General features: G+C 44.4%; 306 protein-coding genes, 5 non-coding genes and 1 pseudogene across 312 annotated transcripts; 152 read left to right on the top strand and 160 right to left on the bottom strand.

Annotated features, from left to right (window-relative positions):
* Positions 1–63: 63 nt before the first annotated feature.
* On the bottom strand, positions 64–2,428 carry F4822DRAFT_16175 (uncharacterized protein). The gene has a single exon (XM_051453134.1). It carries the CDS (start codon positions 2,016–2,018, stop codon positions 186–188), a length of 1,833 nt encoding a protein of 610 aa, XP_051319321.1. The 5' UTR covers positions 2,019–2,428; the 3' UTR covers positions 64–185.
* A 2,039-nt stretch (positions 2,429–4,467) lies between these two features.
* F4822DRAFT_384981 (ferredoxin reductase-like protein) lies at positions 4,468–6,291 on the bottom strand. Its single transcript, XM_051456585.1, has 4 exons — positions 5,901–6,291; positions 5,767–5,848; positions 5,171–5,714; positions 4,468–5,117 (listed from the first exon to the last, which is right to left on the bottom strand). The coding sequence occupies exons 1-4, from the start codon at positions 6,052–6,054 to the stop codon at positions 4,968–4,970; spliced, it is 930 nt and encodes a 309-aa protein (XP_051319320.1). The 5' UTR covers positions 6,055–6,291; the 3' UTR covers positions 4,468–4,967.
* Positions 6,292–6,533: 242 nt separating this feature from the next.
* On the top strand, positions 6,534–8,228 carry F4822DRAFT_384980 (uncharacterized protein). Its single transcript, XM_051456584.1, has 3 exons — positions 6,534–6,813; positions 6,869–7,297; positions 7,421–8,228. Exons 1-3 carry the CDS (start codon positions 6,681–6,683, stop codon positions 7,504–7,506), a joined length of 648 nt encoding a protein of 215 aa, XP_051319318.1. The 5' UTR covers positions 6,534–6,680; the 3' UTR covers positions 7,507–8,228.
* On the bottom strand, positions 7,466–8,228 carry F4822DRAFT_16159 (uncharacterized protein). The gene has a single exon (XM_051453133.1). The coding sequence runs from the start codon at positions 8,091–8,093 to the stop codon at positions 7,608–7,610; it is 486 nt and encodes a 161-aa protein (XP_051319319.1). The 5' UTR covers positions 8,094–8,228; the 3' UTR covers positions 7,466–7,607.
* Positions 8,229–8,403: 175 nt separating this feature from the next.
* On the top strand, positions 8,404–12,132 carry F4822DRAFT_384977 (TPR-like protein). The gene is made up of 2 exons (XM_051456583.1): positions 8,404–11,490; positions 11,545–12,132. The coding sequence occupies exons 1-2, from the start codon at positions 9,106–9,108 to the stop codon at positions 11,617–11,619; spliced, it is 2,460 nt and encodes an 819-aa protein (XP_051319317.1). The 5' UTR covers positions 8,404–9,105; the 3' UTR covers positions 11,620–12,132.
* Positions 12,133–12,447: 315 nt separating this feature from the next.
* Positions 12,448–13,702, top strand: F4822DRAFT_384976 (histone H4.1). Its single transcript, XM_051456582.1, has 3 exons — positions 12,448–12,801; positions 13,016–13,153; positions 13,210–13,702. The coding sequence occupies exons 1-3, from the start codon at positions 12,792–12,794 to the stop codon at positions 13,371–13,373; spliced, it is 312 nt and encodes a 103-aa protein (XP_051319316.1). The 5' UTR covers positions 12,448–12,791; the 3' UTR covers positions 13,374–13,702.
* F4822DRAFT_16120 (Sedlin) lies at positions 13,699–14,602 on the bottom strand. The gene is made up of 2 exons (XM_051453125.1): positions 14,310–14,602; positions 13,699–14,171 (listed from the first exon to the last, which is right to left on the bottom strand). The coding sequence occupies exons 1-2, from the start codon at positions 14,492–14,494 to the stop codon at positions 13,865–13,867; spliced, it is 492 nt and encodes a 163-aa protein (XP_051319315.1). The 5' UTR covers positions 14,495–14,602; the 3' UTR covers positions 13,699–13,864.
* Positions 14,603–14,739: 137 nt separating this feature from the next.
* On the top strand, positions 14,740–15,536 carry F4822DRAFT_384970 (mitochondrial 54S ribosomal protein YmL31). Its single transcript, XM_051456581.1, has 3 exons — positions 14,740–14,841; positions 14,936–15,165; positions 15,234–15,536. Exons 1-3 carry the CDS (start codon positions 14,792–14,794, stop codon positions 15,284–15,286), a joined length of 333 nt encoding a protein of 110 aa, XP_051319314.1. The 5' UTR covers positions 14,740–14,791; the 3' UTR covers positions 15,287–15,536.
* F4822DRAFT_384969 (RNA-binding domain-containing protein) lies at positions 15,537–16,536 on the bottom strand. The gene is made up of 3 exons (XM_051456580.1): positions 16,277–16,536; positions 16,087–16,208; positions 15,537–16,024 (listed from the first exon to the last, which is right to left on the bottom strand). Exons 1-3 carry the CDS (start codon positions 16,340–16,342, stop codon positions 15,625–15,627), a joined length of 588 nt encoding a protein of 195 aa, XP_051319313.1. The 5' UTR covers positions 16,343–16,536; the 3' UTR covers positions 15,537–15,624.
* A 376-nt stretch (positions 16,537–16,912) lies between these two features.
* On the top strand, positions 16,913–19,885 carry F4822DRAFT_15995 (uncharacterized protein). Its single transcript, XM_051453118.1, has 2 exons — positions 16,913–17,388; positions 17,440–19,885. The coding sequence occupies exons 1-2, from the start codon at positions 17,053–17,055 to the stop codon at positions 19,756–19,758; spliced, it is 2,655 nt and encodes an 884-aa protein (XP_051319312.1). The 5' UTR covers positions 16,913–17,052; the 3' UTR covers positions 19,759–19,885.
* Positions 19,886–21,072: 1,187 nt separating this feature from the next.
* F4822DRAFT_16005 (uncharacterized protein) lies at positions 21,073–23,140 on the top strand. Its single transcript, XM_051453119.1, has 3 exons — positions 21,073–21,424; positions 21,485–22,732; positions 22,815–23,140. The coding sequence occupies exons 1-3, from the start codon at positions 21,319–21,321 to the stop codon at positions 22,973–22,975; spliced, it is 1,515 nt and encodes a 504-aa protein (XP_051319311.1). The 5' UTR covers positions 21,073–21,318; the 3' UTR covers positions 22,976–23,140.
* A 724-nt stretch (positions 23,141–23,864) lies between these two features.
* Positions 23,865–26,237, top strand: F4822DRAFT_424005 (uncharacterized protein; the record flags this gene model as incomplete). The annotated part of the gene is made up of 1 exon (XM_051460080.1): positions 23,865–26,237. One exon carries the CDS (start codon positions 23,865–23,867, stop codon positions 26,235–26,237), a length of 2,373 nt encoding a protein of 790 aa, XP_051319310.1.
* A 152-nt stretch (positions 26,238–26,389) lies between these two features.
* On the bottom strand, positions 26,390–29,056 carry F4822DRAFT_15892 (uncharacterized protein). Its single transcript, XM_051453115.1, has one exon. It carries the CDS (start codon positions 28,805–28,807, stop codon positions 26,726–26,728), a length of 2,082 nt encoding a protein of 693 aa, XP_051319309.1. The 5' UTR covers positions 28,808–29,056; the 3' UTR covers positions 26,390–26,725.
* Positions 29,057–29,361: 305 nt separating this feature from the next.
* On the top strand, positions 29,362–29,858 carry F4822DRAFT_424003 (uncharacterized protein; the record flags this gene model as incomplete). Its single annotated transcript, XM_051460079.1, has 2 exons — positions 29,362–29,659; positions 29,731–29,858. The coding sequence occupies 2 exons, from the start codon at positions 29,362–29,364 to the stop codon at positions 29,856–29,858; spliced, it is 426 nt and encodes a 141-aa protein (XP_051319308.1).
* Positions 29,859–30,230: 372 nt separating this feature from the next.
* Positions 30,231–31,674, top strand: F4822DRAFT_15901 (putative glutathione-dependent formaldehyde-activating enzyme). Its single transcript, XM_051453116.1, has 2 exons — positions 30,231–30,508; positions 30,564–31,674. Exon 2 carries the CDS (start codon positions 30,658–30,660, stop codon positions 31,219–31,221), a length of 564 nt encoding a protein of 187 aa, XP_051319307.1. The 5' UTR covers positions 30,231–30,508; positions 30,564–30,657; the 3' UTR covers positions 31,222–31,674.
* A 1,159-nt stretch (positions 31,675–32,833) lies between these two features.
* Positions 32,834–36,832, bottom strand: F4822DRAFT_384960 (phosphatidylinositol 3). The gene is made up of 5 exons (XM_051456579.1): positions 36,376–36,832; positions 36,131–36,317; positions 33,582–36,072; positions 33,318–33,522; positions 32,834–33,268 (listed from the first exon to the last, which is right to left on the bottom strand). Exons 1-5 carry the CDS (start codon positions 36,453–36,455, stop codon positions 33,229–33,231), a joined length of 3,003 nt encoding a protein of 1,000 aa, XP_051319306.1. The 5' UTR covers positions 36,456–36,832; the 3' UTR covers positions 32,834–33,228.
* A 360-nt stretch (positions 36,833–37,192) lies between these two features.
* On the bottom strand, positions 37,193–39,158 carry F4822DRAFT_15835 (uncharacterized protein). Its single transcript, XM_051453114.1, has one exon. The coding sequence runs from the start codon at positions 38,827–38,829 to the stop codon at positions 37,747–37,749; it is 1,083 nt and encodes a 360-aa protein (XP_051319305.1). The 5' UTR covers positions 38,830–39,158; the 3' UTR covers positions 37,193–37,746.
* A 1,519-nt stretch (positions 39,159–40,677) lies between these two features.
* On the bottom strand, positions 40,678–42,802 carry F4822DRAFT_15819 (Arylacetamide deacetylase-like protein). Its single transcript, XM_051453113.1, has 4 exons — positions 42,227–42,802; positions 41,902–42,152; positions 41,770–41,842; positions 40,678–41,712 (listed from the first exon to the last, which is right to left on the bottom strand). Exons 1-4 carry the CDS (start codon positions 42,351–42,353, stop codon positions 40,952–40,954), a joined length of 1,212 nt encoding a protein of 403 aa, XP_051319304.1. The 5' UTR covers positions 42,354–42,802; the 3' UTR covers positions 40,678–40,951.
* Positions 42,803–43,128: 326 nt separating this feature from the next.
* On the bottom strand, positions 43,129–44,961 carry F4822DRAFT_423998 (actin-like ATPase domain-containing protein; the record flags this gene model as incomplete). The annotated part of the gene is made up of 3 exons (XM_051460078.1): positions 43,129–44,340; positions 44,399–44,844; positions 44,910–44,961. 3 exons carry the CDS (start codon positions 44,959–44,961, stop codon positions 43,129–43,131), a joined length of 1,710 nt encoding a protein of 569 aa, XP_051319303.1.
* Positions 44,962–45,511: 550 nt separating this feature from the next.
* On the bottom strand, positions 45,512–47,922 carry F4822DRAFT_384947 (cation efflux family-domain-containing protein). The gene is made up of 2 exons (XM_051456578.1): positions 46,759–47,922; positions 45,512–46,684 (listed from the first exon to the last, which is right to left on the bottom strand). Exons 1-2 carry the CDS (start codon positions 47,591–47,593, stop codon positions 46,050–46,052), a joined length of 1,470 nt encoding a protein of 489 aa, XP_051319302.1. The 5' UTR covers positions 47,594–47,922; the 3' UTR covers positions 45,512–46,049.
* Positions 47,923–48,237: 315 nt separating this feature from the next.
* F4822DRAFT_384943 (DHS-like NAD/FAD-binding domain-containing protein) lies at positions 48,238–50,316 on the top strand. Its single transcript, XM_051456577.1, has one exon. The coding sequence runs from the start codon at positions 48,373–48,375 to the stop codon at positions 49,570–49,572; it is 1,200 nt and encodes a 399-aa protein (XP_051319300.1). The 5' UTR covers positions 48,238–48,372; the 3' UTR covers positions 49,573–50,316.
* F4822DRAFT_15781 (uncharacterized protein) lies at positions 49,513–50,316 on the bottom strand. The gene has a single exon (XM_051453111.1). It carries the CDS (start codon positions 50,243–50,245, stop codon positions 49,625–49,627), a length of 621 nt encoding a protein of 206 aa, XP_051319301.1. The 5' UTR covers positions 50,246–50,316; the 3' UTR covers positions 49,513–49,624.
* A 1,138-nt stretch (positions 50,317–51,454) lies between these two features.
* Positions 51,455–57,535, top strand: F4822DRAFT_384941 (peptidase family C50-domain-containing protein). Its single transcript, XM_051456576.1, has one exon. It carries the CDS (start codon positions 51,783–51,785, stop codon positions 57,159–57,161), a length of 5,379 nt encoding a protein of 1,792 aa, XP_051319299.1. The 5' UTR covers positions 51,455–51,782; the 3' UTR covers positions 57,162–57,535.
* An 8,117-nt stretch (positions 57,536–65,652) lies between these two features.
* Positions 65,653–69,063, top strand: F4822DRAFT_423993 (zinc finger transcription factor 1; the record flags this gene model as incomplete). The annotated part of the gene is made up of 2 exons (XM_051460077.1): positions 65,653–66,809; positions 66,867–69,063. The coding sequence occupies 2 exons, from the start codon at positions 65,653–65,655 to the stop codon at positions 69,061–69,063; spliced, it is 3,354 nt and encodes a 1,117-aa protein (XP_051319298.1).
* Positions 69,064–69,830: 767 nt separating this feature from the next.
* F4822DRAFT_384934 (Krr1-domain-containing protein) lies at positions 69,831–72,551 on the bottom strand. Its single transcript, XM_051456575.1, has 2 exons — positions 72,246–72,551; positions 69,831–72,180 (listed from the first exon to the last, which is right to left on the bottom strand). The coding sequence occupies exons 1-2, from the start codon at positions 72,382–72,384 to the stop codon at positions 70,370–70,372; spliced, it is 1,950 nt and encodes a 649-aa protein (XP_051319297.1). The 5' UTR covers positions 72,385–72,551; the 3' UTR covers positions 69,831–70,369.
* A 198-nt stretch (positions 72,552–72,749) lies between these two features.
* On the top strand, positions 72,750–74,309 carry F4822DRAFT_384932 (ras-domain-containing protein). The gene is made up of 3 exons (XM_051456574.1): positions 72,750–73,013; positions 73,077–73,140; positions 73,199–74,309. Exons 1-3 carry the CDS (start codon positions 72,939–72,941, stop codon positions 73,759–73,761), a joined length of 702 nt encoding a protein of 233 aa, XP_051319296.1. The 5' UTR covers positions 72,750–72,938; the 3' UTR covers positions 73,762–74,309.
* A 47-nt stretch (positions 74,310–74,356) lies between these two features.
* F4822DRAFT_384931 (uncharacterized protein) lies at positions 74,357–78,320 on the top strand. Its single transcript, XM_051456573.1, has 6 exons — positions 74,357–74,763; positions 74,815–74,924; positions 74,982–75,340; positions 75,394–75,691; positions 75,746–78,054; positions 78,122–78,320. The coding sequence occupies exons 1-5, from the start codon at positions 74,720–74,722 to the stop codon at positions 77,746–77,748; spliced, it is 2,814 nt and encodes a 937-aa protein (XP_051319295.1). The 5' UTR covers positions 74,357–74,719; the 3' UTR covers positions 77,749–78,054; positions 78,122–78,320.
* A 67-nt stretch (positions 78,321–78,387) lies between these two features.
* Positions 78,388–79,545, bottom strand: F4822DRAFT_384928 (NAD(P)-binding protein). Its single transcript, XM_051456572.1, has 2 exons — positions 79,523–79,545; positions 78,388–79,467 (listed from the first exon to the last, which is right to left on the bottom strand). The coding sequence occupies exon 2, from the start codon at positions 79,360–79,362 to the stop codon at positions 78,514–78,516; it is 849 nt and encodes a 282-aa protein (XP_051319294.1). The 5' UTR covers positions 79,363–79,467; positions 79,523–79,545; the 3' UTR covers positions 78,388–78,513.
* Positions 79,546–81,183: 1,638 nt separating this feature from the next.
* F4822DRAFT_15591 (PIG-X-domain-containing protein) lies at positions 81,184–83,448 on the top strand. The gene is made up of 2 exons (XM_051453089.1): positions 81,184–82,069; positions 82,133–83,448. Exons 1-2 carry the CDS (start codon positions 81,620–81,622, stop codon positions 83,276–83,278), a joined length of 1,596 nt encoding a protein of 531 aa, XP_051319293.1. The 5' UTR covers positions 81,184–81,619; the 3' UTR covers positions 83,279–83,448.
* On the top strand, positions 83,449–84,996 carry F4822DRAFT_15592 (uncharacterized protein). The gene is made up of 3 exons (XM_051453090.1): positions 83,449–83,887; positions 83,954–84,459; positions 84,563–84,996. Exons 1-3 carry the CDS (start codon positions 83,619–83,621, stop codon positions 84,616–84,618), a joined length of 831 nt encoding a protein of 276 aa, XP_051319292.1. The 5' UTR covers positions 83,449–83,618; the 3' UTR covers positions 84,619–84,996.
* A 1,069-nt stretch (positions 84,997–86,065) lies between these two features.
* On the top strand, positions 86,066–87,543 carry F4822DRAFT_423987 (P-loop containing nucleoside triphosphate hydrolase protein; the record flags this gene model as incomplete). Its single annotated transcript, XM_051460076.1, has 4 exons — positions 86,066–86,128; positions 86,193–86,375; positions 86,764–87,345; positions 87,406–87,543. 4 exons carry the CDS (start codon positions 86,066–86,068, stop codon positions 87,541–87,543), a joined length of 966 nt encoding a protein of 321 aa, XP_051319291.1.
* A 189-nt stretch (positions 87,544–87,732) lies between these two features.
* F4822DRAFT_423986 (transcriptional regulation of mitochondrial recombination-domain-containing protein) lies at positions 87,733–88,668 on the bottom strand (the record flags this gene model as incomplete). Its single annotated transcript, XM_051460075.1, has 2 exons — positions 87,733–88,365; positions 88,435–88,668. The coding sequence occupies 2 exons, from the start codon at positions 88,666–88,668 to the stop codon at positions 87,733–87,735; spliced, it is 867 nt and encodes a 288-aa protein (XP_051319290.1).
* A 457-nt stretch (positions 88,669–89,125) lies between these two features.
* F4822DRAFT_384903 (heat shock protein) lies at positions 89,126–92,534 on the top strand. Its single transcript, XM_051456570.1, has one exon. The coding sequence runs from the start codon at positions 89,443–89,445 to the stop codon at positions 92,224–92,226; it is 2,784 nt and encodes a 927-aa protein (XP_051319289.1). The 5' UTR covers positions 89,126–89,442; the 3' UTR covers positions 92,227–92,534.
* Positions 92,535–92,992: 458 nt separating this feature from the next.
* On the top strand, positions 92,993–94,717 carry F4822DRAFT_439593 (uncharacterized protein; the record flags this gene model as incomplete). Its single annotated transcript, XM_051462651.1, has 5 exons — positions 92,993–93,641; positions 93,681–93,780; positions 93,837–94,208; positions 94,259–94,384; positions 94,434–94,717. Exons 1-5 carry the CDS (start codon positions 93,528–93,530, stop codon positions 94,715–94,717), a joined length of 996 nt encoding a protein of 331 aa, XP_051319288.1. The 5' UTR covers positions 92,993–93,527.
* Positions 94,718–95,114: 397 nt separating this feature from the next.
* F4822DRAFT_439591 (cytochrome P450) lies at positions 95,115–96,993 on the bottom strand (the record flags this gene model as incomplete). Its single annotated transcript, XM_051462650.1, has 5 exons — positions 95,115–95,386; positions 95,452–95,618; positions 95,678–95,788; positions 95,866–96,704; positions 96,756–96,993. 5 exons carry the CDS (start codon positions 96,991–96,993, stop codon positions 95,212–95,214), a joined length of 1,530 nt encoding a protein of 509 aa, XP_051319287.1. The 3' UTR covers positions 95,115–95,211.
* A 1,406-nt stretch (positions 96,994–98,399) lies between these two features.
* Positions 98,400–100,149, bottom strand: F4822DRAFT_423982 (cytochrome P450; the record flags this gene model as incomplete). The annotated part of the gene is made up of 5 exons (XM_051460074.1): positions 98,400–98,574; positions 98,651–98,817; positions 98,875–98,985; positions 99,048–99,895; positions 99,951–100,149. The coding sequence occupies 5 exons, from the start codon at positions 100,147–100,149 to the stop codon at positions 98,400–98,402; spliced, it is 1,500 nt and encodes a 499-aa protein (XP_051319286.1).
* Positions 100,150–102,188: 2,039 nt separating this feature from the next.
* On the top strand, positions 102,189–103,689 carry F4822DRAFT_423981 (terpene synthase metal binding domain-containing protein; the record flags this gene model as incomplete). Its single annotated transcript, XM_051460073.1, has 9 exons — positions 102,189–102,331; positions 102,384–102,510; positions 102,567–102,585; positions 102,649–102,797; positions 102,859–102,871; positions 102,924–103,170; positions 103,222–103,255; positions 103,305–103,522; positions 103,578–103,689. The coding sequence occupies 9 exons, from the start codon at positions 102,189–102,191 to the stop codon at positions 103,687–103,689; spliced, it is 1,062 nt and encodes a 353-aa protein (XP_051319285.1).
* Positions 103,690–104,120: 431 nt separating this feature from the next.
* Positions 104,121–105,897, bottom strand: F4822DRAFT_423980 (uncharacterized protein; the record flags this gene model as incomplete). The annotated part of the gene is made up of 5 exons (XM_051460072.1): positions 104,121–104,388; positions 104,450–104,826; positions 104,893–105,293; positions 105,348–105,561; positions 105,613–105,897. 5 exons carry the CDS (start codon positions 105,895–105,897, stop codon positions 104,121–104,123), a joined length of 1,545 nt encoding a protein of 514 aa, XP_051319284.1.
* A 588-nt stretch (positions 105,898–106,485) lies between these two features.
* Positions 106,486–108,351, top strand: F4822DRAFT_15402 (short-chain dehydrogenase). The gene is made up of 3 exons (XM_051453060.1): positions 106,486–107,464; positions 107,528–107,596; positions 107,654–108,351. The coding sequence occupies exons 1-3, from the start codon at positions 107,074–107,076 to the stop codon at positions 108,208–108,210; spliced, it is 1,017 nt and encodes a 338-aa protein (XP_051319283.1). The 5' UTR covers positions 106,486–107,073; the 3' UTR covers positions 108,211–108,351.
* Positions 108,352–108,358: 7 nt separating this feature from the next.
* Positions 108,359–109,615, bottom strand: F4822DRAFT_15384 (major facilitator superfamily domain-containing protein). The gene is made up of 2 exons (XM_051453057.1): positions 109,156–109,615; positions 108,359–109,090 (listed from the first exon to the last, which is right to left on the bottom strand). The coding sequence occupies exons 1-2, from the start codon at positions 109,409–109,411 to the stop codon at positions 108,507–108,509; spliced, it is 840 nt and encodes a 279-aa protein (XP_051319282.1). The 5' UTR covers positions 109,412–109,615; the 3' UTR covers positions 108,359–108,506.
* Positions 109,469–110,042, bottom strand: F4822DRAFT_423977 (major facilitator superfamily domain-containing protein; the record flags this gene model as incomplete). The annotated part of the gene is made up of 2 exons (XM_051460071.1): positions 109,469–109,814; positions 109,891–110,042. The coding sequence occupies 2 exons, from the start codon at positions 110,040–110,042 to the stop codon at positions 109,469–109,471; spliced, it is 498 nt and encodes a 165-aa protein (XP_051319281.1).
* Positions 110,043–111,275: 1,233 nt separating this feature from the next.
* F4822DRAFT_15304 (D-isomer specific 2-hydroxyacid dehydrogenase) lies at positions 111,276–112,835 on the top strand. Its single transcript, XM_051453041.1, has 4 exons — positions 111,276–111,645; positions 111,695–111,824; positions 111,884–112,064; positions 112,114–112,835. The coding sequence occupies exons 1-4, from the start codon at positions 111,401–111,403 to the stop codon at positions 112,626–112,628; spliced, it is 1,071 nt and encodes a 356-aa protein (XP_051319280.1). The 5' UTR covers positions 111,276–111,400; the 3' UTR covers positions 112,629–112,835.
* Positions 112,836–113,041: 206 nt separating this feature from the next.
* F4822DRAFT_423975 (uncharacterized protein) lies at positions 113,042–114,161 on the top strand (the record flags this gene model as incomplete). Its single annotated transcript, XM_051460070.1, has 3 exons — positions 113,042–113,353; positions 113,396–114,086; positions 114,145–114,161. The coding sequence occupies 3 exons, from the start codon at positions 113,042–113,044 to the stop codon at positions 114,159–114,161; spliced, it is 1,020 nt and encodes a 339-aa protein (XP_051319279.1).
* A 164-nt stretch (positions 114,162–114,325) lies between these two features.
* Positions 114,326–117,011, bottom strand: F4822DRAFT_439578 (TPR-like protein; the record flags this gene model as incomplete). Its single annotated transcript, XM_051462649.1, has 3 exons — positions 114,326–115,761; positions 115,859–116,875; positions 116,939–117,011. The coding sequence occupies 3 exons, from the start codon at positions 117,009–117,011 to the stop codon at positions 114,524–114,526; spliced, it is 2,328 nt and encodes a 775-aa protein (XP_051319278.1). The 3' UTR covers positions 114,326–114,523.
* Positions 117,012–118,558: 1,547 nt separating this feature from the next.
* F4822DRAFT_423973 (cytochrome P450) lies at positions 118,559–120,336 on the top strand (the record flags this gene model as incomplete). Its single annotated transcript, XM_051460069.1, has 5 exons — positions 118,559–118,681; positions 118,779–119,641; positions 119,694–119,824; positions 119,889–120,170; positions 120,224–120,336. The coding sequence occupies 5 exons, from the start codon at positions 118,559–118,561 to the stop codon at positions 120,334–120,336; spliced, it is 1,512 nt and encodes a 503-aa protein (XP_051319277.1).
* Positions 120,337–120,885: 549 nt separating this feature from the next.
* On the top strand, positions 120,886–122,994 carry F4822DRAFT_423972 (heterokaryon incompatibility protein-domain-containing protein; the record flags this gene model as incomplete). The annotated part of the gene is made up of 4 exons (XM_051460068.1): positions 120,886–121,230; positions 121,281–121,725; positions 121,788–122,164; positions 122,251–122,994. 4 exons carry the CDS (start codon positions 120,886–120,888, stop codon positions 122,992–122,994), a joined length of 1,911 nt encoding a protein of 636 aa, XP_051319276.1.
* Positions 122,995–123,066: 72 nt separating this feature from the next.
* On the bottom strand, positions 123,067–125,408 carry F4822DRAFT_15199 (uncharacterized protein). The gene is made up of 4 exons (XM_051453020.1): positions 124,990–125,408; positions 124,404–124,933; positions 124,085–124,345; positions 123,067–124,029 (listed from the first exon to the last, which is right to left on the bottom strand). The coding sequence occupies exons 1-4, from the start codon at positions 125,154–125,156 to the stop codon at positions 123,140–123,142; spliced, it is 1,848 nt and encodes a 615-aa protein (XP_051319275.1). The 5' UTR covers positions 125,157–125,408; the 3' UTR covers positions 123,067–123,139.
* Positions 125,270–129,275, top strand: F4822DRAFT_15137 (uncharacterized protein). The gene is made up of 5 exons (XM_051453013.1): positions 125,270–126,281; positions 126,342–126,360; positions 126,410–127,595; positions 127,649–128,119; positions 128,180–129,275. The coding sequence occupies exons 1-5, from the start codon at positions 125,662–125,664 to the stop codon at positions 128,941–128,943; spliced, it is 3,060 nt and encodes a 1,019-aa protein (XP_051319274.1). The 5' UTR covers positions 125,270–125,661; the 3' UTR covers positions 128,944–129,275.
* A 1,320-nt stretch (positions 129,276–130,595) lies between these two features.
* Positions 130,596–133,624, bottom strand: F4822DRAFT_384873 (uncharacterized protein). Its single transcript, XM_051456569.1, has one exon. The coding sequence runs from the start codon at positions 133,281–133,283 to the stop codon at positions 130,617–130,619; it is 2,667 nt and encodes an 888-aa protein (XP_051319273.1). The 5' UTR covers positions 133,284–133,624; the 3' UTR covers positions 130,596–130,616.
* Positions 133,625–134,581: 957 nt separating this feature from the next.
* On the top strand, positions 134,582–136,355 carry F4822DRAFT_439572 (uncharacterized protein). Its single transcript, XM_051462648.1, has 4 exons — positions 134,582–134,997; positions 135,060–135,285; positions 135,384–135,652; positions 135,711–136,355. Exons 1-4 carry the CDS (start codon positions 134,896–134,898, stop codon positions 136,173–136,175), a joined length of 1,062 nt encoding a protein of 353 aa, XP_051319272.1. The 5' UTR covers positions 134,582–134,895; the 3' UTR covers positions 136,176–136,355.
* F4822DRAFT_15078 (P-loop containing nucleoside triphosphate hydrolase protein) lies at positions 136,355–139,402 on the bottom strand. The gene is made up of 3 exons (XM_051453004.1): positions 139,294–139,402; positions 137,254–139,220; positions 136,355–137,198 (listed from the first exon to the last, which is right to left on the bottom strand). Exons 2-3 carry the CDS (start codon positions 138,702–138,704, stop codon positions 136,535–136,537), a joined length of 2,115 nt encoding a protein of 704 aa, XP_051319271.1. The 5' UTR covers positions 138,705–139,220; positions 139,294–139,402; the 3' UTR covers positions 136,355–136,534.
* Positions 139,403–140,027: 625 nt separating this feature from the next.
* F4822DRAFT_423966 (Pkinase-domain-containing protein) lies at positions 140,028–142,710 on the bottom strand (the record flags this gene model as incomplete). The annotated part of the gene is made up of 3 exons (XM_051460067.1): positions 140,028–140,437; positions 140,497–140,596; positions 140,650–142,710. 3 exons carry the CDS (start codon positions 142,708–142,710, stop codon positions 140,028–140,030), a joined length of 2,571 nt encoding a protein of 856 aa, XP_051319270.1.
* Positions 142,711–145,705: 2,995 nt separating this feature from the next.
* Positions 145,706–148,340, bottom strand: F4822DRAFT_15033 (glycyl-tRNA synthetase). The gene is made up of 2 exons (XM_051452994.1): positions 146,332–148,340; positions 145,706–146,276 (listed from the first exon to the last, which is right to left on the bottom strand). Exons 1-2 carry the CDS (start codon positions 148,153–148,155, stop codon positions 145,881–145,883), a joined length of 2,220 nt encoding a protein of 739 aa, XP_051319269.1. The 5' UTR covers positions 148,156–148,340; the 3' UTR covers positions 145,706–145,880.
* On the top strand, positions 148,232–150,150 carry F4822DRAFT_14977 (Brix-domain-containing protein). The gene is made up of 2 exons (XM_051452990.1): positions 148,232–149,649; positions 149,705–150,150. Exons 1-2 carry the CDS (start codon positions 148,542–148,544, stop codon positions 149,848–149,850), a joined length of 1,254 nt encoding a protein of 417 aa, XP_051319268.1. The 5' UTR covers positions 148,232–148,541; the 3' UTR covers positions 149,851–150,150.
* Positions 150,151–150,158: 8 nt separating this feature from the next.
* On the top strand, positions 150,159–152,458 carry F4822DRAFT_384863 (nucleoside transporter-domain-containing protein). The gene is made up of 2 exons (XM_051456568.1): positions 150,159–150,680; positions 150,749–152,458. Exons 1-2 carry the CDS (start codon positions 150,502–150,504, stop codon positions 151,935–151,937), a joined length of 1,368 nt encoding a protein of 455 aa, XP_051319267.1. The 5' UTR covers positions 150,159–150,501; the 3' UTR covers positions 151,938–152,458.
* A 1,003-nt stretch (positions 152,459–153,461) lies between these two features.
* Positions 153,462–155,167, top strand: F4822DRAFT_14875 (uncharacterized protein). The gene has a single exon (XM_051452966.1). The coding sequence runs from the start codon at positions 153,832–153,834 to the stop codon at positions 154,945–154,947; it is 1,116 nt and encodes a 371-aa protein (XP_051319266.1). The 5' UTR covers positions 153,462–153,831; the 3' UTR covers positions 154,948–155,167.
* A 1,586-nt stretch (positions 155,168–156,753) lies between these two features.
* F4822DRAFT_14886 (uncharacterized protein) lies at positions 156,754–159,373 on the top strand. The gene is made up of 2 exons (XM_051452967.1): positions 156,754–157,332; positions 157,909–159,373. Exons 1-2 carry the CDS (start codon positions 157,066–157,068, stop codon positions 159,289–159,291), a joined length of 1,650 nt encoding a protein of 549 aa, XP_051319265.1. The 5' UTR covers positions 156,754–157,065; the 3' UTR covers positions 159,292–159,373.
* Positions 159,374–161,019: 1,646 nt separating this feature from the next.
* On the bottom strand, positions 161,020–162,410 carry F4822DRAFT_14868 (yeats family-domain-containing protein). Its single transcript, XM_051452965.1, has one exon. It carries the CDS (start codon positions 162,135–162,137, stop codon positions 161,298–161,300), a length of 840 nt encoding a protein of 279 aa, XP_051319264.1. The 5' UTR covers positions 162,138–162,410; the 3' UTR covers positions 161,020–161,297.
* A 61-nt stretch (positions 162,411–162,471) lies between these two features.
* Positions 162,472–163,936, top strand: F4822DRAFT_14862 (NAD(P)-binding protein). The gene is made up of 2 exons (XM_051452963.1): positions 162,472–162,989; positions 163,039–163,936. The coding sequence occupies exons 1-2, from the start codon at positions 162,886–162,888 to the stop codon at positions 163,811–163,813; spliced, it is 879 nt and encodes a 292-aa protein (XP_051319263.1). The 5' UTR covers positions 162,472–162,885; the 3' UTR covers positions 163,814–163,936.
* F4822DRAFT_14858 (SYF2 splicing factor) lies at positions 163,937–165,179 on the bottom strand. Its single transcript, XM_051452962.1, has one exon. It carries the CDS (start codon positions 165,053–165,055, stop codon positions 164,060–164,062), a length of 996 nt encoding a protein of 331 aa, XP_051319262.1. The 5' UTR covers positions 165,056–165,179; the 3' UTR covers positions 163,937–164,059.
* Positions 165,180–165,295: 116 nt separating this feature from the next.
* F4822DRAFT_14856 (uncharacterized protein) lies at positions 165,296–167,488 on the top strand. The gene has a single exon (XM_051452960.1). The coding sequence runs from the start codon at positions 165,600–165,602 to the stop codon at positions 167,142–167,144; it is 1,545 nt and encodes a 514-aa protein (XP_051319261.1). The 5' UTR covers positions 165,296–165,599; the 3' UTR covers positions 167,145–167,488.
* A 9,619-nt stretch (positions 167,489–177,107) lies between these two features.
* Positions 177,108–178,791, top strand: F4822DRAFT_14604 (uncharacterized protein). Its single transcript, XM_051452909.1, has 4 exons — positions 177,108–177,652; positions 177,970–178,029; positions 178,088–178,699; positions 178,770–178,791. The coding sequence occupies exons 1-3, from the start codon at positions 177,420–177,422 to the stop codon at positions 178,572–178,574; spliced, it is 780 nt and encodes a 259-aa protein (XP_051319260.1). The 5' UTR covers positions 177,108–177,419; the 3' UTR covers positions 178,575–178,699; positions 178,770–178,791.
* A 3,623-nt stretch (positions 178,792–182,414) lies between these two features.
* Positions 182,415–185,465, top strand: F4822DRAFT_14571 (YL1-domain-containing protein). Its single transcript, XM_051452899.1, has 2 exons — positions 182,415–184,635; positions 184,686–185,465. Exons 1-2 carry the CDS (start codon positions 182,571–182,573, stop codon positions 185,384–185,386), a joined length of 2,766 nt encoding a protein of 921 aa, XP_051319259.1. The 5' UTR covers positions 182,415–182,570; the 3' UTR covers positions 185,387–185,465.
* Positions 185,466–185,544: 79 nt separating this feature from the next.
* On the bottom strand, positions 185,545–185,958 carry F4822DRAFT_423952 (uncharacterized protein; the record flags this gene model as incomplete). Its single annotated transcript, XM_051460066.1, has 2 exons — positions 185,545–185,675; positions 185,742–185,958. 2 exons carry the CDS (start codon positions 185,956–185,958, stop codon positions 185,545–185,547), a joined length of 348 nt encoding a protein of 115 aa, XP_051319258.1.
* A 1,495-nt stretch (positions 185,959–187,453) lies between these two features.
* On the top strand, positions 187,454–189,895 carry F4822DRAFT_384816 (zf-MIZ-domain-containing protein). The gene is made up of 5 exons (XM_051456567.1): positions 187,454–187,994; positions 188,053–188,363; positions 188,464–188,566; positions 188,628–189,783; positions 189,839–189,895. The coding sequence occupies exons 1-4, from the start codon at positions 187,607–187,609 to the stop codon at positions 189,296–189,298; spliced, it is 1,473 nt and encodes a 490-aa protein (XP_051319257.1). The 5' UTR covers positions 187,454–187,606; the 3' UTR covers positions 189,299–189,783; positions 189,839–189,895.
* F4822DRAFT_384815 (transport protein particle component) lies at positions 189,896–191,619 on the top strand. Its single transcript, XM_051456566.1, has 3 exons — positions 189,896–190,755; positions 190,850–191,057; positions 191,130–191,619. Exons 1-3 carry the CDS (start codon positions 190,427–190,429, stop codon positions 191,256–191,258), a joined length of 666 nt encoding a protein of 221 aa, XP_051319256.1. The 5' UTR covers positions 189,896–190,426; the 3' UTR covers positions 191,259–191,619.
* Positions 191,620–191,950: 331 nt separating this feature from the next.
* Positions 191,951–193,281, bottom strand: F4822DRAFT_435671 (malate dehydrogenase; the record flags this gene model as incomplete). The annotated part of the gene is made up of 7 exons (XM_051462227.1): positions 191,951–192,091; positions 192,141–192,285; positions 192,340–192,802; positions 192,858–192,945; positions 193,006–193,116; positions 193,175–193,206; positions 193,269–193,281. 7 exons carry the CDS (start codon positions 193,279–193,281, stop codon positions 191,951–191,953), a joined length of 993 nt encoding a protein of 330 aa, XP_051319255.1.
* Positions 193,282–194,581: 1,300 nt separating this feature from the next.
* Positions 194,582–195,575, bottom strand: F4822DRAFT_14326 (60S ribosomal protein L28). Its single transcript, XM_051452883.1, has 5 exons — positions 195,372–195,575; positions 195,197–195,291; positions 195,103–195,126; positions 194,904–195,028; positions 194,582–194,812 (listed from the first exon to the last, which is right to left on the bottom strand). Exons 1-5 carry the CDS (start codon positions 195,424–195,426, stop codon positions 194,638–194,640), a joined length of 474 nt encoding a protein of 157 aa, XP_051319254.1. The 5' UTR covers positions 195,427–195,575; the 3' UTR covers positions 194,582–194,637.
* A 145-nt stretch (positions 195,576–195,720) lies between these two features.
* On the top strand, positions 195,721–197,044 carry F4822DRAFT_384804 (protein precursor). The gene has a single exon (XM_051456565.1). The coding sequence runs from the start codon at positions 196,146–196,148 to the stop codon at positions 196,524–196,526; it is 381 nt and encodes a 126-aa protein (XP_051319253.1). The 5' UTR covers positions 195,721–196,145; the 3' UTR covers positions 196,527–197,044.
* Positions 197,045–197,491: 447 nt separating this feature from the next.
* On the bottom strand, positions 197,492–199,782 carry F4822DRAFT_384803 (C-5 sterol desaturase). The gene is made up of 2 exons (XM_051456564.1): positions 198,808–199,782; positions 197,492–198,749 (listed from the first exon to the last, which is right to left on the bottom strand). Exons 1-2 carry the CDS (start codon positions 199,059–199,061, stop codon positions 197,963–197,965), a joined length of 1,041 nt encoding a protein of 346 aa, XP_051319252.1. The 5' UTR covers positions 199,062–199,782; the 3' UTR covers positions 197,492–197,962.
* A 418-nt stretch (positions 199,783–200,200) lies between these two features.
* On the bottom strand, positions 200,201–202,270 carry F4822DRAFT_384799 (uncharacterized protein). Its single transcript, XM_051456563.1, has 3 exons — positions 201,343–202,270; positions 201,167–201,286; positions 200,201–201,108 (listed from the first exon to the last, which is right to left on the bottom strand). The coding sequence occupies exons 1-3, from the start codon at positions 201,758–201,760 to the stop codon at positions 200,681–200,683; spliced, it is 966 nt and encodes a 321-aa protein (XP_051319251.1). The 5' UTR covers positions 201,761–202,270; the 3' UTR covers positions 200,201–200,680.
* Positions 202,271–202,406: 136 nt separating this feature from the next.
* On the bottom strand, positions 202,407–203,415 carry F4822DRAFT_384797 (uncharacterized protein). Its single transcript, XM_051456562.1, has 3 exons — positions 203,180–203,415; positions 202,921–203,121; positions 202,407–202,845 (listed from the first exon to the last, which is right to left on the bottom strand). Exons 1-3 carry the CDS (start codon positions 203,406–203,408, stop codon positions 202,724–202,726), a joined length of 552 nt encoding a protein of 183 aa, XP_051319250.1. The 5' UTR covers positions 203,409–203,415; the 3' UTR covers positions 202,407–202,723.
* A 5,332-nt stretch (positions 203,416–208,747) lies between these two features.
* On the top strand, positions 208,748–212,115 carry F4822DRAFT_384788 (WD40-repeat-containing domain protein). Its single transcript, XM_051456561.1, has 5 exons — positions 208,748–209,573; positions 209,732–209,813; positions 209,878–210,775; positions 210,830–211,297; positions 211,349–212,115. The coding sequence occupies exons 1-5, from the start codon at positions 209,453–209,455 to the stop codon at positions 211,574–211,576; spliced, it is 1,797 nt and encodes a 598-aa protein (XP_051319249.1). The 5' UTR covers positions 208,748–209,452; the 3' UTR covers positions 211,577–212,115.
* Positions 212,116–212,172: 57 nt separating this feature from the next.
* On the bottom strand, positions 212,173–213,159 carry F4822DRAFT_423942 (uncharacterized protein; the record flags this gene model as incomplete). The annotated part of the gene is made up of 2 exons (XM_051460065.1): positions 212,173–212,689; positions 212,756–213,159. 2 exons carry the CDS (start codon positions 213,157–213,159, stop codon positions 212,173–212,175), a joined length of 921 nt encoding a protein of 306 aa, XP_051319248.1.
* Positions 213,160–213,424: 265 nt separating this feature from the next.
* Positions 213,425–219,031, top strand: F4822DRAFT_384784 (uncharacterized protein). The gene is made up of 7 exons (XM_051456560.1): positions 213,425–213,464; positions 213,530–213,710; positions 213,759–214,021; positions 214,098–214,222; positions 214,293–214,614; positions 214,669–216,312; positions 216,375–219,031. The coding sequence occupies exons 1-7, from the start codon at positions 213,459–213,461 to the stop codon at positions 218,886–218,888; spliced, it is 5,055 nt and encodes a 1,684-aa protein (XP_051319247.1). The 5' UTR covers positions 213,425–213,458; the 3' UTR covers positions 218,889–219,031.
* A 149-nt stretch (positions 219,032–219,180) lies between these two features.
* On the top strand, positions 219,181–219,261 carry F4822DRAFT_t12. The gene has a single exon. It is a non-coding gene; the product is annotated as a tRNA-Ser (tRNA).
* Positions 219,262–219,781: 520 nt separating this feature from the next.
* On the bottom strand, positions 219,782–220,845 carry F4822DRAFT_384783 (uncharacterized protein). Its single transcript, XM_051456559.1, has 2 exons — positions 220,360–220,845; positions 219,782–220,262 (listed from the first exon to the last, which is right to left on the bottom strand). The coding sequence occupies exons 1-2, from the start codon at positions 220,533–220,535 to the stop codon at positions 219,911–219,913; spliced, it is 528 nt and encodes a 175-aa protein (XP_051319246.1). The 5' UTR covers positions 220,536–220,845; the 3' UTR covers positions 219,782–219,910.
* Positions 220,846–222,836: 1,991 nt separating this feature from the next.
* F4822DRAFT_14152 (uncharacterized protein) lies at positions 222,837–224,854 on the bottom strand. Its single transcript, XM_051452859.1, has 2 exons — positions 223,883–224,854; positions 222,837–223,595 (listed from the first exon to the last, which is right to left on the bottom strand). The coding sequence occupies exons 1-2, from the start codon at positions 224,630–224,632 to the stop codon at positions 223,119–223,121; spliced, it is 1,227 nt and encodes a 408-aa protein (XP_051319245.1). The 5' UTR covers positions 224,633–224,854; the 3' UTR covers positions 222,837–223,118.
* A 667-nt stretch (positions 224,855–225,521) lies between these two features.
* Positions 225,522–227,241, bottom strand: F4822DRAFT_14104 (uncharacterized protein). Its single transcript, XM_051452851.1, has 3 exons — positions 226,776–227,241; positions 226,191–226,721; positions 225,522–226,142 (listed from the first exon to the last, which is right to left on the bottom strand). Exons 1-3 carry the CDS (start codon positions 227,115–227,117, stop codon positions 225,930–225,932), a joined length of 1,086 nt encoding a protein of 361 aa, XP_051319244.1. The 5' UTR covers positions 227,118–227,241; the 3' UTR covers positions 225,522–225,929.
* A 724-nt stretch (positions 227,242–227,965) lies between these two features.
* Positions 227,966–228,712, bottom strand: F4822DRAFT_423937 (Tim17-domain-containing protein; the record flags this gene model as incomplete). The annotated part of the gene is made up of 2 exons (XM_051460064.1): positions 227,966–228,022; positions 228,074–228,712. 2 exons carry the CDS (start codon positions 228,710–228,712, stop codon positions 227,966–227,968), a joined length of 696 nt encoding a protein of 231 aa, XP_051319243.1.
* Positions 228,713–229,013: 301 nt separating this feature from the next.
* On the top strand, positions 229,014–234,519 carry F4822DRAFT_384771 (putative death-receptor fusion protein-domain-containing protein). Its single transcript, XM_051456558.1, has 9 exons — positions 229,014–229,363; positions 229,418–230,250; positions 230,321–231,281; positions 231,339–231,569; positions 231,621–231,858; positions 231,917–232,221; positions 232,270–232,772; positions 232,827–233,590; positions 233,646–234,519. The coding sequence occupies exons 1-9, from the start codon at positions 229,266–229,268 to the stop codon at positions 234,426–234,428; spliced, it is 4,716 nt and encodes a 1,571-aa protein (XP_051319242.1). The 5' UTR covers positions 229,014–229,265; the 3' UTR covers positions 234,429–234,519.
* Positions 234,520–234,633: 114 nt separating this feature from the next.
* F4822DRAFT_14099 (uncharacterized protein) lies at positions 234,634–237,547 on the bottom strand. The gene is made up of 2 exons (XM_051452848.1): positions 236,568–237,547; positions 234,634–236,499 (listed from the first exon to the last, which is right to left on the bottom strand). Exons 1-2 carry the CDS (start codon positions 237,076–237,078, stop codon positions 234,839–234,841), a joined length of 2,172 nt encoding a protein of 723 aa, XP_051319241.1. The 5' UTR covers positions 237,079–237,547; the 3' UTR covers positions 234,634–234,838.
* Positions 237,548–238,314: 767 nt separating this feature from the next.
* Positions 238,315–242,782, bottom strand: F4822DRAFT_14036 (uncharacterized protein). Its single transcript, XM_051452840.1, has one exon. It carries the CDS (start codon positions 242,639–242,641, stop codon positions 238,385–238,387), a length of 4,257 nt encoding a protein of 1,418 aa, XP_051319240.1. The 5' UTR covers positions 242,642–242,782; the 3' UTR covers positions 238,315–238,384.
* A 478-nt stretch (positions 242,783–243,260) lies between these two features.
* On the top strand, positions 243,261–244,444 carry F4822DRAFT_14015 (uncharacterized protein). Its single transcript, XM_051452835.1, has 3 exons — positions 243,261–243,351; positions 243,398–243,557; positions 243,630–244,444. Exons 2-3 carry the CDS (start codon positions 243,399–243,401, stop codon positions 244,287–244,289), a joined length of 819 nt encoding a protein of 272 aa, XP_051319239.1. The 5' UTR covers positions 243,261–243,351; position 243,398; the 3' UTR covers positions 244,290–244,444.
* A 105-nt stretch (positions 244,445–244,549) lies between these two features.
* F4822DRAFT_384755 (pre-mRNA-splicing factor rse-1) lies at positions 244,550–248,714 on the bottom strand. Its single transcript, XM_051456557.1, has 3 exons — positions 248,319–248,714; positions 246,083–248,162; positions 244,550–245,910 (listed from the first exon to the last, which is right to left on the bottom strand). The coding sequence occupies exons 1-3, from the start codon at positions 248,560–248,562 to the stop codon at positions 244,599–244,601; spliced, it is 3,636 nt and encodes a 1,211-aa protein (XP_051319238.1). The 5' UTR covers positions 248,563–248,714; the 3' UTR covers positions 244,550–244,598.
* A 163-nt stretch (positions 248,715–248,877) lies between these two features.
* F4822DRAFT_13919 (zinc-finger of mitochondrial splicing suppressor 51-domain-containing protein) lies at positions 248,878–251,005 on the top strand. The gene is made up of 2 exons (XM_051452818.1): positions 248,878–250,531; positions 250,601–251,005. Exons 1-2 carry the CDS (start codon positions 249,003–249,005, stop codon positions 250,629–250,631), a joined length of 1,560 nt encoding a protein of 519 aa, XP_051319237.1. The 5' UTR covers positions 248,878–249,002; the 3' UTR covers positions 250,632–251,005.
* Positions 251,006–251,378: 373 nt separating this feature from the next.
* On the top strand, positions 251,379–255,090 carry F4822DRAFT_423930 (PXA domain-containing protein; the record flags this gene model as incomplete). The annotated part of the gene is made up of 3 exons (XM_051460063.1): positions 251,379–251,910; positions 252,003–252,819; positions 254,415–255,090. 3 exons carry the CDS (start codon positions 251,379–251,381, stop codon positions 255,088–255,090), a joined length of 2,025 nt encoding a protein of 674 aa, XP_051319236.1.
* Positions 255,091–256,807: 1,717 nt separating this feature from the next.
* On the bottom strand, positions 256,808–259,236 carry F4822DRAFT_13898 (uncharacterized protein). Its single transcript, XM_051452811.1, has 2 exons — positions 258,552–259,236; positions 256,808–258,498 (listed from the first exon to the last, which is right to left on the bottom strand). The coding sequence occupies exons 1-2, from the start codon at positions 259,136–259,138 to the stop codon at positions 257,265–257,267; spliced, it is 1,821 nt and encodes a 606-aa protein (XP_051319235.1). The 5' UTR covers positions 259,139–259,236; the 3' UTR covers positions 256,808–257,264.
* Positions 259,237–262,438: 3,202 nt separating this feature from the next.
* Positions 262,439–263,267, top strand: F4822DRAFT_13889 (uncharacterized protein). Its single transcript, XM_051452809.1, has one exon. The coding sequence runs from the start codon at positions 262,673–262,675 to the stop codon at positions 263,168–263,170; it is 498 nt and encodes a 165-aa protein (XP_051319234.1). The 5' UTR covers positions 262,439–262,672; the 3' UTR covers positions 263,171–263,267.
* A 3,497-nt stretch (positions 263,268–266,764) lies between these two features.
* F4822DRAFT_13823 (P-loop containing nucleoside triphosphate hydrolase protein) lies at positions 266,765–268,533 on the bottom strand. The gene is made up of 7 exons (XM_051452802.1): positions 268,399–268,533; positions 268,328–268,348; positions 267,971–268,256; positions 267,332–267,860; positions 267,140–267,248; positions 266,959–267,079; positions 266,765–266,883 (listed from the first exon to the last, which is right to left on the bottom strand). Exons 1-7 carry the CDS (start codon positions 268,417–268,419, stop codon positions 266,864–266,866), a joined length of 1,107 nt encoding a protein of 368 aa, XP_051319233.1. The 5' UTR covers positions 268,420–268,533; the 3' UTR covers positions 266,765–266,863.
* Positions 268,534–270,520: 1,987 nt separating this feature from the next.
* On the top strand, positions 270,521–271,863 carry F4822DRAFT_13814 (uncharacterized protein). Its single transcript, XM_051452800.1, has one exon. It carries the CDS (start codon positions 270,651–270,653, stop codon positions 271,644–271,646), a length of 996 nt encoding a protein of 331 aa, XP_051319232.1. The 5' UTR covers positions 270,521–270,650; the 3' UTR covers positions 271,647–271,863.
* On the bottom strand, positions 271,658–272,834 carry F4822DRAFT_13786 (uncharacterized protein). The gene is made up of 4 exons (XM_051452795.1): positions 272,572–272,834; positions 272,285–272,507; positions 272,090–272,124; positions 271,658–272,035 (listed from the first exon to the last, which is right to left on the bottom strand). The coding sequence occupies exons 1-4, from the start codon at positions 272,716–272,718 to the stop codon at positions 271,670–271,672; spliced, it is 771 nt and encodes a 256-aa protein (XP_051319231.1). The 5' UTR covers positions 272,719–272,834; the 3' UTR covers positions 271,658–271,669.
* Positions 272,835–273,620: 786 nt separating this feature from the next.
* F4822DRAFT_13642 (uncharacterized protein) lies at positions 273,621–274,219 on the top strand. Its single transcript, XM_051452777.1, has one exon. The coding sequence runs from the start codon at positions 273,696–273,698 to the stop codon at positions 274,095–274,097; it is 402 nt and encodes a 133-aa protein (XP_051319230.1). The 5' UTR covers positions 273,621–273,695; the 3' UTR covers positions 274,098–274,219.
* A 7,213-nt stretch (positions 274,220–281,432) lies between these two features.
* Positions 281,433–282,410, top strand: F4822DRAFT_423924 (uncharacterized protein; the record flags this gene model as incomplete). The annotated part of the gene is made up of 1 exon (XM_051460062.1): positions 281,433–282,410. The coding sequence occupies one exon, from the start codon at positions 281,433–281,435 to the stop codon at positions 282,408–282,410; it is 978 nt and encodes a 325-aa protein (XP_051319229.1).
* An 827-nt stretch (positions 282,411–283,237) lies between these two features.
* On the bottom strand, positions 283,238–284,827 carry F4822DRAFT_13649 (uncharacterized protein). Its single transcript, XM_051452778.1, has one exon. The coding sequence runs from the start codon at positions 284,126–284,128 to the stop codon at positions 283,355–283,357; it is 774 nt and encodes a 257-aa protein (XP_051319228.1). The 5' UTR covers positions 284,129–284,827; the 3' UTR covers positions 283,238–283,354.
* A 738-nt stretch (positions 284,828–285,565) lies between these two features.
* Positions 285,566–285,669, top strand: F4822DRAFT_t13. Its single transcript has one exon. It is a non-coding gene; the product is annotated as a tRNA-Thr (tRNA).
* Positions 285,670–286,149: 480 nt separating this feature from the next.
* On the bottom strand, positions 286,150–287,010 carry F4822DRAFT_423922 (uncharacterized protein; the record flags this gene model as incomplete). The annotated part of the gene is made up of 3 exons (XM_051460061.1): positions 286,150–286,520; positions 286,594–286,740; positions 286,914–287,010. The coding sequence occupies 3 exons, from the start codon at positions 287,008–287,010 to the stop codon at positions 286,150–286,152; spliced, it is 615 nt and encodes a 204-aa protein (XP_051319227.1).
* Positions 287,011–288,480: 1,470 nt separating this feature from the next.
* On the top strand, positions 288,481–289,849 carry F4822DRAFT_13537 (uncharacterized protein). The gene is made up of 3 exons (XM_051452764.1): positions 288,481–288,636; positions 288,748–289,051; positions 289,126–289,849. Exons 2-3 carry the CDS (start codon positions 288,805–288,807, stop codon positions 289,791–289,793), a joined length of 915 nt encoding a protein of 304 aa, XP_051319226.1. The 5' UTR covers positions 288,481–288,636; positions 288,748–288,804; the 3' UTR covers positions 289,794–289,849.
* Positions 289,850–290,228: 379 nt separating this feature from the next.
* On the bottom strand, positions 290,229–293,781 carry F4822DRAFT_384707 (uncharacterized protein). The gene has a single exon (XM_051456556.1). The coding sequence runs from the start codon at positions 293,677–293,679 to the stop codon at positions 290,503–290,505; it is 3,177 nt and encodes a 1,058-aa protein (XP_051319225.1). The 5' UTR covers positions 293,680–293,781; the 3' UTR covers positions 290,229–290,502.
* A 1,449-nt stretch (positions 293,782–295,230) lies between these two features.
* F4822DRAFT_13423 (GGL domain-containing protein) lies at positions 295,231–296,241 on the top strand. The gene is made up of 2 exons (XM_051452760.1): positions 295,231–296,016; positions 296,081–296,241. Exons 1-2 carry the CDS (start codon positions 295,721–295,723, stop codon positions 296,199–296,201), a joined length of 417 nt encoding a protein of 138 aa, XP_051319224.1. The 5' UTR covers positions 295,231–295,720; the 3' UTR covers positions 296,202–296,241.
* A 1,477-nt stretch (positions 296,242–297,718) lies between these two features.
* F4822DRAFT_384700 (Rdx family-domain-containing protein) lies at positions 297,719–299,074 on the top strand. Its single transcript, XM_051456555.1, has 2 exons — positions 297,719–298,032; positions 298,332–299,074. The coding sequence occupies exons 1-2, from the start codon at positions 297,916–297,918 to the stop codon at positions 298,806–298,808; spliced, it is 594 nt and encodes a 197-aa protein (XP_051319223.1). The 5' UTR covers positions 297,719–297,915; the 3' UTR covers positions 298,809–299,074.
* A 750-nt stretch (positions 299,075–299,824) lies between these two features.
* Positions 299,825–301,031, bottom strand: F4822DRAFT_435668 (Serine/threonine-protein phosphatase PP1; the record flags this gene model as incomplete). Its single annotated transcript, XM_051462226.1, has 4 exons — positions 299,825–299,917; positions 299,983–300,282; positions 300,368–300,769; positions 300,852–301,031. The coding sequence occupies 4 exons, from the start codon at positions 301,029–301,031 to the stop codon at positions 299,825–299,827; spliced, it is 975 nt and encodes a 324-aa protein (XP_051319222.1).
* Positions 301,032–307,692: 6,661 nt separating this feature from the next.
* Positions 307,693–309,526, bottom strand: F4822DRAFT_423916 (uncharacterized protein; the record flags this gene model as incomplete). Its single annotated transcript, XM_051460060.1, has 3 exons — positions 307,693–308,132; positions 308,199–308,740; positions 308,790–309,526. The coding sequence occupies 3 exons, from the start codon at positions 309,524–309,526 to the stop codon at positions 307,693–307,695; spliced, it is 1,719 nt and encodes a 572-aa protein (XP_051319221.1).
* Positions 309,527–310,353: 827 nt separating this feature from the next.
* On the top strand, positions 310,354–311,338 carry F4822DRAFT_13290 (hemolysin-III related-domain-containing protein). The gene is made up of 2 exons (XM_051452739.1): positions 310,354–310,466; positions 310,520–311,338. The coding sequence occupies exon 2, from the start codon at positions 310,760–310,762 to the stop codon at positions 311,246–311,248; it is 489 nt and encodes a 162-aa protein (XP_051319220.1). The 5' UTR covers positions 310,354–310,466; positions 310,520–310,759; the 3' UTR covers positions 311,249–311,338.
* An 89-nt stretch (positions 311,339–311,427) lies between these two features.
* On the bottom strand, positions 311,428–312,760 carry F4822DRAFT_423914 (pyruvate dehydrogenase protein x component; the record flags this gene model as incomplete). Its single annotated transcript, XM_051460059.1, has 2 exons — positions 311,428–312,623; positions 312,682–312,760. The coding sequence occupies 2 exons, from the start codon at positions 312,758–312,760 to the stop codon at positions 311,428–311,430; spliced, it is 1,275 nt and encodes a 424-aa protein (XP_051319219.1).
* A 476-nt stretch (positions 312,761–313,236) lies between these two features.
* Positions 313,237–315,514, top strand: F4822DRAFT_423913 (uncharacterized protein; the record flags this gene model as incomplete). The annotated part of the gene is made up of 3 exons (XM_051460058.1): positions 313,237–314,215; positions 314,816–314,985; positions 315,035–315,514. 3 exons carry the CDS (start codon positions 313,237–313,239, stop codon positions 315,512–315,514), a joined length of 1,629 nt encoding a protein of 542 aa, XP_051319218.1.
* Positions 315,515–325,545: 10,031 nt separating this feature from the next.
* Positions 325,546–328,139, top strand: F4822DRAFT_423911 (uncharacterized protein; the record flags this gene model as incomplete). The annotated part of the gene is made up of 2 exons (XM_051460057.1): positions 325,546–325,578; positions 325,638–328,139. 2 exons carry the CDS (start codon positions 325,546–325,548, stop codon positions 328,137–328,139), a joined length of 2,535 nt encoding a protein of 844 aa, XP_051319217.1.
* Positions 328,140–332,692: 4,553 nt separating this feature from the next.
* F4822DRAFT_423910 (bromodomain and PHD finger-containing protein) lies at positions 332,693–336,377 on the top strand (the record flags this gene model as incomplete). The annotated part of the gene is made up of 3 exons (XM_051460056.1): positions 332,693–334,138; positions 334,190–335,217; positions 335,276–336,377. 3 exons carry the CDS (start codon positions 332,693–332,695, stop codon positions 336,375–336,377), a joined length of 3,576 nt encoding a protein of 1,191 aa, XP_051319216.1.
* Positions 336,378–337,408: 1,031 nt separating this feature from the next.
* On the bottom strand, positions 337,409–338,667 carry F4822DRAFT_423909 (glycoside hydrolase family 16 protein; the record flags this gene model as incomplete). Its single annotated transcript, XM_051460055.1, has 2 exons — positions 337,409–337,694; positions 337,811–338,667. 2 exons carry the CDS (start codon positions 338,665–338,667, stop codon positions 337,409–337,411), a joined length of 1,143 nt encoding a protein of 380 aa, XP_051319215.1.
* A 1,954-nt stretch (positions 338,668–340,621) lies between these two features.
* On the top strand, positions 340,622–342,215 carry F4822DRAFT_12920 (uncharacterized protein). Its single transcript, XM_051452680.1, has one exon. It carries the CDS (start codon positions 341,242–341,244, stop codon positions 342,133–342,135), a length of 894 nt encoding a protein of 297 aa, XP_051319214.1. The 5' UTR covers positions 340,622–341,241; the 3' UTR covers positions 342,136–342,215.
* An 835-nt stretch (positions 342,216–343,050) lies between these two features.
* F4822DRAFT_12958 (uncharacterized protein) lies at positions 343,051–346,213 on the bottom strand. The gene is made up of 2 exons (XM_051452688.1): positions 345,638–346,213; positions 343,051–345,589 (listed from the first exon to the last, which is right to left on the bottom strand). Exons 1-2 carry the CDS (start codon positions 345,980–345,982, stop codon positions 343,586–343,588), a joined length of 2,349 nt encoding a protein of 782 aa, XP_051319213.1. The 5' UTR covers positions 345,983–346,213; the 3' UTR covers positions 343,051–343,585.
* A 347-nt stretch (positions 346,214–346,560) lies between these two features.
* On the top strand, positions 346,561–350,760 carry F4822DRAFT_12905 (TPR-like protein). Its single transcript, XM_051452677.1, has 4 exons — positions 346,561–346,651; positions 346,734–346,851; positions 346,923–349,825; positions 349,875–350,760. Exons 1-4 carry the CDS (start codon positions 346,646–346,648, stop codon positions 350,517–350,519), a joined length of 3,672 nt encoding a protein of 1,223 aa, XP_051319212.1. The 5' UTR covers positions 346,561–346,645; the 3' UTR covers positions 350,520–350,760.
* Positions 350,761–351,926: 1,166 nt separating this feature from the next.
* Positions 351,927–352,851, top strand: F4822DRAFT_384635 (uncharacterized protein). Its single transcript, XM_051456553.1, has 2 exons — positions 351,927–352,071; positions 352,152–352,851. Exons 1-2 carry the CDS (start codon positions 351,985–351,987, stop codon positions 352,665–352,667), a joined length of 603 nt encoding a protein of 200 aa, XP_051319211.1. The 5' UTR covers positions 351,927–351,984; the 3' UTR covers positions 352,668–352,851.
* A 283-nt stretch (positions 352,852–353,134) lies between these two features.
* Positions 353,135–354,723, top strand: F4822DRAFT_12843 (alpha-N-methyltransferase NTM1). Its single transcript, XM_051452669.1, has 3 exons — positions 353,135–353,741; positions 354,059–354,418; positions 354,492–354,723. Exons 1-3 carry the CDS (start codon positions 353,512–353,514, stop codon positions 354,619–354,621), a joined length of 720 nt encoding a protein of 239 aa, XP_051319210.1. The 5' UTR covers positions 353,135–353,511; the 3' UTR covers positions 354,622–354,723.
* Positions 354,601–357,191, bottom strand: F4822DRAFT_12863 (SMP-30/Gluconolaconase/LRE-like region-domain-containing protein). The gene is made up of 2 exons (XM_051452671.1): positions 356,207–357,191; positions 354,601–355,339 (listed from the first exon to the last, which is right to left on the bottom strand). Exons 1-2 carry the CDS (start codon positions 356,658–356,660, stop codon positions 354,825–354,827), a joined length of 969 nt encoding a protein of 322 aa, XP_051319209.1. The 5' UTR covers positions 356,661–357,191; the 3' UTR covers positions 354,601–354,824.
* A 7,912-nt stretch (positions 357,192–365,103) lies between these two features.
* F4822DRAFT_12789 (uncharacterized protein) lies at positions 365,104–367,354 on the top strand. The gene has a single exon (XM_051452664.1). It carries the CDS (start codon positions 365,595–365,597, stop codon positions 367,323–367,325), a length of 1,731 nt encoding a protein of 576 aa, XP_051319208.1. The 5' UTR covers positions 365,104–365,594; the 3' UTR covers positions 367,326–367,354.
* A 5,070-nt stretch (positions 367,355–372,424) lies between these two features.
* On the bottom strand, positions 372,425–376,179 carry F4822DRAFT_384624 (fungal-specific transcription factor domain-containing protein). Its single transcript, XM_051456552.1, has 5 exons — positions 375,370–376,179; positions 375,022–375,230; positions 374,622–374,970; positions 373,867–374,557; positions 372,425–373,796 (listed from the first exon to the last, which is right to left on the bottom strand). The coding sequence occupies exons 1-5, from the start codon at positions 375,731–375,733 to the stop codon at positions 373,100–373,102; spliced, it is 2,310 nt and encodes a 769-aa protein (XP_051319207.1). The 5' UTR covers positions 375,734–376,179; the 3' UTR covers positions 372,425–373,099.
* A 2,776-nt stretch (positions 376,180–378,955) lies between these two features.
* F4822DRAFT_12745 (CoA-transferase family III) lies at positions 378,956–381,061 on the top strand. The gene is made up of 2 exons (XM_051452657.1): positions 378,956–379,656; positions 379,719–381,061. The coding sequence occupies exons 1-2, from the start codon at positions 379,224–379,226 to the stop codon at positions 381,047–381,049; spliced, it is 1,764 nt and encodes a 587-aa protein (XP_051319206.1). The 5' UTR covers positions 378,956–379,223; the 3' UTR covers positions 381,050–381,061.
* An 844-nt stretch (positions 381,062–381,905) lies between these two features.
* Positions 381,906–382,796, bottom strand: F4822DRAFT_384612 (uncharacterized protein). Its single transcript, XM_051456551.1, has one exon. It carries the CDS (start codon positions 382,634–382,636, stop codon positions 382,322–382,324), a length of 315 nt encoding a protein of 104 aa, XP_051319205.1. The 5' UTR covers positions 382,637–382,796; the 3' UTR covers positions 381,906–382,321.
* A 571-nt stretch (positions 382,797–383,367) lies between these two features.
* F4822DRAFT_t2 lies at positions 383,368–383,457 on the bottom strand. Its single transcript has one exon. It is a non-coding gene; the product is annotated as a tRNA-Val (tRNA).
* Positions 383,458–384,692: 1,235 nt separating this feature from the next.
* On the top strand, positions 384,693–386,400 carry F4822DRAFT_384608 (MFS general substrate transporter). The gene is made up of 2 exons (XM_051456549.1): positions 384,693–385,402; positions 385,469–386,400. The coding sequence occupies exons 1-2, from the start codon at positions 384,776–384,778 to the stop codon at positions 385,982–385,984; spliced, it is 1,143 nt and encodes a 380-aa protein (XP_051319204.1). The 5' UTR covers positions 384,693–384,775; the 3' UTR covers positions 385,985–386,400.
* Positions 386,401–386,567: 167 nt separating this feature from the next.
* Positions 386,568–388,438, top strand: F4822DRAFT_384606 (uncharacterized protein). Its single transcript, XM_051456548.1, has 3 exons — positions 386,568–387,169; positions 387,241–387,455; positions 387,517–388,438. Exons 1-3 carry the CDS (start codon positions 387,107–387,109, stop codon positions 388,055–388,057), a joined length of 819 nt encoding a protein of 272 aa, XP_051319203.1. The 5' UTR covers positions 386,568–387,106; the 3' UTR covers positions 388,058–388,438.
* A 588-nt stretch (positions 388,439–389,026) lies between these two features.
* On the top strand, positions 389,027–390,852 carry F4822DRAFT_12324 (small subunit of ribonucleotide reductase). Its single transcript, XM_051452612.1, has 3 exons — positions 389,027–389,250; positions 389,330–389,560; positions 389,630–390,852. Exons 1-3 carry the CDS (start codon positions 389,221–389,223, stop codon positions 390,587–390,589), a joined length of 1,221 nt encoding a protein of 406 aa, XP_051319202.1. The 5' UTR covers positions 389,027–389,220; the 3' UTR covers positions 390,590–390,852.
* A 214-nt stretch (positions 390,853–391,066) lies between these two features.
* F4822DRAFT_384604 (signal recognition particle 9 kDa protein-domain-containing protein) lies at positions 391,067–392,158 on the bottom strand. Its single transcript, XM_051456547.1, has 2 exons — positions 391,857–392,158; positions 391,067–391,724 (listed from the first exon to the last, which is right to left on the bottom strand). The coding sequence occupies exons 1-2, from the start codon at positions 391,926–391,928 to the stop codon at positions 391,272–391,274; spliced, it is 525 nt and encodes a 174-aa protein (XP_051319201.1). The 5' UTR covers positions 391,929–392,158; the 3' UTR covers positions 391,067–391,271.
* Position 392,159: 1 nt separating this feature from the next.
* F4822DRAFT_384600 (WD domain-containing protein) lies at positions 392,160–394,016 on the bottom strand. The gene is made up of 3 exons (XM_051456546.1): positions 393,740–394,016; positions 393,446–393,680; positions 392,160–393,378 (listed from the first exon to the last, which is right to left on the bottom strand). The coding sequence occupies exons 1-3, from the start codon at positions 393,893–393,895 to the stop codon at positions 392,594–392,596; spliced, it is 1,176 nt and encodes a 391-aa protein (XP_051319200.1). The 5' UTR covers positions 393,896–394,016; the 3' UTR covers positions 392,160–392,593.
* Positions 394,017–394,333: 317 nt separating this feature from the next.
* Positions 394,334–397,490, bottom strand: F4822DRAFT_384598 (glycosyltransferase family 90 protein). The gene is made up of 2 exons (XM_051456545.1): positions 395,050–397,490; positions 394,334–394,991 (listed from the first exon to the last, which is right to left on the bottom strand). The coding sequence occupies exons 1-2, from the start codon at positions 396,834–396,836 to the stop codon at positions 394,898–394,900; spliced, it is 1,881 nt and encodes a 626-aa protein (XP_051319199.1). The 5' UTR covers positions 396,837–397,490; the 3' UTR covers positions 394,334–394,897.
* Positions 397,491–397,507: 17 nt separating this feature from the next.
* Positions 397,508–399,233, bottom strand: F4822DRAFT_384597 (40S ribosomal protein S22). Its single transcript, XM_051456544.1, has 2 exons — positions 398,412–399,233; positions 397,508–398,169 (listed from the first exon to the last, which is right to left on the bottom strand). Exons 1-2 carry the CDS (start codon positions 398,542–398,544, stop codon positions 397,910–397,912), a joined length of 393 nt encoding a protein of 130 aa, XP_051319198.1. The 5' UTR covers positions 398,545–399,233; the 3' UTR covers positions 397,508–397,909.
* Positions 399,150–400,127, top strand: F4822DRAFT_384592 (40S ribosomal S12 protein). Its single transcript, XM_051456543.1, has 3 exons — positions 399,150–399,311; positions 399,457–399,772; positions 399,829–400,127. Exons 1-3 carry the CDS (start codon positions 399,309–399,311, stop codon positions 399,951–399,953), a joined length of 444 nt encoding a protein of 147 aa, XP_051319197.1. The 5' UTR covers positions 399,150–399,308; the 3' UTR covers positions 399,954–400,127.
* On the bottom strand, positions 400,052–400,976 carry F4822DRAFT_384591 (FKBP-like protein). Its single transcript, XM_051456542.1, has 3 exons — positions 400,591–400,976; positions 400,416–400,527; positions 400,052–400,346 (listed from the first exon to the last, which is right to left on the bottom strand). The coding sequence occupies exons 1-3, from the start codon at positions 400,705–400,707 to the stop codon at positions 400,192–400,194; spliced, it is 384 nt and encodes a 127-aa protein (XP_051319196.1). The 5' UTR covers positions 400,708–400,976; the 3' UTR covers positions 400,052–400,191.
* A 362-nt stretch (positions 400,977–401,338) lies between these two features.
* On the bottom strand, positions 401,339–403,530 carry F4822DRAFT_12214 (putative GMC oxidoreductase). Its single transcript, XM_051452600.1, has one exon. It carries the CDS (start codon positions 403,207–403,209, stop codon positions 401,422–401,424), a length of 1,788 nt encoding a protein of 595 aa, XP_051319195.1. The 5' UTR covers positions 403,210–403,530; the 3' UTR covers positions 401,339–401,421.
* On the bottom strand, positions 403,497–407,045 carry F4822DRAFT_384585 (pseudouridine synthase). Its single transcript, XM_051456541.1, has 4 exons — positions 406,662–407,045; positions 406,512–406,605; positions 406,121–406,450; positions 403,497–406,072 (listed from the first exon to the last, which is right to left on the bottom strand). Exons 1-4 carry the CDS (start codon positions 406,787–406,789, stop codon positions 403,853–403,855), a joined length of 2,772 nt encoding a protein of 923 aa, XP_051319194.1. The 5' UTR covers positions 406,790–407,045; the 3' UTR covers positions 403,497–403,852.
* A 317-nt stretch (positions 407,046–407,362) lies between these two features.
* Positions 407,363–410,040, top strand: F4822DRAFT_12171 (DNA repair helicase RAD25). Its single transcript, XM_051452599.1, has 2 exons — positions 407,363–407,493; positions 407,553–410,040. The coding sequence occupies exons 1-2, from the start codon at positions 407,466–407,468 to the stop codon at positions 410,018–410,020; spliced, it is 2,496 nt and encodes an 831-aa protein (XP_051319193.1). The 5' UTR covers positions 407,363–407,465; the 3' UTR covers positions 410,021–410,040.
* Positions 410,041–412,241: 2,201 nt separating this feature from the next.
* On the top strand, positions 412,242–416,243 carry F4822DRAFT_384579 (potassium transport protein TRK1/TRK2). Its single transcript, XM_051456540.1, has 3 exons — positions 412,242–412,927; positions 412,982–414,657; positions 414,711–416,243. The coding sequence occupies exons 1-3, from the start codon at positions 412,831–412,833 to the stop codon at positions 415,629–415,631; spliced, it is 2,694 nt and encodes an 897-aa protein (XP_051319192.1). The 5' UTR covers positions 412,242–412,830; the 3' UTR covers positions 415,632–416,243.
* Positions 416,244–417,505, bottom strand: F4822DRAFT_384577 (translation protein SH3-like domain-containing protein). The gene is made up of 2 exons (XM_051456539.1): positions 417,248–417,505; positions 416,244–417,175 (listed from the first exon to the last, which is right to left on the bottom strand). Exons 1-2 carry the CDS (start codon positions 417,435–417,437, stop codon positions 416,631–416,633), a joined length of 735 nt encoding a protein of 244 aa, XP_051319191.1. The 5' UTR covers positions 417,438–417,505; the 3' UTR covers positions 416,244–416,630.
* A 237-nt stretch (positions 417,506–417,742) lies between these two features.
* Positions 417,743–419,049, top strand: F4822DRAFT_423885 (uncharacterized protein; the record flags this gene model as incomplete). The annotated part of the gene is made up of 2 exons (XM_051460054.1): positions 417,743–417,860; positions 417,932–419,049. The coding sequence occupies 2 exons, from the start codon at positions 417,743–417,745 to the stop codon at positions 419,047–419,049; spliced, it is 1,236 nt and encodes a 411-aa protein (XP_051319190.1).
* Positions 419,050–419,290: 241 nt separating this feature from the next.
* On the bottom strand, positions 419,291–420,549 carry F4822DRAFT_435656 (cysteine synthase; the record flags this gene model as incomplete). Its single annotated transcript, XM_051462225.1, has 2 exons — positions 419,291–420,294; positions 420,411–420,549. The coding sequence occupies 2 exons, from the start codon at positions 420,547–420,549 to the stop codon at positions 419,291–419,293; spliced, it is 1,143 nt and encodes a 380-aa protein (XP_051319189.1).
* Positions 420,550–421,156: 607 nt separating this feature from the next.
* F4822DRAFT_423883 (uncharacterized protein) lies at positions 421,157–424,079 on the bottom strand (the record flags this gene model as incomplete). Its single annotated transcript, XM_051460053.1, has 2 exons — positions 421,157–423,955; positions 424,029–424,079. 2 exons carry the CDS (start codon positions 424,077–424,079, stop codon positions 421,157–421,159), a joined length of 2,850 nt encoding a protein of 949 aa, XP_051319188.1.
* A 986-nt stretch (positions 424,080–425,065) lies between these two features.
* F4822DRAFT_384570 (ClpP/crotonase) lies at positions 425,066–426,857 on the bottom strand. The gene is made up of 2 exons (XM_051456538.1): positions 426,384–426,857; positions 425,066–426,316 (listed from the first exon to the last, which is right to left on the bottom strand). Exons 1-2 carry the CDS (start codon positions 426,526–426,528, stop codon positions 425,586–425,588), a joined length of 876 nt encoding a protein of 291 aa, XP_051319187.1. The 5' UTR covers positions 426,529–426,857; the 3' UTR covers positions 425,066–425,585.
* Positions 426,858–426,860: 3 nt separating this feature from the next.
* Positions 426,861–428,456, top strand: F4822DRAFT_384569 (retrieval of early ER protein Rer1). Its single transcript, XM_051456537.1, has 4 exons — positions 426,861–427,332; positions 427,396–427,513; positions 427,572–427,871; positions 427,926–428,456. Exons 1-4 carry the CDS (start codon positions 427,264–427,266, stop codon positions 428,012–428,014), a joined length of 576 nt encoding a protein of 191 aa, XP_051319186.1. The 5' UTR covers positions 426,861–427,263; the 3' UTR covers positions 428,015–428,456.
* Positions 428,457–428,800: 344 nt separating this feature from the next.
* Positions 428,801–430,635, top strand: F4822DRAFT_11999 (RNA polymerase II-associated). The gene is made up of 2 exons (XM_051452583.1): positions 428,801–429,171; positions 429,233–430,635. Exons 1-2 carry the CDS (start codon positions 428,901–428,903, stop codon positions 430,384–430,386), a joined length of 1,425 nt encoding a protein of 474 aa, XP_051319185.1. The 5' UTR covers positions 428,801–428,900; the 3' UTR covers positions 430,387–430,635.
* A 1,240-nt stretch (positions 430,636–431,875) lies between these two features.
* F4822DRAFT_384563 (uncharacterized protein) lies at positions 431,876–436,375 on the bottom strand. The gene is made up of 4 exons (XM_051456536.1): positions 435,814–436,375; positions 435,618–435,731; positions 434,677–435,557; positions 431,876–434,608 (listed from the first exon to the last, which is right to left on the bottom strand). Exons 1-4 carry the CDS (start codon positions 435,849–435,851, stop codon positions 432,462–432,464), a joined length of 3,180 nt encoding a protein of 1,059 aa, XP_051319184.1. The 5' UTR covers positions 435,852–436,375; the 3' UTR covers positions 431,876–432,461.
* A 457-nt stretch (positions 436,376–436,832) lies between these two features.
* Positions 436,833–438,280, top strand: F4822DRAFT_384554 (uncharacterized protein). Its single transcript, XM_051456535.1, has 2 exons — positions 436,833–437,675; positions 437,731–438,280. The coding sequence occupies exons 1-2, from the start codon at positions 437,298–437,300 to the stop codon at positions 438,145–438,147; spliced, it is 795 nt and encodes a 264-aa protein (XP_051319183.1). The 5' UTR covers positions 436,833–437,297; the 3' UTR covers positions 438,148–438,280.
* F4822DRAFT_384553 (cell cycle control protein cwf14) lies at positions 438,281–439,239 on the bottom strand. Its single transcript, XM_051456534.1, has 3 exons — positions 439,201–439,239; positions 438,660–439,136; positions 438,281–438,597 (listed from the first exon to the last, which is right to left on the bottom strand). Exons 2-3 carry the CDS (start codon positions 438,966–438,968, stop codon positions 438,454–438,456), a joined length of 453 nt encoding a protein of 150 aa, XP_051319182.1. The 5' UTR covers positions 438,969–439,136; positions 439,201–439,239; the 3' UTR covers positions 438,281–438,453.
* Positions 439,240–439,279: 40 nt separating this feature from the next.
* On the top strand, positions 439,280–440,105 carry F4822DRAFT_11906 (NADH dehydrogenase, alpha subcomplex, subunit 6). Its single transcript, XM_051452574.1, has 5 exons — positions 439,280–439,398; positions 439,449–439,510; positions 439,614–439,760; positions 439,869–439,979; positions 440,032–440,105. Exons 1-5 carry the CDS (start codon positions 439,356–439,358, stop codon positions 440,041–440,043), a joined length of 375 nt encoding a protein of 124 aa, XP_051319181.1. The 5' UTR covers positions 439,280–439,355; the 3' UTR covers positions 440,044–440,105.
* On the bottom strand, positions 439,985–441,153 carry F4822DRAFT_11882 (RBP11-like subunits of RNA polymerase). The gene is made up of 4 exons (XM_051452570.1): positions 440,701–441,153; positions 440,546–440,637; positions 440,413–440,489; positions 439,985–440,355 (listed from the first exon to the last, which is right to left on the bottom strand). Exons 1-4 carry the CDS (start codon positions 440,881–440,883, stop codon positions 440,168–440,170), a joined length of 540 nt encoding a protein of 179 aa, XP_051319180.1. The 5' UTR covers positions 440,884–441,153; the 3' UTR covers positions 439,985–440,167.
* A 400-nt stretch (positions 441,154–441,553) lies between these two features.
* Positions 441,554–442,781, bottom strand: F4822DRAFT_11986 (uncharacterized protein). Its single transcript, XM_051452580.1, has 2 exons — positions 442,496–442,781; positions 441,554–442,446 (listed from the first exon to the last, which is right to left on the bottom strand). The coding sequence occupies exons 1-2, from the start codon at positions 442,547–442,549 to the stop codon at positions 441,646–441,648; spliced, it is 855 nt and encodes a 284-aa protein (XP_051319179.1). The 5' UTR covers positions 442,550–442,781; the 3' UTR covers positions 441,554–441,645.
* A 2,879-nt stretch (positions 442,782–445,660) lies between these two features.
* Positions 445,661–446,577, top strand: F4822DRAFT_11697 (uncharacterized protein). The gene is made up of 2 exons (XM_051452552.1): positions 445,661–446,087; positions 446,143–446,577. Exons 1-2 carry the CDS (start codon positions 445,758–445,760, stop codon positions 446,485–446,487), a joined length of 675 nt encoding a protein of 224 aa, XP_051319178.1. The 5' UTR covers positions 445,661–445,757; the 3' UTR covers positions 446,488–446,577.
* Positions 446,578–448,024: 1,447 nt separating this feature from the next.
* F4822DRAFT_11671 (Tautomerase/MIF) lies at positions 448,025–449,499 on the top strand. The gene is made up of 3 exons (XM_051452549.1): positions 448,025–448,673; positions 448,736–449,140; positions 449,219–449,499. The coding sequence occupies exons 1-3, from the start codon at positions 448,314–448,316 to the stop codon at positions 449,447–449,449; spliced, it is 996 nt and encodes a 331-aa protein (XP_051319177.1). The 5' UTR covers positions 448,025–448,313; the 3' UTR covers positions 449,450–449,499.
* A 2,717-nt stretch (positions 449,500–452,216) lies between these two features.
* F4822DRAFT_423871 (GTP-binding protein GTR2) lies at positions 452,217–453,500 on the top strand (the record flags this gene model as incomplete). Its single annotated transcript, XM_051460052.1, has 3 exons — positions 452,217–452,437; positions 452,487–452,588; positions 452,645–453,500. The coding sequence occupies 3 exons, from the start codon at positions 452,217–452,219 to the stop codon at positions 453,498–453,500; spliced, it is 1,179 nt and encodes a 392-aa protein (XP_051319176.1).
* Positions 453,501–453,913: 413 nt separating this feature from the next.
* Positions 453,914–455,917, top strand: F4822DRAFT_11613 (PLC-like phosphodiesterase). The gene is made up of 2 exons (XM_051452541.1): positions 453,914–454,775; positions 454,846–455,917. Exons 1-2 carry the CDS (start codon positions 454,326–454,328, stop codon positions 455,647–455,649), a joined length of 1,254 nt encoding a protein of 417 aa, XP_051319175.1. The 5' UTR covers positions 453,914–454,325; the 3' UTR covers positions 455,650–455,917.
* A 4,887-nt stretch (positions 455,918–460,804) lies between these two features.
* F4822DRAFT_435652 (CATB protein) lies at positions 460,805–463,449 on the top strand (the record flags this gene model as incomplete). Its single annotated transcript, XM_051462224.1, has 8 exons — positions 460,805–461,083; positions 461,209–461,224; positions 461,277–461,463; positions 461,524–461,546; positions 461,599–461,816; positions 461,868–462,230; positions 462,307–462,514; positions 462,566–463,449. The coding sequence occupies 8 exons, from the start codon at positions 460,805–460,807 to the stop codon at positions 463,447–463,449; spliced, it is 2,178 nt and encodes a 725-aa protein (XP_051319174.1).
* A 2,738-nt stretch (positions 463,450–466,187) lies between these two features.
* Positions 466,188–468,593, bottom strand: F4822DRAFT_11387 (Ribokinase-like protein). The gene is made up of 4 exons (XM_051452499.1): positions 467,843–468,593; positions 467,080–467,538; positions 466,517–467,018; positions 466,188–466,439 (listed from the first exon to the last, which is right to left on the bottom strand). The coding sequence occupies exons 1-4, from the start codon at positions 468,180–468,182 to the stop codon at positions 466,403–466,405; spliced, it is 1,338 nt and encodes a 445-aa protein (XP_051319173.1). The 5' UTR covers positions 468,183–468,593; the 3' UTR covers positions 466,188–466,402.
* Positions 468,199–469,987, bottom strand: F4822DRAFT_384517 (60S ribosomal protein L2). Its single transcript, XM_051456533.1, has 5 exons — positions 469,861–469,987; positions 469,753–469,789; positions 469,053–469,642; positions 468,443–468,994; positions 468,199–468,380 (listed from the first exon to the last, which is right to left on the bottom strand). The coding sequence occupies exons 1-4, from the start codon at positions 469,870–469,872 to the stop codon at positions 468,869–468,871; spliced, it is 765 nt and encodes a 254-aa protein (XP_051319172.1). The 5' UTR covers positions 469,873–469,987; the 3' UTR covers positions 468,199–468,380; positions 468,443–468,868.
* A 160-nt stretch (positions 469,988–470,147) lies between these two features.
* Positions 470,148–472,220, top strand: F4822DRAFT_384511 (uncharacterized protein). The gene is made up of 4 exons (XM_051456532.1): positions 470,148–470,596; positions 470,660–470,775; positions 470,834–471,340; positions 471,397–472,220. The coding sequence occupies exons 1-4, from the start codon at positions 470,551–470,553 to the stop codon at positions 471,706–471,708; spliced, it is 981 nt and encodes a 326-aa protein (XP_051319171.1). The 5' UTR covers positions 470,148–470,550; the 3' UTR covers positions 471,709–472,220.
* A 1,288-nt stretch (positions 472,221–473,508) lies between these two features.
* F4822DRAFT_439516 (kinase-like protein) lies at positions 473,509–476,772 on the bottom strand (the record flags this gene model as incomplete). Its single annotated transcript, XM_051462647.1, has 5 exons — positions 475,655–476,772; positions 475,390–475,589; positions 475,175–475,334; positions 474,378–475,116; positions 473,509–474,320 (listed from the first exon to the last, which is right to left on the bottom strand). Exons 1-5 carry the CDS (start codon positions 476,420–476,422, stop codon positions 473,509–473,511), a joined length of 2,679 nt encoding a protein of 892 aa, XP_051319170.1. The 5' UTR covers positions 476,423–476,772.
* Positions 476,773–480,506: 3,734 nt separating this feature from the next.
* Positions 480,507–482,568, bottom strand: F4822DRAFT_11241 (uncharacterized protein). The gene is made up of 5 exons (XM_051452482.1): positions 481,953–482,568; positions 481,758–481,853; positions 481,054–481,701; positions 480,856–480,997; positions 480,507–480,792 (listed from the first exon to the last, which is right to left on the bottom strand). The coding sequence occupies exons 1-5, from the start codon at positions 482,310–482,312 to the stop codon at positions 480,593–480,595; spliced, it is 1,446 nt and encodes a 481-aa protein (XP_051319169.1). The 5' UTR covers positions 482,313–482,568; the 3' UTR covers positions 480,507–480,592.
* Positions 482,569–485,019: 2,451 nt separating this feature from the next.
* Positions 485,020–486,344, top strand: F4822DRAFT_423862 (uncharacterized protein; the record flags this gene model as incomplete). Its single annotated transcript, XM_051460051.1, has 3 exons — positions 485,020–485,079; positions 485,137–485,274; positions 485,331–486,344. The coding sequence occupies 3 exons, from the start codon at positions 485,020–485,022 to the stop codon at positions 486,342–486,344; spliced, it is 1,212 nt and encodes a 403-aa protein (XP_051319168.1).
* Positions 486,345–486,990: 646 nt separating this feature from the next.
* Positions 486,991–488,758, bottom strand: F4822DRAFT_11213 (glycoside hydrolase family 5 protein). The gene is made up of 2 exons (XM_051452481.1): positions 487,934–488,758; positions 486,991–487,874 (listed from the first exon to the last, which is right to left on the bottom strand). The coding sequence occupies exons 1-2, from the start codon at positions 488,424–488,426 to the stop codon at positions 487,114–487,116; spliced, it is 1,254 nt and encodes a 417-aa protein (XP_051319167.1). The 5' UTR covers positions 488,427–488,758; the 3' UTR covers positions 486,991–487,113.
* Positions 488,759–489,634: 876 nt separating this feature from the next.
* Positions 489,635–490,428, bottom strand: F4822DRAFT_384501 (uncharacterized protein). Its single transcript, XM_051456531.1, has one exon. The coding sequence runs from the start codon at positions 490,196–490,198 to the stop codon at positions 489,734–489,736; it is 465 nt and encodes a 154-aa protein (XP_051319166.1). The 5' UTR covers positions 490,199–490,428; the 3' UTR covers positions 489,635–489,733.
* A 1,625-nt stretch (positions 490,429–492,053) lies between these two features.
* F4822DRAFT_384499 (PH domain-containing protein) lies at positions 492,054–494,139 on the bottom strand. The gene is made up of 2 exons (XM_051456530.1): positions 493,525–494,139; positions 492,054–493,451 (listed from the first exon to the last, which is right to left on the bottom strand). The coding sequence occupies exons 1-2, from the start codon at positions 493,762–493,764 to the stop codon at positions 492,417–492,419; spliced, it is 1,275 nt and encodes a 424-aa protein (XP_051319165.1). The 5' UTR covers positions 493,765–494,139; the 3' UTR covers positions 492,054–492,416.
* A 549-nt stretch (positions 494,140–494,688) lies between these two features.
* Positions 494,689–495,532, bottom strand: F4822DRAFT_384495 (uncharacterized protein). Its single transcript, XM_051456529.1, has one exon. It carries the CDS (start codon positions 495,222–495,224, stop codon positions 494,859–494,861), a length of 366 nt encoding a protein of 121 aa, XP_051319164.1. The 5' UTR covers positions 495,225–495,532; the 3' UTR covers positions 494,689–494,858.
* A 16-nt stretch (positions 495,533–495,548) lies between these two features.
* Positions 495,549–498,329, bottom strand: F4822DRAFT_384494 (uncharacterized protein). Its single transcript, XM_051456528.1, has 3 exons — positions 498,193–498,329; positions 498,023–498,103; positions 495,549–497,939 (listed from the first exon to the last, which is right to left on the bottom strand). The coding sequence occupies exon 3, from the start codon at positions 497,878–497,880 to the stop codon at positions 495,865–495,867; it is 2,016 nt and encodes a 671-aa protein (XP_051319163.1). The 5' UTR covers positions 497,881–497,939; positions 498,023–498,103; positions 498,193–498,329; the 3' UTR covers positions 495,549–495,864.
* A 1,245-nt stretch (positions 498,330–499,574) lies between these two features.
* Positions 499,575–501,112, top strand: F4822DRAFT_11151 (aspartic peptidase domain-containing protein). The gene is made up of 4 exons (XM_051452470.1): positions 499,575–499,775; positions 499,872–499,910; positions 499,966–501,001; positions 501,062–501,112. The coding sequence occupies exons 1-4, from the start codon at positions 499,698–499,700 to the stop codon at positions 501,079–501,081; spliced, it is 1,173 nt and encodes a 390-aa protein (XP_051319162.1). The 5' UTR covers positions 499,575–499,697; the 3' UTR covers positions 501,082–501,112.
* Positions 501,113–501,325: 213 nt separating this feature from the next.
* On the bottom strand, positions 501,326–505,145 carry F4822DRAFT_384489 (microtubule associated protein-domain-containing protein). The gene is made up of 3 exons (XM_051456527.1): positions 504,288–505,145; positions 503,964–504,231; positions 501,326–503,898 (listed from the first exon to the last, which is right to left on the bottom strand). The coding sequence occupies exons 1-3, from the start codon at positions 504,396–504,398 to the stop codon at positions 502,022–502,024; spliced, it is 2,256 nt and encodes a 751-aa protein (XP_051319161.1). The 5' UTR covers positions 504,399–505,145; the 3' UTR covers positions 501,326–502,021.
* A 1,947-nt stretch (positions 505,146–507,092) lies between these two features.
* On the top strand, positions 507,093–508,873 carry F4822DRAFT_11111 (carbohydrate-binding module family 18 protein). The gene is made up of 2 exons (XM_051452462.1): positions 507,093–507,287; positions 507,339–508,873. Exons 1-2 carry the CDS (start codon positions 507,193–507,195, stop codon positions 508,654–508,656), a joined length of 1,413 nt encoding a protein of 470 aa, XP_051319160.1. The 5' UTR covers positions 507,093–507,192; the 3' UTR covers positions 508,657–508,873.
* A 37-nt stretch (positions 508,874–508,910) lies between these two features.
* F4822DRAFT_423854 (putative short chain oxidoreductase/dehydrogenase) lies at positions 508,911–509,900 on the bottom strand (the record flags this gene model as incomplete). The annotated part of the gene is made up of 3 exons (XM_051460050.1): positions 508,911–509,296; positions 509,365–509,546; positions 509,608–509,900. 3 exons carry the CDS (start codon positions 509,898–509,900, stop codon positions 508,911–508,913), a joined length of 861 nt encoding a protein of 286 aa, XP_051319159.1.
* A 765-nt stretch (positions 509,901–510,665) lies between these two features.
* Positions 510,666–512,550, top strand: F4822DRAFT_9841 (uncharacterized protein). Its single transcript, XM_051464277.1, has one exon. It carries the CDS (start codon positions 510,952–510,954, stop codon positions 512,332–512,334), a length of 1,383 nt encoding a protein of 460 aa, XP_051319158.1. The 5' UTR covers positions 510,666–510,951; the 3' UTR covers positions 512,335–512,550.
* A 3,431-nt stretch (positions 512,551–515,981) lies between these two features.
* On the top strand, positions 515,982–517,175 carry F4822DRAFT_423852 (ZIP zinc/iron transport family; the record flags this gene model as incomplete). Its single annotated transcript, XM_051460049.1, has 1 exon — positions 515,982–517,175. The coding sequence occupies one exon, from the start codon at positions 515,982–515,984 to the stop codon at positions 517,173–517,175; it is 1,194 nt and encodes a 397-aa protein (XP_051319157.1).
* Positions 517,176–517,585: 410 nt separating this feature from the next.
* Positions 517,586–521,235, top strand: F4822DRAFT_384471 (uncharacterized protein). Its single transcript, XM_051456526.1, has 3 exons — positions 517,586–518,524; positions 518,618–518,862; positions 518,964–521,235. Exons 1-3 carry the CDS (start codon positions 518,235–518,237, stop codon positions 521,033–521,035), a joined length of 2,607 nt encoding a protein of 868 aa, XP_051319156.1. The 5' UTR covers positions 517,586–518,234; the 3' UTR covers positions 521,036–521,235.
* On the bottom strand, positions 521,236–522,357 carry F4822DRAFT_384469 (40S ribosomal protein S19). The gene is made up of 4 exons (XM_051456525.1): positions 522,180–522,357; positions 521,856–521,919; positions 521,493–521,798; positions 521,236–521,435 (listed from the first exon to the last, which is right to left on the bottom strand). The coding sequence occupies exons 1-4, from the start codon at positions 522,210–522,212 to the stop codon at positions 521,383–521,385; spliced, it is 456 nt and encodes a 151-aa protein (XP_051319155.1). The 5' UTR covers positions 522,213–522,357; the 3' UTR covers positions 521,236–521,382.
* A 538-nt stretch (positions 522,358–522,895) lies between these two features.
* F4822DRAFT_9857 (uncharacterized protein) lies at positions 522,896–523,962 on the top strand. Its single transcript, XM_051464278.1, has one exon. The coding sequence runs from the start codon at positions 523,167–523,169 to the stop codon at positions 523,668–523,670; it is 504 nt and encodes a 167-aa protein (XP_051319154.1). The 5' UTR covers positions 522,896–523,166; the 3' UTR covers positions 523,671–523,962.
* Positions 523,963–524,460: 498 nt separating this feature from the next.
* On the top strand, positions 524,461–526,660 carry F4822DRAFT_439458 (putative amino acid permease; the record flags this gene model as incomplete). Its single annotated transcript, XM_051462645.1, has 7 exons — positions 524,461–524,601; positions 524,654–524,724; positions 524,776–524,889; positions 524,953–525,035; positions 525,089–525,493; positions 525,558–525,883; positions 525,938–526,660. 7 exons carry the CDS (start codon positions 524,461–524,463, stop codon positions 526,445–526,447), a joined length of 1,650 nt encoding a protein of 549 aa, XP_051319153.1. The 3' UTR covers positions 526,448–526,660.
* Positions 526,323–527,647, top strand: F4822DRAFT_10146 (uncharacterized protein). The gene is made up of 3 exons (XM_051452320.1): positions 526,323–527,079; positions 527,134–527,234; positions 527,336–527,647. Exons 1-3 carry the CDS (start codon positions 526,653–526,655, stop codon positions 527,486–527,488), a joined length of 681 nt encoding a protein of 226 aa, XP_051319152.1. The 5' UTR covers positions 526,323–526,652; the 3' UTR covers positions 527,489–527,647.
* Positions 527,324–528,703, bottom strand: F4822DRAFT_10290 (uncharacterized protein). The gene is made up of 3 exons (XM_051452344.1): positions 528,043–528,703; positions 527,861–527,982; positions 527,324–527,806 (listed from the first exon to the last, which is right to left on the bottom strand). The coding sequence occupies exons 1-3, from the start codon at positions 528,485–528,487 to the stop codon at positions 527,540–527,542; spliced, it is 834 nt and encodes a 277-aa protein (XP_051319151.1). The 5' UTR covers positions 528,488–528,703; the 3' UTR covers positions 527,324–527,539.
* Positions 528,704–529,401: 698 nt separating this feature from the next.
* On the bottom strand, positions 529,402–530,526 carry F4822DRAFT_423845 (uncharacterized protein; the record flags this gene model as incomplete). The annotated part of the gene is made up of 1 exon (XM_051460048.1): positions 529,402–530,526. The coding sequence occupies one exon, from the start codon at positions 530,524–530,526 to the stop codon at positions 529,402–529,404; it is 1,125 nt and encodes a 374-aa protein (XP_051319150.1).
* A 716-nt stretch (positions 530,527–531,242) lies between these two features.
* F4822DRAFT_439453 (uncharacterized protein) lies at positions 531,243–533,240 on the top strand (the record flags this gene model as incomplete). Its single annotated transcript, XM_051462644.1, has 1 exon — positions 531,243–533,240. The coding sequence occupies one exon, from the start codon at positions 531,243–531,245 to the stop codon at positions 533,238–533,240; it is 1,998 nt and encodes a 665-aa protein (XP_051319149.1).
* F4822DRAFT_9812 (RmlC-like cupin domain-containing protein) lies at positions 533,125–534,430 on the bottom strand. Its single transcript, XM_051464268.1, has 3 exons — positions 534,029–534,430; positions 533,656–533,968; positions 533,125–533,597 (listed from the first exon to the last, which is right to left on the bottom strand). Exons 1-3 carry the CDS (start codon positions 534,194–534,196, stop codon positions 533,530–533,532), a joined length of 549 nt encoding a protein of 182 aa, XP_051319148.1. The 5' UTR covers positions 534,197–534,430; the 3' UTR covers positions 533,125–533,529.
* Positions 534,431–534,665: 235 nt separating this feature from the next.
* On the bottom strand, positions 534,666–535,833 carry F4822DRAFT_423842 (Squalene/phytoene synthase; the record flags this gene model as incomplete). Its single annotated transcript, XM_051460047.1, has 2 exons — positions 534,666–535,635; positions 535,706–535,833. The coding sequence occupies 2 exons, from the start codon at positions 535,831–535,833 to the stop codon at positions 534,666–534,668; spliced, it is 1,098 nt and encodes a 365-aa protein (XP_051319147.1).
* Positions 535,834–536,107: 274 nt separating this feature from the next.
* Positions 536,108–540,267, top strand: F4822DRAFT_9769 (DNA repair protein rad-5). The gene is made up of 3 exons (XM_051464259.1): positions 536,108–538,640; positions 538,696–539,784; positions 539,845–540,267. The coding sequence occupies exons 1-3, from the start codon at positions 536,416–536,418 to the stop codon at positions 539,921–539,923; spliced, it is 3,393 nt and encodes a 1,130-aa protein (XP_051319146.1). The 5' UTR covers positions 536,108–536,415; the 3' UTR covers positions 539,924–540,267.
* Positions 540,268–540,339: 72 nt separating this feature from the next.
* Positions 540,340–543,203, bottom strand: F4822DRAFT_9754 (uncharacterized protein). Its single transcript, XM_051464252.1, has 6 exons — positions 542,897–543,203; positions 542,097–542,789; positions 541,716–542,035; positions 541,317–541,661; positions 540,606–541,269; positions 540,340–540,522 (listed from the first exon to the last, which is right to left on the bottom strand). Exons 1-5 carry the CDS (start codon positions 543,080–543,082, stop codon positions 540,612–540,614), a joined length of 2,202 nt encoding a protein of 733 aa, XP_051319145.1. The 5' UTR covers positions 543,083–543,203; the 3' UTR covers positions 540,340–540,522; positions 540,606–540,611.
* A 966-nt stretch (positions 543,204–544,169) lies between these two features.
* F4822DRAFT_9633 (cytochrome P450) lies at positions 544,170–546,311 on the top strand. Its single transcript, XM_051464230.1, has 4 exons — positions 544,170–544,630; positions 544,689–545,230; positions 545,295–545,902; positions 545,976–546,311. The coding sequence occupies exons 1-4, from the start codon at positions 544,417–544,419 to the stop codon at positions 546,139–546,141; spliced, it is 1,530 nt and encodes a 509-aa protein (XP_051319144.1). The 5' UTR covers positions 544,170–544,416; the 3' UTR covers positions 546,142–546,311.
* Positions 546,312–547,524: 1,213 nt separating this feature from the next.
* F4822DRAFT_9609 (uncharacterized protein) lies at positions 547,525–549,229 on the top strand. The gene is made up of 3 exons (XM_051464221.1): positions 547,525–547,754; positions 547,811–549,169; positions 549,226–549,229. The coding sequence occupies exons 1-2, from the start codon at positions 547,614–547,616 to the stop codon at positions 549,107–549,109; spliced, it is 1,440 nt and encodes a 479-aa protein (XP_051319143.1). The 5' UTR covers positions 547,525–547,613; the 3' UTR covers positions 549,110–549,169; positions 549,226–549,229.
* Positions 549,202–551,438, bottom strand: F4822DRAFT_9589 (FAD-binding domain-containing protein). The gene has a single exon (XM_051464218.1). It carries the CDS (start codon positions 550,845–550,847, stop codon positions 549,294–549,296), a length of 1,554 nt encoding a protein of 517 aa, XP_051319142.1. The 5' UTR covers positions 550,848–551,438; the 3' UTR covers positions 549,202–549,293.
* Positions 550,940–552,459, bottom strand: F4822DRAFT_9594 (uncharacterized protein). Its single transcript, XM_051464219.1, has 3 exons — positions 551,808–552,459; positions 551,494–551,751; positions 550,940–551,374 (listed from the first exon to the last, which is right to left on the bottom strand). The coding sequence occupies exons 1-3, from the start codon at positions 552,223–552,225 to the stop codon at positions 551,238–551,240; spliced, it is 813 nt and encodes a 270-aa protein (XP_051319141.1). The 5' UTR covers positions 552,226–552,459; the 3' UTR covers positions 550,940–551,237.
* On the bottom strand, positions 552,460–554,760 carry F4822DRAFT_9683 (uncharacterized protein). Its single transcript, XM_051464239.1, has 3 exons — positions 554,574–554,760; positions 553,198–554,505; positions 552,460–553,140 (listed from the first exon to the last, which is right to left on the bottom strand). Exons 1-3 carry the CDS (start codon positions 554,601–554,603, stop codon positions 552,694–552,696), a joined length of 1,785 nt encoding a protein of 594 aa, XP_051319140.1. The 5' UTR covers positions 554,604–554,760; the 3' UTR covers positions 552,460–552,693.
* A 42-nt stretch (positions 554,761–554,802) lies between these two features.
* F4822DRAFT_9613 (uncharacterized protein) lies at positions 554,803–556,359 on the top strand. Its single transcript, XM_051464224.1, has 2 exons — positions 554,803–555,619; positions 555,676–556,359. Exons 1-2 carry the CDS (start codon positions 554,919–554,921, stop codon positions 556,145–556,147), a joined length of 1,173 nt encoding a protein of 390 aa, XP_051319139.1. The 5' UTR covers positions 554,803–554,918; the 3' UTR covers positions 556,148–556,359.
* Positions 556,097–558,541, bottom strand: F4822DRAFT_9558 (uncharacterized protein). The gene has a single exon (XM_051464214.1). It carries the CDS (start codon positions 557,966–557,968, stop codon positions 556,571–556,573), a length of 1,398 nt encoding a protein of 465 aa, XP_051319138.1. The 5' UTR covers positions 557,969–558,541; the 3' UTR covers positions 556,097–556,570.
* A 43-nt stretch (positions 558,542–558,584) lies between these two features.
* Positions 558,585–561,341, bottom strand: F4822DRAFT_423833 (UDP-glucose,sterol transferase; the record flags this gene model as incomplete). Its single annotated transcript, XM_051460046.1, has 6 exons — positions 558,585–559,368; positions 559,425–559,775; positions 559,838–560,201; positions 560,263–560,423; positions 560,475–561,162; positions 561,221–561,341. 6 exons carry the CDS (start codon positions 561,339–561,341, stop codon positions 558,585–558,587), a joined length of 2,469 nt encoding a protein of 822 aa, XP_051319137.1.
* Positions 561,342–561,646: 305 nt separating this feature from the next.
* Positions 561,647–562,849, bottom strand: F4822DRAFT_439445 (uncharacterized protein). Its single transcript, XM_051462643.1, has one exon. The coding sequence runs from the start codon at positions 562,486–562,488 to the stop codon at positions 561,946–561,948; it is 543 nt and encodes a 180-aa protein (XP_051319136.1). The 5' UTR covers positions 562,489–562,849; the 3' UTR covers positions 561,647–561,945.
* F4822DRAFT_384412 (uncharacterized protein) lies at positions 562,387–562,849 on the bottom strand. Its single transcript, XM_051456524.1, has one exon. It carries the CDS (start codon positions 562,837–562,839, stop codon positions 562,585–562,587), a length of 255 nt encoding a protein of 84 aa, XP_051319135.1. The 5' UTR covers positions 562,840–562,849; the 3' UTR covers positions 562,387–562,584.
* Positions 562,850–563,249: 400 nt separating this feature from the next.
* F4822DRAFT_439441 (FAD-binding domain-containing protein) lies at positions 563,250–565,506 on the bottom strand (the record flags this gene model as incomplete). Its single annotated transcript, XM_051462642.1, has 7 exons — positions 563,250–563,543; positions 563,596–563,826; positions 563,880–564,548; positions 564,614–564,797; positions 564,865–564,888; positions 564,945–565,363; positions 565,429–565,506. 7 exons carry the CDS (start codon positions 565,504–565,506, stop codon positions 563,364–563,366), a joined length of 1,785 nt encoding a protein of 594 aa, XP_051319134.1. The 3' UTR covers positions 563,250–563,363.
* A 1,198-nt stretch (positions 565,507–566,704) lies between these two features.
* F4822DRAFT_423830 (RTA1-domain-containing protein) lies at positions 566,705–567,639 on the top strand (the record flags this gene model as incomplete). Its single annotated transcript, XM_051460045.1, has 2 exons — positions 566,705–566,894; positions 566,963–567,639. The coding sequence occupies 2 exons, from the start codon at positions 566,705–566,707 to the stop codon at positions 567,637–567,639; spliced, it is 867 nt and encodes a 288-aa protein (XP_051319133.1).
* A 1,010-nt stretch (positions 567,640–568,649) lies between these two features.
* On the bottom strand, positions 568,650–570,899 carry F4822DRAFT_384410 (beta-glucosidase). The gene is made up of 4 exons (XM_051456523.1): positions 570,695–570,899; positions 569,869–570,633; positions 569,203–569,806; positions 568,650–569,148 (listed from the first exon to the last, which is right to left on the bottom strand). The coding sequence occupies exons 1-4, from the start codon at positions 570,751–570,753 to the stop codon at positions 568,777–568,779; spliced, it is 1,800 nt and encodes a 599-aa protein (XP_051319132.1). The 5' UTR covers positions 570,754–570,899; the 3' UTR covers positions 568,650–568,776.
* Positions 570,900–572,126: 1,227 nt separating this feature from the next.
* Positions 572,127–574,924, bottom strand: F4822DRAFT_384406 (uncharacterized protein). The gene is made up of 5 exons (XM_051456522.1): positions 574,465–574,924; positions 573,656–574,413; positions 572,760–573,603; positions 572,475–572,695; positions 572,127–572,426 (listed from the first exon to the last, which is right to left on the bottom strand). Exons 2-5 carry the CDS (start codon positions 574,288–574,290, stop codon positions 572,249–572,251), a joined length of 1,878 nt encoding a protein of 625 aa, XP_051319131.1. The 5' UTR covers positions 574,291–574,413; positions 574,465–574,924; the 3' UTR covers positions 572,127–572,248.
* Positions 574,925–575,145: 221 nt separating this feature from the next.
* Positions 575,146–576,643, top strand: F4822DRAFT_9447 (uncharacterized protein). The gene has a single exon (XM_051464206.1). It carries the CDS (start codon positions 575,405–575,407, stop codon positions 576,380–576,382), a length of 978 nt encoding a protein of 325 aa, XP_051319130.1. The 5' UTR covers positions 575,146–575,404; the 3' UTR covers positions 576,383–576,643.
* F4822DRAFT_9416 (putative flavin-containing polyamine oxidase) lies at positions 576,449–578,658 on the bottom strand. Its single transcript, XM_051464199.1, has 5 exons — positions 578,311–578,658; positions 578,058–578,131; positions 577,452–578,010; positions 576,910–577,321; positions 576,449–576,851 (listed from the first exon to the last, which is right to left on the bottom strand). The coding sequence occupies exons 1-5, from the start codon at positions 578,531–578,533 to the stop codon at positions 576,515–576,517; spliced, it is 1,605 nt and encodes a 534-aa protein (XP_051319129.1). The 5' UTR covers positions 578,534–578,658; the 3' UTR covers positions 576,449–576,514.
* A 492-nt stretch (positions 578,659–579,150) lies between these two features.
* F4822DRAFT_9409 (uncharacterized protein) lies at positions 579,151–581,445 on the bottom strand. The gene has a single exon (XM_051464196.1). The coding sequence runs from the start codon at positions 581,292–581,294 to the stop codon at positions 579,678–579,680; it is 1,617 nt and encodes a 538-aa protein (XP_051319128.1). The 5' UTR covers positions 581,295–581,445; the 3' UTR covers positions 579,151–579,677.
* A 1,080-nt stretch (positions 581,446–582,525) lies between these two features.
* F4822DRAFT_9395 (iron reductase domain protein) lies at positions 582,526–584,018 on the top strand. Its single transcript, XM_051464193.1, has 3 exons — positions 582,526–583,232; positions 583,390–583,474; positions 583,527–584,018. Exons 1-3 carry the CDS (start codon positions 582,995–582,997, stop codon positions 583,843–583,845), a joined length of 642 nt encoding a protein of 213 aa, XP_051319127.1. The 5' UTR covers positions 582,526–582,994; the 3' UTR covers positions 583,846–584,018.
* A 503-nt stretch (positions 584,019–584,521) lies between these two features.
* Positions 584,522–585,348, top strand: F4822DRAFT_439439 (Fic-domain-containing protein; the record flags this gene model as incomplete). The annotated part of the gene is made up of 2 exons (XM_051462641.1): positions 584,522–584,691; positions 584,757–585,348. 2 exons carry the CDS (start codon positions 584,522–584,524, stop codon positions 585,346–585,348), a joined length of 762 nt encoding a protein of 253 aa, XP_051319126.1.
* A 339-nt stretch (positions 585,349–585,687) lies between these two features.
* Positions 585,688–586,765, bottom strand: F4822DRAFT_439437 (uncharacterized protein; the record flags this gene model as incomplete). Its single annotated transcript, XM_051462640.1, has 1 exon — positions 585,688–586,765. One exon carries the CDS (start codon positions 586,763–586,765, stop codon positions 585,950–585,952), a length of 816 nt encoding a protein of 271 aa, XP_051319125.1. The 3' UTR covers positions 585,688–585,949.
* A 1,440-nt stretch (positions 586,766–588,205) lies between these two features.
* On the top strand, positions 588,206–590,724 carry F4822DRAFT_439433 (uncharacterized protein; the record flags this gene model as incomplete). The annotated part of the gene is made up of 5 exons (XM_051462639.1): positions 588,206–588,786; positions 588,839–589,364; positions 589,415–589,487; positions 590,307–590,609; positions 590,663–590,724. 5 exons carry the CDS (start codon positions 588,206–588,208, stop codon positions 590,722–590,724), a joined length of 1,545 nt encoding a protein of 514 aa, XP_051319124.1.
* Positions 590,725–590,976: 252 nt separating this feature from the next.
* On the top strand, positions 590,977–592,359 carry F4822DRAFT_9312 (uncharacterized protein). The gene is made up of 4 exons (XM_051464176.1): positions 590,977–591,466; positions 591,544–591,609; positions 591,677–592,030; positions 592,086–592,359. Exons 1-4 carry the CDS (start codon positions 591,299–591,301, stop codon positions 592,215–592,217), a joined length of 720 nt encoding a protein of 239 aa, XP_051319123.1. The 5' UTR covers positions 590,977–591,298; the 3' UTR covers positions 592,218–592,359.
* Positions 592,360–594,441: 2,082 nt separating this feature from the next.
* F4822DRAFT_423819 (FAD binding domain protein) lies at positions 594,442–596,125 on the bottom strand (the record flags this gene model as incomplete). Its single annotated transcript, XM_051460044.1, has 4 exons — positions 594,442–595,098; positions 595,156–595,541; positions 595,595–595,811; positions 595,919–596,125. 4 exons carry the CDS (start codon positions 596,123–596,125, stop codon positions 594,442–594,444), a joined length of 1,467 nt encoding a protein of 488 aa, XP_051319122.1.
* Positions 596,126–597,098: 973 nt separating this feature from the next.
* Positions 597,099–598,828, bottom strand: F4822DRAFT_439431 (lytic polysaccharide monooxygenase; the record flags this gene model as incomplete). The annotated part of the gene is made up of 2 exons (XM_051462638.1): positions 597,934–598,828; positions 597,099–597,863 (listed from the first exon to the last, which is right to left on the bottom strand). The coding sequence occupies exons 1-2, from the start codon at positions 598,399–598,401 to the stop codon at positions 597,099–597,101; spliced, it is 1,233 nt and encodes a 410-aa protein (XP_051319121.1). The 5' UTR covers positions 598,402–598,828.
* A 380-nt stretch (positions 598,829–599,208) lies between these two features.
* On the top strand, positions 599,209–601,497 carry F4822DRAFT_384369 (alkaline phosphatase-like protein). Its single transcript, XM_051456521.1, has 3 exons — positions 599,209–599,415; positions 599,525–600,704; positions 600,755–601,497. The coding sequence occupies exons 1-3, from the start codon at positions 599,413–599,415 to the stop codon at positions 601,336–601,338; spliced, it is 1,767 nt and encodes a 588-aa protein (XP_051319120.1). The 5' UTR covers positions 599,209–599,412; the 3' UTR covers positions 601,339–601,497.
* A 1,599-nt stretch (positions 601,498–603,096) lies between these two features.
* Positions 603,097–603,819, top strand: F4822DRAFT_423816 (uncharacterized protein; the record flags this gene model as incomplete). Its single annotated transcript, XM_051460043.1, has 2 exons — positions 603,097–603,258; positions 603,376–603,819. The coding sequence occupies 2 exons, from the start codon at positions 603,097–603,099 to the stop codon at positions 603,817–603,819; spliced, it is 606 nt and encodes a 201-aa protein (XP_051319119.1).
* A 238-nt stretch (positions 603,820–604,057) lies between these two features.
* Positions 604,058–605,964, bottom strand: F4822DRAFT_423815 (uncharacterized protein; the record flags this gene model as incomplete). Its single annotated transcript, XM_051460042.1, has 4 exons — positions 604,058–605,052; positions 605,147–605,157; positions 605,225–605,767; positions 605,825–605,964. The coding sequence occupies 4 exons, from the start codon at positions 605,962–605,964 to the stop codon at positions 604,058–604,060; spliced, it is 1,689 nt and encodes a 562-aa protein (XP_051319118.1).
* A 572-nt stretch (positions 605,965–606,536) lies between these two features.
* F4822DRAFT_8972 (Rad9-domain-containing protein) lies at positions 606,537–608,257 on the top strand. The gene is made up of 5 exons (XM_051464139.1): positions 606,537–606,757; positions 606,820–606,957; positions 607,017–607,161; positions 607,211–608,019; positions 608,075–608,257. Exons 1-5 carry the CDS (start codon positions 606,644–606,646, stop codon positions 608,231–608,233), a joined length of 1,365 nt encoding a protein of 454 aa, XP_051319117.1. The 5' UTR covers positions 606,537–606,643; the 3' UTR covers positions 608,234–608,257.
* Positions 608,258–608,259: 2 nt separating this feature from the next.
* On the bottom strand, positions 608,260–609,679 carry F4822DRAFT_8894 (RCC1/BLIP-II). Its single transcript, XM_051464126.1, has one exon. The coding sequence runs from the start codon at positions 609,463–609,465 to the stop codon at positions 608,338–608,340; it is 1,128 nt and encodes a 375-aa protein (XP_051319116.1). The 5' UTR covers positions 609,466–609,679; the 3' UTR covers positions 608,260–608,337.
* Positions 609,680–612,031, top strand: F4822DRAFT_9027 (prephenate dehydrogenase). The gene is made up of 5 exons (XM_051464142.1): positions 609,680–610,012; positions 610,363–610,423; positions 610,479–610,590; positions 610,642–610,790; positions 610,841–612,031. The coding sequence occupies exons 1-5, from the start codon at positions 609,894–609,896 to the stop codon at positions 611,729–611,731; spliced, it is 1,332 nt and encodes a 443-aa protein (XP_051319115.1). The 5' UTR covers positions 609,680–609,893; the 3' UTR covers positions 611,732–612,031.
* F4822DRAFT_9121 (uncharacterized protein) lies at positions 611,813–614,137 on the bottom strand. Its single transcript, XM_051464154.1, has 4 exons — positions 613,137–614,137; positions 612,844–613,075; positions 612,370–612,777; positions 611,813–612,315 (listed from the first exon to the last, which is right to left on the bottom strand). The coding sequence occupies exons 1-4, from the start codon at positions 613,776–613,778 to the stop codon at positions 612,083–612,085; spliced, it is 1,515 nt and encodes a 504-aa protein (XP_051319114.1). The 5' UTR covers positions 613,779–614,137; the 3' UTR covers positions 611,813–612,082.
* F4822DRAFT_9054 (uncharacterized protein) lies at positions 614,138–616,846 on the top strand. The gene is made up of 2 exons (XM_051464146.1): positions 614,138–616,194; positions 616,311–616,846. The coding sequence occupies exon 1, from the start codon at positions 614,497–614,499 to the stop codon at positions 616,132–616,134; it is 1,638 nt and encodes a 545-aa protein (XP_051319113.1). The 5' UTR covers positions 614,138–614,496; the 3' UTR covers positions 616,135–616,194; positions 616,311–616,846.
* An 871-nt stretch (positions 616,847–617,717) lies between these two features.
* On the bottom strand, positions 617,718–620,743 carry F4822DRAFT_439427 (HET-domain-containing protein; the record flags this gene model as incomplete). Its single annotated transcript, XM_051462637.1, has 2 exons — positions 617,718–619,078; positions 619,189–620,743. The coding sequence occupies 2 exons, from the start codon at positions 620,741–620,743 to the stop codon at positions 618,006–618,008; spliced, it is 2,628 nt and encodes an 875-aa protein (XP_051319112.1). The 3' UTR covers positions 617,718–618,005.
* An 8,894-nt stretch (positions 620,744–629,637) lies between these two features.
* On the top strand, positions 629,638–632,225 carry F4822DRAFT_384343 (FAD binding domain-containing protein). Its single transcript, XM_051456520.1, has one exon. It carries the CDS (start codon positions 629,990–629,992, stop codon positions 631,685–631,687), a length of 1,698 nt encoding a protein of 565 aa, XP_051319111.1. The 5' UTR covers positions 629,638–629,989; the 3' UTR covers positions 631,688–632,225.
* Positions 632,226–633,337: 1,112 nt separating this feature from the next.
* On the top strand, positions 633,338–634,099 carry F4822DRAFT_423806 (uncharacterized protein; the record flags this gene model as incomplete). Its single annotated transcript, XM_051460041.1, has 1 exon — positions 633,338–634,099. One exon carries the CDS (start codon positions 633,338–633,340, stop codon positions 634,097–634,099), a length of 762 nt encoding a protein of 253 aa, XP_051319110.1.
* Positions 634,100–634,191: 92 nt separating this feature from the next.
* F4822DRAFT_8819 (uncharacterized protein) lies at positions 634,192–635,793 on the bottom strand. The gene is made up of 4 exons (XM_051464117.1): positions 635,230–635,793; positions 635,102–635,154; positions 634,946–635,033; positions 634,192–634,884 (listed from the first exon to the last, which is right to left on the bottom strand). Exons 1-4 carry the CDS (start codon positions 635,616–635,618, stop codon positions 634,284–634,286), a joined length of 1,131 nt encoding a protein of 376 aa, XP_051319109.1. The 5' UTR covers positions 635,619–635,793; the 3' UTR covers positions 634,192–634,283.
* A 658-nt stretch (positions 635,794–636,451) lies between these two features.
* Positions 636,452–638,014, top strand: F4822DRAFT_423804 (uncharacterized protein; the record flags this gene model as incomplete). Its single annotated transcript, XM_051460040.1, has 1 exon — positions 636,452–638,014. One exon carries the CDS (start codon positions 636,452–636,454, stop codon positions 638,012–638,014), a length of 1,563 nt encoding a protein of 520 aa, XP_051319108.1.
* Positions 638,015–639,141: 1,127 nt separating this feature from the next.
* On the bottom strand, positions 639,142–641,571 carry F4822DRAFT_8801 (uncharacterized protein). The gene is made up of 2 exons (XM_051464115.1): positions 640,514–641,571; positions 639,142–640,455 (listed from the first exon to the last, which is right to left on the bottom strand). Exons 1-2 carry the CDS (start codon positions 641,097–641,099, stop codon positions 639,479–639,481), a joined length of 1,563 nt encoding a protein of 520 aa, XP_051319107.1. The 5' UTR covers positions 641,100–641,571; the 3' UTR covers positions 639,142–639,478.
* A 1,896-nt stretch (positions 641,572–643,467) lies between these two features.
* F4822DRAFT_384331 (glycoside hydrolase family 7 protein) lies at positions 643,468–645,846 on the bottom strand. The gene is made up of 4 exons (XM_051456519.1): positions 645,152–645,846; positions 644,645–645,083; positions 644,465–644,580; positions 643,468–644,408 (listed from the first exon to the last, which is right to left on the bottom strand). Exons 1-4 carry the CDS (start codon positions 645,767–645,769, stop codon positions 644,214–644,216), a joined length of 1,368 nt encoding a protein of 455 aa, XP_051319106.1. The 5' UTR covers positions 645,770–645,846; the 3' UTR covers positions 643,468–644,213.
* Positions 645,847–649,473: 3,627 nt separating this feature from the next.
* Positions 649,474–652,303, top strand: F4822DRAFT_384327 (fungal-specific transcription factor domain-containing protein). The gene has a single exon (XM_051456518.1). The coding sequence runs from the start codon at positions 649,600–649,602 to the stop codon at positions 651,955–651,957; it is 2,358 nt and encodes a 785-aa protein (XP_051319105.1). The 5' UTR covers positions 649,474–649,599; the 3' UTR covers positions 651,958–652,303.
* A 538-nt stretch (positions 652,304–652,841) lies between these two features.
* On the top strand, positions 652,842–654,888 carry F4822DRAFT_384324 (GroES-like protein). Its single transcript, XM_051456517.1, has 3 exons — positions 652,842–653,368; positions 653,464–653,821; positions 653,880–654,888. The coding sequence occupies exons 1-3, from the start codon at positions 653,228–653,230 to the stop codon at positions 654,377–654,379; spliced, it is 999 nt and encodes a 332-aa protein (XP_051319104.1). The 5' UTR covers positions 652,842–653,227; the 3' UTR covers positions 654,380–654,888.
* Positions 654,889–655,420: 532 nt separating this feature from the next.
* On the top strand, positions 655,421–657,528 carry F4822DRAFT_423799 (P-loop containing nucleoside triphosphate hydrolase protein; the record flags this gene model as incomplete). The annotated part of the gene is made up of 4 exons (XM_051460039.1): positions 655,421–655,474; positions 655,534–656,071; positions 656,126–656,314; positions 656,369–657,528. 4 exons carry the CDS (start codon positions 655,421–655,423, stop codon positions 657,526–657,528), a joined length of 1,941 nt encoding a protein of 646 aa, XP_051319103.1.
* A 2,307-nt stretch (positions 657,529–659,835) lies between these two features.
* F4822DRAFT_423798 (cytochrome P450) lies at positions 659,836–661,774 on the top strand (the record flags this gene model as incomplete). Its single annotated transcript, XM_051460038.1, has 7 exons — positions 659,836–659,895; positions 659,966–660,239; positions 660,320–660,545; positions 660,595–661,080; positions 661,140–661,254; positions 661,335–661,501; positions 661,600–661,774. The coding sequence occupies 7 exons, from the start codon at positions 659,836–659,838 to the stop codon at positions 661,772–661,774; spliced, it is 1,503 nt and encodes a 500-aa protein (XP_051319102.1).
* Positions 661,775–662,473: 699 nt separating this feature from the next.
* F4822DRAFT_8513 (polysaccharide lyase family 20 protein) lies at positions 662,474–663,722 on the top strand. Its single transcript, XM_051464077.1, has one exon. It carries the CDS (start codon positions 662,745–662,747, stop codon positions 663,504–663,506), a length of 762 nt encoding a protein of 253 aa, XP_051319101.1. The 5' UTR covers positions 662,474–662,744; the 3' UTR covers positions 663,507–663,722.
* On the bottom strand, positions 663,722–665,215 carry F4822DRAFT_8607 (alcohol dehydrogenase). The gene is made up of 2 exons (XM_051464090.1): positions 665,001–665,215; positions 663,722–664,938 (listed from the first exon to the last, which is right to left on the bottom strand). The coding sequence occupies exons 1-2, from the start codon at positions 665,053–665,055 to the stop codon at positions 663,938–663,940; spliced, it is 1,056 nt and encodes a 351-aa protein (XP_051319100.1). The 5' UTR covers positions 665,056–665,215; the 3' UTR covers positions 663,722–663,937.
* A 1,017-nt stretch (positions 665,216–666,232) lies between these two features.
* F4822DRAFT_8575 (putative ABC multidrug transporter) lies at positions 666,233–671,417 on the bottom strand. Its single transcript, XM_051464087.1, has 3 exons — positions 670,900–671,417; positions 669,893–670,817; positions 666,233–669,839 (listed from the first exon to the last, which is right to left on the bottom strand). The coding sequence occupies exons 1-3, from the start codon at positions 671,017–671,019 to the stop codon at positions 666,841–666,843; spliced, it is 4,044 nt and encodes a 1,347-aa protein (XP_051319099.1). The 5' UTR covers positions 671,020–671,417; the 3' UTR covers positions 666,233–666,840.
* Positions 671,418–672,335: 918 nt separating this feature from the next.
* On the top strand, positions 672,336–674,253 carry F4822DRAFT_423794 (putative siderophore iron transporter mirB; the record flags this gene model as incomplete). Its single annotated transcript, XM_051460037.1, has 3 exons — positions 672,336–672,565; positions 672,660–673,276; positions 673,328–674,253. The coding sequence occupies 3 exons, from the start codon at positions 672,336–672,338 to the stop codon at positions 674,251–674,253; spliced, it is 1,773 nt and encodes a 590-aa protein (XP_051319098.1).
* A 531-nt stretch (positions 674,254–674,784) lies between these two features.
* On the top strand, positions 674,785–677,540 carry F4822DRAFT_384311 (4-coumarate-CoA ligase). Its single transcript, XM_051456516.1, has 2 exons — positions 674,785–675,918; positions 675,972–677,540. Exons 1-2 carry the CDS (start codon positions 675,519–675,521, stop codon positions 677,318–677,320), a joined length of 1,749 nt encoding a protein of 582 aa, XP_051319097.1. The 5' UTR covers positions 674,785–675,518; the 3' UTR covers positions 677,321–677,540.
* Positions 677,541–678,914: 1,374 nt separating this feature from the next.
* Positions 678,915–682,444, top strand: F4822DRAFT_8352 (glycoside hydrolase family 35 protein). Its single transcript, XM_051464052.1, has 5 exons — positions 678,915–679,453; positions 679,512–680,027; positions 680,078–680,137; positions 680,202–680,913; positions 680,969–682,444. Exons 1-5 carry the CDS (start codon positions 679,040–679,042, stop codon positions 682,276–682,278), a joined length of 3,012 nt encoding a protein of 1,003 aa, XP_051319096.1. The 5' UTR covers positions 678,915–679,039; the 3' UTR covers positions 682,279–682,444.
* Positions 682,362–683,927, bottom strand: F4822DRAFT_384303 (uncharacterized protein). The gene has a single exon (XM_051456515.1). The coding sequence runs from the start codon at positions 683,493–683,495 to the stop codon at positions 682,692–682,694; it is 804 nt and encodes a 267-aa protein (XP_051319095.1). The 5' UTR covers positions 683,496–683,927; the 3' UTR covers positions 682,362–682,691.
* A 3,504-nt stretch (positions 683,928–687,431) lies between these two features.
* Positions 687,432–689,695, top strand: F4822DRAFT_384301 (acyl-CoA N-acyltransferase). Its single transcript, XM_051456514.1, has 2 exons — positions 687,432–689,112; positions 689,170–689,695. Exons 1-2 carry the CDS (start codon positions 688,141–688,143, stop codon positions 689,530–689,532), a joined length of 1,335 nt encoding a protein of 444 aa, XP_051319094.1. The 5' UTR covers positions 687,432–688,140; the 3' UTR covers positions 689,533–689,695.
* On the bottom strand, positions 689,696–692,258 carry F4822DRAFT_384298 (FAD/NAD(P)-binding domain-containing protein). The gene is made up of 5 exons (XM_051456513.1): positions 692,047–692,258; positions 691,157–691,982; positions 690,690–691,031; positions 689,941–690,630; positions 689,696–689,866 (listed from the first exon to the last, which is right to left on the bottom strand). Exons 2-5 carry the CDS (start codon positions 691,509–691,511, stop codon positions 689,826–689,828), a joined length of 1,428 nt encoding a protein of 475 aa, XP_051319093.1. The 5' UTR covers positions 691,512–691,982; positions 692,047–692,258; the 3' UTR covers positions 689,696–689,825.
* A 2,266-nt stretch (positions 692,259–694,524) lies between these two features.
* F4822DRAFT_384294 (uncharacterized protein) lies at positions 694,525–697,145 on the bottom strand. The gene is made up of 7 exons (XM_051456512.1): positions 696,992–697,145; positions 696,893–696,916; positions 695,957–696,835; positions 695,640–695,908; positions 695,437–695,593; positions 695,146–695,387; positions 694,525–695,098 (listed from the first exon to the last, which is right to left on the bottom strand). The coding sequence occupies exons 1-7, from the start codon at positions 697,034–697,036 to the stop codon at positions 694,645–694,647; spliced, it is 2,070 nt and encodes a 689-aa protein (XP_051319092.1). The 5' UTR covers positions 697,037–697,145; the 3' UTR covers positions 694,525–694,644.
* Positions 697,146–697,599: 454 nt separating this feature from the next.
* F4822DRAFT_8257 (FAD binding domain-containing protein) lies at positions 697,600–699,817 on the bottom strand. The gene is made up of 3 exons (XM_051464036.1): positions 699,217–699,817; positions 698,213–699,141; positions 697,600–698,160 (listed from the first exon to the last, which is right to left on the bottom strand). The coding sequence occupies exons 1-3, from the start codon at positions 699,346–699,348 to the stop codon at positions 697,650–697,652; spliced, it is 1,572 nt and encodes a 523-aa protein (XP_051319091.1). The 5' UTR covers positions 699,349–699,817; the 3' UTR covers positions 697,600–697,649.
* Positions 699,818–700,633: 816 nt separating this feature from the next.
* Positions 700,634–701,527, bottom strand: F4822DRAFT_8255 (uncharacterized protein). Its single transcript, XM_051464034.1, has 3 exons — positions 701,254–701,527; positions 701,119–701,178; positions 700,634–701,021 (listed from the first exon to the last, which is right to left on the bottom strand). The coding sequence occupies exons 1-3, from the start codon at positions 701,359–701,361 to the stop codon at positions 700,905–700,907; spliced, it is 285 nt and encodes a 94-aa protein (XP_051319090.1). The 5' UTR covers positions 701,362–701,527; the 3' UTR covers positions 700,634–700,904.
* Positions 701,528–707,585: 6,058 nt separating this feature from the next.
* On the bottom strand, positions 707,586–711,375 carry F4822DRAFT_435634 (DNA binding regulatory protein AmdX; the record flags this gene model as incomplete). The annotated part of the gene is made up of 3 exons (XM_051462223.1): positions 707,586–707,671; positions 707,729–711,103; positions 711,315–711,375. The coding sequence occupies 3 exons, from the start codon at positions 711,373–711,375 to the stop codon at positions 707,586–707,588; spliced, it is 3,522 nt and encodes a 1,173-aa protein (XP_051319089.1).
* Positions 711,376–722,089: 10,714 nt separating this feature from the next.
* Positions 722,090–723,074, bottom strand: F4822DRAFT_423783 (uncharacterized protein; the record flags this gene model as incomplete). Its single annotated transcript, XM_051460036.1, has 2 exons — positions 722,090–722,370; positions 722,435–723,074. 2 exons carry the CDS (start codon positions 723,072–723,074, stop codon positions 722,090–722,092), a joined length of 921 nt encoding a protein of 306 aa, XP_051319088.1.
* Positions 723,075–724,390: 1,316 nt separating this feature from the next.
* Positions 724,391–726,043, bottom strand: F4822DRAFT_384250 (Phox-like protein). The gene has a single exon (XM_051456511.1). It carries the CDS (start codon positions 725,867–725,869, stop codon positions 724,778–724,780), a length of 1,092 nt encoding a protein of 363 aa, XP_051319087.1. The 5' UTR covers positions 725,870–726,043; the 3' UTR covers positions 724,391–724,777.
* A 1,668-nt stretch (positions 726,044–727,711) lies between these two features.
* F4822DRAFT_384247 (uncharacterized protein) lies at positions 727,712–729,064 on the top strand. Its single transcript, XM_051456510.1, has 2 exons — positions 727,712–728,459; positions 728,515–729,064. Exons 1-2 carry the CDS (start codon positions 728,050–728,052, stop codon positions 728,678–728,680), a joined length of 576 nt encoding a protein of 191 aa, XP_051319086.1. The 5' UTR covers positions 727,712–728,049; the 3' UTR covers positions 728,681–729,064.
* Positions 729,065–729,300: 236 nt separating this feature from the next.
* Positions 729,301–730,457, bottom strand: F4822DRAFT_8160 (uncharacterized protein). The gene has a single exon (XM_051464019.1). The coding sequence runs from the start codon at positions 730,144–730,146 to the stop codon at positions 729,505–729,507; it is 642 nt and encodes a 213-aa protein (XP_051319085.1). The 5' UTR covers positions 730,147–730,457; the 3' UTR covers positions 729,301–729,504.
* A 311-nt stretch (positions 730,458–730,768) lies between these two features.
* Positions 730,769–732,081, bottom strand: F4822DRAFT_423779 (uncharacterized protein; the record flags this gene model as incomplete). The annotated part of the gene is made up of 3 exons (XM_051460035.1): positions 730,769–731,831; positions 731,897–731,934; positions 732,019–732,081. The coding sequence occupies 3 exons, from the start codon at positions 732,079–732,081 to the stop codon at positions 730,769–730,771; spliced, it is 1,164 nt and encodes a 387-aa protein (XP_051319084.1).
* Positions 732,082–732,699: 618 nt separating this feature from the next.
* Positions 732,700–734,093, top strand: F4822DRAFT_8139 (uncharacterized protein). The gene is made up of 4 exons (XM_051464018.1): positions 732,700–732,946; positions 733,008–733,275; positions 733,339–733,559; positions 733,624–734,093. The coding sequence occupies exons 2-4, from the start codon at positions 733,123–733,125 to the stop codon at positions 733,709–733,711; spliced, it is 462 nt and encodes a 153-aa protein (XP_051319083.1). The 5' UTR covers positions 732,700–732,946; positions 733,008–733,122; the 3' UTR covers positions 733,712–734,093.
* Positions 733,463–735,791, bottom strand: F4822DRAFT_8124 (cytochrome P450). The gene is made up of 3 exons (XM_051464016.1): positions 734,348–735,791; positions 734,103–734,293; positions 733,463–734,043 (listed from the first exon to the last, which is right to left on the bottom strand). Exons 1-3 carry the CDS (start codon positions 735,533–735,535, stop codon positions 733,893–733,895), a joined length of 1,530 nt encoding a protein of 509 aa, XP_051319082.1. The 5' UTR covers positions 735,536–735,791; the 3' UTR covers positions 733,463–733,892.
* A 597-nt stretch (positions 735,792–736,388) lies between these two features.
* On the bottom strand, positions 736,389–737,929 carry F4822DRAFT_8134 (uncharacterized protein). Its single transcript, XM_051464017.1, has 2 exons — positions 736,743–737,929; positions 736,389–736,674 (listed from the first exon to the last, which is right to left on the bottom strand). Exons 1-2 carry the CDS (start codon positions 737,577–737,579, stop codon positions 736,600–736,602), a joined length of 912 nt encoding a protein of 303 aa, XP_051319081.1. The 5' UTR covers positions 737,580–737,929; the 3' UTR covers positions 736,389–736,599.
* A 28-nt stretch (positions 737,930–737,957) lies between these two features.
* On the bottom strand, positions 737,958–739,678 carry F4822DRAFT_8008 (calponin homology domain-containing protein). The gene is made up of 4 exons (XM_051464004.1): positions 739,413–739,678; positions 739,257–739,328; positions 738,981–739,093; positions 737,958–738,878 (listed from the first exon to the last, which is right to left on the bottom strand). The coding sequence occupies exons 1-4, from the start codon at positions 739,424–739,426 to the stop codon at positions 738,337–738,339; spliced, it is 741 nt and encodes a 246-aa protein (XP_051319080.1). The 5' UTR covers positions 739,427–739,678; the 3' UTR covers positions 737,958–738,336.
* Positions 739,679–740,349: 671 nt separating this feature from the next.
* On the bottom strand, positions 740,350–748,276 carry F4822DRAFT_423774 (uncharacterized protein; the record flags this gene model as incomplete). The annotated part of the gene is made up of 2 exons (XM_051460034.1): positions 740,350–747,558; positions 747,635–748,276. 2 exons carry the CDS (start codon positions 748,274–748,276, stop codon positions 740,350–740,352), a joined length of 7,851 nt encoding a protein of 2,616 aa, XP_051319079.1.
* A 1,849-nt stretch (positions 748,277–750,125) lies between these two features.
* On the top strand, positions 750,126–751,623 carry F4822DRAFT_423773 (FAD/NAD(P)-binding domain-containing protein; the record flags this gene model as incomplete). The annotated part of the gene is made up of 2 exons (XM_051460033.1): positions 750,126–750,645; positions 750,719–751,623. The coding sequence occupies 2 exons, from the start codon at positions 750,126–750,128 to the stop codon at positions 751,621–751,623; spliced, it is 1,425 nt and encodes a 474-aa protein (XP_051319078.1).
* Positions 751,624–753,121: 1,498 nt separating this feature from the next.
* F4822DRAFT_384216 (FAD/NAD(P)-binding domain-containing protein) lies at positions 753,122–755,487 on the top strand. The gene has a single exon (XM_051456509.1). The coding sequence runs from the start codon at positions 753,778–753,780 to the stop codon at positions 755,152–755,154; it is 1,377 nt and encodes a 458-aa protein (XP_051319077.1). The 5' UTR covers positions 753,122–753,777; the 3' UTR covers positions 755,155–755,487.
* Positions 755,488–757,957: 2,470 nt separating this feature from the next.
* On the bottom strand, positions 757,958–760,277 carry F4822DRAFT_423771 (uncharacterized protein; the record flags this gene model as incomplete). Its single annotated transcript, XM_051460032.1, has 6 exons — positions 757,958–758,125; positions 758,186–758,677; positions 758,753–759,254; positions 759,312–759,708; positions 759,829–759,984; positions 760,211–760,277. The coding sequence occupies 6 exons, from the start codon at positions 760,275–760,277 to the stop codon at positions 757,958–757,960; spliced, it is 1,782 nt and encodes a 593-aa protein (XP_051319076.1).
* Positions 760,278–765,226: 4,949 nt separating this feature from the next.
* On the bottom strand, positions 765,227–767,088 carry F4822DRAFT_384207 (GroES-like protein). Its single transcript, XM_051456508.1, has one exon. The coding sequence runs from the start codon at positions 766,661–766,663 to the stop codon at positions 765,434–765,436; it is 1,230 nt and encodes a 409-aa protein (XP_051319075.1). The 5' UTR covers positions 766,664–767,088; the 3' UTR covers positions 765,227–765,433.
* Positions 767,089–767,792: 704 nt separating this feature from the next.
* On the top strand, positions 767,793–769,582 carry F4822DRAFT_7362 (MFS general substrate transporter). The gene has a single exon (XM_051463903.1). It carries the CDS (start codon positions 768,180–768,182, stop codon positions 769,566–769,568), a length of 1,389 nt encoding a protein of 462 aa, XP_051319074.1. The 5' UTR covers positions 767,793–768,179; the 3' UTR covers positions 769,569–769,582.
* A 359-nt stretch (positions 769,583–769,941) lies between these two features.
* Positions 769,942–770,904, bottom strand: F4822DRAFT_7456 (uncharacterized protein). The gene has a single exon (XM_051463908.1). It carries the CDS (start codon positions 770,528–770,530, stop codon positions 770,201–770,203), a length of 330 nt encoding a protein of 109 aa, XP_051319073.1. The 5' UTR covers positions 770,531–770,904; the 3' UTR covers positions 769,942–770,200.
* Positions 770,905–771,549: 645 nt separating this feature from the next.
* On the top strand, positions 771,550–772,957 carry F4822DRAFT_384204 (Clavaminate synthase-like protein; the record flags this gene model as incomplete). Its single annotated transcript, XM_051456507.1, has 3 exons — positions 771,550–772,002; positions 772,068–772,365; positions 772,417–772,957. Coding segments are annotated over exons 1-3 (998 nt in total), but the record flags the coding sequence as incomplete, so codon positions are not given.
* A 2,011-nt stretch (positions 772,958–774,968) lies between these two features.
* Positions 774,969–777,584, bottom strand: F4822DRAFT_423766 (actin patch protein 1; the record flags this gene model as incomplete). Its single annotated transcript, XM_051460031.1, has 1 exon — positions 774,969–777,584. The coding sequence occupies one exon, from the start codon at positions 777,582–777,584 to the stop codon at positions 774,969–774,971; it is 2,616 nt and encodes an 871-aa protein (XP_051319071.1).
* Positions 777,585–778,580: 996 nt separating this feature from the next.
* Positions 778,581–781,093, bottom strand: F4822DRAFT_6934 (DEAD-domain-containing protein). The gene is made up of 2 exons (XM_051463858.1): positions 779,427–781,093; positions 778,581–779,376 (listed from the first exon to the last, which is right to left on the bottom strand). Exons 1-2 carry the CDS (start codon positions 781,002–781,004, stop codon positions 778,660–778,662), a joined length of 2,295 nt encoding a protein of 764 aa, XP_051319070.1. The 5' UTR covers positions 781,005–781,093; the 3' UTR covers positions 778,581–778,659.
* A 38-nt stretch (positions 781,094–781,131) lies between these two features.
* F4822DRAFT_439415 (kinase-like domain-containing protein) lies at positions 781,132–782,979 on the bottom strand (the record flags this gene model as incomplete). The annotated part of the gene is made up of 3 exons (XM_051462636.1): positions 781,132–782,332; positions 782,441–782,543; positions 782,609–782,979. The coding sequence occupies 3 exons, from the start codon at positions 782,977–782,979 to the stop codon at positions 781,457–781,459; spliced, it is 1,350 nt and encodes a 449-aa protein (XP_051319069.1). The 3' UTR covers positions 781,132–781,456.
* A 3,028-nt stretch (positions 782,980–786,007) lies between these two features.
* Positions 786,008–787,691, top strand: F4822DRAFT_384199 (GroES-like protein). Its single transcript, XM_051456506.1, has 2 exons — positions 786,008–786,754; positions 786,809–787,691. Exons 1-2 carry the CDS (start codon positions 786,384–786,386, stop codon positions 787,437–787,439), a joined length of 1,002 nt encoding a protein of 333 aa, XP_051319068.1. The 5' UTR covers positions 786,008–786,383; the 3' UTR covers positions 787,440–787,691.
* Positions 787,692–787,779: 88 nt separating this feature from the next.
* F4822DRAFT_384198 (putative pyridoxal reductase) lies at positions 787,780–789,219 on the bottom strand. Its single transcript, XM_051456505.1, has 2 exons — positions 788,323–789,219; positions 787,780–788,268 (listed from the first exon to the last, which is right to left on the bottom strand). Exons 1-2 carry the CDS (start codon positions 789,133–789,135, stop codon positions 787,978–787,980), a joined length of 1,104 nt encoding a protein of 367 aa, XP_051319067.1. The 5' UTR covers positions 789,136–789,219; the 3' UTR covers positions 787,780–787,977.
* A 6,902-nt stretch (positions 789,220–796,121) lies between these two features.
* F4822DRAFT_6682 (uncharacterized protein) lies at positions 796,122–798,091 on the top strand. The gene has a single exon (XM_051463832.1). The coding sequence runs from the start codon at positions 796,448–796,450 to the stop codon at positions 797,909–797,911; it is 1,464 nt and encodes a 487-aa protein (XP_051319066.1). The 5' UTR covers positions 796,122–796,447; the 3' UTR covers positions 797,912–798,091.
* A 327-nt stretch (positions 798,092–798,418) lies between these two features.
* Positions 798,419–799,074, bottom strand: F4822DRAFT_423759 (Oxo-4-hydroxy-4-carboxy-5-ureidoimidazoline decarboxylase; the record flags this gene model as incomplete). The annotated part of the gene is made up of 2 exons (XM_051460030.1): positions 798,419–798,472; positions 798,562–799,074. 2 exons carry the CDS (start codon positions 799,072–799,074, stop codon positions 798,419–798,421), a joined length of 567 nt encoding a protein of 188 aa, XP_051319065.1.
* Positions 799,075–799,444: 370 nt separating this feature from the next.
* On the top strand, positions 799,445–801,455 carry F4822DRAFT_384181 (Prp19-domain-containing protein). Its single transcript, XM_051456504.1, has 5 exons — positions 799,445–799,567; positions 799,625–799,669; positions 799,728–800,166; positions 800,221–800,678; positions 800,739–801,455. The coding sequence occupies exons 1-5, from the start codon at positions 799,555–799,557 to the stop codon at positions 801,215–801,217; spliced, it is 1,434 nt and encodes a 477-aa protein (XP_051319064.1). The 5' UTR covers positions 799,445–799,554; the 3' UTR covers positions 801,218–801,455.
* Positions 801,456–802,338: 883 nt separating this feature from the next.
* F4822DRAFT_423757 (uncharacterized protein) lies at positions 802,339–804,013 on the top strand (the record flags this gene model as incomplete). Its single annotated transcript, XM_051460029.1, has 2 exons — positions 802,339–803,787; positions 803,846–804,013. The coding sequence occupies 2 exons, from the start codon at positions 802,339–802,341 to the stop codon at positions 804,011–804,013; spliced, it is 1,617 nt and encodes a 538-aa protein (XP_051319063.1).
* Positions 804,014–805,277: 1,264 nt separating this feature from the next.
* F4822DRAFT_384178 (uncharacterized protein) lies at positions 805,278–808,224 on the top strand. Its single transcript, XM_051456503.1, has one exon. It carries the CDS (start codon positions 805,447–805,449, stop codon positions 808,042–808,044), a length of 2,598 nt encoding a protein of 865 aa, XP_051319062.1. The 5' UTR covers positions 805,278–805,446; the 3' UTR covers positions 808,045–808,224.
* A 356-nt stretch (positions 808,225–808,580) lies between these two features.
* On the top strand, positions 808,581–810,048 carry F4822DRAFT_6603 (uncharacterized protein). The gene is made up of 2 exons (XM_051463829.1): positions 808,581–808,674; positions 808,742–810,048. Exon 2 carries the CDS (start codon positions 809,080–809,082, stop codon positions 809,788–809,790), a length of 711 nt encoding a protein of 236 aa, XP_051319061.1. The 5' UTR covers positions 808,581–808,674; positions 808,742–809,079; the 3' UTR covers positions 809,791–810,048.
* A 194-nt stretch (positions 810,049–810,242) lies between these two features.
* Positions 810,243–811,479, bottom strand: F4822DRAFT_423754 (putative alcohol dehydrogenase; the record flags this gene model as incomplete). Its single annotated transcript, XM_051460028.1, has 3 exons — positions 810,243–810,292; positions 810,384–810,983; positions 811,110–811,479. The coding sequence occupies 3 exons, from the start codon at positions 811,477–811,479 to the stop codon at positions 810,243–810,245; spliced, it is 1,020 nt and encodes a 339-aa protein (XP_051319060.1).
* Positions 811,480–812,397: 918 nt separating this feature from the next.
* On the bottom strand, positions 812,398–814,213 carry F4822DRAFT_423753 (MFS general substrate transporter; the record flags this gene model as incomplete). The annotated part of the gene is made up of 2 exons (XM_051460027.1): positions 812,398–813,480; positions 813,563–814,213. The coding sequence occupies 2 exons, from the start codon at positions 814,211–814,213 to the stop codon at positions 812,398–812,400; spliced, it is 1,734 nt and encodes a 577-aa protein (XP_051319059.1).
* A 780-nt stretch (positions 814,214–814,993) lies between these two features.
* On the bottom strand, positions 814,994–817,953 carry F4822DRAFT_6571 (fungal-specific transcription factor domain-containing protein). Its single transcript, XM_051463825.1, has 2 exons — positions 817,459–817,953; positions 814,994–817,388 (listed from the first exon to the last, which is right to left on the bottom strand). Exons 1-2 carry the CDS (start codon positions 817,593–817,595, stop codon positions 815,165–815,167), a joined length of 2,361 nt encoding a protein of 786 aa, XP_051319058.1. The 5' UTR covers positions 817,596–817,953; the 3' UTR covers positions 814,994–815,164.
* Positions 817,954–818,500: 547 nt separating this feature from the next.
* Positions 818,501–818,754, bottom strand: F4822DRAFT_423751 (uncharacterized protein; the record flags this gene model as incomplete). The annotated part of the gene is made up of 2 exons (XM_051460026.1): positions 818,501–818,541; positions 818,610–818,754. The coding sequence occupies 2 exons, from the start codon at positions 818,752–818,754 to the stop codon at positions 818,501–818,503; spliced, it is 186 nt and encodes a 61-aa protein (XP_051319057.1).
* Positions 818,755–819,827: 1,073 nt separating this feature from the next.
* Positions 819,828–822,280, top strand: F4822DRAFT_6564 (uncharacterized protein). Its single transcript, XM_051463824.1, has 6 exons — positions 819,828–819,856; positions 820,153–820,646; positions 820,715–820,806; positions 820,959–821,168; positions 821,221–821,407; positions 821,470–822,280. The coding sequence occupies exons 2-6, from the start codon at positions 820,512–820,514 to the stop codon at positions 821,944–821,946; spliced, it is 1,101 nt and encodes a 366-aa protein (XP_051319056.1). The 5' UTR covers positions 819,828–819,856; positions 820,153–820,511; the 3' UTR covers positions 821,947–822,280.
* Positions 822,281–822,700: 420 nt separating this feature from the next.
* Positions 822,701–825,698, bottom strand: F4822DRAFT_6542 (uncharacterized protein). The gene is made up of 4 exons (XM_051463818.1): positions 825,386–825,698; positions 824,986–825,313; positions 824,314–824,927; positions 822,701–824,264 (listed from the first exon to the last, which is right to left on the bottom strand). Exons 1-4 carry the CDS (start codon positions 825,494–825,496, stop codon positions 822,798–822,800), a joined length of 2,520 nt encoding a protein of 839 aa, XP_051319055.1. The 5' UTR covers positions 825,497–825,698; the 3' UTR covers positions 822,701–822,797.
* Positions 825,699–827,708: 2,010 nt separating this feature from the next.
* F4822DRAFT_384166 (putative isomerase YbhE) lies at positions 827,709–830,064 on the bottom strand. The gene is made up of 2 exons (XM_051456502.1): positions 829,971–830,064; positions 827,709–829,907 (listed from the first exon to the last, which is right to left on the bottom strand). Exon 2 carries the CDS (start codon positions 829,565–829,567, stop codon positions 828,377–828,379), a length of 1,191 nt encoding a protein of 396 aa, XP_051319054.1. The 5' UTR covers positions 829,568–829,907; positions 829,971–830,064; the 3' UTR covers positions 827,709–828,376.
* A 1,859-nt stretch (positions 830,065–831,923) lies between these two features.
* On the bottom strand, positions 831,924–833,706 carry F4822DRAFT_6470 (uncharacterized protein). Its single transcript, XM_051463800.1, has 3 exons — positions 833,324–833,706; positions 832,816–833,253; positions 831,924–832,756 (listed from the first exon to the last, which is right to left on the bottom strand). The coding sequence occupies exons 1-3, from the start codon at positions 833,442–833,444 to the stop codon at positions 831,993–831,995; spliced, it is 1,323 nt and encodes a 440-aa protein (XP_051319053.1). The 5' UTR covers positions 833,445–833,706; the 3' UTR covers positions 831,924–831,992.
* Positions 833,707–835,574: 1,868 nt separating this feature from the next.
* Positions 835,575–836,970, bottom strand: F4822DRAFT_439413 (uncharacterized protein; the record flags this gene model as incomplete). The annotated part of the gene is made up of 2 exons (XM_051462635.1): positions 835,575–836,075; positions 836,140–836,970. The coding sequence occupies 2 exons, from the start codon at positions 836,968–836,970 to the stop codon at positions 835,923–835,925; spliced, it is 984 nt and encodes a 327-aa protein (XP_051319052.1). The 3' UTR covers positions 835,575–835,922.
* Positions 836,971–838,077: 1,107 nt separating this feature from the next.
* On the bottom strand, positions 838,078–840,483 carry F4822DRAFT_384160 (uncharacterized protein). The gene is made up of 4 exons (XM_051456501.1): positions 839,120–840,483; positions 839,016–839,063; positions 838,844–838,960; positions 838,078–838,773 (listed from the first exon to the last, which is right to left on the bottom strand). The coding sequence occupies exons 1-4, from the start codon at positions 839,774–839,776 to the stop codon at positions 838,711–838,713; spliced, it is 885 nt and encodes a 294-aa protein (XP_051319051.1). The 5' UTR covers positions 839,777–840,483; the 3' UTR covers positions 838,078–838,710.
* Positions 840,484–850,178: 9,695 nt separating this feature from the next.
* On the top strand, positions 850,179–851,744 carry F4822DRAFT_6323 (uncharacterized protein). The gene is made up of 2 exons (XM_051463778.1): positions 850,179–850,538; positions 850,649–851,744. The coding sequence occupies exons 1-2, from the start codon at positions 850,389–850,391 to the stop codon at positions 851,489–851,491; spliced, it is 993 nt and encodes a 330-aa protein (XP_051319050.1). The 5' UTR covers positions 850,179–850,388; the 3' UTR covers positions 851,492–851,744.
* A 610-nt stretch (positions 851,745–852,354) lies between these two features.
* Positions 852,355–854,396, top strand: F4822DRAFT_6231 (Fructosamine kinase-domain-containing protein). The gene is made up of 7 exons (XM_051463751.1): positions 852,355–852,495; positions 852,555–852,670; positions 852,733–853,107; positions 853,165–853,369; positions 853,435–853,561; positions 853,622–853,678; positions 853,733–854,396. The coding sequence occupies exons 1-7, from the start codon at positions 852,399–852,401 to the stop codon at positions 853,800–853,802; spliced, it is 1,047 nt and encodes a 348-aa protein (XP_051319049.1). The 5' UTR covers positions 852,355–852,398; the 3' UTR covers positions 853,803–854,396.
* Positions 854,397–854,915: 519 nt separating this feature from the next.
* Positions 854,916–857,149, top strand: F4822DRAFT_384140 (dihydroxy-acid/6-phosphogluconate dehydratase). Its single transcript, XM_051456500.1, has 6 exons — positions 854,916–854,937; positions 854,989–855,081; positions 855,208–855,302; positions 855,363–855,470; positions 855,526–855,689; positions 855,820–857,149. Exons 4-6 carry the CDS (start codon positions 855,410–855,412, stop codon positions 857,116–857,118), a joined length of 1,524 nt encoding a protein of 507 aa, XP_051319048.1. The 5' UTR covers positions 854,916–854,937; positions 854,989–855,081; positions 855,208–855,302; positions 855,363–855,409; the 3' UTR covers positions 857,119–857,149.
* On the bottom strand, positions 857,150–858,250 carry F4822DRAFT_384138 (uncharacterized protein). The gene is made up of 2 exons (XM_051456499.1): positions 858,058–858,250; positions 857,150–857,995 (listed from the first exon to the last, which is right to left on the bottom strand). The coding sequence occupies exon 2, from the start codon at positions 857,774–857,776 to the stop codon at positions 857,312–857,314; it is 465 nt and encodes a 154-aa protein (XP_051319047.1). The 5' UTR covers positions 857,777–857,995; positions 858,058–858,250; the 3' UTR covers positions 857,150–857,311.
* F4822DRAFT_384137 (WD40 repeat-like protein) lies at positions 858,251–860,541 on the top strand. The gene has a single exon (XM_051456498.1). The coding sequence runs from the start codon at positions 858,499–858,501 to the stop codon at positions 859,990–859,992; it is 1,494 nt and encodes a 497-aa protein (XP_051319046.1). The 5' UTR covers positions 858,251–858,498; the 3' UTR covers positions 859,993–860,541.
* A 198-nt stretch (positions 860,542–860,739) lies between these two features.
* On the bottom strand, positions 860,740–860,811 carry F4822DRAFT_t1. Its single transcript has one exon. It is a non-coding gene; the product is annotated as a tRNA-Trp (tRNA).
* Positions 860,812–861,692: 881 nt separating this feature from the next.
* F4822DRAFT_423739 (tryptophan permease) lies at positions 861,693–863,326 on the top strand (the record flags this gene model as incomplete). Its single annotated transcript, XM_051460025.1, has 2 exons — positions 861,693–861,978; positions 862,032–863,326. 2 exons carry the CDS (start codon positions 861,693–861,695, stop codon positions 863,324–863,326), a joined length of 1,581 nt encoding a protein of 526 aa, XP_051319045.1.
* A 280-nt stretch (positions 863,327–863,606) lies between these two features.
* F4822DRAFT_6101 (uncharacterized protein) lies at positions 863,607–865,399 on the top strand. Its single transcript, XM_051463737.1, has 6 exons — positions 863,607–863,892; positions 863,953–864,166; positions 864,237–864,328; positions 864,395–864,780; positions 864,835–864,934; positions 864,996–865,399. Exons 1-6 carry the CDS (start codon positions 863,644–863,646, stop codon positions 865,209–865,211), a joined length of 1,257 nt encoding a protein of 418 aa, XP_051319044.1. The 5' UTR covers positions 863,607–863,643; the 3' UTR covers positions 865,212–865,399.
* F4822DRAFT_6023 (uncharacterized protein) lies at positions 865,399–867,706 on the bottom strand. The gene is made up of 2 exons (XM_051463725.1): positions 866,901–867,706; positions 865,399–866,836 (listed from the first exon to the last, which is right to left on the bottom strand). The coding sequence occupies exons 1-2, from the start codon at positions 867,433–867,435 to the stop codon at positions 865,587–865,589; spliced, it is 1,785 nt and encodes a 594-aa protein (XP_051319043.1). The 5' UTR covers positions 867,436–867,706; the 3' UTR covers positions 865,399–865,586.
* Positions 867,707–869,089: 1,383 nt separating this feature from the next.
* F4822DRAFT_6059 (glycoside hydrolase family 13 protein) lies at positions 869,090–871,801 on the top strand. Its single transcript, XM_051463733.1, has 4 exons — positions 869,090–869,435; positions 869,486–869,523; positions 869,592–870,120; positions 870,248–871,801. Exons 1-4 carry the CDS (start codon positions 869,384–869,386, stop codon positions 871,411–871,413), a joined length of 1,785 nt encoding a protein of 594 aa, XP_051319042.1. The 5' UTR covers positions 869,090–869,383; the 3' UTR covers positions 871,414–871,801.
* Positions 871,599–873,401, bottom strand: F4822DRAFT_384131 (aldo-keto reductase). The gene is made up of 5 exons (XM_051456497.1): positions 872,993–873,401; positions 872,711–872,792; positions 872,650–872,660; positions 872,258–872,583; positions 871,599–872,208 (listed from the first exon to the last, which is right to left on the bottom strand). The coding sequence occupies exons 2-5, from the start codon at positions 872,780–872,782 to the stop codon at positions 871,742–871,744; spliced, it is 876 nt and encodes a 291-aa protein (XP_051319041.1). The 5' UTR covers positions 872,783–872,792; positions 872,993–873,401; the 3' UTR covers positions 871,599–871,741.
* Positions 873,402–873,675: 274 nt separating this feature from the next.
* Positions 873,676–875,374, top strand: F4822DRAFT_6009 (uncharacterized protein). The gene is made up of 2 exons (XM_051463722.1): positions 873,676–873,989; positions 874,080–875,374. Exons 1-2 carry the CDS (start codon positions 873,900–873,902, stop codon positions 875,196–875,198), a joined length of 1,209 nt encoding a protein of 402 aa, XP_051319040.1. The 5' UTR covers positions 873,676–873,899; the 3' UTR covers positions 875,199–875,374.
* A 755-nt stretch (positions 875,375–876,129) lies between these two features.
* Positions 876,130–879,557, top strand: F4822DRAFT_5977 (WD40 repeat-like protein). The gene is made up of 4 exons (XM_051463717.1): positions 876,130–876,426; positions 876,541–876,698; positions 876,757–876,911; positions 876,973–879,557. The coding sequence occupies exons 1-4, from the start codon at positions 876,279–876,281 to the stop codon at positions 879,506–879,508; spliced, it is 2,997 nt and encodes a 998-aa protein (XP_051319039.1). The 5' UTR covers positions 876,130–876,278; the 3' UTR covers positions 879,509–879,557.
* A 2,117-nt stretch (positions 879,558–881,674) lies between these two features.
* On the top strand, positions 881,675–884,229 carry F4822DRAFT_5952 (FAD-binding domain-containing protein). The gene is made up of 2 exons (XM_051463709.1): positions 881,675–883,598; positions 883,669–884,229. Exons 1-2 carry the CDS (start codon positions 882,318–882,320, stop codon positions 883,876–883,878), a joined length of 1,491 nt encoding a protein of 496 aa, XP_051319038.1. The 5' UTR covers positions 881,675–882,317; the 3' UTR covers positions 883,879–884,229.
* Positions 884,230–884,756: 527 nt separating this feature from the next.
* F4822DRAFT_t14 lies at positions 884,757–884,857 on the top strand. The gene has a single exon. It is a non-coding gene; the product is annotated as a tRNA-Phe (tRNA).
* Positions 884,858–885,323: 466 nt separating this feature from the next.
* F4822DRAFT_423731 (uncharacterized protein) lies at positions 885,324–886,697 on the bottom strand (the record flags this gene model as incomplete). The annotated part of the gene is made up of 5 exons (XM_051460024.1): positions 885,324–885,749; positions 885,817–885,891; positions 885,989–886,130; positions 886,185–886,294; positions 886,512–886,697. 5 exons carry the CDS (start codon positions 886,695–886,697, stop codon positions 885,324–885,326), a joined length of 939 nt encoding a protein of 312 aa, XP_051319037.1.
* Positions 886,698–888,597: 1,900 nt separating this feature from the next.
* Positions 888,598–891,851, bottom strand: F4822DRAFT_423730 (uncharacterized protein; the record flags this gene model as incomplete). The annotated part of the gene is made up of 3 exons (XM_051460023.1): positions 888,598–888,959; positions 889,024–890,777; positions 890,830–891,851. 3 exons carry the CDS (start codon positions 891,849–891,851, stop codon positions 888,598–888,600), a joined length of 3,138 nt encoding a protein of 1,045 aa, XP_051319036.1.
* A 2,258-nt stretch (positions 891,852–894,109) lies between these two features.
* On the bottom strand, positions 894,110–895,642 carry F4822DRAFT_384098 (SAS complex, SAS5 subunit/transcription initiation factor IID, subunit 14). Its single transcript, XM_051456496.1, has 5 exons — positions 895,467–895,642; positions 895,286–895,320; positions 895,033–895,184; positions 894,494–894,963; positions 894,110–894,421 (listed from the first exon to the last, which is right to left on the bottom strand). Exons 1-5 carry the CDS (start codon positions 895,476–895,478, stop codon positions 894,398–894,400), a joined length of 693 nt encoding a protein of 230 aa, XP_051319035.1. The 5' UTR covers positions 895,479–895,642; the 3' UTR covers positions 894,110–894,397.
* A 416-nt stretch (positions 895,643–896,058) lies between these two features.
* On the bottom strand, positions 896,059–899,067 carry F4822DRAFT_384096 (uncharacterized protein). The gene is made up of 3 exons (XM_051456495.1): positions 898,054–899,067; positions 897,827–897,988; positions 896,059–897,751 (listed from the first exon to the last, which is right to left on the bottom strand). Exons 1-3 carry the CDS (start codon positions 898,328–898,330, stop codon positions 896,730–896,732), a joined length of 1,461 nt encoding a protein of 486 aa, XP_051319034.1. The 5' UTR covers positions 898,331–899,067; the 3' UTR covers positions 896,059–896,729.
* Positions 899,068–900,777: 1,710 nt separating this feature from the next.
* Positions 900,778–902,781, bottom strand: F4822DRAFT_423727 (serine palmitoyltransferase; the record flags this gene model as incomplete). Its single annotated transcript, XM_051460022.1, has 1 exon — positions 900,778–902,781. The coding sequence occupies one exon, from the start codon at positions 902,779–902,781 to the stop codon at positions 900,778–900,780; it is 2,004 nt and encodes a 667-aa protein (XP_051319033.1).
* Positions 902,782–904,996: 2,215 nt separating this feature from the next.
* F4822DRAFT_5657 (acetoacetate-CoA ligase) lies at positions 904,997–907,724 on the top strand. The gene is made up of 4 exons (XM_051463669.1): positions 904,997–905,494; positions 905,599–906,182; positions 906,239–907,354; positions 907,422–907,724. Exons 1-4 carry the CDS (start codon positions 905,276–905,278, stop codon positions 907,534–907,536), a joined length of 2,034 nt encoding a protein of 677 aa, XP_051319032.1. The 5' UTR covers positions 904,997–905,275; the 3' UTR covers positions 907,537–907,724.
* F4822DRAFT_384085 (Metallo-dependent hydrolase) lies at positions 907,586–909,279 on the bottom strand. Its single transcript, XM_051456494.1, has 4 exons — positions 909,000–909,279; positions 908,691–908,830; positions 907,921–908,590; positions 907,586–907,852 (listed from the first exon to the last, which is right to left on the bottom strand). Exons 1-4 carry the CDS (start codon positions 909,045–909,047, stop codon positions 907,685–907,687), a joined length of 1,026 nt encoding a protein of 341 aa, XP_051319031.1. The 5' UTR covers positions 909,048–909,279; the 3' UTR covers positions 907,586–907,684.
* A 3,592-nt stretch (positions 909,280–912,871) lies between these two features.
* On the top strand, positions 912,872–914,852 carry F4822DRAFT_5579 (guanine nucleotide-binding protein subunit beta). Its single transcript, XM_051463658.1, has 5 exons — positions 912,872–913,310; positions 913,410–914,128; positions 914,183–914,272; positions 914,329–914,448; positions 914,504–914,852. The coding sequence occupies exons 1-5, from the start codon at positions 913,181–913,183 to the stop codon at positions 914,522–914,524; spliced, it is 1,080 nt and encodes a 359-aa protein (XP_051319030.1). The 5' UTR covers positions 912,872–913,180; the 3' UTR covers positions 914,525–914,852.
* A 4,662-nt stretch (positions 914,853–919,514) lies between these two features.
* On the top strand, positions 919,515–920,445 carry F4822DRAFT_423723 (thioredoxin-like protein; the record flags this gene model as incomplete). Its single annotated transcript, XM_051460021.1, has 2 exons — positions 919,515–920,138; positions 920,197–920,445. The coding sequence occupies 2 exons, from the start codon at positions 919,515–919,517 to the stop codon at positions 920,443–920,445; spliced, it is 873 nt and encodes a 290-aa protein (XP_051319029.1).
* A 3,019-nt stretch (positions 920,446–923,464) lies between these two features.
* F4822DRAFT_5449 (uncharacterized protein) lies at positions 923,465–925,874 on the top strand. Its single transcript, XM_051463638.1, has 2 exons — positions 923,465–925,803; positions 925,861–925,874. The coding sequence occupies exon 1, from the start codon at positions 923,783–923,785 to the stop codon at positions 925,727–925,729; it is 1,947 nt and encodes a 648-aa protein (XP_051319028.1). The 5' UTR covers positions 923,465–923,782; the 3' UTR covers positions 925,730–925,803; positions 925,861–925,874.
* Positions 925,875–927,922: 2,048 nt separating this feature from the next.
* On the top strand, positions 927,923–928,843 carry F4822DRAFT_423721 (uncharacterized protein; the record flags this gene model as incomplete). The annotated part of the gene is made up of 4 exons (XM_051460020.1): positions 927,923–928,111; positions 928,191–928,458; positions 928,519–928,647; positions 928,707–928,843. The coding sequence occupies 4 exons, from the start codon at positions 927,923–927,925 to the stop codon at positions 928,841–928,843; spliced, it is 723 nt and encodes a 240-aa protein (XP_051319027.1).
* Positions 928,844–929,826: 983 nt separating this feature from the next.
* F4822DRAFT_5421 (uncharacterized protein) lies at positions 929,827–931,921 on the top strand. The gene has a single exon (XM_051463635.1). The coding sequence runs from the start codon at positions 929,985–929,987 to the stop codon at positions 931,740–931,742; it is 1,758 nt and encodes a 585-aa protein (XP_051319026.1). The 5' UTR covers positions 929,827–929,984; the 3' UTR covers positions 931,743–931,921.
* On the bottom strand, positions 931,922–934,606 carry F4822DRAFT_5420 (indole-3-glycerol phosphate synthase-domain-containing protein). The gene is made up of 2 exons (XM_051463634.1): positions 934,165–934,606; positions 931,922–934,099 (listed from the first exon to the last, which is right to left on the bottom strand). The coding sequence occupies exons 1-2, from the start codon at positions 934,485–934,487 to the stop codon at positions 932,101–932,103; spliced, it is 2,322 nt and encodes a 773-aa protein (XP_051319025.1). The 5' UTR covers positions 934,488–934,606; the 3' UTR covers positions 931,922–932,100.
* Positions 934,607–935,210: 604 nt separating this feature from the next.
* Positions 935,211–941,318, top strand: F4822DRAFT_384056 (nucleoporin subcomplex protein binding to Pom34-domain-containing protein). Its single transcript, XM_051456493.1, has 4 exons — positions 935,211–935,469; positions 935,547–936,513; positions 936,572–939,688; positions 939,743–941,318. The coding sequence occupies exons 1-4, from the start codon at positions 935,396–935,398 to the stop codon at positions 941,090–941,092; spliced, it is 5,508 nt and encodes a 1,835-aa protein (XP_051319024.1). The 5' UTR covers positions 935,211–935,395; the 3' UTR covers positions 941,093–941,318.
* F4822DRAFT_384053 (mitochondrial intermembrane space translocase subunit) lies at positions 941,319–942,353 on the bottom strand. The gene is made up of 3 exons (XM_051456492.1): positions 942,200–942,353; positions 942,033–942,102; positions 941,319–941,889 (listed from the first exon to the last, which is right to left on the bottom strand). The coding sequence occupies exons 1-3, from the start codon at positions 942,205–942,207 to the stop codon at positions 941,686–941,688; spliced, it is 282 nt and encodes a 93-aa protein (XP_051319023.1). The 5' UTR covers positions 942,208–942,353; the 3' UTR covers positions 941,319–941,685.
* Positions 942,354–942,516: 163 nt separating this feature from the next.
* On the top strand, positions 942,517–943,748 carry F4822DRAFT_384051 (mRNA turnover protein 4; the record flags this gene model as incomplete). Its single annotated transcript, XM_051456491.1, has 2 exons — positions 942,517–942,866; positions 942,942–943,748. Coding segments are annotated over exons 1-2 (773 nt in total), but the record flags the coding sequence as incomplete, so codon positions are not given.
* Positions 943,749–946,186, bottom strand: F4822DRAFT_384048 (RNA-binding domain-containing protein). Its single transcript, XM_051456490.1, has 4 exons — positions 945,706–946,186; positions 945,504–945,631; positions 945,350–945,455; positions 943,749–945,148 (listed from the first exon to the last, which is right to left on the bottom strand). The coding sequence occupies exons 1-4, from the start codon at positions 945,965–945,967 to the stop codon at positions 944,472–944,474; spliced, it is 1,173 nt and encodes a 390-aa protein (XP_051319021.1). The 5' UTR covers positions 945,968–946,186; the 3' UTR covers positions 943,749–944,471.
* A 383-nt stretch (positions 946,187–946,569) lies between these two features.
* F4822DRAFT_423715 (thioredoxin-like protein) lies at positions 946,570–947,109 on the top strand (the record flags this gene model as incomplete). Its single annotated transcript, XM_051460019.1, has 3 exons — positions 946,570–946,608; positions 946,670–946,752; positions 946,818–947,109. 3 exons carry the CDS (start codon positions 946,570–946,572, stop codon positions 947,107–947,109), a joined length of 414 nt encoding a protein of 137 aa, XP_051319020.1.
* A 256-nt stretch (positions 947,110–947,365) lies between these two features.
* On the bottom strand, positions 947,366–948,935 carry F4822DRAFT_5158 (Triosephosphate isomerase). The gene is made up of 4 exons (XM_051463594.1): positions 948,530–948,935; positions 948,288–948,358; positions 947,595–948,200; positions 947,366–947,526 (listed from the first exon to the last, which is right to left on the bottom strand). The coding sequence occupies exons 1-4, from the start codon at positions 948,565–948,567 to the stop codon at positions 947,495–947,497; spliced, it is 747 nt and encodes a 248-aa protein (XP_051319019.1). The 5' UTR covers positions 948,568–948,935; the 3' UTR covers positions 947,366–947,494.
* Positions 948,696–950,933, bottom strand: F4822DRAFT_384044 (uncharacterized protein). Its single transcript, XM_051456489.1, has 2 exons — positions 950,911–950,933; positions 948,696–950,846 (listed from the first exon to the last, which is right to left on the bottom strand). Coding segments are annotated over exons 1-2 (1,545 nt in total). The 5' UTR covers positions 950,913–950,933; the 3' UTR covers positions 948,696–949,303.
* A 2,721-nt stretch (positions 950,934–953,654) lies between these two features.
* Positions 953,655–955,346, top strand: F4822DRAFT_435611 (glycoside hydrolase family 30 protein; the record flags this gene model as incomplete). Its single annotated transcript, XM_051462222.1, has 4 exons — positions 953,655–954,250; positions 954,307–954,425; positions 954,502–954,772; positions 954,947–955,346. The coding sequence occupies 4 exons, from the start codon at positions 953,655–953,657 to the stop codon at positions 955,344–955,346; spliced, it is 1,386 nt and encodes a 461-aa protein (XP_051319017.1).
* A 24-nt stretch (positions 955,347–955,370) lies between these two features.
* Positions 955,371–956,637, bottom strand: F4822DRAFT_384034 (uncharacterized protein). Its single transcript, XM_051456488.1, has 2 exons — positions 955,991–956,637; positions 955,371–955,878 (listed from the first exon to the last, which is right to left on the bottom strand). The coding sequence occupies exons 1-2, from the start codon at positions 956,165–956,167 to the stop codon at positions 955,657–955,659; spliced, it is 399 nt and encodes a 132-aa protein (XP_051319016.1). The 5' UTR covers positions 956,168–956,637; the 3' UTR covers positions 955,371–955,656.
* A 24,979-nt stretch (positions 956,638–981,616) lies between these two features.
* On the top strand, positions 981,617–981,701 carry F4822DRAFT_t15 (annotated as a pseudogene). Its single transcript has one exon. The product of its transcript is annotated as a tRNA-OTHER (tRNA).
* Positions 981,702–1,054,922: the final 73,221 nt, after the last annotated feature.

Raw genomic sequence — 1,054,922 nt, 5'->3', positions numbered from 1 at the left:
GATATGGACGCAGATTTACTTCCTTGGAACCCCGGTTTCAACCCAATGTATGGGACGAAGATGTAATTAGACATTACAACAATTAAGGGTGATTAGGGACCGAATTTCCGGCGGGTTTACTTGCATTTGCAAATTCCTAGGACATATTTGGATTCCATATCTTGGAGTTTATTCGCTGCGAGAGCTTAATCGTCGTCCTTTGCCTGCGTGTTTCGACGGGCTTCCTCCAAGTCTTCCTGTATTAGACGCTCGCTAAGACTTCTCGGTGTACCGTTGAAGTAAGTCAACTCGGGTCTATAGCTACTCGATTCGTCGACCCCGCTTCTTCCATCGACACTGCCGACAAAAGTGTAAAAATCACCCATCTCTTCGGCCTTCTTATGCAATTCTGGGTCGCGAACGATACCGATCGAAAATGATTTTCCGCGATATGACCCCGCGGATGCAGCTACATGAGGAGGTGATGAAGGAGCCGGTGCCGGATCAACGGGTTTAGCGACAGGGATGCTGGCAGACGTGGAAAATAATGTCGGGTTTTCAGCTATGGGCGTCGCATCCGCTTCATCGTCCTCTTCCTCCTCTTCGATATATTTCTTGATGGATTTTGCCTCTTCGGTCCTATTATTAGATGGGGTATCTTGGTTGTCATCAAACTCGAACATGTCTTCTTCGTCAAGTGTTGAATCATTATTAGGTTTGGATGGCTCTTTTGCCTCATTACGTTGTTCCGTCGGCTGTTGCGAATCGCGACCTTCTAATGTTGATTCAGAAGTCGTTTCAAGCGGTGGAGAAAACCGCTTTTTGTTTTTGAAAGAGCTTAATGGTGGCATCATGAGAACATCATCAACATCACCAGTCTCTTTATTAACTTCCTCTTCCTCCGTCTCTTTCACAGCTGCCAATGGAGCCCCAAGCTGGGTCGGGAGGCGCGCGTCATTTATACGGTGTGCCGTACTCTCGGTGCCTATAGTATCCACAACAGTCTGAGATGTGTCATAGCCTCTTCGCTCATTTAACCCAGCAATGACTAATTCGTCTTCCTCGTCATCATCGGTGGCCTCCAAGTTACCAACAACCTCCCATTTTGAGGTATCCTCGGTGGAACTCCTCGCCATAGCCTTCAGACGATCGGTCGAGGTAATCTTTTTGGGCATCGGCGGAGAGCTGCCTAGCAGATCGGTATCATCGTTAACAAGAATCGCATTGTATGACTCATCTAATAGATTAGTGGGGTTGCCTAATGGGGACGGCGGAAACTCGGGCGCTCGCGGTGAGATTGGTGGTGATGACGTGGGAAGAACTTCTTCACCTTCCACGTCAAAGCGCACCCGCCTAGGACTCTGGGTTTTAATAGAGGAACTGGATGAGCGGCGGAGTGCGCTTCTTCGTAACCGTGCCGCACTATCGTCAGATGTGACCGAAGAGATCGTGTCTTCAGTGTGACGTCGGACGGGGTCAGGCCGCCCTAAAATGACGTTGGTTAGAGTAGTAGGAGAAGTGTTTTCATCGCTATTAGGCTCTTTGACTTCAGGTATTTGGATTGGTAAGGTGGGTGGTGTCGGGGTGCGTCGCGGCACGGCATCAAGTAAGGGGAGATAGCTCGGTGTGAACAGACCATGGAACTCGCGTTCTCGTTCATGTGGACTACTGGCACCGTCATCTGAGGGACTGGCGGGTGATTGAGGGGAAAGAGGCGGCGGTGAGTCCCTAGCAGTCCACGCTTTTTCAACCTCCGGACCAACGGTATGTATATCGATTTGCGACTGTGGTTGCGATTGAAACTGAAACGGTGAGTCGAGGACATGATCAAGAGCAGGACTTAAGGCCGGATAATTCTGAAATTGCTCTGCGATCAACCTCTCGACCTTAGCAGAGACGTCGCCTGGTACATCTTGTAATCGCTGCTGCGAATACCGTCGGAACTCTTGGCCCATATCGTTGCGGTATTCGTTGACCTTGTTATCAAGCTCGGTGAGCTTCTGCAGAAGATCCGATACCAAACTCGCCGTGTCATCCATTATGCCGAGGGCGGCGGCGCACTCGCACACCACAAAATGATCAATCGAAAACGATCAAAGAACAAAGAACATGCATTGTTGGTGGTGGCCAACATACAGCAAAAGTAAAGCAAAGCAAAGCAAGCAAGATAAGAGTTGAGATTTTCTTTCCCCTTGCCTCCTCTTATTATTTTTATTTTTATTTTTTTAATAAGTCCCGAAGTAGCGAGAACTTGCTGAAATTTTGCCTCGCTTTCGCCTTTGTGCGATTGAAGTGGAGCTCTCTTCTTATCTTGCAAGCTATTTTTCTCTCTGCGAATTGCGGTCGAACTTATCCACGTAGCAAATCGTTTGTGTCAAGGTATTTTGCTGTATATTCTTGTCTGTGTATATACAATTGGCTACACACCAGTAGCTCCGCAGCTTAGCCCAAAAGGTTGTTGTTGTCGTCCCTGTTAAAAGTTTAATAAGCCTTGCTGCTTAGACGAGAAGGCCGGAGCCGCCGCACTGGTTCAATTGAAGAAGTTCTAGGGTTGGGATCGAAAAAAGGATTATATGACTACCTAATAAAATTAATGGTTTACTAGAGGGAAGTCAAGGGAAGTGGTAAAAAAATAAAAAAGAATGGTGTGGAGAAAATGGTAGGTGTGGGAGCCAAGAGAGGTAGAGGAGTGGTAGGATTGGTCTCCGACGACCTGGGAAGGCCTGGTCAAGTTTGTTAAAAATCTGGCGAGACTGCTAATTTTGATCTAATAGAACCCAGTTGCCCAGGCCTGGAAGATTCGGTGCATACCTCCCTCGTGCTTGCCTGCGGATAACACAAAGGTACGCCTTAGTTTAGAATGGGAAGTCTGGTGATGATGATAACATCATTAGGTTTACTAGGGTACCTGGGGTATAGATGTCCGTACATATGTAGGTATCTACATGTACAATCTTGGGAAGTATATTCATGGATACCCCTCATATCACTTAAAAGACGGGAGTACCTGACGGATGCAATACATAAGAGCCTTGGAGAAATTGCCCACATACATAAATGCTCCGTCGGAAATATCAATCCCTTCTAAGGCTGGTAGTTATCAGGGTCATGTAGGTCTATGAGTCAAGACTTGTCCAGATGAACTCGTGTAGCATTCCAAGCCTATTACTTACAGCAGGCCTCATCGAAATACAATATCATTAGGTACACGTGCATGCCTTTAATGTGGGCTACGTCTACGAACATCCCATCCGAACCCCACAGAGATACATGTAAGTACCCAGATACCCAGGTACCTTCGATTGTGTCGCACTGAATGCTGCTCCGGCTCCCGGATTAGGTACAAAAGTACAGGCAAACACCAATCGAAATGATTTCAACATTTCTATTGATCTTAAGATCGACCATATTGATAAGATGCCGGCACACATGGATACGAAATAGTTTCCTTATTAGAACATCACAGAGACCTCTATCTATTTAAATCGATCGCACGTGAAACCACAATCGTCGCATTGAAGCTTACCTACTTATCTATTACCTATACACTCGAGTCAGTGAGCTTCTCTGATTGCACGATGAACGATGTAAGTCCCATTTTCCGGTTTCAACAGACTGATGTGCGATATAGTCAAAAATTAGCGTCGTAAGTAATTTGATTATAATAAACTATCATCATGTCCTTGTCAAGCACCGGCAGCTTTCCCGGGATCGGCAAAGCACATCCAGCGAGATAGGAAAATCGCGATCCAATCATTAGTGAAGAAAGGCAGGCAACGATATTCTAAGCTCCTGCAGGGCAACAATATGGGTTTAGGGCGAACTTGGCCTACTTATATGTCGACTGCACGACCAGCTGCACATAATTTAAGCAGCAGGTAGGTCCATTAATAACGAGCGTCTCTGGAGGTCCGGTGACCTTTGGTTGAATCCGTGCTTGCTGGCTGTCTCGGACTTCTTGTCTTGACCGCTGATTTTCGTCATGATTCTTCAACGTTTAGCTCTATTAATAGTCGGTTGGTCTGGGAAAGCACCAGCGAAGAGCTATCCCAGATAATCTATCCATAATGAGTGGTGGAGACAATATTCAAGGTCTATGATCACCGAATCGAAAATCCACTCTCTCTGGCCAATGATCCGGTTCTTCTGGTTGGCATGTAATTTTGCTTGGTATTCTATTCTTATCTATCAGTACTCACTGTAGCCGTTTATCGCATTTCGCAATTGCGAAAGCGGCTGGGGCATTCTCATGATTCCATCGAAGCATTTATCAAAACAAAGGAAGAGGATGGCATTCTATCACGCGGATTTGGTGGCGCCACTGTGATGTCTTGGGACGTTGGCGTAATTGTCTTAACCCATTTTATCGTTAACGATCCTATATTGGAGCCCCAATTTTAAATGATATGACATAGCCATTCTACGAATGATGTTTTGACTCTTAGTAGTAATGATTATCTTCTATATCAATATACATGACATTTATCGAATTAGATGCTAGTATTTAACCAAATATGGCTAACCAAGGACATGGCTCTAGCAGAAGATCGTGGGCTTGGCATTCTAGATGGTTTCATATACCGACGTTATTCTAAAGCATCGATGGAATAGGACGCAAAGTGGATGGTTATTCCATGGTGTCTAAACGCTAAGCGGAATGTCATATTCGACAAAACCCTCACTTCCGATTGGTACAGGTAGATATACTCGTTTATTCGTGAAGCTATTCATTAATGGACTTGGGCAGTGAATTATTATATGATGTCAATATGGCACCTTGTGATTTAAGCGTATACTGCTTATTTCAAACAACTCCTCGCTTATATATGAGCAAAGCTTCAGTAACATACCTATATATCCCAACCAGCATCATAGGTTCCCGATACGGAATGATCAATATCTCCACACGTGCTGGGAAAGGCAATTTGACTGCGAAGCTTGTTAAAAGCCCCTAGTTTCTCCCGAGGGCGCGATTCGTGGCGCGGACTCTAGAAAGCAAATACTTGGTCTTCTAGCTTGCTAACGGGACGAGCCTTCTTGAAGCCAAGGCTCTCGGTAGCCTTCTTTAGGCCACCAACCATCGGAGGTGGACCACAAAGCAATATCTTGACGTCCTCAGCAGGCTTGGGAAGCCATTTCTTATCTCAAGTTAGCTCACAGGTTTTGGGGATAGCTAAGATGGGAAACTTACGGTAACCATATCAGCCGTGACATAACCGACTCCTCCGGTCCATCCCTCAGGAGGCTTGTCAAGAACATAGTGCACCCTGAAACCGGAATCCTCCTTAGCTAGCGCATCGAGGTCCTCCTTCAGTAGAATATCTTGCTCGGAGACGTTCGCGAAGATGAGATCGACCTGGGTCTTGTCGCCAGTGGGTCGTCCTCGGATAATAGCTCTGACAACCTGGAGCATGGGGGTAATACCAGTACCACCAGCGACCATTCCAAAGTGACGGACCATGTTAGGAGTGTAAATGAATGCTCCCTTGGGTCCCTTTACACGGATTGTCTGACCAACAACAAGCGATGCCATGTGCTTAGAGATGTTACCAGTAGGGTATGACTTAATGAGGAGGTCGAAGTAGCCAGGTTGGTGGTCGCCGGAGATGGGGGTGTAGGATCGTACAATTTCTTTAGTAGAGCCATCAGGCTGCGCGATAGCGGCACCAATGGAAATGTGCTGACCGATAGGAAGACCGAGGATCGACGTCGGAGAGGGCAACGAGAATCGGTAGCTGTAGAAACGTTAACGAGGTGCGAAACAAGTTACTTGGGGAAGAGACGAACATGGCTACATTGTGAGAGATGATTGTCTTCTCCTTGAGCTCGAATTCTTGGAAGACATCTGGCTTCAAGATCTTCTTGGGTACTACAAAGTACAATTAGATGAATCTCACCCAGGACGATACATGTGGACATACGCGAACGGAAGTATTTAAGAATCCCTAGGGCAATCGCAACAAGCGTCGCAATTGGTGTCCATTCTCTCTTGACGATAAATGTTCCAAGCACGAGCAAACCGGCTGGGATGTATATCCCATCGATGTATGCCCTCGAAGACAAGGGTACCGACATTTTGTAGTGGGATTGCTGACTTCAAATTTGAGGTGCGAATCCTAGCGAGACTGCGCTATTTTGTTGAGTGAAAAACGGCCTCGTTTCTGTTTAGCAGCTGAACGATGACCTGCCCTACGAAGCGCACCTAAACAATAGGTAGAACCGGCAAGGCGGACAGCTTCGTAAGGGAATCGTAGTCGGGGGCGGGTGTGGAAAAGAAAAAAAAAAAAAAAAAAAAGAACCCGGGTCTGTTTGTACGTACCCTGGTTTTACTTTTAATCTCCTAGGTCGGGGAATTGGGAAAAAGTGGCACCATTGGTTGAATGTTGGTGGGCGGAGTGAGCCGGCGGTTCGGGATGCTTACCTAACTTAATTTTTTAGTGAGCTAGCCAGGTACTTCGGCACCTGAACCACTGTGAATCTAGTGGATGAATCAGGGGCTAAGGCACCCGGGATTGTTCAATAGGAACAAGTGTCTTAACACTGCAGGCGGCAATCGAGTATAGTGGCTTTACAACTCATTCCCATTGCTTTTTTGACTCCATGCAACTAGATATATTTTACGTAGGCGAGCGTTTCTGCAAAATCTTCAATTTATACACCGATTCGTATTTTGAGATTATATTATAGGAGTCTAAAAAAAGATGAGCGACATTCCGATAAAAACTGCACCTGAAGATGCGCCATTCCCTTTGACAGAAGTGGATAAGTGGGTATTATCGTTGACTGATGAGGAATACCAATATCATGACTGGGAAGAGATGAAAAAGATCATAGGTAGGTATTTATTTGTTATATACTGGTCTTCTCATGATAGCTCATACGCCATTAGGCGAGAATAATCTTTCTGTTTTAAAACGAAAGCCTTCTGATTTGCGGCGGTATATGAAGTGGACTGCCGAGACCAAGGCGGTATATGGATCCATGACAAATTATCTCATGAGGCACCGGCTCCCGAAGACTTGGGGTTCCCCTCCTTTCAAACCGGCATCAACTATTCCATTCGACAACCCATCTGATTATAGAGTCTTGATCAATGACTGGCCCTATGGGTTTACACCAAACCTGACCCACATAGTTGTCTGGTCAAGAACAACGATTGAAACGGACTCAGAAACCGGGGACATGACACCTGAAAGTCGCTGCGCCGTTGCGGATTTCATACAGAGATTTTTCATTGATAGGCTAGGTCCTGGTGGGGATGAGAAAGTCTTATGGTTTAAGAATTGGGTTGCATTGCAAAGTGTCAGGGCCCTTGAACGTAAGTATCGTGCCATTCACTCATGAAACCCATAATTTCTTCTTCCATCCCGATACATCAGTCGTCCCTTGAAATCAACAATCAGGACCCTATGAAGGTGTATTGCTGACCCAAATATCGCAGACATTCATGTCATAGTTAGGGATGTTGAGAAGAGTATCTTGGATGAGTGGACAAACGAGCTCGAGTGCCATAGACTACCGAACTAGGCGACCCATGTGTAGGCGGGTGCAAGTATACACACACATAGACATGAGGATTTGCTCTTCCCTATTCATATAGATTTGGCCGACATGTATTGTTGCTATACTCAGGCCGCTCGTCTCTGTCTCCTGTTACCCGCCGCTGGCACAGCAGCATCTGGCTGCTGTCCTTGCATACCCGCCATCCCACGAGCTGCACCAAGAAGACCGTACCCTTTGTAAGCCCCATAAGCAGGTACAACGGCCCAGAGGAGCCATCCCCAGTTTCCAAAGAGTATGGCAAAGACCACAGATGCCCAAGTAACCCAAATAACATCAAACATATACTCGGTGAGACCTGGCGCAGATAGATCTTCACCAGCATTCTGAAGCGACTTTGTTGATGGATCGTATTTAGGTCGGCCTGATGATTCTAAGACATACTCGCAAACGAAACTGGGAATCGACAAGATGACGTAAACTAATATCGACCGTTTCCTGAATAAAAAGTGAAAGAGTACGAACAGCACATTAATAATGAGTGTGCCCATGTGAAGATTAGTTAGAGCGACCGCATTGGCTTTTGCTCGATCCTTGCGTGCTTTTTGTGCCATTGTGACGTCTTTTTATCGGGTTGAGGCGTGCCTTGTTGTGTCGTCAATTAAGCTGTAAGAGGGAGAATGTAGGCGCCTTGATTTGGTGACGAAACGCAGGTGGAAAAGAAAATAGTGTGGCGTATAAAACGAGGCTGGAAATGCTAGAAATGGTGTGGATAAGGGCACCTGAGCAATTGAATGAGGTGGCAGGTGCGCAGGTGGGTGGGGCCTCTAGGACTTAAGCGGGCGGGCTGTTTACGACTTTTCATTAGCGCCGTGCTGTTGCTCTGGCAGGCTCACTCTGGTTACATGTAGCCAATCAAGTCCCCTAGCAACTTCTATCCACCATAACATCCCCCAAGTCGCGAGGGAAGCTTGGACTGCGACAAGGCGAAAAAAAAGGTTACCTGCCTGCCTCAACCCTCATCCATCCCACTACGATACTCTAAATCCTCTTTTTTTTCTTTCTTTCTACGCCGTCGTTAAATGGTATTTCCAAGGCACGCGGCTGTCTGGGCTGGGAGCTGGGTAGCCTGTCAGGCAAGATAGTCGCTTTGTTGCCTTCTAACATTCATCCATCTATCCTTCGGCGGATTGTTGATGAGATATTCTACCTCGTCTTTCTCTCTCTTCTCTCTGCCTTAGGTCTGAGTCTTTGAACGGCGATGCTTGTTCTAAGCACTCAAGACCAAATCAACACATATTTCCGCTTCTTCGACCCGACAGACAGTTTCGGTCCCTCGAAAACAATCATTTAGACTTCTAACATTTCGACTCAAACCCACTATAATACTAATCGTTCTCGAGGCGGCTATTCTTAACTTTGGAAGCACGTTAGCTGAATTGCTGATTCGTAACTCGACTACCAACTCAGTTTACTGCTTCTTGATTCGACTACCGACAATTATTCGCACTCGATAATTCAAACTTGCGCCGTTACCACGAGTCGAACACCATATGGCCATTTGCGAATATCGCCGACTATCACCACCACGCATTTACTACCCAACATTCCACCCGACATCTCAACATGGCGCCTACAAATTCGGCCGTTGCGGCCCAGCTAAGGCAGATTGTTCATTACCACCTCGATAACATATCCTATGATAATGCTCTCTTTTTCGCCGAAAAATTAGTAGCTATCGACCCTCGATCAACCGAGTCGCCGTATCTCCTCGCACTCTGCCATTTCCAACTCGGCGATTATAAATCGGCATATGAGATTAGCAAGGCCGTTGGATCTCGTGGTAGTAATGTTTCCTGTTCGTATATTTTCGCCCAGTGCTGTCTTGCACTAGGACGGTATAAGGACGGCATTGTAGCACTGGAAAAATCCAGAGGTGCATGGTCCCGAAAGCCTAGCCTAGGGAAGCACAACGCAACAAGTCGAGCACAACATCCGGACACAGCGAGTGCCGCTTGCTTACTTGGGAAGCTATATCGTGCTTATGATGACAAGAGAAAGGCAATCCTTCACTTTGAAGAGGCCTTGAAGGGAAATCCATTTATGTGGGATGCATTCACTGCTTTATGCGACATGGGTGTTAATGTTAGGACGACGAACATTTTCAAACCAAATGACACATTGCTAGACAGTCTGAATGCCGACCAATCAAGTGGGGTTTTACTCGAACAGAAGGACAGCAGTAGTACATCTAATTACTTGGAACCTCAGCCTAAGAAGCCATCAGCTCGCACTACAGTTTTCGATCCAATGGGGGACCCATTTGAATCGAATAAGCCAATGGCTGGAAATGAGACCCTCGGTAGTAATTTCCTTTCCGGCGAGAATGACTTTGTATCTAGAATCAATGCGGCTCGTTCTAGGATGGTGATGACTGCCGAATCTGGGAGTGATACCATGGAGACACCAACGTCCAACCACGTTGATTCGAATATCCCCCGGATCAATTATCCGCCCGAGCCCCCCCAGGCACCGACTAGAAAACCGAGAAATGCTCATCCTATCGAATCTGGTCTTGCGGATATGCCCTCGAAGATGGGATATCGAGCTGGTACTAGAAGGACTCAGAAACTACAGGAGAAATCACAAGATGATCTTTTATCGGAATCTAACCCTACCCTTCTTAGGCCGTCTGCCTCAACTGTATCTGGAATAGAGAGGAAGAGGACCGTATCTGGCCAGCCTGTGCAGCCCCGACAACAATCTGAAGAACCCGGAGCACCACAGAGAAGAAGTGCAAGATTAAACATGGTCAAGGGCACTGGTGTGAAAACCAATGCTGGAATGTCAACGCTGGGCGCTACGAGGGAACTGAAAAAGGCTAGACCCCCGATTTCTAGAATTGTGCGGCCAAACTCGAGTGGTTCTAACGTGGGCCGAGCTGTTAGTGGCAACAGGAAGCCACTAGAGGAGAATGGTATGGATGTAGATCATGCCGAAGCCCCACGAATTAGGGAAACGTACCCGGCGCCAATTATGAAACCCGTGGAGCCGGAATCCGTTAAGGTCGAAGAAACTTTGAAGTATCTTCTGGAATTATTGAAGAAATTCGGTTCCGGATACCTCGCTCTATCGCAGTATCGTTGCACCGATGCTCTGGCGTTTTATACGGCACTGCCACGAGCACACCAGGATACACCGTGGATGCTGTCACAGATGGGACGAGCATATTATGAGCAGGCGTCATACGCAGAGGCGGAGAAGTACTATAGGAGATTGCGTATCCTTGCTCCCACTCGTCTCGAGGATATGGAAGTATATTCCACAATCTTATGGTTCCTCAAAAGAGAAACAGATCTTTCATTCCTGGCTCACGAACTCGTCGAGCTGTCGTGGCATTCTCCCCAAGCTTGGTGTGCGCTTGGGAATGCTTGGTCGCTTGCCCGAGACCATGAGCAAGCATTACGATGCTTCAAGCGAGCCACTCAATTAAACCCAAGGTTTGCTTATGCATTTACTCTACAGGGTCACGAATACGTTTCGAACGAAGAGTATGAGAAGGCCCTTACAGCATATCGTCAGGCAGTATCAGCCGACCGCCGACATTACAACGCGTACTATGGTATCGGTAGAGTATATGAAAAACTTGGTAGCTACGACAAAGCTTACATACATTTCCATTCTGCATCCGCCATCAACCCTACGAATGCAGTCTTAATCTGTTGCATTGGCAATGTCCTTGAAAAGCAACGACAAATCGTCAAGGCCTTGCAGTTCTTCTCGAAAGCAACAGAACTTGCCCCCCAAGCCGCACAGACTCGATACAAAAAGGCTAGAGCTCTTCTAGCACTGAACCAGTATGATGAAGCTCAGAGGGAACTCGAGATTCTGAAGACACTCGCTCCAGATGAAGCGACAGTACATTTCCTTCTCGGAAAGCTGTACAAGGGTTTGAACGACAAGGGTTCCTCCGTCAGACATTTCACAATTGCACTAAATCTGGACCCGAAGGTTAGTCGAGCCCTTCAATCCCCAGAACCCTTGTACTAACACTAGACTGCCCAGGCGAGCCAACAAATCAAAGAAGCTATCGAGAGCCTTGAAGATGATGACAGCTTTGACGATTCTATGATGGCATGACGTATGACACGATAGAACCTTTGCGTTTTACTGGAAGGGTTGCTTTTATCGTCATGTTTTCAATGGTAGGGGTGGGGATGTGGCTGGACTTTATGTTTTCCCCGAGGCACGCGTTGATCCCTTTTTAGGGGGGAGTCTACATTCGGTACGATACGACCTCGTACGTCTTGGCTCTGTCGGTGTTTGGCATAACGAAGGTCCGGCAAGGCATATGCATCGGCGTTTAGGGAAATTCGAGTGGCTTATCAAGTTCACGATCGTCAGGAAACCAGGGAATCAAGGGGTCTTGTGTATAGGTAAAGGGCTTGCATGGCGATAAAAGTGTATAATAGTTCGTTCTGGTGGTGAGCGTCTCGGCCAGTTGAATGAACGCCGGAGGCTGCTCTACGATACGAAGCTCACGAGCAGAATAATCTAGGCTTACCCCACGCTTGCTTGCGCGCGTAAGGGAGGCTGATATTGCAATATCAAATACGTGCCTCATTCGTGACTGTTAAATACACTGTATGTTCATACTAGTAATGATTAAAAGTCGAATATTAGATATTAAATTCCAATATCTGTATACCTCTAAGATGTGTAAATATGTAGGGTCTCGATGCATAAGGTACCTAGTACTGTGAAAAGGGTGGTAATGCGACCAATCAAAGGCTAAGACAAACATCTGTAATTCAAGGATTAATTAAATCACGTGAATTCCCCGTAGCGGGATCCATGGATCTGCGCCTTAACAATCGGCAGCCGGAGCAAAAGCACGGACCATTACAAGGGGGTCTTGTAAAATCAGTGGAATTCGCCCAAAAGGGAAACTAACAACCTAAGCACCAAAGCAGTGCGAAAATGAACCCGTTTCAGGCCCCAAATAATTAAGAGAAATCAGACAGTGACAAACCGCCTTTTTAATATTTTTATTTTTTAATCGGTCGCGCCCGAGCTGATGCACCCCTAAAGTGGACTAGTACTTTCTTGCAATTCAAATCAGTAACACCCCTCCCTATTCCACATAAAAGGCTACCTCCTCTCACCCACTTCTCAACTTTCTTCTTCTATTTTCCTGATTTATCCATCATCAACAACGAATTACTTTCTACCAAAGTTGTCATCAATAACAACCACATCCACAACATTTCATCATTTAAACAACATCTAAACACTACTAAGCATCCTTCAAGATGACTGGACGTAAGTTGCATTCTATTTTTATTTATCCTCGTCTTACTATCGCGTCGCCAAATTGCGATGCACCTGTACTACTAGTGGTTGGTGGGTGTATGTGGTGGCATCATCAATTAAGACGCGTCCTCATTGGGACCCACCACAACGCGATACCTTCCATTCCATTTGCATTTTATTGTCATTCGCCAACGTCAATTGTACTGACATTTTATCTTCATAGGCGGCAAGGGAGGAAAGGGTCTCGGAAAGGGCGGTGCCAAGCGCCACCGTAAGATTCTTCGTGACAACATCCAGGGTATCACTAAGCCCGCCATCCGACGTCTCGCTCGTCGTGGTGGTGTCAAGCGTATCTCAGCCAGTAAGTACCAATAATTCCAAAGTATCAATTCATTCAGTTGCTAACAACTTATGCAGTGATCTACGAAGAGACCCGAGGTGTCCTAAAGTCCTTCCTTGAGGGTGTCATCCGTGATGCTGTCACATACACCGAGCACGCCAAGCGCAAGACCGTCACATCCCTCGACGTCGTCTATGCCCTCAAGCGACAGGGCCGTACCCTTTACGGTTTCGGTGGTTAAGCGGTGTCGTCGCTTTTACCGTTTTCCGGTTTGCTCCTTGGTTGTGTTCCCCCGGTTTTACCCTCAATCGCATGGGTGTACCTAGATAGGAAGCGTTTTTCGCAAAGGGAACACTAGGGAGAAGGAGTTGTGACACTGGGGATTGGCATGATACACACATTCTGACATTCGGCGTTGGTGGTTAATTTTTCACGTTACGGTAAACATGGTCCACGCGATGACTTTTGAGACATGGTGGGCGTCCACGGACAGATAGCCTTGCCTATGATATGCTACGGCATACTGAATGTACTGGCATTGCATTGCGCTTTGCTGTAAACAAACTTTTCGGTTCTATTTGATTCTATCGTGACTTAATTTATGCGTAAACATTATGCCTTTCTGAAATAAGTGCCTGGCATGCATTGTAAAGGCACCTAAGTTTTTGGCTTGCCGCCTGACTTAACTCCAAACGCCACTGTAGGCCTGTTAAAACCTTGCTAAATCTTACGCTATAGGTATTTCCTCCCCACCGCAGCTACTCTTTGCCTAAACACCGGACTTCGCACTTCCATATTGACTCTGTAGAAAGGGCTCATAATAGTCTTAACCCAATTCTCATAGACTTCGAGCATAAAGTTCTTGATAGCTTCTTCGGTCTGCGGACTCGTAGGGTTGGCGCCGATGGAAGTAGAGGATCGGGTGGATGTCGTCGAGACGGGCATCGTTGGCTGGTGTAGGAGTAAGAATTTGACGTTGCCGCCTGTTATGAAGCAGGATACGTAGTTGTTGAAGAACTTGTCGACGCACTTTAGGTACCTTTTATCATTTGATCAATCATAATTAGCTTCGGTTCAGAGTTATGTCGCATAGTATTCTCTCGTTGTAATATTCGATATCCCCCGATTTGCTATATTGAAACTGGCCTGAACTGTATTTGATGTAGGGATTGCTTACATCTGACCGCTCCCCCACTGGACTTCTTCCACGATATCGAGACTGCTATGCGCAATGAACTGGTTCATATGTCGGGCTTGCTCGCTGAACCGCGATTGTCCGTCGCCGCCCTGTTTAGACGTTCCGAATTCATGCTCGAAGAGTGGGTTGTCCTGCGTGCCAACGATGGCAAAATAGTAGGACATGTTGGGCGAGGGCGGTTATCTGTCTACCATTTGCGACCGTGACGACGCTTGTTCGGTGGATTTGAAGCTTGTGAGTCTTTGATTTGTATGGAGCTTCGTTAGGTACATTGATACTTCAAATAATTGATTGGCGGGACGGAGTGGATATTACTAAGTATCTAAGTACCTGTATCCGTGGGGTATCCAGCGAATCATAGATGGTCCGTGCTTTCGATTCCGCTCGCCGAACTTTTCCAAGCGCGATCTTAACGAATTCCGATTGAGGATTTTGAATTGTTGAGCATAGCATCACACACAATGTTCGGCGCCTTCAGAGCGACGAACTCGCTTTTCAGCGGTCTATTATGGTACGTAGTTTAACTGCCGGACATTGACAACTCTTTAGCTCTACTACATGTCAAGCCTGCTATGATTGCCTTGCTAATTGTACAATGTCTTTAGGAAAACTCCATGGCGACTATCTAAATTCCAAAAAGCTCGACAACGAAGACGACTCCGAGGCATCGATTCGGTTATAGCGACTGTAAATAATGCGCTGGCGAAGAAGGGTGAGACACTGAAGGCTCTTGAGGTATGGAAGGAGACGATGCCTACTGAGGCCGAGATGCTGCCAAAAGATAAATACACCATATTCGACAGGAAAGAGAAGAGATATAGAAAGGGCATTCATAGTATGTCCATTTTTACTATTGCCATTAAAATAGGCTACTGGGTAGTGATACTGACTGCGAGAATTTAGAACTACCGAAGTGGACCAGAGTGTCTCAAAGACTCAACCCGCCTGGATATTAAGCATTTACGGAGTATTTTCGAGATAAAAACAACGATGTGCCCATGGCTACAATCTCTTATATCCGTAGAAGGGCAAACAAGTGGGAAATGCCCACAGTCCCATCACGATACGACGATATCGCACTACACATCGAATTCGGTCGATTGTACATTATTGTACTTAGATTAGAGAAGCAAAAGGGCCATTTTCTCTGCATATACGCGGAATGAAACAATAAAAAACGAGCAATTGACGATCTTCATCATAAATTCTAATGAATTATCCGTAATCATCCGTATTCATAAAAGCTAGTTTCGTCTAGAAAGGGTATCAAGGAACTAGCCTATTAGTACAAGATTTATCGCAGGCGTCCGTAATCTTCCTCTGTATGAACATCTCGTTCTCGATTTCGTTGATTATCACGTTCCCGGTCTACCTGAATTGCTCTGCCCAAACCACCTCTGCCCTCGTCAAAATCGTCACGGTACTCATCTCGCACCTGACCACCAGACTTGCCTCGGCCGTACTGGCGTCCTTCCTCAAAACCTGGATCCAGATCCGTACGGATGATACGTTCGTCGAGTTTGGTGCCGCCTATGTACTTCATGCAGTCAAGAGCATCCTGGTGGGTGTAGTACTCTACGAAACAGAAACCGCAGGGGGTCTTGTTGAATCTGTCTAGTCCCATCACCAATCGCTTAATCTCACCGCACTTGGAGAACAGCTCATAGACTTGCTCTTCCGTCGTGTAGAAAGACCTTAAGAGTGTCAACATTGCACCTGCGCTTTTGAATTACAGACAATGTAATAATGAACTTACAAGTTTCCCACGTAGAGGGTAGTGGCGTTCTTCAAAGGGTCCTCAGGTGCCTCTTCCGGTTTGACGTCGACACTCTCAGCATCACCATCTCGGCCATGATCAGGCCGTCGGCGTTTGTTTTGCTTTTGTTGATGCATGTTAGTTCATATGAAATTAATAGGGAATGATATCGTGTTGAATGAGAGCTTACTCGACTGTTATAATACGCGCTGGGACGATCCAGTCTGTCAACCGTTGATCGAGTTGGCGGAGGCATCCTGAAGTAAAACTCCCTTCTTTGTGAGTGAGACCTTAATATTATGCTATAAGGTATGACCAGGCACAGAATAATGATATCGAACAAAAGAAGGCTTAGATGAACTGCGATGAATTCAGAAAGTACCCACTGATGTCAATTCGATTGAGGAAGGCTGAAGCTAAGTCCCATCTTTATTTATTTTAGCGCCCTTGATTGGTTAGATGTGCAGATTTTAAAGCTAAAGCTTCCCCATGCACGCGTACATGTACCTAAATTGCCGTGTCGACTCGCGCCTGAATTCCTCTTAGCTATAGGTAGCTCGGTACCTAGTGCCTACCTAAATAAAGCAACGTTTTTTATTCATCGGCGCCAAAATTCCTCACAAAACAACCTTGCCAACTCACATTTTACGTCTTTCGACCTTAGGCCGCTTTACATACATCATTGATGCATAATTCTGTATTGCTCTAGCTTCGGAGCCTACCTCAATCACTCTGGTAGGGCAAAGGGATGATCTACTAATTTGTCTAGTTTAAGCTCAATACATCCAAGATCTTCCGCCTTCGCCAATATAATAATTCCCAGTCTAACCAAAACAACATCGCAAATCAGCACACCGACCTACGCCGTGCCGTTTCTTCCTACGTCTCAGGCAGAAATGCAATTCTGCTGATGACGCGACAGAAATACCTTACCAATCTTACCGAAACCCACCGAACCTTAGAAAAATGCCTAAGATAAAGAGCTATACCCCCGCCTGGTTGTTGGCGCCCTCGCCCGGCCACGATCTCTTTGTACCCAACACAAACGAAACCCCAACTACTTCAACCTTTACCTCTAAAGTCTCCTCCAGGGATGGACCGCGACGAACGATCGCTCGCCGTGGTACCGAAGTATTTATTGCGGTTGGAAAAGAAATAAGATGGGCAGACCTCGTCTATGTAAAGGAGCGATGGGAGGAAAAGCAAGCAAAGGCTCGAGGTGATATCCGGATTAAGCGTGAGGATTCCGAAGAGGAACTATTAAGAGAGTCGATAGAGACTGGTTGCGCAGAGGGTTTCCGAGTAGGTTGCTTTTCGTCATGCCTGTTGTTGCCGGGCCACTAACCCTGTTAGACTATTAAAACCTCCGTTGGTAGCGATATCCAACAGCTCATCATATCGCCGTATGCGAACTTCATGGCAGTTGTAACGACTCACACCATTCGTATCCTTCTCTTGCCCGATTCTTCCCACCTCACAGCGCCGAGTCTTGATGCCATCAAACCGAAATCATGGACCTTAGGCCCAACAACTCATGTTATGGATCGTTCGCCGATCGCGTCTGCTATATGGCATCCTTTGGGGGTTAATGGCTCCGCGTTAGTTACGGTAACAAAGGATGCTGTCGTCAGAGTCTGGGAGCTTTCCCAGAAGGATCGATGGTCTTTCGACACACCCTCCCTTACTATTGATTTGCAGAAGCTTGCGGACGGTACCTCTCTAGACCAGAACTTTGCTGCTTCGCCGGATGTGACAAATAAGGGGTTCTCCCCCGACTCGTTCGAGATGGATGTAGCGTCGGCGTGTTTCGCTGGTAGAGGTTCTGGTGGTTGGTCGCCGATGACGCTCTGGATCGCGATGCGCGAAGGTGACGTTTACGCATTATGCCCCTTACTGCCTACGCAGTGGGCGCCACCGCCAACTCTAATCCCATCGCTCTCGATCTCAATAGTCGGGAACCTAGCGGCAGCCGAAGACGATCCAAATGTCTCCGAACAAGCGAAATTATTGGCGCAACAGCAACTGGATTGGATGTCAGACCTTGACAATCAAGAACCGCGAGTTATTGAGGGCCCCCCAGGAGAACCGCCCACGGAGATATTTACGCGCCCTACAAGGCCAGGCGTAGTTCCTCGCTTACAAGGACCTTTTGACCTAGAATTGAGCCCAGAGAGCGAAGACGATCTAGACACTGAGCTAACGGACATTTTCGCAATTGGTCAGAAACTTGATACCGACGAGTTGATGATGGGTGAAGATGAGGAGCTCGAGATGGAGGATGTTGAAGGGGAGGGCCTATCTCTTTCCATTGTCTGCTTACTTTCGTCGAGTGGTCAGCTACGAGTGTGCCTTGACCTAGACGGTGTACAAGCCCAATGGCTTCCTCCCCGGAACAAATCCAAGGCTATGGGCCGCTTGACCGAATCCCCATCTTTACTAACATTCCAAAGCATGGACATATTGACTGATCTAGAGGTCACAGAAGATGGATGGCCGATGTTTAGTTCTGACGTCACTTCAAGATATTCTTTCTACATCACCCATCCCTCCAGCATCACGCACATATCCTTATCACCATGGGTCTTTCGCCTGGAAAGTGAGCTCCAGGGCGATTCGCAAGCTGGATCTGAATTTAGAATTGATTTGCTAGTTAACGCGCAAAGCTCGACTAGGGAGCGACTTTACACAGATACAGCCCAGGGTGAAGGCCAGCTTCCACTAGCTGCCGCACTTGCGATTCGCGACCCTGACCTTGGCTATTTCTTGTTATCTGCAACTCCATTTGATCCAATCGCCTTGATATTTGACACGCCAGATGACGACTTCGCCCCAATCCGGTCTGACTCGCCCTCCTTTGACAAGGATGCGGAAGTCCAACCCTTAGACTTTTACGAGCCCCGCCCTGTTTTCCAGCTATCACACATTTTCGATGAAAGCTCGCAATTACCAGCCCTGCTTGACCAAATCCGTACAAGCCATCACAAAACTATAGTTAATCAGGAAGTTCGGCTTTCGCCGGTCACATTACAACTCTTTACCAAGGCGCATAAGATGGTTAGTATGGAAACACATAGGCTCGGTATCGCGGCCTCCGAGGTATTCCGACGATGCGTTCAGCTGCAAACTGAACTTAGACAGCAAGTCACTAAAGCGAATGAAGTTAAGGGTAGGGTTGAGGCTATTACAGGGGAAGACCTGGACGATGGCGAACCAGAGTCAAGTAATGCCGCGATAGAGAGGCGGCTGCAAAGCGCAAAAGAGAGGGGAGAGGCTCTCAACCGTCGATTGGAGAAGATGCGAAAGGTTGTCAGCAAGGCGACCAGTCGCGAATTGAGCGATAAGGAGAAGGCTTGGGTTAACGAAGTTCAATCTCTTGATATAAGTTTGTTCGGATCGACGACGCCAACAGAGGCGCCAACACGAATCAAGCAGGCTAGGAGAAGGTTTGAGGAGGTCCAACGACTAAGGGATGAACTTGTAGAGGAGGCGGAGAAACTAGGTGCAACGACTGGTGAAGGAGAAGAGGGCGTGACCACCCCGGCGGCTGACTTGCGGATACCATCGGAACTCCGAAAGGTTAAGATAAATCAAGTCAAGGGACTTATCGAGCGTGAGACGGCTTTGGTAGATGCAGTCAAAGCGCGACTCGAGCGATTATCAGTTGTTGGGTAGGTAGAAGTACGACAGGCAGGCGTGGCAGCGCTAGGATACTCCTAGTCGAAGGATGTATCCCATCAAGGAATGTAAAAAAAATGTGATACTACTGTCTAATATGCATCCAGTTTAGAAACAGGGCGATTGGTTTCCGGTTGTTTGTGGCCGGTTTAACAAACCAGGGTACAGTCAGCATTTGTGTCGTTGTCGTGGCGCCCCCTTGGCGAATCTTACCGTTACTCACTGTGACGTCTCAAAGCAGTATCGCCAGATGCCCAATTGGGGTCAGGTAAAGGAGAAGCAATTACTTCACCGCCGATCCTTCCATTGCATTGTTCCACCACAGGAGGCGACTCTCGGCAGGTCGTGCCCAATAGTAAGGGGCCAGAGTATCAGTCCACCTGCAGCCTTGCAATACGCAGCCTAAACAATTCGACTTTCCAAGATAGGCATTGGACAGCTGAGGACCGAGATCGAAGGTGGTCTGGCCAGCCCTCCCGTTCTGCCTAGGAGAAATAAGCCTACCATATGGACGAAATCGGCAGCAATTGAGATATGAGACTGGCTAAATTCTGGCCTTTTTAACATACACCACTCGGTCGGTCGCACACTATATAATAATCTGGGGATCCCTTCCTCCTTGAAAAATTTTCTTTATTCAGGTCTTCCGATGGTTTCATTAAATATGAGCTGAGTGCGTTGCAATGGCTAATTCTCAATAGCCGTGTTTGTAAAAAAGAGGACGTTGCAAATCCCAACAATCCGGACCACCCAACCATCACTTGCTCGCCCTGCGATTTAATTGGCCCTCAACCCTTCGCAAACCAGTCCGGTGGTATTTTTCTTATTATGGTCGATACAACCCAGGCGTCCGGCCCGGAGGGTTCTAGACATCTTGTCTCCGGCATCATTCCACAAAGTTGTGGCCCGGGGCAACGAGAATCGTTCGCCTTTGGGTATGCCCAGACGGCCTATCGTGGCAAAATTGTGCCCAATTTTTCAGGTTCCTTTCTTGTTGATCAACGACCGGCGTTTGCGATACAATGCATGTACCTCCTTAGTATGACCTCGGGCCGGTACCCGTAACTACCGAAAACAGGCCAAAGGTGTGCCTTGTGTTACCCTCTTCCCTCATGGGCCAGGACTACTCGCCAGCGCCGAAACCTGCTTCAAAGGCAACAACATGTATATTGTGTACCCCCTTAAAATACGACCGTTGGTCAACCAGTGCAGCCATTGACGTATCAACAATACCCTTTGTCTCATGGGGATTTACTACTTTTCGGAGGCGGTCGGGTATGTAGTCCATACCTCAGCTAATTTTCGTGTCACGAACCCTGCTTTGGGCTGAGAAATGTGTTCCCTTACCGCCAAGATTGGTTGTTGATAGTTATTCCGCCTCACTCTGTGTTTATGTTGCATAAAACTAATCCCAGTCTCCCGAAAAGCATGGTTACGTGCAGGACCATCCCGTAGGAGATCACCTCCCGCACTACAGGTATATGTATATAATACCTGCCGTCTAATATGTTGAATCTGGTCCATGAGAGCAAAGATTATCGTTTTAGATCTTGATCAATGCTCATACGCACCTACGACCAGTTTCTTAGAGCCTCCTCTCGTCAGTTAGAGCACAGCATGGCACCTTACTCCGTTACCTTCGACTATAGAGGCCAGATCATAGGCAAGTGTTCTACAAGTCACGCGAGGCTCCGTTAGCCTCTCTACTAACTTTATTATGCAGACAATTGCGAGTTCTTTGTGGCTAAGTACGACATTGTCTCGGTTATCACCGTCAAAGATGCCGTAGGGGAATTTAAGGCGTATGCGATTCGAGCCAATGAGGACTCCCGCGATGTACTCCTCGCTTCGGACTCCTGGCACACACCCTTGAAAGCTATCGAATCACTACACACTAAATCGTGCGAAGCGGTCCACCATTATATTACTAGCAATGGATTCTCCTATCCTCCAGATCTTAAAAAGGCCAAAATTGACGAAGATGATGACGAGAAGGACGAAGAAGACGATGAAGATGTAGAAGATGAAGATGTGGCATCCATCGTTTCCGGACATTCCGCGACTTCGACCGCTTGCTGGGGTAGCTCGGATGACGAGGCGGGCATAACGCCAGCTTCGTCCGCTGACCCCCACCTTGGCTGTCGTGAGACTACGGCAGGCAACGAAAAAGGTAACAATATCAGCAAGCGTCGTAGCAAGCCACCGCCGTCGCATATTGTTTCCTGCTCTTCTGCTGCTGGTGCCGTGAATAGGCAGAGTTGGGGTCCCTCTTCCTCGAGATTTCCACCCATCGACCAAGACGATGATTCCGACGATGAGATCCCAACCCATATCCGATCCCTTCCACAACAGCAGTTTCCTCGTGTTAAATTTACAATTCCTATGGGAGGCCCACCGCCATCCGGTTCTACCCCTTCGTACCGACCGCCCGCACCACCGGCGAGTTGGAATGGCCCCCCAGGGCCGCCGCCGCCTGCTGCTGTCATGTGTAGCCTGCCTATACCCGCGGGCCAGTCGCAGCCGCAGCCGCAGGCCGGTCCCCCAGGCCCCACTCCGCACCCAATGACCTTCGCGACAAATCACATAGCTCCAAGTTCTACACCGACCGCCACCAGCACCACAACTACCACCACGAATCCAACACCCAACCCCCTCATTTCCCTGCGTACAAGCCCCGGCAGCACGCGTCCCTACCCCCCGTTAAACTACAAAGCCAGCGCCCCCAATCTAGGCTCCAATCAACTGACGCCGCCACCGCCGCCACACTTACGTCTGTACGACGTGCGGCTGACGATCCGCTGGCTGGGCCACGGCGAGCAGCGTATTCTGGAGAGCTGTCGCGCGAGTATCCGCGTCCTGCAGGAGATGGCGGTTTCATACGTGCGGACGCATACCGCTGCCTTCGAACACCCCGGCGGCAAGGAACCGTTCCCGCACCGAGCGGGTTGGGGCCTGCGCGCTATTGTTAGGAGTGCGTATTTTAGCCCCACTGAGACGTATGATATGAGTGCGTACCGTGGCGATGATTTGACGAAATTGTTTAATGTGCTTAGTGCCGGGGGCATCCCGCGGTTTGAGGTTGAGGTTGATAGTGTGGCACCGCAGGGACAGGGACAGGGACAGCGTTAGGTGTTGTGTGACTAGAAGATGCGCCGAAATGCCGTTTCTATGGGTCACGATGAGGTTTATGGCTGAGACTACTGGTCTTACCTGACGCGCTATACTATAGGAGTTACGAGTGCGTAGACATACCGCAACTACTCCTAGTTAAGGGGCTTGGTAGCCATTTGAGGATTACAGGGCCATTGGATCCTGGAAAGTTTGCGGGCTTGGTTTTCTTTCTCTCTTTCATTCACATTTACGACTGTATGACATTTTGCAGCCCGCGTTATCGATGATTCCCAACGGCTCTAGATATAACTTATTCTTACAGGTATACTAAGACGTATATCTCAATATTGCACGATTTGGGTTAGATAAAAGCGCTTTGAGCTTCAATCATCCCCTATATATTTCCTTTGCGGGTTTCATTGCACGGCGAGGCATGGGGCTATGCATGCACGAGGTAGAAAGGGTGGATTCCGTGTTATGCTCTTTTCCTTTTTCTCAGACAGCATTTCTTTTATGTGTACCTACCCCTCTTAGCTACACCAGTTGGCTGGCCAGCCAGCTAGAAATTTGTATAAGTGAACTTACACAAGTATGTATTGTCTTAGTTGTGATACTCCCGTCCATGTCTAACAATACCACCAACCCCAAGGGCCTCTCGGTCTGCTGCCTTGGCACGCGGGTAATGCGGTATAACGAATCCCCAGTATCACCTCTTACGGAAAGTTTCTCGTTCAGGTGATGACTCATACGCATATTTCCCCGTTGTATAGCTTACTCCATCCATTCAAAATTATCCCCGAGTTTGAGGCGGGCTAGCCCGCTTGTACCCTAAAATGACCTATCACATCCCCTCCATTACTCGTTGACGAAGATACGAGTGCGCAGCCCTACAGGATTGAATGTGAAACAAGTACTTTCAACAAGCTAGAGCATGTTGCATGAAGTCTACCACTCCTACTAACATCGTGTTCGCATTCTACAATCTTCGCAGAATGGCCAGTCAATCCCAGCCTGATACGGCCGAGCCGAGAGTACCTGAATTCATCACCGCCGAGCTTGCTCGAGCTCTAAAATCCGATCCTCGAAGTGATATACAGCGCAGATACCACCATAATCATAAAGGCATGATATATATGCCGAAGCTTTCTTCTCAAATGGGGGAGATTGAGCAATTTTCAGTCAGCTTGTTAGACCAGCTTAGGTCCGCAATCAAGGAACCATGCCGCCACGTTGAGCGATTAAACGATGTCCTTTCGTGCCTCGTACTTATCTGGGTTGACTCTCATGATCCCCACTTCCCTCCGGATGCTGATTCTAAAGCGCATAACCTCCTATCTCGGTTAGGAGCCTGGCCCGCTCAATTCAGCCAAGCCTTCTCTGCTATAGAGGGGATTGACCTCTATTGCCGTCCCGGTTCTTCAAGTGAAGATATTTCCAGGCCAACTTCCTTGTCTGTCTCACACCAACCCAACATTATTGAAGTACGAATAGCTCTAGTATTGATAGGGTTAACAAGTAGTCAAGTCTTACGCTCGGGCTGGGATGATTTAGCATTTAGGCTCGCGGTATTACTCGACTATCTTTATGATCTCATTCATTTACACGTTACCTCAAGTTCGGACGTTAATGCTGGTAATGTTGTTATTGAGTGGTATCTCCGATGTACATGGTATCGTACCACTGTCTTATTCCTCTGGTCTATAATATGTCGTCACCTTCGATTTGGGTACGACATCGAGGTTGACCATCTGATTTCCTTGAAAGGGGGACGTCGCCTCTTAGAAGACATTCCCACTCTAGCCGATATTTCACCCCATTCCGAAAAGACAGACCAGCCCCCAGCAGCACCATATATGTGCAATTGGGCACTTCAATTGCTCAAAACAGACCAAGCATCACATGGGTTGGGGGTCACAAGCCTTGTATCATCATTCAATCGTTTGTTCCAAGGTCTGAAGCCCAGGTGCTCACCGCTACGAGACAAACCGTGTAGCGGGGCGCACCCGCTAGATTGTGGTCGTTTCACAGATCGAAGGCTAGTCAAGCCCGACCAATCTATACATGATACTGGCTGTCCTGGATGCTCGAGAATCAAATGGGACGAGTCGAGTTATAACAGCTTACAAGGGAAACCAAGAGCAGTAGGGATAAACACGTCTCATAATTTGGCTGAGTACGTCGAAGCATCACATTCCACTCTAGCCATTAGCCATGTTTGGAGTCATGGCCACGGCGGTCGGCCAAGTACTGGCATGAATTTTTGTTTACACCGACGTTTCTCCAAAATAGCCAGACAGCATGGATGTGATTCATATTGGATTGATACCCTCTGCATCCCCGAAGACCATACCCGGAGATGGGAAGCAATATTATTCATTAACCAAATATTTCAAATTAGCAAAGTAACCATTATCATTGACCAGGACCTTATGAGTATCAAAGTGGCGGATGCAGATCAGAAAGACCCAAGTCGAGAAACCGCCGAAAACGTACTTGTGGCGCTTCTGCTATGCGATTGGAACGTTCGGGCATGGACGATGTTGGAAGCTGTTAAAGGATCCATAAACCTACATGTCCTATGCTCTGATAATCGAACAATCTCAGTTCGTAGCTGTCTAGAGAAGCAGTGTTACGAAGGATACCTCGACCTTGCTCTATTTTTCCTCTCAACGCGACATCTCCTCCCTATTAATCATAAGTCTATCGATGAAGATACGTGGGGTCAAATCCAACAGCGAAGCCTCGAAGATGCAGCTAGTATGCTAAGCCATCGTCATGCTACTAGGAAAGGTGACGAGATTGTAATCTGGTCATTACTTATGAGCGAAAGAAAGACATATTTCAAGGCAGAAGACCTTTGGATCGACATGGTCGAGCAAGATATAAATACGGGGTTTTTGATGTCGGATGTACCAAGAATCAACATTCCCCTTTTCTCTTGGGCCCCATCAAGTCCATATGCACGAGAATCAGAATATGGCCGAGGAAAGGAAGGACAATCGATTCTCGTGTACAATGGCGAAGGTAGCTTCACTGCTACCATCACAGAAAATGGGCTCTACGGAACTTGGTTGGTGCATTATCTTCGGCCTCATGATGTTAGAGATTGTGATCCACGTCTTAAAGATGCTTACGATCTTTTCCAACAGTACTCAGATGTTGCGCTCCTCTGTCCCATAAAAATGGGCGGGACTGGAGTACCGTATACGGGATATAATACAGGTCAAAATCGCGGCAGTGAAGAGAACCTATCTTTATTTGCGATTTGCGCCTCGAATAACAAGAAGCAGTGGAAATGGCAAAAGGTCGTGAAGTTAAACGGAATGAACTTACATCTGGTTAATAAACAGATGACACTAATTTAATATCAGTCTTCAGATTCATTACCCTTCTCTTGGGGTACATCCCTTATCAATGCCATTCACCAGACAACGGCTCTAAAAGAGTTGATTCAAGCAATACAAACCCACTCGCTTCTACGTACCTCCGCCGATGTTTCCGGGAGAGGTGTGTCAATAGGCCATTCATAGACACCCCGCCAAATCCAACGATATGATTCTCGTATAATCGCGCCCTCCCTTACCTGGAGAGAAAGCCGCGATACTTTTTTGGACGCGCAAACCGCAACTAACGTCCCTCGCTCCGAACGATCCTCACTTCGTTCTCCGAAAGAGTAAGTTGTGAGTTCCCTGTACCACGAAGGGCAGGGCCGTAGGAGAATCCCATGCTCATAGATGCGGAGAAATCGCGATCGTATTTTGTCAAGTTCTTTCTCCAGGGGGGCTTTATCGTCGTTTAAAGACTGCATCTTGGGTTTGAACTCATAACTCAGCCAATAGCCCCAGAGTCCCTTTTAAGTAATCATAGCATACTCGGATCTGCGGGCATTATTAGCTCGATGGCTCACTAGGCTAGTCGGATCGGTAGGTATCGTAGAGGTTACTAATGCTGATTCGGGAGCCCAGCTCAAGCCCTTCTTCTTGAGTCGCTTCGTGCTCGATACGAGGTATCCAGTGCGAACAAGCCTGCCAACTTGGGCCCTCCAGAACTCGACCGCATCGGAGTAAGGTGGTTTTTCGGGGTCAATAAGGAGACTCCAAATAACAAAGTCGTCCCCGCTGCGGCTGGCTGGTCGGTTACTTAGCCAAGATCCCATATCTCCAATTTCATCGTCAGGTTCCTCCATCAGCACACGTAATTTGTTGTATGGTTTAGAAGGAAGCATGTGAAAGACTTGCCATACAAAGACAACAATATCGATTCGGCCCTTGTCGACCACATCCATCAATAGATCGGCCAGATTGACGGTCAAATTGTCTTTACACAGAATATATAGAGCACTGCGTCCCCTGATGCCTTCCAACAGGGTCCAGGCCCGCGTATTCCAATCTGAAAGAATCACAGCCACCAGTATGGACTCTTTCAATTGTAAGGTTAAATCGCGAATGTCGACTTTCATTAAATCTTTATCACATACTAGTACAGCCTTGCTAGAGCTGAACGTTCTGTTGATATGAGAAATCGCTTCTTTGCGGAGCTTGTGTTCATCCGGGATGCATGTCGTGTCAATCCAGTATGAGTCGCAATCCAACCGCCTCGCGATGGCGCAATACCGGCGATGTAGACATTGGTTAATCCCTTCTTCAGGCCGTCCACCTTGTCCGTGGCTCCACACATGCGAAATAGTTAAGGTGTTGTCCGAAGCAGCACAGTATTTAATCGTGGAACCTGTTTCGGCGTCAATATGGACGGCTCTAGCCCCAGAAACCGACCTATATGACGCTTCATCCCAGGGTAACCGTGGCTCGGATTCAGAGTTATAAGTACAGGAGACGTCATGGGCTGTCTGATTCTCAATCTTAGCTCCGTAGAATCTGAGACAATTTTGAAAGTGTTTGCCATCGCAGGCTTCTGATGAGTTCGAACGACAACGCCCAGGCTCCTGCCCGAGTATTGCTGCATATCTCTCATGAAACAGACGAAAATCAAGGCCATAACATATATGTTGGCCTATAAGGAGTTCTAATGTCCAATTACAGACATTTTTCGCTTTTGTATCGGTTTGTGACACCTTCCGGGATAGCTGCTGGAGCGAAACACCCGGCGACGGTGAAAATTGCCGGCTATATCCGTAGTCATATCCTAGATTCCCTATGCGCCACTGACGTACACCATCCAAAGTACCCAGTTTGCGTGTCACCCATGCGAAGTGTTGAAAGGTATTAGCACGCTGCCAGAAACTCCAGAGGTAAGACCGTACGCAAAACCAGACCGCAGGATTAGAACGTGATGAATCGGCAAATTCCCCAAGTGAGATTAAATCGATTAGCTCACCGACTCCATTTAGGATGGTTTGAAGATCTGATGAGCCTGCACAGACACCACCTCCTCCATGAAGTATTTGGAGCGCATAATCGAGCAATAATCTGATCAAGTTTGTATGTACCAAGGATGCGACCCTCAAATGAGTCCATGATTTCACGTCGCTGCTGAAGTAACACGAAGGTACATTATCAAGCCGTTCGGGAAGTTCCGGACAGCAAGCGGGCATTCGTTGCAGAAACGACCAGACGATACCAACGAGGGTTGCTTGCTGCTCATCAGACTGTTCCTTAAATTCGCATTCAATCAAATCACCAAATATTTCTTCCAACTTAAAGACGTGATCTTGGCCGTCCAATGCCGCATCGTAAAGATTTGTTACTTCTTTAGAAAGCAGCTCGCTGCGCTCTTTGTCCGACAAGCATTTCATCCTCGTTCTGCCCGTAGCACTGTTTATGGAAACCGTTGTTATAAACCGCTCCGTCCATTTTACCCTCGAGATAAGTGAGGAAATAGGCAGGTCTGCGCGACCACCTTCGAGCCGCCAGTTATCAGTTAATATTTTACGTATTTTCTCTCGGGTAGTGAGGCCTTCCAAAGTCTCATAGGACATAGTATGTGATTGCGACAATACACTGTACCGAAATTGAGTTGGGGAAGAATCTTCTGATCCGCAGCGGCGTTCCTATTCGATTCAATACTTGCTTACAGGCACAGCCCCAGAGCCTCGTCGCGATAATTACCCCATGATAGCAGCTTTTCTAATACACTACTTCAACATTCACAGAAACGAGAATACCCCAATTTCATCCATATTGATCTTGATATCGCCTTTACCCTTGGTTCTTAATGATAACTTTCTAGTCTTCGGGGAACGCCCTCATATCTCCTAGCCGGGTCACGATGACTTACGTATGTTAGGGTCGACATGCTCCCATCATATAGTATATTTGAGTGAAGATCTCAGGCGTATTGTTGGACTTAGGTGCTTGGTAAACGCCGCCAAGGCGTTTACCAAACTATCTCCGATGGTCCCCTGGCATCACTCAACTAGAAGAATCGTCTTATTTGAGGTTAAGAATCCATGGCTGGCTCTTCAAAATACACAGCATGCGAAATGCAACAAGACGAAAGATTAGAAAGGAAAAGACAATAGTAATAAGTAAAATGTCAACTTCGCACTTCCCCACCAAGGCCCGAATCCGAGAGATTTTCGCCTACTTGACAGCGGGCGATGCACCGGCCTTCTATGCTCACGTCGCCGACGATGTCGACTGGACCGTAATGGGAACACATGCGCTATCGGGCCACTACAAGGACAAGGAAATGTTCCTGTCACAGTCGCTCTCCCGGATTAGTGCTGTATTTGACGGAGTTATGAAACTCCATGTTAAGAGCGTCATTGGTGGGGAAATCGAGGAGTGGGCTGTAATAGAACTCGCTGCAGAAGCAAAATGCAAAAATGGTAAATTCTTTATCTCCTTTCCTTCTCTTTGTTTTTTTTCTTCCCTCGGCGATTTTCTGACGATTTTGCAGTTATGTTGTACAACAACACATACTCTTGGTCGACACGATGGAAGGATGGCAAGATCGTCGAGGTCCGCGCGTGTCTAGACGGACTACTCTTAAATCGCGCTTTAGCAGAGAACGAGAAGAAATCTTAGTCAGATATTAGCCAACGGCAGAAACCCGAGTTTCCGGCGAATATGCAAGAGTTATTATCTATCATCTCCCATCGAGATGCCTTGTATATCTCTAACAGTCGTAGCGCGGTATAATCGTCAAGGCTTACCGTTGCACAATGCAACTAAACTCGCTATATCCAACTATAATGGGCTAAGCATCGAGTTTCGCTTCGCAAGCTAGGCCAAGATTTTATGATATCCAATTATAAATTTGCCGGGCGGGAAGTGCAAGGTGACCGAGGTGACCCCAAGAAGCGCTCCTCATCGTCGTCATGCCGACTTATCTCCGATCGTTCCTAACGCAGGGTGGAGGCTACAGCATCTGCCGCTCTTAGTGAAACATGGTTGTTGGCGAGTTATGGCATACGCCGCGGCACCTTCAGGCTATATCAATTCGCTCCCTTCTGCATGTAAGGGTATCCGAGCCCCGGATATGACAGAGCACGCCATCGATCTAGCTGAACGTTTCCGAAAGATGAATATGATCTACCGTATCCCCTCTTCCTCCACCTGGGGTATCGCGGGCTCGTCTCGGAAATCTGAAGTATTGCTCAAGCGGCGTAGGCAGTAGGCTGTAACTCGCTCCATACCAAGGTAGGATATGGATAACCCGTGTTTTCCTCGCCCACGTAGGTATGTCCTCCATATAAGGATGTGTCTAGTCCTCGAATAATTCGATCCAAGAGTTGCCCCTCTTAGATCCATATACATCTAGACAGACATAGCAGCCTAGTTATTTCCGAACCTACACCCGAAAAAACCGAACGAACAAGCAACAATGGTCTCCCTCCACCCCCTCCTCGACAACGGCCTCACCAAGGGCAACCCCAACCACGCAGGCGGTAAACTATACTGCAAATGCGCCAGCGACCCCGTCGAAGTAACCCTCGCCTCCAACGTAGCGCACAACCACGCCTGCGGGTGCTCCAAGTGCTGGAAGCCCGAAGGTGCGCTCTTCAGCATCGTCGGCGTGATACCACGCGACAACCTCTCGGTGACCGCCAACGAGCACAAGCTCCAAATCGTTGACCCCAAAGCCGCGATCCAACGACACGCATGCACAAGCTGCGGCGTGCATCTATACGGACGCATTGAAGTAGACCACGCCTTCAAGGGTCTCGACTTCGTGCACGCGGAGCTGAGCCCCGAGCCCGGCTGGCAGGAGCCGCAGTTCGCGGCTTTCGTCAGCAGTATCATTGAGCAGGGTTTCGACCCGGCTAAGATCGGTGAGGTCCGTGATAAACTTCATGGAATTGGCCTCCAGACGTACGATGTCCTCGCGCCCGGGCTGATGGACCTCATCGCTACGTTCACTGCGAAGAAGTCCGGGGCCTTGAAATGACTAGATAGCGTCGGTCGGGAGAGGAGTCGCTTATGATGATGATGGATGAGGTCACCCGCCTCGCCGTGGGCGGAGCCATACTGTAGACGGGGAATATCACTGATGACTGAGAAAAGGGGGTTAATCGGAGAGGATCGTAGTTAGGTTATATGCGGATGGTACAACTGTATACATAGGACCTATAATGCCCACAGTCCATCAAGGTGTCCATCAGGGTGTTTGGGGCTTTTACCCATTGGCCACGTGAAATCCGTATGTTTTCGGGACATGAAGTTGGTAACATCATGAGGGAAAGGGAACACAGTTCGTTTTATAGGCGGACACTCCTGTGGGGATCAGTAATCAAGTAACGTCGTAGACATACCTTCTCAGAGGGGTAAGTGGATGAAAGATAATAAAAAAGGTTAGCCCCTTCTTATAACTACCCATGTATTATCGTGATTGAACGCTCTTCTAGCTTTCGGATTATGTATATACGAATATGAGATATCTTGACTTCGCCCCCTCTTAACTACGGAAAATTTTGCGTATACGCTATTTGAATTCTTGTCGTAGAGTGCCACCGCCATAATTCGATTGGTACCTAATCTATCATAATGTTTGAAAAAAGAGAAAAAATTCTTTGCGACTTTGTGAAGTCAGCTGGGATCAATCACTCGACTTGTTCTTTACGTATCAAAGTCCCCAGTCGAAATTTCTCCAGCACCATTGACGACCCCCACGATGTGGGAGCAACACCGACCCCCGTATCCGGTGACATTTCTTGGTTCTGCCCCAATATATTGTGTGAATAAGTAATCGTTTCCGCCAGTGACACCCTTGACAATTGACGCGAGCCAGATCCCTTCGTCTTCCGGGCCGGTTATGCGCAAAAAAGAAACTCGACGGTTGAAGATTGAGCATTAATCCAGAGGCGATAATCGCTTCCCTGTTTGATGAATGGGGTGTGCTAAATATCGACTCGGTGAAGTCTAGCCATGGCATGATGTAACAAGAAATGACGTGATGCCAGAAAGTAAATCAACCTCGCAAGCGGCCGTGATTCTTTACGTGGGCCGGTGGAATAAAACTTTCCGTTCGCAGATAGTATAAGTGATTCAGAGGGTTGAAACACCAGCTCCGTCCGTTCTCATGGATGTCGCGTACCGGTGGCGATTCATATTGGGCTGCTCTTTGGTATTAGAACGGAGCCGGAATAGAACGCGCTTCACCTAGCCAGGAGAAATGCAGGCAGGGAGGCGTGAAGAGAGTTTTTGGCAATATGATGAGCCATCGCTACCTAATAGGAGAGCGGTGTGAATTACGTGGTAGGCTGTATCGTCTTTGGGAGTAGAGTGGTGTGATGATGGAAGGTGGAAGATTGAGAAAATCTGGGAGTGAACAGCTTCTTAAATATTACGCCAGGGGTATAATACAGAGTACCAACAGGAAGGCATAACAGAGTCGAATAACCACTAGTGGAATGACATTTTATTAATCAGGGCTTGGAAAAAAGTTAATCTGGGTTGATCATTTGTTAATTACCCTTAGGAATCTAGGTACATTAGGTTGAGTTTCGTAGTTGAAGTATGAATGATCTCATGACGGATGTGTAGTAGCGAGTGGGAAACTACTGTTTGGGGGGATACAGTCATGGAGAAAAGCTAGGTTGATTGTGGAACATGTTCCTATTGTTGTTTGGTAGAGGGAGAACATACACGCTAGTCTGGGCCTTCGAATCGCACGTTGGATCTATCTTCATCTACCCCTTTTCTAAGTGATCCGAATGATCAAACACGAAGGAATAAAAATAAGTTTCAACAACCTTTCTTCTTTATTTACGAGTCTAAGTAAGTCTTACTCTTAGACCGAGATAGATATGGTCACTCAAATATATAGTAGTAGTAGCTTTGTGTCCTAGGTGGAGATTTAATCCAAACCTGAGTCTATATCGCCTACAACGCCGCCCAAATGCCGTGATGCTATCAACTCCCTGAAGCCTTGACACAGGCCTCAACGTCTAAGCGCCTAATATATACCCTGTGTGCGGTACTGGAATGTATCATAACTGTGTCTTGTTAGAATGTTAACTCAAGAACGAGTGATGATGAACATACAGTCGTGTATAGTAACTGCCAAGAGACTTCGCTATGAGATCGGTCTCTACGAAACTCTCGGCTGCGTCGGCACTTAAATGTAATTGGAAGCGTTGCCGTAACGTTGCTGTAGCCTGTGTTACTCCAGCCGCGAAACAAGGCATTTTTGAATCTCGTCCCATCATGCTGACCAGATCGACAATGTTGTCTGCTGATCTCCGTAGAGCTAGAGTAGAGTTAGTGAAATGTTACTTAAGATCCTTAATTCGCTTGAGTCCAACTCACCTTGGAAAGCCTGTTTGCATAACGATCTAAAATCTTCAAAATCCGGAGAATCTACACCACCCAACACATCCACATACTCCCACGTCAACTTGAAAGGAGCTGCTTCAAATCCAACTGACCCAGGTGAGTTTGAAAGCATAAATCCAAAATCAATGTGGATAATATGCCCTTCGTTGTCGATGAGCACATTCCCGTTATGACGGTCCTTCAATTGTAATACATACGAGATGATGCTGTATGCCGCAAGGGATCGTTTGAAGGCGTCCACAGCTGCCCTATAAGGCTCACTGTCCGGCTTGCCAAAAGTTTTGACCCAATGGTCTTTTAATGTTGCGAATCGACGCCGAGGATTCACTCCTGAATCAATCGATGCCAAAGTAAGACTTCGTTTGAGCGAATGTAGCGAAACACCATTCGTGATTGTTTCGATGAGACCTGAAGACTCTCCCGTGACCAAAATTCGCATGAGCTTCACCCATACAGGAACTCCGGCATCAACCCATATCTTATGACACACTTGGATAAGTTGGCAGGCAAATGCTTCTTGTCGAAGATCCGCCCCGGTTTTGACGATGACACTAATCAAATCCCAGTTTTTCATCCATCCATAGGGTGAGGTTTTTCGTATTCGCTCTTTTTTCATATTCCACGCCTCTCCAAAAACTGCAGCACTAGGGTCGTCGCGGTCTCCCTTTCTTTGAACTCCTCCTGTCATTGCATCGTTCTCCATCCTCGCCGCACCAGCATTCACGTTACTTGTTGGGTCAAGATCCTCATCTAAGTCTGCCCCACCTTCGGAAGTTGAAGACGTCGCTGTCGCGCTGGCAGCACTAGCGGCTTTAGCCATGATCAAATCAAACGTTGGACCTTGGCCGTCATCAAGATCAAAGCTTTGCTCTTCTAGACTCTGCATACTTGCAATAATTTTTGATCGAATGGCTGCAACTTCCTGGCGTGGCCGTTTGCCGCTCGTCGCATCAAGTTGGGCTAGCATTTGTGATGCTGTTCGCATATGTGTTGCTAGGGCTGAGAAATCGGGCTGCTCGCCGGACACGCTGCGTTGATTCGGTAGTGCTATTCTTCGGAGTGGACCAGGACTACTAGACCTAGATGTTGACGCCACCGAAGCACGCGACGGCGTTAAGTCAATTGACGAAGGCACATTACCTGTGCCGTTGGGTGTGCCTCTGCGATGACCAGGCTGTTTTCCATTTCTTTTACTCAAATTCTCCTCATAATCGAATGGTTTGAGCATCGGCGATGTTCCTAGATCCCCCGAAGTTGGTTCGAAGACACTATCAATCTTTTCCACAACGGTTTCAGGTATCTTTTCAGTAGTATCTGTCTTTTGCGCATCTGATAAATCGAAGAGACGTTTGCGGGTGCCTTGTTCACCAACAAGATTACTAAGTAATCTTTGGTTGTCCCCTGAAGTCGGATCAAAAGTGAAATCATCACGAAGAATCTCAACCATGAGCAAATATGGCACTTTCTCAGCACTGTTCAGAACAGTGGCCTCTGCCGGATTGAGTCTGACGATACGATGGTGACGGCTCTTCGCGGGTGAACCATCTACAAGTGTAGGTGGGCATATAATAGGTATATCTAGTTCAGCTGGTAGGTCCCTGGCAATCAATGCAAGCTCGGCTCGCAAAGCGCTAAGACGAGCTGGCTTTGGTACTATGACTAATCGGTTCGATATATCTTCGAGCGCTGCCAGAAATGCTGTCTGGCAATGGAAGTAGTTTTGTCGGAGTAATCTCCCTTTTTGAGCTAAAGTCATCTCTGCTAAGCTTGCAAGCGTTTTCACATGATGAGAATGCCTTCGAGATATTGTATCGGTTGGACGTGGCAGACCAGCAGACATCGGAGTTATCGGTCGTGTTACCGTCCTCGGCGATCTTACTTCGGGAAGCGGAAGAGACGACGAGCTTAGCCGAGCCTCCAACAATTTACCGTCGATGTAACCAGGTTTCCGCGACTCGGGTGGAGTATCTCCGGTGGTCTCAGGACTGGCAACGGTTACGGGAGTAGTAGGATATGGTGACTTCTTCGGTGATGAAACAGCCTGTCTAGAGTCAGGGAGACTTCCAACTCGAGCTAACTCACGCGGCCGCCGTGACCTCGCCGAGCTCCCAGCAACAGTCTGGCTTCTAGTTATCTTGGACATTTGGTTGGGTTGTTGATTCGATTGGGTCGGTTCGCCCGTTTCGGATATGACATGACCGGAAGGATGCGATTTTCTCGCTTGCGCGACAGCTAAGGGGCCGGCCCATTGCGGTACGATGGGAAGACCGACACTGGCCAACACAAAACTTGCAAGTACGGTGACGGGTAAAATGTTCTCTTTAATCTTTTCATGTCTTGCAGTGTCTGAAAGCCCAAACACAATATGTTGTACTTTGTTATAAACTCTTCGGCAGGTCTTAAATGCTTGAGATTGCGGTGTCGGTGCGAGATCGTGAAGGTAGGTTTGAAAGAGCCAGAATGTCTAGAACTATATTCAGCAATTCGATCTTATATGTAATAGATTTGGCGCGGATGCGAACCAGTAAGGCGGCGGTAACAGATTCTTCGCAGAGATCGAGCAAAAACTCTTCCAATGCCATAGAATCATTGTCGACACTTATTATAAGGTGGCACAGCTGGGGTAAGAAGAATTCGATATCCTCGTAGGGGAATTGGCGGAGCTTAGAGCACAAAACATAGTGGATTCCGACGTGGTCTGCATACCGACTGTATAAATTGGGTCAAATACCTATTCATGACGAGAAGAGTGGGAGGGATTGCCTACGATAGATAGGATACAGAGAGAAAGGGGTTTTGGTTGAAGACATCACTCTCGATAAAACGTTGGAGTAGATCCCACGACATAGCGAGCTGACTTTACGGATGGAAAAAGAAATCATGAGGCTCGATGCCTCACCTATAGTCGACATCAAATGATTGGATCGAATGGAAAAGAGATGTCATGGCTGTCGAATGCAGCTAATTTTGAAGCATAGACGGTGAAGGTGTTGAAGATTGACCTACATCCATATAAGTGTAGATGTAGGTATGAAGGTATAAATGTATAGGTAGGTATTATGTAGGTGTAGGTGTGTAAGACTAAGTGCAAGTACAAGGTCGTAGTAGCAGGGTGTATGGGTGTACTGAGTATATGCATATGTGGTTGATTCGGCCAAAGATTTGCGGGTTTGGCGTCGGCGCGCGCATCTAACGTACCCGTACGGTAGGTACTTTAATTATTGATACGTGGAATCGGGCCAATTTCGACGTCAAGTAAGGAAAAAAAAATAATAAACCTCAAGTCCCCTTTCTGTTTCTGTCCTTCTTGGCAGGTACAGATACAATATTAGACGGTAAGGTATAATAGACATAGCGTGCTATAAAACACCTCCTTAGCACCAACCTTAACGGGAACAGGGCTGTCGTGTCATTTGATTGGCCTTCAGCTACGTCCTAATACAGGCAACGCCGGTACATATACCTCCTTCAATCTGGCGGTACGAGCTGCCGAATCTACCGAGAGAAAGCTCTCCCACCTTAATAATTACACCGGTCTGCACTGAAAGAATTTAAGTTATTACATACTTCTTACTGATACGGCGCACGTATGTAATAATCTAATCGATTAAATATTGACATAGCAATCGCGATCGAATCATTGAGACTTCATATAATTAATTACACAGCAGCATGGACAATGCACTAGACAGAATCGTGGCTAGTCTTCTTCATAGATAATCTCATTGATGAAATTGCAATTGCACGCCAAATCAATACGCATTGAAAATTCTATAAAGCTAGACATGAAAAGGGAATGGATTGCTGGAATAAAAACAACATAAATCGCATCACGAATGTCAATCACGAGAAATAAGACCAGTCTTTGTTTCAATGGGACAGGGCAACGTTTGCATTCCTTCCGGGATTAAATATTGATACAACTCGTTGTAAAAAAAAAAAAAAAAGCTTTCGCATGCCTCCGTCCAAAGTCATTCCCTCCCCAATCACTATTTAGGGTGGGCCACCAAACCTCCAACGCCGGTATATGCCTTTCAGGTGTGAACGCCAGCGGCCTAAATCATCCATCATGACCTCATTGCTGTCGTATAATCCGTAGAAAGAAAAACAGGTGATGCAAAGAAAGTACCAGAAAACGTTATGCCGGTACCTTCTTCTTACGTCCACCCCTTCCCTTCTTCTTGACCTCACCCCCATCTACCTCTTCGTCACTATCGCTTTCGGGCTTGACTCGGCCGGTACTCTTGCCACCTTCTTTCTCTTCGCCAACCTTGGAAACAATCTCAGCCAGGAAATCCCATTCATTAGCTGAGCCTATTGCCTGCTTGAGCATTTGTGCCGTAATTCTTTTAGAATTCTTCTCTTTCGCAACTTCAGCGCTCTTGCGAACTAACTGTACCATAAACAATTCCAGAGCTTTGCCTACGGCAATAGGCGTCTGCTGCGCGACCTTGCCGACTTCTTCGTCTGCTTGCATTATGCGTTTGATTCGTGCTGTGGGGAACTTCGTTCTAACGGGCGAGGGCTCCACCTCGGCTTGTTTTGCCGCCGGGGCGATCTTTCGCGGCGGCATGGTGCTCGGAGAATCTGGAGATTGAAATTGGTCGTGAGCAACCGATGATTGTGAGGTCGATTGCGGAGTTGATTGTAAATTAGGTTGTGAAGTTGGTAGCTGAGAAGGTTGAGCTTGTAATTGGTGGTAAGGTGCAGCAGACTCGGAGAAGGACGAGTAAAAAGGAACGGCAGCGGGGGCGGTCGCAGTCGGAGTTTGTTGTAAAGAATAAGGCGACGATGTGTTTGTCTGTGCAAGTAGTGTTTGTGTTTGTTGTCGGGGAGAGTAGTATTGTCCTGGACTTTGTTGTTGCTGTTGTTGGTGATTATGCTGCTGGTGCTGTGGTTGTCGTCCACCGCCTTGAGAGTTAGGGTAGGGGTTGAAAGCGGTGTTATTACTGTATGTAGGAGCACTGGTGGGTTGTGCTTGTGCAGGTGGTGCAGGCTGTTGTTGATATGTACTGTATTGATGGTGGTGGGGCTGTGGCTGATTGTTATATCTCAAAGACGTTCCGGGAGCAGAGGTAGGTCCAACTCCGACCCCAAACCCGGCTTGAAAGGGATAACCGCCTGGGGTGTTGGGGTTCTGAGGAATGTCAGAGGATGCGCCGGAATAGAAAGATGAAAGGTCGGGCGACTTTGGCGCATAAGAGCTTTCTTGGGTTGACATAGTTTGATTTTCTCTCCTCCTGGTGGCTAAAAATTTCGGAATAAATATGGGGAGCTATAAGAAAATGGCGGGGCAGCTCTTTTTTTTTTTTTTTTTGAGACCAAGGGCTTGCTTGTTGTCTGTCGTAGCGCAAAGCCTTTTTTTTTAGGTGAATAGATTTGGACAGTGGCTGGTCAACGTTGCTGCTAAAGACAAGGGTGATCTTTTATCTTTATTCTAATCTCGACCAATGGGTGGTGGCTACCTACTGTACAAAAGTACTAGGTAGGTACAGCAGGAGGTAGGGATGGAAGGGTGGAATATAGACTAATGCAGGAGGTTGCACCCAATGATCATACGCACATAATGATGCAAAATTGAGGTGTGTGTGCAAGTGCCTAAATTTTTATGTAGTCCCACCTACATATGTGTACTTAGATGTACATATATGTATGCGGATAGGACACTTAAATGGTTCGGTCACTTGTTTGTACCTAGAAGATTGGACGAAGGTAGATGTACCTGTATCGCAAGCATGTAGGTACTGGTTCGTAAGATATGAGTCAGGTGGGATGCAGGCTGCTAGGGGATTGCTGTAGGCTGTAGGCTGCCACGGGGGACGCTGTGACTCTCTTTTCCAGGTTCTGACTGTGGGAAAAAGAGTAATTGACAGACAATATTAAATATTGTACAGTCAGTAAAACTCCCAATCCAGCCTAGGTAGATTACACAAAGTCAACCTTGGTGGCTGGCGAACCTGTCGGCAACGCTAAAACCTTGAATAAAATAATGAAAAATAATATAATAACAATAAAAAAAGACAAATAAGCTTGATAGGATATGCAACGTCTCAGCTCGTAAAATGCCGGGCGGTGAAGGTGGGGTGCAAAATAGGATCTGTGCGTAATTTTGCTTTGCTATGTTTGTGAAACTGATTGCTGATTGGGAAGGAGCCTCGGGTGGTTTCTTCTCTTTGGGAACCAGCTGGGTGGATTCAGAGAGTTCTGCGCCAAACTCTGTTGACCGCAGCACGGGCAGCGGCGAAAGGGCACTGGTTTTATATCCGCAATGGCCACCAAACACACCACGAAATCAAATCCAGGGGTCCTAGTAATCGTGATTTGGGCACCGCCACAATAGGAAAGGAGTTTAAAAATGTAGGTACGTACAAGATACAGAACTACAAATGTACCGAAATACAAAATACAACAGATACAAAGCTAAGCATACATACCCACGCTACATGTACCATTGGATTTATGTAATGCATCATTTGCACATTTTCTTCCAGATTCACCGAACAACCCCACACAGATTTCCTTGTCCTTGTCAACATTGTTACCAGTCTCTACCAGTCATCGTCGTCGAAATGATACTGAAACTCTTCTGTTTTACGCGATACCTTCGGATTATTATTTCTGGATACGCTCGAACCATGGGGTAGTATCTTTTCCCCAAGAACAACATCGACTCATGCATGACATGCTTGATGATCTTTTTTCGCCAAATGGATTTCGCACGTGTGTGTTGCAATTAATACCCGTGTTAACACTAAACAATGGGACACTTCCCTACCTACTATTCTTTCGCGCATAAGCCGGCCTCATCAAGGCTACCATAGATCGATCGTTAGGCTGCAGAGCTTGGTACAATAAACCTTGAAACTTGTTCAGGTGAATGACTCTCTTATCTTCTCAGCCTTATTTTGAGTGTTTTATTCCGTGTGGGATATTCATATTGTCCTACATCCAATAGTGTTGTTTTTCTTCTCTTATTTCTTAATAATAATAACCCCGAGGCTGTCTATCTGGCCCCATCTAAGCCAAGACTAGATTTGCCTTGGCGTGTCATGGATGATGATGATTATGCAAAGAGCTTTGTCCGGAGACCGATTTTAATACAATCAGCTTAGAAGCCGAGTGTTTACGCCCTATGGTTTCTTCTCTATTGTATGGTCCATGATGGCGTTACTTGATCTAATCTGACATGACATAAGCAAAGAAGACGCAAAGAAGCAAATATTTGAAGTATCTCGATTTATATTAGGTACTTTAGGTATACAACAAAAGCCTTGCGCCGAGTGGCCCCATCTCTCCCCACTTCTTATACAATGTGGTATAGTATAGTATAATATTATACAAGTCTAGTTTTGATCTAATGAAATACCATTTCGAATTTCCTCCACTATGGATTTTAATCCTTTTTGTCTATCATCCAACGATGTGCTTAGGAATAGACAAGCTACTGGCCAAGCGTGGATCCCTCCCTTTTCTTCTCTACTATGAACTTTCACATCGTTTTCTTCAAGAAATTCAAGTAGATCTGCAACTTCGGGCGCAAACACCTCTTCAGCACCATAAGTCACGAACATGCCTTTCGAAGGCGCTGCACTTTTCCACCATGAAGCATCCCTACAGTCTCCCGGCGACAAGAGCGGATCATTGACGGAAACTTTTTGCCCGGCGTATTGACGGGCATATTGATGCAAGTTCCCGGCATCAAGATAATCACTTGTGGTATTCTGATGCTTGTCCGAGACCAACTTTACCCAAGGCGAAATAAGTACTGCCATACCAGGTTTTGACAGACGCCAGGCTCCAGAACTATCCATCTTTTCAAGATGGCGACCTATATTGCTAAGATGGAGCAACAAACTCAGCACTACAGTAGCACCCGCCGAGTCTCCACTGACGCAGATCTTATTGGGATCCTGCACAGTCGAAAGAACGTGTTCATATCCAGCAATTGCTTCTTCTAACTGTGTCGGGAAGCTAGCCTCGGGGACCAACGTATAATCCAATGCAAAGATAGCTGGATTTCGATACCCATTGTCACTCAGTAGACTAAACCATGTGAGCAGAAATTCGAGGTAGAAGTACGCCGAGCCCATCGAGAACCCGCCACCTACGCCGTTGTTAGTGACCGCTAAATTTGTTTCCACATTTACACAATTCAGCATACCATGAGCGTAGAACACGCAAATGTCGGGTTTCGTCATTGGGTCTTTTATGATCCATATTCCTTTAAAGCGTTTCTATATAAAGATCAGCGTGGTCCCAATGACCGCATTTTGCGAGCAACGGAATCTCGTACATCATTATACTCGTGCCAATGTACTGGGGATCTCAAAAGACCATGCCTCAGCATTCGAAACCTCAAGAATGGTAAGGCCACAGGCTTAGAAAAGAACACCCGCCCAACCTTGGGAGGTATCTTTTCAAATGCATATCGGACACAACGAATGACGAAGTCTTCAAATGCAGACGCCTTCTGTACAAATGGAGATTGTCTATTATATCCAACAACGTATCGTTCGCGGATAAACTTGAACGGAAGTTCAAATACTATGGTTTTTGGATATGTTAGCTATATTATTCCCCATACCCTTTACATCTTGAAATCCTATTTACAGACTCACATAAAAATGGCAAGCATTGAAGTGCCACTAAGACGGTCTCGAGAAATCCGACGTGTATTATCAGCTGGGGCGCCAGGAATGCACAAAAAACTGCGCAATCCAGATACGAGACGGGACCCAGAATCATCGTGTTGAAAGAATACGATAATCCACAATCCTATCCATTAAGATATCAACACACAACCCCTTGAGGAGTATGAAAGAAATCAATTTATGATATGTTCTCGAATGGAGGTAATAAACAAATCCACAACGATTCCACCCACGTGCGTGTCTCCCAAGCAATGGATGACAGTGATACTCCGAGACTAGACAAAGTGGTTCATATTAGTCTCGCGTTGGGATCGCGCGCTAGAACAATTAAATTTGGTGGCTAGCTTCCCAATTGATGACGTCGAAACGTTGTCGGTTTCTAAATAAAAATAGGACTTAGCCACACTTACGCATGGTAAACTCGTTCATTTTTGTTTGTCATCCGAAAGAAGGGATAAATTCGCTACTTACGACTACATATAGCTTAGGTAGGGATATAAATCGGTGTCAATAAAATGTGGATACATAGATATCTAATATAAGTCTAACTCACTTTTCCAGACTATTAAACACCAAACTGCAATAACAATTCAAAGTGTGATAGAACTTTAAAGTACAACGAGTAGTTCCACTTGCGAGCTAAGCCTGAAACCTTCATGGTTAGGTTGCGTTAATATCGAAAGATGGCTTCTATACACCTACATAGGTAAGACACAATTGGTCTATAAACAGTACTGTATTTAATATAAAATCAATTCTCTATGCTATGCTCTAAATAGGACAATGGCGATTAACCAGCAACTAACTAGCAATCATAACTCTATTCTCTGTCTAGATTCCGCTAATATAGACGCTCTCAATTTCCTCCCCTAATTATGCGCAACATCCAGAATCCTATTCTCCATCTCCTCAAACGCACCCAATACGTTACCGTAAGCCTGGAATGCACCATCACGATATCCATCGCACACCTTCTGAATAGCATCCTCCTCACGCCATCTCTTACCAATCAGATCATCAAAACTCTCATCGCTGTTTTTGCGCTCAAGAGCCCAGAGCGCTTTATACGCACCACCGAGTGCGCATGCGTTACCACCGACGTCTAGGCGGTACACGCCGTCGGCTCCACCTAGGACGTCACCGAACGCGCGCGCAATGGCCGGGTTTAAGGATCCACCGCCGACGAGGTAAATACGACGCGGTTGCGCGGGTAACTCGGGACGGTTCGGTGGTTTAGAGACTAAGTTTTGAGAACGTAGACGCATAGATAGAGCCTGGGATTCAACAATCGTCCTAGCATCAGCCTGCGCGCCCCAATCGCCCGTCTCCTCTAATCCCGATCCATCTTTACTATCACACGTGTATCGCCAAGTTCCCGCCTTGACATTCGGCACGATCTCGGGAAGCGGGAAGTATAACCCCAATTTCGCCTTATCGCCTTCTTTCTTTACGTCTAGTGGTGGTGTGTCGAGAACGTTTTTATTAAATGTTTCCCAAGGGTCGGAGCCGGATGGTTTGGGGAGGGAATCGCGGACTTTCTCGCGCGCTAGACCGCCGTTCTTGTAGCATAACATGAACATGTAGTGCCCTTTGGTCGTCGGGTGGTTCATGAAGTGGTACGAGGGGTCAGGCTTGTAGCTCGGTGTGTTCATGAGGAACGTGCTGGACGTGCCGAGGGATACGATGGCGTCGAGCGGTCGGAGCGGCAGGGAGAGGATTGTCGCTGGGTTGTCGCCAGTGAAGGGCGCAACTTGGCATTCGGGGCTAAATCCGAATTTCTCTACGAAGTAGGACGAGATACTACCGAGGCTCCCGCCGCCGTCTAGTGGTACGTCGCCGAGCTTCTTGCGCAGCTCTGGTACGCCCTCCTTGGTTGCGGTTAGTTCGAGGAGCGACTCGTTCCACTTCTCACCGGCGATGTCCCAGAGGTTCATGCCGGTCACGTCGCTGATGTCGATCGGTGCGATGTCCCCGAGGAATAGAGAGGCTAGGAATGAGGAGGCGAGCGAGATACGGGCGGTGTTGTTGTAGACTTCGGGGCGTCTTCGTCGCATTCTTAGAATCTGGGTACCTGTGAAACGCTGTTTCTTGTCAGTCGCACGTTACACTCATACTGTGTGGTAAAGTTTAGGTACTTACATGGTGAGAAGAACTGCCCGTGGCCTCAGCCAATTTCTGCTTCGAGCCTAGGTGAGCATCGAAGTGATCACACTCCGTCTGAGTACTGTGGTCTTGCCAATTCGGAGAGAATTCGTAGGCGAAGACGTTGGATAACTGGTCGAGCAATGCCTTCCCGCTATCAAGGTTCCGCAACGCAGACTCGGCATTTTCATTCCAGTATACGCTGGAGTGTTGCTGGCCAGAACCACTAATACCCCTAATTTCATTGATAGGACATCCCTTCTCATTAAGTCGTGATAACACAAGGTCCACGGACTCAACCCACATAGCGACGGGGGAAATCACTTCACCCTCATCTTCGTTCGTCAGTACGCCCTTCTTGATCTTGTACTTGGCGGCAAAGTCGGCGTCGAAATCGACTTTTGATTCGGAAATGACCTTTAGGTCCGAGGCTATCACGATCGCTATCATTCGTCAGTATCAATAGTCTCATTATCTGGGATTGTAATACTGGATATAGTGAACTTACCCTTCAATTGCTGGGTCGAAAGATCAAACCCGAGATACAATGGTCCCGCCATTTTGCTCCTTCTGTAGGAAAGATTAGACTTCAGTAACTCCAAGAGATATAATGGTCCTTCCATTTTGCTTCTTCTGTCCCAATGATTAAACTGCAATAAACTCAACTGATATCTTCTCAACTTGTATATCAAGGCAACGTGTGAAATGAGGCTAGAAAAAGGAGGATTCGCATGTATATGAATAAGAGTCTAATGTCTAGATTGTAGTAGAACACTCTAAGAGTTACGATCAATACTTTAAAGTCAGAAGCAAAAATAAAGAAATAAAACCCTCAAATTCATTGTTCAATTGATCGGAGCTGTTGATGCAAGATTTACGGATGCACGCTTAACACTATGACACCAGTCGACCCAGATCTCGGGATGGCGGGGCAATACAGGCCCTATCAATTTAGGCTAAAACGTCATTAGTTGCTTTCATGCTCCAATCAGAGCAGATGATAAGCTGAAGAAGCAGGGGTTACCCGAAAAAGTTAACAGGGGTACTGAGCTAAGTCCCATTTCTGGGGATTTATGGCAATGTCTCGGCGTTCTGGTCACGATGTCATCACGATAGTTATAGTATAGTCGCGGTATAGTCGTGATATGTACCTCCGACTTTGCATAAGCCACAAAATCTAAACCATTATTCGACGAATATCTGTATGTATGCATTTCTCATTGGTGTAGTAACAGCAAGAGCTATATGTAACCTAAGGAGGTAGACAAACAATTACAGGTAGCCATCTTGAGGCTCAATTCCAAAGCTTCGTAGTTGTTTGCTTGCTTATATGATGCATTGCGACTCTTTTTCTCGTCTTTCCAGCTAACTCCTGTTGTTTTTCCTTGTTCTTTTTCGTGCTAATTCGTTTACAAATGCTCTTATTAGCAGATGCCAAGTATTTTAACCTTTTTCGAATGTCGTCCGTCCGATATGCAAGTTGAGGTATGTACTGGTACATCCAGGCTCTGCTAAAAAAACAAAGAGCCTTGAATTCCTGAACTTCCTGAGATAGTATTGGTATCATCAATGTGCCGCCTGTCCTAGATGGCTAGGATATAGCCAACGCCTAAACGCCTAAAGTATCATGTCTTTTTCTCATATAGGCTTACTTCGATTTGCGGTTTTGTTTACCGTTTCCGTTGTGGTTGTGGGTATGTTCGTGTTCATCTTCATCATGTTCTTCCTCGGGCTCCGGGCTCGATCGAGGACTAACGTCACCAGGGATAAAAGTGTCAAACTTCGGCGCAACGACTTCCTTAGGCAGGAATCGAATTTGTACTCGGCGGATTCCTCTAACTTTGCTGCCGATACGTTCTCGCAAGTGACGCTCAAGATCATTGAGACGTTCTACGGTCCAATCGTTTGGTACGGCCACCTGTAGGTCCACTAGATAGTTTTGACCAGACTTGACACCCGTGACTTCTCGAAGTTCGACCTCGTGATTCTTGGCGACCTCTTGAAACGTTCTTCGCGCTTGTTTGCTGACCGAAGTTTTGATTTCGTCATCGATGGTTCTGTCGGCTAGTTCGAAAAGGGACGAGATCGTGTTCTCGGTTCCAGCCTTGATGACCATAAGCGAGATTAGGAGACCGCCGACGGGATCCAGCCATGATGCATTCTCCATGAAGTTCGCACCCAGAACGACAGCGAGGGTTACTATGCCTGTAAGGCTGTCGACTCGGTGGTGGAGGGCATTCGAAGCAAGTACGGAGGATTTACGTTCCTTGGAAACTTTCATGGCTATTGGGAAGAAAAAGTTATTAATAACCCCATTGAGACTACGACTTTGTCGGCGAATTAACTAGGAGACTTACTTGCGTGATACAACCATTCCTTGATGGCGACTGTGCCGGCAGCTAGCCATGCAGCATGCAGACTTGGTACTACATCGACGGCATGGTCATGGCCATGTCCATGGGTGTGCGCATGTGCCAACAAATCGGCGGCGGAAGCTGGATCAAGGAAAAAGTGTCCGTAAAGGGTTAATAGACTACCGTAGCCCATCCAAAGACCACCAAAGAGAAGCATACTGGATACACCCAGAGATCCTAAGCTTTCGATCTTTCCAAATCCTGTTGGGAACTTATCGGTAGGTGGTTTTATACTCCAGGAAATTGTGGCCAGTGTTAAGATGTCAGATGCAAGGTCTGTCAGGCTGTGAATCGCATCGGCAACCATTGCTTGCGAATTGAATACATAACCACCGAATCCCTTCGCGATGGCCATACCAAGGTTAGAGTAGAGGCCAATTCTTGTGATGCGCACGCCGGCGTCGTTTTTATTCGTAGAGACAAGGAAGCTATTATCATGGTGATGACCGTGACCATGGCTATGGCCACTGTGTGTTCGTGTTTGAGTGAGTGCCGTCATTATTGGGAAGTATGGACAATATGAACGATGTATTAATGGAAAAGGCGAATGTGAATGTGTGTTAGAAAAAGAGTATGACGATAAGGGAGGTTGAGTACATGTTTGGAACGGTTTTGATGTAGGTGTCCAGTAAATATTATTAAAAGACTGCAGCGCAACTCGTCGGGTAAAACTTGCGCTTAGACCTGGAACTGGACGTGTAATGGTAGTGGCTCCTGTAGTAGTTGATGTTACAAGGCCACCGCCTAGGCGTGACCCTACTAACCCTCGTGGATACATCGCCGAAAAAAAGTGAGAAAGGTACTTCTTTTAGGCGGAGGTAGAGCGGAGGGTAAGGGGAAAATCGACTGGGTTCAACTGGGTTTACGGCATGCGACGCGCGGTGAGGGGGGGTAAGGGGGACCCAAAGGTCCAACAAATCGACGAAAAGGTAGAATTGGAACAATACACTATAGTAGGGTAATGAATATGATGAATATGGAAATATGATTATGGGTATCTAAAATGAGAAAAACGCCGATATGCGAATAACTTTACGATCTGATGCGTGCGCGTTCCCTGAACTGCGACGACATCGGATGGGTCGGCGTGGGAAAAATAAAAAAAAAAAAGGTGCCAATGGCATTGACTGGATTTGATGTTTCTGTTTCTCGTCGACGAAAAAAGTTACCCTAGTCCGTTTAGCTGCGTCAGCCTACCTATCGTACCTACGCCGGAATGTGGGAGACCCCTAAAGGTATCCACTAAAAAGTCACCTAGTGGTACCGTGGACCTAAAATGCTTCATTGTTCAGGGGTTAGTTACGGGAAGCTGTTACTCGAGACGAAGTTGCTTACGTCATCTGAATGCGACTTCGATATGTACCTACCTTATGTACTTCTCGATAAGGAACATTGAACTTTATGTAAGTCATTCAGTGATGACCTCACTCCACTAAATCTTCTGATGTTACAACTTTTTTTGATAGAAATCATCCTAGGCTATATACGCTCTTATAACAATTAGATTTTATAATACACCTCATATGTAAATAATTATATTCTACTAAATCCCTCCAAATGCGAAAACCTTACATGCGCATTCCGTATACGGATGTTCTAGCTTCTCCTACTATCATACCTCAAACCGCAAATACTATATCAGGAGCAATTGCTGCTTTACAAGAATTCTTCAAACCCTCTATCACGAAAGGATCTCCGTCTACGGTAGTGCTATCCGGGGCCGGCATATCTGTTGCTAGTGGACTTGCGGATTACCGAGGGCCCAAAGGCACATATCGAGTGAACAAAACCTATCGACCCATCTATTACAACGAGTTTCTTCAAAATCACGAAGCTAGGAAACGCTACTGGGCTAGAAGTTTTCTTGGGTGGACTCCTCTTTTGAAGGCGAAGCCCAATGCTGGCCACTACGCAGTGAAACACTTAGGCGACTTGGGACTAGTTCAAAATGTGATTACGCAAAATGTGGATTCTTTTCATCCCAAGGCCCATCCCCATCTACCGACGATTGAACTACATGGCTATCTAAGATCTTGCGTATGTACGTCATGCCATGAGGAGCTACCTCGGGGTACGTTCCAGAATGAGCTAGCTAGGTTGAACCCTGCTTGGGCGGCCTTTCTGCAAGAGATTCTAGCCTCCGGTGCTCTGGATACAGAAAATCCGGATGAGAGGCGGGCGAAAGGGCTAAGGACGAATCCCGACGGCGATGTTGACCTCCCAGACGCACCATACACCACTTTTCGTTATCCTGCTTGTCCGAAATGTCTTACGACTCCACCGGCTATCGCCGATGGGACCCGGGCGAAGGTCGAGGTCGATGCAGATGGCGCGTGGAAGTCAACAAGCACAGCCGGTATTTTGAAGCCGGCCGTGATCATGTTTGGGGAAAACATACGTGCACCCGTCAAGATTGCTGCGGAACAGGCTATCGAGGATGCCGGGAGTTTACTTGTCCTTGGAACTTCTCTTGCGACCTATTCTGCATGGCGACTAGCAAAGAAGGCCAAGGACCGAGGTATCCCTATCGCCATTATCAACTTTGGAGGCGTCAGAGGTGAAGATGCATTTTTTGCCAACCTTGACCCATCACAAGGGGGAAGACTGGGTGTGAGGGCAGAATTATCTACCGACGAATTACTGCCAGCCCTCGTGGAGCAACTAAGGCAATCATCAGGTAATAAGGCAGCCCAGACAACCCGTGACCATACAGTTGAACAACATGGTGCTTCAGTTTTCAAAGACATGATGTCCTAATCCTGTTGATAGCCATAATGTATATATTGACACGTACAATAGAACATGTAGCTTAGAAGAAATTTGAGTAAACTCCCGTCTTTGTGTTCTTTTGTGTTTGTATTTGCGGCTCGTCCACGATGATAGCCTCGGCCTTCGCAAAAGTGGGGGTGGATTTCGTTTTTTCGGCCGTTTTCGCATTTTTGACGATGTCGTCGCATTCGAGTTCTTTTAAAGCCTCTTCCCATTCCTTTTCTTTTTCTGCATCACCAGTGCCCAATGTCTTTTCAACATCCACCTCTTCACCCCTCTGTAACTTTTCTACAACTTCGCGGAGTAGGCCAATGTGGACCTCGGATCGTCTCATAAAAGTATCGAAGTCCTTCCTTAGAGCAATCATTTGAATAGACATGGACCCAATGAAGAGGAAAATGATAATAAAGAATGTTGCCGGATTCCAGTCCTTCGACTTCGACTTTGGCTTCTTCTTTACGCTCCAATCGACTGATTGTTCGGAACGTCCACGGCGGAATGGTTTTGGTATCATGCCTTTCCAAAAGGATGGTTGTAATACCGATGTGGCCGAGCTAGCATGTCGAGTGATTTGGTGCCTGTAAACAAATACAGACGTTAAAGCTGCCGGTCGAGCGCCCGCAGTAGCTTTTACAGCACTGCGCCAAATTAAGCTCTCCATGTTGAAGGGACTGATATCGTGGTTCTTGAAAAGAAATAAAGTGGATGTTTAGCTAATAAAATTGATGTAGCGCATGAATGCGACAGAGAACCTAAACTCCGATGTACGACGCACGGACCACTTACATCTCTGGAAACCCCGAGCACGGCCGTCGTTGCCTGGTCAACATCTCTAACCCATTTCGGCTAATCATTATCATCCATCACCCACTTAAACATTGACATTTACATGGATTTCCATTTTCACACGCATTTACGCATTGATGTCCCGATTGTATGCGGTCACATTCACTTCACCTGCTTCTTTAGTACCCTAGTATCGTTGACGATTGGAAGTGATCTACTCCTTTAGACCTACACATATCATTGCAGCGTATGAGCTTGAAATTGAGACGATACAAGGATATTATACACATTCTTTTCCAAAATCCAATGTTGTTATGAAATCGCTTTGCTCCTAAATACCTATACAGCATAGCGGTCATTCCTCTTGCTTTTACCTAACGCCCTTCCAATTAATGATGATATGATTAGAAACTGGTTTATATAGCACTTCAAACCACATGGATTCCTTACAAGCGCGTGCTGCGACCGTTCGTGACGCGGTCACATCAGTTTCGACATGCACTCCTGCAATATCTGCTACCGTAAAGGAGCTTCTCCAGACGAATGACACGAATAATGACTCCTCGAAACCAACTATCAAACCTCGAAATACAAAACCGATACGAGCACCAAGTAGGCCGAACACCACATCTACAGTACGGAGTACACCCGATCAGGGCGGGTGCTTAACAGCGAAAGAGAAGGCGGTCTTATGCACTCAGATTGTCAACTCCAGTCTTAAAGCTTTGGGGGAGGCGGCAAGGGCTTCGCCCGCCTCGAGTTCGAATGCGCGAGAAATAAGAGATACGCAAGATGTTCGCGATCCACCGAAGGAAGAACAGACCAAACCCACTGCTCGAAAGACTCTTCGGAGATCCAACTCCGCCCCCATGAAGCCATTACAACCTCGTTCCTTGAACAGAGTCTCAACATCGCCTATTGAACCGAAACCCTCCCGTCCCGCTACATCGGCGGGCTCCTCCACTGGTTGCCTATCATTGATCGAATGCGCCAGAGCTGCTTTCCAAGCATTGACAACACTGGAGGCATCGAAAACCGTTCAATTGCCGGAGCTGCAACTCGAGACCGGAATGTCTTCTTTCATCAACAAACTTATAGGTCTAAATCAGTTTGAGGCAGCGATAAAAGAACTGAGGGCATTGAAGCGGCGCTTAGAACGTAGGGGTTCCGAAGAGAGTGCTAAGAAGACGACAGCACGCACAAAACCAGAGCCGAGCGCAGCATCGAAGACATTTTCCGACTTACTAGATTTCTCCAAAGTTTCTGCCTCTGGCCCCTTGCTTGGTTTAGTTATCTCCACCCAACTTCAAGCTCTTCGGATCATCCATGGGTTGGATAAATCATCACATCTTGAGAGTATCTTGCCTCTATTGCGCGAGAATTGCCCCTCTTCACCTATAAATTTACTCTTAATGTCTCTCAAGGATAAGAACCCGGATCAGACGAGATGTGCCAAACAGTTGGATAGTTTATCTCAAAGCCTCCTTTCTCTAACACCGAGTGTGTCTGCGAAAGATGACAGTATCGCGGTAGAACCAAGATTACACCCGAGTCCCGCAGTAGCGTTAGAGGTCCAAGCCCTAGGTTTAGTTATGCGCCTGCAGTCGTGGAGTGTGTCGGGCCATAGGGGTGATGTGGACAAGGAAGTTCTATTGCCTTTGTCGAAATGCCTGGCCGCGTTTGCGAGGAGAGCAACTCCCAGTCAATTTCCCACGGTAACCTTGGCTTTTTCTTTAATCTGGAAACGGATAGAAAAACTGGGACTACGGCCAGCCGAATCTTCGCGGTCTCCCTTGTCGATGATATATCAAATGCTCGCTACTACATCACGAGAATCCGGCAATTTAAATGAAGCAAAGAAATGGTTTCGGAAAGTCAAGTCCTTGATCAACCCGGAGGTGGATTCGGCAGCGAAATGCTGCGCGATTAATGCCCAGCTATTAGCTATATACGTTAAGGAATCACATCAAGTTGACGAGAATCTAATGGCGGAAGTATTAGAGGGACTAAAGGGCTCACTCGGTGGTACTACCGCTGAGATGGATGACCTCTTAGGTGGTGTCTGCAATTTACGGAAATCAGTGGTAAACCTGATCATCGCAAAACAAGGTGACTCTTCCTCGGATTCACAAGCACCGAGTCAACTTCTCCAAACCTTCGTGTTCCAGCTACCACGCTTTGCTCTAAGATGGCTTGGCAAAGCACCAAGTCCAAACGACGCCGCGAAGGAGTTAGTCCGATTCGACCAACGACGAGCTCATTTATCAACTTACCTACCTCATATTCTCGATTCCGCGATTATGCTCGTGAAATCACTTTTGGATGAAGAGAAACTCGCTTGGGACATTATGGATTCCACGCTTCAGGATATTTTGGCCATTTTGGAAACTATGGGGGATTTGGCTCGACCAGGAACTAGACTCAACCCATCTCCCTCTTACCACGTCAAAATATCTCATTTATACTATCAACAGCATAGCAACCTACAAAAATCCAACACAAAGGCGTCGGAGATTACCACCTTGAAAGCCCTCCGAAAATCCGTTGATATCGCCAAGAATTGCTCCGAAGCTGAGCAAGAGCGAGCGAAGCTCTTACTGAAATGGGAGAGGTTTGCTGACCTATGTAGGACGTCAGGCAGAATTAACGATGCCATCGACGCCCTTCGTTCCATTAGAGACCACCTTGTTCACCAAGAAGTCGTGTCAGTAATTACTACGAATCTTGCAACAAAGCCTTGGTGGGCTGCATGGGAGCAGAGTTCTGAAGCTGAATTGCTATCTCGGACAATTTGCAACCTCGCGAAACTCGACCGAAAGCTCAACGATTGGACTTGGTTGTTGGTTGGCTCCGACAAGGCCACGGCCCTTGAACATGATTTCTATGCGATTATCACCCAAGAGTCGAAATACTTTGACGAGGTGGATCTATCGAGTCCTACAGTGAAGACGTTATTACAATTCTTCACGATCGAAAAGCATCCAGTCCGTAGACTAAGGGTTCTAACACAACTCTACACTATCTGCATCGGTAGAAAAGACGATCCCGCTGAATTACGAACAGAGCTTGAAGCAGCACTCGAGACGGTTACGAAAAACACTCTAGGTGGTGATACTGGATTGGCACACTACATACCACATTTACGAGCGTTGACAACGTGTTTATTTGGATTGGCAGATTTCAAGCTAGATTCACCACAGGTTAGGGAAGCACTCTCTAATTGGAAAGCCGTCGCCTCTAAATGCCAAACATATGAGCAACTACTGGCTTATATCGACGATCCACCCTATCTACTTATAAACATCCAGATTTTTACCGACTATTCCAAAGTCAAGGGCTTAGAAACCCTTCAAACTGAGTTCCTTGAGCTTTCAATTAGCTTATGCAAGTTAAGAGCAGAGCCTAACATTCAAGGACTGATATCTCAGAATATCGCACTCTGCTTGCAACATCTAAGTCATGGTTGTTCATCCAAGGCCGAGAAGTTGTTGGCGGACAACCAGGAACTCATTTCTAGGTCCGACGTCAGTAAAGAAATCGTTGTCAATTTTCATCTGTCAGCTGCAGAATACCACCTCTCCCTAGGGGCTCTAGATAAGGCCGAACAGTATTTGTCTAATGCGCAAAATGCTGAGGTGAGCTTGTCCAATGAGCCAGGGTTGAGGAAAGACAAGAGACCGATCGGAAGAATCTCGACGGCGCACGCATTTTCTTTATATTCGAATCTTGCGCTTGAGCGTGGTGATTTCTATCACGCCTTGCGTTTTGCGAAAACAGCTGTCAGAAAATTGTTTCACGATTGGACTAAATTGGATGAATTAAGGGCTGCGGCTCAGGATACTAGCATAGAAGAATCTTTGGAAGCATCAGAGAAGGACACAAGTATGAATAGCTCTTATGCGAGCAGACCTGAATCGACTCAGAAGGTCAGTGGCCCGCAATATTGGGCTTTGGCCCGCCCACTTTTTCGATTCCTTCTACAGCTTTCTTCGACGTACTCGCATGTTGGTATGCACCAAGAGACAGTATACTACGCCGAACAAGCATTGAAGGTAGCGCGGGCTTTGGAGGCAAATATGTTCATATCCCAGTGCCTCACCTGGCTGTCACGAGTATGGCTCATGGCCAATCAACCAGAAAAAGCCATAGAGCTAGCGACCGAGGCAAAGGATATTATTTTGACTTTAGAGCCGACTTATCAAAACGCCACAATGTTGTGTCATCTAAGCTCCATTTACGGGGAGTTCAAAAACCCGGAAGTGCAGACGGAACTGACAAGCAAGGCGGAGTCTATATTAAAGAATTTGGACATTAACGATCGAATCACGAGTACGAATGCGTTAGAATTGGGGATGGCCGGACTTTCTATCGCGGAGAAGCCAGTTGTTAAAGCAGCGACACGCCGACCTGCAGCCACAAAAGCCTCAAGGATTCCAAGCAAAACCAGTACAAGGAAACCAGCAGCCAAAAAACCGGTCCCTCCAGTTGAAGTTCCAGTGCAAGTCAAACAGGAAGAGCCCCAACTATCCTTTTTGCGCGCTTCGATCCTTCGCGATCATTCGACTCGTCTTCTTAAGCAGAAAGATTGGGCGGCTGCTGTCACCACTCTTAGAACTGCATATGAGCTCTCCAAACTGCCCGCAGACGTGGCTCAAACATGCTTTTTAATGGGAGTGGCTTTAATTAGACAGAGCTTAGAACAGATGGGACACGATGCAGTCTTTTCTGTGGTGCAGGATTCAACTATTTCGTTTCCCTCTGTAGCGGATTTACAGGCTAACGCTGATCAATCATCTCCAGCGAAGGCTCCAGCCACACGGAAGGGCCGCGGGCCATCAAAAACCGCACTAAACAATACACGATCGTTCATCGAAAAACTACGCGAAGCTCAGGGACACCTATTAACAGCGCATTCTATTGCGAGTCTCAATGGCGATGGCGATCTCGTCCATCGAATCGCCACGGTGCTGCAAAATGTGGTTATTCTCCTATCAAACACAGCTTCCGCAAATCCGGTTGTAACCCATCCTGCTCATGCCACTTGCTCGGTCGAACTCGCGCGTAACTTGACCTGGCGCCGCGAGCGGAAGACAGTCCGCTTGGAAAATGTGAAAGATTCTAAGTTGGATTGGCCTATCCCAGTCAAAACCGCTGAAGATAGGCGCACTAGCCTTGGTCTTTCTCTTGATATGGACTGCTTCCAGCGAGATTACGTCGACATTATCCCCAGGTCTTGGAACGTCATATCGATATCTCTAAGCGACAACGAAAACGATCTTTGTATCGCGAAGCTGCAGGCAGGCCAAAATCCTTTCGGAATTCGTCTTCCGCTTGAGCGAGCTACTTCCAGAGATATCGATTCTGAAGTCTTCAGCTTCCGCCAAGGCCGCGCGGCATTGCTCGAAATCATAGAAGTTGCCAACAAAACTTGTCATGATGCACGGGATATGAGCCAGAAAGGAGCCAAGATGGCGTGGTGGGCAGAGCGAGAGCAAATTGACGGCCGCTTGAAGAACATTATGGACTGTGTCGAGCACACTTGGTTAGGAGGTTTCAAGGGCATATTTTCACAACACCACAAGAGCCCTAGATTATTCGAAAAGTTTCAGAAGCGTTTTGAAGATATCCTTGACAAGTATCTTCCCTCACGACGCCAGATCCGAGGCAAGCGAGCCAAAACAGCGCCCACAACAAGGGTGAACCTCGACCCCAGAATCTACGACTTAATCATTGGTCTAGGTGACACCACGTCCCACGATGATTCCGATGAGCCGATGACAGACTTGCTCTATTTCATCATAGATATCTTACAATTTCACGGAGAGAGAAATGCTTACGATGAGATCGATTTCGATCGTATGATGGTAGATGTCTACGACGCTCGAGATGCGTACCATGCTGAAGTTAAGAACATTAAGAATGTGCAACAGGGCGAACATACGATCTTGATCCTCGATAAGTCTCTACATATCTTCCCTTGGGAGTCTCTACCTTGTCTACAAGGCTTAGCCGTGTCGCGAGTCCCCTCGCTCGATTGCCTACGGCGGTCAATCTTGGAGGCCAACCCGGCCAACTTGGATACTACCGATGATGACGAACAAAATTCTGGCTCCACTACAAGAGAAGGCCACTATATATCTATAAATTCGGGCACATATATCCTAAACCCCAGCTCGGATCTCAAGAATACCCAAGCAACCTTTGGCGAGCCATTATCAGAGCTCCCGCCGTCGTGGAACAGCGTTGAGATGCGAGAGCCGACTGAGCCTGAGTTCGAATCTGCCCTCACAGACAGAGACCTCTTGCTGTACTTTGGTCATGGAAGCGGCGCGCAATATATTCGCGGGCGCACGATCCGTAAGCTGGAGAAGTGCCGAGCCGTCGCGCTGCTCATGGGTTGCAGCTCCGCGTCGCTCGCCGACGTGGGTCGTTTCGAGAGTCATGGTCCTGTACGAAATTACATGCTCGCGGGCTCTCCAGCTGTTGTGGGTACGCTGTGGGATGTGACAGATCGTGATATAGATCGCTTCGCTGGAAGAGTATTCGAGGAATGGGGATTGATGCCGAAGGGTACGTTTGCGGAGGACGCCGCGGGTGCGAAAAAGAAGGGGAAGAGAGTTGCTAGTGCTAGTAGCAGTAATAGTTCTAGAGGGAAGAAGGGTAATGATAATACGGGCTCGGCGAGTCTCATCGAGGCGGTCGCTAGGGCTAGAGACGCATGTCGCTTCAGATATTTGACTGCGGCGGCGGTTTGCGTCTATGGTATTCCGGTATATATTAACGGACGATGAGGTTGAGGAAGTATGACCTACAAATCACCCAACTACCTCTGCTTATTAGCATAGCCAGGCGTTGTTTTTTCAAAGATTTTTCACTTCAGAAAGGGGGCGTTGGTTGGTGATAGATTCTAAGACGCTAGATACCTCCTGCATACTAGGGGTGTTAGGTTGGGCGTTAGGATAATTGATTGCGCGTTTTGTTCACGTCTTGATCTTGAATATTGCGGTAGTGAAAGCGAGTGTTAATGATTGATCGTCTGTGTTGTTGTACGACTTGACTCCGGAGATGATTTGATGCATTGTGTAGCTGTGTAGTATTTGATAAGGCGGGTATAGGTAGGCATACGGATGTATAGGCGCTGAGCCGATCAACTGGATTCTCTGGTCTACTGCTACCGCATCGACCGGAGTAGATGCAAGTTCGGTAAGGAATGAAGTATAGTCAATTTAACGTCGGTGTTGTTCGAAGCCCATTCGAAGCTAGGAATTGGACTATTGAACCTATTCTAGATAGTTTTTTTATTTATTTTAATTCTATCATATGTACAATGTATCCAGCCATTCGTTGGGCTTCCTTACAGGCAATAGAAAGCTGGGCATGTAGGGCCTGGAACCACTTGGAATGCTTGCCGTTGCCAACATCTATTCCCCTTTATATTACGACTAGATCTAGACGCCTACTGGGTAGGAAGTTTCGAGAAAAGGGGAATTATCAGGTCGGAATAGGTAGGTATAGCCCTACTAATATCTGTAGATCTTCTAAGAGGCTAGGTTCGCGATCGACGAGTATACTGGGGACATCTCGGTTATGAGGCGGCAAACGTGGTATTATCTTGTTGTAGCTTCTTAGGGCTCGTCAGATGTTCTATCCACGTACCCTCGACACGTATACTATAGTGGAATAGCGTTGCGATGTGAGAGATATAACAGATTTTTCTCTTCCTTGCTCCAGCTCAGGCCCGTTCTCACGAGATGGGAGGTTATCATGGTGTCCAAAACGAGTAGTCTATTCGGTTGGGGCCGATAAGGGGGCGCACATGTGGAATAGATGGAGGGTTGATTGGAACATGCCCATGTGACTGACTCGTAGCGAGGATGTTATCTTCTTGGCTTTTTCGTTAGGGGGTTGGAAAATCATATGCTGCAACTTATTTCGTCTGTAAAAGAGAAAAATTTCAAGAAAATTGAATACTACGGTTACGACGATGGCTGTTTCTCGTCATTTCACCATCATGATGCGCATATGTACGAGCTCACGCTGCTGTGTCCAGGTGCCTCAACACCGGAGAGCACCGAACGATTTATCAGTAAATTGTGTGTATCTATGGTTTCTTGTGTTGCTACTCTATCTCTGAGTAATGTGAAAATCCATGTTGAGTAAGCTTAGAAATTCAAGATGTGCGCTGTGGCTGATGTTTTCTTGTGACCTTCTGCCCCTTTTTTCACACCTTCGAGGTAGTATCCTCTGTAAATCTGGCCCTGGTTCGGCCGCGTCGAATATGTTGCAAGATGGGCGTATTGTTCAACTGGATGGGCGGCGGTGATACTTCTCTGAGGTTCTCTAACAGTCTTGGATGGGACGGTCGTACTCGGTCGCACAGATGCCATGCTACAGCATAACCGTCGAGCAACAGAACCACAGGTACTTACTACCTAGTCATATCCACGCACCAAGATTTTTCCACCCAAGTCGCTCGAAAAGACTCAAAATAGACGAAAATTTCAGATCACAAACTGACTTGATTTTTCTTTGGTACGGGTAAGGGTGTATGCCGAAAATCGCTTTGCAACCTCGTAGTATTGCGATATACCAGTTCGGCCCAATCAACTATGAACGTCTAGGGATTCAAGAGAGGACATGAACAAACGTGTCACAGAGATCGCCTCAAAGCCTAGTGCAGATCTTGAGGGTCCATGTAGCATTCAGGTTAATCGCGACCGTTGAGAGATGAAATAAGGTAACAGAAAATTAAGATACTACATAGAAACCTTTTTTTCCTTGAAGAGATGCGTTACATACTTTGCCGCCTTCGCCCTCCCCATGTCAGCCTGGGGTATCCTGAGAAGTCTGGGGAAGGTAAGGCGTTGCGTGATTTGGTCGATCCCTTAACGGCGGACTAAATATATGACGGACACTATAGATAAATAGGCATTTTAGGTAGTTGTTCTGATATAATCTCTATATCGTGTGGAACGGCGTAGCACGCACGCAGCATAAATAATACGACACAGGCGAATGTGCATCTAAAGGAAACGAATATACATGTTCATTCTTTATCAAGTAGCCGGAAGTCATGCTACTTCCGAGGTTGGTGTCGGTTGAGTAGAAAGACACGGGTAGTCTCCGCTTTCAGTAGCATAGCAATGGTAGGTGATAGATGTGTGTGAGGACTTGCGATACGGAGTTTTATTTCCCCATAGGAAAGCCCGCATTAGCCAGGGTATAGAGCTACCTTGTAGGCAGTGTGTCCGAGACAACAGCCAGCCACATATGTGTGAATGACACAATCACTGCTGAAAAGCCCAGGGATTTAGGTAATCTCCTGCTGTATTAGGGTCCTGTTGTGTGCAGTTCATCCGCCTTCCAACAATAAGGCTGGACTTTAAAAATGCGGATGGCATAACGGAACCAAAATAGTAGACCGCTAGCATCGCCAAGCACAATGGGTCTTCTATTCTCCCATGATATCCAATTCGCTACCGAGGTCCACATCCGCAATATGTTGAGATTTCGGGAATTTCGAAGTATTCCATGACTGTTCTGCGCACCTGAATGGGGAACGGCGGTAAAATATGTATTTTCCACATTAAGCGGAATGCGCAGGGATCCCCTCCCCTTTTCGGTGCCTTTGGGCGTTAGCTGGAGTGGCTTCTCGAAAGGGCCGAGTCCATGTATGTATGATGATGTCTCGGGCACATGCTTTGCTTTTTTCTTCCTATTTCTTTTTTCGTTCTACTTTTTGTGTCCTATGCATTTTCTCGGCCTGCTTCAGTGTAGTAGATAATTGTACCACGAGACCACCTGTAACGTGGGTTCATGGATATGTCTCGGTATCGAGACGAGAGAGATATATACATAATGCAGTGAGACCTTACCACAAGGCGCACCTCGCCTCGCTCTGGGACACGTAACGGGGCTTAATCATCAAGGCTCTAAGCTACAGGAGGTGTTGAGGATGCATGGCCCAAGCTGTATGACATTTTAGAGCAAATATCATCCCCTTATCGGCTTGGCTATCGTTCCTTGCAGCTCCTAACCAAGGGTGGGCGTACTTAGGTAGGATCTGTGACACTAAAGAAAATGATGGCATGTCCTAAGTGGTGAGGAAGATTGCTAGCTCCTGAATCCGGAGTTCTAGGCGAGACATGTCGAGCGATTTTTTAAAAAGAAGATGATTGTATATCCTCTGCAAGGCTAGGGGAGTGTGAGTCTGCTGGGAATGAGCTGGCAGGTATGGATTGGATGTTATGAAATGTAATGGCAAGCAAGATAGGGTCCGATTTCGCCACCCCTGAATAGAAACATACTATGTATAAATACATCGTCGATGGGCCTCCGGCGGGTCTGAAGGTAGCCAAGCTAGGTCAAGAAGATGTACGGTGACATTCCGAGATGTACATTGTGCCGCCCCCCCTTGCTGGGAGAGGGTTGTTGATATGTCGATATAACTGATCGACAAGCGAAAGGGAAGAGGAAATAAAAAAGTTGGCGCGCGAGTATTCTCTCACCACCTAGATACCCAGTAGACGAGAAAAATAAAGTCGCTCGGGACTTGCTCGCTCTGGCGGATGCAACCCTTTTCCCCCTAGGGGGGTAATATAGAGCACGACTACATATGTACTTGTCATGCGGCTTTGCGTAACCTTTCTTGCAGATAAGCCATGATGTAGATTTTTGCCCGGAAATTACTGTAGATGAGCGCGACGAGGATTTGACAGAATGAGCAGGGCTATCGGAAGGTAGCTCTCCAAACAGGAAATGGGTCCAAGTTCGAATTCGTCCAAACATCTAGTCGGAACGGGCTGGAATACATGTACCTACTTGTGAATTATGTCAGCTCTATTCAAGCCTTTCGAGCCTGATTAGCTGGCTGCGAGAGAGATCCCTCCGCGTGGTATATGACTGAAGCGGGTCTCTCATCTATGCATGTGCAGAATCGAAGGAAGGGAATTAGGGAATTTTAGAAGGTCTACCCTCCCTTGAGCAAGTCAATAAATCCTCCGTTATTTGCAGGATGCGAGTAGCTTCAAATCATGGGGACAATCTGACTTCTCGTAATCTCTTGGTCAGGCCGTCGTGTTGGTAACACATCACGATCTGCGACAGGGTGTAGCCTGTCGGCCCTGTCTGGTTCTCAAGCCATAGCAGGGTCCTGGACGATCCCTGAATAGGAAGGGTTGCCTCGCCAGCCGAATATTACTCTCTTCTAAGAGCACCGGGGTCATTCATGACATATGTATGGCCTGTAGTGAACGGGTAGGACAGCATGGTAGATGTTGTGTGTATGAATTGAACGTGAGGAGAGAGAAGAGAGATAATAGTTAAGATATGATCAACGGGACCATCTAACGATCCGATCCGAATGCGAGCATAATGTATCGTTTGTGTTTCTGTTTATGCATTATGAAATGCTTGACAGTTTCAAGCAAAAAGAAAGAAAAGAAAAAAAATACCTGATTGTTTAATAGGGTTGATGTGACCTAAAAGGGCAGTATGACGACGTTGTGGATGTAAAAGGGTAGGGTAGAGAGAATGAGGGATGTGTTAGGAGGAATGGGGGAATGAGTTGATGGGCGATGGGAATTAATTTTTTATTTTTCAGTTATTATTCGCTACAAGACTTCCAAGAAGTAATAAATAAATTCCCGACCGAGACTTCCTCGACACCCTTAGCACCCATGCATGCAAGCAAACGCACAGCAAGCGCGGGCTGTAATTGATGACCGGCCATTTTTATAATTTTTTATGACCGAGATGAAGCGTGTGGCCAATGAGAATTAGTAGAATTACAAGCTATGTCTCCACTTCTTCATAAAGAATCTTTCCTCAATCCCTGACACTTCCTTGTTACCCCCCTGTTCAGGCCTTCATTGCGCATTCGCGCTTAACCTATTACAGCAATATTCTAACTCAAAATCTCATTTTCCCATGGACCAATGTCATGGATTAAAATGTCCGATTGACTTTCGTGGCGGGTACATCGAACCTAGCACAATACATCCATGTCTTTCTTGCCTTTTTACTTGAGGATGATGATGTACGTTGCTGTGTAGTTGCGTCGCTGCGTAGAAAATGGAGATGTAAGTGAGACCGACCGCCACGACCGCCGCAACCCCACGGCCTATGCTCCTCAATTCGACTCTTGCGTCCGTTCGTTTAAGCGCGAACAACATTGAATAGTCTTGAATTTCTCCAAACTGGTACCTTAGCTAGGTACACGAAATGCATTCGTCATGCGCCCAACGATAAATAGCGCGTCCTTACCCCGACTGCCTAGGTGCGTAAGAGAAGCAACTGAGGGGAAAAGAACTTGGGGGAGACTTGCAGCACTCACAGCACTCACAGCACTTGCAGCCTTCCACCGTAAATCCTGCAAGTCGTGCGTGCGTGCGGGCGTGCTGACCTACCTGTGACCTACCTGAAAGCAAGCCCACATTGCCCACATTCGTCTAGAGCTTAGCAAGCCAACTAGGGTCCTTGGTCGTGCCAAGATGTGCTCCGTCTCCACACGCTAATGATACCCCGGAGGCTCTAAACTGTTGAATTCTGGGTACAATTCAATTGTGGATGCTAGCCCGTCAGCCTGTATCTTCCCATCTTCCCCCCTAAGGTCCTTTTACTCCACTATTATTTATCAATTAGATCGATTTATTTCCAATATCATAATACCAACCCATCTTAAACGAAGGTGTCTTTAAACGGCTCATCTTTTCCATTCCTCTTTGATGATGTCAATGTCAACGAGGGAAATGAAGAACCACTCTGTTTAAAAAGGAATTAAGGACTAAGTGCCAATGCGGCGTGACGACATGGTTTGACGGAAACAGTCATTATTTTCCCGAGCTTGAGGGATTGGGTGAAGGGATCATATTGGAAGCCGCCAAACGAATTTAGCGATTGTGCCGTTCATACATACAACATACATCCTGACATCCCATCTTCCATCTTGGGTACCAGCCAAGTAGCCGCTCGCCTAGATCACCAAACCCAATGTATCTATCTAGTAGACCGATAAACATTGGAGTCTTTCTCTCATGTATAGTTCAACAGGATCGAGGAACAACATTAAGTGCCCACCAAGTCGCTTGCAACTTACTATCTTGGATCGTACGTAGGTAAATACGTATGATATGTATGATATGTAGTCAAAGACATTATACACATAGGTAACTCCGTATGTGGGTATCGTGTATGCTGCCCAGGTGATCTGCAGGCCCATCTCATACGCCGGAACACGGGTAGCATGTAGGAAGCGATTTCGAGGCATGTAGCTGTACGTAGCTCGTAGCTCGTAGTTCGTAGCTGAGACACGAAAGCATTGATTAACGAGTATTCTACGGCTGGAAACGCAACTAGCATCCTAACGGTCGAGTGGGTCGCCTCGTGAGAGTTGCGTCCTAGAGCTGTGCCAAGTTCTCCACATCGAGTAGAACCCTAGCTAAGTGTATATCTTAGAGGATGAATAAGCTAATACCAATAATCGATGTGCCCTAATTTGGTACATAGACGCTGAATTTTAGGCGTAGCGGGGCGGGGGAAACTCGGCATGCTAGCTCCAGGGCGCTGAACCTCGTGATTAAATAGTCCATTCAAGATATTGGAATGTTGGAAGTTCTTCTGTTAGATTCTATATGCAAGAGCTTCAAGTCGTCTAACTAGTAGAATTAGATACTAAACACTCACACTTTATCTCTTGTAAATCAGGGAGCAAAGTATACACACATATATATAATGGATCTGTTAATTAGGAGAAGTAGGTAAGGTAAGGTAAGGTACCTGGTAGGTTTAAGACATGGAAAAGTGCCCCCACATCAGGTTCCTTCTCTTTCAACAGATCCTCAGCAGGGCTTAGTGGCTGAATAGGTATTGTAAGGTACCTATCCTGCTATTGTGGTAGGTTCCTAGGTATCGTAGGTAGGTGGCTAGAAGAGTCTAGTTTATCATTGCTGGAAAGAGGCTAGACCCATAGGGTAAACTCCTTCATTTCCACCAATCAGAATTCGTATATTGACTTTCCCATAGTACTACCGCACGCTGGCACTATGTTATGTGGTTTGCAGAGTCAAGTGACAAGTCGGTATAGTATTGACAGACCTACCAGACCTACCAGACATGCCTAAGTGATTGCTAAAGCCTTGTTCCTCGACCATTCTTGGCAAGATGTGCTCTAGAGGACCGTGCAGATCACCGAGGATAGAGTAGAGAAGAGTTAGTAAATGTTTCAAAAGGGTAACTGTAGACATATGTCAGCGGTGTATAATACTTTAACTATTTATATATACTCCTATGTGTTACTATGAGGCGTATTTTATTCGTGGATATCGTTGGCAATAGTTTTCTTAGTAACTAGCTGATTGATTTACAAAGATATAGGTATCAATTGTAACTCGGGTCACAATGGATTAGATATGTCCAATCCAATCCATCTATAATATTATTATACATTATACATTATACTACTCATACACAATATAATACACAATACCTTATGTATGTAGGTAGAATAACATTTCAACATTGAACCACCATACCCCTGTCCCCCTTTGCTATACCCTTGCTATACGTACCCGCATACACCATACACCATTCACACCATAGTACCTTCTTCTGTACATCCATGACCCATCCAATTGCTCCACACCTGTCGAGTCGAGTCCCCATCCAACTTAAACCATAGTGGTTAGCTTTATTACCCCACAATTGCTAGCCCGAACACGCATGGGTCCCACAAAAGGTTTGCAGGAAAGAGGTGCGGTTTCCAATCTCTCACCTGCACTTCTTTTTGATGACAAGACGTTTATCTAACCGGCGCGAACCCCGTTACACCACCTAACTCAAACCTACCTTCTCTCCAGAAATCCAGAAATCCCACAGCGCTACTCTTTGTCGCTGTTGCTATTGCTATCTTTATGGTAGACAATTAATCTCTTCATATACAACGAGAGGTTTTTCTCCCTCTTTTTCTCTTTTTTTCCCAATTGCTCTTCTCTTTTTTCTTTCCTTCCCTGTTTTGCCAGGATAGATGCTCGCACGGCGCTGGCGTTCCTGTTATCTGATGCTCTCTGATAAACCTACTCGGCCGGTTGAGGGTGAGACGTTGAAATATCCGGTCGCGCGGGGCCGAGTCTCTTACTATCCGCATTGGGCTGTTCTTTTTTCGTAAAGGACACAGCAGGAAATTAGCAAAAGACCCAAAAACCTACGACCATTGAGAGAGTAACGCTGGGCGCTGTTGATCCTTCCCTCTTCCAAGCTCGAGAGGGCTCTCTCCAACCCCCGAAAATGTCACCTAGTCAATCTCACCTTAGTGTTCAGTCCTTCCCATCCGGGGACATCGATGGCTCTCAGCCCGTAGTTAAGTCGGAACCCCAGCTTAACCCGATTGATTCGGCGGACCTAAATGGCTTTTCCTTAGATAGCCACCATGATGCCCTTTCGAATGATGCTGCCTCTCACGGTCTGATCGACACTTCTCAGTTCCCAGACTTTCATTTCCCCTTCCAGGAAATCCCCGAAGCCGGTCAGATGATGTCCCTAGAAGACCACACCAATGATCTATTCGCTACACCCGGCCACGCCTCCATCTCATCCATTGGTGAACGGAAGGATTCTACCGCCTCTGGCCCTCACAGCGCTACTTATGCTATGATAGACCCCACACAGCCGGGCAGACAGCGCAGCATCGACGGTTCTGAGGACGGAAGCCAAGAGAGTACTCACATTGGCCCCAATTCTTTAGAAGACAATATGTCCGATGAATTTGGCCTATCTACTGGTGGGCTCGGTGATGGTACTGACCTTGGAGGAAAGTTAAAGGAAAACAAATCCGACCCTGCGCCAGCTTGGAGTGAGCTGAAAACGAAGGCAGGAAAAGAGAGAAAAAGATTACCTCTAGCATGCATTGCGTGTCGGAGAAAAAAGATACGTTGTTCAGGAGAGAAGCCGGCATGTAAGCATTGTCTTCGGTCTCGAATCCCTTGTGTGTATAAAGTCACAACACGGAAGGCAGCCCCGCGAACCGATTACATGGCCATGCTGGATAAGCGACTAAAGAGGATGGAAGACCGGATCATCAAGCTTGTACCTAAATCAGAGCAGGATACTTCGGCCAGCAACGTTGTCCGGGGTGTGGTTAAACCAGCCATCCCTGGCACTCTACCTACAGGAAAACAAACGACAAAGAAGCGGGGAGCGGAAGAGGCATTTGGTCCAGATTTAGATCACTGGGCTAGGAATGGGCCCAAGACTAGGCTGGAGGGCTCCGGTAAGCCGACGTCGTTGCAAGTTCAAGAAGCTGAAGAAAGTAAGCTGCTATACGAAGGCGTCGAGGCGTTGCCGGCAAAAGATATTCAAGAACACCTGGCGGATGTATTCTTCGAGAACATCTACGGACAGGCATACCACCTTCTTCACAAACCGAGTTATATGAGAAAACTAAAGTACGCCTACTTCCTTCGCTCCTGATTTTCCAGCTAACACTAACTTATCACCACCAGGGCCGGCTCCTTACCCCCAGTTTTAGTGCTCTCCGTTTGTGCAATTTCTGCTCGCTTCTCTACCCATCCCAAGTTCTCCATGACGAACAACTTCCTTCGAGGAGAAGAATGGGCAGCACCGGCTCGAGATATTGTAACGAGACGTTATGAATGGCCTAACATTACGATATTAACGTGTTTACTACTTCTCGGCTTGCATGAATTTGGTACATGTCATGGTGGTCGGAGTTGGGCGTTAGGTGGACAAGCCACTCGGATGGCTTTCGCATTGCAACTGCACAAAGATCTAGAATACGATCCTATGCGGATAAACCCGACGAAACAGCTCAGCTTTATCGATCGTGAAATTCGAAGACGCACCATGTGGGCTTGCTTCTTGATGGATCGTTTCAACTCTTCAGGAACCGACCGTCCTATGTTCATAAAGGAAGAGACAGTCAAGATTCAACTACCCATTAAAGAGAAGCTCTTCCAACTGGACATGCCAGGCCCGACCGAGGATTTACAGGGGCAGGTTCCTCATCCAGTACCCGTGGATGAAGGCCAGCTTTCGGACGCCAAGGACAACATGGGCGTAGCAGCATATATGGTACGCGCCATAGCTTTATGGGGGAAAATAATAAATTTCCTAAATCAAGGAGGCATGGATTCAGATGAATCCCCGATATGGGAGACCGATTCTGAATATGCTAGATTACTTAAACAAGCCGAAGACTTTGCTGATAATCTGCCGGATGGTCTAAAATACAGCGCCGAGAATCTCCACCTACATCAAACGGAGGGGATGGCGAACCAATTCTTGTTTCTGCATATATCCATACAACAGAATGTCCTTTTTATGAATCGATTCGCCGTCTCTTCCCCTGGTGGCTTATCGAAAATGGATGTTCCCAACACTTTCATCACACAGGCTGGATCAAAAGCATTTGCTGCTGCTAACAGAATATCCGAGTTGCTAAAAGACTCGGAACATTATATGATCGCAGCACCTTTTGTGGGATACTGTGCCTTTTTATCAAGCACAGTTCATATTTTTGGAATTTTCTCCGGGAATTCCACCGTCGAGACAGCAGCGAAGAAAAATCTAGCGATAAACGTGAAATTCCTCTCTAAGATGAAGCGATATTGGGGAATGTTTCACTTTATGGCAGAGAACTTACGCGAGCAATATAAGACGTGTGCTGATGCTGCTAGACAAGGCACACCAGCTAACGACAACTCGACGCCCTCGCCGATATTCCAGTATGGAGATTGGTTCGATCGGTATCCCCACGGCGTATCGCAACCAGAATTCGTCGAACCAGCCTCTTTTAAGAAAAAGGAAACAGGTGAAGATGCTGTACTTGAACAGAAGCCGGAATTGCACACGGTTGAGGAATTCTTTACGCAGCTTTCCCCTCCACAAACCACTGGTGAGGGTCGCGAGAACGGCGGAGCAAGTAGGCCGCCCTTGATGAAGCGGAAGTCAATAGCCAAGAAAGGTAGCATCTCTTCACGGGGCGAACAGCAACAACTGGAGCCCCTTCTTACCGACCTCAATGGCGCCAGCATACCCGAGCAGATCCAGCGTATCCAACAGGCACAACAACAGAGGGTGCAAGCGCACCGTAATTATTCCCGCATGGGCGGACAAGCAAGTAGGCCGACCTCTTTTAATCCCCATTTTGCGCATGGACGCTCACAAAACGCAACAGCGAACTATCATGCCCTGTCGCCGATTAGCCCCGTCGCCGTCGGTGGGTATCAACATGGCCATGGTCACGGCCATCAGCATCCCGCCTTCTATAACCCGGACTTATTATCCCTGTCCCTCTCGAATAACGCCGCGGGCATGCTACCCCAGCTCGACCGTCAGCTCGTATTTAATGCGTATAATAGCTTAGATCCCTCGACGATTAGCGGGCCTGAGGCGATCATGGATTGGGACGCTTTGGCTGGAAATGGGAATAGTAGACACAATACGAATGGGTCAAATCATGGCTCGGGCGAGGGCCCAAGCAATCATCATGATGGTGGGCTGCCGGGCGGATTTGTCTCTGAGCCGTCTTCTGCATGGTTCATGCCGTTCAACATGGAGCCGCCGGAAATCGGCCAAGACTTGGGCGGTATAGGTGGTGTAGACGGATTTGGCATGTTCAGTCCTGGTGGCTTGCATACCCCAGGAGCTGGATTGGGACTGCGGAGAGGTGGCCGATGAAATGATCGGACTGAGGCATCCGCACCATGAAACTGACCTTGGGCCAGGCTGAGAACCGCTCTTGTGCAAGCGGACACTATTTTCTGACATATATCCGCGGTGGCTTTGTCGTTGACATATACCTACCTATCTACTCACCACTTGTAGTATATACCCTATATTTAGAGGGAAGAGGAACGAGCATGACGGTTTTCTATTCTTCAACGATGGATGACGCATACGTACCCTCATTTTATTTTGTACATTTTCTTGGAATGCATTTAAAAGGACTGGGGCGTGTCCTTAACGAACGAATGGGTTTCTATTGTTACCAACGAACGGGACGCAAGGCAAGCGGAGTTGAGTATCGGGATTCTTCCGGAGGGATGGGTGGAAAAGGACCAAAATTCAAGTACCAGCCTACACTGTTGGGTGGCCAGCTGGCTTCGCGCTCGTTGTTTTTGCCTTCAAATATTTGTTTATATCTGTGTTTATTATGAAGAATGGGTAGGGGATATCCAGGAAGTTAGACAAATGGAATTCTGAATTGCTGAGAAAATCCTCAAGTTCATAGCCGTAGTGCGTGTCCTATATGTAGGTCCTCAGCCGGGGTCCTATCCGGAATTGGTGGCGGTAATCGTGGCGCGCTCATGATCTGCCGTCGTCCGAATCTGGCATGATATGATGCCATACAATAGACACATCGAAACGGCATATTCTGAGGAAATGGGAACTGGGAAAGGAATTAGCAAGAATAAAAAATAAATAAATAAAAATTTCTACAACACGTAAAAATCTACAAAGTCCTACATGGGCCGCGTCTTTCTTATATGTCTACCTAACTCGACCTAACCTAACAAGAAAAAACTCCTGGCCGGTCGGAGATCCGCGCGCGCAAGCCCAAGTAGTGGTACGATGTCCAGCCATCCAGCCCCCATCGTGCCATTTGGGGTTGTGTGTGTGTGTGCCAGTTTCCGTCCACGGCAACTAAACCCAGCGGAGCAACAACCAGGGCAGATCCCGCCCACGCCCATCGCGGATGCGGGACCGGGATTTAGAAAGGGGAGGGGGGGAATTAGAAACGAAACGACACGAAAAATAGAACCACGTGTTGTTAATGCGATTCGATTCGATATGGTTTAGTTAGATCTCTATGCCGTCCGTCCGCAGAATCTGGATTTCTACTTGGGGTATCAAATCATCTTATTGATCTAACCATCTACCGAGATGCTCTGCCGAGAACAACGGAAACACGAAAAAAAGCAAAAAAACAAGAAAAAAAAGTAAAATCCATAGAACGAGAAATTATTAGCGGTTGGATACTATGCTATGCTGCAGCCACTTCCTCATCTCCTTTACCGCTCTTCTTCCCCCTACCCGAGCGCTTTCGCTTCTTCTTAGATCCGCCTTCAATTATATTGCTGTTGTTCTCCCGGGTGTCGGGCTTTTCTCCGTCTTCCGCGGCCCCACCGGGATTAAACGCAGGCGGTTCCCTCTCGAACTCGGGACCGAAAGTCTCCTTGCGCCATTGTCGTAGACGAGCTTTCTTGCCCAGATGCTTGCGGTCCTTGGATTGCTTATCTGCGGGGCGGAAGTGGGCTAGTTTCTTCAGACCAGCGAATTGGTTGAGATCCGCGTCTGAGGCCATGAGGATGTCGCGTGTGGTAAGACCGAAGGACTCAGGTCGCGTTTCGCGGTAATGGAATAATGATGGGCCTTTGTGGCCTTTTGCGGTGGAGGAACTGGCGAGAGCCTCAGGTTCGTCGATATTCATCTTTGAGTCGATGAAGGCTTCTAGCTTAGCTCGCTCTTGTCGCACTGCTTTTTGACTTTCGAGCTTTTCTCGCTTACGCTCCTTAGTAGTCTTTTGGCGTTTGGCTGCCGGCTCATCCTCTCCTTCTTCTTCGTTGTCTCCTCCATCGCGTTCGTCATCGGTGAGTGTAACATTAGGTCGTTCCTCGTCATCGAAATCCGGAATTAAATCCTTGATGTCGATATCGTCGTCCCACTTAGGCTTCTTTATCTTTTTAGACTTCTTGGCGCCTGCACCACCCTCCTCGTCTTCATCAGACATCTCCTCAGCGTCACCACCCGCTGCGTAGTATTGCTCATCGAACGTCTTCTTCAGTTGCTCCTCCCACTTGTCGTTTTCCCAAGAATCTTCAAGTAGCTTTTGCCATTCCTCGTCCTTGAGTGTCTTGCCAGATAAACCTGCAGCTTGCTTGATCTTTTGTAGCTTAGTTTCGGCTTCGTCGAGTTTCAGACGGCGTAATCGTGCCCTCTCCTCTTTCCTTTTTTGTTTTTCATCTTCTTTCTTCTCGCGCTCTATCTCACGTTGCTTTTTTCGTGACGTCTTGTCTTCCCGCCTGACTGATCGCGATGCGACGACATCACGAGCGTATGATTTAAGAACTTCGTTACTCTTGTTCGGGTCCTCAAAGCGCAGGTTGAATGCCGCCTCCCATTCATCCGCTTTGTCGTCTTCGTCTTCATCGGATTCAAATGCTTCCCAATTTGTTCCGCCTTCTTGAACCCAAGCACGTGAGGCCATAAAATTTGATAGGAACAGCTCCGGGTCCTTGTCCGCTTCTGCGAGATCAGGCGGCGCAACCTTGATTTTTCCAGCTCTGGAAGGGTGGATGCCGTTTTCGGGAGCTGATCTCTTCTCCTCCTCTTTAGCCTTGATAAAACCTTCGTCGCTGTCGCTATCTTCTGAAGTATCGTCTGCTTCTAGTTGCGCCTTGATTTCGTCCTTGATAGATTGCTTCAAGTCATCTTGCTCTTGTGCGTAGGTTCGCGGTGGCTCTTCCTCGTTGTCGAAATCGGCTCCAGTATCTCCACGTAAAATCTTTTCTCGATGGTAGTCTTGTAGGTAAACAGGCTTTTCCTTCTTTTCTTTTGCTTTTGCATCTTCTGCCGGCGCATTTTCGTCAATTGGTTTGAAGAATGTAGTTTTGCCGTCGTATAAGCGGGGATCTTTATTTTTGATTGCTTGAAGGGTAGCAGATATTTGGGCGTCAAGGTCTTCAGTCGCTAGGAAACCATTCTCATCTTCGTCATCTGATGAGGATTCGGAGTCATCATCGTCGTCTTTCGACCTGTCGCCGTTTGCTTGCCTAGACTTGTATTTTTCCTCCACTGATGTACTTATTAGTTTCCCACAAAACCAAGCAAGGCATAATAGAAAAGTGTTAGTTACTCACATCTGTGTAACTCTTCTCGCTTTTTGTTATGCTCGAATCTTTTCGCATATTCGGCATTGATTTGTAGTTTAACACCTCCGTCTGATTCGTCGTCACTGTCGTCAAATAGGCGTTGCTTTCGATTGTCGGAGCTCGCCATTTTTAATTTCCAAACTTGACTTTAAAATGTGAAGATTTTCGAAATTGCCTTTTAAGACGCCTGCTACAATTGAAAATGTGCAGCTAAGTGGCAGTTGCCAAAACGTCGACGAGCTTGCAGCAGTTGGAAACTACAGCTTTAGGTCAGTGGTAAAGTTCAGAGCAAACCTCGAAAGAGTTAACTTTTTTTTTTCTGCCGCTCTCTAGTGACGGAGGGGTCTGGAACTTTTTCTGGGCGGTGGACGGTGCCGGTCCGCCGATGTTCCGTGACTGTTGTACTAACCCAATTAGTACTAACTCCGTATCTTTAGTTCTGCTGGGTCTCCTCCAAGCGTCGTCATTCCTGATTCGATACATACATTTAGAAATCCATCTGCCTACAACGTACCGTGGAGCATCTAGTCCGTCTACAACCGAACCATTACATATAATTGTTTTTTCATTTCTATTGATAAACAATTTACAATCGGCGATTTCTCTCGCATCCACAAACCCTTCATAAACAAAAACCCGAATATCAATATCGCCGTTCTATTCAACAAATACCTCGACGGAATGGCCGACTCAAACGCTCCGAAGCCGAGCAGCAGCGTCAAGCTGGTTCTTCTCGGCGAGGCAGCTGTAGGAAAGGTATAACTCCCACGACGCTCGCTTCATCTCATCTCGGCAACTATAATACTAATTAGTATACAGTCTTCCCTTGTCCTGCGATTCGTCAACAATGATTTCCAAGAGAACAAGGAGCCAACTATTGGTGGTAAGTTAGCTGTCTAAACTCCCATTTGCAACCACATCTCTAAGTCAATCCCGTATAGCCGCCTTCCTGACACAAAAATGCAACCTCCCCACGAGAACGATCAAATTTGAGATTTGGGATACCGCGGGTCAAGAGCGCTTCGCCTCGTTAGCGCCTATGTACTATCGAAATGCCCAAGCTGCCCTCGTCGTCTACGATCTCACCAAACCAACATCACTCGTCAAAGCCAAGCACTGGGTAGCAGAACTACAAAGACAAGCATCGCCTGGGATTGTTATCGCTCTAGTTGGAAACAAATTGGATCTTACCAACGATAGCGAATCCGGCCAAGGCGAGAGTGAGGGTGCTGATGGGGAAGAATCCGGAGATGCCCGGAAGATTTCTACGGAGGAAGCCAAGACATATGCTGAGGAAGAGAACCTATTGTTTTTCGAAACTAGTGCGAAGACTGGCCATAACGTTTCGGAGGTCTTTACCGCGATCGCGAACGCTATCCCCGAGACTTCGTTGAAGAGCACAAGGGGTCCGGGTGCTTCCGCTGCGGTCAACCGGGGCGGCGAGGAGCAGAGAGTAAATCTGAATGGACCCCGGGAAGCAGCAAAGGAGGGATGCGCATGCTGATTTCACAGGTGTCGGCGAGGGGGCGGCAAGAATACACGGATGGGGTGGGTTCTTCCATCAGTTATGGTCATGATTACAGTTCACCTTGTAATATGGAGCGATGGTTTATTTGGGATTTGGTATCTGGACTGTGGTCGACGGGTGAATTATCTTTTTTTTAGCATTTGTTTGCAATCCGATACAGCTCCTGAAGCAACCTCGACTCCGACTTGGACCTGTGACACATAGTAAGTGTAGAATGTAGAGAATGAGTTGAGTTGGTAACACGCGAGTCGGCTGTTACCCTCTGATGTATCACTGTGGCATCAGAACTTGTTCTTGTTTTGGAATAGAATGGCAGAGTTTCTTAGGGTTTCTATAATGTACGTTAGCTAGTGATTATAAATGAGAGAAAGATCAATACGTGTACTTACTCATATAATATTCATGGAGCTAAAAAGATACATACGTAGGTAGAGGGGTGATTCATCGAAGCAATTCAGATTCATTTCTAATGGTACATAGGTACAAGTATTATCGTAGTCACTAAGTACCTAGGTACATAAATTGGTCAGATAACAAAACCGTCTTAAGTACATACAACTCTTGACCCACACCGAGCTAAACTCTAGCGTAAAGTTTGAACCTCTCCATTATCAGGCGGCGCGTGGGTTTGCAATTTTCCTTGAAGGAACCAAACAACTTTATAACTTTACAACTCTCCACCGTCTCTTTATCCCCAAATATTCTTCTATTCTAGCCATTCACCAAATACATATCATTTGGGCTTCAGTGACGCGCCCATCCAACCACTCAGGTTTTTCCCTTGAGTGGTTTCTGCGTCCTTCGGTACCAACTGATTTTCTAAATTTTAACTAGGATTTCTCCGCGCGCGCCCTTAGGATCTTGGGATCTTTCTCTCATATCTCTTACCATATGTCCACCGAACCGATCGCCTTCAACGCCTCCCATATCCAAAATGGCGGCGCTGGTATTGACACCAGCTCAGATTGAGCTAGCCAAGTATGTTTCCTCAATTTAATGCTGAGAAATCCTAACAGCTAACATTTATAGTTCTCTCACACCTGCCGAATTGCCAACAAAGCTACGATGCGCGGTCTGTAGCAAGTTGGCCGTAAATGCCTTTCGATTACCATGCTGCGAAACAGCAATATGCGAAAAATGTGAGACCATCTTTCACCTTTCTTCTTTTGTCTTTTGCAAAAGCTGACAATAATCAGGTCAATCTACCTTACCTTCTGTCTGCCCTGTCTGCGAGCACTCTCCCGTTTCCGCGTCCGACTGCACCATTTATAAATCTCTCCGAACTACAATCAGAGTCTTTTTGAAAACAGAAGAGAAGAAGCGAGAAGCTGCTAAACCAAGAACCAATGGATCTACGCCTACTACTCCAGCGCAGGACACTCCGACTCCGACCCAGACACGCACCCCCACCGAACAACCTACTACAGACGCCACTACAGCTGTGCAACCCACCGAAGCCCAAAACCCGGACCAGGTGGCACCAACTACCGCCGTTGAGTCAGAAGAGCCTGCGATTACTGGTTCAAAACCGGACATTAATGGCGAGTCAAAAGAGGTAGGCAACCCTAAATTTTCTGTTAATCGAACTTCATCTAATAAATATTTCAGGATATACCTTCAAGCGTGCAGGCAGGAGAGGAGCCAGCTGTGGATGAAGAATCCAAGGCAGTCGTCCCCGCCGAGCAAGAAGGCCAAGATGGAGAGACAGCAGAGGATGCTCAGGAGGCTGAGCAGGACGGCGACGACAAAAATCAATCAGCGCAAAACGGTATGGGTACCGGTTTTGACTCGATGAATGGTGCCTTCAATATGAACTTCGGAAATGGAGATATGAATCAAATGCAGATGATGATGGCCATGCAAAACGGGATGAACCCAGCCGCTTTTGGCTCTTTCCCCATGATGGGTAAGAAACTTCTCACCAAATACCAAGACCCCAGGGCTAACTTTGGCTACCAAGGAATGATGGACCCGATGGCGATGCAGAATATGATGATGAATGGTGGTTTTGGTGTGCAGGGCATAGGCATGAACGGCATGAACATGAACATGAGCATGGGCATGAATGGGTTCAATAGTGGCGGCAATGACTGGAACGGACAGCAATCATGGAACGTCGGCCAAGATAATTTCAATCCAAATGCTCCTGGAATGGGAAATGGTGACTTTGGCAACTTTAATGCTGGTTTCCGTACAGGCTTCAATTCAGGTAACTATGGTCACCACAACCAATTCAATGATTATCGCCGAGGCAACTATGGATACCGAGGAAGAGGCCGAGGCCGAGGCTTCTATGGAGGTTATAACCGTGGCGGATATCACCACGGATATAACAACTCGAACGCCAGTTGGTCCGGACAAGGCCCTCAGTACTCGGGTGATAAAAATGATCAATCGGCGTTGGATGGCCCCCAAGTAGCAGATCAAACTTCCGGAAATGTTGACGAATTTGGCCGAGTAATCCGACCAGAATCGAATGAAGATGCACAAAATACCGGAGAGAACGAGCAAACCGAAGCAGCAGATAACCAGGATAGTACCGCTGATGGAACCGACAAATTAGCTCAGGAGAACCCGGAACAAGTACCTAACGAGAATGGGTCGCACTCTGTGCAGGGCGACCCTACAAATGATAAGGGTGATGTATCTTCTAGAGATCAGCATTCAGCAGCACCTCAAGGCCCTTCTCATGGAAGCGTTGGTCCAATGCATATCCAAACTGCGGTTCCGGATAGACCATTGAATGCCCCTACTGGGCCGAAAGCTATGCGTCAAGGCCTTCCTAACACTAGTCTTCACCATCTAAGAGCCCGTGGCCTCATTACTGATGAACAGAGTCCAAGCTCCCGTACTAATCATCCTCCGATTGTGGCAAGCCCAGCGGAGGATAAGCAAAAGTCGCGGAGTAGTTCTCTGCATTCATCCAAAGATAAAGACCGACAAAACCGTGAACGTGATCGTGATCGAGAACGTGACGAAGAAGAGAAGAGCAGAGGACGCCACAGTGATAGAGATCGTGATCAATCTAGGACGCATGCTGTATCTAAGAGCCGCAGTCGCAGCAGGGATCGTAAGGAGTCCCGTAAGCATAGACGGCATCGATCCCCGTCTGTATCGGATGATGAACGTGACGGTGGCCATCGCCGCCGCAGGCATAGGAGCAGAAAGCGATCCACTAGAGATGACACTGACTACATAGGTCGCTCAAGGGAAGAGAAGTACGACGAGCGTTCTAGATCGACGTCCCCTGTGGACCGTGAGCATAAGCGTTCAAGTCATAGGAGCCGACGCGACCGAGATGATAGGCGTCGAGATCGTGACCGTGACATCGATAGGGAAAGCGACTACGATCGACACCGAAAGTCCGGCCATAGGTCCCACCGAGACCGAGATCGAGAACAGGATCGCGAACGAGATAGAGACCGGGAGAAAGACCGTTCGAAGGATCATAGCCGCGATCATGACGAAGATCGCCATCGTCGCGGCAGTAAAGCATCTAGTGCCCTACCAACTCCCATAGAACCCTCAGATAAATCCTTCAACCCCCCAACCGGACCCCGCGGTAGCTTTTCTATTAAAGGAGCTAGCAGCAAACCAAGTTCTTCTGGGCTCGAGATCAAGGGCTCTAGTAGTAAACCATCAAACTCGAGCAAACGCGACAGCGTACCGTCCCGTCGCGCTTCCCAGTCCTCGGTCGCCAGTCAGAAACCGACGCCCAGTGCCCCTACCAAGGATCCGCATACGCTAGAGCGTGAGGCTCGCGATAGAGAGCGCTTGCTTAAGGAAGCGCAGCGGATGGCGGTTATCGCGGGACGTAGTTCAGGGGTAAAGCGCGGCCGCGAAGCAGGCGATGAGCGTGGTGGACGGAGGAAGAGTAGGCGGAGTGAGGCGGTTAGTGTGGAGGATGAGGAGGACCGTATGAGACGTCTCGAGGCGGAACGCGAGGGGCGCCGCTGGGATTAGTATCACACGGTTACTCCGTATAAATGGAAGTGGGGCCGATATTCGCGTGGCTTGTGATTGGCGGCGCCACCGACGAGAGTTGATATCTAAGCTCTGTTGTTTTAAAGGCCTTCTACAAGCTTGATTACAGCGTTTTTAAAGGCGCGAAAAGAAAAGTGGGGGCGAGGTCGTCGTTTTTCTTATTCCCAGCTGTACTATATTGCATTGCGCCGACGCACATTTTCCGTCTCGGGGAAGGAGAGGAGCATTTTTTTTGGCATGGGAGAAGGTCATCGCATGCGTCGTCGACACGCCAAAATTAAAATAGTAGGCATACTTCTTTTTTACCGCTAGGAGGGGGCGGGTAGATAAATAAATACTAAACGATCGATAGTCAGGCCAGAAAAGCTAGAAAGGGCAAAAGTGGACGGAAGGAAGAGTCGGAGATAGGAGACTTGGCATTGTGAAGCCGGTCCAGCTTCAGCATTACATAGGTAGATGCATAGTTAAGGTACTTAATTGATACGCGGATCAAGAAGAGGGATGATGGTTTGTTTTTGTTGAGTGAATTTCGTGATTAATGATGTAGTGAGATTAGTGTTTGTAGTACGGGGTGGACTCATCACCATAGTGAACCTGTTGAGTTTCCAAAGGCAAATGTAATACGTATTGATAGTCGTCATTTGATTCTATAATCCTATCCTATCTATACTTTAACCAGATAAAAAGCCACAACGTTCCCACGATAGTTTCACGGTATTATATTCCCCCTTTTAGACGATCTGCCTATTTCCGCACCATATGCTCAACAACATCCAACCCAGCCAATTTCTTAATAAATCCATCAAACATACCAAACGGCAAAACCGTCGATACGCGAGTTAAAAGCGCCGACTCGCCTCTCCAGATAACCGGCGGCGGGTTAGTCTTCTGCAGATCTCGCACCACAGCCTCTGCCCACTGCTCCGCCGACAAGCCCTGGCTTTCAAACCCCTCTTGTCGAAGTGCTTTCTCGACTACTTCCTTAGCAGGTTGATATATCGAATCCTTCGGCAACATATTATCACTCTTGTCTTGCAAGTTCTTAATCAAGTTCGTTTTCACGATGCCAGTCCTCAAGTCGACGACTTTAACCCCAAAGGGCTGGAGTTCGAGGCGGAGGGTATTCGAAAGCATAGCCATAGCCGCCTTAGACGAGGTGTATATAGACTGAAATGGCAGCGCGGCGCTAGCGCCAACGGAGGTCTGGTTGACGATCATAGCGTTAGGCGATTTTAAGAGTAGTGGTAGGAAAGCCTGGATCATGGCGAGATGTGCCCAGATGTTTAAATCGTATAATTTCTTCGCCTCGGCGATATTCACGTCGACGGCTGGCATGAGGAATTGCTTGCCGGCGTTGTTGACTAGGATGTCTAGTGATGGGAGCTTGTTTGCGATGGAAGATATCGAGGTTTCGGACTGTATGTCTAGTTGGAGGGTCTCGATTCCTAGAGAGGCGAGGTGTGTCATCTTGGTTGGATCCCGGGCTGTGGCGTAGACGTGGAAACCGGCTTTGTGGAAGGCGATGGCGAGGGCGGCGCCCATGCCGCCGTCTGAACAGCCGGTTATGAGGACGGATCTTTTTGAATTAGGCATGGCTATGGTTTGTATGAAGCGAGGTGATTAAGGGATGAGCGAGTCGTTGATAGTAGCGGTTACGTGCGCGAAACTGTAATATGATAGTTTGATGCACCTTACAATCTAGCTCGATATTAGAATCATACACGAGTATATATAAGGGAATTCGGATACATAATTCTCTACGAATATCTTCAGTACCCGTAGAGGGAAGATATCCAACGACGATGACCAGTAATTGCCTTTTTCGGTAATGGTTCTAAGCCCTATTCGTACTAGTCAGTCGAAATGCAGCAATTCCATTTCCACCCACGTAGTTCGGTTCATTAATGATGCCGCCAACGGGAACTTGGGTGTTGAGATGTTTGAGTTAAAAATTCCTATGGCATTATAAATTCGACATCGTGTGAGATAACATTGTAATAATCCGTCATATTTTATGTAATACAAGGCCTCTGTGATTGCTGTGAGAATCAGCTGACGCTTCTTTTTCCTTCATTTCGATTGCGAACTCGTTCGAGGGGATTATTCTCTAGAGCTTGGTCGGATCAATCGCGAGTTCTAAATCCATTCCTCGGCGCCTTGGTTCAAGTGGTGGAGGGGGCCGTACAACCGATTTATTCTGTCTTGAAGTAGAAGATATGCATTGTATCCTTCTTTAGCGGCCCTAAGGTGCATACACACAACAGAACGTTTAGAAAGTCCGGGTATCCACTCAAACCAATTACCTCCAGCATGCAAGATCAACGGCGTGAGAGCCCCTCAGATTGTATCCCGATATCTTCCAAGAAAGGCGCATTGACCGGGCCGGGTCGGTGTAAGCTTGTAGTGAGCCAGATCGTGGATGTCTAATCGGGGCCGTGGGTTACGCCGGAAAGGGCTTCGACTAACTCTCCATGCCCGAATGCGCCGCACACTAGAACATTGCGTTAGCAGACTTGGAAATGCTTTCGAGACTTACTCATCCCACAAAAAGTTCCGTGTCCCTTGATTTTTCCTATTAGTATTACGCCTAATGTGTCTACGATATTATACGGTAAGGCCGATATAGATGATCTATTGACGCTCAATTGGATGGGCTGAAGGTGAATCTAGATCCATTACCTATAGGAGCCGGGGTGATGATTTGATTTTCGCTGAATCGAACGTGTTGAGCGTTATAGGTAGAGGAGTTTACAGAGACCCAATAATTTGGCGCATACTGCCGGAATCCAGGGCTAATGCAACTGGCCGCAGTGTGATTGAGGTCGCGGCTAGCATCGCTAAGGATTTGGGTCTTCAATCCCGTTGGGTGACTGATAGTGAATGTTCATCAATTTCGACCCTTTTGCGCAAATCCCCAACTCTTCTAATCCAACAAAATATTCGGAATTGGCGCGCGCAATACAGTGATCTTGCTGACGGAGAGGATAGAGACCAGGCGAAAGAGACAATTGGATATGCTTGTCCAATGCGCGAGGCCACACTGGTCGGTCCTATCATCTATACGGGCGAACTTGTTACCGGCGGTCGAGCTGCGTACATGTAACTAATTCCTCAGGGGGCTCAGCCATTGAGGGGATAGGTATAGTACTTAGGTACCACTACCCTTGATACTTGATATCACCAACTTGAGATATTGGGCTGCGAGTAGTTTGTCTCGAAGCTATCATCATATGATGTGAGGTATGAAGGCGACAGAGAAGATTAAGGTCATTTCATGGACTTTCTTCCAATGACCGAAGTAAAAAGAAATTGAAGATTCAAATCTTCTTGCCATGTACTTAGGACTTATACTTCCGGCGAGTTAGGTACATAGCTTCATGCATGAACACGCATCGTTCAGGCCTGCAGTAGCGCTGGAACTCAACCATAGTAAAAAGTGGTAACTTGGTAAAATATGACGAAATATTGAAACGTGTAATGGATGCCTTATTCTTCTTTAGGCCCAGAATTGCTAGATAGGCATGTACGTGTAAAGTGATCTGTTCCAATGCAGTCCAGCTGTACTGGACCCATTGGAAAATTTTGTTTTTTTTTCGTGCCCAATTACTATACTTGTAGCCCGATCAATATGACCTGGGTACGTGGCCGACCCATTAGATGAGGAGGCACGGATGAAAAAATGCGAATAGAAAAAGTAGAGGGTTTCCTGTGGTCTTTGGACGACTGGAAAGAAAGGGTTGTTTGGTGATTCCACTAGTAAAAAGCAAAAGAACCATATCTTATCAGCCCTATCAGCTTATCATAAAAGCTTGGACCATCTGACATCGGATCGGTTCTTATAACTCCGACTATGGAGACATGTAGGAGCTATCCATGTGATAAGTCTCCCAGAACTCTCGACATCACTGAATATCACAAGCTACATCAACATATTCCTTACAAGATGCGTCAAAGAATTACCTACTTTCATAAACCCGAGAACGGAGTTGAGCCGGCCTCCTTGACAGTTTCGGGTCGTTCCATCTCTGGGCCAGATATCATAGCTGAGCGCGAGGACCGAATCACCTTAGCTCTAGAAGAGCTTCCCATCGAACTTCAACATGTGCTTCGAGAAGCCCAGGAACTATACGTGCGATGGCAAAAGCCAACTGCCTACAAAACCATAGGCCCTTGGAGTTCAAGGTTGCCTCCTGGATTACATGCATTCTATACTCCTATTCATAGCGAGAAACCTGATGGTGGACGTCTATGTCGCCTGTTTCGAACAGCTTTTGGACCGTTGGATTGTTCATCAACATCCGTAAGTAAATGTCACAGAAAAGCATAGTAGCTCTTAGAACAACCCACTAATACCCGAAAAAAGGGGTCGTTTACCAAGTTACCCAACGACCGGTTCTCCCATTCCACTGCATACCAATTCTACCATATCCTCAACGACCTAACCCATTTCTCGACATACCTTGAACAATATGTCTGTGCTTCCGGTGACGCAGATTGCAAGACACGAGCCCAGCGACTCCTCGACGCAAATTCTGTAGACCTCTCATACGATGCGATATCTCGCGTTGTGAAAGTCACATCCGTATGGCCACATAAACGACAACCCTTGTCTATCGAGTCCCATCCAAGTCACAGAGCAGAAGTTGGCATAATGACATCGGATGTACCTGCACATTTAGAGTCGCACGAAGTTGGTGTCGCCGGACTGCTCACAGTTTTGGGTGAAGATGGCAGACCTGCACCAACTCTGTTCTCTTTTCCATCCCGTCATAAGACTGCCCCTCGCTCTAGCTTCTCGTCTAATCTCCTTCGCCCATGGGGCTTACACCCAACGATGCAGTTGAAAATTTCAACCAAACCGCCAATGGAGGATGCGTATTGTTCGCTACATTCGTACCTTACCCTCCCCCGAACGATATTCGCCGATAAGTATCAGCTTGGAGATGAGCTATTCTTACAGTCGAAGAACCTGTCATCATTGCGGTACATCAGTCAGCCTGTAGATCTTGAAGCACCGAGCTATGCCATGAATATTTGGGGATCGAGTGTCCTTTTAGAGCTACAACCACAAGAAGTCAGGAATGGCAGATCATGGACGGCCGAAATCCCTCTTCACCTTCGGTACTTGGCACCTGCGGAACAAGGATACAGAAATATCAGCGTTCCGTGGCCAGTAGTCTTCTGGGCTTGTACCGCTGAAGATGGTACAAAGTTCCCGAACAGTCCATTCGACAGGGTCAACCTAGGATATGATGGGCTATTTGGACCTCGTACATTATTCTGGCATGTTGATGCAAAACCAAGTGAAGGCGAAAATCTATACCATGACCTCCAGGTACCCGTGCTTGATTTAGGATTATCAAATCGGATCAGCTCCGGCACGGCGACTGTGGTCCTGATGGGTCTCACTTTCGTGATCTGGAAACTCGTAACAGTCTGTCTAGGAATGAACCATCCTCCCGCTAGCCCAAAGATAGACAGGTCAAGGAGGAGGAGCAGGAGACTATGATCTATGATATAGCATTGCGAAGCATCAATATTCTAGCATTTTCATGGGTCAAAGGATGGGTTATGGAATTTGAATCGGTGTTGGGGGTCATGTGATTGCGTATTATGGCCGGGGCGGGCGTTTTAGGTACCTAATTCGGATTCGTTAACAGGGGCCACAGTACCCCCCTAGGCACCCATGGACCTAAGTAGGCCAGCGCTAGGGAACTGAGGGTTAGGGAGCATCCATCATATCCATCATCCGTATATAGACTTACACAATATCTTCCAACTGAATTTCCTATGCCTGTATGATTTTTTAGCAACGGCGCCTCCTCGAAGGCCGTCTCAAGGATACCACAATGTTTTCGTATATAGTAGCAGGAATTGCGATTTTCCTATTTGCATATAACCCAATTATAGAATATCTCTCACCGCAACCATCTCGTCTTCCACGGACTCCTCGGCCACGCATCAATGAATCGTTACTTGCTATTGACACAACAAACCAGACAGCCCCGGATTGTCCCCAGGACTCATATTCTGTGCATATACTCTCAAAAGCGCCAATTGTGATTTATATCGAGAATTTTCTTTCGGAAGAGGAGCGATCTCACTTACTAGAAATTAGGTCGGATATCACACTCACCTTCCCTTACTTATGTTTGCAATTTATAGGTCACTAAACAACCCGCAGCGAACCTCTATTCGAACCATCAACCGTAACACACGACGGCGACGCGACACACCGCGACACCACGATTCGCGACTCGGAAGTCGCGTTGATACCGCGCACGGATACAGTGCGATGTATCGAAAACCGCGCGAAGGCTATCCAGGGCTGGAGGGATGATCTATGGATCGAAAGGCTAAGGACTCAGCGATATGGGATTAAGCAGCATTACTCGCACCACTTTGATTGGGGCTCCGGGGCAAGAGGATGGGGCCGTGTTAGTAGTTTTATGGTTTGGGTTGAGAGTAGGGATGTTGTGGGTGGAGGGACGGAGTTCCCGTTGCTGAGGAGGGAGGCGCCTGGGCGGTTTTGGTGTCGGTGGGTTGAGTGTGGTGATCAGGATGGGGATGGAGGAGGGAATACGGGGGTTACGTTTAAACCTGTCGCGGGTAATGCGGTGTATTGGGAGAACTTCCGTCCTGATGGTACGGGAAGGGGTTGGGATGAGACGTGGCATGCGGGCTTGCCAGGTATGTTGTTATTGGTTTTCTTTTTACGCCACGATCTTATGTTGTGCTACTTTTACTGTCATTGTTCAGTTTTGATTGGGGTAATATGCTTATTATATCGCAGTGGAGAAGGGGACGAAGGTTGGTCTGAATATTTGGAGTTGGGGAAGACTGAATTAGAATGGCAACATTTGTTGATAACTCTTCGGAAGTGTTTCATCCACACAAATGTTCACCCGATGCCCATATATCTTCAAGGAAATAGGTCATATGGTGCCCTATATCAGTATCAGTCAGAAGCCATACAGAATATATCATTGGTCAGCGACAGTATCAATACGCATCATCGGGACAGAGACGGACATGTTTCGGTCGGATCTGAATTGAATTTCAGGTACCGGACAAACCCAATCTTATTTTAATATCGGTGAAGCAGTGTCACGGAAAAAGCCTGTTAGGACTGGAACCAATTAGAAGCTCAACGGACCCCCACACGTCCTATAACAGGGAACCGATGTCGCCATTTCGTGACAGAATTGCAACACCGCCATATTAACAAATCTAGATCGCAACTCACCCACCTATTAATAATAAGTTCCGCGTAGTTGGACCTAAAATTGAAAGCAATCATCCATTTTTCATGTTGTATAACGATCCAGAACCACGTTGAAAATATTTTTTTCTCTTCTCCTTAGAAAGGTCAGGAAATAGTCGCGGGATTTCAGCTTCGTGGCCATTCTTCACATTGTTTACCCCCATTTATCTTTTCAAGGACTGGTCTCGAATTGATGTCATCTCTCACTTTTTACCTACTAAGGATCCATGGCCTTCACATATCATCGGCGACTCCCACGTTAACAACCCGCGTCGCCACTCCTTAGACCTTCTCGGCTTGGTTGAAGATAGTAACACCCTCCCACGTCCCGGTGAAAGCCGGTATACGCTATCTGGAATGTACCGTCCATACATACGAGCTGTCGGTCTAACGAACGGTGTATCTGTATGCATGACGTAACTCACAGGTCAGGGTTCATTCTAGAACGCACCTGGACTGGATTGGTATCTCTTTTCTGTACCTGGATTAGTCTACTTAACGGGTGGGCGAAGAACCAACCTAATCCTATTAGCTTCACTGGTGGTAGGTCCGATGTATGAAGTATAAGTCTTACGATGGGTACATATGCTATATGTCCCTGTAAGAGCCGAGTGGGTGCGAGTGTACATACACGAAACCGATAGACAAGTACCTAGGTGTAGTACTGTACCTCATAAACGTCGTTGCCTTCATACTATAATCAATGATAGTAGGCATGGCTTACCATATGTACATAGCTGAGTAGAGTAAGAGGGTAGGTACCGTCGAGTTTTCATTTAAGTCTCTAGACTTCGTGACTGAAGTTTGCTCTCTTTTTTTTTCCTCTTTTTTTTCTCCGGGTCCTTTCTCTGGAAGAACGCATTCTACTAGTCATTCGAAATACCGAAAGATCAATGCAATTGATCTGGGTCCATACGCTTTCACATATAAACTATTTTATGCGTGGCGCATTGTATAAGTGAGCCACAAACACTCTATAACTCATCACCTCATCCAGCACACCGATTGCAACATCGAGACTTAACTGTCATCATGTCTGAAAGACCTGTCTTCCTGGTTACGCACCCACGTGCCTGTTCCACCGCCTTCGAAAGGGTTAGTCATATTACTTCTTGTCGAATCCTACTTAATCCATGCCATCCAAACTAAAACATGTTAGGTTTTCATGACTCGTCGGGACGTTCTCAAATGTGCCCATGAACCATTCGGCGATAGTTTCTACTATGGCCCTGAGCGACTTAGTGAGCGATATGCCGATGATGAAGCCGCTAGGGAAAGCAGTGGCTTTTCCAAGACCACTTACAGTGATGTCTTAAACCGCCTGGAAAGAGACGGCAGCGAGGTTCGAAACCCCATTGTCTCTAGTCTCTTCCTACCCATTGAACCCTGTTTTACTATCCCTTCCTCCGCATTGAAATTTCTTCTGTCGCAAGTGCGGAGCTCAATCATCCAAGACCAGTCATATATGTGAAAATCCAAGTTTAATATGGACCCGGGATATGTCGTGGCGGCTTAATTGAAGATGAACAATCAACATATTTACATTGAGTTTTATTACTCAATGGTAACTCATCTTGGCCAAAGGTCTATCGGCATATAGCTTGCAATCGCTCTTATTCCACTTTCCTTTAAACACTTCCCTATCAATCTATATCCCCTTCAAACACATACATTCACGCGGTTACCAATGTCCCCAACCATGGACCGAGTACTTACTCTCCACCCTACAGGGCAAGCGCGTTTTTATCAAGGATATGGCTTATTACTTGATGCCCCCAAATGGGAAGCCTGCAACGATCGCCCCGTCTCTACGCAAGAGCGCGGATTACACCGAAGAAGGAAACCCAACGGTAATACCTCTAAAGATTCTCAAGAAGTTTCACTGGACGTTCCTCATTCGTCATCCCAGACGAGGTATTCCCTCGTACTTCCGATGCTGCGTGCCCCCATTGGATGAAGTAACCGGCTTCAAGAAATTCATGCCAAATGAAGCCGGCTACATAGAGTTGCGCCGATTGTTTGATTATCTGCGAGAGCAGAAGACTATCGGCCCAAGCGTAGCAGGCGAAGCGAATGGGCATCATGGTGGAGAAATTACCATCACCATTATTGATGCGGATGATCTTCTCGACCACCCAGAGCCGGTCGTCAAGGCGTTCTGCAAAGAAACTGGGATCGAATTCTCACCGGACATGCTCACTTGGGATGACGAAGAGAACCAGAAATACGTCTCTGAGGCATTTGCCAAGTGGAATGGATTCCATAATGACGCAATTCACAGCAAAAGCCTCACAGCCAGGACTTCAGCCCACGTAAGTCAAATTCGGTATGAAAACTGACCATGGATTCATATGCTAACCGCGACTCACCAGAAAACTGTTACCGATGAATCTGAAAATGAAGAATGGCGACAGAAGTATGGTGATGAGGCCCAGAAGGTAATCAGAGCTTGTGTGGATGAGAATATTCCACATTACGAGTATCTGAAGTCCTTCGCCTTGAAGTTTTAGAGTATTTACGTATTTGTTTGCGACTCGTGCTGGCAGCCGATTGACGCCCCCTATGGTACATATTTGGTACAACAGAGTACACCCCGTTCCTAGACGTGTAGTGTAATTTTGGATGGTAGTGTTAGTTGGAACACTCAGTTCTGGAGTTGCGTAATAGATAGTAGTAGTCTCCAATCTCTTGTGCCAACTTTATACCGATGTCCTCTGATCTGATCCCTTCTGAAGTTGTTGTTCTGCCACTAATTCTGCCGGTGCCTCTGGTGATTTTGTACCATCCCCTCCTTCTGCATCATCCTCGACCTTCATCTTTTCTAAAGTTGCTTGGTCGAAACGGTAGTGGCTAACGTTGGAAGGCCAACTTGTTGCGTAATTCTGGTCTTGATCATTCGTCCACCAAACCGTGGCCTTTACCAGCGCCTTAGGGCCTTCCTCGCCATGTTTGACGTTATTCTCGTCACTCGCTTCTACGTTGACGATATCTTCTATTTTCTCCGGCACGGTCGCCCATATCTTGTTGCCCTTGCCCTGTCCTCCGAGTACGGCAGCCATATCGGCAATTGTGTTGGCTTTTTGGTTGTTGAGTTTTCTGCCTCGTTCGATTTTTGTCAAGGGTTTGCCATCCTCGCTGAAGTACATGTCGTCACCCCACGAGAGTTCATGGAACATCTTGCATTCTCGCAATCGTTGGAATACGCTTCTTCCTACTTCGCCGTAGCCCTCGGGGAATTGGATCATGGCTAGGGGTTTCCAGTAGTCTTTTCGAAGTTTCGAGGGTTTGAGTTTCTTGCCGTTGAAGGGGATTTGTCTAAGGGCTTTGTTCGCCTGATTAATGGTAGGATTAGCATATATAAATGATTAAATGATGAAGTATAGTGAACATTAAATTCGTACTTTTAATATAGGACTGTGCGAATAGACCGTGAAGCCCTCTAAGAAATGGTTGAATATCCATATCTTCTCGCCGTGGTGTGGTGGTAATTTGGATCTCTCTAATTCTTTCCGTCGCTTTTCCTCTTTCGTCCGCGGTAACGTCGTCTGGTTGTATACGAAACGTATACTCGTCCGTGATATACCTATCGATAACTTGCCCAGTTGGGCTGTTATGGGATTGACTCTTAGAGCCATGATGGGCGGGTTTGTGATGTTGAGCTCTCTTGAGGCTGATCTTCCAGCGCCGTGGATTGGATCAATATTCACTACCGGTAACTCAAAATTTCCGCTGCGATGGATGATGACACATTTGATTGGATGGTTGAGATCTGCTCAATTGTATCGTCTTTCTTTATCAGTTTATCTTATCTATGTTATCGGAAGCAAGGGTCATCGATTTTCCGATGATCCCCCCGCGATGTGATTGGATTGGATCAAACTGATTGAGTTCAAGTTTCGTTAGGCGCTCAGCAGGTTTGAGTCTGCCTAAGAAAAAGTTTGCCCCACTACCTAGAAGGTACGTACCTACTAGAAGCTTCGCGGACCTTCTAAAACTTACAGGAAAGGCCTATGATGTAGCTAGTAGCCTGAAGAGGTCCCTGGAAAAGCCTGGATACTTGAAGTAGCTACGAGCTGAGTGAGCGCCCCGATTTCCTTCTCGTCTCGTCATCATCGCATGTTGCCTCTCCACTTCTACTGTACGAAGATAAATAACAAGTTTCACTTCTTTGTCTCTTGTTTTACAACTTACACGATTCTCACCAACAATAAATTAGTTTACGAATGATACCCAAGATTTCTAGTGACCAGCCGGACATATAAAGGCCTCACTAATCACACGATTAGTTGATTCATCTTCGAGTACATGACCCGACATAATTCTACTTCGACTAAAAACAAAATATTCCATCTTAAGACACAACATTCAACCGAACATTCGACTGAAACAACCACAAATCTACCCTCAAAATGACATCCCGAATGGAATTTACAGACCGGGGCAAAAAGGCCCTGGAAGACGCAATGGCTTTAGCTGAGCAATATGCTCATTCACAATTATTACCGGTTCACATCGCGGTCTCACTTTTAGACCCCCCGCCGGATCAATCCAAGGACCAGCAAAACACACAACCCGGCACAACTAACAGCCTCTTCCGACAAGTAGTTGAGAGAGCACATGGTGACCCTCAATTATTCGACAGAGCTCTCAAGAAGACCTTAGTCCGTCTACCAAGTCAAGATCCCCCACCAGAGACGGTAACTATGTCACCTTCTTTCCAGAGCGTTCTTAGAAAGGCGCAAGAGCTGCAAAAGACACAAAGAGATACTTATATCGCAGTCGACCACATAATAACTGCGCTTGCCGAGGACGCGACGATCGCCAATGCTCTCAAGGAGGCTAACATACCAAAACCCAAACTGGTCCAGGAAGCAGTCCAAACTATTCGCGGGACGAAGAGAGTGGACTCGAAAACCGCCGACACCGAGGAGGAGCATGAAAACCTCTCCAAATTCACCATTGACATGACGGCCATGGCAAGGGAAGGTAAAATCGACCCCGTCATTGGAAGAGAAGAGGAGATCAGACGAGTTATTCGAATTTTATCACGACGAACGAAGAATAACCCCGTACTGATCGGTGAACCCGGTGTTGGTAAAACCACCGTTGTCGAGGGCTTAGCCCAACGTATTGTTAACGCCGACGTACCTGATAACCTTGCTGCCTGCAAATTGCTCTCCCTCGATGTGGGTGCTCTAGTCGCAGGCAGCAAATACCGTGGTGAATTCGAAGAGAGGATGAAGGGCGTTCTCAAGGAGATTCAGGAGTCCAAGGAGATGATCGTTCTCTTTGTCGACGAAATTCACCTTTTGATGGGTGCTGGTGCTTCAGGTGAGGGTGGCATGGACGCTGCTAACCTATTGAAGCCAATGCTTGCTCGTGGTCAATTACACTGCATTGGTGCGACTACTCTTGCCGAGTATCGAAAGTACATTGAAAAAGACGCTGCTTTCGAACGACGATTCCAACAAGTTATCGTCAAGGAGCCCAGTATCCCTGAGACCATTTCCATTCTTCGAGGTCTTAAGGAGAAGTACGAAGTTCACCACGGTGTCAGCATCGCCGACGCTGCTATAGTAGCTGCTGCCAACCTTGCTGGCCGCTACTTGACCTCTCGTCGTCTACCTGACTCTGCTGTGGACTTGGTTGACGAAGCCGCAGCAGCAGTGAGAGTTGCTCGAGAATCTCAACCCGAGATTATCGACTCTCTGGAGCGCAAATTGCGACAGCTCAAGATTGAAATCCATGCGCTATCCCGAGAAAAGGACGACGCTTCTAAGGCTCGACTCCAAATTGCCAAGCAAGACGCGGAGAACGTCGAAGAGGAGTTGAGACCACTCAGAGAGAAGTACGAGAGCGAACGACAACGCGGTAAAGATATTCAGGAGGCTAAGATGAAACTTGACCGACTAAAGGTTAAGATGGAGGACGCAGCTAGAATGGGCGACCACGCTACAGCTGCAGATCTTCAGTACTACGCTATCCCCGAGCAAGAACACCAAATCAAGGATCTCGAGCGCCAGAAAGCTGCTGCTGATGCGGCTTTGAGCCACAATGACATCGGCGGCTCCATGATTACGGATGTTGTTGGACCAGACCAAATCAACGAGATTGTATCGCGATGGACCGGTATTCCTGTCACGAGACTTAAGACTTCCGAGAAGGAAAAGCTTATCCATATGGAAAGGGCACTCGGAAAGATCGTCGTCGGACAGAAGGAAGCAGTTCAAGCAGTCTCCAACGCCATCCGACTGCAACGATCGGGGCTCAGCAACCCCAACCAACCGCCCAGCTTCCTCTTCTGCGGTCCATCTGGAACTGGTAAGACTCTACTTACCAAGGCTCTAGCGGAGTTCCTATTCGATGATTCGAAGGCAATGATTCGGTTCGATATGTCTGAATACCAAGAACGTCACTCGCTCAGCAGAATGATTGGTGCACCTCCCGGATACGTTGGACATGATGCTGGTGGCCAGCTTACTGAGGCTCTCCGCAGGAAGCCCTTCTCCATCTTACTATTCGATGAGGTTGAGAAGGCTGCAAAGGAAATCCTAACAGTTCTTCTGCAACTCATGGATGACGGTCGTATCACAGATGGTCAAGGACGTGTCGTCGACGCCAAGAACTGCATTGTCGTCATGACCTCCAATTTGGGTGCTGAATACCTAGCTCGCCCAGCTGGTCGTGATGGAAAGATTGACACGACGACCCGAGAACTGGTTCTGAACGCGCTACGCAATTACTTCCTACCTGAGTTCCTCAACCGTATCAACTCGACCGTCATCTTTAACAGGCTTACGAGACGTGAGATTCGCAAGATCGTCGACCTAAGGCTTTTGGAGATACAGAAGAGACTCAACGACAACGATCGCAACGTGCAGATTGAAGTTACGGAGGAAGCCAAGGATTACCTAGGCAACGCTGGTTACTCGCCTGCCTACGGTGCCAGACCTCTAGCCAGGCTCATCGAGAAGGAAGTCCTTAACCGCTTGGCGGTACTAATCCTTCGCGGTGGTATCAAGGATGGCGAGAGCGCAAGAGTCGTCATGGTCGGCAACAAGATATCGGTCTTGGCCAACCACACCGACAGCGAGTTAGGTGATGGTGATGACGAAGACATGCTTATTGATGAAGAAGACGCAGTAGAGGATATTGCGCCCGAAGACATGGACGAAGATATCTACGACGATTAAAGGAGTTTTGACCCGATGCATGATGCCCAAGATTGATTACGAGGAATGATTTATGAGTCACTATCGCGATTGCATTACATATAAAGGAGCCAGAGGAATCCATAGGGGGGGATGAAAGGAGCATATATCCTTCAATGCGAAAAAGGAGGCTGGCAAATTTGATTTCACCAAGTATGGTTATATGATTACGGAGTTTTGGGCGCAATGGTTGAGAACAAGCTAGTTAATTAGCTGGCATCATGGCAAGCAAGCAAGTATGGAATGTCTTTACTTAGCTAGATTTAATGCAATAATTTTAAGAATGATGAGTTTTAACTTGTGAATGAATGTGTTCTTATATAAAAAGAAAGATGACAACAATCACCTTAACGGTGAATGTTAACAGTTAACGTCGCCAACGTATTTGAAATTAATAGTATCTCAAAATGTGTAAGTACGATACGCTAAATGCTTGAAATTTATGGTAGTTATAGTGAAATTTAGCATATCGCACCCCTATAATTATAGTGGATGACCCACCTAGTTGCCCAAGAGTCTGGAGGGGCTCTAAAGGCCGCTAAGATTCTACCCATGGTTGCACAGCATTTATAGTAGCAACACATCCCAGCCATTAAGTAATAAAGTGCAGGCTATACCTTTCGGAGTTTCTGTTTGTCTTAGGCACCGTTTAGCGACATCGTGGCGAAGCACGGGGGACCTTGGGTCACGAAAGGGCGACCTACATGTAGGTATGGATGGCCACATGTGAAATTTTATCTTCGCGGCGGGTAAGAGCTGTTAGTCACACGTACCACAGCTCCATCTGTGGCGTTGCGGCGTCGTAAGCGGACACGGGAAGGAGAGGGGTGCATATTAAAGAAACTCCGGAGGAGGTCAAGATATAAAGGCAGCGTGCGCAAGGGATACAAACTGAGTATATATGTACCCCCCTATGTACTTGGGCGGTTTAGATTGCTGGTGGCTTAAGCCACTGTTTCAACAATGGCTACTTACATAGGTACCCAGGTAGTTATGTATGTGCCTCAGAGGTACATCGCAAAATCGTTCACTCATATCATCCGAGACTCTGAAGTCATAACACCTAGGTCCATTGCGCGTAGTACAATGTTTGTGGCTTGCAGCATACAGTTGGAGTACACAGCATCCGGTAATAAAATGCCGCTCCGTACAAAGGGCTGTTGGCCATTTTCCATCTCTCTTCGCATATCCTCGAATCTTATCCGATAAAGCCGCCTACGCAACATATCCTACCTCGTTAAATTTAGCTGTCTGGTGTATTTTTCGTAGCGCTGCAAGCCACAATGACATCACCGGAAGAATGGGCTATCCCCAAAGGATCTACCATACTCATCACGGGCGTCAACGGGTACATTGGCTCTCACATTACTGATCAATTCCTTCATTATGGATTCAAAGTGCGAGGCACTATTCGAAATGTCGCAAAATATGCCTAGCTCACCAACTTGTTTGATGGGAAATATGGGAAAGGTCGCTTTGAACTATGGAGGGTCCCAGATCTGGCCGCTGAAGGCGCTCTTAACGAAGTTATTAAAGGTAGGCTTATTCTGGGGAAAGTAAAAGCTATTGCGAGCTCCTCTAATATGCATCAGGTGTATCTGCTGTTATCCATTCCGCATCTATTATGAACTTCGACTATGACCCCGATAGAGTCATTCCTAGCTCTGTGGCATTTGGTCTTAATGCCCTAAAAGCAACATATACAGAGCCCGGTGTGAAGCGCTTCGTCTATTGTTCCTCATCGAGCGCCTCTGTCATTTCTGCGCCGAACAGACCTGGTATCTTAGTTACAGGGGAAACATGGAACGACGATGTTGTCAAAGAAGCTTATGCGGAACCCCGGTCGCCTACCCCTGAGAAGAAAGGCGCAGTTTATGGAGCATCCAAGGTTCTAACCGAACAAGCAATCTGGAAATACCACAATGAGCACTCTAAGGAACGATCTGACCTTGTGGTCAATACAGGTTAGTCGCATCTGTATAACTCGGGTTTCAAATTACTGACTAGCTCTCAGTGGTGCCTAATACTAACATAGGGAAGTGTCTTGATCCATATAACCAAGGATTTCCCAGTAGTGCTAGCTTGGTTGTTACATTATACTGGGGAGAGGTAAAACCGCACCATTATGGTATTCCGCGGCGTAAGTACATCTAATTAATCAAAATATAATCCGAGTTAACAATTCGCAGAGTACTATATCAACGTCCAAGACACTGCTCGACTTCATATCGCAGCAGCCATCTTTGATAATGTGCGAAGCCAGCGCATTTTCGCATTTGCTGGTCGCTTCAACTGGGACGCTATCTTAGATATCCTACGCAAACTCGAGCCGAATAAGGTCTTCCCTGAGAACTTTTCCGGTGGTGAAGATACTAATGAGATTCAACCTCGTCCTAAAGCGGAACAGTTGCTGCGTAGACTCGGACGACCAGGTTGGACGTCCCTGGAAGAGTCGGTGCGAGATCTAGTTTAGTTGGCGAAAGAGGTTGAAGTTGGACATGTGGTTGGGAACGAATTTACGGCAGTTGAATTTTAGGTTCCCCATTAATCATATCTCATTTATGAATCTATTTTTGGTGAGTGATTGAACGTCTATATAAACGTATTACAAGCGTTGGATCTTCCCTGGTTATAGTTTATTCCCATCCTTGTGTTAACTAGATCCCGTGTAACCGTCATTAGTGTATCCGACTAATGTACAGAATCCCTGCAATTCTGACTGAATATCCTTCTTAGCTTAGCCTAGAAGGGCAATATATCTTGGTTTGATTGGTCAAATTGTTTCGCAGACGTATAAATATGGTTAGTTCATTAATTTCAAGGTTTGGAAAGTTTTAATTTATAGGCCATTTATAGTAACTGAATTATAGGGATCTTATTGCTATCTATTTAGCAAGTAGCTAATCGCTATGAGAGGCATTCCTAGGCTCACTTCAGATCATCAACCTTCGTCAATGATCGCATTATCTACTCCTTCATAACCTTGGTAATTTTGGCACGCAATATGAAGTCACCCTTGCTTGGCTGTCCGATGCCCATCTCACGATCAATACGAATATCTTCCGGCCCGGTTTCGTAAAGCTCTATGTCAAATCGTCGAATCATAGAAGCTAATGTCATGTATAACTCCGCATAAGCTAGGCTATTAGGTGGCCATGGTTAGTCAGTCTCACAATGGTACGTGAATGCGGTATTCTTATTACTCACTTCATCCCAAGGCAGATCCTACTTCCTCTACTAAAGGATACAATGTACTTATTTAAATGTTGGCCGTTCTTTGCGGCCTCGATCCATCGCTCTGGTTTGAAGCTTGCTGGTTCGGGGAACACACGGGGGTCCATGTGAACAAAGTAGCTGCTCATGCTGACCGGCGTCTGCAATGCAGTGTAAGCCCACAATTCAGATAGGAGAGAAGAGGGCATTGGCCACTTACCCCCGGTGGAATTACTATATCCTTGTACGTTAAAGATTCGGTTGGTGCAACTCGAGTTGATCGAAATATAGGACCATGAGATAGGCGAATCGCCTCATTGATAACGGCGTTCTTGGTGGTGTAGCTCACGTCAGCTTGCTCAGCCTTTAAAGATGGCGATTTGCTAAATTTAGTAGAGATTTACTCACCAGGTAAGGGAGCTGCTCTAGCTCTGACCATGACGCTTCCGTGGTCGGAGTGGGCATTACTGTTTTAATTTCACTGCGAAGTCTCTCTAGCATTTCCTTGTTTTGGAAGATGTAGTACGAAGCTAATGTTAATGTTCTCGCCGTGGTTTCGGTGCCCGCGACAACTACAATCAATCCTTCATCTTCGAGTCGACGAGTCGACCTTTCCTCGGGCGGGACATTCACATCTGTCAATGCGTCAAATATGGTCTTCCGCGTGTCTTTGCTGGACCTCTGCGTGCGGGATTGCGTGACCATATCTTGCATATCCAGAACTGCTGTGGCACCTGGCCGAATTCGAGCCAGAACCGAGCGCGGCAAAGCCCCCATGAGAAAGCCGAGTATGGGGAAGAATCTGTTGATGTGGACGAATGAGGAAATCTCATTTAGAGCTTCGCGCATATCATTCTTAAAATTGTCGTCATCCAGAAATCCAGAGCTGGTACCCCACGAATAATGCGAGATAACGTCTGACGTCAAAGCTGCATAGGCATCATCCAGTCGGACCACAGCATCATCATAATGTGCCTTTTCTAGGCGTTGCATTAGTTTCGCCTCTTTCTCATGCATAATAGATGAGAGCTCCAAAACTGATTTCTTAGAGAAGAAATTGTTAAGCATTCCCCGACGAAGGCGATGATGCTCGTGGCCCACTGTCGCGATCATGGAGGTTGGAAATCCAAATACGCCGACGAAATGAGGGTCCTTTTCTCGCTTTCTTGATGCTGGAGCGTATACTTCATCATAGTAGTAAGGATCCTTAATGTGAAGTTCGCGAGGATTGATTCTCACAACGGGACCTATACAAAATTAATCATGATGGACTAGATATACGCATTAGGAGAGCTAACCATATTTTTCGTGCATCTTCTCGATCTCCCAGAGGTACATTCCATTACGAACAGCATCGTGGTAGAATTCATACGCATGGCTGATGGCTGCTATCTTTGGGCCTGGAATATGGGAAAGAGGGTGAAGGAACAGTCTGTAGAAGCTCCTCACCAAGAGGAAGATACCCCCAAGGCCAAGGACAAGGGGCCACAATGTGACCACTTGAGGGGAAGAGAGATTCTTCAGATCAAGAGCCATAGTGAATTGCTTATTGATCTATTGTATACCGCTCGGGATTGTAGTTTACTTGAGGGGGGACAAGTGGCCCATCCTATATTTCTAGCCCTCCCGACTATAGAAGACATCTCTACTTTGTCTATCTAATTGTATAGCGATCCCGCCCTGGCGGTATCGTATTACGCTAGAAATGCAATAAAACGGTCTGACACTAGCATAAATTTTTTTGGTTTGAGTCTTCCGTAAGATATCTATTACCCCTGCGGCTACCCACGCCGGAAGGGTGGGTGACATTACTTGCCCAGGTAATGAATAAAGACACACCCCCACCCCACACTCACCTTCGCCATGAGCTCGGTGTAATAATATATTACGTCTACGGCGCGATAGAACACCCTATCGCCGGCTTATGAAATCGGGCTATACACCAACGGGGAACCCTGGTCTCGGAGCGGTCCGTAAGCGGCCAGAGCCTAGTTATTATATAAGACCCCCGCTGATGTGAATAGTTGACTAAACAATGCACGGTGATTATGTCGGCTACGAATAGTCAAACGCGGAATTTCCCTGATCAGCGATAGGCAACACGTCGTCGATGTGATGGCCTGACTTTGACTTTGAGTGATAGGTAATCAGTTGCGGGAAGGATTCAATCTTACGGGTATTCCTTTCGATCTTTAATGGTGAGCAACCACGAGCCTACCGTTGCACGGAACCACCCGGTAGGATTTTTGGTTAGGAATTCTGCTTACATCGGAAACTCTAATGCGGACCTCACAAACTCAAGCAGGCTCGGTGTGTCAGATATACAGCACGTAAGAGGCGTACTTCAGCAAGGGAGCATGAGGCCAATAGGAAAACTCGCCTCGGGGCAACATAGATAGGACTTCTTACACTACATCGTTGGTGCGGCTTCTTCGATAAGGGTCGGCGTGATAACACCGAAAACCTTAGATTCCATCATGGCGACATCACGTCTAATTTTGCGGCACGGGAATGTGAGTATCAAGACAAGCTAACAATGAGGCATACTCCATTCGACCTAGTGCGGTGTACCTAATCAAAGATGTACGCAACTTGTAGCTTAATAGGATATTGCCCTCTAAGGAACAGTGGCAGTACCTAAGTACATATCATGACTGCTTGAAATTTACCCTATGTAGCAATTTTCTTAATTCTCACGAGATCTCCTGTCTGCCTAAGTATTATGATAGATAGTAGTTTAAACATCGCACATATCTCATATGTTCTCATACCAAAATCAAGGGGATAATAGATAATCTTAACTAGCTAGTACCTAATATCCTCAAAGGGCGTGATAAATCCTTAAAATCTGTAATCTAATTCTATCCCTGAATTGCCCTTAACATCATCGACACTTGATGCATTTACCATCAAATAGCTATAGACGCGAGCGGCGTCGCCATTTATGAAGTTTTAAGTCCGAAGATAGTAGCCCTAACCCCGGAGGTATCTTTTGGGATCACAACTGAGTGGTCCTTTCCAGGTAAGACACAGTCTATAGTGGTACTTTCGTACAACTTCATATCGACTCGTCGTACTAGGTTAGCAACCAACATAAACATCTCGGCATTAGCCAAGCTATGTCACAATGTTGTTAGTAAATTGTCTCATCGTAAAGTAAGAATACAAAGTCCTTTGAGAACGCTATACATACTTAATTCCGAGGCATGACCTAGTTCCCTTCAAGAAAAGTGCTAGGTTACTTTCAAGATGTTGCCCCTGCTCAGCGGCTCGGATCCAACGGTAAGGATCGAAGGTCCAAGGATTCGGGAACTTCTCCGGGTCGGTATGGACAAAATAAGTGACAGTGCTGCAAGGAGTCTATGTGATGTCTTAGCACTGTATCGTTTACATCTAACCATTTTTGAAAATACTTACACCAGCAGGGATAGTCCAATCCTTGTATTGTAAGACGCGATCCGGTGATATGCGGGGGTGTCGGGTCAAGGTGCCCATGGATAGTCGAAGACCCTCATTGATAACAGCTCTCTGTTTGACGATTATGAATTAGCGCCGTCTGACACGAGTCTTAGGGGTTTCAGAATTCTCACCAATAGTGGCAGGTTTTCCAATACCGACAACGGTGGGCATTCTGAAGGATCAGGCATTACTGCCTTGATCTCATCGTATAGCTTGGAGAAGATAGTAGGGTTGTCCAATAGATAGAATAATGTGACGCTGAGACTATAGGCCGTAGTCTCGGTCCCTGCAGCAAGAACAACGAATCCTTCGTCTTCCAAGTGTCCAAGTGTTCGTTCTTCAGCAGGCAGTTTTGGATCAGCAAGCGCAGCAAACATGTTTTCGTGGGGCGCTTTTGGCTCCTTTGCGTTGAGCACGTCTAATGCCAACCGACTAATTGTTCTGTGCGTGTTCAGAACCACCGCAGCCTTCGGGAAGAAGTTCTCAATCAATCTGGGGTGTATTTTCTTTGCATTGGTGAATCTGATCGGCATAAATCTAAGCCAGTGGCTTAGAGCCAATACCGCTTGAGTAGCATCTGTTAGGATGTTTTCGGACTCTCCATCCAAACAACCCAACGAAACACCATATGAGTAGTGCGATATTGTGTCCGCTGTGAAGGCAGCTGACAATGTTGACAGATTGGCTGGGGATCCATCTTTAGATGAATCCTCCAATCTCTTAATGAAACGCTCGACTTTATCCTGGATAATTGGCTGGATATCCGAAATCGATCTCTTGGAGAAAAACTTGGTCAAGTTGCTCCTGCGCGCCTGGTGAAGGTCATGATCAACTGCAGCAAACATAGACTTCGTCACGCCCGTGGATCTAGTAAATCGGTAGTCGCCTTCTATCCTGTGAGGGTTTCCGGCATATATCTCGTTGTAGAATGTGGGATCGGCAATATGAAGTTCACGGGGCGTTATACGGACGATTGGGCCTCCAAGATCGTTAGTACGTTAAGTAAAATAAGTTCCTTCAGATCAAATACTTACCGTATTTCTTGTGCATTCTCTCGATTTCCCAGATGAATTCTCCATCTCGAACAATTGACCAGTAAAATTCATAGACATGCGATACAGCTGCGAGCTTGGGACCGGGAAACTTGGCTAATGGGTGGAAATAAAGGTTGTAGATTGCCTTGGAGAGGCGATAAAGAATAAAAGCCACGCATAAGATATAGTAAGCCAACATGGTGGCGTCCAATGAGTTGTTCCTGGTATGTCACTGGTAATTTAAGAGTGTAACGTCCTTAATGGAAATCAAGAACTGGTAAGAGTGAAGTTAGAAGGTGAAATATTCCACGTATACTGGGTAGACACAACACAAAACTTCAAGTCTTGCCTATAGTAGTGCTAATTCTTGTACGTCCTCGTGGATAGTTTTATTACTTTATCAAGAGCCTAAGCATCTTCGTTTACATTTCTAATACCTAATCCTTGAAGACATCTCACTCATCAATTCCTATGACTTGATTAGTGAGGCTTTATCCTAGACATCAACTGGTGGCTGCTGATACTAAATGAAGCTAAACTCAAGTAAGTAGGCAACTCCGTGTCATAGAGGGTTTATAGGAGGGGGTATAGTCTCTACCTACGTACGTACCTATGCAATTTCCTCTTTAGGTAGGTGGGTCTTTTGTTCTCCAAATATAATTGGTCAAAAAGTATCCGACAGGATGGTTGAACAGAGGTAGGCTATTGTGGGGCAAATGATGATTTCCTGGAAAACTTTAAGGAGTGCCTAGGTACTTTATCCATGTTTGGACCCTTATCTGACACCCATTCCTGCACATTGTTCTTATATAACTTGAATCCGATAGGCCTGTATATCTTTAGCCGATATTGATGATGTAAGAAATCGTGATTGTGATTGTGACGACATCGAGATTTGTACTGTATTTTTCACCGCTCCTGCTTACCTACACAGCCATAGAAACGTAAGGGCACCACGCTGACCATTAGTCCCACAAGTACCTGCACAGATAGCCGTATCACCAGGTAGCGGCGTTTAGATATACAGTGAAGACGCTAGATCTAACCTTATACAGCTATCGGTCCCTGCAAATACAGCGCGTGCATCCCTACCATATTCGATTATTCAAGTCAAATATAGCGACTTCATATCGACTGCTCTCAAATTTTGCCATTCCTCGGGGTCCTTACTCAGGTGTTGATCATACGCCGACCTCGATACCTGTTTTTTTGTACGCTCGCCTTAAGCAGTAGAATTATCTAATCTCTTAGGTAGGTAAGCAGATAAGCTACCTGGTATAGATGTGTGTTATCAAACTACATATGAGTACCAGTATAACCATTATCTACAGTGCTGAGCCACATGGATGCGGCAGGACCCGCAGCCCTTGAGAAGGACTCGGCTTAGTGCCCGCCACCCTGTGGGTCGCTAATGGTTAATCACGGATACTCCCTGAATGCTTCCCGATGGCCAATCAACGATAAAGCCGTTGATGTTGGGCGTTATGTGACTATGTGGCGTCGATCAACCTTGTATACGAGCAGTTCAGCCGTCAATGACACTCCCCTGTGTAACATTAAATACCTCATACCAAGCCGTCACAATATGCAAGGGTGAACAAACAACCTCTAGGAAATACCTCAAAATATTGCTTATTTGCATCTAAGCCATAGCAGATCTGCGATTAATAAGGAGCAGCTTATTGTGCAACTTAAATACCTGCTTAGGTAGGACTTGAAAAACACGAGGAGCACACGTGGAAGCGTAAGCCCTAGATCCTTCTACTCATAAGGTAATCTGAACGTCTATCTCATAGCTAATAGGCAAAGGTGGATTAGATACCGACGATGACTCTCAAACGGTGTCGCTCTGTGATACGCAACCAACGAGCTGACATGCAGAGGCTCTAGAACATCATGAGATATAGGTTCCTTACCTTTACTTCATTCACGCCCCTATCCGGAGATACTTCGTCATATCAGAGCATATCGACATACGAAGGAGGATATGCCTGTATTACCTATCTTCGAGACGAGGCTATTATCTAGCATGTGACTACTAAGCTTACTCGGCATGGATTGTAGAGTGCCTAGAGGAGTGAACACCAAATTTTTCTATCAAGCTTAAACTGTTATCACGGGATTCAATATGAAGATGCCTTTGAGATTGCTATCGCTCATAATAGTCTCTACTTGAGCTCTTTTCAACAGACATTAACAACACCATAACGTGGATCACACCATCACTTCTCTACCACCATGTCTCTTACATCGTTCGATTCAGTAGACCGCAGGGTCATCATTTCTCTACCAGATATGTTCAAGGGCTTCCTAGTTAGCGAGCCCGTGCTCAATCCGTACTATACGACCGTCAGGCCGGAATCGGAAAACTGGCTGCAAAGGTTTATGGTCCTCGCCCCCCTTTAGAACGTAGGAACCTAACAGTTGCAATAGGATTATGTCCCTGACACCAAAACAGCACAAGAGGGTCAACTATTGCGATTTTTCGTACTTCTGCGCCGTCTTGGTTCCCCTAGCTTCGCAAGAAAGGTTGAAGATTGTGTCTGATTGGGGCAACTGGGTAAGTTTAAATGAACTGTCTATTATCATCAACTTAACTGACGAAGATGATAACAGGTTTTCTTGTTCGATGACAGTAAGATGAAATCGTTCAATAAAGTTACTGATGCTGTACTTGACTAACTATATCCCGTGTTAGTGTTTGATGAAGGTGAACTGACTGACGATCCGGATACCTCACAACGGATTATCAACAATCTATTGTCCGCCATGCTCCCTGATGTCAAACGATTATCGGAAGAGCCAGTAGTAAAAGCACACGACAGCATATATAGACGCTTCGCTGCAGTGAGTTGAATCCGTCATATCATCCCAAGTTACGATGAGTAGTGCTAACAAATTGGTCCAGGGCTCACCACCAAGTATGTTTTTGAAACCTAATATAGGAGATAAGTCTAATACGCTTGGCCTTAGGTGTTGTGAAAAGATATGTCGATGCTATGAGGTCCTATTGTGCTGGTGCGCTCCAACACGTCGAAGACCATGCGGCCGACCGAAACCCAACCATCGTGGAGATGCTTGACACGCGACGAATGTCGATAGGCGTCTTTCCAATGTACCCATTAATCGAGTTCGCCTACGAATTAGATATTCCGGATGAGGTGTTTGAGCACCATACGATTCAAACATTAGAAAACTTAGGTGCTGAGTTTGTCATGCTGTAAGTAAGATCTATCGAGATGACGAATGAGATCTGCTGACACGGTTATAGAATGAATGACATCTTGTCATACCGTAAAGAAGAGGTTAGTAATGATGTACAACTAACATCGTTCAATGCTAAGGTCTTTGCAGGGTGAAAACTGTCCGTTCAACATGGTCGCTGTATGTCGAATGAATGGTTTGTCGGCTCAGGAAGCGTTCGATGAGATTGCTTCTATGGTCGATATGCGATTCCTTCTTTGGGACGATGCTGTAAAATCGCTTCCTTCCTGGGGAGAAAACATTGATGGTCAAGTCCGTCAATACATCCAAGGCATCCAGAACATCGTCCAAGCAAACCTTAGTTGGAGGTAGGGAGCATCCACCTGGCCTAACACAGTGAAATGTAGCTGACCTGAGTATTAGCTTTCGGACAGGAAGGTACTTCGGGCCGAAGGCGGATGAGGTTCGGAAGTCAAGAGAGATTGATGTGTTGATGCAGCCTTCTTTCTTGACGCTACAACGTATTGCGGTCTAGGAGTCATTGGATGAGCATGCACTGTCAGATAGTAGAATTTCCACATAGAAAATTAGAATTAAGAACTCTCATGCTATCCACTTCATGCCAAAACTTGCCATGTTGACTTTTGTTTGATCGTGCAAACTCAGCGGCCTTTACGCGGTGTCAGTGGTTTCTCGAATTATTCTGAAAAGGGGTAAATTTAAGTGGAGACAATAGTACCGCTAATTACTGGCGAATTATCTAGGTACCTAGGTACCTACCTCCTTATGCCTGCACATTTTCCTGAACCTGACAAGATTTTGGTGCGCTATTGAAAACAATAATTAAATGAACCGCTCCGTTCGACTTATTAACAATTTTTACAGACGAGTGTGGTAAATCGAGTAACCCTCAAAGATTACCTCCATACTTGGAGTAGGTATAGATACTTAGGTAGATATGTAGCCTTATGCCTTCCCCTCTGAAATAAGGGGATTGTAATACCGAAAACGATTCTGCGGGTCATAATTTTTCTTCAAGTCAAGAAGTTTTTGCAGACGCCACTCCTCATAGCCATATATAGACGGCAGAGATTCCAACCCAGTCGCGTAGTTAACATAATTTGAAGGTTGGACATCGGGCTGCCCATCGTTCCATAGAGTTCTTAGATCGGCAGCCCACTGAAGCGCGACGGGCGTCAAGTTAGATCCCGGGGGAACCTCGACTTGGAATGACCTAGTAATTAACTTTAGTTCAATGAAGTCTGTCTTGTAAATTGGACCGTGTGTTTACATACGTTAGGTGATTATAATCCCTAAAAGGGTAAGCAGAATCCTCAGACTTGAATCTGCGGACTGCAACATTTGCATATCCTTCATGAAGGACACTAGGGTTCAACAACTGAGGGTACTTCCTGATGTATTCATTATTGAGGTCGTAAACCTGGCGCGTTGTTGTGATATTATAAATCTTGAGATTGGCGGTAGACATGATCCATGAGTTGTTTCGAGCACAAGTTGGGTCATCAATGGCGGTTGCTTGAACCTCGGATATTTCAGGAAAAGAAACATCCCCGGTCTCTTCATAGACGGCTTCTATCTCGTTGAATGGAACAAGAAGCTTTTCTGCATCCTCCGCAGATCCACGATATGCAAATGACCAGGATATAATAGCCTAATAATTAAATATTTAGAAGGGGTTCTCGAAAGTGGTGTAAAGTTGCAAAAATTGAAAACTTACTTCAGTCTTGCTGATTGTCTCGTTTAGTAAGAATGTTGCATAATTGAAAGCCATATTCACAGGTGTGTTGCCGTTATCGTGGAACGTGTTCGCTTTCTCAAAAGCCTCTTCAAGCTTATCTCCTTTCCAGATGTAGTTGTGGTAATACCATGTGTCTACTTGTCGAGGATAGATCTTCAATTCAAAGCTTGTAACGATACCAAAATTGTGGCCGGCGCCCTTCATTGCCCAGAGCAGATCTGCATGGCTTGTCTCATTGACCCGAATAGCAGTACCGTCGGCTAGGACAACATTTAGGTTGACGAAATTGTCGCTAATTAGGCCATATAGGCCTTCATTACGACCGTGTCCGCCTCCAAGTGCAGGGCCCATCATGCCGACACAGTCACAGCTCCCGGTAGCTTAATATTAATATCAGTAACAGTCTCTGATTAGCATATCGGTGGGTTACTTACTTGCAACGAAACCCTTTTCCCACAGGTAAGACATGACTTGTCCATCGTACGTTCCACCTTGAAACCATGCGGATTTATTGTCAGGCTGGATTTCAATGTTTAACAGCCCTCCCATATCAATCATTAAACCAGTAAAGCTTCCGACGGTATAAGTTCGAGCGTGGGCCCGATTGATTGCGAAAAAGTCGATGCTATTTTCATTGCAGTACTTAACCTAAGAAAATATTAGTTAATGTATCTATGCCTAATTTACTACAACTCGTACGATAGTTGGAATGTCGCTTTCTAACCCCGGAATTACAACCACTTCGATATGGGGCGGAGCCGCAGTATTGTATCGTTCGGTGGCATTAGGAAACCGGGGGTCTGTTGGCCCGAAAATAGTCGAATTTTTAGATATGAGAGCTCCCAGCTCTGTCTGCACTTTTGCAGGAGATAGGTCACGACGAGTAAGGGGCTCGCTCTGGAAATAGTGAGGCACACCAAAGCTAGCTACAAAGGGCTGCAGAAGCAGGAGGCCAAGTGCCAGAAGTCGAGAAAAGGACCCCATTTGAACGAAAGACCGAGGTTTGCGAGTTTAATCGTCTTGTGCAAGGAGTGAGTTCAGAGGGATGTTGGGGCCTTTTCTAGTCGAGCGTCATCTTGCCAACCTACCCGATAAAAAGGGCGGGTTGTAAGAGAGCGAATGGCCTGGTGAGTTTTTCCGTAGCCGATGGCCATTGTTGGACTTTGTGCCTCCTCACCACCAATGTCGCCAGTCAGCAAAGCTGATCGGCATGGCAGAGCTGGTCTCCCCAGTACATGGTAAGTCCTAGATTTCTCGCTTAGTAGATCCTCCTATCATCACTTCATAGCCTCCAGAGAGTAGAAGTAGGCCTTCGATAGTAGTCGATAGTAGTCGATAGAGGTGCTTTGACTCCTAAATACACTCTGTGCATCTAAGTTCTGGTTTCGGATCTTCCTCAGTCTTAATATTGAGCCATTCCATCCTTTTATGTGTTTGCAATTGAATTTGGGCGATCCTCCAAAATGTGGTACTCATGATGCCCCATTAACTTAGTGACTAGCTATCATCAATAGTCGAGTGAATGTTACCTAGTAGCGAGTGTTGTTAGCGTGGACCGATCCTTAACCCTGCTTATGAGAGCAGCTATATTCTCACAGCCAAGGGTATTATCCCTGTCGTCGAACTTGACAAGACCGTTCTTAAAGAACAGCATGCTTCTTGATCCTACCGCTGACAGTCCGAATCTTTGCAATATTGGATCAAGAACGTGATTATGGCGTCTTTATCAGTAAGCGACGATATAGTTAACGAGCGTATGATCAAATATCGCCGAAATGGATGAAGAGATGATTGATCTCGTTTTGATTCAAACTGGGTGCGGCACAGGCCACTAAAAAGGCGAGATCATGCGGAGAAAAACCCAGTATTATGGGAATTCCTTGTGCGACATGCATTAGTGCCCGCAACCTTCTACTACAGATTCCACTTTAAGCAGGCTGAGCAGGGATTATACAAGGGTAATGCCCGTCATGAATCAGCTCTTACTCCGGATCCGCGTACCGCGGACAATCCGTGGCCTTTCGAATTTATAATAGGTTTCGGACTTATCACATCTCTTCCGGAGTTTTTAAAACCAATTGCCCGGGTGAGGTAGTCAAAAGCAATTTTTGATATTATTATCGTTTTTAAATTAATTATCGTACGACCAATAAGCTGAAGATGGTACGTATTGCTCCTTACGCAGAACAACACAAGGATCCTCAAGGTCCAGGTGATGCGCGCCCGACAGCATCCCGGATCATCGAAGACCAGGGTCTTGTTGCGAGCCCTTCTTGGACTGGTAGAGTTGTACTCGTCACGGGTTGCTCACCCGGAGGACTCGGACCCGAAGTAGCAAGAGCCATTCATCTAACTGGCGCCGACGTCTTTATAACCGTTCGAGATGTTGCTAAAGGCAAGCAAGTCGCCGAGGAGATTTTGGCAGATGGGAAGCCTGGCAAGGTCGAAGTTATTAAGATAGACTTGAGTTCGTTGGAAAGCATTAAAGCCGGGGCAGAAGAATTCCTCCGTAAGAGCGGCAATAAGCTCAATGTCCTAATCAACAATGCAGGTAAGTATTTTCATCCCAAGGGGTGAGTTTCTGACGCTCCAAAACTCCGCTTACTGGGTTTAGGGATCATGGCTTGTCCTGAAGGAAAAACTAAGGATGGATTCGACTTGCAACTCGGCACAAACCATCTAGGTATGTACTTTCAGAAAACTATATATATCGTATGTCTAGCAATTGACGCCTCTTTAGGCCATTTCTACCTTTTCCACTTAGTGAAAGATGCTCTTTTAGCGTCTGCAAGCCCTTCCTTCAATTCTCGTGTTGTATCGGTATCTTCCGCCGGCCACCGGCCGGGCAAAATCAATTTCGATGACCTCAATTTCGAAAGGACCGAATTCAATACGTGGGCGGCTTATAATCAATCCAAACTTGCCAACGTTCTTTTCGCGAACGAATTAGACCGTAGGTTTCAGTCCCAGAATTTACGGGCTGTAACCACGCACCCAGGTGGCATTATGACACCTCTCGCAAGGCACATGCCTAGCACCGCGCATATCGTGGGGGATCCAGCTATTGCCAAGACTTTAATGACCCCCGCCCAGGGTGCGGCAACCGCTGTCTGGGCTGCTGTGGCAAAGGAATTGGAGGGTAAAGGCGGAATTTACCTTGATGAGGTTGCTGTAGCTGAGCTTAGCCCCCCAGATGTTCCCTTTTATGGGGGTGGCTATGCTGCACATGCTTTTGACCCCCCAACGGAAAAGAGACTCTGGGAGGAGAGCTTGAAATTGACGGGATTAAGTGAATAAAACATGACCTGTATTCTAGCCTCAGAAGAATACCATTTTTTGGCTTATTTTCAGTTGCAGCTTCAATAATATTAGTCTATCGATGACCACATTTACTAGGCCTAGAAGGGGTTTGATCCCGTTCCATTACTTGGCGCTTGAGACCTGCGTGTCAGCGTGTGTACCTAGGTACCTAGGTACGTAAGAAGATTTTGATATATCAGAGAGGTTGGCGAATCGCCCCCCCAAGTTACGGTTTGCGCTTCCAAAATCCGCAGCGATTTACAACCACCTAGGTACCTCCTACATAGAAGTAGTTAGAGGTATAGTGGCTCTTTTACCAAGTCCCCTCCCGCAAGCTTCTTATCCTTGGCAATTTCTTTTCTTACGAGTAGACCGTACCCAGCACACGAGAATACGCAGAGAGCAGCCATAGCAAGGCAAACAGAGTATCCGGAATGGTAGTATGGCGTATCTTTCTTCACGAATAGAAATGTGGAGATCACCCCACCGATATTCCCAAACCCAATCATCCACGCCGACCCAATACTTCGCTTTACATGTCCCCGTAGGTTCATGATATACCAACAAACGATGTTCCCGCCGACTCCAAAGGAGCCCATAGCTATAAGGCAAAGTGCTGCGTACTCAACCGAGAAATGCGCCGCGCCGCGCACGCAGATCAGAATAGCAAGACCAGTGATGAGTAGCGCGAGACCGAAAAAGATGAAGGGCGAACGCATCCGACATTTATCAGACATGTACGCTACTACCACGGCAAACCCGAAAGCCGCGGCGAATGGGGGAACTGAGTGTAATTGAGTTTGTACAGTTGAGTAGCCAAGAGCTTGGACAATGGTGGGAAGAAAGTATACGATGGAATAAGCGAGAACCAGCAGAGCTGCACAGTGTTAGTAGCAATACGAGTTAGGACCGGGTGCTTAGACGGGATTTAGGCAGGCTTACAGAAGTACATGAGGGCACCGAACCAGTGCTCCGGTTTCGTGAAAAATGCAAGTATATCTTCGGTGGTAATCGGAGTTATCGGAGATTCGTCGGCTCTTGTCTTCAACAGAAACTCTCTTTCCTCTCTAGACAGCCATTTTGCTTGCTGCGGGAAGTCTGTAATACAGAGAAAAGACGCAATGCCAATCAAGACGGTTGCGATACCCTCCAGGATGAAGACCCACCTCCAGCTGCTAAGGCCTCGGATGCCTTCCATGTTAGCTATGGTACTAGCGAGCAAACCTCCGAAAGCCCCGGCAAAGATGGTAGTTGACTAGTACACAGTGAATCGTTTTTGAGCCTCCTCTTTCTTATACCAAAAACTAATCAAGTAGAAACTACCTGGAAAGATGCCGGCCTCCGCGAGCCCTAGGAAGAATCGGGCGGCAAGTAATCCACGGTAACTCTTCACAAAGCCTTGCCCTATCATGATAACTCCGAAACACAAGATTGAACCCGAAAGCCAGATATGAGGGCTCAGCCTCTTCATGAAAATGTTTGAGGGGATTTCAAAGATAATATATGGTATAAAGAATATCGTAAGGGCAATGTTTGGCTGTTCACCCTTAAGACCGAGCTCCTCAGGTAAACCTAACGTGAGTGCGTTGGAGATGTTTACACTACAATCAAGAGTTAGAATAGAGGCATCGAGCAAAGAAAGGGACAGCTTGCCGGTCAAGAAATGCTACGATGTACACGGCGAATAGAATCGGCACTACGTGCAAGTCAATTTTGCGGGTGAGCCTGTTTTCATCGACTTGGGGGGGCATATCCGAGCCGAGAATCGGACTCAAAGAGGGTTTATTCTGAGCCATGTCGACGGCATTCACTTCCTTGGGATTAGGCATTTTTAATATTTCGAAAATGGATGCTCCTAAACTATGAGAGCATCAGGAAGCGAGATAAACCGAGATGGGGGAGAAAAGCTTGAATGAAATGTGTATCTTCCGCCGCTATAATTGTGTAAAAGGCATTATTTCCCAACTAACGAATCAAGGGTTGAACATTGCCGAGGATGTCGCCATCCCTTTGGCAACCATTTTCTTTTGTTTAAGAACCTACGCTAATTCTTCATTAGGCAAACATGGATCTCTGAAGACTGTAATTTTTTTCTCCGTGGTGCTCGTTCACCCTCACGAAGGTGCGCGATAGGGGCATCCTTGGCGTGGGTGAACGAGCCAACGATAAACTCTTACCGGCTTCTCACACGTCGAGTACAATATCTCGTATAAGCGGTAGCACCAACCTGGATGAGACATGAGTTCAAGGCAATAGGGAGAAGTTGGTATCTTGATCAAATAGCTAAGTAGGTGAGCTGACTGAGGAACTGGCTGAGCTGATAGAAGTGGGGCCGCTTTTGAAAAAGAAGCCATCCGGGACCAAGTGCTAGTATTGTGAATGGCGAATACCAGCGTGATAGATTATAAGACGACATTATAACGAAGCGATTTAACTTCGATTGCCATACCAGGTAAATTACCTAAGTAATCAAGTAGGTAGTTTGATATTATCGTCGTCATTTTATTGTATACCGGTACCTAAGGAACATGTAAGGTACCTTATCAAAACCATCCCGATGTCGCTTCGGCTCCGAGCTCCGGTACGAACAAACAAGGGGTACCATATTACAAGTACCTTTCCCCCCAGTTGCGTAGGTACCTAGGTATGTACAGCTCGCCGTAAAGATAGGAGATAGCTTAGAAGGGCCGTATTTACGATGGGAGAGGGGTGATGTAAGACATCCAAAGATACATAGGTACTTCTCTAACTTGCTGCATCAGATATTTCACGAGTAGCACACTTAGAAATGACAACTTCATATCCACACCATACTCTTCCCATTTTGAAGATTCTCTTCGCAAATTTCTGGTGGACTGGGACGAATGCAGGGGATTATAATGGAGCCGGGTGGAGCCATCAGGCCTCTGGCCGGGTTCGTCGGCATGGCTCATCATAATTGACTTACCTAGGTAGGTAAACCTCAAGAAATATGGAGAATAATCGTTATGTTGGTTGATTGAAGTTTCATATTCATGTTACTCTTTTTACACGTATATATCAAGTGCCTATTTCTACGGTGTGAATCCCTTGCATGAGGCGCTTGACCGAGTCCCGTTCGTTCCGTGTTCTTTGTATTAAAGGCAATAAGTCTAACCCCCCATCAACGCTATCGGACATTGCAATTTTCAAGAAATTATAAGACGCAATGGCTACGAATACGTTAAAGGCGCCGAAGCGAATGCCTTCGTCAACTCACGAAGTCATTGTAATGCTTGAGGAAACGCATCTAGTGCTTGGGGAAGTTGACACAGCACCACACTCACACGAACTCATCTCGTATTTTAGCATCACCAAAGCGGATGAGGTGCGCGAGCGCATCCAGTGTGCTAGTATCGTCATCGCACCTCAGGCATTCATCACAGCTGAGAGTCTGGGTGAAGCGCCTTACCTGTATGTTGACGCAGATCGAACACTGTCAGAACTCTCATTGACTAATAAGGAAATGCGTGATTACGCCCACAGCTGGCACAAATCATATTGATATAGAAGAGTGCCGCCGTCGTGGTATCCACGTAGCGAAATGCGCCGGATCAACTTCTCCCGCAGTTGCAGAGCACGCATTGAGTTTGGTGAGTTACGAAGAACTCCAAAGCCTTAACATTATTGTTTTTATTAACTCGGATTCGAGTATTTTGCGGCTAGGCGAAAAACCGTCCTGCTTCAAAATGAGCTGCGGACTGTGGGTGAGGATGGCAAAAATTCGTGGAAAAGGCATAATAGCATCGCATTCAAAATGCAGACCGCAAATGGGCATGCGCCATGCTCCCTTGAGCAAGAAGTGGCTGGTATTATTGGCTTCGGCAATATTGGTACGTACAATTGATCATGATTTGCTTGCCTTAATTAACCATCTGTTAGGCAAGCGCCTCGATGTCTTTTGTAAGGCATTAGGAATGGAGGTGCTCGTGGCTGAGCGAAAAAAGGGTATCCAACCCTCGGAACCTTCTCATAGGGATTATACCCGCTCCCGTGTCCCGTTCGAAGAAGTCATTGAATCAGCTACCGTGCTCTTCATTTGCTGCACATTCAAAGAGGAATCGCGCAATATGATCGACACGCCCGAGCTTAGCGCTATGAAGCCAGAAGCCGTCATCATCAATCTGTCTCGTGGGGGCATTATGAACAACCCCGCGGTGATACGGGCTCTGCGGGAGAAGCGCATTTCCGGCGTCGCGGTGGACGTATATGACCGAGAGCCCGCCTGTACCGAGGAGGACAGCGCTTTTCTAGCTGATGATACCAAAGACCTCAATCTTACTCTCTCGCCGCATGTAGGTTACTTCTCGACGAAGACTGTATTGACGATGAAGTCAATGGTTAAAGAGCATATTAAGAACTTGGTTTTGGGAAATTATGATAATTTCGAATCGTGAAAACGACTGCACGAATACAATTCATAGATTCTGTTACCTGGTACATATGGATACTTAGTAGGCGCCTTCAATGACCTGTAGATCGACGCTTCTGAGACACCTAGGTACCTCCTTACACGTACCTAAGGTATTGGCTCTTACTCTACTTTACCCCTGAGTGTACCTAGGTATTGAGAGGAACACGCTGCCCCTGAAACTATAATTTGATCCCATCAGAATAAGCTTAAATAATTATTCAGCGTCTGTATCTAATTCTTACCACGCTCACTTAACTGAACTTAATCCTTAAATAATCCCCCGAAGCATTCCGAATACAGAAGTATTGATTGAATAGTAATCCTTCGACATTCATTCAAGTTTCCAAATAAAATATTATCAGGCCGTCTAATCGAAACCTCAACCCTATTCACAAAATGAGTCAGGAATCAACGCCGGTGGTGAAATCCGGAAACGCGGGTCTGCAACTTTGCGAAAATGCGATGGATGAAGTCTATCGTTTCAAAGAAGTGTTGGGGTTGGACGTAATTATATGGACTCCGCCTCCTCTATCAACTCCGTGGAAACGCCATCTTTTGACAGATGGAGTGGCGATAATCAACTTTCTATCCATGTACGCCGAGACCCATTCAAAGGACTATCTATCGCTCGCCACTACCTTAGCAACTTTAACCCACTTGATCCTAGCCGATTCCTCAGCCGTCAAGGGGCTAAAATTATCTGGTGGTGTAAGAAGCGGCGATATAGGCAGCGTGACTATCTGGCCCTAGGTGATATGGATATTCGCTCTAGGCCGCTTGAGTTTGGCGACGGATAATGCTGATTGGCTCGACTTGGCTGTACAAGTTGCTAATGACTTGTTCTCCGATGCTGAACACCGTGGGATTGCTCGAATTGGTGGTAAATCTCCTCGCAAGTCCCCTCATAAATCCCCGGAAGACGACCTACAGAGCATTATTGATAAAGGCCACGATATCGGCCTGATGGGCACTTACTATATTGGGGTCGTTACTAAAATACTGCTATTCTCCGCGGAACTATTAAATCATAAGCAGTCCCGTCTTTTGAACCTCGTCTACCGAACTACCGGGTCATTACAAAGCAAAGAACACCTGTTGCATTTAGAAGACCCCCTCGACGCTGGGTTCGCCTTGTGGATATCACATTTCAACCCTGACGGCGTTATGGAAAAACAATTGGTCCAGGATGCGTTGAGCATCTTCGAAGGATGCCTCCCCGAAGGGAAAGATGGTTCTCTGGATTTGGACACGACGAAGCACACGGCGATTTCAAGTTTCGCGATGAGCATTGGGCTCAAGTGTAGCAAGACGTCGTTCTGGACATCATTAGTTGCCGACAAGTTAGTCACGTTCTGGGAGAAGAAAGCCGACGTATGGGCAGTAGGAAAAGACAGGTCGGAAACAGCGATTGTGATGTACGCTGCGGCAGTAGCCCCACGAGGTGAGTTCCATCTGTTTGAAGACCCGTTTTCGCGAATGTGACTTCTCACGGAAATTAGTATTCAACAGGGAGTGATTTCTGGATCGAAATAGATTCAGCGAGGTATCTTGACGCTCGTTATTGTGAGGAAGAGGGGCTTGGTTGTTCAATGATTACATCGATTCCGGAGGTATTCGGATTTTAGCCCATAGTATCTCCGCTATTAAATCCGAGTCGCCTGCTAGAGCATGTATTCAATGAATAATATCGCATCGTTATTCAGAGCTCTGCAGGGACGCTTGGGTCGGATGGTGCTAACTTCTTTTCGCCCTGTATTAGCTCCTTAATCTTCGCGAGCTCTTCCTGCACCATCGTAGCAAGCTTATGTTTCGTACCCAATCCTTTACCCCTATTTCATTCAAAGATCGCATCACCTCTTCACAAGTTTTCAATGCCTCTTAAAACTTTCCCTGTTTCTCCAGACACCCTGTTAAATACCATAGGGCAATGAGTCGATCTAGGTGTTCCCCGCCTTCATCGTCAGTTGACTTTTGATACTGCGGCTTGCGAGTAATCGTGTAGAAAATCTCCTCGGCCTCTTTGTAGCACTTAAGATGGACTAGCACCTGGGCATAGTGAGTTTTTCCCGCGAGAACCCCGAAATGATTCTCGCCGAGGTTTCGTTCTGCGACAATGACTGCTTTTTTCATGTCATCCGCTGCTTCTCTATGCTGTCCCATTGCGGATTTTACACGGCCTAAATTGCAGATGGCAAGTAGTGTATATGGCTGTTCTTTACCCAGAGCTTCTTTTCTCTGCTCGCAAACGAATGTCATCATATCATGGCACTCTGTTAGGTACCTTTCCCCCAAACGGATACGGCTCATAGCTAAATCTTCGAGGCAGATGAGCGTCTCGGGATGCGTCTCGCCCAACTGCTTTTTCATCCCTTCCCAAGCTGTATGATTAAGTTCGGAAGACTTCTCGAAGTCCATATATCGAAGGTGAACGCGAGATGCATTGTGGATAGCCTTAAGTGTTTCTATGTGTTGCTCACCATAGATTTTCGTTAAACCATCTACTGCCTTTTGGTGGAGAGAAAGGGACGCGCTGAATTGGCCCATGAAACAAAGGCTCGAAGCTAGCATATCCGTTACCTTCAGCGTTAGAGGGTCATACTGGCCTAGCGACTCTGTACAGACATCGTATATCCGCCGTTGCAATCTCGTTGATTCTGATGCTCGGGCGAGTTCGTAAAGTGTGCCTGCAAGAAGGAGGGTGATTTTAATTGAGATTGGGTGGCCTTCGCCTAACATTCGGATGGCGAAGTCGCGTACCTTATTCTGTAGCCGTAAAGCTTCCTGAAAAAGGCCGCATTCCGAATATACTTGACCAAAACGAGCTGATTCAAGTGCTTCGAGTCTCCCAAATCCCGTAGAGATTGCAGGCCAAGCTGAGTACTTCCTAGTCCTCCTATTTTCTTCCAGTCGTTCTTTGATATCTCCTTGACAGCCACGAACGTGAATGATATGCGGTAAAAGCTCTCGTCGCATGCCCCGCTCCGTCTCCGTGTCCCCTAAGGGCGGAAAGAGAATACTTCTCGCTAAGACTGTCGATGCGACTTGACACCAGAGTGCTTGTTCAGACGTAGCCATTTCAGGTCGTTCTCTTATCCACTTATGGACGACTGGATGCACTATAATAATGATCAGTTAGACTGGATTCTCTAGTTGGCCCGGGCTACATATGTCAAGGGTCAAATAGGGGGCGGGGTAACTTTCAGAATCACATACTGGAGAATTGTTCCTTGTCCCCTTTCTTCCTCATTATGAGCGACTTCTCGGTCAAAGCATGCAAAGCAAGGCGAAGACGATCTTTTACTTCATTCTCGTATTTAGATGCGTTGAGACTGTTGATGTTCTTCAAGGCTGCTGGGAGTGCGGGTGGGCTGTTTAAACTTCTGGAAACTTGAATTAATAACTCTCGCAGCCATGTAGACCAGGTCTTTTTTCTTGCAAAATTCGGCATCCTCTTTCGGATTTGCTCCTCTGACTTTACCTTTTCTTCTTGTGCATGTTTCTCCTTTATTGGGTTGATAGCCGCGGAAATTAATATATTTATCCGAATATTTTGGTGATGGAAGTAGGAAAATAGCTGGAGTAATTCGACCGCATCTTGGAATGTCTCGGTTTTAGACGATTCAAGGGATCGATATATTATCTCGTAAGTAGAAAATACGTTCATGTAGTCATCATGTTTTTGGGCCCGGGGTTTATCTCCGGAAGAACTCCTGTTGCGTTGTAGTTGGTGTCCTCGCTGAATCCGACGCACATGATGGTCATAGAAATCAAGATATTCGCTCCAAGAACAAATTTTATGAGAAATAGTCTTCCCGGCGTAGACTAAAGCTAATGGAAAGAATCCAAGAGCCTTGCAGATATCGCGGGCGATGTTCATTAGCGATACTGCCCATGGGGCTGGTTCCTCGGCCGTTCTAAGGATGAGCTCGTTTGCTTCCTCCGTGTCCATTTGGAATAACTCCAAATATTTCTCACCGACGGTGTCGTAGGATTTGTGTGCAGGATTCCGAGATGTAATTAGGACACATCCAGTGTTTCCTGTGGGGAGTATTTCATCAAGCGGAACCTCGTTATCGTCTGCATTGTCAATGATCAAAAGCCATGGAGCCTGACGCGTGGCAAGCCAGTTTTTGGCAGCCTTTTCGTTAGGTTCATTGCCCCCAGTCTTCGCGATCTCACAATAACTTGCTGATGCATTTTCGCGGGAACTCGCGTCGACGAAGAAAACGGCTCAGAAGTTCTCTTTGTTGTCATCGGCATATTTTAGGGCAAGTTCAGTCTTCCCTGATCCACCTAGGCCATAAACAACAAACCTCTTCTGCCTAGTATGGTGAGTTTCAGCAAATGCAGACGTTAATTTGGCCATTTGCTTCTCTCTCTCTGTGTAATGGGTCGTTGGAGATCTGGTGATGTCGAAGTGTACGTTGATCGAAGGTAAGGATACTTGTAATAATATCCCCTTTGCGACGTCCACGGCCGACCGTAGCTAATACATTCTCTTAGTTGAAGAAGAGGAGATATTTATCAAGTTTATACACACCTCTTTAGTTACAGTCTTATCAGTGCTATGTAATTTTGGCTCGACTGAAGTGACTTGGACCCGAAGTTCAGAAGCAGATTTAGAAGCTTTTGTTGATAAGCCGCCATCTTCGCTAGTGATCTGTTTGTGGCAAAGATAGGATATCGAAGAGAATAGGATTCCGAGAATTTCTGCGTAGAGCCTCAATGCACAACACGTTTCCCCATACCATGTATAGTTTGTAAGCCTTTTCTCTGTTACCCTCTTATCTCTTTTGTTGGCGATATCTTTCACCTTTGAGTTTAAAGGCTCGACTAACGTAATGAATTCTCGCGTTACTTTAAATGTGCTGCGGCATATGGTTTCCAGATGAACACGATCAGCCGGCGATGGAGAACTGAACCGTAGTGAAGGGTGTCTCCGCTCATTTGTAGCCAGATTATCAATCGATTGTATTGCTACGATAGGGTCCTAGATCTGTTCAAGTAGATCTACACCTTCCGGCTCGGGGTTCAGTACGCTGAGCTGTTTAATAGAGCCCTGAACACTCTTGAGATGTACCAATAAATCTGCCGTGCCAAGATCAGTTGTTGATTCGTACGTATCGCAAATCTTCTTAGCTACACGATCATAACCACCTGGATACGCTCGAATAATCAATCGTTATAGCATCCAGAGCCCACCTAGGTAGAACGGCCATTGATTGACTTAATTTAGGTACGTAAGATCCATCGTTACCCAGCCGCCCAAACAACCAACAGGTTAGGGACAGATCGGAGATCTGTTGCATGACTGGGGGGCAGTTCAGCTGCATGCACCCAGCCACCACCTCCCGGCACGGGTCATTGCAGCATCCCAGTTTCAATACCATACCTGTATCTTGCCGCCCTCAGAATAGATAATTCCACTTCTAATTAGGTGCCTGGGTATCTTCGGCGTTCGTCCGCTTACCACAAAGTTGACCATCCTAATTATCTTGTCTGTTGGGGGTTAGGGAGCTGCTCTGATTTGAGGGGTGGTGGGTCAACGGACTTTTGGTGGCGCTCGCTCAGGCAATACTACCTAGTTTTGTAATCTTACAGAGCTGCTGCAAAAGCAAGTGTAGCGCTTGGTGAGCCAGCCACTATCAAACCGGTGAAGCCTGTATTTTTTTGCTACCGGTGTGCATGCCATGCAGCAGTAAGATTCCGCATTAAGTATACCGGAGGTGCTTATTGGATATGTTCCCCTGTACCTCTGAGTGCTGAGGCTTGCACCCACATATTCAACTGAAATGGTTTCTAAAAATTCATAACGAGCTTCTGGCGACGACGCTATCTGGAGGTTTGATTTAGCCTCTGAATATGTTCCATGGTTGAGTTGCTTTGTCCCTATTCGTGGGCCGAATTGATAATATGCCATCCACCACTTCCAACTCAAACTCCTTGCCCACACAAAATGTTTCTAGTATCCATGGCAATTCCACCTTCAATCTACGCCCGGTACTCGTGGGCTTGTTATTCACAGTATTGGCCTATGTATGTTCCAACAGAAGAAGTCAGAAAAGGGTATATGAGTGACTATAGCTTAAGGTCAAATTATACCAGCTAACAAATATTGCCTTCTTTAATATAGCAAGAGCTCGTGCTCACAAAACAATACAATTGCGAACCCGTACTACCTAGAGTGCCGTACAAATGGCCGTTAGCCCTAGACCTCCTTAAAGTTCAATTCGACGCACTTTTCAGTGGCCACACCCTTGAAGCCCTAACCGATTATATCACCATTGCAGACACAATCAGACTGGAGCTGTGGGGGGTAACTGGCTACATTACCACAGATCCCGAGAACATCGAAACAATACTCTCCACACGATTCGAGGATTACGGTTTGGGTAATCGTCGTGTAGCTACGCTTCCGTTTCTTGGTGAAGGGATATTTTCACAAGACGGGGGTCCATGGAAGCGCTCCCGTGATCCAATCCGACGTCAATTCGCCCGAGTTCAGAAGCAAACCCTTCAAGTTTTCACCCCATACATCGAAGGTCTCACATCGAAATTAAACGATGCAGCAGGCCAAGCAGAAGTCATAGACCTTCAGCCGTTCTTCTTAGAATTCACCCTCGACACTACGACCGAACTCCTTTTCGGCGAACCCCACAGCAGTCTACCAAAAGAAAGTCGAGATGCTTTGCGTGATAACTTCGACTACGCTACATTGGGGGTTGGAATACGGGTCAGGTTAGCTGACTTCGCTCCATTATATAATCCTACGAGGTTCAAGAAGGCCTATAGGGTTGTTCGAAAATGGGCGACATTCTTCGCCGATAGAGCATTGAAGTATAAGGACGAAGTTGGAGAGGAGAAGGCTTTTGAGAAGTATTCTTTCATTATCGACCTATGGAGAGAAATGGGAGACGAAAAACTCGTCAGGGACCAATTGCTTCATATCCTCATGGCTGGCCGCGACTCGATGGCTGCCTTATTGAGCTGGACCTTGTAGGTTATAGCCACACCACTTACTATTTTCTATACCTAACATTGGCTCGAGTTTCCATTTGGTTCGCAACCCAGATATTCTTGAAAGACTCCAACGAGAAATCTCCGTCGTCCCACTTGACACACAGATTACTCGAGAGCAAATCCAAAGATTGCCCTTCCTCCGATGTTGCTTAAATGAGAGTATGCTACCAAAGTCCACCCACATCGTCTATTATATGCTCAACTGCTAATACCAAGCTTGCAGCCCTGAGATTATATCCGCAATTAGCTCTCAACTTCCGATTCGCCAATAAGAATACCGTACTTCCTCGTGGAGGAGGATCGGATGGTAAATCGCCGGTCTTCATTTCAAAATACTCTGGCGTAGGATGGTCTTCGTACCATCTACACCGCCGTGAATCCCTCTATGGAGTTGGTTCGCGTCTCTACCATCCACAAAGATGGGAGGATGGTGAATTAATGAGGAAGGTCAAACCAGGCGCAGGTTTTCTAGATTTTCATGGAGGAGCCAGAGTCTGCCTTGGGAGTAAGTCAATACCTAACCCACATAATACTCAAACGGCTTCTAACCATCAATAGGAGATTTCGCACTAATGGGGGCAAGTTACGCCATGGTACGGCTCCTCCAAGCCTTCCCAAAAGTCCGACTGCCACCGGGAACCCCTAATGAGCCTGTTGGTGCTGAAAAATAGACCTTCACAATCATATTGTCTCCATTAGATGGCGTCAAGGTTCAGTTAACTTGATTCGGGGACTCTAGTGTTCCAAGTAGTGTTTTCATATCAATTTTCAATGTCATCTTCGTATTTATGGGGATGTACAATATATTGAGCTGGCCTCATAGACGATAGTTTTAAACGTCTGGCCGATCCCCTTTACATACACGCGTCTGATTTCAAGTTTGTATTCAGACGTTGTATTTTGCGACTATTTTAAGCCCCGAGTTGTCTTAGCCGATCCAAACTCGCCAAATAGTGGCATGGATCTTGGAGTGTTCATTTTGCCTCATGATGAAGTCCAACAATAGCATCAACATAGGCCTCCCGTAGGTCCCACAAAAGGAGTATCGACCTGGTGTACCCCCAACATAGCAAGTATAAATACCCTTCAAGCTGCTACTGAATAAATCGTCTTATGACCGTTGGTGGATACAGGTCCCCTGAAGGTTTTTCTTTTTTTTCTCACTTGCGGATATAGATATCTACCCGGTGAACCACTTGGTGCGCCACAAAACGCGCACAATGGAAGATCAACCCGGACTACCCTCGACGGAGGGTTTCCATTACCCACCCCTCCATCCAGCAGGGAACGCCATAAGAGTCCTAGTTGTGGAACCTGGCGATTTTGATGACGAGATTATATCGACACTCACACCGGTTGTCTTCAGTGAGAAGCCGAAGTATGTGGCACTCTCATATACTTGGGGGTATTCGTATCCAGACAACGTTAGGCTTCCTATTGCGCCAATACCCGCAGGTGAGTCACCGAGTGGCTACACAGATACGATTCCAATTGGCTATGATAACGGGATACAAGCGCCTGAGGCGTCGGCGATGGCGGCGAGTAACGAAGCAGGCTTCATCATTGTCAATAACCGGCGGTTCCCCGTGAAACACAACCTATCTCTTGCGTTAAGACACATCCGTTACTTTTATGGATCGACGCTATCTGCATCAACCAAGGGAACACAGAGGAGCTGAATATGCACGTTTCCATGATGTCTTTCATCTACAAACGAGCAACCACCGTTGTAGCATGGCTTGGCGTCAAGGAGTACAAAGACCAATACACTAGTTTCCAATACATGCACAGAGAATGGAAGTTTGGACAAACGACACACCTAGCTGGATATGTCGACGATCCATCCAGTATGGACTACTCTGCAGAGCCCGACGAAAATACTTTCGCTCGTGTCACACGGAGCACTTATTGGACACGACTATGGATAGTGCAGGAAGTATGTCTACCCCAGAGGCTTAACTTCGCGTATGGGTCGAAATTATGGTCTTGCGAAGATCTGCGCCACTGGAGACATCCCAATATATCTGGCACTGGACTGGAGAATATGGCCCACCTTCTAAGTACAAGGGAAGCTAGGCACAAAATAAGATGACTCTCGAGTACCTAATAGAAATTTTCCTAGAGGCCAAAAGTAGCGAGGTACGAGACAAGATCTATGGCCTTGTGGGACTGGCGAATGATATCAAGCCACACTCAAGTACCGATGGCATAGATCCCATGGGGCAGTACACTGAGTCGCTGGATCTCCAAAATGAGGATCTCCCCGATGCGCCAAAGGGGAAAAGAATGTTCAAAATCGATTATTCCCGTTCGCTATATGAGCTTTGGGTTGATGTCTTAAAATATATATACTTCAAACCCCAAGGGGGAAGTACCAGACAAACCCTAAGTGTTACACGGTCATCCTCGTTCTCGGGCGGGGATATTCTCGTCGGAAAGGAGAAGCAACTCTACGTTGCAAGGGCCTCTGGAATGGTTCAAAAAGCTCTTGGGCAGAAGGTAGAAGAGGAGTTAAGGGGCAATAACAGCTCTAAGGGAAGTATCACATCCTATGCCGTTGATTTAACTTAACTAACAGAACCCAGGTCCTAAGCTCCGAACCGGTCATCCGGGCTATAGGTTACCTCAGCGGCGAAGTGCTAGAGTTAGATCCAGAGTGCACCTCTCTAATAGTTAGCCATCATTCAGAACAGGAATGGCTAGATTGCATAGAAAGCCATTACGCCGACTCGGCCAACATAGAAGCGCTACGAATAACGAATGAACAATATATGGTCAAAATATTAGAGTACACGGATCAGGACATGGCGAGAATCCGCGACATTGACAACCCCAAAGTCACAGCTTGGAGCCTTACTGGCCGCAGGCCTCAGATCTCCAGCCCCGCGTACATTGCTGAGTACGCGAAGATATGGAAAGATGCGCGAGGACAAGATCGGAACCACTCAACTGGGTCGACAATCTGCCTCTGTACTGGAAATCAGATCGCGATTATCCCGCCAACGACTAAACCGGGGGATGTCATCGTCAGATTCTGGGATTGCAATGCTGCAATCGTTATGCGACCCTTTGCTAATGTCAATGACGATCAGAACACGTCCTTCATGCTTGTCGGGAGGGCGGATGTCGCTGAAGTCGTGGAGGGGCACACTGACAATGAAATCGAGTCAAAACAACATGCACGGCCGGTAGAAGGACTCTTAGGTCATCTATCACCTCGTTACGCTAAAGGCTCCCAAGTTCCCGGCGCAGTATATGTGGACTTGGATTTTGCTACGTTACAGCTGATCACTGCTTCAATAGAGATTGGGGAGCAGCAGAGTTTCTAAGGTACGAATTTTATACGTTGCTTTACATCGTAATACATACCGGTACATACCGGTTCATACAACCATCGCTGACTTAAAATCGTTTGTCAACCTAGGAATAACGAGAATGTTCGGAGATAATTCATCATGTAACGAGACAAATCATTCAGGCACCCCCGAGGGCCCCTAAACTCTCCGAATCCTTCCACATGAGGCTACGATACGAGCCTTGAGAGCGAAGCAAGCGTGGAATACGAAGAATATCCCCCTCGTCGAAAAGACCTCCCACGCGCTCCGATAGGGTCGTACATGTGAAGAGGAACTTTAGAGTCGCGGCATAGTTCCCACCATGGGTATCTATCAGCGACCGTACGACGTACCTTAGCGCATCCCTTGTTTTCTCGCCCGTGAGTATATCGATACCCTCAACCACAAGCACAATAATAACACTAGCGGGTAGTTTTTTAATTAGCCTCCTGAACTCCTTACAGAGGCTTTCAATGTCATCAGCGCTGAGATCCCTCCGACAAGCTTGGAGTTCCTTGGCGCCAAACGCGCGGACCTGGTCAATCAATTGCGATAATAACGCTTTGGCGAGCCCTTCAGGGGTTCCAAAGATGTCTCGTCGTCTATTCCGATGTCGACTGCAAAAGAAAGCAAGGGGTATCATGGTCACACCAGTGCTGCCGGAGTCGATTGAATTCTGTGGTTGCTTCGAAAGTTGCAGTCCATATTCCATAACTTGAGCAGCGACGTATGATATCTCACTACTACTCGATACCTCACAACCACCGTCTACAAGTAAAAGGGACGAACTATCTAGAGACATCCACGCTTGTAGTTGAGGGTGATTTTGGAATTCCAAGATCCGCTCTCCATCTAGCCTGTTTCCCAGGCCCTTACGGACACTTAGGAGGGCCTCGCAGTCATCGTAGAGGAGATATTCGTCATAATCTAGTTCGCAGAGCAAATCCTTGCGCAGCGACTCAACGTTAGGCGCGTTTCCATATGAGCCCATTTCTAAGCGATGCAGCTTTCGCGCACCCTTTCGCATGGCTACACGACATTTATCAATTGATTATTCCCTCTTTTTGCGCGGATGATTACTCACCTTCATCATGGATTGGCTGAAGAAACTGGGCGAACTTCTCGAGCGCTTGACATCGGGCCCCAATTAAAGCGATTTCTTCGCGGGTTTTCCCAACTGTGTAGGCTATCCAGTGTTGTTCTTCAATTGACTTATCGCTGCGCTGGTTCCGGATTTTCAGTACATGTGCCTCGAATCGCCCAACGGCCGTCTTGACATCGGCTAGTCGGCCCTTCAGAGTCTCTGTGAAGCTTTGAGGGCTGACGAGCAGTTTTATGCCAGTAACTAGGATAACCCATTAGCAGAGAACTCGAATTTCAATTAGATGGACAGCCTAAATTACCGGCGCGGTTCTTGATGAACCACACGAGGATGTGTTGTATCAAGCGGAAGAGGGCCACATATAAACCTGCATTCCGCCTATGCAATTCTTCATCCTGAATATGAATATGTATTCGCAACGCATGGTCCTTCATGATATATGGGATGTCCTCAATAGCTTTATAAACTTCCTCGCGATAATCGTGCGACCGTTGTAAGGCTGTGAATACCGCCTTTAGTCCCCCGCAAAGTACGGCACCACAAGGGACTTCATCTGGAACCATAGACACAAAAGTCAAACCAACCTCCGCCCTCTGGCACACAGCACGGAAAGCCGACTTTATTTTCCCGGTGAATCCTTTGGTATTGTGGTCCTGGATTGATAATGCATCTAGTGTGTTGCATGCTGACACCATCGAGTTCTCGACATCCTCCCAATTAGTGAGATCCCCTGATTCTATTAACGGCTGGTTTTGCTTCTTGAGAAATTTATTCGCCGTGGCGATTAACTCATTAGCAGGTGCTGTACACTCGCCGTAGAATTCCTTATATCTATTATCAGATGAGTCGAGGGTTTTATTAGCGAATATAGCGAAAGGGTAGCTCACTCCTCTGATGAGTAAGTTGGTGCATTCTGCAATTGGTTACTAGCACTATGGTATACAACCCCAGAGTCCGCTACACCATTCAACGCTGGATGTCGGCTCCCGTCAAGTGTCATTACAACAAATTCGGGGACTTCAGGATGAGGATCGCTGGTAGATGCGAAGGTCATCGTACCGCATTTGAACAATTATTTGAAAAGGTCTTAATAATCATAATATCCACCATGGACAACTTAGAGGCGAAGGCAGTGAAGCAGAACCCTGGTTCAGGAAGTCGAATATGCCTAAGCATATAGCGTGCCTAATGGGTGGGACGTTTCCCCATTTTCTACCTAGACAAGTCTCAGATAGGCATGCTGAGGCCGCTAGAGTTGTACAGCCCTGAGGCACATAACCAAACCCTTCTGCGCCTGGGGTTACATTTTGCACTTTGACGAGAGGTGGTGTAAGCGGCTAGAAAGTGGAACGGTATTACCCAATAATCACGCGGGCTTAGTGGTCTTTTTGGTGGTGGAAGGATTTGGGGGCGAAGCAGGCCTTAGGCGGAGGTCGATGAGCCGATAGTCTGCCTAAAGGTTGGAGGGCGCCAATTTCCGTCTATGGGCTCGTCGTTTCGTTCTTCTAGCTTGAGCCCGTTGAATTTATTATTTGTAACAGCCAGTGCACACAGCAAAAATGACGGATGCCTCGGCGCCATCCGGCGAAACCACTTCTCCGAAAGAATCAGGGGTTGAAAAGGAGACGGCTTCGGAGGCAGCGCCCGTCAACGCTGAAGAGAAAAAGCCCCAAATCCCGCCCGAATCGAAAGAGGCCCTCGGAGAAGATGGCGGGAAGAAAAAGTCCGTTGAACCCGACGGCAATCAGTCCGCCCCGGAGTCGGATTCCTCATCTGATGAGGATCCTCCAGCCAGCCAAGCACTGTCTGATATGATCGGTATTATACAAAGGAATCTCCTGAAGACAAGGAATGAATTGGTAAAACTTGCTCCACGCCCGGCACTTCCAGGTAAAGTGGGCGTAGAACCTACCCCGGAGGATAAGTTCTTCGGTGAAATCATTCGCCTCCCCATGTCGGAGTGGGCGAAGAGGAAGCATCTAAAAACGGTTTCCGTTCCGCGTAATGTAGTTCTCAGGGCCTATTATCGCAAGTTGCCATCATCAACAACGCAGAAATCGACCGATTCGTACTCTCCCAAGGATCTCGAGGAACCTCAAAGGATTGCCATTTCGTCAACATGGCTGATATCTGAGTTGGAAAGTATAACTAGCATCGCAACAACTTCTGAACCCGTTTTGTGAGTGTATCTCTTGGGAGCATTGGTCTCATCTGGTGCGGATATGCTAATATGATACAGTACAAAGCCACCCTATAAGGTATATATTCCTTATTTCTCTTTACCTCTACCACTGCTAACGATTGAAGGCCTTCGTTCAATTTTGGCCGGGAATTAAAGAGCGATTGGTTACATTGAAGGATGAATTATTACAACTAGAGGCGGAAAAGGAGGATACAGAGCCAAGCGAGGGAAAGCTAACAGAGACGATACCAAATGAACCCAGCGCAAAAGGCCATGCCGAGGGCGTTCCGAAACCCGCTGTAAATAGAATTTTCTCGCGAGCTCAGAAACTTATCGACCTTCGCTTTCGAGTCTCACATCTTGAAGCCCTTCATGACTTCATTTCGGCCGAGTTAAGCCGCCCGTTAGCACTGCGAGCTAAGATAGAAGACGGTTCTATCGAGAGGATCGGCTTCGCAGATATATGGCAGTTATTCAACGCTGGAGATTTGTTGTACTCGAAAGATCACGGTTTCGAGCAACTCTACAGAGCTTATGCAGTGACGGGCGGTCAGCAGCGAATGAGAAACCTAACACGACGCGAGATGGAAGACCTAAGAAGGAATTTCTCAGGCATTCACAATCATAGGTACTACGCCCGATTGCGCTACCAAAATGAGAGTGAAATTAGCGAACAAGGTGCCTTTAGTGAAGAGGATCAGGACCTGAACCCACGCGGTACGGCTATTGGAGTCGGCACCTGGACGCCTTTCACGATTGATTGTTACAACATTGTCATGGACAGCACGCAACTTGGCGCCGTCGAATGCTGTAAGCGGATACAATGGTACATTGGCGAAAAGAATATAAGGGATCTACCAATAATACCCCTACGCTTTTTGCCCGAGCAGGATGTCATTCTGCAACGACTTGAGGCGCGAGGCTTGAAATGCGTACAATGTGTCGGCCATCAGAAATACGATGGATCCGCTTATGATTCCAAAGGTCGTTCTAGACGTGAACGTCTCCAGGGTGACATATATGTGGACTACGAAGAATATTATCGCAAAAGAAACTTTTTTGAACCAAGGTTGGGGACCCTTCGCAGAACAACACCAGAACCTACCGAGATCGAAGAGGAAGAAGGACGCGACAACTTCTCAGTATTCTCATTGGATCATGAGATCGACAGACGAAAGAGTGATATCTTCCTCGCCTCTCATGCAGAAGAGCAACAACCAAAATCTCGCGAGGCAATTGCTCAGAACAAAATGGAGTTGAGATTGATGTGCCACCAAATCATCGCATTTGTATTCAGGTCTCGCAAATGGGGTTCGTCTTCTCATACCCCATGACGTAGATTTCACTACTAACTCACTTGAAAGCCCGTCTCGAGGTTAATTTCGTAGAAGATATTGACAAGAGCTTCGAAGCTCGTAATAGTGGATTTCATGACTTGATTATCAAGCCGAAATATCGTCGACTTCTCGTTTCACTCGTGGACAGCCATACCTCCAATGCCAACAAATGGGGAAAAGTTGGCGCAGCAGAAACTAAGCCCCTAAACCAGCTCGATCTCGTGCGCGGAAAAGGGCTAGGCTTAACAGTGCTGCTTCATGGACCGCCAGGGACAGGTAAAACTAGCACAGCTGAAACCATTGCTAGTTACACAGGCAAGCCACTCTATTCCATTACATGTGGTGATCTCGGGGATAGCCCGGCGGAAATCGAACGCAAATTAGAGAAACACACAGGCCGAGCCGATAAGTGGGAGTGCGTGCTGCTCCTCGACGAAGCTGATGTGTTTCTCATGAGGCGTGACTTCAAGGATACCCAACGTAATGCGTTAGTATCGAGTAAGTATTTATCCCAACACACCTTATTAAGAATCTAAGAATCGCTAACCGATCTTATAGTCTTTCTCCGAATCCTCGAATACTACTCTGGCATCCTATTCCTAACCACGAACCGTGTCGGTGTCCTCGACGAAGCATTTAAATCTCGAGTCCACATTGCCCTTCGATACCCGAAAGTAAGGCTACCCGAGACACTCGATATTTGGAAAGGATGCCTCGATCGCATCGAAAAGGACAACGAGTTCCGAGATATAAAGATTCAATTCGACCGAGGCGAATTGATGGAATTCGCAGAAAGACACTACCAAAAGCATCACAAGAAAGACTCAACTTGGAACGGTCGTCAAATTCGAAATGCATTTCAGACAGCCATCGCGCTCGGACAATATGAGCGCAACAGTAAAATCCAAAAGAAGGGACTTACAGAGGCGAAAGTATTAGCTTCTGGCAAGGAGAAGTGGCGAATAATCCAGTTAACTAAGAAGAATCTGGAGGTCATCGCCGAAACCGCCCAAGACTTCGAAAAATACATGGAGGCCGTTCATAGATACCCCGATGTCGAGATAGCAAAAGCGGATCAGATCCGAGACGATGATTTCAGCGAGTTATCGGAGGAAGAACCCCCCTTGCGGAAATCTCATACATTTAAACACAGCTCGGGGAGAAAGGAGAGCTCTAAGAAGTCTGGGAAATCCGTTGCTACTTCATCCGCTCGAGCGGCTACTCGAGCCGACGATTCGACAGCTGAAGATAATCCGAGTTCGTCTGATGGCGACATAGCTGCTAATGAAAGCAGTTCTGACGATACTGATGACGATATCTAAGTTACAATTACTTAGCTAGATCGAATTATGACTCAACTTTGGATTAACGAAGTTCTAGAGATAACAGGTATTAATTAAGTAATCCCGACCGTGTGAAGTTATATGCGAAGAGTGATGATCAAAGACGGGAATAGAGACAAAATAAAATGGTGGGGTTATCAACACCTATGATTTAGTGCATATTTAGCGCTACCTCAGCCTCTCAGGTGCTATAAACACAACGACATACGCGCTAAATATTCCTGTAACTTTCCAAGGCTGGTAGAATTTAGCGCACATCTCCCTCGGGAGTCGCCGTAGTTGGTGCCCAAGTGGTAAATATAGCGCAACAGACAAGCCTAATTAGGACCCTAGAAAGTCGGGCTGGACTTCTATCAAACCACTAATCCAGCACCTATCACCAAAATTACCACTATAACTACCTAGGTACAACACACGAACGCTATATTCACAGCATTCATAGCAGCAATGTATTTTCAACATATCACACCCCAAACGATCTATGATATCTAAAACTCATTTTGTCATCCTGTATTAAAGGAAGTAATTCAATAACCTCAAGGCACACGCGGCCAAGATATTTTAATGGAGCCAAGTACGCCGCTCTCGTAATGTACAGAATCCTAATCCTCTTCATCTTCATCTTCATCCGCCGCATCCGCCATGCTAGTATCCGCGGCTGCAGCTAGTTCACCCTCACCATTTCCACCATCACCTTCGTCTTCCTCGTCACTATCATCGAGGACCCTACCACGACGAGCGCGTTTAGTAGGCGCGCGAGTAGTCGCGACCTCTTCTTCCTCTTCTTCATCGTCATCTTGTGCCGCTGTATTATCTACTTCCATTCTATCATCGTTATCATCCGCTCTGGATGCATCATCTGCATCCGAAGCAGGAGAGCGGTGGTTCTCCATAGCCCGCTCAGCGCGGTCCAAGGCATCATCCCCTTCTTCGTCTGAGCTGTCGACGACGATCTCGGCGGACTTGTACTTGCTTGATTCCTTTTTGCTAGTAAGCTTTCGCTTCTTCTTGGGTTGACGCTCCTCCTCAGATTCAGATTCATCACCGTCGGCATCGGACTTCTTCTTTCTCGAACGACTCTTGGGCTTGCCCTCGCCGGTCGACCTAGGTTTTGTCTTCCGCTTTCGCTTGACCTTCTGGCCCGTCTCGCTATCTGTGGTCATTTCGGCCTCTTGACGAGCCTTGTCTTCTTCGGCCCGTTGCTCAGCGAGTTCTCTATCACGTGCTAGAATTTCTTCACGTTCCTTGCGGATCTTTTCTTGTCTCTCTTGCTCTTGTGCAATAGCCTTTTGGCGCTCCTCTTCTCGGCGTTTCAGTTCAGCCTGTCGTTGTTCTAGCGCAGCTGCAAGTTTCTCCTTATTTTTCTCTTCGTACTCTCTCTGACTCTCGATTTGACGACCAAGTTGTTTTCGTTGTGTATTGCGAGCCATGTTTGCTCGCTGTTCAAGATCAGCCTTTGGATATGGCGGCTGGGGATGAGTAGCAATCTCATCTAGGGCAACAATTGCTGCTTCAAGGCCCTCGGAAGCCTCCTCGAGTTGAGCTAACGAACGCTGGGTTTCAGGCACATTCATAATGTGCTGAACCTGTTGAATTTGAACGAACGCCACATTAAACTTAAAGTGGATCTGATCTGATGAAGCTTCCAGTGCCTATGAAAACTTGTCAGTCCATGCAAAATGCGAATTGTACCGTAATCTCACCTTTTTCGCAAAAGTCAAAGCATGCTTATACGCATCTATATTGCGCTCATGTCTACCCCTGTTCAACCATGTTCGACCTAGACACGCTAGAATATTTGGATCATTCGCTTTCCCCTCCTTCGACAACGCAATCTCGTAGCTCTCGATCGCCTTGGAAAACTGACGGAGTTCTGCATATATATGTCCGATATTGGTGTATACATTGGCGTCTTTAATGGTTTCTCGTACCTTCAGGAATATGGGGAGCGCAGATTTATAGTCTTTCTTGTCCTCAACGAGCGCAATGGCAATACCTTGAGCGGCATGCGCATTCTTTGGGTCGAGTTGCAACGCCTTATCGAAGAACTCAACGGCACGGGTGTACCCAGCAGATCGCTTTTGCTTGTCTTGCTCAGTTTCTCGGCGCATCTCACGAGCGGCCATCATGTACAAATTACCCATACCGACAAGTGCGTAACGATCATGCTTGTCGTGGTACTGGAGGGTATGTTTGTAATGTCGCAATTCGGGGTCCTCGTTGACATTACCCGACTTCTTTCGAGAACTCACCCGGCCTAGGTACCAACCATACAGGGCACGAACTTCGAGGTCAGATGAGCTTTCTTGTTGTAAGTGTGCGACAGCATCTGGGCCTTCCTTATTAGGGGATTTGCGCAATTTGATATAAGCTAGTCGCGCCTTAGCATCGATGTAATCATCGTGGCGCGCCAAGAGCCCTTCATATACACCGACCGCTTTATCCGTGAGACCTCTCGACTCGTAGCTTCTACCAAGGTTAAAACTTATGGTAGTGATCAAGTCGTCTGTATCTACGTCCTCGCCCTTTTCGCCGATTCGTACACACGAATCCAGTGCAGCCTCGAACACTTCGCTTGCCAACTCATGCTTCTCAGATTGAGAATAGAAGCATCCAATATTGTTAAGTAGCTGCGGGGGGAGATTCCTGCGAAGAGCGTTACGCAAAGCTGACTCATCCTCGATGTCGGTCGGGTGTTCCGAGGCTGGAATTTGATCCAACTCGAGTTGCTCAACCTGTAGAAGGCATTCGAGAGCTTTGTCTGGGTGATCATTCTCGTAAAGACGAGCAAGATTAAGCAAGATCGCAGAATCTGGGGATAAATTTTTCTTGGGGTCTTTCCAAGCCGTGCGGACATACTCAAGGTATTCTATAGCCTTACGCATCTCCGCAGACTTGTCTTCTTTAGCAGCAGCATATTGATTGGCGAATACTTCTTCAGCGTATAAGGTACCTAGCAGAATCATAGCCTCGTAATTTCGCTCATTCTTGTTAACCGATTGGATGATCTTCTCCAGACGAAGCTTCGCCTCTCCTAGATCATTGTTCAAAACGGACAGCTGAGCGACACCAAATTTTGCGGGGAGGTATCCTCTTTCAAGTCCACCTCTAGCTTCATCCGCACGACGGTAATAGTCAGCAGCTGTCTCGATATTGCCACTAAAGTGTTCCTTCCGGGCAAGCAAATACCATCCATCACTAGCAATGGCGTTGACGTCGGTGTACTGAATGGCCTTATTAGCGAGGGAGTCAACGTGCGCGAGATTCTTGCTAGACAAGAAATAGCTAGCGAATGTTGCACACGTCAATGGCTGGTGCTTGTCAAGCTTGAATGACTTCTGGGTATACTCAGTCATTGCCTTTTTATAGAGTCGAATAAACTCAGGACTGTTGATGGGAACCCGACCGCTGGCGTCCACGTAATATAGACCAAGAAGAATGTTGGCAATCTTCGACTCCGGATTGATCTCTAAGCATCTCTCCCAAGCCTGTTTTGCATCTTCCTTATGTTTGAGTTGCCAGAAGCACATCCCAATTCCAATTCGAGGATCAGGGTCTACCAGATCTGGCATCCTTTTGAGAACACTTTGATATGCCTCCAGAGACTCTTTGTAGTTGCCTAGACCAAAAAGTGCTCTTGCTCGTCCAAGTGATGCTAGCATATTCTTAGTTTGTGAAACTTTGCTCGCTTGGTCGAAAGACTTCAAAGCACTTTTCAGCAAATCAGCTTTTTCCTGCTCAACATGACCAGCTCCGGACGCTTTAGATGGTGTCTGTAGCGAAGCCTTCAGGAGCTGGAGTACTCCACGTGCAAGAAACAGCGGCGGGAACGCTGGGTTTATACGTGACGCCTCATTGAGGGAGGATGTAGCTAATTGCAGATAGTAATCTTTGGTCTTGGCTTCGGATAAGAGAGCTCCATCAGGTGCCACGCGAGGAGCTTCACGACTCTTCCAGAGATACATCCAACATAGACATGTGACGATACTAAGCCTCTCTTTGGGATTGTTATCTTGCATGGCATTACCACCGCGATTAAGCATCTCAATGGCATGGTCGATCTTCTTCTGTTTCGCGTACGCGAGAGAAACCGTCATCCAATAGGTGCGCGCGGCTCGCTCGTTCTCGAATAGGGTACAGAGCTCGGTCGGATCGTCGACCAAGTCCTCTAGGTCAATTTCAACAGCTTCATCTTCTTGGTCGCCCTGGACAGGGATATCGATAGCGCTGGGAATATCGGAAAATCGTTTGCTAACGGGCGCAAAGATCAGGTCATTGTTCGCGCCACCATTCGCGTGGCCATTCTGGGAGGACGACATCTTGATGAAATACGTTGGATGTATCGATGTGTAAGCGATCGCGATGGAGCTGAAGAGGATGAGGAAGAAGGAAGGTGAAGCGTAGAATTAAGCAGAGGGCGAAAGATCGCGACAATCAAGACGAAAAAGTCGCGTTTGGAGATGTTCAAAAACCATCCCCAGACAAACGCATCATCGTCCAAAATAAACTTTTGAAAGAATATGTGCGAATAATAATTAGAATAAGAGACGCGTCTTGCGCCTAATGTGCAAGTTAATGGTTGTGCAAAGAATGAAGTGCTTAGAAAATGATGCTCTTGAAAGGTTGCAGCTCGGAGGTGAGGCTGAGAAAAGAATGAAGAATTGAAGCTTGTAAAGGTGTAAAGGACCTCTAAACCTACCCAGGTACATGGGTACTCCTAGGTTCACTAGTGTTAATGCAGGTGTGGCTGATTAAATGTGGCACTTACTGCCGATAAGATATCGATAAGCCAGCCTATTTCAAAATGACGTACCTTTGTACCTTCCATGGTCAAGTTTTAAAAAAAGCTCTCAGCTCGACTAAAGTTGAATCCATTTTAACACTTACAACTTCCTAGGAAGTCACACAACGTACCATTTCGAGAGTACATCAAACACGCTATAGGAAACAAAAAGCTGCTATTCGCGGCAATGTAAGAAATGGAAACTCTCGCTAAAGATGTGAATATAAAATTGCTAAAGATTCTCAAAAATCACGCACGATCGGGTCAGTTCAGAAACTGCCGTATCCGCATCTACAGTATCATTACGAATTTTGTTGCCCTTTACAGAAGGTAGGCGACAGACTTCATGTACCAAACCGTGATGCATGGGTTCTTAAGCCAATTAGAACACGTATCGAGAGCAATCAAGTGCCATTTACGTTAATGTGCATCTAGGCGACATAATTATCAGATCTTTAATTGTTGGATCGGATAAGTCTCCTTCCTCTTTCTTTACTTTATCAATCAACCCTCTCACAAGCCTAGGATCTGGCCAACTTTACTAGAATTCGTAGTATCCTATGAGCAGGTACCGGTACTCATGTGTACGCACTTGAGGGCACCCATATGAAATACATGTATACCAAAGTCTAAGAATGTAGAAAGTATGGTTATAGTACTTTAAATACAAGAGATGGTCACCGGATGTTCGGTAGAATGTTATTTTGCCCAGGCGCCGAACATTCACAATCCCTCTCCCGGATCGGGTCCGCCTCCGGGTCCGCCTCGGTACTCCGCACCTGCCGGCTTTGGGCGACAAGGTTTCGGCACAGACATGGAGAAGGTTCCGTTGGCTCCGCTTTTGCGTTACGGGATGCCGTTACTTGTATCTTTATTCCTTCCATCAAATAGAGAGCAAGTGGAAAGGTCAATTTATAAATATTCCTGTTTCCTCAATCCCCCCCTCCCCCACAACAACTGGAGTAGGAATCAATGTCCCGAACCAGTGGCTTCATCTTTCATTCTCCATATTACGATTTCATCTTCGTTATACAGTACAATCTTTTTGTCGTTAAGGCATATATTTGCTTTCTAACACAAGATCCACCTCGAAGACGAGAGTCTTTTGTCTGGTTTTGTCGAGTAAGGTTAAGATAATATTCTTCAATATGATGAGAGACGTCGTCACTCCTACCTTGTTCACTATTGTGTTCATGCTCTTCACAGGCCTCTATGGCTTCGTAAAGTTCTCGCATCAGAATGACTATGCGGTATATTCCACATCCCAAAACCTACCTAGGTAGCTTTCTTGGCGAAGTACTTATATTTACAGACTCACCACAACATGGTAACCAAGGCGAAGGAGCATGTAGGCTCGGTCTCGGCCGTAGCCACACCGGTTTACCACGACAATCTTGGCGATGAGGCACACCAGCATGTTTCTATGTTAGAGGACCAGCACGTCATCACCGGCTTCTCCCGACCACTCATTACATATTCCTATGTTGAGTCCCCAACCGCTCTGGAGAATTTGATGTTCTTTCTCGACAATGGTCTGCGTAAGTAATCACATAGATATTAGCAGAATGGAACTCTAGCTAGCCTAACAGCTATAAATCTCCCCGAATACGACTATCGCTAATTCCACCTGTTGTAGATGGCGCCGCCGATTTCATCTTCATCCTAAACGGACCTACCGACGTTGCCAAATTCATCCCTAGCAGGACCAACATTCAAGTTGTCTCGCGACCAAACGAATGTTTCGTCCTCGGCGCACACGGTGAAGTTCTCCGCAAGGATGGTTTGTACAAGAAGTATAGTCGTTTCATCACTCTCAACTCTGACATTCGAGGTCCTTTCCTACCTTACTCGAACCATGGCTGCTGGAGTGATGCGTTTCTACACCAAGTCACCGAGGACGTCAAGGTTGGTACCCCCGATATAAAACAATTCACCGGACCCTTTCGTTAACATTAATTTCTAGCTTGTCGGAATGACTGCGAACTGCCTTCCAAAGTTCCACATTCCGTCAATGATCTGGGCAACTGACACACTCGGCATGGAACTTCTCCTTAACCTCCGCGAAGATGCATCAGCATCGAACACAGCCTCGGGCAATGGACAAGTAGCCGCATTTCAAGGATGTTATAGCAACAAAGAGCAAGCTTTCAATGGCGAAGTCGAAGCTACGGCTATCATCAAGAAAGCAGGTTACGAGGTCGATGCCCTGATGACAGCTTTCCACGCCTCTCAAGATTATGAAGAGTATTGCGCTAAGGACCCTGTCGGAGACGTTCTCGAAGACAAGCAGTACAATAACACAGACGCACACCCGTACGAGACCATATTCATAAAGGCGACCCGCGACACTGACCCAGTCACCGTTGGTCGATTGACAGATTGGTACCAGTCTCACGCTAGCAATGACACCTTGGGCATGTGTGGTTGAAATTGTTGAGTTGAACTAATCTGGGTGGTGTAAAAAGGGTGTTGTCATACATTAACCACAAAATTCCGACGATGAGGATATGTTCAAAAGTTAGCTACCATTCAATTTTCTAGGCCGGCTTTCCTGTAGGCGAAAGCTAAATAATAATCCAAAGTCGCTTTATATCGTTGTAAACTTCCCAAGCCCATATTGATAGAGACGTGGTGCTCGAATTCCAAAAAATGACATCGGCGAGTAAGAAACTTCAAATGAAATCATACCGTGCATGTATTTCCTGAACGCTACATGCATCATTAAATACATCCTTCTATCCCATTATATACACATACACGTACTCATGATCATAATAACCAATCTCCCTAAAAATACATAAAATGCCCCCCATCCTTCCTCGGTTCGCCCGGCGCCGTGTAATCCACGCCGCCAATCGTCGTCAAATCCTTCTCAAACGCATCCTGGATCTGGGTGACCTGCTTCAACTGTTTCAAATCAACCTTTACACCATCAAACGCAGCCAGGTTCTCAGCCGCCTTAATAACATTCTTGATCTGCCGACCATTCAAATCATGTGCCGCCAGACTCTTAAACCCTGCCTCATCTACATCCACACCACCCGGCACGCGAGAGCACAAATTCCGCCAAATCTGCAATCGCGAGTCGGTGGTTAGATCCGTATACCGAATCGGCACGTCGATGCGGGACTTGAATCCGTCGTCGAAGGCGGTGACGCGGTTCGTGGTTAGGAAGAGGATACCACTGTAGTATTCGAGGGCACGTAGGAATACGCTGACCATGGCATTACGATGGACATCATGCAGGGACCGGCGCTCGAGGAAGACGTCTGCTTCGTCGATGAGGAGGACGGCGCGCCAGGTCGAGGCGAGATCCATGATTCGCGTTAGATTGACGTCGAGGTGCCCGCTTGATACGCCGAGGTCGCCGGAGGATACCATGTAAAGGGGTCGCTTGACGTATTCGGCTACGCATTCTGCTGTGAGTGTTTTGCCGACGCCCGGTGGGCCACTATTTTAAAATGGAATTAGCAATATACTGTGATCATGAAGCAGGGAATACATACTGCAGCACACAAACAAGGCCCTGTCCCTTCCCCTTAACAATATCATCAAAGCCCTCCCTCTTATTCGAATGCGTCGAAACCACCGCCTGAACTGTCTTCTTCGTATCCTGATTTAATACTAAATCATCAAAACACTTCGTGTTCCACTCAATCGGCGTCACCTTATCCACGAAGAACTCGAGAAACAATTTCACCGAAAACGCGTACCCCCTAACCGTGGCGCTCGCAACCACCGCGTCGTCATCGGACAGCTTATCGAACGTCTTCGCTTCAGGCACAAAAGCCAGGTTTTCCACCGCCCTACGGTGTAACCTTGTTTTGCTTTTCTCGTGCCGTTGGTCCCCTGGAAGCCGGAGATCCACGACGAACATGTCATTAGCCTCGTGTCGGTGGTACGTCTCGCAATCGATCATGATGCGGCCTTTAACATTGATCCGCGCGTACCCCTGATCCGTCTTGCGCAGCGCAATGCCATCGTATTGCTCGAAATGTTGTCCGACGAAGCCTTCGAATTTCCTCCCTCTCTGTACAAGCTCCTTCCTGACCTCAACTGCATCTTCTAGTAGATCAAGAGGCATGGTAGGGAGCTCCTTTAGCTGACGTGTGCCGGCATATTTCGGAACAATGAGCTCCACTTTCCTCGTCCCTAGTTTCGTCCCATCGAAATCGACGAAAGACGCCTCGATATGGAGGGCCTCTCGTTCACTAACTTCATCCTCATAACAACAGCTGCTGACGCGAAACGCGCGGTGCTGCTCCAAGGCCTTAGCATGGATCAGCTTGCCGGGCGGAAACAGCGTCCACAGCTTATCATACGGGATAGCTCTAAGGCCCCCACTAACGCATTTCTCATACGCAGCCGTGTCGTTCTCGAAATGCGTCTTAATCCACGAGTTCAGTAACTTCAACTGCGCCATCGACTCCTCGTCCTCCTTAAACCGATCCAGACCCTCAGTCTCAATTTCCTGCCTGTAATGAAACAGCGAGTGAAACGGCGCCTCGATCTGGACGTCCTCGACATTAACCGGATCATCAGGGTAATCCCCAACCACATCCCTAAGCAACTGTCGTAGCGGCTGGTGATTCACATATAAGCGCGTCGTATCAAGATCGCCATCATCGTAGTACACCCTCACGAGGCAAAAGGCAAACAACCTCCACCAATCCTTCTGCTCCGGCTTTTCCGTTTCCTCTTCTCGCTCCGCGAAGAATTGCTCATCCCAGTCGTCGTACTTCAGGTCCAGATGTTTCATTTCGCATTTCATAGTCTCGTCCTTAGCGATCGTCGCGATGGAGCTACCTGAACCACTTACTTCGGTTTCCGAACCAACTCTCGTTTTAAACCCCCTCCGAAGGCTCCGTTTCAGTTGCGACAGCATAGGCTTCATTTTAGGCAACCCCATGTTGACAGAAAAGGATACGAGTTCAATTTTCTCGTTTATAGATTTCATGAGTTTTATGGTGAAATTAGGTAAAAAGATATCTCTAGAAACTACCCGTGCATACTGGGTATTCCGCAAAGCAGAAGTGATATATCGACTACACCAACAAAGGCTAATTTAATATCTAGATTATACGAAATGAAAGGATGATATAGCGTATCAATAACTTACAAAAAAGAAGCAATTAACGATTTAAGTAACATAAAGCTGAGAATTCGAGGGAAATATACCGAGACAGTGAGAATCTTCGAATGACACTGTATATTTCCATGCAGGCTGCGGTCATGGCGTCCCTCAACGAATCCTCCAACTAATTCGACATCATCCGAGAGGCATCCGAAAGGCGGCCGCCGACGGGGTAAAGCAGGCTAGGCTGACGAATGAGGTAACCCGATATACTTAATGCACGAGCTTTAAACTGCCTGAGCGTAATTCGATATGATCATTGTGACGAGTCACTGGACCTAGAAAATTAGGTGGATTTGAAGACCGTGATATGTTCCGCGAGACTCTGGCTCATTGCACCTATCACCCAAAGTATCAGCGCAGCATTTCGATAATGTGTATCTTCCAACCACATGGAGTAGAGCTACAATACCTATTATTTTCACTGTTAACCATAGGGAGTAAAGAGATAGCAAATCGAAATGGACCAATCATATCGAATTCCTTCGGGTTGCCTCTAGCTATAGTCCGTGATTCGTATGCTCAACCATCAGATTGAAGGCTGGACTGAACGATTATTCAACGGCAAAATAAAGACATAAGCACTTAAAATTAAATGTATCAAATGGTTAAGAGCACTTAGCTTAAGAGGAATATCTTAAAACGGATACGTCTGGCTCGAATTTTTTGCATATCTATACTATCGGATTCACGAATCGCCTTCACCACACGCCGACGCTCGCAAAAGAATCGAACCCTCAATCGCACGCATTCGTCTCTTTAAAACTTGAAACTTCCAAACTCTTCGTGGTATTTTATCATGTCTCCGCAAGCGACCTCTATGCAACCAATGGTTTAAGATATTCGTGTTCTTCGTTTAGGAACTCGGCAACACCGTGTATATTATACGGCGTACGCACGCGATGGTTCGCGCAACTCTAGTCGATGAATCATGTGAAACCCCTCTGTTTGTTCCAAATGGCGAGCAACTCTTTCATGCAAATCTTTATGACCCAGATGAGTAGTTATCCACCAACGCCTGCAGCCGAGGGGGAATATATGGGAACCGGCAAACAGTCACTCAATCATTACCATTAGCATGTAAGGCTACCCGACGGAAGAAGGGAAGCAATTAAGGAATAAGGTATCGTCGTTAATCATGCATGCTTATTTGGCGTGCTTTCGGAATGCGAGTAATTCAGATAGGCTGGCGAGTGGGCAACCATGCTTCAAGAAATCATGCTGCAGCAGTTCATCCGCCGAGGCACGGCTCTTCACATCAACACACAAGCAGACTGATAGGAAAGCCTTGAGCTCCTTGCTCAGCTTTTCCGGTTTCTTCAGACGCGGTGTACCGTTGGTTGCAATCAGGTAGAGAGCCTTTAGGGGCTCTTCGTTAAGGTATGGCGGTTCAGATTCAATCATCTCGATGGCCATGATACCGAGAGACCAAATGTCGACCTTCGGGCCATACTCCTTTTGCTTGACGACCTCGGGCGCCATCCAGTATGGTGTTCCGACCATAGTTGCTCGTTTAGATTTAGTCTCAGTGAGCTTCGCGCAGAAACCGAAATCAGCTGCATTTTTGTTAGTGGAAATATGTCGACAATGTTATGCCAATTGACTAGCCACTTACTAATCTTCACGTTTCCGCGGGCATCCAGAAGGACGTTATCACTCTTAATATCACGATGGATGATATTCTGAGAGTGGAGGTGTTGTAATCCACGGCAAGTCTGCATGATGCATTAGCAAAATAACGAGGTCTAATAAATTCCAGTGTACATACCTCGAGACAGATTGTCGAAATTTGTTCCTCGGTAATGACTGAATTGTTGTCAATAACATCTGTCAGAGCACCACCTTCCATATATTCCATGACAACCCATAATTCCGCGTTGTTATTACGCAAGAAAGCGTCGAGAAAGTTGACAATATTGCGGTGCTTGCTGTCCTTCATGACCATGATTTCGTTTACGATAAGTTCCTTACGAGGCTGGTGTGCCAAATCCATCTGCTTAATAGCAACTTGGGCTCTGGCGCCTTGCGAGCGCAGGACTTCTCGAGCAACAGCAGAAACGGCACCCTCCTTGACCTTTGCGACGTAGACGGAACCGGAAGCACCTTGTCCAATTTTCTTCTGCTTAGAGTAGGATAGGTTGGGGTCATCCTTCGAGACAACTTCAACCAGCTTCTGCATGACTTCCTTTTCGGACATGGTAGACATGCGAACGTCCTGTTTTCTTTCTGACGCCGGTGGCTTAGCTGTGAGAGCAGCCTCCGCGGCCTTGACACCATCATTTTGCTGAGGTTGACTAGGCTTCGCTGGAACATTGAGAGGCTTGACGGGAGCCGGTAAGCGGGATAACGCCGGGTTCTGGGGTTGCTGCGTGCCGTTGGCATTGTTAGGGTATCTCTGTGCAGGTGACTGTTGATCATTGCGCGGTGGTGCCCTTTGTGCTTGGCTTTGGGGATCACGGGTAGTCGGGACGGAGCCGGTACTGGACTGAGGAGTAAGGGCAGGTCGGCTAGCAGGCGCAGGCGACGAAGAACTTGGAGCTGGCGGAGCAGGTCGTTGAGCGCGAAGTCCGTTTGCTTGTTGGTTGGCCGGTTTTGGTGCAGGAGGCGCTGCTCGAGTAGGGTTATAGCGATCCTGTGAAGCCGGAGGACCTCCGCCGTATCCACCTATCTCTTGTTGAGCCATAGGGAGTTTCTTCTGCGGAATAGAAGCATTATAAGCCTCCAGATCACGGCGGTTCTGCTCCTCAATTTCGCGCTGCCTTTGCAACTCAAGTGCCTTCTTGCGCGCTTCGTCGCGCACCTGATCCGCCGTTTGTCCCCCGTAGTTAATACCGAGGGGCTGTATCGTCGACTGTTGCTGAGAGGGGGGAGCTGGGCGGGGTGGAGCGGGACCGGTTTGTTGTGACGGTGAGTTGTTGCCATAGCTGCGTTGTGAAGGTGGCATCGGTCGGGGTGGGGCGACAGAAGCGCCACCGCCTCCATATCCGAGTTGTTTGTTCTGCTGAGAACCGGGAGGGGGAGTAGGGGTAAGGCTTGGATATTGCTGAGGGTTCTCTGCTCGCTTAGTAAGATCCGAGTAGAAATCCAAAACTTCGAAGACGGCCTGAGGATTTCGCTCGTAGTCTTCTTTGGTAATGGCGGACGAATTCAATAACTTGGACCATTCGGGAGGTAATCCAACGAATTGTCCTGTTTGAGGATCGAAACCAACGTGTACCGCATGAGAGAAGTTAGTCGGATTGCTAACTCCGCCCATGGTCGGACATCGACCATACAGGAGGTCAATCCAGTCATAAAGGTCATCATCGCTTTTGACCCTAATATGTAGTGTTCGAATTTGGCCATCGTCATCACCAGGACTACTAGAAGAACCAGGTAGGTTCCTCTTTATCTCGAATATGGTACCGGCGGCTTCGACTCGTCCAACATTGACCACATCTTTTAATAATAATGTATAAGAAACTTTACCGCCCTCGGTCTTATGAAAGTCGAGAGCTTCCTTGCGCAGGATAAGATATTTTTGCTTCCAAGGTTGAATAAAGTTCCTGCTCTCTTTGACTTGTGCCCAACCCTCTTTAATGACCGCTACACCTCCCATACCATCTGTTTGGTTGGATCGCTCTCGGGCGAGGGGTAGGGAGATTGTAGAACCCGTATATGTAGACGTAGCAGTTCGTGTTATGGGCGACGAAACTACGTTCGACATGCTTCCGGGATAATTGGTACTAGGAGTGAGGTTGAGGCGTGGTCTTTGGTCTGTGGGCGGTCGGGGAGCCGGACCAGGATTCATAAACTGGCCGGTAGTATAGAAGCTGTAACGTTTTGCCATTGTTAGTCAATGCGTTTTTTGGAGAATAGAATATTATGAGATGGCGTAGGTATTGGTAAAATAGGTAAATTTTTGGAATATTTGGAAAAGCGAGTGGTTCAGTTTTTGAGGGCAGCATCGAACCGGTCTGGACTACCAGGACTGGATAACTTTCTTGCGATGCTGAAAGAAGTGAAGTGTGCTCATGAGAAGTGACAAGTAGAATCCCCATCTTGCAAGAATTGACTGTGACAGACATACTTGTTCGGCGCCGACATGATTATTGGCAAACTTGGGTGATTCAGCTGTCGTGGGTGATTTTACGGCGGGGAGAAGTCGAAGCCCTCGTCTTTAGGGGTATTGCGAAAAAAGCGCCCAAATTCAGGGCAAGGCTTTGTTCGGCTCAAGGCTATAGCGCCACGTCGTTAGTCCTACCGATACCCTTGATATATTTCAACTTTGAAAAGGCGGTTGAGAGGGGGTTTGATCGTATCCTGTCCAACTGACCTCGAAATAAACCACGAAGAGGGCGAATTGTCGGATGCGAAAGAAACTGGCAATTGATCTAAACCATAGATATTATTTCTCGAAACCCGAATCGCTTGAGTAGGTGAAAAAAATGAATTGAATTGGATGTCAGGGTCTGGTTCAGTTAGTCCAGTCAGCAAGGAGAAATACGTTTCTCCATTAAAGATCAGCGTTGAAAGCGTTAGAAAGGTAGAAGGACGACCTTCCTCTTAGCTAGCTGGCTTGTAAACGAGCAGCAGATAAGGCCTACTCGGGTACATCTAGGGATTCTGGGGGTTCTGGGATTCTAGTGTATTAATCGATGGAATAAGTTGAAATGAAATAGCTGATTGGGATGATGAATGGATGGATTGGTGGAATTGGATTAGGATTGATTGGTGTGGGAAGGGTCTCCCCTAAAACCCCCTAAAAGGCCATTGGATTCAATGTTGTACCCTGTTCTGCTTGTCCGCCTCCAGCTGTACATACGGTAAGTACACCCCGTACCTGCCCTAATGATATGGCTGTAGGGAACGTCTTACTGACAAAGAAGTAACAACTTAGTTCTCGGCAAAGCGGGACCCCTCCAAGGAGGTGCATGTATTGAGTTACATTTACTCTTATGTTGCATATATCCAATCAGCGGGTTTAGTGGTTTCAGCGACCGCCGACAATTGGAGAAGACCAACTTAAAATATCCCTAAAATATATCTTGGGTAAACGCTAGTTAAAACAAATGACGATCCTCTCAACCTTCTTAGCTCTTATCTCCTGTTACGAGATGAATCTTACCTTTCCCTTTTCTGTTGAGTTTGTATTTAATAATAATTATCCCCTACATATATACGCATTCGCCGTTTTCGAAAGTCGTACGATTTTGTAATTTAAGCTAGTCTTACATACAAGTGTAAACGACGGTTCGAAGTTCGGTATTATTATCACAACTCTACGTCAAAGCTCGAGATGAGATTCTGTAAATTCTCGAAATCCGAGTCGCCAGTATCCTAGTTTCATAGGAAACATATCCTAACAGCGAAGTACTCTTATTCGAGACAGCCGATAGCCAACCGTCTTGTGCGGCCCGTCGTGCATTATCAAGGATCATACCCGCCTATGAACTTCCGACGTCCGCGTGGTCGGCGCGAACATGTCACATTCAACACCAATCATACAACAGCCAAGATACTCGGATCTAAAGCCAGAAGTATTATAGCAAGGAGAATGGAGTATAAATAATATGAGTTACGTTCCACGTGAGGTCATTATATCCCTAGATGATATATTAATTACCCCAACCCACAAGCAAGCAAACAACCTCAACGCCTTTGTGGGTATTTAATAGGGAGCCGAGGTTTGTTAATACGACAGTCCAATACCTGACCCCCCTAACCCACCCAAGTATGCTTTTGGGTATTCGAAGAATCACTATAGAAGGTATTATTCGCAAGGAAACACAAGAGTTACGACCGAAGCGAACCCGATCTCGTTTCTATTCCCGCCCGTCGTAGCCTTCTCGGTTGTTCCGAGTGTCACGGGAGGTGACAGTCGATCCCCTGTATGCTAAGCAGGACAGGTTTAGATCCCCTCGCCCACCTATGCAGGGGAAATGCAACCTGCAGCACGCAAGGCTCTCCTTCGCAACACATCCACCGAACTGGGGGAGCGCTTAGATTGGAATGATTCCTCATAACATGACGGCATTTCTCGACCACCATTACAAGTGTGGTGTGTACAACTATGGGTGAGGGTCCCGGAGATAAGTCAAAACGCCATCCATAATAGCCGCTGTTATTATAATTTACTGCGGTATAGGTACATACCTCTTACACTACTCAAGAAAAAAGAGGCGAAAAAAATAGTTCCCCTCATCAATATTCGCAAAAGGCTACAATCGTGTAGATGTACGACGTTTCACCCCCCACAGCCTTTGACCGCGATCTGCTTCATATATGTACATATTCAGGCATTCTGCGGAAAGCGGGCGAAAAATCTCAGCTGATTTCTCGGCGATCGTAACCGCGCTTGGAGCACGGGGTAGCGAATCGGCGGGTTCTTCCTCTCGAATCTCAGAGGAATACCCCCCGTCTCCCCCAGCCCATCGAGAAAAAATAACTATTGTAGAAGCCCGCTAAGGCTAGGTACCCTTCTTGCATTCGTTTCGCTAATGTGCGGATCTGTCGCAGAACTGTTGGTGCTTGGCATGCCTGTCGACTTTCCCCTTGTTTCGCTACTGCTTGCAATTGGCCAGGGGTTACAGGGGTTTGTCAGCTCAGATATCAGTATGTTTCTCGATAGAATATTCCTTCTATCCCTAAGATGTTTCGACTACCGTTGATGATTTCTCAGCAATAGTAATATTTGAAGATTTTAATTATATAGTGACGAGCGTCGTTATGAGATGATACAGGGCCACTAGAGTGGCTTCAGCTTTGCAAAACTGTACCATTCTACCCCGGCTCTCGAGAACTCATTTATTGCCTCATCCCGATGGCGGGTAAGGAACCGCACGTGACCACGATCTACAACTGAAACTACATCTGAGAATGAAAATCAGGAATAAGCTTTTGAGATCTCTAACCCGTCTACCCGACCCCTTCACTTTCTTTTAATAATCATTGAGGCCTCCCGCTCGTTTCGTCATTGCGAGTCTCGGCGTTTCTACGTATCCGATCCGTTCACCAGGATCAGCGAGTAGCAACCTCAACCTCTTGTCCCTCGAAAAGCGGTAATTCAGACTGTATGTCTTTCCACTCCTTGTTTCCGTCCACTACAGACTGGATTGCAGCAATGATCTTGTCCTCATCCGCACGAACTTGCTTAGTCGAATCTCTGTCTCGAAGCGTGATAGTGCTGTCTTGAATGGTTTGGAAATCAACCGTGATACCAAGCGGCGTACCAAGCTCATCGTTACGACTATATCTCTTTCCGATCGTTGCAGATGAATCATCGATACGGTTAGAGATACCAATTTTTCTGAGTCTCTGGGAGAGCTTGTAACATAGCGGTCTGAACTGTTCATTGTTCGATAATGGGACGATGAGCACCTTGGTGGGGGCTACTGTAGGCGGGAATGAGAGGACCTAGACAGAGTTAGCATATATAATAAAACCAATAAGAAATGGCAAGTAAACTTACACCACGAGCTTCATCACCACCTTCACTCGCTCGAGTCCAGAAATTGTGTTCCATAAGAGCGTAAAGTATTCTGCCGATACCGAACGAAGGCTCTATAACGTTAGGGGTATACTCCCTAACGTGCTCAGTTCTTGTACGACGTTCGATGACGAGAAGTTCTGCTGGAATCTCAACCTTCCCATTGGCGACACCGGCAACTTCAACGGTGATACTACCCTTCTCGTTTAAGTCCTTTGCCAAAGCCTCTCGTTGTTCTTGCGTGGTCGCTACGACAGCAGCCTCGACAATCCTGCCTTCCTTCTTGAAATGCGGCCCGAACTTCTTCCTGTTCAGTTCAACCTCCCACTCCTCAACTACTAGAGGCTCCGCGCGCTGTTCACGGACAATTAAAGGCGCTCCGGTCTTCTTAGCATGCACACTCAAGTCATAAGCACTACGGTCCGCACAACCAACACACTCAACCCAACCGTAAGAAGTCAACAACTCTGCGTCCCAGCAGTCAGCAGCATAATGAGCCATTTCATTTGCCATGTGTTGTCTGAAGCGGATCTTGGACTGGTCGACACCAATTTTCTTAAGGAACAGGTGAATACGGGCCAAGAAGTAACCCAGGGTTTCATTGTCGACAGTACCATTGGCCACCGCCTGGCCAATTGACACTTTCTCGACCTTGGTCTGACCAGCAAGCTGGGTCTCACGGTTTAGAAGTACAAGCTCGACATCTTTAACATCCTGGAACCGCGGGTGCTTCTTTCCGCCCTGAGGGTCCACGAAGTGCTCAATTTCCGCCATCAAGAATTCACGTACTCGAAGCAAGCCGGCTCGCGGGGAGATTTCGTTTCGGTAGGATCGACCAATGGATGCCGACGCGAATGGCATCTGACCTTGGTTGAATTCAAGTAACTTGGAGAAGTTCAAAAATTGGCCCTGGGCAGTTTCCGGCCTCAGATAACCGGGTAGATTGCTGCTAGGACCGATAGCAGTCTGGAACATCAAGTTGAAAGCAACGGGCGGCGACGGTTGTACGTTGGTAGCCGGGTTCTTCAAGTCATACTTCTTAATTAACTCGCCAAGTTCCGCGCCATTATAATTGTCAATCCTGGCTAAGATTTCTTCGTACTCCTTGACGACAGCATCGTCAAGCTTAACCGCTTCTATAGCGCCCTTAGCCTTTCGCTTCTTTTTCTTAGGATCCTCTTCCTTGTCTTCGACTTTCTGACCACGAGCCTCCTTGTCTCCTTTCAAGCGGTTCTCGAGTATCTCCTCGACAAAGTGGTCCGCTCGAATAATCTCGCCGTTCTTCAGGTCTTTGCACATCCAGTCGGCAAACTTGTCCACATGGCCACTCGTCTTCAGAACTTCATGGGGAGTCAGAACTGAACAGTCTACTTCCAACATATCTTCTTCTAGTACAAAGTGTTTCCTCCATACGTCGATAATGTTCGCCTGGAGACTGCAGCCAGGTGGACCATAATCGTAGAGACCAGCAACACCACCATAGATCTCGAAAGACGGAGTATAGAACATTCGCCGTCGTAGCATGGAGTCGAGGGCGGGGCGATCAAGGGGTTGCCCCTTGAGGGTAGTGGCTGTCGTCGTCATTTCCGGTTCTTCGCTTTTTGGTTCTACGCGACGAGTTTTTAAGGCTAGTTTCGAAGTAGTGAATTGTCGCCGATAGGAGGTTGCGACTGGGAATCTTGGAATATAATTGGTGTATGTAACAGCCTGAAAAGTGCTTGGGCACTGACGAAGTTGGAATCGAAAGTAGATTGCGGGGTCCAAGCTCGACGCAAGTTTTCTAGTCGCAAAACACGTCCGGTTCATGAGGTTGAAGACAGATAGTATGCCTCTCCAAAATTTTGTATGCGGGTTGTTCCCAATTGCGGCCCGTCTTAGTGACTAACAAGCTTATAGTTGAGTCACAAGAGGTGGCCGGTATTTTTACCATATAAATTACCCCTCTATACAAGCCCCTCCATCGGTCCCTCCAAGAATTTTTGCCGATTTAGGTAGGGATCGAGGTGCCTAGATAATTAACCCACTTAGCCCATGGGTCCACTAAAATTTTCAGTCGCCAGTTTCTTATCGCATATCCAATTCCTCAACTTTCACGATTAAACAAATCTTTAACTTCTAGCATCAGATATCTTGGTCCTTGCCTCTTTACCATGACAATTCAGTCCTGAAACTAGATTTAGGAAAGAGAAACAATGGGTCCACAAAGATCATCTACTTCCCTGTCTAAAAAGACAGGGAACAAACTCCACCGCCAATCGTTATACGTCAAGCAAAAGAGAGAGCGCGAAAAGGAAAAGCGTGAAGCTCGTTTTCGACGGAAGAAGGAAGAAGACCAGGAGCCCGAACTTCGAAGACAACGAGTTGCGCGGAATATACCAGCGACAATCGACCGAAAACGAGTCTGGGACGACGTGGACGACGATGGGTTGGGCGCAAGTGTTGACATGGAGCAATTGCTCAAGAAACGACGCTTACAACAAGAGGAAGCTGAAGAGAAACAAGCCGCCGAAGCAGAAAATGGTGATGAGTCCGAGGAAGATGACGACGAAGCGGATAGTATGTTAGGCTCAGACGATGACGAGGAGGACGAATCCGACGAAGAAGCAGCTGCAAAAGCTCGCGCAAAGCAAGTAATTCGAGATGATAGTCTTGCGCCTTCGACCACTTCGACAAATCTTGATCTTACGCCAGAATCATTAGTAGCCAAATTTCCATCGCTATTTTCAGACGATGGGCCAGCTGTGCCTCAACTCTTACTTACCACAACCCTCAACTCGACTCTTCACGACCAAGCAAGATTACTCTGTACCTTATTCCCAAATTGCACGTATATACCACGATCGGCGCATAAGTATGGACATAAATACAGTGTGAGGGAGATTTGCAAATTCGCAGGGAACAGGGGTTACAGCGCCGTCATGATTCTCCGAGAAGACCAAAAGAGGCCAATTGGCTTAGATATCGTGCATCTGCCTTTAGGACCGACATTCCACTTTAGCATCTCGAACTGGGTCGAAGGAAAGAAGTTGCCGGGTCACGGTAACCCAACAAACCACTATCCGGAACTTTTACTTAATAATTTCAAGACGCCATTAGGTGTTCTTACCGCAAAATTGTTCCAAACGCTGTGGCCTAAGACACCGGAGTTACAAGGTCGCCAAGTGGTTACACTACATAATCAACGTGATTACATATTCTTGCGTCGGCACAGGTACGTCTTCCGAGACAAGAGAGCTACAGAAAAATGTGTGGTGGGCGCAGACGGAAAGGAGCTGAAGGGGGTGGAAAGTATTCGTGCAGGTAAGTCAATCAGCTATAAGTCTAGATTGCATTTTACTAATGAATTAATATATAGGCCTCCAAGAACTAGGACCTAGGGCGACTCTAAAGCTGAGGCGCATTGACAAAGGAATCGGTCGAGCCGGAAGTGAAGGAGACGATGCTGTGCAATGGGAATGGAAAGCAAAGATGGAAAAGCAACGAACCAGGTTCAACCTATGACCATGCATATGTTTTTTTTCTTGTCCATATCAAGCCACAGACCTCAACATACCCCAATGTTGACTCCATTTTCGGTCTTGCCGGTACCTAGCCTTAGTTACATGTATACCTAGGTACCTATGCACCTATGATTTGAATTTACGTACCTGATTTTAAGGTACATACCCGCCCACATTATTGGGTGGATTAGTGGATTATGTACCTATCACGGAGGATCGGCGTCTAACAGATAAGCTAGATAGGTACCCGTGGACCTATAACGTTTCGCTGGCACGTCGCGGGGGGACCAACCACTTGTCCAGCTTACATTTGTTGTGGCTTGTAGTGGTCATACAGCTGATTTCCAATACCTTACACCTACCCGTGACATCGCCCGTGACATCCGTCAATGACTCTTCATTCAGCTCGACTTGCAGATTGGTTACCTACTGTCGCTTATTTTGATGACGACTACTACCTCCCTTCGTCAATAGCGATGATTGAATGAATATTATCACTTTTGAGGTAGGACCTTGACTACCTGCTGCATCTACGCGACCAACCCACTTCCTTCAGCTACGGCCGTTTGTTCTAGAGAAGATTCGTTTGCAGGTGTACATCGAGGTATTACAGGTGCTACGGTAGACAACTACCTATCGCATTCGAGCAAACATGGACCGATTACGTGCATTCTTCCAGAAGAGAGAGGATGGCCAAGAGTATCAGCCATTGAACGAGGAAACGCAATCTATCGAAGGTCCTCCCGAGCATCACGAGCCCGATGGCACGCCGTTCTCATGGATCGAATATAGCATCTTCGCCTTGCTTGGCGTCGCGATGCTATGGGCTTGGTATGTAATACCTCATCTAAGAGCTTGTCTCGTTTGCGATGCGGATAACTAACGGTTAAATGAAACAGGAACATGTTCCTTGCAGCGGCGCCATACTTCCAGATTCGATTCCAAGATGACGATTGGATCCTTGACAACTTCCAGTCGGCGATTATATCAGTGTCGACGCTTGGGAACCTAGGAGCGATGATCGTTTTGACCAATATCCAATACACAGCTTCTTACCCATTCCGGATAAATCTCGCGCTTTATATGAACGTCGTCGTTTTTGCTTTATTAACAGCCTCGACCGTTATGTTCCTCGATGCTTCGTCCTCAGGATATCTCGCATTTCTTTTGATTATGGTAGGATTTACATCTTGGGCGGCCGGGTTGATACAGAATGGTGCATTTGCATTTGCTGCGAGCTTTGGAAGACCGGAATACATGCAAGCTATCATGGCTGGACAAGGTGTCGCTGGTGTTCTTCCTGCATTGGTTCAAGTCATTTCAGTTCTCGTCGCACCGCCGGCCGATGCGACCGCTGGAGTAAAAGAAGAGGCTTCAACAGGGAATGGGAAAGCAGCATTCATCTACTTCCTCACCGCCGTAATTATATCTATCGTAGCGCTCGTGGCTTTTATACCGCTGGTTCGACGTCACAACCGCATCGTCGAGAATCGGATGATGGAACATATGGCTACATCCATGACGAGTATCGAATCTGCAGAACGCGCAGCGCGCAAGGTCGTCAGCATGCTGACCCTGTTCAGAAAGTTGCATTGGTTGGCAGGTGGGGTCTTCATGTGCTTCGCCGTCGCTATGTTTTTTCCCGTCTTTACGCCCAAGATATTATCGGTTACACCACCGGATGATGCAAGCTTACTCCTACAGCCTGCCGCGTTCATACCGCTTGGATTTTTCTTTTGGAATCTAGGCGATCTCGGAGGGAGAACTAGTTCATTGTTTCTTCCCCTCCGCGAAAGGCCTGGTTTATTATTCGTCGCGAGTATTGCGCGGTTAATATTCCTACCGCTATATGCGTTGTGCAACCTCCACGGGAAGGGGGCCGTTATCAATAGCGATGTATTCTACCTTCTAATTGTCCAATTCCCGTTCGGTTTTACTACGGGATGGTTAGGCTCTAACTGCATGATGGCTGCTGGGGAGTGGGTTGAGGAAGGAGAGCGTGAAGCTTCCGGTGGGTTTATGGGATTGGCACTTGTGGCTGGGTTGGCCTTTGGTAGTCTGCTGAGCTTCACTGCCGCTGGGATATAACGGGTGGCGAATGACAAGAAGCGAGAAACAAGAATTTCACTCAATTAAATCAATTATATAGAGGGGGATCTATATTACCTTTGGTATCGGGCGTTTTTACGGGTAAGGATGGAGCCGATAGATCTCACCTAAGTTGATATCAGTCAGTTCTTATGAACGAGTGAAAAAAAAAAAAAAATGAATGCCTAATGGTATTATCACGAGTATTATGATTATTTGCTTCCTTGGGATGTTACCTACAACATGTACTTCCTCTTGTACTACGGACTACAAAAAAATACCTAGCAGCCTACGTAACTATGTAGGTAGGTGAAAGCGTTCAGGGTTCTCAGGGTCAATGAGTGAGCGCCCAGGTATATAGGGTAGATACATACCCGAGGGGGTGGATAATTAGATCGTCCTGCAGGTGTAAGTCAACGAATGACAGGGCTTGTATCGTATTTCACGATATTCAATCAGTCATTACCAGGTCATTACTTTGGTACCTATGGAGATCTACGGTGGTTTTTTGGCAGTTCTGGTAATTTGCGTACAGGGGTAGGGGAACGTACTGAACGCATTGGACCGATTTCATTGATTTCACTGGCTTAATTAATCTCGAACAATTCGGTCACACGGATCGTTATTCGTACCCATCCATACTTGATAGGTCTCCATATGATAAATTCATTCGACAGCCTAAGAAATTGGCTGCATCTTAAAGTACATAGTCTCCTTTTTTTTTACTAAAATTATCTTTTTTTTTTTTTTAGGGGAGGGTTCCTAGGCTAGGACTGCGCCACCATGTAGGTATATGTGGGTGATGAATGGCCACTACATGTACATGTCATGTAGGTATGCCCGGGCTCTCGTGTGAAGTATTTTCTGTATCTTCTGGCTGTTTGTATTGTACATACATCATGTAATGTATGTGTTGTATGTATGTATGCCCATCCCATTCCCATCCCGTCTCTACTACAATACCTGTCTGCCTGCTTTTGCCTACCAGCCTACCAGCCTACCTAGTTACCTCCAAATGTCTTGGCCTCGTCTATTGTGCTGAATCTTGTTCTGTCTGTCTTGTCTCAAAGCGATCTCCAGCTCGGGCTGCGGGCAGCCGCACACACTCACATTTAAGAAAACCCCCAGCACTGCGGCGGCAGTTAATACTTTAACGTCAACGTCATAAATGCAATCTATCTCCATCTCGCTTTTCCAAGTTGGTCTTCATGCCTTTGGACTATTTTAGGGGAGGGTGTGGTCCTTTTTTTATATTATTATTATCTTTTCTACTCATCATCACTTCTTCATCCTCTCTTCCTCATTCCTAACTAAACTATTTCCAGATGGCCTAATCATATAAAATAATTGCACAAGTTTATTTGCTTGTTCGCCCTAATACCTTTATTTTTCCCTCTTGTCCTTGGAGTCTTTCGTTTAATGTGCAACTGGAATAGTCAAGTGGGAATATTAATCTGCCTACCTACTACCTACTATCTACTACCTACCTAGCCTATACCTTCCTATAACTAACTCTATACCTCTCTCCATATCTCCATACCTCCATCCCTACTTCCCGTTATACCTAACTAAATAAACCTACTAAATAACCTAAATCCCCGAAGGAAAGAAGCATTCGTTATCTCGTTGCGTTTGGAGAGGCTAATATCCCATTATCCAATTTAAGTTTCCACTATACTCGAACAAAGCAAGCCAACTCACCTCACACTTTGCACTTACTTTTACACTGTTTCATTACCATCACTTTCTTCATAATCAATTTCTTCGTTTCCTTCGACCCTTTTCTTTTGATTTTCCCCTCCTAAATGCGCTTGTTCTGCGGCGTGGCGTTTTCAAACTCCACCAGGGTTCCCGTTTCTTCCCGCCTGACCAAGGAGCCCTCTCTGTCTTTGTCATGAGGCCCCTCAAAGATATCTGGAGCGAACTCTCCACACCACTCCCCGCAGGATTAGGCGCCGAACACACCGGGCCCGCCCTCACAAAAAACGAGCTATATGAGTTGAGTTATATCCTCGAAAGATCCGAGTTTACCCATCTCGCAGAAGGCCGTGCCAATGCCGTCTTCAGGATAAAGGAGCCGAAGGAATTGCAAATCCCGAGAGGTTTCTTCCAGGGAACCCTACTGCGCGTGCCCAAAACTACCCCGGACGTCACGCCATACGACTATGAGACCCTTCAGGACTTTCAAGAGAAGTTCGTCGACGTCAAAGTTGGTCGGCAGCATATCGTCCCCCAAGTTCTTATCAGGATAGAGCGTTGTATAGCTGATTCTCTTAACTGCAAGCGTCAAAACGCTCTCCGGGCCAAGGGAATAAAGGGCGACCAAAGTACCATCCTCGCCGGTCATGCTATGTTGGTCGAAGATATGGGCCCCTCACCGGGTTATCTAACCTTGGAGTTCAAGCCAAAATGGTTGGCTCAGTCCCCCATGGCCCCCAAGGATGCGACACGCTGTCGTACTTGTGCAAGGGAGGCACTCCGGAATGATAAGCTGAGAAAGAAGGGATTCAGGGTCCCCACGCCGGTGTGTCCTCTCGGCCTACTTCATGAGAATCCTGCCGTCGTCATGAGTACCATCGATCGACTTGTACCCGGATGGTCTGGGCGGGATCGGGTACGACTGATGAAGGCCTTCAACAAGAGCGGCGTCCTTGAGAGGCTTAGAGATCTGCAAGAGGAGGGCGATTCGGGAGATGCATTGTTCACCAATCCATCGGATCCAAGATTTGGCTTGTCTATGACGCTGCGCGATTGTTCTTGTTTCGTCCGTATGCCCATCGACCGGAATGCCCCCGTCATCATTAAGCTTGCCGATGTCGATAAGAAGAATTGGCGCCAGAAGCAGTCATACTGGCAGAAGAGTCACAATGAGCTTGTCAACGAAGGGTGGTACAAGGCTGATGAGAAGATGGGCTACCCCGTCGATACAGCCTGCGTTCTGAGACTTGATTACTGTCTCAGAAGGGGTTTCGATATCCCACCAGCCTTTCGCGCGAGGCTGGAGTACTAACCGTCGCTGGAGCTGTTGTGAAGGATTTAATACACGAGAGGTGGCTCCTTCGTGCTTTACGATTTTTCGTTTTTTTTTTTTTTTCTCTTCCCTATGTCACGTCTTACAGTTATGAGAAGATGATCTTCATGCTACGAGTAATCATGCCGGGGGTCAAAGGGTGGTGGGGGAATGCATCTGGTTGGGTGGGTGGCACGTTTCGTCTTTTATAACTTAGAAAAGGGTTGGTCGCAAGGCCGCAGTTGGCAAGAGTCTTTTTTTATGTTATTTCGAGGGTTGGTTTCCCTATTCGTATACGGTTGCAGACGAGGGCATTAAAAACAAGGAGGGCCGTTTGATTTTAAACACAGCATACGGCATAATATAGCAATTTCGCATATATATATACAAGATTTATATTTCTCTGATGTTTGGTAACTTGCTATATGTGCTTGGAATTATTATGTATAGTTTGAGGAATAATCGCTAACGTTCCAATATACTGTTGACTCTTTTGTCTTAACCCATCTACACCGATCCGAGTTTCTGGGTATTTCGAGGCGGTGAGGCTGCAGCCAAATTTCTTGGCCGTTGTGGCTGCATATAAAAAGGAATATTTTGACCCCCAAGTTACACACATGGGATGAGTTTTTTTCAATTGCGCGCATATATTTGAATGAGACTATTCCAGTGAATTCCAATTCCAACTTTGAGTCGATTATGTGTTCGATGTGTTTATTGGATATGATTCATATGAACCATCCAGAATCCTCTTAAATGTTGGATGGTTTGCCAATGATATGTTATGGTAAGACACCCGGTTACGAATGACTTGCGTTTTATCCCTACTCACAAAGTATTGGTTGTAAAGACGAACACACGGGGTTGGTTACACGATGATAAAAGTCGGGGTCCGATGGAATAGACGAGAAGTACAGTGAGTGACCGGGCTTTCGGGTTAGACAACCCTAAAAGTTGTCCCGAGGTTGACAGACAAGACAACCTCCTCCTTCGCTAAAACAGAAAAAAAAAGGGTCTGGATTGCTCGCGTGCTCCCTTCTGTTTTTGTAGAAACAACCTTGGAACTTTGGAAAGTTTAGTAAAAATCCGCCACTGGTACACAGAAGCGACCAGCCGGTTATCGAAACCGGCGCCTTCCATCACTCCATCATTCCACTTTAGTGGTGTGTCACCCGTCAGTGTCAGTTGGGGGAAAGGGCACTGACCACTTGGACGTACCACTGGAACATTGTGTATGCATTATTTTCTCATCTGCTCTAAATTGGTTGCCGAGCTTGGCTAGTCTGGACGAGTATAAACCGCTTCGAGATAGCGCGTTTTCTCCGCCTGACCCACCTTTCTACCTTCTTGAGCCAACCAGAAATCCGGGAAAGTACGGAGAGGAAAAGGAAAAAAAGAAGAGAAAAAAAAAAATTTCGCGCTACCTCATCCTCTCTCTCCACATTCGTCGCATCTATCCATTCATAAAGCTTGCATCGAGGATCGGAATGCATAGCATAGCGTCATTTCCCCTGCACAAATCGCCTATGAACCTATGAACGGATGAACCTAGAACCTAAAGAAAATTATTTTTTTCCAATCGAGAAGCGTCAAACTCCATCATCAACTCCTTAGCTGCTTAGCATCCTTAGTATAGCTCCACGAACCCTTGATAATTCATAATTCTAATCCACCTTTCCACCTTTTACCCCATCATCCGATCCATCTCTTTAACTACATACCGCCAAAGAGGTTTCACCGCACGCACGATCAGCCATTGCTTCGCTGTTTTTTTGTGGTTCGATCTAGCCAATCCCTCCGACCACCCGCCACCTTGGACCGACACACCGACTTCCAACTAATCGTATTTCCCTATTGCCCTATTGTTATTTTTACAATACCTAGCACCTTTACTACTCGTTACTTGTGCTACTACTGTACCTACGCCATACACTAACTCCTTTCTTGCCCTTAATTCCATTATCACCACCCACCTCTACCTACATACCCTGCCCTTCCCACATACACTCCCCTTCACCGCATTATCACCAACTACGACGAAACTCGTCCGACGTTCGCCTCGCCCTATAGTCCAAGTTACGATGCGAATCTAATGCCTCACTACTACTACTACGCACCATGGCCTTCAACTTCAACTGGTCGCCGCTCACGGCCGACGCCGAGTTCTACAAGCGCGCGCAAGAACTCCTCACGAACGCGCTGAACAAGTCTCCGAAGCCGCCCATAATCGTCGACGATATCCTCGTCACCGAGTTCAACCTCGGCTCCGTGCCCCCGGATCTAGAAATCTTAGAAATTGGGGATTTGGCCGAGGATAGGTTCCGCGGCATCTTTAAGATGTGCTATTCGGGCGATGCCTTCTTGACGTTGCGGACAAGAGTTCAAGTAGGTGTTTGCCCTTTCTTTATTTTTTATGTTGGTCCCACTGGCACGGAAAAGAAAAAAAAAAGAATTATGAAGCTATGAAATGGGGCACTATGGATACCTTCGTATCGGCTATCGCGGAGTTTTATTATACTACGAAATTACGATGTTATATCAAGCTCCATCAAGGCCATGGGACGATATATTCACGAGGTCATTATATCATTTATTCTTTGTGTTCAATTTTTTGGAGAGCAAGTGTTCCCGAGGTCGCACAATTATTTCCCACACAAAGCTACCGGCGTATGCAGTTAAGCTTCATTGCGGCTACAATTCACCTCACTAATATTCCCCAACCCCTTTTCATATTTTTTTTTCTTCTCTTCCTTGTTTAGCTCTACGCGGAAACATGATCGCTCCAATGTTTCGCGCGTCTGTGGATCATTTTCGCATGAATCATTGTAATTAGGGCATCAGGGGTTCGCGCTTTTTTTCGGAGATGTTTTTTCACCAAGCTTCCCCAAATTCTGAAGTCATAGCTTTCATGCTGTGCGTCGTAAGATGGGCTGGGCTATGTTGACTAACAATACATCATAGGCAAATCCATTGAATACGTACCTGTCAGCTAAGCCAACTTTTACATCGCCACAACCATTGGCCGCTGCTGCAAGTCTCACGATACCGTTGTCTATCACGTTATCTGAGATTAAGCTATCCGCCTTCATTATCCTAGTATTTTCGAAGCAAAAGGGGCTCACCCTGGTCTTTCGAAATGACCCGCTTGAGTCGCTTAAGGTCTCGTCGACCTTTGATTCAATTCAATTCGTTAGGGATTACCTTCAAAGGACAATTGAGGGGCAGTTACGAAATTTGATGATGGATGAATTGCCAGCTATCATTCATAAACTTTCATTACGACTTTGGTGCCCGGACCAATTGCCGAGAGAGGAGATTGTACCAAAGGAAGGATCTGAAGACGATGCCATTGTTGACCCCTTTTCAAATCCACCTCCGGAAGCGGTCGATTCCAATGGGCACGTGCTTGATGCAAATGAGCTTGCATCAATCTCCATGCATGGTGGCTCGGAATTGCAATCGCTATTTTCTCAAAAGAATCTACTCAGGCTAGCAGCTCTTACCGATTCTCACAGGACGCTGTCACTTTTCACACCTGGAATACGAGATGTTCTGTTTAGGGCTTGGGCTGGGTCAATGGATCGCAGCGAAACGGGGTACTCAACACCTGTCTTGACACCCAGTTTAATGCGCACACAATCCGTGCAGGGGGCTAGTACAACCTACACATTTACTGATGCAAGCAGTGTGGATCAAGGCAGTATATCTTCCCGACCATCGTTGACAAGCCTCCACTCTGCTACGACCGGTCTGGCGCTTGGTTCGGGTCGACACTCAAGAACTTCACGCAAAAAGAAGACTCGTGTGGTCAACCTGCGTCGTAGTAAGACAGGAAGCGAGGCAGCTAGCGAAGTTAGCGAGTCCATTTCGGATACTACTTCTGTCGCCGGTCCGTTTTCGGAGCCGATCGTACCAACTTCTATCCCAGAAGATCCCGAAGAGGAGCCGGCAGAGGAGGCGCTATATCCAGGCCAAATTCGATTCGGGGCAGGAAGGGAATTACCATCTCGGCCCGCTTTGAATATGAACATATACGAAGACCCAACTATTTCCCATGTTCCCCAAGAGGCTCCTATAGAATCAGTAGAAAAAGAGGTGGAGATTCCTGCAGCCCAACCCACGAAGCCTTTAGGGCCCGTCGCTTCGTCCTCTAAGAGGCCGTTCAATATGGACCGACATCGGCCGATGGGCTCCGATACTTCGTCCGTGATTCTAGAGCAAGCGTGGATAATGAAGATGGCTGGGGAAATCGCGCGTCGAGTATACGATGAGAAACAACGCAACGAGAACTTCTGGGCGGAGAGAGACGAAACTCCACCTCCGGCATATCAAGCGACACAATAGATTGCAGACACCAATCATTTCGAAGATTTTTTTCGTTTGTCTATACATACACCAACCTACATTACAGTAGATTGTACATACGGCTTATGGCGTTACGAAACAGGGATCATCGTGGCTCAGGTGGGGACCGGGGTCCGGGCACGGGTTGTTGGAGATATCCGAAATGTGTGTGCGTTGTTGTGTTTTAATGTGTATTTGCGAGGCGGTGTGCGAATCGAAACAAGCAAGCGAAGCGTGCAGGCGTGCGAGCAGTAGCAGAGGCGTTTTGGGCGAACCGGTTTACAAAAAAAAATTGGGGTGTTGCTTTTTGGAGAAGAGAAGCTTCTGGTTCGTTTTTTAAGCGAGCGAGACTCTAAGTTGGGGGTTAGCCGGCTACGAACGAACGAATGAGTGAGTTGGCAGCCAACCCCGAGCAGAAGACGGAGCTTGCGATGCACATATCTTTTTCGACACAACTTTGATCCAACTCTCTTATGTCATGACAAATCCATTGGCCACTAGATGGCACGCGGAAGAAGTCGATTTTGTTTGAAAAGGAAAGGGGAAAGGACCAGCACAGCACAGGATAGGAAGGAATCGGTACGGAAGGATCACGGAAATTGGGCACTTGGTAACGGAACGGATGGTGGGGTGGCTTGCGGATTTAAGAAAGCATGAGCATGGTGGCTGGTACCTACATATGTGATGTGATGGGTCTCCCTGGTACGACTACTAACTTATTACTGCTTTTTTACAAACAGCATCATCATGCGAGAATGCATGAAAACCTTAGACAGACTGATGACAGAACGTACCTGGGAGACTCGCTCGAGGCTGGAGTCCTCTTGAGAGAAAAACCCCAATCTGACTTATCAATGAAAAAATTACGTTTTGACAATTGGTTGGGTTTTAATGCTGTGATGTGATATGGTGATTTGCTTTTAGCGGAGAAGTATCCTAGGGTACCAAGTATCTAAAAATTCAGAAGTGTTGAGCTTCTGCCGTAGACAAGATTCAAAAAGTTACCCGAAGAGCTTCAAGATTATCTAACTAGGAGAAGCTGGAACATTAATATGGTAAATCCGAAATGTAAGGCGATAAATCAAAATATTACAGGCACGCGAGCAGTTGCCTTGCCCTACGACTTGTGCCAATGAGTCAGATGGATATAAAGAAAGGGAATTACTCTTCCCTCATAAATCATGATGCATCTTAAAAATGGCATTTCATTGAATAGCATTTGCCTTATAGCCTATGTCTGTCCCCTTTTTTTCCTAATCAACGACTATTCCACGGTTTCATCAATGCCTATATGCTAGCCTCGAGCGTATTTGCGAAGGGACTAGATACCCGTCTGCCGTCATTGAATAAACCCCTTGTCCAATCAAATCGAGAACAATGCATCAGCATTGTAGACCAGATAATCGTAGCCGGGGCCTCGTTTATATACAACGAAATGCGTAACTCGTAAAGTCAAACGTAGGGTATCTTTTTTCCTATTTATCAACCAGTTCAACGCCAGCATCAATGAACATCTCTCCTTCCCCCCTTCAGCATAGTAACCTCCAACCAAGCTAAATCGAGCGCGAAGATAGTCGGCGCTTCATAAGTGTAGGCCTATCACCGCGAGGGTGAGCTACGCGTCCGCCGAGGGCGAGCCACCTCAGGTGTTTCTTCTCAACAACCACCTTAACGATGAAGGTTGTCTTCTGCTCCGGTTGTTCGTCGTTTGATTGCTCCTCACGCGGGCGCATTTTGGTCGGTTCCTTGTTGGGTGTCTGGTCCTTCTGAGCTTGCTTGTTAGATGCTCGTCTTCCCTTCACCTGCTTCGACAATGCCTTCTTAGGCATCTTAGGAGTTGCCTTCTGGCGCGTAGTCGTAGTACCTAAACTACCTCTCGGTCTTCCTCTTCGCGGTGTCGGCTTCTCTTCCTCGTCTTCCTCTTCTTCATCAGTAGATATATCCTCACTAATCATATCATCGTTATAATCACCATCAATAAAATCGCCGCGTCCCGACGACGCCTTCTAGGCGTTGGGGGCCGCCGCGGCCGTCGTTTTCGCCGAAGCCTTGAGTTCCGCAAGTTCAGCCTCCTTCGCCTTGACGGCCCTCGTCATCTCCAATACCATCTGCTGGACCTTATCCTCGGCCTCCTTAAGTCGCTTGATCTCGAGTTGTTCCGTCTCGCGACTGAACGGTTGACCCGGTTTATTCGTCAGGGGAATCATAGCGCTGCGCTCCTTCACATCACTGCTGCCCTCCGCGGACGACTGGCCGGTCTTACCCTTACCCTTGCCCTTACCGCCGGTAGGCGCATTCTTATCGCGCGCGCCGGTCGTAAGGACCTTATAGAAATCCTCGAACGGCTCATTGAACAATTGTTCCTCGTACACCCAAGCCACGACCTCGCCGCCATTACGCATAGCCTCCTTTTCAGCCTCTGTGCGCCCGTAGGGATGTAAACGCAAGTGATGGTACAAAGTCTGCGGCTTCTCACTCGAACGGCTGTCATAGTACAAACGAATCGTAATCTCAAACTCGCCCCATCCGGTCTCGTTGACGACAAACGCCTTTTGGCGCTGCGACGCGGGTTTGGATTCGTTCTCGCGGATTATGGTTTCCGCGTCGAGGGTGCGTAGGTGGTTCGGGATAGACTCGTGGAGTTTGAATTGCACGCGGCGTAGCCAGTAGAAGATATCGGTGTCGTCAACGCCTTTGACGAAGACTTGCCAGGAATGCGTGTGGTCGGAGGGAACGCCGGCTGGTCGGACGTTGTCGGTGTCGTTGAAGGGGCGCGCCGTGGTGCCGTAGATGAAGGGACGGTAGATTTGCACGCCCTTGACGCGCTTACCCGCGGGGGGAGCCATCGTTGCTTGGTTGTCTGTATCGAATAATTATAGGAAGGATTGTAGAGGTTGCGATGGTTGTAGTAAATTATAAGAGATGATGGATTGAAACCACAGTGGGATGAAATATTAGAAGTAAATAAAAATTAAATTTGCTGCTGTATCGACGCGTTGAGAGAATGACCCGGAACTTTAAATTGGAGCGGCGGTATCTATTGGGAGTCTAGTATGACGCCGAGAACTGAGAAATACCTTAAATACGATAGAAAGGCCAATTTGTTAGATGGTATTTAGTTGATCTTGAAAAAATAAAGTAGGTGTAGCTTTGAGTGAACCTCTTTAGGTACGTATTGACCCCACGTCTTATCGATAACATATCCTTACCAGGTACCGCCTAAAGACCTCCATTTTTAGAAGGTTCGGACAAGATAGAACACCGATGAACGAGACTACTCAAGTACACTCCTAGCAAAATGGTATATGAAGATACTTTCAATTTAAAGAATTGGGGAAATGAGGGGCACGCCAAGCTTTAACTTGTCCGTCAGTCCGTCTTCTGCGGTGAACATGATGTCTTTGACTCACGGTAGATGAGTTATACTTTAGCTGTACCGTAAGAAACTGGATACTGGCAGCTGTATAAGAAGCTTTATTTTCCTCTCTATTACGCGCCAATCGTAATTCCTCATAGCTTAAACTCATTTCATTCGAATTCTATGAAATCTGTTTCCTTAATTTTTTCATTAAAATCGTACGTTTATCTACAACCATGTCCTCGGCCAAGAGACTAGTAGTATGCGGCGGCAATGGCTTCATAGGAAGCCGGGTATGTAAATATGCCGTTGCTAGGGGGTGGGATGTGACCTCCGTCAGGTAATTGACCTATCATACATGCATTGACTTATATACTGACTCGTACAAGTCGTTCCGGCGAACCAAAGTGGAACGCCGTCACATCCTCTAGCACACCACCGCAGTGGGCCCGGAAAGTGAGCTGGGAACGAGCGGATATTCTCCGACCAGCTACTTACGCACCACTCCTCAAGGGTGCCGACTACGTCGTGCACAGTATGGGCATATTGCTCGAAGCAGACTATAAAGGTGTATTATCAGGCCAAGAATCACCCCTCACCGGCCTCCGGAAAGCCTTCAACACAGCACCACAACCAGGCAATCCACTCGAGCGCAAAGTCCCGGACGGCAGCAACAGCGATATCCGGCCCCCGGAAACCAAGGATCAACTAACATACGAGAACATGAACCGCGACAGCGCCGTCATGTTAGCCAAAGAAGCTGCTCGTGAAAACGTGTCCGCGTTCGCATTCCTCTCAGCTGCCGGCGGTGCTCCCGTCCTACCCGCCCGATACATATCAACAAAACGCGAAGCTGAAAGCACTATCGCCAGCGAATTTCCACGTATGCGCGGGATATTTATCCGCTCGCCTTTCGTCTACGATAACTCGCGGCCCATAACAGTAGGCATGGCAGCCATGACCGGAGCCGGCGCACTTTTCAACGGCGCCACACGTGGCATACTAGGTAACTTCATGGGTGCAGCCGGCGTCAAGCCCCTAAAAGCTGACGTTGTAGCTGAAGCGCTCGTCGAAGCCCTAGGCGACTCGTCTGTAAAAGGCCCCATTGAGGTACCCGAAATTGAAGAACTAGCAAACAAATCGTGGCGAAGGAGTATGGCTTAAAAAAAAAAATCTCATCTCAACTTAACTCGAAAAATTCCGGGCTTTGTATTAATAATGCACCTCCTATAAACTGTATCATAACCACCCTCTCAAAACGCCTTGGAAATACCATATTGGTGGTAATCTAGGTAATCATGTATCATAGGTAGTAGGTTGGGATGACGGGAATGACGACGACGATGATCTCCATGCTCGCATCCATAAAATAAAATACACTTCATCTTCTGTCCTCAATTTTTCTCGTGCTTAAATCATAGTTCCACGTTCGAAACTGTCCCTGATCTCCGCCGTGTACTTGTTGTAGAACCTCGCCAGCTTCTGGTTGAACTGCTTGTTCTTCTCGTTGATATACGTGACATCGCCCTCGTCGCCATTCTGCGCCATCCTCTCCCTCCTCTTGCGCAACCTCGACTCCTCCGCCTTCTGCAAGTCCCCTACCAATCGATCCACCGCCGCCTTATCCGGTTTATTCTCCGCAAACGCAGTCGAATCAGCCGTAGAGTAAAAACTTCCATCCTTATCCACAGCAATCAACTCCCCATCCTCCGTCTCTATAATATCCAACCCGCCCGACGCAGCAGCTCGCTCAATAGCAGCCATCTTATCCTTCTCATACCGTTCCAAATCCGGCGCAAGGTCACGTAATTGTCGTTTATACACTTTATTACTCTCCTGCCGGTAATCCTGAAACGCATTATTATCGCGATGCGCGGCTTTCTTTTTGAGTCGTTTATCCCAACGCTCGCTTTCCTCCGCGGTCCAATCCCACGCGCGTTTTCGCTCGAAGTCATCTCCCGCTTCCTCGGTTTCAGCTTTTAGGAGTTTGTGTGTTGCGATGTCGCGACGCCGGTTTAGGGACGCGAGTGCGGTGGGGTCGGTGGCTAGGCGTTGGGATTCTTTGGTTGCTTCGGCGAGGTTTTGGTCTGATGATGTTTTTGCGCGCGCTTGGAGGGCGCGGAAACGTGCCATGCGGTCTTTGGCTGCTGTTTCTGCTGCTGCTACTTCGGGCTTCGTTGCCGTTGTCGCTTCCGGCTCTGCTGCTGCCTCCTCTATCGGTGCAGGTTGGCTTGGTTCTTCTGTTTGTGGTTGCTCTTGGGAAGTCTCATCGTTTGTTGGAGGAGGGGCGTCAACAACTTGTTCTTCCTCAGTCGGTCCTCCTGATGTTTGGGGTTCTTCGGGTTCAGGTGTGACTTTTGTGACCTTAGAGGCCTTCGCCGTCTTCCTTTTCTTCGCAGGAGGCATTATTAATGTGAGGCTTCTAGGGAAATGACGAAATATTGGTCAGAAAAAGAAATGATTTGTGATGAATGGATTCTTAAATCAACCGGTGAGAGTACTTTTCGCAATGAAATTGGCTGGCGATATGATGCAGCTGGCACGGAGCGCCCAATGACGAGAACTTAATGTGGAGAATCTATGTCGGACTATCTAATGTCCGTGATGGCTGCGTTTAAAAGATAAATACACATGTACATTGGTACATCCCAAGTTACAGGTGGTCAGTGCATTTACCCCTCAGCTCTTAATTACCCCAGGTGGAATCTGGGGTAGGTTCGCCAGGGGTGAGTCCACAGCGGGCACCAATTTTCTGGGGAAGCGAAGAGAATATGGCAGGTATATCGTAATTTTCCCCAATTCCTTTTCTTTGTTCGCGAAGTTTTGTCGCATTGCTTGACGATGAGGTCTTTATTCCATTTTATTTAACATGGCGCAAAGTCGGTTTATATGATATCCATATTGTATTCTAAAATGTCATTTTATTACCTACCAAATTATTGTCTTCGAAATGCAGCGATTGGGCGGCCAGCGGCTGTCCCACGTGCTCCCATTCAGAACACCATCTTCAACCAAAATCCAAATCCGATCAAGTCACCAAAACCCATATTGGATAGACGTTCCAAAATGGCCTGTTAACCCCAAACGAAAGAAATGGAAGACGTTCGAAGCCTCATCCCTCATTCTAGACCTCGACGCCGAAGACAATCGTTATGTGCGCCCATACGACAAAGATGTCGATAGCATAATAGCTCAGAAGGTGTTTGAAGAAGAATTAGTTAAGAGGCGTGTCGCGGAATTCGAGCAAATATCCCAAGATAACGAAGATCGATTCAACGCCACTGCGACGAATCAGTTTGGCGCATGGCGCATCTCCGACCTAGATGTACTCTCTACCGCGCTTGATGGCCCCCCAGTGTCAGAAACGGAACGACCGAACAATGCGCATAGTTTCGGCGAAATAAAAGGTGATGTCTTCAAGATGAATGGCATACCAACTCAGGTATGGAATAGCAATTCCAGATCGCTTGCCTATATGGTGCGCCGACAAGAGATGGCTCAGCGTCGGCAACCTAGCATCGGCGAGGAGGCGTTATTAGAGGATACGCTTCAGAAGTGCCACAGCTTCCTCGAAGTTGAGAGGCTCGTTTCGAATGTGATACAGACACCTGAAGGCCTCCAGATCCTTTCCAAGTGTACAGAATCCCTAGGACAAATTTGCGAAGTGGTCGCCCCGACGACAACACCGCCGCAAATGCTCCCGTTTCTCAACGACTTGGTATTGAACCTAGATTCACAAGGATTACATATCTCCTCATCACTTCTGTGGCGCGCATTTTGGGCCTGTTTAGAATGTGGGATTTTCAGCATGGCTCAGCGATACACGAAAATGATTCATAGTCGGAAATATACGTTAGACAAAAAGCAAGCATTTGCTTCTCTCAAACTTTTATCAAATTCAATACCTACGCTTTGGAGGGAAGATATTGATATTCGATTCGGATCGGATACTACACATAAACTATTAGCGATTTACGGCCTCCTAACGGGCCGGATACTTGGAGAAGAACAACCACAGCCGTCACTACTTGATATTGTGGTCGGTAACCAGAATATCTTTAACAGTAAAAATAGCCGAATCTTTGACCTATATGTGGCCACTCTTGCTCGATTGGGAGCAGTTCGCACATTATGGTACCTCTGGCACCGAGGTGAGAGCTCAACGAAGGGAGCCATGGCAGACTACGCGAAGGGTGATATCTATGGACGTGCTATTCAGGACTTGATTAACGACAATAGCCGTTTCGGGGATCTAGCACGCGGTCCTCAATTCGCACGTACGACTGGGAAATTGGACGAAGATTGCAGATTCGACATGGAAGCCATTATAAATATGGCGACTTTCACTCCGACGCATGATACCGGGGCGACTTATACGGTTGACAACACAACAATAAGAGGAATATTCAGGAAAGAATCAATTATGGAAGCAATGTCGACCTTAAGGGCTTATCTAAAGCTGATAATGCCCCCCACTACTGTAAAAAATGAATGAATGACGCGGATATTACAAGCATGTTAGACTCAATCATGAGGTAGATATAGAGGCTAACCGTATATACTAGAGGGACCTAAAATAGAATATACAATTCACATATGGAGAATCACCGCCTCAAGCCCTAGAGAACTAACGCCCTATTAGCCCTGAATGTGTATTGATTTCGTCATTTTCGACCTCGCAAGGTCTACCAATTTTTGACAAGGCGCGAGTCGCGTAACGCAGAAAAGGGTCGGCCTTACTTATAAAGAGATCATAGACACTATGAGCCTAGGTCTCATTATTATAGTTCCTCTATCACGGGCGAGGCATATTTAGTATAGCTAATATAATAAGACCGGGTGAAGAAACCTAGACACTCCCCATGGCAACTCAAACAGGATATCAGGATCCTATGCCTAGGGATCCAGTAAGGAGGGCATTGATGGAATTGGGAATATCCAGACTTTCTACGACGGGCAAATGTAGCGAAATCATGACTCGAGCCTCAGGAGATAGTATGTCGCCAAAAAAAGGATGTTTCCGTTATCCTCAACATCACTTGATATAATTAATGGACGCGTAAGCATCACGTCCTCGGCTTCATTCTGACTCGAAATATGCTTGATTCAACGTATTGGTACATTGCGACGGAAGTTCAGCTCCTACCATCCGGAATACGGCTATGTCTCGATGTTTCGATACTGTATGATTTGTTCGATATACTTACGACAGATACTTAAGGTATGCCTGATGGACATCTCCTATGAAGGTGGTAGCTCTACCTGTAGACAGAGTATAGACATAATAAAACATACATTGCGCATTGAGTGGTTGGGGGCTAACAAGTCGGTGATTCCTAGCCTTAATGCCTCCCAAAGCACTTAATGGACAGGATAGGGCGCGGAGACATTGATGATACTGGCGTTGGTCTTTCGCTTCCTTTCTATGTCATTTTGATATACCTCTCGGCTCCCCTTTCCCTTGCAAATATCTGGACATAGGACCCTTGGTGAAGGCTACCAATAGATCTATCAAGATTCGGTAAAGGTTCATCTAGAACCTACCCCTCTCATCACCACGAATGGTTTGTCCTACTGTCCTCGTTTGAACAATTTCTGGCTCCCACTCACGACTCTCCGTATGGGTTGAGCCCTAGCAATGGATCACACCTCCCTACAGGGATGTCAATGGTGCTTTAAATGTCGGTATCAGAAAGCAGAGATTCTCTTATCGAATTCGTGGTGGTAATTTCCATCCCAAGCTCCAATACCCATCCCTAGCCCAGCAAACCCCCAGACTAGCACACGGCCAATCCCACGTCGCGGTATTTCCTCCTGTCATATCAACATCAACCAACATCCCATTCGCCAACCCTCAACACCACCATACTTATCCTCAATTCTCAACGGTACTGTAAATGCTTCCCCAGCCCATGTACTAAGACGAAGGCAGCAAGGACCCCAAACCGGAAACATCTCAATATCGACCGCTTAACCGGATCCAGCTTCGAGTTTATATATACCATGTCCCATCGTAGTAATCCCACGCGGATATGGCGCGGAGATAAAGTAACCCCAAAGCACCTGACCGTACGCATCTAGACTTATTCGGTCTACGCCAATTCCATCCCATCTATCTAAAAAATTGCACATACGTATCTCGCATTTCCAAGCATGTTTGGAGGTTAGCTCTAGTTACGCGGGATGCCCAGGCCTGGGGAAAAGGCAAAGTAACAAAAAAGAAAAACCTGGGGTAAAAACCAGGGGTCTGCCACGTACCCCTGACGACTCCTATCTTGTTTTAGGGACCCAGGGATGCATATTTCGTACAACGGGTGCTTTGAGCATGAATATCGAAGATGTAAGAGGAAACATTTTATGTAAGTCTAGGGGTCTAGATACGTCAGCCCTGCTTGAGTTACGGTGAAAGAAGACCCATCAACCATCCCTCACCTAGGTGGGCGAGGGCCACGTCGTAGCACTAAGGGTCTGGGTATATGGAGTACAGTATGCAGTGTATGTGTATATGTGTATGCGTATCGTAAGGGACGAACGTTTCTGACATTTCCTTGGTCTCGTCTTGCGTTACTCCAAGGGTGGATTTCACCTATGATCGGTTTAGGAAGAAGATTGGCCTTTGCGGCGTAATGGAGCTAACTTCTCTTACGTTACCACCTTAGGTACTTGTTTGATAATAGTGTGCAATTTTTCAATTGAGCACGAACGTCCACATCGTGGCGGTGAGCGAAGAGGAACTTACCCCGTTCCCCCTTTTGGCGACCCCATTTGGGCTTGGGCTTGGGATAAGACCATTCGTGCTTAGTATTACGAACGGTTAAGGGAGTTAAATTTCAAAACCAGGTACGGGTTGAAAAAAATGAGAAAATTAAATAGATCGCTGTACGTAATGGATATCGCGAACGGTGGTTTCGCAAGTTCCGTGTGTCCTATACGGATTGGCGAAATCTCGTGCCATATACGGGTACAATGTCGAGATATATTATCCAGAGTTGGCATTGTGTAAGTCCGGTCCAACGCGATCTGCAAAAGAAGGCTCGCGTGACTGCTTTTCTTCTGCAATCGTGACACGTATATTGAAACCGTCACGAAATAAAGAGGGAATATTGCTACCGTTATACATATTACATATTGCGTCCGAAAGGTCGGCGGTTAAGATGAAATTCTCCGCGTGAGACATTCGCCACTGGTTCTCGCACAATTCTAGCGACATCCGAGTTGCTCGATTCGTCAGCCGTAGCTGCGATGGCGTGTAAGGGCTTGCCTGTAGATAATATGTAGGCAGCCGTGAGGCGTCCGGCTAGCTGACCGGTCGATCAGGCACCATCATCGATGGCATGTCCTTACACGCGCGCGCTTGTAACATACGTACGAATTCGTCAAACATATCCCGGATGAGGTCATTACGAGACCCCTGTTCCCTGGGCTTTGTGGATAGGGAAACCTTGAAAGCATAGAAGAAGAGGATCTGACTCTTACCTAAGCGGATGGTATCCATCTATTCGTACACCAACCTTGGTAATACTGGATATGTAGGTATGTGTGTATTCTCGGTTGAGAACGCGAACGAATTCTCCGATTGGGATCTCGATCAACATTCCGTCCTCCCCGCGACCAAATCAGGCTAGAGAATTTGAGGCTCAAGGTAGCGAGGTCGTCGTCGCGATTGTCAATACCTTTTGTCGATAGTGAAGATGGTAACAAACTACCTTAATCGGGGGTATTGCCAAGGTGACGGCAGTTTGCTTACACGTCCGATTTTCCCGGTTCGCATCGACTTTCTATTTCAGCCATAACGTATGTTAGTCGGCGCTAAAGAACCATCCAAAGGAGCCACGATAGAAGGGTAAAATCCCAACAGGACCACTTTGATCGCTTGTGAATGCCTCTTAATGCCCTTATAATACCCTTGGCTCGTATCGTAGCATGGTGTTCACACCGCGACGCTCTGCAGAGTGGCAACGGACACGATACCTATAGTACCTACAATAATCGGCTCCGATTCCGCCGCGATAAATATCTCCGTCCCTAGCATTCGCTTATTGCGCGGCCCCCCTTCATAGACTGACTACCTAAGTGCCTACACTAAAAAGCGACGAATCTAGTTCTTACCTAGTTACGGCCTAACGTCTGACAGCTGAAGAGATAGCCTTTCCGTGATGTGGTCTACGCGCACGTTAGCGTATGTCCGGTCAACCCCAAAGTAGATCATCTGTGAGTCTATCCCAGCCTGGGCAAGCTTAAAACCCGGTTGTGCAAGTTGATTGGTTAGCAAGTAGCAATAAGGTATGGATGCTTTAACTTGTAGTGGTGGTATGGGTGGCCACGTCTAGGGGGTACCTGCAGGAATCTGGAAGAATTGGAAGAGGCGGGATGGGGCAGATATGATATCGAGATGCATATTATTGCAGAAAAAAAAGCGAGAGAAAAAGTCTTATCGTTGTGGGCGCCTAGCGGGTACGATTCTGTACGTTCTTGGGTTAGAGCGAGACCGAAAGTGTGTGTGCGAGCGTAAGAGGCTGTGTCATGGTTCGCGACGATGATAAGGTATCGCATGGACAAGAAAATTTTCATAAATGGTTACCATCACCGAACAGGGCAGACTCAGGTTCAGGTTTATTTGTTCGACTCCACTGTTGAGCCTTGAATGGCCGAAGCTGGCCGAATTCTCATAGGTCCGTCCCCCTAGTCATTGAGACAGACATGCGAAAGAAAATATCCCATGTTCCTCTTTCGTTCTTAGGTCTTAGGTGCCTACAATGATGTAGTATTTGAAGAAGAGGAGATGTTTCTGATCCAACACTATGACTGGGTTTTGTTTGCTTGTAATCATTCCTATTGGGATATTATCCCGTCCAAGGCGCGCCCCTCGGTCTCAGCCCTGGCGATCATATCCTGCCATACGACGTAACTAGAGGAGAGAGGATGCCACGTCCGCGACTGAGGCGTTTTTGGAGGGGGGATGATGTCGGTCATTGGGATAAGAAACGATCCAATCAAGAAACAAGGTGGATGCTAGAGACCTATAGTCTCAAAGCGGTTGAATCATTTTTTTTTTCTGCATCAACCATGTAGCAATCTCGACAAGCCTAGAGAGCGGACTTGGCATGGCAATAAGTTCCTGACCCGGGACCGTACCGTTATTGCGACACTCCACGTGGGGTGATAACAGTTCGTCCCAAGCTAAGATTCGGTAAGATTCAAGTCAGATCCATAACGGGTAATCCGGGCAACGGGAGGGCAATATAAAACATATGAACCCATATTGAGGAGAAAGAGTCGCAGGATTCGTAGCAAATCCTCGGCAGCTCTACCTAGGCTGCTTCGCAAACCGGGAGCGAGCACTTTTCTTCCTGTAGCTCCCTTGCAGGAGTTGTGCCGAATGATGTAACGATGGATTGCTAGGTGGTAGGGAGTATGCAAGCCCGTCCATGTATGTCCATGTATGTCGGTGGAGTAACAAGAGGCGAGCGGCGATACAGATACCTTTCTGCTCTCCTATGAAAGACATCGTGGATGCTGATAGGCATGCTATGTTATGGGAGGCTTGGTACCAAGCGTACCAAGCATACGTACATCCCATCCATACCTACCTAGGAACCTACACACACCTTCAATCAATATCCCGCTGCCTCGTCACCTGTGTGGATGAAGCACACCACACACATCACAAACACACCCTCTCTTCTTTCGCACTCACACTCTCACACAGCCTAGAAGTTTCCCCAGATACACTACCTAGCATTGTCGCAAATACGACGTGAAACCCGAGCCCCCCACGGGTTACACAAATTAAGAGGCAACCTGCAATGAAAGACGAAAGGAGTAATGAGCCACTCTGCGACTGTAGCCCATTTGATGAAATAGCGAAGAGGAGAAGAGGCGGGGGTTGGCCAAGCGAGAGACAGGGCTCAAGGGGGGGCCTTGCTCATAGCAGTTCTCAAAGAGGGGTAACGAGATTGATCAGCTATCATTACAGATAGCCGAAGACGAAACTAAATCAATTGAACACGACGTCGCTGTTAGATTTGTTAGATGAGTGTTAGAAGGCAGCGTATTGAAGATCTCTACAGCTGGATCGGCAGTCATGTGCAGTAAAGGATGTGCCGGAAAAGAGTCCAGAAAGAAAGGAAAAAGGCGAGGTCGGCGAGGTTGGATTAGACAATCAATTTACAAAAAGCTGCAGCGTTGGTATATCACCGAAGCAGCGAGCGAGTAGGAAGAATCGATTATGACTTGCCGGTGGCGCCGTTGAAAGGGGGGAATGCATAAAAAAAGTGTTTCTTGGATAGATGTTTTGAATTCTCGATAAGAGAGGGTATGTATATCTTCATGTATATCTTCATGTATGTCTATGTATGCCTATGTTATGTATGTCCATGTCCATGTGTATGTGCGTACGTATATGTAGGTATGTGATTGTGGAGGTTTGTTGTAGGAGTGTAGGTGCTAGGCTGCGATGGTAGTAGTGAAAGAATAGTGGAAAAGGATTTGCTCAAGCTGTCCCAGATAACTGGAGACACTAAGACGGAGCGGCAGCAGCAGGACGGGAAGGCTTGCATTAGGTAAGGTTTAATGTTGATAATCTGGTAATGAAGGGTATAAGTGCGCATTATTATACCTTTATTATACGTTATTATACGTTATTATTAGTCGGTATTAATCGCCATCTGGCTCCATTTGACAACCTTGAAAGTATTCGGGTAGGTAGTAGGTAGGTATCGCCGTAGTATCACCTTCCTTACTTGCCCAGCTTCATTCCAATTGTCTTACTACCTATCAAGGTACCCCCCCTGGACTTAGAAAGAGCAATGCCACGATGGTGGAACTTCCCTAGTACCTAGGTAGGGTACATAAGGTTACTTACGTATATTACGGTTGATTTATCCCTATAACATCCACTGAAAAATGAAAAATCCACAGGGCAAAGTTTAGGCCTAGGGAAAATAAAATAAAAACGTAGAAAATTTTTATAAGAAAAGTAACCTTGGAACCTTGAAAAGTGGAAGTTTTCATGGGGTTTCGGAACAATCTACATCAACGAACCCATACACGTGCAAACCTACCCACTAATTCCAATACTGAAAAGCAAAGAATTTCGAAAACGTGCTTAAGACGATGGATGAGGCAAGCTTGTCTCGTTGGTTTCTTTAGTTTCTTTCGAAACAGAGTCGTCATATTCTCTTGATAGATCTAGATTTGGTTACTAATAGTCTAAATAATGTGACTGCTACCTACTCCAGACCATTCCTACCACTCCCACCACTCATACCACTTTAAGCAGCCACACGAGCAGACATAACTATCCATGACTGTCCAAAAGCACACACGAGCACATATCGAAGTTTAGAGTAGCGCATTCAATTTACGGTATGGTCAATTGAAGAAGTCCATGTTCGAGTTGTACAGAATTACGTAGATTACAACCTTAAAACACAACGGTAATTTATGTATTTAATACAGTAATTAAGCCAATTAAGCTACCGACCAATCCCTAGTGGGAACCGAACCCGCCGAACCCGCCTAGGGAAGGAATCCAGCAATAGGGACATCCCATGTCAAGCCGTACCTTGGGTTTGCAACCTATGGTGTAAGTCCCGTCACAGAAGAGAGAAAAAAAAAAGGCGAGACACCGACTGCCTTGCGTGGTAGTGTTAGATGGTGGTTACAATACTACCTGATCGCGACATATGATGGATGAATTTCGCCGAAGGACACATCCATATTGGTTTTTTTTTTCTTAGGTTTCAATCATGTTTCTTTGTATTTCCATAATATTTTTTTTTCTTCCATGCCATTTTTTTTGGTCAAGGGCTAACCAGGTGGACGGATGGATATGTTCTTGTTTCATTCACCGCGCATTCAATTATCTAATACAAGTAAGAAATTATGTGACATAAGGTAATCACATAATCAATCCTAAGAGGATCCTGCTTAGCATATCAATTCAAACCTGGATGGGCAGGAATAGTAACAAGGGAATAATAGCGTAGAGTACTTACCTAGGTACTTACGAATCACCCGGATGGCTTAATATTAGTGTATTTGTTGTCAATGCCGTATGATGGAATTATACGTTGTATCTAAGACAAAGAGAAGAGTTTCAAAATAATGAATATCCTATATGCCGTCGGGAAAAAACTATATGTAACTAATTCTCTCTTTCTCTAACAGTGTGGATAATACAAAAACGTACATACATATATGTCGTGGTCGGTCCTACATGTACGGCTGCCCTACCGTTCGCGAAGTACATATGTTGTATTCCTCACTCCCGCGAACCGCAGCGGAGCTTATGTTGCTTGCATTATTTCTACCTAGGTACAACGGGGAGTGCATGTTGGAATTCCCGAGCCATCGTAACCCCTGTTGTACGAAGTCCTTCTAAATGATTCTCATCAATTCGTGGTCAAGTAGCGTCAATGGTTCAATGGTTCAATATGGATGGAATGGCAGCATATTGCCAATGACCTATGACCTACCATCTACTACCTACTTCTCAAGGTTGTCCTCAAGGTACGGTCGATGGACAGGTATAGTTCTTACCATCTTGCAATGCCAAGTGATCCATACTACACTACATCATTACCCCCTGTACGCCTGTACGAAGTGTTCCATTGCATCTCCAGTGTCTTATTCGAACGGGGTTGGCGGTTTTGCCCCAGCATTGCACATTGGAAACTTACTACAGATGAGTGTATAGAAAAAGTTGTGTAACTACATATATGTAGATATCTGCACAGACACACAATACACGTCGTTTTACATGAGAATAGTCTCCATATGGACAATATGTATTGGCACATATGCACGTATATACGTACGTATTGTAGGCTTAATAACTTTTTATGCTTGGCTTGACTTTGATGCATGTAGCTAACATGCTAACCTATCAACGGTGGTTGGGTAGCCGATAAAACCGTTGTTTAGAAAATTAGCCTATCGACTGCATTAATACTAACAAGTAATGCCGTTAAGTAATGAATGTACGGTAAGAGAGGCAATTCATATGTAAGTAATCTGTAAATTGAAACTCGAAAAAGGAAAAAAAAAATTATGGAAAATAAAAAATTTTTTCCTCTTACCCATCTATCTCCCTTTTTTTTTTTTTTTTTTACCTCCTGACCCTCGTGGTATCCAAAGAATTGGTCTTTTGGCCTGTCCCAACTGAGAGGGCCAGACTGGCTAGGCGCTAATAGAAGCTCTGTCGTGATAGACGAAACAATGTAGCAGTCACACGCAATTGGCTCAAGAACCCTGGTCATGGATCCATCTCCGCTTTCGGCATTCTGAGTACTTATCAGCCAATCATGGCACGCACGCAAGCACTTGCGAAAGTCAGAAAGGGGAATGGGTTGAAAAAAATTAAGAGCAAGAGAAAGAGTCATCGTTGGTTCAAACGTTGATTATGGTTTATGCACGTATTTTAAGTAGCCTTGTATTCAAGTATATTGTATCTACGTAGTGTACGTATATACATATAAGTAACTAAGTACCTTTCGCAGTAGTCATCCCAAAAACCAAACCAAACCGACATAAACCCTAGCAGAGAAGAAGAGGGTACCTGACCTTACCTACCAAGTTTATGTTGCAATAATGTACAGTGTAATCCAGCACGCTCCAACGCAGGGTTAGGCCAAGGAGCAAGAGAAAAAAAAAAGGTACGAACATTTCCAAGGGTGCTAGAATATATCATCCTCCACCTCCGCCTCTTGCCTTTCGATGTTTCTTCTCAATCTTCAAAAACCCCCAAGCTTGTTGATCTGTCAAGCAACTTGGCTCTTACACCTTTCTAGCTTGGTTCCTCACTTGATCTTCGATACACCATACAGTTGTTTATGAGTTACCTCAATACAACTCGATAGACATACAACTAGACAGACCAGAAATATCCTGATTCTTGTCATTGTCGTTCTAGATTTGCTTGAGAGTTATTCAATTGTTACCTACGCCGTCCAAAAATTGTTTCCCCGTCATTGAATATATTACCCAAGAGAAATCCGAAAATCCCGACTTAGACGGACTTGGGGGTATCCTGGTACTTGTTACACCACCCAAATCCTTACTACCGCTTACGTACCACCACCGCCAATAATAAATCAACCCGCATCGCATCGTCAAAAACGTTACATACGAAGCTATCATCATTATAACATTTTTTGGTTCGAACAAAAGACTCTTTGGAAAAGCCCATTGGAAATTTTGCGATAAACGTTACGGAACCACAATTCGCTTGTCAATACCGTCATTGCATGTTCTACTGCATTTGAAACCGAGCACGCAATATACTGTTTTATCCTGTTTTTTTGTCTGCTACTACCACTACTACCTGGCTTCCTTTTTTCATGCCAAACTTGGAATCCCGGGACTTGCCGTATTCTAAGGTAGCAGTTAGCTTGCCATAAACATAAACCGCCTTGTGTCCTGTGCTTTATCTACCAAATACGGGCTTCACTACAACGAGAAGAAACGAAAACAGGTTCCAATTCGCGCTTTTACCGTCGATTTATTCTATATCTATCGCCTGCACGACAATTGGGGGTCATTATAAAACAGTTGCATGACTTTTTTTGATCATCCTGAACCGTCACCCGATCTTTTTTTCCCAAGTCACAAAACTATCAGCCTTCCTGGCTACGATCAATCCCTCTCCAACACATTGGTAGAGGTTATTTATTAGAGCTAGCATACTAGCAAGCTCTTACCTGGCAACCTGGGATTCTTTTCAAGCAATTGGTTTTTTGGCCTAGACTCACCACCAGGACCAATCACAATGCATCACAGTCGTCGCAGATCCGGCCACGCCTCGACTAATAGCTCTACGACCGACGTTCGTAAGGCTGTCACAACTTCAGATCTCTCCAAGCCCAGGCGACCGCAAACATTAACTAGGAGATCAACCCCTCAGACAGTACAGAAGCTGGGTAAGAACCCTAGGGATCGTGAAAGGGAATGGGAGGAGGAGCGCTGGTTCGAAGACGAACGGGAGAGCTTCCCGCAATTCTGGTACGTATACATGACCTACACACTATTCCCTAGCTTTCCTCATCTCGATGCTCCTACGAGGCTCTCTACTCTAGGTCGCATACTTGACGTTCTACTTAACGTCATTGCGCCTGGGAAGGGGTAGATCGGCTTCCCTTTTTCACTTTCGCTACGCATGAGATACCTCTTCAGGAAACCAGCGTGGACTGCGTCACCACTTACTCAAGCTATGCGGGTGATCAGCTGCTGGGGGGCTGTGTTGTGTAACCAGTGCGACCGTTCCTGCATCACACCAAATGGTTCTTATTACACACATGGCTGACTGATCACTTTCATAGTATGACTTGCGAAAAGCAATTCACCCCACAGGATGAAAAGTTTTTATATTGCTCCGAGGCGTAAGCCACTTTCATCCCTAGCCAATAAGTACTTCTAATCACTAACGTTTTGGGTCAGGTGTCGCGAGTATGACCAGAACGCGAGCGTAAGAGCAGCGTCATCACACCCATCGAGTAAGGGACATGATAGTTTCGGCGTCAATTTGCCGTATTACTCGGCTGGGAACTCAGAACCCCGAGACATCATCCCACGCGCCTCCCCGTCCCGCTGGTCGCCCCCTACGACACCAACAACAAATAACCAGTACACCAGTGCCGTTACGGCTTTGAGGTCATTAAGTATACGACCTGTGAGCCCGACTTCGCCCGGTCCTGGTAACGCCATTTGGCCATTTACCCGCAGTGCCGTTACCAGCCCTAGTACATCCTACACGAAAGCGACCAACAACTTCTATTCCTCTACCTACGATAACGGTTACGCAGTAACAGGTTACGGATACAACCACGGCGGTGTGACCTCAGACCGACCGTTACCCGCAAGGAAACCAGGAGCCTACTCGAGACCTAAGAGTATTGAGCTAGTTACGCCGATAGTTGGCCGCTGAAAGAAATCGCTTTCAAAGAACGAGTTCTGGGCGCCATAGCGCTGACGTGAGCCTCGGAGAAATCTGACGCATCGACCGATTTTGCCACGTTCAGCGGGTCAGATCAGTGCATAATAGCGTGGGGAGTTTATTGTCACGGTCGCGTCGAGACCTTTTCCTGGGTTACATTGGGCGATGCGGGGGGTTTCCTAGAAGAGTCCTGGGAGCGAGATAACGATATTACTTCCCCACGGCTTTCGACATCACATTGGCAAGCAATCCCACATGGGATCAACATTATCGCTAAATCCCGTATCGCATGATTGTGACCTTGTCGCAGCGATAAAAAAAAAAGTTATTTTGGAATTTCTTGCGCTCAGATCATTTAATTAGGGTCGGATAATGTTGCGACAAGGAAACTAGTAAGGGGATTTTGCGGGGAGATCCGTGCCCGAGCTTTCCAGGTTACCCCCAGACTTCCGAACTTTCCGGACGTGCCGCACGGCTTTTGTGGACCCGCACGACATCGGACATACGCAACCCGCGTCGGCGGTTTCCTTTTTACCTTTTTCATCTCCATTTATCTATAAGCAATCCCCGAGAACCGAGAACCGAATTCCGAATTTCTATCGAGTACCAACAAAACTACAATACAATTACGATTACAATTACAAAAATACTACCTACATATTACAGATATTACACACCTAAGGTTACTTACCTCCTTAGGACAAGCGTTGCATATTTTAAAGGAGGGAGCGGATCTTGCATAAAAAAATTTAGGCGGCGGCATTGGAAGTTCTTTTTTTAGGCGTATTTACGTCAGGGCGTCATGCATACTCATTATCTTTGCCCCTGACGTATTGAGTATTTTTCTTGCATCTTGGAACGATGGGTTAGGTAGTTTGGATTTTGAACGGTGGGAAAGTCGGGGCGTTTCAACTTCCCCTGTTTGCGGGATTTCGCTTGGCATCTTTTTGGCATTTTCCGGATCCGGTATATACCAATTATTTATTTTATCTCCATTGATGATCATGGACGGGAATCAGGTTTTTTGGATTTTTTGAAAGTCGAAAGTTGAAGCATAATGACTACTGCAAAGTTGCGTGTTACGAACGATTCGAAGGAGGCAACACGAAGTTCATGAATAACCGGTTCTCAATTGGGCCTTTGGGTTGGTTGCTTAGCTAGCTGTAGGACCGAAATAGGACGCAATTGCGCAATCAAGCATAATTCTTGTCCTACCATACCTCTTACAAGGTACCTATCTACATCCACCATCACATCATCTTGCTTATTTCATGTTGCTATCCATGTAATGCGTCCGATTCCTTTGTCCTTGATCCAACAATAGTGGAACCTTGACCTTTTTAAGCGAAAGGCGCTATTCGGGAATGACGGTAAGGCGGTAGAGCGGTTACGCGGATGAGTGAGCAAGGAAAGGAAATAGACGAAAGGCAAAAAGAAGGAAAAGAAAACTTTGTTGTTGTCCTAGGACTACTATAACTCATCATGTACCTACTTAGGTACGTAATGTAGGAGGCTCAGCTTGAGCGTTCCCACCCACGTGGGTCGCCCCGGCAGTTTGGATTTGTCACAATTCTTTAACTTTTATTTCTCGCATCTTTTTATCCTTTTTTTTTTCTTTAACGAATTTCGAAAACTTGTCGTTGTAGGATTTGAAGGTGTTTCGGCTACGCGCTCGGTCTCGACTCGGACTTTCAGGGGGGTTAGGGAAATTTTTCGAAAATAATAATAATATACGCGCTATATAGGTAGATGGTGGGTTAGGTAGGTCATCGAGATTCCTCGGGTTCTAGAGGTTCGATGACTAGGCGGATGGGCAGATTGATAGATGGTAGAGGGATTGATAAAACTGATAGGCAGTGTTGGCGTTCCAGTGCTTGTGGGGGCGATAGAGAGCTCGCCTACTTGGCAGGGTACACGGCATTATTCCATCCTACGTGCGTCGCATATCGTATCGCATATATAGTATCTACATGAAGGTAAAGACAGGGGGTATTTTTGTGGTGGGTGGTTGTGGTGGTGATGATGGCGATGATGAGTCGCTTTATTTTTTCTCCGTTTTTTTTTCTTTTCTTTTGCCTTTTTCTATCATTAGAAACTGAAGGAATCGGCGAAGTTTGTTTTGGGTAACTAACGGACCTTACGGTCCTGATTTCGTTACGTTTAATTTCTTCGTTTTGAGTTTCTTGTTACTAGGTTTTGCTATTTTATGTAAAGGTCGTTGAATTGCCCAAGGTCCCGCTTATCTCCTGGGCGTGTTCGCGTTGTTGGCTACCGTACGAGAACCTGTTAGCGCCGCATCGACCCAGCTGAAGCATAACCGCTACCCAGACTTCAATAGTACCTGTTTGTGGTATGGGGAATAGGGGATAGCGTCCCGCTTTACTTGTTGCTGAATATCGTACTGTGAGATCGCCCGCTACACGGGCATCGTTGTGGAGAATATATTGGTCTAGATCTCTGCTCCAGTTTACGCTTTTCTCCATCTCGTGTCTCGGGCGTTTTTTCGAATTGGTTGAGGCTGTGAAGGTTACCTCAGGAGATGTTTGGGTCTTATTTGGGTCCCCGGTTGCGATTGGTGCTCTAGCAAACACGGAACGTACCGAGTAAAATCCCTAGGTCGACGTTATACGACTAGATCACAGCAGAGTCGATGTGTCTACCCGTTCATAGCATGTTTGTTATGCTAATAGTGCCCACATAGGTGGAAACACGACCTAGCAACTGGGAGCTCTCCATTATTCATGGTGAACCCGGCATTATGAAGCTCTTATGAGAATCTCGATCCCAAGGCGTCTAACGGCCGATACCATAAAGGAAGGCTGTGAAGATGTTTCCACTTGCTAGGAACCTATTGGCGCTGCATGAACCAAATATGTATGATATCAGTTGGTCCTGTGTAATAGTTCCTAACATTTCAGACCCGATTCTACTGGCTTGAACCCGGTATGGTGCAAACCGCAGGCCTCGAGAGTAGCACAATCTTTTCAGCGTATTGCCCAATGAGCGTGAGTGCTACCCATTCGACACTAGGCAGGTATCCATGGGTTCGGTGAGTGGTCTGGGGTTGCCTGTTCTTGTGGAATGTTGAATACGATGACTATTAGACTAGAAAGAGGTACACTTCGTACCTAGTACCTCACTGGTACTGTTTGTGGGTCGTTGACTCGCTAGAAGCCATGAGGTGGTTTGAATGAGAAGACCCAATGATTTATAAAGTAGATAGTCTTTAGGTAAGTATCAATAATCCGATCGAGAAGGTGAGCTTACGCGTGTAGCATCACCCAAAACTTGACGGAATGCTAGTCCTAGGTTGTAGAAATGTGTAAAGGTTAGACTGGCTGGCTGTTGTTAAATATAACACTCTAAATTGTAGAAAATGGGTTTAAAGATACGATTATTCCTGAGAATTGCTCGCATACCTAGGTAATCTCTAGCAAAAATAACCAGGCTGATAACCATACCGAAATCTTCAAGGCCCTTGCATACTTCGGAATTCGACGGATTGAGATGTACCTTGGTGTTTCTCGATATCGTGGAAATAATCATTACATCGGAAGTTATAGTCAGTGTTAGATGGATGGTAGGCAAACCGAGTTATACATCTCATGAGATCCAGATCTTGTATGAGTGTTGATGAAAAGAGGAAATGGTTAGATAGCGACGGCGAAGCTGAATGTATTTATATAGAGTTTGCATCTAACGCAATTAAGATATAAAAGCAAATATCCGATTATCGCAATAGATGGGCCCATGAGCCAATGACGTCCTAGTATATGAAGCTTTTGCGGACCCCTGCAAAAAAGTTTAGTGACGCGATTAATTGAAAGATTCGCCGTTCAAACTTCAATCTCAACTAGTCAACAAACAGACGCGAAGCAAACTATCTGTACGAATTACGAGTTACGTTAGAAGACCCTTTTTATCCCATACAAATGATTTAATTCGAAAGGTGGAAGTGTTGGTTGACAAGGTCTGCATTCGCGAAAGATGGCGACCGGAGAGGATGAGGAGCGCATGCAAATAGACGAAAATGAGCCCGATCGCGATGCCGTAGTTTCGAGTAGCGAAGATGACGACTCCGACAATGAGGACGAGTCCCCACAACCTGTTGAGTGGTTAGCGACAGGAAGGGAAAGACGATCTACTGCTGGTAATCGTATGAAGTCCATGATCGCTGCAGAAGAACCTGACGACGATCTCGAACTACTTTTCGCCGAAGATGAGGATGATGCAGGCTTCACGGATGTCGGTGACGATGCTTCCGATGTACAAATGGACTCATCGTCGGACGATGAAGATGCGCAAGAGGCTGCTGATGATTTGGAGGGTGAAAAAGAGCTAGAGAAACAGGTGCGAGAGAGTAGGCAGGCAGCGAGAAAACGAAAAGCCCAAGAAGCGATACCGATCAAGTTTCGCAAGAAGGTTAAAATCGTGCCTACGCCGTCGAGAAGTTCGGTAGTACCAGAACCCAAGCCGCGACCCAAAAAGAAATCCGAAAGAACGAGTTGGCTACCATCCCCGGCCGACATGCCTACGCGAGCTTCCAAACGAGAAACCACGATGCTGAGTAAGGAGCAACTGCATCAACAGATGATCGAACGAGAAGTGAAGCGTCTAAAACAAGTCGAAGCTATGGAGAGAAAGGCAAAAAAGATGGAAGCTTTGAAGAAGCCGCCCATGACACAAGCAGAGAGATTAGCTGAAGCGGCTATCGTGGAAAAGAAGAATTCGAAGAGTTTAAATCGCTGGGAGGAGGCTGAGAAGCAGCGTGAGGAGGAACGGAGGGCGAAATTGGCTGCGCTGAACAATAGGACTCTTGATGGTCCTGTGGTCACTTTCTGGAGTGGAGTAGGTGAATGGGTTGATGGAAAATTGAAGCATGTTGGAAAGGTTGTCACTATTGAAGATAAGCCCGCCAAGAAGAAGCGAGCCTCTACCACCGGGCAGGAATTATCAATAGAGTCTCCGAAGGAAGAATCTGATAAACCTAAAGAACCAGTATCGACAGCCACAAACGATGCCAGCTCAGTGTCAACTAAAGCTCCAGAAGCGAAAGTGAATGAACCTAGTAAAGAAGGGTCGGCACCAGCTCTAGCGGGCCCTAAAGATGCCACATTAGAAGGCGGGAAAACGGCGACTTCTATAATTACGAATACACCAGATCAGCCAATACCACCCGTGGTAACCGGTACGGCATCGGCTGAGTTGGCATCACTCTCCAAAGACAAAGCGCCTGCACCTTCACCCGCAGGCCTGAGCCAGGCTCAAATTCAGCCTCCGACCCAGATCTCAGAACCGAAATTACCGGAAACCAAACTTTCTGAGGTTAGGCCGCCAGATATACGACCACCATCGACAGGTGTCTATACAACCAGCATGTTTGCGCCTCCCCAACCATCTCAACTTATGAAGCCTCCAGAGCTGAAACCGCCTTCGAATAGCTTTTTAGCCCCCCCAGCAGGAATTTCTCAGGGTGGTCTTTCTATGCCTATGATCGGATATCACTCCACGCCTAATATTAGCAACCATTCGGCGGTTCTCGCGCCCCCTAATACCGCACAGAGACAATCACCTCTCTCGATGCCCCAAACGGGAGCACGTCCCCCTCCTCCCGTATCGGCTCCTCACTTCACTCAACCATTAACACAACCCACACCAACCACCTCTACACCTACATCCATACGTACGCCGACACCGGCACCTACAGTGACACCCATTCCATTATCTACGTCGATCTCCACACCAGCGCCAGCACCATCACCTACACCTACACCTTTACCCCCGCAAGCATCGACATCGACCCTTGCACAGAAACCTACGCCAACTGTTCGGCGTAATTACAAAAATCTTCTAGGTGCGACTAAGTCCTCTAAGGCTGATGTGCAGAAGCACCCGCCTAAAGAGACTTCACCACCGCCACCACCGCCGCCCCCCGCTAATGGCAAAGCTACGCGAAATTGTATTATCTTACAGAATTTCGACGAGAATGCTGTGAAGGAAAAGTCTGTACAGAATCGAATTCTGTTTGCCAAAGATATGGCTAAACTCCCTAGTGAGCTATCCCGCTTCATGCGCTTGTAGAATTTGACTAATCCTGTGTAGAACCTGCTCCGGTGCCTCGTTGTGCTATCACTAATCACCCAGCTCGCTATAAGGACCCTAAGACTGGGTTATTATATTATAATTCTTACGCATTCCAAGAGATACGAAAGCTATGGAGTGGCGAGTATAAGTGGAGCAGAGTTGGCGCGTGGATGGGTAGCGGATCATTTGCCGCGACTGGTGTACCGACTCGGTTCCTTGACCCATCTGCACCCGGACCACCGAAGAAGACGGATGTCCCAGAAGAGCCCAAAGAGGATGCTCCTGAGTCGAATAAGGAATCAGGCAAGGGGCCTGAGCCTGAACCAGCTGTCGCAACTACCCCGGTTACACCAGTAGGCCCGGCTGCATCGACCACGCCGAGTGTGTCTGGTCAACAAACAAATCAAGCAGGTATCGCGGTTGCGGCGCCACCCAAGGCAGACGTTACTCTAAGCCAGCCGTCAACCACAACTCAAGCTCCGGTCCCGGCAGCTCCTACCCAAAGCCTACCCGGGGCACCCGTAACTTTATCGACCCCGGTTTCGGTTGCTCCTCCATCTGAGAGTTCGAAGGAATTTCCAAACCCTGCTTCAGCGTCAACAGCCCCAACAACAGTTCCAGTTAGCACCGCAGGGCCAGCAGTCTCAGTACCGGTGTCAACTACAGCACCTACCGCACCGGTAGTATCTGCCCCTGTACCTGCTACTACGTCAAGCTAGATAGCAAGAGGGATGCAATTATAGCAGTCCAAATGAGTCCATAAAGGGTATCATTCTTTAACTAATAGTAGATATGTACTACTAAGGTACCAAAATGCAACCAAACGCCAAGCCGTTCCGTTTTTACCAAGCCTTGAAATTTTTTATCATCATCGCATCTAGCGCTTCTTCGTCTTTTTCTTGTCTCCATATTTGGGAAAGACGATCTTACTTCTCGTCTTTCGCTTCTCGATGCGCTTCTTATCGCTGCGCTTGGACGGTGCGGGTTTAACGGTGTCGACGTCCATGGCTAAAGACGACATTAAGTTAGAGACAATTACGTCCATATCATAGAATATAGAGGATATTATCTTACAATTATCTTGAGCGTCAGTTGTCGTCGCCACCACCTCCCCGCCATCTTCTATCCTCATCTCATCGCTCTCCGGCTTCGGGGGCTTGGGTTGAGCGGCAAGTTCGAGGAGTTTGGCTGAAAGACGTTCGGCTCTCGCAGATTCGACGGGACCAAAGACCTTAGACTTAAGCCGCTGGTTGTTCGCCTTGCGCGTGCTGGAGCGGGCGCTTTTGGCCATTGTGAATAGTAGATTTAGAGGGCTTGCTGGGATCTTCGTGGGTTGTCTTTTATCCAACTTGTGAAATGTTAGCACAACGCACAAGACTGGTCCGAAACCCTTAGACCGAAATAGGGGCAAATTCATACAACATATGAGAGGTCTCGGGTGGGAGTATGCTTACCTAGGTACCTAGAAGATATTTACCATAGGTTTAGAACTTCAATGGCGAATGGCAAAATGTTTGAATTGAAAAAAAAAAAAAAAAAAAAAGTTCCTGTCCCATTTTTTCCTTGGAGTACTCCACAACCATGTACCTATCTAGTAGTGGGGCAAAAAAAAGATTAAGCCTTGCCGTAGATCCCGCTAAGGTAGACGCTAACCAGGGTACATAAGCTGAAATAAGAATACAATAGGATGTACGCACTTTACAATCGTCAGATGTAGGTTTGCTAGTACTGGCCTAAACTGCCTTAATTCGGCAGGCGGTGAATTTTCTCGTGCAGAAAGTGATACAAAGCTACCTCCGGACTGCCTACCAAACCTAACTTATCAGCCGCCGAAGACGTCGCAAAGCCCTGCAAAAAAAGAATCGGCGTCTATATTTTGTTTGTGACCAAAATTTATTTGCATCAAGCATTCCTCGTCACATTTTGCCTGCAGAATTTAACTTTGGAGATCTATCGATTCTTAACGAAAAGATATCTAATTTACATTTCTGCATCTAGGTTCATATACATAAATACAGCGATAACCAAAGTTTCCGACCGTGGCTCTTCGTCAGCAGTAGCCTTAACCCGTGATCCTGTTCGCGAGATTTTTTTCGCCTTACGCAGCGCATCGACAGTATCTACAATACCTACGCGTACATACGGGGCTACGGGGGGTCGGGGATAGGAAAGTTTGGAGATTTCGAGCTTCCACCTTCCCTATTTCCGAAATTGCAGTACATTAGCTGGAATAATTGGCTGGAATAGCTAAAGCAGCTAAAGTTAGCAAGGTCGGCGCAAGGTTGGGCCTTCCTGATGAAGTGGCTCGGGTTGGCCACGCGCTCCTGCCCTTCGAGACGATAGCAACAAATAGCAGAAGTAGCGACAGCACATAGCGACCATGTCCTCCAGTAATCCCGATATCCGATCGCTCGAGCGACTTACACAATCCATGCTTAATAAACAATTACAGTCAATCTGCTCGAATAATGGGTTGAAAACAGGTGGGGTCAAGGCCGAGTTGCAAAATCGCATCAAGGAAGGTAAGTCAATATTCAATATTTATATATTATATACCCATGGGTTATCATCCATCTATATGTTTGGTTGTTATTGTTAGGTAAAGCGGAAGACGGAAAAAAAAGAAAAAAAAAATTGGACGCCCAAGGCATCACTATACTCCATCTTCCAGCGAAGTTGGTTCACACGAGAACGAACAACCAGTCATCTTGGCAGAAAGTTGCTTCCCTATAATAAAGTTCCAGCCTTTCCCCTCCTCGCCCTATCGGCTACCTGCTACCTGCCTTACTTACCTAACTGCTACTACCTTCTACTCCATACACCTTCATCCTACTTGTGAATTTATTTTTCCAACTATCCAACTATCCAACTTCAACTCTTCAAATCAAACAACCCACTACCTCTTCACTGCAACATTCGTACTTCCCAAATCTACGGTTATGCGCCCAGCATACTTTACTCCCGACTATCTACTAACGCCCGCTTCTTCAGCACTCCATGAGACCTATACGGCCGATACCGCGAAATACAACGCGATCCGAAGTACGATATTAGGCATACGGGGAGGAAACGCTAGTCAAACGAGCGTGACACCGAGCGGTATGGCTACACAGTCGCAAAGTAATCGTAATCCGTATTACAACAATTCATACGGTTCATACAACTCGGGAAGTTCTAGTATGGCCCAACAAGGCTATACAAATGGGGGAGGCTACGGTGCTACCAGTTCCTACACAACTCCTCGAGCTTCTCATTCCGATAGCCTTTTCAAAAACACACCTTTTTATACCATCGAGTCGAGAGTCGGCAATCTTCATCCATGTCCAGGTGAGATATTGTGCTAAGTTGCGCTCCATACTTGTCCAAACTAATGTTTCAGCATTAGCAATGAACAACCACCGAAATTCCGTAACCATCACCTTAAAGTCTAGCGAATTTCCGGAACTTAGCCGCTGCGCTACCAATCTGCCCACCAAGCTCATGCTCTTTTGTGGGAGCGACAACACAGGGCCTCAGGACATACAATTCCCCCACCAGTCCGAAATCAAGATCAATGGGGACGATGTTAAGCATAACCTGCGGGGTCTCAAGAATAAGCCAGGATCAACACATCCTGTCGATATCACACCTTTCTTCAGACTAAAGCAGGCCAACTATACGAACAACGTCGAGTTTACATACGCTCTGACGGACAAGGTTAGAAGGCGCAAATCAGCTAAGACTCGAGTGAGTCAATTTGTCGAGTCCAAGTGGTGCTTCTTTCCATTCGTACATTGAGCTAACCTCGATTGAACAGAAATTCTACCTCGCAGTGTATGTTTGCAAAACACACTCGATCGACGAGCTCGTCACAAAGATAAGGACGAGAAAGATTTCTAAGGCATCCGTTATCAAAGACAGTGAGTCCCGGTTCCCCCTTCCTGTTTGGCTTTGAATCATGTTGCTAAATTACCTATGTAGTATCAAAGAAGGCCAACGATCCGGACGTGGTGGCGACGTCTCAAAACCTGTCTCTGTTGTGCCCCCTAAGCTACACGAGACTCAAGGTCCCCTGTCGAGGCATGTCCTGTAATCACATACAATGTTTTGATGCGAAATCGTTTATGCAACTCCAAGAGCAAGGACCTACGTGGAGCTGTCCGATTTGCTATAAGCCGGCGCCATTTGAGACCCTAGCTATTGATGAATATGTCCAGGAGGTGTTGGAGAAAACATCCGACTCGCAACAACAGGTTACCATCGAACCGGATGGTCGATGGAGAACAAAGGTGGAAGAACAAGAATCCAGTCGATCCCGAGCCGCTCCCACCAGTAAAGTAGAAGACGACGATGATCTCTCGATCCTTTCCGATACCCACGCCTTTGGGAATGGTACCAATGGTTTTGGCGGAAGAAATTCCTTCGCCACCCCAAGTCGGTCCCTGGGAACCAATGGGGCCTCGGCCAGCGCCAGCAGGGGAACACCAAACACTCAAAGGTCTGGAAGCAACAAGAGGCCGGCAGAGGTTATTGACCTTACCCTCAGTAGTGATGAGGATGACGAGCCTATTGTTCGCGCTCCGAAACGACAATACCAGGGACCTTCGTCTAATGGCCTCTCAAGTTTTCCTTCTGCTTATAACGCTTATTAGGGATATAGGGCTCGTCCATGGCGACCCCGGAATGCGATGGAATCCTTACTGTGCCAGACGATGGAGTTTCTACGAGGCTATATGCCAGAATCTGCTCGCGACTAGATGTCTAATGGGCACTGGAGAGACGCGTGCTCTAATTTGGCTGCGCTTGGCTTCTATAACGAATGATACGCGCAAGAAATTTGCATGAAGCTAGGAATTTCGAGTCATGGAATTTGGCAGTATTGAGACTCCAAGACGGAGCTATGCCCACCTTCGTCCTGGGTGTACTCTGTACATAGAAGATAGTAATCGCCTGATGTGACCAGGCGCGCGTATGGACACGGCGAAAACAGGGGAGGAATTAGTCATATCGGCGTTGCAGGGGAAGGGCGCAGGAATACCTCTTGATTTTCGGGATGGCTAAAAAGTACCTAGAGTTGCTTGATTTGCGATTCAGGGGGACTTTGTCACTTCGGCGATGATATTACTAGGATCGGACTGTGAGTGAATTCCTACCGATTCTCTTAAAATAGGTCTTCTAATTCGAGACTGAAGACTAAAAATAATGAAATTCCTGAAATGAGCATCGCACTTGTACTATGGTGACTTGCAACTTGCAACTTGCATCGCTTCTCAACTCCTCGATTGACATGACTTTGTAATCCCTTGTGTGATAACCCCATTATCAGCGTGACCAATGTTACATGCAATTAAACGAGTCGCTAGTTCCCGCCGAGTAGGGGTCCACCCGCGACGCAAACTCCCAAGGTTCCGTAATTGTAATGTCGAAAAGCTTCAGCCCTGCCTGTCCAGCCTTGAGTCTCGAAGTTATTACGTTGTACGACGAGTCGGTCGATAATTCGAGTGTGTGAAAGCAAAGACAATTTTTCAAAGAAACGAACAAGCTTATAAACGAGCGAATCGGTCACGAAACCTTAGGCATTCGACCCCTCGTCCTTCTTCCAATGCGCCGTGGATTACCACATCGATACCTATCTACATACCAAACGTTGCGCATAGCTATTCTTAGGCACTGCTGCCACTAATAATTCCTCGCGATAAGAACGATAATACATAGGACATAAGGAATATAAATAACATACGAAGTAAAGGAAAGAGGAGAGAAGAGGAAACACCGCCAAAATGTCCTTCGACCAACCCCTCCCCCCCTTCAACGCCTCGGACCCGAGCGCCTCCTTCCTAAGCACCTCGTGTCTGGACTTCCTCATGATCGAACTAGTACCTATGGCCTACCGCGTCGCCAACGAACTAGACGACAGCGCTTCACCTTCCTCGCCTTCTTTATCCCCACCTGCTGCTGATGCGCCCGAGACGAGTTCAAATGCAGCAACAGCGACAGGAACAGCGACGGGGGCGGGTTCGAGGAGGTTAGATGAAGATGAAGAACGTGATGCTGTTTTTTACCGGCTAGAAACTTTGGGTTATCGTGTTGGTTTAGGGCTCGTCGAGCGGTACGCTCTATTCTTCCCCTATCCTCCCTCTCCTCCCCAAATACCCTCCATATACCAATCCAGAACCAACACTAACAATAAACCGGACAAACAGCTTCTCCCGCGACCGCCCCCGTTTCAACGATACCCTCGACGCCATAAAATTCATCTGTAAAGACCTATGGATGCTAGTCTTCAAAAAACAAGTCGACAACCTCAAGACCAACCACCGCGGCGTATACGTATTAACCGATAACGCGTTCCGCCCGCTCGCTCGTATGAGTGCTGATGCCGGTGGACGAGCTGTTGTTCGGGCGCAGCCTGTATGTTCCTCTACTCTACTATACCCCATCATTTAGATGATCAGATGATGTATGGTCTAACAGGATGTGTAGTTCCTCTGGTTTCCATGCGGTATATTGAGGGGTGCGTTATCAGCCATGGGAATCGCTGCTACGGTACAAGCTGAGACAAGCGAATTACCCGGCGCGATTTTCCAGATCAAGACTACGCCTTCAAAATAGTTCCCTAGGCCATCTTCTCATCATCAGTTCGACTTGGTTATACCTAGCCAAGTTCGAGTCCCGGATATTACTGGTGATTCATAAAACCCATCAGCCATGCAAACAGTTTACACGCACATTGTGTGTATATGGTCTCTATGGAAGCGACCATTATCATCATGATCATAAGAGGTGAATAGGAACGGCGTAAATAAAAAAGGATTAGGTGTTCGGTATTGTTTGGAGTCTAGCATTTAGAAAGTACCGGCGTTTAGGGTGTTATAGTGGACTGATATCTACAAATGATGTTTTTGACGAGATGAACCATCCTCCATTCCCGCACAAATGTTCGTCTATACCTAATATACCTCCATCTCACTTATCCAACGTCCAACGACCTCCATATCTAAACGAACCATGGTTTCTTCCAAAATCTCCGGCAGGGCACCCATAAATCGTTTAGATGCGAGGGAAATGATTCGCCTACGTTCGCGACGGTTACGTACGTCACTTATTACAACCTATGCAAGCAGATAGGATCAGTTACTCGATCTCAATTATCGCCGAAACTGTCTCGTTTTGACTTTGTCTACAAACCACGCCAAACCCATGGGCAACGTGTTTTCGTGGTGATGGTAAAGCACATCGCATAGCATTCATACCCAGACGCTCCATGAGCCGGGCAAATCATCTCAAGTGAATCAAGGGGATAATTACTTTTGAGGGGGGTTGTGGGCAAAAGTGACACCCTTCTCGATGTTGCCCTTTAGGTCCTTGATCGCGATGTCTACCAGAGACTTCTCCTTCTCGGTGATACCAGCCAACGGGTTGGTGGCCTTCTCGACACCATTGGGCTATATGATTGTTAGCATAACTCCTACTAAATCTCTTGGGGGGCCTTACTCCGAGCTCAACGGGTACGGAGAAGAAGTCCAGGCCGGTCGCCTTCGCAACTTCTTCACCGCCAGGTACACCAGGTAGATAGACAAAGGTAGGCTCAACAAGACCCTTCTCGCCCTTAGCCGCCTTCAAAAGCTTCTCCGCGAAACTAATCGATAGTTAGCTTTTCCCGCTAAAAATATATATTTACGGCACTTCATACCGGAATCCAGCAAAAGCCATGGATAGGGTGGCGGAGCCAGCACCATCCTTGGCCTGAACGACCTCGTCACCACCAAACTGAACACGGTTGACAAGAGCATCGTACTTGTCATCCGGGATCGTTACGCTAGGGCTGATCTTGCTGAAGAGAGGGACGATGGTCGCTCCGGAGTGACCACCAATGACGGGGACGGTTAATTCAGAGCCGGTCTTCTTGCCGCCAATCTCAGCGACGAAGGTCTCGGCACGGACGATGTCTAGGGTGGTGACACCGAATAGCTTCTGGGGGTTGAAGACACCCTTCGCCTTCAGGGTTTCTGCAGCGATGGGGACAGTAGAGTTGACAGGGTTGGATATGACAAGGATGTAGGCCTTGGGGGCAACCTCGGCAGCAATCTCAATCAGACCCTTGACGATTCCAGCGTTGATGTTGAAAAGGTCATCACGGCTCATACCGGGCTTACCTATGTTTATATGAGCTATTTTTGCGGCGCTTTGAAGGCATCACGGAGAACTTACGGGGAATACCGGCGGGGATGACAATGATATCAGCATCCTTGAAAGCAGCCTTTCCACCCTCATCCTTGGGTAGGTAACCTGTTACTTTCTACCAATTGTTAGATATTGCTATTACTACCATTTATTACATTGGAAGTGGGTTGCTCACAGCGGTCGAGGAGATGTGAGAGAGATCGGTAGCAACACCGGGTGTGTTGACGACATCGTAAAGGGCAAGCTCGTCGACGAGGGGTGAGAGCTTCAGAAGGAGGGACAAAGGCTACTTAGTATTAGCTCGGAGCTCTTTCTTATACTTTAGAATGGAGGAAATAACAGACCTGGCCAATACCGCCAGAGGCTCCAGCAACAACTAATATCTCGTTAGCGCCGATGCTCTCCAGAATTGCAGTTTAGGATCGTTGCGCGCCGTACCAGCTTTAACCATAGTCGCGATTTGTATGTCGAGGTGGGGTAATTTGGTTGAGGGACTACTAGGACAGGGATTCGTACGTCAGTAATCTTTTTGTTCGTTATGATTATTTGAGAATGGTAGATTTGACGAAGAGGAAGATGGTCGACGGTAGATAATTTATAGATGAAATATTTGAAACGAGAGAGTGGATTAACAAACCTTGGCTTATTTATGTTGGCAAACGGTTAGGGGAAACAAGACAGACTTTGTTGTAGGATGATGAAATTAGAAGAGAGTTGAGTTGATACGCAAGAAGGCGGGGCAAGGGACGATAATGCTGAAGGGGGAATCGGGGAATCCACATTAGCTTTAATGCACCTGGGCAGTTTGGCGGTTACCCCACCATTAATTCCCTAGTTATGTTACGCAGGTCGGGGCGGTACCTACCAAACCTATTGAAACCACATGCAAAAGAAGGTTCATTTCTGCGGCTTCCTTACCGACCTAGATGTACCTTGGATGCTCCTGCTATCCAATAATACGACCTGCAAAATAAACATCTCACTAACAAGTCAAATATCTCTCAAGCTTGCATTGCTTACATCACTCTCTCAATCTCAAAATATCTACAATGGTATACTATAATGTATACTAAAGTTATAGCTGTTCATCAGGGTTCATATGTTCCAATTCCCCTAACCCGAGGTTATTCTACGGAATAGAAATTATCTAGTATATTCTTTTACCGCAGCTCTTCCGAACTTTGCATCATACCCATTTCCCGAGGTTCCCATCTCGGAATCGGGCAAGGTCGGACGGGCTAAAAGGAAAATCAATCATGATTTAATGTCTTTTGATCTCTTTCGAGGGATTCGATGTGAATACCGACCGACGGAACAATTTACTTATCAATAACGGATATGAGCCTTCTTCCGATACCCCTGGCCTACCTTTCACTAATGGCGAGTATCTACCTAGGTGTGGTACCTGTCATACCCACAATGTGGGCGTAAGGATAAAATAACTCAAAGCCGTATCATATGAATGGGTTGAGCTTTGCCTTGTCGTGTCACACACCCTATCCGCCAAGCGCCGCAAAACAAGCTGGGATTCTCCGGATCGCCCTGCCGGATTTAGTTTCGAGTTATCTTATCCCCTATGATTGGGAGTATGCGGGATATGTAGGTAAGTCCGTATCAAATCACGCAAAAAGAGCAAGCCTTCTTTTTAATTTCGACGCAAGTATTCCTCAGACGCCTTTCGAGATTATGGATTGACTACCAAAGGAAAAAATGCATATGCCTTTATTCGCCGGCCGACCTTATCTCTTTGCAGTCATGACCCAATCCTCATATAGGTATACCCCCTTTCCCATCTTCATGGAAAAGCTTATGCCGGCACGGCGGCAGCCTTCTTGGCCTTAGCGCCTCGGGGCTTCTTTTCGGGTGTGGGCTTGGGGTCCTTCTGGGACTGGCGGATGGCGGAGACACGGGCGACAGCAGCCTCACGGAGGTCAGCTCGGTAGCCGGACTTGGCAGTCTGGTTAGCGACGGTCTTGTAGATCCTGTGTAATCGAATATGTTAGCCCAACCCGTATGTCAAATAGCCAGATATTGCACGTCTAGGGCCTCGTAAGGTAACGACGGGGAACTGACTTTCGCGTGGCCTGACCACCGCTGTGGGTAGTCTCGATTGAAGACTCCTTGGGCTTCTGCGATGCGGACTCCTTCTTGCTGATGACCTTAACACCTCCCTTCTCCGCGGGTTGAACACCGATAGCCTAATATTCCAATCGTAAGTTTCGTTGCGATTACAATTATCTCGATAATTCTCGCAAGTTCGATTTGTTCATACCTTGTCGTTTACGAATCCGGCATTCTAGTTCCAAGTTAGCCCCAAACTCCTAATACTACTTATTATAATCGAGTATAGTAGCTTAATCTCATACCTTGCGGTTGCTCTTGTTGGTAAGGTTAAGAGGGTCGCGGGAGAACTGAACGCCGCCGAATTCCTTCCTCTTGACGAGGTAGGCGTTGTTGTTTCCTGTATATATCGAAGATTAGCCCCTCTGCCATAGCACAATGCCCTATCAATTGAGCTCATAAATTAGGACCCAAACTTACGGACAATCTCCCAGACAAGGTCTGCGGAGACGAGGTTGCTGGTGCTAAGAGTCATTTTGAAATATGTCTGGGATAAGAGCAGCAGAAGGGTGGGAAAGGTTCGATTGTCCGAATTCAATTCAATCACTCAACTATTTCGACAAGTTCGTAGGCGCAAATGTTCGAGTTCTTCAGTGTGGGAGTCGCTTATTTGGCTAAATCGGTACTAGTCTCGATATATACAAGGTACTTCTTTTGTATGTAAGTCGAACTGATTATGTAACATCATGCATAATACATATATCCACTTAAAACGCGGAACACGTAAGACGCACGAGCCACAGGCTATTTAGCTTAGTGGAAAGTGTGTCGTCAGTTAAGTTCGGCCACTAAAGAAAAAGAATATGGGGCGGCCTCTCTCTTTGCTCCATCCACTTACAAACTTCAAACTCGACTTGCTTAATGCATCATACTGCAACAACGCCGTCTCTTCCGATGGCTTGATTCCACGATACCTTATATGCATACATTTTGCGAAAAGGACTACGAGTCATAATTCATTCTCTTCCTTTTCTTGTTCTTTCCCTTGCGTTCTCTTGAATTCTCTTCTTCCTGTCAGCTCTCTTTTTTTCAATTAAACCTACCTAACTACCCAGTCGCCCCAATTCGTCAGCGGTTGACCTTTGATACATACTCCGTACTCCGTATTGTCTCACAAACCACCACCATCACCCCACCTTCTATCTCTCAAACCAAACCACCGGATATCAATCCCAAAGTTAAATCTACCGAAAAATGGCATACCTCCTCTACTCCCTAACCTTCGCCGCGCTCGTCGTCGGCACAATCCTCTACCTAACGCGCAACTACTGGCTCTCTCTGCGCATCTTCCAATGCCGTCGACACACCTACTCCCACATCCCAGGCACATCCTTCGCCGACGACATCGAAGCCGGTCTCTCAAGCGGTAATTTCGATCTCGGCGCAAATGTTGAGGGAGGAGACGGTCGCGCGGGATTAGACGACGAGGCGAAGACGCAAATCTTGGCTATTATGAAGAAGCGCAGGATGCGGTTTGATGAGGCTAGAAGGGTGTACATGGAGCAGAGGTTTAGCGCGAATGGGATTGCGGCGGATGGTAGGCCGAAGGATCCTAAGTTCGTTAGCTTTTCGTGAGCGTAGGCACGGACTTTGGATTGTGGAGTTGGTGTGTGATGGGTCACGTCTTCTACGTGTGGAGATGTGATGTGTCTGTAATCGTGTATATGTGTTTGGTATGGTAGGGACGGTATGGAATACTAGGCTGGTCGGTTGGTTGCTGGCTTAGATCAGGCACGGAAGGGGATGGGCTGGGTGAGATGGTATGGACGGACCGACCTATTCAACTTTGCGAAAAGCGTTCGCGATTTCCTTATTACTGCAACTGCTTCACGGCGGCATTGGCGTTTACGGATAGGGATACTTCATTCCCTGGGACTAGTCGAATTATATCTTTTGGGATGAGCTCAACTCAGCATACAGAGCCGTATGCTCGAGTGTGTCATATCACAACAATCAAGGGCCCTACATTCGTGGCCTCAAAGGGGGTCACTTATAGTACTCGTGGAAGCGACTACAGAGGATGGTAATGAATCGATCGATATCTACATATCCACAGCAATTTCCTTGACTCAATATATCTACATCTCTGTCAATACTCTTAATCTACATGTGTCGCCCAGTCTGCCTAAACACGTAGTGCTTTATCGATCCAGTAAAAGTAGATAAACTAGGTAAGGTCGGCACCCTCAACATAAATCTCCTTAATAAGCCCCAAACCGACCTATGCTCTACGGTGATTAAATTGTGCGTCGTTCTACAAGTGTTTCTACTTGTCATTTCACATGAATCAAAATCTCGACTAGAAACGGAAGACCGTACTACAATTCACAGATTAGTCGTACTGCATCCCCAGAAAACATCTATATGAATTATAACCGGTTTTGTACTCCTAAACACAAGTATCACGGCATAATCTCATGGACTACAAGCACATTAAGCCTCTAGCTCGAAGTCTCAGAATCACAAACTACATCCCTTCTGGCGGAATCCGCCACCACCACTCCAATTCACCGAACTCTACGCACATCCGAACAATCAGGGATTATAGAACATTAGGTTTTATTTTGCATTATTAAGATAAAAATCCTCGCAGTATATCTATCCGGTCCTCTTTTCCATTTCTCTTTCATCTTTCTTTTGCTTTTTCTTGCTGACGGAAAACGAGAGTTGCCTCCTCTTTTTTCATCTACGAGGCCCCACGACTTGATTTCTTTTTTGCGTTCGAGGGTTCTAAAGTCGGAACAGCAGCCCCCTATCAAAACCCTCCATTTATATGGAAAAATGGTCCACTCCCTAAACGCCGTCATCTCATTAAGGGGTGGGCCCAGCATTCTGCCCGTATGTACAATACATCGCCGTCTAATCTCTTCGTGTGACTAGCACTAATTAATGAGGTTCGTATCACTGCCGTATATCGTTCCCCTAGCAACGCCTAAGCAAAGTGCTTTCCGTTAGCCGTGTTAGACATGGCCAGCCAAGCGCTTCGCGACGAGGCGATGGTCTAAGAACACCTAGTTGTTCTTCTTAGTTCCATGAGGGTCATAGGAGCGGTCATCGACACCCTCGACTTCCTTAACCATCTTCTCCATCTCCTTGACCTGCTTCTTCCACTGGTCCTCGCTCATCTTCTTCTCCTTCTCGAACAAACTGTCGTCGGGCTTGCGGTAGCTGCGTCCGAGTCTGTCCCAGAAGGTAGTGTACTGGCCGTAGTTGTAGTTGAAGTACAAGTGGTGCATGGTGTGGCAGGCCGCGCCGTTGATGACGGGGCTGTTAGCCACGTACTCGCCGTCGTGGATCATAATAGTCCAGAAGTTGACGAAGACGAATAGACCGACCGACGCGAATTTATTGAGAGGGAAGAGCATCGGGTAGATGTGGTAGGGGAGCGATTGCGCGAAGCCGTCGACAGGGTGGAAGGCGTGCGAGGCGTAGGGGGTCGGCATGATCCACTTGTGGTGAGGCTTGTGAAGGCGCTTGTAGATCAACGGATGGTGGAGGCCTCGGTGGATGAGGTAGATCATGGCGTCGGTGAAGAGGATGAAGAGAGGGTATTGGAGGATTTCGTACCACAGACCCGGGCCGTCGGCGGGCGTGCTGTACATCTTGGTGTAACCGCGAATTTCGAGGAGCCAGCAAGGCGTGGTGAGTAGGGACATGACCGGCATCGCTCTGTTCGCTTGCTTGATCTCAAGCCACATCTGGTTCTTCAGGTACTTGGGGTGTTCCATTGTCTTCTTGTCGAAGACGAAAAGGTAGGATAGCGTAGCGAAAACAAAGTATAGAATGAAACCAAAGATCCTAAGTATACTATGTTAGCATTGAACTCGGTAACATTTTGAAAAGGAGTAACACGAACCATGTGATTAAGAACAGAGTGATGCCCTGGCGGTAGACATTATCTCTATCCCACGCGCTCATGTAGGCATATTTGCTGGGCTCGACAGGGAAGTAAGGGTTGGACGTCTTGAACTGCCATGACGAAAGGGGTTGCGCTGTAGAATTGTTGGCGACATCGAGATAATCGTAAGGGGCAGCTGATTTTAATGGATGCGCATAAGCATAGACATAATCAGCTATGAAGGTGTCGGTAAGCTCGAGTACGACGTCCATCTTGAATAAAAGAATAGACTAGTTACACCGAAAACGCGAACAAAACAACAACTGAGAGAAGAAAAAGATCGAATGGGATAAATATTAAAAGAATGTAATTAGTATTAGTATTTTGGGGGGGCCCACGACGTGTATATGTGGCGAAGAGAAAATTGCTTTCACTTGGGACTGACTTATTAAAGTCAGGGTCTAAGTGCTATGCAATTTCAGCGAGTCAAGGCGTCTGAGCTGCTCAATTAGGAATTGGGAATTTTGTTAGGCTCGGAGTTTAGATTGAAATCTATCGGAGAGCAGGGGGAACAGAGGGAACAGGGGTCCGCCTGTTGTGGTCCCTCTTTTCGTTGAAATGGTTCAGTGCTCCAGAGGTTCGTTCCTGGCTAGAGCTGCAATCGATAACCTTAAGGTTTAAGAGGGTACAGGTACAGCGTACAGCTAACCGGTAAAAGGGTAAGGTGAGGTAACAAGCAGTAACCTTCAGCTTTCCTTAACTCTGAATTTAAATAGATGTATGTATGAAAGGTGTTCCTGACAAACTAGAGGTGGGCTACTACTCTGCTTTTATTTCTCTGACGTCGAACCATTATCAATTGCATCGGCCCATTCGGGAAAACAAATCGAACAGGGATACCTAGTACGTACAGTATCGATTTAGATGTCATCAATAGCAATAGCGAAATCAAAAAAAAAAAAAAAACAATCGTTCTACGGCCCTGCCGTTCTAGAAAGAAAGGAGTGCATAGTGTGCATAGTACGTAGTAAAATAAAATAGGGGCTCATGCTGATGTGCGGGATGCAGCAATCCGTAACTTGATTCGCTAGAGAGATGACACCACTGGAATCTTAAGCTTCCGAAGTCTCCAGAGTATTGGGCTCTGCTAAGAGCAAGAAATAGCGGTAACTCAAATTTTCTCCCCATATAATAGGCCGCTTAACCTCTTTGGGTCATACAACTGACATAAAACTGACAAGAGCGACTGCAAATCGGCTCATCGCTTTCGATCTGATAAGACGGAAATGCCATGTTACCCGCTTTTAATTCCGCTCCGCGCCGTTCTTTCCCTCCACCTCTTTCGTATTCGTATTCAGGGGTTTGCCCGACTTGGTCTAAGCTTGTCTCGCACGTGGAGATCTTGGATGGCCATCATCTCGCCCAGCTCGCCCTAACCTTATCACTTACATGGCTTTTCATCCTTCAATGGCTTTTTTTTGCTTCCTACCAATTTCCACAATTAAAACCCGGAGTACATATGTACCTACTCTCGCCTCTCGCTTCTCGCTTCTTGCTCCTACGTTAATATATGCGGACTTACCTTTTTGTGTCCAATACCATTATCTTCTGAAAGCATGAGGTAACCAAGGTACGGGGTGAGTTTGCTTCTTAAAGAGAATTCATTCTTCAGATCGACCTCATAAATCAAGGGATTCTGCAGCACTTAAAGCCTAGGTCGACACATTTTCATAATGTGGATCATCAGCTTGCGGCAGAAGTCTAACATATGATCAATATTTCAGTTTGACGTTTCAGTTAAGCCTCGGATTAATATGTTCAAATGTCGCTCATTTAATGCAAAATGCTATATAAATCTCTCTTCTAGAGAGAGAAAGAAGTAATTCTCATATCAATGTTCAGGCTCGTCAGGTCCCCTAGGTACTGTGTGGTCGACACCCCATTGACGGATGCTCTCGAAGTTCCTGCACGTGTGCGGCGTGCTGTAGTTCGGCCACGGGTCTCCGTCGTTGAACGGAAAATGAAAGCTGAACACCCCGATGTCACCCTGGCACATAACGAATTGTCGCAACGCATCGATACAATGATCGAGATGGCCCCGTAGATCCGGGGGAGCATCGGCCGTGTCTCCTCCCATAGGCGCATAGTAATCCTTATATACGTTTTGTCGCAATAGGTTTAAGCAGTGTAATTGGTGGAAAACTTCGATCGCGACCCGATACCCTGGCTTCCCATCCCTCGGGTCGGTGATGGCGAGAGAGCTATCGGGATCTAGACCTAGGTTTATCATCTCGTCGCGAGATATCATCGTGTCGCCAACTAATAACCATGTTAGATGATCATTCTATATATATCGGCCACGGATCCTTTAACGTACTGGCTGAAATCTTATCCCACGCTGCATCCACATCGTCGCCCTTCCCTATATACGGTCCTTCTGCTACGGGAGGCAGGTCGAAATTTTGCGTTTCGTACTTGACTGCACTGACAGCGGGTGCTATAAATATCGTTAGCAACGACGCCAATCAAGAAGAAAGTCTATATCCAACATACACCACGCCGAGTATTTCTCTATGTAATCCTTGTCTGTTATTTTCGAAGTTTTCGAGCAGAAGGATGCCGCAAAGAAGGCAAAGGATATGGATAGTAGAATGGCATGACCCAGCCAAGCCCAATGCGGACTTAATCTTCGCAGGCGTTCGGGTATGAAATCGCTTTCCGTTTTTCTCGTCCACTTCTCTCCTTCGATTCCTTCCTCTTTAGCAAGAAAAGGTTCTTCGTCTAGAGGAACCCCACGATATGACTTCGCCATTGTGATTGATATGAAAATTAGATTAATAAGCACACCTGGTGCGAAGAAACGTATGGTAAGGGCACTGTTTAACACCAAACAGAGGACAAAAGCGCCAAACAAGAAGAAAAGAAGAGACTTGGGCGAAACGATCATAGATAAAAGAGAATATGTGACCATTCTGCAGCCCTGTCTGAGGCCAGTGGAGCCACTTTTACGACAGAAGAAATCGCTAAGACTTGCTGGCGAAATGGTATCCCCTAATTGATCCTCGATATGTGCGGAGGATCTCCGTTGATTGGTAAATCATAAGAGATCCATAATCCCCAGCGCGAATGTTACAACATCGCTGTCTCAGAATATCTCGAATTGTATCATGCTAGCGCCGAACAGTGAGAGCTTCATAGGCGATTTACTACTTTCGGACGCTGCTGAGAGTAGAAGGGTGGCCCTAGGTCGTCACCTTACAGGGGTTATGAAACGCGAAGGCCTAGGGTGAAGACATTCTAGAGTCTCGCGCGAAATCTACGAAGATGGTAAAAATCAGGGTTTTAACAATCATGTACAGTTATCTAGGTGAAAAATAGTAATAACGGATTAAACATAAACATAAAATAATAGATGTTTTAAATTTACTCTTGTCTTTCAAGATCGATATAAGAATGAAGAATTATTCGGACCAGAGCTAGGACGTTTAGTGGTGACATCCCCATCCCGCCTTGTTTCAGCTTGGACTCAAAACATCAAGACTATATGATTATGTAATGATGGGGTAATTGAACTACTAATCTATGAAACAACAGCTAAAGTGACATGAATTAAATATGTCGAGTGTTTTGGCAATACTAGTGCAGGCTAAATTTTCTTTTATGGAACTATGAATAAACCTTTAGTAGCTAATTGCACATCAGGATACCTTACTGAAGAATACCTATCCATTCTATGTCAAGCTCTTCGTGGCCCTCTTCTCTCAAGTCTGTAGTTGAATGTGTTATATCCTGCATTGCGTCGTCTTGTAAAAACTGTAAAGCATTCGATGCTAAGTCTGTAAGGTCCTGTCTCTCGTTGTCTATGGCCTGTAAAGCAGCTAACCTTTCTAATATGTCCATTCGAATGGCCATTCGCGTCGTATTTGACATATATCTACTCTTCTATATAATTTGTCAATTTTGGGTCGTGAGATACAGCGAGCGTTGGCATAAGAGCGGTTGTTTGTACTGTCTGCGCTGCTAAAGGTAGTGAAGGTTCCGGAGCTGTTACACGGGCTATGTCAAAGTAGGCACCAGTTAGCACATCTATTTTTAAGAGGATATCTGCTTATAAATGTAAATGTCACGTACTGACGAATGAACAGTTCTTACTGCAGCCATTATAATAGCAGCTAGCACAAGCCGAGTTAAGAATATCCGTTTGGCGGCCCGGTAGCTGAGGGGCTACTACACATTCTTGCCACATGCCTCGACCGTTGATATACCTCGTACATCGCTGCGTATTTGTACGTGGGGAGCCACATAACTGAACACACAACGCCAATAGGTTTTCTAACCAGCTATTAATGACTACCTAGGTATTTATATTGGAAAGGGCCCTCTAACTTACGATTTCTACGTCTCTTTAGTACTGAGAAGGGCTTTTTATGGCCGGGAGGACGTTGGTTTTCTAAAGGTTGGCGGTAAGGGACTTCATTTAGTAAACGAACGATGGGTCTATGTTTAGGCTGTTCCAGATTGGACACACAATCGTACGCTACTTTGGCTGCCTCCCATACAGTACTCGGCGGCTCTTTGTCGTTCAAAGAGGAAGGAACCTTCAATCTAATACGAGGCATACTGTCGAAAGACTATATTATGAACGAAAAATCGAGCCTTCCGTTAACTTCAATTAATTTTTGTCACGTGGTGATTATTCATATCTGCTGCCTATCAGAGCTGCTTGGCTCCTTATACATATACTATACATGCTGTATTATATTATGTATAGTCTTCCTTATGTTCTAGCCACACCTGGTCCGTATATATGACTGGCCTGTGCGATGTATCTGTAGGGATGTGGTGTGGCGTGTGAGGAGTTTTAGTCCAATATGTAATAAATAATACTCGGAAATGAGATCTAATGCGTATATGACAAAAATTAACAAAGTTATAAAAGAATATAGATACACGTTTGTCATGTTTGCCGTAAACGTTGGTTAATCCCACATGTGCCTTAGACTACAGTTCTATAGAATCTTTTTGAACAAATCTATGTAACCTAATTAATTAAAAATTCAAATGTACAACAGAACTTGTGGTCTGAGCTTACTGAGATCCTAGTCCTTAGGGCAGCTGAAATACACGCCTTGGCGAACAATGACGGGTACGCACGGATAACAATTAACAATAAGCTCGCGTAGGAATTTATCGCAGCAATATAATAACATTCTCGTCTTCAGAATCCTAGAGCCGGTGATCCTTGGCTGCTTCTAAGCGGTTGTAAATAGTCGCTAAAATTCATTTCACCATTGACTGTCGTACGAGAAGTATGATCCCATTAACCATTATGGTATGACGTAACGTATGATCTGGGGACAACCTTATACCCTGTTTGTCCCAGACTTATCATCTTCATGGTTGCTCTCTAGAAAAGGGGCATTGATAGTCATATTCGGATATCTGTTAGCAACGTCAACTTCAATACACCGAGAATCCCACAGCCTCTATCCTTTCTAACGAGAGGCCAGAATGACTAAAGAGAATCAGTGGTGAATCCCAAAAGCCTCAGTCTCATCACCACGCCATACCGAGGGAAAAAAGCGAGACATACATTACAGGCGTCGACTTAGACAAGACGCTGCATATCTGCGTCAATATCACTCGTATTCTGACCAAACGACAGCTACCAAATTGTCAAGATATAAAGTCGACCCCCAATGCGGTAATGAAGCCGACTCCTCTATGAGTCGAGTCGATTATTCAACATTCCGACGAGATGAAACTTACGCAGGGTGAGTACTACGCTAAAGGACGACCAAATCTACTACCATGTGAATGTTCAAGCCAAATATTTCATACATGGATTCAGCCACAGCGTGTACTCCAGGGCCGTCCCTCCTCCTAGGAGCAAGGTCCAGCGAATCTCAAAGGCATCGAGTCTCAATCGATAGGACTATAGGTAAGCCACTGAGATTTTTATCGCCTCGATGACAACTACGCTGGAAGTTGCCTAGATCGAGAGTACAAGAACAAAGGTGCGCAAATTTATGTAGCTGTTGCCGATCTATTGGCTTATATGCAGGTTCAATTCATGTGGCGGCCGACTCATTGATTAGTCCTTTATAACCTACTGGGGGCATAAGCACTCTCAAGGCAGCAGCCTACGTCACTGCGTCGGTGGCGCGTGGGGGAAAGCTATTCTATCAGATAGGTCGACACCGGGAGTCGGAAGCTGCCGCGATAAACGACGACGGAGATATGCCACAGAACTTATTTCATCAATCCTAATAAACAGTCTGGGCCTGCAGACGCCACTGTTTCGGTGAATGCGCGAGTAAAATGCAAGCTGGCATTACTAGAGGACGGAACCACTACAGCTAGCCGCCCGGGCATTGTACGTAGGACATCGGATGCTGCAGCAGTACCTACCCAGGTATCAAATGCTGGTTTATTGGCTGAAAAGTATGCAAGACGTGAAACACAGCGCCCGGTTATATACCCGCTGTGCTAAGAGAAGTAAAAGACCCGAGTTACGACGTCGGTGATAAGCGTGCTCGATATATGATTCGGTCTAGTAGCCGGTCGCTTGGCCACTCAGATCTCTCGTATCGGCGGATGTAATGTTGGGGTTCGGGGTGAGAAATGACAGCTTTAAATCAACTCTCGACACAGTCTTGCATTCTTATAATTAAGCCAGTTACACAGCATCATTCCAACAGTATCCTCGTATACAGATTGAGGATCTACTTCGTGTAGATTACAAAAGCGGCACTCACAAATTTACTTGTGTCCTTAGGGGTTACCGAACTTGGACTTGGGGGATTATCTAAGTATATAACTATAAAATGGTAATAGGTAGAAAGTACGTACATTCTGCTGCTTGGTTCTAACCTCCACCTTTAAGTATTAGGTCGGTGTGTAGCCCTATCATGACGGTAGGATGGTCGGTAAAAACCGACCAGCTATCCAACATCAGCCACTCGCTACTCATGCCGGGGTGAAGCTTACTTGGTAGCGGCCACGCAGTTCCCTTTAGGTAGTTCACAATTGAAGTGACATTAATGAAGTATCTGGAATACCATTATAAGTATACCTAGATTCACTATGTCACTTTAAGTCCTACGAGGCTCCGTGCTCAAGCTTACGCAGCTGATGCAATAAAGTTTTGGATCCTGTGCCTCTCGAGTGTTTCTTGGACGATCCTAGTAGATTATTGGCACTCAGCCGCTTGACCCAAACTTCAACGTCATGCAAATAGGCGGCTCATGATGTACGGTCTTCACAGTTGCATATACGTGCTGGGACTGTAGCATCTTGTATGCGTAGCACTATCTTAACCTTCGTGGTCTAATGAGGTTTTACGTCTCAGTAAGTTTTAGGTCGATATTCGTCGATATTACAGCATTTTAATGGTTAGTTGTTAGGTGGCCCGGTGATTTCACAATTAGGTGCTTAAAAGATTTAATATTAAATAATAAGAAATATAATGATATAATTATTGAATTATATATAATACTAATATCAACTTGCGAACGGATGTTCAGAGAATTGTTTGCCTCGTTTGCTGTGTCGTGTACTACATAATAGAAAATTAGCACTATTTTCGGGCGAGCGCGGGTAGAGCAAAGAGGGAATATGCATGGTTAGCTAAACATCCCAGAATAATGCAGGGCATACATATCCCTATATTAATAGTTATATTCTAACGCAACCATACCTTAGCGTAGAGTGGGAATACCCAATGCACGTGTAGCTGAAGTTAAAAATCTAGTATCAAGAGGAGCTTACTATATCCGTTCGTGGTAGTAGATGATGCGACACGTAGAATTTAGAATTTCCCTAATGCGGCTTTGTTTTCTACCCGCACAAGCGAGGTTCCTTCCTACACATCAATTTTTGCCGAAGTCAATTCCCCCATTTTAGCACAAGGCGAGTCATAGACCGATAAAACCTTGTTTTGTTGTTCGGTTATGTGGAGTTGATTAGGCTTACTTATAATTGGATATGGGTACCGGCTATGGAGACACCATGCCGTTTCAACGGAGATAGCGTAGCTCCGAAATAGCGGGAATGTCCGAGCATACCTAACCTGTTCAAAGTTCATTGGTCAGAATGAAAATATCTTTTAGACCAATCAGGTTTGTTGGGGTTGGATGGATACCCAGGTACTTAGTCTCATGCAGTCGCCCATTTTGTATTACATCTTCAAATTATCCATGGATGTGTACCTCCAGCATATGTACCTAGTGACTTACTTATTGACAAAGGCGATAATGACGACTATAGCAGCGCACTGACATTCCTAAAGAAAAGCTATTAATAAATAGATGAAAGAAAGAAACAAAGTAGCCGAGTCAAATTAAAGCTTGTTGATTCCTATTGTATAAGTCTATAAAATTCATACTCCGAGATCTAATATAGTTAGTTAATGACTTAGTAGCCACTTTAAGATGTATCTATGCTACGTCTAATAATATCTATAGTAAATTTCATCGCGTCGTTTTGAAATTTTTATTCTTCACAAATCATCTGACCAGACAGCAAGATCACTCGCATTTTCATGCATAGTATGTTGCAAGTTGCCGCTGCGTGAGTGGTCTCTATTTAGGCCTTCCAAGCATAATCAATCAATCAAGCTGCAGGCTGACAAGTCGGTCTCCTACATCCACCTCGTGTAGGTACTAATCCCTAAGTGCTACATATACATACATGTCTCCATTAGGTTACTTTGATATCCTGCAGCTTGTTGTCAACAACTAAGATCTAACTACCTAATGGAGTAACTACATATGTAGATGGTGGAAGTTACCCAGTCTACCCAAAGGACAAGGTATCTAGGTAAAACTCGGTACCTCCTAGGGACATTGAGGTTACGTAGGTACGGTAGCATTTGCCGTAATAGTAAATACCAATCGGGCTGTACCTGTACCCGGATACTTTTGAGGCAAGTTAAAAAAAAGGTGGGGGAACAGGTGGTCACGCCTAAACAGCCGAAACACTTCCAAAATTTCTAGGTACTTGGTAGAAAACTTTGGGTTCACGCCGGCCGTTTGTACACCGACCAATCCCCATAATTTCTTACATCCTTACCCGAGCTGGATCTATCGCTGGCTCGCTCCCCTATATTACTCCCCTGTCATCCAACCTCGGGAAAGCAGCACGTACAGTAGTGTCTCTCTTCCTCCGTATAAATGTACAAAAGTACATCGAGGCAAGGTGCCAGTCTACAATATGACATACACTACTTTGCGCGGACACGTAGCACAAGAAAGGTCAAAAAGAGGCGTTGAGACAATGCAACACATTTTTACAAGAGAGAACTTTCGTACACTTGCATTGTACTTGGGGTGGTAGGGTAAGACTTAGCTAACGCGCCGCCCCGTCCCATTTCTGTGAACGTCCGCAAATGTATGCATCCGAAGGTACCTAAGTACATACTTTCATATCCGTTGATCTGTATCTATCCGTATGCACATATACGTAATTGTGTATACATAGGTACACGGACCATGTATGGATAAAGGTACGTAGGTACTTCAGATCGAAAATTGTACCTCGTACCGTCGCCGTTATTGAACCTAACCCACTGCGCATATAAGCTCTTGGCTAAGTGGGGGGAGCTTTTCGCGTGTACCTAACTTTGCCAAGTTGGCTTAGCTTCTGCGTGTGCGCCCCATATCCTCCGTGAAATCGCGATTTCCACAAACTTCTAAATGGATGCCGAGCTAGTAAACCTAGGTACATAGTAATTGTTACTTTATCGGCGCGTACCCAGGGGGGGGCTTGTTTCCCTTTTCTGCTTGCCAATGGATCCCCCATATCCCCACTCACCATGCAGGCAGCCTTGGCCCGGCATCCGCTAAGGAAGACTGACTATACCTAAAGAGGTATATACTAGCAATCGCGTATACGTTAAAAGCGTGAAAAGGAAAGGGAAAAAAAATAAATAAATAAAAAAAAAATTTATAAAAAGGACCTGTGATGTAGCACCATAGTGGATTGTGTACATTGACCCGCTGTCCCTGCACTACCCTTGCAACCTCACAATCCGTGCATTGCATGGATCCGTCGCCGAACCCACTACCCATCATACCTACTCCCATATAACAGGTCAAGGTTCTAATCCAGCTCGTGCCTAGCCCCCAAGCCCTGGTCAAACAATCTGAGTATTACCAACCTTGGGTTTCCTCTTTTCTCTGCCATCCCTTCTTTTTTTTCTTCGATCGTCTTACTTCTCAACACCCACAAACACGCCTCATCTCCAGCCTCAACAACGTTGCCACTTCACCATCTATCCTATCGTTCCCGATTAAGAACCTTGGAACGCGACAAGGCACGATCGCGTCATTTACCCACGACGACTTCTCTCCTTATTCACGCCGACCCTGCCCTCTGTGACACGACTATGCCCATCGTTGCTTAACGGGACCTTGTCAAGTCTCGTTTCGATCTTGCAATTGGGTTGCGGGTGGGAGAATCCTCGCGTGTGAGGCGTAATAGAAGTTGCGGTAATCCTTATCGGAGAGGTTGAGAATTCGCGATTTTTTTTTATCGGTCATCCAATATCCCTAATATCGAGAAGAGAAAAAACATCCCAACAAAAACAATATCATCTATTGATATAGAGCTTTCGACTTCAATCCGGCGATAATCCATACGCGCGCCGATTAATATCTTCAAAATGTCGATGTATCAGCATCGCGGCATACCGCAAAATGCGGCGCGTCTAAACGAGCTCCTGGAGCAGATTAGGAATGAATTTGACAACCAAGTCCGGATAAACGAAGGATACGAACAACAAAGTGAGTCTAATACCAACCCATCAATGAATGGCTTAACAGTTGCCGCGCCTAGCTAGTTGCGCACAGTTGAGCGACTGGAAGCGATATACGAAATTAAAATGACGTATCTACTTTGATTATGATGTTTGCGCGAGTGATGTATACTAACAGTTCGATAGTTCAACAGCAAGTGCAAGAAGCAAATTTAATCCGTGAGAAGGTTTATCAACTAGAACAGTCGCATATGAACATTAAAGCGAAGTAGGTAGACGCTGAAGATATTACTCCTAAACCAAGGAACAAATCGCTAACCTCGCCGATGTAGGTATGAAGAAGAGATGGTCATACTTCGCCGTCAGCTAGAGGCCGCACGAGGCGGTGCCCCTCAACCCACCATACCTGGTCCACCTCAACACGGCGGCCCATCCGCAGGCCCTCCCCCTCCTTCAATCGGCATGGGTGGCAACCTCTTCAGCGGTATTATGGCAGGTCAAGGAGGGCAGGGCGGCGGCCTACCGCCACAGCCCACCCCTCAAGAGCAAGCCCCTCCTGGGCCACAGCATCAAATGCCTCAGCCTCCTCCAGGGCTACAAGGTCCTCCCCCCCCTCCGCCGCCACCGGCGCAACAACCCCCTTTCCAGCAACCATACCAAGGACCGGCCCCAAACGGATTTCCTGGCCAGCCTCCCCAGAGCACCGCTTCACCCGGCCCGGGCAAGCGCGGCATTGGTAGACCTCCGGCTGGCGGACCGGCTACTCCCCAGATTAACACCCCTATGCCCTACGCCGGACCAGGTGCCTCACCGCAAGTGGCAAACCACCCGACTCCTGATCACAGGGCTCTGCCACCTCATCCCGGTCCCATGGTGAACAATGCTCTTGGCGACTTGGATGTCGAACGTCTCCCCGCTCACGTTAAAAAAACTCGGGACGATTGGTTCGTGATCTTCAACCAACAAGTCCCGCGTATGCTAGACGTTGACCTAGTCCACACTTTGAACCATGAGAGCGTCGTGTGCTGTGTTAGGTTCAGCCACGATGGTAAATATGTGGCAACAGGTTGCAATAGGTCTGCTCAAATTTACGACGTGGCTACTGGCGAGAAGGTGTGCGTTCTACAAGATGAAAACGTCGACATCTCCGGGGATCTATATATCCGTAGTGTATGTTTCAGTCCCGACGGAAAGTATCTTGCAACTGGTGCCGAGGACAAACTCATTCGCGTAAGTCAATTATGTTAACTCTTTCATATTTGTGCATTTAACTGAGTGAGACAGGTTTGGGATATTGCCAACAGAACAATTCGCAACACCTTTGCGGGCCACGAGCAAGACATCTATTCACTGGATTTCGCTCGGGATGGACGCACAATTGCTTCTGGTAGTGGCGATAGAACCGTTCGACTATGGGATATTGAACAAGGTACTAATATGCTAACCCTCTCTATTGAGGATGGCGTTACCACTGTTGCTATCTCCCCTGACACTAAGTATGTCGCTGCCGGATCTCTTGACAAGAGCGTTCGCGTTTGGGATATCCACCAAGGATATCTTTTGGAGAGGCTCGAAGGACCCGAAGGCCACAAGGACAGTGTCTACTCCGTCGCTTTCTCTCCTAACGGAAAGGACCTCGTGAGTGGTAGCTTGGACAAGACTATCAAGATGTGGGAACTCTCGACACCCAGAGGTGTGCAGAACCCTGGCCCCAAGGGGGGCAGATGTGTCAAGACATTCGAGGGTCATCGAGTAAGTTATAATCACAATCTTCTATCGTCCATCACGTGCTAACAGGATTAGGACTTTGTACTTAGCGTCGCACTCACCCCCGATGCTAACTGGGTCATGTCGGGATCGAAGGACCGCGGCGTGCAATTCTGGGATCCTCGAACTGGTTTTACGCAACTCATGCTCCAGGGTCACAAGAACTCGGTTATCTCCGTGGCTCCCAGCCCCACTGGTGGGTACTTTGCAACTGGTTCCGGCGATATGAGAGCGCGTATCTGGTCATACAGGTCAATATCATGAGCAGAGACAGGTCGTTGAAACAGAATTGGGTATCCACAATAGACGAGAAAAAACAGCGGCAATTCAAAGATTTACTTGGGGGACCTGGAATGCAAACTTTTCTCGTTTTCCAAATCGGATTTCGCCTTGGGGGGGAAGATGTGTACGCGTAGGGTTTAAGGGTGATTTTAAAGAGTTTAGCTACCTCCAGAGCTTAGGAAAACTCTGGCTTACTTAGTACGGGAGTTGATATGGCCTTCGGGGGCCTTCATCTGGTCCTTCTCTCTTTGCTAACATGAATGCAAGCTATTCAGACGACGATGGTTGATTGAAGTGTGGATACACTGTGTACTTGGAGAGCATCGGGGCAAAAAAGTTATTTTTTGTAGCGGTCTCTTGGCTTGATGGGGCTTAGAAGGACTGGTTTTTTCTTTTTTTTCTAAGAAAAGAAAAAAAATCTTAAGTGTTAAACAAACACGTGTAGCTTTATGTCACAAGTACCTAATGCTTGGCGAGTTTTGATAGTAACGCAGGAAATCAGCTTAAAAATTCAACTTCATGAAGTCTTCATTGCTTAGGGGTATCTGAGTGATGCGATTTGATATCCAAGGTATTTATTAGAATAGACCCTTGAATAGGGCATCGAATTCATCGCCGCCACCCTTTTTGGTCTTCTTTTTCTTCTTGGGTGGTTTTACTTTTTCCTCGCTGCTAGGTGCGTTATCCGCATCCTTAGCCTTGGTTTTCGTGGTTACACCACGCTGCTTTCCGGTAGATATGGCGTCATCGTCGTGATCTTTCGTCTTTTTTGTGGTATCGGATCTAGTGTCGGATGGAAGTTGAGCTTTCTTCTCTTCTGATACAGCGTTCTTCCGTCGCAACTTCTCTACCGCATCCCGTGATATCACTGCACCTCCTTGCCGGTTGGATGGTTCTGTACCACTTGAATTGCTGAGTTCCTTCACTGGTGCGGTGGCGCTAGGCTCACGCACAGTGGTGGATGCAGCGTTTTCCTCCTCAGCAGCCGTTTCACCCACAACTCTTGTGCAGGCGGCGTTTACCTGGGCCAGCGCGCCCAGCAGCACAACGCCGAGCGTCGCAAATTGATTATCTGCTGCTAGCTGCGAAAATGCTCTAATTAATGTGTTAGCTGATAACTCTTGATTTTATTTTCCCCGACGCCAAAAAGGAAAAACATACAAATAACACTTCGGTACCAACACATCCCTCAACCACTCCACGTGACCGCGTAATCTTTCCTCATCGCCTTTTATCTTTTGCAAAATCTTGCTCTCACGGCCGCCTTCATCATGTTTGCGCTTCTTGCTGCCACTATTGCTTTTAGTTCTGAGAGAGGCAGATACGAAGTCAAGGAGTTCATAGACTAGCCGGTCGACGTGTCGCCGTAGCATCCCGAAGGAGGCCCACCATGCTGCGCGCCGGTGCTGGTTCCGGTTGCGATGGTTGAAGCCTTGGAGGATCGGTTGTAGTGGTTGCAGCTGGTCTAGCGCTTCTTCGTATTCATTGCTGCTGTTGGTGATGCTGTGGTTGGTGGTGGTGGCGGTAGTAGCGCCGCTGCTTTGCGATAGAGGAAGTGGTTTCATTACATCGTTTACTGAGCAGGTATGGGTGTGTCTTGGGGCGATGCGATTCTTAAGCTTATTAGAATTGTCGATTTGAGAAAGATGTTCGGTCCTATTATTCTCAATGAACTGGCCAATCAGACAAAGAGATGCTAAACTTTTTTGTCGATCATTACCTATACTAGTAGCTATGACAAGACCAGTCATTTTTATTGGCTACGAAAAGCCATCGGAGTTAAGATCTAAGGTATACCGATTCATCACCCCGCACTGTAATCTGAGCATGAGCGCAAACATGGTTCGGTACGAAAGTTAAAACAATGCCAGTGCGTATTTAATTCATGCCGTTCGTAAAATAAACATAAACTAATCGTCCCCTATCACTATCAAGGTGCAAGTTGACGAGCAAGACTCCGGCCTTGCAACCAGTCAACTTCATGATGAAGACAGGTCTCTTAAGCAAGAGCTATGGACTGAAGCCTATGACATCCTCAAGAGCGACCCAGAGAATTCTCGACTTCTTGTAAATTTCAAGAAATATCTAAAAGAAGATGTAGATGCTGAACCGGATAGTATGTTAAGGCGATGAATCCTTGACAGGACCGTGCTAATATTATTAGTGAATGGGGAATCATTCAATGCTGATGAGATTGAAGATGATGTGGAACAACTCAAATTAATCCAGAAATTCGCTAAGAAAAGGCTCGAGAAGCTCCCAGAAGCTCAACTCACCTTCACAATAGGCGGAAAGCCCATCGTCGTTAGACAGGTCGTTCGCAAAGCTATTAAACTCGTCTTGACATTCAAAGATGTTGTGAGCTCCGCCATCTCAGCTGAACCACAGGCGGCCTTAGCCTGGGCTGGTATAATAACCATCCTCCCAGTAAGTGTTGACAATTGCAGTGAATAACTATTCAAAAAGCTATTAAGAGTTGTTGAACACTAAATGGTCTCGATAGATTTTGGACGATGCGTTCCAACAGGACGAAGATGCGGCAAATGGCCTAAATCAGATCCTATTCCTCCTCGTTCGCTACCAAGAGGTGCAAGACGGATTCCTCTCTTTTGAACTACAAGATTCATAGTACGTATAAGCCACCATAAAGCACCTCATCCTTCATAGGATACAATGGTGATATCCTAACCATGACAAGTCAATCCGAGTCTTCTTGCGAACTTCGCTCGAGCATTAGGTCGCAAATCGTCCGCGTCTACGCTCAAGCATATGTATATCTAATGAGATTCTTGTTGCAATATAAGAGGAGGAAGGTCCATCGCTTCGCAAGAAATGTTGTGGCGGCCGACAACTGGAAGGAAATGTGGAAGGCTATTGAAGATGCCAGTCAACTTATTGACCAAGGCGTACGTGACCGTGTGACTACTAGAATACTGCAAACCTGGGATGCAGTCGACAATATTAGGACCAGAGCCATAAATCTCGAGGATTTGCAGCAGGCTACGTTAAAGGCCTTGCAAGTGAGCAAACCTTCGTTCTGGTCGATCATCTGACCATATACTAACAACTAGCAGGCTAATAATGCCGACCAACTCCTATTGTCATTACCCTTTGCTGGGAATGCTGTCTTTGATTCCGCCGCAGTGGTAAATTCGGACAGTCCCTGCTGGGAGAGAACCCAGCGTCGCATCTTGAATAATATCCAAAACTGGGCAGAAGACCCTACGGGTGAAGCGATCTTTTGGCTCTATGGAATGGCGGGTACTGGCAAGACGAGTGTTGCCCTGACTATCGCAAATGCCCTATACAACAGGGAACCGTTGGCGGATAAGAACCAGCCTTCTCATAACGCCTTTTTTGGAGCTAGTTTCTTTTTCAAGCAAGGAGACATCACTAGAAACAGCACCAAAGAGTTCTTCCCCACCATTTCAAGATGTTTAGCGGAAGCCTTTTTAGATTTCAAGTCTCAAGTCGTGAGTTGCATTCAAGAGAACTTGGCTATAGGGACGAAAGCGCCGCAGCAGCAATTTGATCATTTGATTATCAGGCCTCTTTCAGTGCTTGATCGGCAAACCATTCTACCAATACGATTAATTGTCATTATTGACGCACTCGATGAGTGCGTAGAGCCGACGGAAACTCGCCAGTTACTCAATATGATGACAGCCTTGAACAATCTCGATCAAATCCAGCTCCGATTTCTAGTTACAAGCAGGAACGATGATCATATCGCTAGGGATTTTAGCAATATGCCCCACGGCATATATCGTGCCGCATCCCTTGACAAGATCGAGTTAGCCTTAGGAAAGGATCGCGAAACGGATGATATTACATATTATCTCACTCACAGGTTGGCACAAATTGCTGAATACTACAAAGTTCCACAGCATGGTATCGATATCGAACGACTGAGCAAGAAAGCCGATGGTCTATTCATCTATGCGGCAACAGCATGTCGGTTTCTAGATGACGATGATTTCACTAGGGAGGAATCTAGAAAAGAGTGTTTAGATCTGATATTTGAGGATGATGAGGAATCAGCTCCCCAGCAGAAAATTGACGAAATATATCTCAAAGTTCTATCATTGCCCGGAATGGCTAGGCGACCGAGGCGGATAAAGGATAAGCTATACTCTCACGTTGGAAAGATTCTCGGCTTCATTGTGGTGCTCTTTGCTCCCATTTCAGTGCCGTCGCTCACTAAGTTATTAGGATTATCGGAAAACGACGTTGACGATGTATTAGATCGACTCCATTCCGTCGTACATGTTCCACGGGACAAGAATATACCCCTTGGCCTCGTCCATCTATCGTTCCGTGACTTCCTTCTTAACGAAGAGAGATCGAAGCAGCTACCGTTCCGAATTCAGGAATTGCCGACGCACCAGGAGGTATTTACAAGATGCCTGGAGCTCATGTCTCGTGATCTCCGCCAAGACATGTGCAACCTCTTATCACCGGGGACCCCCGCCTCCCAAGTCTCGTCGAGCCAAGTCGATGAGAATTTTCCGCACTATCTACAATATACATGTCGCTACTGGGTTCACCATCTTGCCAAACTTGACGAAAACCAACGAGAAGAGGTCGGCCTGAAGGACAACGGCCAGGTCCACGAATTTCTCAGGAAAAGCTTTCTCTACTGGCTAGAGGCGATGAGTTTAATTCAAGATACCGCGAATGCGGTCTTGATCGTCAATCATTTGCAGACTCTCATCAATGTAAGTTGCCAGAATCCTTACAACAAGCTCAGAGACTAACTATACATTTCTATTGTGATTAGTCTGCCAAAAACCCGGGCTTATCTACTATAATACACGATGCTAAGCGGTTTGTGCTGATGAATCAGTCGGTTATCAGTTATGCTCCATTGCAAATTTATTGCTCCGCATTGCTTTTTAGTCCAGCAGAAAGCATCATACGACGTACTTTTGAAGACATGATCCCGTCTTGGGTAAGACTGAAACCAAAACCTGTAGATAACTGGCCTTCTGAGCTCTCAATCCTGGAAGGCCACACCTCGCCGATAGTACAGGTCGCATTTTCTCCTACGGATGACCTCATCATGTCGCAGTCATTAGATGGGACTATAAGAATATGGAACTATGTTACGGGGATCGAGTGCTTTAAATTTGATGCCCCATGGCCGTCAAGCTGCGCATTTTCTAGCGACGGGAAAATGGTTGCACTTGGTATGCATAATGGATGTATAAAAGTGTTCGAATTCGCGACGGGGAGGACAATTGACCTCATGGGCAATCCGGAGTTTGTGTTTTGGGTTGGCTTCTCGCCAGCAAATACCAACACCATTGCATCGATGACTCTCGACAAAACGATCCGAGTATGGGATATCGACAGAAAACAGGCTATTCGCATTATCAAGACTCCTTTTAACTGGCCAGGCGGTATTGCGTTCTCGCCGGATGGTCAATCCTTACTTGGCTATATCATACGTGATTCTGTCAATTTGGACGAATACCCTTTCAATGTACAGAGACAAACTTCACAGGGTGACGCCATTCGCTACGGTACAGCGTCTTCCAGCTCAGACCGAGATTGGGTTGGCATGTTGAGTATTGAAAGGGGGGAATTGGTGAATGTTTTTAACACTGACAGGGAGGTAAATACCATTACAATCACCAGGGACGGTATTGCTATACTATGCACCTCAAATCATTATAGGCTCATCTTGTGGAACCTCTCAGGGGAAGTTCTGAGGCGCGAGTCTTACGATCGTCAGATCAGTATCGCGCTCATTCCACAAGACGAGCGGCTGGTAGCCATCGCGGAAAACGGTGGTATTGTTGAACTCCGACGTTTGGACACCTGGGACCTGGTTAGGAGTATTAGCAATGGGCCTTGGCATACAGACTTCGAGTTTCAGATTTCAATCTCCCGAGACGGCAGAATATTAGCGGCGGGATGTGATGATAATGCTATTCGACTTTGGGACTTGACGAGCGACATAAAAAGAGTCCACGACAAGAAGCGCGAGGATTGGGTCTACTCTATTAAGACTGTACCTGGGAATGACAACCTCATATTGACAAGATCGGGAGAGGGATTAGGTTTGGGGATCAGGTTCTGGAATGCCGATGGCGAGCCTGTCAACCCGCCAGCAAACCTGCAGCACATCTTCCAGCATATGTTGAGATTGCCCACTTTCTCAGAGGACGGAAGACTCGCAGCATTGGATGTTGGTGATGAGAGAACACCTGACTTTCAGCTTTGGGACGGGGATTTCAAAGGTGACCGAGCTCGTTATCATTGTGATAACGTAATTTTCTCACCAGGTGACGTTTATGTAGCTGCGTTTCGACAAGACGTCACCCACATTTTAGAGTGTACGACCCTAGAAAAGCTTTTGGAAATCCCCGTCATATCATTGAAGAAGTACCCTAAATACTCACCGTCTATGATCTTTCGATTTTCGCCGAACGGCCAGTTTGCGTGCGCATCATTGAATCGCCGTATTCATTTATGGGACTTGGCAGTGCGGAAGGAGTTGGCCTCCCATGAATGCGCTATAGGGCTTGATAAGACTGCGTTCTCATCCGACAGTAAATTACTTGCTTTTAGACCGCACGTGGGGCTATCATATATCGTCGTCGTAGAGACGGCAACGGGAAAAGAAATATGCGCTCCGGAGGTTGGGAGCGACTGTAATTTTCTATTCGACGGAGAGGGGCATGTGATTACGGCGGCACAATCTGATGCCCGCGTCTCCGTGTGTCGAATTGCGTCTGGGAATAAGGAGACCCTATTTACCATCAATGTTTCCGGTAAGCACGTAGCCATTGGTGATATAGCGATTTCGAAAACTGGGAGGCTTGTGATGACGGCGTCCTTGGGCCACCAGTTTGAATCGACGGCTATCTTACTTGGTGATATTTCCACCGGGAAGGCGATCGGCATGTATACTGTCGAGCATATGATGCTTCGTTTATTGACTCCTACGGCCGACTCTCATCATGTCCTATCTTCACTAGGACGGATTCCAACCCTACTAGGGCCCCCTCATCAGGATGTTTCTTTGGAAGATATGTCCGAAGTAACGCAGAATTGCCTCTATGCGGAAAGGCAATGGGTGACCCAAGGGTTCGAGAAGCTGCTTTGGCTCCCCTCGGGATATCGAACAATGTTCACAGAAGCAACAAAGAACACTGTTATTCTAGGTCGTAAGGATGGCTCTATCATTATTTTGAAGTTTGACATACAGGAAACGTCGAGGCTCATTTGCGCGGCACTTGCGAAGGGTATTAGGAAATGGGAGAGCGAGGTTGTTTCAAACAATTAAGTCAATACCCGGAGTGTACGGAGATTCTTGTGATGAGAGATGTTTTTCCATTTTTTGGTAAACTCGAGAAGGATAGCTCTACCAAGCCAGCTTTATATAGGCCTTAAAATGGATATGAAATGAGCGCATCATTTTGCTTAGCAGACGATATAAGGCGTTTCCTAGTGTAAATTTTCCGCTGAAGCGGAATAGAGCGATTGGCAAACATGCAAGAACTGTGCGATGGCTAAACCTCGGGGATACTTCTTTTGGGGATATAAGACAAAGTTAGCCCGCTAATTAATCGATCAAAGGCAACGTGCCAGAGTGGTTAATGGGTTAGACTCGAAATCTAATGGCTTCGGCCGCACAGGTTCGAATCCTGTCGTTGTCGGATCATCTTTTTGCTTTTGACGAGACTGGTAACCCCTATTCCAAGTTTTCCTACTACGTCTCAACCCCCAATTCTTTTCTTTTTCTTCTTTTTCAACATTTAGTAATATGAAGAATCCCATGCCATCCGTTTCATTATATCACGTTTGTATCGCGCGTCGACCAACCAGGCGGCCAGGTTGCTGCGCTGCCCGTGTTTGGTAAGCCATTGTACAGAAGGGTAGTCTCGACACATTTCAATACGTAAAAATATAGATACGATAACTCTTTCGACGAGGATTGGTCGTTATGAACTCCGAGTGGCTGTTGGATGGGGGACTGCGAAACTGGCTAAGAACGCCTCCCAACCTCCTCTCTTTATATCATGACGAGGTGGCTTGGGGGCTTGAGATATGGAAAGCCTGAGAATCTTTCAGATCGGATGGCTGAGTCGACTTGCTCCGAAAAGGAAAACTATTCACCGTACCAATTCGCACGTTGAAGTACTTACTGTGCCTCATCAAGCTAAGATAAACGTATGGGGGAAGCAATACCTTCGTTCTTGATACCAAGAATAGCCCTACTTAGGTACACCACTCATAAGAACGACAAGTGAAGTCAGTCCACAGATGATTCGTTCGTAAATTACCCTATTCTATATACGTATCCATTCACCCTAATCCCGAATCCTCCTTACCCCGTGCTCTCGCCTTACTAGAGTTATACTCTTGCATCCTGTAGTGCATCGGACTCTCGTCTGCCGTTCCACGTTGTATCGACGCTCTCCCCGATCTTCTCCACAAATACGGCGAGTATCGCGGCGGCGGCGATGATATCCCTGTTCTTGAGCTCTTGAACATTATCCTAAACAATGGGCGTAGAGTCGCAATCGAAGATGCGACGAGGCCGAGTCCGTTCTCCACCGTCGACCAGATCGAGAGGTCTGCGAAGTCGTGCACGATGTCGTTTGTCCGAGTAAGTTGCCAGAAATACGGGATACGAACGATCGTCACTGTCGAAGCGCTATTACCTCAATTACATTAGCGATCTTCCCGTTCTTCACTTAGTACCAAGAGTAGTTAAAAAAAAGGAGAAAGGGGGTCCAGGTAGGTAGACGTACACAGACCCCAAAGCCAGGGTACAAGAAACAAGCACCTTACTCCTCCTCGACAACTCCAACTTCCTCACCAACGCAATCGGCAGCAAACCCAACACCCAATCCCCCAGCGCGTTTATCGCTGCGGCGGTGTACGTCGCGCCCATAACCACGTTTCCGGGGATACATTTCCCGCGCATGGGGGTTGTGTAGCGGTACCAGTAGTACGATACGGGTTGGCATTGGAGCGCGGCTATGCATGCGTATACGAGGCCGTATACTAGGCAGGTCGTGAGAATGGTGAAGATGATGACTTTTTGCCAGCGTTGCGGGGATATGCGCCAGAGGAATATGCCGACGGTGAATTTTAGGAGGATGGATGTTATTACCTAGGCTATTTCGCCGGACCAGCGCATCTGTTTTCTCTTATCAGCTTCGGTTATAGTAGGTAGGCATGAGATGCCCGGATTCGATAGGGGTTAGTTACCTTTAGGACACGTGGGATGTCGTCGATGGGGACGTCTTTGATGCGTCGACCGGCGCCGTAGGATATGCTTCGGAAGGTGAATACTTGTGTGATTATGTAACAGACCTATCCTTATTCCATTAGTCTTGATGATGTTTACGACTTTGTGAGGAGGGTACTGGTCTACCATCGTCGCCAGAGCCAACAAATCCTCCGCGCGGAACGTCTTTAAGATACACACTCGAACATAACACCTCAGTGCCACTGTTATAGCCGACAACCCTACGAACACCGCGGCCGCAGTGACCTCCTCCGGCCCACGATCGTCTGCTACCATGGTTTCTCCCGATCGTTCAGGTTTGCGACAGATATACGGAAACTAAGGGAGCAATAGCCCAAGGGCCAACCTCGAAAATGAGGCGGAACGAATCGACTAGTAAGTTTCACATTGAAGCTGGATAGGGAGGGTAGCATGGCGGGAAGATGGAACTAAGGTAGATAGATATACCTACCCGTTCGCCAAGGAGAGGGTGATCCGGGGTACTGGGTCGTTATATTGATGAGGACATCTTTGGAGGCGCTTAAGGGAGCAAACATGAGATCGTAGAAGCAAACACTTGACTAGGAATCCTTGTGCTAGATTCGGGGTATGAATGCTCTCCACGGAACAGGAAATACTACCCCTAGGGTTAGGTATCAGGAGGCTTATTTGAGCTTCATAAGGACCGACATCGTCGCTGACCGGCTGTGCTAGTCGTGACACCTACGTGATAGGGGCTACATAAGCGGTAGAATTTCGCATAACATATGATATTTCGTTCAAGTAAGAATAATCCGCCACCACGGCAGCATACCCGAAACGGGAAGGCTATATAGTAACATCGCTCCCTTACCAATAAACCAGATAAGAGGATTCGGAGCAAGATTTTATTTATATAGCTCGGATATGTAGACTCGGTAGCCCAATGACCGAGCATGAGGCCGAAAGGAGCGGCTCCATTTCTTCAACGTAGAGTTAACGACAAACTTCTCTATATGCGTGAGATGTATTTGGAATTGAGTAGCGATGCAATAAGTTCCTAGTAGTAAATACAACCCTTTTCGTAGTTAGTGCCTAGTTGTACGTTTATGTTTGTATGGGCAAACATGGAGAAGAGTTGATAATTAATAACACTAGTGTCCCCTCCTAAAATGACCCCTTTATTCTTATATGTACCTAGGTAGTGTTGATAATAAGGTATAAATGGGTCCAAGCCCACCTTGAGTGATGAGTTATACTGGCTAGTCGGCAAAGGAAAATAAAGTAGATGAAGAAGACCATTCAAAGAGGACGAGATAAAAATATTAAGCACGAAATGAGATGTCAGTTGGGAATCTACCTTGTCAGCTGGCAGCACCTTGGCGGGGTTAGAATTGCGGTACATCCCGCAAACTTAGGGTGTCATCTCAGCCTCAACAACTTCAACAAAACATCACCACCCACCTTAATTATCTTGATTGTATCTTCACATGGTCAAGGGCTTCACAAAGCAGACGCAGATGTATGTAGACAGACCATTGTGTTGACTATCTATGAATTAATCTTTTTTCCTTCACATTAACGCCTCTGTGCCACCTTGTTCCTTAAACTCAGAAAGCCGGAAACTCCGGAAACTCCGTGCGATGCCGATCCAGAGAGTTGAGGATGTAAGACATGCTTTATAAGATGAATAAATTCAATCTCATGTACCAATTCATGGTTAGCTGATGTCATCAATCCGTGGTATGGCAAAATGCCGTCCTAACCTCCACGTGTGAGGTAAAGGATCGTACCACACAAGCTGCGATCTCAAATGCAAATGAGTCCGGGTGAACCCTCAAATCTCAAACCCTACAGAAAAGAAACGAAAATCGTGATGTGGGCATAAAACCCTAAAGTCGAAAGCAAATCGTCGCACCCGTTTCCCCCTTTCGACGGCCTGCCTTTCCATTAATTCTGCCGAGGATCGTCGTTGACCTTCTGCGTACACGAAAGATAGGTTAGTCTTTTGTAGCTATATGCATAGGTACTAATAAGTTCGGCTTACTTGGTTTGCGGAAACGAGATGCCTCATTGATGTACTCAATTGCAAGGCAAAGAAAACGTCTAGGACACGTTAGTTGACATTACTCTCAGAAATAGAAAGAGAATTTACCGATTGGTAAAAGCAATTCGTAAAACAACGCAATAAACAGAAATGGGCCAGAATATCTGCAGAATGAAATCGATACGCATATTCTTTGATGTCTATGATTACCACCAAATGATGAAGACATACCGTTCTGTTGGTAGATGCGCTTAATCGGCGATGCGGACGGCGTAGAAGATGCCGTTCTCGGGAACGACGTACCAACGCCAATCTCCCATGTTGTCAATGCTGAAACGGTTTCGAAGAGTCCACTCTCCATCCAATTCTCGGCAATAGTACATGCGAGACGGATCAGGGTCTGCAGGTGCAATGTCTTGACCCTCTAGAGCACCAGTATTGAGAGCGGTATGGTACTGCTCCATTTGCTTCTCCAAACCAGTCTTGCCAATGCCCATGACATCCGGGGCAGAAGTGGGCATCACACCAGGACCACCAACGACTCGGATGGTGCTAGGCTGATTAACCATGCCGGGGAACGGGCCAGGCTGGGTGGCCATCTGAGCTTGCTGACCGAGAAAGGGCGGACCGGATTGGGCTTGGACGAGAACAGGTCCTTGAGGAGCACTTCGTTGCTGGAGCAGGATAGGAGCTGCTGAAGAAGTGCCCTGGGCACCCTGAGAACCCTGCTGAATCGGATAGAAGGTCAGCTTATATGTTCAAAGAAAGATGTTAAGATGAACGAATCAATAAGAAAAAAACACATTAGGTCGAAGCGAATTGCTTAAATCCCTAAGGAAATAGCACGACACATTCACTTGAATGGTTGGTATGCTCCTAAATATCAGATAAGACTTGCATTAATAATGTACATGGCCGTGGATTGGGAGCCCGGCTGCGGTGCAACATAGCAAGGCGTCGCTACGTAGGTGGGAATAGTGTTCGAGCCTTGGTTGAAAGTAACTGGGGTAGTTACCTGTTGGAGTTGGACATATTGAGTGCCGTCCTGAACATAAGCAGGGTTGACGACCTTGTAGATCTGACCATCAATGGTCATGTACTGTCCGCTGACAGCCTGGTTGTCGAAGCGAGGATGGTAAGTGTGAGGGATAGGACCATAAGTGGTATCCGGAACGGGAGGTTGGAAGTGCTGGCCCTGGTTGGGCATGAAACTGACGTACGCCATTCCTTTGGTCGGCTGGTGATTGGCAGGAGTGAATTGAGGTGGGAAAGTGTCAGTAGGATTCTGGGTGAATCCCGGAGGCAACACTTGGGGCTGAGAAGGGAGGAAACCAAACGTCTGGTGCTGTTGCGCCTGCTGAACGGTAGCCGGGTTGGCGCCGTTGTAGACTAAGCCAATACCAGGAACGTTGGCGACAGTGTGATTGAATCCGGGACCAGGATTTTGGTACGTCGGAGGCGCGTCACTTTTCTGATCACCAGATGCGGTCGCAGGAGGCTTTCGCACAGGAATTTCAGTGCCGCCGGTGTTGGAAGTGGTGTTGGGGGTGGTATTCTCAGGCTTGGTATCCCAATTGGTGTTAGAGGGAGGGCCGGATTGAAAATGAACGTGAGAACGGTCGCGATTGTGGGAAGAAGAATTGTGAGTGCGGTTGTGATTGTGAGAGGGAGGAGTGTTAGATGATGAAGAAGGACGAAGGCGTTCCTTAGATTTCTTGCGGACGGGATAGTTGAGAGAGTTGGGAGAATTAGGTGCGGGTCCCATTATGGTTGCCGTGTTGTGTTATGATGGGTGCCTACTTCCTCTCCGGTGCGTTGATTATTGGTTGAGAAGGAAAGGGAAAGATAAATAAACAGCCTGGTACGAAGGTTTTTAAGTACAGGAAGAAACGTTTGGTTCAGTGGATAAATCCCTGTGCTCTTTCCTCACTTTGTAGTGATTCTACGGCGGGAAGGAGGTGTTGCCTGGGTAGCTCCCTAACTTTAGGGGGGTTACCGCCGAAGGAGAGGGGGTAACCGCCACTAGTACCAATAGTACGTTAGAGGAACAAAATGAAGAAAGAGTATCTCGAGTTGTTTTCCCATGTAGCTACTAGCTAGGTTACGCGACTCGAGGCTAACAGGATATCCTTGAACGTGAATGTGCAAATTGAGCCTTTAGACAAAGGAAGGCAATTGCCTCATCAAGTACCGTATATGCATTTGCTGCCTACAACAGAAAAATAGGTTGAACTAGACCATTGCTAAAAATCCAGGCAGAGCACTTGAACGGTGCCTGACAATTGCAAACCAACCGTGACATCATTGTATGTTTCAGGAAATAACAAGAGACGAAAAGAGAAAAAGTAATACTCACACGAACAGGAACAGGAACCCACTTGTTTCCGTCTAAAACCCATTGGATTCCCTGCTGTCGAGGGGGGGGATCATCCTCAAGATAGATATCACGAACGGGCCAGCAAGGAAGACACATCTTGACGTTGTCTTGTGTTGTTCTGTCGCAATGTATCAACGAAGAGGTGAAAGGAAGCGACGATGATGAAGTGCGGATGAAGAATGTGTAAGTATTATTAGAATGGCAAGGATGGCAAGTGCAGTGTCTTCAGCAGGAAGGAGTTCATAAAAGTTGGGTAGTAGGGCAAGTACATGTATTAGTTGACTTAGAAGTTACGACTTGTTATTACCCGACTTTAGCGACCCGCCATAGTTTTAGAGGAAACACCATTCGCGCAAATATAGTACAAAAGTTAGGATGTTTGCTACTTGGGTATATAAAACGGCCTAGACCTTCCAATTGCCACTACCTATCTCATGGTTCGTTACGAGTCTGTAGTAAATACGTATAGCGTCCCGCCGAATCAAGACTCGTCTGAAGACATCAGACGACTAGCCTAACGCCCACGAGAACAAATATGGAAAAGTGCAGGTAACCTAACAAACATTGCCAGAATTCCTGTCTGTAGTACTCGATAGACGTATCGACATTTCCAGGTATGTATGGTCACAAACCAATATTACCGCCAACGGATTGTGTCCAAGTACCATGGACCCAGGCAAGCCCATTATCCTTTGGTGAGATTTGCTGTAACCAACTCCACCTTCATCTCTCCAAACTCACTATCTTCCCCGGCTTTGTCAAAAGAGAGGAGACCTTCTAGTTGTGCTGAAACCTCCTTCTCTTTACCCTTGCCCTTATCGGTACTATCCTGCTGTGACTCCTGCTCTTTGATAGTGCGCGCACTAATGATGCGATCAACCTGATAAAGCTTCCAAGTCTATCTCATGTTAGAATTGTGTCCACACTATATTTTGGAGTAACTTACGCGAGTAAACATGGCTGACACACCACGCTCCTTGACTGAGGAGCACATCTCCTCGTACTCTTCCTTAGTATTGACAGAAGACCAGTCCGTGTAAAGCTTGGTGGGCTTCCTATGGGTGTGGGGTGGGAACTCCGTCAATCTATAAGACCAACTTGCGAGTTGCTCGTGGGTAAGGTTGCCCTCTAGACGTATATCGTCATACCATTCTTGACGTTCGGCTTCTGTCATAGGAGGCTGAGGGCCATCACTCGGTTTCTCGAATTGATCGTCGACTAGCTCACGGTTTGAGATTCCAGCGGAGAGCCATGGCTCGGCGACATTCTCGAGAAGGTCGCGGAAGCGATCCATGGGATAATCGGGTGAGGCAAGGAAGAGTTCGAGATGAAGGGTCTGCATTGCTGTGGCTCGGAGCATTGACATCTCGATTTCATCCTCTTTGGGCTCGAATACTGGCTTCTTCGGGAGTGCGGGCGCAGGCGCAGGTGTGTGCATGTGGCGCTGCAAGAGCTTGAATCTAGCAATGAGGCGAACCTAAGATGTTAATGGTTAGCAAGTTAACTTGCCTACAGGAATAATGTAACCAACCTTGCTGTTTAACTTGAGTGTAGAAGCAGGAGGAATATCGAAGATAGACTCCGATTCGAATGCGAGATACCCTTTCTGATCAATTTCCTCTTCCAACAATTTATTGACAGCATCGGAAAGGCCCTTGTTCTCTTCTAGAGTGTTGAATAACTCGCGCTGTTCTACGTACTGGCGCATTATAGAAGTTCGATCGTCCAAGGGAATGAAGCGATATCCTTCATCAGTCTTCCAAGCTACGCTGGGGCCTGCAACTGGGTGTGTATCGTCAAATTGAAATTGACGGTAGATTAGTTCCTGAATAGGCACATTACCCTCCCCTTTGATGTCTACTCCTTTCGACATCCATGCTTCTAGGCGCTTCTCGATCAATTGCTCCTTGATTCGTCGTGCCGTCTCCTAATCGGTCGGCGAGGAAAGAGACATCGTTAATGATAAGAACCTAAGTTCTTCCCAAAATTGGCATTGACGTTGATGAGACTATGTTTGGATTGTTGATGAAAAGGTGTGGGTGGTGGAAGGAAAGAAATCAAAAGGAAGGGATGAAGCGGCGTGAAAGAAACACGCGCCGATATTATAAACAAATGACAAGTATTAAAAAAAAAAAAAATACGGCGACGCGACAACTTTGGGCAGGCACCTAGGCCAATGAAATATTTCATGGATGTTTATTCTAAACTCACGGCATCCATGTACCTTCCTACATAATAATATGTCGGTGGTTACTAGGCAGCTACGCACCTCATGGACCGGAGTAACCGCCGGTACATCAAGGGGAGTAATAACATTTGAATAACTCCGTCTCCTTATGCTTTTGCTTAACCCCCTCCTTTCCCCTGACGTCATGCTTGATAGCCCATGGATAAAACATAGAACTCATTCCAAATTGAAAATATTGAAATTATTCAATTCCGTCTCATAGCTGACTTGTACCAGGACGCCTACCTAGCCCATGACGCAGATGCTTTCTATGCACTTTAACCACCTATTTTATACACATGCCCAGCCGGAGGAGAGATCGTTCATAGCTTCGCCACCAATTAGAAGCTTCGTTCCGCCCAATAAAAATCGAGGTATCGTGCGGCGCAGGGGCTTCATTCTAAGGGTTTGTTTGATATCATACACTGCCATTTCCATTCCCTATTTACTCGGGTTGAAAATTATTTATCTCATACCGAGCGAATGCCGCCAATCTAGAAGTGCAATTCTTGCCCTCTAGTTTCTGGGCCGAGGAGAACTTGACGAGTAACCTAATGCATGTTAGTTTTCGTAGCCGTAGAAAAAATATTTGGGGTTCATACCGCCCAGGCGCCCGCCACCGAAGCCACAATACCACCTGATATTAACATCGGTCGAATTCCCCGTGTACTTTTAAATAACATGCCACTCAAGCCACCCGCCGCGATTGTGTTCGCCGAATCGTGTTGTCCTCTAATGTAACCAATGCCGGAGTTGAAACAGTTGTATGTGATAGCGACGACACCGGCCGAGTTTCCTAAGAATGGGCCTCTTCGCGTTACGGCGTTAAGAACCGAATTTAGACGTAACTTTGGTGGTTGACCCGAGGATCTTCGTAACCCTTCTTGAAGTCCCCATACACCCCCTAATGATAATGCCGTCAGATATGTAATACCGGTTCCGTAACATAAGTCATCGCTGAAACCTCGAGAAGGTATAGCTGTTTGTGCGCCGGGGAGGTCTGATAGGGCTGAGTCTTCTAAACTTAAGTATTCCAAGCCCTCCTTATCTAGACCTGCTAAGGGGTGTAGTAGAGAAGGGTCGGCGAATGCGGAAAAGGAATCCGTTCCTCGTACGTCATCGGGGTTGAAGGGAACGGGTGTATAGCTGTCGGTTGGTGCGGGCGTAGAAGCGGAATTGGACGACGACTGCGGTTGTTGAGATGAGGACTTTCGTCCAGTGAGCGCATCCCAAATGGTCATACTGCCAAGTGCAATCCCAATGCTCTAGAATTAAATAGAGGAGAATTACAGTATATGTAAATATGTATATTCTCGCAATATGCGAATCGCAACTCGGGGTACGATGGGAGAGGCGGGATGGAAGGTGAGTGAAGCTTTCGCCGATAAAAAAATGTTTCTCTGCGTCGATAAGGTACGTACCTAAGTGAATGCGATAATCAAAGTGGTCTGTGCACACCGGGATACATAGATACTTCGGTACGTACCGAAAACTTAAAATCCCTGTCGTTGTACCACGATACTTTGAATAAAGTACCAAATTCAAATCGCTCTCTCAAAACTTTTACATGATAATTATAATACTCGTCATATAAGTCTTCTCTAACCCGGTGACGGTCCTGGATCTTTTAATTCATAAAAATGATATTTTGGTTGGGAGACTAACCAATCGGACACCCACGCCGTCTTCCCCTCCTACCCAATGATATATCCAATCCTGGAAGTGAAGTACCTTGGGGCGAAGGTGTCTTGAAAAAGTATTTGAGATCACCTATGATAGTTCCCCAAGGTCAAAATGGAGTCCTCAGTACTTGCTAAAGTCAGCGAGACAGACTTTAATCCTAGAGTTGCTGTTTCGTGGCTTGAGGAACAGCCCGAGGAATCACAGCTATGGTGAGTCCGAATTGACTCGACGAGGCTGGTCATATATTTACGTGGATTTCCTAGGAAAGCCATGTTCGAAGAGCTCCTCGTGAGCGCCGCGAAACCGAAGCAATCTTCCGGAAACGCTTGTGTAAAGTTGTACGGCTTCGTTGAGCAATGCTCCAAGTCTACCAATCTCGCGCTGCGAACCTTTGCCTTTGCAGAAAGTACTGCCTTGAGACTCTTCGATTTCTTCATGGAATGGAATGAACAGGATCCGCATAGATCTATGAAACTTGTTGTTGATTTTCTCACATATTTCATATCTAAAAATCCTACGCCAGAGGTTGGCGCGTCTGTCAAGGAAACTATCCTCAATATTACCGTATCTACGATTACGGAACAGTCATCTCGGCCGTCAATAAAGTCCGCTATGGTTTCTCTAGACTATTTTATCCAGAAGAAACTAGTATCTCCATACGAGATATTAGAAATCTACAGGAGAATTCACAACCTACCCTCAGACGAGAGCATCCTCTGGGATACTTTCATTGCCAAGATTTTCACTTGGATGGAGCTACATTATGTATGTAATGTGGCAGGAAAGTTTCTCGTCACAATATTCACCAGTTCTTGGTCCACAGACGAGGACATCCGGCATCGACCCGAGAATTGGCATAAATTTATATATAATGGTTTGCAAATGAATGTCGACTATCTTGAATCAATCAAACGCTACATCTTTGTTCCATTATTCAAGACTGATCAAACTGCCTCTCTAGCATATCTTCGTCACCTCTCTTCGCTGCAAAAACTCACTAGCAATGATAGTAGTAGTTGGGACCTTAATTCGATGCTATGGCTTGGAATGCTCGAAGCAGGGAAGAAAGTCGGAGTGGTGGGAGAACCTGGAAGTGGTAAGTTACTGGCGCCATCTAAGCGCCCAGGCGACTATGAGAAGATTTACCAAACCTAACACAGGTCTAGACAATGATGACTCGGCTTCTCAACTTAGGGCGGACGTGCTTGAGAGTGTCCTATGTCATGAATCTCGCGAAGCGCGGTCTTCTGCTGTGTCTATCCTCATAGCATCGCCTTCCACAACAAAACCATACACGGCAGAAGCCCTAGAGCTTCTTAAGAAACACCTACCATCATTTCACGAAGACTCCGACCCGATGATGCGTTATGATATCCTAGGACACTCGAAGAATATGATCAAGCGAATCCAGAGTACTGTAGAGTCGTTGCGTCGAGAAGATGAAAAACTCTCGAAGAAGGCCGATAAAACCGGATCGAACAAAACGACCACCAAGCCAGCTACGAAGGTTAAGAAAAACCAGTCATACGTTGCGGGAGACTTACGCGACACCTTACGTCTGCACGAGGACTTCGTTTCGTGGTATGTAGGCTTTCTTAAAGGCGAATTAGCGCCTACTACGTCCTATCAACGACATATCACCGCATTGAAGGCAATGGTCTTCATTGTCAAGCCTGGTCAATTTGGAAATGGCGTTACTAGCTCTTCCAATCTAAGGGGCTTGCTCGCTGACTCTACATGGCTCCGCTCCATTCTAGACCTCATCATGGATCCTTTTGATGACGTGAGAGACACTGCTGCTTTGCTGGTAATGTCGTTGTCATCTAAGGATGAGGACTTGGAGCTACCCTTACAGATGTCCGGACGGGGAGGGACGCTTCTCGAAGAACTCCAGAGCTTTGGTTCCAGGGCGCATGAACTGGCCCGAAGGACCGCGCGTGCAGACCATTCAGATGGCGCTGCTCGATCATCTGAACTTTTATGTCACTGGAGTATAGGCGCAAAGGATCAAATAAGGATCCCGCTTGAAATGCTATCGAGTCTTGAAGCTAGAATCACTGCAGCTGAGAAGGACCTTGCTGCCGCAGTGCTTGAAGCGCCGGTACATGGGGATTTTGCATCGCTTCGGTAAGTTTACTAAAAAGTATAATTATGTTGGGAGGATGAGGTTGCTAATGGTAATAGCTATATATGGGGTTCGCTGTCGGACACCAAGTTCTCTGAAGAAGACATGAAGGTCTTGGCGGAACTGCAAGATCGTGCCATCACGAGTTGCCAAAGAATATGGCAGACTGTACGTCATGTGTTATGTGATGACTCCCCCGAAGGTCACCTACCCGAAGAGCTTGAAGAGGTTGAAGGACTCGACACCAAAGACTTGCTTAGTTACAGTTTCCGAGCGATCCATGAATCAAGGTAAGATACTAAGTCGTACCTACGGAGAACTAGCTGCTAAACAAGCTGCAGTAATTTGATGCGTACTATTGCAAGCAATGCTCGTAATAACCTTGACCAAAAACTTCTAGCTCCTTCAAGGCGGAATTTCGAGCAAATCGGAAGATTGACATTTGACGAGTTATCAAATTTGCGACATCGAGGAGCGTTCACCACTGTTTCTCAGACTTTTACTGCCTGTTGTCAGCTGGTAAAATATTTTCCAGGCCATTCGAACAACGATTCTAGTCTATTAGACGAGTGGTATCAGGTAATAAAAATTGGCACTCTAACTTTATATGAGGTACCTTATACTAAGTTATAAATAGGGGGCACTGACTTGTATTCATACGCAAACATCGACGACTCGAAGATCGGCGGGTATCCCTGCGCTCATCGTAGGCATACTTTCATCCAACGCGGATCATCCCTCATTTGAAGATGTCATTCATACTCTACAAGATATTGGCCGCCGACCAGCGCTGGTATCTCAAACTGATGGGTCAAACTTACCCCAGGTACATGCTCTGAATTGTACCAAGGATATTTTTAAGAGCTCGTACCTAAGCAAAAGAGCCGAGTCATATCTCACTGACTGCCTTCAACTCGCCGCAAACAGTCTCAAATCTGAAGTGTAAGTCTTTAAAGTCGCATATAATTTCTCATGAACTAACACCTGCAGATGGGCAATCCGAAACTGTGGTCTGTTACTCCTGAGAAGCTTAATCGATTGTCTTTTCGGGACTAGCGAGAGTAAGTTGTCAATTGAGGCAGGTTGGGATGGGCGAACCGTCAAAATCTCCTACCACAAGTTCAAGGCTTTGCCGGCACTTCTTGTGAGCCTTCTTGAAATGGGGCAAAATTCAAGTGGAGTTTTAATAGGGTCGCAAACGGCCGAATCTGTATTCCCAGCGCTCGACATTATACGTCGTGCCGGGCCACCCGAGGAATTTCGCGATAAGCTCTACGACATTATTGCCTGGTATCTAGGGAGCCACATCTGGCACGTACGAGATATCGCTGCTCGCACCTTGTGTTCTTTCCTCCTGAAGGCGAGTTGGCTTGAATCCATCACAACTCTTCTAGCTAGCTCTGGTGCATCCGCAAATAAGCTGCATGGAGTGCTCCTCACGATAAAGGCTTTGATTGAAAGGCTTGCTGAAGTAATGCCCGACCAGCTTTCCGGTAAGGACTTACGTTGTATAATTTTATTACAAACCTATAGCTAATGGATTATAGATTCTAATGTTCGCGTCGCATACGATTTACTCATTGAACTACCTTCGACAAATAGCTGCATTAACACATGTTCGGAAGTGAAGGCGGTATATATCGAAGTTATCAGCTTCTTAGCCGAACTGAACCGCAAGATGGAAACCCCAGGAGTAGATGACACCTCTAGTGTTTCTACCCTTCTGCGATCCTGGTCTTTTGAACTCGCTGCTGATTACGACAAGAGTAAGGCACCTACAGCATTACTCGAAGTCAGGCTTGGACAAGTCGTCATTCAGCAGGCTCTGCAGGGATCAAGTACAGATACGAATAACACGTTAGGGTCAACTCTGACAGCATTCTTAAAGAATGACGCCAACGTCAACGTCGCCTGCTCCATGTTAGAGAATATGTCCAATGAAGACTTACCGCAGTCTTATGAAGCCCGAAGGAATCTCATCAACGCATATGTACAAGTATGCTTTGAAACCGACACACCAGAGCCGCGAGCGATCGCATTAGAAAATATCGCAACACTTATAGACAAGGCTCTGTTAGATAAGTCGGATGAAGGACTGAGTTGCCTTCCTGAATACGAGATTCTAGTGCGGCTTTGGGCAGACCTTCACGCAAAAACGATGAACCCAAGCTTATCAGACGCAATCATTCGTGTAAGCGGCCCGCTATTGGCAATTATCATCCTGCGCTCCGATGGGAAAGCCCAAGATGAACAAGAGTCGTGGGTAAGATCCTGGGGAGCGATGATGAGTGATGCTGGTATGGCAGAAAGGGTAAGTCAAATCAAAATCACTTATGTGCATATGATACTAACAATTATCCTTTTAGACATTTGACACCCGGATGGCGGCTGTTTGTGCTATGCGCTCGTTCTCAACAAACACAACCAACGAATTCACCACCGCAGCTAGCGACCCACAGCACTTACCATGGCTTCTAGCACTCTACGACGCCATAAATGACGATGATGACGAGGTCCGCGCCACGGCTGCGTCGGCGGCTGCTCCCATACTATCAAATCAACATCTCGTTTCCGTCGAAGCTGGGCAACGTCTACTTCAGTGGCTAGCAATACACTACAGCACTGCCGATGAGTTCAGAGCACACGTCGCGTGTCGCATGATAGAACACATCCCTCCTTCAAACTATAGTAACGCCATTTCTTTTCTGGAGAACTGGATTCCAGCCGAGGTCCAGCTAAAAGAAGCGATGCGCTTTGACGACTCGTTGTTTGTTATTGAAGAACAAAACTTGTATATAGACGAAGTTCGCGAGACTCGGCGGTGGCGCGACGTCTTTGAGTCGCTTCCACCTTCACCATCATTCTCGGAGCCAGAATCCACTTTACACGAATGGACACTCGCTGGTCTCATAACTATATCGCGTCTCGTGGGCTCCGAAGCAAGATACGGTCCACTAGGCTGGACGTCGAAACCGGAAGTCTTTGCTATCTGCGCAAGAATTTTGATAAGCGCAGCTGCGCTTGTGGCGACGGGTAATAGTGGGAGCAAGGATATACTGGATGAGATGCGTCAGTTCAGGGACGAGGGACGGAGGGTTGGGATTCATGGGTTGTTACTTGGGATGTGTGAGGGATTGATTGGTCTATAAAAGGAGGTTAGGGAATGGTGGTTAAAAGTTTAAGGAGGAATAGCGATGTGTTCATGTAGGTGGCTCGCTGTTATTTAATTTGACTCATATATGATCTCATATTAATGCCCCAACATTTTGCCGATTTCGACCCTTTTTTGTGCTGATGATACATTGATAAACCGCTGCTTACGTAGAGGACACCGCTTTAGATAGGAATACACTAAAGCCAACCAGATCGAAATACATGTCCAAGGTCTTATATAGTCATTAGTTCATCGTCGCCTTATGCTGGCGGATAGGTAGATAACCAAAGTGTAGAATCCAACCAGGCGACCAGTCGATGCGCTCGCTCGCTACGTCGCGAATGTAAATCCAAACCCCGAGTAATATCTCACCATTGTGTACAAATACTTCTCAGACTTTTCACTTCATCCCCAAACAACACCCCCCTTAGGCAACCCATCCGTCATAGCCCTCTTAATCCCCGGTCCAATACTCCCACCCCTCCTCGGCCTCCCGCCTTTCTCACTCCCCCCAGCACTACTCCCACCATTCTCCCCTTCACTCTCCGCACCAACCCCAACCCCAACGCCCACCCCCTCCCTGCCTAATCTCGCAACTAACATCGTATTCTGCGCTTGCAACTCCCCAACCTGCTCCTTAAGCATCTCCATCTGTTTCCTCGCAATATCCCTCTCCGCACGTACTTTATCCAACTCCATCGCCAAATTCGCCTTATCCTCTTTCTCCAGCGTTTTCCTCCTTTTCTCCTCAGCTTTCCGCGCTTCACCTGCGCGTTTAGCCTCGAGTTTCTTAAGTTCACGTTCGTACTTCTCACGCTGGCGCGTAACTTCGCGGTCATGTTTCTCGCGTAACTTACGCACGGCCGCTTCCTCGCGTTGCTCTTCATCGTTATTAACACCACGCTTCGCAAGTGCTTTCTCTTGCGCTACACGTAATTTTTCTTCAGCTTTCCGCTTACGGTCTTCTAGTTTCCGGAGTTCTTTCTCGTGTTGCGTCGACGTGGTTGTGGATTTCGCGGCGAGGGAATCGGTGGAACGGGTTGATTCCGCGCCGTTTGTGACGGAGGGGGTCAGTTGTGTGGTTGAGCTTTCGGCTGGTTTAGCGGATGTGGCGTCATTTTCGTCGATGTTGTCGTTTTCTATACTATGGAAGCTGTGAATTGATGAGGTGTCATCTTCCTCGGAGGATAGATCTGATGAGTCTTCCTCGCCTTCGGGTACGGGCCCAAAGGGGTTGGGAATACGAGATGCTGCTACCGAAGCTGCAGAGTTTAGGGCATTTGCTATCATGCCATAAAATCCGGTAGGGTTAGGTTCTTCTGGGGCTTCCTCGTGGCCTTCGGTGGTTGATGGCTGAGAAGCACGTGGAACACTGGTATGATTTGATGTAGTTTTGGTCGGGACTGTTTTCTCGACGGGGGCTTTCTCAGCTTGAGATGCCTCTTGTTTAAGTTGTTTCGTCTCTTCGCCGTCAGACTCAGTAAAATCATCAATAGACTTGGCAGAGATCCACTTGAGAAACTTCTCAGCGTCACCAGCAATACCAGGAGGCGTGCCCTTCTCCACCAAGAACCGTGGCACACTACCACCAGGGTCACTTCGCGTAACCATTAGCCACTCAACCATCGTCTCGTAGTCCTCATCATCTTGTTCGTCTATGGCATCCATAGCGCCAATAGTTCTGCCTCGTTTTCTTCCGTCTTCGTCTTTTGTCGGCAATGCGGCGTCAGTTGCTTGCCGAGCTGAGCGAATAGTAGCTTCCCTACTAATATTCTGGGCGGAACTTCGCACTGATGCTGCGGCTTCTTCGTTGGTTAGGTCTACTGACGATCGGGTTTTCCGTAAGGGCTTCTCGACTTTAATCTCGCGGATAAGCTCGACGGATTCGTACTGACCCCGGACGTAGCCTTGTCGTGGCGGACATTCTGGATGAACACATGGCTTTGATATAAGCATGAAGTGTCTGGGCGCGCCAGGAGCATCGATCGCCGACTCGGAGCTTAGTACCAGAGCGATGAAGTCTCGAGGTGCTACTGGTCCTGGGAATTGTGCTGATAGCTGGTAGACTAACGAAACTCATTAGCTCTGTTGCTCTAGACAGTAGCACCCAAATGATAGAAGGATATGAACTCACCTTGCAACCTACCGGTGCCCTCAACAGTCTGGTTCACAACCTTCTTGTCGGCACCGATACCCCTAATACTCCCATCACCAGGTTTCCCCTGGACTTTCATGCTCTCATCAAGCTCCTTCTCCATACCCAGCTTCCATTTCTCAAACGTCAAGCCCTCATGGACACTCCGTCTCGCAAACCAAGCCCCCTTCCCATCTTTAGCCCCCAATCTATAGATATCCAACCCCAATGGGTTGTCACGAGGGTTAAGCTTGATTTCCTTCCATTCTTTCCTCAGATGCGCCGCTCGGTCGGATATACCCGTTCTATTCGGTAACGAAGGAAGATTTACATCGGTCGCCGAGCGTAACTTGCCAGCTTTCTGGGAAGAGGACGCGGATATGGGTATAGAGTCGACTATGCATTGAGCGTCGCTGAAGACATCTTTAAGGAGGGTGTCGAGTTGGTCCTGTGCTACATCCTCCCAATTGACAGAACCTAAGGCTTTGAAAGCCTCGTGGGCGTTTTTCATTGTAAATCCCTTCTTTTCTGATTATTCCGTAATATGTGTCCTCTAATAATACTATTCGTAGGTTGGTGGTTTGGTAAAAGTGAATGTTGTAGAGCACACGCGTATGTGGGGTTGTAAGTAGTAGCAAACGGTCGATGAATTAATTACTTAGGAACACACAAACGACCGTGAGGTTTGGTTATTAGGAAATTCCATTCTGCGTGCAAAAAACGCTTCTAAGTAGATACGATGATATTAATTAACAATAATAGTAACAAGTAACCAAAAAGATGCTGTCTCCGGAATTAGGTAAACTGGAGCTGAGTAATGTGGGTATAGTTGTAAGTGATGTATGTGATGATGAAGATTGGAGTCCTCTTTTTTCTTTAGGGACCTTGTTTGGGGGCTGCTATCGGTGTAAGTAGGCATACTCAGCCCCCAAGATCCTTGACGTCACTTCTCTAGTCTAGCCCGCCTCGACCCCTGATTCCTTCATCAATAGCGATATTATTAACTTCTAGGTTGTTATACCATTTTTAAATACGGTTTAGCTTTTTGTTCCCGGGATTGTCTAACTCAATTGAGTTGTGTTAGTTGCTTCAACCGTCGTTTGACACGGGCAAAACTGGGGTAGTTACTTGTGGTTCCAATACAACTTTATATACCTAGGTACCTAGGTAATTAAAGTCACGATGCGGAAAGGATGCCGGGTAGAACCACCTACCTGAATAAGATAGCTCCCGAAGTCTATAAAATATCTAATATCTTACTTATAGTATAAAATAAGAAAAAGACCATTCTAGAGCACATCTATATATACTCGTAGAAGATTTTGTTATAGATTAGCGAGCCGCTACTAAAGACATGTAGGTACACTTCACCTTAAAATAGCAGACAATGGCACCACCGTCTCCTCTGTTTAGTACTTGGTATTCTTTAATTCAAATTCAAACCCTGGGTATTCATACGTGTTTCCACCCCAATATCTACCACCCTACATAAGTTAAACAATATACTTAATGCTTCTTTCCTGGCCTCGTAATAGATACAGAATTGTATATGGTATGGTACAACTTTTGTTCCTTTCCCTTTCCTTCTTTTCCCTTCTACTGCCTATCTGTGTACAACCACACCTCATCCCCTCACTTCGCGAGAAGCCAGCCACCGGACTTATAGTAAGTCCATAGAGTATGTACCTAATGTATAACGCGCGTCCTCATATCTTATACGTCCGGTTTCCTTTTCTTTCTATCGTCTTGCCGTTTGAGATCTGTAGGTACCCGGATCGGATACGCACCCGGCTAAGCACCCAGCCGACATTCTTTCATCAAAAAGCCATCTGACTCAAACTCTCCCTCTCGCGCTCCCTAAACAGGGCCTCGCGATCATCCCTACAACTACCACAATATTCATCATGCCACGCCTGTAAGTTGCGGCGTCTATTTTCCTCCTTCTCCTTCGCCTCTTTATCGTCTTTCTTTTCACTCTTCCAGTGCTTATTTTTCTCACTCCTAAGCACTTTTTGCGCTGCCTCTTCATCACTAACATCATTCTCACCACCTCTTGACGGCGCAAGTAGTGCCGTAGTAACTTGTTCACATCTGCGGTTTTCGTCTAATAGCCAATTCTCCCACTCGGCGCGAAGCGCCTCCCTTTCTACGCGGTTGACTGTGCGCATCGCTACTAGAAGATCATGCCTATACGCGCCAAGTCTCTGCCTCGTCTGCCTCAGGCGCCTTGCCGTAGCACGACTTCTCGCCCCTTCACGCGAAAGCATAGCCGCACCCGCCTGTTCGGCCGGTGCATCTAGTGCCTCGGTGCTATTTGCTATAGTCTTGAAGGTAGCGTAGCAATAGCTATCCCGCGGCCACGACTCGTCCACATCTGCGCCGAACGAGTAGGAGCTGCGCGCGGCCTCGTCCAGGTCCGCGATATAGATAGCCTTGCTCATCACTATGTTCGGTGTTACCCCGACACGGTTCATAAAGCTAGCAGCGCGGCGTTCGGTCCACCACGTCGAGGTGCCCTGCGACGATATGATGATATTTGTGAGCACACTGAACCCAAGGAGGGCCAGGATGAGGCGCTGCGCCGTGACCACGTCCCAGAGTTTCTTGATGGCGGCGAACGTCCACATCATGAGCGAGGACGCGACACTATCGGCAAACGACCGAATGGTTTCTAATAGCATCTGGCTCAGCGTACGCGGATCAATCTGCGCCTTCTTCGCCGCATCTGCTTCGGCTGGCGTGAAAACCACAACCTGTGTCTGCAGTCCAACATTTCCATAGACCTGGATCGCTCTCTTCGTACGGCTGTGATGGCCAAGCTTTCGCACCTGGTCCGTCGCAACCTCGGCGAGCTCTTCAGCATCCCGACCCGCGTCGTCAAGGGCCTGCTTCTCGACAATGTTCTTGGCAAGTGCCGGTGGTTTAGACCATGCTACTTTTGTGAAGATAGCTAACTTGCACTTCGATTTAGCGACATGAGTGATGACGATCTTAGTTATCAACTTGAAGCCATGCGCATGAGGTAGATGCCAAGGCGTCTTGACGTGAGTAACAACGTACGTAACGTGGTCACTGAACAACTCCACCGTTTGTTCATCAAGAACTTCTTCAGCTCTCTTTCGCCCTAGTCTGGTAGTGTAATTAACACTGAAACGGAACTGCCTGTGCATGAGCCCCGCTTCATTCAGCACCCACGGACCCTGCGCAATATGCTGAGCCCTGCGCTCGAAATAAAGCTTAGGGAAGACGAAGCTCTTATCTCCGAACAACACATGGAAGCATGCTTTCGCACTGATTTCGAAGTTTCGCTCCGCAACCTTCCGTTGCATATCTTCGGGTTCGTAGATCACTGGATTAGAAGGAAGTTGAAACTTCGGGAGAGGTTTTCGGAAACCCCTGTTTCGTGACTTGTAGTCGCTATGCGGCCTAGGGCTAACTGCTCTACCCGCCGCCGTACCATCGTCCATAGGGGTGTGCTCTGATATTTCTTCCCAACTATCCATGCTAGGGCTTCTCCTGTCAATTTCCTCTTTTTCTAGGTTGAGCAGGGCGCGGATAAGTTCGGATACGTCCATCGGTTCTTCAGCTTGTAAGTCGTCCACTAAAAGATTCAGACGCGCATGCAATAAATCGAGATCTTCAAGGAAAGTCTTGATTGTTATTCGGGTATATCCATTGCCATCTGCTTGTTGGTTCAAATGCAGGAAAATGAAATCGCAATCTCTGCCTGGCGCAGCCGTCACTTCCGAGATAGTGTCGAGACTAATAGTATATGTCACGACAAGACCCATTTGGTGACCGTAGAAGTACATATTATCTGGCGTCACGTATATTCGCCCGTTACCCGCCATTGGGGCCACTTCGTTGTCAGGGTCCGAAGTGCTAGTCCAAGCAGCTCGGAAGACTAGGACAAGTTTCTCATCCAGCGGCACGCTTGGGAAAAGTAATCGGAATTGCGCTGAATTCGTCCTAAGCTCTATGGGGTAATCGGGCGGGAATGTTTCAGCTGGCGGTTTCTCTGGACCAGGCTGAACTATCTTCGGATGATTTATCTTGGCATCCATACTAATAGCCTTTTTATGTAGAGAGGTCGGGCTTTTGAGTTCTTCGTCACCGAGTGTAGTCATCTTGATGGAGGGCGAATTAGGCCCAAATGGATCGTCGTTGTCTATGTCAGATCGGTTGGTCTTGGAAGAGTTCTCCTGGCCCCATGTGTTGCTACCCCAATAGTTGGCCATGATCGCGGTCGGCAAAGCTTGCAAAGCATTCGCGCTGAAGACTCTGTCACTACTGTAGATAACGGCCGTCTTACTAAGGTTGGTCGTTGCTGGTGGCTTTGCTAGAGTAGGAGGTGCGAGACTGCCGGGTTGTGATTCTGGTCCAGGCAATACTGGAGTACTTTGTTGTTGCTGCTGTTTAGTAACTGCGGCTGGATAACCTGGTAGTAGACCATGACTGGCGGATATGAGGCTAGCAATACCACCCGTCGGAGGTGCTGACGTGCCCGCATCGACGCCCGAAATAAAGGTAGCTTTTCGGTGGAGATCGAGTTTCTGCATAATCCTCGCCGCATGTTCTCGTCCACTCTCCCCCTCTTCACGAGCGAGAGACGTAACCGAGCGCTTGGGAGGCGCTGTTGTGAGATCGAAACTAGGTCTAGGCACCAAACCAACTTCGGGCCCAGGGACAGGTAGAGTCGCAGTCCGCTCAGGATTTGCACCATCATCCAGTTGCGCATCGAGTACCTTGGCAGAGAATTCGGGGAGAGAGGGCGGGGTGATAGAGAAAGCCGGATCGACACCACCCGGTAGAGACGAATTGTCCCTACTAACGCTGGCTTCAAATGCTCTCTTCTTGGCGACTTCGAAGACCTCTAGCCATTCCATCAACTGAGCTTGCGTTTCAGCTTGCAGCAACAATGTCTGGTTCTTGGTCTTGACTTCAAAACAAAATCGGCGTTCTTCTCCAACGGCGGGTTTCGCATTGCAGAGAAGCACACCGATTTCATCACCTTGTAAAACTCCCTGGGGGCCATTGACGAGCCAACCAAAGATACCATCTCGGCAGTAGTACCATCGTCGTATCCAATTGGTTCTAGACGGCTTTCCAGTAATTGTTCGTAAGAATAGCCATCCTTGCTTCTCCATGATCACAGCAGCTTGCCCAGATGTGGAAACATTGAGAGGACCCCTAGATCCTAAGAATGGAACAGTCGATGCACTATAGTCATCGATCTCACGAGATGGTTTGAAGGCGGCTAACGTGCTCTCTCCAATATCGCGCCGTGCCAATTGCAGCTCACGCTTAAAGGTAGGTTCTGATAGCTCCATCTCCTTCGACCATCCCCTAACTCGATCCATTTCATGACCGTATTTCCCAAAACTTCCCGCGGCATCTCGAGATCTCTTCATCTCCCTCCACAGATCACTAGATACTCGCACCAATAACTTATCCAAGTTGAGGCGGAATTGAGGCGCAAAGAAACAGAAGTCCATTGACGCCTTCAGGTACGCCTTCCGAGTCTCGTACACATTGAATGCATCTTCTCGCAAAGACGATGGTTCCTTGGTCTTCGACTGGCCTACATATCGGGCTAGCGTTGTATCGAATGCCTTCTGTGTCTGTTCTAATGTCTTTCTAGCCTCCTTGAAGTTCCGTAGGTCACCTTGGAGGAAGTTTCGTATCGGATCGACCGACAATGTGTCTACCTTCCTAGTGGCGCTCAAGATTTGCATCCACCATTCCCTTGACCCCTCACTGAACCTCTTAAGTGCCAGTGCAGCGTAGTCATTATCGACGGCGTTGACATTGGGCGGTGGTATGATCTTGTTCAGGTAGGCGTGGACGGTTTCTTCCAGAGCAAGGAAGTCGTGGGTTAATTTGGCTGTTGTCTTTACGTAGCCGTCCAGCCACCGCTCGATAGCATCTACTTGTTCGGAGAAGTATAAGGCAGAAGATCGGAACGAGGGAGAGTCGAGCCCTGCTTCACGGAGGAACACTGGAATCGCGGGACTTGGGTGTTTGGCTGGAGGAAATGTCGACGTAGGTAACGCCGGGGTAGAAGGTGAAGCCATTTTTGCGTACAGGGGCTTCGTACGGTGGGTTGAGGATCGGTGGTATTATAGCATTAAGTTATAGATGTTTAAGGTACAAATAGATTCGTAAAGGATAAATATAGGATATTATTAGATTGTACAATCACTCGTTGGTGGTTTTCGTGACGTGCGTTATCAATTCGTTCGTTAGAGGTAGATGTGATTCAGCTTCGAAAGTCGGCGACGCGCTGTTTGAAAGTCAATTGCGTTGCAATAGCTCGTGTTGCTATTTAATTCTCGTAGTCTTAAGACTTCCAGACATTATTGTACTAAGCTTCCAAAGAAAGGAGAAGTTATTGCAAATCTGGTTCGTGGCAAGGCAGCCTTATTCCTTTCGTATGGTGGACGTCTTAAGGAAGAGTAGAGGGTAGAGAGAGCGTTTACCGCTGACATCAGAAACGTGAAGGTGATCCAGCAGCGCTTCGGCGTGCCCCTTAGCTGCCTAGGTACCTATAGCTAAGCCCCGGATTTCTCGGTTTTAAGTGAACGCTAGCCCTAAGTACGTTAGCTCTAACCCCCTAACTTTCCCTTATCGATAACAATAGACGTCATGAGCGAGAGGCGCACGCCACCTTCAGTCACCTGTACCTAGGTATCGCAGTGGTCTCCTATTACACTTTTCATGCTGATTAAACTATACTTAGAATAAAAAATCAGAAAAAAAAGAATATACCCTCATTATCAATACTGTATTGTTATTCCCCTGCACCCTGTATCCTTCTCTGATTCCCCAAGCATGACAGTGTCGAAACCGAAGGCACCGCTCTCGGTCGAGTCCTGTTGTACATGTGCGACACTCCTCTGCGATGTTCCTCGCTATAGTGAATCAGAAAAGCCACCTCTAGATCGCCAGCTAGAATGTTGTCGGCGGATAATATGTGGTAATTGTTGCAATGTGCGTAGATTCTTTAGATCTATTTGAATGTATATAAGTAGTCATTGATAGACTAATCAAGTATCGCATCAGACGAATCCTCGTTTCAATACCTACTGTCCCTACTGCCAGATATCGACGACAGATACCACGCTCCCACCAGGTCTACGAGATCCTCCCTCCTACGAATCTTCGGTCGCAACCGGCTCCTCCAGAGCCTTATCAGCAGCGCCGCCGCCGTACACACCCTCCACAACCATAAAAGCCCCCGACCCGCTGGACGAAAAATCCGTCCCTCTAGATTCGCCTGAGCCAGCGGAAGATACACTACACTTCCTCGATCACGCGCACGACACGATACCCTCCTTATCGCTTCGCTACGGCGTTCCTGCATCCGCGCTTAGACGCGCAAATAATATCACAAGTGACCACTTGATTTTAGGACGGCGGACCGTCATAATACCAGGAGAATACTACAAGGGAGGTGTAAGTCTCTCGCCGCGACCAATCGAGGGCGAAGAGGAAGAAGCGCGTAAATCCAAGATCCGGCGGTGGCAAGTAGCATGCAAGGTTCACGAATATGACGTCGCAGTTTTATACCTAGAACAGGCTGGATATGACCTCCAATTAGCGACGGAGGCCTTCTTCGCAGACGAAGAGTGGGAGCGCGCCCACCCAGTCGAGGCGGCAAGAAGAGGTAAAGGGGTTGCGGGGCGTGCAAATAATAATGCGTATTGGAGGGGACGGAGGTGACAGGAATGTGTATGAATCTGGGTACTGGGTAAGGCCCGGGGTTCCTGGCGTCACTGGATTGTAAAGACACCTGGATAGGCAGTCATGACATGTACACAATTTCGCATCTGAGATGTACTTTTAGAACGACTGATAATTGCATTGGGTATCCACACCAACTGACCATTCAATGAACTGGCCGTGCATGGCTATGCTCAAAACTCCTTCAGACACGACGTAACTCCATTTTACTCCAGGCGCCATTACGATACCCCTTTAAAATGCTGACCGAGTTCGTACATCCTACTCAACATTAGTCACAATGTCAATTTAAGGGTTCAAAAATACTTCACTCACCGATATTTTCCTCTCAATTTCTCGGACCGAACGATCCAACTCACCCGCGATCATCTGTTTCTTATCGCTCGGGAGCAATGTGAACCGTTCACATAGATCACCATCGATGACACCTTTAACGGGAGCATAATAACCCCTATAGATTAAATGATCTCTTCCGGCGAGAGGTGGGTCTTCGGTTCTCATATGCGACTCGAGACTCTGGAAGAAATCCGCATCCTCTCGGCTGAGGAATGGGATGAAGACACCAATGGTACCTTGTATACCGCTCCAGAGAAGAACGTCTTGACCACCCACCACAAGATTTGTCTTACTGATGCTGGTTGGAACGTCCTGCGTAAAGAAGTGCGCCATAAGACTAACACGGTGATTGGAGCCATGCAAATATTCTCTGGCATGTTGTAAATGTGCCCCGGTCCCATCCTCGTCAGCTTCCTCACTTGCTTTCTGGGGACATCGCACGATCCAGACATTTCCGAATTTATCGCCACCAGCAACCGATTCGTAGTCCACCATCGCCGTGCAATTTGTCCAGCGAGGTATTGTGTCATCAGCAAACGGAATTAACTTATTGCTCTCGTATTTATACACGACATAGGTGACACCTTGCTGCACGTCACCAACGACGATGCGACTACCTTGAGTTTGTAACGAGACGATGAGTTGGGGCGCGACCTCAGCTTGCGACTTTCGGAGAAGTTGTCGCAATCCGAGGTCATAGGCACGTAGAGTTTTGCCGATTCCTGCAAGTAGACGACCTTGAAATTGAACCAATGCCATTGGAGGTTCTTCCACCTTGGTCTTATGGATGAACTCGATTTCCCTGCCGTTATCGCGGAACCGGTAGACATGTATATATCCCGCGCTCGCTTGACGAGGACTGGGGATCATATCTTTTCCGGTACCCACAACCAAGAAAGTCTCATTATCTTGGCTTGCGAATGAAACAGTGACCATACTGACCGCAGCCTCATTCTCGGTGAGTTCTAATGTTTGCAGCACTCGTTTCTCAACTAGTGGATCAACGACGCTGATACAAGACGCCCATCGACCACGGCCTCTAGGATATCCGAACTCCTCAGGTGGTAGTACGGCAGCGTCACCGTTAACGACGCCGGGGTCAGCTAGAAGCTGAGCACGTAATTCGGGCGGAAGTGTATTGTTATCGGACTCAATGGTATAGAAGTAAGGTTGGTCGGGATGCTTAGCAAGGCGTCTCGGAGTGTATGTGAGGGGTATTGATTGTTGTAATAGGGTATCCCCTAACCTGTCGATGGAGAAAATTCTGTTGTCGTTAGCAGCTTGTCGCTTCCAAGAGTCTCATATATAGAAGAGAAATATTAGAAGTTCAGTAGGAACAATTGGTATACAAGTATTAAAAACCTCATAGCCGAGGCATCGGATCCCAGTTTTTCATCATTCTTCAATTTGCGGGGAAAAAGATAGAGATGACTTACTTCAGATTCTGACCCTCGATTCCCACCATACCTTCTTCACATTGTTCACTGCTGAAATTCCAACCCCATTCAAGATCGGTGTAGTCAAGAGGGGTCATCATAAATCCCTTTGTGATTGGATCTGCATAGCCCAGCCACGTCCTCGAGCTCAGAGCCAATACACAAGTACGACCTTCAACCGAGGTCTGGAAAAGTCGCACGGCCTTAGGTCCAAGGAACTTTTGACGAGTGTCAGTAAGTTCTCCGGTTATCTCATCGAGAACTGTCCGTAAATAGACACCGGAATGCAGACCAATGTGAAGATATAAAGTAGATCCGCCAAACGAAGAGTCTTCCATCGCCATTATCGATAGTGCAGACGGCGCAGCGGTTAAAGCCTGTACTGACTTACTCTCGAGCGTGGACTCGAGATCCAGGCTTAGAATTCGGACAGTGCAGTCGTCGCATCCAACGGCCAGGAACGAGCTTCGTAAGCGACCTTCAGGGACTTCGCCCAAGCTCAGACAAGTGACGGTTCCGAACATTTCTTTCTTTTCATCGTACTCCGCCAATGACCCGTCGTCAGCCATCTCAAAATAGACAATTTCGCCTGAGCTTAGAGCGACCGCAACCTGACGCTCATTGGTTGAAGCAGCAACGATTGATCTGTGCTGCGGCGCTTCCCACTCGTTGACTCTTCCTCTAACGATATGACGGATACCCTTGGGGTGGACTTGGATCAGCCCATCGTCGCCAAGTTGTTGGACGGCGAGTGTTGGAACCGATGAGAGGAAGCCAGTGTCGGTTACCTCTTCAACAGTCTCGCCAATACTAAGCACCAGAGTACCATTGCTGAAGGAGAGAATGATGTAGGCATCGTATTGATCAGATCGATTAAGTTTGGTGGTCCAAACTGCTGATGGGACACCCGGAAGCTCCGAGGCCACGATCTCATTGACTTCGAGGCCGTGTTTTAACGTCCTGAATGTACTTCGCGCCCCGTTACCGCAAATTGAATAGATCTGCGGTGCGTCATCGCCAGTCAAGTTCGCTACCTTACAATCGACCAAAGGATTCATAGAATCGATACTCTCGACCAGACTCAAATTCTCTGCCGGTCTTGGGTAGAAATAAGCAGGGTTATACGACGCATGCGGATCTGTGGGGAAATCGTCGCTAGTAAACTCCAGCTCATCGTCATCGTCGCCTAGCTTCTCGAACTGATAGAAATGATGATTACCAAATTCGCTCGCTACAAACAAAAAACCGCTTTTTAGGATGCAAAGGCTTGTGGATACTGGAACTGTATCGAAGTATTTAATTTTGAGCCTGCGCACTTCTCCAGTGGCATTTCCGTCCTCATCCTCAGCCATGTCAATGGTGACTTTAAAAAGATCACCGTCCTCGGTCTGTAAGAGGAAAAAGAAAGCCCCGGCATTTCCTTTGAGTTTGTGCATGACACCAGAAACGATCGATCTTTTTCGTTGCGGATCTTCAGTTGCACCTTTTCGTCTCGGTATCGGTACTCTAAAGGCTTCTTGGTTGGAATGCCTATACGTGATGTTCTCCTCGCCACAAACCAGAACACCACTAGGTCCATCGTTGCCACCAGGAACTTGGAATAATATTGATGCAGTGGGATCGACTGGTTCATGCCATTTTCTGACAACATGGTTCAGCCCGAGGTCCAGTTCATAGTAGACAAGTTGTGTCTCGACCTCTGCGAGAGCTTGACCTGACGGGTCCTGATCGGACTCGGAGTAATCGACCTCCAGCGCCGCAAATACTGGGTTCGCATAGCCGACATCCAAAGAAACCATAGAAAGCACAATGGTGCCCGGCTTATGTGCCTCTAATGGCGAGGAAATAGTAAGTTCTGCTTGTGCATTTCGGTTCAGAACGTAAACCAACTTATTTTTCTCAATTGACGCAATGAGACAAGCGCGGCCCTTGGGATCGCAAGCAAGGTATTGTCCTGGAACAACACGGCGGACTCCTGATTTTCCGAATGTTTCAAGCTTCTGTTGTTTGAATCGATTCTGCTGTGGTATATACTCGATTATCGCGATGCGTCCCGAGTCGGTGGCAAGTATAACATAATCTATAGACACGAATGTTAGTGAAGTTCTAAGATACCATTTTTCATTGACAATGAAAGATCGCACCGTGTATCAAGGCGGCTGCGGGAGTGATTCTGCGAACGGAGCTTCAAAATCACTAAGTGAAGCTTCACAAGTATGGAGAGTGTAGAACTTACCCTTATTACTTCCAGCAAGTCGAAAAGAGGCAATAGACCTTATGATGCCGAAGACATCATGTGCCAGAAGGGTAATTACTTTCCCTTGGGACGGTTCCGGACGGAGTAATGTGAGTCGCGAGCCCGAGGCCGTGATGATTTGCTGTTCCTTGGTACCAGAAAATTGGCCAAGCATAGCTTGGTTTATTGTAGTAGGAGGTTGGATTGTGAGGGAGTAAAGAAACATATTTGAAGTAGTCGCCATCTTCGCAGCGGATGCGCAGGAAGCCTGCGCGACTCTTCTAGCCTCTCAATCTCTTTTGCTTTGTCGGCGTTGTTGTATTTATACGGCGAGGCTGGATGTGAAAAACGGTGATGTTTATCAGAGAAGCTTCTAAAGTTTTATGAAAATTGATGGAGCTCCAATTGAGATGAAGAACTTTGATTGGAGGTACCAAGAACTTGGATTGCCAATCGAAGCTCTGGCGGGGCTCGGCGTAGGATCAATATTCATTCCGATATCTCATGTTCGGAGTGCCATGTACCTAGGTACATCTACGTATGTGGGGCATAGCTGTAATGTACCTTCTCTAAATTTGATTCAATGTTCCCAATTTTGAGAATTTCTACGGAAGCTTTGGAGCTATCCCAGTCGCAAAATTTACAACCACCGTCGCATGGATGGTCAATTAGAGAGCCTCTATAATGGAACCCTCAATGCGCCTAGCGGGTTCTAATACTTGCCGGTCGTGCCTAAGACTCTCCTCAGTCAATGCTTCTCGCCCAGCCGTAACAAGGTCATTCAGTAAAGCTACCTCTTCACGATCGTTGCAAAGAAGCGGCGCATCTAGCCAGGGAATACATACAAAACGACCTGCGCCCGCTACAAAACCCAGTGGCAAACTATCGAGGTCCATATCTCTATTCGGCCAACAGCCGAAGACAACCGATGACGATTCAGTTACTCTAGGATCGGCTGCGTCATACGAGAACCGCTCCAGGCCACCCGTTCTTCGCCCCGACGATTTATTTCACTCCTTTACCAATTCGCCCATTCCCGAAATACGGCGTCGCGCTGCTTATATACGGCAACATGCATATTGTCCGCATCCCGACCATCGACCCACACGAATACCAACAAATACCGACGCCCCACCAAGTGAGGCCAGTTCCGGATCCAAAGCGCCTGTCCACGTAGACTTTGAATGTCCGGATTGTGGAATTCCTGTCTATTGTAGTGAGAAACATTGGGCCGAGGATTACGAGGCGCATCTACAGATTTGTGACACTCTACGGCAGATCAATGAAGACGACCATGATCTTCGATCGGGGAGGTTTTTTCCCGAATTCGAGTATGCGGGGCCGCAGATGGAAGAAGCTGCTGTTAATATGACAAATTGGGATACTTTCCTCTATACGAGGCAATTCGAAGCTATCAATGATGACAGAAGCATGCGACAAGTCACAAGACTATTAACCTATCCCATTACGGTAGGCAGTATTCTTCACGAGCTCAGTCCATACAATATCAGGAAAGGTGGCAGGCTTACGCCCGAAGGCTTGAAGAGTTTAAGTGCCCTGCGATATACCTTGCATCCGCCCAAAACTGGTGGTGGAGAGGGAATCAAAGGCCTACGACCTGAAGCGCCTCCTGTGAGGATATTCATACTCGGCGCTCGTGCTGAGTCGTCTCTTCCTCGAAACGTCTGGGTACAACTAGCTCATCTCTTCCCTCGAGGGAAGTTCCACCTCATCTTCATTGGACCTGAAAGCATGACCAATCGAGACGACGAATTCCCATTACCACCCCGAACTCCATCTAATCCATTTGGTGCCATAGTGGAAGATCGAGTTTGGCCGACGATGAAGATTAGCACGATTGTGGACTACTATCATACACTTCATAAAACCGGCCAGTTTTATCCATACGATCCCTATTTTGACTGTTTCGTCATGTTCCACCCAGGATTAGGCCATCCGGCTAGTTCCCACGAGTGGTCAGAAACGGTACCACTACTCCTAGAAACAAAAGCCCCGATTATAGTGACTGGTTATACACAGTATGACATGGACAGGGACATCGAGTGGGTGAAGAAAACTTGCGGTAGCGAGTTTGATATGCTCATGGAACCCGGCGAGAACACCTTTAGGAGTTTACGTTGGGATCTGAATGACCTTGACCCGCAAGATGTCAGTTGTGGTAATTGGGGTGTATGGGCTTTCCGAGGCAAGAGGTATGTATTTCTCATAATGATTCCCCCATGTTCGATCGATCAAGTACCTAATATTAACAAACATCGCAGGTATGAGGCGACAACCAAAAAAACTGAATAGAACAGAAATGTACAGTTATCATTCACATGGCTAGTTGGATGCGAAATTAGAAGGCCTTAACTATGTATAAAATAATCCAAGGAAAATAGCCATCTCAAACTCCAATTAAACGATGCGACGAGATCTCTCAGTTCCAGCTACGTTTTCCAAGAATTTTCTTATAGAGAACTTCCCAGCAATGGAAAAAAAAAATAGGGACATGATCAAAACCCCCTATTCTCTTATATATCTCTATAATACGTGCTCTATATGAGGCTCAATGATGTTCTAAAAACAAAGCATGGCCATCCTTGTATACATGCAAGTTAAAAAGCGATGATACCTTAAACTGAAGTCTGTAATGGCCTGTGCTTCGGCAGCGGAGCGCTCCGCTGTAGTTTAAATCCATGGATCTAATAGGCTAGCAACGTCATTCTAGGCCAGGTGGCATAAACTGCAAGCAGTTGTAACGGACTGCAGCTGCAGCATCCCTTCTAGTGTAAAGACGTACAAGGGGAAGTCGCCGCCGCAGAGAAATGTTCCTGCAGCAGCAAACGGCAACGAGATTAGCGCCATAACCAAACGTTAATGGTTAAACATTAAACCAACCTACTTTACAACCTCGTAACCTCGGAAACTTCGCTCCTTTTTACCACAATAACCCAATACCACTAAAAAAAGAAGACAAGACACTTCTTCACCGCCAAATAGCAAATGTCATGACGATAATCTGATGAACATTCCCTTACTACCATCCTTCGAACGGGCATGACAGCAACACCAGCGGGCCCCATCCCGCCTAAAGGTAGTACGGTCCCGACTAGTCTAAAGGCGCCAGCGACATCGAGCACCAATCCAGAGTCCGTTTCCTCTACTGGCAGCAAGACATCGAATTCGCCCCGTGCGACTCCACCCTCCTCAGCGCCTCGCCGGTCCACTCGTCCTGTATCGTCTGACTTCCTATCCGACAAGGCCACTGCAGCCTTCATACGCCGAGCACTATGTGCCCAGCACCTGACCGATAGGGAAAGGAATACGACTCCACCCATTCAAGACCTCCTGCCACCTCTTACTAGTCGAAACGATGTGGATCTTCAACTATATGCCCTCATAGCCGTCATCATCAAGGAGTTTGTCCAAAATTGGTACAACAAGATCACACCGGACGAGACTTTTGTCGCCGAAATCGTACAGATCATCGCTCATTGCACCCGCGCATTGGAGCAGAGGCTGCGGAAGGTGGATCTTGAGAGTCTATTGTTTGATGAGCTTCCGGACTTGCTAGATGCACATATTCGAGGTTGGCCACATGCCCATTCTCTAGCTTACCCGACTATCAAAAATCAAAATCAAGTTCGGCCTTGATTTCTCATCGCTGACAATATATTCTAGCGTATCGGACTGCAAAGAACTCACTGGCACGGCCACCAGTCGAGGCCAATCCACGCGAGATCTACCATTCACTCTGGCCGCTACCGGCCTTGTCACCAGTTCCTAAGTCTGGACATGGTGGTATACAGGTTCAAGCAGACAATGAAAGTGCATACCGCCAACTTTTAGTGCAAGGCGTTCTAGCTGTTTTACTTCCAACCGAGGATCTCGAAAATGAGTGCTTGACGACGCTGGTTGGACAATTATTCTCAGAACTTATCATTGGTAACCTTGTTGCCAATAAAATTTCGGAGCCATGGCTTATATGGGAAGGCCTGATTATACTAACGAGATTCGTGCGTACAAGAAGTTCATCGGAGGGTTCTGGGCCTGAGAACACTGAACCGAGCATCAAGCTAGGGCCAGGCACCGGCATAAGTCCGTCAATTACGGAGAAGCATAGCTTGTATATCCAACAGGCATTCTGGTCCGCGATACAGTGGGGTTTCGTTATAGTGAACTCGATACGTTTCATTATTGGCACCATAATGCTATCACGAACACTCCCTGCGAGGTGTACCCCTATATTGACCCGCAAGGTTAATCCATCGTCTCATGGTGATCCAGAAGAGTCACACTATCATCCTCCAACAAATCTCGAGGCTCATTCGCAACCAGTCAAGGTTCCCATCGCCGACTTCAAAATATGGTCTTGCGTTGGGAATCTACTCGAAATAGACGCCCGCATGCCATGGATGAGCGGAGCTCTGTCCATGGCGCAATGGGGAGCTCTGAGAGGTCCGGGAAACTTGGGAGGGCTTGACGGGATGATCGATAGGTAGGCGAATCAATCTCCTTTTCACCCTCCATCCCAGAAGCACCTATCTCGTCACCTCGCATGCGCTTCAGGTCACTGGATCTGAGTTTGGTCCATTCATAATTCAGAAACGTCTCGTCTCGCAAGTGTGCATGACGACCATTTCGTCCCCCATCACAATATTAATTTCCATAGACGTTCGGAAATCGGCTTGGCAGATCAACCAAAACGAAGGCACCCATACCCAAGTCTAAGCCCAGGCCCTTTTCAGTAAAGACCAACCTCTTAGTAGAGGGAGGTACTGTGCAACCAAGTCCCCAACCCTCTCACGTCGCGACCGGATAAACAGGGAACCACCCCAAAGTCCGATAATCGCCAGGGAGCCCCCATAGAGATACTTTATTATGCCAGGGGTCATCCTTTTTGAACGACCAATGACCGGGTAAACCTCGATATCCTTCATCCGATTGCACGATAAACGGCGCGGGGCTGAGTCTGCCAGGCCTAACTAGCCATCCGCGAGCCTTATTTACGCGCCCAACTTTGGAACTTGCAGGGATTCCCGTCCATAGACCAAGGATCTTCAGAGTCAGTCCGTCGACCTTAGTACGACGCCACGAACCATTTTCACTTTCGCTTTGTACGGCTAGGACCCACCTCTACCGTTCCCGCACGCACGGCCATGCCTCCGACGCGCGTTGTTAGGCTAGGAACTTTTACGGCGGATCCTTTTCTCCAAGCCTGGTAGCTTTCCTAATCAACCTCTAACTATTCTATCTCAATGCTAGCCCTTTCTCGTATTGCTCATGGCTAGTGACCATATTGCAATATACACAAATTTGGTTTGACGGTGGAAATAAACAACGATGACGACGACTATGGTTCAGCTTTAGATACAAGTCAGATTCGATCGTCCAAGGGTGGCCCTATCTTGCGTAGCTTAGACCGGGGTGTCTTGAAACCTTTCCGAGCGCGACACTGTGGCTGTCGAACTACCCTGGTGCCGGGTTGTGCAGGTATCATACACCACCTTGGCCCGTTCCGTCCAAAGTCAATCGATCTCAGTCTATTAGAGCTCGGCCTCGCAATTTTGCGCCAAAAGGACCGCCATCGTCGCACTCCTTCCCCGATCGGATAGGAACAGAAAAGACCAGGGATGTAGCCCCCTCTCAGGGCTTATGCAGCTTATAGCTCCCCTGCACGAGCTCTCTCCCCCAGGCAAAGCTCCATAATCCCTTGAAGCCTCACATCTCTTGCCCATTTGATACAAGTCATGCGTAGTAGGCTTCTGCATTATCAATCATCTCTAAAGTGTGGTTGCAATTCGTCATCAGTACCTTTGTCATGAAGCCATGGTCGCGCAGCAAGGGTTTTACAGAGGGGATCAGATTGTCTGCCCTAGCAGCCTAGGGAAATCTCACTCTTTTTGAATTCCGCGTCTTAGCACTCCATTGCAACATCGCGTACCCTATTCGTACCCTAATTCCCCCTCGAACCATCCCGCATCTGGTAACACATGTACTACCGAGCCCCCACGTCCCCTACAATACCTTTCCTTAGAAGCTTCTATTAATGTTCTCTACTACATGGTTTCGCTCTATACTGATCTCGCACAGACTTCTTTCACATCATATCCACGCCAATATCCTCGATCCTGCCCGTCTACCCCCGCTCCTTCGAGCAGTGCGAGGTGTCGTCTTCCCTAATAACGCCCCAGGCGCTCCTAGCTTGATCCCTCCTTCATCTGACGCGCAGCTGGCGGCCCTGCGTCGCAGATGCGCTAGCGCGCTTTTGGCGCTTGTTCCGAAGAGGGTGGGCAGGCTTTATTATGGTAGCAGTACCTGGCCGTGGCCTGCCAGATCGACTATCGCTCGAAAGAGTACGAGCTGGCGGTCCGGACCGTTTAAGGCCAGTAGTAATAACACAGCACATAATGCCAGTGACACTGGAGAGGAAGTTGCACGCGTGCGGCTTACCGATGGGGGCAAATCTGTTAGAGACCATTATGCAACGTTGACCCCAGAAAGTTCAAAGCGGCAATTTGGAGACACCGGTGTGCGGCCGACCGAGGCCGGTGGCGACAATCGGGCTGACATGTGTGACGAAGGAGAAGAGGACGAGGAACAGAACAGAATATTATCCGAGATCGAAACCGGCATTCTCGACATCTTCTCAGATCCCTATTGTAATAAGCATCTGATATACGGGATTCTAGAGCTCGTTTTAGTGCGCCTCATGCCCGAACTAGCCGAGAAGGGGGTCATCGAACTGTGGGAGGAGAGGCTAAGTTAAAGGAGGGGCCGGACATTCGGTTTCTTCTCGTAAATAAAATAAGTAATGTTAATGATTGATACCCAACCAACATATACCGCCATGTAACTACTATGTACGTACGTACCTGTTGTTAGAACAGACATGAAGAAAATTTAAAAAGTTTCAGAGTTTCATGCACCGCCCTGTCCAGATCGAGCGCACCCTCTTCATGCAATGCAACATCAGTTTTGTTTTTTGCCAACAGAAAGCTGCAGCAGGAGAGAACTGACGGGGGAGCAGCCGAGGGACAAGACACTCCGAGAGAGGAGTAACAACAGAGCCGCCCACGCCCAGATCTCCCGTTTCGATGTTTATTACTTTAGGTATGTGTTACTCTAACTACTACTCTACATACTACCTAATCTGCTACGTATTATTAGTGATTTTAGCTTGTGAAAGAACCACTTAGGTATAGGGTACTAGTAGACGCCAGTTGAATTATTCCAAAAATAAATAAGTCTCGGTCATAGTTTTGGGACAATTGGCACGGCCGGAACAGAAACCAGGCCCCCCCCTTTTCCTTACGGAGTGTAACCTAATTGTCCCCCGGAGGGTGTTCATTGCGAGCTTGAAGACGACGGCCTGCTAGACTAGGCTCGCTACGTCTTCCGACTTCTTCCTCGCCCCGGCATCTCGATGAGACTGAGACAGACAGCCCTGAAAGAAGAGTAGTAAGTTTACTAGGTACCTTCTCCTAGTGTAAACGGTGCGCCCCTTGATGCCGTTACTTTCTTCTAGGGGGTAGGTAGGGAATTCGGGATTGGAGGAAGATGAATGGACGTGGATAGATGACGGATGCCTAAAGAGGAGAACGAGAGCAGTGCCAATTCAATTAATGTCAGGTTTACCTAGAGAGAAGAAAAACCGAATTCCCGGATGAACGCCTGGTAGTGCTGCTGCTATGTAGAGATGTAATCAAAAAGAGAAACAATCAATAATCAAATCAACCAATGAACCAAGAAAGAAAACCAAAACAAGGACTCCCCTTTCCACTTGAATACTCCCCAAACCCCGATCACCAAACACCTTCACGCCTTCGTTTCCCCCCGGTTTCCCACTCCACCCTTCCAATTGCCATTCCTCCGCGGACAAACAGGATAGTCCTGTCTTCCCTGCCCAAATCATTTGTCTGTCTGGCTGTAACGAGTGTGTAGGTGGTATTGCTTGTTTGGCCGTCTTTTCCATCTCTTTGCTATACCCTTTTCCCAAATTCCCCATCCAACATAGCGAAGGGCTCATCGGAACGCTAGTACAGAAACAACAAACACAGAACACACATACATACACAAAAATATATACGATGGGGGAATCTTTTTAGAAACCAAGAACTAAAAAAGAGGAAAGCTAAACGAGGAAAAGGTAAGAAATAGAAAAGAAAAGAAAAGCCAAAAAATTGGGATATATTTTTCTCCAGAATTTCGCGGATCCGTTCCGATATTGTCGATAGACAGACAGATATAATTTTCGCGTGAGCGGGACAAAAGTCTTGTTGCCGATGGACGGGACAGATAGATTTTGACAGACAATATGGTGATAGTATCAAAATAGCTTTCCACTTTCGAGGTGAAGAAGAAGCTAAAATCAGTTTCCTACTCTTTCCTCCTAAAATCCCATCCTTTCCTTTACTCCTTCGTCGATGGCGGGGGGCTCGATTGCTCGAATTTCGGGTATAATCAATCGCTTAAGGGGCGCGCGGCGGGGCGGCGGGGTATATGTATAAATATGAGGCTTCGTGAGAATATAGTGTATATAATTACTTCGCTCGGTAGTTTCGTTTGGTGGTTTGTTTGATATTTTTTAAAATCTTTTTCTGTTATTATCAATTTTTCCTTGTCCTTGTTCCTGTTGATGTTGGCCGTTCCGTATCAGTTCGAGTTATGGGTTATATGTTACTGCTATCCTCGGTTCTCGCGGCTTGTCGTGAGACTTGTTCTTAGCTGACCTGGAGTTAAGGGGGGTATAGTATAACTCGTTAAACTCCAGATGTCTTCCCAAACCTTTGACGCGAAGAATCTAGCGGTCTATTTTGGATGCCATCGTTTCTTTATTCCTGATTTAGGAGGCGAAACACTCGAAGCCGTAGAACGAAGGACTTAGTTGTCTAAATCCATAACTGTACCGGGACGTCCTGTAAAATGAACGGATTCAAGTGGTCATACACTCATCATAGTCTCGCTCTTAACTAGAGGCGAGACACCCGTAGTCATCTCGGTATCACCTTCCGGTATCCTAGACAGACCACCAAGCCCCTGGATGGCCGAGTTGGCCTGTGGCCCCCCGTGTGGCAGTGGTAACTGTAGCCTCAGTTTCTCAGTCAGTTTCATAACCGTAATGAAGTCATGTTGGTCGACCAAGCCGGAGCCTTCGAATCGTTGCATGAACCCCAGAAGCGTGTCCGCGGCCCGTCTAGCATCCTCCTGCGTGGGAGAACTCGGCGAAGAGCCCATTGTCGTAACGGGGATCGGTGCTGTCCCCGAGCAACTTGATCGGCCGGTCAGGCTGCTATTACTGCTTACATGGTGGAGCTGGGTGGGGGGTGAAATCGCCGAATCAAGGCCTCCGAAAGGCGGGGCGGACATCTCGTGAGTTGGAGACTCGAGGGCTGAGGAGGGCGCCGTTCCAGATTGGCTGTATTTTGGGGTCAACGGCTCGCTGGACTGCGACTGGTTGATGTACTCGAGGTTTCCCAAGTCCGGTACCGTCTGACTCCGCGGTCGTTGGAAGTTAGGGTTTCCTGGTATCTGCTGGTTCCTATCGGTAAACATTCCAGAGTTCGGGTCTGGAGAGAAGTTGAATTGCGAAGTCGGACTGAAGGCACCCGCAGAAAACGTGGAACTTGGTGGGTCCGTAACAGCACTGGAGAGCGAAGTTGAGCTTTGGGAGTGAGGGTGTCGGTACCCGTTGGACTCAAAATCCATAAAATTAGTAGAAAGTGATTCTCTACTCGCGGATTTCTCGATCGCTGAGGAAGGTTGTGGTGAAGCCGTTTGGTTGGTTGGCGATGCCGGCGAAATACCTCCTGGTGTTTGCGTGGTAGATAATAGCGGTGAGCCAGTGTCAAGTCGAGCATTGTCAGGAATCGCAGTCTCCGATGCTCTACGAATTAATTTCCCAGGGCCGATATTGTGCTTCTGCTTGAACTTCTCGATCCAAGAGGCTGTGATGGTTTTGAGGGGACTGTCAGAACCAGTACAGAACACCCTCGCCTTCTCTTCCATCTGAGTGTCGCTGACTACAACTCCCTTCTTTTGCTGGCCCCTTACCCAGTTTGCTAGAGCCCGCTCAATGTCTGGCGGGGATTTCCCTTTTGATTTTTTCACAGGAGAGCCACCCTGACTGTCCAGATTGAGGTATAATTCCTTCCTTCGCAGCACCTTCGATACAGTACTGTCACGAGAACGTTAGCAACCGAGATTCGCATCAACACCTTTCGACTTTACCTTCGCTCTACTCCAAATTTTTGTCCGATTTCCGTCTGTTTAGCATGAGGATTGTCTTCGTGAAATAAACACATGTTTCGACGGTCTTCGTCCGTAAGCGTCTTTCTGGGCTGCGACGTGTTGATCGTTGGCAGCCTCGGCTGTTGTCTCAAAGGAGCTGAGGCCGGGGGAATTGGTACAGGTGGTTGTGAATAGTTCTGAGACGGGTTCGTCCGAAGACTTGGCCACTGCACCTGCGAGGGTTGCTGTGTTGGTATTATCAATGGATGCGGAAGTTGACTCGCATAGTTGTTGTGCGAATGGCTATGCATCTGATGCGGAACAGGAGGCGGAGCCATGCCGATAGATTCTGAAGGTAATCCATGAGTTACCGGCGGAGCATAGTAGTCCCCGCCGTAACTCATGGCCATATGGGTATAGGCGTTGTTTATGTCGACCCACTGTTCGTTCGGATACGAATTATCATGAGCGAGATGGTTATCCTGGTCTATACCAGTTGAGCCGATTATTGTATTGTGCATGGCTAGCGTTCCAAATGAGCCGCCTATACTGGAGAGTTGGTATGATCCGTCGGCTATGGCCCGCATTGACTGACTGTCACGATATAGACTACCCAGTGTTGTATGCTGTTTCCGCGAGATGTGAGGTTTGCAACGACTCTGCAGCACCGAGTCCGTTAGAATGGTAGGATTGGCGCTGGCGACTGCGTTGATCAACCGGGAACGGGATTTCTGGCAACTCGACTTTTACGGGCGGGAGACGGCATGCATATTCAGGATTTCAGTCAACCAATTGGTCCTTTATGGGGGCAGGTGTGCCGTGGCCTGTGGTGTGTATAGTTCACTTGTCCTTCGTGCGCTGTTGGGAGCTGCAGCAATAAGTTGGCTGGCGGTCTGGCAAAAGGTTGACCGGCAAGTCTCCCGAAATGAGAATGGACGTGGAAGCGCAAATCTCGAGTGAGGTAGCTAGTTGTATGGTGTTGTCGTATTTCCATGCGCAACAATAGACGGTCGACTTTTGGAAGAACCAACCAACAATCACCTTGGGGGCCTACCGTTGCTACCAAGTTAAACCCAACTCTTTACACCCTTCTTCAACGAGGCCACGTCTCCCGACTTGTTCTCGTTTCCCTATTCTCTATTTTTCCCCTGAGTTGTCTCTCTTTCCCGTTCCCTTAACGTGCATCGAGGAGCAAAAAGCGGGAGAGAGATTGGCTTATACAGTTGGTGTAAATGGAAACGGCCGAAGGGTTGACAAAGGTACGTAGCAGTAGTATTGAGTAGGGGGGGGACGACGTAGCAAACAGAATCAACTAGGAAAAACCAATAAATAAAGCTGCTTTTTCTTTTTCTTTCGATTTCACCAGCTCAACCTTCGATTGAAGGTTTGGCTCTCCTAATAGAAGACGCCGCAATGCAGTCTCATAGCTATGGCTTTTCAAGATAGGAATATCAAAGATGCACGGCGAAAGGTAGGGCTAGATGCTAGACAGAAACATGTGGAGGACCGTACATAGATAGATACATATGTAAGTCTGTATGCAGTAACAGGGATGTTGTAGACTTTGCCCGTCGAGTCCGGGGGCCCTGAATAACAAGATACCTAGAAGGGGAGGGGGGTGTGTGTGGTAACCCTCGAGGGATAAGAATGTGGTATGACAGGTCTGACAGGACGAGGGTCTTTACTCAAAGGTACAGATGAATTAATGTGGTTAGGCCCATGGATGTGCGTCTAGAGAGGGCTAGCTAGCCGGGGTCGAATCTTCAAGGTGTGTGGAGAGGACCACGATGCTACCGATGCTACCGTGCTTTTTTAACTTGTCAGAGAAACCACAACTGGAGAGTTATCCTGGGAATAGACTACAAGCCATGCCCATCAGGACGGGGGAAATCGACAAGGGCCGCAAAAAGCAACTGAAAGCGCCCCCCGGGGCATTCGGCAAGCCGTACACGTTGAACGTAGCAATAACATGAGACAAGCCGAATGAAATGCGAGAGAATCCAAAGAAAAGACTTCTTCAGCACACACTCAAGCTCCTCTGATAATAACATAATAATAATTTTACAACACGAAACACATGTGGCTTTTTCTCGATCAGACCCAACCCTCCCGGTTCGGGGGGTGGCTGCTCGCCATGTTCCTGTCTAGTGGTTTTTAGTGTATGTAGGCATATGTATATGTGCGTGTATATGTGTCTCTCTTTCTCTCTTCTCTCGTCCTCTTAGAACGCAAGCGCTTCTCTCGCGGCGTCGGCGAAAGAGAGAAAGAGGAGAAAATCAGCAACGAGGGGCCAGCCGATCTGGCTTGTCAGGTCAACCGAATCTGACTAAAATGCGGGTAACTGGATGCTCCCGAGGTGGAACTAAGGGCATGGGGATCATCAAAATGAAAAAAAAAAAAGATGATGGGGTTATGGATATGGATTATGAATACATTAACAAGAGAAGCGATAGCAAATCCTGCCTATTTCTTATTAGGTGATTTATGGGAGTCCTGGAATAAACCCCACATGGGAAAAAGCTGGGCCAAGGAGCGGCGCGCTTTTACATAGGCTTCTTACATAGCTAAATCCTTCCTCTGTTTCTCCTCTTTCTCTTCTCACTCACCTCTCTCTTTCTATCTTGTCAGCTTGCTCTCATTAGTTAAGTAACTAAGTTAGTTACCTACCTAGGTAGTGTACTATGTACCTACATATTATTCAATAGTGTCACACCCTCCTTAAAAAAAGGGACGACGGGATATTAATAAATAATAAATAATATAATATAAGAAGATCGAGACGCAACCATAGCGAATAGATGAGATAACCCTGTTACGGGGACCATCTTTATTTAGGCTTGGCTCACGATAGTTGAATGATGAGATGAATGGGTTTAAACTAAAACCGGGTTGACACAATATTAGGAACCAAAGACCGGATGAGCCGTCGCGATACTTACGCAGGTAACTTCGGCGGGAAGGATTGCAGGCTTAAGTCGACCGAAAAGTCTTGGAAGTCAGCAAGTCCCTACGAGTCTCTACTATGTACGCTATGTACGAGTCCCCTGTGCCGCAACTTCGAATGAAAGACGTTGAATGAGGTATTTCGAAGAGCTTGGCTTCGTTCGCTCTCTTCTCCACTGAGTTCTTTTTGGTGTTAGCGGACTCGTTGACGGGCTGACTAGCAGGGACTTTCAGCAGGGTACCATGGTTTATCTGCCCCATTTAAGAAACGGACCGTATCGCCTTCTCATAGGGCAAACATGGGCCACTCTCTGCCACCGTTTCCGTCTCTAGACGGATCGTCATAAAATAGGTTGTCCTTGCGATTTTATTTGACGAACATGCAGGGTCTGCTAGCGAGCCAGATCTCCAGAGCTCGAGAAAACTTCGAACACAGCTTGAAGTAAGCCCCTCACCTCTGAAATCCAGTTTAGAAACATATCCAGTCACCAACCGTTCCGGGTACAGAGAACGCGTATTACTTAGATGACGATACCATATTATTTCCCCCCTCCACTTTCCATTCACCTTTTTCAGATCCGCTCGAAGCTCACCTGGGCACTCCTTCGCCTACCCGTTTACGGTAGTGATCCTGAAAAATAAAAGAAGCGGGCGTTGTCTCGCGCGAGGGGGGCTTTTCCACCCCCCGACAAGGCAGCTCGTCTGGATTTGCCAATTCGGCCATAATCGGACCATATGATGACAAAGGAGGGGGTATTGAGCCTTTTCATTGTGGTCGCCGAGCCGAACGAGGTCATTTTGCGACTTCTTACAACCACACATATACATACATACCTTATACATCATTATACATAGTGCGTAATGCCCATTATCTCCGTCTTGTGAGACAACTTTGACCAGGTCAAATTGAGATGAGCGGCATACGGGGGCCCCTGTCCCCCCCCCCCCCCCCCAAGGTCCAAGACCGATGAGCAACGGAAGGGGGAGAAAGTGGGAAGCCCCCCATCTAAGGTCTGTGAGTTTTTTCCTCGACCCTGCTGCCCTGCCGGTTGGGTGTCGTGACCTTCGTTTTGCTTCCCTTCCCCCAGTTCCCATGCCTATAATTCATCGGTTGAGAACCATTCAATGCCGGAAGCGGAAGCCTCAACATCGTGGGCGCGTGGGCGCGTGGGAAGATCATGGCAGGCCATAAAAGATCGATGTCATGCAAACCAGGGTTCAGATATCTACGTTTCAACGGCCTCTTTACCTCATTCGACATATTTCGCCCACTAACACTACTGACACTGCCTACTTACACGATCTTCCCCTCTCTCGGAGGGCTATTACATTACACATATAGATCCAATATAAAGCGCTACAACACGCGCGGGTCCGAGCATGAAATAACGCATTGTTTCCGGCAGGCTCTTGGAATATCTAATGGTCTCATGACAATTTACCAGCAATGCGATGGGGAACATCGCTTCGCTCCCCTCTGTCTCTCTTATTCTCCTTCTCAAGACACCTCGTCTAAACGTGTTCCCGTACCACTTGCCGAAGTGAGGGTTGTTCTATCAAGCTGTCGCGGCAAGCAAGCTCGTGTAGCATCTAAACCCCGAACCGTCGGGAAGATATTCTGTGACCAACATGATTCTATGACTTACTTTACTCGCCTTTCGGTGAGATTTATCTAACCATACGTCCAACATCGCTCTGCCGGTGAGTGAGATACAGCTTGCATACAAAATAAAAATTGCACGCAGAAAAGAAGAAAAAAAAAGGAAACCGGGCAAAACTGCAATCTCCATATTACCGCATTTGTCGCCGTGGGAAACGAACTCTACCCGTTCAAGAATTTTGTTGATGTTGTTCTTCAGCGGCTCGGCGTCAAGCAAAGCAACGATACAAACATCTAGGTAACCAACAAAACTCCAAAGCGAGAGCGTAGATAGGTCTGAATATTCCACCGTCTTGGTTCTCAGAAAGATAGAGCGACCAACGGCATGCCCGCGAAGTGCAGGCTGGAATGACCATTGGACATAATTTCCGGGTCAGACGCGAGGCCTTCACCGAGGTCCGTTGGGCGATTGGGCATAAATGATCAGGAGGTCCAAGCGATTTCTTTTCCGTGCGCCGGGCTATCTTCCAGTTGGTCAGCATCTATCTCTATCCTGGACTATCCATGCCTAACTTCTCGAGGAGGCTTGAATCCTAGAAAGCAAGGGCTCTCGTTCGAGCTTAGCGCTGCGAGGAAAAGCACCAGTTGTTGCCCACAAGGCCGAGATTTGTGTGACAGTAACTGTACAAAAAAGCTTGCACGAGGCGTCTGTGCAGCTTTTTATTACATGCCTACAGACCTAGTTCTATACCTACCTACAGGCACCTAGGTATCTACTTAGGTACCTATCCTATCCACCCGTCCACCTATCCAGGTACTCTTGTAGTTGCTCTTCTGCTTCATGCAAGGCTCAGCGACCCCCTGGTCCCCCCTCTCATGCTGCCCTGAGGGACCATAATTGCAGTCCAAAGTCGATTACTCCTCCCATATATGATTTCATATATACCTCTATACATATACATGACCTAGCTAGGCTTTACATTAAGATGCTCCTTAAAGCCGCGTGAGATTGATCGTCCATGGGACCCCGTTGGCCCTAGCGGTATGCTGCCGACGATGCGGCTGCGGAGTTAGATAACCCATGCGCACTGCCTAGCGATCGAAGTAACGTCATGCCGCCGATTACTTTTCCTCGTAAAGATAGACCATTGGTTAAGTACCTTAGCTATAATCTCACTTCCTTTTTCTCTCATACGACTTACGAAACTACTTCAGTACATACGCCCAGGAGCAAACCTCCTCCTCCTCCTACTCGGTGTTAGTTGACAGCGCGGGAGCGATGCGTGCGATGTGCGGAACGGTACGAATCCCATGGTCAACCCCGAGCAGCATTAGTGACATTAGTGAGTGATAAAACAAGCATAAAGTACCTATATACAACCCTTGGAAAGATATACATCCCTAATCCATACCACCTAACATGTTCACGTTACGAAATTTAAGCCTCGTCATCCGTCATATAATATTAATAATTTCTAATCGGGAAAGGTGCCGTTGTGTACTGCCGAAGAAATGACCAGATGCAATCTCAGATTTAAGAACGGGAAATACATACAATTAGTTAGGTAGGTAGGTAGGTTAGTTGTTCGAAGAAGCACAACACACGCAGCACCGCACATCACCAATACAGCACAACACACAGACAGTTGACGCCATTTGCATTATTATCAGCAGCCAGCAACGGCAGAAGTCTACATCGAGCTTAGCTTTGCAAGGTTCATAGCAATTTAGTTAGTTATCCGCGATGCGATCGCGAACGCCACGTTGGAGACATATACCGGTACGCGACATAGACTTGCCCCGTAATTGTCGCCTTGCATTGCAGCCAGGCACTTGGAGAAAGAAAAAACAAAGTAGGTAGTTGATCGCAAAAAGCAGGGTTTGGTTCAAGGCTACCACAGCTGCCCCAGATAACAAACCAAAAAATGAGGCTGCTAAATCCAAATGAAAGGGAAGAAAAAGCCCCGGCAATTACCTATTTACCAAGAGGTTACAGTAACAACCGTAGATGTAAGTGTGTGTGTACGGTAACATCCTAATCGCGTTGAACTGCCTACTGGAATCGCAAACATGGGTTACAAGGAGAGAAGCCCAGGAGATGGCGTTATTTGTCATCGGAAATTCCATGTTCAGATGTCAGCTAGATACAAAAAAGCTTTCGGGGTGTGTGTATGTGCGTATTGTTGTGTGGTAGTAGTAATGGTAATAATAATAATAAAAAAAAACAATGAACAGTGGTACTGGTAATGGTAATGGGTGGTGGCAAGGTTGTCTCGCATGGTCTCGCATGGCTAGGCCATGAGGTAGATGAATAATGAACCAAGAAATTCGATAATCTCAAAAAAAAGGGACGCTATCTAGTTATTTCGTTGGAGTCAGAGTAAGAGGAGAAACAGAGAGCGACAGGAGTTAGGTTGGGTTTAGGGAAACAGGGACAGTACCCAGGTAGTATCCGTCTAGAGCCCCAATAATGAAATAATGACCCCCAAAATTTTACAAGAGAGACGATCGAGAACTTTTCTCCACGAAGGCGCTGTCAGATGTACCTTGGGCGGCTAGAGGAGCGCTGTGAAAGGTTGGAAAGATAGGTACCAATTTGCCGTTCGGCCACTTTGGGAGAGTGGATAATTTGCTATACTCGGTCTTTGACTGGTCCAAAATACTCCGACTGTTAAGGTGCAACGATACCAGAAAGGCGAAGGCCAAGACAGCGACCGACAATAAATTGTTTGGACTTTCATCATTTGTGGCGCAAAAAACTCACATTCTCACATACGTATATACATATATACTCTTAGATGTAGTAGGTATACCCAAGAACACGTACATAAACAGATGTCCAGCGTGGTGAGTGAGTGTGAGAGTGAGTGGGTGATGTGGGTATGGGTGTGGATGGCTGAGAATTGCGTGGTGGATGGGTGGATGTCTATCGTCTATGTATGTATGCGGTAGGTACGTGGTGCGTGTTCGCCCGCCCCGGGCTGCAAGAAAAGAATGCGTGCCTTAAACGGCCTCCTCCAAAGAAGATAGGTAAGGCACCGCTTATGCATCCCCACGCCTCGTCGGAGACATTGGTCGCAGAAACAGAGACCCGTTCGGTTATGCAGGTGGTAGGTGGTGGGAGGACGAGTTGCAGGCTTGGGTCTTCTGGAGTATGCGGAGTGCGCTCAGGCAATTTCTGGATTTAAAAAAAATAAAAATGCGGCTTGCTTATCTGACGTACGTACCATGTAATGACCTACTACCTGTGAGGTAGTAGTAGGTATCTATGCATACACATCGTGGGATTCCCCCGCAAAAAGGGAATATTATAGCAATTCTCGAAATTGGGAACCCAGCTGCCACCCTTTCGTAGGCCTGGACCTGCGTCTGGTATGAACAGATCCTCGCGCATGCAAAATTGCCCACACTACTGTACCATTCTTTGCATGATCGGGCCCCCTTCCAGAAAAAAAAGCAAACAAATACTTTCCGTTACTGGTGCGCCCGCGGCGTCGGCTGCGGCCTGTCCCTTGATCCGCAAATATGCAGACATCCGTTATGCCCCTGTTCCTGAAGCTGCCCGACAGCATCGTAAGATGAAAGAATGCTTTTTAGGTGCCATTCATTCATTCACTCATTATCCATTCATCGTGCTATATAGAAATCGCGAGCTCGGAGGTGCACGCGAGAGCAAGGGAGCCAACGAATTTCAACGCCCTTCATCATTGTGGGTCGAAGGTGCGTCAAGGGACCTTGATTCGACCCCTTTTTTCAATATTTCAACCACTCATCTCTTGACAATGGTGACTTTAACATGGTCGAGATTAGCAATCCAAAATAAATGTAAGACGACTAAGGGGCCGACGAATAAAAATGACCTACCTATATCTTCATCGGCCAACTCGTGGGCGAGCCCCACGCGTTGGGGTTGGTGCTTGACAGACTTTCCATAGACCACTGCAGTTTTGAACTGCTCTACAATGCTCCGGTGGATTGCGTTGCACTTGTGATTTATTGGTCAGCAGAGGGTACCGGTCAGAAGTTACCGACGCGAGGTACTTACAAAGTCTTCGATTGTACACCTGGTGGAACGAAGCACGACAGGTGCTGAATAGTCCGGCATCTTCCCTTTTGGCTTCGTGTAAACCCGGACCAATTTTAGCTTGTCCCACCTGCATAAAAAAGGAGATTAGCCATGTGTGAGCTAATTGCATTTAGTATCTCGATTGGGGGGATTCGAGTGAGAAAGACGTACATAGCCTCCATTAGTTCGTCGACGTTCCACCCATGCTCAGAGCTGATGGGCACGGCGTTGGGAATTCGGTACAAGAGATCCAGTTCTTCGATACTGATGGCGTCGATCTTGTTGAGAACGTAAATGACTGGAATATAGCTGCGGCTCTTGGCTTCCAGGATGTCGATCAGATCATCAACAGTAGCGTCACAGCGAATCGCAATATCTGCTGAGTTGATACGATATTCGGACATGACGGCCCTGATTTCGTCATGGTCAATGTGAGTTAGGGGTACGGTACTGGTAATGTTAAGGCCACCCTTGTCCTTCTTCTTGAAGGTGATATTGGGCGGTTCTTTGTTAATACGAATACCGAATCCCTCCAGTTCCGTTTCGATAACGCGCTTGTCTGTCAGGGGTTTGTTCACGTCTAAGACGATGAAGATCAAATGGCAAGTTTTAGCGACAGCGATCACCTGACGACCACGGCCTCTGCCATCCTTGGCTCCCTCGATGATACCTGGGAGATCAATCATTTGTAATGGCGCTCCTGTACCACTGGACGTCAGAGACTTCACCTGCCACGCAATAAAGTACATAGGCCATATAAAGAGACCCCGAGTAGGTGGGGGTGGCAAGGGGAGGTTGTGAATAGCTTACCATTGTACATGACCTGGCCAGGCACGGATGTTAGAGTGGTGAACTCATACGCCGCTGCCTCGGAGTGTTGACCAGTCAATCGACTCATCAGAGTACTCTTTCCCACGGATGGAAAGCCGATGAAACCAACACTAGCAACACCGGTCCTGGCAACGTCGAATCCAGCGCCTCCACCACCGCCGCCGCTTGACGAAGGGGTTAGGAGTTCGCGCTTCAATTTCGCCAACTTTGCCTTCAGCTGACCCAGATGAAACGACGTCGCCTTGTTCTTTTGAGTCCGAGCCATCTATCAAGCATAAAATTTAGTATATCTGGTACAGATCCATACACATTCTGAAGGGGGCCAAGCCGGCTTACCTCGGACTCAATTTCTTTAATCTACGAACATGTTAGCGCTTCAGTCATCAGTACGAGGTTACATGGCCTACCTTCTCAACCGTCGTCGACATTTTGACGGATTCAATAGAATGATAGTTATTTCCTCTATATGTTTTTCCTTCCTAATTTCGGGGAATATTGTGTTTGATCTTGAACGAAGTCGTTTCCTTTAAGAATTTCTATCGCTCACAATTTAGTGGGGCAAATTTGAATATTCTAGTACCCTTTTTCATACAGTGATGTCACCGTTGGCCGAGGCTTTTCCGATTAGTGGGTCTATTTGATAAATACAAACATTCGTTACGATGGTAAATCAATGACTGGATATCTGAATATCAAGATTCTGTTTGTCGGCAGAGTTATCCTGACTACGTGCCTAAGAAATACGTAGTTAGTACGATCATAGGCGGATATTCGTACGTACTGTAGTTCCCTCTATATGTGTAATGGATTGAGTATGTCCTTGATCTACTAGCCCGAGTGATTTGAGTGTATCCCTTTATAGAAGAATCCCGGCATCAACCACAACCTGATGGATGATATATTATACAGAAGTTATAAGTCATAGTTTAAACGATGCCTTTAAATAATGCGCGGAAGATGTCTAGTATCGATCAAGTCAAACAGCCTCATTGTCAGTAATTTCTAAGCCTTAGTCACACTAGCATACCCCAAGTGATATGACCACCCTACAAGCAATACTGAAGTATAACAATATAGTTTTTATGTGTACTCAATGAGGCTCATATTATAAGCTCACAGCCCGGTGTACGATTCTATCTCTTATGTACGAGCAATGGCGCTAGAATGATTGAAATGAAGTAACTTAGCTTTAGTGACTTAGGGGTAGAAACATCTAAGGAAGAGGAGTCAAATTCTGGCATAAGTGTCTATCGTCTCATCTTCCTCTGTCATTTCTCGAATATGCCAAGTCTTTCGAGAAAAAATACCTATGCAGCTGAGGTAACAAAATCGAAGATATATTTTTACCAAGGTTTCTGGTACAGATAGGGGCATGTTCGGTGCCAGATTAAAAGTAACAACCATAAGGAGACGACCTGTGAGCGACATATAGGTGCGGTCTACAGTTTCTACTATACGCTTTCGTGTGGATGGTGTACCTCTATTCGTGATGAACCTCCTGATGAGAATACGGCGTATTTAACAACGCTTTCATGGAGCCTGGGTAGCAAATTGAGAGTCCCCTTGGGACATCTAGAGAATGAAATGTTGCGATAATAAATTGTGATTAGTTCGATACCAACTACTCCTAGTTGGCGGTAAACTCCATCCATACTTTTGGCGATTGTACCCCTGTGTGTAAAAGTTAAAGTGAAGAGGCGTTCCAAGCCTCAGACTTGATAATTAAGCCCGTAGAATTGTATTCCTAGGTAGTAACTTCCACATTCGAGTCTTCATAGTGAGGGGCTAACTCGCTTTTCGCGCTTTCTAGGCGGTATCTAGGAGAGTGGCTCTGACTACATGCCCAAAACGATCACAAAGCGTGAAGCTCTCCTAGCACTGGTTTAGGAAATGTTTAATGTTATATAGCAATGAGCCTTTACGAGTTCAAGTACTGCAGAATTCAAGAGGCGCTAATAAATAAGAGGTGAGCCAGCACATCTCGTATATATAAGAGAGCCCCTGAATCTAAAGGGGAGAATAAATGTGACCAGCCTCATGACTTATACCATATTTCTATTACATATCCTTATATACTCAACCGTAAGTCATGAAACTTGAGAGTAGGGGTTCTATCACATGCATTGGTGTGTTTGCTACCCAGACACCTCAACACACCTTTCACTTAGGGAGGGTGATACCAATAAGGTAAGACTTGGACTCCTTAATAGTTGATAGGTGACCAAGGGACAGCAAACAAGACAGTGATCCCGTATACGTGTACAATGAAACATGGCCTACAAATTGATTTCTTATATTAGTCGTTGCCTGTTTGTCTTCCAGGGACTTTACGGGAGAACTGCAAGCTCCCGTGCTTTTAACTCCCGCCACCATGATGAATACATTCTATGCCCGAGATGAATGGCTACCTAGGTATCTAAGAGAACTAAGATATATCATGTGAGTACGAGGAAAATTGAAAAAGAAATGCATGTTCATGGACTGACTTTGGGTATCTGCCCCTGGAACTTATTCACCCGGATAACTGCATAACCCATATTTGCATCTAACCGACCAGACTAAAAACGTTCCCACGAAAACCATCTCACCTTCACATGTCTTTTCCCCATCCTATCCACGAAACCTCAAGACGGTGAGCTTAGTCTCCCTTACATCCAGCATGCTACTATCGGATCTGGCTTCGTATGCCGCCCACGTAAGCCCAGCCGCATACTGCCAACTCTTCTACGTCCTTGCTGCCGCCACCGTGCTCGCCATCGCGGCAACTCCCGAGTCCATACAAAGCTTGCTTACCGGGTACGGTGCCCGAAGCTTAAACGCAAATGGCGAAGAAGGAAAGCAAGCTAGCAATGGACCTCTCGTTAGAATCATTAGTTGGGTGACCTCCGTCGGCAAAGTTCCTCACTCCTGGTTCATGCACTTCTACCTCCTCTCACTATCATGCTCTGCCTTCTGGATGCTTCAATTCCTATACCATGGATCGGCCCTCGAGTTCATCGTTAGGAATCAGGCACCTAGCGAGAAGACGCCAATGTCTATCAATCAGGTCATTCTCGCGTGGGTTCTTATGAGTCTGCAAGGGGGTAGACGTCTCTACGAATACGTGGCCGTTATGAGGTCCTCGTCTTCCAAGATGTGGATCATTCACTGGCTGCTAGGGATGGCATTTTACTTCTGCACGAATATTTCCATTTGGCTAGAGGGTTCAGGTAAGTACTATGACGGAGCCTTGGTTCTCGGTTTTCTAAAGTGTAATCATATAGGCTCGATTCAATCCTCAGGTAGGAGGTCCTTGAGTATTGAAATGCCATCACTTAACGTGATCCTCGGTGTTCTCATATTCTTATCCTCATGGGTTATGCAGTATAGATGCCATAGGTATCTGGCTCGATTGAAGAAATATTCATTACCAGAGGACGGACTCTTCCGATACTTAGTGTGCCCGCATTACACGTGCGAATGCGTCTTATATGCATCATTAGCACTAGTAGCAGCACCGAAGGATCAACTGTACAACAGGACGCTGGTTTGTGCTGTGTTGTTTGTTGCGGTGAACCTTGGTGTTACCGCCAAGGGGACTAAGAAGTGGTATGGCGAGAAATTCGGCCGCGAAAAGGTGCAGGGGAAATGGGCAATGATTCCTGGTATATTCTGAAGCCAAATTCATTCGACGCCTTATCACTTTTTCTGGAATAAACCGAGCTTGCCTCCTAACTTGGATACCTTCATTACGTCTCGATAGGTCAAGCTGGTTCGGATCTTCCGTACGTTACAACCATTTGCGAATTCATCGGGCGATCGAAGGAGATCCCAGTTGGTGATTGTACTTCCAGAAAGTTCAATATCCTCTGTAACATCTGCGATACCATGAAGGAAGTCATGGTACAAAGCGGACGTTGTAATGAGTAGGCTTCGGGGTTCTTGTAGAATTCTCCAAGCTGGCTCGGGTTCCAGAGTTCCGTCATCCTTAGGCTTATATATGTTGAGACAGAGACTAGCACCTAGGCTCACAGTACACACAACAGGATGATAGGCAGCTCCGTCCTAATTCGGAATAAGCGGTTCATCACAGCGACCTCAACAAATCTACTAGCTTACCTTGTGAGGCATTATGCCGATTCCAGGAGGGTATTCTGGATATACATTAACTTATGCAATGGTATGAAACCCATTCATTCTAAAAACGTTACATTCCGGGGTGGGTGCACATAGTAAGCAATGACGGGGAAAGGTAGTGCGGCTGAGAGGACGAGAATACATCGAATATCGGCGCGGACATATTTCGACACATACCATTGATTAGAACATGATTCGGTCTCTGATGAGGGCTGTCGGAAAAGATATCGGAGTTGTTATCCGGCGAGATGTGGAATGACTTCAAACGCGGCACGATCGGGTCATTTAACCAAGTTGGCAAGGGTGCATCCATCAACTTGTCATTTACGAGGTCGGAAGGCCAAGTTTGTAGTCGTCGATGTGTCAACTGCTTCCAGCGGGGTTTCGGAGCGGATGCTATCTATGGGAAAAGTCAGGTTAACAACTGAAAAGAAGCATCATCTTGACAGTGGATGTAACCGCACTTTACCTAGAATCGTTTCCTCTTCCTCTTGCGTAATAAAGTCCGAGATGTAGTATGCCTCTGGTGGTAAAGATGTAATTCGGACTTGTTCAAGAGATTTAGGAAGTGCAAGGTTGGCGGAATCCGTAGCTATCGATTTGTCGGCCATGATAATTAACTGCGAGAGAATTATGGTGGATATCGGATTTTTGGGTCTTGGGTAACCTGTAAGACCGCCTAGAAATTTGGTAGATTAGGCGTTAGTGTAGAGGTGCCTAAAAAAAGCCCAGAATTTCAGCTGAGAAATATTAATATGTAGTTTATTTAGTTTGTCCGTCAAAAACGAGACAAGGTCTGGCTACGGGTAATGTTTTGCTGTATTTTTGTTATTCGGAAAACAAAATGCAAGACCTGGCTTGCGTATCAACGACGCCGAGCTCGTTTGAGATAGATAGGGAAAAAGAATTGATGGGCCTCTCGAAGCCGATCAGCGCGGGATGGCTTATCAGTAAGGAGGGTCAAGCAGAAGCAGTCCGTTTTAAAAAGGAGAGAGTGTGTGGTCAGACTCGTCAGGCTGATGGCCTAGGTCGGGTTAAGAAGGAGATGTGCATGTTTATGAGGGACAATTAATAATGGAGCCCTGTTAAGAGAGAAATTTTCAGACAAGTCCAAGCTGGTCTAAGGAGGAAAAGCCTGGAAAGAAATGGGGAATGAGGGGCGGAAACGAGCAGGAAGACCTATGAGATTGAGCAAAACTGGCAAGAGGACCACTCATAGGAAAGCAAGCAGGGGTCGCCGTTGTCGGGGGGCGAGGATCCAGGACTTATTCTGCAAATTTGCGGAAATACCGGCCACCCGACCCATCCGTATCCAAGTCGTCAACCAATCAGATGCCGACCTTTCGCGTTAGACTGATCTTTGAAATTGATCTTCAATGGCTACACAAGGAAAACAGTCCTAGTGCCACCACACTAACATGCTACGCTAGTCCTTTTATGTACATAGCCTACATGATGTATTTACGTACATCTTGTATCCATTCACCTGCCTGCACTTTCTTTTCCTTTAGTCAAGGCAGTCTGGCCTGGGCTTCCTTGCTCGTGCTTGCCCAGTGAGAGAGCGACCCAGTCTTCTTTTCAACATTGTATGCGCGTTGTGTTGTGTGTGTGTATATGCCCAGGTGCCGTTTCCCTTCGTTATGCGCTTTGCCTTTGCCCTGCCCTGCCTGCCTGCCTTGGTTATCTGCCTATCTACCACCTGCTGCTGCTAACTGCTCTTGTTACTGTCCACTGCTACTACTCCATTATTATTGTTATTATCGCTAAAGTAAAGCTAGTCCTATTTTCCCTTAACTGCTTTACTTTCCAGCTGCATCCTTCCAATTTGTGTCATTCGATTCAATTCTGCCAGTCTGCAATTCTGCAAATAATTTCCCTACACCGAATTTTTATTCGCAATCCCGATCATGGTCATTATCTGCGACATTCTCTCTTCATTTGCGATATACTAGCAAACATACCAACTTTTCATTCAATCCCGTTTTTTTAGTGTCCCGGCTTCTCCAGTTCACACAAGGCCGTCCGAAGTCTCTTTTCTCATCCGCTCCTTAAGCTGTTCGACCCGCGACCGACCCTATCTTACTCGTACTCGTACCAGTGTAGAGTAGCCTCCGTATTCGCCAAAAGACAGGTCCCTTAAACAGCCTTACGGTACGATTCTTTTCCTTTTAGTCCACCCACGAGTGGCCATGATGGTGTACTGTATTGTATCTCGGTATATGAATTGAATGCTATGGATGCGCAGAATGCTGTCGAGTCCGCAAACACGAAACAGGCCGCTTCTCCAAAGCGGGGAGTTGCTGAGTCTGATGAGCCCAAACCGACGGTGACAGCGAATAGCATCACGACCAACAACCTTAAACCTTCTCTAACCGCTAGATCCTCTTCCATATCTAAAGATGCGCGACCTACGACGTCGCTGCCTAGTGCGCAGGACGAAGACGGTGCTGATCAGAACTCGGACGCCGAGACCATCGTCCTACCTGGGAAGGATAACGTCTCTCCCTCGAAGCCCCGGAAGGTGATTAAGCACGAAGACAAAAGTGACGGCGAAATTGACGATGTCTTGCCGCCTCCTAGGAAACACTCTAAACATGATAGAGATGGAGATCGTAATGGTGTCCCTTCCGAAGACGCGGTTTCATCTTTAGAAAGGAAGAAGCGACCGTTCGGGAAAGAAAAACAGCCACGAAATAAGGATGCCTCAAGTGGGCTCAGTTCCGCTCCTGCCTCTCCACCTCCCCATCGTCGCAATAGCCACGAACATGCTCATCGACGTCGCAGATCTGGTGATGCCCCTTCGGAATCAGGCTCAGAATCGTCCAATGTAAAAACTTCCAAAGACCCTTCCAAAACTAAACCCAAGTCTATGGAAAGGTTATTATCTGGTAAACGAAAGGCCAAAGCTGAATCTGACGACGAACGTGAGTCGCGCAAAGTTCGTCGACCGCGAATTTCTGATACAGGCCTTGACAACTCGGCTGGTGTGAGAGAGAGGGACTCGAAATCTTCGTCTGGACGGCACCCTCATGATAAGCCGTTTGCTTCTCGAAATCGATCACTTTCGCCTCATAGCCGTATTCACCGTCGTAGTCTTTCGACCCAACTTCCATCCCAATCCTCAAATGGTTTTAGTACGAAGAAAAGACGTGTACCTGCCCCTCTCCAATCTACCGACTACCATTCCGATGACTCTTCTGCCAGTGGAAGCCCACATCCCCGGAGCTCGAAACTCAGAAGTATCGCTACTCCCATCACCGGAGAGTCAACAGTATCGCCTGCAAGGATGCCACAACACAAAAAACACGTGGATAATCACGGCCAAACTCTCCTCGCCAAAGCTTGTGCAAAAGGCGAATATGAAACTGCAAGGAAACGGTTACTGGAACGACCCGAGGATTTGAATTTTGCTGATTATGCCGGTAACACACCTTTACAGGTTGCGTCGCTAAATGGCCACGAGTCAATTGTCCAGCTTCTGATCGAGGCGGGGTGCAACCTGGACTGTCGGAATAGTGACAAGGAAACCCCGCTTCTGGATGCTGTGGAAAATGGCCATTTAGGCGTCGTGAAGTTATTATTGAAAGCCGGCGTAAATCCTCGTAAGGCGGACGCCGAAGGACATGAGCCGCTCGAAAAAGTTCCCGATGACTTGGATAATGCTGAGGAAATTAGGGCTGTGTTAAGAGAGGCGAAGGAGAAAGTGGGCGAATTACGGCGAACTTCCGAAGACCACCAGCTTCATGATGTACCGGATACACTCTCTTCTCACGGGCCGGAAAGCCCCCGTCGTTCGCCAACGGCACCGGGCAGCAGCTCATTAGCTGCCCAACAACGTCGTGGCGGTGCTGTCCGATCGACCAAGACAAGCAATCATCTGCTGTACATGAATCTTGACGACAAGACTCTCCGACAAGCTGCAGCTCGAGGAGACAATGAGACGGTAACTCGTGTCTTGCAAGTTAAGGAACGGTGTGACGACCCTGAGGCTTTGGTCAATGCGGCCCGTGGCGGTCATAGCTTTGTCGTGGAGCTTCTTTTAGCTTTGGGTGGTGCAAATCCTGATCCTCGGCCTGTTCCAAGTCTCCAAACCGAATATGGAACGCCAATGTTAGCTGCTATCGGTGGGGAGAATATCGAAGTCATTAAACTCTTGTTGAATGCATCTAACTTCGACCCAACACGACGATTCAAGGGCCAAACATATTATGAAATAGCTCGACAACGCGAAGGGCCTATGTGGAAGGAGGAGGAGCACCTGTTGAAGAACGCTTACGACGAACATAAGAAAGGCACGAAAGGTTCTAAGACGAAGCCCTCCCCAGCTAGGCGGGACCGTGAGATTGACCAGGAAACACGACGCGCTAATCGCGCCGAATCTAACTTAGACGCCACTCGACAGCCGAAACGTCGCCCATCCAGCCCATCTCGAGACACCGAGCCTAAAAAGAAGGTTGGCCCTACTAAAGCTTCTGGTAGCCCCAAAGAAAAACGCCGTTCGCTTTCTTTTGGAAATCATGATGACCAAACTTCTCCAAAGCGTGGTCCGGGCCGACCAAAGAAAGAAGAGCGAGTTTCAAGCACTGTTGCTTCAGACCGCGAGGTTTCTCCTGCAGTGTCTAAGTCACAACCGACAAAGTCGAAGTTGGTTGATCCTGATGTTGCTACTAACTCTGATACCGAAACCGTGAAACCAAGGCGGAAACTCATTTCGGGCAAGGATTTGAAAGGACGCCAAGAAAAGCAGCGGCGTGCCAGTTTGGCATCTACTAATTCCACTGCTGACCGGGCGGACGCGAGAAATGAAGACTCAATAGAGAAACGGGCCGATCGACTTTCTGAAAAATATCACGATCGGACTAAAGCCATAAAACGAGATGAGTCTAATGATAGGGTATCAATAGGTGAAAACCCTGGGAAGAGGCACCGTGCTAGCGTTACCCCGCCTCACCACGGACATGGCGACAAGGACGACAGTGAAGCTCCTGTGAAAAGAAGGAAGCTAGACCTAGACAGCAAAGAGAGACGCCAATTACAAAATTCATCACCTGAAAACCGCCAACCAAAACGAGATCCGTCACGCGATTCTACGAAGCAGCGACAGCGGACTTTGGATTCCGATCGCAAAGAAGTCTCCAAAGTCAAAAAGGCCCATCGCGACCGTAGAGAATTAGATAAAGCAAGTCCTATAGAGAAAGCTAGCATCACCGTTGCCTCTGAGGATGTTGATGTTGAGATGCGCGATGCCCCTCAATCACATTCCGTCGAAGACAGTGATACAAAAGTTGAGCGCGAACGCAAGGAAGCAAAACGCCGACAAGCTGAGGCAGACGCAGCAACAGCAACAGCAGCAGCTGCTGCTGCTGAAGAGGCCAAGAAAGAAGAAGTCAAGAGAGAGGAGGCTAGGAAAAAGGAGGCTGAACGACAACAAGAAGCAGAGAGAAAGAAGCGAGAGGCAGAAGCAGAAGCAGAAGCAAAACGGCAGGAAGCCGAGAAGAAACGCCAAGAAGAAGAGCGAATTCGTCTCGAGCAAGAAGAGAAGAAGCGCAAAGAAGAGGAAGAAAAGGCCCGCCTAGAGGAGGAGCGAAAGCGGAAGGAAGAACAAGAAAGGAAATTGCGAGAAGAGGAGAGGAAGCGCAAGGAAGAGGAAGAGCGTAAACGACGAGAGGAAGAAGCAAGAATCCGTCGCGAACGAGAAGCCGCTGAGGAGGCCCGACGCTTACGAGAAGAGGAAGAGCAAAAAGAGCGAGAACGAAAACGTGCCGAACAGCAACGAATCCGCCAGGAAGAGATGGAGCGCCTTCGTCTCGCCAAGTTGCCACCCTTATTACGTTGGCTTGATGGCTGCGTAGACCCGAAGCAAAGGGAGATAGCTGAACTTTTTGCTAAGGCGCAAGGCGTCAGATATGATACAATTAACTCATCAGCAACTGGTAAGCCGAACGGGCGCGAACAATGGTTGCTCAATACACAGGTTGCTTTGCTTTTGGGTGAGAAGGATACTTCCTTATCAAGATGTGAGTTCACGAAAATGCACCCACAAACCCATGAATCGTGACTTATCAATTTCTAGATGCTGGTTGGGAACGTATCCCAGTATCGAATTTAGCAAAGAGAGTTATCTGGCGCCTCGAACAAGAGAGATACGCTCTTACGGAAGGAAAACTCTATCACCTAGGAGAACAATTACCTAATTACTATGGAGGGGATCCTCGAACAGTCGGTTACAGAAAGCTTGAGCAGCTCCGTGGTGAAGCAGCCAAGTGTTTCTTCGAGACGGACATGTTCTTTGTCAAGGTAATTTCGCCCGATTCCTCCCCTTGTTGAAAAATTATAGGCGACGCTAACTTTCTAAAGGAATCCGACTTCCTCTACATTGTTCCCACCATTCCTCATCTTCGCAATGTCAGGCTCTCCATTTGCTATTGCGAACTTCCAGAACACGAGTCTGCTCTTACTACGTGGAGCGCTCCGGCAAAGTGGAAACAAGATCCCGATGCCGAGAGCCGTGGGCCTTTTGCGCCGAGATACAAGTACTACGTGAATGGTGAATTAGTGGGCGAAGACCGGCCGAAGCAATATCAGCCTAGCAAAAGCCCATTTCCAGAGCAACGAATTCCTCGGAGAGGCGGACTTGTTGCTGTCGCACCCGACGAGCCAGATTACGCCCGTCTGTGTGTCGAACAAGGACTTAGCTATCTCCTAACCGACCAGCAAAAGCAAGCTGTGCTTAATGGGGCACACTTGACGCCTCGAAGTATGGTCTCAAACGAGCCTTTAGACTACGCCGGGGAAAATACATCTCCCTCCACTGAGTCACCAAGAACAACCCAGGTCAACGGCATCAAGAGTGCCCAAGAATCACCGGAAAGACTTCCCGTTAATGGGATCAACGGGGATGACTCGGGAGGTCACTGACTTTCTAATGTTGGATCTACCAATGAAAAGTCACAATACACACATTTACACATCATACCTTCATAGCATTTTCCTTGTCCCCTATACGATACCAAAGGTATCAGTTTCCGCGATGTCGGTTTCATCTATAACCTCTAACCGGACGGTTCTCATGCTCGTGCTTACGGGCTCTTTTTTGTTGTCACGGAATTGAAGAGGGTGGCTTGAGAAAAAAAAAATTAACAGGCGAATACTCACGTATTGTCATCTGGCTTCACGGATGGGAGTTTATGGCTGTCGAATTGGCTGGCCGGGTGGTGCGAAAGAAGCTTCCACCCTCACCTTGGATCCCAGCTCCAAGGATTTGATTCATCAATCTGATGTGGGGCGTACACGTTCCTATTTTGCGAGGCCAATTGCTAGGAGGAAGGCAAAGAGTTGGCGGACTGAAATGCGGGTTACGATTAGATACTCCTCGATGCAATATTATACACTTTCATGATTCGAAGCATTAGGCATGATTTAGTGAGGTAGCTGTGCGTTTGTAACAGGACATGTTACTCAAGGGTGGTTGGTCTGCTCGGCATCTGCGTTTGCGTTTGAATGTATTACCCGAAATAAAGAGACAATTTCACAATACTCACTGAAGTAGTTGGGTCACAAAGGTGCTTAACTCTTTATACTCCTCGCCTATGAGAAGATCTTCATAATTCCCTGTCAACATGTCACCATTTAAAGTCGAAATGAAGCATAGTACTCAGAGTCCGTTCTCGGTACAGTTCAGTGGAGCATTATTCTGGAATCATTCGATACCTGGATACCCAGGCAACGAGATATTTCATAGGATAGGCCTCCTATGCTTAATACCATTTCAAGCAATGAACAGGTCTTCATAGGGTATAATATACTCTAACGAGACGTGCACACGAGCTATGTCACCCATGCTGATACGGCAAACGTCAGATAGGAATCTTACCTCACCCAATTAGAAGTGGGACGAGATCGCATTCGCCACAACTAGGACGATACATACTACTTTAATTGCTTTTTCTTTAAGCGAGTTGGCGAGTTCAAATCCTTCTGCAAGTCGCAGCGAATCGCAACTCACTATGGACAGCCCTAGGGGTGGAGGCGTCGCACTCGCACGTGTTAAGCCTCGATCCGGAGGAATCCTACTAGGTAGATAGATAGATGAAGAGAAAGGGAAAAAAAGAAAATGTTTCTTGATTTAGAAGATGAGCTATAATGGTGTGTACATTAGGTGGTTTGAACATTGTGGCGGCGGAGTTGTTTGTTCTTTTTGCAAGGCAAAATGGAGTATTTTGAAGCAGAAATTTGGTGCTGCACATACACGTGTTTGATATTTACTTTTTTTCTTTCTTTTACATGTTGATCATCACGGACCATATATTATGGGTTAGATATCCATCGCGTCGTGAGTACCCACCAATCAAGAGCGAGAATCGGACAATTTCTTCTTTCCACTGCCGAATTACCTAGGTACGCACAAGGGGAGGTTACATAGCTGCATAGTACAGTGGAAATGCTAGTCGGAAGAACTTAAGAAGGGTAAATTGGCTTGCTTGAGCCAAGGAACCCACGACGCTAAGGTTTCTATCGTATCGATGAACGAATGGACGAGGATCGCGTGCCAGACCCGGAGAGCTGATCGCACAGCCTCCTTCCCAATTCTCTGCTCCACCCTATGCCGCCATGGAACCGGATTTCTCGAATACGACTAGAGCTAGACCAGTAGACCAGCCTCAGGGGCGTGCTGGTGCTGATCGCCGGTCCCCCTTTACGACGGGGTTCCATTCCCATTTTACTTGATATGGTACTGTGCTGCTGTCAATCTGATACATCCCGTCCACACGTAAACTAGGTAGTCCGGTGGTGTAAGCCCATAATATGTAGAAAATAATGAAAATTCAAGGGCTACCTAAATGCTTACCGCCCAGCAGATCCTTCTAATTCGGGGCACGATGGTCTTTGACCATGTCGTGATATCATGGGTATCATTGGATGGGAACTCCGTCGGGCTGAAAACAAAAAGCAAATTACATAACGTACCTACCCGTCTTGTAGGGGAGTAGGTTAATTTCACTTTCTCTCCTTTTTTTTTCTTTTCTGTTTTGCTCGTGGACTGTATAGACAAGCCTACCAGTCCCACTTCGAAGAGCAAATCACATCTCGCTGCCGAACACGAATAAACGTAAATGTGATCGTCGAACTCGGATGTCTATAGTTGTATCTCATCGAGACCCGAGCTAGTCCACGATCCGATCGGTTGTGAGCGAGTGCCGTGCCAAGCCAACGCCAAATCAATACTCCGAGAGCAGAGGAGGGCAAAGTGTTAGGTAGTGTAGCACAGCATATCGCAATACAACGTAAAGAGATAAGAGCAAGCCACGCAAGCAAGTCGCCCAAAATGAGGGCCTCGGCGTCGCTGCCGCTGCTCATCGGCCTCGTCACACAACTCCCGGCTACCGTCGCGTTGAAGAACGACTTCTCAGCGTATCCGCAGGGCTCACAACAATGTCTCAGCGATTCGGCGGATCAGAGCAAATGCTCGGGAAACACGGGGAAGGAAATGAACCAATGTCTGTGTTCGAACCAGGGTAACTTCATCTATGACACGGCGACATGCGTATCGAAGAACAGTCCGAACGATTTAAGCGCCGTGTACGACACCATGAAGAACAACTGTGCCGGGACAGGTGTCACTATCGCCGTATCGAAAGAAGCTTTCATGTCACAAGCGAACGCCGCCACGGCCACAACAACCGGCTCACCGGCCCCGACGAAAGGACCCGGATCTACGGACGATGACGACTCCGACGGGAATGGCATATCGAAGGGTGGCAAGATCGGCCTAGGCGTAGGCATAGTTTTCGGCGCCATAGCCCTAGGTCTACTCGGCTGGTTCGTATGGATGTACTCGCAACGCCGTAAACGCCGCCGTTCACAATACCCGTCAAACCCGAGCCATCCCGACGTAGAACTATACCAAAACAACAACAACGACGGCAGCCGAAACCCAACCGTAGGCGGCAGCACCTTAAACGGGTATCCCACCTCCCCAGCACCCGAATACGCACAGCACAACGGACAATTCGGCTTCGCGGAGCTACCCCCCGAACAACAGCAAGACAAATGGAAAGAACTGCCCGCGGATCAAAGCCAGAATCATAGAAATTACTACGACAACAGCCCGTTAAAAAGCGCGCATAGCTATAAACACCTCTCGGGCGAACCGTTACTGCAAAACCGATCCGAGCTCGGATCCGACGGCGCGAGGTCACCCGTTCCTCCCGTAGAGTTACCCGCCGAGGTCGTGTACCATGACACGCGGAGTGTGGGTGGTGCTAGGAGTCCGGAGAGTGGGTTCCGGGTTGGAGGGAGGTGATAATGGCTACCTAATGGTTTGAACTTTGATGATTTTCGAGTTCGGGGGAGTAATACATTGCACTGACTTACACATTTGCTTACCTACACTTACAAGATATACTTACACATAATGATATTAAGAGCGACGGGACGATCGGATAACAGGAACCACCTACTTACCTATATTTGTATAAAGAAGCACAAGCAAAAAACGGGGAGCGATTTAGTATAGCATAGCATGGGCATGAAGGCGTCTGGGTATATTACGAGAGAGACATAGTCTTGCGTTCGTTGAGAAATACCTACATATTCTGCATAGGTACAACTTGGTACCTGTTGAGAACAAGCTCGTTTTCTCCGTACCTAATTTCAGCCTACAAATTTGATAGAGAACAAACATACAGGTTGCTACATGCTGAGCTCAGCCAATTTCCGATAAAAGGCTTTAACATAACTACAAGAAAACCTTAACGCTAACTCCGAAAGTTTTGACGAGCTCAAGTGCATACATACAGCCTATCTTGCGTATAGCAGCAAGCAAGAAAACTCCTGTTTGGGTCATAATAGTAGAGACAAGGATTTGTCTTTGCCAATGCCGTCAGCTTACGTGAGATGTGCTCATAGTACCGTGTCTCAGATCTGTAGGTCTTGATGCATACAACATCCGATGATTCGTCCGGTAGATACAAGAGCGTGTACAATTGCTGATTATATAGACATGTCATCATCAATTATCGGCCGATAATCGCATGCACTGTACATACACTACATGTGAAGCAGTCAGCTCTCCATAACGCGTTAGTCGTAATTCGTTGCTGAATGAGACGTATAGTTATCGCCTAGGTATAAGCTGCATTTTTATTCCCCCGGACCACTGCCCCGACCCAAGAAAGCACACGAGCACCGACATGTAATAACAAAGTACACACCGTTCCATCACCGGATTAAGCCGCCCCTCCCCGTTCAATCATCGGCCAAAGTGCTTGACGTCGATGACGAATCATCATCAATCCGATTCCTGCGCCAGAAGGCGAGTTTCTTAACCCATCCGTAAAGAGATGGCTTCCTTCGCCTAATAGAGCTTCCGTCTGAGCTCACACTCGAATCGCGTCTTGAGCTGCCGTTACAATTACGACGAGTGCAACAATGGCAGCAGGTTGATCTCCGCGGCGGGGGAGCTGGGATGACTCGCACCCCAGGCGGGAGTGTCTGGGGTCGATGTACTCCGAGGCGTGGTCGGCCCGGGTAGGTTGGCTCAGCCTCGAGCGACAGGTCCAGTGCCAATGAGCAGACATTCTCGAATTCATAAGATGGGTTCTTGATCTCGAAACCACGCTGGCCAGCGAAGCACCATAGCCATTGTGCAGCCAGGCGTAAAAGTTCTTTGTCCTCCATGCCTTCTCTTCCGGGCCAGGCGAGCTGACTCTGAGGGCCGATGCTCGAGATAGCGCTCATCATGAGCGGCATAGTTGCTGCGCTGCTTAAAGGCGGTGCTTGCCTAAGCATGAGTCCGGCCGACATACGTGATAACCGGCACACACGCCATGTTAAAGAGTCCCAGGAAGTTTCCAATAGAGGGGGAGGTGGCGCGACGTGAACATGAGCCTCAAGCCGTCGAGTACGTCTATCGAGTACTTCCAAGCTCGTACTCAATTCAGTCTCAAATTGTACCAGAGGACGAACAAGCCACTTTCCCTCTAAATTGGAAATGATGCAAGCACAGTAAATCTCGGCCATCTTCTCTCAAAGTCGGCGAACCCGCAACTAGCTTTTTGCAAGTTGGTGACGGGGAGGGTCAGGAGATAATGCTGGTTTCCGGTTAGGACTGGCCCTGATCTGCCCCGGGTATCAATGGCAGCAAGCTATCTGGGTCCTGGGGAGAGGAGACACCTTCTAAATATTGGTTAAGTCGGTAACACTTAGAGCCCGTCCCGATCCGGAAGAGGATAGCAAATGGTAGACGGGCGAGAAAGCCTCATGAGCAGTCTGCATGGACCTAATATTCTCGTGCGTCACGGCACATAGACGGTATTGGTTTTATTGGTCTCCATCGTCGCCCGCCTGCAGGCTGCAGCAGAACAACGCAGTCTTGCATGAAGCTTGCTACTCTCCCAACTTTTAGATTGGCTACAAGCAGCAGGGAGGGGGTAGGTCATACATATGGCTCCCATTAGGGCGACCTAGATGTGATGGAACATCGCACAGCCTTGTTTTTACCGAAAGCGTGGCGTTCAGCGGTATTGAATGCAGCATTGATGGTGGGACGATGACCACGGACCGACCACTCTATGACGAGCCTCTCCGGGTGGTATATTGAATATTTGAGAGCTAAATCTATTAGTGGACAACAAAGCCTGCTGTTTTCATCCTACCTTTATTAGTGATGCACCGACAGAGATACATATTCCGGGTGGCCGTCTGTGCTTTAGATTGGGAAGTCCGCCTTGTCGACGCACAGGCGCAGTGAAGATTACCTCACAAGTCCGCGAACGGCCCTTTGCATCCAAAATGTCCTGTGGCGGGAAGGCAATTCCTGCTGATGCCTACGTGAGTAGCCAATAAGATGAGGGAAGGGAATTAGTTCAGCAGCCTGCATATGATATTATATTATAATTGACTCGCAGGCCACCATGTCGTGAAGCCTCAATTATAATTCTATCACTTGCAGAAATGCACGAGTCTGAGTCGAGGTCTAAAAAACAGCACCCGGGTTTCCGCGCCGTCATTTATGACGTTATTTCGAGATTCGGTGGCGTCCTTTCGGTAATTTCTTTCCTCAAGCAACTCCGATAGGATCACCGTATGTTCTTTTTTCGACAGCCTCATTTCATTTCATGATGAGAGGGCATGAGTTTGTTACACTAACGATACTAGAAAAAGTCGTAGTAAGCTGGCTGGATATTGATCCCGTCTATAAGAAAAGAGGATGTATGTGGGGGGGATGATAAGAAGTACGAGCATCGAAGTGGGAGAGATTTGTACAAATATGTAGTTGGGAAATCAACTAATCGCGTCACTTAGCCTTTCGAGTAACCAGTTCGAGGCAACGGTCAATTTCCATCTTAACCTTATCGGATTGGTCGACAGGAAGGATGTATAATGTACCTTAGGCAAGCACAAAGCCAACCATGAGTATCACGTGGGCTCGAGAGAATTCAAGCTGAGCAAGATGAAGCCTCTATGGCGTAGTGGTAACGCGTTGCACTTGTAAGTTATACTATGACGGTAATAATTGCAAGAATATGCAAAGATCCCTCGTTCGATCCGGGGTGGAGGCACATATATGAACAAATACGATATTGTATTTGTTTGGCCACGATTTAGTAACAGCACTAGCGTGTTGTTTCTTCTTTTTAGACTCCATTTAGTCTTCGTTTAGCTGCCGGTAGGTCGAATCTGTTTCGTGCCCTAATGCCCTAACCCCATTATCGCCAACCCCCTATTTTTACTTACCGAGGCTACCTAACTACCTACATATATGCGTTAGGGGGATAGCCCCCTTTTTTATTTCTCAACGACCACTCTTCTGTAAAGGGATACCTTTTTCAAGTAATAAATTTTATATTATAAAGTATCGGCATTCCAGCTACTCCGAGGTCAAGTTCCATAGGCCGGCTTTGATTAAGGTATCTATTCCAACCGGCGTGGCTTCATGAGAGCACAATGCGAAATTCCGCCATTCCAGGACTTTTCAAATCACAAGTCCAAGTCCTTACATGATAACTCGCAAGGCACTTACTCCTTCACATCCCCCCTCTTCACCATCCAGGAACCCGGCCAGTTTTCCACCAAGTTCCCTCCCAAGGCCCATCTATAAACCTGTGACGGATCATACTGCTTACCTGTGCACTTTGCACATCGAAGTCAGTGCTATTAGGGCCCTCGGCGTAGACCAGCATATTCCGGCCCGAGCTTGACCAATTCGTACGGCCGGCTGCTGCCTCTTGGTCCAGAAGATCCTTCATCTGGGCAAGACCGAATCCGATTTGTCTCAGGGACTCGGCTGGTTTGTTTCGTGGACCACTGTTCGTGATTTCGCATCGCGGCCCGTCTTTAGGGCTGACGAATATGCAGGCGACGTAGAGAGGCGGCAGTCGACTGTTGCTGCCGTCTCCAGGCTGTGGAGGGACTATAGGGAGTAGAAGAGGTCAGTGTCGGGGAATAACGGTGATATATACTCAGATTGGACGTAGGTACTATACTAAGGTGACATGTTCCGGCAAGACGGTCTACCATGTTATCGGGATTCATTTGTGCGTTATGCACTGTGCAAATATCCTGGAAGCAGTCGTAGGCCGCCGGCAGGGCCTCTCGAAACCTCTTGCCTAGTACTCCGTTGCACCATTCTCCTAAATGTGGTTTTCGAAGTTAGCTACTGATCCCTAGACCCTTTTCTACTCGTCGCCTCCCCATTTACCCGACATGCTGACGGGAGCAAAATGGATAGCCTCTAAGGTGCATTCCTATCTAGGTATACTTCCGTGTGCCGACTGGTAAGAAGGGAATATGATATAACACTGACCTTTATATGTCGTGTAAAGCATGATAACGCTATGAGGTGGAAGTAGCCTCAGCTCGCGTTGGATTTTAAACCCGAGAAGAGCATCTTTTAAAGGCATGGTGTAGTATAGAATAACTCGAGTCTCGTGTATTATACTTCGCGATATCAATTCCGAGTTGATCGTTGAGAAGGGCGTATGATATTGCAAGAGAGGTTCCAGTTCTCCGGTTGAAGCATGATTTAATACATTGGCATGCCATGAGATCTGAAGCTGAGTTGGAGGTTTGACTCTGTACGGCTCTTACAGATACGCCCGTCACTGCCATTGTCATACATTCGTGGAAAGGAGTCATCACGACTCGGGTCCTCGTCGATCAGAACTCACATTACGAAGCAACAACTTCAATAGGTATGGGAACCAACTACAGACCTATGCATGCAACAATTACTATTCAGAAAATAAGGTTATTAGAGTCTACCACCGAATAGAGAACTGGCGAATGTCCGCACGTCCCATCCACGTACTCGCGTGCGCAGTGAAAAGGGAATTCGATACAATACCGAATCGAGCAACAACTCCAAGTAATAGGAACTCGTTTTACCATTAGATGGGCATTCGTGAAGTATGTCGTCATATCTCATGGTGTTATATATTCTTGCTCGCTCCCTAGTCACCGGCGAATACGTGAATAATAGAGCCGGCGCTGGATTTGCTTACATTAGCTCTTATATGTTTCGATCCACCGGGTACTGCAATTACCTGGGATATACTACCTTAGTAAGCCATGGCGAATCCTTAGGAAGTGGTGACTTAGCTTTGAAGAACATGTGCTATATCCAAAGTTGAAACAGACTGTGCCCTCCAGTATGGCCACTGCGACACATCGTATTCCCTTTTAACATGACTCGAAATATGATTTTTCATATCGACGTAACATTGACGGGCTTGGGGTCGACTTTTAAACACTGCCGTGAAGGTCGCCTCTCAAACAAGCGAGGTGTAGTCGTTGAAAAACCAATACCCATGTACGATTCCAGGATGGAATACATCCCGGGACCGATGGTGCAGATTAGCAATGTGCCAAGCCCAAGCGTATATAGCGAAAATACCACCACACGGTGCCTTGTTCGCAGGATCTCAAATAGTACCGCTGCGGACCCCGCCTCCTTGCAGGCCCCCCGTTGCTACCCTGGGAACATGAAGAAAAAAAGCGGCAGGCTCTATATTAACTGTCCATTCAATATCATGATAGGATGTGCTAGCCGAGCCAGTCGAAACAACGGAACATTTATCCCAGCGTTCTGTCGGATCCGACGCTCTGCGGCGTTCTACTACCACTCCAAGAGAGAGAAAGAAACCTCGCTTGCCCACTGAAGAATTTTTCTGGACCGGTACCTATCGAAAGGCTACGACCACATTGATAACCCTCATGGTTCCCCTGATTAGGTAGTTCAAAAATGACTGGTCGCAATTCTCATGGATCCTTCGCCCCCCAATGCCCTAGCCGGTGATGGCCAACAGGAAGATTTCCCACGAACACCTCCCAGCCGCTATTCGGCTGCCGCCTTTTTAGGGTACCTTACGCAGGGCTTACACAAAAGCCCTCTTTCCCCTTTCGACGGTTTCGATTGTGTCAGGTCATGATCTGCCGTCCGTATAGGGTTGCTCCCGCGTTGCTATTTGATCCCTCCGGGGTGTATGTGTGTGTGTGTGTGTGTGTGCTCGTCGTCGCCACCAATTTATGTATGTAGGCTGTCCCATCCCACTTTAAATCTTTACCTCCCAACCTATACTATTTCTCCGTCGCGTTGCCTACATACGTATGTGGCCCTCTCTAACACCTTGGTGCTACAGAGCACAGCGCCTTTCGTTCTAGAAAGAAAGAAAGAAAAATTGTAGTAGTAGCACACAATGACGACTCTACGAATACTCCTGCCCATCTTGGCGCTGATAGGGCTCACACTCGCGAATCCCGCCGCGAATTTAACAACATACATGCCGGAATGCGCACAATCATGCATTCAAAGCTCAGCCGATAGCGCCTGTGCCGGGCCGACGGATAGCCAATGTCTTTGCACGAATATGCGGCGTGTGGGCTTCGGTTCGCTGTCTTGTGCGCAAGGAACGTGTTTTGGGAATTCCACGGAGCAAATTGCTCGTATGTACCTTGACGCTTATCAATTCGTAACAGCATAAGAAGTTTGTAGAAACTAAAACGAAACACCCATCTAGTATCCCTAAGATCAGCATTCACCCAATACTGCACAGATGTAGGCGTCACGCCATCAGAAGGAACATGGTACCCTTCATCAGGCTGGCCAGGCGCCACGAACCCAACAGGCATGAGCGTAGCAGCAACAAGCAGCAGCATCGCAACAACCGCACCACCAGCAACCAACACGCCAACAAGCGAGTCACAGCAAAGCGCTTCAGAACAGGGCGGAAGTAACAGCGGCGGGAATGATCTAAGTCGGGGCGCGATAGCAGGAATAGCGGTCGGAGGCGGCGTCGCCGTAATCGCCATAACAGGCGGACTATTTTTCCTCGCCTTCCGGTTAGGAAAAGGGTACTCACATCGCAAGAAAGAAGAAGCGTCGCAAGAGCCCGGTCGACAAGAAGAAGGCACCACAAACACCACCACCGGCGGGAGTGGGGGTGGAGGAGACGTTAGCACACCAAGCAGCACAACAACGGCCAGACCCAAAGGCGAACTAGACGGCCTACCGAAATCCCAATTAGACAGCACACCCGTCAGTGAAATGCCGACCGATTACAAGGCACTAGGCGAACTCGATCCCATAAAAGAGATGCCGACGCAGGAGGAACCGGTAGAATTGAGCGCCAATCCGTATCCGCGCGAGGTGGAAAGTCCGGTGTTACCTCAAACTCCGTGGAGGTGACGATGTACGTATATACATACGAACGATAATGAAAAAAATTATGAAGCAAGCGACCATTTTGAGTCTTCGAAAGACGATGAAAGAAATACCTTTTTAGGTATCTGGGATATCTTACGACACGTATATATCACGATTTATTTGATACACTATCAAGGGTATTGAAAAGGGTACTCTTAAGGGAGTACGAATGAGCCATAGGACCTTTGAGTGCTCAGGTTGAGAGGCAGGGCGTTGAGGGCCTTTTGTTGGCGCGTTGTATTTGGGCGAGCTAACACCATTACGATGTCTTCCCAGTGGAGAACCGCTGAACATATACCCTAGTTATTTTCTTCCGAGAATGGATGTAAATAGTTGTATAGTGACGTCGGTGGCGATCGCTACGGAGATTGCTTCTTACCTCGGGATACTAATCTAGTGGAACGATGGTGAATAAATACTTTCGGCAAAAATCATGCATGTTTCTATTGCGACTATCTCGTGTGTACCTTAGATTCTCAGGCACTTAATAGTACAATACGTGAATTGACCGCATCTCACCAAAGCAAATGAACCGCAGAAAACACAGATGGGCTCGCTATGTGACACCGGCTGTATTGGCAAAATTATGAAGGCAGTTTATTTCTCTTCGTGAACCTAAGGTACAAGCGAGTCACATACTAAACCCAAACCCCCGTAACGCCGTCCTTCGATGCCTCTCAATGCCACCTTTTTAACCTTGCTTCTCACGGAGATGATGGGGGACCCATTTTCCAGGAGCACCAGAAGGCTTTAGAGTCTCGGTGGGAGCTTGTGCGGCTTGAGCCGGAGGTGCACTGTCCCTCTCCCTTTCCCTCTCTCTCCCCCTGGGGGCAGGTGGAGCACTAGAGTCGCCGCCAGCCTTTTTAGCCGCCTCACGCTCGCGCCACGAAGGCTTGTTTCCTGCAAGGTTAAGCCGGGGTGGTCCCGCGGAGGGACGCTCGTTGGAATCCGTGCGCTCCATAGGGGTGCTAGTGCGACTTGGTCCATTGCTGCCAGCGGGGCCAGCAGTAGCAGCGTTCTTAGACGCTTCACGCTCACGCCAGGAAGGTTTGGTTCCAGCGAGAGGGAGACGTGGAGCACCGGAAGGTCGGTCATTGGAAGCCGTCCGATCCATAGCAACGGGTTCGCGTCGGGGGGGAGGCATACGCTCTCTTTCTTTCTCAGCTTGTTTCCTGGCCATTGCCTCTTCTTCTCTTCTGGCCTGGAAAGCGGCCTTCTCCAACTGCTCTTGGCGTTCCTTTTCTCGTTTTTCCTTAAGTCTAGCCTTCTCCAGGCGACTCTCCTCAGCGCGTTTCTCCGCCTCTTGCTTCTCCCTTTCGGCGCGCTCCTCTGCCTCTCGGAGAGCTCTCTCCTTTTCTTCCCGTTCTCGCTTCTCCCGGAGCTTACGCTCGCGGTATTCCTTCTTACGAGTGGTGATCTGCTTCTCTAGCTCCCTCTCAGCATCACGTTGGCGTTTCTCAAACTCATCACGACGACGGTCGTGTAGAGACTTCCTGAATGACTCGTAGTATGGCATCAGCTTGCTTAGACGGTGCTTTAGCTCAACACTCTCCTTGTGCTTCTCCTTCGACTCCTTGAGTGTCTCCGCCTTCGTAGCTTCGTATGCAGCTAAATCACGCTCACGCTGTTTGGCGTAGTCCTCGGGGAGCTTCTTGGCTTCCTCTTTCCTGAAAGCACGCTCAAGGTGATCAATGCGCTTTCCTGTGATACGGAGTTTCTCATTGATGTCATTCTTCTCACGCTCGAGTTGAGCGAGCTTCATAGCACGAAGACGGTTGCTGTCGTACTCGTCCAAATTCTCGAGATCAATGTCGATAGCATTCGGGCCGATTTTAAGATCGGCGATCTGCTTCTTAAGTTCTTCCTTGCGAACACGATCTCTCTCATCTTTGAGGCGCTTCTCTTCACGTTCCTTCTGCTCCTGAGCTAATCGTCGTTCCTCAGCTTCTGCCAGTGCTTGTTCTTGAAGACGCTTCTGTCTCGCCTTCTCCTTTTCTCTCTTTGCTTGCAGTTCAGAGGCCTCTTCCTTACGCTTCTGGATAATACTCTTGCGAGCTAGAGTATCGAGATGTTCTTGCTCAGCACCAGACTTGGCCCTGGCTAGGGCTTCCTGCCTAGCCTGTATTTGACGCTGTCGTAGAGACGGGTCAATATAGAAGCAGGTGGTGTACAGAGTACTCGTAAGTCGGCTAAGCTGCGAGCGAACAATCTCCGAAGGAGTGCTCTGGAGACGCTGTACGGATCCGACCGGGCTTTCGGCAGAGCCAGCTGCCGAGCCGGCATGGACAGCCTTAGATGAGGCAAAAACATCTTTGTCAAAGTTGAGAATACCGGTGGCATGATCCATGCGGATGGAGAGATCGCCCTTCTTGTTACCATTCATGATGAACTTCTCTATGGTTCCACGAGTAATCTGGAAGGGATCCGGGAACTTGGCAAGACTCTCTACGAATGCTAGGTCAACGGACTCGTATACTTGAGACAATTGTTGGAAGAGTCGAGTCAAGATGACTTGTTGGAGAGGCAAGATGTACTTTTCCATTTCGGAGTCCGCACCGATTTGGGACAAAATGGGGGATATCTTTTGGCAGATGGATAGAGGATGGAAGTCAACCTCAAGAATGTTGTAAAGATCCCGAATCTCTGTGCGGGCGCGCTTCAGAAGTGACTTAGAGAGAGCATCTCGGAACAAGCCAGCACGGGTGGGAGCAGTAGACATGCCAAGGAGGTGTGTAAGACGCGAATTCTTGTTCTTCTTAGCCTCATCAAAGTCGACCATTGCACCTCGCGATCGGGAGGTGCTAATGACAGGAATAGAGAGGGCCGATAGGAGGACGAAGGAAGCGGCCTTTTGGAGGTCTGCCTCTGTGGCGGATGGGTTGTCGGCTTTCTTGGTCTGACCGGTTGCTACAAGAGCCGCGGATTGTCGAAGGAGGCTGTAGTATCGGGACCAAGCAGCAGCATGGAAGAGGTAGTTCTCGCCGACAAGGAAGATTCGAGTAAGTTTCTCGTAGTAGTTGGCCATCATGACGTTCTTGGGAGGTCGCTTGCTAAGGTTTAGGAGAGTGTGGATATCTTCGACACTTCGGAACGCCTCTTGCCATAGTTCAAGTTCTACGGCGACGTTTAGTTGCTGAAAACGAGTTTCGAGATGTCGTTGCAACGTATCGGGGTCGTTCAGGTTGATGGCGTGCATCTGGCTCGAGTATTTGGCGGCGGTCTGAACATGGTTTCGTAGAAGTTCGCAGAGACGTCGGAACTCAGTCTTTCTCTGGTACTTTAGACAAAAGTCGAAGGCCTGGGTGGCGGTGCTCTGGTAGAGGATTTCGAGTCTTGCATTGTTTCGTAAAATATCGAGAACGGTTCGGTAAGCCTCCCAGAGGAACTTGAGCCATGGTGTGACTACGGCACGCTCGGTACGGTCTCTTGATTGTTCACCCGAGACTGTGGCCAGCAGGATGGACTCAGGAGTCTCACTGGCTTCTAGATCATCGATGCTGGAGGTTGCAGTAGCCTCGATGCTTGATTGAACTTCGTCTGCCTTCTTTTGTGCCTCTGTGACCTTTTCGGCGGCCAACTCGATGAACTTCTTAAGAACAAGTTCAATAGTGCTGATGTTGGTGTTTTGGGCAATATTTTTGTAGGAATAAAGCGCATCCTTGGCGAGCTTGCCCTTTTTCTGTTCGACAGATAGCTCAACCAAGAGGAGCATCACAGGCTCCAAAGAGACGATGGGGACATTTCGCGAACGCTTAGAAGTGATGTGATCGTGTAAAAGGTTCAAGGCGGCAGGAGCCTGGTTGACACCGATGAGCTCCTGCGCGCGCTTGAGAACATTCTCAGGCTTCTGATGCGGAGGAGGCGGCATCTTGGCAATCCCCTAGATGTAAAGATATCAGGGGGAGATTGATGCTGCCGGGTGACGTTGGTAAAAACGAAAAAACCCGCGAAGGAAGTCTGACGATGAAGATTTTGGATTTGTGCCACTTCTGTGGGTTTAGGAAGGCGAGGGGCACGGGCTAATTTTCGCAGTCACATGATTTCGACAAACACTGAAGGGTCTGCCTGAAGTACCGAAGTACCACCACTAACGATCAAATAAGTCCGTTACCTCCGATAAACGCACGGTCCACGTAGCAAACTAACAAAAAAGTCAATTTCAAGTGATTACATAGCGTGTGGATCTACCTAATCTTGTGTCTCTGCTTGTCCACTACCACCTTGGGCAGGTAAGTACTTTTCTCACCTTCAATGTTGCTTTCATTATTAGCCCTGAAGAACATCCATCGTGATTCCACTTGGGTCTCTCAATTTAGCAGCTTTGGTAGGTGCATACTTGGTGTTATACTATTATATACATATGGGATCGTACTTGTAACCCTAATAATATTCAAATGTTGAATTTGATATACTCCCAAACATTTATTTGTACTTCCCTTATTCCTATCACATGCGGTCAACTCTGATGGCCACGTCATGTATTGTACACACCTTTTTTGATGGATATCCATCCATGCAAACTGACGCGCACAGCCTGATCAGCAGAGTTTCGGTGGGAATCTTGAGTAAAATACCAAGGTAGATTCTATATCAAAGCCTTGTTAATCACTTGGGCGGAAACTCGAGAACTCTCACGTCAGTGCGTCCTGTCAAAATGATAAAAATCTCCGCTTTCTTTCCCATCTGTCTTATGTCTTGAATGGTCTACGTGATAACATTATACGATGGGACCTTGGAAGCCTTACCCACGTCAGAAATGGTATGCGAGTCTAAGTTTACGAGTCTGCGATTCGAGGAATTACTGATGGACCCAACCAATTGGTTGCTGCTGACTTACCAATGATGACATCTTTCCAATACTTCTATGCATAATACCTAATATCATTGTGGAAAGAAAAAAATATTATTAAAATATTATCTGACATTGAAGTGAATGATTACGCAGAGATGTTGAGATGAAGAAATATTTCTTCGCCGTCCGAGTTACCAATGATATGGGAATCATACCTAAGTACGCCGCGGAATTTAAAATAAAGCCCCGCCGTTAATGAAGAATACCTGGTACGATACCTGGGATTATTAAGAGCACCTAGAGAGCTGCTAGGTAAGGTTTAAGTAGTACTATGCAGATTGCCTAGCAGTCTAGGTAGGTACAGTGCCTTTGCAGTAAAGTTTGGTATAATTCTGGTAGAGGGAAGTAAAGGGAAGTGCCATCAAGCGAGGGCAGATACTCCATTTCTTACCCAGAAGGGAGTAGTCCGTGCCCCAAAATTATTCCCTTTAGCGAACTATCCCTCAAAACGGGACCCAATTTCCCAGCATGCGGAAGAGCCCCATATTCAAGCGCTCCTGACCAATGAACGAGTCAGGTAGGACTTTTGTTAGTGTTGCTACTCCCATATGTAGCTAGGTTCCCTTCTTTTATACCTAGGTAGGTACTTCTGTACTTTCCGTGCTTCTGTACTCCTTACGGGTACCAATCTTAGGGGCCAGCCAACTCTTTCTTTGTTCCCCCAGCTCTTCCCATAGTCTTTCCTTCACGTCTTTTTTTCGCTTCGACGAATCCACCATCCACGTCCTGACGTTGCGCTCTCTTCGTCGCCCCTTTCAACTTCTTTAGTGTGTATTCCTTTGTTCTTGACGTCGCCTTTTGGTATTCTTGTGTAAGTAACGCTCGCCCTTCTACTACTTGTTGTCAAACTTGTCTCGATTGAAAACCCCCGATTCCGATACGGACGAATTGGAAATTGGCTAGCTCCCTCCTTGCATTCCTCCCTCCCTTCCGATAGGGGGCTATGGACCCGCGAGACGCGAACAAGATAGCAATTCCACCCACTCCGACAGGAAAGAAAATTCAATCGGCAATGAGACATGCCTCTTAGCCGCAGCTGTTTTTACTGACTTGGGCCATGTCTTCAATAGAGATTTACGATTCTCGGACTTCGGGAGGCGCTGCAAGTGGCCCAGTCACACAGCCACAAGCTTTAGGACTAGAACCCCGACCCAGGACGGATTCCATCTCTTCTTCCATCACCGCCATCAAGATGCCTCAATACACCTCCCGAGACGTTGGCGACCCGTCGCAAATCAAGAAAAACAAGCAATCCATGGCCGATCTGAAGCTGCGACGATTGACCGAGCTGAACAGCAGGCTGCGAGAAGACTTGGAGAGAGAACGAATTCCCGTGTCGCAGGCATCTAGGAGGTGAGAAAAAAGCAAACAGGAAGTAATCGGCGATGGGATCATTTCGTATTAACATTTAATGCAGTATCATCGCGTATTGTAATAGCACGAGAGATTACATGGTACCGTCAGTATGGGGAGCCGTTCCACGAGGAGAGGATCCATACGCGCCTCCGCAAAATGGTGGATGCTGCTTGGTCATGTAGAGCGGGACACCACAAGCGAACAAGACCGACTAGAGACGCGTATAACATATGGCGAATACGACGACGTGTTCCGCGAGAATCACATCGCGACGAGATCAGGATTATAGGCTTGGGAGCCTTGTCTCGGCGGTGAAGGGGCCCTTTGGCTCTGTCCATCATAATTGAAGGTCTTGCGCACAGTTGAATTGCTTACGCATTGCTGAGAAGATGGGTCTCGAAAGGGAAAAAAGATAAAAGGGAGATGGGAAAGGAGGCGAAAAACCAAAAAGCTACTATTACTACTGCCACTGCTGCTGCTGCTATTACTACTTACTACTACAATACCCGAGGCTCGATATCTATCGGCCGTGTTACGATAATTCATCATCAACCGACATACCTCAATACTCCTATGTTTAGGTTGCAAGGTGGACGGGCAGTCCATCATAGGGGGGAAGAAAAGGGAGTCCAGGGAAGAAGCTCATCAACATGTAATATTTGTTCGTTCATGACTGTATTGTTCTGCTTTTCCTTTGTCGACTCTATCGGTACTCGATGAATGACAATATTTCCTTGTTATGACATACTTAGCCTATCTTCAATAGGTCTTTATTACCATCAATCAACTTAAAAAGTTGTATCATAAAGTTATGTACATGTTACCTACGTGCCGCATGCTTGAGGCTCCTCTCTTTGACCTTAGCCCTTCGCGATATTATCTAGATCTAACGTTTAACGGTGAAGGGAAGTTCAAGTCCCGAGGGAAAGGGTCCTTTCTCCATAATCCTAGTTGTAGATCGTGGGTTCGAGGAAAAAGGCTACCTATCACGATAGGATTCCCCTCCCGTTGGAACCTTACCCACTCCGCATGATATGTTCATGGTCTCCAACTTATCCTGCAGATAAAGTAGCGGTCTGACAGTCTGCTGCTGACCTGCCCTGGGGCGGTTCGCGACAGTGTCTCTAAAAGTCTGGGTGCTAAAATCTGCACGCAAATCTTTACGGATCTAGCGTGCCGCATCAAGCGGTAAAATATATAACTGATTCGGTTCCGAGGACACAAGGCGTTGATGTAACATACGCATCCGCATCCTTCTCGATTCAAATCTACGATTATCTAGGAGCGCGGTAGTTTCTCGACCCATATTGATTCCGATACAATGGAGGTTATAAGATGGTAAGAAATACCTTTATCTGTTTCTTCGAAAAAAAAAAAAAAAAAGTTTTTGAAAGTTTATAGGATTAATACAGGTTATATACTCTAAACAGGCAAGTGCCAAACGTGAAGTTCACTTGAACCATTGCGTTGGAAAGTGTTACCCAATCAGCGTTGTTACCCGAGCGGTTCACTGTACGGAACCCCTTACTAGAAGCCGTTAAGCGTTAAGCGTTCAGGTGGTCGCGAGCTTGACAGCCCCAAAAAGCAAGCTATAGGTACACATAGTAGCGGCAATAGACCTAAGCTTCAGTTGACCTTGGCCTTATCTTAGCTTACCGAACCGACCGATTTGTATACCAATGTACCTTTTCTATCATCGTCATAGCCATAGCACCCCACGTTTAGTTTACTTTTCCCATGTAATCTACAATCTACACATGCGCAGTGTAGCAACGATCCAAAAAGCATCAATTTCAGGATCAGACATACCGACGACTCTAGACTATACGATATACGACGCGGTGTATATACGAAAACCACTAATTGAAGCTATTGCTCTTACATTGCCTCGAGATAATGGCCGAGACCGAGACTAAAACTTCGGGTCATGCATCCCCAGACTCCCCATATCCGCTTCCTCGTGTGACCATCCGGTTTTGTACGCAGTGTAAATGGATGTTGAGAGCCGCATACGTAAGTTCTAGCCTGCCTCAGACGACGACAAATCTGGCACAAACCTACTTCTCCCCTCGTCCCTTTCATATCCCTATCCATCCCACACCGTCACTACCAGGATCAAAGCAAAGACCCTGTCCCAGTGACATATCACATCAGCCCCCGGGGTGTAAAAAACGACAACCCCACGAACACCGCCATATCTTATCGTTACCTACCTCTCGCCTAGCTCCGGCCCTTTACCTGACCTTACCTCTTCTCACCCTATCCAAGACGATATAGCTAGTAGATAGCATAACTAACAACCTACCTCCTAGTTCGCGCAAGAGCTCCTCTCCACCTTCTCGACCTCCCTCGGCGAAGTCGCCCTCCAGCCCTCCACAGGGGGAACATTCATCGTCGAGATATTCTTCACATCACCCACCCCACCCCCCGAATCCCAACCACGGGACCCCTCTTCCACCTCTCCCACACCCACAATCCAACAGCGCATACTCTGGAACCGCAAAACCGACGGCGGCTTCCCCGAGACGAAAGAGTTGAAACGACGGGTTCGCGATACGATTGAGCCGGGGCGGAACCTGGGACACGTGGATAAGGACTACGGAAAGGCAAAGAATGAGGCACAGAATACGGATACGCAAAAACCCGTGCTATCGAAAGCCGGAGAGGAGAATACGTTAGGTTTGAATACACATCCCGAGGCGAACATCGGTGGACCGGCGTGTAAACCGGGGACCGAGAGCGCGGGGACGAATAAAGCGACGCAGGATGAGTGTGAGGACTGCAAGTAATTTGCCTATGCTACTGAATCTCTAGTCCTACTATGAAGTAATGTGAACAGTAGAATAAGGAGCTGTATATCTGGGTATTGTATAAAGGCTACTGCAGTTACCACTAAACCCAGGAGGAAAGTACAGGTCAGCTCGCCAGATATATCTAGGATATGAAGCTCCTGTCTAGCAAGTATAGAGGGGCTTGGGGGTGTGTCCCGAGGAATCTACTAAGTTACACAGCAGGCATTCTTTATCAAATAGAGGGCACCATTTATGAAGCCAGTAGCGCATTTATGAACATTGGTAAATTACGGGGAACATGATATCTAGAAAAAGATACAATGGCAATCTAGAGCTATCAATCTACTTTCCCATCGTACAACGCCTCCATGCATCTCTTCAAACCACATGGATATACCTAATCAGCGTCAAGAATACCAAATTAGTACCAATGCCATATATCATAACCAAGGATAGTATATCACTTCACAAGGGAACTTAACGTAAGAATAATATATAGAAGCCGTGAAGCAAGATCGTTGCATGAATTCGTAAATTTCACGTCTCGGGGAAACAAAATTAACTGTCTAGACTCTTTCCCCCCTTTCGTCACCATGGCCAGACTGAGGCGAGTGAACTGAGATCACTCATGGAGACCATTCCAAATGAAAACCTGATTTTATTTCTTTTCTCGTGTAATAACAGCAATTCTCCCCCTTCACCATCAACTTTCGTCTCTCTCCCCCTCGTTCGTTCCGAGTTCAAGTATGGTTCCGAGAAACCGAGTGCGTGTGTTTTTGCGGAGGCGGTGGGTCATTATATTTGTACTCGAGATAGCATTATCAAAACGGCCGTTCCGGTCGGAGGTGTATGTGTGTGTGGTCGTCACAACTGAAAGCGGCGGTAATATGCCAAAGTGGGATCGTTGATCGAGGGGCAAACATCGTGACTCAAGTACGGGTGTAGTGCGTAGGGAGCAACTTATCGGCGGCCGAACCTAGAAAGACGAGGAAGTTCGTATGAATACTCTTGCTTTAGGACTTGGATTGCTTTCTTGGAGATGCGAAACCGCTGCCTCCGAGGCCGCCATGGACGTACTTTTGTTTCTTCTCAGCAGGCTTGAGAATCTGATGTAGCAATATCATTAGCTATTGTCATAATACTTTGTTGATAAATTGGATAGGGGACAAACCTGGAAGGAACATAATAGACTCTCGTCGACACTCATCATAGCTCCAGCATTGTCGAACTCTCCGCAGTAGTTGGGCGCGCTGAATAGGGTAACTAATTGGCGCTTAGAAAAGAATTCGTACCCGTCTTCAACGACCTGGTGGGCTCGGCAAATCAAATCCATGTCGTGCTTTTGCAAGAATCGGGAAACAACGTCAGGACCAAAAGTAAAGGATACGCCACGATCGTTCTCGCTCCAGCCGGTGATATCCTTGTCAGGGTCAGACCATAACAGGTCGCAAAGAAGACCGCAATCCGGTATCTAGGACGAATCATGTCAGTAGCAATCCAAGCCTATAATGGCGGTACAAAAAACGTTTACTAGCTAAGGAGCAGGGATGACTCACGTCTGTTGGTCGCATCACTCGTCGAATCTGCTCCATCGAGTTGAGATCAGGACTAAGACCACCATGCATCGTAAAGATCTTCTCGTCAATGATCGCAGCAATTGGTAGACAGTTGAAGCAATCTGTGAATGTCTTCCATAGCTTGATGTTATAGCGGCGCTTGCACTCGTCGTAGAAACCGTAGATACGGTTGATAGAAGCACACTCGTGGTTACCCCTTAGGATGAAGAAGTTCTCGGGGTACTTGATCTTGTAGGCGAGGAGAAGGCAGATGGTCTCCAGAGACTGCTTGCCACGATCTACGTAGTCACCTAGGAAGAGGTAATTCGCCTCAGGAGGGAAGCCGCCGTATTCGAAAAGGCGTAGGAGATCGTAGTATTGTCCGTGAATATCACCGCAGATCTAAGAGAAAAATCATGGAACCATCAGTGGACTGACTCGCTTTCAAATGTGGACCGATTATATATATCAACCATTTACGTACCTTGATAGGAGCTTCTAGCTCCAGTAAGATTGGCTGGCTGATGAAGATCTCCCTAGCCTTTGTGCAGAGATATCGGATCTCGGTTTCCAAAAGTTGGACCTGCTTGCCAGGTCTGCTGCCACGCACCTCCAGGAGGCGGTCGATGATAGAGTCTAAATCAACGTCGTGTTGATCCGCCATCTTGGGTTCCTGACCTGCCAGGTGGGTTGGCCCGCGAAACTCGAGATGTGTGAGATCAGGGCCCTAGGGTTGTAGAGGACCGGGATCTGGGGAAATAGGGTGGAGCCCGATATCAGAGAATGATGCACTTCTTAGGCCTAGATGCAGCTCGCAATGTTAGCAGATAAGACATTAAGACATTTTTAATAGGATGTATGTAGGGTAGGACAAAGAGGAAGAGGGACTTGTGACGAGGAATTTGGGGCCGATGGGGGAAGAAGATCTTGGTCTCGAGGGAGAGTAGTAGTAGACCGGATGGGATTTAAAGCTGAGGTGACGACAAGGGGAGTGGGGAAGAGGGGCGGCCGGTGGATTATCAAGACCAGCGACCCCAAAAAAAGGGAGACAAGAGAACGGAAAAAACCCACGATGAAGTGATCCCAGCTAGTGATGGAGCTTTCTAAAAGAAGCTCAAGTCTCGCTGCTAAATTCAGGCACAGAGGATCTAGTGGCGATTCCCTTTACTGTGGCATTAAAATTTTTTTGCAGTCTCGATAAAAAAGCCGAGAGTGCTTCGTCTCCAGATTGTTGTGCGTGCGCCTTTACGAGGACTGCGACAGATCAATTCTGGTGATAGCTTCGTATAAAAATAAATCGAAATCGATCGGTAGCAAGAATGCAAATGGGAAGGATGCGTGGTTTTGAATCGGCCTTGTGTCGCTCGTGCGAAAGAAAAAAGGAACGAATCGTAATTCAATCTATCGGTATTGTTTTGTCGTAAATGGGTCCTGTTGTTAGGAATCAAAGGACTCGAATAATTCGCCTGTAATAGCAGATACGATGCAATGCGTATGCGTACGATACGATAGAAGATGTGTGAGGGGTGGCGGATTGGAAGAAAGAATAGGGAGAAGAGAGATGGGAAAGAGGTGTCGTCTGTTACAATCGGGGAATTCTCGAGAGGAGTCGTGGTAATGGACTGTACGCCGGTTGTTCTTCTTCTGTTGTTACAATGACACAAAGCGCGCAGCAATCACCAAGGTGCGGGCTGTCAGGCGGTTGTCAGAGTACGGCGGTCACGGTAAAGTGGATGGCGACAGAGCCAACAAACAGATAAGTGTCTTGACTTCGGGTTTCAAAACAATGCGGGCGAACCGGATCGTCTCAAACTAGAAAACGAGAACTACTGTAAAAGATGTCTTGTCACTTCTCTACTTCTTTCGCGGGTCACTGTAAAATTTCGTGCACGACCGCAGAAAAAAAATAAAAGAGGGAGAAACTGTTATCGTCGTTGAGAAAAGGATATGCGCGGAATGCTTCGCCGTTGTCGCGGGGTCTCTGGGCAAGAGAAAAAAAAAATGAAGAGGGAAGAGGTGAAAAGGGTCAAGGCCGATGGAAACGTCAGAAGAATCCGGGTCAATCAAAGACTCGCTATAATTGTCAGTCCTTGTAAAGTGGAGCGGATGCGTACTATGATACAGTGGGAAATGGGAAGCAAGCAGGCAAGTGCTGCTGGGCGTCAATTGGGATTGGACGTACAGAAAAAGCAGAAAACGAATAAAACGCAGAAGGGGAAAAAAAGGTTCAGTAGGCCGAATACTTAGGTACTTCCGTCGATGCAATTGGTGCTAATAGGTGCCAACTACCCAAAGTTTCAGGGAATTAAGGTCTGATTAGGTCTGCTAAAGGCCTGAAGTTGCTAGGGGGAATAAGAAACTACTAGGAAACTAGGGGCTTGAGGGTCGTAATCAAGACCTAAGGGGAAGGGAAATTCTGGGCAGGCAAGGCAGGTGAGCAGTGGGGTTTCAGATTATGAGGATCTAATTGGCAGAATTGAGGCTGTGCAAGCAAAAGAAAGCGCTAGGGACATACATAATTGGATATGCGAAAGAAGGGTACCTCTTACCTTGTACATTTATGTGTGCCTGCCTGTAAGTCTCAACTCAACTGTATCTGTAGGTGCTAGGTAAGCTAAAGTTCAATCCATTCAATTTGTCCCACCATGTACATACCAATTGGTACGTGGAGTTTGTACCTTACCTATATCTCGTGTCTTGTGGGATACATCTCTACCTTAAACATCTACATGTACGTCGTAAACGCTTTCAATATCAAACTCGGCATCATCACCCAATTTATTAAACAACTCCAACTTTTTCCCTCTCTCTCCCCAGACTTTATATATTGCCCAATTTCCTTTCTCTTAATTTTGCCTTTGCCGTTGCAACACCAGGCAGCCGAACTCCCCCAATACGCTCGAGTCTGAACCTCCATATACGTACATATTTAGTCATGATACACTCTTTACCCTCCTACAAAGTCCGATTTGTACTCCAACCCTACGTATGACAGTGGCACCACCGCGATGCCTAACCTAAGACCCTCCCTCTTCATGGTTTGTCTGGATCGCTCCATACAAATCATACAAATGCACATATGGCTTCCCGTACTTCTTTGGCGGGTCCCGGCGACAAGATTGGCCAGTGAATTGAATACTAAAGGACCTCGAGGTGTTGGTGGTGGCCCATGGTGGGTATACTTCAGACACGCGTCGCCGCGTCTTCCACTTACTTTCTATCCGTCTTTAGATGTCTTTTCTTACAGGCTACTAGCTTGTTAAACTTTCTAGACGTTCTACTTAGCGGCTATTTTGATAGAAGCAACACATGCCTTAGAGTTTATATACCAACTGGCCGGGAGTTCGTTACGAGGGGTTCTAAAGGCGGCATACCGTCTCACGCGGACGAGTTGAAGCACCAAGCACCAAGCTACCAAGCACCAAGCACGGCACCGCTTTTATCTCTCCCACACAGCACCCAAGAAAACACCCACCCACGATTTGTTTGATCTACTCCACTGGCGTCTCGTTTAACTGCTATCATCTATCATCTCTCCTCATGAGATCCCACGCTTCAAAGAAACTTCACGGCTTCTATCATATGTACGCAACGTTACTGTATAGCTGGCGGAGGTATGATTTTTCCCCAGATTTGATGGTTTGGCTAAACTTCAAACTGCCAAGGACAACACCCGTACGGCACTTTGGTGATGCCAATCGATTCTTGCGTAAGAATCCCTTTTTGTTCCTCCTTCCCAAGCCGGCAACAGCATCGACTACCACCACGCTGCAGTGTCAAATTCCCCAGGAGGGTATGACCAGCTTTCGGACGATTCGTGCATGCACTCAGGGACCAATTACGCCGGTACTCATCTAAGCAGGTGGGCAGGAAATGACAGATTCCTGTAGCAAATGCAGAAAAATAAGCGATTATTGAAATTTAACGAAGCTCCAACTCGTCTCCTCACTATTGTTAGCGAGGCTCGTTCAACGAAAAGGAACCTCTATACATTAAGGTCGGCGATTCGGACCCTTTAGTAAGAAAACATGGGTAGGTCGGCCTTTTGGGTCGTACCAGTCTTTCAGCTCTCGCATTTCACCCCTACCATACCTACCCAAAGGGACCTCCGAACCAACACCCCTGGAGATTCCAGCTTTACTCTCTCATTTGCCCTCTTAACCGCTTATAGCTAACCAGGATTTAATCAGCCGCCTTCTCGGGCGCCGAATCTATTCTCAGGACGCTACAAGCTACATACCGTATATCGTTACCAAGGGAGAGCGCATAATTACCTAGGTACAAGCGAGAAGAGCTGCTTGTCCTATAACCCACCCTCGCAACCAGCTTGGCCCCCAATGCAGACCTCAGGCAACGTGCGATGCATGGATGCCGCAAGTAAACTCCCAAACGATTGACAGCACCACGCCTTCTCAAGGTTGTTGTAGCCCTATGGCTACTCGACCACCCCTCTCACGATCAAGTCACATGATCAAGGATCAGACGCAAGAAGTTGCAGCTTTACGCAGGTAACCATCGCTGGTTTGCAATGGTATTTCTGATTGGATGTGTTGTTGCGGTTGGTGGTCAGTACCATCACTGGACATCCATTCGATGTAGACGCCTCCAATCCAAGAAATGCCATATTGACGTCAGCTTTTTAATGAAGCAACCTTCTAGGAATTCACTGCATACAGTAGACAAGGCAAAGGTGTGTTGGACAGAAGCAACAAGTTACTAATCAATTACTCAACTCAAGAGCCACAAATAACTTATCCGCGAAGCAAACCGAATCGTAAATCTCGCGAAGTCGGCATCCAACCGAGGTCCGGTTTGCCGGCTGACCGGGTATCATGGAACTCATTTTAATGTCCCCATTCCCCCGATTTTGAGCATGCCATCATAACAACGACATCAATTTATTTTGCAGTGTTGCCGAGATGGTTTTCCATGTCAATATCTGTCCCTGAGGACTCAACCCACATGCGGTCAAGGGGAACCAATATCTGTACTCTACAGTGAATGCCACCCCGTAGTCCCCATGTCCACCGAAAACTAAATAAATACTCACAGATACGAAGCAATTTCGGCTATCGAAAATCCACTTCCTTCCGTCTTGTCATGCGTGACATAAATGTCGCGTGCGGGTGTCACCAATAAGGTGGGTTCCTTCATCGAACCTCCCACGGCGATGACGACACTTGCTCTTTATTTAATCCCGACGGGTAGGTAGCAAGGATTTAATAATTGATTACATTTTCTTATAACCCGCAGAATCATACTTCCCTCAGGACGACCCTTATGCAAGTGTACTTTAAAGTGTTCGTCTATGACAAGCGGGATATCTACTACCGAAACAACCAGAATTCACCTCAGTGACAAGGCATATAGCCCCTCAACAGGATGTCGCCGGTATTCACGGATAAGATTCTAGTCAACCATTTTAGAGAGCAAGTGGGTCGAATTAATACTGAAGTGGGGCAGGGACTACGCGGTGGGCTTAACTCGCAAGTCTTTCACAGACTAGGGCATAGCATATAGCTAACAGTTGCACAGGAAACTATTACGTACGACCATAAGATCTGGAAAACTCGGGATCCCGTCCGCTCTCCCTTAGATAAACCAGTTACTGCCGAACTAGTAGTCGGGTCGGTGACGACCGGCGAATCCTTGGTGTTGTACGTTTTTTTGATATTTTTGAGCTATTTTTTTAGTCTTGGATGTGGGCGTTTTTACTCCGTTATTAGTGATCCGATTTTGAGGCAGTCCGGGCCCGAGCGGAGTCAACCCATGAGGTGAGCATTCAGGAGACCGAACAGTGCTCTGCTACCCCCCGATATTATCAGCCAAGCAAGCTTCAGAGCCGGCGACACGGTAGGAATTAAGTGGTTAGAGTCCACATAGTCTCATACGATTGATCAGTGCCCTACGTATTTAGAGGCGTACGTAATGACCCAATAGCCTATGGATAGGGGTAGAGGTAGATCACTACTATAGCAATGTGAGTAACTCTAGTAGATATAGCTCAAGTAGACAATGGCCCTTGAAAATAGACGCAATAGGAAACAATTGTTATGGTTTTTAAAAACCCTAGGTTTACAGGGCTTGAGCGGAAGTTCCGTAGTAATATTCTGGAAATATCCCCTAAATGGGAAGGTGACTGCTTCAGGCCTTATAGTAAGGGTCTCCTATTTAAATTGCTATTTTCAGGACTAATAATAGCTTCTCATTATTTTGTTATTGTTCTTGTTAGCTCGCTTCGGCTACTTTGTCTACCTAGGTAAATGATCAATTGCGTAGGGATTAGTGACTTTACACGATGATCACGCACAATCAAATAAAATAAACTAAAATTCAGCAAATACTACATATATTTAGCGTGCTCATAACTTGTAATTCAGATGTGATATAATATGAGATGCCAATAGATCGAATAGTTACCTAGGTACACAATCCTCCCCCCTCCTCAATCATAGGGGCATCTTACTAACCGAACGTCACTCCTCTCCATACTTCGATCTCAAGCATAACATATACCCCACGAAGTCCATGCGAAAAGGGGTCAGATCTTGGTCAAGTGGTTTTACGATCTAATCATCCGGTAGGCCGATCGTAGATCCGTGGACCCTTAACGACGCTAATCTTGATGGGACGTCATATCTTTCCCCAAAAGGAGTAATTATCTCGATACTTCTCCTAGCGATGTACTTTTACATCATGGTGTCAAGTGATGGTGCCGTATTGATGATAGGAGGGACAATTGGACTTGTTGATGTTTTGGCTAGAAGGTTCTGATCAAGTGGGAGGGAAGATTTGTTAGGTATGGATCAGTGTCTATGTGAGTGTAGATGATTTTTGTTTACTAATATAAGAGATAATCATGTATAAAATGATGTAATTTTCTCAATAAATCCTAAGTGGTGTCCTATGCTGATAGATGTGATGTATTCGAAATGTTGATCAGATAGGTCGGCACACTAGAGTAATAGAGGTCTAGATTCAAGCCAGTCTATACCGACTGGACAGATGAAACAAAGAGTTTACGTAACAGTACAAGAACAACTAATTTCAAGTGACCGTTTCTATGTCCGACGTACTCGAATAGGGGTCGACGTTAAGGTATCGGCATTGAATGATGCGGCGAATGAGATAGATATCCACACCTGAAATTCAAGAGCCTCTAATTAAACACTTTATACCTCGGTATTCATCGTAGATTAGCTGTGTAGATCTGAACAACGAACTATTGGAGGGGCTGTTAACACTAGGGACTTGGAAATCACTTACCGAAATCATCCTTCAGTAACGTAGTATACCAATCCAAGTCTTTCTAATTATGTTCATATTCAAAAATGCGGAAACAAATCCGTCCACTCAGGAGTTTGATACGCCGCGGCCGGCAACTCTCTAATACTAATAATAGCTTCGACTACAATGAACATACGAGCCAATACCAGACTGAACCCGCACAAAAACACCACAATGCCCAACCCAAGGTTCTGCCACCAAGTCTTCTTCCCATCCATCCAGTGCTCCCAGAACTCATTCAGGGTGGGTATCTTCGCGACCATGAGATTTAAGGCCACCCATAATCCGCCACAGAAGCCAATGTAGAGAGCCGAGGCGCGCCAGAGCCAGGACTCAGCAGTAGTAGGGAAATGCTCATTCCAGCCTACAGCGTGGATACCGCCATAACATAGATTCGCTAACCAGAGGACCATACCAACGACGAGGCTGTCGACGTTGCGCAGAAGGTCATTTGATGGCCAGTTCTGCACATGATCTACTACGAGTTACTCGGTCTTGAAGTGGATACATGGGTTACCATCCACATAATGCGACATTAAAATACGGTCGTCGCATAGTATGGGGAAGCTTTGGAGAGCTTCCTTTATCAATGTCCACCTTATGGTATCCCCCATGGATGGCTGTGTGCTATCTGCTCGCTCACTAATGATTCTTGGACGCCTCTCAAAGAATGCCGTGCCTTGTTCTTTTTCGCGGCGCGCTTGGAGTTCGGAGATGCATATTTGGGGAGCTCGGGAAAAGGAAGTCTTCGGATCTTGAAGGAAAGGGAGGAGCTCTATGTCGGGATTGGAGTCTAGAGGGGTCGATGTTGACAGGGCATAGGGTTTGACTCCTGCCTCTGGGGTTGTCGGTTGCAGGCAGATAGTCTCGAACTCGGGAGCCTTGGAGTATAGATTGAGGTGAGCGAATAATGTTTTGATAATGGTCTGAGACTTGACTTGTTGAGGATTGACATATCCACTCATCTCGCTACTTGAGTACATGAAAGCCGCAAGAGGTCCTAATTCATCTGCGTCAAGAATAATGGGCTCGTTTGGGAGTAGCGGCTTATTCCACCAAAACAGATACATCATAAAAGCGCAGAGCCTATGAATAGGTTAGCGTATGCGAAACTGAAGATGAGCTAGGTGCCTACACATGAGCTACAGTATTCACCTCCAGAGGCGTTACTGGAAGTTTTGATGCAAGACGTCCAACTACTTGGATAAGCATCCACACGGCTTGGATTATTACCGTCGCCTTGGCCAGGTCGTTTGCCTTACTCTTATCCTCGATCTCTTCCCTTCGAATTGACGGTAGGTGGCCACATCTAGCGAGAAGTGCTACTCCCCTCGCAGTGAGAGTTAGTCTTCGGGGTCTATCTACTATGAGGTCATCTGGGTTTAGTAATTCACTCTCCAAGGGTGCAAGTTCGAAAGCAAAACCTCCAGTGCACGCAAAGAAGCTATGGGACATCGTCCATTGTTCGGAGCACTTCGTAGCCAGTGAGCTTGGCTTGGGATCTTCAAGAGATTGCTCGACAAGTTGCTGTAGTAGCCGGGCTGAGCACCATTGCCTCCATGCTGTGAAGACGGCGAGCTCCGGGGCATATATCTCAGCGACAACCCAACGAAGGTTAAGCCAAAAGTTCTGTATTCTGGATTGCTGTCGCCTTGGAACGTTGAGATGAAGAGCTGACCAGACACAGAGAACTAAAGTCAACAAACAGGATATAACTAGCGTAGTAGTCCCTCTGCCATCGGGATCTTGGACATAGCCAACGAGCTGAGTGCCATTTGGAATTGTATCCGCGGTCAAATTCGTAGTAATGTCAAAATCGGCCCGGCAGTGCGCAAGGAAAAGAAAGAAGGTAGTAGCAAGACAAGCTCGCATTATCTCAGGGGCCATAAAGTGCAAATTTACATTCAATTGAAACTATCCGAAGGAGATGACATCAAATCCCAAGATCGGACCAAAGAGCGTTGCACTTGCAACTCATATAAGCAACTTACACAAAACATCTTAAGCGCTGTTGAGAAGGGATCTATCTGGAATGTCTGGATGTAACTGGGAGGCATTGGTTATACCGTTTCGAAGCCTTATGCAGGTCCGCCACAGCGATAACGCAATATTAGAAAAAAGCAAATGTTCGATTTTTGGAGGTCATCACCAACGCCTCTTTTTTGATTGTGATGTTTCCTATTGGATGGTTAGGTGCTTGTTGGCGTACAACATCTGCTCCTGCGCAAATGACCAATCACATTCACCGGTAACCGCTGTGCTAACTGCTATAGGAAGCGATATGACGCCTCACGGCCCGGGAATGGTCACCGAGGCCGACGGGAAATGCCCCTGTAACACCAGCCGACTCGTTTCTTCCTCGTGGTGTGAAAGGAAGGCTCCCACAACTTCTGTACCGACAAATATCGATTTTCAATTTCCGAAGAAATTGGCCTTGATAATAAACTCATTATTTTCTATGATAGACAGATACTCCGACAGCGATGACTTCAAAATCTGGGGTAACAAACCAGCCTGGTCTTTTGAGCTGGAAAGATATACGCAAGTAGCAACCTCTATCTCCTCGATTCGCCTTGTATGTTATACTGACCAACCACAGTGCCTTGGCAAAGGTAGATACTGTACCACCTTCACAATATTCACATTGACTTACCTAGATTATAGGGACAATGAGTTCATCTTGACAAGTTACCGGTGAGAACAGAAGTGTGGTCCTTATATGAGAAACATAGACTTATATCTTATTGTAGGCGAGCTTCTTTTTCTCACTTGAAGTCGCTCAAGAGTATCTTCGCAGTCCACAATGAGACAAGTACGAGGCTTACTCCACTACATCATAATAGTTGGATCTAACGTCAAAGCCAGCAAACATATGGTCCCATCTCCTCGGGGCTCTGTTCTTCGCAAAGGTCCTGTATCACTACGTCGGGCTCATAGCAACCCCCCAAGCACCCTTCCAAACACCCGATATCATCGCGCTCAGCATTTACAACCTCAGCGTGGCAACTTGCTTCGTTCTATCAACTTTCTTTCACACCTTCTCCGACCACAGCGCACCGTTACAAACTCGGCAATGAACTTGATCACTTAGGCATCGTACTAGTAATGTGGGGGACAGGCGTCTCTGGTACATATTTCGCCTTCTACTGCACCCCGTTCCCCCGAAATGCCTATTTTACCGCCTTGACCTGTACCGCGGCAGGTTGCGCAGTATTCACCCTCCGCCCCGCTTTCCGCACGCCAGCTTATCGCACGACGCGTTTCCTTATGTACTGCTTCCTCGGCGCAAGCCTATTCGCGCCAGTAGCCCATGGACTTACTCGGTCTGGATGGGAGGAGCTGGAGGAGACTATGGGCCCGCGATCGTTTCTCGGTCTCGCAGTTATTAATTTTGCTGGCGCTGCCGTGTATGCGGCTCGAGTGCCTGAGCGCTGGTTCCCGGGCACTTTCGATTTAGTCGGCCAAAGCCACAACTGGATGCATGTACTGGTGCTATTAGGAGCGCTGGTGAGGCTGCGGGGTCTTTTGGAAGTCACTGCGCGGTGGCAAGTATATACGGAGCGGCATGGTATCTGTCCAGGTATATCGTTATAGGACTGTTATAAAATGTCATGCTAGTCATAAACGCTGCGATATGTGCAAATGGTATATTGTCCAAGGTATAGTAGATAACCAGTTGCTCTTAATTATATAGTCTATCAGTGCTTCCTTTTCAACAGTACAGGCTCTATAGTTACAATCACTTTTTTGCTTGCTTCGAATTCTGAATTTTTTCATAAAACAAGTCTACCCGGCTCGGACTCCAGTACTGTCTTGACTCTTTGTAGGAATGCCTTGGCTCTCTTTTCCTCAGATTTTGGTACAGTGAGGCTGAATATGTTGGAACCGGTAGAGATTCCGGAGTGAGGGCCGGGTCTTTGAACTCGTGGTGCTGATTTCTTAGTTGAACCCGCTAGGAAATCAATGATGTCGACCTTGGTCTTAGGCTTAGGGGCAACACCGGTGAATGAGGGCGAGGGAACGGCAGCGATTTGAGGAAGGTAATAGCCGCGCGATCCCGTCGGACCGGCCTTATCTAGTCCTAGGACTTGATTAAATAGCTCGTCGGCAGTAGGGTTGTAGTTCGATGGTAAGGGTAATTCGTCATTAGCTAATTCGGTGGCTCTTGCGACGAAAGTTGACAGGGGTATGAAAGTGTCAAGTGTATCCTCGACCTTCTTCTGTACTTCGATCACTGTCGCCAAAGAAATAGGTAACGAGACTACTAGATCCTCTGGAATGGGGACTGTCGGTGCCTTTTCTGCCTTCTTTGGTGCCTCTTTCGGAGCGGCGATCTTGATATTGGAGAGGTCGAGGTGGGAAATGTGGTCGAATCGTGCCTTAATCTCTTCTGGCCTGTTCGGCGATACGGTGCCGAGATATGCGAGAACATCGCCCTTAAGTAACCGTCCGTTAGGGCCAGTGGGCGTCATCTCGCTAATCGCAGACTCATCAAGCTTGTGCTCCTTGATTAGGTGCTCCACTGATGGGTAGAGGGGGTATTTTTGCGGAGGGGCCTTTCCTCCAGTTCTCTTGGGTCCGCTGGCCTTCTTCTCGGGTGCGGCGCTTTGGCTTTCTTGTTGCGACGCCGATTCCTCCTTCTTAGCCTCCTTCTGTGCGGGTTGTTCATTGGCGGGAATTTCCAATTGGCTAATGTCGTCTCCGGACTCGGCAACAACACCAATTCGCACGCCAACTTGGACATTCTTACTACCGTCCCCTTGCATGATCTTCATAAGGACCCCGTCATCTTGCGCTTCAACATCCATGGTCGCCTTGTCCGTTTCGATCTCGAGCAGAACATCGCCGGCGGAAAATGAATCGCCCTCCTTGATCTTCCAACTCGCGATATTTCCTTCGGTCATTGTCGGTGAGAGGGCGGGCATGGTGAAGTTTTGGGCGGCGAACGAGGCCGCTGACGTGCGGAAGCCTGCGCGCTTAGCATTAGCTGGATAATACATTCAAGAGCTTCCAATGGATATAAATACCTCGAGTTGTGGCATCTTGAGCGACCCGTCGGCTTACAAGCCGGGCTGATATGCGTGTAGCAGTCACAAAAGATGCCATTGTTTTCTCTTTTCTTGAGGGAGAAAACTTGAGCCTCAATTGAGCAGTGTGTGCTGTGCTCTCTTTTTTTCTCTCGTCAAAGGTGAGATTTCCAAATTTAGAGCTTATGAATTGAACCCGGTCCTGCTTGTTGGGGATCCTCCGGCCTCAACCGAATATTATCGGAAATTTAAGGGACTCCACGCTATAAAGTTTCGCCGCGTTCCGTCCCGGACTTACATTACGTAGGTACATATGTAATTTCAAGATTAAGTTTAAGACCCACTTCCCGTGCACCCAGGGACCTAAATATGACATTTTATCGATAAGCAATTCTATCAAAGTCAGCTTGAAGCTTCACTAACACTCTACAACTAAATTATTAAACTATTCAAGCCCATATAAACAATTCACCTGCGTTATGAGTAGAAAGGGGTTTTCACTCGTACCCAATGTATAGATGGTCAATATAGTCTCATCTAGACTCATAAAACCCGATGACGACGCCTATATCAATATGTCGGGGTTGTTCCCGTCATATCTTTTCACTCCGGACCAACCAAACGGCTGTTGTCTCGCGGTGGCTTCAGCCAACATTCACACAAATAGGCCGCAGGACATTTGCGATAGCTAAAACGAAACCTATACCAGCAAAACAGAAAAAACCTTCTAAAAGTGCCCCGGCGACTCCCAAAGCGCCAGCTGCATCTCCATTCAAGAATGCACAAATTCTTCGCATGAGTTATGCACAACGACTCGCAAATAAATCCTCCCCGGTCACTCTATACGAGGCTGCACCTCATAGGATATTCCTGTTCTCAAGTTATATGACTGGTCTATGTTGTGCTGGGAGTGCTATCATCAATTATTATGCGAATGTACTCCACTGTCCGCCAGAGGTTCACGTGCTTGTTCCAGTCGCATTCGGCGCGATGACTATGGCAATGATGGCTTTCGGAACTAGATTCGCTTTAATGCCTGCTGGATCTATACGTTCTATAAAGATATTACCGGCAAGGTTAGCAAAGGGCAAGACACCAACTTCGGGTGCGAAGGAGATTTCGTCAACAGATATACCAGTCCGGCTCCAAATTGAAGCGCGGCGTAACTTACCCTTTCCATTCTTGCCTTTGCGCCGCTTCGAAGCGGACCCTAATACAATTGTTATGAAGGCGCCCATGTATAACCGCAAGCCAGCTCCCACGGAATATGACAAGATGCGAATGAAGCAAGAGGAAGAGGTCAGACGGAAGGAGGAGCGCGAATACGAGATGAACCACTTGATGACTGCACCATTCCGACATGTAGGACAAGCATTCGGAATGCTTTTCAAAAGTTTCCGCCGCGGCCTAACTGGAGAAGGGTTTGCGCCTATTGAAATCGATGGGGAAAAATTCAAGCTGGATATCACATCCGCGTATGCGCTAGAAGAAGGGCGAGCTTTGGATAGGATTGCGAGGATCGAGGAAGATCCTGGTATAAAGCACCTGCTCTCTAGTCGCCAAGGTGGTGGGAGGCCATGAATACGCAAATAAGCATTATGCAATTGAGCCTACTCATCGATTTTGAATGTACTACTACTTGCGTTGAGATCGCGATCACCTCTCTTCAAAATATCATCCTTAATGAGGTTACGCGGGCCAATTGACTAATCGAATAACGACATCAAGACTCGAGAAGGCGTAAATCTTGAGCAATTCCACGTTATTTGATATTAATTAGAGCCACCAAATCCAGGATAGGCAAGAGAAGAGGCAACTCGGATGATCCCGGAGTGAAGACCGGAGAAAATCGATTTGGGTGAACTTCATTCTCATGAAGACAGATTATGTGTAGAAAAAAGGCCTCATTCAGATTAACATGTATATAAAGCCGCAAGATACTTGGTATATAACCAAAAATAACTCCTAACCCTCATCTCACCTCATTTTCAATTCAATCAGCCATAAGATGAAAGTCCTCATCCTAGGCATGCCCCGCACGGGGACTCAATGTGTGCTCACACACCCATCCCCCTTACCCCTTATAATTTTCATACGAAGTCGACTAGACTAACGACCAAGAACTCTAATTCAGCTCTTGCCGATGCCCTCGAACGTCTCGGAATCGCACCCGTATACCACATGCGCGAGGTCGGCAAGAACCGACACCAAGCGCTATGGATCGAAGCCCTTGAAGCTAAATTCGAAGGACGCGGCGAGCCCTTCGACCGAGCTAAATTTGACCAGATACTCGGGTCCTACGAGGTATACTCCTTACTCTCACAACAGCGTTATCCGTTACTGACGACTGCAGGCTCTAGCTGACTATCCAGCAGCTATCTTCCCCGCGGAGCTCCTATCCGCGTATCCTGAAGCTAGCGTCATTCTCTCCGTCCGGCACTCGGAAGAGGCATGGCTTACATCGATGGAAACCACGCTCTGGCACGCGCATATACATCGACCTCATCCGGACCCATCGCCTATGGCGCCGTTGTCAGAGAAGTATCATGGGTATTGCTGGGATAATGATTTACCTAAGTACGGGATAGCGGCGTATCGCGCGCATAATGAGTTAGTGCGTGAATTAGTAAATGCTGAGAGGGAGAGGGGGATAGGGAGGAAGTTCCTTGAGTTCAAGCCCGGAGATGGGTGGGTGCCTCTGTGTAAGTTCTTAGGCATGGAGGATGTGCCCGAGGGGCCATTCCCGAGGAGTGATGATTGGATTGAGTATAAGAAGATGGTCGAGCCGGAGAAAGAGAAGGAGAAAAAGGCTCTTACGGAAGTTACTTCTTAGATATTGCATGAGGGTGGTTTTTGACTAGGCGGATAATAGAATCGTGTTTCTCGAGGAGATGGGATAAATCCCAGTGCTTTGGATATCCCAGATTCATAGCAGCAGTTTCAATTGTTCTAATAGCTAGACCACATTTTTCTATAAGCATTCGGAGGCTTCATGGCTTTGGCACCTTATCCGTCTTCCTACCTTTCCCCAGCCACTCTCAATCACCCGGGAAATCCTTTCGTTGGTAGTTTTCACATACAAATGATTATTCCAATAATCATTCTACATTCTGAGTTTCACGGCGAGTCTACATTAACCATGTGGTTGTTTAAAATGGCCTTGAAATAATAAAAACCTCACCTCCAAAGGATAACATCAGCAAAATCCATCAACCCTTAAAACAGATAACCAACAACCTCCCATCCACCCAAAGCCCTCACCGGCCATAAACCCCACGCTCTCCCTCAACCCTTAATAATCCCTGACCACGCCGTCAAAAGCCTGACTAAGACCCATCCCACACCGATTCCACCATCGCGGTATCCCATCTCCCTTACATGCCCCTCCACCCAATATCATACGATTCCTTTCAACCCACGCTTCGAAACCGTAGACCCCAACCAGTTAGACAATTCTGCAAGTCGGCTAAGACCCTGAACCACCCTCATCACCCCCTGCGGCGCTAAGCCGGTGCGTATCTTATCTCTCACCTAATTTCCATTTCCCACATTCCACATTCCAAAATCCCATGTCCAGCAGACAAAAACCCATAAACAACAGCTGAAAATACGTCACCACACATGCATAGTCTGCCACCTGTCTCTCCCTGAGAAAAGAAAAGTAGAAATGCTTCTCCCTTCCCGGCACTACATGTGTTTACTCAGCAACGCAAGTCTCTCAACCGCTGCGGCAAACAAATCTCGGACAAACATGTTGAACCGGGCCGAATGCCAAAACGAAACGGAACGAAACGGCAAGGTTTAAATCCTCATTTCATTGTCTGGGTAGATGGTAGGTACTAAATAAGTTAGTTAATGACGGGACAATGACGACGTCGGCGGAAGCATGCCATTAAATAAATACAGCACCATCCTAAAGATTATCCATCGGCTAGTACACCAACCCCGGAGCCGATAGTAGAATTCTCAACCGCGCGGCCTAGTGCCGTAAGGGGCAGGACCCCCAAGGCAAAGGCGCTCTAGTCATGCACGTAACGTGCTCCGCCCACGGAATCGGGTCCGAATCCGATCACGATCCCATTGCGGCGGGAAGGCCGAGTCGTTGCATTGGCGGTCAATGGGATGGTTCTATTCGGAATAATATACGGGATACGTAAGCACGCAAGATGACATGTCTCTCTCATCAACCGAACTCCGTTGAATCTAGACTGCAGTGATATGGGATAATTCTGACTGGTGAGCCTCAACACAAGCCGGATAACCATTGAACCCCACCGCACGTAACACAAAGTGCTTGCATATACGCACGGGTTTCAGAGGTAACCAATGTCGTGAACCAGTCGAAATCCCATTCGACAATTATCCTAACAATAGCATACATCGGTTACCCGAGAACCAGGGCGAAGTCGCTGCTGTCGACTGCCTTAAAGGGCACGTGTACAAAAAGCCGACGAAGGGCACCGCAACGATGCTCAAGTGGCCTGAGAACTGCGTCTACCTGGGGTAGGACATAATATGAGTGACGTTTGTCATCGAGATGTTTCTATACATAAACGCTTGTGATACTGAAGATGCCAAGAAGGCTAAGAGTTCGTCAACGTAGGGAACTTCAACTAGTCTTCTATCAATTGGCTGTTGAAGTGTACCCTGGTAAGGCAGGGGCCGACGAACTCCACGGAGTTTTGTGATACCAGGATACTGCAGAGAATCATGCGACAGTATCTTAAACTGGTTGGCGTGGATTATGCCATGAGGCGTTACAAGAAGCCGAGATATCCAGGTCGTCAATCCTATCTAGCAATCTAGCATTCTCGATAGGTGGAAAAGTCGTACATTCCTGTAGGTCGGCCCTATCACGACCAACTTGGTCCTGACGGGACGGCAACTTACAGCGAGAGAAAAAGGAAACTAAAAAGGAAAAAAAAAAGTCGGGTGCAGAAATTTCAGGAGTTGTTGTACAAGGATCCAATTCGGTGACTTACCGGCAGAAGATAACCACCAATTGTCCAACGACCGATAGGCATTTTCAGAACGCCACTTCGGTACATAATATTGGTCTTATATCAGATCGACGCGTTGCTTGTAGAGGAAAGAAAATTCATGTAAGGATACTCATCCTTATACTTATATGAAACAATTCGGCCACAAATAAGAGGCGTCAAGCCAAAAGCCTCATATACTTGACATTGCAAGCTAGGCTTGCTTGTCTTGAGATATAACAAGGAAATATTCCTCATGGCAAACGTCTGTAGCTAGCTTTGAGACGAGCGCGTTCACTAGGAGAAAATTGTCTAGAACTCTTGGCGCTCGAAAAAGAAAGATTTTCGCTCAGTATAGTTCTTTCTGCATATTGTATCACAACTCATCGGCCATGAAGCTGTGCTTCCATAACACCACATGGGTTCTGTGTCTCTGCCAACTAAGGCAATGAAATCTAGTCGAGGCTGCCAAACAGATCCATGAATGTCGTCAGCCGTGCATGTAGTGCTAGTTTGTGAGTGGCTAGATGATTCCCCACGCGATCGAGGTTAAGACCCAGGTTGTGGAATCCTTGTTCATTCACCCCTCACTTTTTGTTCGTGGGCATTTGCGGCTTGCCTCATTAGCCGATATGTACGAAGGGATTGGACCGACTATCGCCTATCGATGTGACAGGGATGCGCAAGCAAGGTGATATTCATTTTGCTCTGAAGCAACCCTGTCTCCCTGTCTGCATTACAGATTTTCCCTGCAACCAATAAGCAAGCAAGCAAAGGATTTCAGAGCATCTTCACCGCAAGATAGAATATATCTGCAACGGCACGGCGAAGGGGGGAAAGAGTAGGTAGATAGACGAACGAAGAGGAAACAAGATCGACACGGTCCTTTCGTCTAGATTGTGTGAGATTGTGTGCATCTAACTCCCGTCGGGTTACGGAAGGATGGATAGCGAAGGTAACTGAATTATGCAGTGGCTGGCACACAACGAAACGCGGAGTGCTGCAAGTGCAAGCTGCGGAAGAAAATTTGTTCGAGGATTCCCTAGAGATGGGGGACGGCGAACGAGGCGGTGAGCGTCGAATTAGCGTATGCGTATGATAGATGCGGGAGAGAAAGAGACGAATATGCGACAATGTCTGGAATTTCGAAGCGCCAGGCTGCGAGGCAAGGCAGGGCGATGCTGGGCGTGGGAAGGAAGGGAAAAAAAAGAAAAGAAAAGTAAGCCAGTCAAGGCAGGTCATCCGTTTGGCCGTCAAGGGCCGTCAAGGTAATGTTCCATCCAATACAGTATCGGGTATGGGTTGGGGGTTAGAGAGAAATGGATCGGTGTCTTTCGCTACTGGTCAGTTGATCGATTTTCTCGTATGTGGGAGGGTAGTAAAAGGATAGTAAAGGGTAGCGGGAGGGCAAGGAGGGCGGAGGGTGAAGCCAAGGTGGGGGGAGGGGTGACAAAAAAGAATGGTCTGAAAGAACTGAAAGAGGAGAATGAGAGGGGGAGGGGTCGTAAAGGGGAGATCCTCAGAAGAAAGAGTCGATTTGGAAGGGACATTCCCCATATTTTTCAAGATTTCTATTTTGGTAATGGTGTGGTTCAACGACGTAAGGGTGCAGATAACCATAGTAAAATAGAAGCTTCTGACGGGTGGTCTGTGCATATTAGCTTAGAAGTTCCTACAAATTTTATTCACATTCCAAGCGGAACAACCGCAGATAGCGCCATCGATTAATTGATAAGGTACGAAGGTACTTCAATGAGATACCTAGGTAATGATAAGAACATTTTATTTTCTTGAAGATCAAAAACCAACACTAAACATCAATACCTAGGTATGCTACCGAGTTGAAACCTCTGATACGAAAATGATACCTCAAGACATCATCAATCTATAAAATTACCAATTACACATATACACTGCAACAATAACATTATTGGTTTACTGGCTACAGCTAGCTGCTAGAATACCCAAGTCCGAACTGCTTTAAGGTATGAATGCCTTTGAAAGCACGGGTTGCGATGCTACGCATTAAAATCTAGACGTCATGTTGTACTACCAATAAAGCAAGCCATCGCGACTACGCGCTCCTGAAAATCGACTGCATTCGGCCAAAGACCGACAGAAAATTTTACTTGGCAAACCATCTAGAATCATCATCCTCCTTCTCCATACATAGTCCGATATTCGACGGACCAGACGAGTCAGAAAAAAAAAATCTCCTCATAGACAAAGACATGCAGAAGATAAGTCTCTTGTCCTGCAGATGCGAAGTCGTAATGAGGATGGTAGTACAGCAGTCTAGCTAAAGGATGTTACCATTCTGGGGATGCCGGCATTAAGACGGTCCTTAGTTGAAAAAGGAGGCTGGCCAGTCTAGCCAGTCAGCAAGTACCTAGCACAATAACTATTGCCCAGCCTTAACCAGCACTACGATGTATGTACTTTACTATTCGATGCTAACCCCCCAGTTCATACACAGCTCTAAGACCGTTTTGAGATTCAGTCTATTCCATTCTTGCGATAGGTAGGTGAAGCGATTGCGTCGTCCACCGCTTTCTCGCGCTTTCTTTTTCTTCCATCTCCAGATTGATGTTCCTGCAGTTCGCCCGATTTAGTTGTCTGCAAGCCAGGAAAAATAGAGTCAAACTTGGCTTTTTCTTGAAGCTCTACTCATTTACTAGTCTCATCAAGCTAGTGTATGTTTAGTTTAAGGGAAGCTAAATGTGACGGATTCTCGTGATGACGGAATAATATTCAAAATACTGAGGCTGACAGGCGTGAACTCGTCACATATGCTAACGTTATTCTCCACGTGCGATCTTATGGCTTATGGCATTAGGTGTGTGACTTATAAGAGTTAGAACTGTCAGCAAGATAGCTCTAGCCCCCAAATACTACCTAGACTGGGTACTTGAAGAAAGAAAAAAAGTAGGTGGTAGGTATCGCGCCGATACTACTACGGCCCGGAGCGGTGTGAGACCTCTGGATAGGAATTGAAAGGGAGTCAACCACAAGAAAAATAGACGAGCAGGTTGTGAAGCGGTGTGACTTATGTTGAATATTAGGCGCCCAGTTACCGTGTAACGGGATTTGAAGAATTTGACTTGAGGGTTGCCGGAAGATATGTTCGATAGGCCTTGAATATTTTATTATTATTTTAGGGGTACTATACATTATGTGGTTTTACTATATCATGTACAGTACAACACCATCAACGTAACCACCACCATCGTTCGGTAGCACGTATCCATTATCCATATCCATACTAAGTGATACGACAGCAAGGGTCTGTATATTGCCTAGTGTATCTAGTGTAGGTATCTAGGGTCCTTGATGAGGGGATACATATGCACATCAGACTCGATGCTAAACAGACGATCTACCGATTCCCTCTCTCGTAGACTTGTTCTATGCCGACTTAGACTGGTTTGAAATCTTGTCGCATTGCCAACGGCGGAACGGCGCGACAAGTCATTGCCAAACGCGCACTTTGCGATTCAGGTTGTTGGGATTATCATTACTACGAGAGCGCAAGTTGATAGACAATTGATAGACAGAGGGGATCGCTTTTAACCTGCTTATGGTGTTTCTCCTTTTGTACGGGGCGATCAAGTTATAAAAATCCCCGCCGACTATACCCCTCTCGTCGATGAATCCCAGCCCTCCTTATTGCTATACCTTCGGCCAACCAACGGACATACCATCGTACCATTGTGGGTAGCACGCCACTCACAAACTACTGGTGTCATTTCACATTATCTGAAACGCATGCGAAAAAAAGTGTAGCCACGCGTTCGTTGGTGATCGCACATAATACTGCGTACATAGCTGTATAGAATGACTCTGTTAGTGGGTCCCTTAGCCACGCCGCGGGGTCGTTTTCGCAAGCAAGATGACATTATTTCCTGTGACTACGCCCTATGAGAGGCTCACGATGGGATTCATTATAGCATCCAAGATTGCCGTCGCTATTCTCGTGTGGAGTCAATGACATAATTGCTTCCCCAAGTTCGGGAAAGAAACTCAATCGTTGAAAGTTGTCAAAGAGGGGTCCTCAGGATCTAGATATCTAGCCTTGCCAGCATTTGACGTATGGTGGGTGGCTAACTTTATTAGTCTTTACCATTGAGGGGGTGTAAAGTCCTCCATTATAGCCAATCACGAAGAGCCGTAGTAGTAATGGAAATTGATAGACGAACACGGATCAGCTTAACCTAGCAACCTAGCTAATATCAACAAAAGCCGAAGGGAAAAAAGACCATGTTGTCGATTCTTGAGTCTATGAATCAGTGAGTAGATAGATAACAAAGTGAATGGATAGGATATATGGAGCAACGGTTAAGATCAGCAAGTAACTAGCTCAAAGTTGATTAATGAGGATTGATATTCAAAAGTTGAAAAGTCGAGATAAGTTAATTGAACCTTCTAGTCTAGTAGGTCGTAGGTCATTGAATAGTTGTAACAATGTCCCATAGACTTACTTTATGATATGCTTAGTGAGGTATATAGATGACCACCTGAAGCTATTCAGACTTGTTTGCTGCAATAGACCTCAGCGTTTTTTCGGCGGTTGATAGGAATTCGGGATTGGTAGGGTCCAGGGTCAAGGTAATACGGACCTCTGTAGGCGAGATTAAATAGGTTAGGTAACTCCATTCGGGGTGCTAGTTCGTAGGTAGTGCACAGACGTTGGCCTCAGCGTCTATGTACAGTACAGGAGGCTAACGGGAGTAAACGGGTTGGATTATGACGATCAGATACGAAGGATGCGAGATGAAGGAATGGACAAGGTCCTCATAGACAAGGGTCCCATGGATGGACCCTGATATACCTGAAAGTGGGCAAATTTGGGTTTACTCGGGGCTTTTCAAATTACTTAAGCTCCAGGGCTCTTTCGCCTAAGGGTTAGTACCTACCTATATACCTAGTATGTAAAGCATTAGGCTGCTGGGTAGGCGCTGACGGGTGCAGTTGCAACGCGATGCTTCAAATGACCTCACAAAAAGGTAGGTACCTACATAACCTTAATATCAGCTGCGACCGGCGACCCTGACAATATAATACGTTGTAATTGTAATGTCCGGACTATAAAGGAAGGAACGTGGGTTATTATTATAAGTTTGGGGGTATTTCGTAAACAAATGCCATTGTAAACAAATAATAGGAAAGTCGAAGAGAAAAGGGGAATTACTCCAACTCGATGAATCCGATGAGTTTAATAAATATCGATGGTGGTTAGGATTTATTGCATTGAAGGTGCATTGTATGTTACTTGCACTGCATGTCACGGGGGGAAAATGTCGAAAATGTCAGACCATTTAGCCATGATGTGCATTTGAATATACTGAATATACGGAGAAGGTGTAGGTACAATTGTTGAAGTGGGTTAATAAAATGTGAGTAAAAATGTAAATGATTTAAGTTAATAAGTACATGATCGCGAACCGAACTGCAAGTGCTGCAAGTTAAAATATAATAATAAATTATAATAAGTAAGTGTGGCTTTTCATAGTCAGCCATATCCAATCTTATGAGAGTTTCACAGCATTAGTGCATGTTACTAAATTTTGTCGAATAGTACAAAGAAAAAATCATGAGATTGTCATTTCAAATTTTTGAAGCCGTTGAGGGGCCATGGAAATATTTCTTGCACTATCATAACAGACGGACTTATGGAGTAGATACTAAGTTGAAGTTCTTATTGTTGCTACTCACGATATCGACATGGGTTATTTAGCACTCCTAAAAAATTAACATCGGTACCCTTGACCAAGTCTCGAGCATGTTCTTTGCATGGGGGTACATCCCTGGTTCGTAGATTGCGCTTTGGCTTCAAAAAATGGTTGCTGGGCATCGAACATAATAGGGTCCTTTTTTTCTGTGTTCCCAAGGTTTCTACAAATTCTTATTCGATCGCGATCAACCTGGTTTTTGATGCACCCCATCACGGAATATGTAGAAAAAGCTGGTTATATCGACATCATTCGTTCGGGTTCGGAATAAGGGGTTCTATCAGAAATTGTTCGAAATAGCTAATGAGCAATAGAATACTATGTGTGCCGTGCATGATTGTCTCGTTGTTGTTGATCGATATCCTGGCTCGGACGATCATATACGGACATTCCCTAGGCGGTTAGACCGGGCTTTGAACGGCATCGTCTGCATTGTGTGGTCGGTAGGTGGTATTGTACACGAACAAGTATGTAATTGTACGTTAGTTATGGTACGTACAAAGAAATTCTAGGCCTTTTCGATCCTAATGGAACTAATTGGGACTGATGGGCCTGATGGACCTTCGATGGATCAATCTGATGCAGAAAGCGCCCGTCAGGTAATGCAGCTGTCAAACAGACAATGAACGATAATCTCGTTATTGGACACAATACATGACCATACACGGAATACATGGCTGATCAACTTCGAGTGTGACCTATTGACTGGTCAAAAGGTACTGGGTCCAGCTAATGAAGCCCACGCCCATCTGACGCATTGGCGCCAAAGTCTTGTCTGAGCCGCGCAGCCCATGGAGTCCGTGAGATGTTACGGAACTTCTAGATGTAAATGTTTAGGGGAGGCTGCGAAAAATAATATAGCGGGTTCGGCGGGGTGCGATACCGCTGTGGACTGCTGTAAGTCAACGATAATCAACTATAATCCAGTGTAGCACCTGCTGCAAGATACTGCGGGTTTACTTAAGAGACAGGCGCTAGAATCCCATAACGCTACATAACGCTAACACCAGGTGTACCAGTACTCGGTACGCCATTTTGCCCCAATTCGCTTGTTCAGGTGGACACCGGTACCCACACTTGACCGAGAACACCCCAGTAGTCGCTACCCACCACACCAAATTTGTAGGGGCTTGGCATTTTGCATGTGGGCATGGGGCAGGCGGCCGACCCCATTGATCAATTTTAATATTTGGTATAACTCTTTCCATCTCCCCAGCCGCCGCGCAACCTCCTCTTCGTCCTCTCTTAGCTTTTGCTAGCACTTTAATATCAACACCCTCTTTTTCTTTTTTTCCTGGGTGATAGTGCCAGAAAAGAAAAAAAGGTCGAGAGAAAGAAGATAGACAATATACTTGTCTTTTTCTTCCTTGCTGTCGCTCTCGACTCTCCTATCGGCTCTGCTCTTTTGCCTTTCACCCCAGGCACGAGCATTCTCCCTTTAATGGTAATTAGTAGTTTTTTTACTACAACATTCCAGAGACGACCTCTTTTCGTCCGAGGGGGGAATTTTATAATAAAGAGGTATGTGAATTCTCTACCCTATGATCAAACTTTCACATCCCTCGAGCCCAACCCCTCTTCAGACCTGCCTTACCCGTATTGTGTTGCTTTGTGTGTTTTGCCTTGGCTGTGACGCCGATTATATTTCGACTCGACCAGACCTTTTTCGTTATCTTGGCCTCTGATACTCGTTTGTTCGTGCTGTGATATTATCTCCGTGACCCAAATGCGCTACCGGATCTGTGGAGTCACTTTACTTGCCGCCTGCTGGTTTTCACGTGGGGAGTGTGGTTGGTGCAAACGTACTGAGTCAAGAAAGAGTCTTGATTTCCTTCGAGTCATGGATACACCCACTTCCCTTATACGCCTTGTTTCACACCTAGCTAGTTGCTTGTTTTGTGAATGTTTGTAGATAGGCTATACAGACGTGGACAATGAAACCAAGTTTCGACTACCGACACTAACTCTCCACTCTCTATAGTCCAGACAGGTCATTTGACTAGACAGGCACCACGCGGGAGCCTCTTCCAAATAGAAGAACCGGTCCTTTATATCCAGGAGACGCCTGCCAGTCTCCCGAGATAATACATAAGATCGAGTAATATCGTGAATCTTATCTCAGACCATCCTCCATGTCTCCCGGACGATAAAGGAAGATGGATTCAGAAGACGGGGAGCTGTACGTTAAGGTATGGTGGTCTATATAATATAATATTGGATGTTGGAGGTCCATACTAACATATAAAAGCGCCTGGCCGTTTATGTGCGGACGCACGAAAAGGCATTGGCCAACGCCTTACAGTCTCGAAAGCCATCTGGCCCACGACATGGCCCTAGTCAAAGCGTTTCCTCTATCCAGGTCCCAAAATCACCGACTCTACCTGAACGGCCTGCCACCTCCGCCTCATCATCTAGCCCTCTTGCAACAGCACTATCACTCGGCTCGCTGAGTTTAACATCTAATAATGTCAAATCAGCGAGGCTGAGCTTGACGCCGCATCATCTATTCTATCTGTTATCTCGATTTGAGGAGATCGGAATACACGTTGGACCTATGAAGGTGCGCCTGGAAAACCTACATGATACCTCAGCCAACTACGTTTCGTTCTTAAGCTCTTCTCAACGTACGAAGAGCCGTGGCTCTGATGCGGTATCAATACGTTCTGTATCGAGCATTCGAAGTGTTATGTCGGGGATGTCTGCTCTATGGAACAGCTTCGGGATAGGATCCAGTATATCTGCTGCTCGGATGGAGAGACAGAAAGCCGCCCTACAATCGGACCTCAAGTACCTGTATTCCGCATTCACCAAGATACCATGCCTCCGACTCGCACCGGACTGGCGAACGAAGCTAATCAAGGGATACGAGGAGTTCCCTTTCGATTCAGCAGTTCCCTTATACGTTTTCAAGAATCTGCAGGCGTTGGAGGTTAACGGTGTAGACTTCAGGCAGTTCTTTGGTTGGGATCGCATGGCGGACCAAATCCGATCTCTCACCCTGAGACGTGCCAACATCGAGGATCCAGCTGATATACTCATCGACATTGTATTGGACGATATGGACAAGAGGCGGCGTCGGTCTTCCAAGACACAGTCCTCTCCTACCGGCGCATATTCCCATGTATCGAACCCAAGACGTAGCCCAACGATATCATACTCGGACCCTCATAGGTCCAGTGCCATGCCAGAGTATCCGGGGCGTCGATATTCGGTAGCGGACATACACATAGGATCGATGAGTACCGAATCAACTGATAGCACATTAACCCAGGACGCCCGGCGCCCTTCTGTCTCTAGAGTCGAAACCGATGAGCCAAAGTCAAGCAAGTCGCGACCAAGAAGCCATTCTCCTAACCGCCCCGGTGCTTCACGTCATCACACTACGAACTCGAGAGCTTCGCATAAGGTGAAGCGTTCCGGCTCTGGTAGTTCGCATTCCAGCTTGTCGGATTCATGGCATAACCCACGAAACAGTGCATCCAACCTCCTGGCTATGGGCATTCTCCCAGTCGCCAAGTGGCGATTCCTGAGGCATCTGAGCTTGGCGGATAACTCCCTAACAGTGATACCCGCAGCTAGTCTTGCTCCTTTGGCCAACACCTTAGCTTCTTTGGACCTCTCGACAAACCTCTTTACACAAATACCCGATAGCTTAGCAACTCTTACCGCGCTTCGTGCTCTAAATCTCTCCCATTGCATGATCGACTCCTTACATTCCTTACTCCGAAATCCTCTCCCGGCTATCAGTGCTTTGAACCTCCGTGCCAACCGCCTCCAGTCGATCGCCGGCATTGAGAAACTCTACCCACTGGAGAGGCTAGACCTTCGAGATAACCGCTTGACCGACCCAATGGAACTAGCTCGCCTAACAGGAATACCTGATATCCGCGAGATTTATGTCGAGGGTAACCCATTCACGCGGACCCATAGGGATTACCGGATCACAATTTTCAGCCTTTTCCGTAATACTCCAGGCTACACAGAGGATGTTATCATTGATGGCTCAGGCCCTAGTCTTTCCGAGAAAAGGTACCTTGTGGACCGCGTCGCTATCCCCGCTGCCGTCCCGGTGGTAAAACCGGTGGTGCCGGAAGTCCCTGCTGTAGATGTGAGCAAGCCAGCCATCATTTACGAAGCACCAAGGGAGCCTGCGGTCTTGCGTAAGGAGCGACCATCTCGTCCTACTCCCAAAGCAGTAGCTAGTGAGGTCAATACTAGCTCGACGAGACGTCGACGTACTCCGAAGCGCAGGATAGTGGACCTAGCTACGAACGATCGTGCCAGTGATGCACAGAAACAACATGACGATATTGCTCCTGGTTCGCCTGTGGCAGTAATCGAACCAGACAGTAACTACCGTGTGTCTCAACCCCCCGAGATACAAGAAATATCGCCAAAGATCATCCCCGAAACAAAGTTATCCGGCCCCATACATCTACCGGAAGTACCACGTATCGATACTAGCCCAATTTTATCGCCCCCAACATCATTTATGAGCAAAGAGAGTCCAAGTATATGGGGAGATCCCCAAGATTGGAATGTCAGTGGCGAAATCTACCGGCAGAAAATTGAAGCTCTACGAGATAAGGTTGGCAATGGATACCTAAGTGTCCTGAATGAGGAGAGTTGGGAACCTTCTCGACCATCATTCATCACTGGGGACTTTAGTCCTACTTCGACCATACGGCCTAGCCTTGCTACTCGTACTCCCAGTGCGCAAGCAATTCCCAGTGGTGGCAGCTTAGGCTAATCACCCTTTTCTTTCCGCTTTAAATGCGGCCTTGTTCGATGGCATAACCACATACCCTTTTGTGTGGATTTTTTGACACTACCACCCCATCATCGCATTGTGTTATTCTAGTCATATTTGTTTTTGGAGCATAGCGTTTCGGCGTTCGACGGAAGGGATTCTTTTTTTTCGGTTTGCATTGTTTACGTCTGTGGTACCCCCATAGTCTGCATTGTTTTTCGCTTTATTATAGCCCGCAGATGCGGGTGGAGGTCGCCATGTCTCATGAGTCGTTTTGGTACAAAGGGGAGGAGGAACGCAGGTTCGCTTGTAAAGAAAGAGATTTCGGCGCGAGAGGCCTTTAGACCAAATACCCAAGTTTGGAACGAACAAGAGAGAGCATGCATGCAGAAGTGTGTTTATGGTTTCACTTTTTTCGTTACCCATCTCCGTTTATATCCATGCTTTCGGTTTTTTATTCGCCCTCGTCAGGCGTTCGAGGGTTACGAAAGATCCGGTTCATCGCTTCCATGTTTTTAACTCGGCTTCTTCTCGTAGCTTGAGGCAAATGAGAACCGCGTCTGACCTTTTCTGCGTTCGATGGCCAGGAAAGGAAGGGTAGGGATTAGGATTGCCCTGTGTGCGATGGAAGGAAGGAAGGATGGTTCATAGTAGAACGAACGGGTTGCTTCCCTGGTGGAGGGGACGGTTAATGAAAAAAACATGCATTTCTCGCTGTCTTCTGAAATATTGTCTTGGTCTTGTAATTGTATGTGACTACTGCTGTTACTGTGTATTGTAGTGAGTTGTCCTGGCCGGCTGGGCTGTTCACGTGTAACTACTTATGAATCATGAATTGGGGGTATTCGTATTGAAGTTCGTTAATAGGATTATGAGAACACTTCGTTATTGTTAGACATGCTATATGTGTGATGTCCCATAGTAACCTCTACCACATATCGCCCCAACACAGTAGCAATGTACTTAGGTACCTAGGTAGTAGGTAGGTAATAGAACTTCTTGATATGGTGCCAAATATTCACATCCATTTCTATCTATTTCCGCCTCGCAGGCGACAGTTGAGTTCATGCTTCTCTACTCGTCTAAAATTCAGATGCTCAGTTATATAAATTCAGAGACTTGAGGTAGCTTATTATTTAACCTAATTCTGGATTGGCAATGGTCTGAAGTTGCTGTTCGCGAGGCGGCAGCTGTCAAGAGCATCACTTGCTCCGTAGTGTCATCCCCTACGAATACTAAAGGATTTGTCCCATATAATAAGGGATAGTGGCTATACTCGACATGTGCTCGAATTTTTTGTTCCGACGCCGGTTGTGTGTGTCAGGTGCTCTATTTGGCTCCAGTCGCTTATAGGATGTTCATATCTCGTAATACAGCGGCTCGATGCGCTCATGAGCCATGTATAACATATCGCCGTATGGCGTTCAAGTAGAGGCGGTCGTAATGTATGATTTTATGTCGAGTCGTAGTTAAGAGCGAAGTGTCTAACCCCTACTCATGGTGGTAGGTACAACAGGCCCATGTAGAGTATTTGATCTTGACCTTGACAAATTTCCAGGGAAGTACGTAGATTGATTACTTTCGGAAGAGTCGGTCTTAGTCAGATGGATCGATGAGTGGTGGTCGGCGGGTCCGATGAGCAATGGTAGAGCGTGCTGTCAGCAAGGGGAGGATAAGTTAACATTACTGTGGTGCCTAGGGAAGATGTAAGGACCTCCAATGTTAAATGATTGTTGAAATTCCAGGGTTTTCCTAGGCAGGCCCTAATTGTCATCAAGGTTTATGAAGGTCTATGCGTATACTTCCTGGTAATCTATCGGTCCATATCTTTTCCACTGGTCGGGTTTTGTTGCACGCCATGACGTTTCTGATGGGTTTCCCGACTTGATTCTCGAAACCAAGGATAATACGACTTCGGTTAAGTGACATCTTCATACCCTCGAAACTAAAAGTTTTGCTTCGCATTTCAAGTACGTAGGAGGTGCTATATACAGTAGTGCCCAATATCGGTTCCACTAAAGCGGAGAGTTAGGTGTTACGCCTGTTCACTACGTACCTAGACTCACAGATATCGTGGCAACCGGATCTAAATAGGCCCATATATCACGTTGGCGATTTAGTCACCGACTTTCCTGACCGTAGGATGAGTTGACATTAATCAGCCTAGAAGCATTATGAATTGTGTACCAAACTAATCGTATCGTAGTACCAACTTACCGCTAGCAACTTTCATGCCCAATGTCTTTTCTTTTTCCAGACAATCTCGCCCTTCACGAAATTTGAGTAAGACGCCACTTCGAGTCGATACTGGTATATCCTAACGCCCAACATTTATTTCTTGAACTTTATCCAGAAGACCCGGATTGAAAAGTTGGATAGAAAAATTTGCGGCTTGTCGGATCTGTCTGCCAAGGCAAAGAACTCCCATGCCTTCAGAATTGGTAAGACTCAGCGTCACTAAGACTTATTAGCGAATTAAATGATTAAAAGACCCCTACGTTGAATATGATTCGGTGTGAAGATAATTAACCCTTGGAGAACGGGTTGGAAACTCCACATTCGGGATCTATCGTCGCAGGATCCGTTCCCAGCGCCCCTATAATAAAGTCTCGCACAATCCTCAACAAGCAAGGGGTCAAAATGCGGTAAAATAACAGCGTCATCTTTAAATATCGCCGCAGTATATCTTAATGACATTAGTGGGTATGGACTAGAATTTTATAAATGTAAGCAAATTTGGGAGTGGTTTAAAGGGGTTTTATCTTCCGCACTTCCGAAGTTACCCTCTATCGCATCGATGCGTGAAGTCATAAAAACGAATAAGAATAAGAAGGCGGGTACAAGAACTTCATATGAATATCAACCTCAGTTTAACGTCCGATTGAGTTAAAATATATATATTTAGTTGGGGTTGCGCAGTGTATGGGGAGTTGGCATAGAACTTGCATGCGCTATCGGCCGGAACGTATGCGAACAAAACATTACGAGTAACCAAGTAACCGACGATCAGGGAAAGAAAAGGAAAATGAAAGAAATGCATCGCGATATTATAAAGGGTAGTATGCGGCGTGGGCCGTAAGCCCAACATGGCCGACTTCGAGACCAATTTTCTGCCTAACATGCCGAACACGGAATCTCGGATCTTTGAGGATTTAAGAGCGCACAATGTCGACATTGGCGATCGCTTTCGCGCACGTATAGAGTAGTGTTTTGATTTTTCTTTTCGGGAAAATGGCAAGTACCGGAGTAATTCTAGTTGCAATCGGTTAACTCGGAGACCCATAGCCGATGAAGAATCGAACGCCTATCGAAGACTGAACACAGATCTCAAATTGACACTGCGGATTTCGCGATCTCATCGTATCTATATGCATGTGTATGTATACACGGCATGGGCCAGGCCGAGGCCTAGGATTGACCTGACTTACATGTAGCTCGGTAGTGTCATCTTCAGGAATGACGAAAGAGGGAAAAAAAGGGAAAGGCCAAGCTACCACTGCGGCTGCGGGAATGACGGGAATGACGGGAATGACGTGCAGACCCGTACCTACCCAACTGGTATGACGCACGGAAAGTGGGAGTTGCTTGATCGGAGGGAAGGGACCTAGGGGTCTAGATCGACAGGAACGACCCTTTGGCGAAACAAGGGCGCTATGGAATTAGCACATGGTCATGACTGGTTCAAAAAGATTGAATTAAATGGCAAGCTCGGTAGGGCTGAGTCTAGAATTGGAAGCTACACCCTTGAGCTGATGAACCAATGTGTGAGACCCCACCCCTTTTTAGGATGTGTGTTTGTATCTGATTGGTGCGCAGAATCTATAGACCATCTTTTTTTTTTCTCGAGGACAATATCTCACTTGCCTAGCAACCTTATTTTTTTTATTTTCATCCGAATCTCTTGGCCAACAATTAACATTTGTGACGAAAATATTTTCCTTCAAAGGAAAATGATTGATATTTTCGACTATGAATCACTAAAACTATTTCGCAGGACGGATATCTTCAGTGACAGGTCTATTTCCGACAATTGAATCTACATTCGATATATTCGCATATTAATATGAATTACTCGTGGACATAGTAAGCTTCGTCCGAAACAAGAAACGGTGATACCAGTGGAGAAAGATCTACGCAGGATAAGTGGCTGATCCAAAGATTCGGGGTAGTTGCAGCTAAGAATGGTCCGGGGTGGAGAGGGGCTTCTTAGCGCTTACATAATTGTGGCGCGTTAAACTTTTCCTTTTAGGGGCTAGACCCAACACCTCCAGCCGACTTCACCAGCGCGTCCTGACTGCTTTTCGCCATTTCTCGACGACATCTCCTCAACCACCACCTCTCTATCCGACACTTTTGCCCAGAAACGATTCCACGAAACCATCTAGTGTCAAAACAAAATATCCGACATATCCAACTGACACTCCTCAAATGCCTGTTTCCCGACCTCGTCCGCTTGATAACGCCCCTCGCCTCCTCCTTGCGACGCGCTGATTAAGGCACCTCCTATCATCACCAAATTCCTATAATTTAACGATTTTAATACCCCAGAAGTGATGGCGCCCGCCCCGAGGACCCCTAGAACGACTGGGACTTCGCGCCCGCGAGGTCGACCGAAAGGCTCTATCAACACTGTGCGACGCGTTCGAGACGGCAGCATTGTAGCTGCTACTGAGCCTCCTTCCAAGCGACGACGATATGCTGCTGGTGGTCCTGGGGGTTCTAGTAGATTTACTGATCCTATGGGCAACGGTCAAGATGGTCCAACCGTTGCGACTACCGGCCGCTCGAGGGCGCGGCACAGTTCGCAAAACGGTGCGGCATCCCCCGCTATATACCCTAGACGCGAACGTAGCACCCGCACCCGAACCGCAACTCGAGTTGAAGTAGATGACGAAAAACAAATAAGCTCCGCAGCTGCAGTAGCCGCCGTCGTCCAGAGTGAAGGATACAAACCCAGAGAAGAGCGTGGTTGGGAGGAATTTCACCCGAACCTTGATATAGACGCCACGTTTATGATGTTTCATGCCGAAGATGTGGATGGAACCGCGAAACCTGTACCTGAGACTCCCTCAGCAAAAATTGCTGGCATGGATGACAATGATATCGGTGGCCTGTCGAAAGATCCAAATGCGGCATCAACATCTTTCCTACACACACCTAATGCCACAACAAGCAACACTGTATCCCTCAATACACTTAATACAACTCCATCTAGAAGACGTGGCGGCCGACTATCACGGGGAGATTCCTTATATGCTACTCGTGGGGATCAGCAAGTGGCACCAAATACACCTACCCCACTCCCTATCCATGGCCAGAACACTAAAGAGAAGCTGGATCTGAAACAACCCTCATATAGAAAGACGGATCGCATATTGCTTTTTGAGAGTAAGACTTTTGGGCAAGCACGATATGTTGAAAAGGCAATGATGAATGTCGGATACCAGGAGAGCGACAACTTTATCCGACCGGATCGAAAATTGATCAAGGCAAGCGATGCCAACATTGAAGACGAAGCCGACCAGGCTGCTGCCGTGAAGGTCGATGGTGAATCCTTGCTTCAGCCAACAAGTAATCTTGGCCGTGTCGAATACGATATGGATGAACAGGATGATATGTGGTTGGAGACGTACAATGCACACAGAAAATCACAAGGCTTAAACCCCGTCACCCGTGAGGTCTTCGAAATTACCATCACTAAAATTGAAAAGGAATGGCATGCCTTAGAAAAGAGAATACCGAAACCTAATCCTAAGCCGCCGCAAACCCATAGGCCCCGATCTAGTTCAGCCGCGGCCGTTAATGGCGAGCCGCAGGCCGGAGAGGAGCAGGATAGCAAATGCGCGATTTGCGATGATGGAGATTGCGAAAACACGAATGCAATTGTGTTTTGTGATGGGTGCGATCTGGCGGTCCACCAGGAATGTTATGGTGTTCCATTTATTCCGGAGGGCCAATGGTTGTGTCGAAAATGCCAGCTCATTGGTCGTGGCATCCCAGTCAGTTCCCCTAGTCCCGCTCTGCTCGCGCCTTGTACTAACAATTTGTAGACTTGTATCTTCTGCCCCAACTCGGATGGCGCTTTTAAGCAGACCAACTCGTCAAAATGGGCGCATTTGCTCTGTGCCATGTGGATCCCGGAGGTTACGCTGGGCAATCATACCTTTATGGAACCCGTCATGGACGTGGATAAGGTCCCAAAGAGTCGCTGGAAGTTGACTTGTTATATCTGCAATCAGCAGATGGGTGCCTGTATACAATGCGGTAACAAGGCATGTTATCAGGCCTTCCATGTGACCTGTGCCCGACGCGCCCGACTGTTCTTGAAAATGAAGAACAGTTCAGGTGCCTTGGACGTCCTTGATGGTAGTACTAATCTTAAAGCACTCTGCGACAAGCACTGCCCTACTGAGTACGCAAAGGAGAACGATGTAGTTCGCGCTACTAAGAGAGCGAAAAAGTTCTACAAGAAAACCATGAAGGATCGCATCTGGGCCAATAGCCAAGCTAAGGCCATGTCTATTGCAGCGTCGCACCGGAATGCGATCACCGAACATCCACCGGACGAGTCACAAATGACTGGAGCTAAATTGTCCGCCGTCCTCGGGGATAAAAAGGGACAAGCAGGAAAATCAATATGGAAGCTACCGTCTGGGGCCCCCGTGGTACCACAAGCCGTCTTCGAGGTGGTCGAGGCATCACTACAGCGCTTCAATTTCCTCAAGCGTAAGGAATTTGTGAGCGATGCATGTCGGTATTGGACTCTGAAGCGTGAGATGCGCCGTGGTGCCGCACTTCTCAAACGTCTACAGCTGCAGATGGAGACCTTCTCTTCTATGGAGCTTACGCGACGTAACTTTGCGGCCATGGGTCCTTCCGGCAAGGCTCGTCTAGACAGAAGGATTGATTTCGCTCTAGCCCTTATCGAGGACCTAGAACAGGTCAAGGTCATGTCGGAAGCTATTGTTCAAAGAGAGCAAAGCAAGCTCGAGGCGGCTGAAATGGAACAGGAATTTGTCGACACATGCTACTTCCCGGTTCATAAGATGCTTCCACCGGTTATAGAGAAGGCCATCGCGTAAGTTATTCAGCTGCCGATAGATACTTAGTAGTATACTAACTACTTGGATCACCAGGCTCGACAAGAATTTGTTCCACGAAGGACTCATGAAATTATCAAACAGGATTGATGAGCGTTACTACACCACAACGCTAACCTTCACCCATGATCTCTGCGAAGTAATTAGCACCGGGGTTAACGCCGAACCCAAGTTTCTAGCGGAATTACAGCAGAAGATCGTCCCAGTCACACCAGCGGCCTCCAAATCCGACTTCTCTGATTATCGGGATCGGAAGAAGCTTGGTAAAAGAATTCTTAAGTCGATTCAGCCACAGCTAGAGACGGCGCTGCGTCTTGAGGCCGAAGCAGCACACAAGCCGTTTGAGAGCATGAAACAAGAGTTTGAGTCCATGATGGAAGCAAGTCTTGAGTTGCACAAACAAGCTGTCAACCATGAAAATGCTGAAACTGAGCGAAGTCAGGATGTTATTATGGTTGACTCATCAGCTCAAGAGATCACAGTTGGCGGTGAAGCCGACAGCTCTACTCCTACAAGAGCGACATCTGGTGATGTCCCCATGGCTGAAGCCGGCAGTCAGTACGACGTTGCTAGTAGCAGTGGTAATATTGAAGTTAACACCTCCGGCCTTGAAAATGACGAAATGGACGGTGTTCAATCGACCACAAATACCACATCTGACCAGGGTGTTTCAATTGTCGATGGGAAACCAGATGGAATGCCAACTGAAGGCGTACAATCGATGGATACGCCACCAGCTACAAATGGTTACGTGGGCGCGGCACCGTCGCTGCAGCCTGCGCCACCTACCCCACCCCAATCAAATGGTAGTCTAGGTCACCAACCCACTGATCCCCTTGCCGATGGTGGCGTTGTGTGGTACCTACAGGATTTTGAACCTAAAGGAACATCCGCTATCCAGCAACAATGGCAGGGTCGAAATGCTGTCCGGAGCCTTAGTGAAGCGCTCACTGAGATCGATGACGACGAACTTAAGGGCCTCGCCGTCGAGGTTCAGGAAGATAGCATCACGGCATCACCAGCTAATACTACCGAAGTCGTGGAACCACCAGTGACCCCCGCTGTTGCCGCCCCCACCCCATCAAAAAAGAGCACTACAAAGGCAAAGAAGCGTAAGGCGCCTGCTCGAAGACGATAGTCGCCCGAAATTCTTCTAAAAAATTTAATATTGTACGAGTAGCTGTGTGATTTAGTTTTACCCATTTTTTCTTTCCTTTTCTTCCCAGATAAACTGTATCTGCAGATTCGTGGGACCGGCTCGGGCTAGGTCGCATCATCCCCTTCAAAGGACCAATCGATAAATAAACCAACCACCAATTGTTTCTATGCTACGCGAGCATTAAATACGCGATAGGGCTTTGTTTTCTACAGCAGGAGAGGCAAGGGAAGGGATGGAAAGGGAAAGGAAGATGAATTCACTATTTCGGAGTTTTAGGGGAAAGGGAAGGAAAGAGAATCCTCTGGTCTCTGGTACATTATTGCGCTACTATCATCGATCCGTTTATTATTTACTTATTCGCCTTTTGCAAACAGTCAAATGCTAAGGGTTTTATTTACTTGACCGCTTTTGTTTCTCTTCCTCTTCATATTTTGGCGAGTACCATTTACATTATTCTATCTAAACTAAAGGCGCTTGAGAATCGGGTTCGGTTCGATCATAAGTGCGCTGTTTTTACTTTTTTTTTATTGTGCTCGGGTAGCTTTCTATTATTTTGGACCGGAACCGGCTCGTTCTAGATGGTCCGCGACGGTCGAGGTTGGCTCGAAGGCCGGCCTTTGAAAGATGGATGGTTTTGTTAGTCTAATATAGTCTAGCTCTAGTTCCAGTTTTTGGTTCTAGTTCTAGGACATCCCGTATATTCTTGACAATCGAATCGAAGGTTTTATCTTGTTCATAATATCTATGTGTTTTTGTTGGTTTTTAAGAATTGGATATGATAGATGACCGAAGCAAAGTAACGTTGAAATAAATGTATTCTCTAAAGTGGGCGCAATCTATTATAGCTCTATAATCTCTAAGAGCCCTGTAGACATAAGACATCAGACGTATAAAGTTACAGACGTGACATGATCTCAAATTCCCGATTCCCAATAAGCAATTTTTCCTCCCCTATCCTTTCCCCCAAATTTACACCCCCAAGTAGAAAATTGATTAGCCGACTATCCCGTCTACCAAAAAGTCAAGGCTAGAGATAATACAGAAGCCCAGAACAGAACACCTCCGAAGCTTGATATTTTCGCAACGCTGCCTTGTAACACTACAGCAGTGCCGGTATCCTGCGTCTGATCGATGCTGCATACGGTATAGCATGAGTCGTCTCTTTTCTCGAGGTATCCTAGCGTCCGCTTGTGTCGAGAGCTTGTTGTTTCGGTTTTGTTGTAAACGAGTTCTATCCATTTAATTTGGAGTTTCGCTTCTGATCCTACACTCATGTTGCCAGTCCAAGACCCACCACTGTGAGATGTTAGCTTAGTATTCTCAATTCTAATAGTTTTGAGGGCATTTCTAGAACCCAAGCCCTAAGGACCGCATCCGCAGATAGAAAACTGAAGAATTGTTCAAATACGTACTCTGACCACGAATTAAATATAATCATACTAGGGTCACGTGGTGTTTGGAAGGATATCGAAGCGACTTCATTGCCGTCAATGAACCAAGTAGTGGCATCCGGGCTCCAATCCATTCGGTACACGGCCCAATTTGTCCAATCTCTCTTGTCCGGGATCGTAACATTTCGCGTGGCTTCTTGGAGATCGAGGCCCATAGAAGTATATGACGGCTGGTTTGTATATTGTACATAATCGGGAGGGTCGAGCGTTCTAATCTCCAGATCTGATTCTTGGACCTTAGCGAGGTCGGAAGAATTGGCCAGTTCTCTATATGTGAACATAGCGGTTACAGCACCTGGCGCGCCGAGGGTTCTCGCATACATTCTAACAGATAGAAAATGATAATTATGAATTTTAGACTCAAATTCTGAGGCTGATTGAAAATCTTTTAAGCGCGCCGTTCTCATAGTTAGGTATGTGTCTGAGTCGGCATTTTCGTCTTCATTTTTCTCGATATAGACATTGTTGGGTGAATGGACCATGAAGACGGACGCATCGCTCCCAGTGCTAGCCAATGCAGCAGAGTTATTCCAAGTCTGCAAACCCCAATTTTCAGTCCATTCATCGGAGACAAAGTAATCGCTGGTCGCGTCGGCTTGGCTACTGTCTTCAGGGGTCCCGAGGAGGGCGGGTACCCCAGCATAATTCGATTTATCCCGAAAATCGAAGAACTTGTGACTCGTGAAATAGTGGCTGCTGCTTCCATTGGTAAGAAAACAATCACATCGATCGCTGCTGATCTCGGGATAAGCTGCCAGTGATAACTGGGCTAAGCTCGAGGCGACCATGACTGGCCGGAGGAGTTTTGGGTAAGTCATGATGGTGTCCTTTATCCTGTGCCCAATTGTGGCCCAACTCCAATGTTTACCCGTGTGTACAGTGTATATAACGCGTTAAAGCTTAAAAATCCGCGTAAGTCTGTGTTGACTTGAACGAGATAGCTTAAATCTGGAAGGAAAACGGTATACTCGAGATCACGTGTGGTCGAAATGTCGTATACCTAAGAAAAACATTATAAAATCGGTAGTGGTCTGGAAGGGCTAGAGAAGCGAGGAAATCCGGACTGAAGGAGAAGAGGAGAGGAGGCATAAATTATTTATCAACTAGAAATCGTCACCCCCAAACAAAGGAAAATGTTGACCGAGACACGGACACATGGATGAGATCATCCAAGCCTTTGCGAGGAACCCTTCAGGGCCGAATAATAAGTAGTGATTACGTGTTGGCGCGGAAAGGGAAGCCGCGGAAACGGTGCTATAGTCAATGGCGTGAGCATGGCCTTCTCGAAGTATCAGCGCTAAGATTGGGGGGCAGGATTGTTGGATCAATAGTATGTGTTATCAATGCACATCACATTCGAAAACTTGAGGCTTTATGTGTGGGCTAGGTTGATTCTAGCCTATGTATGTCTGGATAATATCCGTTGGGTCCCCTCCGTTGGATAAATTAGTGTGAATGCGACGTTGTGACAGGCGGGAGAAAGCTGGTATTTTAGACTTGACTTAAGACATCAAACTACCTTAAAAAGGGGGACCAAAAGGAAACCAAAAAAAGCCACGAGGCCACCAGCTTCAGGTTGTGTTAACCTTGGAAGTTATGTCAAAGTGTGTTGGTATGAGAGGTAGCCAACTCATAGCGACTAACTCATAAGACTGGTCAAGCTTAATACAACTCGTATTGAGCCACAGTCGATGTCAAGTTTGACCTGTTAAAATCGAAGAATTAGGTGGCTGTGAGGAACTCGGACAGCAAGGGCCAGGAAGCAAGAAGAGCTTTGACGGTGGATTGACCGGGTGAGGTAACACAGGTAAGTTGGTGTACCTGGTGTTTAGGTAGCATTCTGATGTACCCATTGCATTGCGGTGAGATACCGACGATATCCACGGAGCTCGAGCGCTACAGTTGTAACGATAGTTGCAACGATCTCTCGAGGTTGCATTTGGCCGAACCAAAGTCAACAAATCCAAGGATGAAGGGTTCCGGGAATGCCGCGTCTTCTCCAACATAACAGATAGAATAGCTCGTTCACTTGGACGGACTCTTGGCTTCGGAGAGTAAGCGAGAAAGAGAAGAGAAAAAAGAACTAGAGGGGACCCGAAGCGTCCAAGTGGAGTAAGGAGGCCTTGTATATGCGCGCGCATGTTGCACAGCATATAAATGATAATTAACCGGACTGCTGTGCCTCCTTTCAAGCCACGCTTATTCTTTTTCTGTGTCTAGCTATACCTAGATTTCGATATACTCGGAGGATTGCTGTATTCTGTCTAGCATTTTTCTTTTGGTGGAACATTCAGTGAGAAAATATCGCGGGTAGAATATAGTATAGACATATAACGAAGGCTAGACACGGAGAAGACCGATCAAGCGCTTGGATGAAGTAAAGATTGATGGGTTAGGTAAATCTCTCGAGTCTAAATCTTAAGCGTGAGCTTGTTTTACACTGGATTCCCCAAAAAGTTAGGTAAAGTTATACGCCGAAGTTTGAAACTAAAGAAACTGGCATAATTGGTATAACCGACGGTCTCAAGTAGTTGGTGTTGTTGTCAATCCGAAACTTCGGTTCAAGTTAATCGAGCGATGGGGCCTGTTAGTTTTGTGGAGCCCTATTTGTGAGTCTAGAAGGTTACCTAGTACTTTACTTGAGCGAGATCTCGGCACCTTACTTAGCGGAATCTACCAAAAAGGTTAGTGTATTTACCTAAACCGCTTACGGATAGTATATGTGTCTTTGTATTCTTATAGGTAGGAACGACTTCCGAATTTTTAATTCTTTTAAATGTCAAAAATAAATGCGAAGATGATTCCGTAAAATGTAACACGTTGATCCTCCCTTCCCATTTTCTAATTGTAGGCAGGCCAGTTTTGCACGGACCTTGGATACAGATCTCAGATCGGCGATCACTTGTCAGTCACATTGTTATGCACGTGAGAACTGGGATAATTAGGTCATAAGTACCATTGTATCTTGGTTGACACCGACTCGGGTGGATCTTTCCTACAGGATCAAAATATTTCCGTGCTCGCAGTAAGGAAGGTTTACCCGAAGATTCCCCCACTGTTCAATTATCGATAAGGGGAATAATTCCAGAAGACTCTCGGCGCAGGCGCATTTCAATTCTGGCCAGTTTGGTTTTAGTCGTTTTTTTTGGCCTCGACGATTCGACGATACCCGTTACCCGTGGACATCTCTCACGATTGAAATACTTGGCTTCGTCTCAGAATTCATTCCATTACGGTAAAAGTAGCCCCTTACGAAGCCGAATTGCCGTGACCCCATCACGCCAGAATGTATTCTTTCGATTCCTTTTTATCGACTCGGTCGTAACCAATCCTAATAACTGTTTTTTTCAATTAGAAAAAGGGAATATCTTTCAAGAATATTAATCGCAATCATGTCAGCGCATCCCGCTACGTCACCCGCCTCATCCCAAGTGGCTGATGATCAGCCCAAGGGTAAGGATACCAACAGCGTCTCAAACAATCCCCCGTCGGAAGTTCAACCGACTCAACCGACGTCTCAAGATGCCAATCATCACAATCCTGTACAACCTGATGACGAATCCTCCGAAGAGAAAAACAGCGCCGCACCCGAATTCTCTACGAAGTCGCCTGAGTCGCAAGAATCTGGCGAGGCATCACCGGTCGCATCTACTACATCTTCTACATCACCTGGCGCCGATGACTCGAGCGCACCTCCTCTACCGAACGAAGCACCTCCCGCGACTGAAGATGATGGTTGGGACTTCCATTGGGATGCGACAAATCAAACATACTTCTTTCACAATCGGTTCACAAACGAGACCACTTGGGAGAACCCCCGACTAGCACAGAATGGTGCAGCTTCGACGTCACAAACCCAAGCTGCTCCTTCTGGCGTCGCTGAGCCTCCTAAAAACGAACGCTTACCAGCCGGAGGCTACAATCCCGCGATTCATGGTGACTACGACCCGAATGCGTGGTACGCCAAGAATACGGAGGAGAACGCTGCGAACCAAGGACAATCGGTCGACCCATCAGCTGCTTACGCGGCTATGGGCACCTTCAACCGCTTCACCGGTCGCTGGCAAGGCGACGACCAAAATCCCGACCGACATGGTGACGAAGCCAAGTCTCGCCGACAGATGAACGCGTTCTTCGATGTAGACGCCGCAGCCAATTCCCACGACGGTCGAAGTCTAAAGGCAGAAAGATCGGGCAAGAAGCCGACTAAAGCCGAGCTTAAGCAGTTCAAAGAAAAGCGCCGAGCCAAGAAAGAAGAGAAGCGAAGAGCTTGGCTGCGCGACTAGGTCGCGTGACCTCTACCTATCCCAACTATATCTTATAATGTATCCTTTATCAAGGTACTTACCTACTCTACCTTAGCCTCTTATTCCAGGCAAGGCAAAAAGCATTTTCCTTTCCTTTTCGCCTACCCACCTACATATGCCGGGGGTCGGCGGATAGCTGCATGAGGGATGCATCGAGGAAACGGCGTTGGGATTTTGTGATTTGTGTATACCTGTATAAGAACAAGGGGAAGAAGGGAGGGGAGGGGCATATTCCTATGAATGTATGTGCGCGCGTGGAAAGCACATGGCTAAGGTGGACCTCTCTTCTCCTAAAGGTGGTGGTTGCATATCTCGGAACGAGTGGATGCCTGCATTGCGTTGTGTTTTTTTTCTCTCATTTTCCCTATTTGTTTCTGGAGAGATTTGAGATTTGCTCATCCTGGATGTGATATCCTACGCTATCATTACCTATTATTAGGTATTGGACAGTGACATCTGAAGGGATCGGGATCTATCACCTACATCGAATACGTCAGGATAGGATGGAAAGTACCTATTGCCTTACCGAGCCTCCAAATTCCTCTCTCGAATTATATATACCCCCCAATCGATACATCATTTTCATCAAAGATTCATCCTATCTAGTATAGTAGTGCCGCGCCGGGTCTACTTCCGCGTAATCGTAATCATACCAAATCTAGACATAAGTGCTTACGATATACTATTCTTGAGAACTGATAGTTGACCCTGTTCGGCCCTGCTTGAATTACACCGCATGATCTATTGTAGACGGATATCCTAATCCGGATTACGGAATAAATCTAAAATTCCCCAAGGGAAATAGTATACGTACGCTTCTAAGACTTATGATCCTAGACTTGTTATCTATTTGGCTTGGGATATCTGTCCGAAGAGATAGGTAGAATTCGCCGGTGTCTTATTAATACAATGTTAATAAGGGTGTAAGTATCTTGGCTTTTGCATCAGCAGTTATATGTATTAATGCTCGCCGATCGATATCAATATAAAATGTTTCCAAATCAAATAGATAGTAGGTAAGGAGGTATGTACTTAAGGCAGTATAAATCTGCCTATCTCAATATATATAAGCAGACACGGGAACCCAACCAGCTCGCGTGGACAACCACTACGATTATACCAACCCCCCACGAAATCCAATATATCATGATTACGCGGTCTGCATCAGCCCATCGAAGCGACCGAGGGTGCCTTGCATCTGCACGATAAGGCAATTAATATCTAAATATGGCGCCCCTGGGCTCCATCATCTCCTTTTAATTTTGTCCTTTTCCTTTCTTCTAGCCTCAGTTACCATGTGGAATATTTTTATCCGGAACAAGACGGCCGTCCTCGCCAATTTTGCCGAGTGCGACGCTGCGCATGACGAACATTTCGGTTCGAAAGCCCATTCGTCCTGAGCTGAGCTTCCTCTCCTCCGCCGTCGTCATCAGTCGTCGTCGCCTTCTGAGCTAGCCTCTTCATCTGAATCAAGCTCCATGTTTAGGTGGATACTTTCGTTATCGCTTTCTTTATCGGAGTCCTCTTGAACACTTTTCGCATTAACTTTGGTAGAAAGAGTCCGCTCTAGCTCGGTAGGCGCTGAGGCGCTAATAGAAGTCTCAGTATCAACCTCGATTCGTTTCGAAACTGCGATATCCGCATCTTCGTTTTTGCGCTTTAACGAATTGGCCGGCGTTGGTTGTGTAACAATAGTATATTCCTCCTCAGATGTAACAATCGTTTCCGATGGCTTGAAAACAAACGGATTGGGGGCCTTTACTGCGACTTCGACAGGGCGCACTGGGGAAACATTTCTTGATATCTCAGCGTTCTTTGCTGCAGCGGCTAAAGCTTCTGAAGGATTCATAGCGAAAGGTACGAATGGTTGGCCGAATGAAATGTCATTGCTTGGAGGTTTCTCCTCTGGCTCATCTTCGACTATCGCGTCGTCGATTTCCATTATATCATCTCGTAAACCCGTTGAAAAGGGCCGGAAATTGAAGCGCAGTATCTCCACACTATCGTCATGAGAAAATTGTTGAGTAAGGTAGGGTAATATAACTTGTGGTGTTCTGCCGCTTTTATCTCGCGCAGGATGTAGCACGCTCGCTACTTGCGCATCCTTGTTTTGACATAGTATAGCTGTTTTAAGCATGTAAGCTCGAAGCGACGAAGGGATATATTGTTGAGGCAGATGGCTGAAGAGTGTAGTCAGAAGCTCTCCAGCTGCCGAAACATGGTCGGCGCTCAAGGCAACCGAGATAGACTCATCTTCGGCACCATTACCGAGAAAAGCGTCTGCATTCTGACTGACTAATGTATTTTTCAGGCCATTTTGAATAGCAGATGCTGTCTGTTTTGGTCGCTTCAAATGACCCGCAGATCCTAATAGATCGCGACAGCAGGCTTTTACGACCAGGCTTAGACTTTCAACAGTAAGCTTTGGCAATGTTGGTCCGCATAATTGAAGTAACTCCCTTGTGAGAATGAAGGTCATTATCCGCGTTTCTGGTAGGCGATAATTTGACTCAAACATCCGTACTAGCTGCTCAAGCGATTCTTGCGCTACCGGCACGATATTTCTTCGTAGTCGCTGTATCGCAACAAGCAGCAATCTCATTGCTGCAAGTTGAATATCTGGAAATACTGTCCATAACTCATCTTTTTCTTCCCTGCCAACGGCTGGGTTCATGATAATCGATGTTGATTTCTCATTTCCAGGAATTGGCGGAATAATTGAAGAAATAATTCCAATTGCACCAGTAATTGAGCTAAATGGAATGGTGACGACTGTTTTAGCGCGACAGCGAAGGTATTCGCCAATAAAATCGAGTAAGCCGATCATCCTTTCGCTACCCGCATAGAGGCCGGTCCAGGCAGGCAATTGGTCTGGGTTGGTACCACCACCTTGTAGTTCTTTATCAAAGTCCACATTTTGCGATTTCGGTGCATGGCCTGGGATTGATGACCAGTCTATTTGGACGGCTCGTAAAACTTGCTCAGCTGTGGCGTAGAATGATCGGATGAGACCATCTAAATGCTTTGCCCATTCGCTAGAATCCCCGCCTTTTACCGCAGTCATGTGTAACCTGATCGCAAGACGCCGACTGCTGGCTTGTAAAGATGCTGGCACTATCATGCCATCCGAGATAGTTGGGACAGTATATGGTCGCGTTCCAGCCCTTATCTTGGATGCAAATTGACGTAAAGTAGTAGGATATAACGGCAATATAGTCGAAAGAGCCTCGAATATGGTCTCAACAAGACTGTTGGGTATCTTAGCCGCTTTGCTAGATGCGGGTGGCTTCAAGATTTGGAGACACGCTGTTGCGAATGTGGGGAGGGTTGGTGTAACTATCTCCCGTACCAAAGTAGGATACGCATGCATCGATGTGTATATTTTGACCAATGTCACAATACATAGATCTTTTACAACTGCTGGGTCTTTTCTCTATTTATTGTTAGTAAAATAATGAATAATATAGGTCGGAACGCTTACTTGAAGAATGGATAATAGTCCACGGACCCAGGATTCAGAAGTTCGTAGACACTCCCATCCTCCAGCCTCTACAACAGCTTTTACCAGCACAACTCCCACAAATCGACCCTGTGTAACCCTACTATTGAGCAGTGAAGATACTTGAGTCTTCAACTTATGTACCAGCACTGCCGACTCTGAAGAATTATCAGAAGTTTTCGCCTCTTGCGGCTTTGAGAGTGGTTCTTGGCAGCGTAGAATGTCTTTTAGGAGTAACGGTAGTAGAGCTGGAAGCTGCTCTACTTTGGTGGCGGTCAGTCTCCGGCAGAGGCTGCGTAGCTCGGGTGGAAGCACGGCGAAGACCATGGCTCCAGATTTTCCTAAGCAATTGCTCTCTGGCTTATAATTCCAAGTGCTTCAAGTGAGCCTTCTCAGGTCTCAAATGAGCGATTGAATCCGTTATCGACCTCGGTGTATATATTATTGCACAGTAGTATTTGTAGTTCCCACTGTGTTTTAAGTTATCAATCGATATAATGAAGTCGCCGGCCGTTTTTACCGAATTTATGTCGAGATTGAATGAGAATATGAAGAGTGATGAGATTGTTAAGGAAAGCTTCATGAACTTTTCTTGCTATCGATAAACTTTTTAGTGGATCTGTATGTTGCACAAATTCTGACCAATTATAGACTTGAGAAACTGGTGTAGGACTATTATTACGTAATATGGGTTATGACATCGGTGTTTCCCCCTTACCTTAGCTTGGCAAGGTTTAATTTGCTAGTTCGTTACAAACAATCGGAGCCACTTACATACTACTCTCCTAACTATTGCTACTACCTACTATTACTTCCTTAACCCTTATATCTCAATACCGACGTGACCCTGGATATAATAAGTTCCAACGCTCTGGCTCATATCATGCTTACTTTCGCGTAACACACGGCCGAGATGGTATTAGAGGGTCCAACTGATCAATAGCGCGTTTGCTCAGGCCTCGATTGGTTTTGGAAGAGCAATCGTTCAGGATGAGTGTGGGTTTCTCTTTTTCCCCTTCTCTGTGCAAATATATCTCGCATCTTCACCGGCTATAGTTACTCATTGAATATCTTATAGAAATCGGGCAAAGTAGCGCTATATTTAAGTCGATTGGAAGACGCTAGATGCGAGGGGAAATGGGATGATGTTCCGGAGCTTGTGCGAAAAGTCCGCAAGCATGCCACCGATAGGTTATGTACGACTCTGACCCAATTCAATATGCTTCCTTCTCCCCAGTCCATCTCTAACTTTGTGATATGTGAACAGGTCTGACAACGACTGCCGAGACCGAACACGCTATTATCAAAGCTTCCCAGAAACATGGACCCGATTCTAGACCTGCCACCGCCGTCTCATCGGCCGATATAGAGGTCGCACAATGGGCCCCCAGATTACTCGGTGCGATCGATACCGAAACCTCGTACCCCGAAGACAGGTTCCAAGCTCAGGTTTGCGTGGGATGGTTACATTGGTCCGTTGGTGATTATACCGAAGCTTCTAGTCAATTACCACAGAGCCTGGAGAATGAATTGGCACAACTCGATTCAGCAACTAGCATTTCCGAGTGGACAAGAGTATGCTCCCTCAAGGCCGCATACCTCAAGGCTAATTGCCTTGCACGCAAAGACGAGAGGGTTGCGGCGCTTGCTATTTTTGAATCAGCATTGGTTTCTCTGTCGCACGTTTGGTCGGGGCAGAAGGGTCGGAAGCAATTGAGATTCTGGGCCGAACTCTTTTTGACCGAGTTCTGCATGCTACAAGCTCAGGCTCTTGAAAGAGGAGATAAAAGTCTCGATGATGCCAATTCGTTGGCGCCGTTCCGCTCCTGGGCGAAATACTGGGAAGTTTCCAAGACTCAAGGTACCCCTCTAGTCGGTGGCTATGGATTCCGTGGAGCCGTTCCGAGAAGGAGAGTGTGGAACGAATACTACGCCGCCATTTCAGGTATCTTACAGCAGGACTTGCCATTTCCGACCGGCTTTTCAAATGTCACCAACGAAGCATCGGCTAGAAACCAGCTTCGGGTAGAATTGAAAAAGGTCGAAAATGCCTATGAGGGTCTACTTCTAAGTGAAACATCGTTCCCGCGGGCTGACGAAGAAAGACAAGAAGTGGAAGACTTTGTCGCAGCTGTGATGAAGAACTGGAGTGTGCTAAACGGACGTGACTGGAATGAGCAGGATCTTGGGCCTGGTGGGAAAGAAGGTCTTAGTCGTGGCATATTGGACATCCTCTACCGAGCTGCAACTAAAACATACCATTCCACGGCTATCCTACGATATCTATTTACGGTCCACCTTTCGGTTGCCGAATTCGACCTAGCTTTCCGTGCTTTCGATTCTTACCTGGAAATTGTTAAAAAGGGGAAAGCTAGAGTTGACAAGACCGGTCATTCAGAACCAAGTCTCGACGACGATGCAACTGTATTAGAAACCATTTCTCAGGCAATCACGGCTCTCTGCAAATATGGCTTCCGGGATGCTGCGGAAAAGGCACATGAACTTGGCGTCGAATTGGAAGGGATATTACAAAAGCTACCAGCCCCACTTCCCAATTTGCAAGATAATATTACAACACTGGACGAGGAAGATGGCAATGGTGTCATACTACACCCGAGAATATCGTCTCGAGTATACGCTCTATCGTGGCAGGCCATTGGCATTTCACAGGCGCAATGGTCTCGGACAACTTTTGACGCATCCGCACGGACTGAATATCAGACCAAAGCGATCAGGAGCTTCCAGAAATCGCTGTCACCAGAAAATGGAAATCCAACCGATGTCAGGACCTTATTCACCCTGGGTCTCTTGTTGGCCGAGCAAAGAGAATTGACAGCAGCTATTGATATTGTTAAGGCTGCGCTTATGTCTAATAAGAAGACTGGAGATGAAAGCGGATCGTATTGGCGGGAGCGTTCATTAATACCTGTATGGCATCTACTCGCACTTCTTTTGAGCGCCAGGCAAGATTTTATAATGGCTGCTAGAGCCTGCGAGGGTGCATTTGAACAATTTGATGACCCTACTGTTCTGTTTGGTTCACAAAACCTGCAAGGCACGTTCCGAAGCGAACATCTTAATGAGATGGAAGCGAACGAGAAGGCTCAGTTAAGGGGACTCGTAGAGGAAATGGACGATCTCGAGAAAGAAGGCATGATCGAGGTAAAAATGACACAGCTTGCCCTTCTAGAACTTTTAGAAGGTCCAGAGGTCGCTGTCAACGCAAGTCATGAGCTGCTGGTTTTATATAACAGACTATTTGGCGAAGTTCAACCCAAAGCGCCAGCTACCGCACAGAAAGCAACGATGGAGGTCCCTAAGAGCTCGGCGGGTACGATAAGAAGCCTTCGAGGCAGTATTTTCGGCAACAAGGCCGATAGGACGTCTCGAAGTTCCAGGCCGATCGCTACCGCAGAGAGTGGTAGGTCTACCATTGTACCAGAGAGGCCGCAGACCACCCAGACAGCTGTTAGTGTTGCCACTACCGCTACCACTGCTACTGGTGCACCCGCAATACAAGTTACCAACCAAAACGGAGAAACTAGAGATTCCCGACGATCCAGAAGGTCTTCAAGCGTCCATAGCAGACGCAATTCGTCAGGAAGGAGAAACAGTCTTAAAAAGCGAGAACCAAGTGCCCAGCCACGACGAGCCTCCAGTAGTGGTGGTACACCCCGCGGTTCAACTGTGGTGGATGGTGAAGATTTTTACACGCCATTGGCCGACGGAGCCCCACAAGAGCGAGTCGACTTTTTTGCATGGAGTAGCAAAAATGACATTACTAGACAACAATCTTTTTCGAAAGGTCGTGGATTGCTTCGATATGATTCTACTGCTTCCTCGACTAGAGGTTCTGCAGCAGATTCCGATAGATTGGTTCTAGAATCGCTTTCGCCACCTAATCCGCTACCAATAGTGCAATTTCCAAAGGATCAGGTTAAGCGACAGAGACAGACCATACTTATTAAAGTATGGTTGATAATTGCCGCTTTCTACGGTCGTGCTAAGATGTATAGTGATGCTAAAGGAGCCATTGAGGAGGCGAAAAAATTAGTGGACGGATTAGAGAGTGAAGTTGCCAAAGACGCGACCGGGTCTATAACTCTACGGGATCCTGGTTGGGGTGGGAAGAAATGTGTGGAGGAGCTTTGGGGTGACGTTCGAAGCGAGGTACTAAATCACCAACTCCCCCGAAATGACGTTTGCTAACATAACATAGTTGGGCTATCTTGCAGTCTCCGAAGGAGCGCCTTATACAGCAAGGGATTATTTCGAAGAGGCCCTAATGCATTTCCCGGACCACCCCTCGGCCATTGTTGGGTTATCTAATATCCTCCTTGACGTCTACAGCGAGGTTCTATTGCCGCCTCCTGCCATCCCAAGCATTACTCTTCCAGATGGCCAAAAGACGAATTTAATTCCGAAGAGTAATGGGCCTCAGAAACCCCAAACCGGCGTTAATAAAGCGGGAAGTATCCCAATACTGCCATCGACGCCACTGGGACTCGGAGGTGGTGCAACAATAACTCCGGACTCCCCACCATCAAGTAAAGCAGCCCCTCCCAACACTTTTGGGACAAATGGTCACTCAGCCGAAGAGCTCCCTGCTCCTTATAAAGCAGTTTCTCTGCCACTTGTCGATCGACTTGCTGCTCGAGATAGAGCGTACGGACTACTATCCGGCCTCACTAAATTAGGTACAGGGTGGAATTATTCAGATGCATGGTTTGCTCTGGCTAGAGCACACGAAGACAGCGGGCAGCCAGACAGGGCCAAGGATGTCCTTTGGTGGTGTGTTGAACTCGAAGAAGGAATGGGTATACGCGAATGGAATTGCGTAAGTGCCAACGGCTACGTGCTGTAGGGTATTCGACGGGATCGAAACGATCAATCACGCGGCAACCCATGATTATTCGATCGGTCGACAGACCATTTTCAAACTTTGGTACATAAAAAATTGGCGACTATGGGGATTCGACGGAAATATCAGTGTGCAACAAAACGTATTTGCGGTGTGGATGTCATTATCAACCCACATTCTGTTTTTTCAAGCTTTGTTAGAACAACATCTTCATATGATTCCTCGTCCCTAGACCAGGATTGATACCCTTTCGTGGTGTATTTCACCCCCAAAGAAAATATTAATGACATATAGACTCAATTCAAAAGCTGATCCTTGGTCACAGTTGAGATGTTCGTTAGCCTGACTTTATCATAATATTTGGTTTCCTTATTCATAAAATATGAATTCAAACTTCGGCATGATTCAACTGACCAAGCAACAGGACTATGTGATTGGCTTCGAAATGAAATAACCGGAGATCGGCAAGCAGTGAGGGGTTGATGTTTAATGAACGAGAACCAAAGTTTCGAACTAGACTCGTAGGTGTCGTCTATAATACAAGGATCTGTGAGATTCGGGACGATAGGTCCGGTTTATGTCTTGCCTTGTAAGACAACTACCATCTCCCTCGATATTAATTTGGTCTTCAAATAATTTCGCAATTGGCATCCTCACTTTCACGTCACAATATTTACCCCAGTGGAGATATTCTCAAAAGGCGAACGATATGAGCCCAGCTATATGGTCGTGGTATGAACTTTGGTTAAGTGGGCATCTTAGACTAACATGTCAAGCTCATTTTTAAAGACAGGGTTGCCCCTCGCATATGAATAGACTCACGAGTCCCGATGACGCTTCCGTCTACCTTAAGTACAACTTTAATTCGGGACGGATGTACCGGAAGCTTGATCATCATTATTAATCGTTTACCTCCAGATAATCTATATTGAAGAATTTCACCGGCCGAAGCTTAATTCTACACGTTCCGGTGCCAACGCCTTGGACTTGGAATCTTGGCTTCTTCTTGTGTCCTCGCCGCTGGAATGGGTAACTAACAGATAATTGTGGATTATCTAGATACTAAATCGAGTCGAGACGTTCCAGAAATGCTGTTGTTATTAGTATCCATATTGTATGTGGGGAATACCCAAGTAAAATCGGCCCCCTAGATGCCATCTTCAATGAGCGACCATTCCATCATTTTTACCTCCCTAGGATTGGGTACGTCGCGCGTCATGTCGTGCGGGGGATACGGCCGCTTCAACTGACGGGCATACGCATGGCCCGGATATCGTTGTCGTCAATAGTGAACTTAATATTATAGTTGATGTTGCGAAGGGCGTATGTGTCGTACTACGCGTACTGCCCTTGAGAGGGGTATAAGAAACCTACCCGTTCCCCTCGAATACGAATTATCTACTCTGACTACGCAGCACTACAAAACAATAGTAAACTATCAAAACAATAACCCCATATCACATACACAATGCAGCTTCAAGCACTCCTAGCAGCCATCCTGCTCGCCGGACCTAGCGTCCTGGCCGCCCCAGCCGCCGCTGGCGTTCCTGCAGACGTAAGTCCCATCACCCATCATCCACTACCCAATCCACCCAACCCAACCCTTATATTTCAACACAATACTAACTTAAACAGCTCGGCTCACACATCCTAAACCGTGAAGCCAACCGCGGCCCCGGCGGCGGTCCAGGTCGTCACAGTCACGGCCACGACCATGAGCACGGACACAATGGACACCGCCACAAGGACCACGAGCACGGGATGCACGACGGCAAGGCTAAGGACAATATCAAGGATACGCCTCCCAAGGATAACAAGTACCATATCTGGGGCCGGGGTGAGAAGCATGAGGAAGGTGAGGGGTATGGTGGTGGTTGGGGATGGGGTGGTAAGGAGGAAGGTGAGAAGAGAGGTGTGAAGGAATCTGAGGGAGAGAAGAAAGAGGGTGATGAGGAGTGGCGTCATCATCATTATGGTGGTGGATACGGCGGAGGGTATGGAGGTGGTTGGGGTGGAAAGAGAGATGAGAAGACGGAGGATGAGAAGGATGAGGAGAAGCACCATCACCATGGTGGTGGCTGGAACAGCAAGCGTGAGGAGAAGATTGAGGAAGAGAAGTATCGTCATCACCACGGTGGACATGGCAACTAAGCCTATATATCATAGCTAAAATGATATTGAAACTAGGGTTGTTAAGTGAGTAATGAATTATACGTGGGATGGTGTTTATGGATATGAAAATTGACGGCTTTTTCCTATCATTTCTCTATACTTTTCATAATTTATACTACTGTTGGTTTCACCTTAGCTATTGATTTCCTATATGTTACTTGTGTCACAAATTCTTCGTAACTACCACCAAATATCAGAAAGTATCTACCTCATAAATTTTACTACTAATTTTCTTAGTAGTGTTAGCCACTCATTCTACATCGGATAGGAGTCTATCTCTTGAGTCACTAGTGATTCACTAATTCAAAAGTCGTTACCCCATTCAGGAATTCCACTTTTCAGTAGAAGTAGCCGCTACCCCAAATTAGAGCGTCAAGTTACACCTGATCGATCTAAGTATAAGCGCACCTTCCTACATATACCGCATCTCGGAAGCGGTACCTAGTGGTTAGCGGTTAGTGGCTAGTGCCCACTATAAATTTTGAATCCAGAAAAGGACACCAACACGTGATATCAAACATCTCCCCTTTGTTTGTTTCTTTCCCCCTTCAACTCCATCCGGGAACATACATACAAACTCAATCATTAAGTAGGACAAACGCCAATTGACGGTACCACGCATGACGATGATGGAATGCCAATAACATACAGCTACAATACTTTATTTTATTCATTTGGTCCTCATAATTAGGGCTCTTCCCGTTTCCTGTGTTCGCTTCTAAGTCTATTTAGAAAGTAGAGTCCGACAAACGGAAAGGGGGTGTTAATCAACACCAAGGAAGGATATTGATAGCAACCAGACACATACAGACACACACTCAAAATGCCGGGCTCCATTCAACAAGACGGCACTGCGCCGGACTCCTTCATCAGCGCCGACGACGGACGTCGATACTGGGCCGGCATTGATGCCGATGTCAACGGCATGCTAGGCGGATTTCCTAGTGTGTCGCGCGTGGATCTCAGAGGCTCTAGGAGCTTCCTTGCGAAACTTGGGTTAGGCCGTGTGAGGGGAGAGAAATCTGTACGGAGGGCACTGGAGGGCGGTGCTGGGTACGTATTCTATGTTCACTCATTTCTTTTTATATATATCGGCTACCTGCCTTCCCCCTTTTCTTCCATTCTCTTTTCTTTTCTTTTTTTATCATCCTTCCATTTCCCCGACCCAACCTCCCCTTTTCCTAATAGGCCAGGCCATCACCTCCGGTCGGAGCCTGCATATGCGCGCTGAAGAAAAGGTCTAAAGCGGCCGCAGTGGCGTTCATGCAACCTCCCGCCGACCTACCACGCTGCAGAACGACACTCCGTGGCTGAAAATTGAGACATCTGTAAATTAATCACCCCCAACCAATCTAACCCTCACGCTGCAGAATCGGCCGCATAACACAAGGCCTACTCGTCGAAATAGCCGAAGTAGTAGATATCGTCGAGCCGATCGCCAAATTCACTTCCGCGCTTGAGGGCCAAGAAGGCGTGGGCCGGATCTACAATGTCGGGCTTGAGGAATGGAGACCCTCGGATGAGTCTTCACCCGTTGAGTATGACCTCATTTGGAACCAGTGGTGTCTGGGCCATTTAACAGACCGCCAGCTCGAGGAGTACTTGAGGCGGTGCGCGGATGTGTTGAGTGAGGATGAGGATGGGAAGACTAGGGGTGTTATTGTGGTCAAGGAGAATATGAGTACCATGGGACAGGATTTGTTTGATGAGGAGGATAGTAGTGTTACAAGGTACGTGAAGCTTCCCCTTTCTCATTTTTATCCTGGTCTTCGTTCCTATCGTGAATTAACGTCGATATTGTAGGATGGATGAATCGTTTAGGAAGATTTTTGACGAAGCGGGATTGCGCATTGTCAAGACGGAGCTGCAGCATGGATTTCCCAGCGAGCTATACCCCGTACGCATGTACGCGCTCAAGCCGAAAGATAGTTAGATAATGCTTCATTCAAAAACGAATATAAATGATTGATACCCTCACTTTCCATTGACTCTAGCGATACTGGTTCTATTCATGTTATTTTGAATTGTCTCCATCTAGAGAGCCTCATTGTTGGGTCGTACAACGCCAATGCCCACACTCGTTTATGTTGCCTCCCCATCCACCCATCCATATTCTCTATATCCATAACTCTCACTTCAAGATTCTGGGTCCACAGCCTTACTCACCTTGAACAAGAAAGGTTCCAATCCCCTCGCGCCAACCTCAACCCTAAACAAACCCCCTCCAAGCTCAAACTCCTTATCGGTGCCCTCCTGCCCCTCATGCATAGCAGCCGACGTAACAAACAACTCCGTGCCCACGAACTGTGTACACGTGCAATTCCTCGTTGGCAAGTTAACCTGTCCAACCAAGTTTCCTTCCGGCGAGATCTTCAACACGCGCGCCTCGCCGTACACAGCCTGCCAGAGGTTCCCCTCGGTATCGACGCGGAAGCCATCAGGCTCGCCAGGTCCATCATGCACGTAGAACTTACGCTCATTAGTCAAATCCCCCGTAACCGGGTCGTAGTCGGAAGCAAAGATAGTGCGCTCGGTCGAATGCGTAAAGTACTGGGTCCTCCCATCCGGCGACCACCCCACAGAATTCGGGATCGTAACGGGATGCCGCATAGACCTCGCCGTACGCGTGCCGTCGAACAAAAACACGGAGCCTGTGCTCAGCTCATTAGATACTATTACTTTTAATTTCCGAGATCTCGTTTTTTCTATCCGTTGTTTACATTTTGTTTCTCGGTTCAACTTGCTCGCACTCGCGCGCAAAGTTCGTGCATCTTATGATGACCCCATGTCGATATCTCTAAGCGCGTTATAATAGAAGACCGGGCTTATAGACAGAAACTAGACTCTTTTCGCCCATGATTATCCCCTCCCGCGTCACAAAACTAAAGGTGAAAAATATAGAGTGGTATAGAAACAAAACATATAAGGTAGTAGCCATGATTGCAACGTATAAAACAAGGCAAATATTTTCCCGACCTTGTTTGACAACCCGGGTCACCCTAGCTGGCGGACAGAACTCCGGCTTTAGGTGAAGAGGGAGGGGCAAGTATACACGTCTGCCAAGAAAATGGGCAATTATAATAATGAATGAAGAAATTTGAATAAATAAATAATTTTTTTTTTCGTGTCATGGGATGGAAATATTTCCGCTTCTAGGGACTTATGCAGGGACTACCTATAAGAAGTAAGAAGGACCCTTGGGGATATTCATGAGGACGCGTAAAATGAGTTGCGTCCGGGATCCGCTTCCCGCGATCCCCTCCCCGGGCTGTTGCCGCGAAGGTGAACCCTGGAGTAGATTGGGCAGATAGGTGGCATGTATGCAATAGGAAATTTCTTCGCTCTTCTCTACGGCGCTTAAATGGAGGCATAAGACCGAGGGATGAGCATTAGGTTTAATAAATGCCAACGAATGATCATGTGGACGTACGGATGAGAATCAAGGAACGAACGAAAGGAAAGGAAAGTGTGATAATGGTAATAGTAATAATATTAACGATAAGAAATGAAAGGCTCACCTTCGGGCTGCAAATCAAGACCGATGTCGGTCATGGTACCTAGCCAGAAGCGCCCATGAGGATCGACAGCGCCGTCATTGCTGCGCAGACGTTCGTCATCTTTGTCGCTGCTGAAACGAGCGAGATATTCGTAACGGCCGGAGCGGCGGTCGAGTTCGGCAATGCCGTACTTGGCGCCGATAAGGATGCGCTCGCGGGGGTCTACACCGTCGATGTCGGCCGTGACCGTTACGGGTGTATCAAGCTGGATCGTCTCGACTGCAGACGCGGGGTCCGCTGCGTTCAGATCTACAGCGTGCACCCGCTTCTTCTTGATGTCGACGAATCGCAATTTGTGTGTCGCTGCTTCGTAGTACGGCCCCTCGCCCAACTCACAGTGTAGGTGTAGGAATGGCGCTGTGGCATGCCATTGCTGTAGCCCTGCCGGTGGTTTAGAGGCTTCGGTAGTAGACATGTTGTGTTACCTAGGTATCTGTCTGGTCTCCTCTTTCCTAGCGCTTAGACGGCCTGTTTGGTTTATGTGCTTCCTGCGGGTAGGTCGACGGAAGGTGTGTGTATGTATGTCTCGGGACACAATTAAGGATGGACCTTCTTTACACCGGATCGGTGGAGGCTTGCAGCGGGGACTTCGGGTCGGCTCGGTGGCTCAGCTAGTCCTTTCCTTTACTGTTTCTAGTGCAGAGTTTGTCGCATACGATACCTCTTGGGGGGAAAGGAAATCAATTAGGTAGAACTTTATCTACCTAACCTAACCTTAATGTTTCAAACCACAGAAACGGAAAATAAGGAGATAAAGTTAGTTACCTTGATATTAAGACGAGAACCGTTTGAGAGATGCCATCGCGAATTTGACGGAATACGGGCCTAGTAGCCGTAAGAAGAAATATCGAATTGCTCGTCTAGTTGTTTCGCGGTTTAATCTGTTCAATTCGACTTTGATTTTAGGGCCTTTCGGTCGAATCGTGCCGACGATGAATTTCTCTCGTCGCGGCTATTTCTTTCAGCCCATTTCATTCCGTCGCTTGGCGGATACAAATGGCCCGTAGTCGAATACAACCCTCACATAGTTACTTGTAAGCATATCGATGATATACCCGAAACATATATTCATTCTATTTTACTCAAAATAGACATTGAAATGAATTGAACAGGCCAACTTCTTACTCAAGACGTCCCAATTGCTCGTCAAGGATTTGATCTTCGGGTAAGGGCCGGTTTTTGAGGCGCGACGCCTCTACGCCACTTCGGCTATGTAGAAAGCGATAGAAGTCTTGCTCGTGAAACCGGTCTAGAGAATTGGGAATTCAACTTTCCCTCTCATCGGGTTCTCAAAACACGATGGGCGGCAATTCAATAACCAACCTCTCAATTTACGAAGATTTTTTTTTTTTTTTTTGGCGTGCCACCACCACCTACGTGTAGCCAACCCACATATGTAGTTGTTTTTATCCAGGTGGCTCCAAGGAGTAAAACCCGAGTTGAATGACGCCCATGGATGCGAAAGATGGCAAGTTACCAGAAAAGGTCGTGATCAGGTATGTAGAATCCTCATTTGGAAGGTTGGTGACCGCTCTTGCGAATCGCGTAGATCCACGATAGTTAGGTCGCGTGGACAACGCTACTTGGTTGTAGATAGAGAGAACGGGGAATGCTAGGAGGGGGTGCAACGGGTCATGGATGCAGGTAGAAAAAAAAGGAGGCAAGGTATGTATGTGTGCGAGTTGAAACTTGTCGGTGTAGGTATCGTCACTTTACGGATTGCCTTTTGCGACGATTGTAAAGCCCACTAGTCCTGTTCACGAGAGCTTCAGGCTCCGCGTGCGTCATGGTTGCATGCAGGCTGTACCCCAATCGGGAATCCTACGAGCGGCCATGTCTTGCTTTGCAAAAACCGTAGTTAGACCTGGGGAGCTGGACTCGTTGGCCGAGGCGATGGATCTAGCCAAGACTGGATAGTTTAGCTGAGCTGGCTCCAAGGCGAGAGAAAAATGTTCATACTCTGTGGATTCGAGCCGTGCTAGGTCCATCTACATAAAATTAGTACGTGTAAATAGTGAAAATAGCATAAAAGCCACCAGGCTGGCGACCACATGATCATAGGCTGATGCGCGTAAGTCTTCCAGAATCCAGTTCCACACACTCTGCCCTGAAGAGAGAAAAAAGAAAAACCAAAAGGTAAGGAAGGGACGTGAATAGATGGCAATAGGCACTGTTTATTATGAACCTAGAAGTAATAAATGACGCGCGAGCTAGCTCCACTTGTGCCTCTGTAGACTTACAATGGTTGGCTGTACACCACCCGAATCCTTGTCAAGCTTCTCGGAGAGGAGCAGTGATTGATCGGTGTTTCTGGCTTCGTAATAATAGCTCGAAGGGGGGCAGATCCCATGGCGTGTGTTCGGTAGCGATTGTCTTCGACAATCTATGTATCACTGCATCGGCATTAATGACGATGACAATAATGACGATATTATAGGGAGGAGTACGTCTAGTTGTACGTATGTACTCCGTAGCACGAAAAGCCGTTCAACTGTGGGGGGTTCGGAATTGAGAAGAAGCGTGTTGGCCATGTGTTGACGAGACATAAGGAGACAGTGAGATGGTGAAAGATTTTGTAACCAGTACCATGTAGTACATACCGCCATGAGACAGTCTCGTACTGATACTCCATACGTTGGTAAACCCGGTTGCGCGAAATGGATTGGTAGCTCACCGCTGATGCCAATGTCGCCTAGGATAGCGATCATCTGGACCGTGTACCATCTATTTGACCTTCCACCGGTCAGACTAGCGAAATTCGTACCCCCGGTCCGCTGAAGAGTGGATAGAACTATGTGCGTGTGAAAACTGACAGCTCGTAGTTGTGTTACATCGAAAGGCCCTGGAAGCCGGGGCGAAGCTGGTCATGAAGCCATTCTGCGATGCTTTCTCATACTGTAGTGATTCTGACCCCTGTTCCCCGAACTTGCAGGCTGCAGTCAATCCTTCTTAGCTGCAGCTATGCTCTGCATGATACATTTTCCAGAATCTTAGAATCTCCTAGGGAAAACACGCGAAAAAGAAAATAGGGCCCCGTCCCCCCCCAAAATTCAATCTCCAGATCCAGATACGGAGCCCTCGGCAGAGAAGGGGGGTCAGTCCAGACTGCTGGGTCACTTAAATGACGGCCTAGGGCTTTTGTTGTTTTATTTCTCAACATCATGCCGTAAGCGAGAGTGTTGCCGCGTTATTATATGAGTGCCTAGAATTCTTAAAATTGATGAGACCTTCCCGGCAAATATTGTCTTATATTGATCTAGGTATTTATTAGCATGGCTAACAATCCAATCGCGACGGTGGTCCAGCATATCCTGATGGGCGCCGTGAGATCATCTATCTAGTACTTAGGAAGTCCGTAAAGGATTTATCGGGCGCATACGAATTGATTTTCCGTATTTGGCAATTTGGGAGTCTGAATATAATTCCGTAGTAGGTTTTCGTTTTGTATCTAGCTGAGACTCGCATGACTTGATCGTTCGTCAGAGAACGTGGTCCAAGGGCGCGTCATTCTCCCCGCTGGTGGCGTACACTATGGCCAAGGAGCTGTGTTATCCGTCAATGGTGGCAATTAGAGCAAGCCCAGGTTTGATTAGAGCAACGATACTACCGGCCGAATAGTACTTAGGTACCGGGAGTGGGTTGGGTCGTTCAATACCCTGTGGACGAACCCTTGGTGTACTGTGCCGTATCCAGAACTTGGGTAATAACCGGTACGAAGTATAGTACTTGAAATGGTAGATGTCGACCTCGAGCTTAGACCGTTAAAGATAGGGCAAAGTGACGTGTAACAAAAGCATTCTTTGCAGAAGCCAATGTAATAAGAGAAGATAGCCTCAACAAACCTAGTGACGGAACATGCAAATTACTTCATTCCACGATGTTTCGGACCTTGTTCCTGCATTGAAGATAGACTGGCTGTCATATTCTCCGACTGAGTAAGAAGTCCGGGGGAAGGCATATTAAAAAAGCAAATTAGTACCAGGGACAAGGCTATCCGAAATATGAGGTTGCGACGTTGGGTTTTCTGCTCTCCTTTCAAGGTCTTCCTTTCTTTTTTTTCTTGGACTACTCCCTGGTACATTGTTATTGTTGAGAGCATCTAAGTATTATTACGACGATGTGATTGATCGATCGTCAATTTGGCTCGAAATGGAGAATGCAACCTATCGAGAGCTAAAAAGTAAGAAAGATTGGTTAATCAATGGACGTGTGACTGCACGAAATCGTGATAGTTATCTGCAGACCTTACAACCCAGTCACCTCATTCCTTTTTCTTTTCTTTTTCTCTCGGCTGTCTCGTCATATTTCGTGACAGTTACTGACGAAATTTGGACACCCACGTTTCCATGAGGGTTTGGAAACGACACCTTGTAAGACAAGAATGCTCGATTCGGAATTGTAAGAAAAAGCCACTCAGCTCGCTCAGGGCTAGGCCAGACAGGGTTTAGAGCGTGGCTTTCTATCCAGGCTGCTGGGTTAAGAGCGTCGAAGGGGAATCCTTGCGCGTACGGCCCGCCAAATAAGAAGGCTTTAATTTCGCGCGGAATAACCTTTTAGTTGTGTGGTGCATGTGGTGCGTTCCTTTGGCCGCATAGAGGGCCGCAGACGGCAGGGTCTAGATGTAGGTATACATGGTACATAATAAAAGGTACCTACATTGTCGTATGCAGCTATGTATGTACGCATGTCGACCAGGACCAGATGGTGGTCTCATCACACAACGAGCAACATGAACTATGCCATGGTGATTGTAGAACTCACAGGTTCCCGTACAACATAGATGGCCTAGCACATACATGACACATATGCATGGCCAAAAATGCCGTGGCCCGCGAGCCCGAGTCCCGGAATACTCTTATGCAGTGTGCGCGCTTGTGTATACTAGGTACTTGTTTTCGCTGCTCTGTATGTGTTCTTTTTCTTTTTTGGTGATGCTTTGCTTTTGCGGATTTGGGCAGCCATCCAGATGCCAAGGGAGACCCCTGGCATGGTCAAATGTGACAAAACAAAGCTCCCTTGCTCGTAAGCTAGCCGGCTTACGGCAGTGAAAACAATTGATGAAGTAATAAGTATGGGTGTACTAATAACCATAGATGATTTACGGATATGGATGAATAAAAAGTTGGCGTGCTCGTGTCGAAATGTCGATGTGACGATCCATCCAGATTTTATGAGCTGTTGCGACTCAATGCGCTTATCCGCGTTGTGCTGTCCTGCGTATTAGGCACAATTGGTATGTATATGGGTATGGGTATGGGTATGGGTATGTGCGTATGAATCGTATGTATCGTATGGAGAAAGCTGCTTGTAGTTTCTTCAGTTCTCAACTCCGGAACTTACATACATACTCACACGTACATAATAGCTTGCCCACCTAGATCAGCAAGTAGGCGTTGACGCATTGCGCCCCGCAAATGACCCGAGCACCTAACGGGGCACCAGTAGGTCTTTCTGGCTGCGCCGGCGATCCTTCTGCGGGCTGTTGGTTATGCTGACATGGCTAGCATGGTGGCTTCGGTCATTACTATGTATTACTGAGACATGGCCTGGCGGTTGGGCTGGAATCCAACCGGGCCGCACGTTGGTACCTGATCGCTTGATTTGATCTACCCACCGTACTTGGATGGGTACTCGAATTACCGTATGGAAATTGATATATACTAGGTACGTAAATACGTACATATGTAGGTCGAATAGCATTTGAGGTATGAGGTGGGAGAGGCTGCATGTATAATATGTATATGTATGTGTTTATATGCATGATTATATGAGGCATGCATGTAGGTCAGCGGCGAAGAGTTTTTGAAAGGATTCAGAAGAATATTTGAACATTTTATGTTTAAGAATTCCCTAAGTACATGTACTATGCACAGAGGAGTAGCTCTTGCGATATTGGATGGTCTTAGCGGCCCGGTTCAAAGTTTGCTCAATGCTTAGACATTATGTTCAGTAATTGTATAGTTACCGATATTTACAGGCTTATAAGAGCGCATTAAAAGTAGACAATACTTATGCACTACCTAATCTTATATAGTGCTAAAGTTCGGCTTGTGCTACATAGGTACATAACTCCGACAGGTGTAACTCTTCGGGGTTGCTGGAAAGGCTGCTAGGTGGGTGGGTAGGTGGGAAGGCATGACGGTTAAGGAGGGTCCTTCCCGCTTTCCGCGGGCGTGGGCCAGCCAGAAACATCGAGGCACATGGATAACCGGTGGATTCGCACTAGTAACGATTTGTATGCCGCTATTGTTTCCTACCTTGCCCTACTCACTCACCCTACCTTACTTGTTACATACTACTACACTGCTACATTGTATTGGTGTACAATGAACTATTCCAAGGCTTCGACAATGCTGTTATTACGACTCTGTATTATTACACGTACCTGGTAATCCAGCTTATATTTCATTCTGACATACATCTATACCTGCATACATCATATGCAGCCATATACACACCATATATACTTCTGACACACTCATATACACAACATAGACACAGACCACAAATCCTTCATCTATCTCACTCATGATGAGCGTGGGATTTGTACAACAATACATACCTACCTATTTCATACACCTACTCAGAATTTGCGTGTCCCAAATATAAAAAAAAAAATAGACACCCTCATTGTCACTTTTATCGCTAGCTACTTAAGCCCAACCCGGCATAGTTCACCTACTAAGCTAAAAGAATGAAGCCCTCCGCTTCGTCACCACCACACAGCAACCTCCGGTTCTGACCGCCAATCTCCTAGACGATCTCGGTTGTCCCAGCATATTGCTACGTAGACGAGTATACTACTGTTCCAACAATGCCTGACCAGTTGGCACCCGTATTTCACACGTACATGCTGCTGCTGCATCTACCTACTATGTAGAGCTATGCTCGAGTGACCGCTCATTGCTGGTCCGTGGTCATTCATTGACTTGGGACCTGGGGGGGCCGACTGACGTTTTTTCTTGGCCGGTCACTGTTACTTGTCGATCATTTCCGTCAGCGTCTACCTTAGTCGACTAAGGAGAATGGTTTGGAACGAGCGGAGTCTTTACCCGCCCACCTAGTCAACCCTCTAAACCCTTTAGCAGCTACAATGACTCCACCGGAGATCTCCATTTCTCAACCCATCCTCTACGTGACGAGCCGTGATGAGCCGTAACCTATCGGCGGTCGAGGGAGCGCTAGTTTCTGCCCCTTCTACCGCGCTTGCGCTGGCTGACGATACAGTAGCGCACTGATGGGCCATGCAGCGCTACTACCAGCGACTTACCAGCACTTGTTAGCACTACTACCTACTGTACCTAGGTACGGTCCACGATAACCTTCATCCACCGCTGTTCTGCCTAGGTAGTTCCCAGAATTGCACAGACAGAGTAGAACCGGCGTCTTGGTCAATCTGATCTCAGTAGCAGCTCTTCTGCCCTATCTGGGTTCGTCCCGTATCATTCGGAACCCCCGCGAAGGAACGCGACCGTTAAAACACACCGCGGTAGTTAAACGGTAGTTAAGAGCCTCGACATTATTTTGTACGAGGACCAACTAGGAAAGATGTATCGTCCGAGTCAAATGGACGCCTATCTACATCATTTTATCATACTCGTAATTCTCGAGTAGATCATTGGGCCGTTTTGTCAGTCAGCAACAACTTTGAACGGTTCCCGGTTAAGCCCTCATGTTTCGCATGTCTCCCAAGCTGCAGGTGTCAGACATTCAGTAGGGCTGCTTAGCTTAGCTCTCAGCTCGTCAAGCCTTCGAATAGGTATGCGAAGAGACAGCATACCTAATGTCGATTCCTTGACCGATGCCCTAGTCTTAAGATCCTCATCATTCCCACAACTCGCTGAAACTGTATAAAAAAGGAACATACCACGGGGTGTTCCTAGTTGTTCCTAGTCCATACTGCCCCCAAACTATGGGTGTCAAGTCCTAAGCCCTGCCACCAACGCGAGGCCGAACAAGGGCCCCCTGACACTTCCTGCACCCCGGCCGCCGTCCCAAACCATTCCCATGCTCTGGCTCCACCCCTTCTTTAAGTGCTGCCCTGTCTGATTTAGTACTATGTCCTGATGATAAGAGCGGGCATGGGAAGAAGAAGCTTGGGGATTTTTTCATGCCAAGAGCCTGGAAAGAAGAGAGAACCTCGACTACCTTACCTTACCTAGACGCGGTTTGGCCCGTGACGAAGAGTGCAACTTTGCTAAAGCCCTTTAGAAACTAGCTCTCTCAGGAAAATGCTTACATCTACCATCATCATTCCTTTCCTCCATTCCGAGAAAAGTCATCCTACCGTGTGCGTACTTTGCCAGTGGGCAAGTGCTGAGCTTACTGCATCCGAGGCAATAGCTTAGCAGCTGTCGGTGAATTGACGCAAGCACGGTGGAAACACGACGAACTCCAGTCCTGCCGGTTCTTTTAGTTGCGTCTTCCCTTACCGTCCTTATTTGTATGTACGTATCCATCCTAAGAAACACATACTATCTCCTTTCGAGCACGACTTTAGCTGTTTGTCTGCCCATTTAGGCCCCAGTGCTTGTCTAGCGTTGGTAGGCCTCTTGACCATTCATTGCTGCAGGGCTTTTGTCAGGGTCGTGAATGGTCCGCTCTGCTGCATCTTGTCATCATTGGTTGCTTCTGCATTTTTTCCCCTAGTCCTCACTTCCCGTTGGGCAACAGCTGATATACATCCACTAATTCCAGCCGCCACATGTCTGAAAACGTATTTCCTAGAGTCCTCACTACCTACCACTTGCTTTGCTTCTACTTGAGTAACGACATCTGAACCGGACTTGGCCTTCCCGCCGCGAACCTCGCGAGGACAACCTGTAATTCGGCCCAGAGGAACCGTACCTACTGCAACCCTTCCACATATATAGCTTGTGGTTTGATCGAACGATCGTTTGAAAAAATATATATTTAGGAATCGCCCCGAACACCATCACAACACCCGTACACCCCTTTGATACTGGAGGACAACTTGAATATTTTGCACTGCCACCACATTTGCTCGCGCGCAACCAGTACAGAGGTAGGCGCACTATAGAGCGGGCGGTCGTCAACTCCAGAAATTTCTCACCAAGTGTTTGGTCATCAATCTGTCGCCGTGGCGGTCCAAAATCCCAACGTCCGTCAACCCTCCCAGCAGCCCTCAACCCGCACGACTGGCAACGGGGACGTGGGGTCTCACGCGAAACGCCGGAGTAGCACTGAGGACGCGGACAACGAATCTGGTGGGGCAAGACTAGATAGTAACGACACGAGAGCAGAATTCAAGCGGTATCAATTCGCGTCTGGCAGAGGCGGTCAATGCCCGGGTCCTCTGGACCACCTGCGTGTAGGGGAACCGGATCCGATGTCGCAGAGGGAACCTGCGTCACGATCTACTTCACCTCGGACGTCCAGGTCTCCTCCAGCAGGCGCGAGCACATCACCAAATCAATACCAGCCAGATCCTCGAAGGTCTATCAATCACCCAGGAAACTTTGGGCCATTGGAGAGCAGTGTTATTCCCCGAACTAATGGAGACCTGACACAGTCATTGCCCCAAAGGGGTTTCGGTGTGCGGAACATCTTGAACCCAGCAGAAACGCAACCATCGCCAACGGGGACATCCTCCTCAGCTACCTCTGGACCATCCGGTGGGCAACCTTTGAATCCGAGCCCGGGCTTGCAAGGCTCCGCCTTTGAATCTAGTCCAACCGCCTCGCGGCCTTTCATGTTCCAAGGGCATGGGATGAGCCAGCAACAGGGAAACCCAGCGGCTGGAGGCCAACCTCCGCTAGGGCCGCAACCTCTCGATCGCGGCTCTCCCGCGTCAGCACAGTCTCATCTAGGAACTCGACGAATCCTAACTCCCAGATCTCCTCGAGTTAGTGCCGCAGGCCACATACCACCACCTCAAGCCTTAAGCGCTCCTCAATCACATTATTACCCTGCTCCCACCGCACCAAACCGAGGCTATCCAACCGAGCCTCCCGCTCCAGGACAGCACCACTCGCCGCGAATTGGTGGGCCCCAGCCTTTGGCGCCTCAGTTCGGACGAGTTCACTCTGGAGTTGGTCCTCCGACTACTCTAGCTCCATTAACGACACCACCTCCTCGGTCGCTCTCCCAGCCCATTGCCAGCCAGTTCAACCCGCCAGGACAAGAACCACAACAATCACAAGGTAGTTCTGCCAGTCAGATCAGGCCTCATGGTTATGGTCCGAGTTCGCCATATACTTCGGGTATTCCGCCCAGTAGCCGAGGTTTCCCGTCTTCTCTAGGAGATTCGAGATGGCCAGGTGTGCTTGGAAGTGCGTCCCAAGTGGGACCATCAGGTATTCGGGGCATGGTGGGAGTGGAGGGACATGCAGCCATGAACGTCGGCGGCGAGCCATTAATCGTGCCGTTAGACATGTACAATGGATCCAAACAGGCAGATGAGAAGCGCCAACGAAATGCGGGCGCCTCTGCGCGGTTTCGAGCTAGAAAAAAGGACAAGGAAATACAACAAGGGCTAAGAATACAAGAGCTAGAAAGTCAAAATCGCGAGCTTCAGAAGCGACAGCAAGAAGCGGAGAGCGACCGGGATAGATATCGTAGCGACCGGGATCGCCTCCGCGAAATCGTCTACCGAACTCCTGGAATCAGCGAACTTGCTTACCAAGGGCCTCCGAGTCCCATTTCGACAAGAAGTGGTGGATCTTTCGCAGAAAGAAGCCCACTCGGGTCTAACCCACCTTCTCTACCGATGCCATCTTATGGAGCTACTGACCCCATGACTGGTGAAAGGGCAGCACGGCGACGACGAACAGACCCTCAGCTCGATTATAGCCCATCTTATGCTACAGTTCAGACTAGCCTACCATCGATGCCCCAGCCCACTCATACTCCTCTATCTCAACCTGGAACCCCTTCGGCTATGGCTCGAACTTCACGACTACCACCTCTACGACTAGATCAACCGGCTGGAACACCAAGCACTGTACCATCCGCCTCGGGCACCCCAGTACAAAGTTTCGCACCGTATAAGCGAGAACCATACGAAACTGGATGGGCAACCCGACCTAGTGCGCCACCGCATGATCCAAGCCAGCGTTGAACATAAAATCTCGAGTTCGACAAACCTCCTCACTACTTATCACAACTCTACTTTCGTTTTATGAAGCAAATAATTTATTTACAATCAGTTTTAATATTAACTTCTCGCACCAGTAGCGAGAGTTAGAAAACCCCGGAATCCTATATATCACATTCGAGCATTGGACAAAAAAACGGTCATTAGAGATTTTTCGCATAGTTCGGGCAACCGGCATATTTCGGACGGGAAGGGAAAAAGCTTCATATTGCTGTTGCTTACATTGGTTAGGTGTCGGGAACGAATACAGTTTGCTTTTTACTAGTCACAGGTTTATAACGGTTCCCAGTACCGAACCTGTGCGCCAGATACCTCCTCCCTCATCCGTCTTACCCTTTTACTTTCCTTTGTCCTGTCTATTTGCGACAATGCATAGGTTCATCGTCGGTTTCTCTACCGGGAATTGGGTCTTGCAAGGGGTTTGCGGCTTATATACATACTTGTTCAGGGGAATTCCGGAGTCCGATGCCTGGGGCTAAGCAGGAGTTACGGTGTTTTGTTTGTTGTTGTTGTTCCTTACAGTTGATTTTCTTTTGGGTGGACTCTACTCGATACCAGATTGCGAATTGCCAGACTACAGAAATATTTCCAGTGTTCATTCCATTTTGAATACCCTAAATACCTACCTAAACCGATCGGTCTTGTCTATACGAGAGTTGGTATATATAGTACGAAACAGATACAGAGTTGTTCTAGGGGAGGAAAGCATATAGGCTCGTCGTTCTATACTACGAGAGACAGACAAACTAACACAGAAAGACTCTTTCATGGAGTCCAAAAATTTGCGGGGGGAGGAAAGTCGGATGTCGGCGGTTTTAAGCGTGTCGTGGAAAGAATCGGTACGGTGATCGCGTCGTTTCCCACTTTGGGAAAAAGGGGGTGGAATGGGGTTAGGAAGAGCGAATTGGGATCAAGACAAACGGCTAAACTAGAGGATAAAGCTTTAGATCAGCAAGGCCCCCAGCCAGAGAATCCCAGCAAGAAAAAATCAAAAATCTAGCATCAAAAAACACTAACAAACGAAAACGAAACCTCATATTGTGACACAAGACGGACTTTTCCGAAGTAATGATAATTCTGAATCCGGACATACATAGACGCAAACGCAAAGGAGTTCTCCGAATGAGACGTAAGAACCTACCTAGGTAGTAGAGACGTAGGATCCGGGGCTGTAGAGAAATGTGGGAGCGTTCGAAGTAAACAAACCACCACGACGCGTGTAACCCTGTTGAAACTACCTAATGGCTACCCAGAGGACGGCCTCTGGACCCCAAGCCTCGCCGGTTACCTATCAGACATGCTACGTACAACCAATTCCATCCAGATCTCGATAGCCCCGTTGGGTAAAGTATGAATGGGGACGTAGTCCCTGTAGGTAGGGTTGTAATGCGTTGATGATATTTTTTTCTTTTCTTTGCTTACATGCCTTGAATCAACCATACATCTCTTTCAAGTCGCGGTGGAGAGAAGTTCCCCAGCCAACGAGTTAACCACTGCTACACTATGACTAGGAGTAGGCTAAGGTAACTAACACCTGATGTACGCACGTACGCACATACATACGTTAAAGTATGTATCATAGCGGGTCCGGCATCGTGATAGGTGTAACCGGGAATTGAAAGACTATGGGGGAGTCTACTGGGCCCCTTTCGCGCATCCCGCCAATCTCCAGGCCGATCTACATACCAGACTCTGCTGTTACATACGTCAACCTACGCCCCTTCGGTTTGTCTACCGAGAGAGGGTGTATGTCGTGTATGTAAGAACATGTATATGTCTGTGTTTGTGTCTATGTATGGATAATGTATGTAAGAGAGGAAGCACGTACATATCTACACGCATACATCAGACCTGCGTCACTCCTATACACTACATAGATTTAATATGCATACATAATAATCAGCATATGCCACTCCTCCACATTGCTGATTTCTCTGCTTATGTGACGTTGCTTGACCAAAACTCTATTCGAACGAACACCGCCTATTCATCTTTGTTCCACCGTCGACTTATACTACATAAATATTGTACCGTACCCACATGGGACCGCCCGCCAACCCCCCTCTCCCCTCTCGTCCCTTTCTTTGATCGTATCTGGCGCCCAATGACTCGTCCGCATCATACATATATATCTATGTACGTATACCATGCAGGCATATATTTATTTACAGATCAGGGTTCGAGAGGAAGCTTAGGTAGGCCACATGGCAATCCCTTCGCCGCTTTACAAAGAAATGTAGGTAAGACGACAATAGTGCAAAAAGACGTATGTAAAATAGAGTAGGCATAGGCAAGGAGGTTGGTGAGTTGGTGGTACTGCAGCGTGTTCCTGCCAGATAGGCTAGTGATTTTCCATCTCTCGTGATTCTGCTTTTCGTTTTCCCCCCGTTGAGTCACATTCTACCCTGTTCCGTTCTCTTATTCTTCTCTTCCTACTACTTCTCGCTCCATGTTTCTTCTTCCGTCTCGAAACTCAGCCTACCTCTACCTCGCCGCTCTCTTACCGCGAAGAAACGTTTTAACCTCGTTGGTATTGTATTGTATTGATAAGACATGGTTACCTTACTTCGTCCACGACTGGTATGACTAAGTTTTTAGACCCCTATGCATCTCTCTGACTAGCGCGAAGCAGCAGATCATCAAAATTGGTAACGATAAGCCCTAGTAATAAGAGCGTACTAGTCGAGATCAGCAAATGCTGGAGGATTTTTGGGCGAATTAGAAAGTTGGAGTTACGTTTATACGGGTATAAGAGGAACCAATGCCTTAGAGCCTAGAGATCGGCAATCTCCAGTTTAAGGGGGAATAAACAAAGGACGCTTTTTCGGCTTCCAATTTTTCCATTCAAACTCACATGAAATTTACCTAACTTAGCATTGTCCTCGATTTCATGATATGATAGATATTATTAGTCGTAGAGACCCGTCTGTTCTAGTTAATCCGCGTCGGTCCGATTAGATAATATCATATCATGTATTTAGCTGTCTGCCCCCAACTGCCTTGTCTATATACCGGGACCCATCTACAACATAAAAATTATCCCATATTTCTAAATCTCGGTGAATTATTTCCTGTGAAAAACCAATAAGTGAGAAGTCATCTTTTTCATCGATATTTTCAGGCGAACACCTCCTACATATGATACGCGAAAAGGGCGGAGCGGGCCGCTTCGGTGTCTGGAGAAGGCATGTAGGATTTGCCCGAGGCCCAAATTCGAACCCGATACATACCTAGGTATACAACACACGAAAATACATACCTCCGAACCAGTTCATGTCAACTTTACCACCTAGGAGAGAAATCCGGTCGCAATAATGGAAATAAACAACCTCCGTCGTCAAAAGTTCCCCCTTTTTCTTCGCGACCGGTAAAAAAGGGGCCGAGAGAGTGGGCACAACAACGACTATTGAACGGTTCCCCTTTCGTCGTTCTCGTCCTACGTAGCAACAGCAGCAGCAGAAATAGAAAGATTCCTTCCTCTTCTGCTATTATTAATTAATTTCACTTTACTTTTCCATTTCTCTTACTTCTCATCCAATTCCTTTCCTCTCCTCTTGTCCTAATCGAAACACGACCCCACGAATATTCCCCGAGCGAGACTTGGCCGTCGCAGCCGTACCGTACCGCACGCAGAACAATTTCTACACCGCAAGTTCGGAATCCTTCTTTCTCCTCAACGGTATATTGCTCGTCTATTGTCTATGATGATGTGCCGGCAGCGCCGGTAGTTAGGCACCAATTGGCTGTTCCGTTCGTCGTTGGTCTGACATGAAATGGCTCTTTTCGCTCGCTAGCTGTTTCGGTATATTGCTTCGATACGAAGCAGAGAAAAAAAGACCAGGGTGTACGGGCGCATCTCTCTTGCTATTTCCTTTTTAGGGGTAGACAATAGATACAAGATGGCGTGAGAGAGGCTGGAAAGACAAGACGCTAAGGAATGATGCGAGCACGAATCGATGATCCAACAATAACATTATCACCTTTGTTTCGACGCGCGCTTTCCACCAATCTCGCCCATCCCAGAAGCTCGGATCAGAGATGGGCTTCCGCTCTGATGCCTCGCCTCAGGCGAAGAATCAGCATACATACATGCATACGTGCTAATGCATAGATGCACACACATTACATACAGACCGACATGGGATGTGTGTGACGACCGGGTAATCGGGCGTCCAATTCCCTCATCGAGACAGGGCCTGGTGACGAGGACCGGTGCGGCCGGTGCCGACGAATGGAGCGCTTATTTCGAAATAACCCTGCGTGGAGTCGCAGGATCGACGGTGCGCCCAGCAGGCAAGCAAGCAAGTAACCATCTTCGATGTTTCGAGCAGGGTACATCTATTGGTGAGCTAGATGTAGCTCATTTTTTTCCCAAACCTAGATTGCGCGGTCATCTCATTTCCCACAATTTCGAGATTTGATACACGGCTTGATAGGTTGGTTGTTGACCATGCCGAACACTGCCTCGCTTTTCCGAGAGATACGCTACTCGACGAGTCCCACCGATATTTCCAATCTCCGCGGCTTCGTTAGTTTTTTTTTTTCTTCGATCTCCAATAAAATGACGAGTCGACTCTGAGGTAAAATAGTGATCACTCTTAGCACTCGGCCATTCACATGGTGGGGAATATGCTCACTACAGGTGTGAATGGAGAAAACTAATGTCGTGACTGTCCTGAGTTTGATGAGGTACATCTAGAAGTAAGATAGTAGTGATAGTAGTATCTAGTCCCAAGGCTTCCTTCGCATTGGGGGTTAGTTGGCAGGGTTACCCGAACGAAACTTGAGTCACAAATAGGTAATTCGCCTCTAATCCAGTAAGGTACATTGGGAAGAAATCAAGTACGTTGCCAATATACCATATACTCACCACTTAAACTTCTAATGGTTGTTGCTTTGGTAGGCCTAATTGTACTAAAGTGTGAGAATTTGACGAATTAATTCATTGCGTCGGAATCGCTTACCAACACTATTGATCGGTCGAAGAGAAAATATAGATGAATTGGGATATCTATTTGACATTAGTCGTGACTACTTCCTTTTAATAGATGGGGACCATACCTGGACTTTATCTTGCTCCTATTAACCCCACACCTTACCCGTGAACCGTAATCAAATCTATCAACCCTCACTTCCTGGATATATAAGTATATTCTAGGAATAGCTACAGCATTCGAGTGCTATTGGCTCCCAGCCCATGATTAAAGAAGAGTGATACATCAAGACCCAGACAACGCATACCGTTAACATACCGTATCAACAACATAGCAAACTTCTAGCAGATGTCATAACAATCTATATAGCCTACGAAGACGACGAAGAACAAGTTAGTAGGTACCTAGGTAGGTAGGTAGACAGGAAACTCCCACTCGGTATCTCATTCATTACCTGTAACGTATGTGTGTGCCCGAGGGTTACAAAGGAGACCTTCCTAACATCAACCCCCTTAGAGAGAAAATCCTAGAAACGTTGAATACCTAGGTAGACATTAATGAAGAATCGATCCGTCTCCTATCCGGTGTCGTCACATAACCCATCTTAGCCGCGACCCCTGAAATTCCCAAACCAGAGACATTAGCCGTACCTGTATAGCGCGCGCAAATTACCTTTCTAGATTTCCAACGCCAATTCGGCCGAGACGCCGGGGCCCCTTAGTATACCCAATAAAGACAGACTCCCTTATATACTTGTATGTGCCCCTACCGTGCCGAACGTTGAGGTCCATCGTCGTCAAACTATTACCGGTAATCCGCCGGCGGGAAATGCGGCATATGTGGGTTGAGGCCGTTCGGCTGAGGCAAATGGGACGCATGCATTTCGTACGGTCCGTAAGCTTCTTGGGTCCCTAGTGGGGGAACTCCGATGCCCAGGCCGGCGCCCGCTGGTTGCCAGCCTTGCCATAGGGTGTCAAACTCAATACTGGTTTCTTCACCACCGATGGCCTCCATCCCGGGCGCCATACTCACCGGTGCGACCCCGTTATTTAGCGAAACGCTCCCTTCTGGACTAGGCTGTTGAATTGCCGGCGGCATCATCGATCGCATCGTAGCTTCTGAGGGCCCTACCGGCAAATTGACCAACTGCCTCCCCTTCACTGGTGATGGTAAATCGCTCATATAGGAGTCTCGTCGTTCAGCCTTCACTTGGTTGGAGAAAGATGACGTTGGGTCATGGTGGAAACTTTGCGAGATCGTAGATATGGTAGGAGCTTTGCGACCTGGTAAAGATATTTTCTTCGTCGATGGATCTCGACCTTGATTCGCTCTGTGGAAACTGTCAACGATGAATGATACTCGTCGAGCCTGAGCATCGAAACTCCCGCAGTATTCTAAAATATGCAAGGCGCTCTGGATGGAGGCATCGCCGTCGGGATTATGGTATAATAGTGCGAACTCGTTGCTCAGAATCACAAGAGCGGCGGCAAAGACGAAGTATCTGTTTATATAAAAAGAAAATTTGCATCAGTTCTCTATCCTCCCAAAACAGCGTTGTTGGTGGGTCTCACATCACGAATGGGTTGCACTGCGGCAAGTATTCGGCGTCGAGCGCGGCTCGAGCTATTATTATGGTACGCTGAGAAGCCTCGACGCAGGCCTGAGAAAACCTTTCCAGTCTTGAACTACAGCGAGGCGGTTTTTGAGAGTTCCTGGAAATACCATCGCAGCCCATTTTGAGAAGGTATAAGAAGAATGGCCTCGTAAGGAGCACCACAGAGTGGCAATGTAAGAGGTTAACATGAAGGATGGCGATAGCTTGTGTTGACTCGATCGACCCATGTACGATGCGTCGCCAATCCAAGTTCTGATGCAATTCCTTCTCCCAGTTTTCAATACGTTCTGCAATTTCCTGCGCCACGAGAGTCGATACTTTTCTCTTGGAGTAGACCTTCTTAAGTGTCAACCCGATCAAAAAGCAGCTTCTTACCGCAGCATCTAGCGCCGCCGAATTCGTTAGTTGTACCCCATTATTTATAGCCGCACCGTCATCCCTGGTCCCTGGTGGGAATTGTAGGGCATTCTCCGAACAGTCTTCTTCAGATATAGTTATAGGGCGACCAAGGCACGCCGCAAGGAAGCGATCGAGAATGAACAAAGTCCTCCATACGTTTTTTCGAGATTGGCGGTCGGGTTCCTCAAAAATTACCATACTTTCCTCCCTATGGAGTCCCAGTGCGAATGCGAACCGAACTGCCATTCCTTCACGATCGTCAGGCTAAAGTTGAAAGTAGAGAAGGGGTAACGTAAGGGATAACGCGCTCACCATGGTAAACGTATGAAGCATTTCTCTGAGACACTGCTAATAGATAAAGGGACATTAATAGAAGCGCTTGAATTGACCAGAAATTCCCATCTTCAAATCCTGCCATGGAGTCAAAAGACTTCTTAGCGGCCCGGAAGAATAATTCAGCACGATTGATGGGTTCCGAGCGCAGTTTTCGGATTATAGTATCATGCTCAGCCCCCAACGGACGAGCGACAACCAGGCCAATAGCAAAGACCAAATTAAATATGCATAGTACCGCCTCGTCGATGTTGAGGGGATCGCTATAGCATTGCTCTACCGACCGGAGGAATTCCTTCTTGTTAAATACATCGACGAGGCCTGATGTCTACAATCCTATGGGTTAGTGTTGGTATTCACAGAGTCACGACGTACATACATTGGTGAAGAAAGCGTCTATAAGTACGTCAGCCGTCTTCCTGTCTGGTAATTGACCGGTTGTTCTAGTGCCCGATGGGAGTTGAATCGTATTTTCCAATAGATTGTGCCTCTGGGGATCAGTGGTAAATTCGGAGGGCCCCGAGATAGTTTCGACGATCATACGAATCAATTGTAGATAGGAAAGACTCGCCGATTCACCAACATAAACTATATCAACACATTAGAAGAGCAAGGACTATATTTTAAAACAGGGTAGATAGTGCACTCCGGAACTAGACATAACTAGAAACGGAATAATGATAGATAGATGATTGGTCGTAGGTGGGGGTTCTGGTGTCTCACTTACGCAGCTTGCCCGTTGTATCCATAAGCATCCTAGGCAGAGACATGATCTCCGCTTCATCCGCAGCTCCGCTGGCATTGCTAACGCGAGAGCGGGAGTCAAAATCGCGATCATTACTGCCGTGGAAGTTGCGGGTTATTCCGACTAGCTTTTTCTGACTCGACTCAGGCGACCCTGTTTCTATAAGGCATATTGCCGACCTGTCAGTAGGCTGATCCCACGACGCTAAAGATGGGATGTGCGTCGTGGTCTGACCAGATTCTAGAGTAGTTCTTGTATTTCTAGGTGAGCCCTCCACATGTCGACGTTTGGTCGGGGACTCGAGGGGGTCCTGGGATCCATTTTCTAGGCTCGTCGGCGTGTACATACAAGCCAACTTTCGCTTATCGCATGTACTACACGGATTTTGCCCGTTACACTACAAGAATATATGAGTTAGCAAGGATGACGACGACAAAGTTCAATATCGATTGGGCTCGTGTAGTAGCGCCTAAGCGTTTAACCCGGAGACGGCTACACAACCACGCCGGTCGTTGTGAGACGAAGAGAGGTACCCGGAGACAATAGCATAACACAAGTTGTCGCTGCTCATGCTGTGTATTATTCAAGTAAGGGGTATTGAGAAACAGATTTTTTTTCTTTGCGAATTATCCGCTCGTCTTACACGTCCATACCTCCGTCGTCGAATGCTCGATGATCTTGCGGGTAAGGCGATATTGGGATTTGCAGAGGAAGTAAGGGATACAACAGTAAGACAGAAAGTGCAAAAGGAAGAATTCAATTGACCGACCTTTTGTTTCCTACGCTTACAAGAGTCACATGCCTGCGCAGTACGTTGCCTCTTGTCAGGATCAACCTTAGGTCGTGTCATGATTGTTTGAGCCACAATAGGTCGAGGTCACATCCGCCATCCGACACTTCGCCACAAGGTGACTGGATTCAGGTTGGGCAATGGAGAGGATAAAAAGAGACAAATGATGACTTCGGGGGCGGAGCCGGTCTAACGGGCACTAAGGCGTCGGTCTCGGATACGGATAAAAAATGTCCAAAGGTTCAGCCCTATCGGAAGATAGACGGACCTCAAGGTCCAGTATCGTGGGATTGGGACGAACAATTAACTCGGCAAGTGCTTGCTTGTCTACTCGGCAGAGTATGTAAGGCAAGCCTGCATGGGTGTATGAATAGGTAGGCAATCTAGGACTATCCGGTAAGGTCGCTTGCTGTAGGTAGAGAGATGTGTGCGTGCGTGTACGTGTGTATGTGTGTGTATGCGTGTATGTATGTATGTGTGTGTGTGTGTGCGGAAGATGAGCTAAGTGGAGAAGCATATAAGCTGCTTGAGTACACAAGAGTGTATCGAGCAAGCTAGCTTGCTCACTGGAGCGTTAGAGCGATATGCCACAACAGCAGCTGACTGACTGACTGAGGAAGAGATGCGAGGTGTAGGACCTTGGAATCAGCGGAACGTGTCGGAAGCGGGAGATGGACATGAAAAAAATAAAGCTGTCATGGATAGTGTTTATGGAGAAGAATGCAAGGGCCGACTTGTTAGATTTTTTTTTCTTCTCCCTCGAGGGGAGCAAGCGTAATGCTATGCACTCCAACTGGCCGGCTCGGCACCTCCCTCCTGAGCCGGACAATTGGCGGTCTCGACCACGTTGAGCTTGTCCGGTCATGTTTTCGATGAGATATGGAAGCAGGGCTGCGTAGGAGTAGGACCGTGATTGGGCAGCTAGGCTGTAGATCAATCAAGTAAGACTCCGTTAGGCGATCAGGTGGCGTTCCAGCATCGCCTAAGAGGCAGGATATAGCGGCGTATTTATTTCTTCTTTCGACATGGACTTTTTCCCCCTCCAAGATGGTTGGCATCAAGAGGATGCTAGGAGTGCGGACTTATTTCTTTCTTTGATAAAGTCTAGATCTGAGTGTGAGACCCATGTGAAGATCACAGCTGTTTCCTAAACCGGGTTTTTTCCTTTTTTATCAAGACGCCCGAGAATATTAAAATGTGATTGATCAACTCCGTATCGACAGCAGATGTCTCAGTTATGCTCTCAATTATTGAGAGTGGGTACCGATCTTGAGGTGAATTGAATCCAATTTAGGATGCAGATAAGGGCCAGCAGGCATGAGCAAAGAGAGGGGCTTCAGATGAGGGTCACCGTGTAGATTAGAATAGTATACGATGGAGATGTTGTACGGTGTGTGAGTGAAAGGAATGTAGAGTCGAGGGTTGGTTTAGCCTCTGGACGCACGTGTAAGTTCGTAAGAAGATACTTGAGATACATATGTACATTAATACTCCGCACTCCGCATATATAGGGCAGGTACATCCCAATTGACGTACGATTTATACTTGCCAATGGTCCCGGAAATCGCTACCTGACAGTTAAAGTTGTCGGATGCTGCACCTAAATGGCTAGGATGATCAGGGGTTGGAGAAGATGGACGATGTACTCTACGGGATGATACATCCGTTGTCGATATTTCAGCCGCGCAGCACCACGTAAGAGAAAGTATATACAAGTATACTGTCTTATACCCAGTGTGGAAGGCGTAGATGAAGCATGGTCGGGATCCACCATCCAAAGGTAAAAGAGGCAAAAAGGCAATCTGATCTTTCTGATCTTCCATTTCCTGCATTTCTTGCATTTCTTGCATTTTTGCGGCTCAATCCCGAAACTATTTCTTTTCTCACCTACACATGCAAGTAAGACTCTTCCCCTTGCCCCATGCCCCAAATTCATCACCGTTTTCACGTTGCGTTTACTATCCCGTCGGCTACACCACTATATGCAAATCAAAATCATCTAGAGATCATCTAAGACAACCCTGTCAATGCCAGTCAATCCTTCACATTTCAATCAATGTGTCACTCTAAGCCGTTAGATATTCGGCTCGTATGTGCTTCTCGGATGGTGCACCCTGACCCTTCGTATCGAACAACAAGTCGTCAATTTATTAATCATCTACTTAGCTCGATTGACATGTCTTGTATATTCCACGGTCCACTGCATAGGTATGATCTCAAATTGGTCTAAGGGGGGGCTCGATTCGGTACTCATAATCTACATGCATGTAACCCTTCACAATAGATTGCCCCTGCTTCAGACGCCTCGTGGTTCATCATCCCGTCACCGTTGACGCGAAACGGCCCGCACTCGCAAAGACACACTTATCTACCGACGTCAATCTTATGTCGGTAGAAGTCACTATCTCGAAGATGGCTTAGGGCCGTCTATTACTGAGTCTCTATAGGGGCGCTTCAGAGATGTTTATGCTCAAACCCCAATTGCGCCTCTCTTAACTTAGATACTGATCGTCCACCAGATTCAGTCAGCCACTGCCATCCCTCCAAAACCATATTGGTGTCTTCATTCCAATGGAGTTTGCAGTTGATTATCGCCAGCGTCACACCCACATCATGGGACGTACACCGCGAATTGATGTGTCAATGGGCACTGTCACTCGTCGTTTATCGCTGGACGGCACGGCATATCACGACCGCCGCATTTAGCGCCAGTGGTAAATCCCTAGAACTTACCTGTATGTCACTGTTGACATATCTATCGTTATCAGATGGAACTGTGAAGATGGTCTACACGGGCTAGGTCTCGCCTATTATTTCTAGACCGCACAAGAAACCCTCGTCACTCATATATCCGAGTCACGATCTCACCGACGGGGAATGTTTCGGTGTGAGTCCCTCTGTATGATGTATCGTAACGTGTTATGATGTATTTACCGCTCTTTATGTGATTCGTGTCGTCTAGAAGCCTTCATTCTTAAGTAGTTTTGTGGCGTGCTCTCCTGGGTATTTCTTTCCTCATTCTCAATACGGACGTGCAGTCATTCCTATGATTTCTCCCACCGCCACCATAATGGCTGTCGGACAAGCAAAGACAACACCATCAGTCTCCCATGTGGGATCTGGGAGGTATTCGGTAAGTGAAGGCGCAAGAGAAGCATTCGAACAACTCTGGGAATCTACCAAAGGAGAGCTTCCAAGGGAATTCCTAGAATACGCGAAACGTATTTTTTTCTTGGGAGATACAGGTACGGGGGACGCCGCCTGTTTCCCTTGTCCTTTTCGTGAACAAGAAGCGATTGCGGCTCTCAAGGCATTAGAAGGATGCGCTGCTGCCACTATTGCGGATATTCGGGGACCGAAACGTGAAAGGGAAATTAATGTCATGATGGAGCGTGTGACATCTTTTTTAATGTCCGCGTATATCACCGATCTCGACGGCTTGGATAAGTGCAACCCCAAAATCAAGGAACGGATTCCAGGTTTGTCTCACATACCCATCTTTAGTATACTCAGAGACGCCCAAGCTAACCAGAAAAATAAGATACGGATCTAAACCAGGCCCAGTCAAATTTGTATCGCCGTTTGTCAGCCGGCCTTTATAAGACCAGGAACCAAGGCGAATACTACCACATACATGGGTCGCTAGAGGCCACTACGACTTTGGGCATGATAGGCCTCCCACCGTTCCTCCCCGGTTCAATGGATTACCATGGGTGCATAAACACTATTGAAGAGGCTGTTAAACGATTCTCCGGAGCTGAATTGGAAAGGCTGAACCGGGAACACCACCAGGCAGGTGTCCCCGCTCTCACCAATGAAAAGTATCAAAATACTGCTCACGGGCAAGCGATGGCGTCTCTCCCATTATTTACTGTGAAGCCTTTGAACACGGATACGCCACCCGTCCCATTTACGGAATTTGCAGATGAGCCGAATCAATGCCTGCAGGGACTTCGCGTTATTGAGCTCTGTCGGGTAATTGCAGGACCAACCATCGGCCGATCACTAGCCGCCCATGGCGCATCTGTACTGAAGATCACGTCGCCGCAACTACCGGACGTCCCATTCTTTCAATTAGACGTTAATACTGGGAAACATACAACATTCTTACACCTTAAGGACCCCACCGACATCCAAACCTTTGAATCGCTCCTTGCTACAGCGGACGTCATTATCGATGGATATCGGCCGGGTGTCATCGCAAGTCTTGGTTATAGCCCCGAGGTGCTAGCGGCAAAGGCGGCAGAACATGGAAGGGGTATCGTCTACGTAGCAGAAGACTGTTTTGGCGGCACAGAAATAGGCGCCGAATGGGCCGGTCGTCCAGGTTGGCAACAAATCGCCGACTGCGTCACGGGTGTGGCGTGGGAGCAAGGTCGATTCATGGGATTGAATGAGCCGGTCGTCCCGCCCTTCCCCATGTCAGATTACGGTACGGGATGCGTTGGTACTATTGCAGCGCTTTCAGGCATATATCAAAGGGCAACGCGGGGTGGTAGTTGGGTCTGTCGCACTAGCATTTCCCAGTACGATATCTTTCTCTTATCCCTCGGCGTATACCCAGCGGACGTTCAAGACCGGCTGCGGCGTGAACATGACCCTCGATTTTTCGAACTACGTCACAATGACTCTGTGGACGAGGTCAGCCAACGAGCGCTGGCTAGCGTTAGGAAATTACACCCTACGCTATTTGCACGTCATATCATGCAAAGCTCGTACAGCAAGGCATTCGGTGGCGTTGTTACCTGGTCCAAGGAGCCGCTGAAAGTGGAGGGAATCAAGATTGGCCATGTGAGGCTGACACGACCAAATGGCTACGACGAACCATCATGGGAAGATTGGGAGAGTGACAAGACACTATTGGGCGATTGATATCTCGATCCCCCGAGAGAAAGCTAGATACCCGGCGTCTGACGAGTGATATCTATATGGTTGCACGGCAGTAGCGGCGGTATTCGTGCCCTTTTGAACATAGCGGGCGTCGTGGCATTTTGTCTGTCGTAAACAAGGTTACATGGTATACGAAGCAAGCTGTGAAGGACATGAGCATCTCTTGGCATAATATTGAGGACGCATTGTGCTTGGTTAGCGAAGCATTGGGGATGTTTTCTCTTTTTCTTTACCAAAAGCATCTCTTACATTAATATTTGTCGATACTATTGCATCTCCATAGCAAACTATTGAATTTACCTTTATGCCGAATACACTCTCCATATCTGCCTAGGTACCTAGGTATGTACGCCCGGCGCTAAACTCACTGATATTTCGGGCTCCCGAATTCAGACAGAGCAGCTGGCTCGCTCCTCTTTGAGAAGAGACCATAAAATTATAAGTAAAGGGGGCTTGCTTTCTGTAGTAAAACTTGACAAATTAGTGGACTCGGGGAAACGTCAACTTACACAAGACCTATCGCCATACACAACCTATAGTAATACTAATAATACCTACTTAGGTGCCTAGCATGAGATTACGGAGATAGGGTCATCTGATGGCTAAAATTGACGGGGACGGTGGTACGGTCCCTCCATCGGGACCGAATTGTAAGAAGGACTTTGCTTGTCGCGCTTTCTCATCCTATCACGGGTAGGTAGAGCCGAGTATACGGAGGCGGAGTTGAGCAACTAGCCCGGCGGTGTGATAGAGGCGATTTTTCTTTTCTGTGATGAATGGGGCTAGTTGCCGTGTCCTACTACGGGATATGCTATCTTTCGCGAATGACAGAACGATATATCATTAGTAATGTATTTATTCAGCTTGAGTCAAGCGTCTGGCGTTACTTATCATAAGAATCAAGCTCCACATACCCCTTTTCACAATTCGTCAGAGGAAGCAATTAACAAATCATGACGAGCGAGCAAAAAAGAAGGCTAGGAAAGCCTCATACATGGAACGGAGATATGTCCGCGAAGAGATGCTAGGTCTCGGCACATTCCTTCTTCTCTTGCCCCTTGCCTCCACCAAATATCTGAAAAGAGCAAATTTTCTCTCTTTCTCTTGGCTGGGTAGAAAGCGCAAAAAAAAAAAAAAATCATTCGACCTGGTCTGATATACCTTATACTTGCCTACTTGCCTGCCTAAAGGTACACGCAATCCGCTTACACAAGCCCAATTTATTAAATCTCGCCCGAGAATGCCTACCTCTGCCTAGGCGCCTCTGCGGCTACCTGCAGGAAAGGACAGGAAGAAAAGAATTCCCAGCCCCTTAAAATAGCACTTTGGGAAGAATATCCCGCGTATTGTCTTGAATGACGAATTATGAAAAGCGCCCCAGCGAATAAGAGAGCGATGTACGCGGAGAGGCGGCTTGCAAATGCAGTAGGCTGGCGTTCGAAAGCAAAGAGTTGCATAAAAAAAAAAAACAAGGACGAAAGGAAAGGAAACATGTAAGGGCTTTTTTCTTTCTAGGTTATATGTATGTGAAACCCCATTTCGCTGCAGCAAGCCGATAAGGAGGATCATTTCAACAGTCAAGTCCGCAGGAAAACAAAAAAAATAGCAAGTAGCCGTAGAGTGAAAATGGGACGATGTGAGGCTATTTTCGTTCGTCCAAGATTATGTATCAATCTATATATACCTACCGCCCTTGCGGGAGCATGCAGCGATTCACTATACATAGATCATACACCATCACCATATATCTCTCCTAGGCCAGCGAATAGAATACGTATAGGTATAGGCAGGGAGGCATTGGTTCGCGGACATTAAATCACCCCACGCGCTCATCCTACTCTGCCGCAACCCGAAACCATATAAAATGGCGTGACGATACATGGATGCAAGGCAGCGCCTCTTGTACTCACTCACTTGTTGAGCTCCGATGCGTATACGTGGGTATTGTCGGTCGGTGCTTTCTTTCGCGAATACCGCCCCATAAGGAGTTCGAGACCGGGCTGGAGATCATCGGCGTTGAGATTTTCCATGAGGCAACTTAGTGATTATGACAAATCGTAAATGCACGCATTATATATACTCTTTCACTTTGAGCGGTTTGATTCATTTTTGTTGTTTCATGTCGGAGTTTTATTCCGCGGTGTATGTTTAGTAGTTGAAGTGATTTCCGAAATCCGGTTGACGAGAATTGCTCAATTGTCTCATCAAGACACTAGAAAGAATGAAGGCTTATGTTACTAGAAAATAAAAGGTTTAATAATTGACCTCTGATAGTTGGAGGATATAAAAAATTAAAAGCATAGTCACGCCGTGGATCGAACACGGAACCTTCTCGGGACTTTGAACACATCAATGTGAACGAGAAATCATAACCATTAGACCACGCGACTCTGGATTACAAAGCTTAGTCTCTGAGATTCTTGCTTTGTTGAATTTTTGCATGCTTATTTGTAACTGTATACCCTATGAATTAGCATAGCCCACTACACTTTTTTGCTCTCGGACTCTACATATGTATTGCGTAAGTGGGGTATTCGCCTTTCCCAAAGAGGAGAAGCGTAAAAAAAGCGATTGGTGTGTAAGTCTATTCTCAGCCTATCATATAAGCTTCGGGTACTACGTTTAAAATAGTCAAGGCCGATAGGCTCCGCGACTAAGCGCAGTACTTGGGATGAATTGGGAATACCTTTGACTAAATCGGCCATGGTACGGACTACTGAACGATATTGAATGTCCAAGTCCTACTACAGAGGGAAAGACCCCCAAATTGTTGATTTCGATAATTGATAAATGACTAACACCTCCAATCTGATTGGGACTGTAGCATTGCGTCGGCCCGGACAGGACTCACAAATCGGCATCGCATCCGTAATCCTCGTCGCAATCTTCAAAGTCCTCAACAAGAAACATGTGCGATCGCGTAATCAGAATCAAATTATTTTTCACAATTTACCCATTGTGCGAGATACGACGGGTCCATCGCGCCCTTAAGATCAATAAACTTGGGGCCTCTTGATAGGACGAGACGAGGGTTCAATGGGGTGTAAATGGGCATATGGGGAAGTTCGGTGCTCCGTTCCCGTTCCGGTCCCCGAAATAATATGACACTGAGACCTCGGTCAGTCTTGGTTCCCCTTTACAATCGGACGCATATCCGTATTGACATTTCTGCTATAATTCTCCATCATGACGCTTTTTTGGTGGAGTTGTTCTAATTTCTTGTTATGTATGCTGCATGAAAAACGGTGTAAGAGATAGCGATGTCGGAGTGAACAGAAAGTGCCGGGAAACTTTTGAGTTTGGGGCTGTAGATCGCCTGAGAAGCCTCATGTGCTTAACCATAAGCTATTTGGCCTAATATCCTATAAAGTTTATATGTTAGCCTTTTCTTCGGTTGCATATGATGGACTGCCCTGTTCTAAATCCCCGTGCGTTCATCTGCATTTGCCCTTTTTTTCTAAGTCTTTTTTCTCCCCTTTTCTTGTACTGAAATTCATGATTTCAAAAAAAACATCAAGTATGATGGATAAGAATGAGAAAGGAGATACGAGTCCCACAGAGACTCTAGTATCCGACACCACTGAAGAGACGCAAACAACACAAGAAACACTAGGAAGACAGCCCACCACAGTATCTGCATCTGTCGACGAGCCTCCCGATGGTGGTTTCACGGCGTGGTCTCAGACCGTACCCGCCCACATCGCCAATATGTTGTCGTGGGGGTATGGAACCGGATTCGCCGTCTTCCAGCTGTATTACAAACAACACATGCATTGGCCCGCCTCTCAAGTATCTTGGATAGGCTCCATCCAGATTTTCCTATGTTTTCTCATAGGGATGGTGTCCGGTCGCCTCGCAGATGCTGGCTATTCGAAACACCTGTATGCTGGTGGGGCTATCATCCTTATCTTCGGCATGTTCATGACGAGCTTGGCGACCACGTATTGGCAATTCTTGCTCGCACAAGGATTTTGTAGCGGCATTGGCGGCGGTTTGATGTTCATGCCAGCCACTGCGAATGTCGCTACATACTTCAAAAAGAGACGTTCGCTTGCTATGGCCATAAACGGATGCGGATCCAGCACAGGCGCCATATTGTTCCCGGCTGTAATACAGTTCCTAACACCCCGGCTCGGTTTTGCGTGGACCGTAAGGGTCTGCGGGTTCATAGCCTCGGGGTTGGCTATCATCGGATTCTTCTGTTTGAAGCCAAGGGATCTTCGGAGGGTCCCCGCACCATTCCTTGACTTGAAGGCCTTCAAGAACCCCGATTACACCGTGTTCACCTTGGGCGCGTTCTTCATATACTTCTCCCTGTTTACAATGTTAATATATGTAAGCCTCCAATGGTACCCTGTTGTCATCTTATGAATTTGGTACTGATCATTGCTTCGTTTCAAGATAAACTCCTTCGCCCGTGAGAGTGTTGGGCTAAGCGATATAGAATCCGTTAATTTCATACTTATTACGAACACGGTCGCTATCCCGGCACGACCTATATTTGGATATATTGCTGATCGCTATGTCGGGCCCGTTTATACCTTCGGCTTGAATTGCATTGCTTTGGGAGTCATGGCATTCGGTTGGATGGGCGTCCACAGAAGAGCAGATATGTACGCCTACTCTGTAATCATGGGTTTCGTGAATGGTGCTGCTCAAGGTATCTTCTCAAGTGCTGCTAGTAATTCCGTCAAGGATGTAAGGAAAATGGGAACATGGATAGGTATGGTGTTCGCTATCTGTGGATTTGCTACCCTAGCTGGTCCGCCGACTATGGGAGCCATCATCGATGCCAGCGGAGGCAAATATATATGGGGCCAGCTTTGGGTCGGATTAACGATCGTTATTGGCGGTTCGTTAATCATCCTTTCGCCTAGGCTCGAGGTGAAAAAGACTGGAAGGATAGGCCTGGTCTAATGAAAACGAACTGGTAGCATGTTTACGGTGGTTGGTCGCAATGGTAGGGAAACGCGAGTCTGGCCATCTTTCAGCAACGCGAAAGACAATTTAGAGTGGAATAGACGTAATAATTAATGGCAGAATGGGAGTTGAGATAACACCTTGATTCGTTGTCCGAGGCACCTGAGGCAACCTACGATGCATGAATTGTGTTCGCCCATTGGGGATTTCTCCCTCGTTCTCTGGGAGTGGCGATTTCCGAGGAAAAAATTCTTCCAGCTAGGCTTCTGATTCTCAGTGGAAATTTCGATGGGCTTGGACGAATTGGCGTCGCATTTGGAAGTTTCGAAACATGTAAAGTTAAGGAAACTTCATAGCTCGGAGGTAAACCTCGGTGCTTGGCGTAGAAAGTTGTGGCTGAGGTACCTCAGCCACAACCCTCTTTCCGATGACAGGGATTGACTTCAATGTTGCGCATGAAGCTCGGCAGATCTAGCCAAGCTAACTAGATTGAGTAATGCATTAGTCTGCAGGTTGACGTCACCACTTGTCTGATCTGGGAACAGCTTGGCTACCTCCCACTTCGCATTCGCATCTAGCCGTCACAACAATTCTTTTTGGTCGTTCTTTTTTCTTCAACCCCTAGCCAATTACGGGTAGCCAACCAGGGTATTTTCATTTGAAGAAATCGCCTGAACCAACAATTCTCGTGTTTGTTGGTCCGGATTAACTTGCACCGCCGAATTGACAACCGAGGCGCCTGCATGATGGATCAGCCAAGGGAAAAACTTGGAAAAATGTCACTGTCACACCTAACGTTACGTATGTAGGTAGTCAGACCATGTATTAGCTGTTACCGTATTTTCATCCAGGAAATAAAAACCCTATGAATAGAATTTCCTTTGTTCCCGTTTCAATGCCCTTTTTAATGTTTCAGGAGAGATAGTGACATCAGTCACTTGTCCAACTGTCTTTCGTTGTCAGCCCAGCAATTCAAGACTAGCGCCCAACTCATTAAACGTTTCAAATATCAAGCGGGCCACAACTGCCAACTTACATTTTCAATTCTACTTTCCGTTATTCCACCAATTTAAACTGTTGGCTACTCTTAAACCAATCTATTACTATTTTTGAGACGAGATGGCATCCTTCATAGTGAAAAAAATCCTCAAAGAGACGGCGGGGAACCAATTTGGAGCAGGTGTAAGTGACGTCAACTCCGATTAGCACTAGTTATCCCGCGACGAATACTAACATAATACCTCCGATCGCAGGATCCATACTTCGAACAAGTTCCCGCGACGCGACTCGATGGCAAGCCGTCAAAGAAAACCAAGAAGGTCCGCAAGGCCTTGCCGCCCGGTATCTCGGAGCACGATGCTATGATCTTAACGAAGGTGAAGAGAAGGGCATACCGATTGGATATGAACTTTGGAAGTTTTATGGGGCTTAAGATTGGCTGGGGTAGCGTCATTGGCCTCTTCCCTTTGTGAGTAGACCCTATTTATTTAGTGTGATGATCGCATACTAATGCAAATCACCGGCAATAGTGCTGGAGATGCAGTGGATGCGCTTCTCGCGATGATGGTCGTCCGAACCGCCAAACAAGTTGAAGGAGGACTTCCGTTCCACATATGGGCCTGGATGTACGTCGTGGTGCTCATCGACTTTGTCGCTGGATTGGTGCCGTTTGTTGGGGACATCGCCGATGCGATGATCCTTGCCAATACGCGCAATGCTGTAACATTGGAGGAATACCTACGAAAGAAGGGTCAGAAGAATCTTCGGAATAGCCACCTACCGGTCCCCGAAGTCGATCCTAGCGATCCAATTGAATTTGATCGATTCAATTCTGAGTCACCTGAGCACGCATCATCTCGAGCTACGCGCCGAGGAGACACCACCGGTCGATCGCGAACGGACTACGCTCCCCAAGAGAGTGGCGTCGGACCTGAGAGACCCGTGCCATCAACGCCTGCGGCAGCAAGGGTACGTGATGATCGACAAGGTGGTTCCGGTAGAGGTTTCTTCGGCTTCGGTGGTAGTAGGAGATCTCGTCCGACAGATGTCGAGATGGGTGGACGGAACTAGGGACCCACTTAGGATTCAGCACTGTGGCACAGTGGGGTCCTATTACGAGATGAAGCGCGTTAAGTGCTTTGGAGGGGCTACCTATTTACGCGTCATGCTGTCATAGCTTTTTTTCGACTGGGTTGAATGGATCTGTGCAATCTGGATGGTGGTTCTGTTTGATTTGGTTTTCTTAATGATCGGTTTTACGAGATCCGAGACCCGAAATTTTTGATAAAATTCCCGAGACATACGGAGCATAGCGTGCAGGTGTAAGGGGCAAGCAAAGATTGGATTGATATGATACCAAGATACATAATATCATAATGAAAAGTAGCAAATAGCAACGAGATGATGTGGCCGGTGCTCAATTTTTACCAATTGAAACTATGGTTCAGAGTATGACTCTTATTCCCCTAAATTGGTTTGTAGTACTAGAGGCAGGCACCGTATTTAAACATGGCTCGTACTCCGAAAACGAGACCCGACAAGACCGATATTAGGTCCGGAATTGAACTGTTCAGAGGCGTAAGGAAACTGCCCAGTAATGAACCAGTAATGATTACTTGAGCTTGAATCAGCTTGAAACTAGGGCATCAGTCCATACTTATTTTGGCGGTTTGTTTATCTGATGACTGTGATCTGATAAGTCTAGTTGGTGTTAATATCCTTGTTTTGTAAGACCTGAAGCCAGGGCTGTCCAGGTACGACAGGGCCGAGCTTGCCGAGCCTCCTGTAATGCAAATAAGGAGCTGGGTCGCTGGGGAGTTGCTACGGGGTTGGCTGCATGCTGGTTGGTCGATTCCCCACTTAAACTTTTCAAACACAGTGTGAAAGTGTGAATTTGCAGTATGTTTGTACCCTTGTACCTCTGTAACATGGGGAGCCACCCCCCTGTTTACGCGTGAAAAATCAGTGGCGGGGGGTTTAGTCGCGTCCCCACAGTAAAATCGCGTCAATTGCTAGGTGATTCAAACCACGTGACTTGGCGCGAAACACCCTTTTAAAAGATCTGGGTCCCGACCAATTCTCGACACGCTTTCATTCTACATCCTCATCCACGAACACAATCTACACAACTTGCAATTGTTCAATTGACTTGGTAATTTCATTATTATACATTCAATTGCCAATTCTCTAGACCAAAGCACAATTGCAACTCTACATCCCACCTTCATACTACAATGGCAACCAACGTTACTCCCTCCAAGAAGGTACATGACGTCTTCGCCCCAGTCATTTTCTACTCAAAACCACGTCGGACATTAATTGCTAACGCATCATTTTGCACAGGCTGCCTCCGCTATGGAGTCTCTCAAAATGGACTCTCCTATCAAGAAGCCTGACTTCTCCGGAAAGGAGAATGCCCCCGCTGGTACCATCACCGACGATATCGAGGTTCAGAAGCAGGAGATCAAGACAGAGCCGGCCGTTGCCGAAACCATCAAGCCCGAGGAGGCTGATGAGCCTATCCTACAGGAGAACCCTCAACGATTCGTCCTGTTCCCCATTAAGTACCATGAGGTAAGTTGACGCGTCATGACGCGTAAAGTGGATTTTTAACGCGACATACGCTAATTGCCACGCATACAGATCTGGCAGATGTACAAGAAGCACGAGGCTTCTTTCTGGACTGCCGAGGAGATCGATCTCTCCAAGGATCTCCACGACTGGAACAACCGACTCACCGACGACGAAAAGTACTTCGTCTCCCACATCCTTGCCTTCTTCGCCGCTTCGGATGGTATTGTCAACGAAAACCTTGTTGAGCGATTCAGCGCTGAGGTTCAGATCCCTGAGGCACGATGCTTCTACGGTTTCCAGATCATGATGGAGAACATTCACTCCGAGACTTACTCTCTCCTCATTGACACATACATCAAGGAGCCTGCCCAGAAGACACACCTCTTCAATGCCATTGACACTATCCCCTGCATCCGCAAGAAGGCCGACTGGGCTCTTCACTGGATTGCTGACAAGAAGTCTACCTTCGCTCAGCGACTCATTGCCTTCGCTGCCGTCGAGGGTATCTTCTTCAGTGGTGCTTTCGCTTCTATCTTCTGGCTCAAGAAGCGTGGTCTCATGCCTGGTTTGACTTTCTCTAACGAGCTTATTTCTCGTGACGAGGGTCTCCACACCGACTTTGCTTGCTTGTTATTCACGCACCTCAAGAACCGCCCTGGCAAGGACGTCGTCCAGAAGATCATCACCGATGCCGTCACTATTGAGCAAGAGTTCTTGACTGAGGCTCTGCCTTGCGCCCTGCTAGGCATGAACTCCAACTTGATGAAGCAATACATCGAGTTCGTCGCTGACCGCCTATTGGTCGCTCTCGGTAATGAGAAGGTTTACCGATCTTCCAACCCCTTCGACTTCATGGAGAACATCTCTTTGGGTGGCAAGACCAACTTCTTTGAGAAGCGTGTCGGTGACTACCAGAAGGCCGGTGTCATGGCCAGCACCAAGAAGAACACTTCCACCGACGATGTCGCCGCCTCTACTGAGGGTGCCGGTGACAACGGTGGAGACTTCACCTTTGACGAGGACTTTTAAGCTCCTCATGGTGCCATGACATTTCCCTTTCTCTTACTCGATACCCCCCTTTCTCATCACAGTCCCCGCAGTATTTGTCCTCATGTACCATATTTTACACTTCACTGCCGCTCCCCTTAGAGCTAGAGGCCTAATATTATAGAAGAGGCGAGCAATTGCGGTGGTGTATAGTTGGATTCAACGACGACTAGACTTTCCATCTATCTTAGATGGGTCTCGTTGAATAACCAACGCTTTTTTCTTTTGTTATGACTGGTCATTTCAGAGGCGTTAAGGCGTTACACTAGCAGATAAGCTTCTTTCGATGGAATGAAAAGAGGATCTGCGAAGGAATGAAACGAACCAATCAATTAAGGTGCCTACTCAGCTTTTGAGGGAATGGGGCGAACGAACGACTTGACGCATGGAACGGAGAATGGAGACGTATAGGCATAAAGCAACGAAACGTTGATTTTTAATGCGAAAGATCATGAAAATAACTGTCTTTTCTCGTGGTGACTTAAATTGTACTTGTAAAATTTTGTAGATGCTACATCAGGTAGCCACCATTCCTTCTGGTTGTTGGCGTACTTGTGATAACAAGCCTACGCCTAAATACCAACGTAAAGTCTCATTTCGTCAAAGAGCCCCCCGTTTATTCATTCCTACGTCCTCGTATTCCTCATCCTTCCTTCTTATCTCCCTATTTCTTCCCCTTCTTCTTCTTACCCTTCCCACCACCACCTCCTTGCTGTTGCGGTTGTTTTCCACTCCCACTACCACTTCCCCCAGCACCCGTCGCAGCCGGCGTCGGCGCTGGTGTCGGAGCCTCCTCCTTCTTCCCCTCTTCAGCAGCAACAGCCGCATCAACCATAACCTCATCCACCTCGCCCTCCGGCAACGGCAGCGCCGCCATACGGTTCCCCAACGGTTTTCCCAGACTCAGTATTAACCGTGATACCTCCGCGGCTTTGGTGGTGCGGTATTTGAGACATGTGCCCGAGTGCGGGTCGTACGTTTTTAGGGTTAGGGAACCGCGGGGTGCTGTTGTTGCTGGTGTTGTAGTTGTGGTTGTAGAGGGGGCATCGGAGGTGGTGGATTTTTTGGGTTTTCGAGGTTTGGGCTTGGATATGTGGTATTTGGTTGTTATGCGAGTCTGAGGGGAGGTAGGTTAGTTCTTGTTTCTCTGGTTTGGGTTGGTTTGTGAGGAGATAAGGTAGGATGGTGTGGGAAGAAGTGAAGACGCCGTTGCGAAGGTATATAGAGGGGTTAAGGTGTATGAACGTACGGTAGTCGGCCGCGCTTCAATAAGCAGCGAAGACTGGCGTAGCCATTCCTGGCTTGTGGCGTAATACGGCATCGTGAACTTTCTCTATTCTCGGCTTATCACCGACTACTTCCCGTTCAGACTCTAGGTATCCGCAACTAGTCCGGGTCCCAATATGTCAGAGAAAGTACCGCAGAGGACCGAGCAGATTTCCTATATGATTTCGTCGTCGGCGTATTCAATCGTATCGTCAAAACGAGTTGCGTGACTTGAATTTTGGATTGGATTGGTTTTGGTGATGGATCAAGTTTTGAGTATTTAATTGGACGGTGCGCAGCGTGGGGTCCCAATATTAGACAAGGGTGGTTATAAAAGTGGAGAGCTTCTTCCCAGACCCGCGGGGTAGCTCAAGCCTCATTTCATAAAGCAGCATAAATATAGACAACTGTATAATTATTTTGTGATCTCAAATCAGTTCACAAGAATCGCGACAGCAAGGTAACTTCAAATCGACTGGAATATTTTTCTGAAATCTGTCAAAACGCCTAAAAAAATAATGGCTTATTGCCTATGGAAAGAATCTGCAAATAAAACCCTTTTAGACGCCGTCACCAATGCAATGCAAATGGGGGTATCTTCCGTACGTAACCCAACCACGACCATCAACTAAATAGCGGCACCCACCCTTTGTCTTTCTCATTAACCGCTCTGTACTTATAGTGCCACCACTTCTCAAAATGTTCGTCCAAATAAGCCTCCTAAGCATGTGGATCGGGCAACCAAAATACTAAGTCCTGATCGGCAGTTGCAAAGAAATTGAATCGAGGGTTCATAGCGACTACAGCAGCCGGGCGCTCATCCTCGAGTGTGTATGCTGGGTCGAGGATGATCTTCTCGGGTGTGTTACCTAGCGTATCCCATACGACCGCTCCTTTCTTCGTCCCGCCGAATACGTAGCGTCCATCTTGCGAGAAGCAGCAATCACCACCACCCTCGATGTTTGAGCCACTTGGTCCGTCGCCGTTCAACGTGTAATCCTCTCCGGCTGCAAGTCTATTGCTTCCACCATCCGGTTTGCGTAGGTACGCTTTTAGACTGCCGTTAAACGAGTCTAAAAGGAAGTGACCCTCACCCTTCGTACCCAATAAAATAGATCGGCCATCGTTCGCGAACTCCAACTTCGTCCAGCCCTCCATTAATTTATTGGTATCGATCGAGCTGCATGCCTCTACAATGTCGAATTCCGCGAAGGGTGCCTTCTCAAAGTTTCGATGATCATAAAGTAGAACCATCCCAGAAGAAGGAGATGCTACCGCGAAGACCTGTCCACTGGGATCGAAGGCTGCGAGGTGTGGGGTGTTTAAATAAAGGGCTCCGGTTTCGTTCTTCGTTCCCGCGTTCCATAGTCGGACCGTATTGTCCTTACTGCAAGAGATAAAGTCGTCGTTGCCTGGGTGCATCGCTAGACATGTGACAGGGGCTTGGTGACCCTCGAAATATCGGATGAAGGCATTGTCGTGTGTAGTCAAGTATCGAATGGCATCTACGTAATCCATCGTTAGCGGATGCCAAACCATAAAGGGTTATTAAATTGGTTCTATAATCCATACCATTTTGCTTTGTACTCGCATATATTATACTAGAACTATTATGCGTGAACTTCGCAAATTTGACCCCATACTTTTTGCTCAATAACTGCTTATCATGACGACCTTCTCGAACTTTGTAGATCTGGATCGTCTCATCGGATTCAGATGTCATCAATAGCTCGCCGGGGTCGTCGTAGTCGAGACTTAGAATGTAGGGTTGCGGTCGGCCATCCTTAATATCCTCTCGCTTGAATAACTGTTCCTCATGTCAATTAACATTGCTATTTATTATAAGAAATGAATTAAAGAGTTTACCTTCGTAGCTCGGTACGTCGAAGCAACATCAGTCACCGACGACGTACTAGGTAAGCCGCTGCCTAGAGTGCGCGTGATGTTCAGCGACGTAGACGGCGTGCCATTGGCAGGCGACGAGTTGTCGGGGACGTCTAGATCCATCGGCGTTGACGCCATGGTGAAGAACTGAAGTGAATGAAGCGCGAAAATAAATGCGCGGGTTGAATTGGGAGCTTGTTCTACAAAATGAAGGAATTCATGAAGGAAGGAAACGAGGCTCGATTGCAGCCGAGTCTCACTAAGATAAAAGTCTTGGCACGGACAATCCTTCGAAAATGCAATACCGCGAAGTGGGTCTTTATAAGCAGGCACAGTGTGGATGTAAGAACTTTATTTTAAGTTATTGGATGTAACACAAGCCAATCATCAGTTTGTTCCCCTTTAATCGTGCATAAGTACTTAGGTACTTGTATGTGATGTATCGAACTGAGCAATGAAGATGTATAAATGTATTCAGAAATCTTAGTATGAAGACTGAGGCATAAGACCTTATATAAATTGTTAAGAGTGGCGTATTCTAACCACGTATCTCTTATGGTAAACATTAAGAACGAATAAGACATATAGCTTCATGATTAAGCATTAACTTCTACTTAGGTGGTGTGGATACTACATACGTACACGTAGGTTCAGATTCCATCCATCCATCCATCCGTCTAGCGTAGCTTAAAAGGCTCGCAGATGAGGTGCAACCTTATGTCCCTATGTAGTAGTCAAACACCTCGCCGTCTAATAGATAGATAGATACTTTCAGATCAGACCTAGAAATCATCGCAGGTCAAAATACCATATATGCCTCCCTCTCCCACTCTTTAATATCATTCACATCCTCATATACGAGCACATTAAACCATCAGCTTGCCTATTCTCTTTCCGTGCATACCTGGGTAGATAACCCCAGGAACGTCCATCATCCGTCCACGTATCCAAGCGCGTACGTGCGTAACGTAGTATATGTACGCGTATATTCCAGAAGCGAAACATTAAAAAAAATGAACTCCGACCATGCTAGTTGTTTTTATACATTAAACACACCGTACGCCGGCCAGTCAAATCCAACATGTGTTGTGAGTCGACCATATTTCTTCCCAGACCTTGCATTAAATGCCTTCATCCTCCTTAGTTTTGACCAGGGGCAGTTTCCGCGTTGTTCGAGGGTGCGCCCACTGTGTATCCGATGCTTGCTCGGTCGTCATCAACAACTCTGCCGTATCTATTTTGACATTAGCATTTCAATACCAGGACGTGGAGATAAAAGTAGGGGAACATACTCAAGCAGCAGCCTAAAGAACCACACCTCCATATCCTCATGTCTCAAGACCTTATCAGCCCAATCGCGTTGCTGATTCGCTAACCTCTCGGCCTCCTTTTTCCCTAGACTTCCATCACCGAAAAACCTCACCGACTCAAGCCATTCATCACCCTGTATGCTCAAGGGGATGTAATGAGCCCATGGTTTCAGCCATTCAAGATGCCACTCGCGGAATACAGCCCACTTGTACACCAGACTCTTACTACGCAGGAACGCGTAGAAACGTCCACTGAAAGCATTGCCATCGATATCAAGCAAATACTTGTACCGCCAGGCGTCCTGCTGTTCTGCATGCCCCTTTATTGTGAAAAACTCCTTCTGTGCATCGCAGTCGCCGGGATCACATTGCCCTACCCCTGAGAAGTATACATCTATCAGGTCCTTGAAGTCCCCTCGTGGTACGACCTTGGTCTCCCACTTCTGGTTATTACCCCCGTTATTGACCAAGATCTTGGCGCTATCCGCCGCATTAATCTTCTGCACGAACCGTTGTCGGTGCTGGCGCCGCCACCCACCATTACGGCTGAAACCTCCTGTCGTGGATCCACGCCAATACAGTTTATCTTCTTTGGTGTCCCATGGCATATCCTTGGCTTCATCATAGCTCACCTTTTCGTACCAGTACCAAGGGGATGGGTACAAAATGTCCGAGTATGATGAGATCTTAGATTGCGAGAAAATGGGGAATAGGTCATGAACGATGTTATACGCGTTCGGCCTGTCGAAGAAACCGAACGTCGAGCTAAGCGAGGGTGAATAACATATATCCGACATAGCAGTAATATTATAGATAAAGCCCAACTCTCCTAGGCCGTATTTCGAAATATCATCTTTCTTCTCATCCTCCTCTAGTCCCCTCGCAGGACTCTCCGGGGGACACGACAACCGCGAATGAGTCCATGTTGGCTGATGTGCGAAGACGTTGAACCGTGTCAATTTGCTCTCGTCAAATCTAGTCCCAGCATTCAACCCCCTGGGCTTGGATGTGAACTCGTTCTTCGGATTAGGGTGGAGGTTTGCCGCTGGCATATTAATATCCTTAGCCCTCTTGACGAGTCTAGCCAAATCATCATGGGGCACAACAACCCTAGACTCATCGTGCAGATTGAAGCACAAATCCATATCGGGCAACCACTTCAGAAATTTGCCCATCATCCCAGCGGTAGCCTCACGTTGCCACTCGCCACCACCCTGTATATGTGTTATCTTTCCATTACGAATCTGTATTCCCAAAAGAGCGTTATCGAAGCCCAGGGCCTCCTTGGCGCGGGCACGTATGGTAGCGGGCCTGAGGCCCCAGAAGGGGGTCAGCGACTCGTGGATCATATCGAACTCATCGATGAGCTGAACACCCTTCGCCTTCGCGAACTCGAACCACCGGTCGAAGTTGGGCGGTGGCGGTATGCCGTACCGCCTGCGGTACTCAGCAACCGCATCCTTAACATTCTTAGACTGCCGCGCCTTTGTAGCTTCAAGCTCTTGCTCCGCCTGTGTGATCAGGTACCACATAGGATGCGACCCGGCGGGGGCAGGTTTCGGTTTAGGGTCGAATGGGACGGGAGCCGAAGGCGGAGGTTCTTGCGGTACTGTCGAGCCATCTTTCCCAGCGCCGTATTTGCCATGCGATAGAGGACCAGGTTTTAGGTCCGAGAGATTGGTACCGGAGGGCCCCAGTCGGAAGAGGGTAACTACGCAGACGCCAATGAAGACGAGCCCGCCAGTTAAGATCAGTTGGCGCGGCCTCATTTCTCCCTCTCTTCTCTTCTATCTCTCTCGCACACACCTTATTGCCACCGAATGCTGGGAGGCTTAATGACGTCGGTCAAGACAGATATGTCGGGGGCAGATAATAAAGATAGTATTGTAAAGAATGACATTGGTACACGTACCTAAGCCTAGGTATCGTGGGTCAGTTGGAGAGAGAGAGAATGTACAAGAAGTACATATGAAGGAACCAGGGACTACAGCACCAGATGGGAAGGGAAAAAGGGAATTATGGAAAATATGGAGAGAATATGGAGATAGCGTTTAGTGTGTAAGTGTGCAGTGTCAGAGTGTCTAGAGTGTGTAGCGTGGCGCTTGAAAGAATTTTGATTTGGAGCCAGCAGGGCAGCTTCCGGGGGTGAGGCTCAGGAGTAGGTAGTCGCTTCCATTCCTGTTTTTTTAGCTATTACTACGGTAGGCAAGTAGCCCCGGTAGTTTGTTCGTCTGGTCCAATCAAAAGGCTCCATTTAATCAATCGACGTGAGGGAAAGACGCACTGTGACGCGTCTTTAACCAGGAATAACGATAATATCATGCTGGAATCATGTACATAATTGGAACATGCAGAGTTGCAATCAGCGGTATAACAAACTACTTATCCCCAATTACACCATCCCAAATTTTTTTTAAATGCTGTAAGCTTTCGGAGGATTATAATCTCATAGGATGACAGAACTTTAAGGTGATTAAGCTCAATTAGGAGTTACCGTCGTACGGAAGGATTGAGACTATTGTGCTAGACGGATTACCTAATCGAGCTTAGTTGAGCTTAGTCACATGTACTCGCGGACCTTTGTTCTCCGGAGTACAACCGGCGGCATCTTCACATGGCTCTTTAAAAAATAAAAAAAAGGGGGCTTGGCAACACAAATAAGGTTAATTGCATCGAACTGGACTCATGTAGCATTTCGTGGTATCGTGGTCTTATTTGGCTGAAAGAAATCAAGCATGTAGCTTGGCCATTATCCATTCCTCCCCAACGCCGAAAATGCTCTTCATTCAGTTCAGTTCATATCCCTTTTTTCGTTCACTCCTTTTTTTTTTAATTCATCCCTCTAGTAGAAGAAACCGATGATCTTGCCCGCGACGTGCTTTCTACGCGCTTCCTCGTGGTCCATAATACCGGCAGAGGTGGTTAGGATGATGTAACCGAACTGACGAGCAGGTAGAAGCTTGACAACCCACTTCTCGAGGTGGGCAAGGTGGACGTTGTAGCGGGGCGAGATGGTACCGCACTTGTTGATACGGCCGTTTAGCTGAACGACGATCTTTCCGGATCGGTGGTCGTCAACCTCCTCGAATTCACCGATGTAGCCTAGCAACAAGATTTGTTAGCTAAATGTAGCGAATGACTAAACGTAAGACTTCATGTTGGATATGATCAGAGAAACGTGTAAGATTCCTTCGCTAGGTAACATCGATATATCGGCAACTTAAAAGACTTCGGCCGTAGGGCGTTTTGAGACCGTTATCCAGTTATCATGCCGAATGGGTGGTTTAATGGGGGTAAAATAAAGTATAGGAAAGGGAGTCGAGAACAAATAAGGTTGAACCTACCGTGTCGCTGCATGACAGTGAGGAACTTGACGATGACCTTAGAGCTAGGTCGGATGAGGACCTGTCGCTTTCCGGTCTTCTCGGCGTTGTTGATCGCATTGAGAGCGTCGTTGAGAACCGAAGTCTTAACCATTTTGGCGGTGTTCGGGTGAGATTCTCAAGTTGTTCAGAGAAGAAAATGAGGTATCTACATATCGGAGAGTTATATTAGCCTTCAAAAGCCATGAGCATGGAGAGTGCCCTCCCCCAATGTGCCGCTTTGGGGAGGGTTCTGCCCGCTCGATGCTGAAGAGGAGGTGCGTATCAAGGATTCGACTCGTTCATCGCAATGCGAAGTGGACGGCGGCAGAGTCCTTAATTGCCCTCCTCCGGCTTCTTGAAGGGCGCATTGGGGGATTGATTTAACTCATGGCACAGAGTTATTTATTAAAACATACCTCGATGGAGGTCGTTGAGCGGTTAGGAATTGTTTGGCGCTCGACGTCTCTTTTTTTTCTGTGATGCAGAAAAGTTGAATAGGAATTGAACGCAGTGGAGGTAAGAAAAAGGTTCGTGCAAGTTAAGGTGAAGGTAGGGTGGATTTGCTTGATTTCTTTTTTGGCTGTGCGAAATTGTTGGTGGGGTCCTACTGAAAAGACCCCACCCAATTGGGTGAATTCCGGCGACTAACCCTAAGCGATACACAATTGAATCTCTGCTACCCCCCAGTTGTTTGCACCTTCCTAGGCCTAAGCGTTCAATTGATACACTCCAATTTATTACAGCGCTTTTGGAACATTTTCCTGATTTTCGCAACGACTCTTCCCACCAACGAAATTTACACCTTTACATCCCCAACTCTCAACACACAACTTTACAACTCTTCGAGGATCGCACCGGTATCACATACAATCCAAGATGGTATGTTCAATATATCTTACCCCATTCATTGAGAGGTTGAGGCGCTTGGATATTTAATTGCGACGGGTCTTCCCTATCTCGTGCCTATCTAGGCTACAGTCGTGTGCGCGCAAGGCATTTACTAATAATACCTCTACAAATTTAGTCGGACGTAGAAGAGAACAACGCCCCCGACGCCCCCGAGGAGGTCGAAGTATCCGCCGATGCCTCTAAGGGTCAGATGTCCGTCCTAGACGCCCTAAAGGGTGTTCTAAAGCTCGCGCTCATGCACGACGGTCTTGCCCGAGGTCTCCGTGAAGCATCCAAGGCCCTCGACCGACGACAAGCGCACATGTGTGTCCTGAACGAGTCTTGCGAAGAGGAGGCCTACAAGAAGCTAGTCATCGCCCTCTGCTCCGAGCACAAGATCCCTCTGATCAAGGTCCCCGATGGCAAGCAACTCGGCGAGTGGGCAGGTCTCTGTAAGATTCCCAGACTTACTAGATCATTGATATGGAACTAATATGGCTATTTTCAGGCGTCTTGGACCGAGAAGGAAATGCGCGCAAGGTCGTCAACTGCTCTTGCGTTGTGGTGAAGGACTGGGGTGAGGAGTCGACCGAGCGATCCATCCTCCTCAACTACTTCCAGACCGAGCAGTAAATGGATTCTTCACACGGGCGTTGCGCGGGGGTATAGAAAATGGGAATGGATGATTTCAAGCCATCCTTTACAAATCCTTGGCATGTACTCTACTGGCTTCGTCGGCCGGCTTAGATGCTGGAAATGAGGGGGGTTACCATATTGCATCGGAATGGAAAAAAACTGCATCACAAATCACCTATGCCATATTTCTCGATTGTGAATTACGACCCTAGTAGTACGGATACTTCATATCCACTCATTTTCGGGCTTCTACTACAATTAGGTGGTACCCGAATGAGGTTTTGGCCTCTCCAATGTGTAGGTTACTACCCTTGCTCTCCGGGAGACCGAAGGCAACTTCTTCAAACGCAGGCTGCAGTGCTCCTTTCCGCTGTAAGCCAAGTAGGCCGCCTAGTATTATATAGTTAGCCTGACGCCTCCCAAGTCTTCTGTAGACGAAAAGATATTAGTAAGTTGTACCTTGTTTTGCTTTATCCTCGCTGTAATTCCTAGCCACCGCAATGAAATTGTCGAGTGTAGGGTTATTCCTGATTTCAGCCAGCGCCTCTTCCTTCTTAGAATGCTTCTCACACTACATACGAGTAATTGTGCGTTAGCCGGGTATACTTCGAGGTGGAGGGGAACCCTAACTGACTAGAATGTGTCGGACCACAACGGCTTGAGCGCCTTTTACTTTTCCAGCTCCCTTATCATCGTTTCCCTTACTACCGGAATCCTTCGACTTGTTGTCGGGCTTCTTTTTTGCACCCATCGCAGGCGATGTTGATTGGCGGTTGAGTGAGATGGATGTACTATGTAGACCCGGGATATGTGAGAGCCCCACGTTGAAAACTGACGTGATGAAATTTATCGCTAAGACAAGGGTCCACCAGCTGACGCACAGCTGTCAACACAAGCTTCTCCAGCTGGCCATTGATGTCATTCGCTTAACTGCCCCACCCCTCCATATTCTTTTCTCTCAACCCTAATATATAAGTCTGGATAGCTTCCAACTCCTTCACGTACGACCATAGGATCTGGAATACTCGGGATCCCGTCCGCTCTCCCATAGATAAGCCAGATACCGCCGAACTAGTACCTGGGTCGGTGACGACCAGGGAATCCTCGGTGTTGTACGTTTTGCATATTTGTTCTAGCTATCTTTTTTGTCTATATCTAGTTGGCGCCGAGGAGGTCGAAAGAATCCGATCCTCAAGGATACAAACGCCGTCGAGTTTTGACATTTGTGGATATCATATACCTACTTCTATAGTCTAGCTATGAACATAGTAACGATCTACTACCATTATACCCCAGCCGTATCAAATTTCATAACATATACATCCATACCCAGGTACCCAGGCGTCTATCTTCTCACCCAAGGGATCTAGGATCACGAAGTGTACCAAATATTGAAGTCAATAAATTTTCTTTTTAAGGCTCCCAAAGATATATGACGTTCTATCTCATTCCGAGATGTACGTACCTATGAGCCACTAACCCCAGCCTTCAACCCCCTCCGGATAATCCCCACAGCATGTTCCGCAAGCCCATACACCGAAGCCTGCGGATTAGAGCGCGTGACAATTGGAATCGCACTCGCATCACACACTCTCAAATTCCTACATCCATATACCTTTAACTCATGATCCACCACGCCACCCATAGCTCGCGGCATCATCGCGCATGACCCCGTGTAATGGTGCGCAGCGGCTCCTTTTTCGCGGATATACGACTTCACCGCTTCGATATCAGTACCTTTAGGGGCGTAAGGTGACGAGGATGACTGTGGTTTAAGTAGACCTGCCAAAGGCTCAGCACGGGCGAGGCCAGAAACTACGAATTGTACGTGCCGCGCAAGGACTTCGATGTCGAGTGGGTGCGTGAAGTACCGCGGGTCGATAGCGAGACCAGCGTCAGTGTTGGAAGAAGTGATATGCACCGAGCCATGCGACAGCGGATGTGCGAGTAAAACCACGACCGTGAAATACTTCCCCTTTCCTTCTGGCGGCGGAGCGCCTGTACCATCGCTTTTTATCGCACCGAAGCCTGGAACCCCGATGTAGCACGCTGACGGCGAGGATCCGAAAACTGCGGACCGCACGAATTCTTCATGTGCCTTTGCGAACGCCGGCGTCGCGGTGTCGGGCGCCCCCAACCCAGCATTATGCAAGAGGAAAGTTCGTAGATCCTGTTGCGCATCATCAGAAAGGGGTAGTTGGGCAGCTGAGTTAGTACCGCTTCTAGCGAGAGGTCCCTTTTGCTTAGAGTAAGCTTCCGTAACCGCGGCGATGGCGTCCGGTTCCTGTCTTATAAGTTTATCGAGCGTTTCGAGGCCTGCTGGGAGGTAATCGCGGACTTCGAAATTTAGCACCGCTAAAGGATGGTTTTGTAGGTTCTCGCCCACGTGTGGGTTGTCGACTACGACGTCGATGCCAAGCGACTTCAAGAGCTTTGAATCGCCGATTCCTGATAGTTCGAGTATTTTGGGCGAGTTGATGGCTCCCGCGGAGATTATAACTTCCTTCCGAGCTTTGACGATCTGCGTTTTATCGTCTTTTTGAACTTGTACGCCAGTGACCACAGGGGTTCCATTAGATTTATCGAAGAGTATTTTCTCAGCCGAAGCTTTGGTCCAGATGGTGAGATTACTCCTAGATCGAGCGGGTTCTAAATATGCATTGCCAACGTAACTCCTCTGCTTTGTGGCAGGTTGTACTGTGTCCAGGATTACCATACCCCCGGAAAGTTGGCCAGAGAAGACATCGTCAGTTACTGAAAATCCGAGCGTTGTAAGCGTCTCCCTCCAAATCCGCGGCCACTCGGTCTCCTCTTCAGGAGCAAAAAGTTGAATGGGCCCTCCCGTCTTATCCTGCTGGGGCAAGCTATACGACTTCTTCACCGACTCGGAGAAACTCTCCCATCCCCACCCCGGATTCCCCAGCGCTTCCCACGCATCGACATTAACCTTCGAAGTCGGAACAAAATTAAGTCCATTAAGCGCACTAGATCCTCCAATCATACGTCCCTGGGGAAACCAGATCTCCCGACCCCCGAGCTCTTTCTGAGGAACCGTTTTGAAATCAAATGCAGCTTCAGATTTAACCAACGAAGACCACATGCCCGGAACATTAACTCGGGGATCAGCCGTCTGATCATCGCCTGCTTCCAACACAAGAACACTAATATCCGAGTCCTCTGATAACCGAGCAGCCAACACGAGCCCCGCTAGGCCTCCGCCCACGATAACGAAATCGAAACTTATAGACTCCATGATATTCGTAATAACAGGTTTCCGATGCTCCCGATATTTTCGACGAAGGAATATATAGCGGGGCGGGACACAAAGGCTGTGATTGGAGTTATATAACGGCACAGCCTGACAAGTAATGGGCAATACTCCATATTTATATCCCTAATACTTAAGAGCTCACATAGTTGGCTGCGGGTTTCTGTTTTAGTACTACTACTGTGATCACGTAAGCTATTACCGTCTCAAATCTTTCGAAGTCTGGGTTGTGGAAAAAAGGAAGCCATCATGACATCGTGGCACAAAATGTGTACATCATAAAGCGTGTGAATTAGCTACAGCAATTGGGTATCAAGTCTATTTTACCATGACCATCCGAGACCACCCTCACAACGACCAGCAGCCCTTCTGTCACACTCCACAACAATGACAATCTCTCTTAATCCTCAACAAACCCCTAGCAAACTTTTTCTTTCAAGTCGTTCCTCGAAATATGCTTAAGCACATTTCATCGGTTTTGTAGGCAAATCTTCTAACAGACTTCTGCCTCGAGTTACGACATAAGATTAGCAAATCCTATGTCTTTAGGATCTTATCAATGAAGGACCCTTCTAGATGATATCAACATAGTATTGACAAGAGGTAGGTCTTGGCGCCAACTCTTTCTTTAAGAATCTATCGCATCCTCATTGGGAGAAGCCGACGATGCGGGAACAATTGAATGGCCGTTCGAAGGTGTGAATCCCTGTAGTTCTCGAAGGACGACAGTCGCATACTGGCTAGTATTTAGCGAGAATCGAACGATCACTGCGATCTTGCCGTCGGTAGCTGTGAAGGGTATTTTTGCAGCCGTCTCACTTTCGCTAGCGGTGGTATCGATCGGCGGTGTTGTCTTGCCATTGGTGGGTTCGCTATCACCCGCTCTGCGTTCGGGTCCGGCTTCATTATGTTGCGCTTCGGTATGGACAGAGTCCTCATCAACCTTCTTATCATTGTCAGTAAACATTCTTATTGCTGCCATAAATAGCTCAATGGTATTCTCTGCGATAGTCCGCACCTGTGATGTAAGGGTAGAAGGCAAAAGGGCAGGATCTCGACCGCCTTGGTTTGTCGACTGCATCTCTTCGGACGCTTTGGGTTGATCAGTTGCACCTTCGTCCACCTGCATCTCATCTGTTTGTTCTTGCGGGGCTTCATTCTTATTCTCGTCTACCAACTTTATCACGTCGGTTTGCTTAGAAACTTTGATTCGTTTGTTGCTTCCGTCGACTGAAGTCTGAACCCAGGTGTCCCTCGCTTGACATTCTACAACGTTAGAAGACTCGGCTTTTCGTCTCTCAATCTTAGCACGAGACGCCTGAAGCTCGTTCTCTTGTACGTTGTCAACAAACCCTTGCCAAGCTGCGGGTCCAGCTTTTATTTCTCGACGAGCGGCTGCCTGTTCTGATGTTTCCTTGGCCTTGCGAGATCGTATAAGATCAAGGTCAGTTGGTACTAATTGCTGCGTGTCGTTTGTGTAAGCTCGGACGGAAGCGCTAGGAACACCGATGAATTTGCCCATTAGCTTGCGGTAGGAACCGGGAAGGCTAAAGTCCCTCTGATGACGGAGCATATCCCGAGGATCTAGACCTCCATTCTCTTCTCTCGCCATGAACTCTGTGTAAAATTGTGCAATCTCGTTGCCGGGGTACACAACGTCCCAACCAGGAGTAGGTAATACGACGTCAAAGATGGAATATTTTCCACTGCGAACATCTTCCTCCGTCAACGCGTGTGCTTTAAGTCCATGTGCTTCCTCGGCGGTGGACTCTCCATCTACAAGGTGAATTGTTTCTTCGTCATTTGTGTTCTGAAGATCACCTTTTGAGGTGGAAGATCCGGTTTCAATCAGAACTAGATCACCCTCAGCCAATTGCATACCGAAACGTTCCCAACGCTTGCTCGCTGCGAAGTTCCACACTAACGACTGGTAGGCGTGAACGTACATCGTACGCATCCCTCGGTTGATCGAAAGAAGCGCCCCAAGGAAATCCTTAGGCTGGCGACCAAGGTGACGGAACAATGTAGACTCGACGTGGCATCTTCGGGGAAGGTGTTTCGATGCCTCTTGAGCATCTCCAGTATCTAGGAAGATTGAGCAGGCTCGTGCGCGGGCAGCATCCTCACGATGATTCGCCCCGATAGAACTTGGGTCGGAAGTTTCCAGTAAGTTCGGGTTAAAGGATAGCAACGCTTGCACAGCGCCCTCAAAATCCTGTTTGAGAATCTTCATTCCGACTTCTTGAGTTCCAATTTGGTGTGTGCCGAATCGCTGAGTGCCATAATAATTGATGAAACCATTCTTGTTAACCTGCTCTAGGGCCGAGTCTATAGTGGACTTTGCGACATCGAGTTTTTGCTCGAATGTCAGATCCTCGGTGTCGCTAAAGTGGCAGTTTTTGACAACAATGACAAATTCATTTCCCTGGTGTTGTCCTAGGTGAATTGCTTGATGCTCAAACTTAAAATCCCCAATTTTGACGCCATATATCTTGTCATTGTTTAGAAAAACCAATGACTGAGGGTTTCGTCTTCGCATACTGACACGTTGTGTCGTTACAGCGCGGCGATCCTTGGTGCCAGCCGTACCGAAGAAGCTAGGCTTGAGATTTAGGATGCGAGCGATTTGGTTGATAGCTTCCATGGTATCTCGATTCTCCTTGTAGAGTGTGAAATGCAAGAATTTGCCATCCTGGGCCTGGCCGGCACCTTGTCCATTGTTTCTGGACCTCTCGTTTCTGGAGCGGTTGCCCCATTGTTGATTACTTCTTCGGACGATAACTGCCTTAATAGAGCCATCGCTCTCGGTGCTGGTATCGATTTTGCCGTCAAATACACGGCGAATTTCCTTGTGGGTATTAGTATAATTCATCAATTGAGGGTTTATAAGACCTACCGAATGGACCTTGGACCTCTGAGCTTTGTCCGATATTGCTGCAATCTTCACAACGGGAAGGACGTCGGGTTGCGACCTCTTGTCTCGCTTGGCTATGCTATATAGGTCAATCAACTCTTCAGTAGTCTTTTGACCTAAAAGATCGGTCAAAATTGTCTGATCAGCCTGTGATAAGCCAGTTGAACCTCCCTCTTCTTTTGGCTGCTCTGAACCACCCCGAGGTTGAGATTCGTGGTTTCCCTCGTCGGTGGTAGCGACTGCAGTTGTATCCTTCTTTGGAAAGTCTGCCTGGGGGACCTGGGTGTTAGCCGTTGATTGGCGTGAAGTCTCCTGCAATTGATGAGTCAGTTGCTAGTTGCGAATTGAATAGCTGGGTACCGAAGAAGCTCACGGTTTTTGCCAATCCTCTTGCGTTCGTCTGGAAGTCATGAAGGTGAATGACCTCTCCATCGCTACTGATTTCGTGGACTTGAAAGTCGGTGAATCTGGGATTAATTAGCATGGAGTCGAATGAATGGGAGTATAGATAGATTCCTCTTACCTTGTGCGAATTTGGCCATGCCAACCGTGCTCCTTCTGCGATACGTAATGAAGGATACCAATACGCTGCTCAAAAGAGCTGCGTACTGAGGCATTGCTGCCTTGAGCCATGGCAGTATGGGTCGCCATTACTGCAATATGACGTTGAGAATTGAAGAAAGAGTTGTTTGTTTGGATCGATAGCAGCTCCTCTAAACACAACACAAGAAATATGTGGGTTTGAAAGTGACAATGACAAACAAAACATTTACATCTATGAAATTATACCGAATGAATGAATGAATACGTAGAACTAAAAATCTACAGGATTGATGCGATATGCTGTTAATACATGCACATCAACCCACACATTCGTGATGTTGTACTTATAAAGGTGGGATGTATTATGTACTTCCTGGTGGGGTGAAGGATATGGGGATTGAAAACTTTTGACGGCAGAAAGTGAAGCCGCGAAGGCGGTGTGGCAAGTAATTCTGCTAAATAGGAAGGCGGTAGGGTGTATTCGATCAGACCCACTTTCTAACAGATTAGAAACCTGACGTAGCCCCCACCTTGACCCCCAAGTCCTCTAAGTATGTACAAGGACCTTAGAATTTGGTCATTCTTAGCGTCATCTAATCAATTCTCCGATTGGTTAGAACATACATGTTCTTTAAGCGTCTGCCTCTGACCATTTACTTACCTGAAGGTTCACTTTACATAAAAGCATCTGGAATCTTCGCCTCTTCTTCCGTTCGGGCATTATTTCTTCTTAACATTTTCTACTTTATATCCCATATTCAGCACCCCATTATTCGCCGCCAGAATGCCGGTCAAAAGAAAGGCTTCAGCGAGTAAGTTCGCACCCCCCCCTTTCCCAATAAGAGGAATTGATGATGCTAAACTACTTAAGATGTTTCGGGGCCTACTAAATCTGGACGAGCCTCTACAACCTCAACACCTGGTTCCGCTACGCCGCGATCCATCGATACCGACGATGACGATCCCGGCTCCCCGGAAGAGCCTGCCGAAAACGAGGAACAGATACAAAAGGTCGTAGATCGCTTCTCGTTAGCGACATTTCGCAGCACCACGAGCCACGAAGAAGACTGGACCTCTAGGAGATTCTTTCGAGAAGGAAGACGTGATTTCTCGTATTTACCTCTAAAGCCCGATTTCAAGAGCCGTCCAATTTGGATAGATCCTCAGAGAGGCCGAATCATCCTCGAGAACTTCAGCCCTTTAGCCGCGCAAGCGAAAGATTTCCTCATTACCGTTGCCGAGCCTTTGTCGCGACCGACCTTCATCCACGAATATGCCCTTACTAGTCATAGTCTATACGCGGCTGTGTCCATCGGTTTGCAGCCCAGAGACATTGTCAATACCCTAGAGCGTTTCTCTAAGACCCCTGTTCCCGATTCGATTATGAATTTTATCGGAAGCTGCGCGTCCAGTTACGGCAAAGTCAAGCTAGTCATCAAAGAAACAAAATATTTCGTCGAGAGTACCGATCCGGATGTCTTACAGAAGCTATTAAAGGATCCTGTTATCGGGCCATGCCGTGTTCAAGGTACCGAAACAGTCACCAACGCCCCATCAATGGCGGGCATTGTGATTCCTGGTACTTCCAACGCCGCGGGAGTACGGCAGGCACAAATCAAGAAAGACGAGAAGGCACAAGAGGAAGGTGGCGAGAACACACAGGCTCCAAATCCGTTCGACGCCCTTAGAGAGGATGACGACGATGATAATCAAGAAGCCGTTCACGCCTTTCAAATTAGCGATCCTCTAGTTGAAGTGGTTCAAAAGCGTGCTCTAGAAATCCAATACCCCATGTTAGAGGAGTACGATTTCCGTAACGACGACAAAAATGCGAACCTCGAGATCGATCTACGGCCAGCTACGCAAATCCGAAGCTACCAAGAGAAGAGTTTGAGTAAAATGTTCGGAAATGGTCGAGCAAAGAGTGGCATTATTGTGCTGCCCTGTGGCGCTGGTAAAACGCTGGTAGGTATTACCGCCGCGTGCACCATCAAAAAGGGCACCATTGTCCTCTGTACCAGTACGATGTCGGCGAACCAGTGGCGTAACGAATTTTTGAAGTGGTCCAATATTGATCCTCAAGATATCACCTTGTTCACATCGGATCACAAATCAAAATTTCCTGGAAACACTGGTATCATTGTCACAACGTACCCCATGGTTACAAACTCAGGGAAGAAGCGTGCGCATGATACGGAAAAAATGATGGAATTTCTGCGAGAGCGAGAATGGGGTTTAATGTTATTAGACGAGGTTCACGTCGTCCCCGCCAACATTTTCCGCAAGGTCTCTCATACTATCAAGAGTCACGCAAAGCTTGGATTGACAGCAACGCTGCTTAGAGAAGATGACAAAATTTCTGATTTGAACTTCCTCATCGGACCTAAGCTATATGAGGCAAACTGGATGGAGTTGTCAGAGCAAGGCCACATAGCCAAAGTTCAATGTGCCGAAGTCTGGTGCCCAATGACTGCCGAGTTCTTCGAAGAGTTTAACAGACAAAAGAAGAACAGGGGTCTGCAGCAGAACTTATATGTCATGAACCCACGCAAGATCCAAGCTTGCCAATTCCTTATTGATTACCACGAGAAGCGAGGCGACAAGATTATTGTATTTTCTGACAACGTTTACGCACTTCGAGAAATCGCTCTAGCTCTGGGTAAAGCTTACATTTGCGGGTCTACCAGTAACGCTGAGCGGATGATGGTCTTAGACCACTTTATGCATAATCCCCTCGTGAAAACCATCTTCCTCTCGAAGATTGGAGACACTTCCCTTGATCTGCCGGAAGCCACTTGTCTAATCCAAATATCCTCTCATTACGGATCTCGCCGACAGGAGGCACAGCGACTGGGCCGTATCCTCCGAGCGAAGCGGAGATCGGACGAGGGATTTAATGCCTTTTTCTATTCTCTTGTCTCAAGAGACACACCCGAGATGTACTACTCAACCAAGCGACAGGCTTTCTTGGTCGATCAGGGATACTCCTTCAAGGTCATCACACAACTGACCGGAATGGAACATATGGAGAATCTAGTTTTTAAAACAGCGCAAGAACGACGTGAACTTCTCCAAAAGATTGTTGTTGATACAGAGTCCAAGAAAGTAGATGATGACGATGATGTCGCAGATGACCTCTTCTACGCTCCAGGTGTGAGAAGAAAGGCTCGTATCAAGCGTGCCGCGGGCGATCTTGAAGAGCTTAGTGGCGGAAAAGATATGGCTTACATCGAATCGAGGAAGGGTGCCAACAAGGCGCTCAAGAAGAAGCCGGCAAAGAGCAATGCCTTTTTCAAGAAGATGGCTCGGGAAAAGGAAAGGCTCAAGACTCAGCGTTGATTTTGCTTTTTTTGCGTTTGTATACTATGTACTACCGGCTTATATTGAGGTACGAGGAAAGAGGAAAATGGTGGCGTTCACGGCATTATTGAGGAAAAGGGCGGGACGCGAGTATACCCCGAGATTGGAAGAGGGAAGATGAATTTCACCGCTGATTTGAGGTAGGCTGGGTACATCAGCTTGAGAGTGATACCTACACCGATGTACCTGAAAGGATCTCATAGGTCTCATAGGTACCTCCAAGGTACCCTGTTGAGGCACTTTACCCGGCCGTAGCTTAGATAGCTTAGTGATCCCAGCACAATGGACAGACGCATCTATCCCACGGATCATAGCTGCAGTGCTACGTACCCTAGTGTATCAGATGTAACCTCTTTCGCGCATATTGCGTGGCTACGGGAGTTATTTAAAATTTGCTCAAAACACTGCACGACATGGGCTGGCATTCACGGGATCCGATTGGGGTCGCATTGCTGAAAGGGAGGCTTATCTTGAGTTACCATTGCTATATCTTCCACGGTAATAATGGGAAATGGTTAAGTCGGTGTGTGAGCCAACACATAGATTTTTTTGCCCCCCTTTCTGCCGCCCTACACATACCTACATAATAATAGTTGATATTATTGAAGGCATCGTGTGTTTTTGAAGTATGTTCTTATTCATCCCGTATTTTATTCGTTATCCGTATTCTATCCGCAATGCCGTATTTTTGATAAGGACGGATGTAAGATTCGATATTAGTTCGATCGTACTCAAGCGCATAACTAATTTCAATTTAGCATAGCGCCTACCAAGAAAGGCATGTACTTCCATAATGAACTAAAAGCTTCCCGGCTTCCCAACTTCCCAGCTTCCCCGCGCTTAGACCACGTTTGGTCCACGGAGTACATGGTCTGCATCGCGCCATCTGAGTGTGACATCATCATCATGACCATTTGTATCCTATTTTGTACATAAATCTGCTGTTCAACTGTTTAACAAAGTTTAGTCACTTCTGCCCCTTATCACATCAATTGTGTTCAATTGTATGTTCAAGGCGCAGCCCACCAATCAATTACCCTTGTCATACCTAATTCGGGGTACCTTGTAGGATAGGTAGGTGACGACCGTGTAAAGAAAAAGAGCTTCCGGGTCTTTTCGACGACTCCAAATTCCGCAGATGGAGTTGACAATCCGCGAATACAATCTTCCAATTCAAGACGGAGGGACGAAGAGAACAGTCTAGACCTTTTTGAAGAACATCCGCAAACTCTGGCAAACATAATTGATTTCAGACAAATTTCAGATGCCGGTTGCTGACGCAGCACAGTAGGTAACAAGGGGCTTAGAGAGCTTGCAGCTTGGAGAAAGAAGGAAAGCTCTAGTTCACTCTATGTCTGATCTTATTTTTTTCCTACGTAGCACTACTTGCCGCGGACCCTAACCTTATACGCTACTCCGGCTGTATTTCCTCTCTCTTTGCATACGTACATGCATACAGATTCAAGAGCTAGAACAAGTCGAGTTTAGTCCGGTAAGCCGATCCCATGTATCCCTTGTATCCCTTGTATCCCTGTCAGCCTGAAAAAGAGACAGAGAGACAGAGATTATGGTTTGTGCCATTGTGCTTGATTCAAAACACGCCGTTGGCCGGCTATCTGTTATTTGAACCCATGTCAAGTACATCATCAATCTCGGACCATTAAAAAATCACCCTAGGGTATTCCTTCTTTGCTTTCTGAAAAAAACATCAGTCAGAAAAATTTTTATCTGGCAAGCTCGTCAACCCGTCTAATGTCAGGCTTGGCGCTTCTTTCCTCACTTCCTAATTGCCAATTTTTCAGCCAATCTCGTGTAAGCCCCCTTGTTTTATTTGATATCCGAGTTAGGACTCAGGAAAAGAAAAAGCAAAGAAAGCGGGCAGGACGTGCAGGAAAGTCTTGTCGAGGTGATTGACCAATCATTTTTATTGATATTCGGATATCTTTCGACGGTCCCACTTAATCTTAGCGAAATTCTTGAGTCGTTACTTCCATTAGAAGTGTGTCGCCTCTGTCGATTCTTTCCCCCGTCATTATCCATTACTCTGCCGAGCTTACCTCCAGCTGCCTGACTAGGTCCTTAGTGGATAAGTTGTTGAACTTCCCATCAACTCCAACTTCGACTTCAACCATCTCCAACTCACCACCCCCTCATCCAAGACCTCCTCGGGACGTATAGCTTCACTTGTCAATTCCCTAATATCATGACCACGATATAAGGCAGGTAAGTTTAATAAACTATATATGAAATCTATCTACATCATGTTTGCCTCTATTTATTTTTGTTTCTTTTTTTTTTTTTACTATTGCAAATTTCGTTGATTTCATGTCTCCTCATCTCAATATCTGAATGAGGCGTTCGTCACTCCACTATCGGACATCTCGTGGACCCGATTTTTGTCTCAGCCTTCTTTCTTTGTGTACGAAGTGATAATGAGCTACCCTATCTTATGTATCCTTACTAGGGCCGGTAGTTACCTGTCGGATCTTTCACCATCTCATATCACCTTCCAAGCTATTTTCGTTCTTCTTAATTGGTCTTGTTCTCTTGTCATACAACAATGTCTTTTCTACATATCTGTCGACACCTTCCCCGGGTCAACTCAATTAACTTTGTACAGCTTCAGAACGAGCCATCAACATAATGTGGAGAACCCGTGCTCTCATCAGCGACCTTATGAATCAGGTCTACGATCCAGTGGTTTTCTAACGTTGGCTTTTCCCGTTGTTTTGAGCTACGACGAATAACATATCACCGATCTACGACAGCCTTGTAACAGCCTTGTAACCATGGGCTCACCTCAAGAGCGTTTCTTGGAGATTTTCCAGGCCCTTCGCCCATCTTTTCTATCCAAGAACCCTCATTTTAACTTCATCACCGCTCATTGTAGGTCTTGCCTTATTGTCGCGATCATTTCGATGGTCAGCTAATATGCCCTAGACTTCTGGATCATAGGATGGACCATTATAGGATCTATCTTGATTTTCGCTTCTGCAAAAGGCCAATTGGCCTATATAGACGCTCTCTTCTTTGCTAGTGGTGCCAACACCCAAGCAGGATTGAATACTGTTGACGCCAATTTGCTTAATACCTTCCAGCAATTGGTTATTTACTTCCTTACGATGCTATCAAATCCGATCACCATCCACTCTTCTGTTGTCTTCTTGCGCCTCTATTGGTTCGAAAAAAGATTTCAACATATCGCTAAGGAAGCAACTTCGCGGCGAGTTTCTCTCGCTAAATCACGAACTAAAGCGAAAGCGACTGCCGCCGATGTGGAAAAGGGCGTCAATGGTCGAAATATCATGGTGATGCACAACACCGCCAAATCATCTCGAATGACTAATGATGGTATTCTGTTGGACGACTACACCATCAATGGAACGACCAAGCAAGATACACTTCCAAATGGGTTCGATCACATTGATGACGTAGATCACAAAGACCAGGACCAAGATCGGCCTCCCCAACGGCCCGCTCCTCCACAGATTAAGTTTTCAGATCAAGTGAAAAGGAGTGATGCGCTTGAATCGGACGAGGACGACGAGGTAGCTTTACCACAAAAACGGACTGACGCTGAACACATCGCTATTCTAGAAAGACAGCGCAATGCCGATAAAAGTGTCCTAAGAATCCCTGGGCCGCGGGACGCTGATAGAGGTGCATTACCAGAGGAGTTAGACGATGAAGGCCCCGAAGGCCCCGATCCTGCGAATCGCAAGCGAAGAGAGTCGAGTGTCGAGGGGCCCCGCCGACCGACCTCGGCCCTACACCTTGCGAGTCGCCCGGCAGATCGGCAGCCAACAATAACCATCGAGGAACCCGTGAAACGACGCAGAGAAGAGCATGATTTACCGGAAGAGATAGCGGAAGACGTCGAAGCAGCTGCCCATACTCTTGGCGTATTTAAATTCCGAAAACCCAGGAAGGAAGGAGAGAAGCTACATCACACCGACACAGGTGCATCAACCTCTCGTATCAATCCTTTGCAGAAGATCAAATCTGTCTTGACGCAAGGCAAAGAAGAAGATCCGATGCCATACCTGAGTTGGCAGCCAACTCTAGGTCGGAACTCTGCTTTTCTTGGGCTTTCAGAGGAACAGAGAGAGGAATTGGGTGGTATTGAATATCGCTCGTTGAAAACGCTTGCCCTTGTCTTAACGATCTATTTCTTCGGTTATACGTTCTTTGGGATGATCTGCCTGGTGCCTTGGATAGTCAACAATAACGACTATTATGGCCAAATCATCGATGCTGCAGGTCAGAGCCGAGTGTGGTGGGGTTTCTTCACGGCCAACTCTGCTTTTATGGATCTCGGCTTGACACTCACCCCCGATAGTATGAATTCATTTAATACGGCCATATTCCCCCTTCTGATCATGTCGTTTCTTATCATCCTTGGAAACACCGGCTTCCCTATCATGCTTCGTTTTATGATATGGCTATTTTCTCTCATTGCACCTAGAAATTCCGGCCTTTGGGAGGAGTTGAGATTCCTTATGGACCATCCGCGGCGTTGTTTCACGCTCTTGTTTCCCTCCAACGCTACTTGGTGGCTTTTCTTTATCCTGGTTGCTTTGAATGGAATCGACTTAATACTGTTTATAATTCTCGACGTAAGTACTTGACGACGGCCTCCGAGTACTACCTATGACTAATATGCCAACAGCTTCATGATAGCGCGGTTGATGGTCTGCCGCTCAATATCCGATTCCTCGACGGATGGTTCCAAGCCACAGCTACTCGAACCGCTGGTTTTTCATGCATTAGCCTGTCCGAAATCCACCCAGCTGTGCAGACATCGTACCTCATCATGATGTATATATCCGTCTTCCCCGTCGCTATCTCGATTCGTAGGACGAACGTGTACGAGGAGAAGTCGCTCGGTGTGTATAGCACAGCATACGATGTCGACGACAATGAGCAAAGTAGTATGTCATATGTTGGGACCCATTTGCGTCGTCAACTGTCTTTCGATTTGTGGTATATCTTTGTCGGCTACTTTATCCTCACAATCAGCGAAGGCCCGCGCCTTATGTCGGGTGACTTTTCTATGTTTGCTGTGCTGTTCGAGGTTGTGAGTGCGTATGGCACGGTCGGACTTAGCTTGGGATATACGGGTGTCAACGCTTCGTTGTGTTCCCAATTTACGGTCGTCGGGAAGCTGGTTATTATTGCTATGCAGATCCGTGGCCGCCACCGTGGTTTACCATATGGGCTCGATCGAGCTGTCCTTCTACCTAGCGAGCACCTCAATCGTAAGGAGGCTGAGGAAGGCGAGCTACGGTTACAGCGTCGTCATTCTGCGATGTCGATTGGGCACCCTCCTCATCATCATCGTCGGCCTTCTAGCGCAGCAAGAGGTCGTAGCCGTAGTGTCGATAGGAGACATATGCTTACGGGTCTTCTGCATCCGGGACCGGTACACCCACCGCATCTCTCGATAGCTAAGACGGAAGCCTCAATAGGACTGGGTAGGATGGACACGCTTAGGAGACGAACAACGGACCCAGGGCACGGTGATAATGGCGACGCTCAAGGAAGGATTAGACATAGACGAGCGGATACCCAGCCGACGTTATTTCCTTAGTGGAGGAAGGGTTCAGCCGGATGGGAGAAGTCACCAAAACCGAAGAATAACGGAACCCGACGGGCGGCTACAGAACCGATACCGGCCCGTCATCGTGGCACGGGATACGCTAGCCCGCCGCCACTCGTGTTTCGTAACCCTTGGTGGCGTCGAGGATCGAGAGTACAATGGTATCTTGGCAGCACAGGATGATGCATATACCCATCTCCATCTGCATTAGCAGGGATACATGATAGGAGAGAATTAGATTAGAGAGAATCGCGTTTGATTTGCAGAGATGAAGAATATTAGAGATGGCGGCTCAAGCTAAGAACGGATAGAATATGGTTATTAAATATTAGAAAGGGGAAGCAAGTTTTCATTATTTGGGGTAAGGCATTCGTCACATTTTCAATACGGCGTTCAGGTTATACAGAAACTCTCCAAGGGCTTATAAGTGTTGAATAGCCTATATGGGAGGAGATATGACTTATTTAATCCTTTTTTCATAGTTTTGTTCGGTCTCGGACTTTACGAGGAATCGGGCTATGCTTCGTATATATTTATTTTACTTAACGTATCTACCTAGGTAGTTAAGTACCTACTCTGGAGGCCAGGGCTTGTTTCTATTATGACTATTCGCGATCGATTGTCTAGCCCCCTATACCTGTATGGCCACTAGAATATCGTGGACATAATTTGATGTCATGATCTATGAAAGGGGCTAGGTTGTTGGTGAATAATGCAGCTCCTCCCAACCTGGCTTGCACTGTAAAGAGGATATATGAGTCCCTTCCTACTTAATTCGCAAGATTTCAAATTTGACGCTGTAAAGATATGGAATTGTGGCAGATCGTGTTTATATGGTACATATCCACGGGAGGCGTATATATCTGTACACGTAGGCTTCCGCAGTATCTAGCCTCTCGTCCTTCATCTCTTCTCTAGAGACGGAGAAAAAAGTGCTTGCCCCTTCCTCATCACCTACTTCTAACCTCCTCACTTCACCACCAAACTCCCCTACCGCTTCGCTCCCGGCGCTCCCGCCGCTGCAGTCTTCGCAGCAGCTTTCTTCCCCTTCGTCGTAAACACATTCCTCGTACGACGCCATTTCTCGACGAGGTGATCCACATTACCCATATCGTGTTTAGGCTGGCGCATATAAGTCAAACGAGCACGCCTTGCCCTCTTCGGTCGTCGCCATACTACTTCGATTCCTACGACGTTGGGACTGAAGATTTTAAACCACATTTCTACCGATACCTTCGAGATATGGTTTCGGAGGAGGATGGCGGTGTCGACTCCGGCGCGCCGGATAGAGAGGAGGACACCGGCGAAGGGCTCACCGGAGTTGCCGGCGCCTCGACGGGTTGTTACTTGCAGGACGTCGCCTACGCGTGCGGAGTCGACGTTGGATTTGTTGAAGAGGGCGCGGCGCGCGCCGGTGCGGTCGAGCCGGGTGATTTGTTGGGCGTGGTAGGATTCTAGGGCTGCTGGGTGGGTTTTGCGGGCTGAGGGGACGCGGGGGTAGATTGCGAAGGGGGATTTTTTGAATTTGGGGGAGTCTATTCGTGGTTATGTATTAGTGAACTGTTTTTCTGGAATCGAGGGGGTAGCTGAGGGGGGTAAATACATACAGAATTGAGGCTTTGCTAGTATCGTAGATGGAGGGAGAGGTGGTATAGCTACTGCTGCGTCGGATGTGGGAGTTGTTTCGGTGGCCATTGATCGGAATAGCTGTGGTATTGGCTGTTGTCGTTGTTGCTGGACTCGCCGGAAGACGGCTTTCCAGCTGCCTAACGGCCGCCGTGTCGATTGTGTGATCATTGTGTCCGTCTGTCTTGTCTCGTCGGGTCGGATGACGAACTTGGAAATATCGAATTCGTAGTTTTAGAAGATTGGATTGAGGAACTGGAGATAATCGTTATCGATAAGACGGTGGAGAAATTTTGTTGCGGGTGGGAGGGTCGGAGTCTTGGCACCGGTAACCGCCGTCCCTCCGTTTGGAATTTTTATCGATTTTGATTTTATAGTCGGAAATTTAAATTTAAAGCTTCACCTTTTAACGATATTAACGAATTGGTACGCGGGGCAGACCATTATAAGAAGTAGTGGTGGTACATATTGGAAATATGTCGAGGAGGTCGACAATAAGCGCATTATGCGCAAGCAATGGCGCTCTCGAGTCTGCCACGAGGAGGATAGTTGGGTCTACACCACGAACATTCTCTTCGACTGCTCGACAAAATGGTATGTATAGCCTCATATGTCTTTCAACAGCTTGTTCACCCGGTTATATACCAATACAATTTATAAAATAGCGAGCATCGGACACTTCACACCCACATCCTCCCCCCAACTCGACGAGCTCCTCAACATGATCCGTCAAAAGATCATCCTACCAGCCTACCTACCCCGCGAGCAACGCAAGAAGCTCTACTCGCCCAAATACGAGAAGAAACTCAGATCAGACCCCGTCACCATCGAGATCGACGGCGAGGTCATACGTTTCCGGTACACAAACCCATTCATCGAAATGCCTCAGACCCGCCGCTCCGTCCTAAGCGCCATCTCCCAATTCCAAACCGCGGACGACTTCGTCAACCTACAGCCCTTAATAGAAGGCACGGCCAAAGCGCAACGCACATTCGACCCGTCTTTCTACTGCAAAGTAATCCGAATCCTCGGTCAACGAGACCGTATCTACGATGCCATCGAGTTGGCGCGTAGTGTCTCACGAACGGATTTCCGTCTTGATTGTAGCGAGAAGGTAAACGAGATCTTACATTTCGTCCAGATGAAAGCTGTGGATGCGGATTGGGATCCCGTGGTAACGGCTCGTGTTTTACGCTGGTCGGAGATGGTGCTGGAAATGCTCGAGGAAGAGGAGCACCAGCCAGAGCAGCGTAAGAGTGATGTTCCTCGTAGGGACGTGTTGCCGTTACATCGCGATCCTATGGTTCTTCTAGCACCGTTACATCTTGCCGCTTCTTTGTTAGCGAAGCTAGGAACTGAGGCCGGAGCCGCTGCCGTAGCCGCAGCTGAGAGTAAAGCGGAAGCGGAAGCTGACACTGAGGCTGAAGTTAAAATACCAAGCAAGGAGGAGGTCAGAGAAAAGCTAAACAAATACGCGAATGACATAGTCAGACTATGGCCCGAAGGCAAGAAGTTGATGGAGATACAACCAAAAGATCTGTACGAAACGGAGGATAAGATGGAATACCTAACTGTACCCAACAAGTTTGTTGTCATAGCCACACCCTTACTATACGGCCTCGAAGCAGCTATCCCCCTCGTCGAGCCGGAACTCGCAGCACAATTAAAATCAAGGCGGGATATCCTAGCTGCCGAGGTACAGCAGGCGCGGAAGGAAGCTGGTGCGAAGCCCGGGAAGAGAGGGGAGATAGTATACCAGAAGATTTACGGTGATGCGGCATGAGGTGAAAAGAGGTTAGGAGGCTAGACTCAAGATGTACAACGATCAGATCAGATAGAATCAGGTCAGATCGGAATTGTAATAATACCATACAACCGCTGCCATATCTACACTACTTGTACATATATACAAGATATATGACCCAATCTATCGAAAACATGCTCTTGCGCTTCTTATCATGCATATAACTTCTTGAAATGCTTCGATTTTTCTCCTTTTATTTTATTCAATATCCTCTTTCTTTCTAGGGCAACACGATATATTTCTCCAAACCTTTCGGTATCGCACCCAATAGTCCCTTACTCTCCAACCACTTCCTCGAGAACAACCTCTCAGCATATCTATACGCGCCATCACACAACATCGTCACAACCGTATGCCCGGGACCTAATAACTCCGCAACTTCCTTCGCAGCAACGACATTCAACGCACTACTAGCACCGAGGTACAATCCTTCTTCCTCGAGACATCGGTATACTATCGCTATGCTCTTCTCATCCGCGATATGTAAACTCCCGTCCAGTAGCGCGAGATCAGGTGCTAAGTTATCGGTTATACGCCCCTGCCCAATACCCTCCGTGATACTGCTCCCACTGCGCTCAACGAGCTTGCCGCCGGATTGGATATACGAATGCAACACCGACCCCGGCGGATCCGCAAGGTAAGATTTCACCTTACCACCGGAAACGTCCTTCAAGTACCGCGTAACACCCGCCAACGTCCCAGCCGTCCCCGTAGCACACGTAAACGCATCCACCTTCCCCTGCGTCTGGGCCCAAATCTCCGGTCCCGTAGTCTCAACATGCGCGCGTCGATTCGCCGTATTATCAAACTGATTCGTCCACACCGCATTCCCCTCTCCCAACCTCTCCGCATGGCGTTTCGCCTTATGATTATAATTCTCCGGGTTATCGAAGGCGACTGCCGGGACGGGGTATACCTCAGCACCCAACAACCTCAAGAGGTCGATTTTACCTTGGGATTGCGTGTTCGGCATGTATATAACTAATTTGTAACCTCGGGATCTACATACGTGCGCCAGTCCGATACCTGTGTTCCCTGCTGTGCCTTCGACGACTATACCCCCCGGTTTTAAGAGCCCGCGTTCTTCGGCGTCGAGGACTACGTAGAGGGCCGCGCGGTCTTTGACGGACCCGCCTGGGTTCATGAATTCGGCTTTGCCGAGGACTTCGCAGCCGGTTTGTTGGGAGAGAGTGTTCATGCGGATTAGGGGGGTGTTGCCGATTGCTATAAGGCGCTTTTGCGTTAGCCATTGTTGTGACTCAACTGCAGATTGAGGATCGAGAGCTCGTATGAAGGGGTAGCTAGGTACATGGGAAAATGTGAGGTGACAGAGTACATACCTCCAGTCAAACCCTTCGCAACACCCTGTGCCTTCGAGACAGCTAACGTGTACGGACTCGGGTCCTTCGCAGCAGCGGGAGCAGCAACCGCTGCTCTGCGCGCCGTCGTCGCTATTCGTCGCACGCCGTGTCGGAACATGATGTCAACCAGCTACTTTTGTCCTTGTACCGCCAATTCCGTTACTACGAAGCTGAGAAACACTCCACCACACCTGTAGTAAAGGAAAGAAGGTGTGGGAGTATGTAATGTAGCAGGGAAGAAATAAAAGTAGAAAGACCTTACGATCCTATTTACATCGGTACATGCAGAATGGAAGCTTAATAATTTTGGCGGGGCAGAAGTTACGTATTTTGAGGCTACTGCATCGGCTCGGTTCCAGCTAGCCGGCACCCTGAAAGCACGTCATCCCGGCTTCCGCTCTCGGATCCTTCACAATACAACCCCTAGATGACTTAGCAGAAGCCATAAAAATGCTAGATAATGGTAAAAATCGAGTTCCTAATCCTTTGATTTTCGTCGCTCATATCATGATATCATAAATGCTAGGGATTTAAAATACATAGAACCAAATCTCCAACCGCTATCCCCAATCGTCATAATAGACTAGAATAGCTTTGCGAGGTATCATCAAACCCATCATCCTTACGTCCGTGCATGCATATGTTAAAAAAAGTAAATGCAATAAATCATTCCAATGCCTCATCTCATAAGTCGTGGTATGGGGTTACCGTAAGGTCATCCATTGCTACTCGAAAACCTTCACATACGGTGCCGGGAATAATCCCTCAGCGCCCATGTAGCTCCCAAACCACCACTCCCCGTTCACATCTTCCACCTCTCTTACCTCCGCACCCTTAGGAAATAGAAGTTCGTCGGTCGTGCCCTCTTGCGGATACCAAGACCACTTTGCGAGGGTTCTAAGGCCTGTGCCTCCATCTGGGGGAAATTGCTCTGTACCAAACGCGGGTGCTGTATCGGTTACGTTTACGGTCACGAGCCTCTCAAGTCTCGACCCATCAGAAGCTTTCCAGCTCCATTTTTGCAAGCCCGAAGCGCTCTGTTCAGGTGGTATGTTGTCTTCCTCGTAAGGCTCCATACGCAGAGCCTTGCCTCCGACGATATCTTGGAACACATAACGCCTTTGTCCAAGAGATCCCTCCTTAAATCCAGTTATGGCCATCCGGTGGCCCTCGAGGCAACGTCTCCAGCCCTTGTGACCATTCTCGTCGGATATGCGTTTCTTGTGGACCACAGTAGCGTAGCAATCAACGCAGATTTCGTAATCGCCCTGTTGCGCATCAGACACAACCGTGCTTGTGCACTCATAACAGTGGTATCTGCGATGAGGTGGCGGGATAGCTTCTCGGCAGATCTCGCACATTGCTGTAAAGGAGAGCGACTTGAAATTTCCAGGGCTGACGGCGTTAGGTGACAATGAGAGTGTCGCGCCTCGTGGACGTCTAGGCAACCGGGGACTAGCCGGGGGTGTATGGGGACTCGTTGGTGGCGCGACATAAGTCAGAGGTAGGAGTGGGTGTGTGCAGCACTTCCCGGTATTCACACAATTATGGCAGAAACCCCAGTCGCCTTCGTTGCAAGACTCGCAACGCCAAAAACACTCGTTAGCCCAGGTGAAGCATCCTACACAAAACATTCCGCTTTCTAGGCGGTTCGCTGGATCGTCCGTCGTGAGAGTTCTCCGTCCCTCCGCGCCGCCTGGGGCGTATTTGGGCTGCCTATATCGACAAGAGGTCAGCATATGCGGTCGTTCGAGATCCGTGTCGCCAGCAGCTACCATTCTTTCCCATCTTTTAAAAGCTGCATATCCAAACCCGAACCAGTGTTCACAGCCTTTTCCAGAGCGGTAACAACCGAGGCAGATATTCCAAGTTCCATTGGCGCACTTTGAACAATTGTAATGAAGTTCGTATTCGATGTGCTCTCGTCCGCATCGTGAACATGTAACGGATGGCTCGTGGTAGAATTGGGATCGTATTCGCTGATGGTGTGCTCCATGCGTAGGAGATGATATAAGTCCGAGGCTAGGCAAGGGAGATTGCGGGGCTATAAGGCTAGATGGCCGTCGAGCTCGCTTTGGGTGTGCGGAACCAGAATCATCGGATTGTATTTCTGGTGAAGGAGCTGATGGAACCTGAGCGGCAGTCGCCCGCCCGCTAAAAGAGAGATCTCTAGGTCGAGGGCTTTCGCTCGAAGACGGCTGTCCGACGGCATTTGGGACCGGCATGCTAGTGCTCCTCGAATCCGAAATAGAGGGGCGACGAGAAGACGGATCGGAACTTTGCGACCTTAGAGTCAAATCGGTCTGTGACCTTGCTGCTGGTGTAGTTTCTGCAGTCCTTGGTCGGGCAGGGTCTGTCGCACTTCTGCCACCACTAGAAGTTCTTCTCCTACGTCGTCTTTCCGGATCGGCACGAACCTCAAGGTGAGTTGACGTAAGAGGTGGACGACTACGATCCTCTATTTGACCTTGTCCAGTAGCTGGTCTACTACTATGGGCTGAGCTTGATCTGGGTCTGCTGCTGGGTCGAGATACGTCCGTTACGGGAGGCCGTGAAGTGGAATGTACGTTCTCAGATCGATGAGATGCGAGGACAGGGTCGCTGCTCCTGGGATGTTGCTGTTGCACACGGTTTCGTTCCCTTTCCCTTTGTCTTCGTCGGTACGCCTCTGTAATTTTTCGACTAAGCTCGTCATTCTGGGCAAGGTCGATATTGTCTAAATCAAGCCCATCCAGAAGACCTTCCTCTTGAATTTGGCGGGCAAACTCTTCTATTTCTCTTTCTAAATCACGAAAGTCCACATCGGATGAGCTGATTAACGACCTTATCGATGCCTGATGCTCCACCTGCCTCCTCCTAGTCTGGGATAAATCACGCGATCGGTGCTGTGATTCACTACGCGGATGTCGCCGCTCATCCGGAGGTAAATCGGATTGTCGTCTACCACCAGAATCAGCGCGGCGTCTGTAATCTTCCTCCCTCCGAACACGATCGCGCGTGTCTCGATACCGTGTGTCACGGCTGCTGTCCCTGTCCGATCCACCTCTCCTATCCTGAGACTGGCTATGATGATGGCGGTGTCGTCTCGTTCTGGATCCCTCTCCGGTTTCGACACCGGCATCCTGCAGACTTAACTGACGTGCTTGTTCTAGCATCTGCCTTTCCATCTCTTCTAACCGCCTCTCTTCAAGTGATTTTTCGGGTATTTGAACTTGCGGCAAGACATTGTCACCAGGTTTGTATTTCTGACGCATTTCCTCTTTCTCATCTTCGGGTTTATTCTTGTCCGGATTCGCAGCTAGGTACATGTCGAGTAAGGTATTGACGGTAGCATTGTGGCGAGTGTCTCGAACGGTCGCGCGACATGATGGGCAAGTGAATCTTTGTGTTCCTGAAGCTGGAGGATTTGGGGAATTCTCTGCTGCTGTTTTCTGCCATGCGAACCAGTCTTTTAGACAAGAGCCGCAGAAAGTATGTAGGCAGTCAAGGAGGGTTAAAGGTTGGAAAAGAATGTCGGTGCAGATCTAGTAGCCGTTTAGTCCCCCTCCATCGAACCCCACCATTATATAAATCCTAAGGAATCGGAAATATTCTTACCGAACATGTCAACTCCTTCTCCAAGTCTACTCCAGGCCTCGGGGTAGTCATCGCGCCTTTCGTTGGCTTGTTACGGAGTAAATTTCGAAAGTTTCTTAAAAGATTGAACGAGAGTGACGACCGGAAAAGAGTCAATATTTGGTGGTGGGGAACACTGAAATGGAGGTCTATAGCCGAATCAGAGTACTTCGTATTAGGTCGCCCACCATCGCTACAGTTGACTGCATGGTGCTAACCGGCTAGATGTGCATCTGACCGCAAACTGAAGTACTAAGGAAAAGAGGCTGGGCAAACAATTCCGAAATCATGTCAGAACCAGTCAGCTTTCCCTTTTCCAAGATGTAACAATCAGCGTAGCGCAGCACGGCGGTGAGGATGTGAAGTCGGTCTGGACATTTCGGCTCAGCTTTAAATATTTTAGTGTAGAAGATGGAGATTTTAAAGAATCACTAGCATAGCTTATTCTATGTTGGGTGTCGGCCGGGTTTTTCGATTTAACGCAGCATCTGGAGTAACTAAAGAAAACCTAATTGACTTGCATAACCGCCCTGTAAACCTACTGTAACTCGCTGTAACTCTTTCCTTCAACTCTCTCTTATGCACCCCAAATAAACCTTCTGCTGCATCTTATAACTCAATTAAGATCTTCAAATTTCGTGGAGCCATACATATTCAAAGTTTCTGAAGTGCATTGCAAGCTTAAAACGAACCCGTACTTCAAGTACTTCAAGAAGTCGCCACGTATGGAATGCTACTTGAGCAGGTACCCGACGAAGTAGAAGTTCTCATCGTGATGAACCTTTTCTTCAAGACCTACCAGATATCAGAATTGACGCTAACTACTTCGTTCCTCGGACTTTCGCCTTCGGACCGTACACTCAGCCAAAAGCCACGTGTGCTACGTTCGTGCTTCCTATAACCGCTAGCTGCAGAAATGTCTCTGAACGCTTAACCCGGGTTAAGAATTTGTGATGCTCAGTTCGAATGGTTATGATTATAGTATATGCGTGTGATCAACTCGTCACTTTGACAAAAGCCACATGACATGAGTCTATAGGAGTTCCAACATCAACCAGCGAACATATACTCGTATTATAGAGTCAAATTTCAATGTACATTGGCTTGATTCTTAAGAATTAGACGCCATCCATATAACATCATAACTTGGTCCGTTTCATGATACTTTTCCCGGTCGCCCAATGTATAAAACCCAACCCCCCGGCATAAATCTGACCGTGTAACCCACCACGTCAGAATCTGGACCCTGGTCAGCCCTATCCGATACCCGTCAGTCGGTCCCCACCGTTACATATAATTGAATTAAGTAGCTACGTACTTTACGTGATATTCTAAGTGAAGCAAATCATCAAGAATCCGAAATGCAATGAAAACGCATTAAATAGTTTCAAACCAGGTAACCGTCACCAACTAATTTATATTCATCGAATCCCAAGAAATGATTGCTCCAACTCATCACATCATAAGTTTCCCAATACCCGGTCGTTGCGTCCAAAAGTCCATGCGGTACCTCTCAGTACATATTTGCATGTACCGCATCTACTCATGCGTCCACTCAGGCTTCTTCTTCTCAGCAAAAGCCTTCATCCCGACCTTCTGATCCTTACTCCCGAACAAACCATGGAAAACCCTCCTCTCATACTCAACCCCATCTCTAAGCGATAGATCCTGACTCTTATTCACCACCTCCTTCGCCGCCTGCACCGCGACACGCGAATATCCCGCAACCCTCTCCGCCGTCGCCAGCGCGCCCTCGACCAACGCCTCACTCGTAGGAAACGTCCTCGCCGCCAACCCCCACCTCTCAGCCTCCACCCCAGAAAACGAATTGCCCGTAAGTATAAGCTCCATAGCCTTACTCTTCCCCAACGCTCTCGTCAATCTCTGGCTCCCACCCGCCCCAGGAATAGTCCCAAGCTTAATCTCCGGCTGTCCGAAATTGGCACTCTCGGTGCAGTATAGGATATCGCACATCATAGCTAACTCACAACCACCGCCTAGCGCGTGTCCCGATACGGCGGCGATGATGGGCTTTTTGATTTGTGTGGTTAGACGGGACCATGATTCGATGAAACTGGTCGTGTAAGCTTCGGAAAATGTGAGGGGTGCCATTTCTTTGATGTCGGCGCCGGCTGCGAAGGCTTTCTCGGATCCGGTTAGGACGATGGCGCCGATGGTTGGGGAGCTGTTGAGGGTGTCTAGCGCTGTGTTGAGTTCGTTGATGAGAGGCGTGCAGAGGGCGTTGAGTACTTTGGGGCGGTTGAGGGTTACTGGTTTGGGCGTGTTGGATTAGTAACTACGTGACCATGTGCTATCATATGGATGCTATCGTCTTACCTTGCCCGACACCCGGCCTGGGCTCCGATAGTAGTAAGTATTCATAGGATCTGGTAGTTGTAGCAGAAAATTGGCGGACAGTTCTAGGAAGTGTGGATGGTTGAAGGCGCGAAGCTAGTGGCCTGAAACTGCGTAGTGTGTTCATTTTGGGTGAGTTAATGAATCGTGATTATTATAAGCTGAGATAGCACTCTACGATGAGAAATGGTAGACACTCAATTGAATGGTATGAGTTAATGTTTCATTTATGAGAGGTATAATGTGTGGTATAGTAAGTAAATTGACGTTGCTACCTTGAATGTGTGGTATTTGAATGAAGCTCTAACATTGAATGGACATCCGTTCGGCTTATGAACCTATGAGCTCATGAGGCCGAAGCTGGCCGAGGATAACAGCAAGAACTTAATAAGCTTCGACCCCACTACGGAATACTGGAGCATTTCGTATATTAAGGTACAAAGTAACATACAGCTAAGGGGAGGATTTAAGGGAGAATGAGGGGCCGAGAAACAAAATATCCCGGGCTTGCGTGGCTCGGGATCTAGCCCAATGAGGATCCACTCAATTGAAACGTAAAACTGTGGCTAGTACGGGCGTGGCTATGTTAGAGTTTAATTAAGCTGGCCACATTGTTCCCAAAAAGTTGGCTCCCCTACTTAGTAGCGCAGATCTCGAAAAGTCCAGTCGCGACGTGCAAATTACCAAGAATAAACCAATCTTTCTCTCTTTCCCACACAATCCGGAAACCCTCACGACATCATCCACATTCCAATCCAACTTGCGCCGATTTCAACCGCTTAACTCATCAACGAATACTATCGGCGATTCAAATACTTCCCTGATAATTATTTAAAAGTTGAGATATCGCACTGACGCAACTATGGAGAATATCGAGACGGAACAAACCCCTTTCGCAGCCGTCACGGCTCAAACATCTAAGCTTCAAAGAGTATGTCTTTTTTTCTTTGCGCCGACTTTGAAAGTAGTATAACTGCATTCTAACAACCTGCAGCAATACCAAGCTCTGTTAGATCAATCGACGCCGTTCGTCCTGTACCGATGGGTTGGCACGGCTGCGTTTCTAGGTGTCTTCTTTCTCCGCGTGCTCTTCGCGCAAGGATGGTATATCGGTAAGAAGCTTTTAACAATAATGATGAATACGATAGTATGTTAACTAACATCATATAGTCGCATATGCGCTCGGTATTTACCTCCTCAACTTGTTCCTAGCCTTCCTTCAACCCAAGTTCGACCCCTCAAACGATATCCTAGATAACGAAATGGAAGATGGTTCAGCTGGTGGTCTGCCGACAAAGCAGGATGAGGAGTTCCGACCGTTTATCCGACGCCTCCCCGAGTTCAAGTTCTGGCACGAGGCTACCCGCGCCATCGCTATTGGATTCTTGTGCACTTGGTTTGAGATCTTCAATGTTCCGGTCTTCTGGCCTGTGTTGGTCATGTACTGGATCATCCTCTTCGTTCTGACCAGTGAGCACATCCAAACCTATTGAGTGAAACTAATTATGCTAACGCTTTCGGCAGTGCGCAAGCAAATCCAGCACATGATCAAGTACCGATATGTGCCCTTCACTTTCGGCAAGGCGAAGTACGGTAAGAGCAGTACTTCATAAGTACAAGGCTGTTAATGATTCCACGAGTCATTTTTGGGATTTATCAGGATGATAATCAGAAGAGCAAACCGAATAGGTCTAGACGACAAGTATAGACAGCTTTCGGTATATTATAATGAAGACTACTTTCTGAAGGTGGTGTGTACGTTCTGGTTTTGAACTGTATAAATTATGATGCAGGTATTTTGTATGAGGTATACAGGAGCTAGGCGACCTGTAACGGAGTAATGTGGTGAAGCATCCAGGTATAATTGTTGGTTGACCTTAAAGGAAAGCGTCCTATTATGTGTGAAGCTATGTGGTGGGATAAGGATCGATGGTAGCATGAAAGCGGCTTGGGGCGCAGGTTTTGAAGTCTTTCAGGATCATCATCAATTAACATCAATAGACATTACGCTGAAGAACAAAATAATAATCAGAATCCGAAATATTTATTAATGCATTTATTTTTGAGCATTATTCAATCAGATCGGTTATTCTGATGTGTTATGAATGCATCTTGTGGAATAATCGTGGGTACCTAGGTACATACTTAGGTACATTCTCCAGCGATTAAGCTTTGGCCATTCTTCCCCCAACCAACAACTTTTTTCAGTGCTCTTTGCGACCTTTGAAAGGTACCCACTAAATTTCTAGGTACCTTCATCTTTCGAATCTCGTCGCGACGCGCACTGCACCAATTCATCACCGGCGAGCAACGAACTTCGGTCTACAATCAGGTTTTCAATTGAATTTGGTGCATTCATAAATCATCAAGTATCAGGTCAAACCCGTCGATTATTTCAGACATCGTCGCCGAAGGCTTCATTCGTATCGCCGATCCTCTTCCTGTCTCCCTTCATCCTCCCTGTTATATTCATTACCTCGACTTTAGGCCATCGTCAAGATGACGTCCTCGTCGCGCAATGGCGAGCACCGCTCCATACATCAAGATTTCATCGCCCGGGTTCGATTTTCCAACGCGCTACCACCGCCTCCCCATCCACCTAAGCTCCTCGAGATCCCGAACACTGGACTCGCCAGCGGTCAATACACAGCCCCGGGATTCGCCTCGAGATTAGCGAGAGAGCAGCCTCTAAATATCGAGGCAGATGCAGAATTGGGTATGCCATTGGACTTGGTGGGAATGCCGGGGATCTTTGACGGTGATGAGAGCTGTAAGTGGAGCTACGGTGGATGTATATTGATTCAAACATCTATAACTAATGCAAAATGCAGCTATTCAAGCTCCTGCGCAAGCGCCGCCCGTTCACCCTCGAGACCGAGCCCTTCTCAGACCCGCCGGTAGTCTAGGCCGTCCCAAGATTGCCGAAGCTAGCGTTTCCTTCTTACGACGAACCGAGTACATCTCTTCTGTAACACAAGCTAAAAGCCGCAACGATGGCGGGGCTCTACGTAGCAACCACGGTCCTCCGAAACGACCCCTCAAGCGACCTTCTCCAGAACCGGATGTCGACTCACCTGCTCACATCAAGAAGAAGATCGACCAAGGTTTCACCGTGGCGGCTGCGAACCTCAAGGATAAGACCCGAGTAAAGCACCCGTCAAAGCGCAACGTCAAGCTCGTCGACGCCTACCCATTAGTCCCAGACCTTGATGCGTTCCCCGACTCCGGTGCCTACGTGACCTTCAAGTTCACGCACAACCCGCTCCCGCCGACGCGTACATACGACCGCCGCCTCCTCAACGGCATCCTTAAGCCTATTAGCAAGACTGCTGCCGAGGAGGCCGCGTATACTTTGGCGCTACAAGCACACGAACGGGACCCGGAGCACGTACCCAAGCCCCAGAACCTGATGGACTACGATTACTTCCTGAACGACAGTCTTGACGCCTCGGAGCGGTTCCGCCAGCGTTTCGATTTCGAAAATCCGGATCATGATGATGGTGCTTTGTACACGCACCGTAGTAGTGACGGGAAGCCGAGCTTCATGTTCCCGCGCGTTCGCACGTACGAGACTGCGCAGGAGTTGGAGTTGAATAATCAGACGAAGTACGATGAGGAGGTGGTCCTGGCGTTTAATGAGGATGAGATGATTGACCAGAAGGCTGCGTTTTACTACCCGGTCATGCAGCGTAGCGTCATCAAGCCCCAGCGAGCCAAGAAGATTGCGGCGACGATAGGGATCGTACCCGCCGGCATGAATCTTGAGGAAACTAATGTGGATCAGCTCGATGTGGAGGTTGACGATCCGGATGATGACGCGCGCGCTTGGATGAATCTGTACAGGGAGCATCCGTATGGAAAGGAAGAGGAAGAGCAGGATGAGGGTCGGAATGGTGGTGGTGAGAGTGGAGCTGCGAATGGTCGGGCGAGTCAACAGGTTGAGGATGATGAGGATCAGGATGCTGAGGGCGATGAGGAAGATTGATCAACTTGCATGGAAGTGGCCGTGCGTTAAATTGCCTTTATATCGGGGTATGGTTGACGATACGTCTGGAGATCTACTGCCTACAACTACTCAGAACGCCTAGGAACAGGGCCCACGTTATTCGTGGTGGAATTACGCTAGATATTACCTACTTAGGTACGCAAAAAAGGGGTGTTCCGGATATTCATTGAAAAAGGCTCTTGTTTACATCCCCAATTGGAGTCTACTAAAATATGCGGATAGCAAGGTTCTCTCCCAAAGTTATGATGTTAGAAATATCACATGAGTAATTGTCTAAACATTGGCACAGAATATTACAGTGAAGAGGTCAATGCCGGAGCGTTCTTTCAAAGATCCTCGCCTATACGGACCCCTGGTTCGACAACCTGACTTCTCACGATTGTAGTCCTATCTTACAGCATCTTCAAACGAAGGGCTACGTCTACATGAAGATCTCCAAGTGTGACCTTACTATAGGTCTGAGTGCGGACTTGACCTCAATGAAACCCGAAACCCGAGAAGCCACATAAAGGGGTAAATTCCGAGGCACTTCTATGAACGCCCAACTTCTCAACCAGGATATCTAATTCAATAGAAAAAACGCCACAATCTATATAATATGTAGAATCAAGAAGAAAACGAAATCTTAGCCAAGAAACCACCCACATGTCAACCTTGGCCAACACCCGGCTTACAGACCCAAGACTAGCCTATCAACAGTCCCTGTTCCACCGGCATCCGATCTGACATCCGGCATAACACAACATTATCTCCAGGACCAATCCCTCGTAGCGCAACTGAGACTTGTCCACGGCCGACCTCGATCCGCGAGGTATGTACAGATCTGTTATTACCGTCCTATCGTATCAGCCTCCGGATCCTGTATTCCGCATCGTAATACCTCCCGCCTATACGAGTCCCCTTTTCCGCCAATAATCTCGTCGGTCCCTACCTAGACACATACCAACATACATACAAGACATCCCAGACACCCCCCGGCCCACACCCCCTTCGAGAAAATCCCGCGCCCCCCGAATCCTTCCCTCCCAGGACCCGACCCGACAGCCCGGAACGCATTCACGTGACCACCCAAGACATGCGAGGCAAGTATGTCGTGCATGAATTTTGAATCGTTGTCTCTGATCGCAGCATGAAGCTTTGGTCATGTGTTATATATGCCAGTATCCCTGGTTATTCGTCCCTCACCTTTTCACCTCGGGGTAGAAGTTTAGGCAGGTAGTAAAGATAAAAGGGGGGTCGCATGGGAAAGGGGGAAAATCCATCTTAAGCGTGTGGGTCTTTTGCTGGGTCGAGACCACATATACTGGCCTATAGTCCCCGAGTGAGTGAATTAATACTGTTTTGGACTTCTTGTTTGGGCAGCTCGGTGTTCTGGGCTATACGTCGGGCCACAATTAAGGGTATTGCTTCTTAACCTTCCTCGACAAATCCGCTGTCTAAGGGCTACTTGCGTCTAGTACTACTCATATCATGGGGTTTACTAATATTTTTATTGATAGTATCTCACGCTATTATAAATCAAGCTGTAGAATATGCAAACCCAACCTCATATTCGCTGTCGATATCAAAGAAGCCTGAATATTAAGCTGAAGAAATTACTTCACTCGGTTCTGATTAGGCGGCCTGTAGATGATCCCCCGTGCCACAGTATTACGGCCGATAAGCCCTTATTAACCGTCCTCGATTCCAACTTCAGGTCATTTTCCCACCTAGATAGTAAGACCAATTTGCGATCTCCGGCTATTTCTCATCGACCTATCCTTGGTGCATGTGGTAGTCAGTCTGCCGTGTAAGCTAAACGAACTAAATACGCAATCGTCTAGCTAGCATAGGAATGATCCCTGTGTCTACTCCTGACCCCTTCATAGCTTGCAAGACCTTAGAGGTGATACCATATTGCGAGGGCGGTGGTCATTTTCAAGACCGACGACGCCATTCTCGGTTATGGGGACTTCGGACTGATGTTCGGTCTTGCTGGCTTCCCGTTTCGTCCTTTCCGCCTGCCTATTAACAGTCGTGTGGAATTAAGCGTGGTGCTACAATGATAATCGTTATTACTTTGGGCGTTGCATTTTGCTGTTGTTATTGCCTAAAAGTGGAGAGTGGAAGGCTTGCATATTATAGTCGCGCGACTCATCCTCGACCCCTAAGATATTCTTATTTTGGCTGCGGCGCGCGGGATCGTCCCTATTCTTATGGCCTGTGCCTAGTTGGCCAAATGGAGTACCAGCATTCCAATGATTGCCGTTAGACAAAGCAGGTTTGGGAGAACCGCCCAGATTGGCGGCAGGGGTACCACCAAAGAGGCTGCTTGGGTGAGAGAATGCCAAAGTCGAGCCGCTTCTAGCGGGATTCTGAAGCCAAGGGGAGTTTTGTCGCTGGGACGGGCCTGACGAGAGTTGTTCGCCTGGTTGGCCTTTGCTTCCTAGAGGTGGAAACCCAAGTTCGTCGGGGTTAGAAGTGTGATGGAGGTGGGTGCTACGGTGTTCTTGGAATCCACCACCATAAATGCCGCCCCAACCGGCTGATCCGGGCGGGCTCTGGTGATTCGCAGTGGAACTGCGTTGACTGACCGATCGCTCCATATTGCTCGAGCCGAGATAATTGGCGGGATTACTACTTCCAGGGCGAGGATACGCCACCTTGGACGAGGTTTCAGATGGTACTTGTGGTGCGAGGTAAGGACTGGCACTCGGACGGCTTGAGTAGCTCTCCGAGCGTTGCATGTTAGTAGGGGCCAATCCATGCTGGCCGAATATCGCAGAAGCAAGGCTATCAAGAACTTCACTTCGCGACGCTTCTAAAGAGTCGCGCGACCCTTTGCTTTGATGACTATGGAAGGCCGAAGCTGCTGATAAAGGACCGGGCGACCTATGCGCGATGCCTTCTCCCGTGTTGCTATACTTTTGAGCTTGGCGGAAAGGTGTACTCAAGTCACGTAGATACGAAGATGAGTCGAAGTCGCCAAGCTGACCGTGGGCGCTCCTAGGTACATAGTCCCCATCGGGTGCTAATTGATTGTTGCCCTGACTGCTGGAACGCTGTGGCATTGGCGCGTAAAAATAACCCCATGGGAGACTAGGAATAGCCTTGGATGAGGGTGAAGGTTGAGCTGACCCAGTGGCAAGTCGGCCAAATATATCATTAGCCATAGTAGTATTCATACCATAGCTTGTATCAGCCTGGGTATGACTTGACTGGGGTCTGCTCTCCTCGGTTGGGTCTAGAAGTTTGTTGACCATGTCAACCATTTCACTATCACCGCTCAGATCCGTGTCAAGTAGGGAGCTAGGTGCTAACTCCTCAACCGCTTTCCCCTTGTTTCGAGGTCTTTGTAGTGCGGATTTTGTAGTATCGTTGCTAACCTCATGTGAAGGCGCCTCTAGTATATCAGCGCTCAAGGGCGCAGGACTCAGGGACCGTTGAGCTACATCTTGGGCTAAGTCCTCCGGCTTTGTTTTAATCTCAGCAAGCTTAAGCTTGTTTAGCATACGAGACATGCTCGCTTCATCTATGGGCCCTCGTTTGGATACCTCGTCAGTGAAATCCCAGCATTCAATGTCTCGTCCTTCATGATGCTTGAGAGTCATCTCAAGTGGGTAACTTGAACACGCAGCTAAAAGGACGCCGCAATATACAATGTCTCTCATACGCCATATCGTTTCCGTGGAAGGTTCGTGTTGACGGCCGAAGACCCTTTGGCGAGGCTTGCGGGGCTTCTGATTATTCGCTTCATCGGGGTCCGATACATGTCCCACTTGCACGAATAATGGTAAGGTTTGATCGCTGAATGGTCTAAGACCAATTGCTTCAGTATCTTCCAACAAAAGATACTTGGATGATGTCGTGATTGCGGCTTGGTCGAGAATCATGTTGAGTAGGGTTAGACTATCGGCAAGGAGCCTGTATACTTCACTGATATATGGCTCAAGGAATTCGCGATAGTTGTTAGCGTCGGCCCTACAAACGTATATCCACGATATGTAGATACGGATGAGGGGGAATAGCTTCGTCAAAAGCCGACTGAAGCAGATTGGACTCCCAGCATTTTCAAGGTCCCCACTCTCATTTCCGTCAGCAGGAGATGTTGCGGACTCGTCAAGTAACTCTTTCTTGAGCACTCGAAGAAGAATGAGAACCGTGCGAATGTTGAATCTTAGTAGGAATTGAGCAGACTGGGACCCTTGAATTGACCAGGAAGCTTTGCATGGTTAGCACAGATATATATACTAAATATAGGGACCGAGAGGTATTTAGCTAGAAACTTACATTTCACCCGCTCGAGAGCAACGTCATATGCTGCGATATTAATGATGATCATTTTGCGCAGGACAGCTTCGTCGGCATCGGACTTCGCTGTTGTCTCAATACGATGTAGAACTTCATTTTCGAGTTCACCCTGTTGAGTAAATGGTTCCCCCTTGAAAAAATACGTATGTAGTCGTAAGAACCAGGTAATCATAGTCTCGCAGGGGTCCTTGATAGGACCTTTGCGTGCGGCCGAGGAATTCTCTAGACCATTGAACTCTCGCTCGAGATTGTAAAGACCCAATTCGTGCGGGTTCGCAACACAGATAGAACGGTGAAAGTGATAGACGATCTCGAGATGCCTGGCTTGAAGTTGGTACAATACGGCCAATTGGTGATGAGCGGAACCGTCATTAGGATCGAGAGCGTTTGCTAAGCCGTAGTACGATAAGGCTCTGTCGAAATTCACATTGGAGTTCGAGAGCTTCTCTGACATCTGGCATCGGTATCTGAATAAGTCACCTAGGTGAACTAGAGTGATCTGGCATGATCTCAAGATTAGTTCACGGATTTGAGATGGAGGCTTCGCATCGAGGGCGGGAGTCTCTGTTGGCTCAATATCCGTATCGCGAGCGATATGATACAGCTCCGGGATATAAAAGCGCCCAGACATCTTCTGTATGTAGACACGATAGAATGACTGAGACAGTCTAAGAAATTGTCGATATAGCTTCTCAAGCTTCCTTCTCACTACCACCTGGTTCTGTGATAGGAGACGGCTCATAACTTTCCGGTACTCGCTATTGAGAAAGGTATGAGCTTGCCACAGGAAAACTTCAACATTTTTATCGACCGCATACTCGAAGTCATTAGCAATGACATTCAAGCAAGCCAAACGAAATCTATAGTGATGTTAGCACGAGGGTATCCACCCAGCGATGACGCAGAGGGGTAAGTCCTACTCGGCCATCGTCTGCTCAACCTCTTCAAAGCGAGAGGTAGCATTTGTAGTACCGCGCTCCTTTTTAAAATTCGACAATTTGTCCATCATATGGGTGCGGATCTTCTGGGCCTCCCTACCACCAAAGTTAGCCAATGTGTTATGCGAATATCATTGTGATGTCAATTCTGGCGCATTCAACAACTAAAAAAACGTACCCCCAGCTCGCCCTGGCTTTCGCTCGTGGGTTCTCCATTATGGGCGGAGGTGAAATGCGACCGTGACGACTATTAGAGATCGAGGCTTGTCGCAATAGCGGAGTAGGGCCAATGGCGCCTTGTGGCGCAATGGTAGTCGACTGGGAGACTGTTGCGACAGCTCACAGCCTGGAAACAGGATCACACGAACTCGAACCGGGAGTGAGGATGCGGAGGATATCCATAATTCGACAGGCTCGAGAAGGCGAGATTGAGGCGCGCCGTAGAGGATTGGGCCGGGGTAACTTTCTCGGAGGAAGATATCGGGAACATTTGCGGTTGTGGAGGAAAGGGATGCGTGGTAAGAGAACGATGGATCTCCTCCTATGCGGGATAGGTGGGATGACAGGAAACGCTGAAAAAAACGTTGTTTGCACAGACGGCAACCAATATTAATAGTGCAGTCTGTGGCCGTAGCTAGAGGCGCGTCGTAGATTGAGGCGTTGTTGGGGAGGAGCAAAAGCCGAATAGGAAAAAAAAGAAGTTGGTAAGGTTTAGTTTATAGGTGAATGAATTATGGATGAATAGAAAAGGTGAGGCAACTGGGTTAATTCATAAAGTTGCAGATCATAAAAAGTTGGGAGGGTCTTCCGGCGCACGCTAATCATTTACTTCGCTGCTAAAATCTGCGAGTCTGCCCAAGGCATAGCACTTGCTATAGCGGAGGGTGAACTGTATCATTGCACTAAGGCTTCCAAATTAACGTTAAGTAACCATACATGCATACTATGTACAGTACATGCATGGTTTAGCATGGATTATAGTTAAAAGACCCCTCATCCCTCATCCACTAACCCCGGAAATAGCTAGGGGTCCTTCTTGTTTCTAGGTACCTTTGGGGGTGTATTGTACGTTTGCAACCGCCGAATTTTGGGGTTAACATCGCCGCAAACCCTGTCCCGGGTCCTTGCGGCAGATCAATTAGATCATTCACCTATCACTCGCTGCATTCAATCACTACATGTAGCGAACCTTTTTAAGTTTAATTCTCCCACTCTTGGCGTTTAATATAGCTAATTAGGTACATACAACTCACTCACTGACCGCCTCCAACTCTAACTTAAGTCTCCGATATTCCATATCAGTCAACATGGCTTGTAACTTGGATTTTATTTTAATATATCGATTAGAGGCGTTAATAGTTTGCTTTTATTTACAGTCTCCTTAGTTTGTTAGTGAAATTTTGGTTTATTTTATTCTGTTTTTGTTTGTTGTTTTGAGAGAGGCGCACAAGTAACAAGAGGTATATCCAAGTATACAAAGTCCCCACAAGGTAACTCCGATAAGTACCAGGCAGCCCAGGATACTAAAGTCCAATATCGACGACTAGGTCAACGAAACATCATATTTCAACTACCACCAGCGACTTTTGGTTTTTAGGAAATAACTCGCCTTATTAATGTAAATATTCCCCAAATTCCGCATAAAACCCATATTACGCTATCATGAAGCGCTCACGCGAGCCTGAAGAAGACGAAGAATCCTTGTCGCCAGAGCCTGAGGTTAGTTCAGAAAAAGCATCTGATGGCGCCAGCCCTCGACCAATAGGACTTCCACCCACAAAAATCACAGAGCTAGACGAATCCGCTATCGACGACGACGACGACGGCAATACCTTCGCAATGAAATGTTCCCTACCCCCGCATCGAGATGTCATGTCATTTAAGACGTATGCCGAATACGAAGCTCATCACAACGGGACCCATACGAATCGATGTGTAGAATGTGGAAGAAATTTCCCCTCTGAGCATTTATTAAATGTTCATATCGAAGAATGTCATGATGCATTCGCTGCTGTAAAGAGAGAGAAAGGCGAGCATACGGTAAGAAATTCCCCGACGCAAGCCTTTATAATGCAACTAATTGTATCCTGGGCAGTATTCATGTTTCGTCGAGGGTTGTGATCGAAAATGTAGAACGCCTCAAAAGAGGCGTAGTCACCTCATTGATAAGCATATGTACCCGAAGAATTACTTTTTCGCAGTCACCAAAGAAGGAGTTGACGGAAGACAATCATTACTCCTGGAAGGTGGCCATCGCCGAAGATCTTCTACAGCAACCACCGTTAGTGGGCCAAAGACAGCAGCAAGGAGACACAGTCTTCAGAAGCCGGAAAATTTGAAGTCGGGGACGAAGGAACAAAGAACAGAAAAACCGAAAGTGGTCCCTCCCCCGGCTGAAGCCCCAGATACAGAGATGGAAGATTTAACCGGTGCTATGTCAGCATTGCAATTTGTTCCTACAAGTGTGCGATTCGGTCATAGGAAAGGGAAGACTGGGTTTGCAAGACAATAACGCGAGAAATGAACATAACGAAAATATAGGGATGATATTATGAGAATGATAAAAACGAGCTTTATGAGATTAGGAGGAATATTGCATATATAAAGCGTTTTTAGCACGTTCTGAATTGAACTTTTAATATATTTCCTTACTGTCCCGAAAAGCACGTAGAATTTCATGATCTCATGCAGTAGAACGTATGGTTATGGATCGCCCGTACTCCAAATAGGTATAGTATGTAATGCCATCGCCATGCAGAAAGTCCTGAACGCCGAATGCTACCAAGTCCAACCAGTATATGAACGTAGAAACCACAATTTAATCGCTCGATGCACAACCCCTGCAGCCACAGCTAACACACTGGACGTCTTGCTCATCCTTCAATTGCGCCTTCGGTACTCGGCAGATACATGTCGATTGGAAGTTCGTCTCTTTGGTTTGGATGCAGCGAAGACAACATAGCTATAATGTCACAAATTAGAATTTGGTTTTGACGAATTTCGGTGACACCGCTCAAAACATACCTTCTCGTATCCCTGCTTCTTCCACTTGGCGATTAACATCGCATCCGCGTACCCATTCTTCAGCAGCCAATCGTACAACTGTTTGGAGATAGCTTCCTTCTCGTAGTATAGCTCGTAAACGTAACGGCTGCGCTGATGAGCAATCTGAAAAATGGGCCACTGAGCTTGGTGCTTAGGGATATTGTTGGTCGGCGTGTTTTGCGCATCTTTCATTTTGATGCTGAAGATCTCTAGATCATCTCGGATATCGTCGAAGCCGGTCGGCGGCTTCTTCGTCCGCGACGAGGCATTCGTTCGGATCGCAGGCATGCTCTAGGGAATTATTGGTATCTGATCGAAAAGTAGGATGAGAGGCTTGGGTCGCGATCGTGAGTGGGTTGTTGACACCCGACCGTAGAGAGGTAAACACTTTCGTATGGTGGTGGGGCAAGGCTGAGAATTGTTAGAACTTCGAATGAAGCCTTGACGTTGGTCGACCTCGGATTGAAATATTAGGTTAGCTAGGTAACGCCACTTTCATTATGTAATTTTGAGGTCATACCAGGGATGACTAAACAGTGAACTTTGTATGGTTGTACGATATGTGGCTAGTGTGGCTGCGCTACCCAACTTCCAAGGTTGGGGTCCCACTCTCGCGAGCTTAGAAGACGATTCAATGAACATCAACGCTACGTCAAGCAGCATACCTCACCCATCATGGCGGTGACACCCACACAATTCGCACGAACGACGCGGACGTGTCAGTATATCACCTTTATGGCCCTTATCACTTACTTACCCGGCGTATAGCGGCCAATTGGAACGACGCAAAACGACGAGTCCTTGCGGCTTATCGAGAATGGATCCGAGCAGTATGATTCCCCGAAACGAATATCTCATCACACTTCTCGACTAGGAGGGGCACAAGTATTACTATTTCATAGTACAATTCAGCTAATGAGATACCTTTCATAGGCGCCTGAAATCCAAACGATGTACTCGGTTCCCTTCCCAGTCTCCGTCATCCGCACACGAATGCGACAAGAATTCGAGCGACACAGATTCGTAAACAAGTTACCGGTAATCGATGTACTACTCATGCAAAACAACGCCGAATACCAGGTCAGTCATTCGCCGGTCCATTATATAGTTACGGGTGTTGGGCATTCTAAAGAGAGGGATATAGTTATTAAGCTTATGATGGGAGCGTACTAACGATTTTCACGATAGGAAACCATGAATTTTTGGAAACAAACTACGCACGTCATGTCCTATTTCAAGACCGAGAACTTCCGGGGAGACGATAGATTGCCGGACAACTTCATGAAGGGTTTCCTAGAGGCAAGTTTCTCTACGCAGACACCTGGAAAACTCTTGGCTAACAGCATCTCAGGGTCGCAATTAGAAATGGGTATCGTCTCACTATATTGTACATAGCAAGACCAGAAGCAAAATTTATCACCTAGGAGGCTATCTGTCAGACTCCGAACGCCGCGAATGCTATTTTATCCGTGTTTTGTCATGCCAACTTATTCTCCAACCTTAGCTTCTGCTGCCGCCTGTCTCCGCCGTTCTGCCTCTTCCTGCCTCTTGCGAGCCTGTTCTGGGTTTGCCTCGAATCTTTCGCGCTGAGTCCAGAACTCATCAGCCACAACATCGCACAAATCTTCAAGATCTTGTAGACCTTTAGCCAACGCGGCGGCAGCGGTTGTGGTGTCTACAAAGAAATCAGCATCGCAACCAGGTGGCTTGAGGGTATACGATATGCACCCACCATATGTTTGGATTCTCAGGTTCATCTTGTCTTCGGAGGGATGAGGAATGGCGTATGCGCAAAACTCGACGTCGGGGCTAATATAATGTTTAGCTAGGTATATCAATCCAACGACCACAAATTCCACACGTACTTCTTCATTATAATATATCGCAAAGCGTTGCCGAGTGTGTGGCCCTCCTTTAGGAACTCGAAAGAAGCCGCGGTCTCGGAAGATCCAGGGAGCTATGTTTGACATCGTATTAGTAATATGTCCTTGGTAGAGCAGATGGGTGCGCTCGAACGTACAATTCGGACTCGCTGGGGTTCCTCCTCTTCCTCAAAAGGATCCTCGTTGTCCGATTGATCTTCCTCCATAGCATTGCTACCATCTTGTTCTTCAATGGGTTGTTGCGCCGAGGTGGGAGCATCGTTCATGGATGTGTCTACGTCTTCCGACGCATCATCGTGAGTTGTTGTTCGTCCCGGCATTGTCTATAGCGGAAAGTGGTGACAATGGTTTGTGGATATGGTGGAATCGTTAACTTTTTCTTACTGGTGTTGGTCGGCATTCACTGACGAAACTCTTCTCAGGTTGCGATTAAAGAGTTTTGGTGGGGTCTCTTTAGTTATCAAGCTTGGACGATAAAATTCATAGGCAAGCTTCTGCACAGTAAAATTTGATTGGCTGAATCAGCTAGATCCCGAAGATATTCCGGGTCCTTGTACGACCCACCCAAACATTCTCCAAGCATTTGGAAGTCTCCACTAAATATGAGGATGTATGCATCCGGCTCAGCTGTCTTTCAAATTGAAGCGATCGTCACTAATATGTCTGTGACCGTCCGAGAATACTCATTCTCGTCTCCTCATGCGCCCAACAGGAGTTCCTAGGTACCTATATAGCCAGTACTATTCGATTTTAATCTTCCGGAACTCTTGCGCATCTTACTACGCCTAGCTTTCAACGTATCTCCTGTCGACAGTTTTCTTCCCAAACTTCTCGTACAGCCGAAACACAGTACCAGCTCGTTCGCCTTTGCTAACCACCTACAATCATGATCAGTCATTAATGATGAGCTATACACATAGATATTCTCTACTTACTCCGGATGAAACTAATGGGTCATATACTAGGCCTTCGACAAAACTCATCGAAATGCTTCACGGCATCGACATAGCATCACCGACCATTATCGCCAGTTGGTAGTGGGTTCAATATCGTCGAAGAATAGATCAAACTCTATAATAGGGTTAAGCGTGAATAGCTGATTGCAATTTAGCCAACCTTTTTCGGAACCGTGGCAAATGGACCTCTTTCCAGAAAGATAGTCGAGTTCCCGTGTACCCCAAAATACTCCGGTCGTATTTGGGGAGGTTGGGTTCAGCGGCAATGGCTTGGATATCCCAAAGCAATGGCCTGAATTGAGATTGCTGTTCTTTGGTCATGCTAATAGCTTCTTGGATATGTCGCTCTAGAATCCGATTATATATGCCCGGCTCGACGAACACCGCATCTGAACTGTAAACTGGATTCCTATCCACACAGACGAAAGTGAGCTGCTCCAAGTTCGCCAGATGTCGATATGCTTCACACAATACTTGTTCGGCTGTCAATTGAGCGACAGCATCGTTTGAGTCCACATAATTCACAAGTCCTTCGTTAATAGCGATTCGACGAACTCGGGCAAGATCTTCTGGTTGAACCATCGACATAAATGTATTGAATAATGTCTCCGCACCTTCAAACCCCGGTCTTAGTCCGAAATAAAGTGTATCTCTTAGATTGTCGAAATAAATTCGGCCAGCGCCGGGGGATGTTCCGAATAGCAACCGATACCGTTTCAACGCTTCGGCCCGAGATTCCCTGCAGATATGTAGGTTGACTGGGATAGGGGAGGAGGATGCGTAAATTATCGGTCTATCGGTATCCTCTTGCAGCTGAGATGTCAAGATCGGTTCGTTGCTGTACTTTATCTCCACGATGCGCGGACCCGGCAGGTTATAAGCCCATATATTGAACCTAAGCTCAATCGGGAGCCGGGCAAAAAGATGCTTAGAAGTCTATCAGTATCGGCCCACACCCTAGTACCTTGCAACTTACAAAAATCTGGGGATAGCCTCCCATAGCTGACAATTTCTTGTCACGAACAGCCATCAATATTACGTCTTCCCGATAGGAAGATGGTGTGGCTTCGGCAATAATAGGGTCCCGAAACAGTGGTCGAGTATGCTGCCGTAGCCCGGAGCTATGGTAAGTGATAGAGGTGCGTCTGTTGGAATGTGATCTCGGGCAGAATTTACGAAAGCGTCACCCCACGTACATATAGAATCTTAACTTGCTCACACCCGATCCACAGATACGGATATCGCCAAGGCTGCGAAATGCCTGTCAAGCAAGCAAGCGATACCCATATGAAAGATATTGGTTAGGGGAGTAACACAATCGGTTGAGTGTTGTGGTACTTGCGCTCCGTTCTTCCCAGGGACAGATCCAACCTACGATTAAGGTACTCACAGTTATAAAAATCGTTGTGCCGACCATCCCTTGCCTATATGAGGACGAAGAAATCTTCTCTTTAGCGGGGAGAAATAGCATCAAAGCTTTAGAGCTATCATAGGATGTCCCAGTACACCCTCTATACTGCCAAGCACGAAGAGGGTTTAGCGCAGCGGGAAAGGCCCACCTCGACCCGACAGTTCGGATCCAGCACCAGTAGCTTGTCTCAAATAGGAAAGGCGAAACCTCTTCTAGCTAGCTACCTAGGTACATCTCTTCAAGGTTTGCTTCGACGGGTCTCTCTCTCGTCCGTCCGTATCACGGACATTTCGAAACTCACCGGTGAAGAATAGTAAGTACGGTATACCGTATTAGGATGCATTACGAAACCTGTCGTGTATCCTAGTCCATTTGAACTCGAGCAATTGTAACCGAGCCTTCGAAAGAATGGAAACACGTGAGAGAAGGACATAAGTCAGTACTCCCCCCAACTCCTCCACATACACTCTCGTGCTTCAAGCTAGAGAAACGGTGGTTTATCCTGCAGATATTGACCCGCCCTCCCTGGTTTTGTTATCGGCATTTGGCGTAGACCCAAATTAAACATTACTTTTCTCCAGCATTACTTTTGCATTCACATGTGCATGTATGAGACGTTGATACGTGGATGTATGCCATTTATATTTACCAACAGCTCGGCAGATAAAGCCATGGCACCGGAACCTGCGGATGGGCTGCCCCGTTCCGTTCTGTTGGTACCCAAACCCAACGATCAACCACCCGCATGCATACCCCAAGTTGGTACGTACGGACGTTACAATTAAAACGCCAATCTTATGATTCGTATACTATATGGCGTAATTTGACTCTTTAATATTATATAAGTCGGTGAGATACCACCCTATTCGTTGTCTCTAAGCAATCAATGCGGTGTGTCACGATTTAATAGCGTGAATAGCAAAACCTACTTAAATGCCTAGCCGAGGCACATCTCTAAGCTCAGCTTCAAAGTTAGCTTCACATATGCCAAGACGATAATCTAGAAACCAAAGCTTTTGCCTCCTAGATCTCTCTCGATCTCGTAGATGTTTGGGTGGAATCATTCCCCTTCAAGTCAATAGTCTAAGCAAGATCGACAAGGACATCTTGGGTCAAGCGCCGTATACCAGGACGTCGGACCAAGTACCCATCAACACGTTTCGAAGAAACGTGTCTCCCTTGCGTCGAGCCAACGTCACTTGATACTTTATGTAGCGACTAGATATCTCGAGCAAAGCAAACCCAAGACATCAAGGTCGAAGAACGCGTATATCAAAAAGTGACAGGTAACATAGCCAGCGGCCACGTTGCTAATTAAGAGCGCTCTGAGACAACCTATTTTGAAACAATTCAGGTTGGTTGGTTAGTACGCTATATAGGACGCCGAGGGGCTACGAGATAATTCCGCCATTAATCAACTAGCGATTCCCGACACGCTGGATATTCGACTTCATAGGTTGGTATAATATTCGAACGGTCAAAGGAGTGTCGGATCCGAAATTCCTGATCCCAATTCCCAGTTATTTCCGTTGGCGGATTGAAAATGTGTATTCATAGAAATATGCTGGGAATGCAAAACGACGTCCTAACATTGGAAGTTACATTAATAGCCACAACATATCCCTTCGTCTGTCGTTCGCCGCGCAGAACCCATATCGAGCAGTCTCGTTGGCGCACAGCGTCCAACTTCAAGTTACAACCGACCCCAGTCTACAAGCGAGCTGCGGGGCTTAGGATACGGAAATAAGACATAAGGGAGAAGAAATGCGCAAGATGCTAATAACAATATCCAAGGGACGCGCACGCAAGTCCCTACATATGTAAGTTATCCCCTTCGAAAAGAATAATCTATTAAACATTCCTGAGCCACCACATTTCCCTTCAATATTAAAGGGAGAGCGCCATGAGCAACCTGTGTTCAGGCCCTCGGACGTTTACCCCCTACCCCCGCAGCGCCAGTCCCAGTCCCCCAAATGTCGTGCATTTCCTTTTCCCTTAACCAACGGACCAAACAAACGGCCATAACCACCCAGCCTAACCATCCACAGATCATCGGCGAATAGATCTCGACTTTATCTGCAATATCAGCAAGATATTATACATATTTCATTTAACCAATGCAGATTTAGCTTCAGCTTCAGCTCTTGAGGTTTCAATTCAGGAGACTAGAACATCGCGGGGAAAGGGTAATAGATAATATGCATTAACATGAGCGCTAGCCCCTATGATTGGCTATATCCCCCGTTAAGCGCCCGCACGGGGTCTAAATATAGGGCCTTAACCAACCAATCCGCACCCAACGCACACCCCCAATTAGTCCAATTCCAAGGTCTATCACACGCATCTACAATGTGCATCGGGCGCCTCGCCCAGCTAGCCACCACCATGTAGGTAGATTCTAATCTCAACCGGCAAAAAGTGAGCCAGGGCAGGAAAATATGTATGCATGAGGGTATCACCCGGACTGCTATCCTTAGCACTGCGCGCTTCGCAGGTCCATACCGCTAGGTCGTTAAGGGATGGCTTCATCGATTATAGTCGGATAACTCACTGCACGTATTCATTCATATTCGACGCTTTTCGCATGTTAGGTTTGATAGAATTGTTTCTTTTCTTTTCGATATCTCATTAAAGTTACTCATTTCTTGAGTTATTCTATTTGTTTCCTTAATCGGTTTATTTTCCTTATCTGTTCGCTATTTCGTTTCGTTCTGGTATATTATTTTTTGCCCCTCGTTCTGTCGTCAACGTTCTGTGAAGGTTGAAAAGAGGATTACCGCATATACTCGCTCTCATACATCCATTGTCTCCCCCGTGTCTCGCCATCATGTCTTTCGATAATAAGGGTCCGGCGTCTATGACCTACTCCGAGGCCGATCTTCAAGATCCCTTATGCCGAGCGTGTCAAAAGAAGATACGTCTAGTCGATAGCGCTCGTCTTGGACTTACTGGACTTGCCCTTCTGTGCGGTCTCACTATCCTTGGGACTTCGGCCGATACCTTAGCCGTATACAATGCCACTCATCTATCAGGCGACTTCCATTTACCCCTATGGCCTGATCAATTCGACCTCCGACCCACGATAGCGCTTGTTATCGGCAGTAGTATTGTGGTTCTGGCGAATATTGTCTCTCTATTATTTAGCAAAGTTAAGATGGTGAGTACTTACAGTTCCGTACATAAGCGTAGAGCTCATGCTAAGAGTACCATAGCTTCGCAACAAGAATTCCGCCCATTCCGCTCTTTCTCTCGCGACGCCTTTTGTTGGATTTACGGCTGTGATGATTAGCATGATCTTCTTCTATGCTGTCAACGCCTCGAGCACAGACGACACGCTGCAAAGCTGGAGTTGTCAGTGGGGGTTTGCAAGCATGAGCGCGAAACCACATTTTGGTACCTTGTGTAACGAAAGTCGGACAGCCCTCTACTTGTCCGTCATACTGGTTCCGGTTGAATTGGTTGTTTTCACCGTGGCTGGCTATCAGTCGATTCTAGAGAGAAAGTTGATTGGTGCGATGCCGTCTCTCAAGTTTGGAAGCCCCGTGCCGTCGTCGTAAGACCCTATCGGGCAATAGGTGGCGGCCGCCTGGCTTTCAATCTGCACATAGCCGTGCGCCTACATCCAATAATTCGACGGTGGCCCCCATCTACAAGGAGATGCATTTCATGAGCGCGCGCCATTGTATGTATCTATAAGTCCGCCCTGATTTTAGAGTGGCGGTGGCTCTGCAAACTTATTAGATTAGGCTGTCCCGGTTCAGCAGTAACTGATACATACACATGGTGGCGCCGTGCTTTGAAATGTATCCCACTGTATACCTGTCGGTGCCCGTCTTGAGGATATAATACCTGGGTAGTGTGGGCGAATTGTGGCCGTAATCTGTATAACTATTGTAGTAAGCCATTAGGAAGGGTGGCGGTTCAATACATGTTATCTGAGTTGATTCTGCGTGTTGACGTTCTAGGTCACTCATTTTATACACCAGGGGCAGACTGATTGGTGCGATATCTCGGTTGTCGGTAGCTCATAATAACATTTAATTCAGATCTCACCGTCTCCAACATGAGTGATGTGGTAAAAAAGGAGTCTCGGATATGCAAGCAATTAAATTAAATTCCTAGGTATTGCCGTCACGCGGGCGGATAGCTGCGGCTCTGGCCTAGGGTGTGTTTGTTTGCGATAAGCAACCCCAACTATAGATGAGTGAGATGTCACTTTTATAAGATATCGTCGTCATCTCAATATCCGGACGGGAATCCGCGGGCGCGTCAAAATGAGTTGTTCTATCCATCTTACTAGGAAATTCTGGGGCTCGAAGTGACAGACTGTGTAAATTGCAATCCTCCCACTAAGAAATCATCCTGTCCGCCACATAAAATGTGGTTTTCCCGGTCGGATGCAGGTGGCCAAGATTGGTAGTATCATCGTACCATTGTATCGTTGCACGGGCGACGCTGTGTGTCCATGGAGTTCGATTGAGAATTTTCATGTCTTACCTAGATCCAGTTTGTCGTGTGCTTCGTGTTACAGTCCTCCGAAAAAAAGACGCAATCAATGCAGCCGGGCGATACCCAAGTAATATAGATAGGCATCTCTGAAATTTGAAGTTGAGCGGGATGATAAAGAAAAAGTTGGGATTCTTTCTGTTTTAATAGAAAGAAAGGAGAAACTTGGGGAAGTGCCCATAATTATGAATGTAGGTGTTGAACATGAAGAAGGTGCCATCAATTCGGCCATCCGGCACCCAACCTGCCCCTTGTGCCGTGTGTGCCTGCTTTGCTTTATGCAGTCTGACGACAACATGCTTGGAACTTAGCTTCATTGGAACTTTAAGTCGTGCAAACAACCCAGACATATAGAATCGTACCTTCTCATTTCATTAGTATTACTCCGTTGGTGTTTCCATGTTGTCTAGCAATTGGGCTTAGATTCGGACCTGTCCAGTTCCAACCTCGAATTAGTAAATCTCAATTTTCTACATCACTCACCACGTAAGACACACAACACCCACTCCAGGGTAAAATAAGGAACTAAGCGAAGCCGGTCATTCACCCCATTCTTTTATCATATTAGACTAGGGACTCCAACCCCAATTCCACGTCCATAAACTGTTTACGAGGGGGGTTAGATAAGGTCTAGATCTGGAATTGGTATCCCCTTACCCAAAACGGGGGCACCCATCCCCACGTCCTCTACACCTCGACGCTGATACGAACACCACATGCGCTAGGTCGATGCAAGGCAATCTGCCCATAGAGAAAAGAGCTGACAAGCCACTATCGCTATTAGGAAGCCTAGATTCGCCAATGAGGCAACGCCATTTCCCATAGGACACAAGACAAGACTATCCGCGCTATTAAACACCCTAATTCTCGTACAACCATGCCTCGACCAGAATCCCTCCCGGCTAGGCTTCCCCGTATAAACACACACATGAAGGATAACAATAGTTCTTCTGTTGTTTCTGTTCCTAGTACATCTTCCAACCAACGAAAGGTCCAACCTTCTCGGTCTTCGAAGAAGCACATAGTGGAAGGCAACAAGATGATGCGTAACATTGATCGGCCTCCACCTGGCGACCCAACAAGCACTCGAAAGTCTCAGCTACACCCGGAGCTCAGTAAGAAGAGAAGCGCCTACTTTGAGAGCGAATTTGCAGCAGCCAACCGGGATCCGGACCCGGCCAGGGCTCGCATTCAAAGTGAAGCCATTGTCATGGCAGATCTGAGGACGAACGTCATGGTGAGTTTATCACAATCAATTCAATACTCATTTTGCTTAAAATTGCTAATGCGATGGGACAGATCAAGGATGAATTCACTTTTATAACTGACCTTTCGTATCATTTGTCCAATAGATATCAACGTCCAGTGTCCTCTATTGTTATCAACCTGAACCATGGTTGTTGTATGATGTTTGGGGGCTCCTTTGAACCGGCGTACACATTGACTATTCACGCAATTCCCAGCCTGGTTCAGCCCACCACAAACAAGAGGAATGCAGCGCTTATACAACGCCACATCCATGAAACACTTGGGGTTGTAATATCGAGGGGTTATGTGCGTTTTGTCGCCACTCCCGAGGAGAATGTTGCCAATGGGGGCAAGACGATCGCTGCTGAAATCAATGAATCAAGTAATGCCACGACTGACGACAAGTCTGCCGAGAGTAGAAAGAGTGCCAAGTCGAATCGGAGGATTGGCGTTAAGGTATTTCCTTTCTCCCTTTCCCTTGGCTACGTAATTTGAATCGGATAATATGATCAGCTGCTAATCTTAGTGTATTAGTCTTTTGGGGGCTTCAAGTCAACTTCCATGACTGATCTAGCCAGAGTTCCAACGCCGCCACCGAGCACCTCGGACGAGACTACCCCAATCACAACTATACCAGAAATACCACCTACACCTCCAGCTGAAGAAGACAAGCTAGGTGACCTAGTTACGCAGAGACCAGTGAAGACTGCGCCGCGTCGCAGAAGCCTGCGATTTAGTCTGTTTAGTGGAAAGACAGCGGCTTAGACCCGGACGCTGAGCACTGCTGTGACTATAGTGTGGTATTGAACTTAATTTTCATTGGGCTCTTACCATGTTGTGGCTACGACGTATCGAATATGTATATCACGCAACCTTCACGATGGAACGATAGGGAACGAAGGTTGGCATACATCGCATCGCAGGGCTCGAGGATAGCCACGCATCGGAGTTTAAGGAATCAGCATATGTTTTGTTGCAAGGAATATGGTAATGTTTGTTATCTTTTGGTATGCTCGCGCAAAGGGACATTACCAGGGTGTGATGATATAATGAGTCGCGAGCCGGAACATAAGGATACCTTGATTGGAGGCACATAGAGTAATGAGAACATTCTACGATTAAACGCACCGAGTCGGAATCGTTCCGTCAGGAATCTTGCAGAGTTACACGCCGTCAGCTAGCCTAGGATCACGACAGCTTGTATCTTTAACGTGAAAGGCTGACAGTTATCGCGCATAGAATGAAACCTAGAGGCGGCCTCCTTATGCATTGAGAGTAAGGGTACACCGGATTTGAAACCGATGGATCTAAACCAATCCAAAGTACATCTCTAGTCTCAGAGTTCGGTCCGATCTTTACACTGCCGGATTACAGCGTTTACTGTATGACTTCGGGCTAGTGTTACGGCGGATAGGTCACTTATTTCGATTGCGCTGCCGGCTAGTGTAGAGATATGAGTAGTTCTCTTGAGAGAAGTTCGGGGATGATAAAGTATTTTACGTTTTGGTTCTCTAAATGAAAATGGAGATTTATATTTCCGGAATGAGGCGTATGATAGTCCAATTTTTACAAGGTAGTATGACATCAATTCGACAATAGTTTAAAAGTAATGGTACGAATTGAGATGATTTTATTGAATGGCTGAGAGATTATGAAATGTTTGCTTGGCAGCTGCAAAAGCAAAGTGTAAATCCTTCGACAGGTGCCAAGGTGGGATGTGACAGCTGAAGAGCATTCCCTACCCTTCCATTGTTACTCCCCCTCGGCCCCTCTATCAACTCCACCTTCAACGAACATTAATCAATCAATGATCTCCAGTCCATCCTTCGCGCTCATGTTGTTTATTCTTAAATGAAGTAAAAAAGACGTCCGCCATTCATGATATAGCATCTATGTCTGGTGTGTGGCGGAATTTATTTTCTCCTAAGTCGAGAAATTTCATGATTTCTCGGGATTTATTAATATTAATCTGGCGCGACACGGCGTTCAATTAATTCCAATTGATCTCGGGATTGAAGGTGATACTTCCCAAAAAACCAACCACCAATATTGGGCGAATCCCAGCTGAATGAAAAAGGAAAAAAAAAGACAGAAGAAATATCCTAACTTCTGCTGCCGCTCCACCGAATTATCCTTGCCGACGTCGTGCATCTCTGCCTGTTGTTATCTCTCCCGCCGCTATTTATTACAACCACTAGACGACGGCGAAACACAGCATAGAGTCATCATTGGTGCAACAGGCTAAGGTGAGTAAGCCCGCGCCAGCCTTTGGGGTTACGGCCAAGAGACATTATTCGTCGCCGCATAAAAGCTGACTCAGAATGCCTCATTTCACAGGGTCTGAGTACGACTCCAGTCGGACACACAACGTCCTCTTGTCCATACGGGACTCCTAATCTTTTTTTTCTTCTCTATCTCCATCGTCCATGTCGTGGAGGAGAGGGGAAGGAATAGGGCCACCGTGCATTTGATTACTTAACGTAACAGAGAGAGTAGTAGATCCCGGGGTCTTGTCTAGTTAATACTCTCTCAACATGGAGGTGAGACATTGATTTTGCCTTTTCTTTTCATTTTTCAACATTTTCCCAGATATTTTCCTTGCTTATGAATCAAGAAAGAAAAAACATCCCGCCAAAGCTGGTTTCGCTCAGTGGCACAAAAACCATAGTCGCTTGTTATCGCCGACGCTTTTTCAGGAAGGACATTGACCCCTCGACGGCTATGTAGGCCCGTGCCGGTTAGGTACTCCTGCTGCCGTCATATTCGATTAAATTTTTCCCTTTCAAATTTTTTTATTCTTATTTACCGTGCCGCCTCTGACACGCGGTCATGATGTGCAGTGGGTATATCGGGTTTTAAATACATTGTTGTCGTCATTTGTTGTTATTTTTATTGCTTTGATCAGGCAGCCGTTGAGTCAAGTTACGGGGGCCAAGCTTTGCAAACGGAGCGATTATTATAGCTCTTGATTACCATCATCTATCCGAAGCATCCTATCCTGGACGGGTACCCCGAGCTATTAGATTTGTACCACGGTGAGATCAGCAATGAAATCATCCCGGTCACTTCTTGTTCAGATTTTCAGGAGCAATATGCCCTGTTTTATTCGAGCTGAGCAACCCCCCGGGCCCGCGGTCTCTTCCCGTTATGAGATTTGATATATCCCTGGTCGAATTCGCCTGCATGCAGCCACCCAGATATCCCTATCTTTAGGCACACTACGATCTTGCATCTCACTTCCCGGTCCCGTGGACTCGGCAACCTCGTTTGCAGATTGGTTCGCTAGCTCGTCTTTCAGCCTGCCGACAAGTCACAAGATATGAACCTCCGGAATCTCGAATTGATCATTACAAATTCACTACTCTTTTGTGACAGGCGGCGGATATGAACTAGGGGAAAGATTATATATTCATACCAGGGGCATATCTGCTCCACTCAACTTAGCTTGTCGTTTATCTGTTCTGATATTTTTTGTTAATGGGCGTTCATTTATGTTGTTTTCATATCTTTCAAATTTATCTGCGTTATCGTTATGTCCTCTCGGCTTCGTGGTTTAGACACATTCAATATCGAACACCCCCAGGAACAACAATACGGGGCGCCATCTAGTCCCTCTAGTCGTGCACAACAGGCTCTAACAAGTGTGTTTGAACAGGATCAAAGACAACGGAGAAATGGCACGAGGGTACCCGAGCAGCCCCCTGACCTGTCATCGAAAGGGAAACCTAGGTTGCTCCTGATGGGACAGAGAAGGTAGGTCGTCCAATTTCCAATACCCGACGCCCTGGCTGATTTCATATAGGAGTGGCAAATCATCAATCTCGAGCGTTGTGTTTCACAAATTACCGCCTAGCGAAACATTGTTTCTCGAGTCGACCGCACGTATTCAGAAAGATACCATGCCGTAAGGTTTATTACCCATTAAATACGCGGTATCCTCTCTCTAACGCGATCTTATAGGTCTTTCATGGACTTCCAGGTATGGGATTTCCCGGGTCAAATAGACATATTTGACAACCCAACATTCGATATCGACGCGATGTTCGGCGAAATTGGTGCCCTTATCTGGGTCATCGACGCTCAAGACGATTATCTAGAGGCCGTAGCACGCCTCAACGTGACTATATTAAACCTCCAGAGAACGTACCCGAACATCAAAATCGAGGTATTCATTCACAAGGTAGATGGTTTATCAGATGACTACAAGTTGGATATCCAACGGGATATCACTATCCGAATCCAAGACGAACTCTCAGATCACGGGTTTGAAAATGCCCCCGTGACTTTTCACTTGACCAGCATTTACAATCACAGCATTTTCGAGGCGTTCAGCAAAGTAATTCAGAAGCTCATCCCTCGACTTGGAATACTCGAGGCGATGCTTACTAACCTTTGCCGTACTTGTCGTTTCGAAAAAGCCTACCTCTTTGACGTATTATCTAAGATTTACATAGCCACCGATAGCGAACCTGCGGATATGGCCAGTTACGAGATTTGTTCCGATTATATTGATGTCATAATAGATGTCACGGAAGTCTACGGAAGTTGGCCCCGCACTCAGAGGTATCGCGAATCTCTCGAGGGTCCACCATGGAACCAGAAGATCGAGGATCAGGTAGCTTCAGGTTGCGCCGAAAGCTGTATGGTATTGAGCGATGGGAACAAACCCATAATACTACGTGAGGTCGATAAGTACCTTGCGCTAGTTGCGATTATGAAGGAGGATAGTTACGACAAGATGCCTCTTGTCAACATGAACGTTGAGGTTGTCGTGCAGGGTGTGAAGGAATTCTTCGAGATTACCAAGCCGAAATGAATAATACCCGAGTATTATATAATTAATAGTCATCCAGCACCGACTGGGACATTTCGTTTTCGGGGCGGTGCTTATGGCTTTTTTTCTATCAAAAAGGTTATTCTCTCAAAACATTAGTGAGTCATGGCTGAAGGATCGGGATAGGCTATTTGGTGGTTCATGTTGACCGAGCATGAGTGAATGATCAGCTCCGAGGATCCTCGGTGTTAGCATGCGCTCGGTCAAGTTCTAAAAGGCAGAAAGTTGAATATGAAAATAATTCCACCAAAGAGTCAAATATTATTGATGTATCCACGTGCTTAATAAACATGAAACTGCCATTCTAAAGGATTGCGGCTCATAAACTTCATTTAAAAGAGTTTAGTTCGACATATCGTTCCTAAGAATTGAGTTGCATTATGCTTACGAAGCCACCAATCACATTGGCGATCTTATACGCGTGGGCATAAATAGGACAGTGCTTTTCTTTGGGGGCTGTGCTAGGATTGGGGACTTAATATTAAATAAAATGAACATCGATCGTTATTTTGTCATTCAAGATGGAAATATTTCGCGACCGCGATTGTCGTATTAAATATACCAAAATCTTTTTCCCTCTAACAGGGGAAGCTGGTGTTTAATTCAATCAGATCGGTTGAGTTTGAGAGGTTGTGAACATTGAAGGTATTTACTTTGAAGGCGCATAAGTATCGGTGTACAACTCAGGAGTTCCGGGTTTATAATAAGTCCTTTACGTATGTGGCTTTCTGCGGATTACGGATTACTCGGATTCGGTGTGATAGTGGCGGTTCTACGCATAACTTGATACACATCGTCGCCGCCACCATGCACGGTGTACGCGGATTTATCCGCTCTCTAGCGATTACGATCGCCGTTATCGCAGCGCCTGCTGTCGCGGAATCTTCCACTACTGCGGCTGTTTCGCTTAGCCAACTTGCGCTGGAGAAAGTGCTGCAGGATGGGCGGGAAGTGTTTGGGGATATCCATGTTTCTTCTACCAATGGCTCCTCTTATGCAGATTGGATGTCTGAGATTCCGGATGAGACGTTATTGGCGCATCTTAGTATCCCTGGGATTCATGATGCGGCGACGTGGAATTATAGTCAGGATACCCAGGATAGTTTGAAGTTTGCTACGAGGTGCGATGGCGTGGAGCAAAAAGAGGCCATGGTGTATAGGTGCCAGCGAAGTGGGATTGCGGAGGCGTTGGATGCGGGGGTGAGGTTTTTTGATTTGAGAGTTGCGGCGGGGACGAGCGGGGAGGATGTCGTTTTTGTATGTGCTTTGATTTTCAGTAACCCCGAGGACTTCTACTCAGAAGGATTATTGCTAACGTTTTTCGTAGTGGCATAGCGCAGCCCTAGTTTCAGCTCGCGCCACCATCACCGATGTGCTTTTCGGGTTCTACGACTGGCTCTCGCGCCATCCGTCCGAGGCCCTGCTGCTCAGCTTCCAATACGAGGGCGGCACCCAGGCTAACGCCACATTCGACGCTGCGGCCCAGGGGCTTCTTGTCGATGCCCTGACATCGGATGCTGCGAAGTTGTTTATACGACAGAATAGCGGGGTATTGGGAACGCTGGGAGAGAGTAGAGGCAAGATTGTGCTATTGAGACGGTTTGATCTAGATGGCGAGGATGAAGGGAAGGGGGTGAAATTGCCGGGGCTGCATTTTAGTCCGAGCAAATGGCCTGATAATGATCCTGAGGGCTTTGAACTGGCGTATAATGAGCAGACCAATGCGACGGCGTACGTGGAGGATTATTATGAGCCCGATGCTCTAGGGGAGACTTCGAGTGTGTCGGATAATGTTGGCGCAAAGGTGGATGCAGTGAAGAAGCACCTAAAACAGGCTGCTACTTCTTATTCTACGAATAGTAGTGCGAGCAATAGTGGTGCTAGGAGGGATAGCTTGTTCATAACGTTCACGTCTGCTGAGCATAATACTAATGACCCGCCTGTGTACCCTCAGACGATGGCGCTGGGGAATGGAACGGATATTACGCCTGACGGAGGTGTGAATCATCAACTCGTTTCGTTACTGGGCGGGGAGTTGAAAGGGAGTAGGCTGGGTGTTGTGGTTGTGGATTTCTTCGATGAGCCGGCGGAGTTAGTTGGACTCATATTGGGTTCTCAGCCTACGTTATAAGTTTCACGACTTGGTCTGGAAGGCACAGCTTGGATATCACTTTACTTCAGGCCTAGACTGATGAGTCTTATATAACTTATGTCTATTCTAGAATAATGCTAATAGGGTGGCTATTAACGATGACTACGGCACTATGATGCTAGTGTAAATGCCTTGGTATGCGTAGCTATAGCGATGAGTTAGGGATACAAGTCGGAGTCAATAATAGAGTTATATGATGGGACTCTTCGTGATAGGAGTGGTGATAGTATATTCGGTCACACTTAGAAGAACGCTTCCTTCTCTAACTGATAGAACCATAGCCTAGTTCCACGAGTGGGCCTATGGTCCTACGTCCTCGCTGGTCGAACACTTAGAGCTAATCAGGGGCGGGACGATCAGCCTGATTCCCGTGTCTCGAGATAGGGTCATGACTATGATATCGCGGCGTGGATAGGTTATTATCCAGCAAGGCGCCTGCGCCCCGGCCTGGGAACGACGACGGCAAACCAAAAAAAAAAAAAAAAGAGTCAGTTCAACCCGCCAACAAATACCCCTAAGAAATAGAGGAATTGGCAATTAGGGAGCGCCAGAAACGCAGAAAACTACGCAGTGTTATGGTAGTCCCGTTGGGAGATTCCTCAATCCCAACTAGATACATGCAGCTCTCATCCTGGATCATGCTGCCCGATCCTTGATAGTCCACCGGGACCGACAAATTCGAAATGACGATGTTCGAACCTTTCCACCCTAAACGTGTCCTCCCACTGCGATCCCATAGGAAGTTTCTTTCCCAGTATCCACAAGAGCACTCGAGAAGCCAGAAAAAAGCAATTGTCATCATCTCGTTCATATTGCTAAGCACATAATCAGAGGCGACGTAAAAAATCGAGAGATTGTGTTGCATAATCCAGTTCGTGTGAAACAAGCTCGGTCCGTTTAATGAGTGATATCTTCTAGAAGGGTTTCAGGCATATATATTAATTTTCTGGATTTGTTGTGGTATTTGGAATTCATCCAGCCAGATACCATAGGCTCGGAAGATATCCCAGCGGCCCGGTTCACCGGTTCCATTCAACGAGAGCGGAAGAACTGGTCCTAACCTCTGCGAACACTATAGTCCAAGACATGGGGGCAAGAGCCTCCCAACCATAATCGTAATAATGATGTTAGAATGGAACTCCAAATAAGCATCGGATGCCAAGACTGAGTATAGTACCCTACTTTGAGCATGCGCATCATTTATACGCCAGGACTATAATGACGATATCCGCGGAAAAGGGGGACGACGTCGAATTTGAGGCCGTATACGGAGAAGGCGAATATCCCCCACGTCGATTGAACCAAGTTCGTTAGACTGCGTTGTCAGAAGACTCGAAGTTGGGTTGAGGATATTACAAAGGAGGCTGTTATGCCTAGCTGGGTAAGGAATTCATGGCACCAAGTACCTGATCCATGATATTGGATCCTTTGAGCAATTCCACTTGCCGGGACCAAATCACAAAGACAATCCTTTCTTGGTCGTCATGATTGAAGTAAACATGACTAAGCTCCTTCAGAGTAACACATTGTAGCCTGCTGTAGGGTTGTATTATTGAATGGAATCATTGTTTGGAGTTAGAGGACCAGAGAACCAACGTGCAGGATGTCGAAGGAAGATGGCCAACCTCCTTCATAGAATCCAAGAATGACTAAATGACTCCATGTGATAGGGCATCTATGGGAGCGCTACAGACGCAGATACTCCGGTAATAGTCTCATCGCGAGATTGGCCTTCCAGGTACGAGCTAGGTTGAAGGATCCATGGATATACTATAGTCTAGAAGTCGGAGGTGATGCCATAGAGGGCAAGCGTTCTAGAATAAGTTATGTAATCGTCAATACTACTAATGTCGGTGCGGAAGAGCTGCCGCATATCACGTATGAATCTTATCCAGGTTACCAGGTTGAGGATACAACGTATCCACGATATAAGGGTCTCGATGATCAGGGGATCAAGGAGTCAGTCAGCCATTCCGGAGATATACCGGACGTCGATACTGATCTTATGTCAGATGCTTATTGGGTGAAATCCGGAGAGGAATAGTGCATCATCAATTGATGAAGCTATCCCAATCCTTTCAATAATTCTTACCCAAGGATCATGAGGTAGGTCCTCTTAGGTAAGTGAATTGAATCTTTGTAATCGCGACTCGGTGTATGGTCCGCTACCCCTCGAGGATATTCATCCTTCTAATGTACGTAGGGCTTGTATTGTTACCAGTCATGATGGGAATAAGTAGGTGGAAACAAATGAAGAAACAAGAAACAAAAGATCCTAGTGATAAGTTTGGAATCAGATTACTAAGTTGGTCATAGTGAGGTACTTAGTGAGGTACCGATCCATGTAATCAAGCATTAAACATTAAATATTGACGTCGTAGAAATTAAAAAAGTTCCTTAGCAGCTAAGTAAGGTTCTGAAGGAGCATTAAACTTTATGTAGGGGAACGGCCCGGTTGGGGGCCATAATGATGGAGATTGCGAGATTGGTCTGTGCGACCAATCGTTCTTTCCGAGATCTTATACCGAAGATCAAGCGGACCTACCTAAACAATTTCATTGATTCCAAATCAAGAGGCGTAAAACGGCATCTTCCTTTCTTCACTCCACACAATGTTCACAATGTTACAAGGAAACATACCGTTACCAACGTCCATCCACACACAGTATACAGAATTATGTGGAAATTCCTATCACATTCTCCAACCGGAATTAAGGATCAATTGCGCGAAACGCGTACACACGTGACGACGATGATGAGGTGTCGGCTAGGTGCTTGTCTAGATGAATTGTCACCAACTCATCGGTGTGAGACAGTGTTGGCGCCACCGCAATACATAACATAACACAACCATCTAATTCGCTACGCCTATTCCGTAAAATAGAGAAGATGAGCACATACGCCAAGCCTGCCGAACGAGCGGAGTACCTATTCTATTACACCGAATCTCCATCTTCGTAACAATATCCCACCGGGAATAGCGAATAGCGAAGATCCGAGATTCAGTCTCCCTCTTCTTGCGTCATCTAGGATAAACTATTAGACGCGATTTTCTCTATGTTCTAATTTCTCACTGGCAAGACATACGACAGCTAATATACTAATTCGGTTTACCTCAGCACTATCCAAAAGATAATATCCATCACAACTGAATGTTTTAATAGACATACCAAACACGTGGGAATCACTATGTTAAAAGGCGGTCCGGATACCATGAACCGCCCGGAGTATCCGTGTGCGGCCAGCAACCTTGCCAGCCTTCCATTACAACTACTACCCGTCCAAGTCTCCATTTAATTTCATGCAAGTGCCGAATTTTCACCTTTTTGCAGGGATATGACTGGCCGCCTTCGCAGCGACGAGACGCTTGGCCTGCTTGGCCGATGTCGATTTCCTTTTTCCTACCTAGGTACCCAGGTACAGGGGGGAACGGTCCTCATCGAATCTGCGAGCTTCGAGGGCGCATCGGTTCATGATATTCCATCCCAAGCGGCGATCCAACGGTAATTCTACCAAATTGTGACACGCAAACTACCCATGCAGTTGACGACTGCAGTATTAATGCAACCATGCAGGTTTAATACCGTTCAAGGGCAAACCAATCTGTGTCCAGATACACGGATTTTCTACTTGACGATATTACTAAACAAATCGGTCGGGTCTTCATCCGCTTTGTGTATATGCTCCTATGTCCATGTAACGTAAAGATTATCGCCCTCCCTTACCCCCTTGACAGCCCGCTTTCTTTCCTAAGCTGGGTAACCAACCTACTAGGTAGGTAATAAGGCTCCTTTAGTAGGTGATTCGGTCAACCTCGGCCAAGACAACATTGGCTTGGCTTGGCTCTTCGGGCTCTGATTTCTTTTTTTAGCTTGCGTGGACAATGTTCAAGGTAGGCGGGTCGCATGCATTCCCTATGAACCCCCACCCTCAGATCACAACCTGCAAGAAACTATCGTACCTGACAGTTGCGATTAGGGCTATTGCAAGCGACAGTTCGACGACTATAATGTTCCGTTTCTATTGCATTGAGCTTTCCAAAATGGCAGGTGGTTCGCTCCCTTTTTCGAGCAGACGCTCTAGCATGGTCCAAAAAGAAATGAACATGGCAGTCGAGTCTGGGCTTTCGGACTATCCACCCGTACGACACATTTACCTTTATTCCCCATCATGGATCTACATTCGACGATCAAGGATTGGATCAAGTCCGGGGCCAGGCAGCTCCTAAATTTTTTCAACATAGGAGCTCTCGGAAAATATTCCTCATCCCATCTTCCTCCAGAATGTTCTCTAGATATTATGGCTATCGAGAGACTATGAGGCCCTTTTTCTTGTTTCTTAAATATGAACATGGCGTGATGCCATGGCACCAAAGTTGGTCGTGCAGAGAAGAATTGTCCCATGAGTTATCATATCACCGCCAAGTAGTTAGGCGATTGACTTTCCCTACCTCATTATGCATGCGATATCGTTGCTCAACCAACTCATACCCTGCTGCAAGCGCTTGGTGATTTCCACCCCTGTGGAACTCTTGTTTCTCCTCTACCCATTTGTTCTTTTACAATGTCGAATCATGGTTTCCATTTTTGACATCATCTACGTACATCTACGTACAGTACGTACTTCGCCTTTCGACCCTGGGATCTCATCACACCTGACCAAGCATGGGACATGGGGCTCGGGCACATTAACTATATCCGAGCTTCACTTACGATTATCTTCATCCTTACTGGCAGCTACCCTCCATTAGTGTGTACTTTTGTGGAGAGGACCCTAGTATGCGGACAAAGGGTGGATGAGGTGGGATATAGGGATATGGATCTTAATAGGAAGGGTGTAGGTTAGAGGGAATGTCTGTTTGTAATGTAAGACCTCTGATTACTGAGAACCACTTTCTTTATCAGAGCCTCAAGCAAGCTATTCACCCTGGGTTCCTAGGTAGGTAATAGGTATATGCTAGTTTATGTAACTCCGGGCCCTTGTTTCCCATTTATTATAAACACCTCATGGAGCCCTCCCTCGTTTACGCGAAGTCGCGTCTCTTTTCTACTCTACTTATCAAGCTCCTGCCCTCCCTCGAGTTTCCCTACTTGATATTCGTTTCAAAGGGACTTGGATAATCAGACAAGGCAAGATGAGTCGCATACTCACATCCACAGCCCTCCTTGGGCTTTTAAGCCTTGTCTCTGCTGCCGGTTGCCCTTTTGCCAACCCAGGTGCCCTCCACTCTCGAGCAGAGGGTACTGATGACCCTGTGCTCACAGCCCAGGTCGACGATAGCACCGGCTTCTTCACGGACGATGTGGGCGGACAGATTACGGAGCAGAACAGCTTAAGAGCTGGTGATAGAGGCCCTACTCTATTAGAAGACTTCATCTTCCGTCAGAAGATCACACATTTTGATCATGAACGAGTAAGTCCAATTATACCCTCATCTATAGTCCATCTCACCGAGCTTATCAAAGCTCGAACTACCAACATACGAATCCAAATTTATCTGCAATCTGTAATGTAAGAATAATACTAACAAATCATCAGGTCCCTGAACGAGCAGGTATTATCGCATGATCAAGCTTACTGTAGTACAAAAAACTAATAGGCGTTAGTCCACGCAAGAGGTGCTGGAGCTCATGGCACATTTACAAGTTATGGTGATTGGAGCAACCTAACAGCAGCATCGTTCTTAAATCGTGCGGGCAAAGAGACGCCTGTCTTCGTACGATTCTCTACAGTAGCCGGATCACGCGGAAGCGCTGACACCGCCCGTGATGTACATGGGTTTGCCACGAGATTGTAAGAACGTTCTGCTGTTGTACTACTTGAAACATGTTTGCTGATTTGTACCTAATTAAGTTATACTGACGAAGGCAACTTCGGTATGTATTGCCTATCACTTACCTATAGGACTTCAAAACTAATATTGTTAAGACATTGTGGGGAACAACATTCCAGTGTTCTTCATCCAAGATGCTATCCAATTCCCTGATCTAATCCACTCGGTGAAGCCGAGTCCTGATAGTGAGATACCTCAGGCTGCTACGGCTCATGACTCGGCTTGGGATTTCTTTTCTCAACAACCGAGCACGCTTCACACGCTCTTCTGGGCTATGGCTGGATTTGGTATTCCCCGAAGCTTCAGACATATGGTCGGTGAACCTTGGCATGCCATCTGAACCTAATGCTGACGTATTCCATAGGATGGTTTTGGCGTACACACATTCCGTCTCGTCACCGACGATGGTGTCTCTAAATTGGTGAAATGGCACTGGAAGACGAAGCAAGGAAAGGCTAGCTTGTACTGGGAGGAGGCACAGATCCTAGCCGGAAAGAATGCAGATGCTCACCGACAAGATTTATTTGAAGCGATCGCGGCCGGCAATGGCCCCGAGTGGGAGCTTGCCGTTCAGGTTGTCGATGAGGATAAGGCTTTGGCATTTGGATTCGATCTCTTGGACCCCACCAAGATCATTCCCGAGGAGTACGCCCCTCTCCAGAAGGTTGGTGTTATGAAACTGCACACGAACCCGACGAATTACTTCGCGGAAACTGAACAGATCATGGTACGTCTCACTCATCTCGCTCGCTAAGATAAGCGCACATAATGGCAAACAACGAATCTCCTAACACAAAATGTAGTTCCAACCTGGACACATCGTGCGAGGTGTGGACTTCACCGAGGACCCTTTGCTACAAGGCCGAATCTTCTCTTATTTGGACACGCAATTGAATCGTCATGGTGGTCCCAACTTTGAGCAACTCCCTATCAACCGACCCCTCATTCCCATCCACAACAACAACCGTGATGGTGCTGGTCAGAATCTAATCCACAAGAACATCCACCATTGTAAGTACCACCACTCTCTTCACTGTAGATATGAGCTAACACGACATCAAGACACTCCTAATACACTAAACGATGGATTCCCACAACAAGCAAACCAGAACAGCGGACGTGGATTTTTTAATGCACCGTCCCGTGGCACCACCGGCAAGCTCACGCGGGGTCTATCATCGACCTTCGACGACCACTGGTCTCAACCACGTCTCTTCTACAACTCACTTACCCCCGTAGAACAGCAATTTCTCATCAACGCCATCCGCTTCGAAACCAGTCATCTTACCTCCACCACCGTGAAGCAAAACGTACTTGATCAACTCAACAAGATCAGCAACGACATCGCCGTCCGCGTCGCCACAGCTCTCGGCCTCGATGCACCATCCCCGGACCCAACATACTACCACGACAACACCACTGTCGATATCAGCATCACTAACGCAACTCTACCAACCGTCGCTACCCTCAAAGTCGGCATTTTGGCGAGCACATCGAAAGCTAACGGCACGAACTCGCTCGACCAAGCTAAGAACTTGAAGGAAAGCCTCAGCGCAGAGAACATAACTGTCACAATCGTAGCCGAGAGCTTAGTCGACGGCGTCGACAAAACGTACAGCGCAGCCGACGCCACAGACTTCGATGCCGTAGCTGTGACCTCCGGTGCTGATTCGGCGGGTCTATTCGCGTTAACAACCGGGGGATTAAGTCCATTATACCCGCCTCTTCGCCCGTTGCAGATCGCGAACGCGGCGTACCTTTTCGGAAAGCCGGTTGCGTATTTCGGGGGCGCTACGCCTAGTGATCCGTTAGTTGCGGGTGGTGTGGATCCTAAGGCTGAGGGGGTTTATGTTGGCACGGATGCTGCGGATGTTGTTAAGGGACTTGTGGACGGGTTGAAGACGTTTAAGTTTACGGGGAGGTATCCTGTTGATGCTACATCTTAAGTGGATGGTGGAGAAGGAATAAAAATTAAGAGAGGATGAGAATGTCTTGCGATGTGAGCGGCAAGGAAAGGGCCGGGGAGGTCTGGATACGGGTTCTTCAGTATGTAATTATTTTCACTTGTGTTTTGTATATACTTATTGAGAGATCAATGGCTGTCTTATTGGATAATTAACAAGCTATTCAATTGCGTGACTCTGGATTTTGGTTGATTGTAGTTACTAGACGTCGTTTACTCATCTAGATTGGAGTCGCAGATACGACTTAAGATCCACTTGCCGCATCGTCTAGGTTAAGAGTCTACGTAGAAACTTACCTTCCATTATGTATTCAGGAATATTAGTGGCAGCCATATCATTGTATCATGTCGACAATGTTGGGAGTAAAGGGTAGGAGTTGCGTTACAGCTACATTGAATATATGTACTCGAGGATAATTGTGATCACAGCTGGAAGGTAAGTGCGATCTAGATTCCCAGGGGCATATTTCCGGTTGAGTCAATAGAGAAACCTTCTAAAATGGCTCTTACGACACAAGAAACCTAACTCTACGGCTATCCAACTCAAATATGCGTAATAGTTCTAAGAAAAGGGGAACGGCACTTCCATGATGCTATTCACAACCAGATTCCTTCCTAGAGAGGTCATTCTACTAGCCCAAGGAAAGAAAGCAGAGCATTTGGTCAAAGTTAAAATGAGACGATCATCTAATAAATACGCTCACGCCTACCTAGTAGTTAAGTTGATCGACGAGTAGATCAGTCTCCAAAGTCTCATGCAAACCTTGAGTGACACCATATCGAGATAGTACCTGCATAAAGACGAGTTCTCCTAGACATCTAAGTTCAATAGTAAAAATGACTCAGAAAGCTTCGTTAAAAACGAAGCAGCAACTTGAACAAGAAACGCCTATATAAGACGCTCCCCATACCTGATCGACTCTCTTCTCTTCCATTCTCTCATCCTCATCATTTTGGAAAACACCTACAAGAGTCTACTGATACCGCCTATGGACATCAGGGATACCACCCAAGCCTCTCTCTATCTCCTACCAATGTCTCCTAGGTGCTCACTTATATATATTCCCCACAAATCACTACGATCAAGGCCTCATGGTATATTAGGGAGAGTATGACGTCCTGACGATACTTCAATTTCCCACTCTGCCGCCCCACGGCACCAATTCCCCCAGTCACGCAATATGTGTAGGGGAATATCTGCTACTCTACTCGAGAACCAACCTCAAGCCCACTTACGATTAATATCGGCACCCGAAAATCCTCACCCGTATCATTCTACGTGAGATGATCAACGATGTGCTGGAGTCAGGTTCGTATCGCCCGCAGGACGGTCGTTCCGCGCCGGGCGATAAACCCGCGCTTCACATACAGGGTGCGCGTGCTGGCGTACAGGACATCTTACGTGACCAAACTACACTAAGGAGGTCTCCTAAAGGGAGGATACGAGGACAAGATCGACGATTTGTGGCATATTGGCGGTGCTCGGCTCTTTGGCACCACCCAAATGCTTCCAGGCTTTGGACCTCGAAGTAAGTTGACTAATGTCTTGTGAGAAGTGTTCGGATTACTTCCAATGACTAACACTAAGTTAGATTATAGTTATATGCCTCTTCTACGATCCCCATCCGGGTTTCCTTATGTTACTGTGGATCGTTGAGACTTTACGTGGTCCCTGCGATTCATCTTACGGTTCCCGAGCCCGTGGATATCTTTGAGTCACAAACTGCACAATATTTCTCTGGAAACCGTACTTAGTGTTACGGGAGTTAGGAGACTTTTCCGAGGAAGGGGATATCTGTAAATCTTTTACTGGCGGTCTGTGGTGGAGACGAGGCTTGACGTGGGGCTAGACCTGCCTTGCCCACGATCCTAATGCTACATATCGATCTTAAAGCGGGCTTGAGTTGAGGGGCATATTCCCATGGATTCTGCGAGATAGATATGAGGGTTTGATTTGAGGGCTTGGCTTGGTGCTGTGGTGGGTTGGCGGTAACTGTATGAATTGAATTGCGCTTGCTGTCTTATAACATGATTGACTCTGTCTGAATGTAATACACTTTTAGAATCATTACCGTAAGGCTGTGCGGCTCGAGGTTAATGGTCAAATGCTCCCGATATTCAATGTGGCTAGACCCTTGACGTGCCGAATGTGATAATCTATGTGGCAGTTAACGTATCTCAGAAAAATCTCACAGTCTGGTGAGAGTTTATGCCCTAAGGCGCGAGAATTCTAGAGTCTCCAAAGTGAAAGTAGAATAGAGGGATTATCGAAGTTTGTTAGGTAGGCTTCCTTGAAACTTCACGCGAGATGAAATGCTTATGGAGAGCGATACTAACTTGTGGCCTCCTTTCGCCATTCAATCATCGTCAATCGGCCTGGTCCTATTCATCGCTTATATTCGGACCCAGAGTAATATCATCTTCACGGCTTCATTCGTTTTATCTTGGATGTTCAAGCACGTATATGATCTCAGGGGCTTATCTAAGTGAGGCCCTTTCTATCTAGCTTGGCTTAGAGACCGCGAAGATCCCTAATTGGCAAATGATATATCTCCCACCGCTTCAATAGCCTTTGAACAACCGTTGAAGGCAACATCAGGCACTACTTTTCGTAGTACACTGCCTCGGAATAAACATAAAAATGTTGAAAATTTGGATATCTCCTCCCCCAGTTGTTGAAACCCAGCAAACCAAAAAAAAGGAAGATGATGTAAATATTCTCCTTTTTAGCTTTTGACATTCAGTTCGCCCACTGTAAAAAATGATGTATATGACGATGAAGATGATGAGTTTCCCGCTTTAACCCCCCATGCCTTTGCCTTTCTCTAGAAAAAAAGAAGAATGATGATGATGATGATTCAGAACGCCGACCTTTGCGTGAAGTTGAGTAACGTCAAAGCCTGTTGGTGGATGGCTAGGTAGGTAGTTTTAATTTTCTACGAGGATTTGTAGGTTTGCTTGGGGAAGGGGTATCTGTTTGATGGAATTGTTAGTTACGAATTCGGAAGTATGGGAGTGGAAGTGGAAGTGGGGAGATGGAAATAACTTACGAAGGGCCCAATTCTTGGATACTCAATCGAGCCAGCCACTGGCCGATATCAACGCTCGCTTCAAGAGTCTTGCCTTGGACGAGACCAGCGACGAAACCACCAGCGAAAGCATCACCAGCACCGTTTGTGTCGGTGATCTTGGAAGGGTCGATGGCGTGAACGGAGTACTCCTTAACGGTGTCCTGGCCCTGGATAGCAACGACGGTGGGGAGAGTACCTTGGGTGATGACGACGATGCGGGGCTTCTTGGTGTTTTCCTTGGGTAGGTTGGAGATGGCCTTTGCGATTCCAGGAATGTCGGTCTCGGCGACGGAGAGCGAGTGCGAACGTGCATAGGCGGCGGCCTCGGATTCGTTGCAGATTATGTAGTCCCAGTACTTGGAAGAGGCGTCGAGGGGGTCCTTGAAGAACTCGGCGATGAAGGGGGCGCTTAGGTTGACGATAAAGGTCTTGTTGTTAGCGGCGGCTTCCTCGCCAAGGGCTTGGATGGCTGGGGGGCAGACTGTTCTTCGTTAGCCTTTATACTCATAAAGATGAGGAGGTAGGGAAAAGAGAGAACGTACCGGTGAAGTGGAAACCACCGACGTAGTAGAACTCAGCGTTCTTAACTAGCTCCCAGATCTTAGGGCTCTTCAAGTGGTCGAGATCGTAGTGGTTCGCGGCAGCAAGATCAGTGCACAAACTTCGGTTGTGGCCAGTGATGATAGCACCACATCGTCCGGTAGGGTGCGTGGGGTCGACACGGTATTCCACTCGTAGGCCGACCTGCTTGACGGCGTCACGTAGGATATCGGCGTACTTATCGTTTCCGACACCTCCGAGGTAGACGACGCTGTTGGGTGGTAGGATATACGAGGCACCACGAGCGGTGTTTTGTGCGGCACCACCGGCAATTAACTTGGCGTCGTAGTTGTTAAGTAGCTCCTCGTAGAGCGGTAAGTGCTCGGGGGAGGCTAGGATGGCATCGTTGTCTTTGAGGTTGTACTTCTTTAGTAGGGCCTCGTCGCCTTTGGCTTGGATGTCTGTATTCGTGTGTAAGTGTAAGCGCCGAGCTCGGTATATGCGGTAAAAATGTTTGTAGATATGAGACTTTTTATGATTCTAGATATTGTGACATAACATAAGTCCGATATAGACCTCCTTCTACCCTTCTCTTGTATAGGCAAAGCTGCAATGTAAATAGTTATATCTTCTATACCAGATTATTCTTTTGCTTGTTCAGGCTTTCACACCACTCGGCGCGATTTTGCTAAGGCGGGGCTTTTCTCTTTCCATCTCGGAGCTCTAATTGAACTCAATTGACGGGGAATATTATGATAAACATACCGAGAAGGGGGTTCTCCAAACACAAGAGTGCGTATTCCTTGTTAGCAGCCATTGTAGATGAGAAATGCCGTCGTTTAGCGGAGTTAGAAGGTGATAAAAGGTTCGACGATGTTGTTTTTAGGAGGGGTCCTTGATAATTCTTATTCTTATTTTGGCGGGGTGAGATTTTATTATAGCAGAGCGGGACAGCGGCACGGGCAGTAGAAAAGGATGTACATCTAGTACTAGAATAGGTGGAAAAGGTACATGTACTAGTGGGGTTATAGTAGGACCGCAGCGCTTTTGAGATTGTCCGAGGAATCAATCCGGAGGGGAGGCAGGTGGAAGTGGGGAACGGCATGTCTGTTCTTGCTTCCTGCTTTCTTGCATCCAAAGATAGGATTTACTCTTACATGAAGGTAATAAGAAATCGATGGCGTGAATATTTAAGTGCAATACCTGAAGAGGATATCGATATGATTATACAAATTCTTGAGATTTAAGCTTCTTTAAGGCTGGTCTTAGACTACATGTACGTATTAAGCGGAGCCTGACCATCGTATGATATCATGCCCTACGAATACTACATTTAGATAAGAATGACTAACATCCATGCGGTAGATAGCGAAGGCGGGAACTTGATGATTCCATTATCGACTTTGTCACGCGAGACATAACCGTATATACCTGGGTATCCTTGAACTTCCTCTTTTATGAAGATCTTGCCCATCTCTGCTATTCGCAATGAATATACCAGACACAACCTTGGAACCAATGGATTAGAATATTTTTGCTTATTTTTGGGTATTAAATAGCACGAGTTTACTGCCACGTTTTACCATCCATCGTAACTCTTCGTCGACTTCACGAGGCGAAGCATATCGCACGCAAAAGGCATATGATATATGTGCAGAAAGAATCTGAATGCCGGGTACTTCCCATTGAGTCCTATCTCATGTCGTGAACTCGCCAGTACCTAGAGAGATGCAAAGTGCAAGCAAGTAAAACTCCAACCGCCGTGATGAACCATGACCTGGAGAACCCATTTTACTCCTTCGTCTTCTGGGTACCACGTAGCAGACCCGTCCGTCTCGCCGCAATGAGACCCGCCTTTTGACCTTGTGCCGCGTATCGAGAGATCGTGGAAGCTTTACCAATATGTTGATGGTTACCCTAGTAATCTTCATGTCAGTATAACCATTGTCTCCACCAAGAATCCAATTTTACTTACACCACCGTGAGGATGGTCGACAGGGTTCATGGCAACACCACGAGTCTTGGGCCAGCTGTTACGCTTGACAGCGAACTTATGCTTAGCACGCGAAGCCTTAAGGAGAGGCTTGTCGGTTCGGCCACCACCAGCAACAATACCGATCATTCCTCGGGAGCTGCTGCTGACAACCTTCTTGGCACCGGAGGGGAGCTTGATTCGGGTCTTGCCCTCGTCGGGGTTGTGGCCGATAACGGTGATGTAGTTGCCGGAGGTTCGGCCGAGGGTGCCTCGGTCACCAACCTTCTCTTCCACGTTCGAGATGACAGTACCCTCAGGAACGGAGGAAAGAGGTAGGACGTTTCCGACGGTAAGAGCGGCGTTCTTGCCGGCGTAGATGAATTGGCCGGTGTACATGCCTTCGTTCGCGATGAAAGTCTCGGTGATCTGCTTGAACTTGTAGGGGGATCGGAAAACAACGCGGGCGAGAGGAGCACCACGACCCGGGTCGTGGATGATCTCCTTGATTACACCTCGGACGTATCCATGTCGCTCAGCGAAGTCGAGGGAACGGAACTTGGCCGGGGCCTTGCGTAGACGGGTGGTGGCGGCTAGAAAGAATTAAATGTAAGTCGAGGCAGTTCGTTTCATCGTGGGAATTAAATATCGATTTGACTGTGATCGATGCGAAAACTGAAGAAAGTTTGCGGCGTTGACTTACTGAAGATACCACCGTGACCCTTTCTCTGGTTACGAATCTATTATTGTAATTTCATTAGTGACGGTGATTCGAATGGGTAATTGAGTAGGGAATTAATATCGAACATACCACGCGACCCATGTTGGCGGTCTATTTTGCGTAATTCGAGATGTTGAAGAGAGAATGGATAAGTTGGGGTGTTTGGGTAATTGAAGAAATTTAGAAAAGACGGCCAAAATTCGAGAGCCGACAATTTTCCCTTGCAAGAAAGAGTTTGTGTGGGTTGCGCCTTGCTGTCTGACCCTAATCGCTTGGGGTACGTATTTTTTGTGGCGTGGAGAGAGCGGACCCTTTCATATGTGGCTGACACCAAGTGGTCTGTTCACCGAGTTCTTGTACAGTACAATGAACTTATCATTTATCAGTAGAATGACCCACATATTAAACTGATGGATTCAAACGCAGTAACGACGCGCCCCAACCCCTGCGCTTTCTACCTTTGTTCGCGCTTTAAGAAACCTTGCAACTTCATCTCAATTCCTCCATTAATTTCGTTAATTCTATCATCACCAATCTCCACACATCATTCAACTCCCTCAAGTTCAACTTCCCGCCACTTCCAACGAGCTCTCATCATCTCTTTTGAGCTGCAGCTGGAGAACCTCTTGATTATTCTTCTATATTCATTCTACATACAATCCGACCAATCACTTGGTATTTCTTTTTGCGAATTGATTGCTACTCATCCTCGATTCTCGTTTGCCAATACTTCGCTGTCGCCTTTGATCCTCACAAGGCTCGAGGCGTCATCAAGGCAAAATGGTGAAACAACACGCTACAGATTTCGAGAAGATTATCAATGCTGGTAAGTTAATCGAGTTCATGATTAACTCGTAATCGTTATAAAGGCTAACGCTCGTTTTAATAGGCCGAGAGCGCAAGAAGAATGAGGATCTAGCCGCACGAATCTTCAAGAGAGACAACCAACGCCGATCCAGCGCACCTGCTGCCGGTTCTCTAGCGAGCCGAGTCGGTGTGAAGAAGGTACGATACTAAGGGCTAGTTGTGCTGGCGGATATTGCTAACCTATATCTCTGTTCAGCGGCTATCGTCTGCAGCGCGCATACCGACCGGCGATATTAACGGTGAATGGACTCACGACCTTCACAGTTCACACAACAAGAACGCGAAAGCGCAACGAGACCCTAACTCTCTAGCATCGCGAATTCACGCTCCCGGTACCAAGATAGCCCGACCTAAGAACTTAGCGCGCGATACCCGTTCGAACCGCACAGCCCGACTCGCCAATGCCTTTGAGCGCACAACCTCATCACCCGCTTCAGCGCGACAGCTTAACGTACGACAACCCCCGACACAACCTTCAGGCCAGGGCATGACGATCCGAGGTCTTGCAGGACCGTTCGCAGTGATGGCTCAGAATTTCGCGCCGGGAACTACAGCTGCCGATATAGAAAGCGCTATGACGCCGGTTGGAGGTCTAGTTAGCAGCTGCCGCTTGGTTAAGACCCACCCTCTTGTGATCGCGGAAATCGTTTTCGAGAGCAAGGAGGGCGCGGACAGAGTAATTCAGACCTTCAACAACCAGACGGTAAGCGATTTCCCCTAAACTTGCCCTATATATAAGAAGCTAACTAAGCAATACAGGCTGATGGCCGAACCCTCAACGTCTACCTAAAACCCGGCGGTCCCTACAAGCCCAACCCTCCTACCGGACCCCGTGCCCAGCGCAACAACGAATCTCGACCCGGTGGTAACAATGTTGTAGTTGACGGATCGATGGGGTTTGACGATGTAATGGACACGGATACGCCCGACACCAGCTTCTCAAATGCGAACTCTAGTTCCAGAGGCCTCTACAGTGACACCCTAGTTCCCAAGAACCAATCCAACGGTGCGAACGGAAGTAACAATAGCAACAACGGTCGTCGAGGTAGAGGCTTCCGGTCGGGTCGATAGGATCCCCAGCCGCAGCCGGAAGAAGACGTCATCATGGTAGGCGAGAATAACGCGGAAAAGGTTTACACGTATGAACGTTGGCCTGAGGATTACCCTTATTCCTGGGCTTCGCCGTACGATGAGGAGAAAATGGCGAAGGCGTGGACAGAGGGGTGGCCGGAAGATGATGGTTATTGGTAAGAGGGGGATAGCATTCCATGATCCACTACTAGAATTTTGGCGGACGTGGAAAAAAGGCAGACCAATCCCTTCCTATTGGCGTTCCGTTACATGATATTTTTTTCTTTTTCAGAAAAAGAAGGAAATCAACCGCACTGCCGTGGAAGGACTAGATATCCCAGAAAGAAAGTCCAAGGGTTATTATAGACGGAAGAGAGAACGTCTTCGGGGATTCATATATTCCTATTAAGAAGGGAACTTAGGTAAACCAGTTAATGACCTAGGTGGTTTATTAGTTTTGTACCAATACCAATACAATACGTCTGCATTTTATGATACCTAGTCCTTTAACATGTTGCGCGATGAGAAAAAAAAGTGATCTAGGTTCAGGAATACGATTCTAATTTTACCACAAGACTGTCATTTCTAGCGCTCTCAACAGTACTCGTAGAAATACAAGACACGTACGCATAGCACAAAAACACCAGCAAAACGCATCAGTACCAGTATCATGAAGTTTCAATACTCATTCAATCACTCCGCTCCACCCCGCTGTCTCTTTTTCCCTCACCTCTTCATAAGTAATGTTTGCCCATCCCTTTCCCACACCATACACAGATATCAACGTGTTGAAAAGTAGGGAAATGCAACGTAGCCAGCCAAGTTATCCAGGTATGCAAATAGGTATAGTTAGAGGTTTCTAAGTGAGTAAGGCAATGCACGAAGGTTAGGTAGGATGTAGGTACTGCTAAAAAAAGACAAAACACAAAAGCCTCCTGTCGTCCGTCCGTACGTCCGCGTTAATCGCGATCGATCGACACCTTCCCCTACCTCCTTACTTCCATCCCGCTCGCGTCATTCCGTTGCCGGCCAGCCTGGTCCTCGCTGACTCTTCGTCCGTCCTTTGGCGCGCTTGCGCCCAACCATCCACCCTATCCATAACCCCCGCGCAGTCCAGACTAGCAACAGCAAGTGGACTGTCCAGTACATACGTAGGCTAACCTAGCCACCTCCCCGAGCCAACCATATACTCGATAAAACAAAGAAAAGTAAAGCCCAGACCCGGCGTTAGAACGGAAGGGATGATGAATTCCTCAATCCTATCCTTCCATACACCGCTTCAGCGTCCAGCTCGTCTCCGCGTAACGTAGGGTAATCAATCTCCCTAGTCCAACCATTCCTCTCGGAAATCCTAGTCGCGGCGTCAATCGTGTTTCTCTCCAGCGCGTTGTAGGATTGTCCCTCAAAACGTTTGTTTAAGAAAAGAGAAGGCATGTCCCCCTTTCTCCCAATGCTAATGTACGCCCAGAATGAACATCGACCTCCAACTGTACTTGGTGTAGCGAAGCGGGAAAGCGAGAGCGAGAGAAATGAAACTTTTGTTGGGCAATCTAGATTGCACCCTATGTTCTGTGGGTATCATACATGCCTGTAAACCTAGGCGCCGGCAAGCTGGCGTGAGAGCCATAGCGGTAACCGGGAGAGGTTTTATTGGTAGTGTAGCCGTTACCAACCAGGTCGGGATCTAAAGCAGATCCTAGAAGCCTGGACTCTCCCGTAATCGAGGCCGGCTTCAATAATTCTAATATAGAATGTGATATACGGGTCCGATAGTGCGCATTGTCATCGTGTAGAATGTCTTCATGCCCACGGACTTTGGCCGCCGCTACCACCCATGAAGCCTTCTTCAAGTGTTCTCTCTTCCAAATTGCGAATAAAGTCTCGGTTGCTCCTAACGCCACCTCTTTGTGACCTACTATCTCTCCTGCCAGCTACCCTACCTGCTCCGGGATCTGTAAGACCTATTCCTTCGGCTGGTGGCGGGTAGTAAGCCGGGCTGGGCTGTAATCTGATGGGTTGGCTCGGATCTAGATGGCTAGCAACCCTCTGGATGGCTGCAGGAATACCACTCTGTTGTTGGTCCATCGTGGACGCGCGTTGGCGGCCCGCTCGAACCGTAGCTTGTTGGTATAGGTTCGGCTGCGGAACGGCACCGTAATTCGCAGGTGGCATTTGTGCGGGTGGTTGGCCCATAACCATTGATCCGTACGGAGACTGTTGGGCGGAATAAGGAGGCGGTGCGCCAGGGTGACTTCCTCCAGGAGTATACAAACCATTGCTACCGTACATCGAAGGCTGTCCGTGTGGAGCAGCTGGGTATTGGCCAGCTTGCATCGCGTACGCGCCTTGCGCGGCAGCCTGAGCCTGGGCTTGGGCTTGTTGCGCTCTCTGCTTGCTAAGTTCGGCAGCCTGCTGTTGCTGCTGGGTTCCAGGAGCCGGAGAACGGTTGAGAGAGCTGGATTTCAGATTCATCGGTGGCACAAACGGACCAGTAAATTTCTGCTGTGTGATGAATGGATGGAGTTTCGCCTGTTGAGGGGACCATCTCTCCAAGGGGCTGATAGTTAGCAAACCTCGTACGAAGTCAATGAAAGCGATTCGGTTATTCATTTCTAGACACCAAGTTAGCTGGGCATCTTAGCCTACCAGGCTCAGCAGATCATTCCTACCTCGATCGATTTCGCTTTGCTTCATGTTCTTCCTCGGCATCGGGTACGACTTGATTATCTCTGGGAGCGTGCTCGCTTGAAAGTACTTCTTACTAGGTTGTTCTTTCGTTCCTCGCTCCCTTGAGTATTGCTCCATACTCTTGAGATGGTACGTCTTTCGGCCAAATTCGTCCTGTCGTTTTTCGAAGAAATCGCCAGCTTGCTTGCCAACTTCGATCATCCAGTTCGGCGGGTTTCCAAGCATCTCGACGATTCTGGAGACCTGGTTGTACTCGGACGAACCCGGGAACAACGGCAATCCCAAAAAGAGCTCGACCACAATACAGCCGAGCGACCACATGTCTATTGCCGAAGAGTACGGGAGGCCTAATAATACCTCAGGTGATCGATAGAATCGAGACTGGATATATGTATACACCGTCTGCCTCTCGTCACATGCCGAACCAAAATCGATAATCTTGATGATTGGGCTTTCGAGATTTTTTAGCAGAATATTTTCGGGTTTCAAGTCGCAATGTATTAATCGCGCCTTGTTGAGGAGAGCAAGACCATTCAGCAGTTGCTGAGCGAATACACGAACGAGTGTCGTACTGAGACCTCGGAACTGATTCTGTTTGATAAGCTCGTAAAGGTTGACGCTCAGAAGCTCGAATACTAGGCAAAGATGTTGTCGGTGTATAAATGTATCTTTAAGTCGAAGAAGGTGATGATCGTCATTCTTGTCGAGTTTCGTATTCAACTATAGAATAGTTAGCCAGACAATATGAACCACTTTGCTGCTTAGGTCTAAGTCATACCAAGTCGAGGACAGACACCTCCATCATACTCTGGTTGAAATAGGCCGTTCTATTTTTGATAACCTTGACAGCAACAACTTCTTGGGTCTTCAAGTTCTGGCACTTGACGACCTGTCCGAAGGTACCCTGTCCAAGGACATCTAATATGAGATATCGATTCCTGGAAAGAAAAAGTCAGCGTAGTCCGAGAGAATAAAATAGAGAATGCGACGTACTTGTGTCCGGCCTCTTCCGAACCCAGGATATCGTTGACGTATAGAATATAATCGCTATCTTCATTGTCATAACCATCATTCTTCGTCCCCTTGCTTGGTTTTGTCAACACACGGCGCGGATTGCGGGAGGATTCGTATTTGAAATTCGGATTACATATACGGTAGGTCGCGGGAAGATGGACGGTAAGAGCTTGGAGAGGCTGCAACAAAAGATGATTAGAATCGCTACGCCGGGGGAAAAATACTTGATGGCAAGTCTTCATACACTTATGAAACCTCCTTCCGGGTTTGCGCGGCGGAACGGTGGTTGGTGGTTGACCTTGGGTCGTAACTCCGTCACGGCCCCGACCTTCTTAAACTGGGGCACCGGTCGTTTCTCGACTGGCGCATTGATGGTGGGCTGGAGCGCTCTTCTTGGCGATTTAGGGTCATTAGCATAGGTACCATCCAAAGGTGGCACACCGGATGACGGATAATTCTCCTGGGAGCCTGCATAACCCCCCAGCGGGGGAAGCTGAGAGTTTTGTCGGCTGTAAGAATACGGGCCTTGAAGCTGGTATTCGCCTCGGGTAGGCGACTGTCGCTGGCTGTGGGACGTCGAAAATTGCTGTTGGGCTGTAGCCGTCTTAGGTGCGTAAGGCGATGTTGGTGATAGTACTTCCATAGGCGAATACCGCTGGGCCGCAGCTGAAGGCTCGGAAGGTGAGTGAAGGTTCGCAGGTCGGCCACCAGAGAGGTGAGATTGGTGATGGGGACGCATGGGGTATTTGACACCCCCGTAAGGGTCGTGGACGTCCTGCATAGGGACGTCACCATTCCCATCGCGTAACTGCGGGGTGGTGATGGGCGAAGTCGCGCTTTGTTGCGAAGCATGCGAATTCATCGTACCCTGGTATTGATCATATTTAAAACCGACAGGCGGCTGAACTTGAGTAGGTGGCTGGCTATATTCTCTACCCGGAGTCATTTGATTGCCACCATTATATCTTCTAGAACCGCCGGCGGCGTCGGAATAGCCCTGCCATTGATCCATGGCGTCCGGGCGGTAAAAGAGAAAGAAGCAGCAGCTTCAAGCGGGGATTTTCGATGGGTGAGGCCGTTTTGGAGTACAAGATAAAAATTGAGGGGAGGGTAAATACGATATGGCCAATTCGGAGCCAAGAGGATTGGTTGTTGTCGTCCTTGGTTGGGTCCTGGATCAGACGCGCATTAGCAAAGAGTGTGGAGCGAGCAAAGGCTCACTAGAATGCGGGCCTAGCTAACCGGGTCAACGTTGCTTGCTGACTTGTTCGAGTGTTAAGACTAGGAAGACAACAACAACAAAAAAAGAGTAGGTTGTCCTTGAATGGGGGAAGTAGACAAAGGATGACGAATGGGTGAAGGACCTGCGGTCGTACCCAAATGCGATATTGCAATAGAGAGTAGTAGTAGGTAGGTAGGTAGGTAGGTAGATGGGTACTCGGTATTGCAGTGTAATGTACAATGGGTGAAAGGATTTAGGTATTCATGGTGGAGTGTGAGAGGGTCCTCTATCGACACAACTAGGAGGGGAGTTCGGGCTGGGCTGTGCTCTCAATACCTCGTTTTCTTCCACAACCTTCAGCGAGGATGCAACAGAGTGCAGAGCTGAGGAAAAGGTAAAGGGAAAATTAAGAAAAAAAAAAAAAAAAGGGAAGGGAGATAGATAGATAGTTAGAGAGTGAGTAGCGTACTGGTGGTAGTATGTAGACGCAAAAAGTTGTGTCGTGAGGTTTGGGGATTGGATGGGGGTACGTCAGTCCAAGGACAAGAAAGTGTGAGAGGCTTGTTCGGCTCGCAGCAAAAAAGAGAGGTGATGAGGGACAAGATAAGGTCCCACCCAGTACATACATGTAAGTAAAGTAAAGTTGCCCAGCTACATGTAACTTATCCAGGTACTGTACTCCAGTTAGGTAGTGGTGACCTACAGCAGAGCTGGACCCTCCCTGGAGTTTCCCCCAGGGAACATAAGGTTACGTTGTTTTGTGGGCTTAAGGTTCAATGCAGTACTTACAAATGCGCGGTTATTTGCGTTGAATTATTTGTATCTCTACGAATTGGGCTGGGGATAGAAATTGGGTACTAATTGGAGGAAGGCGCCTGAGATCACTGAGATCACTGGGATCAGTGAGGGGGAGATCACCTAACTTTAGTGTAGGTACCGGGCAATGACCGCAACAAGGCGGGGAGGGATTTCAAGTACTGTACCCACGTCGCACGAAGAAGCACGGATCACATAAAGGTAGCGGGTACGTTAAATACGTAACGTCCAACGCATGTATCTAGGTACAGATGTACGTATGCATCGACTGAGACGTGAACGATCTCTTCAATGAGTCAAACCACCAATTCCGGTCATTAAAACTTGGTGCTATTTTCAATGATGTACATGCCTACCTACACACGTGTTTATATCAAACAATCCATTTAATTACTTATTTATCTAAATTATTAGGTAATTAAGGAGATAAATAAAAATATTAGGCATGAAAAAAGAAAAAGCAATATTTAACGACGATAATTATTCCTGACTCAACAACAGCCTACTGCATAATGTGTAGGTGCCTAGGTGCCTTGGTTAAATAGCCTAACACCCAGAACACCTAAACACCGACGTACCTATCAAAGCGAAGAGAAGCGATGAAAATCCAAAACAAACATGATGTTGCGTGCATTAGCTACAGTACATACAGTACCTTTCTGTGCGAGTGTTACAAACCGGAAATCAGGTGTATCTTGTGCCAATTGAGATTTGCGGGATTGCACATGAGGAATTAGGATTGCATCTGTAATAATAACAATCTACACTTGACGATATTTATTTCTGTTAAAATTCCCTGATAATTGTCTAGCGATATCAGCATATTTATTTAGTGGCGTCAAGGAGCTGCATCCATCAATTTGTTCATGCGATAATATCAACCAAACTTGACACCGCCTTACAAAGACATCTTCTACCAAGGAAAAAAATTAATATGCCTCGACAAAAAAATAAACTGGCCGAAACCGAGCACGTGTCTACGAAAAACAAAGAACCGACCGTCCCCGAGGGACCATTTATTTTCAATTCAAAAATCTCAAAACGAAAGGAGAAAAAAAAAAGATATCTTTGTAATTATGTAACAGGTACCTAGGTACGGTAGCTTCGAGATACCCGAGCCGTATCCCTCGAAGATAAAGAAGTTGCATATTGATCAGATCTCACAATTTTTAACACTATGAGGAAACCGGCGTTTCGTAATTCGCCTCTGAGGCGATTTAAAACAACTAAATACAAGCCTAGCTACCTACCTACGTATGCCTATCTTACATACCTTATACTACATACATGCTAGGACAAGTCTGGGATACAACACAACCACGATAATTAATACCTACCTACATAATATAGCATAACGTGATTCCTCCATCAACCAAGAATCAGCATTTCCTTACATCCTTTCGCCCCGACAATAAATCTGTATCTCCGGCCAAGCGACCGATTCGATCTCCTGATGATACTAGAATCAGCAAGAATGACTAAGGTTAACAAGCAAACAGCGAAGCGAAGCGGTATGAGTGGGCGCCCTTAAAGGGGTCGTGCCAGACTGTCGCCATCTTATAGGTAGCTAACATAGATTAGCCCAGAGCTAGCCGAAACAGACCATCAACTATTCGACGGTTCTCTCATCTCTGGCACACAATCATCCGTCGATCTGACTGCGAAAATACTACGCTCTTTCTACCAGCCCGGCCGGTGGCGCCAAAGCGCTCCGACTATCTGATGCACGGTTTGGAGAAACCCGTCCATCATTCACTGTTTACGGATACATACTTAGAGTTGGATTCTTGATGAGGCATGATATCAAATTGTAATTCCGAAAGACAAGATTTATTCGGATTTAATTTCCCCTAGGTATGATTAATCAAATAAGCAGGATGTAACAAGAAAAAGGATCAAGTGAGGTTGGGCACGATCGCAACGCTCCGAGCCCAAATGACGCCAGACGAGCAAGGGGGCGTTTTTTTCTCGTCATCCCTCGGCCGGAGATCTTCATCTCACACACACCTCTTTTTTAGAGCCGAGAGATTGTTATCAACGAATAGTAATATATCGTCGCAATTTGCTTAAAATATTAGATTGAATGTTATTGATTCCAAAGCCAAAAGTTTACCCGTCGTACATACATATCTAAGTGGTTAAGACAGAAAAACAGGAAGTATAAGAAATAGAGTATTAAAATATCGTTAGCTCCCAATTCTCTGATCGAGTTACAACTATTTACTTAGGTAACCATAGCATGCGAATCTACAAAAGCATCACAAAAAGCTCCCAAAGTCACTTAGTTTCATCAAGACCGGCTTACCAACATCTTGAAACCGTTACAAATTATAAACATCATCTAGCAACTTATCTTTGTGTTGTCATCTTCTTTGTTCACGAGCTCTACAAACTGGTGGTCCTCTTTTGTTTATGTCCAACCAGATCGCTCACTTAGGGACTAGATACATCCATCCACCTAGTTGGTGTCCCCCCTTTAAAGAAAGAAGAGGTATCATTGCAGCATCACCTCTTCGCTTCGTCTCTTTTTTCCCTAGCCAAAACGAAGAAAATTTTGTTTGTTTCCCCCACTGGCCATTGAGAAACCTGCTCCTACAAGCCTTGAAGAAAGGGGGTAAGGTAAGTAAAGCAAGCGAGGAAGCACCGTAATCCTCGTTAAAAAGCCCGACGCAACAAAAGAAGAAGTGAGGGAAAAAATCGCCTTGGCTATGTCAATAAATGCTTGTGGAGGTATCAAAGAAGAAGCGTCAAGGTCAAGGAAATGCTGCCAGAAACTTTTTCTTTTCAAAACGGAATCAGACAACGAGACAAGCAAGGACCCAGAGATTTTTCAAGATCCTGAGCTAAAAAAAAATTCACCACAAAAAAACCCAGCAATAAGAAGAGCAAGAAAGATAAAGAGAAGTAGAAGTAGAGAACAGAAACTGGAATGCATCGATCTAAAGAGAAAATCCCCCACCCCCCTGGACTGAATATGGCTTACGTTCCCATCGAAAATACCTATGGGTTTCGTCATATTCATATATGCGCCCATTTACCGAGCAACCAAACCAGGACAAGAGAAGATGTTGCTAACGCATGCATCTGAAGGGCCTCCTTTCAACCAAATGCTCCATTGATAAAACCGACTGCCTCGTATATCCATTAACCCTGGTATCCAGGATAGCCGCTGTTGAAGCTCTGAGTGGGCGGCGGCTGGGTCCACGGCTGGTTAGGGGGTTGTTGGCCACGTCCATAACCTCCAGCGCTTGGTGGCCCTCCGTATCCCATGGGCTGAGCTCCGTAACCCGCGGGCGACTGAGCCGGCGGGCCAGCGTAAGGCTGCTGCTGACCACCGTACTGACCTATTGTAGGTGTTAGCAAGATAGCTTAGATAGAAACGAGCCAAGATATGTGTAAGTACTGACCTCCGTACTGGGGGAAGAAAGTCGACGGTGTGCCAGGGTATGCCGATGGCGGCTGAGCGCTCTGAGGACTAAAAGCTTGTTGAGCAGGGTCGAATGCACCTCCCGCACTGCCCTGTGCGTTAGGAGTCTTGTCTTTACCCCACTGCCATATTGTCAATAAAATTCTGCTTTGGGGCCATATTAAGGAGTATGACTTACGCTGCACTTCAGAGGTCGTCCGTTGACATTGTATCCATTCAATTGGCAAATTGCCATGGCTGCATTTTCATGCGAGTCCATCTTGATGAATGCAAAGCCGCGATCGGCCTGGAATCGCGACTCAGTGACGTAGCCAAAGTTCTGGAAAAGAGGCACGACATCGTTTTGGGTCGTGTACGGGGTCAAATTGCCGACGTAACAAGTGGTCTGCCAAGCGGGTGTCTGGTTGACGATCATATCGTAGCTCTGAATTCCGTGGGTCGGGAAATGGTGGTGACCGTAAGGGGTAGTAGGTGTCATGCCCATAGCCTGCATAGCCTGCTGTTGTGCCATTGAAGGCTGCCCCTTTTGGTTGGCCCAGTTGCATCGAATCGCGCGTGAGCCTAACCACTCGCCGTCCATCGAACTCAAGGCCTTTTCAGCGTCGGCGCGGTCTCTAAAAGCGACGAAACCATAACCTCGGGAACGGCCAGTTTTCATATCCCACATGACGCGTGCCTCCGAGATGGTTCCAAAAGCTGAGAAAGCCTGCAATAGAACTTCATCGTTAACTTCATTAGATAGATCACCAACGAAAATGTGGAAGTGGCCTGATGTGTCTTCCTTGCTGGAAGTGTTAGATTGATAAGCCCAATTAACTCGGATCTCCTAAAACATATGTCAGCCAGTCGTATTTATTGTCGTCGGAAATGAATTCGCCTTACAGACTGGTGGACGCGCCGACCATTCAACGTCTGCATAGCACGCTCAGCTGCGCCGGGGTCGTCGTATTCGACGAAACCATAGTTGTATCCCTTTTGCTATATCGTGGTTAGCTCATCCAAACAACCTATCGCATAGCTGGCTCTTGACCAATGAAACAATAGATATATGTAAATATACTTCAAGGTTACACTTACGTTCTTATCAGGGATGATCTTGACGTTTTGAACGTGACCAGTAGTCTCGAAAATCTGACGCAAGACATCCTCTGTGACACGAGGGTCAAGACCGCCGACGTACAGGGCGCGCTTGTTCGGCTCCGGTGCGGCACGGCGCGGGAAAGGACCACCGCTACTCGGAGACATGACACCCTTATCAACAGCCGACATAGGAGACGTGATAGCGGTGGGGATAGGATTGGTGTTCGGCGGGATATGGAGGGGAGGAGGCGGCATGTGAGCGGGATTGGCTTGGCCATTCTGGTTCTCGAAACCAGGCGCGCCAGCATTAGGCTGGGGCGGCGGCGGAAGCTGAGAAGGAGCTGGAGCGTCGGCCATTGTGGTGAATGCCTAAAAGCTTTGCGAAAATATTGAGGTAGGTTGGTGAAAGGCGAAACGCGATCGTCGTGCAAAGAATTAAATTGTTGCCGAGGATGCGACAAAAATTAGGCAGGTAAAAAAGAAGGTCGATGGGCGGAAAAAGAGGGGTCCAGCTTTTCTAAATAAAATCGGAATTTCGTATCCCAAATTTTTGTTGACTTGGGAATAATCGTAGCTTCGTTCAGATCGGTCGTGAACAAGAAAAGTCGAAAAAATGGTTGATAAAAGGGGCGGGGTATTTGAATAATTGATCCTATTGTCTCCAAGCTCTTAATGTTATTTTTCTGAATTCACAATCGCGCTGTCGTAGTTGACGAATCTAATGGTATTGTTGCAAATATCAGGAGAGAAATGCGCAATAGCGAGTAGTAGATAGAAGGACGGAGAGCTTGAGAGGAATAATAGTAGGTATTTTCGGATGGAACCCGGATCGAGAGTGGGACGCCGTTACAATGCGATTCTAGACGAAGATGCGCTGTAGAAGAAAGGTCTGGTCTGGTCTTCGCGAACCTAAGGACGGAAAAGGCCACCGACTGAAAAGATCAAGTTGTGATCAAGAACCAAGAGTTGAAGTTCACCTTTTTTTTTTCTGCAGCGTCGGCGGGATGTGGGTAGCGGCGGAGCAGGATCGTGTATGCAGCTGCACCGGCTCAGGGAACCGACTGGCAAATGAGGAAAATGGAAAAAAAAGTGAACCTTTACCGAGGAAAGAAATGACGAGGACGGTGACGAGATATGACAACAAAGACGAGAGGAAGAGAAAAAGGAAACTGCCTTAAAAGGAGGAGTCCCCCAATTTTCAACACACGGCACCGGCGATATGTGAGATTTTCTACACACGATACGGGAGGATGGAGGAGGGAAAGGAAAGTAAACGGGGTCCAGCAGATGCGGCGTGGGATTGGGTTTTTTTCAGTAGAGTTTGATGGTTAGGGTGGAGAAGCCTTGACAGGAAAAAGGTGGAGACAAAACGTATCTTCTCTTCATTAAACGGCTTCGCAGGTACCTTCCTAGGTACTTAGCTCGCACATCTAGATAAGTACCTAAAGTTAGGTACCCGCTGAGCTGCCAAGTAGTATTGTAGTACCTCCCCAAGGCCGCTAAAATGGCGGTTGCTAGGCCTCAAAATAGTGGTGGGGTTAGGTACCTGGAAGTAGTTGGGAAGCTTGCTAAGCCACAGATTAAGCACCTAAAACACTGGTTAAATCACAGGACGGGTACAACTTGCAGTGAAGAAACAAACGTGGGGTGATTGATCCATTGTTCAATTCAGAATCGCATGTGCGCACTTCCCGCCTTTCTTCAACTTAAAGCACCTCTTAAGATTGCCAATTCGGGTAAGCATGTAACTACCTAGGTAACCTATCAAGAGGATCAATTTCTATTTTTTGTACTTTCGTTTCCCTTCTTCAATGTTATTTTCTTACACCTTATCGGAACTTCCGATCAATCATTCATCATCCCTGTGGCTTAAAGAAACACATAACCGATAATGTCATCAAGTACCTTAAGTATCTCGGATGTAGTTGGTTATATACGTAGATTATTTTTGCAAGATGATGACCCCATTAGGTTGCTGATCTAGCTTCTTATAGGCAAGCAGTATATTACAGGGCCGCATATGATGCATGCAGTAAATGCCGTCGTCTTACACCACATACTGCTTTAATTAGGTATTTAAAGAACCACAAACCCCAACCGTAATTTCAATTATACCACGAAAAGAAATCAACAATTCAACAAATAGGGTCTTGTTTGATGAGTAAGGACCTGAAGACTTGAACAAATAAAGACAGTAAGAAACAATTGGTTTCATAGAATTGGTCGAGATGCGCAAAACGAGCTGTCTAAACTGACAGGTACCAGTCTAAGGTTATCAAAGAACGTCTGCGTATCCTTAAGTACCCCAAAAAGTAATAGGTAATCTTCTATACCTACCTAAATCCATAATCACGACTCGCTTAAAGACGCCAGATATCCAATTACCACTATACAAAGTTCCTACGTCAGTCGAAACTACGAAGCTTACCAGTGGTCGTAAGGCGATTAACTCGGGGGCCAAGCCAATCCCATTAAGGTAGGTCTTGTAAGCTTCATACGGTCGTACCGAGTTAATCTGATCCGTTGAAGTACCAAAGTATTTCGTATATTTCTTGATAAACCTACATATATATTATTAATCCGTCAACTTGCGCCTTAACCACGTAATTATTTCAACTGAGGTCCCTACATACATGTATACCTACATGTAGATATACTGTGCGTGTATACAAGCCGGTACATAGATACATGTACCCAGCATTCGATGCTTTAATGTTTGTGGGGTAATGCTTAAGCTCCAGGGCTGCAGCCACTAAGTTTAGGTAAGCATCTACACAGTACTTAAGTATAATGTACAGATCCATTCATTGAATGTTTGTCCAAAGTGGGGCACAGTGTCTGTGCTAAATCTTGTGGATCTTACCTTTATCATCGTCACTGCGAATCTCAAATCCAAATCACAAATTCTAAACATCTAACTTATATTCCTATTAAACAACCTTTTTGTTCTCACTACAAAGAGGATTATAATCTAACTTACTTATCTACAAATTATTCCATCAAAATTTCGGCCATCGCCCATCATTTATCGAAGGCGGAAATATCACAAGAAGCGTTGAACGCAATGGCGGCTTCAAACCCACCCCATCCTTTACAGGTCCTGGACCAAATGTTTAATGAAGTCGTAAGTAGTCCAAATTTGAGTGTTGAATTGATCAAAATGACTGACGAAACTGCGCAGCTGGTCCAAACCGGAAAACATCTTAGAGCGAATATGAAAGATGGACCAAAGAACGCAAATGCAAACACAACGCGCACGTCCACAGTAGATTCGTTGACAACGTACCACTACGCCCTAGACGACCTTGAGAGTGAGATAGTACGTATTCTTCTCCATGTGCATTTTTGATGCCATCACGCTAACCCCATCCCCAGACAAGAGCAAAGGCCGTTGTATTAAGAGACCTAGAGAAGCTTCGCGCCGCCCGGGCTCCCCCTCCGGCGCCGGCGCCAGCTCCTACTCCAACTCCAGTTCCGGCTCCACAGCCTGTAGCACCTCCGGCGCCAATGATGGAATTACCATCATCAGCGGCGCATACCATGAGCGCCCCAGCCTTTGCTCCTAAGAAAGAGACAAAGGGAGCCGCTCCGTTTCCCGACATGGGCATGGGTATGTCGAGCGACAACATGATCGATCTAACTTCTTCCGAGAAGAAACCTTCACCTCGTGTCGCACCCGGCGCTATTAGACCCCCAGGAAGACCAAGCCCTGTAGTTAAGCATGATGTGAGGCCCTCGCCAAAGCAGGCACACAAGCCGAGTCCGAAACTAGCCCAGCCTGCTAAAGTCACACCCGTTCCCCCGCCGCAAATCCCGCGCCTGCAAAATCTCCAGCCTCCCCAGCCGCCTTCCATAGGACCTGCGGCCACAACGCAATCTCAATCGACTGCGCCAAATGCCCAACCCGCAAGGACAGTCCAAGCCACACCAGCGGCACAGGCGGCTCAAGATGCCACAATCAATGCCACACTCGTGCCCAACAATGCTGTTGGAGCCGATACCAATGCGACCGGTGGGAACACACTCAACTTCACAGATATGCAGTTCTCCCTTGCGCCACCCAGCAATGACGCACCAGGCGCCCCTCCGGCCCCCATGCCTGAGTTCGACTTAACAACCTTCGCGCCGCAAGGAAGTAACGATATACTGTCCCTCGATAATTCTAAGCCTAGTAACACCACCGCGGCCCCTCAACAACCTAAAGAGCAGGACAAGACCGACTCAAGCAATCTTGACGACCTGTTCAACCTCGATAGTAATAATGGTGGGGACAACATGTTCGACCTAGGAGGTGGCGGTGCTAATGATAGCACTTTCGACGACATGATGTACTTCGATAACAACGATGCAGACATGTCGTTCGACGAAGCTTATTTCTTCAGCAAATAAGCGACCCAGCAATATACTCCGCCATGTTACGGGGGAGATATGTTATACCATAAATTAGAGCGGATAACCAAAAGGGGTTTATTTTTACATCATGATACCCCGATAGCGAGGTTCACTTAGGGCGAAGCTATTTCTTTCCCTCAACCAGAATCAGACCAGGATCTTCGGTATATCGGATCTATAGCGAATAAGAAGCGAGGATCAGGAAGATTATACGGAAGGAACCTTAGAAGTCACCATTTAGACGATGACGACAGCGCAAGCGGCTCTTAGAGCATATACTATTACCCCATTTACCGTATTAAGTTATTGATCTTAAGCTGACTCAGATTTTAAGTTATTAATAGTGATATTCGCACCATGTCAACATATGGGTTTTTGATTATTAAGATACGAGACTTCTCACGATAGTAGGACTTTATGTGGATCTCAGGCGTAATGTATATCTGAATTGTAAAGTTGTCCTCTACTATTCGATAAAACATGGATCGTAAGCTGCTTCCAATGGAGAACACGCTACACATACTTGACGCAAAGTGCGATATTACGGCGGAATGTGGAAGGCCGTTCGTGAGTATATACAATAGTCATTAAACTTAAATTCTATGACCAATAGCAAGGGGGTATTCAAACTACCACCAACCCAACCCATCATTAGTCCGCTCCTCCGATAAACCATCGACCTATGCCACATGCCCTCGTATCAACCCTCTAAATCAGTACCCATATATACAAATCCGACCCCCTTTCCATCTATATACAAACACAATCAAGGTCCCTGAGTGACCTTAAACATCGGCGCCAACAAATCCGTCACATTCGGGTTCCTCAGTTGACTCCAATCCGTATCCAATAGACCCCATCCCTCATCCGCACCCACGGTACCCTGGCGTACGTAATACGAGCCCTGGACAGCCCAAAGCGCCCATTCGCCGTCATTACCCGTGACGTAATCACGGAGGCATTGGAAGTACGAGTTATCATCGTCGGACAAACCACTGTTCGGACCGCCTGTCATGCCGAAGCCGAACTCGGATAGGATGAGCGGCGCAGTGTAGTCTTTGTCCTGCTCGAGAACGAAGCCGTCGAATAGACCGTAGGTCTGCTTTAGTAGGTCACAGTTTCCGGAGGCTATGGCGAAGGTTACGGTGAAGGAGTATGCGTGCCACTCCCATACGTGCTTGCCCTGCCACGCGCTCCAGTCGATGGTCTTGTTGACTCGGATGTGCGTTAGATCAGTCGCGCTCTGGGTACCGCCCATGATGATCAGGAGTTCTGGGTTGGCGGTGTGTACGCGTGTTGCGGCTTGCGTTAGGAAGTTGTACCAGTCCTCACGCCCGTTAGTGCCTTGTAAGAGCCATTCGCGGATCTCGTTGCGTAGACCCATTCCGATGACGCCCGGTTGCGAGATCGACCACGTCGCGATCTTCTCAAGTCCATCTAGCCATTCCTGTGTCTTGAAGTATCGGCTGTTCATATCATTGTAGCCGAACCCTTCATCCCACCATCCATTGCCATCGTCGATGCCACCTATTAAGTTGTTAGTTGAAATCATCTTTTAAAAATTAAATTTAACTTGGTTAACTCACAGCACCAGCTCGCCTTGCTGACATGGTTATCCAGGATAGTCATAACACCCCTCTTCCAAAGCGCCGCAATAACAGCCTCATAAGCCGCACGGGTGGTAGCGCCGTTGACGAATGAGTTCTTCTCGGCAATCTGGGAGTACATGTTGTTCATATCCTCAGTGGATACGTTTGCAGCGCCGGCAGCAGCCACAAACGAGTCCGAAATGAGGACATCCGGGTTGAGAGCATGGTCGATAGAGTACGTTAGACGCACACAGTTGAAGCCCTGTTGCTGAATGAAGTCGGCGATGTAGTCGACAGATTGCTTGTTCAGACCCTCAGGGATGTTAACCTCTTGGTGGCCCGCCCAGTTAATACACCGCAACTTGACGCGCTGGCCGTCGGCGTCTAGAATCCATCGCGACGAGGTTGAGAGGGGAAGCTTCTGGCAGGAAACCAGAGCAGCCGGAAGCACAACGGCGCTCAAGGCCGTAAAGAGCGGTAGTAGCTTCATTCTGAGATATGATGTGAATGTATCGACACTCGGGGAGAGAGGGGGTTTGAGTGTATGTATACGGTAGCACCTTGTGAGCTCTATATAAATAGAGTAAAAATATGTGCCCGTACGACGGCAGCGAGGAAAAGAGTAGGACAAATTAGCGTATGACCTTATACCTTGCTCAAGCTGTTATTATTAACAGGGTTACTGGTGAGTCTAGCAACACGGCCGTACACCGAAAAGCCACAGAGCAAAAGGTGATCTGTTGTGCGGACCAACTTTCTATTATAACAACCAGCTGGGACAATCACAAGGAAGGAAAACGAGAGGAGAAACGCTAGTTTCGTTAAGCCCGACGGTATCACGTACAAGTCAACGGACGGCCGCGATACACGGGTCCTTCGGCCGAGGAACTCTGAACTCTTAACAACGGAGGACCTGACTTACCTGCATATACCTACTGACCTTCCTGATATAACATATGATGACCAACGCAGCGCGAACCAGGAACAAACATATCGCCACGAGATCGGGCTAGGCCGAGACCCTCTACGGCACTATATCCTTGACGTGTGCCTGGTCCAATGGGACTCGGGTTACCCCCCCAAATACTCGGAGATCAGGTACGGGACCCATCACTCGTCTTAACGCAATATTGCCTTCTAATATTGTTTTCGTAGCTATAGATGTATGTACATCCAATCCATAGATCCATACACATAACGCGCGGCGAGGGGAGGAACGCTACCGAGCCTATAGATTAGGTACCTTATCCGGGGACGAGGGAATGAATGGAGCAGGGGCATTGAATTCATATGTGCGAAATGGATGTAAAAAACAAGATGTCGACAGCGGCAACGCAGGTGCGCCGTCCATGACCAAGACAAGGGTGTCATATAGAGATCGCATGACTGAGACATATGATTGGATAGTTTACTATTGACGAGAGCGAATGGATGAGAGGATGTGGAAGAGGTGGTAGAGGTGGTAGAGGTGGAGAATCGGGGAAGCCAAGACAGGCAAGTCTGGAAGAGAAATTGGAGATTCAATGTTCCATTCGTAGCTGCCAAGTTGGCTGCTATACATGGTAGCCCCTATTCTTGATAGATTAGGCTTAGCGTGCTTGCTGCTTTTACTCAGTACTATTTCACTTGAATTATTCATCATACTTTATGCAGATTCTTCATTATATTATGAAATGAAGAGTTCATTCTATTTTCTTTAGCCCTTACTGTATTTTATCAACATTTCCGTATTACAACTTAAGCCCAGTATCCCATCCAAGCATTATCCCAAAGCCACCCAATCTCCATTTCCAGATCCTAGTTTCTACTCTCAGTATGCGTACCCCCCTCCTTGAAGCCTCCACTTACATCCGCATCCCAAGGAAGACTCTCAAACCGCCTCCGCGCAATAATAAGTCCGAGCCACAGTAGAAGCATACAGAATGCGGGCATCGCAAACCCTAAAACCCACACCACGGGGTCCCGGAACGTGCCTTTAACACACCAAGCTAATAAACCCAAGCTAGATATCAATCCTATCATGGATAACATCATGACCGCGTTTCGTAGGGGTTCATCTAATATCCCGGGCTCCGCGACCGAAAATATATGGAGACGTTCCGGTATATGTAAGGTCGATTGCGTACGCCGGCCCCAGTATACGATTTGGGGGCGCCGTGGGAGTATACATCGCTTAACAAATCGGTCGACGAGGTAAAGGTGGAGGGTTAGGATTATATGTACGACGATAAAGCCGATGAACTTGCCCAAGTCTTCGGACATTGTGGTTTGTGTATCGTGTTGTTGATTTCCTCCTAAGGTTGCTGACAGGATATGGATGTAGGATGCCCTACTAATTAAAGAGGTCTCTTAATAGTAGTATATGATTCGAATATTATCTGCTGATGGTTTGGTATTTTTCAAGAATAAGACAGGCAAATGAATGTTCCGAAGGAGCACTATAGATATATAAATGCGAACATCATCACCGAGCGTAAACTTTCATATAATCTAGTTTCTGTGCTATGAAGACTATTTAACTTTAAACCCGATACACCTGGATATGTATGTATATGGTAGATGCGCTACATATACCGCATATGCTGCATACCTTTAGCGAGTTTTTCTTTCGAGTATATATAAATTCTAAGCATGTAAGTGGAAGATATTATGATGCTCTCAAGACACCAATGTAGAATAATCGTGAAGAGTATAAGAAAATTATGCAAACAGCATAACTCACCCCTAAAGCAGCGCGCAAGTGGCTTCTGCAGACCCTAGCCAGGTGGCTGAAGAAACCCAATCTCACCCAACAAAAGCCCACCATTCCACTCAGGTGGGGAACCAAAAACGCCACAGCCGTACATGAGAGGTGTGGAGTATTCTATCTAGGTAACACCAAATACCCAAGTAGGTAAGTGCAGGATGGATCGTTGCATCGACCTGCCATCTATAATTCTATACCGGCAGCCACGACGGAAAGTACAATAAATTAAATCACATCACCTGCCGCTCATCCAGTTAGGTAAGTACTCCCCTCTGACGCATCTGATAGGATAGAGAACCAGATGACCTCAAGTAGCGTAGTAGTAAAATACCCCAGTTCGAAATAAATGCCAGTGATAACCTAATTTCGACCGATCTGCCAATCTTGTGCCTTGCATATGATCGGCCCGTCAAACTCTTCTCTTTTTTTATTTCTTCTCCATCTTTAATATGTTATTCCTCGTGTCTACGTAAGGTAGTCGTATTGCGACAGACGAGAGTGAGTGAATAGTAGGGTTCAAGGCGATAGAGAGAGAATTACGATCGTCTATCTCAACTCCTGTCTTGCGCCTATAAGATGTCCTTACTATTTCGTAAGGAGATACAGAACAGAGATAGCAAGGTAAGGATTGCCTTCAGTCACTGTTACTAACCTCAAGGGTTCATTACCCACGTGTTCATACAAAATCTAAATAACCAAGTAACACTACGCCGCGGACTAGGATCGTCTTTTAGCCTCTAGTGCGCACTACCTGTATCCTAGCGTAAGTAAATCCAGGATCGACCACCATCATCTACCGCGGTATCCTTACCTAACCTCTATCTATAGGATCGACGGCTACTAATTTAGGTAGGTCGGTAGACTTCGGTAGCTAGGTAGGTTAACCCATACCTATCACGACATTCGATGTTGGTGGAAGAGAAGAAGAAAAAAACAAAGCTAACCCAACATCGCAATTCCGAAATTCGCTAAACTTGGGAATTGCGGCGTATCTCAACTTTACCTTCTAACAGACTGAACTCGGTGTTGTTGTCGTTGTTGTTGGTTTGTTGATAGGAAAGAAGATCAACGGAGCTCCCGTTTATTCTTTAGAAACAACAATTCCCAATCCACGCTAACGTATGTCATTGAGTACATACGTCACCCAATACTCTTTCGGGCCGTCCTATCAATAGTCTTATTGTGGTTCAGCCTCCTAAGGAAAATATCAAACTATCTTCTGTTGGTGGAACAAGCTAATCCTCCGAGTCGAGTTCATGTAGTGCGGCGCAATTCACTTGACGTCTAGATGCGCCATAAGGATGCATCTAGTGTAGGTACCTAGGTACACAGCAGTAGCTTTCTACGCAATGACGATCACAGGTCGATCCCATCTCAGAGCTCTCTTTGTTATATTAAGTAGTATAGTAGGCAGCGCACGGCATTCGAATTACCATGCGCCTGACTAATGTAGTAATAGTATTAGGCTGTACAGCTATGTCATTATCATACCGTAGAGGGTATGCGCATGTTCTCAAATGCATTTTGCATCGTAACTGGTTCGTTAAGAATGGCATCATCACTCTTTGTACGAGCCTCTCACAACCACCACCTCTCAGCTCGTAGTACTGAGACAGGTCTTGCGCCCATCACCTGCGTGCCTGACTGTCCCACGTCCGAAATGCGGTCTCACCATACGTCTCCTAAGGGGGTATCACGAATAAAAAAAGAAACACAGCAGTTTGCTTGGTAAGATTATGCCGTCGATTGGGCTGTTGCTACATTTCCCGACGCAGCTGCTCGGGCCTCTAATTCCCGCCGTTTCGAGAGTAGACTCTTGAACGCGCCCAAGCACTGCACTAGCGTCTCTTCGTCGTGGGCGCAAAAGCGGTAACTCTTTTCATCCGTGATGACTTGGAAACAATGTAGCTTGGTCTTGCTAACGGGGTCGATATCCACGACATTAACGATGACCGACAAAGACTGGATGAAGGAGGCCTTATACTCCGATTCATCTTTATACAGTATTAGGTTTCGCGGTCGGAGGACGGCCCAGCGATTCTTCCATTGCTTAACACCACGTTTGCTGTTCAGGAACCAAAGCCAGCCTTGCCAAACAACACGATCCGGATCGTTCTCAATATTCAAGCCGCTCAGCTGGCTTGCGTTTCTGTTTCCTATTATTGGGCGCTCGTTCGAACCGGATTCTATTTTCGTTCCCGAGGTAGCAGGTGACCGGGCTGTGAGACTTTCGATGGAAGCACCATGGGCTCGTGTCCCCTCGTTATCAGATAGATCCGAATGTGAAGCCATTTCGTTCCCAGAAAGGCCGGAATAGTCATGATGCGAAAGTCTTCGCGCTGTTGATGGTATAGATCTCGACGCTCTGGGATCGATCGGTTCGGGAGAGCTTGATAATGGTCTTTCGTTTCCCGGAGGCGAATGTGTTGCTTTTGATCCATTATGCAACATGCCAACGGGAGCAAAGGTCTGTCGGCGCGCAACGGTGCTTGCCAGGAACATCTCTTCTTCTTCCTCCTCGATTCTCGCGTCTCTCCTAATTAGATCCACCCATTCTTGCGCATCTTTCGTAGTTGGGGCCTCGAAATGATAATTCCTCGCTGGCGAGAATAGACCGAAGAGGTGCTGTCGTTTGTTTTTCGGGTCCTTGAGCAGAGTCACTGCTGACAGTTCGGAGGTGTAGATCATGTGTCGTAGCTTATTCTCCTTGTCCGTCTTATACATGGAGATAGCACTGGGTCTCAGGACGATGTAAACCGACTTCCAGGTCTATATTCAACCGGCAATTAGTGCGCTGGAAATGGAAACAATCCTAGGAAAATCAGAGTATATAGCTACTGACCTTGGTCTTTTGAGTCCGCTTCTGCACATAGCCAGACTTGAGTACGCGATCGAATTCGAAACTTCCATTCTGGTTGACTGGACTAGAGGCTGGTATACCGAGTTGATTTCGAAGGCGGTTGATGGGGGTATTCGCGGGCGCTGCCATCGCGGAAGAAGGCGGAATACTAATAGTCGCACCGCGACCTAGAATATTCGTGGTTGTTGGTTCGTGAGGTGATTGAGTCACCGTCTCAGCCATCGTAAAGTAGACGAGAACGCGTCTGGTTGTGAACCTCTGAGGGCAGAGTAGATTATCGTTGTCTCGTTGAATAGGAAATTATTATCTTTAGCGAGAGTAACCTCGGACTAAATTACGATTAAGTGGTATGTTTGTGTGTTGTTGACAGACAGTGAGAAATCGTAACTGTATCGTAATGTCAGGGGATAAAGTGGATTAAACGTGAGAGTGTGTTCTCAGGACGGTGCACGACTCATTGCCAGGTAACAAGACGCCGCAAAATTATTTAACCTGCTGACTCGCGGGAAAGACAACCAAGGAAAAAAAGACCACCATGTAAAAGGTGTAATGATTAAGGTCGAGGAAAGTTTAGTGATTGACGACCGAAAATTAAAAAATAGCCTCGAGCAAAAAGGGAATAAGTTTGGAAGAAGCAATAGCAATAATAGCAGTGGCAGCATCAATCGGCGTAACCAATAGCCAATCAGAAACGAGACCGGGGTGTGCGGAATGCCCCTCCTCGACCGATCAACTAGATTCAGGGCTATTGCTCAATGCTTAGTTTAGGAATGGGATGCAGCTTTAGCTCCGTGATGAACAAATCAGCGTGCATGCATCTCACTTTTCTAGGACATCAGGAGGCAGTCGCCATGAAAGTGCATTATAAATTACATTCATGCATCCACAAGCGAAACCTTACTTACCTAGGTATCTAAGGAATAATAAAACGCGTAGAATTTCTTAGAGTTTGTGTCGCTTCGGGTACCTAAATAGGAAACTTTCCCTTAATATTGAGTGGATGTTTCCCGTCGCACAAGCGCCGTCTTTCTAGAAACCCCTTCTCAACAGTGGGCCAAAAATAAGCTCTAACGTCACGCAGAGGCCAGCTGTTTCAGGAACTGCCGGCCACTAGCGCCAACAACCTGGGTACAATCCTAGCCACTGAAGGAAACAAGCCGCGTGACGAGGCTAGTTGATTCCTCGTTGTGGCTCTATTCTCCGATCTAATCTAATCGTCATAGCTCCGAACTCTCCGTTTCCACGAACACCTTCACTTCGGATTATACACTGAGATGCATTTTTAAGAACTATATAGATGATAAAATACCTACTAATTATCCCCTATGCTGACCCGCTCCAGCTCCCCTTTCCTTATGAACACCCCGATCAACCCCCTCTCCCGCCTTTGATTCCCCAGGTCCCTCGGACCTTACACCGGTCGACTTGCTCGGACTTGGCTGCGGATCCGGTTGCTTGGCGGGATGTTCGCGGCTTTCACTAGATGCTGTCTGTGTAGCTTGTTCATGGTGCTCTTCCTTCTGTTCCGACGAGGGGTCATTCCCTTTCTTCGTTTGGTCCGCTTTGATAGCTAAGTGGGATGTTGATGAGGCGAACGAACGTGTGTAAGCAGAGGGGAGTTGGGAAGGCGTATTGAAGCGGCCCGCCCTACGGAAGCGTGATCTAGATATCCTGGGCAGCATCTTCGTAGGTAATGATGTATTGACTAATTTTGAGTAGTAAATTAATTCTTAGTAGCTTCAAACTGGGCGGTTGTCATTAATCTCAAGTGATTTTTAGTCTTCAGGACAAGATTTCTGATTGAGATGAGATGAAGTAGATAGGAGGTTAGATCAATGCGGCTCATTATATAAGGGTTGTATGGTATATATAATTCTACAAGTCTAACGTCATGATTTCGAAATCATCATAGATGCGCCGGATCAAACCGACTACCATATCCTTACACGTAGTTATGGTTTAGAACTCATCATCAATAACACATTGCGACCTGGTACATACGAAAATGGAGGCATGCATTGCTATTAAGTAATATGGATGATTTTGGCACACTGAAATATGCTTCCATATTGCCAAAATACCAGATACCCTTATATACCCACAACATATATACACACTAAGATAACCCCAGAAATACCAACCCAAAAGCCACCCTTGATCCAAGCAAGTCTGAACTATGCATTACCATCTAACGATTCTATTCTAAGCCTACAAGGGGTATCATTACCTGCTCTTCTCGCTTCCTTACCTGCCCACGCACCTACCCCGTAGCCTCAAACTTATCACGGTACCAAACGAATAAACAATTACTAACTAGCAAGTTCACTTCTTCCCATGATGCTTCAACGCCGCAACCCTCACACCCCTAGCGCTGCCCCACACGCTCTCCGTAACTTTCCTCGGAATCTTCCGACCACGAAGTCTTTGATCAATAAGCCACATGCCCACAACAAATTCCTCTCTATCCAGGTACCCGAGCCCGCGTCTATCTACTAAATCCCACACCTCTGCTAATTCGTCGAACGGCAGCCTGCTGCGCGCCCAAAGATCCCGTACTACGACGTTGGCTACCATCTGCTCCAGTTCCTTCGTCTTGGAGTTGGGGTTGAGAGATAGAGTGGAAGAAGGGTCGTTGGGGACAAGTAATAAACCCCTGTTACTCGCCCATACGCCTTCATACCGCTTCCGTTCGCGCGCAGTGATTTCCTCACGCCATCGCTTGCGTGCGCCCTCGTGGTGCGAGTGCTTGTTGCCGCCACCTAATTTTCCTAGAGGCTTTCGGCGCGCTCTTGCTTTGGAGTAGTTCTCCTCGTCATCTGACTTAGAAGGCGGCTGTCGCAGTGTCTGGCGCATGTGTGGTGTCTGCTTGCGCGATGGCGGTTTGGGTGGCGGGGTTTTGGAAGGCGTTACACGAGATGATGCCAGAGAACCTGCCATGATAGCGTCTGTGAGGGATTCTAGGGGTAGGTTCGAAGGGGTTTGTTGCTGATGTCGCCGAGGGAGAGGGGGCGCGCGGCTAGTGGAAGTAGTAGTAGATATAGTTAGGGCTGATACGGGTCGCCTTGGTCGTAATGTATCGGGGCTTGATGGCCGAGATCTGCCTCGCTGTGGGGAATCGGCGTTAGGTGATGGCACTGACGAGGCAGAAACGAAAGAATCATCTGACGAAATTGATACCCGATGGGTCTCTTCCGGAAGAGAAGACCTCGTAGTGGTCCTTTTAGGTGGTGGCGGCCTAGGTTTGAGCTTCCTAGGCGGAGATGTTTGTCCTTCAGGCACGGCATCTTGCGTTCGGATATCGTTTAATAGAATCTTTTGAGGAGCAGATCGCCTTGGTCGAGGAGAGATAATCACCGTATCGGCCTTGCTAATAGATATCGGAGGTGGCGTAGAAGCGCGGGTCTTTCCTTTGGATGCTAAAGCTGTGGGTTGTGTAGATGCGTGTATTTGACTCTTCGTCCTCGTTGGCGGAGCAGTAGGCGGACGACCCTTCGCTTCAACGCCCGCATTCTGGGGTTGGCGAGGTTTCTCTTGAGATACATCGCTTGCTAGAGTTGAAATAGATGCGGTGCTCTCCAGTGCTGTGGGGGCGATAGGTCTCGATGGCGACGTTTTGTGTTTAACAGCAGGGCTCATGACCCTAGGAGGACTCATAGGTCGAGGTTTAGGTTTTACTCTATGAGACTTTCGATTATCCAAGTTTGTAGCCTCTTTCTTCACAGGATCGGTATCGTCGTCACCTTTATTCTCGAACATGGATATAAGAGCATTTGTAGGTGGGATCGAGGTTGTATCCGTTGCCAAGTCAAGGCTCTTTACTGAACTCGCAGCACTATTGTTGGCGCTGACACTGTGTTTCCGTTGTCTTCTAATTGGTTCTTGGGCTATTTGTTGGCGGACCGGACTTGCAGATCTGCTAGCGGCAAGGGTCGCGGCTATGAAGGATGTAGAACGAGGATCTGGGGCCGCTGGTTTAATCGAGAGTCCTGGACGAGAAGGAACGCCGCGGCGAGGTGAAGGCGGTTGTAGATGTTGTGTCGATGTCTGGCTCGTAGTACCTTGCTCAGGTATCAAGCTAACACCGCCCTGAATACTACTACCAGTTGTATGTCGGCTTACTGCTCGGGAATGGTCTCGTGAAGCCGCAGCAGACGTAGCTGCCAGGAGAGCTCCGTTACCGACATTTCGAGAAGGGGTAGTTGGGGGCGGTGGTTTCGGAGCGGACTTCTGGAAAGCAAGAGAAGCGCCTTTCAAGGCGGCGTTATAGGAAGGGTCATCGTGAGCTCCGGGAGGATTCGGCGTCAGTCGGCTCCGATTAAGAGTTCCTGATCCGTTCATGAGGCCCGTTGATAGGAGAGGACCACCTGATTTCGGTGTCTAAGGAAATAACGTATCATCTATACAAATTCTATATATTAGATTGTCATCGATAGATGTTGATACACAATGAGGATGAGTTGGAACAATGAGATCATCCTACATTGCAATTGAAAAGTGTCGAATGAGAGAGTTGGCGATTGTTAAGTCGAGGCAGGCTCCAGGGCTGTCAGGGCTGTCTGGTCTGAATTACGAGGTAAGTAATCGATTAAGTTAACAAGGTTCAGTGCTGAAACGACCAATGTGGCAGGGGTTTGAATCTAAAAATACTACCATAACACGCTATGAAGAGCTGGAGGACGCCTGCACAATTACATAATAGCGATCTATGTGGGGCAGAGTGATCTCTAGTGGAACAATAAATATATTCTTCACTCAATCTTTAGATAATGTGCATTATGAACCCCAACTTGAACAACAATTTTAATAATACATCAAGCAAATTCACAATGCCAAAGATTTTTTGGAAAGGATTTGAGAAATATTACTGGTTTCCCAAATAAGACCTCTATACAACAGCCACATCTCAACAACTTACTACGTTGACACCCTAAACGGGTACTGGCAGAGAAACAAATTAACACGGGAGAGCTTCAACCTGCATGCTATACCGCCAGCTCCGAAGTTGTGCAACAAACAAACAAACGAACCAGCTGGCCAATGAATCTCGCGTTCACATCATAACAAGAGCGCCTCACCATGTATCTATTCCCCGACTTGGCATATATTTACTCTAGATCGGAATATCTTATTGGTCTTTGCCCAGCAGAGCGTGAACGCCACAAAGTACAATCCCGTTCAAGGTCTGAACATATAAATTGTTACACCGGAATAGCGTCAGCGAGAAAAAAAAAAGAAAGATGTCCAGCCACCGATATATCGCCTGCCGGAGTTTTGTTCATCTCTATTGCCGTTCTGCCGTTCTAATACGCATGAGCGCGTTCAGATTCATCATGGCCTTGGCGCTACCAACCAATCCACTTGTTAATCCTCATTACGGAATCCTGTTTCAGCAAATTTTATCATGCCTAGGGCGTTAATCCCGTAAGACCACCAGCTCCCAAGGGCGAAAACCCGATAGCTCTAGCAACGAAAAATGAAATCTGGACATAGAATAGCTTCAAATCCTCGGTTAAGATCCAGCGGAAACAGACTACTTCTCGGCCAGGTTTAATCCTCTAATCAGTAACGAGTTCGCTGAAGATGATGGTATGCCGGAAGATGCCAGTGCTACCAAAGTCGATTTTGCTACCCAAGTCTTGGCTAAGTTTCCCAAGACATGCGCAATAAGAAAAATTACACCAATGTTCAATGATCTCAAGGCAAGATGACTTGTAATCGTTGTCATAATAGGAGCTATATATTGGTATTAACAATACCTTATCTAACCACTTATATAAACCGTCATCCTAATGGTTGCAGACACAGCACAGCGTAGAAAGCACCCTCCAATGCCTGCAGACCTCAAAGCAACATCAATCAAGCGAATTATGAGAAAAGTATGAAGCAATTTGAAAAGAAGTGAACACATATATACAAATACAATATGACTCAGGAGATATCGCGAAAAGATGATACATAAACCCTCAGCTCAGGTATCCGTCAACCGTGCTGCTACGTGTTATCAATCCACTGCGCCACAACAACCCAGGTTACGCTCCTTCACTCACACCCTCTATTTCGTATATAAACAAACGCATTTTGGGCTCATTATAAACCATTTCGAAATCCTAGAAAATTGGTAGCTAAGTGTCAATGTCGAAGCTGCGGTATCCATCATGCTTCCGAATACCAGTATAGTAGACATCCTCACCGGGATAGCAGCCGGTTTCTTCTTATTGGGGAATCCTACGCCTGTAAGCTAGAATGTCCTTATGACAGTATAACATTTACAAATCGCAATATTACCATTACATATAGGTATCTTCCCGCCTATGCTAACAATTGGCCAGTCTACCAAGCCCAATGGCACAGCGCATCTCGCTCTAGAGGTCAGAATACCCTCATGCTAAGCCCTATTCCACAGCTAACTAATAACCACCAAAGCAACCCTTCACCTTCGCAGCCCAATACTTCACCAACCTCACCATCGGTTCCCCACCACAGCCCCTATCTTTCCTCCTATCCCTCACACCCGTATCAACCGTCGCCGCGGCGCAAGACTGCACACACTGCTGCGTCGAAGGACGGCGTTTCGACCGCGCCAAATCCACTACATACCACCGCCCCGATGGAGACAAGAGGCCGATAGATTCAGACCACGATCTAATCCGAATCTCCGGCATCGAGGCATATGAGACCTTCACTCTAGGCGATGACGGCCTAGTTATTACCAACCACACATTCGTAGACGCAGACCACTTCGCGCCTTGGGATGGCGTAGACTTCGAACCAGTGTGTTACGAGGGTCTCCTAAGCCTCGCCCCATCAGATTCCTCATCATCGCTTTTCGCCCATTTAGCTGAATCCAAACTCCTAGAGCGCAATATCTTCACCCTCCGTCTTCGCGAACCTATGACTCTCACACTTGGCGTCGAAGATTCCTCATCCACTGCCATCACTAAGGATAAGCTCACCCGCCTCCCTCTACTGCCTCAAGCCACAAACTGGCAAACCCACCTCTCCTCCCTCTCCCTATCCGCCTTCACGCAGGGCTCATACTTCCCCCTCCCACCCAACACAACCGCACTTTTCACCCTCGGGTCTCCACTCATGCGTATACCTCCCCCCATCCTAACACCCCTTCTCCGCTCCCTAAACTTCAGCGGCCTCGATGATGATGATCCGCTGTACCTACCCCCGCATGTACCCTGCACGCAACGGGCTAGTATGCCAGATGTACTCTTCGATTTCAGCGGGAAGAAAGTCGGGATCTCGGCGTTTGAGTATACTATTGAGTGGACTATCCCAGATGAAATACGGAGACAAATGAAAGGCAAAGCAGATGGGGGAGGGATTGAGGGCGAGACGATATGTATATCCGCCTTCGCGCCGCTGGTTGCGGGTGAAGTCGTTGAGCTTGGGTCCGCGTTTTTGAGGGCGTTTTATTCGGTGTTTGATTTGGATAAGGGGACTATTGGACGTAAGTTTTCTTGTTCTCAGTTGAGTTATATGTGGATTAAACTAATGAGATGTTGTGAAGTTACGCCGCTGGATGGTTAGTATTTTCGCTACGAGACTATCCTCGTCGTTATTATGAGTTTGCATGCAACGCAAATCCAATTCAGGAATGTGGTTTTGACCATCGTCTTATCTCTACAATTGACCTAAATGATACGCATGATCTAAATTGTGATGGAGGGGGTTGGTAGCCGATATAATTCTGAGCATAGTATCTTAATAGAGAGGTTGGATTCAAATCAGGCTCACTATTTGCGTATCACACTAGCAGTACGAATATTTCATATTCAAGGTAAATTCCCGGCTTCAAGCCGGTTTTATTTCAGCGACGATAGCCAGTAACTAGCAACCATCTACCTAAGAACCAGGAAGAAAAAGCAAGACAATGTACCAGGCACGCATGCACTTCTCCGTCTCGAACGCCTTATGTACCGACGCCTGTGCCCTGCCAAAAAAAAAAAAAATCCGATCGCCCTCCCCTACTTTGCTGAACCCTCCGCCCTCGGCCCCCTTTCCGATTATGTTCCAACAGAGAGTATGTAAAATTCCAGCGACAGTCAAACGCAAGCTCGAGCATTAAAAGCAACAGCCCGGATGCTAGTTAACTGACTAAGTACTACCGGCCGACTATTGCTCGAGTATTCAACCGAATCTCAAGCTAGTAGACAGTAGGATTCCACCTAAGGGGCCTTGCAGCGAATCGAAATCCTGATGCAATTAAGAAGAAATACAAGGAACAGAATGGAAGAAGCAATGTAAGCCAATGTGCAAATGGGAATAGTGTGATGTGCCATCACATGGCTAAGAATATTACGTTGAAAAAAAGATGAGTAGGTGTTTCCGGAAGAGCGCCGTTGCTGACAAGATCGTGAGGCGTCTCGTGAATCATATAATAGTGGATTGCGTGCGTAATTTTAGTGTGTGCGTAACTTATCGGAGCTCGTTATCATCCAGTAGCAGCAACAACAACAGTCAAATGCTTTTAATAGGCATCCTCATCGGTCCACTCACTACCAGAAATGATGCGGTTTCCTTCAGCGTCTATCATGACATTCCCTGAATGCATCGCGGGAGGGAGACCTCGTTGTCTCTTAATCTGATTGGCTTGCTGGCGCGAATACGGATCTTCTGGCGTGAATCGCTTGTTTCTTGCGGCTCGTACTTTGGCGTAGTAAGCATCAGATGCGTCTGGTTCCGGCTCGGAGTTATCGTCGTAAGTCTCCCAATTCTCTGATCCGCTCACCACTGTAGAAGTATTTGAGATCTGTCGTGGAGGAGGCGCTTGTGGGTAGGCGGACTGAGCAAGTCGCTCACTTTGCATAGACATTTGCGTGGGATGTGACCTTGTGTAAGTTTGGTATGAGTTTCGTTCGTATTCTCGGTCATCGTATACGTCCTCAGGTTCCACAGCTCGAACATGAATGCTTGAACCAAGACCAGCATTTCGGTATGGGTTGACTGGGGTCTCCAACTCCGGAGGTGGCCTTAGATCCCTCATCTTGGGAGGAGGTGCCCGTGTAAGAGGATGGCCGGGGCGTAGAACACCCTGAGCCCGTGATTCAGGTCTGGGTCTTTCGGGAGAATTACTACCGTGCTTGAGGTTCGACAAAGGAACTCGTGCTGGTATTCTGGACGGACTTCCCTTTGGATCTTTAGATGCCTGACTAGGAGGGGGGCCTCGCTTGATCGTGCCATTTCCATTCCCATTCGCGGTTGGCGTCTTAGACCTTGTAATGGTAGCTGCTTTGTTGGCATTGCTGTTAGCACGGCTAGGTGGTGCTGCTTTTTGTCCCCTATTTGCTGATGGAGGAGGACCTGCCGGTGTCTTAGATCTTGCGCCAGGGACTGGCCTAGCAGCTTCGGGTTCTAGAACATCTAAATATCTCTCGCCATGTACGAGGAATGGACGGCCATACTCGTCTTCCCACTTCTCTAGTAACTTAACGAGTTCTGCGGCTATTTTGGGAAGTTCCTTTGCAATTCTCTTTCGCAACTTTTCTTCTCGCAGCAACTTTCCGGGATCTCGCCTTTCTCCCTTCTGACCGCGCATCATGAGTCGGGATGCATCTTGACTAGATGCGGCAAGCTCATCTCTGTCGTGAACAAGGGTACGATGTTTATCGATCAGGGCCAAAGCAGGTGCTCGTTGCTCCCTTAAAGTTTCTAATCGGGAGATCTCGCGTTCATGGGCTTCAAGCAGCGCATCGCTGTAGACGTCGGAGAAAGCGGGCGTGAATTCAAGCATCTCATCCTCCGAGAAGTACAACGCGTCCCATAGCTCTTGAAGCTTGCATCGCGCATCTTCCACGAAAAGATGTAAGTTCTGGCGCTTGAGTTCGTTCAACCTTGCCAACTCATCCTCAAACTCGTTGATTTGTCGAACGCCACAGCCACGGTTGCCGTTCAGGAACGCCTTACGTTCCGGTTCTTCGACACCTAGCTTAACCCAAAGCGCTTCGACAGATGTTTTGAGGTCTCTTAGACGCTTCTCTCGGTTCTTCTTCTCGTCTGACAACTTATCCCTCTTAGTACGAAGCCTTGCTAGATCTTCCTCGTGTAGACCGAGTTGTTCGGGCGCGTCTCGGTAGTATTTTACGATCGCACCGTCCGTCTGCGCTTGAGGAGTGCCTAACTCCGCCCATAGTTGGATGATCTGCTCCGACATAGTCTTGACTGTGGAGACTCGTCGCGTATACTCTTCGTAAACTCTGGTGAATTCATCGTCTAATTTGTTGACATACGAAGGGGAAAGATCGAATGTCGGTGGTATGGACTCCTTAGGTCCTGTGGGTGGTAGAGCAATCTTTACGAAGGTTGGCTCGAGGTGGGATGAATAGGACTCGAGTGCCTGTACAAGTTCTGAAGGTGGGTTAGTATAGAGTTCCTCCTCTGCTACTTTCGTAGAGTAAAGTGATCACACTCACTCTTTACTTGCTCGAATCGCTCACGGTGAAGCTTGCTTATTTGCATATGCTTCTCTTTTAGTACCGTTAGGCACTTTGTGAGCGGGAAAGTGACGCGAAGGTCATCATCTTCGGTGCCATAGCCATGTTGTGACCTGGAACCATCGAGGGATGCTTCCATTTGTCGTATTATAGTAATAATTCGTTGCGCCTCGTCTAGTAAATCTTTCTTCTCTGCTGTTACCTGTTTTACTTGGTTGTTGAGAGTCTCGGAGAGAGCTGCGAAGAGCTGCGGGTTTCCCCTGTTAGTATCTGTGAGTGTGAACTTGGCACTGAGTCGCTTACCTCTGCTTCTCTAGTTTCGCGATCATGGTTGGCGACACCAATATCGTCGAAAAGACCATGTAACTGGCCGATTATTGTGTTTACTTGTTGGGAGAGGTAGCTCGCGTCCATCTTGAAAGCGATGTTGTGATGTGATAGCTAAATATTAGATATCTTGTATTCATGGAGTAGGAAGCGAAAGTAAAGGAGGTCAAGTAATTTGCAATTCGTGGCGCATTGACCTAAACAATCGTAATGTTGATATTGGAATTTTTTTTTCGTTGAGCAAACTAGTATAGCGTCTGTATTCGCGGTGGAAAAATGAACGCGCTCTTCTTTCTGGTTAAGCAGCCCAGAAGCTCGAATGACTCAGTTGACGCATCCCAGGCGATCAAAAGATAGACGAAAGTAGATTTGGTGGGATTTGCATGCGCAAAGGGCAGCGTGGCGCCGGGAATTAATGTGCAGAGGTTCGGCAATGTTCAATGCAAGTGATTTTGCAGTAGGAACGAAATTTGGTGATGTGTCTAGATTTAAGAGGCCGCTTGAGACGGTGTCTGGGTTTGTATCTAAGCAGCTAGGAAGCTAAAATGGAGGGGAAAATGCTGTGAGGTGCAGGTTGCAGGTGCAGGCCAAGGTAGTTCAACCAGGCAGGCAGGTAGGATCAACAATAACCGCGCAATATTATTTGCCAGTTTCGAGTAGTACGCTTGTACATAGGTTACACTCGCAATCACCACGGCAACAGCCTGATTTTAGCACAGTCCGTTTCAAGTTTGCCCCACCATTCAATCAAGATTTCTCGTGCTAACCTATCGATAAAGTTCGGTCGGCTCCAATCAAAACATAGCTGCATTTCCAAAAAGAGGAAACTTCAACATTTCTTACTATCGTCACCGCTATTTAATGTGTATTTGGTTGTCCTGCGCGTACGTACATATACGCTACTGTAGGTTTATCTTCATGCGCGACTTACAATACCAGGCATTGCCTCTCGCTTGCGTCGAGCGGGAAAAAGATGCAAGATTTTCTGCATGTCTCGGGCCTAACCTTTTATTGCGTACACCCTTAGCTACATGTGTATCATCAAAACAATTGCTTTTTTTTTTTCGTAGCGGATCGTCACAAAGTCTTCCGGCCTGTTCGTCCGTGCCATTCGTCAGCGGAGATTGCCATATAGTATAGTATCTATGCGCTTTTCTCTTGTTTTGGTCAAAATTCATTTACTTAATCAATATCATATTCTTAATTGGTTGCCAGTTGCATGCAAGGCTTTAGTATTGCTGCAATTATCATGAAAAATATGATATGATAATTAGGAACTGTGCCTACTACGTATTGATAGAAACTCCGTAGTAAGACAAAATGTGGGGCAGCTTCAACCAAAATTAGACTGAGACTTTAGGGTCTCTTCCGCTCTGGCAAGTCTTTCCGAGTGCGTTGATATAATCAATCGTCCCATTCGTCAATATTATGATTTGAACCCTACTTTAGATGGCTAATTTTGTCTTTAAATAAGAAGCACCAATGAATTTTAACTTGGGTTGTGGTCTGACCATACCGTTATTCCATTAAAGTTCGGTCGGTACCTAGGTATACTATAAAGTCCGGGCGTTCAATAGCCTTTTCGACATGCTAAATTGTTTAATAACCAAGCCCATTTAGAATTATCAACTATTACAACCCCTTTTTACAAGAATGAACATTACTGAAGCATATTATTCGTCACACTTAGAATTGTTTCTTCCGGTGTCGACGACAACAATTCAGAGCCCCGGCGCTCCTTTTCATGTGCTCTTCTTGGAGATACCCCATTTATTATATGGAGCCATCCAAGCCATCATGGATTCCCGAAAGAAGAGAAACGCAAGCGCAGCATCGTCCAAGCTTGAGTATACCTTATGAAGACATAAGAAAATTCTTCACTTCGGTGTCCTGATGAGCAATGGAAACAATTGGTTTGAATAAGGAGCACCAAACATGAGCATATTCGCTGTCGGCTAGGTATTACCTCCTTAGGTAGGTAGGTCGCACGGTACTTTTACATCTTTCGATTGGCGTTCTTTTATCTGAAAATTCTCAAGATCCGTTTCATCTTTTTATAACTCAACAAGAGTAGGTAGTTCATAATCCTGGGAAAATGGCTGCGCCGTACCTAGGGAACATATTAATGAGTAGCTACCTCCCTAGGTAGGCTACCTTGAAACAATGAATCAACGTCTTTCTCGGCGTATTTATTGTTTGCTATACTTCGTTCCTTGTCGATGTTCCACGAGCAGTTGGGATGACTAAGATGTTGGATCTTATCGGATACAGCAGTTAATCAGCCCCTTGCCCCTTACGTCACTCCTTAACCGAGGGTGATTCTCTACAAACGCCTCAAGGTCACAGGTTGAGGGGTGTTGGAGTGCGATTCGCCCTCTCCTTGGCCAGTCCAGTTATTCCCTTTGCCTTTTGTGCAAGCAGTAAGATGGCTTATCCGCGGGACAGATCCTTCGTTCAAGTTGGGCCTCCACAGGTGGCTTGAGCGATCCTAATTTCGTGACAAGGCACAGCTGAATGCGATAAAGACAACTGACCAATCATACAAACCAACCAGTCTTGCTGAGGCCATGTCGCTTTTCTCCACGTCATACCCTGTTCCCGGCCCCCCATCACCAATCCCCCCTGACAGGCTCAAGGCTGAACCGCCTTTGTGCTTATAATGTTCATCGACGAGGATCATCGCTTCACCGGTACCTAGGTAGTCAGCAGACTGGGGGCTATGAATACTTATAAGAACCTTGGGGTCGCAAAAATGCTGTCAACTTTACTTAATTCAGCCAGGGGATTTGCTTTTTCCCATGCGGTGATCTTTTATTCCCGCAGCCATTCTTTTATAAGCGTTTGATTATTTAGCAGTTTGCGAGAATAGCACACATTCATTATGAAGTTAAGCAGCGAGATTCTCGGTGGCCTGGCCATGGCCGGGTGCGCCATTGCGGGCACCACACCGCTGCGAAATGTTGTCTACTTTGACGAGTATGTATACCGATTGGTCTGAAGTACTGTGGTGGGCTAATTTCATACTAGATATCACAAGACTATCTTGCCCAACAAGAACGTAACTGCGGGCATAACCCATGTTGTCATGGCCTTCGCGAACTCGTCTCTTTTCACTGCCGAGGTGGCCGGCACTTTCGAGCCTTGGATGTCCGTGGACCAGATTCGAGCCATGTTCGACCGGGGCGCACAAGTCGGTATTGCGATTGGTGGTTGGGGTGATACCGCCGGTTTCTCTGCGGGCGCCAAGACGGATGCAAGCCGCAAGACCTACGCACAGAACGTAGCGAAGATGGTAGAGGAGAACAATTTCGACTTTGTAGACGTGGATTGGGAGTATCCGGGTGGAGATGGCGAAGACTACAAGCAGATTCCCAACTCAAACAAGACGACCGAAATCACGACCTTCCCCTTATTCCTCCGCGAGATCAAGACAGCCATTACCCCCAAACAACTCTCCATTGCCTCCCCCGCACGCCAACCCGACATGATCGCCTACACCGGCTACCAAGCCCCCGAAATATTTGCCGCCGTCGACATGGTCAACCTAATGACCTACGACATCATGAACCGCCGCGACAACAAGACCCTACACCACTCTTCCGTCAAGGGCTCTCTTGAAGTTGTTCAGCGATACCTAGACCTAGGTCTCGCGCCCGAAAAGCTTAACCTCGGCCTTGCCTACTACGCCAAATACTTCGAGACCCCCGCCAACAGCACCTGCGACCACCCCATCGGCTGCCCCATCGTCAAGGCCGAAAACGACGACGGTACTGATGCCGGTACCTCCGGAACTGTGACGTACGAGTACGCAAACGTACACCCAGCCTCCCCGCCTAACAACCTCACCGCGACTACCGACGGTACCTGCGGCGCCGGCACATTCCTAACCTGCTCCGGCTACGCCGACGGCGGATGCTGTTCCACCGCCGGTTACTGCGGTGACACATCCGCGCACTGCGGTCTAGGCTGCCAATCTGGATACGGCAAATGCACCGGTCCAAGTCTAACTTCAGCCTACGCCAAGGCCATCGCTAACGGCAAGCTCGACGAGGCAGAAGGCGGTATGTGGTACTGGGATTCCGAGGCGAACCTCTTCTGGACTTGGGACTCGGCCGATTTGATGCAGCGCAAGTTCCGCGAGATCATTGCACCGCTTGGATTGGGTGGTGTTATGGCTTGGAGTCTTGGGGAGGATAGTGCCGATTGGTCTCATGTTGAGACTGTTAACAAGAATGTCAAGGAGATGAGTGCAGTCGTGAATGTGCAGGGACAGAAGAGCCATGCGCGTGCTGAGAGGAAGTTGAGAGGCAGAGTTACTAGACCGCATGGTCGTCTGTTTGCGTAAGATGACTGATATATGAGTGGAAATTCGAAAGTTGGTAGAACGCAACGGCCAGCGTGCTGACCTGCATTCGCTTCTCGATGTATATTGTTTTGGCTAGGTAGCTCATAAAAATAAAACCTGGCTCGGCTTAGAGATTAAGTATTGATATTTGTGTGATGTGCGATTCTAACATTTATAGTGATGTCGTTAACCCGACATCAACGGGTTCCGGGCCTTCCCTACCTGTCTATAATACATCTTCATTATTCAACACATTAATCATAACAGGTCTCCCAGACTTCGGCCATATCCTTTACAAGATGATTCAATGTCTCGGCCCGCTTCGCCATTCCCCAACCGCATTCTCTCCCAAGTGGGATCATGAGGCTTAATTTCCTATTGGCGAATGCTCCTGTGCCATCAACAGCCTCGACAATTCGGTCAGCAACCTTGGCTGGTCTTGAAGCTGTGTCGAGGAATCCGGGCGCAAACAGGAATGTATGCGACGACTCGACACCCGTACCTTTGTAGAGATCTGTCAGCGGTACTAGAATACTAGTACCTGCTGGGTCGATGAAATCGGTGTCCATCATCCCGGGCTCGATGACTAGCACGCGGATGCCGAATGCAGCTACTTCTCCTTGGAGAGACTCGGAAATACCTATATACGGTTCGATCAGTCTAGTGCTAGCGCGGATATAGGGACCAGAGTGGCGTATTGGGATTTACCTTCGAGAGCGAACTTAGTTGCCGAGTAAGGTCCGAAGCCACCGTGTGCGCTAACGGCTAACGAGCTACTTAGGTTGACGATGGTGCCGGAACGGCGGGTTCGCATGGATGGTAAGACGGCTTTCATCGTTCGTACGGAGCCGGTGAAGTTTACCTTGAAGATATCTTCGATTTGCTGGACGCTACACAAGGTTGCTCAGCATAAGGTATCTTTAACTTAGCTGTTTAGTGGGGTAGACTTACCTCGTCTCCTCGATACTTCCGAATAAACCATATCCGGCGTTGTTGACTAGGACATCGATTCGTCCGTATTCGTCGATGACGGATTGAACCTTGGCTTCTACATCATCGCTAGCTACGTCCAACTGCAACCAACTTCCACCGAGGGCTTCGACTTCTGCGAAGGCGTCGCCGACTTTGGCCTTGTTGCGGTAGCCAGCGATGACTTTATGGCCAGCTTTTAGGGCGCTTTTAGCTATATGGAGGCCTAAGCTACGGGATGCTCCTGTGATGAGCCAGACTTGTTGTTCAGCCATGATGGTTAGAGACGGTTAGAGATATAGGTTAGAGATATAGGAATGAGATGAATTTATTCGAGGTTAGGAGTAGATTGATGGATATCTTCAAATTGATTCAACTTAATCTACCTAGCTATGGACAGGATTATATAGGAGTTATAAATACCGTGTTCGCTTATGAATACGGCCTTTAAATACGTTATCGCTCAATGTCAACTTTTCGGGCGACTAGGTTCCGAAGATGGACAGACATCCATCCGACTTCGAAGCTATACAATTAGTAGGTCACCAAAGTCAAGCTGCGAAGAACATCGGGGGTAAAGAAGAATGTTGGTTTGGAGTTGTCCTGCTATTGTTAAGTTTGGATGTGGTGATATTTATATTTTGGGAGGAATCCTTATCCCGTACTAACGCGGAGATATACTACTAACCACCCTCCATCAAACGGCAACTTGCATCCATCCGATAGTTTCACAAGCCTTATTTATATATGTGAACAATATTGCATGATAATTAGGCATCGTAAAGATAACTAATAACTACCTAGTATCCTCGTAAGTGTATTTCTAATCGTTTCGAAACTCGAACGGATTAACAGAGAAGATAGCGTTGACCTCTTATTCCGTCGGAGACATATTCGAAAACGACAGAATCGAAAATGTATCTCGATTCAAATTATACCAGCGATTTTATACGATAAAGAGCTGGTGCGCCTATTTCTGTTTACAATTGCTCCATAGAGAATAAAAAGTTGAAGAGTGTTGAGAATGAGTAAGAACATTGAAGGTTGAGCTTGAATGAGAATGTCCGGAGTACGTACCTCTAGATAGCCGGGAAAATATCGGTGACGTAAAGGTCTTGGCGCCAGCTATCCTTAACAATTTCTAGGGAAACTATACTTTTTTCATGTACCTGCATTAAAGCTTCTTCTGTCTACCTACAATAACCGAACCAATATCTACATGCCATCTTAAATTACAATTCATTGTTTTACTAATGCTTTCCCGGTAGCACTGCTGTCCAAGCTAGCTTGCCTACCGGTAGCTAGCTAGGGTATGCGTCCACAACCATGCGCGAGTTCATGGACTACATCCAATCGGCCTTCTACGCCGCCACGGGTTGGAATCGCGACAATAGCTACTCCTCGCTCAACGCTACGTCCGATGCCCTTCTTAACTTCCCAACCCCTCGCGGCCTTCGACTTACCTTATCCTCACTTGCGACACCGCAGTTCGCGACTTCGTACCAGCTCGGCACTGTAGGGATTGTGGATGGCTCAATATCGTATTTGTACTCGACAGTACCTCTCAATAATGCCATCGCACAAAGCGATAAGATGCCTCTACCTGACCTCTTAAGGAGCTACCGCCCACTTACCGAGTTACCTGATCGAACTGGGGAGGAGCAAGAAGGATGTTTGAAAAAGGATGGGCTTGGATACGGGAGGCTCTACCTCCCTGCGTCAATGCTGGAGGCATTGGTGGTTAGACGAATATCGCCTGCACTGCAATTGCAGCTCAGCGCTGTATCCGGCCAGGCGTTGAGAAATGGAGGTACCATATTGGGAATGGCGCAATATGACGAAGGCCGCTATGCGGTGGAGGGTCTTGCATCGACCGACGGTGGCTTGCTTGGAGTTCGCGGGTTGTATAATTTCGGCGGCGATGTTAGTCATTTGAATGCGCCGGCTCCATTGGCGGCTGTGAATGGGAACGGAGGAGGGAACGGTGAACGAGAACGTATCTACGGCAGATTCAGCACTGGTGGGGAGCTTTATTATGGGACACTGAATAAATCTGGTGGGATGAGTCTCGGAGTACGATTTGCGACATTACCTACACACAATGGCACTCCCCTCACAGCAACGATGACCCTCAATCCATTAATGGGAACTATTAGTTGGAGCTACGCGGTTATGGCTGGCAACTATTGTTCTCTTGCATCAAGAATGGATTTCAATGTCTACAGTTATGAGAGCGACTGGGCCGTGGGCATGGAACTATGGAGGAAAAAGGGCGCTTGGTCTATCGACAGAGAATTAGAGGAAGCGGAACCATTGCCATCACCAATAAGCGCTACACCAGAAAGGAGTTTCCAAGCGAAAATGGAATGGCGATTGGATGAACCCCTCTCAACCCCAGACACAGCTGAAATCCTACCACCTCCGGAAACAGTAGTCCAACCAAAGAAGAAAGAAAGAAGTTTCCAAGCCAAAATGGAGTGGAGGCTGGATGATCCAGAGGTGGAACCCAAGACGGAACCAAACGCCAATCAAGAAGATGATGAGTACTCAGGTGTTTTGAAGGCGCGCCTAGACCAGCATCTACGAGTCGGCCTGTTGTGGGAAGGCCGAGTCAAGTCCTTGCTTTTTAGTCTTGGCAGCAGCGTTGATCTACGCCGACCCGAATCCCCCTTTCGAACACTTGGAATGGAAGTACAGTTTTCATCATAAAGATACCTATTAATTGGCCAAGTCTTGAATTTTGCCTGTGGCTTTTATGCCGGATAACCGGTACGCATATTCCTGGTGTTCGTTGTGCGACCTAGCCTGGCGATGCTATTGAACAACCAGAAATTGGTGACACGGTCCTAATAAATACTGTAACGGTGGCGTAGTCCGGACGAGCCAGTCACAGCTAGGCATTGAAATCGCCGCGTACGAACAAAATCCTTCGCAAAGGCACCCTCTTAGTAGGGAATATTGTGCTACGGTTGCGCCGATAATTAATGCCCCCCAACGGTAGAGAAAGAACTCGAATTATAAACCATTTTCTCAAGCTCGAGGCTCCCCTTTTCGGCGTTATTCGGTGACACCGGGGATATGAACACCTTGATGGCTACTTAGGTCTGCAGGTTCGTCTACCTAGACCCCTGATTGACCCCAATGCGGCGCCATCTAAGAACCGTCTTGCTGTCAACCTTGGAACTGCAGGGACATGATTGGGATGGTACCCAATATGAGTTAGATACCACCTCCGTGGATATTAAATGTTCACCTACCTACAGGCGGCGCCGCTCTAGAATCTCACAACTCGATACGATCTTGGTCTCGCCGCAAAGGTACTTACCTGTCTATTGCGATTCCGAGTTTGAGCCCCCTTTTTTGTTGCGCCCAGTGAGCTATTGTCTTGGTAGCTTTACAGTCGGCGCCGAGAATGAGGCCGTATTGGAAGGAGCCCTCTTCGAACGAACAAATTCTCATCTAAGCGATCTTTACTTAGCTGCCCCACGTGGATCTTTGTTACGAGCCTCACAGCTGAGTGGATTCTCTACCCTTACGTATGGGATTGAATACACGATAGACGATTTGAAAAGGTAGATAAATGTAGTGTCACTTGTTGGCGTCACATTCATGTACTAGTAAAAGAATCATCAAAGAAATATATATGAGTGTGTATGACCTCATCCATTTTGGTTACATTTACGTCAAATTATAAAATCTGCAAGTAATGTCGAATACCGTTGTATCTCCAATGGAGGGGTTACATACTTGGATAGGTACAACCGGTACAGCGAAGGTGAGGTTCAGCTGTGGAGTAAGGTACGTACTGGAGGCTGAGAACCTTGATGGCCAGCTGAGGTAGAGTTTTGCGTTTGAGAACCCTGAGGGTCACGCTAATGCATGAGTTGCGGGTTGCGGTCATGCTCTAAACCTGTTTAGTATAAGGTAGCGGCACCAACCGACGTATCACAAGCCGTATAGCTGAATGGGGATTAGTCATGAGATCAGTACGTATCTGTCTAAGTACAAGGGACTTTTTTTTTCATCAATATTGGACGAAAATGAATCCACAACAAAGAGAAAATGCCGCTGAAGACAATTACCCCTCGGTGGGAACAAAGCTGTGTTTGTTACTTGGCGGTATGATTCTGCTTGGAATTAATATTACAATTGTACAATTGTATTTACCGCCGTCGCTTTTTTTACATTCGCGGCGTTGGTTGGTTATGTCTCTTTTCTGAGGGATGTTATGTCAGTCGGTGATGTGACTGACCTAAACACCAGGCCCGTCACAAAATGCATTACGTATTATAAGTGGCCGACGTTGCTTTTACCTTTCTACCTACGAGACGAGACAGCCGACCCGTGTGCACAATGCCGGTGATACGTTACCCACATAGGGCAGATTTTACATCTACCCACTACACGTGTGAATTAGACTTTATTTTTTACAATTCGCCGAAAATGGGTTTACTTTAGCCAAGTCATATGTGGTTGTCGGGTTGTCCCTTATAGAAAAAACTCCCGTCTAGGCGAAGAGAATGTCTTTGTATACATGTACTTATGACTGCTAGATGTAACTCACCAATCATCTGAATCATCCCGACCCATCCCACTTCCGAAAAGGGCTTGGACGCCCGACGGGACGCGGAGTGGATCTCTCTACATAAGCCCAGAAACCCAGTAACAAGGGACTGCCCAACCACCGAGTACTTCCTGCTGACAATTACAACGACTTTGTGCGGTGCGTTTTTGACCATCAAGGTTCTCATCTTTGGCTTGATCATGACAATTTTGGCGTTTGTGTCTTTTTTCTTCGTCACAAATCCCTCGCCGCTCTCTCAGTCATACACAAGCCCACATTAACCTAGTCTGCCCAACTAGAATGCCTGAAAAGTACTTATTGGAAGGAAATACATGGTTAATATACGAGCTGAAGTAGGTAATAAATGTCGTACACAATAATAATAGAAGTCGAAAGAATGCTACCTACGTATGTCATCCTGCCCTATCACTAGCCAAGTATATACAACAGTAATTTCTGTAACCATCCTCGTGGGACTTGATCATCTTCTTCCCTGCTGGTTTGCTTAAACAGCTTTTACTTGGCGCATCGAACTTTTTCAACTACGTACCTGGTATTTGGTAACAAGAAAAGAAACTATCGGGTTTCCAGTTCTATACAGCTTGACATCCCGCGCTAGGTTTAGTTACCTCAGTCTCAGTGTCTAGTCGTATTTTCGAACTAGTGTCTCATCGGCTCCATTCTCTAGAAACTAAGTCGACCCCGTACCTCCTTCGCATTTTTTTACGTGACGAGTCCCTTGTCCAGGGTTGACAGAAACACCAAGAAATCCATCCTCGAGAATTTTGTGTACAATATCGTACTTTTCTTTCTCTTCACGAACAACAATATTCGAACCTTTTGGAACGCCGTGGAATACAAAACTCTGTGTTCAAAGCAATACGCCTGGTCTGCGTCTGTCAAAACGCGCATTTTTCTTTTCGTCCGATTTTGTCATCATCATTGTCGCCGTCGCCGCCCAAAACACCAAATTCGTCCCTCTTGGCGCAACACTCGTCTCCTTTTTCGCCTAGATCGAACGAGAAAAAGAGGGTAATTCAATACCACTTTCGGAGCCGCTACCGTATTCTAACAAGTTTAGGGTCTCGAAACTCCAAAACTTGAGGGTACGATCCATCGATTTGCCCAATAAGTAAGGTACGTCTTTTTTTCCTCTTTCACTAATTTCGTAAAACCACCGCGCTCGCTATTTCCGTCTATTCAAGTTCGGTCTAGCAAATCCTAGGAACTGGGTTCGCATCGGGGGTTCCTTCTCTCAAGGGAAGTAAGCTTAGAGTTGTTGGTGGGAAGTATAACCCATCAAGGTTCTCTCCCATCACACCAATGAACTAAGACTTGCACCTAACGTACCCTAAGTTTAAGTTCCCTGAATAAGAAAACCCTTAGTCAACCTTATTCACTTGACAATAGTGGACAGGGGAATTGTTTTCTTTCATCTTAATTTTATTTTTCCAAACCGGAAGCAAGTATAACTACCTTGTTGGAATACCCTCTCTTGTCAACTAATACATATATCTTGACCATTCTTTGATTATTCCCTCTTTTTTTTTATAATAAAAACATCCAACATATTCATTCACCTTTACCGAGTTGCTGACAATATTTAGCTTTGGGGTTTCACTTGTCCAAGCTGGTGTAACCAATCATCCAACTAGCTTAAGGAGGAAGTCGCCCGTCTGTGGAAGGTCAACAATCAGTCACCATACTTGTAACACCCTAAAAAAATCATCGCACTTTCTTTTACGGCGATAATTCCTTCTACATCTCCTAATCAAATAAAAAATATTTCGCAATGTCGATACTATCCGCGGCGGTGGGCGCCGCCCTTCAAATACGGCAAGATGATGATTCTTCAGACGCTGCCCCTGAATCCGGCTTCAGTGTTACAGTCGATTGCGACACCGGTAACGAGTACGATGGACGGATGGGAGTACGAATCTCCTCTATTTTCGTTATCCTGGTTGGTTCCTTGATCGGCGCTGTCCTACCTGTCGTTCTAGCCCGTGGTACCAAGATGAAGGTTAATGGAACCGCCTTTTTCATCGCCAAATACTTCGGTTCCGGTGTCATTATTGGAACGGCGTTCATGCACCTTCTTTCTCCGGCATTCGACGCGTTAAAGTCTCCATGTCTCCCGGATGGACCTATTAATGACTACGACTGGGCAGCCGGTATCTGTCTTATGACCGTATTCGTTATGTTCACTATTGAACTTCTCGCTAGCCGTTTCGACTTCTTCGGCCACGACCACTCCGAGGCTCAAGCTATCGACCCGTCGCTGGATATTCTTAAGAAGGGTGGCCAGACTTCGCCGTCGCCTGTCCACAGCCACGGCCATGATCACGATATCGAAGCCGCTCCTGCTACCAAGGAAAGCGGGGCGAATACTGGTGACAACAGCATCAACCTACCTACCGACGTCTCCTACCCTCCTGGTGGCGAAGATCACCTCGGCCACCAGCGCGAGCATCGTGACGACAACAGCCACACTGCTTTCGCAGCACAAATGACCGGTCTCTTCATCCTTGAGTTCGGTGTCGTGTTCCACAGTATCTTCATCGGACTTACGCTTGCGGTCTCCGGCGACGAGTTTAATGTTCTATACGTTGTATTGGTCTTCCACCAGACCTTCGAAGGCCTTGGTTTGGGTTCTCGGCTGGCTACTGCCCAGTGGCCCCGCTCCAAGGCTTGGATGCCGTATGTACTAGCTCTCGGATACGCGGTTACGACACCCATCGCGATTGCGATTGGTCTAGGAGTTCGTGCGACGCTGCAGCCTGGAAGCCCGAAGACGTTGATCATCAATGGCGTTTTCGACTCGATTAGTGCGGGAATTCTGATTTACACGGGTCTCGTCGAATTACTCGCTCACGAATTTATGTTCAACTCGTATATGCGAAATGCCGGGCTGAAGGTTCAGCTCTTCGCTCTTGGATGCGTGGCACTAGGTTGCGGATTGATGGCTGTCCTGGCGGAATGGGCTTAAGCTAGAAGATGATGGGGGTGGAAATGGGAATGATTTCACTGGATTAATACGATATGGATGGCGAATGGAACTGAACTGGGCTAATCCCGGTAATTTTCACGGACACGGACGGTACATAATGCGGCAGGGCTTTCTGCATATATCATTTTCCAGCCCCCTCCTCCCCCGTCGTGTAACTATGAGTCTTACACATAGGGTAGAAACGAATGAGCTGTCAACTTTTCGGTGTACAAGATTAAAGAATAAAAATCTGCGATGCTGTACAACTTGGCTGCCCGGGCGGGTCACTCGGTGACTTGTGCCGCCCGGAGTTTGCGGGCAACTGCGTTTGAAGCAATGCTTCTAGGTATGAAAAGGATAAACTATAGAATTGATTATAAACATGTATAAGGCATTATTCTCCCCTTTGTGACTTGAAATAGATGTCTTCATTATTCTTATGGAAATTGTGACATGTAAACACTGCTATTATATCAGCTGCCCACACTCCTGGTACCTGTTTGCTTTTTATTCTCTATTCTCACACTCGGTTAACAAGACCCCCGCACGCCACAAAAGACTTGTCACTTTTGAAGTTATTCTCCCACGCTGTATCTAGCCAGAAAAGCAAATAGTCTCTATCATAGTACCACTCATGAATCCATGTTAGCGGTTCAGCAGTTCCATCTTGCTGTTTGGATACACTACCTGGCCGCCTGGTTGGTCCTTCGGGGCAGGCAGCATCTCTGCCCTTTTCCCTAAAGGTGAGGCGTTCATTCTCACGATCATGTAGGTACCCTTGCAATGGTCTTGTTTGACTATAAACATAACATCATTCTACTGCAACTTGCCGTTCAGCCCCTTCGTTTTACTTCACCCGATGTACTCTAGCTTATAATAGGACTTGGTGCTATCGCTCACACTGTCTGGGCCACTATGTTGCCTGTCCTTCTCTTGTATAATGACATAGATAGTGGTGTGAATATTATTGTGCCTCTCCCGAGGACATATAGTTCCCCTGCTTCTATTATTACACTATCTCCATCGTGATCGCTAGTGGATCTAGCACCACTCGCTATTATGTCTTACCTCATGCCAGCACCAGAATCTTTCTCGCCGTATATACCTCAACCTCATCGTTATTTTCATTTGCCGAATGCCATTGGAAATACCGGTGTTCCTCTTCCCCCTAGAAATATGAACAGTAGCCGCGTCGCCGTGGCTACGGAACTTGGTCTTAAGCCGATTCATTTAGCTTGCCTCTTAGGTGATTACGAACAGGTTCTGAGGGAATCATGTATACAGATTGCTATCGATATGCCTACGGAGCCGCAGATGGGCTTGGAGTCGCGGTCGAAGGAGACGCCGATGTGAGTAATTATTCTGTGTTTAGAATCTATCTACCCTCTTAACTACTAAAACCAGTAAACGAAAATGAAAATGTGCCAACTGTGATATTGCAGTAAACTCGCAGCCCTAATGGGTCATCTCAATATCGTCGAGTTCTTCATGCAGCGAGGCGCCTCATTAGCCCACGATGGTTTACATGCTTCAGTTTATGCTAAGGAGGATGGACTCGCGAAACGGCGTAGGGTGTTCTTTCTGGAGGGGGTTAAAATTGGACGGGAGCATCCGGATGCGGTTAATACGAGGAAGACTATTTATGATATACTGTCTTCTCCTGGGCGGAGGAGTGTGCTTAATGCAAGTAAGTCCGGATGACTCTTATTTCTCCCTATTTTCACATCTTGCCTTTCATTTTAACCTGCTCGAGAGATGACCAGTACTGACGATGTGTCGCCGCGATAGTGAGAAGTACTCGAGCCGACCTCGGATACCCCGACTACAAACTCGCCAAACAAGGTCGATACATCGCGATCTACGCCCCCGTGCTCCGCGTCCGCACCGACATATACCTCGACCGGAGTAAAACAATCGGCGTGTTAACATCGAGCAAAGGCGACGGTGCGGTCCTCATGACGGCGCATAGCGGGTATAAACCCGGTGGCGGGCGCGATGAGGATAAGTGTCTGGATACGAATCGCTGGAATTACATCGCGTTGCATCATATCGCGGCACGGTTGAAATTCGTGTTTCCCGGGAGTAAACATGATAATGCGAGTAAAACGGCTAGTGATGAGCATCGCGGAAGAGCGCATGCGGGGCATGTGGAGGTGCTCCTGGCTTCGTGGTACGCGATTGAGATGGTGAAGAGGGAGTTTGGAGGTGAGATTAGGGAGGATGGGGTTGTGGATGTGGATCAGGATTTGGAATATTTATTGGAGAGGTTGAGGAGGTTGAAACATATTGAGTTGGGGAATAAGCGCTCGGCGGTTATTTTTATTGATTCACAGCCGTGTAATCCGTGTCTGAGGTTTATTAATCGGCTTTTTCAACATACGGGGTTGTGGTTTACGGTTCAGGGTGCGGCGGGGATTGGGCCGACGTTGGCTACTAAGAATGATACGGGGGTTAGGTATGATACTTTTGGTGATGTGTTTGAGGACTCAGAAGATGAAGGAGAGGATGATCAGATGATGGTGCAAGAGGAAGAGGATGAGGTTGATGCTATCGTTGGATTAGGGGCTCCTGCTGAGATTGAGGAGACTACGATTATGGCTACACTTCCGAATCCGACTGGCATACGCGATACGACGGAGGGTGATGAGACTATAGCGCAAGCGGCAAGTGAGGCGTTTTCACGAATAGCTAAGTCTCGAGCCCCAGTTCCAGAACCGGAATCGGATACCGATCTCGATACTGGCGACGAATCGACACACCCTAATACACCAATCGCCGCTCCTGCGCGTGCGGAACTCGAGACTCCAAAACGTCCACGTATGCAATGGCCACTCCCAGAGAACCGAACACCCAGAACCCCTAAAACGAGAGGGGACTCGTGGGTCTTGGATACGCCGTCACGGAAACCCGAGAATCATCTTGAGTTGTTGGCTGAGTATAAGAAAAAGACGCCGGTTTGGAATTTCCCAGGTTACGGGACAGGCTCCCAATCCCATTATTTCCAACAACGGCAGCCACCTTACCCGCCACCTCCGCCGCCGCCGCAGCTACCGCGAAATTTTAGGGCCCCTATGGCACCCATGGATCATGAACGGGTTGCTAGTGTGAGTGGGGATGCGATAATCGTGGATTTAACGAACGATGGGGATCCCCGCGATGACTTCGTATCCCAGCCTTCAATGGCTGAGAATGGTGTCCGGATGAATAATCATGATAATGGTACATCGACACAAAACAGCGAGGGATTCTCATTTAGTAGTTTCGCGCCGGCCATATCTCGTGAGAGAGATGACACAGGCGCAGAGCAGCAGCAGTCACCGCAGCCCCAAGCAAACCCGACGCATCAACCCCCGGACGTCATCATGCACACCGACAGCGACGAGGACGCCGAGGGCGAAGATGACGATTACTACTACGTCCCCACGCAGCAATGCACGCAACAATCCCATATCAGTCCAGCTAAGCAAGCCCCACAAACCCAACAACAAGACGAAGACAAGGAAAACGTAAGCCTAATATCAACACCGTGCCCCGTCCCCAGCGCAGCAAATCTAATAGAACAATGGCGATACCAACCCCAACCTCAACACCGACCCCGGCTTCACCAACCACAAGCCCAGCAACCGCAACAGCACGCCGCTGTACAGTTCTGGAGTGGTGGAGGATGGGTGATGAATCCAACTGAGATGAATTATAGTAAACCAGTACCGGTGCCGGAGCCGTATGCGGTGGGGCCTGTGGCTTCGGATGAGGGTATGAGAGGGATGGAGAGGTATGAGTATACGACGAGGAAGAAGGGGAATATGTATGCGGGACAGTTTGTGAGTCCGTCGATTGATGGGCCTTGTGAGTGGTCTTGAAGATTGGGATGACTATTATAGACTCTGAGAAGGTTTGGATGAATTGGGTGATATAGAATTAGGATAATATGAAAGAACGGAGATTGGAAAAGCATACCATAAAATGGAGATAGGAGTCTGTTAACGCTGTTCATTCATTTCCGTAGTGCAATGCTCGATTTGCGGCATGAAAGAAATAGACATCACGATGCTTTGGTCACTTAGTTTGGAAGATTTGATCTGCCATGGGGAAATGCGAATGCAAAATTCGCCAATCAATTCATTCAGCCATTTTCAGACGCCGTTCCCAGAGACCTATGCTACCTAATCCGTAGTAGTAGTGGAATCATTTCTGCATGGTATCATATTTACTCGTCGTCTTCGTCTTCCTCCTCAGCCTCAGCGGTAGTCTGGGCGATTCCTACGATCTAGTTAGTATATACGCCGGCAATGATGTTGGAGGTGGAGGGAGGCATACGGTCAAGATCTCGCTGGCCGGATTGGGTGATGCGTCGGCCACCTTGCTCCTCATCCTGCTCTAGGACACCAATCTTCTCAAGAGCCTGGAGGATCTTGCGGTCGACGCTGCCGGAGGCATCGACGTGCTTGGAGGGGCGGGTACCACGGTTCTTGGCGTTACCGTGGACCTTGCGTAGGCGACCGACACCGACGGTCTTGCGGAGGTAGACGTGTCGGGCAACGCTGGCGGCACGAACGTAGAACCAGTCGATGTTCTGGGGGGGAAGCTCTCGCGAGGCACCAGTCTTGACGGTATCGACCCAACCTGTAATTATATTAGTATTCGATAATAATCTTGGGGGATAGAAAGATTAATACATACCAGGGATGGGCAGCTTGCCCTGTCGCTTCAAGAAGCCGGCATACGCGTTGATGAACTTTTGCGCCTACAAAATCGGAAAGAAACCCATCAGCAAATATTCCGTCATCAGAAGTCTTGCGACCCCCTCGCGCCTGCCCTCAAGATTTCTCCCATTGCTGCTAGCATTGTTTCCTTTTTATGAGTCCCATTGCTGCTGCTGCCGTTGCTATTTATTGTCGCCTTGGCTGGGATAATTTCTCGATTATTGGAGTATTGTGTATATATGCGCGCACGATCGAGGGTGGATGCACTACATATTTTTTATCTGTGGATGAAGAGACCTACATCAACGTCGCGAACAGAGACTCCTCCAGTCATCTTTGCGGTATTGAATTTGACTTTTTCGTTGTCGGTTTAAGGAAGGTTAGTCGTTGGATGGTTCGACGTTCACGCAAAAAGTTGGCTGAGTGCGGAGGAGAGGGATGTTGAAATTTCTCGTGAAAATTGATTTGGCAGTTTCGGTAGAAAGACTATTGAATTTGATGTGGGGCCTCGCAAGATTTCCAGCTAAGATTAGGGTAAGCCCTTCTTCTTGCCCGCTAAAATTGAAAGTACCCAAGTACCTAAGGTACTGATTACATAATTCCAGCATGAGAGGTGGGGATATCCGATGGACCGTGCACTTTGATCCAGATCTGGGGTCCACTTTTGACGGGATGACACCATGGACCTCCCTGTCCTTTAAGTTTGGGGAAATGTCTGTCCGTCTTATCTTTTTCATCCCCTTCATTGAAACTTAACTGTCATGTTCCTAACCTAACCTAAAGACTCTTCACTACCAACGTAACTATTTCTATAATATCTACATTGCTTAAGTTAAGCTAATAAAACATCATCACCTTATCCATATCCACTTCCCATTTTCTCGATCATTGCCTAGGAGCAAACAGACGCCACAATATGATTAATCAAACTGATGCTTTGTATCTCAACTGTTTTGATTCAGTATTCGATATTTAGGTAGGTATGCGGGTACCGTTCTGTCTAGACGTACTCCTCTTGAAACCTGGCTAGAGGGGTGTATATATCTGTGAATAGCCTCATGCACAGAGACAATCCACCATACAATACGCCGAAGGCGGTCATTCACGCATATCGCTCGGGACCACTTACTTCTTGCCAGTATTAGCTTTTTGTCATAAGGAACGGATATTAACCAAACTTTCAATAAAAAAATTGCCCGACTATTGTTCTACTAGGTAGAACCATCCAGTATACCATTCAACCTTATTCCATTCACTGCCTTATATATAACTCCTTCCTCTATTCAAAATGTGTCAAAGACTGAGGTCGGTAGTAACTTGGTTGTCGAACCTTCATATCTCATCACACTCTTGTTTTGACCCTAACAACTGCTATCTGGAGTATTCTCCCACTGGGGTTTTCGTCGCGACGAAAGATATAAATTTCTATGACGGATACATAGAGGGTAGGGGCCGCCTGGGCTACTGGTTGGCATCTTGGTTTAAGCGTGTGTCCACCTATCCGAGATCCCCTCTCGGGCCGCGGCGGGAATTGCCCTTTTTACCAGTACTCCTAGCCGTCGCTGGGTACTGGGAGTTACACCTTGCATTCGACGACATTAGCGCATTTCGCGTGTACGGCCCAATACATGTCGGAGAGACTTGGACTTTGGACGGTGCGTATAAATTGCTTGCCGTCTTACGCATTTTATGCAAAGACTGGATAGCAGGCGAATTCCGAACTTGGGTGGAGACCCTTATAAACAACCACCCCGAGCCTGATGAAGAGGTCACCACAGTTTCCGACGATTGACTTGCTACCCGCGACGATTCATTCCTGTAACTATCTAGTTACTATCTTTCAACTGGAGCTAATGGGACTTGGTGATAAATATATCGAACATAATTAGAGCGATGATCGAGAACAACTCGCCTGAAGGCATATTTTTGTTCGGCGATCACGCAGCGTGATACTTGGTTCCGGAGTAACTATGCCGCCAACAAACGCGGTGTTACGTGAGAAGCTATCGATTACCCGTTATGAAACTCCGATGCCGGTTAAGGTGTTTTTCTATTGGGTTGGGGTTCAAAAAGAGGCGTTTCAAGGGAGGGTCTTCTTTCTCTTCTTCCTTCTTTTATTTCCTTCTTTCTTTTTTTTTCTTTTATGGTTTATGAGAGATTCGGGCGGTAGTTGTACGTGCGCACCCCCGCCGCAAATATTAGAAGGTGGTCTGAAGTTGGGTCGCGTAACTATGAGGCCAAATCTCACCTGGTTGAATGACTTGAGGATTAATGATGCATAATTGAGTGTGTGTTTGCGTTATATGTGTTGCGGGAATTTAAGGAGAATGATTCTTTTTTAATGGTTAGCAAGTAGTTACGATCGACCTGTGCCGCATGTGTCGTATACAAATCAAATTATACCTGGATAAGGTGAGCATCACCCACGTGACTCTTTCTTACCCTACTTATTAAAATGAGGAACGGAGTTGTTGGTTTGGGTTGTTAGGTAGGATTGGTAATCTTCTAGAAATGTTCGGTATACTAAGGATTGAGAACGTATTGTCTGAGTGCGAAACTGATAAACTATCTCGTTCTACAATATGAGCGAAATAAAGCTCACCTCTGACGAGTTGAGGCAAAGGGTCCTCTCAAATACAGGGGCGGATGGACACCTCAAGACTGGGGAATTCGAAATCGATGCGCGGACCGTTGCGATTCTAAGCAAGAGACACCAGATTAGTGTAAGCATGCTCATGTACCTGGCCAAATGGGATTGCGCTAACTGCCCGGCAGAAGAACTTCGGCTTTACGTCTATGTTGAGTTTCTCTACGACGGTTCTAGTGTCTTGGGAAGCTTTCGCAGTGTGAGTGTAGCAACCCAAACGCTAGGAGGCGTCATCTAATGGACCGTATAGAACTTTTCAGGGTGGCCTGGTCAATGGAGGCCCTTCGACTTTGGTATATGGATTGATATTCTCATTCTTTGGGTCTCTGGCAACCGCGGCTTCACTTGCTGAGATGGCGTCTATGTGAGTGCAACCGAAATTACTGAGCCTAAGACAAGGACGCGATAATTGACAAGTACTTGCTAGTTCACCCACTTCAGGAGGTCAATATCACTGGGTCGCATTGCTGGCACCTCGTCGCTACGCCGTACTCTTTAGTTGGTTTGCTGGTCAGTCATCTCTTTGATACCTATGTCTTGGAAACTATTCTGATACCGCGAAGGATGGATCACAGCGTTTATGCGAATTGCAGTAACCGCCAGCGTCGCCTTCTTAGCAGCGACGATGATTCAGGGGCTAATCATTCTGAACTACGCCGATACGTACGTACTCCAGCAATGGCACGGTACGTTGATGTACTGGGCTGTTACACTCTTCATCGTCCTAATTAACATATTCGGCGTTCGATTCTTGCCTCATATTGAGACCTTGGCTTTGGTCTTACATGTGGTCTTCTTTTTCTGCGTTCTGATACCGCTGGTGCACTTAGCCCCGCATAGCTCTCCTGAATATGTATTTCGAACGTTCGCGAATGACGGTGGTTGGAAAGGTGATGGTATTTCTTGGTGTATTGGCTTGCTGACGTCTACATATGCGTTTTCTGGTGTTGATGGGGCTTCGCATATGGGTGAGTAGGCTCAACATTGGTAACCCTGAATCTCGAGTTACCCGAGAGCTAACGTCAAAGGCAGCCGAAGAAGTGGATAACGCAGCGATAGTAGTCCCGCGAACTATGATATGGAGCATTGTTGTGAGTGGAGTTCTATGCTTTGGAATGAGTATAGCGATTCTATTCAGTATCGGAGATGCGAATGCGGCGTTGGAAAGTCCGACAGGATTCCCGATCATTGAAATTTTCTTCAATGCTACTAAGTCTTACGCAGCAACGAATGCGATGGTTTCGGCTTTGATTATATCGATCTTTTTCTCTGCCTTGGGTTTACTTGCATCCGCTTCTCGGCTCATTTGGGCTTTCGCTCGTGATGATGGGTTACCGTTCCCTCAGTACTTTTCCCATGTAAGTCATTCGCTAGGGCTTTTATCTAAGATACATTGACTCATGAAAGCATAGATTGACGCTCGATTCGGAATACCAGTCCGCGCTCTCTTATGGAGCGCCTTCATAGTGGTGATCCTCGGCTTGATCAACCTAGGATCAACCACTGCGTTCAATGCGATGGTATCACTGGCTCTACTCGGCCAATACACAACATATGTACTTCCTACGATTTTCATTCTTATTCGGCGCATACGTCCAGGCAAGAATATCCCATTTGGTCCGTGGGAATTGGGCAGATGGGGCATTCCGATCAACCTGTTCACCATTGCCTTTTCGTTCCTAACGATCGCATTTAATGTGCTCCCACCTTATTTCCCCGTAACTGCTACGAACATGAACTACGCCGGCGTGGTATTCGGAGCAGCGTTAATTATATGTGCTGTGTTGTGGGTTTTCAAAGGGCAGAAGCACTACGCAGGACCGATTAAAGAGGTTATGGAGAATAGGAATATACGGTCGGCGCTTTTAAGGCAGGGAATTGAAGCCTCACATAACCACGATGTAAAAATCGTGGCTGCTTGAATTGAGGATCTTTTATTACTAAAGACTAAACAGCGCATATCTGCGGCAAAGCGTACCAAAAGGAATAGCCAATCTTTGCCTGGAGAATGGAACGTCAGCATCTTCCCCCGCTTTCATATTACGAATACGATATTACTATCTCGAATATTTTTATTAAGATATTTCGCATTGAGTATATTAGCTTTGCCAATGGGCAGTCTTAGCAATGGGTTCTGCGAATAAAGTAAGCGTTGCCTTACTCTCGGACGAAGACATACCAACATGTTTCCAAGTCGTGTCAAAGAGCTTCGGCCACGATGCGCCATTCGTGGATATATACTTCCCGAACCATGACACGCCTTCGGGTCAAGCGCAAGGGTCTAAACGTTTATTAGCGTGGAAACAAACTGACCCGAGCTCCACGTTTTTGAAAGCGGTTACACAGGCCGGTCCGGATGGTCCGGAACAGATTATCGGTCTCGCGGTTTGGACGCTTATGAAGGAAGCTCCGGAGGCGGAGCTTGAGAAGGCGGAGAATGTTGAGGAGAATTGGCCGGATAGGGATGATCGCGAGTTTATGGCTCGGTTGTGGAGGGAGTATGTTGCACCGCGGTCTCGGATTGTTGAGGAATCTGGTGGGAAGGGTGTTTATGGTAAGTATGGTATTAATTCAGGGGCTTGACGTGAGTCTGATATGTTCAATACAGTTCTCGAATTGCTGGCGGTCCATCCGGATTATCAGCGTCTAGGGGCGGGCGCGGCTCTTGTTGAATGGGGGACTAGTGCTGCGGATGAGCTGGGACTTAAGGTAATGATATTTCTTACCTATGTCATCGGAGTTTTTATGGGCTTCTAGAAGCTCTGACTACATCGCATGACAAGAGTTGAACTAATCATCATGCTCTATAGTCAGTCGTCGAGGGTACTCCGGTAGCACGGCGACTCTACGAGAAATGCGGATTTCGCGTGGAAATCGAAGAAATGAGATTCGACACCGGGAAAGAATTCGCCGCAAGGAGGAAACCAAAGCTAATATTTATGACAAGAGCCCCCGAATCATAGGAGCTTCAATAATTGCCAAGGAATTCATTGTATTTTATTATGAAAATTCACCTATATCCACTCTTTATCGTCGGCGCGATTCTCTTCAAGATAATCGTATATCTCTTCATAGTTCTTACACACATGCTTAGCATCCCATCCGTCACTTCCGTCGAAACCTGCGGGGAACGTGGTCTGTTCTCCCTCAAGAGCGACATCACCGCAGCACATTATGCTCTGTCGCAAGTAATCGAAGCAGTGCGTTAGGTGCCATGGTGTTTCTTTGGGCACTCTACTGGTGTCTGAGGTAAGTGCTGAGTAGGCTTCAGCAATAGCGTACTATTCTGGACCGTTAGCTTCGCCCGAAATGCCGGGCGGGGAGGTGGGAATCACCAAGCAGTGTAGCTGATGCGTCATCGCAGAGGTTACGACGAATTGATCCGGGTAGGAGTTCAATTGAGCAGGGAGGTTGTCAAAGTCCTCGGGCTTCTTGATCTCAAGGTAACCTAGACCCTCTGATAACGCGAATTTAGTTAGCTAATTATTTGGAACAACTTGGAATTATATTGACTTACTCGGCACCAGATCCAGCCACTTTTGTTTGGTCTCATCCGAAAAGAATGCGGATGTGTTCTCCGGCACAAATTCCGGATCCGGGGAGAAGGTCGTGATTTTCTGCGAAAACTCCGGAGCGAACCCGGTCAAATCACCTGCGCCCTCCCAGAAATGGATTTTCCCGCGCGGTCCCCAGCTATTTCCTAGGACGAGGACGATGATGACCAGTAGAAGGAATGTGTCGACCAACCACCAGTATTCTTTCAGTATAGAGAGTAGATCGCTCTTCTTTTCTTCCTTTCCCATTCGCGCCGCCGTCGCTCCATGCATATAGTCCTTCTCGTTTAGGTCGAGCGCCTCGAGGTCGACGTCTGTGCTGCTTGAGTCATCGTGGTCTTCTTCGTGGACGACGGGGAGTGTGCGGTATTGTTCTCTTGATCTTCGGTGTTGATTCATTTTCATCATTTTTCTAGGAATAAAATACAATCCAAGGCTTTTCTTGATCCGACTTGCGGAATAGTATAATTATTAAATTGATAGTACAGTTGAACAGAAGGCAACCCGGCCCTACGAGAAAAAAACGAATTCAATGGCGTCAAGCCCGACGATGTACTAGACGAAACGAGCGAGAAGTTGAAAACAATTGAAAACGAAAAGAAAACTAGCTTACATTGGGATGGGGTGAAATAAAAATAAATCCCATCATTTAGAGATCAGACGATTAAGAATCCTTGCCGTTCTTAGTCTTCTGCGACTCTTGTTGTCTCCGCGACGTTTCAAGTCGCGGCGTTTGCGTAGCGTATCCCTTATTGAGATCACCAAGGTGTATCACGTTTCTAACAGGCTCGCTAACTCATTCTTTTGGCTAATACATAGTAAGATCATAATAATTGGCTTTGTTGGTATATGGTATTTCTCATTTACAATATTTGCAATTGTCCGCCTTTAAGTGCCTCTAAGCTTGGCATAGCAATCCAGGTGGGTCAGACCTCGATTATTGTCCATTATATATCATATGATCGACTAATATGATGGATATTACTATGAAATCACTATTGTTGGCCCCGAAACTGGTTCGAACGATACCCATTATAATGGGTGAGTGTATATCCGGAGTTGCCATTCCAGTGGTTAATGATGAGTAACCCATACTTAGAGGCGTCCCCTCGATCATAGCACGTATCTCATAAATCACGAATGCCACTTACCTTTTCATTAGGTTATGTGGCGTTCCCCTACATAGGTGATTTAGGTCGGTTAATGGCTCGTGAGCGATCACCCCGACCCGCCATTTTCGCCTCCTTTTCTTAAGCTGACATACCCATTACGAAAGGCTGCGATGTGACATTAGTTAGAGATTCCATGGTGATTAGGCACATTTAGCTCGAACCAATGTGCAACTCACCTCCAGGAATTAACGCCGCAGCATACATGGCCAAGTTGATCGGCCGTAGGTCCTCATCCGCTGTGTCAAGGAGCTTCCCTTGCCACGCATCCAGAACAGTTTCCGTGCCTACGTGCAATGGCTGCTTTGGATCCTCCACATAGCATTTAATTCCAAGACAGCCGCCAAACTCGCGGAATGCGAGTCGATACGGTCGTCGGCTAGCAGTCACTGGGCTCTGCGCTGCGGGTAGAAAGCGCCCTCCCGCGATAATAAGACCCTCTCTAGCAAGCTCGCGAGACCATTCTGCGTCGCGATTGAAGTGACTGATCCACAAGCTCATACCGAGATCTAGTGGATCCCCAGATAAAGATTTAGGGTGACTGTCCATGATTCGACGGTAGTGTTCGATCTCCGTGTTTAGCGATGGGGTTGGAGATGTGCCGTTAGTGGTGGCATTGTTCTGGTTAAGTAAATCTGCTGTATCCTGGAGTAATTGGTATATAACAAACCCATCTATGTCATCTAGATGGCCCTTGCTACCGACGAGGGCGTGGTGCATGTCCATCGAGACCTTCCATACCATGCTCTCTTGGCCACCCTTTTTCGTCATGAAATGTGGATGGATGGCTTTTGCTAGCTGGACCGCAAGGTCGTTCCAACGCGGTTCGCCCGTTGCCAATGATAGTCGGTTCAATGCGAACATCCAGAGAGTTAGGTAATGGTGATATTGACCATCGCCATCAGGACCATCTGCATCCAATTTCCCAATTCGCAGCCCGCCTTTCAGGGGTTCCTCGTCAGTTGCCCCCGGGAGCCGCGAAGTACCGTCCCGTGTACGACCAAGGACGGAGTGAACCGTCTCAGCTAATCGCCTAGCTAACCCTAAGTAGAGCTCTTGTAGCTTCACCTCGTCCTTCTCACGTTTTTCGCTAGATAAAGTAATAAAATTGATGACCCCAAAGGCATCTGTCCATAGATACCGACCGCGATGCCCTCCAGCACCTGGTGTGATAGGAGGTTGCCAGGACCCAGGGTTAGGGGTATCTATCGGGTACGGCCCGTAGATCCTTTGCATCGCCTCTTCGAAGATAACAAGTTTTTTGTCTTTGGCATTCATTGCGATTGAAGTTTTATACCGCTTTGATAAATTGGGAGGTATCTTGAGAAATGTTGAGAGCGAGAATAGAAGCTGTCTCGACGCGTGCCATCTACAAATCAAAGCAACCCTTCGAAGAGAACGCATCAATATGTTAAAACCACAGGTTTCATACTACTTCCGACTTTTTTTCTTGGAATAGAATATCGACCGACCGCGAATATAATTGGAGTAGAGAGCCATTCGTTCGATCGGATAGGTGGAGAAGATCCTCGCCATTGCTATTGTGACGCAACGATTACGAGTAGGAAATGATTTTCGGAATGTCATCATGATTCAAGTATCTCCATCCAATCTATGCATTATTGATGGTCAATCCTACTCGACTGTTACAAATTAGGTAGCTTTTACATTCTGGCTCTGAGGTTTTACAGCGTTGATTTGTTTTCTCATGACAATTGCGTTGTTTGTTGACTGTACCCAAACAAAGGGAATGGGCAGGGACTTGTATTTTGTATGCACGTCACTACTCTACTGTTAGAATACAGTCCTATTTGAGGCAACCAAATATTCGTGCTTGATATTTTGTATAAATATAGCTGCATAACCCGCTGCATTTTATCGAGTTCTGGTCCTCACAAATAACTTCCGAGTAAATTAGTGTCATAAATCTCAATATGAATTTTATCGACATCTACATACAAATTTAACGAGCGATTATAAACAGAAACGACAAGATGGCTAGTATGGCGACATACGACAGCCATGATCTATATTACCTCCCTTTCTCACTCGACGTTGCTCGAAAGATAGGGGATCATATGGCGGCGCCGTTTGAGCTGATGAAACTTGCCCTTGTATGCAAGCAGGCGAGACAGGCGATCGACACTACGGAAATGGTAAAGAAAGATATACAAGTCCAGCGCGAAACTACACGAGAAGACTTAGGTAGAAATGACTTCAGTACTGTAGACAGGAGATTAGACTACGAAGAAGACTCGGAATCGGAATCGGACTCAGACTCGGACTCAGACTCGGACTCAGTGTGGAGATTGTGTTGCGAACTAGACTATGAATCAACAAACTATGAACCAAACTATGAACCAGATTTGGAATCAGATTTGGAATCAGACTTGGAATTAGAACCACATTATAACCCGAAACCCTCAGCTTCCCCCTATTGGTATCTTTTGGAGTCTGGTAAAAGTCGCCCTGATGACAATATTGGCCGACCGAATTGTCGAAAGGTTAAGAAACTTAGCAAATTGCATGGCCCTAGCCTTATCTATGCGATCAGAGACGGGAAGGACATTGAAGACATCAAAAAGCATATTGAAATTTACCGGGAGCACTTTGCTTTGGGTCTAGAAGGAAGGTGGTGGCCTAACCACAACAAGCAGACGCGTAGGGATATATACCAAAACCTACCCTCGCCAATGTATGTGGCTGCTCAGAACGGGAGACTTGATATCGTCCAAATCCTCCATGAATTGGGTATCGATATGAGAGGCCGTTGCCATTGCGACGAATATTATACCGACAATGAGCGTTATGGGTTCTGGGGCTGTGGTGCTTTGGGTCTTCCGCGCCACGTTCTCCTTCGTCCTTCCTTTTACCTAAGCGGTCGCGAGTACCTGCCTCATATCTATCAGGATATTAATCTGCCTGATAAAAAATTGCGTGTTTTTGGCGCGGACAATGCGTTCTTAGCTGCGTGTTGCTTTGGACACGAAGATATTGCGCTGTTCATGATCACTAACGGACTTGAAGTGAGACCTGGTGACTTGTATATCGCGGCTCGCTATGCGCGTTATAAGGTCATGGCAGCATTGTTACGTTGTCCGATCTTCAACACCGGGGATCGTTGCCGTCTGATTTTGACAGCTGCTCAGTGGATTATTCCCTGGACTAAAGGGATTAGGTATGGGACTAGATGGGACCGTCAGGCAATAACGATAAGCCCCGATCCACGAGTATACCTATATCTCCTTAACATTGTTAAAGCGGAACAGCCGTCGTTTAATAAAATTGGATGGCTCGAACGTATGATTCTGCCGAAAATACGTTCGCTGTCAACGAGAGATGTCAAAAAGTTTTATGATGCGATAATCACTGATTCGGAGGCGCTGGCACGTTTGGGGCCTAATCTTGCCATCCAGTTTGCTCGGCAGAGCAGGTACTTTGAATTCATGAAGGCCATTCTAGCAGGATGCCCTTGGAACATACCTAAGAGAAAGATGCCCAACCTCATAGGCCAAATGTTAATTTCAGCAATCAGTAGGTGGAATGAAAAAACAATACGGTACCTTCTCGACTTGGGTAGCCCATTTACCCAGGCCCACTTGCAGGCAGCGATTATCCTAAATGATGTTGATTTGGTCGATAAAATTATAGCATCAGGTCGGGTAAAGAAATCTTGCAACTTTCCAGAAGGCCATGATAGAAACCCAGTCGCTTGTGCGCTACAACAGTCCTACTGGGGTTATTCGCGTAGGTCATTTGACATTGTGTTACGGCTGGTGTCTGCCGGGTTTGACTATAGAAATATACCAGATGCAGCAAGGGCTGATTTTACTGAATGGGTAGAGAGATGGACCACAAATTATAGAATAGATATCTCCGACAGTGAAGAGGGAAATCTATTTTGGGTTCAGCTTGACAACGTAGCTACCAAAGTCCTAGGGGAAGACTATAAATTCCGGGAGGGAGTGATGGAGAATATTAAGACGACGTAGAGCTTGCACCAAAGTACGGATAGCTACTTAGTTATATACCGAAATTTCTCATGATAAGGCATCACTGTATTTGCTCGTGTTGCAATGCACATGATGATGAAGAATGTGATTTTGTGCCCCACAATGTTTAAAAACATTACTGATTACCCGGTTTTCTATCGGGATGAAAGAATATGCATAAGAGGATTGAAAGAAGGACTGCCGCCTCCAAGCGTGACCAGAGGACATGTAGAATCCTACTGTGGTTCAGGGCGCGGTATGCATGGGTGTACATACTGCCTTAGGTCTTTCACGCACCGTTTGGTTCCCATCCAGGTGGTGCTAATTCCACGCCATCGGGGACAAAACCGGGGGCGACTGGTAGCTAATGTTAGTGCATAAGACATCATGAAATGGGAAAAAGTAATGTTCTTACCGGTAGTTCCAACTAATGTCCAATCCCCGTGAGATAAAGCGCTCTGCCACGTACCCTTCGGAATTGCGACTTGAGGTTGTTGATTATTGAAGACATCGGGACCGAGTACTTTCTCTACTGGGGGCTTGCCATCGTTGTTGGACAACGACAGAGTCAACGGTGCTCCGGCATAATAGTGCCAAACTTCCACAGCATCGACGCGATGCCAATACGACGATCCCACCGCTCCCTCTAGTAAGTAGTAAATGGCGGTGCTAGCGGATCGCGTGCTATTGTTCGAGTCCCTTATGACGGAATCCGGGTCCTCAAAGGTCTTATTATTGTTTTTAGTTTGTGATAGTTTCAAAATAAAGAATACGTTTTATAAGCTTACTTGAATGTAGTAGCCCTTCTCATCGTTGGGGATGAGGTTGAGTTGTTTGACAACCTCTTGAGCGCTGCGCTGGTTGATCGGGACCGATGAATTGCGAGGCAAGCTGATCGCATTTGTGGTAGCGACCAGTAAGCCTAAAGGGCCGAACAACATTGAAGAGAAATGCATCTTGCTATTATGAATTGACCGGAAGTGCACCAATCCTCAGGGCAGAAGTTTTAAGACGCGTCGCATGGCGAATTTAAGAAGATGGGTAAATTTATTGTCGTATTGAATTGTAATCGCAACGCCGACATGGTTGGCACGGTGGGCGGCACAGCAGGCTGTAATTAAAAAAAGGCGGCGGCGATGCGCCTATAGGTTAGGGATTGTCAATGCGTCCTTCGGACAGCTCGGCCGCTTACGTGGGTTACTACCTGGGTAAGTATCTATAATGGCGAATCCGGAAATATCCGTTAATAATAATTGAGATCTTTTCAAAGACAGGCTCTTGGTCGCGAGTTACGGTTGACGAAGTGAGGCTGGGATTGTTGAATGGTTCCCCTTCTTATTTATACATAGAATAGCTTTTGTATCACCAGACCGCTTGGACATAGGTATAGTAACACGCCGATTATTCGATTAGCTAACAAAATTTTCATATTTCTTGTGCCTTCACCGCTCTCCATAACCGCCATGGGAGCTTCCAGCTGCTTTTAATCGTAAACGGATCGAAGTTCTGAGCTTCGAGTCTTGTTAAATAATCACCAGCTGGGACTCCCTCCAATAAAACGCCGAAACCCCGACGGAGGTCTCGTTTGGTATCGTCGTCTTCCGGAGCTGTCGATGGATATTCGTGTTGCTCTTCACCGTGATGCTCGTACTCGTGACCAGGACTTTGTCCTGCATGAATGTTTTTCAACATTTCTCTTGCGGTAATAAGGTGGTCATGAGCCCGAGTGGCAACTTTGAAGATGGCATCTTGAAAACCGTCGGCGCCGGGGCCCTTTCGATACACATCCTCTTCTCTCAAACCTGTCTCTGCCATGACGTCTAATGGTAACAGAAGGACTGGGTTTCTACCGCTACCTACACCAGCTCCGTCAGGTGACTTTACGGGGGGCGACGGAGCGGCTAGAACCGGGACACCTCGTAGGGTAGCCACTATACCGCATGCTTTGCCAATGTGGCTGGCCAAATGATCCATATGCATGGAATGGATGGAAAGTGCCGCCAAATTTGAATACATGAGAGTCGAATATGTATTCTCCGCATATTCCTCCAGTGAAGCAAGACTGGTGAATGGCCGGTTATCCATATACTTCTCACGAGTATTAATTAGACGTAACAACCAGAACTTGATAGAGCTTGGCGTTCCACCTCTCTCAGCGAGTTCAGAGATAACCTTATATAGCAGTATCATGATAGGCTCTTTCGGAGGTTTGTCGGCGAAGGTATTGTTGATAGCATCTCGCCAGAACTGCATGCGTAGTTGACCGATGGTGGGGTTCGACACGAGCTCCGGGAGTCGTACCAACTCTAGATTGAAAGCTCGTAACGCATCGTAGGCATCTTGCCGCGACTTGGGCAGTAGATTTCGAATCAAGTAGGAATCATAGTCGGACTGTCTATTTCAATTAGTGCTAAGGGAACCAGAGGAGGGGAAAAAGAGGAAAAAAAGAAAAATGCTTGTCCTACCTCAATTGCGCAACGCAATACTGCCGTGCTTTGTCTATTTCGGCATCAGTGACGTAGCATCTTCGGGGGGATCGTAATTGATCTCTAGGCCATCGAAGGCCTTGACGTGCCCGAAATGCACGATACATAAGAGAAATTAAATTTATACAAAATAATCCATGGTGTTGAATTGGGATTTGAACTCGCGAACTAAAAAAACACTCTAGATTGTGTGTGTTTAGGTAGGTATTTTCCATAAATGGCAGCTTTTTTAATGCCAAGCTTGGCCCGGTCAAAATGATATCACCCTGCGGGCCGTGTGGATAGAATTATAATTACTGGGTTGGTACAACCACGCCTTTCCATATTGAGCTTTAAATTGGGATACGATCACCTGACTACCCGCGTCGTGGAGTTGTGGAAGTCGCGTCTCGTTCTATCCATTACTAATTAGTAGTCTTTCAATACAAGCGCGTTTCTCGCCCTTGTATACTATTGCAACTTCCTTATGTTAGAGTTTGGCAGGGTCTATTACTTTCTAACTTTGCCTTGTCGACCTAATATTTTTAATATTTTAGAAAAACACCTTCTTTCTAGCTTATCCTTTCTTCACCAATCAACACTGTTGTTTATCATTGAAAGAGCCCTTTTGCCTATAAAATTTGTTTCCATTACTCGATACACTTGACTTAATTCTCTCGCACAACCTTGAATGTTCCAATGCACTCATTATGAATGTAGATAACTTTGGGGAACCTCCCACCAAAAAGAGGAGATTTTCTGCAGACCCGGAAGGCGAAGAGAATTCCACTTCACATCGCGTACAAACAAAGTCGCCCCTCGCGGAAAAGACAGTCGACGATGTCACCAATCGCACAGCTACCACGAATACCTCTGGTGCCTTTCCTATAGGGTCTACCACCACATCAAACCAGGTTATGAACTTCGACGAGAACGCATTTCAAAGTATTGTGGGAGACAAGGTCGACTCGGAAGCTCTTGGCATCATTGGTGATAGCTGTGGAAATGACCTCGAAAGAGCTGTCAACATGTACTTTGACGGGACGTGGAAGAAGCTTCGTAAACCAATGTCCTCCAGTGTCACCAACACGCTTTTAACACCACGAAAATCTTCCACAAACAATGACTTCGAAGAACCTCATCCTTCGCCCGTGCGAACTCAAACGTCCCGATCCATGTCCAATAATAGTCGTTATATCGGTGCGTTTGGTGTGGAGGGTTGGGCTACACGAAGTGGTACGAAGCTTCTCAACCACGGTGATGTTGTTAAGATCGAACGGCAGAAGATTCAGCCCCCGGGCTCATCTTTAAAGCCTAAGGGTAGGGCAGGCGCACTTGTTCCGTCCCCACGAGCAAATTCGGCTGCGGCTCGACGAGTCGACGTTATTGTTCGTTTCACTGATGCTCGAGGCTCAGAAATTGGACGACTTGCCAAAGATACAGCGAATTGGGTATCCTCGCTTATGGACCAAAGAGTATGCAGATTTGAGGGTAGCTGTGTGTATGCACCAGAAAGATTAAGGACAAATGATACCGTGTTTCTGCAGTTACGGTGCTTTTTGATGAAATCTGCGTTCGAGAGTACAGGGTTTCAATTAGCAGACAATCGGTCGACTGGCCTCTATGAGGAAAAGGAAACTACCGAGGAGCGGGATCTCCGTCTACGACAAGTAGCTCTTGTGCGATTATTCCAAGAGATCAATCTCACGCCATCTAGGGGCAACGCAGCTACGACGAGGAATGCAAGACAGGATCTTCTTGATGCCGCCGAGACGGCCGACAAGAAGAGCAATGACACAGCTAAGCCCAATCCTCCAGGCTCTTCTCCGCCATCGGAGGACGCCGAAGACGGCCAAGAACTTGAACAAGACCAACTCGACGCTCTCTACCGAAAGGCTCAATCATTTGACTTTAATACTCCCGAAGCCGAACCAGCTGAAACTTTTAACATGACACTTCGTCCATACCAAAAACAATCGTTGCATTGGATGCTAGCAAAGGAGAAAGACCAAAGAAATGAGGCTCGCGAAGCCTCAATGCACCCTCTATGGGAAGAATACGCCTGGCCAACAAAGGATGTCGATGACCAAGAACTGCCTCAAGTTGACGGACAGCCTAATTTCTACGTAAATCCTTACTCCGGCGAGATGTCCTTGGACTTCCCCGTCCAAGAACAGCATTGCCTAGGTGGTGTCCTTGCTGATGAGATGGGTCTCGGTAAGACGATTCAGATGCTAAGTCTCATTCATTCGCATAAATCGGAGATATCCACGCGGAAAGCAGATACCTCTCTTAATTCGGTTAACAGTCTACGGAGAGTCTCATCTAAGTCTGGTGTACTTCCCGCACCAAAGACTACCCTTGTTATTGCCCCGATGTCGTTGCTCGCGCAATGGCAAAGCGAAGCTGAAAATGCATCTAAAAAAGGCACTTTGAAATCTATGGTTTATTACGGCAACGAAAAAATCGATAATCTTCAGGCACTATGTTGCGAGGCTAATTATTCCTCTGCCCCTGACGTCGTGATTACGAGTTATGGAGTAGTATTGTCTGAATTTACGCAGATTGCCTCGAAGACCGGAAATAGAGACCTACATAATGGTTTGTTTTCGTTAGACTTCTTTCGGGTTATCCTTGACGAAGCCCACACCATCAAGAATCGCCAATCAAAAACTGCGAAAGCTTGCTACGAGCTTTCCGCCACTCATCGTTGGGTTCTTACTGGAACTCCTATTGTAAACCGTTTGGAGGATCTTTTCAGTTTAGTCAGGTTCCTCAGAGTTGAACCGTGGAATAATTTTTCTTTTTGGAGGACTTTTATTACTGTTCCATTTGAATCTAAGGATTTCGTACGTGCACTCGATGTAGTGCAAACGGTACTGGAGCCCTTGGTGATGAGAAGAACTAAAGATATGAAGACTCCCGATGGACAACCGTAAGTCATGGACGCATACTCAAATTATAGGTGATTGATTTCTAACGTTGTTTAGTCTTGTCCCTCTACCTCCAAAATCGATGGAAATCGTGGAGGTGGATCTCTCCGAAGCCGAACGAAATGTCTACGACCACATATTCACTAGAGCCAAGCGCACATTCTCCGCCAATATAGAAAAGGGAACAGTTATGAAGGCATACACTACAATCTTTGCTCAGATCCTGCGTCTGCGTCAGTCGTGCTGTCACCCACTCTTAGTTAGGAACCAAGATATTATTACTGAGGAGGAGGTCGCTGGGGCGCAAGCCGACGCAGCTGCAGGCCTTAGTGATGACATGGACCTTCAATCTTTGATTGAAAGATTTACAGCCACTACTGGCGATGAGAAAGATGCGAATGCTTTCGGTGCTCATGTTCTTCAACAAATCCGAGACGAAGCGGTTAGCGAGTGTCCTATTTGCTCCGAGGAACCAATGATTGACCAGGCAGTGACTGGCTGTTGGCATTCTGCTTGCAAGAAATGCCTACTTGATTATATCAAGCATAGCACAGATCGCCACCAGGTTCCCAAGTGTTTCAATTGTCGCGAGCCTATAAACGGTCGCGATCTATTCGAGGTGGTTCGTCACGATGATGATGATCCAGAGACATTACAGCAGGCTTTACCAAAGATCAGTCTTCAGCGCTTAGGGTCCAATGAGTCGTCGTCTAAAGTTGTCGCATTAATGAGCCATCTGCGCCAACTCCGGAGGGAGCATCCTCGCATGAAATCGGTGGTTTTCAGCCAATTTACATCGTTCATGTCACTTATCGAATCTTCGCTTACAAGGGCAAATATGAGATTTCTCCGCCTTGACGGTTCGACTAACCAGAAAATGCGCGCCGCCATTCTCAACGAGTTTAGAGAATCTAACAAGTTCACTATCTTATTGATAAGCTTACGGGCTGGTGGTGTGGGATTGAACCTCACGCAAGCGAAACGTGTGTTCATGATGGATCCTTGGTGGAGCTTTGCAGTTGAGGCCCAGGCCATCGACCGTGTGCACCGCATGGGTCAAGAAGATGAGGTTAAGGTGTATCGATTCATTGTTAAGGAGAGCGTTGAGGAGCGGATGCTGAAAGTACAAGACAGGAAGAAGTTTATGTAAGCCACCCCCTTTTCCTACAAGTTACGGTCGCAAGTTTACTAATGGTCATGTTCTAGTGCTACATCATTAGGTATGATGAGTGACGAAGAGAAGAGACTCCAAAGGGTAGAAGATATAAAAGAACTGCTGAGCTAATCCGACCTTCCTACTAGGGCTAAAAATGGACGAATGGCATTGGTTTTATTGTACTATATAGATGTATATACCCGGTATACTATACCCTTGGGCAGGAACGGGGAAGGAAGTACATGGATATTAGGCAGCATCTCCGGTTATCGGGATTATCCATGGTTATGGGAAGGTCCTGCATTGGCTGATGGCCCAACAAACCTTCGGGAGACGCATGAAAGCATAGCGACATAAATCCAATGCACAATGCACAATATGAATATTCCAATCAAACCTTAAACTCGCTTCAATTATCCCCGTAGTTCAACCTAGATTTCCCCCTAACACTATTCAATCTGTTCTGTGGTCCACCGACAAGATTTTTGAGTCTGGCTCTCTTCATCTCCCACCTACCTACCTAGGTACTTAGGTAGGTAAAGTACTCAATCCAAATCCCTTGCATTCAAATCATCAAATAAAACTCGTTCACTAAAGGCTCGCAATCATATCCCATCCATCATAATTCATTATATCCCGATGCTCCCATATTGAGCTGGTTTGGGGGGCTTGTACCCCAAATATGCCTAGCCTAGTAGCTAAGAATGAAGTTCATAGCAAGCGATGCCCTATATCAGAAACATTCGTATCTGAGGTCTAAAAAAATATCTGTGCGCGTCCAGGTTGAAAAAGAGCGCAAGATGAAACTCACTTGATATTAAACTACGCGGGCCGGCGACCTAGGATCTACCGAACTGCTGTTATCATCGCTCACATCTCCAGGGGTGCTCTGGTCCAAGGACAATTTCTCATACTCGCGTACGAGGTACTCTAGCGTACGCTTCCGTGTATCCGGGTTGCCTTCGGGAAGCGTAACAGGCGCCACCCACTGCGCTTGTACGTATTGCGTCATGAGTGGCGGATCATCGTCGCCGCTCGCTGCGGATGTTGGCGACGATAAGATGTGCGTGCGCACCAGGTCCAAATCATTCGCCCGCATACGGTCGCGGATGAGTCGATATACGAGAACCGCTATGTGGTAGTTCCGCCCTTGTTCGTATAACCCCTTGGCACACAGGATGAGCGTTGAGCGGAGGGATTCCATATCTATAGGCCGTGGGTCCAACATCGAACCAGTTATGGTGTGGACGTCGCCACCGTCAATTTTGAGCAGGATGGTGTCGCCTAGGAACATAAGCCAGTGCATGAGCAGCGGGTCATAGGACTCGAAGCTGTGACGGAGGTAGTACAGCCGCAGAAGAGTCTCGAGACGCACTTCGGCGTGTGTTATGATGTTTTGCCACGTCAGGTCTAGAGGTGTCCCGGATTGGACGAGTAGGCGTACGAGCGAGATGATGTGCCCGTAGTATTCGATACTATGGGGGATTAGTCACGATTACACGAGGGTCCAGGGGCCACTTACTGAAGCTTGATATGGTCCGGAAGCACGATCTTCGTTGGCATGAGCGGCTCCGGGAGGTTCACGAACCAATTATCCAGTCTGGATTTACACTCGAGGATCTTCTCAGGTGTTACACGAGGAGGCCGATCTTCCTCGAACATCTCCGACCCCATATCATTCATCAGCTTTCGTATCTCGAAATTCGCCTTAATCAAGCAGCCGAGATTAACAGGATACAAGGTCTGGCTCATTGGATACCGAATCCATATCTCGCCGTAAAAGTGTGGGTCTTGTACCGGGTCCGGGAGTGGGAACGCTGGGGGATCCGGAATGTGAGGAGGCTTGCTAAAATAAAACCGTTGCCAACTATACTATCAATTAGCAAGGGGCAACATGAAGACAACAAAGGGGTCCACATACGCCTGCCAACAATAGAGCCCCCAAGCCGTAAGCGCTCGGGCTCTCTGCATTTTGACGTTGTTCGTACCCGCATTGGGACTGAAGATATCCAAGCTGACAGCCATGGCCATAGCTTGCAGGAGATAAGATGTGCCAACCTTATCTGTGGCAGTAGTCAGCGCCACGATTCCCATAATCACAGCCGCCTGGATTGTGGTCAAGCTGCATGTGCTCTTTCGGCTCTCAATATCCCAAAGCCTCTTCGCTTCGGCGCCAAATTGGTAACCGAGAGTCTGGGGAACCCAGAATTTGTTACGATCCGGTACTTCACGACACATATGCTACAAAAAGGGAGTGAGTCAGTGGATTAGTAGTTTTACGGTCGACCTACGCTAGACTTACACATGCGGCAGCAAGCACCGAGTTGACGAGCAGAGACGAACAGAAGCGTTTTCGTCCAGCAGCCATATCTTTGATGAAATAGTCCATATGGAAGACTGCGGTCCAAGGGTGCTGGTAGTAAAGGTACGAATTGAGGAGTCTCCTTAAAATATTCTCGTCCGATGTCACGGTGGTCCATTTCGAAACATTGATATTCGAGAAATTAGGCTCAATGATCTGGGCTGCATGATATGGTTTAAGATATCTATCATCGTTATATCCTTCTCGTTGCGATTCACTTTGGAAGCCGTGAGAAGGAGGAGCTCGGAATGTGGTCGCATAAACAAAAGAACGCAAATAGAGGTTATCTGGCAGCATAATGGAAGCGGGCATATCAGATATATAGGGGAATTCGTATCGACGCCGGGACTCGGGAGCCAAAGAGAGTTGGATGAGGAGGTCGCCATCTTTTGCGTGGCGTATTATAGAATCGACATTGTTACCAGTTCGTATTCTCCTCAGAATTTCCAAAGACTCGGTCTCGGATTTGGTCTTGAGCAAGTCGAACAATTCCTCGTACGGGGTAATCTGGTTCTGGGCCTCGCTATACTTCCGCTTTAGGGCCTGGGAATGGGTTTCGGCTGGGTCCGTAGCATATCGACAATCCGTTCCGTGCCTGACGCAGAGTGTGCACCTCGGTCGCTCGGCATTGCACTACAACGCAAGGAGGAAAATGATTAGTTCGTGATACGTTACACGACGAATTTGAACGAAATCATAAGAGGATATTTTTAAGGTATGCTTGAGAATCTCTTCCTTACTTTGGATTTTCTTTTCCGGCATGCTTCACAGGCAGCTTTTACCTGCCTCCTTCCCCTCGTTACATTGTCCCCGCCAGCACCTTGCCCCGAACTTCCTGACGGGGCGGGTGCAATTTGTACGAGACGACGCTTATTTCCGGGACCTGCGCTTGAACTCGAACTCGAAGTATGACCTGGGTGTTCCATGGCCGGAGCAGTACTACCCAGGAGGCGTGGTACAAATGACACCTGGGAGGTTATACGGCGAGCCGTAGAGGGTGTGGTGAAATGTCACACCCAGCTCAGCCCGAATCCAAGACATTACGCTACGTAGCCAGGTACCCAGTGTAGTGTGTGTAGGATGTAGGGTCCTATCTGCGGAGTTTTTTCCGTTCGTCTAGAGCTCGCGTATTCGCTGAGTACTCTGTCCTATGAAATTGCCAGGCTGGCTACCAGAACAGTACTTTCAGCTGCATGGTCTGTCAGTCTGCCTGCTTTGCCCTAGCCGGTTTGGGGCTAGACAACCGTTAGGGAATTCTCCACTAATAACCTTCTTCCATTAAGATGCCTTTGTGCGACGTGAGTTGGCAGGTAGTCTCGGGCTAGAGAGACTAGCTCGACGCTATTTCGACTCTTAGACGGTTGGCGTGATAGGTGCATGATGGTAAGGGACGAGGAGAGAAATCCCCGTTCTTGCTATTTCTATGATTGCGGGAATACCAGTATATAAGTCCGGTTATACAAATTTAAGTCATTAATTTGCTTTTTTTAGGGTTGTGGCTCTGATGAGATCATCCCTATTTTGCTTTTTTTCAGCTGCATACTCCGTATATTCTTGTTACTGTGGCTTACTAATTATGTCATATCCGGCGCCTATCTTCTTATCTTTCATCTGCCTCGGCAACTTCCATCGCCCTACGGGAAATAGGACATTTCTCCGTTCAAATCAAACAATTAGGATTATTCATTCGTGTAACTTGAGTTTATATATTTATTTGAACTGTTCTCATTGCTCACCATGCTCGCACTGCATGTATCAAGATTGACACCAGATTTCAGGGACATAAGAAGGTCCAAACCCTCTATGAGCAATTAACGATATCCTTATACTTGATTTCTTGTCAGCACTGTTGCCTTGTAATTAAGGCTCCCAGTTCAAGGATAATGCCTATGTTTAGGAAAGATTTGTCACACAAGGGAGGACTACAGCGTATCGACTGTGATATCCATTTAAAAATGCGAATAGACCTTGCCTGAAGACCAGCAACCCAGCTCTTATGCCGCCCCCAAAGATGTCCAGAACGCAGTTGGTAATCTTTCAAAGATCCCTTGCATATATACGTACCTCTTAAGTATCTAACATATCGAAGCATGTACCTCCTGTCCTCCAACAAAATGCCTACATACTGTGGCTGTGGGGGTAGGTTGGTGTAACAGGTCAAATCAAAATGGGCTTTCACCATTTAAACAATTTGAACGTTTAGCAACATTACGCCTAACCTTCATTTACCACCTACACGAAACATTCGTCTGAAGAAAAAATGAATCCTCTTTTATTCTTATCGTGGCAGCAGGTCGCTGTCACAGGGATCCTATACCTCGCAAGTATCATAGTTTACAGGTTATTCTTTCATCCTCTTGCTAAATTTCCCGGCCCCAAGCTGGCAGCGGCAACGCGATGGTACGACTGCTACTACGACGTCTTCCTTCCTGGACAATATACGTGGAAAATAGCCGAACTTCACAAGCGATACGGTAAGCATACCTTGGAGATACTTTGCTTCTGGTGATTCAAGACCAATTCGTGGCTTAGGACCTATCGTTCGAATTAGTCCGCACGAGCTCCACGTAAATGACCCCGAATTTTTCAAGGATTTATATTGCTACGACGGTCGTTGGAACAAATATAGCTGGTCTTATGATGCTTTTGGGGCGCCGTTTTCAACAATCTGCTGCGCGGACCATGATCTCCATAAGGAGCGACGTGCGCCTTTGGAACGCTACATGTCGAAAGCGAATGTGGAACGCAATCGGGACATCATACAGGGTTTAACATTCAAGCTATGCGACCGGATCGATGAGTTTCATAAGGATGCCAGGACTGTGAATCTCGGCAGCGCCCTCAGCGCCTTTGTCCGAGACGTAGCGACGGAGTGGCTTCTTGGCAAAAGCTTCAATAACCTCGACAAGGAGGACTTTAATAGTCAAATGACCGCCGTCTTCCAGGGTGGAGGACATGTATGGCGTATGACTAAACATTTCCGCTGGTTCGGACCACTTATGAAGTCAATCCCACCTTCTATCATTAAGAAGATAGGAGACAAAGGAGCAATCGACTTATTTAGCTTTCTCGACGTGCGTTACGATGCTGTTCTATCCTAGCTGTCGAATTGTTTTTGCTGACCTGGATACGTTGCAGGATATGTTAGTCGTGACTAAAGAGACACTATCCCTTTTCTCAACGCCAACATTCGACAAAAAGGCCGACGATGAGCGTTCTATCATCCAAGCTATTGTGCAGTCCAAACTTCCACCCAATGAGAAGAATCTCACGCGTGTTTTTGATGATGTGAGCACCGTTACTGGGGCCGCTTTCGAGACGACTGCTGCTGCCATACGTTTGATCCTATTTTACGTATACAGCAATCCTACACTTTTCGATAAACTACGAACGGAACTAGCTTCAGTGGCTTCCCAAGGCCCCAATGAATCGGTTTTCGAGTTGGCAAGCTTGGAACAATTACCATATCTCACAGCGGTGATTACAGAAGGACTAAGGCTCAGTTCTGGTGTCGCAACAAGACAGGCTCGCATTGCGCCTGATCGAGAACTGGTATACGATAAGTGGCGTATCCCTATGGGGACGCCTGTAGGTATGACGACGCTACTGATGCATATGAACGAAAAGCTGTATCCTGATCCGGAGCGCTTCGTGCCTGAGAGATGGATGGATCCGGAAATGAGGAGGAAGGCGGATAGAACGTTTGCGCCGTTTTCTAGAGGGACGCGGAATTGTCTTGGGATGCAGTAGGTACTTACTCTATCAATGTATTGTTTTTATCTCGCTTTGAAACGATGCCACTGATTAACATCTTCATAGTCTGGCATTCGCAGAAATGTATATGGTAACGGCCGCATTGGTTCACCGGTTCGAGTTCGGATTCGATGGTGCTAGCCCCGCACAGGTACTTGCTTACAGCGACGAGTTCATCATCGGTACAAAAGATAGGAGCGGACTCAAGGCGTATGTTACACGGCGTAACTAAGTGAGTTTACTAGGAAAAATAAGCACCTGGGTTATAATCGGGATCTATGTAAAGAAATGCGGGGCAAGCCACTTTGTCTTTTTGGTAGGGAGGGTCGAGTTTCAATCCTTTGTCTGAACTTCGCTCACGGTGGGTGGACTGAAGTTTTCTTAGCAATTGAATCGTGTAGGGAGTCTTTGTCTAGAAGCTTTGAAAATTTTCCGCCAAGGAGGTCCATCGTTTTGTAAACCTGATCGATGATAGGAGTAGATGGGCACCCTACGATATTGATAGCTGCCTAGGTAGGGTTAGTCAGTTGCCTCGACCGAGTCCGGTATGGGAAGTTTCCCGAATCGGGAGTTCAGCCCTCGGCAGCGGAGCAGAGATTGGTTGGGGAACCCCCGGTCCTTCGTGAACCCGATGAAACCCGTATTCGTCCAGATCGGCGTAGAAAGTTCGAATTGTAACCTGATGTTGGAGTGGCTATGTACCGGTGGTATCTGTTGGAGGCCGGTGACACTTGGCTAGCTGGTGTGTTTAGATTCTCCGGACGCCTCATCTTGGAGGCTGAGTGATCGTCGACGGGGCGAAGTCCCGATGAAAAACTCCCACATTTCAAGGTTATCAGTCTACACCGTGGGGGAGAATTCGGCCCTTTGTTATTGCGTTACCTTCGAGGCTATGCTGCGCCGATGACGACAGGCAACTGTTAGGCATCAGACCGCGACCTAGGCCACGATATTTCATTAATACGGACGCAAGTATGGCGTGCGTGGGGATGCGATATAGTCGTCTCCATTCAAGACCCTGTAAGTTTCCTCCAACCCCCCTCTTACTTGACCGCCCTACCTTAATATCTCTTTCCTACGAGGGAGATGGGTCACGCAGTCACAAAAGTAATGAGCCGCCAAGAGCCTCCAATCGACGTGGGGAATAAGCGGTTGTCCTCCTGCCTCTCTCGGCAATTGATAGGAAGAGCGGCAAAGGACCAACCTTATTAATCCATGGATATACTATACTATAGAACCAAATGGGACACGCCGATTGGTCGAATCAAAACATTGGCACGGGCTGGGCAAACAAAAGAGCTACCAAGAAGCGCGATGCTGTGAACGTCTATCAGATGGGTGGCCTATTTATCCGCCAAGGTCTGGGCGCAGAAAACATACCGGGGTAAGGACCAGATTTTGACTTATGCCGCGCTGCCTTACAAATTAAATCGCCCACCCACCTACCCATTTTGGTAGATTGGGATACTACGACAGTATCTACGCTCATGATGCCATACCCTCGTCGATATGCGATCGAACGCATTGGCGACAGCGGGTTCTAGAGCCGAGCCTTCCTATCACCCACGTTGAGTACTTAAGGGTTGGCCAGCGAAGCGAGCTTCAAACCTAGCTCCCCTCCCTCTATTCCCCCCAACGCCCGACAAAAAACATCGCGAGGTCTTGTAAGCGCAGAGTCAACGCGGGGACAAGACATCAAGCACGATGAAGTACTCCCTGAACGCAGTCGCCCTTGCGGCGCTCTCCAGCTTCGCGGTAGCCAAGGAAATAGCTCCCGATGAGACGCTGGCCGCGGAGGTTTTCGACAGCGGTGTCCGACATGAACATATCATGTCCACCAAGATGGTAAGATTTACTTGATATACCTTGAGTAATTGAACCATGCTGACAATCTACCATAGGCGTACTGGGACAGCCGAAGGGAACAAGGTCTCTTTGACTCCACCCAATACAAGAGCATGAATGCTTCTGTCGACAAAGTCGCTTGCGTGAACGGAATCGCTGAACTCGTGGCCGGCGACCCGCTCTACACATTCAAGTGCAGCAAGCTCGACCTATACGACTTCCAGTCACACGCCGACCTCGGTAGCAACGGCGGTGAGGGTGCCGGCTCATGGGGTTGGACCAGCCCGGAAGGCCGCGAGTTCGTCGCCATCGCGCAATCCGACGGTGCTGCTTTCGCCGAGATCAGCCCCGAAGGTAAACTGATCTACCTCGGCCGCCTGCCGCAATACCCGGACGCCGAACCATCGCTATGGCGTGAAATCAAGGGCTACAAGAGCTACATCGTCATCGGTAGCGAGGCCTACAACCACGGTATCCAGGTCTTCGACTTGGCTAAGTTGCTTACCGTCGACCCGGCTAGCCCCATAACCTTCAACAACGAGGACGACATTTCGTTCTTCAATGGACTTCCCGCTGGTCGCTCGCACACTGTTCAGACTAACGAGGAGGCCGGCTACGCCGTTGCCTCTGGTGCGCAGCCGCGTAACTCGTCTTGCGCTTCGGGTCTTATCTTCATCGACCTCTCCGACCTGTCGAACCTAACCTCGCCCGGTTGCGCCGCTGCTGACGGCTACGTACACGATGCGCAGTGCCTGATCTACCGAGGCCCCGACGAGAAGTACGTGGGTGAGGATATCTGCTACGGATACAACGAAGACACGTTGACGATCTACAACGTCACGGACAAGGCGAACGCGAGCATCATCTCGCGCATCTCGTATGAGGGTGCGAGTTACACGCACCAGGGTTGGGTTCTCGACACTCAATGGCAACAGTACCTCGTCCTCGATGATGAGTATGATGAGTACGACCACGCCGGCTTGGGCGAGCCGGGGTATCCGATTACGTATATCTGGGATATCTCGTCGCTAGAGGCGCCGAAGCAGACGGGTTACTATAGAGCCTCGCGCAAGGGTATCGACCATAACCAATTTGTCAACGGCGATTTCGCATACCAGAGCAATTACGGTGGCGGTCTGCACATTCTTGACATTTCGTCCATCCCGTCCGACCCCACTGGCAAGAGCGTTACTGAGGTCGCTTACTTCGATATTTACCCTGAGGATGATAACGAGGAGGGAGGCGGACAAGTGGAGTTTCAGGGCACTTGGTCGCACTACCCATACTTTAAGAGCGGGTACATTATGATCAACACGATTGAGCGTGGTGCGTACGTTGTTAAGTTGACTGAGTAGAAGCGTGTTTAACGTTAGATGGAATTGGAATCCGTCGGTGGACTGTTTATAAAGTCGGATATTTTAGCGAGTTAGATATGAATTTATGAAATATACAGCAAAGTTGTCTAACGTACACTTGTCCCCAGTAGTGACACCATATCACATAATTATGTAGGTAGGAACGTTACCCGTGTCTTTCTACTCATTGTAATACTTCCTGCGAATCTTGTTTCGACGACGGCTTGGCAGCGTTTGACTTGCTCTGCTTCGCTATCGATTGAAGCAGGTAATCGCCGCCGCGCCATGCCTTATATACACCATACAACCCTTGAAATGGTCGGGTATTCCGGAGAGCCTTCGGCATTCTCGAATTCTCCATGACCTTGCTCTTCGCGTTTTCATCGACCTTGACCTTGTCGTACACGCTTGGGAGATGGGATGCATGGTACTTGGTGCGAACGGCATCATACGCAGGCCGATTATAGGACTGCCAGAACTCCTCCTCGGTATAATAAGCTTGCGCATACAGCGTCTTCTTTCCTCCTAGCTCATGTACCTTATGCTCGATTTCACGGTTCAGGCGCACCAATTCCTTGTAATCGCTAGGTCCGGGTCCCCAAATTCCAAAGTTGAGCATGTATTCTGGAGTATTGGGGTCGGCGAAGTCTGCGTGTAGACCATGTGCCGAGTCGGGCGCGTCGCGGCGTACTCGGAGTGGACATAGCCAGATGGGGTAGATGTTCAGTGTCTGGTCTACCCACCGGCTAAATTCATCAACGGCGTCGTAGGGAACACCGACGTCTTGGATTATATAAGTATCCGAGAGTCGACTCTTGTGAAGCGCGTGGTACATTACGCGGGCGTGCATGTATGAGTCTGGCACATAACGCGTGATCCGATTAAAAGGCGTGAAGAAATACCTGTAGGCGTATCGAGCGACCCAAAATCCACCGCGATCCCATCGGAATAGGTAGTCGACTAATGGGACATAGTCGACAACTGGTTTCTTCGCCTTCGATGCTCTTTTCTGGACGTCGAGGTAGAACCAAGGATCTCGACGTCGCAGGTAGTGTCGCAGCTTGGAACCTGCGGGTACGGCGTCGACGAGACGACCGGAACAGACCACGACTGACTTGGGAGAAAACGCGATCGCATCGACATACTCTACAGCCGGGTTCCCAACCTCCTCCTTTATTTTCCCGCAAGCCTCTGCGACATTATCTGCGGGGTAATGCGTGAGTTCCATGACGGCTGTGGCGTCTCGAAGCTGAATCTCCAGCAGTGTAACAACGCCAATCGTTCCGAAACCCGATGCGGCGCCCCAAAAGAGATCATTTTTCTCTGTTTTAGAAGCTCTCGCGATTTCTCCATCTGGAAGAACAATTTCAATCCAATTGGCAGTTGAATCGAACGGTCCATGGCGACATGAACTACTCTCACCGGCTGAGCCGCTGAAGCCGCCGCCTACGGTGATGCCCGGGAATTCCATGACGACCAATGGTACTAGCCCGTTCTGCATGGCGGCGTCGAGGAGGACGTCCATTGGGACGTTGGGCTCGACCAACGCGGTTTTCTTCACATTGTCGATTGATAAAACGCGGTTGAGGCCGCTAGTGTCTACTGTGTTGTCGCGGTTCTTCTCTGAGGTACGCGTGCTATTTGTGGAACCATGGTAGACTCGGAATGGTTGGCGTTGCGCGTAGAATTGCCGCAATCGCTCAGAGATTGATGATACCGCGTTATGATGGGCTTCCATCTTCTCTACTGATGCGTTCGTTGAGCCGCATATAGTAACGCATCAGATGTTTATCACTGTTATTTTGGAATCCTAAATGGCGTGTTGTTTGTAAGATGTAAGCCATCTTATCTCGCAGGTGGCTGCAACTGGCGGCAGTTGGTAAGCACCCTATATTTTAGTAAAAAAAATACACCATGCAGTCTAGGTATATGTACAGGGAATACTCTTCATCTTTGTTAAGTCTCCTATAACTCAATTTGACTGAAAGCACCCAATAAACCGTTCTCTATTTTGTCAAAGATTTCCTAAAAAGGGACTGAAATGGCGTCCTAAGGTTGGTAGAAAAAATACGACGCAAAAGCCCTTGAGAACTCATGTAACCCGTTAGAATCGTCAGGTTGATATGCCTTAAGTGAACCCCGCAAGTGTTAAAAAAACGGGACATATAAGGAGTGTACCAAAGGCTATAAATGGCCATAGATTGCTGATAGCACTAAAAACCGCGGCAGTGGCGGCTAGAGATTTCGGTGAAACCGAAAAAGTACCTTTGGTCGTATTAGCCAACGCATTCAAACCATAAGTATGCTGATAAATATCAAACAAAGAGAATAATATATTGACTGAACCTTTGTGGGACTTAGGGGTTGGGTGTCAATATACGTACCTAATTTCTGTGCAATATTGGCTATAATACAGGCACTGGCGGCGTCTAAACCAACAGCAACGCCAGTGACGATGAGGAAGAGGATAACCCAGGTGACTATATAATATCTTAAGGCCTTGAGGTGTACAACGGAATGTCTTTGTTTCAGTAGACACCCGATGAAGACACGAGCCCACATTAGTTGAAGTGCTGGCATGAGGCTGGAAAAAGACAACGTCATAATCGCCAAAGTTGACTTAACCATGAACGAAGCACGAGCTATATAGTAGTTAGCGGATATAAGACTAGCGGGTGGGAAATTGGCTGATGGATACCTTGTTTAGCTACGCCCGGGATAGTGTTCCTTGCCAGTACAAAACAGCACAAGTACCTCAGAGCACCACATAGGTACCAGAGTACGATGAAAAATAACCGTCGACACCACGATTGCTTAAATGACTCGTTATATCGCTTCCCCGAAATAAATTTCCAGATAACTCGAGGATACTTCGTAATGCTACTAGGTATCCGAGGCTCTGGGAAGGTGGAGTACCTGGAAACCAACCATATACCTACTGGGACTTGGAGCAAGAGGAAGGCCGTCGAGACGAGCCCTATTAAGAGGCCGAGTCTTGGGGTGTTTAAGCTCCTTGATTTCCACGATTCATCTAAAAGTATAGGCTCGAATTGGTTGAAAGTACACCCGGCTGCGTATCCCGCCAAGCAGCCTGAGCACAACATTGATGGAACCATTATCGCCAACGTAATTTTTGTACCTCTTGAGAGTGCACATTGGACAAAAGTTTTGAACTCCGCTAATAATTCGTTCGCAAAGCTCTGAAATCTGGTTCGTGTTATTTGTGGTTGTGTTAGCTCTGGCACGCTGTGGGAATTCTGTAAAATCGTAGTTGCCGTGGTCGGAAGAATTCCTTGGGACGGCCATGCTGCGCTGATTCGGAAAGCCTGGTCGTACGTACGGGATAGCTCGGGATTATTTACTCTGTGGTAATGAGCAAGTCGTGAATAAACGACGTCTGGATTTGGAAGAGTTGGTCTCGTTTTGAATCTACCATTTTGAATATCATCAAACTGAGTACAGAGTGGGATCAAGTAGCCGAAGCCAGGAGAGATCGCTATGATTGAACCAAATATAGTGCCGTCACGGCGGTCAAAGACCCAGGATCCTGAATCTCCCACCTGCAAATCTGCCACGCATTAGCACTAACGCACCAGAATGTCTAAGTATGTCTGCAGACGATTAACCTCAACCCACGGCAACATACTTTTCGAATCCTCAAGGTTCGCGATCCAAACTTCCAAAGCGGTTTCGTGCCCTGGAATCGCGAAAAACGATGGACTCGGTAGCAAATTTCCTTTTAGTAAACCACTCCTTCCAGATTTTACATATACATCCGCTTCTACGAGACATGATGAATACTTTAAAGCATATCGGGGGTTCGGCTTGGCCGATTCATGGTTATTTTCTTTCGCCGTTATATTGGGCCCAATTAATATATTGGGGAATTGGTATTGTTCCTTCACCGGGATTAAATGCCACTCAACGCCACTCAACGTAGGTGCCGAAGTCTTGATATCGCACCATGAGGTCTGAGGACCTGAAGGGCCCACTTGCTCTTCTTGTGACGGCGATTTCTCGGAATATCGTAGCTTCAAGTAATGAGCTGTCAGCCAATGTAGAAATTCCTATAGCAATTTTTGACTGACCTGTTTAGTAGTGTTGAAATGAACCTTATTATTTTCGGAGTTACTGTAATCTATCCTGGCTGTCTCAGCATTTGAGCCATCTCGTATTATAATCGCGGAGTCTACGTCATCGTCAAAATCAACATCACTGAGGGTTTCCGTATGCAAAGTGTCTAGAATAAGCGAGTCATGATCTGTGTCTGAGGGTTTCCCTGGCTTGTGTGAGGTTGTGATTGCGAAGTACCTCCCATCAATTTCAACTAGACCCCCAATAGTTGATAACCAGCTTAGTTGGGGCTCAATAATTTGCAACTGGGCACCACAGAGCGTCTGTATTTTCGAATTTATGTTAGCCCGGTAGTAGCCATCCTCTGATGAAGATGAAGCCGCGGCCGGGGTTATGGTAATCTGATTAAAGCAGAGTCTCCAGGGAGAGTACCGCTGCCGGTTTTTCTTCGTAGACAGGACTGCGTGGACTTCTGAAACATCTGCATCACTGAGAGAACCGTGTATACATATATATGTACGGGCTGTACCCGGCGGGAGAACGTGTCTAGACGCGTGGCGAGTGTTGATGGATACTAGGGTAACAGCAAATAATGGCAATTGCCTCTTGAATAATGCGTGTTGGTTCTTCGAAGGAGTGAGAAAGTTCATGAATTCACGAAGTCGCTCCTTCTCATCCGAGTTTGCTTCTATTTTCTCGGCTGTGAATGTATCCGATGTCGCAAATGTCAATTTCCTTGCTCTCTCTAATTTACTCAAAGGGACTTGTACCGAAGACAGGGCATTACTCCTTGGTTTCCCTTTATTTCTGTGATTTTCCTGTTCCTGGCCGTTTCTATGTTGTGTTCCATCGATGGGCTCCGCTGTGTTTTCAACTTGCGTTGAGTTACTCGTTGGGTTTTCTGGATTCTCTCGCCTTTGGTTATCAGACGCCAAGTTGGACTCGGGCAAGCTTTTGGTTGCTGATAGCGAGGGATATTTGATCCCATCATGGGCAACATCTGAGTTGTTGGGGATACGGGGAACTGCTTGTCGCCGCCCAATCTGTCCCTGATTGGCGCTTTTAGCGGCAGACCGTCTGGCATCAATCACTGCCCCGTCTGGGCTTCCGGCTAATGGAGCGACGTTTTCCTTGACTTGAGTAGAATATCTTGATTGGTAGTTTGGTGAGTTAAGTGAGATGTCTTGGGGTCTTCGAAAAACCCGCGTGCTGGGGGTTTTCTGTATGAGGGTTGCTAAAGCTGCTAGACCCGAATGTCGAGGTACGTCGCTTTTAATAATTTCCCAATCGGAGTCGGTATTATCAGGGTTCGAATCCGACCTCTGTCCAGTGTCAGCACGTGGTTCACATTGAATAAGTCATATTAAACAATAAAACAGGGTATAATTACCTCATCCATAACTAGAGCATTAGCTTCCATTCTAATGCCTGGTCTTTGTCTAGTATGCGTTTTTAAGTCTTTTTCAGACCTAAGAAGTTGGCACTTGCGTTCGAGATACTAAATCTCGGAATATTGATGAATATACACTTTGGGTTGCGCTGGGTATCTAAGGAGGTTGGGGGCTGGAAAAAAATTCACCGCAAGTTTTATTGCAGCGTGGCAATGCAGCAACACAGTCATCTCATTGGCAGCTAGGTGAGGGGAAAAACTAGGTATACAAAGGCTCGGCTCGCCGAGTCTACCACGGTGGGCGATAGTGGCAACCAATACTTGGACTTTGCGGAATATGATGCTATGGCGGAACACAATTTGGAGATGGGGACGTTTGTTCGTTTCTCAGATACGGATTTTCGACTCCTAGTAACAGCAATGTGGACCCACTACTCAATCGACTCCGTTCAAGGTGAAGTAGGGGCTTCTCTACCCTACTACTTCAGATACGCCAATAGCGAAGTGACCCGTGTGGTCGTCCAGTCCTCAATACACGATACGGCTGTTCCAAAGACGATATCGGACCTCACTGAGATTATACAATTGCTCAAATCGAAGGTTGCAACTCCTAAAATGGATCTCGCATATGACGAGACTTCAAGGTTGCCACCTGATCAAGCATTGCTGGACCTTGTAGTGAGGCTAATGTTCGCAACGGCTTGCGTTACTCCGGGGACGATTGGGGGGCCAATATTCAAGCCAGCATGGAAAGCTTCGGAGACGATAACCCAGTATATCGACCGTGTCTATCCGCTATCGTCTGATATCCCCCATGATATAAGACCTATCAGAATGGATAAGCTGCGGATGAGTTATCTAGAAGCATATGCGAACGTCCATATTCAATGGACGGACCATCTAAGTGACCATCTAGTTTTGCTCAAGGGTATTGCCCAGAAAACATTGTATATTTACGCCCACCCGTGGTTCTTGCGCGCTTCTCTTCGGAATCTGGGGGCGATTGATTTTAGTCTCGCTTGCTCTACTGCGGACTCTACCATGGTGTAGGTTGGCCATTCCTAGGTAGAATTGAATATACTTTTGCTTATTTATTGCATAGGGGATGCCTTCCGCCGCGACTGATAAGAGAGACTCTAAGAACGTTCGATGTTTTATTTCCTGCAGCAGGTGACCCGCATTCTTTGTCTATCCTGATAAGGGAGGTGGACGGGCACTCTCTTGATCCGTATCTTCTCAGGTCAATTCAAGGGGATTTGGAAGAACACGAACACCCGAGAGATGCCTTAGAGCCCGAAGATGCCCGGGCCTTGTACCAGAAATATCCATACTGGGCTGATAGGCTATATGATCTATGGAGAGAAGCAGATGATCCAATGCCAGTGACTAATCTTGAAAGGTGGTCGGAGAGTCGGAGAAATCCACGATTCACCTATTGGTGCGCTGTGGTTTCAATCGGAGTTGCCATTGTATTTGGGCTCGTGGCAAATATTTTGGGAGCGATGCAACTATGGATATCATATTGTGACTGGAAGAACAACTCGTCGTTGCCCGTATGTGACTCTGGACAGTAGAATTGAGACAAGAGCGAATGATAGTGAAAAGCGGCGCCAGTGCTGATCGGCCCTCGTATAAGGTAGGATATTTGGAAGGCATAGAATGCTGTGTTTTAGCGGTATTTACCGAAATATAGCATCCATAATTAACGCAAATTACGGCATTGTACACCCTCAAATTACAGCGCATCACTCCCGGTAATCGTAAAGAACGAGTGCGGAGTAATGCGCCGAGTGAATGGCAAAATACTCCCAGGGGGTCCCCCCTCCGAAATATAGCGCCTGCCGGGCGAATATTGAATCCTACAGTGCAACAAGCCCGCCACGAGGTCATGCTCAAGTCCGACATCTCATCGAATTTAATAAGAGATGGTGAAACAGCTTTTAATCCGGTGATTGCGAGCATACGGGAATTTTTCGAAAATCTCTTTACGTTCCGTTCTAACCACCGTTTCCTACTGGGCATGAACTAAGAAACTCCGACCCCGCATTCTGTTGCGTATAATTGTCTGGGGTTGAGTTCGGCGCTTCATGAGCTATTCCCACGCTGGTTCCTAGGCTAAGTTCGTCAACAGGCCATTGTATGTGAACCCTATCAGATTCCTCAAGATGATTGTAAACGCCATGCAGAATATGGGTCGGCCACCCTTGAGTGAACCAAAAAGATTCCATCTCCCTGAACAGAACAGCAAAGTGAGCGAATATGATAAGCGCAACCCGTTCTTTCTTCTGGAGCCGGGCAGCAAGATCATCGCTTATAAGATAAAGCCATCTGAATATCAATACCGAAAAGTGAGCATTTTCGCATTGCGGGTTGCGAAGTCCGGCGTACACACTATCGAATGTGTCTTTAAGGAGCTCAAAAGCGTCCATGTAGGTTGAGACGGCGGTATAATTCGCGGTCGTTGTGTAGAGTATGTAGTTTCGCAGCGTGCGGAAAGGCTCTGTGTATGCGGGGTGATATCTCAATTTGAACTCTGGGGAAGAGTCATTCGCGGTAGTGCCCTCGTCGGTAGCGGATGGGAAGCTATATGGAATACCTGATTCCATAATGCTACGCACACCCTTAAGAAACGTGAACCACTTTGCTTCCGTGCCTCTATCATTAAAGGCGAGATATTCGCCAGTCTGTGGTCCGAACGCAAGATCGCAGAACGAGGCAAACATTGCTGAAATATACACCGCTGAACTGTTTCCAGAATGAAGATTACGCAATGCGTCAGTGGTACCTGACAAGCCTATCGTGTGATGGCGGCCGGCTTCTGCGATTAAATGATCCCTCCGATTGGGATGCTGCTGCGCGAGGTGTAGAGCTGAGAAGGCGAGAATGAGATGTAGAGCGAAAGGATGAGCAAATCCTATCTTTGGCATGTGAATCTGCCATAACCTTTTACCTTCGCTAGAATCGCCGACGCCGATATCAGAGTCGGTAGAAAAGTGATGGAGAAACTCCATATCCTCGTAAGATAAAATCGCACTTGGAATTTGACAGGCAGAGGCTTGGCTTTGAGGGCTAGCTTGACTGCCGGGAGTCATGAGCTCACTGCGGAGCGAACCTGATCTGACACCGGGACTTCTATGGAATTGGTCTGCCGAATTACCTGCGTCTGGTGTTGGAGAATGAACTAAATCGCAGTCTAGTTGCCGCCTGACGCAATTTGAGCACGTCGGTTGCACTTCGTCGCATTTCTTCCTGGCCTTTTTGCAATTGGAACAGCCTCGACGCGATTTTCGATGTGATCGTCTGTGAAGTTTCACTGTCCGGCCTCCATTCGCATTTGGCGCCGACGAATCGGCATCAGAGCCATCACTCTGTGATCTACCTCCCCTTATGATCATCACTTCTCAGGTATATCGTATGAAGTTAATGTAAGCGAAAACTGATATGAGTTATAGACATGTTGATGTTTTTAGGAGATGAATAATGAGCAAAGATTTGTGGTTTTAGCGGACCCGCCGCGTCTTTCTGGGGGCTTCGCCTCTAAATGGCGACTAAATGGGGCGAAGCAAACTAGCACTTAGGTACCCGGATAGGTACCTAACCGCCCACATGCCCCTGAGTTGATACCACAGTCTCGTTCATTTACCACCCTGCGATGCTACTACTTAGAGCAAACCCGACCGAATGAGAAGGTTGGAAAACTTTCGCATCATAACACCTCAGAAGACCTTAGGTTGATATGAGCATTCGTGCCATTTCAGCACGTTAATGCTTGATAAAATATCCTAGGGAGAAACTCTAGAGATTGATATTATATGGCTTCCGAATAGATTGTTCATTGATGAGATGGATAGAGTTCCGAAGTTGTTTGGGGGAAGATTCTTTTTGCCTAGGTACCTAGGTAGGAGCATGGTTATAGGAAGGGACATTATGTGCATTATGTAAGCGAGCTTCAGTAGATAATTCTAATTTCCAGCACCCCACCCCACTAACTCTCCTTCTATCATTTATTTATTACAGTGACTTCATTACTCTCCCAGCGAGCGATTCAAAGTCAGCTACCACATAATCAAAATCCTCTATTCCAGACGGGTAATTCTTTTGAAACCAAGCTCCTTCAGCTCTCTTAGCACGTTCTATTGCTTCCTTGGTCGTGGTTCGCGTGGCACTATGTATGCTGCGAGCTAGGCCTTGTAAAGGATAAGCGACTAACCCTAGAGTCGCTGCGCTAGTCTTCGTTGGAATACTGAACAGCCCTTTGGCTAATCCTTTGGCGACTCCCTTAGGACCTTCTTCCTTCTTACCTCTATAAGTAAACACGACAATGTCGGTTACCGCTCCGGCGACACTCTGGCCGAATACCTCTCCAGCAACAGACACTCCAGTCTTGAAGCCTTTGACATGTCCATGTGGCTTAACATCGTCGTAAGCACGAGGCAGAGCACGGAGGCCCTCGGTCGCTGCCACGGGGACGTCAACGAATATTCCTCTAGACCATGTCATGAGGGCTTTTCCGGCACTACATGCAGATGCAGATGCTAGAGCTTTTGTCGTACGATAATTGTTTAGTGCATTGTGTTTGCTGTGCACAGCAGTCTTATTCGTCACAGCATCACCAAAACGATCTTCTTCTAAGTTGTCTAAAGCTCCGTTGATTTCTTTGTATTTCTCATAGGGCTTAGTGAATACTCCAGCTGTGGCATTCGCGGTCCGGGCGAATGTCGCTAATAATGCTGCAGATACGGCCGTTGCCGGATCCCACCTTTCCGGCTCAATAAAGATAGGATGTGACTTATACCTAAAGAATCAAGTTAACGAGACTAACCCGAAGTACGCTTGATTTTGAAGACCTACAGCTTCAGTTTCTTCTGATCGATTTTTTGCCGTCCGGTCAAGATATTTTCTGCCCGTTTGGAAAGTAAGATGGGGTTTTGTTTACCCTTATAAGACCATGCCGCTGGCTGGTCTGGGAAAATGGTACAGGTCAGTTTTGCCAGTGGGAGATTGGCATGAAAAAATTGCACTGCTCTTTTGACTCCCGACTCTTTCTTCATGCTCTCAGAAATTTTGGATGCCGCATCGGCGGCTTCAGGTGTCAGAGAATACTCTATGGCGTCGGCAAGCTTTCTAGAAGTAAGTGATGCATATGGAACGGGCTTTGGCCCAGCGCCTGTTCTTGCTAGCATTTCGCCCCAGAATGGTTGACTGAATATGCATTCATGTTAGCGCTATCGAGTCCTAAAACGCCACTAAGATTTGCGACTCACTCTCCAAAAAACGGCACAATTACCGTCGGGCGGCCATAAAGAAGCCCACAAGCTGTTGTACCAGCCCCGCCATGATGTACCACAGCGCTAACCTGCTGAAAAAGCCATTCGTGGGGACAGTCCCCTATGTAGAAAATATTCGGGTCACCAGTTCCCTTCAGTTCACTCCAACCCTTCGAGATGATAGCCCGGATCCCTAGCGTTTGCACCGCTTTCAAGACTATCGTTAATATTCGGTCTGGATCGTCGACGACTATGCTACCAAATCCTATATATATAGGCATCGGACCCGAATTTAGGAATTTTTCAAGATCCTCTGGTGGGGTGTAGCTTGGTGGCTTCCTGAAGAAGAACCCACAGACGTCTTTGAGAATGTTAATATTGGATGAGTGCGCTAATGGACCTTTACACATGAGGGGCAATACCTATACTCGAATCCCAATCACTCGGCCTCGGTATTAGGCCTGGAGACCAACAGTACGAAAATGGGACCTTGAGCGTTTCGAGGAGACGGCACCCTTCCGTGGTGGGAATTGGCTCCAAGCTCAGCGTCTGGTCTCGCCAATCATTCACAAGATCCCCTAGCCTTTACGAAGTTAGTCGGCAGGTCATTTCAATTACAGTCGTTTCAACCTACCCTTGCCAAGTCAAGGCTTCCACGACATAATATGAAAGATAGTTAGCGACCCTGGGATCCTCGTTATGATTCGCTAAATTTGCTAATGGGTGCGCAAAAGCCTTTGTTCTAGTCCACGGCATCGTAAACATCATATGCAGAGGGACTCCCAGAGCTTGTGCGCAATGAACATGAGCGAAACTTGGAGGATTCGATATAATTGCGTCGGCGACAAAAGGGTTTCCAGTCTCCTCGTCAGGTTCGATACAAGACTTCCAGAAGTTTTGCAGCATTTCCCCTATCATTTTCCTCTTTTGTTGAATATCTCCTGCTCGTAGGCTTTCGATACTGGGAATAAGACCCGGATTCCTCACCATATAAGCCATGAGCTCCGACGGATTCCCACCGACCGGGAAGAACTCCAGCCCAGCAGCCTCGACAAAGCTTTTGAATACATCATGTGTTGCGAGTCGCACGCGATGGCCGTGTGATTTCAGTTCTTGCCCGAGAGCAACAAAGGGTTGAACGTCTCCCCTGCTGCCGATGACTTGAACGACGATGTTGAGCCGCAATGGAAATTGTTCCTCTTCTAGGTATTTTGGTGATGGGACGGGGTCAGGTTGGCTAAAATCTGTGGGGTAGGTTGTCAGAAGTCGCGAGAGCCGTTGATTCAGACCGGAGCTGATATCGACACCAACCCGGCCATTGTCTGCCACCGTAAGTCAGCATCACAAAACGAGGCTGTATGAGGAGCCTTATAAGTATACCTCTAACACCGATACCGGGAACATTGGACATCGTCGAGCCATGGCGGACATCAAATTCCTGATAGGCGGGAGAAGGTTCTGCTGGGATCTCGTGCGAAGTTGGAGAGCCGGAGTTATTCATGGTCATAAATGATCCGGCGAGAAGCTCATGATTTCCGATGGAGTTAAAAACCAGTTCATCTCTCAACACATAGCAAATGACTAGAAAGACAGCAATTGAAGTTGAGAGCCGGGACGTAGTTAAACGCTCTACCCTTGCAAGAACTACTATGGTTCTAGCAAGCCGGCTCTCATGTCGTATCGACCCCTTAAAGGGATGCACGACCGGTCGATAGCACTATGCATTAGCTCAGGGTTCTACCTACAGAAGCCGGCATATCGTGCCCCATTTACCACCCAGGTAGCATTGAAGTGGGCCCCCAACAGCGTATTCCAGCGTATTCATGCATCTCAAATACGACGACCGGAAAGAGCCGACATCTAACAAGTACTGGTTATGCCTCGAGGTTTCGAAATAGCAAAAACAGGTTGCTAAGCGCGGACGAAAGTGGCCCTTTAACGGAACGTTCCACTAGTTCGAGCTCTACGACTCTAAGGTATTGGGTTGAGTTAGGACTTTGTGTTGTAGACATGAGAATTTATGTACCCTATAATCGAGCGCTAAACCTAGCTTCCAGGTACAATATTAGTATTCTAGGGCATTTACGACTTAAACTCCCCCTAAGCTAGCGGCTCACTGCCTCTAAACCACGACTATGTAACCTATGAGCTTCCTCTCGTCTTGCCCTCCGCCTTTCCTTGCGAACAATAACACACCAAGCGACCCCTTGAAGCGCAGACGCCAGCCATAAGAGCATGTTGACCATATCTATCCATATCGCAACCTGCATGCGACTTATTGATGGCTCGGAATCAGGGACATCGGATTTATACCGCCCCCCAATATACAAAGTCCCAAACACACCGAATTGTACCACCCACAGAATGAAGACGACCCAGTCCAACAGACACCACGCAAATCTCGTAGCTGCGACGAAGAGGTGAAGTATACATGTTATCAAGGACACGGCGACCGCGAATTCTGCGTAAATCCATGATGATATCTTTCCGGTTGATGCGAATGCCGTGTCGTATAAGTCGAGGCCGTATAGTATAGCGACGACTATGGCGAAGATGACTTGTAGAGTGCGAAGGAGGCTGCGTGCAACTAGACCGGTAAGTCCTGTTTTGTTCCAATATTGTTCGGTGACGGTCGTGTCTCCCCCCATGGTTGAATATTAGATTTGTCTCAAAACGCCGGCGGGAGGGAGATTTGGCGAAGTTCTGATAATTTACTTTTGATTTAATTAGAGCGCATTTATCACCTAAAAGAGTGTCGCGATGATGGTGATGCGAAAAAGGACGAGAAGAATAACGAGTATATCTACTAAATCCATCCACCAAAACCTAACCCTGAGCTGGAAATTCCAGGGGTGTCCATCAAACCCGGCGAGCCTCGAGAACGGACGATACATCAATACGCCAATACGCCAGCCGTGATACGACATTACGACACCAATACGAAAATGTAATAGACATCTCCACTTCAGCCCACATATTATAGATCCGCCTTCATCCATGGAAGCAGGCAGGGCAAATTAAGCCGTCTTCGCTATGACGAATGAATATATTTCTGTTACACGTCGTGAATAACATGAGTACCCGGCATTTGAAGCGTTGGTGAAAAGTCCACCGGAATGGCTGTCGATCCAGTCTTCCAACAGCGGTGTTCTGGGTATTTACTCAGTGTAATTATAGGGAAGCTCTAACTAAAGACCACTAAATTATAGGGCATGCCTTTCTTCCACCATGGGATTAGAATAGCCATGGTAGTACCAGGGTGAGGGTTACTACACGTTCAGTACAGCGTTCTTGGTGCATTTATCTTCGTCCACATTCCCCGATGTCATTAAGCATGCCAAAACGCGAGTTTTGGGTGAGTTCTCAGATGACGAAATGAATTATGATACGATTAAAAGGTATATCGTCGAAATAGACTAATTCATGTAGTCTTCATGTAGTCTTCATGTCTAATATACCTACATGTAGGTAGATTAACCCTTCGTGCATGTTCTAATCCCCCACCAGCGCTAATGTGGGGGTTCTAAAATGGCTGGTAGGCCTGGCAAAGTCTCCCGTCTTCATTTTGAACCCAATCCTCACTCCCCACGCATTGACGACACCAGAGAAGACCTTCAGGGTCATATTCTCGTTTGATCTCGCGAAGCCGTGCATAATTCGGGCCGTAGAAGGACCACTGCCAACCTGGTTCGAAAATATTCGCCTAGATATATCAGCTTGGGGCGGATCGCGCAAAAGCTGGGGTCGAAACTCACCTCATTGAGGTACGCTCCGGACTCCGGGGCCAATCCTCGCAGTGCATTGAGCTTCCCGTAAGTCATCTCGTTGACGATTCTAGAGACATTGCTAGCGGGCATAGAACCACCCCAGGACTGTTCGGTGATAAGATGGACGACTGTATCGCGCCAGGCTGGATTTAGGGAGTTGTTGACACTTTCGTGACCGATTGTCATAATACCTGATATACCGGGATTCGGGGTGCCGTCCTGCGTAGCCGATTTGTTAGTGAGGATTTGATTTCTTTAATCCCAACACTTACTGAAGGCGCTGGAGCTTGCGATCCGACTACTTCGAGTGTCTGAGCAAAGAGATCCGGTTGCTCTTTGACGGCGCGCTTGGTGATTAATCGAGATGCAGTAATTGATCTCGATAGACTACCGCCGGACGGGTACATCTTCACGAGATCAAAGATAGAGGTAACTGGCAATTCTGCTAAAGTAAAATTCACAGTGCCGTTTGCCGCTGAAAGGAGGCGCCTAATAGGGGCCGCTATGCTCTGAGCGGTGGCGTTCGACTTATTCCAGAAAAAAAGAGAACTCGCCAAATTTAGGGTGCTGCTTGATGGGGGACCCCCGATAGTGTAGTAGCCCTGCTGCTGAATGTCGGAGAATACACCGTTGAGCTGCGCTATAACTTTCCACCATGCCTTGCTAGAGGTACCGTTCTTAGCGGCGATGTTTAGACCTAGTAGTGTCAAGCTCGGCACTGGGTAAGCCTTCATTGTCATGTTAACGATTACCCCAAATGTACCACCACCACCGCCCCGTATCGCCCATAGTAGGTCGCTGTTGTGACAGCTATTGGCCGTTATAACGTCCCCGGCTGGGGTTACGATAGTGGCTTCGAGGATATTGTCAGCGCCCATGCCGTATTCGCCAGTTAGGAAGCCGTGGCCACCGCCTGTAGCCCATCCTACAACACCAACATCCTTACAATTAAGGCAGTTAGCTCAGTTAACAATCACATGGCATTGCCATATTAGAGAACACTTACCGTACTAGTACCGGTGACGACTACGATATTGTTTGCCCAGAAAAAAGGGTATAGGTCACTCCCCTGAATGCCCGCACCTATTGTCACAGCTTTTTGCGACCCCTTCCATGAAGTGTTTGACGAGCATCCTTGGGGTTGGAAAATTTCATGATATACGATATTTTTCAGGTTGTGAGTCCAGAGTCTAATTGAGCCGTAAGTAATAGTGTATAAGTGCCTGCGAATTGGCTTATAGCGGGGAAGACACCTACGATAGGCTACCTGCTGCCGTGTTCCTACAGTGGTGTTAGCGAAGTTCCGCTTGGTGAGACCAACGCGGGGATCCATCTACCTTCCTGCTCCGTTATGTCCAGTATTTTTAATATTAATCCTCAAATTCCTCTCTTTTGCGAACATCAAAGCAGCTTGTATTTGACTGGAATCCGTCACATCAACGATGTATTCTGGAAGTGCCCCTAGAGAGCATCCCTTTTGCCCGGCGGACTCGTCGCCATAAATGCTAGTTCCGTTGGGGTAGATGGGATCGCAGGTATCGTTGGTCCATGAAGAACTGACGCTAATGGGATCCGAGGAGTGAAAATTGTCGGCTGTCCAGTTACTGATTACCCCCTCACAGGCCTCGGCGCTGTAATTAGGTTCTGAAGGGTAGCATACGGACCCTGGAGGGGTAGTTTTTATAAGGGCTCCGCCAATGGTTTTATTGAACGACTCCCAATCCGCAGTTGTTGGCCAGCATGGTTCGGATGGAGACTATTCACCAAATTTGAAAATCAGAGACAAGTACAGACGACAAGAAAGGGAGGAGTAAAACTCACACATCTGCAAGTAGCTCCGAGGACCGTGTGGGTGGTTAACAAGATAGAAGCCACGAACAATATAGGAGAAAACCGCATGTTGACGACAAAACCCGCCTGGGAAACCGAATAACACGGGACCTATTGAGGACCATAGCCATCTTCGATTCTTTGTATTTTATATATTTATACCGCTAGCAACCCTGACCAACTGTGGACCTTCCTAAGTGAGCTGTCTGTAGTGACGACATATCCTTGAATCCATCTTGGTATGCAGTATGTAGATTTCTTCGGGAATATGACCCTATATTGGTGGTCAGGGACGGGAGCATAGGTGCATAATCAGACCCCTGTGTGCCTGAGTTTAGCGTGCTTCTTGTTGTCCACTTCGGGGTAGCCCTAGGGCTTTACACACCTAGCGGAGGTACATGCGTCGTAAATTCGGGCGTGTTCGTCGTACTCGTAAACCCAGGCAGGCGGCTTTCAATCTTTTCTACGGCTTCTGATGATCCCAATTTCTTATCATTAGATCACCACGACTCTTTCGATGCACGTATCGTTTCTTAGTGATAGGGCTGAGTTACCATGAGGAAATAGCTTGGAATACCTTGAAATGTTATTACAAATGTCGACGAGTGTTTTACTCGGAAATGTTACTTTGGGTATGCGATTTCTGGAAGATTTGTGTTCCAATATATTAGGGTGGGTTAACAGTTGCGTAGAGGGGGGTTATTATAGGTCCTTAGCTCCCCTGGAGATCCAACGACGGAATCAAATTCGTATAAAGCATTGCAATACACCCGCCTCAGTTAGTTGATCAAGATGAATCCACGGTGACTAAAAACGAATGACAAAATAATCTCCGCCTTAACTTCAAACACTATAATACTCTAAGCGCCCTGGTAATAGGCACCCTTATGATGAACGATAGGATACCTAGGTAAGTTGGCGCGATTCTGCCCCGTTATGAACAGGCCGATTCTGCCCCCGTAGCACTGGGCTATGAAGTGTTGCGTAAGGCGCCCGGGATTGGTGGGGCACTCAGCGTATTCAACTCCCTAGAATACGACATCGAATACGCTGCCCGAACCACCGACCTACGTAATTGAATATTTGAATGAGAGTCAAAACACTATTTGTGAATTTTAGGTTTTTGATTTTATATCATCTTCAATTATATGCGCCTCAAATTTATATAACTCTCTTTACCCGACTTTTAACTATCATCCGGCACTCACCAGTCTTCTCGGCCAAAACCACAACTAGAGAGGCACGTTCAACTCCACCAATTGACAATATGAACACCGGCGATGGGCCATTTGGGCCTGTCGTCAATGGGACTCAAATAGTCTTTTTCGAATATCGCCCAAATAAGGCAGCTGGTCTGTCCTTCGTTGCCGTGTTCGGTCTCGCGACAGTGGCTCATCTTGTATACTTTTTCTGGCTCCGGGCTTGGTTCTTTATCCCTTTCATTCTTGGGGGCGTATGTCAGTAACTAAACTACTATTCTCAGCGATTGAAACGCCCTGTAGAGCCTATCTAACCACCTATGCAGCTGAGGTATTCGGTTACTATGGTAGAGCGTTGGCCTCTGACGACCCTATCAAAGTGGGGCCATTCATCCTTCAGAACCTACTTCTCTTAACGGCAACACCATTTCTTGCTGCGACAGTTTATATGTCCTTTGGACGTGTAACAAGGGCACTCGAGGCGCAATCATACTCTTTCATTAGTATCCGATGGATGACCAAGATCTACGTCTTGATAGATTTTGGCTGCATTGCGAGTCAACTCGTGGGCTCCGTATTACCGGCTTCCGGCAACGCTGACGCTATCGAAAAATCCCGAATCATTTTAATAGCTGGTCTCGTCACTCAGCTGGCGGCATTGTCCCTGTTTATCATCACCATCTGGCATGTATACCGACGAATCCAGCGGCACCTTCCTATTACTCTAATCAAAGACCCGTCGGTCTATTGGCAAAACCATTTCAGAGCTTTGGCAATAGTCACATTGCTTATGATCATCAGGAGTCTTGTACGATCTATTGAATTCCTTCAGGGGCAAGGAGGTTTCGTCATCTCGCATGAAGCTTTTATTTACGTATTTGATGCCGCTCCGATGGCCTTGGTCATGATCATATTCCTGATCATTCACCCCGCTAGACTTGTGCGTGATGCGCGGCGTTTGAACCGCTCCGACGATGATCGTGTCATGCTTAGTAGTCTATAGCCTTAGGGGAATTTCTGACGGGTTAGAAACTTACGGGGACCGGGGCAAATCTTTCGTGTAAACTAGAACAGATAACTTAACGGAGAAAATACATAGATCTCTTAATTGATGCCAAATTTTATCGACGACCAAAAGCATCACCCACTGTGGAACGCCTAGGCATTGTATCCCGATTAGGAAATCAAAAGGTTTAATGTGGCTTCTGATTGGTTCCAACCTTTCCACCCCGCTACTGGTATGCGATTAGTGTCTTGAGCCGCTAGATCAACCAGTCGCTGTTAGCGGTCGTAGAGAACTAGAAAACTTTTGCGATGAATCTCACAGGATTGAAGCAGAATAGAGGCCATTCTACGTAACTAAAATAAGGTGCAATGATCACATTGAAACCTGATATATCATGCTACTTCGGGAAAGAGTGGAACTCAGTACTTAATCCGAGGTATAGTTGCAATAACCCAGGGATCATAGCGGATAGATCGCAGATCGTTAAATAACACGACATGGGGATATCCCAAATACGCTCTGTCAATACGCTATACGACAGTGTCCGCATTCTGAACCGCAGCTAATTTAGCGGCCGAGCGCATTCGATCGCGTTATGCCATAGTACCTATATACCCACGGCAGACCATAAGAAAAATTGCTCGTGTAGTTTCAATTATATATTGACCGGCCATAAGTATCTAGGTATAGGGGATGTATATGCACTACGTATGTACCTGGGAAAAAACTACATGACGCTTTGTATTTATAGCTACAGTGGTTGAGTTTAGAGTCAGCGCTTTTAAATAGGTAGGTGCAAGTCAGTGCTTTTAGCGTGTGCTGTCCGGCGATTCTAGCGACTAAGTTTGAGCAATTTACGGCGCCAATCTTCTATCATTACAGCGTAAGTCATCGTAGTTATAGTAGACCCTTCATCACATTATTAGAGTTTATAGTTAGAGGATTTCGCGGTGACGGCTCCCGGGTGCTGGTGCGTCGTTCTCTTAATTAATGAATCCCATATGAAACGAAGTACGGAATAAATATGATTAATACCTCAAATTAATACTAATTGGGTTTATGTTTCGAAAGATATTAAAGTGGTTCAACTCAAACCAGTCTTTCGCCCAGTTAAAAACTTCTTCATATCTGCCTTCAATTGCCCGTATGGGAGCTGACAAAATCAACAATATCAAAAATAGAGCGTTTATAAGATCGTTCCAACGTCACATTGTTAACAGTCTGAACGCCATAACGCGCAGCATACGAACCGAATTCCCAATTGTCAAGATATGCCCAACCCAGTGCTCCTTTGAACTTGACTTCATCTTCATGTATACTCTTAAGAATCTCATTGTAAATCGGCTGAGAGAATAAAGTGGATGTCATATCGGCGCGTGCTTGTTCTGTGGACATGGCGGCTTCTTCAAATCCAGGCCAACCGAATTCTGCGAGGAAGATGCCTTCTTCTGTTGGATAGGTGGTGTCGAGATATTTGAACATGGTGCGAGCATGTTGGTAGAAAGTCTAATAGTTGTTAGTATAAATCTTTGATAGAGTCTAGAAATCGTGGTGGCTTACAAAAGGTGCTGCATTGCTTTCTGCACCAATCTGCCAACCGGCACGGATCGTAGTGGTGTTGGTGCACGAAGGATAGGCTGGGTGAGAGCTATTCGACAGGCAAGTTTCAGTGCCATCGGTTAATGTTGTAGCGTATATAGCGGCATAAATATCAACGCCTAGGTAATCGACTGTACCCCCGGCATACTGTAGTTCCTCGTCTGTGTAGCGGGGTGCCTTGTCACCTAGCGTCTCTAGCACGCTAGAGGGGATCTGTGTTCCTAGGTAGATCGGGTTCGTCAAGTAACCGATAGAGAAGTCAAGCGACCTCTGACTTGACGCTACATCATCCGGATTCCCTGGATCAAGAGGTAACGGGAATCCCGAGGCGACCGATAGTTTGAAACTCCACTTGCCGGTTCCTTTTATCTCATCGCGATAAAAGTGCACCGTCTTCGCGTGAGCCATTAGTACATTGTAGCTCGAGGCCCAATTTTTGAATATCGCTGCATCGTTAGTTGGCTCGTTGAAGGTGACCCAGGTACCAACGCGGTCGGCGTAATGTGTCAGAACGATTTTAGCATAGTTGACAAACCCATCGACAAACTCCGGGTGGTCGTATCCCCTAATTTCAAAAATGCATCAGTCATGGTCTTGAAAAGTTGTGGTGCATTGGAGAACACTTACTGCCAACTCGTACTCGTCATGAAGTATAGCGGGGTGTCAAGGTGATTTAGAGTCACAATCGGCGTCATTCCGAACTCTAGGACCGTATTGATTAGATCGTCGTAATGGTCAATAGCCTCCTGATTTACAGGAGAACCAGCAACGCCAAAAGGCAAGATTCTTGACCAAGAGATACTAAGTCCATAGGACTTAACCCCTATTGCCGCAAGTCGAGCGATGTCTTGTTTGTATAGGTAGTAGTTCAAGGCAGAAACGTCTGGAGGACCAGCACCGGGAACTCCTGCCGGACCGCGACCGATCATACGGTCCAGAACAGTTGGCCCCCGGCCTTCACTCTTAACCGCACCCTCCACCTGCACTGCGGAACCGGTAAATCCCCATTGGAAATCACTAGGGAATTGGTAATCATCCGTTTCCCCCTTTCCTACCACGAATGGAAGAGGTGTGGGTTTTACGAGCTCCGAGCTTGGCACTGGAGTGGGAGACACCGTTGTGGTGATAGGTGGGGCATCTACTGAAAAAGTCGCCCATAATGACGACCATGCAGCATTGCCGAATTTTTCGCCGGTGTCTGTCGGGGTTGCTATGTTTGCCCATGTAGTTGTTTGTTGGGACCCAGCTAGCGACGAGAGATCTGAATAGGGACGTGCATACGTCGCCGTAGAATTTAGTCTTGGGAGTGCTGTAGCATATTGAAGTTCTGGGTAGGCTGGCCAAGAGAAAATTCCAGTGCTCGCATTAGCGGTTGGAGCTGGATTAGGTGCCCTAAATAAACCAATTAACGAGTTGGAAATTTTATTTTACTGCGGACTAGGGTGATACTTACGCAACCCCTAAAGTCATAAGGGAAGTAAGACAGACGAGTTTGGGGCCGTTAACAACCATACTTCGCTATTTTCCCACTATTAAGCGGCTTTACAGAGGACCTCGAGGAACGCTTGGGAGGATGTGATGCCTTAACTTCTGGCAGACATTGTTTAATCTATAGCTCCGGGAAAGGAGTTAATATATGAGTTTATGTAGAAGCTAACTTGGTAATTCACAAGAACTAGTTGATTTAAACGGCCCGTCGTATTCGTGGGCATGTTATTCGTATTTAAGAAGAGTTGGTTGATCCTTCAAATTGTGATTACCCCAATCGAATTTCCCCGAAATGTACGAGTAGTTACGAGATCCGAGTCGGATTCATTCTCTTCGGACCTATTCAAGGTTACAGGACTAGGGATATTCTTGTTTTAGTTACCTGTCTAAATATTTATGACTATACTTCCTCTAGATTAGGAATATGAACTGAAAATTACATGTTTTTATGTTATGAAGTAGGGTTTGTGTAGTTGTTAAATCTGAACTTCCGAGACGGGTCGCATATAAGCGTATTGGATGTGGGGTTTCCCCGCTGGCCGTCGCACTCCGCGTGCGGGGATATTTATTTCTCGGCGGCATTCCGTAAATCTGGGGTAGCATCGAGCTAGTAGTACTGATGATAGGTAGCTAGCATGCTTACGGTTAGTTTTCCTGCTATATTCCGGGGACTTCTCTCCTCGGTAATAGTGGCAATACGCCTTAATTATATCTCTAAATATATGGCAATGCTGGAGATCGTGTCTTACTCCTAGGTATTAATGTGCTTCTTGGATGAATGATTTCTTCCGGATTTAGATACCCATTGGCATGGACTTACCTAAATATTTCTATACCGTGCTTCTAAGGGCCGCCCGGAAAAGCACCGCGGGGTAGGGTCGAAATTTGAGAAGCACGTACCCTCCGGGGCGGATGTGATGGAATGATGTGCTACTTGGCAGTCAAGACCCGTTAGCCGAGTGAAATCGCAATGATCTTGTCTCGATTGTAAAGCATGGTTTTGCCCTCTTCTATATTCCGCCTATTTCTCAGGTTGAAGCATTCAGCCGATCTCTAGATATAATAATGTCCCTCGTTTTGGATTCGAATCGGTGCCTCGGTATGTTGAGCCTAGGAATGGCATCGGTGAAAAAAGGGCCAGAGAAGCAAGTTTTAAAGACCTTACCTAGGAGGTAGCTAAGCTAATAGCGTACTTGCGACTGGTGGCTAGGAGCTAATTACTGGTATTAGGGTGTGCTGACACCACCAGTATGCCCCGCCAACGCCACCATTTGGTACCTATCTCATCAGTGTCTGAAGTACCTGAGACATACTGCATAAGCCGCTACAAGCAAGGCATGTTAGGGGGTAGATTTGACCATGCGCACACTACACCAAAGAACAAGCCCTAAACAATATCCTAATCCTTGGGTATGTGAATTCATATTTAACAGGGTATCATCGGTCTATATACGTTGTCCAGCCGAAGTAGACGATTTCTAGTATATGCAACCCAACTCAGTAATGCAATTGTCAGCTCTTAGACTGACTTCCAAGTATGCGACCTCCTCTTCTTTGCACGGGCGATTTTCTCCTCGCGTTTCTTCCTGGCGCCGAGAATATGGCGGCGTTGGGAGATTCTGTTAAACCATTCGAACAGCGTCTCACGCATCATTATTACGATTGTTGCTGCTGCGACCGGGATTGCTATCCACCAACTATGATACGTTAGCTATGACCAGTTACATCAGAAAAATCTAGCTTACAAGGAATTGACAGATTGTTGGGTAGCCGGGAAGTCAGTGAAATTCTGACCGAAGTAACCGGTCAAGAATGTCATAGGTAAAAAGAGGATGGTGACAACTGTGAGCTGCTTCATGCTCTCATTCTGGTATGTGGCAATCGTGTTGAATATTAGGTCGATCATATGGTTGGCCGTCTCCTTGATCTGGGTAAGATTTTCTGTGATAAGAACACAGTGATCATACTGTAACACTTCAAGTTAGTTCCCCGTGTACCTAGAGGGAAAATCCAGCAGGCTCGGTACTTACCACATCGCCCAAGTATGTGTACGTCATAGGCGAAATAATAACGCCTCCAAGAGGATTCTGTAACTCCCGCGTCGCATCTTCCTGGTTCAGTTTCGTCTTATGATCGCGGAGCGCGTTAATGAGAGTCTGGATCGGATTGACGAGACTGAACATTTTGTTGACTTCTGAGATGATGATATAAAGATTCTTAGTGTGCTTAACACTAGGATGCGTTAATACATCAAGTTCGAGGTCGCCAACAACGTCAGTGTAACATGCTGTGACGGGAATGGCCATGTCAATTATCGCATCAATTATGGCTTGTGCAACCATTGAGGCGTCGCATGACTGTCGAAGAATAGTAGTCGGGCTGGCTAATCGGGCAAGAATAGGCTTCTCAACATCGTCGGCTGATTGTTCGAAAAAGGCGATGACTGTGTTATCTGAGGTAATGAACATAGCAACTTGCTCCGCCATAACTGCTACCCCTCTTGCGGCCAGGGCTGAGTTCTTCTCCATATACTCCGTTCTGGCAGTGTTTGGCGAAGCATGATACCTCTGTAAGGTACACAGTGTATTGGGGTTGAAGACGTCGGAATAGCCCGTCGGTTGGTGCGTAAAGCTGTGTCCGGGGGTTAGAGGCGGTTTGATGCCCTTTTCCAGCATGGCGGTGGTCGTGGGATGTTCAACCTTCTTCCTGCCGAACCATCGTCGAGCTTTCTTCGATACAGTCTTCATCGACCTAAGGCTTTTATTGCTCTTCACACTTCGAGCATCGTCGCTCTCATCGTCACTGCTGCTGTCATCTTCAACGAGGCGTACCAATTTCTGACATGTCAGAATGATGAATGCGTGATTAGCGTACCTATTAATCGGAGTTAGTCGCCGTATGTAAGCTGGGTGGACGATATCCTTACCAATCGGCTTTGGTACGGTTCCTTGTGTTCATGGTATCCTCAATCGCCAGCCTATGTAAATCTTTGTACCTCCCCAGAGCGCTTATAACATCCCACGACAGACCATTAACATTAATCCACCGACATTTTACCCAATCAGGTTGCGGCTCTTTGATGAAATCAATGAGCTGATTGTTGTCTAATTCGTGAACTTGTAGGTTGTCTTGCGAGAAATCAACAACCGTAATCTGACATACGGCGTGTAGGTCTGGTATTGTCTCTTGCCCGCCATCTGGTTTCGAAGGGTCGAAACCAGGCTCAGCACCTGGCTTCCATCCCGGTTGCGCTTCGAAGTCTTCGAATTCCTCGAGGGTCATGAATGTATTGGATCGAGTTGTACGTCGTCGAAGCCCGGCGGTAGGAGATAGGGGAGAGAAGAGTTGTGCTGGTTGAGATACCGACGAAGTGTCGACGTTCACTGCATATCGTACTCTAGCCCTGGTATCGTTTGTGGTTGGGGATATAGCAGATGCATCGCTGTTGGTATGAGCGAGTTCGGGCAATGACGGCGGCGCTGTAACTTCGGTATCTGGCACGTCGGGGAATCTTTCGGTCGCCGTGCTGTTCGAGGACGCGCGCGAGACGGGTCGCGACATGGTTGAGGACTAAGAATGGCGATATTATAAATGCGACAATGCTAATTAATCATGATAAAGAGGTTCTTGAATCGAAAACAATTTGGAGAAACGTATGCGACAAATGTTGACTCGAAGCTCCTCCTATAGGATTGATTATTTTTCCATAGCAGGATGGTCATAGAGCTGTTTTACCATAGAAGGATATTATTTCGTCGAACTTGTAATAGAACTTCGACTAAAACAGCGGCGGGACTTCAACGTCGACGCAACATTATTATATTTCCACTAGTCAAGCAGTGGGATTGAAAGGATATTAGGAGAATAGGACGATCTGGTAGACGAGTTGGTGAGATTGTTTTCATTCGGTTCCATTTTGTTAATTATGCGCGGCGATTGAACAGTTTCGGGAAAGGATCAAGGTTCTGACCTTAATGCTAGCGAAACCTTCCCAATAATCTGGGTTCAGGGGACACAAATCTTGGCAGCTAGACAATTGAAATGATGTCATTGGACAGAAATATACGGGACCCCCACTAGGACCACTAAATAGCCTATGACATAAAACTTTAAAGAACGTATGCTGTTCTTTAATTGAAGGAATTGAACGGTACTTAATACAGAAAGAAAACAGCTATGAGTTATTTTATTCTCCTTTGTTTCACATAATTCTATTAAAAAGCATAATACTATGGGTTGGCTTATCTAAAGGGAAAGAGGAGATCTCGAGAGTCAGTGGGGGGCGTATAACAGACCGGGATCTTGGTTAAGATAATGCACCCCACGTCAAAATATCTACCTAGCTACCTAGGTACCCAGGTACTTAGATCATAAGGAGAACAAAAGGAGCAGACAACTCGGTTATGACAACGCAGAATTTAACAATTTTATTTAGAGTTTCTAAAGAAACAATAGTATAAAGGGATAATCAACACAAGATAAGATACAGTTCAATACTATTTTGTACTTAAGTACCCAGGTATCTAAGACCTTAATAAGAAGAACTAACAAAAAAGGAGATGACGTAGATGGCACCCTCAAGCGCCCTCTTTTCATTATCCGCAGTACACTAAGTAAATAGGGACTTATTCATACACTTTTCTCCTTAACAACTACTAAACAATCTTCATTTATCATGACTGACTACGAAACCCGACGACTCCAGAATATTAAGCGCAATGAAGCACTCGTCAAAGAGCTAGGTCTACTCAATGACGCCAACACCCAAAATCAAGCACAACCAACACTCGAAACCGAAAACCAACCTTCCACAAAACGTCGCAAGTTCCAAACAAACCGGCCTACACGATCATCAACGCGGATCGCACGTGCATCCAAACCGCCATCCCATAAGCCGAGAACACGAAATACACCCAGGCGACAAAGACGGAGATCCGATTCCGGGAGTGATGATCCGTTAGCGTTGGATCATCGTAGTCCGGAACCACAATTAAAGCAGGACAATGACTCTTTAATTGCGGGTTGGTCGTCGTGGACTCCTGTGGCACCACCGCCGACACGTGATGTTGAGGGGAATTATCATTTTGAATCGCACCCGTTGTTTACTCCTAATAAATCTCCGGAGGATATTATACGAGAGGGTTCTTTTGGAGGAAGTTATTGGCGCCCTTTATATTCGAAGCGGTTACGTATTACGATAGAGGACGATTGGAAGGAACTTCCTGAGGCGTGGACTGAGGGTTTGGATGTGTCGAGGTATCTTACTAGCACAACTTACGATCCTGAGATTAATAAGTATGGTGTTCCGTGCGGACAAAGCATTGAGGAGTGGGAAGCTGCAGGGTGGATAGCGCATGAGTTTGACGTGCGCGGTTGGTTCCAGTGGTACTGTCGTTTCTGGCTTGGTAGGAGGTGCGCAGATGATGAGCGTCAGATTGGGAGGTGGAGGAAGTGCGTTGGTGAGACGGGGAGGTGGCGGAGAACACTACTAAAGAAGTATGTGCAGATGGGTATACGGAGTGTGACTGATGAGGGCGATGATGATGGTGAAGGTGGGGGAGATGTGAGTCCTGTGGTCCATCAAACGTGTCATCATTGGGCGTGGGAGGCGAGGCAGGAAGCATTAGATCGATTTTGGGATGAGGGGAGGTGATGTTATCATGCAAGTCACGATCTTGCTTTGGACAGCCATGGTTGAATGCCAGAGGTTTTAAAATTGAGGCAAAAGTTGGTAGGTATTAATAAGTTCTCGGTCTATCTGAATGGTACCGAGAAACAGGTCTACTTACTCATCCTCAATCCCAGTTGTCACAAAACTACTCACCGGCCACCCATTGGCTACATTGTACTGCCATGGAGGTGTCGTCCCATGAAGCTCTGAGTACTCTACCATAGATCCGCAACTAGTACTCGCGTTGCCGGCGCATGGTCCTTTTCCAAGTTGACCGGCAACGCGTATTCCAACATCGCGTCCCGTGAACCAACTGGCGTGCATGAAGCCATAATACTCCGCCGAGGTAGCCTCACCAGCAAACCACAACCGATTGACGTTCGCGCGCAAATTCTGGTGTTTCTCTAACGTCATACCGACTGGCCAACTGCTGTAGGAGCCGTAGGCCCATCTTTACTATGATGATTAGTTGTGTACCCTGAAAGTTTTGGTAGACGTCTGATGCTTACTCTTCCGTGCTCCATCGCGGATACATAAATGCAATTGGATCCGGTATGTGCTTATCTGGAAACATCTTTCCCAAGACTTCCATGGCCTCCGCTTTCGTTTTCTCGTTGGATTGTCGCTCGACTCTATACGATTGGTCGCCGATTACCGTCACAAATATTATATTAGACTCTTCAAGAAAGCCCGGTGCCGAGAGCGATTGCCAGACAGGGTAGTAGCCACGGGTGATATTATCAGCGTATAGGAAGTATTGAGTGTCTCGATCCCAGAAGGTTTCATTGAACTGGAAGAATATTTTGGTATATGTTGCCATACCGAATTGTTCTATGGCTTCACGCTTCCACCGAGGTAGCGGTGGGTCGAATTCTACTACGTCGTTCTGCAACACACCGACCGAAAACGTTGAGATCGCATCTATGTCTCCGTTAGTGAGTGATATTGGGTTAAAATCACACCGTTATCCTGCGGATGGAGTCAATGGCCAATAAAATTAGGCGTAATACCATCGGGAAGTGAATTGGACATTGGGCGGGGTTGAACTTACGTTGAGCTTCAACACAACCACCATCGTCAAGGTAGACAACAATTCCACTAGGACTATAAGAAATCTTCTTCACAATAGTCCCCAGAAAAAGTCGTGGATCATGTTCCTCTAGGAATTCATCCGCCTCGCCGATAATATACCTATTAAAGCCTCTTTGGTCCCATGCGAAATTATTGTCTTCGCCGAATTGGTTAAAAGTCGCGTTATAATTCGTGACGCCAAATACTAAGCTATTCTCATCCGGCGATAAGGCGCTTTCCCAATCCCAGGACCACCACTCGATTGCTTGAGCATGCATATCCTTCTTCGGCTTCCAACCAGCAAGATTAAGAGCTGTGCGGGCGCTTACATCCTGCAAGTTGTTTTCGAGTGTATATCCAGCGTGCTCCGCGATGTCCTGGTTCGCATCATCCCATGCATCAAAAAGAGTGCTATAATTAGCCTCTCCGGACTCATCATAGAGTTTTATAGAGTCATAATCGGAGTACGTATTATTTATTCCGTACTTCTCGACCAATGTCCATATTGGGTTCTGCGGTGCGCCAGGTGCGCCTAGCCCCTATGTGGGAATTAGTAGTATGGATTGAGTGCTGGGAGTGGTCATACCTGGATCCAATTCGCTCCTAGCTCTACCACGTAAGAAGTTCCGTCGGGCTTCTTTCCGAAGTTCGTGTGCGCCACTGTTTCAGCGTCGGAGTCAGCACACCGTCCCCTTCTCACTTTCCGACGAATTATCATCCAAATTTCAATTGCAAAGCTCAAAATTTATATCTGACGGAAGCTCTATTGCGAAAATATTGTGTCAACCATTCAAGGGAAAAATTTCAAGATAGTGGATTGTTTGGAGGGGCTAGCATACCTCGACCGCCAATGTAATCATTTCGCTCAATGATTAGAAAGTCCGAGACAGAGGCGTTCGATAGAGCCTGAGCAGCCGTGATGCCGGCAACACCAGCCCCAAGTATCGCGACGCTTGTCTTATGGCATCGGGTGCTGTTATCTCGCGGCGGTACTCTAGCAATGGTTCCCAGAGGTGCAGTGAAAATACACCAAGCTATCGTCAATTGACTCGTAAACCTCATTTTGAGCCCGAACTACTCTCACTATCACCGCCGGGTCGGGTGGGCGGTTATAATGGTAGAAGAGAAATCTACTCATGAATTCAAGGTAGGTACCTCTTATCCATACCCTTGATATATGAGGGTATCTTGCTGACAGGCACCAAATTACCGTATCGAACGGCTAGTTTCGGGGCTGCGCTATCCCGCCTGCAGTGATCTACATTATCGACATGCTGTGTGACCCTTGAATTGCAAGGACTAAGCGGTTTAGATGAGTCAATTGTTACGTTCTGATAAGGCCCTGGTTATGATCGATCCGTTGCATATACTCAGCTGTAAGTGGTCATACTTTCGGCTAGAGGGCTTCGCCGTCGGTATCGAAGAAGTAATAATTAAGCGATTGCCGAAAATCCAGGCGAGGCTTCTTAGAGAAATAAAGTACCAATACTGGCATTCCTCGACGAGTATGCATGTTGTGTTCAGGTGGTGAATAAAGTACCTAAGTACTGTTTCTAAACCTTTTCTAGGATACCTAGGTACGTTACCGTGCGCTGTCACCTAATACGGTGGGATCTTGAGCGTTATCAGCACATCGTAGCTGAAGGATCCACACAAGCCTGAAGGATGCGATAACGCGACGGCTAACAAAATGAAGAAACTAGAACGATAAAATAACTTGGTAATCATGTAGTATATTGAAGGTAATAAGAATCTTTCTAAGTTTCCTGAGTTGTATCGCGTTACATATTTCGGCTAAGCACCATCAACGTAGTACTAAAAGGTGTTGCAGAAGTACCTCCAGCTAGGTAGGTGGGCAGGCAAAACCGTTTTCTCCACTAAAAATAATATAGAAGGGGATTGTATGGGATATCATGAATAACAAGATACAGATAACAACAATTCAATAAATGACATGAACGAAGGGTATGTAATATAACGGATGTTCGTTCTGGGGTACGTTCGATGAGAGATATGAGGAAACTTCCTGCTTTGATGATATGAGTTGCGATACTGAGTGGAGAACTGTGGTACGAGATGTTGTGGCGCTCGATGAAGAGTCATCAACTTCCTCTTTCATGCGGACTACCGGCAATTGACTTAAAACGAAGCCTGGCTCCCGCTCTAGAACTTCGTCGCCGTACGGGTGTACACTTCAATCTCGTAATCATAGCTCTTCACTCAGTGAGTCACCACCTTGACACGACTGCCGCCCCACGCACAGGGACGACGGTGGTGGTCGCTGACCTGGTGTTCGCCCGGGAGTTCTCCAGTAATCGTTACGGCCGAGTAGGTCCGAATAGTTCCGGCAGCTGGGATTATAGTGGTCTTCGGCATTCCCAAGGGGCCACATTGCTATGAAACATAGTTCATCTGGCTGACATGAGCCGCACTCCTTCCAGTCCGACCATCGTAATATGTCAACCAATTCCTGGATGACTCGTTTCGCTGCGCTGACACTTTCTGCCTCATCCGAATCCTCATCTTCAACAATAAGTTGTCGAACCTTAAACAGTGCTGTGCAGATGGTGGCTGTCGTGTTCTCAATTGCTGCTTGTATTAATTCGTCTTGTGGTGTCCGCGCACGGACGGGTTGAAGGTAGAAATTCGTGCAACGTTGTTGCGCGGCCGCGAATCCATCGTCAGTTTCGGCGTAATCGATGTAAATATTCAACAGGCCATTCACTTCGGTTTTCATGATGCTGAATGTGTCCGTTTCAGCCATAAAGGACAGGCGCTTGGCATATCGCGTGACAATCATGTCCGTAACCCCCTGCCAGTCTGTTGGTATCTGTTCGTTCGCAATTGATCGGTACAATGAATCGGCGACATGCTGCCTCATAACAGCTATTTCCGCGTCACTAGCTCCTACTAATCGAGGTAGCTCGGGCCTCGTCGGTTCGGGATTGGTTAGGTTAGTTGGGTAGAAGAATGCGGAGAAAACGGAAGAGTAGTCGAGTAAAACACGCGATGCTCCGATGCCCTTGTAGCGCTGGGATGCCGCTCTTGCCCACTCGAACGAAGTAATCCACGCGTTGTCCGCAGAACCAGGGCCGTCTGGAGCTGGTCGTTCGAAGGTAGATATCAGCCTTAGGCCGTCCGTAAAATTGCAATAGATGACTTCAAATCCTGGCTCCATACGGATGAACCCTTGAATATCCCACTCCCGAGCTAAGTCACATAAGTTATCGGCTCTTCCCCAGTCGTTCCATGCAATCTCGCTCTTGTTGCCAACCAGCAAGATGTCTTGAGTGTCTAGAGTTCCCATATCTGTTTTGCCGGCAGCCATCCCATCGATGTAGAGCACATTCAGAGGTCGAGCTGCTTGGTAGACATGTAAGTGACCTGCTCCGATAAGTTCGAATGGAGGATCTTTAGGCGGCGCATTCTCATCTTCCAAAAAGGCATCTACGAAAATATTCGGCGGGCCTGGATGTGGCTTCCCACCAGTATCATTACGGCGCCTCCATCTACCATGAGCAAATGCTTCCGCGTGCTCGATTTCGAAAGCAAGCCAGTCGAAATCGTCGGGTATTTCTGAAGTATGTGTTCCATGATATAAAAGCACTCCTTCCGGGATCACAGCAGGGAATAACGACATGCCATTGTGGTGTAAAGCGGATCCAAATTCGCGCATCGCATTATGAATGGCGTTAAAGATTTGCGGTCCATTCTTACGGGCACTATCGATGGTTGGGCCGAAGCTGGCCACCGATCTTGCGTCAATAAAAGCGAACAGGTTCGTCGCTAGCGCCAGCGATGTGAGTCGAACTGCTGAAATCATCTTCACTGTAGATTACCAATCAAACAGTTCACCCGGAACCGTATGAGCGAATATTCTAAAGACATTATCTGAACAAATAAAAATTACAGAAGAAGTAAATCTAGGGAAGTAGGGTTGATTGCTTCGCTTCGTGATGACCGCCACTTCGAATCACTAGCAGCCTAGTATTACGCGTCACTCGGTACAAAATACTTGCTTATCAGATCATCTTAGATAATAGCAAACCAATCAAAAGCCTTCGACGTGTCGCTTCATTTCACCACTCAAGTCGACGCGAACTTGAGAATTCAATGAGTATGAATACTTCCTCATTGAATAGTATTTCATGTAACTTGAATAGGAGACTTTAAGTTACCTAACTTACTAGAATTAAAGTGACAAAGTTAGATTTAGCCGATGTGTCGCACTAGATATGCTCATACATATTGTATTCATTTACCCCTGAAAACAAGACAACCCTTAGCCGAATATCCTCCTTTAATACACTTTCATTACCTGCATTTCATCTTCTTTTTGACTACTGAAGTTTATTTAATTAGACGAAAGCTCACCCCTATTTAGACTCGAAGTTGAGGTTCTAGTTAATGCAGTCATGAAGTATAAATAGTCGTATCTTTAACTATGAAGGTCATCCTGCAAGGAACCGAGTCTATCTGCTATAAAGTTATGGTATTCATCTTAGCCATCCAATTAAACTTTGAACAATGCTCGCGTCGGTGATACTTCAAATTTTGGCCCTGTTGGTATTAAGAGCTAGACGTATGATTTTTAAAAAAACATTCTTATCTTCGCTAGTAGAGAGCTTTGGCTTTATTTGAAGTATAATTGAAGCCATTCGGATGACACCGGACGTCAACCACGCATGATCAAGATGTTGCCAAGAGGTACACAACACCATTAGCCGTCGACGATACCGGGACCTAGTAGTAGAGACGGGGAGAACTTATTATCAGTATTCACTCAGGAATGAAGATAGTAAACCTGGACCAAAACTAGCGCACCTATTAATAAAATACTTCATATTTCGTCTCTATATCCATATAAGAATGTTCCTTGGCGTGAATAAATACGAAATAAAAATTAAAGTACTGTGAGGAGTAATGATCCTCAAAGGCTCTTTAACCGCCGGGCATAAATAGACGCGCGGTTGATTTCAACTGGTTCCACTAACCCTAAATGACGACGGATCAACTTAAAGGTGAGCTTATGGGGAGGTATCGTGACCCACCATCTTATCATGGCAGTGCCACGTTCCGTTGTCACCAAATCCAGATTAATCTTGACGTACGCTAAGCTCCGCCTTGTCCCTGACTTCAGCCGCTTTCAGTCTAAATAAATGGGATCATACCGATCCAGATAGGCGGGGTGCATTTACCATTGCATAGGCATATGTGGGGGACCAATCATTGCTTTGGTAATTTACCTCTTTTCATTACCAAAAACTTGGTTCGCTCCTACTCATGCTCCGCTATCTGACGAGAACTACAACTGCCGATGGTCGTAATAGGTAGGGGAGCTTTGATGTTCGGCGACGGCTAATGAAGGTAACTTTTGGAGGACTGAGCTAGAATAGACATTATTATGACGTGGTGAAGGTAGACTCGCCTATATAAGCTGCTTCCATGCTTACTAGAAGGTAAGAGCCCGCTGGATTTACCTTACACCAGTCAGCCATCTTTCCATGAAAAGAACACCATACAATGGGTTTTATTGCTCGAATTTTCGCAGCCGCAGTGCTCCTTGCCAGCCGTAGCATTGCGGTCCCAATCGCCAAAACCTCCAGGTATTGCGATGCAGCTACAGGTGTATGCTACTCGGAAGCCACGGTCGGAGTAGCTCCAATCGTATGGCGTATCGCTATACCGGCCGTTGAGCAGGCACCTTTCGACATGCTCTTCCAAGTGGTGGCTCCAAAGACAGTCGGTTGGACGGGTCTAGGTATGTACAAGACTCCTTTTCCCTCTTAAATCCTCCTTTCCCCAATATTTCCTTCGTTCTATATACAAGATAACCTTCGCTTTCCTCTACCTCGAAAACATGCATCACCAAAAATATGAAGTATAAGGTGGCTGACTTTCTTTCTACGGCACTGAAGCCCTGGCTGGTGGGATGCTTTACAACCCGATAGTCGTGGGATGGCAGAATGGAAACACAACAGTCCCAACCGCTCGGTTTGCGACGTAAGTTGAGAATCTTTGATGCGAAGAGCGTAGCTAATTTATGGATGACTAGTGCCCACATTCAGCCCGACGTATACGATGTGGTGAAGCAAAGTACCCTTAAAGGGTCATCTGTGAACGAGACTCACTGGACGTTGACTTCTGTCTGCCAGGGCTGTAGCACATGGGTTCATAATGGGGGCGCTAAGGAAGCCCTCGACCCTGGTGCAACAGCGGCAAGCTTCGCTTGGGCAGCAGCACCTACACCTCCAATTGACCCTTCCGATCCCACTTCACCTATAGGATTACATACGGAACACGGCCTTTTCACAATAGATTTGTCAGCTGCTAAATCTGATCAGTTCGACGCCTGGGTCAAGCAACTGAGTTAAACTGCCTACGAGGTTGCGACAAGAAATTGTACGATTGAAGCGCACTTATGTTACAGATAAGACGTTGTTAAGATATGGGCTTCTTGAAGTATTCATCTAGAAAAATTGCGAGTTGATATACGTATATCGATTAAAGGGGTAGATAGGTACGTAGGTACTTAAATAAATAGGGGTAACTTTACTACGTGTGTAACAGAAACCTTCATCCATCTCGTAAATCTGCTCCTTCCTCCGGCCGCCTGGGAAAACATATTTTTATAGGATAAGAAAATATCTCATAACTTTATTTTAACTAATTCCGTACTAAGTTATGGCTAGTAAACTCAGAGCTTCGTGAGTCACAAACTCTGATCATTAACTTTTCTCTAGTAACATTGGTCTAACATATAAATATCTTGACTTTCTGCCTCCTGTTGCCTCCATCCATTCCAACCAAACAGAAAACCAACCAAAGACATAACAACACGTCTTGACATTATAGCCTTGCCATCTATCTCCTAAACCTGCACGTTCAGTATGATTACCAATTCTCAATCACCTTCCTCTCTGTTCTATACTTCCCGCATCTTCTACTCCTGTTAATCTTCTTCATCATATGCCATTTATTACTTAACCTCCCCTTTCCCACCTATACCGCAGTTACTAACGTAATAAAAGTAACCAAATACCGCCAAGGATGTCTAGAGGAACCCCCTACAAGAAACTCCAAAATGACTTGATTGATTTCATCCATGGATCGAACTACATTGAGTTCTGCGGCTCGGATTTTACCGTTACCGAGAAACTATGCCGACGCGTCTTTAGGGGAGAGAACATACCCGCAAATGTCGAGGCAAGGAGCCTCGAGTATGAAGAGGCTAGGGCGGCCCTTATCGAAATGAACGACCAAATTCGCCATCCGACGTTATCAGAAGCCACCAAGAAATAATCAATCACGCCCAAGCTCTCAACTACGCGGTTGGCCGGATTGTCCTTGATGGAGACCAAGTTACCGAAGAACTCATCAAGAATATCCACAAGAGACTCTGCTCAGGGGACGTCTTGGGGGAGGACGGAGGTTATCCAGGGCAGTACCGGACTTGGGAGATTGCGGCCCGACATGGGCAGGACATGAAGAAGAAGTCCGTTTTTATACGCGCGTCTGCGGTGCCACAGTACATGGCTGATCTCATACACGATCTCCGAAACGACATGATGGATGCCGAAGAATCGAGAGCCATAGACCCATTTGACATGGCAAACAAGTATTGCCACAGGCTTGTGTGTATCCACCCGTTTGGGGACGGGAATGGAAGGATGTGCCGAATACTATTGAATATCCTTCTCTTGAAATATACCGGTCGCATTAGTATCTTTGGGGGTACTGATGACGAGCGAGAGGAATATTTGGGTATCGCGAGGAGGGCTAACAAGCGGTTCCACGAAGAAGACATGGAAGTACCTGAGGAGGAAAAGATAGGCCACCGCGAGCTTGCGAAGTATACATTGGGGAAATTGAAATAACCAGTACTACGCCAAAGAGTAGACATAGACCAATAACATTCTGATATCAATGTAACAGTCTAGAGAATTTCAAGATCTAATCGAACTAGACGAGAGCGTTAGCATTTGTACCTGTATGGAGGCTCATATATTCATATTGTAGGTTAACCTGTTGTCGGGTCCTCGCGTAATGGATTTGCTATTCATTCCTTCTTCCTTGTCTCGCTTAAAAAGCAAATAAACAAGAGTTTGGGGGGTTGGTATTTGGAAAGCTGTACATAACAAGCGTTCTGTGGGGGTAGGGGTTAGAGTTCCTACAACATGAGGTCGTGGAGCAACGATTCGAGGTCTTTAACCACGGAATCAAAGATAAGGGCCTGAAGTTGTACATTAGAAAGTTTCGCTTCGCCCAACCCGAAGTCGCAACAGATAAGTTTTATGATCGCCTTCCTGTACCGCTCACCAAACCCGGTAAATATCTCTGCTTTCCCGCGCACTTTGTTCGGGTCGTGTCCAAATGCGTCAGCATTCCATTCTCCAATTTGTAGCAAGGCCACCCCTAAACCCCAGAGCACCGGGTTTCTTATGCCGTATGTGCGCATAGCATCGTCATATTCCTGTTTCAGAAATTTGTACCGTCTCCTGGGTTTGTGAGGAACGGTTTGCCGCCTTCTTCAGTGACGCGGATCGCTCTGAGTTCTGTAAAGAGATGTATCGTATCCAGGGTAGAGCTTAAATCGAATTCCTCCCCACGAAATATAAAAACTTGTTCGAGTGTCCAGTCCTGTGGCCACCATGGCGTTGAGTTGTATTTCAACATAGATTTCACCAAAATAATCCCTAGCTTGATACAATCTTGAATCGAAATCTCATTTTGAATGGGTAACTTCAAGGCTTCAACAAAAGGCATGATCTCTTGTTGTTTTAGGGCAGCGAAGTCGTATTCGAGTTCTTCTAAGCCCGTATAAAAGACGAGCATTCGGTTATGTTCAATATTGATATAGCCTAGCGGGCGCCGAGGCACATCAATGGAAGCCATTAACGAACTTGAAAGCAAATGGCCACACTGTAATCCGGTTTCAATCAAGTTCGTGTCTCCATAACTACAGGGACTGCAGGTATTTACGATAGTTGACTGGACGATCTCGTTGGGTTTGTGGTTGGGGCTGAGAGCTAATAGATGGAAGTTACCATGGTCTAGACTTTTGTACCTCGCATGGATAGGAAGCAGTAGTTTTCTGTGAATCTCCTTTAGAAAATACACCATGAGAGAGAGCCCACTAACGTACCCTTGTGAGCTGGATTGGTGCTCGAAGAACATGTTTATGTTTGGATCATCTTCGTCTGTGGAACTCAGTATGAGCCTCGCACTATGGCTTATACCAACTCCAGTATAGGACGATTGATATTCCAACGACCTATGGATCAATGAGGACATCTTTTGGCTGTTGCTGTACTTAGATGGTAATGCAAAACGATTTGCCCATAGGCGGCATTCTTTCATTTCGTTAGCTGACTCCCGTAGGTATTTCAATGTTGCATTGCATTCTCGCAGAATATCAAGCCATTTCCCGTACCTCTCCCTTCTGAAAGTAATTCGGAAAGAGTCTACGAAGGACTTTAATGTAGACACCTACGGCGGTTAGTTTCCTATCTTGCCACAATATGGACCTCGAGGTGTAATATACTTCTGTATTTGACGAGGCAAATTTGGTGAGTTTGTCAAGGAGATTACTCATTGCCCTTTTGGCTTCTTTATCGTGTCTCGGAATGAATCATAGTTGTAGTCGAGATAATCTTTGATTTGAGTATCAAGATCGTTAGATTTCCATTTATGATGTTCTCCGTTAGCTACCATTTCTCTAGCCATTCCATCGTGATCACGGCCATACACCGCAATTAACAAGAAGTAAATCTCGCTCCGGAAATTGGTTGTGTGGAGGCTAAATCTCCTCCGGATCAACTTAATCTCTATAGAATGATGGCGCAGGCAATCTATTTTCTGAAGCATTGGAGGAACTAGTCGGATTGCGGTTATGCAAAGGGGGGCGATAGCAAGAGCAAGTTCCGCCATGTTTTTAGCAACGATAGTGCAATCCGAGAAGCATTCTTTGTACAAAACTAAGATAGAAGAATATGGAGATGATCTGTATGCAACATATATAGTGGTTTTCTGCATCCTTCGACTGCATAGACATCTACAGGTACCTATCTGTACATCGATGATGCCTTACCACTAATTAGCTGATTGCAGCCCAAAACGCCCAAAGCTGGGCGACACAACATATTGCGTTTCATCAAAAAACTGCTTGTCTTCTTAAATATCTACATAAGAATATTAGCTGTAGAATAATACTATGACAATTCGCCCGGCTCCCTAACTTTGTGATTTTTCATGACTTATCTCTTTGTCTGGACCAAGTAAACTTGCTGAGGACAAGATGGCCTCCGGCCGGAATACTAAGGTGTGTGTATATGGCGGTCTGATGTCCAGGCGCAAGACACGAATAAAATCCTAGCACGGCTGTTCAAGTCAGGTTGTAATCTGTATCGTGTTTTCTTGCGGGACTTACGGACCGTCCAAACCCTACCGAAATCTATATATCGCCGCCTAGAGAATGGGTTGGCACGTTACTTAATTTGGGGAGGTGACCATGGAGTTCAAGATGGAAATCTAGATACACTACTTGGGAAATTTCAGCGACTTCACAGATTCACTACCAAGTTATTAGTTGAGATATGTGTTACACTCCAGCAGAGTTTGTCCATTCCATTCCTAATTAAAACAATCGTGCTAGGGCTAAATTTGGTAGTATACTCGATTCACATATCTACGGACCTTGATGAAGATTTACAATTACTATACCAAGCTGCCTCAATGGCGATAGAGGAAGGTTCACATTTGACTCACAACGCCCTTGATCTTGAAAGCGACATAAACGATGATGAATACTTAGATATTAGCGACAAATCTATACAAGATATTACAGAAATACTGCTAGGCCAAATTGGATTCCTGCTGGAACTCGGACCAAGACTAAAGGAACCCGTTCCGGAATACCTCACTGAAGAACAGCCGGGCTATCCTGAGCTACTTTCTCCCTGGAAGCCTGAAGAGCTATTTACTAATAGGATATTGGAAAAATTCCCAAAATGCGACACCCATCTAGCTGCTGCTCTTGGAGAAGCGAATTGGCGATCCATTGAAAGGCGAACATCAGACCCTGAAAATACGATGATACGGGTAGATGCCGATAAAGTAATCGTTTTCCATGACTCTACCTTAGGAAAAAGCCTCCAACCTAGAAGCTTCTCAGCCCCTACTGTGGTATCCTACGGCGACAATGAGGAGACTAGAGCGAGGATACCCCAACTACCAAGTGATGCAGAAGAAGGGGAATCGTTCGAGTGCATTGCATGTAGGAGGTGGATAGAGGAACGAGATATGAAGACATGGAAGTAGGTTCAACTCGCTATCATCCCCTCTTGAGCTTCCACTCACATGCGATAGACAGCATCTTTTTGCCGATCCCCAGCCATGGGTTTGCTTCCAAACGGCTTGCCCATGTGGATTTGCGCCATTCCAAACGCGATCGGAATGGATCAAGCATCTGTATAAAGGGCAAGAGCTGCACTCGGAGTGGGATGATAAAACCTGTCCCATCTGTCTCGTGGTTATTGACGACGGTAGCCTCGCGACTATTTCTCACGTGGCACACCATCTAGAAGAGATAGCACTTGCATCGCTGCCATGCAACCTCAACGATGATAATCAGAATGAAAGCGGAATAGCAGCAGATGACATGTCATCAAATTACAACACCGTTAACCCCAAATTTGGCCATGCGTTTAAGCAAGATGACTCGACGCAATATTCTTCCACATCTAGTTTCAGACCCGAACCTGAGCTCGAAGCCCCAGAAACTCCACTAGATAAGAAAGAGAAACTTCCAGATATTGTTAATAACTCTGTTGGGAAAGGAGAAGGGGGCGGAGGCGGAGGAGGATTGAGGGCGAAAGAATCTGGCTGGTATTGTGTAAGTATCAAAACCATCTTCTTAAATGTTAGGTGTACTAATAATCCCAGTATGGTTACCATTTTGGTCCAATGGCCATCGATATGATTCCCTACTACATTAATTGCCAAGATCATAGAAGGTGTAAGAATTGTAAATGTGTGTAGTTGGTTGATTGTATCTAATGAGCCGGCCGACAATAACATCCTAGGGCCCACGCAAACAACCGCCAAGTACAATTGGAAAGAACTTAGAACTCATACGCATATTCATAGGCGCACAATTATGATAGCTACCTAGGGTAGGGCAGCAAGCGTGTTAAAATACAACTACATTTCCCTTCACGCAGCCACCCAGGGGGCCATCTAGGTACCTAGGTACTTAGGTATGCATATTTCAAAGTAAAATACCTACGTATGTAGGAAACATCTAGAGCGGGGAACCATCCCATAGGCAGTGGCTAACACCTATACTACCGACATCTAAACGCCTATTCGACGAGCCCCTCTTTGTTGGGTCGCAAAGCATCAGTGTCATGGCAGTCAGAACGGCGCGGTCGCCAAAGCACGGTGTGATAACCCGTCGATCGCAGGTCGCAGCCTAGCTATGTCCGAGTTTACGAGGGCTCTTTCGTCGGGGGTGACGTGCTAAACAGGAAAATGAAGACAAAGCATAGTACGTACCTAAGGGAGGTCAACTCGGGCTCTTTTGGCAACCTGAAGGGGTGCCCTCCTGTTTAACTAGGTCCCAACTCGTATTGGGAATCCCTACTAGATCTGGGAACTACGTAAACTATCCTGAAGTAACAGCCAACTTGACATAGAACCTAAAAGACCTAAAGATCATCATCAAGTTATCAATCAAGGTACGCGCTATTCTCCAAAGAGGTCTGTACGGCCTATAATAGAGAGGGTTATGTTGAAACTAGGTAAACTAAACTCGATAACATACCTAGGTACTCAGTACACATATCTATGGATTCCAACGAAGACCTATGTCGAGACATGTCGATACAAATAATAGACGACTCCCACGTCGTCTACAACGACAATAGCGGTTCAGATAACGAAAGCGATGCCAGCGATGGCGAGAACTTATGCATTTACAGCATACCTCTACACAACTCTTCTTCCATGTCTAATGACGGCTATGGGTCTGAAACTAGAGCGCTGAACGAGCGACTGAAAAAGAAGATGCTTCCAGGCGTCGTTTATGGATCTGTCTCAAAAACGATCGCGCCTTCTACGACACAAAGTGTTTGGTATTGTGTGAGTATCAATACAGTTCGTCCCAAATACCCAATATACTAACGCTCCCAGTGCTCATGCAAGTTTGGCCCAATGACCATAGAAGTAACTCCTTGCTGCCTGAACTGCCATAGGTGCGGAATTTGTCGGACGAGTGTTTCTACCTACTAGCAGAAGCAAGTCACATCACGATGACATTGGATAACGACGCTGGGGTTTCTATGGGAAAAGTTACTATAAATATATGCAGTGGGCTTAAATAATCACATCTATGATTAAGTGCCCGAAACAGATTCAGGTAGTATTAGAAGTAGATGATTGCAAAATATAGTTGATAAATATACCCCTTCAGGTAGGGCTGAGACTCCATGTAAGAAAGGGAAAGCTTAGAATGTATAAGCTGGATTTCGGAGACTATTTCAGGGTTGAGAATACTGCAGTGACTCACCCCGAAGTAGCGGCAATGAGTCAATGCAATATGTTCTGCTTCATACACTCTAATGTTCTCTGATTGGCCGAGGGCGGTAGAATTGATTGAGCTGACGATTGAACTTCCAGGCGAAGGATTTGGATTCCTGCCTTTGGTCAGGATAATAAACGGTATACGTGTAAGTATCTGTGTGTCGTGGCTATCTTCACTCTTTTAAATTCGCCAGGAATGTAGCTGTTATCTCATTATTATCATGAGGCGTGTTGTCCGAACTAGCTATGTCGTCAAAACACGCTTGGAAGGTGGATTTAATCCCGTGGGATCAAAAATCCGCGGGGCAAGTCAACAGATTGTATGAACAGAGACTAGCCTGTGGTTGGGATGCCGAGGAAGTACCTTCTTTTGTCGAATCTGTTAAACAAGGAGAAAAGGTATTCTATTGGATTGTATGTGTAATCCTAGCCAGGCATTCGTGTTATCTCTAAATAGAGAAACGATACTAACCAGGTTAACAATTTCGTAGGTTCTCGCGGATGAGGTCCCAGAGCGCGGGGCATATCTGACACAACACATCGCTAAATATTCTAAAGTATGGAGGTCGGAGATTTTATTAGTCGCATAGCTAGGTGCCTAGGTACATCACTGACAACTAATAGGAGGCATCTCCTCTGACGGATACGACAGATGAAGTTCGTTTTGTTCCTCGGGTACCGAGCAAGAAACAATTCACGCCGATAGGACACATCGCTCTAGCGATTCATCCGTCGGATGAGGATGTGCAACTTGGTCTCCCAAGATCCGGAGTGGCTTGGGTTCACCAATTATATGTCTCTTATGTATTGCAAGGTGGGGGTTTCGGGGCGGGTGCCATGGGGAGGGCTGAGCAACTAGCCGCTATGGAGCCACTCAATGCCTCAATTATAGCGCTTGACACGGTAGCAAAAGAAATTCACGCGCAAAAAGAATTTCTAAAACTCATATACGAAGGCCGAGGTTTGCCGCAGCCAACTGTAAGGATCCCAATGGATTTTCAGATAGGAAGACGCCGCTAATATCCATCTGTAGAAATCGAATGAAGAGTGGTATATCAGTTTGGGTTATGAAATCTTTGCGCGGGTTAAGGATGGGCGCGAATACAAGTATCCGGGCGGAACACTTCCGTTGGAGATCATTTACCTGAAAAAGACCATAAAATAGACAATCCAAGCCACCACAAAAGCAAGTCCGACATAAAAATCTTCCGCTCTGTTACCTGGGTAATAAAATGCGAACGAACCAGGTCGTGTAGCAGGCACCAGCAAAATGTGCACTTTTTTCGGTGATTCATCAAGCCTAAAACGGCGGTTTGCATTACTAAGGTATCTACCGAATATCCCCTACGGCGCTCTTAGACAACATGGATAATGACGTTATTTGCTATTTAGGCAGCTAGGTGAGTACTGAATCCTTCTACTATATCACGACTGTTATGTCAGTGACGCGAACCGGTGAAAGGCAATCGGAGCTCATAGTCTTAGATAAGTAACCTAAGTATCGCCATGTTTTTCAGTCTTCTCAGAATATCGCATTATCCACGGCGTTATTCGGTTGAACTCTGCCCAATCACGTTTATTATTGTGTCCAGAACGTCCAATGTCGGTATACCAGGACCCCCCACGACTGTGCTTCGATGGCAGTAGTCTCGCAAGAATTACTTGCGCAGTAGACTACCTCAAAGATATCTCTCTTGCATCATCATTTGTAATGAATCATAAAGGTGACGATGCAAACCCAGAGGGTTATAAGGCTTCGGTACTCAATCCATGGAGTCCTGGGCCTACTCGAGGGAGCAATTGTGGACATAAGAGATGTGACGATTGTTCGAAGGAACGGCGAAACAGAAGCTGGTATTGGTATTGTGTGCGTGTTAATCCTACCTATCTATCTGCACTGCCGCTCACAGCACTAAGACTCCCAGTGTCAATGTGGCGATGGTCCAATGAATGGAGAAACGACACCTGTGTGCGTGAATTAAGCCATGGATGAATAAGTATGTGGTTGGACAAGAGGATCATTCGTGATACCTGAGCCATTAGCTATGAGATCTATACGCATGGCAACTATCGGTGCAAATATGAGTACCCAGATGGGAAGTGACTGACTCGAAGAATGTACAAGCAGGAATATCATTCTCTTAGCGCTAGATGCCTGAGTTTCCTACCTAAGGTGTAGTACATGTCTCCTCGGTACCGGTACTGGTAATGTGCATTTTCAAGTCCGGTCGTAGGTCGGTGTGCGCCTCAAGCCACCTAATTTCCGACCCCTCTAAAGCCAGAATACAGGGTTCACAAGAACTATTCCAAAGAGCAAGTCGCTCATGAATTCTATTGATTTCATATTTGGTATTGATCGAAGTCTTAATATTTTCGGCGATCTATCTCTTGTTGCGAAGTCCGACCGCTTCGAATGAGGCAGACAAGACCCTATTAACAAGGCAATGTATCAATTGTTAGCTGATCATATATTCTTATTGATACCACCTCGTAGCCTACAGTCCATAGCCTGTCCTGGAGGGCTGTGAAGGTTGAGGCATTGGTGACCTGATAGCGAAGTCCCCATCCGTTGTCATGATATATCCTCATTATAATCCTTTTGAAGATATAGCTGATAATAGTTTAAAATTCAATACCGCCTATTAATTTAGCTTATCTCGAGCTGCGAACGTGATATCCCCTAACCATGCTGTCCAACGCAAGCACCAGCCCCAAGCCGTCTTACCATCTCTGTACCGACTTCACTATTTCCCCTCCTCCAGACGGCCATCTTACGCTCGGTTCAATACTCATGAATCTGGACGTCGACGGTATCGCACAGCCGACCAACCACAACTCTGTTGTCCCCGTACCACCAGATGATGTCTATCCCCGCGATGGCCCCAATGTCAAGACAGGCTTCACGCGGACTCCCCCAACTCCACACTACGGAGAATAGCATCTGGGCCAAAATATTTAGCCAATCAATATTGAACTTTGGCTATCTCTGGAAACGAGCGAACGATGAGGTACACATAGTGGAAGAGCTACGAACAAGGTACTTCATTCCAAGCGAAGAGTACATGGCCAAGAGTATGGAACTACCGAGTGTGGCCTTGTATATAAACATCACGCGAAAGCGTATACTAATCTATATGGCTATCGGATTAAAAATCGTGGTGGGAGCGAAGTCGCCCAGGGCCAGACAGAGCGTATTGAACATTAGGGGAGAGTGGGGCCGTATTTAGACGATACAGGATTCAACGCATCGAAACCATTTGTTTTGGGTTTGATGGCGAGGAAGATCTGGTGGGGGGATAACGTGAGATGCACATCGGGCAAGCTGCCAGGTATGGTGCTGCTCTTCTAGGGCTAACGATAACCGAACTTCAGCAACAGTAACCGTCACTTCACTCTTCCCGATAGGTGTCGTGCTTTATAGGTGCGAAGAAATTGAATCGACAATCGGGATCGTATTTCTTCTTCAGCGCCATGAGCCGATCCTGTCGCCATTGCTCATAGCCGTACCAATTCTGCGGTGATTCATCACCAAAAGCGTAGTTTACGTACGCGTGCAACTCTTCACTTCCACTTCCTCGACGGATAATCTCACGAAGCTTGTTACCTAGCTCAGCTGCTTGCCGATCGAGTTCGTCGCTAGAGGGCATGTAGGCTATCAGAGGAGCGGTCAGAATGTTATCGTCTCGGAAGGCAAATGCGGTGGAGTCGCTTTCGATTGCTTGCACACCCTGGACGGGGTAGGATTCAAACATGAAAATCGACTTGGCGAAAGGGGAGTTCCCTGATACTTCAGCGGCAAAGGCGTCGTATGCTAGCTTCTGAGCTGCGACGTTATATTCTTTAATGTAGGCAGGGAAGCGCGGATTGGCGAGCCCGGTTTTTTGAGAAGGGGGGGAATCAAGGGCGACTTGGGTCCATCTAGCGAGGTCCCGGTAGTCGCCCGATTCGGCATCGATCGAAAGCGGCCCGATGTCGTGGAAGGGTTTCGTGTAGGTAGGACTGACGGCTGTTGCTCCTTCTTGGATAATGTACAACATGACGATTGGCTAGAAAGTCAGTACGGTCGGTATATCGTAACAACTGCTCAATGTATTATGACTTACTTTGTTTGGATCAATGTTGGGGATATTAAGCCAGTACGACCAATTGATAAGATGGGCAGGTACAGGAGAGAGGTAGTCATTGACGGCCTGGTAAAGGGCTTCGACTTTATCGCCGTCAAATATGAGGGTCTCGATCGCCCAGTCGTACTGCTCAATATCGTAGATCTTAGAGGTAAGAGAGGTTACAATGCCAAAATTCTGGCCAGCGCCCTTCATAGCCCACCAAAGATCCGAGCTTGCGTCGATCGTATGTAGGGTCCCATCTGCCAACACGATGTTCATAGAGATGAATTGGTCTGCTATGAGCCCGTAATGTCCTTGGAGCCAACCATGACCCCCCCCTAGTGCAGGCCCAAGAACGCTCACACTTTCGCATGTACCTGTCACTGTCACTGAGATGAGTATAAGGGACCCGAAGTCGGTTAAGGGGCGCCCTAACCCGTCTGCTTTCCCACATTCCAAAGGGTATCCGTAACAGCCTTAGTCAATGTCCCTCCACCAATAGTTACCGTCTTATTATCCTGAGCAATTTTCACATTTGATAACTGGCCCATATAGATTTCAATCCCTCCTTGCATACGGCCTAGTGTAGTAATGGCGGCGTGAACACCGTTGAAAGCTAAGATGGGCAACCCGGTCGTCCTCGCGTACTGGACCTAATAGAAAGCGAACCAACGCGTTAGCTTCGAAGAGCTCTAAGTGCACCGACAGGAAATTGTGTATTGAATGAAATGGAGTCAAAAAGGGGTGAAGGACAACTTACAATCTTAGCGACGTCGTCTTCCGTAGAAGGAACCACCACAACATTCACCTTAGGCCCGGCCAACGCGGACCATCTTGCTGATAGTGTTTTAAACTCCGTCGAGTCCGGGTGGTATACCCTAGTAGTAGAGGATAGCGTATCTCGAAGAGCCTTCGCATGCGTCTCGATGGTCGAGTCTTGGATGGCATTGTTTGGGTACGTAGGCATTGAAAAGGATGAGGGATAAAAGGCACACGCATGGAGACTCGGTTTACAATGTCGCGATTTTATTCTCGGTGCATTTCTTGGTTTCTTGGTCGGTTATCTGAACCTCCTACGCAGTTATAGTGTTCGCGAAGGAGTCGCCATTTGGTTCGACGTATTAGACATCTCACCGTTGGTTTGATTCTGTGAGCGAGTCTATTTCTTCCATTTCCGACTGTTAGAAAGATTTCGGCTCCCCCGAAATAGAACGCCACAACGCCTCTAATTTGCATACACCCTCTAAAAATGATAACTGACATACAATCCAATTGGTCTTCTAGGCCACGTATGCTTTACCAACACACATACTAAGTTTCTCAACCCAATTGGTTACTTACCTAGGTAGCCACCAACATGTCTGTTGCTTCCAGCACCGATTCATGGTTACTGAACTCGTAGAGCCAACGCCGAGTTTTTGATGATGATGGAGAGCATGTAACTCGAAAATATCTACTGGAGAGGTTGCTGACGAAATGGCGCATTCAGGATGCTAAATGATCGGCGATCAAGCGAGAAATAGGCACCTACTAAGGGTTATGAATTAGTGCCTCAGGCAGGCTAGAAAATCGTAGCTAGAGCCTTTCCCGTCCTGTTTTACATTCTTCATTTCAACACATTTCATTAGCAATGGAGTAGAAGCCCCTTTCCAAGCAACAGAAAATACGATAAATTCATACTTATTTCCCAGAGAGAGCTTTCATACCCTCAAAAAAGGAGATTAGTTCACATTCACATCACTATCTACGTGGGTATCTACCTCAAGCAGAGCACCTGGCCGTTCGTCAGCGGGGTAGTTTATTCACTGGGACTTGCAAGTTAGGTGCCTGAGACAGCCCTAAGTAAGCCATTGTTATAATGTTTTTCATTAACTGATCGTCGATTTACCTACCTACTTTCTAAGTACACGTCCACTCCGAATTATTTTCTATGTACTCATTCAGTGTGCTTTACGGCCAATTCTACGAGCAGGCGTCTCGTCGCGACCCCACAAAGTCATAGTTTGGCCCTCGGCGCATTTGACTGTTGCGGGCATTTGCATGACCGTCGACCAAGAGCCTGAGGCACATTGTTGGTAGGAGGTACCACCGATGCAATTAAACATTCCCTCGGAAGTGCATGCACCAGTAAGTCCACCAGCGGATCCGGAGCTTGGCGAGCCGCTGCTTGCGGGGCTCGAAGATCCAGCTGGAGAAGCCATTGCCGCAGGGGATGAGCTCTGAGTAACAGGAGTGCTGCTGCTGCTGCTCTCTCCGCCTGCCATGGTACTGGTTACGAATCCTGAAGGGGCAGCACTGCTGCTAGACATCTGACCGGAGCCAGAGCCGGAACCATCACTGCCGCTTCCGCTTCCGCTTCCGCTGCCACTACCAGAATCAGCTCCAGAACCCGAGCTTCCACTGCTACCCGAGCTACTACCAGCATCCGAGTTGGTGCTGCCGGTTGAACCACCCGAGGACTTAGCGCCCTTCGGAACGCAGTTATCACCCTGAATCTTGGCGAACTTGCTGTTGGTACCCGGGCGAACGACATTAGAGCCAGGGTCCGGGTACTCGGGGTCTGTACCGGGCTCGGTCTTGCAGGAGTTAATGTCAGCGAGGTTCACGACGCAAAGCTCGGGGAACTGGGTGTCGCGAGTCTCGAGTTCCATTGTCGCGTTGTCCGAGCGCTTAGACTTGCCTCCTGTGACGGTAATCGGGGCACACTATTAAAGAGAGAAGTTAGCAATGATTCTTAACAGGAAAAATAATAGGAGTGAAAAAAAGTTTACTTACGTTCATGTAGTACTCGGGTTGACCGGCGAGTTTGCTAACCCAGGTCCACGCAAAAACGTAGCTACCGGGAGCAACACCGTCGGGAATCTTCCAGTCGTATGTGTCAGCACCTTGACCAGACTTGCTAGGGCAACCTCCTTCAATCGACTCGATAACTTGCCAAGAAGTGGAAACGCTTGGTTGCATGTCCTTGGTAATCGCCAATTGGCAACTACCACCACCGTGAACCGCTGATCCCTTGAAGGAAATTGTCTGGGTCTCTCCGACGGCCATCTTATTGTCGAGTCCAGCAGTGCTGTAGAAAGTGGCCGGGTCGCCCTTCAGTTTGCAAGGGTAGTTGCTCGAGGTGAGAGGACTGTTATCGAGGTCGGCACCCCCAAAAGGCTTGGGGTTGGCCATGATCATGTGGCCGTTAGCTACCGAGGCAGCCAAGAGGGCCGTAACGAAGTGCGATGTCTTAAATGCCATGATGATGGATAAGAAGTTATGTATTTGAAGGAAATCAAGAGAAGTACCGGACTGCAGTCGATGTCTTATGAGGCCAGCTCGTTCTTATAAATAGTACACTTCGTAGGTAAGTTGTCCCAAGGAATGATGGTGAATTGGGATCTGATGTGAGTTGAAACTGCACATTCTTATAGAATTCAGAAAAAAACAACACACAAAAGAACGATGAATATCGTTTCTCGAGAAAGCGCATGATCACAAACGAAAATGAACGAAGGTCTTGAAACACTGTTCATAAACAAAGAGAGCGTAGTTGAACATTGTTGCTCACAATAGGGGTGACTTTAAGGAGTTTCGAGGAGTTAAACATAATTCCCACAAAGATATTGTAAATAGGAGCTGGATTACAGACCAAGACAAAGACCCCAATAATGACGAAATCGCCACATTATTAGGAATATTGTTGAATTGCAATACCTACTTTCGCGGACAGAGCGTCGTCCCTATTTGTGACGAATCCCCGAGCCACCGGCAAATTAGCGTTCCCCCTTCTTCCTTGTCCCGTCTTTTAAACGAATTAGGATTATACTCTAAAGAGACACTATAGATAAAACTTGAGGTATCTATTCAAGCCCTATTCACCAGAAATTTCAGTCTAATGAGAGACTGAATGGGCTGACATTTGGAAAGAAATTGATTCTCAGTCCCCTCCTTTTGAAAAAATGCTTCTTAGTTGGATAAGCCTCCTATGCCAATGCACTTTGCTGTTATCCCAAATGTGTAGCAAAACCGTACACGCTAATACCTTATCGCGACAGCCTAATATGGCCTAGCGTCAGGCTACGCATGATAACGTCATGGGAGCAGGGCTGCATGCATGTAGCCCCCGATTCAGGGACCTTTTAAGCTTATGTGGAGTTTCAGCGTGCACCATCATCTTTATCGCCATCTTTATTCCATGGAACTTATCTGAGCTATCATTTTATTATACTGCGACTGTGAAGTGTCGTTGCCAAGTAAGACATTATCAATATGGTACGTACGCTGTCGATTATCATCACAGGGCTCATTTCGCTCTGTTCGTGACAGGCACGTGGCCGTGTTTAGCTTTGAAGCAAACTGACGGTGTGCATCAACTCTCTAGGCTAACGCAACGACACCTCTCCTCGCCGATGATCGTCGCGACCTCGATGCCGATGCGTTAAGCGACACCGAAGAAGATGCCCTCCGTGGGCAGTCCCGCGCTACACAAGCTGGTCGATCGTGGCACATTCGATTACGAGAATCCCTACTATTCGCATGGGCGCTCCTCGCGACAGCCGGTGTTCTAGTCCTCGCCGTCTGGGCATCCCATCAACAACAAACCTCCTTCGACAAGCCCGCGGGCAAACGAAACTTGATCTTCATGGTCTCTGATGGAATGGGCCCTGCCTCGCTGTCTTTGACCCGTAGCTTCAGACAATACACCGAAGGTCTCGAATTCGGCGACACCCTTACCCTCGACAAGCACTTCTGGGGAAGCAGCCGGACACGAAGCAGTTCATCCCTCGTCACCGATTCTGCCGCGGGCGCGACAGCTTTTAGCTGTGGAAAGAAGAGTTATAATGGAGCTATTTCTATGTTGCCCGACTCCACTCCCTGCGGAACCGTTCTTGAGGCGGCTAAGAAAGCGGGGTATAAGACGGGTCTGGTTGTCACAACAGACATCACCGACGCGACGCCTGCTTGCTTTGCTAGCCATGTCGATGTCCGCTCACAAAACGATGATATCGCTGTGCAAGAAGTTGGAAATGGGCCCCTTGGTCGCGTCGTGGACCTGATGTTTGGCGGTGGTCGATGCCACTTCCTACCAAACGGAACCGACGGCGGATGTCGTGAAGATAATACCAACGTAGTGGAAATGGCGAAGAATGATTATGGCTGGAACTATATCGGCGACCGGGCAGGATTCGATGAATTCTGGCTGGGAGAGAAGGATGTTCCACTTCCCATGCTAGGACTTTTTGCGTATACCGATATTCCATTCGAACTAGACAGGCGAAACTTGAACGATGTCTACCCAAGCCTGAGCGAGATGGCTAAGACGGCGCTACGAGCGCTTGAAAAAGCAACTGAGGGCAGTGATCAAGGATTCTTCTTGATGATTGAGGGTAGCAGGATTGACCACGCCGGCCATGGCAACGATCCAGCTGCGCAAGTGCGAGAGGTTCTTGAATATGATAAGGCTTTCAAAGCTGTATTAGATTTCTTAGAAGAGAGCAGCACACCAGGTGTCTTAGTTGCCACCAGCGACCACGAAACCGGAGGATTATCAGTAGCACGACGTTAGTACTGTCTTAGCCCTTCTTAGAATGTTTGCTAACTATTTCCCCAGAGGTCAACGCCAACTACCCACAATACCTATGGTACCCGGCCGTTCTAGCTAACGCATCATCCTCTTCGGAATATCTTGCCCACCGCCTCCATGGACACATCGCCCAGACCACCGTTCGTCCCTCAGTCGATAAGCTCAAGAAATACATCAACGAAGAGCTCGTCATCCCCGGTCTTGGCATTCACGACGCTTCCGACGACGAACTAGAGGCATTAGCCACAAACCCAAGTCAGGCGCAGCCCCTATTTGCCCACATGATCAGTATCCGCGCACAGATCGGTTGGAGCACCCATGGCCACTCCGCTGTTGATGTGAACATTTACAGCTCTGGTGGCCCTGGCGCGGAAGCTATTCGTGGCAATGTGGAGAACACAGATGTAGGCAAATATCTGAGGGAATACCTCAACGTTGATGTAGAGGCTATCACGAAGGAATTGAACGAGAAGATAACTTCCAAACGAGATCTTGGGATGATTGGGTACGAAATCCACGCAGAAACCACCGACGGACAGGCACCTGAAGAAGAGGATCACTGGGTAGCTCATCAGAAGATGGAAGCTAAGTTAGCAGAGATGGATGCATGAATACCTAATTTTGCAGGATGTAATTGATATAATAAGGGGTTTAGAGTGGCATGTTCGAGTTTTGAAATTGGGATCTTTCCGTTAAGTCATAGCATTGTATACATCGCATACCTGAGTAAAGGCAACATATAAAGAATTGATACCCATCTACATATAAAATTTCCGGCTCGCGAAGCTTGGTGACGATGTCGGCGTGGGTGTTTTGACGTGTAACGCAATGTAACCAAATAGAAGCCATCTTGAAGCGTGCGATTGCCCTTCAACCCTTCACTAGGTGAGTAAAATTAATTGGATCTTTCTCTATCTAGTGAGTAACATAGAATCCCGGCGTAATAGATATTCTAGTATGTGCTACACTGCGTCAATAGAGCTTGAATAGGCAAGCTTCATTGAGGTGATGGTGAGGTGGCTTGCTACGAGGTTCGCCAACATAGAACTAAATGACGAGAACTAGCTGAAGCTTGCAGGATATGTTATTAATGTTGGGCTCTACCTATGGTGTGGCCCCGGAAGGTAGAATGCTTAACCGAAATGGTAATGCATATTGGGTACTCCGTCAATAATATCTATCGATTCAACAAACGAGACAGGAAGCCCTAGGGATAATAGTCATCTCTCTATGGTAGTGATCATATGGGCGTAGCAATAGAGCAAGATCACTGATCATTAGGAAAGCTTCTACCACATTTCATACCTAGGCATGCGTTTGTATTTTTTTCCCAATGGGTACATATATGTAGTCTACTTAGTACATAGAACATATAATGACATTAGACCTAGGAAGGAGCCTACGGGGTGGTTTACCTCAAATAGGAATAGGTTAGGAAGGCAAGAGGCCTTTCTACCCTCCTAAGATACATAACTACCTAGGTAGAAGTGCTCAGAATGGTATAGGTACCCAGGTATCTTACTCATACACGAAGACTAGTCCCCCCGGGCCATCAATAATAGGAAAGAGCACAATAGGAAGGGCACATGCGTACTCAAAAACCATAAAATACAGTGATGCGTACCTACCCTACCGTAATATGGGACGGTCGGGATGGGTCTCTTTGAACGGGGGGATACCTTTTAGTGCAAGTGTGGTTGGTGTATGTGGAAGGAACCGCTGGTCCCCCGTCTCGTCTCGAGGTGATTGTAGTTGAGCGGTTTCCAAGTCTTAGTTACAGGCCTTCCCAGTTCAAGGGAGTACCTGTGCCCTACTCCCCATGTCCTTTTAGCATATGGACGAGTCAATAATTAACTTTGGTGCTCTTTCCACGAAGCCTGACCGTGTACATCCAATGTTGAACCACTCCATATGTTTTGTCCCTGACGGTAGACCCACCCCCGAGAAATATTGGAAAGTACCCTACTACCAAGACGGGGGAGAACAGTTTACCTTTTTCCTGTTTATTCACTCCCAGTTCATACAGGTCTACCAGTTGAAAGTTCGACTCCTGTATTTCAATTACTAGATGTACGTTGTGCGGTCTATTTTCTCGTCCTGAACAGTTCTGCATCACCCTCTTGACAATGCAACATACTCATATTACCCCCCTCATTACCTAGATACTCAGGTAAAAGTCCATCAAATATTCCCCTGCGTGGATTCTTCCCTCTCTGGAAGTCGAAGGGATCTCGAGAACGGGTAAACAGATCCAACACATACTTTATTTTATTTTATTCCATATCCAAGTACCCTTCTCGTCAACTGATTCAACATCATAACCAAAACAGACCCATCGAAATCATTCAAATACCAATACAACCACCAAAATGTGTCGATACATCTGTGTAACCTACCGCTGCCAGCACCGCGAGCTCTTCGCCGGTCCCAACTGCCTAAAGGTGAGCTTCCAGCTCTACCAAATCGAGCGTGACGCTTCGGCATGGACCTCTGAGGGCCGCAAGGCCTTGCCCTTCACCTGGGCTGATGATGTAAGTACCTTATTTTCCCATCGTCAATAATTCAATCCACCACTACCATTAACACCCAACCCCATATTTGTATACACGCTCCGTAAAAAAAATAATTCCTAACTCTCACCACTCCAGTGTAACCCCAACTGCAACAATATCACCGAGTTCATCTGTCGAGACTTCTGCGGATGGGAGTGTCGGAACAGTTACCCTGGCAATCACACCCGCGTCCCCATCCAAGCCGCCGGCACCGAGAAGCTCGAGGTTTTTCACACCCGCGCCGGTGCCGGACCTTGGCATGTCCACATCGCCGGTGGCCGAGAGTCCAACGTCAACCTCAACCCTGAGCCCAACGCCACTTCCGCTTCTGGAAACGCAGGACAGGCAATCAATCTCACTACAGCGAGTGGAGAGGCTGCTGGAGAGTACGTTCTGCAGCGAGTCATGCGAATCGGATCAAGATTCGCCGCGTATGGAGTCCCGCGAAGTGGAATTGGTTGGTTCTTTGTCACGCACGACGAGTCTTGGCTTGGCCAGTTCACTCAATTCCCTAGGGACAAGTTCCTCATCGAGAAGTAAGGATTGTGGAGGAATTGTGGAAGGATTGATGACTTATCGAGCTGCTGTGGACGTTGAAGGAGAAAGTGTTTAGCTATTTCACGTGGGTAAACTCACAAAGGAAACTCCCGAGATGTACAACAAGAACTGGCTGGTTTAAAGAACAAATAGCAAAAATAACACTATAAATATTGCTACCTATTCATAATCTCGTTGTCTCGAAGCTACCCGACAAGAATATTGACGTATGTTAACGTGACTAGTCGGATACATCCGTGAAATCGTCTTCGTGAACCTCATCAGGATCGTTAAAATAGGTTATCTCGATCCGCCCCTTTAAAATCTCAGTGAAGAATCGTGTCAACCAATTATACTCATCGTCAGTGAAGTTTAAATCCCCAATCTGATTTAAGATGTCCACCCTAATCCCCTTGTGGTTTGTCGCTTCGAGTGCCTCAGCGAAGCTTCGAAGACCAGCCCAACTAAAAGCGGACAGGGCGTTTATAGAAAGTAAACTTAGCGAAGGATGAGATCCTAACGGCCCTAATATTCCATCATCTACCATCTCTCCACCGAAACTAAATTCGGACAATTTGGGTAATTTCCTAGCGAATAACTTTATCCCACGGGGCCTGAGGAACGACTGCATCAAGTTTAGAGACGTAAGGTTCTTCAATTGGCAAATTGAATTCTCCAGGGCCGGGACTGTTTCAACTATGAGGTTGTCTGGATGGCCATCTTCCAGACCAATAGTCAGATTCTCTAGGTGTACTTGTAAACCGAGTGCAGCATAGACCGCGTCGTCGTCCTCCGTAGCCCTTGAGAGAAAATCCACTATTGATAAGGATGTGAGACGAATTTTCGGCGAACTTAACGTATCCTTTACTAGAGACAAAGCATTGAGTACATGGTTAAAGCTCAGATCTCGAAGCGACGTGCAACTGCTGATCCAAGATGAGACTTCTTTAAGCATTCTCTCGCTAAAATCTTTCAGGTCTATCCGGTGATGTCGGTCGTTCTCGATCGCGAGTGTTTCTAACGCGATACAGTCTGGGAGCATATTCAAGGCTTTCATGGCCTGCGGAGGAAGGCTTCCGAGTTTAAGGGTATGCAGAGATTTCGCGTGAACGTTCAGCGCCGTCAAAGTCTTTTCGCCGATCCCATTCTGACTGATTATTTGAAAACTTCGGAGAGTGTTATGGGGCAAAGTTAGGAAAAATGCGGCCAAGTCTTCGTCGGCGGTAGAGCTATCATCTAGGATTCATCAGCATTCTATCTATAAAAATATCTATTTCGCGAATAATTTTATAAGTTGGGCAAGGAGAGGGGAAATATTGATTATTAGGACCTGGGAACATACTACAGCAAAGTTAGCGGATATAGATAATGATATCGGCGGACTGCCTTTTAAAGTGTCTACACTCACCAATAATAACAAGTCAGATCGACAAAATTAGGACAATGCTCAGAAATAGCACTAGCAGCTTCGGCACCTAGCACTGATCCATCTCGAATACGTAAAGATGTTAGGGTTCCAAGTCGTGCTATCCAGGTCGGTAATAAGTCATGCGGAATAAATGTTCCCTCCAGATGTGCTAGAGCTACAGCTGTTCCATTCTCGTCTGCTAATTTTCTAATGTATTTGGTGATCGAATCGGTGCATTTGAGTATAATAGCCGGGGCGTCTATGGGTGGACCAGACAATCCTCTTCGGGGTCGGTACGATTCGTGACCATCTCGTAACACCAGAAATTGTTCCATGTCACCTTGGAAAAAGAAATCCCGAACTTCCTTATATCGGGCTACATCTTGGAGGCATTCTTCGAGGTTCCCAAGCGATAAAGCGCGAACATATGCACAGTACGGGTAGAGGGTTTTCCCGACGCTGGAGAGGATAATGGATCTCCATAGTCGCGACAATTCGAGGCTGGTTGCTTCACCGGCGCTAGCTGCAGACAGTTCATGAATACTGCATAAAAATAAGTCATTAGTCGTGACCAAGACACCCTAAGTGTGCGAGACAAACCTATAAATCTGCTGTAGAGCAATGCCTGTAATTCGTGGGCTGGTAAGAGAGTAATAGAATAAGGTGTTGAAATCACGACGCGCGGCAAGCTCCTGACATATCAATAGGACAATTTCCAATGGAAGCACAGAGGAGTCCATCACGGGCAATCAGAGATAGACTAAGTGCTAAGAAACAAAGCTATGCATAGAGAATAGTCTAAAAAGATGATGTGAGTTTGAATTTGAGCAATTATCGACTATTGTCAAGGTTTTCGGTTATTATTATGAAAAGATGTTGTGAAACGCATAACAAGCTACGACCTGCAGCTGCAAGGCATACCAAGGTAGCTCTTACCTTGTTCTCGGAACTCTGTCCACCATGTGCAATTCCATTGATCTACTGTCTTAGCCGAATGAGATGTACTAAGAAACACGCTAAGTAAAGTGCTAAACTGTAGTACCAAAGTTAAAGAGAAGCTTAGACCATTCATAACCCGCACTGTATAGAGCCGGAGCTTCCTCACCACCCCAGCACCTACCCCGCGACGCGTCGGTAGGGCCAAACTTTAAAACGCGACTAAATATCCCAAAGTCGACCAGTAGCGTTTGATTTTCATTGAACATCCTTGCCAGGATCAACCTCTCACAATGGTGAAAAACGACATCGTTGAATGAGATTTCGAATCTATGGAACCTGACAACAGCCCTAAACAAGATCGGACTTCTTAGATTGCCGTAAAACCGACACGGCGGTCAATGCTCTGATTAGTTTACGCCATTCGTATTTAAGAAAAACATTAATTTGAGGAAAACCGACTAATCTGCCGCCTCGTTCAGCATGGCGGTCTTAAACTTCACTTTAAGTGAAGAGGGTGTCAGCGCCTTAAGAGATGCACTGGCATGTCTTGGCAAATTCAGCGACGAGGTCTCGCTTGAGGCTAAGAAGGATAGAGTATGCTTTATTTTTTGCCGTAGTTCAATTGATTCCATACTGAGGTTAATCATTTCGCCTAGTTAGTGTTCACCACTCTGAACCTGTCCAAGTCCGCATATGCGTCTTTCGCCTTCGCAGCCAGTCGCTTTTTTTCCAAATATCATTTTGAGGGAGTACCTCAAAACCGCGAGAAATTCTTCTGTAAGCTTTATAGTCGGGTATGACACACGCTTACTAATGCACCTCTCTATTCACCGTCTGACAGGAGTCCTTCTAGGCTTTGTTATCCCTTTTCAGAGTCAGGAGTGGGGACCCTCAACATGACAGGGAAAAAGATACTACTATTGAACATTGTGATGTCGCTATAGTAGACGAGCCCGGCAAGAAAAGTCGTTTTATCGCCAAAATCGTATTTCGGAATGGTGAGTAAACCCAGTGTAACTCTCGGCTTTGGGTCTAATTGGGTGATAGGGATCACAACCAAATATCGGCTACCCTTTGAGGTCACTCCACCCGTCCACGCCAAATTTGATAGTGAACAAGCCAAGAACCATTGGTCTATTCCGTCTCGAACTCTACGCCAACTTATGGATCATTTTGGTCCCGGCATAGAATATCTCGATATCCACTCCGAGGATGACGAAACCGTCAATTTTACCTGCTTCACCGAAAAAGTCAAGAACGGGGAAGAAGTCCTGAAAAAGCCTCTTCACACATCGATTACCGTCGAGCGAGATGAATTTGAGGATTTCGTCGTTGAAGAGGATAAATTGCATATCGTCATCAGCGTCAAAGACTTCAGAGCAATTATCCAACATGCAGGTTTCCTTGGAAGTCAAATCTCGGCGCATTATTCCATACCGTCGAAACCAATGCAGCTCAAGTATGACGGTGACGGGATAAAATGTGAATTCCTCTTGATGACAGTCGGCGATAGAGGAGCACCCGGTCAGAAGGCCAAGAAAGCCCGTGGTAGTGCTAAAGGACCGAAACCGCCGCAATTAGAAGCTGCTACTAGTAGAGCTGCGTCACACGCGCCAACACCGGCCCCTCAGCTACCACCTCCAAAGTCACAAGCGCTGCGTCCTGATCCTGTTCCTTCTCTTCGACCATCCATAAGTATAAATCGCCCGTCTCAGCGACCGCCGCCGGCCACATTCGAATCCGAGTCGCTCTTTGTGCCCCAAGACGACGAGCAACAATGGGAGCCGGTGAATGTTGGTGAGGATGAAGACGGGGAAGAGAATGCTCGTCTTGAATGGGACGTAAGCGGTGATTTTGTAAGTATACCTTTTATCAAATTTGCCGATATTGAGATGGCTAACATAACCACAGCACGCTCCAGCGACAAGTATGCGATCCATCGCAGCGAATCAGGGCGCCGAAGAGGGAAGACCCGAAAACCCAGCAATCGCCGAGGATCTTTCGCTTTCACATATTGATCCAACACAGCCACTTACGCAGGCCCGCAAATTTGGTCTATTCGGCGATTAGGGTATAGTATGAATAGCCATATGCGCGGGTCTTATGGTTGCTTTCGAGCTACGAAAGCGGGGAATTATAGGAGAAATATAATGAAGGCAAGGGATGATAGTAGCTCAGAGGAAAAGTCCATCTGTCGCGATATTGATCCAGCTTGTAGCACATCCAGCCCCAATGGCTGTAATCTTTGGTCCCTCTGGCAGATTCTTTAATGATGCAAGTACGTTCCATCGCCCCTTGACATCACCGAACTTTTCAGTCTGTGGACCACAATTTCCGTGCTCACCCCAACCCCAGGATAATACATCTCCATCCTTAGTGAGGGCTACGATGTGTTCGCTACCGGCAGCAATACTCTCCAGCTCCGGAAGTCCGGGAGGTGGCAGTTGGCCGTGATCGTCTCGGCCCCAGGCTACAAGCGTCCCGTTTCGTTGCAAGACGTAAATTCCTCCCCAACTTGCACTTATCGTGTTCCAATTGGGTATCTCAGCTGGGGCTGAACTTTTCAATCCCCATTTATCTGCTCCAAGAACGAGTATTCGACCATCTCCCGGTTCACCGATGAGACAAGTTGTGTATTGGCAGCATACAGCTTGTGCTACCTTGAAAGGTACGCCGGAGATTTTCTTGGGTTGGTGTATCACGCCTTTTGAATCAGCTGTGTCATTCAGCTCTCCTAATTGGCCCTTCCGCCCGTTTCCCCAGCCGTAGACGTCACCATTATCCAGTACTACCACAACGTGCCTAAATCCAGCGGAAATGCTTTTGACTTTAATTTCAGGAGGAGGGAAGTCTTCGACCAAAGTCGGCAACTTCGCAGTCGACGATTCTGAGTTGGTGCTTGAAGCCCCTACGTCAGCAATACCGCAGGTGTATACTAGAGTAACCCCACTATTTTCATCCTCCAATACCAGGACAGTCGAATCCCACGTACAGGCTACATGGCGAATAAACCCCGCTGACTTTGGGGTTGAGATTATCAACTCGTGAAATTTCGATATTTCAACCTCCTTGTCGGTGTTGTCTACTATTCCACATGCACCGCTTGACGGATCACCAGCCCAGTACGCTTTCCCCGCTTCGGTTAGAAGTACTGTGTGATTACCTCCGGCCGCGATATGGACAATATCACTCTCAGGAGCTTCGCCCACAAACTCGACTTGCTTCGGGACTGAAACATCATCTTTGTGGTGTATGCCGAGTTGGCCGGACCCGTTGGAGCCGAGCGCGAAAATGCCATCCATTTCAATCCCTATGCAGCATGACTTCCCTTAAATCACCCTCTTTCGTAAATGTACTCAGCTATTGCGGGCGATCGTGTAGGTGATGGCTTCGGAGCTATAGTGGGGTTCGCCGAAACACATAATCTGCCCCACCTAATCAAGCCACACCAGCCACTTGCGTTACGGATCTAGTGTTATTCCGGGCTTAGTTACTGCAAATTGTGGTCCAAGCTTCCAGCCCGCTAATTTTTTTTCTCAGCTTAAAAAGTTTCACCTAAATTTTCTTCTCCATTCCTCCATTTCTTGAGCATTACCACCGCGCGGCGAATATCACATTACCTTTCCAGCCTCGCCCAAACTTACTACTCAGTTTGCGCAAGTCTACAATGTGATAATTCTGGCACTCCTTCATATAGGTTGTCAATTGCGGTAGGGAAGCTTCAACAACTATGGCGTCGAATGGCAACTCTGGTGTGCCTCCTGGCATGGAGGAGTTCGTCGTTGGCATCATTGGTATGGGCGACATGGGAAAGATGTATGCGCGAAGGCTTAGTGATACTGGCTGGAAGTAAGTAATTATGCGACATGGCTTCCTTGTCCTATCTGAGTCTTCGCGACCTTTTTTTCGGTAAGTCGACATTCCATTTAATACGTTTCCCTCTTTTCGCAAATGATGACTTGAGTGCATTTGGCTCGAGCATTGCTCTCGGCTTCTGGGATAACCATTTTGGTCCCCGGTTAGTCGTTGGCTTTCCATGATGTAACTTCTCAGCTACCTTAATCAATTTTGTCTGAAGCTTCTTCATATTATCATATTTTATTCGCAGTCCATTTACTATTACTGTAAGCTAACATGCGATTAATAGGCTTGACATATTTGCGACAAGATCACCGAATAGACTAACGATCGATTGGTAGAGTGATGGCCTGCGATAAAGAAGAGCAATATGACAGCTTGAAGAAAGAATTTGCCGACAGGGTATAGACATGTATTTATCTTTTTTCAGAAGAAATCCATGCTGAGAGGTATTTAGACCAATATAAAAATTCTTCGAAATGGTCATCTTGTGTCCCGTGCAAGTGATTATATCATCTACAGCGTAGAAGCTGCGGCTATTGGCCGTGTTGTTGCTGAATATGGCCCTTGTATGTTGACTAAATCTTGAATCCGTGATATCTGTTACTGAGTCGACGCAGCAACGAAGCTCGGCGCCATAGTGGGTGGACAGACCTCATGTAAGGATCCTGAAATTAAGGCATTCGAAGACCACCTTCCTTCCGACGTAGACATCATCTCGTGTCATTCACTCCACGGCCCAAAAGTTGATACAAAAAAACAACCGCTGGTAATATTGGATTCCCATTTCAGGAGTCAACCATGCTTACCAGAGTTTAGGTTATCATTCAGCATCGTGATTCTTCCAACTCCGTAAAAAAGGTCAAAGCTGTTCTAGCATGTTTAGAATCTGAGATGGTAGATTTAACAGCACACCAACACGACCGTATCACCGCAGACACCCAAGCAGTAACACACGTAGCCTTCCTCAGTATGGGCAAGGCCTGGCATTCTATGCGACAATTCCCATGGGAAGGCGCACGCTACGTCGGCGGCATCGAGAACGTCAAGATTAATCTCACCATGCGCATCTACAGTCAGAAATGGCACGTATACGCTGGTCTCGCTATCCTCAACCCCGAGGCCCGGAAGCAAATCGACCAGTACGCCAAAAGCGTTACAGAACTATACAAGCTTATGCTCGGCGGTCACCACACTCAGCTCCGAACTCGCGTGCTACGGGCCAAGGAGAATGTGTTTGGTAAGGAGCATGATCCAAAATGGGCTGATAAACCGCTACTCGAGGACGAAGTACTCGACCAATTCAGTTTGGGCAAAACTCCAAAAGAAGATCCCCTACCCAATAACCATCTCAGTCTACTAGCGATGGTAGACTGTTGGAGCGCTTTAGGTACTGTGCCGTACGACCATATGATATGCAGTACCCCGCTCTTCCGGCTATGGCTTGGTGTAACGGAACACCTATTTCGGGATCCGGAACGATTAGATGAAGCGCTACGAATTGCGGTCGAAGATAACACATTCCGCAGCGACGACCTAGAGTTCACGTTTGCGGCGCGTGGATGGGCTGAGTGTGTCGGCCTAGGACACTTCGAAACTTGGAGGGATCGTTTTGTTATTACGCAGAAGTTCTTCGAGCCTAGGTTTCCGGCAGCTATTGAGGTCGGCAATAGGATGGTTAAGGCTGTGCTTGAGAGTACGAAGAATTAGGATGGTGTTTTTAAGGGGTGTTAGGTGGTTGGCTAATTGCCTTGTATTATCCTAGGGATAGGTACCTAGGTAGGTATGCGCCTGCAATTGTATCATGAAATTAATAATTTAAGGATTGTTGACATACTCCGATCTCCGAACACCATATTCCCCTAGGCTCACCATAGTAAAAGGTATGTTGTCAATCCTTTTCAATCTGATGTGTCCCTCTCACTAAGGTATAATATCATAGATGCCACAGGTAACAAGAGATACCACCCAACCGTGGTTGCGTCGCTCATCATAATTGAACACCTATCATCCTTTCTAATCCCCACGATCTTTGATTGGCGCAAATAAGGTCTCGATCAACTAATAGGTATGTATAAGTAAAAGGTAGGCAGCAACATAACTAATAGGATTAAAAGTAACACTTACCCATCGATCTAAGCTCCTTTCATTTTCACGGAACTCCGCGAATTTCGCATCTAGCTGATCTGTAGTGCAGTATACCACACTAGATATATCTGCCTTGTTCCTAATTGCGTCTAGGAATTTAGCAGCCTGCTTTCCCGTTCCGATTTGGCCCACCATGAACTTGACACCTACGGATTGACACAATTAGTAGACAATGTCAGAGAAAGGAAGGGAAAGCTTACTATCACGAGGATATCCAGCCTTCTCTAGTCTGTCTCCACAGTCCGCGATGGTATCCACGAACTCAGTCTCGCCTTCATCTGACGGCATACCATCAGTAATAACAGACACAAGAAGCGGCCTCTCTAGGCTATTCGATTCTAACTTGCTATAAACCAACGGCTCGAGAATCTTGGACCGTAGGAACGTGCCAACCGCCGTGTCACCGTTTGGCTTCCATGACATCGGTCCAATGATCCCGAGGATACCGTCGACTGTTAGGTTTGAGGAGTTATCCACATCTTGGTTGATGAAGCGTAATGCCACACCTTCGCCCTCGGGGAGGACTCGCGTGGTGATCCGGGAAATTCTTTCGACGAGCTTCTTTAGAGAATCCCAACGGCCTTCGCGTTTCATGGATGAGCTGTCATCTACACAATGTCTGTTAGAATTGGATCACCGAGAGCATCCTTCATAGCCAATCTTAGGATACTGACCGCAGTAGATAACTTGCTGGTGCAAGGAGACCTTAATTGTCTTGGGAAGAAGATCCTTGCTGCCGAGATCTGTGCTCGGGTCCTTCTCCAAATCCACGACCTTCTGTGCCAGCTCTTTTATATAGCCCTCCTTTCCCTTGAAGAAACGCTCCAGTGTTCGGTTCTCTTTGGTAAATTTGCCAATATTTTCCACGAACTTAGCCTTACTCGGCGTCTCGGAGCCATTCACGGCCTATTGCACCCAACTTGTGAGTCGTTACGCAATATTTGCTTTGGTTGGAGTATGTGCTTACTTTATTTATCTCCGTCTCATAGCGCAAATCCGGGTTCAGCTTGTATATCTTCTGAACGACTCCATCCAAGGCCTTGTTCGCCCACGCAACGATAAATAGAAGGATGGAAATAATATTAAAAGCCAATTTGGCGTAGGCAGACTGCTCTTCGCTCGGATTGAACGCCCTGATAACAGACCTGGCCTCAGCATCCGTTGCCATGTCTTCCCCGGTAAGGCCGTCATCATTCTTCACCGTCAAGCTAGCCCCTGCATTCCGAAGCAGCCTGATAGAATCGAGATCCTCCTTTTCAATGGCAAACATGAGTGCCGTATAGTTCCTGGCGGCGGGGCATGTCTTGTCGACCGACTCGCTGGTTAGTCTTGGGAGGAGTAATTGGATGATTCGAGCGCGATTGGTCTCGGTCTTCCAGGCGGCGAGTAAGAGTGGTGTCTCGTCATTCTTGCACAGCCCGTCTGCTCTAGCTCCGTTACCGAGGAGCAGTTGAACCTCTTCGGCAAATCCTCCGACTGTCGCTTCTGCTAGTGGCGTGAGGCCTGTGTCAGGGTCTTGTTCGGTGAGGATATTTGGGTTTTCCTTGAGGTATCTGGAGAGTCTATCCCCGGTGAGGGTACCGTTTCGAGCGTCTTTGTGGATCCCCATGATGGCGACTGGCTTATTGAATTCCACGCAAATTCAAAAATTCGTGTCGTCAACGATATCAGGAGTTATAACATAGGAGACGGTGACTTTTCTAGGGATATATACTAGTGTGCACGCCCACAAGCTTTCGAGGAAGCGCCAGGGCTTGTAATGAAGACGGCCCTCGTCGCGTTGACGAGGCTGAGTGTTTGACGTCATTGCCAATAAGTTTTGGGCAGCATAACAGCATCAGGCTTCTACCCTAAGGGTAGCGCGAGTAGTATTGGGTAGAATTAATCTTGTCTTGTGGCTTCATCGACGATCATCTAACGAAGTTTCGTCCAATACTTATTCACGATGTGACCCTATTCAGCTGGACCGGTGACGCTTCACCTAGCCCGAACGGGAGGAATACATGAACAATCTACGCAACCTCATGCATCTTCATATAAATTCAACGTTGCTTAGTCAATCGGCGATCCAGTGCCGAAAATAAGCTACTCCTAGGCATTACGATAGGATGGCGCGGTTAGCGCTTTTGATATTATGATGAGGGGTTACAAAATAAAAGGATTTTCTGGCAAGTTAAGACGAAGCCAACAGTGAGGTACTCGAGGCATATCAAGAAGCCGACTTCGCGGCTCGTAAACACGAGAAGGGGCTCGGAGTCCCACCAAGAGAAACGGCGACTGAGCGACGACTAGGTAGCGCCCGCATTACCACTTATCATTTGCGCGCCATGGATGAAGCGATCACAATTCTCAAGTCGCAAAATGTCCCGGTCTTTGACCGTGGCGACGAGGAGTACGAACGCTCCGTCGCAACTCCAAATCTCTTGTTTCGCTTCTCAAGACCCAATTGCGTTATCCAACCCGAATCAGCTTCTCACGTCCAAGCTATTATAAAAGAGGCGCGATCAAAGAATCTTAAAATCACTATTAAGTGTGGTGGTCATTCATACGCGGGTCATTCCACCGCATACGAGGGTATTTCTTTGGACCTCAGGAGGATGAAAAAGGCCCAACTCGACATGAAGTCGAAAACCGTCACCATGGAAGCTGGTTGCCAATGGGGCCATGTGTACAAAACATTGATAAACGACCGACATGATGGTTATGTCATCAATGGTGGAAGGTGCCCTTTTGTTGGTGTCGGTGGTTTTATGCTAGGGGGTGGCCTCGGCCCATTCACGAGAAGTATCGGAATGGGAAGCGATACTCTAAAAGAAGCTACAATCGTGACTGCAGATGGGGAGCTAGTTACCGTGAAAGACAGCGATGCCCGTAACTCTAAGAATGGGAGATTATTCTGGGCGCTTCGTGGTGCGGGAGGTGGTAATTTTGGCGTGTTAGTCCAGATGAAGCTCGGCGTCAAGAAATTGCAAAGCGAATACGTAGTTGCTGGGAGGTACCAATGGTTCCCTCAATCAGTGCTGACAGATGACTTCATGGCTACGATGAACAAGTTCTACACGACCGATTGGCCTATTCGAATAACAATTGATAGTACTTGGATGTGTGATCTTCGTCAAAACTCAGGCGACGGAGTTCGGTTCCTCATATACTTTGACGGCAAGAAGGATGAATTCGAGCGCATCATCGACAAGTATATACAAGACCCGGAACTTGCAAAGCAACTCAAGCGACGCTCCTTGCCCGAGAAGTCTACGCGATTCCTCCATGAAACTCTTGTGGTGCAGTGGTCCGAGGAAACCGTAAGGGCTTTCCCTACTAACAGGACCTACAGCATCTACAGCTCCTTCGTTTTCGGCAACGAAAGAAGCAACATTGAGAAGATTACCACTATAATCCGGGAAGAGATGAAAAATTTTCGGCGTCTTTTCGCTGGAGAACGAGTTGAATTTCTAGTTACTTGGATTCATTCGGGCGGCAAGGCGAAAGAGAAAAGCCCATCAGATTCCGCATTCTTCTGGCGTCAAGCTGTGTATCACACCTACGTCACGGTGGAATGGGAGGATAAATGGATGGAAAAGGATATGAGATGTTTCTTAGGGAAGGTCAAGAAACTCTTGAGGCCCCTTTCTCTCAATGGCGAGGCCGCATTCATCAACTTCCCTGACGGGGCGCTATCAACAAATTCCCACGAAAGAGCGTATTTCGGAGATAATCGCAATGAGTTACGGCTCATCAAGGAGATATGGGATAGGAATAATTTCTTCAAGTGGGACCAAGGTGTCCGACTTCCAGGGGCAACAGACGACGGGAAGACGGGAGTGGACGTACCGAACGAGGAGGATCTAACGGATACTATCGCGGGGAAACAGTGGGAACATTTCGAAATTCCCGAAACCCTTCAAACTCCAGAAAACAATGAGTTCCTTAAGGGTCTTAAGGAGTTGGAAGATCTGGGATTTTGAAAGATTTCTACACTAGACTGCTTCGTAAGAAGCCTCAACTCCTAGTCCGTCGCTGCAGAGGTATGAACGACACAATGCATCAATACAAGAACAATAATGAATCCACATTCCCATTCTTAGTACATGGTAACTTTTGCCAATAGTCAACTTGATTTGCTGACATCTAGTAATAATAGCCAGCATTAATAACTTCCTTTCCCCCCTTTCGGAATTTCCTAGAGGCCTCCTTCACCTTCTCTTGAAGCCACGGCGTCTATTCACAAATAAACTCCGACATAGTCGCTGTACCCCCCACCGGCACTACCGGGATGGTGATGTTGATTACTGGCGGTGGTGGCTGTGGCAGTAGTAGATCCGAGACAGACCACGTCAGAGCTATACGAATGGTAAGCAAGTCGTTATTCGAGAAGTTATATGCGCTGAATAGCAATACACTTACCTGTCCTCGGTCGAGGAGGACCGCAATGACCGTATAGGTTCGTAGAATTTATTCTTGTGGGCGCTGTTGATGATACTATGCAGTACCTAGGTATCTTGGCCCGGAATGAAATATGATAACTGAAATGGCATGGGTATTGAAGGTTGGTCTGGTATTGATACCTAGGTATTTAGGAGGTGTACGAGATGTGATTAGGCATAAAAGAGAAACGAATGAAGATATTGACCGTAACGAATCAATTTAAATATGAACGCTTCTCCGGCGAGCTATCTACCTACGACTTCCTTCTGTACTATGCCCAAAATTTATATCGTTCGATGCTAACGCATGCTTGCTGCATGAATATGCTACAGAGTTTATACGGAATCACTAACCCCAAAGTAAATTTATTGAACGATAAAAGGGCCCGTCAAGTGCAACTTGGTATTCTGGAAGTTAAATTGTATTGCTACAGGGGCAAACACAGTCACCTTATGACTGCTTAGCGAAAACATTTTCAAGAAGCGTTACGAAGTCAAGAAGTCACCGCATATTCCAACCTCACGTAGGAAATGGGAGCTAGGAAGGATTTTGCTACCTTTGAGATTCTAATAATGTTCTACCTACTCCCATATGGACGCCACCCCCTTCCAATGTGGGTACTTCTTACCCCTATTGTGAGATAGTAGGGATCTTATGATGGGTTCATATGTGCAGAAAAAGTTAATCAGCCTCATCAGACCTTTTTTGTTGAATTAAATGTCTCTTAGCGACAGCTCTAAGTCTTGGAGTGTTATACCTCCCTAGGTAGGCGCTGTCCATATGAGTGGATGCGTAAAGAGCAGGCGGGGGCCACATCACAATGCCTAGTCCTGTCTTGATTGAACCTTTAGGCATGGCCGAAGTTGCGAACATCAGCATTGGTTGAGGGGAGATTAGTGGCGACGCTCCAATTTGGAATGAGTTAAAGCAGGATCATGCGGGAAGTTCAATTTGTTTGAAGTGCAGAATTACTTTGCGCTAACGTCTGGCGTGGCGGTCCGTATTCAAAGGATTGAAGGCGTCGTCTCGTCATTGTGATTATCGCGTCTAGGTTCAAATGATGCAATTTGGCGAAATGATCATTAGTATCAATGCCGAGGACTAGGAACAAGCTCCTTAATAATTGAGCCACATCTGATCTGTCTTGCGTAAATACCTAATCTGGATACAAGTGAAATGTCCTGCGGGTGGGACACCAAAAGAAAAGCCCCTCTTCGCATAATATTGGCATATATAAAGAAGAAAGAAGAAATAGAAACCTAAGTGTCCTCCTTACTGGGAATCTGCTTCCCTTGTGTCAACTTTCCCGCGCCCCCTACTCGCTCCACATTGTAGGTTTACCAGAAATCAAAAATCTTGGTTTGGGGGTTTCAATAGATAAAAGTTTAGGTAGGGGGTGGAAGTCATGCTCTCAGACAATTTTCAAGCGACGACTCGGTGTTAAATCAACCAGGGCTTCAAGGTCCCTCACGCCATGAACCAATCCGTCGTTAACGGCTGCACGGGCAACGATCCGGTGTTGTCGCTCGTCATCCGAGCCATTGACTGGATACCCTACTTCTCTAAGGAGAAGATATATGGGCGAGTCCTGCGGCAATGTGAGGACATCTCCTGGTTCCACGGGCGCTGTAGCAATCCCCACTAACCCCCTTTGGGTAATAAAGATTGGCTTTCCAGCAATTTCTTCGTTCCGAATAGTGATGTATTCTTCGTAGTTTTCTAGCCTTGGTGGCTCTTTTTCTTGCATCAAGAAGAAGTTTGATAGAGAAAGAAATCTTCCTATCCCGCTATTATGGTTGGACTCGGTTGCCATGTCAAGTATCGAATCGCGAGCTGTAATCACTTCAACGACTAGAGACATCAATGCTGTGGATGGCGCAATACTCATCGCATCACCGAAATTCGGGAATTCGATAACCAGACAGATCTGATCGATAAATTTTCCTGGGCAAAATAGAACTTTCGGGGTGCAGAAACGCATATCCTCCTGGCCGTACTCAATTTCAAGGATTGGAATGCCATTTTCGGCGATAAAACCATCGAGTGTCACCTTATCTTTCGCTTTAACTAATTTGCTACCATGATTGCAGGCGCCGGTGTACGTGAGATCGAGAATCCAAGAGGGGCCAACTGGTTCTTTAGCACTCAACGGTGATTCAAACCAAAACCTATACGTCTCCATTAGAACGAACGACGGGCATGCATTATAGTATCGAGCTGTGGCCCTTTTAAATACGGCTTGGCAGGATTCCTGGTAGTCCACGTTTATAAGGAGTCCCAGACAGCGAGGCAGGAGGGACTGTAGTGCGAAAATCTTATCTCTCGGGTTTGTGGCTCGATATGTTTCCGCCATTTTCAATAAGACTGGAAATGATTTCACTGCAGAATGGCGTTCTTCTTCGGAGCCGCGCCGATAATCAAATAGAGACGGTCTGTGAAGTATTAGGCCTGTACCGATTATCGTATCGATAGTCTGCCGTACGTCTGAATTCATAGTAGAAAGAGTCAGTATAAGATTCTTGTCTGCATCGAGCACCCACCTAGGTATAGTAGGACATCGTCAATGTAGTCGTCGGGGTAAACTAGGTACTCACCAGGATTTTTTATAATGTTACGCCAGTTGTCCATTTGGTTAGCAATGTGTTCGTTCTTATTCGATCCCTTGACTATAATATTCATCGCGGCTGTAAAATCTTCGAATGAGAAAGAGTAGCCCTGAAAGAAGAATATCGGCGCATTTGGCGGACATGCGGCTTCTTGAATTGTCCACACTCTTTCCCACCACGAGTGCATCTGGATTAAGCTCACACAGCGACCGAGCATTAGGTAGAGGACCCATTGTTCTTCATTCCATGGATCATTTACAGAGTACTTTAGGCACTCTCTAAGAATTGCGGTAAGATCGTATTGATTGATGTCAATCCTGCCAAGCCCTGGTGGGAAGGGAGGGTACCATCTCTCAATATCGAAGGACGGATCTTCTCTTTGGTTTTCCCACTTTTCTGGACGATTCCTTGTCGAACCGCGTTCGCCATCTGTCGTCTGGCCGCCGCTTAGCCAGATTACCGTATTCTTTGCTTTAGAGTAGATATCTCTCATAAGCCGAACCTGTTCTGCCTTCTCCTTGGAATCCGATTGATTGATACAGATTGCATCGATCCATATTTCTCTAGTGGTATTCGGACGGCGCAAACCGTGCAGGATTCTGTAAAGATTCTTCGTGACCCTAAAGAGTTTCCCGTCGACTAGAATCTCCTCCTTAGACCAATCCTTGCCCCAAACATACGATAGAGCCTCTGGGATACCATCACGATATAGATTGTATACCAATAGGCGGCATTGAATGCGTTTATCTTTAGAAAGATTACTAGGGAGGATTTTGAGGACTCGGACCTCACCGGCTATGGAGTTGAGGCGCGCCGAGTACTGGCAATCGGCCCCATTGACGCTATCCTGCTGGGACTTGGGTGCCACCTGTACGGTAGGGCGCGGCTTTGCGTGTTCGGCCCGCGTGTATAAATCGCACAAGAGTTCGAAGCGCGTGGATAAGTCGGGACCGATTGGTGGCTGCTCAACTGTGATATCCTGAAATACGTTGAGTATTTCGTATATTGTTGACGCGATAATTTCATCGAGGGCTTTTTTACTGTTTAAGGAGTCTGCCGGATCCCTCTTTGGGATCGATGTCGCTTCAGTTAGAAATTCAGATAACTTTTCCATCGCGACATCATCTTCGAGCTCATTCGGGTCTGTGTATATAATGCGGTCCAGTCCGGCACAAGCCTTTTTGATGCCGTCGTTCCCATTCACAAACTCTTCGAGTGCGGAGTATATAAAAGAAAACCGCTCATCTCTTGCGTTGAGATGCTGCAAAATAACTTGAACTTGCTCTGTGATGATATAAATCTTATCATATTCAGGTTTAAGCGTAGAGAATTGATCCCTGAATTCTGATTTATATAATAGACGCCATATTTTGAGACATTCCTGGGGGAAGCTTCCGGTCGCCGATTCGTCACGACTGTCAATTAGAGATCGAAGAAACCGGTCACGCTGAGCTTTACGCCGGCGACCGAGTATAACTCGGCGACACGCAGAGAGACCCCGACTCTTAACAATCTGATGTTTTACTACAGTATGGCGTAGCATTTGTGGAGTCAAATCACGAGGCTGGACACCAGCGGGCAGAAGTCCGCTGGATTTGTCTAGAAGAGCCCGAAGAGATTCATCAGACAAGATTCCTTTTGTCCATTCCACTGTTTCTTGTAGGGATTTATCGTGTAACTCCTCGGCATACGCATTAAGAAGAGGCTCGGGAAGATCATCTTGGAGACCTTCGGGTATCTCTTGATTGTCAAAATGGGGTTAAAGCAATATATTGAGTAGCTATAATCTTTTTACGATCTGCGTGCCGTATCTCCCTCCTTCAATCTTTTAGGAGAAGCTATTCTTCTTTATGCTGTTTGATAGTAGTACATGATGTTCAGTATAGCTTCCCTTCTTGGATATGAGATGGCCAAGAGCTGTGTTGGTGCCTTATGTATATTATAGCGCCTATAGCGCTTCCTCTTGGGCCTATCATCTCTCATCTATATATGTGTTGATGATGGTTTCCTATCAGGATGATATAGGTATCATAATATTGCTTCCTTTTTCTTCTAGATCTGCCTCGGATCTTTTTAAGGTATGTGCGGGTCTTTGGGCTTATCGGGATATTACTTATGGAATTCTTCTAAAAATACCTGAATAGGTTTATAAAAGTATTTATAAGGTTCCCAGGTCTAATCTTTCTTTCTTGGCTATCCTTCCCATTTGACGAGATATTTTATTCCTTTATCCATTTTGGTTGAATTTATGATCTTATTCATATTGTATCCATCTACTGTTTTGGCCTTATTGATTTCCTTTAGGATTACCATAGGGTCTAATAAGGAGTGATCCTCGGAATGGTATGGCTTAATGAATGAGACATGAAACATATTATAGATTTGTTATTTTACGGGGAACTTAAACCTTATAATGATAGGTGATATTATCTTAGAAATTTGGAAGGGGTTTAATAACTTATGGTTGAGTTTTTTGACAGATTTTCTAATTTTGACATTCTTCTTATTTAGTATCATAAATTAATCCTTTTTGAACTTGGGGGCATCCTTTTATTTCTTATCTATGTATTTTTTTATCCTTTTTTGGATTTCCTTAAATGTTATTTAAGTTTCTTTATAGAATTTAATTATCTAATAAATATATAATTTATTAATAAAATATTTATATCTTTTTTATAAGGGGTTATTTATTATAAAATGGTATCTATAATTAATATAAAAAGGGGTTATTTAGGATAAAAAAGATTATATATTATTATAAATAAATTTAATTGTTAATAATAATTTTATTTAATTATTTATTTCTTAATTGATAAAAGCACATAGATATGTTTTAATGACTTAATTGATTTATTTAATTTATTTGTCAATTTAAGAATGAAATGCTGTGTTTATCCAGGATTTAATCTCTAATAATCTTAAGAAGGAGTTTTAAAAGTTAGACATAAAATATGAATCTTTATCTGAAACTATATTTAAAAATAGGTTATATATTTTCTATATTTCTTTAATAAAGATTTGGATTAGATATTTAACCTTTTATTTTCTTTATTTAAATGGAATAAAATAGGTTATTTTGATAAAGTGATTTATTATTATCCAAAATTAATTATAGTCTTCTAATATAAATAGATTTATAATAAAATCTATAAAAATTGATTACTATGAGATATAAGGTAATTCTAAGGGTTGTAATTTTCTATAAGATGAATATTTTAATGCTTTATTTTTTTGATAATTTAGGTAATTTTCTATATATTATTTAATCTTAGTATTTATTTTTGGCTATTAGAAATTCTGTTGTATGAATTTAACTATTTTGGTTTGGTTTATATATCTTATTATTTTAATATCATATTCTGATTTGAAAATATTATATTTTAGTTTGGGGTTATTAAATATTTATAATCTATGTTTATAATATAGTAACCCTTAATTTGAAATATAATTAAGTTTTTCAGGTTATTTGAATTATTTTTAATATAATTTATTCTTTTCTGTTACCTTTTAGACTTCTTTTAGAAAGGGTATGTTTTATTTTATATAGGAAATATTCTGAATTCTTAGAGATGACATTAGTATTAAAGATTTATATGATTTTGTAAAATGTTTTTCTTGTAATATTATCTTAATAGGCTAATGTTTACTTTTTCTTTTTTCTAGGCAATATTCCAGATATCTAAATAATATATCTAGTTTAATATTATTTTTTCTGGGTCTGAAGTAGATAATAAAGTCTATTCTTGTAATTTCTTATATCTATCTTATTTATCTTTTATTTAGGATTTATGTAGTTATGAAGTAAGTAAGGTTATGATGGTCGGAATAGACTTAAATCATATACTATATTCCTTCTAGGTATTATTACCATTATCTAAAGCTATTGACGATGGCTAAAAGCTCCTTATTGTGGATTTTATAATTGATCTTAATTGGAGTGAATTTGCATGAATAGAAAGCTATAAGGTATAGTTTCCTATCATCTCCAATTTAGGATAGGATTGTTCTTAGCATGTAATTAGATATATTAACTTCAAGTTGGAATTTCTTTGAAGGATCTAGATATATTAATATAGGTGTAATAATAAAAGCTTTTTTAAGTATCTTAAATAAATTGGCTATGTCTAGGGTCCAAATCTAATCTTGGGTTTCTTTTTTGGTTAAATTTGTTAATAGTCTTACTTTCCTAGAAAAATCCTTGATAAACCACCAATAAAAATTTGCAAAATTGATGAAAGATTGGATATCCTTGAGGCTCTTAGGTTCTTGCCATTCTATGATTATTTAGACTTTTTTTTATGACATTTTGACCTTGTCTAGAGAGATGATGTATCCTAAGAAGTCTATTTCTTGAGTCTGCTAAATGTATTTGTTAGGTGTAATTAACAATTTATTATTTATTAATCTTTATAAGATTTCTTTAATTAATTCATTATATTCCTTTATATTTTTTTTATATATAAAAATATTATTAATATAAATTATAATACCTTTATTAAAAAGATCTTTAAAGATATAATTTATCATATTTTAAAAGATAATAGATATATTAATAAAATTAAATAATATAATAATAAATTTGAATAATCTATATTTATATTTAAAAACAATTTTTTATTTATTACCTTTTTTGATCCTAATAAGATAAAACTTATTCTTTAGATCTAATTTGGTAAAGAATTTTGTTATTCTAATATGATTTTATAGTTCACAAATAAGGGGAAGGGGATACTGATTTGATTTGATGATGTAATTTAGGTCTCTATAATTGATATATAATCTTAGTTCTTTTCCGTGAGGTTTAAGAACAAATAGGATTGGAGATGCTGTTAAGGATTTGGAACAACAGATTTTTCTTATGTTAAACATTTTTTCAAACCATATTCTTAAGGTTTTTAATTCTTTTTTATTAAGGATATATATGGGATCCTATAAAGGTTATTTTTTGTTAATTAGATCTATAATATGATTATATGATTAATGAGGAGGAAGTTTGTTTGCTAATTCTTTGGTTATAATTTTGATATATTATTAGAACTTTTCTGGAATTGTTATTAATATTGGTTTCTCTTTTTTAATGAAATTAATAGATTTAATTATATATATATTAGGGTTATATATAACATTTTTATTATATATAAAAATTATATTATTAAGGGCTGCTCATGTATAGTTCTTTTTGTAATAAACAGATTTAAATATAATATCCTTCCCTTGATTATTCCAGAGATTTGATGGTTAATGTTTGATAAATTATTAATATAAAAATATGATATTGCATTCTGAGTCAATAGGAGATATTTTGAATAATAATTGATTATAATGAAATTCCCATTTAAGAATAAATAGTTTAATATAAAAAAATCTAGTTTTTTTTATTATTTTATTATTAAAAGTTCTTATCTATATGGGAATAGTTTATTAAATAATAGAGATCCCATATTTTTTGATAAAATTATGATTAATCAAAGATATTAAATTTCTGGAGTTTATTAAGATATGGATAAAGATCTTTTATTCATTATTGAAGATTGTCATTTCCATAATAAATCAATTATCAATTATGGGTTTCTTTTTTAAAAGGATTGGCCTATTATTTAATCTTTTGATTCTTATAATTCTTGTATTATTTGGCTATGGCTCTTTAGTTAATGTTATAAAATGGCCTACTAAAAATCTGCTAAGTTTTCAAATTTTTTGTTACTTTTGATTTTAATAACCCTGGGATATAAGGCAAAAACTACTACAGTAATTACATTTTTGGACCTTTTTATATCAGGTTCTTCTGATGTTTTAATATTTGTTTCTTTATATTATCTCTTAGCATTAATAACTATAATCTTTATTAATATTTATGGTAGGTCTCTTTCATTAATATTTTTTTATACATAACAATCTTATATTTTATGGTTATCTCTTCCATATCAAATATATTATATTTTGATTTTCTTGAATTTATCAATGTTTTCTTATTTAACTCCTTCAAGGATCTTTTAAACATTAGTCTAAGGAAAGGGTTTAATATTACTAGTAGACTAATTTTTTACCTTTTGGTTGTCAATTTATTTCTAATTGTAAACCTTTATTTTATCTGGTTTCTTCAACTTTTTAAAATTGGACTTATCTTTTTTTAATATGGTAAGGTTTACTTTCTTAACTTCATAAATTTTTCTGGCTTCTCTGACAGCAGAGATAAATTCAACATCCATAATTAAGACTTTTCTATTTTATATATAAATTAGGTAAAAGATATTTTCAGGTAAGGTTTAAAACATAGTTTCCTATAAACCAAATCCTCCAATTTAAGCTTGGATATTAAAATCTTAAAATTAGATAATATATTAATTAATATTTTCAATATATTTTAATATTTTAATAAATTAGAAATTCTTTAATGATTTAGTTGGGTTATAGAATTTTTCTATAATTAATTTAAAATATCCTTCCCATTTATCTATAATATATAATTTTTTAAATGTTCTTACCTTGGTTTAGTATTAATTAAAGATATATTTTATAAACAATGATCCAACCTAGGTTATTTTAGCTTGGTTATTATCAAAGACATTTTTGAAGAAATCTAGATAGGTTTTCATTAATATTTATTAAGACCTGAATCTTTTAATTTTCTTACTATCAAACAATACAAGCTTATTCATTATTAATATTTATTTCTTAGATAAAGCCTTTATTAATACATTAATAAAATCATTACCTAATCCTTTAGGATCTTATCATCATCAAGATCCTCCAAAAGGTAATAATAGAGATCCTCATCCATGGCCTCCTCTAAACAGGTCATTATTGCTTCCATTATCATTCCCATCATCATCACCATCATCACCACCTGGGGTTCCAAAGGTTACAAATAACTATCTTTATGTTTTGGCTTGAATTCTTCTAACATCCTATTATTCTCAGAATCTTTCCTTTTAGAAGATAATATTATTATTAATCATTTTTCTATCTTGACAAGCTTTACAAGTTTCTCTAGGGGCATTAAAGATTCCTGATATCCTAAAAGATGAGATTATTAGCTTCTTAAAGACAATAATTGGAATAGACATTGGTATTGAAGTTCACCTAGTATCAGGTTATGACATATTACAAAGGCTAAAGCAGACCCTTTCTCTTTAACCAATTTCTTAGAGGATTCCTTCTACATTAATGTTCCTTCTTTTTTTTCTTTATTTAAAGATGATTTAGATTATTTTTGTAATAAGGGAATGGATTTTTTTTACTCAAACTTAGGCTATTTTTCTAAATCTGATATAATGATTGGTTATTTGGTCAATCATTTCTTGGAATATAACGTCAATAGTTCCTTTCCATTTTTTTATAATTTAACTTCAGGAATGGAGGTTGTCTTATCGAAGATATAGATTAATTATAGCCCTAACAACTTTTTCGCGGAATTGATTTTAGTCTTTAAATACTTATTTGATCTTACTAATGGCTTCACTTCTTTGAGTAATATCTTAAGAGATTTTAGCAATTTCTTTGTTAACCTTAACAGTAAAATCAATGTTGGCTTAATATATTTGATTCTTAAATTACTTTATTTTTATAATAAGGTTTTGGTTATTGATAATTCTGGTTTTTATAATGTTAATTAGGGATTTATAATATTATTAGAGGTTGGTTAAGACATTTTTAAAAGCTCCTAATTATTATTATTATATTTAAGTGATAATAATTATTTTTTGGACTATTCTTTGCATTTAATTATACAAGTCAATTAACTAGATAAGGAGGTTCTTAATAATTATTTATTATTCCTACAAAGGTAATACAACATCGTTTATAATAATATTAAATTTAAGGAGATTCTAGAAAATTAATTAATTATTATTGAGATCCATAATTCCTTTATTTAATAATATCGATGAAGGAGGTTAAGGAATATCTTAGGAGATATTCTTATTTAATCCTATTTTAAAATAATTATTTTATTGAATAATTAAGGAGTTAAATTCCATATCTTCTAAAATTATAAAATAATTTAATGAGATTATTAATATATAAAATAAGGATAAGGTATTGATATAAGTGTGGGGGTTTTGTTATTCCGTTCCAATATATGTTGGTAAAAAGATTATAATATCAAAATGGGGTTAAAACAATATATTAAATAATTATAATCTTTTTATAATCTATATGTCATATTTCCCTCCTTTAATCTTTCAGGAGAAGCTATTCTTCTTTATGTTGTTTGATAGTAATACATGATGTTTAGTATAGCTTCTTTTCTTGGATATGAGATGGCCAAGAGCTGTGTTGGTGCCTTATGTATATTACAGCGCCTACAGCGCTTCCTCTTGGGCCTATCATCTCTCATCTATACATGTGTTGGTGATGGTTTCCTATCAGGATGATACAGGTGTCATAACATTGATCGAAATCATATAATGACGGCCGGGGGAAATCGGGCGGACGTGGCTTTCTGTAGTTATCAAGTAGAGACCGAAATGGCTCTGGAAGTTCCGCCGATTCATCCATAATAGGTAAAAAATTAGCTTAATACCTGGTAAGTATCGGAACAGCTGGAATGTTCGCCGGAAAATGAAATTCAAAGTCTTCTATAAAATCTAACCTGAGAAGAATGTGACTTTAGGGGGATAAAATAGCCTGGTTGTCCCAAGGGCTGGCTCGAACGAATTCTAGGAAGGTAGTATGCTCGGCCATGATCAAGTACAACGTGCTTCTTATAAGGTGATGTGATTTACATCAGTAACTGAACATCCTCATATTTCAGTATCAAGCACTGTGGGGGGAAAAGCCACCGATATGATTCCTTAATGTGCTGAGATATAGGTAGTTAACCCAATGAAGATATACGTCAACAACACTTACTACGAATGTAACCTTAAGCAGGCTGAGCTTTGACGAACTAAGGCTTGTTAATTTCTCAAGAAGAGTCATCCGATATGCTCCAAGCCTCGCAGCTGCGTGAAAGATTAGGCCTCCTGCTGCGGTTCGAATGTAAAATTCGATACGTGGGATAATATAGAGCCATAGTACTGCGGCATGTGTTTCTAGAACGAGTTCCACATCTGAGCACAGCCATAACGAGACTACTTAATGATCAATCAATAGGTAGCGAGGGTATTTCCGCATGCCGGTGGTGGTGTACTCAGCCTCAAGTGTTTGTCATATCGAACCTATAGTAATTTAGATAGTTAAACTGTTGTCGGAAGATGCTCGATTGTTTCCGGCGATCGTACCCAATAGGCTGAAGTGTACTTAGCCACCAAAGTACTCTTGGGCTGGAATATGTTCGATTAATGTAGGATACGAAGGAAATCTTCTAGTGGCAAGACATTCCGATCACTTAGATTGAGGAGATTACGTTTACGCTTGTGAACGTGGACGCTGTCGTGATAAAAACCAACATTGAATGAATTAAATAGGTGGGGAAAGATAATGTGGGAAATCGACCTGCTTATATAAGAGGCCACTTACATACCCAGATACCTAGGTAGCCACGTCCTTAGGTAATCAGCGCACTCTTGTGTAACTCCTATATTATGTAATGATAAGCTTATGTAATTACTAAGTCATCTGGCTCTGACTTATGTAATCATTGAGCTCTGTAATGATCGACTTACGTAACCATTAGATCTTGTAAGGGATTTAGTAGTGCCGTCTTTTAGCACCTTCCAGGTCCCTAGGGTTTCGATTAGCCCCCTACCAGCAGAACAATAACTCCAATTTAACAGGTAACCTAAGCATATGATGGCATTGACTGCTTGTCAGAACAATTAGGCTTTGGGGAAAAGCGGTAGTTTAATATCTCAACCACATTAAAAAAAACAGTTACAGTGGCTATGATGGTAATGGCAGTGTGAATTAATATCATTTAGTGTCTTCATCTCCCCCAGCCCGCCCACTAAAGCAAACACATATTCGAAGTTCCTCCACTACCTAGGTACGCATATGGGTGGAGGGCATATTGTCGAGTTGCTGGGCATTGCTTCTCATTGGTATCTCTAACCATACCAAATTGAGCTATTTGGGTTCGAGCATCTGTGCCGCAGATGCGCCTACCATCATTAGTTGAGTTGTATTAAGAGTATAGTATGAATGTATAATTGTAGTATTACTTGCCTACGTTCTTATGTCAAGCATAAAACAGCTAAGGATCAGACGATTTAATGTGGTATTCTGATTCAAGAAGAAATGAAGGTAATGGGAAGGAGAAGATTGGTGACTATCGTTCGACTAGGAGAAGCCTCGGTACCATGTGGGGGATCTTCTTTAAATCTGCCCCGCTAACATTCCCCAAACGCCCCCATTGTCCATCCCTCTATAATAATAGTATAAAGGTGGTTTTAATCTCTTAGGGTCATAGTCAGGGATACTTCTGAGTTAATATGAAGTTAATATTAGGTATTCTTAATGAATCAAGACCATTCGATCGTATAAGGTGTAAATGTGAACGTCTATATGTATCTGCCAGGAGGGAATCTGTAGTCTAAATAGCGGGGTTACTGATTTAACTCGTGTTGCGACGGCCTGTCCCGTCCCCAGCCACCGGGGTACATACGCTAAATGTTAGGTAGCCTGCTAGGGACCTACGTTCGCTACCTCGGCCGAAATCCTACATCTACATCTTCCACCCTCAGGCATACGTTCCCAGCAATCCTCCATCAATTCATGCGCACTCACTACAAACCCAATGTGAACTTCTTATATGTAGTAGGCGAGTAAGTACCTTCCTACCTACACCCATCCAAGCCGATGAATCCGGATATATAGGGAGAAGTACAACGCCCTAAAACAATCCACAATGGCAGAACAAAAAGCCCCAGTAATCATCATCGGAGGCGGCCTAGCCGGTCTAGTCGCCGCCTTCGAGCTTTCACAACGCGGCGTGCGCACGCTCATCATCGACCAAGAAGGCGAGCAGAATCTAGGGGGACAAGCATTTTGGTCGCTTGGTGGGATTTTCTGTGTTGATTCCACCGAACAGCGACGTATGGGGATTAAAGACAGTCGCGCGCTTGCGTTTCGTGATTGGCTTGGCTCGGCGCGATTTGATCGCTTAGATGGTGAAGATATCTGGCCACGGCGCTGGGCGGAGGCGTTTGTGGATTTTGCGACGGATGGTATGGAGAAGTATCTTAAGGACCGCGGCGCGGGGTTTTTAATGAATGTTGGGTGGGCTGAGAGGGGCGATGGGACGGCTGATGGTCATGGGAATTCGGTGCCGAGGTTTCATATTACTTGGGGTGCTGGGCCGGAGGTCGTGCGGGTATTCGCGGAGCCTGTTAGGGAGGCCGAGAAGAATGGGATTGTGGAGTTCAAATTTAGGCACAGGGTGGATGAATTACTAGTCGACGAAAATGGAAGGGCGTCTGGTGTCCGAGGTAAAATCCTGGAGGAAGACCCATCACCGAGAGGAGTCAAGACATCGAGGACGGAGATCGGTGACTTCGAACTGCACGGCGCGGCGGTGGTCGTCTCATCCGGAGGCATCGGAGGAAATGTGGAGGCGGTGAAAAAGGCGTGGCCACTAGATCGTCTGGGTCCCAAGGTCCCAGAGAACTTCGTCATTGGTGTCCCTGCGCATGTTGATGGTCGGATGGTAGGAATTGCGGAAGCTGCCGGCGCGCATTTCGTCAATCGCGATAGGATGTGGCATTATACTGAAGGCCTTCAAAATTGGAATCCTATTTGGCCGGGTCATGGAATCCGAGTCCTGCCTGCACCGTCGTCGTTGTGGCTAGATGCGAACGGAAAGAGACTGCCACCATTCCTATATCCAGGTTCCGACACGTTAGCGACACTCAAGTACATCTGCAGCACGGGTTACGACTACACTTGGTTCATCCTCGACCAAACTATTATCGCGCGGGAATTCGCGCTCTCAGGTTCAGAGCAGAACCCAGACTTAACGGCGAAGAGTGTTTGGCAACTCCTTAAGAATCGTATCTTCAGCTCCAAGGGCACGGTACCAGTCCAAAATTTCCAGAAGTACGGCAAAGACTTTGTGGTGCGCGACAACCTCGAGGACCTAATTGACGGCATGAATGAGCTAGCGAAGTCCGTCAACGGGCCATTACTTGATCCAAAGTCTATTAGGGAAGTTGTAGAAACACGCGACGGCCAGATGGATAATGACTACTGCAAAGACGCACAGGCGATGCTCATTCGGAACGGTCGCAATTACTGGCCTGACAAACGCAGTCGCGTAGCTCCGCCGCACAAACTTCTAGATCCAAACCATGGCCCGTTGATTGCCGTGCGCATGAATTTGCTCACACGCAAGACACTAGGCGGTCTTGAGACAAATTTGGAGAGCAATGTGATGAAGGAGAATGGCGAAAAGTTCCCGGGTCTCTACGCGGCTGGTGAGGCTGCTGGATTTGGCGGAGGTGGCGTTCACGGATATAACTCGCTCGAAGGAACTTTCCTTGGGGGTTGCATATTTTCCGGTAGAGCAGCTGGGAGAGCTATAGCTGATGAACTGCTTGGTCCTGCTTGAGACTATCTACTGAGAACGTAGGTAGTGGCTTTACACCAGTGGGTCCTCAGACTCCCAGGCTATGGCAGTTGAGCGCTCCTTCTATTTGTACGTGTATATTCTTGGGCGAAAGTGTAACTCAATGTATTCTCTATACATGTATGCGATACATTCCTCTCACGTTAAGCCCTCCCTTGGCGACTTCGACATCCACCTACTCGAGTGCGGTGTAGGTGCCCCTTCCTAGTCCTTATAGTTTTCTGCAGACCCAACTTTCTAAAAACGCTAGTCTAGGAAGCCATTGGTGATATCAACCCAGTAGGAATTGGTCATCTTAGAGAAGGGACTTCTAGTTGTATGCTTATCAAGATTCCCGTAGTGATTACAAGTCCCTCTCGTATAAGCGTCGTGACTTCCAGCCTATCGTTAGTTTCGCGATGAGCTTGATTCTTGGATAATAGGCGCTGATGTAGCTCCTTCAGCTGCTGCTCGTCATTACTATCTAACAAGAATTAGCTGTAGGACGATGTCTTATTCACAAAAAGTATGCTTGGCGATGTTGGGTTGTTGAAATAAATTAGCTAGTTTGACTCTCCTCTCCCTCTGCCTTGTAATAAAATATCATCATCACCATTATCACAAACCATATTCATACACACATTGTTAATAAGAAAAAAACCAAGTAAAACCACAAAAACCACAAAAAATTACATATTTAGTTAATATGTCTACGGCAACTTCTTTCGCCCCCGCCTCAACCGAGGATAGGTAGATTCATCAACACAAATTTCTTCGCAAATAGCAACTTATCTACCGTTTATATAGCTCTGCAGAGGTCCATTTCGGACCGAGGGTGACCACCGTCACCACCACGTCACCGCCGCCGCCTCGTAAGTTAATATCCCGTCTCAAAAAATCTGCCTGGAGACACGTGAGATTAACCGGAAGCGTATCCTAGCATAATGACCTAGTGGATGCTGGTGCCCACCTACCTCCCGTCGTCGCTGCTGTCAGTAATCAGTATAATGGCACTGGTCATGGTACTGGTGACCGCGCTGGTGACGGCAGTGTTGGGGTTCGCCCTCAAGCGGACGCCGTGGTTGAAAGAGAAGGCGAAGGCGGCTCTTGCCAGACGCCAGGAGAGGGAGGTGGTGGTGGATGATGCGAAGGAAGTTTAATATTCTTAGTTGTATTGGTTACTGGCTTTTGGTGGTATTGATTACAATTATTGAATAAGATGCATTACCATTCATCCATCTCCAGGGTCTTGGTATGCTTGGTTACCATATCCGTGAATCGCATAGTTCACTAACCGCATGTCTTGCCGTATTTACCTAGGTATGCACTAGACCAGATGACCCTGCGCTTAGACTATAGGTAGGTGATTTCTAGTTGAACGGGCTTGACCATTTGGTGCTTTGGTACCTAAGCCTTCAATACATAGGTGTTTGTTGATATGGCGCGAACTTTGGCGGCTGACCCCGAATTGGCGCCATGAAACTTCTGGAAGTTAATTGAGTAGTGAAAATTCAAAGCCAAATAATATAAAGCCCTAGTGAGTACTACTATAAATACCTACCGAGGTACGCAGTTGAATCGGCCAAAGGATCAGCGATCAAAAACATTTTCAATCCAAGAAAATATTTGACTTGGTACAACTCGAAGAACAACATGAAGCTGCAGCTATTTGGGGTCCTCACGGCTGCTGCCGTTCAATTGGTATCCTTCTTCGCCGTACCATTACAGGCTTCAACCTGGCCAATACACGCCGTGAGGGGAAGTAATCACACACTACACAACGTGGCCCCCGATGCGACCCAAAACCAAAAGATCTCCCTTGCAGGCCGTGAGCTAGGACGAGATTCGATGATGGAAATTGTCAATAATGCAATGGACAAGAATCGTGGAATGGAATGTCGGCCTCTCAAAGAAGACCTCATATGTGACCGGATCGAATGGTTCACCAAGAAAGATAAAAGAGAAGACGAGACCTGGAACGGGATCCTGACGAGGCTTGTATCGTACCAAGTTTTTAAGCAGTCCCTTCCTGAGAAGGCCGACGATATCGCGTTCGATACACTCTTGGATACTATTCGTGGAGGCAATGAAATCATTGCAGCGCCGGGATCGCTAGTCGGGGACAACGCGCGAATCCTAGATGCTCTTGATGTAATCCTCGATGACATATGCGCCGAGACATCAAAAAGCAAGGTTGATCGTCGGCTTCAAGAGATGATCGATATCGTCCAGTCTGGACTGCGAGATACCGAGCCGCCGCCGTACGCTCTCCTGCCGATGCCAGCTCCTTGTCAGTGCTACATTGACTCGATAAATAGCACGATATGTCTAAGGGAAGCTTCGATTAATTGGAATGCTACGGCGGGGGAGTGGACCTGCCATTGCTTTAGGGTGTATTGCCATGACCTAAACTAGGGAGTGATACCGGTGGTTGGACAATGTGTCGTCGAAATGTATTTTTCAATGCTGTTTTATAGTATGAAATATTGTGGCGCTTGGATTTAATTCTTTAACCCGTTAAGATAATTTAAATCTCTTCCTTGCGTATAGCCTCTTCTCGTAGGAGATTCGCTGTTGACGCCTAAGTTCCCGAGTCCGTTTAATAACCCCTTTCCCTGCTCACCCTATTAATGAAATCCTTGCCCTCACTAAGTCTTCCAAGATTGATTTTCATAATATCCATCAACCGGTGGTTGTAGCCTGTGGAGTTACCACTGACGTGGGGTGTAATGATGATGTTTTTCGCATCCCAAAGGGGGTGGTCTTTGGGTAAGGGCTCTGGATCTGTAACGTCGAGCGCTGCGCCTCGGATCCATTCTTCGTTAAGTGCTGTGATGAGATCGTCGGTGTTGATGACAGGCCCTCTGCCGATGTTCACCACGTAGGTCTGTTTTCCCCTTAGGGTCTGAAATTGGGGCGCTGAAATTAGGCCCTTGGTTTGAGGCGTGAGGGGTACAGCGAGCACTAGAAGATCGAGGTCGGCGGATAAAAACTCATGGACTTCTTCTGGCTTCGTTCCCGAGAACCATTTGGACGGCAATACACCCTCTGGATCACCTAATCCAGGAACGATGTAGGAGCGGTCGCGACGTGATTCGGGAGTAGGTCTTGGTCTGTTCGTGTAGGCATACACCTCCATACCAATAGCTTTGGCTACTCGTGCTATCTGTCTTCCAATGCTCCCATAACCAAAAATACCGCTAAGGATTGTTAGTATCGGCACCTAACTGATAGGCTTTTAGGGATGCTTATAGGGCTTACACTCGCTGATTGACAGCATCTTGGGTGTCTGAGTCATTCCAGCTACGTTCCCACTTATGCTGCTTCATATTTTCAAGGAATTGGGGGACTGCAAAAATCGGTGAGCAATCTAGCACCCCCTTTTTTATTCGAAAAGTAACATTCGTGATGACTTACTGCGATGCTGAAATGCAAGGAAATTGGCAATGACCCATTCTGTGATCTGAGGCCTGCAGCACACATAATGGGGTTAGTCCTTAGGGAGTGTCTCATTCGATAAGCACCCATTCAATTGCTCGACTCACCCATGAACACCGTTCGCTGTGCAAAATGCGATATCTGTATCCTTAAACAGTGGGTTATCTAGGATGTAATTCGCACCAGCGCTTTGAAGTTGCACGAGCTGTAGCTTCGGTGCGGCCTCCTTCGTAGGGAACTTGGGTCCAGTTAGAAGAATGGTGACGGATTTCCAATCCTCATCCGTGATAGTAGGTGGGAGTGTCGATTCTTTCCACGTATCCCAATTCGAGAGTACTATCTCTAGACCTGGAAACGTCTTGTGTAGGTCTTCGATATATCCCTCTGGGGGATCCCAGGGGACGATTAGAAGTAATTTGTGTCCTTTTAAATCCTTGTTTCCTGACATGGTTGCGATGGCACCACTTGATGGATTTTCTGCTAGGACGTTCCTCATGATTATTATTTTAAATCGGGAAACTTATTCTAGATATATCTTGGTTTTGAAAGAATGTTTAATTAGGCATCGTCGTTTGAGATCTAGGACATTAGAAATATAATTCCCCGCCCTGTCGCAGCTATCAATGAGCTGCCGACTTAGGCGTTATCGATGGCGCAATCGGAGATTGTCCGTGCCGACATGCACCTACAAAAGGGGTAATATAGAGCGGTGGTACGCCTAAATGTTTTTTCCTTTAAGAAACACGGTCGCATCCTAAAACTTACAAGACTCATCATCATAATTCTACGGTAGGTCATTCTCCATCACTCATAGATTTAACTGGAACATATACGATAATAATTGTAAGATTATTAGTGAGTCACCAGCAGCTTTATCTTATTTCATTATTCATTTCATTATGAGAGAACTGGTGATTGATTTACATGTCAATCCCAGAATGAGACCCACCTCAGCAGTCTAGGCTAGGTGATCTTTACAATGACGTTACTTCCGCTCACTTCAAAGCCTCTTTCATATTCAAGACCATGGACACTTTCAATAACTAACCAATATTTTGCCATATTTCTTAATAATACCTCTTCATAGGAGACCCGAATCAAGGTATTCATTCGTTTTACGCGTGATACACCATGATCTTCAGTATGATGGATACATTTCTAGGCATCTACTGTGCCACCACCCCACACCAACCAACACTCTTTCAAGTCAAGATACACAGACCGCTACGAACTTTCTTCCATCCATTCCTCTTAAACACCTCTTAAAATGATTCAATGAACCATACGAACACAGGCTAAGGTCTATGTGCCATTTCAAAATTTACAAGTATGTCTTTACAAAATCTTCCACCGGAGATTCTACACCATGTTATCGAGGAGTCTATGCCAGAGGGGTTTGAGAATCTTCTGTTAAGCTGCCGTTACGTATATGAATGTGGAAAACCTCTAATCGAAACGAACAAAACGCGTAAACAAAAATGGCGTCGTTTTTTCTTGAGATCTAATAAAGACTATATGTCTTCGCTCTCTCGACTAAACCAAATCGCCCGCAATCCGGCCCTTGCAAGGTACATTGAGGTCGCTTGGTTCGGATTGGTCTATGAGGAACTCAAACAACCTACAAATTTCGATATAAGTCCTCTAAGAAACTTCATTACAGAATCACCGTATCTGCGCAAGGCCGGTGTAAACACGGAAAAATGGGCACAGACTATACTTTTCGGTCCTCAGACCGATTTCGAAAAATTCTCAGCACTCCTCCAAGCTTTCGTTCTCACTCTGCTGCCAAATGTCAGGACAGTACGTCTCACATCGCAGATGTCGTACTCCTTGTACCCACCAGTTGAAAACTTCCCACAGAGTCAGAATTACTACCCACAGGTGTGGAATGTATTGGAAACAATCAGACGGAATATTGATGCCAACCCCCAAGGAGCATCACTTGGGAAATTGACTACATTGCTAGTGTCAGAACATCTTGGATACAGCGAAAAATTTATCCTACGCAGCGTATCGGCCTTCTTAGCTTTGCCAAGCCTCACCAAACTGTCCATAACCAATTGTGTTGCGACCAATGATGACATGTCATCCTTCCCATTCGTTTGGCATTATCCTAATATCAATTCCAACCTACGCTATATCGAACTGGACAACGGCTGCATGGATGCTGCCTGTGTCTCCGAGTTACTCTCACATACCCCTCATCTGGTGTCCTTCAAATTTCTTCAAGCAGCCAAACACCACGGCGTCCATTATCATTGGAATCCTGGGGCTTTTATCGAGGCAATCGGGAAGCATCTTGGTGACCATCTGGAGGAACTTGCCGTGACCGTGGATGATGTTTACGGCCACCTCGAAAGCGGAGTCAAGTCTTTGAAGGCCTTCAAAAAGCTAAAGTCTTTAGAACTTTGTAACAATGTCTTCTGCGAAACCGATCAGACTATAGAGCAAGAAGGAAACACCTATTCAAAACTAGCGAATGATGGATATGTGCCGCCTCTAATCGACATGCTCCCTCCCTCACTAGAAAACTTCCATTTATTCATTATTAACAATTGCCGGAAATTTCATATCAATACGATGAGGAGTCTGCTCGACAATTTTGCGGCTGGCCGTCCAAGGCTTCTACCTAACCTAAAAGAGTTCGGCATTCGATGCACTGTCTGGAATATCCAGGAGTCAGACTTGGACGAAATTACTTCTCTTGCTGCGTCCCAGGGGGTGTCTTGGATCTCCAGAAAAGGGATTCAACCGCTATGGAAGGAGCGACGCGAGGAACTTGGCGATGGTCTTGACGACGAGGAGTCAATATACGAATTCGAAAGCGATGAGCCTGAAAGCGACAATGGCTCTGATAGCGTGCATTCGGATGATAATGAGGCCGATGAATGACGACCGATTTCCATCCGCCCAGGATAAGGCCCAGCGGCTTCCATTTGGAATTGCTCCAACCTCTCAAATGAAGAAAAGAACGACGTGAATGATTTTTTCAGGTCTGAATAGTCGGGAAATCAGTAATGAACTGAAAGCACTGCTTCAATCTGAGGATTTAGTATTCACATGTACATATGCCCCTCCGAAATGACATTGTCAGATGTGTTGCATAGGTCACCAATCAATGAGCTCGCGGTACCTGTTATCGCTGCACTCAACTAGGTACCTCAGCAGATAATAGAAACCCCATAAGTCATGATTGGACATTTGGTTTAATTTAAATTGATCGATTAAATTTATGGCCAATTGCCTGGCTGCCCAGTTTACCTTCGTCCCGCAACCATGATCTCGGTGATCCGAGGTAGTTAGAGTCCATTGTAATCCACCACGCAGGCCGGGGCTTTCAAAGGTGCTTTACCGATCGCTCACTTGTAACATGATACTCTCTATAGGTAGAGATTTCCCCTCCGTTCGTGTTTGCGCCGTCCCCGTGTTTGTGGTGAGCTGATATGAATGAAGAGCCCAAGCCACGTCCTACATGGCGGGTACATACTCGAGGTGAAAGGGGGGATCGTTGGGAGCGTGTTCTCCTAAACGCCATCTTTGATTCTACCTAATAAGGTAAGGCAAAGTCTATATTCCACCGTTGTGAGAAGGTGGCGGCATTAGCGGAGCGGACATATCCGGTGAAAATTTGGGTGGGTGCCGGCCCGCCTCTGGATATATGGGAGCGGTTGGTTTGCCCGGCGAGGCCTGGGGGTATGCGGTGTTATCCCCTTTTCTCTCCTTAGAGATTCGAGTGCTGGTGATAGTTAGGGGGGTTGTGTAATGTATGTTAGTTTTATATATATGGGTATGAAGTAGCGAAAACTTCCCTATGGATCTTTGAGTGTAAGCCTGTTTAGATGAATATGCCAGAAGAGAACGATGAGTATGAGATGTGTTTAAATATTGAAAAGGGGGTTAGGGTTATGTACAGTAAGCCAGCTTGGGCATAGCACTGTGTCCTGTATTAACCACGTCATGCAACAAGCCTAGCAACAAACCTTTATTTTCTTTGCATGTCACATCAGACTCACGAAAATTGAAAACTTCAATTACTCATATTGTTAATATATTAATTATCATACCGCTATTGTTTGCAGCGTTTCGTCTTATCGTTGGGGTATGTCTAGCTCTTTCTATCCAGGCCTCAAACCCCAATCCGGGTCGATGCTATGCATTCCGATGTTGCCCTCTCCTAATGCAAAAGCGAGAATACTCGCGTGGGGTATAATGTACTTTTTTTCCTCTCCTATCGCAAGACAACACCATTCAACTCCTAGTGCCAATTAAAGTGAAAATCCTAATTATATCCCTCCATAATGATCCAAGCAATCTTGGAAAACTATTCCTTTCGCGTGGCCGTTGATCCACAGTTTCCTAGGGTGCGGGTTCATCAGCGTCGGGGTTGTTTGCCCCACCTTCCGGCTCAGTTTCCGGCCTAGGCGGTTCTTGCTCCACATACGGTGGGCTCTGCGCTCTAGGTGCTTCCTCCTGACTTCTTCGGTTTAAAGTAAGGTCCTCAACGCTTTCGTAAGGTATGTTGCATGAATAAGAAGGCGGCGACGGAGGTACATCCTGGTAGATCGGAGGAGCTTCGTTATCCCAGCTGACGCCTAGGCCAGCTCGTTCAGTAACTACGACGCCAAAATGCATGCGTAGTATTCGTGCGACTCCGGTCGGTGTTATCTGCTTTAGGTGGGCGGTTGGTGCATACTCCTGGACGACCACCATTTCCACCACCAGCTGATGCGTCACCTGGGTACCATCCTGGCTCTTTAAATCGCACGCAGCCTTTGCGCTTGGCGGGAGGGAGCATTCGATTTCCATGTCGATACTTCCAGATGGTGAGTAATCGGCCTTCCACCCATTGTGCATGTCAGCATGCGCAATTGTTCGCGCGTCCGTGCGTTTCGTTCCTTTCTTTGTGGGCAGACCGGTTTCCGGATCCTTAGGAGAGTGCTTTTCGCAGGCAGGCGCAACAGTCTCCATATTTTCTTCTAGCTTCCATGATAATCGCTTAAGCTTCCAGTATTCAACGGTCTTGGCTTCTGTGTTATGCTTGACAATACCGTCGAGGCGTAGGGTAAAAGTATTAGTGCTGATAGGGTGGATCACTTGTGAGAAGTGCACGCTAGCAGCAATGTTGGTGGGTGGGAAAATTCGGACGCTGTGGTGTGGTAGTTCCGGGACCTGTACTGATCGCTTTACATTTATGTTCTTTGTGAGCTTAATTATAGGCCCTGTTCGGGGCGTTACCTCCGCTGAGAAATCATAGCGGATAGAGACAATTGAGTTGTCTGTTGTTGCAGGTAGATGTCCATCTAATAAAACAGAGAAAGGGAATTCATGGACGCCTAAATCTTGTTAGTCTCATATTTAGAATTTGAAGGATTGAGGGGCTGTTGAACTTACGCTTCGAGAGGATCGTCGGCTCACTCAAGAATGTCCATGATTTCACCTCGGTCGTCTGGTTTGAGCAGTGTTGGCAGTGTCCTGCAAAGGGTCGCTTTTGTACGACATGAATATTTAATTTCGCTTCGAATCTCTCAACTTCAAATCCATCTTCCTTCACATCTAATAATAATTGACCAGAAACCAATGCGCCTGTGCTGTTTTCTGGTTCACCATGCATTAAAACGGGTGGCGATTCGATTCTCCAGTCTAAGGATGCATAGGGGTTTTGGGGTGGTTCTTTAGAGGCCTTGGAACTGCCGAGATGCAAGCTAGGGAAACTTAGTCTGTGGTGACTGTGAGATTCCTTTTGCTTTTCCTTAGAAGGTTCCGTCATCTTTACTGCAGGGGCAGCTGAGTAAATCGGCGATTGAACGTGGTCGGCTCCCTCTAAAACAGAAGATGCGGGGGAGGAATGGCGCGTAGGCCTCTCCCTCGAAGTGGATCTCGAGTTAGGGTTACTTCTTCGCTGTATAGATGTTTTGATGCTGTGAATGTTGATGTTGTCGTTGGAAGACCTAAAAAAGTCGACTACTCGATGTGGCATGTTGCGCTAAAGATTTTAGGTCCTTTAAGACCTGTGGATCCCTAAATGCTCTTGTATGTCCCTCACGACTTCCTTCTTTTCCCCTCCAATGGGAGTTAATTTGCCAGCCTGAACGGGATTTCAGGGCAAGTACGATTCGCTTGACGCCGATAACGTACCGATGTGTAGCTGGAAATTTAGGCGCTACGTCGCTATGAGTCGCTGTGTCTGTAGGCGATACCGAGCAAAGCTAATGCATCCGAGTAGCGGCCGGTACACCTCCGTTGTGTAGGAAAATCTGGGGAATAACGCCTAATTTCAGGGCAATGGCGTAATGTAACCCAATCCCTAAGAAAAAAAAACACTATCGAGTCGCCTGATCGATAATCCACAAATCGATGTCTTCGCCGTATTCCTTCGGCCGATGAGGTAGTTGATTTTGGAATACGTCACGTTTGTGTTTTTGAACGAACAGACCACCACCTTTGTTCCTCTTATTCCGCTTGTTGATTTTGCAACTTGCCACCTGTGTTGGTGCCCCTCGATGCGAATCGCCAAGCTCGTCTTCGTTAAGTAATCGAGTAGCTGAATACGACGACTCGTTTCGATTCTTCGCAATGCGCTACCAGTATGCGATTGAGTACTAGCGTATTATAGTAGGTGTATGAAATATCTTGGATCGAATTGTCGCCGATGTCAACTATGAATATCGAAGCTCTTCTGGTTTAATAATTATCTTGTTGTGAAATTATTCGATGCTGTTGGGTTGAATCGCGGGGCAGATCGTGTAAGTGCTGGAAGTGCTGTATAAGTGGCAGTAGACTGACGTTGGCGTAAGTCAGGCTATATGAAAGACTTTGAATTCGACTCGCTTTCGTGGACGCTTGCGTCTCCTTTTACAATTGTGTTTCAACTAGTTAATAATTATAAAGCTTCTATCGTGACCACGTAAGGGACGTTGGGTGGTCAAGACGTTATGTAGCTTTTCGCAATAAATACTATGCCTCGCATCATGGTTTCGCCAGAGCTTTCCATCAAGTAATTATGTGTCATGGATTGAAGATGGACTGGGTCCGGTCCCCTGTAACTACAACGTAGGCTCACTAAATTTCTACCAGACAGCGCCAGACCAACGGCCCTCAAGCTCCTCAGGCTCCTCCACTTCGCCAAAGGTCACAGGGATATTCCCGAGCACGCACCGGAGCGCCTGTGACTGATTTGTTACCTCTTCTTGGTTCCCTTATTAGTTTCATTTGACGACTTCTTTCTCTTAACCATTCTCTTTCGCACGCTCGCCCTTAGTGGACCTTTAGCGGAGCTGAATTTACATAAGCGGAGGTCTGGATGCAAGGGGTCTTGTAAGGATGAAATTTATTTCTTTTGTAGAAACGCAATGCTTTAAGAATTGGTTCTTTGGTAGTGTCTCTCTTAGAGTAGCCGGACTCCTTTGTGGCGTATAGTGTATCATACTAATTTGGATTCGTCTCTTCTAAGTTACTTTCATTAAAACAATAGTCGATCTCATACTTGAGGTTTCGTATATACATCTATGAGATGAATGTAGATGGATGACTAACGATGGCCCGCTTCCAGCCCTGTAAGAATGCTAGGGATAGGTAGTAGGCATAACTCACCGTATAGGGCTAGACAAAATAACGTAGTAACTGATGCAATACCAGCCATGGAAACAAACAATACATACCCGACATAGTACAATGACGCCTTCATCAGGTGTTGTGATACAATGTACACCATAATAAGGCCGTGCAAACTCATAAAGTCGGATCATGTAGACGCTTGGCTTGTTAAGGAGATGGGCGAAATCTGTGTTGACCGCAGATTCCCGCCTAGTACGATCTTGGGTTTTATGGTAAGAGATTTCATTGACCCACTAGAGAGAGGCCATCGCGAAATGACTAGGAACATACGATGACCACTGGAACCATTAAGGAACCATAGGAGGGCCACGATCCAATAGCTAGTGGGCTATGTTACTCGATCGTTACCTTATAAGATCCACTACGGCGCATGGGATTACCAAATCGGGGTCCGGCGGAATTTGGCGAAAGAACTGGAAGAGGTCCGAAACAGGTTCTAGAAGAAAGAAAAAAGGAAAGCAACGGCAAAGAATTAGATCGAGGATACGAAACATTCTTCATTTCATGGCCTTCGTAAATATCGAAGTTAATGTATTGTATCGAATTCTTTGAAGAATCTTGTAGAAACAATACCCTTGAAGGCGAATGGGAAATGTTACCGTAGGGCTGGTTGTCTTGGCTGAGAGTTTGACTTTCCGATTTTCGTCCATAGATCGAAATCGAAATCTTAACTTTTTTTTACAGGTCACATGGAAGACCCGCTGTAACACAAGTTGACGGGCATTTCCTAATGGAACACAGGAAAAATCATTTTCCCCAATAATCCGGCGGGGTTCGCCGGACCCATTTTAATGCAGGTGCTTTCAGAGTCTAACCCCCCAACCCAGCTAACCTTGATGGAGGCCCCACTTGAGTCAACCTGGAAATATTTTCACCATCTTTTTTTTTTCTTCCTTAGTCAACCTTGGAACTCAGCTCTTCATCATCTAATCCACATTAACCAACTATTTTTGTCTTCACTTTGTCTCGGTCTATGTCTGGTCCACTTTATTTTATAAGCCGCAGCTTGCCGCAACTCCACCAGTGGGAAAAAAGAATTTTCCATTAAGGCGAAGGCTGAAAGAACCACCGAGTTTGTGATGCCCCTTGTTATTCGCCCCGTCGTTAGCTTGTTGTATTCGACACCGTTGCTACGGAGCCAGGTGTATATCCATTTAACGACGCTCACCGACATCAAATTTTTCAATCTATCTTCATATCGAATCCAATGAAGGTGGTAACCTAGCCTACGTCCAGTGTCTTGTTGCAGTTACCGTCGTTCATCATCTAGCCCAGAATGGCCCGTATTCATCTACGTGGCGCAAGTTGTGCTATTGCCATAACCAAGGATATCCAGTCATATAAGCATATAAGCTCAATACTTGGGCATATTAAGTTGTGTTGATGAAATATATTTACTTTTTCATACTATTTTCTTGCCAGCTTATGTAGTTCATAGTGGCTGTTGTAAAGCAAGCAGGAAAGCCCCCATTTCCATTTAAAGATTGTAAGTCGAGCCAATGGGACCGAACTTGAAGTTACTATAAGTAACCTTGGCGTTCTTGGATCTCTCACGGACCTGCTCAGGCTTGCTGCCATCGACAGCACATTCGCCACGGGGGACACCAGGCTCCGATGCGGAACGATCAAGAGGATATTTCTCGCCGTCGAGCCATAGCATGTTGGCGTAGGCCTGTGGAAGAGTTAGGATCTACCTATCACGAAAGGGTAAGGGTGAATTCAACTTACATCATCCCAGACGGACATGACTAGAACCATGGGCTTGCCGGTAGACTTACCCATCGTCGTCAATCCACCCATGTCCTGGAATCGCTTGTTGTCCTTGAAGACGTTCTTAGAAGCATCTAATGAACGACACAAGTTGTTAGGAACATCGTATTTCCTGGAGTAATTTTGAGAGGAACGTACCACAGAATCCGGCATCGATCGTGCTACCGCCAGAGACATACTTAGACTTAGGCACCTCAATCTTCTTGCCGTTTTGGATGAAGTACTGGGACAGGCTTTGAAGAGATGTGCCAGAACCGTGGAACTGGGTGACAACAGTGAACTTCTTTGAGGTATCAACAGTCTTTCCCTTGCCATAGAAGTTGGTGTTGCCGTGGCGGAAAGGGTTCAAGTCACAACCATCGGGGTCACAGCTGCCCGCATATCGGTCTTCAGAGTATGTGCCACCGCAATCAGAGCTATGGCAGACGAAGTATCCATCCTTTTTGCACGGATGAGGAGTCAATGCGAAAGACATACTATTAGCCTCCCATAAATCCATTTCAGTACAGCAGGCTCCCGCATTTCCGATGCCAGAGCTCTTGTCTGTATTAGATGGTTGCCACCCCTCGACGTTTGCCTAATAAGCGAGACATAATTAGTTGCTTAGTTATCAAAACACTGGTGTATATGATTAGGCCAGCTTACCTTGCCTCCAACCCATTTTAAATCTCGGGCACATTGCGAGTCGCAATATCCAGTACCATATTTAGCGCCAGCCTTGTTAGTCGGGTAACGAGACTTTCCACCATCCTCGTCCATAGACACGAAATACACGGCGCCATTAAGACCACAGCCTAGGTCGGCGTTCTCGACATCGAACGCGATTTCGTTGCCGTTGGGAGTGAACATTTGATACTTATCAGCACCGTTCATGAGGTATAGACGAGAACCAATGTTAACTCCATACTGGTGTTCATTTCGGAACTTCATCGTCACGGCGTTACCAGAGGTTGTTACTCCGTATGTTCCGGAGTAATCAGCACCTTCGATCGCACAATTCTTAGTGCACGTATCAGCATCCGGGCAAGCAGTCTGGTTCCACTCGTTCCCGTCGTAGCAGTTCTGATATCCATCGACAACGTGCGTCCATCGCCAGTTCGAGTCGATGACGACTTCACCGTTGACATTGCTGCACTTGCCAGGACCCGTGCATTTCTGCCAGGTGATCTTGGGGTGAGTTTCGGCGTCTTCCTTGCCGACCTGTTGAGCGTGGCCTAGGGCTAGCAGGGTCGCCAATGCGGCGATAGTAGCTTTGCTATACATGCTGAAGGGAAGGCTTCGGCGAACGTTAGTTAGTTGCGCTGAGCTAGGTTGATCTATGAGAGGTCGGAGGCGACTGACTTGCTACAACTTCTAGGTTTTGAAATGCACGGCGATAAGGTCCTTTTATCCTCATTATGACCGTACGATTAGATCGTGAATCACGTCGCCCAAGACAGGAAACACGGCTCCCAATTATTCATGGTGCGGAGTTTCAAAGCAGAACAACGAATGAGAATCGCGATCCGGTTAAATGATGAAATGACTTGCAGCCATCCTAGTACATGGTTGGCAAGAGTTTGGGCATGCAGGTCCGGGGCAGGGATCCCATACGCCTTGGTTAAGTGCGGCTCACTTCCTGGCTAGCCACCGGAATTCATTGGTATAGTTATTGTTCGATCGCAAGGGGCGGTAGCGAGATATAGCTCTTCCACGATCTTGCCCCCAACTATACGAGCGTCTTCATTTTTTACCTAGCTATCACGCGCCTCGGAGCAGAGTCCATGTCTCGGCTTAGGCGGCCCGATCTCACGAAATACGGGGGAGAACTTCGACGCTGAGAAGCCAAACGCGGAGCATCCTACTTTTTCAACTCCAAATCGCGGGTCATAGTCCCAACCCCACATCCATCGCGAAAATTGAATAGCGTCCGCAGGTTCGCTTTTACTCACCCGCAAAACCCTAGCATCACGCAGGTAGCAAAGTATTGAGGCTTGTATCTTTTAATTATAGATGCTCGCAGTTCAATTAAATGATTTAATTAAAGATTGGCCTAGAATAAAATTACGATTTCGACCCATGCACATTTGGGGCTCAATCACTCTATGATGTTCGTCGAAACCCTACCTAGTTCATCAGCCAACCCTCCTAGAGCCTTATCGCCGTCGTAATACGAATAGCTACGCCCCAAGTAAAGTTAAAGTTTGCCAGACCTTTACAATTTCCATATATTTACTGGTATCTACGCTCTCCTCTGGTCCGGATGCGTTGGCAGGATAGGTCGACGAAGAACGGCTGAAATCGGCGATGATCAGCATAACCCAGCGGCTTGGGTCGCACACCCACGCATTATTGAAAGCAATTGATGGGAAGATGTAGATCAGGTATCAGGGTCCTTCTCTCTTTCGATGTAACCCCTCGTGACCGTCTTGGGTGTTGCTATCCCGTAGCATCTATTGACATACCAGGTAGCAACGCGGGTCTTAGATCGGATATCGTTCCCGGTGCTATATCCATCGATCCTGTCTCTCTACGGCTAGCCTCCCAGGTTTCTCCAACCCTATTCCATATTCTTTACCATATACTCCACTTCCTCCGTTCTAGCGCTTTCAATTCCCCATAATCCTCTTGGCTTCTATAAGGCTAACCGCTGAACTGCCGGACCCTTCATCTCCGCGGCGGGATAACCAAAAAATAAGTAGTCTTCTGAAGCAAGGGACCAAGATGCGAAAGGCCTAGACGCCGGATCGATTATTATGACGATGTAGATATCATAGCTACATTTTAACGTTTAAATTAAGAGGCGCAAGAACACACTGGGCACTGTTATTGAAATGGAGTCTAGGCCAGAAAGCTCCACAACACGTTATGCTACTTTTCACTATCATCTATATGCGGGAAGTAATCCCGGCGCTTATACTTTTCAGTATCATGAGTCGATCAAAGGTTCCGATCCCAAGATGATACAACCAATAGTCCTAACATAGGTAGGCTCTTTGAACGAGGGAAAAATAACCCCGAAGTTACCTAACTACGTGGGCCTTAAAATCTACGGGGCAACAGAAATATATTATTGATACTTAAAAGCGATAAACGTATACGATGTTTACAAAAACACCTCGATGAGCTTAACTATCTTGCATGTCGGCTTGAGGATAAGCTTTTTTCACAAGATACATTTCACTTCATGCGAGATCAGTATATTGAGTTAATCAGATAATTTACTACATACTTCTCGTTCATGCAGGTTTAGATCATATAAGTCGGATGTAACCGAGCACGTGTCTATCAAGCATTGTTAATCTACTAGTAGAAGCGTCTAGGCCCAGGGACCTCCGACCTGATGTAATAGTATATTATTATTACAGACATGGGAGGCTCACGCACATGAGCCCTATAATACAGAGGCAATCTAACTGCATGACTCGCGAATTACGCCCGCCTAGACCCGATACTTCGAAGGCTGACTATCGACACGTTTACAACTCCACGATGTATTGCAAAGGCAGGATTTTGCGTGAGTATCATAATTGGTGAAAGACTATCTGTTATGTGTAGACTTTGTTTCCTTAATTTGTTGCGCGCCAGTGTTTTCTGCTATTAGGATATACCGTATTTACAAAAACACCACGACGCTTTACTCGAATACAAACATTCACAACATACCTTAAAGGAGAAATTCACGGCTTAACGTCGATAAGGCACGTTTTCGTGAAATTATTTTTTTCTATAATTTCCCCCCCCTTTTTTTACCTTATTACAAACTATCTCTACATATAATCTTACTACTCCAATTCAGACGAAGGCAACACATGTATCTAAGGTCAGGAAAAGTACTTGCTTGAACCTGAGCCTCCAGACCCCATGTAGGTGTCTCCACCGGTCGAACCCTGGGTATAAGCCGAAGAACCTCCTGAAGTGCCTTCTGTATTTGTGAAAACTTTAGGAAGATCTCTCCTCGACATGTCAACATTGGCCGTTGAGTTAGCCGGGTACCCCCTCCCGTTCGGGTTGTTAACCAACGAGGGTTTAACTGTTCCGTTAGTGGAAGGAGGCATTGTGACGATTGCTAAAAGATACTAAGGTACTCTAGAGTTGCTTTTGCTTTATTTAGTTAGATGAGATCGTTTCTTTGCTTACTTAGGTATGATCAAGACTAGCAATGGTGCTGGGATGGTGTAGATGATGTCTTGGGTAGATCATCATTTTCGGCCGATATAAATATTCCTGGAGATGTTAGTGCTGAATCAAAACATTGCCTTTGATTCATAATATACTAGCGCCATTAAAACAATGCCATTGAGAAGGTTCCCCAACTGTTGATGTTTCTATATGTGTTCAAAGGGTGATGATGTGTATCTTCAGTCTCATTACCTGGGTAACCGCCGTTGAATCCGGGGGTAAGAGTCAGAAGTAGAGTCAGCAATTTTACTACAATTCCCTTTTGTTTGGTGCGGTAAAGGTTGGGATAACAAACCTATTCAGCCCTAAGAGTTATATAGAGGAAGTAATAAAGCAATCTTGAACCAATTTCTTTCGGAATTGTATTGTCTATTGTACCCCTTATTCTGTTCCTCAGTACTCTGTAAGATCATAATAACATTTATTTACATAAGCCGGCTCGCATTATGTTGTAATCCAGTAGACATACCTTACGTAATATACATCTTAATCCAATGCCTGCAATAAGTTCTCATTCTATAGGAGACGTTTATGATGTCAGTCTCTTATAAGTAAAGCCACATCAACCTGTACTCATGGTGAAAAAAGCTATTAAAGCATAGTAACAATCTTCTTTTGACTTAAGATTATTGTTAAGAGCAATAAAAGACCGAGCCTGAGATATTCTACTATCGAGCTTTACTCTAAATGGCCTATAAGAATTCTTTAACTACGGTTAAACATTTGCCCTCTATGAAGTTGACAAGCCCCGCCAGAAGATTACTGAGAGCCACGCATAGGATTATGTAAGGCAGGTAGATGTATGTAGGCAATCATCGTTACAGTAGAGCGTTTTTATCCTACTTCCAGTATTCATCTCATGATTCTTATCCCCGTAACTGTCCAACAAGGTGTCTTTCTTGTCATTCCGTCTCTACGGGCTGCATATTTAAATGTATACGACGTTCACTGGAATGGCTCCGGCTGCTGATTCTAAATCGAGTGCTCCCTCATCTCCGCAAGCTCCGCAACATCCTAAACCTCGACCTAAGCGGAGTCAAGTGGCCCGCGCTTGTGATTGGTGTCGAGTTCATCGCATAAAATGCGATAACCACCTCCCTTGTTCTAATTGCAAAAGAAGAGGCGGACGATGTATTCAAGGGGAAGTAGAAGTTCGCACACTTCCTCATGCTTATAGGAAAATTGAACATCTAGAGAACCGGGTAAAGGAATTGGAGCAGGAATTGGAAAATGAGCGCAAGGCATCGAGGTCGGGTGTCAGTCTCGACACACCTCTCACTACACCATCAAGTGTGACGTCATCCGCACATTCCGACACTGCGAGTGTCAGCGCCTCGGATTCTTTGAGCGATCATGGAAGTGGTTCAGAAAGAAAAACATTATGTGAAGGGGTACACATTCGTTCCGCACGTTCTCAGCAGGAAACATGGTATGGGCCATCGTCGTTATTCTATTTCCTTAGGCGCGTGAATACCTTTATGAATACTTCCCTTCGCGAAACCCGACCGATCAATCGCATGCTTCCGGACTCAGCCAACAAGTTATTTGATGTGCCGTCGCAAAATACTCCAAAAGAGCAGAGCCCTCGAGCGACCCCATCAGCAGGAGGGGATGGTGTAACAATGGGTGATTACTTAACTCCGACGCAGGAAGAATATTTCATCAGTCGCTTTTGGGAAACCTACCATACTGCTCTCCCGGTTTTGGATGAGGTCGCGTTCAAAGAGCATTATCAATCACTATGGACTACGTCGAATAAAGAACGGAAACCCTCGGCACTTGTTGACATAGTTATCGCGATATGCATGCAGTATGCTATGGCGCTCCAGCCTGGCGCCGGACACGCAGGCAATGGAGACAATGAGAACACTATCGCTGGTCGATGGCATTATCAGCGCTGCCAAAGATTGCTATCGAACGAGTTGGAAAACCCTACCTTGTCGACACTACAATGTCACATTTTATCTACCTCATTTTTATGCTTTGGGTCTTTTCAGAATATGGCGGATAGTACATGCACACTTGCAGTTCGTACTGCGTTCATGCTTGGCCTTCATTTAGAGCCACCCGAGGATATGCCTAAACGAGAAAGGGAAATGAGGAAACGCCTTTGGTGGGGTCTTTACGTCCTGGATAGCAAGATTAGCATGAAGTTAGGCCGACCGTTCCTATTGGACTACTCCGATGCGACATGTAGTCTTCCGGGCCACGACTTCGAAGCTGCGATGCTATCGGGTTCTGTGTTCCCTCCGCTTGGAGAAGACGTCACCTGGCTAACCTTCAACTTCGAAAACATCAAACTTTTCAAAGCGGTTAGAGCAGCCTACACGGCGTTCTACAGGAGGCAGATCAACACCCCCAGTGCATCCGGCGAACAAGAGAATTCCAAGATCATCGAATCGCACGCGGAATTCCTAGCACCTTACATCGAGCGAATAGAAGACTGGGTGAAAAACGTCCCGAGCGCCCTCGAGACCCGCCGTATCGGCAACGGAACCCCATTTTCCACCGAGTTTACATCCCTCGAAATCGAACCCTTCGCATCGCCCTGGTTACAGCGTCAACGTCTGGTACTGGAACTCATGTATCACAACCTCTGCATCAACCTCTTCCGCCCCTTCATCCGCTTCACCCCCTCCACAACCCCGACCCCAACCGCAGATAAAGCAGCCACGCGATGCGCCGCGCACGCCGTAGCGCTCACGAGGATAATGCACCAAGTACTTTCTTCAACTACTATTCTTAGTGGCTGGCTCGAGGCGTTTCAATGGCAGTGGAATGCGGCTATGTCCCTCGTCGGGTTCGCTATTGCGTACCCGCGTCACCCCGAAGCTACCGCCGCGCGTGATGCGATTGATTTATCCGTTGCTGTATTCGGCATCTGTGGGCGTAGTTTTGCGCCGGCGGCTAGCGCGGCGGGGATCGCGAGGGATTTGGGCGCACAGGCGGATATACTAGCTAAACAAGCTGAAGCGCGGGAATTGGTGTCGAAGACTGATAGATCTGTGAAATCTGAGAGTACGCTACCCGATGCCCCCGGAAGCGGGAATTTAGGGGCCGAGGTCGGTGGGGCGTTCGTCGGGAACGATGGGATTGTGCCCGGGGCTTGGGGTGGCGGCGGCGAGGATGAAGGTATGCAGGATTTTCTTGCCGAGTCGATTGATATGGCGTTTTCGGTTGATTCGCAGGATTTCGGGATGGCGCTTTGGCCTGGTGTGGATGTGAATATGATGAACATGAATATGAGTAATGACCCGCAATGGGGGGGTTACTGGCCGCAGCAGGTGTGACGTCTTGAGGGCGTATTTACGTGGGATATTCTTATCTCTGGTTTTCGTCGATACGTACGAAACATAGCGGGTGACGCGGGTTTTAAGTCATGATGGGAGCATGAGGTGGTGTTGTTGGTGATGCATGTTAGGCTTAACTCCTTGCTTTATACGTGTGTTGTTGCATTGGTCACCCCTTGCTTGAGTAACATTTTTTTCTAGGCGTTAGGGATTTTCACAAAAGTCATCATTTTAAAGTTATTACTACATATATATAACCCGTCTAACTCGAATTTACTAGTTCTACCGTTGGTGAGATCGTAGTTAGTCTATTAGATGCTATCTAACTACTTGGGTTGATTGATCGCCATTGACAAGGTTAGCTTTGATGGCTAGTCCTAAGACGTGAGAATAGCTTTATGAAACTCTTCTGTTAGGGAATAGACTTAGACTATTCTCTAACTAGCGAGCATTAAACCAAAATTATAGACTAAGTTATCGTAACCAATCAGATACAAGAATTCTGTCTTGACGTAGTCCTGCAGCTCAGGAGTTTGAAGCTGGGTGTGGAGATGAATAATCAATGCTACACTCGTGATTAACGGGTTCATCTGGAGCCCAATGAATTTTTGCCGATACAACATCAATAGCAATACCATACCTCGGCACGATCACTTTCTCAGTAAGCACAAAGCAATTGACTGGAAGATTAGCTGGTGATCAAACAAGATGATAACAGATCTGTACTAACCTGAGTTGGCTGTGACGTCGTAATTATTGGCCGTGTGGGGCTCATGCAGCACTGCTCCGGGAATTGAGCTTAACCTAAAGGAGTAACCGGAGTGCATAGAAGGGAGGGATTATACATCTATCTACTGCTGCGACGACTCCGAATCTACATGACATATCTCTGCCGTACCTATCTGCTACATCAAGTTTTCCCGGATTAGCAATTTTCTTTGTTCAGTAAACTAGGTAGCTCCGAACAAGAAGCAAACAACCTTTCGCGGTCGATTATTCTCCGGATTAGAAATGCATGTTGTAGAACAACGCTACGGGATGAAGTCAGGAGTGAAGACGTGCTTGGGAGAACATATCAATATAAATATGGCTATCCAAATCGACAATGGAATTCAATTTCTCGATCATCACAGACAACACAACACAAATCAATTAGAACATTGAAAGACACATCAATCGACATCTCAACAATATAATCGATTCGTCCTCTCGACTTAACAATTCTACTTCCCATCTTATCATATTCTAATCGACGAATACCTCTATCACAATGACTTCATTCACAGTCTACAAGGGATCCAAGGGTGGCGTTGCGGTGAAGGGCACTGCTCAACAACCAGAGAAGCTCGTCGGTGACAAGGTGCTGATGCGAATCACTGCCTCTGGACTGTGCGGTACAGATCTCCACTACGTAAGTACCCCTCTCTCAAGGAACAAGAAAAATTGAGACATTTCGACGCAAGCCACATTTTTCTCGCCAGTCGCTAACGGGAATGCCCCTCACAGGTTAACCAAGATATGGTCCTTGGCCACGAAGGTGTCGGTGTCGTCGAGGCTTTAGGCCCGGACGCTAAGTTTTTGAAGGAAGGCGACCGCGTTGGATTCGGATATGAACACGACAGCTGTGGACACTGCCATGAGTGCCTTACGGGTAACGAGACTTACTGCGTTGACCGCGCCATCTATGGTTCCAACAAGGTCGACCAGGGTAGCTTTGCTTCCCACGCTATCGTTCGCGAATCTTTCTTGCACAAGATTCCCGAAAACATGAGCGATATTGATGCTGCCCCGCTTCAATGCGCCGGTGCTACCGTCTTTGCTGTTCTACAAGCCCACCACACGCAACCTAGCGAGACCATTGGTGGTAAGTTTTCATACGGCCCTGAATTTTTTAAAAAGCCACTTCTGACGTAATATTTCAGTCATCGGCCTCGGCGGTCTTGGTCATTTAGCCATCCAATTCGCCAACAAAATGGGTAACCGCGTCGTCGTACTCTCCGGTTCCGAGAACAAGCGCGAGGAAGCTATGCGTCTAGGCGCACACGAATTCGTCTCGATCAAGGGCAAGGATAAGCTCGAGGTCTCCTCGCCTATCAACCGTCTGCTAGTCACCACCTCCGCGCAGCCTAACTGGGAGCTTATGCTACCTATTATGGCGCCCGGCGCTGCTATCTACCCGCTCTCTGTCGCGTATGGTAATATGGAGATCCCGTATTTGCCGCTTGTTATGCAAGGTATCACGGTCCAGGGCTCGTTGGTCGCGTCTAGGATTCTGCACCGTGAGATGCTGGCTTTTGCTGCGCTGCATGGTATTAAGCCGATTACTGAGACGTTCCCGTTGAATGAGGAGGGTGTTAGAGAGGCTATTGCGAAACTGGAGAAGGGTGATGTTCATCTTAGGGCTGTGCTTGTTGCGCAGTAGATGAGTCTGCGATATCGAATCACGGAACACGTCTTGGAAATAATTAGCATTTTGATTCCTGTAACTGTCAAGAATTGTTAAAGCGATAGATTTTGGGGGTGAAAAGTCTACTATATTATTTAGGGGATGTTAGCATGGATGGGGAGTTATTGGGGTTGTTAATAGAGGTCTATAGATTGAATAATATTAAAGGATCGGTCATTAAGTATTGACATGACAAGTGAATACCTGGTAACGAGCTGAAGAGGCGGCGTTCTTGGCAAAGGGGCTGGTTTATTTCGAGTCCTCGATGGCATGACAATAACGTGGTATATCAACGGTGTTCAATTTCTAGATGGTCTCGTACTGAGAGCGGAGTCGGAGCTGTTATCCTTGGCCGTTGAGTCAGATGTGCTCTTGTTTGCTCCAAATAATGTTTAAGTTTCTCAAGGGGTCCCTTCTGATCAAAGCTCATGATACTTATGAGCAAGCAACTTCTGAAGGAAACTCCGACGTAGTGCACATCTGCGTCATACCTAAAGAACCTTGGAAGGTTCTAGGGGCGGTGATTGTCATAAGGCAGGTAACACAAGCTTCCGTAGTGGATCTAGGTAGGCAAAAAGGGGTTTAGCGTATGGGGCTGAGGCTCTATTACGAGATAGGAAATTTATAATTGGTCCATTAAACGATTTATCGATTAGAATGCCGTGCGGGACCTGTAGGGGAGCGGGGAGCTCTAACGTGGCTACTTAGCGCTGAATGATTGCCCCGTTGCCCCAATTACATTACCGGTACCAACTAAAGTTTCATGGTCATGACGGCGGGCGGTTCTTCTCCGAACTCGAACACACCGTGTTACTCATAACTCTAGTCAATATCTATGACTCGATTGGCTTAATTCTTTCTTAACATTAAGGTATAATTACCTAGGTAGAGCATAGTTGCAATTCATCTTACCTTCAATTAACCATTGATACTCAAATATCGTCTCCAATGATCACCCGAATATACTATTAAAGCGATCAAGCTCAATCAGCGGCGAGTCCCGGATCAGCTGCAAACATGACTTCTAAAGGCGCAAAACAGATGCCGCACGAGCGCCGAAAAGGCGAAGCTGTATGATGACATACTTGTTATTCATTGACTTTCAATTGTCTAATCGTGTGTATACTTAGGCGCTTAGCGAGTTTGCTGAATTCGTCGAGAAGCAACAAGAGTTACGATATCCAAGCTCTAAACCCACCGCCGGTACTACCAACGCCGAACAAATAGAGCATCATGAAGAGCTTGACATTCTCGACTCATTAAACCTGGGTGACTCTGAGCCCCAAATACCGTTACGCGACCTTCTCCTAGCCCCCGCCGACGATGCGACCGCTCAACAAAAACTTACCGACTACATCGACGAACGATTAGTGGAAGGGCATCGCGAAGCGGTTTTCGACCTGGGCTATGAGAATAATGGAGATCCGATGCATCTAACCCGCGAAGAATGGGATATCGCATTGAACCGGTTGAATGAGACTGCTAAAAAATCGCATGCCGACTGCGATGTACTACTTACCAGGAACGTTGGTGGTGACGTTGAGGCCCAGTCGGTAAAAGTAGGGAAGCCAAGCAAAGAAACAGACTGTACCGGCAAAATATTGATACGGCAAACCCCTTCTTCAATTGAAGAGGTTATTGAGACTAGGATAGCTGTCGTCGGAAATGGTAGGTTAACCCCTGGTCCTGGTAAGATTTGATTGTGCTAAACACTCAATGTAGTTGACGCCGGTAAAAGTTCTATGCTTGGTGTTTTAGTGAAGGGTGACCTCGACGACGGACGAGGAAAAGCTCGTGTCAATCTCTTCCGTCATAAGCATGAGATGGAGTCCGGTCGAACAAGTTCTGTCGGAATGGAAATAATGGGCTTTGATACTACGGGAAACGTCATCACATCAGATACTCCTGGAAGTAAGTTATACCCTCACATCCTTCAATGGTCTTCAATATCTTACAAAAGCTTAGGGAAATTATCGTGGGAAGAGATCGGCAAACGTAGTGCCAAAGTTATAACCTTCACTGACTTGGCCGGTCATGAACGTTACCTCAGGACTACCGTCTTCGGCATGCTGTCTAGCAGCCCCAACTACTGTCTCCTTATGGTGGCGGCCAATAATGGGCTGATTGGCATGAGTAAAGAACACCTCGGTATCGCGTTGGCATTGAATGTTCCGATAATGGTGGTGATCACCAAAATCGACATCTGCCCTCCTAATATCTTACAGCAAACCATTCAACAGATTACCAAAATCCTTAAAACTCCGGCCGCGCGAAAATTGCCAATCTTCATCAACAATCATGAGGAGTGTATTAACACTGCAACTCAGTTTGTGAGCCAAAGGATATGTCCGATATTCCAGGTCTCCAATGTTACCGGCGAGAATCTGAATCTTGTACGCACATTCTTAAATATCCTCCCTCACCACGGTCGCTACGACTCCGATGCGCCGTTCGAGTTCCATGTGAACGATACCTTCTCCGTCCCATTTGTTGGTACTGTTGTTAGTGGCATAGTCAAATCAGGGGTTATCCATGTTGGGGATAACGTTCTCATCGGCCCGGACTCGCTAGGCCAGTTCGCACAAACCAGCATTCGTTCTATCGAGCGAAAACGAATTAATGTACCTGCGGCTTCGGCTGGTCAGTCTGCCAGCTTCGCACTAAAAAAAATACGCCGAAAAGACGTGAGGAAAGGGATGGTGGTCCTACCCAAAATTGAGGGGCAGGCGCCTCCGAAAGTTCATCGTGAATTTATCGCGGAGGTCTTGATCCTTTCTCATGCTACCACCATCAAGACCAAGTATCAAGCAATGCTCCACGTGGGCCCTGTCTCCCAGACATGCGCTATCATTGACGTGGACCGCCCCTTCATACGGACGGGTGATCGCGCGACGGTAGCATTCCGATTTGTTCAGCGTCCAGAATATTTGGCTCCTGGTGACCGATTACTGTTCCGTGAAGGTCGTACCAAAGGACTAGGTATTGTCAAATCAGTCGGCTACGATCCTAAAAGGCCTCTAATGACGCAGGATTCGGACAGTGGAGCCGCACAAGCGGCTGAGGAGGTCAATGGATCGGCGGAGAAGGGTATCCAGTCCTCGACCGGCGTGAGGGTTGGGGCCTAGTATCCCAAAGTGTGAGCACTATCTCTGATGTAGGCCCGCGCATCATGCAAGATATCTTCGTTGGAGATGTTGTATCGTGCCGTGGGTAGGGTTGTATCGTAGCATAGGAGGGGCATCATCACATCGGCACAGGGAAATCTTTGCTTATCACGTTTAGGGCGTTTGGCTCCATGTCTTCAGCGGGGCTCTGCATGGTCTTCTTCTGAACGGAGTACGGCGTCATCATAGCTGTCTGGGGTATTGCAAGCATACATACCCGAGTACGAATACTACGAATGTTGTTTTTTACATTGGATTTGACCCTTGCCCTTAACATTGAAGATAACGTCAAACTGACTGTGGTTACGGATATAGTTAGCGTAGATTATATCCGTCCATTCATTCAGGTTATATCCCAACGTCGCCTCACTACTGCACGCTTAAACCTCCCCGCCGCCTGCAATTGCCTAACGCATGAAACAAATTGTATCACCTTGTGACGAGATAGAAAATCCTCAAGCGTATGGTCGTCGTTCAACAACACCGAGATTTCGGAGCCGAGCTTCTACATCGAGTATCAATATACCGCCCCATTGATCATCTAGACCTAGCCAAGCCCACCTTTGTTGCCACTCAGCGCACGGCGCCCCGCCGAATAGAATTGTAGATTGCGCGTTCCTAGATCAACCAATTGTATTCATGATATTCACGGGACTCATCCTCGATGCGAAGTAATGAGTGAACATCAGGTCCTTTATTATGTATCGAGTTTGAAGACCAGGTATTCTTTCCGCTGGTACTGGGAGTGGAGTGCTCGATCCGCTGATATGCTTCTAACGACTCACTCTTTTTGTCACTGGCATATTAGTTACGACAGATTATGCCGCAAGACGCATCCTTCAATCTGCTCTGAAAAGAAGAGTTCAACGTTGAAGTATGGGGGAGTGAAGAAGTCTTCGGTAAAAATTGAAATTAAGCATGTCGTCCACTCGGAGACTTTTATAGTTGAGGCGGCTTAAATATGGTCCGGCTCCTACACATCCGTGCTATAAAAGACAGGTAACGACCGGGACCTAAGGGAGGCGGATCCTCGGGCTCTTACTAGATCCCGTCCTACCTGGTTTAATACCGAAAATGCAATGAAACTTGGAAATACGTAGTATACGGGAGGCACTGCCGAGTTGACTCCTAGGTAGGCTGCGAGGCGGAGGCGTCGAATTGTGTCACTAAATGTGATATGTGATGAGAGATACGATATGTAGCACTAGATCTTCGACGTCGAATGACCAGATGAGTGACGAATGCTAAATACATACCTAGGTAGCTAAAGACTTTAGTAGAAACCCTCCCAATATCTCCTTAGATCCATGTGTTTGGTTGATACGCTCCTCGGCGCACAAAACTAATTGTGCAGTCAAAGACGCCTCATACGTACATAATAACGCAAGACACTCGATAATAAAACGGTTGTACTTGCCTAGTCCGAGAGCCTAGACATTATCCACCATTTTGCCTCCGCAGTGCAGATGATATAGGTAGCAAATAGCAAATAGAAAGTAAGGGCGATATCAACGTACGTATTCAGGATCTATCACACGGCTCGTACTCGTTCAGAGACTATACAACTTGAGTTAGCTCACGGATACGCCCGCAAGATCTAGACATAATAGGGTATCCACAAGACATTCGAAACATCGTAAATCTTGGAGGGATTGACTTTGCATCTTATGTATCGGCACCGTGTTACCCGACGGCTGTGGGGATAGCTTATACAAGGCTTACATGAATAACCCTCCTAGATACCGGGTGATCTACCGGGAGTGGTGGTACGCAGCCCGGACCAAGATATGCATGTACATCTAAAACGCATCCCTTGTCATTGGCTGGAGACTTTCTTTTGTGAGGTTCGCTATACGGCCGATCTGGATTCCATGTTTTACCTAAGTACCCAGATATGTCCTCCTATACGATTACGCTTGAACTCCGCTACTCCGCCGTACGAGTCCAGTGATTTGCGGACATATACTCAGGCAACGATGTATCGATATGGACATATGGTACGAGACCGGAAAGCGATACCGTTTGGAGACTTCTGATTTGCTGTTGCAAGGTAACGTCTCTTATACTATGATCCTATCAAAGTGGAATACTCCTCCGTGGTATAATATGCCCTGTTACGCATGTAGTCCTAAACCGGAGGATTAAAGGCATGGTTTTCATATAAATAGAGCCTTGCCACAGATTTCATAAACAGGAGTGGTCATCCAAGACCCAAATGTCGATGTTACGCCTACTGACTTGAAAGAGAAAAAATCATCTACATTCACCATGGCTCCAACCGCTGAAGTTGGAGGGGCTATTAGTATCGTTTCGATATGTGCCGCAACTGTAAGTCACTTACTAGTCTCGTTCTAACACAACCTGGCCGGCGACTAGTCTATGCTAACGACATAATTAGGCAATCCTCTACGTCGTGGGGACCATAGTCTACAGGCTTTACTTCCACCCGCTAGCAAAATTCCCCGGGCCGATCCATTGGCGTATTTCTAATATCCCGATGGTGTATCACATTTTTAAAGGAGACATACCTTTTAGAGTAGCTAAAATCCACTACAAATATGGCAAAAGCATTCGAATCTCGCCCACTGAAGTCCTCTTCAGCGACCCTCAAGCATTCAAGGAGATTTATGGCCATCGTCCGCCTGGCACCGAAGAGCTTTCTAAGGACAAAGGTAATGAATCGATTCCTTGTTACGAATTTCTAATGTTATAAAGCGAGCTATTACATAATTAGCTAACTATAACTTCATAGATCTATACAATTTATTACCAGACCGACCTACGACTATCATCGACGCCCCTCGAGACGAACATGGCTCCCTTCGTCGGCAACTTTCACACGGATTCTCGGATAAGACGATGCGAGAGCAAGAGCCTATTATTAATGAGTATATAGACTTACTCATACAACGACTCCATGAGAACTGTGGGCGCGGACCGCTTGACTTGCGCGAGTGGTTTAACTGGACTACCTTTGAGTAAGTTATCGAAAGGTATAACAGGACAATTGAAGTAACGTTTCGACAGCATTATCGGGGACCTCGGCTTCGGTTCCTCGTTCGGATGCTTGGAGGGCTCATCTTACCATCCCTGGGTAGCACTCGTTATAAAATCACTGAAGGAAAGCGCTTACTTCCAGGCTTTGGTTCGACTTGGATTTCGTCCGCTGGTCAACTTTTTATATAGGGGAGGGTATATGACGAAGAACAGCGAGTATCTGGAATTGGTATCGAATAAGCTTCAAGAGAGAATTAAGCTTGGTGTCGAGAGACCGGACCTTATCGAGGGCTTGATCAAGTCGAGGGAAAAGCTTAACCTCAATTTGGGCCAGATGGTGGGAAATGCTAGTCTGCTTATTATCGCGGGCTCAGAGACTACGGCTACACTGTTGAGTGGAGCGGCGTTCCTACTTACGACTAATAGGCATTGTCTTGAGAAGTTGACGGAGGAGGTTCGGTCGACTTTCAAAAGTGAGGATGAGATTACTTTGACTTCTGTTGGAAATTTGCACTAGTAAGTGAGAATTTCTATCCTGTCTCGTGGATTAACCGAATACTAACTTGAGACTCTAGCATGCTTGCATGTCTTAACGAAGCGTTCCGATGTTACCCTCCCGTTCCAGGTGATCTTACGAGAACCGTACCGAAAGGAGGCACTACTATTTGCGGAGAATATGTGGCAGAGGGTGTAAGATCTTATTCCATTACTACTACCCCTATTTCCTTTGGTGAATATGGATCGAAATATCATAGGCTAACTTGAGTCAGACAACCGTCGCTGTCTGGCAGTGGGCCATCAACCACAACCCCCTCTATTGGACTGACCCAATGGTATACGCTCCAGAGCGATGGATGGGCGACCCGAAATATGAAGGCGATAGACTCGATGCGGTACAACCGTTTTCAGTTGGTCCTAGGAATTGTCTTGGTAGGAAGTGAGTCGCAATATATCACCACGATTTCCATCTCTGCTGGGATGCCTTGTGGATTGGATGATAATGAGTAGTGTCGAATCATGCTGACTTGAAATTAGCCTGGCGTATTCTGAGATGCGCCTCATTTTGGCAAGGGTCATCTATAACTTCGATATGGTCCTTGCTGACGATCCAGTTAATCAACGCTGGTTAGAGGATCAGAAGGTATATGTTATATGGGAGAAACCACCACTAAAGGTCCACTTGGCCCCGGTTGTGAAGAAATCGGGTTAAACATTTAGAGTCCTTCTCGTATGTTCCTCAGGGGAAAGTAACAGGGGCAGTCAAGACAGTAGGCTATATGGTTCGCGGACAATTCCAGTTTTTCAGTCATTATATACGAGTATCTGACTTACATATACGAAATTATACATGCTTCAAATCGTCCTATACGGCCCCCATTATATGTTGTGTTACACCAAGTGGTTCGGAACTAGGGTTAGGGTTTTATTCAAGGGTTAGGTCAGCACTTTACCTCAACCCCAGTGCCCTACGCTGTATCAAGAAGAGTGACTACCTAGGTACTTTATTAACTACCTTGTAAGCCCTTAAGCGCCAAAGAGCGCGTGGTTTCGTCGATTACCGCCATTCCACAAGCTATAGAGCCTATAGAATTGTTATTGATGCTTCTACGAAACAGCCTTTCTACTAAATATTGCTGACGTACTTCTCACGTATATAGTAGAGCCAAGACTATTTCAACCCCTATTCTGTTCGCAAGCTACTTCAGCTACCAATCTATTAGCTAATGCATAGGTTAAATTAGTTACCGTAAGTAATAGAATATCGATATATGGGCTCTACAGGGGACGTCAGCTGATTCAGCCGCCTCAAAATAGCTAATTTCCGCTTTGGTACAGTGGTCCTACTAATCATACGTCTGAACTTCGCTATGGAGGCTCAAAAAAGATGTTGAATCTCATGTCTCGATTTGGAACCGAGGAGCTTAGAACGGTGGTATTGAATCCGGGGTCCTTAGTTCTAATTTTGATGTTGACTAAACACCTTCCCGGTTCTGATGTTACATCGAGATCGGATTGGTGCGTTCGTAACTAAACGTCAGCGCGGTGAATCTACAATTCAATGCCGCCGAGGTATAAATATCTGAACACTTCAGGTATGAAATAATGATCGAACAGCCCATGCTTCTTCACTCAACCAACTCGAACCCAGAAGATTCCGCTTGCGCAAGCAATTGATCAATATGCGTCTCTCAAATACACTCCTCGCGCTGGGCCTCACGGCCGTAGAAGCCACCCAATTCTGGCACAACACCGGGACGAAATCAGGCTGGGACGCCTACACCCACGAGCACAAGGGTACCGTCGACGAAGTAACCGACCAAGTATACAAAGGCTCAACCGCGCTCCGCATGACGCAAATCCACGACTCGAGCTACTCCGGTCGCTACCACTCTGAAGCTGTGAAATTCAACGCGTACAAAAAAGGCGACACCGGATTTTATGGCTTCGCGTTTCGATTGCAGGATAACTGGCAATTCAGCCCGGCGCAGGGGTATAATCTCGCGCAGTTCATTACTGATTTCTCGGATTTGAACTGTGGTGAGGATTATATGCCTAGTACCATGGTGTGGATTGATGGTGATCAACTTGCGACTAGGGTTAAGTATGGTGAGGTCTGTCCGACGGATCAGCAGAAGATTAAGTCGTTTGATGGGCTTAAGAAAGTTACTGCTGGTGTGTGGCACCGTGTTGAGATTCAGGCTAGTTGGAAGAGCGATAACACGGGATTTTTCAAGTTATGGTATGATGGCGAGAAAGTGGTTGAGGCGTATAATCTTCCGACGAATGTGGGCGATGGACGGCCGTTCCAGTTTAGAGTCGGGTTGTATGCGAATGCTTGGCATGATCATGGTTATGAGGGTACGCAGGGCACGCGACAGGTCTGGTACGATCAGATCGCTGCCGGCGATGCGTTTGCTGATGCTGCGCCTGATAAGTGGTAAACGGGTAGCAAGGATTGGACCCTTTGAGTATTTCGAGCTCATCCTAATTGAATAGGTACCTTGAGTGATTATTCAATCGAATAGTTACGGCCATTGATCAATTCAAAAGATCTTGATCATAATTCGACTTCGCGATTCGGTGAATTTAGCGTAGAAAATGGTATCGCTTCTATCGGGTTGTTTCTTAGCCGAGTGTACCTTAGGTAGGTAAGCTCGTTTTGGAATGAGCCGTTATGTGCTATGCGCCTGGGTTCCTACCGACAATAGTTAAGACCGATCGTGAATTTATAATGTGTTCAATTATTCGACATTTTATACACTCATTTTAGCTCATCTAGTCGTACCACTCCAATCGGCCGGCCATTACCAATATATATACAAGAAAAGGAAAACATCACAGTATGGTATCTCCTAAACTCCGTAAACCCTGTTTATTTACTTGTGTCGACAACATACCGACCAGCAATCTTACTAGCCTTCATCAAGTCGAATATTTCTTGCAGCTTGCTGAGGCCGACGACCTTGTAGGGAGCCTTAATGAGGCCTCGTCTGAAGAAGTCGATGGCTTCAGCAGTGTCTTGGCGGTTACCGACATAGCTACCCTTGATGTTGATCATGCGGACTACTGTGTCGAATACAGGTGCCTTCAGGTAGGCGCCAGCAGGCATACCGACACAGACGATGGACCCTCGGCTGCGTACGTATTCGCTAGCTTGCTGGAAGGGGCCTTCGCTAACGGCAAGTAAGAGGACGGCGTGAGGACCGAAGCCATCGGCCGTCGCACTCTTGACGGATTGAACTAGGTTCTTAGTCGTGCTGAAGTCGACGTAATCGGTAGCGCCAAGCTCTTTGCACATCTTGCCTTTCTCCTCACCACCATCGATGGCGATCACGTGGAGTCCCATAGCCTTAGCGTATTGAATGGCTAAGCTTCCGAGACCACCTCCAGCGCCGACGATGGCGACTTGTTGGCCGGGCCTTGCACCAGATTCCTTCAAGGCCTTGTACACCGTTAAACCGGCGCAGAGGATGGGTGAAACAGCCTCAAGGCTGCATTCCTTTGGGATCCTAGCGACATGGGCTGCCTTGCCGATAGCATATTGTTGGAAGCTGCCGTCTACTGTATAACCTGATAATAAGGCCTTGGGACAGAGTGATTCGTCAGATTGCTGGCAGAATGAACAGCTTAAGCATGAACCGTTTAGCCACTTGATACCGGCATAGTCGCCTATCTCGACGTCCTTGACGAGTTCTCCGCGTGCTACGACGACGCCAGCACCTTCGTGGCCACCAACGAAGGGCATCTTGGTGGGTAATGGCCAATCGCCATTTAATGCGTGAAGATCCGTGTGGCAAACACCGGAGTACTTTATATTGATGAGAACCTCATCTGGACCTGGCTTGGGAACCGGGATCTTCTTATAGTGGACAGCTATTAGACGTTAGTTACTGGACTGGTAGACGATGGTATGGGAAAGAAAAGTGGCTACTCACGTCCGCCCGTCTGTTCAACGACCTGTGCCCATTGGTCGCTCGGAATATCAGTCATGGCTGATTGATACTGTGGATTGGATCTGATGAAAGGAATAAGAGGAAGTGTATCCGAAAAGGGGGTCTAATTAACTTCTGATTGAGTTGATTTAGTTGATGATGATGATGAAAACAAGAAGGTTTCAAGCGTCAACCCTTATGTTATATAAGACTCTGGCGATGACAACCAGAGTCCGATCGACATCCATCCGTTTTTGGTCAAGGGCATCGTCTCCAAAGAGAACTCGCGCCCGCCCGGGCAAACCATCTCTTAGGATGGGATGCACAACGTCACCTTACCCCTCTCACGACGCCGAATGAGCACCGCGCATCGAATACAATGGGGCTTCGTAATATTAGTTACACTCGAATCCATGCTGCCGGTCGATCTAGAGTTTAGGTCAATGCCTTGTTACCGCAGGCGAATACGGAGTAAGCCGGGGCGAAAAAAAAACTATAGTCTACACGGTAGAAAGACATAAGAAGGTGACATGTCAGGAGCTTTTCTTTGGCTGGAAGTGTGCAGATCTGGCACCGGCCGGAGAAGACGCACCAGACCGCGCCACTTTCACCTCTTCTTCAGGCTTAGGAACGTGCCTTGGTAGCGCTGCAGATGACATACAGATAGCGTCGAGCCTTCGGCCGCGCGGAACTCCGCCGGTTCCGTATGGTCGAGCTTTAGATGTGTATATGCCTTCAATGATTGGCTGGTTTGTGCTGTATCTAAAATATTTAGAACATGTTGATGTTAGAATGTAGTAAAGCGTCTAAATATGCATCTTTGATTGAAACACGGGGAAATGGATATGTAATGTTGATCACATTGGATTAGCATTATGTGCACATAGGTAGGTTTGCTAACTTTCCTCACTTGCAGGATGCAGAGAAGAAAAGAGGTATAATTCAAAGTTGGGCTGTTGCGTTGAGAGAAATTTGTGAGGCAAAGCTCTAGACTCCAATCGCTGTCGTATGATTTTATGATTTTTACACTAATCGGGTGACAGCGAAGGACAGTGCGGCGGAAAGTGTTAATGGAAAGTCAGCCCACAACTCTAAGCGGGGGTGGGTCCCCCTAGCTTTAACTTGAAGGCTCTCAGCTCATCTCGCAGTGTCCGGTGGAATGGAAGTGGAAGCTGCATCATGTGGCTTCCATTCCTCTTGCAGTTATAGAGAAAAGCTTAATGTTTATTCCAGATATTAGGAAGGATCGGGTTATTGTTACACAACGGTTATGTCATCGTTACGAGAAGAGATTTTTGGAGGGGTTGTGAAACTTAAAAAGCAAGTTAAAGTTAAAGGAATGTACCCCGGAAATAACAGCATCTGAAGAAATAGATCTTTAGTGAAGGAAGGCCAATATTAGGATGGGTTACTCGAGATACGATGAAGCCGAATATTTATTAGATACATGTATCTTTTCAAATAAATGCAGGCTGAGTTTCAACATTGAAGATTTTGGAGTTAACATGTAGATGTCTCATAAATGTAGGTAGAGTTCGGTGACGCATCTCATAATTTCCGTAGCTGCTCGGTCGTCGGATATAACTTCCATCTCGGAGTAGACATCTCCGCTCTCCGAGATAGGTACCTAAACGACGTTTCACAGGAAAACAACGAGACGATGGTCGCAAACCTTACCACCTTCTCGTGATAATTCCAACAATGTTACTTCATTTAGGCTTGATTATTACTTTTACCTAGTCTATGAGTATATACGTATCCTATTCTATTATTCCTAAGCGCTTTAACAACGCAATATTATATAATGTCTTGTTATCATAAAAAGATAGGTCCAGGCCTACCCTTAATGATCCAAGGTCTGATGCAGAACATTTACACGATAGCTTTCGCAACGAGTTAATAATTCTTCATGTGATCCTCTCTCCACACATCGACCATCCTCAATCATGAAGATCACGTCCGCGCGTCGAATTGTATGCAGTCGGTGTGCGATGGCCACGACTGTTATACCCCGCGTCGCTTGCTCCAATCCATCCTGGAGTAATCTTTCCGATTCTGCATCTAACGCACTAGTCGACTCATCTAGAAGCAATAGACGTGGCTTACGAACTAATGCCCTCGCGATGGAGAGCCGTTGCTTCTGCCCGCCCGAGAGTTGTCCCCCACTCGGTCCACACTGGGTGTTGTAACCATCGGGCAGAGCTACGATGGTGTTGTGGATGTTGGCTAGTTTGCACGCCTCCTCAATTTCGGCATCTGATGGTTCTATACCCGGACGAGCTCCGAGAGCGACGTTGAAACGAATGCTACCGTCGAAAAGTACGCTGTCCTGTGGTACTAGACCAATATCATCCCGAAAAATAGGCTCTTTCTTGGCAGAAATGTTGAACCCATCAACTTCGATAGCTCCCGACTCCACGCTGTACATTCGTTCTAGCAGCGAAATAACCGTCGATTTACCAGCACCGCTTGGACCCACGAGGGCGCAAAATTGACCTGGTCGAATTTCGATATCCAATCCCTTTAGAACCTGTCGACCCGGTCGCGCGGGGTACGAAAATCTCACTTGTTTGAAGCTCACAGCAAGACCATGGCTACTCGATGTCCCCGCTTTCTTAGATTCGACGGTCGCTTCCGGGTCATTAGGACCTGATTTGTTTGTCAATCGGTTTTTGGAAGATCCCAAATCAATGAGGTCGAAGATTCTCCCGACTGCTCTACCCGCCCTCGTCATCTCAGGTGCGAGTGTGAAGAGTTGACCCCAAAGTTGCGCGCTGACTAGAAGCGCAATCAACACGATAAAGAATTGGACCTGCGTGTAGTGGCTTTCGATAATCTGCTTCGCTCCCCACCAATAAATAAAAGCATAAATGAGGTTCGAAATACTGTAGGTGATTGAGAGGAATAGATTGGCCCACAGACTCGAACGCGTCATCTCCTTCCGAGGGGCAGAGAGCGAACGACGATACGCCTCGAGCACTTCCTGCTCTAGCGATAACGCAGCTACTGTCTTGATCGAATTCACCGCTTCAACTGTTATACCTACTGATTTCGAAAACGCATTTTCATGGCGCTCTGAAAAGCGGGAGATGATGCGCATTTGCATTATACCTGATCCAAGCATAAGCGGTACCGTGGCGAGACAGACGACGGCGATTTTCCAGGCGATAATGAGTGACAGCACGAGTGCGACAACAAAATTGACGCAGATGGAGAAGATAGTCCCTATTATGGAACCTGTTAGACCCTCCACTGCGGACGAGTCACTCGTTATATACGACAACAATGTCGATGGGGTACGACCCTCGGATTGGTGCCATTGTAGGTCCTGCTCAAGCAGCGACCGGAACGAAAGTACTCTAATGGTGTATAGAACCTTTTGCGCAACCCAGCCAAATCCTGACCAGCTCACCCCATTGGCAAATAATTCCGCAATGGCAAGCACGAAGAACATGAGGCCGAAGAAGCTACCGGCTGCTCTAATAGCGTCCTCGGTGTTACAAGGACTCAAAGCACCAATAGTGTGGCCGAAAATCAACGCTGATCCGGAGTAGGTTCCGCCAACAACCACGGAAGCGATGGCAGCAACAAAGAACCAAAACAAGTAAGGTCGAGTTATAGCGGCTAGGCTCTTGATTGTAGCCCATGTCGGTCTGGAGCGATCGGAAGATTCCGCCTCCTTTTCCACTTCCTTCTGAACTTCGATAGCTCCCGCTTCGCAAGCTTTCTCGTCGTTGGGTGTGAGAGCCTGGGTTACTCTCTCCAAATCGATTTCGGAGTATTCAGCATCCTTTGCGGTGCTATCCTTCGCGGTACTCATACTTGAGGTCTCTGACCCCACGTTCTGCAGTCGGACGAGGGCAGCATAATCGCCGTCCTTCGCGATCAAATCTACGTGGCGACCTTGCTCAATAACCTTTCCATTACGCATAACCACGATATTATCAGCGTTCTTCACGGTTGCCAGGCGATGTGCAATTGAAATAACCGTTCTTCCCAAAGATACCTTCTCGATGGCTCCTTGAATTCGTTGCTCACTAGCTGAGTCAAGAGATGAAGTTGCCTCATCCAATATGAGAACTTTAGGGTCTTTCACTAGAGCCCTTGCTAGCGCCACTCGTTGCTTCTGTCCTCCACTGAGTAAGTCGCCGTTAGGTCCAACAATTGTACCGAGTCCGAATTCCAAAGTCTTCAAGAATACCTCAGCATCAGCAAGACCCGCCGCTCGTTGGACCATCTTCACAATCTCGACCGCTGCGGTACCGTATTGCTCTGCTGCAGTTACCAGATCTTGTCCACGTCTTACAGCTTCCGCTATTAGAGATAACTGGTTGCTGAAAAGGATAGGTTGGAGGGGTGTGTGTTCAGGACGCGGAGAGTTTACTAATCCAAGGGCTATATTTTCCAGCACCGATCTATCCAAAAGCAAGGGGTCTTGTTGGACAAGCCCGACAAAGCTTCGTAGCTGACGCACATTGAAGTCGCGAACATCCCGACCATCAACGCTTATGGTACCTTGATCCGGATCATACAGTCGGGTGAGCAAACCAGCGATCGTTGATTTTCCACTTCCAGATAGACCAACGATCGCGGTATGCTGGCCCGCGGGTAAGTGAAGTGTAACCCCTTGAATCACGGGAACGTCTGGTCGTGATGGGTAGGTGAAGTCCACATTATCGAGTTGAACATCTCCAGAGAAGAATTCGGAATCACCGCCCTCGGAAGGAAGCGTGCCGTCAATTTTGGAACGACGGTTCATGTCTGTTTCGAGTTTCTCTAAGGCTGCCGTGGCTGAGCCGAAAATTTGCAAGTACGGTGAAATTTGACTGATCACGAGAGAAGCTAGAGGATCAATATGAGAAGATATTCACATCAAAAAAATACGAGGAACTCACCGTCGACTAATAAGAAAATAATTGTGTATGTTGAACCAATCGTTACTCCTTCTGCTCGGCCTCCAATAACGTCGGCAATTGTCCGGCTTCCTTGCCAGTATGCTAATCCACTCGCTGAGAAAGCTATGAAGTAGAGCAAACCCGATTGAATAGCTGTCGTGATAGCTTTTTTCACCGCTTGGCCCTTTGCCGCAATGAGTTTTCCGGCGAACTTTTCCTCGAGCCTATCATTCGCGCGAAATGCATGTACTACCATAACGTTCGACAGACTTTCCAAGGCGATGGATGATGCATCGGCAATGTATTTGGATGCTAGGCCAGAGAATTTCCCAACGAAGTGGCCGCCCACGAGAGACATTAACATGAATGCAGGAACCAGTGAGACTAATATGCCCGCAAGCCTCGCATCTTTAATGAATGCGATAATATAGGAGGTGATAAACATAGCGAGCGAGCCTACATACACGCCTACTTTTTCCGATGTGCCGCTTTTTATTATGTTGATGTCGGCGCTCAGACGTGAGGATACTTCTCCGGCGGGTAGCTTATCGAAAAATGACACCTCCTGGCGGAGTAAGGAGCGGAAATAACGTTCTCGCAATCGATGGGCGAGTCTATCACCGAAAAGGTTCCAGCATACAGTATGGACGTAAATGAGCGCGAATTGCGCCAGAGCGCAAGCCATAACTAGCAGGACCTTCTGATTGACAGCATCCTGATATTCGCTGGACGGAGTCGCATCCTGAACCGCACATGTTGCCGAGTCTAAGTCGTCGACTAATTGACCGAATAAGATTCCAAGAAGCGGGAATGGTATTCCAGCTGCGATTGCTGCGATGGTACCGACGATTAACAGTGCGATATCTATTTTTCCCGGTTCGGCATACGTCAGGAGGCGGAAATATCGAAAGAGACCCCGAGAAACCTAGATTGAGTAAGTTAGCCAATCCATTGGATTTTTGCGTACGTACGGAATGGTATGTACGCTGTAAATTGATGATATTTACATGTGACGCCATCGATGCTACTCTCCGAATGGCTGAGCTGTTTTCACTTCCGTCAGCGCTCGATTCATCGTTACGAGACGCCACGCCCATTGTGGGATTCGAAACAGATTCTTTTCCCATCTCAATGAACGTTCGTGAGCCCTCGAACCTTCAACACATAGAAGACACGTTCAAGATAGACTTGAAGGCATCAAAATTTTTCTCAATTCTCCCCAACCAAATCCACCCCATGGATCCATTATTTTTTCCTCCTCCCCTGGCATGCCGAACCATGATGGGCCGGAACAATTGCAAATACAACACCAACCATGACGATAGGAGACTAGATGGGTACCAAGCAATGGAGCTCATAAGTTCATTCTAGAAGAGGGTCCTTCTCATTTCGGCGAGTTTACAACGGTATATAGTTTTTATGATGTAACGCCAATTCCAGGGTCAAAAGTGTACAAAGTTGTACTTTCATTGAAGAATGGGGACCTCGGGAAAGTACCTACTTCATCTACATTACATAGTACATGCACCCAACGCTACCCACAGTAGGCAAGATTGGGATTCCCTTGCCTCCGAGGACGGGATTGCGGGGACGAATACAACCGCTAAACCATAGTGTGGTAGGACCTGGCTGTTTCGGGGTCTTGGCACGCAGCATCTGATAAGATCATTTCAACGCTAGGCCGAGATAGGTTGGGATGCATTGCGGATCCTGCTTTTGTCAATTTATTATTGAGTTATCTGATGGCGCTAATGGATTAGTGGGAATTGGGAAATGCGCTAAGGGTCCACAGGGACAGCTCATCGTATTTGGGCGGTTGGCTCGGGTGGGTGACTGCCTATTGTTTCATTCACTGATTCACCTTTCTACGCTACACATGCAGATTTACCGGGAACATTCAGTTAGGATGCGACGGGAAATGCGGCTACCTAGGTAGCTTTCTCAGAAGGTCTACCCTACGCGTCCCTACCCTACTTTTTCTTCTTGCCCGGTGCTCGGGTCGCCTTGTGCGACTTAATTCTATCAGCTGAATCCCTTTTACCCTAACAAGATTGTCTTGTATTACCTTGATTGCTTGAATCATTGTAATTCCTCGTATTCTTTTCCTTCTTTTCCGTACGTACCTAGAGATTGTACGCGCAATATCACATGCCCCCTGTTTGTTGTCTAAGCCCCCACGACTCAATCTGCGCGAAATAAAATCCCTAACCATCAACTGTTTAGCCCTGTCTAAACAGAGCTGAAGGACCACTCACTCATCAGCTGACAGGGTGGCCTGATGACCAGCATCCTCTGCCTAGAAATCCTAGATTATCTTTTTTACAATAATAGAAATTAGCTCCCCTTGTTCAATATTACTACTACTTTTTTTCTACTTTTTTTTTCTTCTTTGGAGTTGATACTTATGTCAAATCTCCACCGGCGTGTTCCTCCATCGGTCAATATGGAAGACATCACTAGCCAAGCGCCGCTGCTAGGTCGGGAATCTAGCGGCGACGAAGGTAGTCATATCCGGAGAGATTCTTATGGATCTGCTTCGAGCAAAGATGATGTGGTCGTCACTGTTGATTCTGAAGATGAAGGAGAGAGTGTAGAAGTGCAGAATGGCATCAAACAAGCCGATGCTATCAATCAGGTTTGGTCAAGAGCTGCGCTCGTTTTAGCCTACTGCTTGTGAGTCGCAATAATATTATTATCATCAAAAGATCAACAAAACTTGTCGCGATTGAGGTCATTGTTCTTACTGACCATTTGTTACTCACTTCAGTATTTTCCTGTGCTCGTTTGCGAATACCCTACAATGGCAGATAATGTCGAATCTCATGCCCTTCGTCGTTAGCGAATTCCACGCGCACTCCCTAATACCGACTATCGGAATAATAGCATCTATCATGAGCGGTATTCTAAAGTTGCCGATAGCTAAAATGGTCGATTCCTGGGGTCGTCCGCAGGGTCTTGCGTCTATGATAGGGCTCGCGACGCTAGGACTCGTACTAATGGCCGCCTCCCAGGATGTCCAGACTTACGCTGCGGCCCAGGTTATCTATCAAGTCGGCATCAGTGGGTTCACCTACGTTCTTGATATCATCATCGCCGATACCTCGTCGTTAAGAGATCGAACGCTCGCGTTTGCATTCAACAATTCGCCCACCCTAATCACCACATTCATCGGTCCACCATTGGCGAAAGCATTCCTTGAGAGTAGTAGCTGGAGATGGGCATTCGGGTTTTCCGCGATATTATTTGTCGTTTTTTCCGTACCAATACTTTCCATCTTGGCTATTAATACACAGAAAGCGCGAAAGATGGGTCTGCTCCAGACATCCACCAGCAGTGGGCCGTGGACCATCGCGAAACTACGTCAATCCTTGATTGATTTCGACGGTGCGTTGAACTACTTTAGCGTTGATATATCAGTGACTAATTCTTAAATAGCTGTGGGCATGTTTCTTGCCGCGGCCGCTCTGACGCTAATTTTGGTGCCATTCTCGCTTCATGGTTCCTCGGTTTCTGATGTTCATAGCTCCGTTGCTGTGCTCCCTATACTCGGTCTCTTGTTTGCGATTGCGTTTGGTGTACATGAGCGTAGGGCTAAGCGACCGTTTATGCGATTTTCGCTTTTATGCTCGCGAAATGTGGCCGGTGCGTTCTTGTTGTCGATCACGATTTTTATCGCATATTTCTCGTGGGATGGTTTTTACACGTCTTACCTACAAGTCGTGCATGGCTTATCTGTCGATGAGGCCGGTTATGTTGGGCATATCTACGGCATTGGTTCATGTCTATGGGCTGTGGTTGTAGGATATCTAATTAGACGGTCCGACAGATTTAAGTGGCTTGCTTTGGCCGCTCTGCCGGTACATTTACTAGGTGGTGGGCTGATGATTGTCTTCCGAAGGCCTGATACCCATATTGCATGGGTTATTATGTGCCAAATTCTCATCACCATCGGTGGTAGCACACTCGTAATATGCGAGCAGATGGCTGTGATGGCCGTTGCGAGCCACGCGGAGCTGGCCTCTGTCATGGCTCTTCTAGGACTGGCTTATTATGTTGGTTCAGCCATTGGCAATTCACTCAGTGGAGCTATCTGGAATACGACACTCCTAGAAATCCTTGCACAACTCTTGCCTACATGGTCACCAGAAGAAAGGACTCTTCTTGGGCAAGATCTGAAAAAACAATTGAGATACCCGATGGGAACTCCTGTACGGTCCGCTATCATCGAGGCGTATGGAAAAGCCCAATACCGCATGTGTGTGACGGGAACCCTCATTTCCCTTTTTGAAATTCTAGCGGTGGCGATATGGAAAGATGTGAGGGTTAGCCAGTCTAAACAAGTCAAGGGCACTGTGCTATGATGATTCATGCCGCATTAGGTGTTATTTTGCTTTTTGGTGGCTTGCATTTACATTCGGGTGTTCTCACGATATAGCATAGCATGCTCATAGGTAACATTAGAATAGGTTTATAACATCCTAGATAGAGGAAATGGTTAACCCATATGAATAAACGAAGAGATTTTTACTATTTACCTACACTATTTTTATCTTCCTCTTTAGTGAAACTGAGACTAATGGTGATAACTTGACGTTATTTTATTTAGTAAAATAGATAGAGTTACATAATATCTGATGAACGCGTGTTGGGTACCACAGCAGAAAAGTACATAATTCCGTAATAATATTAAAGTACAGTCTATGTACACGTATACTCCAAGTATCACGATGTACCTTTATGCGGGCGTGGAGCATTCCGCCTATGGCAGGTGAAAGGGTTGTCATAATAGCAATAAAAGCGGCAGGTCGAGGTTTCACCCACCCGGGGAGCCACCTCCTGAGCTCCGATCTCGCAATTTCATTGCACGATGAATGTGCAAGAGAGAGGGCACAAGTTCAGGGGTGATGTGACTGCGTAAATTGCTTACTGGATTTTCCTTAGATCAAATCTTATCAGATCCGATGATTAGATTTTTCTCGTTGCCCCATCGCGACCCACGACCCACTCGTTATACCCATCTTCCTGGGTTAAAACCATGAGCTAGGTCCTAGGTCCTAGCAATTGACATGGTGCAGGGATGGAATTTTTCTCGGGCATTGCCTATTTCATGTAGGAACGGACTGGATTTACTTACGTATGAATACTACGTTCGGCCGAGTATTCCGGAGTGGCTAGATATTTTTCGGTTGACAATTTTCGAGGTCGAAGCTAGGGAGAACACTGCATAAGCAATGATCGTCAGAGAATAGCAGAATTACCTGTCCACGGCAGGAAAGTGGACTGCTTCGGCGTTAGTGCGTCATCAAATTCCCGCAGCTATCAAGCTATTCGAGAATCTACCTCACCGTGTATATGGAGCCGTCACCACACTCGGGATGAGTGAAGCTTGCTGCTTCGTACAGCTAGAAAAGCCGTTGCATTAGGGCGGGGGTCGATCTCCTGCATGCTAATTCTAGCCTTTTTTGGAACTCTTGGACATCCCGTTAAGCAAGATCACGGCAGGCGTAGATCCTTTTCTTTTTATTATTCCCATAGACCTTAATAGGAGATAGGCCTTATTTCTTTTGTGTTTCGTTACACAGAACCGGTCGGAATCCCTTCACTCACACACCCACCATCTATCAAGATGGCTACACAGCCACTTATTCCATCATCAATATCAAATCCTCAATTTCAGAGACAGAAGCTATCTTATTTAGAAGGGCCGGTAGATCCTCCGTTGGTAGATTTAACTCTAGGGGAGTTATTGGATCTACAATGTCAACATCATGGCAACCAAGAGTGTATCGTCACATCCTGGACTGGCGCTCGATGGACATACAATGAGCTGAACCACCAGAGTGCACAATTGGCGAAGGCGCTATTATCACTTGGCATCGGTGTTGGTGATCGTGTTGGTATCATGGCTGGGAACTGCGAACAGTACGCGGCAGTCTTTTTCGCAGTCACACGGATTGGTGCGATATTAGTGATATTGAATAACACATATACGCCTGTAGAGGCACAATACGCGTTGGGTTTTACTGGTAGGTTGTTGCCCCGGACTGTGGAGGCTCATGGTGGTTGACCATTCCTATAGACTGCAAGGTATTCTTCACAACCAAGAAAATCGGGAAGGCGGATAACACAAAGCTCCTATCAGAGCTGGCAACCCAAAAGAAGGGACCTAATGTCGTGATATTAAGAGGGGAATCAGGGTCCTACCCGACATATGCGGACTTAATCAAGCAAGGGCGAGGAATAAGCAATAACCATCTTAACCGCCTTAGCAAGAGGGTCCTCGCGCATAACGTCTGTAACCTACAGTTCACGAGTGGTACCACTGGCCTTCCCAAAGCTGCTATGCTGACCCACCACAATATCGTAAATAACGCCCGTTTTATTGGCGATCGCATGCGGCTCACTCCGGACGACGTACTCTGTTGTCCGCCGCCCTTGTTTCACTGCTTCGGCCTTGTTCTTGGCATGCTCGCTGTTATCACCCACGGCGCGAAGATTGTATATCCACAAGAGACTTTCGACGCTGCTGCGGTCATGCAAGCTGTCGCCGACGAAAGGTGTACAGCTCTTCATGGTGTGCCTGCTATGTTCGAAGCCATGTTGAGCTTACCCCCACCGCCAAATTTCGAGAGCCGCGCACGCTTACGCACGGGTATTGTGGCGGGCGCGCCAGTACCGAGAAATCTAATGGAGCGTATGGTGGCGCGACTAAGTATGCATGAGTTCACGAGCAGTTACGGACTTACTGAGGCTAGTCCGACGTGTTTTAACGCGTTTACGGATGATGCCGTGGAGAAGCGACTTACAACCGTCGGAACTTTAATGCCACATGCGCGCGCGAAGGTTGTGGATCACGCGACGGGCGCGATAGTGCCTGTAGGGGAGAAGGGGGAGTTATTGATTGCCGGGTATCAATTACAGGCCGGCTACTGGAATAATTCCGAAAAGACAGCGGAGACCATGTCGCGGGATGCGGAAGGTGTTCTATGGTTGAGAACGGGCGATGAGGCTGTGTTCGACGATGAGGGGTATTGCACAATTACAGGGAGGTTTAAAGATATTATCATTCGCGGCGGCGAGAACATATACCCCCTCGAAATCGAGGAAAGACTTACGGCACACCCCGCTGTGGCACGGGCCGTAGTGGCGGGGTTGAAGGACGCGCATTATGGTGAGGTGGTGGGGGCGTTTTTGGAGTTGGCGGGTGAAGCTAGGAAGGGAGGAGAGGGAAGACCGAGTGATGAACAGATACGCGAGTGGGTGCAGCAGAAGCTTGGAAGGCATAAGGCGCCTACGCATGTGTTCTGGCTTGGTGAGGGAGGCGTTCCGGCGGAGGTACCCCTGACGGGAAGCGGGAAGGTGAAGAAGTATGAGATGACCCGGTTTGGGGAGGAAATTCTGAGAAAGAGAAGGTTAGAGAAGTTGTAGATACGGTCCCAAGGGGCATCTGTTTATTACAAGATAAGAGGGAGATTAAACATGTAAGATCCTAGGGTACCTAGAGCAGAAGCGGTAGACATCTCATCGGCGTGGAGGGTTTAGAAAGTGTCGGTACCTATTGGAGACGCCACTATACACAACTTTTGCTTGTCATCATGATATGGCATAAAAAATATGTTATATAAGCGTTTCCTAGCTGCCCATCCTATCTCATCACGGACATCCGGACTGTGGCTTACGCCACCCCCTCTTTCACGCGTCTCTTAAGCACGAATAGGAGTCCTTCATGATGATTTTGTATTATATAGTCAATATATCCTCGTTTCTGACAGTACTAGTCTACCTACCTACTTCCTAGGGCATCTAGGTAGGAACAGCAGTTAAGAGATGTACCTACCTAGGTAGGTAGTCCGCAATTATACTTATTGGAGATGAGCAACGTCAAGCACCAACTAGTCGTCTTTGAATGTTTTCGCCAGATTCTTATTGACTTCTATCAGCCGAATAAATCTGATAAAAATGGGGTGGTTGGGTGGCTCGTGAACCCCCACCTACGACGTATTACGCAAGCATCTACAAGCCTGATCCTTTTTATCATAACCTAATCTTCTAATGCCACGATTATAACATGTATCGCAAGAGCTTGCGTCTATTTTTCGACAACAGTGGCAAAATGTTTGCCCCTTACTTCTCTCATCGCTGAATTGAGTTAATTGCGCATCTCTCTCTTTGGTAATTCTGAGAGCAAACACAGGTAAGTCGGTTTATCATCTGCTACGAGGTTGTTTGGGTTTTCAACCAACAACACTTCAGCTTTCCTCCGTAAAGAGGGAAAACGTGCCACTGAAAAGCGAAAGCATCACGAAAAAGTAATTGTTTTGTTTATAACTCCTACGACAACAAATACAAACTAGACAATACAACCAATTTCAGCCGTCGGAGTTTGCGTTTCCCAAACTAGACTTTCAAGGCTCTGTGTGGTTGGAAATTCAGCTCAATGTGTCCCCGTCCAACTCCCCCGAAAACCGACTTGGGATTTATAAAGTTCAATGGCGTCATATTAGCTCGCAATAGAAAGGGCTATAAAGTCCTATAAAGGATCTAATTCAGAGTCAATTGAGCGTGATTACTTATGGGGACAAGAATTACCAAAAGAATCTCGAAGGATCGTGCTAAGGATCCGCATTGTCGGTAGGCGATGCACCGAACCATGAAGTCAACTTAATGGGAATTGAGCAATTGGAATCCTTGCAATAGAATAATATGCCGCCCTATTGGAGGTCCAGATGATATTATTCCGTTTTTCATTGCAACGCTGCGTTGACCGTCCGATCTCCTCACCTACGATCCTCTTACGAGATTGCCCCTGTGCGCCATGTCGCCTAATATTTAGCCTTGAGGCACAAACATACCTGTTTTGGGTGTATATTCGCCGAATCTGGCAGTTTGCGATCTGAAAGTACGACGAAGATGTGCTGATCTTACCCCACAATACCCCAACTTCGCCCACATATTATCGTCATTATAGACCGGGGTCGTTTCTTTGTATGACGAGCGAGGCACCCGAGGTCAATCAGCTCCAACGCGTCGTACTCATTGTTGCTCGGAATGCATAAATAGGCTGGGAGATTCTTTCCTTGACGATCCCTTTTTAGTGCCCGCTTTCTAGCCTCTGGGTTTCTTTTTTCGGAGAGGAAGCTATTCGCGATGAGGTCGTCACTGTTTCTGGTCGCGTCGCAGGCCCTCCTGAGCTGTGCTTTTGGCACTGCCGGGAGGCCCGATTCCATAATTTGGGACTACGCCGAAAAAAGAGCACTCGCGCAAGACATTGTTACGTGGGATGAACACTCACTCTTTGTTCACGGCGAAAGGGTCATGATCTTTAGCGGCGAGATCCATCCTTTCCGACTCCCGGTGCCGTCTCTTTGGATCGACGTATTGCAGAAGGTTAGAGCTCTCGGGTTCAACGCTGTTTCGATCTATATCGATTGGGCGCTCTTGGAGGGCAAGCCTGGCGACTTCTCTGCGGAAGGAGTTTTTGATCTCAAACCATTCTTTGAGGCTGCCACAAAGGCGGGGATTTACATCATTGCCCGGCCTGGCCCCTACATTAATGCCGAGGTAAGTAAAACTGCGCCTCGCGGATACTTGTCAATTGACTAATGAGGGGTTTCAATAGGTGAGCGGAGGCGGGTTTCCTGGTTGGCTACAACGCGTGCGAGGCGGTCTCAGGACTGGTGCACCCGACTACCTCAATGCGACAAACAATTATATGTCGAATATTGGCAAGATAATCGCAGACGCTCAAATCACGAATGGTGGCCCCGTTATCCTTCTTCAGCCCGAGAATGAATACACAGGAGCCAACAGCTTCCTGCCATTTCCGGACGGAGCATATATGGAATATGTTATACAGCAGGCTCGAGATGCTGGGATTGTCGTACCCTTCATCAGTAACGATGCTAGTGCTTCGGGTCACAATGCTCCGGGAACCGGTGTTGGTGAAGTCGACATTTATGGTCACGATGGCTACCCATTAGGCTTCGACTGTGCGCACCCCACTGTGTGGCCAGCTAAGAATTTCCCGACAACATATAGAGCCAATCATCTCAAGCAGAGCCCAACAACTCCCTTCTCTATTGTTGAGTTTCAAGGAGGGTCGTTTGACCCTTGGGGTGGCTGGGGCTTCGAGCAGGTTAGTTTTGAAGACATTTTGCGTTGTACTGATAGCTTACATGATCACAGTGTAGCGCACTTGTCAACCACGAATTCGAGCGAGTCTTCTACAAGAACAACTATGCTGCAGTAAGTTTAATCCTCGTCCCGAATTAACAGTAACGAGACCACCTAATAACGTCGCCACGTATAGGGTGTAACAATTTTCAATCTTTACATGATCTACGGTGGGACCAATTGGGGTAACTTGGGACATCCGGGTGGATACACTTCGTACGACTATGGAAGTGTCATCAAAGAAGACCGAACTGTCACGCGTGAGAAGTACTCGGAGTTGAAGCTACAAGCGACATTCATACAATCTAGCCCTGGATACCTAACCGCTGCTCCGGGAAACAGTTCGACTACGCTCTATAGCGATAACTCCGATATCACAGTAACGCCGATCCTAGCGAACAGCACAGACGACGCTTCCTTCTTCGTCGTTCGACATACCAATTACTCCAGCTTCGAATCAACTCAATATAAGCTGAAGCTTCCCACGTCACAGGGTACTCTCACGGTTCCTCGCACAAACGGCTCGCTCAGTCTCAATGGTCGTGACTCAAAGGTGGTTGTTGCGGACTACGATGTCCAAGGTACTCGACTTCTCTACTCCACTGCGGATGTCTTTACGCACGTGAAGCAGGATAACCGCACTTTACTATTCATATATGCCGGGGCTGGCGAATCCAACGAATTTGCGATTCAAGGGCCACCAAGTGGGAAGGTCAACCAGATTCAAGGAGGTGCATCTTACAAGGTGGCAAGCAGCAACTCTTCGAACTTCTTCACAGTTAGTTGGACGGCGTCAACTGAAAGGTCCATCCTTCAGATTGGCGATGACGTTTATGTCTACTTGCTTGGTGAGTCAATGAGGAGTCGCGCATTTCCATATACACCTCTACTAACGATTTCCAGACCGTAACTCCGCCTATAACTACTGGCTTACCGATATCCAAAATTCGACCTCGAAACTGATCATTAACGGACCTTACCTTGTTCGTACTGCCTCTGTCAGCAATGACGAGCTTCACATCAAGGCAGACTTCAATGCCACCACAACCGTTGATATAATAGGGGTCCCTCAAGGAGTTTCAAAACTCTTCATCAACGACGTAGAGACTGCGACAGAGACGTCAGGCCTCTCAGTACTCGCCGGTGTTACGGTAAAGGCTCCATCATTCAGCGTCCCCGACCTTACTGGGCTGGATTGGAAATACCTCGACTCTCTCCCCGAACTTCAAACCGACTATGACGACTCTCTATGGACAAACGCCGACCACACATATACAGATAACACGAAACAGCCCATCCTCGCAACCGTCTCTACGTATGGATCCGATTATGGTTATCACACCGGTGTGCTTGTCTACCGCGGCCATTTCAACGCCACCGGTAACGAAGTGAACTTCTCGTTATGGACACAAGGTGGAACTGGCTTTGCCTCTTCTATCTGGCTCGACGACCACCTAGTGTCGTCTTTCCTTGGAAACCCTGCTAACGACAGCTACCAAGGGAAATACGATATAACAGGTGGCGCAGGTCTCGAGGCCGGCTCGTCGCACGTCTTCACCGTCGTGGTCGAGAATGTGGGTCTGACCGAAAACTACGACCCTGGTGAGGATGACATGAAGGCGCCCCGCGGTATCTTGGGTTGGCGACTCGAGACTAGCAAGGCTACCAACACGCCTATTACTTGGAAACTTGCTGGGAACTTCGGTGGTGAAGACTACCTTGACAGAGTCCGTGGACCATTGAATGAGGGTGGTCTGTACATTGAGCGACAGGGGTACCATCTTCCTAGCGCCCCGACAGCTGAGTGGACGTCGCACTCTCCGCTTGAAGGTATTGGAATACCGGGTATCGCTTATTACTCGACGACGTTCGATTTGAACTTACCGTCGGATCAGTGGGATATCCCGCTGGCGTTCTCATTTGAGAATAATACCGAGACCTCTGGTGCATACCGCGCACAGTTGTACGTCAACGGATGGCAATTTGGCAAACTAAGCAGCAATATCGGACCACAAACAGTATTCCCGGTACCGGAAGGTATTCTTAACTATAATGGGACGAATTCCGTAGGTATTACGCTATGGGCACTTGAGGAAGGCGGTGCGAAGGTACCCGGCCTCTCACTTGTAGCTAGTACGCCGGTTTGGACCGGTCGGGAGAAAGTTGAGCTTGTCGAGAGTCCGACATGGAACCTACGCGAAAATTCTTTCTAAGGTATGCTATAAGAATTAGTTTCTTCGCAGATGTATTATTATAAATACGATCGAAATGAAGATGTGGTCAAATACTCTGGTCTTACCATCGTGCCTTTCCAATTCTAATACTTCACTCTGCGTAAGCGTAGGGTTAATCACTTTTCTCTTTTCACAGTCATCACGTTTACTCTAATTCGAGTACTTCAAAGATGCATGAAAGACAATTGTGTCTTACGGTAATTAACTACGGATCTGTATCGTCAGTCCTGGGGGTATCACCCTGGTCGCCTGTCCTCTAGTTTCATATCGGGACGTCGACGCCATCAACACCATGCCTCGATAGCATGGAAAAACAAAGCTCCATCGAATCCGTAAATCAGATTCTCAGAGCGAAAGCAACAAAAGAAATCCCTCCAACTTTCCTCAACCGCCTACTGGAGGAGGTTGGCCTCCCCATTCACAAATGTCTCGACGGTCTTTTCGTATAGAAAAACTTCCGTGAGTTTGTCAAACTCCTCCGCGGAGATTTCTACGCCTGCCAAGAAGTGGTTTATGATCATACCAGTTGATGAGTTTCCATGAGGCCTCAGGTCTTTCACCAATTGGCAGAAAGGGCCATCATATACTAGGACCCATCGTAGGAGCGCGAGTCTAGTGTTGATGTGCATACCGTGGGGTATGAGCGCATACGACAGGCGGTACACGATGTCTCCTTGGTTGGAATTATAGATGTCGACCCAGTCGCAGATCACATCTTGGATCCGGGGAGCGAAGTTGGCGACGCCCCTGTCCAGCTCACTCTCAAGGTACAGGCCTACCCAGTCGATATCCTGTGCCACTTCTACTTGGGGACCGGTGGGGTTAAATATCTCTTCCTGCGTCATAGCGTAGTGCTCCCCAAGAGGTGGTGCGTCGGGAATGATGAGGTTGGGGTCCTCGTCGATCAGCGCCTGGATCTGATCCATGGTGGTCGGTATGGGCGCTTCTTGAAGGGGAGCGACTTGCTCCTCCGCTTCGTGGGCGGGAGCGTCTACGTCAAGACGCTGGCGCTTGGGACTGGGTTCGGCCGGTTCGGGCTCAGCGACGTAGAAGTCGAAGTTGAAGTTGTTGACCTCCTCTTGCCATTGTGATATCACGTCGGGAATCTCGGGCTCGGGGGATTTCCGTTTGGGAGCCGCCGGTTGAATCGTCGCCGGCTGGGCGGTTGCCGGTCGGGTCGCTTCCGGTAAGGTCATCGCCGGTTGAACGTCAGCTAGCTGGGTGGATGCTGCCTGGTAAGTCGCGGGCTCAGGGATTGGTTCGTGATATGCCAACGGTTGAAGGCCCAGAGGCTGCGAATTTGCCGGCTGTTTGGGACTTGTTAGCTTACAGTGACTAACGTTACGGATTGGATGGAACTTACAAACTGTTGACGACTCACTGGTCGGCTAGTAATAGCAGGCTGAGGGTTTGTGGCCTGATAAGGGTTCACATGCTGTGGATAACTATTAGCCATTGGTAGCTCATAAGTTACAAGAGACTTACATAATTTTGTGACCCCGACGGGTGGGTATCCACGATCTGCTGGCCATTTCCAACCTGCTGGCTATCCGTGAACGACTAGAGACTTGTTAGAATTGGTAACTTAAGAGCTGGGAAAAACTTACCAGTTGCTGAGGGCCAATTGACCTAGGAGTCATAGCGGGCTCAGGTGATTCAGCCTGTGAAACACCGTTGAGCCATTCGCTAACTCGACGGCTTTTCTCTGCCTGTTGAGAACTGCGCGTCTGGTTTTGGGCAACAGGTTGGTAGCTGTTGCTTTTCGCGGCTTCCTGGGAGGTTGTTAGCTTCAAGGAGTCTATGGCTTATGAACAACTTACGATGAGACTATCAGCACGCGCACGTCCTTGCATAGCGTCCAAGAATGCTTGAGGACAAGCAGGCTCAGGATTCATAGGTTGCTAGAAATTCGTTAGCTTTCGACGACTTTCGAGTTACTAGATACTTACGAGACGCTGGGGTACCTCTAATTGAGCACTTGGGGCTTTCTGGGGCTGTCCGATGGCCTTCGGGATCGCAGCCTGCTGGGGGGTTGAAGGCTGCTGACCGGGAGTTGTTGGGTGGTAGCTCAATTGAGTCGGTGAGGCCTCGGAACGGGCACTATACGCGTCGCTGGGAGCTCTCTTTCGCTCCCATGGCGGGATTCCATCGCTTGGCCTTTGACGGGGCTCGTTAGGCTTCTTACGTTGCTGTCGGCGAGACGCGATTAGAGATCCCTGGTTGGGAGGCTGAATCAACGGCGGGTTGGGAGCGCTGGTCGTGGACGCGTGCTGAGGGCGGGGGTTACCCGCGGACGGCAGAGAGGGGGATGAATAACCAGCACTGCTCGTGGGATGATACTCAGTGGGCGACGCGCCTGAAGGTATGCGCGGACGCGCTAAGGGAGCAGAAGCCGGGCCCTGTTGATAGCCGGAGAAGCTCGGAAGCGCTTGTGAGTAATCTAGGCCGGCGTCCTCGGGGACGAAGGGGAGGGATATACCCGAAGGCAGCGAATTAGGGGTGGCAAAGCCTGCCGGAGCTTGGGCACTCGTCGGTGTTACGAGCGCCGGGTAGGAGGCGCCAGTGCTTGAAGTCGAAGCCCACGATTGGTTGGCGGGTCCTGAGAAGGTTGCCGACTGGGGAGTGGGCAGCTTCGCAGGACGCAGGGAGTTGTTGCGACGAGGATCCATCGCGATGGGTAGCGTAATGACGATCTGATGATTGGGGTTTGGTAGAAGAAAAGATAACGATGAAAATCGTGATGAAAGTCGGGAGTGATGATGATGGTTATTGATGAAAAGGTTGACTCTGGATGGTGCCAATTCCAAGGTCAATGTTTTAAGAGGAAAGGATGGAGAGGAAAATTCAGATTCAAGAGGACGCGTATATGTGTAGAAAAAAAGTTAGGTAGTGGGAAGTGCACCACCGTCTGGTTACCAAGGAGATTATTACGAGGATGTTTGTGTCGGCGGCATCACAGTACGGAAGCTACGGGTCCCGCGAGAGTCCTATTTACGCGTAGCCCTAGAGATACTTACACAGTAGATAACTGGGTTAGGGCGCGTTGAAGATAAACAATCAACTTTTCGAACAGTGCAGAAGGTACTATTCAATTAAAATCTGCCTCCACGATACTAGCCTTACCTGATAGGACTCGTAAAATAGGTCTGTAGTGACCCATATGAGGGTGCAAGAGCCGTAAACTAGTTAGAATTTTACGTTCTGGCTGTCAATTCTTCATCCGAAGTCCAATTGAGGGCTACTGACTGCGTAACTATTCGCTATACTAACTACGTTTATTTATTCTATTCATCTGAGTAGGTGAGCAGACCACTCTAGAAGTATGCCTGGCCTATATGCGAGTGGTAGGTGCTAGGTCTTGAAGGCATCGACACTGCCCCCGCGTTTGATATTGACACGACGGTAACCTCTTGATAAAGCACAGCCCCACAGTTGTTTTTTTGCTATTCTACTATTGCCGAGTGTCGACTGCCGAGAAATATTTCACGCTGTAATGCTAATAGCACTGGCGATCTCGCGGGATAGGGGCTAGGAAACCCAATTTGCAGACAGCTCTTGCTGCGTACCTACCTAGGTGGGTAGTAAGACCCTTTGACCTAGCGAGGGTTGACTTCAGATCATAACAAAATCGATAACGCCGTTCAATAACTTGGATTATCACAAGTAGAGGGCGATGATAATGAAAATATAGGATGGAATACGCGTTTATGGTCCCCGGCTATACGACAAGGGAATGTATTAGTGATATTTGCTACCTTGTGGTCATTTTCATCTTCGATACTTTTTCGTGAAGCAAAATGGCAGGAAACACGCATTGTTTACGCATTCTCAAGGCGGTGCCTTCAACACCGCTTGTAAACCTAGTCCACCTAGAATGGCATTATTGGGAATGATCAATGGAAACAAACACGCAGCCTGCGTCTGATGAAGTTCTGCGTGGGAATACCATTTACTTTTCAATTTCGGGGTTTGCGGCCCTGAGAATTTCCTACTTCGTACAAGGGCGTAGGTTAGTGAAAGTGATTTTTAACTATCTACCTAATAGTTAGCACGATCACCTACCTAGGTATGGTTCACTCAATTCAACGTTCTCAATATCTATCCTAGGGGGAACAATGTGTAATGGTCATATAAAATAGATTAATACGCCGACTAGCCTTCACTTATCTGCTAAAAAGCCATAGGTAGAAAGTACATTTAGTTTTAGTTATGATTGGCGGTTTACCTTTTGACCCTCTTCACCTCTAAGGGCCTACAGTTTCCCACGAGTATGTGCGATTTATTACTAGCACTATGTAGGAGTACATTGTGTTGTTTCGATATGGCAGATTTCAATTACCTCGATTTACTTGGGTACCTTTCTTAGACATATGAACGTCGGGGCTCTAACATGACCCAGGGCCAGCTTCCGGTAGGAGATCTATTACAGACTGGATCATGATGGACTTAACGACGGTTAATCGTTTAGTGATCAGACTCAGGCCTGGCTATCTATGTATATTACGTAAAGATCGGGTAGGATTGAGGAGCTGATTAGATACGTAGATGTATTGTAAAATATCGTGTAACCTCAGAGGCAATCAACTTCTAACATATTGACGGGTATTACAATGCTAATCTCCTGTCAACCTCATGAAACCATTTGGAAGCTCTTTACTTTATTATAGGATATATTATACATAACTCATTATATTAATTTTTAATGCCTATATTTTTTTGTACTATCTATCCTACAAACCTTCGTCGTAACTATGTTGGACTAGTTGTTTATCGACTCGCTTAATTTGACGACCAGTCAGTACAAATTGAACAAGATCATTGATACATGTGTATAAATCTAAACCAATGCTTACGTGTACTTAGTTATAAAGATGTGAAGATGTCGAATACACGGAAGTCAATCTTTGAGTACCTAAGTACACAAGTAAAAGTGTTGGACTTGAATGTACTTGAATAATGACGTTAGCGCCAGCAAGGGTTAGTAGTAGCCGATATCGGACGGGAAAAGAGTTATCAGATCGTAAGCGCCCCACTACCGTATTTGGGAGCGCCATTAATTTCCTCGGCTATACTTTTTTTTATCTGATCCGGTGCTAGCCATTCTATTCTCCACCCAATTATTCTTAATGTCTCCCATTTTCTCCCCTTGTCCCACTACGAACGTGGAACTCTTTCTTCCAATCCATCCGCTTAAAGTTATCTGATCCGCTGCTGCAGACCGCCAAGAACCACGGCTCTGGTTCGTTGTCACCCCCTAGTATGCAACCTTCCCAATTTCTGAGGTCCTACCTAGCTAGGTAGATTATTATTCAGTTGGCGGGCAGGGCTGGGGGAGTAGTGACGACTATGAAAGCACCTTTGATGTTGACGGCGCGATCCCTTGCATTAGTGCGGGAAAAGTTTCAGCGTAAGCTTATACGAACTTATACACAGACGGAAAGTAGGAATCAAGGAAGCGCCCCGAATACCTCATTGAGGAAAGCATTGTACATCTAGGTACTTACAATACTTGACTGCATAAAAAACAATGGAGACCCAATACTACTTACGTTTAGCTAGATGCCCTCATCTTGGAGCAAGAGCTAGGCATTGGGCCATAGCTTACCAGGGTCATGGCGGAATATCTCGGCTAGTCTACGTAAGTACATCTAGCTCTCTCTGAGCTTGCCTGCATGCTTCTATCGGACAAGGAAGAAGTTCGGAAATATCGCAAGGGATAAGAAATTTCCTTCCCAGCAAGACAATTGGGAAGATTTCTATGTGAAACAAAGTGAAAGGAATCTGCAATTCGAGCCTATTAGATACTCAATTGTAGCTACCAATCGCGATACATCCTCAACAATGTCACCCTCCGACAATGATCTAGTAATCAAGTTACCACATCCGTACCTCACTTCCTACATTCTTGTCAAAACCTCGCGCCCTTCAGAATCTACTCCATGGTACCAAGTCAAACAACAAGATGATGCTACTTCCACCAGCGAAAGCATAGCGCAGAAGCCGAAATCTCTACCTGAACGTCTTGATAGTGACACACTCTTCTTCACCGAACCCGCAGACCTAAAGTCAAGCGAGCGACCGCCTGAATCAAATAATACGCCATGGGGACGCGCTCGTCGCTCTCCAAGCTCGACCATCGCATGGGACGGCGCGACACCTCCAACTCTAGCGCAGGCTTGGCTCGTTATTTACGTGCTATTCACAGTGCGACCGTCAATGGAAGGATTTCGACTTGCACTCACGGGTACTGGTAAAGAAGCTCTCGCCGCGCAATTGAAAGCTGTGCTACTAGCCGTCGATCACCCAACCGCTGGAGGACTCGCTGATGAACTGCTCATCTTGCGTAGTACCTTCTGGCAAGGTGCTGGATCGCCATTTGGACCACGTAGTGTCTGGGTTCCTGATAGTAACTCCGATTCCGATGTCAACGCTAACTCCCTACCGAAACCGCTATCGACATACCCATTGACGCCTCTCGAGCACACAATGACATCTGAAGCAGGCGGTGCGCCAGCATGGCACCCGCGACGACCCGCGAAGCCGCGCCCGGGGTCAGTGGTGTATAGCCGATGGATTCCGCATCTACGCGAAAACTTCAGTATGGTAGCGCTAGATTGGGAGAATCCGGAACACCTAGAATTATTCCACAATTGGCAGAACGACCCGCGTGTGTCGCAGGGGTGGAATGAGACGGGATCGCTAGAACAGCATCGCGAGTATCTCCGTCGCGCTCACGTCGATCCTCATCAGATCACGCTGTTGGCTGCTTTTGATGATACGTTCTTTGCTTACTTCGAAGTTTACTGGGCTAAGGTACGTACGAATGAGAAAACTCGATTGAATTGTGCTAATGGTTTGATCCTCATTTAGGAAGATCGATTGGGCGCATATTACAGCGCGGGCGACTTTGACCGAGGACGGCACTCACTTGTCGGCGATGTTCGATTCAGAGGCCCGCATCGTGTGACAGCGTGGTGGTCAAGTTTGATGCACTATTTATTCTTGGATGATCCGCGTACCATGTACGTTGTAGGTGAGCCCAAGTACACCAATAGCTCGGTGCTGGCGTACGATTTTATGCATGGTTTTGGTCTTGATAAGTTCGTGGACTTACCTCACAAACGTTCTGCCTTTGTGCGATGTTCTCGCGAGCGTTTCTTCCAATTGGCGCCTCTTGGTGAGAGTGAGAAGGTTGTAGGTGGTACGCTGGTTGGCCTGCTCCCTAAATTGTGAGGACAGTGCTGTTATTACATGTTAAGTCCGAAGAAATAAAACAACTCAGGCTTATCTTTGGAGGACAAGGAAAAGGTGTGGGCACGATATTAAATGTAAATCAATTGATTAAATTGCGATATATCCATCAACTACTTAAAAAAAAATATCAATTTCAGATTAATATCATACTATCGTGACCTATCTAATATTTGTGATCGTGGAAAAAAGAACTTGGTCGTAACTATTTCCGAGTATCCTCTATTAACGCCGATACACCCTGTTAAAATCACAGCGCCGAACGAATTATTTTCTTACGCCTTAGTCCCCCCAAGACGAAGATGATCCCAGACAACTATACGATGATAAGTTAGCAACCACTCATTTCATACACGATCAAAATAATATCAATAAAAATGCGAAACTTACTTCTGAATCCCAAATCTTCCTCAAAGAACCATTCCATAATCTGTTTACCATGCTTCATACCTTCACCGCCATACGACAGCGCGTTCTTGCCAACAGCTAAGCCGATCATAGGCGGAATCTCATTTAGTTTGTGGAAGGTAGGTTCCTTGCCCTGCAATTCTTGTAGCATCAACTGATGGATGTTAAGTCCAGCGTAATGACCCTGGTGCATCGCAGACCCGCATCGCTTGATGCCGGACCAGTGAATCAAATCTCCGATCGCGAAATGCGTATCCGCGTTCGCGATCTCATTTCCGTCTTCACTCAACAACTGCAGCGTTGGCCGCACACGGACGTACTTCTCTTCCGTCTGTGTCGCGGTGGGTAGATAAGAAGTCGAAGGTTCACTACGGGAGATGGCGAGGACGACTTGGCTGGCGAGCATTTTATGTCCGTTCTCGAATTCTACTTGGAAGACCTGCTCGTCGGCACCTGTAGCCTCGTTCTTGCGGGTGATAGGAACGTGGCTCTTGAGACGGTGCTCGAGGAGCACGTCTACGCCCGTGTTCTTTGTAAGCTCGAGAGCGCAGTCCTTGACGTTATCAGGGAGAGGCTCGGCGGATAGGAGCTTTGAGCGTGAGTGTGCTAATGTGACTTGCACATGGGGCTGCGTCACTTTGAGTTCTGCGGCCATTTCGATGCCTACGGCGCCTGTTTGGGGTGTTAGTGGGGATTGCCGATGAAGAGTGAGGGGTAATGAGATGGCTTACCTCCACCAACGATTAGAACGGGTGCGGTGCTGTTGATGACGGCTTTGATATGACGGCCTGCTTCTTGAAGGTAGTCATCACGCTTAAGAGATTGAGGCACGACAGGCCAGACGCGACGAAGGCCGGTGGCAGCGACGAAGAAGTCGTAAGACTCGGAACGTTCCGCACGCTCGGGTTGTTCGAGGATAATTGCCGTCTTGCTTTCGGGGTCAACGCTGCTGACGGTGCCGTGGACGAAACGGACATCAGGCCGCTGTAGAATTGGGATGTCCTTGAATTTTACCCAGGCCTTCTCAGCATAACTGCTGGAAGCCAATGCTAGGGGCGAGCCGATTACATGGTCTAAAAAGATGGCCGGTTAGCAAACGGAAGAGGATCGGCGTGGGACGGCATGAATGTGGCTGCAGTCAATCTGTATGAAGCCGCAGTAGTCTTCATGCAATGCATGTATGAGAAAGATTACTTACAAAAGCCATCGCGCTCATCGACGATGGTGATGTCAAGGGGAATCGGGTCCTCAATTGTGTCACACTTTTCAAGCAGGTTGACAACCGCAGCCAGGCCACCATAGCAGCCACCTGCAATCAGAACCTTGTAGGGGTTGGCGGTGGAGCGGCCGATGCTAACGTTGGTGGAAAATTGCGATGCCATGGCGAATCTTGCTGTCGGAGAATTAATCGGTGTTGAGTGGAACCGTGGAGTCGTTGCGGTTGCGCTGCAGTAGAGCACGCAGCAGTATTTCAGAGATGGGGTTAGACAAAGACCGGCAGAGAAAGCATTCAGATTGCGGAGGCAATTGGTAATTGTTGGCCTTAAAAACATCAACTTTTAATAATCCCTCCTCTTTTTTTTCCTTTTTGAATTTTCCCTACGGCTGGCTGCGTTATAAATTGAGCAGAGGAAAAAAGGAGATAGACACGGAAAAGGAGTCAAGGGTCAAACAGTGTTAGCCTCTCGGTACACGGAACACGTTCTGGGAAGATGGGCTGACGAGGATAGAAGGCATTGGACTCGTTTATTGACGAGGTAGGGAAATTAAGGGAAAAAATGAAAAAAGATGATAATCAGGATCACCCCTAGTCATTATTATGTATGTACCCGGACGGTCCAGGTAGGGAAGTCAAGCCAAACGACCGACTTGGGAGACGATTATCACGATTGGGCCTATTGTACCGTGTGCCAAGGGGGCCACATGGCGTCAACGGACTTGCCCCTTCTAAAAAGAAGTACCCGTCGGTTCTGTGGTTGATGGTACACCCCTGCCATTTTCAGTGTGATCTCTACCTCCATCCCCTAAGAAGGTTAGAAAAATTTGCATATGTATATGCCAAACAGTGACATTTCATCCCTTTCTTACCTAATTTTATTGTTTTCATTAGCATAGGCGAGTTAATCAAACGACACGTAGAAAACACTTAATCGGTTTACTACTTCCAATTCGCGGGAAAGGTACTAGGCCGGTTTCGACGTTTCATTTCCACAAGATCTGATAAGGAAGGAAAAGCAAAAGAAGCGGTGATCACGTCAACACTGCGCTAAAAAACCGACAACACAATGGCTGGGTGGATCGGTGGGGCAGCGGGGACAAAGTTATCTGATCCGTACTTTGCAGGGGTACCAAATTGTTGAACTACCTAGTAAAGAGCGAAACCGGCGGCATATTCGGCCGATTATTACCCCAGACCTATCCCCAGCAAGTACATACATCTCGGTACGTCTCGGTACAAGACATTCCACACAGCTGTGATGGGGAACTACCTCCATTTCTCCTCTCTATATAACCGCTACATGTATTAGCATGTGATGTGATTATTACGATTATTGGAATTGCCGTGACAAGGTGGTCAAATTGTACAAAAGTAAGTTTAAACTAATTGGTATACTTCCAAGAACCGCTCTGATCACCAGACGCAACGCCTCCAAAAAGAAACACACGCTGAATTAGAACGGATTCTAAGGGTTCAGCCGCATTGTTTGGATGTTGAATCCCGCTAATCGAGACAAGACGTGCATATGACCGAGATTATGGCAGGAATATGCGATCGATTAAGCGGTGAAACCCATAGGGATAATAATTCACAGAAACTAAAACCGGAATACAGAAGCCTGTTGTACAGGAGGACTGGAATCCTTGGTGTCTTTAATAACACCGACAGACTGGGATAAGAGCCTCAATTGTCTCTTTCGGGTAAAATGTTAAATCCAATCAATTGGGACTACTTAATCCATCAGAATAATATCCCACTCGCATCCCTATCATGTTACATTCTGGAGTCGAATCCTCCCCATGATCGGTGATGCGACAGTTAATCGCGACTCGTAGCCCCAGTGTCACCACATCGTACATGGGTACTAACTGAGTCACGGCGCAGCTGTAATTATAATCTGATAAAATTGGTATTACACTAGCTTAAATATTTCGGTACTTAATACTGGCTTATGTAAGTTATAATATTAGTATGTGGTATTATTCACACACTTACCCAATCGCGAAATTCAATAACTAGAGCTTTGAAAGAAGTACTTGATAATCTCATCGTACATTATAAGGTCTACCCAGATAGGATGAGAGAAGTTCTAATTCTTGATTCCTTAAGACTAGGTGACCATCCCATGTTTGCCCGTCTATAACCGACGGTGAGTCCGCAGCTGTTTTATCATATTTTCATTCTTGTGACTAACGCCACCCGCGTAGTCGTAATGCTTCTTGCCATGTTCCAGGAGCTATGCCAAGCATTGCCAATCCACCCTTGCTCATCTGTATGTGGAGAACTATCATAGTCCTACTTGATTTCGATAAGTGCCTCGTATTGTGCGCCATGGTATCCTGGCTATATGGTTTACATAGAGCCTCATCTTTAACGCATGGCCACCGTACCGAGTTTCCTTGGAGATTTTTTCAATGACACCTTATGGTCTTTTGACCTCCTAGTTCATACCACTCTCTGCGAATATCCACGATCGAGAGTACTACAGTCGTGGGACATACCGGTCTAATAAAACTATTCTAACTAATTGGAAGGTCTCATGGCCTTAAGATGTTGTTATGCAAGTGTCATTACAACAGGTTTTCTCTTCATTCAATGTTCTAGACCAAGCCACTTTGAAAGCCAGGCTACTTTTAAGGCTATCATATAAATGCGGTGTATCAATAAATCCCACTCGATTTTTTTAATGAAGTCATCGCGGGGCTCGTTAAATCATGTGCGGGTAGACTTGTGTTACTTGGGTTCAGCAATCATTGTCCAGACAGGGACGGTAGCAGATGACTTCGGTCAATGGATAAGGGCCCTAAAGTGTCCCAAGCCGATTTATGAAATTGGATACAACTTCCGAGGTATACATACATGATCTAATTACTGTGTAAAGAAGAGTATGACCAGCTCAGAGCGATTCCAAAATGTTGAGGTACCCATTGTGCCTTGTCGTAGTACGGAGTGGGGGTATAATGTCAGCAATAAACCCCACAAAAACCCAAAATCTTTCGCACTGGACTCCCTTTGCAGCAGCTCCATGACCTTATTTTTATGCGCATTCATTGTTCGGCTTATCTGATAGAGAAAAACTGAGTCGTGTTGGTAAAGTTTCGCTGGAGAGTCCGCTTGAGCCAATGAGCGTCAACGTACCGCTAGAGGCTTTCCTAATCCGGCAATTGGTTACCATCCTGAGTGCACTAACCCCAACCCCAACCCTAAACCCAGCTTTGACCTCAACCCTAACCTTAACTTTAACCCTTACCCCTACCCTAACTTCATGTCAACCCTAGATGAGCAATCACGTACGACGCACTCATTATATACTCATAACCAGCAAGAGCCTGCTATCCAAAGTATTAGCTCTGCCGAAACATTATAATTCATAATTATTTTATGTATTTATTCTATAATGATGATGCGAGGAAATCCTAACGCCAATTTGTACCCTAAACCCTAAGTCTAAATATGCTATCCCCAAATCACCAACCCGTATTCGCGATATATGGCTCTATGATATTTGTCAACTCCCTAGAACCGTAACTTCCCAGTTCCGACTCAAATCCAATCATAACACTATCCCAATCTTGTTGCGCCATGGGAAACCCATAGTCTTCAGAGATTGGACGCCCACCATTATATATGCTCGGGTCCTCATTTGGATTGTCGAGAGGGAAGCCATTATTAGAAGCTTGTCCCTGAAACTCGGCAGCTTTTAAGGACGAACTTTCGTTGGCGCTCGATACTATAAGGGTAGCGACGCGACCGAGTCTCTCACAAGCGTCATGTATCTTTTGAGTGCTTGGAGAATCAGCCGCCCCCTGGCCTAGAACCGAGACCGACGAAGATAAGAGAGCTAAATCAGCATTAGACGACGTGGCAATGGCATTACCAGCTAAAACGATAAATGGTACAAAGGGTGCTAGCGACAAGATCCTACAAGATGTTAGCAGGGGTAAAGTGGGACATGATTTTGAGCTTACACATTTAACAACATGGTCCACCCAACCAAATCATCCTTTAGTCGTTCCTCGCCAAGCTGTACGAACCTAGATAAGGCTTTGCGCGCTGCATCTATGCATTCAACTGAGCATTGTAGCGGATGAGGTTGCACGGAATTTGGTGGCAGTATCCGATATACAATGGTCAATAGCGAGTGCATGATGATATTGAGTAACCCAGCGGCGCCGCCGTACATCTTGTCCCATGATGGATCTTGTCTTGTCTAGGGAAGTTAGGAATATGACTGAGTGAAGTGTCTTTAAGGTTCATACCGCTACGACAGAATCCTGAATCGCTTTCAGCCTAGAAGCAAGTTCCCGCACATGATGAAGGCGAGTTTCGTGTGGTAGGTTTCGTGCCGACGCTGAAAACAGCTTTTGTTGAATTTCCCCGGTGATGATTGCGTAATCTAATATAGCGCCGTATACCCTATTTCATGTTAGTATTGTCAAATCGTTTAACATTATAAACTTACCGTCGTGGAGCGTTGATGTATTCCGCTAACGTAGCGGGATGGGGTGTGGTAACATCGTAATGGTGTATAATAGGTGTTCTACCTGATGTCATGGCGAGCCCCTTTTCCCAGGTGTATATGTGCCAGAAGATGGAGCTTTTCCGTCTAGTATCCTCACTGTCTAGGTTATCAGACAGGCGATGAAAGCCCAAGTCCAAGCAAGCTCTTGCAGCAGCGCTGATTAACCTCCACGCAATTGTGTTATGTCCGTCCTTCAGGTAAAATGTCCCCTAATAGGTCAGGGTCAAGCCACACATTTGAGTATAGTTCATACTTACAAGTAATGATAGAGCTCGACATGATTCCGTTGAGGGCTCTGAACATAAGCGAAGACTTTGCATTGCCGTTTCGATATTCTCCTTCAGCAACTTACCATGCGATCGTATTGCTTCGACAGTCGTACCCATCCGCCTACATTCACCTTCGTCAACGCCAAAGAAAAGATAGTAGAGTCCAATGTTGACGCATATCCATGTCCAAAGCGAGATTGGCTCCGTTGCGAAGTAGACCCCACGGCATATTTCAATGAATTCATCTTCTTTAAAAATTGGAAAGTCAACGAAAAACTGCTGTTTGTGAACTTTGGCTAGGCGTAGAATTTTGAGAACAAGGTCTATTGGAGGCAAGGGCAGATTCCCAAGTTCTGTGCCGTACGTAGGCTGAGGTGGTGTATGAGGACCACGATCCGATACGGCATGATCGGGTGGATCCGCGTCATGAAGTAATTCTGCGACTCCTTGTGGAGATATAGCTGTAGGTGCACCTAGAGCCTCGACATTGATGAGTTCGGAAGTGGCGAGAGCTGTCTCCAATGCATTTTTGATTCGGTGGGCATGCGACTGGAAAGAAGGATCGCCATTATAGCCTTCGCGGACAGTAGATAAACTAGGCACTTGTTCGTCAATCATAGCTGGCGGGGTATTATGGGTCTGTTCTGTCAACGTCTCTTTCGGAGCTGGTGTGATATCCTTGCTTATCAGGAGACGTTGAAGCATTTCTTTGACGTCGCTGAGCTGACGCCCGACATCCTGAACAGCTTCATCGTATTTCGATGATAGAAGAACCCGCTGCCGCTTCTCGGGTGCTCGGCGCGTAGTCCGGCAAGCAACATTAAGGGTTACACAGCTTGCGCATGGCGATCGTCTGTCGCACTTAGTCTTTTTAAGGCGTCATTATGGTTAAATTCAATATTGGAGATTAAGCAAGTTGCATACCTTTCTGGCCTTGCAGTTATCGCACTAAACCGGCGTCGCAACAATTTTAGTATTACTAATCTGCATATGAGTGCCATTAGATTGAGGAGGGGTCCTTACTGCCTGTCGTCGCTCCAATGGAACGCTAGGTTCTGTTTCACTCATCTTCAAAAAGGTGTACTAAATCCGGATTGCGACATGAAGATGGAGTTGGACGGGATCATTCTCAAAGGCCTCGGGTCCCGACGATACTCTAAATTCATCGGATCCCGAGGCCGCCGATGATTGGTGTAGTCCTAATTAAGTGGAGGAGGAATAGGATCATAGTGGAGACGACTAGCAGGTAAGATGCTGACACAGCCACCCTCATTATACTCAACCTGCTATGACGAACCCTTTCTTTTTGTCGAAGTAATAGAAGAGGTTGAAAGAAGGTCCCTAATAACTCTATATCACCCCTTAATTAATAAAGACATAATGCTCAATTGCTAGATATGTATCAAATGGTTATTCAAAAAGGCATCCTGGTAAGTGGCTTACAAAGATAATTACTTTATGAGGTATTCACAATGCGAAGTAGTACCGTAAGCAATATTCAGGGGTAAAAAAGGAGGCGGAGACTAGCGGTTTACAGGCAAAAAATGAATTAATACAATGTACGAAGAAAAAAACCGTCTAATAACCTTCTGATACCCATTTATACCATAATAAAATTACAGTCAAAAAATTTGACACAGCTTCAGCCAGGAGCAAGCACCAAGGCACTATCCGTCATTCATCATTTGACTCTTGAAATCTTGAAGCCTCCAGGAATGCGCTTCTGGAATACTTCGTTCGGGTCGTATTTGGCAGCAACATCTCGTATGTGCTGAATATTATCGGCTCCGTAGCTTCCGAGGGGGTCCTGACTCGCGTCCGCATAATTGAGGTAGACGAAGTCGATATCCCCTTGTACTGATCTCGCGTACTCCTTAACCTGTGCCGTCAACGCCTTCAACTCGGCCCGTGCGATCGCAAAAGCTTCATCGCCTTGATCCGGTTGAATTGCAACGCCGAAAGTCCACAAGATAGCGTTATGTTGGACACTATTCTTGAACCCAAGCATGTTTCCACCTCGCTCTTCGGCAACCTTCCCCATGTAAGATGGGATTGGTTGGAAGAATACCATTGTCACAAACTTAGTGGGATCGATGGAGTGTTTCAGAGTCTCGATAAATTGCTCATGAAGTTCATTGCAGCGACGGAGTATTCGAGGGTCGTTGTAAAAAGTCAACGTTGTTCCAATGTCCCTTTTTCAATTAGTAAACCTTGACCAGACAGAAACGGCTGGATTTAACAAACCTAGTGCCTCCTGGAACCTGCGACCCAGCAGCAGCCTTTGCCATACTCTGGCTAACTGAAACATTAAGCATAGCAGGCAGGTTCTTAACCTTATCAAATGATGTCGTAACGTTGCTGTGCCCTTGCGTGTTGACATAGATTTCGCCGATAGATATTTCCGAACTCATCGAAGCGTTGTAAGTGAAGAAGGTCACAAGTGCATTGTCGTGAAGTGACTGGTCCTGGTCGGCGAATTCAGCGACAGCTTCGATCGCGGCCTCGGAGTAGTTGTAGCTTAGATAGCGCAGGTCGTAATACAAATCCCGAGCAGGGAGAGCTTCCATATCGTATCGAGTCACGATACCGAAGTTGCTGGTACCCCCCTTCAAGGCCTTCCACAAATCCGCATTGGACGTACTGTTAGCGTTGACAATAGTTCCATTCGCCAAAACCACTTCAAAGTTCACGACAGAGTCACAACCAAATCCCATTCGCCCCGAAAAGAACGAGTTCCCACCCCCAATAAGGAACCCTCCAACACCGACGTCGCCATCTCGGCCACCGGTAACAACCGCTCCTTGCTTATCAAGATCCGCGTATACATCCCTCCATCGGCCGCCAGGTTCAATGCAGGCGATGTTGGTTTGAGGGTCGTAACTCGAAGAATTCATCAAACTCAGATCAATGGTTACTCCGTTATCAATATTGTTGCTTCCAATCGAACTATGGCCTCCGCTGCGGACTGCGATGTGCCAATCACCCGCGCCATTGTCGACACCAACCAACGTGGTCAAAGTGGTAGCGACTTCCTCACGATTACGAGGTAGAACAAAACAGTAAGGTCTCTGGCGCGAATTTTCCGAATACCAAGACTCGACTTCGGGTTCATAGCCGGGATCCGTGGCGAAAAGAAGTCGATCGCCAAGACCGGCTTCGATCAGAGCGTCGCACTATCAAAGGGTAAGAAACAACATATGACGCATGCAAGGTATAGCCCCTCAAATGCTGCAGATATCACAACTTACAGGTAGAATTCCGCTGGTAGTGGTGTTTACTCCCGAGCTACCATTCGTATACGATAGTGAAGAAATGAACACCCCAGATGATGCTGATGCCCCTCCGCTGAGGATAGCAGCAGCAATGTAAGCTCTCAACATGATGAAATTTTCTGAATATCAGTCGAGATAGAGCGGTGAACTAAGACGTGCTGGGTGAAGTTGGGTTGAGAATGTATTCCATGAGCTTAGGGACGAAGTCTCATTTATATGCGACTTGTTGTCAACGTCCTAGGTCAAATTCTAAATTGGTCCTCTCTCCAATTATCGTGCCTTGCGCAGCCTCCCGACGCTTTCAGCTATGGTGGATACCGCGAGGCTCCGATGCGATAGAAGATCATCATTATACCGCCGGAATCGTGGTAGGACTTGAATGAACTTTTCGGAGGCCTAGGGGCCCGATCACTCCGGGAATTCGGACATGCCCCCCGATGTCAGCATTATTACGTACTGCTGCCATCATATACACTTCTGTTGGATACCGCCTCATGGAAGATCGTCAAAAAGGAATTAAATTAGATTCAGCTGAACAAAATCCACCTTATTTATTCACCGTCGCCGGTAGTCAACTTTTCCTAACGAAGAGTTATGTTGCTTAAAACGTAATTTTACGTGCAGTTGCCCCAATAAATGAGCCCAGCCAATATCGGTCCGCTTCTCTGTGCTTATATCCGTACATTTTTAACTCTATTCTGACGTCGTCGACAGTTTGGATGTCCCGAGTGTAGCTATTGCCGAGGTGAAATACTGGATACTGGGATGTTGTAGTCGATATACGGATATCATCGTACAGAAGGATGAGCTAAAGCGTATATAGATAAATCGGGATATATGCGTATAACCTATGAAAGCTGAGCAATGCTTATGTCATCCAAGGTATGGAGGAATTTTTTTGTCGCTCAAACATTGACAGGCAATATTCTTCCAAATTCACAGCTTCAGCTGAAATCTTGATACGGCTCCTCACTTACCATTAAGACAACAAGATGCTGACAAGAAGAGACCATCCAAGTCAAGACGCCGTCGATTCATACTCATAGGTCAAAGAGAGAGTATTCGAACGGCAGTAAGGAAGCCGCTAAGTTCCTTCGCTCTAAAGATGATATTGTCGTTCTTCTTCAAGAGCGGGGTGAATGATGACTCATTGATGACAAATCTCAAAATATGAAGTGTGACTCTCAGTGAGATCACGTGATTTATTGACACAGACAAGATATTTCCTATGATTGCAAGGCTTGGGGCTCTCATATGGCCTAAAAGATTGCCGACTATACTCGATCATTTGAGGGAAAAGTTGTAATTACAGCGGTATTCAAAATTGACCTAGGAATCAATATCCAGAAGCCCCAGTGCGTTCCACCCCCTCAAGTGTACTACGAAGATAGACTATATCAAGTTCACACTGGCTCATATTTCTCAGACACAAAGGGATTTATGTTAACGCTGTCCTACCAAATTCTCAATGTTGAATTGAAAACTTGGCATGCGATATAAATGAGTGACATATTCTATCCGACCCAAACCCTACTCCCCGTGATACCCAAAACCGATGACTACCACCCAACCCAATGCATATTGCTAATGACAAGTCTTTCTAGTCCCCAAGAAGTACGCCGATGAACCTTCCCGTGCTAGATTAAAGAGTTGGCATCTTGCGCTTAGAAGCTGGGGCACTTCTCAGGGTCACCGCAGCCGGGGCAGTAGGTGGTCCTAGTGCCATCGGAGTTGTCGATGACACTGCAGGGCTTGCCGTCACCTCCCTGAGATCCAGCGCACTGTAGTAAGACATATTGGTCAGTTATCGTGTTTATAACTCCATAACTCCTAATAGAAGAGTCGAGCGGGGCTCTCTGGGTTAAGGGGTTTACTTACCGATCCAACATTGCACTCAAAGTTGGCAAAGACAATTTGGCAAGAAGTACCGTTGCAGTCCTAAAGACGAATGGATTAGCTACATGAGGCCAAGATAATGGCTTTATTCGTATCTGGGAGTATTGTGCTACTCACACCACGGCCGGTTTGCGCTTCACGCTTGGTAGCTTCACCAGTGGGAGTTGCGGCCACTGAGGAGGCGATCGTCAAGGCGATGAGGAGGGAGCTGAGGCTGAACTGCATTTTGATGGGGTTGGAAGAAGTGGGAAGGATAGTTCCTTGATTTTGGTGTTGAGAGTGGTTGGGGTTGTTGTGTTTGAGTGATGATTGTAGGTGAGTTGTCCTGTGATGCTCTTCTTTTCTTTCTCGAGATGTGCGGGATCTCTTCGACTTATATACCCGACGTCGCTATGCCTTAGGACGACAACTATCACAAGGCCGCCATCCTCATCATAGAGTCGACTTCACAACTTTCGTCTTGCCACCAGGCTATCCAGGTAGTAGTTGGTCATCGTTGCTCAGCTTACTGCAGGCGCCATGCTATGTCGTGTGGTCGATGGTCAGGCTAGGCCAATATGCCTATACTAGACGGCTTAGATGGGTGTGGAGATATTGCTTACTGCTTCTATTCGAGAACAATTCTCTTATGCCTAGCGTTTGCTAAGACTCATGATAGAGTAGTTGGAAGTCCTACGCTAACATCTCAACACAGCTTTACCAACTATCCCACCAACTCAGAAATCCTGAAGGCAGTGACGTTCCTGCAAAACAACAACTTTCCATACCGTTGCTGCTACTTGTTTTCGCATGTTTCAAGTTGGAGATACCAAACCAACCGCCAGTATGTATATGTGCATGTATAGGAGATAGTGCTACATGACTGCTATTAGTCGCTATATTGGGGTGCAACGGAGCACCCAAATATCAAGGTTATACCGCAAAATCGAGTTAGGACTTATTCTATTGCTAAATCTATCTAGTAAGGGGTTATTTCCTGCGAGGTATTATGGTCTCCTATAAGCCATTTTCGAAGACAATGAGGAGAATGAGGAGAAAGAGGCTTGTCCCACATACACGCGCAACCATAATTATGTCTCTGCAGCAGTTAGTTGCGAGTTCCCCGCGCAAGAAGGAACATTGTCGCCACTCCGCCGTGTGATGGTCTTGTGATGCGATTTATCATTACGAGTTAACTTATTTTACAAGCTTCATCCTCCAAAAACAAATGCGCGAAGGATTCTTCAATCGTGGCTTCGAACATCTGAGAATGATATGTTAGGACACAATATTATATTCTTACCCCGACGTTGCCATCAGTTAAGTGGATCACGCCATAAGCCACAACTCAACTCTGTCGTCGACAACTATTATACGCTCGGAAAAGGTTCGCTCGTAAGCTATACATTCGATCGGTGGCGTGAAAATTGATTATTTGAAGCGTTCGCGAGTCTCCACTTAATTACAATATTACAACTAATAACCTCACGGCGGCGCTAACGTAAGGGGCACCCGGTCTTATTTGGTGGTCAGCAAAACACAGGCTGCGAGAGCCAAGAGGCTGTGCTATTTGTTGAGCCGGAAGCAGGCTTACCATAATCGGAAATCTTATAATAAGCGGACACGGCATTGCATGCGGCTATTTATTGGATTAGTCAACTATGTGAGATATCGTTTCGATCTTAAGTAGTATTCGAAGAGCTATAATATAAGGCACACTACCTAACTGGACGAAAATGATGACTAGAGTTTTGTGCAACTAATAGCCCCAGACTCCGACGTAGACCGAGAGGCTCCGGCACTCCGGCATACTCTTGGCCTTACGGCAGAGAAATACGTTGGTAGGCAACAAGTGAGATTCTTAGAAGGGACGAGTGGTTCCAACATCATAACAATGACAGTAGCAACACCGCAGATCGGTCATTGCTAAGTGGACAAATAGTAGTGGAGAAGCGGTCAAAATGAATTTATAAATCCATGTGACACTACACACCCAATAGTGGATTGAATATTTCATTTCTCCATGGAGGAATACGCAGTCAGTTACTAAATATACGTTTTCCATCACTTTTTTGTATTTCAAGTATTATCTTTTACCGTCCGTTAGCTTGGCAGCGCGCCGTTCAAGCTCGTATTCTCAATGCACGTTTCCATTTACTCCAAGTTCAGTAGTGGGCGTTCAAATATTGAATGTATCAATGCCAATATGCCGAATGTAAGGCAAGGGTAAGCTTTAAGCCGAGCACGCACGGGGAAGTAAGAAGGGAAAACATTTTCCCCCTATCCTTTTTGCTTAGAAATATAATCAACCTAGGGCACTCCGGGGTTTTGTGTTTAAATACCAAAAGTAATGGTTCTAAGAAGTATCACTCACAATTTACCACTAGTTCATCCTTCGTCATACCTAGGCATTGTGTAAAGCCTTGGGAGCTGCTTCTTCCTCGCTTCCCCAATAAATTGAAGATAGCGATGAAAAAACAAAAGAGAGACAAAAGAGAGACAAAGGAAAGACAAAGGAAATAAAAAAGCGAAATGTATATAGAGGAGGATACGCATCCTGGAGGCAGTGTAATACCAGGTATACGTGGACATCCTGAACCTCTATATACACCCCAAAACAAGATACAAATAAAACCAAAAAGAAACCCAAAAAGGAAAAAGACAAAATGAACATGAGAAATGAGAGGGTTAGATTGAAATCAAAAAGGGGTGAAGAACTCGGGGCTACCTTGTAGCGATTAGCGGTAGAATGGGTAGAAGAGAAGATAAGGAGAAAAGAGACAAATACAACATTTAAAGAGCAGAAACAGAAAAAAAAGAAGATACAAGGAGAAAACATATACAGGCAATGAAAAAAAGGGAACCAAACTCCGGTCAATCACTCCCGCCACCAAGGCGTCTTTTACAAAGTGAGTTGGGCCCCATGGCAACCCACCCGACCGCGCACTCTTCCATTGAAGTTTCCTATATTGCCAGTTGAATCAGTCCGGGAGGGGTCTCGCACGGAGATAGAGGATCTGCACCCGACCTTCAAGCTCGAAGGCGCCATGATTAAGGGGGACAAACCGACCTTGTCCCCCACGCTACGGCTCAGTCCAAAAGAATGGACGGCCTACGCATCTAGCTGGGCGTTGCGTCAAACGCAAGATAAAAGGGTCCGCATAAAGCGAGCCATGCCGGCAGAATCCACAGCGAACCGAGGGTGACCCAGGCTCAGGCAGGAGAGTTTGCTTGATCCCCCCCGAGTGTACATGGGGCGTGGTCCATGTACAAAGGAAACCCGCATCGCCACCGTCGCTCCAACTTGGTAGCAACGGATATCTCTTTGGTCCCGTAGAGTGGCAATTATACCAATCTTCTCGATCAACTAACAGGAAAGGCACACTAAGTAGGAAAAGATCACACTGAGCCTAACACTCCTCCGTCAACGAGTATACACCCGAACGAGAGGGAAGAGGTCCAGGGACGCGCCGCTAAAGCGACCAGTCGTGTCCGGTGCCGATAAGTGACTACGACAAGGCGTTTGTTTAATGCCCTCGTGGATTGTACGCGAGTGAATGACAATAAGGTATGACTACATGCGCCGTATGCGGACTGGTCGATTTTCGACAGTTACGTCCCTAGCGATGCTCTCTTCACCACAGAGGGCTGTTCAGGGACCTTTGAGTATGGGGGAAGGAGGAATATAGGACGGAAAATGTTAGCATGTTGTGGACGGTATGGGTTGGGATATCTCGCCCTGGGCTTCCTAGGTGTCATGGATATTGTGAAGATCACGAAGTAGAAAACAAGAAGTTGAAAACACGATTTAAAAATAGGAACATGATTCAAGAAGGAAGCGCGTAGTGAATTACAATTGAAAGGGATAGGGAAAAGGGTAGGGGAGAAAAGCAAGTTAAGAAATTGATTGTGGGAGTCGGAGAAGGAGATGTGTGATGTGGAGATGGAGTAGGATAGGATTCTGGTGGGAGATAAATGTATGTAGGTGGGAAGGTAGAGGATTTTTTTTTGGGAGAAAGGGAATTGCATTTTATAGGGTTTTAGGTAGAGGAATGATTTGTGGGTGGCTTTTTTCAAGGATGGAAAAAATTGTTGTTGTGGTAGTGCACTGGGTAGAGTAGGAAGGTGGGTTAAGGATAGAAGGGAGAAGGGAAGGGGACCCATGTTGATGTAAAATGTAAAATGGATGGAACATGTAAAAAGCTAGGAACTTGTAAAATTATTGGTAGAAAGGTATCGAAGGAGGAAAGAACGCATCGCACTGGCATAGGTACTCTGGAAAACAACGACTAATGCCTAAGGACTTTCTAAGGTGCCCACCTAGAGCGAGGCATACTAAAAAACCACTGTCCCAAACATTACAGTGCTAGGAAACAATTAGAGTGCCAAGTAGGTAGGTGCGTCACTGGCATGTGTACCTTAAAAATAATTTCGTGAAGGTACGATACGTGATCGTCGCTCATTCCACGTGGATATGCGACTCGACACTAGAGGTATGTATCCCTGCACAACGAGACTTGGATTGTCAACTGGACTAATCTTTCACTTTTTTATCCGGTTCATTGTGGTCATAATAAACTGTATCATTGCTTAGTTCCCTAGCCAGGTACCTACTGAGGTAGGTACATCTCGAGCCCTACGATTGTCGTGTTTGTCCCATCCACTGCACAAACCAGCATCGTAGTCACTTCTCCTAGACCTTTTGAACAATTAATATACATATATGAGCCTTTTTGCCTCCCAGGCTATATGAAACATCCCCATTCAATCTCGAAATTTTTACGAAGGCTTGACCCCATTTTCAGGGGCTCATTTTACCCCTGAATCTCGCTTAGTAAGCAGACTTCAACAAAGATATCCAGTAACGACGACCACGATAAACCGATGCGACCGAATACTACAAGTGAATGCGAACCAAGCCCGAGCTCATCAAAGACATATACTACCAAGATGCCTAGTATGAATCTCTCAGTAGAGTACGCTCATAGTTTCTATCAAAGGTCCAATAACTCCTAAGGCCTTTCCGTCTCTATGCGGCTTACCCCTATCCCCTATTTCAATAACAAATCACACATCTACGAATTCGCTAAGCTCGAGCGTCACCTTCGCGTAAAGCCATTCAATCCTGAAGAGGTATATACCTATGCATTTATTGAGACGTTGTAGATATAAGTAGGTACCTAAGTTAGGTTGGTATAAAGAAGTAAACCGTCCGTGCACGTCCAAACGCCTATGTAAAAAGGACCCCTTGGATACACTTTTAACCCTCCCATCTATATACATCGCATCGCGTTTACATCGTACCTTAGGATCTAGTCCAAGGACCGTATACGCGCGAATACCCAGAAAAGGGCCTTCTTGGTCGCGGGAAATCCTACTACTGTTCGCGTAAACCGTTAAAACCCGAGAGGGAGAGAAATTGATCGATAAGACATCCATTCCATTGCAGATCATCAACGCCTGGGCGATGAAAGCCCCGCGAGACAAGGCAACTTGAACTCGACGATGGCACGTCTTACTAGCCCTACAACTCCATCATACCTCCAACGCCTTCGCCTAACTACTCTTTTCATGATTCTTTCTCTCTGAAGCCAAGAGGCTCCACGTAATTCCAGCATATACACCTCAAAATCGTTTTGCGGACATTCCAATAGCTTGTTAACCCCCTTATGAATCCACACTCGAAGAGTGATTACACTCTATACATTATCTATGTTTTGGAAACAATATTCGAGTGGAATCCTTCTGCCCCGATAAGCCATTGGCACCTTTTTGACGGATGATCGACCAAGCCTGCAATGACTACAATCGCCCCCAGGGGCCAAAAGTCTAAACTGAGCCCACCCGTATTGTGGTATTTTTCTTCCTATGCCTTGCCGTTCGAAGGCTCATCCCGAACGTAGATTTCTGTCTACAATCGGGGGTATGGGGTTTGTTCCAAGCGTTTAAATCATGCGTCATTCCGTAACGTCGTGAATCCTCCACATCTATCATTTACTCTGGGGGATAAACATCGGGATCGCAGTAAGCGGTCGTTTATAATTGAGGCCGCGGGATAAAAGCAAATGACGCCAAATTTGTATTTTTGATGATTCGGTTTTTTTTATTTTGGGGTTTCGGCTCATCGATGTGTCCGGGAAATCTCTAAAGGGAGGACGGATATATACAGGGGGTCGGCCACCCTCGTAGATTGCGACATTTCGAAGCCGGATATTCAGCAGAAGCTCTTGAAATCCATTACAGAGATTCAGGCTCTCCTGGGTGCTGGGCATAAGCCAAAGTTAGGGTAACCCATTCCCATCGTACCCACTAAGACAGATTATGGGATACGCAGGGGTTCGATTCGGATAAACCTGTGCCGTCGACCGGCGGTGTTCGAAGAACTCTGGCGGTTGGGAATTTCCACCTCTTATTCAACATTCGACCTCGATGAATACCAATCGAATTTTGATTAAGTTGAGGGTTTTTGTTTACTCACTGGCCACAACTGACTTGTCGGCACGCGACGCCATGAAGTTCGCATGGCTCTCGAGGCAACGCGCCATTAAGTTGTGCACTAGGGGCTTGTTAGCAAGCTTTTTCTGATTGAGCTAATCAAATCTGTATTACTCACCTGGCCATACGGCGGACTTGTCAAGCATGTACGCCGTGACTCTCAGGATTTTAGTCGCATATCCACCGTGGCTATCCATTTGAAGGCGAGAATCGATACCACCATTGACACTGCCACTAACAATATCCATATTCATCTTCATCTCGGCAGTTGAAAGAAGCTCCTGGATCTTATGGATAAGCTTGACGTCCTCATCTTCGAGTAGCATAATGGCCGGAACTCCACTCATATCAACCTCATCCTTGCCAAGGACGCCGAGATATCTACCGACTCGGTCTTGTAGCGTGGCGATCCATTCGGCGAGAACCTGCGCGCAATCAAAAGAGCACATTGCAGATTGTACAGGTAGTTCTCGGCCGGTAAATTCAGCAAACGTAACGCCGAGCTTATCAGACATGGAAAGAGAGTCAGCAGCATAGAAAGCAGCCTTGCGAAGGTGTTTTTCCCGGCGAGTTATCGCCCGGCTGTTAGTACCCTGTAGCTGGGACTGCGAAAGAGGGGGCGGGGGAAATTTGACTGCGGAAAATTCGGGAGACGAAGATTGCGTTGGTGGTGAGTCGACGAAGACTGAGCTTGCGGCAGAAGCATCCGATGGATCTGTCATTGATTCCGCGTTCGACGATGGAGAATGCTCTGCGTGTTGAACGATCTCGGTACCACGGGAGAGTTCGTCTGCCAGGCCGTCCCAGTCTCGTTGCCAAAACTTCTCTTTGGTTCGGGACATGTTAACAAATAATCGGATATAAGCTAGGTCGAGTAAAGGAATTGCGTCGGCTGAAAGAGGTCCCATGCCAAACGGATTTGGGCGCTCTAAGCTGTGGTGTGGGTTACTAGCCCAAGCCGATTGCCATGCTTTTAATGCTGGCTCGATGTGACGGTGCATTTTTTCCGTCTCTTCATTTGTCCACATCTTGTTATGGTGACGCTGACGAGTTTCCCAAATGTAGTTGTGAAGAGCGTTGATCAAAACTAAGCAGCCAAGGGTACTTGGCTTCAATTCACTTGGTGGGATATCGTTCATTTGAATCGCCGAGCCCATTTGCTGCTGCCCATTGCTAAATGCCAATTTCTGCTGCTTCTCGTTGGTACGAAGCAACTCGCCTAAAGCCTCGTGGAACGTAGTTCGGTTGTGCCCGGCAGCCCGCACACCGCCTTTCAATTGGAAGGAGGCAGCACTCTCAGCTGCGAAGAACTCTTCATCACAAGGAAGATCCAGAACAATTTCGGAGTTAGTCAATGCCGGGGTATGGTTGTAAGCCGTCACTAGGATACTCGAAAGAATGAAGATAACGTAAAGAGTGCGTTTTCGTTCCTCCATGGTTTTCCACCTTAGCCATTCGGCCTGTTCCTCAGAATCTGCCTTAATGCCACCGTTCCAATTACCCTCGGCGTCATTGATTTGGATTTCCCGAATTTCTGCCGAGTCCATTTTCACGGGTCGAAGTAGGCCAGCAGCTTGAGCAAGACTAACTAGGGCCGCGGAGTGAGTTGAGGCGATATCACTCGCAATCTTGTCACCGCAATTGTGTCCATATACGACGTTGAGCAGCATTGCTTGCACTAACCATAGTGGTGTGTGGATCGACGACTCCGGTCCTTGGGATCCCTGGTCGGATGAGGGAGTTCGGCGGAAATCAGCCTTTCGCATATCGGCTTTTCTTCGTTCTTCTAGGTATAGCTGTATCATTTTCTTGGCCATTTCGAACAACTCCCTTGATTGAGCGCGCTCCATTTCATGAAGAGCACCAATAGCAGCCATAGATAAAATGAGACAACCGCTTCCACCAACTGTATTAGAGCGTCCACCGTTTGAACTAGATGGTGTGTCAAATGAGAGAGTGGGTAAATGTAGAAATGGGAGATGGGGATGGAAATAACGGAAATATGCAGCAACATATCTCTGTAGATCTTGAGTGCTTGGTAGGTTTTTCACATTGTCAGATGCGTTATCGGGGGTATTCGGGAATTGAGGCGACATAGGGGAGTTTGGGGATGTGAAGGAATATTTACGTCCGCTGTACGGCCCACATTGGGACAACGCGCTGATGAGCGCGTTCCGCGTAGCTTCAGTAATAGTTGAAACAGGTGAGTGTGACTGATGGCTACCACCAAGAGAGGTTGGTGTCTCCGGACCAGGACCGAAACCGAGGGATTGGTTCAATCCGTGCGCGGTCAAGCCGGGCATCATAGAAGGACTAAGTGAACTCATTGATGGAGGTGGAGTTGAGAAATAAATGTCACTCATATTCTTCTGAGATGACGACTGGGGAGAAACAGGTGCGCCGTTCAATAGATCCGGAAAGACCGTGCCGCTCATCTCCATGGAAAAGGGCGTCGTCACCTGAGGAGGGCCCATTAAAGCCGGCTGCCACATGGAACTAGATGCCGTCGTCACAGCTGTTGGGTTGGAACCATCAAGCATCACATCACTAATACCACTTTGACTAGTGGTGCTCATCGCGGACGGTGACGAACCGTCGACAGCATTCTCGCCGGGGTTGTTGAATGACATCTGATGCTCGAATCCTGTTAACCAGTCAAAGCTATCATCGATATGCTGGCTAGGAGTAGACATGTCCGTCATCCCGTTACCAAAAGGAGACGTGGGGTCGAGGGACATTGAGTGGGGAGACTCGGTATAGTGGAGCGCGTTCGGGTTGATAGTTGAACCTGGTTGACCAAACAGCAGATTCTCAAACTCATAATCGGGTTGGAAGGGTAGAGGAGGAGCTGTACGTAGGCCAGCATTAAAGTCCATGTTATTAATGCTATGAGTCTCCAGCTTCGGTAACCCATGGCTCATGCCCCGATGACCCATCACCGAGGACATACCGGCAAAACCATGGTCCACATTGTGTAGTGGCAATCCCACGAGGCTCTGGTGGCGACTGTGAGTCGGCGGGATATGGTGTTGACTCCTCGCGACTTGAGCATTCGCGGCAGCAATCATTTGCATATGGTTCCCGTCCACATGGCTAATGGTGTTTGCGCGAGGCCTCATCGAGGCGTTTGCTGCAGCTGCGGAAGCGTTTGCACTGGCAACACTATTTTTCCGAGCCCGACTCTGAGCGGTAGCAGTACTGCTGGTGCTCTCGCGACGGTTCCGTGGCCGCGACGAGGGTGTCGTGGTCTGGTGGAGTTTCTGCTGGTGTCGCAGGAGCAGATCTCGTCGGGCAAAGCATCGTGTGCACTCGGGACACTCAAATGGCTTTTCTTTGGTGTGGGAACGCTCATGACGTTTCAGATGTTCCAGTCGGGCAAATGAGCGCTGACAAGTAGCACAGACGTGAGGACGAGGCTTGTCGGTTTTGGGCGGAGGGAAAGTCGCGGGAGCAGCGGTGGTGGTGGTGGTGGTGTTCACCGTAATAGACGAGGCTTCACAAGGCAGTCATGGTCAGTCAATGAGTCAACGTAATCACATTCATAGGTCGAGGATAGAGTACAGGTAGTTGGTATAACAAATTGGCGCCGGCGTTGTCTACGACCCGCCATTGAGCTAGATAAGAGGAGAATAGGTATAATAGGTATGGGGAAGTTGGAGGGGCAATACGAAGAAGCTGTCTTGGAGGGGGGTTGGAGCCCATACCAGAATCATCGTTGCCAGCATTGTTCCCTGAGACTACAGCGGGCGGCGATGGATTGGACATGACTGATTGAGAGAAAGAGAGAGATGGATGGACGGATGGCGGAAGAGAGAAGGAGGGAAATCCAACCGTCGACTACCGTTTCGACTCGTCAAGGCTATTGAATTGAAAAAGCAAACGTGAGTTGCGTTTATTTCCTTGGAGGTAGAATCGAAATCGACGGCGGGCGGAATTCGTGGATTTGGGGTGTGGTGTAAGTGGGAGGAAAGTAGCAAGCAGAGCGCAGAACGATGGAGAGCGTGATTGATTGATTGATTGATTGAGTGGTGGTTCTGCGGTTCTGCAAGAGAGAGCCTCTGCGGTCTGTGGTTGCGTGTGTGGTGCGTGGTGGGGAGATTTTGGAGGTGGGAAGGAATCGATTTAGTCGAATTAGACGGGTGGATTGGCTAATACTTGGGATACTTTTGATACTTGGGGACGTTAGGCCGCACAGTAGCGGGTAGGTTAGTAGGTTAGTCGGGTACTTCTCAACCTTGGAAGTATGGAAGTATTTGGAGGGGCAGAGTGCAGAGGTGTCAGAGCTTCAAGGAAGCTAGAAGAGCTTGGGCCTTCGTATCGATTGCCGCATAATCCCTCCACTACTAGGTACGAGCCTGTACGTGGGTACAACCGTATCTGACCAGGTACCCATACAGTATGGTCTAATACTGTGTAGGAATTGAGTTCTACCGTTGTTTGTCTGTTACAACATCCGTTTTAATCGATCAATTAAATAATCGAAGGGAAAAAAGGTAATTGGAATCTTCCGATTTAAGAAATGATTAGATCATCAAATGGGAAATTCAATTCGAAGATAAAGGAACAACTTCACGAATTGAAGTTTCTGAAAAATGGGAAGACAAAAAGAATAGACAAATTCCAACCAAATACGAACGAAAAGTAGTAGGTAGTAAGGTAGTAGCAGAACAATAATAATGCATTCAAACTACGCTACATAATGTAATGTAGAATCAACTTCGGGTCATGCAGGATCGGGCCATGCAACATATTCATTGGGTTGGGTTTTAGATGCTAGCATGTATCCAAGTATCCAACTATGTACTGAAGGCAAAACGCCGGACCCATTGCCACAGTGTGATTTCATCGTACCGAGATTCAGGGCAGCTAAGGTTCTGAGTGGGCTATGAAATCAGCTTTAACAGGTCACTTGATACGGCTAAAATTGCTGATGGTACATGTAGTACCAGGTCTACCAAAGCTTACAAGGTCTAAATCCAAGGTACCACTAGGCTGAGTACCTGTACATCGTTTAGACGATTTTGTGTGGGCTGATCTTGCGCAAGGGCAAGCCGTTAGTTTCAGGGCATATCGCCCGTTGACAGGGGCCACTCAAACAAGGGTATGTACGACTATGGTAGATTTAATTGGCCCATGGGGCAAGAACCGCCGGAGCCAAACCCACAGCGGGGAGTGGATTTTGGTCACAAGATGCAAATCTAAATGATGTACACTATACTTTGATGTGAAGTATATCCTTAAAGCCGACAAGGAACCACCTACATACATACATATATACATATGTACATAGATCTTGTCTTTTTTATTTTATTTTCAATTTGATTCACCAACCCAGGTTACATTCAGTTACATCGACGCTTGTTCCCATTTTACCAATCTTCGGCTCTGGTCTCATTTTTTCTCTAGTTTTTTCGTAGTAATTTGTTTGCTTGCTTGCCTACTTGTCTACTACTACTAGTACATTATGTACTGTATCAATTCGCCATTTGTCGGTCTCCGATAATGCTCTCCTACTTCTACCTTTTTCTCCGTCTACGTAGTTATGTATTCTGATTATGCTATCACGAGACAATACACATTTTGAATAAATCTTACATAGCTCAGCTTGTGCCTTTGTTCTCGTCATTGACAGGCCTCTTTACATATTTGCTTACCTACCCAATGGGATGATCTTCAGGGAGCTACCCATTCCTATGAGTCTGCCACGGAGCGAGCTCGGCGAAATGGAGCTTGGTAACCGCTTTGAGTCTGCTCTGGTTTGAAATCAAGTCTTCCAAGGCTCCAACAGCCTTCGCCCGCCAAAGGACCCTTGGAGGGGCTGGAAAGGGACCGAGGGGCAACCATGTATGTACATACATGCGCTATCTGGGCTAAGATGGGTCCCTCGTGGGCTTCAATAACCACGTCTGGTCCCCCTCGTCGACAACCCCGGGCAGGCGAATCTTGATGGTTCTTTTCGGTCTGTTAGCGGCCCTGCAGGCACATCATCGTCTATTACTTCAAGCAGTCTGGTGCTATCTATCCTGCACCACGGTTCGTTTGCCCAATCGTGCTTCTACATTCTAGAACGTACAGTACAGTGTGTAATACGTACGTGGTATGTGCGCTATCACCCGCAACAGCAACGCGGGTGAGTCGATCGAACTCTGCGATCCCGGCGACCTTGCGTCGAGCGTTGGGATGCCCTGCTCTCGCGAACGTCGTCTGATTGGGTTATATGGAGCTGTCTTTTTTGGACTATTCCACGTCCAGCCAAGCATCGCTCTACCAGAGATGTCCTAACCATGTCCACATACTCCCTAGAGCGTTCCTTCACACCACACATAGTACGCAACACACACGCATATAACACAAATTACGTAGTACACGCTATTATTATAGAACTATGTACGTTCGCCGCAGGGGTTCTGAGCAGACCAATAGCCCTTCCCGGATATATAAACCGTCGTGTTAACAATGGTAATCTAGGATTCATTTACATACATAGTATTCCGCGGTGATAGACCGAGGAGAGATTACGCTTCGGATCCAAAGACACACAGCAAACAAGGCATCCCAGGCACGCGGATAGCAACGTACTATGGCATTCTCAGGTCCTACGTCTTAACAGTTTCAAAGGAAATAACTTTCAAGCGACCGATGAGTACGTATATAGTTATGAAGAAATCTCACTCACTCTTTTAGGTACCATTTTTCCCTGATGACGAGGTTTGCTTGCTTCTCGAAACAGGGTCCCCCTTTTATGCGGTGGACTAAAAATGGCAGGCCAAGCTAAGAGATGCAAGCTGGTGCCAATCCTTCCTATCTGGGTTAATTAACATGCACAGTGGGATGTATGCAGGCATAGCGCGAGGGAGCGAGTACCCAAGTACCCGAGTACCACAAGTACACAGTCTATATCCGGTTCCACTCTCACTCTGCACTCAAGTCACTTAAGTCACTCTTAGAAGGTCTTGCAGCCTGTTCGTAACAGCGCGCTGTAGCCGCCGAAGATCGCAGCTTGCAGGTCCCCAACGCTTGAAACCCATTCTTTTCCGACCATTTCAGTCGAGAAGAAAAAAAAAATCATGCATCTGCAAAGTGGTCCCTGAAATCTCGAAGGACATGATGAGTCTTACGTGCAGATAGACAGACGGACAGTCAGTCAGACATTAAGTCTCGCAAAGGTGCGTTGTACATACCTACATATTTCTAATACCTAAGCAGGACAATACCGATCCCACTCCACCCACCGCTGAAGCAGTCAAGTCCCATATCATTCTTGAGTAACAGCCGTCTGAGACCCTAGGAGTTAAGAGCCTCTTCCAGGACTCTCTGTTAAGTCTAGCAATGGATAATCATGCCTTACACCCCAGTGTCACAACCCATAGCAGAAAAAAAGCCACCCTAACGGCTAGTTTCTACTAGCTCTGTCATTAATAAACTTCCCGCCTGTCGGCCTGTCGCTCTCATGCTCAACAATACGGTGCGGGTTATGGCTTTTACGGATAGTTACCTTCTTGTGTGCCACTAGGTTTGACCTGTCCACGAGTACCTGGCCTAGAATTTTGAATCAGGTCGCTCCCGGTGGCTATGAAAACGTGGCACGGCGCGCTAAATGCATGTATCGGATGTCTACCTCGTTGAGTATTTCCACGTAAGGTCTTTGTCCGCGTTCGCGGACGTCTTTCAATACTTACGGCTTGAAGTCAGTTGATGGGAATTTTTAGTTCGTTGTCCGAGCCAATGATCGAGGTTACTTCCCATCTAAGCCAGTCTAACGTCGGGATGCACAACGACGGTTTTGCCATCGCGGCGACGGCTACTATGTAACCTACACAAGTAAATTGAATGTGCGGGATTGGTCGATCCATCAAGCCAAGAAATACCCGTAGCAACCCTAGATACAGTCGACATAGCCTGATCCCCTTGCCCACATAATATTGTTGGCAATGTCTCACACTTTTTTCTAAGCATGAATTTCAAGATACAGTACAACCGAAAAACTTCTCCGTACGTCGTAACCCTTAGTTAAGTATGAAAGACTCCTTGGACATAAGAATCGCACATGGACGCCTCTAAGTTTTCTAGCCAAACTCCCGTGATACCCGACGAGAGAGCTGAGAATGAACTTCTCGGGTTCCTCGGGTTCAACTAGCCGAACCACTTAGGGCAGCGGGAGGTTCTCAAGGAGCACGTTTGGGGTATTCACGGCTTAAAAAGCAACCCTGCACGCCACATTTCTTAATGACATGGTGCAGTGCTCGCCTGTTGGCCATGTCGCTTTAGCCAAGATTCAGCGCTAGAGGACAAGACAGGGGTGTGATGAAAGTACGAATTCATCCGTTTCGCACGCACCATCAGTTCGTATGACGCCCCTTACGCGAATGATGGTTGTCTTCTAGAAGACTATCTCGAGTCTGTAAGGGGCAAGGCACTTCTTTGTCTCTATCATAATCTCGAAATAAAATATAGAAAATTTAGTGTATCCTGAGCATCTTCACTGAGCATACCACAGTCGTACTAATGAGAATCAGCCGGAGATCACCTAAACCAACCAGAAAAGTAGGTCCCATCTTTTAAAAACTCGAACTGCAGTGACCTCGCTCGGAATTGACCCCCGGCTACGACTGTGTTAAACGCCATTGAGCCTTTCAATTCGCTAAGGTTAGTATCCCTAAACAATGTGCATTCAAAACTATTGCAGTTCAAACGGCGTTGCTTTATTATCTATTCCATCATACCTCAAGGCAATGAAACTGGTTACATTACGAAAATTCAACATCGAGAATAGGAAGGTCTTCAATGCGATCGCGACATGTCGTAACTAACAGGGGTCAAGTTCCTCTCCCAAATACGTAACGAATCAAAGCTTGGAATTGTCCTTCACCTTGATTGTTCACCTTGGCAACATCTCACACCGCAAGGCTTCAATATCAATTTAAAACTGCTAGGATGGTTGCACTCTTTAGTTCTGCGAGATACACTACTATCATAAACTCCGAGTACCTTACATCATATACGCTCGTGACCACACAGTGTCCCTCAACTAGTACCTATTTAAGTCCCTTTCAAGCTTTCTCAACTTTTCATGTCCCTGACAAACCTGGGAAATGAGCTGATTACGCTTGAATTTGCCGTTGCATCAAGTCAACTTCAAGCTACGCATAATAAACAGAAATATCCCAAGTACCCAGTACACCTATATTACCAATCTCTAGCGTAGCCGAAGGCAAGCAGGTAGCTCACGAGGGTCCCTATGGCTAGCTAAGCTTATAACCGTCTCGGAGCTTCTCGATATTTTTGATATTGACCACTATCCACTGCCATACTAGGGCTCCCAATCGGCAGGCGTCCACCCTGCACATACCCGGAGAGGTTGTTTCCCGGTGCTTCGGCATCTGGGGAAAGATGCAGAGATACCTCCCCATAACCCCAAATTTTCTCCAAAAAGGCCACATTAGGATCAGATCTGCGCCTGGACGAGACCCCTTTGACATATGGAGCAGTCTAGCCCACCAAAATACTAATAAAAGCCGTTCTACCGCATAGCACCTTGATCTAGGTTTTCTGCTACCGTTTCGAGTGGGCTCCGGTAGCCAATATGCTGCGGCTTCGAATAGGTTCGGCACTAGTCAAGCCGCTTTACAACTAGAATACCATCTGACATGAAAACCATGAAATGTCAGGTGGGCGAAATCCAAGGGGCTGAGTGAGAGCATAGATCACTATTCCCAGTCCATATTGAGTTGTGTCAGTTTGGGTGATTACGACTCTTCTTACAACGCTTAGGAGCACAGTTAAAGCTAATCAGAGGCACTAATGAATATTCCAGTACTTCCAATTAAAGCTATGCCGGAAATGTTGACAGGATAATCCGAACTCAAGCTTACAATTAAACAGTCCACGACCTATGGAAATCTCGTAACAGAACAAAGTTAATATCTCCAGATTCTTGCTATCAGTTGGGTAGAGGATTGTAATGTATCCGGAACGATGACCGCTATATATGCCGGCACGCCGAAAGACCTATTTTACGATATTCTGGTGCAACATCAACGTTCCATAACATATTACTGATTCTAACTCATCAATCCCATCATGAAACTTAGCTAAGGCTCCATAATTGCTCATCCTGATACTGATTATTTAGCTCCGAGCCTCTCACGAGTACAGCACCGCCTTGCATTCCGAGGTACACGTCGATGAGCTCACCCTTGTCTTCCCCAGACTTCCCTCGGGCAGTATAGTGCACCGTGCTTATATTACAGGGACTTACCTAGTAGGGGGAGCAAGGGGTGGGATGCCTTTCTGAGATACGCCGATCATTTTCAAGGGTTGCGTACTCTGTTACTGGCCCACCAGCGCTATGCTACCCAAGTTCTTTTCGGCGATGGCTAGAAAAGGAAAAGACAGGTCGCGCTCAATTCCTTCTACAAATGAAGCCCATCTAGCCGTCCAATGATTGATTGGTGAATGGATGACTGCTAAATTGACCTTTCCTAGCCTAGCCATCCATCCTATGAGTTCGCTCATCCTATTCTCAACAAGGGCCGCCAAGCCCATGACGTCGCGCCGTTATTTAGTCCTGAGACAATAGACGGGCCATCGGGGGGCATAAATTACCCCTTAGTAACCGATTATTAAAGCGCGCTATTCCTAGCACAAGTCCCCTGATCACTGGGAAAATCCGGGCTGCTCCGGAAGCTAGAAATTCCAGGTTATCGGGCCATCGGGATAGAATTAGAATGGTGTACTTTCGGGTGTGTTGTACGGTATAATGTTCGACAGCACAGCTTTCGTCAGGCCACACGACACTGCCAATAGGCACATCAACCAATCACTCAAGTCACTTCTGGCAGGAATGGGTAGGTGGCAAGCTAACTTCAATCAGTCTGTCCCAAGTAGACATTACTTCGCCTATGCCTCAACCTCGAATTATCTACAATTGGAACGAGTTTTCTAGACCACCGAGGCCGAAAGACCGTGCCGCCCGTGTGGGAGACTCTGTCATCCTGCAGTTTAAAGTCGCACTTTTTGGACGACAACGCGAGCCGTTACCTGTCGTGTACGGAACCGGTGACCAACCGCTCCGCAGATTGGACCTTATGCAGTTAACCTTGAACCCTCCTGGGAGACTGCACTAAACTAATAATAATATCGGACCCGCCCAGTGGAATTCAGACTCCTGCAAGTCATGGGAGTTTTTTTCACCGATGTGCAGATCATATACTTTAACAATGCCCTACCCGCATGCCGCGTGCCTTGGGTAGAGATGGTATCAGGCAGTTCACCCCGTCATATCTTCGAGTGAACAACGGACATGGGAAGCAAAAAGCGTAGCATTGCAGCACTGCAAAGTGCATCGACTGTAGCATTTCCCACAATGAAATGTCGTCATAAGCTACCAATTGAGAATTGCTGCATCTATATGGATATTCTCTAGACAAATGCCCGAAGCAGAGTTGATTGCACCAAGCACGCTGGTGGATCATTACCCAACTTTTCTAGCTACAGATACGCAGTAGCCAGCGAAGAAGCTAGCTAAGTTATATACTCTAACCGGATATTCTTTAAACCTACCAACCACCGCTGTATAGACCAACCCATTACGACTAACCTGGACAGAGGCCTCCCAAGGAAGGCATATATCTGGTTTATACACAAGCTAGCCGTGGCGGAGCACTCATATACTAGACGAATTTGGCCCTTACATTTCTATATCGGCGTAGTTCATTCGCCACATTCGTCGTCTATATACAACTTGTCCAGGTATATGGCTCTGTCGCCTTTACACACCACTTTCGCAGTTCGAAGCAAGGGCCCGTATACTACGGTAGCGCAGTCCCATCTTTTCGTCCGCCGTATCACCAAGCTGATTTCTCAACCGCTCACATACCCGCGCCCACCCATTGCTACATGAACGCCGCGGACAACGTCGTATATCTCAAGCACATTATATAAAAACGTGCTTTAGGGTGCATTATCATAATGTCGTCAAGAGATTTCGCTTGTCTCGCATCTCCGTATGTATAAAAATATTACAAGTCGCCAAGCTCGGTATCCGCTTTCGACCCATCCCGTAGCAGAAAAAAAGATCGGAACCAAAAACCGGCAATCCGACCCCCATCCGCGCGCGGGTTAGTCGCAATGGGATCTATTTGTCGATACACCAGTTACGGGATTCCATTTCTAACAGGAAGGATGAAGCCGTTCTTAGGAATGGTTGAAAGACCCTGATTTTTGATCGACAGCACACTTACATAGATCCGTCACGCCTGCTGCTCTCTTCCCTCTCCGGTTACGTGCATTTGGGATCTCGGCCTTATACCCACGCACCCGCGCAACTAAGTAGAATTTCTTCCGATGATCATCGCGGCATCATCGCGGCAGCGGGTAGGAAACAAGTGGATGGCAACGGTTGAAGCCATCCCATAGTTCTACCTAGGTACCCGGGTATTGTGTAACAGCTGACTTGAGAGTACTAGTCCCATTGTAGTAGCTCCGCCATATCACACTTCCATCATATGGTTGATTGCCGATTCTTACACACCAAACGTAACAAGCAGAAACCTGTTAGTCGTATACTACTATTTTTGGTTTTTGTTTGTGTGACTTTAATGTTGTTATTAGTATTATGAAGTATATAAGCTCCTTGGTCTGACTTATTTTACATGGGTATAGTTTCAACACAACTAGGGAGATAGAACCACTTCAATCGTTTCAGAAAGACTAGAATAACAGTTGCCGTAGGATGTTAACATGCTGATATCGATCCCTTCCTTTCCTAGTTTTGCGTCTTGTCGCCGCCGTATGCAGATCGCTCCCCCCGTTCCACCGGCTAACGACCACGCAAGCAGCTCGGCCCGCATCGGGGCGAGCTATTGCGAACGAAACAGCCCACGCGTCCTCTAGCGTGACAAGAATAATGGCCTAATACTAACAAAGACGGCGTCTTGGTCCGGCTCCTCGCAAGTAGCGAATTAACTCCGACCTTGGAAACCCGGTCTCGCCACCGTCGCTTATGATCTCTCAGCCGTTCCTTCAGGAGAAACATTCTAGAAAAACATTTATCTAACACGCGACACTACGGTGAATCTAGAGCGCGAAGACCGTTATAGTTTTAACTAAAGAGACAATCATTGTCGGATTGGTTTATTTAATCTTCACCGCTGGGCTGAACTTACTATTAGCTCGCTTCCGGCTCTCCAGACTTCGTTGAATAATGCTTAATGCCGAGAAAAACTCGGGTGAGAAGTCAGGCAACAAATCGGCGATGGCCTAGCTACAGTTTACTGGGCAGAACCCTACAGCGCGTCTAGACCATTAGGTATCAGTGTGCTATAACTCCGGTATTGAATAGCATGTCTTAGGCGCAAGGCAGAGGATGCACACCGGCATCCCGTCTAAGACATCTTAGCATTCCAATATTCCTAATACAGCTTCTCTGAGTGGATAATCTGTAATCACGAGACCCTCATCCTCAGCCTCCCGCTCGTATGGAGCAATGATAGTCTAGTTACCACTTAGGTACCCTTGAGTCTATAGGATAGATAAAATGTGCATGCCATAGGGCTGCTTACGGTGGCTGAAACTCGCATACCGATCTACTTCGGGCCCGATCGTGTCTCGGCTACCGCGGAGAGACTATTCCGGGGATCTTCGACGGATAAGGATCCCGGCTGAGCGCGTGTTCGTGACAAAGAACACCTAGGTAGAATAGTTTCTTTCAAGAAACATAACCTCTCCCTAAGACAAAGTATGTGCATGACACGCATGTTACAGCGTCGTCTCTGGAAACTCGTAACGGGATCTTAATCGCTACAACTGCTCATGTATTTACAGTAGTGGGAAGTGTATAGTGTCATTTACAGCTAATTAGACTGTACGTGACTTATCTCATTTATTAAGTATCTCGAGGTAACGACCCGTCTACCGGATGGACTTGCCATCCCTTACGTTACACAGCGTTTCAACTATGCCCTTACTGCCTCCCGATTGTGTAGAACAAGACAAACAAGTAAATACACATTAACTCAATCCACACGGTCTTATCATTAGCTACGATAGCCCGACCACATGTTTTCTAAAGACCATAACTCTATTCCAGGAGGAGTGGGCAACGAGGAGCGTGTAAGTAGCATACCTTATGTTTCACAATTGCAAGGACAGCAACGTACGTCAATACACGATGCTCATGAGTTCAATATGGCATACATAATCGCGTTGGCATATGGATTATCTGAGTCTATCATGGCCAGAAGCTCTAGCCTTTATCTACCTCTTAGCCCCTATCCCAACTGCCAAGTCACTGTACACTGCCAACTTTTTTGTGTATCGTTAATTAATCATGCAAGGCTAAATCATGGGATATCGCTGACGTCTTGTGTAATGTCGTAATAATATATAACCACCCTATCCCGCTATCAAAAATTACTGAGAAATTATTAGCGTCAAGCCAGAGAAGAACCCGGGGATTCGGGAGGACTTACCAATCTTTCTAGATCGGAACATGCTTATCTTCGGTTACACATCCCAAAATACCATCGTTAGGATGGCGAATCTCCCAAGGGTTCAACGGGACCCTCTTCCTCCTCTGGCTGCGTCGTCCAGCGTCGGCCTCGAGCTTCAGCAGCTTCCCATCGCAGCAGTCCCAGTAACAGGTCTGGATCCAAAGTTCGAATTCGCGAAGGGTTACGTTGCCCTTCTTGAGGAAGTCGGCGCCGAGCTTGGTTTCCCCATCCGACGCTGCAATTTGATCATTGTGAGATCTTAACTCGCCTGTGTCAAGTTTGTTAGTAAGCTCTGGTCAGGTATATAGACTATCTACTTGGGTAGCACTTACCAGGATGGTATTGGCAACTGGTATGGAGACAAATCTTCTCCAGCTTCTTGCAGTTGCATGTTGCTGGTGTTACACGAAACTTCTCGAAACAGTTGGTGCAGGTCTTGAAGTTCGGCCTGAGGTCTTGGGGTAGGTTGTTGGTAATAGAAAGTTTGGCGATACACGCCACGATGTTCTCCTCGGCTATGTGTTTCTGGTGCTGGGCCACGGAGATCAAGGCCTTCGTTACGAGCGACTGGGCGACGTCTTCATCCGGGCCTTTGACAACCTTCTGGATGTAGCACATGTGGTCGTATAGGCTCATCTTGTCAAAATCGTGGATCGCTAATTTGTAACACTCCTCAGCGGTTCGAAGCATCGTGCGGAGACTGACGCCGGGAGGACCTGGCCGCTTTTTGGAGTAGGCGGGTAGATCCCAGTCTTTTCCTTTCGTTGAACGGCGGCGAACAACGGTTTTCTCCTGGCTGCTCTCGGTTTCGGACAAGTCAAAATCTTCTTGCCCGCTTGCTCCAGGGACACGGAGGTTGTATTTGTCGAGGACGCATTTTCTCATTAGACGGCTCTTTGCCTTCGTGTCGCGACGGCGAGTGGCCATCGCCTTGGCTTCCTTGCGGGATTTTGCGACGCGTGTCTCAACCATTATGTCTGGGTGGAAGTGGTTAGACGAAGTCTGCCTTGATCCATTTCCACTGAAAGATGCGAAAATACTACTTACGGTTGGTAAATGAGAACCGCGAGGTAGTTTATATTTTTGTGGGATTCTTAGACGCGTAGTCACTCCTTAATAGATGACGATAGGAGCGAGAGGATGTGCTGATTATAGAATAGGTACAATAATGTCAGTAGATGAGGATGAAAATTAAAGATGGAGATGGGAGGTGGGAGGGTGAAGAGTTGCCGAGAGGAAAGAGAAAATAATCTGAGAGGTGGTAGATTTAAATAGGTAGGAATTGGAAAGTAGAATCACTTCGTCGTCCAAGTAACTACGCGTGAAGCACTGTGTAGTGACTCATGGAACTGTTGCTAAAGCGTGTATCAACCATTGCGAGCAGTGGCCTATGTACTATTTGCCAGTTGCCATCACTCGTTGCATATATGGGTGACCATCCATGTCACTCATTATAGTCGATTCATACGTCCCATGCTTCTATTGAAATGTACTTAGCCCTAGCTATACCGCTTCTTAGACTATGTGTTAGAAATAGGGCCGGCCCATAGAGGTAGTGGCTGCCTATACTGGACAGTGTACGGGGCCCCTCCTCGACCTTGAAATATATTTTTTATTATCTACACGCGTTCATAGGATAAGATAACGGTTATCTTGCCGGTAATTGCAGTTTTTAAAATGCGCTGAGCTTGAATCTGCGTGATTTTACAACTGAGGAAACAGAGGGATAATGTCATAATGTCCGCATGTGACAGAGTAGTAAACTTCTGTTTACTGATAATGAATGCGCGGCAATGATTGTTCTATCTAAAAAAGTAATTCAACGTTGGACCGATGCTGGCTAGAAAATATGCTGTGATTGGAATAGAGGTAAAGTAGAGATAATGCTTCAGATGCCTAGGAAGAAACACGGGTTCAAGAAACAGAATCCAAGAGGATCACTTCCCATGTGGTGTGTACAAATGTACGGATGACACGATTCAGATTCAGTCTGCAATCATTGCAATTAGTAAGTTATATAGGGAGTCAAGTTGGTAATCATCCGATCACACTGCTACTATTCTGCTAGAGGGGCTATACATCACGATGAAATCTTATTCATCTGTTCGTGGAGAAAATAGTATTAACCCACTTAACCAAGTCTTCGAAATAACGGCTTAATGGTTAACTGAAGCTCTCGTGATGCTTCTACCTTACCTGTTAGTGTTTGTTTTCCTCTACTAATCGGAATTATGCTAGGTCGACGGCAGGCTTCTCATCAGTCTCATCAGATAGTTTTTAATCCATAATTTTCGCAAGTATACAATCTCGAGTCTATTGGTATCTTAATGTCCTAACCAGTATAAAGTTACACAAGCTACACTTGTTTTGACCCAATAAAACAATGGCGCAAGTCCATGATATCAACCTTCCAAATAAAACGATAAGTTGCAATATGCTAATGGTTCCGTTTTCCCCCATTAGACCTTGAGACGCTAATGCTAGACGATATTTGATGATTTTGTATGCATCTTAGGTAGCATGGCCGGTATTTAGTCTACCTGCATCAACAGGAGAAGAGATTCAATGCACCAAGCCATCCACTCGAAGATGCCCTGAATGAACCACGCAATGCCAATAATGAGCTCGACCAAAAGAATCAATCCCTTGACCCCCACGCCAACGGTGAAGTCGAGTCACGATATTTTGCCAGCACGCCCCTTGGCAACCTTGACCTTGCCACTAACAATGTCCGCTTGGTTGCTGACGTGGGTTAGCATCTCGTTCTGCTCCTCGACCTCGCGGTTGATCGATTCGGCCATTTCGCGCTGCCGTCGGATGATCTTCGCCAACCCTTCGACATCCTCATCTTGCTCCTTCATCATTTGCCTCTGCAATTGCACCACACCCTGGTTATCCAATTCTCGGGTTCGCTCGGTTTCCGGTAACGGGGCGCCTAACACTCTTCCACGTCCTTTCGCTCCATTGCCAATCAGCGCCGCCTTATCGGCCGCTGAAGGCATGGCTCTTTGAGACGCTTTGGCAGCGGCGGATATCGTCGAACTCAGCTTGTCCAGGTCCTCCCTTTCGACCCGAGCAGCAGCCAGTAGATCCTTCCGCCGCCTTATCTCGCCCTCGCCTAGTCTTTTCGCATCTTGTATCGTTCGTAGACCGTCCCCGAGTACCGTCAGCAGGCCTCCAGCTTTAACCAGAGCCTTTTTGGCCGCCGAGCCGGCTTCGAGAGCCGCAGAGTTATCGGTCGCGCTATCCCTTTTCGCTAGACACCGTCGCGCCTCCTGGAAGTCCCGCTTCATCTCGCCATGTAGATCCAGCCATGTACCCGGGTCCTGCGACGCAGCTTGGTTCGCAGCATCTCTGTTGGGAATACCATAACCGGCTCTCACGCTAGCCGCGCTATTACCGGTGCTGCCTACGCCAGGGAGATTGAGGAAGGTGCGCCATGCCGGTGTGTCGCGCCATCGTCGATCGGGAGTTTCTGCGATGGCTCGGAGGTAGGATTCGAGGCCGCGACGGCGGTCTTCGGTAAGTTCGGGCGAGTTGACGGTTGACTTGAACCACGATTTCCCTGGCAAGGGAGCAGGGGGTGGTGAACCGACTAAGGAGGTCAGGGTTTGATGTAATGTAGCGAAATCGGAGTATCGCTTTTGTACGACGAATGTTCGTAGAGGGAGACGGAGGGTTATGTTATAGAGCGTATACGGTTTCGAGTTATCGGTTGACGGCTGTAGTGACGTCGTCGGGATGGTGATCTCGGCGGGCGGTGCCATACCCTTGGAATTGAAGGACTTTACGGTACGGTTTCGGGAGTCTAGAAAACACGGATCGTATTTGGGAGTAAGAACTTATTGATACTCGTCAAATACGATTTAGAATTAAGGAAATGAAATCGCTAGAATGGTGTATCTCTATTGCTGTTGTTGTTGAAGGAATGGCAAATAGGCAACTTCGGTTTGAAGCACGAGACACGCTTCAGTGCATGAGACCTGATCTTACTGGGTCAGGCGGGTGGGGCTACGCTACTTGGGACACCGAGTGTTGCATATATGCATATATGATTATATACACACAAACACTTACCTTCCAAGGTTGAGACTCGAGACTCGCCTTATTTCAGCCTCAAGACTTGAAATAAAATAATTGAAGTAGAATTATTATTCTGTTCCTATGTTGAATATTATCCCATCGGCATTATATACACATTTTGATAACGAGCGTGGTTGCGGTTACCTTTTTGATCACCCTTCCCGAGCGTACAATATCTTTGTTAGTAATCCACTTACTCTCGATGGTAATTCAAAAATGTTGTATAAATTTCAAGACCTCACTAAGCAGAATCTATTCATCCGTTGAAGTCTGGTAGTGGATTCGGTATCATCGACGTACGTTATACAGAAGTAATTATGTTAGATGTTGTTTGATTGAGAAAGAAGTAAGGTAAATTTAGCAGGAAGTTGGGATATATCTGAATTGCCTTTCAGACTAATCTTGTTAGCACCTCGGTGAACAATAACAAAAGGGAGTTATTCAGGCGTCAATTAAGGCACCCGAGTTAACCGAAGACAATGAAGCTAGATCGAAAGCAAAGTCGGAGCTGATCCACAGACGGGGTTTTCTAGTACGGGTGGATGTCTCCGGGACTCCCAATTCGGGTAATTCCAAACAAAATACACCGAAGCAGCTACAGCATCAAACTCCGAGAGGGATCGGCACCGTTAGAAGACCAATAGTATAGGCTGAGTGAGAATAGTTCCTATCGTATTACAGCAGCCCTAGCAGCTTGGATCATCTTATGGCCCATCTAAAACCGATTCCTCTGACAATATCACGTTGATTTGCTAACAAGGATACCGAAAAAAGTGATGTCATTGCCATCATTGATGCTAATGAACCGACGAGTTAGGCTCCGACTAGGACTTTGAGGCTGAAGCAGATATAGTTTTCTAGGCAAGGAACCATGACGTTGATCCGAGTAGTATGATATCGCGGGTTGTTCGGTGCAATTGTTTGTTCGCTCAACAAAGATCTCAAATTTTCATTTCCCCGAGACTAGAAACGAAGTCAGCTGAAATCTGGACGATTCAGGCAAATCTACCAGTTACTATAGCCTTAGCTAAGTGTTTGTGTAATGATCCATTCTTCTTCTCTTGTGTTAGATTCTCCGGTATCATACGCTGTCAATCAGTAAAGCGGTTCCAAGTTGGATACCTAAGTAGGACTTAGGTTGTAGTAACGTTACTGTCGTATATCGTTAACCTGCGCCGCCTCAATACCGATAGATAATAGCCCAATCGTTGAGTCCGAAAACACTCCAGCTCGGCCAGTTGAGAAGTACGAACAAGACGGTGAATAAAGCCCTTACTCGTACAAAGTTTAACGGGCCGTGACTTTCCAGAGTGCCGGTACGATAGGGCGCATTAGCGAGGACCAAAAATAGCCCCATCTGCCAGCAACACGAAGGTACGAAATGCCGCGTCTGCCGAACACAGTAGATCCACTTTATAAAAGCTATAGATGTTACTACTGGCCAATAGGATAGAACATGAGGACCCTTGATGATCCACTAGAACTTCGGCAATATGGTAGCTTCTTTTCCTTTTCCAGCCTCTTCTAGCACTACGACTCGCTACCAGTTGTACAGCCCCCTCAGTGGAATACGAGATCTTGGCGGCCTAATACAGTCCAAGATCGCCCTCCGACGTCACTCTTTATCCGCTTTCGCTTCTAGAACCCATCACCAGATGCTGCTTCACAACGAGACGAGCTGCCCACGATATAAAATCAATAGTTTATATAAATGCGAACAGTTTCCTTGAGGTTAATAAGAAAGAATTTGGGTAGATCATCAGACAACATATATATAAATTTACATATAATTACATTGGTTAATTACTTCTAATCAACTACAATCATAACTTAGACAACTCCCTTTATATCATCGACATATAAAATGCGCGGCTTCTTCTCAACCATCGCCACCCTCCTGCCTCTAGCAGTTGCGGTACCTTTAAATCTTCAATCCCGCGATAGCAACCCGGGATGTCAAGCCGCCTCTTTCGGTAACTTCTCATGGACGGTTGAGAACTTCGATTATCACGCTTCTTACATTTTCACAACGCCAGCGCACCAAAACTCATGGGGTTATGTCAACTTCAACTTAACAAACCCTGCGCTAGAGTATAAGGCAATCTGTAGTGCGACCAGCAACCAATTGCAAGATTTCTTCTACGGTACCTTTGCGTACAACTGCACTGTTCCGGATGGATCTACAACAAAGACAACGTTCGATTTCAGCCGTCCGAGTGGAGTATTAAATGTCAACCAAACTTGGTCCTGCAGCGACACCGACCCACAATACCCGTAAGTTACCAATTTCTAGAAGCAATATCAATAAATATGCTAACAATATATATAGTACCACCATCAATGCTTATGGAACCGCCAATCTGACATTGGACTGCACTGACAACACATGGATTAACCCGAACTGGACCATGGGACAGATCTATTCCGATCGGACTGTTACATGCGCGCCTGTTACACTACCGCTGCCGCCTTACAAGATGACTGCTGTCGCGTAAGGCATTTTCTTCATTGGGGTTTCAGCGTCTTGGTCGTGAGAAAGGGGATGGGGATACTGCATTTAGGAAAGGGGATATGATTATGACGATATGATATTTACGATATCATAGATATATACTGGCATCATGCCGCTGATACATAAAAGTAATTGTAATAGGAAACAAAAATCATAATGAATAACTGTATGTTCTACGGTGCCAACACTGTGTGTCTCGGTTGACAAAAAACGGTACTGATAGGCGCTGCAGGATACCACAACTACAGTACTAGGGAGCCTAGAAATATGGTCAACATTAACAAACAAAATAATACGAATAAATGTTAGATTTAAACTATAGATAATTAGTTAATCTTACCTACCTATCCAATATACTTTACCCTTTAACTTCATGTATAACGTGGCTTAGGCCATACATAGATATGTCTTAAGATACGAACTTCCACCCTTAAGTTTTAAGCTTGATTCTAAGAGGGGTAAATCTTGAGGCTATTCAATGGATTTAATACTACAAAGGAACAATAATGACATTGATATCACATCAAAGAAAGAAAAAATAGGTGCTTTTAAGCATATAGATTTATTAATCAGGTGGCTACCTAGGTATGTTTGGACAAGTAGCCCATGCGTGGCGTAGGACTTATTACTTAAGATCCTATTCCCACTTGGAGATTGTTCTCCTTCTAGTTAGACAAGCAGATGATACGATGATCACATACCCCATAGGGATTACTATTGCTATTATACCCACGTTGTACAACATATCCTTCTCGCTCATCGAGAAGACCTTATCGACCCAACAGACTAATACGTTATTTAAACATCTCAGCGTTCTCTGTGAGCGTTCTCCTCGAGTGTTCGGAGGCACTGCAAGAGTTTGACCTTGTCGCGAGAGTCTTGCTGCAGCTGATTGAGTCGCCTTGCTACAGCGTCTATCTGCTTACCGCCTGCCATGAATTCTCTTACCAACTCAAATAGGAGGGTACGGTCTTCGGCATACTCCTGAGGAGTATCAGGCTCAAATGGGTCCTCGACATCCTGCGGATTGACTTGAAAGGAGAAGGGCTCGATGCAGTACTCGTAGTACAACCGAAGGCGGGCCTGGGTTAATGGACTCATTTCCTCAAAATTGCGAAGAGTGATATCGAGTGGGAAGTGCAGGTAAATCACGTAATTTGGCGTGATGAGGATATCCCTAGAGTTTGGGCGTCGAATGTTTAGATTCGGAGGTTTCTCATCCTTAGGCATCTGGTACATGGTGTTAGGATCGACGTCTACAAAGAATGTATGGTGAATCCGTTGTCGTATCCGGAATTGCATGAGCGGGCTAAACTCCTGGAAGCGCTTCAGGATCTCGATAAACGGCATGTCCAAGGCAGCTTGAAGCGAACCCTCGGGAACTCGTTGCCATCCTTCGGGAGGCAACTGGCTGGAATAAAATTGATCTCTGTGCATTTGGTCCGACATTGTTACTTGGCTTTCTTGGAAGATGCCAAACTTGAGTCGCCAACAATGTCTTTGGTACTTGATTTGTCCTTTAGACGATAGGGCGAAGTAAGTAAATTTGAAGTTGACTAAGATCAGGTATGTGAATCGAAGTCAAAGGAGATGGTTGTGAATATGGAAGAGCTGGAAATTATTACTCAGGAAATTTATCAGCTATATATATCCGATATTCACAGCGCAAGCCATCACTGTCTACGACCAAATGCGATTCTTGGGAACAAACATTATGTTCCTCCACAGAATATACAAAATGATTATTTGGAAACAATCTTAGATAGGAGCGCTGTTAGCTACGTAAAGTATACGATCTGTTAATGACGGGGACTATTGGGGTTGAGGGAGGGTGAGGGATGGGTTCCTCTTGGATGGCATGAGTGGACATCCCTATCGCAGACTTGACTAACCTTCACCCCATAGGGACCGTCGGATATTGCTAATCGAAGCTGCCGACTAGCCGTGCTTGATCCCACGTAACCGCTTTAACATCATCACAACTCAGGGCGGTTGGCAAACCGCGGACGATGTTAGGCTCCTCATCCAGCGCCGACCCCGACCAACCGGTATTTCGATGCTTTATTTCCGCCTATGGAACCCAGCCAATTTCTTCAATCGGCCACCGAATCCACAGCCGATATCCATCGTCCAGCACGGAGTATATCCTTGAGACTAAGTGAACTCCCCAGCCCTCAATCCACCATGTATAATCCAGGCGCTGAAGCAAGACGCAAAAGAAGGCGAGCACGCATAGTGCCTCGTTATCGCGCTCCTTGAGGAGGTTCACGAAATTATCGCGAAGCTTGAATAGCCACATGAAAGCGGCTCTTAACCGTTGGTCGTCGTTGTAATTGCCACCGTAGAAGAATGCAAAGCTTCGCTTCAACGACTCTATCCCACGAGAGAGTTCATCTAGTTTGTGAGGGTCTTTGACGTAGAACCTGACGGTACTCTCGAGTTCTTTCAACCCCTCATGTTCCGGCGGGACATTCGCTTCCCAAATTTCGTTCATCTGCCTCCCTGTGTTGAATATGAAGCCTAAGGATATGATGGAGTGTATGGCTACGCTGTTGATCTCTATCACGCTGCGCATACCCCTGAAAAGGAATAACCATTCAGGCATGACTCCATCAGAGATAACTAGGAGATTATCGGATTCCTTTGGACTAGCAAACCCGATGTAGGTTGTTAGCATGCTAAAAAAGAACATAGGTACCGAATCATTGGCGGTAAGATCGTTTAGTACGGGTAACGCCAATGACGAGGATGCATTATGATGAACCATCGCTTGTTCAATGAGTACATCCCTTCGTTGGGGCTTGAAGCGGGCGAGGTGGAGCGCAGCCAGTGAGAGGATGGCCTTAAGAACATAGTGATAAGAAAATCCGATCCTTGGAACATTGACACGCCAAAAGTTGCGAACCATCGGTTCGGCCGAAAATGTGAAGCATGTTGAAGTAGTAAAGTGATGGAGTAGCTCAAGATCGAGAATGCTGAACCAACCGATTGGCGTAGGCTGGTGGCTAATAGATGTATCTATGGGAGATGTAGTGTCGCTCTGAGTAGGCGTTTGTCCGACGCCATTATGGACAGCCCGAGGACTCGAATCTGTACGCTGAGCCGAGACATTGAAATCGCAAGTGACCCCGCGCCTATGATTTTTATCAGCTAGCTGACGGGCTTTAGGGCTCTTAGATGGTAAATATATAGGGCTTACCTGGTACAATTGCGGCAAGACGGTCGCGTCTCGTCACACTATGGCAATCAGAATTTGCGGAAGCGAGAGCACGTCATTGGCGTTAGGAGCTAACCCACCTTTACTTTTCTGGATTTACATACTCGGCACCCTGTACGAGTCTTCGCATGTGGTCTTCGGGTAGCCTTCGGTGACGGCGACGCCATCCTTAAGGGAGACGCAAATCTTTGCACGACATACAGTTATCTAAGGTGGATTGATTATGGTAAAAGGAGGGCTCGGAGTAAATTCTCGGAAAATCGTGGCGATTACGAGTCATGTAGGCGGGTTGTTGGAGATTTAACAAGTTACGAATACGACGCCTCTGGTGGATTCTGCCTTGGTACACACCCCAGTCTCGTATTTGATGCTAGGTCCGACGATTATACGAAGTCCGAACTACACCAAATCCACCTACGTAATCGCAACAGCCACAGTTGTTTTATGTAGATGGTTAATTTTCACATTGTTCATTGCAAATGGAATGATACAATACGAATAGGATGCGTAGCGCCCTCAGAAGGACAGCAGTTGTTATGAAGAATTGCTACCAGAAGTAAAAGTAATAATTCTGAAATCGGCTACGGTGCTACCTCAATAACGTACCTACATCCTGAAGGTACCTATGTACCCGACAAATACGAATCTGATCTCGGCTAAGATTGTAGCTGCTGGGGGTCATTCGAGGAGTACGAGATCCGAATCCGATGTGCGAAGTGAATACTTATGAACTTGTACATTCAAGCGGGGTAGATTGCCTAGGAAACATTCACCCCTGACTCTAACTGCTGTAGATCTCTTCTACATAAACTGCCAAGACTATATGGAAGAGATTTTATAATAACATTGACTTTTTTAAAGGCATTTTCTAGCCTTATTCCCGAAATGCACAGCCCTATGTTAGATAATCCGTCTCTCCTTAGTCGTGGGCGAGTCTACCTATGTAGACACCTAGGCAACCGCAAATGGTACGAGCTATGTACGAGGAGCTACGATTACGCGTATATCTCAGGCCAGACTGAAACATGTAAGGTGAAGATATCTTCATATCTGTGTATAATAGTAGAAGTTTATAAGCTATGTCTGCACCAAGGTATTACTCGAGTTGCTCCTCTTTGATCATTGTTGCTTGCTGTGTGACTCGACTTGAAATCCCCAAAATATCAAGGCTGGCAGATCACAACGGCGAAAACTAGAAGTCATCGAAAATGGAACTCACAACATACTTCGACAGTCGCTTTAAATTCCGGGTTCATATGGTTCAATTATCAATGATCGCTTTGGTCATTATCCTATCTATCGCCCGTATTGCTATGAGAGATCCACCACCACAACGGGCACATACTATGGGAATTGCCATCGTAAGTTGCTCTACTTACTGGCGATAAAAGGATACCTAAGCTGACTTGGACGCTATCACTTAGGGTTTAAAATCCATTGTTTTCATTCTTTATCAAGTTCTCACGGAACATACCTTCAAATTCCAGAAATGGGCCAATAAAAAGACGAACTTCATTCTCAACTGTGTAGACATACCCTTCTGGGCAGTAATGATGGGTCTTTTGCTATCGACGAATGCGCAGGCTTGCGTTGGTGGCTCATGTGCAGTGAGCTGGATCTTAGCATTGCTGGCAATCGCCCTATTGTAAGTCCGATGCCCTATCAGTAGACCCCCCGCACGTATAGTCCCTAACAAGTATGTGTTCTAGATTTCTCACGTTCTGGGCGGCTATTGCGTCTTACTTCGAGTATCGATACTTTGGTATAAAGAGGGCACAAGATACCACATACGTATGATACAACGAGTGGAAATATGGTGTTGTGGATTGGGTATAGAATATGTATGAAGTACTATGTTGATAGATGGGAGGGGTATGTACCTGGGTATGATAAAGCGGCGGGGTTTCGATTATATACACTCATATAGAGTACTTTCTGGTCTTGTATGTTCAATAGAGAGGTATCAAACTCGTAAAACTCATGCCTTTCGTTCTCTCAAAAAGACCTTAAGGGGAGGCTTCTCCCATAGGCTGTAGATCTTCTGATCTTCCCATTTCCCGATACTTTGATCGAGTGTCAGGTCAAAATTCCATAATACTCTGGCTAGGATTAGGCGCATCTCATGGTAGCTGAAGAATTAGTGAACAAGTGTTACACGGCTGCTTTTAGCTGATGTTGTGAAACTTACGCTAAATTTCGCCCAATACAGTCTCGCGGTCCAAAAGAAAATGGGCGATGAACATCGCGGCGATCGCCATAGAAAGGCGAAGCTGGATTCGAGGTGGATTCGTGTAGCCATCGTTCTGGGATGAATTCCCGTGCTCTGTGGAAGTTAAGCTCAGAGTGGTAAGCTGCAAGGTGGTGGACGCCGACAACAGTCTGGGGAACGTTAGAAATCTAGAACGTAGAAATGATTATTGGTGAGCATTCTACCTTTTCAGGAACCGTTAACCCGGCAATTTGCACAGGAGGACCGCGCGGCACTGCACGGGCGAGACGTAGTGGAACGGGAGGGAAAAGTCGCAAAGCTTCGTCGAGGCAGGCTATCATGTACGGCAGTTTAGAGCTCGCATCTTTAAAAGTAATTTCGTCCTCGGATTGGAATGCGGTGCGGACTTCCTCTGTTACTCTTTTGAGCGCATATGGGGTTCTCAGTAACCAATATGTTGCGCCACTCAAAAGTGTCGCCGTCGTCTCCGATCCAGCCACCACAAGCAAATCACTATTAGCGATCAACTCAGGATCCGTCAATTCGTGCGCCTGGCCACGGGAGCGCATTATGTAATCCATGAAATCGCCCCGGTCGGCTTGCTTCCTATGATAGATACGATCGTTGACAAGCTTAGCAACGAGAGCATGATGAGCAGCTTGAGAATTGCGGGCTTTGGAACCAGCAACGAGCTTCAAAATCAGGCCCAGCATAGGGGTGAAACCGATTAAAACCAGCATAGGCATGTACCTCATCAATTTGGCAATGTTTTCGAGCCAGGCATTCGATTTTCCCTCCGCCAAACCTTGCAAAGGAGTACCAAATGCCAAATCGGCAATTAAATCGAAGGTTGTGAAGTTATACCACCGAACCATGTCGGTTGATTGGCCTGTTCGGGCTACTTCACGTAGTCGCTCGACTAATAAGTCGACGTACACTTTGATAAGCGGTTCCTGTTGTCCAAGAGCTTTGTCAGAAAAGGCAGGCAACATCGCCCGTCGAAAGCGGAAGTGGTCCGAAGAATTCGCTGAGATGATTTTCTTCGTGTCCATATTAATTCCCTTTGGATAACTTTTCGGGAACTCTGCATGGCCATGGCCATATATATCCTTCCATGCTTGGGGGTTAATGAAGGAAAGTTGGTCTGGAGAAACGCGAATAGCTTCACCATATTTATCATGGGCTTCACGCATTTGAAACTCGGCCTTTCCCTGCACCATGCCGACAATTCTCGTAATGGGGAATGCGATCCATAGTGGCGGTCCTGGAATATGTCGAAGTGGATGAAAATATAGATTATATATAGCCTTAAGGCATTGGTGAGAGATGCCGAGTAAAATAACGATAAAAACTAGACGTAAAATATCATACGCGTTGAGCGTAGCTCCAATTTGTTGTAAAAACCCCGCCATTGCGAAAAGCTCGAGGATTCAAGATCACGATGCAAGATTGATAAGGAGGTTGTCGTATTTTATTTATACTCGGACTTCAAGTTATGCAAACGGCTTATGCATTTTATGGTTAGTTTTAATGACTCAACCAATCGCAGCCCTTGTGATGTGATTTCACTGTTGATCGTTGGTTGCTACTTAAGGTGTTAGGGAATCCTAGGGATCCTCTTATTAGCTCTTGGCCTATGGCACGGGGACGAGCAAAACCGCAGGCATCGTGGCTGGAATCTTGATTTTTTGTCCATAGTTGGGATTCGATACTTTATATAGGTAATATGAATTTCGAAAGTGAATGGATAGATGCTAATGTATAAAACTGCGATAAATGGCAAAGTTAATTCGTGGCTCTTTGCAATGTGAGATCAGGACATAAGAATACATACAGGGTAAGGTGCGAGTTGTGGATAGAGCTTTCGTATTCTCTCGCATTCGCTTAATAGACCAATCCACAGTTTTAAGGCTGAGGTGGGGGTTAGCTAAATACAAACTGGGTACGATCTCTTCCGAATCCACAGCCAGGGATGTCACGAACCAAAATTTTGGAATCATAAATGTGTGGGTATTGGTTTCTCTAGAACTACTCGGAAACTAAGATTTCACCAAGAAATCCTGTGAGAAGGTGGTCTAGTTGTGTTGTGCGTACCTAGATGGATGCTAAATAGATACTTAGTAGAATGGTATGGGTAATGGGTACGCACATAGAACAGCACTGCCCCATACCTAGGTAGTCAGTCATAAGAGACCTGACGATTTGATTATGTATATCGAATTCATCAGATTGCCATATATGGCTAATGGATTTGGTTGAAAAGCAACGCCATGCAAATTCCTGGCTAAGCCTAGCCAACGAGATTGTACTCCGATAAGTTTCCATCCTCTTAAATTCCCCTCCCTAGGCGCCCGTTGTAGAAGCAAATATAGATAGGTAACACGAACGGATTTCGGCGATAATGCGGGTCCGCCCGCGCGATCGAGTTAACTTGTTGGCCCCATCTCCCCGATCCCGATCCCATTCTATCTTCCCATCATCTACCAGTAATCGCATCTCGCATGCTTTGCCACTCGCGAATCGCTGCCGCCGACACGTGCTTCGAATCGACCTAAATGCCACGAATTAGCTCATGTATCTGCGCGATGGGATACGTTGGGGGATATAGGTAAAACATACCCAAGAGCTAGGCCAGCCGATTCCTGTTCGCGGATCAAGACCTTCCCATTCAACTAGGTAAACAAGGCGACCATCTCGGTTTTGTGCTTCGGTGATGATCGATCGAACGCGATACCAACCCTTACGAGATGTAGGGATTCCTTGAGTGTCAGCCTTCGCTGCTAATTCGTCATCATCACTTTCTTCGCGCTCGTCGCCATCGATATCCTCTCCGCCGCCGCCGTCGTCGTAGTTACCATCCTCATCGCCACTGTCGTCTTCCTTGAATCGACCGAGCTTACCCCCATCCTGATGTCCACGCTTCCGAAGCACGCTCTGTCTACCACTTCGTCTCAATTGGGTAGTCGAGGGCGATGATGTTGTAGTGGGAGCCTTAGTCGATGATGTAGATGACGAAGGTGTGGCGGGTGTCAGTGGTACAAAAGTTTGCAAAGACGGTGTCGTAGGGGTTGAAATGGTACTCGGTGTGGTCTTAGATGATACCGACGACAGTGTTGACGATGGAGTAGAAGGAGGTGTGTTTAAAGTGGGAATAGAAGAGACATCGTGCAAGCTCTCTTTTAGTACTTGGCGTAATGATCTACGTTGCGGGCTGATATTCTTGGGCGATATCGGGGTGGATGGGGATGAAAGCTGCTGTAGAGTAGGGGGAGGAGTAGTGTTAGTCTTAGCGGCCGTTGAGTCTCGTAGACTCTCTTGGATTGCTCTACGTAGAGAGCTTCGTTGAGGTTGAGTGTATTTGTGTGAAGCTCGATTTTGCTTAATGACGGATCTAAGAATGTCCGGCTTCTTTGTTGCAGTGCCTTTCGTGGCTTTAGACTTTTCGGTGGGTGCCATAGCGGCAGCAATACTAGAGGTAATGTCACAATTCGTGCATTATAGAATAGTGAGTGTACTAATGCTAGGGTCGAAAGGGGATGTAGAGTAGAAGAGATGGGGTTGCTGCAATGGCCTCAACTCGAGGGTGCACGTGAGCTGGCAGGGAAGAGTAATGCTTGAAAGATGCGACTGGAGAAGAATTGTGAGAGGAAAAGACAAATTGGTACATAATGGCCTAGTGAAGGAATTCACGGGAGATGTTCTTTCCTTGGAAATCTTAATTGTGAAGCACCCGCACATTTTGAGATTGGCCGAAGTATGCAGCTAGGTAACCTTATTCGCAGGAAGGGGAAAGTAATAACGCAGAATCTCTAAAAATAAGGGAAAGCACCCGCGAACAAAGTAATCAAATAAGGCGAGTGTATACCACGTTAGAAAAACAAAAACAATGCCCTTGTTGATATCTATCGTCAAACTCTAAGGTATCAGGCCCTCAAATCGAGGGGGGAAATTCGGGGTCGAGAGAGTATATAGAGACGATAATAACATCTGGTATCAAGGCTTCGGCCTCTTCTCTGGCAGTGCAACTTGGATAAAGGCCGAGATTTTGAGGATATTACCTCCTGATGCGCCTCTTCCCCAGCATCCGTATCATCCTATCCCTATTTTTTTTCTGGCTCATCATACAATAACTACTCCGGTATTAATTCATGGCCATCTCCTAACCTCTCTTTGTGGTAGTTCATTACTTCGTCGACCATTACCAGAAGGTATCCTAGAACGTCTCTTGGTCATCCAGTGTCTCTCCCTCGGCAGGGATCTCGAAACCCTCCTCAGTCGAATACAGTATTGTCTGGATTTGTTTGATGAGACCGTCTTCCTGCTTCTCGAGTTCGGGGTCCTCTTCGACAGCCTGTTGAATCAAGAGTTCTATATCTCGCAACTTGCTGAAGTAGAAGTCTCGCTCGCGCTCGAGGCCAACAACTGTCTCCTTCAAGGTCGCATTCTCTTGCATCAGTGCGGCCGACGCAGCCCCTCCACCGCCAGCCTTGGCTACACGGGGGCCAGTGGTGGGAGTCGTACCACCTCTTCGTGCCGCAGCTGATCCAGCGCCTCCGGTGGCTCGCGCCGCGGCACCACCTGAAGCAGGAAGAGGAGCACCTTTTCTTCGGCTGACAGCATCGTAGTCTCCGCCTGGGTAGTATTGATCCCAGAATCGCTTGGTCCACTGCAAGAATTCGAGATTATCCTGCATCTTGCATTTGGTAAGGGCTTCGACGGGGATGGGCTTGTCGACACTATGCTTGGCAAAGGTGTCTAGAGATGAATAATAATTAGTATGGATTGATCTTTGATTTGATGAAACATGGTGCCGGTAAATAATCATGATATGGATGGTAGGGGGCGGAGGGAACTGACTTTGTAACACCTTGAAGTTCTGAATGTACGCATATTCGGTGTTCACGTTGAACTTGACTCGCGACATAGGTACATCGAGGAAAATGCTGTCGAAGACTTGGCAAAGGGCGGCACTGTAAATATCGAAGAGATATAAGGTTAGCTCAGATCTGGCAGCTAGAATATCGATGGTATCGTGACAGGGTTGTCGCTAGTTGTTCATCTCTCCTATACGGCAACTTGGGATACTGTTTGGCGGGGGAGGGGTAAATAATAAAATCGCAAGGATATTCCTACCCGGTACCGCATTGCTCGACCTTCGTGATGTTTAGCTGTAGCAGGCTGTTAAGCCATGCTACTAACTCTTGACTGCAGATGAGGAATGAGATGTTAGTCGTGGATTCTTTATCGGTAGTGGAGTTAAACAGTGGAAATGAGGTCATTCGCACTCACCGAGATTCACCCATGTCTGCTGCTTTGTGTAGATAGGATTGATTCGGGATGAAAGAGGTGAAAAGAATCACTTGAAGGAAAGTAAAACGATATCGGTCGGCTACTCGATTACGAAGTGGACGAGACGATGGTGTTGGGTAGGAAAGCAATAGATTAGAATAAAATGGGTCGTCTGTTTTTCAAAGGCTATGTTTTATTTACCTAAGTAGGCCGAAGAAGAAAATGGAAATTGATGTCGCCGTTGGCCGCGATGCTCCAGGGATTACTCAATCAGCTAGCAGTCAATCAAAAATCACGAATCGGCGTCACCCAATCAACGAGCTTACTTAAGCATATCAGGGGTAATTATTGCCGAAGATCAACCTTTTGGCAGGTACCTATGTACTCGCAGCTGCCAAAAGTTAAAGATATCCCGAGTTGCGAGTTACGTAAGCAGCACGGGTAGTTGCTCTGTTTTCCCCCAATTTCAGTCCACCATTAAGCTTCAAGAAATATCATCACCGTAAATCGTACTTCCCCAGTTACACTGCCTTGATAAGAAATAGCTATCTCTCACCAATATTTATTTCCGAGTTTATTAGCAATTCCGCGCTTCATATATCCGAGGCGATACTTTCGGGGCCTAGCTGGTCGTCCGAAGATCGAAAGATAAATCCTAATCGAGGCGCGTCGATGAATAAAAGTATAACCGTCATATGTCTCTCGGACCACCAACAATTCTAATAAGACATGTACGAATATGTTGAGTGGCTCAATTCAACAGTTTTATATTCCAGCATAATATTATATTTAAAATAAGAATTGTGGTCTACTTATTTAGACATTTGTCTAATAAGCAATCTTGTTATCTTGACCAAAGAAATTCAAATGAAGGCTATTATATACCATGGTACAGTAGAAATGCCGCAGAGAACTAACCTATACATAGGAGACAAGTTTACTGACTCAAAAACCCCATCTCTTTCCAACTTTTAATAAACTGTCTAGTCACCTTTTCACTAACCGGACCCGCGTTCGCCAAGGTCTTCGAGTGCTCTCTGACCTTGATGGTATCGAGTAGAAGGCCGCCACAAGACATACGAATAAAGTTGTCATCGAGGAAATCGATCAACAAGAACGCCGGGTTTTCTCCCTCGGGCCCTTCAACTTGTCTAGGATGATCCCGGACGCGTCGCACCCAGTCCCGAAAAGGAATGATATCCTGGTGTGGAATATTCAATGCGTCAGCTAGGATGGGAGTCATCTCTTTCCATGGCTGACGAATAGGGTTATCTACGTGGTAGATAGGGTAGTGCGTCTTGTCCTCAGGTAGGAAAACGAGATCAACGAGCGTGCTGGCGACTTCGTCAACCGGCGTCCAAGAGAGAAGCCCATCGAAATCTGGCAACGCCTTCAAAGTTTGAGAAGATTTTATCAAAAAGGAAAGATGCTCCATAGGGTTCCAGTAACCGCTTGTGCTGGAGCCCGCAATTTGTCCGGGGCGGACGACCATGGTGCGAAAACGGTCTGGGTGCTTGTGTAGAGTCTCGTCAAGCATAAGCTCACAGATGTACTTGGCGTCGCCATATCCCGTAGGCAGGACAGATTCAATAGTCATCCGTTCCTCCGGGACTATTGGCTCGCCTGACCAAATCGGCCGGTGACCGACGGTAGCGATGGACGAAATGAATTGAAAGGTCACCTTGTTGCCTAGGGCGGATCGAAGCGAAATTTCACGAGACAGATTAAGGAGATTTTTCATGATTTGGAATTGGGTTTCGAAATTGCGAAGAGGCCATTTTGCGTTCATGAGCCACGCATTATGTACGATGTCTGTGACGTTATCGACAAGGTCTTCGTAGTCCTCGACCGGCAAGCCGAGGTTGGGTTTCGACATATCGGTTTCAAAGACACTCAACTTATCGGTAGCCTTTTTCGATAAGGCAATACCTTTCTTAATGAGAGCTTGTTTCTGACGCTCTTGGGGATCGGATCGACTTCGTCGATTGAGGCAGACAACGCGGGCAACGTCTGGTGATTCGGCGAATTGGGCGATGAGGTGCGATCCTAGACTACCGGTGGCCCCTGTGACCAGGACAGTCTTTCCGTCAGATATCGGCCTAGGATGGCGAGGCTCTGATACGTTCCCTAGTTCGGCCGAGAAACCCTCAGTCAAGTTTTTAACGTATCTATCGACGACTGTTTGTCGCGCCACAAGGTCAGCTGATAGACTCTTAATAGGTAGAGAGGAGGAGGGAGTTGGGAGCCGTTCGCACCTCTCACCCGAGGCCATCGCGATGATGAGCTTCTCGCATCTATTCTCCGGCAAGGCACCATCTGTCCAGTCAACGTGCCCGTAGCCGACCGCCTGCAATTCCTTCTCCCATCTGAGCTCGTGTGTGACGGCGTGAGTGCGTCCATCGTCGAAGAACCACCAACCCTCAAATAATCCGAAAATCATATCAACCCAGTACAATGTGCCAGTCATCTCAAGGAGCATGAGGAACCCATCAGGGCGTAATGCCTTTCGGATATTCATGCCGGATGTACGCAGGGAGTGGGTGGCGTGGACGGCGTTGCTAGCGACAATGATGTGTTGCGTGCCGATTAAGTCGTCGGCTGGGACTTTCTCAATGTCGTGTGCCCTAAATTTCATGAATGGGTACTGCTTGAATCTCTTGCGCGCTGCAGCTACGAACGACGGTGCGAGGTCCGTGAAGGTATACTCGACCGGTACGTTCAAAGAGGCCAGAAGGGGAACAAGCCACTTAGTAGTGCCTCCGGTTCCAGCACCCATTTCGAGGATCTTCAGTGGACCCTCACTCATATCGAGTTTTGAACAGAGTCTCTCGAGGAAGTCCTCCATTTGCTTGTAGAATATCCGATTTAGTGGCCATTCCGCATACAACCCGGAGACAAGATCACGACCTTCGGGAGTACCAAAGATCAACTTGATTCCGTCTGTTTTTCCTCTGAGCACCTCAGCCAGGTTTGATCCAGTGTAGAAGGTAAGCTTATCAGCGGTCGTCTGGTCTGGGAAACGCGCTAGTAAGTCTTGAAGAATCTCCTTACTAGACCTTGTCGGGGCCGCTACGGCAGTCCGGGTGATAGTGTCGCCGTTGACGTTAATGATGTGAGACTCCTTCTCCAGCATCTGGTATAGGTAGTCTACCAGGCGGCTATGCTCCTTTGGATGTGAAATCCGAGTAAACTTGTCTCCCGGTTTTGCATCGCGCAGCTGATGTCCAAGTTGGTCAAATGCTTCAAGTGTGAGCGCAATGCACAAGTCTGTCTGCAATGGCATGATTGTGTCGAAATAATTAGTTTGACCATACTCAGCAATCTTGTCATCTGTGAGCGCTTTCGTTTCGTTGAATGCTTCCATAATGGTGGAGAAAGGAAGCTTCATTTCCTCATCGCAAGTGCTTAGGGTGTCGTACGGGTCTTTCTCGTAGTCAACCGCTGGCGTGGTCAAACCAGTTGGGTTACCCGACGAATCGCTGGCACTAGTTGACCTGTCGTCACTGTCGCTTGACGCGTCATCCTCGCTCTGCTCACTAACATCTTCGCTGCCGCCAGCGTCTTCGCCCACCGCTTTTCGCACGCACACCATCAGACTAGGCATATCGACAATCTCCATGAGTTCACTTTCAGGAAGAGTGATCTTGAAAGCTGCCTCGATCTCATGAGCCATCTCCATGCCCATTAGGGAGTCAATACCGAGGTCGACAAGCATACTATCATCCTTCACCTCATCCATCTCGAGACCCGATAGCTCAACTAAAATCTCCTTGACCTTAGTGACTACGTTTGATTTGGGTTGCTTTTTGGCCTTGGGAGGTTTAGACGCCTTGGGCGATTTCGGGGCCTTTGGTGTTTTGATGTGGGGTGGCTGTGGCAGAACAATCTCAGTAGGAGCTGCTTCGAACATAGTGACCTTAGTGGGCTCAGAGGGCGAAGCGACTGCGGCACCTCCAACAGTGAGGCGCGAGAGTAGCCTGCTCATAGAAGCCTTGGGGATCCTGACGTAACTAATTCCAAGAATCGCTTCTAACAATACGCCAGTCTTCGGATGGAAAATGAAGACGTCCGTCAGGTATTGTTTATCCGAAGGGTGATGAGATGCAAGTACATGGAAGCTATCTGGCCGAGCATCGCCAGGACGGAGCTTGGGGGAGCGGATCCACTGCTCAATGCCGTTGGCAATGTACATGTCAGAAGATGGACGATCAGTCATGCAATTGACGAAAACGCCACCGACCTGGCAGAAACTATCAGCCAAGTGGGCATCGAGCCAGGTCTCGGGATTGTATTTCTTCTCGACACGACCAGCAGACTGGTTTCCGCAGCCTACCAATTTCTGAAGGCCCCGGTAATCTTCACCATAATCGACGATTTCAGCAAATATCCGATATATGTTTCTATTCGAGAGAACCTCGTCAATGTCGCCACTTTGCAGTAATTCAACACAACGCGCGTGGCTAACGAGACGCTCGAGGCGCGCAAACTCAAGCTTTAGTGTCAAGTCTTCGGTCGAACAGAAGACAACTTTACCCGTCGTGTGTAGAGTCTGGGTGGTTCCTTGAGGCATGTCGGTGCTGAATACCTTGAATTTCCAAGAAGGGTTTCCGCCTGTAGACTCTTCTTCGACTTCAATCCAAACGCCCCGCGCCGGATTAACGCAAATAGGAGACTGGTTTTCTACAACGTGAACTTGCGGCTCAAGCTTAGCACTTTCCAGGTCCGGTCGGAGACCTCGAAGAGCTTCGATAACGAGATCAAGCTGGACGGTGGCTGGGCAGATAGATGCAGTTTGGGCAATTATATGGCCCACGATCAGCCTCTCATACTTAGGGATCATAGTGTTGATCCTAAATTTGGCAATACGCTTCTTGCTATCTTGGTAGCCGTCGAATGTCAAAAGACCCTCTGGCAGTTTCTCTTCCTGCTCGGTCTTTTGCGGCGGGGGAAGCTCGGAGACTTTAGGAGGGACCTTGAAGTCGACCCAGTGGCTCGCTTGTTCGAATTGATAGGGTGGTAATAGAAGGGGAGAATGTTCTCTGGTTTGAGCGGCTTGATGGGCCCAGTGCTGTACAGGAATACCAGCCTTCCACAAGTTTAATGTCGCGTCGACAAGGTTATCCCATGCCTTGTCGCTGTTTGTGATGTTGATAGCTTGGAAGTGAGAGCTGCTAGGGTTACCGAGTGCACGGCCTGCCATAGAGGTAATCGTGGAGTTGGAGCCAGCTTCCAAGAACACAGCCGATGGGAACTGCTTAGCAAGTCGTTGTATGGCGTGGTTGAAGTAGACGGGATAGCGCATGTGATCGGCAACGAATTTCGCCGTGTGCTTTTCTTGGATGGGGAACTCCGACGCTCTCTCCACTGGAATCATTGGCCTGCGGAAAGTGAGAGTCTTTCCGACTTGCTCCAACGCCTCGACAATTGGATCAACAAGAGCACAATGGAATGAATTCGTCACGTTCAACCTCTTCGATCTCAACGATGAAGGAATGGTAGCAGCAACTGCATCGATTGCGGCAGTAGAGCCTGCAAGGGTAAAACTACGAGGTCCGTTGTAACAGGCGATGCTCGCAGGCTTCTCGTTTGGGACTTTCTGGTTTGACTCAGCCAATAATTTCTCGACGTCGGCCAAGTCAGCTTCTATGGCCATCATGGCGCCTTTCTCGCTACCCCATGAATCGCGGACAATGGCGGCGCGATTCGCCACCATTTTCATAGCATCTTCCAATGAGAGCACTTGAGAAATGGCGAGCGCGGTGAGCTCGCCGAAGCTGTGACCAACGACTGCGGCTGGCTTAATGCCAGAGTCAATCCAACTACGCGCGCAGGCGTATTGAATGGCAAATAGCATTGTCTGTAACTGGACTGTGTCTTGAACTGGGGTGGTCTCAAAAATGCCGGGGAAAATACTTCCAGCACCAAGCGAACGAACAACTGCATCAACACTGTTCAGGTGTTTTCGTAGCACGGCTGTTCTTTGGTATAGATTTTGGTCTAGGCCCACGGAGGTGGATACTTGGCCACCGAAACAGAATACCACAGGCTTGTTTTCGGGGCGTGCGATGGATGCTACGCTGGTATCACCTTTCTCGATAGAAGCTAACTTTTGGTCGAGCTCCTCTATTGATCGCACACTGAATAGAATCGCCTTTTCAAGGGAACGATTACTCTGGCGTGCTAGGTTGAAAGATACATTAGGCAAGGAGAGTTCCATAGCGGAATAGCTCTTGTTATTGAGGAACTTGCGGAAGACCTTGGCGTATCGTCGGAGACTCTGGTCGTCGAGACCGGCAACCCAGAATGGATACTTGGAACCAGCAAGCGCCCCAGTGATCTCTTTCGCAGTGCTGGTACTAGCAAAAGGCGATTGTGTGAGTACCATTGAAGCGTTGGAACCAGATGCACCATAATTATTAATCAATGCAGCCCGGAACTCAGCATTCCATGTCTTGAGGCTTAAGGGTATTATCATCTTATCAGCTGGAGTCGCACCAATAGCCGGATTGATAGAAGTGTGGCTTGGTTGAGGTGGGATCATTCCCTTTTGGATCATGAGCATAATTTTCACCAATGAGACTACACCCGAAGTGGCTTCAGTGTGACCGATAAGACCTTTGACAGATCCGAGGAGGAGATTCTCATCCCGCCCGGAAGCAGGTCCGCCAAGTACTTGCCGTATTCCGTCGTACTCAGCTGGGTCACCAACACCAGTACCAGTGCCATGAGCCTCAACAACCGAAATTTGGGAAGGCTTAAGTCGAGCCTGCTTAGTGACGCCGCGAAATAAGTCAGATAAGGACGGGGCATTAGGGACGAAGATAGGAGTACAATTCTCATTTTGCTGCACGCCTGTTCCTGCAACGACACCAAGAATCTGATCGCCATCTGCCACCGCAGCTGAAAGCTTTTTCAGAAACACTGCAGCCACTCCTTCACCTCTGCAATAGCCATCGGCTTTCGCGTCGAATGGTTTGCACTGCCCTGTCGTGCTTAGGAACGAAGCACCGGCTAGGTTCTGGAACCATAAAGGATTCGTCACCACGTTTGTGCCTCCAGCTAGGGCTCCGATGCACTCGCCAGTAACTATCGCACGACAAGCCTGATGGATAGCGACGGCGGATGAAGAACAGGCCGTATCTATAGTTAAACCAGGCCCAGTCCAGCCGAAGTAGTGACTAACTTTCCCAGAGATGAAACTCTGCAAGTTGCCAGTAGCGGAGAAGGCGTTGGGAGCGTGGCAGGCAATGTTACAATCATAATCACGAGAACATACGCCGACAAAGCAACCAATACGACTATCACGCTCAGCTAAGTGGAAATAGCCAGACTGCTCCACGGCCTGGTAAGCACACTGAAGAAAGTGGCGTTGTTGAGGGTCCATGGTAGAGCTCTCACGAGGGCTTTTCTTGAAGAATTTGTGGTCGAACTTATCGTGGTTCTCAATGAAGTTTCCATACCACTTGCGCTTGGGGTCGACATCACGGAAGGCAGTCTCAAAAGAGAATCGTTCCTTAGGAACTTCCTTATGCTGCGACTTCGCGGAGACTAGGAGGTCCCAGAAGTCGTCTAAGGTCTCGGCGCCGGCAACCTTAATAGACATACCAACAACAGCGACATCATTGTCAGAGAATGTCCGAAGATCCTTCTGAGAGAAGGCCTCAAAGTGGGATGATGTGCTGTCCAAGTCGGCGACATGGAATACCTGTGGGTTGAGACTGCGTAATAGTGACGGCGGCACAGTCCGTTCTGGACCGAAAGAGACTATGCAAGAATCTTTGTTCTTGAGAGTCGAGTCACGCAATGCAGAGACTGTCTGGAACCATTGCGGCGGCTCAGTCAGGATGGACTGAAGGGCGTGATGGTGCAGTGGACCTTGTGTGATTAAATCGCCGCCACGGTTTGAGCGGGTGGGTATCGCCAATCCAGACGAACCATCCGGAAATTGAAATTCTACATGCGCATCGACGAATTTAAGGAGCGACTTGAGCACCTCAGCATTGACATTGGCATGGAATCGTCCGTAGAGGCCGACCTCTGAGGCGATAAGGCCCCCGTCCCTTAATTGTTGTTGTAGGTTGGATACGGCAGCAGCCTTTGTTGTGACAGTAGCTCGATTCTCGTCATAGTTGACGGAAATGTACGTCTGTGGGAATAAGTTAGTTTTCCATGCAATAATCCTACGAAAAAAGGTAACGGGAAAGGGGATAGATGTAACTTACCCCAGGAATGCTCCTCACGATACGCTGCAGTTCTTCTGCGCCCTCCGATGAGTTCCATGCGGCGCTGAGAGACTTCGACGGCTCCGTAGCCGCGTCCTGAGCGTCGACAACTGTGCCGACCAACATAGCCAGCCGTACGGCGACGGCAGCATACTTCTTAAACTGCTCGCGGTCGCTCGTGCTCGATATAGCAAAGGCACTCAGAAGCCCGGTGCAAAGACCGAGAGTCTCCTTATCCGACTTGGATGTGCTAAAGGGGTCGGTTTGTTGCCCTTCTGTGCTGTCACGCAAGAACGTGGCGTACTGGGTGAGATGGGAGACAATAACTAGTGGAATCAAAAGTTTATTTGGGAGGGGGAAGGGAGTCTCGAGTGGCCGTCCCGTTCGGAAAGCGTCGCTTAGGTCTTCTAGTTGCTCCAAACCCGTCGGTATCTTGAGGCTGGGGTTGGAAGCCGTGAGTGACTTCCATATCTGCGGGAATTCGGCAATGGTCCCTAAAACCCAGTTCGAGTCTTCATTATCGACGACAGCCTTGCGGACTTGAGCGAAGGCCACCTCATCAAAAGCTAAGGCAAGCGAACCAAATAGAAGGACGGTGGGTCCGGGTAATGGGCCCCTAAGACGTTCTCCCACATCGATCATGGTGAGTGATCGTAGGTAATGTTGAAAGGGAAAGTTGAGTGGAGTCTAACGAATCAAATGTTGAAAATGAGTTTCAACTGAGCGGTGTCTAATGCAGCCGTGTCCATAGCACGCCTGGATATACAAGCAGGACCTATCCCGGAGTTCGATAAGACTTGCTTTTTGATAAAGGTAGTACACTGATGTGCTACGGCCTTCAGATGCTGTCGCCAGATTTCGATGGGAACCAAAAAAGTACTATTGCGGTCGATCCTTTGTCTATGATAATGGGGAAAGCAAGAAGAGGCTGCTCAACGGTTGATGTTTCCCAGATGCTCAGGTCAAGGCAAGGTCTGGCAATACATATAATAGCCAGCTACCCACATAGGTAGGTAAGGTAAGGTGGTGAGCTGCCGAAGATATGGCTGATAGACGCAACAAAGCGGAACTTCAGGATTCGATTTGTTGGTAACTACCCTGCTTCGGCCCTGGAGAAAGGTGAAATGGCTGCATCTCCATTCAAGCTTATTATCATCACTAGCACTGTGTTTCACGAGGAGACTGTACGTGCAAACGGGTGGCAAGTAAAGGCGCGTTATCGCGCCGAAGAACCTATTAGGATCACGTAAGAAGAAGAAGGGGATGAAGGTTGCCGAACTCCCAGCCAACCAAGCTCTCCATCCTTTTACCCATCAACCTGGAACTTCGCGAAGGGTACGAGATAAGAGAAAACACGTGTGGAAGTTGCACCGAAGGGATCCCAAGAAAGCCACATGGTCACAGAACCAGCCGCGATGGGGCCCAGAGCATGCTTGTAATGCAGGCTCCATCAGCGGTCAACAGATACTGGAACCCAATGAGGTGCTTGATAAAAACTCCGTTGAGCTGTAAGCAATAATCGCTATGCTCATATTCCATCACCACCAATCCCGCCTAAACGTATCGATAGGTAGAGAAGGATCGCGGGGCAAAGTCCGCGCGAACTTATGACGTTCATACTGTATTTCATCTATCGTGGGGGCATTTTGCCAGATTTGAAACGTTGATGTCTTATACATGTCATCGGCCCCCTTCGTTAGACAATGCCGATCGAAAAAGGAAAAAAAAACGGAATGTAGAAGTTGATTTAATGTGCGGCGCTCGCGGCACCGTAATCCCCCCCAGTACAAACATTAGTGTGATTATATAAGATGCTTAGCTACTTAATGCCGTGTACCCAGGCATATTACGAAGGGGGCATACTCGGGTACCTAGGTAGGTAGGTATACGGAGTTGTTGATTAGGGGTGTATCTAATCCCATATTCGGATCTTGGAGATCTAGTGGCGCTCAGCCGCACACCTTGCAATCAAGCCCTGTTCCTTAACGGGTTATGATTCACGGACCAGATTCTGACGCCGTGGCTGACGGGCGGATGCATGGCTCGGTGAAGTAGAATCACCGGGTGCGAGTTACTCCGGTGCATAGTATCCTAATGTAAGCCAAGTACTGTTAGCGAAAGATTCATCCTCTCAGATTGATACTCGGCTTCCAGTAGCGTTACGGCTTGCGATTACGCTAAGACAGAATCCCTAAAGTTAGTATCTAACGTATCACACAACCTTAGTTTCATTTATAGCCCAGTTTTACCTAAGTAGTTTATGGTGTATGAACCGTGATCCTCACGGGGAGACGGGCCATCCAAGTCAGTGTAAAGTATCTTGTAGACGAATAGACGTCCCTTTCCTGTCCCGTTCTTATGGACAATCTACACCGTCAAATCCCCAGGCCCGTGGTAGCACAGCATTGGCATTTATCTCAGCATCACCGCTACCATCTAAGGCATCGTCATACTTTCCTGAGTCATCCGTATTTTGCGAAACTAATCCGCTATGCCTGGCGTTATAGAAGATAACACAATTGAGATCGCCATTGTTGGTGGCGGGATCATTGGATTATGCCTCGCTGCCGGTCTCGCCAAACAGGATGTGACTGTTAAGGTGTACGAGCAGGCCAGAGGCTTCCGAGAGATCGGCGCCGGGATGGCGTTTACAGCCAACGCCATACGATGCATGGGCTTGATAAATCCGGAGATTGCCATCGCTCTGAGGTCCGGTGGTTCTGTAGCTACGTCCTTAGATAAGGACGACCCAAACGATTACTTACGCTGGATCGACGGATATAACCAGCGTCGGGAGGACGATCCATATTACCAGAAACTAATGTTCAAGGCGAATGCCGGACCCAGTGGCTTTGAGGGAACAAGACGCGACCAGTTCTTGGAAGCGCTGGCGAAGGTTATACCCGGAGATATTGTGGAGTTCAGGAAGCGTTTGGATACCATCGACGAGAAAGATGACGGAAAGCTCCAGCTTAATTTCGAGGATGGGACGTCAGCAGAAGCTAATGCCGGTAAGAATTGCGTCTTTCTATCATAAATATGTTTCAAGCTCATCCTTGGCACTAATACGATGGTATAATAAAGTTATCGGATGCGATGGAATCAAATCGCGAGTGAGGGAACTCCTCTTCGGCGCCAATGACCCAGCCTCGTATCCTCACTATACCCACAAGGTAGCCTATCGTGCGCTAGTTCCAATGGATAAAGCCATCGAAGTGCTTGGAGAATACAAAGCCCAAAATCAACACACCCACGTTGGGCCGCATGCTCATATCATCCACTACCCTGTCGCGAACCAGACCTTAATCAACGTTACTGCCTTTGTGTCTGACCCCAACGAGTGGCCTGACGATAAAATCACAGTCGTGCCAGGTTTCCGCAAAGATCTTGAAACTGTGTTCGCCGGTTGGAATCCCTGCCTCACGGCTCTCATCAAGCACTTCCCTGAACAGCCCGAGAAGTGGGCCGTCTTCGACACGTGGGACTACCCGGCGCCGTACTATAATAAAGGCACTATTTGCCTAGCTGGCGACGCCGCACACGCGTCTAGTCCACATCATGGGGCAGGAGCTTGTTGCGGTATCGAAGACGCCCTATGCCTTTTCACATTGATTAAAAAGGTTAAGACAACACTGCAAAAAGGTATAGCAACGAAGAAAGAAGCGCTGACTTCGGCCTTCGAGGTGTACGATGGGATGCGACGGACGCGCAGTCAATGGCTTGTCAACAGCAGTCGGCGCGTATGCGATCTATTCCACCAGCCCGAATGGGGCGACGAGCGCAAGTGGATTAAGGCAGAGACGTGTTTTGAAGAAATCGGTGACCGGTCCTACAAGATCTGGTATTTTAATCACAATGATATGGTGGAGAAGACCGTTCAAGCGTATGATAAGAAGTATCCTACGAAAGACGGTGCGCATGAGAATGATGGTGTAACCGAGACGAAGAGCACTGCTACCACTGTTTCTGTCGCTGTTGCGGTGAACTAGGGCTGTATAAATGCTTACATTCTACCTTTCTACCCTAGAATGTTTGTTATAGTAACAGCCAACATCCCAACGCATTCTTCGCTGTAATCCAGAACCCTGTTTATCACGTCACGATCGTTATTCCCTAACGCAATTCCCAACGTCAATTACTCGGTGTGTTATCGGGGCCGTTGTAAGCTCCGCGGGTTTGTCGTTTTGATTTCCTGATTTCAAAATAACGGAGTATTCGGAGGAGCTTGGCATGTACGTATATATCGAATCATAAGCTTGGAATCGTTATCGCATCAGACGTTCAAAACAAATAAGTTCGCTTATAGCACATTAAATGGGATCGTCAAACAACTGTATATATCCGTACTGTGCAATTCTTACACGCAAGTACTTGGGTTTTTGAAAGGCGAAGATTGATACAATGTGAGAGAATACACATATCCTTTGTCTTACCACCCCGGAAGGAATCTCCTACGGCCCTAACTTGCTTTGATCCTAGATAGATCACCCCACGGGGTATTGACTGCTTAGAAAGAAGGTAGGTGCCTACGCCTTAAACCAGATACACTCGCGAAAAAAAACAGGAAATACACTAAGTACCGTACCCAATCGAAAATCAGATACTAAAGTGCCGGAGGAACCGGAATGAAGCTGACTGGTACTTACCTAGGTATCTTAGTACAAGCCATGGCTTACGACATACTGTAGCCACACTCCGGCAGAACATTGCCGCGAGGTGTTCTTCAATTACGTGTCGGAAGGATGACACGGATTGCGGCCAACTTTTTATCACTCTCTACCTATGTCGTGGGATTTGCGATGATATCTTATCGACTGGTTGGTTGTCTTGTTAATGGTTGTTGAAGAATGATCATGTGTGGTTACACAACGCGCTGCTGACTTGCCTGGTAGGTACATGGGGTGTGTGGTATACACTATTGGAAAGAGATCAGTCATATCTACCATAGCTAAAACTCATTCGCTTAAGAGCTGAAATCATTAGCTACGAGGATTCTATGATCCTTGGTAGATCGGGGCCCTAGGAAGTACTGTGCACCTGTCTCTTATTCCTAGTCATGATCTATGCAGATCGTAGTTCTAGAATCTGACAATAAGAGCGTTTAATCCACTTTGGGAGGAACGAATAGCTTCGTCAGATTTTCTCCGCCTAGCTATAATGAGGCGTTTTCCCCCTTAGATCCCATCAACATATAGAAGGATTCAACGGAAGTATCGCGTAACAACCTCGGATCCGAGGTGTTGCAGCCGATATATCGCGCTAAATACTCCGAGGAGGGTCGGAATAGGACATTGTCAGCATGCATCCTAGCTACTAATTTGAGGCTGGCTATTTGTTCTATGCGACAAGCTGCAAGCTCGCTACCAGCTGAGCCGGCTGGCACGCTGTACGAGATACGCCCGGCGATACCCCCCCCCAAAAAAAGGTTTGCTTACATAGTAACTTCCAAGGTCGTCAACTGCCTGCAACAATCTTCGGCTATTTTACTAGGAATTTAGGTGTTCTCACTCTAGTTCAGGATCCAGATGAACTCTTGGTGATTTTGTTTAGGAAAACAATGTGGAGAGGCTGGGGTACGCTGAACAAAAAGCCCTATGATGGATCCGGAATCGCGCGATAGCGTTGTGTGTTTAAGACAGCTTTTCGGTCGGCAACGTTCCTATATTGGTATCCGCACAGGTAATAGTAACAGCGCCACCGTAGGCCTTAATCTCGTTAAGTAAGGAACACCACAAAGTTACTCCGCTGCCTGCCCCAGATGTCTGTCGCCCTTATTATTGCAGATAAATCTAAGTAATGTGTTTATTCGGCGGGTGAGATGGATGCCGCTTGTGGCGGCCGCATAGACAGGGGTCAATATGCCGTGTGCAACAGACACCATTGTTCATGAACCACTAAAGCCTCGAGCGTAGGGCTCAAGACGCTTTGTTCCTAGCCTAGTGACGCCCTAAGTGACACAATTGATCTGCTGGGGAGCCGCAAGAGAGGGGGACATCATGGAGTTGACATCACTATATATATCTGCCAAGCCGCTCTTAAACTTGAGAACAATGGTGAACCAAGCTAGATCTTCACCTCTAGCCGAAGCCGACTACACTTCTTCAACATTTTAGTCAGTGTCACGTTGAATATTCTTTGCGACGATGTCTCCTATGCTATGCAGTAGCTTCGTCTTTGCCATCTTGGCATTCGCCCGATCTTTAAGTGCTGAGGTGATAACCCGCGATGTTGCCATCATCGGTGGTGGCGCCACGGGAACCTACGCAGCCATAAGTCTAAAAGATCAAGGAAAATCGATCGTCATTGTTGAGCGAAAGGGGGTGCTCGGTGGTCATACAGCTACTTATCACGACCCCGCTACTGGGACGCCTATCAACTACGGCCTCCAAGTGTATTACGACGATGACCAATCCCGCGCCTTCTTTGCCCGTCTCAATATCACCCCCGGGCAAGGGACGTTTCCTAATAACAAAACACCGCTGTACATTGACTTCAATGATGGCGCTCCTATTCTCGGCTATAGCGTCCCTACAATTGGAGATGACTATATCCGGGAACTTCACAAATATCCCTATATCGAGAATGGTATCGAACTACCGGACCCCGTGCCTGAAGACCTACTTCTATCCTGGGAGAAATACTTGGAGAAGTTCAATCTCTCTGATGAAGCCATAGCTACATACTCGCGACCTGCAGTAGCTGGTGACTTGACTAAGATGCTTGCTCTTTATGTCTTCAACAATCTTAACACTGTTCAACTCGAGGAAGAGCTCAATGGCAAGGCTATTGCTAATGCGAATGGCGACTTTGCTGAACTCTATCGGAATGCTCTAAAAGAACTTGGATCCGATGTGCTCCTCAATTCTACTGTAGTCAGCGGCGAGCGCGGTAGCAAGCCCTCTGAGGGCGTCAAGCTCTGCGTCAAGACCCCGGAGGGTGAAAAGCAGATCGTGGCTAAGCAATTGATCTTTGCAGCACCACCGGTACTTGACAATTTGGATGTCCTCGGTTTAGATAAGCGGGAGTCGGATCTCTTCTCCAAATTCTCAGGCGGCTTCTATTATACAGGAGTCGTGACTAATCTGGGGCTGCCAACAGACCACAGCTATGTCAACCGCGCGCAACACACCCCATGGCACGTAGCTACCCTTCCAGGCACTGTCATGTTCAATCCGACATCTGTTGAGGGTACATACTACTATTGGTATACATCGCTAGAGGGGATGTCCCAGCAGCAGGTTGAGAGCTCGACGCGCGACACGCTCAAACTTCTACAGAGATCTGTGAACGGGTCGAACATTAATGCAGAGCCCAATTTCGTGGCTTATAATAGCCACACCCCACTCCACCCTACTGCAGATGCAGATTCGATCCGAGCCGGCGTATACCGTGATTATTACGGTATCCAAGGCTACCGCAACACCTGGTACACGGGCTCTCTGCTGGTAACTGGTTCTCCACAGCTGTGGAACATTACCAGCCAGCTTCTACCCAAGATCATCGCCGCTTCTGAGCAGTAGATGATACACCTGTCCGTTTGCTGAACTTATGGAGTTTTCCTCTGCGTATGGCTAGGTACTTGAGTGCATATATAGTCGTTTATGTATATATCAGTGATACATAAACCAATACCTAATACACCATGTAGCAATCATGCCTCTTTCTTTTATTATGAGCATGCGGATCATATCGAACGCCCGTGCGTTGTGCCAAGAAGAGCTTAACGAATAAAAAACATAGCAACAATATTTACCATGTGCATGATCGTGCCCCCACGATTTTCTCCGATTAGGTATTTGGGGTAACATCTACCCGACTTGGGTCCTCTTTCGATCAGCTTAGATCTAGCTCTCCTGTGATAGGCATTATGCATAAGTACGGCGTAGCATACACATGCGCGTAAGAGTCTAGGTTGTGTGAGACAGCCCCCGTAAAATTACGTACTCAAATATCCAACTAGGTACCCACGGATAAGTATTTAAGGTGATTTATACTTCATCTGAATCAAGATGTGTAGGTACTTTTGTAAGTGAGACTAGACCGGTCAAGGAACGCCACATACATTACTTACGAAACTTGTCACATCCTTAACGGCACCAATGGTTGAAAGTGTTTGCATCTCTTTCCCGTCTTCAATCACGGGCTTCAAGCGGGGCTTGGGAAGCAGGCCTAAAGGTTGCCTATATTGCTTATATCCTCTTCTGCCGTGCGATTCGTAAAAATATATGGACTCATCACGGATGTCGGCCTCTTGTAAGGCATTAGTCATGAATATTGGCATAAATATATAATTTGGTGTAACCAACGCGCCTCCTCAATGTCCTCAACAAGACCACCCTCGGCAAAGTACATAGGTAGCCTGTTGGGTAGATAAGACAGGCAGATAATATGACCCGAAATGACGGTGAATGAGTAACTGATGAATACCTAGCAAGGTCTTCAACCTACCAATCGGCAACCGGAGCCGCTGACATATCCGACCTCCGTCCCCGGATTTGACTGATCAAATTTCCACAACGCACGTATCCTAGTCCTATCAAGTAAAGTCACGTCGTACAACATTCATCTTTTACTCCTCTTCCTTCGAGCCGTGTTGTGATGTTCGTGTCATCCGTTCGTAAGAAAGAGCATTAGGATACCGAGAGTTAGGGGTGTATAAGCAGGAAGCCGCTACCTTGGCAGGAAACGATGTAGCTGTCAGTGCATTGACGTAAATCAGGGCTAGGTACATTGGTACAAGATCTACTGAATAGTTCATATTAAACTATAGTTCTAACGCCCCGAACCTAGACGGTCAGTTCCGCAACCTTAAGGACGACAGTACCTAGGTATCGGTATCGCTTGTGTGACGCTAGTAGCGCCCACGTTATATCAACTATCTGCGGAAATGCAACAAACTGTCCCTAGCTCGATTCGTGTATCGATGCACCACCACCGGCGGAGAACCCGCCGATTGTATTCTCTCCGATGCGGGGCATATCACACCCATAGGTACTACTTGCTGATCTTATACCTAAAGGTTTTGTGAGGTTAAGTGCGTAGGCTTACCCACACGTATGACAACAGATAATTTTCCTATCATGACTCGCCACTCTGCTGTGTCATTGAAGGAAGCAGCGCGTAGGAATTGAGGTATTTTTTGTCCCTCGCGCACTTATGCCTTAATCTAAATAAGTAATAAGTAAAATAGGCAGGCTACCTTCGTAAATAATTGCCATCAGAGGAACCAAACATAGCGAGAGGAAGTTGGAAAGGAATATGGGAAAGGAACGACCTGATGCCGATCTGAGACAATAGCCAATGCTTAGACAATTAGGCCTGGTAACACAATTGGGTGGGTGACGTTCCTGGCAGTGCTTTTATGTAGACCTACGGTACCTTGATAGCCACCGTACCTACATACGCAGAATTCCAGGAATGTGCACAATAGCTATCCGATAATAAACAGATCAGCAAATAATAAACAAATTAATCAGTTCAGACATATGATTCAGAAATTACTAAGAGCATATAAGGATTCTAAATAATTTTAGATGAATATCCCGACATATCATGGTAAATGACCGTCAATTATCATGAATGAGATCTACGCGGCTCCACATACGGGAAAAGTCCCTAGGGCACTTAGAATGTAACCCCAAACCAACAACTGTTTTTTTTCCCTTACCTTTTAGAGGAATTGGGGGAAGAGCTTAATGTGACCTCTCGTTGACAAGGTTCTTTCGTTCAAATAGGTAACAGTTAAGATCAAAAGCACCCGAGCTGGGTTTAATAACATTAAATTCAGATACTTAACAAGTCAAAAGGGCGATGATCCTATGCTAAAGTTTGGATGAGACAACAGAACATCTGCATGGTTTCTTATTATTATTCTTGTGTTTCGGGACTTGTTTACTCTAAAATAATATTTACTTGGTAGGTAGTGATGATTACTAGGTATCTAGGTAAGGCTGTACGGTCATTGTCCAAGTCATAATTTGTAGCGGTAATATCCGTCCGCTTAGGTACCCTGTCCCCTGTCTTGTCCTGTCATTCCCAAAACGCCTTCCCCAACCTCAACTAGTGAGACAAAATAAATGCCATACGTTTGAGCAAACCAACATTAGTGGCTGATGCCGTTGTTGAAGTTGATCATCTCAAACGTACGTAGCTAATTTTTGATAGCGAGCGATGGGGAATAAAACTAAAAAAAAGAATGACCTTCCTTCCTAGTGTTCAAACGGCCAATGAACCCCCCAAAAACCAATGAGGCAACCCGTAATCAATAATACAATCCAACCGACGTAGGCGGGGGTTGGTGTCGATCGCTCCTTTTCTACAAACCTATCTCGAATAAGCCCCGAGACCCAGTCCAAGATTGCTGAAACTCATTAGACCATGCATGGCTTCAGTAATGTCCTGCAGTTGCTTGCTGTAGGTGTCACCTAGCTCATGGTAAGAGACAAAAAATTCTGTGCATAACGATAATGGGATTGGGGTGAGAGGATGGACCTAATTAAAATATTGTTAGTGCATGATTGGTGTGGTCGGAGGTGTGGTGGATTATCATACCTTGAATGAATTTAATTGCGACAACTTGTTAGTTAAGCTTACGATCTCCTTAGCAGCAACTGTGGATTGTCTCGTGTAATCTGATAAGACCGATCTCTTTTCGTCGGTGGGGTGCACGATGGTTTTTAAGAGCTGATACATGTAGAGTACGGTTGTCCGCCACATCATGCTAATGAAAAGGAGCATGGGATCGGCTTCCTGCGCCGAGAGAGGGTAGTTTAAAGAGAACACTTCCATCCGCTGTATAAGAAGAGCGTTAATCCATTCGTGCCGTTCCCAAAAATCCCGCGTTTCGTTGAGATACAAATTGTCGATCATGGATTGCTGCCGATGTGATAGCGCACGGCCAATGACGGTCGCGACGACGATGGACTCCGTGAACGTTGACAGGGAAATAGCATCCCTCGTCGATACAGCATCCAAAAGAAATCCGGTTAAAGTAGGTTGCTCGTTTTGGAATTCCGTTTCCGGTGCCGGCAGCCGAATCGTGTTCTGGTTCGGGGGGTTTATCAAGTCAGCACTAAGTTAAACATATGACGATCCGGCACCTGGGGAAGGATCATGTACCTGTTCGCTAAAGGTCGTCGGCGAATTATTCCGAACGCTGACGAACCGATCCAAGCAGTAAGCTAACCAAAATGTCCTCCTTTTTTGCTCCATGTCTACCCAATCCGTCCGTGTGAGGTTTCCGTCGGGACCATCCGAATATTCGAGCCAATTCAGTTGGATTAGTCGGAATGCACGGCCGGCGCTCACCCATCCTCTCTTAAAATCGACGCACATGAACTCATGGATAGCTAGGAGGAGCCAGGCCTGTATTTGCTCCATCTCGGTCGTCGCAATCCTCATGCACTTTGAATCGAGGCCTTCGAGAGCCCGACGGGTGTAGCGGTATAAAGCGTCGCCGATGTTTTGATAATGTGCCGAGACCGATGCCGCTAGAGTCCACATAGCGTAGCGTAGACAAGATTGAGCTTCCGTCTTAGCCATACTGCGCGCCCAGGCGAAGTACCGTCGTTGATGTATGACGGGCGCAAAGGTGTGCACCCTATCGAAGTAGAGTTGATCTCTGCCTATGGTTAAGCCCGAGTGACATGAGAGGAACAAAATTGAAAACACCACTTACAGGTCTGCCTGCATTAAATTTGATATGTTGATCCCGTCCAGCCCGTCCAACGGCTCCGACATCTTCCGTCCTAGCAATGCTTCTTGAAGGCCCACTCCATCGCTTGGGGTCTCAAATCCTTGTATAGGTGATGTTGAGGCGTGTACTGAACCGCCATCTAACGACGATCCACCCGATGCCGTCCCTGGTGCAGTTCCCTGGCATAGATCGCGAAGTGTTGTGTCTCCGTCTGTCGTGATCGGAAAGTCCCATGTTAACGGTGCTTGCTCGGTAAATGTAATGCTCTCAATTGAGTTTTCTTCGGGAGATATAGTTATCGTATGATTATTACTGTTCTGGCGTTGCTGCTGCTGCTGTTGTTGTTGCTGTTGCTGGAGTAGGGTTCCTTCAAGGGTAGCTAGGATGAGGGGTAGTGTCAGCATTAAATCCAGGTCGGGTTACATCGAAGCTATTCATATTTCCTCCCTTGGTTTGGTGGGGTAAATCGTAAAGTGATTAGATCTAGACTAAAACATACCGATTCGAGCTTGTAACGCTTTTAGATATCCTCGCTTCGGTCCACGAGGAGGACGAGGTGTTGTGACTTGGCATTGTACGCCAGAGGATGAGCAGAGGCCACACGCGGGTTGTTGCCTATCACAACGTACTTTACGACGACGACATTCTTCGCAAGCTATTTAATTGGCGTGTCAGCGATGCGTGAAGCTAAAGTCTTGGGAGCGGTGATAATTCACTCACCTGTTGAGAGGCGTACGGTTATGTCGGTTGGTCATCCTCAGGTATCACTTGTACGTCTAATCGTACATGCAATCTCTGAGGAGACCCGACAATTCCGCACGTGAATTGTTAGCTTGGTTTGCCCCGTGGTTTATGAAAGGCCACCGATTGGCATAACGTACCTGCGCCTGGATTCTGTCGCGCCGGCGGCGATGATGTTTTGACGTTTAAATCGACCGATTGGGGCATCTTCCCAGAGCTTTGGTTGGTTGGTTGGATATGTTTCGTTAACTGGACTTAACCAATACTAGCTATGATCCTAGGGCGGGGGAGCTTATATAAATTTCCTTAGCTTACGATTGCCTAGGCGAAGAAGGAGGAAAGAACCGTAGCTGTGGGAGCCTGGTATATATCTAGGATATGACGGCGGTACTAGGAGATGCCGCCGAACGATCCAGAAAAGATATTTGTGACCGCAATCGCTGTTCACGGAGCTGCGAGGCGTCTTTCGTGGATGGGGTACATACTCACCTACATAAGTCCTACGAGTGTATACTCTTACTTGACGAATTTCTGTTTTATGCTGATTGGATTGGGCTGAACATGTGGTTTCAGGGGAGGTTTGCTGACCCAAGGGGTACGACTAGGGGCATGGCTGACAGTTTAAACTTAGTAGGATTAAAATCCTTACCTTCATTGCGTATCCGCCACTAGACAAGAAAGATCGCCGAGGGATTCGCGATGAAATTCTTACTAGCTACCTCCTATGTATGAAATCGCAGTATGTATTAAATACCTAGGATTAGCAGGGTTCGATGTTAGACGCAGGGCACCTTTGAGCACCAAAGATCCCCAACATTAAAGGTCCATCCTATGCTACATTACCATGTGTCACCCACGAGAGCAAATAAAACGAGTTCAGGTTATGATATGCCTATGCGAAAGATCACGTGGTGACTGGCCTCTGTAGGTGGTTGACAAAAGAGATGCTGCCAATCGGATCATCTAGATAGGCATACAATAAGACGGCTTATTTCGCCCCGTCTTAGAAGCATGCCTCAAACGAGTCAGCGCGGATACCTAGTTGGATAGATGTTAGGATCAAAATCTATTGTCCATAAATGTTAAGTATACAATACTAAGAATTATACAGGGTAGATGATGTATAGGGTCACCCACATACATCCACTATGATCTCCGTAAGCATTGGCGTAGAGCGTTGGATGGAGAGAACTTAGCAATCCCATAACTCGATAGCGGAGATTTCTTACCCCAGTCATACCCATTGTTTCATGCTTTCGCGTGGGGCCCAATTGCAGAGAGATCTGAGGCTCTTTGGTCATAATTATCCCTAAACTATTGCGTCTTCCTTCGCTCACGATGCGTGATAAGGTGGGCAGGACAATGCACATCTTTGGCATTTTTGGGTTCATGAATCGTGGCGAATCATCTTCGAGGATCTAATTGCGGGTTTCGATATCAAAAATGTTACGCACCCATCGTCAATAAGCCGTATTCATTAGCGTTATAAGGTAGGCTGAGTTTGTAGGGCGATGATGATCTGTAGCACAAAAAAACATGCAGCTCTCGGCGACTGAAGAGATAGGATATGCACATGGGTAGTAGCAATGGAAACAGGCGACGGCGATAAGGGGAATGCAAGGTCAGACGACCTTATCAAATTCTCCCCCAATGCAATATAGTGACTACCTAGGTAGGTAGAAACTCAAGTTTAGAGAAATACCTACCTAGGTATTATTGACCGTTGTTGTTGTCTTAGGGTCAAGCAATTGTTACGTTTGACGTTAGCAAACGTCGGTGTTGGAACTTTTGTCAGATGTCGTAGCCACTAACTACTCGCCACTCTGACATCGGGTTGAGACACCGAGGCCTACAAATTCGCCTTAGCTTCCACCTTCGTATTTCAAGGAAAGCTATACACAAGAGGGCCTTAGCGTATACTTAGCGTATGACTAAATTAGTAGTCGGTCAATAAAAATGTTTCGCGGCTCAACATTCTACATCCGTTATAAACATGGGAGGTTGGCTTGGCACCTAGCACCTAAAGCCCACGTAAGGAAGTATTCTATATGTAAGAATAGTTCTTCCCGTAGGAGCCGACCTAGTAGATTGAGCATCTAGGCTAAAGGAGGAGAGAGAGAAAAGAGGCTCCCCGGCCTTTGGGTGTTTTAGGTTATTTACATCCATTGTGTTTCGGCGTACCCTTTCTTCTCATCTATAAACGATGCTAATCTTAATTGTGAGTGGTTATGTTTTAGTTACCAAAAGGTTCTTATTAAGCTGATAATATTTGGAACACCGCCTTTTGCTATAATTAAGTTGTTTCATGCCTGGGAGAAACAACGACGAAGTTAAAAGAATAGCATATACAATGTTACTATCAAGTAGGTGTTATAGGGTGAAGCCGGGTAAGTTCGGTCCCGGTCGCGCCCCGCGATTACCCACCCGGACCGGGGCTAAATATCCAGGGATGGATTCAATCAGCCCTGCACCATGCTATGATCTTGGAAAATGCTTGGCAATTTGGTACTTGGCTGAGAGATTTCGAAAAGGCTTGATGAATGCTTCAACGTTTCAATCGAGATTGCCCCCACGCATTTCTACCAGGTAAGTAAGAAAACACGTTTGAACCGTAACATTAAATGGAGAAGGCCGTATAAGTGAAGAGTCTGATTGGCTAGGAGTTATCTAAATAATATCTAAATAATATTTTTGTCCAATTGACAATCCCTTGTTGGGGATATGGTGATATCGTCTGTCTAAGAGTGTTCGGATGAGTAGACTTCCATTTTGTTATGTCGCCAAGTGATGATTAAAAGATATTATGCGCCTGCAACCTAACTACGCTAAGTCCCTTGTTGGTCAAGGCCTCATGATGAACTCTACCTAGGTACTCTCAATAGCATGGTTAGACCCCCGGCTTGTTTCAAATGCTTCATGTAGTGAATTACAAGGCTGAAGGTGAACCCTTAGCAATATTCCCTGCAAACATGTGCTCAAGCACATGGCTCTGCGTTCGGTTTGGAGTTACCTAGGTATAGTCTCTTCCAGATCTAGACCCATGCTGCGGGTTAATCTGGAAGGGCCCTTTGTTTACAGGGGATAGAAATAAGTACATAAAGTGAAGGACAACCGGCAGTAAAGTTGCCCGACCTGCGAATATCTCGCGCATATCGCGGCCGTTTTATCCCACGAAGCGTTACTAAAGGTGAATAATATGCAATGTTAAGCATTAGTTGTAATGATTCTAAATCGTTCTCGTTCATTGATCAAATAGATTTATAATTAGCATTTCGCAATGATCTGATCTGATCACATTTATTATGGCGAGAATAATATGTCGGCCGTATCACGTCTTATCGACGATATAAAATCCTTGACGACGCGTAAAAGTACATAGATAGCCTTTTCTGTGCTACAAATAAGCACGGTGACGTCGAAGGCTTTTATGCAGCTTTACACCTCCAGCGGGGGAGGGGAAGGAATAAGGGAAAGACGCCGGCTTGTAGATACCTTAACACTTCACCCCGTGGTACTAAATAATAAGCTTATGTTATAGTGTGACCGATCCGGTAGATAGCGAGAGCATGATTGGTTGCTAAGAGCTCGGGGTTCCGAAAGCTTATTTCTTTAAACCTTCGGATTTTGTGATTTGCACTTTGCCATCTGTTTAGAGTGTTGGAAACGGTAGGCTGGATGAGATAGCTCGCAACGGTAATAAATACCCCCCCAGGGGTAGTGATAAGGGTAAGGATAGGTAGTAGCGCAAGGACAGGGACAAAGAACCCTAACGTTTAGCTTCCGTGTTTTCTGCAAGCGACCCCGTCCATCCATCCATCCACCTCTTGGGCTACCTCACCCCACACTTTTCTCCTACTTTCAGAACAACGTCCACCAATCGATTCGCCCAAGGATATCAAGCCATGCTGAGCTGATATTTAGAAAGTTCGATACAGATCCTGGGGGCCGAAATACAATAGGACTAGGATGCTTGGGTATATATGCCTGCTGAATCCCACATACATCTCGGTTCTGACAACTCGGTTTCCGCTCATGCGGCGAGCTCGGATGTCAATGAAGAAATGGAGTTACGAACCTGTCTTGGAACTTTGAAGTTTCTGTCAGCAGCAGAAGAGAAATCACCAATAAGCTAGAGGATGTGACATTATCGGACGGTTTCCACCTCCTCCTTCCATATCCATGCCTCTGGTTCTTACTCCGCTCACCCGAGTCGCCCACAGGTGCAGGAAAAGGCGCACAGACAGATTCGATAGATTGTCGTGTCTCGGTATCCTGTTGCGTAACCCATAATATTGAACTTCTCCGGTTACACCCAGGTGCGTTTGACCCACAACGTGACTTAACAAGTCAGCCACAAATAGAGACTCGTCATTTCACCGCTATACCCCGATCACTCTAGCCCAGTGCTCTATATCGCTCGTGTATTCTGTGTAATGAGCTCTGTGTTCTAGATTTGGATAAAGCATTAATATGATTGAGTACCTACCGTTGGCGGACCTAATTCTTGTGTAACCGCAAAGTTGTGGGTCTGCCTTTGTCCTACCAAGGTAATCAACACCGGTACCTAATTTCTATGCGGGATACTGGATGCTTTCGAACTCTCCAGCACTTATACGTATGGACTGGTAGGAAAGTATCCGCGATCTTGGAAGATGCATCCATGTCGTGGTACAGGTAGTCTCAAGCCATGTGGATGGATACAAGGACCCCCCGCCCCCCAAGAGAAAAGGATGTGAACGCCGCATTGGGACAAATGTTGCTCAAGCTAGCCCAAATTATGACGAGAAGTTGGCTGCGGCTAAGCCCTCTGAGAACTCTTGAAGGAATCTGTCTTCTTGTACGTTAAGCTTATTCTATCTTCGGCAAGGGAATACCATCCCTTACATGAAGGGTATGACGTGTTGGTGTTTAGAAAGCTTAGTCGAGGTCTGGGTGAAGCTCCATGTTTCTGGTGGGGCCGTATTACCTGTATAGGTCTCCAGGTGAGAAATCTCACCACCGAATGTCCTGATCAATGCGTTGCTAGACGATCGCGGAGAATTATCGTGATCGCTCGGTATCTATGGAATTATTAAGTTACACAACATGTCAGGTCATCGAGTGCTGCATGTAAGATGGGCAAGCCTACGATATGCTGAGGGGATATGAGAAGACACGGGGATAGGGTACTGGATTCTTATTTTTCTACATAATGGATTTTTGTGATAGCCAGATTTTGACTCAAATCTAGCGACTAACATTATCCTCCGAATGCATTCTATGGCAGATGCCTAGCTAAGAAGTGTCTGGGACGAAGCTATATAGGGATCCCCTTGCATATTTAGCAGTGAATCTGTCTCATCTCACACGGGTATACCTCAAATTCACAGGGTAACAACCAACTTGGTAGCCGAAACACCCTTGTTGATACGGTCCACGGCCTCCTGAATCTTGTCTACACCCTTGCCAACAATGGTGGGTTCGGGTGCCGGTATGTAAGTACCCGCCTTCAAGGCCGGGCCCAGGAAGTCGTTGTAGATGGCCTTTCCAACGAAGTTGTCCTTAAGAGTTGTGCCAAATATAGAGTACATCTGAACACCCGCGGGTGGCTCGGGCCAACCACGCTTGGTACAGGCGATGCCCTTATCCCCCTCAGTCTTAGATAGGACCTGCTGTAGGATGCCCTGCGGAGCGCCACCGATGCATTCTAGAGCGCCAGCAGTAGTCTTGCCTTTCAAAGCAGTGATAAGATCCTGCTCTATGGTAGGGCTCTTGTAGTCAAAGACCTGGCTAGCACCAAGCTTCTTCACGTAGTCGAAGTTCTTCGGAGAGGCAGTAGTGATGACTTCATAACCAGAGTTCTTGACGAGTTGGATAGCATTGCTGCCGACGGCCGAAGCACCACCCCAGACGATGAAAGTCTTACCTGTGGGCTTCTGAGGGGGGACGGTAGGAAGTTGAAGTTTAAGGCTACTATCTTGGTAGAGACCACAGGCGGCAGTAGACAGGGCTAGCGGGAAAACGGCAGCCTTCTCGAATGGAATGTGGTCGGGGATGTGAGTAGCCATGTTGGTCTGAATGATGGTGTACTCTTGGAAGGCGTTGTCCTGGTTACGCTTGGTAGCCATGCCGACGGCGTGACCGAAGACGCGATCGCCAACCTTGAAGTCGGTGACACCAGGGCCGACAGCAGCGACAACACCGGCAGCGTCTTGACCTAACATGGTAGGGTAGTTAAGGGGCCACCAACCACCAACCTGGAGAGAACCATCGACGGGATTGATAGCAATAGCATGGTTCTTGAGAAGAATCTCATTGGCTTCGGGGGTCCATACTGGGGCAGGTTCAACCACAAAAGGGTGGCTCTTGGCCGCTTTAATCCACGCCGCGCTGTTGCTAGCCATTTTGATTCTCTCCTGCGAAAAATGTCTGGGTCGCTGGCTTGTGGAGCTCGTAAGGGTTGGGAGATGATATTTAGATGTAGTTGTGGTGGAGTGGTTGTTAGAAATGGGTGAGGATAATGAGAGAAATCTAATTCTAATCTGGCGGCTGATGCCAAGTCTTAAGAATGTTTGCGAGAGTTGTGCACTCGGAGGGGGAGTACTGAAAGCCATGTGTGAATCATGTATGTTTAAGGCGTTTCCCTGATTTCCTTGCTTCAAGGCTCTTTCTTCTAGACAGAAATGCTGGGGATTGGACGTATGTACGAGCCTGCTTGTCGGAAGAAAGAAAGGATATGAATGGTGAGGTAGTACCTCCGCCGCCGAAGCTAGAATCACGTATGGGCCGGGTGGGGATCTTAGGCCGATACCTACGACTCCTCCGGCTCGTAGTTAGACCCCTGCATTAAGGCTGGATATCTGCCTGATTTGCATGCTAGAATTGTGAACTATTACGAAATCATTAGGTCGAAGGATCCTAACTAGTATCAAAAATAAAACCAAATCAGTGGCTAACTTTCCGCGTGAGAATTGTGGTAGGGCATAGGAAAATGCATGCAGAGACAGCTGTGATGAATATCTTATGTCCGAGGCACCGGAGTTAACTGGCGCCCCTGTCCTGTCCCCACACCTCGGATTTCGGAGATTCGTACACCTCGGAATAAACCTGAATTTGTTTATGGTACCCAATCAACAGCAATCTACAGGGGTACCTATGCTACACTAGCTCACGCACGCAAATAAGGTTGTATCCTCCTGCAGACGAAAGTTAGTTCGATGGTCCACTGTATAAAGCTCTATTCGCGTGGGGAACTTCCTACTAGCTTCCTTACGTAAACCAACAATCCTTAAATTCCTTGTCTCCTTCATACAAATCCGAGCTACGGCTCGGACTTTCCATCTTACTAACTTCATCAATTTTGATCAGGAGATACCTTTGAAATGGAGATTTTTATACGACAAAGAGTAAGGAGCAAGCAGACAACTTTGTACCTGCCTTAGCAGAACAGCGAAGAGGATTCCGGACCAGTCCTATTATTAAACAAATCCTTCCATTGCGTATAGTAATTACCAAGTCCGCGGCAGCTGGGACAAAAAGATCACATTGAAATGCATCTTCTACCCATATAGATAAGTGAACCACGCATGGAAAGTGTGAAAACGTAGAAAGATCCTTGATCCACTACCTAAAAACGACCCTACTATTCTTACCACATCTGCGTCCGAAGGCATTGATGATTGGCTTAGTTTAACAGTACATCCGTTCCGTTGGATTCTCAAGCATCGCGACTATATTCAAACTTCTTCAGCACCACTAATGAAACTCCATTGAAGGCCCACCACACCCTCTCGAGTCCTAGAAGAACTCCCTGCGAATAAGTTACTGCAATAAAAAATACGTGTCGCTTGTCATCATCCGGATCAATAAAAATTCGTACTATCATCTCGCCAAGGGGAAATTTTTCAAGACAGAGATTAGACATCTTCGTCTGCTCGGAACTATTTCCGAAACTCCGAGGACGTTTGCCATAGCAACCTCCACAGCTCGTACGTACCTTACCTAGTATCTAAGGCGACACAAATTCGACTGTTTTCCTCTCCTTCCCTCCAGTTGTCGTATCCTCCACAAGCGTCTCCACGACCCTAGCCCTATTGTCTACCGACCATCACTACAGCCTTCGCCATCGCAATGGCTCACGAAACGAGCGCGCACCAATCGCCCGTAAGCGACTCTGAAGATATTACCATATCTAATAGCAGCTTCGTCGCTTCAAATGAGAAGACCGAGGTCGCAGACGAAAGAAATGGGAATGTCCAGCCGAGCGAGCTCGAGAATGCCGAACCGAAAGAACCCCCTCGGACCGGCCCGCCGCCACCGCCCAACGGAGGCTTCATCGCATGGCTCCATGTAGTCGGCGGCTTCATGCTTTTTTTCAATACCTGGGGCATTCTAAATGCCTTCGGGGTCTTCCAAACCTACTACGAATCCGGCCAACTCTTCGAAAGGTCTTCATCCGACATCTCATGGATCGGATCGATTCAGTCGTTTATGGTGCTGCTCGGCGGTGTCTTCGCCGGTCCCATCTACGATAGAGGTTACCTTACACATCTGCTTATCGTCGGTAGCTTTGGTATCGTGTTCGGACACATGATGCTGAGTCTTTGCAAGCAATATTGGGAGGTCGTCCTTGCCCAAGGTCTTTGCGTCGGATTAGGAGCGGGCATGTTGTTCGTGCCTTGCGTGTCCCTTATCCCTCAATATTTCAGCACAAAGCTCGGCCTTGCTGTTGGTCTAGCATCTTCGGGTTCTTCTGTTGGCGGTATCATCTACCCCATCGTCCTATACCAGCTCGTCGATAGAATTGGGTTCGCATGGTCAGTCCGTGTCATGGGTTTCATCGCTCTCGGAACACTACTTATCCCAATCTCGATCATGAGAATGCGATTCAAAGCTCCTAAGGCCAGATCAATGGTCGACTGGACTGCATTCCGCGATATCCCATACATGGCTTTCACGCTAAGTACATTCATCGGCTTCATGGGACTCAGCATTCTCATTTTCTACATCTCATACTATCCCCAAGAGCAAGGGCTTACCGACGAGGCACTCTCCTTCTACATGGTCCCTATCTTCAACGCCGCTTCTTGCTTCGGCCGAGTCGTTCCCAACGCCGTATCGGATAAAGTTGGCCCATTCAACGTCATCGCGCCGTGTTCGGTTATCACTGGTATCCTGATGCTCTGCATGATGGCGGCTCACACTAGGGGTGCGGTGATCGCCATTGCGGTCCTTGCTGGTTTCTTCAGTGGCGTGTTCATTGCCATGCCCCCTGTCTGCTTTTTCCCTTTGACCAAGGATAAGTCAAAGCTAGGGACCAGAGTAGGTATGGGCTTTGGTATTATTGCCTTGGGTCTGCTAGTCGGCAGTCCAGTGGCTGGTGCTATCCTCGGCGAGACCAAGCCATTAGACTGGCGAGGCTTATGGGGGTTTGGTGGAGCTACCGCTACCTTAGCTGGATTGCTGTACGGTGCCTTGAGAGTCTATCGCTCTGGGTTCAAGCTCAATATCAAGGCGTAAACCATCTTCTCCTCCACGACATACAAACTACCCCTTATAAAATACTCTCAATCCCCACGGCAATCCGCAAAGCTGCATTATGTAGAGCATATGGTGCAATCGGGAGCGGCATGAATATTGCGTAGATTTAGAATTCACATGGAAATACCAGGCTTTAAGTTCTGAATTAAGGCATCGTAAAGGTTTGGAGGGTTTCCCCAGCGTACAGAATGAGATTAATGGCATCAGATTGGCAATGATCATGAGTCAGATAAAAGTTCCCTTCTCTAAATATTCATTGCGGCATACTAGACTTCACCAGGCCAATAGGCCACCTAATCTAAATCTCCCATAACACTTGTATATAGTCCACGTCCTCATTCACTAACTAACAACCTAGCGTTAACGGGAGATATAAGGAACAGTACACATACATCTCAATGGAATTACGTGGCTTATCTTTCGTTCCCTGATAATATGTTTCAATTTACCCAGGTAATTAATACATGAATCCCAAGCCAGAACGTTGCTGCTTGTCGAAAATAAACCGTATTCAACCTCCCTCTTCCCACCACTCTCCTATACAAGCAAGAACCTTGGAAATACAAAAAGTATATTTTCGACCAAATTGCTTTAGAACAATTCCAGATATCTCAAAGGGGCTTGCGGACGGCACATTTGAATGGAGTTATGACGACATTATCGAGATCCCATACGCCAAGTTTGGCATAGACGTCATCATCAACCAAAGAACGGACTTCATCTTCTAAGTTCGCTCGCACGAGCCATACACTGCCATTGATATCGAGACCCTTATCAGGAGGCTTAGGGTGTGTGGTCAAGGTTGGGCCAGACATGACAATAGTGCCCGCCTCGACTAGACCCTTCATTCTTGCCAAATGTGCTTGTACATTTTCAGTGCGGGTTGCTAGCACGCCAGGCTTGTCGTGTATTTGGACAATAAAGTCATTCAGTTGCGACATAATGGTAGTGAAGTGAAAAGTTGTCAAGTGGAGGATGAATAGTTCCCTAATTTCGGTTGGGCATTGATCTCGTAGCAGCTGCTACCTAGGTACTGTATTGGTATGTGTGTCTGTCTACTACTATATTGCTAGAAAACCGCGATATTAAACCCTCCTTCAGGTAGCTCCTCCAGTGCCGCTATTTCTCCAACCGGCTCTATAGAAAATCGTTTCGTGCGCATCGTTATCACCATACTCCGCAGTGAACTAGGTCTCAGCCAAGGGCCCAGCGTCAACACTACGTCAAATCCTTCATCCGTAGCCCTCGGCCCGAGTCGCGTCAACTATTTTAATGGGTGTGGAACATTAAAAAAAAAATACTCAATAAAAATGACGATCAAGGCGGAAGAAGCCAGCAAATAAAACACAACCATCCTTATCTCCTTGTTTTCGCAGATACATGGCTTACCTCCTTTTCCAGTCTTCGCCGAATATACCCATTCAGGTTTAATTCCGGCGCCACATTCCTGCAATATGATGAATTTGGCTACTTTCGGTGTAGGATATGCGACCGGATATAATACTTCTGTCAGTGTGGAGGAGGTTTTGCTTTTGGTACGACACGCAGCTCGGACGCGGAGTTTCTTATAATTTGATGGCTGAAGTTCTAGATTAATTTGTAGCAATAATGCGCATCATCGCGGCCCTACACGGTCATGTCCACGGAGTAACAAGTTCCTTGCTTACGGGATACTTTCAAATCCACTCGACTATGCTAATGCGTATGGTGTTGCACAAAGATATAGGCGAGGCCGGCCGGCTTGGAGTTTCTGGGACACTATGAAGGATGAGAATACCGTCTTACGACTGAGACGCACTGTATCTGGAGTTTCTCTTGCAACGTGTTGAACCACTGTGCTAGTCTCCGTTGTATCTGGAGATAGCGTTCTTCCCATCGGGTGAAGCTCAACTTAGTCAGCAGAGCAATAGAGTAATAAAAATGGATCAAAACGTCTTCAAAAAGAGCTATTATCGTAATACGTTGCAAATAGTGTCTTGAAAAAGCAGTAGCGACCTCGAATCTTCGGTGACGATAACTGTGTAACAGTATATAGAGAAAACATATTAAATCAGCCAAAATAGGGAACAAAATGGGTAGTATCGAGAAAATCGCCGAAACGGCACCTGAAGCCATCCCTACTGTGGATATCAGTCCCTTTACGGACCCGAATGCTTCCGAGGCGGCCAAGCAAGGTGTCGTAGACGCCGTGCGTCACGCTTGCACTACCTACGGTTTCTTTTACCTCGCCGGCCATGGCGTTAGTAAAGAGAAGCGTGATGGTATTCTTGACTGTGCTAAGAAGTTCTTTGATCTCCCCCAGGAGGATCGCATGGAGGTCTGGATTGGAAAGTGTATGGGAAAATCGTTCCGTGGCTATGAACCTCCTGGAATTCAGACCCACCAAAAGGGGCTTCTTCCTGATATTAAGGAGGTACGTAATATTTTCCCCAGATTACCTTACAGAATTAATACTAACGCAAATACGGTTTTTATTAGTGCTATGTCATCGGCCATGAAGTTCCTGCCGACGACCCTGATGCCGGTACCTTCTCAACTGGTCCTAACCTATGGCCTAAAGCCCTTAAGGATGAGGAGTTCCGAACCCCCGCTATGGAGTACCAGGCTACCATGCTTGCGCTCTCCAAGGTGCTTCTGAAGCTCCTAGCCCGCGGTCTCCCTAAGAGTTGGGGACAACCCCCCGACGTTATGGACGAGTTCGCTGTCAATCCCTCTATGCCTATGAGATTTTTACACTACGCCCCCCAAGAAGTACTTGATGGGCGACAATTCGGCGGTATGTATTCATGCGCCTCCTTTCTATCTTGTATGTATTAACGAAGAGCAGTGGGAGACCACACCGACTTTGGCGGCGTCACTATTCTATTGCAAGAGATGAACACGAAGGGGCTTGAAGTATGGTATCCTCCAACGGAGACATGGATCCCAGTACCCCCAAAGGAGGGTACATACGTGATCAACATGGGTGATATGATGCAGAAATGGACCGCGGGGTACTACCGCAGCGCCCGTCACCGGGTCATAACCTCCGGTTCTAATCATCGTTACTCCGTTCCATGGTTCCTCAACGGCCAACTCAAGCTCAAGTGCGAGACACTTGATGGCTCTGGCGTTGAGACCATCGTTGGTGAACATATCCGTCAGCGCCTTATCGCGACCATGCCTGAGGCCGGGAAAGCCCTTAGATAGATTCATTAGCATAAGGTGGCGTAGAGTCCGAACGGTTTCGGGGAGATCTTCAAAGTACTCTGGTATTCACACCGTGTAGGTGGAATTATCTGTAGATTGTTACGCTAAGAATTGTGCTTGGATTGACATTTGGTACATTCTTTCAATATACTTAAGAAAACCCATTTACCTACCTTGAACTTACCACGAGGGCCTTAAATAATCAATTATCGTCTATGTGCAGGTATTTCTTGATATGCGGGGTCAGTTGTTTGCGACTATTGTTGGACCCGAAAGACGTAACCGTAGACTCCAAGGAGTAGTCGGATACTTCGGAGCTTTTTCAAGGAAGAAAAAAAGACTGGCGAGTATCCTTGATGGATTTCAGTGTTGGTATCGTTATAATAAGATTTAGAATTAGGTTATCTTGTCTGTGAAGGTATAGTAACCTGTTGGCTACCTACCTAGTTAGGTAAGTACTTACCTGAGTTCAATACCCCTTAACTCTTTAGTCTTCCTATTGCCTCCTCGGATAGCGCCGTTATAGCACATACTAACTGGCTAGCATAACCAATGATATTGACCTACCTAGCCTAATCATGCTTAATTGGACTACCTCGCGGAGTTAACTGCGCTAGTGTTGGAAGTAGGCGTCAGATCGGTTAGCATTGCTTGAGACATCTTTCTTACATCCGCTAGGTAGATCCGTGTCCTTATTTACCAATGAGGAATGACTTGCATTATCTCGAACTTACCTAGGTAAAAAGTGAACCTATGGGTTGGAGATAATAAAATATCTGTTATTACATAAGGCCGAGGAGTGTCTGTTGCCTCGGTTCGCGCATCCCTTCACCGAGTCATGGAGACATCGTAAGTCCGACCAGCTCGTTTCATAAAATGCACCGTCCTTTCACTCCCTGCAGTAGCAAATGACATATTTTAGCTCCTCGGCTTATAACAGAAGATTACGAGGCTTTCCCAGAAATCACCCTTTGAAGTGTGGCACACTTAAACTACACACACGTACTCCTGGCCAGAGCACATCTTGTCAGCCACCCGAGACATACGTAGAATACTAAGAGGACGTACATGTTTCGTAAATCGGTGAAGGCTTCGGACTCGGGAGTTCTTATTAAACTGTGGCTGGCTGTAGTTGGAAAAAGCTTAAAACTGAGGCTCTTGTCGTGGAGTGCTACACTCACCAGTCTAACATTACCCACCTACAACTGTCCCAACATTCGTCAGCATACGCCGATCTACTCATGGTGCGTTAGATCTGATCTACATGCAGCTAGACTTAGACTTACTATATCGTTGCTGCAGTTAAGTGCCGCGACAATAAGCCGCTCCCGCATATGCAGGCCCTGGAGCCCCTGGGGTTTACTGGCCAGGGGTAGGGGGTATCATTATACGCGTATACCTTCTATATATCCACTACCCTCGTGATTATAACAGTATCTCCGTGTATACCCATGTGTAATCCACGTTTATTGCGAGATACATGGGTTCGGGTATGTATGTGTAGCAAGCATACGGATCTTGCATACATCTTGCACACACCCAGATGGGAGGAAACATAGATCGCCTGAAGCACGTGGCAGCAAGGTGCGAGTCTCACGGAGTAATCTTGCTGGTACTTCCAACTTGCTTACCAAATTTGATATTTAAAATCCTAGTTTTCTCCATGTTTGATCCTGGGGACGTCCGTCTTCTTTCCCCCTTTTAGGTACATAATCCATATACAGAAAACGCAAGGGCGGAAATACATAGCTACGTGCCCAGGTAGGAAGAGAGGTATGGCCTGTAACTAATAAGGGCAGCTTTTTACCCTATATCTTAGGTCTAGAACTCCCTCTATGGCGATAGGGAAGTCTCTCGGCACCTTTTATGATGCCACGCTCTATAGAGCTAGGCTGGGTACTGGCACTGCGCGATGTCTCCGAAAGTCCGGCCTCCCCTTCTTCAACTCCACTTTCATCAGCATTCGCGCTCGCTAAAGCACATAAGCAGACGATTATCTTTATCTCTATCTTCAAGTGTAGTTGAGTCTAGCATATTACATCAAGAACTCACATCAATAGTTCGTAGTTCGAGTAGACATATGTACAAGTACAGGTTCTGTGTACCCCTTACCCTTTACCCTTTACTCCCGAGCCAGACCTAATTCGGTCTTAATGAACCCCTAGAAGCCTTGCATTTATACACGACAAATCACTTCCCAATCTCCTCCAAACACCTCTTCACAATACCCACCGCCTCATCCACGACCTCGTCCCCGCGGCGCCACGTATACAGCGCTACGCCGTGGCGGTCCAACACCTCTTGTGCGCGCTGCAGCCGGTGGCGCCATAAGTCCAGTTTCTTATTCACTAGCGGCGGGGGTGTTCCGCCTCCACTTCCACTACCGCTTCCATAACCGTTGCCATAGCGGTTATTACTACTACCGTACATACCACCCGCAGCAGATGGGGGTAGGGCCTCAAAATCAGAGGGTGTATCCGAATCCGTGGAACGCCAACGATTCAAACTAGTATCGCTATGGCTAGTGGTATTGTTCCTAGTGCTACTATCCCTAGCACCTGTGAGGCGGGGACTCGACCTCGTCGTCGACACCGTATTACTAGATGGCGTATTTCGCCGTCTCGGGGGAGGTGGTGGTGGTGGCAAGATAGTTAATGAGCGAGCAGAGGTAGAAGGGCCGGGTGTGGAGCCGTTATTCTGCGTCTTTGTTAACGGGATTTGATCGCCGCTGTTGTTTTTACCCGTTTGATCGGCTAATCTCTGCATCTGCGCCAATGGGCTCGGAGTCACAGCCTTATTGTTATTACTTGGTTGGCTGGCTTGGCTCGCCTTGCGCGGCTGTGGGGGTGTCGGGGCCGGTGGCTTCTTAGTAAATCCGGTGTCATCCGTGGTAAGCACTGGCGCGGCTGGTGTGCTCTGCAGGGCGCTCGGCTTTGCGGGCTTTGGTGGTGGTGGCTTACGGGCTAGTAGATCTATTGGTTTCGTAGGTTTCTCCAATGCCTTCGATTCTGACTCGACTCTGCGGAGAGGCTCCACATCCTCCGAGAGGTCGATAAGATCACCCATGACGGGACCTTCGCTCGGTTTAGGAGCAGAAGCTATGCGGGGTGGCAATGTAGGTCTCCTGGATGGAGTGTCATTCCTATTGGCACTACTACTTCTGGAGGACCCTTGGTCGTGTTGAAGACTAGCGTTAGTCTTGGGAGTACGTGTACCATTGCTGCGCACGTCGAACCCGGAGTCGAAATAACCGGTCTGCTCGGGCGTTGTGACATCGCGAATGAAAATCGCTACTATCCTGCCAGGATTGGCGACCGCCAACTCTGTATACACCTCAAGATCTGCCTCGCCGCTGTCGCCGACCAAAAGAAACTTCCGTTCGGGAAAATCACTCATGATCTTCTCAAGCGTACCTTTCTTCCTTTCGGCGACGGGTTCAAATATGCCCTGAAGCATGCCTGTGTATTGCTTTAGATGTAACGAACCTGGAGGTAAGCCCGCCATCTTGAAGTACGTGGCTAGGACGGGGTATAATTGCCACGGGCTATTGGAACAATAATGTATAGATACGCCGAGGCCATGGAGAGTATTATACCAATCCTTAACGCCATCGACGGTGAGGTCGTGTAGCTCACGAATAAAAGTATTGCGGAATATCTCCTTAGCGCCGAGTGCGATATTAGAACGCTTGATGGTATCGTCGATGTCGCTAATCAGGCTAACCCCTCTCGGCTCAATGATCTGCACTGGTTCTGTGCAGGAGAGATCCTCATTCGCAAGCACGCGTACGTGAGTCGGAATAAAATCGAGCGCCGCCCTGATCATGAAGTGTCCCGAATCATTTGTTGTTACGGTGCGAGACTGAGATTGATCCTCATTATAGAAGAACAGCGTTATGGGTATTTGAACTAGCGGTGTTGTCATGAATGGCGCGATACGAGCCATCAGGTTCGCGTTCGCAACCGCCAACTCCGCTTCTGTAAGTTCGGTGACTCCCGTGGTAACTGTGCGCCCGCGAAGAGTAGGTGATGAAGGCGCAGATGGCGGTGATCGGCTACCACTTTGCGGATGACTTGGACGTCGTCGTATATTCCCTTCACCCTCGGAATCTTCGTCCCTGGGGCGTTCGCTGTAACCCCCTTTCTCCGCAGCTTCCTCCTCTGCCCGACCTCTACGCTCGATCTCCTTAGCTTCGCGAGCGATTCTTTCCCGTTCGCGCTCCTCCTCGTGTTGTTGATGTATCCTCGCTAATGAAGGCTCCGCGGTTGGTGATGAGTCAGCTTGTTGCGGCCTCGGAGCAGGAATACCACTCAGTTGCCTTGCTAATCCGATCAATATTCGGTTGCGACGCGTCATCGGCCCTCTATGTGGGTTGTATATCCAGCCTCGGATATCCACATCTACAATAGCCTTCTCGTCCTCGTGTCGCGACCATTCATTCCTCCAATAGGCCGGCTCGTTCATGCCTATAGTCGAAGTATGAGGTGGTCCTCCCGGGTTTTCGAATTGCCTTAGTTGTCCTTTAACGTGCCTTTTCGCATAAGATGGAAACAGGACCATTTGTTCGTTGCCCTTCGTCACTATGGCCACATCGGGGAATGAACCTGGTATGGTGATCTTAGAAACCTCGGGCGTGTCAATCTCCCGTGACCTTGTTTGATTGTATGATTCTCTGATTTCATTGACAGCTGTAGCGCCGGCTCTGTACATACTCCCAGCCATAGCTGCAAGCTTCCTTCTTCTCGCGCCTCTTTCGCGTCCACCGTCGGCACCATAATTCCCACTCCCCACCCCGTATTCAGGCATGGTCGTCATCTTGCCAGCATTGGTCCTCGCCCCATACCTTATACCCTTATTCTTTGGAGCTGGTAGGCCGACCAGTAGCCGTCGCGCGTGATCGACGAGTCGCGACTGCTCACGGCGACGGCGCTGGCGGTCAAGGATGAAGCGGTAGATGCGACTCTGAATTCGGTGTTTGTAATAAGGGAATGTGTCGAGGTGGAAACCAATGAGGCGTTCGCGGTAACGGTCGCGTAAACTTCGTGGGAACAGGTACTGGAGGAGAGTCCCCCTATGATGGGGGTGCGGACGCGGTGGTAGGAATCGACGGGGAGGAGCCACGTTGGAGAATTATGGAAAATCGAGAAATTAGGGCGCGTCTTCTCTCGTCGGAAACTATTATATATACACGCGAAGCCGTATATACATGGATAGGGCTGTAGCCTTGCCCTTAATGATAGGCGCAATGTGACAAATTATATGCCCAGGTGGTTTATGTCTTTAGATGGCGATTCGGAAGGCAGAATCAAACAACGACCAATGAAATCAACACATGGCAAATTAAGTTCAGGGGGTGTGGTACTGTAGCAAGGCTATTGCGAACAGATAATGTTGTATCGTCGTAGTATCAGATGACTTCGTTGAGGATTGTAAAGGTTGCAAAGGTTGTTAGAAAAGTAAAAGTTGGAGCTTGTGCCGTTGAGTCTCACCGGACAGGAAACGATTCTGGTGGGGGTCCCGGTCCGCGCACTGGTGACATCAGTTTTCAGTTTTTTTTCCAATCTTGATCTAGAACCATGCCCATCCCTGTATGTAATGCTGTGTGTAACTTTGAATGAAGCAATATAACTTGCATATAATTATGTACATGTTTATGTACATGTATATGCGAAAGTGCATCATATATGTTGTGTAACTCTCTTATATCGCTCGCTACGCCTATTCGTGGCCCCGTTGAGTATACTTCCGACAAATCTCTTCTACCATCCTCTCATTTTTCCCATCGCAAGTCACAGAATGTTATGTTGCCATCGTGTGGTTAACTTAGAGAATTTCTAGAAGGCTAGAAGTTTTGTGTCAATATTATTATGCGTTACCTCGTCTATCTTCTCTTTGGTTTCCCAGCATTCCGAGGCTTCTTTTTCTTATCGTTCTTAAAATTCAGAACAGCACCTTTACCCGCCCTCTCAGCTGAGCTCTTCTTCCACATACCTTCCGTTCTTACTGATTTCGCATCTAGTTTTTTCTTGTCCTTGTTGCTCAGTTTTCCATTCCCCTTCTTTTTTAATGATTCCTTCAATCCATTCAGCTCTGCCCTACCGGCATCCTTGGCCTTCTTCTTGTCATGTTGCGTTTCGAACCAAGTCCGCTTAGGTCGTGACTTAATCTCGTCTTCATGAACAACCATATTTTCTCCCTTCTTGATTTGCATCTCGACTTGTGCCAATTGTTTCTCTTCTTTCTCCTCCCGGGCAATGGCCTCGATCTCATCCGCCATCTCATCAATCTTATTTTGCCATTGATCCGCCTCGGAGGGATCGATAATGAGACTGCTAATCTTGGCTCCCTGTGCTTTGCCTGCCTTGACTGCTGCTTTGACCACTTTGCGATCAGGTTCTGCAGCAAGCGTAATCGCCACACCTGAACGCCCAGCTCGCGCGGTTCGACCCACACGATGTACGTAGATCTCAAGGGTTTGTGGACCTTCGTAATTGATAACCGTATCGACTCCCTTGATATCGAGACCTCGAGAAGCTAAGTCGGTGGCAAGTAAAAATGAAACTTTGCCATCTCTAAAAGACTCAACGCTCGATATACGCTGCACCTAGTTAGAAATAATGTTTTTGACAACATTAAAGAGATACTTACTTGAGCTTGATTCATGCTTCCGTGCAGTTCGGCGCAAGAAAGGTTGAATAGAGCGAAAATGATACGAGCACGGTGCGCCTCCTTCTTCTGCCTAAAGAATATGATAACTCGCTCGGTATGCATCGTTTTACAGATGTAGATGAGATATCCCATTCTCTTTTCTTCTCGGCCTGGTCTTAACCTGACGAACTTCTGTTCTAGCTTGTCGACGGTTTTCCTTTGGGAATCCACCATCAGTCGCACCGGTTTATTAAGGCCCGCCCGAATAAGTCGGTCCACAGAAGAAGTCATAGTAGCAGAGAAAAGCATGGTTTGTCGTGATTTAGGCAATGTGGTGAGAATTTCGTTCAATTCGTCGGCGAAACCATCCTCAAGCATTCGGTCGGCCTCATCGAGAACCAGAATTTCCACCGTGTCGGTTGAGAAGCTTGCCGAATTTCGCATATGATCAATAAATCGGCCGGGCGTTGCAATGATAACATCCGGCCTAAGACGTAATTCCGCCTCCTGAACTTTCAAGCTCAATCCTCCTACAGCCAAACAGAATTTTATATCTGTATGGCTAGCAAGCTTCGTCGCGACTGCGTGGCACTGGATGGCAAGTTCTCGTGTAGGTGTTAAGATGACAACACGGCTCGTGGGGATTTTGTTAGGTCGATATAGAAGACGCTCAAGAATAGGAACAACAAAAGCAGCAGTTTTTCCAGATCCAGTCACGGCACCGCCGACGAGATCCTTGCCTTCCAACGCGAAAGGTATTGTTTTCGCTTGAATCGGGGTGGGCTCATTGAAGCCAACAGAATTGAGTCCACGCAGAATCGGTCGTGACAAAGACATATTTTGAAAAGAAGCCTTCCCATTTTGTTTGCCTGTTGGCTTCTTTTCCTCGGGCGCAAAGAAAGCTTCTCTCTTGGCAGCTTCTTCTGGGTCCTCTTCTTCGTCGCTATCATTGGATTCCGATGCGTCGTCGGGGTGATCGACGGGAGTTGCGACGGAGTCGTTGTCGGAACCATCGTTTTCAGCCAATTCCTCTTGATCTGACTCGTCCTCTGACACATTATTTTCTCCAGATTCTTCGTCCGATGCGGCACCCATCCCAAAACCATCTTCGGCTAGAACTTCGTCATCTTCATCGTCGAGTTCGATATCTTCGGCTTCTTCGCTAACATTGTCGGCGTTCACCTGCCCCTTCCCATTCGCCTGAGACTCAGCAGCGTCATCTCCCCCATGTGTACCCCTCCTCCTTCGTACGATTTCATCGACGTCGACAACTCTCCTTGTGGCCCCGTTCACACCCTTTTTCGCGCCGTCGAAACCCCAACCTTCGAAGTCTTCCGCCCTGAAGTCTGTGGTATTGTCTTCTGCGAACTCAAAGTCCGAATCCATAGCCCCATCATCTTCATCTTTCTTACCCCAAACGCCATTCTCTTCGTCTTCGTCTACTCGAGCAGATTTCTTATTCTTCTTTGCTTTTTTCTTCGGCGGATTCGGTTCGGGGATCTCTTCCTCTTCGTTAGGGAGTTCTTCGTTATCGGATAAGGTATAGATAAAATCATCGACTTTGCGTTTAGAAGCCATATTGAGCCCGAGAAAAATAGAGCTCCGACGAGGCTCAATACGTCAACGGATATATCTCGTTATGTATTATGGATAATCAAAAGAGCGACCAAAAAATGCTAAGAAGAAAGGTCCAAAGGTAAATTTATTTTTTTGCCGGGCGGTGTACAGCAAAGACCCACTAAATACATTAACTCCCCACTATGCAGCCGCCCACACTGCTCCAATACAGCCAATAAGACTGTGGCTCAGCGGAAATGTTCCGCTTCGCACATGATAAAGATCATTGCTATTGGTCAGAAGCTTCACTCTTCAACTATCTAGGTATATATACCTAGGTACCTAGGTCATATTACACCCTTCTTCATCATTTCTTAATAAAAATTATTAAAGGTTACGTATATACTTCATTTACAATATACACACACTACTAATAGCTATTTAAGTTCCCAAAATAAAACTTGCACTGTACTTTACGGTCCCCCTAGGTTCTCGGTAACATTTGGCGCAACGTATTCGAGGCCAATAGGTTCTACACCCACAGCGGTCGAATCAGGGCCCAAAAGACCAGCATTTTCTAAAGTGGCGTCTAGATTAGGATCCGCTCTGTCGATAACCATGGGCATCGGTCCCCACGGTTTAGCCCAAGAGACGTCCAATTCGGTGTAAAATCCGTTACGCTTCCTACCCCTCGTATACTCTCGAATACGATCATGTGCGGTAGGTAGCAGATATCCAGCAACCCATGCCATATCTTGTACCGCGTTTCCTTTGTTGCCGATTGAGTCGACTTGAGCATTCTCTTGATTTTGCCACTCGAATTCTCGAAGTATACGCATCAACTCAGACGAATACAACTGTCCCCCATTCCCTGGAATAGCATTGACATGGTCAAGCCGCCGGCTATCTGGACGGTGGTCCCATCGAAGCGATTCGTCCTTGATCTGGTTTGGTATTACGTTGTTGGGATTATGTTCATCGTCCATAGGGAATCTAACGTGAGTCATGCATAAGCTACGCAAGATGCGCCCGAGTTGGTACACGTCTTCCCAAGCATTCGGTATCGGTTCGTTTGGGAATTTTCCTGGTCGGAGATGATGTGCATTATCCAGAATCGAAGCAGAATCACTGAAATCTGCTAGCCTTACCTCCGGAAAAGCATTTGGCTTATAGCCGGCGGCAGCTAGCTGACCTCTTCGGGGTCGGAAATGAAGTAAGATGTTACTCATATCCAGATCTCTATGATAGCACGGTCTCCAGCCATCGGCTGGTCTTAATTGTTCCCAGCTAGGCCGGGCAAGATTTTGCATGTTTGTTGCTATACCGAAATGAAGATACGAAAGCGCCCACTGTAGCAATAAAAGTTAGTAATTGAAAGAAAAAGGTAAGTCGAATTGCCGTAGCCTCTCCATTAATTCGTCAGGGGTGTCCAAACTTGTGAGAGGAAAGCTACTTACACATAGTTCAGCCATAACATGCCAAATAAAATGCTCTGGGACTCTCCATCCCTTTTGATAGTATTGATCTCTGAATGACTCAAGCGTCCCTCCATTGCAGTACCTATAAATCAAAAAACGTCAGTCAGCCAGCCCTTGCAATCATACATAAATAAGTAGTAGACTTACTCGAAATAAAGTGCCCAATGTTCATTGTTGTTTTGGTAGGTCCTTAACCTGGTGAATTGTGGAGGGTCGGACGGTAACTGGAGAACAGTCGCAGCCTCAGCAGTTGAGATCCTAAACTCTGGCGGTTCATCGTACATAAACTCACCAGGCTGAATGCCGTGGATACCTGGACGGTTGACCCTGTGCACTAGTTTCACGAATAGAAGTTCATTGGTGTTACGGGTTTGGACGAGGAAAACGTTCCTCTTAATGATTCTGACAAGCACAAATCCACCGCTCAAAAAGAAATTAGGCTGGACACCAGGCGCGGGGACAGTCGGGAGTAGCGTGCGAATGAGTACCCCTTCATGGGCATAACGTCTTGGTGCCATGGTTGCTTAGGTATGTGGTAAAAAGAAAATGTCGAATATTCTTCTTGGTCTGTATCAATATAATCAAACTTGAACGAACAACTTTCTAATTCCAACAAATTCACCTCTTACTTAAATATACCTTCAAGTTTCCTATTGAGGCAAAACGACTGGTCTTTTGAAGGACAACAGCATAGAATTTACTTCTTTGTCCACATCTCATACAATACGCATTCAACTATTGCTGTCTGCTTTCCTAGCTGTAGCTTTCGCAAAGGCCATGAGATATTAAGAGAAGGCCAGGTTCGGACTTTTTACAGCTAGTACTGTTAACAGAAAGAAGCGGTTTCCTCACTATCAACTTACTGTTGTTCATAAAGACCAATAGCGATAGCCATTGTGACTCGTAAGTTGCTTGCTGCATTGAATAGAGGTGTTTTAACTGACTTGAGAGTTTATTGCCTTACCAAACAGAGTATTGTGCACTTATGCTCAAGTGGCTTTTTGTATAGATCTATCCATAAGAGCTAGGGTTAAAGTATCAGGTATTGCTAAGGCCAACATCATAGGACATAAACGTTCCCCTAGGTAGTTGAAATGCCGTGTATTGAGAGACGAATAGATAAGTGGAATATTCGGTAGCAGTGATATCACTTACACCCGGTAGTTTCATTCACTACATCATTACAAACAATCTTATTATGTATCGTATACATACCGTTTTATCCGAAGAGCTCCTTTGTTCTCACGTCGGCGATAAGGGGTCCCGATACTTCCCATGATGTATCAGCTAGGCTACTGACAGGAATCTACCTAAGCTTGTTGAAAGATTGAGGTTGCTGATTTTGTAAGATATTTCATGGATTGACTTAGAATGTAACAGAGCATGTATGGCCGGTGCGCTCTTGGGCCCTCAAATTATTCTTGTCGCCAAAGAATTTGCGCGATTTTCAACTCAATGCCGTACTTGCAAATTTTAAGCACAAATATAGCTAGGTAATTATGTGACAAACACGCCGTACTGTGGCCAGCGCGGTGTCACATATGATAGGATTTTCAAGTGGATGAGTTACAAAACAAATGTACTTCGTTCTGGACCCATACCCGTGCTAATTCTTTTTTACTTCGCCGATCAATATCGGCCGTGACTCTGCATCTCGGACTCGTAAGGGAAATACGGCGGAAGGCAGATGCCGGCTGCATCCTGCTAATCCTAACGAAATGCGAACATCTCGTTCTCGTTAACTCCTTCCGTGGCTTAGAGACCCCGAAAGCAAATCATCCAGCCTCAATTAGAAACTGTGCTATGCGGACCAAGGCGAGCAGCACCTTGAACATGTGAAATTTGGAGATGGCAATAGTGTAGGCAGAGCTACGTTCTACCAGCCCCCAATTTGAAGCCCAAGTTTCTTGGCCAATTGTTGAATGGGTTGCGCGTTTAAGAGGCAGGGATTGACGTAACGCTGACTTTTTTCTGAAGTTGTTATCCTAGAGAAAATGCGCATTTAGTTTCAAGTTAGGGATGGCACAATTAAACAAAGCATACGTCGCATGGATCGTATCGCTCGCAATTCAACTCGAAAAAGGGAGTTTGGAGTTGGTTTGATTGAAGAGGTTTGTATGACCAACGATTTAATTCAATGCTACCCAGCACCACCACTAGCAGGAGGAGTTACAGGTGTCTTCCAATACACCCGTAAGTTGCAGATTCGATCATATCCATTCAGAAAGTCCAAAGCTACCTAATATTTAATTTACACTGCGTTCGGGTAGCTACGGCATTGGGATGCTTCACTTTGGTGTTGGTCGATTTTCTTCGTATATAGAGGCTGCGGTGTCCCGCCAACCTACGAAATCTTGTTTACGTCCGTAGAAAGATTTCAAAAAGGCGGGAAGGATCTTATTACCTATTAATAGAGATATGACAGAAGATATGATGACTGCAGTTTGATTTCACGGTTATGGAAAGATCGACAATAAGCTCTCTTTGTGCGACAATCGCTGCATCAGCTTCATAGGTGCCTAGATAGGCACCATGATGCTCTCCGAATTTCTAATAGTAGAAAAAGTTGCCAGAGTCCTACATTAAGTACCTATGTACTATTTATAGATTGCTTAAAAGAGTTTCACTATGTTTTTCGTTGAATTGAATTCGCCTGTTACCAACCAATCCCACCTCAGCCCTATGTCGTACATTTCCTGATTTGGTAATTTCTAAAGCCACATGCGGGGTAGTTCGTGTAACATGAATTAACCAGTGCACCAATTAGATATTAACATTAAGAGCATCACAACTTGTGTCTTATAGTTTTAGCAATCATCATATAGATACAATCGGCTTATTTAATAAGAACCAAAAGTCATTTATTTCCGCCTCCCTTTTCTCCTAACATTGCTTAAAATCGAGTATTGGCGCGAGTTTGCCGCATAATACACCAACATAGGTTAGGTTTCCGCATGATAATGATGCAAACGCTCGAAACTTGTCACATAGCTAGATTGTTGGTAATATAAAGATAGTTCCACCGGTTACACAACACAGCCCCCAAAACAATTGATCGCCTACCTAGCTGCCTGGGTATGAACCTTGGAAGAGGAACGAAGATGTGATGTGGCGGTGAAATGTCAATAAACGAATAGTACATACACTGCCCGTTTCTGTGACATCTTTCATATGTCGGTACACAATGGTTGGGATATCTCCCTTGATGCATCGCGGGGCCAAAAACACCAAAAAGTTGGTCCTGAGATTCTAACGTAAGACGAAAGTTTCATCGGGAATCCTCATAGCTACCTTCACACAGCATTGTTATGCAAAGTAAGCTTGAATCTGCAGATCAACAAGTAAATCGGCCAACAAGATAGTACTTGACGGTGTACATGAATTGCTCGTGTCTTCGGGCTTCGTTAACTTTAGGGTAGAGGTAGTTATCGGACTTAATGGTTTAATATTTTCAGCTTTAGTTTCGCTTTTAATTGCATATGAATTTACTCAGATTAACTATTGAGTGTTGTTGTTAATATACAGTTATTTCATTGATATTGACTTGCAAGATACTAATTGAGCTTACTGCTTACTTCCCTTACATAGCATATGGTGTCATTCTGCAATGCCCTTAGCAAGCAGGCTCTCAACGTTTTGTGACCAACAGAGATGCGGCGCAGCACTCGCGGATCGCGTCAAAAAACGGACACTATCTCCGATTGGTCAATTCCTTCGTAACCAATGTACCTGTTCTACGTACCCTAAATCCATACGTAAGTCCTAGATACCCTCACCACTATCTGAGAGATATGTCTATTTAAGCTTTCAAGATCGTAAGCTCTGTCAGAAGTCAAAAGGTCAGTATCATCATCATCAAGCTTCTTCACTTCATTTCAAGTTATTTCAAGTCCTTCTACAACTACTCTTCCATCCAACAAACATGTCTATCCAGCAGTTCCAGACGACCAAAGTAGGTGGCCCGTTCGCCCTTGTGACGGTGCCCACCCCCAAGCCCGGCTCCGGTGAGGTCTCCATCCGACCCAAGGCCTTGGCACTCAACGGCATTGACTGGAAGAATCTCAAGTTCGGCGCCGTAGTTCAGTCTTGGCCCGCCGTTCTTGGCGAAGATGCCGCTGGTATCATCGAGGAAGTCGGCGAAGGTGTCACTGCCTACAAGCCCGGTGATGAAGTCTTCGGCTTCGCGCTAGGTTTCCTTGGCAAGGGTACCTTCCAAGATGTCTTCGTCACGACACAAGAATCCGTTGCCAAGAGACCAGCCAACCTAACCCGCGAAGAGGCTGCTTCGCTGCCGTGAGTATACCGACTCCTTAGATGCAAATGCGACATGAACTAACTCCTTTTCAGTACCATCTTCCTCACTGCCACCGCCACCCTCACTGCAGGTCTTCAAATACACGTCCCTGGCCTCACCAAGGAGAACAAATACTCCGCCAGCAACCCGCTACAGTCTATCCTCATCCTAGGTGCCGGCTCTGGTGTCGGTTCCGTTGCCATCCAGCTTCTACGCATCGCACTACCATCAGTCAACATCATCACGACCAGCTCAGCCCACCACCACGCCCACCTAAAGGCCCTAGGCGCCAACACGACCTTGGACCGATCCGCTCAAAGCGACATCGCCGCCATCAAGGCCGCCACCCCCGGCGGAGCTGGTGTTGACGCCATCCTCGACCCCGTCGGCGCTGCTGACTACGAGCCCACAGTATTGGGCGCCATCAGAGCCGATGGCCCCAAGCTATTCTCCAGAGTCGTCACTGGTGCTAACTCGAACGTGCCCGAAGGATTCACTGGAAAGGCTTGCGGTGCCTACCACGCCGAACCCACTGCCGTCGCCTACATGGCCGAGCTAGCGGGATCGGCCAACTTCAAGCTACCTCTTAAGCTTGAGGTTGTTGGCCAGGGCTATGGTGTCATAGAGAAGAACTTGGACAGATTCCCCAACATCAGCGGTACCAAGCTTATCGTTAACCTATAAACGCGGAAGTGTGATGCGACCGCAGTTCGTTCGGATGGCCAGGCATAAAAGGTAGAAATTAGAATCTTGTCTAGAATAAAATATGAAGCGCAATTTTGGTTTATCAAGTTAAAATCTTGGTCTCGAGCCTATCCATTGATATGTGTTTAATTAAGTCTGTGTGCTCGTGAAATACATTGTTGTCCAACGCGTACCTAGGTAGGTAATTTGAATCTAGAGTCGGAAATAATTTTGAAAAGTGATAAAGTGATAATTCTCTCCGTGCTCATGTGCTGACCCCCACTTCCCCGCCCCCTTAGTATTCAGTCATCATAACACTGTCGCCCCGAGTTGTCTAGCTGCCAGATACCTCGAAGGATGGTGAGATACGCACTGTAAGAGCTTGTGTACCCCCCACCATGCAGGCTCCCGGATTTCACCTAACTCACGGTCGCAACTCAATTTGTAGGGCGTCATAGCTTTTTCTTTTTAACATCTATTTAAGCCTTCTCTAATTACTCGTACACATCACGATAAATAACTCAAGATATCCTAAATTTTAACGCCAGAGCAAGGACTCAAGCGCCGCATTGTACCTGCCACCCTGGATTTTGAATGATGCAAGAATATTGTCAAGTTCTGCCTTGTCCGTTGGTGAAAGTTGAACATTCTTCGTGTTTTCTTCAACACGAGTAGGCGATGTGGCACCCGGGATAGGAATAATGGTACCGGCTTGCGCTGAGTTGGCTGTTGCACGGATCCAAGCTAGAGCGAGTTGAGCTGGAGTAACACCCGTCTTCTCAGCGAAAGACTTCAGTTTATCCACGAGCTCAAGATTTTTGTTGAAATTCTGATAAAAATTGTTAGAATATAGCTGACAGATAAAACTAAGGGAAAGTCTTACCTCAGGCTGGAAACGGTCAAATCGCTTACGAATATCTCCTTCGGGAATATCGTCGGCGGATTTGATCTGGCCTGTTAAAAAACCACGACCCAAGGGCGAGTAAGCGGCGAGAGGAACATCAAGCCTCTTTGCCGTAGCCGCTACGCCGTTCGATAGTATGTCAGGAGTCCATAGTGAAAACTCGACTTCAACCAAACTGAGCGGATAGATGGAATTGGCCTTCTCCATTGTCTGCGCACCAATTTCGCTCATTCCTACCCCGCCAATCTTGCCAGCATCTACGAGTTCCCGAAACGCGCCCAAGGTTTCTTCAAGAGGTACGTCGTGATCCGCACGGGCAGGGCCTAAGATGTCAATCTTCTTAGCCCCGCCTATATGCTTAAAGCAAGCCTCAGCACTTGCGAAAACTTCGTCACGTCGATTTGTTGGCCTCAAGGTTCCAAATTCGACACAACACTTAATGAAGAGTGTGACTTTATCCGCATCCTCAGGGTAGGTTTTGAAATATCGGCCTATGAGTGCCAAGCCTGCCGATGGTTCAGGCATGCCGTAGTAGTCGGCGCTCGACCAAAACGTAGCACCCTCGGCAATGGCCTTCTTCATGGTTGCGAAGGCCTGTTCATCGGGTGTGTGCTTGGGGCGCCATGTCATGCCCATAAGGCCGAAGCCGGTGGCGTTCCTAGGCTTGAAGACAGCACGGGAAGATGAAGACATAATGCCGAAACGTTGAATTGTGTAAAAAGCTGACTTAATAGGAATCGCGCTGGTAATATTTGTAAATGGAGAGCGAGACCGGACTGTCGTCGAGACCATCGCAGTATCATATTTGCCCTTTAAACCCTCCCACCCTAGTCATTTTCAACAGAGGCATCGGTCATGGAAATAACGAAGCGCAACAAGCGACCTAGCTATACTTGATTCGTCGTTAGATCCTTCGGATTTTAATAGAAGAAATGAAAGACAAATCCGATCTCAATAAATCGTAAGATTCGCGCGGGCTTTAAGGAATGCGAACGCGAGAAAACGTAGCGGTTTTGGCACAAATCGGAATGCCTAAAATCCGTGATATTATTCCGATATGGATCGCCTTCAATCCGCACCTATCTCCTGAGGCATCAAGACTCCACAACAATTCCATTACTAGAGCATAGCCAATCAGAGTACGACCAAGTACTTACCACATACTCTTTATGGAAAGTACTAAAAATTACTCAAGTCAACAAGGTCGCGCGCATAGTCGATGCAGACAATCAATCAATAGGGCCATAAAGGGTTTCAAGTAATTGAAGTTATGAAGTTAAAGAGGGTAATAGTAGATTTAATTGATTAACTAGATGTCTGAAATACGATTATGAATAGTCTTAGTAGAGGTCTTGAATTTTAAAAGTTGGTTATATTAGAAGTTACAGGAGGTAACTTGGTGTAACACTTGGAATGTCAACTCAAGTTATGACATGAGCCCCACATAAACTAGACTCCCGGGACCGTACCTACATAACACGCTTCTAAGATTCCTCGAGATATTACATATTAGAAAAGCTCAGCGAGGTCGAGAAGCAGTGACCTAGAAACCTGTTTAAGATGGTGAGACATCTCATTCCTCACATTATATCGAAATTAAACTCTAAATTACCTTCGAAGTGACACCAACCATATAGAATCGAAGTCTCCTGTCCTCAACGCGAGCACCCCTTATCCATATAGAATCCAAACCCCACGAACTCAATTGTTTAGGTAGATCAGCTTCGTGTATAACTTAAGACTCGAGGTGGCTCGCACAACTACGGTTAAAGTGACACTAATGGTATAAAAATCATTTGGTTTCCTATTGGTCTCATCCACTCTAGATATTTTACAGCCTGTATCACTTAAATATATTGTTACACAGACTTATCCCAGAGCCACAAGTAGTCTTTCAAAGACAATCCTCACAATACCCCACAATATCCAAACCAGAAATAGACACTATAACTTCGTCATCTAAGTTCAAATTTCCTCACGAACAAGCTCAGTATATTCTCAATCACGCCTCCACATTAGGTATGGAACCCCTATTTCCATAAGAAAGGGCCTGGATTTAAGGCATGAGGGCGAAGGGACTATTGCTTTTGTATATGAAAGCCTCCGTAGAAGTTATTTATATGCTTGTCGCGCAACAATAGAGTTACGAATTCCCTGTTATAGTTGATCTCGTGGTAAAGCGAATTGCTAAACCCTATCCCAACAGAAATAAATGAGCAACCCTAAGATTATTTGAACCGAAGATGCATATAGAACTTCCTGTCGAGTCTAACGAATAAAGAGTGAATATTATGACTTGAGCGAAGTTTTTGTCTTGGATAAATGGGCTACACTGGAACTTTACTACGCGAGGACCATAGAGACATCAATATTATGTACTACTGGTCTAGCTATCAAAGGGGAAGGGGATGTAGTTCCGCCGTTGCACAAATATTGCGTACCTTACATGCATCAGTAACTCCTATATCATGATAGCTTATTTGTTCTCATGCTCTGGGACTAGGTCCTCTCTTACGACGACACGTAGTAGATTTTGGGGGAATCATACCTCAACTACATATTTTTTCGAGTTCAAGTCCAAATGAAATTATAGCCTTGGGATTAGACGACATCCTCGAAGGTACTTTCACGAGAAGCGTTTTCTAATATGGTCTGGTTTACCTGCCAAGAAATGGACGTAAATGCTTATTTGTCCATTATCCAACTAAGCTTCATGTCACGAGATCGACCACGAAATGAAATGGCAACAATACCGTTACGTGAAGGTTTGCAAAGGGCTACCACGATATTTTAGTCATACATTCAAATACATCACGTATGTATGGTGTGACATCAAAGCAGTGGCTTTATGATTTTGCACCCAAGATCCACATCATACGAGGTATTAGAACCCGTTGTACCACTCTGAAGAATATGTCGGGGATACTGGATAAACTTCAGGAAGAGACGGAGAGGGGGCCAAGTAAGCATCAAACTGCGTGGAAAACTATCAAGAAGACCCTAAGTTTACTTCTAACATTGATGCCTGATTTGCTGTACAGTGTATTGTAGCTGTTCCAAAGTTGGCTATTGTCATGGTACCCTTAACTTTGACCCTTGCTATGAATACGATGGTTACATTTTTGCAAACCAATCCTCTGATGAAAACAACCAGTACACACTGATCGTGACGATCTTATGATTAGTGAATTATCTAGTTAGGTTACAGATATCGGATTGATTCATACCTAAACGTGTCTGGGACATCCGTAGGGTCATTTCATACAGTTCAATCAGGGCGTAACGTATCAATTACGAAAAGCCAAACAATTCATCTATTAACTTATCATAAACATCATATTAACTATTTCAGCCACTACTTGATTAGAGGCTTGTTTGCGCGATTATTGAAGGAGAGGTCTAGACTGCACCTGGGCAATGTCCCGAATACTTTTCATATGTAGGGGCTCCGGCGATTTCGAACCCGTTGTTCGACACCGAACTAGATGCTTCGGTCACGATTTCTATAGCGAAGGAAATTTAAATCAGGAGATGAGCTGAAGATACCGATCTGGCCTGTCTGACACTTGCCTTTCTTTACAAGAAAGCCGATCGTTTTCTTGATGACGGCGGCCCCCGTCGACAATCGTACGATCTAGCCTCTTGTTTAATGGCACGTGTACTTGCGGATTTGAACTAGATAATGTCTAGAATTATTCAGCTCGTTGCGAGTTCACAATTATTAGCGCTTATACTAGGCTAGCCCTTGCGGTAACGATTTATTATGCTCATTTGGTTTCCACATCTGCGGGATTATCATAGGTTCTAGATGGATATCCCCTTTTTCCTACTTCTGCCGATTCTCCGCAATATGCACGACCAAGGGAAAACCGACTCTATGTTTGCGACCGAGTACAGGCCAGTGAGACAGTAATCATTGTTTAAAGAAGGATCTCCAAATTGCTGCTAGTACGACCATCTCCAAGACACAAACGGGTTTGTGTCACCTCTTGCTAGAAAAATAGTCAAAGGCGGAGAAAAGCGCAATACGGGGTGAATGGAAATTAAAGAATTCGATTGACGTGACGAAACAATAGCATCATCATTCCCGTGTATATGTGTGGCGCTGGCTGATTGGGCTTGTTCGTTAAGCGCTGGGATATCTCTGTCACACAACAGACACCTTTTATTTAGTATGGTTGTTCATTTGATAGATGATTTATATTAAGACAGCCCTCAAGTTTGGAGGTGTGGTTGGAATCACTAAGACAGTGTTCCACACGCTGTTATAATAATAACAGTCATCGAATCAAGACCGGGAAGCATAGGTGCCCAATCGTAAGTGCGCGTGACCCCCCATGGGGATCTTGATCTTCGATCTTGGCTAGATGACTGGCTGATCGAAAATTGACGACTCAGCAACAACAAGTAGATGAATTCCCATTAGCTAATCCTAAATTTGGGTAAGTTGTCTCCATTAAGGCTTGTCCTATTGAGGCTTGAACTATCCCAGTGGTCTGGATGAAGTGAGCCAAGTATTATGGCAAGGAGGTTCATATTGTATCGAGGTATATTCAAGCTATTAAGGGGGAGACAAACTCTTGCGATTCATGGTACCCCTCAAAGCTGGTACTACGTTAGACCGGCAGTACGAATACGGGGAAGAGATACATATAATAAACGTGGTTATACGTATCATCTTAAATACTGTAGGTAGGTACCCATATATGTCCAACTGCAGCAAGACGCTGCAAGGCGACCTTTTAAAACTGTCAGTCCGGTCACATTCGCTTGGTGATTTTGGCTGGACGGACATGGGTCTGATTGGTAGAAGGTCAATGGAAGCGAAAATGGAAGCATTCCCCTTTTAGACAGCTGGGGTAGACAGCCATTCAGATTCTTTGTATTTTCTTTCCCCTTCTCTCTTTTTCTTTTCGTGTTCCCTTTTCCGACCGCGTGACCTTTGAAATTTTACTCCGTTAGAAGTGATGCTGATGGTCAAAAAGCCGACGATTGGCTCCTTCAGGATGAACCCGGCGATATTTCATCAATTGGGCTACGGCCTGTACGGTTAGATATTAACTAATTGCATTAAGAAGCGTGTTCGCATTTAACTGGCATGTACCAAAACAGTATAGCTATATGCCTGCTAAGTGAGATGAATGATGCGAGAAAGCCGCTCACTTCTTCTGGTTAATATGAAATCGTACGTAAGCGGATGAGGATGTAATTAATGCGAGGTAGTCAATTACATCTGGCCATCGTCTGGGTAGAGACCTGGTGGTTGAAATAATATACAGTAATTTGGAAAATGTACTGTACTTCGCATTACCAACCGTGTAGTATTGAGCGTCCCCGCTCCTTGCTTTTTTCAGCGGTGATCACCGCCCCAGATCTAGCCCACTGCAACTTAGGGACATCGTGGTCGCTACCGTATAGACTATTTTCGCAGGGTGCAACCGTCAGACTGACTAGACAATGCTAGAGTGTGATAGACTTCTCTACGTAGAAGTAGGGATGCTAATCTTTTCACCTTCCTATGTCTATTTAGTTCCTAACTAGTTCGTTTCTAGCCGTCTTTTTGTAAGGAGATACTACCTACCCGTACGGAGTCTTATGCAGAGGCCCCTTGCTTTCCAAGCAGACGGGAATAACTACTTATCCTGGCGGCTGCCATTCGGAGGCACAGCATTACACGGGCTGACATCCGTCGTTTTCCTAAGCCGAGGAGATGCCTACTACGTTATCACACCGTAACCTCGTGTCTTCGCGAAGTCGAGGATTAATGAAGTAGGATGTGGGGAAATGGAAAAAAACGAGGGCTGGTTGGTAGGCATAGGAAAATTTGTGCCAACCTGCAGCACAATTCTCACGGACTCCGGGGCATCGCTGTTCTTTTTCAAGCTCAGTCTGGGGTGACTGGGTGTTGTACATATCACAATGAGGGGAAAACCGAATTGCTGTGTTGTTATTGGTCCCAATTGGGGCCAAAAAAGAAAAAAGAATATGCTTGTCAGGGGGGATTCGTTGGCTAGCATCACTACCCGTCCTTGCAGGGAATTAGATGCGATTGGATTCGGTGAATCTAGTACTAATTCGTTGACCGTCATGCTTTCCGTATGGTTGTATAGTAATAGAATGGGCGCATTAAGAAACAGATGCGATGAAATTTTTTTGCAGGCATCATTTGGCCGGTTTCGTTAGTTCTCAGCTCTGAATTTTTTTCTCTCGTCTTTTCTCTGCACACATAGGACTCAATTTGACAAGGATTTCTAGGGACCGGCCGAGGAATGGCTGCAGTCAAACAGTACTTCGGCTCTGCGGAGTCGTCTCTTAAAACTGCACGTATTGTACAGTACATACTTCAGTTTGACGGATGCTACCTTGCAACTGACCTACTGTACCTATTTTATTTCAAGACCCTGCATATGGATCACTCCGTTTGCCACACCTACTGAAGGAAGAATTTCCGACTTGTTCGCGAGAGTAAGGAAATAGGGAAAGTGAAAAGAAAAGACGTGTCACCAATAGCCATGGAACGTCCGGGGTTGTCTATGTCAATTCGCCCATTTAGCAATTCATTGATAATTGAACACACGAAAAACCGACATTACCCCCGATCGTATGATCGCGGTTCTTGCATTGCCTATTTTGCGATTGATCCCTGGTTCACTTTCTTCCTTATTTCAGCTGCTCATGTTACGTTCCCAAGGCTTCATCCACATGATTCGACATTCATGTGTATGATGCGCAAGAGGAGGCTCTCTCCGGCAGACCAACTAACCCCTACACCTGCTTAAGTGTGTCTATGTATATTCCTAACCCTACCTTGTTTTTGTTAGCTTTGCCAATAGTCAAACCTCCTCAACTCCGAACGACCATCAGCCGCTCTCCCACCGGACGAGGGAACCCCTCGGTACCAGCCAAAAAATCATCTGACCGCCATCATCATATACCTAACCCATCGTTCGCTGACGCTGACGACGACTTCGGTCCTTCTCCATCGCCAATCTACTTAAGGACGTAATGTGAGTTACACAGCTTGGGCGTCTCTCCCATTGAAAAGTTCGGGTGAGGGCTGACGAGCGGACTTAATTGTCTAAGAGGTAACAATACCTACCTACCCACATAGTTACCATTCTCGCTCAAACCCATGCGGGATCTGCGCCTCGTGCTACCTGCAGCATGCCCCAGCAATGACCTAGGAGGGTAGCCTAGGATAGGTAGGTACTTCGTAGCCCTGCCCTGGGATACCTAAACTAGCCTAACTAGCCTACTGAACTAGCCTGATGCGTAGGTAGCATTCGTAGCTTGAAGCCAGCAAGAAAAAAAAAGACACGAGTGACGAGAGAGTGACAGGCCATACATAATAGGAAGAAAAAAGAGAGCAAGAGAAAAAGAGGGAAAGGCAGGCAAGAGTGGACACAGTACCAGCGGTCGGGATCGTCCCGCCCCCGAAAATATCCACCAACATTATTTACTGGGATTCCCTTCCCCGGGTTTAACGTAGAGCACGACGATCTTTCTACTTCATGGTTTCCTGTTCCTTCTTATTAAGCCGCCTGAACCAATCTCGCTGCTTCGGGGCATTCTCCTCCCTATCTCACTCTGGTTAACGACCTACATACAACATCCCATATAAATGATTTCATACCATTGTTAGGAAGAAATTCCAGAATTGACGTCGAAATTATCGTGAGGTGTAAAAGCCTTACTAATCCTTGCGTTCGTTCGTTCGATATTCCGCGCATAGGAAAAAAAAACTCGTGTTTCCGTGTTGACGTTTCCGTACAAACCGGACGGTGTTTCGACTTTGATGAAGCATCTCAATTTTACATCCCGGAGCTTTCCAACTCATAACGGTTATACGCTAATCATACCTCAACGCGGTGGTCTTAAATCGGCCACGGTGGATCAATCCGCGAAATACTCTAGGACGCTATCTTGTATGAGGTAGCAACGGAGGAAATAGGAAAGCCAAGTAGCTACGCGATCATGACACACTTCCCGACCTAAGCTACATCTTTCCTCCTTTCATCGAATATAAGAAAACAATTGCCCCCTCCTCGCCTACGGTAACAGAGGGGGGTTAGTCATCGGCATCGACCATACATATAGGGTTACTATGGTCGTCAAGCTAGATGCACCCCAGACTTCGCTGGACCCATTTGGATTACCTTGGTCCTCCTGTCATGCGCGCCATCCAGACGAGGGCCCGGGTCGGGGCAACAGCAGCAGATCGCGCTACTTCAGGATCAGCGCATCAGCGCCTGCTTCGCCGCCAAGCGTTTTCCAAGTCCTGAAGTCCGGTAGTGGCGGTAGTACCAGTGGCGCTAGCAACAGCAGCAGCAATGGCCATAACCACACAAGCCGCAGAATCGCTGGCTCTGCCCCTCGTCTTACCAAGATCCAAATCGAGCTCCAGCCGTGCCGGCCACGGGGTTCAGCTTTGCTGTCCTCGCCACCACCACTGTCGTCAATGTCTACCAATCGGCCAAGACCAAAGAAGGCGAACTCGGCACCTGTGGTTCTGCAATCTCAGACAGGCGCTGAAAGTAAGGGGACGGAAGAGCGTAGTAACGCGCCGTCCCCGATCAGAGCTGGCGGCGCGCCTTCGGCTCGTCCCTTAACTGCAAAGAAATCGAATGCGCTAGTGCGATTCGAAGGAGAGAAAAAAACACCAGTCTTTTGCTTTCCTCGTGAGGCGTTTCCCCCTCCATCAACCCTTGCTATCCGGCCCCAAAAGCGGGGACGGGCTTTGAATGACGTCGACGGACCTGGAACTGGTGGACTGTCGTGCAAGAAACGGAGGCTGCGACTACGACTCGTAACAAGTCGATTGTCGCAGCCATACTCATGGCCGGCGACGCACATCCTAAACCGCGAGAGCGGCGACGATGATGCGCCGGTGTTGAGTCGATTTCTGAAGTTCGCGGCTCTCCGGTCTCTAAAAAAGGCCGGCCACCAGAATGCGCTCGTCCGTAAGGCGGCCATTCTTAACCGAGTTCGGATAGGTGTGCGACAAGCTGCTGTGCTACGAGGCCACACAGTAATCGCAGGGATGGCGGCTAGGGGAAACTCGCTAAGCCATGGGCTGCAGTTGGTGACGACATCGAATAGCGCCACGGGAGCGCTGTTTCCTGGTGTTTCGCCTAATCCGTCTGATCATCCGATGCCACCGGCCTGGCGGGCGCACACGACGACCTTCCACACATCGCCTCCCAGGTTAAGTCCCCCATATCGAAATGATCCTAGAAGCAGCATGGGTGGTTCGGAGAGCGTGGCTCGTAGCCCAACCCCACCACGACGATCATCTCCGTCTCCTAGGTCGAGTGGACCGGCAAAGTTCACATATCCACCGCCGCCAGTAGAAGAGGACGATGGAGTCGCATTCCCTTCAGCGGACCTTGAGACCCGATATGCGGATCTCTCTGACGACGACATGGACGATGTATACGCGGATTTCGGAGTATTATTCGGCCCCGGGGCACATTCGCCTGAGCATAATAGCTCGAGCGGCGAGACTGATGGGGAGCACTTTTATGAGGAATACCTTGATGAACTGGATGGGATACGATGGATAGCGTAAGGGACATGCAAAAAACTAAGTTGTTATCATTCATTGGCGTATACTTTGTTTATTCTCATGACGATTAGGCGTTCTTGAAGTTGTATGGGAACGGTAAAATCACCGGCGCTAAGGTATTGAGCGATGCGAATGAAATTGTGATGGAAAACGAGTATATCAAATGTGTCGTCTATGGGAACAGAAATTCGCTGCGGCCTCACGGCAATACGAAAAAGGATATGCTTCAATGGATACATATGAAGGGCATCTAGCTATTTGCTATTTTCTTGATGACGAGGGATTAGTAGATATTTGGTGTTATTCATATTTTTGGAGTGAACTATGTCACCTTAGTAGACATAACTTCGCATACTCCTCCTGTCTGTGCGTAGGAATATATGGTAAAGGTGTGACCATTTTCGCCTACTGAACCAGCTACGGGCTAGAAATCGATATGAGCTGCTCCCCTTTGAATAAAACACGTACCTAGAGGTAGACGTATCTAAGGGTATAAGTGGAAATCTAGTTTCAGCTTGTAGGCTGCAATTTATTCGCACGGTCAAGAGCGATATCAACCATCGCCTAGTCAGAAGGGCAAACCCAAACTCGTCAGCACGGAAGGGCATTCTGCCTCTACTTAAACACGTCTTGCTAGGTAAACCTGGACCTACCTGGATAGCTTCTTGCTCCTCAGCATGTATGTCACCACGATCGATACGTTCTCGCATATTTTGCATCACAACTGCTCGGCTTCGGCCGTTCACGAACACCACGTACCGCAGTCCTGGAAACCGAGCCTCGTATTCCTCGTTTAGCGCTTTAAGCTTTGAGGCTTCCTCTTCTTTCTCGCCGGAGCCATCCGACGTATTCAGATGTGCCTGCTCGGCTCGGCTCTGGGCGCTGTCAACTTTCTTTTCGCCTAATCGTGGGTGCGACCCAAGGATCCCATGAAGCTTCTTCCGCGCGTCTGGGGTTGATGAATTTGACAGTTGGAACATTAAAGACCCGACATGCTCAATCAAGGACGCGTATGATGCCGAGGGAGGACCATCTTGAATCGTCGGAATTGCTAAGGCGTGGAGATCTTCGGTCGGCTCGAAAAGCGTGTCAAGTACCGACTTAAGGGTCTCGTGATCAACTGTCGGGAGCGAGGAGATAGGTGGTAGAGTCGTGGAAGAGACCATTCTGCATGGATCTATTGTGTGCCAATGATTGAGGGTAGAGAGGGAGGAGGTTGAGGTGAAGATTTTAAGTAAGGTAAAGTTAGTTGGTCATAAATAAATTGTCTTTTGCTTAGGTAAATTACTTGATAGCTCCTCCCTTATCTTGACGAGATTCTTTTGGTCATCACGGACGAAGGCGCGGACTTGTCAAGTGTAGCTATAGTGGGTCCACATCTTTAAGGTGGGGTTGGATTCGTCACTATCTTAGATATTGAGACGGAGAAATGACGGTCCGCTATTTGCATTGCTCTGGCGTGGGTAAACTCCGGCATAAATAATTTCAAAGCCAATCAATTCCAAGCTATCGCTACGCGTACTACCGCGAAGCTTTGAAGCTTGTACTTGTGCAAGGCCAGCCTTGGAAATTTTATTGACTTATCTAACCTATAGCAACCTCACTGGCAACTAGATGCTATCATCACCATATTAGCATCATTCGCAATGTTGTGCGCTCGTAAGTTACCAGCTTATAATTATTTATGGCCAATCTTTTAAATCTAACAGATCACAGTTTCCGGTGAAGCTCCCCAAGAGCCTGTCGTTTCCAAGTTATCAGGTATGCTACAATCCAATAACGATAGTCGCATTGCATTTATGTTAACACTACTTCATAGGCGCGCTTTTTGAGAAGCGATTAATCTTAAAATACATCGAGGAGAATGGAAAAGACCCGGTGAGCGGAGAAGATCTTACTGCCGACGACCTCCTCCCCATCCAATCTTCTCGCGTTGTACGACCCCGACCACCTACTCTTACATCCATACCCGCCCTTCTCTCTACCTTCCAGAATGAATGGGACGCTCTTGCGCTAGAAACCTACAACCTAAGGGAGCAATTATCGCGAACACGAGAAGAACTCGCAACGGCCCTGTACCAACACGATGCTGCTGTTCGAGTCATTGCGAGATTGACGAAGGAGCGCGATGAAGCTAGGGATGCTTTATCCAAGGTGACCGTGTCGGCGGGCGGCGCGAGTAATGGTGATGCTATGGCTGTTGATGCGGAAGCGTTGCCTGAAGAACTCGCAGCTAAAGTGGATGAGGCACAAGCAAAGTTCGTACCAAAGTCCTCATTTCTTTTACCATGATGTAGCTGACATTATTACAGGCTATCCAAAAGCCGAAAGAAGCGACCTGTTCCCGAAGGATGGGCAACAACCGAAGACATTGCTTCATTTGCCGTCGATACCACGAATTCGTTACCCGTCCCTCAAGCTACAACAGTCACTGTCGAGGAAGGCTACGCTGCTATTGGCGGATTACAAGGCGACGTTGCGATCTATTCGGTTGATTCGCACAAGGTCGAACGTTCTTTACAAGTCAATGAACCCGTAACCGATTCGATATGGCATGGTTCCAGGGTCTTCTTCTCTACCTCTAAAGGTTCCGTGAAGGTCTTTGAAAATGGTAGTGAGATTGCCTCGTTTACAGATCATGCTGGCCCTGCTACTGGTCTTGCGATTCACCCAAGCAAAGAGATATTGGCGTCTATTGGTTCTGACAAGAGCTTCGTCTTCTATGATCTGGCCAATTTGCGCCGAGCCACACGAGTGTACACCAATTCTGGTAAGCTTGCAACCCGAAATCCAAATATCAGCTTGGGAGATGTTGCTAACTCTGTCATAGCTCTAACTGCTTGCGCATTCCATCCTGATGGCCACCTCTTTGCCGCTGGGACTAGTTCTGGAGAGATCAAGCTCTTTATGACTAAGACTGGGGAGGAAGCAGCTGCTTTCTCTCTAGGAGCACCCGTACAGGCTATTACTTTCTCCGAAAACGGCTTCTGGTTCGCTGCCACAGCAAAAGGGCAGACTACGGTGACCATATTCGACTTGCGTAAGGAAGGTGAGGCTGCACAAGCCAAAGTATTAGACATTGGTAGTGCGGTACAGAGTTTGGCATGGGATTATTCGCAACAATTCCTTGCAACCGCTGGCCCGGCTGGAGTAACAGTGCAACAGTACAGTAAAGGTTCTAAATCTTGGTCCGAACCGTTACGAGCAGCGGTTAGTGCAGTCGATATTAAATGGGCCGCCAACGGAAGCAAGCTAGTGGCTGTCAATGGTGATGGTGTAATCAGTGTTCTTACCACCAAAGAGTCATGATTTAGGCCAATGGTGTCGTTTAGGCAACAAAACTCGTTACACATGTGATCGGAATCGGCAGAGAAAAGGTTTATAGTCAGCCAAAATAGGGCCAGGGAGTAACTCAAGCTTCATCTTTGTACATTAGGAAAGCAAGTGGTGAATAATTATGATACCTTTTCATATGAATTTGAAGTCGGCAGCTTCTGATACGCCGTATATGCAGTTGGCGTATTAATACTATATTCGGTTGCATGAATTCCGAGCACTTATGTGTAGCTGAAGGTGAAATTCAAGCTTGTTTACTTGACTGCACATGTGTACGATGACATCCATGGATGTATCGAAAGTACTTTACTGGGGATCTATTATGGGTAGGTACACCTAAATAAAGTCTGCGCGGGTACCTGCTAATACAACTGGGCCTTCTACAGTTGTGGGGCGGAAATATTTTATCAGGCCCCGGAGTTTAGATGAGTACGGTACTCAAGAAAATAAAGCGTCACCGCTACCAAAATATATACATAATATGTAGCCAAGTACTCCGTACATAGGTACCTTTTGCGCCCATTGAAGGTAAGAACGTTGGCGAGGCTCGCGCTATGTGAATTTCGCCATCCATCAAATAATACATCCGGAGCTACCTTTAACCTTCTTTAACCTTCTACCTTCTACCTGCCACTTTCCACCTCATTCTTCAATAAACAAACTCAACTCACTTCTCTTTTTTTCTCTTTCTTATTTTCCACCAACTTCTAATCTTCTAAACTTCAACCCTCCACAATTCCACATCACCACCCCTCCCGTTCGCAGCTATCTTCGTGCGCACCACACCAATTTGATAACAATCGACTATCCTTCATCCTGACTGTCAAGAAGACAAGGGTCATGTTAGCACATGCCCTTTAAGATGATAACAGTACAGTGTTGATTGACAAAAGGGTCAGTAAACCTAGTCTTCTATGCCTAGGTTGGCATAAGTAGGCGAATTTCTTTGCGCAATCGCAATTCACAGGTTCGTGCACTTCATGGCTCAATCCTAGCCGCTTGCCCACCGTGCCTGTGCGCATCCAGTAGTACCTATTCGTTTCCACACGCACACACTGACCACTTTGCCTTGACCAATCTAGACTTGCCTTGATATGGCAACAGAAATCCTAAATTCTGATTCACCTGATCCTTTAATCATAACCTCTCCAGCAATTGCGAGAACCGTCACCACTGCCTCAACTCCCAGCACCGTCAGCGACACAGACTCTTCGCCGTCTGTACCTCTTTCACGTCATCGATCCCATCCTCGATACAGTCGGGAACAAGAACGGCAACACAATAGTAACTTCCAACGCGCTATCGAAACTAGCTTCACATCCTTTGTCAATCAGATGTCCCGCGACCCCGATGAAGTCTTGCAGTTACTCGACCGGCTCGTGCCGCGCGAAGAATACGACCTGTTTATAGACGACGACGATTACTACCCTTTTGGTGCTGAATCCGTCAACGATAATTCGTCCGATGACCACGACCACGAATACGACTCAGTATCGGACTCAGAAAGTCTTTTTGTTGACGACCGTCAGGAAGAAGACGTAGACGAAGACGAGGACGACGACATAAACCTAATCGGCGCCCGACATATCCAAAGGCCGTCTCAAAATCGACCTTGGCCTAATAGTTCTGCAAGCCCGGACCTTCTACCAAGCGACGATCTTTTTGACGGTTTTACTTTCACCGGCAGGATGGACCGAAACTTGCGCAATAATCGAAGGGACGAGTTAGTGGACGTAGAAATCGAGAGCACCAATCCCCAACGAAACCAGCGGGGAAGCAGGCAACGACAGCCCCGTGCACAACCCGAAGTTATTGACTTAACGGGTGAGAATGACAATGTCACTCAGCTTGCACCAGCCGTGCCTCGAAACCGGTCCCAGAACACACGGAGACAACGCTCTCAACAACAAGGAACGCCTCCCCAACTTAACCGTACCGACACGGGCTATATGGAGCTGCCGACCGTCATCGACCTTATCTCTGATTCGGATGAGGAACCTAATAGGATGCCCCCACCGAGGAGCAATTCTCCCGGCCGCAACCAACAAGAAGTACCTCGCGGACAACCTCGCCGCTCAGCACAACCTCCGGAACCAGGTCACAACACCTTACAACATCGTCTACATCGCCTAATCAATGGTATTCCTCTCCCCTTAATCCATCTTCTCAATAACCATCCACCCATGGCAGACAACGAACCCATCGACGACCTTGAGATTGTCATGCTTGGTCAACGTAACCTCGACGCGATGGTAGCACCCAATGTACCCACAGGCTTCGACTACAATGCAGTCGCTTTTGGAAATGGAGCGCCGGCACCTGGTGGTCTTAATACGAAGCCCGCGCATGAACCTCCGAAAGAGACGAGAGAGGGTTTCACGAGGGATACGGGTGAAGATGTAGTTGCTATCTGCCCTAGTTGCGACGAGGAACTGGCCTATGATCCAGATGACGATGGTAGCTCGGGCCCTCCAGCTAAGAAGGCTCGCACCAAGAAAGACAAGGCCGAGCATCATTTTTGGGCTGTCAAGGCTTGCGGTCACGTAAGTATTCCGTTCTATATTTTTGTTTCGTGTTGGTTCCGTTCTAACATTCTCCTAGGTCTATTGCCGCAAGTGCTACGAGAATCGCCGACCCGTAGGCAAGAAACCCATCCCCGTGGGATTCACCCAAGATAACAGCGGAACCAAGCACAAGATTATTTGCGCCGTCGAGGACTGCAACTCGGATGTGACGGCGAAGAATTCTTGGGTCGGTATTTTCCTATGACACGAACACCATTTCAGCTACGATTTCCTAAGACAACCCCAATTCACTTCGGCGATACTGGATACCCAAGGATACCCGATACGAGATTTCCTTACTACGCATATTCCGTTATTCACAACTGCATGGAAGGGCGTTGCATTCGGACGGGGTTAGGAACAAGGACATCCACGGATGAGGGCTAGGGGGGATTGCGGGCGAGGGCGCTATTTTCATTTTCATTTTCTGTTTTCCACATTTCATACTTGTTGTCGCCAGCTCAGCATAATCGTCCTAGACGAAGAAGGGAACCGGGCACATCCGATGCTCCTCAAGGTCACCCAACAAACTATTTGCTAGCTCGTAGCGGCACGTTGCATCCTAGTCTGATGTGGGATCCTAGAAGTCTCCCCATTTATATAGACAGGCAATGAACCCACGGCAGTGTGTCAAAGCCAGGAGCATCGCAGTCGCAATTTATGAATCAATGCAGACCCAACACGTATATATTGATATTTTGGTGACATGCTAATATTACATCATCACCCTTGCAGAGGGATAACGGTTACCTAGGTACCTCCGTAGGCGTCTACGTCGTCGGATACAGATAGTCTGGTGTTGCGTAGGACAAACCAATAAACTCCGTCCTAATCTAATTGTCTTCATTCAGCCCTCCCTAAATATCCATTCACATGGCCAGGGATACCCTCGGGAGTAATGTACCATCTCTTCTCACTTCGTAGCACTAATTCACACCAAATTTTGAGATAAGGTTATGTTTAAGTATAAGCCTTCCTCACTGTAATTATTAGGTATTATTATGTGATAGATACCTAGGCACCTAAGAAAAAATTAGGGAAGCAGGATGGCCTCGGTGTGCACAAGTGATCAAGGGTATTGGCATTGTAGATCTGTAATAAGTGATAGAGATGAGATCGAAGTATTGCAGGACCCGACCGGACGGGAATAGTTTTGATTGGCTCGGCTTCTAAGGTGCCCCCTAACTCTATTTACCTAGGGTGTCCGGTACAGTAATGAATCTCGAGTGAGACAGTGCCAAGTGCCTAACTTGATTCTACCTAGGCACCTAATCCCACCCAACCCACCAAAAGTGAGCTAATCTCAGGCACTAATCCCACTGAAGATCTTCAACAATTAGCGGCAAATCCACTGCACAACTCATTAATCCTAACCCATACTGTGCGCGTAAAGTGGGATAGCACCCGCCCCCAATTAACTCGGTTGCTGCGGCGCGACGCGAATGGCGGCTTAACTCTAAATAACAATCAATTGACTTTTCGACATTCCCCGCCAATTTCTATCCACCATTTTTCTCTACTATAACGACCGAAACGGATTTCGATGTAAACATAATTCGACCTATCGTTAATATGATGTCAATAAGAAGCGATCTCGCGGGTTACGGATAGGTGTAACCGGTCGGCTATATATAAACGATGGCTCCTGGTCAAAATACCTTCTCCATCATCCCAAACGCGCCATGTGCTATCAATGGCAACTCGGACGCTTCCGCATCCCGCTCTACCATACGGCCTATGACCACTAAGCAAGCCAAGAAAGCCTACAGCACAGCAAATAAGGGACCGAAGTTATCCAAAGCCGAACGACGTCGTCAGGAACTTTTCGAGCAAGACCGTATACGAAAAGAGTTCGAGAAAGAGAAGAATCAGGCTCGGGCGAAAGCTGCACGGGATAAAAAAAAGGAGAAGGAAGAGAAAGAACGCGCGGAGAAGAAAAAGAAGGGGTTACCTTTGGTTGATGTTCATCCATCGCAAGACACAATCTCCTGGTTTGTTCGTGGTGATCGGAAAAAGAAACAAGGAAGTCCAGCGGTAAGCCTGTCGGCTGTCAATAGGGATGATAGCGATAGTAGTTGTGCCCTATCAGCTAGGGGTGATTCCGAACCACCCCTCAAAAAGCAAAAGACAGCATCTCCAGAGCCGAAATGTAGTCCAAGTCCCCCAAACGCGATTGACGATTCGACGGTGACAGCTCCGGATTTCAACGTCGGAGAAGCTTCTCCAGAAGTCGACGGACCTATACCTCTTGAGCAAAACGCAACACCGGACCGCCCCAGCGCCCATCAAGATGACCCCGACATGACTGAGTCACTTCACGACGATGACATTTTGAATGAGTTGATTGAGGTTGCGAGTAGCCCACTTGTTAATACGACCACTGCGGTAGATATGAAATGTTCCCGTCTGAAAGACGAGGCGATTCCTAGCACACAACTACCGTTAAAACCATCCGATTGTCCTTCCCATCTACCTACATCAACTAAGAAGCTATCACAAAAACAGAAAGCAGAGGATAGTGCATCGCCGCCTTCTGTTCAGTGTCCACTTCAACCCCTAAATACAAGCCGTATCAACTCGAGACTAAATAATCCGCCTAAGGAACCAATTCCTGATCAAGCGAAACCGCCAGCTCCTGTACATACTTCGATGGTGGATTCTCCAAAGCAATCAGAGGTACTCCAACAATCCGTCTCAACATCTCGGGCTTTCCGACATCCTATAACTCCGATGGGGCCACCTCCAGTTCCGCCGAAATTCAGACCTCGTAACCATGTATCGACCAAGGGCCTCAAAACACCACCTTTCCTACACAAACAGACACCGAAATCTAACGTCAACCATGCGGCTCAAGAGACACCAGAAGAGCAGTTGCCAACAAGTACCCAATTGTTTATGCTCGGTCACTTAGATGACTTCTTTCCCAGTCCTTCTCAGGAAGTCCGAGAACTTTTTGGTGAATCGAAGCCCGGCACTGGGGCGAATAGCGAAGGGCCAAAGCCAAAGAATCCGCACTCGATTCGCTTGCCTCCGAATAGGCGCCTTCCCACTAAGTCAATATTAACTGCGTCGAACACCAGTCCTCTAGCCCCAGCTATAAAAGAAAGCAAGTTGAGAAAGGGCCCAAGTCCGAAGGAAAAGCCGTGTATCCAGATGAGGGAATTACCTTCGCCTACGGTCGCAAATCCCCAGTCATCGGATCAGTCAGACGCATTCGATATGCCATTCTTCTCGACACAGGATTTCTTCCTCTCATCACAAGATATGAAAGATATTGAAGAAGAGACGACATCCCCGACGGGTCTAAAGTGGGGGCGCATTAACCCTCAATACAAAGAATTGCCTCCAGAGCATGGCTTTTCTTCCCTTCAAGCGACCAGAAACATCACCAGTACCGAGTCAACCACATTAACGTCTAAATCAGCCCCGAGACAGGTCAAAGGACCAGAATCCATTGTTCGATCGAGACTCACCAACGACAAGGACTTGTCGACTCATTCTCAATTACCTAGTAAGCCTACGGAGCGTTTTGAGAGCTCTACCCCAGCATCCGCGCAACTAAGGGGAAACCACTCGCGAAAGTATGATCTCGGAATTGAACACAGGCCTCCGGAGAAACTTGGGAACGGAAAATCTACGACGAATCAAGGCCCTCAGAACAAGGCCCTCAGAACATCACAAGCCAAGGACTCGGTAATACCACAGCGTAATTCCCCTAAATCCTTCTTCGCGGCGAGCGGCAAAGAGGCCCATTACAAATACGCTATCGAAAGAAGGAAGACAATTGCATGGGAAAGCGTTTCGACCCGACAAAAAGTTCGGGATGAGTTAGAGGACATCCAGAAATCCGAGGACGAACGTTTAGATAAGTTACTGCTTGAGGCCGAAGCAGAAATTGTGCATACGCGGATGGGCGACACCCGCATATCCAGCTCAAGTCCGAAAGCAAACGAAGCAGGCTCTCAGCGATGTAATCAATCGCAGCCACGGTCTATCAACCAGCTGTCGAATTCAGCAGAGAAGAATGCGCAGAGCCAAAGGATAAGCCCGCCGAACGAGGAACGCCAACGCCCGAAACAAACTCGTAGTTCATACGAAATGATGTTGAAAATGTTAGGGTCAGATGAGCAAAAGAAAAATCAGAACCAGAAGCAGGAACAACATGCAATACCTGCATCTCAGGAGACTGACTACGGGGAAATCGGATTGGATGACTTTCTTTCCGAAATGTTATAGCATCCTGGTTTTTATTCAACAACAATGGATAAATAAGTTAAATTGGGTGTTGCTGCTCAGCTACGAGCTAAAATTTGCATGTCTGTTAGATACGGATGGAAGAGCTAGGATAGACTAAAAGGAGGCGCCAGCCACAAGAAGTAGGTAGTATACCAAATGATGAAGCCTATGGATTAAGAACTTACCGTATCAAGTCAGGTAGACCGCCTGTGACTACCTATTACTAATATGCCTAACCCCTAGGTGCCTTGAAGCGAGAAGATCCCTTTTTAGAAGCACCTCTGGGGCTCTAGCTACCTAAATAGGTAGTTGCTACCCACATATATATGCCGTTCCTGCCCCGTGTCTGCCCCGTGTCTGCCCTGAGTCTGCTCCGGGTCGGTCCGGCTCCCGCCGACGACAGTGCCGGCTCCTGCTCCGGTCCGTAACCTTATGTCCACATACACTCCCCGGCCAAGGAACTCACAAACCACCCACTGTATATTGTACCCTCGATAGAATCAATTGGGACAGGATGTACTCGGTGAATAAGATTGGTCTCACTACCTAATTAATAGGGGAATGGCCCACGCACATCGCTGAACGACTCGAGTGAATATCTTGATCTTGGTCGCCGACTTCAAATTTTCAGTGAGTTAAATACCTAGGTACTCCCAATGCGCAGCGTTTCTTAAAACATGCTTACCTACCAGGATAGGTACCACTTAGCTACTACATACGTACCTGGTCTACAGCGGTTTAGAGTTCACCCATGCGGGGCGACGATAGGGTTGACGATGTCATAACAAATTCACCACACAAATTTCTTGCTTTGGTTCTCGCATTAAAAAAGGAGCAGGACCACCCAGGGAGATACAAAAGTCATTTCCTAGAAAATAAACGAGAACAAACAACAGTCCTTCTCAAAGATAGTTTTGATCATCACACACCCGCATTTCCGCATCATCACGCATTCAGTCTCGTTTCGTTAGTCAAATTCTTCAAAACCCAAGTTCAAACTCACATCATTCTGAATTAATTATTCTATCTACGACAATGGCAAACACGGCAGTAGACACAACAGACTTTGTGTCCATCGACAGAGCCCCAGAGCTTCCCGTCCAAGTTTTAGCAGGACGATCTCTCGACCTCGAAACATTCGAGTATGTACAATCTAAGCAACGCAAGGATCTCCGAGACCTGGGAACCCAATTCTATAACTTCGGTGTTGCCATTGTCCATATCACCGAGCGCCATCTTAACCCCCATGCCAATTTTCAATTCCTCTCATTCATTGATACCATCACGCGTTACGGCCTCATGGTGACCACTCTTGCCGACAACCTAGCCGGACACGACTGCGAGTACCGCTTCATCCACCTGAGCGACATGCAGAAAACCATCGAGAACATTTGCCGCGCTTCCCGCCTCCTTGTCGAAGGCGCCTGGCGCACTATCCGCATCTCCGACCTGTTAACCATTCGCGACTTCGTCCATTCATCCGTGTTCATGATTGTCGACGGCACTCAAGTCAACTTCGGCCCTTTCGCCGCTGAGGACCAGGAGATCCCGCTCGCAATCATCGTTCACGTGCTTAAGGAGGAAATGGAGCAAATCGCGCCGATTTGCACCGAGGCTGACGGATTTTTTATCGAAATGCCCTTTGTGCGAGAGATGCGGGAAGCACGCGAAGCTGACGAAGAAGTCTATCTCGACGATGGGCAGCAGGGGGAGGAAGTCGATGAATCTGACGAAAGCTTCTTTTAAGAAGAACGGCGGGAACTGCGCCAAGTGGAGGAACGAGAAGGAATGGGCGGGTGGCATGCTCTCGGAAGTTGGAATCGGGTCCTGTACTCTTCCTGCCTAAATGGCACGGACCTGAGGTCTATACCCAGGTATTTTAATAGGGAACCCCATCAATTCGGTGCTAAATGTGGAATCTCCGCATCTCCGGACCCATGGTTTGCTATGTGCTATACTACTAGCATCACAAAGTGACAGCTACAATAGTGAGAACCCTTGCATGACCAAAATACCTTGATGAACACCTTGTGAGCAACCCCAATGTTTTCAATTTTATATATAATGTTCGCATCCCCCCCCTTTAAGTCTGACTTCGTCTCCCTACGCTACATTACTCCCAGCGAACCCTTGCTCTAACAAGTTACCCGTATAAACTAATAATTATATTCCATGATCGTTTTCTTGAGTTATCTACTTCAGGGAACGATAACAGATCGAAATCTAACGGTTCCATTCAACATGGCATCTATCAAGCATCATTCATGTTAGCTGGGTTCCAAACCACTTTGAAATAACACCGAGAGGGATTGGGGAGATAGTGGGGCACAGAAACATACCAAAAGCAGCTTGTGCCTGATCTAGGGGGAATTTCTGGACCATACAGTCGATACTCTGGAGTTCGGTGAATGCGATCGTTTCTTCAGCATCCCTAGCGTGGCCGCATGGCCAAATCTGTACCGACACACCGTACTTGAGCATGACACCGGTATTGACAGTCAAATCTCCAGGGACACTTAATACCAGCAACTTGCCCAGGACACCAAGACCCTTGAGAAGCGGGGTCATGGAATCAGCTGTTGGCGCTGTAGTCACCACTAAACTGGCACTCCCGAGAGCTTTTAACGCGTCGCCTACATCCTCACTCTTGCTTGCGTCGATGTATTCGTGTGCGCCTAGCTCTCTTGCGAATTTCTCTTTATCAGCGCCCCGTGATATGGCAATTACGCGGTACCCCATACGTGCTGCGTATTGAATCGCGAGGTGGCCCAATCCACCTAGGCCTTGTACAGCGATGGTCTCGCCAACAGGGATGTTCATGTGCCGCATGGAGTTGTAGACTGTCATACCAGCACACAGAATCGGTGCGTACTTGACGGCATCTACGTGCTCAGGGACACGGACTGTGGATTCTGGGCGGAGGATGCAGTATTCAGCGTCTGATTGCTTTGTTAGCACAATTTCCGCCTCCTCCTAAATTTGGCTTCGAGTTCCCCGATACCGCTTTATAACGATCGGATACATCCGGGGGGTAAAAGAGAACGAAAAAAAAAAAAAAAACTCACATCCACCATTTTTAGTCACGCCATTGACTACCTGGTTATCACACATCTGATACCACCCTTTCCTGCAAGCAGTACAGGTACCATCATGACCACCATGCCAGCCAGCACCAACCCGATCGCCAACTTTCCAGGCCTTAACGCCTCCGCCCACTGCTGCTACCTTTCCGATGATCTCGTGGCCAGGGCATAAGGGAAAACCGCCGCCCATGATGTTGTGTTGGGGGAATACGTCGCTGTAACACACACCACATGCCTCCACCTTGACCAGAATCTCCTCATCCCCTGGCAGAACCAAAGGGGTCTCTTCAACCACAAGGGGTTGGCCCTTGGTGATGAAAACCGCCCTCTTATAAGTTTTAGGGAGAGACATATTTTTGCTAATCGTGGATTTTTCAAAGGGGAAAGCCGGAGTTCACCTGTATGATCGATAATCAAATGATAATTGAATACTTTCAACAATGATATGCGGTTATTATCCATCATCCACCGTAACAAAACAGGAAACGTTATATAGCATACTTGTATCGGAGTTAATGCCATGGGTCTAGTTTAGGGAAGTCTTATCTCCCCAGGTCCGCAACTCCAGGTCACCATAGCCGGGGGACTGGCTTAATCTCCAGAATCGATCGATTTTTTAGATCCAAAGACATTATGTTCTTTAGCCTCCTTTTTTACCTTAACATCTTGCGTTGTCAATGGTCGTGCCTACCATGTACCTAGCGGATTGCCCAAAGGAGTTCCGGAGTTATGCATGCAGAACGCTTATTGGCTCCACACCATCACAGGTCTATGTTTGAAGCGGAATTATACTAAAGTCCGTGAAAATCCGCAACATAACTCTTTCATGGTTTTATTTTTCCTCTCTCTTCCCTTTGAAGTTGTTTCGAGACGTAAGTCTAGCATAACGACAGATTACAGTAATGGAGGGTGCACTTTGTATGACATGCCGGGGCCAAGAAGGTATCAAAAAGGGCTCTTCACATAGTTTTGCAGAGGGAAATTGCGAGATAGCAAGATTCCGAAGATGAGAGTAGTATGGTAAGTAGGTAAGTAAAGGGAGACACTGGAATGAACCATATCACAATACATTAATCGCTCAAATTTATTAAAAATTTATATTATATATATGCTACCAGTCTATTATTTTAATCCAGTCTCAGTTCTTTTGAGTATGATTGTATTTTTACCCCCTCCCCAGTCCTGTATCGCCATGAATACACTTCTAACGAATCCTCCTACAAGCCACCATATCAATTGCTTGTACCCATCTACTCGTTGATGTGAAGACTCAGAATATCATCATCGCAGGCGCTGCTTCTCCCTCGTCTCTTCCTTTCGCCTTCACAAACCTATCCCCTGTCAAAAACAGGGAACATACAGTATGCAACGCGCCCGCCACAATAACTAGAATCCATACCGTATCAATTGCATGGATAATCACATCCATAGCCGCATCCCGCACCTCCGGCGACGCGTTCATTAAGACCTCGCTTCGCGCGCCCGCAATCGCTGCTTGGATATCTGCGTCGGAGTAATTGTCGGAGCTGAGTAACTCCCGAATACCACTAAAGGCTTCGCCCTGGAACACGGCGCTGGCAATTGCTAAACCGATTAATTGGGAAGAACCTTGCGAGATGTTGATGTACTGAATGACATCGGCTGCTCTCGCGGGTTCCACGAGTAAATTGCCGATCGCATATGCGGCTTGAGAGGTTGTCATGCCTGTACCAAGGAGGATTGTGTAACCAACGATATTTGCGTTCGGGGTATTCCGATCCACAGTGTACATCGCAGCAGCACCAGCCGTCAGCAATAACCCCGAAATCAGAAACCACACGCGATGATACCCAACTCGACCCATGAATGCCCCACAAGACAGCACGCAAGCAACATAGAAGCATATATATGGCAATAAGCTGATAGCAGCACCAGTCCCAGAGTCCCCGCGGGCGAATAGGTAGTACAACGGGATGTAGTACACGCAGACGAAAATGCTAGCACCACCGCTGCAGGCCATCAGGATGTACATAAGCACCAACTGCGGATCGCGCAGAAAACTGCACGGGAACAAACGATTGACTTTATCGGTCAAAAGGCAGAACTTCTGGGTAGTCGCAAAGGCGATGAGAAACACGCCAAATAGCACGATGAGAGCAATAGTAGGCCCATCACTCCACTTCCAGAGCACGCCGCCGAAGAGGAATGCTACTGTAAAGCAACAGTACATACCGGAATTGAGCAGGATGCCGAGCCAATCGATTAACTTGAGTTTGTCGATGAATTTTGTGTCTGGGCGGCGCGGGGTGGATGGGATAAGGAAGAGGTAGATGGGCGCCATGACGGCGAATATGACGAGATTTAGGTAGAAACCCTACGTTTTCGTGTCAGCAAAATTCAGAGTAGGATCGATCCCTTAGAAAAATATTAACCAAGAAGCTGGAAGTAAAACCTACCCATCGCCACGTCGCCGGACTATCAGCAAGCAACCCTCCAACGACCGGCCCAAGAATCGCACCCCCTCCATAAACGAATCCAATCATCGCAACATACAACGGTTGCTCCTTGGGTAGCACCAACGCTGTCAATAAGTTCAACGTACCGAGGTACATCCCCGCCCCTCCGAACCCAGCCCAAACTCTTCCGACAATCATAGCATTCATATTCGGTGCGGCACCACACAGTGCGCTTGCGGCGGCAAAGTTCGTCAGGCACGAGATGAAAACCCATTTATTATCAAAAATCCCATACGCCTTTCCTAAGGGCAGAATACCTGCAGCGGAACCCAAAGCAAAACCGACGCCGAGCCACCCAAGCTGTCCCGTGTTGTTATAGGTCTCGGATACGGCCCCCTGGATGTCGGCTGCGATGGTGTTGTCGAGTCCGAAGAGCAGGTTCGCGGAGAAGATCGATACGCAGACTAGGAGCCAACGGATTCCCGTGATAGATCGCTGTTCTGGGTTGTTTTCCTTTTCATTGTCGCTGGTAAGTTCACCCGGTGGCGTGGTGTTCTGGGGCTGGGGTTGGTTTTGTTGAGCCTCGCTCATGGTGGCAGAATCGTAATTTGGCACAGAGTCAGACTTGGACTCGTCGATGTCGACTTCCATGATAATAGGATTGCAAAGGACTCTTCTTAGAATGTTCAGTGATTGGTAGGCGCACACAATTCGTAGGAAAGAGTTGAGTCTTATAGATATCCCGACGCAGACATGGAAGTGTAAGTAAATCGTCCTCATACTTTGTCGGTTTCTTATACCTGGCCCCACGAAAGGAATCCAATGCTTGGTGACTTAAGTCTTCCATACTACACTTTACGCCATTTTCGAATGCTTAACAGCAACCTGTAGCGATCCCGCCTGCCAAGCTTCTAACTTCTGGCGTTTAGCATACGGATATAGGACATATATCCTTTCAACAAATAAATTGCTTCCTATCGCCGTGTACATTCTCATTTTAGAAGGTCCCACCGATGAGTCAATATAAAATGAACATGTCTTCCTTATAACATCTCAAGGTTAGTTGGCCATGAATATTGGAGCTTATCTCGATACTCCGGAACTCCTCGCGAAAGGGGTGCTCAGGGACCCAATTAAAGGGATCCATATTGTGGGTGGATACAAAGGAGTAGCTCCTATTGGTGGATTTATGAAGAATTCTGCTTCATTAAGATCTCGCACTCTATATCAATTTGTACCATATATCAGAGGTTATAATTAATTTGATTCGTCGAACGGCGAGTAAGTTAACCATTGGCTGCGGTAAATACCACCTTGTTAGAAGAAATTTTCATCAAACATGCGCAAAGGCTGGACTTACAACACCTCTATTTCTCAGATGTTAAGTTGTCTCTCCAGACTTATCGACGTAGAGATCTACTTCAATTGAGAGAAAAGTAGACGGCGATAAGGTAGCTTCAGCTTATACCATGTTGAATAGTTCTATATCTATTTCTATACCACTTTTAGTTGGATGCTATGGAAGCTCGCATTTGAGATGAAGATGAGTTATGTGGAATTAGTAAGAACATGAGTGTCTCAGGTCTACTTACTTCCCAGCATTTACTCCGTAGGGCCTGCACCTGGCCATAGAATATTCGTATGGTGATAACCGTCAATCGTGAAAGCCAAGTCCATCGAACCGGCGAGAATCTCCTGCATCGCGGCGACAGTCTCGTCGTCAAAATCGGGTATTCCCGGTACCTGTTGCTCGCCCTGGGGCATCATTGCCATCGTAGACTCATCACCGTGGGGCATGAGAGGCTGATGGCCTTCATTAATATGTTGCTGCAATACAGCGCCTCCCGCCTGTTCTGTTGCGATAATATGATCCACCATTGAGCCAAGTTTCCGTACTACATTAGCCGCGCTCGTAGCCACAGCAAAGCTCTTCCCGAATAGACAAAAGACATCAATTGAAAAGTTGATAGCGTCCCGTGCAACTTGTGTGAGCTCACTCTGTGGATACTCGAGTATAAAGCCCACCAACGTAATGGCGCAGTTCCATTGCCATTGGAATGATTCGTGCCAACCGGTCAATAAATCGGTGGTTGATAATACCTGCCTCATAATATGCGTCAATGCCATAGCATGCTTAGCGCAATTGTGTGCACATGAATCTACGAGTGATTCTGGCGAGGATGACGATGGTGGCGGTGGCGGTAATGAGATTGGTTTTAGCCAGATAAACGGTCGATACAAATTCGTACAGAGATTGTGATATAGTAACTCCAAAAGTAGACGTTGGCGCTGCAGCCAAGGCGGGGCGAATTGCTCGATATCCAGCGACGAGCAGTCTGTTGACAGAGGGGTACCGTGGTTTTGGCGCTGTATTTTCAGCGCAGTGGGCACTTCAGCCACCCAGCCATCCAGCGCCTTCATGTGTGTATTAAAGATGTCGGCATGTGTTTCCAACGTCGCAAGTGCGGGTTTATCGTCGTTATCGAACAGGCCCGGATATTTTTCATAAAAGGCGGTATAAATATTGCGAGCAGCAAAAACGAGCTTCGCATCGTGAAAACCAAAGCTGAGCCAGGTAGTATTATCGTCCAAGGGCGCAAAGTCCGAACCCGACATAGCCGTACCCTCAAGGCTATCGTCGGGTAGCCCACGGGCTGCATATGTGACCTGCGGAATCAAGAATAGTCGGCCAAGCTTCATGCTGGTTTTACTCTCGCAGACATAAATAGACCACCATATCCATCTTCGTAATTCTTTCTCGCGTTGTGGCATATCCGGTGGTGGTGGCAGATGAAGGCCTAGTGTTTGGGCCAATCTTATTGTGATGGCTAAGGTGCTATCGGCCATGTTCTGGAAGGATGCAATACATAGCCAAACCACGGCTAGAATGTTGCATTGAATTGTTTGGATAGTAGGGCTTTCCGATTCGCTTGCTAGAAGAGACTGGCACCGACAAAAATGCCAGCGACCTGCGAGGGTTGCATCATCGGTGTCGATGTCAGCGCTTCGAAGAGCCGAATTATTACTAGCCCGCGCCCGTGCTACACCATACTGCATGCATAATGCGAGTACGATATCGACGAGGGCCGATGGCTTGCGGGTTTTTCTTGAACCAGCCCATAGAGATTTATAATGTTGCTTAAAATCATCTTCGTAGAAGACAATGAGTGAAGTGTGGAAGGATTGCCAATAGAAGTCCAAGAAATATTCCTCTTGAGTAGGACTCAAGTACTCTTTGGTCTTGCTAGGGTCATCCAATGGCCCCCGATCCCGACCGCCTGTCGGTGTTTCGTGATCGGAAGGGCTGGTAGGTCCGTCAAGTAACCTACTAGCTGAATTAGGTTGCATGTAATTGTCGGGAAGATGCTGTTGTAACTTCGAAGCCAAACATGTATTCAAACGGCTGATAAAAAAGAGCAAAGACGACGGACCGTACCAAGTCTTCGCGGGTGATCTAGCTGTGCTGGTATAAATGCCTTCCCAATACTTCATAGAAGGCCCCCCATTATCTAGAGAGGGTCCCGAAGGAATTGCGATGGTACTAGCTGACGAAGCCCACGGGATGCTTGGTGGCGTTGGTAGCTGAGAGTTAGGTGCGTTAGCCGGGGGTGCGGATGCGACCTGATTCCTATTACGACAACGTTCCTCTTCGATCTCTTTTTGGAGCTCCTCATTACGCTGCTTGAGCCGCTCTATCTCACGAAAGGCGTGCGGCAAGGTGCGAATTTGACCTGTCCTATCATTGCTACATTGGCCTCCTCTATTATAGCAATTGAGGCATGGATGATTGTTGTCACACCTGATTCTGTGCACACGACACCAATCACTCGTCGGAAGTTAGCAGGCTAATTCATTGGCATTACTTATGTAATACGAATGATTATGGATGAACTAACCAAGCTCGCGCTACTTGACTCCGTTTTTGTCGGAGCCGTGGGGGTGGTAGACGATCCGGAGACGTGGAGTTTGGTACGGTTTCATCAGACCTTGGACCAGATGAAGTAGCGGTAGTCGAGCCCAAGAATGCGTACATAGTCGATAGTTACTCAAAGACCATTCAAATTATACTGCTAAGAGATGGATAATCGCTATAATGTACCACATCACGATAGATGGGCAATGATGGACGGCGGCCCGACTATCAAGATTATGAAATACTGAGTTGGTATGTTGGTTGATGTCTGTCTTTAAAAATGTTATAGAATTAAATAGGTACCCAGGTACAAAATAAGGCGTTAGGTGTTAGTGGTGCTATAAGCGCCAAGCCCCCATAACCAACAGGTATAAACTACCTGGGTATAGTGGAGTAGTAATCCTTCAGCATCCATCAGCTGCCTCAGCTCTCCATACTAATCGCGATTCATGATACCGTTCTTGTATACCAAGATGACTAAAATAGGAGATACATAGAAACAAAGAGAAAAGAGGAATATAGGATAAAGTCACTATATATTAAGTAATAAAAAGAAAAATATCAAAACGTACAACACCGAGGATTCCCTGGTCGTCACCGACCCAGGTACTGATTCGGCGATATCCGACTTGTCTATGGGAGAGCGGACGGGATCCCGAATTTTCCAGATTCTATGGTCGTACGTGATAGTTACCTTGAATGTCAAGCATTATATTCTATTCATCGTGAGGATTATCGGCGAAAATTGCGGCGTAATAATCGCCCTAAGTCGAACGAAACACCACAAGACCCACTCTGGCCCAGTTATCTTTATTAGGTGGCGGCCAGATCGCGATGAATGGATATTTGAGAAAACTACCTAGGTATCTATGAAGCACTGGGCAGTTGTAACAGCCATAAAAATTCCCATCAGCTGCCACCCAAATGATGACGTGGATGGCGTTTTTGCTTTAACTCTCAGCCATCTTTTCACGTCTTTTCTTCCCTTTGTCCTTTCAATCTAAAAAGCTGATAATCTTATCCATCTATTCCTGTTCCGCGTCGCCGCAGAGATCTTCATCGCGAGCTAAAATAGTACATCAATGCTATGATGAATTGGGGGCCAATTTCCTGCGTTATTCCCTGCCCTCGTACCCACAAAGGCCACTAGTACGGCGGCATATGTCGCGGTAGAAGAATTCGTTTTGACATTCGAAGCATTGAGCTTAAAGAGTGCGAAGAGCTGAACGAATGCTGAAACGGTGATTAAGCTCTTTAGGGCTAATGGCCGAATATCCATGACGATCACAGTTGCTATATGGGATAAATCGCCTGTAATTACTACGATGAGACGTACGGACCGATCGTCAAATTTATATAGTTTCCGCTGGCGCCGTCACTCACGAACCACGCCAATTGACAAAATATTCCTACCATTGAAAAAATCGTTGAAAGAGGACCTTTCGCCCGATACTTCATCTCTCCAAAGGATGTCTTCTCTGAATCGGTCTTATATCCAAACATTTCAAGAAGTTGACAGCCGAGTTCCTTGAGGGACAGCCAATTTCTTACCGATATGCTTTCATAGGGTCAGACCCCGATAATAGATCATCTTCACAGAGACCATTTACCGCGGCATCTAAGCAAGCAGCGTTGGCGTGGAGACAGTGATGTCCATCTCCGAGCCTATTTAACATCAAGGACTTAATTTGGCCAATTTTTCGCAATAATATGTGGCTAGAAGTGGGAACTAACGCCGCCAGATCAATATTTTTACTCCCAAAACTTGGGACAACATGCCACAATGAACACCTGCGGAAACAGATGAAACTATCTTGACACCATTGACACCAAAGGCTTAAGTGGAAAAACTAGCATCCATCAAGGTGAGATGGCATTGACAGCTTTGGCCTTCTCTTGTCAGTCTACTGACGTTGAACCTAACCCGTCATCGTAAGAGCTGCGATACCTCCACTGATAGAAAAGGGGAATAGAAGATGCGGTCCGATTCCGCACGCTGAGCGGCATCTAGATCTACTGCAGGTACTAGTTTGAGGTGAAAAAGAACCGACCGTATTGAAATAAGCAGTGGCTTGTGGGAACTTCAAGTTTCTTAGAGGGGAGCTTGTAACCGTCCGTCCTCACAAGCTTTTCAGCACCAAGTTATGAAAAGTTCCATTATACCTCAGTTTTACTCGGCAAACGAAGAACATTCTATGTGAAGCAGAACTATGCTTGTAGTTATCCCACATAGCATAGTAGGCGTCGCTATTGCGGCGCCCCTATCATACATGAAGAGCCTCTGCTAAGTGTGGTCCTTCTAATGTATCACACATAAGAAGTAGGGTGCAGAAATAATGCAAGGGCTGAAAACCGAGGATAAAATTCGCAGGGCCAATATCGTACGTAAATTCGCCTCTAAGTTGACTTCCATTGGTCCTAGTTCCATGATTGCCGGAGTAGCACGCGAGTTGAACTCCACATAGTTCATACGCCTACCGGTCCCGCCCCGAGCATACCCCTAGCTGACCACGTTCTAATATTCCTCTTTCGTCTAGCGTCCCATGCTCCCGAAGATCTATGTTTTGCAGCAGAATGAACGGGTATGAACCATCGTAGGTGGCAATGGGAATCCATCTATGCATCTTAAGATCTCATAGTGCTAGTCTCGTAGTTGAGTAACATCTAACGATTCCAGATCCAAATCTTGTTAGGTCCAGAGGTCCAGAGCCGGTAGATAACCCCATTGGCACCTAGACTTTCCGAACTACCTACTGTAATTTCAGCTGGACTCGAATACGACTCACCCAAATATCCAGGTGCACAGATAGCAGACCCAACTCATCCACTCTTCCAGGGGTCACCAAAATTCCCCGGAATACTGCCTAGACAATAATAACACCCCTTCCCCAGTAATGTGAGAATTGATAGATATCGAAGATCTCCTCCATTCCTTTGCATCCGTTGGCCTGTTCTTGCTCCAGGTTACGGTGACAGATTTTACGTTACCGCCCCCATCGAGCAGATAAGACAAGCACCACACTCAACTTCGACACCATGGCGGGCGACGACAAAATCGATATTCAGGTCTCGTCCCTGGCGGCCGGCTTTTCCATTGGCTTTGGAATTTGGACAGTATGGGAGGCTTGGAAGCAGACCCGTCGAAATCGCAATCCCCTTCGCAGTCCATATGTAAGTCATGTCACGACCACTCGTTGCCGTCAAACCGAGAAAAATTGTGCTCACATAGACTGTGTTAGATTTACATGTTGTGGGGCGAAATCGTAGCGAATCTTGGTATCTGGATTCTCGCATACCTCTGGATCGATGGCGTCTTTGGAGCCAAGCCAACGTAAGTGATAAACACTTCGTCTACACCGATGCGACTGCTATCAAAACGAGGATGGCAATGAGGTCTCCAAACCCTCACCTTTGAACGGATGGCCTTTCTACATTTCAATGGCTTCTATTACCTTAGGTGTCTGCTAACAAATATTCAATCAGTGTACCTCTATTATTCTTCATCCTACTCTTCTGGGTGTTCCAAATTCAGTTCTTGATGCAAATTATTATCAACCGTATTGCCGTTATTTCCGAAAGTCCCATAACAGTTCGACGACTCAAATGGGGAACGGCCGCTATCATCACGGCGATTAACATTGCAGTCTTTTGCATCTTCATTCCAGCGCACTTAGATCCTCCCGTCAGCGAGACGTAAGTATTGGTTGGGACTTTTTACAGACGGAATCGCTAACATGATTTTCAGGTATGTCTTGATCAACAAGTACTGGGATAGGACTTCGAAATGTCTCATCTGCGTTGTCGACGCCGTCCTTAACTTATACTTCTCGCGAACCGTCAGGAAGCGACTGGTCGAGCAGCATGGCCTGACCAAATACAAACCGCTGGCTAGCTTCAACGACAGACTTATGGTCATCTCAATCCTCATGGATGTACGTAGCAAGCCAACGGTCCCTTTCTCGTTCACAGGCCCACTAACAAGCAACGAACACAGGTCATGCTCATCTGTTTGATGTCTCTTCCCAACCCAATCGTGTTCACTCAATTCCACCCTGTTGCCTACCTGGTCAAGCTCAATATTGAAATGTCTATGGCATCCTTAATTGTTCACGTCGCGCGCGATTCCGGTCTCGACGACGAAGAGTATAGTAGCAACCACATCTCCACAGCATACTCCAAGAACCACAGCCAAGCACACGCCGATGCCCGCAGCGCTCACCACAACGGTGACAACACCGTTCCGATGAAGACGTTCCACTCGACTACTATCGGCGCCGGTGGGTCGGAGGAGGACTTCGAAGTGCTTAAGGATCACGTCAACGGTATCCACCGAAGAGTCGACGTTCGAATAGAAAGCACGGCGAATTCGGAGACGGGATCGACGGCGTACAAGGGGACGTCATTCGAGAGGGTAGACGACGAGATATCGCTAACGAATAATGCGGGCCACCCAAGAGGCGAAGCTCGCTAGACCGGATGGGATATTGTGAGCGAGCTATTAATGTGTGATATACGCGAGACTTCGTTTCGAAACTCGCATAGCAAGCGAAAATGATGAAGATTAGATTGATACCACCTTATTTGCATCATGAGATCGGATACGTTCGACGAGAGGGCCGCGGGATCCGGTTCGATTATTATATGCCTCATATAGACCGATCATATCAGAACATAGCGTAGAGAATCATTTTGCATTTCACAATGTATTTATGATGATTGTAATGTCTAAAGATAAATAATATAGCATGTACGAACGTACCAATTACTTAACATTACTATTCAGATCAACACCGCTAAGAAACAATCTACAGCGAGCAAGTCGTTCTGAATTGGGGGCCGTATGCTTCGATAACGATAGGCGTAACGACAGCGACTTACAAGATGGCTCGTGCATAACCAACCACTCCCATTTTGCTTTTTTACAGTGGAAGTGGGAGAGTATCGTTGAGCTTGCCCATGCCATATCATCGACAATTTTGCCATATCAGCGGATTTTAAAAAGTTGAACATCTGTGTATTCATTCCCAATTATTATGTAGGTATGTTCCTAACTATTCAATACAGCGACAGCGACAAAGGAAATCGGATATACAAAAAAAAGCAGGACGACAGGTATCATCACCATTAAAAATCAGGTGCCAACCTAACGACTGTTTCAAGTGAAGCCATTCTCGATCCTGGGGTATCTCAGGGTATAACCATCATTGAATCTCATGACTTCCTTCTCTTTTTCCTCCCCCATAGCCTTTTTCTTGTTTTGTCTTATTGCTAGCGGCAAATGAGACGTATCCAAAAAATCACCTTTTGCACATGTTACGCCCTCTAGATCGTTACAGTGTTGGTGGCGGGTGCAATGGGTGCCGTGGTAGTGAATTTTCCGTTTACGGCCTTACCATTGGTATAATTGCCGTTGATATAATTGCCGTTGGTGTAGTTGCCATTGGTGTGGCTCCCGTTTGTAGTGTTGGTACTGACAGCATGAGGTTTGCGAGTAACTTGCGGAGCAGCGGGAATGTTAGTGCTCTTGGAGGCAGCACCAATAGAGAAGACAGGGCTCTCCCACTGTTCGCCCTTTCGAGCCAATTCCCTGTACTCGGTAGCCTTGGAGCTGATGCCACCAGGAAGATGGATGCTAGGGAAGATGCTATCTTCCTTTGTAACAGCCATATTGACCTTCTTGTCCGCCGCAACGTCTTCGGCCTTCTTCTTGCCCTGGAGGAATTGCTTCTGGGCGGCATTGACGTATCGGTTGTAAATGTTTGGTGTATTTTCAGGGTCAGCCTGGGCTTCATCAAGTGCACGGTCAGCCTCCTGCTTAATCTGGTACAGCAATTGGTCGAACTGGTTGAACTGATCCTTGAGCTGCTTCTCTGCAGTCTTCTGAATCACTGGGCGGAGAACCTTAAGCATGACGGGCTTGAAGAGACCGAACAAGATCTTGTGGTTGGACTTGACAAGCTTGATCTGCAGGTTCTTGACATCGACATCAACCTTGTCGATCTTGAAGAAGTGTTGGCTGTCCTTGTCATCCGCCGTGGATAGCTTCAAGCGGAAGCAGAACCCATCGCCGGCCATTCGGATATTAGCGACACCGGTGTCGGTTATAGAGGGGAAGCCCTGCTTGCGCTTGACATAGAAGCTAACGTCACGCAAATCCATCTGAACTCCCGTCACCTTGACGTCGATCGAGTTCTTGTTGGTGCTTGCGATCTTCTTACGGCCCCAGCGGAAGTAGTTGTCGCTGGCGACCTCAAGCACGTTTGGCATAAAATTGTCACTCTCTAGGACGAGGTTCTCCACCACGGCGTCGACCTCGGAGTCAGAGTACTCAATACGCGGGATAGGTATGTAGGCGACCCTCTCGAAAGCAGCCGGGATGATGATCTCCGTCAAGTCCTTGATGAGGTGAGGCTTGAAAGCTGCCTTGCCGTTCTCATCGTTGCCGAGGTCCAGGAAGAGCTTCTGCACGGCGTTGGCAAAAGCCTTGTTCTGCGGGTCCTGGTCGAATTGGTCGGCCAAAAACTTGACTTCGTCGACAATACGGTCAGTGTGGCTCCTGTACTTTTCACGGAGGAGGTAGTTGCCGTGATCGTATAGACGGTGCCACTCCTCGTTGGAAGCTTCGTCCATGATGTAACCCTGCTGCTGAAGGCACTTGCGAATGTACGAATCGACAGACTTGAACCAGTTCTTGAGTTCGGGGTCCCTATCCGCATCTTCATAGATAGTGTTGATAGAGGACCAGAGATCATCGCTGGAGGTTCCGTTGGCGAATCGCTCAATCAAAGTCTACTCAAGGTTAGCTTCAGCCTATTGTGACAAAGGGGATAATACACACCTTGAGATCGGCTTCGGCAGCGGCCAGGTGGGTTCGGGTCTCTTTAACCGTGTTGGTGCCGCCGGTAGCGAGAGATCTACCATGGGAGCCATATTGCTCGGCCAAATTGAGCAATGTAGTAACAGCCTGTTGGTAATCGGGGTGCTGCTGGCATTCAACCACCATCTTCTTCAAGCGCCAGATGGTCTGATCACGGCGCTCCTCTGGCATCTTTTTAGATAGATACTGTCTGGTACGGGCGCGGTACTCCTGGGCAGTTTGTTTTGTGGATTCTTTAGTCTCAGGATCGACATTGCCCTTCACCTGTTCTGCCGCTTTGCTCGTGGCACTCTGGGCAGCGTTGATACGGTCACCTGCTGAACCATCCGACTGACGAACAGCCTGGGCTCCGGAGGCCGCGACACCCTTAGCGTCCTGTGCTGGGTCGCTCTTGTAAACGCTACGCAACTGAGACTTTACATTATCCTTGGAGAAATCTGGAGTCTCGTGCCAAGTGTTGTCCTCGGCAGGGTGGTCGATTTGGGCGAGGTCTTCACCCGTAGGTCGCACCTTGCCCGCAGCATTGCTAGCAGCATCGCCAGCGATGTCGCGTAGGAGTATGGTGGCATCGTTTACTAGTAAAATGTAAGTTACTATGTCCTGGTCCTCTTAGATAGTTAGGAGTCAACTTACGAAGCTTACGGAACTGGCCATTGGTGATAATTAAAGTTCCTAAAGTCCGAAGCCCCTCAAGAGCTTGGTCGCCATGTTGTTTCGCAGTCGCCTTGTCGATGGGAGCATCCGGTGCGCTCACAGCGTTGGGGTCAAATTGTTGGGTCTGCCAGATGAAGTCTTGTAGTAGGTTTCCTTCATTCTTGGATAATAATAGCTTCTTCGCCTGGGTCACGACCTCTTTAAAATCTGCTACTAGCTCTCGGCCCTCGGATGAGAGTTTCTTGGAAGGGTTCGCTAGTGCTCTCGATTCGAGGAAGCTGTTTAGGGCGACATCGATTTGCTCATTCTATTTGCCCTAGTTAGTCTCGAGTCGCATCACCACTAACCGTACAACCTTAAGAGAATGGATATTACTTACAGATGGCACTTTGCCGATCTGGAATGCATTGATAATGCCGTAAATCTGAAGCTTGCGATTCACGTCGGCCTCCTTCTGTTTAATGTCGGTCGGTCTGTTAACGCTCGCCATAGTTGTGCCAAATCCAATCGGTGTATCTCGATATTAATATGCTTTTTTGGTGTTGTTATATCGTAGGTATTTGACTGGTGGCGCAATGTATAGAGGAGAGCGAGGTTGGGGTATCACAAGAGATGGGTATATTAGGTTAATTGGGTATAAGTCTTATTAGATCGTGAGTCTACGATGTAGAGTCTTATTCTTAGGTTAAAAGTTAAGGAAGAAAAGAGTTCAGACAGACATTCTGGGGGGTCTGGGGGAGGACAAAGGTGTTTATTATACTGTTTACGTAGTTGAGATGTAGCTATGATCTAATGAATCTAACTTGAATGAAAGAATGATGTCGATTTGGGGGAATGAGTGAATGCAGTTGGCCGGAAGTTTACTACAAGCCGTTACTGGGAAATTTCATGGTAGTCATGAATGAAAGGGGTACTTGATTAACTCACCGTTCATTGCTGCTAGTTGTAAGTATCTTTCCAGATATACATGATACATGTATTTCCTAATGCGGTAACTATCTATCTGCGCGTCGTACCTACTCGAGTTTCTGTCTGCTCTTAGTTGGTTAAGCGGTAATGACGTGAAGCTTGGAGCTGGCAATCTAGTACGTCATAGCTGTCGGCCAAGGGCACCGATTCCCTCTTTCATACCTTGCATTAGCTAATAACTGTGGAACATTATTTTATTTATGGTCCAAGCTTCTTAAATAACGTGGAAATCAAATTTAGAAAAGCTGAAGTTCCTACTATTTAGCAAGTTGACTAACTTCTTAGTTTCTTCCTCATTCTACAATGATCGATAGAAGATAATCTAAGGCTTCGTCATCCTCGAACGAGCAAGAAAACAAATCAAGTCAAACAAGCATGGAAACCCAAGGATAACCAATTCTAACGATACTCGAGGTTATTCTCGTCCTGCCGTGCCCGCGAAACCGGACAGACAAGGGTTACGTATTCATACTCTTCTCAGTTGGTATCTCCATGCCAATCTGCGGGTCTCATGTACCACGGCACCATATCCGTGACAATCACAACGCGCTGTTTCACATGCGCGCAACAACCTCGTTAAAAGACGAGAAAGATTGCATTTCCGTTAGGAATGTGGATGACTTACACCAAGGTCCCCCTGTATTCCAGATCTAAGTCTGCGGGAATCTATAATCTACCTTACCCATGGTGTTGGGGTTAAGGCAAGGGACAAAAGCTTTCAAGCTCTGAAAAGCTATGACGCGATACCGAGATACTTTATTTACATTAACCACATGGAAATCTTCGAGTTCTTGATAAGACAATTACCATCTGCTGAGACACGAGTCGCCCTACCAGGCCTTGGGAGTGGAACATGTAGAAAAAACTAGTCACCTAGGTACGGATAGAGGAAAACTCCAATTTCCGCATCCCGCCGTCTATGACGTAAAGTTGTACACATAGAACAACCTGAACAACGCCGTCGAAGCACCATATTCGTTCTAATCTATGCATGTCTATGCCAGTAACCTCCTTAGTCATGTGGGACGAACTAAACAAGACATCAGTAGGCAACTATGAGACAATTCGAGGACGATAATCTATCAAGGCTCGTCTAAAAAGGGTAGCTACTGGTGGACCCGAATCTCGATTCAGGTCTAGGGGGAACCCCAGCTTTTTCTTGAAATACCCTACATACATACAACTTTGCAAGGTTTAAGAAATCCAATAAGTTGGTAGTTAAGAAAGAAAGAAAAAGCTTATACGGATATCATATGCCGAATTGGAAGAGTTCACCGGAGCATCGTCTCCACCGTTCGTCGTCTTGCTGTTGTGGTCGTCGATATCCTTGGTAAGGTAGGATGGCATTGCAGATTGCCTCACGACAAGCTTCTACAATCATGATGCAAAACTTCGCAATCCGACCCGATCGATCTGCGTTGGGGTATTTTCAATCTTATTTCATCGACTTCAACTGGTTGAATTTTCATGAATTCGATGGCAATTTCAAGCAAGTTTCAAATTTACACGTGGTAATGTGTAAGTTGCTCAAGAGATTAATTGCTTTTTGACATATAGGTACTTTTTAATTGAGGTATTTTGTTCGTTTAGGTCGAGTACATTCTAATACTATAGGCTTGAATAGGCTAAGCTCCAATCAGATTCAGCGTACGAGCTACCTAGGTACACATATAGGCGCATCAGCGTTGGGAAAAGTACTTAATACAATGAACTGATTTCACTGTCAGTTTATTGGGCGATAAACACTATTTGCCAGATCATATACCCTATCCGGCGACATCTGTAGTGCCGATATAGAGAGCATTCTCGAAACTTACTCAACACCATCGATGAATAGGCCAACTACTCGGGATTCTAGAAATATCTCGGGGCTTCACGATCAAAACCCGACTCATGATATCTAAAAATTAGTTCCTTTTAGCGAGACCAACTCGGGAAAAACGGCAGGCTATGAACAAAACCCAGAGGGAGGGTAGAAGCCAGACCCATCACCCTCCAAGCGGCGCAGCGAGCCAAGCACCATATTGCGGCACCGACACCAACACCAACAATATTAATCATGTTGGAACTAGACATCTTCCATGCAAGCTGTTATCTCCGGTATTTATTAATAGAGGAGGCTCAACCAGGGATATCTACCAGTGACCCACTCCCTCCCTTGACAGCGACGACTCCGAGAATCACATAGCAAAACCAGCAGAACATAGGGATAACGAAGACAACGAAATCGATTTTGTAATGCCCTCGAGGGCCAGGTAATAGAATATTAAGCTAACACAGTAAAAACCCCAACGCCATGATCAATGCGAGTGCTTTTTCTCTAAGCACGCTTTTCGTCTTTATCATCCCTCCGCATCTAACCGCCTAACCACTCCCTCACCTCAGCTTATCTTAGATTATCTCAAATCTCCAGCACAAACTGCGGTCCCATATACTCCGTCTCAGCCAACCGTGGCGCAACAAGCGTCTGATACGGCACCGTCGCAACCGGCGTAGGATTCAACGCGCCAGAATCCGCACACCTCTTCAGCGCAAGCAAACCCACATCACCGCCCTGATTCGCGACGAAAGCCAAGCTCTGCTTCTCATCTTTGCTCAAGCTAAACATACGTGGTCGCAAACCACCTGTCGATACGAATTCCGCGTAATCGAGACTCGCGCTGCTGTTGGAATTGGAGTTGAATACGAAATGCGCAATACTATCAGTCTCGTTCCCGCTGATTCGGTTCGATACGTATACGTCCTTTCCGTTCGCAGCGACGATTAATTCGCCCGCGGCCGCGGAGCTGGAGTTGGCGGGTGGGTCGGTGCCGTATGTGCTTTGGACTTGGAGTTGTTTGAAATCGATTGTGTCGCCTGGGTACGCGAGTTCGAAGAGGAATAGTTCGCTCGTTAATTCGGAGGCGAGGGCGTAGTATGTGGTTTTGCCGCTTGTGATGAACCCACCGTGGCGTGGGCCGGTACCTGTCGGCAACTTAACAGTGCCCACGATTTCCCATTTATCAGATTCGCCGTCGACAATGAGAATGCTGTCGCCGCCTAGATTAGGCACGACGAAGAAGCGTCCGGTAGGGTCGAGGAGCGCTTGGTGCGGGTGATGCGCGCCTTCTGCGGGGTTGGGTTCGCCGGGTATAACGATGGTTTTTAGAAGCTTGAGACTGCCGTCGGGCGCGGATACGTCCCATATATCGATGCGACCGCTACCATATGCTGCGCCGACTATTCGCGTCTTATCGGCATTGAATTCGAGGAATACGACGCCGGAGGAGCCACTGGCTGCAGATGAGAGCGTCAAGTCGGAAGCGTTCGCGGAGCCAAGCGTGAAGAGACTAGTGTCGTTCGCATTCTCGTTTACGGCGTATAGACGGTTTGGTGCGTTGTAGAGTAACCAACTCGGCGCGGTTCCGACGGCGGTGTGATTACCGGTTATGGAGAATTGAGATCCATCGAAGTCGGCGGTGAGGATCTGAAATGGAGCGCCGATAATGAGTTTGCGCGACTCGGTGGTGGAGTTATTTTGGCGGGCCATGAGGGATGATGGCAATGCGCAGGCCGAGCCAAAGGTAAGTAGTGTTGTGAGTTTTCGTAACATTGTGGATTCAACAGAAGAAATTAAACCAAAAAAGGTGTTTCCAAGTTTGCCAAAGTGGCGCTTGCTTGCTACTAATGCGAGGTAGGTACTACTTCAAACGAAGCAGCCACAATGGTTAAAGCGATAGTATTATTTCTTGTTGGGTATCATAAAACAAAATGACTTTCTGAAAGCCAGCTTCAAGTCAATGAAAGAATCAACAATAGGATTTAATAATGATTTTCCCAGGGGTCAAAAAATTCAGGAGTCTGGCGTCAGCACTACCTAAAGGATGTTGATAACGATATGATCAAGTCTCTTTGGAATGAGACAAAAAGAGTCAAAATAACAATGAATGTTTCTAGTTGGCTTATTATTAGATCTACATAGAAAGTAAGACATAGACGGGCTGGTTGTTACTTACATAGTAGTCTCAAAGAATGAATCAAATCACTTGGTAATAGCTTCAGAGATAGAACACCCGGAAAGCATGAGCGAAGGAAGAGAAACTACTAGGTTCTTATATAACTTCAGGATCGATGAAGGTTCTTCTCGGTCTTACTTATTCTCATTCAAGCAGGTCACCAACGAAATATGGCGTTTCGCTATCCCTTTTTCTTGGCTTGGCTACCGAATCTGCTAACCTACCTATTTTAATTCATCTTTCACCAGCCGTTCTGCATGTAGGCTATGTTACCTTAGGCCGGGGGGGCTGAAGGCATCCCTAAGATCAGCCCTACATGTGCTGTATTTGCGGGGAGGTTGGCAAGCTATTCAGCTTATTCTCAGGGGTTACTTGACTAAAAAGTCTCTTAAATATCGTAATTGATTGGCTGTAAGTTATACGTACAAAGGTTCGCCGCATGTGATAAGCCCCCGAGGTCCATCGCCCCCTGCAGTAGACCGCTATAAGGATGGTAAAGATCTTCATAATTGGCCGGCCTGGCGTAGTTTAGGGCATACAGCGGCTCTACCATCCAATCGTCCCGCTTATATCGTCGATTCTCTCGACGGAAGCCAAGAGTGAAGGATTCCGACAACACGGAACAAACAAGCCTTGAAACATTTCATCTCATCTACATAAAAAAGTGTCTATGAGAGCTGAAGAGTTGAAACAGTTTGTAAATGACGCCATCAAATTGAGAATTATGGATTCGATTTACGCATTCGAAAAGAAAATATTGCTCCTTAAATTGCCTATATCCCGACTAACTCCCGCTCACATCAGCGTAACGATAGGTACTCCGCACAGCGACCTTGTTGTTCCTCTCCTCCTCAGCCTACCGGCCCGGTAAGTTCCCGAAAGCACCGCCGAGGTGTCATCGTGCGGAGTGACCTATCCTGCAGCAAGCTCTTTCTTAAGGTCTAGGATCCCATGACCCAGCGCCTTTTTATTTGCTACGCCCAACTCGTTGTTTCGAGGCAGAACGAGGAAATCCCAAATTGCCTTCTTGAAGTCAACAGCATAAAAAGCAAGCATGTCCACTTCAGCACTAGATCCACGAGTGACAATACAATAAATTGACACGAGGCTATATGATAAGGCGTATTGGAGCAGCACATTAAAGCTATACTGCTCCGTAGGTGCTTGTTTCTGCATGCTGTCATTGCTTCGTACCATGTTATGGTGCTTTCGGCGCCGAGAACCACATAGCATTAGGGATAATATTTAGTCTCGGTGTAACACTCAACGGACCTTAAGAATTCAAGTATCGATGAGATTTCCACGCCGAATGCACCTATGTGTATCAATCGGACCGTGCGTATCAAATAGAGCTAGGGCTACTAGGGATTGCCGTCAACATATCCCTAAAGATTGCCAGTTTAATAGTCTCGAAGACGGACATTATGGCTGCCGAACAAGCTAATGATGCATCGCACAGGCCATGAGCCGAGCATGGTGGCGGAATAAACTAGTATTGACATGTCCGTAGACTAAAATAGAGGAATGTCTTAGAGCTCGTTACGTAGACACAGGGTTCAATGCTAAAGTATAACCAAATATGATTTTAGTAGAAGGGTAGACATATTTCGATTCTTAACCTGTAATACCATTCAAGTCACAAGCAGCGTTGATCTCAGTGTAGGGCCAATTCATTAATTTCAGTTCTGACTTCCTATCATCACCTATGTACAGGCTGCATCGGGGCATCCTATCCCTTAAGCCCTATGAAGAGCATGTTGCCCCTCGGCAACGTTATGACACCGGAATTGCGTCAATGCGCGAATTCCGTGACCGGAAAGGAGTGGACAGCATCACGCCATTACCTCCTCATGTCATTAGTGCGCAGCATCCTCGGGCCTCATAGAACATGCCATTAAACCAAATACGCCCGAGGAAACGGAGTCATCCACCGGTCTTCATGCATAAACAAACTGGAAATGTCCTTAATTAAACCCCGTATTTCATACAGAGGATAGGACTTAATTCGCTCTTCCACCTAGCTTATAGCCAGAGCATGCCTGCTACGGCAATGAAAGCTGCGAAAGCACTAGCACCGAGAACACGTTCTTGCCGTACACCTTCGTTTGAGTTGGTGCCCTCAGAACCACAGACTTGTTGGAAACTAGCGGTGCAAGCTGCACTAGGGGCACTGCCAGCATTACTAGCACCGTTCGAACCGCTGGTATCACCTCCGGCAGCCTGACCATTGGTACCGGGGCCACCACCGTTCAATCCGGGGATAACTTGTTGGCTACTTGACGATGCGCTTGACGATGAAGATGGGTAGTCCTTATCCATGTCCAAACCCGTGCCCAGAAGCGACTTGAGGACCGTATTGGCGTCACCATCCTCAACAGTGTTATTGGTAGCCTTCGCATCCTTGTAAACATAGCTCTTGCCAGAGTTGGTGCCGGGGGCGCTATCGGTCTGGTAGCATTCGATGGTTACTTCGCCGATGGTAGCATAGTAGTATCCGTCCTTCTGGATGTCGTTGCTGTTCCAGTCGATCGGGCCGCCTGCCCAGTCGACGGTGCCCTTGGCGTTCTTGTCAGAGCCACCGGGCCAGATAGAAAGTTGGACACGGGCCGGCGTCTGTGGGAAGTCCCACTGGTTCGACGTAGCGTTCCACGTTTTTGACTTCTCTTGCGTTCGGCCAAGCTTGCCATCCACATACCACTCAATTTTGTCAGGGGTCCACCTAATCTCATACTCGTGCCAATTCGCATTGGTGTCGGAAAGGCTGGTAATATTGGAAGAGTGGGTGTCTAATTCAAATTAGTGGCGAGCTCACAAAAAGCATGTAGAGAATGTGCAAATATCTTACAGTCGGGAATGCCTTGGAAATAGTAGTTGGTCTGGGCAATATCCAATTCGGTACCAACGAACTCGAAGTCGATCTCATCTTTGACGTCACTGAGCAGAATGAAGGCAGTAACAACACCGGCATCACGTCCCGTCTTGATCTTTGCCTTCACATTTCCATACCACATATATACCGTAGAAGCGAGAACAGTTCCGACAGAGTCAGCAGGCATGGTCAGAAGGGTGTTGCCGCTGTGAGCAAGAGGTGTGCCCTGGGCAACCCAATCGGCCTTGGTGGCGTCGCCAAGGTACTTCGATACGTCGACGATACGGTCGGTGTTGTCCATAGCCATCGTTCTGCTTGCGCAAACAGGCTCAGGGACACAAGCGTCGAGAGAGAAAGACATGCGGGGATCACATCCACCGAGACAGTATGCGCCAACACCACATTGGCCATACTCTATTCAATATCCAAGTTAGACTATGCGCCACATAAAATTTTTGATATAACCCCTCTCCATGAAACTTACGGGAACAGCAGGGAGTCTCCTCAGGGCACTTCTGAGTTAAAGAACACTGAGGCGCATCGTCAGCGAAGACGGTAGATGCACCCAATAGGGCCAAGGCCAGAGTCGGTATAGTCCGCAGCATGGTGATGAATTTGCTACTTGCTCAAGTAGACGAAACCTGACTAAAATTAATGTATTATTATATCGGTAATATATGTACCGTAGTAGAAATCGGTTTGGCGATGGAGTCGCGTGCACCTTTGTATATATGTACGGTGGTTAAATGTTCGAGATGTACTAAGCGAATGTTCGGGAAATAATTATATACAGTCGAAATTGCGAGGTTAATTAGATGTCAGTCACCGTCGGTTCCTTCTTCGTGTGGTCAAGCAAACGAGGCCAGGTAATGGTCACCGTATCGATGTGGCGTATGCGTGTATATAAACCCCAACACAAAGAGGGAGTAACAAATACGGGTATGAACGAGTCCGATGACTTATATACAAGCAACGACAAACGGCGATGTCTAGTACCTTAGCATAGACCACTTTCAAGTAATCACAACTAAAGTAACCGTGCTTTATCGGGTGTTTCAAGCGAGAGTAATGGCGGAAGCGATCGAAGCGGAACCCTTCTTTCGGAGGCTCAAAATAACGACTGCAATTATTATAATATAGACAAAGACGAGGCTATAAGAATCAATGAGCAAACAAGCATCAAAGATTCACACAGCCACCACCCGCTAGCAAAAACGCGTATAACGGAAAAAGCGAAAGGAATTACCAAAGATTGGTAAAGCGAGCCGAAAACACCTACAGGCAATTGGAGGGTTGGATGATGATGAAAAAGGGAGGAGGGAACACAGACAGTGAAGATAAAAAAGAAATCGAGTTTCAGCCCCGAATCTTCGAGAGCCAAGACCCTGGGGGGGTGACCTTGCACTTGCCCCCAACTAACCTGCCTGCCTGCCTTGCTTGCTGGCATCATGCCTAAATAGGGGAAGAAGAAGTTACATTTTGATAGGTACAATTCAAGATACATAGGTACGTACCTATAGAATATCGTATAAAATGGTGCTCGCTTGGGAATAGTAGGATAAACGTTGTGGGTCAATGCGAATTGAGTTCCACTTCAGTTGTACCAGTTCCTGCCAAAAAAGCATCAGATTGACAGGCCGTCTAAGCCGTTGGAGGCATGGAGTATTAGTGGAACTTAATTACGCTCGTCCCATTGGATCATACTATACAAGCATAAAGTTATACAGTGCTTATTATGAAGATATACATTGAATGCACAGTATCCCACCAAGTAAAAAATCTCGTATTTTTTCTCTCTCTCGACCGAACACCCTCCAACTCTAGAATAAGACATTCAGGGACCAATGACATACGAGGCGCTTTTTGTAACCTCCCTTATTTAGTTGAAATCTTCAGATCCAGGATTACTGTACTGTGTACGACAGGTACAGTTGTGCATCTCGATCGCAACTCTGTACAACTACATTACGATGTAGTAGTTTCATGTCTGTAGTTAAACACAATGTATTGTCAATCTCACTATTCTGTAACTGCTAGTCCATATGTAAGTCTAAGAACAGAGCCTAGCTCAATAGGCTAACATAAGCAGCTAAATCAACAAACATTGCCGTCAACCGAATTCCTTGACCGCACCTCTAAGCCGCAGGAGAGAAATAAAAAATTGATAACCAAAGAAAGAGTCTGACTGCATATAAAGGATGACACTTTCGGTCGAAACTACATGAGAAACCGCAAGTCCGAGCAAAGCGGAAAACACGGAAAATCTTAGAGGAAGAAGTAAGCCCAATAAAAGCCAATCATATCGAGATGTGTCGTGTCACTGCATGATTCCTTTAGCGCTCACTTTAAGAAGCCGACATATTCTACGGACGGAACCGAGACATCTTCGCATTTGGGATTTACTAGACGGAATCTCTTATCCTCTTCCTATTCCTCCTGGGCAAGTCGCGGGACAGCCGAAGCCGAGCGAAAGAGGAATGTCAAGGGTGACGCCGCCCCTGTGCAGTATATCATGCACCCCGGATTTATTTTACGGAAGGATCCGATCTGTTTGCTAGTTGAAGGCAAAATGGTGTCGACTTAGTCTTCCGATGGGATGGAAGCGAATTTACTAAACAATCCGTTAATAAAGCCGACTACGACTAAGTCAGAGATCCGGTGGGACGATCTCGAGTACCTTGCGTTGTACAAATGGGTCTCACACTAAAAGTGACACCGGAGATATTGAAGATCGTCATACACTACGTACGAGATCATACTAAAAACAGGACTGGTATCTATCTTCAACTCAATGTAGAGTGCAGTTTCATGTTTAGAGGGCCGTCTTTCAGTATCTAATCTAATAATAGGCATCTAATCATTAGACAACATAGAAACAATCATGAATACCTCCAAGTATACATGGTCAGCTTATGCCATTCAGTCGTCGTAATATGGGGAACTATTCCCGAGGCCGATGTCTCGCCTTACATCATATCCATATCATCATCGCTTGTATATGCCGTATCTATCCCGAACCTTTCCGACCTTCTCAACCCCTCCTCTATATAGGTATCTCAATACTTCCTTTCTATATTGCTCTCTTAAAACAAATACTCCCCCGCAAACGCCAGCCCTTGATGGACGACCGTCCTTAGCTCCTCAGGCATACGCAACGCCTCGGCACGACTGAAACTCGCCCATACCAACTCGTCGTGCTCCCGTGATCGTATCACTAGATCCTCATGGTTCTGCACCTATTCAACAATTATTAACTTCTACGAACATTGATACGGCATATAAGCAGAAGAGGGAATTTACCAAAACTGCATAATTCAACTGCAGACACTCCCTCCTCAACACGAGATGTGGATTATGTATCGGCGATCTCCTCGAAACCGTACTCGCTCTGCTCCCGCTTCCGCTTCTACTCCCACCACCCGAAGAATTCGTCAACGTAGCGCCATCCAGCACCGACATATTCGCACCACTTCCATCATCTTCGCCGTTTAAGAAGATCCCCACGCCATCCTCATCCCAGTCCAAGATCCTCACTTCACTAACCCGACGCACATCTTGTAGTGCACCTAGAACCCGAACGACACGGAGTCCCGTCTGCTCCGCTACGCGCCGAGCCACCGCCGCCGAAATACAAAAATCCCCTTCGCGGACCTTTCCCCCGGGAAGTTCCCATATACCAGCAACTCCCCCCGTTTCCTCTCCCCCTACTTTCCCATTTCTTTCCGCATCCCTTCCCGTCTCTCTTCGACTACCACCACCATTCCCATTCCCATTACTCAAGTGTTTATGTTGTTTATCACGAAGTCCAATCCCCCACATCGACTTCGACGTCGTTATCGAATTTGTATTTGTGTTCGTACTGGCAGTACTAAGCGTCTTAGCATTATTCCCGGCACCGTTTTCGTTCCCGTTACTAGCGCTGCCACCCGGACTCCCGGATCGCCTTAGCAGCAGCACGGACGGCCGGGAGCTGTGCGCATCCATGCGGAAGATGCACACACCGACATATAGCTTGTCAGCGGGCCGCGTAGCACTGATAGCATCAAGGTACTGCGCCCGCGACATAGCAAGTACCGTCTTCTGCGCATGCGACAGCGTCGTCTTGCGAAACGACGTCGTGGCCGTGGACATTGTTAGTTAGTCTCCGATTCCGTCCACCACCTTCGCCTATACTTGTAGCATTCTGGCAGGAAAAAAAAAATCGCGAAAATATCCTGTTTGGTCGGAGAAGTTAAGTATGGGGCGTATACCGTAGAACGCGCGTGTCAGCCCTATCTCTCGACTAGGCTCTGATCTTACCGGGAATGCACATGCAAAGTAGGATCGAGAGTATAACGGTGGTAAGTTTTAGAGAGCGGGAGACCAACGTCAGTCAAATCATGTTTGCGCGTGCGTATCCGTCTGTTCGCACGTGTTTCCCCTTTTATATCATACACGATCGATTAGTAAATCCCTCTATTCTCCCCCTCTCACCTGAGGTATATCTATGAATGGTAAGAGGATAAAAGAAGGGGGTATGACATATACACGTTCGGGAACTCTATCCCATCTTTCCCTCTTTTCCCAACTTCCCTAATAATAAGGAAGCGGCCTCATCTTTATACGACCCCCCCTCGATCTCGTTGGAAACGAAATAACGTTTCAAGCTAGGCTGAAGAGGGGTCTTGCGTGGCTACATATAGGTATTAGTTTTATTTACTCTTTCGGGAAACCCGTAAAGTTAACTTTTGAGTTATAACAACGTTGTTCTACCGTTCATGCGTGGCAAATAGAGTTTGTTCCCTCCACTAATGAAGCCAATCCAAGGTGTCGGGTTTCTAGTAGAATCGGGGAACATAATACCTAATATACGCAAGACGGGCACCAAAGCATTCTAGTATAGAGTACATGTAACAACAAACTTGATGCAGTATCACCTCTTTCGCCCCTTGACATATCACAAGGAAAGGTCGAGATAGTACAAACACAGAATCCAACGCAATACAAAACCATACAAAACCATACAAGTAAATGGTATCATCGACGCCCACAAATATGAAACTCATTACGCGGGACCTGAGGTACACAAAGCTTAGGAGACAAATTGGATATAGGTATCACATCCTAAATAAAAACGTGAACTATTGGAAATGCGACACTCCTGTAGTCTTGCGTAAAATTTAGACTGGCATGCTCTAGCATCACTGGTAAAACATTGTATCATATAAATGCACAGCACAAGATTATTGACCTGACGTATTTAGCTTTAGAAATGTCCATTGCAATAGCTATCAAGTAGTATACAGTAGCGGTTAGAATAGCTTATTTTTTGGGGCAGTAAAGAATTATCAAACCACAGAAGTGTATCCGATGAAATGACTCGATAAAGCATTAATGCCATGTTTCGCAGGACGTCTTTTTACAAATCAGAACCCTTTTGCCCTTCTTTCCACACTATGCCTTTCGCACGATAATCCTCCGAATTTGCATGTCCGAAGTCTGTAGACTCCCCTAAAATCCGATAATCTGACAATCCTGCCATTCTCCCGCGGGGGAAAATGTGCTGTGAAAGAAAAGAAATACCCTATCCTCGCCGAAACAGATATACCGAAAGACCAAACGTGAAAAGATCGGGACTAGGACGATAACGGCGGGCCGTCTTTCGTCTCCATATATCCCATGTCGTTGAGGGAACTAGACGAGTTCGAGTTGTGATTACGATGCCTTCTTCGCCCAGTGAGATCGCCAGATGCGACCTCTAGGAACCTATTGGAACCTGTATTCTCTTACAAAACCTAACAAGAATGAGCAGATCGAAGCATAAGAGGGTGGTACCGATGCCAGAGATAGGACACTCAAGGACAAGATGTATCAACAAGCACCTGGAGTTGCTTAACGTGCCTTTGGCGTGGAGAACAGTTCAGGGAAATGTTCTTTAGCATATTGTTCGCATGCCTATGGCAGTATGAGTTAATAAAGACGGCCTTATGTATATATTAAATTGAGACAAGACATAGTAACTAACCTTAGCGGGTTTGCCAACTTTCTGACCAATGGTCTTCCACTTATTGTTCTCGTAATCCTTTATGGCACTGAGAAGCGCCTGGCTCTCGTCCTCGGCAAATTCGGCATAGTGCATATCCTAGATGATTATTAGCAATGGATATGAGAAGGGGCTCCAGATCGTGGGGTCATACCTTATACCAATGCTTCTTCACACTGCCTTCGGTTCTCGTGGGGAAGGTCTGTTATTACAGTCAAGTTAGTTAAAACCTCATCAAAGAATTTTTGTGAGTCTAACCTTGGCAATCTCTGCCCAACTGCTGCCCTGGTCTCTCATAGCCTTGAGTCGGAGCTCCTCGGCAGGAGTCCAGGGGGTATTTGTTCGGCTCTTCTTAGCTGGGGGCGGGGCGGAAGGGGTGCTGGTCTCTTCCTTAGTCGGCACAGCAGGTGGGACCACCGGGGTGACCTGCATCGGAGCGGTAGCCGGCGCGGACACTGGGGTCACAGCCGGGGCAGGAGCGGGTGTGGTCGCGGTAGGGGCCGCGGCGGACGTGGCAACTGGGGCAGGAGGCGCCGGGTTAGTAGCAGGTGCATGCGACTGCTGATGAACCTGCTGGTGTGCCTGCTGTTGGTGCGGCGCAGCTCTCTTGCGGCCACGGGGAGGAGCAGGAGCCGGAGTTGGAGTTGGGGTAGATTGCTGAGACGGTGCTACTGCCGGCTGCGGGATGGTCATCGGAGGCGGAACCGGCGTAGCATGATGCGGTTGCGTCTGGTGAGATGACTGATGATGCGCGTGCTGAGGGTGGGAACCGTGGGGCTGCTGGTGGGCCTGGTTCTGATGTTGTTGATGCTGAGAAATCTGCTGATGATGTTGCTGGCCATGGGACGGATGAGGTTGGGCACCGGGGTTCGGAGGTTGCTGCGTATAACCAGCGAATTCATTCCGACGTGACATCTCGGCTTGGTACGGGTGATTAGAGCTGTATCACAGAACAAATATTAGCTTGCCCATACGGCTTGGTGTTGCTGAGAAAGACAACAGCGAGACGCGATATGATCATGGCTGCACAGCATTGGGCGTTCCTAAATTCAACAAACGGTAGGGAGCTGGCTAGACCAGAATGGCACGCCGTTGACTTAAGGTGAGTTGAGATAAAATAAAAGAACGAGGGAACAAGGGTGTGTCGAAAGCAGGCGAGCTGCAGGGAAGTAATAATAATAAATGTGGGCTAGGTAGACTCGTGTAGTGTAGAAGACCAGGTGAAGCTATCACCAGGGGTCCCACCACTCGCGGTGGAGCAGGGACAAAAACAGCCTGGTTGAATGTTTGCGGGACAGGTCCATGATTGAGACAGCAGATATACTTTTGGTACATATATGACCATGTCTACTATACAGACAAGGCTGGTGGTATGTATATGTGTACGAGCTGTCTGGGGTAGTAGGAGGTAGACGAGGGAGGGGGGCGGAAGGAGGAAATGGGGGAGAGGGAAAACGTGTATGTGTGTATGTATGTGTGTGTATAGGCGTATGTACGTATGAATGGATGTAGGTATGTACGTAGGTATTCGGAAGGACGAACTGGGTAGGTACAGTACCGTGGAAGTACATGGGGACAACCTTGGGACAACATGGGGACGACAAGTATAGAGAGAAAAAGGGAATGTACTTACTGCATGCCATCACTCGCGTGCTGAGTGGAGTTGGGGGCATAAAGGTACTCCGGCACGGGGCCGACCTGCCACTGCTGCATGATCTGAAAAAGGGAAAACTAGCGTCAGCTATAATTACAATAAAAATGAAAATAATACCAATGCCTCTTGTTCCTGATACAACTGATAGAGTCAAAGTGCATGGACAAAAGCTAGAGCATCGGAAGGAGGGGGGAAATAAATAAACGGGACTGAGTCAAAATTGGGGGAACAAGAGAAAAGAAAAAAAAATCAAACGGATTGTATGTATGTATGTAGGTTGTATGGATGAATCAACGATTGATTTGGTCGAATGAACAGAATGCTAAGGGTAAGGCCGAGGTACAAGAAGCTGCGATTGCGCCTCGCAAAGAGACAGGGAGGCGAAGTAAGGAGCCAGAGAAAGAGATTGGGATTCGTGAGTTGACTCGATGGTGGCGGTAGACAATAAAAAATTATCACTGGCTTATGAAAATTTTGGACAAATGAGATGTTGCGACAAAGAAGCGCGATAATATGAAATGGGGTGGTAAGAGTGGTAGATAGGCCGTAATGGTGGTGGTTGTGATAACAGCGGTAACAAGTTATGTGTAGGTAGCAATGATGATGAAATGGGAGGGCGACGTATCATAGGATATCATAGGAAGCGAGCCCATGTATCTGCATACGCGAGGTAGTCGGAAGGGGATTCGGTGCATTTTTTTTAATTAGTCGACAACGTGTAGTGAGCAAATGGCGGTTATAGGGTGTAGTAGTGGTGAGATGTTGATGATGTTGCTTGACCTAGAATCCTTCCCTAGCAATAGATACTGTACATTATCATCGCTGAAGGGTTGGTATAGCTAGGTAGGTGAGTGAACATCATTTTTTTTTTTTGCGACAGGCCTCCCCAATCGGGAAAGACGCGATTTGTCTTGAATAAGTTCGCGCAACTGAACCGAACACCTCTTTTTTTTTGTTTTTGCGCTGCTGCAGGCGGCCGTAGATGAATGATGTCTTGAGTGGGGAATCATAAAGGGAAATACGGGAATACAAATAATGGTAAAAAGTAGATGGTACTCAAGAGACTTACGGGCAATCAGAGGTTGAATTGGCTGTATGCAAAAATGCGAAATAATTAGTAGCGCATAGGAGTCGCGGTCGTTATGTGTCGAACTTTGTTTCTCTTGCTGTTGCGGAACCACAAAGTATACGCAATCAAGTCCGAGTTTGTTTTTCTTCACTCGGTCGCGTACCGGTTGGTTTGTTTCTTTCCTGATTTTTTATTTTATTTTATTTTTCCTTTTCGCTACGTTGAGCGAGGATAAGGAAAGCAGGACGGGGAAGACTCGAATTGAATTCGAATGCTTAATAGCTACGACGGACGAGACGCGTCTGCGGTTCCGGTACCCGTTACAGGTAGACAGAATTGAGCCCACGTCGCAAAAAGCTGGGATAAACACCGTTAGACGTTGCGCGCGCGGATGTAGTCTGACGAGAAAGGTTTAGTCAATTCGTATAGGCGTGTGTAGGCGCAAACACCGACGCCGATGAATCAAAAAGAGACCTCGAGGTATTATGAGGGTTGGGGTTGGGTTGAATATTGTTGTAACGACAGGGGAATGGATGGGAATTGAATGTATCGTGCTTCAAACCCGCCCAAGTACGAAGTACCTTGGTGTGAGAAAGAGAGAAGTAGAGGGAACAAACTGTGTGGATGGGGATGGGGGGAGGGGTGCAGATTGATGAACCGTGGGAAAGTTTAGGGAAAGTACAAAGTAGAGAGTAGAGGGAACAGAGGGAATTCCGTCCGAGGGTAGTAACGATGGCAAAACTTTGCTCTCTACTCCTGCGCACGGGCCCCACTTCTACACAGCCCCCCTAGTTGGCCTGTGCTAATGAGCTAATCCGTTCTGTCCGTTCTGTCCCGTCTCCTAGGGCTTGCTGTGTTATGAATGGCTAATTGCTAGCACGCTTGCGGCATAAACAAGTACAATGTAGAGGGCGGGGAATGTTTTTTTTCTCTTCTATTCCCCCAATCGAAGTACCTTGGTACTTTAGACTATTAAGAAAAATACCGGGATGTGGATGCGTCGCATATGCGCGGTAAATCGACTATAGTGTAATAACGTGAGGGTATTTAAAGTTGGAATGGTGTAAAAAAAAATACTAAAACGAAAAACGATCGTAGCGGTTTAATGTTTAATGTTGTGGTATAGGAATGTACAAATGTTTGCGTGGCGTTTGGTTCTGTGCTTTTTTTTCTTGTCGCCGTACTAGCCGGATCGACACGATAGAAGAAAATCGAAGGTCACGATACCTCTTAGGTTAAAAAGAGAAGGAAAAAAAAAGCGTGTTTTTTTTTTTTTTTTTTTTTTTTTTAAATTCTTCTCGTTCGGTTGGTCAAGACCGGCGGGCCTCCAGAATTGTCGCAAAATGAATCGCAATTGTCAATCTGCAAACTTGCAATGGTTTTCAATTGCCAAACAGGGATCCTCGACTAGTAGGAGAAGAATAAAAAAGTAGATGCGACAAAAAGTACATACATCTGCAATGGATAGAAAGGAAAAGTAACTTTGGATGTGTAGAATGTAGAGTAGAGATGGATCCTGATACTTGAATAATGCAGCAAAAAAACTCAACTAACCAGGACTCGGACGCGGTTAACCGTCTCTTGGGAGTACTTTTGATCAAAGTACTGGTATCTTAGGCTTAGACTGGTCGATGTTCTGGATTGGTGTCTAATCTTTTTCCCCCTTCTTGTGCGGCCCTGGGGGTGTGTGGGTTCGAACGACTGGCACCTCAAGAAGAAAAAGTGTGGAAAAGGTTAAGATTTCACGGTACGCCGTGGTCGAAGGTGGAAAGTACCTTTAATGTTCGAGCCAGCATGGCCCTTAAGAGGATTTCGACTCTTTTGATTCGTTAGATCAACTCCAGGTGGGGGTCTTTAAATCTCTTGGCTATCACTGTCCCGGTTTAACCCTTAACTCGGTTAATCATGGGTCAAGATTCGGAGCTACCCCTACCATACAAAAAAGTACCTCATAGGCGATTATCAATTCCCAATTTCCAATTTCCATCCATATCTACACCGAGGAATTTGTTAAGGCTCCAAGGTTCCAAGATTACTTGTCAGCTTATCTTTTAAGGTATGTTATTCACGTGATCTTTTTTCTATTGAGTCCAATTCTAAGCAAGAATCTTATTTCAAAATGTATATTTTCTCTTAGTTTAAAGTTCTGAGGATTCTAAGTCTTTTTTAGTTCCTTTTACGAAGCGCAAGTCGCATTACTTAGCTGTGTACATAGCAGTACTAATCTTTACCTTTTTCACATGGACCTAAAAGCTACATGTATTCCATGTTGTGTAGCAAATAAGTGATGTACTTGGATGGAACTTGGACATGACATTGGAGATGTCTTGTAAGTGTCTTTTCGTGTGAAGCATGTACCTACCCAACTACATGAAGACAGGATACTATTTCAAGTACTGTATATCAAGGCAAGCTATACAATATGTAGTAAGGAACAAAACTACCCCCCTTACCGTTACATACATGTAGCGTACATAATTATGAGATATATGTAGACAGGTACATCGAACGAAAGCAGAGCGGCCAGCGACATATAACATGCACTCACCTCGTACTATGATCCATGGTTATGAGGACGATGCAGCTATCCGCCCCGAGTCTTCAATTAGTATAGTACTCAAGTATACCAAGTGTAACGTTTTAACTAGGTATAAGCCCCTTCTTGAAGGATACCTTTATATATTTATCCATGTCATCCACGCAGGTTTCCCCAAAGTGTATGTAGTGTAGATACCCAGGTTATGTACCGTAGGACTTGATTCTTTACATAAAAAATGTACCCGGGTAAGTGGTTAGTTGTACGGGTGGACACATACCTACATTAGAAGTTGTGGCTAGTATCCATAATATGGACCTCTGCTACGTACTTATTTTCAAGGTTACTTGCCTAATGTAACCATTGGCTAGTAGTTTACGATGAGAGTTGACCCGCTTACTTATATACATGACCTCGACCAAAGATCAATTAGATAATTAGCAAATAACATTCTTTTCGTATAGACGTTTCGATATTGAGATGTCCAATAAGTTAAGTATATGTTTATTCATATTCTCAACTAAGATTCAAAGGCTGTTATTACAGCAATTTCAATGCAAGTTAGTATTGGGTTAAAAGACAATACCTATTAATATATGGATTTAGGTCATGATGCCAAGAACATGCAACGCAGGGTAGTACTCTCTAGTCAAGTACATACTGCTACTTCTCCCCGCAGTACGAGTACACGTACCCCTTCGCGATACTTCAACTCCCAGTCCCGCAAGTACCTATATGATCTAGGTACGAAGCATATATGCAATGCAGCCTCGCGGTCACCTTAAGATATGTCTATTAATGCTTGTCTATTCTAGTATTCGTACCGTCTACTTGCCACTTATTTCACCTTTACTGTTCTATTCTCGCTTTTAGACTAAGACGTCCGAACAACGCCAGGAGCAAACCGCTCCATCGTCTATCACATCAATAAGGGTCTCGTCGACTTCCTATAATCACGACCTTGGAACCAAAACACATCATCATGGCTTCTAATCCGTACCTCAAACAAAAGGTGAACTTGGACTTATGTCGTGCCCATATCCAGCGTGGTATTGGTTCATTTTCAGACATTGTATCCAGGTGTAACTTGCTACCCAGGTAACTTCTTATAAAACATCCTAGGTGCTTGTTTTCGTTTTGTCCTTATACAACAGGTGCAGTAGTCAGTTTGACAACGAAACAGTAGCACATGGGGCAGTCATACCGTCGCTCGCACTTTCAGAAACACGGCATTCGTCTTTGGAACGAATTAAAGGTGCATCGTCGGCATGAAGCATATGGAGTGCATCACTTGCTATTGTACGCAAGCGGAAAATCGTTACCACGCACCGGATATGCGCATACTCAGGGACGAACAGCTATCGTGTGTAATTTCTAGAGTCCGTTTTGCCGGAAGGTGCCACGAATTTTCGCCGTATAATGAGAATAGCCGTTTCTCCAATTATCCAGACCAAAGCAGTATAACTTTACGGCGATGAATTAAGAAACCAGTTGGATGTCCTTGATACTTGGATCGAGCCATTGTACTACAAGTTCGTACAACTTGGACACAACTATCTCCCTAGCCTCAGTAAGAGTGTAGGTTGTCTCTCGACGCCTATGTCTCTCTGAGGGTACTATAAAGAAAGTATGCAATTCGAGATATGAGGAAGGCCTCGCTAAGGCACATCCAGCAAGCTAGTCTCCTGAAAAATCGGCCTATACGACATATATAATGAATTGTTTTAGATTCTCACCTTTATAATCAATAGCGAGTTAGCCTAGAAGCCGACCTCGCCAAACCATTCGCCATCTGTTAGAAATGTTCTTGCGTTCTTCGCGTTATAATGATATTGGTGAGTGTTAGGTGACTTGAGGTTGCGCTACCTTAGGGTAGTTCGGTATTGAGGCTCTGCAATCTGGGTGTGCATTACATCTACGCCCCCAGGACGCGTGGAATACGGATTTAAGCGGCGTAGGTCTATGATGGTTTAAACTCGAAAGCCGAGGCTTGGGAATCGCGCGGGGGTAAGTGCTTCAATCCCCAATGAAGGAAGTAAGCACTGGCCAAATAGGTTTGACATTGCTTCATTGCAACGAGAAACGAAGGTAGGGCGCTGCTCGTTAGACGATGAGATTGGTAAAAATCTATGAGTGAACATATACCACGAAGACAACGTTGGTGCGTATACGAATAAGAGAAGATTTACCGGACCGCAGAGCCGAGATCTGCCACTATTGGGAAAGGCCGACAGTCGAGTCCCGGTAGATGATCATTTAGTTTTCATCATTCATCCCATCCCGTCATAATCCGTCTGCCTGTTGAAAATGCCTCGACTATTTTTCAATGCAAACAGTTGTCATCTGGTCTTTTTTAATGCTTGATCGACGGCTGGGCTAGGCCGAAATGGTCCACTTCTAACACGACATATTCATGTGTTCTCGAAAAATTAGAAGGATTGAAACTATGGAGGTAACAGACTGTCGGAATGCGGTTTGAGAATTGCGACTCTGACCACGATTATTACTAACAATCCAGGCACACAATAATGGCGTTAGAGCAGGGGTATGGTATGGGGACGAGATGATTCGTACCTAGCTTGATATGGGTAAGGGGAATAAATCGTCTTTTCCACCTAAGTAGGTACTTTTGTCTATTTTGCCCAAAATCCACACCTTCCATATATTGGTTATAGCGTTCGTCATTCAGGGCTGAAGCTGTATTAAAACTATACTAAATCCACGTTATGCGTACGTGGGTTCTAGGTAACGAATAAAAGAAAGTAAAATTATGGATTCGCTATGCTCTCGAATGATGAGGCAGATTAGATGCTCACTTGACTTGCAGACTAGACCGCTCAAACCACAATAGGGTCGACGTCCGGTAAGGTGTGAACTTGATAAGGGTAATAGATAGAGGCTATACCAAGTAGGATAAGTTAAAACAATGATTCTAGACGTAAATCGTATTATGAACCATGTATGCTACAAATCTGAATAAATCCTAGCAGGATATTAAATTGCTTTTGACTCTTCATATCGTTTTCAATATGATAGGATGGCATCGAAACTAGCCCTCGAGTTGGTGTTTATAGTAGTAGCTTGAGGGGTAGTTTCAATGTTCTTGCCTGTCGCTCTAATTAAGAAGTATTAGCCGTGGCGGTTAGGGCTGATATGCTTCTGATACTCGAATAGCATCGTCGCCTCTCGCGAAAAGAGGCCAAACTTGGGCATATGCAGCGGGTTGGCAATTGGGTCTGGCGCTTACACCCTGGTTTCCCATGAGAAAGCATTGTCGTTTTAGGTAACTCAGCCGCTCGTTTCTCTATTTCTATAACTTGATAAGATGCTTAGAGATAATATTTTGAACGCATCTTAGACAACTGTTACCCCGCTTGTATCTTGAGACTTTCGAAGTCATAAAGTTGAAATCCAAAATTATTCTAGTTCAGGGTCAATGTAGCGTGCCACTTTGGCGGAACCCTAGATGAAGCTTAACTGCGGTTCGGGGTGCATTAGTCTGTCTCTATTTAACCCATACGTAAAGTACATCATGTATGCTTAGGTACTAATGCATGTACGTACCTACGTATATGTAGGTATAATCAAAGGGGGGTTCGTTATGTGTCTTGTGCGTCTTCGGGTTTCGGATGGAATATTTACACGAGGTGTGTAGGTATCAAGAACCCGACGCTTAGCGTATATGGGGAAATCAATGTATCGAAATTAATGTCAATATCTAGGTATTTTAGCATCGCAATGTTTCGATTCATATGTAGATAATAAAGGTTCGGGGTGTTCTGGATTGCATACTAGTATTTGGACAGGGGCCGATGCTACATGTGTAGGTTCTTGGCAAGTTTCGACGGCGGTGAACTGTAGACAAGGATAGCCTAGGTACACTAACCGCTGAAGAACCGGCTACTCGGGCTACTACCTGCTTAGACTAGAGTATGAATTCATTAATACAGGACCTACAGTACATATAAGATACCATAGCTAAAGCATAAATTGCATTGTTTCGTTGCCAGTTAAGAGAAGAGCTTACTTGGTATTATTTGCTTGGTATTGGATAGAGATGAGAAATGGCGTTATGATACCTTTGTTTTATACAAATGAAACCAAACGAATTTATGACATCTAAGCTTGAATTTTTAGCCGGTTTCTTGTTATGAGATCTTGAGATCTGCTAGGCTTGGCAATTAAGCTAAGTAATCGGAGGGAGCCCGGACTCTTTTGTATATTCCGTAACAACTCTTTATTAACAGGTCATTATTATTTGCGGCTCTATCGGCCATTTGATCTTCTCCGGAAATCCAGTTGATCTTGACGCTTGGGACAACATATGTACCGGTGACATCTTATTACGTCATTAACTTTTTGTGGAAAAAGAATGTCTAGAACATCAAAGTCGGCATCTTCCATCTGTATCCATAAAGACGAATTTTATTTGTTTCGAATTGACGAAATCACCCCAAGATCTCTTTGGAACTTTTTGTCCTTGCGAAATCATTTACGATTCTTTCAGCCGATAATCGATACTACCATAACTATCGTAACCGCCATAATATGTAGATTTCTCGTATCTGATGTAGCAGAGCCGCGGACGGCTGAGCGAAAGAGGAATAGAAGGGTGTTTTAAGGTTCCATGCTAACCAGGGGTAAAGACAAACTACGTCGTAGCGGGGTTGAGATGACCAATCATAATCCCTACATATTGAGTAAGCGCGTGTCTGTAACACGGTGAAGCAACGTCCATACAAAACCCAACCGATGTCAAACCCTTCTCCCGACACAGACCCTTCTTCTTTTTTCCACCCCCCCGAAACCACACGAGACCACCACCGATACTACCAATATGATACCTCCGTGTCCCTGCGTCGAGTAGCTTCAATTCGAGTACCGATCGAGTCTACACTATACCCTCTATACCCCATTCAAACAATATTCTCAACTGCTAAACGTGCGCTGCTACTTAATTCTCCGACGTTCGTATATCACAATGGCCAAAAAACAGGTTAGTCGGCTGGCAACCTGAATATGACTTCCACTACCAAACCAAGGTAGTGTAAGATAAGGGGTCAGGTCAGAGGGGAAGCCCCTCTTCTCTGTAACCTGAGCAAGAGGGCGACCGCTCTTTTCTATTCCACTATCGAAACGAACATGGGTACCTTGGAACCAAGCGACAAAACACACAAAAGTGCATCCCATCTAGATCTGGATGGCCTTCTTTTATGTTTTTTTTTTCAGTCGACCCCATGCTCGTCATGGTTTGTGTTGCATCTAACACTGTCGTGCAGTGTAGTATCTATAATTTCTTAGAGGGCTAGGCTATGAGGTCTCGAGAGCTTCGAGCATCTGCTCGCTCTTCTATTAGAGTGAAGCTACAGAGACTATCACCCTCAAGCAAAGTATACACTGCTTTAGAGCAGCGTATCGCTGATATATTCAACCCCAAATTTCATGAATATCTTCTCGGGTTCGTCCGTCTTCAAAGATCGACTCGGATAATAGAAGTGGATTTATATCCACTCACCATTCGAGCCGCCTAGAACTGGCCGCTTTGGATCGATAGACATGGATGTCAGCCCAGCGCATCAAGCCAAGATTTATGCTTCCGTCCTCGTTGCATCCACCCCATCTTAGCTTCTCGTTACAGGGCTACAGACACTCGAAGAGCTGTATGCGAGATGTGGTAGTGCCCACCCCCGTCAACATGGCCCCTAGTTCGTCTAGGATGTGTATGCCAAGTATCATGATGTAGAAGATGCATTACCGTTATTATCTGCTTTTCGTCCCACTGACTCTTACTTCTGTTCTTCCGTTTTGTTCCCTCTTTACCATCGTGTAGGTTCGACAACTGTATCATTCACAACGTTGTTGCGTGCCTCCTTTCTTTTCTTTTCGCAGCTAGCGACCACTTTCTTTCATTGTCCAACTGGCTTGGCTGCTTACGCTCTTTTGAATAATATTATCTTCCTCGTCGGTGTTATTTTTGGGTTGCTCTACGACTATCTGCTTGATTCGTTTTCGTTTCTGGTTTATCCACCTCATCTCCAGTGCGGCGAGAACGAACCTGGCAGGTAACTCACTGGAGATACAAACAATCTAACATAACCAAATCGAAACATTCAGATAACCCTATCTTATTAACCCGACGATTTTGCAATCCCACTTCAATTCTTGAAGCAGCACGGTCTGCCTATTTACACATACCCGTTTTTAAACCTTCGATTCGTCAAAAATAACGCCATACTTTTTTCTACAATATCACGATACAAAGCAAGACATGATGTCCCCGCCGATGCAATTAATAGCTTCTTCCGGTGTTCCGTACACACCAACGAGCGATGCCCTTGATCGACATGAGTACGGGGTCACTAAGAATAGAAAACTCGTCGCCTCAACTGGTGGAGGAAGGGCCTGGAGTGAAGACGAGGTAAGAGTAGAGTTTAGTCTATGTTATATACTATGCTATTCCACCTCCCAAGCAGAATTAGCATAAACAGTGTACCTCGTGTATCAGCGACTAATAGAGAACTAATATAGGAAGTATATCTGCTTCAAACCCGTCTCCAAAAGATGCCATACAAGCATATTGCGGCTCACTTGAAGAAGACCGAATTAGCATGCCGTCTTCATTATCACCAACTTAGTCACGGAAGTAACCGTCGCAAGCGTACTACATCCGTATCCTCGGGCTCTTCTACCGGGCATTCCCCCATATTACCAGCTACCGTTCCGTCGCCCATCCAGGAGTCATCTTCCCGCGATACGTCTCCTATCACAAGTGCTGGTGGTCACGATGGCGATTCACCTAACTATACGACATCTGTGCAACTTCCTAGTATCATGACGAGCACCAATACTTCGCCTCGCCTCCCAGCCATCCTCCCGAAGCCCACATCTATTACGCTTCCGAGTGCCGCTCCCTCAGCATCATGTAGCTATCCTGTTCAAGTTCCGGAGGCGTCTCGGTCACTCGCACCATCCCCATTTCCTCAGCCGTCGCCCATCAACCAGGCGCCCGTCCTTCGACTCGACTGTTCGCTTCCGCCACCCGCCACGCACGTAGATATGCCTCGGCTTCAGTCAATATACGCTGCGCATCGGTCGTCATTCTGGGGTGCTATCGCGTCTGAATATGGCTCCGGAATTAGCCCAATCGTCCTAGAGCAGGCATGGAAGGCAAACATGCTTGCTACGGGTGGTCAAACTCCAATTACACCAGTTACTAGCCCCAACGATCGCGACAGTCTTTACGAAAAACATGACAAGACTCGTATTAGTGCCATTCTTGGCATTGACGCCAATCCGCGGAGTCCGAAAGAAAGAGAACTAGTCCGAAGATTAGAAGAGGAACGAAGCGTTAGCGTTACCGCCGGCGCTTAGGGAGGCGATCTTTAAGATTCCATGATTCAGACTCCTATTAGAGACCGAATGTGGTTGATGTCTATCAGTAGGGGCAATTCCGCTCTCGAAGCAGCTTATTGCTGTCTCCGTTCCCATTTTTTCTGCTTTACTCTTGTATACCTCTAGCTTTCCTTATGCGTCTCAAACTCATCCACATTTACATATCGACTTTATTTGAAATACGTGATGGTCGCAATGGCGGCCATCAATGAATAAACAACCACTTCATCATTTCTACTTTGGGTTTTTGACGGCGACGGCAAGGGAGGGTCGGATTGGCTTTGTAGTCAGAATAGTTCAGTTTGCCTACCTACGATGAGTAGGGTCTCTTTTCCTCACGGGCATGCAAGTCTATTACATCGGGTGGTATTCTGTTAACAAACAGGGAGGGTAGTTGACACTGGAGGTGGTACAGTGATGACATATGGATGGAGGATGTGGTGTATTGAACGGCCGCTAGCTATGACTTGACATGGCATGTACGTATGATTGGATGGGATGTTACATATTTTTCCTTGGTCTCTTTCACTTTGCATGATTTACGATCGCAAATACCATACCCCCATCATGCTTCTTGGGTGAGAGACTTTGTACATTATTTTTTTATTTTCTGCTCAGATTTGAGCTACATATCATTTCTGGAGGCTTTTTTTCTCTCTAAGGCGAATTGGAAAAGAATTATGATTAAATGAAATGAATCATTATCTTACTTGATTGTTAAATTTCATTTATTTGCCTCTATTTAACATTATAATTCCTTCATAAAATGACATTGCAAGATCGGAACATATAATAAATGTTGTTTGCTTTGGTGGGTATCTGATTTGGCAAACTTGGCGTCTTCAAAGTTGCCCATTTGTAAGCCCGAAAGCAAACGTTCCATCCAATGAGCGTGAATATGGGGGACCAAGAGATTGAACAGAACACACAAACAGAGGTTCCGGTGGGGGCCATTCAGACAGTAGATCCTGAGATTCTTACTAGTCAGGCACCCTTTTCTTTACCACTGTCGCGAAGAGAGGAAGCTGATATGTGCGCATAGAACTCCCTATCGGGACTCGGGTTCTGGGCATCACAGCTCATGGCGTTAGTTTATGGACTCGCACGGCTCGTATAGATGTTGAACGAGATGGGCGGCGGAAGGCGTATTTCTTGAAGGTGATCCTCCGGCTTCGGCTTCCGATCGGGTTCTCCCGAGCAATAACTAATAAATTCGGTAGACCTCATCCGGCGATCTCGGTAGAGAAATGACATCAAGCGAATTCCAATGCATGACTAAACTCCGCGCCGTAATGCCGGATCTTGTACCGGAGCCTATCGCATGGGGATCCTACGCCGCAATCCCGAATGTACATTTTCTGCTATGTGAGTTCCGTCGTATGTCGGGCAATGTTCCGCCTCCGGAGATACTCGCCAAGAAGATTGTGGAGTTGCATCGTACCAGTGATCACGATGGGGATAAGAAGGAGAGGTTTGGATCGAACGTCCCGACATTCCATGGGAACGCGCGCGTTGAGCATGGCTGGTCTGATACGTGGGAGGAGTATTTCGCGAGGACTACACGGGTGCTATTTGATTTGGAGCAGGATGCACAGGTAAGTACGATACCTGTCATTTTCGCTATTGCAGCTACGGAAAGTTTACATGCGTAGGGACCCAACGACGAGATTGAGCAAATGATTGCTCCCTTTTTCGAAAAGGTAATACCACGACTTCTAAGGCCATTAGAGACCGGTGGCAGGTCTATCCAGCCCTCTCTCATCCATGGAGATCTTTGGCACGGCAATGCAGAGACAGATGCGGAAACCGGTCTTCCGATTATTTTTGACGCGGCATCTTACTACGCGCATAATGAGTGTAAGATTCAGGCTTTCCCGAGATTCCTCTTTATGAAGGAGAGCTAACAAGGAAAATGAGAATAGACGAGCTTGGTGTTTGGCGACAGCCATGGAATAATATCGGTACAGCCTACCGAGAAGAATACCACAAGCATTTTCCCAAGTCGCCTCCTGAAGAAGACTGCGATGATCGGAATGCATTATATGCAGTGTGAGATTCCATCTTCCTATTGCTCACATACATGAAAAGAACCAATAATATGCATCATAGCCGAGTCAATATTCTTGACTCCATATTATACAAGGACGACCCGGGTTATCGACGGATGTAAGTAAAGCAGCTGAACGATTAGGAGCACAATACGTCTAACCTGTATTCTAGGCTGATATCCGGTATGCGAGAACTTATTGATAAGTTTCCGGGCGGTTTCGAGGAATGGGAAACTTCATAGCGCGATGGCGGTGCCTAGTATATAGGCATCCTTGAAACGTGGTTCGTTCGGCCCTGTTTGTTCTTATACTGTATCGTCTTAAGCACGCTAGAGACACCAAGCCCGTTTAGAGAATCGTTTATATGGTTTCTCGATGCTCTTATACTATTCGATGCGTCATGTATTATACCTGTGGGCTATATTCCGGAAGTAGTAAGTAGTAATCATTAGATGACCTCTGATTGGCTATTTATTCTAATAATAAATGTCACCATTGTAACATCTCATATTCGACCTACTGGATCTATATCTCCAATGTGCCCGTATACTGCATCAGTCTCATGACAAAATCGTAAGCATGATACCCAATAAGAAGCATGAGCCTCCTACCGGCCATCTCGGAATGGAGCTTCGAATCTAATTGGTGACCGTCGGTTCGTCCGCTTTACCTAGAACTCGACCGCTTAGTCCCTGCATGCAGAAACAACTCCACATTCCCCTCGTCTTAGTTACGCATTTCGGCCCCGACCCTCGGCTTAAGAGAAAAAGAAGAAAAAAATACGAAAAATAGAAAAAAACTTGAAACCTAGTCGCACTTAGGTCATGTACCGAGCTTAAGGACCTAGAAGGCGTTCAAGCTACGTCGTAATAGGTACGAAAAATTCTGGGCCAGACGCTGGTTTCTGCAATCTGCAAACATGGGATGAACCAGTCGTGTCCCATGCATTTGAAATTCTCCTCGTCATAGTATACTCCGCACCCCGGGTCCGGCTACTATGTATGCCCGCCCGCCTTTCCGAACCATCGTCGCTATGTTGAACCCCGAGATCGTCACCCCATTCGATTGATCTAGATAAATTTCTTATTTCCTGGTTCTTTACCCCGCAGTGGGTAGACGATTCGAAAATCTCCTTAAGGCGAATATATCCGCAAAACTTTTGACGTTGCTAGCTTGCGGTAGCTGTTGTTGTCTGTTTTGATTTCGTAAATTACTGGCATTCGAAGAGATCTCAACATGGCCGAAATTCCAGCAGTTGCCGTTGCGGACCCCAAAGCGGATCCACAATATATACAATTTGAATGCCTACCCCCGGGTGGCCCCTTAAATCGATGGTCTCATGTATTAACGAAGGGGCATGATTATCCCGGCGCTCAGGTGTGTTGGTCGCTAAGGGTGAAGAAGACCCATTCTTACATGTTCATATAGGCCATGCTCTATGGTGCTGGCGTGCCAAATGAGGAGATGATGAAGAATGCTCCTCATGTCGGCATTGCGACTGTGTGGTGGGAAGGGAATCCTGTACGTTATCTGCCACTTGCTCGTCTACGACGCCTGAGGAAGTACCCCGTGTGTCCGGCTCAGAAGCAATGGCCACGGTTTGGTGTTTCAACTCCCGCGCAATAGTCGCTAACCTTTGATCCATAGTGCAAGTAAGCCGTATATTTCTGTAATATAGTAGTGATGATTTACCACTTATAAATTGTTGACACTATTGACCGTTGTTTGAAATAGCACACATCGTAAGTGAACTCATAAAGCGCGAATATTTCTTTCGTTACGAGTGAAGCTGATCAGCATAGTCCTCGAATTCGGCAAGATCGTGAAGAAAGCTGTAGAGAAACAGAAGATGTTGGCGTGGCAGTATAATGCCGTCGGTGTATCAGATGCTATCACAATGGGAGGCGAAGGTTCGATTTGCAATCCCCCTTATCTCATTCGTAATACTTAGCATTACCTACTTAGGCATGAGATTTTCTCTTCAGACTCGCGACCTTATCGCCGATAGCATCGAAACTGTCACTTGCGCACAGCGCCACGATGCTAACATCGCGATTCCCGGCTGTGATAAGAACATGCCAGGTGTCATCATGGCGGCAGCAAGACATAACCGACCTTTCATCATGATAGTAAGTTGATAGTTTCCACAAGACGGCTTTTATAAGTGGCGGAGTCTTATTCGGCAAACCTACATTGAAGCCTTAGTTCGTGACCTACTAAGATGCAAGGCACATTTACTAATATATTCCGAACTTTTAGTATGGTGGGGCTATCAGAAAAGGGTACTCGAATCTTCTAGAGCGCGACGTGAACGTGTCTACGTGCTACGAAGCATCAGGCGCTTTCGCGTATGGCAGACTCCAAGCTAAGACGAATGCTGGTACTGAGGGTCGAACGCCAAGTGACGTTATGTCGGATATCGAACGCCATGCTTGCCCGGGGGCTGGTGCGTGCGGTGGTATGTATACGGCGAATACGATGGCGACAGCTATCGAAGCTATGGGACTAACTCTTCCCGGATCGTCGTCTTATCCCGCACTGTCTCCCGAGAAGGCTCGCGAATGCGAACGCGCGGCCGAAGTCATCAAAGTAACGATGCAAAAGGATATTCGCCCTAGGGATCTTTTAACGAAAGAGTCGTTCGAGAATGCTCTAGTCATTACAATGATACTCGGAGGCTCGACTAATGGTGTGTTGCATTTCTTGGCTATGGCGAACACAGCCGAGGTGCCGTTGGCTTTGGAGAACATTGACAGGGTCAGCAACAAGACCCCATTCCTAGCGGATTTGGCACCTAGCGGGAAGTATTTGATGGAAGATTTGTACAAGATTGGCGGTACTCCATCGGTATTGAAGATGCTGATAGCAGCCGGTCTAATCAATGGGAATATCCCAACAGTGACCGGTCGCACCCTCGCTGAAAATGTTGCTGACTGGCCCAGCTTGCCACCTGACCAAAAGATCATCCGCCCCCTCTCGGATCCGATTAAGGAAACAGGCCATCTCCGTGTCTTGCGCGGGAATTTTGCACCGGAAGGCGCAGTGGCCAAAATCACTGGAAAGGAAGGGTTGAGCTTCACAGGAAAGGCTAGGGTATTCAATAAGGAACATGAATTGGATGATGCTCTTTCTCGGGGCGAGATCCCACGAGACGAGAACCTGGTGCTTATAGTTCGTTATGAAGGTCCTAAAGGAGGACCGGGAATGCCTGAACAGCTAAAAGCTTCGGCTGCGATTATGGGAGCTAGACTTAAGAATATTGCCCTTGTCACAGATGGGAGGTATAGCGGTGCCAGTCATGGCTTTATTGTCGGCCACGTCACTCCAGAAGCAGCAGTAGGCGGCCCTATTGCGCTAGTAAAAGACGGAGATACGATCGTCATCGACGCTGTCAAGAATCGGATTGACATGGCGAATGTTAGCGAGGAAGAGTTTAAAGAGAGGAGAAAGGCGTGGAAAGCTCCTCCATTAAGGGTTAAGAGAGGTGTTCTGGCCAAGTACGCGAGATTGGTTGGAGATGCTAGCCATGGTGCTGTCACTGACCAGTGGGAGGCCTAAAGATTTCTAAAATGTAGCGGGTCTAAAGAAGATTGCGATATTATGTTATCTATGTAATAGTATATACGAGTATTTGCGTGGGAAACATGCAATGGATTTCTGTACGCCCGATGCGATGTCGATTGACGTGTCGTAGAACTCGTAGGTTTCCTGATTTATAGTCGAGGACTGCCTCTTTGCTGTCTGTACCAATTTAAATTGCTTTCTTAACTGACTTATTTGAAAGTTCGTTGACCAAGTTCGGGTTGATATAGGTGACATATGCATGCCAAGACAGAGCTGGAAGTAAGAAAAGAGAGCTGAGTACAAGCGAAGTTAGAGTAAAGCCGCTCTTGTCTGGTTGGGAGATATGCCAAAGTAAGATGGCTTCGATGAAAACCTCTCCAGCGAGAAGCGTGGTGAAGATTATGTGACGCTTCTCAGATGCGGCCTTGGAGTCTGGGGTGCACAAGATTAACGGCACTGTAAGCGCAAGAACAAGGACGCCGTAGACCTGCCATAGTAAGGCGGAACTTGGAGGGACGGTCGGGGTACCAGTCTCAGCGTTGGTAGCGACAGCGAATGATAAACACCATTCGGGATACAGAACGAACGGGATTGCCCCGACAATGTTGAGAATGGCCTCGATAACTAAGCCGAATTGGATAATGCTAGGCATAGTTGATTTGTATTTGAAGATCCTGCAATTATTGCGGTTTATAGATGGCCCCGAGCCTTGCGTCTTAAAGATCTTGACGAATCTAGGTACGTAACGTAAGGGCGTCGAAGATATAGTTCGTCGACGATATCCTAGGTGAAGTATTTGTGACGGATATATGATTGAGACCGAATCACCGGGTGAATATCAATGATCAACCGAAGATTTTCATTTGATTGTCTAAGAGAATAGTGTTAGTTCTAGGATGCGAAGGACACTCTTCATATTTTAAGGGAGCCTGCCGTCTTGTCAGATGTGGCGTTGTGGTGGCTGGCTGGCGTCACCGATGCGCGATTATTAGAAGTATTGCATTACATGTAGGTCTAATGGTTTAGTAAGTTTAAACACGAGAAATATGTTGAAGTTATGATGTATTTATTATATATGTAGATAAATATGAAAAAGGGTAAGAGCTGTCTGTCATTTGGTTACAGGAAAGAGTTACATGTGTCAATCTGGACAATTACTGTATGTACCTAGGTATTTATCGATAAGAGACCCATAGCAGGACAGATCGCGGGGTTACCTTAGAGGGGCACTCGAAAAAAAATATTCTTTTTACTTTGGACTTGTCCTTCGCATACCACCCAATTACGAAGAATCGCCTATTTAAAACCTATCTACCTCAATAATCGTTTCTAGACAAACCAACAACAACACATATTTCAGAATAGGAAGACATAATGTCAAAACGAACAGCGGAAGCTGGGGACGGAAACACTCCTCTCAAGGGAGGTGACCGTCCCGAACCTATGGACATAGACGATAAGGAAATGGGCGATTTCGAAGATGAATTCGAGGACGAGTTCGAAAGCGAAGACGAAATATTCGAAGCTGGTGTCGACGGTCGACCTGACGCCGAACGCGAAGCAGAAGAAAAAGCTGCTGGTGCTATGGATGTCGACAACGGAACCTTCATCGTTGGGCGCAATAAACTTGAGGCTGGTCAACATCTTGCGCCTGACGTGGGAACCTACGAAATGCTTCACAACCTTAGCACGCCTTGGCCCTGCCTATCCTTCGACATTATCCGCGATGGACTTGGTGATAAGCGAGAAAAGGCTTACCCTGCAACCATGTACACTGTCGCCGGTACTCAAGCCGAGAGTACTCGCGCGAAGGAGAACCAAATAATGGTCATGAAGTTCAGTGGTCTAAGTCGCATGCAAAAAGACGATGATGACTCCGAGTCCGACGACGACGACGAAGACGAAGACGCCGACCCTATCCTCGAGTCCAAAGCCATCCCGCTGACCTCGACTACAAATCGCATTCGAAGCCACCAAATTCCTTCCTCAGATCCCTCGAAACCTCCTACCACCCTCACTGCGACAATGACCGAGTCGACTAACGTCTTCATACATGATGTTACCCCCCACCTAGCATCATTCGACAGCCCCGGCACGATCATTACACCACAGCAGAACAAGCCACTCTCTACAATCCGTGCTCACAAATCCGAAGGCTACGCGCTCGACTGGTCGCCTTTGGTACCTGGTGGTAAACTTCTTACTGGTGATAACGACGGATTGATATACGTAACGACGCGAACAGACGGTGGGGGCTGGGTTACGGATACAAGGGCGTTCCAGGGTCACACGAACAGCGTAGAAGAGATACAGTGGAGTCCACAAGAGGCGTCAGTATTCGCATCGGCATCTAGTGATGGCACAGTCCGCGTCTGGGATGTGCGAAGTAAGAGCCGAAAACCCGCCATTACAGTCCAGGTCAGCTCTACCGATGTCAATGTCATGTCGTGGTCGAGACTTACGACACATTTACTCGCGACTGGTGCCGATGATGGTGTGTGGGGAGTATGGGATCTGCGACAGTGGAAGGGAGGGGCGCAGAAGCCTAGCCCGATTGCAAGTTTCAACTACCACAAGGAGCAGATCACCAGCGTAGAGTGGCATCCTACAGATGATAGCATGGTCGCTGTCGCCGCGGGAGACCACAAGGTTACGCTGTGGGATCTGTCAGTGGAGTTGGATGACGAGGAAAGTAAGGATACTGCGGGTGTTAAGGATATGCCGCCTCAGCTTCTCTTCGAACATATTTCCGAACACGCGAAGGAAGTGCATTGGCATCCTCAAATTCCTGGTACACTGGTTGCTACCGGACAGGAGTTTAGTGTCTTCATGCCTATACCCGTTGTTTACGGTATTCATGCAAAATAGGCAGTAATTCGGACTGGGCATTCGATTCATAATGAATGGCTATCTCCCCCCGATGCTTGATTTTCTTCAACAGTCGTTGAGTTTGAGGGATGCCATCCTTTTTTCCATCCCACCAGACTCGGTGTGGTATTGGCGGCGCCTGTCTGCTGGAAGAGATTAACGTCGTCCATGGTATCTACTCCCGTGGCGAATTTCGGCGCGGATACGCCTACCTCGGTATTTTCCGACGAGCCTCTTACCGTGAATGAGAGCGATAGCTGGCTTGGTATTGGTACATAGGGCGGGATATAGGACGTGACGCTGACAAAAAGGTGAGGATATGGGGTTACGCGACATTCAATATCGCCATTGGCCAAAACAAAGGAGAGGAATTTGCAGTATTGAAATGGTAGAGACGCCTATAAGGTTCTGCTATATTTTCTTCACGTTTAATGAAGTAGAATGAAATCTATTTTCCAATTCAAACCCCTACTAGGCTTTTGTGTCAATTATGTTTGTAAATCGGAATTCTATAAATTATAAATTTCGTGTATTCAAGCCAGAGCGTGTGTTTCATATATTTTATGCAAGTTTTGGTAAATGTTCATAAAGCTTTTGGGCTACTAGTTTACACAACAGCATTTTTGGTGCTCATAATTCCAGAGTTCTCGGCCATTCGACTTACAATCCCGCTCTCAGCTTCAAAACAATAGGAGAAATCAACAAAAATAATTTCCGGTTCCAATGGAACTGGAAAAAGGAAATGAATGACCCCAACCCGATTTGAACGGATAACCTTTCGATCTGGAGTCGAACGCGCTACCGTTGCGCCATAGGGCCGCTGATGAATGTATTGATCTAAGCATAGCCTATATATCTTACAAAGGACAGTTTGGCACGGACAATCCCCACTCAGCGGTCCGGTCCACACTACCTAATCTCGATTCGATCGACGAAGGTCATTCACACTCGATTGATTGAACAAATAAATATTGGGTTTGGGAAACATGTCTACTCAAGTATATACATACATATAAGAATTTGATAAAATAAAGATTTGGAAATATTATAATATCTAATTGAGTAGACATTATACGTTGAAGCTACCTGGGTACACACTTATAAGAATACAAAGTCCGTCTATATTGGCGTCGATAAACCACCCTGGTTTGGTTTCTTTCTTTAAAATTTGTCAAATTCCAAGCCAAGTTCGTCACCGAAAACCAAGCCAATGTGCCACAAGTACACCAAGTTTTTTATTGCCTTGGCGCTTGAAGTATCTAGACATTTTCGTTATAACAGTTGCATTCAACCCCTACCTCTACGAGCCTCATTAATAGACCAGAGTTAATCTTATTATAATAACGTGTGTCCCTTGCAAATGATGTAAGTGAAAAACACCTAGGTCTGCTAATAAATAAGAATAAAAATAGAATAGAACATTGCTCGGTGAGGATCCAACAAGTGTGCTTGAATTCCCGATTAGGAAGGTCAAGATAGAAACCAATCCCTTTCGGGTTAGTCCTCAAAGCTTTTGCTAAACACCATTCTCACGTGAAATGACGTGCTTCGTTAGATGCAAATCTCATTTATATCCAAATGCCTACAACCTTTTTCATAAGCCTCTATAACCTAATAACAGGCTATGTTGTTAGTCAGGGGAATGGTCGAGCAGATTCAAATATAGTTTGGCTAGATACAGCTAAAATTGTTACTGCATGATGGATGTCGACGCCGAAAAGAATGTGCACGCTTCCGCGTCTCCACCCACCTCGCATGGCGGAGAGCACGTGTATGTGGCGGAGGATAAGCTGCGGCGATCACTCTCACCTCGACAGGTCCAAATGATAGCCATCGGAGGTACCATCGGAACAGGTCTATTCTTGGGAACTGGAAAGGCATTGGCCACCGGTGGTCCGGCTTCACTATTACTATGTTACGCCATCGTGGGAGGGATCGTCTTCGTCACGATGTTATGCTTGGGTGAAATGGCTGCTTTCGTTCCGGGTAAGATAAGAATACCTAACTTGTATGGAGGCCTCCGCTAACCGAAATTAAAGTGGCTGGATCATTTTGCACTTTTTCGGCACGTTACGTGGATGACGCATGGGGCTTCGCATTGACGTGGAATTACTGGTTCAACGATGCCGTGTCTACCGCCGCTGATCTAGTTGCTCTGCAGCTAGTTTTGCAATATTGGACGGATACTTTCCCGTGGTACGCTCTCGGACTTATTGTATGGTTCTTGCTCATCTTGGCGAACATCATCAATGTGAAGGCGTATGGCGAGGTTGAGTATTGGCTATGCCTACTCAAGGTTATTACTATTGTGGTTTTCGTTATCCTGAGCATTGCGGTAAATGTAGGTGGAAACACGTCACACGAATATATCGGCGCGCGAAACTGGTACCTCCCCGATGCACCGTTTGTAGGCGGTATTGGTGGATTTGCCAGCGTGTTTGTGACGGCATCTTTTGCGTACGGTGGTACCGAGTCGATCGCCATCACAGCCGGTGAAACCAAGGATCCGGCACGTCAACTACCGCGAGTCGTCAAGAATGTCTTCTGGCGAATTATGTTCTTCTACATCCTGTCATCCCTTATGATCGGCTTGAACGTACCTTACAACTACCCGGGTCTGAACTCGAAGGACACGCATACTTCTCCATTCACCATCGCCTTCCAGTTAGCTGGGTCTAAAGTCGCGGGTTCTTTCGTCAACGCCGTAATCTTGACCAGTGTTCTATCGGCAGGAAATCACGCTCTTTTTGCTGGTTCCCGTCTATTATATACCTTGTCCATCAATGGCCACGCACCAAAAGTCTTCGGACGCCTTACGCGATTCCAGGTTCCCTGGGTTTCCGTTCTTTTCACATCCTTCATCTCGGGTCTACTCTTCGGCGCTTCTTTTATCGGCGCTGGTCAGCTCTGGACATGGTTACAGAACCTTGTCGGTGTTTCCAACCAACTGTCGTGGATCAGTATTGGTATCGCGTCGTTACGTTTCCGTGCTGGCCTAAAAGCCCAGGGAAAAGAACATCTGTTACCTTTTAAAAACTGGACCTATCCTGTAGGGCCGATTCTCGCCATTATCCTAAACATCTTCATCGTCCTCATTCAAGGATGGAGTTGTTTCAGCCCGAAATTTAGTGCTGTCGACTTTGTCAGTTACTATATCGAACTTCCCTTGTTCGGGGTTATGTTTCTGGGTTGGAAGTTAATTAAGAGGACGAAATTCAAGAGAGCGAGTGAGATGGATTTAGTCACTGATGTATATACGAAGGACGACATTGAACCTGAGGAAAAAGGATGGTCGTCAAGGGCGAAGAGAATCGGGGGTTGGTTTTGTTTCTAACCGAAACCCTTTTGTATATTTGTACAATTTTCAATACATATACCCCTAACATTTGACTTATGCAATTGGTTTTTTTCATCGATCGTCCATAGCGCCCTCTTCAAACAGCTATTGTGTCTAGGGTGGTCTTACAAGTGACGATGATCTCGTAACGTTAACAGGTCATGAGGCTTGTGGAATTGCGGAGCCGAAGCCGAAGCCGAGACCAGGGATAGAAAAATAAAAATCGAGACTAGTTCGAAGATATTACTAACATAAAATTCAATTTAAGATCTATTCTATTTCTTCATTTATACATTATTTTGATAATAAGCACCATGTCATATGGAACCGTAACTACACCGAACAACCGCACAAGAGGGGCCGACGATGTTGCCCAGACATCGCAAGTCGGAAACGATGGTGTTGGAATTGAAGATGCGACCCCACTTACTAGCGAACAGGCGGACAATCTTGAAGGATCCAAAGATGGACAACGGCGGACAGTTTGGCAAAGATTGAAGAGGTTTTATGAAAGGAATATTGGCCTCTTCTTCGTCTTCTTAGCTCAAGTATTTGCATCACTCGTACGTTTCGTGATCTCAATAAAAAATGCTTACGGTCGCCAATGCTAATGGATTACATAGATGACAATGACAACTCGGCTGCTCGAGACGGGCTTCGAGAAGAAGTTTCATGCGTTGCAAATTATCTTCGTACGCATGCTAGCTACTGCTGTACTGGGATCGTTGTATATGTGGTACAAGAAGGTCCCCGACTTTCCACTAGGACGTCGGGATGTTAGAGGACTCTTAGTCCTGCGAGGTCTATCCGGCTTCACTGGACTTTTCTGTTCTTACTGTGAGTTCTACTTGTTTCTTTTTATTAGACATGCTCATCATGTCCTCTACGTTTCGCTGACATTATAAAGATTCGCTCTCGTACTTGAACATCTCCGATGCTACCGTCATCTCTTTCCTCGTTCCAACCATGACTGCATTTATATGTTTCATAGCCTTAAGGGTAAGTGTTGATCATAACGAAATGGTGTTTTTTACAAAGTGTGCCATTCTCATCCGCACGGCGTAGGAACCATTCACAGTAAGGGAGGCAATAGCGGGTCTTATCGCGTTTGCTGGCGTACTCTTCATCGCCAGACCGACATTCCTCTTCCCTCAGCACGAAGCGGGACAAACAGAGCCAAACAGCACCAGCCTTTTTATGGTAGAACAACCTAAAGGCATAGTGCCCTCAGTGCCTGCAACACCAGCCCAACGCGCCATTGCTGTCCTTCTAGCAGTGATCGGCTCGTTTGCTGCGGCGTCCGCGTACTCCACTATTCGAGTTATTGGGAAACGTGCGCATTCCCTCGTGAGCGTCAACTATTTTGCCGTACTCGCGACGGTTGTTTCATTTATTGTTGTTCTGGTTGTTCCAGACCTGCATTTCGAGATCCCCGAGAATGCTACTCAATGGTAGGATATGGTATTTTTCCGTCACTCTGTTAATCTTTATTGACCTATCAATAGGTCATTATTGATAGCGATCGGTATCGCTGGATTCCTACTTCAATTTCTCCTGACGGAGGGGCTCCAGAGGGAGAAGGCAGGAAGAGCAACAAATCTCATAGTAAGTTATCATTAGACTGAATTATATATATACAATTGATGTATGGCTAACAAAAACTTAGTACACGCAAATGGTCTTTGCGCTGATCCTTGAGCGAGTAGTCTGGGGCACGACACCTCCAGCAGAAAGTCTCTTCGGCAGCGCCTTGATCATCGGATCCGCATTATGGGTTAGTCTACAGAAGAACAAGACACCCCCTACCCAAAAGCCTCCAGTTGTCGATGAAGAGCAAAGCCTCTTAGGAGCCGGTGCTCCTTCGGAGGGCCGTGACGACTGATCTTACGTGATTTACCTTTTCGGTTCCAGGGCCATTTTTTACCTGCTAGTTCAAGAGAGTACTAGTCATAGAAGTCCTGCGGCTGAAAATCATGGGTTGGATTGCTGACCCTACCAAAGCCGTCACTAAATTTTTGACAGGATAATTCTTGATAACATCCCTTTTTATTGTGGCACAGGAATTACATGATTGATATCCTCTCCAGCTTCTATCTTGGTCGGCACGTGGCTATCCTACTCATGTACATGACTTCATGACGCGTAAACCCCAATGCAAATTTTCTATGGAATAGTATATGTGCTATTAAAAAACCCCTTTTCTGGTATCACAAAAAAATCATGTATTCCATCACAATGTACCATACTAACCATTAGTCTAGGGGCGATAATTATTACCCGAGTAGTTGTCAGGCATCTCATATACGATGCGAGGCGTTTCCATTTCTACAGCCCGATCCGTGGCTGGTAGCTGCCACGCATTGCCGTGGTTCGTCGGTAGTTCCATTGCGGGCTGTTGTTGCTGTTGCCAATACTCGATTGGTGATTTAGTATTTGGTGACTCCGTCGTATTCGCGCCGTAGTAAGCAGCTGGTTTGTCATTGACCAAGGGAATACCACACAATGAAATGCCTTTGCCGTATTTCCGATACCTGAGTATGAGGAAGCTTGCAAAAGCGAGTAGCGAAAACCCAACTACTCCTCCTACGGATGCGCCCGCAATGGTGGCGGTGCTTGTACCACCACTTGAAGTTGGGCTGTCGGGTTCTGGTAGAGGCGTCCAATGCCCATCCCAGGACGTAGCCCAATCGTTAGCACTTGTCTGAAGCGTGCGACACTCATCGTCCATAATCGTTACGCTTTGACCATTGAGATTTGGTCCAGGAGCTTGCGACATAAAATAGATTGCCGTTTTGAGGTTCGCCCCGAAAAATGCATCTTGTAGAAAAGCACGCCCTAAAGCGTAGTATCCGTTTGATGCTGCGTTGCATGGGAAGTAAGGGGTTGGCTTATCGACGAGCGGCTGGTCGAGTGTTAGGTTAAGATGCATGAAAGGCACCGAAATATTAACACTTCGTGAATTGTCATTCGTGTCCGCGAACGTAAAAGAAAGGATGGAGGGCGATCGGACAATACGAGAATAGTCTGGGGATGTCGTGTTCCAAAGATATATACCTAGGCCTTCATCGTAATTAACTGGAATCTCGGCGGCGATGGCATCGCATGTACTTTTCGGAAGGTTGAGGTAGGGAGAGCATGGGTTGATATCGAGGTTGATCCGATTACCTATCGAAGAGTTCCCTGACGCAAGTAGTCCCCCCTTGGAATTCCAGGGGAAGGGCGAACCTCCCTTGACGACGTCTATGGAGATGTCTTGAAGAGGAGCCCCTGAGAATACGAGATAGGGGTCAGCTATAGGAATAGCTAGCATTTCGTTTACGGCTCGGTTTCGATCGTACCCCCCAAACCAGAGTGACCCTGGAATCTTCTCAGGGGCAGCAGATCCAATGTGCATCCCGAAAGTCTGAGAGTCGATAGAGTTCTGTGTATACAGTGTTCCGGCTAACAAGCTAGCGTTGATAGCACTTGATGCTTGCCCCGGTTTAACTTGGAATGTCTGGTTCATCACTAAAATCACCACTTAGTCATGGACCGTCACGTCAAAGAGAAGGGACAACAATAAATCACTTACCATTAGGTGCCGCTCCGAAACTAAGACAACCCGCGAATAATGGGTATTTATTGCCGTTGGGATATTGAAGTTCGGTATCATTCATGAGGACCATGTCGAAATTTTCGACTTTGTCGGTAGTAGCCCACGAGCTCGCATCGGTGCCCAGGTGAATAACATCGGCGTATCGCGTCCCATTACTTCCAACACCGGTCATATCAGACGTAAAATAGGGCCCTGATTGGATAGAGATGTTGGGTTTATACCCGGTGCCTTTTGATTCGTCATATATAGCGCCAACTTGCTGCGCATAGCATGGCTGGCCTTCGACTGAAGTATTTCCGCAATAAGCTTCACTGAGAAAGTACGACTCCCACATCTTTCCGGCGTATATCGTGACATCCTGACCGTTACCCAACGTTACCGCAACCGCATTCCAAGGTCCATCTGGGCCTAAGGTTTGATTCGACCACCTTGCTGCTTGAGGAGCTCCATCAACCAATCGCACTGATAATAGGGTTGCCACACTGGCGATCGTGGATAGGAAGGCCTTCATGAGTTCTGCTATTAACCAACCATTTGGGGTTAGGACTTATAGAAATATTCCAAGAAGTCGGAGATAACTATATGCCAGAAATCGAGAATGGAGAAAATTGATCGGCGAACAGAAAAAAAGAGGGTCGAGTATATCTATACGTTGTGTCAGTCTCTTGAGTCGTAAGACCATTTCAACCCAACTTGCTCCTCGAGGCTCAACTAGATGTGGCGGGAATGGCGTCAGCAAGACAAGAGTCAAAACAATAATACTCGCACGGCAATACTCAAGCCGGAGGAGTACTTATTCTTCTATTGACCCTCCGTCTAGAAAACCCCCCTCGAATATCCTTAGCAGGCATTTTTCACGTCTACTAACCCCGTCAACTTGGGCACGAGAGCACCATTACACCCTGTACCTATCGGACGGTCGGTTACCATGGTAAACAATTCAAGCATTGGCGCGGAAGTAGCATTCGGCCCTAGTTAACAGCATCAACCAGATTTTACTGCATCCAGGAATCGATACCGGCCAGTCCTCGTGTTGCGAGGTTTCTAGAAGGGGTTAAGCAACCCTTTCGGCCCCCAACACCCACCCTTGAAGCAATGATGATCGTCGGTACGCTAAGCTTTTCTGTATCTCTCGCGGTCGAATCCCAATCCTATCCACAATTACCGTAGCCGCAAGCTGCTTACGTGAAATCGGTCTTATTAATAGCAGCAGTTTTTGAAATAGACTTCTCACCTCCATCCACTTGAATCCCTGTCGCTTTTTATAATACCGAGGATGTGATAGAGCGGAATCACACAGAGCACCAATTCCGCCGCGCTGCATGTAAGTCGAACAGGGTCGGCATAATAATAAGATGTGACCTATCATTCATTGCATTGAGCCCAACTCGAGACCGACAAATCAAAAGACCCGAGCATTTGTTACCCGTAAGCGATCTGATCAGCGACTCGCACAGAAATGTCGTAGGCGAGGAGGCTGGAGGATCTATCTACAAGCCACCACGTGCTATATAACGTGTCAGTACCTGGTAATAATTAAGGAGGGTGGTAGATTTATGAGAGTCGTGGGGATAGTGACTCGATCCTCATCGGTACTGCATGCACTTACACGTGTCTTGGGTCAGTTAGGTGCAGAGGCTCCCGTCACTGCGGTAGATCTTACAGACAGTCGCTTCGATGACACCCAGTCCCCTTACTCCCTCAAGTGTTTCACCCCACCTAAATCAGCCCGGGGTGCGCTAATTCAGTGAGTGATACCATCAGATCTAAGCCCAGCCTTACCAGTATAGAAGCTGAAATCCATAGGTATTGAATACCTGCCGATTCTACTGTTGTACGTCATACGGAAATTCAGGAGTCGTCCATGGGTCTGGAACTTTTCCACGTGAGATTCGGGCCTTCTTGCTCATCCTAGAAGCCATGCGCTTTCAAATTAAGAAAGTAGTAGACATATCCTGAACTATTCATACTGATTCGCACACATAGCTTCAGCGCCCGCGGAAATACATATGTCTATCCAGGTACTTAGGTACTCAAGATGACGCATATATACCATGTTTCCAGTAGGTAATAAATAGTTCGATTTGCGTATTGATTAATGGTCAGATTTATAAACGATATAACGAATCCTTTGTTAATACTGCCAGGAAAGGGGGAACATACCTACATATGTATATAATATACCTAGGTACAATATGGTACGCAGCTGCTGCCAACCGTCAATGTATACCCATTTGTTCACCCAATAACCTTTATGCGGGTTGCTGTAGCGTAACGTAAATCTCAATATTGGATGCGACTCGACGTCACTCAGTGGACTCAACAAAGGGAGGGGGAAAGAAGCATCGGTGCCCAATTTAGAGCAAACGTAAGTTAAAGTATGTGCTACCTGCACTAGAAAGAAATAGTAGAAGCCTTCCATTGTGATTTAGGTTTCCAACTTCATTTTTAATCCGAAAATGGCTGCGACGGAGTCATCTTATTCGACACCCAAGTGGTGGAAGGAAGCTGGCATGTGGTACAAGCCCACGCGCTGTAAATCAGAACTAATTGTTTAATAGTGGTCTACCAGATCTACCCCGCAAGTTTTCAGTGTCAGGTAGGTAAAGACACCAGGAATCATTCATGCTGAACAATTATTGATTCCATATCATCCGAGGGAAAAAGCCTGGCGTAACTTCAGGATGGGGCACTATCAAGGGTATTACCTCTCGACTTGACTACTTGAAATCGTTGGGTGTAGATGTGGTCTGGTCTTCACCCATTCTCAAGTCCCCGCAGGCCGATATGGGGTACGACATTGCCGATTACAAGCAGATTGACTCGCGGTACGGGTCGCTTGAAGATGTCGATGAGCTTATCGCCGAGTTAAAGAAGCGGGATATGAAACTCATGATGGATTTGGTGGTAAACCATACGAGCAACGAGCATCCATGGTTTCTCGAGAGTCGTGCGGGTATCGAAAATCCCAAGCGCAGTTGGTACATCTGGAAAAGGCCGAAGAGCATTGGTCCCGATGGCGTACCAGAGCCACCTAACAACTGGGCGCAGATTCTTGGCGAAGCTAATTCGGCTTGGACTTACGATGAAAAGACTGGCGAATTTTATCTCAGTCTTTTCACACCAGAACAGCCTGATTTAAACTGGGAAAATCCGGAGGTCAGGGCGGCCATCTGGGATGTGATGCATTTCTGGAGTATGTGCCAATTTTCTTTGGTTCCACGACAGCCCCCTTCTACCCCGCGATTAGGTCGTGGGAAGCTTGAAAATGCGAAGAACTATTTACTCGTAATTGCGAGCATATATGTTGACGACTTATTTAGTGGCCCAAGGCGCGTCCGGTTTTCGAATGGACGTTATTAACCTAATCTCTAAGGTTCCTGGTTATCCGGATGCTGACATCGTCCTTGGTCCCGGCCACAAATACCAACCAGGGACGAAGTATTTCGTTAACGGACCAAAGCTACACGACTACCTACGAGAGATGTACCAAGAGGTACTGAGTAAGTACGATACGATCACGGTGGGTGAGATGCCCGGCGTCAGCGACGAGAAAGAGATTCTGCGAAGTGTTGGTTCCAATTCCGAAGAGCTGAGAATGATCTTCATATTCGACTTGGTGGACATCGATAAACCTAATGTTAGGATGGCCCTGAAGCCATGGGACGTCAAAGAGATGAAGTCAATTATTACGAGGTGGCAACGGGTGATGATAGATCACGATGGATGGAACTCGGTGTTTATTGAAAACCACGACAATCCGAGATCGATCTCGCGATACACAGACGACAGCGATGAATGGCGGGTGAAGGGTGCCAAGCTTCTCTCACTTATGCAGACCACCCTCGGGGGCACCCTTTTCGTCTACCAAGGCGAGGAGATAGGCATTCGCAATGCTCCCACCACGTGGGATATTTCCGAATTTAAGGATATCGAAACCATCAACTACTGGAAGAAGTGCGAGAAACTGTACGCGAACGATAAGGAGAAGCTTGCTTACGCCCGGAAAATTATTGACATGAAGGCACGCGACCACGCACGAACCCCAATGCAATGGAGCGCAGGGGAGAACGCGGGTTTCTGCGACCCGGGTACGAAGCCGTGGATGAGAGTCATGGATGATTATAAGTCCATAAATGTCGAGGCTCAATTGAAAGCAGATGACCCCAAAGAATCCTCCGTTTGGCAATTCTGGCAGGAGGCATTGAAAAGCAGAAAGGAGCATGCCAATGCTTTCGTATACGGAGACTTCCAGGAATTATCCCCAGAGCATTCAGAGATATATGCTTATGTTCGAAAAAGAGTGGAGGGCGTTCGTTGGCTTGTTATCCTCAACTTTTCTAAGAAGGAATTGGAATGGGAATTTCCTCAGGGGGTTGAGATCGAAGCCTGGGCCATTAGCAATTACGTGAAAGGTATTCCGGACAAGCCAAAGCAGTCATCCGTAACCCTGAAGCCATGGGAAGGAGTTCTGGGCAAGTTGAAGTAGAACATGAGGTCGACTTTTTGGGAGAGCCCGAAAGATACAGATTCAGAACTAGAGTGCTCACGAAAATATCCGTGAAATATCGATGCGCGTCAGCTTACGTATTCGAGTTCACTAATCTCTTCGTACCCCAACATTGAAGCCGAGGTCATCGCACCGCTAGAATATCATGCATAGGGTATTTTAATCGTATCTTCATAATTATATCAACAAAAACAACCGTCTAAGCAGTGCATTGTGTCGTTGCCATCCCAGTTCAAATAATTATGAATACCCGGATATCGCATATAAGGTAATCAAACACAGCGATCTTCAGAATATCTCACTGGCCTTAGTTGTCTAGTGGGCTGATAACGGGATCCCAACACACGGGTGCGTATACATCGAACTCTAGTTTGCCCATATCCTCTTTAGAGAGTTCAAAGTCGTATATCTGGGCATTCTCCTTGATTCGGGAGGGTGTGACGCTCTTGGGCAGTGGGATATAGCCCTTCTGCAGACTCCATCGGAGGAGGATCTGAGCCTCAGTCTTTCCGTATTTCTTGGCGAGGTCGACTAGGACTGGCTCGCCGAATCTCTGGCCGCGTATGACGGGAGCGTATGCCTCGACAGCGATATTGCGTTTGGTGGACCATTCAACAATGTCATTTCGAGGACACCAAGGGTGAATTTCCCATTGGCCGACTGAGATAACTCCGCCCTTGCCCTTACCACCTCGCTCAGCTTCTAGTTCCGCAATGTACTTTTCTAGCTCGTCTAGGTGGTGGACACCGTAGTTACTAATACCAATAGATCGGACTGCGCCTTGTTAGTGTGGAAAAAGAAGAACCGGGAGATTGAAACATACTCTTGCCCTCTTCGACAGCCTCGACGAGCGCCTTCCAAGCTCCTTTTCGCGCTTCTGAGCCACCATATGGCGAGTGGATAAGCATTAGATCAATGTAATCGAAACCCGACGTTTTCAAGCTCGTTTCCACTTGTTTCTTGGCACCCTCGTAGCTCATGCCACTGCTCGGAATCTTGGAGGTAAAGTAGATTTCAGATCGTGGCAGCTTGCTAAATCGAACGGCGGCACCACATCCAGCCTCATTGCGATAAGCAGCGGCTGAGTCGATATGGCGGTAGCCATTACCTAATGCTTCGAGGGATGCTTTCTCGGTTTCTTCGGGTGGACTAAGAGACGGCGGGTAAGGAGGGGTCAAGTCTATTAAGACATAGGTTAGACAATACTGGACTCACGTTTGGTATACCTATAAGGCATTAGCTTAGAGTGTCTATGGTAATATAGGTAAGTACTTACTCCGAAGCCCAACCGGGGAATCTCATAGCCACTGTTTAGCTTAAAAGTGGAATTAATGCTATATGTAGCCATGGTTCTGATTCTATTTAGAAGAGTGGCCAGTTAGCTTAGCATATTCGGGATATCCAATTGGGACATCGGAAAAGCATAGGTTGTATACCTAGGCACGGAATAACGAGAACCCAAGGCAAGTTTCACAGACGATAAGAGGGACATTTATCAAGTGTAGGTAAATTGAGATATATTAAGTGATGTTTGGTATGAAGTGAATGGTATACTTGCCTTAGCTGGTTCTCCTGGTTTAGAGATAGGAGGGGCTTCTTTTTTCGGTAGTGATATAATAAGTGATACCCACGGCTTCTCTTATTGTTGTATTTGTTTGAAGAGGGGAAGAAAAGAAGGCGTTGAGGGAAACATTGAACTCCGAGGAGGGATAGCTAGTATTTATACGTGTTTGTCTACACCTAAGTAGCCACCTACGTACAGTAGATGCATGAATAGATGATTATATATCAAAACTCTTGTCGGCGTTTGCTTAAGCTAAGTCCGCAACTCGCCCGTCCTTAAGTCCTATAGAAGTGGATTTACATTGTAGAGAGGGTGGGTAGGGAGGGTAGAAAGGAGAGAAGAAAGGATGAGTAATTGAGTAGATCAGGCCTTACTATGTACCGCCGGCGGGGGTTAATTAGTCTTGGTTACACTAGGTTTATTGGCGCTTTGTTAGTAAAAGCAATGATGCACTGATACATGTCCTTCTATAGACGTCACTGAAACTTAATAATTGCCTCGAATACTCACGGACGGATTTAGGTATCTACCTAGGTACCTGGGTACATGCACGGATACCCCTGTCCATTTTCTATAATGGATCTCAAGCGCTATGGCCACCCCTTTCGATCCACCTTACTAAATTCACTAAGTAATAGCTTAGTCCCGCGTACGAAACTTAACAATGGCGGGGTTGAGGGGCACTTCAGCTGTACTTAGATCCATTTCTTTTTTATTCTACAGCTAGCTTGAGCTTCATCATCTTTATTGTATTTACGTATAATTCACGGACTTATTGTATTTGTTGATCATCTACATTCAACTCATAATACTCTTTCTTTTAACTATAAATATAATTGGAATATACGCGCACTTTCCATACCATATCAACCTTTGCCTATACGCGACACATTCATCAACCATGCAGCTTGTCGGATCTAAGGCGTCGCAGCGCCTAGACGAAATGGGTGAAGGAAGCGTCACTTTGCTTCCCATCGAGCCAGAAGACATGGTAAGTTTGTATCTATCATATTGAATGCAGTTTGACGTTTTATGCATATCTAGGTATATTTAATCGATCATATTTAGCTAATTTATTTAGTGGCACGCAAATAATTTAATAGGGCCCGAAGATATCGTCAAGGCACATGCCATCCGCAAAGTGGTGACGGAATCGAAAACCGGCAGCACCATGTCCGAACGGGTACATACCGATCTTACAATACGCGTAACTTCTACCTTCTTTGACCCCGGCGCGTCGCAATTACATGTCTCGGGCACCGTCATCGTTGAGAATAGCATTGTCAGCCTCGGTCAATACCACACCCTCGATCTTGAACTAAACCGGCCTTTCACACTATGGAAAAAGTACGGGTGGGACTCAGTTGCGAAAGAGACGCTCTCGGATGCGCTGAAGCAAGACAAAGAGGGTGCCGTAGCTGCCGTTGTGATGCAGGAAGGTATCGCAAATATTTGCCTTATTACCGAGTACCGTACCATACTCAAGCAAAGAGTGGAGAGCACAATACCTAAAAAGCGATCGAGTAGTTCCGAACAAGACTCGGGCATGAAGCGCTTTTTCGAGAAGACTTTAAGTACATTGGTCCGCAGTATAGACTTTTCCATACCCCGGCCACTGTTACTAGCCAGCCCCGGATTTGTCGCTGGTGATTTCAAGAAATACATATCGGAGGAGGGGAGTCGAAGAACCGACAAGACGCTGATAGCCATGGCCAAGGAGGCGACGGTGGTACATTCGAGCTCGGGGCACTTACACAGCCTTAACGAGATTCTCAAGAGCACCGAAGTCACGGCTACTATGAAGGATATGAAGTTTTCCAAGGAAACAAGATTCATGGATGACTTCTTCGATAAATTACGAAAAGATGACGGCCGTGCATGGTACGGCACGGCGCCTGTTGAGAAGGCGATTCGAGAGGGTGCTGTTGGAAGAGGAGGGGGCGTATTATTAATCAACAATTCGCTATTCCGAAGTCAAGACATAGCGACTAGGAGAAGATATGTCGCCATGGTCGATAAAGTTAAAGAAGATGGGGGAGAAGCGAGGATACTAAGTAGCGATCATGAGAGCGGGCAGCGACTAGATGCTTTAGGCGGCATAGCTGCTATACTGACATACCCTATACTGGATCTAGACGAGGATGAAGATGAAGGGGATGCAGATGGGCAAGCTGATACCGAAGAGAATATGGTAATATAATTTCTAATACCTACGGCTTCAGTTATTGTTTTTGCAACTTTGCGATTTATGATTTGTTATCGTGATGATCGCCTGAACAACACCCCACTGGTGGTATACCCAACTTGAACCCACTTAGGTATCGATAGATATCAATGATATAGTATTAGCCCCAGTTACATGCACGTAATAAAGTGGAAAATATCTATATGGTTCGTTAATACTTTGCCTATCAATAGCTTGAAATAGGTTGGAACCTTGTGACAATGTAATGATGCAATGACGTACTGGAAGAACATTGAATGACCTGCATGAATCTTTAAAATGTGGACACTACGTCATTTATGCTCCGTTTCTTCGGAATTGTCAATTTCCAACGGTTTAATTATGCTTGGAACATGCCTAATTATGAAAGTATGAAGGGTCCGTTCGCATAACTAACTGGATACAGCGACTTCCATCAACAATTAACTGTCGGATTGCGGCTCGTCGTAACGGTTTAGTGCCGTCCCGTTGTTATCAAGAGTTGCCTAGGTACCGTACTGTAGAAGCTCCAAGCTACGAAATCTCGGTCGCGCCACCCGCGGCATTAAGTCTTTTAGTTTCTCGTCGACAATAATCAATCTTATAATCTTATATCTATAGCTCTTTTGATTTTATATTTTCTTTTTTTTTTTTTTCTATTCCAGTTCATTCAGTTTATAAATATTTTTATTCCCATTTGTCGCAACTTGCTAATTCCAGTAGTCGGAATGGCCAACTATTCTTATATGCTTGAATTTATATTTAATTCTGATTCATGAATGAGACATTTGACCACTTTAATTTGCTTAGGTACAATAACTCCTTTGAACGTCGCGGATGTGACGGAGCTTGCAAGAGACCACGCGCCGTAATATTTAGTAATAAAAACAATAAGATCAAAAATTAGGAAGTACAACTATCCGACGACGTAACTCCAAGCTCGATATACTTCACGATAGATACAATATACGCGACGATTATTACTATCATTCCCCACACGCGTGCGCGCGCAGCACCACACCCTGCCACTCTTCCTACAAAGTCGATCGAATCTTGGCCTCCGCTAGATAATGGAAAATGTCGGCCTCTCCACCTGCGACCGAGGTCGTCCGTTCTCACCAAGATGATCTGTCGTCCGTTATCCACCCAGCCCCAAAGACAAATCAAAATGGATTAGAGTCCCTTCGAGATCTAGGAAGGTCGCAAACTTCCTCTGACGATCCGAGTATGTCGCTGCCTGCTACCATTTTTCCCTTGTCATCTCGTATTTTTCGTAAATGATTCGCAGCGCTTTCATGTCCGAGCCCCTCCCTTTTCGCTGACGTGCCATCATATTTAGGCAGCAGCACTCAGCTCGCCGGTCACGGAAAGAAAGGGGTTGCAAGACTTTCGCGACGAGATACAGCGGGGAAAGATGCCAAAGACAAGAAGGAATCGGATACCGGCACAAGGGCTGGCCAAGTCACGCCTTCGCCAGCCCTTGACCCGTTGTCTCACGTACGTCTTGTCTGTTGCTATTCGCCAATCGTGAAGCTGACTTACATATCAATCGCAGCATATCTTCGTAAGAACCAATACCGACCGCTCCATCGCATCACGATTTCGCAGTTCCGGACGACCAGACAGCCCTGCCAATGAAGCCCTACCTCGACCTTCCTCCGACCTCTCTGCTAAGCAGGTCGTCCCCCAACCTGACCTACCTATTAGGAGGTGTGTTTCCAAGACTAGATCGATGGACTTATGATGCCATGCTAACGGGTTCGTTTATTAGGAAGGGTGGATTCCTTAGTCGTCTCAGTATGATTGGTGGGAGAAAGAAAGAAGGTGGCATTCAAGACGACGAATCAGAAATTAGCGAATTGAGAACTGAAGGCGCAAATGCTGTTGCTTTTTCCTCTGCCATTGGCGCCGGTGGTTATATTCCTCACCATAAGGAACCGCCGCGATATATCAAGGTCAGGGCGCAGAATAAGAAAATAAAAGAGTTCAATCGCATGTTCCTTGCGCAGGAGTTAGTGAGAACACAGCAGGTTGCTAAAGATGATCAAAAAAAGACAACAAATGGAAGTGGTGCGACTCAGGGGCCCGATAAAGATGAAACGGAATTGGGTGGTCCTATATGGGCTATCGAGTTCAGCAGGGACGGTAGATACCTAGCTACCGGAGGCCGAGACCGAGTTGTACGCATATGGGCAGTAATCGCAACAGAAGAGGACCGCAAGGCAGACGAAGAGGAAGAAAATGCTACAAGCGACAAAGAAGAGCGCCTGAGTGCACCCGTCTTTCGCGCGAAGCCAGTCAAGGAGTTCATTGGTCACACGGGTGACATTCTCGACCTCAGCTGGAGTAAGAACAATTTCCTTCTTTCTTCATCGATGGATAAGACTGTTCGTCTATGGCATATAAGTAGACAGGAATGCTTGTGCACGTTTAAACACAAGGATTTCGTCACTTCTATTGCCTTCCATCCTCGTGATGACCGATTTTTTTTAGCGGGCTCTCTTGATTCATATCTACGCCTATGGAGCATTCCAGATAAAGCTGTTGCCTATTCCAGTCAGCTATCCGACTTCATCACCGCTGTTGCCTTCTCTCCTGATGGGAGGACTGCAATAGCTGGATGCCTAAATGGCTTCTGTATGTTTTACGAGACCGAGGGTCTCAAATACCATACTCAGATCCATGTACGGTCGTCTCGAGGCAAGAACGCCAAGGGAAGCAAGATCACCGGGATTGAAACAATGATGTTCCCCCCAGATTCTCAAGATGGTGTGGTCAAGGTCCTCATCACCTCGAATGACTCACGTATTAGGATCTATAATCTAGGAGACAAGAACCTCGAATTGAAGCTTAAGGGCCATGAAAATGCATGCAGCCAAATAAGAGCCACATTTAGCGATGATGGCAATTACATCATATGTGGAAGCGAGGATAAGAGGGCATTCATATGGTCAACTAGTACGAGACTAGCTGAAAATAAGGAGAAGAGGCCTTGCGAATACTTCGAAGCTCATTCGAATATTGTCACCGGAGCTATTTTTGCCCCGACAACAGCGCGACAACTTCTACAATCATCCGGCGATCCCATATTCACACTTTGTAATCCTCCGCCTATAACATTGCTCAGCAAGGATGAATCCGCTGTAAATAAAACGGCTGAGACTCCAGATACACAATCGGAAACCTCAGCCAAGGTTAGAAGGCCCGATGAGTCTCCTGGATTTATTGCGCGTTCAACCCATTACGATGGTAATATCATCGTGACAGCCGACCACGCCGGCTTGATCAAGGTATTTCGCCAGGATTGCGCTTTTACCAAGCGTCGTCACGACAACTGGGAGACCGGGTCGACATTCTCTAGAAAACTTGGAAGAGACAGTTTACTGGGCCGAAGCGGCAGCATAGTCACGCGGATGAGCGGTGGCAGCCGAGATCCCCACTCTCGTCGGGGCTCACTCACTCAACCGCCACAGGGAATTTTCCAGGTGAACTCGGACCGAATTAATACATGGCGACATGGCGTAGAAGGCCACCCAGGCAGGCCGGTCTCGGTAACAATATCGACACCCGCCCGCAGCGAGCGATCTTTGTCTCCAAACAAGGCAGCTCGAACTCCTGTGAATTCTGCTTCAGAAGCTAGAAGACAACGTTACGCAAACACGCCAGTTACAAGCGTTCCAACGAGCCCGGTCCCCAGCACACAAACCACGCAATTGTCCCAAATGAGTAGAGCTAATCACCGATCAAGTATACAAGAAGCGCCAGTGCCACCAACTCCGAGTTTCTCTTTCCGGTCATTGGGTGAAGAAGATGAGGATGAGCTTCGCTTAGACCCCGCCGGCGCTAGTTATTCATTTTGGAATTTAAACAAATGGCGAAATATCGCACCGCTGCAAAATAGTAGAAATAGCGGGTCTGCGCTTGGGTCGAACTTGGTTCATCATCGCTCTGCCAGCACGGCAGCAACTTCAGACGCGACGGTAGCTAAGGATAATCGGCGGAAGAGCATGGTAGGTGACGCCGAAGAAGCTGGAGGTAACAGCCAAACAGAGAAGTCCAGCCGGCGGAAGAGCGTACCCGCCGGGGCGATACTAGCTCGAGAACAAGATGGAAATAACCACTTGGTATCCCCCAAACTTACAGCCCCTTCAGCTGATTCCGATGCTAGTCGCCTGAGCTCAGAACTCACTAGCGACGACGGTGAGGATATGCAATGCCCCTCGTGTGGCAGCCGAGATTTCAGGGCAAAGAAAATCAGTGGCAAGCAAAAGCTATTGTGTGGCAAATGTGGTCGCGCGGTTAATTGATGAGTCTACAGTTGATGGATGATGGAATTTTCTCTTCTTCGTGGATTCTGAAAAAGTTGGAGGATATACCATTTGAATTGGGCTAACACGGAAGGTCGTTAGGAGGAGTATACTTGGACTGGCTGCATATATGGATGGCATTGTGAACGGTATCTTTTCTCAGACGACTCGTCTTGGTATTGGGGTTGAAGGAGATTTTTCTTTTTTTGTGAACGTTGGTCATATAACCAGAGATACCACGATATATTTGAAGCAACCGGAACTTGTATTCTAGGCATTCCCATTTGATGGGTGGGAGTAACATATTCATTCGCATTTTGTCTCAACTCCGCTTCGAGGCATCAAGTTTCACTTGGATCCTAACTTCACTCCGCGAAATTAGGATATTATTCCATATCGACACAATCCTCTTTTAGGGCTATCAACCTAACCAACCCAAAAGGGTGACGAGAGGTTCGGTTGGGAAGGATGCATCGATCTTTTCTTAATAGAAGCATTATAGACAACCCATTCGCTGGATATTTCACTCTCGTAGTCAATAATACCCCTTTATCATGTTACGTTACTTAGCCTTTGAGAAAAAAAATCTCGACGATTGAGCCAGTGTTGGCTGGCTCGAGGTTGTGTGTGTGACTGAATCCTCGTATGAGCACGCCATCTAATCTTACATGCCTGGTTACACACATACCTACTCACATGAGATACTAGACTCCTCCCACCAACCAAGAGACTTTTGTCACTCTTTCACCGGGTGTACCTTATGCCTGTTAGGTAATTTCTACTTTGTGTGACATCGAGCCTAGCAGAACTACATAACAGAAGAATCGCGGTGCTACAGTATCATTTATATCAAGTGGCTTTCTACGGAGTATATCGTATGTGCTGATAATGATGTCATGGCACTTCTAGTTGGTTTCCTATTTAGTAATATGCTGTCTTGTTAGAGGGATTTCTCGGGCTCTAATTTCCCTTGTCGAGATAATGGTTCGGAACAGGATCATGAAATGAGTAAGTTGTGATGAGTCGCATGACATTGCTGGCCCCCAATCTGTACCTCTATAGGTATAAGACATAGTGGGGGAGCAGTATTGAGAAAATGTGATAGATCATACTCCGACCCCATAAAGGAGATTGGGTTGTGCGTATTGAACGCCACTACCGGACACATACGTAAGCAGTAGAACAGAAAGGGAAAAGAAATGCCACCCTAGATTCTCATCAGAGATAGCTCGGAGTATTAATAATCACACCCCTAGATAAGTCTGGTCCGCATCCCCGGAGCATAGAACTTGAGGGGTTGGGGTTGGCCTATCAACTTTTCCACAGGTAGGCTTCGCAGTCGTACCTCTCCGACTGCTCGAGAATCGGCGGAATCCGAGTCTCCAGATCTCGGAGTGATTATTATAGCCAACTCGGCTATCGTTCTATATCGCGATTAATATCTAGATCCAAATCGATATTTACCTGTATCAAGTTGATTACAACACGAGCTGGATTATAATGAGAGTCATAGCCGGGACGCAAATAATAAGGTACGTGTGGCGCCACCAGTATTGATCCCGCATTCCTGCAAAACCACAGACTCGCGGCTCTGCTTACATTTATCCCGCTTAAGCTGTAGTCATTTTATAGTGGAAAAGGTGCCCAAGCGAAGCTGCAATGCAACGTTCTATACCTCCTTACGCCCCAATCACGCATGTCAGGACGTTGGGCTAATGTTGCTATATCGATCTTAGTCCATAAGCACCAGTTTATACTCCGAAGTGGCGGGGTTATAACGGCTATGTAATCTTGGCATCTGCGCTCGCTTCGATTAAGGCCTATGTAGGATACTCCCGTAGGTACTCGGCCGACGATGCCGACCTAGCCCCTAACCGTGCCGGGTATGGAGCTGAAGAATTAGTCTCTGAAGTTTCGATCTTGGCAGGGCACCTAGCTCGATCCTAAACCACTTCGCGACTAATAATTTCGTTTACACGTCTGCCTGAATGTGGGACGAAAAACAGACCATCGCCGGTTATATTCGTTGGCAAATTTACTGGCTTTTAGTGTACCATATCTACCATAGTCATGTTGTCTAGCGCTATTCGAAAACCCATGACTACATACTTCTCAGCAAGTTTTTTTTTCTCTTGATTCTGACTTCGCTCCGCGAATCAGACGCGCGGTCATGACCCCAGGAACCGGGCAAGAAGCGTTGCATTTGTATCTTACGGTCCACGCATCCGGAAACCCGGCGATCCATGATTTTATCTCTCGTCTAGTTATTGGTCCGGCAACGCGGACACATCTTACGAGCCTAGTAACAACCACTTAGAGACATCTAGTAATTCTATTATTGGACTTGTCCTCGTTTTGTGGACTCCAATGTTACCAATGCCCCTAAACTTATGCACCTGGGGAAGACGTGGTAGAAGCGGATAAGCTAACGCAGGCGTGAGCAGTTCGACACGCCGATTTGAATGTTAAACGAGACCGATGTTGATGATTTTACATAACTCTACCCCGGGAAATTCGGCTGTGGCGCTTCGGTACCCTTGTTAGCGGATCCTCATGATGCAGTGAGTCTGGGGTGGGAATTTGTGATACAAGATGCTTAAACTCGATTGCCTATGGGCTGCTCTCGGCTATGCCTTAGGTTGACTGCTAAGTGACGTCCTAGGCCAATGGCGGAGAGTGTTTTCTATATTAAGGGGGTGAGGTACCTCATGAGCTTGGTCCCGACCGTGGTCTACTATTTCCTGAGATTAGGAAGACGGCACCGGAAGGGATAGACACACAGAACTCCTACTATCTACAGCGAGGAAAGATGATCTCTGCCTGGGGACTCGTCGCCTCGGCCATTGGGCTTTTAGGCCTAGCTCTTGCTGATACTTGCTCCACTATTAGGGACATTTCCAACATTGACGTTACCAGTCCTCTTGATCTATCATACCTCGATGAGCAAAGCGATTATTGGTCTACTTCTTGTGCTGCCTTAAAACCTTCCTGTATAATATTCCCCAAAGTTGCTGACGAAGTAGCTGCCATTGTGAAAGTTCTTAACAACAACACTGAGAACTTCGCTATCAAGTCAGGTGGCCACAACCCTAACAATGGGTGGTCAAGTGTCCAAGGCGGCCCTCTCATCTCTACTCAAAAGCTAAAGCAGGTTATCCTAGATCAAGAGACGGGTATAGCTAAGGTCGGGCCGGGCCAACGGCTAGACAGCATCTCGGCCGAACTACAAGGGACAGGCTGGACATTCGTCGGTGGCCGCATCGGCAACACTGGTGTCGGAGGCTTAGTACTTGGCGGTGGGCTCAGCTACATGTCAGCACAGTATGGTTGGGCTGCTTCATCCGTTTTGGAATATGAGATTGTGCTGGCCAATGGCACCATCGCAACAGCATCTGCCACTCAAAACGCCGACCTTTTCAGAGCTCTTAAGGGAGGCGGTAACAACTTCGGTATTATAACCACCTATACCCTCCAGTTATACCGACAAGGCGATATCTTTGGTGGAAACCTCGTCTTCCTTCGTACCCCTGAGACAGACTCCAAGATGCTTAAGGCCGTCAGGGACTTCACCGATTACAATGAGGACGATAAAGCGGCAGTTATCGTCACAGCAGAACGTGGCAACATTGATCTCATTGATACCTGGATCCTCTTCCTCTTTTACGATGGGATCGACGTCCCTGAAGGAACTTTCAAGAACTTTACAGACATTGGACCGCTACTAGACACTACTAAGGTCCAAACATATGCCGACCTTATCGGCGGAAGCAATTGGGTCATCGTTAAAGGCTCTGTCGTTCAGATTGGAACAGAGACTATTCCAATGCCATCGGCCGAAAACGGCGTGAAAGTCATGGAAGGCATACATTCGCATTGGCGGAACATAACAGATACAGTTTTGTTAGAACCTGGTGTCATTGCTTCGATCGCGTACCAGCCTTTCCCCAAGCGAATTGCCCAAGCTGCGAAGGAAAGAAGTGTAGACTTGATCGATGCTGAAGATGATGCCCAACGTCTTATCCTCGAGCTCAACTATAGCTTCTTGCCACAGGGTGACTACGACAAAATGGACCAGGTCCTCCAGAATACTGTAAGAATCCCTTTGAGATAATACTTCCTATAACTGAGAAGTAGCGCTTGCTAACTATATGGTGACATAGTACGGCGGTGTACGTGATCGCGTAGTTGGATGGCAGCAAGATGGGACGTTACCAGACATATACCTCCCCATTTTCATGAACTATGGATTCCATCAGCAAGATTATTTCTCTAGGCTCCTCCCGGAGAACAGAGCATTCGCCCATTCGGTATCAGAGAGTGTAGACCCGGATGGATTCTTCCGTACAAGGATAGGAGGGTGGAAGCCTTAATACCACCGATCTCCTTTTCATAATATGTACCTGGCATAAAACTTCTAATCCCACCACAGCTCCCTATCTGGTTACTATATAGTGTGTTCTGCCGAGAGTATGGATGTGTCTAAATAACTATAATATTAATATATAGTATTCATTCTTGAAGGCTATTTACCTACATTGTCAATGTAAATAGTATGTATCCGTACGTATCCTACAACAACTATGGTCGATTACGGAGCAATATACAACTCTATAGCATCCAAATCAGTCATTATCCCACCATGACTCAGTCATCGTGGTTTTCCGTACTAGTTTTTTTCAACCTAGGCCACTGAGGGCGAACCAGAAATTCCTCTGGATTGGATTATTTAATCATAATATTTCTGTTTTATTTGTACTCGTATCTATGATTGCGGAATTGGAATGATTAGACAAGAAAATATGTATGCTGTTTAATTGCTGCGTTTTTTATTTTTATTTTTTTCATTTTTTGGATAGTAGACTGCAACGATCACAGACTTGCCTGGTGTCTCTTAGATTTATCAACACAACTCAAATTTATTATTAGCAAAACTAACACTTTAGTAATACACTCTCTCATAATTCTACGAATCGTAAACGAAAGGTGGACGAGCGTATGGCTAGAAATGATGTTGTAAACATTAAGGATGGGAAACAATGCAGCGAGTTGATACTTGTAAATCAACGGCAATAGACACGTACTTTCAGGTAAGAAATTCCGGGAAAAAAATTTTTATATAGAAATAGAAGATCCACCAGCAATAGGAAAACGGGAACTAATAAAAAAAAGTTGGTTGTATGACGATGTTAGGTCCGATGCGGAGGATTAAGCAATATAGATCCTAATTAATCAAAAATTTTTCATTCAAGCGGGGTTAGCTCAGCTGGGAGAGCGTCAGACTGAAGTCCACTTCAATCATCGAGGTAAATCGGTATCTGAAGGCCGTGCGTTCGATCCGCACACACCGCAATGAATTTCATTTTTGCTTTTTTTTAATTGATTTTTCCTATTTTTAGCTAAATTCAATTGCTCAGTTTCGTCATGTATAAATTTTGTGCAAATATACCTGTGGGGTTAAATTCGCAGGTTAAAAATGGATACATATCCCGTCTCCTTTTTCAGGGCTCATTGTCTATTTTCCCACCATCATTTATTTCATACTCATAGACATAACATAATTGTTATTATTTTATCATAATATTTATCTCATTTCTTACCATTACATTCCACCGGACCTGACTTCAAGTCGACTTCAAAATATCCGTGAAACAAAAGGAGGCGGATGTGGTATGAGGATTATATACATTGTGGCCATATTCAAGATAAATACATTCGAATAACTCGGAATGGGTTAGGCTAGGATTCTATACGAATCTTATACGCCTTCATTATTATTCCTTTCGCACCATTCGTTAGTCGTCTTGTCCTCTGTTCCCTATATATTCTCTATGATTACACTCTCCCTCCCTACCTGCTTCCGACTGCGTCCCTCTTCATGTCGATGTACTGGGGGTACTTCAAGCTCACGACCTATCCATCCCGAGTCAAGTTCTCTGGGTTGGTGGCCGTCAAGTTCATATCGCTCGTTTATTTTATAGGAAGGAGTTCCACTTCCGTATATGCCGCTGCTCGAGTCATACGGGGACCGCGAGTTGTCGGTTTCGGGGGAAACTAGAATATCCTTGTTCCATTCTTGTCGGTATTCTTCTTGTATCTGGGGTTGTAGAGAGGGGGGTTGGTTTTTCTTCTGGCGATATCGACGTAGCAGGAATAAAAGAGCCATTAGAATAGCTATGAGGCCCACGACACTACCGACAACAATACCAGCTATTGCGCCACCAGAGAGCTTAGCTGAATGTGACTAGATTACCTTATTTTTAGTATTATAGCGATACCCGAACAGGTACTTGGTTGTGTCGTAGACTCACGTCATTGGTCGATGTTATTTGGAAGCCGTCTATGGGGTGCGCATAGGCTTGGTCGGTAGAAGCTGAGGCTGTCCACTATAGATAACAGGTTAGCACGTCTAGGTAACCCTCTGGCAGCCTCGGAAGATAAATCCTTGGTTGTGGATTTTGTCTTCGAAGAGAGAACACATACATCTAGCGCCCTCGTAACACTAGCGCTATCGTACGCCGTCACCTTAACGGTTTGTCCGGATTGAAAGTTGCTATAGCAGGTTCCTCCGTACGCCGGTCGGTCCCCATCTACGGTGGTGTCGGGGAGATGGAGCTGAAAGCCACTGCGCCTATTGTTAGATCGATTGTGGCAAATACTAACTTGCATGTTCACTTACGACGTGCAACATGCAATATATCCACTTGTCCAAGTCCCCGCGGTAGTCCAGCCCTCGGGGCAAACCAATGGCGAGAACACGGGAGCAATTGAACTCGAGGCGTTATACACCTAACGCTTGTCAACGAGGAACTTCAAACCCTCCATGTTCAAGAGTATGCGCATAACGTGGAATGACAGAGGCCTAATCGAGTTCCGTTACATACTACGTAGATGCTTATGTTAGCATATAGTACGACGACATAGAACACATTCGTCGTATCTCACCACTTGTATATCCAGCGATAAAGTCAGATGGGTAACAATCCCCAATTTTAGAGCCAGGTACCGGCTGGGGTTCATTCAACCATATCTGATATCCCGGCGAAGATAGCTGGGTGAGTTGCATCTCTCCACATGATGCCGGCGGGGTGAAGGTAGTTGTCAACGGCTTCACCGTAACTGTGAGGATCGAGACTGCCGACGCTATGGCTGAGCTCGCTGCCGCGGGCACTGAAGTAGCCGAGGCTGCCATGGTGGAGTAGAAAATCCAACGACCGCAGAAGAATAATAAAAATCGTGAAAGATTACCTACTCATGGTAAGAGGAGTAAAAGGTGATTACGTTACGGAGCGACGGAGAAACCTAGTCGTCGTGTGTTTAGAAGGATTGGGTCTAGCCATTGCGTGCTAAGATCATATACAGAGGTACTAGATGGTATTGAGGCGCAAACGTGCTATACAAGGTACTTTTGAGTTGAATAAGGCGATCCTGTCGGAGGTCTGGCCTGTGATCTAGCAAGGGCCTCGAAGCCAATAGAGGAAGCTCTGCCCGAGGCAGGGGATGCAACCCATCTGCGTAATGGGATCTCGGAGTACCTAGTCAGTGTAATGAATTCGACCTGGCCTCCCCTACGGAGTTGGGTATCGTGAGACCTTAGTGTTGTATTGGTGGCGTTCAGCACGGATTGAGGTGCAGATGGGAACCTGGCCCCTCATTTGCCAGGCCAGCCATCCGAATCCTTCAGCTATATTTTCGCGTAGAATACTACATCGATCCTGTTTTACCTAGCTCCTTTCAGCCACGTCGCGTTTCAGTTCTCGTATAGGAAGCTTTCCTTCACCGGTGTCGGGAATAGATGAATATCCTCCAAATCCGCACGACCAGAAATCATCTCGGTGGGATCGAGACGTAGGTGTATTTGTATATGTATATGCATACAACCATCAGAGCACGTGTGACCGACATATATTACAACCCCAAGAGTTCTCCAGTAACATCTAGAAGAAGACTCCGCGATTCACCTATATTATATTACGAGGCGCCAGCAAGTCCAATAAACACGCGGTGCTCGCGTGACACCATAAGCCACCTCGGACATTACCAGGCGGCAATGAATGGCGAGTGGCGACGTGTGAAAACGCACTCGTTGAGTGTTGAGATCCGTGAAATAAATACCATCAACTGATGAGCCGAAGGTAAGCTCCCAAGCGAAGTCAGGGTTTCAAGCCATACATATCTTATATCCGTCGATATTTCAGCCAAGCTTACACATATCGGTCGGTATAGGTTATGTTGTGATTACCATTCCATTATGGTTCCATGATTTCTTTAAATAAAAAATGCCATACCACAAGGGTCGTAGTATGATAGATATTCTTACAATAATAGTCGATATCTATACACATGGTATTCAAAAAAAATGCCTGCATTTCATAAAAGTTACCATCAAGCTCGCCAAACGGGTTACGAGTGCCAAAACAGTGAACTGCCATTGAAATTTGCTACTTAATATCCAAATCTGAGGCACCACCACGGTAGTTTGCGGAAACATCATATCATGATTCGTGAAATCATGCCAGGCAAGCCGCGAGGCTCTTGACCCGACGGCTTTTGTCCGCTAATCGTAGTCATTTTATCCCACAATTCCCATAAAGCAACCTCAACTAACCAAAGCGCTTGTTGTTAATTGACCTTAGGGAAACGAAGCACTCGAAGAAGCAAAAAGCAATCTCAGAGCAAGGCGTTCTGCGAAATCAATATAGCTCAAGCTTTCGAGGGTATCTTTCCTTCCAATTCCAGTCCATCACAGCCTTTCTCGCGTCCTTCCAAGACGGAGAATAAACAAAGGAAGAAATCATGTCGTGAGACGAGACTCATGTTCGAGTACATGTAAGTCTTACCCCAAGCCAGAGGGGCTTAACTCCGCCACCTAACAAATACGAGAAGGAAAAATAAAGAAAAGAGGTTGCATAAGGAAAGAAATGCGCAAAGCGGCTTTCAACGTACATACTACGCCATATTCGACAGTTTCTTCCAAAGAAATTGGTAACGGGGAAAGGATCCCATCTACTCCGCCTTCGTCCTCGTCTTCATTGATCGTCTTAGACGAATTACAAGCCGCTTCATCTAGCTAACAATCAGGCGGAATACATCTAGTACCCTTGCCCATCCATTGGATGATTGAATGTAGGGGGGTGGTCCATCGCCATAAACTCAAGCAAGTCAACGCCTCCAACGTTGACTCCTTGGTCCGTCATTGTTACGCTAGAATTCTCTCCCATATTCTGGAACAGGGCCGGGCCCGGCGGGAGGTACCACATTTGATCGTCGGCAGTCCAGTCAGCACCTGATTCAAATATGTTGTCGCCCATATTGGAGGTTTCTAGAACATTGCCGCTTAGGGCGGGTGTGGCAGGTCCAAATACTGAAGCCGAACCGGCTGGGTAAGGAAAGTTGCCCACTGTCAAGTCAAAAGGCGTCGCCGACACATTGCCTGATGGAGTAGAAGAACGCTCTATGGGGATTTGTTAGCTTCGCTTAAGGGTATGCAGCCAAGTGTATGGTTATGTGAAACTTACTAGGAACAACGAGTTCTTCCTTAACCTTAGTATGGCTTAGGTATCCATTTTCACCTCCGTTAGGTTGGAGATGTCCATTCGTGGTGACGACTTTACTTGTTTCGCCATTTGGACGAGGACTCTTGCCTTCACCAGAACTTGTAGCCGGGGCGTATTTGAAACGGTCTCGGAGTCTTGTCGTTAGAGACTCGAGCAAATCACCAAACCTCGTTCCTAAGTGAATATCATCGACGACACAGTTTCTAAGGGCATCTACCGTGCGATCTAGCAGGCTAATGCTTACTTCCACATCGGACTTCGGCGCGCCAAGAGCAAAGGTCTTAAGCAAGAACATGGCTCCGCTGATAATGCGGAAATATGTTCGCACAGGGGCGTGCTTAAGATAACCTTCTTTCAGCAAACCTTCGACAACTGTTCGTAAGAGATTTCTACAGCCATCCACTACTTCCTTAACATATTCTTGGTCTTCATGGCCGAAACCACCTAGATGGCCTAGAGGGAGGTTTCCTAGATAATTCTGCGTTTGGGGGGAGAGTTGCGGATTCCCGACAGCTACGCTTCCCCCATGTGCGGCAGTAGATGCTCCGGCGTTGGCCGTACAACGTTCAACAACTGCCTGCAAGGCGAGTGAGTTGACATATATTCGAACATACTCGTATTCGATGGTCAATATATGACGAATGTTCTCGGGCATATCGAAACGTTGGAATTCCCTCCACCAATTCTTGAGAATGGGATGGAATTCTTCCAGGGCCTTCGTATATTTACCGCTCTGGATCAACTCTGTTGTGTGTTTGCGCGATCGAAACAATCTCTCGTTGCCTAATTGCATGGCATCGCTTACACCTACCCAGCAATGTATGATTTGGTCATCCAGCTCGACATTGGGCACATAACAAAAAGTATTGGACAAGAGTGATTGCGTGGTCCCCGGTGTATTCCCTTCATTCGAAATCGGGCGCCTTCCTGAAAGTGCAGGGTCCGTTTTACGAATGCTGTCGGGAACCATATTCGTCCACCCAAGGCGGCCTGCTAGCTGCGTTAAGTAAACCAACAGTAAGCGTTTAATCCGTGTCGCACGGAGACGATATGCTTCATCTTCGTACTCTGGCCGCGTGATAGCACCGGCCGCAAGAAGTTCGTCGACATCATCGAAAACACCTAACTCATAAGCAAGTCCCAAAGCATTACTGAGCAGCATCCAGCACATGCGGTCGCTCCTCCAGGCGGGTTCGAGCCAGCTCTCGATTCTTCGGCCTCCAACATTTCCACCGGGACGTTGTGCACTTTCGTCATCACCAATACCGACATGAGACGTACCACGAAAAGGAAGCATGAGTTCATCGATAGCCTCGTCAGGAGGGAAGTGAAGTGCACGAGGATGCCACTCGGTCAAAATCATCAGCGACTCGATTGTACCTAACGTACGAAGACTCCCCTTCCTTAGCCCCCGCCACGGTGCAGTACTGGAAGTTTGAGATTCGTCTGCGCCTGGTCCACAGAAGCCACCACCGAAAGCCTCTTGTCCCCAGAGACATCTTTCGATCATCCTTCGAAGATACCTCCATAGTTCTTCGTGAATCGCGTGTGACCTGCAATGCCCCCCGGTAGATCGTATTCGGTAATATCTCGACGCAATGGTTAAAAGTGTGACAGTGAGTATAGGTTCTTCGGTCAGCAGAGTTGCGTGGGAGGATGGGCTGCGGAAGGTTGGTGGCGAGATAGGTGTCATGGGGGACAAGTACTCATAGTAACTGCAGAGGGACAAATTAGTGTTAGTTAAACATAGCATGAGGAATCACTTACTATACGATGTACGCTATTGCCTCCTCCTTCGTAAACCATCCAGCCCTAACGAATCTGAACCTCGACCAAGCTTCGAGAGCCTCCTGGTATCCAGCTTCATTTTCCACATTAAGCCGGCGTTCCATCTCTGCTGCCTCATCATTCTTGGCTGAAGGTTGTAGGAGGGGATCGATCAGATCCGCGGATTTAGATGTTGAGCGGCCATTTGGACGGCCGTTTAAGTTGGAATTGTGGTCTCGTGGTGTTTTGCGACCGGGCGCAGACACAGGCGAAGGGTGAACAACAGAGGGAATGCTTTCATGGCGCCTATTCAATTCATGCGGGCTGACGGCGTAATCAGCAACTCGCTCGTTTAGGATCATGCTAGAAATATGAGATGGACGGACGGACCTGTCGGTGGCAGCTTTGTACAGTAGATCGAGGGCATCGTGAGGTCCGTAGACCTCTTTCCTCATGACGCTCTGCGCCTCGAGATTTTCCAACTGCGCATTTGAATCCTCTCTAGTATCTGTGTAGCTGGTTCCTGTATTATCTTTTGTCCCGTCTTCACGTTCAGTCTTGGGCCGTCGCAAGGGTTGTGTTCTACCAGTCGAACCACCTGGGGTCAACGGCACACTACTGAACGGTTTTCTATCGACGTACGGAGGCGTGTCGTCGGTGTGGGGCCGCTTTCGTGCGTTGCGGGTAGTATAGTCATCCTCTTGATCGTCGACGTCGTCGTCTTCGTTTCTACGCTTACGTCGCGTAGCACTGAAGAAGCATTCCTTGCTTTCGCGGCGACAGCGTACACATGGGGGCTCATGAGGATCGTCTACGCTTCCTAGATCGCATCGGACTTTTCTCCTTCGACAAGGGATACAGGCTTGGTATACGCGCTTGTGTTGAGGGGGTTGAGGTAGTTGTTGGGATTGCGAGTGGGAGTGGGAATGCGCCGTGTTTGCGGGAAGGGATTGGCGAGGCTGCTGCTGAAGAGCGGATGACATGTTAGCAGCGGGTGCGGTGGCATTCTCATATTGAGACATGGTCTGATCCAGTGGTGCTATCGTTCTGGTCGGATCCAGCTCCAGCTCCAACACCAGCTCTAACTCGAGCTCCGGCTTGCCGCACACGCATGAACAAGACGCAGGACACCCGGCGCGCGCCGACTCGTGCTCGGCTTACGACGGGAATTCGAGGTCTTACACACGAAGACGCGCAGAAGCAATAAGCGCTCGGATGAAGTGGGACAAATGGTAGCTATCAAATTGAAAAACAGTCTATGATAAACCGATCCTAACTTTAGACAGATCTGTATAGGCGAGTGAAGTGGGTTTCTTCGGACTTGCGGGGTTTGGAGGCCGACACAGCTGAGATATGACAAGAAATCGAGGATGGTACAGTACGTGAATGATTATAAATACGGTACGGGCCAGGTCCTACTTAGGTACTGCGGAAGAGGAGATACGAGCAGGGGCTTATGTGATACAACTTTGCAACTATGGCGATTTCGATGGCCGTAGCTTTTAAGAATGGGGTAAAATCGGTAAATTTAATCCAGACACAGATGGGTAGATAGATAAGTAGATAGATGGGTGTATGAATGGGTGGATCAATAGATGATAATAATAATAATAATAACAACAATGATGGTGATGACGGCGATGGAAACGGAGACGGAGGCAAAGACGAAGGCGAAGACGGAACCACAAATAAGTGAGAAATAATTCGTACGCGCAAATCAACCAATTTAGATCGAGGCTTGATTCGACTTCTCCGTCCCGTCTTTGGTATTGCCTGCGTGTCTCGCCTGTCTGTCTCGGACGGACCTAGCTTTGATAAGCCGCAAGTCGTGGGTGGCTTTATGGGTGTGGTTTTTAGTTTGTAATTGGGGATCGGTGGAAGCCTGATTGGGGCGGTTGATAAGTACCGCGGCCTGGGATGTTGAGGCAATCAGATATCGGAATTGCTGCTGTGCCAATGAATAGACAGCACAGAGTGGGATAATGTGGGATTTTGTATGTAGGATAATGTAAATGGATAGATGTGTAAAAGTAAAATTGTGAACATTAAATTTAATTGAATCGAATTGAGTTGAATTGAATTGAATTGGGGGGGAACCTGACAACACTTTCCTTCTTTTTTTTTGCCTTTACCTTTGCCTTTGCTACTTCCTCTTTTTTGACGTTTCACCGATTGGAACTTACGCCAATGGGGGCCGCGCTACTCAGAAAAGCTGGCCACGAGAAGAGCAAGAAGGAAGGAGCTGAGATGCAATTCTATCCACAGATACCTAGGTAGGTACCTACAATCAATATCCGTGCCTCATTACGATAAATACTCACTCATATCAGGCAGGTAGGGACAAGTACATACATACGCGATTACACTGACACAACCTTTAGTCTACATCCGCTGAAGACCTCATGCAGTTTACAATGCAGCTAAGATGCAACTACCCATAAGTCGGTGAAGGATACATCTATTGCACTCTGATGTATGTACGTATATACCTATATGTATTAGGTTAATAAATACATACAATGTACATGCATATGTACCCGTTCATCAAGCACATATAAAAATATTAAATATTAAAAAATAATAAAATATTGAATTTGTATATACATAAGTAGGTAGCCCCGCGATGCTGGACCAACGACGCTTACATCTATGCAATTGATACCGAATGCGGCAATTGTATACTACATATGTACCAATGGAATCCCCGATGGGGGAAGGGATGTATGTGGCTGGGATCAAGCAGAATGATTTGGTCACGTTACCGTTCAGCATGACCCGATCCCGTCACATTCTTCACCTTGAATTTCTCTTCTCAGTTCACCTTGAACCTTGAAATGAGGAGAATTATCCCCGACGGCAATGACTCCCTCCCTTTACTCCTCACTCCCCATTTTCTCTCCGCAAGCCCCACTAAATAAGAACATTGAAACTCATCCGTAGCGTCGGTCAGATGATGATCAACCCCAGCCTCACTTGTGAATCCAGTGATGTCATTTTCAGCTCGACAGCCCACGAGGCTCAACATGCCTACGCGTAGAACTTACCACAAAGTAATTATCCCAGTAAATCAACCAATCGGTCTGTCTCCTGATGGCAGCTAAATAGGCACAGAATTGAATCCACAAAAATCCATGTACCTGACACCGTACCTTACATGTTAAATCCTTGACTTTGAGCTTGTTAGGTACCATCATACAGCACTGCAAATCGCCACCTTGCGACTCACCCTATCGTTCCCTGCATGCGTAACGCAGGGAACCACACAGTTTAACAGTCAAGATGCCAAAAATCACTTTATTAAACCTTTTACGCATTGTCGGGGGACTACTTGCAGGGTATCTATCGCGTTGGGTGAAGCGTGAAAACGCAGCCATACGCCAATGTCACCATTACCACCTGCCAACCAATGCCACATTCATGGAGGGCCATCCTAAAGACAGGAGCCAATGCCTAACCCTGTAACGCCAATGCCAATGCAAATGCAACCAAGTCCCTGCGAGAATAAAACCGGGAGACTAGGAATAGTCTGTATACACAATACTTCGTGAAGACTTCACGATCCAGACTCCTAAGATACGACCTTAATCTCAACCTATCTAGAATTAGCAATCTACCCGGTCCAAATTATGCACAATGCACATGATGTTTGTGTGTATACACTTACCAGGAAGTCCCATATCATCTTTGCCAGGAGGTCGGGCATCGTGTACAGGTCAACGGTGAATTCACCAGCATCGACGTCGTTCTTGATGTAAGTGTCCTCGTTCTTGTAGTCGTGAATCATCTGGATTACCTGGAGGAGATCCTCCTCGCCCAACTTGCCAAGAGCGTCTGCCATCTTCTCGAAGTCGCATACTGCTTTCTTCTTTTTAAGGTCGTTGGCCTTGCGGGCTTTGGCAGCAACCTTAGAATCGTCCTCGTTGGGGATCGGACCGGTCTCACGGAGGATAGCCAGCAGGGACTGGGAGGGGTTCTTGAAGGTAACCGACTGAATAACCTCGTAGCTTGGGGACTGGAAGTTCAAGTCGTGGTAGACCGTGGTTTTGCCTCCCTTCTCGGTGGTGAATAGGTCGATCGACATCTCGAACTCGCCCCAGCCTTCGTTGGCACAGGTGAAAGGAGGTTCGGTGAAAGCTACAGTCGCGTAAGCTCTTGCAGATCATGAAGGGCACGCGCCGCGACGCGCGATTGAGAGGCACTTACTCTGGTGGGTCTTTTCCTCGAAAGAGGGGTGAAGGTTGTAAATAACCTTAGTGAAGCAGGTGGCCGGATGCTCATTGTTGGCCTGATCCAGAACGTAAATCTTGACACTCCATTCCTTCATGGGAAACTCAGGCATAGGCGAAGGCTTCGGGCTAGTGGGTGCATTGGCTAGTCAGTGATGATAGCAATGAAGGGTAGCCAAAACCAATTGAGCCAAGGCGATCATAGTGATAATGGCAATGATGTAACCTACATGTTGTGTTGCTCGGTAACGAGCTTGATCTGGCGCTGTATTTTCACAGTCGCGTTAGCATTGGACTTTTTGGTAAAACCTCGAGATGCAGGTCCCAGGAAACATCGAGAAGAAATTTCTCAATGCTAGGAAGGGAGAGAAAATAATATTAAAAAAGCATTAGAACTCGAATAATACTCACTTCGACGTGCATCTTGGCGGATTGCGATTTCTAGAGAGTGGTAATTGAGATGGTTAGATCTAGCGCCGGGTATGAATAGAGGCTTGTGAGGATGAAGGTAGTGGAGCAAAACGGCGCGTTCCTTGTTGAGCTCAATTTACAATTGCTTGGAGTTAAGTGCAGCTTTGATTTGATGGGGAAACATTGAAGTAGGAGAAAAACGTACCTTGTGCTTCTTGCCTCCACACTGCTTCTTGTTCCGATAACGAGCCATGTCGGATAATCACCGGAAGTCTTCCGAGTAGTCACTGTGAGTAGATGGTCCGTGTGCGATAAGAGTTGTAATCAACACGTGAGCCTTATCTTTTTTTTTTGAGTCACGTGGTGTGGTGGAGAAGTTCAAGTGGAAACAGAACATTTGGTGTTGATTACTTAAGGTAGGTGTGATTACTAATAATACTTAAGTGGATTTTACAGTCAGACTGTAACTTTAAATTACAGTACTTTGGGAAGGTACTACCTACATAGGTAATTACTATGGACGATAAGGAAAAATCGACGGTGTACAACCATCAATCTTAAAAAAACACCACATTACCCAATTATACAAAGACGACTTAAGAATTCATAAAATTAACGAACCAAGAACTTGCTCGCTGACTTTGCTTGCAGAGCTAGATACACTGTCTGGCATATTGCACTAGAGCTGTATTTTTATTTCATAAAGCAATGAATCTCATTGCTTTCAGGATTAAATCACGAGCTTCTATATCTTTTGTGACAAATCCACGCCCCATTTACAATCACTCCCTCCTCCCCCCCTGACTCCCTATAAAAGCACTCGTAAATCACTATGATATATGGCACAATTCCATGGTAGAAAAAGCACATTTACATAATAAAAATATGTTGTAACAGCTTTGAATAGAGTTAGGAAGCATTTAATAATCCAAGATATCCATTCGGAAGCTATAGCTTGGTCTTTTTTTTAATTCTCGAGAATTCCATCGCTGAGACTAGCTCTAAGGCGCTGATTCAAGAAGAGCGTTGATAATCACTCGCTCCCCTTTCCTCCATGATGATAGATGAGAATGCTGGCCCGATAATTAATCGATAGAAAAATAGCAATACACGCACGCTATGCATTCATATCCTACTTTAATGTCAGTGCTCGTCCACCAGAGCAACAGCTATGGCATAGCTCCACCCATCTCGCTTCTCGTGGTAATTCGGAGATACGGCTTTTATATATCGGATAATTGGCCAGATCGACACGCCTGAAGATCATATGATCCCACCGGGTGGATCGTAACCAACTCCTCTTAGGTTCCCAGTATTCAGGCCAGCACTGCCAGGAGTTTCTGCATCCGCTTGCGCCGTATTCGTTTTTCGTAACATAAACATTGGCTTCTTTCCTTCTTTATCCAATTGCTTAAAAAGGATCAATGGCTTTTCTTCCAAACCCAGGCAACGTTCTTGGTCACCATAAACAATGTAAAGCGCGTATTGGTCCCATGGGGCATTGATCTGATATTTCTTCAGAGCAGCAGGTAGAACCTTGTAGCAAGGATCCTCCATGCTAACCCTAAACGACTTAAAGATCTCTACCGATGCTGAACTAGAACCTGGTGTCTCAGGGACAGGTGTTTGCATTCGACGTGGCGCGACGGGCTGTTTTGAGTTGTAGTTATGTTCGCTCTCGGAGAATGTCGTGCGGCTGGACGGCGTTTGACGGTCATCGGAGCGATAGGAGCGGGAGGCGAGGGTAGCACTGCCCAAAGTCGGGGGCGAAGTAGGTGACGGTATGTTTGGAGAATAGCCGGGCGATGTAGCTTGGCCAGAGCCATTCATGGCGGCTAAATGTGATGACGATAAAACGGCTCTCTCGGCGGCGTTCGCAGGGTCCAGGGTTTGTTCTACCGAGGGCCGCTCATGAGTAGTCTGTAAGTGAGTTGGGGAAGTGTTCTTAGGAATCGTACCCAGGACAATCTTCTTAGTAGAGTATTGTCGCTTTAAACCACCCGAGGATTGGTTTGATGGTGGTGTGGGAGCTGGAGGAGATATTGTTGAGGTCTCGTAGCCATAGGCGCCCTGGCTATTAGAAAGATGGGGAAGAGGCTGCTGCGCATCCTTAGCAAGGCGTAGAGCCGGCAACATATCCTCCCGTAGTCGTCTGAAGTCTTCGGTCATCCGTCGTAGGTCTTGTTCTAGGAAGTTCATGCGCTCGTCTCGAAGGCGTAGTTGTTCGACTAGGTGTTTAATGTCTTTCAAAGTCGCAGTAGCGTATTGGGCTTCAGCATCGGCAGCTATATGTAAAGTTCACTGGTTAATAGACAACGCAACGAAGTGCGCATAAAGCGAAAAAGCAGAATAAGACATACACAGTGGTACATAATGGTCACTTTCTATGGGAACATCTTGTGCCTTCTTAACGTCGTAAACGCTCTTGAGTATGGTTAAGCGGTGGCCGACACTAGTTACTCCCATAGCTTTGAGGTCATCATGCAGGAGGGCCACCAAAGCTTCGCCGACGATCTCGTTTTCTAAGAGGAGGGTGAAGGTTAGATTGATCATCATGGTGACGATGGTGGCCGGGCGCATAACACACCAATGAAACGATCCGAATACTGCTGCAGCCCTATACTCGTAATGAAATCGGCACACTCGTCGGCATCCCATTCGGATATTATCGTCTCGGGCAGTCTATCAGCGCTGCTTCGATGGCCATAGGTGGTAGGTGTGTGCTCAGTCGAAGAGCGACCCTCGGAATCGGTCGGGGAGATCTCAGAATCGGTAACGAGGACGGGGGAGCTGGTGTGGACGCTTCTCTCGTATTCATCGTCGGCGTCGGATTCCGCATAGGCGGTGCCCGAATCGAAATTCATCGTCGGTTCCCTAAGTCCAATGGATAGACCAAAAACCAAAGAAAAAAAAAAGTATCTTCAGATAAATTTGAGACTGTGGCGTATTTGAGATTTTAGATATCGTTCGCCCCTAGCGTTTCAAAACCCTCTTTGCTTCTTGCTATTCCCCCCACCTCCTTTTCTTTTCCTTCTCTTCTCTTTTAGACGGGGAGCCGCTCAAAGACGGAAGACCGAGAATGACGAAGCTACGGTCTGACCGATAAGGATCCGGAGCTCCTGAGTATTTTCTGTATGTCTCTCCCTTCCTAGGATACCCCGGGAAAAGGACAAGCCAAGTAAATACAATAAATGGTAGGTAAAATAATACGGAAATTGTCAAGATGACAACGTTGGCCTATATAGCGATGATAGTCTGAGATTGGTTGAATTGTTTTTCTTTCCAGTCCACGGAAAAGAAATCCGGTATACGACGAGGATGGTGGTTTGAGGAAGGGGAGGAAGAAACAAGAATAAGTTGGAGATTACATGTACATGTATGTATGCGTGTATGTATGTAGAGAGAACATTTGCGTTAATGAACTACCTAGGTACCTAATGGGTTAATGGCTACTAGGTGGAAACTAGAGAAACTGGAGACTGCGAGTCAAAAACAAAAAAGTATTTGTCGGGTTGTTGATGTTGCAAGCGCGGACTTGAAGGTTGCTACTGCTGCTAACAACTGATTTGATTTGATTTGAAGTTGCCCAGCGGTCCAGGTGCGTTGCAAAAAGAGCCACCCACCAGCACTCAGCGCTTTCCCTGGGTCCGCCCGCATTCATCAGTTTTGTCTGGTGGCAGGGTGGTGCCTCCCCCGGTCGATGCGTACCCATCCCATTACTCCAATTGGTTGGTTATAGTTGTACCGTACTGACCCAAAACTGCACAGCATAAAAAGGGGGTACACAGCCTCCATGGCCGCTGTACATAAACTCTCGGGCGTTTCTAATGCTCGGTTTATGTACCTGAGCAGGCCTAGCTGGGTATATGTAGCTGCTACCTACTTAGCGCTATCTTTTGTACATATCCACATACATGTATACATACATGTAGGTATTATTTCTTTGCTACTGTACCTTTATGTCCTCGTCCCTTACTTACATGTAGCCTCTGTAGATAACTTAAATAGATACATATATATATCGTGATTTTCTTGACTTTCTTTTTATATTACCATATAATATTTAATAAGTCATATATCATAAATTTTTAATTCTTTTATTATATTTTACATCTTTTTTATTTTTAAATTTTTAAATTTTCGTTTCTATATTTCATATTTATAAACAAGGATATCAATGATCTTCCACGGAAACGCCCGCCTAACAACAGCCGCTTAGGCCAAATTGCGATCAAATAATATATCTAGGTATTTCGTATTGCTAGAAATCAGTGGGAAATTGCAATTATCTGGGTAAGCCTTGCGTTACATTCGCTTCTACCGACTCAGCGGCACACACCTTTCGTGATCTATCATCTTTGATGCCTCATTACCACGGATGTGTGCCATAAACGTACCGTGGATAAATCATCATATCCTAGAAAGAGTCTTGCCCCGATAGGTAAGTCATAAAGCTTAGCAGTCTACTCAAGCAGGGCAATCGACGGAATTGTCTGCACTTAAGACAGGGGATTTGATGGCTCTTATTTAGGAGCAAAGACATACAAAGGCCAAAAGTGATTAGCCCACATATGTCTCTAATCACTTGGATAGCTACCTCATTCATAAGTACGGTAAGGGAAAGAAAACAAGTTAAGAGGACTCTTTTACAGTTGTCGTTAGGGACCTTAAGACGATAATTTCGGCGTAATTATAAGAATTCTCTCCTTGGCTAGATGTCCACTTTCTGAAATTGACACACCCCACAACCCTCAAGTGATAAATATTCGCTTATCTTGTGATAAAAACTGCAGGTTTCCTTATGTCTTGAATTGCTAGAAGTAGTAACCACGGGCATTTTTAAACATTAATCAACACTAAATCATAATAAATCGACATCCTTAGACTACGCACTTCAGGTATAGCTCAACATCATATGCGGTAGCGAACGAATTTGTATTTCCTATTGAACATGATTAAGGCCGAATCCACAAGGGATAGGCTAAAAGTCATTGTCGACCCAAGGTCAACAGACAAGGGCGGCAATACAATAAGTACAGCGTCGGGGTATCTTTGATTATAGGAGTAGGTGCGCCTCGCTCGTTCTTTTTTTAGACATACCAGCCGGCGCGAAGAAGTGAACCAAGGTGTTTCTGTATAGCGAGTGCGGGCCGAACCCCTCTAGATCCACTGCCAATTACCGGCTCACAGCCGTCTATTACCAACTCAACTCCGGGCGCCCTAGTTTGATAGATGATTGTATTCCCGTACCATAACAAAACGCCTCGATGCAATATACATACCCGCTCATCGCGTGGAGCATCATATTAGTCTATCTTAACCTAACCTTAGCATCCTCTGCGCCGCGAGCGATGACCTCCTCCAGCGACCATCGTGGCGGTTCGATAGCGCCTTCTAATCCATTAGCTTTACGCCACGCTTGCTCGTCCTTCGGAGTAACGCCCTCTGGTAGAGGCTTAAGGCCTCCTGCAATACCAGTCGAGAATTTCAGCTGCAGGATGTCGCCAATTTCATCGCAAGCAGCTAGGAGGCGGTCCATGTCATCCTTGTTGTGAGCAGCAGAGACACAGAATCGTGCGCGTGAACTGATCAATGGAGTGGCGGGATAACCCACAACAACCACCGAAATTTTACGTTTGAGCATTTCGTGGCTGAAGGCAGAGATTTTGGCAGGGTTGTACAAGGTAATAGGGATAATAGGAGAATCGTCGTGTCCGTAAACAATTAAACCAAGACGCTTGAGACCGAGACGAAGATAACGAGAGTTGAAGGCAATGCGTTGGAGACGTTCCTCGCCTTGACCAGGAACGATATCGCCGGTAATGATCTTCAACGAAGCAAGAATTTGCGTCAAAACAGCAGGAGTAGGCGATTCACCCAGCATAGTGGCAGCATTTGTACTTCTTAGCTTATCAATGATATGCTTTTCAGCTGCAACGTAACCTCCATTGGCACCAAAAGACTTGGTCAGAGTGCCCATCAAGATATCAACTCTGCTAGGATCAATGCCGAAGTAGTCGCATACACCGCGACCCCTGGGACCAAGGGCTCCGATACTGTGGGCTTCGTCGACATAGAGAGCAAACTTGTACCTATCCTTAAGAGCCAAAACACCAGGTAGATCACACATTGTACCCTCCATAGAGTATAAACCCTCAATAGCGACAAGTATCTTTTTCCAGGGGCGGTGAGTGCGGGGTTGGCCTTGAGCAATAGCTTCGCGCAGTCTCTTCTCCAGATCGCCCATATCATTATGTCTGAACGAGCGAATGACAGCACCAGAAAGACGGGCGCCAAGTCGGATTGAGGCGTGGTTCAACTCGTCAGACAGAATAAGACATCCTTTAGATACGATAGCAGGGAAGGAACTTGCGTTTGTGACGAATCCCATGGAGAAGACCATAGCAGCCGGCTTGCCAACAAACGAAGCAACTTCCTTCTCAACTTCAAGAACGAGATCAGAGGTACCAGAATCAGCGCGAGGGCTGCAAAAGCTAAGACCGTATTTCTTGACACATTCCTCAACGGCGGTAGCGCAAGGACCTTCGGACTGAGCAAACCCAAGGTAGTTATAAGAGCTCATATTGAGGGTCTCGGTTTGGCCGCCAATATACTTGTATGATTCATTGAAGTCATACGAAACACGATTCAGAAGGTTGATGTACCGGCCTGGTACCCCAGTGCTTGTCCTGGCGAAACAGTCATCTATGCGCATCTTCAATCTTCTTGTGTAGAAGCTATCGAAGTCGTCGTTCAGCGGCGCATAGCCATTGGAGGCACGAATAGTCTTGTATAATTGCTTTTGACTGAATCTCTTGCCAAAGAAATCTCTTATATGACCAAGAGCCAGAAGAAGTAGATAACTGATATAGGTGGTTAAGACGTAGTAATAGGGAGGCTCGTCAATGACGGGAGCTTCCAGCTGTTCTCCATGATGCTTGCTCACGTAACGATGGCTTGGGTGGACCAATGGGCCGAATTGAGCATCGAAACGCCTCTGGGCTGAGACTTCGGTGGAAGATGGAGGCTGGAAAAGAGTAGTTGGCGGCTCGTCGGTATTAGGTTCGCCGGCCGTTGCGGTAGATAAGGAAATGGAAGGTAATGACAGGCTCGCGGCAGTAATGGAGGGAGAGGAACCGTTCTGCATAGCCATGAGGGCTTGCTGAGCCGACGACTGTTGGCTGGCTTTAGGAGACGAAGAGAAGAATTGACTGAGGCGGTTCCCTCGGGATTGTGAGGGTCTTCTCTCGCCGATCCTCTCGGAGTGCGGCATGCTGCTAGAAGTGGTGAAGGGAATCGAGATACGTCGTGGCATTTCTATAGGTGAAGGAAATGGGCAATTGGCGTATATATTCGGGCGGTTGAAAAGATAAACGCACAAATAGAGCCTCTCGGTGACTGGCTACTAGTTGTGAATCTGAAATAAGTGTTAATTGAATCATGACAAGCTAGGTTTGTTAAATGGAGGTTTCAATTTGAGTAGGAAATAGTTTAAGGGTTAAAAAGGAACCAGTAACAGTAACATGTAGGATTCGTTTGAACCGATGTGACGCAAGGAGGCATGGCCACACCGTCTCTGGCATAAGCTAATGGCGGATTCAATAAGCATTGCAAGTCGCAATGTGCTTGCTTGATTGCTTGCTTACCACATCTGCCGATCGTAGCGCCAGCGCGGATTCACGAATGAACTAGGGGCGTTCGCAAAGAGGGATGATAATAAAAATGGCAATACCCAAAATATTGGGATAAATTGAACTCACTTTGTCCTTTCCTTAGCTTCCGTCCGTCGCACTCGCCGTTTAAGCTGTGGTCTCTTTTCCTGTGGTCCACGGATGAACCGGTCGGGGTAGCTTGAAGCTGGGTAACACCTCTAGTGGTTGAGCTCGAGTGAGGGAGAGAATGTCGATTGGCGAGTAGCTGATGTTGAAAATAAGAGCTTGGAGTCCAATAAAGGGGAAAGAATTCCCGTCGATGCAGCAATCACAACGACGACTACTTGCCCTTCAACATCAACACCTTTTAAGAAGTTGACGAAGAGGAAAGGTGCACGATGTTGAAAAGGAGACGAAATGGAAGAAAATCAAATTTAGGAGGCGCGAGAGAGCAAATAGAAGGGAAGAGTTTCGAAATGCGGGTCTAAATTAGCGTGTACCTAAGTACCAATACTGTAATTCACCTCGAGACATGAAGTTTCGCGTTAAACGCCACCCACCGTAAATCAAAACTCGGGGGTTCGGGTGATACAGCCCTGAATAACAAGCCTACAAGCCTGCAAGCCCAGCCCAACCCAGCCTTCGCAACCCTTGACCAACTTTGCAACAAAGACCCCCATTCCTTCCGTAATAAACGGCATCTCAGCCAACCTCGTTAAGCTCACTAGCAATGATCCTCGCGACTGCCACTCTTTTTGCTCCTTTCCGGACGATCCGCGACTCCACATCGTCGTCCTGTTCCCGCAGTGCCGACACATTACGGAGTCAGGTCATTACCCAAATAAGTCATCTTACTAACAGACAATTTGTACATCGAGATTCCTGTAGTGGAGTGGTATTAGACGACTAAGTCTACATCAAAAGTGAAGTCATTTAGGTGTAGCTCATAATTAATTCAATTCAAGATACACAAGGTAGAAGGCATCACATCAAATATGTTTTCTTTTTCTTTTTTGGGTTTTCATTAAAACCGGTCATTTACGTTAAGACGCGCGCATTACAAAGCAAATGGGAATAGTTCCAGTCGCGAAATTAACTCCTAAGCGCACCTTCATTTTAGGAACCACGCCATCCTCCTTGGCAAAGCTTCAAATTGGTTTTATGAGCACATGCGCAATAATGACGACCCGTAGGCTAGGTACAAGTGGGGAGATATTTACAAGAATAACCACAGAAAGGATCCAACTCCTCTGCTCCTTTCTTATAGGTACTTCCAACTGACATTACGACCTGGCTGCCTAGTCAATTAATTAATTATGTCCCTACAAATACGTGTATAAAGGCATGCACTCATACATTCATAATAAAATTGGTTAGTACATGTAGATGTAGGTATGGATCCCCATGCGAACTTATCCCCCATAAATAGTTCAAACCGGTTGCCTCAATCAACAACGGGATTCAGAAAAGGAATCGCGGCAAATTAAGCTCAAAATCTTTGGCCTTCCAATGTTCATTTCAACAATGAATCCCGCCCTTAGGTGCCTTAAACTACAGCAGCTAAGTACATGTAATTACACATAAGGGAAGGCGCAGGGTCCTAGCCTTACATGTATCCTAATTAAAGCTTATTTTTCTAGGTACAGTACAGTACAGTACAGCACATTGGTTGAATCTGCGACAGCGGCCTCCAAACAAAAATCAATTGGGTTGAAAGAAAGAAGCCGAGCCTTCGGTCAATAAGTTTAGAGCTACCGGCCAGCTACCTACAAGCTGTTTTACCTAGGCAATGCAATAGCGACGAGTCTAAACGCTTACCACTGAAAACTTACATACATCCACTAATAGACTATCGGAGTACTCCAGTAGTGAAAGTCCCCGTAGCTTTAAGCTTACTTAAATTTAAGATCCGATCTAAAATACTCTAGTACTTAAGTAAATTGACTCTATTCAGATACCTAAGCTACATGTAGATTCTATTAATTACATGTATTTATTAGCTTTATCAACCTCTTTCGAAATAAAGAACTAATTGTAATCTCAACAAACCCTCATGTGCTCTCGACAACATTGGCAACATTAAATTAATCGAGTCCTATCCGAAACGGTTCTTATATTCCCGTTTTCAAATTAGGAATATAGAGATCCGTAAACACCATGACTACCAACCGAAATCCCGTGCCCGTTGAGTTATGGCGACATCCAAACCCCTCCTCAACTCAGCTATACAAGTTCCTAGAGCATGTGAGATCTAAATATGATGATAATATCAAAGATTATCCATCTTTATATAAATGGTCTGTCGAAAACATTGCCGACTTCTGGGGTGAAGTGTGGCATTTCTGCGGCATAAAGGCATCTAAGCCATACTCATATGTAGGTGTGATAGGGTCCTTTATTATGAATAATGCAGCCACTTTAAGTATGCTGCTTCATATGTCTTAAACTCACCCAATCATAATTAACATACTACGCCATAGATCTTACCGGATAATGCACCTATGTTCCCTAGGCCCGACTTCTTCTCCGGATCACTCCTGAACTTCGCAGAAAACCTCTTGTTTCCAGCCAACGTAGACATTGCAGAGACCTCTATTGCTGTTATAACAACTACCGAAGCTGAAGGACACCTCGAGCCCACAACATGGGCCGAATTGCGGGAAGCAGTGCGGCGATGCTCCAATGCGTTGAGAGCTGCTGGCTTGAAACCCAAGGATGTAGTTGCAGGTTTCGTATCCAACCATACCGGAGCTCTCGTGGCGATGCTATCCGCGGCCGCCATCGGAGCGGTGTGGACAGGAATGAGCCCGGATACTGGCGTGAGTGCCGTTCTTGATAGATTAGTTCAGATTGGACCTAAGGTCCTGTTTGCGGATAACGGAACCGTGTACAACGGCAAGTCGTGGTCTAGCACGGGGAAGACGTCCCAAATAGTCGACGAGCTCAAGTCAAAGGGCTTAGAACTCGTCGTTGTCATAAACAATATCCAAGATTTCGATCTAGACTTATCAACTCTAAACTCGAAGGGGCTTGCGGCAGAGGAATACAAGAGCTTTTTGAAAAGGTATTCCTCGAATTACAACATTAAATCTCAATACTTTCGGATCTAACAGAATATAGTGGAAACGAAGGACCCTTGAGATTCGAACAACTTCCGCCATCACACCCCCTTTACGTCCTATATTCTAGCGGTACGACTGGCCTACCAAAAGCTATAGTCCATACCGCGTTAGGTACTCTTATCCAGCATAAAAAGGAGCACTACCTTCACTGTTCGATGAATTCAACTTCCAGGATGCTTTATTATACGACTACCTCTTGGATGATGTGGCATTGGAACATATCGGCACTTGCGTGCGGGACAACCTTGGTTCTATACTCCGGCTCGCCTTTCAAGCCACATGGACACCTTTCTCTACCCAGACTCCTGTCCTCGTTGAAGGTTACCCATTTCGGTACCTCAGCTGCTTATCTTACCACTTTGGAAACCCATGGTATCTATCCTGTACGATCGCATGATCTTTCCCACCTACAGGCAATCTACTCGACGGCGTCACCTTTACCGCCGTCAACCTTCTCCTTTGTCTACGAGGCATTCCCCGCTCACGTTAACTTGGCTTCCATCACTGGCGGTACTGATATTATATCCCTTTTCGGCGCCCCATGTCCGTTACTCCCTGTTTACGTAGGCGAGATCCAATGTGCAGGGCTTGGCATGGCCATTGGTGTGGTAGATTCTATCAGCGGCGCTCCAACACCCGGTGAGGACGGAGAGCTAGTATGTACGAAACCATTCCCCTGCCAGCCCCTAACATTTTGGGGCCCCGACGGCGAAGCCAAATATCGTGGCAGTTATTTCGAACGCTTCGATAACATATGGCACCATGGAGACTTCGTAAGAATTGACGTCAAAACTGGTGGCTTGACCATGTTGGGACGTAGTGATGGTGTTCTCAAACCGGCCGGTGTACGATTCGGTAGTGCAGAGATTTATAACGTATTAACAAGGTTCTTCGGTAGCGAGATTGAAGACGCGGTTTGTGTTGGCCGAAGGCGAGAGACGGACCGTGATGAAACGGTTTGCTTATTCGTCGTCATGGCCGAAGGAAATGAATTCTCTCCTGAATTGCATGAGAAAATCAAAAACATGATTCGGAAGGAATTAAGTCCACGACACGTCCCCGGCGTGATAGAGGAATGCGGAGCAGGAATTCCGAAGACCGGGAATGGGAAAAAGTAAGTTCGCGTCGTTTCTCAACTTATCATGAGATTTTATTTTAAGCGTTTGCTTACATTTCATCAGGATCGAGGTCGCAGTCAAACAGATTCTTTCAGGTATCAATATCAAGACGAATGCTAGCGTGGCAAACCCTGAGGCTCTGGCTTGGTTTAAGGAATGGGCAACCCGGAATGATTAAAGTGGTGTAGATAGAAAGCGACTATACTCAACAGAAGCCAATGGATTATGTTATTTAGAAAAAATAGATGAATGCGCACCTTAGAAGGCATGAGGGCATAGACATGGCAGCTAACCTAGTAAAGGGGCAAGTATACGTGCGTGCACATTCACCACATAAGCCCTATTAACCTTGACTTCTCGTCATCTCCCGCGAAGATGACATCGATACCCTTTCTCGCCAACCCCAGAATTTCTGCTCGTTGCAGCTTGAAATGTTCTTGAATAAGCCTCCATTCATTTGATAACGGACTACCAAAGACGCCCACATCATCGGTCTAAAATTTGCCAATCAGTCCAGGACCTACGAGAAAAATATTCATCGGACCTGCATGCTTTAACTTACACAGGGTACAACAACCGGTCCGTCGACACGCCACCACTCTCCGAAGTGATGAGCCTCAAAACTACCGACGATCATTTTCGCATGAACATTACAACTAAGGCAAAGTTCTAATCCGATACCCGTCCGCGCCGCGATCTGACGTTTAATGTCCTCAGGAACGTGGATGACGTGTCCGAGACGATCCGGCAACCAACTTAGGATCGTATTCAACTCCGCCTCGCTGGCACTGGCCTCCGCCTCGGCGAAGTGAATCGTCACTTTCAAGCCCGCCGCCTTAGCCTCTTCTATGGCTGGCGTGAATAGCGAGACGTCGCCTTTCGTTGGGTCACCGCAGATATCGATCGCTACGACGCCTTGCTCTTGAAACCCCTTAGCCAGAGCGATGACCCCGTGTGCTTCCTCGATTGAGTTACGTCGGTCGATAGATAGTATAAGACGGGCGTGTAGTGATGGGGCTTCGAGCTGCGCAGCCTTGATCGCCCGAAGCACAGCCTCGACGTAGCCTGACTTATCCAGACCAGCAACAGTCATTGCTCGCGGCGTCGTCCTTAACTCGACGTATACTACCCCATCTTCCGCAAAATTCTTGACTACAGATTTCGTAGAATACTCCAGGGACTTGAGGTCATTGACAAGGTTGTAGATGTAAGTTGAGAATAATGGGAAGAAACTATAAAAAACAAGAGAACGGCATTAGCTTTCTCCTTGCATCTATTTGTTTAAGGAGAGGTTTAAATCATTCCCGTTGGGGGATTAGATGCGCTCCTTACGTTTTGAGGTCGTAATCATGCCTTCCAGGAGGCATTACTATTAGGGGGTCTTCGAGATCAGTCTCACCAGCTGCCCTTTTCACTTCCCAGATCTCGTGAAGACATTTCCGGCTTATACTTCCAGTAAGATGGGCGTGGAGCTGTGGAGCGCGATAACGCGTTAGTACGCTCGAATGAGGGATCTTGGTAGAAGTCGAGAGTAGGGAGATAGCGATAAATAGTAAATGATATATATGTATTTGAGGAGTAGTGCGTTTGAATAAATGTATATAGAATTCCCAGTTTATACGGTGGGAATGATATGATTACCTCGATCTTTGGCATAGACTTGAAGTCCAGGTCAGGTTCCTCCGCCATGATGCTATTCGAGCTGAGGAGAGTTACCTAGGCTTATCGTACTTATTGCCCATGTATTTATTATACTGACTTGATAATCATTGGGGTGACAATTGCGAATGAATCGATCTAAATTGGGGCTACAAATAAGCCTAATGATATGATATCGATGATTTGAGATTGAAGCGATACGTTGTAAATTTGATTTTTATAATTAGTTGGTGAACTGATTATAAAAATCAAAGGTTTTATTTCTAAACTAGCTTATGGTATGTACTGTACTCTATTGGCCGTAATTATATACATCTATTAGTACCTACATATGTATTTTAAGAGTAGTAGTCTGTAGCGCCATTAAATCTACTATAAATGAGCTCGATTAATTAGAATACATTTGAAATCAACTATAGTATAAGGAAATGCTAGATATGGTCTGAGATTCGCGTTATTATTAATGAAGCCTCATCCCAGCTTATCTTAATTATCATTGATTAACGTTATCATAACCAAAAAAGGAGGTTAGAGTCTGTAAAATCTACATTGATAATCTTCTATAGTCCAGTTACGAGGACTAGGAGTCGCTTATAGATTGATGGTGTCACAATACCGAAGAGACACAACTAACTGGTATGAGGCGTCATCTGGTCCCTCGCCAAAATTGGCGCTTCTAGAAACACCATATGCATAGCGTCAGATCTTCCCGGCCGATCACGACGTACATTATGTAGCACAGTACGCTCTTAGGTTATCGATTGTCCTGCGAAAACAAGCCGTAAACCATTCATGGGGAGTGATGCTTGGCCCATATGGGTATCTTGCAAAGGATTTATGGAATTCATGTTGTATCTGGTTTCCTGTTTATAATCGTACTGTGCTCCCAAGGTCTTACCCTACTTAGTTCGTTAGAAGGCTCGGAAGAGGTAGCCGAGCCATTTCCATTCGATCTAACAAGATATCTAACTTTGGGATGATTGCTGTTCTTTTTGCTGCTGGGAAACTGGGTTGCAACGAGAGCTACGAAGCTGGGGAGGATCCAGCTCCGGACCCTACGTTTTCGAGCGCAGTACCTTGCATAGGCGAGGATTGAGAGCGTCTCATTAACAAGGACCGTCAAGGCTAACGCGGTTAGGGCACCACCTAGAGACAATTATGGTACTGTATCCGCGTCGTGGGACCATAATAAGTATGGTTCGTGTCCCGTAGCGGCGGAGACTTGTTTGTGGTCGATCCCCGTTTTTGCAGGGGGCACTTTAATTGTGCATAATAAATTTATGGCCCTTGATACATACGATACTATGAGACCATAATTAGTTTGACGGCGAGTTGTGTGTACCGTAATAAGAATTGATACTAGATCAGATTAATTAGTTTTTGGAGGGATTCGCGGAATGAAATCTTGACGCGAGGAATTCAGTACTTCCTTGGAGATCTATTTGCATGATTGCTCAATCCTGTTTCTGCTGTTTGTAGGGGAGGAGGATATATATTTGTTGACGGTGCCGCCCTGCACAGTTTTAAATGCAGACAAGAATACTGACGGATTGAACGATGGTTGGCTGTGGATTTCTCGGCTGTGCCGCCAACGTAGAATTGGATGCGAGGAGGCTAATTTAATCAGTTGGGGGGGAACAACAGCTCCTGTCGAAGAAAACGCAACCCAGATCGTTTGATTAATCCGTGCGTGCTTTCACCAAGCAGCTAGCGACAGCGCAGCCGCCTCTGGTTGGTAAGCCGTCGGGCGAACAGAGAAAGTCTCCGGTTGGGCTTACAATTAATTGCGAGTCTGTGTTCCTATACGCTGTAGAACGACGATGGTGTGCGGACTGTATTCTCTCATCTCTACCTCGTTATCCATAGAAGCTTCATCAGTAGCTTGGCACCCTTGAACGTACCCTGGTCAAGTGAAATAAAAAATTATATATGAGGACCTGGGGTGGATTGGCGGATTGGATGGGTTGGATTGGAGCCGGATTAGGATTGGTAAGATTGGTGGAAAGACGCGGCGGATGAGTGAGCCACTTGAAATGAAAATAAGATCTATCTATCTATCTCAAAAACGCAACCCAGATCTTTTCTAGGTCTAATGAGTAAGTAATTAAGTAATTGATTGTATTTTCGCTAAGTGATGTGGTGATGATGGTATTAGGAAGAAAGACGGATAGTCAATAATAGTAATAAGTAAGTTAGAAAGTTAGAATAGGATCGTTAATAACTTATTTATCTAGAATGGCACAAGGTTGAATTATTTATTATACGTATGTACATACATGTACATACGCTACTGACAGTTACAATTACATGTATTATTCCGTAGCGGTTATTCCAACCACCTTTAGGTACATGACCTAAGCGGGCCGTTATGTAAGTACCGCTCAAATAGGGAAAGTATACCTTACTCGCTAAGTATGTACCTAAGAACTAAGATATGTGCGACGTAGTACTTATAATAACGAAAAGAATACCTTATTAGTCCTATTATCCCCCTTTTGAACATTTTGAGTGTCCTATCCTGTCCTAGTATAGGACCTAAAGCTTACACGTACGCACCTAGCCTACATAGTATATACACTCGGATCAATTTATCTATATATATATATATATATGTGTATATGCGTCTGATGATTGCATGTCGCTTACCGCATCATAGATTATCTACGCATTGGATTGATTATATGTATTATCAAGTACATTACTACGTAGAGGGTTGTTTAACGTTGGGTGCGTCTTCTCCAGTTGATTGATCCACTAAACAAATCTAAGAAATTGAACTTTGGAAGCAGTGCTGTTCGTTTTGCGGTCTAAGGCTTATTCAGCGGTGGAGATCTGCCTATGTACCTAGCTAAAAAAGAGGTACGTTAACTTTCTTTTTTTTTTTTTTTTTTTTTATAACGCGGATAGCTAAACTGTACCTAGGTAGCTTTTCTTTAGCTATTAAGCTTAGGTTCACGTTCTAATGTACGGTTATGGATACAGGGCTGTTCGATGTTTGTTCGTGCGGGCGATCTGCATTAGTTTATATGAATTAGATTTGTATATGTGTGGATGTAGGTAGCGATAGCCTGCTAGAGTTGTTAGAAAGTAAAAGGAGTAGCGAAGTAGGTGTGTAGAGTGTACCTAGGTAATAATGTATGTAAGATTAGAATTACGGATGCGTACCTAAGTACCTAGTCTACTCGATTCATGTACACTACGTATGCATAATTCACATGTACACATCTAGCATTCACCACGCATATCTATTATGGAATATGATATTTAAGATACTTATACGCCTAGGCCACCTGACATCTTCTTCATTACTTGCATACATGTACCTATGTAGCCTTACATAGTACATACCTCCTTCTACAGAGTGCGCTGCGCTGCACATGTTGTTGTATGTACGGTCCTTCCAGATCGCTAAACGCCGCCAAACTCTTGCCCAGTCTCTCTGCTCTGCTGCCTTCCTCATCTCCCGTAATCGTTATTTCGATTTCCGAAATCTCACTCTATTTTTCAATCTTCTTACCTTAAACTTACTACTTCTCTCTACATAACACGCCAATTCATTCAACAGACGTACGACACCCAACTACGAAAGTAACCTTCATTGAAGTTTCCTCTACTATTGATTAATCTACCTTTCTATCTACAGTTTAATTCAGCGATATACTTATTTCCCCCCGGTAAACGATAACGGCTAACCGGTCTTACCTACCTGGTTACTGATTGATCTATTTTCTTGTCTCTCTCACTCTCACTCTCGCTCTCCAAGTCAAGCCTAGCCCGGGGGGGGTGGACTCTCTTATTTTAATAATCTTTTTTTTTTTTTTTTTCCCTTCCCCCTTCCCTCCCCTAAAAAAAAAAAAATACCCATCTTAATAACTAAAAGGATACTGGTCGCTGGTCAGAGCACACACACTCAACAAGGACCCCCCTGGAGCTAGTCTTCTCCATCTCCCTCCTCACCCTTACCCCGAGTTAATCCAACCTCACACCTTTTCTCTCTTTTTTACCCCTTCGGTATCCTCTCCGCTATTCGCGAGTCCTAAATTCAATCTATCCACACCGCTCGACATTCGTCGCCCGTCGCCCATCAACCCGTCGTCTCATCCCAATTCTCCTGTGCTGTGCTCCTCGGTCTTTCTCTTCGACACATATCCATCGCCGCCGTCATGGATTCGCAACGGCCGAATGATGTGTCGCCCGAGGCCATGCAGGCGCGCATCCAACAAGCGCGACGCGAGGCTGAGAATTTGAAGGATAGGATCAAGCGAAAGAAGGATGAGCTGGCCGACACTACTCGTGAGTATTGTCCATTTCCCAATTTATAATTGTTTTTATCCGACTCTTTGGTGTGGTCTATTGCGATCTGGTCTGACTTACCGTGTTCGTCGCTTCTAGTCCGCGCTGTTGCGCAGCAATCTCACGAGTCCATTCCCCGAAATCAGTTAATGAAGACGAAGCGAACGCTGAAGGGACATCTCGCCAAAATCTATGCTATGCACTGGTCGACTGATAGAAGACATTTGGTATCCGCCTCGCAGGATGGAAAGCTGATTATTTGGGATGCATACACGACGAACAAGGTCCACGCCATTCCGCTACGGTCATCATGGGTTATGACCTGCGCTTACGCACCAAGCGGTAATTATGTTGCCTGTGGTGGTCTCGACAACATCTGCTCCATTTACAACCTCAACCAAAACCGAGACGGTCCAACACGCGTCGCTCGTGAGCTCTCCGGTCACGCCGGCTACCTGTCTTGCTGTCGATTCATCAACGACCGGAGTATCCTTACCTCATCCGGTGACATGACCTGCATGAAATGGGATATTGAGACTGGAACTAAGGTCATGGAATTCGCTGACCATCTAGGCGACGTCATGAGTATCAGCCTAAATCCTACGAATCAAAATACCTTTATATCTGGTGCCTGCGACGCCTTCGCGAAGTTATGGGATATCCGTGCCGGTAAGGCTGTGCAGACGTTTGCTGGCCATGAATCCGATATCAATGCCATTCAATTCTTCCCGGATGGGCATTCATTTGTTACTGGTTCCGATGATGCAACATGTAGGCTGTTTGATATCCGAGCAGACAGGGAGCTCAACCTCTACGGCGTAAGTACATGTTATGTAAGCTTGTTCTTCGTCAGTACTAATCCTTCGGCGCAGTCTGAATCTATTCTATGCGGCATCACGTCCGTCGCTACTTCTGTTTCCGGTCGTTTACTATTTGCCGGTTACGACGATTTCGAGTGCAAGGTGCGTTTCATTTGCTTATGGTCGCGAATTAGGCCTCGGTAACTGACGGTTTATAGGTATGGGATGTTACAAGAGGAGAGAAGGTTGGATCTTTGGTGGGCCATGAGAACCGTGTCAGCTGTTTGGGCGTTAGCAACGATGGCATCAGCTTGTGCACAGGTTCTTGGGACTCGGTGGTACGTATTGATATTGTTGGAACCAACCTGACAGAAATGCGCTAATAGTTTGTAGCTCAAAATCTGGGCGTACTAAGACTGATGAAGCCCGCGACAATGCGCCGTCGAGATCGTTGCATGAAACGTCGTCATGCTTTCTCATCGAATGAATATTTCGAACTAATTTCAACCTGATGCCCATCTCTTGAGTAGTTGAGATTTAGTGTGATCAGGACGAAGTCACGACAGCCTTTCTCGGCACCTATTTTCCTTACTGGCCTACGTTATACTCGATTCCCCTCGACGACTCTTTGCTGCCGCCGACCGAGGAGCCAGAGGACTGTATAGTTTTTTTCCCCCGGTCTTGCCGCCTTGATACCTCCATAATTGTCATGTTTATCTCTGTCTTCGACCTGTCGACTATTCGGCTAATATACGGCCTTGGGGTTAACCAAACGTCGCCAAATGCCGTCCAGTCGAATTTCTGCTCTAATGCCGGGAAATTTTTGGGCTTCCGAGTCTGGTAGGGCAGAAATGCGATCTAATGGATAAAGCTTCTTTTTTCTTTCGATCCTCGGCCTTTGCTTCCATTGTGGTTTAGTTAAAAATTTACGGCAACTTGATACAGGGATGCAGTCTTCTGCCCTATCAGGAGATATGTTGATACGAAAAGGCTTTTTGACCCGGAAAAAAACTACTATTGCGCGTCTGCTTGATTCCTATTTATTGCCTTTACTTGCCATCCCTGATTCTCACAATGGCGGATGGAGTGGAGGTATTGATATCTTTTTTTTGTGGATAAAGGGCAAAATCACTTGAGCGTGGTGGCCTACTTTTTTTTCAGCCTGGTGGGAGGGAGAGAGGGAAGAGGAGAGTAGTGCAGTATTAAGGCTTTGGTGACAGCTGGCTATTCTGCAATTGTTCCCAAGAGATCGCCCCTCGCCGGCGTACCCTTTTGAACATGAAGGGGATAGAGTCGGCTGGGTGCAGTTGAAGTAGGGGCAGGAGGAACACATTCGCATCCGGCGTCACACCGGCCCTTCACTTTACTGTCTGTACCATAGTCATGTCATATTGAACGCTGAAATCATCCAAACTAATAGGGTATTTAAGAGGCTAACTTCTCGATCTCTGTTCCATACGTGATGAACTTCATTAGCAAATTGGTGTTAAGTGCCCCTAATAATATTTTCGATCGTATTGTTCTCCTTTCGTATTACGAACTAGATAGGGTGTACGAATTAGAATCTCCGTGGCGATAAGGCATGGGCACGCCTGCTCCCTTCTGAACGTTTACTAGTATGTTTACAGCATTTAAGAACATGCTTGATTTGACTTCCATCGACGTAGTGGCCCCTACACGACATGATTACCTAGGTAACTCTTTTCTATCCGATCAGAATACTCTTGAGCAGCATGTTTAGCTTGAATATATACTGTTTAAGATAGGTCGTAACTGGATCATCATAGGTGGCTCGGTTCAAGTGGTTCAAGTCTTTCTAGCACCTTCCGGTGTTGGGATACTCCGGGTGTTGAGTTCTACATTAACCAACACCACTACTCCCTTCGCAATTCTTAGGGTCAATACTGCTGCTCAAATTACTTCATACCGCCTTGATCGTCGAGACACTTATGGATAAACAGATTTCGAATTTCTCATAGCAAGGCCTCTAGATAGGGTAAGCGGAAAGGAGGACGATGAATGAACCCATTCATACCAGAATTGCATACGTATAGTGGAGGACGACGTATCGGAGACAGGAGAGCCCATACGCACCTAGGTGCTCAGGTACTTGAGTATATATCACTAGAGGTTAGCTGGAATTTCTCCTCGGCGGTTGGTATTTCCTATATTCCCCAATCATTGATACTTCTTAACAATAAAGGATATTGAATATATCGACGCCTAAATTGTTAAATGTCGAGATGGTGGGTACCACCTCACAATGTCCATGTGGTATGAGAAAAAGGCGAAGTAGCTCTAGAGAGGATGCTGTCATCTTTAGACGCATCGGCCATAGTAGTCATCAGGGTCAAAACCTGTAATCGAGATGAGCTATGGGCAGGTATTATAGGAGACAGAGAAACGATAATGTATATCAGCAGGTTCATCAACAGACCATATCTTGTATCTATCAGACCTATCCCGCGTGTACAATCAGAATATTCAGCACGCGTCTTTAATACTGCGGGTCCATCCAAATATGTGTGAAAGTAGCAAGTCGGTTGGGGAGTGTCGAATGTTGCACTAGGTTTTTAGTAAGATACAAACATCTATGTTTAGTATATAGGCATCCGGCTCTCTCTTGGCGCTGCCTCTTGTGTATGTCAAGCATTTCCAGACGAATAAGTACTCACTTGTCAGGTAAGATATAACCCAATGGGCTGGCTGTTAAGCTTCATTTTAACTACCTAACCAGCATGGGTATGGGTAGATATGCTATGGCTGCTAAAGCTATGGCATGTTGAGCGTGATTATATCAATGGCGTTTTCTTCCCATGCAGAAAGAAGGTCAGTCAGAACTTGAAACTGATATAACAAGGCCATTATAATATATCTGAGTTTACATATCGCTCACCGCTTTGATTAGTTCTTTACTAGTGAGAACTAATAACACATAAAGAAGTAGATTAAATTGACGGGGTTATATGCTGTGTCATAGTTGCATTGCTTTGTTATAATTAAAAGAGAGAAAAATAATTTCCATCGTGAAACAAAGAGAAAAGAAGCGGTGATATGATACTTGCAAGTTGTTTACACAGCCTACCTCGAGCTCAAGGTACATGAAGAAATTCCAGTTATTTTTAGAAAATGTGGCTACCCCCTTTTCCTTCGTTCACCCCGGTATTCGCCCCCAACTCGTTCTAGTCTTTTGTTATGCCTCATGCCTCGAGTCAATGCGCACATGTGTGCCATGTGCCATCGAAGTTCTAGAATTGTTTCGCAACTCTGTAAGGAAACATGCATTTTCTATGGTTCGTAATGGCGGTAAGGCTAGTGGCGTTGTCTTCCCTTCTTTTAATCTTCTCGAACTAACAGAACAATGCGATACAGCCCTTTTAGCTTGTTGACCATGTGGTCTAATGTCTAACCCCCTGCTTCGTTCTATGTTAGTGGATTGGATCCGTGATGATTTGACAAGGGCTGAGTTCTAGTTCCTCCAACGTCGACGTCGTATTTAGTTACCGTAAGCAGCGTTGTTTATGAATTCGCAACTCTTCATTACACTACGTATTCTATATTTCTGATTAGGCTGTTGAAAGGTTGGGTTGGTTGGTTAGCCTCGCCTCAGTTTCGTCGAGTGTAACTGTCTCCTATCTTCTCTGTGTATGCATTTTCCTAAAGTGGAAAACGAGATAGTACCTCCTTACATATATGTACCCTTTTTATTATTAGAACGAATTGGGCTTAGCATGACGTAGTCCGAATTGAAATGTAGTGCGCTATTAGTATCCGTATGTGATATTTTTCTATACCAATCAACAAGACAAAACGATATGACACCTCCTACTCCTTCTCCTGTCTGTGGCCAACATAAGAAATTCTCCGGTTCGCTAATCGCGTTTCGACGTTGGATGTTGAAACAAATATCGAAGCAGCGTGGGAATGGTTCGGTACCGTTGATGATCAACGCTTTCTATCTTTATTTACGTACCTAGGTATGGGGTTTATCATATCATGCATCTAAGATATAGTAATTTCCTCGTCGATAGGAGAAATTCGTGTTCTCGATCTCGGGACTTGAACTAGTATCGTCATCCCCCCGGATCCCCTTTTTTTTCTCTGTGGGTATGTATATACTAATGTACACAACATGTCGTACTATTAGACATACATTTGTTAATACTTGTCGAATATATGGTGATTCTATTCTTCTTTCAGACTTTACTTGAATTTTATCTATTAGTTATGTTACAATTATCTCCATAATGTAACATTATAATACTTGCTATAACGGCAAAATAAATTATCAACTCTTACCAAGGCAATAATAAGTGTAAATATAGGACATTGTAGGTATTGTACGAAGGGCGGTGTTTCGTAAAGAAATTAATTGGGAGTTGGTTCTCACCCATGTTTGCTTTCCACGTTTTAATCCTTGTCGGTGTATCGCATTGATGCCGCGCAACTTGACGAACGTGTCTGCGTGTGTACATCTCCATGCACTGTACGTATGTATACCCATCTAATCTAGTTGATGTACGTGGGCGACTTGGCGACTCCGATGCGATCTCTATTGTGTCCTCTTTTTTCTTTCGTCGCACGTGTAAATGACTTGCAGTTGAGGGAGCGTTTTTGTATATATGTCCGTGTCTAGCTGAATATATCTATTTTATTCTTTTATCTCGGTCTACTATTCTTGTTTCTAGTTGCTTTTACGACGGAGATCACCGAATAATAAATCCATTTACGAGGGGGCAACTTGCATGTACATATGTAAGTACAAATTATACAATTATATGTATACACGTACCTATGTATATCCTTGGAACATTAATGTTAGAAAAAAACACGTTATCAAAATCCGACATGGTTGGTGGAACCTGCATATTCTCTAACTTAGCGCGCTCGTTGATTAGCTACCAAGTACTGAGGCTAGTCCTAAAGCGGGCTCGCTTTGTGGCGTCTGAAACATCCTGACGCATACCAAAATACCGTTCCTCCGAACATTACTGCCTCCTTCGACTCTTCCTTTTCCTATTAGTCCATTAGGTCGCTTTAGGCATTATTCCAGAACCGTTCCTTTTTTTTTTTTTTTTTTTTTTTTTTTTCTTCTTACATTCCCGACGAAACCCAATCCTCGTCCCATCTCATCTCATCCCATCCCATCACCCATTCCCCTCTCCATTCCATTTCGTTCCCACCATCCATCCATCCCTTGCAAACATTGGACCGCCCGCCGCGTTGCATTATCAGCCTATCTTATTTCCTCCACTACCTAGTTAGAGCCTTACAGGCTCCCTTGTTCTTCCTTGTCTTCCTAGTTAAAACTAGTTAAGTTACCTTGTCTCGCCCACACCGACTAGACAAATCGCATATATCAACCCTCCCACCCCATCATCTGCTTCCTTCGTGTTGGCCCATCATGACTTCTACCTCCGCAAACGCAAACATCAACCCTACCCCTGCTCAGGAAGAGTTCCAAGATTTCCTCGAGAAGAACACAGACAAAGGTTCACGAGTACACCCAGAGGACCGAGACCACGCCAGGAGAGAGGCCGAAAACAGTGACGAAGACGAAGAGGACCGGTTCCGTAACGCCCAGATAGAAGCAGCCATGCGCGTCCCCACATTGAACGGCGACGTGAAGTTGCCTCCGGCCAGTTTCGACTCGGGCCGCAGCACGGGCGTAAAGGGCGTCATTGCCGACGCTCGCGCCTACGAGCAAGCCCGCCAGAGCAAGTGGCGGAATAGGGTCCGCGCTGCCCGTCAATCCGTATTCGGGAAGGGCGACCTATCTCGAACCTCTGAATCGCACAGCGGCGAAAGCGATGGAGACGAAGACGAAGACGCTTTCCTAAAGGAATGGCGAGAGGCGCGAAGACAGGAGCTTGAGAGGGAAGCGAGGAACGGCATCCGCAATCGCAGAACAAGCCCGAGCCTAAGGATGTTCGGGCGCTTAGACACTGTCGACGCACTAGGATATTTAGATGCTATTGAAAAAGTGGGGAGAGAAACTGTCGTTGTAGTATTCGTCTATGATCATGAGGTTAGTCGATACATCACGTCAGGATTGATGAGAACTATATATGCTAACTAGACAATAGTGCGAAGTATCTCGTCTCATTGAATCAACCTTGAGACCATTGGTCACGGAACATCCTGAAGTTCATTTCGTCAAAGTCCACTACGAAGATATCGAGTTCGACAATGCTGCTGTCCCTACCATCCTTGCATATCGAAACCAAGGCGACTTGTTCGCGAACTTAACGGGGATTATCGACATGATTCCCGACGACGAAGATTTCGACAGCGACTCATTGAAGAAGATCTTCATTAAGAACAGTATTATATAAAAGTTCACAAGGTCAATCCTCGCAAGCGTACGCTGGCGTTACTGCTTCGAATATACAACTACAATCTCTACTGTCGTGACAGCGCGCCTAGTATTTGGCACTACTTGAGCTGACGTCCGACACTTGAAAGACGCAACACCGCAATAATCAAGCCCACGCCAAGATAGCTTTGCGCTCCCTTAATAAGCGCGGTACATTGGCGAAGGTCAACTTAGCGAGAATCCTATTTTACATTTAGGAATGCTATAGTTCCGCCTTGATCGCCCGCGCGCGTCCCCTTTCCACTCGCACAGCTGCACAGCTAGTTGTCTGCACAGAGGACTACCTAACTAAATAGGGGTCAACCCATTTACGTTGGGCTCATGAACGGATGGTGGAAGCAGTAATGATAATGATGGGAGAGATGAAGAGAATAAGTACGACCGAAGCCGTGATTTAGGAGGATAAGCGGGAAGCAGGGACACGGAGCTATGGCTTCTACGATACCCCAATTGGTGTTTTTAACGGTTAAGGATTATTAAAAGGCATAGGCGGAGTTGATCCAGCTCATACAGTAGGCTATCTGCTAAAATCATAACCCTAGTCGTCATAATTGGCGATAGATATCCTGAGGGTTCTAATATCATTATTAATTTGCCTTTGAATTGTCCATATATTTTGTGAAGTAGTTTGGAAGGAGTGGTGCATTTTGATGTATGTATGTGTTGGATGCCTTTCTGAGCCTCATTTCTTACATCTTATTATGTTGCATTAGTCTGACATTATCCATTATCCATTTGGACCAGTAATATTATGTAATTGGTAGTAGCCTACCTATATGTAGATATTTTCGTAGCTACCTAACTTAGCCGAAATACTAAATTGACTGGTTTAACAGTTTATGTATAGGTAAGTTATTCGTTTGAGCATATTTGTTGGTAACGACAATGCGCAAGCGCGCCAACTCAATGATCGAAGTTAATTGCTAGGCGAGTACCTACATGTATATATAAGTATTTATATTTCCATTCATCTTTATTTTCCACGTTGGAACTGACGCTATAGTCGAAATATGTTGACATGGTCAAATTCGACCCGAATACGCAGGTATTTACCTATTTAGATGTGTATTAATGCCTGACATAATATCAATAAGAATGCCTAAACAAATCTGAAGCGGTTCCTACCGAGTGGTATAACGATACATATCAATTAGCGTGTCGTTGTAGCATTTGGCTCACATTGTACCTACATACATATATGTAGTACTATGTATATTTCTGTCACTTTGCTACTTCATGTACCTGCTGTATCCCGAAAGGTACCCCACCCCCACCGTCCCTCTACTTCTTATCAACAATTTCAACCAGCTAGCATCGACCAACAAATGCACTTTCCCATCTTCGTCATGTCCCCCCTCTATTCAAAGTTGATAAAAGCTCAAGCAACCGAAACCGCGGCTTGGATTGGATACGTTTTAATTTCCTGGCTCCCTTCATTTTCCCTTTTCGATTTTTAACTCGGAAATATTATGAAATGAAAGAAGAAGAAGAAAAAAAGAAGAAAGCCAGAATTACATATGCAACGATATGTGCTTAGGTCATATGACATATTAATATTGCTTTTTATCAGTATTTCACTTAAGTACGTGGGGAATTCAGGCGCTTTATTAGGTAACCTCGGAGCTAATAAGCAAGCGGGCAACGGGCAACGGGCAAGCGGGCAGCAGGCAAGCAAAGGAAGATAAATTGATGGATCCATTGCTGTAAATCGCCCCTAGTGCCGATCTCCACCTGACCACATGTACGCACTTAAACAACCTATGGAGATATGGAGATGCTTGTGTTTAGTTCTTATATTGAGCTTGTTCTGTTTTCGTATGGATCCATAGATCTTAGGATATCATCTGCTGACCGAGCTAGGCGTCAGACGTGAGCGGTCGGCCTTCTTATATTCGGGGAATCAGAGCATTCGATGATTTACCTAGATTCCTAGGTACCAACGACCACCAGCTGAACCCTGCCAGGTGATTGCCTGGTCTTAGCGTATACACCCGACCTTCTCCGTGTACATAGGTTAGTTGTACAAACATTCAAGGAAACACCTGAGGTATTCGGATGGGAAAAAATAAATAAAATAAAAAGTTACTTCGTTTCACAGTGGCATAAACCCCACACTTACCTCCACTTAGCGATTACATGTATGTACAGTGGAAAGTAGGTACGGTGCACGGTGAGGTTAGGCGCGATAGAGAGTCTGGTGTTCATAGTGCCTGAGGTGCCTACCCGTAGAACGGACCCTGCACGTACATGTAAGTACTTACTTTAGGTACATTGCGATACCCCGCCCCCTCCATGTCCATCCGCGCCCGCCGCCATACGTAAGATACTGGCTTAACCAAGAATGGGACATTGATGTTTAAGGCAGCTTCACGGTCTTGCCTACCTTCAACAACCTTTACCTATACTGCCCTCAACTTATCATAGCGCTACCTAACCTTACCCATTCAACTTTCGTCTTTCTATCTTCGTTTCTTCGTTTCTTCATTTCTTCATTTCCTCCTTTTCCCACCATAATACGAACAATTCCCGGCCTGTCACCAACAAAAACAACCATCTTGATGAGCCTTACAGTGTGCGTGCGTATCATTTCTTTCCGTGTCTCATCTCGTCTTACCCTGACTTGCCCTTCTCTGCCTACCTCATACATACCTACATACATACATGTACGTATGTAGTATCCATCTAAGGCATCTATCTACCTATACATTGTATCTCAACCTGATTTCTCAGGTAACATGGCCATAGGCAGGTATCGGATACTGGAACTTACCTGACTTGCCCCATCTGCATCTCCATCCATCCATCCATCCATCCAACCTACTACCTACTATCTTTTCCTCAGACACCTACCTGTTTGACCCAACACGAGGCTATAACTCAGTTTCCCTCGTCTTCGTCCCCGTCACAAAAATCGTTTCTCGAAATACGACTCATTTGTCGCTTCCGAGATATCTTAAGAAACATACGCGAGACAAGGCAACTAACCCTTCCCTTGTCTATTTATCTAGGCACCTAAGAAACTATAGCAGCAGCAGCCTTGGACCTCTCTAATCCATTATATGCAACTCGGGACTTCCGACTCATACTCCTACCTCCCCACAGTTGCCCCGTTTACCTGATACGAATATTCACGCCCACCTCTCTCACCAAAAAGCCCCGCATTGCACTTTGTTTGCCCACCTGCCTGTCTTCAGCCTACTTGCATTCAGTCGTCCTTCGTCCGGTTTACCACCCCTCCTTGGTAAACTCGAGGTATGACGTGATCTAGCAAAAAAGGCTTCTTATTCTACCACGTAATGGAACAGCCTGAACCCTCGACACCCACTATACCGACTGCTGTTCCGCATTCAACCACCGATCGTACTACTAATACTCCTGATACCGCCGCATCTGGGTCGAGTTCACCAAACACTCTCGACCAACTCTCCAACTCCGTCCCATCCCTCCGATTTCCCCGACCGCTGGGCAACCGACAACTTACCAACTGGGTTTCGTCCAGCTCGCCCGACATAATGCAGCCCGAAACCTTCCCCGACGATGACCCTAGCTTGGCCGAGCTGGGTTACGATGTCATCGGCACCGATGGAGAGAGCCAAGCCGAGTCTACTGCTAGCTCCCTCGATTATCAAAGACCCGATGACGTCCGAAGCTTGGCCGGCACCGATACCGGCACCGACGTCGATACCAACGAAGCCGATACCGATTCGTCCGATGATGAAGAGGAGGAAGCTATAACACTAGACAATGACAAGGCTGCAATGAGCACAATCAGCAGTACTATCGTCGATTATAACGGTGAAACAGACGACGATGATGCCGATGTGGAGACTCTTGCAAATCAAAGCCTCGAGCACCCTACTGATTTCTCTCAGCATGGGCTCCCAGGCTTACTCCGTCAAGCACAGATAGACCAGAGCCAAGCTCGGGAGGCCCTTCGAGGGATGCACAACCCATCCGTGGAAGATATGGAGTTGAGCGAAGATGCGAACGAGACATTATCCTCTTCAGAACAAACCTCGCTATCATCCCGCTGTTTAGAGGTATATCAGCTAGCGCTTAGATATATCCAAGAACATCGTCGTATCCTAGCAGTCCTGTCCGGACTTGCTGTCCTCTACAGCCTTGTCGTCACCGGCAAGCACCTATTTTCTAACTCACCGACCTCGAGAGTTCTATCTACGGTCCCGGTGGCTTCGGTATCTTCTGCGGTCGTCCCGTCTACTATTGGTGGTCCCGTATCTACTTCTCTGACGACATCACCTTTGATGAATACTCAAACGCAAAAGGCCTTGCAGACCGGTAGCTCGCCGAGTAGTCTTGTCCTGATAGCACTAGGAAAAGACAAGGCCCAGATAAGTGCCTCTAACCAGTCTCATCAAGAAACCATCTGCTCGGCGGAACTATATGACCGCAATGAAATTATTGTGAAAATCCCACAGAATGTGAAGTCTACCTGGCTATCAAGAGACGCTATTCTTATTGCCGTGAGTCGAGGTATCTACGACATTCCAACCAAGGTTTCGTCTGTAGAGGAGGGCTTCCTGATCGAGGTGCCCCTTGAAGAGGCTCACGATGTCTTGGCCGTTTCCATCGCAACGACCTGGAAGCCCAAGGTTAAGGAGACATTCCATGTCGACTTCGGCAGGAATAAATTCATAGGTGCTCTAGATGCTGGCAAGCAAATGGTTAAGGGGTTCGCGCAGAAATTCGTCGACACCGTCAACGAGACAACCGCGTGGGTTGAAGAGACTTATATTCCGGCTCTAGATGTAATGTCGAAACAAGTCTGCAGTCAAACATCGTCTGTCTCGGATTCCCTTCTACAAGGACTTAGAGATACTGGCAACGCTATTATCGGCCTCCCCTCTCATCTTACGTCCCAGGTTGTCGACCAAATCAGACTATCATTAAATAATGACGTACTCTCCCAACGCCGTCACCAACTCCAACTACAGTTGGTACGAGATGTACAGAATCTACGCGATGAACTTTCCTTGCGTTACCTCTCTGCGCAACTGAGATCTAAGCTCTGGTGGTTGCGAATACAGGGGAAACCAGAGGAATACCAACGCTACCTGACAAAGGCCGAGAGTTACCTGAAAGAAAGGGTTGCCGGTGCCAAAGTGGCAAGGCAAGATAGGGCCGAACGCGTCAAGAAACAGATCCGATCCCGACGAAAGGATGAGCGCCGCGAAACAAGAGGTTCCTTCTGGAACAAAGGCACGGGGTCCTCTCAAGCTTGACTTACTCCTTCTAAATATTTTATATCATACGGTCGGCTAGGGTCAACTCAGGGACGGCGTTAGGCTCTGGTGATGTATTGGTCTTTGCTAGTTATTTTGCTTTTGGTCATTTCATCCTAACACTACTGCAGAGCCATCCAGCGATTCCCCCTCCTAAATCTCCGCTTCTCTTCCATAGCTCTTCTATCTCGCTGGCAATGCATGTATGTATGTAAGGGTGGACGGCTAGGGATATGATAGGACATTCTATTTCCTTTACCTTTTCTCGTTTGAGTGTCCGGGGTTACTCAGGAATACCAAGGGTCATACGCAATACGTTTACCATGTTCTCACGGCCGAACGTTCGTATTCGCCGACGTCGTCGCGGGAGAGAGGAACATTTAACGAACTCGGATGGACCACTCTTTAGGGGGGGTTACCTTTTAATTGTGCTCTCTCCGAGTGCTCGAGGGTCGTCGCCTCGATTTAGTGATGGTTGGTCAACGGAACTAGGACTCGAAGAATCATTCTAGTTAGTAGTTGACAAGTAGACGTCGGGCAATGCATTGCTTTCGTGGCTGTACCTTTTTTTTTTCCTTCGTTCTTTTTTGATTGGACTATACGTGATTCAATGTTTACCACGCCTGGGTAGTATATGAGCTGTGTTGATATGTGTCTTGGGAAAACCACGACAACGTTGCTATTCAATCGACCCCCGTTGTTTTGTTCCTTTCTTTGCAGTAAACCCAATATTTCCGCGGGCCCTTAAATAACTTATTAATATGTCTAATCCTATTCTATTGTGCGTTTTACATATATCTATCATTACTCTTTTCCAATGTTGCTTCAATAGTCGGGGCCTAGCCATCAACAATGCGTCCCAATTTGTGATATACTCTCTTAAGTGCTTCTATGATTACTTCTCCTTGATCATGCACATACTTTATCTCTACTTAATATGAAGACGACACTAACTAAATAATTATTACATTTTCTCCCCTCTCGCGTTTATATACTGTATATACTTTAAATACCTAGGTATCGATTTAATATTCAAATAATTGCATATATGTGTAGGTTTTTGCAGCTATTACGAACTAAGGGATGTAATTTGTCTACTATTAAAAGGCAGAAAGGTTTCATACTGTCGATAATGTTGCGGTACGTACCGAGGTACATGAGGGGTACGTTGGTGAGCTGACTTCCTGTGACAGCTGCTTGTCAGGTGGGCTATTCCTAACATTGAACATGTAGATACTTCGATAGTACATATGTAGTGGGGGTTTGGTGCCCGATTTAGGGAACCTTGTCACTTGATTTGAAGGTTTAACTGCACTGTAAACAAATGGATATCTCCTAGCCTTAGGTACCTGCCTAGGCTTATAAGCTCTTGCCCATTGCCCAGGGGTAAATCTAGGCCCGCACTATTTGACGATTGGTACCTTTAGAACCTTAGATTATTATCATAATTAAGGAGAGAGGGGCGAGGGGCAACTCTTTAAAAGAGAAAAAAAAGAAAGAGACCCCACCCCCTCGTTCGGTTCTACAGGATTTGTTATTTGACTTGAGGGAACCTGGAACCATCACAAACCGCCAAAACCTCCAAACATTTCAACCTAATACCACATTATTTTCCTTACCCAATCTTCTTATTGCGTCTTTGTATACGACCCGAAAAAAACAAATACGGTACGTCTTGTTTACATATTAACTACTTGCATAACTTCCCTTTGGATCAAATCACCTGCATCAATTTTGAGATTTGGTTTACATAAGGGAGGTAAGTACCTACCTACCTATTGATTTGGTCGAGTCTGGATTGTAGCACACATTTGGAGTGAAAGAGAGAGAGAGAGAGAGGTGGTGTGTGTGTGTGTGTGTGGCGGTGGGGTAGCATATCCGACGGTGTCACTTTTTTTTTTTTTTTCCTCCTACACTTGTTTTCTTTTTACACTATATCTCCTTACTTTAACCTACCTTGCCTTACCTTACCTACTTTCTCCTCTTAGCTACCTAATCACTCATTTCTCTAACCTAACCAGCCTATTTCCCTCCTATTTCATTCAGAAAACTTCCCCGCCAAGGTAAATAAACACGATCAAGCTAGCGCTAGTGACCAACACCCCTCTTCTATCTATGTCGCATTTTCGCTACTTATATATCAACTTCTACTTCGTCGCATTCTTCTAATATTCCTATGTAGCAATATTCAACATGAGCTCTACTGAGAACACCGAGCCCAAGGTCGAGGAGACCAAGCCTCTCACCTCTTCGTCGGTCTTCTCCATGTTCGGCGGCGGCGCAAAGAAGGAGAAGAAGGATGAAGATGAGGACCGCGGCGATGTTTCCGGTAGCGCCAAGGCCCAGCGTGAGGCCGCTGCTGCCGCGAAGGGTGACGATGAAGTACGTACATACCCTCCACCCTCCACGAACCCCTCTTTCTTGTCGCTACGGCAGCGCTAACAATATTGGACCTATACAGGAAGAAGCCCCCGAGTCGGAAGATGTCCACTTCGAACCCATCCACAAGCTCACCGAAAAGGTCAAGACCGTGACACATGAGGAGTCTGAGGAAGAAATATTCAACATGCGCTGCAAGATGTTCAAGTTCACGCAGGATGCTGATGGGAAGGGCGAATGGAAGGAGCGTGGCACCGGCCCTCTTCGTCTTCTGAAGCACAAGGAGAACGGCAAGATTCGTCTAGTTATGCGACGAGACAAGACCCTCAAGGTCTGCGCCAACCACTATAGTATGTTATCTTGATCTCCTACTCACGACATACCGGCAACTAATCGCCGCGACCATCTAGTTACCCCCGACATGACGATCGCCCCCATGTCGACCAGCGACCGCGCTTGGCTCTGGAACGTAGGCGCTGACGTTAGCGAGGGCGAACCTGAGGCCATCACTGTCTCCGTCCGCGTAGCTAACGCCGAAAGTAAGTTACGAGCCCTACTGAGAGTTGCTACATTAACTAATGCATATCACCCCCACTAGACGCTCAGCAGTTTAAGGAAGCCTGGCTCAAGGCTCAGAAGGACAACGAGGTCCTATTCGGCGAGGCTAAGGCTGAGGAGACCAAGGGTGAGACCAAGACGGAGGAGAAGAAGGAGTCGTCTGCTGCCTCTTCGTAAAAGGCGGCTATATTAACGTTGAAGGCGGTCTAACCCCGAATGAATTTGGGTACTATGGAACCCTTACCTCACCCATACCCCGTCTCCCCCCCTAGCGCAGAGGGAGTGTTAAAGGGTTGCCCCGTGGAAGGCTTGGAAACACGGGCATGATTGGAGCGGTGTGTGGAGTAGTTACGGACGATAATGATAACGAGGACGAGAGGGAGAAAGATAATTAGATAGTCTAAAGGTGGCTGAGCACCGAAACCCCCCCCATATGTCACGACATTTTGTCCCCTGCAAATCACTTCACGATAAATAAAACGCTGATCCTCCCCAAAATACGATTTTTTGACGTTATCAATAATTGAAGAAGGTCGAAAATTGATACTTACTTAGGTAATGAAGAACTCTTAATTACTTATGATTGACTTGATGAATAAAATATAAGAATATTTATGAGGATGAGGACCTAGAATATATTATGTTCGCTATCGTGAATCGACATGATATGGTGCTTAGGTACTTCCAGATGTACTCCCCCCGAAGATATGATGTGGATTAGGTAATACAAATACATCCATGTACCTAATCTGCACACGGCAACTACAATCATATGTAGTGTACCTACCTACCTAGGTAGATTACGTACCTACTACGAAATAGATGCATGACAATGTGGTAGTAGCTCTTAGATATATAATTTTGAAAGTTGCACCTTCCATCAGGCAGCAAAGCTTTCAATAGGAACCACGTGACTTCGCGAAATTTATCGGCGGGCTTCGATTGTATTTCAACGCGTCCCCTCATCTCCACCAAATTACAACATCTGAATATTCAAACGTAAAAAAGTTAACGACTACGACTTATCATTACGACACCAATTCCCCAGTATTTTCGTTGATTATTGATATCTACTAGATATCACCTGTGGAAACGGTTTTAATTCCCCACGGTCGCATTTTCGTTGTCAGGCTTTACTTATCTGCACACTATTCCTTTCAGATAAGCAGGGATAGTGAAGATAACTTCTTCGGAATTCTCGAGGTTGCAAACAGCAGAACACCAATAAAACTCCTAGTCTTGATCCTAATAAATAAGCCATCGAAGCTCGTCTCTGTCCTTGCTCAATCACATATTACCTACCTACATAATTATTACCATGGCTCATAAAAAGCGTCAAACCCGGCTCACATTCGAGCCTGTGAATCCAACAAGTTCACCAAAACAGCCTTCGCCGAACCAAGTATCGCCGGCCAAGATCCGATATTCCAAAAAAGCAGACGCAAGCAGTAGTCCGAGCCACGCATCACCTAAACGGCCACCCACGGCTAGTTTTATGCCAAGGCTCTACAGCTCCAGGCCTGTTGCCGCAGGAGATGATTCTTCTGATGACCCTTTGACCGAAGTTGAGGATGAAATACCAACGAAGTCATCACAGTCTATTTCAACTAAGCTCAGGCGGACGGTCATTGATCTTGATGACGATGAAGATGAGGACGATGATGAGAATGAGGAGCCAATCGCTCCTCCATCTACCCTAAAGCGCCGACGTCCTATAGTTGTCTCGGATGACGACGATGATGACAATGACGATGACGATGATGGTCCTATCGTAGCGCCTAGTTCATCGAGGCGTTCACGGCCCCGCTTAGTCGAACTTGATGGATTGAGTGATCGAGAATCTTCGCCAGCGAAAAGGAGGAAGACGTCATTGGCAACTCCAGGCCGTCTTAGAAGACCAACGACCGTTACCTCATCCTCTCCTACCAAACGGAGCGTGCCTAAGGGCCATCGTTCCGAACGACAGAAGAAGATGGAGCTGCTCCGTCGTCGCCGTGCAGGCGAAAAAATTGATAATCTCACTTCCTCAGAAGAGGACTCTGAAATAGAGAAGCGAGGTATTTACGATACCGACTCTGATGAAGAATTTGCCGCCCTGAAGGAATTCGATGACGACGAACCCGAAGATGAGGCTGAATCCGAAGTGCCTATTCGTCAAGCTTCCCCGAAGAGCAAAAAGCTTAGTAGAAAGCACGAAGAATCGGACCACCGAGAAGATGAAGACGAGGGTGATGAGAATGGTCTGGATGACTTTGTCGTTGATGACGATGATGACGCTCCCATAGGCGCTCCAGCCAATCTCGATATCCCTCTCGAGTTCACGGCCCAGGCGCATAGACCCTTAAAGGATCAATTCCCATATGTCATTGAGTGGCTTGTGCATAACCGACTCAATCCCGCATTCGAGCGAAACGATCCCGTCTATTCCAACGCATGGCGTAAACTAGATGATGAGGTTCGCGCTCTCGCGTCATCTAAGTTCGCCTCGTCAGTCTGGAGATCGGAATTCTACCGTGCGCTGAAGGGCAGGCCTAAGATGGAAGCATACGAAATGGATAGAGGTGAGAGGAGCAGCGGCCTATACGACACATGTGACGCTTGTGGCCGAAGCAATCATCCCGCCACATTCAGGATTTATTTCGCCGGCCACCCCTATTACAAAAATACACTAGCTGAGGTCGAGTCGGATTTAGATTCGGAAGATGATGATGGCGATGAGAGTGGTCACGAATCTGTTGATACTCAGGGTATGGTCCTCCCAACCACGAAGAAAGAGTGGAACGTTGGTGTGGTGTGCTGTAGCAACGCCGAGACGGCGCATAGTTTGATCCATTGGAAACATGCCCTAAAGCAGTGGGTGGAAGAAAGACTAGAGGAGGATGGATGGATGAACGCGAAAAAGCTAAAGGAACGCGAACGAATGAAGGCCAGGAAACGACGCGACCTAGCTAACCATATCGTCGACGAGTGGCGCGAGAAGAATATTATCGCATCCCTTTATCGCGACTTTAAAAATACCCTCGAGGATGCTCGTAACAAGGCCACGACGGGGCGTAATAGAGGTCGTTTTCGTTAGTGGCTAGTATGTAGCCGGCGTACTTTGTCGCGGTGTGTTATTCTCTTTTCGGATTGATTTCGAAGTTGGGATCTTACGGCAATGGTCTATGGAGGGCAGATAACGACTGATGTTCGTGTGAAGTGGGAAAGGCTTAATACGATATGGAGCAAGTAAACTGTTGCTTTTGGTATTGCGATGGGTTTACGAATCGACGAGGTTACGCTTATGATTCCTAGTTCTCAAATGGTCACAATGATGACAATAAAAATAACAATGGTGATGCTTTATGAAATCCATCCATTACTCGTCCTTCTTTCTCGTCATCATTCATCATCATTGCGACGTGACATCTATAGCTTTTTTAAACCCACAACTTCTATCTAATTGATTTTGCCGTCTTGACGAAATCTCGTATCCTATCTAAACTCTGCTGGCTATCACTACCCTCGACACCACTGCTCACATCAACACCTAAGATCCTCGTACCGTCTTCACCCGCGGCCTTTACTACGTCTGCGACGTTCTCGGGGCCTAAGCCACCTGCGAGAATTATTCGCAATTCAGCATCGCGTGCTAGGGCAGCCTTGATATCAACTGCATCCAGCAACTGTCCGGAACCGGACCCGGAGTCGAACAGCGGAACGGCATGATAGCCACGAGCACCGATCCCGGGCTCACCAGGCGAGAACCGCCGTAGCACCGGCACCGGAATGGCACGGGCCCATTCGACCGGTTCGCGACCGTGAAGTTGTACAGCATCGAGACTGTACCGCTGCTGCAACTCGAGGATCTCGTCTAGCGACTGGTTTTGAAATACGCCGACTAGTAGCGGGCGGCTGCGAGATGATAGTTTACGTGACGCCGAAGCGAAGAAGTCACTGGCGATGTTGGTTGGGATGGTGGGGTTTGAAGATGGCGTGGGGGTAGGGCGGGAAAAGTCGTGGATGGCTTTGGAGATGGCCTTTGCGGCGTCGTCGGTTACGGTGCGCCTCCGTTCCGGTACGAGGATCATGCCGATTAGATCCGCGCCGGCCTCAGCAGCTGCCAGTGCGCCCTCGGGAGTACGTGTACCACATATCTTAACAAGGAGAGACTCAGGTTTGAGTTTTTGTTGTGCGGTAGTTTGGCCAGCGCATAACTGTTGAATAAATTGCGACGCGTCTGGGGCACGCATGATAGCTTCACCAACCAAGATGGCGTTGACCCCATCCTTATGGTTAGCTATGACATCCTCGTGAGTATTAATGCCGCTAAGTGCACATATAATAGTCTCCTTGGGCACCAAGCTGCGTAATCTGCTGGTGGTGCTAAGGTCGACTTCAAATGATTCGAGATTGCGATTGTTGACGCCGATGACCTTAGAGCCTAGCTTGACTGCTGTTGCCATCTCTTCTGCGTTTTGCACCTCCACGAGGGGCTCCATGCCGAGGGATAGCGAGTAGTTATGTAATCGCGTGAGGAGATCCACATCTAGCATTTTAACGATCAAAAGGACGGTATCAGCACCAGCAAGTCGTGCCTCGAGAATCTGGTATTTCTCAAAGATGAACTCCTTCCGAAGCACAGCTGGTCGGTTGGGCATGCTATCCAGCACTTGCCTTACGGCGCGTAGATCTTCGATACTGCCTTTGAACCAGTCTGGCTCTGTAAGAACGGAGATGACGCTAGCCCCTGCAAGAGCATACTTCTTTGCCTGCGACGGCGCATCAATTTCCAGGGCAAAAATGCCTTTAGAAGGTGACCCTCGCTTAATCTCAGCCATGAGAGAGATATCGAATGGGCTTTGGCGAAGGCGGTCGACAAATGAGATTTGAGGAGGAGCAGCGTTTAACTCATAGGCAGCTTCAAGATCCGATAGACGTTGAGACGGGATCTCTTTTTGGGCTGCTACGGCTTCCTTCCGACGGGCGTATATTTGCTGTAGGATGTTGTTTTTCTTTGGAGCGATTGGGATTGGGGAGGGCCTCTCGTCGATATTATTTTTAACAATGGCGGCTTGTGATTCTTTTTGAAGCTGTTCATTTTCCGCCCAGGTCCCGCCTTGCATGTGAAGGAAGTTCTTGATCATGACGCGGCCATCTGCTGAGAGAATACTTTCGGGATGGAATTGGACACCTTCTATGGTATATTCTTTGTGACGTATGCCCATTATAACGCCTTTCGAGCCATCGTCTTTGGGTATCCAGGAGGTAACCTCGAGTCTTTCGGGAAGAGTAACATGTGTACCCGCAAGCGAGTGGTATCTAGTGACCGGAAGACCTTGAGCCATGCCAGCATAGACACCCTTGGAATCGTGGGCCAATGGTGACGTCTTGCCATGGAGGATCTCCCCGGCAGAACTGACATCGCCTCCGTAGACGTCGAAGATGCATTGCCTGCGTATCGCCAAGTTAGGTAACAGATACAACCTGCTGGGCGCAAAGGGATGTTTCCAACTCACTGGCCCATACAAACACCAAATATAGGGATTTTGCCTGCGAAGTGTCTAATAGCGTCTCGACTTATGCCTGAGTCACTGATGGGATGCCCGGGACCCGGACTAACGACGAGTTGGGTAGGCTTCTTTGCGATCAACTCATCGAGGGTGATCCGATCGTTCCGGTATACGGTGACGGTGGCACCTTCGAGGACAAGATATTGGTATACATTCCAGGTGAAAGAGTCATAATTATCTATGAGGACCAGATTCGAGGCGGTCGGAATGGGAGGCGAGGGGTCGGGATGGTGAGGGGAATGATCGATGATGTCTAGAGTCGCTGCCATGTTGAACTAGCTATGAATGAATCCCTTTATATATTTCCGGTTTCCTATGTTCTAAATATCTGTCCGAGTGGAAATTGGTCTGCCGGCTAAGATAGAGATTTGTGAGGGTATCTCGATGGGTGTTTAGTATAGATTCGCTCTATATATCGTGGAGAACCCTGGTTAAAAAGAGGAGGTATAATATGGCTTTCACAAGGAAACAATGAAGAAAATACCAAATCTCACTCCGCCATTGAATCTACCCGCCTCCCAATTGACTTGTAGGATGTAAGGTAAGGAGTAGATTACGGGCAAACAAATTGTTGACTATTTCCGGGGATCGGAGGTATTGAAAAAGCGGCAGAGTGATAGAATTTTGGTATGTACCTACGTTGCCCCTCCATAGGTACCTTATGTACCTTCCTGGCCTAAGTACCATGCATGCGTACCTACCTAAGTATTCAATGTTTGGATAGATGTAAGGCTGAGCCTACATAAAAAGGTACATCTTCCCTATCGATAAAAAAATAACAAACGATAAGACCCATTCCGTGTGGCTTGCTCATTCCGGTGAATAGGATTTCCGTTTCTAAACTTCTATAATGTGCACTAACCGTAAATGGATAGTACGAGTATCTACGTGCATTGTACCTGGTAGGTACTAGGTATGTAGCACGAAATCTGGAGCTCTTGGAAGCTGCTAACATTCTTTATTTGATTGAGTTTAAACATTTACACTAATAAGCTCTTCCAATGGCGGATTGGAACCCGCGATTTTCAACTTTTTGTTAAGGCGCGTCGCAGCATAAAAAAAAGAGAGACCAACAAAAACCACAATTCTTTTTTTTTTTTTTCCTTCGCTTCACCACTTCTCCTCACATGCATCCCATGCACATTCAACTGCGCGTTGCCTGCTGATAGCTGCAGCAATGGCAGAACCATTGTCCGACAACATTTATCTGCCTCCATTGGAGCCTTGTCTAAAGGGAGAGACCGTCATATTGTAAGTTGCGACAATACCATACAATGACGACTCGACATCTTTCCTCGGCCGCTAACATTGTATTTCCCTTGATCTAGATCGTGGAAGCTCGTAGCTTCGGCATTGACAGACCCTTCCGGCCATCGACAGGATAGTCCTGCTCTCATCGACTATCTCACCGACCCTCTCGTCCAATCTTTCTTCACTAAACCTGGCTCTGCCTTCGATCCGCCGACTGATAAGAGCCCTCACCGTGCCAACTTCGAAAAGAAGACTGCTGCTATTCAAGTAACTCCCGCCCCGAATGACAAGTATGATATCGGCGTCATTAAGGAAGATGCTCTTTGGCTGAGCAAGAACGCTCGTATAAATGAGATTGCTGCTCTTCGAGCTGTCGTTATTGAATTCCAGTCGCGATCACGGAGTCAACTGTTAGGCCCCCTCTCCAACCAAGATGTTGCGAACTTGCGGGAAGCTGCCGGTGCTGCGAATACGCAAACCACCAATATACTTCCTGGTTTAAATATCACGAGCACCCTCGACGCTGCCGAAATACAGGTGAATTTCGAGAAGAATGAGAACAGGAGGTTGCGCATATTCCAGACCTACCTTGACGAAAGCCGCTATTATGCTGCTACGAACGACTACATATTCACGTTGATGCTACAGGAAACCTTGCCTGCTTCGCCAGTAAGCGATGCGTCGAGGACGATTCGGAAGTCATACCTTGAAGCATATGGCATGTCTCCCAAACAACCTCAAAAATCACCAAATGATACTCCTACGAAAACCTTCCATGCTCTCGCGACCCAATACTTGAACTTACTCCCGGATTCTATCTCCCGCTCCCAGGCTCCCATTGACTCAGTGGTAGAGGATAAAAGTTTGTTGACTGAAGAGAACAATGAGCGATGGATCCAGACGTGGCTTACCGAGGCGCTTCACCGAATGGTCATAGTATACCAGCTACTTGACTTATCAAGCGATGTTTTCGTTTCTACTCAACTGGCCCAACAATGGTTCTCCTTGGTCAACATATTCGGCTTTCTGGAACAGCTTCAAGGGGTAAGTTCTGACAAGTTAAACATCAAAATATTTTACGTCTTGCTAACATCATATCCAGTTCCCAGTAAGCGTAGCTGATCTAGCGGCTCCATTGCAATGTCTTGTTTGCGTAATCTCCTTGTCTGTTCTTAACCTGCCTAGAATGATGGCATTTTTTGAAGGAGAAATAGATTTAAACACTGATGACGAGTATCTCGCATCGTCTAGCGTCCTTGAACACATTCATGATGCTCTCGAGAATGCAATTGACCAGGGTTCAACTTATGCAGTGCCGGTTTTGTTCGCCTGGGTCCCTGTCGTCCATGCTATGTTCTCGTCGTACCAAGAACGTGCGGAGAGGCGGGATGCAATTCAGAATGAGAAGGCTGTCGAAAACTATGATTCGGCTACCCAGATGGTCCCAACTTCAGGCAGGAGAAACTCAGCAGGGAGTATCACTACCATTGACAAGCGGAGATACGACGACTTCCTTATAAACAAGAACTTGGACCGCGATTTTAGACGGGTCCAGCTGCTTGCGGTAGTGGTTACGGATAAGGCGCGTGTCTACGATATCATCGCTGCGATGTCGTCATGTCTTGGAACGTCTGATCGCGCCATATTCCCTGCTGCGATAGGTTCACGTATGAGAGTTGTCTTTTTAGACTTACTTAAAGTCACGTACCCTTTCGTGGGATACAAATCGGAGCCCGTCTACGCCCTACTAGCGGTACTATCCGGTGGTCAAGGTTATTGGGATCTTTCACAACCTAATAATACACGGGCGGAACAAGATGTCCTCAGCTTGGCTTTAAATGATGAGGCCATTGTCGAAAGCTACTTTCACCAAGCGCTAAATCGCTTTCCATACGAGTTCATCCCGTTTCTCACTTTGTGCCGAAGTCTATACTGTTCACAACATCTCACTGAAGAGAGCAACCATGAGCTCATCCTCCGATTACTACAAAGAACACCCACCCTTACGTTTACTCTCCCAGACCATTTCAACGACTATCAACTTGCCTACGAAGAAGATAACTCTAATAGTTTTCAATTTATGGAGGATTTTCCCCTTCTTTCCGCGTTGCCAAACTGGAAGCGAGCAACGGCAGAAGAGGAACCCTTCATAATACCAGCAGGCACTTATGGAAGGTTTATTGTAGACGATGGGAGAATCGTAAGAGTGGAATACGAACACTCTGCCCTGGCACTACTTGGGAAGAGGTTAGATGCTAATCTTGTTGCAAACAAATATCATATGGAACTCGGAGAACTCAGCACAGAGGAAACGGCGGAAGCAATCGCACTACTTGCAACGATTATACGCATGGAGTGTATTAGGACTGAAAACTCAGACCAGAACCCTGCTGAACTCTCGGAAAATGCGTTGGCTATCGTGGGCGAGGCTAGCCGAGCATTATCACGGACTAAGGATATCATTTCAGTCGTATGTGATACACTGGACGTCCTTCTAGATGGAGACCCAGATGTTCAAGGATTGACTGCTCTAGCGGCATGCTTGCAATTCCTCCATGCCGTCCTGCCGATATGTCCAGGCAGAGTTTGGTCGTATATGTCTCGATGTACTATTCTCAGCAACCAGGGTCAAGGTGGTCGACTGGCCAAGTTAGTTGGGAATCTGGATTTATCCGACGTTCGGTTCGAAGTCCTGATGTCTGCCGTACGCCTCTTCTCCAGCCTCATCGATAGTGCGATGAACAGCTCAGTGCGGCGGAAAACGAGCATGAAGACCAACCCCCGGCAGAAACAGAGCTACGACATCTGGCTGGGAGTGTCGGACAAAATAGTTACACAGATTTCTTCATCTATCGTACGGGCGGCGATGGATATTCTGGAAAGCTCTTCTACGTGGAGGTTCTCGTCGGATTTAGACCGCATGATCCTTGTACGTGATGTAGTACCAGTCATGGACAAAATCATCTTCTATACATTTAGCATTGATGATATAAACGCAAAATCGTTTTTATTGTCCGCCCTAGCGCCGGCTGCGAAATACGTTATTGACAGCTTTTTAGCACCGTCAGTTGGAAGTCTCCGTATTCAGCCCCTTCTCGTGACGTTGGTGGCTGCAACGCAACCGTTCGGTTCTACTATTTATGCCAACAGGACCAATGCTTTCCGGGCCCAGACCGAAGCTGTGCTTGGATTAGCGAGAAGTTTAGTGAGAATAGCAAACTACTCAGAGCAACCTTCGACAACTGTTGAGCACCGGCTATTCAAAGCGACGCCCTTTGTTGCTCGTGTCTGTGCCTGCCACGATGCCTTCAGGGGGCCAGCCATTGAGTTATTGGAAGCATTGGTGATCAGCGCCGGCAAAAGCACCGGAGAGCCCCCTTCTCTGCTCGGGTACCTTGGTCCGCAAACATCCCGTTCATTCCTTCAACTTTTGTCGACGTTGGATAGACCGTTTAACCAGGCTGACGAAGTTAACTCGATATGGCGCTTTTTTTCTACCATTGTCAGAAATAGACAGCAGTGGATGGCAAATTGTCTCCTCACGGGTAAGACTCCTCGTGATGCTAAAAATAGTAATAGTAAAGCAACGGAAACATCATCGAGTTCTGTCCTCGCTTCTGCCCTAGAGAGGCTCGCGTCGATATCTAAGATTGAGGAGTCTGAGGCCCTCTCAATCCTAGATTTCATCACATCCGCCCAAAACTTTTGGCCATGGACCATTTTCACGCTACAGAAAAATGCCAGCTTCTTGAGTGAACTCCGAAATTTTGTTCGCAACCTTGCTTCGTCTACCATAACATCTAAAACGAATGTGCTAAAAGCCTGCAACGAGGCTCGTATCGCTGCATACATTGCCGAAATATTTGCCATGCAACTGTTCCACCTGCGGCAGACCGGACAAGCGAATGCATTCGCCAATGAGTTGACTCGTGATCTGGACTATTATTTGCGAGACGGTGTGGCAGTCTCCGGCTACAATAGGGGTCTCCATGTCAATTTTGCCCGAAACTTCAGCAATCAATATTCTGCATGTACACTCGACAATTTCAAACGGACCCTACTTGAACCTCGAGCCTTGGGTGTTGGGTTTTATTACGCCATAGGATTTGCTGATAAGATGCTTGGATTCGATGCGGGTTGGGTCGGTCCTCGAAATAATGGATTCAGAAGTGAGATGGAGAAGGCAAATGCCAACCTATCATTGGTTGACGCTCAAATCGTAAGGTCCCCCAATTACTATTTTTATTCCGGGCTATAGCTAACATGCAAATAGTGTCTCTATCATGCTTGGGAATTCCTACTCCTAGAATTAAGCACTTGCTTACCGAGTAATGATACTCTGAAGAAGCATTCCTTGCAGGTCGCCCAGCAATGTTTAGAAGCCAACGAGGAGACTCAGAGCCACGATCAGGTCTTTGAACGGCTTGCTGAATCGCGAGTGAACCTAGCACTCATGCTAGTGCAGAGGGTTGTCGATAGCGCCCCATCCCCCGGCGATATTACCCAGCTCCTAACGGCATTATGGGGGACAGTTAGTAGTGTTCAGGAACCCTACGCACCTGAAAACATCTCGCTATATCGGACTCTTCTTAAGCTTTTATACGTAACGTTACGAGCCCAGGTCCGATCGTTGGCGAGTACACAGTCCGACAAACATGGAGGTGGCCTTGCTGCCGCTACAGTAGCTCAGACCATTTTGAGCATACTTGATATTACCGTCGCCAAAGGGTTCCGAACACTAGTTTCGTTAGTCCACGACTCTCAACCCTCTATTTCGCCCAACGATATTGCGCTACTCAATGCCATACTACAAGCGTGCCTCTGTGTTCCCGGGATGGATCAAAACCAGACACAGATTCTTAACATCCTAGCTGCTCACGATGCTGTGCAGGCTGCCGTATCGTTATACTCTTGGGCAGACAAGCTAGCCGACCAGGGCGACCCTGTGTATGGCGAATTATCACTTCTTTTCCTACTAGAGTTATCGACGTTGCCATTGGTAGCAGAACAGTTAGCTTGCGATGGTCTACTGAACCATATCACGTCGGCCAACCTAGCTACATACCTTCGGCGATCAAACGTCAAGCCTTTCGCAGACTCGGTTGGGTTACAACGTTGTTACAGCATATGGGCTAAGGGCATCGTTCCGCTACTCCTCAACATATTGACGGCACTGGGTACTACGATAGCTCCGGAGGTCGCATACGTGTTGAACCAATTCCCAAATTTGATGCAGTCAAGCGTTGACCGTTTCGAGCCTCCTAATGATAGCCGAAGACGAGATCGCAATGACCGGGATTACATCACACTTTTATCGGTATCTGAGATACACTCGTTGGCTCTTATGACGCGTGTATTGGGTTGCCTGCGGGCTAATAATGAAAGGGATGTGCCTGCAGTCGAATGGGATTCTGCGGGATTAATGGAAAGCGTGGAATTCTGGATAGACCGCCGCAAGCTCCTAAGGGAAAGAGTGGTGACGCTGGGTCCGCGGGAAGCGGAGTGGAGGAGCATGCCACCCTCGGAACGAGATAGATCAAGGGGTTTCGAAAGTAAGCTCGAGGAAAAGATCATCGAGCAGTTAGAGCTTGTACGAATTGTGCTTGGCGAAGGATTGGAATGAGCACCGTAACATTAGGATATAGGCAGGCGATGAGAATTGTCAGTACCATAGCGTACGACGGCGTTTGATCGATTTCGATAATCCCGACCTTATGAATAAGGCTAAGCGCAAGATGCTCCTAATATTGTAACAATTTCAGATCTTTTTGGTGCCTAGTACGCCGTCTACGGTCTCTTCAAGTATCGAGTGTCTATCTTCAACTATCACTAGCAAGGGGATCACGATGTAATTTTAAATCTTTATACAGAGTTGAATGATGACTCTTCATAGCCCAATCTAGACCCAGATTATATCCCTAGGTTCTTCGAAGGGACCAGGACCTATATATGTAGTTGCTACTGTTACAGTGAGGCTATCCCTTGGCCTTCAAATTCACGTCAACAGACGTAGATAACTCAAGCGTCTGCTATATAAATCGCCCGGTATAGCGATTGCATATTTAATCCCGTCCTAGACACATAGGCGCATGGTATATATCTACCGAAATTATAGCTAACCTCGTTGCTATCCTAGCCTTATAAGAAGCTCCAGGTCTATAATGTACAGTGGCCACTTTAGGAGAGGATAACTCGTTTTCCATGCACACGACGGATCTATCGGAAAGCCCCTTGTTGTTGTTGTTGCTGCTGGGTCATCTGGGCATTGTGTTCTTGGAAACGTTCGCTAAGGCGTTGCGATAGAGCCATATGTTTTTGGACACATCGTGTTACGCAGCCGGACTCGCGGGATGTTAGGGACTTGGTGGTGAAGTCATCGATGCAGGATATGAAGCAGTGGTCGACTAGGTTGCTGAAGAGCTATTCGCGTCTTTTGTTAGTAGTCTGGTAGGTATACTAGATATACTAGATATACATGACGTATGATATATGTGTATACGAGACCGAGGGCGTGGTCTTTAACATAAAGGGGAGGATTGTTATAGAAAATGGGTTTCGCATACGCCAAAGAATGCCTTCATCTGCTGCTTTTGCATGCGCTGCTCGAGCTCGCGTGTCTCGGTCGCCGTTAATCTACATGACCAAATGGGATTGGATTAGTATATATATATATGTACTGGAGAAATTCCATTATCAAAACTATTTTTTGTCCACACCAAATTTAACGTACCCATCCATACTGTGTATGATTTAATAATAAGGATCACAGATTAAAATAGTGAATCTCGTAAAGAATTATTTAATAGACCGAATTTCTTATCGCTGAACGTTTAAAAAGTTGTAGCTTTTAAGCTTCACGAGCTAAAGAACAAATCCAAAGTTCCTTAACAAAAAGGAACGATGCCCATTGTGATTATCGATAACAAACCGTCGGGTTTTTCTTAGATCCGTGTCCAAGGAATTTAATTCGATGTGATTGGTTGGATGTAGCGCCCCAGTTGTGAAAAAGGTCCCCCTCCAGGTATTATAAGCTTCAGCGGGGCACAGCTAGACCGCCCGCTAATCGATTAGGAATTTTCTAATCTTTTAGGGAATTTTTATCTGAAAAAAATAAAAAGACCAAAGAATTACAAGATCACATTCTACGAATATCAAGGAAACAAAAATAAAATAAAATAAAATAATAATCACAAATACCAATTCAACATGCCGAAATCTAAGCGATCCAAGGTCGTTCATATGACCCAAGTCAACAAGAAAACCCGCGATCACAAGGACCGTCTATTCGAGAATATCCGAGAATGCATTCCCCAATACCAACAATGTTTCGTCTTCGCCGTCGACAACATGCGCAATACTTACCTAAAAGAAATAAGACAAGAATTATCCGATAGCCGGTATGTAATTCCCATTCTCATAAATATACAAGTACAAGATCATTTCTAATAGTAAAAAAATTTAATAATAATTAGACTCTTCTTCGGCAAGACCAAACTCATGGCTCGCGCTCTTGGCCACAGCCCCGAAGATAGCTACGCCGACAATGTCTACCGTCTGACCCCTTACATACGAGGTACCGTCGGTCTACTCTTCACCAACCGCGCCCCCGAGCAATTACTCCCTTTCCTCGAGACTTTATCCCAAGACAAGGTCGACTTTGCCCGCGCCGGCGCCACAGCTCCGCGTGACTTCGTCGTTCCCTACGGCACCGTCTACGCCACTGGCGGCGAGGTACCCGCCGAACACGATGTCCCCATCGGTCACACCCTTGAGCCTGAGTTGCGCCGCCTCGGTGTCCCCGTTCGTATGATCAAGGGCCGTGTTGTGCTAGAAGAAGGGCCGGAGGGGCCCCAGCAGGATGGCGGATACGTTGTATGTCGTACGGGCGACGTACTCGATTCGCGCCAGACTAGGCTGCTCAAATTGTTCAGCGTCTGTCTGAGCGAATTCAAGATCAAGGTCCTCGCCTATTGGAGTGCTGCTACTACCGAAGTTACCCCCGTCGACCCGGAAGCTATGGATGGTGTTGAAGACGGCAATGATGAGGGAAGTGATTAAAGCCGTTCTGGTGATACAGCTCTATTTTTTTTTTTTCGTTTTCCCATGTATTCTCGGGTGCGTTTGCATTTAACGGCGATACCATGGTTTTGTTGGCGTTTGGTAGAGGCAAAAATCAGGGAACGGGGGTTACGATCGAGATTTTACGCGTACATATTTCATTAATGGTATATACTGAGATCAAGGCATGGCTCACTACAACAAGGCAAGCTAGAATAAGTCATCTAAGATGCTACTAGCATTCATTGTGTTTCGTGACTACTATCGGCTATGTTACAATATTCGGCAAATGATCAGGTCCTACACATAAGGCAAACAAGCTATGGTTATGTGGCACTCGAATGAACTCGTTGACTCGTTGCTTTTTCTTCACCCCCAACGCCTTTTTCCTCCCTTCCCCTTCCCCCCTTAGCAAGAAAGAATACCCCGGTCAGTAGGCTTGTCTTATATTCTCTTACCTCCGACCTTACCTGGGGGAAACTATTCGCGCCATTTATCATGTGCGACATGGCTAGACCTTGCAATTATTCCCTACGGTCATTATAGAGTACATGTGAGGGTGTAGAAAAAACGTATTACCTCTCCAATTCCGGTAGCAGTAAAGGATGTCGTGATGATTCCGAAGGCAAAAATGGACATTAAACGTCAACCACAACTGAATAAGAGTCGATCCGAATTTCAACCAAATGAGGGATTTGCTAACCTCCTGATTACCTTTTTGGTTTATCGCCGGGCTGTTGTTGTTATTGTTGAGGGCAGCTGTCGTCTATTTGGTAGTTGTCAAGAACATGATCTTACCCTTGCTTACCCTTGGTGTCGAAAGGCAGAAGGAAGAGTCGGGGTGGTAGTGATGACGATGATGGATAGAGACGCAGAAGTACGGGAAGACAGAAGATACCCACCAAGACAGACGGACTCTTACCTCGATAAGAAAGTCAGTCGGCTTAGTAGCGTCGTAGCTTACGCGGATCCTCATAGCTGCCTTCGTAACCCCGTTTTCGGCTGTCGTCCTCTCTCGACCGGTCGTAGTCTCGATATTCTCGTCCGCCACGAACCGGCTCGAAATTAGCGCCGCTTCGACGGTCGCGGTCGCCGCCGAATCTGCCTCCGTCACGATTTCCGCCTGATCTATCATCATATGAGCGACTGCCGTTGCGCGAGTCATACCCACCGCTTGATCCACCACGATCCCGGTCACCTCCACCAAATCCACGGCGCCCACCCCAGTTAGGGCCAGCTGGCGCATTAGGAGGCGGGTTGTAACCGTTCTGCGGACCAAATCCACGATCACGACCAGCACCGAAATCTCCTCCGCCACCACCGCCGCCGCCGCCTCCTCCTCCCCCTCCTCCTCCTCGGAAGCCGCGATCACGACCACCCATAAATCCCCCTCCACCTCTTCCACGGCCTTGGAAACCTCCACGGAAACCGTCGCGGCCACCAAAGCCACTTCCAAATCCAGGTCCTCGGGGTTGGGGAGGAGCAGCTTTGGAGTATCCCCGACCACCTAGGCCACCACCGAAACGACGAGGCTTCCAGCCCTTAACTGTTCGGCCTCTCTCAACGTCTACCTTAATTCGGCGGTCCCTAATACGGATGCCATCGCAACCATCTAGAGCAGCTAGTCGCACGTGCGCAGCAATGCGCATTTGTCAGTCAAACCCTACCAACGCATCATACCTTATCTGGGCGAAAAAAAGAGAAAGGGGGGAAGGGAAGGAGATAGGCAAGCTTGAGGGCCAGATCTCAGGTGAGAGACATGGGTTAAGCAGACCCGACGGATCGGAATGGATAATCTGGGAAAAATCAATGGTAATATTACCTCTCATGTCTTTCTCACGTTCAAAAACAACAAAAGCATATCCGCGATGAGGTTTCTTCTTCTTATTGGGTTTCTCATGGGCATGAGTATCGGTCACAATGCGAATCTAGAAACATGTTAGCAGTGAAATGTGGAAAAGGGGTTTGTCACATACGCGCTCAACAGGTCCAAAGCGCCCAAATTCCTTCTCCAGGTCGTGCTCGTTGGCGTCATAACTAAGTCGGGCGACAATCAAAGTCTTGAATGGGTCGCCGCGAATGTTAGGATCTTCGTTAGGTTTGTCTGCGATACACATGAACAGGTTAATATCTCGTTATTTTGAAACAAATAAATAAATGCGCAAGGTGGTGACCAACAATACAAAGGACCTTCTGTCAACATCCTCTCTTGTTTCGCCTTCTTCTCCAGCTTCTTTCTGTCGCGCATTTGTAACCAGCTCTCGGTAGGACGATATCCATCTTTATCCTTGTATGCAGCGAGAGCGGGAAGGTATTCGCCAAGGCCAGTGATGGGGTGTGTTTTGCGCTGCTCGGGCGGGAAGTCGGGCGCAGGCACCCATCGCAAAGGTGGTCGCGGCGCGAAGAGCGCGAGAAGGTTAGGGGGCAGCTTGTCGGTCATGTTGTTATGTTATCGAAACGATATGATGAGATGATAAATTACAGTGAATAATTAAATTCGGTGGAGACGGGAGGGTATTATGGCGAGACAAGGAGCGACTCGAAGAGAGAAGGAAATGATTTCATTGATGGATGAAAAAGAAAGAGAAGGAAGAAGAAAAAAAAAAAGAGAATGGGTGATGATGTTTCGCGTCGATGGGGAAAGAAGAATCAAAAGAATCGAGGAAATTGCATTAAGAGCTCCATCTCTCTTCCCTCTCCAATTGCTGGTCCATTCCAAGGAAAACTTAGGTACGTACCTTTATTTTCTAATCAGAGGTTCAAAAGTTCATTTATCAAGTACAACTACGCCAGTTTATCACTGTAAGCATATTTATATGCACCTATCGTATCATTGGCTTTAGCCGGTCTACACCCGACAAATACATAACTACGTGGGTCTGGATAGCACTGCTTAGTGTGCCACTGATATAAGCTTGTGATTGGCTAATAAAATGTACATTGTTCATATCTTTTTCTTCCATTAAAAAATATCACGACTAAATACACCCAGGCAAGTAGTAGGAACATATTTGTCGTCAACCCAATTCCACAGGCGCAACAATGACAATCAAAGCGTTAGAGAAGGTTTCATTCGGCCAGGTAAATCCTCTTCTATTTCGTCTGAATCTACAGTTAAAGAAATAAGCTGACAGAATATCAGAATGGCATTGGTGCCTTCATTTTACAATGCAGAAAAATAGATGTTCACTATTGTGATCATTCTGGGAGTTCAAGAGGAATGAAGTAAGAGAAATATTATTCATCGTACGAAAAGACTCGGCTTCGGTTCTAACAATATACCCCAAAAGCTCCTTTATTAAATCTCAGCTCTCCAAGTTCGCCGCCTCGCATCCTCAAATCGAATTCGCCCTGTCTCCTAGACCCCGAAAACACCCCCTACTCATCGGCCACTACATAAATGGCAAAGAAAAATCTATATGCGTAAAGAACATGGATTCCTTACAAATCTTAAAAAAGATTGAATTACTACGAGACGCGAGTGGAGAGAAGATCAAGAGAATCAACAAGCCAGTCACAAGTATCAACCAGAGTGTGAGAGGAGTATGGAGTCCCTACCATGGCAACGGTATGCCAGTATAAGGAGTCTGTACCAAGGGTTTATGGACTGGGATTGGGGTTATCTTCATTGTACCACTACCGTTGGTTTGGAGAATTCACGAAGCAAAATGTATAACACTGTTGACGGCGCATTATACCACGAGATCTAACATCCTAAATCGGAAGCGACATTTGTCAAACGAAATCTATGATCACGAAACATTTCTACTCGTCAATATCCCATAGTGACGAATCCTTTTTCAGTCCCAGATGTGATTCTATTCTCATTGTACTTTTTATATTACGATGGCAAACAAGGGAAACGCCGCTGCTTTTACGCATCGTGCTACGAGGAGCCCAAATTTCCATACTCTATCGCCCTCTAATTAAAACCGACATCTTGCTAGCCACGCGAAGCCCTTCTCGCTCACGATAAGTTGCTGTTGATGATGTCCACGACTATGGAATTTATTAGCCCCGCTCAATAGCACAGAGAGACTCGACAATAGGGAATAGGAAATACTCACAGGCCGGCTTAAGACTAGCCCCACCAACGAGGAAGCCGTCAATGTCCTTCTCCTTGCTGAGGTCTTTGCAGTTCTTTTCGCTAACACTGCCACCATATAGAATTCTCGTCTCGTCCGCGACAGTTTGGCTCACTTCCTTGGCCAACCAAGCGCGGATAGAAGCGTGCACCTCCTGGGCCTGTTGTGTAGTAGCTACCTTGCCGGTACCAATAGCCCAGATGGGCTCGTAGGCAACGACAATCTTGCTCCAATCCGAGACCTGGGCTTTGAGAGCTGCAAGCTGGGTAGCAATAACTTCGAGGGTCTTGCCGGCCTCTCGCTGCTCTAGGGACTCTCCACAGCACCAGATGACACTGACGCCGTTCTCGGTGGCGAATTTGGTCTTCGAAGCCACGGTCTCGTCGCTCTCAGCTAGAATAGTCCGTCGTTCGGAGTGACCAAGGATGACCCAATCAATGCCACTGTCCTTAAGCTGAGAGGCCGAGATCTCTCCGGTGAAAGCACCGTTGGGCTTGTCGAAGACATTTTGTGCAGCAACACCGATCTCCTTTTTGGCGTGCTCACGGACGAGGAGGAGGTAGAGGGCAGGTGGAGCTATGACGGTTTCTAGTAGTACAAGTAAAATGTGAGCAACGCCTTATTCTTCCTATAGTAGATACGAAGAATTAGAGAGAAAGCAACGAAGTCACTAACCGGTGTTGGGATCCAACTGGGCTTTGTTCAGGTTCTCGACAATCTCCTTGACGGACGAGATAGTCCCGTTCCTAAAAGACGAGGCAAATATTATGTTAGCTCCTATGATGCTAGTCTAATCGCATAGCTATATTGAGCAGTATATTCTATGTGATACTACCGAGGCCGATTTCAAAATAGAAATACAGGGAGGTAGGTAGGTATATGGGTCTTCCGTTCATATATGGAGGGGTCCGGCTTACATCTTGAAGTTGCCGCCAACGAAGAACTTGCGCGCCATGATGCTGGACAACGAGATAAATAGCTAATGATCAACTCGGTAATAGTGTAATATGTTCTCAAGCGGATATTCGAGGTGGTAGGTGGAAATATATTAGATATGGAATAGGAGGTATAGAAAATAACGCGGGAGGAAGAGAAGCTTTAACAATGTCAAACGGAACAAAAACGGACGACGGGGGGATCTCTCATAGGTACAAATCCAAACCCATGCACCCGCCCACCTGCCCACCTTAGGCGGGGTCCTACCGCAAAAAAAAAATACTCTAGAGAACACTTGCAGCTTAAAATATGCCCCTCCATCCACTCGGGTCTCTCGAAAAGCTTCTAAGAGCCCCGCAGTAGCGTCACCACGAAATCACTCATCCCTCATCCGCACCTGCACCTACATATAATATAATATACTTCGGAGTACTTTATACGTGTAACCAAGACGGCCACTGCACGTTTACGTCAGGTACCATATACTTCCCGCATCCGCATCCCCAACGCCGTAATCCAGCATCCTTAAACCCCAAATTCACATGCTTTAAGCTTCCCTTCCTAACAAAAACAACAATACTGATATATCCAACATTACTCCTTCATATAAGATAATAATACACACATTATAGCCTACCGGTGTTCACATACCTACAGAAACCTCCAGCAAATACAACCTAACATACCTATATCGACAAAAGACATATAACAGATGAATATCATACGAATCCACCTCAATCAAATCAAGCGACTCGTCAATAATAGAATCGCTTATAACCTCTTGGCGATAGACTAATATCGCTATCAGAGCCATCCGAGATGTAAGGTTCCCGATACCGTCTGCTTCTGTGTCGCGGGTGAGGATGCCCGTTGTGATCATCGAATGGATCATCATTCAAGACTGATCCACGCTGTTGGTGATATTCAAACTCTCTCCTTCGACGGGCGTCCGCTCTTCTCAGTACAGTATCATATCCATACTCCTCGTCGTCAAGCGATAGGCGATTAAACCGAGATATCTCATCGTCGAGCTCCCCCCAATGGTAAGGCCCGTCGTGCTCGGAGCTGGCCATACGCCTAGGATATGGGGACTGCGGCGACCTCGCCCCCATAACAATACGCGGGTTAAGTCGTGAGCGTTGCGCCTCGCGGAACGCACGTTGCTGAGCATGTTGCATGTCACCCCTCCCATGGCGCATCCCCGCTAGAAAGGCATCGTCTCTTACTCTGTTGATATCGAAAGAAGACGCAGTAGGTGGCGGCGGCGGAGGCATCCTAGAGCCGTCCTGAGCGTTGAAAGACTGGCGACCTTTAGAAGGACCCCGACCCGTTCCATTCTCGTCACGTCTTCTACTTATATTCCGAGTCGGTACCCGGCCATTACTTTGATCATGTTTACGGTTTTTATCGTAGTTAAATGATTCAGACGACCGCGAAGTGTCAGGAGTCATCGGGCTGCCGAAAGAGGATCCATCAGATGGCGAATAATCGGAGTAATCCGAATCGCTTTCGAAATCGCCATGCTTCCTGGTAAACCCTTGGCCATGTCCCCTATTGCCTACTGCACCATTGTTGGTGGGCTTATCACCCTGCATCCCAATATTATTGGGGCGTGTTGCCATGGACGGCGAGCCACGATTTCCGTTTATCCCAAGCGATACACCACCTCCCAAAGACGTAGCGCCTTGTGGTATTGTTGGTGGATCTGGGCCATGAGCTGGGTTTTGGTGGTGATGCGGCTGCTGCTGCTGTGAGTGGGCTGCTTGGTGGTTTTGAGGGAAGGATGTTGTTCTCTTCTTAGCTTCGTAAAGCGTGGTAATGTCGACATTCGGTTTAGGTATCCGCTTAAAATAAGCCGTGAGCGAAATCCGTTGATAAGATGTTCCCCTACTTCCACTTGTTTGGGAATGGGATCGCCTTCTGGCTAGACCATGGTGCCTATGACGCTGCGAAGGATTTACTCCTGCCGCAGCACCATAAGAATGAATCTCTCGAAGTTGGTGATCCAATTGGACAAGGACCCAAGAATAATTTATCGGGTCGGGATTATTGTGCATGCTGAGATACTCCTGTGCTGCATCAATCTGGCGCTGAAGTACCGGACTCACCGACTTCAACTTATCAGCAAGAGCACGCGTGTACCTATTCAGATGTTGTATCTGGCGAGCTGTCTCCGCCGGAGACATGCCGGGAACCCGAGTTCGAATGGCTCGATCCCAGGTAGACACCTGCGGGTTCCCCTCCTCGTCATATCTATTCTGCATGGGCATCTTCTCAAAGCGGAAAATGGCGTATTCCGTAAGCTCTTTCTTCATATCGTCTACCGTTAGTAGATCACGGCTTACATCCGATATTTCCACAGATGGCCTACCAGCCATACCAGCCGCAGGGCCAGTTCGTAAAGGAGCCAGCGGCGGACCCACTAGGCGAAGCCCAGCTTGAGGAACGGGTATTCCGGTTCTCTGAGGGTCATTGATCCGAAAGGCGCCACCCACATTTCCGGCCATCTTAACAATAAACGAAAGGGACGAGAGCGGATTGCCGACGTAGAAGAGAAAAGGGCAGATAACCCAATTTAATGCTTGACCAGTCGATCTGTTCCGAATATCGAGTCTCCCAGAATTGGGAAATTAGTATTTAGGATTAACAATGGAGGAATTTATCCTATATGCCTGGATGTCTATTTGGACCTTGTGACTTTCATTTTGAAATCATTATGAACAATGAGTCCCCTCGAGAAGGGGGATCAGAACGATGGAGAAGGAATTCTCAAGCTTATATCATCTAAGATAATACATAACTGACGACACCTCGTAGGGAATTTTTGCACTTCTTAGCGTGCCGATATAGCTTGGTGGGAAATGGTATAGATTTGGGCGTCACCGCCGTTCAATTAGAAAACATTCGATATCGCCAGCATAGTCCTAACATCGGCCACTCATGCCCACCACCATACATCTACATATTACGTAGATATCTCGGCGGTTGCCCAATTAGCATGCACCTGGGTTCGGTGTGCCAGTTCATATTGCCCAATAAGAATGTGTAGGGGGGAAGGAAGTCGCCCTACCACTGTTACCTAGGTCTGGGGTCGATCGGTGTGGGTTACACGGGTGGGCTGGACGACTATGCATATCGCCCTACATTGCCTAAGTAAGAGGCCGCGAACCATTAATCAAGGGCGAGGTTGGCATTGGTGGTTATAGTACGGGGCGGATGATCAATCGCCTGGCTTCAAACTAGGCAAAACCGCACCCCTTGGGCTGGGCGGACTCGATGGAAGTCAAGCCAGGAGGAACGAGGCTATTTCTCCAACAAGTATCTGCAACCATCCATCCTTCGGTCGCAGTTTGGTGCATTTCTCCTCTATCAGAACTGCACATGTAGCGTTAGGATTCCAATCCTACCCTAATTCAGATTTCTGCTTATTATCGTACGCAAGAAATTCTTCATTGTATCCCATTGATTAGCTTTCCAGTCGATTGATCAAAGGCTAATGATAAAACCTCTGGCTTCCCACCATAATAACGTCCTATCATGGAAATGTAGGACCTACCGCACGATACTGTCTTAACATTAATACATTACGTATCCATTTCAACCAGCGGAGGGAAGCGGCATAGCCGGGCGTTGCTAGTTAGTGGTGGCAGTGTAAGCATGCACAAGTCCCGATCTGGACTTAGACTGCGGGAATTTGATGTATTTCGAATATGATCCCCCCGACGCGGCTCTGTAATAGACGGGGCGAGACTTTACGTTGCCCATTTCAGTTGACCCTCATTAGTCGATACTGTTCCCTACCTCTAGGCGGGATACACTTGGTGCGAAGTTGGTAGGTGCAATAACTACACTCCTACGTGGAAAACTCCAGTTACACAAACTAATATCAGGATCTTACATTACGGTTTTTATTTACAAGCAATCAAATCCATACCTACACAGCCAAGGTTTCGTCACTATGTTGCTAGCCTCTAAGACAGCCTTCCGGGATGAGCTATCGTTCGCGAGCGACAACTATAATTCTTGACCTCTCTTTGAGTCTTTGGTACATAACGATGTGAATACAGAGGACTCGGGAATCTCTCGTATAGCGATGTTTGAAATTCCGTTATGATCGAATATGCCTTGGTTAGTTATGAGCATCGTCAAGAGCATCGTTATCACAAACATACACGCAACTCCAAAGTATACCACGCCACGCATGTGGACAACTTGAACTAATTATATACAATCATACAAGTAACTACCGCGTTTGATATTAAAGTATGCTCAAGGGAGTTCGTACTTTGAATAGATCATATTATTCTACTCCCATAGCCAAAGCCCACAGCATAACTCTGGATCCTCTTGTCTGTTATTCGGCTCAGAACTTCAATATTCTAATACACCTTAATACACTATTACGAAGCTAGAAGTATGGGAGCGAAGAAATGGTATTTATGCGCGGGGGTTCATAATTTGATACCCCGGGGACTCAGAGATACTCACACTACGACATTGTGATCTGACGAGATAACTACTTAAGCCTATAACTGACACTATAACCTTGGGTATGACTACTACGATGAACATTCACGGATACAGCTCTATGCTCCGAAGTTATCTTTTCTACACCTTTTCTACACCTAAGATCTAGCTATCGTTGCATATGCACTTTAGCCGGCGTGAATTTTTCCGTGCGGCTTCTGACCTGTTTTACCAATTCCACGAACGAGCTTCCGTCGCTTATTCTAGCTAGCGACGAGACTAGAGCGTACAGAAAGCTCCATGTTCTATTAATGGAAAACTTGGCGCTTCTTGTTTCCAGATATGAGCTTACCTAGGTAGGTACACCACCTACGCGCTCATGGAGCGGTTGGCGAGCCTCGTGGCATTTGTCCTCCCCGCTCAAGGCCACCGAATCAACGGCGTACTATTGATTAGGTTACTTTGGCAACTTCATAGTAATTTCTGGGGAAGTCTTGGCCCCTGGGAAAAGACGTGTGGGATGAGACCAAATTTAATTGTATCCAGCTACCTCGGTTATATAAAGGGCTAACCACAACCCCCCCGACTTAGGTTACCTACTTATTATGTGTTGAGCTGTTTCTTTATCGTACCGGCACAATGGCATCTCTCGTCACTTTCGCTATCCTTGCCGCGGGCTTAGGTCAAACATATGCCCAATCAACTGTGACGGTTAACGTCGCTTCCACGCTACAGCAGATAGATGGCTTCGGTGTGTCGCAAGCATTCGGGCGCGCAGCTGAGTTCCGAGATCTTCTATCTGGGGACCTTCAAAAGCAAGGCCTTGATTACTTATTCAACACTACCACTGGGGCAGGGTTGACCATAATTCGAAACCGGATTGGTTCTGGCACGACGAATGACGACAGCATCTTACCTAAAAGCCCCGGCGGGCCTACTGCGGCTGCCAACTACAGTTTCAATGACGATGACCGTGGCCAAGTTTGGTTCAGTCAACAGGCTATGAAATATGGTATCAAGACTATCTACGCCGATGCTTGGAGCGCACCGGGTTTCATGAAGACCAATAACAACGAAAACAACGGGGGTTATCTCTGTGGGACACCAGGCCACACTTGTTCGTCAGGGGACTGGCGTCAAGCCTACGCCGACTTCCTCGTCCAATACGTGAAATTCTACAGCGAACGTGGAATTCCTATCACCCAGCTCGGTTTCTTGAACGAACCAGATTACGTGTGGGTTCCTGCATTAATTCAAGATGAAGGCCGTCATGCTGAACTTACCTCTATAGGACAAGTTATTCGTCAATGCAATCCGGCGCCAACGAGGCCTCGTCCTTTATTCCCATCCTATACGATACTCTTGACAAGAATGGCCTTAACAACGTGTCCTTAACTTGTTGCGACGCGAGTAAGTAAGATTTTGCTAGGAGGCCTGCGACCCAGTCTCCCCATAAACCCTGTTTGCTGACACTTCACAACCCAAGTGGGCTGGAATTCCCAGAAGACAATCACCCAAGGCCTCGTTTCCTCTGGCATGGAGAAGTATTTAAAATACATAACGTCTCATATGTACACCGGCGACCCCAACTCGATAATTTCCACGAAATTGAAGACGTGGCAGACAGAGGCAGCCGATCTCCAATCACGCTGGTGTGCCACATGGTATAGTAATGGTGGTCAATGTGAAGGCTTCACGTGGGCGAACAAAATCCATAATGGGCTCGCAAATGCCAACCTATCTGCTTATATTTATTGGTGAGTATTTAGACGAATTGCCATCACTGTTCTTAATGCTTAACTTCCCTTTTACTCTCCAGTATATCCTTGGCACGCCCTTCTCCCCCGCCACCCCCTTTAATCCCCCGATTGAAAATAAGAATACCTGAATATCCCGAAATGTAAAGTGTTGGAATCACTAACATCTTTTAGGCAGGGTTTGGAAGTGAATCAAGGTCAAGCCAGTAGTTATCTTGTCGCAAGTGACGCAAAGACAATCACACCATCCGGACGTCTCTGGGCCTTTGCGATGTGGTCAAAATTTGTTCGACCCGGGGCTTATCGCGTCAGCACGTCAGGCAGCGTATCCAACACCGGTATCACGGCATTCAAGAACACAGATGGCTCCGTCGTCGTCGTGTTCCTCAACTCTGGGTCGCAGCAGAACGTCAAGGTTTCGTTCAAGGACTTCGTTCCAGCAACCGCGGAGGCTTTTGTCACGGATAACACGCGATCCGTAGCTTCGGTAGAGGCAACGCTGTCCGATAGCACCGTTTCTGCTTCGGTCCCCTCACGTGGGATGCTTACAATTAAACTAACAACAGCACCGTAACATATAAATGTAACATCCATCTTTGTCCTTATATATTTTATAGTGAATACTATATAGTCACCCTGTAAATAAAATATTTTCAGATTTGATAATTAGTATAGCTCTCGATCAACTGTCGGTCTATTAACATTGCCTCGTAAGCGAAGTATAATAGTTTGTGTTACCCGAGGGTGATTCAGCATTATTCAAACAAAATCATCTAACCATCCACCTAGACGTGGCGACTCGCTTCCTTGATAAGAGTTTCCGCAGTCCATTGGGGTTTGCTGTAGAAAGGAGAATGGCCGGCATCTATTTCTATATAATGTTGTCAATTTTTATGCGCTCCGCTCGCCTTTGCCGTATCAATTAGGTAGTGTTCCGTTGATACCGTAGTGGGCCTATCCTTCGTACATATAATATAAGTAGTACACCAGTAACTACCAAGACTGTGTGGGCGCAGATCTTTACTCAGTTCAGCGACGGTTGCATCATCCAAGTCCTGACAAAACATTTCCTTGGCGTCCTCAGGCAGAACGGTGACAATTCCAGCCTAGCATCAGTGAAGGAAGCGATATAGTTAGTATCAAAAACGGTCAGAAGACAAAAGTCAACAGGTAGGATAAGAGCGGGCAGCAAATGGGAATGGAATCATTATGACACACCTCGAAGTTGGTCTTCATCTCAGGAAGCATATTGTCACGAGTACCATATGCTGAGTGCTGGAATCCTTCGGGCACGAGGAAGGCAGTAATATAAATCAATCTCACAACGCCACCATTCAATCCCCTCGCAAGGCATGATTTTTTATCGAGGCCTTCAAGTGTCGTGCCACCAGTCATTCCACTAAAACTATGAGCGACAATAACGATATCATACTCGTGAACGAGGCTAGAGATTGTTTTCCGAATGAGGCCAACATCTTCCGACCAGTCATTAGAAGAAGGCAATGTAAGAGCAATGACTTAGCCTGGATATCCAACATCATTGAATGCAGTAATAACAAGATCCCAACAGCTTGAAGTATGTCATGCACCATAAAGTAACCGTGTGGATCCCCTTTCGCAACACCCCCCCATGTGCAACACATTTTACACTAAAAGTCAACTTTTTTAATTGCGAATAGCTTCGCGAAATCGTCTATTTTTAAAAGTAGAGTAAATATCAGAGTAGATAAATGAATAAGTTTCATGCTTATACGGTTGAAACAAATTTCTACCTTTTTATAACGATTATTATGAGGGCTCGTGGCCCAATAAAGCTGAAGCTTAAGACACAGCCTTGAGTGAGTTGGCATTGCGATGAAGTATATAACCTCAAGGAGTTCCCTAGGGACTTAGATTGATATTTATTCTTTAGTTCTTTTAATTTAAAGATTCATTACTATATAATGCCTATGACCTTCTGGTATATCATCATAATTATAATTACATTAATAAAAATGAAAAGTTTAAAATATATAACTTTATATATAAAATAAAAGTAAAAGTAAATATTTTATTTAAAAATTTTTAAATTATTATATTTTTTTTTAAAAAATTTTTTAATAAAAAATAAAAAAATAATAATTTATTAAATATATATTTTTAATATAATATTAATTAAAATGTAATAAATTTATGTTTTAAAAAGGTATAATCATTATTAAATTTATTTATAATATATTTTTATTATCATAAATTAGCTTATAAGGAACTTTTATTAAAATTATAAAATAAAACATTAATAACTTATTATAATTAAACTTTAAATTAATATATTATAATAACTTTAAAATAAGAGAAGGAAAAAGGAATAATTATATAATTATAAACATTTCTTATATATTTAATTATTTTTTTATAATTCTTTAATTATTAATTTAAGATTTTGATTTAAATATAATAAACGGATTTTAAACTTTTTTAATAAACAGAATGTACTTAATTAATTAATTTATTATTAATATTGTTACTTTTAAATTAAGATACTTTAAATTAATTAAATTTAATAATGATTATATCTCTTTAAGACATAAGTTTATCACATTTATTTATTTTTATTTATTTTTATTTATGTTATATATTATCTTTTTTATTTTATTTTTATTTTATTTTTTTAAAAATGAACAATATTTTAAAAGATTATATTTTTATAAAAGGATTTAATTTATAATATTAATTTGTTTTTTTTTTTAGATTTCTTTATTTTTAAAGATTTTTTCTTTGGTAAATTTTCTTTTATAATCTCCATTATATTTATTAATCTTTGTTTAAATATAAATATATTAATTAAGGATAGGAATATATAAAGTTTTTAAAATAAATCAATAAAATTGGTTTTAATATAAATATTATATTTTATTTATATTATTTTAATTATAATTTTAAAAATATAATAAATGTATATTATATTATTATTAGTATAATAGGATGGATATTACCATTAGTTTATTTTTTTTATTTTAAAAATAAAAAAAAATAATTATGTTTTTTAAAATGTTAAATTAAAGGATTTTTAATTAATTTTATATTTAAATAATTTAGGTATTAAAAATTTATTAAAAAAAAGAATTTAAAAATATTTTAATATAGTTTTTAAAATTTAAAAGAATTAAAAGAATAGGAATAATTAAAAAAAGAATATTAATAAATTATTAAAATATAAATCAATAATAAAGCTTTTATTAATATTATGAACTTAATAAAACATTTTTTTATTTAATATAATATTTTTTATTTATTGATTAATTTTAGATTAATTAGTTTTATTATATATCCTGAATTGACTAATATATTAAATATATTGTTTTATGTTTATTATTTAATAAAGTTTATAATTTTTTACTAATTTTTTTATTATATTCTATTATTTATTAATTATATTTATCATTTTTTATAATAGATTTATTAGATATTTTATTTCTTTTAAAAAAAATATTACTTTATTTTCTAAATATTATATTTATCTTTGAAAATAATTAATCTTTTTTTTATATTGTAATATTAATTGTTTATAACATTTATTTTAAATATTTTTGGATATATTTAATTAAGATAATTCTATTTCATTTTTTTATAAAATAATATATAAATAATTTGATTTATATTTTTATAATAATATTATATAAATTTTTAATTGTAAAAGAGAACATACTGTTTTACATTTTAAGTTTAGCGCCACCCCACTTTCCTTTTTATTCGATATAAAAAACTTTTTCCTTTTCGTACTTTTTATAATTCTTCATTTTCTTATTTTATTTTTTCAATACACATCTTCATATCTACATATTTATAAAGATCATGAAATTCCTTTTATTACTTATATCTTCTATCATCACTTAGTCTTGCTTATTCTTTCCTTATTATCCATTCTTCACTTACCTTACCTATTCTATAATATCTATTTTATCATACCCATTCCAATTTACAATAAATGTTAAATATTGTATTGTAAGACCTCCAGTTTCTCACTGTTAACATTACCTCGTTATGATGCCTCTTTTCTACCTTTGATCCAATTGATTATATAGCTTATATATTAGATATAAACCTGGCTTTCAAATCTTATTATGGTTTAGTATAGTGATAGCTATTTAATTTAATAGTTCACAAGGATATTTCCAATATATTGAATGACTGGTGTAATTTAATTTTGGGATTACAGGAATGCTGTGGCAAGCCAGGAGCCACTATTTCCTGCATATTGGCTGGTTTTAGGTGGCATTTTGGGATTTATACATTTATATATATAATTTATAACAATCCTATACAGCCCTTAATATTATGGACATAATTGATAGAATTACAAGAACTTAATAAATCATATGATAACCAGAACTTATTTATTTACATATTAAAATAAGAAAATAAGAAAATTCTATTTCCCTAGATTTCCCTATCTATAAAAACCTTAAAAATTTTAACTAAATCTTTATAATAACATTCTCTTTAAAATTTTAACTTTGGCCATTTTATTGAGCCTTTATTATCCTTTACCAACCTAATTATAATTTCTGATTATAATAAATCTATCCCTTCAATTTCCAAGTTTTATTAATAATTGGTAGATGATAATAATAAAAATCTATACTTATAATTTATATTTATATTATAAAGCTAACTCTTATAGATTTATCCCTTATCTTACTATTAAATAATGATTAGGCTTTCATACCTTCCTCTCCATACTAGGGCTCCCAATTCGAACCCAAACCTGCCATTAAAGAAAATAAAAATCAGAAAAAAACATATGAGAAGTCTACTAATAAATTCAAATATAAAAACAGCTCTTCACCTAATCAGAATACCGACAATGAATCATATTAAAATACCAAAGATAAACCACCTTATAAATACCATAAAGGCCTTATCCTCTTATGTTCTAATAAGGAAGAGAATTCTACCACCACCACCAAGTTTAAGAAATGACCTATTAATACTATTCTAAAACAGATAATGTTTTATGATATCACAACTTTTTAAATAGAGTTTACCTTAGACATATGCAAAAGCTACAAACATTATGTTCCAAGAGACCTCTATTCAAAACCGTCTATTAAAAAGCGACACTCAAGAAGTTACATTTCTGAAGAAGATAAATTTCTTGTTAAACTTAAAGAAGATGGACTGTCATGGAAGGAAATTAGCAACTAGTTTTCAACAAAATTTCCAGAAAAAAAACGGAATGTCAGAACCTTATAAATATAATATTATATTAAACTCAAGAGAACTCCAAATAAACCAACCTAAAAAAGTTATTAAGGTAATCCTATTACCTTATATTTAATTTATAAGGTTTAGGTAGCTTTCTTATTTAATATCCTATATGCTTATTATCTTGATAATTATTATCTGATTTGGAGGATATAAAAAAAAAATCATAATGTAAGGCCTTATAGAAAATACTATATCAATATTGTAATTCCTGATTAGGCTATTCATAATTTAAAGCCATATAAATATTATTATAACATTTTTTATGACATCCTTCTACTAACTTATGTGTTCACTATGAAATTCCCCCTTTATTTAACCAATAATGATATCTTATAATTTACTGAATTGGCTAAATCTTATGACCATTATTAACTACCCTTATTATTACATTTCAATTAGGTTATTAGCTTAATATTACTTTGCTTACATGGCCATATGGCCATTATTAACCAATCATAATATAATTGGCTTTATTTACATAGCCATATAACCATTATTAACCAATCGTAATATAGTTGGCTTCATTTATATAGCCATATAACTATTCTTGGCCAATCATAATATAGTTAACTTTGTTTATATGGTTATATGGCCATTATTAATCAATTGTAATGTAATTAGCTTTGCTTACATAGCCATATAACCATTATTAACTAATCATAATGGAATTGGCTTTATTTATATAGCTATATGATTATTCTTAGCCAATCATAATATAGTTGACTTTGTTTACATGGCTATATGGCCATTATTAATTAATCATAATGTAGTTGGCTTTGCTTACGTGGCTATATGGCTATTATTAATTAATCATAATGCAGTTGGCTTTGTTTACATGGCCATATGGCCATTATTAACCAATTATAATGGAGTTGGCTTTACTTATATAGCCATATGATTATTCTTAGTTAATCATAATGTAATTGGCTTTACTTACATGGTTATATAACCATTATTAACTAATTATAATGGAGTTAGCTTTATTTATATGGCCATATAATTATTCTTAGCTAATCATAATGCAGTTGGCTTTATTTACATAGCTATATAACCATTATTAACCAATTATAATAGAGTTAACTTCACTTGTATAACCATATGACTATTCTTAGCTGATTATAATATAATTAGCTTTGTTTATATAGCCATATGGCCATTATTAACCAATCATAATGCAGTTAGCTTTATTTATATGGCCATATGGCCATTATTAACTAATTATAATGTAGTTGGCTTTATTCATATGGCTATATGATTATTCTTAGTTAATCATAATATAATTAACTTTATTTATATAGCTATATGGCCATTATTAACTAATCATAATGGAGTTGGCTTCACTTATATAGCCATATGATTATTCTTAGCCAATCATAATACAGTTAGCTTTGTTTGCATGGCCATATGACTATTATTAACCAATTGTAATGGAGTTGGCTTCATTTGTATGGCCATATAATTATTCTTAGCCAATCATAATATAATTAACTTTATTTATATAGCCATATGGCTATTATTAACCAATCATAATGCAATTAGCTTTATTTACATGGCCATATGGCCATTATTAACTAATCATAATGTAGTTAACTTTACTCATATGGCCATATAACTATTCTTGGCTGATCATAATACAGTTAACTTTGTTTATATGGCCATATAGCCATTATTAACTAATCATAATATAGTTGGTTTCATTTATATGGCCATATAGCCATTATTAATTAATTATAATGTAGTTAACTTTATTTGCATGGCCATATGGCCATTATTAACTAATTGTAATGCAGTTGGCTTTACTCATATGGCCATATGATTATTCTTGGCTAATCATAATGCAGTTAGCTTTGTTTACATGACTATATAGCCATTATTAACTAATCATAATGTAGTTGGTTTTGTTTACATGGCCATATGGCTATTATTAATTAATCGTAATGTAGTTAGCTTTACTTATATGGTTATATAATTATTTTTGGCCAATCATAATGTAGTTGGCTTTATTTACATGGCTATATGGCCATTATTAACTAATTATAATGTAGTTGGCTTTGTTTACATGGTTATATGGCCATTATTAACTAATTATAATGTAGTTGGCTTTGTTTACATGGTTATATGGCCATTATTAATTAATTATAATATAGTTGGCTTTATTTATATAGCCATATGATTATTCTTGGCTGATCATAATGCAGTTGGTTTTATTTACATGGCTATATGGCCATTATTAATTAATCATAATGTAGTTAGCTTTATTTATATGGCCATATAATCATTATTAACCAATTGTAATAAAGTTGGCTTTATTTGTATGGCTATATGATTATTCTTAGTTAATTATAATGTAGTTAATTTTATTTATATGGTTATATGGCTATTATTAATTAATTGTAATGGAGTTGGCTTTATTTATATAACTATATGATTATTCTTAATTGATCATAATGTAATTGGCTTTGCTTGCATGGCCATATGATTATTATTAATTAATTATAATGGAGTTGGCTTTATTTATATGGCCATATGATTATTCTTAGCTGATCATAATATAATTAGCTTTGTTTGTATGATTATATGGCCATTATTAATTAATTATAATGTAGTTGGTTTTGTTTGTATAGCCATATGATTATTATTAGTTGATCATAATGTAGTTGATTTAGCTTGCATGGCTACCTAATGATTAATATTACCTTATATTATTATATTGGATTGTTAACTTATGGTAATATTTGCCTTTGTTAATATTATTTTATTGATAGATTAGTTATATTTGGTTGGTTATATTTAAGAATTATTAATTATATAAATTTTTATTTTGGTTTTTAACTTTGGTTATTAATTAATCTCCTAGATTTAATTTTTTATTATTATCCCACTCCCCTTTTTTAACTATTTATTATATCATATAGTTCATTAAATATTAAAGAATCCCTTATATTGCCTTGGAGATTGAAGATGGTAATCAATGATGATTCTGTTTCCCATAGCGAAATTTGCATGAATGGCAATATGATTACCAAACCTGAAATTATTGATTTAATGTGGTTCGATTCTGACTCTAAAAGCCTATATTAATGATCAATTAAGAGAAAAAGGCCTAAGAAGGCTGTTACCTTAACCCAAATCATACCTTTACTGAAGGATACTATCCTGTTAGGTTCCGATTCTGAAGGCTCATATATCGCCGAACCAGAAATTATTGATTTAATCCTGTTAGATATTAAATCTGAACGTCCATACCGGCTGATTACATATAATAACCCTCTAATTCTTCAAATAGATTTGATCTATCTGGTAATATATAACAAAAGTAACCCTGACAAATATTTTTTTAATAATAGTGGAAACTTGGAATCATTCTCTTTTATTGTTAATCCAATGGATTTTTTACATAAAGAGATATTTTTATTCACATATTTTTTAATTACATTTACTAAAGATAAAGATGAAATTAGGTTTTAATGGGATAAAGGAAGGAAGTTATTTATTTTAGTTAATGGTATTAAAAAATATTGTATAGGTTATGGTAATATAAAAAGGCTTTTTGGTTTAAGGGGCTGTCCAGAACTTCCTTGATGTATTTATATCCATCATTGTTAGTAATAAAGAGTTCTAGGTTGCTAAATTTATAATATATTTATAAAATATTTAGAATTAATTTGATTTAAATTGAAATATTTTAAAACCCCTTCTTTAATTTAAGAAATTGAATGTTAAATTTAAAATATTCCCCCGTATCCCTATTTTTATTATTGTTTAATACCGCATCTTCAACCATATTATCGAGACTTTGAGAAATCAAAGTCAAATGGGGACCGATTTTGTATGTAACGTAATCAGCAAGCGATTTTAAGAATGTATTATCATATACCCAAAAGCTCTTTCTAAAAAGAAATTAATTATTAAATCAGCATTTTATTAAATTTCCCACGTACATAATAACCTCAGCTAATTCCAAATATATCAATAAAAAGACAACCAACAAACCAGCTAAATACACCCACCGTTTAGCTATCCATTGGATTTCTTGCCATTCTGCTCGGCTTATGCCAAACCTAATCATATTTATAATAATTTCAGTCATGATTTTCTTCTTATTAAAGTGGCATTTTTATATTCCTCCTCTTTTTTATTCTTTTTTTCTCTTTCATCTCTCTTATTCCCACTCTAACCTCATTAACCCTTCTAACAATTTAATTAATTAAAGTAACCAAATATTCCCTAACCTAATAAAAAAATTTAAATAAATGCTATTCCCACCTTACATAACCTTTCCAATAACCTTAAAGACCTACTAAATAAATTAATACAAACTGGGGATATTTGCTAGTATTATTGTTGCATTAACAAGTTCAATCCATTCATCAATAAAGCCTTCAAACAAATTTCTTTAATAACTTATAAAAAATGAATATACATATTCAATAGAATTGGCGGAATCCATATTAATGATTATACTTAATTATTTTACAGATTAACATAAGAAAAATTTAACATTTTAATATATAATTTCAAATTATAAAGTATTGGCTTAAATAAATAGTTTAGAACATTAAAACTAGATTATAGATTAGAATATATATTATATTGGTATATCTAAGTTATTAGAATATATAAAGATTAGGTTAAACCATTCTTTAAAATGGATTAAAGATTAGAACATATAGAATACTATAATATATAAGATTTTAAAACATTATATTAATATACCTAGAATATCATAATATATAAAATTTAGATTATATTAGAATATATCAAGGATGGGAACATATAGAATATTAAAGTATATAATAGAATTATATTAATGCATCTAAGGTATATATGGTATTAAAAAGGTTATATACCTAGGTATCAAAAAGGAAACATATAAAGATAGCTTTTTCTAACTATATGGCTATATTATTCCCAAACTTATATATAGCTTTCATACTTTAGTTTAAAAGTACAGGATTATGACCCCTAATCAATAAAATAATCTTATCATAAGGACAACATCTTTACAAGATGTTACCCTAGAGCCTCAACAAGAATCTATTTATTCTAATTTTAACCAAAACTAGCTTTTCCATTTTATAAAGTTTAGAAACTTACAGGACCATATGAAAACAGAGAAGGGCAACCTCTTCAAATATACCAAGCTCAATCTTTCTAAAGAACTTGAAAAAAAGGATTGTAATAGCCGCTAATATAAGAATTGGGAATATAACTATCTACAAACAGAGCTTCATTAATATAAAATAGAATTACCAGGATATAAACAAGCCAATATAATTTAAAATTTAAGAGACAATAACTAATCAAATCTACATATATTAGCATCAATAAATACAAATATAGGAGAAGATCCTAGCTAAAAAGAGGGAAATGATCTTGATAAATTTAATCAAACATAGGCTGCCAGAATTGAAATCTTTTATTAAAGAGTTGGAACCCTATCCTCAAATTACACTCAAGAGATAAGAAATAAAAACAAAATAATAGCCAAGATATGGGCTAAAAGGTAGATACTAATAGAACCCTCAATTACAAGCATCGCTCAAACATAGCAAAAACAAAAACATAAAGGCCCAACTCCAAGTCCTATAAGTAAATAACAGTCTAAATTACATAAAATAAATCTAAATGATATTATTAACAAGAAAATCTAAGAGTTGTCTATAATTTGTCTAGAATGTTGTAAAGAGGTTTGTAATGTTTTAAAAAAGATAGAAAAATTTAAATCTAAGATTCATTAATTTAAGAATTAATAGGATAGTTGTGATATTGATATAGAATCCAATTTAAATAAAGATTTAAAAAAGATTATAGAATTTAATAAATATTCTATAGATCTAGTTGAAAAAAGGAGGAATGTTACTTTTAAAATAATACTTTAATTTAAATAAGTCATTAAACTATTAGACAATATAGGTAACAACCATAATTAATCAGAGAACATCATTAAGAACCTGAAAATTAAAATTGACTTAGATAAAAAGATAAAAGTTACTAATAAAACAATAATATAAACCTATTAAATCATTAAAAATACCAAAACTTTACTTAAAATTATAAAAAAAAAAACCAAAGAAATGATGAATAAAAAGGTGGAAAAAGGTAAAAAAAATAAGGACAAAGATGAAGAAGAGGAGGAAGAAGAAGAGGAAGAAGAGGAGAAGGTCAAACAGCAAGAAGAATTACAAGAAAGATCTTCCTTAATTTTAAACATATTAAATAAAATATTTAACATAAAACAGGAAGCTTCTAACACCAAGAAAGTAGCTGAAAAAACTAAAAAACTAAATGTTACACACGAAGAAAGTTATATAACTGAAAATATAAGAAAGAAAATGAATAAATTACTTTAGAAGGTTAAAACTATAGTTCTCTCCATGGAGGAATATATAAAAAATTTAATTTCAAATATATAATATAAGTATAATAAGAAAACCATAACATATCTTAAGAATATTAAAATAACTATAAAAAAAACATTAAACTCATTAATAATTATAAAAATAATATTAATTAAGAAAGCTAAGAAAGTTACAATAATAAAAGGGCTTAAACTTATTATAAATAATTTAATTCAAAAATTTAAAATAGAACAAAGAAAATAACAGGAACAAAAAACAAGAGAATGAAGAGAATAGCAAAAACAATAATGGCTAAAACTAGAACAACAAGGAAAAGACCATTAAAAATAGCAAAAAGAACAGTAACTAAAATCAAAGAAAAAAGAATAGCAACAATATGAAGAATCACTTAAGTAGGAAAGAGAACATCGAAAATGGTAGGAATAATAAGTAAAAGAACAGCATGAATGGCGAAAACAGTAGTAGCTATAATCGAACGAGAAACAATAGTAGTAACATAAAGCATTACAGAATCAACAGGAATTACTAGAATAACAAATAAAAGAACAGCAAAAATGGTAAGAACGGTAAGCAAAAGAATAGCAAAAATGGTAAGGACAATAAGTGAAAGAATAGCGAAAATGATAAGAACAATAAGCAAAAGAACTACGATAATGGCAAGAATGATAAACACAATAGTAGCAAAAATGATAGCATCAAGCACATCAAACATAAGCATAACAAGAATATCAAATAAGAAAAGAAAAAGGAGCAGGAGAACAATAAAAACAATAAATAAAAGAATAATAAGAATAGGAAGAACAATAAATAAAAGAACTATGAAAATGACAAAAATAATAAGCATAATAGTAACAAGAATTACAGCATCAAGTACATTAAAAAATACAACAGAAATATGAAATAAATAAACAATAGGATAAAGGATACCAAGTATAAGGACAAGAGTAAGATAATAGGTATAACGATTCTTTCAACATAAATAAAATATTACAAATCCACCCTATTCAATTCCAAAAATACAAAATTAATACTTCCATATCCTTCCAGTTTCATTATTGGAACCCTATATAAGAAAAGAAAATTATAAATGTTATAATTCATTAGATTACTAATTAAAATTAATTCTTTATTAGCTTTCCAGGTAGAAATAAAAAATATCTTAATATCAAAGCCAATATAATTTTACCTATACCTCAATATAAGAGAATAAAAAATAACTTTAAATAATCAAGGAGAAAACATGGAATTTCCTGGAAATAAAAGATTTTTAAAAATTATAAAATTATAGATTTTAAAATTTATATTATTGGCAATGCTCTTGAGAAAAAAGACATTAAAAATTACCTTATTACACATATATTAAAACATTTTAAAAAAGAGAAATATTTAGATATTTTTATAAGATCAGATTTTATGAAGGCATTTAGGAAAGAAAATATAAAAGAATTATTTAAAAAATAATATAAATATAATGGCTTATCTAATCCTTAGAAAAATGGTTTAATATTGGAGGAATTGAACAAAGACCAATAAAAATATTGATAGATTTCTTTTAGATTAAATAATAATTAAAATTAAAGTTTAAGTTTTGGGCCTGTTTATACCTTTTCTTTAACCTTTAATATCTTACCTATATTCCATTTTGAATAAACTGTTAATATATTATAATATAATGTATACCTAGGTATATAAGGAATATAATAAGGTAGTAAACATTTACATTTTTTATATTTCAATGTTAATTCTATTATCTAATTATAACCAATATAAAGGTTACTAATTTATTTATAATGGATGGAATGATATGACCATCATATAACCCCAAGCTTATAATAAATTTACAGTAATTATCCATCCTAACCACCTTAACTTTCAAAGATATTCAAGATATGTAAGTAAAGCAAGATCTCTTATAGATTATAGAAGTAACATTAAAAATCCTATTATATTATAAATTTTCTAAGTAAAGCTATAATAACATATAATATATAGAATTAGAAATAATTATACTTCTTATGGATTTATAGATATCCATGTATCTTCAGTATTTCATAATTTTTATCATTATATCTATAGTGTAACTCATACCTTAACCATTTACAAAAATAGTACATAGACCATAAATGATCATGATTCAATTAATGGCCCATATGCTTTTTTTTTAAATACTTAAATAATAGGGTTTATTAATCTTACAAATAATTTCTTTTTTCCCCAATATAATAAAATCAATATATAACCCATTTAATGTTATAAGGCTACAACCCAGTTGTTACAATAGGATTCAAATTAAAGCCACCTATAAGAAGGCTATATTGCTTATTTACCTTAATAAAAGATATATTCTATTTATATAATGGCAAAACATAGATGATATCAAGGCAACAAAAGATAGACTCTTAAAAAACTATAACACAGAATTTAATTACTTCCAATATTACCTATAAATTTTTTATATCAACAGATCTGAATAACATTTCCATGTTCCAAATCCATTCTTAAATGATTTTCAAATATATCCCATCTATTAGATAATTATATTTATTCTAAATTTTAAAGAACATATTTTAATTTATAAATTATATGTATATTCTATTTATAATGAGCTAATTAATACATAGTAATACCGTGACCATTATAATAAACATGACTATAAGGTATGCAATTTCTATATTAAATCATTAAAACATAACATCCTAAAGAATCACATTTTGACCTGCCATTATTATCCAATTTACAAAAACAAATATGCAAAAGTCCTTCCTCATTTAGCACAAATCCATGAATGACAATTCTGCAATTATTATAATAAGGCAACCATATATGAACATATCTGTAATGCCAATTACCATTTATCTATCTTTTATCCTTTATATTCTTATATTATAGATTTTAAATTAATTAAACCATATTTTATAACCTATAACTAGCAAACATATAGAGAATATAATTTAAATAAAAATAATTTTCTAGAATATATTAAGAAATATTATCCTATAAAACCATATTCCATATATGATCATTTAATAATAGAAATAAAAAGGATACTTTATCTTTATATTAAGCACAAATTTTAAAGATACCCAAATTATCTGATTAAAGGGATTGACAATGATCATATTCAAAATGATCATTAATAAAAGAAATGTTAGATATGTTTCCAATAATTATAAAAGGAATAACTTTCTAATCATTTATATTTTATTCATTTTTGGTTAAAATATAATATCTATGGTTTATTAATTGTAAATATAAAAAAATATAATTATCAATTAAGGTAATATCCTGAATATTCCCTGGATATTATTAAAAAATAATTTTTTATATATTTGAATATATAACATAGATATAAATAATACTTATTTTATAAAGATATAGGGATTATTAAGGAACTCAAATATTATATATAGGAATTCCATAATTAAACAGAAAAATATATAGTTTATAGCATATATAAAACCATGATAAGCCTGTTGTATCATTTTCTTATAGAATATTTATGGTAATATTATGAATTCTATGGTAAAATCCATTCTGAACTGGCTGTTAGAAAGTATATATAATAATATGATCTTCAGCAATGTCTAGATTATCATTTACTACAATCTATATTATCTATGAATTCTTATTAAATCATTGTCCATTCATATAAGACATACTTATTTTATCATATTTTATCCTAAGAGATTCAAGATTATATCTTTATTTATTATAGATTACCAGATCTATCTATAGTTTCTAATAACCTTAAAAAAGGAAATGAATATTATGTAAAAACCTTTAAATCATGTTTATTAGAATGTTTATAATCTCTTATGGATTGTATAAAATCTATATAATAAATTAATTATCTTTTTAGACTTTAAGAGATTTTTTATAAAAACCAGAAAATCCTTAATCAAAGTCAAAATATCATTATTAAACTTTAGTATAACATTAGTAATGAACCAATAATCATTGAGACAAAAGATCTACCCATATTTCAATTGCCAGCAAAAATAATAAATAGAATAATAAATTTGGCACTACTAGGTGAAGAATCTAATCAAAGATGAACATATAATATAAAATAGGGAATAATAGAGGAACCATAAGATTTACAACCTATAACCAATAATAAAAAGAAAAGAACCACCATTATCAACCTGAGGAATAAGTAACCAAAAAAATCCAACCCAAGCCCAGACATCTTCTTAATGTAAAGTCTCCTAAAAACTTTGGAGGACAAGGAAATACTTCTTATTTTCTTTCAAATAATCCAAACTATGAAAACTAATCTATTATAAAAGGAATATTCTCAAATATAGAATGAGAACCAATTTCATAAAGTATTATATTTTAGTATTCTTAATAATATGTTCAAACACAAATCTTATATTATCCAATTCTTAAAGGAGCTTAGCTTTGTTCTGATAACAGGAGAGTTAGATTTAACAAAGGATTAGAATACATAATTAAGAGCTAATCCTGATGAGATTCAAAAAATCTTAAGCTTCTAAAGATGGAACTATAACCTAAAGAATTAATAACAATTTAACAATCAAATTTGACATGGTTAAAAACTACAAGATATCTACAAACTATATCCTAGATTATTTTATTTTATTTATTTTAATAATTGGTTTAAAAAATATATTTCCTAATCTATTATTTAAATACAATTATTGTTTCTAGTTTTCCATGAGTAGCTTTCAAAATATAAACCTTAATTAGAAGGTGTAGATTAATTTCTGATATCTATTCAGAATGGTGATTTCAAAAAGTATATATTTGAGAATTAAAGGGAAAATAAATTCTAAGAAGTGACAGACCTAGGCATCCTCCAAAATTTACTACGATCATTTCAAATAATAAAGGAAAATATTCATTTGTCAAGTCAGTCATTACTATGGAAAGCCTTAATATGTTAGCCTGATTTAATTTTTAGTATAGAATGACAATGTAATTTATGTGACCATTGCACTGTTGAACGCCTATATTATTACATTTCTACATGCTTTGCTTTAGAACCTGAGATTGTAGATTATGGAGCTCTTGGGTATGGTCTTAAGGTTGTGGGACCAGATACTGTCTACCTAAAAGATATGAGAATTAGGTAAATTACAGGAAGATTTAAATTGCCTGGTAGATATTAAGATGGATAAGCTTTAGAAATTATAATCCCATATACTATGAAGGCTATACATCTTTATATGTATGAAGAGGATAACCTATTCAGGTTAATAAATCATTTTTGCCAACCATCTACAGATCTTGTACTAGAGAAAATATCTGGTAAATAAAAGGTAATTATAAAAACTAAGAGGGATATACTTTATAATAAAGCCATCATGATAGATTAGGGATTTCAGTTGTTCCTGGCAAATACATTATGTTTATATAAGTTATATAGCTATATATTATAATAAGGAAATTATATAGAATTTGAAAACCTGGAAAAGGTTATTGACTTGTCTCCATTTCCCCTTTCCTTTTCTTGATGGTAGAACCTAAGATAGATTATGACATTCTGATTGGCTTAATTTTATATTGATAAACTTATGTTTAGGTCATAGAAAGTGGGATATTGAAGAAGGGGAATTCTTATGGAAAGGCCTGATAATCTTTGAAACCAAGTAATCATCATCCAAAAGGAAGTTAATGTTTGAAATGAGTATAGTCCCTATCTGTATGAATAGGGAAGAGAGGGTTATTTGATATTTTGGCTGTCTCATTTATTATAACACCTGGGCATATATATATATCCACTTAATTAGTCAGTTTGCCATCATATCAATGTAAACTTCCTGAAGAGTTTATCAATGATTAATATGAACTAATAACCATATGTACATCACTATAACCCATGGAAAGGTCATTAATTGTTATAACTTTATTATAATTTGACTTTACCAAGCCTAGGTATAATATTAGAAGAAACTTTATTAAAATATAAAGATATAGTTACCTTAGTATTTAAATATAAGATATAGGGACTGGATTTAGGTCTAAGTGCTTAGGATTTCTCCTTATGGAAGATGGATTTTTTAAGGTAGAACTTTAGGAATGAAGCACCATACTTTGTCTTGCATACTTCAAGTATCATAACTAGCTGGTACCTATATCTTTTTTCTATTTTTTCTTTTATTTAATAATAATCCTTATTAGTATAAATTATATGAAACTATTTCCAACCTTCTTAGAACCATAGTTAGCATGTTATAGGCTGATATAATTATGTTTTTTAAATGATGGTAAAAATAATGCTGACCTTGGAGCATAAAATTTAACCAAGATATTTTCCCTAAATCAAATATTCTATAATATAATTGATAAGTTCCAATTTATCTTTTAATACCTTTAATTTCTTAGATAAACTTTGTTCTAATTAATGCACCAAATCATAAAGCTTATTTTTATCCAGTTTTAAATATCTATGGATTAATTTATTAATCCCATTCTAATATCAGATAAAGAATCCTTTATTAACTTTATAAATTTCTTAATATCAGATTTAACCTTTTTAATCAGGTTATCCATAATTGTATATATTGAATTTTGTTTGCTCTCCAGTATGACTTAGATGTTATTATTGGTACATTAAAAATTCTTAGTTAATATTGAGACATAAAATGGGAGATTCCCGTAAATGAACAGCATTTCTATTATATAACTTTGGCCAATCTAATATTTAGATGGTTATTAGTCTATAGATTGGTGGAGGATTAGTAAACCGGTTTAATATTTAATTACATCCTTTATATTATATCTTTATAACTAGAGTTAAACCTTTATCTTTATATTATTGAATTCTAATCTATAAATTAGGATTAGGTTTGAAAGAAATGCTTGGTTTGGAGTTTGTCTATAATAAGTTATGATAATTTATAAATAATATAAGATAACTATTTTGAATAATTTATTTTTTTTTAAACTGTAATATGAGTACTTCTTCTTAAGTGATTTTTGGGGAATGTTATTATTTGAGACTTGCTATACTCTCCCTTTTTTGGGGCCTTTAATATTATCCTATGTTTGGTATAGTATATATCTTTTATCTTATGTTCTTGGCAATGTTTTTTACATTTTGGTAAGGATATCATTAGTTTTTCATTATAGTTTGGAATGTTTAATATATTATAAGGAATTTATAAATTATTTATTAAGGAATTAATTATAGTAAAATTATATTTTATGATATCATATATATTTTAGTATATCAATCCATATTTAAATAGTTTCCTTTTTGATTTCCCATAAATGAACATATTTATTAAAATAGTCTTGCTCTGCTTGTCCTTCATTATATATCATAATAAAAGGTAAAACAGGCTTAGGCCTAAGATGCCTATAGTAATAATTAAAAAAATCTAGCTTGGCTTTTTAGTAATTGGGTATTTTTAGGTTTAATCTTGGTTTTCCAGTGTCTTGGATAAAAACATTTCTGTTTATAACATAGAGCTTATTATTTTTTAAAAATAAATATCCTTCTATCCCAAGTTTAGAAAGGCTAAGCATTATATTGTATAATGAATCTTTTACATATTTTATCTTAAGAGAAGGAGGTCTTTCTGATTTGATTAATGACTTAGATATAAGAGAAAATTCTTTATAAAGTCTTTTAAGATTATCTTTTATTAAGATAGATTCTATATTATAGAGAATATAAAGTATTTAATATTTGATTAAAATTATTGATATATGAAATTGATAGAATGACCTTTATTAGATTAAAGAGATGTTAATTTTATTCTTAGATTCAAAGTTCTTCCTTCTAATAAAAGTGGGGTTCTATATGTAGTTGTATACAAAGTAAGTCTTTAATTATGAAAATGGACTGGGATAAATTACATAATGGCATACAAGGTTATAGAAGTCCCTTCTAGATGTATATAGGCTGAACCTTTTTTTTAATATGTATAATATCATGGGTGTTCTGGAAGTACTTTCCTTAAATATACCCATATTATCTTGATTGAAGGTTAGGAATTATCATTTTCCGAGATTTGGTTTGGTAATTATATATTAATAAAGGTTCTAATTGGAATAAAAATGGTAACCATAAATAATAATTAAATCATGGATTATATTGATATTAAAACATTTTTCACTATATATTCTGATGACAAATTTGTTGTTAACTTGTATTATATCTAATTCTTAGTTGCTAATGAGGTTTAAAGTTTTATGGAAGATTGGTGTTATAAATGATCTATATCTATTAAAATGGGAAACAAGGAAGATATACCTGCCCCCCAGATGATCCCCATTATCTTCTTATGGTTTATAACTGATGATAAGCCTGTATAAATGGAATTAGGCTTTGTATTTGGAATGAGATATGGTATCTGCAATGTTTTGTTTGTTATGGATTTTTAGATGGGTATCAATAGGAAATAATTTTTTTTATAAATGCATCAAACAGGATTCCTTTTCTTTAAGAATCTTAGTCAAAATGGTACTATGGTCCAGTCTTAGAGTCTAAAGTGTCTCTTAATTAAAATTTAAAGAATGATATTAAAAGGGGAAGAAATGTTAATAGACTTAAATATATTTATATTCTATATCTAACACCTGGATTATATTAAATATCTATAAGAATTCCAAGATTATTGGTTGGGATATTATTCTAAATATACATCATAAATATCCATCTTTATAATATTCCAGATAAATTTAGGTTCTAATATGAATAAGGTTATTAGGATGGTATATTATATTGAATGTTAAATTGGAGAGGGAGCATTTGGAGAGGTAAGCCGTATTGTTGATTAATTTATAAAAAAGGTCTATATTATAAAGCAGTTTCTTAGAGAGGTAACTATAGAATGATGATTAGAAGAAGCCTGATTCCTATAATCTTTCTTGTATATAAATAAAGTGTAAATGGCATATACCCCAAGGCTTACTATTCTATAAGAAAATATAATCAAATTCTACATTTTTATTTTATATAAAGGTTAATTTCCCATGTTCATAATGGAATTAATAGATAGTTAGAATCTTGAACAGGAATTTACCTTCTATTATTTTGATTCTGTTAAGGTATAGGACATCCTGATATAATTCCTTTATGCTTTAGTTTACCTTTATGACATGGATATCATCCATTGAGATTTTAAACCAATTAATATTATAATATAATCATAAACATCAATCCATATCAAACTTATAGACTTTAAACTAGCCATTTAGAAGAAGTATCTCAGTTAATTATGCAATACTAGGAAATACTTGGCTCCCAAGATTGGAAAAATAAAATATATAAACAATGTTAATATCTGGTCTTTAGGTATTATGGCCCTTAAAATCTTATATAGGCTTTTTAAAAATGATAGATCTAACAATTAACCTTAGAGATTAGAAGATCACCTAGCTTTACAATAATCAAACATGCTAACCAATTTTATCAATTACTTACTTTAATATAACCCAAATATGTAGCCTACTGCAAAGGAATGTCAGGCATATACCTTTTTTTCCATTTCATACTTTCTTCCCACAACATCTTTATTATTAAGATCTGCTAAGCCTATAATAAAAATTATCACTCCCCTTTTGAATATTGTTAATCCTTATATCATCTTGGTAAGATTACCAGAATGGCTATCAAAAAATGATACCTAATCTAAACCTATTAAGAAAGAAATATTACTAGCTTCCTTAGCTTATTTACCAGCTATAACAAAAAGGAATACCTGGGTTTACAAAGAAAAAACAACTAATCCTATACTTATATAGGAGGTTGGTAATACCTATCAATGTAAACCAAAAAAACGTTAGAGATTTAAGTAATTTTTATCTTTTTATATCTGTTGGATATGGTTAATAGGTATTAATAAACCCGAAAAAGCCATATTAGAAGTTATTTATAAAAATAATTTAAGGTTAGAAATGGATATAATTAATGACATTACCATTCACCTAATATAAACTATAAAATAAATTTAAGTTTGGTTTCAAAATCAATATCAAAAAGCCAAGAATATAAACAGAAATTAACTATTCCTAAATGTAATTAGAAAGTATGGTATGGGAACATTAGTGATTTATATAAAATGGTACATAATAGAATAGTCAATATTTATATATAGGTTTAGATTAGGGAGTTTTATCTTGTCCTTTAATTTTGTTTTATTATTTATTTATTTTATTAAATATATAGAAACCTAGATAGAATAAATAAAACACCAATCCAAATAATTCTTTAATTTATCTTATATTATTGGTGGATTATTGGCTTATAGGCTATTCACCATATCTTCATCATCTTTTTCAGATGCTGTGTTTCCTATAGTAATTGCCAAATTGGTAGAATTACTAATAATCAGATCAATTATATCTATTATATTTATATCTTCCCCAATATTTCCTATTTCCTTTTTATATTTAAAGATAATGTTGAATTGATGTAATATCTTATTATAAGTGAGTTATTTACTAAGCTTTGTGATTTAATATGTTAGCCATAGGATCTTCTTTTTATGGTTGTTTATCAGAGAGGTAATTTTAAAATACTTCTTATCATTGTCGATCTTGTCATTATTAAATTAATCTATTAGGAAATAATTATTTATCTAGCCAAAACCCTTTATGGTAAAATCTTTTGGTAATGGATAAAGAATAATTTTTTTGTCTTATTTAGGGAATTATTCATTATGGATTTTATGATGTTCTTTATATAAGAGGAATAAAAAATTAAATTAGAATAAGATTAGTTTTTAGGGGATTATCTTCTGAATAATAGATATTATATTTAGGTAATATCTGAAATAAAATATAAAAACCATGATAACATAGAAAAATAGGAGGATCTATGGGATATTAGCTATAAAAATTAATAAGCCTATAAATATCATTTATATTCAGATTTCCCCATTTATAAAAAATAATATTATAAATATCTTTAAAAAGTCTTAATACATTTTCTTCTATCATATTTAGTTTATATAAAGTTAGAGGATTTTCTTTAGTTTTATCTTCCATATAGGGATATAATATCTTTAAAAAGATATTATTATCTTCTTGGCTGTATAACAAAAACCCATAATAATTCAAAATAGTAATATAATAGCTATTTAAATCTTAGTATACTTTTGAAGAATGATAATAAGGGTCAAACATACCCTAATTCCATTTATTTCTTAGTAATTTGGTTAATATAGTTATCCAGCATACTACAGAACTTATTAACTGTTGGAAGGAAATTGTCAGCATATTTATTACTAAACAAGATCCTATGCACCTTTATAAAGGCTATATCAATCGTAATAAGCTGAAAATATTGAATACTAATTAGGTCCAGAATAGATTTAAACAAAATCATAATCAATTCTTATATTAAACTAAATGGATCTAGAACATAAAAGGATTTAATATAATAATATAGTTATTAAAAGGGATTTGGTTAGGCAAAGATTATAAAATGATAATAAATTCTTCTTATATAAAGCATCTTATTAGATATTTTCAAGTACCAATCCTGGGACACAAATATCCAAACTTCTTTATCCCAGATATCATCATCTTTAATCACTATTCTATACCATCTATTATAAATATTCTATAGGGATTATTTTATCACCTTTTACTAACCTATATCTTCCTAAATCCCCTAAACATTTTATCCATATCTTTTTAAAAGTAGAGATAATTTCATATAAAAGTGTTATCATTAAATATATTAAGTAAATAAACATAAACATATGCTCTAAAGAATAAAATAGGTGATGGCATAATAATTCAAGGAAGAAATATATACCATATTTTTACATCCTTATTGATATGGTATATTTAAATATTAACTATCTTAACACCTGGCTGACTAATGGATGTTGCAAGGTAAAAAAAAAATTATGATGCTCATAAAGCAACATCCTGTGTAGTACAATTAATGCCTGCCACTATTTATTATTAAGTTTTGTTTTATTTTCTGTTAACTAGGTGTTATCAACCTCAATACATTTAGATTCTATTATAATAAGTCCCGTGTATATGTCTTTAACCTTAATAATCAATTGTTTTTAAGTAATTAGCTGGGTTTTGGGTTTTTTAATTAATTTAAGAGATTCAGAATCTTCTTTTGCAAATGGATTAGGGTCCCTAAATTGTCTTGGATCTCTTGGTAGGCCTTTTTGGACCATAAGGCTATCATTTCTGATCTTTTGAATAAGTTTAGGCATATCCTTTTGTGTTAAGAGATCTTAATAATGTAATTGCAGATGATTTCATATCCTTTTATTAATGGTGGGAAATTTATCTTTATAATCTGAAAAGGGATATGAAAGCTTTGAGGTCTTTTAAAAATAGTTTGAGAAAGTGATGGCAATATCTTTCTGAAGCATATTTGCAGAAATATTATATGGAAATATTATAAATATTAGATTATTAAAAGGTAGTTTAGTGAATAAATTTAATCCCTATATTGTAATATAATTTGGTAATTGCCTATGATAATGAAATAGATAAGAACCAAATAGTGTAGATATATTTTTTCTTTATTTATGCCTTTGGAATTTAGGGGTTTAGGGGTTTGGTATATTATTTAGTATATTTGATGTATTTAGTTATGTTTAGCATAAGTAAAATGGTTTCAAGCAAATAAATGTGCAAAATATAGATAAGGAGATATTAAATATATGGTAGGAGATATGATAATAGGAATAGGTATATTGGGGATAAAGGGTAGCCTATTTATGGATAAAATTTATTATAGTTGCCTTATGGTTTGTGACTGTGGTTTATATATGGCTTAATGAAATATCTATTACCTAGGAAAGCCTACCACCTCTAAATGATATTTAATCTAGCCTTCTTTACTTATTTAATAATAATATATTTTTAATAGGCTATTATAGGATTATTCTTATGTATATAATGTCTTCAAGTAAGTAGATTCCTTGAATAATTTAGCCTTAGAATAAGTTATTAAGCACCCTCAGGGAACAAAGGTTACTAAGGATATTATTTACCTAAGGTAATGTGGCTCTTTATAAAATATTCTTTACAAAATGGGGTGAATTTAGATGTAATTTTAATATACATTTACAGGTCATATTTATAAAATAAAGATATTATCTTACAAATATCTGCAAGACTAGGTTTTATCTAACCAGTCCAATATTAATATTACTTACATATGTGCCTTAGATATAATAGAATCCTATAATATTAAGAAGGCCTTATCCTAGATATATACAACCTATGATAACTTTATATTTAATAAGGATTAAGGTATCTCCTTTAAGAGGATTGTATTGATGGTTTGATTTATATAAATGATGGTATAATCTATTATAATATCAAGTTTAATATAGAACATAAGGGTCTAATCCTTTTTTATAACCTCTTATTCTATAGAATCATATAGATATTAATTATTAAAATCATAAATAAATCTAGATAGATAATATAATTAGATCTTACCTATATATAATATTATTATCTAATAATGTTTAATCAAATAGAGTCTAAACTTAGAAAGTAATATTAATAGATATTTAATAAATTAAGATATGTTAAAACATAATTTCCCTTTCTGATTTCAAGTTTGTTCATGGAATGATATATGATCAAATTAGTATAGCCAATAGGAAGCCATTCTATAGAAATAACAAGGATTCTCTTCTATATAATGAGGTCATTCTTTATATCCTGAGCTAGAATATCCTTTCTAATAATACCTAACCTTAAATATAATACCCATCTATATATCTCTATATTTATATAGCTACTATACCTTCTCATAGGCTTTATACATTTCTTACCACAGGTTACCATCGATTCTCTAGGCATCATTATATTCCCCTTGTACAAATTATAAGAGACAATCAAGAGAAAGATGCAAGTTAAACGTAGACAAGGGGTATCAATAAAGCACAGAGCCTAAGGAGAAACGTTTGTATTATTACTTTACCATTTAAAACATACACCTTATGACAATGTAAATTATGGCAGATATGGATTGTATATAAAATTGAAATTTGGCATATCTAATAGTCTAACATATTTTATACCCCCCTATAGAGTAATTATGCAACTGTGTAACTGATTATATTATGTTAATTTGTGGCTTATATATCTTTCCCTGGTATATGGTTTTTAATAGGTTGTAATGTTTGGATAGTTTTATTTTTGAATATCCTAATGATCCCTTAAGGTGATAATATTGTAAGATCTTATATATTTATTTGGTTATAAGAAAATTTATAAATTTTTTCTTATGTTGATTAATTTCATTTCAATATTTAACAATTAATAAAAACCTATTATCACTAAAAACCTAATATTAAAAAACATTATATTCTTTGTAAACCAAGAGTTGGTCTTCATTGAATGCCCTTTTTTAAGATAAGAATAGTTAATTTGATCTATTAAAATCTGTATATCATAGATACCATAATAAATTTGGTATCTAGAAGCATCATAGCCTATCAAACACTTTGTGGCAATAAGATAGTCAAGGATGGAAGAAATGCAATGATGGACTTAATATCCATAAACATAATTATAACCTATTAAATATTTAATTATGATCAGATAAGGATTAGAAAAGGGGAGAAATACCTAAAGTGCAGTTGGGAATACTTAATTGATAATATTGTTAATTATCTAGCCTAAGTTAAGCTTAGATTATAGTAAAGAATTTGGAAAAGGGTTATATTGATTAAATAGAGATATGTATAGGTTTTTATATCTTTGATTAATTTATATACATTTATATATGTATATGTATATATATGTATATAAATTTAAAATAACTGGTACTTTCATGAGGAAATAGCCTTGAAGATATTATTAACTCAATATATTAATATTACCACTAGGTTTTACCAGATATAGAAATCTATTAATATTACATTGAGGCTATGTTTATAATTAATAAATCAAGATATTATATATATTAAACATAAATAGGAGAAATAATATTTATAATCAATAAATAGGAGATATTTATTTGTTGATAAATTATAGGACAATTAGGAATCAAATTAAAGTTAAAACAGGGGTTTATTATTAGAATGTTAGGTAGTCATATAGAGCGGCTATATATGTAGATACAGGTAGGCAAGCAGAGATATATGTATCTTTGGATAGCAGCTAATTGTAGATACATAAGAAATTCATGATATTCATCTTTAGGTACTTTAGGTATATATCTATATTTCTTTCTGTAGTTAATTAATAAATTTGAATAATAATTATTACCAGCATGAAATAACATGAAACGGCGAATGGACGAATGGTATAAGCAACTATATTAGAGAAATGGTAATTTATTAGTCTCCTACTCCAGATAATAGAACTAAAGATTCTTGGTTTAAGTCCGGGATGTGATGGTATTCTTTTCGGTTTTTTATATTTATTTTTTTCTCCTATTTCTTACCCCTTTATCTTGTATCATTATGATAAACAATTTTATTTTTTTATCTTTTTCATATTTAGTTTCAGAATCTACCTAGATATATTAATTAATTGATAAATACATGAATGTATTATCAAATCCTCATGTTATAACTCTTTCTCTTTCTTTTAAATCTAATTAACATATAATCAACCCCTGACTTAACCCTTACCTCAATAAATTAAATAATTGTTTGATTTCATTGACTTAACTTTATCAAATTAATTCAAACCTAGAAAATCATTGAAAACTTTTAAAAATCAATAAAATTTTTTTAAAAATTAACTGGTTTACCAAATAGATGAAGATATTCTAGACTTACATATATATATCTTATTATTTTTAGGTAAAATTTGGGTTTTCAAAATCAAAGATATCTTAAAAATCCTGGAATTATGTTAATCCAACCATTGGTTTAGATTAATATCTATTTACTCTATAGTAAAATTAGGGTATCCAGGATAGAAAATTATTGGTCCCCCATTTTTATAATTATTTAACATTTCTCCTAATATAGTAACTTCTATCAACATTAACCTGCCTTAACCCTATTATATTATGCCACTTGATAATGTCCCTATTTCACTTAAATGGATTAATAACCTTATTTTTCTGGCTTAGATTAAGGATTATTTGAAAAGGATTAACTGGGATATTATATGTAAGAATATTTTACATACCAATGATGGACAACCCTATAAAACACTTCTATATTACATAAGCAATGATAATAGTCTTGTACAGTTGTTTAAATTCTCTAATAGGACTCACTAGATTATCCACATTTAGTTGCAAAAGTTTATTCCCATAATTATTAATAAATTACAGATTGAAATTCATACTATGGCCTTGCTTAGGTATCACACGATTTTAGTACCCCGAGTCTTTGCTTTTGAACTTGATAATATATAAGCTGATGTTGTTTTTGCATTACTCAAGTTCTTTCCAGGCAACACTGCTATGGATGAAGCTCATAGCTACAATAAAGGAAGCCTTATACCATATAAACATCAACTAACCTTTTATCATTTAATGGTTATAACCCATATAAGGATTCCTATAGGATAGGTAATATAAAAAATTAATGTCATATAGGTTCAGATCATGTCAATCTGCCTCCCAAAGATTGGAATTGTTATTCATAATATAAATAGAAGTTTTACTACTGGGCTTATCCCTGATATTAATAGACCATTTAATATAGCAACATCTTTCATAAAGATATTAACAAAAAGGTTAACATTTCCATATAATGAAAAATACCTTTATAAATATATACCATCATTATTAATTAATAAGATCCTCCAAAGAATCAAGGAATTACCAAATCAATTAGCTAAGTTAGTTATAAATAATAAACATTTTACATTAAAAGGTCCTTTTCCAATCCGCCATGCTGATTTATTCAATAATAATGTTATTATCAATAATACCTTCAATATTTTGAAGATAATTAATTAAGAAAGGACATATACTATACCATAGGAGTTAAGCAATGTTCCTTATTTCCTAAAAATGGTATCTCACCTTTTTAATCCACCAGAACAATATGATAAATCAGGTTGGCCATTAAACCAAGATGAAGCAAAGAAATAGGAAGATAAAAAGGCATATATAACAATGATAAAAAAAGTTAAAAAAAAGATTTACATAGATAATAAATTATCTCATATATTTTCTAACAAAAATATTCAAGACTTAGCTAAAATCATGTATCTATTTATAGAAGGGAAAATAGGCTTTTACAGGAAGGTTTTAAATTATTTTAAAAACAAGACTTTTAATATTTAAAATAAAAAGTATTGATAATTATCTTTATCTATATCTGCTTTATCCCATTCTATTTTTTTTTAAACATGATTTTACAATGGTTTAATTAAAAAGTTATTAAAAAACTGGTTATATAATAACCGCCATATGTTAAATAATCACATGATACCATATAAACACATATCTTCTTCAAAATTCCCCCACATTACATAACTTTTAGAAATTTTATAAGGCTTTATAAAACTCTGAAACTACAGATCTTACCCTTTTTTATTCAATGTTAATCTCCAATCTACCCCTTTAGATTCCAATTAATTCACAATTACAAATAATATATATTAATAATATTACATAAGAAAAATAAGCTAATATTTAATAATCTTTTAGGTCAGAGACATTAAATATAACTATCTCTTTCTAAGAATCTTTAACAACACCAAGATGGATTAATGGCAAAGGTTACAAAATCTATTAGAAAGTTTACTTCATTCAGGTCTATATTAACAACAATAAAATGATAATAATAATCTATCCTACTTATAATAGGCAAAGTAAGATATCAGAAAGGATAGAGGTTTTTTTAGAAAGGAAAAATGGATTGGTTAAAATATAAAATCAATTATATAAAGTATTTGTAATTATTGTTCCTTTTTTTAAATCTATAATTAACAAGAGAAGACCTGATTCTTTAGTTTTATATAATATCATTAAGGATACTGTTATTATCTGTTCCGATAATTTATTCATATTATCTTTGTATAATGTGTTTGCGGAAATTGTATCCCCTAGAGTATTACCAAAAAAAGAATTAATTAATGATATAAAGCATCTTTATATAGTGGTAGCCGGGTTAGGAATAATATGAATGATATTAAAGGTGAGATACCGATAGCCAATTTGTATCTTAAAAAGTATACCAAATAATGATCTGGCAATATTCTTCATCTTGTTATTCTGGACATATATATACATTTCAAAATTCTCCTTCTCACAGGAATATAATATTGCAATGGCAGCTATCTCCCACCTAGCTGAATTAAGTTTCTTAAAAACCTTAAATAAATATGTAAAAAAGAGCTCCTTAACTTCTAAAAGAACAGGATTAACAAATATATATTTAGTTATTAAAGATAGTTTAAGGGATTGAAGATTAGATGCTTCTATATGAGATATCAAAGATGGGTATGGTATTAGCAGAACTTGAGGCCCTTTTGACAATAGTAAGCATATCGTTGATGTAGATTCAATATGGGGATTTATGATGATATGAATTATATATTATAAATGGTGAATAGGTATATAAGTATGTTTTTTTGAGATTCTGTGTTTCCAATTGAATATCTGATCCTTATTTTGTTTATCTAAGGTCTTATAGATCTTCTAGATGATTGCTTTTCTAGAATCAAAAAATTGATTATTTAATTTATCTAGAATCTTTTACATTTTGGATTGACTAATAAAATGTATAGAAGAATTTACATTTAATTTCAAGTTTTGGTATGCAAATTATGTAAGGAAGTTAATTTGGAAGATTTTATTATTCAAATCTTCATCATAAAGTTACACCTATTCTTATATTTGAAATAACCATTGAAGACAATGTAAATAATGACTAATAGCATTGAAAAATGAAGCGATTTTGTTATCAATCATAATGGATAAATAAATTAATTAAGAAAATAAGAGCATTTAAATATTCTTAATTTCCTTATTTTGTGTATGTTAAACATGAAATGGCATGTGACATTATATTTACAGATATATAGATATCTGGATATATAGGTATACATATATTATTAGAGATATACTTAGGTACCTAAATATATAAATAATCAAGAATGTAAGCCAAGCCATGTTAATAAATAAATAAATAAACCAAGATCAATGATAAATTATGACCTAAAGATAATTAGTTAATATGGTTAAAATATGTAATTAAAGCCTAAATATGTTAGGCAAGCATATTTAAAGCCATAATTTCTATAAATAAAATTTAACATATAAAATGGTATCCTAAATGTAATATATTAATTAAAGATATGAGAAGATAAGAGGCCCTAATATTCCTTTTATAAGTGAATGTAAGCAAAGATGAGCCAACCTACTAAGAATTAATGAAAATATGTAAATTAGTTAATTTATTTAAGTAAAGGAATAATAACTTCCTTGTCATAAATAGATTACTATCCTTTTAAGATATCTGGTCAAAGAGATCCTAAGCCGAGGAAATGGTATTGCTGGCTTGTTTTAGAAAATAATGTTTTTGTATGATTTGCTAAGATGTTTATTAAAATCTGATTTCCCCTCCTTCCTTTTAATTTATATATAGAATAATATATAATCATGTTTGTATAACTAGTAGAGAGCCATGCCGTAGAGATAACAAACATATTTTTCCATGTATTTAAAGTGGTTTTGATATGATAATTGATATGTTGGATGATGGTATATCTTATCAGAATGGAAAGATGATCTATTTTTTCAAAATAATTTCTGGGATTAGAATGACTAAGCTTGTTGTAGATTTCATTAAATATTTTTAGGGATGTTTTATCTATAGATTTTCCTTGTAGTAATGTATGTATGTATCTTAAAAGATATGTATGTGCAAAAATGAGCTTAGTTTACACCTGATTTATAAAGTATATTTTAAGGAGCTTGATGGCCTTATTACATCTGTTAAGCTCACAGAGGATAATATTATATAATATTAAATCCTTTTTTAATAAGGATAATAAGATTTTGTAAGTTTGTTAGAAGGATCTTCCAAGCTATAAGATTCTTATGTGCATTAGGGCCATCTGGTATTATTATATATTCTCCAGAATTGAGGGAGACCTGGTATTTAATAAATCAGAGCTTTCTAAATGTTGGAGGGTGGATATCAAGTCATTTAATTGTGTGGATCTTTGAGCCTTGGTTATAGTTAGGGTTATTATAAGAATGTTAGATTGGTGATTAATCACTGGGAAGGTAGGATAGTCGGCCATTTTATCCTCTTTATACAACATTGACAGGGAGGCCTTCCTGATCTAAATCTTAGTGGTAAATAAGGGCTTTTCTATAATATTATCTTTATAGATATTGATTGCTTATGTAGCCATTATAATGGCTTGTATTTTCAAAGGTTAGTTACCAAAATATGATATTGATAAATAGGTTTTAATCATTTCTACTAGGTCTATTTACTCTAATACATTACCATCTAGATGGTTTAGTATATATACCATAATAGGTAATAACTTTATATACTATTTTAAATAATTATATATTCATTAATATTGGGAAATAAGATTAAAGGTTTACAATTTACTTTTCTGGTTTTATGGATACATACTTGGGTAGTACATGAAAGATAATCTTAGTTATTTTTGAGAGCCATATCTTAGCTTAAAGGTGGTCTTTTAATAGCTTTGTAACCTGTAGGTTTAATTCTATAACTGGGCTTGATTTAATGAACCTAATAAATTCTAGATTCCATATAACTTTGTTTAATTTTTCCTTATTTATTATTATAGAAATAAGATAAGTAGGTACCTTAACCATTTTATTATTAAAGTCCCAAGTAGATGAAGGTAGTCTTATACAACAGAATAAATCTATTAATATATTACCTAGCCATAGGAGAATATAAGTAAGCCCTTGGGTATCTAACTTTATGTAATCAAGGATACAGTTCAATCAACTATTTAACAATGGGTTATAGGGGAATGTATTGATTTGATTTATCAATTCAAGCCTTGATTCATTAGAAGCTTTCAGAAGGTACTTCAAGGTCATTCAATTACAGATATTATAATATATATTAATCATAGTGTAAAAAATATCAACAAATGTAATTAAGCCATCATATTGAAATAAAGAATAAATTAAATCTGTTCTTAGGGTCTTTTATATATGCAAATTAAGGATGTGTGTAAGAATATAATTTTAAACATATCTTTCCTGGTTATTTTGGAATTCAATAAGTACTTCATGAATGCTATGTTCTGCTTGGAAAAAGTCTGACAAATCCAGGAGCTTTAGGAAACATATAAAAAAGGAATTTAACAATAATGAACAGATATGGGATAGATCTTTATTAATAATATTAGAGATAACAGTAATTTCCCCATCATCATATATATATACAAGGCATATCTTTATAACATAATAAAATTTGATTGATAATAAAACAGAATTTATTATAGGATTTTGGATTATATGATATGGGGTTATGGCAAATATTCAATCCAAAAAAAATCTATTAATAACATGTTCAGGATCCTTATAAATAATATCATTATACCATATTACCTAATTATTATATCTTTAATATTATTATAATATAAAGTTTAATATAAATCCAAGTCTATCACATTAGACTTCTTTAACATTATGAATAGGAAATCTTAAAAACCTAAACATTATTATAAGTTTTTCATTAAAATATATACTATGAAGAATATATATGATTATTTAAGTTATCTTATTTACTATTATGGATCTTATTTCTTTATGTTTTATTTATATTTATTCAATTATCAACCATTTGATTTAACTATATTATTTTGCAATTTTAAATGTATATAACTGTACCTTATTTTTAAAATGATTTACTCCTATTTTCATATACATTAATACAATACTCTTCATTATCTATATCTTCTTCAATAATTATATTTTATTATTCATTATCAAAGCATTTTCTCTATTTTATACAATATCCATTAAGGTTTGGAAATTCTTAAATTTATTATCTAGTAATTTTAATAGAGATCTAGTATGCCTTTCTGATACCCTTATGGTATATAGTAAAAAAGATTTACATCATTTTTATTATTATCTTATACATTATTAAAGTTAATTTAATAATGGCTAGACTGGTTATCCAATTTATTTATTAGTTTTATATACCATGGGTATTAACTATTATTGTATATGATGGATTTATCTTATACATATATGTTGTCAATAACCAACTCAGAACATTAAAACTCTATTGCTTTTTAAGAACAACCCCCTTGCTATCATCACTTATATTTCTAATTTTTAAAATAATATTACATTTCCAATTATTCATACCCATATATATATTGGCACTATATATGTATACATTAAAAAATTTGATAGGCAATTAGAAATGATGGCATGAACAACATAAATTCCTTAATAATCAATATCGTAGATGGTATGGCATTTAAAATAAAACTTATTTTCATATATTAAATAATGTTCATAAAGAGAAGGAACTAGTTTATTATAATTCAATTGCTTCTGGTACACTACACCATTTCCTTTGATATTCATAAATGATAGTTAGAATTGATTTAATTGGTATAGGAACTGTAAGGTACATTAGGAATAGGCTAAAAGAACCTTCAGGATTGACATCCTACATTATCCATATAACAAAGGTATGTCCCTTTTTAATACTTCCGATTATGCTATTGTAAAATCAGGTTAGAGATATGTGCTTTACTTGACATCCCAACAGCTTCCAATAGCTTCAAGGACCTTACAGGCCATTATGCTAAATAAAGAAGCAACTTGAATCAAATATTAGAAGAAAAGGGTCTTCATCTCGATACTAAAATGCTACTAGTATGAATATCTAGGTTATAATAGATATAGCAGTTTACTTATCACTAAGTTATTAAAAAAGAAAGATAAGGCATCTTTAGGGGAAGGGAAATAATTTGATATTAAAAAAATAGTAAAATTAATAATAATAATATATATACTGAATATCAATATTTGATTTTGTTGATATAGATATTTTATGCTTATCAATGTCTTTTCTTTATTACCCTATATAAAGCCCTAGGCTTCTAAATGAATAAAGATATGTAGTTGGTTTGCCTAGATGTCTCCTATTCTGTCCTATTCTAGGAAAACTAAAGAGCTAGATGTTGGCTAAAGGGGGGATATCAAAGCTATGTTGCAAACCTTATCAAAAGTAAACATTAGTAGAATAAGAATGGCTGCCTTGATTGGAAAGAACCTTTTATCTATTATATATGATTGTTTCTTCTCCAACTTTACCAATTAAATCTTAATAAGGGGGTTGGTTTGATTATTGATATCAAAATGGTTAAATAGAAAAACCATGAATATAATATCAAAACTCCTAGATATGATAAAAGGGTATATATTGAGAATATTATATTTAAAGCTTTATACATATTTTAACACCATCTGTAAGCCCTAAGAATAGATAATCAACAAATTCTTAAATAGGTTATACCCACCGGTGGTTCTAACAAGAAAGTTAACATGCCAGACCAGCTTAGATAACTTCCTCCTTGAGAGAAACTTAATATCTTAAAAGTATTTATCATAATGTAAAACTATGTGTTAAAGATAAGAAATGATATATCAAATTTATATTGGTATAATATCGGAACTATTTCATAACCTAGCAAATTCCGAAAACACCTTATCACTCCATCAAGCAAGCTCTGGTTCCAACTTTTTAATTATTCAAGGCTATTAATTTTATATAATTAAAAAAAAGGAACATACCTATTAATTATGATCGGCAAAGATTCCTTTATAATTGTTTTAACATTTTCTTCGATGATTTCAAAGGTAGAAACGTCAATAATATAGGGATCAATATTATTAATTTAAAAATAGAACTCAAAATTAATCTTTCCCTTAACTGGATCGAAGTTGGACCACGTAGGGGTAAAAAGTTTAACAGGGATTTTATCTAAACAAAGATAAATTAAGATAGAGTTGCTTTTATTACTTATAATGGTATATATCCAATCCCCCTTTTCAGCTATTGTTGGAGGCAGTTTTACAATACCTATACTAAAGTAGGTAACTAAAGTACACTTATATCTAAGCATATAATAGATCTATAAATAACCTAAAGGAGATAATAATCATATATATATATAAACTCCTAGAGTTAATTAAAATATCTAAGTATGTTAAGTCTAAGTGTTACAATTTAGATATCTACCTATTGTTTTATAATGGTAGTTATGCTATTGGCCCTTTGCTTCTATAACCTGTAATATATGTTAGATTCCAATGAATATCATCTCATAAATAGATGATGTTGTATAATATATAAAGGTCTATATCTATACCTGGTAATATAAAGATGTAGGTCTATGTAAGAAGGGTAACCCAAATCTTCTTTAAGGGAGAAACAGGAGATAATATTATAATAACAGGGGTTCAAAGGTTAGAATGATTAATAAATATAATATCTATTGGATATATTAATATATAGGCCCATCTCTTCTATAATTCAATAGTTAGGTATAATTGTTAATATCAAAATACATTATTTTATACATTACGATCTCAAGCCACATGCCATACGCCACATGCCACATACCACATGCCACATATCACATGTTATACCACAAATCACATTTATATTAATAAATAGGGTTAGGATAACTGATTTCTGCCCAATTTGCCTTTTATTAAACATAATTTTAAAAATTATACTTATAATTAAGGATTTTCTACAAATATAAGCTCTATCTTAATAAATCCTCCAGATCTACCGCCATTTCCCAAAATCTACTGTGCCTTGGTATCAACATTATCTTAATGGTATGTTCTTAATCTTAAATTAAGTTTTTTCTAATCCTAATTTTAATTGTTCTTAATTGAGACCTTGACTAAAGATATAAATTTTTTTGTTAATGGTATAAGTTGCCTGACTATTATTATAGGGTTTGGATAGATGGTATATTGGGAGAATGCTATTATTTAAGTTTATAAAATTGATTAAGAATTGGAATTAATAGAATATTATGAAATTCCTAGTAATAAAAAAAGATTCATTCCAAAAGATATTAATCTTTGATTTAATAGAAGAGGGGGTAAGGTGAAAAAGGTTAAGGTAAAAAAGGTTAAAGTGGAGATCTAATCTTTCCTATATGTTTTTGGGAATAGTTTATTGGCAATTGTTATTCTGGAAAATAATCCTAGAGATAGGTTAATAATGACCTTTTTTTTAATATCTCTTAATATCAACATTATTACACTATTTGTTACTCTGCAATGCTGTTTTTTATCATCTACAAATGTAAGGCTCTGGAAAATCCCTATAGCTATCTCATTGCTGAATATAGAAATAAAACAATTGGGATAAGCCCCATAGAATATAAATCTTGGGAAAGGGATTATTTCTAACCTACCAGGTAAAGAAAATGATCAATATTTTAATTTTATTTCTAAATAAACTCTGAATAATTACTGGATAAGATAAGGTACTTTTTTGGATGTAATTCTTATAGAAAAATTACATTATATCCTTAAATGATTTGGGATTAACATTGATATATTAGATATCAGAAAGTCTGTGTCATTTAGGTGGATAATTCTTAAAACTATGTCTATAAGATTTTCTAAGAGAACAATATCTATTAGATTAAGAAGTAAAATAATGAAAGTGGTTAAATATTTATTTGGAAGAAGATTGGTTCCATTAATATCAAATATATTACCTTCTTTATATTAAAAAAGTTAAATAGGTTATAATAATATTTACAATGTTGCTTCCCAATATAAAAGGGGATAGAAAGATTTGGTTCCATATTAATATATTTAGCTAATTCCCTTGCTATCTTTCTTTATTTGTTAGGACTTTTGGTTTCTAATTAATTAATTAAGAATTGGATTTTGGCTTTCCCGGTAAAATTCTTTGTATTCATCAGAGTTTTTTTCATGGCGACATATGCAGACCAGATGGTACAACTGCTGATGTTAAGGATAACCCTTGTAACCATATCTTTTTCAGTTTCAACCATGGCACATAAACTGTCATAACCATTTAATATCCACTTTCTAAATCGTAATTTTTGGATGAAAAGTTGCAAGATTTTACATAGATTATCCTTAGTTAAGGTTGCCATATTCCCTGCCATATCCATGGGAAATATAGGGTTTAGGGACCTTTATGATTATAGGATCTTGGTTGGAAAGAGACTTTTATGGTTGGGATTTTTATAAATGTAGGGGGGACTTTTATGATTGTGAAGAGGACTTTTATGGTTGTAAAAGGGATTTTTATGGTTGCGAAAAGAGATTTTTATAAATGTAAAGGGGACTTTTATAGTTGCGGAAAGAGACTTTTATAAATGTAAAGGGGATTTTTATGGTTATGAAAAGAGACTTTTATGGAAAGAAAATGGCAATATTATATTAGATATATAGAGGTTACAGGCTTAAGGACTGTTATGTAGCCATTGTTGTATCTCTTACCCCTATGTATGTAAATGTATTGCCAAACGGATACCAGGGGTTTAACCCAAGTTAACCCTTCTATGTTTTCCAACTTTAATTTGACATCTTTCTAGGATTTCTTATTGGATAGCTTTTCTTTAGTTATAGGGATTCATGATATAAAGGGGTGGAAATTTGGATATGTATCATTGCATAGGGAACTTTATTAACAGTTATTGTATGTTATAATTATAGATAATATATGTGTGTTCCCTGTTCATATGTAAGGTATATGCTGTTACACCCTTGACGTGCCCATTATGAATAGATAACATTAAGACTTGATAAATAATTTTATTATTATAGAAAGAAAGCATAGGTAATGGGAAGTATATAAGTATCTTTATCTTTATATTGGTAGTCCTCTGGTATCCCCCAGGATATCTTATTTTATATGATTATAACTATAAGTAGCATATATTGTGCAAGGCAAGTAATTTGATACTTGTATCACCGTTGTAAACTTGGGAAAATATTATTAATAATGGGGAGAGGCTTTCACAGAAACAATTTTTGCAAATCATTAATATATAAAAGGGATATTAGGGGTTATAATCCGGGAATTTAAAAGAAGGGAGGTTCTAGCAGCTATAATTTTAATAAGGTGTTAATATATGGAAGGGAAATAGGACAATGTTTGTGGATGCTAGGTAACAGCATAGTCAGGATTGATGTAAAGTTATTGTTTGGGTTGTTTGTGATTTGATTTTGGTCTTGGTTTAGGTCAGATTCTAAATTTAGATCAAGGTTTGAAATGGTTATAATAAGAAAGGTATTGATATGTAGAAGGGATATAGGCGGTGATAGTAAGGTGCTATGTGTAACTTCTCCTTCCTGAATGATGGTTTTGGCGGCTATGATTATTTTATGTTATTATTCTATATACCCTTTTAAATTCCATTTGTATATGAAGCCCTTTGTATGGTAGTTATATGTGAAATAAGGATAAATTATTTTATATTTATTATAGACCTTGTATTTATGCTGTAAAAGCTTGTTTATAGAAAAAAATCTGGAAAGACCCTGGTACCTTAGGTTTATATATATATAGGGGCATTTATTGTTAATATGTATCCTAGAGAGTTAATATATTATAATATATTTAGAAATGGAGGGGGACAGATTTTACCACCAATTGCATTTCTGGCTAAAGGTTTTAATGCATTTTGGGAATGTATAAGGAAATTGGTGTGGATTATTTGGTAGGTTTTTAAAAGGGTTTAAAAAATCTTAAGATTAGAAAATTAATAAAGTTAGGATATTGCTAATAGGAAAAGAATTAAATACCTGGGTTGGATGATATATAATTGTTGATAATATGGGTAATTAATTTGGTTTATCTTGGATGGATTGGAATAGTGGTAAATTGGTGAAAGATGGTTGTTATAAGATCTGGAAGGAAGCTTTGATATATAGGAGGTTGGTATGGGCCATCCTATCACACCATAAATTTATTATATATTGACCTTCAAGGCTAGCCACCTTTAATAAATATGATATCTTAACAAAAACCCATGAGATAATATCATCAAATAGCCACTTTACTTATTCTAGGTGAAATTAGAGGATATATTGCTTGTAACCATTGATTTGCATTCTGGATGATATTTTGGATGAAATTGGAATATATATTGTTAACTTACATTTAATTTATAGCCATTGGCTTACATTAAATAAAAGTCCTTAGGTTTCATTAAGAACCTTGGGATTAGCTGTAAATTAATAAAAGGATGACCCTATTTGGTAAATGATGTAAGTGAATTAAAAATAATTGAATGTAACCTAGTATGTAAGGGAGTGATAATAATGATGTGACTTGTGAATAAGCAAATTTAACTTAGTAGCAAATTGGATAAAATTCCCTTAGTTTTATCTTTATATCATATTAATTTAATTAGAAGATTTAAGAAAGCTAGATTAGAAATTATATAAAGAAAATCTAAGATTAGACAAAAAGAAATTAATAATATTCTTTCTTTATTTAATAAAAGTTTAAAATAATTTAGTTTTAGAATCAATATAGGAGAAAGTTACTTAATGGATGATTTCTTTAAGGAGAGATATTGTGCCTAAGGGAATTACAAGGTTTATAACTGGATAAAAAATATATGCTTAGAGGTATAATAGGATTCCATTGTGCCGCCCATTTTCAAAATGAGTTACTTTTGTTGTAAAATACTTATATAATGTTAAACCTTTGAGAAAAAGTTGATGCCTTTTTTGGTTAGTATATAGTAATAAATGATTAGGTTTGTAAATCCCGTTTTACTCATATATATATCATTATATCCCATCTATCTAATAAAGGTAACAATATCTTAAACATTATTTTTGAGGATCCTAAGCGATGTTACTTTTTTATATTCTATAAGTATAACTTTCTTGATTTCATTTATAATATAATACATAGTTGGACCAAATTTTATTATTTTATATATGAGATCTTGGTCCTCTAGGAATTTCATATAAAACTTCTTTGATTCTTTGGTAATAGGTAAGATAAAATCTAGGTATGATATCTGTCTCATATGGATCCAATTCTTTCTATATTTTTATATAATGTTCTCCCTTGATTGGCTTCCAATAATAAAGAGATCATAAACATTTAATTGAATAAGTGATAGAATAAATGGGAATATTTCTGGGTCAAAGTTATTGTAACAAAAAGAAGATGCTTTAAACCTAAGATAACTTCCAATAAGATAATCTTTATTAAATTCAAGAAATTTAATAAAGATGTCTGTAGATTTCTATACTTTAAGTTTTGGTTTATATCCTTCTATATCAGAAGGCAAAAGTCTGAGTATAAAATTATTTGATTAAGAGAATAACTAAAAGATTAATATTTATGTTGATAGAGAATTGATATATATTATAGGGAAGAGTTAATCCTTAAATAATTCCCAAAAGAGAAGATGAAATACTTTAGGTTACTTTAATCAGATTATTATAAGAGCTAAAAATATAATAACCAGAATAACCAAAATAACCAATCAAATATTTAATATACTGGATCTCAAATTAAATTTAAGTTCTACCAGATTATTATATCTCCCCAAGCCCTTTAAATCACTGAACTCCCAAAAACTAGATAAGATATGGTAATGAGGAAGGTATTGACAATGTGTTTATGATATGGAAAAACCTCTATAAATATAAATGTATTTAAAGGTTGACTAATCATATCTGTTCTATAATTATATTACCATATTATAAAATGCATTGGTTTAAGTAAAATAGTAAAGTAGGATTTTGTTGTTAATAAAGGTATGTTTAGGTATTTATATACTAGGGTTAATGTGTCTTTGTAATAGTCTTGTTAAAAAATAATATATGATCATATCATAAACCTGTTTATTATAATAGTATGGTAATTAATCAATATATTAATCTAGTCTTTCCTATAACCATTATTGGCTGTATGGAATTTGATGATATTATTGCCTTAGTTTGTGTTCTATTTTATCTATGATGTTAAAGAAACTATTATATATAGTTGTATGTTGAGGTATTATTGGCATTTCTTATTTGATAAATCTTTTTTTAAGAATTATATTTTTATTAGCTTTATTAAGATAGCTTTGGCCTTATTAAAGGACATCTTCAGATCCTGGCTTTATAGTTAGGTAAATGCTACCATAATCCTCCTTTTAGAGTTTCTATTGATTACAAGAATAGAATGGGTAAAAGAGGAATGTTTCCCAATTAGGTCTGAAAAAGGGTAGATTTGAACTACCATTCAAAAATTATTGTCTTACCCATCTTGGAATTCTTATAAGAAATTTTTATTGGAATTTAACAAGGTTAACTTAATATTAATTAATCAAGCTTAGAATTTCTTTATAATCCATTAAACTATAAAAGAGGTTATCATAAAATTGTCAAAATTCCCCAATAAACAACTAAAGCATATCTATAAACAATGGAAATTAATTCTAGACAAATCCAAGTTCCCACCATAGCCTTATTATATCCTATCCCTTCTACCAAAGGTCAAAAATTATTTAAAATGGGTTAAGATTAAATATCCCCCTAAGGATCTTTGTGGACATAGCCTTTTACATTTATTTCAGGAAATTATACATCAGGAATTTGAAATATTAGAATCTTATATATAGTCATTTACAATATAATCAACAATGTAGTTGTCTACAATGTAGTTGTCTACAATGTAGTTGTCTACAATGTAGTTGTCTACAATATGATTGTTTATAATATGGTTGTCTACAATGTAGTCGTCTACAATGTGGTTGTCTACAATATGATTGTCTATAATATAGTCATCTACAATATGGTCATCTATAATATGATCATCTATAATATGGCTAAAATATGGTGGTTAATAAATGGCCATTCATATTATATATAACATAGTCATCTACAATGTAATAATTAATAAATGATTATTTATATTATATATAACATAATTATTTATAATATAATAATTAATAAATAATTATTTATAATATTTATAACATAGTTAAGAATGTTTATATGATTGAAATATGGTTGAAAATGTTTTAGAGAATTGTCATGTATATAAATTATATTTATAGAATGGATAAAGATATAATAATTTACCTAATCTTATAAACATATTTAATGAGCTACCATAATTAGATGTCAGCTTAGGCCCATCCCTGGAAAAGGAATTTTATCAAAATGAATATTTAAGAGAATAATAATGTCTTTTTCTATTAAAATAACTATATTTAATGGCTTTAATATAATTTTCTGTAATTATTTAATATTATGGAAAAATCAAAGTCAAAGGACCTTTACAGGCAACATAAATTAAAATCTTTAAAGGAGATGCTTTGTAGGTGATGTGAAACCTTGTTATAAAAGACCCAGGAATATTATTAACTTTTAAGATAAATTGAAAAACTATAAAAAAAAAAGGATCCAGACCAGCTTTATATCATAATTTATCATAAGAAAATATATCACATTCATATGAATACCATTCTACATTAGCCACCTCCTTATAAAACCCTTGTAAGTTATTTTCTTTTATAAAAAGCTGTTCTAATTCAAAAAGGTTAAATGTTACCCTAAACCTGTGGTTACAGATTATAATAAAATAATTGCATCTAAAGAAGGTATAGGGGAGGATATGGATAGATAGGTACATAATTTAATATACATAAATAGATAGTATATCTAATTCTAATCAATTTTAGGATGCCAGATGGCACATCCATGTTTATATTAAGAATGTATTTTAAATGATCTTAAATTATGGTAACTGGACTTTCTAAACTTAAGAACTTTATAATATTCTAATATAAATTTCCAAAATGGTCCTAATCATTTGTAAAACTTTATGTTAAGAGGGATAACCTTTTATAATTCCCTTTTAATTTATTTGCTATTATTATAATGGGGTTATATCTTATTTTAATTTAGTGTCTTTAGGCTTAGGAATAATTGTGGAATGGGTGTTGTGAGGAAATACTTGGTCTTCCTTGGTTAACTTAATAGATTACAAATCTTTTAAATTAATTATAAATTACCACTAGGAATTTAATATTAACATTCCTATTTCTCCCAATTTCCAATATATTATTACCCTACTTTACACCAAAATTTTCTGGTTTAAAATTGAAATATTTAATATCCTGCATACCTATGACAATAAATATATTTAAATTCCTACATAATCCTCTATCATTAGAAGATCTTTCTTTATCTTAAGGGAAACCATACCACTATTATTACTTTCTTTATCTAGTCTAACACTAGACTTTCCTAATTTAAAGTTTAACCCACCTCAAAGACTTAGGTAGGTTCAATCTTGTAGATCTTGTTGATGACCTAATTAACCTGGTAGAGGTTAGACCCATAGAGAATGGAGTTGAACATGTTATTAAGCCTGAATGTGAATGGGATAGGTCCATGCCTTAGGGGAACATAATTATGAAATAAAATCTTGTTGAACATGTTTATTAAGGGAATTAATGATAATAAGAGCATGGGAAAATTATTTACATAATATTTACATTTTTATTTTAGAATCTATTATCCCATCCCTATAAGAATACAAAACTAATTCAATCCTATATAAAAAATTAATTACCAATCTCTATAAATCTAATTTTATAACTTCCAAAATATATAATATATATTCCATTGCCATCCTTAAGATATCTTTATCCATAAACCCCAACAACTGGAGCCCTGTAATTATCATAAGATACAAGTGAATTAGAATGTCAGGTCTGAATTTAAGAGATGAAATGCCACTTTAAAAATTTATATTTTCAGATTAATCACTATTAGCCTCATCATAAAGAGAATTAGATTAATCTAAACTAAGAATAAGCTAAGTCCCTTATTATCAATATCTTAAAGATAAACTACAAACTAACCAATATTATATATTATCTATTAACTTTATAATATCTCTAACCTTATAATAAAATCTAAGATTATTTTGGAGCCATGGACATGATGATAACTACATAGATCAAAAGGTTTCAAAGATTTGATAAACACCTAATTATATAATCTTTTAGTAAAAAAAGCAAATTTACCCCTTATTAGAACCTTTAGGTTATTGTTAAAATATATGATAGGAAATTTATATTGAAGGCCATCATAATCTACCTTCCATTATAGAATTCTGGTAATATTATAATGGTAATAGGTTAAAATATTTTTAGTTAGGCTTGTTTGGTTGATTGATCTGGATATATTTATGATATTGAAATTATTGGTTGGGAATATTGTAACTGTATACTAAATCCATGATTTCTATAATATACAATATATATCTCTAGTGGTTGGTTCTTTATTTAAATAATATCTTTTTCTAAGCTCTATATTAGAATTATATTATAGATGGAATTAGAAAACTTCAGATAACATAGGTCTTAAATATTAATATAGACCTGTAAATTTGGAGTTTAGATGTAAGTTATAAGTTTTATTTGTTATATTAGAAGATTAAATGATCAAATTTAAAATTATAGATATGGGGCAGATTTACCAGCTTATATATTCTAATAAAAAAAATAGTTTAGGTAAACCTTTAAGGCTTTTAAGGAAGTGTTAATGTTATAATATGTTATAATTATTAGGCTTAGCCTAATATCAATTTCTAAATTATATGATTTTATATTCTATTTTAAAGATTAGTCTTATGGCTGGTATATATATTAAATATTGGTATTTATATATGTGTATAATTTCTTTCAAATAAAAATAAGATTCTAGATTTTCCATACAAATCAGATATGGCCATTTTTAAAATTGGGACTAATATTATAAAATCTGTTTATGCATTTTGGAAATCCTGGATAGGCAGAAAGAAAAATGTTTTCAAAAAGATGCATGAATTATTCGAGCTTTTTAGTGCAAAAGTTTTTGTATTTGTCGAAAAGGATGGCGAGATCTACTTATATCAATTATATTATGACTTTCTTCCTTCCTTGTTGTTTCCAATACCATCATCTAATAAAATGATGCCAGATGATTTTATCATTGTTATAGAAAAGATTTAATGGGATATTGGTTAATAATTATTATTAGCCATGGAGATGATTACTAAACTATATGGTGATGGTATAGATACATTTTGGATATAAGTACATATATATTTTAATCTACCAAACTAAATGAATCTAAATAATAAATTAATGGAGAAATTCCCTAAATATATCTATGATTTAATATGGTTTTGTTTTTATGCCTTATTTTATTTTTATTATTATGTTAGAATTTATATTCTCTATTTTTTTAAGGGAATTACTAATTGTAAATTGGGTTATTGTTAAAATGCCATTTATTTCTATAATTATTTGAGATTGGGCCAAATTAAGATGAACATATACTTAATAAAGAAATCCATTACCTATTTTTATCTTATTCTAGATTTTTTCTATATATAATTCCAAGTTATTCATAGGTTTATTACCATTATAATATATCTGTAATTTCCTTTTTTGAATTCTTATCAAGAGATTAGCCAAGTATAGGCCTTGTTCAAGTCGGCATTTGATATTGACTGATAATATAATGGGGTTTGGGAAATAAAACCTTGGCACTTTTTTAATATTGATATAAAATAAAGATATTAGGAGTTAATTAATGAACTGGGGTTTTTGGAGATTAGGAAACCTAATTAGAATATCTTTTTTTGTCCCAGGCCAAAATTGGGTTACATCACATTCCTGTTCTCGAAGGTATATAGTTTTTATTGGTATTAGCCTCCGTACCTAATTCAATTTGGGAAAACCAGCATTAAGGCTATGTCCATTATAATATAATATGACCTTTATTTTCTTTAGTTGTAGCTTAATAATTTTAAATCTGAATTAAGAACTGAATTAGATCTTCTTTTTATTTACCCAGATATATTTAAGTTTAGGTATATGATGTATATAATCTTCTATGGTTGTATTTTGGCAGAAAATCATGATAGTAAAGAAGATTCCAAAATTAGTATCAATTACCAGATCAAAATAATAATCTAAAGAAGATGTTAAGGATATTTGTAATACTTATAGATTATTAGAAAGCCCTTTTATATTTTGGAATACCTCTTTTAATATTAGAGTATATATCTTTGTTATAATAGGCTTAAGATAAAAGGGAGAAGTATTTATTTTACTGTAGAATATGCATTTATATATAGTAAAGTTATTATTAGGTATGTTTTTATGAAAGAGGATAATACAGGTATTATATAATAAATGACCATATGTAAAATAATTTAAAAAGATCTGAGATAGATAAGAGAAACAAATGGTATGGTTTGAAATCCCATTTAGTAGATTGTATGTATTTTGTAAAATTCTTTTATGTTTATTGGAATATTTGTTATAAAGTCTGGAAACAAGCCTGATAAACTCTTTTTTTATATTTGGTTATAAGATTCTAAGGGTTTTTTTTAATAGATCAACATAGAGTTTATTAAATAGATCCTCTGGGGGGAACCTTAATTCTTATGAGTAGAAATGAGATATATGGGATATTTTGGGAATTTATGAAATTTATTAATATCGGCATCTAATACGAAATAGCTAACAATAAGAAGCTATGCAGAATATGTTAAAGCCGATTCCTTAAAGATATGTTATAAAAGTTTGCCAATTTGAATAGGTAATTGGACAGAGATTAATTAGCATATTCAGGAATTTTATATTAGGTTAAAAGATTTCTAGATATTTTGCATAAAGTATACACAACTTGCACGGAAAAGTAGGCTGAGTTATTGGCTAATGTATTAATTCCTTTTTTACTTTAAATTCTTGTGGATTTGTTGGATTAGACATCATTAATTCCATGGTTTTATAAGGGTTGTAATATTTATGAAAAATCGATACCAAGCCTTTTCTGTAGATATGATATTAAGTTCTTTGGATATATTTAATATTAATGATAAGACCTTTAATATTAAGTTTCTTTTAAGTTATCTGGAAGATAAGTTATTCTTAATATAAATTATAATGATAGGTCAGTTCTGGAATGATGGTAGAGATGTGTTATATAATTAATTTATTAATTTAATAAGAATGAACTATATTCCATCAAATTCCTTTTCAAAAAATATAAAAATATTATTTATAATAGATAATATCCAGGAGTAGAAATGGTAGGCAATGGTAGGTACCAATATTATTTATATCTTTTTGATATGATATACTTAGATATTTCCTAGAGGTATGATTATTATTTTCTATCTAGCTTCCTAAAGATATAAACCATAATCTATTAAGATTAATAATCTAAATTATAAGATATGAATTTGAATTCTATTGCAAATAAAATTTTCGTTCTGGCAGTGCCTTCCTTGTAAAAGCAAAATAATGATAATGAGATTGGAACTTTCATTTAAGAACCTATATGGAATATTTATCTCTTCAAAAAAAGGAATTTCTAACCTAGATGCCTCTTTTAACATATCTAGCCATAGTAAACCTAATATTAAAAGGGTGTTAATGATTTAAAGGAATTTAACCTGAAATGGGGAAAGGTAGGAATAAATTATATAAATTCATTGATAAAGCCTTGACTCTTAATAAATTCAGGTTAAACATGGTATCTTATAAGAAAATGGTATTATAATCAAATGACATTCCTTTTGGTTATAATTTATTTATAGCCTTTTCATCTTGGCTTTTCCTTATAGGATTCTTTATATTATTAATAACCTTTGTATTGGTTTAGTCAACAGGATTATTAAACTCCGTCCCAAGTCTTTGGTGTATTATTTTAAATAAAGTATTATTGTCTCTAGCTGGATTTTATTGTATGGTTGGCATTATAGGCATAATATGACTTTGGAGAAATTTTTGTTATAACTATGTTTGGGTATTGAATCATTTATTCCTATTAATATAGTTTATGTATTTACTTAAGTAATTGCTAATTAAATAGTCCTGGAACCTTTAATTCCATTAATTATTTAATTACCGTTTTAATCAATATTTATATGGCATAAGGAGGTATTTGGTCAGTAACAACGAAGATAATACTTATTATTATATCATTATCTGTTACTTTTATAATAGGAATATCTTATATATATAAGTTTTGGTTAATAAAAAAAGTAGAACATTAGATATGAATTTAATCAAAAATTTCTATAAAACCAAAGCCTTAATGGGATAGATTTAAACTTAGATTAAAACCAAGATATAATAGCTAACAAAAACTGATGGCTAATAGATATTGGAAATAATTAATAGATTTAAACCAATAGCTAATAGATTTAAATATAGATTAGAAATAACTAATAGACTTAGATAAACAAAAAACTAAAAATAAATTATAATTAACAAACTAAAGATAATTAGTAGATTTAGGTAACTAATAGATTTAAATAAATTATAGCTAACAGATTAGAAATAACTAATAAATTTAGGTAGTTAATAGATTTAAATAGATTATGACTAACAAACTAGAGATAACTAGTAGATTTAGGTAGTTAATAAATTTAAATAGATTATAGCTAACAGATTAGAGATAACTAGCAAACTTAGGTAATTAATAGCCAATGGCTAATAGATTTAAGTAGATTATGGTTAACAGATTAGAGATAACTAGTAGATTTAGGTAGTTAACAGTTAATGACCAATAGATTTAAATAAATTATAACTAACAGATTAGAGATAATTAGTAGACTTAGGTAATTAACAGATTTAAGTAGTTAATAGCTAATAACCAATAGATTTAAGTAGATTATAGTTAATAGATTAGAGATAATTAGTAGATTTAGGTAACTAATAGATTTAAATAGATTATGGCTAATAAACTAGAGATAATTAGTAGATTTAGGTAGTTAATATATTTAAGTAGTTAATAACTAATGGCCAATAGATTTAAACAGATTATGGCTAACAGACTGTAAGCTTAAGGTAACAGACTAATAAACGGTAGAATTTAAGGCTAAGTTAAAGGGTAGATTTCAGGAGATTAACCAGAGGTTCGCCAACTTGGCCCGGCTTTGTCTGATAGCTACCATTTGGCCTATATTTTACTAATAATAATTATTTTGTTAGTGATATGTTCAAGTAAGCAAATCCTACTTATTTATTTAAGATATAAATATTAATTTAGGTTATATATAATATCACATGAATTAATATAAATACATTCTGTACACCTTAACCAAATTATCAGGACTGGTAGATAAGTTAAAAGAAATTATAATTAAGATAGTGAGATATCATAAGTATCTAAATATGCCAGATAATTTTAAAATAATAGGTATTAATTTATTAAGATTATATAGATTAGTTTAAAGATAGCAAGTACCATTAAAGAAGTATGTGAAGATTAATTCTGAAAATATTATTATTTAATTTTATTTAGGAATTTATTGTTGCTAAAAATGCATTTAATAGGCTACTAAATATATTGATTCATATCATTCTTAGTAAATTAAATATAATTATAATTAAGAACCAAAAATTACTAGATATGATCAGGTTAGAAATATTGGTAAATATAGTAGCATTCCTAAATGACAATCCATTTAAAGTATTATAAAGGCAGATTTACACATCTATTAGAACATTATAATTTCTTATACAAAATATAAATTTAATTAACAATTAATATTCTTAAATCTAAGGCTAAATAATTAGCCTTAAATTAATTAACCTAAGAATTATGACATCTGGACTAACCAATTCTCCCATCACTCCATTAATAAATTCCAAAGAAAACCTATTTATCAATAATATAAATTAGGAAATAAAGGCTAATGAAATAATATTATATAAGCCTAATTTAAAATAACCTGTTACATTTCTTTAACTAGCCTTAAACTATCAGTATCATATTAATAAAGATAACCAATAGGATATTAATGAAGGAAGGTAGGAAAAGAATGAAGAAGATAATGCCGGAAAAGAAAATCAAGGGGGGAAAGGTGGTTATAAGGTAGGCAATAACAAAAAAGTTGGACAATCTTTCAAAAGATTAGTCAACTCTATTAGAATACCTTTTTATTTAAAAGAATTAAAGAATTCTTAATCTGTAAATTAATAAACTATCCCGATTTTTAATTAAGAAGATAATGTTACCAACATATTTAGGATAATCGATGCATGTGAAAAGGCAAATTTTAGATACGATATATTATGGCAATGGTGTTTAAAGAATCTGGAGGCAAAGCGACAAGAAGTTGAGCGGATAATGCCTGGAAAAATGCATAATAATGATTCGAAATAATACCAACACTTAAATAACTAAATATTCAAAAAGTTTATGAAGCTAGGTTATCCCAAATTTATGAAAGGAATAATCTTGAAGGCATTGAATATAGAGTATAAATATAGATATAAATAATTAAAATAAAGGTTAATGATTAATAGGAAATGGTATTCTTTTAATATAATATTCAGATTTGGAACTTTTGCTCTTGTTCCCATCAGGTTACATACATTTATTAAATCAACTAGATATTAAAATCCATATTATTTATGCTGGGTACATTAATTTAAAATAATATTAAGCGAATATAAACAAATCATATTAAAATACTTATTACAAAATTAAAGAAGAGGAAAGAAGAGATTAAGGAACTAAATGAAAAAATTACTCAGATAATTAATAATTATTATATAGTCTAATATAATATTATAGATATTTTAATATATTTATTCAACCCCTACAAAGATTTAATATAATATTGGTAACTTAATAAAGTTAGTATTGCTAGAATCTCATGATACATATTCATTATTTCCTTACCTTCTATCTAAGAACTTCTAATAATAAACTAATAAAAATAATAACTATTATAAATAATGGTATAATAATAGGGTTAAAGAAGTTAAATATGTAACTAATAATATTAATTTCTGTTATTACCCTTTAAGCTTAGGATTGATTTTGATTTTATATATGGGTTAATGGATAGCAACTATTATATACATTAATCATACAGATATAACTTCTCTGTAATACATCTTGCAAAAATAGAGTACATCTATTTTATCCTTTACCCCCAAATATTATAGGATAATATTATTATCAGAATTTTATGGGTCTTCCCTTATTACTATTATAAAATTATCTTATAAAAATGGGTAAATTAATTAAAAATCACTTAACACAATTTATTATTATGGCAGTAACTTTTTATAAATCTTGAATACCAGATTATGTTATTACTAACAGGGATTAGATTATATCCTTATAAGCATCTAAGCTTTTATTTAACCAAAGGTTTTCTAGGATTTCCTTATCAAGAAATCTTTTAATCCTATAATTTGGCTAATTCCAATACTTCAGGCCATCAATCTTATATTGATATTTCTTATACTAGTTTGGGAATGGTCATTGCCAATAATTGCATAATGGAAGGTTTACCAAAATATAAATTTATATATTATAATGTTTATTCTTAGTACTTATATGGCCATATTTCTTTACCAATCTATAAATACTATTATTTACTATGTATTAAGAGCGGCATTATATATATAAGTCTGAAATGAAGGTAAAATATGGAAATCTCCCTTTATACATGAAAATAACTTATAATAAACAGAAAATTTATATAACACCATAGATAATTATCTAGATAGGAATTATATCTTATCTATTCTATAAGCATCTTTATTTACCTAAATTTAATATGATTATCTGTTTTGATGTGGCGTTTTATAATGTGTTTAATTTCGAGCTGAAAAGTGATATTCCCAACAGCTATCCTATAATTAATAGGCAAGCATATATTCCTGAATTACAACTTACCAAGTACAATATACCTCCCAGGCATCCACTTAGATTATTTTCTAATCACTTTAGATATTTCTTCCAAATAATTTCCACCAAATATTATCCAACCTTGGCCCATTAACAACTTCAAACCTATTATTCTTTATAAATAATAAGCCTAGACTTAAAGTCTAGCATTTTTGTTCCTATAGTAATAAAGAATCTTTATATAGTTAATAAAATGATGCTCTTGGTCATTTAATTGAAAATTCCAATATAAATCTATCTTTTAGATTTTGTCATTATGTAAATCATCATATTACAAATCATTACTAACTTAATCTATATTTCCCTTAAGTCAATAATCTTGTTCTTTCCTTTTCAAAAGAGAAAATATTAATGGAAATACATTTATAATCTTATATCCTTATATTATTAATATAATAATTTTATAATTACCCTTATTAGATCTCCTTTTTAATAGACCTTCAATATATTTATAATGTTATAGGGATCCCTTTTCTAGATCTTTATATAATATTTGCCATCATTTTTCTAAGACAAACTTTAGGATAAAAAATATTATATTAAAGTGATCTTTATTTAAATCCCACCAACTAACAGGAAAAGCCTTATTTCAGAATTGGTAATGTAATTATAACCTAGAAAAATAAGGGTGGTAACAGGTTATTTATGTTACCCCAGTATTTTTAATCTATATAATTATATGGATTATAGTATCATAATCTTTGGTAGAGATAATATCAGCTAGGATAAAACTAACCTTCAATATCTATATCAATTATCAACCTAACCAGAATAGCCCCGATAGAAATACCAAGATCCAATTCAAGTTTGGAATAGGATATGAGATATTTAATAAATACCATAAGATAAACCTTAATATAATAGGTGGCCTAAATTAATATAATAATAAAAGACCATAACAAAACTTAGGATATAAGCAAAAAGAAGTTAATAAACTTACTATAGAAAATAATATTATAAAGCCTATTAGAAAATTGAAAATTAAAATACTTGATATGCTATATGATTCAGCATTGAAGAGGCATGTAATGACATAAGTGAAAGCTTGGCTAATGGCTGCAGTTGTAATCCAAACATAATACAACCCTAGTATCCTTTCTCCAAAAGGAAGAAATCTTATGATAAGGCTCATCCTAGTAATAAAGAATATAAGAAAGAGATTAATAAGGAATATATTTATCAAGGCATAAGAAAAGCTTATATAAACAAAGATAAATATTTGAAAAATCATATTAACAGCCAGGTACCCTAGGAATAATAGGAACTTTATTGTTGTGATCTAAAGGCATGGCATCTGCAGGAGAAATTTCAAAATGTAAGCCTTTAATCCCTTAGAAGACTTTAAAGTTTACTATCTAATTAACCCTACTATAAGAGATCCAAACATAATCCCATAAATAATAAATAGTTATATCTTGAATTAACTTATCAAATAAAATCTTTTTCTAATAGCTTCCATAAGAATATATAATTTAAAATATTATTTAGATTTTGGTTTTACAAAACCTGAAACCAGTAAACCATTAGTATAATTAATATAAAACTTTATTTAATTCTATTACTAATATACCAACATTAATTAAATCATTAAGTAATGTATAATGAATCATATAGATTAAGATATTATTATAGAAGTGCAGGAATTTATTAACATAGGTTATAAAAGCAGGACCTAATCTAATCCAGGGAATAATAATATTTTCCAAGATAACCCAAAAGAAATACAAGGAATATAAGAATAGGATGATGTAATTTCTGAAGATTTGGACAAAAATATAAACTTAGAAAATAAAAATTATACTAAAGCTGGCATAAATTCAGATAAGAATTATTATAATATAGAATTAGATAAATTTGTAATAAATAATAGGTTAGTTATATATGATAGATTATCTTTATTAATATATTAAAATGGAAGAATATTTTATTAGTATTTCTCATATTTATAGATTAACATATTTATAATTATAAGGATTAAAGGATCGCCATTATATGGTATCATTATAGTTACTTTATCATTTATGATGCTGTAATATGGATGTCTAGCATATGTTATTAAAAAAATGTAACTTGGTTTGATAATGATTATAGGTTAGTTAAAAAGAATTTCAATTAATAATCTCAGAAATGAAATAAGAATATAAGGGAATCCTAGGATTATATTTATTATCCCCAAAATTAACCTTTATATTAAAATCATTATAGAACAAAATCTGTAAGTAATTATTATAATATAGTTAAAATTAGAATTAAGTAATTATAAGGGATGGATTACAAAAAGTATATGGAATCTCTTCAATTCTGAAGGAGATAGAGCCATTTTTAATTATTATAAAAATATAGGATAAAATCCTCCAAAAAGACCCTTACCATTTTATACAAGGGTTAATCTTTAGGTAAATAAAGAAAGATAAAGAATTAACCAAATTCCACCAGAGCTAAGATAAATGCCACAAAGGCAAAATAAAAATAATAATACACAGCAATAACTGGATCCAGAACAAAATGAAAATAACAATATATAATAACAGCCAGATCTAGAATAAGATAAAAATAATGATATATAGTAATAATTAGATCTAGAATAAGATAAAAATAATGATATATAATAATAACCAGATCTAGAACAAAATAAAAATAATGATATATAGTAACAACCAGATCTAGAATAAGATAAAAATAACAACACATAACAACAGCCAAATCCAGAACAAAATAAAAATAACAACACATAATAACAGCTGGATCCAAAATAAGATAAAAATAATAATATATAGCAACAGCCAGCAGATACCAGGCCTCAAGGGCAAAATAATAATAACATATAGCCAGATCTAAAACAAGATAAAAACAACAATATATAACAAGAATCCCCCCCATCCCCCAGTAATCCTAGCTAAACAATATATATAGATTATAATATAATATCTATGGATTAACAGAAAAAACAATGGTTAATTAAATATAATAATACTCGCCATGACACCCCAAGCAAAAATCATTGTAATAAATGTCAAATTCTCAGAGGCATATATTATAAAGAACTTAATAATTGTTTAGCCTTTTTATCCTATGGCTATATTTATTATATATATTATTTATCCTATCATAAGGGATTAATACACTATCATAACGTTAATTCGACATTCTTTTACCTCCAATACAATAAAGAATTTCCTTCTGTATTGATTGATTTTGCAGCCTGGATTAAATGTGAACCTTAGATAGGCATAAATCTTTTCCATAATGCTGAACTAGATTATCCTATCTATCAAAATGTAATAGGCAAAATTGATATGAATATTCAATATATTGCAACATCTTACAGTCATTATTTTCATATAGAATATCTAATTTCTTATTATACCACTTTTAAAGAAAATAGATAAATAGAGTGTCCATATTATTAGATTACAATCATAAAGATATGAATGTTTTCAAATTGATAATCAAAACATCTTTAGGATAAAGATAGGGCAAGATCTTTTTAATTTAATAACTATATGGATTACATAGGTAAGGCCTATTAAATATAAATACTAGACATTTATAGAATTCAAAGTGCTATAATTATAAAGAGTTTTAATAAAATACTATACTATATTTATAAAGATATAAAATCCAGTTATTATAATTATATTTTAAGATTTATAAAATGTTATAAAGGATTTCAACATATGACTCCCTATAATTACAACAATACAGCATAGAACACCATAGCATTTTGACAAATTGGTGTATTATAATGAAATATTATGATACATTATAATTATATTATAATTATAAGGCTTTACAGGGTTTTAAAATATTATAATCATAGTATATTATAATACCCTTCTGAAATACATTATAATTATAAGTAATTCTAAGGCTTTAAACCCTATAATTATAATACCTTATAAATATCTAGATATTATTATGCATTATAGATACAATAGATTACAATATAACATGCTATAATTACAGTATATTACAGGAGTGCTATATTTATAGGAGCATAAGTGTTATAAACTCAATTATTATAATTATAATAAATGTTCCCTTATAATCCCTTATATTTATAATGGATTTCAACATTTGACTCCCTAATAACATAGGGTGCCACTACTGTATGATAATGCATTAGCAGTTTTATGTTTATTAGACCACTATTTTTAATAAACTGTCAATGCATCATGATATAATGTATTTATTATAATATAGTAATGCTTTATATTGCTATCATTTACAAAACATTTCAGTAAAGGTATAATTATAGTGTTCAACTAAAATTTATATAAAGCCCTAAAAATATGACATCTTTTATAAAGCTTAATATCCTGGCATTATAATACAGTAATGTATTATAAGAACATAGACATATACTACCTATAATTACATTTATACAACATTTCAATGCATTAACGATTTACACTCATAGCCCTGTATTAAAGGTGTTAAGATGCTACAACACATTCATAATGAATTTATACCTATATTTACAAGGGACTTCAACATATTCTTATTATTATCATATCTAACTAAGTAGATAAATAATTTACCTAGGTATATTACATTAACAGTTTTTTTACAGCAGTCTAATAAACTATAAACTGCCAATACACCAAAACACCATATGGATATACAGTGTGATGGCATATTCTACTATGTCACTATAATTACAGGGAGTCATGTGCTGGAATCCCTGGTACCTATTGGGGACTACAACAGTATATATGTTATATCTCCCTATAAATACAGCATATTACAGCAGTCCACTAAAACACCCTGTAATTACAATGCTTTATTGAGGGTACCTGTAGAGCATTATAATTTCAGGGCATTAATCCCTATAAGTCTTTTATAGTTATAGCATTTTTTAATGAAATGTTATAATGCCCTATAAATTTAATGCTCTGGGGCCCCGTAGTATGCTATATTTATAGCATTCTTATAGTATGTCTTAATTAAATGCTAAAATACATTGTAATTACAGTTATTAAAGCCTTATAGAACCCTATAATTATAGTACACTCTTAGTGGATTTAATTGAACGCTGTAGAGCACTGTAATTATAAGATTTTAAACCCTGTAAGGCCCTGTATTTATAGCATAATTCAGCATCCCACTAAAGCGCCTTATAAATACAGCGTTGTAAATTTAGCTGCTACAGTGCGAAACGCCACCTATACAAATACACTGTATTATTGTGTATTGGCAGTTTATATTAAGTCAGCAAATGGTAATATAATTTCACCATTTTTATAATAAGTTTATATATAGAGGTAAATTCATTTCTAAAATACATCATTGATATTATTTTTTTAAAAAAATTATTTAAGATTAATATATATTTGTATCCTTTAGTTAGGAATTTATATCGATAAAGAAGTTACAGAGATTAGTCGTAAGGGTTAGTATAGAGTTGGATAATTTTATTAAGTCTTGTTTGATTTTTTCTAGTTGACTATTTCAAGCTAATTTTGCATCGATAATGTTGAGACAATGTTCAAATCAAATATTTTTAATTAATTCCCTTTCCAAATATTTAAGCTATTAGAAGATACATTATAATATATTTTATTAATAAATAGGTTAAACTTAATAAAGGGATGGGGACTTATACTTTATAATTATTGCATGTCGCCGTTTTAAATTGTAGTAGAAAGCAATTTGGAAAGCCATTTTGCTCTTTGAGGATATTATCTTCAAATGCCATGTTATATTCTGATATTAAGTATATCTTACTTGGTTTATTTTTTAATAATGGTAATGACCTATTCATAACATCTTTTATAATATTTTAAGAACCAAATTTAAAAAACTATATTTTTATCTTTAAAATCCTATTAACATTTTCCAAAAAAAGAATTTCCAACTAAATACCAAATATATAGAAAAGATTAATTCCTTTATTTCTTTTCTATTAATTCTATTAATTCTATTCTATTTACATAATCATTAAGATGCTTTTCATACTTTTCTTAATTAATATTGCCTTTATTAACGTAGTAAGACTGAAAATATGCTTAACCCAGCCGCCTTTATTATTAGTAGTAAATATAATTATAAAAGCAGAGTAGGCTTCCCATTTAATCCATAATTAATCATTAAATGTTATATAATATCTATAACCTTATTAGTCAGCCATGTATAATTATGCTGAAGTTCTTTAATGAGCTTTTTTTAGATATGAGATTCTCCTTTGATCATGTATAATATACCAGGTCTCAATTAACTACATTTTTTATTCTAATAAAGGTACCTAATGGCAATGCCTACTTATTCTGGTAATCTCTATACACTATATGGCCTAATTTTAACTAATAGCCAGTAGGGAATGTGTTAAGGAGCCTATTATAACATGCAACCATATTATCATTTTAAATAACACCAACAAATCAGATAATATATTATATAATCAATAAGGGGTGATGAATTGTTCTCAGCCTGAAACCAAATTTAAAGATACTAAAATAAACAATAAATTAATTGGGTTTTTAACAACATAGAATTCAATAATAGGTATTAATGGAATATTTTGGATAAAGCCAAGAATAATTCAAATAACTAAACATATAAATACTTTATCAGGTAATGTTATGGAATCTTTAATAAACTTAATATTAATTATAGTTATTAGGATTATTATAATTATAGAAACTATTACCTATATAAAACTATATTGAACCTTATATTATTTAAATATAAAATAATATGAATAATAAACTATTTCTATGTTCAATATAGAAAAATAAAATCAAACTTATTTAATTTATTTAACCAAGAGATCAAGCAACACAATGCTATCAAGGTTCTCTTAAATTATATTGATTTATATTATATAACCTGATAAAATATTTATAATTGAATATTTCTTGAGTTATTTTAAATTCAAACACAAATCCAACATTTAAATACCGAAATTAAGAATCTTCAATGTATCTTAACTAATTCAGTATGTATTTCAACCTGTATAATCATTTGTTTAACTTACATATTTAAGATGACTCTTATTATTAATATAATTATAAAATTATAAACTAAGGACAAAACATTAAACAAAGAGAAAAATGATAATGTAAAAGAAGATAAATAATATAGCATAAGAAGGTTAGAATAATAGTTTTATATAATTATATTCTATATTTAATTAGATATAGGTTAATCTTATCTTTATCTTATCTTTATCTTATCTTTATTATGTTTTCAAATATCTTAAAAATATCTTAAAAATATCTTCAAAATGTCTTTCATGGCTTACCACACTTTTGCTTTAATAATTCCTGATCATCTTTTTTCAGTGGCTTTCTTTGCCTTTTCTGGATAACCTGAGAAGCTAGTTTAACATTATTCTTTATTCCCTTAGCCAAAGATTAGTTATGTTTGGAAAATGGGGAAAGATTTATTAGATTTGGTCTTGAATATATTATAAGATTACCAAGAGATATTGTTTCATTTAAGATTTGGTTAATATAATTGAATGATTTTATATTAACTTGAATCTAATAGTTTATTACTAGATATTAAATTATAACAAGCTTTTTAGATCTGCTTTTAAATAATATCTTGATATCCATCATTAGGTGTTAAATAGACGTTTCCAAGGGTATCATAATTAACCAGCAGCTATCTTTTTCAGTTTCCAACTTTTTATCAATATAATACCATGTATCCACCATTCCATCCTTGGATGTTTATGTAAATAAGAATGAATTGGAATATCTAAGCTTAATCTTAGACCTGATAAAAGACTTATAATCTTTATTTAAAACCTGGTAATATATTAAATTTATTATTATTATTATTTTATATATGAAAATATAATAATCCCTTTCTTTTTATATTCATTTAACCCTTTTTTAAAAATATGAACTTGGTTTTTATTTTTTAGATTTTATCTTTGAATATAATAAGGCCTATATAACTGGAAAAGTAAATTATTTATCTATTTAAATAAATCTTTTAATATGGTAATAAAGAATGATAAATCTTTATCCCAAATCCCCAGGCAAAACAAATCCATAATCAAAACCTTTTCTTAGGAGATATATATTTAATTTTTAGAAGATAAAAATAAATAATTAAGGCTTAGAAACCAGTAGTTCTATTAATAGCTAAAGGTTATTAAAGGCTAGATGGAACTAAAATAAGAGGAATGGAAATTAACAGTTGAAAATAGGTAAAAAATCTATAATAAATTAAGACAATGGGATAGCCTAATAGAAGATATTGTCTAAATGATTATATAGGAGTTTAAATATTATAAAGATATTATATTAGCTAATCAAGAGGAAGTTTTCATTTATTATAGTAATCATAATTCCCTAATTTAGAACCTATACCAAAATAGATTAACTTTATTTATTATTTTTAGTTAAAGCCAATGTATAATAGAAAGTTAGTATTTAGAAATAATATTTATATTGCTATGTATGCTATATTTTTATCTGAGATAAGGAATAAAATCATCTAAATATCTTATTCAAACATAACTGTTTCTTGTCGTATAATTAATAAAGATAATTTATTTATTTATAATTTGGTTATTTTATTACAATGCTTTAATTATCCTTTTTTAGAATTTCAGGCAGTAATAGATAAGGGAAGGGAGGTATTGAAATAGTATCCAGCAAGGCGGGATTTGGGTGGAGAATTGGAAGTAGTTAAGAATATCAATAATATGAATTGGCACTTTACCTTTTATATATCTTCCCATTTTGGTCAGGACATGGCCTTTCCATGGATAATTATCAACTTTTATATCAAAAATTATACAGACCATTGTATGATTTTGATCCTAAATAATGAAAGCTATAGGGTTATCATTGATAACAAGGCTTTAAATTATTAAACTTAGTATAATAATTTATTTTAGCCTCTTTATACTAACATTGAAAAACTTTAAATAGACATTTAACCAAAGAGAAATAAAGCTTATAAGGCACTTAGAAGATATATATATTGATCAAAAAGGATATAAAAGATATGAAAGCAAAAATAAAATTATATTCCTATATATAATCCTAATATTTATTTATTTAATATATTAGTTTTAGGCTATAAAAAACTTTTGTAACTATTTTAACTTCCTCTGGGGTAACTTTGCTAATAATTGAAACAGGTAGAATCTATATTATTTAAGGCTGTTTTGGAATTTGGATAAGACTAAGCCTTAGTAGTTGGTTCTTTTGTTGGAACAAAAAATAATCTTGCAAGGTTCCCTAGAGATCTTAGGATATTTCAGTGGTTTCTATTTTCTATCGCCCAAATAGCTACAGATATGATTATAGGATTTGGCATTAGTGGTAATGGTATAAGTAAACTGGATAACTGTGTAAATAAAGATTAACTTCTTCAACAAATTTCCTCCAGTATTAAAAATGAATAAGCATCTATTTAAACACCTTTTATAAAATTTTAAAACTTGGTTATAATTTAAGGAGATCTTTTACCTTCACTAGAACTCCCATTTTCCTAGCCATTATAATCTGAATCATTCTATGATCTTAGTTGAATGCCTTCAGTATAACTTCTAAGAAAATTCGGAAATTCTCCAAAGAATGAACAGATAATATTTTTCTATATAAATAAAGTGCTAGGATTTACTTCTGTCACCTAATCTCCAAGAAGTTAAGGGAGGAATAGATTTGATTTAATATATTTAAAGGAATTTAAAAAAGGGTGTCTATATTATTAATAAAAAATAATTTCTTTAACTCCTAGAATTATTTGGCCTTCTGGTATATATAATATAATAGATCTATAGTAATTTAATAACTTATTTATTTTTTCAAATAAAAAGCCGAGAAGCTTTACTTATTATAGGAATATTACTAGGTTTAAGGTATTTTATCTAGATCTTATCATTAGTTTCTTACCAATTTTATAGCATAGAATGAAATTGGAAATCTTCTGAGCATGTTGAACTGTTGAAATAAATAATATTTGATAGGTTAATTTGAAAGTTGATTTTAAAGGTACTTTATTTATTCTATTTTCCTTGTACTTAATTAAAAACTTTATTGGGTATAACCAGTTTTGTGAAAGTTGCTTAGAGATTATTTATCTTTATCTTAATTTATTGAGTATATGGGATTAAATAATTTTGACCTTAATATCAAGATATTTCATATCTATATAGAAGATTTCCAAATTAGGGATTATTAACCTTACCTCAAAGATCCTAGATAAGATTCTTTCACAGACCTCACTGTTTATTACAATGTTAAAAATTTTGCCTGAATATATATCTTGTTAAATAATCACCTTATCTATTATATTAGAAGGTGCTTGTGATTGAAAGCTTCATACCATCTTTATATCTGTAGCTTTCTGGATTATCGGGTTACTTAACGTAATATAATTAAATATCATATATATCCTTTCTAAATATCTTTATGAGGCATTAAGGCAATGTAATTAAAGTTCTCTTTCAATATTTCCTAATTAAAGACCATCTAGAAGGCCAGGGAAGATTTTTAATTAATCAAGTTTTTCCATAAGATATCCTTTATTTAAAAGCCTACCTAAAGCCTTTCTTTTATATAGATTTATTTTTATAAACCAAGATTCTACAAGTTTGGGGCAGCCCTGATACATATATTAACAAATGTTCTTATAGATTTCACCATCTGATAAACATGTTTCAAAATGGTAATATTCCATCACCTTGTGAAGAAGTGTAGATAGGTCATTACTTTCAGGTATGTAAAATAATTTTATTATCCATTAGAATTTAAGTCTGGATGTTTTTCCAAATGTTTCTTTTGTTGCTTTGAAGTGTTGCCAGCTGTGTATACATTGGATTTTATAAGATATATAAAGCCTGGGATACGGTTTTAATCCATTAGTGAGAACCTTGAGTAATATTACCAATATTGATAAAATATTATTCAATTTACTAGGCTATATTTTTACATTAAGCTGGTTATTAAGGTTTTTATAATCAAGCATTATCTAAAAGATAAGGATCAATATCTTCATTATAGCTTCATTTCTGTCATGGTAGAAGTCAAAAGCTAAAGTTTTTAATTGTAATCTACCTTGTCCTATTAAGAATTCAAATGATATTTTAAAAAATAATTAATTGAAATATAATGTATACCTAGGTAAATGTCTGTTGTTTTATTTTTAAATTATAATTTATATATAATTTATTTTTAGGATTTCTATATTAGAATTTAAAATAGGGATTCCTGGATTTAGAACTTTATAATATAATATAAAATAGTGTAGTAATAAAGAGCCATATGGTATTAATAGATTATGTTAAGAAAAAAAAGTTGTTAAGGGAAGATGTCTTATGGCTGATCCTATTGTTTGAAGAGGTTATATAATCTTTTATCACCATTATTTTACCTGATATCTAATAATCACAAAGTTTATATCACTAGATAAAACTTAAATAATATATCGAAGAGAAAAATTTAAAAAAGGGTTAAAAGATGATTATTACCTGCTTAGGGAACCTTAATAAATCTATGAACCTAGTAATATATCATTATTATACTTTAAAAGTAAAATATAAATATAAATTTATATTTAATTATAATGTGGTTGTTTAAATTGTAATATAATCCTATAAATAGCTTATATATGATTCCTAAAATTATCTAAATACTTTAGTTTCAATCCTTCCTTCTTATATTAAAGGTGGTCATAGAAGATTAGGTTATTGTACTCTATATATTCTAACTCTTTTAAATGTTCTTAATCAAAATAATCATTTATCACCGCCATTCTATAATAAGAAAACATTTGTTCTTCATATAATTATTGTTTATCCCTAATATAACAAGGATATTACATTTTAACCATTAGAAGGGGGAACTGCTCCTGTCTGGGAGATTGTTTATTCAATTTAGTTAATGGCTTCTGTTGGAGATGTTTTTATTTTGCTATTTCTCGTCTTTTGGTTAGTGCATCCATTAATTTAATACACCTAATATAAAGGTGGAGAAACTCTTTGTCACCAAGGTTGGGAGGTTGATTTATAAACATTTCAGTTAAGTCGGCACATTTAGTGATATAAAGTGTAATGGCTAGGGTAATATATTCTTCTTTTTTGGCTTCCATATCTTTATTAAATTATCTTTTAATATCCTAAGTTGGCCAGTTTAGAAAGTAATATCTCCGAAACTTGGTTTTTATATTCTTTATATGGAGTGCCTGTATATTTGTAATTTGTTGAGTAAGGTTGCAAATCTCCATCTTGTTATTGCAGTCTTGGACCTGGAATTGACCTATTTTAAGCCTTGCCTGTTGGAACTTTAAATCCTGGATGTCTAGATTAGGCTATATCTTTTCTTAAACTTCTTAAAGAACCATATCACTATTTATATGAAGGTTATTTGTCAAGTTTATGTGTAACCAAAATTTGATAAATCCATTTTCTAATAATTTATTTAGGATTGTATTCTGGATATCAAATTGGATTTTTTTGTTGATATATGTTTTATTAAAGATGGTCCATTTTGGATTATGGTGTAGGGCTTGGTTATAAATGGTATCTAATATCTTATTTAAAAGATTTATTAGTAATATGTGAATCTTATTTTAATTGAGATATATCATTTATATTGTTCATAATCATTTTTTAGAATGTTTAAGGGATAATAGGTTCTTCATTTCTAATGTCTAATGATTAATGTTTTATATCATTATAAAATTTGGAATATTAAAGAGGTTGGTTAGGAGATAGAGTTATGTTATTAAACTTTTAAAAGATAGGAATCTTAAGTATAGATTCCTTCTATTGGATAGGGGTATATTTGATTAGGCCAAGATTTTTGATTTAAAAAATATATGAAGTATTAGTTAAGCTTTTTGTATAGAATATATTATTATATAATATTAGGCTAATTATTATAATTATTAAATAAAATATCACCCTCTTTACAAGGTTAAAAAAAAAGATGATCCTAGGAGGATTAGTATATTTTATGATTTTAATAATAATATATTTATAATTTGGGCTTATTATCAGTTCCTTTATGATGGATGAATTTTATTGTTATTACTGGGATATCCTTCTTTGTATAGGGGTGATAAATGATCATTAATAAGATATCTTTGTAACATAAAGTCTTTAAATATCCTCAGCTAAGCATTTTTTAAAAAAACATTTCTTTAAGGAGTCTAGTGTCTTTGTTTTTGTCTTTATTTTTATCCTGAGTTTCAGGGTTATAAAACTTTTTTTAAATTTTATCTTTAGGTTTGTTCTTTTTGTTATCAACAATTTTTATAGGTTAAGTTCCAATATATATAAGAAAGAGATAACATGTTATTAGTTATACATAATATGTCTTACCAGAAAAGATGCCAGTATTATAAATGAAATTAAAGATAAGCAAGGTTAGTAAGTCATTAATATCTATTATTGGTTTTCTATTGATATTAAATGATTGAAATCCAAAGTGATAAGTTATAACAATGTTATAAAATTAAAAAATATTTTAGTTAATTATAGTATAAGGAAAAATAATAAAGTTTATTTTTTTAATTTTTTTATAATCATTCCTATTTATATATTAACCATTAACATCTATATATAATTATTGGTACTAATAAAAATATTCCTATGATGAACCTTCCGAAGTAATTTTATAATTATTACACATATAATTAAGGAAATCTATAGCCATAATTTGGTTTGCTTTCTTGAATATTAGATGTCATGTTCCTAATTGGTTGAATTTATAGTAATTATATTATTTTAGTAGTATAATTTCATTTGTAATAGAAGGTGGGGATTACCTCTATCATTTGTGTAAAATATCAATGGTGTTGATCTTTGTGTCATGTGTGTGGTGAGGTTTGAAAAAGGGTTTCTTTCAGATTTGGTTTTATAGGGTTTTATATTGTGTTGTTATGAGGGGTTATGGGTGTTGGGTCTTTTTTATTTGATCTTGGTTTTCTTATTTAGCAAAATGTTGAATAAAATTCTTATAATGTGTGTCATATTTATAAGGTGTCATTGTGTTGAATTTAGATTAAAAGAATAATTAGAAGGATGGAGGGTAAAAGGGTTTGAAATGATTTAAATAAGAATGAATATAAATGTATTTAAAATTATGGTATTAATGTTGTATAAAAGATTACTTTTTTTAGAAGTATAAGGTATAATTGTAAATGTTTTTACCGTAGAAAATAACGGAATAAACTAACTATATTTAACGGGTTTAACAGAATTTTCTCACTTTAATCTGTATCTTTTTTTAATTATTCTTTTATAATTTAAATCTTTAAATATTTTAATAATAAATAGTATTAATATTCTTTTTTTTAAAATAATCTTTTAATAATAATTTTATAAATTTATTTTTAAATATATATTTAGAGTCTTATAAATTATTAAAATAATAATAATAATAATTTATTTATTTAATTAACCATATATAATATATTAATTTTAATTTAAAAATTTTATTTTATTTTTCTTTATTCTTAAAATTTTATCAATTTTATATTATTTATTAATATATTTATATTTTATTAAAATATATTAAAACAGTATTTTTATTTTATAATAATATAATAAAAATATTTTAATTATTAATTTATATTAAAAACATTATCTTTCCTTCCATTTCATATTCCATTTTTTAATTTATTTCTTTTAATAATTCAACTATCTTTAAAAAAAAGATTAAACTTATTTAAAAAGATATTTATATTTTTAAAATTTTTTATATTTATTATATTTTATTTCTATAATTAGTTCAGATATTTCAAAAATTCCTTAAAATTCTTCTCTAATTATTTAAAGATTTAATATAATTTAAGCATAAATCCTTTAATTTTTTTCTATTATATTAAATATTATTAAGGTTAATAATCCTAATAATATAATTATTATATTAATTATTTTTTCCTTTAAGATTTATAGTTATTTCTTAGATTTCTTATATTAATTGTTATAATATTTCATTTTTTAATAATTATAATATTTAATCTTATTTAAATCTTTTTTGAATTTTTTATTATTATTAATTATATTAAAGTTCTAAACCTTAATTAATTCCTTTTTTCTTTAATTCTTTATTATTCTAAAATCTCTTTTTTTTTATTATATTTTTTATATAATCTATTATTATAAAAGATTATTCTAATTATATATTTATTAATAATAATAAATTATTTTTCCTTAGAAAATTTAGTTTTTATCCAAATAGTTACTCCTTTATAAAAATAATTAAATTATATATTTTCAAATAATTATCTTATAATAACAAATTATTTAAATTTTATTATATAAAAAATAATTCTTTTTTTTATTAAAAATAATAAATAATCTTGTATATTTTTTTTTAAATAATTTACCAAATGTTATCTATATTTTGTTTTCAAAATGTTTATATAGTTTAAAAATATATTAGGATTTTTTTGACTTTTTTTTAATACTGTTAAAATGATTTTTCAAAATAGATTAAAATCATATAAAAATAATTTTATTTAAGAATTAAATAATAATAAATATTTATTATTTTTTTATAATAGGTTTTTTTTATAAAAGTATAAATAAATTATATATATATAAATTAATCTTTAATATCTAAAATTTTATTATAAATTGATGAATTTATTAATTTATATCTTTTAATAAATAAAAAAGGGGTTATTATTCTTTTTTCTTTTTAATTAAGGTCTTTTATTACTTTTTTCCTTCTTATCTTTACTAGTTTTATTATTATTATTATTTAGTAATCTAGGAGATATTAAAGATTAAAAGAATGTTGATTGATAAGAGATTCCTAATAGGGGTTTTTTAGAGATTTTTTTTATCTGATTTCCTTTAATATTAATTCTTTTTTAAATTTTTTAATTTTTATAAAGATAATTATAATCTTTACTTATTAATTAAGAACCTCTTTTTTTTGATTATTTTTTTTATTCTAATCTTAATTTCTCTTTAAATTTCTAATTTTGGAACCTGTAATTATATTTTAAAGGATATTATTTTATTAATAAATTAAAATATTTCTTTTATAAATAATGAATTTTAAATAATATAAATAAATATAAATATTCTAAATAATAATAGATTAGATTATTATAAATTATCTAGATTTTTATTTTAAAATTCTTTTTTATTTAATTTTTCTTTATTTTCTAGGTTAGGATTTATTAATTTATTCTATATCTAATTATAATATATCTTAAAAAATAATTTTAAAAAAATATAAAATTTTTTTATTTTATTTTTAAAAATTAATAAAATAAAAGAAGATTTAATTAATAATACTAATAAAATATTTTATAAATAGTTCATATCATTTTTTAATCTAATATTAATATTAATTAAAGAATTATTAAAATATAATAAATCTATATCTTAAAAAATATAATTATTATTAAATTAATTAATCCAAAATATTTTAATTTAAAGATAATAATATTAATAATATATTAAATAATTAAATAAATTTTATTTATTAAAAAGGTTTAAAATTTTTTTATTATATTTAAAAGAATAATTTTAAGTTAATAATTAAAGAATTATAAAAAAAATAATTAGATATATAAGAAATTTTAATAATTTATATAATTTAATATCCTTTTTTTTATCTTTTATTCTATTATTTTATAAAAATAGGAATCCCATCTAGGATTTTGCCATAATTGGCCTTTCTCCATTGATTATTATGCAAAGGTTAGTTACAGATTGTTGGATTATGACATATTATCTTTTTTTAGTTTTTTTAATATTAAAATCTTTTAATTTATTAAAAATATTTATTTGAATATATATATATTTTTTAATATAATCGATTTTAAAATTAAAATATATAAAATTATTTATTATTAGAGATTTTAATAATTATGAAAGATTTGAAATTATAATAATTTAATTATTTTTTAATATTTATAACCTTTAATTTTTTATATTTAATAAATTATTATAAATTTGTAATTATATATTTATATTTTAATTTTAATCTTTTAAAATTTTTAAAAAAATAAATAATTAAATATTATTTTTTATTATGTTTTAATTATTTTAATATTATTTTTATTATTTTATTTAATATATTAATATAAAAACATTTTTATTTAAATTAAATAATTTTATTATTAGATGTTTTATGATGATTTTTTTCATTTTTTATATTTATTTAAAATCTTTTAAATTTTTAATTTATATTATAATTATTATTAATTCTATAATTTTTCTAAAATCTTGAATTAGGATTTTATTATAATTATAAAAATTTATAAAAGATTTATATGTCTATAATAATTTCTAAAATTAATTATTCTTTAATTATAAATATATTAGATTTTTATATCTTAATTCTTTTTTAAAAAAATCATATGTTTAAAATAATTAAATTTTTAAATAAATAAAATATTTTTATTTAAATTGTTATAAATTAATAACCTGTAACCAACCCTTGTATTATAATGAATGGAAAAGGACCAATCATGGTAAAACCCTAGATGGAGAATTTCTGTTTTTATAAGATAATAAAGCAAAATAGAATAAATCAGAGTAGAATAGAATAAGTCAGAATAGAATAAAATAAGTTAGAATATGATAGAATAAATTAAAATAAAAGAGGATAAGAGAGGAAAATATTGGATTATATAAATTACCAGAATTTCCTATATATTTAGTTATTTTTTTTATAGTTTTTTAATTATTAATTTAAGATTATTCTTTTAAATATAATAAGAAAATTTTAACTCTTTTTAATAAATAGAATTTAATTAATTATTTAATCTATTATTAATATTATTATTTTTAAATTAAGATATCTTTGATTAATTAATTTGATAATAATTATACCTTTTTAAAATATAAGTTTATTATATTTTAATAATTTCTTAATTAATATTAATATTAGGTTAAGAAATAATATAAATTATTTATAAATTATTTTATTAATCTTTAAAAATAAAATAAAAAAATCCCCATATCCTTTAGGAATTATTTTTTAAAGAATATTATAATTAAATATAAAATAAATTAATAGATTCTAACCTAAAAAATAAAAAAGAATTGGATAAAAAAGAACTTTAAAATAAGGATTTAGATAATTTATAATAGCCTAATCCATTATTATCCAAAATATCTATATTTATTTATATTATTTAAGACTTATTATTAATAGAGAAAATATTTTAATTTATTAATAAGATAATGTCTTCTAAAATATATTTATAAGCCTTAAAATTAGGAATTTAAAAAAAATAACCAGGAAAAAGAAGAAATTCCTGATAAATAAACTAAGGTAATAATTACTTTTAGAAAGGTTAAGAGGTTTAAAAAAGAATTAACATTAAAAAAAGACAGATTAAGGAAAGCCCTTAAAGGATCCTTATCAGGAACCTCTTAATAACCAACATGCTCTTAACAACCAGCATCCCCTTAGCCTTCAATACCTCCTAGACCACCAGACAATGATAACGATGAAGATAAGGAAGATAGGAAAAAGAAGGAAGGCAGAGGATCCTAATTAAAAAAAGAAAGAATAATAATCTTTTTTTTATTTATTAAAAGATATAAACGAATAGATTTATTAATTTATAATAAAATTTCAAATATTAAAGATTAGCTTATATATATAAAACTTTATTTATTTTTTTTATAAAGAAAACCTATTATAAAAAAATGATAAATATTTATTATTATTTAATTTCTAAATAAAACTATCCTTATATAATTTTAATCTATTTTAAAAAATTATTTCAATATTATTAGGGAGGAATGAAAAGAATTTTAATATATTTTTAAATTATATAAATATTTTAAAGACAAAATAAAAATAATGGTTAACAAATTATTTAAAAAAGAAAAGATATAAAAAACAATTTATTACCTTAGATAAAAAAGATAGATTATCTTTTATATAATAGAATTTAAATAATTTATAATTATAAGATAATTATTTAAAGATATATAATTTAATTACTTTTATAAGGAAATGATTATTTAAATAAAAGATGAATTTTTTAAGGAAGAATAATCTATCATTATTAATAAATATATAATCAAGATAATTTTTTATAATAATAGGTTATATAAAAGATATAATGAGAAAAAAAAAAGATACCAAAATAACAAAGAATTAAAGGAAAAAAAAACCAATTAAAATCTAGAATCTTAATATCGTTAATAATAATAAAAAATCTAAAAAAGATTTAAATAAAATTAAATATTATAATTATCAGAAAATAAAATATTATAAAAGTTAACATAAAAAATAATCCAAAAAATAATTACAAATCTTAAACAAAAAATTAACCAATATAATAATTATATTATTAAGATTATTAATTTTAATAATATTTGATATTATTAATGAAGAATTAGAGGATCTATTATCTAATTATAATAAAATTATCTAATAAATAAAAATAAAAAATTTTATAAATTAAATAAATTAATTATAAAATCTTAATATAATAAATATAAAAGATTCTAAAAAAAAATTATCTTTTTAAAAGAATCTAATTCTTTTTTAGATATATAAGGATTATAAGAATTATTATAAAATATAAATTAAAATATAAAAGGAAAAAGAAAAAGAAAAATATTATTCTAATATACTTTAATAAAATATAACTACATTAATAAATAATATAGGATTAATAGGATTTTAATAATAAAGAAAAATAGAATCAAATCCCTAAACCAGAATTAATATATTATATATAATTAATTAAACAAATAAATTATTATCATCATTACCTTAATAACCTATAAGATCTAAAATATATATCCAAAAATAATAAAAAATAATCCCAAAAATATAGAAAATAGAATTATAAGAGAATCTATAAAATTATTATTAAAAAAATATTTAAAAAATAAAGAATATCAATATTATTTACCATAAAAATATTTAAGAATCTAAATTATAAAAAGATAATTAAAAAAGGATAAAATTAGAGATTCATATAATGATATTATAAGAATATGAATAGAATTATCCATATATTACTTTATAAAAAAAAACATAATTATCCTAACCAAATATATCTAAGGATATTTAAGATAAAATATTACATATTTAAATATTATCCTGAATAAACAATATAAATAAATGTTACTATAATATAGAAAAAAGATTGACCATTCTTAAAGGGAAATATTACATTTGAGAAGCAAGATTACAGCCCTTTAAAAAAGAACCAAACGATTGATGGACCTATCACAGAAAATAATGAACATAATTAACAAATAATAAAATATAATAAAAAGATTATTAAAAATATTATAAATTCTATTAAATAATAAAAAAAGAATAATATATTCAATAGGGATGATTAAAGAATCTTAATTAATTATGGAATTAACATAAGAAAGATACAGATTTAACACACTAATCAATTTAGAATATATAACTAATCTAATTAATTTAAAATTAATTAACAAATATAAAATATTATATCAAATAAAGAAAATACTTTATTAAATTAAAAATATTAATAAAAATCCTATCATTTATAATGGGGGGAAATTAAAAGAAAAACTATAATTCTCTTTATTTTAATTTAAGGATATAGAAAAAAGATACCCTTTAATATTCTTAATATAAATTATAATATAATTTTGGAAAAAATATAATTTAAAATTGATAACCTAAGAATTAATTAAATACATAATCAATTTTATTAGGATAAGCCAAAAAGAAATTCAATTTCTAAATATTGGAAGAAGGCTAATTCAAATAAATTAAAATAATAATTATAAGAATTACAAATAAGCAACCTCATGAAGGAACACTCTATACCTCTATATCTTATAATATAATATATAAATATTAAAGAATTAAATAATCAAAAATAAATTAAAATTAAAGAAAAATATATAAAAATATTTTTTAAATTATTTTAAAATAATCTAGATATGGATATAAGTATACCAGAATATAATTAATATAATTATAGGATTATATTAAAAAAATATCCTAGGTTATACTAAGTTTATTAATTGAGTTAAGGATAATTAAAGGCCCTATATATTATTTTTTAAAATAAAGAAACAAGAGGATTTATATAAAAATTAAAATTAATTAATAAAATACCCAGTCTTCTTAATATCTAAAAAGAACAAAGATAAGATATCTAAATTAAAGAAAGAAAGAGAAATAATATAAAGAGATATTTATAATTATAAATAATCAAATAAAATTATAATTAAAGATAAATATCTTTTATCATATATTAAAAGTTTAAAAAAAGAAATAAATAATAATAAATGATTTATATTATTAGATTTAAAATTCATTTTTAATTTTATATAAATTATTAAAAGAAATAAATGGAAAATAATTATTAGAATATTATATGGGTATTTTAAATATTTGGTAATACTATTTAGATTTATAAATATATTAGTTATCTTTTAATAAATGATCTAAGATATTCTATAATAATTCTTTAGAAAAAACATTTTTATATATTTAGATAATATTCTAATCCATTTAAAAATTAAAACAATATAAAAAAATATATATATATAAAATATTTAAAACCTTAGAAGAAATTAAATTCTTTATAGACCTAAATAAAAATAACTTCTTTATTTAAAAATTTAATTATTTTAAATATATAATCTTTCTAGGAAAAATTAAGATTTAAAATGCCAAAATATCCATAATTAGGGAATAATTAATCTCAGAAATCATTATGGAAGTATAAGTCTTTTATAATTTCTATAACAATAATTAAATTTTAATCAAGGATTTTAGGAAAATTATAGAATTAATAATAACTATAATATATATTAAAAATCTAAAAGATTTTAAATACATATAAGAAATAAAAAAGATATTCCAAAAAATAAAAAAGATTATAATAAAAAATCTAATAATAAGGTTATTTAATTTAAATAAAAAAATAATTATATATTAATATTTTGAATAGAATAATAGGAATAATATTGGAATAATTAGAAGATGATGGAAAATAATATTTAATTATTTATTTTTTTAAAATTTTTAAAAGATTAGAATTAAGATATAAGATATATAACCAAGAATGTATGATAATTTATCAGATATTAAGGGAATGGAAATCATAGATATCAAAAATTACTAAACCTTTAGAGATCTATTTAGATCATTATAATCTTAAATCCCTTATAATTATTAGGATCCTTAATAATAAATAATCATAATAGATAAATAATTTTATATATTTTAATTTTAAGATTTATTATATTAAAAGAAAGGAAAATATTTAGGTAAATATTCTTAATAGATTAAAGGATCTTAATATCAAAGAGGTTAAAGAAAAAAAATATTCTAAGAAATGTCTAATAATATCCTAATATTATTAGTGATATATTTAACTAAACTATAATATAAATGGAAATAAAAGATTAAAGAAAAAACCTTATAAATTAAAGATATAATATTACATAATACAAAAATCTATATATTATTAATATTATAAAAAAAAATTATATAAAAGATATATAAATATCCTCTATATAAATATCTAAGAATTTTCAAAATTATTATACAATTGTAAAAAATATATAACTTCTTAGGAATTAAAGAAATGATTAAAAAGATTATCTTAGATTATAAGATCTATAATAAAATTAAAAAAACCAAATATAAACCATATAGGTTCCTATAATCCATTAAGATTCCAAATAAATTATAAGATATTATCATATAGGATTTTGTTATTAAGTTAATCAAATTATAATATCTAATAATTAAGGAAAAATATAATAATATATAGGTTATTATTAATAAACTTATAAAATATAGGTATTTTATGTTATTTAAAGAAACCTATATAATTAAAGATTTAGCTTTTAAATTTATTAAAAAGGTTTTTAATAAATATAGGTTACCAAAGAGAATTATTTTAGATAAAGATAAGTTCTTTACTTTAAAATTTTGGATTAGTCGAATGAAAAAATTAAGAATCAAATAGAAACTTTTTATAATAACTTATTTTTAAATTAATGGATAAATAGAATAATTAAATTAAATATTGGAGCAATATTTATAAAGTTGTGTTAATTATAAATAAAATAATTAGGTAGAATTTTTGTTGTTTATTATATTTTTATATAATATTTTAATAAATAATATTACTAAAATATTATTATAGGAAATATTATATAGATAATAAGCAGATATAGAATATAAGTCTTTAAGAAATATAATAACCTTAGAATTAAAAATAATATTATCTTAAATAAAAATGTTTATCATTAAAATCCTAATATTATAAATCAAGTTTAAACAATATTTCAAATTTTTATAGAAATAAATAATAATATATTATAATAAAAAAAGAATTAAGGAATTAATTTTATAGAAAGGAAATAAAGTTTATTTTTTATAAGATAAATAATATTTAATATTAAAAATATTATAGATTTGAATTAAAAGACCAAATAGAAAGTTAAATTTTAGAAAATTAAAATCTTTTTTAATTAAAAAAATTCTTTTAAAAATAAATTATTATTTATAATTATTAATAAATATAAAATTAAAAATTAATATATTTTATATTATTAACATTAATAATCCTAATATTAATATTATTAATTAACTAACTTTCTTTTTAAAATTTGTAATTATTTTTTAGATTTCTTATATTAATTTTTATAATATTTAATTTTATTTAAATATTTTTTAGGCTTTTTTATTATTATTGATTATATTAAAATTCTAAATTTTAATTAATTTTTATTTTTTTTTATTTTTAATTATTTTAAAATCTTCTTTTTAATATTTCTTATATGATTTATTATTATAAAAATTATTTTAATTATATATTTATTAATAATAATAAATTATTTTTTGAAGAATTTATCGTTTACATAAATAATCATTCTTTTGTAAAAATAATTAAATTATATATTTTTAAATAATTATTTTATAATTATAAATTTTTTAAATTTTATTATATAAAGGATAGTTTTTTTTTAGAAATAATAAATTATTTTTATATGTTTTTTAAATAATTTATTAAATATTGATATAATTTAAAAATATATTAAAACTTTTTTAATTATTTTTTTGATAATATTGAAATAATTTTTTAAAATGAATTGGAATTATATAAGAATAGTTTTATTCAAGAATTAAATAATAATAAATAAAACTTTATATATATAAATTAATTTTTTATATTTATAATTCCCTTATAAATTAATAAATTAATTAATTTATATATTTTAATAAATAAAAAAAGGATTGTTATTTTTTCCCTTTTTAATTAAAATCTTTTACCTTTTTTTTCTTTTTTATTTTTATTATTTTTATTTTTATTATTATTATTTGTATACTATTTTATTATTAATAGTTTTTTATAAAATAAGATATTTAGAACTTTTATGGATATGATTTGGAGGAAAAACTTTTTTTTATGTTAGTATTTAATATATATCTTTTATATTTTTTTATAATCCTTATTTCTTTGGTCTTAGGCTATACTTAAAAGGTTTTGGGATTATCAAGGTCTTATATCTTAGAACATTATTAAAGTCTAATGAGAATATTAATAAAAAAGAGTCTTTAAAGATATTCTAATTATATTTATAATTTGTATTTAATTAATTATTATTTTTTATATAATTTTTATAAATAAAAACTGGTTAAATTAATGATAAAAATGTAATTTATTATTATAAGCGTTTTTATTTATCCTTTTTTAAGATATTTAATAACTTAATAATAAAATAAAATTATTAAATATAAAATCTTATATATAAAATTAAATTATATATTATTTGGAATAAAGGTAATATTTAAGTCATTTAATTAGTTTAATATTGCATAAATTATTAAAAAAAATAAATAAATAATAATTATTAGAATATTATATAATTATTTTTTAATAAATAATTTAAGATATTTTATAATAATTCTTCAAAAAAATATTTTTATATGTTTAGATAATATTTTAATTTATTTTAAAATTAAAAAATAATATAAAAAAGATATATATAAAATCCTTAAGTCTTTAAAGGAAATTAAATTTCTTATGGATCTAAATAAAAATAATTGTTTTATTTAGAAATTTAATTATTTTAGATATATAATTGTTTTTAAAAAAATTAAAATCTAAAAATCTCAAATATTTACAATTAAGAAATAATTAATTTTAAAAATTATTATAAAAATATAAGGTCTTTATAATTTTTATAATTATAATAAAACCTTAATAAAAGATTTTAAAATAATTATAAAATTAATAATAATTATAATATATATTAAAATTTTAAGATTTTTTAAATAAATTGTCACAAACCACATAGGCCTACAGGGATGTAAAACCCTGGAGGAAACCTTTTTCCTTGCCGAAATGGGACAATGATAGTAGGAATGTATAACATATAATATAAATAAATGTAGATAAGGGTATCTAATTTTATCTAATGAATATAATATGGATGAATATAGATAAATATATCCAATCTTATTTAACAAGAATAATAAAAGATAAATATAGATAAGAAAATCTAATCTCATTTATAAAAAAGGTAATAGTAAGGAACATCTATATAATCACCATAATTTTCCTATATATTTAATTATTTCTTTTATAACTTTTTAATTATTAATCTAAAATTATTCTTTTAAATATAATAAAAGGATTTTAAGCCTTTCTGATAAATAAGAACCAACTTAATTATTTAACTTATTATTAATATTATTATTTTTAAATTAAGAAATCCTAGATTAACTAATTTAGTAATAATTATATCTCTTTAAAAGATAAGTTCATCATATTTTGATAATTCTTTAATTAATATTAATATTGGATTAAAAAATGGCATAAATTATCCATAAAATATTTCTTTATCATTATCAATTAAATCTTCTCTTATTTCATTAATCTTCAAAAATAAAATAAAAAACCTCCACACTTTCCAAAAATTACCTTTTAAACAATATCACAATTAGATATAAGATAAACTAATAAACCCTAACCTAAAAAATAAAAAAAAATTAGATAAAAAGGAATTTTAGAATAAAGACCTAAATGATTTATAATAGCCTAATCTATTATTATCTAAAATACCTATATTTATTTATAATATTTAGGACTTACCACCAATAAAGAAAATATTCCAATTTATTAACAAAATAATACTTCCTAAGATATACTTATAGATCCCAGAATTAAAAATATAAAAGGAAATCAATGTTAAGATAGAAGATAATAACTAAGAAGAAAAAGAAACCCTTAATTAATAAATCAAAACAGTAGCTACCCTTAAGGAAGTTAAAAGATTTAAAAAAGAATTAACTTTAAAGGAGGCTAAATTTGAGAAGGCCTTTAAGGGATCTTTATTAAGAATCTTTTAATAATTGGTATCCTTTTAATCTTTAGTACCTCCTAGACCTTCAAATAATGATGATAATGACAAAGGAAAAGACAGGAAGGAAAAGGAAGGTAGAGATCCCCAATCAAAAAAAGAAAGAATAATAACCCTTTTCTTATTTATTAAAGGATATAAATTAATAGATTTATTAATCTATAATAAAACTTTAGATATTAAGGATTGGCTTATATATATAAAACTTTATTTATCTTTTTATAAGGAAAATTTATTATAAAAGAAATAATAAATATTTATTATTATTTAATTCTTAAATAAAATTACCTTTATATAATTTTAACCTATTTTAAAAAATCATTTTAATATCATTAAAGAAGAATTAAAGGAATCTTAATATATCTTTAAATTATATAAATATTTTGAAAATAAAATATAAATGATGTTTAACAAGTCATTTAAAAAAAAAAAAAGCATAAAAGGCTATCCATTACCTTAGATAAAAAGGGTAAGTTATATTCTATGTGATAGAATTTAAATAATTTGTAATTATAAAATAATTATCTAAAGATATATAATTTAACTACCTCTATAAAGAAATAACTACCTAGATAAAGGATAAATTTTCTAAAGAAAAATAACTTATTATCATTAATAAATATATAACTAAGATAATTTTTTATAATAATAAATCATATAAAAAATATAATAAAAAAAAGAAAGGCTTTAAAATAATAAAAAATCAAAAAAAAAGGGAATTAATTAAGATTTAGAGTTTAAACATAGTTAATAATAATAAAAAATCTAAAAAAGATTTAAACAAAATTAAATATTATAATTATCAGGAAATGGGATATTATAAAAGTTAATATAAAAGACCTAAAAAATAACCATAAATCCTAAAAAGAAGATTAATTAATATAATAATGATAACATTAGGATCTTTAACTTTAAGAATACTCAACATTGTCGAAGAAGAAAAAAAACAAGAAAGTCCATTACTAGATTATAATAAAGTTACTTAATAAATAAAAATGGAAAGTTTTATGGACCAAATGAATTAATTATGGAATCTTAGTATGATAAGTATAAAGGACTCTAAGGAGGAAAAAATGAATATTTTTTTAGAAGAATCTAATTCTTTTTTAAATAAATAAAGGTCATTATAGGATATAGATTAAAATATAAAAAGAAAAATGGAAAGAAAAATGATATTTTTAATATAGATTAATAATCAAAATATTTCTATTATATTATTATTAAATAAAAATATTATTCTAATATACTTTAATAAAATATAATTATATTAATAAATAATATAAGATTAATAGGATTTTAATAATAAAAAAAGATAGAATTAAATCCCTAAATCAAAATTAATATATCATATATAATTAATTAAATAAATAAATTATTATTATTATAATCTTAATAATTTAATAAATCTAAGATATATATTTAAAAATAATAAAATATAAATCTAAAAATATAGGAAATAGAATTATAAAAGAATCTATAGAATTATTATTAAAAAAATATTTAAAAAATAAAGAATATTGGAATTATTTATTTTAAATATATTTAAAAATCTAGATTATAAAAGGATAATTAAAAATAAATAGGATTAGGAATTTATATAATAATGTTATAAGAACATATATAAGATTTCTTATATAATATTTTATAAGGAAAAATAAAATATAATTATTTTAATTAAATTTATTTATAAATATCTAAAATAAATAGTCTAATATTTAAATATTGTTTTGAATGGATATTATGAATAGATATTATTATAATATAGGAAGATGATTAATTAATCTTAAAAGGAAATATAATATTTAAAAAATAAGATTATAATTTTCTAAGAAAAAATTAAATAACTAGTAAATTTATTATAAAAAATAATTAATATGATTAATAAATAATAAGATATGGTGGAAAAATTATTAAAAATCTTATAAATGAAATTAAATAAGGTTAAGCTAATATATTTAATAAGAACAATTAAGGGATCCTATTTAATTATAAAGATGATATGGAAAGGATATAAATTTAATACCCTGATTAATTCAGGATATGCAATTAATTTAATCTATTTAAGATTAATTAATATATATAGAATATTATATTAAAAAAAAAAGATACCTTACCAAATTAGCAATATTAATGAAAGCCTTATTATTTATAATGGAAAAAAAGTTAAAAAAAAATTGTAATTTTTTTTATCTTGATCCAAGGATATTAAAAGTTGATATCTTTTAATCTTATTAATATAAACTATAAATTAATTTTGGGGAAGATATGGTTTAAAATTAGCAACCTAAGAATTAACTGGATATAAGATTAATTTTATTAGGATAAGCTAGAAAAAGATTTAATCTTTAAATATTGGAAAAAGATTAATTTAAGTAAATTAAAATAGCAATTATAATAAATATAAATAGGTAATCTTATAAAAGAATATTCTATATTTTTATGTTTTATAATATAATATATAAATATTAAAAAATTAAATGATTAAAAATAAATTAAAATTAAAGAAAAATATATAAAAATATTTTTAAAATTATTCCAAAATAATCTAGATATGGATATAGATATATTAGAATATAATTAATATAATTATAAAATAATATTAAAAAAAAGGGAATATCTAAAATTATATTAAATTTATAAATTAAATTAAAATAAATTTAAAGCTTTATATATTATATTTTAAAATAAAGAGGTAAAAAAATTTATATAAAAATTAAAATTATTAATAAAATATTTAGTTTTTTTAATATTTAAGAAGAATAAAGATAGGATATCTAAATTAAATAAAGAAAAAAAAGTAATATAAAGGAATATTTATAATTATTAATAATTAAATAAGATTATAATTAAAGATAAACACCCTTTACTATATATTAAAAGCCTAAAAGAAAAAATAGATAATAATGAATGATTTATATTATTAAATTTAAAATTTATTTTTAATCTTATATAAATTATTAAAAAAAATAAGTGGAAAATAATTATCAAAACATTACACAATCATTTCAAATATTTAATAATATCATTTAGATTTACCAATATATTAGTTATCTTTTAATAAATAGTCTAGGATGTTTTATAATAATTCTTTAGAAAAAATATTTTTATATATTTAAATAATATTTTAATTTATTTAAAAATTAAAAAATAATATAAAAAATATATATATATAAAATATTTAAAGCTTTAGGAGAAATTAAACTTCTTATAAATCTAAATAAAAGTAATTTTTTTATCCAAAAACTTGATTATTTTAGATATATAATTTTTTTAGGAAAAATTAAAATCCAAAAATCTAAAATATTTATAATAAAGGAATGATTAACCTTAGAAATCATTATAAAAATATAAGTCTTCTATAGTTTCTATAATTATAACAGAATTTTAATTAAGGATTTTAAGAAAATTATAGAATTAATAATGGTTATAATATATATCAAAAATTTAAAAGATTTTAAATAAATATAAGAGATAAAAAAGATATTCCAAAAAATAAAAAAAATTATAATAAAAGATCTAATAATAAAATTATTTAATCTAAATAAGAAAAAATAATTATATATTAACATCTTAAATAGAATAATGAAAATAATATTAAAGTAATTGAAAAATAATAGAAATTAATATTTAATTACTTATTTTTTTAAAATCTTTAAAAAATTAAAAATAAGATATAAAATATATAATTAAGAATTTATAATCATTTATCAAATATTAAAGAAATGGAAATCATAAATATTAAAAATTATTAAACCTTTGGAAATCTATTTAAATTATTATAATCTTAAATTTTTTATAATTATTAAGGTTTTTAATAATAAATAATCATAATAGATAAATAATTTTATATATTTTAATTTTAAAATTTATTATATTAAGGGAAAAGAAAATATTTAGGTAAATATTTTTAATAGATTAGAAAATCTTAATATCAAAAAGGTTAAAAAAAAAGGATAATATTTTAGGAAATATTTAATAATATCTTAATATTATTGGTAATATATTTAATTAAATTATAATATAAATGAAAATAAAGGATTAAAAAAGAAACCTTATGAATTAAAGATATTTTATTAATATAAGATTTTATTATTAAAAATATAATATTATATAATAAAAAAACCTATATATTATTAATATTATAAAAAGAATTTATATAAAAGATATATAAATATCTTTTATATGGATATTTAGGAATTTTTAAGATAGTTGTATAATTATAGGAAATATATGATTTCTTAGGAATTAAAGGAATAGTTAAAAAGGTTATCTTAAATTATAATATTTATAATAAAATTAAAAGAATTAAATATAAATTATATAGGTTTTTATAATTTATTAAGGTTTTAAATAAATTTTAGAATATTATTATATAAGATTTTATTATTAAATTATCCAAATCATAATATTTAATAATTAAAAAAGAATATAATAACATATAGATTATTACTAATAAATTTATAAAATATAGGTATTTTATATTATTTAAAGAAATTTATATAATTAAAGATTTGGTTTTTAAATTTATTAAAAAAATCTTTAATAGATATGGGTTATTAAGGAAGATTATTTTAAATAGAAATAAATTTTTTATTTTGAAATTTTGGGTTAATCTAATAAAAAAATTAGGAATTAAATAGAAATTTTTTATAATAACTTATCTTTAAATTAATAACCAAATAGAATAATTAAATTAAATATTAGAATAATATTTATAAAATTATATTAATTATAAATAAAATAATTAGATAGAATTTTTATCATTTATTATATCCTTATATAATATTTTAATAAATAATATTACCAAAATATTACCATAAGAAACACTATATGGATAATAAATAAATATAGAATATAAACCATTAATAAATAAAGCTACCCCAAAATTAAAAATAATATTATTTTGAATAAAAATGTTTATTATTAGAATTTTAATATTATAAACTAAATTTAAATAATATTTTAAATTTTTATAAAAATAAATAATAATATATTATAATAAGAAGAAAATTAAAAGACTAATTTTATACAAAGGAAATAAAATTTATCTCTTATAAGATAAGTAATATTTAATATTAAAGATATTATAAATTTAAATTAAAAGATTAAATAAGAAGTTAAATTTTAAAAAATTAGAATTTTTCTTAATTAAAAAAACCTTTTTAAATATAAATTATTATTTATAATTATTAATAAATATAAAGTTAAAAATTAATATATTCTATATTATTATATTTAAACCAGTACCCAAAAATACTAAATTTAAAAGAAATATTGAATTAAAAAAAGATTTAAAAGAATATAATGTCAAAGTCATTTAGGATTCTAAAATCATTAATAATTAGATCAAATATTTTATTAAATGGTTTAATTATTTAGAAAAAAATAATATCTAAAAATCATAAAAATATTTTATAAATAAAAAAATTTAAAAATTAATTAAAGATTTTCATTATTAGAACCTAGATTAATTAATAATGATAAATTAAAATTTATATCTTCAAAGGAAAAGTTAGAGAAGGGATTGACTGTAAAAGCTGTATTAATTTGTGCCTTAATGTTATATTATTACTCCTTTGCTGGATATTATTCTTTTTTTGATTATTTTTGTTCTTTTAGTTTTTCTAGGTTTTAGAGATTATATTAAAATATTTTTAGGCCTTTTTCTTTTAATAGTTCCTTTTGTTGCCTAAGTTGTTTACTATAAGTTAAAGTTTTGATTATTTTGGTATGAAAATATTTAAGGGTTTTTTTGGTTTAACATTTTTAAATAGATAATTGTTCTTCCTTATTTTTGAGTTTAGAAAAGGAATTAATAGGAATGTTTATTTTATTATATTAATGATAATATAAGATATATTTATTATATTTTTTAAATATTTTAATTGCCATTATATATTTAAAATTATAATTAAAATAATATAAATATGGTATAATGTTTATATTAAAATTAATCTTGGTAATTTATTTTGAAAACTCTGTACACTCCTATTCTTAATTAGTATGTTTATGTTTTATAAATGGATTAATAAATATGATAAAGATTAAATTAAAGAGGATTTATTAAGAAAAAGGATTTTTGAAGATAAAAAAACTAAAGAAGGGAGAAATAATGTTATAAATTATATAAGCCTATAGGGATATAAGATCTCAGAGGAAATCTTTTTCTTTGTCAAAGTGGGATAATGATAATAGGAATATATAACATATGATATAGATAAATGTAAATAAGGATATCTAATTTTATTTAATAAATATAATATGGATAAATATAGATAAGTATATCCAGTTTTATTTAATAAGAATAATAGGAGATAAGTATAAATAAGGAAATCTAATCTTATCTATAAAGAAAATAATAATAAAGAATATTTATATAATTATCATAATTTTCTTATATATTTAATTATTTCTTTTATGGTTCTTTAATTATTAATCTAAGATTATTCTTTTAAATATAATAAAAAGATTCTAAATTTCTCTAATAAATAAAAATTAATTTAATTATTTAACCTATTATTAATATTATTATTTTTAAATTAAGAAATCCTAGATTAGCTAATCCAATAATGATTATACCTCTTCAAGGGATAGGTTCATCATATAAATATAAGAATTAAAAATATTATAATAAAGGATTTAATAATAAAATTGTCTAAGTTAAATAAAAAAAATAATTATATATTAATATTTTAAATAAAATAACAAAAATAATAGAAAATAATATTTGATTATTTATTTTTCTAAAATATTTAAAAAATTAAAATTAAAATATAAAATATATAATTAAAAATTTATAATAATTTATTGAGATTTAAGAAAATAAAGATTATAAAGATTAAAAATTATTAAACTTTTATAAATCTGTTTAAATTATTATAATCTTAAATCTTTTATAATTATTGAAATTTTTAATAATAAATAATTATAATAAATAAATAATCTTATATATTTTAATTTTAAAATCTATTATATTAAAACAAATATTTACATAAATATCTTTAATAAATCAAAAAATCTTAATATTAAGGAAATTAAAAAAAACAACAATATTTTAAAAAATAACTAATAAAATCTTAATACTATTAATAATCTATTTAATTAAATTATAATATAAATAAAAATAAAAGATTAAAAAAAATCCTATAAATTAATAATGTTTTATTAATATAAGATTTTATTATTGAAAATAAAATATTATATAACAAAAAAATTTATACATGATTAATATTATAGAAAAAATTAATATAAAAAATATACAAATATATTTTGTATAAATATCTAAAAATTTTAAAATTATTATATAATTATAAAAAAAAATAATGAAAAAAATCATTTTAAATTATAATATTTATAATAAAATTAAAAAAATTAAATATAAATTATATAAGTTTTTATAATTAATTGAAATCTTAGATAAATTATATATTATTATTATATAGGATTTTACTATTAATTTATTTAAATTATAATGTTTAATAATTTAAAAAAAATATAATAATATATAAGTTATTATTAATAAACTCATAAAATATAGATACTTTACATTATTTAAAGAAACTTATATAACTAAAAATTTGGCTTTCAAATTTATCAAAAGGGTTTTTAATAAATATAAATTATTAAGAAAAATTATTTCAAATAAAAATAAGTTTTTTATTTTAAAATTCTAAATTAATTTAATAAAAAAACTAAGAATTAAATAAAAATTCTCTATAATAATTTATTCCTAAATTAATAGATAAATAAAGTAATTAAATCAAATATTAAAACAATATTTATAAAATTATATTAATTGTAAATAAAATAATTAAATAAAACTCTTATTATTTATTATATTTTTATATAATATTTTAATAAATAATATTATCAAAATGTTATTATAAGAAGCATTATATGGATAATTAATAAACACAAAATATAAGCCATTAATAAATAGAATTGCCTTAGAATTAAAAACAATATCACCTAGAATAGAAATATTTATTATCAAAATCCTAACATTATAAACTAAGTTTAAATAATATCTTGAATTTTTATAGAAATAAATAAGAATATATTATAACAAAAAAAGAATTAAAAAATCAATTTTATAAAAAGAAAATAAGGTTTATATTTTATAAAATAAAAAATATTTAACTTTGAAAATATTATAAATTTAGATTAAGAAACCAAATAAAAAATTAGACTTTAAAAAATTAAAACCTTTTTTAATTAAGGAAATTTTTTTAAAAATAAATTATTATTTACAATTATTAATAAATATAAAACTAAGAATTAATATATTTTATATTATTATATTTAAATTAATATTTAAAAAAAAAATTAAATTAAAAAAAAATCTAAAAGAATATAATATTGAAAATATTTAGGATTATAGGATTATTAATAATTAAATCAAATATTTTATTAAATAATTTAATTATTTAAAAGAAAATAATATTTGAAAATTATAGGAATATTTTATAAATAAAAAGGTTTAAAAATTAATTAGGGATTTTGTGACGAACTTATGCCTCGGAAAGGTATAGTCATTGCTGGATTGGCTAATCCAGGATTTCTTAATTTAAAGATGATAATATCAATAATAAGTTAAATAACTAAGTTAGTTCTATTTGTCAGAGAGGCTTGAAATCTTTTCATTATATTTAAAAAAATAATCTTAGATTAATAATTAAAGAGTTGTAAAAGAATGATTAAATATATAAGAAAATATGGTAATTATATAGATATTCCCTATTATTACCCTTTTTATGGATAAGGTTAGATATTTTCATTTATATTTATCCTTATTATATTTATTAAATAAGACTAGATATATTTATTTATATTTATCTATGTTATATTTATTAGATAAAACTAGATATCCTTATTTATACTTATTTATGTTATATATTATGTATTCCTATTATCATTATCCCATTTCAATAAGAAAAAAAGTTTTTTTTAGGGTTTTATATTCCTATAAGCCTGTGTGATTTATGATATTATTTTTTCTTTCTTTAATTCCTTTATCCTTAAAGATTCTTTTTCCTGGTAGGTCTTTTTAATTTAATCCCCATTATATCCATTAATTTATCTATAAAATATAAATACATTAATTAAGGACAGGAGTATACAAAGTTTTCAGAATGGATTAACAAGATTAGTTTTAATATAAACATTATGCCCTATTTATATTATTTTAACCATAATCTTAAATATATAATAATAATTAGGGTATTTAAGAAATATAATAAATATATTTTATATTACCATTAATATAATAAGATAGACATCCTTATTAATTCCTTTTCTTAGCTTAAGAATGAGGAAGAATGATTATTTACTTAAGAGTATTAGGTCAAAAAGGCTAAGGCTTTAGCTTATATTAAATAGCTTAGACAACAAAAGGAATTATTGAAAGAAAAAGACTTGAAGATATTTTAGTATAGTCTCCAAAATCTGGAGGAGTTGGAAGAACAGGAATAATCAGAAAAAGAATAATGTTTAATAGGGGAATAATAATATAATATTAAGGTACAAATTAATGCAGCTTTTGTAGTCGACCCCTTTTCTGATTTTTTTTTTGAAGATATAAATTTTGATTTATTATTATTAATTAATCTAGGTTCTAATAATAAAAATCCTTAATTAATTTCTGGATTTTTTTATTTATAAAATATTTTTATGATTTTTAGGTATTATTTTTTTTTAAAATAATTAAGTTATTTGATAAAGTATTTAATTTAATTATTAATAATTTTAGAATCCTGAATGGCTTTAATATTATATTTTTTTAGATCCTTTTTTAATTTGATATTTCCTTTAAGTTTAACATTTTTGGATACTAATTCAAACATAATAACAAAATATATTGATTTTTAATTTCATATTTATTAGTAATTATAGATAATAATTTATATTCGAAAGGATTTCCTTAATTAAGAAAGGTCTTAACCTTTTAAAATCCAATTTTTTACTTAGTTTTTTAGTTTAAATTTATGATGTCTTTAATATTGAATATTATTTATCTTATAAAAGATAGATCTTATTTCTTTTGTATAAAATTGGTCTTTTAATTCTCTTTTTGTTATAATATATTGTTATTTATTTCTATAAGAATTTAAAATATTGTTTAAGTTTAATTTATAATATTAAAATCTTAATAGTAAATGTTTTTACTTAAGATGGTATTATTTTTAAGTTTAGGATAACCTTATTTATTAATGATTTATGTTTTATATTTATTTATTATCCATATAGTATTTCCTATGGTAATATCCTGGTAATATTGTTTATTAAAATATTATATAAGGATATAATAAATAGTAAGAATTTTATCTAGTTATTTTATTTATAATTAACATAATTTTATAAATATTGTTCTAATATCTGATTTAATTATTCTATTTAACCATTAATTTAAAGATAAACTATTATAAAGAACTTTTATTTAACTCTTAATCTCTTTATTAAATTAATCTAAAATTTCGAAATAAAGAACTTATCTTTATCTAAAATAATCTTCCCTAATAACCCATATCTATTAAAAACCTTTTCAATAAATTTAAAAACTAAATTTTTAACTATATAAATCTCTTTGAATAATATAAAATACCTATATTTTATAAATTTATCAATAATAATCCATATATTATTATATTCTTCCTTAATTATTAGATATTATAATTTAAATAACTTAATAATAAAATCCCATATAATAATATCCCATAATTTATCTAAAACCTTAATAAATTATAAAAGTTTATATAATTTATATTTAATTTTTTTAATCTTATTATAAATATTATAATTTGAGATAACCTTTTTGATTATTCCCTTAATTCCTAAGAAATCATATATTTCCTATAGTTATATAATAATTTTAAAAATTCCCAAATGTCCATATAAAAGATATTTATATATCTTTTATATAAATTCTTTTTATAATATTAATAATATATAGATTTTCCCATTATATAATATCATATTTTTAATAATAAAATCCTATATTAATAAAATATCCTTAATTTATAAGGTTTTTTTTTAATCCTTTATTCCTATTTATATTATAACTTGGTTAAATATATTACCAATAATATTAGAATATTATTGGATATTTCCTAAAATATTACCTTCTCTTTTCTGACTTTTTTAATATTAAAATCTTTTAATTTACTAAAAATATCCATCTAAATATTCTCCTTTTCCTTAATATAATAAATTTTGAAATTGAAATATATAAGATTATTTATCTATTATGATTATTTATTATTAAAAATCTTAATAATTATAAAAGATTTAAGATTACAATAATCTAAATAAATTTCCAAAGGTTTAATAATTCTTAATACCCATAGTCTTTATTCCTTCAATACTTAATAAATAATTATAAATTCTTGATTATATATTTTATATTTTATTTTTAATCTTTTAAAAATTTTAGAAAAATAAATAATTAAATATCATTTTTTATTATCTTTTAATTATTCTAATATTATTTTTATTATTTTATTCAAAATATTAATATATAATTATTTCCTCTTATTTAAGTTAAGCAGCTTTATTATTAGATCTTTTATTATAATTTTCTTTATTTCCTAAAATGCCTTCTTTACTTTATATATTTATTTAAAAATTTTTAGATTTTTGATATATATTATAATCATTATTAATTCTATGATTTTTTTAAAATCCTTAATTAAAACTTTATTATAATTATAGAAACTATAGAAAACTTATATTTCTATAATAGTTTTTGGGATTAGCCATTCCCTAATTATGGATATTTTAGATTTTTAAATCTTAATTTTTTTTAAAGAAATTATTTTTATTTAGGTTTATAAAAAGTTTAGTTTTTTTTAAAGCCTTAAATATTTTATATATATATTTTTTTATATTATTTTCTAATTTTTAAATGAATCAGAATATCATTTAAATATATAAATATATTTTTTCTGAGGAATTATTATAAAATATCTTAGATTATTTATTAAAAGATGGCTAATATATTTATAAATCTAAATGACATTACCAAATATTTGAAATGACTATATGATATTCTGATAACTATTTTCCATTTATCTTCTTTAATAATTTATATAAGATTAAAAATAAATTTCAAATCTAATGATATAAACCATTTATCATTATCTATTTCTTCTTTTAGGCTCTTAATATATAATAAAGGATATCTATTTTTAACTATAATCTTATTTAATTGTTAATAATTATAAATATCCTTTCATATTATTTTTCTTTTCTGGTTTAGCTTAGATATCTTATCCTTATTTTTTTTAGATATTAAGAAAACTAAATATCTTATTAATGATTTTGATTTTTATATAAACCTTTTTGTCTCCTTATCTTGGAATATAATATATAAGGTTTTGGATTTATTTTGACTTAATTTATAAATTTGATATAATTTTAAATATTCTCTTTTTTTTAATATAACTTTATAATTATATTAATTATATTTTGATATATCTATATTTATATTTAGATTATCCTGAAATAATTTTAGAAATATTTTTATATATTTTTCTTTAATTTTGATTTATTTTTAATTATTTGATTTTTTAATATCCATATATCATATTATAGGATATAAAAGTATAGAATATTCCTTTATGAAATTGCTTATTTACACTTGCTATAATTGCTATTTTAATTCATTTAAATTAGCCTTTTTCTAATATTTAAGGGCTAAATCTTTTTTTGGCTCATCCTAATAAAATCAATTATATACCTAATTAATTCTTGGATTACTAATTTTAAACCATATTTTCCCCAAAATTAATTCATAATTTATGTTAATAAGATTAAAGGATATCAATTCTTAATATCTTTGGATAAAAATAAAGAAAATTATAGTTTCTCTTTTGACTTTTCTTCCATCATAGATAATAAGGCTTCCATTAATATTATTAACTTAATAAGACATCTTCTTTTTTTAATATAATATTCCATATATGTTAACCAATCTTAGATAGATTAAATTAATTATATATTTTAAATTAATCAAGGTATTAAATTCATATCCTTTTTATATTATCTTTATAATTAAATAAGATCCTTTAATTATTCTTATTGAATATGCTGGTTTGATTTTATTTAATGTTGTTTATAGGATTCCTAATAATTTTTTTATTATATTTTATTATTTATTAATTATATTAATCATTTTTTATAACAGATTTATTAATTATTTAATTCTTCTTTAAAGAATCATAATCTTATTTTTTAAATATTATATTTCTTTTTAAAATTAATTAATTATCTTTTTATATTATAATAATATCTATTTATAATATCTATGCAAAATAATATTTAAATATTAAATTATTTATTTTAAATATTTATAAATAGGTTTAATTAAGGTAATTATACCTTATTTTTCTTTATAAAATAATATATAAGAAATCTTATGTATATTCTTGTAACATCATTACACAAATTCCTGGTCCTATCCATTTCTGATTACCCCTTTATAATCCAGATTTTTAAATATATTTAAGATAAATAATTCTGATATTCTTTATTTTTTAAATATTTTTTTAGTAATAATTTTGTAGGCTCTCCTGTAATTCCATCTCCTACATTTTTAGGTCCATATTTCATTACTCTTAGATATATATCTTAAATCTATTAGGTTATTAAGATTATAATAATAATAATCTATTTATTTAATTAACTATATATAGTATATTAATTCTGGTTTAGGGGTTTAATTCTATCCTCCCTTATTATTAAAATCTTATTAATCCCATATCACTTACTAATATAATTATATTTCATCAAAGTATATCAGAATAACATTTTTATTTAATAATAATATAATAAAGATATTTTAATTATTAACCTATATTAAAAATATTATTTCTCTTTTTATTTTTCCTTTCATATTCTAATCTACATCCTATAATAGTTTCTATTCATCTAAAGAAGAACTAGATTCCTCTAAAGAAACATTTGTTTTTTCTTTTTTAGAATCTCTTATACCTATTACATTAAGATCTTATAATTAATTTATTTGGTCTATAAAGTTTTCCATTTTTATTTATTAAATGATTTTGTCATAGTTTAATAATGGGCTTTCCTATTCTTCCTCTTCTTTGATAATATTAAATACTCTTAGGGTTAGAGATCCTAATATCATCATTATTATATTAATTGATCTTTTGAGATTTATGATTGTTTCTTAGATTTTTTATATTAATTTTTATAATATCCCATTTTTTAGTAATTATAATATTTAATCTTATTTAAATCTTTCTTAGGTTTTTTATTATTATTGATTATATTAAGGTCTTAAATCTTAGTTCCTTTTTTCCCTGGTTCTTTATTATTTTAAAGTTTTTTTTTCTTTTTATTATACCTTTTATATAATTTATTATTATAAAGAATTACCTTAGTTATATATTTATTAATAATGGCAGGTCGTTCTTCCTTAAAGAATTCATCTTTTACCTAAATAGCCATTCCTTCATAGAGGTAATTAAATTATACATCTTTGGATAATTGCCTTATAATTATAAATTGTTTGAATTCTACCATATAAAATGTAACTTATCCCTTTTATCTAAGGTAACAAATGGCCTTCCATGTTTCCTCCTTTTTGAATAATTTGCCAAACATTATTTACATCTTATTTTTAAAATATTTATATAATTTAAAAATATATTAAGACTTTTTTGATTCTTTTTTAATAATATTGAAATGGTTTTCCAAAATGGATTGAAACCATGTAAGGGTTATTCCACTTAAGAATTAAGCAATAATAAGCATCTATTATTCTTTCTATAATAGGTTTTCCTTATAAAAAAATAGATAAAGTTTTATATATATAAATTAATCTTTAATATTTAAAATCTTATTATAGGTTGATGGATTTATTAATTTATATCTTTTAATAAGTGAAAAAGGGATTATTATTTGTTCCTTTCTTAGTTAGGATCTTTTATTTTTTTTTTTCTTATCTTTTTCTTCCTTATTATTGTCATTATCTAGAGGTTCAGGGGATATTAAAGGTTGGGAAGGGATTGGTTATTAAGAGATTCCTAATAAAAACCCCTTAGGGATTTTCCTTAATCTGGCTTTTTTTAAAGTTAATTCCTTTTTAAGCCTCTTAATCTTCTTAAAGGTAGTTACTATTTTAATTTGTTAATTAAAAATCTCTTTCTTTTTTTGGTTATTTTCTCCTATTTTGACATTGATTTTTTCCTATATTTCTAATTCTAGGACTTATAAGTATATCTTAGGAGGTATTATCTTGTTAATAAATTGGAATACCTTCTTTATTAATGGCAGGTCCTAAATGATATAAATAGGTATAGATGTTCTGGGTAGTGATAGACTGGGCTGTTATAAATTACCTAGGTCTTTATTCTAAAATTCTTCCTTATTTAACTCTTTTTTATTCTCTAGGTTAGGGTCTATTAGTTTATTTTATATCTAATTATAATATTCTTTAAAAGATATAAAAGTTTTTTATTTTATTTTTAAAGATTAGTAAAATAAGAGAAGATTTGATTAATAATAATAAAAGAATATCTTATAAATGGTTTATATTATTTCTTAATCTAATATTAATATTGATTAAAGAATTATCAAAATGTGATAAACTTATGTCTTAAAGAGGTATAATCGTTGTTAAATTAGCTAATCTAGGGTTTCTTAATTTAAAAATAATAATATTAATAATAGATTAAGTAGCTAAATTAATTTTATTTGTTAGAAAGGCTTAAAATCTTCTTATTATATTTAAGAGAATAATCTTAAATTAATAATTAAAAAATTATAAAAGAATAATTAAATATATAGGAAAATATGGTAATTATATAGATGTTCCTTATTATTACCTTTTTTATAAATAAGGTTAGATATCCTTATCTATATTTATCTTTATTATATTTATTAAATAAGATTGGATATATTTATTTATACTTATCCATATTATATTTACTAGATAAGACTAGATATCCTCATTTATACTTATCTATGTCACGTGTCATGCACTCCTGTTATCATTACCCTACTTCGGCAAGGAAAAAGGTTTCCTCCAGGGTCTTATACCCTTGTAAGCCTGTGTGGTTTATGACAGATTTTTATTATTAAAATCTAGATCAACCATTAACAACATATTAAAATCTAAATTCCTAAAGGAAAAATTATAAAAAGGATCATTTATAAAAATAATATTAATTTATGTTTTAATAATATATTATTATTTTCCCATTAATTTCTATTTTTTTATTAAATAATCTTTTTCTTTAATATTATTTAACTCCATATTCTATTATAATAGTTAAAAACTATAATATTTAAAGAAATTTTTTTATTAATATAATCATTATAATTTATTTATTTTTATTAAAATCTTTAAATAAAAATTTTCTTAAAGATAAATTAAGTTGTTTTTAATATCTTAATATTCCTTTTTTAAACCATAGAAACCTACTTAAAAAATTCATTTTAATAATATTATATTATTTATATTAATAATAAATATAATAATTATAATATATATTATTAGATATGAAAAAATAATTATCTTTTTTATAATTAATATAATTATTATATAATAAAATAAAAAGTCTATATTTTTTATATAATTTATATAAATTTTACGTTTACTATATTAATTTAGATAAAAATGCATAATTAACTTTAAAATAAAAACAAATATATTAAATGAAATAAGGGAAAAAAAGGAGAATTTACCAAAGAAGAAATCTTTAGAATAAAGATTTTAAAAAAAAAGAAATAATATTATAATCTAGAAATCCACATCCATTTTTAAAAAATAAATAAAACCTAAAATAATTAATAACAACATAATCTCAAACATTTAAATATATTAATTAATAATATATTTATTATATCTAAAATAAAGAATATATCTAATATATCCAAAATAAAAAAAAAATTTTATATAAATTATTAAAATTTTTTAATATATTTAATTATTCTTTCTATAATTTTTTTAATTATTAATTTAAGATTATTTTTTCAAATATAATAAAAAATGCCAAATCTTTTTAATAAATAAAATTTACCTAATTACTTAATTTAATATTAATATTATTACCTTTAAATCAAAATATCTTAGATTAATTAATCCAACAATAACTATTCCTCTTTAAGGCATAAGTTCATCACAAATATTTAATAATATATTAATTATAAAAATAAAAAATTTATAATTTATTATATATATTTTTTAAAATTAATAAACATAATATTTTAATTTATAAATAATAATATTTAATATATATTTATTTTAATAATATTTTCACTTAAATAGAAATATTATTCATTAAATAAATAATTTTTTTTATAAAAATATATTTATATTTTTGTAAATTATTTTTAAGATTTAATGATATATTTTATTAAAGATTATTTATTTATTTAATTCTTTAATTAATTTAAGTATTATAATATTTTTATTTATATAAACCTTATTATTATTATTATTATTATTATTATTATTATTATTATTATTATTATTATTTTTAAAATAATTAATTTATTAATAAATTTATATTATTTTAAAATTATTAAATATAATTAAAATATATAAAAAAAAGATTAATAATATAATTTTAATAATTATTTATAAAAATTATATATTAATAAAAAAATAATAAATATATATTAAATTAAAAATATTAATTTAATAATTTAATAATTATAAAATGTCATTAATAATAAATTATAAAAATTCATAATTAATTTAAATTATTTTAATGATAATCTTATTGAAAATAATAATAAAAAATTTATTATTAATTATTTTAAAAATTATTATATTAATACAAAAAGATTAAAGATAATAATAATTATTTTAATATACATTTTTAAAAAAACTTATAACAAACCTATGCTTCAAAGAGGTATATGTTACAACCCAACAGGAGGAAGGTCAGGGAATAAGGACCTGGTGGGACCAGAATGACCAATCAGAGGAGGTCTCTGTGGAGGCAACAGAGACTGTATGTCAAGGCTTATGTAATGACCTCTGGAGGTCTCTGGAGGTCTCTGTCTGAAGGATAGAGATCACTTAATGAAGGATATATAAGAAGGAAGTCTCCTATATATCTAGTCATTCTTTCATAGCTCTTTAGTTATCAATCTAAGACTATTCTTTTGAATATAATGAGAGGATTCCAAGCCTCTCTGACGAACAGAATATACTTAACTACTTGACCTATTATTGATATTGTTATCTTCAAATCAAGACACCCTGGATTAGCCAATCCAGCAACGACTATACCTCTCCGAGGCATAGGTTCGTCACAGTATAACTGTTGTTGGATTGATTAATCCGGGGTGTCTTAATTTAAAGGTAATAATATCAATAATAAGTCAAATAACTAAATAGGTTTTATTTATTAGAAAGGCTTGAAATCTTTTTACTATATTTAAAAGAATAATCTTAGATTGATAATTAAAGAATTATGGAAAAAATGATTAAATATATAGGAAATATTTATGATTATATAATTATTCTTCCTTTCTTTTTTTATTTTGAAGTTATTACAATATATTATATCTTAACATATCAAATTGGAATTTAATTATAATAAATTACCTATATTTTATCTTTTATGATCTTAATAAGGGTCTTTTATGATTAATTTATAATATTATACCTTTTTCCTTAGAATCTTTATTTTTAAAAATAAAAGGTAAATATTTTTCCTTTTCTTCCAATTCTATATATATTAAATAATAATTATATCTAAGAAGGTATAAAAACCAAATATTTATTCTAATTAATAATAGAAATATCATATTTATATAAATTATATTAAAATTTATAATTAATCTATCTTTCCTTATTTCAATTATAATATTTCTAAAAAAGATTATTTTTTATTTATTAATTTTAAGATTTATAATTATTATATTTATTAGAATTAAAAATATTACGATATTTTAAAGATAAATATCTTTAATTATATTTCCCAGACGTATATTTATTTATAAGAAAAAATAATGGAAAAGATTAGTAAATTATAATGATTTTATTATTAAGAAAATCTGTTAAAAAGATATAATTTAGAATTATTAAATTTAATAAGGAGTAGGATATTAAGAAGAAATAGGCTTATTTAATAAAAGAATAAATTCATATAATAAAAAAATAGGTTTAAATTAAGCAAAAATATATTATTCTTATTCCTAAGGCCTTTTCCTTAGTTTTTTTTTTTTTTTTATTCGGGGTAAATTTTAATCTTAATTTGATGTTGTTATTAACCACTGTTATATGGACTTTGATTGGTTGGGATTCTGATGATAAAAATCCTTAATTAATCTTTAAATTTTTTTATTTATAAAATGTTCTTATAGTTCTTAAATATTATTTTCTTTTAAATAATTAAATTATTTAATAAAATATTTAATTTAATTGTTAATAATCCTAGAATCCCAAATATCTTTAATATTATATTCTTTTAGATCTTCCTTTAATTTAATATCTTTCTTAAGTTTAATGTTTTTAGATATTAATTCAAATATAATAACATAAAATATATTAATTTTTAATTTTATATTTATTAATAATTATAAATAATAATTTATTTTTGAAAAGACTTTTTTAATTAAAAAAGGTTTTAATTTTTTAAAATTTAATTTTTTATTTGGTTTTTTAATTTAAATTTATAATATTTTTAATATTAAATATTATTTATCTTATAGAAGATAGACCTTATTTTCTTTTTATAAAATTAATTTTTTAATTCTTTTTTTATTATAATATATTATTATTTATTTTTATAAAAATTTGAAATATTATTTAAATTTGATTTATAATATTAAGATTCTAATAATAAATGTTTTTATTTTAGATAATATTATTTTTAATTTTAAGATTATTATATTCTTTTAAGGGTTATATTTTATATTTATTTATTATTTATATAATATTTTTTATAATGATGTTTTTATAATATTATTTGTTAAAATATTATATAAGGATATAATAAATAATAGAAATTTTATTTAATCATTTTATTTATAATTAATATAACTTTATAAATAATATTCTAGTGTTTAATTTAATTATTTTGTTTGTCTATTAATTTAAGGATAAGTTATTATAAAAAATCTTTATTTAATTCTTAATTTTTTTATTAGGTTAATCCAGAATTTTAAAATAAAGAACTTATCTTTATCCAAAATAATTCTTTTTAATAATCCATATTTATTAAAAATCTTTTTAATAAATTTAAAAATTAAATCTTTAATTATATAGGTTTTTTTAAATGGTATAAAATATCCATATTTTATAAGTTTATTAATAATAATTTATATGTTATTATATTTTTTTTAATTATTAAATATTATGATTTAAATAATTTAATAATAAAATCCTATATGATAATATCTTATAATTTATTTAAAATCTTAATTAATTATCGGAGTTTATATAGTTTATATTTAATTTCCTTAATCTTGTTATAAATATTATAGTCTAAAATAACCTTTTTAAATATTCCTTTAATTCCTAAGAAATTATATTTTTCTTATAATTATATAATAATTTTGAATATTTTTAGATATTTATAGATTTTTATATAATTTTTTTATAATATTTATAATATATAGATTTTTCTATTATATAATATTATATTTTTAATAATAAAATTTTATATTAATAAAATATTTTTAATTTATAAGATTTCTTTTTTAATTCTTTATTCTTATTTATATTAATAATATTAAAGATTTATTAAATGTTTTTTAAAATATTGCTTTTTTTGAATTTTTTTAATATTAAAATCTTTTAATTTATTAAAAATGTTTATCTAGATATTCTCTTTTTTTTTAATATAATAAATTTTAAAATTAAAATATATAAAATTATCTATTTATTATAATTATTTATTATTAAAAATTTTGATAATTATAAGAGATTTAAGATTACAATAATCTAAATAAATTTCTAAATGTTTAATAATTTTTAATACCTAATAAATTATTATAAGTTCTTAATTATACATCTTATATTTTAATTTTAATCTTTTAAAAAAATTTAAAAAATAAATAATTAAATACCATTTTTCATTATCTTTTAATTATTCTAATGTTATTCCTATTATTCTATTTAAAACATTAATATATAATTATTTCTTCTTATTTAAATTAAATAATTTCATTATTAAATCTTTTATTATAATTTTTTTTATATTTTAAAACATTTTTTTTGTTTTTTATATTTATTTAAAATCTTTTAGATTTTTAATATATATTATGATCATTATTAATTGCATAATTTTTTAAAAATCTTTAATTAAGATTCTATTATAATTATAAAAACTATAGAAAATTTATATTTCTATAATGATTTTTAAAATTAATTATTCTTTAATTATAAATATCTTAAATCTTTATATTTTAATTTTTTTTAAAAAAATTATATCTTTAAAACAATCAAATTTCTACATAAAAAAGTTATTTTTATTTAGATCTATAAAAAAATTAATTTTTTTAAGGCTTTAAATATTTTATATCTATTCTTCTTATATTATTTTTTAATTCTTAAATAGATTAAAATATTATCCAAATATATAAAAATATTTTTTCTAAAAAATTATTATAAAGTATGTTAAATTATTTATTAAAAATGATTAATATATTTATAAATCC

The sequence above is a fragment of the Hypoxylon trugodes genome (assembly GCF_022578975.1).
Source record: "Hypoxylon trugodes strain CBS 135444 unplaced genomic scaffold F4822scaffold_1, whole genome shotgun sequence".
Classification (NCBI taxonomy): Eukaryota; Fungi; Ascomycota; class Sordariomycetes; order Xylariales; family Hypoxylaceae; genus Hypoxylon; species Hypoxylon trugodes.
The sequence above is the reverse complement of the archived record's forward strand: the minus strand, read 5'-3'. Positions and strand labels throughout refer to the sequence as shown.

What these genes read in the sequence shown, in the direction of transcription:
- F4822DRAFT_384096 (XM_051456495.1), bottom strand. Translation starts at nt 898,330, where the DNA reads ATGAATTTCGATTCGGGCACCGCCTATGCGGAATCCGACGCCGACGAT. An exon ending in GTATTCGGATCGTTTCATTG is followed by an intron (nt 897,989 to 898,053) that starts GTGTGTTATGCG and finishes CCCTCCTCTTAG; the next exon opens with AAAACGAGATCGTCGGCGAA. An exon ending in TGACCATTATGTACCACTGT is followed by an intron (nt 897,752 to 897,826) that starts GTATGTCTTATT and finishes CTTTACATATAG; the next exon opens with CTGCCGATGCTGAAGCCCAA.
- F4822DRAFT_5420 (XM_051463634.1), bottom strand. Translation starts at nt 934,487, where the DNA reads ATGGCAGCGACTCTAGACATCATCGATCATTCCCCTCACCATCCCGAC. An exon ending in TTTGGTGTTTGTATGGGCCA is followed by an intron (nt 934,100 to 934,164) that starts GTGAGTTGGAAA and finishes GGCGATACGCAG; the next exon opens with GCAATGCATCTTCGACGTCT.
- F4822DRAFT_384585 (XM_051456541.1), bottom strand. Translation starts at nt 406,789, where the DNA reads ATGGCGACCCATACTGCCATGGCTCAAGGCAGCAATGCCTCAGTACGC. An exon ending in CAAGAGGATTGGCAAAAACC is followed by an intron (nt 406,451 to 406,511) that starts GTGAGCTTCTTC and finishes CATCAATTGCAG; the next exon opens with GAGACTTCACGCCAATCAAC. An exon ending in AGAGGTCCAAGGTCCATTCG is followed by an intron (nt 406,073 to 406,120) that starts GTAGGTCTTATA and finishes AATACCCACAAG; the next exon opens with GAAATTCGCCGTGTATTTGA.
- F4822DRAFT_384198 (XM_051456505.1), bottom strand. Translation starts at nt 789,135, where the DNA reads ATGGTCTCGACGACAGTCCGGTCTCGCTCTCCATTTACAAATATTACC. An exon ending in TTGACCGTTTCCAGCCTGAG is followed by an intron (nt 788,269 to 788,322) that starts GTAAGACTTTCC and finishes AATTTTTATCAG; the next exon opens with AATTTCAACAAAAATCTTGA.
- F4822DRAFT_5579 (XM_051463658.1), top strand. Translation starts at nt 913,181, where the DNA reads ATGGATTCGCAACGGCCGAATGATGTGTCGCCCGAGGCCATGCAGGCG. An exon ending in TGAGCTGGCCGACACTACTC is followed by an intron (nt 913,311 to 913,409) that starts GTGAGTATTGTC and finishes CGTCGCTTCTAG; the next exon opens with TCCGCGCTGTTGCGCAGCAA. An exon ending in CAGGTTCTTGGGACTCGGTG is followed by an intron (nt 914,449 to 914,503) that starts GTACGTATTGAT and finishes AATAGTTTGTAG; the next exon opens with CTCAAAATCTGGGCGTACTA.
- F4822DRAFT_11613 (XM_051452541.1), top strand. Translation starts at nt 454,326, where the DNA reads ATGCACGGTGTACGCGGATTTATCCGCTCTCTAGCGATTACGATCGCC. An exon ending in GCGGGGAGGATGTCGTTTTT is followed by an intron (nt 454,776 to 454,845) that starts GTATGTGCTTTG and finishes CGTTTTTCGTAG; the next exon opens with TGGCATAGCGCAGCCCTAGT.
- F4822DRAFT_16005 (XM_051453119.1), top strand. Translation starts at nt 21,319, where the DNA reads ATGCTCATACGCACCTACGACCAGTTTCTTAGAGCCTCCTCTCGTCAG. An exon ending in CTATAGAGGCCAGATCATAG is followed by an intron (nt 21,425 to 21,484) that starts GCAAGTGTTCTA and finishes TTTATTATGCAG; the next exon opens with ACAATTGCGAGTTCTTTGTG. An exon ending in CCTGCGCGCTATTGTTAGGA is followed by an intron (nt 22,733 to 22,814) that starts GTGCGTATTTTA and finishes TAATGTGCTTAG; the next exon opens with TGCCGGGGGCATCCCGCGGT.
- F4822DRAFT_14326 (XM_051452883.1), bottom strand. Translation starts at nt 195,426, where the DNA reads ATGACTCTTAGCACCAGCAACCTCGTCTCCGCAGACCTTGTCTGGGAG. An exon ending in CCAACAAGAGCAACCGCAAG is followed by an intron (nt 195,127 to 195,196) that starts GTATGAGATTAA and finishes ACTTGGAACTAG; the next exon opens with AATGCCGGATTCGTAAACGA. An exon ending in GGTGGTCAGGCCACGCGAAA is followed by an intron (nt 194,813 to 194,903) that starts GTCAGTTCCCCG and finishes TCGATTACACAG; the next exon opens with GATCTACAAGACCGTCGCTA.
- F4822DRAFT_15402 (XM_051453060.1), top strand. Translation starts at nt 107,074, where the DNA reads ATGGTACGTATTGCTCCTTACGCAGAACAACACAAGGATCCTCAAGGT. An exon ending in TGTCCTAATCAACAATGCAG is followed by an intron (nt 107,465 to 107,527) that starts GTAAGTATTTTC and finishes TACTGGGTTTAG; the next exon opens with GGATCATGGCTTGTCCTGAA. An exon ending in ACTCGGCACAAACCATCTAG is followed by an intron (nt 107,597 to 107,653) that starts GTATGTACTTTC and finishes ACGCCTCTTTAG; the next exon opens with GCCATTTCTACCTTTTCCAC.
- F4822DRAFT_15592 (XM_051453090.1), top strand. Translation starts at nt 83,619, where the DNA reads ATGTTTTCGTATATAGTAGCAGGAATTGCGATTTTCCTATTTGCATAT. An exon ending in TCTCACTTACTAGAAATTAG is followed by an intron (nt 83,888 to 83,953) that starts GTCGGATATCAC and finishes AACAACCCGCAG; the next exon opens with CGAACCTCTATTCGAACCAT. An exon ending in GTGGCATGCGGGCTTGCCAG is followed by an intron (nt 84,460 to 84,562) that starts GTATGTTGTTAT and finishes ATTATATCGCAG; the next exon opens with TGGAGAAGGGGACGAAGGTT.
- F4822DRAFT_384250 (XM_051456511.1), bottom strand. Translation starts at nt 725,869, where the DNA reads ATGGCACCGCCCGCCGAGATCACCATCCCGACGACGTCACTACAGCCG.
- F4822DRAFT_9769 (XM_051464259.1), top strand. Translation starts at nt 536,416, where the DNA reads ATGAATGTAGATAACTTTGGGGAACCTCCCACCAAAAAGAGGAGATTT. An exon ending in AAGACTCCCGATGGACAACC is followed by an intron (nt 538,641 to 538,695) that starts GTAAGTCATGGA and finishes AACGTTGTTTAG; the next exon opens with TCTTGTCCCTCTACCTCCAA. An exon ending in CAAGACAGGAAGAAGTTTAT is followed by an intron (nt 539,785 to 539,844) that starts GTAAGCCACCCC and finishes GTCATGTTCTAG; the next exon opens with TGCTACATCATTAGGTATGA.
- F4822DRAFT_384980 (XM_051456584.1), top strand. Translation starts at nt 6,681, where the DNA reads ATGAGCGACATTCCGATAAAAACTGCACCTGAAGATGCGCCATTCCCT. An exon ending in AGAGATGAAAAAGATCATAG is followed by an intron (nt 6,814 to 6,868) that starts GTAGGTATTTAT and finishes ATACGCCATTAG; the next exon opens with GCGAGAATAATCTTTCTGTT. An exon ending in AAGTGTCAGGGCCCTTGAAC is followed by an intron (nt 7,298 to 7,420) that starts GTAAGTATCGTG and finishes CAAATATCGCAG; the next exon opens with ACATTCATGTCATAGTTAGG.
- F4822DRAFT_384410 (XM_051456523.1), bottom strand. Translation starts at nt 570,753, where the DNA reads ATGGTTGTTAACGGCCCCAAACTCGTCTGTCTTACTTCCCTTATGACT. An exon ending in ATGACGAGTACGAGTTGGCA is followed by an intron (nt 569,807 to 569,868) that starts GTAAGTGTTCTC and finishes TTTTGAAATTAG; the next exon opens with GGGATACGACCACCCGGAGT. An exon ending in AAAGCAATGCAGCACCTTTT is followed by an intron (nt 569,149 to 569,202) that starts GTAAGCCACCAC and finishes AACAACTATTAG; the next exon opens with ACTTTCTACCAACATGCTCG.
- F4822DRAFT_8894 (XM_051464126.1), bottom strand. Translation starts at nt 609,465, where the DNA reads ATGGATGGCATTTTCGCGCTCGGCTCCAACGGGTCCGGCCAACTCGGC.
- F4822DRAFT_384755 (XM_051456557.1), bottom strand. Translation starts at nt 248,562, where the DNA reads ATGGCGACTACTTCAAATATGTTTCTTTACTCCCTCACAATCCAACCT. An exon ending in ACTTGCTGGAAGTAATAAGG is followed by an intron (nt 248,163 to 248,318) that starts GTAAGTTCTACA and finishes TCGTGTCTATAG; the next exon opens with ATTATGTTATACTTGCCACC. An exon ending in ATCGAGGGTCAGAATCTGAA is followed by an intron (nt 245,911 to 246,082) that starts GTAAGTCATCTC and finishes TAACGACAACAG; the next exon opens with AATTTTCTCCATCGACAGGT.
- F4822DRAFT_12789 (XM_051452664.1), top strand. Translation starts at nt 365,595, where the DNA reads ATGTCGCAGAGGGAACCTGCGTCACGATCTACTTCACCTCGGACGTCC.
- F4822DRAFT_384981 (XM_051456585.1), bottom strand. Translation starts at nt 6,054, where the DNA reads ATGTCGGTACCCTTGTCTTCGAGGGCATACATCGATGGGATATACATC. An exon ending in TCTTAAATACTTCCGTTCGC is followed by an intron (nt 5,849 to 5,900) that starts GTATGTCCACAT and finishes TGTACTTTGTAG; the next exon opens with TACCCAAGAAGATCTTGAAG. An exon ending in TCACGGCTGATATGGTTACC is followed by an intron (nt 5,118 to 5,170) that starts GTAAGTTTCCCA and finishes ACTTGAGATAAG; the next exon opens with AAATGGCTTCCCAAGCCTGC.
- F4822DRAFT_384056 (XM_051456493.1), top strand. Translation starts at nt 935,396, where the DNA reads ATGGCAGAACCATTGTCCGACAACATTTATCTGCCTCCATTGGAGCCT. An exon ending in AAGGGAGAGACCGTCATATT is followed by an intron (nt 935,470 to 935,546) that starts GTAAGTTGCGAC and finishes CCCTTGATCTAG; the next exon opens with ATCGTGGAAGCTCGTAGCTT. An exon ending in TTCTGGAACAGCTTCAAGGG is followed by an intron (nt 936,514 to 936,571) that starts GTAAGTTCTGAC and finishes CATCATATCCAG; the next exon opens with TTCCCAGTAAGCGTAGCTGA.
- F4822DRAFT_15819 (XM_051453113.1), bottom strand. Translation starts at nt 42,353, where the DNA reads ATGATTCTGGGTCCCGTCTCGTATCTGGATTGCGCAGTTTTTTGTGCA. An exon ending in ATTGGCACGAGTATAATGAT is followed by an intron (nt 41,843 to 41,901) that starts GTACGAGATTCC and finishes ATCTTTATATAG; the next exon opens with AAACGCTTTAAAGGAATATG. An exon ending in TTGCGTGTTCTACGCTCATG is followed by an intron (nt 41,713 to 41,769) that starts GTATGCTGAATT and finishes ACAACGGCGTAG; the next exon opens with GTGGCGGGTTCTCGATGGGC.
- F4822DRAFT_384137 (XM_051456498.1), top strand. Translation starts at nt 858,499, where the DNA reads ATGTCAAAACGAACAGCGGAAGCTGGGGACGGAAACACTCCTCTCAAG.
- F4822DRAFT_384788 (XM_051456561.1), top strand. Translation starts at nt 209,453, where the DNA reads ATGTCGATGTATCAGCATCGCGGCATACCGCAAAATGCGGCGCGTCTA. An exon ending in CGAAGGATACGAACAACAAA is followed by an intron (nt 209,574 to 209,731) that starts GTGAGTCTAATA and finishes ACAGTTCGATAG; the next exon opens with TTCAACAGCAAGTGCAAGAA. An exon ending in AGACATTCGAGGGTCATCGA is followed by an intron (nt 211,298 to 211,348) that starts GTAAGTTATAAT and finishes TAACAGGATTAG; the next exon opens with GACTTTGTACTTAGCGTCGC.
- F4822DRAFT_384298 (XM_051456513.1), bottom strand. Translation starts at nt 691,511, where the DNA reads ATGTTTTTAAGGCCAACAATTACCAATTGCCTCCGCAATCTGAATGCT. An exon ending in CGTTCTAATCGTTGGTGGAG is followed by an intron (nt 690,631 to 690,689) that starts GTAAGCCATCTC and finishes CACCCCAAACAG; the next exon opens with GCGCCGTAGGCATCGAAATG. An exon ending in GGAAGATTTGGGATTCAGAA is followed by an intron (nt 689,867 to 689,940) that starts GTAAGTTTCGCA and finishes ATCATCGTATAG; the next exon opens with TTGTCTGGGATCATCTTCGT.
- F4822DRAFT_12171 (XM_051452599.1), top strand. Translation starts at nt 407,466, where the DNA reads ATGCCGGTCAAAAGAAAGGCTTCAGCGA. An exon ending in CAAAAGAAAGGCTTCAGCGA is followed by an intron (nt 407,494 to 407,552) that starts GTAAGTTCGCAC and finishes AAACTACTTAAG; the next exon opens with ATGTTTCGGGGCCTACTAAA.
- F4822DRAFT_14868 (XM_051452965.1), bottom strand. Translation starts at nt 162,137, where the DNA reads ATGGCTCCCCCCGCGGGTAAGCGCGTCAAGGGCGTGCAAATCTACCGT.
- F4822DRAFT_384569 (XM_051456537.1), top strand. Translation starts at nt 427,264, where the DNA reads ATGGAGAATATCGAGACGGAACAAACCCCTTTCGCAGCCGTCACGGCT. An exon ending in AAACATCTAAGCTTCAAAGA is followed by an intron (nt 427,333 to 427,395) that starts GTATGTCTTTTT and finishes AACAACCTGCAG; the next exon opens with CAATACCAAGCTCTGTTAGA. An exon ending in CATCCTCTTCGTTCTGACCA is followed by an intron (nt 427,872 to 427,925) that starts GTGAGCACATCC and finishes CGCTTTCGGCAG; the next exon opens with TGCGCAAGCAAATCCAGCAC.
- F4822DRAFT_15033 (XM_051452994.1), bottom strand. Translation starts at nt 148,155, where the DNA reads ATGAACCGGACGTGTTTTGCGACTAGAAAACTTGCGTCGAGCTTGGAC. An exon ending in GTGGTGATGAAGCTCGTGGT is followed by an intron (nt 146,277 to 146,331) that starts GTAAGTTTACTT and finishes AACTCTGTCTAG; the next exon opens with GTCCTCTCATTCCCGCCTAC.
- F4822DRAFT_11241 (XM_051452482.1), bottom strand. Translation starts at nt 482,312, where the DNA reads ATGGCCGACGCTCCAGCTCCTTCTCAGCTTCCGCCGCCGCCCCAGCCT. An exon ending in GTCGGCGCGTCCACCAGTCT is followed by an intron (nt 481,702 to 481,757) that starts GTAAGGCGAATT and finishes CATATGTTTTAG; the next exon opens with GAGATCCGAGTTAATTGGGC. An exon ending in GACGACCTCTGAAGTGCAGC is followed by an intron (nt 480,998 to 481,053) that starts GTAAGTCATACT and finishes ACAATATGGCAG; the next exon opens with TGGGGTAAAGACAAGACTCC.
- F4822DRAFT_9841 (XM_051464277.1), top strand. Translation starts at nt 510,952, where the DNA reads ATGCGCGAGTTCATGGACTACATCCAATCGGCCTTCTACGCCGCCACG.
- F4822DRAFT_384624 (XM_051456552.1), bottom strand. Translation starts at nt 375,733, where the DNA reads ATGTACACGCCGACGAGCCTAGAAAATGGATCCCAGGACCCCCTCGAG. An exon ending in GGATACAACGGGCAAGCTGC is followed by an intron (nt 375,231 to 375,369) that starts GTAAGTGAGACA and finishes GTGTTGATATAG; the next exon opens with TTTATGTTGGTGAATCGGCG. An exon ending in TAGACGCTTTCTTCACCAAT is followed by an intron (nt 374,971 to 375,021) that starts GTATGTACGTCG and finishes ATAGGATTGTAG; the next exon opens with ACATCAGGCCTCGTCGATGT.
- F4822DRAFT_7362 (XM_051463903.1), top strand. Translation starts at nt 768,180, where the DNA reads ATGGCTCACGAAACGAGCGCGCACCAATCGCCCGTAAGCGACTCTGAA.
- F4822DRAFT_384311 (XM_051456516.1), top strand. Translation starts at nt 675,519, where the DNA reads ATGGCTACACAGCCACTTATTCCATCATCAATATCAAATCCTCAATTT. An exon ending in ATACGCGTTGGGTTTTACTG is followed by an intron (nt 675,919 to 675,971) that starts GTAGGTTGTTGC and finishes CCATTCCTATAG; the next exon opens with ACTGCAAGGTATTCTTCACA.
- F4822DRAFT_384181 (XM_051456504.1), top strand. An exon ending in TGTCGTTTCCAAGTTATCAG is followed by an intron (nt 799,670 to 799,727) that starts GTATGCTACAAT and finishes ACTACTTCATAG; the next exon opens with GCGCGCTTTTTGAGAAGCGA. An exon ending in GTGGATGAGGCACAAGCAAA is followed by an intron (nt 800,167 to 800,220) that starts GTTCGTACCAAA and finishes ACATTATTACAG; the next exon opens with GCTATCCAAAAGCCGAAAGA.
- F4822DRAFT_384932 (XM_051456574.1), top strand. Translation starts at nt 72,939, where the DNA reads ATGGCCGACTCAAACGCTCCGAAGCCGAGCAGCAGCGTCAAGCTGGTT. An exon ending in GCGAGGCAGCTGTAGGAAAG is followed by an intron (nt 73,014 to 73,076) that starts GTATAACTCCCA and finishes ATTAGTATACAG; the next exon opens with TCTTCCCTTGTCCTGCGATT. An exon ending in CAAGGAGCCAACTATTGGTG is followed by an intron (nt 73,141 to 73,198) that starts GTAAGTTAGCTG and finishes AATCCCGTATAG; the next exon opens with CCGCCTTCCTGACACAAAAA.
- F4822DRAFT_14604 (XM_051452909.1), top strand. Translation starts at nt 177,420, where the DNA reads ATGCATCACAGTCGTCGCAGATCCGGCCACGCCTCGACTAATAGCTCT. An exon ending in GAGAGCTTCCCGCAATTCTG is followed by an intron (nt 177,653 to 177,969) that starts GTACGTATACAT and finishes TCACTTTCATAG; the next exon opens with TATGACTTGCGAAAAGCAAT. An exon ending in TTTTTATATTGCTCCGAGGC is followed by an intron (nt 178,030 to 178,087) that starts GTAAGCCACTTT and finishes GTTTTGGGTCAG; the next exon opens with GTGTCGCGAGTATGACCAGA.
- F4822DRAFT_384553 (XM_051456534.1), bottom strand. Translation starts at nt 438,968, where the DNA reads ATGCCTGCGATCCGAACGAATGCCTCGTCGCGGACGAAGAAGCCGCCG. An exon ending in AGAAGCAGGGATACGAGAAG is followed by an intron (nt 438,598 to 438,659) that starts GTATGTTTTGAG and finishes GTGACATTATAG; the next exon opens with CTATGTTGTCTTCGCTGCAT.
- F4822DRAFT_9589 (XM_051464218.1), bottom strand. Translation starts at nt 550,847, where the DNA reads ATGGAAGCCCATCATAACGCGGTATCATCAATCTCTGAGCGATTGCGG.
- F4822DRAFT_384969 (XM_051456580.1), bottom strand. Translation starts at nt 16,342, where the DNA reads ATGCCTCCGCCAACTCGATCAACGGTTGACAGACTGGATCGTCCCAGC. An exon ending in GCGCGTATTATAACAGTCGA is followed by an intron (nt 16,209 to 16,276) that starts GTAAGCTCTCAT and finishes CATCAACAAAAG; the next exon opens with CAAAACAAACGCCGACGGCC. An exon ending in ACCCTCTACGTGGGAAACTT is followed by an intron (nt 16,025 to 16,086) that starts GTAAGTTCATTA and finishes GACACTCTTAAG; the next exon opens with GTCTTTCTACACGACGGAAG.
- F4822DRAFT_384863 (XM_051456568.1), top strand. Translation starts at nt 150,502, where the DNA reads ATGGACCGATTACGTGCATTCTTCCAGAAGAGAGAGGATGGCCAAGAG. An exon ending in GTCGCGATGCTATGGGCTTG is followed by an intron (nt 150,681 to 150,748) that starts GTATGTAATACC and finishes TAAATGAAACAG; the next exon opens with GAACATGTTCCTTGCAGCGG.
- F4822DRAFT_384816 (XM_051456567.1), top strand. Translation starts at nt 187,607, where the DNA reads ATGCGCCCAGCATACTTTACTCCCGACTATCTACTAACGCCCGCTTCT. An exon ending in CAATCTTCATCCATGTCCAG is followed by an intron (nt 187,995 to 188,052) that starts GTGAGATATTGT and finishes TTTCAGCATTAG; the next exon opens with CAATGAACAACCACCGAAAT. An exon ending in CATACGCTCTGACGGACAAG is followed by an intron (nt 188,364 to 188,463) that starts GTTAGAAGGCGC and finishes TCGATTGAACAG; the next exon opens with AAATTCTACCTCGCAGTGTA.
- F4822DRAFT_6934 (XM_051463858.1), bottom strand. Translation starts at nt 781,004, where the DNA reads ATGGCTTCTAAACGCAAAGTCGATGATTTTATCTATACCTTATCCGAT. An exon ending in GAAGCATGAATCAAGCTCAA is followed by an intron (nt 779,377 to 779,426) that starts GTAAGTATCTCT and finishes AACTAGGTGCAG; the next exon opens with CGTATATCGAGCGTTGAGTC.
- F4822DRAFT_14856 (XM_051452960.1), top strand. Translation starts at nt 165,600, where the DNA reads ATGCAGCGATTGGGCGGCCAGCGGCTGTCCCACGTGCTCCCATTCAGA.
- F4822DRAFT_384903 (XM_051456570.1), top strand. Translation starts at nt 89,443, where the DNA reads ATGACATCCCGAATGGAATTTACAGACCGGGGCAAAAAGGCCCTGGAA.
- F4822DRAFT_6682 (XM_051463832.1), top strand. Translation starts at nt 796,448, where the DNA reads ATGGTCGTCAAGCTAGATGCACCCCAGACTTCGCTGGACCCATTTGGA.
- F4822DRAFT_8160 (XM_051464019.1), bottom strand. Translation starts at nt 730,146, where the DNA reads ATGTCGGACCAAATGCACAGAGATCAATTTTATTCCAGCCAGTTGCCT.
- F4822DRAFT_13823 (XM_051452802.1), bottom strand. Translation starts at nt 268,419, where the DNA reads ATGTCGACGACGGTTGAGAAG. An exon ending in TTAAAGAAATTGAGTCCGAG is followed by an intron (nt 268,257 to 268,327) that starts GTAAGCCGGCTT and finishes TATGCTTGATAG; the next exon opens with ATGGCTCGGACTCAAAAGAA. An exon ending in GACGAACTAATGGAGGCTAT is followed by an intron (nt 267,249 to 267,331) that starts GTACGTCTTTCT and finishes TTTTTTATGCAG; the next exon opens with GTGGGACAAGCTAAAATTGG.
- F4822DRAFT_384947 (XM_051456578.1), bottom strand. Translation starts at nt 47,593, where the DNA reads ATGTATCCACGAGGGTTAGTAGGGTCACGCCTAGGCGGTGGCCTTGTA. An exon ending in GGAATGGTTGTATCACGCAA is followed by an intron (nt 46,685 to 46,758) that starts GTAAGTCTCCTA and finishes TCTTCCCAATAG; the next exon opens with CCATGAAAGTTTCCAAGGAA.
- F4822DRAFT_384606 (XM_051456548.1), top strand. Translation starts at nt 387,107, where the DNA reads ATGGCATCCTTCATAGTGAAAAAAATCCTCAAAGAGACGGCGGGGAAC. An exon ending in GGAACCAATTTGGAGCAGGT is followed by an intron (nt 387,170 to 387,240) that starts GTAAGTGACGTC and finishes CTCCGATCGCAG; the next exon opens with GATCCATACTTCGAACAAGT. An exon ending in GTCATTGGCCTCTTCCCTTT is followed by an intron (nt 387,456 to 387,516) that starts GTGAGTAGACCC and finishes CACCGGCAATAG; the next exon opens with TGCTGGAGATGCAGTGGATG.
- F4822DRAFT_8124 (XM_051464016.1), bottom strand. Translation starts at nt 735,535, where the DNA reads ATGGCGGGGTTTTTACAACAAATTGGAGCTACGCTCAACGCGTATGAT. An exon ending in GGTTAACGGTTCCTGAAAAG is followed by an intron (nt 734,294 to 734,347) that starts GTAGAATGCTCA and finishes AACGTTCCCCAG; the next exon opens with ACTGTTGTCGGCGTCCACCA. An exon ending in TGTATTGGGCGAAATTTAGC is followed by an intron (nt 734,044 to 734,102) that starts GTAAGTTTCACA and finishes CTAATTCTTCAG; the next exon opens with CTACCATGAGATGCGCCTAA.
- F4822DRAFT_384970 (XM_051456581.1), top strand. Translation starts at nt 14,792, where the DNA reads ATGTTCGGCGCCTTCAGAGCGACGAACTCGCTTTTCAGCGGTCTATTA. An exon ending in CTTTTCAGCGGTCTATTATG is followed by an intron (nt 14,842 to 14,935) that starts GTACGTAGTTTA and finishes CAATGTCTTTAG; the next exon opens with GAAAACTCCATGGCGACTAT. An exon ending in ATATAGAAAGGGCATTCATA is followed by an intron (nt 15,166 to 15,233) that starts GTATGTCCATTT and finishes GCGAGAATTTAG; the next exon opens with AACTACCGAAGTGGACCAGA.
- F4822DRAFT_5449 (XM_051463638.1), top strand. Translation starts at nt 923,783, where the DNA reads ATGGAACAGCCTGAACCCTCGACACCCACTATACCGACTGCTGTTCCG.
- F4822DRAFT_11999 (XM_051452583.1), top strand. Translation starts at nt 428,901, where the DNA reads ATGACGTCCTCGTCGCGCAATGGCGAGCACCGCTCCATACATCAAGAT. An exon ending in CTTTGACGGTGATGAGAGCT is followed by an intron (nt 429,172 to 429,232) that starts GTAAGTGGAGCT and finishes TGCAAAATGCAG; the next exon opens with CTATTCAAGCTCCTGCGCAA.
- F4822DRAFT_5952 (XM_051463709.1), top strand. Translation starts at nt 882,318, where the DNA reads ATGATCTCTGCCTGGGGACTCGTCGCCTCGGCCATTGGGCTTTTAGGC. An exon ending in ACCAGGTCCTCCAGAATACT is followed by an intron (nt 883,599 to 883,668) that starts GTAAGAATCCCT and finishes ATGGTGACATAG; the next exon opens with TACGGCGGTGTACGTGATCG.
- F4822DRAFT_10290 (XM_051452344.1), bottom strand. Translation starts at nt 528,487, where the DNA reads ATGATGAAAATGAATCAACACCGAAGATCAAGAGAACAATACCGCACA. An exon ending in GTGGCTGGATCTGGTGCCGA is followed by an intron (nt 527,983 to 528,042) that starts GTAAGTCAATAT and finishes TCGCGTTATCAG; the next exon opens with AGGGTCTAGGTTACCTTGAG. An exon ending in CGCATCAGCTACACTGCTTG is followed by an intron (nt 527,807 to 527,860) that starts GTGATTCCCACC and finishes GGTCCAGAATAG; the next exon opens with TACGCTATTGCTGAAGCCTA.
- F4822DRAFT_15137 (XM_051453013.1), top strand. Translation starts at nt 125,662, where the DNA reads ATGACGGATGCCTCGGCGCCATCCGGCGAAACCACTTCTCCGAAAGAA. An exon ending in ATTCAGGTCTCGCAAATGGG is followed by an intron (nt 127,596 to 127,648) that starts GTTCGTCTTCTC and finishes CTCACTTGAAAG; the next exon opens with CCCGTCTCGAGGTTAATTTC. An exon ending in ACGTAATGCGTTAGTATCGA is followed by an intron (nt 128,120 to 128,179) that starts GTAAGTATTTAT and finishes CCGATCTTATAG; the next exon opens with TCTTTCTCCGAATCCTCGAA.
- F4822DRAFT_384591 (XM_051456542.1), bottom strand. Translation starts at nt 400,707, where the DNA reads ATGGGTGCAAAAAAGAAGCCCGACAACAAGTCGAAGGATTCCGGTAGT. An exon ending in TTGTGGTCCGACACATTCTA is followed by an intron (nt 400,528 to 400,590) that starts GTCAGTTAGGGT and finishes ACTCGTATGTAG; the next exon opens with TGTGAGAAGCATTCTAAGAA. An exon ending in CGAGGATAAAGCAAAACAAG is followed by an intron (nt 400,347 to 400,415) that starts GTACAACTTACT and finishes ATATAATACTAG; the next exon opens with GCGGCCTACTTGGCTTACAG.
- F4822DRAFT_12843 (XM_051452669.1), top strand. Translation starts at nt 353,512, where the DNA reads ATGCCGGGCTCCATTCAACAAGACGGCACTGCGCCGGACTCCTTCATC. An exon ending in GCACTGGAGGGCGGTGCTGG is followed by an intron (nt 353,742 to 354,058) that starts GTACGTATTCTA and finishes CTCACGCTGCAG; the next exon opens with AATCGGCCGCATAACACAAG. An exon ending in GAGGATAGTAGTGTTACAAG is followed by an intron (nt 354,419 to 354,491) that starts GTACGTGAAGCT and finishes TCGATATTGTAG; the next exon opens with GATGGATGAATCGTTTAGGA.
- F4822DRAFT_384098 (XM_051456496.1), bottom strand. An exon ending in GTTACCGAGCAACACAACAT is followed by an intron (nt 895,185 to 895,285) that starts GTAGGTTACATC and finishes TGCACCCACTAG; the next exon opens with CCCGAAGCCTTCGCCTATGC. An exon ending in AGATGATATGGGACTTCCTG is followed by an intron (nt 894,422 to 894,493) that starts GTAAGTGTATAC and finishes AATTCTAGATAG; the next exon opens with GTTGAGATTAAGGTCGTATC.
- F4822DRAFT_8352 (XM_051464052.1), top strand. Translation starts at nt 679,040, where the DNA reads ATGAGGTCGTCACTGTTTCTGGTCGCGTCGCAGGCCCTCCTGAGCTGT. An exon ending in GTGGCTGGGGCTTCGAGCAG is followed by an intron (nt 680,028 to 680,077) that starts GTTAGTTTTGAA and finishes ACATGATCACAG; the next exon opens with TGTAGCGCACTTGTCAACCA. An exon ending in CGTTTATGTCTACTTGCTTG is followed by an intron (nt 680,914 to 680,968) that starts GTGAGTCAATGA and finishes AACGATTTCCAG; the next exon opens with ACCGTAACTCCGCCTATAAC.
- F4822DRAFT_15781 (XM_051453111.1), bottom strand. Translation starts at nt 50,245, where the DNA reads ATGGAGAGCTTAATTTGGCGCAGTGCTGTAAAAGCTACTGCGGGCGCT.
- F4822DRAFT_384469 (XM_051456525.1), bottom strand. Translation starts at nt 522,212, where the DNA reads ATGACTGGAGGAGTCTCTGTTCGCGACGTTGAT. An exon ending in TCTCTGTTCGCGACGTTGAT is followed by an intron (nt 521,920 to 522,179) that starts GTAGGTCTCTTC and finishes CCGATTTTGTAG; the next exon opens with GCGCAAAAGTTCATCAACGC. An exon ending in GGGCAAGCTGCCCATCCCTG is followed by an intron (nt 521,799 to 521,855) that starts GTATGTATTAAT and finishes ATATAATTACAG; the next exon opens with GTTGGGTCGATACCGTCAAG.
- F4822DRAFT_384799 (XM_051456563.1), bottom strand. Translation starts at nt 201,760, where the DNA reads ATGGTCACATATTCTCTTTTATCTATGATCGTTTCGCCCAAGTCTCTT. An exon ending in AGAGAAATACTCGGCGTGGT is followed by an intron (nt 201,287 to 201,342) that starts GTATGTTGGATA and finishes CGATATTTATAG; the next exon opens with CACCCGCTGTCAGTGCAGTC. An exon ending in GTGGGATAAGATTTCAGCCA is followed by an intron (nt 201,109 to 201,166) that starts GTACGTTAAAGG and finishes CATGGTTATTAG; the next exon opens with TTGGCGACACGATGATATCT.
- F4822DRAFT_9613 (XM_051464224.1), top strand. Translation starts at nt 554,919, where the DNA reads ATGGCGGAACACAATTTGGAGATGGGGACGTTTGTTCGTTTCTCAGAT. An exon ending in ACTGCGGACTCTACCATGGT is followed by an intron (nt 555,620 to 555,675) that starts GTAGGTTGGCCA and finishes TTTATTGCATAG; the next exon opens with GGGATGCCTTCCGCCGCGAC.
- F4822DRAFT_13898 (XM_051452811.1), bottom strand. Translation starts at nt 259,138, where the DNA reads ATGCGGGCCATAGCCGACGGATCATACCAACTCTCCAGTATAGGCGGC. An exon ending in AAATTTGGAGTAGAGCGAAG is followed by an intron (nt 258,499 to 258,551) that starts GTAAAGTCGAAA and finishes TTCTCGTGACAG; the next exon opens with TACTGTATCGAAGGTGCTGC.
- F4822DRAFT_8255 (XM_051464034.1), bottom strand. Translation starts at nt 701,361, where the DNA reads ATGCAGTTCAGCCTCAGCTCCCTCCTCATCGCCTTGACGATCGCCTCC. An exon ending in AAGCGCAAACCGGCCGTGGT is followed by an intron (nt 701,179 to 701,253) that starts GTGAGTAGCACA and finishes ATTCGTCTTTAG; the next exon opens with GACTGCAACGGTACTTCTTG. An exon ending in TTGAGTGCAATGTTGGATCG is followed by an intron (nt 701,022 to 701,118) that starts GTAAGTAAACCC and finishes GTCTTACTACAG; the next exon opens with TGCGCTGGATCTCAGGGAGG.
- F4822DRAFT_384303 (XM_051456515.1), bottom strand. Translation starts at nt 683,495, where the DNA reads ATGACCTTACCGGAAGCGACCCGACCGGCAACCGCCCAGCCGGCGACG.
- F4822DRAFT_8819 (XM_051464117.1), bottom strand. Translation starts at nt 635,618, where the DNA reads ATGAGGAACGTCCTAGCAGAAAATCCATCAAGTGGTGCCATCGCAACC. An exon ending in ACAGCGAACGGTGTTCATGG is followed by an intron (nt 635,155 to 635,229) that starts GTGAGTCGAGCA and finishes TGTGTGCTGCAG; the next exon opens with GCCTCAGATCACAGAATGGG. An exon ending in GATGCTGTCAATCAGCGAGT is followed by an intron (nt 634,885 to 634,945) that starts GTAAGCCCTATA and finishes AACAATCCTTAG; the next exon opens with CGGTATTTTTGGTTATGGGA.
- F4822DRAFT_384960 (XM_051456579.1), bottom strand. Translation starts at nt 36,455, where the DNA reads ATGTCGTGGGATCTACTCCAACGTTTTATCGAGAGTGATGTCTTCAAC. An exon ending in CTCTCTGTATCCTATCTATC is followed by an intron (nt 36,318 to 36,375) that starts GTAGGCAATCCC and finishes CAATTTATACAG; the next exon opens with TCGGTATGCAGACCACGTCG. An exon ending in GGCAGTTACTATACACGACT is followed by an intron (nt 33,269 to 33,317) that starts GTATGTTCATCA and finishes AACAAGACACAG; the next exon opens with TTATGATACATTCCAGTACC.
- F4822DRAFT_384570 (XM_051456538.1), bottom strand. Translation starts at nt 426,528, where the DNA reads ATGAACACACTACGCAGTTTCAGGCCACTAGCTTCGCGCCTTCAACCA. An exon ending in CAGGCCGGGTGTCGGGCAAG is followed by an intron (nt 426,317 to 426,383) that starts GTAAGACGATAG and finishes CGCCCAAACCAG; the next exon opens with TAACCCTCAACCGCCCCAAA.
- F4822DRAFT_15995 (XM_051453118.1), top strand. Translation starts at nt 17,053, where the DNA reads ATGCCTAAGATAAAGAGCTATACCCCCGCCTGGTTGTTGGCGCCCTCG. An exon ending in GTTGCGCAGAGGGTTTCCGA is followed by an intron (nt 17,389 to 17,439) that starts GTAGGTTGCTTT and finishes TAACCCTGTTAG; the next exon opens with ACTATTAAAACCTCCGTTGG.
- F4822DRAFT_15304 (XM_051453041.1), top strand. Translation starts at nt 111,401, where the DNA reads ATGGCTACGAATACGTTAAAGGCGCCGAAGCGAATGCCTTCGTCAACT. An exon ending in CTGGGTGAAGCGCCTTACCT is followed by an intron (nt 111,646 to 111,694) that starts GTATGTTGACGC and finishes TTGACTAATAAG; the next exon opens with GAAATGCGTGATTACGCCCA. An exon ending in CAGAGCACGCATTGAGTTTG is followed by an intron (nt 111,825 to 111,883) that starts GTGAGTTACGAA and finishes CTCGGATTCGAG; the next exon opens with TATTTTGCGGCTAGGCGAAA.
- F4822DRAFT_9594 (XM_051464219.1), bottom strand. Translation starts at nt 552,225, where the DNA reads ATGGTTCCATCAATGTTGTGCTCAGGCTGCTTGGCGGGATACGCAGCC. An exon ending in CCCGGGCGTAGCTAAACAAG is followed by an intron (nt 551,752 to 551,807) that starts GTATCCATCAGC and finishes ACTACTATATAG; the next exon opens with CTCGTGCTTCGTTCATGGTT. An exon ending in CAATATTGCACAGAAATTAG is followed by an intron (nt 551,375 to 551,493) that starts GTACGTATATTG and finishes ATACGACCAAAG; the next exon opens with GTACTTTTTCGGTTTCACCG.
- F4822DRAFT_6603 (XM_051463829.1), top strand. Translation starts at nt 809,080, where the DNA reads ATGGCAAACACGGCAGTAGACACAACAGACTTTGTGTCCATCGACAGA.
- F4822DRAFT_12214 (XM_051452600.1), bottom strand. Translation starts at nt 403,209, where the DNA reads ATGGAGTCTATAAGTTTCGATTTCGTTATCGTGGGCGGAGGCCTAGCG.
- F4822DRAFT_15199 (XM_051453020.1), bottom strand. Translation starts at nt 125,156, where the DNA reads ATGACCTTCGCATCTACCAGCGATCCTCATCCTGAAGTCCCCGAATTT. An exon ending in GTTCATCAAGAACCGCGCCG is followed by an intron (nt 124,346 to 124,403) that starts GTAATTTAGGCT and finishes GGGTTATCCTAG; the next exon opens with TTACTGGCATAAAACTGCTC. An exon ending in TCAGCCAATCCATGATGAAG is followed by an intron (nt 124,030 to 124,084) that starts GTGAGTAATCAT and finishes AATGTCGTGTAG; the next exon opens with CCATGCGAAAGGGTGCGCGA.
- F4822DRAFT_384604 (XM_051456547.1), bottom strand. Translation starts at nt 391,928, where the DNA reads ATGCCGTATTACGCCACAAGCCAGGAATGGCTACGCCAGTCTTCGCTG. An exon ending in TTGAAGCGCGGCCGACTACC is followed by an intron (nt 391,725 to 391,856) that starts GTACGTTCATAC and finishes ACCTCCCCTCAG; the next exon opens with ACTCGCATAACAACCAAATA.
- F4822DRAFT_11671 (XM_051452549.1), top strand. Translation starts at nt 448,314, where the DNA reads ATGCCTCGACCAGAATCCCTCCCGGCTAGGCTTCCCCGTATAAACACA. An exon ending in ATCTGAGGACGAACGTCATG is followed by an intron (nt 448,674 to 448,735) that starts GTGAGTTTATCA and finishes GCGATGGGACAG; the next exon opens with ATCAAGGATGAATTCACTTT. An exon ending in ATCGGAGGATTGGCGTTAAG is followed by an intron (nt 449,141 to 449,218) that starts GTATTTCCTTTC and finishes TTAGTGTATTAG; the next exon opens with TCTTTTGGGGGCTTCAAGTC.
- F4822DRAFT_15901 (XM_051453116.1), top strand. Translation starts at nt 30,658, where the DNA reads ATGGTCTCCCTCCACCCCCTCCTCGACAACGGCCTCACCAAGGGCAAC.
- F4822DRAFT_8607 (XM_051464090.1), bottom strand. Translation starts at nt 665,055, where the DNA reads ATGACTGATATTCCGAGCGACCAATGGGCACAGGTCGTTGAACAGACG. An exon ending in CGTTGAACAGACGGGCGGAC is followed by an intron (nt 664,939 to 665,000) that starts GTGAGTAGCCAC and finishes AACGTCTAATAG; the next exon opens with CTGTCCACTATAAGAAGATC.
- F4822DRAFT_8575 (XM_051464087.1), bottom strand. Translation starts at nt 671,019, where the DNA reads ATGGGAAAAGAATCTGTTTCGAATCCCACAATGGGCGTGGCGTCTCGT. An exon ending in TAGCATCGATGGCGTCACAT is followed by an intron (nt 670,818 to 670,899) that starts GTAAATATCATC and finishes TACTCAATCTAG; the next exon opens with GTTTCTCGGGGTCTCTTTCG. An exon ending in TATTTTCTTATTAGTCGACG is followed by an intron (nt 669,840 to 669,892) that starts GTGAGTTCCTCG and finishes TTGATCCTCTAG; the next exon opens with CTTCTCTCGTGATCAGTCAA.
- F4822DRAFT_6009 (XM_051463722.1), top strand. Translation starts at nt 873,900, where the DNA reads ATGCAGCTTGTCGGATCTAAGGCGTCGCAGCGCCTAGACGAAATGGGT. An exon ending in CCATCGAGCCAGAAGACATG is followed by an intron (nt 873,990 to 874,079) that starts GTAAGTTTGTAT and finishes TAATTTATTTAG; the next exon opens with TGGCACGCAAATAATTTAAT.
- F4822DRAFT_8257 (XM_051464036.1), bottom strand. Translation starts at nt 699,348, where the DNA reads ATGTTGAGAGCTTACATTGCTGCTGCTATCCTCAGCGGAGGGGCATCA. An exon ending in CTACCAGCGGAATTCTACCT is followed by an intron (nt 699,142 to 699,216) that starts GTAAGTTGTGAT and finishes ACCCTTTGATAG; the next exon opens with TGCGACGCTCTGATCGAAGC. An exon ending in CAGGTTCCAGGAGGCACTAG is followed by an intron (nt 698,161 to 698,212) that starts GTTTGTTAAATC and finishes TAATTGAAAAAG; the next exon opens with GGACATTGGAACAACGTTGA.
- F4822DRAFT_15384 (XM_051453057.1), bottom strand. Translation starts at nt 109,411, where the DNA reads ATGGAAGGCATCCGAGGCCTTAGCAGCTGGAGGTGGGTCTTCATCCTG. An exon ending in CGGTGCCCTCATGTACTTCT is followed by an intron (nt 109,091 to 109,155) that starts GTAAGCCTGCCT and finishes AACACTGTGCAG; the next exon opens with CTCTGCTGGTTCTCGCTTAT.
- F4822DRAFT_14862 (XM_051452963.1), top strand. Translation starts at nt 162,886, where the DNA reads ATGTCCTCGGCCAAGAGACTAGTAGTATGCGGCGGCAATGGCTTCATA. An exon ending in TGGGATGTGACCTCCGTCAG is followed by an intron (nt 162,990 to 163,038) that starts GTAATTGACCTA and finishes GACTCGTACAAG; the next exon opens with TCGTTCCGGCGAACCAAAGT.
- F4822DRAFT_8139 (XM_051464018.1), top strand. Translation starts at nt 733,123, where the DNA reads ATGGAACTCACAACATACTTCGACAGTCGCTTTAAATTCCGGGTTCAT. An exon ending in ATACTATGGGAATTGCCATC is followed by an intron (nt 733,276 to 733,338) that starts GTAAGTTGCTCT and finishes GCTATCACTTAG; the next exon opens with GGTTTAAAATCCATTGTTTT. An exon ending in TTGCTGGCAATCGCCCTATT is followed by an intron (nt 733,560 to 733,623) that starts GTAAGTCCGATG and finishes TATGTGTTCTAG; the next exon opens with ATTTCTCACGTTCTGGGCGG.
- F4822DRAFT_13786 (XM_051452795.1), bottom strand. Translation starts at nt 272,718, where the DNA reads ATGGCCGACAAATCGATAGCTACGGATTCCGCCAACCTTGCACTTCCT. An exon ending in GAATCATGTTCTAATCAATG is followed by an intron (nt 272,125 to 272,284) that starts GTATGTGTCGAA and finishes ATGTATATCCAG; the next exon opens with AATACCCTCCTGGAATCGGC. An exon ending in TCGGCATAATGCCTCACAAG is followed by an intron (nt 272,036 to 272,089) that starts GTAAGCTAGTAG and finishes ATTCCGAATTAG; the next exon opens with GACGGAGCTGCCTATCATCC.
- F4822DRAFT_9447 (XM_051464206.1), top strand. Translation starts at nt 575,405, where the DNA reads ATGACTGACTACGAAACCCGACGACTCCAGAATATTAAGCGCAATGAA.
- F4822DRAFT_384131 (XM_051456497.1), bottom strand. Translation starts at nt 872,782, where the DNA reads ATGGCTACATATAGCATTAATTCCACTTTTAAGCTAAACAGTGGCTAT. An exon ending in GGCTGTCGAAGAGGGCAAGA is followed by an intron (nt 872,209 to 872,257) that starts GTATGTTTCAAT and finishes AACAAGGCGCAG; the next exon opens with TCCGATCTATTGGTATTAGT.
- F4822DRAFT_384784 (XM_051456560.1), top strand. An exon ending in TTTGAACTACAAGATTCATA is followed by an intron (nt 214,223 to 214,292) that starts GTACGTATAAGC and finishes AACCATGACAAG; the next exon opens with TCAATCCGAGTCTTCTTGCG. An exon ending in CTACGTTAAAGGCCTTGCAA is followed by an intron (nt 214,615 to 214,668) that starts GTGAGCAAACCT and finishes AACAACTAGCAG; the next exon opens with GCTAATAATGCCGACCAACT.
- F4822DRAFT_6564 (XM_051463824.1), top strand. Translation starts at nt 820,512, where the DNA reads ATGGCGGGCGACGACAAAATCGATATTCAGGTCTCGTCCCTGGCGGCC. An exon ending in GTCTTTGGAGCCAAGCCAAC is followed by an intron (nt 820,807 to 820,958) that starts GTAAGTGATAAA and finishes ATATTCAATCAG; the next exon opens with TGTACCTCTATTATTCTTCA. An exon ending in TCATCTCAATCCTCATGGAT is followed by an intron (nt 821,408 to 821,469) that starts GTACGTAGCAAG and finishes CAACGAACACAG; the next exon opens with GTCATGCTCATCTGTTTGAT.
- F4822DRAFT_384178 (XM_051456503.1), top strand. Translation starts at nt 805,447, where the DNA reads ATGGCTCCTGGTCAAAATACCTTCTCCATCATCCCAAACGCGCCATGT.
- F4822DRAFT_6470 (XM_051463800.1), bottom strand. Translation starts at nt 833,444, where the DNA reads ATGCTGCGGACTATACCGACTCTGGCCTTGGCCCTATTGGGTGCATCT. An exon ending in GGAGACTCCCTGCTGTTCCC is followed by an intron (nt 833,254 to 833,323) that starts GTAAGTTTCATG and finishes GATATTGAATAG; the next exon opens with AGTATGGCCAATGTGGTGTT. An exon ending in TTTCCAAGGCATTCCCGACT is followed by an intron (nt 832,757 to 832,815) that starts GTAAGATATTTG and finishes AATTTGAATTAG; the next exon opens with ACACCCACTCTTCCAATATT.
- F4822DRAFT_13290 (XM_051452739.1), top strand. Translation starts at nt 310,760, where the DNA reads ATGTGGGGGACAGGCGTCTCTGGTACATATTTCGCCTTCTACTGCACC.
- F4822DRAFT_384563 (XM_051456536.1), bottom strand. Translation starts at nt 435,851, where the DNA reads ATGGAGAACCCACGAGCGAAAGCCAGGGCGAGCTGGGG. An exon ending in GTTGAGCAGACGATGGCCGA is followed by an intron (nt 435,558 to 435,617) that starts GTAGGACTTACC and finishes ACATCACTATAG; the next exon opens with ATTTCGTTTGGCTTGCTTGA. An exon ending in TGCTCTCGAGCGGGTGAAAT is followed by an intron (nt 434,609 to 434,676) that starts GTAAGTTTCTAG and finishes AACCATGCAAAG; the next exon opens with CTTCCTGGTCAATTCAAGGG.
- F4822DRAFT_13537 (XM_051452764.1), top strand. Translation starts at nt 288,805, where the DNA reads ATGACGACTCTACGAATACTCCTGCCCATCTTGGCGCTGATAGGGCTC. An exon ending in TTCCACGGAGCAAATTGCTC is followed by an intron (nt 289,052 to 289,125) that starts GTATGTACCTTG and finishes ACACCCATCTAG; the next exon opens with TATCCCTAAGATCAGCATTC.
- F4822DRAFT_14152 (XM_051452859.1), bottom strand. Translation starts at nt 224,632, where the DNA reads ATGGGACCCGCACCTAATTCTCCCAACTCTCTCAACTATCCCGTCCGC. An exon ending in AATATGTCCAACTCCAACAG is followed by an intron (nt 223,596 to 223,882) that starts GTAACTACCCCA and finishes TATCCGATTCAG; the next exon opens with CAGGGTTCTCAGGGTGCCCA.
- F4822DRAFT_13649 (XM_051452778.1), bottom strand. Translation starts at nt 284,128, where the DNA reads ATGGCCGAGATTTACTGTGCTTGCATCATTTCCAATTTAGAGGGAAAG.
- F4822DRAFT_13423 (XM_051452760.1), top strand. Translation starts at nt 295,721, where the DNA reads ATGTCTTCAATAGAGATTTACGATTCTCGGACTTCGGGAGGCGCTGCA. An exon ending in GTGTCGCAGGCATCTAGGAG is followed by an intron (nt 296,017 to 296,080) that starts GTGAGAAAAAAG and finishes CATTTAATGCAG; the next exon opens with TATCATCGCGTATTGTAATA.
- F4822DRAFT_384048 (XM_051456490.1), bottom strand. Translation starts at nt 945,967, where the DNA reads ATGACCGACAAGCTGCCCCCTAACCTTCTCGCGCTCTTCGCGCCGCGA. An exon ending in GACAGAAGGTCCTTTGTATT is followed by an intron (nt 945,632 to 945,705) that starts GTTGGTCACCAC and finishes TGTGTATCGCAG; the next exon opens with ACAAACCTAACGAAGATCCT. An exon ending in ACGTGAGAAAGACATGAGAG is followed by an intron (nt 945,149 to 945,349) that starts GTAATATTACCA and finishes ACGTGCGACTAG; the next exon opens with CTGCTCTAGATGGTTGCGAT.
- F4822DRAFT_384803 (XM_051456564.1), bottom strand. Translation starts at nt 199,061, where the DNA reads ATGGACGTCGTACTCGAGCTTACCGACACCTTCATAGCTGATTATGTC. An exon ending in ACTCTGTTCTTAATCACATG is followed by an intron (nt 198,750 to 198,807) that starts GTTCGTGTTACT and finishes TAGTATACTTAG; the next exon opens with GATCTTTGGTTTCATTCTAT.
- F4822DRAFT_384327 (XM_051456518.1), top strand. Translation starts at nt 649,600, where the DNA reads ATGTATACGACGTTCACTGGAATGGCTCCGGCTGCTGATTCTAAATCG.
- F4822DRAFT_439572 (XM_051462648.1), top strand. Translation starts at nt 134,896, where the DNA reads ATGATGAGAGACGTCGTCACTCCTACCTTGTTCACTATTGTGTTCATG. An exon ending in CGCATCAGAATGACTATGCG is followed by an intron (nt 134,998 to 135,059) that starts GTATATTCCACA and finishes TTATATTTACAG; the next exon opens with ACTCACCACAACATGGTAAC. An exon ending in AAGTCACCGAGGACGTCAAG is followed by an intron (nt 135,653 to 135,710) that starts GTTGGTACCCCC and finishes ATTAATTTCTAG; the next exon opens with CTTGTCGGAATGACTGCGAA.
- F4822DRAFT_384406 (XM_051456522.1), bottom strand. Translation starts at nt 574,290, where the DNA reads ATGTCGCGACCCGTCTCGCGCGCGTCCTCGAACAGCACGGCGACCGAA. An exon ending in AACCGTACCAAAGCCGATTG is followed by an intron (nt 573,604 to 573,655) that starts GTAAGGATATCG and finishes TCCGATTAATAG; the next exon opens with GTACGCTAATCACGCATTCA. An exon ending in ACACATACTTGGGCGATGTG is followed by an intron (nt 572,696 to 572,759) that starts GTAAGTACCGAG and finishes GAAGTGTTACAG; the next exon opens with TATGATCACTGTGTTCTTAT.
- F4822DRAFT_14099 (XM_051452848.1), bottom strand. Translation starts at nt 237,078, where the DNA reads ATGAAAAACGCCCACGAGGCTTTCAAAGCCTTAGGTTCTGTCAATTGG. An exon ending in GGGCACCGGTAGGTTGCAAG is followed by an intron (nt 236,500 to 236,567) that starts GTGAGTTCATAT and finishes GAGTTTCGTTAG; the next exon opens with TCTACCAGCTATCAGCACAA.
- F4822DRAFT_16175 (XM_051453134.1), bottom strand. Translation starts at nt 2,018, where the DNA reads ATGGATGACACGGCGAGTTTGGTATCGGATCTTCTGCAGAAGCTCACC.
- F4822DRAFT_384976 (XM_051456582.1), top strand. An exon ending in TGTCAAGCGTATCTCAGCCA is followed by an intron (nt 13,154 to 13,209) that starts GTAAGTACCAAT and finishes CAACTTATGCAG; the next exon opens with TGATCTACGAAGAGACCCGA.
- F4822DRAFT_6571 (XM_051463825.1), bottom strand. Translation starts at nt 817,595, where the DNA reads ATGTACGCATTCTTGGGCTCGACTACCGCTACTTCATCTGGTCCAAGG. An exon ending in AGTCAAGTAGCGCGAGCTTG is followed by an intron (nt 817,389 to 817,458) that starts GTTAGTTCATCC and finishes ACTTCCGACGAG; the next exon opens with TGATTGGTGTCGTGTGCACA.
- F4822DRAFT_384138 (XM_051456499.1), bottom strand. Translation starts at nt 857,776, where the DNA reads ATGCCTAGCATTATCCAATTCGGCTTAGTTATCGAGGCCATTCTCAAC.
- F4822DRAFT_384600 (XM_051456546.1), bottom strand. Translation starts at nt 393,895, where the DNA reads ATGGCGTCAACGCCGATGGATCTAGACGTCCCCGACAACTCGTCGCCT. An exon ending in CGACGTACCGAGCTACGAAG is followed by an intron (nt 393,681 to 393,739) that starts GTAAACTCTTTA and finishes CATGAGGAACAG; the next exon opens with TTATTCAAGCGAGAGGATAT. An exon ending in TGCGAGTACAAAGCAAAATG is followed by an intron (nt 393,379 to 393,445) that starts GTATGGATTATA and finishes TGGATTACGTAG; the next exon opens with ATGCCATTCGATACTTGACT.
- F4822DRAFT_384928 (XM_051456572.1), bottom strand. Translation starts at nt 79,362, where the DNA reads ATGCCTAATTCAAAAAGATCCGTCCTCATAACCGGCTGTTCAGACGGC.
- F4822DRAFT_11697 (XM_051452552.1), top strand. Translation starts at nt 445,758, where the DNA reads ATGTCTTTCGATAATAAGGGTCCGGCGTCTATGACCTACTCCGAGGCC. An exon ending in TATTTAGCAAAGTTAAGATG is followed by an intron (nt 446,088 to 446,142) that starts GTGAGTACTTAC and finishes AGAGTACCATAG; the next exon opens with CTTCGCAACAAGAATTCCGC.
- F4822DRAFT_6323 (XM_051463778.1), top strand. Translation starts at nt 850,389, where the DNA reads ATGATGTCCCCGCCGATGCAATTAATAGCTTCTTCCGGTGTTCCGTAC. An exon ending in GGGCCTGGAGTGAAGACGAG is followed by an intron (nt 850,539 to 850,648) that starts GTAAGAGTAGAG and finishes GAACTAATATAG; the next exon opens with GAAGTATATCTGCTTCAAAC.
- F4822DRAFT_6101 (XM_051463737.1), top strand. Translation starts at nt 863,644, where the DNA reads ATGTCATATGGAACCGTAACTACACCGAACAACCGCACAAGAGGGGCC. An exon ending in CTCAAGTATTTGCATCACTC is followed by an intron (nt 863,893 to 863,952) that starts GTACGTTTCGTG and finishes TGGATTACATAG; the next exon opens with ATGACAATGACAACTCGGCT. An exon ending in GAAGAGCAACAAATCTCATA is followed by an intron (nt 864,935 to 864,995) that starts GTAAGTTATCAT and finishes ACAAAAACTTAG; the next exon opens with TACACGCAAATGGTCTTTGC.
- F4822DRAFT_12905 (XM_051452677.1), top strand. An exon ending in GCATGCCACCGATAGGTTAT is followed by an intron (nt 346,852 to 346,922) that starts GTACGACTCTGA and finishes ATATGTGAACAG; the next exon opens with GTCTGACAACGACTGCCGAG. An exon ending in GGGGTGACGTTCGAAGCGAG is followed by an intron (nt 349,826 to 349,874) that starts GTACTAAATCAC and finishes AACATAACATAG; the next exon opens with TTGGGCTATCTTGCAGTCTC.
- F4822DRAFT_12920 (XM_051452680.1), top strand. Translation starts at nt 341,242, where the DNA reads ATGTCAGCGCATCCCGCTACGTCACCCGCCTCATCCCAAGTGGCTGAT.
- F4822DRAFT_15591 (XM_051453089.1), top strand. Translation starts at nt 81,620, where the DNA reads ATGGAGACATGTAGGAGCTATCCATGTGATAAGTCTCCCAGAACTCTC. An exon ending in TGGATTGTTCATCAACATCC is followed by an intron (nt 82,070 to 82,132) that starts GTAAGTAAATGT and finishes ACCCGAAAAAAG; the next exon opens with GGGTCGTTTACCAAGTTACC.
- F4822DRAFT_9633 (XM_051464230.1), top strand. Translation starts at nt 544,417, where the DNA reads ATGAATCCTCTTTTATTCTTATCGTGGCAGCAGGTCGCTGTCACAGGG. An exon ending in CGAACTTCACAAGCGATACG is followed by an intron (nt 544,631 to 544,688) that starts GTAAGCATACCT and finishes TTCGTGGCTTAG; the next exon opens with GACCTATCGTTCGAATTAGT. An exon ending in CGGAATTGTCTTGGGATGCA is followed by an intron (nt 545,903 to 545,975) that starts GTAGGTACTTAC and finishes ACATCTTCATAG; the next exon opens with TCTGGCATTCGCAGAAATGT.
- F4822DRAFT_384216 (XM_051456509.1), top strand. Translation starts at nt 753,778, where the DNA reads ATGTCTCCTATGCTATGCAGTAGCTTCGTCTTTGCCATCTTGGCATTC.
- F4822DRAFT_384034 (XM_051456488.1), bottom strand. Translation starts at nt 956,167, where the DNA reads ATGACTGGTGGCACGACACTTGAAGGCCTCGATAAAAAATCATGCCTT. An exon ending in AGATGAAGACCAACTTCGAG is followed by an intron (nt 955,879 to 955,990) that starts GTGTGTCATAAT and finishes CACTGATGCTAG; the next exon opens with GCTGGAATTGTCACCGTTCT.
- F4822DRAFT_384554 (XM_051456535.1), top strand. Translation starts at nt 437,298, where the DNA reads ATGAAGCGCTCACGCGAGCCTGAAGAAGACGAAGAATCCTTGTCGCCA. An exon ending in GAGAGAAAGGCGAGCATACG is followed by an intron (nt 437,676 to 437,730) that starts GTAAGAAATTCC and finishes TATCCTGGGCAG; the next exon opens with TATTCATGTTTCGTCGAGGG.
- F4822DRAFT_13642 (XM_051452777.1), top strand. Translation starts at nt 273,696, where the DNA reads ATGCGCGTTGTGTTGTGTGTGTGTATATGCCCAGGTGCCGTTTCCCTT.
- F4822DRAFT_384489 (XM_051456527.1), bottom strand. Translation starts at nt 504,398, where the DNA reads ATGGACGCGAGCTACCTCTCCCAACAAGTAAACACAATAATCGGCCAG. An exon ending in GCGAAACTAGAGAAGCAGAG is followed by an intron (nt 504,232 to 504,287) that starts GTAAGCGACTCA and finishes GGAAACCCGCAG; the next exon opens with CTCTTCGCAGCTCTCTCCGA. An exon ending in GCGATTCGAGCAAGTAAAGA is followed by an intron (nt 503,899 to 503,963) that starts GTGAGTGTGATC and finishes ACCCACCTTCAG; the next exon opens with AACTTGTACAGGCACTCGAG.
- F4822DRAFT_16120 (XM_051453125.1), bottom strand. Translation starts at nt 14,494, where the DNA reads ATGTCCTACTATTTTGCCATCGTTGGCACGCAGGACAACCCACTCTTC. An exon ending in CAGTGGGGGAGCGGTCAGAT is followed by an intron (nt 14,172 to 14,309) that starts GTAAGCAATCCC and finishes AAATGATAAAAG; the next exon opens with GTACCTAAAGTGCGTCGACA.
- F4822DRAFT_384294 (XM_051456512.1), bottom strand. Translation starts at nt 697,036, where the DNA reads ATGAGTGAAACAGAACCTAGCGTTCCATTGGAGCGACGACAGGCA. An exon ending in TTCAGGATTCTGTCGTAGCG is followed by an intron (nt 695,388 to 695,436) that starts GTATGAACCTTA and finishes TAACTTCCCTAG; the next exon opens with ACAAGACAAGATCCATCATG. An exon ending in TGGACCATGTTGTTAAATGT is followed by an intron (nt 695,099 to 695,145) that starts GTAAGCTCAAAA and finishes AACATCTTGTAG; the next exon opens with GATCTTGTCGCTAGCACCCT.
- F4822DRAFT_384700 (XM_051456555.1), top strand. Translation starts at nt 297,916, where the DNA reads ATGGCCGAGACCGAGACTAAAACTTCGGGTCATGCATCCCCAGACTCC. An exon ending in GGATGTTGAGAGCCGCATAC is followed by an intron (nt 298,033 to 298,331) that starts GTAAGTTCTAGC and finishes CCTACCTCCTAG; the next exon opens with TTCGCGCAAGAGCTCCTCTC.
- F4822DRAFT_384495 (XM_051456529.1), bottom strand. Translation starts at nt 495,224, where the DNA reads ATGCTGCCCAGGATATCTAGATCACGCTTCCGTAGGGCGGGCCGCTTC.
- F4822DRAFT_384597 (XM_051456544.1), bottom strand. Translation starts at nt 398,544, where the DNA reads ATGGTTAAGACTTCGGTTCTCAACGACGCTCTCAATGCGATCAACAAC. An exon ending in CACTGTCATGCAGCGACACG is followed by an intron (nt 398,170 to 398,411) that starts GTAGGTTCAACC and finishes TCTTGTTGCTAG; the next exon opens with GCTACATCGGTGAATTCGAG.
- F4822DRAFT_384511 (XM_051456532.1), top strand. Translation starts at nt 470,551, where the DNA reads ATGGTGAAACAACACGCTACAGATTTCGAGAAGATTATCAATGCTG. An exon ending in CGAGAAGATTATCAATGCTG is followed by an intron (nt 470,597 to 470,659) that starts GTAAGTTAATCG and finishes TCGTTTTAATAG; the next exon opens with GCCGAGAGCGCAAGAAGAAT. An exon ending in AGACCTTCAACAACCAGACG is followed by an intron (nt 471,341 to 471,396) that starts GTAAGCGATTTC and finishes TAAGCAATACAG; the next exon opens with GCTGATGGCCGAACCCTCAA.
- F4822DRAFT_7456 (XM_051463908.1), bottom strand. Translation starts at nt 770,530, where the DNA reads ATGTCGCAACTGAATGACTTTATTGTCCAAATACACGACAAGCCTGGC.
- F4822DRAFT_384931 (XM_051456573.1), top strand. Translation starts at nt 74,720, where the DNA reads ATGGCGGCGCTGGTATTGACACCAGCTCAGATTGAGCTAGCCAA. An exon ending in GCTCAGATTGAGCTAGCCAA is followed by an intron (nt 74,764 to 74,814) that starts GTATGTTTCCTC and finishes TAACATTTATAG; the next exon opens with TTCTCTCACACCTGCCGAAT. An exon ending in TTAATGGCGAGTCAAAAGAG is followed by an intron (nt 75,341 to 75,393) that starts GTAGGCAACCCT and finishes TAAATATTTCAG; the next exon opens with GATATACCTTCAAGCGTGCA.
- F4822DRAFT_14886 (XM_051452967.1), top strand. Translation starts at nt 157,066, where the DNA reads ATGGCCTTCAACTTCAACTGGTCGCCGCTCACGGCCGACGCCGAGTTC. An exon ending in CGTTGCGGACAAGAGTTCAA is followed by an intron (nt 157,333 to 157,908) that starts GTAGGTGTTTGC and finishes AATACATCATAG; the next exon opens with GCAAATCCATTGAATACGTA.
- F4822DRAFT_14875 (XM_051452966.1), top strand. Translation starts at nt 153,832, where the DNA reads ATGAGGCCCCTCAAAGATATCTGGAGCGAACTCTCCACACCACTCCCC.
- F4822DRAFT_6059 (XM_051463733.1), top strand. Translation starts at nt 869,384, where the DNA reads ATGGCTGCGACGGAGTCATCTTATTCGACACCCAAGTGGTGGAAGGAA. An exon ending in CAAGTGGTGGAAGGAAGCTG is followed by an intron (nt 869,436 to 869,485) that starts GCATGTGGTACA and finishes ATTGTTTAATAG; the next exon opens with TGGTCTACCAGATCTACCCC. An exon ending in GGATGTGATGCATTTCTGGA is followed by an intron (nt 870,121 to 870,247) that starts GTATGTGCCAAT and finishes CGACTTATTTAG; the next exon opens with TGGCCCAAGGCGCGTCCGGT.
- F4822DRAFT_384771 (XM_051456558.1), top strand. Translation starts at nt 229,266, where the DNA reads ATGGAGTCCTCAGTACTTGCTAAAGTCAGCGAGACAGACTTTAATCCT. An exon ending in CCCGAGGAATCACAGCTATG is followed by an intron (nt 229,364 to 229,417) that starts GTGAGTCCGAAT and finishes TGGATTTCCTAG; the next exon opens with GAAAGCCATGTTCGAAGAGC. An exon ending in CGAGCGATCCATGAATCAAG is followed by an intron (nt 231,570 to 231,620) that starts GTAAGATACTAA and finishes AACAAGCTGCAG; the next exon opens with TAATTTGATGCGTACTATTG.
- F4822DRAFT_9121 (XM_051464154.1), bottom strand. Translation starts at nt 613,778, where the DNA reads ATGGGGATCCACAAAGACGCTCGAAACGGTACCCTCACCGGGGATAGA. An exon ending in CCAGCAAGTTATCTACTGCG is followed by an intron (nt 612,778 to 612,843) that starts GTCAGTATCCTA and finishes GACATTGTGTAG; the next exon opens with ATGACAGCTCATCCATGAAA. An exon ending in GGCTGGATATCCTCGTGATA is followed by an intron (nt 612,316 to 612,369) that starts GTAAGCTTTCCC and finishes GTCAATCCGTAG; the next exon opens with GTGTCAAGTTCATGGTGGGC.
- F4822DRAFT_384085 (XM_051456494.1), bottom strand. Translation starts at nt 909,047, where the DNA reads ATGGCGGAGGAACCTGACCTGGACTTCAAGTCTATGCCAAAGATCGAG. An exon ending in CATGATTACGACCTCAAAAC is followed by an intron (nt 908,591 to 908,690) that starts GTAAGGAGCGCA and finishes TGTTTTTTATAG; the next exon opens with TTTCTTCCCATTATTCTCAA. An exon ending in GACCGGTTGTTGTACCCTGT is followed by an intron (nt 907,853 to 907,920) that starts GTAAGTTAAAGC and finishes GGCAAATTTTAG; the next exon opens with ACCGATGATGTGGGCGTCTT.
- F4822DRAFT_384324 (XM_051456517.1), top strand. Translation starts at nt 653,228, where the DNA reads ATGACTTCATTCACAGTCTACAAGGGATCCAAGGGTGGCGTTGCGGTG. An exon ending in GCGGTACAGATCTCCACTAC is followed by an intron (nt 653,369 to 653,463) that starts GTAAGTACCCCT and finishes TGCCCCTCACAG; the next exon opens with GTTAACCAAGATATGGTCCT. An exon ending in ACCTAGCGAGACCATTGGTG is followed by an intron (nt 653,822 to 653,879) that starts GTAAGTTTTCAT and finishes GTAATATTTCAG; the next exon opens with TCATCGGCCTCGGCGGTCTT.
- F4822DRAFT_384577 (XM_051456539.1), bottom strand. Translation starts at nt 417,437, where the DNA reads ATGATCACACAATCGACACGGCGGCCGTTAGGCAGCTGGAAAGCCGTC. An exon ending in ACTAGCAAAGCCTCAATTCT is followed by an intron (nt 417,176 to 417,247) that starts GTATGTATTTAC and finishes AACCACGAATAG; the next exon opens with ACTCCCCCAAATTCAAAAAA.
- F4822DRAFT_384977 (XM_051456583.1), top strand. Translation starts at nt 9,106, where the DNA reads ATGGCGCCTACAAATTCGGCCGTTGCGGCCCAGCTAAGGCAGATTGTT. An exon ending in CACTAAATCTGGACCCGAAG is followed by an intron (nt 11,491 to 11,544) that starts GTTAGTCGAGCC and finishes TAGACTGCCCAG; the next exon opens with GCGAGCCAACAAATCAAAGA.
- F4822DRAFT_384369 (XM_051456521.1), top strand. An exon ending in AGGATTATCAGTAGCACGAC is followed by an intron (nt 600,705 to 600,754) that starts GTTAGTACTGTC and finishes CTATTTCCCCAG; the next exon opens with AGGTCAACGCCAACTACCCA.
- F4822DRAFT_8134 (XM_051464017.1), bottom strand. Translation starts at nt 737,579, where the DNA reads ATGGCACCCACCGAAAAGTCTAAAGCCACGAAAGGCACTGCAACAAAG. An exon ending in TCGGCTGGCCTAGCTCTTGG is followed by an intron (nt 736,675 to 736,742) that starts GTATGTTTTACC and finishes CGTGGCATTTAG; the next exon opens with GTCGATTCGAAGCACGTGTC.
- F4822DRAFT_6542 (XM_051463818.1), bottom strand. Translation starts at nt 825,496, where the DNA reads ATGGCGAGCGTTAACAGACCGACCGACATTAAACAGAAGGAGGCCGAC. An exon ending in TGGCCAGTTCCGTAAGCTTC is followed by an intron (nt 824,928 to 824,985) that starts GTAAGTTGACTC and finishes ACATTTTACTAG; the next exon opens with TAAACGATGCCACCATACTC. An exon ending in CTGCCGAAGCCGATCTCAAG is followed by an intron (nt 824,265 to 824,313) that starts GTGTGTATTATC and finishes AACCTTGAGTAG; the next exon opens with ACTTTGATTGAGCGATTCGC.
- F4822DRAFT_8801 (XM_051464115.1), bottom strand. Translation starts at nt 641,099, where the DNA reads ATGCCACATCGAGTAGTCGACTTTTTTAGGTCTTCCAACGACAACATC. An exon ending in GCCGACGATCCTCTCGAAGC is followed by an intron (nt 640,456 to 640,513) that starts GTAAGTTCAACA and finishes AACAAGATTTAG; the next exon opens with GCGTCCATGAATTCCCTTTC.
- F4822DRAFT_384499 (XM_051456530.1), bottom strand. Translation starts at nt 493,764, where the DNA reads ATGGCTGAGACGGTGACTCAATCACCTCACGAACCAACAACCACGAAT. An exon ending in AGCGGACTCAAAAGACCAAG is followed by an intron (nt 493,452 to 493,524) that starts GTCAGTAGCTAT and finishes GGTTGAATATAG; the next exon opens with ACCTGGAAGTCGGTTTACAT.
- F4822DRAFT_14977 (XM_051452990.1), top strand. Translation starts at nt 148,542, where the DNA reads ATGGGTCCACAAAGATCATCTACTTCCCTGTCTAAAAAGACAGGGAAC. An exon ending in GGTGGAAAGTATTCGTGCAG is followed by an intron (nt 149,650 to 149,704) that starts GTAAGTCAATCA and finishes ATTAATATATAG; the next exon opens with GCCTCCAAGAACTAGGACCT.
- F4822DRAFT_384301 (XM_051456514.1), top strand. Translation starts at nt 688,141, where the DNA reads ATGTCACCCTCCGACAATGATCTAGTAATCAAGTTACCACATCCGTAC. An exon ending in TCGAAGTTTACTGGGCTAAG is followed by an intron (nt 689,113 to 689,169) that starts GTACGTACGAAT and finishes ATCCTCATTTAG; the next exon opens with GAAGATCGATTGGGCGCATA.
- F4822DRAFT_384635 (XM_051456553.1), top strand. Translation starts at nt 351,985, where the DNA reads ATGCAGCTTCAAGCACTCCTAGCAGCCATCCTGCTCGCCGGACCTAGC. An exon ending in CCGCTGGCGTTCCTGCAGAC is followed by an intron (nt 352,072 to 352,151) that starts GTAAGTCCCATC and finishes TAACTTAAACAG; the next exon opens with CTCGGCTCACACATCCTAAA.
- F4822DRAFT_384804 (XM_051456565.1), top strand. Translation starts at nt 196,146, where the DNA reads ATGGCATACCTCCTCTACTCCCTAACCTTCGCCGCGCTCGTCGTCGGC.
- F4822DRAFT_11882 (XM_051452570.1), bottom strand. Translation starts at nt 440,883, where the DNA reads ATGCCGGGACGAACAACAACTCACGATGATGCGTCGGAAGACGTAGAC. An exon ending in AACCCCAGCGAGTCCGAATT is followed by an intron (nt 440,638 to 440,700) that starts GTACGTTCGAGC and finishes TGTCAAACATAG; the next exon opens with CTCCCTGGATCTTCCGAGAC. An exon ending in CGATATATTATAATGAAGAA is followed by an intron (nt 440,490 to 440,545) that starts GTACGTGTGGAA and finishes ACATTATATTAG; the next exon opens with CCCCGACGTCGAGTTTTGCG.
- F4822DRAFT_9054 (XM_051464146.1), top strand. Translation starts at nt 614,497, where the DNA reads ATGGATGAAGCGATCACAATTCTCAAGTCGCAAAATGTCCCGGTCTTT.
- F4822DRAFT_15835 (XM_051453114.1), bottom strand. Translation starts at nt 38,829, where the DNA reads ATGTCAACCCAAGAAAGCTCTTATGCGCCAAAGTCGCCCGACCTTTCA.
- F4822DRAFT_384592 (XM_051456543.1), top strand. An exon ending in CGGCGAGTGGGCAGGTCTCT is followed by an intron (nt 399,773 to 399,828) that starts GTAAGATTCCCA and finishes GGCTATTTTCAG; the next exon opens with GCGTCTTGGACCGAGAAGGA.
- F4822DRAFT_384494 (XM_051456528.1), bottom strand. Translation starts at nt 497,880, where the DNA reads ATGAACGGATCAGGAACTCTTAATCGGAGCCGACTGACGCCGAATCCT.
- F4822DRAFT_384873 (XM_051456569.1), bottom strand. Translation starts at nt 133,283, where the DNA reads ATGTCGTCCTCCCAGAATGGCCACGCGAATGGTGGCGCGAACAATGAC.
- F4822DRAFT_384943 (XM_051456577.1), top strand. Translation starts at nt 48,373, where the DNA reads ATGCGAAAACCTTACATGCGCATTCCGTATACGGATGTTCTAGCTTCT.
- F4822DRAFT_384941 (XM_051456576.1), top strand. Translation starts at nt 51,783, where the DNA reads ATGTCTCTCAAGGATAAGAACCCGGATCAGACGAGATGTGCCAAACAG.
- F4822DRAFT_13919 (XM_051452818.1), top strand. Translation starts at nt 249,003, where the DNA reads ATGGAACCCTCAATGCGCCTAGCGGGTTCTAATACTTGCCGGTCGTGC. An exon ending in TGGGCTTTCCGAGGCAAGAG is followed by an intron (nt 250,532 to 250,600) that starts GTATGTATTTCT and finishes CAAACATCGCAG; the next exon opens with GTATGAGGCGACAACCAAAA.
- F4822DRAFT_384207 (XM_051456508.1), bottom strand. Translation starts at nt 766,663, where the DNA reads ATGGCTTTCAGTACTCCCCCTCCGAGTGCACAACTCTCGCAAACATTC.
- F4822DRAFT_384517 (XM_051456533.1), bottom strand. An exon ending in GGGTCACGGTGGTATCTTCA is followed by an intron (nt 469,643 to 469,752) that starts GTAAGTCAACGC and finishes AATTCTTTCTAG; the next exon opens with CCGCCACCACCCGTCTACGC. An exon ending in TCGACCATCCTCACGGTGGT is followed by an intron (nt 468,995 to 469,052) that starts GTAAGTAAAATT and finishes GAAGATTACTAG; the next exon opens with GGTAACCATCAACATATTGG.
- F4822DRAFT_384247 (XM_051456510.1), top strand. Translation starts at nt 728,050, where the DNA reads ATGCGCGGCTTCTTCTCAACCATCGCCACCCTCCTGCCTCTAGCAGTT. An exon ending in GACACCGACCCACAATACCC is followed by an intron (nt 728,460 to 728,514) that starts GTAAGTTACCAA and finishes CAATATATATAG; the next exon opens with TACCACCATCAATGCTTATG.
- F4822DRAFT_5421 (XM_051463635.1), top strand. Translation starts at nt 929,985, where the DNA reads ATGGCTCATAAAAAGCGTCAAACCCGGCTCACATTCGAGCCTGTGAAT.
- F4822DRAFT_16159 (XM_051453133.1), bottom strand. Translation starts at nt 8,093, where the DNA reads ATGGCACAAAAAGCACGCAAGGATCGAGCAAAAGCCAATGCGGTCGCT.
- F4822DRAFT_384707 (XM_051456556.1), bottom strand. Translation starts at nt 293,679, where the DNA reads ATGCCGCCTCCTCCGCATCAGAAGCCTGAGAATGTTCTCAAGCGCGCG.
- F4822DRAFT_12958 (XM_051452688.1), bottom strand. Translation starts at nt 345,982, where the DNA reads ATGGTCTTCGCCGTGCTTCCACCCGAGCTACGCAGCCTCTGCCGGAGA. An exon ending in GACTATTATCCATTCTTCAA is followed by an intron (nt 345,590 to 345,637) that starts GTAAGCGTTCCG and finishes AACAATAAATAG; the next exon opens with AGAAAAGACCCAGCAGTTGT.
- F4822DRAFT_384783 (XM_051456559.1), bottom strand. Translation starts at nt 220,535, where the DNA reads ATGCGCGGGAAATGTATCCCCGGAAACGTGGTTATGGGCGCGACGTAC. An exon ending in ACCCTGGCTTTGGGGTCTGT is followed by an intron (nt 220,263 to 220,359) that starts GTACGTCTACCT and finishes TTGAGGTAATAG; the next exon opens with CGCTTCGACAGTGACGATCG.
- F4822DRAFT_15078 (XM_051453004.1), bottom strand. Translation starts at nt 138,704, where the DNA reads ATGAAATCTATAAACGAGAAAATTGAACTCGTATCCTTTTCTGTCAAC. An exon ending in GGCCTTGTTTGTGTGCTGCA is followed by an intron (nt 137,199 to 137,253) that starts GTATGTATTCCC and finishes ATTTTAAAATAG; the next exon opens with TGGCCCACCGGGCGTCGGCA.
- F4822DRAFT_9754 (XM_051464252.1), bottom strand. Translation starts at nt 543,082, where the DNA reads ATGGAACACCCAGGTCATACTTCGAGTTCGAGTTCAAGCGCAGGTCCC. An exon ending in GCCGGAAAAGAAAATCCAAA is followed by an intron (nt 542,790 to 542,896) that starts GTAAGGAAGAGA and finishes CTTGCGTTGTAG; the next exon opens with TGCAATGCCGAGCGACCGAG. An exon ending in CCGGACCATATCAAGCTTCA is followed by an intron (nt 541,270 to 541,316) that starts GTAAGTGGCCCC and finishes AATCCCCCATAG; the next exon opens with TATCGAATACTACGGGCACA.
- F4822DRAFT_384199 (XM_051456506.1), top strand. Translation starts at nt 786,384, where the DNA reads ATGTCTATCCAGCAGTTCCAGACGACCAAAGTAGGTGGCCCGTTCGCC. An exon ending in GAAGAGGCTGCTTCGCTGCC is followed by an intron (nt 786,755 to 786,808) that starts GTGAGTATACCG and finishes ACTCCTTTTCAG; the next exon opens with TACCATCTTCCTCACTGCCA.
- F4822DRAFT_384815 (XM_051456566.1), top strand. Translation starts at nt 190,427, where the DNA reads ATGTCCTTCGACCAACCCCTCCCCCCCTTCAACGCCTCGGACCCGAGC. An exon ending in GGTTTAGGGCTCGTCGAGCG is followed by an intron (nt 190,756 to 190,849) that starts GTACGCTCTATT and finishes CCGGACAAACAG; the next exon opens with CTTCTCCCGCGACCGCCCCC. An exon ending in CTGTTGTTCGGGCGCAGCCT is followed by an intron (nt 191,058 to 191,129) that starts GTATGTTCCTCT and finishes CAGGATGTGTAG; the next exon opens with TTCCTCTGGTTTCCATGCGG.
- F4822DRAFT_384797 (XM_051456562.1), bottom strand. Translation starts at nt 203,408, where the DNA reads ATGCCTCGTATTAGATTGAAGGTTCCTTCCTCTTTGAACGACAAAGAG. An exon ending in ACTAAAGAGACGTAGAAATC is followed by an intron (nt 203,122 to 203,179) that starts GTAAGTTAGAGG and finishes ATAGCTGGTTAG; the next exon opens with AAAACCTATTGGCGTTGTGT. An exon ending in TAAGAACTGTTCATTCGTCA is followed by an intron (nt 202,846 to 202,920) that starts GTACGTGACATT and finishes ACTTTGACATAG; the next exon opens with CCCGTGTAACAGCTCCGGAA.
- F4822DRAFT_384166 (XM_051456502.1), bottom strand. Translation starts at nt 829,567, where the DNA reads ATGTTACGAAAACTCACAACACTACTTACCTTTGGCTCGGCCTGCGCA.
- F4822DRAFT_14104 (XM_051452851.1), bottom strand. Translation starts at nt 227,117, where the DNA reads ATGTCGAAAGGAGTAGACATCAAAGGGGAGGGTAATGTGCCTATTCAG. An exon ending in CACTCAAGTTAAACAGCAAG is followed by an intron (nt 226,722 to 226,775) that starts GTTGGTTACATT and finishes TTAACATCTTAG; the next exon opens with GTTCGCCTCATTGCTAGATT. An exon ending in TGTCAGCCATGTTTACTCGC is followed by an intron (nt 226,143 to 226,190) that starts GTAAGTTACTCC and finishes AACATGAGATAG; the next exon opens with ACTTGGAAGCTTTATCAGGT.
- F4822DRAFT_384331 (XM_051456519.1), bottom strand. Translation starts at nt 645,769, where the DNA reads ATGTATAGCAAAGCTACTATCGCCGCATTGGCGACCCTGCTAGCCCTA. An exon ending in GATCGATGCCGGATTCTGTG is followed by an intron (nt 644,581 to 644,644) that starts GTACGTTCCTCT and finishes GTCGTTCATTAG; the next exon opens with ATGCTTCTAAGAACGTCTTC. An exon ending in TCATGTCCGTCTGGGATGAT is followed by an intron (nt 644,409 to 644,464) that starts GTAAGTTGAATT and finishes ACTCTTCCACAG; the next exon opens with GCCTACGCCAACATGCTATG.
- F4822DRAFT_11213 (XM_051452481.1), bottom strand. Translation starts at nt 488,426, where the DNA reads ATGAAGCTACTACCGCTCTTTACGGCCTTGAGCGCCGTTGTGCTTCCG. An exon ending in CAGCAAGGCGAGCTGGTGCT is followed by an intron (nt 487,875 to 487,933) that starts GTGAGTTAACCA and finishes ACAACTTAATAG; the next exon opens with GTGGCATCGACGATGGCAAT.
- F4822DRAFT_8513 (XM_051464077.1), top strand. Translation starts at nt 662,745, where the DNA reads ATGCGTCTCTCAAATACACTCCTCGCGCTGGGCCTCACGGCCGTAGAA.
- F4822DRAFT_9395 (XM_051464193.1), top strand. Translation starts at nt 582,995, where the DNA reads ATGGGTTTTATTGCTCGAATTTTCGCAGCCGCAGTGCTCCTTGCCAGC. An exon ending in AGTCGGTTGGACGGGTCTAG is followed by an intron (nt 583,233 to 583,389) that starts GTATGTACAAGA and finishes ACGGCACTGAAG; the next exon opens with CCCTGGCTGGTGGGATGCTT. An exon ending in CCAACCGCTCGGTTTGCGAC is followed by an intron (nt 583,475 to 583,526) that starts GTAAGTTGAGAA and finishes ATGGATGACTAG; the next exon opens with TGCCCACATTCAGCCCGACG.
- F4822DRAFT_12324 (XM_051452612.1), top strand. Translation starts at nt 389,221, where the DNA reads ATGGCAACCAACGTTACTCCCTCCAAGAAG. An exon ending in ACGTTACTCCCTCCAAGAAG is followed by an intron (nt 389,251 to 389,329) that starts GTACATGACGTC and finishes CATTTTGCACAG; the next exon opens with GCTGCCTCCGCTATGGAGTC. An exon ending in TCCCCATTAAGTACCATGAG is followed by an intron (nt 389,561 to 389,629) that starts GTAAGTTGACGC and finishes CCACGCATACAG; the next exon opens with ATCTGGCAGATGTACAAGAA.
- F4822DRAFT_14036 (XM_051452840.1), bottom strand. Translation starts at nt 242,641, where the DNA reads ATGGCTTCACCTTCTACCCCGGCGTTACCTACGTCGACATTTCCTCCA.
- F4822DRAFT_11906 (XM_051452574.1), top strand. Translation starts at nt 439,356, where the DNA reads ATGGCGGTGACACCCACACAATTCGCACGAACGACGCGGACGT. An exon ending in ATCGAGAATGGATCCGAGCA is followed by an intron (nt 439,511 to 439,613) that starts GTATGATTCCCC and finishes TACCTTTCATAG; the next exon opens with GCGCCTGAAATCCAAACGAT. An exon ending in AAAACAACGCCGAATACCAG is followed by an intron (nt 439,761 to 439,868) that starts GTCAGTCATTCG and finishes TTTTCACGATAG; the next exon opens with GAAACCATGAATTTTTGGAA.
- F4822DRAFT_384501 (XM_051456531.1), bottom strand. Translation starts at nt 490,198, where the DNA reads ATGTCCGAAGACTTGGGCAAGTTCATCGGCTTTATCGTCGTACATATA.
- F4822DRAFT_9683 (XM_051464239.1), bottom strand. Translation starts at nt 554,603, where the DNA reads ATGGAAGCTAATGCTCTAGTTATGGATGAG. An exon ending in ATGCTCTAGTTATGGATGAG is followed by an intron (nt 554,506 to 554,573) that starts GTAATTATACCC and finishes GACACTGGACAG; the next exon opens with AGGTCGGATTCGAACCCTGA. An exon ending in ATTTCAACACTACTAAACAG is followed by an intron (nt 553,141 to 553,197) that starts GTCAGTCAAAAA and finishes CATTACTTGAAG; the next exon opens with CTACGATATTCCGAGAAATC.
- F4822DRAFT_6231 (XM_051463751.1), top strand. Translation starts at nt 852,399, where the DNA reads ATGAGCGTGAATATGGGGGACCAAGAGATTGAACAGAACACACAAACA. An exon ending in AGATCCTGAGATTCTTACTA is followed by an intron (nt 852,496 to 852,554) that starts GTCAGGCACCCT and finishes ATGTGCGCATAG; the next exon opens with AACTCCCTATCGGGACTCGG. An exon ending in GGAAGGCGTATTTCTTGAAG is followed by an intron (nt 852,671 to 852,732) that starts GTGATCCTCCGG and finishes TAAATTCGGTAG; the next exon opens with ACCTCATCCGGCGATCTCGG.
- F4822DRAFT_15892 (XM_051453115.1), bottom strand. Translation starts at nt 28,807, where the DNA reads ATGTCCTATGAGACTTTGGAAGGCCTCACTACCCGAGAGAAAATACGT.
- F4822DRAFT_14015 (XM_051452835.1), top strand. Translation starts at nt 243,399, where the DNA reads ATGACAGTGTCGAAACCGAAGGCACCGCTCTCGGTCGAGTCCTGTTGT. An exon ending in TATGTGGTAATTGTTGCAAT is followed by an intron (nt 243,558 to 243,629) that starts GTGCGTAGATTC and finishes GTATCGCATCAG; the next exon opens with ACGAATCCTCGTTTCAATAC.
- F4822DRAFT_5158 (XM_051463594.1), bottom strand. Translation starts at nt 948,567, where the DNA reads ATGGCGCGCAAGTTCTTCGTTGGCGGCAACTTCAAGAT. An exon ending in GTTGGCGGCAACTTCAAGAT is followed by an intron (nt 948,359 to 948,529) that starts GTAAGCCGGACC and finishes CTCGTCTTTTAG; the next exon opens with GAACGGGACTATCTCGTCCG. An exon ending in GGCTAGTCTTAAGCCGGCCT is followed by an intron (nt 947,527 to 947,594) that starts GTGAGTATTTCC and finishes TAAATTCCATAG; the next exon opens with TCGTGGACATCATCAACAGC.
- F4822DRAFT_384140 (XM_051456500.1), top strand. Translation starts at nt 855,410, where the DNA reads ATGTTGGCGTGGCAGTATAATGCCGTCGGTGTATCAGATGCTATCACA. An exon ending in TATCACAATGGGAGGCGAAG is followed by an intron (nt 855,471 to 855,525) that starts GTTCGATTTGCA and finishes TTACCTACTTAG; the next exon opens with GCATGAGATTTTCTCTTCAG. An exon ending in ACCGACCTTTCATCATGATA is followed by an intron (nt 855,690 to 855,819) that starts GTAAGTTGATAG and finishes CCGAACTTTTAG; the next exon opens with TATGGTGGGGCTATCAGAAA.
- F4822DRAFT_9416 (XM_051464199.1), bottom strand. Translation starts at nt 578,533, where the DNA reads ATGAGGTTTACGAGTCAATTGACGATAGCTTGGTGTATTTTCACTGCA. An exon ending in TAGGAGCGAATTGGATCCAG is followed by an intron (nt 578,011 to 578,057) that starts GTATGACCACTC and finishes ATTCCCACATAG; the next exon opens with GGGCTAGGCGCACCTGGCGC. An exon ending in CCGCGATGGAGCACGGAAGA is followed by an intron (nt 576,852 to 576,909) that starts GTAAGCATCAGA and finishes ATCATAGTAAAG; the next exon opens with ATGGGCCTACGGCTCCTACA.
- F4822DRAFT_9027 (XM_051464142.1), top strand. Translation starts at nt 609,894, where the DNA reads ATGGCGTCGAATGGCAACTCTGGTGTGCCTCCTGGCATGGAGGAGTTC. An exon ending in CTTAGTGATACTGGCTGGAA is followed by an intron (nt 610,013 to 610,362) that starts GTAAGTAATTAT and finishes ATCGATTGGTAG; the next exon opens with AGTGATGGCCTGCGATAAAG. An exon ending in AGAAAGAATTTGCCGACAGG is followed by an intron (nt 610,424 to 610,478) that starts GTATAGACATGT and finishes AGAGGTATTTAG; the next exon opens with ACCAATATAAAAATTCTTCG.
- F4822DRAFT_384343 (XM_051456520.1), top strand. Translation starts at nt 629,990, where the DNA reads ATGGCAGAACAAAAAGCCCCAGTAATCATCATCGGAGGCGGCCTAGCC.
- F4822DRAFT_6023 (XM_051463725.1), bottom strand. Translation starts at nt 867,435, where the DNA reads ATGAAGGCCTTCCTATCCACGATCGCCAGTGTGGCAACCCTATTATCA. An exon ending in TTTCGGAGCGGCACCTAATG is followed by an intron (nt 866,837 to 866,900) that starts GTAAGTGATTTA and finishes TGGTGATTTTAG; the next exon opens with TGATGAACCAGACATTCCAA.
- F4822DRAFT_8008 (XM_051464004.1), bottom strand. An exon ending in GTCGAGCAATGCGGTACCGG is followed by an intron (nt 739,094 to 739,256) that starts GTAGGAATATCC and finishes CGATATTTACAG; the next exon opens with TGCCGCCCTTTGCCAAGTCT. An exon ending in GAACTTCAAGGTGTTACAAA is followed by an intron (nt 738,879 to 738,980) that starts GTCAGTTCCCTC and finishes ATTCATCTCTAG; the next exon opens with ACACCTTTGCCAAGCATAGT.
- F4822DRAFT_12745 (XM_051452657.1), top strand. Translation starts at nt 379,224, where the DNA reads ATGATTTCTCCCACCGCCACCATAATGGCTGTCGGACAAGCAAAGACA. An exon ending in AATCAAGGAACGGATTCCAG is followed by an intron (nt 379,657 to 379,718) that starts GTTTGTCTCACA and finishes CAGAAAAATAAG; the next exon opens with ATACGGATCTAAACCAGGCC.
- F4822DRAFT_8972 (XM_051464139.1), top strand. Translation starts at nt 606,644, where the DNA reads ATGGCGGTCTTAAACTTCACTTTAAGTGAAGAGGGTGTCAGCGCCTTA. An exon ending in TTGAGGCTAAGAAGGATAGA is followed by an intron (nt 606,758 to 606,819) that starts GTATGCTTTATT and finishes CATTTCGCCTAG; the next exon opens with TTAGTGTTCACCACTCTGAA. An exon ending in TCTGTAAGCTTTATAGTCGG is followed by an intron (nt 606,958 to 607,016) that starts GTATGACACACG and finishes GAGTCCTTCTAG; the next exon opens with GCTTTGTTATCCCTTTTCAG.
- F4822DRAFT_384579 (XM_051456540.1), top strand. Translation starts at nt 412,831, where the DNA reads ATGGGCTCACCTCAAGAGCGTTTCTTGGAGATTTTCCAGGCCCTTCGC. An exon ending in TAACTTCATCACCGCTCATT is followed by an intron (nt 412,928 to 412,981) that starts GTAGGTCTTGCC and finishes AATATGCCCTAG; the next exon opens with ACTTCTGGATCATAGGATGG. An exon ending in TACTGTTTATAATTCTCGAC is followed by an intron (nt 414,658 to 414,710) that starts GTAAGTACTTGA and finishes ATATGCCAACAG; the next exon opens with CTTCATGATAGCGCGGTTGA.
- F4822DRAFT_11986 (XM_051452580.1), bottom strand. Translation starts at nt 442,549, where the DNA reads ATGGCTGTTCGTGACAAGAAATTGTCAGCTATGGGAGGCTATCCCCAG. An exon ending in GAGGCTATCCCCAGATTTTT is followed by an intron (nt 442,447 to 442,495) that starts GTAAGTTGCAAG and finishes TAGACTTCTAAG; the next exon opens with CATCTTTTTGCCCGGCTCCC.
- F4822DRAFT_384598 (XM_051456545.1), bottom strand. Translation starts at nt 396,836, where the DNA reads ATGAGGCCGCGCCAACTGATCTTAACTGGCGGGCTCGTCTTCATTGGC. An exon ending in TTCTTTAGGCTGCTGCTTGA is followed by an intron (nt 394,992 to 395,049) that starts GTATGTTCCCCT and finishes ATGTCAAAATAG; the next exon opens with ATACGGCAGAGTTGTTGATG.
- F4822DRAFT_13814 (XM_051452800.1), top strand. Translation starts at nt 270,651, where the DNA reads ATGCTACTATCGGATCTGGCTTCGTATGCCGCCCACGTAAGCCCAGCC.
- F4822DRAFT_439445 (XM_051462643.1), bottom strand. Translation starts at nt 562,488, where the DNA reads ATGGGGGGAGACACGACCGTCACCGAACAATATTGGAACAAAACAGGA.
- F4822DRAFT_9609 (XM_051464221.1), top strand. Translation starts at nt 547,614, where the DNA reads ATGAAGTACTCCCTGAACGCAGTCGCCCTTGCGGCGCTCTCCAGCTTC. An exon ending in ATATCATGTCCACCAAGATG is followed by an intron (nt 547,755 to 547,810) that starts GTAAGATTTACT and finishes AATCTACCATAG; the next exon opens with GCGTACTGGGACAGCCGAAG.
- F4822DRAFT_13889 (XM_051452809.1), top strand. Translation starts at nt 262,673, where the DNA reads ATGGCAGGCCATAAAAGATCGATGTCATGCAAACCAGGGTTCAGATAT.
- F4822DRAFT_384934 (XM_051456575.1), bottom strand. Translation starts at nt 72,384, where the DNA reads ATGGCGAGCTCCGACAATCGAAAGCAACGCCTATTTGACGACAGTGAC. An exon ending in GCGAGAAGAGTTACACAGAT is followed by an intron (nt 72,181 to 72,245) that starts GTGAGTAACTAA and finishes TAAGTACATCAG; the next exon opens with TGGAGGAAAAATACAAGTCT.
- F4822DRAFT_384412 (XM_051456524.1), bottom strand. Translation starts at nt 562,839, where the DNA reads ATGGATGAAGGCGGATCTATAATATGTGGGCTGAAGTGGAGATGTCTA.
- F4822DRAFT_384612 (XM_051456551.1), bottom strand. Translation starts at nt 382,636, where the DNA reads ATGATCCTCCTTATCGGCTTGCTGCAGCGAAATGGGGTTTCACATACA.
- F4822DRAFT_12863 (XM_051452671.1), bottom strand. Translation starts at nt 356,660, where the DNA reads ATGTCTACTACCGAAGCCTCTAAACCACCGGCAGGGCTACAGCAATGG. An exon ending in TCTTGATTTGCAGCCCGAAG is followed by an intron (nt 355,340 to 356,206) that starts GTGAGCCTTTCA and finishes AGCTGAGCACAG; the next exon opens with GCTCCGTGTTTTTGTTCGAC.
- F4822DRAFT_9312 (XM_051464176.1), top strand. Translation starts at nt 591,299, where the DNA reads ATGTCGTCAAAACACGCTTGGAAGGTGGATTTAATCCCGTGGGATCAA. An exon ending in AAAAGGTATTCTATTGGATT is followed by an intron (nt 591,467 to 591,543) that starts GTATGTGTAATC and finishes ACAATTTCGTAG; the next exon opens with GTTCTCGCGGATGAGGTCCC. An exon ending in ACATCGCTAAATATTCTAAA is followed by an intron (nt 591,610 to 591,676) that starts GTATGGAGGTCG and finishes GACAACTAATAG; the next exon opens with GAGGCATCTCCTCTGACGGA.
- F4822DRAFT_5657 (XM_051463669.1), top strand. Translation starts at nt 905,276, where the DNA reads ATGACTACCAACCGAAATCCCGTGCCCGTTGAGTTATGGCGACATCCA. An exon ending in CATCTAAGCCATACTCATAT is followed by an intron (nt 905,495 to 905,598) that starts GTAGGTGTGATA and finishes ACTACGCCATAG; the next exon opens with ATCTTACCGGATAATGCACC. An exon ending in AAGACCGGGAATGGGAAAAA is followed by an intron (nt 907,355 to 907,421) that starts GTAAGTTCGCGT and finishes ACATTTCATCAG; the next exon opens with GATCGAGGTCGCAGTCAAAC.
- F4822DRAFT_9812 (XM_051464268.1), bottom strand. Translation starts at nt 534,196, where the DNA reads ATGCATTTCTCTTCAATGTTGTTCGGCCCTTTAGGCTTACTGGTCGCT. An exon ending in AGAAGGGCTACTACATTCAA is followed by an intron (nt 533,969 to 534,028) that starts GTAAGCTTATAA and finishes AACAATAATAAG; the next exon opens with ACCTTTGAGGACCCGGATTC. An exon ending in GACATTAGTTGGAACTACCG is followed by an intron (nt 533,598 to 533,655) that starts GTAAGAACATTA and finishes ATTAGCTACCAG; the next exon opens with TCGCCCCCGGTTTTGTCCCC.
- F4822DRAFT_384053 (XM_051456492.1), bottom strand. An exon ending in AGATGAAGGCATTCTTTGGC is followed by an intron (nt 941,890 to 942,032) that starts GTATGCGAAACC and finishes AGACGCGAATAG; the next exon opens with CTCTTCAGCAACCTAGTCGA.
- F4822DRAFT_10146 (XM_051452320.1), top strand. Translation starts at nt 526,653, where the DNA reads ATGGGTTCTGCGAATAAAGTAAGCGTTGCCTTACTCTCGGACGAAGAC. An exon ending in TGGTGGGAAGGGTGTTTATG is followed by an intron (nt 527,080 to 527,133) that starts GTAAGTATGGTA and finishes TGTTCAATACAG; the next exon opens with TTCTCGAATTGCTGGCGGTC. An exon ending in CGGATGAGCTGGGACTTAAG is followed by an intron (nt 527,235 to 527,335) that starts GTAATGATATTT and finishes CATGCTCTATAG; the next exon opens with TCAGTCGTCGAGGGTACTCC.
- F4822DRAFT_9409 (XM_051464196.1), bottom strand. Translation starts at nt 581,294, where the DNA reads ATGATTTCAGCAGTTCGACTCACATCGCTGGCGCTAGCGACGAACCTG.
- F4822DRAFT_14858 (XM_051452962.1), bottom strand. Translation starts at nt 165,055, where the DNA reads ATGCCTCCTGCGAAGAAAAGGAAGACGGCGAAGGCCTCTAAGGTCACA.
- F4822DRAFT_11387 (XM_051452499.1), bottom strand. Translation starts at nt 468,182, where the DNA reads ATGCCGTTCCCCACTTCCACCTGCCTCCCCTCCGGATTGATTCCTCGG. An exon ending in CGGTGGTTTCCACTTCACCG is followed by an intron (nt 467,019 to 467,079) that starts GTACGTTCTCTC and finishes AACGAAGAACAG; the next exon opens with TCTGCCCCCCAGCCATCCAA. An exon ending in ATCCAAGAATTGGGCCCTTC is followed by an intron (nt 466,440 to 466,516) that starts GTAAGTTATTTC and finishes TCCATCAAACAG; the next exon opens with ATACCCCTTCCCCAAGCAAA.
- F4822DRAFT_9558 (XM_051464214.1), bottom strand. Translation starts at nt 557,968, where the DNA reads ATGATCATAAGGGGAGGTAGATCACAGAGTGATGGCTCTGATGCCGAT.
- F4822DRAFT_11151 (XM_051452470.1), top strand. Translation starts at nt 499,698, where the DNA reads ATGCTTCCGAATACCAGTATAGTAGACATCCTCACCGGGATAGCAGCC. An exon ending in CAGCGCATCTCGCTCTAGAG is followed by an intron (nt 499,911 to 499,965) that starts GTCAGAATACCC and finishes TAACCACCAAAG; the next exon opens with CAACCCTTCACCTTCGCAGC. An exon ending in GGATAAGGGGACTATTGGAC is followed by an intron (nt 501,002 to 501,061) that starts GTAAGTTTTCTT and finishes GATGTTGTGAAG; the next exon opens with TTACGCCGCTGGATGGTTAG.
- F4822DRAFT_11111 (XM_051452462.1), top strand. Translation starts at nt 507,193, where the DNA reads ATGAAGTTAAGCAGCGAGATTCTCGGTGGCCTGGCCATGGCCGGGTGC. An exon ending in AATGTTGTCTACTTTGACGA is followed by an intron (nt 507,288 to 507,338) that starts GTATGTATACCG and finishes ATTTCATACTAG; the next exon opens with ATATCACAAGACTATCTTGC.
- F4822DRAFT_14571 (XM_051452899.1), top strand. Translation starts at nt 182,571, where the DNA reads ATGGCGACCGGAGAGGATGAGGAGCGCATGCAAATAGACGAAAATGAG. An exon ending in AGATATGGCTAAACTCCCTA is followed by an intron (nt 184,636 to 184,685) that starts GTGAGCTATCCC and finishes AATCCTGTGTAG; the next exon opens with AACCTGCTCCGGTGCCTCGT.
- F4822DRAFT_5977 (XM_051463717.1), top strand. Translation starts at nt 876,279, where the DNA reads ATGTCGGCCTCTCCACCTGCGACCGAGGTCGTCCGTTCTCACCAAGAT. An exon ending in AACTTCCTCTGACGATCCGA is followed by an intron (nt 876,427 to 876,540) that starts GTATGTCGCTGC and finishes CATCATATTTAG; the next exon opens with GCAGCAGCACTCAGCTCGCC. An exon ending in CCCTTGACCCGTTGTCTCAC is followed by an intron (nt 876,699 to 876,756) that starts GTACGTCTTGTC and finishes TATCAATCGCAG; the next exon opens with CATATCTTCGTAAGAACCAA.
- F4822DRAFT_384608 (XM_051456549.1), top strand. Translation starts at nt 384,776, where the DNA reads ATGTTGTCGTGGGGGTATGGAACCGGATTCGCCGTCTTCCAGCTGTAT. An exon ending in TGTTTACAATGTTAATATAT is followed by an intron (nt 385,403 to 385,468) that starts GTAAGCCTCCAA and finishes CTTCGTTTCAAG; the next exon opens with ATAAACTCCTTCGCCCGTGA.
- F4822DRAFT_9857 (XM_051464278.1), top strand. Translation starts at nt 523,167, where the DNA reads ATGTGTCAAAGACTGAGGTCGGTAGTAACTTGGTTGTCGAACCTTCAT.
- F4822DRAFT_384471 (XM_051456526.1), top strand. Translation starts at nt 518,235, where the DNA reads ATGTCTTACCTCATGCCAGCACCAGAATCTTTCTCGCCGTATATACCT. An exon ending in CGGTCGAAGGAGACGCCGAT is followed by an intron (nt 518,525 to 518,617) that starts GTGAGTAATTAT and finishes GTGATATTGCAG; the next exon opens with TAAACTCGCAGCCCTAATGG. An exon ending in GAGGAGTGTGCTTAATGCAA is followed by an intron (nt 518,863 to 518,963) that starts GTAAGTCCGGAT and finishes TCGCCGCGATAG; the next exon opens with TGAGAAGTACTCGAGCCGAC.
- F4822DRAFT_384160 (XM_051456501.1), bottom strand. Translation starts at nt 839,776, where the DNA reads ATGTCACGTCGGAATGAATTCGCTGGTTATACGCAGCAACCTCCGAAC. An exon ending in GTTGGGCAGAGATTGCCAAG is followed by an intron (nt 839,064 to 839,119) that starts GTTAGACTCACA and finishes CTGTAATAACAG; the next exon opens with ACCTTCCCCACGAGAACCGA. An exon ending in TGAAGAAGCATTGGTATAAG is followed by an intron (nt 838,961 to 839,015) that starts GTATGACCCCAC and finishes ATAATCATCTAG; the next exon opens with GATATGCACTATGCCGAATT.